Raw genomic sequence first — 839,198 nt, 5'->3', positions numbered from 1 at the left:
CACTTGGTAGGGATTTCGTCAGTGGATTCGTCAACCCGTTAACATCGTGATTTGGATTCGGCTATGATGCGAGGCCACGTGGCGCGATTGCACAGAGAATACCATCTACATTTGAGAACACTTCATCGTTGGCTAAAAGTTTAAAAAAACAAAAGGAAAATACCCTTTTTTGTGCATAATAATTTTATTGCTTTTAAATTTTATGCAAAACCTGCTCGAAGTCCGAAGTATAAACAAGTTCTTATTTCTCGTTGTGCCACCGTGGTCACATTCCATAATTCCATTTTCAGTTTCAGTTTATTCAGTGAAATAAAATTATAAGTTTTAATGAAATTACATGTTTTTGAAGTCTATTGCATATATATAGATTTATGATCAGTTGTTTGACGTTAACCTTTCTTCTATGGAAGGCTTTTGTATGACAACTATATTAAGATACTAGTTAATTTCACAGTCGAGTATAATTATACCTACTACTTCGTATTTTTCAAAACATAGTTACGTGAACATTCATTACTAATTACGTTCTGTAATAGGTTTAGTATTAATAATAAACGTTTTTTTTTAAATGAAGTATGAATTACTGGCATTTACTGGTGGCCCGGAGGCCGTTCCAGTTTCACCAGGACAGGTGGTAGAATATGTGGCGTGGAGAGGTCGCAATGCTTCGTACCAAATTTCCATTCGTGCATCGCCGTAAAGCAATATGAGTGAAAATGGTTTTGAAAGTTTTTATAACGGTTATGCAATTTCGTATTTTCTTATTCAATAAAATGAAAAAAGTACAAGTCGTTATAAGAAAATAATACGGTAGAGATACGAGGTACGAGATGCTGCGTGAGGCAAAACCTTTGCCTATCTTAAACTGCAAAGTAAACAATGAAAACAAGTATTTTACAATTAAACATCAACATAAAATTGTATCTAATACATATTATTTAGTGTGAGCCAATGAAATTAATTTTGTGAATTCTGAAATAGCCCTTAGAGCACTAAGCCAATGAATGAAAGTCATTAATTACGTCATGCCAATAATAACTGCTGTATCGGGTCAACACTTTTGCTAGTGACAATATAAATGCCTACTAAAGTTAAAGTATAATAATTAATATTTACTTCTAGTGTAGGTGTAGGTGCGCAACTACATATTATAAATTTAATATAAGAACTTCAAAGGTTATTTCAGTTCTTTAATTTGAAATCATCTTCATCTAAAATCCTTCTTTTTTTTTGAGTTGGCTCCAAGACCTTAGGCATTGGTTTTGCCAATGTCACAGTAATCTAAAATTCTTATATACTTCATGTGACTAAATTTTTTGCGTTCACTTAGACGCAGTTTCTCTTCTCTTCTCTTCTTTGTTTTCAGCTTTTTACGAGGTGGTTGTAACGTTGCTGCTAGTCTTCCGCTACCACCATATTTTTTGTGTCCAACGACATGAACTCCATGGCTTTATTCTCCAGTTAACTGCGATATTGAACACGGCCCAAAACGTAGGATACACTTTATGGTCCTCGAAATTATTATGTCATGACAAAAGAGTCAGAGCTTACGCGTAAACCTGTCTTCAGCGGATGCATTGTCTCATGAAGCCCTTTCTCTAGCTGCCATCGCACGTCATAGTCATACATGCAAACAGACGCCGCGGCTGTCTCCAAAGAACAAGAAGGAAAGCTTTTTTGATGAAAACCACATTAGGTACCATCCAAACAGATTTAACGACAGTGTTCTTTTAATGGTTACTTTTCCACGCATTGTATGTTTAAAACCAAGTTTTCATTTCCAAGCACATGGTCTATGTGCATGAAGGGGCCTTGTTCTGTTCGGACATATAAGCATTTTAAGGTATGCATCAGAGAAGCGAAAAGTCAGACTACAACTGAGGCCTATGAAATCAAAGGCAGCTAAATCTAAGTTTGTCAAATATTCAGGTAAACTACAAAAATCGGCCCTAAGCACGTCATTACGGATCCTCCCGATCCATCGAAGTACTGCTCTTGCCAGGGCCATTGTTAGCAACACGCTGAAATAACTTTGTTCGGATAGCTACGATATTCTTTATTTTAAAGCAGATTTATAAAGAATGATCTGAATCTGAATTTTAAATGATAAAACTTCGTTTATTAGTACTTAGTACTGAGTAAAAATAAAATGTTTGAACTGAATTTGTTAGAGATTTAGCTGCATTTGTTATAACATGAAAACACTAAAGTGTGTCCAACTAACTAAACAAGATAGCGCCATTGTTACCTAATCCATTTTACGACATTATGGCGATTAGCTGCCTTTGATTTTATAGGCCTCAACTGTTCAATTCGTACTTAATATGGTGGGTAAACCATGACAAGAAAGGGCCCGTTTAACGGAACAATATGTATTCACACACAATAAAACTAAAGAGTTTTACGATTGTAGTTGCAAACTACGGCTCACGGTCTAAAAACACATAATAGGTGGTTTTAAGTAATTAAACAAAAATCAAATAAGCAAGAGATGGCGCTAGCTGTAATAAATTGTAATCAAGAAATATTCTAGCGATCCCATGTTTAAATGTTGCAGACGTTTGAATGATAACTAAAATTTTATATAACTAAATAAGGAGTTCTACCGAACATAATTTCGATTCTACAATAGTAAAAAAAAATTTTTTAAGCTGAAATGAGAAAATTAATAAACTACTTCAACACAAAGGAAAAATACCCAATAATCAGTGTATTTATAAGGAAAATAAAGCAATATTTGATGTTTGACAAAAACTTCAAATAAACTCGCATTTATTTTAATTGGTTAAATACAAAGTGTAAGTTTGGAAAAACTCAACCGCAGTGCCATCTGCCTAATTTTTTGGTCTCTTAAGATAGCTACCGGTCGATTAAGATAATGTACCTAATAATATTTATTTCAAAGATGTTTTGGTGACAATGTTTGGATAGATCAAACAAATGTGAACATAATATATTATAAAAATTCTGAAATAAATTCTCATGTTTAATGGATTTTTAAATCAACTAACCATTACGCAGCACCCTGCACTGCCATCTGTGTTATATTGCGGAAGGTAAGATTCCAATTGTTGCCAATAATAACCAGCAGAGATAATGGTATAATTTAAGAAATTTTCAAACTGATAAAAAGAGAAGTTAACTTATTTTAATTTATTATGTCAACTTTGCTTTCGATAATTAAAAAAATTACTAAGCTGGTACATGTTTGTTGTTTGTTAATTTATATTTTGTGAATAAAATAAAAGAATTCGCTTACAATTTACCTAGTTAGTTAGTTAGCTTAATAGATCGTTAAATTTAGGCTTTAATGTAAACTTTCAATGGTTTATGATTGCGTAGTTAAAAACATATACGTAAAAGAGGCCGTTATTATAATTAAGATAAATAAACTTGTAAGTTTTTATTTAATCTGGGTTTGAGGGTTGCTGATAGTTTTTAATTTGACATCAAACTTTGAGATATTATAATGTTGTATATTGGTGATTGGTCGTAGCTTTCAAAATAATGAATCTTGATTTTCCAATCTAAGTTGATCACTTCAAAAGCTCATACGGTAAGAATCTGTTTTTTTAACAAACTGTTATTTGTTTGACCATGAGTATCCACCTATTTTTGTTAATGATATTTTCGAAGTTATTCTTAAAAATTTCAAGACAGCGGATTAATCGTACAGGTTTTGGTACTTATTAAAGCATATTTTTATTATTTTGGCGTTGATGTTCTAGCGTATATGAGGTCTGATAATAAATTAGCGACATGTAGGCCAAGAGTTTGTTTGTATGTCTACGCCAAATAAACAAAGATTTGTAAGTCCATCAAAAATCGTCTATTGAAAGTATAAATATGACAAAATCGTACTTTGTTTGATTTGACTTGATTTGACTTACCTACTATAGATAGATAAGCGAGGGATGTGATAGTTTTTATTGTCAACAGAAAGATAACCATCCTCCAGTAGAATTATTTTTATCTTATACCTTTGAATTCTTGTATATAAATATATATATAATCTGAATCTTGGAAACGGCTCCAACGATTTTCATAAAATTTAGTATACAGGGGATTTCGGGGGCGATAAATCGATCTAGCTACGATTTATTTTCAGAAAATGTTGTTTATTCGTGTTTTCAATAATCAACTCTTCCCGACATCTATTGGCGAATAATAATACTATTTTTCTTGATTGAGGGCAACTAACCGCTTTAAAGACACAACAAGATGGCATTATCAAAAAAAAAACGAGCAAAGCTCGGTTATCATCTAGTTATCTTTGGAAACGTCGATGCAAATAGTGAGAATAGCAAAAACACATTTATTATCTATATGAAAATGCATTTAAAAAAACACTTTCCTAAAAAAGTAACACTAGCAATGCAGCGAAGTACAACATTATTTTCAAGTATTTTATGTACATAAAATTGTAATCTCTGCGTCAACGATATTTTTAGAGGGAAATGTAGGTATGTGATTATTATTAAAAGTTTGGGTACATTGATACATCTTTTTCATTATTATTTTTTAACAATTATTTATAAGTATATTTAATGTTTACTGTGAATGTTTAAATTTATTTTAAATTAGTTTTCGTAAATGGTAAATTTTAAAAAGTTAGTAGCAGAGTAAGAACTGCTTTGGCAACATTAGTGAATTGACCGCTTCCCGTGAGCACATCGTTCGCTTGATCTCGCTCTGTCGATCGAGTCCGGCTGTGGAAGCCATTTTATTTCTGGTGATTGTGACAAAATTGAAAGTACTTTGATAGAACTTTTGCATTTGAAATAAACGTGTCAATGTGTTTTTATATTGGAAGTGTTTTGTGACGTGTAATTGTGATTAGTAAAAATAAGAATGTACGTGCTTAAAATTGGTTTGTGCTGACCTGCCCATATTCTTATACGATCATACCACAAGCATCGATTAGTGCAGTAAAGCGGCCTCTAATAACGGCGAATCGAGGGCATTGGACTGCTTTGTGGTGTGAGCCATGGGCAACAATGCTGCCACCGCTAATAAAAAGGTGGACGCCGCCGAAAGCGTCAAAGAATTCCTCGACCAGGCCAAAGAGGACTTCGAGGAGAAATGGAAGAAGAATCCTACCAACACCGCCGGACTGAACGATTTCGAGCGGATAAAAACCCTAGGTACTGGCTCGTTTGGACGAGTCATGATAGTCCAACATAAACCTACTAAAGAATATTACGCTATGAAAATATTAGATAAACAGAAAGTGGTTAAATTGAAACAGGTGGAGCACACTCTAAACGAGAAACGTATCTTACAAGCCATCAACTTTCCGTTTTTGGTGAGCCTTAAATTCCATTTCAAGGACAACTCTAACTTGTACATGGTGTTGGAGTATGTGCCTGGAGGGGAAATGTTCTCGCATTTGCGCAAGGTGGGTCGGTTCTCGGAGCCGCATTCGCGATTCTACGCAGCTCAAATAGTCTTAGCATTTGAGTACCTTCACTATTTGGACCTTATTTATCGGGATCTGAAACCTGAAAACTTGCTAATTGATTCTCAGGGTTACTTAAAAGTTACAGATTTCGGATTCGCTAAACGTGTGAAAGGCCGCACGTGGACTTTGTGCGGCACTCCTGAGTATCTTGCACCTGAAATCATTCTATCCAAGGGATACAACAAAGCTGTGGATTGGTGGGCGTTAGGAGTGCTCGTGTATGAGATGGCGGCTGGCTACCCGCCCTTTTTCGCTGATCAACCCATTCAGATCTATGAAAAAATTGTGTCTGGCAAAGTACGATTTCCATCACATTTTGGTTCAGATCTGAAGGATCTGCTTCGTAACCTACTTCAAGTAGATTTGACCAAACGCTATGGTAACTTGAAGGCTGGTGTCAATGATATAAAAGGTCATAAATGGTTTGCCACCACTGACTGGATTGCCGTCTTCCAGAAGAAGATAGAGGCTCCATTCATACCTCGCTGCAAAGGACCCGGTGACACAAGCAATTTTGATGATTATGAAGAAGAAGCTCTTCGTATTTCTTCCACTGAAAAGTGTGCAAAGGAATTTGCAGAGTTCTGAGCACATAGCTGGTGCCTGCGAGCGGACACTCCCGTGAGTAGGTGTTTTGTTACAGTGAATCTTCCGTGAAAGAGAGTTCGTGGAATAAGAGCTGATTTATCTAGAAACAAGTGGCTTTGGGAGTTTATAGACGCTGAAGCGAACCCGAGTTAGCACACTGTGCAGATAAAGTGGAGTGTAGGTGCAATGATAGTAGAAGTGATTTCCGATATTTCGGTGGCGTTCATTTGCTTAGTGCCCTTTCAAGTTGACTAACATAGAGTTGGTAGTGAGAGTTAAAGTTATCCTTGCTGTGGTGATGTCCCTGCATGATTACTCTGACACCTAGTCTGAGCATTACACCAAGCACTACCTAGTTCATTATTTCAGTAGTTATTGTTATTTTGTGGTGTGGTGCTGGAGGTGAGCAGCATTACATTGTTTTTTATGTTTTTATAAAATCAACATTTAAACTTTGTAAGTAGTGTATTAATTGAAAAATATATGTATATATTTATATTTATTTCATAACAGAATATCTCAAAATAATTAAATGTATTATTTGTTTACATCACTAAATTATGTATTTAGTCCAGGTAAGATATTTTTGAATTGAATTTCTAAAAGCTTAGTGTAATTCTCCATTGAAAGTTGTTTTACAAATATAATTTTTAAAAGATAATTGACAATGAATTTGTTTGTTTATAGTTCACATTTGTTGTATCAGGTGATATTTTATTGTGTAGGGAACCAACTACATCAAAATAAAGAGATTAATTTATTATAAATATAATACACAGTACTTGTGTTCTAATATGCAATTTGTTGACCTACGTGTTTGTGATCTGATGTGAGTTCATTTTGGTATTAAGTATAATTGTTTTAGTTCCTTATTTTGTTGGTTAAGTTATAAATGTGTAGTTTTTTTGTGATGAAACACAAAACATATATCTGAAGCAAATGTTACACTATTGATGTGATTTGTTAGCATCAGTTTCAAGTGAAGATATTTTACTAATTAAACATGCTTCTAAATAACTGAAGCATATTTGTAACTGTTCATTCTGAACATTTTCCAAATATTTCCTTGTCCAACCCGATAAACCAAATTCAGGGGTACTCGAAAATAATAGGATTGAGAATATATTACTACTACCATTACACTAATATAAAAATGCTTAATGGCAATATCTTGTTACTGAGACTGATGTTATCAATAAGTGGCAAGTGTGTGAAAATTATCATACATCAGGTGACTTGTACAATACTATCTGATTCTATCACATTGTGAAGTTGTGACAAAATTGGAATTAAATTGGCGATGTTTACTATAAAGTTTGTTAGCTATTTAGATGTAGGACTTTGAATCCAGGCTGTACAAATATCTAGTTATTTGTAGTGCATTTTACATTGTGAGCATCTGTGGTAATAGTTATTAGGGTGATAAATGAGAAGATCACTAAATAGCATCATGCATGTTCATAAAATTATATCAAGTGATGTAACTTTTGGGTAATATGCAAATATTTAGAGTCTATTGTTCACAGAACTATGTATGTAAACTATTTACAATTGGATCTTAAATCAAATATAAGAATCATATCAATACTTATATGTGAGACAATCTAATCATAAATTCTTACATCAGTCGATCTTTTCTTCTGAATAGTTTTGAACCTTTCTATAGTAGTTGAATGATTATAATGTTTCCTCCAAGGTTTATAATATTTGTCATTTCTTTAAGTAGGTGCTAAGGGAAGAGTCATGAACAATGTCTTAATTGGTGAATTATCTATAATAATTGTTACAGTCCTTCTATTGGTGCCATATAACTTTTTTTTTTAAATTGGTACTATTTGTTTCTATGTTAAGTCTTTTTAATTTCACTTGTTAAATTTTACTAGCACCAAAACTGATGTCACATTTGCACAATATCCATTATGCGATTATGAATGTTGTTTTTTAATCCATTTAAAATAGTCTAGTCTTTTTCTCGTGGCTATTAATATAATAAAGTGTATTCATTGACGATTCAAAAATAGCTCAGTGTCTAAACAATTTAAGTTAGTTTGTAGGAATAGGTATTTAATGTTTTTTGTGCTTTAAACTAACTGCTAAAATCAAAGGAAAATTGCTGTTATGCAGTTAAATGAATATTCAGAAAAGGCACTGGTATTCTAAGGTAGTTTTTTCTCATCATTATTTTAAATGAAATGTTGATTATTATTATAATGGTATTATTGAAAGGAATTTCTCGTAAGATTACGTGAGCCATTAAAAAAAAACACATATAATTCGCCATTTGGACATTGTTTGATAAGACCAAATATATTTCGATAGATTGCGTCTTCTGTTAGTTGTGGAAAATGCAAATGATAATCTGGTAATATAGAAACAATTTATTTAATTGTATATTGTCCTGAGAGTTTCAAATGTAACTATTCTTCATAACAGTGATTGTATATAGTATAGTGATCGTGTTCCTGGTAATTAGAATTTTCATGTTCAGCTTTGAAATCCGCATTTTCATTCCAGTAGCTTCACAAATTTGCCCATTAACACAATCAGAATGTGAACATTTTAAAGTCATTTCGGATATTATAAACATTAGTGTGACAGTGTATTGTGTATTTGCGATGTATTTTATATCTGCGCGTTTAATCTTAATATTAAAATGTTCACGTTTAGATCTATTAAATCGAGTGCCTATAGCATTGAGAGTTCAAAATTGTATAAAGTCCGTGAATTTCATTCATAATTTGTCACCGTGTATTGATCTTCCATAAAATTACGATGAAATTAAATAAAAAATATCGATGTAACAATACTAATTCGTTTGATTTCTATATTTTAAATACATATTTTCAGAATTTGATATTTCGTGGTTATGTCATTGATTTGAAGAAATGTAGTCGTCTGTGCGTGGCCATTTGGCAACACCTGCTACGATTGTTCGGCGACAACTTGAGTTTATATATTTCATAGCGATGCTTACATTATATTGTATTGTTTGTCGTTTTCGCACATAATATCTCAGACCACGGCCGTCGCTCGTGTTACGTTAGAGGTGCTTTAATATGTGGCTTCCTAATAAAGCGAAATATTGTTCGTCCCACCTCTTAGCCGGACGCCCGTTGGTCATGTTGTTCGTTCAACTCTGTCATTAAAAGATTTGATGTCTACAAGAATTCGGTGTTCCAAAAGGAGTATTTAATTTTACACTTACAATCTACTATCATAATGGAAAACGTTAACAATTTTGAAATTATTTCGTACAATTTGTAAAATATTTAATTGTTGATATATTTTGAATTATGATTCTGGTGTGATTTATCTTATTAAGGTGTAATTAAGAAAAATGCTCTGTTTTCACTTACAACTACCGTTGAGCTAGAACATTTATTTTGTTTCTTTGCGTGATGTACTATTTTTTGTATCGCATACATGGTTCGTATTAAACTAAAAGGTTGCCTAGTGGGTGTGTTACCAGTAATAACAGTCGGTTCGTTCTCGCAACCGACTGGCGCAACCTTGGGGCCTGTGAGAAAGCACCTCGTTACGTCGTATAGTGTAGCATGTAGGTACGTGTCTGTGTGTGTGAGAGAGTGAGTGTGTGTAGCGTGCCTGTGCCGAATAATCTTAATATTGCTAATGAGTACGTAAGCAATGTTAACAAATTACAACGTCCTTTTATTTCGACAAAATGGGTGGGTATACAGTATATATTTTGCAAATTCTTGTTATAGTTGCGTTGGGGAAAATTGAAAAGTATACATAAAGTAACCAAAAAATAACCGTTTTAAGTTTTGTTCTAATTCAAAAGTCCTTTTTCGTCATTGCTTTGTTCACTCCGATAGAACAGCTTCATTCGCCCCGCTGCAGATGTTGCCTCGTCCGGCATTCGATCATTTTCCATTCACTGTAATCGGTTCGTCGATTATACACAGATGCTAATTTTTACATTGAAATATGGCGGCGTGTCCAAGGTTCATCAACGTTTAACTTTAAACTTGTTTGATTGTATCCAAGTCATAGTCACACATTGCGTATTAATTTCGAGTCTTATTAATGAGTGGAAGACTACAAAAACTTCATTTATAAAAAGTAAGTCAATTGAAATTCTATAAATGAGGACGCGAGGAAGGTTTGACGCTAATTTAAATATCTTACAAAAACTATATTAATATTGCAATTGAACGAAATTCCTTATCTCTGGTACGGAATTTAGAAATTTAATTATTTTAAATTAGGACGTTAAAAACGTATTTCGATTAATGTATTTTCCATAATATTCATAGTCGTAAAGCGGGCTTACAAAACGATGCCTTTACGACTATGAGGTCGTCATACTTGTTCAAGGTTTATAGGAAACGAGTCTGGGAGCATTTTGTGCCTGTATTCCCTTTTATAATTCTGTTTCCTTTCACATCGAACCGCCTTTGAAATTTCCTTTCCAATAATGGGATACGCGGTAGATATGAATACCCGAATTCAATTCAAATAATTTTCGTATTTTATCCTTTTCCTTTTACATACGCAGTTTGTGCTCTTTTTAATCATACGTACGTCTGTAGTTATTTCTTTGTTTTGTTTCAGCGGCCATAACAAAAAGTTTTTTTCTAATATTTACAATGCGTTTGATAAAACATTTTTATGTTAGTAGGTATTTCATCATTCTCTCGAGATATTTGAAGTGTAACTAATGTGTTTTTCGTTACATAAGAAGGCTTTTACGGCTATGTATGTCAACATCTCTCAAGTGTCACGAGGCTTTGGAGGTGACAAATCTAGGTGGATTTTACTAGTTTATATTTCCTTTATTTATAAGAGAGAAAAAGAAATGATTACAGAACCGAACTGGAAAAGATTACACCGTATACATAGACAAGGACTATTATTTGTTTACGATTAGAAAAAAAAAAAAAAAAAACAGTCGTTTACTTCGGCCTTCGTTCGAAGAAGCCGAAAGATTTTTGTTGTTGAAGGAAATAACAATGTGATATATACCAAAGCTTGTTTTGAAAATATTAAATTACGACCAACTAACCGAGCAACAGTTTAGGTCCGACCTTGTCTACGAACATGTAAATTGAGGATTCAAGTTGAATGTACGAATTCGTCAGATAACGTGTTAAAAACTATATCTTTCTTGTCTAAAGACCTCGGTATCTTATCGTTTATGATAAGACAGGAGCGTTTTAGAAGGCACTTGGCGAGGTCGCAGCTTGTTTTCATAACAATTTCGCCATCAATTATGTATTTTGTTTGCGTAATTTTATATTTTTCATTAGACAAGTCACATTAGTATGTAGCACTCGACCGCCGAAGCCAGATGTCTAATAACATACCGTAATTATGTTTTATAACAACTCATCATTCTCCTGCCCCTTCTCCCAGTCACCTGGGGTCGGCGCAACACGTTTTCTCCTTCCATACTCGTCTATCATGTGCCATTTCTCCTCTTACACATAATATCGTCTTTCACGCAATCTATCCATTTCTTCTTAGGTCTACCTCTTCCTCTATAGCCTTCCACATTCCTAATTAATTATGTTTAATAATAACTAAAGTAATATAATGTAAATTTGATTCAACTATCAATACTCAATACAATGTTAAATATAGTTATTTAGTTTCATCACGAAAAAACGGTTTGATTTGTAGTATTGAGATGCCGGCAAGGTTACCTTACGATATAACATAGTATATAATAGAAAACGGGTCGTAAAGAATCAGAATATCTAATGTTCTGGCTTTGTGCACGGTTAGAGAGGTAATTTCGTTAAAATTCTGTTATTTCTGTTTCAAAAAGTTATTGGTAATGAAATAGCCAATGTTAGATTATGAATAATAGTATTATTTTTATTAGCATATTATAACGGTAAATGACGTGAAAATAAATAAAAATGCAATTAAAACTGTTTATTTGATAATTTTCTTTGATGTAGACGTTGATGTAGACGCTCTGATGCTAAACTGCTTTAAGAATGAAACGTGGTGGCATTACGAGTAAAAAATACTATTTAGCCACGGTACTTAGGGTACCTTACCTAAACAGCGATTGACTGAGTTTTCAGGTGACACCAACCTAAATGTTTAGTGACAAAATGTTGACATTCTATTCCGAACTTAAAAGATTATACTATACCAACAAATAACGGTATTACATTCGCGATGGGATTCGCAGATTGAAGTATCGAGCGTCAGCAGAAAATCTTTTAAATAGCTTCATAAGGAGCGTTCGTTGTAATAACATTATTCGCACATGGGATCACGTTTTTGGCAAGCCTTTTAAAGAAGTGGCAGCAGCTTCATTTGAAAAACTGCTCAGTTTTACTTCTTATCAAAAGTCTTTGACTTTGACTATCGTGAGTCAAAGTAAATTACATCGATAAATGGTGGGCGTATCGTGTTCTTACACGCATCTGTATTGTTCGAACTTCACTCACTACATCAGAATTACGATAATATCCGTTAGTTTTTGCATATTGTTATTATCTATAATCGTCGTTCGATAAGCCTCATTTTAATAACACTTTTAAATAGCTTTAATCCTTTAGGTATTCGTATCATTATTTGATATGGATTTTAATTGTATTTTCGTCTGGTTAACTGCTACTGTGGGCAAATTGCTTAAGATAACCCATGCAATTAAATATTATTGTTCTCTGTTCGTTTGTAGACTCTATAAGATTTTTTTTAAAATTTGACGGTAACTAGCACGATATTCAAATATCGACGAATAACAAAGTAGTGGTCCTTAACCAAGAAAACCCTTTTAAGTATTCGAATCGTTAAAATTAATAACGGTGACAATAAAAATGTGAGATTAAGCCGTAACGTAACCGTTGTTTAAACTGAGTCATTTTACTGTGTACCATATCAGCACTAGACGGGACAAATGTGGAATGTCGGTGCTATATGTGAGCTGTTCATGATACAACGGTGTATATTATGTAGCTCCCAAATGTCACAAAGATAATATTGATAGCACATAATCGCGAGGCATCTTTAGTTTTAAAAATTATATAATATATATTTTTAGTCAACTGTAGCATGCGCGTCTCTATTTTATTGAAAGTATATAGTTCGCATTCGCTTACTGCTGATTATTTGCGTCTCTTCGAGTACGCCCCTAATCCTAAATCAGCGAAACTACAAATTTAAATTCGATGTTCTATAGTAAAAATTGCAGAACAAAAAAATTATTAAGAGATGTGGAGTAGTTGTTTAGCTAGAAAAATATCTTATTAGATTTAAAATTGCAGTCACTGCGGAACCCTTCACCACGCGAAGTCCGACACGCCCTTGCCCGGTTTTTTATTACTACTTTTCATGTTGAGCAAACAACAAAATAGAATTTTAATTAATTTTCATGCCTTGGCCTGAATGTATTTGTAAAACATAGTTATTAATTGAATAGCTTACTTATACCTAGCTGGCTACAGAAATAGTATCAAAAGGAATTTCAAATGTGACAATATTTATTAAACACTTTGAAACGATTCGTTTGGCTTTAAATTATTCACATCGTTCAGACAATTATTTTGTTTAGAAGGCAAGGAGGACGGTGTTTTACCAAAATGAATTTAGCTTCGAGTTCATTAGCATTTTTTCACATATTATTATCTAGTTTTGGCGGCGTTGTACGACATTGTTAATGTATTTTTGTTCTGTTCTCGTTGGGTTTTGGCACACTTTCAACGGTTTTTCAATGACGATCTCCTGTCTATTCTGGGTTGACATTGGTCTTGGTCTCAGACGAATCATCAAGGACGCCTCGAGTTACATCATGTTTGTTAATCAACTAGTCTGATAGTTTTCATTGGAAGCTTCGTGTTCAATTATAATTTGAAATATGTAATGATAAAATTTTGACACGTGTACAAAATTTACGTTTCAGAGATCTTGTTAAGACTACATCATACCGTAGATAAATAACATGAAATGGTATTGTAAAGCCAAATTACAAACGTTTTACATTGAATGAAAATATGGATATATATTTTTTTTCGTATTAAAGCGTGTTCAGTTGAGTGTAAAATAAAATAACCGCGTGCTTTTAAAGTCGTAGAGCGAGCGACTCGCTTTCAAACTAAAGATTTCTGTGTAAGAATTTTGAAAGATCAGAAGCTATTTTTTTTGTATACGTATACGTATTAGTTGAAAAGACGTATAGTAAGACCGCACAGTGATGCTACAAATCTATATGTGAAATGATTCTCTTGCCTTAGATGACCAGAACTGCTCTCCAAAGCAGCTACTGCAACATTCTGCTCATTCGAAAAGAACTGGCACAATAATAAAATAAATGATTTCAAGATGTTTTTGATTTGGTGTTTGTTAACCTTATGGATTTCCTTACATTTATGTTCTTAGTTCGAACAAAGAATTTCCCTGTTTTATTTTCGTACTTTTCGTAAAAAATCTGGCAGCGAATACTGTGGTAGCTGATCACTGCACTTTGGCATGCACGAACCAGGATCTTATCATCGTTTATGTTAGTATGTGAAACAACAAACAGATGTTCCAAATTTATTGCTAGCAATTATTAATATTTTCGTACGCCGCCAGAGACCGAACGGGTGGGGCTTAACGTATCCGCTTGAATATTTTAAGAATTAATATTTTAAACAAAAATTCTGTAATACATGATAAACGAAGCGACACACGCGCTGTGGAATAATAACCCTGTGTTATATATCGCTTTTTCGCATTAAAAGTGTACAATTTCCAAAAATATTCGAAAGTGAGTTAAAATGCGTAAACATTTGGTATCACCAGTATTTTTCTCATAAATACTGTCAAAAGAGCGTAGTTTAGTTTTTTTTTAAGTTTAGGTACCTATGTTTTGACTACTATTAACAAAATTAATACTTTTTTTTTATTGCTAAGATAGGTGGACGAGCTCGAAGCCCACCTGATGTTAATACCTCATACATAATTTTATCTTACTTTAAAAGACAGATAATGCAATTGGTAAAAAATAAATGTTGCAAATATGCCTAATATTAAAAATATAACATGTTAAACCTTTAAAACACTCCTGTAAAACTAGTAAGTTTTGAGATTATACAGTTTTAACGCGAGAAGACGATATATGCTTCTATAACGTATCGACTGTATTAACGGCTGTTCCACCCTTAAAAACGGAACACATGACTGCTTCGTGATAATATAAAGGATATTGGTACACGTGCGGGTTTACAATACTCTTAAGCCCACTGAGTTTCTCGTCTGATTTTCTCAGTGGGTCGCGATTCCGATACGGTAGTAGATTCTGCGAATTTTCTCTCAGGTTAAGCCCGTGAGCTCACCTACCCATCCGGGCGGAGCTGGGATAGCCTCTTAGGCTACCGATGAATAGGCAGAGAAAAAAACACTCAACGCCAATAAGAAAATAATCAGTTGTCTCTTTTCAAACAGGTCGATGATTACTTTTACGATTCCGTAGCAAGACAGTAGCAACAGAAGCCTCATAATTTTGTCCAGTCTATCTATATGAGAGCCATTTTACTCGATTACTATTAACAACATATACATGATGGTTCGAATTGTCCACGGCAATGAAGATAACTAGAACAAATTGTAATACTAAAAATTGTTGGTATATGGCTTTTTTGGTATCATTAAAATAAACTTTAGGTACATATGTAATTCTTTTTATTTTCCTTTTCATAAAACATCACACGTACTTACATCAATAACCACAGATAAACCGAGAGTGCGATAACCCTTTTTTTAAATCACAGACTAAACAAAATTCCAGCTTGGCTACTCGTAAATATAGTAGATGGGACATTGTTTATTCTAACAAAAATGACATAAGATTATTTTTGGGTGTAAAGCCGCCATAATTGTCCCTTTTATCTGTTATTGGCGCCCCTTACGCGTACCTGGTGTTAAGCAAGTAGCGGAGCCCCTAGACCTCAATATATTAATGACGCTGTTGACCTTGAGCTATTAGGTCGAAGTCGCAATTGCATTGGAACAATGATTATCTAACCAAGCAACGTTAATGAGTAATGTGATCTAGAGTTCCACCCATTATTATGTTAAAAAGTTTATACCACAGATCGAGTATGCAGTAATACATGAAATATGTACCTATTGTTAACAAATTGGCTGCTTTCCATGAATACCTGTACTCTTTTTTGAGTATTTGTATTGGAGTAAGGTGTCCGGTCCTATGACGCCCTGGAAATAATTACACCTTCACTGAAGAAGTGGATAGGGCGTTGATGTCGACCGCTTTGTATTATTATTATTTTTATTGCCCTCCTGGGCAGACGAGCATATGGCCTACCTGATGGCGAGTGGTTACCTTTGCTTATGTATGTCAGCAATGCCAATTTCGCATCACACACGCAATTTGATCTTAGGCATCACGTCGTTCTCCCGTTATTTTCTCCAATATCCAGAAGATTTTCGGGCGAAAAAAGTAGAAGTCTAATCTTGAACATATCATCAGCACAATTTAAGTTCTTGCCTAAGCTGCACATTACACATCTTCATAAAATAAAATTGTTCGATTCTATTTTACATTGTTGTTTCTTCATCGTGAAATACAATTCTGAGCACTTTCTCATTATTCTATCTACACTATCTACTCTGTATCTATGCCAAGAGTGAACCAAGGTATACCGAGCGTCTTAATTTTACGCCATGGAGGTTTTCAGCTCATTTGACTCGTCGTTGGCAGTCGTGGTGCATTCGGATCTGCGGATTCGGATCATTCGGTGCATAGCGATGCACGGGTGTTCGAATCCCGCAGGTGAGTACCAATTTTTGTAATGAAAAGCGTACATAACAAATGTTCACGATGGACTTCCACGGTGAAGGAATAACATCGTGTAATAAAAATGAAACCCGCAAAATTATAATTTGCGTGATAACTGTTGGTAGGACCTCTTGTGAGTCCGCACGGGTAGGTACCACCACCCTGCTTGTTCGCATTGCTGCCGTGAAGTAGTAATGCGTTTCGTTTTGAAGAGTGGGGCAGTCGTCGTAAATATACGAACTATAGGTACCTTAGAACCCATATCTCAAGGTGTGTGGCCGTATTTACTTTGTGGATGTCTATGGGCTCCAGTAACCAATTAACATCAGGTGTGCTGTGAGCTCACCATCGATTTAAGCAATAAAAAAACTCTAGTTTGGAACCTGCGCCAATGCGCTTTTATACCTACATAAGCCGTGGACAAATATAAGTAAGTATAACAGGAAAACAACTCTAAATATTTGTATACCTACTTACCACAATGTTCGCAAAATCGTTTCAACTTAAAATAATCAAACTAGTATTTTCCTTGATTTTATCCTTCACTATTTAAATTTTAATCATCGCTTATGGTCGACGATGAATTTTTCGAATTCAAACGACCTTTTGTAAGGCCATTGTTGAATGTGCATTTAAATATCACAAAATAAACTTCTTTTTCTCCAATATAGTAACATCATTTATACTCTTTGCTGATTGGTTTTTATGGACGACGATAACAGATTACGGCCCATTAGATAACTTAGCAAGTGGTCATAGTCGCTCATGTACATCGCTAAATGTATAGAGGATAGGTAAGTAGATGTCTATCGAAGATATGGTTTGAAAATGGATATGTTATAGGGATAGGCGAACAAGCTAGCGGGGAAAAAAGCCGTATGTGGTGAGCCTGGAGCCATGGAATGTTCATGCAAATAGTCGCCAACTGTTGACTTGACTTGGTTGGTCTATCGTATGGGCTTCCAAGTGGTCTGGTGCCTTCTACTTTGTCTTGAACGACATGGCGCTCTGTGGAGTAATTTTCTCGCCGGGAGACATATCCAAAAAATATGTATGGTCATAAACAGTCGTACAAATTAGAGTAAAGGATATATTTAACATCTGGTTGACAACTCGGTGGTTTCTTTGTTCGATTTCATTCTTCTACTTATACTCTGACTTCTATCCATGTTACTACCTTCACAGCCTGAATGTGTAACTTTTTTATCATTGTAAATTTTATAGCGACATTGTTATTTCTGAGCTAGTGCTGCAGTAGTGACCGGTTGTTTACGTTATCGTGATATCAAGCACAATCATGGATCGGCCGACAGGGTAATGCTCAGAACGAATAACGCTGATAAGCATCGCACGTGTATTGAAAACTTACTTGTGATTATAATGCACTGGTCACATCCGGCCGAGCCTAAAGGTATGAAATAAATGAGGGCGAATCTCACCCGGTTAGCTGACCTCAAGCGATGTACAATGGGAACCAAAGACATAAATAATATATAATACTAATTTTTAATGTATTGATTCCTTAGATAGTTGGACGAGCTCACGCGACACCTGGTATCAAGTGGTTACCGGAGCCCATAGACATCTCAACGTAAACAGTAACTTAAACGTAAATTTCAACAGTACAACGGCTGCCCCACCCTTCAAACCGAAACGCATTACATCTTCACGGCAGAAATAGGCAGAGCGGTGGTACCTACCCGTGCGGACTCACAAGACGTCCCGCCACGAGTAACTACGCAAACTATAATTTTGGGCTTTCATTTTTATTACACGATATTATTCCTTCACCATCACCATTTCTTAAGTACGTATTTCATTGGAAAAATTGGTACCTGCCGGCGGGATTCGTAGACCGATGCATTGCTACATACGCATGCACCGGATGTCTTATTCTTTAGGCCACGACAACTTCAAAATGTTTGTATAAAATATTTAAATTAACCAAAGAGTAAACCAACCCTTCCGTCACACGAATGTCTGACATGGTCCGTCTGAATCGAATCCACAACCCTCGGCCCAGTAGTCCGACACGCTTTCTGATGTGCCACCGAATTAGTCTGCATCAATAAATAGTAATTATTTAAAAATGCTAATGTATCAAAACATTGTTGTAACACGCGCGCCGCTTATCCACGTTCTATCGTCCTTGCAGTGTCAAGAACAGCTCCAACAAGTTCCACGTCGATCGGATTAATGTTTTAAGAATAAATATCGGACGAACATATGCACAAATATTAATTATTATTGATATAGATTGATATTTTTGCACTTCCCGGTATTAGAAACATGAAGTCAGATGCTATGGTATAATCAACTTTATACGGCTTTGTTTCTAGATATCGTCCTCGAGGTCTCAACGTTTATACAATAATATTCAGACCAATACGTTAAAAAAAATCAATAGAAAATTGGTCGCTTAGTTCTCTATAATATCGCCATTAAGAGAACCAATTATACCTACATAATTTGATGGAATTGAAAAGTCGAACAATGGATATTCGATTATATAGTGGGCCCCTAATGTTCAGACTACGTCGATAAAATGCTGCTGCCTCGGAAAAATTTAATTAGTTGTACTTTTGCGCTCTTTTACTGGCACTTTTGCGCTCTTTTACTGGCACTTTTGCGCTCTTTTACTGGCACTTTTGCGCCATATAGGCGTAGGCTCTGTAGCGGGAACCCTTTAATTTTACTTGTGGTAGGACCTCTTGTGAGTCCGCACGGGTATGTACCACCACCCTGCCTATTACAGCCGTGAAGCAGAAATACGTTTCGGCTAGAAGGGTGGGGCAGCCGTTGTAACTATACTGATGCCTTAGAACTTCATGTCTCAAGGTGGGTGTCGGCATTTACGTTGTAAATGTCTATGGGCTCCGGCAACCACTTAAAACCAGGTGGGCCGTGAGCTCGTCTACACATTTATGCAATAAATATAAAATGGAGTTGTATTTCTAATGAAACAGCTGCTATCCTAACCTTAAATTGGAACGTATTTAAAACAGGGCTTGAGGAAGTAAAGGGCAAAAATATGAACAAAAGAGAGTTAAAAACCTCTTTTCATTTGTTCAAAACAGAAACTTTCGGTTTTGTAATTACCTTTTTGTTTTAATCAAAGAGGTTCTAATGAGAATGTGTTTTAATGGGAGCTCTAGGATGTTTTAATCAACCATTGCGTTAACATAACGTTACGTCCGGTGGGGCTAAGGTGGCAGGGAGAGAAGCGCCCGATACTAAAATGTCACTTTACCCTAACAAGCGATAGGAGGCTTAAAAAGGATGTGTCTAGAACAAAATATTATTTTACACTAGAATAAACATAAACAGCCATGTTTAAAACTACAGTAGGTATATAATCTCCGAGATTCAATTATTTAACAGGAAACGGAAAGGGCTTTGAATCTCGGACTTACTCTATGTCGGAATTACTCTACATTAGGAATCACATCTTCGTGGTATTGTTTCTCGCCTAGATATTTGAAGGTCAGCCAAGTGATTAATAATATAAGTTGTCCACATATTGCTATGATTTTTTAAATAGGACTGTCAACTAATAAGTATTTAGGTTTTCAATTTTGAACGAAGCTTACGTACATAAGTATATATTTCATCATATTAGTGTGATTGAACTGTGGCCTTGAGAACAAAATAAATAATTTGCACTCTCCAACGTTATTTAATCTTCTAATTACCAATACTAGAGGTCCCGCAGTAGTCGAAATTCGACTATAATTAATTGGAATTGTAAGTTTGTACACTATTATGATTGTATTTTATACATCTATAATCACAAATTTCGCCAAGACTACACTATAAAAAAATATTAACAAAGTCAAACAATATTTAATCTATTCTCAATTTGACAAAATACGTCAAGAAAAAAGTTTGACAATAAATAGTATGCATGCATGTGTGCGTCAAATACATGGTATGTAGTGTGTGTAATGTTTCCTATATTTATAATGTATCTTTTATGCATTATTTTAAAAAAAATATTAGCATTGTGCACTTCTTCTCTATATTCTCTATAAGTGTGGAAAATTTGATACTCCTCCGTCCGCGCAATTTTCGTAAAAAGGGATACAAAGTTTTTGCTTCACGTATTAATATATAGAATATTAAAACTTTAAGATGTAATTAAATTAAATTATTTTATTTCTCTCTCTCTTCCCAGCTATTTATCCCACATGGTGGTGGGATCAGCTTTCCTGACATTACTCCTCCACTTCGCTCTGTCTTCGACATCCTCGTCAGCAACATTGCATTCTCTCTTGTCCTTTAGCAATACGTCCCACCACCTTGTCTTGGGTCTACCTCTAGGTCTCCGACCGGGGAGGTCGAGCAGTAGCGCCAAATTTCCGACGTAGTCAGGCGGCTTCCTTTTCACGTGACCATACCATCTCAGCCTACTCTCCTGCATCTTGTCGGCCATGTCCCGTACACTGAGGCTTCCACGCACGTATTAAATTATTTTATATAATATATTATTATTTATACTTAATTAACAAATCAGTTCCGTCAATAGCCTTCAGGATCGGTTGAATAATCTTAAAACACTTATGACCTTCATGGATTTATTGCATCGAATCAGCTTTTCCACAGATATTAAAAAAAATATAAATTGAAATTTGGTAGGTACGTTTAGAACAACTTCTTGACTTCGAAATAGGCGAAAAATTTTTCAGGTATGTGGTCCGATAAATTTCGGCAACTATTTATTTAAATATATAAAAAATGTCACCTCTTTTTATTCAACGAATAAGTAAGTGTTCTTTTAGAGCGTCACTTTTAAGCAACGTTTCAGGGAAACTATAATACATATTTAAATTATTTAATCGTTATGAAACTAAAACTATGTTATTTTTTAATAGTGGTAGTCGAGGACCCTCATCTTCTTCCAATACTTCCTAGAAGACTACGCCTACTGAAAGACGCTGAGGGCGGCGCGCAAGAATTTGTCCCGGAGAACCGGCCACTGACTGAACCTCGTCGAACTGCACCATACCGGCTAGGCCTACGGCACTGCATAGTGCGCGCCAAAAATTCACCTTCGCCTGTAACAGTCCTGATGATAAGACGGGATTTCATTCCCGGGAAGATCCCGAAGGACGCCGTTTTGAGAGACATCGTGGTTGACGCACAAGAACCTTGCGCCTCACACCACTGGACCGACAGCCAAACACCGGGCGCCCTCGCACCGGGCGCCCTCGCACCTGACGCCAGGAAGCTGGGCTTCACTTTATCTTCTGGGCTGAAGAGTCGTAGAGATCCCATTCTCCTTCGCGGTCTTTGGACGCATGGAGCTCCATGATCAGGTCGCAAAAGCCGGCCATGATTTCCCATGAACTCTGGTCCTCTACCATTCGCGCGACGACAGCCTGCAAGAAGAGATCCCGTCCGCACGGGATCACGTCCTTGGTGCTCCAAACGCGGGCACGCTTCGAGCACGTGCTAAGCGTCAACGCCCGGGTGTCCGCATTGGTGGCAACCCAGATCTGGCTCCCTCTCGTACACTCCCCATAGGTACCTTCCGAAGTAGTTTACTACCTCGCTGCCCGTTTCTGCCCGGAAGCAGTAATCCGTTCCGATTTGAAGCATTGGACATCCGTAAAACATTACAATTGACACGCATACCTCTCGTCGAGAAAATAAAGTCTCAATTTTGCGACGATGACACCAAATCACATTACGTAACGGCGGTAACAGTCGTCAATAAACAATACTACACTAGTCTGAGTACTCGGAAATGTACGTGCGTGTAGTGAGTAAGCCCCGAGCCTACGTTAAAGCGAATGACGCACATACATAACAAACAATGAAAGTCCAGACAGAACATAATTAATCTGCTGAAACCGGTATTGTTTGATACAATCTAGACGTTAGCGGTCAAACGGCGGACATTCGATCGTACCTTGCGTATTTGAAAGTAGAGTACACGTTGGTTGTAAATTCAAGTCATCAATTACAACTTAGAAGTCATCAAAACCATGCCTATTAAAGGTCAAGTGCTATCTCTGATACCGTTGCCAAAAAGTTTGCTTTTCAGTTATTACTGGTTGCCTTTCCTGTTTTGACGGGAGGGTGAGCATTGGTTTAAGAGAGGTGAGAGCTGCTAACAATAGTCCGAGCGCTTCCGAATGGTGCCTCACAGCTCAATGGCACAGCAACGGTTTGAAGGGCGGGGTAGCCGTGGTAACTATACTGAGACCTTAGAACTGATATCTCAAGGTGGGTGTCGCATTTATGTCGTAGATGTCGATGGGCTCCAGTCACCACTTAACACCAGGTGGGCTGTGAGCTGTAGTAGCTAAGCAATAAAAAAAAGCTGCTTTTTGGTCAGCTACTGTTGAATCCGAACGTGACCCGCAGCGAAGATCCGAAGAGAAACTTACTGGGCTGATGTTGTAGGTTAACCGCCAAACTCTTTGTAGCATTGGACAAGTACGTTCATCTGTGGTTTGTCTGCGGCCAACAGCACTGAAAGTAGAAAACCAACTCAGGGATGTAGTTGGCTGTGGTCATCGGGGGCTATACGATGTGTCCGAGACTTGGATCCTGAAGATCCACATTTCTCAATGTATAACGGTGCTCCAACGGCTACAAAAATAGGAGTGTGTGGGAATGCGGGTCACGTGAGGGAACACCACACGTGCCTATGTCATCATGAGTCGAAAGCAAGTCTCACAAAGTGTCATCTTGCTATGAATATATACTTTCCTCTTGTATAAATAAATGAACGCTTGTGGAGCGAATATATTTTTTGTAGGATTTTGTTATATAAGTAAGTATACACAAAGTCCTCTAAAAGAGTTATTTATTAACCAACTTACAAACAAATGAAAGAGCGGACGGTTAGCGTGGTATGGACATGTGATGCGTAGAGAGGAGATGCATGTGACTAGGAGGGGGAAAAGGTCGACTGAAGAAGACATAGATGGAGTGTGTGAATGACGATATGAGAGAGAGAGAGAGAGGAGTGAGTGCTGAGATGGCGGCTGATAGAAGAGAATAGAGTAGAAAAATTCCCTGTGTCGACCCCACCTAGTGGGATAAGACAGATTTAAATAAAGATTTTGCTTTCTTGGAGTCTATAGCATTTTTTATTTTTAAGCTAGTGTTTCTCATGTGGTTCCGTTTAAACTTTATCAAGATATGAATAGTAGTTTTTGAGTTACCGTTAATAACGCATATTTCATTTAAATTTGACTATGTCGAAGGTATTCTCATTTTGTTTTATAAATTTTGTATAATAAAATTGTTTTCATTGAATTATTATTTAGAAATATAATTACCTTCTCATTTATAAAAATAAACGTTTCTATTTTGTATTTTACCGTACTGTGTCTATGAACTGTATAAATGGGAAGTTTGAAAAAGAACCCTATTTCACATTAGACGGTTATTTTACGTATAAATAAACTATCAGAGAATTAACAGCATTACATATGTACGAACATGTAGTCCGTGCTCTCACCGTTATCAATGATCTAATGCAGATGACGTCTGCAGATAAAACGATTCAAATATTTGGTTACCAAGCATCGAATACAACGACAACATTTTTGTCGTAAGCATATTTGTCTACTTTTACAAACTAAATTCTTCCGGTACGTTTCCAATGTTTTAATTTGGTGTTCCGAATGTTAAATTTGCGAGGCATAAAGAAAAATCCCCAATTATACATACTTCTTTAAGTTTTTATACAACTTTAAGCCCGATCAGGGAATAAGTACTATAAAAGACTTACTCATTGCGATTACATGATCTTAGTGAAGTACTAGTTTCATCTACACACATTTTATAAATACAATGACATTATGTAAAGTTTTTTTTTTGTAAAATTACCACAATATAAAATTTAACATATTAAAATTAAGACAATTTTCGAATTGCCGTGTGGCAACACAGTGTTTCTAGAGTGATGGCGGTAGTGTGAACGAGGCAAAACGTCAGAGAATGAAGTAAAGGGGGATCTTCACCAGGTTAGAGCCCCGAGAGCTCACCTACTCGCCCGGTTACGCTGGCATAACCCCCCGAGGCTACCAGCATAGGTAGAAAAAAAAAGTATTGGGGGTAGTCGGAAAAAACCTAGAAGACTGTGTATTTTATAATGAGCACGTACCTAAAAATTTGTAAAAGTGGAATTACAAAGAAATTAGTACAGAATTAAGTGTATTATCTGTGTATTTTGTCTTAGCCGTTGGAAGCGGAGATTTCACATTTGTAATATAAAACAATACATACCTGTCTTATTTCTGTCCCAACACAACTAAGCTTCTTCGATTCGCTTCTCACACACACCCCAGGGTTGTATTCGTTAGATTGTTCCGGATTAAGCTGTCCAGCGCTTTCTGGGCTCATTCACGAGATTGAGAGAGTTTTAATCTTAAATTGAATATCTCTTAAAACCTGCCAAAAGGTCGAAGGAGTTCTTCGTGCGTTCGTGTTGGCTTTGTATTGGTTTCACCTAAGGCATCAGTGTGCTTAGTGCGAGTTTTTTAACGTTCTCGATAGCGTAAAAGTTAAATCAATTTTGTATAGAGTTGGAACGTTTGCCGCTAGGGGCGCTGTTCCAATTGCATACAAATTTGAGTTAACTTTTACGCTATCGAGAACGTTAAAAGACTCGCGTCAAGTATACTGAGCTAAACTGGGGAGAATGACTAGTATCAGAAAGCTACCTTCAACAAACACTCATTTATCGGCCACACATTATTTTTAATAATGTACAAGTGTAAATGTTGCGCTGCTTGCCAGTAATAGTAATATTATTATAGTGCTTTTTTATTTTATTTTATTTTCTTTGTTGTTTCGTTGTAGGCTGCCCATAGGTTGTTATTACTGTATGTGCTTATGTATGTTTTGTATTCGGGTTCACCATTTAATTTGATTTTAGTTTTGTTTTTTCTTATTTTTATACTAGTTTATACCATGTTCTAAGTCTGTACACACGTACCTAGCCTTCATTCCCGCAATGAATCAAAGGGAAAAGAGGTGACTGAAAATCAGCGCTGTTCGATTTATCGACCTTGAACAGTATTAGCTGAGCCACCTCCTTTTGCCTTTTTCTCTTTTTTTCTTTTCTTTTATTTGTATTTTATTTTATTTAATGTGAAAGGCAATAAATGATTTTATTAGTATTATTATTATTACACATGATCTACTGTTGACACTTCAGAAGAGACCCGCTTTACGCTGAATAGTCCCTATCGAAAATAGGGGTTTTATTTATTATATTATACGCTTCTCATCCGATTTTCGTCGAATCCTTCAACGGTCAAAGATTAATACTATTACTTTTGCGTCTCAATTCCCATCGCGATGTAATTTAGAAAATGTAATTTCCCGCATTGTCTCGTCTCTCGGTGTTCTGGGAAAAGATTTCGCTTATTCGTTTAAGCGTGATCCGGGAATGGTAGTGGAACGATTTAATTTTGATACAGCTCAGTATTATGCTTGTGTTTGTTCTTCATATTGTGGCGGGTAGCCATCATACAACGCAAGATAATTGACAGATGCCTGAATCTCGCTTACGACAGTTTCAAGATAAAGCGCATGTATACAAGTCGTGACAAGACCGAAGACAAAGGAGAACCTACATACAGCCTTATGTTTTCTAGTCTAGTTGCCTGCTTTGCCGGCTGATGTTTTATCTCACTTTGATCGGATCGCTACCAACCTTCTGATTCACCCGCTTCGCCAATATGAAAAATAATCTTGAAAATTTTGTCGAATTAGGTTCAGCCGTTTCTGAGTCTTACACAATACACATATGGGCATGGACTATTATAATACAGGTTTTTAATTTCAAATTCGATTTTGTAAACTTCAAATTCAATTTTGTAAATATCAAGTTCAATTTTGTAAGCATCAAATTCACTTTCTATTCCAAGGTTAGATTTTGTTTTATTATTCTTTTAAAATGAACACAACTAAAACAAAACAAAAAAGAAGAAAACGCAAAAAATACGTGTCAATTAAATTTCTTCAATACATGTCTTGATGTTTATAAAAATGAATTTGAAGTTAAAAACCTATATAAACATGTATAAATATACTAAGTTAATAATTTTAAGAGATGTATTGAAATATTTGAGTTGGGTTTTGGCCTCCGACATCTGAGAGCGCTCAATCCTACAGAACGTTAGAGTACGAAGAAGTCGTGGATATCAAGAACTTTAGTAACGGGCCAAATATAATTAGGATCCTTCGAGGATAAATACATTTTTAGTTACGTGGTCCCGAATAACTATAACACTACCTCATCTTTTACCGTGAGCGCGAGCCACTCACTGGCTTACTGGTATCAGGACAGCAGCATTATTCGTGTATCATAACCAGCGCGTACTGTGACAGGTAGGTACCACCTCCCTGCCTATTTCAGCCGTGAAGCAGTAATGCGTTTTGGGTTTGAATGGTGGGCAGCCGTTGTAAGTATACTGAGACCTTAGAACTTATATCTCAAGGTGCGTGGCGCATTTACGTTGTAGATGTCCATGGGCTCCAGTAACCACTTAACACCAGGTGGGCTGTGAGCTCGTCCATTCATCATAGCAATAAAAAAAAACCGGCATTTGATGATATTAGAGCGTATTTTAAGACCACACGCGTAATTATCATCATCAGCACCAACCTGTTCATTTTTTTTATTGCTCAAGTGTATGTACGAGCTCACGGCCCACCTGATGTTAAGTGATTATCGGAGCACATAGACATCTAAGACGTAAATGCCGCCACCTACCGTCAGTTACAGTACAACGGCTACCTCGCCCTTTAAACCGACACGCATTACTGCTTCACGGCAGAAATAGGCAGGGTGGTGGTACCTACCCGTGTGGACCCACAAGACGTCCTGCCGCCTGAAGCAATCTTGGGTTGCGGTTTAATGACTTGTACAGTAGTTATACAATATAAATGAGATTTCGGACTCAGGTTTTAAGGTGGGTGGCGGTATTTAAGTTGTAAAGCTAGAAGCTCCGCTAATCAGTTTATAGCAGGTCCGCCGTGAGTTCATTCACCCTGGTACGCAGCCAAAATTACTTAAATTTCAGTAAGCCCGTACAATAAAACTTGTGTCGTATAATTGCTACAGATCACCGATCTCTTTATCATGAATGCTTGTTATGAAATCCTTAACAATAGAACCTTTTTTCTCTTGTGCTTGATGTAATGTACAGTCACTGATAACAATGAAACATACGGTAATTTGCTTTTTGTTGGCAAATCTTTTTTTTCATAGAGCTTTTCGGCATACGGTCCACGTTTTTTTTTATTGCTTAGATGGGTGGACGAGCTCACAGCCCACCTAGTGTTAAGTGGTTACTGGAGCCCATAGACATCTACAACGTAAATGCACCACCCACCTTGAGATATAAGTTCTAAGGTCTCAACTGTAGTTACAACGGCTGCCCCTTCAAGCCGAAACGCATTAGTGCTTCACGGCAGAAGTAGGCAGGGCGGTGGTACCTACCCGCACAGACCAGTAATTATGCAAATTATAATTTTGCGGGTTTGATTTTTATTACACATTGCTATTCCTTCACAGTGGAAATCAATCATTAACATTTGTCAAGTACGTATTTCATTAGAAAAATTGGTACCCGCCTGGGATTCGAACACCGGTGCATCGCTACATACGAATGCACTGGACGTCTTATCCTTTAGGCCACGACAACTTCTAAATTCCACGTGATAGTGGTCGCTCATATACGTCAGCAATGCTAAGGATACAACCAAGCCTCTGTCTGCCGCTGGGGACTCTCCTCAAACTTGGTTTGGAGTAGGACATGTCATAAAGTTCAGACAACACAACGCAAAGAATAATCGTATGGATGCTCTTATTAGAGACAGCGGCCCGCTCCGGCTCCGCTCGGGACTTAAACAAAAATTTTAACGATATTTGATGTTGTTTTATTTTTTAAAATAAAAGAACACTTATTGCGGCATAACTATAATTGTTCGATATATGCTGTCGCGACACTTTTCGTAAATAATAATGTGTTCTACAAAGTCGTGGTACATTATTTTATTTTATCATCAATAGTTTTCGCAGGGCACGCGATGTAAAGTAATATTTTAGGGATTTTTTTTTAAACTAAAATTTATATAAGCGCCGACCGATTTGATTGAAAGGCTATTTTTATTTTATACACACAGGTATTGAGACTTATGTTCAAATATATCAATGAGGATTGACATTGGGACTACTCGTATACCTATTTAGAACTACAAAAAGAAATGTATCATCTCATCTATATATTAATACGTGAAGCAAAAACTTTGTACCCCTTTTTACGAAAATTGCGCAAACGGAGGAGTATGAAATTTTCCACATTTATAGAGAATATAGAGAAGAAGTGTAGAATGCTAATTTTTTTTTTAAATTATGCATAAAAGATAGATTAAATCAATAAAAAACCATTACACACTCTACCATGTATTTGACACAGCACACATATATAAATACCTAATCCTTCGTTTATTGTCAAACTTTTGTTATTATTTAAAGTCTGTGGTCAAATTGAGAATAGATGAATATTGTTTGTCTATTATTATTTTTCTATAGTGTATAGTCTTGACAAAATCTATGATTATAGAAGTATATTCTTTATTCTTTATTTGTACACACTGTTAATATAATACAGTAATTGCGATAAGATATAAAAAAATGGCGAGCTTAACTCAACAATTGAGTTATCTACCAGCTAAGCGTTCTCAAAGAAGGAAAGCTTTACATGAGTGGGTAGATGAGTACAATCTAATTAATTTAATTATACTATAGACAATAACAATAAAAATAATAAAAATAAACACTAATACATAATATATATCAAACTATATACATACACAATTACACACATAAATAACATAAACAGTATATATATAATAATAGTCTTTGAAAATAAGAACCATAATAATGTTCAAACTTATAATTTCAGTTAATTATAGTCGATTTTCGACTACTGCGGGATCAATAGTATACAGAAATCGGTTCCGAATCGAATATCGAATAATACAAATGAGCCTCGCGTTATTGCTTCAAGTCGAGACATTCACGTGTCTACACTTTAAAAGACTTCATTAAAAAAACGGTACGTTCCGGCTAAAACTGGAACAGCTTGGTCGTTTGAATTGCCGTCTAAGCGTAGGAACGTACACCTGCTAACTTTACCGCGTCGTTTTTTCGGTTAAATAACTTTTTTTTTTTTTGTTATATAAATTTTAAAGTTTCCATTGTGAATTTTTTTAGTAATATTTAGTTTTGACTGGTTCTCGTTTTGATTGATGAGTCTCCGATATTGCAGCATTTTTGTAAGCTACCACACCGAGACAGATGGCCTTTTTAGGTGATAGTTTGAACTTATCGTCGTTGTCAAACCAAAATCTGCTATCTGCACTTTTTGAGATTTTTACTTTTTGACCTTTTCGTATAGTTCACAGCCCTATCTACTGTATAAAAAAAATTATGTGTCTATAGCTTTAATATTTATCTATAGCTTTCATTTAATATAGTTCTTAAGAATTCCCTTTCTTATAAAATTTTATACGAAAAGGTTTTTCCTCGTTAATTCAAAATAGTTATTTTGCATATAGCAGATTTTGGTTTGACAGCGTTGTTATAAGCTTCTTCGGACACATCATGCGGTCTCCCAGATATGAATTAGAGAGGCTCATAATTGCGGGTCGCATAGAGGGCAAGCGCACTGTGGGCAGAACACCAGCCAGATGGTCCGATCTAGTAAGAGAAGCACTTGGTGGTAGTCTGTAGCATGCGGTCCTTGCCACCCATTTTTTTTTCTTTTTTTGGTCAGGAGGAAATCGCCGGACTTCCGCCCTCCACTGGGGACGGCGGGCGGAGCATGTCGGAGTCGAACCGACTAAAACCTCTTGTCGCTCAACAACCAACGTCCAAACCTCACATGAGACAGAACTCATGAAAAGGCAAAGGGGGGAAAGTGAAGTGTTTAGTGCGGAGCTCATCTCTCCCATCACCCTCCCCCTCGGGACGCCGGACTGGCGGTCGTCGGCGCCACGACCACCAGCCCTCTCGGTCGGCAGGCTATCGGGAGCCCGCGTAGATGGCGCCGGTTAGAGTGAGCTATTCTACGGAATACCCCGCTGGGTCAGAACCAGCGTGGGTCGAGGATAGCCGGCCTTCCATCACCCGGATGCTCTTGCGTAAAACGCGTGCAGAGCAGCTTGCACGACGTCTTCTTAGGTCCCCCTCGCCGGTCCCCAAACCGACATATGAGGGGGACCCGAAACACTTAGAGGGCCAGGGCTTGGGCGAGATCCGCCTCCCTGGCCCCCGCTCGACGGCGGCGGGCTTGCGCGTCTCTAACGCGCCCCGCCGCCTCCTTCTGCGAGATGGTGCACTCGCAGAAGTCGAGCATCGCCTTCCACGACTCGTCGTCGCCGAGCTTCGATGCCACAACACTCGGCAACGACAAGTCGTACCCATGACCGAACACTGTGATGTGTTCCGATTTGAACGGTAAAAGCGGGTATACAATTCAATTGAGACTTCGGCATGTAATTGTCTCGAAGTGGGTTGTAAAATTTATCTTATCATGTTTATGGGCTTTTAGAATAGGCTGTGAGTTCGTTGACCTATTTATGCTATTAATTTAAAAAAAAACACGACAAATGCGACCAAGGAACTGAGCATTAAGGAAATGTTTTACGATGATCTCGTTATCTGCTTCTCACCACTGCACCGCCCGCCTTACAACCGTTGTGTTAATCCACAATCATTTTCTAGTCCCCTTTTTTTGTAATGTAGCTTCACTATTCGCCCGGTTTTGAAATTGTATTTCGTCTTTTTTTTTCCTTACCTACGCAGATAGCCTTGAGAGGCTATTTCAGCTTCTCCTTGACTTGTAGGCTCAAACCGGAGTGTTGCTAACATTGGCTCTAGCAAGAACAGTGCTTCGCAGAATCTACCACCGGATCGGAAACGCGACCCATGAACATGAGATTCTTCAAACGAATCTTAAACTAGAGATTCTCTATCGGTATGTCGTGCGCGCCGCGGTCGGCGGCAGTGGTCTTAACGCTGCTGCCGGCCGCCGAGGCCAAGGGCGTGTCGTACGGAGATGTAGTCTCCCGGGCGCGCGCGGCTATTGATCTGGACGAGATCGGGGCGGGGGAGGGCCTCCGCTGTAGGCTGACGGCCAATGGGGCCAAGCTGCTAGAGTGTCCCGGTGCCGATAGTTCCGGCATCGCGGAGCGTCTGGCAGCGAAGCTCCGTACGGTTCTGCCTGAGGAGGAGGTTCGAGTGCACAGGCCGGTCAAAATGGCTGAATTGAGAGTGACCGGCCTGGACGACTGCACCACTAAGGATGAGGTGGCGGCGGCTATTGCCGCCCGGGGCAACTGCGCCCTGGAGAATATAACTGTAGGCGAGCTGCGCCTCGGTTATACCGGGGCTGGCTCTGTTTGGGTGCGTTGCCCGGTAGAGGCGGCCACCTCCTTGGCTGCTCCTCCGCCCGGGAGACCGTCGGGGGAACCGGGCAGGTTGCTCGTGGGCTGGATAGCGGCCCGCGTGCGCCTTCTTGAACCACGCGCCTGGCGGTGCCTTAGATGCTTCAGCACTGGGCACTGCCTCGCTAAATGCGTGAGTGCGGTTGACCGCAGCGGATTGTGCTTTCGCTGTGGTCAGCCTGGACACAAGGCGGCCGTGTGCTCGGCTGCGCCGCATTGCTTATTATGTGCGGCGGCCGGGTGCAAGGCTGACCACCGGGCCGGGGGCAAGGCCTGCCCTCCGGCCAGCAAGAATGCAGAACGAAATCGGCGCCGCCAAGCTAAGCGGCGTCAAAAGAAGCGGTTGGCCGGAGGAGCACCGGCCGGCACTTTGTCCCCCGCTGAGGCGTTCGCGCCCGATAGCGGGGGCAATGGAGTAGGGGGGGGAGCGATGGATGTGGTCCAGCCTTAATGGATCACACCTATCGCTTCCTGCAGGGAAACTTGAACCACTCCGCTGGGGCTCAGGACATGTTGCTCCAGACCATGGCGAAGTGGTCAATTGACGTGGCTGTGGTCGCCGAGCCGTGCTTCGTTCCCCCAGCGGATGACTGTTGGTTTGGGGACGTTGATGGCGTGGCGGCCATACATATCAGAAGATCCGCGATGGTCCCCCCCCTGGCGATGGTGACCAGGGGCCCCGGGATCGTCGCGGTACAGCTAGAAAATATCGTCGTGATCGGGGTGTACTTTTCTCCGAATCGGCCTACCGTCGAGTTCGAGCGGTTCCTGGACGGGCTAGAGGTGATCGCTCGTCACCTCGCTCCCCGTTCAGTGATACTGGCGGGGGACTTCAATGCGAAGTCTGTCGCTTGGGGTTCCCCATTCACGGACGCTCGTGGTAGGCTGCTGGAGGAGTGGGCGGTCGCGGTCGGTCTCTGTATCGTTAATAGGGGCTCGATCGCGACTTGCGTGCGGTGGACGGGCGAGTCTATCGTGGACTTGACGTTCGCGAGCTCGCCCGTCGCACGGCGCATCCTCGGCTGGAGAGTGGTGGTGGGGGCGGAATCGTTGTCCGATCACCGGTATATCCGGTACGATCTTTCTGCCCCCGCGCCGACGCCGGCTGCAGGTGCCCGCGGGGTTGACCCCCCGCAGAGTGCATCCCGGTCATTCCCTAGGTGGGCACTGAAGCTCCTGAACAAGGAGCTCCTGGTGGAGGCCTCTATGGTGGCGGCGTGGGCGCCCACGCGCCCACAACCTGTCGATGTGGAAACCGAGGCCGAATGGTTCCGGGGCGCGATGCACCGCATATGTGATGCCTCGATGCCCCGGGTCGGCTCTCGGCATTCTGGACGGCGACAGTCGCCCTGGTGGTCGCCCGAAATTGCAAGACTGCGTGCGGTTTCCATTCGGGCGAGCCGCCAGTGCACTAGACACCGCCGTCGCCGCTGCCTGCGGCGCGACGAGCCCGTCACGTTCGCGGAGGAGGAAGCTCGGCTGCACCGCGAATATCGCGCTGCGAAGGACGCCCTGCGGCTGGCCATCAGGCGGGCCAAGGAGCAGAACATGGAGAGACTCTTGGAGGCGCTCGAAGCGGATCCGTGGGGGTGCCCATACAAATTGGTACGCGGCAAGCTACGCCCGTGGGCCCCCTCTATGACTGAGCGTCTCCAGCCCCAGCAGCTGCGGGACATCGTTTCGGCGTTGTTATGTGGCTATGGGCGGGCCGTCTGACACCGTCGACGGCTAAGCTCCTGCTGAGGTGCCCCGTATTACCGAGGCAGAGCTCCGGGTGGCCGTTGTCAAGATGACTGCGAAAGACACGGCCACCCGGCCGTGGACTCCGTCCGGGCCGGGGGCCTTGGCCTTGGCCCTCGGTGCCCTGGGGGACCGGCTCCTTGAGCTATATAATGGCTGCTTGGAGTCGGGACGGTTTCCGTCGCTCTGGCGGACGGGTAGACTTGTATTGTTGAGGAAGGAGGGGCGCCCGGTGGATACAGCCGCTGGGTATCGTCCTATCGTACTGCTGGACGAGGCGGGAAAGTTGCTGGAACGTATTCTGGCTGCCCGCATCGTTCGGCACCTGGTCGGGGTGGGGCCTGACCTGTCGGCGGAGCAGTACGGCTTCCGGGAGGGCCGTTCGACCGTGGATGCAATTCTTCGCGTGCGGTCCCTCTCGGACGAGGCCGTTTCTCGGGGTGGGGTGGCGCTGGCGGTGTCTCTTGACATCGCCAACGCATTTAACACTCTGCCCTGGACCGTGATAGGGAGGGCACTGGAGAGGCATGGAGTGCCCTTCTACCTCCGCCGGCTGGTTGGGTCCTATTTGGGGGCCAGGTCGGTCGTATGTACCGGGTACGGTGGGACCCTTCATCGTTTTCCGGTCGTGCGTGGTGTTCCACAGGAGTCGGTTCTCGGCCCCCTCTTGTGGAATATCGGGTACGACTGGGTGCTGAGGGGCGCCCTCCTCCCGGGCCTCCGCGTTATTTGTTACGCGGACGACACGTTGGTCGTGGCCCGGGGGGACGATTATAGGGAGTCTGCTCGTCTCGCCACAGCGGGAGTGGCCCTCGTCGTCGGAAGGATAAGGAGGCTGGGTCTCGACGTGGCGCTCAGTAAATCCGAGGCTCTGTGGTTTTACGGGCCGCGGAGGGCGCCACCCGTTGACACCCACATCGTGGTTGGAGGCGTCCGGATAGGGGTCGGGGTGCAGTTGAAGTACCTCGGCCTCGTGTTGGACAGCCGGTGGGCTTTTCGTGCTCACTTTGCGGAGCTGGTCCCCCGATTGATGAGGACGGCCGGTTCTTTGAGCCGGCTGCTCCCGAATATTGGGGGACCGGATCAGGTTGTGCGCCGCCTCTACGCGGGGGTGGTGCGATGGCCCTGTACGGTGCACCTGTGTGGGCTGAGCCGCGCAACCGGGCCACTATGGCTCGGTTCCTGCGCCGGCCGCAGCGCACCGTTGCCATCAGGGTCATCCGCGGATATCGCACCGTCTCCTTCGAGGCGGCGTGTGTTGGCGTGTGTTGGCGGGGACGCCGCCATGGGAACTGGAGGCGGAGTCGCTCGCTGCCGACTATCGGTGGCGCAGCGAGCTTCGTGCTCGGGGCGTGGCGCGTCTCCCCGAAAGTGAGCTGCGGGCGCGGAAGGCCCATTCTCGGCGGTCCGTGCTCGAGTCGTGGTCGAGGCGATTGGCCAACCCCACGTGGGGGCTACGGACCGTCGAGGCGGTTTACCCGGTCTTTGATGACTGGGTGAATCGTGGCGAAGGACGTCTCACCTTTCGTCTGGTGCAGGTGCTGACCGGGCACGGATGCTTCGGGAAGTACCTGCGCCGGATAGGGGCTGAGCCGACGACGAGGTGTCACCATTGTGGACACGACCTGGACACGGCGGAGCATACGCTCGCTGTCTGCCCCGCGTGGGAGGTGCAGCGCCGTGTCCTGGTCGCAAAGATAGGACCTGACTTGTCGCTGCCTGGCGTCGTGGCATCGATGCTTGGCAGCGATGAGTCATGGAAGGCTATGCTCGACTTCTGCGAGTGCACCATCTCGCAGAAGGAGGCGGCGGGGCGAGTGAGGGAAAGCTCTCCTCACTACGCAGAAACCCGCCGCCGCCGAGCAGGGGGTCGGGACCGGGGTCGTATCCGTGACCTGGCCCCCTAAGAGCTAGGGGTCCCACCCGTTTTGTGCGGGGAGAGACCCAGACGTGGGGTGGCGTGCTTGGCACGCTCACCCGCAATAGGAAGCCGGGTGATGGTAGACCGCGTTCCCCCGACCGCTCTGGGGGAAGGTGTAACGCGGCGCCATCAAAGCGGGCTCTCGGCCCGCTGAACGAGGGAACCGGTGGTCGTGTCGCTGGCGGCCACCGGTCCGGCGTCCGTGGGACGGTGGGATGGATGTAATGTGCTCTGCGTCAACCCTGTCCCGCCGTTTCAATAGCCCCGACTGGGCTCCGGCCCGGTCCGAGGTAGGGCGCCGGTTGTGAGCGGCAGGAGTTTTTAGTGGGTTCAACTCCCACATACCCCACCTGCCGCGCGGGTGGGGATCCGGCGATTTTCTCCTGTGGAAAAAAAAATAAAAAATATCGGTATGTCGTAAGTGAAACTGCCTTTTTCAAAAATTGGTGGCTATTTTGTTTGTGTACTTCTGTCGCTCTATTGCTGGCCTTGTCGGAACACACTGCTACGGGTATTGAATGTCAGCTTAATGAGATCTAGCCATCTTGCTGGAGACCGACCATGTGGCCTTCGACCATGCCTTGAATCACTAGAAATCCATAGAAAGAAGGCTTCGAGTAAAACAAAATAACTTATTGTTACCTTAGATTTGATATCGTCGGAAGCTTTCACTTAAGCCCGATCCCCCTTCGTGTATATACGTCTCTAACCTAACCTTAATAAGTCACAAACAAACACAGTTATTCCGATCCAAGGACGAAATCGAGATGTAATTTATTTGACGTTCTATTTTCACAAAACATTAAATTACAAGGCCAATATTTATTCCGTTGTACGACCCAAAAACATTTTTTTGAATTAATCAGATTCCATAACGCTAGGATCTGTTTTCGTTGACTAATTCATATCGTAACCATGCTTTTTTTTTTCTACCTAAGCGGTTAGCCTTGAGTGGCTATTTCAGCGTAACCTTAACTAGTAGATGAGCTCACGGGGCTCAAACCGGAGTGATGCTAACACTGACCCTAGCAAGAGCAGTGCTTCGCAGAATCTACCACCGGATCGGAAACGCGACCTACTGAGAAGATCTATGGGTTGATTTTCTCGTCGAGCCCTTCGTCGCAAGCGACGGGTCCGACGAGGACGGTGATCGGTGCTTGTGGTACCTAAAAGCACCGTTAATGGATCAGGAGGATCCGTAATGACGTGTTTTGGGCGAAGTCGACTGTTTACCATTCGGTCTACAGGATCGGGTATGTACCATGCTATGCGACTTACGTTATCTATAGAAAGCGATTGCTCAATATACAATTCGAGAACGTTTAGGGGTTTTGTCCATGATGCTGATCGGTTTATACAATGTCTTTGATCGGCCCATATTGTACAAGCAAATGATCATCATCGTCAGCCCAAAATCGTAGATCGCTGCAAATAGGTTTCGCCGAATTTAGACCATCCGGTGGACCTTCTGCCTACAATGGCAATAAAAAAAAATGAGACTATTAAATTTTCTAGTTTTTTTAAATAATATAATGTACTGAAGTCATCGTGGCCTAAAGGATAAAACGCCCGGTGCACACGTATTGAGTGATGCGTCTGTACATGTGTTCGAATCCCGCAGAAAGATGCCAATTTTTGTAATTAAATACGTACTTAGGTGATGTTCACGTATGACTTCCATGATAAAGGGTTATTAGCATCGTTTAATAACAAATCAAACTCACAAAATCATTGTTTGCGTAATTACTACCTATATATAGGTATGTATAATGTTAAATTTCAAGGAGGGTTGCGGCATTCACGTTGTTATGAGACATCGATCTCAAGGTGCGTGGCGGTATTCTCAACGTTCATGGGCTTCGGTAACCAGTTAGCATCAGGTTGGGTGTGAGATAATTCGCCCATCTAACAAAAAAAAATTTTTTTTCGACTGTTTCAAAATAGCATGGTAGCTGTGTTGGCATTTCTATCTAACACGTTTTGTATTAAAACTTAATTATTTTTAGGTTGATAACACAATTGTTGCCCTCCCCCTCTCTTCCCTCTGAATGGTCATAAAAAAATACCCGCGTATAAAAGTGATCCGAGGTTATATTAAAAAATCAGCTCTAAAAAGTTCACCGCTCTCAAAATCTTACAAGCTGCCTGTTTGAAATAGTAACGGCTTTGATAATCGGTATTATATTTAAACGTATACAGGGTGTCCAGTAAAGAGCACGACATACTGCAGGGGGTGATAGCTTGGGTCAATACCTACCAAAACAACACAATATATGTTCAGCAAAATCTTACAGATTTACAGTTTTACAAAAATATTCGAAATGTCGAAAAATCTCTTGAAACAAATTTTTAAGCATTTCGTAACGAAAAATTTCTTTTCTAGTATTTTTTATATTTTTTATTTAAAGCCCGATACACACCTATCAAAGAGAGCACTGACCTGGAAAGTGTCTGGTAAAAGGAAGAGAGGCCGCCCCAGAACAACTTGGCGTCGCTCGGTGGAGCAGGAGCTAGGGGTCTTGGGCATGACGTGGGAGGAGCTAGAACAGACTGCCCAAGATCGATACAAATGGAAAAATTTGATTCGAGCCCTACACCCCAGCAGAGGGTAATAGGAAAGCATGATGATGATGATGCTGATAGCCTTAAGAGGCTATTTCAGCTTCATCCTAACGTGTGTGGGTGAGCTCACGGGGCTCAAATCGGAGTGTTGCTAACACTAACCCTAGCATGAGTAGTGCTTCGCAGAATCTACCACCGGATTGGAAACGCGACCCACTGAGAAGATCCGGCGAGAAACTCAGTGGGCTTGCATTTCGGGTGTGGATGTCTCATATCGGGAAACCTTTCCCTGTAGAGGGTGGCAGCAGCTCTGGAACTTTGGCCAGCTTCTCCATAAATAAGATGCATCTCAGCATATGCTCGCTGCGTACACGTCCTTAGGGATCCATCAGATCCAATAACCTTTACATTAGACTTCTTCAGATCTAACACTAGGAGCAGGCTTAGGGACCTCGGTAGTCGTACTCGTCTAACTCGACAAAGAGGGTGACGTGCAACCTAACTCATGCATCGGCCCACTGAGTTTCTCGCCGGATCTTCTCAGCGGGTCGCGATTCCGATCCAGTAGCAGATTCATTCGCGAAGCAATTGCTCTTGAGTTGTTAGGTCTCTTTCGGAGGCGCTGGGGCAGCTGTTAGCAAATCCTAGCCTGGGTGTGATGAGGTGGGCTGAGCCTTTGCTCGCCCACCTGTCCTGGTGAAATTGGAAAGGCCCTCCACCCACCAGTAATACTTCAATCATAAAAAACCCTCTTTTCGCATTTTACATGTCACAGCTTGTTTTTATAATAATTCGCGTACATGAGCAGCTATTATTAATTATTCTCGTAGTGGTTTCTGATAAAATTACGTTATTTACACTTTCAACAAAATCAGCTTCTTTGGAACTAAAATAGAAATCTTTTCGTATTTTTTTTTATGAAAATGCACTAGTGTTATATCTTTCCAAAATCACCATTAAACAAGGTAGTTTTTAAGCTTGTTGTACAAACTGCCATATGCATTTTTTTCTCCACTGTAGGTTAAAGTTATGCGAAAATATAAGTACTTGCATATGTATATCAGTCTCTGCTACACTACAGGGAAATTTTGTTTGGGGCCAGGAGACCGAAAAATTGGCATAGACATCTTAAAAAAAATTAAGGAAAATATAAAATGTTCAATGTTAGATAAACTATAACCATTGTATTTAATGCTTTTGTGATTTTAATAGACTTATTAGACACATTATACGTCATATTATTATATAGTGTAGTGGTAAATTAGAAATATGCGTCTTCTTATGTGTGCATTCTTTTATATACGGAAAAATACATTTTTATAGCAGTTATAAATTATCCATATTTGGCAGTTCATTTTAAGCAGAATAGGTTTCGTTCCCTAGATTTTTCTTAGCGAATTAAAATATTTCGTTTTACTTTTGTATTTCTCTAATTAATTATGCTTCTTACTTCTTCCTATTTTATTAAAAAAAATTTTTTTTCCTTATTAAAATAATTTATTACCGTCCATACGTGAACGGTTATGGCTCAAACAATTTTCTGGCGTAAGACCAAAGCCAAGGTGAATTTTTCATGTGCTTGGGTGTTTGATGAAATATTGAACACACGAAAAAAAACACAAGCTTAACCTGCTTTTGACAGTAACAGTTGCACAGATAAAAAAAAATTGGACAAAACGGTCGAGCCGTTCTTAAAATTACGCTCCGGTCTAAATTCAACGATTCCATGAACACTATTTAAAAGTGTTTACAGCCCGTGGAGACTATCGCTTTCTTATGCGACTTAATCCTTGAATTATTATAAAAAGGTTTGATCAATTGTGACTATAATGAAATACATAGCTATCAGCGAAATCAGTCGAGCCGTTCGCTAGTGATGCGGGACCAGATTAGCACCACCCAGCAAAATTCACTGGAGTAGTGGTAGTGGCGTTTTTTGGGCTAATACACCAGCGTACTGAGTAATCCTACCAGAATTACTGGAAGTAGGGCGTTTCTGAGTTAAAGTTCAAGATTGTTTTGTCTGCTATTGTGGGCACATAATATCAGTAAATGCAGCTTGAGCGATTGCAGTATGCTAATGTAATGCCCAGAGAGTCATGCGGCTCATATTCTGTCGAATCCCTTAGTTGCCTTTACTATGTTATCAGGAAGCATTTATTAAATGGATGGATCCTCGAAAAAAATGTTACGGAGCAGCATTTTAAAAAACCACATCCTAAATTTTAAACCGGAACATTATAATTATTTTTCTGTATAAATCAGTGTGCCATTGAACTCTACAGCCAGTGGGTTTGAATATATTTCGTATATAAAAAAAAACACGCGAATGTTTAATTGAAATTTAATCTAAATCGAACAATTCAAGAGGAAATCAAACTGTATATTGCAACCTTAATTAAGTGTGACCTCAACGTGTCTATTTGTCTCAGCCTTGCATACAATGTAATAATGTAAATATTTTAACGGCGTTTTCAAAAAAAATGCTAATATCGAAATTGTTTTTTGTTTTCTTTGTTTTCAATACATGAGTGTAAGTTTTAATTGAAGTAATATTTTAATACAGAACGTTTTAGAATATTATTTCACATTAACAAGTACATATATAATATAATTTTGACTATTACAGGGATTAGGACTTATGTAAATGGATCCACTTTTTCCCATAAATAAAGTGAATCGGTTATAAGCTACAGTAGCCGTAGCTGAAATCGGAAAGGATTCAGGTAATAGAAGCAATATCACCAGCGTGACGTCACCACCAGTGACGTCAGACATGTTTTACTTTATAAATTTTGATTTCTGTATTTCAGTGAAAAGGGGACTCAATCCAAAAAAAATGATACGTGTGCAACTTGGTGCACGTGAAAGAAGTGAAACTTCTTTTGCGTTGTGTAGTATTGTGGTTTTTTAATTTTTCATCCTTAAAACAATTTCTCTTGTAATAAATAGGGAATTTTGTGTATAAGAGAAAATACCTTGCTCGCTTTGCCCTTTCCCTCTCTCCACGGTCGATTGGTTCGCGAGACGTTCTATCTATTTTCTCACTCTCGCTCTTCTTAGATTGTATCTTTTCTCTAGAGAGAAAATTCGGCTAGAGCCGTAACGAATCTGTCGAGCTCTCAACGCGCCTAAAGAAGTTTCACTTCAAAAAAACACGGCCGAATTAGGTCCATTAAAATATTAGTAATCTCGACATGTAATACTCGTATCTTTATGTACAGCGAGATGCAGACGAACACTATGAATAGTCTCATTGAGGCGAGTAATATGCAGATTTGTATGTACCGTCTATGCAAATGAGTATGCCCGAAATTGTTAATTTCACGCGGTCTGCGATGTTCGTTCACGTTTCTGTTCGGAAACTCAGTGATGGGACCATCAGAATTTGTGAATATTTACTATTTTATATAACTAGTCAGGTCATAAGTATTGTCACACAGTAAAAACTTTTCTTTTAGAATGCTGGCCACAAAAAAGTTTATTGAATTCGAATTTCGAATTGTTCATGAAAATAAAAATGTATACTTATAGAATTTTACTTCTTTTTTAAATATGAAGTGGACGCTTAAAGAAGACCGTGTTGCAGTTATTGCGTTGCATCGTTGCGGTTACGCGCCAATTCAAATTTTTAACATACTGAAAAATTTGAATATAACCAAAAGATTCGTTTATCGGTACCATCAAACAATACAATGAAGACCCTAGTGTAGATGACAGGTCAAGAAGTGGTCGCCCTCGGTCTGTTAGGACTCCAGCAGTGATAAAAGCTGTGAAGGCGCGAATTCAAAGAAATCCCAAACGTAAGCAGAAACTGTTGGCCCTTCAGATGGGGTTAAGCAGAACCACAGTGAAAAGGGTGTTAAATGAAGACTTAGGGCTTCGGGCATATCGAAGAAAAACAGGACATCGTTTGAATGCTCGTCTAATAGACCTGAGACTGAAGAGATGCCGCGCTTTGTTGAAGCGGTACGCGGGAAAAAAATATCGGGAAATTCTTTTTTCGGATGAAAAAATTTTTACCGTAGAAGAGAGCTACAACAAACAAAATGATAAGGTGTACGCACACAGTAGTGAAGAAGCGAGCAACCGTATTCCGCGTGTCCAACGAGGTAATTTTCCATCCTCGCTCATGGTATGGTTGGGAGTTTCTTATTGGGGCTTAACAGAGGTACATTTTTGTGAGAAAGGTGTAAAAACGAATGCAGTTGTGTATCAAAATACAGTCCTGACGAACCTTGTGGAACCTGTTTCTCATACCATGTTCAATAACAGGCACTGGGTATTCCAACAAGATTCGGCGCCAGCTCATAGAGCGAAGAGCACACAAGACTGGCTGGCGGCGCGTGAAATCGACTTCATCCGGCACGAAGACTGGCCCTCCTCCAGTCCAGATTTGAATCCGTTAGATTACAAGATATGGCAACACTTGGAGGAAAAGGCGTGCTCAAAGTCTCATCCCAATTTGGAGTCACTCAAGACATCCTTGATTAAGGCAGCCGCCGATATTGACATGGACCTCGTTCGTGCTGCGATAGACGACTGGCCGCGCAGATTGAAGGCCTGTATTCAAAATTACGGAGGTCATTTTGAATAAACTTCAGTGTCATAAGAATCTATGTTTTGTTAAGTTCATTTTGGTATATGAATGGTTACATAATGCATAAACTTGTTTCAATTATTTTACATTAAACATGTGACAGAATTTATGACCTGACTAGGTACTTTGTCAATATATATTACATACTGTTCTAAATCGTGATGTTTTTTATCGAAATTAAACGCTTTTGTGACACTACTTTACCAGATTTTTTCTTTTTGAGACTTCTGCTGGTAGCCTTGAGGGGTTATTCTAGCTTCAACGGACTTCAAGCTCACTATTTAGCTGTCTTATCATTATTCGAGATCTGTTCAAGATATCGCCAAAGTTTGGACGAAGTATACGATAGTAATACACTGTTGTGATATACAAAGATAAAATCAAACATCGAATAATTGATTACTGGAACTTTTACTGTTATTTAAAATCATTATTGGCTTAGCTTTAATTAAAAAAAAGCTGTACTGTGTTCAATATTTTTAAGTAGGTTATTGTAGTAGGGAACGAGCTGATATCGTTTGTCATTTTTACCGCGAATATTGGAAGGGATAGATGCTTGCACAATACATGGGAGATGCAACCTAATGTCTCAAAGTGGAAGACAAATTTTACGTTGTAATGTTTATCGGTTCCAATAGCCACTAATACGGATTTTTCCATGCATGTACCTGAGAGCATCTTTAACAACGATGACGTAACTTTTTAAATCGACTTCGATAGATATAACTAATTAATAAAATAAGACCATATAAAATGTTGACGGAACCACTGTTTGATATTAAAATCGCTGCTCAGATATTCTTTGAAGGAGTATCAGTATTAATTGTACATTATTCGTACGAGTATTATTAGCATATATATACGTATTTTATATTTTAGAGATTATATTTTTGATAGTGTTAAATCCGGCCACGAGTTCATTAATTCACATTTCGGTAGAAGCCGTGTGTTATGTGACAGATATGCGTAAAAATGTCTCGAGGGATTTGTAATCTACTGATTACGGATAGTTAGTTATAAGTTTTTTGTTTTTTCTGTCACCAACACACTTAAAATCAATCTGTGTATATTTGAACACGATTATTTGACTTGGGACGACTGTTTACTTATTTATTTGTGAATTTATGAATTCAAAAAATCAAATAGCGATGTACTGAAGTTTAAATTAAAAAAATATAAAAAAAACAACATGTCTCTATCTCTGAATTTCTTCGCTTTGTCATTCTATACGTTCTTAGAATGTAGATGAGCGTACTACCAAAGATTTATTTTAATACCAAAAACATGACTGACAAATCAAACGCGAACCTTGCTTAGTATTCTGTATGTTATGACTTTAATATCTAAATCAGAACCGTATCTAATATTTATGAAATGTGAATAACAACATAAGAGATAGGCCTTGATTGAGAATGTTCTTTTTCGACTGGTAGGTCTAAGCTAGAGAGAAATTGCTAGAATCTGCAAGCGGAGTTTCGCTGAATCTAACGCAGGATCGAAATCAGCTTGGGAAGGTCGTGAATGCACACAAGTGCGCGCATGGAGGTAAAGTTTGTCACAAGAGGTAGGGCAAAGGGATTTCAGCCCTTACAGGTGACCAACAATGCTTATTCATTTGTACCAACATGCCGAAATGAGAAGTAAATGCACATTACAAACTCCATAGAGGCACTGTGTTTATAAAGAATATTGTGTAATGTAACATTAAGGACATTCAAAGTGAGTGGTGGCATTTCACGCTGGCTATGGCTACGCAAATTATTTACTAAGCCGAGCATGATTTTTTTCTGCCCTGCTCCAAAAATTAATATACCCGTAGTACTATCTTCGGTTTTTGCAATTCGTATGCATAATTAAGACTACTTACAGTTTTCGCGGTGAAGGAAGTATTCGAAATGTTGGAAATAATAATAATAAACTATAATAATAAAAGAAAGGTGTAAAAGTAATTTAATTCTATAAATAAAGTAGGTAGCTGTTACATAATGCTCAATCCAATAAATATGAATTGTAAAATAAACTAAAGAATTAATATTCGGAATATTTGCAACAATAGTCCTCAATTCCCAGAAGAGGATTATTTAGGTATCTCAGACTAAAAATGTGTAGTTAAAACTAATTAGCAGTTATATGTTTATTTGAAGTTTATAGTGTTTAGGAATGCAGCTTAAATTATGGATACTCTACTTTGACGAACGATTTATGAATGAATTCGTATGTTGTATGAAGTAGACTTAAAGCCATTGACCGATCATTAGTTTTTTGGTTGAATCATTTTTCGTAGGTAAAATTTTACGAATATTAACTTTAGTTATTTTTTTCAACGATACTTATACGATTTTTATTTGTGACTAGCTGACCCGGCAGACTTCGTAGTGCCTCAATCAATAAATAAAATACCTAAACTTTTGTATAAAATAAACTTAAAACAAACAAAAGGAATCCGTCTGACGGGGGACACATCAAAGAAAAAACGAAATTGTTATTTTTATTTAATTCTGAACATTTTCATTCATATATCTACCTTTTAAACCTTCTCTGGACTTCCACAAATAATTCAAGACCAAAATTAGCCAAATCGGTCCAGCCGTTCTCGAGTCTTAGCGAAACTAACGAACAGCAATTCATCTTTTTATATATATAGATATATTAAAACAAGGCATAAGCTAACTTAAAAACATAAATACCCCCTATATACTACATGACTACGTACAAAGGGAAGGCTGGTACATTAGTTCGTTAAAAGGGTTGCTTACTCAAATTAGCATTAAATTAAATTTGGCAGGTGATGTAAACGCGCCCCTGCCGTACCCCCAGAGCACCGAGATTCTGCTTTGAGGTTTATAAAGCTCGTATAAATATAGTACTACTACTGGTTGCGCTGGTTTAGAAACTTTAGTTTTGGTTTCTGAAGATTTGGTCCATTTAATAAGGACTACATAAGGATACTGTGCATCCTTCCTTTACCGCAGACGTGCCGTTTCATCTCGTTTCTGTCAGCAGTATTTCGCGTCTGCAGTAACTTGGTAGCAAAAAAAACTTGGTAATGTACTTACTTACTTTATGTACTGGTGTTGTTTTACTGTTGGTAGGCACTCTTGTGAGTTCGCACGAGTAGGTACCACCGCCCTGACTATTTTTGCCGTGAAGCAACATTGCGTTTCGTTTTGAAGGGTGGGGTAGCCGATTTAATTACAGAGACAGTTGTACAGTTACCGAGTTACAGAGACCTTAGAACTCATCTCAAAGTGGGTTACTTTGTAGATGTCTATGTGTTCCGGTAACCACTTAACACCAGGTGGGCTATGAGCTCGTCCACCGTGTATAGATATGATATAAACAAATGTAGTTTACATTTACACGACTTACTTAGGTGATTCCCTGTTTGAAGATTCTGCTCGCTTTTGCATTGTATAAGTATATACGTAGCCTGGGTAGGCAACCCACAAGGTGGACAGGCGACCTATTGAGGCAAGCAGCGCAGGACCGATCTTTGTGTCGTGGCTTGGGGGAGGCCTATGCCCAACAGTGGACGTCTGTGGTCTGATAGAATAGAACACTTTGTATGTATTTTAATAACATCTTTGTATCACGATCAGCCCGCAGTCTTCCATATAGGCCTATTCCAATGTAACGTCTTTGGGTAAGCTCGTCCGTTTCTCGTCATGCGCTCTTATCGCACAAGTTATCGCTCCAACTGGTCGGAGGTCGGTCCAGATTCAGTTTGATGATGCGCGGCCTTAAGAATCCATCTGCTCCAGCGATCACAAGGTCTAGGAATATATGAACCTGCGTCTTCAGCTTGCTGTCTCTTTGATGTTGGTACCTGCAATAGGAATTTAAAAATCTGCCTAGTCACATCGTTCGATATGAGTACACCGGAAATCTTATCCATTGGGCCATGGCGACTTCCATGTAAAGAGAACTCACAATTATTACTCCAATACAGTTGAGATTGCGCCATAATGTCTCAAAATGTACGGCACTATTACGAGCCGATAGCTATCTAATAATCTCAAAGGTATTGAGATTTGTTTGTTGGCACGCCGACAGAATTCTCTCCTACTTGGAAATTGGAAATAAAGTGTTCGTAAAATATCAATATCATTACTTCGGCAGGATTCTATAACTCACGTCATTGGCAACTTGTAAATCGAATGCCTTTGTTCTGATAAAATCTCCAGGCTGAACTACGTCAGTTCGCCTAAGCGTCCGCTGATGCTAGCATAGCCCTTCCAGGTTACTGACAATAGGTAGGCAAAAAAAAAGCAGTACTCCAGTATATTATGGCCTTTATATTCCGGTATATTCCCTTATGCGAGATACTGGTCCGAGTTAAGGCAACTAGAATTTCTTAAAATATTGACACAAATATTTTTAGCTGACTAAGAATCTATCCTTACGGGACACTACTCCGAATACTGCCAGCAAGATGTCTGTTGATCCTTGGTTGGCCACACCTGAAAGCTACGGTTAGTGGCACCCCCCCTCCTTTTTTATGTTCGATTAGCGGTATTCGCGCTGTGATGTCTATGGGCTCCGGTAACCACTTAACACCAGGTGTACTGTGAGCTCATTCGCTCGACTGTCCAATTAAAAATCCCCGGCCAATGGCCAAATTCATGGTCACTTTACGACAATTGACAGTAAGTGATGAAAACGTGCTATATCTAGACCAAACTGATTCCTAATTGTTTCTATTTATTCAAGTAACAACAGATGTATCTCACTCACCCAATGAGTTTCTCGCCGGATCCTCTGTCAGTGGGTCACGATTGCGATCCCATAGTAGATTTAGCAAAGCACGCCCTTGTTATGATTAGTATCAACAATTCTTTCCGGTTCAGTCCCTGAGCTCACTTCCGAGTATAGCCGTTAGGTAGGTAGGCGATTAGGTAAAAAAAAAAAACGAATTAAACATTCGCAACTCGGATTAGAATCTTTTTTATACAATTCTGTGAGATATCAAACCAATTCTTACAAGCATTCGTCACCTGTCATTCTAAAATGTAGCTATCTCACTTTTTACTCAACTTCCTTCTTGTCTTTAACCTAAGTGTTCAGCTAAGTGCGCGCTCGTATTAAATAATGCTTATTCATTAATTAAGTGTTTTAATCCATATATGAAAAATTCTTTCGTTAAAAACTCAGATTTACGTATATAATGTTTAAGTTTGTGTAATGTATAATGCTTATTAATTAATGTGTTGTGTAATGAGGGTTTTAATCCATATATGAAAAATTCTTTCGTTAAAAACTCAGATTTACGTATAACAACAGTAGAGTCTATTTTAATGTAACAGACAAATTAACACAGTGATCGATTTAATTCACCTCGTCAATTGTTTTAAACTGCCAACGGCATTTTCCTATCAGACATGTGCTACGAATGAATCGCCTTGTGTTTATGTTGCCAACATTCAAATTGCGGGGAGGGGGGGGGATCCGGCGATTTTCTCCTGTGGAAAAAAAATCCAATTGTAAAAATGTTCTACACTGAAAATATTCAATGCAAGTTCACGTTCTTATAAGCCAACTTCAAGAAGATGAAAATGGTAAGTATTTGATATTCGCCTGGCTTGCAATACATACATTTACGTACACACTATAAATATATAATATGTATATGGAAACCGTTCTGTATGCTATTATTTTTTAGGTACACCTCTTGATTAGGTTAAGATTAAGTCAGTTTTTTAATTAGATTACATAGAGACATCCTTAATATATTAAGTGGTTTTTTACCCGGTTCACACAAAGCCAATTTTATCAAGTAACTAGCTGACCCGGCAGACTTCGTAGTGCCTCGATATATAAAAGACCTAAGCTTTTGCATAAAATAAACTTAAAAAGAAATAAAAGGAATCAGTCCGACGGGGGACACATCAGAGCAAAAATAAAATTGTTATTTTTATTTAATTTCGAGCATTTTCATATTTATCTACCTTTTAAACCTTCTCTGGACTTCCACAAATAATTCAAAACCAAAATTAGCCAAATCGGTCCAGCCGTTCTAGAGTTTTAGCGAGACTAACGAACAGCAATTCATTTTTATATACATATATAGACAAATAGTCCTCAGCCATTGACATTTGTTAGAATTTTTGAAGTTACGTGACGCATTCCTTTTCAAGAGAAGGAGAACAGATTGTAATCAAATTTGATTGTAACTAAATGTATTTAAAAAAAAACATTCAACATTACGTAATTGGTCTGGGTATTCTTACAGCTTCGTTAAAGCGAGGGTGGCAAAATTTATCGTTTCGCATTAAACACAGGACGCAATTAAGGTCGCAATTGTTTTGCTGATTAGTTGTATTTCGGTATTCGTTAATTGGGATTCGACTGGGAACGAGAGTCGGCGAATCATTACCAATACAAAACATTCATAAATGTTACGTAATCAAACCTTAAAAAGGTTTTTAACAAGTTTGAAAACAAAAAGGTTTTAGGAACGAAGTTTTGGAACGAAGTTCCTTATGGGACGATGCGGAGGGGTACCCTAACCGGGAAAAAATGTCCGTAACGTAAGATTTTTATTAGTAATGCATGCACACAGTGTACGACTTAACTTTGTAATAACGTACAAAAAATAACATTTTTTTTTATCATTCATTGACCACAATCTCAGAGCGTTCGTTTGCGCAATACACTAACTCTTATGCAAACAACCGTGAATGAAGTGTACCACAATAAGTTCGCACGTTACCGAATGACCGTGGGTTGTTGCGAAACCTCCAGTTTTATTTTCTTTATACCTCGAATAGAACTTAAAATTAATATTTTTATAATAAGGAACTTCGTTCCTATCCGGTGTCCCACGACACCACACATCTTTTTTTATTGCTCAGATTGGTGGAGGAGCTCACATCCCACCTGGTGTTAATTGGGTACTGGAGCCCATAGACATCTATAACGTAAATGCCGCCACACACCTTGAGATATGAGTTCTAAGGTCTTAGTATTGTTACAACGGCTGCCCAATCCTTCAAACCGAAACGCATTACTGCTTCACGGTAGAAATAGGCGGGCTGGTGCTACCTACCCGTGCGGACTCACAAGAGGTCCTACCACCAGTTACACCGCTTTGCTGTTAACAGCCGTAGACCAATAATAATTAAACAATTAATACAATAGACACTTCGAATACCCAGGGTGGGCGGTAGCATTTAGATAACCACTTTACTAATTACTGCGAGAATACAATGACAAAAAAAGCGAGTTAGCTGTCTATGGATCGATGTGACAATACCATTTGTGAAACAAGTGTTATTTAGTGACAGAAAATAGTGTTGTGATAGTATAGTGTAGTGTAGAATGTATATGTTTCATTATCTTTATTAGATTTTACATACTTCAAATAGGGAAGTCTGTCTCGTTAGCCTTTTAAATAGACGGTGTTGCGGCGAAACGTAAAAGAAGAATTTCGCTTTTAATGCTTCATAATAATTCTCCACGTTGCTGTGCTAATCTTCTTCTTCTTCTTCTCCATCGCTCCCTCATTGCTGAGGATCGTGACTCCGTTTTAGCCTGTCTACTGTCAGCCTCCATCGGTTCCGGTCAGTTGCCTGGTGTAGTGCAGCGCTAAGTGGTCCGCTGGTTTGCTCGGAGATCTGGTCGGACCAACGTTTGGGGTTCCGGCCTCTAGGACGTTTTCCTTCTACTTTCCCAGTGACCATCAGACGTTCCAAGTTGTCGACACCTCTGCGGGCAACGTGGCCAAAGTAGCGCATTATGCGTTGCAGACAGGTGGCAGACAGGCGTTGAGCGTTCTCCATTTTAAGCTGATGTAGGACCGAGATGTTCGTGCGGTGGGCTGTCCATGGAATCCTTAATAGGCGGCGCCAGCACCACATTTCAAAAGCATCAACTCTGTTTCGGTCAGCTGCTTTTATGGTCCATGTTTCTGCTCCATAGAGAGCGATTGGAAAGACCAGTGAGTGCACAAGATGTATTTTGGTCCTATTCGAAATATTACGATCTTTCCAAACTTTGCTCAACTGCGTCATAGCTGTTTTAGCCATTCCAATTCGTCGGCGTATTTCAGGCTTACAGCTCCCCTTATCCGTGATCACAGAACCAAGGTAGACAAACTGGTCCACGGCCTCGTATTGCTAATCATCACCACAGTATTCAGACTTTTTGTATTTATATCCGATCAGGAAAAAACTTAAATCATTATTCTGAAAGAATTTAATGGTTATCGGAAACGAAATTACGTTAAAAAATATTTAATAAATAAACTAAATTAATCTACTTAATAAATTAACCGATCAGGAAAAACCGTTGTCACCGGAAGTCAGCGTTGGAACAGTACTTCGATAAGGCTATGCGTCATGATATTCGCTTTATCGGTGCCACCGCTGACTACTTTTCGACTCATGCTCACATGTCACCAGCCAGTCACCGTGGACGCCCCAGACTCAGATCCATCCATCCTAATAAATTCATCAGATCCATTAACTGCCTATTTCTGCCGTGAAGCAGTAATGCGTTTCGGTTTGAAGGGTGGGGCGGCCGTTGTAAGTATACTTGAGACCTTAGAACTTATATCTCAAGGTAGGTGGCGCATTTACGTCGTAGATGTCTATGAGCTCCAGTAACACCAGGTGGGCTGTGAGCTCGTCCACCCATCTAAGCAAGAAAGAAAAAGAAACTCTGTCATTAGACGTCTTCAGCTTTGGCAATAGAAGCAGGCTTAAGGACCCTGGTGATTGCACTCGTCGAATTCTTTACCGAGTTCTAGTTGGTGTAGCAAAAAAAAGTATTCATAATAACTTATTACAACTAAAAATAAAACATTAACCTCTTTTATAAGTACACAATCTATATATAAATGTATATTATAAAGTCACATCCTACACTATGTCATATTTGTCACGTGTATCAATTGGCACATACATGTGTTTGAAGTCGACTCTAAAGTGATTCAAATAACTTGCACCAATATTGGGGTCATTTGGCTTGAAATATGTATACAAATTCTTAGCTTAGATATCTTTGATGCTTTAGAACATTTTTTTTGCGGAAATCAAATACATAAATAAGTACATACTGGTAAAATTAAGTTCATTTTCCATCATTTAAATTAAAAGTTTTAAAATGGAAAACAAATTGATTTAAAAATTATAATTTTTGGAACGAAGTTCCTTATGGGACGATGCGGAGGGGTACCCTAATCGGGAAAAAACGTCCGTAACGTTAGATTTTTATTAGTAATGCACACAGTGTACGACTTAACTTTTTAATAACGTACAAAAAATAACATATTTTTTTATCATTCATTGACCACGATCTCAGAGCGTTCGCGCAATACACTAACTCTTATGCAAACAGCCGTGAATGAAGTGTACCACAATAAGTTCGCACGTTGCCGAATGACCGTGGGTTGTTGGGAAACTTCCAGTTTTATTTTTTTTATACCTCGAATAGAACTTAAAATTAATATTTTTATAATAAGGAACTTCGTTCCTATCTGGTGTCCCACGACACCACACATCTTTTTTTAAATTATTCATTAATTTAAAGAAATAATAAAGTTAAGCACGTAGTTCTTTTCACTATAAAGCTTGCGATCTTCAGCTGGAATCCGATAATGATTGCGGGTTAATCATTACCCACATAAGACTTCCACTGCTGGCCACACTTCGCGCTCTGCCGAAGTAACTCAGAACTATAATTAAAGAATCATTTTGAATTAAATCCTAACCGCCTTATTTATTAACCTAACTTCTCAAAATTTATTACGAATTCTACCTATGACCTAGCCTAAAATTTTGAAGTAAAAACCTCAATTTGTGTTTGAATCTAAATCTAGAATTTGTTTTCTTTTACTTGAACTTATCCAGCACTTAACATTGAACTAAGAAACCACCTGCGTACTTATTATTGAAAAAAGGCAAATATATTGTTGTATAGATTATTCACTTAGTTACAAGAACAGATAACGGTTAGCAATAATGATACGGCTACAATTAGCATTGTCAGTGTCCATTGTTGTCGCTAACTATTATTTCAGGTGCGCTGCTTGGATTCTCTGACTACAACAATAACGTAAAAATACAATCACTAACTAATCTTCATCAAAGTGCCACAAGTTTAAGTTTCAAGAAATTTCATGAAGAAAATTTATTAAATTAATTAATTACATACGTATATATTAAGCAAGTTTTAAAACTAAATTATATCATGTTATTATCGATATAATAATACCATTGTCGCTGTTTTCGCAACATTAACAAGTCGCAATACGCCTGCATAGAATTTTTAAATATTAGTCTTTGGCGTCAGACGTCTTCAAATGACTATTGTTATACCTTCGTTCAATTTATTCCGCAATGGACGTTGTAAGTTCATTGATCTTTGAACTTTAGTCGAACGTTCACTTTGGATTGCATCGATTTAGTTGAAATAACGTATTGGGAATAACTGGGAACAAATCACGCACAATAGATCAATTATTAATATACATACTGTATGAGTTGGTACATGATATCAATTATTATTATCAATTATAATCAATTACAGTATGCTATTTTTTTATTAGTATATTTAAATGTTAATTTTAATTCATTAAATTCGGATCTTCTCAGTGGGTCGCGATTCCGATCCGGTGGTAGATTCTACGAAGAACTGCTCTTGCTAGTGTTAGCAAATTCTCTCACGTTGTTCCGTGAGCTCTTACCCGTGAGCACTTACCCGTCCTCGCGTAGCTGCAATAAGCTACCAGCGAATAGGTAGGAAAAACAAGGCGTTGTGTTGACGAGATCACACGATCTCCCCGAGGTCGTCCTGTCAACAAATAGAGACTTACTGATTTCCTGGAGGACGACTCATTAATTATTTACAATATTTTTTCTACACGTGTGGAAACGAAGAACAATTAATTTGATAGAAAAAGCAATGCAAAGATACTCTTGACGCTAGGAAAGGTAGAAAATGTGGGAAAGCAAAGAGAGTCTCACAATGTTCTTTTTTTCCGCCAAATTGACTCCTACACCGAGGAAATGCTACTATATTATACTACTTCACTGCAAATCATAAAAACCTAATCAAAATTGTTCATATCCTTCTCGAAAGTGTGGGAATTATCGTTACGTGAGCACGTGAACACACCACTAGAGACGTGCGACACATAATACCAGATTAACAACAAGTCGATATTAAGCCGTGAGAAAAAAAAAGTGATGGAATAAAAAATAAAAAACAAATCTTGAAATATTCTAGAGAATTGTTCGTACTGTAGACAACATCAAATGTGCCAAATGTTAGATTCTTTTATTCTCGAAATAACATTTGCTTCAATTTATTTTTAGCATATTGATCGGTGTATTCTTTTTTTGTCATCACGGATACCGCTATTGCCAGTTACAAAGAAGGTTTCCCTTTAAAAGTTGTTTGATTAAGAAAGAGCATGTGATAGCGTATAGGAAGCATCGTAGAGGCAAACCAGTTTTACAGACGAATGATGCGTGCTAAAGATGATGCTTGGAAACGTATTGTCCATGAAAGCAGCAATTGATGGTTATAGAGATGAACTATATTCCGGTGGTAAAAAGTAGACTAAAGAATCTAGTGACGCTCGAACAAATTGTAAAAGAAACAGAGAAGATAATTTTATTCGCCGACTCAGAGACTTCAAAGGACTAACTTGTTTTTGTTTTATCATAACGGAATTAGTTAACGCAAACAAATGCTTATTACACTTCCAAATCGATCAATTGAATATGAATGCGAATCATATGGAGCTACTTGTATGTAAATAAGTGACCTTTGGAAGGTCGTTTCTGTACACGGTTCGTTTAACAAAAAATCTTGCAAACACTTCGATTTCAATTGACTTTTATTTTCTGGGACGGGCTCCTTGCCAGCCTGGTTATCGTGCTTATTTGCAATTACACTTTCTATTTATTTCCTTTTTAGGCCTTTTTAGTCATATCTGTTCTAATCTGAGGGCTCTTTTCAAACGTTGGAAAAATGACATGTCATAGCAGTCAAAACACAGCGGAAGTTCATTTCAAGTGATTTCAAAGCATTCCCAATTTAGAACATAACCAACGGTTGATTTCGCGACATTATGGCTGACAAAAGAGCAAGCCATATCAGTTACTAACGGTTCTCCTACTCACAAATCCGTTGCTTGCAGCAGGAGTAGGTAATTTCTTCTCGTATTTGCTTATTTTACGTACTTTCACCGGTATACGCAAATGCTTTGAGCATTTGATTTTTATTAGACGACATTATTGTCTAACCCTAATAAACGTATAAGTCTCAAATATTTTAAGTGTATAATCTATGCGTATAAGCATAGTAATGTCACTCTTTTTTTTTTAAATCGAGTGAATTCACGGATGCCTCATACATAGGATCCTGATATGTTTACGGGTATCTGATTCCTTGATTCCTGATAAAACAGGCTACCCACATATTACGGTTGCTTTAAATTAGCAAATTGTCTCATGGTTTACTTGTCTTCTGTTGTAATACTGAAAATATTTAAAATCAGTAAATTTCATAGTAAAATATAATAGGTATTCGCTGCTTCTAGAACAGATTAGAATACACAAACAGGAAGTATTTTACATTATATGGATTATTACTTAATTTTGTTTGTCGGAAATCTTTTCCAAAATACGAACCTTGAAAATCTTTATCGTATTGTTAGTTTGTATATTTTAGTGTCACAATAATATTTGTTTTCGTTTTTCATTAACGCGTTTAAATAGACTTGAACTTCTTGATCTTCGTTGAATAAGTTGTCGTGGCCTAAAGCATAAGTGGTCCGGTGCATTCGTGTCGAGCGATGCAACGGTGTTCAAATCCCGCAGGAGGGTACCAATTTTCTAATTAAATACGTACTTGACAAATGTTCACGATTGACTTCCACGGTGAAGGAATAACATCGTATAATAAAAACCAAAAGCGCAAAATTATAACTAGCGTAATTACAGGTGGACATCTTGTGAGTCAGCACGGGTAGGTACCACCACCCTGCCTATTTTTACCGTGAAGCAGTAATGCGTTTCGGTGTGAAGGGCGGGGCAGCCGTTGTACTGTCAAAAACTGAGATCTTACAACTCATGTCTCAAGGTGAGTGGCAGCATTTACGTTGTAGATGTCTATAGGCTGCGGTAACCACTTAACATCATTGTGAGCTCATCCACCCATCTAAGCAATAAAAAAAACTTTATGCAGCGGCTTGGCTCACCGTCAGGTAGACCGTACGCTCGTCTGCCTACAAGGCCAATAAAAAAATGCATTTATAATTATGCTAATTTGATTTTCGTCACACAATAGTTAATGTCTTTCTACAAAATAATCTAGTTCTAGTCTCTCCACACTGTGTAGTAACAGATAATTGAAATGTCAATGAACGCTGATACAGCTGATGAAGTCCTGGGTCCTTGATGTCATTAACAAACTAGCACAATCATGATTAACATAGTCATTCACCCATTTCTAAAGTGTTTATATTCGTAACGTGTCGAGTTTAGGAGTAATTGACTGCCGAGGTCGTAAATAAGTTTGTTTCGCGAAAAAAAAATGAAGCCATTAGCATTCACAGCGGCGATGGCTGTTTGTGAATGACGTCACGTGAATATTGTTGTACTGTCGCCAAGTTGTTGTGAAAATGTGAATGCTTAGTGAAGAAATTTGTCTAAAACTAGGCGATGTGAAGTCATCATGTATAACAACACAGGTCATTGTACAACTTTTTTTTAAAATATATTACTGTGGATATACGATTTGGTATAGGCGGTGGCACCTACCCGTGCGGATTCAAAAGATGTCCTACCGCCAGTAATGACGCAAATTATAATTTTGCTGGTTTGATTTTTGTTACACGATGTTATTCATTCACCGTGAAAGTCAATCGTGAACATTTGTTGAGTACGTATTACACCAGAAAAATTAGTACCCGCCTGCGTGACTCGAATACCGATGCATCGCTAGATACAAATGCACCGGGTGCCTTATCCTTTAGACCACGACGACTTTTTTTTAGCATACATATGTAGACGATCTCCCTGTTCATTTTTGGTGTTAAAATCTCGAATCCCGTATAAGAACCACCGAAACGTATAGTCGAAATTTGAAATCTTATATTCATTCATTCCTCTTTCTAGAAGTAGAAAAGAAAATCGATCGAAACTTATTTATTTCAATGTGTAACAAATGGCCAAAAACTTAGAATGCTTACTAAGAAAGTGGCTGTGAAGAACTCTTCAACAAGACGAAGTGTTCTCGTAAAGTTTTCCACGCATCCCTGAGTTCTTTGAGCGCCACAAACATAAATACATCATGGAAAATGAAGTCGGAAAGAGCAACAATTAAGCGGCGCCCTCTCGCTGTGTCCGACTGGAAATTAAGTTAGAAAGTAAATTGAGTATAGCGCAGTCCGTAATTTCTTAGGTTATTGTCGAGTAAAACTCCGATTTTTTATTTATTAAATATATGTCATGGAGAACGACTTCAATAATATTAAACGACAGTGTTTTGATTATAATCTATACTAATATTATAAAGCTGAAGAGTTTGTTTGTTTGAAGGCACTAATCTCTGAATTGGACTGGTCAGATTTGAAAAAATCTTTCAGTATTAGATAGCCCATTTATTGAGGAAGGCTATAGGGTATATATAGGCTATAAAACATCACGCTAAGATAAGAGCACCAATAAAGAATATTTCAAAATCGTTTTTTTTCCTTTTGAGAGCTTCCGCTGCGTGTACTGCTTCGTAGAGTAGTGCTTCGCAGAATCTACCACCGGATTGGAAACCCGATCCACTGAGAAGATCCGGCGAGAAACTTAGTGGGCGACGAACTGTGTGCTTACTGCGAGTTTTTTAACGTTAACGTTATACAGTTGGAACAGCGCCCATAGCGGCCAGCATAGGCAAACATTCCAGCTCCATACAAATTTATGTTAACTTTTACGCTATCGAGAACGTTAAAAACTCACACTAAGCACACTAGAATAGGGTTGGCCTCTCGCCCAGTATTAAGTTACAGTTTACTTTTGAAGCACCCTGTATAGATCACGGTAAACTTTCCACTCTAAAGTGGCTTAAACGCCCGGAGGTTTAATACGTGGCCTTAACCTGACTGAGCAACAATGTTGCAGCTTCTTATTATTGCACAACAGCTGTATAAACGAATATCGTCACGAACAAACTACACAAATATCTGATTAACTGGTATTAAGATTACGTATGAAAACAATAGATAATTTCCCGTGTGAGACTTGCGTCTTGTCAGGCGGCACCTTCTCAATTTACGCGATTTATATTCTGTACATACTGTGGTTTGCAGTTGTCTTTATAATATTTGACGATTTTGAATCTTAGTGTGTTGTTATAGGGGTACGATTAGCAGTATGTTTAGTTTTATGCCTTGGTGTTGCAATTAGAGCTTGCTTGCTGTTTGATGATAACAAAGTTAATGTAGATGTGAAACTTAAGACGGGGATTTAAAATTTTTGTGCTATTTTTCGATTAATTCAATTAATACCTTCATATAGGGAATTATGTTTTAATAGGACATTTTAGTTAATTATTCATCTCTTTCCTAAACTAAATTATAGTGAACCGCAACTAGTCGACCGCAAAGTACAAATGGATGAAGCGTACTGAACCTCATAGAGCACTTATGATGTTATGGTCCAGCGAAATATTAGATTTATCGAATTCATTCTCAGACAATTTCTAAGTGCCTATGGATTGCGCGCGGGGTTAGAAATCACCGTCATGCCTATTTTTGCTGCATATGTTTATCGATTTCTAATATGAATTGGGATACTTCGACCTCAAGACTAAACTGACTAGTATTGTTAATTGAGATTTGTGTGGACTTAATTAACCACGCAATACTCGATGGTTCGTGAGTGTTCCTTCGTGTCTATAGAAAACAAAAGCCAAAATCTTGTTGTAGCCAAAAAAAAAAGTAAGTAACATATTACACAATTATATACTTTTTAGTCCATTCTGTACATACTTCGTAATTTCAGTATTTGAAATGGCTATTTTGGATAATTGATGGATTGATAGATCCAGATTTTTTTTTTATGTCTATAGTTTTATATACCTATAGGTATATGTTTTTTTTATGTCTGTAATGCGTTTCGGTTTGAAGGGTGGGGCAGCCGTTGTAACTATACTTGAGACCTTAGAACTTGTATCTCAAGGTGGGTGGCGCATTTACGTTGTGGATGTCTATGGGCTCCAGTAACCACTTAACACCAGGTGGGCTGTGAGCTCGTCCACCCATATAAGTAATAAAAAAAAAAAGCTGAGGTAAAAAAAACATCTTCTTTTTAAGCTTTGAGATAGCTTAAGATCGCTAATTGAATTTTCTATTTGTAAATGTGTTATTGATATTTAAAAAAAAAAGTATTATTTTATTGAAAAATTAATAGTGAAATTAAACACAACATAAATCAGTTGACAATCAAACGAGACAATTCTATTTGTGTATACATTGATAGGTTGTTTTCGTTGTTATTGACATATTTGACATTTATTGAATATTGTGGTAATTACTATCTGATAATAGCAAGTTTATATGAATACATTAATTGTTTCTTTGCATACAGAATGAGCTAACGGTAATTTGAGGTCGGGAAATTTTATTGAATTTAGGTTTCATATTTACAATAAATCGATACGAGGCGTATTAAGGTATTTCAACCTCCAAGTTTTTATTTTATTGCTTATAAGGTTGAACGACCTCAAGGCCGACTTGGTAAAAAGTTGTTACTTATGTAGGTGTTTGTTTGCTGCACAATTGGAGCATGGCAAGCTTCGAAAGCATAAGGATGAAGTAGACTTTTAGAATAACAAATATGTATATGTCGGAGACGGTCATTAGTTTGGTAGCTAAACGAAACGCAGCACGATTTCCGAGAGATGGCAGCACGATTGCGGTATCGTCGTCGGAACTCGGCTAACTTCGTGCTACGACAGAGCCAGCCTTCTTGAAGAGCGGTGCCTCCGTCCTAAGAACTGTCATACGTTTTCGTTTGCTAACGTCAACAGAAGATTTCTAAATTGTTCTAAGACAACAGACGTGATTGGTGTAGGTACTCAATATTTCTCTTAGCTCGATCACCCTACCATTGTGATTGCGACTTGGACACGGCAGAGCATACGCTCGTCGCCTGCCCCGCATGGGAGGGGTGGCGCCGTGTCCTCGTCGCAAAAATAGGAAACGACTTGTCGTTGCCGAGTGTTGTGGCATCGATGCTCGGCGACGACGAGTCGTGGAAGGCGATGTTCGACTTCTGCGAGTGCACCATCTCGCAGAAGGAGGCGGCGGGGCGCGTTAGAGACGCGCAAGCCCGCCGCCGTCGAGCGGGGGCCAGGGAGGCGGATCTCGCCCGAGCCCTGGCCCTCTAAGTGTTTCGGGTCCCCCTCATATGTCGGTTTGGGGACCGGCGAGGGGGACCTAAGAAGACGTCGTGCAAGCTGCTCTGCACGCGTTTTACGCAAGAGCATCCGGGTGATGGAAGGCCGGCTATCCTCGACCCACGCTGGTTCTGACCCAGCGGGGTATTCCGTAGGATAGCTCACTCTAACCGGCGCCATCTAGGCGGGCTCCGGATAGCCTGCCGACCGAGAGGGCTGGTGGTCGTGGCGCCGACGACCGCCAGTCCGGCGTCCCGAGGGGGAGGGTGATGGGAGAGATGTGCTCCGCCCCAAACACTTCACTTTCCCCCCTTTGCCTTTTCATGAGTTCTGCCTCATGTGAGGTTTGGACGTTGGTTGTTGAGCGACAGGAGGATTTCCTCCTGACCAAAAAAAAAAAAGCTCGATCACCCTATTCGCCCCTACGATGTCTGACGATGGTGTTAATAATTGTGGCTTCTCCAACATACATATATATGTAAAATGCGCAATCTGCGATAGTTTGCAAGTGAAAAAAAAAACAATTATCTACATTGTCAAAGTTTCTAATTGAATTGATTTTTTTACATCCGTCCCCGATGACATCTGATCCATCTGTTGCTTGTTTAATCTATATTGCATAGCTGATAATGGGGATTCCCATGTTATTCTTGTTTTTGTACTTCATAAAATTTGTTATTAAGAGCTAAATCTTTAATTCGAAATAACTTGAAATAGCAACATAATAATGTGATTGTACCTTTTTTTATGGGCAGGTGGCCGAACCTTTTACGAGGTGGCCACGTGTAGGGGGCGCGCAGTATTTGCAGACTTCCGATCTCGGCCCTGGGTCAGAACCGGGGCAGAGTAGGGGTTCTTGCGGTCAACACTACAACTAGATTCGCGACGCCACTCCGAGGACGTCTGACCGACGGGTCGTTGAAGCGATCGTCGATGACCAACAACGCCGGTTTCCACGGTACGGCGGCCCGTCATGACGCCCAAGCGATGCCGCTGGTATTCCTGGATACCTATTGTTTCAGAACCAGCTTGCCGGGTCGAAACACGACCGACCAGGTATTGCAGCTTTATAGTACAGCATAATTGAAAATATCTAATTGAAAGGTAACTGATGAATGCCTTACGGTTAGTCTTTAAGGATAGCATCATTCTACCTATTTCGATCGTAAAGCAATCCGGTTTGAGGGGCAGGACAACTCTTAATGAGGATAATAACTAAAATCCTATGGCTACAAACTTTTCGTATGAAAACCGTTTCGTTCCGTTTTTTCATTCAAGTTACTTAGCTAATGCTAAAAATGTAATGCAATAATTTAAACTAATTAGCCGACTGGTTACGTCGCGGCGCAGTTACGAATGTAGAACTATTTTTAGATCAATAATCGAGTTTCTAGAGCGACCCACAATTACAATAGTGTTTTGGTGCGCAGTCGGAAGCGACTAAATATTTTATGTTACGGTTGCTTGGTAAGTTTGTAGGTCAAGTTACGTTTCGTTTGTAAGAAATTTCTTATTCTATTTTTAGGTAAATACATAGTTTGTTGGACATAAGTGTTAATAGCACTCGTGGTAGGACCTCTTGTGAGTCCCCACGGGTGGGTACCCTGCCTATTTCTGCCGTGAAGCAGTAATGCGTTCCGGTTTGAAGGGTGGGGCAGCCGTTGTAACTATACTGAGATCTTAGAGCTCATATCCCCAAGTGGGTGGCAGCATTTACGTTGTAGACGTCTATGGGCTCCAGTAACCACTTAACACCAGGTAGTCGTTAGTACGAGAATTACATCAATTGAATACGGAACAATGTGCCGTAAACAAAGGACCAGGGCGTACTGACTTGTTGTGCTGGGAACAGGAACTTTTCTACCTGCCCTTATTTAATAATAAACATCTTCACTTTGAGAAGGCGGCACGACATGAGAGCCCTCTTGTCGTGGCCGCTTGAATTACATACCTGATCATGTAGACCGAATGGTAAACAGTCGACGTTGCCCAAAACACGTCATTATGGATCCTCCCGATCCATTAACAGTGCTTTTAGGTACCACAAGCACCGGTCACCGTCCTCGTCGAACCCGTCGCTCGCGACGAAGGGCTCGACGAGCAAATTAACCCACAGATACAGCCCACTGAGTTTCTCGCCGGATCTCCTCAGTGGGTCGCGTTTCTGATCTGGTGGTAGATTCTGCGAAGCACTGCTCTTGCTAGGGTAAGTGTTAGCATCACTCCGCTTTAAGCCCCGTGAGTTCACCTACACGTTAGGGCGAAGCTAATATAGCCCCTCTCAGCTATCAGCAAAAAAAAGGTCTATCTCCCTCTATGAAATCCCCATCGAGACAATAAAAGCCATAAGGGAAATCGGAGTAGATATACTGCACATCATCTGTTGTCGAATTTGAGTCACTGGCGTTTGGCCGAGCGATTGGTTGCATTCGATATTCATTCCGCTTCATAAAAAGGGATCAACGAAGAAGTGCAATAACTAAATACTAATTTCTCTCATATCTCACACCAGTAAAGTCATGCTGAACATAATTAACACGAGGTTACTTGTCCCAAGAGATCGCCCCCGAGCAAGCAGGTTTTGTTAAAGGTCGAGGCACAAGAGAGCAACTCGTAATGCGGCAAATTGTGGAAAAGGCCAGAGAATTTAATATTAGCCTATATGTGTGCTTCGTGGATTTCCGAAAGGCTTTTGATACCGTCAAGTGGTGGAAGCTGTGGTTGGTAGTGACGGAAATGGGTGTACCGCAACATCTTGTACACACCATCAGAAGTCTGTACGAAGATGGCACAGCCGCTGTTCGTGTTAACGGTATTGACTCCGAATGCTTCAGCACACAGACAGGCGATAGGCAGGGCTTTATACTATCTTCTCTTTTATTTAATATATACACAGAGTATATCATGCGGATAGTTCTTGAAGATTAGGATAAAGGAATATCCGTTGGTGGTCGGAAAATATCAAACTTAAGATACGCCGATGATACTACCCTCTTAGCGTCAACCAGAGACGAAATCGAGGTGCTTCTTCGCCAGCTGGAGATCACAGCTTTAGATTTTGGATTTGCGATCAATCGTGATATGACCAAAATGATGATCGTAGATCGTGCTAACATCAACCAACCGGAAGTCCAATATATAGCGGGATGCGAGATAGTGAATAGCTATGTATATCTAGGCTCCACTATCACCAACAATGGAGGCTGCGAAGATGAGATCCGAAGACGTTGCGCCGTGCAAAGATCCTCAGTTGAGAGGCTAACAAAGATTTGGAGCGACTGCAGAATAACCAAAAACACAAAAGTTCGGTTAATGATATGCCTGGTCTTTCCAATCTTTCTGTATGGGGCTGAGACGTGGAGGCTGAGGATGCAAGACCGTCGTATGATTGACGCATTGGAACGCATTGGAGACGTCTCCTCAGAGTTCTGTGGACCGCACACCGTTCCAATGTTTCGATCCTGAAAGAGCTCAACATCAAGGAGAGACTATCGTCAACGGTCCAAATACGAATCCTCAAGTTCTTCGGGCACATCACTCGTAATGAGGACTCCATTGAGCGGTTGGTTGTGCTCGGGAAAGATCTCCAACACGATGGACCGACCTCATAAAATCTGTGACTCACTCCAACATAAACGATTGCTCTCACATCTATTCCGTGGCTCTCACTCTGCGAAACAGCGTGCCACATGGCGTTGCATGGGTTCCGCAGGATCAGATTAATGCATGACCACGACCACTCTGTCAAGAGTGTACGAATAGGAAGATCTCTCTGTAACTTCTAATCTTTATTGAATACGCACATCTTGCAACAATATCCCTTTTCGGCACATAGTAAAAGTGATTACTATCAATAATAAAAAAATCCATTTTTTGTTTAGAAAAAGTTGGCATTTGTTTGTGGCTAGTTTTCCTAAAGTATTATACTTTTTAGAATCTTGGATAGAAACTTTTAAAAAACTTGCCATAGTAGTTTTTAACACCACGATGAGTGAAAGTTGACTGAAAGTTGAAATTTAATTAAAAAAAAATCGCGGTATTTTTTTCTCTATTTTTTCTGGAGTAGTCATGAGCTGATCTACCTTGCGGTGCATTTTTATCGTTGAATTTTTGGGACACCCTGTATATAATTCTGCTGTACGTGTGTATGTCACTGAACTTCTAAACGGCTGGACCGATATCAATAAAAATTTTTGTATGCATTTGGGTGGCTCCCTGGATGGTTTAGATTCACAAATCAGCTCGGCAGATGGCGTTGCAGTCGGTATCTAGGTTAATTATCTATACTGCAACGACTTTAATGAATTTTTGTGTATGCATTCACGGCACGTCTGTCGGGTCCGCCAGTCTATTATTATATATTTTTATGTGGATTCGTCATATTTACACATAACAAATGGATTTACTAACATTAACAGTAAACAGTGCATTATCTAAAGATAGAACTACGAGCGTTCTATTAATAATCCTATTAATTCTAATTATATTAATAACGTGTTTTATGTTTGCAATCAAACAAGAACAAAGTGATCGTAATGGTAACGTTGAGCTAAAATTAATACAATCGTTATTATTATCATCACATTTGTTTGTTTCATCTGTACGTCAATAATAAATACCATTGTATCTTTGAACCATTTATAAATAGATTAGAAGGTGGATTCCAATCGCTTGCCAGAAATACGCTAATTTACGTTGTTGATGTGTGCGGTCTCCGGTAACCACTTAATACCAGGTGCGCTGTGAGCTTGTCTACACATATAAGCAATAAAAAGCGGAGTAAGCCCTAGGAATACCCCAGAGGAAGATAATGTAATTGAAACGACTTTAAAAGCCACACGTTCGTTATGAAAAGATAAAGTTAGACAGGAATTGAAGGTGGCAATTTTACTACTAGAGATATTGATTTTTTTTTTTTTTTTTTATTGCTTAGATGGTTGGACGAGCTCACAGCCCACCTGGTGTTAAGTGGTTACTGGAGCCCATGGACATCTACAACGTAAATGCGCCACCCACCTTGAGATAAAAGTTCTAAGATCTCAGTATAGTTACAACGGCTGCCCTGCCCTTCAAACCGAAACGCATTACTGCTTCACGGCAGAAATAGGCAGGGCGGTGGTACCTACCCGCGCGGACCCATAAGAGGTCCTACTACCAGTGTAGCAGTAATACAAGAATACCTGCATGTTCTATTTGACAGCCGGTTAGATTCTTATTATCTATATATTAATACGTGAAGCAAAAACTTTGTATCCCTTTTTACGAAAATTGCGCGGACGGAGGAGTATGAAATTTTCCACACTTATAGAGAATATAGAGAAGAAGTGCACAATGCTAATATTTTTTTTAAAATAATGCATAAAAGATACATTAAATCAATAAAGAAAACATTACACACACTACATGCCATGTATTTGACGCACACACGCATGCATACTATTTATTGTCAAAGTTTTGTTCTTGGCGTCTGTTGTCAAATTGAGAATAGATTAAATATTGTTTGTCTTTGTTAATATTTTTATAGTGTAGTCTTGGCGAAATTTGTGATTATAGAAGTATAAAATACAATCATAATAGTTTACAAACTTACAATTCCAATTAATTATAGTCTAATTTCGACTACTGCGGGACCCCTAGTATTATGTAAATAAGCAATCATATTTATAGTACGTAAAATACTTTATGACTAAGGATTGCTTGCAGCGCTACGGGCAATAGAAAGAAATACTTCTTCTTCGAACGAGGGCACGTCATAGGCCTTGGCTAACGTCGTAGAGGAGAGTTCGTTTCAGATTATGAGATCTCTTTTTATTTGCAAGCTCGTTGTCACTCAGAAGTGATTCCAGATAGTGAGGATGAACTCTGCTCTGGCCGCAGGTGGTGCTGTAAAATAGAGTTGGAATCACGGATTTGTCACATTTTACTGGTGGTAGGACCTCTTGTGAGTCCGCGCGGTTAAGTACCACCACCTTGCCCATTTCTGCCGTGAAGCAGTAATGCGTTTCGGTTTGAAGGGTAGGGCAGCCGTTGTAACTATACTTGAGACCTTCGAACTTATATCTCAAGGTGGGTGGCGCATTTACGTCGTAGATGTCTATGGGCTCCAGTAACCACTTAACACCAGGTGGGCGTGAGCTCGTACACCCATCTAAACAATAAAAAAAAAATCACCAAGGAGCTCCCAGATTATTATTTTCTGTACTTAGCGTGATCGTTACCAATCTATTTACGTTGCTAGTGGGAAGAACTTGAGCTAAGGCCAAATTGGGTCGATTGGACGTAGCCCTGTGTGATAACAAAGTCCGCTCACATTCTCACACAAAGTTCAGATATAAAATACGCAGATAAGAAAAAAAAGAAGATGAATCCAATAGTCTGACACTCCGACTATGCAGTTCTTTTGTTTCTGATACTCGATTTCACGGTACAGCGTTGAATAGAGCGATAATTATTTTATTGGACCGTTTCTATCGACGAATCTGGCCGTATTCAAGAAATGTTCACGATTGACTTCCACGGTGAAGGAATAACATCGTGTAATAAAAATGAAACCCGCAAAATTATAGTTTGCGTAATTACTGGTGGTAGGACCTCTTGTGAGTCCGCGCGGGTGGGTACCACCACCTTGCCTATTTTTGCCGTGAAGCAGTAATGCGTTTCGGTTTGAAGAGTGGGGCAGCCGTTGTAACTATACTTGAGACCTTAGAACTTATGTCTCAAGGTGGGTGGCGCATTTACGTCGTAAATGTCTATGGGCTCCAGTAACCACTTAACACCTCGTCCACTCATCTAGCAATAAAAAAAAAAAATTCAATGCGACAAACGAAATATGCAAAAACTGTTTGGAGCACTCCAATGGATCGAGAACAATTACCGTAGTAGCGCTTAAACGTGTGCTGTAGAAGCAAAATCCGGCGAAAAACAAGCAATTTCATTAAAAGCCCGTCACGATTGCGTCACGGAGACACCTGCCCTCGTCAGTCTGTCTAGCGTGATGTCGCTGTTCCAAAAATATGTTTTGGCGACTGGAAAATCTATATATTAATACGTGAAGCAATAACTTTGTCCCCTTTTTATGAAAATTGCGTGGACGGAGGAGTATGAAAATTCCCTCGCTTGTAGAGGAGTGCAGAATGTTAATATTTTTTTTTAATAAAAAATACATTAAAATCAATAAAAATAAAAACATTAGACACACTTCATACCATGTATTTGATACACACGCGCATGCATACTATTTGTTTATTGTCAAACTTTTCTTATTGCTTATAGTCTGTGGTCAAATTGAGAATAGATTAAATATTGTTTGCCTTTAATAATATTTGTCTAAAGTGTAGTCTTGGCAAAATCTGTGATTATAGAAGTATAATAAATAGTCTTTGACAATAGAATCATATTAGTGTACAAACTTATAATTTCAATTAATTAAAATCGAATTTCGACTACCGGGGGACCCCTAGTATTTATAAAAAATGCATCTAAAATGCTTTCTATGTTATACAGTTTGATCGTTCCCGGTGCCGAATCGGGAATAAGGCACTACACTAGTTAAGTCTAGTTGTTTTTTTTTACTCGATAATATACGGACAATCTGGAACACGATCTACTTGACGTTAAGTTTTTACCGGAACTCAACGACATCCAACGGTATATGCATTTTTTTTCTACCTAAGCTGATGGCCTCGAGAGGCCATTTCAGTGTAACCCTAACAATTAGGTGAGTTCACGGGGCTCAAGCCTGACGATGTTGCTAACACTAACCCTAGCAAGAGCAGTGCTTCGTAGAATCTACCACCAGATCAGAAACGCGACCCACTGAGAAGATCTGGCGAGAAACTCAGTGGGCTGTGTCTGTGGGTTAATTTACTTGCCGAGCCCTTCGTCGCAAGCGACGGGTTCGACGAGGACTATGACCGGTGCTTAGGGTACCTAAAAGTGCCGTTAGTGGATCGGGCGAATCCGAAATGACGTGTTTTGGGCGACTATTTACCAGTCGGTGCGCAGGATCGGGAATGTAATTAAGTATGTATAGGTATATTTACTGTATGGCGCGGTATTTTATGATCGCTTCACGGCCGAAGTAGGTGGGATCGTGGCCTGGTGCTTGCGTTAAAAGGCGGCAGCTAATAAAAAAAAAATCATAAAAAAAACCACCAGAATTTTAAAGTTATGTAATCATTGAGTGTATCTTTTTTCTACCTATTTCTGGCGTGGAGCCGTGTTCCGTTTTGGTTTGAGGTGTCCAACAGGCGTTAATTAATTGGATAATAATTGGTAAACGTCTCAACGTGCCTAGTGGAATTCATATTGCAAATTGAATCGGCTTCGTTCGTTACACCGGGATGGGGCATTGTGTTCCAGTGAATTCTTTTACCCAACTAAACATTAAATAAATAGATGTGAACCAGTGTTATTTTCATCTTACGTATGGCTTATATTAAACGATGTATTTTGCTTGAACCAGAAATATGTGAAGTATTCAAAATTGTTTTTTTTTTTTATTTATTTTTTTATTGCTTTAGATAGGCAGACGAGCTTACGGCTCATCTGACCGGAACACAGTATTACTGTTTTGCGGCAGAAATAGACAGGACGGTGGTACCAACCCGGGCGGGCTTCTACACAGAACCCTGCCACCAGTTAAATGTAATGTGTTTAAATAAATATAAATGTGAAATGATTTTGATTTAAAAGAAAATGTAATTTTTAAAACTTTTCGAGCGAGACTTTTGGATATCATCTTATTGTCTAGTTTTAATTTGCTGGAAATTAGATAAAGAAAAAATGTCTAAATAAGTCTTCCCTCTCAAATTTCCTGTACAGTAATATTGTTCAGATTGGTTATTGATGATCTTACCCAATAGAATCATGATATTTTTCTTTCCTCGAACTATTTCGGGGTAAACAAGTTTGATTTATTGCTGATTGATAGCAGACAAATTGAAGGAACAAACCTAAAAGTTTTATTGATTTTCATCACAGACGATTCACATGTCGCGGCCTTAGTGTGTCGATATTCTGTGCTATGAAAACCTCAATGTGCTAAAATTACTATTACGATTTAATTTGGCGTTTCTTACATACATTTTATATAACAATTTTTCGTCACTTCGAATTCTTTAAGGTTTTTCGTGTCTCGGATAATGTTGTTGGTGTTGGGAATGATCTTCACAAACTCAAAACTGCTTCCACGTTTCTAGGTGTCTCTTATAATTTTTTTTGGCTTACTTTGTAACATGAAAAATACTGGCTAAATTATGATATTCTATACATACTAATATACTATACATACTATTAAATAAACTGACTAAATTATGATGTTCTAATTGAGTAAGATAATACAAACAACACTTTTTTGTAATCAGAAGAAAAAAAATCCTTCCCGTCTATGGATAAGAACAACCAAACTATCAAAATCTATCATGATAATGAATAGAGATAGAAGCTTATACATACGTGACAGGTCAATGTAAAGAAGTCAAAATAGGAAGTAGGTACTATATTACTATACTTTGTCACTAGTAGAAGGGTTTTGTTTAGCGCGGTTCCGGTTACATAGCTATTGATATATTAACCACGGCTTTTAAGTCAATCGCTGCGCTGCCAGTCATGATTGGGTAAGAGTCACTTTATGTTTCTGCTCAAACATAAGAATATTAACATTCATCATAGCATCTCGATACAGAAGCAACCAATGTTTTTATTGAAATATAAATAGCACGGTTAGGTCACAGCGGTCACACGCTCGTCTTTTTCTATCATCAGCCTTTATCTATCCACTGCTGAATGTAGGCCTCTCCCATAGTCCGCCACAATAAATGATCCTCCGCCCTCCGCATCCAATCTCTCCCAGCATATCGCTGCAAGTCATTTATTTTCTTTCAATTCTTTTTTTCCTGAAAAAGACCTAAAAAATATATTACGTAAAATACTACAATTAAAAATTGCGAAACGAAAATAATTATATTTCTTTCTTTTTCTAATACATGTGTTGTCGACGTGGCATATCCTTATATCATGCTGCATAGGGATTGAGCGGTTGGTAGTGCAAGGGAAAGTCGAGAGCAAAAGATCTTGCGGACGATCTCCAGCACGATGGATCGACCTCATAAAATCTGTGTGACTCACTCCAACATAAAATATTGCTCTCACTCTGCGAAACACCGTGGCACATGGCGTCGCATCGCGAGAGCATCGGTATCGCAGGATCCGAATGATTCATGACCACGACGACTCTGTCAAGAGTGTAAGACTAGGAAGAAGAATACATACATGGGTACAGTATTGCTTGAATATTCCTATATATAACTAAAGCTAAGCAATGAAATACGCATTTAATAAAAAGAAATTCTTAAAAAATAATTGTAAAAAGATTTTTAATTACAACAGTCCGTAGCTTCAGAAAGGAAACTCGGTGTGTTTCTCATTCTTCGCTTTTCGCGAGTCGTAGATATAATTAAAACTTGTTTACGGTTTGATCCCGTGTTTGTTGTTCTTATTGTCATTGTCATTGACACACGATGACACGTGACTACGAAATCTGTGAAGTATTCGATAATCGAAAAAAAAAACATATTGAATATTATTTTTAGAACGTCATTCATAAATAATTTTTTTTGCGTTTGTTTGTGTAATTCTGTCACGTTAATCTAGGTAATAACAAAAGCTTCGCTTCGTGCGTCCTGTGTTAGGACAATATCTATAAATAATTATGCTGATTTTCGATCAACAAAAAATATTTTAAGACTGTGTTAATTCATTAATTGATAAAAGAGTCAGTGAAGCCCGTTAATTTTCTTTTAAATCTAATCTAAGAATTTGTTCTTCAACGTCACCGAAAGTCGTTCAATGTACCGGTTCTTATTCCTCATAAAATAATTCTCGTATCAAAAATAGCGATGGATGTGCTTCATAAACTTTAGGCAGCTTTACGAGCGTTGCGAAATAAAACGTCCGTCAGTTGAATCTTCGAATACAAACAAAGGTTATACCGGAGTCGGAGGAAAGCCATATGGCGTTTAGTCATAGGCTATCCGCCTAAACATTCCACGGGTAATGTCAAGGATATTATTATCAGCGTTGTAATTAGAAGTTTTTAAACTGGATGATAATATTTTTCTATTTAAAAAATTATACTTTAAAAAAACTAACCAAATACGCTTTTATAGAAAATCCAACTAAAAATAGAAAATAAATTTTAATAAATTTGAATTAAAAATAGTGTAAGAAAAAATGATTTTATTGTAAAAAAGCGTGGGTTGCTTTTCAGGATATTATCTTTTTTTAATTTTTTTCCCTTTTTTTATATATTGAATTGTCATCGGTCCTTAATAAGTATACCAAATTTCGAGTTAATCCAATGTTTTGAAGGGAGTCAAAATCATGTTCAAAGATTCCGTTACAAACATACATACGTCTGAAGCTAATAAAGGCGCATAAAAACGGTTTTATTTTTATGTGTTTAAAGCGCAAAATTCGCTGGTTTTGATAAGTATTTTTGGTTCGTTGGACGCTTGCAGATGATTCCGTTGTTGATTGACATACGGGTTGCCGATAGTCAATTGCGAACATCCTTCACGTAAAATACGTTTATCATACTTGCTTTTGTCTGCAACTTTCATATTTCTGCAGCGAAGCAATCCGGCGGTCCGTTTATAATCTACGACTATATTTGTTGACTATACTATCTTTGTTGTTTCACTACAATATAAATGTTCTCTTCGTGTCTCATTAGTCCACAGACAACACCTCCTAAGCCTGCCTTGAGATATGTCTTATCTTATGAGATTGTGATTTTAATCGCGTTACTTTCCTTCCGAAGTCAACTTAGTTATGCTTCAAGTCACTCAACATAGTGAATCAGAATGACTTTTCAGATATTTTATTATCATGTTTTTTTTCTACACAGCTCTAATATTTAAGAAAAAGATATTGATAACGTGATAAATTTTAATTTAGGTTTAATCACGCGTTTCTATACGCGATTTATTTCTAGAAAGAAAATAGAAAGACGGTAGTTAATATAATATTATCAAATTTCGATGAATAACACCCTAACTAATCGTCCCAGACTGACCTACGAAATCTGTTATGCGATGCGATGTTAAATTAGACCATAAAAGTAATTCTAATTATGTCTACGACTCGAGATAAAGAAAACTAGATTATCCAGTTTATTATTATACATACAACATTATTTTCTTTCTTCTTTTCAAAGCGTAGAACTTGAAATTAGCACGACTGTAGAATATGTACTCAGTACCTTAGTACCTATAAACTTTAATATCTCTACAACAAGTCTCTTAAATGCACTTAAATTGTTACCGTTAAACTATGTGAGATTAGGTCCAAAATGAAATGTACCAAAATAAATCTTATAAGTTCCTGGGAAGATAAACATTGTATTACGGGCTAGAGATACAAACAATGAATAATAAATTCGAGACCTTACAGTAATTTGATCAATGTACAAATCCGACCCTTTTTCCAAACTATACGAAAGCCTCACTATTTTTAGAAAACCAATAAACATACAAGGTTTGAATATTTCTTCAACAATTTACTGAGATCCAGATAGGATAGGATAGGATGGGATAAAATACGATATTTATTTTTGGTGATAGTTTTTTAGGGAACATTGTGTTGTATTAAGACGACTCAACGAAGAAGACGCTGAATTTATTCTTATTGCACAAAAGGTGGACGAAAGTCTTGTGAATTGACACAAAGAGATCGTTATGGGAAGTCTTTGACCATGTTTATAGCGTTGGACATATCCAAATTGGGCGGGGTACAACACAAATCCGCCGTCGCCCAAAACAAGTCTTTTAAGGTCTCCAATCACTGATCACCATTCTCGTCAAATATGAGGAAGGGATCTACGTACAACCTAGCCAATCGACACAACCCACTGAGTTCCCCGCCGGATATTATCAGTGGGTCGTGTTTCTGAGGTAGATTCAGCGAAGCACTGCTCCTGCTAAGCCTAGTATTAGCCAATCTCTCAGGTTGAGCCCGTGTGCTCATCTATCCGTCACACATCACCCCAAGACACGCACTGTATGGCAAACCTAACGCGTGAACGCACCGCGACAGAAATAGGAAGGCGACATTCACTAAATACGCGCCACCTTAGTAAATACGATCTAATTATATCAAATTCATTGGGTCGATGTTTTCTTTGTATGGGACATGCGCGTTCAAAATTTAAATATAATATTTTAACAATGTTACAGGAAAAATAAATATTTCAAAGAAAATAAGATTATTCAATTACGTACTTCATATTTTCAAAACAAGAACCGAACAAAAATCTGAGCGTGTATTTGCCTGTGTTTTTATACCTTACGATTTCCTTATCCGTTCAACGATTCCTTGAAGGTTTATTAGGTTGCTCCGAGAAACAAGGCACTAATTAAAGTGTATAGGAACGTCGCGCGTCGTACCCCCGATCTCATACAAGAAAATTACGAGTATTTTATCCACGTATTCTACCAATTACATTACCTTCTTCTTACCAAACCTAATTTTAGCAAAAGTTTTATACCCAAAGACTAAACACAAATTGATTCAACCTTTTTGGAGCTTACCGTGTACAGATAACCAGATAACGATTTTGTTAAGGATCTCATGAGATTCAGTGTGAAGAAGCTCACTACGTAAATTTATCTTGTTGGTATGAGTTACTCAAATAAAGTACGGCAGTAATATTACACAATATGTTTTCGTAAATGATATTTTATTTACATACATGTAGGATAGGTAAGAACGGAACGTATGAAAAAAGTGAATCGGAGCGTTAAGATGTGAGTGAGAGGAAACGGAAAGAAAGGGAGAAGAGAATGACAGAGAATTGGAAGATGGCGAAGACGGTTGAAAAATGCGCAAGACGTAATAAAAGTGTTAATTATTAATTATTATTATATTATACAAGATTTTGGAACAGTGGAAATTTTATTTTATGCGCTGCCCCCTATTCTACATACATAAAGTGGTTATTTTAACATCTTTTAATAGCTTGGTTCGTATGGCAGAGATGCCGTCTGTCTATGCATTCAAATATAATTGACATCTTCGACGTGTGAAATTATTGTTAAATTTTTTAAAGTTCCCTTTTCTTTTTAAAGTTATTGGTATCGTTTCGGAAATCCAATACGAGTACGTGTGGCTATAAGTTTGAGCACTGTATTAAATGTTACGACCATTTTGTACGGAGGGTCGAATCGTTCGTCGGCTTTATTGATATTTCTATATCGAGACTGGAATAAGAATATCTTTTCCACGAGATCGACGCGATACATATTGAATGAGAGACATTCTATATTCCCGTGAACATTTTGTCAGGCTTTATGTCGATAGCTTATTGTGATACCCAAGTTCGAGGAGATACAAATTTAAGTGTAACATCTATTCACGAATAAAAGTCGTTTGCACAACGTTTCGTGTTTTTTTTTTTTTTTTGTTGCTTAGATGGGTGGACTAGCTCACAGCCCACCTGGTTTTAAGTGGTTACTGGAGCCCATAGACATCCACAACGTAAATGCGCCACCCACCTTGAGATACAAGTTCTAAGGTCTCAAGTATAGTTACAACGGCTGCCCCACCCTTCAAACCGAAACGCATTACTGCTTCACGGCAGAAATAGGCAGGGTGGTGGTACCCACCCGCGCGGACTCACAAGAGGTCCTACCACCAGTGTTTAATTGTGTTTATGTGTTTATGTGCTTAACCAGGCTTAACTTAAAAACGTATTTAGGGTTAAAAAAATATAGATTACTAGCGACCCGCCCTCGTTTCGCTTCGGAAACTGTAATTTATTATTGATTTCTCCACTATTTAATGGATGTTATTATACATATAAACCTTCCTCTTCAATCATTCTATCTATTAAAAAAAAAAACATCAAAATTCGTTTCGTATTTTTAAAGATTTAAGCATACCTAGGGACAGAGAAAGCGACTTTGTTTTATACTATGTAGCGATATTTTAGTCCTAGAAAAGCGGAGACAGTGAAAGGATTGATGAAAAAATGACTCTTAGCGAGGAAAGTGGAAAGTGGAAACTGATCGTTAGTAGAAATTACCATTCAAGAAGGATTTTTTTCTTCTTTTTCTTTCCGTCCACAGGCGTCCACTGTTAGCCATATGTCTCGCCCAAGCCTCGCCACAATAACCGGTTGTGCATTCAGCGGATTTCCGTGTCCTTCAACAGTTTTTCGGTCTCACATTACGTCTTCCGGTATTTATTACATTTTAAAAGATCAGGATCAGTTGACATACTATTTATACTAGTACCCAATAATAATCATAGGAAAAACAGCTAAATACTAGTGTTGGCGACAGCGGCGTCGCCTCATTTATAGAATAAGCTGTATAGAATTTGTAATAGATTAATATAGAAACGTATATAGACATAGAATTACATAGATATAGAGTTACATAGACATAGAGTTATAACAAATAGATAAATATATAGAGTGCATATAGATAGACAATGATATTGATAACGTGCACATAGATTTTACATAGCACATAGAGCTTATTCCACAGGTTGTTCTATCAACTGTGGCTCTTTTTTGGACAGGTGGCTGAGCATGTTTTCACCTTCAATAAGAATATCCAATGATATTCAAATAGAAATAAATTATAACGACTGCACATGATGATATTAGGTCTTGTGAGCCGCTACGAATAAATATCACCGCGCGGCTTATTTCTCCCGTGAAGCAGTAACGCGTTTCGGTTTGAACCTCCCTTTCAACAGACGTTGTACATTAAAAACTGAGAATTGGTGAGGTAAGAGTGGATGGTGGCATTGATGTTGATAACATCTATGGGTTCCGGTAACCGCCTAAAACCTACGTGAGCTCGTGGATCCAACTAAGCAATAAAAAGCCAATACCAATACCAATAAGCCAAATACCAATCTGACAATATTGCTGCAAAGTAATTAACCGCTTCTGCGATCTTCGTTCGTTGTATATATATACGAACTTACCAAACTTGTACTTAGGTGATGAATATTGGTTTCCGCTAAGTGTCAAAGTAGCACATTTAACCCCTTCCAGCCTTAGGGCCGATTGTATCACCTAAATTAAGTGTAATATTGTGTTATAAATAATATAAAAATAGCATTAATTAAAAACAAAATCAATAGGATTATTCTAAAAGACTCGGCGAAGAAATTATTTGTTTTTAGTTGCTAAGCGGGCGAGGTTCTTGTCCAGAGTGGTACACATCAACAAAGTCAATGCTGCTATTCACTTTGAGACATGAGTTCGAAGTCTCCCTTACCCGCTCCTCTCGTACTCTTCAAACTGAAACGCATTACTGCTTCGCGGTAGAAAAGGCAGGGTGGTGGTACCTACTCATACGGGCTCACAAGGCGTTACACCACCAGTAATTAGGCAAATTATAATTTTGCGCGTTTGATTTTTATTACACTCCTCCATCGTGGAATTCGTTCGTTAATATGTGTTAAGTATGTACAAAATTTAATTTCATTAGAATAATCGATTTCTTCCTGCGGGATTCGAACACCGCCACAATCGCTTAGTTCGACACCAATGCACCGGGCATCGTATACTTTAGGCCACGACGACTTCAAAATGAATGAATTTAACAGGAAAATTTAACAAAGTGTTTTTCACTCTAAACATTATCACGGACGAGGTCGCTTCTTTTAAAACTACCCACGACTTTAATGCGACCGTTGCGGAAAAACGCCCGACCTATTTAAAAGACTGGGTGGGCGGCCCCTAACCGAGCGACCCCGTTCGGAGGCTGAAATCTTCAAAGGGTTCAACAAGGCGCCGTCACAACACACACAAAAGAGTACATTTAAACTAAACGTACCCTACCACGTATTTCTAAAGATAGAAACTAAATGCAGAACGTTCAATGCTGGCTTTCACGTAACTTTCCGAAAGAGGGAGTAGAAAGAAAAACTCGACAAGCCAACGAATCGAATTGAAATTTCTTAGCTTGATTTCTATCTGCTAAACAATACCGGGAGTTATTTTATTGGAAATAGTAATATATGAATGATGTGTGCCATTTGAAATTGAACGCTCCCGCAACCGTAAATAGTGTTCAATTTTAAATTAACAATCGAACGAGATTTTATATAGTTAAAAACTAGTATTAAAATTCAGTAAGAAAAACCCGACTTTTTGGAACGAAGTTCCTTATGGGACGATGCGGAGGTGTACCTTAACCGGGAAAAAAAGTCCGTAACGTAGGATTTTTATTAGTAATTTACACAGTGTACAACTTAACTTTGTAATAGCGTACAAAAAATAACATATTTTTTTATTATTCATTGATCACGATCTCGGAGCGCTCGTTTGCGCAATACACTAACTCTTATGCAAACAATCGTGAATGAGGTGTACCACAATAAGTTCGCACGTTACCGAATGACCGCGGGTTGTTGCGAAACCTTCAGTTTTATTTTCTTTATACCTCGAATAGAACTTAAAATTAATATTTTTATAATAAGGAATTTCGTTCCTATCCGGTGTCCCACGACACCACACAACTTTTTTCTATTTCTCACGTATCATTACATATTTTAATTTAGTTGCATGGAAGTTGAAGTTTTCGTGTATAAGCTCACGGCCATTCTGGTGTTAAGTTAATTCTGGTGGTCCAAAAGACGCGCTACCACCGGTAATAATATTTAATTTTATTTTGGATTTGATTTTCATCAATAAATTTTCGTAACGTGTGCAGACTACCCACGGGGTGGACTGACGATCTAGTCATAATAGCTGCTAAGACCTAGATGCGAAAGGCAAGAGATCGAAAAGAAACAAGAAAGAATGAAGAATAGACCTACACTCAGCATTGGGTGGACACAGGTTGTAGAAGAATGCACTATCCTGATTTCCTTTCATCTTGGAAATTCGATTCGATATCAGTACACCGGGCATTTTATCTTATAGGCCCCAACGAGTTCAGATAATCAATATATATACGGAATCTTTAAATATGAGACTGCTTCAACCGTTTTGGACATTAACTGTGGAAATGTCAATTCGGGCGATCTTCTTATGACTGTTTTTCAATCAATCAATTTGTAGTCGTCGTGGCCTAACGGATAAGACGTCCGGTGCATTCGTGTTGAGCGATGCACCGGTGTTCGAATCCCGCAGGCGGGTACCAATTTTTCAAATGAAATATGTACTCAACAAATGTTCACGATTGACTTCCACGGTGAAGGAATAACATCGTGTAATAAAAATGAAACCCGCAAAATTATAATTTGCGTAATTACTGGTGGTAGGACCTCTTGTGAGTCCGCGCGGGTGGGTACCACCACCCTGCCTATTTCTGCCGTGAAGCAGTAATGCGTTTCGGTTTGAAGGGTGGGGCAGCCGTCGTTACTATACTTGAGACCTTAGAACTTGTATCTCAAGGTGGGTGGCGCATTTACGTTGTGGATGTCTATGGGCTCCAGTAACCACTCAACATCAGGTGGGCTGTGAGCTCGTCCACCCATCTAAGCAATAAAAAAAATATAATTAAACTCGTTTAAATCGAAAGTTTTCCTAGCTAATCATCATTTTAGTTTTATGATAGAAAAGGAAAATGAACCTTTATTTGGTTACTATTCACTTCAAAAAGATTCACATTATGCTAACATTAAACAAACTTACATCCAATTGTTCTGATTTTTACAAGTTTATATATTTCTCTTTTTCAAAACGAATAGCTTGGAAACGCTTGAACGAACTCACGGCTTAATTGATAACCGGAGTCCAGAGACATCAAAGTGAATACCGCCAAAAGCCCTGTGAATTTAAGTCTCAATTTTATTGTAATTACGAAAAATTATATTAAGTATATTATTTTCGGGGATTTTGTACGATTTGATATGATGTTATACTTTCATTGTAGAGATAAATCGTGAACATGAGATAAGTAGATATTTCATTAGAATTTGCTCGGTACTTTGCTTGGAATTCGTACTTGCTTGCGGGATTTCAAGGTAGGTATATTTCAACAATTAACGAGTACCTACACTTGGCGACTTATCCTTTAGGCCATAACGAATGAAATGAAAACCTTTGTGTTCCTTAACGGATTCTTTATTTTGCTATGCTAACAGCTTTCCATGAATACGAATCGATTCTGATGAATAAATAACGCAACGTGAAAATCGATCGAAGCATTCGCTCGAACACCGACCCCCTGGTTGAGTCCCGTGAGCACGCCTACACCTTCGCTGAAGCTAGCATAATCCCTGGATGAAAAGAGTGTGAAACGGAGCGTTAAGATGTGAAAACGGAAAGAAAGGGAGAAGAGAATGACAGCGAAAAGGAAGATGGCGAAGACGGTTAAAAAATTAAAAAGGCGTAATAAAAGTGTTAATTGATTTTTAATTATTATTATTTTAACAGAAGTTTTTGGAGAGAAGAGAGAAGAAGGGTCGTCGTACCCCCTTTCGGGGGCACGGAACGGGCCTCGGGGCAATCCCCACTGCCCGGGACGAAGCTCCCTGCCACATAGGGCAGGGGTGATATGGATGCAGGACGAGATGGGAGGGGACTGTTCGCAGCGTGCTCGGCACACTCACATCGACAAAATAAATAAATACTTAAATATAATACGATGGGCTTGTTGTTTTCCTGGGTGGAGTGATGCCCGCGGAGGAGTCACCCCGGCGCCGGCTGCTGTCCTCTGCTTGATTTTTTTTTTTTTTTTTTTTTTTTTTTTCCTCTAACTACTAAACTATAAACTAACTACTAACTAACTAACTAACTATACACTATATACAAAGCAGGGCAGCAGTCAGCAACTAAACCGGGGCCCGCCACCGGCCCCATGCCGCGGCCCCACCTCTACAAGTCAGAGGGGGAGCCGCGGCACTGGTTTGGCGCTCACCCGCTAGGGGCTCCCCAGAAGGGGAAGACCGTCGCGGGGAGGGACCGACGTAAATCACTACCCTTAAGGGGGAGTGGTCCACCCAAACGGGTGATAGAAATGGGTCCCCGTAGGGGGGCACCCCAACAGTGTGGGGGGAAATGAAGAGTGTGGACAGCTCAGTCCCATGGGGGCACTCATTATGAGCACTCCCATATCACTCCGGTTAAGCCGACTATCTTACCATAGCCGGGGGTTCCAGTAGCTCCCTTGGTAGCGCCCTACCATCAGGTGGTCTGGCGTGCAAGGGAGCTATATTGTGGAGATGCTCGCGGGGTCCACCGTCAGCCCGCTCGTACATATTACGAGCTAGCCTCCGAATGAACTCCTCGAGCGACTCCACATCTAGATCCCGGGCGATTACGTCATTTCTGACGTAACGCCCTGCTCCGACTATCGTGCGAAGAGCCAGATTCTGCTGGGCCTGTAACTTCACCCGCATGATCTGCGGGATGAGGTGATACCAGGCCGCAGCTGCGTACGTGATACGGGAACGAACATACGTCTTGTAAATGCCGAGTCTAGTCCTGGTCGGCAACCTGGAGGCCAATATCGGCCGGAGGAGAAACCTCGCATAGCGGGCGGCCGCCAACGCCGACTTGGCGTGGGCGGTCATCCTCAAACTCCGGTCGATACTGACTCCCAGGTATCGGACACTGGGCCTAAACTCGACATTGACTCCACGAAGACTGAGCTGTCCTGGGACGACTCTTGTGCGGACCGGACCGAAGAGGATCGCCGCGGTCTTCCCCACGTTGACCGCGACCCTCCATCGGTCCAGCCACTGGGGCAGTAGGTCCAACAGCCTCTGCATCCTCGAAATGGCCGCAGAGGGGAAATTAGAGGACGAGAAGTAGGCGCTGTCGTCGGCAAACAGCGCCAACTTCACGTCGGCTTCCCACGCTTGGAGGTTGCCCTCAAGCGTGGGAATGTCGTTGGTGTAGAGAGCGTAGAGGACTGGTGCCAGGACGCTTCCCTGGGGAACTCCGGCCGTGACTGGGCGCACCGACGACTTTGCGCCCTCGACCGCGACAAGGAAGGATCTTCCCTCCAGGTACGACCCCAGCAGTCGCACATAGGCGTGCTGGAGGTCCGTGTTCTGCAACAGCTTGTGGATCAGTCCCGCATGCCAGACACGGTCGAAGGCCTTCTCGATATCGAGAAAGACTGCGGCCGTGTACTGGCGCGCGTTGGACCGATCCGCCAAGTGGTGCATAACGCGGACCAATTGCAGCGTTGTCGAGTGACCGCTGCGAAACCCGAATTGCTCGGGTCTGAGAAGGATGTGCGGCGACACCCTTCTCAGCAGCAGCCGCTCGAACAACTTGCCCATATGCGACAGCAGAGTGATCGGACGATAACTGGAGGGATTTCTCCTATCCTTGCCGGGTTTGGGCAGGGCAATAACCTTGCCCAATTTCCAAATTCCCGGGAAGTGTCCTGTGGACAGAATGGAATTGAACAGTCGTGTCATGAATGACACGACCGTTTCGGGGAAGTGGAAAAATGCGAGGGAGGGAATACCGTCCTCGCCCGGCGCCTTGCGCCTCTTCATCCGCTTGATGGAGAGGCGCAATTCACTGGGAGTGATGAAATCACCATCTCCCAACGGTGGCACCGGGGAGGAGAGTAGGCGTGCTACGCTCTCTTCCACCGATTGGTGGAATGCGGCCTCTGAGGGTGCAGAGTTATTTGGAGCGAACTGCCGCTCCAGCATTACGGCCAGGACATCGGCGCGGGCCTGAGCCGAGAAGCATCGGTTGCCCCTCTCGTCCACGAGTGGACAAGTCGGGGCAGGCCGATTTGAGAGCTGGCGGCAAAGTCGGTGGAGGGACACGGACGAGGGGTCCTCACGGGCCTCCTCGATCCGTTCCTCCCACGCATAGCCCCGATAGGAGCTAATCTTTGCCGCCAACTCCGCTTCCAGCTCATTAAGCTCGCGCTTGATCCTGGGACAACGAGTTGTCGCCCAGAGCCTCCTCAGGCCCCTCTTTCGGCGAATAATCGCTTTCAGATGGGCCGGGAGTATACCTCTGGGCCCGCCGCTGGGCACAAGAGTCGTCGCCTGGTCGATCGCTCCCCTGATGGAGTCGACAAGGCGGACTGCCGCGTCGTCGACCCCCTCAGGGGTGTTGGGGTCCTGAATTACGGGAAGGTCGACTAGGCGTCTCTTAAAGAGCTCCCAGTCGACCCTCGGTCGTAGGGGCGAGGTCGCAACCCGGGTAAGCCCCATTCCCAGTGTGACCAGGATAGGGAGATGGGGGGTACCCAGGTCGTATAGTGCCTCAATAGTTAAGGGGCACCGTAGCCCCTTATGAACGCACACATCCAACACGTCGGGCTGGAGTTGCGCGGCGGTCGGAATGTGCGTGGGTTCGTCGGGGCCGACCACAGAGTAGTCGCCCCTATCGGCATCTTCTAACAGCCGCCTGCCCACTGCTGAGTTCAGTCGGGAGCCCCACGCGACGTGCTTCGCGTTGAGGTCCCCGACCAGCAGAGCTGGGCGGCTGTCGCAATTCAGGACCCGTCTTATGTCCCCGGGGTGGAAATCAGGCCCCGGGGGTCTATACGCGGCATAAACCCGCATATCTCCCCCCGAGGTGTGGATCCTCACACCGATCGACCTTGTCGATGTGAAGGCCAGCAAATCCAACTGATCATGCACCACGTCTCGCCTGACGAGCGCCGCAGTGCCCCTGAACGGCGTCCCGGCAGGACTCACCTCGTCACGTCGGTACATGAAGTAGTTTGGAATCCTAAACACATCCCGAGGACGTAGCTTGGTCTCGCCCAGGAGCACAACCTCAGGGTTGTACTCCCGGGCGAGGACCAAGAGGTCGTTCTTGCGGGGTTTTACCCCGCCGGGGTTCCAATAAATGATGCGCAGTTCCTGGCTAGCCATTGAACTGCGCAATCATTCGGTAGAACCCCGACAGGAGAGCCCCGAAAGGGCTGGCTCCTGAGGCGATCTCGCGGATAATTCCGGAGATCACCTCAGACAATTTCTCCCAGAGCGCGAGGAGCCATGCAGCAAAGCCGGCAGGTTGTGAGGCCTGCCGACCGCTGCGCTGCCCGCGCTAAGGGCGGGGGGGAAGAGGAGGCTGACTAGTGTAAGGTGGCGCGTTTTGATGGGCCTCTGATAATACCGGGCCTTCATTAGTCGAAGGTTGGTCGATGTGTGAGGCCTCAGTAGTAGACATTGCCTCAGCTTGGGTGGTTTGAAGGTCCGGCACAACTGGCACGGTCGTAATAGGTGGGTTGTTACTATTTGCGTCTTTTTCTTTTATTTTTCTTAATTTCCTGTTTAGCTTTTTCTTCCTATTTTTCTCCCTCTTTCTGTTGACTGTGGACGTGCTCTGGATGTTCTGAGTGAGAGGCGCTGGCTTGCTTACTGTTGTAGTAGTAGGGGAAGCTCGACCACGAGGAGTAGGGACAGGCTTGTTTGTTCGCCTCGGCGGGTTTGCCTGTGCCATCAGCGTGGCCGCTGACGGCATAGCCCCCACTACCGAGGTAGACGGAAGGGTACTAGGAGGGAGAGGGGCTGGGGTTTGGGAGGATTTCCCTTTCCCCTTCCCCTTCCCCTTGGGGATGGGTGCGGACACAGGAGCAGCTACTGGAGCTGGGACATTCCTGGGCCGAGGCACCGGTGGAACAGGAGGGGGGATGGTTACTCCCATCATCCTGGCCCTCTTGCGGTATACCACACACCGCCGATCGGTGGCGGCGTGGTCCTTCCCGCAATTAGCGCAGGATAATGGGCCATCCCTTGGCCTCGGGCAGTCCGCCACAATGTGCTCGCCGGCACATCGAACGTAGCGGACCGCACGGTGACAGTTCGTGGACGCGTGTCCGAAGGCCTGGCAGCGGTGACACTGCGCAGGCCCCCGGGTTGGACGCCATCCCTCGACCGTCACCCCCGGCAAGTATAACAGTTCATTAACTGAATACAGCCGGGCGAGGTCACCCTTGGAGAGGTGGTCCAGGGCCACGAAAAATACGCAGCCCTGTCTCCCCCTCTTAGCCTGGATGCACCGGGCATATCGGGCAGGAAAGCCCAGCTCCTTGAGGGCGTTTGTTACTTCCGCCGCATCGGTGTCAGCAGGGAGACCCCGGACAGCCACCTTCGAGGGTATTTCCTCCGACAGCGCATAACAGAACCATTTAATGGCTTTGTCTGCGGCGGAGGCCCTCGAAAGGTAGTCCTGAATCACCCTATACTCCTCCGCCGATGACGGCAGGAAGCGGAAACCGGCGCCGTGGGGTCTGGCAGAAGGAGCCCTACCGAGGCGCTCCCTAATGGCCGCCATATGGCGAGACCAGTTCGGGAGAGCCTCCACCATGATAGGTGGATGACGGCGGAGCTCCTCCTGGGCCCGACCCCTCGGCCTCGGGGGTGGGGGAACTTGCGGTTGGGTAGGCTTGGGGCGTGTGCCTACTGGGGGTTGTGATGCGGCTATAGTTGCGTAGGACGTAGAGGGGATGGGTTGTTGGGCTTTGGTGGACTCGAGGTCCATATATCTGGTAGAGTCCAGATTGCCCGCCGTGCCGCTTAGGGCGGGGGCACCTCGAGTCGAATCCACCGGGATAGGGGAAATGGTAGGGGAGGGGGATCGGGGAGGGGATCTAAGTAGACGTGGGGCTACCCCTGTCCTGACGGGGGCCCTCGGTTTGGGAACAGGTTTGACTGCTGGGATGGGACTCCCAGTAGGGAATGAGGATCGTGATGAGTCTGGAGTGGAAGATTGGGAGGAGGAGGGGGAGGAGGACGTGGCCTCGCTATCCTCTCCTTCGGATTTAGAGGAGGGACCTAGTCGCGGTCGTTTGTCTTGGTCCTCCGATGAGCCTCGGTCGGACTCAGACCTGGCCTTCTTTCTCGGCCGAGGAGTCCCAGGGTGATCGGTCGACAAGGGAAGGGAACCTTCCCCCGGTCCGATCCCCTGGGAGACCCGGGCCGAGACCGAAGGTCCGGCCGAATCGTCCTTACCGGGGTCCATCGGGACCGGTCGGGTTCGTGGGATTGGGCGACGGGCGTATAGTTCGTCCATTGCTTGACGTCCCTTCCGGGACGGGCCGGGTGTGCTGACGATGGGGGGAGAAGTTTTTGGAACAGAGTAACTTTTATTTTATGTGCTGCGATCCCTATTCCACATAAATGTTGACACATAGTTAGTGTGATCAATCCAAGACCGCCACCGCGATTCGCTCTATGATTCTCGAAAGAAACGCAGAGCAACTATTTTAAGTCCGTTGAACTTTGAATTATGCTCCTCCATTTTCCGGTATTTTTACTATATTAATTTTTTTTTTAAATCCCCCTAGAATATTTCGTAATTTTATTGAAAGCGAATTGTACTTTAATTATAATCGTTGTAAAGTTATAATGCTTATTTAGAGAAGTTACAAATAATTATCTTCGTCAAACTTTCTGGAGAGGGAATTGAGTTTATCATGTTTGGGTACCTCATCAGTTAAGGCATATTTTAAACACAAGGACGGCAGTTCAACGACGCGATGCTTGCCTGCCTACTCGTAATTTAGATAGATACCTGCTCTGTCATGAACTTGTATATACAGGATGTTCTAACTTGTACGTTTTATTAATACTTTTTTGCTGTATATCAGGATATGATCAGCCACTGAAGCGATTGTTCAGTCATGAGGTTGAAGTGGTAAAAACTGTACTATAATATCAATCCACTTTGACTTCCACGGTGAAGGAATAGCATCGTGTAATAAAAATCAAACCCGCAAAATTATTATTTGCGTAATTACTGGTGGTAGGATCTCTTGTGAGTCCGCACGGGTAGGTACCAGCGCCCTGTCTATTTCTGCCGTGAAGCAGTAATGCGTTTCAGTTTGAAGGGTGGGGCAGCCGTTGTAACTATACTTGAGACCTTAGAACTTAAATCTCAAGGTAGGTGGCGCATTTACATAAAACAGCTTTTAAACTTGGTTCCCGATTTTCGAATTTATATACATCGTAACGCGAATGTCGCCACCCCTCTAAAGATATGATATCAAAATCTCAAATGTATTAAGTAACAATTGTTCCGAACTGGGACGCGTGACATTTCTTCTTCTTTTTATCCCACATTATGGGGAATCGGTGCAGCATGTTTCCCATGCTGCATAGGGAATTTGTATGAGTTTTACGACCGGTCACTGTCTGAAGTCAATTCTTCTTGGCAATGCTATAGTTGACCTAAGACGGAAGCCAGAATAATGTCTTTTACGATATCCACGGGAAGATATGGTAATCAATAATCACCAGGTCATTAGTGTGTATATAATCACATAGTGACACAAAACAGCTTGAGCGGTTGTATATAAGATTTAGAAAGAGCGAGTGTCGAACGGCCAGTTTACGTTCTTACATAGTGTCCAGTGTCCGCTTACGTCAGTAATCCCGGTGAGAAGTTGACAAGAAACGTGGGCTAGCTCGACCTTTCGCAGTATATACAGATATTAGAATTATGTGAGATTCAAATTAAATAGATGCGTAGTCAGAAATCGTTATATAAAAATAGTCGGAGAATTCCTCAATTTTGCCTAGATTGTTGTGAAATTTTAATTGAAAAATAGAGACGACAATATAGCTATTTAATAGCTGTCCAAGTAATACGTTCGTTGTGTAGTGAGTTTCATAAAGATAACCTTACTACGCTAGCTGACATGTTGATTTTCATAAGGTTCGACAGATGTCTATTGCTATGAACTCGACGTTTTGGCGAGAGCATGAGACGTCAAGTTGTGTGAATTGTTCAATATTGACGAATTAATATTTTTTTATTTAAATCATTCATTGCATTAATGTTTGTGAAAGTGCAAAATTGTAGTTGAATCTATAGGTATATATTAATACGTGAAGCAAAAACTTTGTATCCCTTTTTACGAAAATTACGCAGACGGAGGAGTATGAATTTTTCCACACTTATAGAGAATATAGAGAAGAAGTGCACAATGCTAATATTTTTTTATGATAATGTATAAAAGATACATTAAATCAATAAAGAAAACATTACACACACTAACCATGTATTTGACGCACACACGCATTCATACTATTTATTTATTGTCAAACCTATGTTCTTGACGTCTGTTGTCAAATTGAGAATAGATTAAATATTGTTTGTCTTTATTAATATTTTTTATACTTAGTGTAGTTTTGGCGAAGTTTGTGATTAAAGAAGTATAATAGTCTTTGAAAATAGAATCTTAATAGTGAAAAAACTTATAATTTCAATTAATTACAGTCGAATTTCAACTACTGCGGGGCCACTAGTTAAACAAAATCGTTGGGCTTTGTTTTTCCAAAAAGCTCCCTAAGTGGTCGATAATTTTTCACTATTTTACTGAGAGGTTATTTATTTCATTACGTCTTATCCAACACCTGCAAACTCATCTTGTTTCACCCCATTTATTTCCATTCAATTTTACTTTTATTCAAAAATACATGCTATCAGACAGACTTAAGTCTTTGCAACATATTTGGTTGGTTGGGTTGTGTCAAATGAAAGAGTTAAATAAAAAAAATCTGTGGGTTAAGTAGCTCCAGACGAACCGCATAGCACAACTCCGATTAAATTGACATCGATTTACTTAATTATCACTAAATTATCATGGAACAAAGTATCTATATTTTAGTATTTCTATGCCAATTCGGCTCATAAATCAGTTAAATCTTACAATAAATCAAGATTACTGGGGTCACACTGTCATTACGGAAGTTTATTAAAATGATACTGTCCCTTTTGTTAAATTATCGTTGTTGCGCAAATTCAAACCCAACTTAAGCTCGAATACTGTAAGCCGCACAAATGCCAATAGAATTTCTATTCGTTTCCACAAAATCACCGTCAGTCCCGTGGCAGTGTTGATTGCAACGCAATTGATTTCGGAATACACTGAAACCCGGAAAATGTATACAGCTCCGTACAATCCAACAACAGACCCGCAGATCTTCGATGGCTTCAGTATCACGAGGCTGAGTCTTTGTATGTTTCGAAATTTCACCGGCTATTACGTTTTCATAAAACAAACAGCTAGACGCAGCCAATACTCTGTTTTATTTGCCTTAGATTAAAAGAGTTTGCATTTTTATCCGGATTAAAGATTTGCTTGTCTCATTCTCTTGTCTACTAACTATCAGTCTTTTTATTTACGTATTTATTTTACCATATTCCCGGCGTTGTCCGGATCTGGTGTTTAAAATGACAAAATTATCCTTCTTACTTACTTAGGTTCTTAGAACTTGGTTCCAAAATATTTTTCTGCAAAATCTCAAATGAATTCGTTCCACTAATTTTACCATTTGTGATATAAGTACAGAAAAATATAGATAACGGATCTTCTTTTCATTGTATTAATAGTTTGGCTATTCTGTATTAAAAGTGAGACTTTATCGTTAAAGTTGTGATCTTTATGTGTTTCGTTGACCACTTAATCCTAATTGGGATGAAAGCATACTGCATACCGCATACCCATGTAGTATAATGATAAACACCCGTGGCTCAAGATAAGATTTTGGGCGTATTTTGGAAATGCGACCTTGTTATGATTCAAGTCTCATAGATGTTTTTTTTTTCTTTACCTACCAATCCGAGCGTAACTAGAATAGCCCCATAGGCTACCAAGTTACTTAAAGCAATAAAAAATGTTTTTAAATGTTTATTTTTCTAAGGAAATTACGATAAACACTAAATGTTGTACGCAGTTTTGTTTTGTCTTATGCTGTCACATAAATACTAAAATTACTATATTTACTTTTACATTTGAGCACACTTATCACCAAATCACGAACCATCTTTTGTAAAATAACAAAAACTATGAGCAAAATTTTGCCATCGACCTTCAATTTCTAAGTTTACCCGTTTAAAACTCATTCGATACGACGTGACTGCATACTGTACGACCTTGGCCTGACCCATTGATAGCATATGTTACTCCAAACACCACGGCTAAGGTTTTGCCAAAAATGGATTGAAAGATTATTCTAGACTTGATTATATTTTAGTTGTATATGTCGGAGGAGAAACGCCGAAGGAATGTTTTTAAAAAGTGTGACGTCACCATTGCTGACGTCACGGTCATTAAGTTCTCGACGATGACTCATGTTTGGGCTTCCAAAACAAAACTTCACCAGAACTTCACAATAACTGCGTATATTTCACGAGAAGCGTGACAACGTTCAGAGAGATCCGTACTGTACTACGGCTCGGACACGAATGAATCAACGCTTTTTTTTTTTTTTTTCCTACCTATGCTGATAGCCTTGAGAGGCTATTTCAGCGTACCCTAGCTTGTGTAGGTGAGCTCGCGGGGCTCAAACCGGAGAATTGCTAACACCGCCCTAGCAAGAGCAGTGCTTCGCAGAATCTACCACCGGATCGGAAGCGCGACCCACTGAGAAGATCCGGCGAGAAACTCAGTGGGCTGTGTCTGTGGGTTAATTCGCTCGTCGAGCCCTTCGTCGCAAGCGACGGGTTCGGCGAGGACGGTGACCGGTGCTTGTATTGCCTAAAAGCACCGTTAATGGATCAGGAGGATCCGTGATGACGTGCTTTGGGCGACGTCGACGGTTTACCAAACGGTCTACAGGATCGGGTATGTAGTTTCCGGCGGCCACGACAAGAGGGTTCTCATGTCGTGCCGCCTTCTCAAAGTGGCGCAGCGATGCCGACTGTAGATACTTACTGACGGGGTCGAGCTCCAGGTCATCGTGGAGGTCCACGTTCCTCTGGAACCATGGTGCTCCGACGGCTATCCTGCAGAATCGGGATTGTATAACCTGAAGGGGTTTCAAGTTGGTGCGGGCCGCGTGAGCGAACACTACGCTTGCATACGTCATGACGGGGCGTATGCAAGTTTTGTAGAGGGTTACCTTGTTACGGAGGGACAGTTTGCTTCGTCTACAAAGCATTGGGTAGAGTCGTCCTAGTATAAACGCGGCGCGATCGCGTACCGTTTTTACGTGGGGACGGAATGTCATCCCTCTGTCGAGGGTGACGCCTAGGTATTTGACCTTCGGGGCCCACGGTATGGGCTGGTCAAAGAGAGTGATGGGGCTAACGGCGGAGGTGTTTACGCGCCTATTGGGGAGTGGGGTGCTCGAAGTGGTATTCGGAGGGCGACCCCTTTTGAATAGCACCGCTGTGCTTTTCGTGGGGTTAATGTCTATTCGCCACTTCCGGAACCACTGTCCCATGGTGGTTACTGCGGTCTGGAGTCGCCGATGAAGCAACGACATCTTCCTACACGAGTAGTAGATAGCCGTGTCATCGGCGAAGAGCGCTAGATGGGTCTCCGGAGACCGGGGTATATCGTTGATATACAAACTAAATAGTAACGGGGAGAGTGCGGAGCCTTGCGGGACTCCGGCAGTCAGATGACGGGGACGAGAACGAGTTCCCTCTACTCGATATCGAAACGAACGGTTCGACAAAAAGTCTCGTATGATGAGCACGAGTCTGTCTGGCACTCCCATGTTGTACAGTTTGTAGATCAAACCGTTGTGCCAGACTTTGTCGAACGCCTTCGCTACATCGAAGAAGAGGGCGCCGGTCGGGATTTGTTTACGCCTATTTAGCCCTATTAAGATGTGCTCCGTGAGGCGGTGCACTTGTTGTACGCACGAGTGTTTGGCGCGGAATCCAAACTGCTCGTCTATTAGAATTTTATTCGCGGTAACGAAGTCCCAGAGGCGTTTCCGAAGGAGCCGTTCGTAAATTTTGCCTATCGCTGGGAGGAGACTGATCGGTCGGTAACTAGCGGTTTCATTATTCGGTTTGCCCGGCTTGTGTATACCGATAACGTCTGCTTCTTTCCATACCGCCGGAAAGATGCAGTGCGTCATAGCGGCATTTAAGATGGTAGCCAACATTGTTATCAGTTGGACTGGTAAGAGTTTTAACGCGCGGTTGCGGATGCCGTCGGAGCCGGGTGCCTTCTTAGGTTGAAGGTTGTCTATTACTTCTCTAACTTCGTCAGAGGTAATGGGGGGTAACGCGTCCGAGGGTGGCAGGGAAGCTCTGCGCTCGACCTCCCTGTCGACTGCCTCGGTGTGTTCGGGGTCCGCGTATTGAGTGCTGGTGGTGCACTGCTCTTGCAGTGCATCGGCCAGCAACTCTGCCTTGTCATCGTCATCGAAAGCCGGTGGTTGGCCTGAAGGGCGTACGAGAGGAGGCATAGTAGCGGTAGTTTCGGACTTGAGAGTCCTTGCTAGTCGCCAGTATGCTTGATGAGAGGGCGCGAGTCCTTCTAAGTAACTATCCCAATTCTCATTTCGGGCGTCGCTTAGGCGAGATTTTACATCCCGCTGTAGACGACGCATCCGAATCCGGTTTGAGTGCGTGGGAAGTTGATCGTAGGCCCGGATTGCCGCGTTTCTAACTCTTAGGAGGTTCCTAAGTTCGGGGGACAGTCTGATGCGGTGGAAGCTATCCTCCACATCGACTTCTTTTGAGGATCTTATGATCGCGGAAGAGATGTGATCCGTGATGATGTTTATGGATTCGACTGTGTCCTCGGGGGATGGAGTTGAATCCGGGCCGCAGGGGAGGATTGGTGGAGCGGCATCGGCTAAGCATTTGCCCAGCTTCTTCCAGTCCACCATGGTCCTCGTAGCTGTGACTGGGTTGTGGGGGCGACCGAGCTGCATAACGACAGGTCGGTGGTCTGAGTCGAGCTCTGACATTGCTTCGATGGAGCGTAAGCGCAGAGTTACGTTCCTCAGCAGTGCCAGGTCTATAGTGCTCGGACGGAGCGCGATGTTATACGGATAACATGTTGGAGTTGGGGGACCGACTACTTCGAAGGTAAGGTCGTCTATAAACGCGTCGAGACGCCTACCGTTTATGTTTGAACTGTGGCAGTTCCACCTAGTGTGGTGGCAATTTAAATCGCCTGCCAGGATGACGGAGTCTCCCATGCCGAACAGTGACTCGATGTCACTGCTCAGAAGGGGCTTGTCCGGGGGAGATAGACGGATGCGATGACGATCGGCTGGTGTCCCGTCAGCGAGATACGGCACACTGACGCCTCGATATGTGAGAGCGAGGGGGTATCGAGAGGGACAACGTGCAGGGCCCGCCTATAGTAAATGGCAGTCCCGCCTTTGGAGGCGGTGAGTCTGTCATTCCTAACCATGACGTAATTCGCGACTTTCGGGTCACGACGCGAGGGCTTCAGGCAGGTTTCCTGCACTAGCAGAATATCTACTAGATTGTCGCGGAGGAATTCGTAAATTTGATCGCGTTGTCGCGCGAGTCCGTTAGCATTGTAAAATGCTAACGTAAGGGAATATGGTTTCTCTCTAGCGTTTTGCGCCATTGATTACCGGTGATTTTAGAAAGTACGGGCCACGGACTCATAAACGTCCATGTATTCGAACGCGGCCGCGAGCCGTTGTTCGGGGTTTACCGCCCTTCGCATCGCGTCTGCGAACGATCGCAGACGGTTGAAGTTGACCGCCGTGACGAAGTCGCGCACGAGCGTGAAGTCGTTGACGGCTGAGGGTTGCGGGGGACGGTACGCGGACGCGGGGGGAGGTGCGAGCAGGGGCTGCGGCGCGGGACGTGTCGCGAGCGGGGGCTGGGGTGCTGTTTGTGTTCCCGACCTCGTATACGGCAGCGGTTTATTCCACGCCGAGACGGTGGGAACCGCAGCCGGTACGAAGGCGGGTTTCGGTGCTGGAGGCACCGAAGTCTTTGGGCCGACGGTACGGGGTGCTGGGTGGGTCGGACGTTTTCGCGGAGCCCTAGGACATCCACGGTAATTCGCGGGGTGCCCTTGCTTAAGGCATAGGACACAGCTTGGAGGTTCGGTCGCGGTTTCCCTAACTCGCGAGCAATCTAACGTGGCGTGATCGCCGAGGCACTTCACGCAGCGGGGGCGCGCGTGGCAATTCCGAGCCGAGTGGCCATAGAGTTGGCATCTGTGGCACTGTCCGGGAGTGCCACGTCTATGGGGGGCTTCAATGGTAACCCCGGATAGGCCACATACTGTCGCGAGACATGCGATCTTTTTCTTGGCCTCCGGGGTTGGTTCTAGAGCGACTAGAACCATGTTATATGGTTTTTTGTCGCGTCCGTTGTGCATCCGGTGCACACTTACTATCGGGAGGGACTGAGCGGTCAGATCCTCCCTTACGTACTCTATGTCGAGTTCCTTCGGAACTCCGCGTATTACTACGCGGAGCTCGCGGTCCTCCTGAAGAGCATAGGTATGGAAACCTATGTTCTCCTTTCGGAGGTACGCGGATAGAGCCCTATGGTCGCCCGGCGTTGCGACCTTTATTTGAATCCCATGCGCGACGTTACGCGCATGGGTATAATTTATTTTGTTTGCCTGAAGGGCCTGGGAGACGCGGTTCCATGCTGACTTCTCCTGGAGAATCAGCGGGGGCGGGACGACGGTTTTTTGCGCGGGTGCGGGCTTGGGACGCGGCGGTGGGGTTGCGCGGCGGCTGGAGTCCGACTCCGGTGTCACGACTACCTGCGGACGGGAGGCAGTCGCTGACTTGGTTTGTTTTGTCGTGGAGCTCCGGGACTCCACGACGCGAGTACGTTTTTTCCCGCGTTTTACCGTTTGGAACCCATCCGAGGTTCCGGGCTGCGGGCTCGTCGCGGACTCGAAGTCCATCTCCGATCCGGTATCGGAGTCTGAACCTGAGTTAATTATTACGGACGACGCGACGGATGAGATTGGCGAGAATGACGTCGCGGGTGCGTTAGGCGCTTCGTTGGCGCTAGGCGCTTCGTGAGTCGCTACGTGCGTACGTGCGCTCAAATTGGGTTTGGGGGCGGGGCCTGACTGCGCGGCTCGAAATGACGCGGCGAGGGACGCGGGCGGGGCGGGACTCGCGCGGGCGGCCTTGTAGGCCGCGAATTCGGCCGTGAGGTTGGATAGCACCGGGTACTTCTCGGCAAGTAACCCGAGAAACCCTAAGAGCTCTTCTTCCATTATTTTTTTCGTTTTTGCCCGGGGGGGGCGTCCCCGGGACTTAAGGCACACTCGCCGAAAGGCGAGTCCCCTGAGTAGGAGTTCACCCCCTGAGCTTTACCAGCTCCAAGGGGGGGGAGTGCCTTTGCCGTGAAAACGGCAGTCGGCTAGGATTGGGGTGGAAGTTTGTGAAGGTGGGGCCCCCCTGGGTTGTGAGAATGCCACAACAAGCGGTGATCTCAGGGGGGGGTTAGTCTCGAAAGAGACTGTTTTACTCGCCGAATAAATAAATAAATTTAATAAATGATATGAGTGGATGATAATGTGAAGTCGTTACGAATGCACAATCGACAAGTTCGAGTTGCTTTTACGACACAAGGTCGCGACGCCAGCGATAGTGCGTCAAGAATTCGCAACAATGCCGCGATCGATGCGACAACGACAATGCAGCGAAACTCAAGACACAAGATCGCGACGGCAGCGACAGTTTCTCGCAAAAACACGTCCGGACTGTAAGGTGATGCAATCGGAACTGGGGTTGAATCAACGCTAGACAGCACGGCCGTATTTATAGGACTTTACACGTCAGCGTGTTTACAAGTATTAAACACGTGAGCGTGTTTACAAGATTTTAAAGTATTGAAATTACAATAAAAGGGACTGTTTAACATCAATTTCTTATCACAGAGTAATTAGTTGATGATCAGTAGGTAAATAGTCATATTTGCGCCGACACGGCCATACTGACAGGTGGTGCGTGCTCTGCACCGGCCTCGTTGATTCTCGTAGGTTTTTTCTTTGATTCTCATTGACCTGCAGGAATAAAAAGTTTCTCTGAGTAGCGCATCTGTTATACTTGCGTTACTTGTAACTATGTAGGTTTGAGACTTATTAATGCGATTTGATTGTAGGGTTCTCGGAGGGTATCGTAGGGTTCTCGGAGGGTATAGTAGGGTTCTCGGAGGGTATAGTAGGGTTCTCGTAGAATTCTCGGCGGTTCTCGTAGAGTTCTCGGCGGTTCTCGTAGAGTTCTCGGCGGTTCTCGTAGAGTTCTCGGCGGTTCTCGTAGATTTATTTAAGGTGTTCGGATAAGGATGTTGTGTAGTGTGATGTTGTGGCGTACACTGTGGTACTTATGTAGTGGGCGTACACTGTGGTACTTATGTAGTGGGCGTACACTGTGGTACTTATGTAGTGGGCGTACACTGTGGTACTTATGTAGTGGGCGTACACTGTGGTACTTATGTAGTGGGCGTACACTGTGGTACTTATGTAGTGGGCGTACACTGTGGTACTTATGTAGTGGGCGTACACTGTGGTACTTATGTAGTGGGCGTACACTGTGGTACTTATGTAGTGGGCGTACACTGTGGTACTTATGTAGTGGGCGTACACTGTGGTACTTATGTAGTGGGCGTACACTGTGGTACTTATGTAGTGGGCGTACACTGTGGTACTTTTGCCGAGGCGTACACTGTGGTACTTTTGCCGAGGCGTACACTGTGGTACTTATGTGGTGGAACTTTAGTAATAAAAAATAAAAACTTATCTTTGAGTGTTGATTTTGTTGCTCGACCATGCTGATTTGTGAAGTAGATGTATAGGCTCATCGGCTGTTGCTGGGGGGTAGTCTTCTTCCGCCGATACGGTTATATGGTCTCCAGGTTGTTGCTGAGCGGAGGCGGCATGTGATCCCGCTTCTGATGACGGAGTAGGAACGCCGAAGGAATGTTTTTAAAAAGTGTGACGTCACCATTGCTGACGTCACGGTCATTAAGTTCTCGACGATGACTCATGTTTGGGCTTCCAAAACAAAACTTCACCAGAACTTCACAATAACTGCGTATATTTCACGAGAAGCGTGACAACGTTCAGAGAGATCCGTACTGTACTACGGCTCGGACACGAATGAATCAACGCTTTTTTTTTTTTTTTTTTTTTTTTTTTTTTTTTTTTTTTTTTTTTTTTTTTTTTCCTACCTAAGCTGAGAGCCTTGAGAGGCTATATCAGCGTAACCCTAACTTTAGTAGGTGAGCTCACGGGGCTCAAACCTGACGATGTTGCTAACACGAACCCTAGCAAGAGTCGTGCTTCGCAGAATCTACCACCGGATCGGAAACGCGACTCACTGAGAAGATCCGGCGAGAAACTCAGTGGGCTGTGTCTGAGAGTTAATTTACTCGTCGAGCCCTTCGTCGCAAGCGACGGGTTCGACGAGAACGGTGACCGGTGCTTGAATTACCTAAAAGCACCGTTAGTGGATCGGGTGGATCCGAGATGACGTGTTTTGGGCGACGTCGACTGCTTTCCATTCTGTCCGCAGGATCGGGAATGTAGTTACCGGCGGCCACGATGAGAGGGTTCTCGTGTCGTGCCGCTTTATCGAAGTGGCGCATGGACGCCGATTGCAGATACTTACTGATGGAATCAACGCTAGACAGCACGGCCGTATTTATAGGACTTTACACGTCAGCGTGTTTACAAGTATTAAACACGTGAGCGTGTTTACAAGATTTTAAAGTATTGAAATTACAATAAAAGGGACTGTTTAACATCAATTTCTTATCACAGAGTAATTAGTTGATGATCAGTAGGTAAATAGTCATATTTGCGCCGACATATATTATATATAATATATTATATATTTAGTTTAGTTAGTATATTTTAGTTGATGATATTTTTGTAATTGTATATTGTGTGATTTGAAATATATTGAACAAAGGTGTTGTTTGGTACTCATGTTATTTTGCAAACTTCATCGGCTCTGAGCTATACTATTCAACGTTGTACCTAATACTTGAACTTAATAATGATTTAGCAAGAAATTGTTTTGCTCAAAACAAAACGACTAAGTAATTATTATAATATTAATCCAAATATGCTTCACATATAAATAAAACTGGAAGTTACGTACGGTTTTCCTTTTGATATTGTTTGTGTTTCTCTAAACTTTCTAACGTTCTTTGTATTGGGCTTCGGTGCTTGTATATAAAACTGTAGCTAACTGAATGACGTCATCGATTCCCTATTCTCGATTGTTCGAGATTAGTTTATTGTATAATAAATTTAATTTTCAAGGGCACTTAACTTTGGATTTGCTTTGTATTATCGCAACGCAAATTTTCTAAATAAACTCAAGCTACTCGCGTCAAGTCATAACTGAATTTTTGAAATTTATAAATTCTCATATATATTATTTTAGATAAAAAAAACAGAATTCAATTTATGTTGCCTGAATAAGTTCACTTTAAGTTTTTGCACACGAGATTAGAATTTTAGATTTCATTGTTCATAATCTTTAAAGTGCAAATGTTTTTCCAAACATTAATTTTCAGAAAACTATTTTAATTTTGAACTATATAGCCTTCTATTAGATTTGATTATTCGTGAGGAACGTTGACCTACACGACGACCTGGCCCTTGAATCAATCCGGAAATACATGAAGTCAGCGTCGGAATGGTACTTCGATAAGGCTATTCGTCTTGATAATCGCCTTATCGTTGCCGCTGCTGATTACACCCCGAACCCTGATCACGCAGGAGCCAGTCATTGTCGACGCCCTAGACACGTCCTTACGGATCCAGCAGATCTAATAACCTTTGCATTAGCCAGTCACCGTCGACGCCCTACGCACGTCCTTACGGATCCATCAGATCCAATAACCTTTGCATTAGACGCCTTCAGCTCTAATACGAGAAGCAGGCTTAGGGACTCCGATAACCATACTCGTAGAACTCGACAAAGAGTTTGACGCCTCCAAAAGAGATCTAACAGCTCAAGAGCAACTGCTTCGCGAATGGATGTACTACCGGATTGGAATTGCGACCCACTGAGAATATCCGGCGAGAAACTCAGTGGACTGTGTCTATGGGTTAATTCGCTCGTCGAGCTCTTCTTCGCAAGCGACGGGGTTGGCGAGGACGGTGACCGGTGCTTGTGGTACCTAAAAGCACCTTAAATGGATCGGAAGGATCCGTAATGCCGTTTTTGGGCGACGTCAATTATTTACCATTCAGTCTACAGGATCGGGTATGTAATTCCCAACGGCCACGACAAGATGGTTTTCATGTCGTGCCGCCTTTTCAAAGTGACGCGATTATGCCGACTGTAGATACGTGCTGACTGAGTCCAGCTCCAGGTCATCATGGAGATCCGCGTTCCTTAGGAACTATGGTGCTCCGACGATTGTCCTGCAAAAGCGGGATTGAATAACTTGAAAGGGCTTCAAGTTGGTGTGGGCCGCGTGAGTGAACACTACACTTGCATAGGTCATGACGGGGCGTATGCAGAGTTTTGTAGAGTGTCACCTTATTTCGAAGGGAAGTTGTCATCGATTATCTAAATATGTTTATATTTAGCACTTACAAATAAAACATCAAAGACCGTATTGCTTGAAACAGAGAGAAAAGGATCTTAGCCTTAGCCGCTTACGGTCGAAACATTTATGAGAAGATGTTGGTACCAAGTCATAGTAAGTCTAGTAATTTCAATCTTTTCTACCATTACCATTATTATTACATTAATATTTATAAAAATGGCCTGCGCTAACATCGGAGAGTGCGTCTGCGCGCAACTTCATAACGTGTGATAAATAAACCAGACTAATAATTTAGTCTAACTAATGTTTTACAATAGTAATAGAATATTTGTTACAATTAAATTATGGCGATTGTTTAACATCGAATAAAACCGGTTTTAATTTTTTTATTCTTGATGTCCGGTTGTCTACTCAAATTGACTCGACGTAGGTTATTAAACAAAATCCACAATAATTAGAGTTTTTTTTGGTTAGTAGACATAATTCTGGTGGTAGGTATTCTTGTGAGTCCGCACGGCTAGGTAGGACCACCCTGCCTTTTTCTGCCATGAAGCAGTAATGCCTTTCGGCTTGAAGGGCGGGGCAGCCGTTGTACTGTAAAAACGGAGACCTTAACACTCACGTCACGTCACGTCATCACTCACTGGATGACGGCATTTACGTTGTAGATGTCTATGTGCTCTGGTAACAACATAACACCAGCCAACAAAAAAAAGATTTTAATATCGCATTTTTTTGGCAACACATTATTTTCGACGCTTCGAACTGTACTGTTTTTGTCGTCACGGACGACGAAAACGCCAGATTTATTTTATTTATTTATTAGTCACACAATACACACACATCACAAGCTAAAAATATACATAAAAAACACAGGTAAAAAGAAACGAAATCTGGCTTACAACATAAGCCATGTGCGCACGATTAAACAAGACAAATATTTTATTTTTATTTATTTATTACGCTTCATGTAAAATTTACATTGGCGGACTTAATGCCTAAGGCAATCTCTACCAGTCAACCAAAGGTAGTGCAGAGTAAATAGTGGTAGGTGCAATGAAATTTATGTTAGGTTACGAATACATACAAAAAAAAGTATATCTACATATATACAAAATCACATATACATATACATACATACATATAATAGTTTATACAGTATTAAATATGTACTGTGTAAAACCGTAAAAGTAGTTTTAATTAGAATCGTTGTTCCGATAGTTTTCGGGAAATGTCGAAACACCGAAAATAGTGCGCTAAGTTTTATCGAGAACCCAAACATTCGGCCAGGTTTTGTTGATCCCGGGCCGCGGGGCGCGCCAAGGTGAAGGGCGCGGATCGATAGTCCGTTGGCGCTTGTTCTACGTACTTGTCATAGTGGGTTTTAGACCTGACGATCTTATTGTGAAAATAAAACATGCCAGCGACTTCAGACTATCCAAATTATCGTTACTAATTCGATAATTTTTTTACTGGTGGTAGGACCTCTTGTGAGTCCGCACGGGTAGGTACCACCACCCTGCCTATTTCTGCCGTGAAGCAGTAATGCGTTTCGATTTGAAGGGTGGGGCAGCCGTTGTAACTATACTGAGACCTTAGAACTTATATCTCAAGGTGGGTGGCGCATTTACCGTCGTAGATGTCTATGGGCTCCAGTAACCACTTAACACTAGGTGGGCTGTGAGCTCGTCCACACATCTATGCTATAAAAAAAAACACAGCCAAACCATTGCTTTCTAACCCAATTGCGACATTTTGCAAAACTTCCATAAATACGGTCATGACATAAGCAAGTTTACTTAGTGTTCGCTAACGCGGCTCGGTCCTGTACACACACCTTCCAAGTTATACAATCCCGCTTTTCCAGGAAAGCCGTCTGAGCGCCATGCTGTGTGAGGAATGTAGATCTTTACAACAATTTAGTACTACATAGAACCATTAAGTAAGTATTTAAAGTTAGCGTCATTGTGCTTAGTGCGAGTTTTTTAACGTTCTCGATAGCGTAAAAGTTAAGTCAAATTTCTATGCAGTTGGAACAGCGCCCCTAGCGGGAAACGTAGGCAAGCGTTCCAACTCCATACAAATTTGAATTAACTTTTACGCTATCGAGAACATTGAAAAAGATATGTGGTGTCGTGGGACACCGGATAGGAACGAAGTTCCTTATTATAAAAATATTAATTTTAATTTCTATTAGAAGTATAAAGAAAATAATTATTCGGCTATACATTTTATATTATTATATTCTTTTGAAAAAAAAAAAAACTTTACAAAGTTATCAACTTTATTTTATTTACAATGATTTAAAAGTATATATATAATAATAATATACAAAGAAACAGCTATTTATATGAATAATAATAATAACCGTCATCACGTAGACTATACATTACACACTGTATAGCTATCATACTAAGACTATACATAAATAATAAAAATCTTACGTTACGGACGTTTTTTTCCGGTTAGGGTACCCCTCCGCATCGCCCCATGCGGAGCTTCGTTCCAAAAAGTCGTACTAAACACACTGAACGCTTCTTCGAGAAAGCGTCGCGGCTCGATAACTCTCTTATCGCGGCTGCCTCAAATTACATACTCGAGCCAACGACAGTCAGGGTAACGCACAGCTACCGTCTTTTAGGCCAGCTTTTAAGTATTCTAAGCACCGGTCACCGTTCGTTTAACACAGCGCACTGATTTCTCGCCAGATCTCAGTGGGTCGCGATACTGATCCGGCGGTGGATTCAGTGAAGCACTGCTTTTGCTACGGTGTTAGCAAACTCTCGCAGGCTGGGCCCCGTGAGCTTGCACACCAACCTAGAGGATGCCAGAATAGCCCATCAAAGCTACTATCAAATAGATACACAAAAAAGCTGATTTGAGCGGTATGATAGTCGTTATTTCAAGGCAATTCACATTTCGATCTCATGTATTATATGTGTCTACATCTAATTAAAAAATATTAGTTTTAATTTAATTTTATTTAATTAATTAGTTTTAATTTAATTAAGAACCGGAGGGACTTCGGTTCCCTCTGTATTTTGTACCGTTTGTTCCATGGGGAGTGCTCTGAGGAATTGTTCGAGATGATACCGGCATCTCGTTTTTACCATCGCACCGCCCGCCACCGGAGTAGAGTTCATCCATACTACCTGGAGCCACTGCGGTCATCCACAGTGCGTTTCCAGAGGTCTCTTTTGCCACGTACCATCCGGCTATGAGCTCCCCTCCACGGTGTTTCCCGAGCGCTATGACATGTCCTTCTTCAAACGAGGCTTGTGGAGAGTATTAAGCGGTAGGCAGCGGTTTGGCTCTGTCCCTGGCATTGCTGAAGTCCATGGGCGACGGTAACCACTCACCATCAGGTGGGCCGTATGCTCGTCTGCCTACAAGGGCAATAAAAAAAAAAAAAAAAAATCGGTACTTTAATTTTTTATATTGGATCGGGCTTTTGGTCCACTAGATTTTAAATGGGTGCCGGTGTCGGCGACAGCACAACATACATAACATACATAAACAATTCTCGATTGTTTAAGTGGCTGTTTTACCATTGGGTAGGGTGGATTGCCAACCGAAATAAGTTATTGCTTCACGGCCGAAATCGATAGAGTGGTAGTGGTGGTGAATAATAATAATAATAAGCTTTTTTATTTCCGGTTTTACAATCTTAGGTGGATTATAATATTACATTAAACAGCAAATATGACTTTTCCCGGTCACCGTCGCTTGCGACGAAGGGCTCGACGAGAAAATTAACCCATAGACACAGACAGCCCACTGAGTTTCTCGCGGGATTTTCTCAGTGGGTCGCGTTTCCGATCCGGTGGTAGATTCTGCGAAGCGCTGCTCTTGCTAGGGTCAGTATTAGGAACACTTCCGGTTTGAGCCCCGTGAGCTCACCTACACGTCAAGGAGAACCTGAAATAGCCTCTCAAGGCTATCAGCATAGGTAGGAAAAAGAAAAAAAAAAGACTTTTGTAGGTAAGTTAGCTTAAATTATGTTAGTAATATAATAACATCGTGTAATAAAAATGAAACCCGCAAAATTATAATTTGCGTAATCACTGGTGGTAGGACCTCTTGGGAGTCCGCACGGGTAGGCACCACCACCCCGCCTATTTCCGCCGTGAAGCAGTAATGCGTTTCGGTTCGAAGGGTGGGGTAGCCGTTGTAACTATATTGAGATCTTAGAACTTATATCTCGAGGTGGGTGGCGCATTTACGTTGTAGATGTCTATGGGCTCCAGTAACCACTTAACACCAGGTGGGCTGTGAGCTCGTCCATCCATGTAAGCAATAAAAAAAAAGTACGTGTATTAAAATAATTATAAATTAACAAGAAATCCCTGTTTGGCTAAAAACCTCTTCCAAAATGCCCATTTTTGTCTGTCTTGTGCTATGAAGTGCCAGTTTATGCTAGCTGATCTCTTCAGATCATCTTCCCAGCGGGCTAAGGGTCTCCCCTTCTCTCTCTTGTCTAGTGGTCCTTTGCACTAGGTCACTCGTGTGGTCAACTTTCTGTCAGACATTCTCGTTACCGAAATCGACACGGCGGTGAAGTTGGTGTATATCTGTGCGGTATTACAGTACCATCAATAAAACTTTTTTTTGCCAGATTCTTCTTGATGACACAATAACATTATTGCTTCAATGTTGAAATCGTTCGTGAACCAGTTGCTCATTTTTCCTTAGAACGGTTTACGGGATTTTAACACACCGGGCGTCTGAGTCATTCAGCCTCAATGTCTTCAAAACAAGACTGATTTCCATACAGTATTACAAACGATTTTATGGTATACCTTATTAGTTTTTTTCCTACCTAAGCTGATAGTCTTGAGAGGCTATTTCAGCGTAACCTTAACTAGTAGGTGAGCTCACGGGGCTCAAACCGGAGTGATGCTAACACTGGCCCTAGCAAGAGCAGTGCTTCGCAGAATCTACTACCTAATCGGAAACGCGACCCACTGAGAAGATCCGGCGAGAAACTCAGAGGGCTGTGTCTATGACTATATACGGTATCCTGGGCTCAGGGACATCACAAACGAATGCCGTTCCCATTTTAAGGCTAGAGAAGTATGTTCCGATAACATTGGGATAGGGCCTATCACCATTAAAATTTTTCGTGTTACAACGAAATAACACTATGTGTGTGCATGGTAAATATGACGCCAAACAAGCCTGATTGTGTGATGTGTGATGTGTGATGTGTGCCCATGTTGTGATTTGACACAACGAAATGAAAAAAACAAAGCTAAAAAGAGACAAATATAATATAAATTAATTTGATTAATTCAGTGATAGAATGAGATAGAGAAGTATTCTATGGTATTAGGTCCACTGAAGTAGGAAACCTATGGAAATGAAACGTCAACAAAAAATTCGTGCCACTGTGACGTCATCTGGCCACAAAACATGGCGGCTTTAGTGCTGCCCAGAAGATTTTAATGTTAGTAGGTTTTATCGATAAACGTTCTTGGCTTATTTTATTTTAAATATTGTTGAGTATTAATGTATTTGTAGAATTTATACTTTAATAGGAAGTAAGTATATTGTTATGTGCAAAGATGATGTGATTTAGATATTATGTGAAATCTAAGACGAGTTCGTGCTTCAAATTTTCCAAGTAAACGATATGACGATGTTTTAAATTTGCTACACTGATTTTATAAAGTTGTCGTTTGCCGCAAAACATAAAAATATGGCATAGTACAGTGCCATCAGCCCATTTCTAGCATGCTGAATGTTATCGTATTTTGAGTACGTGTTTTTCTTATACTATTACAATCTATTTTAATTGTTTTGCTGACTCTAAAGTCCGTAACACACTACCGCAGCGCACCTCAAGGAAGGTGCACCGCACTACCGCACCGCACGCAAATTTTAAACTTATCAAGAGACCGCCTGATAAAAAAAAACACCTACAGAACATTTATTCGTTAATGAAATTACAAACGTCATTCCTTGTGACTTCCTCTCTAAAATCACTTAATTAATAAATATTTAACGAATTTACAATAGTGTTTTACTCACTGCGGAATAAAACTATTTTATTTATATAGTTCCGAAGAGATTTTGTCGGTAGCCTTTTTCCCGAAATATCTAAACAGAATGTCTAAATATGTTTTGATGACATATTTTAAAGAGGTATTTATGATTAGTGTCATGATGAATAGATTCCGACCGAAAAATGGTGTCCGATATTTCGGATTCAAATATATTCAGTGTATAATTTATGTTTCGGATGAGGGCTCCATAATGAATTTAAATATATATAGATAATAGTTTTGGGGCATCGACTTTCTTGAGATCCTATAAAATATGTTTTAATTATTATTTTTGTATGTTTTAAGCATGATAAAATTAGAAATTTTATATAAGCAATCATATTAAATCGATATCAAAGTCAATAAATAATGTACAACCCAAAACAGACGGCCGAACTGACGTGACAATGACATTTGGCGCGCTAAACATGGCGGATTTTCGGCCTCATTAGACGGAGACGGAGACATTTACGTATATTCATGTTTCATTTTATGTACGCACTGAAATACTGTTATATTGTTTTCCTGCGAGTTAAAGTGCTGAGTAAGAACGAGATAGATATATGTTTATGTGTGTGCCTTCAAAATGGGTGCTATTTATATAAGCAATTGTACGTATAGAACAATATGTCGTGTCCCTACTATATAGGTCTATGAGTAAGGAGCAATGAAGTAGGAAACCTATGGAAATGAAACGTCAACCAAAATTTCGTGCCGCTGTGACGTCATCTGGCCACAAAACATGGCGGCTTTAGTGCTGTACAAAAGATTTCAATGTTATCAGGTTTTATCGATAAACGTTCTTGGCTCATTTTATTTTAAATATTGTTGAGTATTATTTATTTGTAGAATTTATACTTTAATGGGAAGTAAGTAGGTATATTGTTATGTGCTAATATGATATGATTTAGATGGGTGAAATCTAAGACAAGTTCGTCCTTCGAATTTGCCAAGTAAACGATATGATGTTTTTTAAAAGTTGCTACACTGATTTTATAAAGTTGTCGTTTGTCGCAAAACATAAAGATATGGCGTAGTTCAAAGCCATCAGCCCATTTCTAGCATGCTAAATGTTATCGTATTTTGAGTACGTGTTTTTCTTAGACTATTACAATCTATTTTAATTGTTTTCCTGACTCTAAAGTCCGTAACATACTACCGCAGCGCACCCCAAGGAAGGTGCGCCGCACCATTTGAATCACTTTCGCTTGAGAGTGATTCAAATTTTAAACTTATCAAGGGACCGCGTGAAAAAAAAAACACCTACAGAACATTTATTCATTAATTACAAACGTCATTCCTTGTGACTTCCTCTCTAAAATCACTTAATTATTAAATATTTAACAAATTTACAATAGTGTTTTACTCACTGCGGAATAAAACTATTTTATTTAAATAGTTCCGAAGAGATTTTGTCGGTAGCCTTTTTCCCGAAATATCTAAACAGAATGTCTAAATATGTTTTGATGACATATTTTAAAGTGGTATTTATGATTAGTGTCATGATCAATAGATTCCGACCGAAAAATGGATTTTTCGGATGAGGGCTCCATAATGAATTTAAATACATATAGATAATAGTTTTAGGACATCGACTTTCTTGAGATCCTATAAAATACGTTTTAATTATTATTTTTGTATGTTTTAAGCATGATAAATTATGAAATTTTATATAATCAATCATATTAAATCGATATCATAGTCAATAAATAATGTACAACCCAAAACAGACGGCCGAACTGACGTGACAATGACATTTGGCGCGCTAAACATGGCGGATTTTCGGCCTCATTAGACGGAGACGGAGATATTTACGTATATTCATGTTTCATTTTATGTACGCACTGAAATACTGTTATATTGTTTTCCTGCGAGTTAAAGTGCTGAGTAAGAACGAGATAGATATATGTTTATGTATGTGCCTTCAAAATGGGTGCTATTTATATAAGCGATTGTACGTATAGAACAATATGTCGTGTCCCTACTATATAGGTCTATGTATTAGGTCACACTTCTACAGCGAGTGAAATACACACGTGTTTTTTTTTCTTCACTACCTACGTATTAAACATCTAGAGTTCCATAAAGATAATATTCTTACCGCCGATATTTCAATTACGAAATTAATTTATATATTTGTTATGAAATTTACCAGTGAAAACTTATTTGAATAATCCTCTTGAAAACGTTTGGACCCTTAGTGAACGCTTCAATGTAAGTCAATTTTAATTGCTTTCAGACCCTGATGTTTTAATTTAAATAAATTATATCAGATTATTGAGGCATGAAATACCAAATTTTGTTGTATTTTTTTATGACATGCGTGTTCTGCGAAATACTAATCTAAATTGGGATTGTATTCTACTTAAACAAGTGAGTCATAAAAATATTGATAGTTAAAAGTAGCTTTAATTGCGTCTTGGGACTCGCGAAAACTGAAGAATATGGTTTAAAAATGACAATATATTTATTACGAATCATTTATAATGGATATGGACTGTGTTTCATAACTGTGGCAGTCACAGCAACCGATTCAGTAGGTGGCCCAATTTTATTGCCTATGTTTGTTTCACTTCTAGCGCATGCGATGCGTTTCAAATATTTTTCATGCTTTACATTAGCTTCACTTGTGTGTAACCATGACGTAATTCGCGACTTTCGGGTCAGGATGCGAGGGCTTCAGGCAGGTCTCCTGCACTAACAGAATATCTATTAGATTGTCGCGGAGGAATTCGTATATTTGATCGCGTTGCCGCGAGAGTCCATTAGCATTGTAGAATGCTAACTTAAGGGAATATGGTTTTTCTCTACCGTTTCGCGCCATTGATTACCGGTAAAGATTTATAACGTACGGGATACGGACTCGTAAACGTCCATGAGGTCAAAAGCGGCCGCGAGCCGCTGTTCGGGGGGCGGGACGCTAGTAATTTATATGAAACATTGTAATACTATTTGATTACTAATACTACGTATTGATTGTATTAGGTACGTATAGGCAACAGTAATGAGGAAACAAATCATGAGAATTTTTTGAGGTGAATCTTTGTGTCATGATAAACCAGGACTTCCCCTTATCTATCGTAATAATTAACATCGCTAAAGCAGAGGGAAGTACCAAGACTTTCCTCAAGACAGTGTATAAATACCGATCATTGTGATAGTTACTCACATTACTGGTGTTCAATCGATACAATCAACATGTACAAGTTTTTAGTATTCAGTTCAGTTCTGGTGCTCTTCTTTGCCCAGGCTTTATGCCAGAGGTTCATCCAGCCGACCTACAGGCCACCACCGACACGGCGCCCGATAATACGTACAGCGCGACAAGCTGGCCAGGAACCGCTATGGCTGTATCAAGGTGACAATATTCCTCGTGCGCCGAGTACTGCAGACCATCCGATTCTTCCTTCGAAAATCGACGATGTGAAGCTCGATCCAAACCGAAGATATGTTCGCAGTGTCACCAATCCAGAAAATAACGAGGCATCCATTGAATCTTCCCATCATACAGTTGATGTCGGACTTGACCAGCCGATCGAGAGCCACCGTAACACAAGGGACCTGCGGTTTTGGAACCCTCGAGAGAAGCTGCCTCTACCAACGCTTCCTCCGTTTAACCCCAAGCCAATATATATTGATATGGGAAATCGTTACCGACGACATGCATCGGACGATCAAGAAGAATTGCGGCATCATAATGAGCACTTTCTGATTCCGAGGGATATTTTCCAAGACTAGGAAAAGTCCCAGAAACGAAGGATTTCAGAGTGCACTTCTTTATTCATTGAATCGTAATTACTTAAGCTTACTTGATATTTTTAATAGTTCTGCATAAAAATACAAAATATTTTAAAGTGGCCGTGTCAATTCAAATAATTTAAGTACTCGTACATATGTATATCATGATAATATCAAATTAAATAAATCTCAACAAACATAGAACTTACATTTTGTTTATTTGCTTTGCAACAAATCACCAATTGTAAAAATATTTAATAATTGTGCTGTGTATATTGAAAGAAATTATTTTGAATAATTGTTGTTTCTGTTTTTCTTTTCGCCAACACTATACTGTAGTGTCAGACTACATTGCACTCCCAGACGATTCTAATGACACCTCATATATGTAATTGGAATCATTCAACATGCTTAGACTCCAGTAGTGGATGCATTTACGAAGCAGCTGCCCTTGAGCTGTTGGGTTTCCTTCGGAGGCGTTCGGCGTCTATCAGCAAATCGAACCCCTACTTGCTGCGCCTAAAAAATAGGCTCAGACGTTAGAGCATGCCAAATAATCTATCTAAATATATATATTCTATATATATTCATTGATATCGGTCCAGCCGTTTAGAAATTCAGTGACATACACACGTACAGTAGAATCTATCTATATACTTAGTCTAGCCATAAATACAGTTACAATAAAAATAAAAAAAACTATTGCAAATAACATTTATTACTTTTAAAGTGTGTTAGTTTAATACATAAATATAAAACAATTTAAAATATAAAAAGCTTATTCGAAGTGGTCTCCATTGGCTGCAATACAGTCCTTTAAACGTTGAGGCCAGTTATCAATAGAAGCACGCACTCTTTCCATGGGAAAATTTTTCACTGCCAATCGTACGGATTGTTTTAGGGACTCCAAATTATCATGGCGTTTAGAGCAAGCCGTACTCTCTAAAACTGACCATAAATCATAATCCAGCGGATTAAGATCGGGACTAGACGACGGCCAGTCTTCAGCTCTGATGAAGTCCGAAGCGTTCGTTTCCAACCAAGACTGCGTAGACCGAGTTTTATGACCTGGCGCCGAGTCTTGTTGGAAGGACCATTCTTGATTATTGAACATGGTGTTGTTAAGGGGCTTCACTACCTTCTCAAGAATGGTATCTTGACACACTTGTGCCGATGTTTTGATACCTTTTTCACAAAAGTATAGCTCAGTCACTCCTTCATAGCTAATACCCCACCAAACCATCACTGAAGTCGGATAGTGCCCACGTTGAACTCTGTTGACTAATTGGGAAGCTTCCTTAGAGCTTTGAGCATAAATAAGGTCATTTTGTTTGTTAAAATGTTGCTCAATTGTAAAAATCTCCTCATCCGTAAACAAAATTTTTCTATGACCTCCCTTTGCGCACCGCTTCAGTAGTTGTTTCGATTTTACCACCCTATTCTCTTTTAAATTATCAGTTCAGAAATGACCAATACGTCTCTTATAGGCTGCAAGTCCTAAGTCATCTTTTAAAATACGCGACATGGTTCTAGGTGCTATCTTCATCTCCCGAGATAAAATCTTTTGCTTTCGGACAGGATTTCCTCGAATTCTTTCCCTCACTGCTTTGACCACCGTTTTCGTACGAACACTACGTGGACGGCCAGATCTTTTTCTGTCACAAACAGAGGAGGTCTCATTGCACCTATTAATAGCCCGGTACACAAACATTTTACTAATACCAAGCGTATGGAGAGTTTTAAAAATTGCATTTGTGTCCATACCTACTTTGTGCAATGCTGGCTGCATTGATTCGGTTCTCTTTATCACCCCACTCCATTTTAATATTGCAAAATATTGTCAATGTATTGGCGCCAAAATGAGAAAACTCAATGAGCAATCATATAAAAATGACAGATTCCAAATTCAAATGTAATATTTTGTTTATTTTTAATTGTAACAGTATTTATGGCCAGACTAAGTATATAAAAATAAATTGCTGTTCGTTAGTCTTGCTAAAACTCGAGAACGGCTGGACCGATTTGGCAAATTTTGGTCTTGAATTGTTTGTCCACAAAGTCCAGAGAAGGTTTAAAAGGTAGATAAATATGAAAATGTTCGGAATGAAATAAAAATAACAATTTTGTTTTTCCTTTCCCCCGCCGGACGGATTCCTTTTGTTTGCTTTAAGTTTATTTTATACAAAATTTTAGGTCTTTTATTTATCAATTGAGGCCCTACGAAGTCTGCCGGGTCAGCTAGTATTATATAATTATTAAAATTAATATAAAATACATTAAATTATACATTCATAAGAGGCATACATGAATTCATTTAAAAATATTACCCGTAGCAGTCTCTATGCTTTTGATGCAATGCTGTATTGTTTAGTGTTGTTAAACTTTGATTTCATATGAAACAAATAGACAATGGACAAATGGAAACTTCCTCTCCGAGACCCGCCTAGCAGTACGGAAGTGGGTTTGCAGTATACATTTTCTGGATCTGTCCGACTTGTTCTAGATTCGAGAGAGAATATTATACAAATTTATTTGTCACTTAGGTCTTTTCTCTCAAAACAATAGTAACATAGCTTTACAATAGGTAGGCAGCGGCTTGGTCGGTAGGTAGCGGCTTGGCTCTGCCTCTGGCATTGCTGAAGTCCATGGGCGACGGTAACCACTCACCATCAGGTGGGCCGTATGCTCGTCTGCCTACAAGGGCAATAAAAAAAATTGCACTAAAATACCTAGACCGTAGATAATACTAGCTTTTATGCCCTGAAATTAATGTCAGAATGATAAAAAAAACTGTCATGTTTCGTTGAAATTCCTTTTATCTTCAATATCAATCTAAATAAGGCTCATTCAATGTAATAAAAAACCCGTTTGGCTGCCCGATCAATTTAAAACGCTGTTACAAACGAAACGAGGTGTGTATTTCAGGAGCCACCGAAATTGGGTCTGGTTATATCAATCGACCCTGATCTTGAATGACGTCATAGGGGGTGCCTCCCTCGGCTCACACCTGCGTTGGATATCGTTGTAAGCCCACAGACAATGGCTTGAATACTGAATTTGAGGGGTGCTCTTGAAACGTACTCTGTACATACAAATGTTCGTCTCGTTAATTTTGTAGTAACAATTCAAAGGTGTGCTTCCCCTAAATGCACCGTTACTGAGTGTGTCGAAAAATATAATGGTCGTCTTTAAAATGCTTTTAGATTCGTTTCTCTCGGACACAACCATGCCTCATGCCATATTTAGCATAGCATATTTAGCATTCCTTTGCCTGCCGGCACGATAACAGAATCTCTCAAACAGCCAGTTTAGATTATGATGATTTTTGCTTTAATTATCACATTTAGGAAATTAATTACGGTCTATTTACATTCAAGTAACGATTTATGATTGTCTGAATGTTTGCTATTGTGAACAAAAAGTACGTGGATATTTCTTATAAGGATTTCATCTAAATTCGTGCGATCGTAATGTCGAAGTTAACAGGCGAATCTAACCGGGAAATGTAAAATTTGTAATCTCACGACCTTTTTTTTTTTAAAGTAAATACACAGCAATCACGTGCTGGCCAACAGTTTCCACGATGAGGTAATAACCGTAGTGCTATAAAATGAAACCCATAAAAATGTATTGCGAAACTACCGGTGGATATTGCGAAAAAATGTTCCTTATAACCTTTCGATATTCGCACCAGACAAGTAATAATGAACTAATAATATCACTGAACATCGCAGTGTATACGAACATAAAATGTTGTGTCAATAAACTATGAAATTTGTGTAAGCAACTTCAAAGTTTATTGCATAATAAAATGGGAGAAGATATAAATCTTTATGTTTCCTTCGGAAAGTAAAGGAATGACGTCGTTTTTTTTTTAAAAACCGACCAAAATGTACTTTGAGATAATTGAAAATTTTGTTTGGTATTGCGTAAAATTTACTATTTGCTACGTTTTTTTTTGGAACGAAGTTCCTTATGGAACCGGGAGGGGTACCCTAACCGGGAAAAAACGTCCGTAACGTAAGATTTTTATTAGTAATGCACACAGTGTACGACTTAACTTTGTAATAGCGTACAAAAAATAACATATTTTTATTATATAATCATTGTGAATAAAATAAAGTTGATAGCTTTGTAAAGTAGTTTTTTTATCAATAAAAAATCATAATAAAAAATATATACCCGAATAATTATTTTCTTTATACCTCGAATAGAACTTAAAATTAATATTTTTATAATAAGGAACTTCGTTCCTATCCGGTGTCCCACGACACCACACATCTTTATTTTTATGATTGAGAGATTACTGGTGGTCCGGAGTTTCGGGAGGTGGGCGAGCAAGGGCTCAGCCAGGAGGGGTGGGATTTGCTAACAGCTACCCGAACGCCTCCAAAAGAGACCCTAACAACTCAAGAGTAGCTGCTTCGCGAATGAATCTACTACCCTCCGAATACAGAAAAGTATTCTGAGCTACTACTACCAGATCGGAATCGCGACCCGCTGAGAAGATTTGGCGAGAAACTCAGGGGGCTGATTTTTAGCTTAGATTAAGTTATGGATGTCGAACTCTTTGCCAAGTTCGACGATTACGGTTACCGGGGTCCCTACTCCTAGTGTTAGAGCTAAATGTGTCTAATGCAAGGGTTATTGGATCTGATAGGATAGGCAGACGATCTTATGGCCCAGGATACATAATGCAGCGTAAATGCCGATGCTCACCTTGAGATATGAGATCTAAGTATCACTGGCATTGAAAGTATTATTAGCGAGTTGAATATTTCCATTAAATAAGTATGTAAACTTAAAATTCAAAACCGTTTTGAACGATCTTATGAAAAATTGTTTAACATAAATTTTTGTAATAGATAAATCTCAATGACTGAATTTGTCAAGCGAAGTATTAAAAAAAAAGAAAAAAGCCGAAGATTTAAATTGTTTTTTTTGTGTAATCGCGTGAGATCTGAGATATAATACAAGAGTACACTTTGATACATATTCATTTGCACCTGAAAATATATATGTATTTACAACTTCTTCAAAAAATTGTTTTTGCAGGTCCTCTTGTCACACCGGTGCGTTCGATAAAATGTCTCTTAATATTCGACCGATCTTATTTTATGTGACTGTAGTCGCTTAAGGACATCTATAATGCCACAACAAGGCAATCACCTCATGTCGGCCAGAGTCATATTTTCACACCTCGTTTGGAGAAGGACATGTCAGCAATGCGGCTACACTGAGTGTTTGAGTTGAAATCAAAGTATGATAGTGCGTAACTATGCACAAATGTCCAAAAAACACACACTATCAAATGCTAGTAAAAAAAATGTAGCGAGTAGGCAAGTATTCGCACAAGACTAAACACTCCACATCGTAGGACGCCTATGTCATCTCAACTTTATTTTTTTCGGGCTGGGGCCAAACCTCGTACGAGGTTATCGCGCCCAGGGAGACTGCTGGGTATCTGGGACTTGACGATCTGCAGATGTTGAGAGCAGAACGCGTGTCCAAGGATGTTTTAGGGCCCTGCCAACCAAACGACTCCCTTTGCACTCCCTCACCCGACGTCCGATCTCCACCCCGGGGTCAGAATCCAGTCAGAGTAGGATGGTTCCCGAGGTCAACACTACAACCAGACTCGCGGCACCACCCTAGGACCTGCCGTCTCAGTGTGGCAGTCCGACAGGCCACCTCAGGCGCTATGTCATCTCACCTGACGTTTCGTACCAGCCAGTATTAATGGCAATTAGTTTTTGTATATACGTGCGTGTTGTGTTTATTTTCATTCAGTATGCTTTGTAAAATTGACCTGTCCAATACAAGTTATAAAAATCGCCATTTTTAATCTTCCTTGCACTGCTTCACGTCAGATCTGTTTTGAACATGATTTATCAAACGGAACTACAAGTGGCTGAAGACCTAGTATAATCAGCCGTTTCAATAATATAAAGGCAGACACGATTAAACAACACTTAAAATTTTTAATTCTCTTAGAGCGGTGTAAATTCGGTTTAAGTTTAAGACTCTGGCTAGACAAACGCAGATAGCGTCCATTTAACGTACAACCGTGAAGATCCATTATATCCACGACGTCTACTGGAATTCCGTTTGTTTCAAGAAGATGTGACGTTTCATTTTATGCTGGTGTTTTCATGGCTCCCACGAATCTTTTGAAATTTTAGATGAGAACAGTCTTATTTTCGTTCACGTATTTACGTTCTAGTATTTGGTTTCTTGTTTCTTTTTGTTCTTTTAATTTATAATTTGTAAACGACCATATATTTCAACTATTTTGTTCATACAATGAACGAGACCTCAATGAAGTTAAGGTATTTGCATTAAACATGCTCGTATTAAGTATCTCGGTATTTAAAGATTTAAATGGACTTCTGTCCATGTCCATTCTAGTATGATAAGAGTCCTTTGGATTACAAAGATTTTTAATTTTTTGGAAAACTCAATGTATCCTGGGATTTGCTTGAAAATTGTTTCTGCGCATAACCCTAACACTACTCTTGCGATGAATTGCATGATGCAATTATCGACTATCATAAATTAAGTAGATGATTAAGATGTCTCAGAAATTTTGGTATGGAATTGCTTCGTTTCTTTGTCTCAATTTTGTCGCAAAATTGTTGTGGCCTGAAAAATCAGTCGCCCTGTACATTCGTATTGAACGATGCGTCTGTGCCGGTCTTCAAACTGCGCAAGCAAATACCTATCTTTCTAACGAAATACTTACTTGACAAATGTGCACGATTGACTTCCACTGTGAAGGAATAACATCGTGTAATCATAAAAAATCCACAAAAAATATAATTTACGTAATTACTGCCGGTAGGGTGTCTTGTGAGTCCGCACGGGTAGGTACAAACACTGTGCCCATTTCTGCTGTGGAACAGTAATGCGTTTCGGTTTGAAGGGTGGGGCAGCCGTTTTCTGTTACAACTGAGACTTTGAAAGCATGTCTCAAGGTGGGCGTCATTAATGTAATTAATGTCTATGAGCTCCGGTGACCACTTGGCACCAGGATGACCCGTAAGCTCGTCCATATAGCAAAGCATAAAAAAATAATTTTGAAAATGCTTTCAACATCTTGTATCGCTCTGAGTAAGTAGGAATACTTTATTCTAGATCCCTTGGATTATATAACAATTTTCAAATATCCAAGAGAAAATTCATCTCATCTGTATGAAACGACCGGAAACTTACCAATTGCTGGTAAGTTTCCATTCTGCATTAGGTATAATCTAGAAAAAAAAACATACTCACTTAATTAATAAATAGCACATGCCCACACAGAAATAAAAACCAACGTTTCCACTGAAATGATCACACCAACACTAAATTAATATGTGTGGCAATTAAAAAGTACTGGAGTGAGACACGGCGACCTCGCGTGACCTATTTCTGTTCCCGATCCATTCGGGTCAGCGACAAGAACCATCCCCCATCCAAGTGCCGACCTTATTCTCTTGTCACTTAAGATTATTTTGGTTTGTGCACATTAAAATCCTGAAATAGAATCGCGAGACATTTAGTTATGGGTCATATTGATTGTTCTATGCAGGTCGTAGGTATACCTAATAAAATTAATGAAATTTAGTCCATTGCGTTAACGTTGCTCGTTTTATTTAATGAGAAGTCAAGTTACTGATTGATTAGTATTTTTAAGTAAATATTTGAATCTCCGAACCTAAACCGCATAGCTTCTAACTTTATTATCTCTCGAGTTCGTTGTGTGCTGGTTATTTTAACTGGTGGTAGGACCTCTTGTGAGTCCGCGCGGATGGGTACCACTACCGTGCCTATTTCTGCCGTGAAGCAGTAATGCGTTTCGGTTTGAAGGGTGGGGCAGCCGTTGTAACTATACGTGAGACCTTAGAACTTATATTTCAAGGTGGGTGGCGCATTTACGTTCTGGATGTCTATGGGCTCCAGTAACCACTTAACACCAGGTGGGCTGTGAGCTCGTCCACCTATCTAAGTAATAAAAAAATAAAAAAAACAGTTTTGTTTAATATGTTTATAGAAAATAAGGCGTACTTTTATGTTTCCACTAAAAGCAGGCATTTTTGAAACTAATTATAAAATTGCGACACATAACTTATTATTCTTCTGGTACATAGAGCAATAAAGTTCTCTAGCACTACTTTAATTAATTCATATTTCTCAACCTTGGTTAAGTAGTTTGAATTAACAAGCATGTCAGTAAAACCTCAGATTAGTTTGCATCGCAACGAATAAATTGCATGTTCCGAGCTGTTACTTTCGACAAGGGCCTAATTCAGAGTAGCAATGGATACATATCCAAAACCTGAGTGCCGACCTGTATGGCACATTATTATGTAACGGAATTAAAAATTAACTGACACGCGAAATTTATGGTCTCCAAGGTGTGCTGGAAGAGATTTAAGGGTTGTTTTCAGCTACATTTGCAATACATTACTGGCGCGCGAAATACGAACTCACTAAAAGGTAAGGTTTTATCTTTTGTTTGGATAAATAATAATATTTTCAATTTTATATTTTATTTTTATTGCTTAGATGAGTGGACCAGCTCACAGCCCACCTGGTGTTAAGTGGTTACTGGAGCCCATAGATATCTACAACGTAAATGCGCCATTCACCTTGAGATATAAGTTCTAAGGTCTCAGTATAGTTACAACGGCTGCCCCGCCCTTCAAACCGAAAAGCATTACTGCTTCATGGCAGAAAAAGGCAGGGCAGTCCTACCTAACCGTGCAGACTCACAAAAGGTTCTACCACCAGTTCAAGTTTATACATTTTGTTCAAGTTGGAAGAAAGGCAATTAAAAGAAGAATAATTCGAAGACTTATTCATGTGAGATCTTATGTTCGTGAAACATATGCATTTAAAAAAGCCAGTGTCGCTAATAAATTAATAGTATAATAATTAAATTAATAAAACTGGATAGTAGACATTAGACAATTCTATTCTTAACTATTAATTCCCCCAGAGCGTTATGTAGTTGACCGGTCAAAGGAAATGATAGTTCAATTGAAAATAATCCAATAACTGCTCAGCGCAGAATCTAGGTCAATTTCAATAGCAGTAAATATATTCGAACGTATAAAAAGAAATTTCCAATAGCCGGGATACGGACCGATTTGTTTGCTCAGCCTTTGGTGTTAAATAGGAACGCTTTAGTATAAGAGATCGTCTTTATTTTGTTTGCAGAAAATGTCACAGAATCTCGAATCGAACCATTTGAATTTAGGTCATATTATTTATTTTTAAACATTTTCTATACCAACTGAACTGAGAAGATTTGTATGAATCGCAAAATTTATATAGGTTGCTATACAATCGAATCTAGATACTTTGTCAATGAATAGCCGATCGATAGCATTTATTTACGAGCACATAAAAACTACGACAAATTCTTCATCAAGGTTCCATTGTGTTTTATTGGCTATCGTGATTGGTTTCAGTATATTTCCATGATGCGAAAAGACCAGAACTTCGAGAACTATCTCGATAATAATGTTGTTTTTGAAGATTTTGAATACCTATTTAACCTTCATGCTTCCAACGATTACGACAATATTTTATATTGACTTTGAAGATTCTGCCTCGAAACATTATTTTTATGAATGACGGATTACTGGTGGTTCATAGGCCTTAGTTGACATTACCAAGGGCACAAATTCTTGATTTTTCAGAAGACAGTTCTGGGTCCTTATGACCCAGGGACACTGTTCAGGCCTCGCGGAAATCCTCTCTGCCCGGGCTTGAACTCCCGGTCTAACGAGACGTCATACCCCGCGCGCCCCTTAGGCGCGGGAATCTCGTAGGAGGTTCGGCCACCGGCCCGGAAAAAAAAGGGGTGATGTTTGTGCTTGGATGACTTTGATGGATGGCGATGATGTAATAATGTGATGAAATGATGTACTGATGATCGTTCGATTTGAGAGTTAGATGGCGGTGCTTCTTACTGTGACGGAGTATCTATCCCCAACAAGCGAGAGATGTCATCTCCCAGTTCTTCCTCCTTCCGCCTCTTCTGCTCCCCCCTAGGTTCCTCACGTCGTTGACGCTCCCCTGCAGTCCCCCATTGGGTTATTGGGTGGTTGTAAACAGCCGTCGTATATATTTTTTTTTCCTCCAACCTATTTTGGGTTCAGACACAAAAATATGGGTTCAGATACTGAAATCGATTCCGCATTTATAACCGCTAATGAGGAAACCGCTGACGATTAAACTACTCTTCAATGCGGCGTGAAGTGGGTAGTGGGGGCTTGGGGGGATCGCTGCAGAATATGACGTTTCATTTTAAATTGAAAGAGCTGTCATATTAATAATGAAACGTCCGAGATTTCGCAGAATCGTCAAACCATCCACATAATCAATTCGACTGTTGAAATAAATCGAGTCATACAACGTATTATTGAAAATGTATTCTAATTCGATGTGTCTGAAATATTGATAATCATAATAGATAGTTGAGAGCAATACAGGGGTTGGACGAGCTCACAGCCCACCTGGTGTTAAGTGGTTACTGGAGCCCATAGACATCTACAATGTAAATGCGCCACCCACCTTGAGATATAAGTTCTAAGGTCTCAGTATAGTTACAACGGCTACCCCTACCCTTCACACCGACACGCATTACTGCTTCACGGCAGAAATAGGCGGAGTGGTGGGTTTGATAGTCGTCGTGGCCTAAAGGGTAAGACGTCCGGTGCATTCGTATATAGCGATGCACCGGTGTTCGAATCCCGCAGGCGGATACCAATTTTTCTAATGAAATACGTAGGTACTTAACAAATGTTCACGATTGACTTCCACGGTGAAGGAATAACATCGTGTAATAAAAATCATACCCGCAAAATTATAATTTGCGTATGTACTGGTGGTAGGACCTCTTATGAGTCCGTACGGGTAGGTACGGTCATTCGGCCTTAATTTAGAATTCCCTGTGTTATGGGTACCAAAGACTGACATACAAATAACTAGTCAGGTCATAAGTATTGTCACACAGTAAAAACTTTTCTTTTAGAATGCTGGCCACAAAAAAGTTTATTGAATTCGAATTTCGAATTGTTCATGAAAATAAAAATGTATACTTTTAGAATTTTACTCATTTTTAAATATGGAGTGGACGCTTAAAGAAGACCGTGTTGCAGTTATTGCGTTGCATCGTTGCGGTTACGCGCCAATTCAAATTTTTAACATACTGAAAAATTTTAATATAGCCAAAAGATTCATTTATCGTACCATCAAACGATACAATGAAGACTCTAGTGTAGATGACAGGTCAAGAAGCGGTCGCCCTCGGTCTGTTAGGACTCCAGCAGGGATAAAAGCTGTGAGGGCGCGAATTCAAAGAAATCCCAAACGTAAGCAGAAACTGTTGGCCCTTCAGATGGGGTTAAGCAGAACCACGGTGAAAAGGGTGTTAAATGAAGACTTAGGGCTTCGGGCATATCGAAGAAAAACAGGACATCGTTTGAATGCTCGTCTAATGGACCTGAGACTGAAGAGATGCCGCGCTTTGTTGAAGCGGTACGCGGGAAAAAAATATCGGGAAATTCTTTTTTCGGATGAAAAAATTTTTACCGTAGAAGAGAGCTACAACAAACAAAATGATAAGGTGTACGCACACAGTAGTGAAGAAGCGAGCAACCGTATTCCGCGTGTCCAACGAGGTCATTTTCCATCCTCGCTCATGGTATGGTTGGGAGTTTCTTATTGGGGCTTAACAGAGGTACATTTTTGTGAGAAAGGTGTAAAAACGAATGCAGTTGTGTATCAAAATACAGTCCTGACGAACCTTGTGGAACCTGTTTCTCATACCATGTTCAATAACAGGCACTGGGTATTCCAACAAGATTCGACGCCAGCTCATAGAGCGAAGAGCACACAAGACTGGCTGGCGGCGCGTGAAATCGACTTCATCCGGCACGAAGACTGGCCCTCCTCCAGTCCAGATTTGAATCCGTTAGATTACAAGATATGGCAACACTTGGAGGAAAAGGCGTGCTCAAAGCCTCATCCCAATTTGGAGTCACTCAAGACATCCTTGATTAAGGCAGCCGCCGATATTGACATGGACCTCGTTCGTGCTGCGATAGACGACTGGCCGCGCAGATTGAAGGCCTGTATTCAAAATCACGGAGGTCATTTTGAATAAACTTTAGTGTCATAAGAATCTATGTTTTGTTAAGTTCATTTCGGTATATGAATGGTTACATAATGAATAAACTTGTTTCAATTATTTTACATTAAACATGTGACAGAATTTATGACCTGACTAGGTATATTTAATAAACATTAAACACCCATAAAAATAGGAAACAAATCTGTTTATGTTCAGATCGTAACAAACGCAATCTTTGCAAATTGGTGGTAGGCCGTCTTGTGAGTCCGCGCGGGTAGATACCACTACCTACGTATTTCTGACGTGAAACAGTAATGCGTTTCGGCATGAAGGGTAGGGCAGCCGTTGTAATGTTCTGAAACTGAGAGTTTCAAGTTATGTCTCAAGGCGGATGGCGGCATTTACCTTGTATATGTCTATGGGCTTCGATAACCACTAAGCACCAGGTGGTCCGTGCGCTCGTCCATCAATTTTTTATTTTTTTTATTGCCCTAGTAGGCAGACGCGCTTACGGCTCACCTGATGGTGAGTGAGAGAGCTTACCGTCGCTCATGGACTTCAGCAATGCCAGGGGCAGGGGCCAAGGCGCTGCCTACCGTAAACATAGTATATATGATTTGAAAAAAAAAACAATTTGTATATATTAAATAATAATAGAAAACACTTCGTGCTCGTTAAAAAAATATGGATTCGATAACCGCCAAAATTCGAATAATTATAATAATTAAATCGAATATTGCGATGATTTAAAGTATACGTCTTGGAAATACAGAGCGTTCCATAATACAGCTCGGTCATGCAATGTTTACGATATTTTTATTCAGTTTAATTGAAAAATATTATTTAGTGTATTGCTGTTCGTCTTTAAGTTGCACTTAATACCGAAAGTTGTCAGTTTAATGAAAAACCCATAACGATTTTTCAAATTTACGAAACTTTGAGTGTACATAAGCAACGCAGTGTTCAAAAACAATTCATTTTATTCAATAAAGGTGATTATAAAAAATTCCCGCGTCCAAAATAATATTGAACACAGTGAAGAAGTGTACTTAAATTGAACAGAAACAAATGTTTTCGTTGCATGAAAAATAAATTATTGGCGTAATAACAGCCAATTATTTTTTTACCGGACCGTATGCCTTTTGAGGCTATAAAAGGAGGTAAAACGCATTAAATTGTTTCAACGTGAACTCTGCCGGAGAGAAAATGCCTGCGTTGTGGTTACTGTTGTTCGTTGGGTGTGCCCACTGTATTAGAGTACATTACGACAATACAACAGTTTCCTCGAACGCCAAACAGCTGTACGATTTTAAAGCTAAATATTCGGTAATTTTGTCGCCAAAGCAGTTTTTGATCTTTGGTAGAATTCATTTTTTATCCCGTTCTCACTTTGTGATGACGTGTTTTAAATGCCGTCACAAGTTTTCTGTTTATCTGGATTAAAAAATCTAAGAGAGGTACTTTTTTTTCAGACACCGATCGGGCTATGGACAACAAGCGCCGGAAAGCCAGCCGAGATAAGAGACACAGTTTCAATTAACTCTGATCTTTTCTCTAATCCTCTTCATTTGGATTTGACAATGCATTTTGATGCGGAACGTATACCAGAACGAGTTATTTATGCAAAGGGTACGGGCGCCCATGGGCACTTTATCGTTACCAACGACGTATCCAAGTACACAAAAGCTGACTTGTTTAATGGAGTGGGAAAGAAAACGCCTTTGTTTGTTAGGTTTTCGCAAGGCCTTCAAAGCTTGGGCGGTTCTGATTTGGCGCGGGGATTAAAAGGAATGGCTGTTAAATTCTACACGAAAGATGGAAATTTCGATATTATTGGCGTTCAAACTCCAGTGTACTTGTATCGTGATCCATTGTACTTTGGCCCATTAATTCGGTCATTTAAAAAGAATCCGAAAACTAATCTTATTGATGTCACATCGAGGTGGGATTTCCTGACTATGGTGCCCAGTAGTTTGCACGGCTATTTATGGACTCAGTCCGATTATGGAGTGCCGGATGGCTACAGAAAAATGGACATATTCCCAGTACATACCTACGAATTAAATAATAAGTATGGTGATAGGTACTACGTAAGATTTAACTTCAGGACCGAACAGGGACTCGCAAATCTAACTTCAGCTCAAGCAGCCGAATTAGCTGGAAGAGATCCCGACTATTACACAAGAGACTTATATAACGCTATTGAGCGGAAAGATTATCCATCATGGCAGCTGGAAATGGACGTAATGAGTTTACACGACATAAAATCTATCGATTATGATCCATTTGACCTTACAAGGCAATGGAAACGAGGAACTTATCGAACCATACAAATCGGGCGGTTAGTATTGACTGAAAATCCAATTAATCATTTCAGAGTTGTCGAACATAGTGCATTTAATCCTGGAAACTTGGTCCCCGGTATACCGGGTCCAGTCGATTATGTTTTCAAAGCACGAAGGCTGTTTTACCAACATTCGCAAAGTCATCGTTTGGGGATTAATTTCAACAATATTGAAGTAAATAAACCGATTCATGCTTTGACCTACAATCGAGATGGACCTCCACCACTAGGAAAGAATATGATGGATGCCCCCAATTATTATCCTAATTCGTTCAATGGCCCTATGCCATATGTAGATGAAAGTCAACCAAGCGAAAAACTGTTACTACTGCAAAGTAACGCTATTGATTTGGAGCCTCATTCAGACTTTTACAACAATGTATTGAAGACTGAAGATGAACGGCAAAGGATGGTGGACAATATAGCGGGTTCTCTTTTATCTGTCACATCACCTGTTTTGCAAAGGGTTATTAACTTCATGCATCTCATTGATCCAGATTTAGGAAAACGCGTTACATTAGCGTTCGAAATTGCCAGAGTAGCTGCCCGACAACTAACGGCGTCAAGTGTGAAGAATTAAGTAACATATTGCACGATTTTTAACTTGGATATTTTTTTAAATCTAAATTTATAAAATAGATTAGTGAAAAATATTCAGTTATTTTATGCAGAGCTTTATCGCTATTTTTATTTATTTTATGTTGTTACTGTTAATAAATATTTTTATTTGTTCATATTTATTTTGCGTTTGCATATTTATGTTGCGCTATATCAAAATTATTATAAGTTCACATTTGTCCAGTTCATACTTCTGGTATACCTGTTTGTTCTTTAAAAAATTCCGATTCTTTTAATTTTTTAAGTGTTATTCCATGTGTTGATTCTTTCTCTGAGAGATAAGATCGAAGTTCCAAGCTTATGATAGCGTCATAGTTTCGTGACATTAATTTATAAATTAAGACCGTGTTTCTCACCCATGCGGACACGTATCAATTGCCAACGGTACAAGAGGTATAAACTAGGAGTTGGGAATTAGGACGTAGAGTCAGAAATTATCTGATACATTACATTAAATACATTAAATCAATAAAGAAAACATTACACACACTACATATCATGTATTTGACGCACACATGCATGCATACTATTTATTGTCAAACTTTTATTCTTGACGTATGTGGTCAAATTGAGAATAGATTAAATATTGTTTGTCTTTATTAATATTTTGTTATAGTGTAGCCTAGACGAAATTTGTGATTATAGAAGTATAAAATACAATCATATTAGTGTACAAACTTACAATTCCAATTAATTATAGTGGAATTTCGACTACTGTGGGACCTCTAGTAAGATTAATAATGAAAAGATAAGTACCTATGTAGGGAACTTTTTTGAGAATTACCAACGCATCTTTATTTCAATTTAATTAGGAAGTCTCAAAATCCGTTTTTATTGCTTGGGCAGGTAAGTGAGCTCATGGTTTGATGTTAATTGGTAACTGGAGCTTATAAATATCGGTTGTGATTTTTTTTTTATTGCCCTTTTAGGCAGACGAGCACACGGCTCACCTGATGGTGAGTGGTTACCGTCGCCCATGGACTTCAGCAATGCTATATGAGGTTGAAGTGTCAATTGAGTTGGACAATGGCTGCACCACTCTTCGAACGGGAAGGCGAGGACAAAGCGTGACGTCCACTCGTGTGGATAATATGCCCACAAGTAATTACGTTTCATAATTTATTCTTTATACCTGTTATTCTATTTCCATATTCTACTGATATTCTATTTCCATACAAAATTTGGTTTCTGTCAGCCGGATTTGTGAACCATCATATTCGTCTAACTCTTCTGAACCTATCCGTATAGGATTAGAATATGCTCTAATGCCATAAAACTTTCCAATAGAGCAGATTTTCTAATCAACCGTTTTTTATTATTTAGGGCCCCGTCAGTCAATTGTTTAGCAATTTAGTGTTATTTTATAATTCACAAGAATTATTTCCGTTTTAAGCGTGTTGCCCGCAATTATATTAATTAAATATGTAATGTGTATGTTGTATCACTGGTCCTGGGAATTCTCCTTGTAGCAGTGTGTTATAATGGGTTTTCACCAGATTTTCTGTTCGGATTATTAGAGAAGATTGTTATCACTTATCTGATGACTTTACCTTTGCCCTTTACTTTATAATACAAAGTCACTTTTTTTTTATCTGACAGTCGCGGTATCATTAAAAGCGATAATATTACTATGAACTAGCATATCGTCGTTGTCAAACCAAAATCTGCTATGCGCACTTTTTGAGATTTTTACTTTTTGACCTTTTCATATAGTTCACAGCTCTATCTAGCGTATAAAAAAAACTGTTATGTGTTTATAGCTTTAATATTTATCTATAGCTTTCATTTGATATAGTTCTTAAAAATTCACCTTCATATAAAATTTTATATGAAAATGTTTTTACTCGTTATTTCAAAATAGAGTTTTTGCACATAGCAGATTTTGGTTTGACAGCGACTATATACAAAAAAGAGCTACAGACTTATAAACGACTTTTAAAAATGTTACGAAGGAGGGTAGGGCGTAAAAATACTATTTTGCGAAGCAAGAAGCGGTAATTAGGGCTCAAGTTAACGGAAAATATTAATAATGTACTAAGCTATTCACCAATATTTGTAGTTTTTGTAAATTGAAGTTTCGTGAAACCTCAATACAATACAATAAATTGCGCGCCTCAATTTATTTTTAATCGTGTTACATTACGTGCGGTGGAAAAGTGTGGTACAAAACTAATTTACTTTAGTGCTACCGTATCTGGGATAGAGAATAGTCACGATGATGTATATAACTAGTCAGGTCATAAGTATTGTCACACAGTAAAAACTTTTCTTTTAGAATGCTGGCCACAAAAAAGTTTATTGAATTCGAATTTCGAATTGTTCATGAAAATAAAAATGTATACTTTTAGAGTTTTACTCATTTTTAAATATGGAGTGGACGCTTAAAGAAGACCGTGTTGCAGTTATTGCGTTGCATCGTTGCGGTTACGCGCCAATTCAAATTTTTAACATACTGAAAAATTTTAATATAACCAAAAGATTCGTTTATCGTACCATCAAACGATACAATGAAGACTCTAGTGTAGATGACAGGTCAAGAAGTGGTCGCCCTCGGTCTGTTAGGACTCCAGCAGTGATAAAAGCTGTGAAGGCGCGAATTCAAAGAAATCCCAAACGTAAGCAGAAACTGTTGGCCCTTCAGATGGGGTTAAGCAGAACCACGGTGAAAAGGGTGTTAAATGAAGACTTAGGACTTCAGGCATATCGAAGAAAAACAGGACATCGTTTGAATGCTCGTCTAATGGACCTGAGACTGAAGAGATGCCGCGCTTTGTTGAAGCGGTACGCGGGAAAAAAATATCGGGAAATTCCTTTTTCGGATGAAAAATTTTTTACCGTAGAAGAGAGCTACAACAAACAAAATGATAAGGTGTACGCACACAGTAGTGAAGAAGCGAGCAACCGTATTCCGCGTGTCCAACGAGGTCATTTTCCATCCTCGCTCATGGTATGGTTGGGAGTTTCTTATTGGGGCTTAACAGAGGTACATTTTTGTGAGAAAGGTGTAAAAATGAATGCAGTTGTGTATCAAAATACAGTCCTGACGAACCTTGTGGAACCTGTTTCTCATACCATGTTCAATAACAGGCACTGGGTATTCCAACAAGATTCGGCGCCAGCTCATAGAGCGAAGAGCACACAAGACTGGCTGGCGGCGCGTGAAATCGACTTCATCCGGCACGAAGACTGGCCCTCCTCCAGTCCAGATTTGAATCCGTTAGATTACAAGATATGGCAACACTTGGAGGAAAAGGCGTGCTCAAAGCCTCATCCCAATTTGGAGTCACTCAAGACATCCTTGATTAAGGCAGCCGCCAATATTGACATGGACCTCGTTCGTGTTGCGATAAACGACTGGCCGCGCAGATTGAAGGCCTGTATTCAAAATCACGGAGGTCATTTTGAATAAACTTAGTGTCATAAGAATCTATGTTTTGTTAAGTTCATTTCGGTATATGAATGGTTACATAATGAATAAACTTGTTTCAATTATTTTACATTAAACATGTGACAGAATTTATGACCTGACTAGGTATTATATACTGTAATACTGTATATACAAATAATACGATAAATAATAAGTCTCAGGTGAAGTTTTCGTGTTTCGATCACTTTACGAATGTGATGTATTTTACATGGGGATTCGTATTGCTGTTCTAGTTAATCTACACTAATTAAGAAGACTAGTGGTCCCGCAGTAGTCGAAATTCGACTATAATTAATTGAAATTGTAAGTTTGAACTTTATTATGGTTCTATTGTCAAAACTATTTATTATACTTCTATAATCACAGATTTCGCCAAGACCATGATCTACACTTTAGAAAAATATTAACAAAGACAAACAATATTCAATTTATTCTCAATTTGACCATAGACTTTATGCAATAAGAAAAGTTTGACAATAAACAAATAGTATGCATGCGTGTGTGTGTCAAATACATGGTAGTGTGTGTAATGCTTTCTTTATTGATTTAATGTATCTTTTAGGCATTATTTTACAAAAAATATTAGCCTTATGCACTCCTTCTCTATATTCTCTATAAGTGTGGAAAATTTCATACTCCTCCGTCCGCGCAATTTTTGTAAAAAGGGGTACAAAGTTTTTGCTTCACGTATTAATATATAGATTCCTGCGTAACATTACCAGGCTTTAAAGAGACTTAAAATAATACTTTTTCCTACATAACTTTATACCTTAGAATGTAATCTACATGTGATTAAATTGTAATGTACATGGATATGAATATAGATTATTCATTGTATGAAAAGTTACTCTAGCGACCGGCTTAATTTGACTCACAATAATTGTCTTCATTGAACAGATGATCTTGATATCGTAACCCCCGGGGAGCATTTTAGTGACGTTAAAGGTGTGTCACCCTGCAAATTTGTATTAGTCTAAGTGGTACATACATCACTATAGTATATGTGCTCTTATTTAATTTTGCCGTGGCAGGTTACTAATTGTATGTTAACATTGGATAGTATAATGAAAAACTCTTTCGTTTGTCAGTATGTAGTTTTACTATAAGGCTGTATGGGCTAATTTGCCCTTTGTCCATTGGCGAATTTAAAAACTATGACACTCAGTTTTGGGATGTTATCAAATAAGTAATTAATTTTTTTGTAAAACAATGCCAGGGTGAAAGAAATTTTGATACATAAACTAAACAACATGAAAAAATAAGGCATAGTTTTTCAAGTACAAATAGTTTTGTCATGAAGTTGGCCCACTTTTGGGCATTGTCCTTTAAGGTATAATTATATAGGAGTAATATTAAAACAGTCTAATGCTAAAAAGACATTTAGTCATATTTTTCTTTCCTTCTAGCTGTGTAATGCTTCAAGTGCATTAAATCCATTGAACGGTACACAGTTAAATCTTAACACAGCATTATGACAGCATCATTAACCAGTAAAACTAAGCCTGTAAATGTAGGTGTCTCAAATGAAGATAAATTTAGTATATAAGTAAAGTTTATATTTAATGTGTATAGTTAAACCTAAAAACATATGTTTAATTTGCACGCAAAAAATACTAAGCCTAGCTAACTACTGCATCAGAAAAAAAAAACAAAGAATATCCTGAAACTAATTGGCTTAATCGCACGCATCGATTCTATATAAAAATTACTAGAGTTGTTCATTAGCACTCTGGTTACGTGAATCAGAATGAATAGTCCGATTTGGGGTATACTGCTCGCAATATCGATACAAAATGTCAAATCGTACAAATTCGATAATTTCACCGTCGAACCTGCGGCTCGGCAGTTATTGGATTTTAAATTGGAACATCCGGTATGTGCATTTGCTTATAAATCTGTATTTATTTTCTTCGATTCGATATTTTATACTGTATTTTATGACGTCAAGCTATTACAAATTTAGTTTCCAAATATATCATTGTCTACTTAAATACAATAACAGACTGATAATGGACTTGCAAACGTACGTACTCTGGAACAAATGTCCATCAATAATATTAAGACATTAACATAAATAGTATGTTTTTCAAGTAAACTGAAATATTAATTCCTTTTATTCGAACGCGTTAAAGTTTTACATAGATAATAAAGGTTTGTTTTAGGAACCAATTGGACTATGGACAACCACATCTGGAGAACCAGTCGAGATTAGAGAAAACACCGCCCAGAACACAGATATTATATCGAACCAGGTATTTTTAGATTTGCAAACAATAAACGATGGTGAAAGAGTACCCGAAAGATTAGTTCACGCTAAAGGCACTGGTGCCTATGGTTATTTTGTGGTAACCAATGATGTTTCCAAATACACAAAGGCTGATGTTTTTAATGGAATCGGGAAAAAAACACCTCTTGTAGTCAGATTTTCTTCATCGGTCGAAAATTTGGGCGGTACGGATCTTAAGCCCGAAATGAAAGGCATGGCCGTCAAGTTTTATACTGAGGAAGGAAACCTAGATTTACTTTGTCTACAGAATCCTGTTTACTTTTATAGAGACGCATTTTTCTTCAGCTCCTTAGTCCACGGATTAAAAAGGAATCCGCAAACGAATCTGTTCGACTTCACTTTGTTTTATGATATAATAACATTACGTCCAAATACTCTGCATGCTTTCATGTGGACTCAATCTGAATACGGGATTCCTAATGGATATAGGAAAATGAACGGTCACCCTATTCACACGTACGAAGTGAATAATAAAAAAGGGGAAAAGTTTTATGTGAAATTTAATTTTAGAACTGAACAAGGCTTAGACAACCTCACAAGGGCAGAAACAATTCAACTAGCTGATCCTGATTACTATATCAGAGATTTATACAATGCAATAGAAAATAAAAATTATCCATCTTGGAGATTAGAAATGGACGTAATGACGTTTGAAGGGGTGAAGGAAGTGGATTATGATCCGTTTGATGTAACCAGGCTGTGGAAAAATGGTACATACATCACTGTACCTATTGGTCGACTTGTATTGAACAGAAACGTCAAAAATGTTTTCCGAGATGTTGAGCTGAGTGCCTTCAATCCTGGTAATTTAGTTCCCGGTATTCCTGGACCACCAGACTTCATGTTCAAAACACGTAGACTGTTTTATAGAGATACCCAAAATTATCGCTTAGGGAGGAACCACAATAAAATAGACATCAATAAACCAAAATACGCAAAGCTTTACAGCCGTGACGGGAAACCTCCCGTAGATCACAACATGAAAAATGCTCCAAACTATTATCCGAATTCCTTTAATGGACCAATCCCATACGTTGACGAGAGCAAACCTAGAGAAAAGTTACTGATATTGCAGAGCAACGCTGTTGATTTTGAACCTCATTCGTACTTCTACAACCATGTATTAGTCAGAGAGTCTCAAAAGCAAAGATTAGTGGATAACTTGGCTGCAACCTTAGTGTCAGTGACCTCTCCTGTCCTAGAAAGAACAATTAAACTAATGTATCTTATCGATAAAGATTTAGGAAGACGCTTGACTGTCGCTTTGGAACTAGCAAGAGTTGCAGCAGCACAAAGAGCTCAAGCAATAGCTGCTCGCAATGGGGAACTGACACCGATTAAACGCAAATCAGACTTACATTCAGAAGACTCTAAGGATGTTAAACTGCAATTTGTTAAAAGAACCAATTAAATATTAATGTGACTTCTACGGAAGGTTTTATTTTAGTTTATTGATTAATTTATTAAATATTCTTGCATTTACAGTGATGATACAGTTAAATGAAATGAAAATAATCAAACATATTACAGAAAGTCGATTTAAAGACGTCGTGGTCTAAAGGATCGTGGCTCGATTTGTCCTTTCCCTCTCTGCACGGTCGATTGGTTCGCGAGACGCTGTCTATTATCTCACTCTCGCTCTTCCTAAATTGTATCTTTTCTCTCTAGCAGTAACGAATCTGTCACGAGTTAAATTTTACTCTCAAAGCGCCTAAAAGTTTTACTTCAAAAATTGGTAAAAAAAAATCATCAGAATTTATTATAGATTTAAAATATTTCGTAACTGCCGTACAATTCTATACGGAGACGCCGATTGTATCATTAATTAGTGTGAATGTTGTTTCGTTCACAGACATTATCCGTTCGTAATAAATTAAGAGAACGTTTTAAGCGGATAGTCAATGTCCCTCATTGACGTAAGCCCCGCGGTGACCGACGCGACGCTCACATTATTCATATTTATAAAGGTCTTTTGTTTATACATCCATAATAGATTTTTGTATCTGAATTCAGAGCATGCGAGTCGCCAGAATGTTTCAGCTGTGAATTCTTGCTTCGGATATTTGAAAAAAAAAGAAGAAATATTTTAGAATATTTTTTTAAACAAATCCTTATTGTGTTTATTCTTAAGTTTACCAGATACGCCTAATTGTTAGAAATTATTATATTATTACATTTTATCTCATAATCCCATTTCATACTTTTGCGTGTTTCATCACAGTAAAAAAATGCAAAGGAACCATGGTCAAATAACATAGAAAGACTAGCTTAGATTCATGTAACATACTAGGTTATAAAGATTATTGATATAACATATTATTATACAGCTGAGGTTGATGCGATGACATGGGACTATAAAATATGTAGTTTAAAATCAGAAGCGATATTCATTGTTACATCTATTCTCCCTTTTTAAATATTTAAAAAAAAAAATTAATTTTTTCTTCGCTTTTAAATATGGTTATGTAATAATGTGTTATACGTCGTCTGTCTATGACATAATTTTAAAGGACCCGTCTTGTAAATTGCATTTACAGTCAACAAAAACAGACGGTAGCATATTATTGTACTAACAGGTGTGTTCCTTTAACCGTTCGTTAATTCGAGGTTAATTTTAGCAAACGGGAAACCGGTGTTTGCGCTTTCGTGCAATATGTAATTTAATTACAATTTATCTGCATAAATACTTGTGTGGGTTAATGTTTGACGATTAAATACGCCTAATCAACGTTGAAGTTGCCAAGAAACGACGCGGGGCTCCGATTTCGAATCTTTAGACATAATTCAAGGTGTTTCGTTGAATTAAATTGCTACCTCTTATTACAAAAAAAAAAAAAGGTTTTTCTGACCTGATTCACGAGTTCAATGACACGCCACAGATGTAGCTACTCGTTTTGATAAAAGAGTGTGACGTGTTTAGTGATAGTAAAAGTACTTATATTTTAATCTTAATAAAGAAGTTTATCCCTTTTTTAAATTTACTTTTAAGCTTTATTATCTCGTTTATTATAATTTGTAATTTCATTATTTACTTGTATGTTTTGCGGTTTTCGTTGTCACGTTGTGACTAAGATCGCGAAAACCGATATACTATTTTTATCTAGCGACGATAAGATTAAATTAGTTCAGATGTTATTGGGATGTAACCTCTACGTACCAGGTCCAAGATCCCGCGGTAGGCCCAAGAAACGCCGGTTGAACGTGGTAAAGGCGGATATGGAGGAGAATGCCGAGAGCCCAGAAGGATGTCGAAGACCGGGTATAGTAGAGGAGTTTAAGTAGGAAAACGGACCTTGGCTGACCCTGACTAGACCGGGAAAATGTTAGGAAGAAGAAGAGATGTTATTGGGATGTGTTAATAATAATATAATTTTTTTTAATTGCTAATTGGATGGACGAGCTCACAGCCCACCTGGTGTTAAGTGGTTACTGGAGCCCATAGACATCTACAACGGAAATGCGCTACCCACTTTGAGATATAAGGTCCTCAGTATAGTTAGAAGGCTTGCGGAGAGTACTTTATGGTAGGCAGCGGCTTGGCTCTGCCCCTGGCATTGCTGACGTCCATGAGCGACGGTGACCACTTACCATCAGGTGGGCCGTATGCTCGTCTGCCTACAAAGGCAATAAATAAAAAAAGTTACAGCGGCTGCCCCACCCTTCAAACCGAAACGCATAACTGCTTCACGACAGAAATAGGCAGGGCGGTGGTACCTACCTATGCGGAATCACAAGAGGTCCTACCACCAGTAATTAGGCAAATTTTAATTTTGCGGGTTTGATTTTTATTACACGATGTTATTCCTTCACCGTGGAAGTCAATCGTGAACATTTGTTAAGTACACTATGCTTAGAGCGCGTCAGTAGGTACATTAAGAGTACATATTAAATAAATATAACTGTGACTGACAAGCGTGCAGCCATCGCGACTCATTGGGCCAAGGTGATTCGAAACAAGATTGAGACATTGAAGTATAAAACGTTAAACACTTTCTTCAATCCATTAAATCAAAACGAATCAAATTCATTGATATACATTTGAATTAAAATGTTTATTTATTTATTTATTGCTTTTGTAGTCAGACGGCCCACCTTATGGTGAGTGGTTACCGTCGCCCATGGACTTCAGTAACGCCAGGGGCAGAGCCAAGCCACTACCTACCGCTAAATACTCTCCACAAGCCTCGTTTGAAGAAGGGCATGTCATAGCGCTCGGGAAACACCGTGGAGGGGAGCTCATTCCATAGCCGGATGGATGAATATACATACTATGAAATTTAATCTCTGTCGTTGTATACCTAATACGTTATATAAAGTCTATTAATATTTAGAGTACTTAATACACAGTACAATAGTAAATGTAACGTGACAACGATATTAAACAACAAAGGTGGTAGGCCTTGTTGTTTATTTACAGGACCATTGATGAGTATTTTTGAAAAAGAGTTGTATTTATTGATTGTATAAAGCTTCTTTTTCAATAGAACCAGCTAATTATGAAGCTACTTATTCGTTAAAACTTAAAATGATATTTTCTAAAGAACCTGCGCGGCGCAGGTAGGTATGTAATATTTAAAAATATTTTTACTGCTTACTGTCATGCATCTTGATTTTATTTTATTGTTTCGAATACTCTATTTATCTGTCACCGTTAATGCACAATGAAATAGTAAAAAACTTTTTTGAATCAAAAAACATATTTCATGATTTAAAGAAACTATGAGACGCATTAAATTAGATGTGTTTTTGCGGTTTGTGTATTTAATAAATAAAAAAAAGTACGTGACGTAATTACTCAAAATACAATTCATAAGAGTAACTGATTTTCATTTCGCTCGACTTTTCTAAACTAATGTAATCTAATAATCATACCTCTCGGTGGGAATGCAGGAAATCACATCACCGCAAACGTCTGTATATATAGATTAAACTGACACGTCTATTTTAAACGCATTTACGTATGTGTGTGATGTAGGCAGCCTATAAATAAATAAATAAAAACACACACATTTAAACCAATCATCGTGTATTTTAAAAATAACAGGTGCAACGTATTATGTGGGCGCGACGACATTAAAAGATCAAAGACTACAATTTTTTTTAGCAAATACATATATCAAAAGATTGTGTTAACTTTTATTATTTCGTTTGTAAATTTTAAGTCGTGGTTTAAAGGATAAGTCGTTCGGTGTGCCCGTATGAAGCTATGCTGCTGAAAATCCGGAGGTAGACAACAGTTCTTAACCCCCCATTTCTGCCGCAAAGCTATAATACTTTCCACTTTGAAGGTTAGGAAAGATGTTGAAGAATACAGATGAGATTTAAACAATTTGTCTCCAATGTTCCCTGCATTGCGTTATGATGTTTATGGACTCCGGTAACCACTTAACCCAAACTGAGCCGTGAGCTCGATCGCCCGTATTGGTAACACAAGAAAAAAAAACGCTATGGAACCAAATTTAATTTATTTTTCAGTGTTTCTTGCGTACATTCTTATCGCGTGTTTCTTTAAAAATACAGTTTTAATTCTTGCTTGTTTTTCGTGTCTGCGATGTTGTTTTGTGAAAACAAAATTCTTAATGTGTACTGTTTTGGGCGAGCTGTTTTGGTTTTTATTTCCACTTATAAAAACCAACGAGTGATTGCTTTCAGGAAAATTTAGTAGTGTCAATTTTTCCTCATTCAGCATGTCTATATTTTTTTTCTTGCTAAGATGGGTGGACGAATCCACTGCCAACCTGGTGTTATGTGATTACCGTACCCCAAAGACATCTACAACGTAAATACTACCACCCCCCTTGAGACATGAGTTTTAAATCCCAGTTTTTACAGTACAACGGCTGCCCGATTTTTTTAAAGCGAAACGCATTACTCCCCCTTGCGAGCTCAAGAGGCATCCCTATCAACAGTACCGTGTTTGTCACTAACACGACTTTTCTCATAGAATTTGGCTCTTTCGACTAAATCTTTATGATTGGATCTTTACACAATAACGCAATATATATAAATATATTTTATTGAAATTTTGATCGATTGAAATTTTAGCACTGAGAAGATATTCACAAGAAACAAAGAACTTGCTCTATTCCAAACATATGAACTAAACAAAAAAAAAAATACAAAACATGATTAAGACAGTACATATTGTATAAAGATGAATTGAACTAGAAGGAATACGTCTGACGGAGCACTGGGTATGGATCTAATTATCGCTCTGTGGAGTACAAAATCAAGCCAAGTAATTATTATTAGTGTGGATAAAGCATTATAAACTTTATGTATAGAAAACATATTATGCCTTTAGTTGGAAACGTCTTGCATAGATAAGTTGTAAAATATAAAATCCTTCATGTTATTAAAATTTCAATAATTCAGTGTAGAATTTAAAATTACCTTCTTCTTTTTACCATTCTTATTGGATGGAGCAGCATGTACTTTTACTATGCTGCATAGGGAATTGCAATATTTATTTATTTTTCTTATTGCTTAGATGGGTGGACGGGCTCACAGCCCACCTGGTGTTAAGCGGTTACTGGAGCCCATAGACAACTACAACGTAAATGCGCCACCCACTTTGAGATATAAGTTCTAAGGTCTCAATATAGTTACAACGGCTGCCCCGCCCTTCAAACCGAAACGCATTACGGCTTCACGGCAGAAATAGGCGGGGTGGTGGTATCTACCCGTGCGGACTCACAAGAGGTCCTAACACCTGATCACAAAGCATCCCATTATTTTATTATATATGTTGCCCTTTTATTTTTAAGAAATTTTATACAAATTTTAAAACATTATATTAACAATCTAACTTTTAATATTTTTAATGATAAAATATACGTTGTTACATTACGGGAACGGTAAAATCGTTTTCATATCTCAACTAAGTTGAATCGACTTTTCAATGGTTGCGATTTTATCTTCTTACCCACATCGAGTACACTGTAATAACATCGACAGAGACATTTCTGCAGCTGATGTATGGACTTGAGGTCTCCATAAATTCAATGGAAAATAAACTTTATTTCGTGCGGGTAAGCTTGAAGAATCGTTTGACTAATCGAGCGTGTTCGTCTCCGTGATTAAATTCTTGGGTCAATGCACCTCAGTGAATTGCAAACAGAGCACATTGTATGTAGTCAAGTGTGATAGGAAATAGTTGTATAGAATACAAATAGTTATTTAGTTCTTTCAATAAGTAATTTTAATAATATACCTGTTCAAATATAATTCATGTAAATAGACAATTGATAAGTAAGCATAAATAGTAATGGATTAAAAGTGACGTACATACATACGTACATACTACGGACATAATGAAAAATAATGTTAATAAGTTATCCCTTTTAACCAACTTTAAAAAAGGAGGACGTTTTCAATTCCCCTTTTTTTACGTGTGAGTTCAGAATTTTTTTCTCGGTGATCTCTTTTTTTTTAAAGCTCATCTAATCTCATTAATGTTTTATTAAGATATGACCAGTAGTTTTTGAGTTACTCTTTTTGAATAATACTTTTTGATTAATGATTTCTCTTTCTATTCTTTTGAAGACGGTTTTCTTTTTTTTAAATTTTGTATTATTGATCGCCCCGTTGACTTAGTGTTTTCCCTGACTAGAATAACACGGGCTCTGGTTTCAATTTCAATCGAAGTATCTCTGTGAAGATATTAGTTTTTGTTATCTCGTATGTTTTTACGGTTAACGGTTTATTGTTGAATTTACCCATTTTCATTGGCATTTAACGGTGGTAGGTCATATTGTAAGCCCTGCTAGAAAGGGGTGGTGTAATCACTGTTACCAATATATTATTCCAATATATTATTTCCAAGTAATAAATACTTTACAGCTGTTTTCGCGGATGACTAACCAGGCGTCCATAATCGAATGACAATAAAAACGAGAAATTCAATTGCACAAGTAGTTTTTAATTACAAATAGGTACATGTTTATTTATAAACTAAAAAAAAACACTTTAAATAACAAACAGAATTAGCAATTAATGTAATTTTTCTAGCTCCTGTTGCTACTGATAAAATTTATGTATAGTAATCGACTTCTTGAAGTCGGTAAAAGTGACTTTTTAACGTCCTTATTAATTACCTAAAATTTTTTTCTAATAAAACTTAAGTCTTTTATATTTCTTTAAAAAATTTAGCCTACATTCGATATGTCCATGTTAAGCTTATGACAAAATAAACAATAGAAAACTGAAGCAGATCACCGACGTCCCGTGTGCTCTTAGATTATGTAAATATAGATGCACGCCCATCGTTCATTGTTCTGGAAAATTCTCCGGTCCAACCACGTCCACTCTATGTGCCTGCACGCGATCTCTGTTTCTGTTATCGAATCCTCCCCTTTTATATAAACTAGCTATTCAGCTAGTGGTAGAACCTCATGTGAGTCCGCACGGGTAGGTACCACCATCTTGCTATTTCTGCCGTGAAGCAGTAATGCGTTTCGGTTTGAAGGGCGGGGCAGCCGTTGTAACTATACTGAGACCTTAGAACTTATATCTCAAAGTGAGTGGCGCATTTACGCTGTAGATGTCTACGTGCTCCAGTAACCACTTAACACTAGGTGGGCTGTGAGTCCGTCCACCCATATACGCAATAAAAAAAATCCAGTCGCAATTAGTGCTCCAATCCAGTGCTCCCATCCCTGGGCCGGGGCTCCCAAATACCAACTTTTTCCATACCATACTTTCCATACTTTTTTTGACTCCATACCCGCCCGCCACCGGAGTAGAGTTCATCCATACTACCTGGAGCCACTGCGGTCATCCACAGTGCGTTTCCAGAGATCTTTTTTGCCACGTACCATCCGGCTATGGAATGAGCTCCCCTCCACGGTGTTTGCCGAGCGCTATGACATGTCCTTCTTCAAACGAGGCATGTGGAGAGTATTAAACGGGCTTGGCTCTGCCCCTGGGATTGCTGAAGTCCATGGGCGACGGTAACCACTCACCATCAGGTGGGCCGTATGCTCGTCTGCCTACAAGGGCAATAAAAAATAAAAAAATAAAATTAGCTTAATATTGTCGGCATTCATACGGTCTTAATCTAACTTTAAAGTGGGTAAGAAAAGTAATCTAATCTCTAGTTATGAATCTTATGCAACTGATTGAATTGACGTATCGTGAAAAACCTAAAGGCATCGAAATTTTTTCATAACTCATCTCTGATTCGTCGACCTGTCAATAAATAACTCAGATATTTTTTTGGAACGACCCGTTCTGAATGAACTGTTCGTCGTTTTTTATTGTTTCATATTTAACACGGGTTCCAAGAAACCGGGAGGCCCAAAGAAAAAGTTCCGAGGGAAAATTAGCGCTCGAACTCGTATTAATCCGCTAAAATCCTTACCTTATTTTTTAAGTAATGTTTTACTTTTGTTCAGAGTGTTTCAAGTGGCGCTCATATTTCTTCGTGCATTAAGAATTTCCCGAAAAACGTTATTAGCTGCTGTTTAGGCATTTTATTCAACATTAACTTATATCAAGTTTTCAAATAAGTCACTTACGGTACTTAGGGTTTTTTTACTAGTTGAATTTAGAACTTATTGGAAGAATGTAGGGTTCTTTAGAACAATAATTTTACACCGAGATTGAGATACTAACTAAGAAAGACAAAAATATTTCCAATGATCTTTCAATATGTTTAAAATCGATTTTCTGTCCTGCCTCATATTTTCTAAATGTATGCATTCAGCGTCGAATATTTCTAAACGAAAAAAAAACTGTTGAATTGTTATTGCGGAAACTATTGAATTGAACACATACGATGTTTGTGGAAGCTTCTCAACAGTAAACAGCAACTCGGCTGTGCCTCTGACATCGCTGATGTCCATGCGCGACGGCAACTACTTACCTTTTGGTGGGCAATATGTACGTTTGTGAACGCAGTAGTTCCAGGTAATATGGATGAGCTTTACTCCGATGGTGGGCGGTGCGATGGTAAAAATGAGATAATGGTGTCTTCTCAAACAACTCCTCAGAGCACTCCGGTACATACGGTACAAAATGCAGAGGAAACAGAAGTCCCCCCACAGACCCAGAGGTTCCAAACGATCCGTGAGAATGGGGTTATCGAAAATCCGAACGGCTCTCTTCTGTATGGAATCAAATGGAAATAGCTGGAATAATTTAAAAAATCGTCGTGGCCTAAAGGATAAGACATCCGGTGCATTCACGTTGAAGCGATGCAACGGTGTTCGAATCCCGCAGGCGGGTACCAATTTTTCCAATGAAATACGTACTCAGCAAATGTTCACGATTGACTTCCACGGTGAAGGAATAACATCGTGTAATAAAAATCAAACCCGCAAAATTATAATTTGCGTAATTACTGGTGGCAGGACCACTTGTGAGTCCGCGCGGGTAGGTACCACCGCCTTGCCTATTTCTGCCGTGAAGCAGTAATGGGTTTCGGTTTGAAGGGTGGGGCAGCCGTTGTAACTATACTGAGACTTTAGAACTTGTATCTCAAGGTGGGTGGCGCGTCTACGTTGTAGACGTCTATGGGCCCCAGTAACCACTTAACACTAGGTGGGCCGTGACCTCGTCCATCCATCTAAGCAATAAAAAAATAAATTAAAAAAAAGCCGGTATCTGAAAGCCGGCCCTGAAGTGGAAGCAGTATAGACCTAGCTTGCTTTGTCATTTCACTCTCTCCACGGTCGAATGGTTCACGAGAAGCTCTGCTTATTTTCTCACTGTCGCTCTTCCTAAATTGCATATTTCCACCTTCCCTTCACCACACGGGCGAAGAGCTAAGAAGCTCGCAATTTAATAAAGGAACAACAGGAATTCGTGTATTTACAAGGACCTGTATTTGGATCAGACATACCAAAAATAAAAAGGGAGTAAAGGCTAGCCGCCCCATTTACTATGGCACCTCCATCTTCACCTTCATCAGGCCATTTTCATCATTCATTGATTCAGCCATTCATTGATTCATTGTCAATTTCATCTCCAAGCTTATAGGGTGCTGTCAAGGGTCATGAGGATCCTCAGAAGCGTGTATTTACACGTCGGGCACAATAGTACCGCTTTCTGTAGCTAACATTTAGCTAACGAAATTTAGTAACAGCAATGACCGACACAGTGCTTATCATCGGTCGTCATAAAAGGCTTTTTTTTTTTTTTTTTTTTTTCCACAGGAGAAAATTGCCGGATCCCCACCCGCGCGGCAGGTGGGGTATGTGGGAGTTGAACCCACTAAAAACTCCTGCCGCTCACAACCGGCGCCCTACCTCGGACCGGGCCGGAGCCCAGTCGGGGCTATTGAAACGGCGGGACAGGGTTGACGCAGAGCACATTACATCCATCCCGCCGTCCCACGGACGCCGGACCGGTGGCCGCCAGCGACACGACCACCGGTTCCCTCGTTCAGCGGGCCGAGAGCCCGCTTTGATGGCGCCGCGTTACACCTTCCCCCAGAGCGGTCGGGGGAACGCGGTCTACCATCACCCGGCTTCCAATTGCGGGTGAGCGTGCCAAGCACGCCACCCCACGTCTGGGTCTCTCCCCGCACAAAACGGGTGGGACCCCTAGCTCTTAGGGGGCCAGGTCACGGATACGACCCCAGTCCCGACCCCCTGCTCGGCGGCGGCGGGTTTCTGCGTAGTGAGGAGAGCTTTCCCTCACTCGCCCCGCCGCGTCCTTCTGCGAGATGGTGCACTTGCAGAAGTCGAGCATAGCCTTCCATGACTCATCGCTGCCAAGCATCGACGCCACGACGCCAGGCAGCGACAAGTCAGGTCCTATCTTTGCGACCAGGACACGGCGCTGCACCTCCCACGCGGGGCAGACAGCGAGCGTATGCTCCGCCGTGTCCAGGTCGTGTCCACAATGGTGACACCTCGTCGTCGGCTCAGCCCCTATCCGGCGCAGGTACTTCCCGAAGCATCCGTGCCCGGTCAGCACCTGCACCAGACGAAAGGTGAGACGTCCTTCGCCACGATTCACCCAGTCATCAAAGACCGGGTAAACCGCCTCGACGGTCCGTAGCCCCCACGTGGGGTTGGCCAATCGCCTCGACCGCGACTCGAGCACGGACCGCCGAGAATGGGCCTTCCGCGCCCGCAGCTCACTTTCGGGGAGACGCGCCACGCCCCGAGCACGAAGCTCGCTGCGCCACCGATAGTCGGCAGCGAGCGACTCCGCCTCCAGCTCCCATGGCGGCGTCCCCGCCAAAACACACGCCGCCTCGAAGGAGACGGTGCGATATCCGCGGATGACCCTGATGGCAACGGTGCGCTGCGGCCGGCGCAGGAACCGAGCCATAGTGGCCCGGTTGCGCGGCTCAGCCCACACAGGTGCACCGTACAGGGCCATCGATCGCACCACCCCCGCGTAGAGGCGGCGCACAACCTGATCCGGTCCCCCAATATTCGGGAGCAGCCGGCTCAAAGAACCGGCCGTCCTCATCAATCGGGGGACCAGCTCCGCAGTCATAAAAGGGCTACATATGTACGAAGTTCGATTTTGATTTTGTTAAATGTGTTTTTTTTTGCTAAATTATTGCGATTTTACTTAAAAATGTATTCTAAATTAAACTTAAAAATTCACTATGAAATTTTAAATATATAAATAGTACTGTTTTGAAGTCGGTCACGCTTCGTTGTCTAAAACCTAACAACATAGGGTTGACCCTGACGCAATAGTAGGAGGACAATATTTTAATTTAAGAACGATACGATTTTGTAAAATACAGCCTATATTTTTAAAATTACTTGTTTATTGTGGAATTATACACTAATAGATGCCATTATGCCCGAAATATGCCCAATAATAATATACATTTTCAACTCAATCGAATTAACGCACGAATTACTTAGTATACGAACAGATGCCGCATTTATTTTATAACAGACTTCATAAAAATTAAAGAAGAAATTAAACTGATTATATAATTTTTTTTGTATGAACACAAATTTTTTCTAGGTAATCCGATTTTGATGATTTGTATTTGAAAACTAGTACTTTTCACGTGGTTGCATTAAAATCTTATCAATACATGACCAGCAATTTTTGAGTTATCCTCAATGAAGCATTTTTTTTATTGCTTACATGGGTGGACGAGCTCACAGTCAACCTGATGTTAAGTTGTTACCGGAGCCCTACAACGTAAATGCCGCTACCCACCTTGAGACATGAGTTCTAAGGCTTTTCTTTAAGTTCTCACTTTTAACTACGGCTGTCCCGCCCTTCAAAGCGAAACGCATTACTGTTCACGGCAGAAATAGGCAGGGTGGTATTAATTTGAGCATACACATATGCAGACTATGACTGCACTATTGATATTCTCATTTTGTTTTGTTGAAATCGTTTTTTTTTTTTTTAATATTGTATTTTTTCCAAAAATATAATTGCGTACGAGATGAATTTATTACTACGGTAGACTGTACGCGAAATGTTTAACGTCTGTGACATTGTGTTCCCACTATAACGAAATACATTTAAATTTTGCTTTCTACAGTTAATTAAGCGTAAAATATAATTTTATGTTTTCGGCATGAGTAGATCTTTAATATTTAATAAACAAGAATGAAATACGTATTCAAATCACGTTGTAATATAAACCCAGACCGTACTACGCCCACGGATCGTATAACGCACGAAGGCGGCTAGAGCGGGGATAATAACGTTGAAAATTTGTTTTTTTTTAATACAACTTTATCCGATAAAAAGCTGGAGAAATATCTCAAAACATTATCTGGTTATCCAAAGATCTCTTTAATCGTATTACATCTAGCTAAAGATCTCATTATTATTTTCCAAGTCATATTTAGTCTGTTACAATGAACTAACTACATTGGATTTCATTTCACATTCCGGTAGGTAACATATATATTATGAAGGCCTCTGATAATTACAAGTCATAGTCGTAGAAGTATTTACTTCCGTTTCCGCGAGTCGTAGGCACAATTAAAACTAATTTTTCGACTGACCTTTCGCTCGTGAAACACGAAAACTGTTAAATATTCGAAAAGTAAGAACACAATGACAATAAAAAACGGGAGATTAACTTTAGTTTTAGTTACAGTAGTCATTTAAAGTAATGTAATATACCTCCTAGTCACCTAATTTTTATTGGAGTTTACTCCTTTAGAATCGATTTACATATATAGGCCCGGGGTATGAAAATTATGGGGACCAAAATCGTACTAGCATGTCACACGAAATGCGTTATGCGCCTAGCATGTCACACGAAATGCGTTATGCGCCTGATTGGCTCCTGATTGCGTGATGCGTGCGCGCGCCAATCAGGAGCCAACGCGCGGCCGCGTTATCGCAGGTGACGCCGGGCTGCTGCGCCGGCAGTCCGCCACAAAGCCTCGTACTGATCGCGCGTTTCTCTCATTATTGTATTTTCATATATTTGTTAGTCGTTTGTTTTGTGTCTCGTTAATTTGTTAATAATCTGTTGTGTATCGTGTTGTCGTAATATAGAACTATTTCTCGTATTGTTTCGTTTAATTTTTTATATCCAGTAAACTCCAGTCGTGCGTCGGAGCGGACACACACACTTTTGGAGTTTACTCCTTTAGAATCGATTTACATATATAGGCCCGGGGTATGAAAATTATGGGGACCAAAATCGTACTAGCATGTCACACGAAATGCGTTATGCGCCTGATTGGCTCCTGATTGCGTGATGCGTGCGCGCGCCAATCAAAATCGTACTAGCATGTCACACGAAATGCGTTATGCGCCTGATTGGCTCCTGATTGCGTGATGCGTGCGCGCGCCAATCAAAATCGTACTAGCATGTCACACGAAATGCGTTATGCGCCTGATTGGCTCCTGATTGCGTGATGCGTGCGCGCGCCAATCAAAATCGTACTAGCATGTCACACGAAATGCGTTATGCGCCTGATTGGCTCCTGATTGCGTGATGCGTGCGCGCGCCAATCAGGAGCCAACGCGCGGCCGCGTTATCGCAGGTGACGCCGGGCTGCTGCGCCGGCAGTCCGCCACAAAGCCTCGTACTGATCGCGCGTTTCTCTCATTATTGTATTTTCATATATTTGTTAGTCGTTTGTTTTGTGTCTCGTTAATTTGTTAATAATCTGTTGTGTATCGTGTTGTCGTAATATAGAACTATTTCTCGTATTGTTTCGTTTAATTTTTTATATCCAGTAAACTCCAGTCGTGCGTCGGAGCGGACACACACACTTTTGGAGTTTACTCCTTTAGAATCGATTTACATATATAGGCCCGGGGTATGAAAATTATGGGGACCAAAATCGTACTAGCATGTCACACGAAATGCGTTATGCGCCTGATTGGCTCCTGATTGCGTGATGCGTGCGCGCGCCAATCAAAATCGTACTAGCATGTCACACGAAATGCGTTATGCGCCTGATTGGCTCCTGATTGCGTGATGCGTGCGCGCGCCAATCAAAATCGTACTAGCATGTCACACGAAATGCGTTATGCGCCTGATTGGCTCCTGATTGCGTGATGCGTGCGCGCGCCAATCAAAATCGTACTAGCATGTCACACGAAATGCGTTATGCGCCTGATTGGCTCCTGATTGCGTGATGCGTGCGCGCGCCAATCAGGAGCCAACGCGCGGCCGCGTTATCGCAGGTGACGCCGGGCTGCTGCGCCGGCAGTCCGCCACAAAGCCTCGTACTGATCGCGCGTTTCTCTCATTATTGTATTTTCATATATTTGGAGTTTACTCCTTTAGAATCGATTTACATATATAGGCCCGGGGTATGAAAATTATGGGGACCAAAATCGTACTAGCATGTCACACGAAATGCGTTATGCGCCTAGCATGTCACACGAAATGCGTTATGCGCCTGATTGGCTCCTGATTGCGTGATGCGTGCGCGCGCCAATCAGGAGCCAACGCGCGGCCGCGTTATCGCAGGTGACGCCGGGCTGCTGCGCCGGCAGTCCGCCACAAAGCCTCGTACTGATCGCGCGTTTCTCTCATTATTGTATTTTCATATATTTGTTAGTCGTTTGTTTTGTGTCTCGTTAATTTGTTAATAATCTGTTGTGTATCGTGTTGTCGTAATATAGAACTATTTCTCGTATTGTTTCGTTTAATTTTTTATATCCAGTAAACTCCAGTCGTGCGTCGGAGCGGACACACACACTTTTTTTTTTTATAGCTTAGATGGGTGGACGAGCTCACACTCCACCTATTGTTAAGTAGTTACTGGAGCTCATAGACATCTACAACGTAAGTGCGCCACCCACCTTGAGATATAAGTTCTAAGGTCTCAGTATAGTAACAACGGCTGCCCCACCCTTTAAGCCGAAACGCATTACTGCTTCACGGCAGAAATGGGCAGGGTGGTGGTACTTACCCGTGCGGACTCCTACTACCAGTAAATTTTATCTGATTGTCATATTAATAAAATGGGCGAAAAAAGTACATATTTATTAAAAAGTTTATTCCAACCCTACATTAGCTTAGAATACATTTTACGTAGCTCTTTTAGAATAGTGATACGTACCTAGTTTCGCAATCCTTTAGTATAATTTTTTAAAATACACATTACCATTTTACGCGTAATACAATTACTTATTTAGTTTAAATAAAACCTACTTATTATGTGTGCATCAAATTAAGACGAATAGAAGGTTCATATTTGCATACGTTACAGCTTTTGATATTTCTTAGTCAAAGAAAAAGTGAACATTAAATCAGTCATCGGACCATCCTTCCTGACTTAAGTTATTTTTGCTTTTATATATTATATGTCTACGTGGACAACCTGTCCTACTGGTGCCTAAAGTGTTATTATCATAATCGCGCGTGAAAATGTTAAATATTTCAGTTAAGTTTGAGAGTTATAATTTACTTTTGTTATCTTTATAATCGTTCCTAATTTGCTTAGTTACTTATTTTTAGTTATTTTTTAATTAAAATTTTCTTAGTTATTTTGATAACGATTAATCGCTTTGTATTCAACCCAAATGATAATTTTTTATTATGAGCGGGTAACACCGAATGGACTTGCGTTTGTCATTGCGAGCGAACTTCAAGTCATTCGTTCTCTTGTTCACAGCGGTCGCACGTGGTGATCATCCATAAAAGATCATGGGCTCTAAATATCTAGGTATTGTTGTAATATCTAATTGTTTAAATAATTTAAGCGTTTGTATAATTAATTTTTTACTTCATGTAAATAATATTCTTAAAGATGAAACGGTTATAATTTTTTTTTTTTACAAAAAAAAATTGTGTACATAATTTGGACATCTTTCTTTTTGCTATTTAAACACAATATTTTAAATTTACTCATAACAAATTACACTTATTAAATTTGGAATGTACATATTATGTTACTGTCGTAATCGATTTTTTTTTGGGATAACAACCAGCCAGTTTTTAATTTTTAGAAGCTTCATGACAACTTTTTTTCCAGTATTAAAAAAAAACATTTGTCCAGAATTTGTAAATTAGTTCGTTTGTAAAGCAGTAATGCGTTTCGGTTTGAAGGGCGGGGAAGCCGTTGTACTGTAAAAACTGAAACTTAGAATCATGTTTCAAGGTAAACATGAAATCGAGGAATAATCCTTGACACTCTTACCGCAATTTGGAATAATTAAATAGATTTAATAAATAATTTAATACATAAATTTCAAAGTTCTGCATAGACTTTAATAAAACCATTGCAATTGAGTTTTCCTGCACTTGTAGATATTTAACATCATAGACGTCTAAGATCCAGAATAATAAAAGCTCTCTATATGCGCCTAGGGTAAAAAAAAAATATAAAGTTTGATGAACAAATCGATTTCGATTTTAACGGAATAGAATCAGTTGAAAGATGATGACGTCACATCTCTACATCCATACGAGGTCCAGACATTAGGGGTGACCTTTAACAGCGTAATAAAATTATAATTTCCCCACGGATTTTAGTGCTCGACCTGTGAAATTATTCAAAATCTCGGCTTTAGAGAGTTTTTGAGGATCCACGCTCAACATTCTTGTTTGCTTATTATTATTAAAATGATTTTACGTAAATTTTCAATAATTATTAACTAATAAATAAATGTAACGTCCAATTTAACGATGTCTTACTATGGGAATGTAAAATTATACAATACCGTGTAGTTGACCCGAAATGTATCACAGGAAGCTATTGCAGGTGTTTTTTAATTATGCACATTAATCAACTCTGAACTGAGATATTCTACTGTATTCCGATGCCCTCTTTGATCAGTACTCAGTAATGTAGTTGTAGTTCTGTCATGCTTATTTTATATTCGGATATGATATAATATGCTATAAATATTATGTGTACAGCGATGTACGTACTGTTACGCGCTGGGATTCGGGATAAATAAAAATTATACCGAAGTACAAATAAAAACTGTATTCAACACTTAGAAACACTTAAAACATTCAACAAACACTTTAAAACTCTCAATTCGCTTCTTCCGCTTCGCTTTAGGTGATCCGTTCTCTGTTTCGCTTCGAGTAGTTCTGATTACTAACTGACTGACTGCGTGCCATCTCTGCAACACTTTTATAGTCAAGACGAAATCTCTAGAATCGTCGAGAATATTCCACAAAAGCCGATTACTATGTTTCCGCTATCTGACAATAGATGTCGTTGTATTTCTCAAGGGTTCTAGATGCTACTAGATCCTTCGATATTCGTTCAACTTTTCGGCGATAGATGGCGTTACTCTTACAGGCGTAACAGTACTTACATTGGAAAAGAATTAATTCTAAGCTAATTGCCGTTCGTTTTCAATGGTGGAACTGCATTTTAAAAAATCCTTGAAAAATCTTTGTAGACCTTTTGTTTAGGCATTTTGTGTAGGAATAAAATACATTTTGTTTTATGAATGCCGAGAAAACATAAGTATTCTTAGACTCACATCCGAATATTTTTCACAGATATACCTACTAACGCCGACCGTGAATCGCATTCAGACCCCGAAATACGTGGTAGTCTGTCACTAACCACTGTGGATTTCGACACCTTTATCAGCATATAATAAATAGAGAGTGTAGCCCACAATCAGCAGTGAATGTCTATACAAGGACCTAATGAAAAACAATGTATCTTACACAATAAATCATTACGCCCTCTGGTGTATGAACAATAAGTTTTCACTCTAAGCGTCTCGCGCTTCACGCGCTTCACAAACGCGACTCACTGAGAAGATCCGCCGAGAAACACAACTCACTGAGAAGATCCGCCGAGAAACACAGCGGCTCTGTGGCTTAATTCACTCGCGGAACTCTTCGTCGCAAGTGACGGGTTCGACTAGAATGATGACCGGCGTTTGAGGTACCTAAAATCACCGTTAGTGGATCGGGAGGATCTGAAATGACTGGAAAGCCCACCGTGATAAAACTTTACAGTCGTTGTTGACAGCTCATTGTTTGTTTCTGTAATAGTATCATTAATGTACAATAGGCGACGTGCGTGAAGCTTCAACAATTACATCTATCATATGTGTACATTTATTTAGTGACAGTTAGAACGCAAAGTGGCGAGTTTCACCATAGTTTCACTAGTAAGCTAATAAATAATTTTGTTCGAGGCTTTGTGTGTTTATTTGCATTGCACGCGTTCGAAAGTCATTTATCTGAATGAATTGAAATGATATTCGGTTGCTTATCGGGCCGGTCTAGGGGAAGGCTTTTGTTATTGCTTATATGGTTGGAGAAGCTCACAGTCCACATGGTGTTAAGTGTTTACTGGCGCTTATAGACATCTACAACGTAAGTGCCGCCACCCGCCTTGAGATGTGAGTTCTAAGGTCTCAGTACAGTTACAACGGCTGCCCCACCCTTCAAACCGAAACACATTACTGTTTTACGGCAGAAATAGGCGGGGTGGTGGTACCTACCCGTGCGCACTTATGAGAGGTCCTACCACTAGTCATTACGCAAATTATGATTTTGCGGGTTTGATTTTTATTACACGATGTTATTCCTTCACCGTGGAAGTCAATCGTGAATATTTGTTAAGTACGTATTTCACTAGAAAAATTGGTACCCGCCTGCGGGATTCGAACACCGGTGCATCGCTAGATACGAATAGATCGGACGTCTTATCCTTTAGGGCAGTCTTTCTCAAAGTGGGCGATAACGCCCCCTGGGGGGCGTTTGAAACCTAGAGGGGGGCGTTAAGGGGCCCAGGAAAAAATGGGGGGCGTTGATGTGGGTTAGGGGGGCGCTGTAAAGGCGCGTCACCTGGTCAGGCCCCCCGATGTTGGGAAGAAGCCAGCTTAACATGCCGGCCACCCCCAACAAACGAGGGACCAGGTTCTGAAAGTGAACACGGAAGGTCTAACGACTGTCCAGAATGAGGCCGAGGTACTTCAACTGCACCCCGACCCGATAGGGACGCCTCCAACCACGATATGGGCATCGACAGGTGGCACTCTCCGCGGCCTGTGGAACCACATGGCCTCGGTTTTACTGAGTGTCACGTCGAGGCCTAGTCTCCTGATTTTGCCGATGACATGCGCCACCCCAGCGGTGGCAAGACGAGCATACTCAGCAAAACTCCCCCCCGGGACATGACCAGCGTGTCGTCTGCGTAACAGATTACGCTTAGGCCCGGGAGGAGGGCACCTCTCAGTACCCAGTCATACCCGGTATTCCACAAAAGGGGGCCGAGCACCGACCCCTGTGGAACACCGCGCACGACCGGGAACCTGTGCACGATCCCACCGTGCTCGGTACACGTGACCGATCTGTCCTCCAAGTAGGAAGCCACCAGTCGGCGAAGGTAGGGGGGCACTCCGTGTCTTACCAGGGGCATTTTTTTAAATAAAAGAACACTTATTGCGGCATAACTATAATAGTTAGACATATGCTGTCGCGACACTTTTTGTAAATAATAATGTTTTTTACAAAGTCGTAGTAGATGATTATATTCTATCATCAATAGTTTTCGTAGGGCACGCGACGTAAATAATATTTTAGGTAAATTTTTTTTACACCTTGGGTTATTGGAGTTTTAGTAAGGATACCTAATTTTTTCCAAAAAAGAATATGGCCTATGTCACTCGGGAATAGTGAAGCTTCCAAATAGTGAAAGAATTTTTCAAATTGGTTTAGTAGTTTCGGAGCCTATTGAATACAAACAAACAAATCTTTCCTCTTTATAATATTAGTATAGATATTATTTATTACAAACGCTGACTTAGGCGGCGGTTTTTATTTGAACCAGTTCTAAATTATAAACTAAAATTCTATGAAAAATTACCCATATTTATCTATAATACGAAATGATATTAATTTATTTTTCGTAGTTTCCTTCCTTCTTGCGTCGATAATCCTCAGTGCTGAGGGTCGTGGCCTCCTCTAATAACTTTCTCCTGCATCATCTTGCGCCATTCCTGCCTGTCCTCGGCTGTGTGGATAGCAACGTGGACTGAGGTATTGAGAGTGGAGCGTATTTGGTCCGACCAGCTCATTGGATTTCTGCCTCTGTGCCTTCTCCCGCATACCTTGCCTGTTACCAGCAGCTTTTCCATATTGTCACCTCTCTTTCTGGCGATATGTCCAAAGATCTCGAAACTCCTCCGCGCGCATGTAGTGCGGAGGTGCATTGGAATCTTTAGCTCGGTAAAAATGGATTCGTTGGTTCTGTGTTCTGTCCAACGAATCCCGAGCATTTTCCTCCAGCACCACATCTCAAACGCGTCGATGCGTTGGCGGTCGGTTTTCTTGAGGGTCCAAGTCTCGGTGCCGTAGAGAAAAATGCCACCCAAACACGGTCCATTTGGGACATAGCTCTCTTTGCCATACTGATTCGCCTTCTGAGGTCCTTTTCGGAGGATCCATTACTAGCTATGACGGAGCCCAGATGAATGAAATCCTCTACGACTTCCAGGTTTAGCTTATTCGTAGTTTAATAAGTTATTATTGTTAGTAGTGTTGTTTGCTAGTCGAAATATAAATTTTTAATTATCTTATGATGAGAATCTTATATTAATGAGAAAGATATTCAACAAAAATAGTTTCGTTCTAATAAATTAGCATAGTAATAGTACAGTGAACTAGCAATTTATTTTGGTAATTCTGAATTTAAACAAACATATTGATGAGAAGAATCCATTTTTACTTTGCAAATTTGTAAATACACGCTCTGTAGCAATGTACGAACATATAATAATATGAAGAAACAATAATAGCATCTACAAATATATATGTACTACGTGGTACTACATTTACTAAAATTAATACAACATTTATTAATTAAATTAATGAAATTGTGGTTTTAAAGTTTTAGGGGTGTATAAAAAATGGGGGGCGCTGAAAAATAATTGATTTTCAAAGGGGGCGGTAAAAGAAATAAGTTTGATAATCACTGCTTTAGGGCATGACGACAAAAGGATTTTGCCACATTACCACTAACGTGGTTCAAAAGTGTGTAGGTATATACACAAGAAATGTTTGTATTACGCCATTGTGACGACGAAGCGAGGTCGGCTTTCTCAATTAATAAAAAAAAACGTATGAACTTTACACTATTGATGCATGGAACGTGAGGCAATAATATTTACGTGGACAATTACGATTAGTCAACATCGTGACGTCACTTGGAAATGTTTGTACGAAATATCAGCGCTCGCGTGTGAAAACTGTTTGGAATACGTATGGACGTTTGTTAATTTCGATCACGATTTTAAAATAAATCGTGTTTATTGCCGTAGATGGGTGAATGAGTTCAAGGTCCTCTCTTCCTTCTCTCCTAAGTTTTGTATTTCGAATAATAAAACAGTGTATTGTTTGATTGAGTTATTTTATAATAAATTCTTCTTGCGCACTAGCCTTTTGTAATTTTAACCATAGATAACCCTGCTTTTTTCGCTTAGATGGGTGGACGAGCTCACGGCCCACCTGATGTTAAGTGATTACTAGAGCCCATAGAGATCTACAAAGTAAATGCCGTCACCTACCTTGAGACATGAGTTCTAAGGTCTCAGTTATTACAGTACAACGGCTGCCCCACCCTCCGAACCGAAAGGCATTACTGCTTCACGGCAGAAATAGGCAGGGCGGTGGTACTTACCCGTGCGGACTCACAAGATGTCCTACCACGAGTAAAAATGCTTGTGAGCAATTTGTTGATCCTGTTTATCTTGCAGCAATGGTACCTTCCAGAGCTCGACGACAAGATAGATGTTAATACAATTTAAATTGACGCTTTATCTCAAGTTTCTTCTATCCTCAGGTATCAAATGGAATTGATTAAATGCCCCCGTTAACCACTGAAATCCAAGTCGAACTTTTGCAAAAATTGAGACTTTAATTCACAAAGATGATCTATCGTGTAGCTGTCGTCTGGCTTTGGTTAAATAAGTTTATTGATCTGTGTTTTTCTTCAAAGATATACGAATAATATCCAGGCTCCGTTTGCTACACGTATCGATTAATTAACTCATGAAGCAATAATATATTAATATTTAGTAATGTTAAGCAAAAGCAGAATAGTTGGATTGACGCATAATACATTAAATATGAACCAATTACATTATAACACAATAACTGGTCGTATTCAATGACGTTTCCGAAGAGCCTGATATGAAATCGGAATGTAAAATATAGGTACATAGCGTCGTTGTCAAACCAAAATCTGCTATGTGCACATTTTGAGATAATTACTTTTTGACCTTTTCGTATAGTTCACAACCCTGTCTACCGTATAAAAAAACTGTTATGTGTTCATAGTCTTAATATTTATCTATAACTTTCATTTGATATAGTTCTTAAAAATTCACCTTCATATAAAATTTTATACGAAAATGTTTTTGCTCGTTAATTCAAAATAGAGTATTTGCACATAGCAGAATTTAGTTTGACAGCGACGATAATATTATGTCAAAATATAACTTCATACTTATCGTATACCGGGTGTATTGGAACACTTCGGGATGTGAAAGCAGTTTGTAAAGCAATCTATCCAAAACTTGAAAAATGCGAGAAAAAAGCGCGTTTTTAAATTTTTTTCGAAAACGAAAATTCATAGTTTCTAATGTAACGTACGGAATGTAATCGAACGAAAAAAAAATGTTAAAAAATTGAATCACCAAAACACGAATCAACATCAAGTGACATCGCATTTTTTGTAATAGAGGTCCTGATGAGTATAAATGGCGAATAATTGTTTTTTTTTGTATTATCATCTGACAATTTGATACAAGTGCATTTTTAGAAATTTATTGAACGTTTTGAGGTTGCTGGAAATTACGTTGAAAAATCACACTATGCACATAGATATATATGTAAATACTAGCGACCCGCTCTCGCTTCGCTTCGGAAACATTACATTTTATTATCGAAGATGTTACCCGCGGTTATTGTCGTACCGCGGGTGAAGCCGCGGGGCGAAGTTAGTCCAAAAAAAGTAGCCTAAGTTACTCCTTATATCATCAGCTACCTATCAGTGCAAGTCCCGTCAAAATCGGTCCAGCCGTTCCAGAGATTAGCCGGAACAAACAGACAGACAGACAGACAAAAATTGTAAAAAATGTTATTTTGGTGTATGCACCGTATATACCTATACATATATTCATATGCATGTAGTAAAAAGCGGTTATTTCAATATTACAAACAGACACTACACTTTTATTTATATGTATAAATTTATAAATACAGAATAAGCTACATAATAAAACCGTGTTAAAATATTAACTAACGTGAAATTTAGTCGAGCGGCGCCGCGGCGCCGGGGGACGTGAAGGGTGGCTGCCTATTGTGTATTTTGCATTATGCCGAAACTAAAAGTTCTTATGTTTGTGTTTAGTAAATGAAGATTGTTTTTCGTTTACTTAAGCCTAATCGTTTATCCCTATTTCGGGTTCGGGAACGGTGGCTGTTTTCGTACATATACACTAGCGGACCCGGCAGACTTCGTAGTACCTCAATCGATAAATAAAATACCTAAACTTTTGTATAAAATAAACTTAAAACAAACAAACGGAATCCGTCCGATGGGGGACACATCGAAGGGAAAACAAAATTGTTATTTTTATTTAATTCCGAGTGTTTTCATATTTATCTACCGTTTAAACCTTCTCTGGACTTCCACAAATAATTCAAGACCAAAATTAGCCAAATCAGTCCAGCCGTTCTCGAGTTTTAGCGAGACTAACGAACAGCAATTCATTTTTATATATATAGATACATACATATTTAGATAGCCCCATTCAAATTTATGTATCCAAACCTATTGTATTCTATACTAATATTATAAAGAGGAAAGATTTGTTTGTTTGTTTGTTTCGAATAGGCTCCGAAACTACTGGACCGATTTGAAAAATTATTTTTCCATTAGAAGCCGACATTGTCCCTGATGAACATAGGCTACTTTTTGTTTTTTTTTTTTTTTTTGTTTCATGTGTGTTTTAATGTTTCCGAAGCGAAGCGAGGGCGGGTCGCTAGTAAATAAGTATACAAAGAAGGATCGTGAGATACAAATCGTCTATTTTTGTAAGATAAATTACGGTACATAAACGGGAGCAAAGGAAGGTCTAGTTAGTGAATGCAGTGAGTGCTTAATTAAGCCATCCCTGGCGCTCTTGTTGACCTAATTACGCTGGGTATTGGGTTTCCGACAACGTACCAACTAAACTGCAATTTTCGTGATGACCTTACATGCTGAGGATACCTGTTGGTATAATTGTGAGACTCATTTCTTGAAAAAGGCGATCCCCCTTCGTGTGACTGAGTTCTGATGCCAATTTTAAAGCTGTATAGATTTTTATAGGTACACGTACGTTACTCGCGGATAGCGAATAAAGATTTATTTTAAATTTATATATGTCGGCGCAAATATGACTATTTACCTACTGATCATCAACTAATTACTCTGTGATAAGAAATTGATGTTAAACAGTTCCTTTTATTGTAATTTCAATACTTTAAAACGTGTTTGAAAAACGTGTAAACCCGCTCACGTGTTTGAAAAACGTGTAAACACGCTCACGTGTTTAAAACGTGTCAACACGCTCACGGGTACGAAGCCCCATAAATACGGCCGTGCTGTCTAGCACTGTTTTTTAACACGTCATCTCGGATCCGCCCGATCCACTAACGGTGCTTTTAGGTAATTCAAGCACCGGTCACCGTTCTCGTCGAACCCGTCGCTTGCGACGAAGGGCTCGACGAGTAAACTAACTCTCAGACACAGCCCACTGAGTTTCTCGCCGGATCTTCTCAGTGGGTCGCGTTTCCGATCCGGTGGTAGATTCTGCGAAGCACGGCTCTTGCTAGGGTTCGTGTTAGCAACATCGTCAGGTTGAGCCCCGTGAGCTCACCTACTAAAGTTAGGGTTACGCTGACATAGCCTCTCAAGGCTATCAGCTTAGGTAGGAAAAAAAAAAAAAAAAAAGCACTGTTTGATTCGTGTCCGAGCCGTTGTACTGTACGGATATCTCTGTAACGTTGTTATGCTTCTCGTGCAATATACGAAGTTTTCGTGAAGTTCTCGTGAAGTTTTGTTTCGGAAACCCAAACATGAGTCATTCGTCAAGAAAGTGATGACCGCGACGTCAGCGGTGCTGACGTCACACTTTTTACAAACAATACGGACGTCCCTACTCCGTCATCAGAAGCGGGATCACACGCCGCCTCCGCTCAGCAACAACCTGGTGACCAGATAACCGTATCGGCGGATAATGACTACCCTCCAGCATCAGCCGATAAGCCTGTACCGTCTGCTTCACAAACCAGCATGGTCGAGCGACGGAATCAACAATCAACTGATCAATGAATACAAAAGATAAGTTTTTATTTTTGATTACTAAAATTTCACCACAAAATTCATCTGAAGACCATGATATCCTTACACAACGAACAACACCTTACACATTCTTATCCCACCTTCAATAAATCTACGAGAACCTCCGAGAAATCTACGAGAACCTCCGAGAAATCTAAGAGAACCTCCGAGAAATCTACGAAAACCTCCGAGAACCCTACAATAAAATCGCATTAATAGTCTCAAACTTACATAGTTACAAGTAACGCAAGTATAACAGATGCGCTACTCAGAGAAACTTTTTATTCCTGCAGATCAATGGGAATCAAAGAAAACCTACGAGAATCAACGAGGTTGGTGCAGAGCGCGCACCGCCCAAGTGGGATCACATGCCGCCTCCGCTGAGCAACAACCTGGAGACCAGATAACCGTATCGGCGGAAGAAGACTACCCACCAGCATCAGCCGATGAACCTCTACCATCTACTTCACAAACCAGGATGGTCGAACAACAAAATCAACAATCGGCATAAGGATAAGTTTTTATTTTTGATTAATAAAATTACACCGCCACATGAGTACCACAGTGTACGCCACCACATGAGTACCATAGTGTACGCCACCACATGAGTACCACAGTGTACGCCACCACATGAGTACCACAGTGTACGCCACCACATGAGTACCACAGTGTACGCCACCACATGAGTACCACAGTGTACGCCACCACATGAGTACCACAGTGTACGCCACCACATGAGTACCACAGTGTACGCCCACTACATAAGTACCACAGTGTACGTCCACTACATAAGTACCACAGGGTGCGTCCACTACATAAGTACCACAGTGTGCGTCCACTACATAAGTACCACAGTGTGCGTCCACTACATAGTACCACAGTGTACGTTCACTACATAAGTACCACAGTGTACGTCACAATATAAAACTACACAAAATAAGTTACTTTCAAAGTAACATAAAAAGGTACACAGATACCAATCTCAGAAACAGACATTCCATTGTTTCAGATGGACTCCAAGAACTCTCTGGTGATACACCATACATGGGCGGCTGGTGCAGAGCGCGCACCGCCTGTCAGTATGGCCGTGTCGGCGCAAATATGACTATTTACCTACTGATCATCAACTAATTACTCTGTGATAAGAAATTGATGTTAAACAGTTCCTTTTATTGTAATTTCAATACTTTAAAGCGTGTTTGAAAAACGTGTAAACCCGCTCACGTGTTTGAAAAACGTGTAAACACGCTCACGTGTTTAAAACGTGTCAACACGCTCACGGGTACGAAGCCCCATAAATACGGCCGTGCTTTCTAGCACTGTTTGATTCGTGTCCGAGCCGTTGTACTGTACGGATATCTCTGTAACGTTGTTATGCTTCTCGTGCAATATACGAAGTTTTCGTGAAGTTCTCGTGAAGTTTTGTTTCGGAAACCCAAACATGAGTCATTCGTCAAGAAAGTGATGACCGCGACGTCAGCGGTGCTGACGTCATACTTTTTAAAAACACTACGGACGTCCCTTTTCCGTCATATATGTAAAAATAGATGTGTGTATGTATGTCTGTTCCCTATAGACCCCGAAACGACTAGATGGATTCTTTTTTTTTCTTACCTTTGCTGATAGCCTTGCGAGGCTATTTCAGCTTCTCCTTGACGTGTAGGTGAGCTCACTGGGCTCAAACCGGAGTGTTGCTAACACTGACCATAGCAAGAGCAGTGTTTCGCAGAATCTACAACTCGATCGGAAACGCGACCCGCTGAGAAGATCCGGCGAGAAACTCAGTGGGCCGTGAGATAGATTCGATGAAATTTTAAGGAAACCTTTAGAATTGGCTTTGGATTAATGGGTGATCCTATGAAGTTTGATAACGACGGCATCAAAATCAAATTAATGGTTTGACTTAATAAGCCCAGCTAACGTAGTGTCTGGTTTATCTTTCAAAACTCTCCAACGCTAGATGTTGGGTACTACTGACCAATTTTGAAATTATTTACATTGATAGAAACATCAGTGAGGAGGGAAAGGAATCACAATTTGTATACATTATTAAATCTTTATTACAAGACCAATAAATGTATGATTGAAATAGATTTATTGAGTATATCTCGTGCTAAAGAAAAAGCAGTGATAATAAACGTCACAATGTCGTCTTATGTTTAAGCAATAAATAAAAGTGAAAACTGTAATGCGATGCTCTTTCTTGACTATTCGGTTTTCAGAATCTTATGTCATTACAAAAATCAAATGCTTAAATTTGCTTGTTAACGACTACATCAACAAATAGAAGGCCAAGACTTGTCTAAATTGATGTTTTTCGTTTTAGGAAGAACATAATTTCCTTATGACGGTATTACAACACACATGAAATCGGATGTATAAAGGAATTATTTGATATGATTTTGTTAACGCTTTTTAGTAACGTATCTATACTAACTATAAGTATACCATTTGAAACCGATGCTCCCAATCGCAGATAATATGAATTCATTGTATCTGCTTCGGACTTTTCACCTCTAGAATAAAGTATAAGCCCAACTCTATCAGCAGACATTGATGAAAATTTATAACAAAAGGTACCCTTATTAATTACATTTTGGCGATCTTGAAATTCTATAGTATGGTCTAGGTTGGATCAGATTAATAGGCCTAAAGGATTGAGTGAGACAGCCATTCTTCTATAGCATTGTAGATCGTGTGGCAGCCATAAAGGATGTATCGATAAAATGGGTTGAACCTATTTAGAGGAAGCTGTAAAATTAAAGAAGAATAATAACAGAATAATACCAAATAGTTATAAATGGTGTGAAAAACGTAAAAAGGTGTGCGATAGCTGTTTTAATGATACATTATATCATATTCGTCTTCTCCTCCTCAATTTCTTCCCACACTAATCAGGATTGTGTCTTTGACGAAAGCGCTGCGGGAAAACTTTTCCGTTGCTATAGTCTTCGGCCCGATGGAGAAACCTAGCATTGGCATTTTAAGTCCTTCGGCCACTTTGTCTGACCAACTTCAAATCTTCTCCGAAGTCTTTTGCCGTCAACAATACCCGTAATTATGCACTTTTCCAGATGATTTGTACTTCGATGCGCAATGTGAGCGAAGTACCAGATGGAGTACCCAGTAGAGGCATAGTGAGAGAGAGCTTGATGATTTTCGAAGCTGAGTTGTTTTATAATGGAGACATCGGACTTGGAAATTTCGGAATACAGAATATTTTTCGTTTGTAGTCCGATGCCCTTAGAGTCTAACTTTCGGAAGTGCAAAAGACTATGGGTAAGACCAACGTTGGAGACAATGGAAAAGTTTAGTGATTCTTGATGTTGTGGTGTATCCGTATATATATTTGAATGCTTGGCAAGCTTAGTCACAATCATCATCATGTACACACGTAGGACTGTATAATTAAGAGGCCTATTTATAGGGCCTTACCTTCAGTTAATCTTACAATGAGACACAGAATGTCAAGTCACTATGAGTAATAGTATTAATAATAACATTACAATATGTAGAATCAAAATCTGGAAAGCTGTGCAAATTGAAGATTCATTCAGATAAACATTTAATTCATAAATAAAAGAAAAAATACTTTAATTTACAGAGTTTTATATTAGTTTAGTTTTTTTTTCATTTATAAAAAATGAATGATAATGTGGTGCGTGTCGATTTAGCATACAGGCTTGCTTTTGCAAAATGATACCAAGCCGCCGTACAATAAGAATCATTTTTATGTTATTATCTCGGAATATAGCAGTTGAGAATTAAATTGCCACCCTGCAGCGTACCTGTTAGACAAGAGGGTGCATTATTGATCGCGGTCGTTGAACCCGGCCCGTGGAGCCTCACCCGGATCTTCAAAAGCGCCGACGAGTATCAAGGTTCGCGCATAATTGCCATGGGTTTGGCAAGCTATGGGGTTTCGGGGAAGTGGGTCGTTGCGAGTTGCTCTTAAATGTGGAAATTATCGTTTTTTTTTTGTAAGAATTTTATATTAGCTTTGCGTGTATGTATCGTGATTATGTACATTATATATCTGTTAGTCAAACATCCCTATGGCTTAGTACTATGAGAGCTTAGAAAACGGTGCACATCGTTCTATTTACAATTTTATACGATGTTCATTGTTGTAATTCCACAGACACAGTCCACTGAGTTTCTCGCCGGATCTTGGGAGTGGGTCGCGTTTCCAATCCGGTGGTAGATTCTGCGAAGCATTGCTCTTGCTACACTTCTGGTTTGAGCCCAGTGAGCTCACCTAAACATTAAGGTGAAATGATAAGCTGAGATAGCCTCTCAAGGCTATCAGCATAGGTAGGAAAAACTAAAAAAAGATGACATGTCCTTCTTCAAACGAGGCTTGTAGAGAGTATGTAACATTATGCAGCGGCTTGGCTTTGCCCTTGGCATTGCTGACGTCCATGGGCAACCGTAACTATTTACCATCAGTTGTGCCGTATACTCGTACTGTACTGCTTACAAAGACAATAAAAACATAACAAAATATTATAATAATAGCTCTGTGTTGTAAGTTACAGTACCTTTATCGTAAGGCAGGTGGCGCGCCAGTAGTTTCAAGAAGAATAGGTTTCTTATGCTCTTGTAGGCAGTTGAGTGTGCCGTCCACCTCGTGATGAGTGGATAAGGTCGCTCATGAACCTCAGTATCGCTAAGGGCTCAGCCAAGCTGCTGCCTGCCGATAATTACAACTAGCGAGTCATGGCGGATCAGTTTTAACTATTTATTTGGGAAACCAACAGTACAATACAAAGATACAATATTTAAAAAAATAGCTTATACAATAAACCAGCTAAAACAATAACCAAACATGTTTCCACCATCAAAATCACATATAAGCAGAAAGCGAACAGAGAAGAGAAATTTAGAAATTTAAGCTTACACAAAAAAAAAAACAAAAGCAACACAATATGCACATATTATAATGTACATCAACTTACACTATAATTAATACAATAACTATTAGTGGTTAATGAATACACGACCGTGCCAGGGATGGCTGAGCGGCAGTTCCGTGATCATTCGTATTGGGTGGAACTAAGTTTATTGCAATAAAAGTAAATAAAATTTTTGAATAATAATTATTGAAAATCTCAACATATAATTTTCACAATGACATGGTAAACCGACAGTTTCGTTGCGACTGACTGACTGGGGTGACACTTTTCTTTCCCCTTACCTATGCTGATAGCCTTGAGAGGCTATTTCAGCTTCTCCTTGACGTGTAGGTGAGCTCAAGCCAGAGTATTGCTTACACAGGCCCTAGTAAGAACAGTGCTTCGCAGAATCTACCACCGGATCGGAAACGCGATCCACTGAGAAGATCCGGCGAGAAATTTAGTGAAAAAAGTGAATTCTGAAGCAGTCCACAAAATGTTTCAACACACCGAAATTTGAAGGAACAAATTAAGAAGCAATTTTCAGTACATTGATAAGATCAATATCAATTTCGATTCATTTACAACATGTAAAGACGATTTGATTTTATATTCATAAGTCGAAACTGGCGATTTAATGTAATGAGAACTACGTGGACGTCACGTCATTACCGACTAAGTATTGTGGAAACTTCTGAAGAAGATAAATAATTTATTTGGTACTCTAACGAAGAAGTCACTAATGTTATTTTCGCTGCCATACGTCATATGTATAACATTTCAAAGAGCTAGTTAGCTAGAAACTCGTTTAAAATATATTTTCTAACAAGTCTCCGAGTATTCGTAATAATACGCTTATAAATACAAGAGGCGGCCATGTTGAAAGGGCATCCAACCGAATACACATTTCACCCCTCAGGTATGTGGCCAGTGTAATTTGAACTGTGTCTGCCTTTGTGTTCCGAATAATTAATGTGATAGATTTATGGAGGGGGGGATTCAGCTAGAGTGGTCCATTTCCCTTTAATTTTTTTTCGAGCTATGTCTAGTTGTTGATGACTATGCTGATATCTATTAATAATACTATGGTAGCACACTTCTAAATATAGTAGATTTCAAATGAAAAAAACGTGGATATAAAATATAAAAGAATCTATTTTACGAAAAAACTTAGTAAAATGGAAACAAAAGCAAAGTTGATGATTGAAAAAGAGTTTTGGAGGGATGCAAAACTTTCCCGTACCGGGAATCGAACCCGAGCCTCCTGGGTGAAAGGCAGGTATCCTAGCCACTAGACCATACGGGATACAAGCATCATGTAATAATAATGTTATAGCAAACAAAAACCAAACCATGAAAATTGACGACATTGATTTTAGCCAACAAATAAATCATTTGGATATTATTTTAAAGATAAACATTTCATTAAGAAAAAGAAAGTGAACAAACGAAAATCAAAATAAGATTTTGTGCTTTTTTTATTGTAGTAAAATCGCGTCAATAATAGAACATGTTGCTTTGTGGTTTGAATAATATTTATTGAATTTAATGAACTAATGAAAAGTAATGAATGTAAAGAACTAATGAAAAATTCCGTCGTTTTTCAAAGTAGTTTGTCTCTATTAGTAGCGACATCTCTGTAGATTAGTGAAAACATTTTCTTGCATTTTCTCAATTTTTTTCTGAAAGCGGTTCGAGAAAATTAGATAAGTAGACTGAAATACACTACACTTGGTTTATATAAGTTTTCATAGATGGCGCTTACTGATATTTTTATAAATTGCGACATTTAATAAAAGTCGCACAAACAAACAAAATATGTGTAAATTGTGCGGAAAATTTTATTTAATATAGCTAATTTATAAGTGTATTAAATTAAATTTTGTAAAAAAGACTACATTTAACCGAAACAGAATAGTTTTTTTAAACTTTGTTAAGAATTGTAGAACCAATGATTAGTTCTTTATATTGATCATAGGTGTCACTACTCATGTTTTTCAGTCGAAGACGGGTTTTGGCAAAATGATGAGATGTTAAGATTTAGAAAAAAAGATGTGTGGTGTCGTGGGACACCGGATAGGAACGAAGTTCCTTATTATAAAAATATTAATTTTAAGTTCTATTCGAGGTATAAAGAAAATAATTATTCGGGTATACATTTTTTATTATGATTTTTTTTCTCCTACCTACGCCGAAAGTTCGGTTTTCCTTCCGCTCTACAGGGAAGAAAGTCTAACTTTTCCTTCCGCTGTACAGGGAAGAAAGTGTAAATTTTTCTCCCTGTTTTCTCCCTTTCACCTACAAGTGCGCATGCGCGTTAGTGTCTACGTCTGCTCTCACGCAGCTAAAATTCTCCGCCATTGTTGGACTTTCGCCGCTCGGGTAATTTGCAATATTGTGTTTAGTGTAAAAGTGAAATAAACAAAAGGCAATAAAATTTAATAGTGAAGTATTAAACAAAGATGAGTTCATCAGACAGTTCTTATTCAATTAGTAGGTAGTTTATTTAAAAATTAAAAAACAGTTAAATTGTTTTTTTTATGAGTACGGAGGGACTCCGCCCCCCCTAACCCCGGCCAGGGCTTGGCCCCTGGACCCCGGCTCGGTACTCCACGAACTTTTGGCCTGGTAGGAGAAAAAATAGTATGTGCACCGCGGGAGAAAAGTTGGACATTTCCTCCAGCAATTTTACACGCGGGAGGAAATGTTCAACTTTTCGCCCTTGGTGCACAATGTACTAATATTGATTTAAAAAAAACCAAGATATTCCAAAACAAGTTAATATATAATATACACAAAAAAAAATCGACGAAATCGGTTGGCGTGTATTGAGTTATTTATCTATTTGTCGCGCACGTAGTTAATGAAAATTTAAAGCTTAGGTATATGGTATTCTCATGGATACCATTATCAGAACTGGACTAAATTGAAATGAGACCACACGGAAAGCGTTAGCTTTCTAATAAAAAAAAATCATCAAAATCGATTCACCTAGTCAAAAGTTATGAGGTAACAAACATAAAATCTTACGTTACTGACGTTTTTTTCCGGTTAGGGTACCCCTCCGCATCGTCCCATAAGGAACTTCGTTCCAAAAAACAGGTAAATTGGAGATGTGCCCTATACGAAGGGAATCTCGAAAACCAGCAAGAAGATGGAGGAAATAATAGTTAGTATATAAGTTAAATTGAATCTCATGTTATTCATAATATACGTTATTTATTGTAGTTCGTTTCATAATTCCAAGGATCTTAATCCTACAGGAGTCATAATACTATGCGAGACGGTAACCATACACTATCAGGTGGGCCATACAAAGAATTGGTTAAAATACGTATCTTAGTATTCTAACGATCCAAATCTATTCAGTTTTATTTAATAGGGGACGTAATTGACCTCAAATCTTAATGGAGAATAACGTGAGGACAATCAACCAACAAAAATCATTGAAACCAAATATAAATATTATCTTATTTAATAGCTTCATGTTTTATAACCGCGATCGGCAACACAGGACTAGGATACCCTTAGACACAGGCCACCGAGGTCTTCTGGGCTGCGATTCCGATCCGGTGGCAGATTCTGCGAACCACTGCTCTTGCTAGGGCCTAGCGCTCTTGCTAATAACAAATTCTCTCAGGTTGAGCCATTGAGCTCACCTACGCCGGGCCTAGTTAGAATAGCCTCCTAGGCTACCAGCGAATATGTAGGGAAAAATCTGGGATAGTAAAAAAAAAACAGCAATAAAATTTCAATCACGGTTTCTTAAATACGTTTGTATCATAGCACATAATCTTTTAGAATAGTTCATTGCCGCAGAACACTTTGAACGATTTCAATATTCGGAGTCAAACAAAGAAAATTTTTAATTTAAGTTGTTTACTCACTTAAATTAATGTAAAATAGTATGTTAATAAATTTGAAAGTCAAAATTGCTTGAGAATCGCCACGTCGCATTAGTGACTAACACAATTATATCAATTTATCAAGCTATATTCGTTTTAGGTTACCTCCGTAAAGTAATTTTCGACTAAGATATTAGTGTAATTATCACTACATAGTTGTAGTATAAAACAAAGTCGCTTTCTCTGTCCCTATATCGCTATGTATGCTTAAATCTTTAAAACTACGCAACGGATTTTGATGCGGTTTTTTTTAATAGATAAAGTGATTGAAGAGGAAGGTTTATATGTATAATAATATCCATTAAATAGTGGAGAAATCAATAATACATTACGGTTTCCGAAGCGAAGCGAGAGCGGGTCGCTAGTTTGATATATTTTATGCGAGTCGCCCAGATATGTACTAAACTAAAAGTATTTGTCGATAAAATGAAAAACATATCGTAAATATGAATATCTCTTTATTTGTAACATTAAAATCTAAACAGAAAGTATTTTATCACTTAGTTTAAATAACAAATCTGCATCACTCAAGTATCGAACAATAAGATGTAAACTACGAACAGGAAACAGGTCTAATATTTGAATGACAATAGAAACTCCAAATATGTAAGCTTAAATCTTTCTACATTAATTTATGAAAAGAACTATTAAAACAAGATTGGAATTGGCTGGTCGATAAAAGGATTTTGAATATGAAAAACAATTTTTTTAGAGACTAGAGACTTTGACTAGAGGATTGTAAGTAATCAAAATAATTTAATTTAATTTCCCGATGTTTCTGTTAGTAATGTAATTTTAGTTTTGTTACACATTATGTATAGTTTTAACTTATTATTATCATTATTGAGTTATTATCTGCGTATTTGACAAAAAAAAATATTTATTTTATAATTTTAGATCCTGTAATGAAGTTGATTCAAATAAAGATATTGAAAATATAAATGTGAATTAAACATTACCACAGACTTAGGTATATAAATAGAATATATTTAAGTGTATTTATTTCTATAAAACTTTTAGATACATAACAATATGCTTCAAGCGCGAATATTTTTTAGTATTTTTTTTTAATTATAATTTCATATGGATGATTTGCTAATAGCATTGGTCTGTGGGACCGATCAGTATCACTTGAATGCATATTATTAACGAATTGTTTAATACTGTTAATAAAAATGTGTTTATATCTTTGAATTTATAATTGTGAGGTTCTTGTGTTTATTGGGCGTTTCGTCGCCTCCTTCCGGGGCCACCGGCGAAGTTAGCAGCCGCCAATCCCATGAGGTGCTTGGCTTGAAGAGCTCCAGAATAACCGCGGCCAAGACCAAGATCGAAAGCTCGTTTCTCGCTGGAAGTTTAAAGTTCAATTGAATTAATCGTTTTTAAATAGCCAGATTACTTAAAAAAAGGAATGTCTAAAATAAAGTGAATTTGGGTAAAGCGGAATTAAATGGCTAAAGAAATTCAGACTGCATGAAATTCGATCAAGTATGACTCGGACGTAAAATAAAATTCATTTTATATTTAAGGTATGTAAGGTAAGGAATTTAGACGAACAAACATTTACAGTTTTTATTTATATAGATATGAGACAAGTTTTGAACGATTATTAATCAAAGACTGCTTAAGGAAAATCGAATCGAAACTGTAATAAAATACGAGTTTAATTTAAATGAAAGCATAGTTCAACATTCAGTTAAATATAAAATCTTATAGTTTCAGTACGTTTTATACTTTGTTAATGAGCAATATGATTTGAAAGCAGTTTGCGGACGCTCCTCAAACTAAGCTCTGAACTTAAAGTGAAACTTTTATTACATTGTCTCAAACTTTTTCGTCTGTGTGTTGCATGTCGCGTGACGGTCGGCCGCGGAGTGGGGATAAAGTGAAAGGCGCTCCTCAGAGCAAGGCCAATATGGCGGCGCCTATAGTTCGCAGCAGCTGACCGTGTGGTGTATAGACTATTTATTACTCATTTGTGCCAGTGCTCCACGCCATTTTGTTTTTGTTTTTGTCAGTGTTCAATGTAAATGTTGTTTGTCAGAGTTAAATGTCTATATATGTATATGTATATGTGAAAAAAAGTTTCACTTTTACCGTGGTTTCATAAAACCACATAATCCTTTTTTTATTTGTGTTTTAATGTCAGGTGCGGATTTCTCAACTGGTTCATCAACATTTACAATAATTTCAGGAATGCACGATATTTTTTAGAACTTTTGTTACTAATACAGCTCTGACATAGCACATGTAAAACCTAACGCGGGAACAGCATTAAGGGTTTTCATGAAGCAAATGAAAGCATTCCGGGGGCTTTATGCGAATGTTTTGGTTGAAAGCGACAAATTCTTCTGTTGATTGCAATTTTCGGAGTTACGTACGTCCTTGCGATAAATTTTAAACCAAACTATAATAATAATAATGCATAAATTAGAATAAAATAAAATTTAAACCAATTGTTCACCAATCAGCTTGGGAGTTTCCTCTTTATTAATCGATGTGAATATATTAAGATTTGATGTCTAGTAAAATTCAATTTTAACAAAAAAACAGTAAATTCTTCATTCAAATTTTTCGTAATTAATCGTAGACTATTTCTGAAAGGCTTTGAAGTGTATTGTATTCAATTGCTTTTTCCCGCGTAGTATCACTTTAGTGAAATGTCTATTTGATATCTTTCTATTGCACTAGTTACATTTACCTAAGTATTAATTATATCTACCAAAATTGAGAAAATATTGCACTGATTAAAATATTGACTAAGTACACTTGAACCTGGCGATGAAAATCATAGGTCACTTATTAGAGTAGCAAACAAAAAAAACAAACAAATTTGAAATGCAAGACGCACCTAGTAATGTCATTCTTGTAGCTGAAAAGAGAAATTAAGTTAAAGAAAAGATAGTTATCGTTATAATGTTTAAAATAGACGAAAATATTGTAAGATTCAAATGTATTCATCTATCTATACATATAAATAAAATTGGAGTGTCTGTTTGTAATGTTGAAATAATCGCTGCATGAAATACCATGCATACCTACACCAAAATAACATTTTTTACAATTTTTGTCTGTCTGTTTGTTCCAGCTAATCTCTGGAACGGCTGGACCGATTTTGATAAGACTCACTGATAGATAGCTGATGATATAAGGAGTAACTTAGGCCACTTTTTTTAGACTAGCTTCACTCTGCGGCGGCACTCGCGGTACGACAATAGCCGCGTGTAACATCGGGGGACTCAGCTAGCGTTTTTATAAATTTAGTTGTTCTATACAGTGAAAAGAATAGAGGAAAGTTGAACAGAAAAAAGTATTGAGCGACAATTACATATAAGATGTTAAATCAATTGATAAAGGGACTAAAATGTTACTCACTTCTGCATTTTGCGTTCCATCTGAATGAGGTTTCCAAGGCGGCCCAGCATATCAATGATCTCGTCAGGATCGTATTGGCCATCATCGCGGTAGTAGTCGTTGATACTGAAAAGGAAATGTCTCATTTGAACTCAATTGAGGCGGTTTTTTACCGTCAGCATCTTCTAAAGTTCTTGATGGACGAACATTATTGGCGTTTAACATTCTTGATAGCGTAAAAGTTAACCCAATTTTGTATGCAGTTGGAATAGCGCCCCTAGCGGCAAACGTTCGCAAACGATCCCATTCCATACAAATATGAGCTAACTTTTACGCTATCGAGAACGTTAAAAAATTCGCACTAAGCACACTGATGTTGATTGGGAATTGTAACGTAAGACGCTTTGCGCCAATATCTCCCAACACCACTCACATACATAAATATTTGATACTCGAAATCGGCGGCGTGCGAGTTCGTTAATTCGCACGATGAAAATTAATCGTTCACTAATGTTTTTTTTTTTTTTTTTTTTTTCATACCTAGTCTGGTAGCCTTGAGAGGCTATTCCAGCGTAACCTTAAGTAGTAGGTGAGCTCACGGGGCTCAAACCTGACGACGTTGCTAACACGAACCCTAGCAAGAGCCGTGCTTCGCAGAATCTACCACCGGATCGGAAACGCGACCAACTGAGAAGATCCGGCGAGAAACTCAGTAGGCTTCATTTGTGAATGAATATCTTTCGAATAGCATTCGGTTAATTAATATTAATTGAATTTTGGACAAGAGATTTTTGGGTAACGCTTTTATAAAACGCGAAAGCGGAAGCCTATAGATATCAGATAATTATATCGCATGTAACCACAAATCGGCTTTCGCTTTTATCGGAATGTTCAATGTATGTTTACTGTGTGGTTTGAAATCCAATTGTTTGATATCATTACTGTTTCGTGACATTTAAGCCAGCTACTTTTTTTTTTTTTTTATTGCTTACATGGGTGGATGAGCTCACAGCCCACCTGGTGTTAAGTGGTTAATGAAGGCCATAGACATCTACAACGTAAATGCGTTATCCACTTTAAGATATAAGTTCTGAGGTCTCAGTATAGTTACTACGGTTGCCCCACCCTACTTGATACGATAATACAATATCGATTTAATTTTTAAATTAGAACATCAGTGAGTGATTAAATGATGCAAAAATAATTAAAATATGTTTTTTTTATGATTGAAGGATTACTGGTGGCCCGGAGGCCTTTCCAGTTTCACCAGGACAGGTCGGCGAGCAAAGGCTCAGGCAAGAAGGGGTGGGATTTGCTAACAGCTGCCCGAGCGCCTCCGAAGGAGACCTAACAGCTCAAGAGCAGCTGCTTCGCGAATGAATTTACTACCGGATCGGAATCGCGACCCGCTGAGAAGATCCGGCGAGAAACTCAGCGAGCTGATTCATGGGTTAGGCTCCACGGCAAACTCTTTGTCGAGTTCGACGAGTACGGCTACCGAGGTCCCTAAGCCTGCTCCTAGTGTTAGAGCTGAAGGCGTCTAATGCAAAGGTTATTGGATCTGATGGATCCGTAAGGACGTGTCTAGGGCGTCGACGGTGAGTAGTCAGCGGCGGCAACGATAAGGCGATTATCATGACGCATAGCCTTATCAAAGTACCGTTCCGACGCTGACTTCATGTATTTCTGGATTGATTCGAGGCCCAGGTCGTCGTATAGTAATATGTTTTGCTGTTAGATGCCGCGCTTTTAATTTTCATTTCATTATGGTGCTTTAAATACTTTCCAGTTTCCGTGGTCATGGACGATTTAGGAGTTCTTAAGGCGTTATTAAAGACATTTTTATATTGGTCTAACTGCCGTCTATTATTATTATTTTTTTCCAATAAATCAAAATAAAATATTATGTGTTCATAACCTTTTCTAAACACAAACACAATCTCTGCAACTGCAAATCTACCGCTAAATATATTAGCGGTAGATTGACTTTACCTAACATCGCTAATGTCCTTAAGCGACTTTAACCATTTATCATCGGGTGGCCCATGTGCCCCCTTTATCAGTAAAGATTTAAAAAAAAAACATTTGTTTTTGTCAGAAGGAAATCGCCGGACTTCCGCTCTCCACTGGGGATGGAGGGCGGGGCATGTCAGAGTCGAACTGACTAAAACCTCCTGTCGCTCAACAACCAACGTCCAAGCCTCGCATGAGACAGAACTCATGAAGAGGCAAAGGGGGGAAAGTGAAGCGTTTAATGCGGAGCACATCTCTCCCATCACCCTCCCCCTCGGAAAAAAGAAAGTCGGTAAGTTTGTGAGAGTATTTAATTATTTTTTTTTTGAATTTTTTTAATTTAGCTTCTCGATTATTTTTTAATAGTTTTTGACAATAGAACCATGATAATGTTAAAACTTATAATTTCAATTGATTATACTCGAATTTCGACTACTGCAGGATATATTAAATTTGTTGAAAATCAAAGTGTTTTTATATTGAAATATAAGAACAACAATTACGATACAAAAGATTTGGAACTCAGATTCAAGAGTCGAATTTTTTTTTATTGCCTTTGTAGATAGACGATCATACGGCCCATCTGATGGTGAGTGGTTACCGTCGCCCATGGACTTCAGCCATGCCAGGGGCAGAGGCAAGCCACTGCCTATCGCCAAATACTCGCCACAAGCCTCGTTTGAAGAAGGACAAGTCATAGAGCTTGGGAAACACTGTGAAGGGGAGCTCATTCCATAGCCGGATGGATGGATATATGCCTACCGAAAATGTTGTTGTTGAATGTTGTTATATTGTTAACAACATTCAACTCTTGAATCTGACATTCGACTAATTGTTGTTAATCATTTATTTTATTAATTGTAATTTATAAAATGAACTTTATTTAAATACCACTACCTGGGGTATCCGAACGAGGGCACGACGAGAAGGAAAGCGAGGAGCACGCAGCTCGCCAACACGCAGGTGAACTTTACCATTCTGAAACAATAGAATATTATTCTTAAAACATATTCTATAGAACTCATTTTTCTTTAATCCATCATTTTAGGTACTTAAACATTAAATTCGATAGGAAATCTGTTGTCCATCGTTCGTTTAGTAAGCGTCTGATTTATTTGTGAGGTATAAATAGCACGCAGATTGCTAATCGCTGGCTAACTGTTCACATAAGTGTAGAGAAGATTTTCAACGATGTTTGTTGTTGCGAAAGAGATTAGCTACTCGCTAGGTGCAGACGTAATGTTATGAGCATTATAAATAACACTTTGGCCGGGAATTCGATCAGATCAGTTTCAGATTACTTCAATACGAAGAAGACAGCTGATCAATTTTCCTAAAGACATTGAAAAGCATAGGTGCACAGAAAAAGTTATATTCCTTGTGATATTAAGTGGTAACTTACCCTTAGTCTCAAGCCGTAAGTGCCCCCACTTACCTGGAGACATGAGACAAGATCTCGAATGCATTGCATTGTACAAATAACGACTCAGACCGTGCATTGCATAAGTAACGGAACAGAGCGGATTGCAAGATGATATTCGCGAATTCAGCAATTACCACCACGTTGGCAATAAACCCCTTACTACCAAACTGCAAGACTTAACCAAGTTACTAAAAGACCGTGTTTTCTATCTATTTTATTCAATATAAATTTAGAATATTTTTGTCTTTGAGACCAAATTCAATCGCTTCGATCGGTTTACGTACTGAATCGTAATTACTTGTGCCAGTCACACACTCGCCAATATCCCAGCGTCAAAATTGTCATAATCGTAATCGGTTATTCGTTAGCTCTTTGCTAGTTTTTTGCCGTTTCTAGCTCATTAATGTCGCCCTAACTATGGCTTTAATTTCAAAAGATTTAACAAAATAACTGGTGGCAAGACCTCTTGTAAGTCCGCACGGGTATGTACCACCACCCTGCTTAATCCTGCCGTGAAGTAGTAATACTGAGACCTTAGAACTTATATCTCAAGGTGGGTGGCGCATTTACGTTGTAGATGTCTAAGGTCTATGGGCTCCAGTAACCACTTAACACCAGGTGGGCTGTGAGATCGTCCACCCATCTAAGCAATAAAAAATAAATAAATAAAAAATTAGCCGAAAAAAATTGTTTAGTTTTCAGAAAATAAAAAAGGAAATAAAGAAGGCCGTATTTTTCAAATAGTGTAACGTAATGTTACAACTTAAATCGTCTGCAAAATAAAAAGATAAAAAAAAAACCTTAAAACAAAAGTATTTATGTTCAAAGCAGTTATTTTATCGACTGTACCGCTGAGGTGAGAACAATAGTTCCCACCTCCCCCCGAGACGTAGGTTCGGCTGGCGCAGACACTGCGCAGCCGCCGGCAGTCGTCACTAGACTTCCTTATTAGTTTTACGTTTGTATTCGAGTTCAGTTAAAGTTCGTTTTCAAACCTAGACGACTTACCTACAAATAATTTATTTAAAAAATATATTTAGTACAGCAATATCGTGTGCTGTTTAATATTAACACGATTAAAATAAACGGATTCGACCCCGCTTTTAGGGTGAGTTGGAAATGGCATATTATATATTTTTAACGCATTACTTTTTTTTATATTTTACTAATCATGCACAGCTTGTTTGCTTCTTCACTTGTTTTTTTGCTTTCATTTTTTATTGTGCATTTACTCCGTTCTGGTTGACCACTACCACGATAATCTCGCCACAAGATGTGGGTACCTTGCTCGAGTTCTCGTTGGTCAACCAGATCGGAAGGTAGATAAACCAGTTTGTGAAATTGGTCTTATCGCTTCCAGGGTTCATGCCTAGCTGTTTTTTCACGCTTCTTGCTTATTGCTTCACCCGATAACTGCGTCTGTGCTGAAAAGGTCATCTCCGCCCAGTAACCCGTACCCTGGTGATCTAGCCAACCCAGGAAACCTCCAGGAGTCCAGACGTGGTGCTTCAGCGGGTCAACCCACGTCCGTTGGCTGCCGGAATTCAGGAGGGTAACCTACAGAGGGAGAGTCAGATCGGCCGTACAACCACGCCCTACAAATTCGTGTGCTCAACTGCCTGTGTTTTTTTTTAATATGTAATATATATATTTTTTTTACTTGAGACACTATTGTTTTTGTTTTTTTTTCTTTTTTTTAAAGGAAAGACTAAGCAGTTGTCGCACTGGCGCCCTTTACGTGGTTATATCTGACTTTGCCTCTTGAGTCAAGTGGTTGCAGATTATACGTGTGTGTGTGTCCTTTTGTTAAACATTATTGTGTTGTGACTGTTCTAAGTGTTGTAAAAATCGTCGTACTGTACATGTCCTATATTGTGTTATTTTTGTGTACCTACATTTTTAGTTTATGATACTCTTACAAACCTAACGTTTTTTATTTAAGATTTGTTTCAAGCAAAAATAGGTACAATCCTAAACAAAAGTGCAATAAGATTTAAATATATTTTTTCTTTTTTCTTCTTTGTTAATTTAAAATTTAATCAAACAAAAAGCTTGTTTTTTTTGTATTAATACAATCCAGACGAATTTTTTTTTTAAATTTAAGTAGTACATATATATTTTTACTTTATTTTCATCTTCTGGATTTTTTTTTATTTAGTCCTAGACGTTTTATTGGTGCGAACTTTGTAACAGAACGGAGTTTTTTTTTCTTAACTATATTCCTTTTATTTTATTCGTATGCCATTTCGGGCTAACTCTGAGGCATCACTATGGTTTTTACGATAAAATTTTTATCCCTTCAAAAAACTGAACTGGAATACGAAGTCGAGATAAGAGGTGAGACCCCCGGTGCTACGGTGGCTGATCTTAGGAAACAGATTAGCAAATTAAGTCAATCTTTTCCTTCAGAAGATGTATTATGTTCTCATCTCGAACCCCTAGATGATCTTCAATCTGTTTTGGACTTGCTGAATAAAGTCAATGCAAGTCTCGAGTCAAGCCCTACTGATAAAAGTACATTATCGCGCATAGAGAATATTTTTCATCACCTTTATCATAGGATCAACAGAATAGTGGTTGATGAAGTAGAGAAGCCGCACTCTGCTTGTAGTAAACTTTTTAAAGAATCCTATGAAAAATTCCAGAAATTAAGCAAAAAGGCAGTTGATCCTCTATTAGTTGGTGTATCTAGTTCAGCATCTGCTTCTGTACCTGGCATTCAGGCACCAATTAATGTCGCTGTTACTTGTGATAGAGGTGTTACTTCAGAACTGAGTAGGCTGAAGTTCGATGGTAAGTCATGTGTTCGATCGTTTATTCAACGTGTTTACGAATTTAGCGAGGCGCGTAGCATCCCCGACTCAAAACTTCTCTCATCTGCTACAGAAATATTTACAGATGATGCGCTGCATTGGTTCAGGAGTATTAAGGACCAGGTTTCATCTTGGGATGATCTTGTTGTTCTTTTAAAAAAAGATTTTGATAAAGCAGACTATGATTACCGTTTACTTGCTGAGATTCGTGCTAGGACTCAAGGGGAAACGGAAAATATTACGATATACTTAGCTATTCTCTCGGGTATGTTTGCCCGCCTCATAAAATCACTTTCGGAAGAGGACAAGCTTGAAATAGTATTACATAATATCCGCCCTTGCTATGCAAGCACTCTAGCCTCTGCTACTGAAATATGTAACATTGATCAATTGAGATCCTTGTGCAGGAATTATGAAATTGTTCAGTCTAGGCTCGTCCACTTTCGAGAACCATCTGCAGCGACTTCCGATACCTTGGCACCAGAATTTGCGTACAAATATGCGACCAAGGCGAAATCGACCTACGACTATAAATCTAGCTATAGTTACAACAAACAGTCGTATCAACCATTAAAAATAAACAGGAACCCTAATATTAATCAAAAATATCTACACAGTATTGAAGAAAGTCATCACGATGCAAGGGAAAAATTACCCTATTGTCCTAGGTGCCGCAACAATACGCATAGTTTTAGGGACTGCAGTAATACGGAAGTTTTGTGTTTTAAATGTGGTCGCAAGGGAGTTAAGAAACCTGAGTGTCCAAATTGTACTGGCAAACAGGCTCCAAAAAACTAAATTTGCAGAATTGTAGCAAACCATTGTCCCTGGAACATGTAAAAATACACCGTACCAGCCAGGATGAATGGAAGAATTGGTTAAAAACAATTAGTTTATTTTTTAATGGCTACAAGGTTGCTTCAATTCTGCATACAAAACCAATTAACGATAAAAGACCCTATGTTAATATTAAGATACACGATTTGACAGTTTCCGGCCTTTTGGATTCAGGCTCAGCGGTTAATATTTTAGGCAACAATGCTCATAGTGCATTAGTTAGTCGTGGGCTGGAGTTGTGTACTGATGATAAATTGACTATTATTGCAGCTGGTGGACAAAATCTTAAAAGTATAGGCTATATTAATATGCCAGTGCATTTCGAAAACCAGTTCCATATTATTCAGAGTCACGTAGTTCCAGAAGTTCAATCATCGCTTATTTTAGGGATTGACTTTTGGCACACATTTAAAATTTGCCCGAAGTACTTAAGTTCTCTTCATTTCCCCGGCCCTCCATTGGCTAATTTAGATGTTGGTAGCCCAACCAATTTTTTGCGCTCGTATGATTATTTGGACGAATCACAAAAGGCCGTCGTTGACAATATTACCAAGCAGTTTGAAGAAATATCTTTTGAGCGCAAAGGACTTGGACGCACAAACTTAATTACTCACCACATCGACACGGGGAATTCTCCTCCTGTGAGACAGCGCTACTATAGGCTTTCACCAGAGAAACAGAGAATCCTAGTCGAGCAAGTAGACGAAATGCTCCAGCTTGATGTAGTTGAGCCTTGTGAGAGTGCCTGGCAATCCCCGGTATTGCTAGTTACTAAAAAAGATGGCCAGCCGCGGTTCTGCTTAGATAGTAGGAAGCTAAACTCTGTTACAAAACGCGACGCTTATAACTTACCTTACATATCGGAGATATTGGACAACTTGCGAGACGCGCGCTATCTTAGCAGTATTGACTTATCAAAGGCTTTCTGGCAATTACCAATAGCACTCGAAGATAGGGACAAGACGGCATTTTACGTTCCGGGACGAGGGACGTTACGGTTCAAGACTACACCGTTTGGTTTGACCAATGCGCCTTCTACGCAACAGCGGTTAGTCGATTTATTGTTTGGCAACATGGATCACAAGGCGTTCGCATATTTAGATGATGTGATAATAGTAAGTAGCACGTTTGATGAGCATGTTAGTCTTCTTCTTCGCGTGTTAGACAAACTGCGCCATGCTAATCTAACAATTAATTTAGAAAAGTGTGAATTTTTTCGAAGTAAACTTAAATATTTAGGCTATGTGGTCGACGCGAATGGTTTGCGGACTGATCCGGATAAAGTTACAGCCATTCTAAATTACCCAACTCCTGCATGTCGTAAGGACTTGAAACGGTTCCTAGGCACGGCAACATGGTACCGGAGATTTGTCCCAAACTTTAGCACTATCGCAGGGCCGCTTAATAGGTTGACATCGAACAAAAAATCAACACCTCCCTTCCAGTGGACAGATGAGGCCGACACTGCGTTCAAAAAACTTAAGGAATCTTTGGTCTCTGCACCTGTTCTCTCCTGCCCAAATTACGATCTGCCTTTCGAAGTCCATACAGATGCTAGTAACTATGGGATAGGTGGTATGCTCACACAAACTATTGACGGGAAAGAGCACCCTATAGCGTATATGAGTAAGTCCTTATCGGGGGCCGAAAAGAATTATAGCATTACCGAACGTGAGACCTTAGCTGTTCTCGTGGCTCTCGAGCACTGGCGTTGCTATCTGGAGAACGGAAAGACATTCACGGTTTACACAGACCACAGCGCACTTAAGTGGTTCCTTTCCTTGAACAATCCTACGGGTAGGCTTGCACGTTGGGGAGTTCGATTATCGTCGTTTGATTTTGAAATCAAACACCGCCGCGGTGTAGACAATGTGATTCCCGACGCTTTGTCTAGAGCTGTCCCGGTCACTACTATCACTACTGCTAAATCACTCACGACTTCTAGTGATGATTGGTATAAGACCCTTTATAATAATTGTTTGACCCAGCCTGTACATTATCCAAATTATCATATCAAAAATGACGCTCTTTTCCGTTGTAGTAAGAATAAGTGTTATCTCACAAATGAATTTTCGTGGAAAGAGGTAGTTCCTTCCGAACTTAGAAACACTGTCATTGCTGAGAATCATAGTGAGCCAACTGCTGGTCATTTGGGTATTTTTAAGACCTACAGACGTATCGCCCTTAGATACTATTGGCCAGGCATGTATCGAGACGTAGCAAATTTCGTAGGTTCATGTTCCACTTGTCTCAAGTACAAAATTCAAAACCATGCTACTCTTGGAGAAATGGGTCGCCCTAAGCAGTGCTCTCGACCGTATCAGATGTTATCGATTGATTTAATGGGTCCTTTGCCTGTGACTCGAAAACAAAATTGCCATATTCTAGTGATAACTTGCTGTTTTTCGAAATTTTGTCACATTTATCCAATTAAAAAGGCAACTTCAGACATTATAGTCCGAATTTTAGAAGAGCAAATTTTCCTCGTTCATGGTGTGCCTCAAACAATTTTTCTCGATAATGGCTCTCAGTTCATTAGTAGTCATACAAATGCACTATTCAAAAAGTATAACATACCAAACGTATTTTTCACGCCAAAATATACCCCCAGGTGAATACCGTAGAGCGGTATAATAAAACAATTATTACTTGTATTTCTACGTTTGTTGATAGCGATCATCGATCATGGGATACTTTTATTCCTAGTGTCCAGTTTGCCATTAATAATTCGGTTAACGAGGCTACTGGTTTCACTCCGTCATTCCTTGTCTTTGGCAGAGAACTAGTAGTATGTGGCTCTCATTATACTGATATTGATTTGGGTGATCAAGTTTTGTTTCTACCTCGAGATGTGTATGCCGAAAACCTAGGGTGTTTGAACTCCATCTTCGACCAAGTTCAGAAATCTCTATATCACGCACACGTAAAAAACACTGCTAACTATAATTTACGCAGAAAGCCCTTTGAATTTAATGTAGGAGATACTGTTTATAAACGCGCTTACGTCCTGAGTGACAAAGATAAGTATTTTAGTAAGAAGTTAGCACCGAAATATATCAAGTGCAAAGTTGTCGAAAAACTCTCGCCACTTGTCTACGTCCTAGAAGACATGTCGGGTAAAAACATAGGCACTTGGCATATTAAAGACTTGAAAATATTAGGACAACACTCATAGTTGTTACGTTTCGTTTTTGTTGCCCATGCCCATTAAAATCTTTTTTTACATTTCTTGCAAAAAGTCGTAAGCCGATTCTTATGACTTATGACTTTCGTTATGCTATGGAGTCTTATAATTTTGCATATTATTTGATTTATTTTGACTGTTGGTGAAGTATGAAAGGTTGTGTGAAAGGTGATTGTAAGAAATTGATACACGCTTGAAAATTGCGGATTTTAATTTTAAGATTAAAATCCTTATGCGCGACGGGGGGTAATGTAACGTAATGTTACAACTTAAATCGTCTGCAAAATAAAAAGATAAAAAAAAAACCTTAAAACAAAAGTATTTATGTTCAAAGCAGTTATTTTATCGACTGTACCGCTGAGGTGAGAACAATAGTTCCCACCTCCCCCCGAGACGTAGGTTCGGCTGGCGCAGACACTGCGCAGCCGCCGGCAGTCGTCACTAGACTTCCTTATTAGTTTTACGTTTGTATTCGAGTTCAGTTAAAGTTCGTTTTCAAACCTAGACGACTTACCTACAAATAATTTATTTAAAAAATATATTTAGTACAGCAATATCGTGTGCTGTTTAATATTAACACGATTAAAATAAACGGATTCGACCCCGCTTTTAGGGTGAGTTGGAAATGGCATATTATATATTTTTAACGCATTACTTTTTTTTATATTTTACTAATCATGCACAGCTTGTTTGCTTCTTCACTTGTTTTTTTGCTTTCATTTTTTATTGTGCATTTACTCCGTTCTGGTTGACCACTACCACGATAATCTCGCCACAAGATGTGGGTACCTTGCTCGAGTTCTCGTTGGTCAACCAGATCGGAAGGTAGATAAACCAGTTTGTGAAATTGGTCTTATCGCTTCCAGGGTTCATGCCTAGCTGTTTTTTCACGCTTCTTGCTTATTGCTTCACCCGATAACTGCGTCTGTGCTGAAAAGGTCATCTCCGCCCAGTAACCCGTACCCTGGTGATCTAGCCAACCCAGGAAACCTCCAGGAGTCCAGACGTGGTGCTTCAGCGGGTCAACCCACGTCCGTTGGCTGCCGGAATTCAGGAGGGTAACCTACAGAGGGAGAGTCAGATCGGCCGTACAACCACGCCCTACAAATTCGTGTGCTCAACTGCCTGTGTTTTTTTTTAATATGTAATATATATATTTTTTTTACTTGAGACACTATTGTTTTTGTTTTTTTTTCTTTTTTTTAAAGGAAAGACTAAGCAGTTGTCGCAATAGGTGTTTGTTTTAATGGTCATTTGTCAAAAAAATTGTCTTTAACATTTTAAAGTTTGCCTGGTAGATTTATTGTAAAAAATTGTCATTAAAATTTTAAAGTTTGTCTGGAACTGCATAACTAATGTCTTCCAAAGCCTGACTTGAGTTTAAATGCGCTTCTGCAACGACGATTAATGACTGTAAGCGCCGAAGAGCTTTCTCAAAATCAATATAAATTGCAGCTATTCGTATCATTTTGTACGCTAAAGCGTTGCCATTTGGTACTAGTAGAACTAAATGGTTGAAACGTAAAATTTGGATTCTCTTTTAGATTTTGTTTTTGTTTCTAAAACAGGTTGTCAGTTTAAATAATTAAGCATTTTTACTTATCAATTTCTGTCACCGTCTATATTTTTTAAAAATAATTGCGAAATATTCTTTTTTATTCCTACAAATTGTTTAACTTCCTTCATTGTCCTCTTCGATCATACGATGCATAATATGATTTAAGAGAATACGTAATGCCTAGTTGTTACGTAATAGTTAAAGTAAGTCTTCTACGCGTCTAAGAAAAAAAATGAAATATACTCCTAAAGTTAGTTGCACTGAAGAAAAAAAAACAAATATTAAAATCAGGAACTGCTAGACCGTAGTGTTTAATTTCAAAGATCTTGTTTGATTCTATTATTTTGACTCCCGGACAAATCGATTCGGAAGTACCCTATTAACCAATATTAAGTTTGTAATATAACTGTTTAATTCTAGAAGTACATACTATGGAACGTTGTAAAAGTGTTTGTATGAACGCATTCGAATGTACATTTTCAATATTATTTAAAGAATATATTTGCTGAAAATATCTGTTTTTGTGTATAATGAAAACGGTCATTACTCTATTAATAACTTACAATAATACCTATTTTTAGTACAGTATATTTGATTGTGTATTTAGTTACTTTACAATTTTTATTTTTACGTTACATATTTTCGCTATCATGCTGATAAATAATACGTAAATTGACCATTAATATTGCTTTTTACAGCAGATTGTGCAATTTTCTACATTCCTATATCACTTTAAAAATATGAAGCTCGTTCAGAATGATATTCGTAAGGCACAATCCACTCAACTTTGTCATCAATTAGCGCTTCCAGTCCCACTGAATGTTCAAGAGATTCAAAATTATCTTGGTGTAAACACGGTGGTCACGGTGCTCTAACGTCCGTGGCGTACTTTCTAAGAGAGACCATAAAACATTATCAAACCCATTGATTTAAATATGCTCATACTTACATACTTAAATATAACTCTCTGATCAAACCAGTCAAAATAGACATTGTTTACGCTCACGTGGATTGAACTTTATGATCCGATGCAGAGTTTTTCTGAACGGTTTCTTGATTACAGAACATGCTATTATTAAGAAACTCAACCACATTCCCATGTATGTATTATGAATTATTACACCATGAACCTACTATTGAGCATACTGAGCATTACAATCGTTGTTGATACCTTTGAGATTATTCACGCCATGGGCGAAAAGTCACGTTCTATTTTAATAAATATTGGGTTTTTGAATTTTAACTTTGAGTCTGTGGCGTACTAAATCTATAACTAATATCTCAGATACTTATGGAGAAAGAGAAAATAAAAGTTTAACTATTTTTAAGGATAGCAGTGATCTATAAACGAAACTACATAGCTAGGAAATATTTTAAAATACGATTTTAAAGAGAAATGCACGAGTTTTCTACTTAAACGGATCACTCGACTTTAATTTCAATGTAACGAACAATAAATTAAGAAGATACCCAATTAAAACTTGTAAATTTATAACTCGTGAAAGTTGTGTACTTGTAATGTTTGTTTTTCGGAAACAATTCGCGAGCAACCCTGAGACAATACGAACTTTAATCGAAGAATTTTACGGTTTCCATTCGTGGTGTTTGTGTTTTTGAATTAGTTAAAGTACGTTTTACAAGCGGAGCTATGAAATTTGATTGAAATTTCTTGAACTACTTCTATTAAATGTGCATACAGAACATTGTTTTGTAAACGAATTTTGTTGTTGTTGTTGAACTCCGAAGTCTTGGAGAATGATGGTTTTTGTTATTGGAGCAAAGATTACTGGTGGCCTTTAGACCTTTCCAGTTTCACCAAAATGGCTAGGCGAGCAAAGACTCAGCCAGGAGGAGTGGGATTAGCTAACAGCTGCCCGAGCGCCTCCAACGGAGATCTAACAACTCAATAGCAGTGCGTTGCGAATGAACGATAAACGATGTTCTTTATTCCCGCCATCTTAACTAAGTATACATGTTATAAAAGGTATTAAAACTAAAATATACTCCAACTCAAAGATTACACTAACCATGCTCCTTTTCCGTTCTATATCATTCCTCATTCAATCAAATCGTCAACAAATTGATTAAATATTTTTTTTTTTTATAATTGTAGGATTACTGGTGGCCCTAAGGCCTTTCCAGCACCACCAGGACACGTGGGCGAGCAAAGGCTCAGCTAGGAGATGTGGAATTAGCTAACAGCTGCGCGACCGCCTCCGAAGGAGACCAAGCAAGTCGAGAGCAGCTGCTTCGCGGAAGAACCTAGATTAAATAATGTCTCTTATATTGCTATATCTGTGTTTATATAGTTGCTTTAAGCCCTTTTCCTCAATAAAATGAGATGTCCTTATTCAAAAGAGGCTCGTAGAGAGAATACTTAACTGTAGGCAGCGGCTTGGCTCTGCCTTTGGCATTGCTGACGACCATGGGCGACGGTAAGCACTCACTATATGCTCACTCACCATAGGCCGTATGCTCATCTGCCTACACAGGCAATTTTTTTTTCTTCGCAAATTAGGTCGTCGCACGGTGACCAAAAACGAAATCATCGCTGTACCGCAAATTGGCTACATTAAATCGGGATCCATAAACTTAGCTCAGCTTAGTACGTAGCCGTACAGCAAAACAACAATCTCATTAAGTTTATCAGAAGCGGCGAGCTGTAGCGTTGACAGGGCTCACCCCACAAAATAATTAAACAAAAACAACGGATTCATGTTGCTATAGTACCCCGTACTTGACCTATAAGATTAGAGCTATCCATTCATTTCTGTATGAAACCGTTCTCGTAGTAAATGGGTTTGTCAGATTCAAAACAAACTTTTACTGAGAATTCGATAATGTAATTCATATGCAATTATTTTAATTGCATTAATTAGGAATGATTAATAATTATAATCCCGTTGATCGTTGTAAAATAGCAATAGCAAGATTATTTGAGAAGTAAATTACCCATGACCCTAAAGATGCATTAGATGGATTAGTAACTCAAAAACTAAGATGGAAGCATCGAACGTACTCAAATACCTAATAATATGCATAGCCATGCAAAATGAATGATTATTCCGCTAAGCCGTAGTTAATTAAAGCACTCTCTTTGAAGTGAGGCTTGAAAATATTTTTTTGCGGAAAGTGGCTTGGCTGACCTCTAGACATAGCTTATATATTTATGAGCGATATGATCACTTACAATCATGTAGACAATACACCTTTAAAGATAATACCCTATTTAACTCTTCATAATACAGGTGTTTTTGTTGTGTCTTAGCGTGGTTTTATCTGATAATATATTACGATCCTTAATTTAATTATTTTACATAAATATTGCACTAAAACCTAGGTGCGGCACAATATTAGGATTACAATCTAGTTAAATAAGGCTAATAAGGAATTTTAATTTAACGTAAAATACTATTTAAAACAATGTTTCTAAGATTAAGGCCACTGACCTTATTCTCACTGACCGATCATGTGTTCTTTTGTTAACTAATTTTAAAACATTCGACTGACTTATCAGTCCAAGTTTAGGATTGACGTTTTAAGAGCTACGTCTATAATATCGGTTGCGGTAGCCCAATTCGAAATACGAGATATAGATATAAAATCATACGCTTTTTTGTTTAAAGTATCACGATTTTTACACTTAATGAGTTTTGAGTCGGCGCTGTTGCAAGCCCATGGCCCATTATATAATAGTGTGTGTAGGTACCGTGAAAATTCAAAATTTATTCTTATAATAATATTTTAGAGTAATTCTATAATAGTTAAATAATTCTATTTGTCAAAGAGTAAATTGAGAACTTTGTCTCTATATGCTTATTATGTATAGCTTTGTGAATATTTATGAAAACTTCAATGATTATACTGAATTGTTTATAACTCATATCGTTGAAATACGCATATTATTACTTAGTTAACATGGTTTTTCTCAAAAAAACTCATCGCTTATTTCGTTTGGCAACACCGAAAATGTCATCTGTTCACGCTATCTGGATGAAGTTGAACTGTGCATGAAAAATATCTGCGATCTATCTCCAAGCTACACGTCCAATCAATGAGGATATCTATCAGCCTTCATTGTTACAGAGGTAAAACTGAATGTAATACATAATTTATTTGTGTTTAAAAGTGTGATTGATTACTTTGTGTTAGTGGTGATTCCATTAGTTTTTCTTAGTTTAATAATTAATTATGTTTGCATGTTTTATGATTCATAACGCATTTCAGAACTCACGGAAATCATCGAAGGCAATCAACCATACGGCCAGCCAGACCCTAAGTAACGACTGATTCTTAACATATTATCGCTATTGACAAGAATACATTTAAGCCGCAGTCTCAACAAAAAACTCATAAGAAAATCCAATTTTTCGAAGATGCGTATTTGTGGCCTCGACCGCATTTAATTTCTCATTATATGATACCTAATGGATGTCTTTTTCCCACCTATGCTGATATGCTGATAGCCTTAAGAGGTTATATCAGCTTTACACTAGCATGTAAGTCAGGTCTTGGGGCTCAAACCAGAGGTGTTGCTAACACTGGTCCTAACAAGTGCAGTGCTTCGCAGAATCTACTACCGGATCGGAAACGCGACCCACTGAGAAGATCCCGCGAGAAACTCAGGGGGCTGTGTCTGTGGGTTAATTTACTCGCCGAGTCCTTCGTCGCAAGTGACGGGATCGGCGAGGATGGTGACCAGTGCTTGAGGTACCTAAAAACATTATTAATTGATCGGGAGGATCCAAGTGACGTGTTTAGGACGATGTCGAATGCCTACCATTCGGTCCACAGGATCGGGTATGTTATTTCCAGCGGCCACGATGAGAGAGAGGGTTTTCCTGCCACCTTCTCAAAGTGGCGCATTAATGCCGACTGTATATACTCACTGATTTTAATTTAATCCAGGTCCAGGTCATCATGGAATAGTTGTCATCTTTAGCTTGTTTTTATAACGCGGTTGAGTTTGTGGGAGTACGAATGAGATTCAAGTTGAACGGTATCCCGCGAGTCGTGGCGCGTATCGGATTAAGAAGGCAATGTCCTACCAATAACCAAGAACCCCAAAGCCTTAACAATGACATCCTACTTATTTTCTTATCCAATCAAATAAAATGTACAGGAAAACTGGCCTTATCTGATTCAATAACAAGCTCCAAATATATATTTCATTTATTCATGTTTTCTAGCTATTTGCATAACGATTTTCGACATTATAATGTTAGAAAATGTAATGAGGCAGTCAATGCCTCAAGCGGTTCGGGACTTGTAAAGTGTTGATCTCACATTTGATTTAGCAATATTGTACCACTAAAATTACACCAGTCAATAAAAATATTTGGAATAGTTGGTCAAAACATTTTAATGGTGTTAAGTGATAAATATTTACAATTGTATTCTATTTTTAATCGAGTTACAGAAAAATAAGTACACCGCTTAAGGATATCGATAGACTATTCTTAATACAATTCTTAACTGATTTAAAAAAGGGGGAGGCTCTTAATTCGGTTAAATTTTTTATGTTTTAGTCCAGAACTTTTTTCTAGGTGATTTTGATGAATCATTTTAGTCGATTTGATTTTTTTCAATCTTGCTTCTGGTGCGCTTGGTTCCATATTTTTTTTCAAAATCTGATCTCTCTTTGAGTTATCGATAATTATGGGCATTCCATTGATTTAGACTACACTAATGATGATGTCATTTTATTTTGAGTTAAAATCGTTTCTTCTTTTCTTAGCATCATACCTAGTTCTTTCATGAACATATCTAGCAAAACTAAAGCTTACAATTAATTAAATCGATTATCAAAAGGCACGCGTGAACGCGATTATAGATCGGAGTACTTGAGCGAGCGATCAAATCCTTTTATCGGAACTATATGCGATAAAGCTACAGTTCAGAACAAGGACATACTTGAACATTGTTTTTGTATGCATATACGCGATAAAAGAAATTAAAAAACAAAAATGAATGTCGAAATTTTTTTTTTTATTGCTTAGATGGGTGGACGAGCTCACAGTCCAGCTGGTGTTAAGTGGTTACTAGAGTCCATAGATATCTGCAACGTAAATGCGCCACCCACCTTGGGCTATAAGTTCTAAGATCCCAGTATAGTTACAACGGTTGCCCCACCCTTCAAACCGAAACGCATTACTGCTACACGGCAGAAATAGGCAGGGTGGTGGTACCTACTGGCGCGGACTCACAAGAGGTCCTACCACCAGTAAAATCTTACAAATATCTTACAAATGGCCAATAATGTCTCAGATGTTAACAGCATCGATTCATTCTTGTATGACAACACACTCGTACCTACATCCCTACTATTCGTAAAGTTATTTTAGCAATTAGAATTTTCTCTTGTGCCAAGGATACAATTGACCTCGAATATATATCACGAAGATAAATCTAACCCAAATCTCATGATGCAAGTTACGAACCACGACGTGCTTCGAACGATCATCTTTTCACTAATAAAATTCACTCAATATGCTTAGTGCGAGTTTTTTAACTTTCTCAATAGCGTAAAAGTTAACCAATTTTGTATGCAGTTGGAACAGCGCCCTTAGCGGCAAACGTACGTAATTTTTTTTTTTTTTTTTTTTTTTTTTCCTACCTAAGCTGAGAGCCTTGAGAGGCTATGTCAGCGTAACCCTAACTTTTGTAGGTGAGCTCACGGGGCTCAAACCTGATGACGTTGCTAACACGAACCCTAGCAAGAGTCGTGCTTCGCAGAATCTACCACCGGATCGGAAACGCGACCCACTGAGAAGATCCGGCGAGAAACTCAGTGGGCTGTGTCTGAGAGTTAATTTACTCGTCGAGCCCTTCGTCGCAAGCGACGGGTTCGACGAGAACGGTGACCGGTGCTTGAATTACCTAAAAGCACCGTTAGTGGATCGGGCGGATCCGAGATGACGTGTTTTGGGCGACGTCGACTGCTTTCCATTCTGTCCGCAGGATCGGGAATGTAGTTACCGGCGGCCACGATGAGAGGGTTCTCGTGTCGTGCCGCTTTATCGAAGTGGGCAAACGTACGCAAACGATCCTATTCCATACAAATATGACCTAACTATTACGCTATCGAGAACGTTAGAAAACTCGCACTAAGCACACTGTTGTTGAGTATTGAATGCGGCATTCCTGAAAATTGTTCTTATTTAATTAATACTGTTTTTATCTATATATTAATACGTGAAGCAAAAACTTAGTACTCCTGTTGAAGAATGAATTTTCTCACGCTTATAGAGAATATAGAAAGAGGGAGTGCAGAAAGTTAATATTTTTTTATTAATTATTCTTAATAAATACATTAAATCAATAAAAGAAACATGACACACAACTATCATGTATTTGACGCACAACACCCACGCATATTTAATCTTCGTTTATTGTCAAACTTTTGTTTTATTGTTTAAAGTCTGTGATCAAATTGAGAATAGATTAATATTGTTCGTCTTTAATATTATTTGTTTTGTTTATAATGTAGTCTTGGCGAAATCTGTGATTATAGGAAGTAAAATAATAAATTAGTTTTGACCATAGAGCCTTAATAATGTTCAAACTTTTAATTTCAATTACCTACCAAATTATACCGGTTTTTTTTTTTTTTTTTCCCTACCTATGCTGATAGCCTTGAGAGGCTATTTCAGCTTCGCCCTAACGTTAGTAGGTGAGCTCGCGGGGCTCAACCGGAGAGTTGCTAACACTGACCCTAGCAAGAGCAGTGCTTCGCAGAATCTACCACCGGATCGGAAACGCGACCCACTGAGAAGATCCGGCGAGAAACTCAGTGGGCTGTGTCTATGGGTTAGTTCACTCGTCGAACCCTTCGTCGCAAGCGACGGGTTCGACGAGGACGGTGACCGGTGCTTGTGGTGCCTAAAAGCACCGTTAATGGATCAGGAGGATCCGTAATGACGTGCTTTGGGCGACGTCGACGGTTTACCATTCGGTCTACTGGGTCGGGTATGTAATTTCCAGCGGCTACGATGAGAGGGTTCTCATGTCGTGCCGCCTTCTCAAAATGGCGCAGCGATGCCGACTGTAGATACTTACTAAGGGAGTCGAGCTCCAGGTCGTCGTGGAGATCCACATTCCTAAGGAACCAAGGCGCTCCGACGGCTATCCTGCAGAATCGTGATTGAATAACCTGAAGGGATTTCAAGTTGGTGCGGGCTGCGTGAGCGAACACTACGCTTGCATACGTCATGACGGGGCGTATACAAGTTTTGTAGAGAGTTACCTTATTACGGAGGGACAGTTTGCTTCGACTACAAAGCATTGGATAGAGTCGTCCTAGAATAAACGCGGCGCGGTCGCGTACCGTTTTTATATGGGGACGGAATGTCATCCCTCTGTCGAGGGTGACGCCTAGATATTTGACCTTCGAGACCCACGGAATGGGCTGGCCAAAGAGAGTGATGGGGCTAACGGCGGAGGTGTTTGCGCGCCTACTACGGAGTGGGATGCTCGAAGTGATGTTCGGAGGGCGACCCCTTTTGAAGAGCACCGCTGCGCTTTTCGTGGGGTTGATGTCTATTCGCCACTTCCGGAACCACTGTCCCAGGGTGGCTACTGCGATCTGGAGTCGCCGATGAAGCAGCGACATCTTCCTACACGAGTAGTAGATAGCCGTGTCATCGGCGAAGAGCGCTAGATGGGTCTCCGGAGACCGGGGTATATCATTGATATACAAACTAAATAATAACGGGGAGAGCGCGGAGCCTTGCGGGACTCCGGCGGTCAGTTGACGGGGACGAGAACGAGTTCCCTCTACTCGATATCGAAACGAACGGTTCGACAAGAAGTCTCGTATGATGAGCACGAGTCTGTCTGGCACTCCCATGTTGTACAGTTTATAAATTAAACCGTTGTGCCAGACTTTGTCGAACGCCTTCGCGATGTCGAAGAAGAGGGCGCCGGTCGGGATTTGTTTACGCCTATTTAGTCCTATCAGAATGTGCTCCGTGAGGCGGTGCACTTGTTGTACGCACGAGTGTTTTGAGCGGAATCCGAACTGTTCGTCAATGAGAATTTTGTTCGCGGTAACAAAATCCCAGAGGCGTTTCCTAAGGAGCCGTTCGTAAATTTTTCCTATCGTCGAGAGGAGACTAATCGGACGGTAACTAGAAGTTTCGTTTGTCGGTTTGCCCGGCTTATGTATACCGATAACGTCCGCTTCTTTCCACACCGCGGGAAAGATGCAGTGCGTCATAGCGGCATTTAAAATTGTAGCCAACATTGCTATCAGTTGGACTGGCAAAAATTTTAGCGCGCGGTTGTGGATGCCGTCGGAGCCGGGTGCCTTCCTAGGTTGTAGGTTGTGGATCGCGTCTCTAGCTTCGTCAGTGGTAATGGGGGGTAACGCGTCCGAGGGCGGCAGGGAAGCTCTGCGCTCGACCTCCCTGTCGACTAACTCGGTGTGTTCGGGGTCCGCGTGTTGAGTGCTGGTGGTGCACTGCTCTTGCAGTGCATCGGCCAGCAGCTCAGCCTTGTCATCGTCATCGAATGCCGGTGGTTGGCCTGAAGGGCGTACGAGGGGAGGCATAGTAGCGGTAGTTTCGGATTTGAGAGTCCTAGCTAGTCGCCAGTATGCTTGGTGGGAGGGCGCGAGTTGTTCTAAATAACTATGCCAATTATTTATCGTTACGCGCGTCGCTTAAGCGGGAGTGGACTTCGCGTTGTAGACGACGCATCCGAATCCGGTTTGAATGCGTGGGAAGACGATCGTAGGCCCGGATTGCCGCGTTCCTAACTCTTAAGAGATTCCTAAGATCGGGGGACAGTCTGATGCGGTGGAAGCTGTCCTCCACATCGACTTCTTTAGAAGATCTAATAATCGCGGAAGATATGTGATCGGTAATGATGTTTATGGATTCGACGGTGTCCTCGGGGGATAGATTCGAATCCGGGCCGTAAGGGAGGATTGGCGGAGCGGTGTCGGCTAGGCACGTGCCCAGCTTATTCCAATCCACCATGGTCCTCGTAACAGTGACTGGGTTGTGGGGGCGACCGAGCTGCATAACGACAGGTCGGTGGTCTGAGTCGAGCTCTGACATTGCTTCGATGGAACGCAAGCGCAGAGTTACGTTCCTAAGCAATGCCAGGTCTATAGTGCTCGGACGGAGCGCGATGTTATACGGATAACATGTTGGAGTTGGGGGACCGACTATTTCAAAGGTGAGGTCGTCTATAAACGCGTCGAGACGCCTACCGTTAACGTTAGTACGATGGCAGTTCCACCTAGTGTGGTGGCAATTTAAATCGCCTGCCAGGATGACGGAGTCTCCCATGCCGAACAGTGACTCGATGTCACTGCTCAGAAGGGGCTTGTCCGGGGGGAGATAAACAGATGCGATGACGATCGGCTGGTGTCCCGTCAGCGAGATACGGCACACTGACGCCTCGATATGTGAGAGCGAGGGAGTATCGAGAGGGACAACGTGCAGGGCCCGCCTATAGTAAATGGCAGTCCCGCCTTTGGAGGCGGTGAGTCTGTCATTCCTAACCATGACGTAATTCGCGACTTTCGGGTCGCGACGCGAGGGCTTCAGACAGGTTTCCTGCACTAGTAGAATATCTACAAGATTATCGCGGAGGAATTCGAAAATTTGATCGCGTTGCCGCGCGAGTCCGTTAGCATTGTAGAATGCCAACGTAAGGGAATACGGTTTTTCTCTACCTTTTTGCGCCATTGATTACCGGTAAAGATTTTTATAAAGTGCGGGACACGGACTCGTATACGTCCATGTGATCGAACGCGGCCGCGAGTCTCTGTTCGGGGGTTACCGACCTACGTATCGCGTCTGCGAACGATCGCAGACGGTCGAAGTTAACAGCGGTGACGAAGTCGCGCACGAGCGCGAAGTCGTTGACGGCAGAGGGTTGCGGGGGGCGGAACGCGGGCGCGGGGCGAGGTGCGAGCAGGGGCTGGGGCGCGGGGCGTGTCGCGAGCGGGGGCGGGGGTGCGGTTTGCGTTCCCGCCTTCGTATACGGCAGCGGCTTTTTCCACGCTGAGACCGTGGGAACTGCAGCCGGCACGAAGGCAGGTTTCGGCACTGAGGGTGCCGAAGTCTTTGGGCCGACGGTTCGCGGAGCTGGGAGGGTTGAACGCTTGCGCGGAGCCCTAGGACATCCACGGTAGTTCGCGGGGTGCCCTTGCTTAAGGCATAGGACACAACTTGGGGGTTCGGTCGCGGTTTCCCTATCTCTAACGCAATCTAACGTAGCGTGATCGCCGAGGCACTTCACGCAGCGGGGACGCGCGTGGCAATTACGCGCCGAGTGGCCATATAGCTGGCATCTGTAGCACTGCCCGGGAGTGCCACGTTTATGGGGGGCTTCGATGGAGACCCCGGATAAGCCGCAAACTTTCGAGAGGCATGAAATTTTCTTTTTGGCCTCCGGGGTTGGCTCCAACGCGACAAGAATCATATTATAGGGCTGCTTGCCCCGCCCACTGTGCATCCGATGCACACTAACTATAGGGAGTGACTGAGCGATCAGATCCTCCTTAACGTAGTCGATGTCTAACTCCTTGGGGACTCCGCGTATTACTACGCGGAGCTCGCGGTCCTCCTGAAGAGCATAGGTGTGAAAACCTATGTTCTCCTTTCGGAGGTATGAAGAGAGGGCCCTATGGTCGCCCGGCGTTGCGACCTTTATCTGAATCCCATGCGCGACGTTACGCGCATGGGTGTAATTAATTTTGTTTGCCTGAAGGGCCTGGGATACTCGATTCCACGCTGTCTTCTCTTGAAGTATCAGCGGGGGCGGGGCAGCTACTTTAGGAGCGGGCGCGGGCTTGGGACGCGGCGGTGGGGTTACGCGGCGCGTGGAGTCCGACTCCGGTGTAACTACTACCTTCGGTCGAGAGGCGGGCGCGGATTTCGTTTGTTTTGTTGTGGAGCTCCGGGACTCCACGACGCGAGTACGTTTTTTACCGCGGGTAACCGTTTGGAACCCATCCGAGGTTCCGGGCTGAGGGCTGGGCGCGGATTCAAAGTCCATCTCCGATTCGGTATCGGAGCCTGAACTATTAGAGACAGAGCTATTAGAGACGATCGAGGTCGCGACGGACGAAGTCAGTGAGGCTGACGCAATAGACGCGGGCGCGGGGGTGGGGGTAGCGCTAGGCGCTATGTGAGCCGCATCGTCGGAACGTGCGCTCGAACTTAACGCGGCGGCGGGGGGCGCGCGGCGTGCCTCCGAGGCACGGTTGAAATACGCGGCGACGGACGCGGGGGGGGAGGGATTGCCACGAGAGGCCCTATAGCTGAGATACTCGGCCCTAATTGACGGGTACCTATCCCGGAGGAACCCGACAATGTCCCTAGCACTATCACTGTCGCACACAAAATCTTCGCTCATCTTCGGTCTTCTTGCCCGGGGGGGGCGGCCCCGGGACTTTTGTTGAACTCGCCGAAAGGCGAGGCCCCGGATAGGATTTGTAACCCCCCTGTGCTGCAGGACAGCAAGGAGCAGGGGGGGGAATGCCTATGCCGTGAAAACGGCAATCGGCGGGGAAAAGGAAAGGAACCCGCTCGGGCTGTATAGTGCTACAGCAGGCAGAATCGCGAGCGGGGGTCTAGTCTTGAAAAAGACTGTTGTTTTTGGGAAGGGTTAGGAAATCGCTAGCCTGTGAGTGCCACAGGAAACTGAACGTAGCGATTGGTTTTGCCTTGAAAAAGGCAGTTGGTAAGGGTGGGTTCGCGGTTACAAAACTTTAGCGCACAAAAATGGACCTCGATACGCAGATCGCAAGCGACCAACGGATCGGCACGTCCGCACTACTGAATTGTACGCACGATGTATTCACGGTCACTACACTGTCGAGCACAGCTGTGAGTTCAGAGACGCAGCTCGCAAGCGGGCCACGGATCGGAAAGCACGTCCGCGCACGACCGAGTCGTGAGCGAGAATGTTATACCGGTGAACCACTAGTTATTTATAATTCCCACATTATAATATAGTGTAATAGTAAAAGTATACAGATTACGAAGCTCGAAGTAATAATCCGTTTAAAATAGAACAAACAATACGTATCTACGCATCTGATAATTCTGTGATAAAACGTAGATAGAACTCGTTAGCTGTGGAGTGTGAAATGCTTGTTGACTCATTGAATCAAAACGTTGTAGACGCAAAATTTAATCCGATTTGAAATATGACTATAAAACTATCTAATCATAGGTATTTTTGCGAGCATAGATAGCGTGACCATTATTTTTTTTTTGACAAAGCAGGATATCTGCGAAATTATGGAATAAAAAAAGTATTTAGTACTTTACAAGTATTTTCTTATAGAAGATAGAATAACACAAAAGAATCAAAGCACTAAACACAAAATAGTTAGTGCTCTGTAATAGTCTGTATCTCTTTTGTTAAATTAGCCCATTTAAACACTTCTAGCTCTATGTTGACTTGAAAAATAAATTTATCGTTTGGTCTGTTTGCAAAAGCGGAACTACGTCGGCCTCACTGGGGACAGCGGAAGAGAACGCCCGAAAGTGGGAATGTCCCGCCCAAATCGAGACGTATGGTCACATTAAGCATAGATGAAGATTTCGAATTTCTAACACTAGAATCTTATTACCTTTCTTAAAATCGAAAATTACCACAATTGTGCTAAGCTAAAAAAATGCGTGTTACCTTAAGAACAGAATTTAGAAACCAACTGAAGTGGTTTCTATTCTTGCGTTGTGCGGTACGGTACAATGACGTATTTTAATAGATATTGTTATATAACAAACTACTTTTTCTATGATCGCAAACGCCTATTACGAATGTGTTTTATTTTTCACTTTTAATATCACCAATTTTCCGCGGCTCCTACATAAAGGAGTTTAATCTATTTTTACGTTTTGGGTGGCTTGTTCATTCTTTCAATTGTCCACATTTTCACAGACGCAAATTTAAATGTTAAAATCGTAAATGCGTTTCTTAAATTACATTTTATTATATTGAGTTACGTTTTGTAAATAATGTGTAAGAACGCAGGCATAAGCCAAATCAATAGCCTTTCATCCCTTGATATATATTTTGTTAATAATTTAAATATCCATATTTGTATTTAATCCTAAGTATCTATTAATTTAAGAATGTCACAAACTATTTCGTTGCACGTAAAATAATCCATAACAGTACATTTAATGTAATTAAAATTGCCTTTACAGATGAATTTTTGTTATTGCGTAATGCCGCATACTACGTTTTTGTTTAGGACAGCATAATCTTTGTGTCGCAAGTCGGTTGCTGCAGAGCACCTGTTTGTTCTTGCACTACCGCGTTACCGCCATTTGCATACCTAACAAGCTCTGTTCTAGTATTATGAAACAAGGAATTTAGTTCAGCGGTGTCGCTTGAGTTTTGATTGTGTATGACACTAATTTTCGATGTTCTGTTGACATGGTAGTTCATATCGGGAGAATTTAAACTTTAAATTGGTCGTTTCCGAAGCGACATCGTATCCGTGTATATGTTCTGAAATATGTCGAAGAGAATCCTCTTAATCTTGTTCTCGTTTGATTCGGTCGGGTCGGCAAAAAAATATATTTACGTTATATTATATTATATATTTGGAGGTGTGGAGGCTATTTGGTATAAGCGACATTTTTGCAACTTTACAGGAGCACTCATATAAAGTATAGAATTTGGAAAAAATATCATAATAAAAAATGCAGTAAGCTTAATTGTAGCTCAATTAAGAACATCGAACTTTCACTACATAGTATAAAACAAAGTCGCTTTCTCTGTCCCTATATGCCTGCCTATGTATGCTGAAATCTTTAAAACTACGCAACGGATTTTGATGCGGTTTTTTTTATTAGACAGAGTGATTGCAGAGGAAGGTTTATATGTATAATAACATCCATTAAATAGTGAAGAAATACTGTTATTGAGGTTTCTAATGTGATGTCGTAATAATCAATAATAAAATGTCATGTTTCCGAAACGAAGCGAGGGCGGGTCGCTAGTACCAAATAAAACGCACCTTTAATTACAAAGATAAATGTCGCTTAAACCAAATAGACTTTCACCCCTCGATATGTATGTATGTACGTATGTATGTATATGTATATACGATATGTATGTAACCCTCGATTCAATTGTAGTCTAGTATTTTTTTACGTTCGATTAATCTAAACTGGTTTCGATGTGATAAACGAAAGCTCTGTCTTCGATGAACAATATGAAACTCGTCGTCAACTCGAATTGATTTCACTCGTTGAGCGTTTTTTACTAATTAATCATGGTCCGTTCTTTTCGAGAAGCAAACTTGGCACAATATAGATCGACTTTATTTGTTTCGGAGCTTACTGAAAGCAGTTAGCCCGTCTTAATTTAAATTTTAACGCAATTTTATTTGGTTTGCTTTAATATCTATATATATAAAAATGAATTGCTGTTCGTTAGTCTCGCTAAAACTCGAGAACGGCTGGACCGATTTGGCTAATTTTGGTCTTTAATTATTCGTGGAAGTCCAGAGAAGGTTTAAAAGGTGAAAAAATATGAAAATGCTCGGAATTATATAAAAACAAACAATTTTGTTTTTCCTTTGATGTGTCCTCCGTCGGACGGATTCCTTTTGTTTGTTTTAAGTTTATTTTATATAAAAGTTTAGGTATTTTATTAACGATTAAGGCACTACGAAGTCTGCCGGGTCCGCTAGTATTTATTATATTTCTATTTCTGCCGTGAAGCAGTAATGCGTTTCGGTTTGTAAGGTGGGGTAACCGTTGTACTGTAAAAACGGAGACCTTAGAATTCATATCCGGAGGTAGATTCTGCGAAGCACTGCTCTTGCTAGAGCCAGTGCTAGTAACACTCCCGGTTTGAGCCCCGTGAGTTTAACTACTAGCTCGGTGAATCTAGAATAACCTTTTGAAGTTACTAGAATAGGTAGGAAAAAAAAAACGGATTTTTTCTCTAAGTTTTTCATATATATTTTTTTGTACAGATGAAAATGTCTATTTCCAAATTGAAAAACCTAGACCAGTTAACAAAAATTTTTGGAAGAAACATAGTTTTGTATCCCCTGTTTATGGTATAATATATTTTTTATACAATACCTATAAAACTGTCAGTTTCCCAGTGGACTTTAACTAGCTTTGTGTGCACAAACACGTGGAAATAATCCTCTCTCTTTACGAAGCGACAAGCTGAAATTCCTACAAAGTGCCTTTCAGTTTTATTTATTTAAACCGCGGTTTTAAGAAAAACGCTTTTAGTGATTTTGTTTTGTCACTTTAAAAGAACTTTATAAAATTTTCATTTTTATTTTGTGTGTATTCACGCAAAAAATAACTTAATTCTAACTTAATTCTTTCAAATCGTTAGTGTTAATTATTATATGTATATGTTGAGGGATTATATCCAGGGTTATGGATGTATATTAAATATACATGTATGTGTATAATAAAAATCTTACATTTATTTCCGTTATCTGGTACCTGTAACACAAGTTCTTTACGAACTTATCACGGGATCAGTTATCGTGGCGTAATTGTTAGTAAATATTTATTAATTTATTATTTAATTTCGATGTTTCGAATTTCTATATATTGTTAGACATAATTATATAATACATCCAGTCGCTTATGTGATTCGTACCAACTTTGTACCACGTCATTATACAAAACCCGTTTGTATACCCGTTTGTACCCGAGTATAATCGTTCTAGTGGACCACCTATTGTTAAATTGTAGTCTCGTGCACTTCCGGTACACATAATGAAGCAAAAAATTCTAGCTTCTAGTATTAGTGAAGTGAAAACTTTTTCAGTGCCGTTGTGATTTGATACGGAACTGATACTTGAAAAACAACACTAAGGGAATCATAAACATGTGCGATATTTAGCAGAATATTTAGCCTGCGAGATAATTAAACTACTTTTGATTTCATTCGTGTCGCATGTGTATTGCTCAGTATTTTTTCTACCTTTATTCCTTCTTCTACTTGTTATCGATATCCCACATTATATGGGGCCGTCGCATGTCCTCTGATAATGCCACATAGGGATTTAGCATGAGTTATATGACCGGCCTCCTGTCTAGCGTCAACCCTCCCTGGGACATATCTCCAGTATGACATCCGTTGCAACGTGCCTTAGAGAAGGAATTTCTCAGACACATACTTTTTTTTTATTGCTTAGATGGGTGGACGAGTTCACAGCCCACCTGGTGTTAAGTGGTTACTGGAGCCCATAGACATCTACAACGTAAATGCGCCACCCACCTTGAGATGTAAGTTCTAAGGTCTCAGTATAGTTACAACGGCTGCCCCACCCTTCAAACCGAAACGCATTACTGCTTCACGGCAGAAATAGGCAGGGCGGTGGTACCCACCCGCGCGGACTCACAAGAGGTCCTACCAGCAGTAATTACGCAAATTATAATTTTGCGAGTTTCATTTTTATTACACGATGTTATTCCTTCACCGTGGAAGTCAATCGTGAACATTTGTTGAGTACGTATTTCATTAGAAAAATTGGTACCCGCCTAAGATTCGAACATCGGTGCATCGCTCAACGCGAATGCATCGGACGTCTTATCCGTTAGGCCACGACGACTTGAAAATACACAGTAACAAGCACTTTTTGTATCTATGTTCAAAATGTACCTTTATATACTTGGTTAATACTTGTAGTGGGTGTTATATAATTGAATTTGTTTTACTAGGATTACATGAGGATAAACAATATAAAATCTGCGTGTTCGATTAGATAGTACAAATCCTATATCTAGATAAAAAGATTATCAAGATTACGTTATCGCATTGATAAGTTCCAGGGTTGAATACACTCAGAAACTAATCGATGATTAAGAGTTTCATTCACGAGATAACGGTATCGATGTTGCATTAGAATATTAGTATAGCTATATTTTTAAAATCGCTAATATGCAACTGCAGTGTTCCGGAAAAGGATTTTCATGTAGTTCTGGACTCCAGTTTTATTGACGGTTGAGCGTACTGTGAGCTCGTGCAGTTATGCGTTTCAGTTTGAATAAACAGCTGTATAATATGATTGAGAATTCGGACTAAGCCTTAAATTAGGTGAAGGAATTTACGTTTTGATCTCTTCAAACAATCAACATGAGTCGTGAGATCGGTAACAGATTTAGAACAAAAAAGGCATGTTTTTTAATATTAATCTCTTAATATTTATATTGTGATTCTCGTTCACCTGATGGTTGTCTGAAAAATATCGCTTTCAACGATAAGACTGCCCGTTGTACTTATTTGCATTTAATGTTTAGCTTTTTTTACTTTTTTTGTATGTGTATTCTCTCGAAACGCTGAAAGACGGGGCAGCCGTTGTAACTATACTGAGACCTTAGAACTATATCTCAAGATGGGTGGCGCGTTTACGTTGTAGACGTCTATGGGCTCCAGTGACCACTTAACACCAGGTGGGCTGTGAGCTCGTCCACACATCTAAGCAATAAAAAAATAAAATACTCTTATGAACGTTTCGTCATTTTGCGATGGACGGCCTGTAGCGATATTTTTATTGAAAAGGATAAATGAAATTGAGAATTTATGCCATAATTGTATTAGTTTATTTAAAAACTCTACTTGCGTACTACGTATATTCTTTACTCGTGTTTCATTGTTCTCTTTGGACTGATTTCATCTATCTCATAGAAAGAAGTAAAATCAAGAATCATATTTCATTCGTTATTTACATTAATTTCATATCATAATAATCTTCATTGAATTGGAAATAGTAGTAATAATATTGGAACAATCTAGTAAGATAAATTGTGAAGCGAATTAAAAGTAATTTGATTACTTGTTTTTATTGTTTTTAACCAATAACCATAAGTATGCTTAGAAAATTAAGGTTGACTATTAAGTACTTTTTATAGCTGATGTTGATGTTGAAGCTAAATTTAAAAATATATATGTAAATTTCTTGTTAAAAATAGAATATGGCAACCCAAAACGGGTATAAAAATATATTTTTCTGAGTGGTTAATGTCCGTGAAATTTGCGTTAACATGAATATGATCCTCTGGGGGAATCCAATAAAACTCAATTTTCATTTCATGGTAACACAGCTACGATTTTCCGAACACGTTTGTTTATGGTTTTGGAAGTTGGCAGCCCTCGAGGGTTTTGTTAAATATTGTAACAGTGCGTTCTGATTATTGAACTTCGGTTAGCCCATCACGTTTTCATTTCGGGTCATAACTTTCGATGGATTTTATGAGTTCGCCGGGTTTTGTTGTGGATCTGTTTCTGCCAGTCGTGTTGGAAGTTAAAGGAGCAAATAAGTTCAAATTCCAATCTATAATATTATCGCACTGATCAAAACACGAAGCTGAATTATCCGCTATTGTTTAACAACTATAGTGTCTTTAACTAATTTCATATTTTTTTTAAAACATAGATAGAACCGATTTTATATTAATTAACAAAATAAGCAAAGTATAGAATATTGAGATTTAAAATTCTAATTTAAATTGCATCTACGTGTTAATAAAACTGATTGCGATAGTGAAACGGTAGCGGCACTGACCAGTTTGTTTCAGATATTTCTGATCACATATATTTGTCTCCAATCGTAAGGAGAAACATTTATTCACGGCCGATCACAATGACAGGCTATTAAACTAATATATACAAATAATTTGATATCGATCTACACATTCATCGCTACATGTGGCGCTAGGAGTGGCTAAAAATATCACATAACGCGTAAATTGTGCCTACTCAAGCGATCTTTTAAGTCCGAGTGAAGGCGAACACCAGAATTGAAGTAATAACTAATCAGGTTAAAAAAGCCGATTTCTTAACTCAAACAAAAACTATAGAAAATGATATATTTTATTTTTAACATAGACGTGCAGACAATATTAAACATGTAACTGAACTATAGATGCTAATGCATCAATACATTTTGGCTGAAATAGGCGAGGTTATGTGACCTACTTATTAAATACACGCGCTGACGTAGAAGTGGTTGTACTACGTGTAAGAAGATTAGAATTATATTTACCACTTGGAAGGCATGATGAGGAATCTGTAGTTTGCTTGGACCTGGCAATGAGCCCACACCTCAGTTTAAAAAAAATGGTCAAAACATTGCCACGTAACATTTTCTAGTCTGTGAAACTTCTAATAAATTTATTCTTACACTGTGATGTATCTAGTAGGTATAATATGCGCAATCCAATTTTAGAACAGACACCAAAACGCCTTAAACATTGAAACCCGAAGAAATTTCCTATAACAATAAAAAAAATGTTACAAGCTTCGAAATTCGGAAAACCCTAAAATAAAAATAAAAACAAATTATTGCATTGCGTTTAGTGTTTTTTTCTTTAGTGAAAATCAAAGTCGTTATTGTTCGTTTCAGTATAGTTTTTGCTCATTAAGTAAGTGACATTGTCTATATTGAAATAGTGACTTTTATTCTCTTATTTTTCTTAAGAAAAGTGTGATTCTTTCATGTCGTTTTAGTGACCGGTGCATTGTGTTCGCAGACAATGTTCTTACACATCATTGTATTAGACGGGCTGTCAAGCTTTCATTATTGGCTGATACAGTTATTATCACTATAGAATTTCAATATGCTCTTAAGAGAGGTATGGAAATGGTAGTACAAGGTAGAGGGGGAAGAGGTCGACCGTAGAATACATTAATGGAGTGTATGAATGACGATATGAGAGAGAAAGAGAGGAGTGAGTGTTGAGATGACGGCTGATAGAAGAGAATGGAAGAGAAAAATTAGCTATGCCTACCCCGCCTAGTGGGATAAGGTGGAGAAGAAGTGATCATAGTTTTGAACACGACTTTTGTCTTTACAAAAAACCCTAAATAATTGAATAACGGAAAATGAGTCACTAAAACCGAAGATAAAGTACTAAAATTTATTTTAATTAATTCATCTAATTTTACAAATTCCCTGTTCACAGTTTGACTAGATTTGATAGTCTTTAGTACCTTTAGTAATCTAACTTTAGAACTTATGTCTCAAAGTGTGTTGCGACATATTGTTTATGTCTATGGGCTCCGGTAACCACTTAACAGCAGGTGGGCTGGTGAGATCGTCAAAAGACCAAACTTCTTTCACTCGCGCTCCTGGTTTTTTCTTTCTGAGTATGATAGCTGTTATATTTAAATGTTTTCATCATTATATCGAGCGGTGATAGGCTAATGATAAGATAATAAAATAATGATAGGATAAACCAATTAAGTGACATTTCGCTTCATACGTGACATTTATCTTTGTAATTAAAGCTACGTATTATTTGGTATTAGCATCAACAGCTCGATGTTTTTAATTGAAATTCAATAAAGATTACTCGATTCAAATAGCTGAAGAAGTTGTTTTTTCCCCCCGATTTTAAACTTTAAATGGCTCTCTTTTAAAGTTGCAAAAATGTCGCTTGAATCAAAAATCCTGTCACCGTTATATATTTTCACCGCTATGTTACAGAATTCCTGTTTGAATGGTGTCACAGTCTTAATGCAATTGAGACTTCTATCTCGTCTCATGATCTTTGGGGGCATTTACGTCAAGATGCCAAAAAGGCCTCAACGCCACTTAACTTCAGTTAATAGAAGTTATATTTTCACTAAATTTATTTTCTTTTTTTTTTACTACTTCTCAAACTTCGCGTTGTACACACAAGCCATTGCTTACAAATACAATACAAGCTACACTAGTGGATTACCGAATAACAAGCTGTCGCTATTTGATCGATGGAATTTCAATTTGTACCCAGATTTTGTGTCAGCGCGTACATATTCAAATGTACTTATCGTATTTACTGTTTTCCTATTAGGCATTACTTACTTAAAACATAGTAAAAAAAAAGAAAAGAAATAATAATTGTATATGTAAAAAAAAAATTGTATTTGTCTGAAAAAAGGCTTTATTATTATTATTATTAGGCATTATTTGATCTTCACTCAGTGAGTTTGTGAATAAAATAAGAACAAACGAGCTAGCTATATTTTATCTACTTTTTAAGAATTAATTAAAATCTAAAATTTATCTCATTTTTTCAAATTTGTCTATTGATAAAGCTTGTTGTATAACAAGAAATACTTAATGTGAAATACTTATGATCGGGATTTTTTATCCCTATCTTTTTGTTAATGAATAAATTATAATAAAACCAACTAAATTGATGACAACACTGAATAATGTTTTGCGTTTAATTTATAATCCTATTTCACGGCGGGTAGTTGTATTGTAATTTTAAAACGACCCCGTCATTTGTATTCGGCGGGTGCAGCTTTCATCGCTGTCCTAGACAGTTCGACGCGGGGACCGGAACGCTAATTGCTTTAAGAGCTTAACACAAAGCAAAATTCGCTTGGAATTTATGAGGCCCTTTAAGATTTTGTATAACATTTTCGGTAATTAATTTCGAGGAAAATGACTCGAATTTAATTATAGTTTATGTTGTAAGTTAATTATGTATAATGTCAGTTTATGTGTTAGTTTTGATTCGGATTTCGTTTTTATTTTCAACGCTTATTTTACATCAGTTTTGAAGGTAAATTAAATATCTAAAAGGCATCTGGAGAAATATAGAATTGTTTTTGGAACAAAGTTCCTTACGGGACGATGCTGAGGTACTCCTCCTACTGAGGTAACCTAACTGGGAAAAAACGTCCGTAACGTAAGATTTTTATTATTTATGTATAGTCTTAGTAAGTACGGTGGCTATATAGTGTGTAATGTATAGTTTACGTGATGACGGTTATTATTATTCATATAAATAGCAGTTTCTTTGTATATTATTATTATATCTTTTTTATAAATCATTGTGAATAAAATAAAATTGATAACTTTATAAAGTAGTTTTTTTTTATCAATAAAAAAATCATAATAAAAATGTATATCCGAATAATTATTTTCTTTATACCTCGAATAGAATTTAAAATTAATATTTGTATAATAAGGAACTTCGTTCCTATCCAGTGTCACACGACACCATACATCTTTTTTTTCGGCTTCAGCAACACATTAATATATAAAAGAATAAACTACTTTTATAGCTTAATCTTACGTTTACTATTGTCAGTAGATTCTTTCCACATTTCGAAGACTATACAGTTTTCGTGATCATCATTCGGCCGACCGTAATTTGCTTTCGAGAAACTCCCAACGCTGGAGAAAATTTTAGTCTAAAGTCTAAGGCCGTTCGTTGCATGTGCAATATTAATTTTTTTTAGTTTTTTTTTAAAGTACAAAGACTATTTCGAAAACAAAAAACGAAAAGTCACCTTAATAGAATGTAATTTCGTTTCATTAAAGTTTCGGATGTTTCATGTAAAATGTCGAGTGTTTTAAATGTCTGCGTAAATTGTCAACGGACCGCTGGCTCTTCCTTAATTACGAGAAAGAAATAAGAAACGAGTTTCGTTACTAAAATATTGTTGAATTAATTTCATTAACTACCTACCTATAATAATGTACTGTAGTACAAGCTTCGTAGATAAGAATTGGTAAAAATATGTTGAATATTACTAATAGTAGGTATATTAAATAAATTTACTTTTTGTGATTATAGGTTAGGTTATTGTACTCCTTTAGAACAAACTTAACTTATTACATCATTTTAGTATGTTCTAATGAGAAATAGCAAAGAATACAGTCCATAAATTAGTCGTGTCACTAGACAATTCAATTCGGGTTTGGCAGAGATTAGCTATACAAGATGTAAACATAGATCTATTTGTGATTTCTATAAGCGATCTTGCCCCGTATCGTAAGTAGATGGCATTTTGACGTATATCTTTCTCGAACAGCCAAAAATAGTTTCACATATCGAAATAATGCCACCGAAACATATTTCAAAATAATATTCATTAAGTGTACAAGTTTGAATTGTCGTGTCGAATAATTCTCGCAACACAAATGACTAACACACTTAACAATCGCGTTTAAAATCATTGAAATTTTACTTTCTTATTATTATTATATTTACAAAGTTTTAGTCTAATCATATTTAAATTTTAGTCAGATCGATTGATATGTCATTTGAGTTGAAAGGGAATTGCATTTCAAAAACGTCACAAATCCAAAGTTCAACGAACAGAAAAACAATCCTATGTTCCTATAAAAAGAAACTATCTAACGTTCTACAAAAAAAAAGGGTAATCGACCGCTATCGTGTAGTTGTACAGAAATATTTTATTTCCCACGAAGGGCCAGATAAAACTATACTTAGAATAGCCATCCTGAGTGTGATGAGTCGGATTTTTGAGCCCTTTATCTTTGGGCCGAATCAAGTCACTGACATCTTTATTGTTTATTTGATAGTTTTTTTTTATTGTACATAAAATAATACACACATTTCACACACACACAAGACGTGAAAAGCAGTTAGCGTTCAATAAAGTGAAGGAACGTTAAAGAAGTACAGAAAGTATTAAGAGAAACAAAACATTAAAAGTATTTGAACTGGTTACAAATAGTTTTGAAGAAATTTCCATTTGTATGCGATCGCTATGAAACCGATGAAATGGCCTCAATCGTTAAAGTCGTACTGAAATCTCTGTGCTGAACAACATGGTTTTTTAAATTAACGGACCTTTCAAGAGCTGTTGTAAATGCTGGCTTCCTGAATTTCTTACAACGCCGAGCGGAGAAATGGTATATGATAGAAAAGTATGGAAGGAGAAAACATGTTGCGCCGACCCCAGGTAACTGGGAGAAGGGCAGGATAATGATATGGGGGGGCTCGGCTCCCCCTATCCCTCGCCAGGGCTTCGCCCCTGGACCCCATCGGGGCTTCGCCCCCGGACCCCGACTCGGTACTCCACGAACTTTCGGCCTGGTAGGAGAAAAAATTGTATGTGACCCCGGGACGAAAATTGGACATGTCCTCCCTTGCTGCACAATGTACTATTTTAAACTTTCAATTCCTAGTATAATTTACGTTGTAGCAAACTACTGTCGAAAGATAAAATAACATTATTAAGTAGCTTAGATATGCAAATTGACAGATAACAATTTTAATTTGGGATAACTGAAATATAAGTTGGCGCAACCCAGGATAATATATCCGTCTCTATTTTAATTTGTACAATTCGACCGTAATTACGAACTTTCAAATTGCTCTACCAAGTTAAGATTGTGTATTTTAATTTTGAAATAATTGAGTTTTGAAGCGTTTTAAACAACTATTTTATTTTTGTGGAAATGTTAACGTAAGGTCAATAATATGATAAGAGAAGTGTTACCTATTTTTCTACAAACGTACTCAAATTGTATAATACTTCCAAGGTTTTTGACAATTAGACAGCTTATGGTAAAATATTTAAAAAAAGTAAAGAAACAAAATGACAGAACAACATTATTATAGCTGAAATAAAAATTTTCTAATAAAAACAAATTTCCTTTTTTATTAGAATAGAGCCGATTAACTACTCTAAATGTTAGATTTGTTTAATTAACAACAACAAAAAAAAAGCTAAAACATTTTTTTTTCTCATTTTTATACGAACAAAAGCAAGTAACAAAACAAAAGTGAATATTACACTTTTAGCCTCTCTAGAATAGGGATTTCAGCACACCGAAGATAAGAAAGATATCGTCATCAGAGTCATAAACTAGGATCTACTTCAACAAAAATAGCTCCCATACGGACTCATCTGTAGTTTCACTGTTTTACCCCAAGAGGGTATTGACCTTTATAATGTTAGGTTAATTATTTAATGTGGTGCTAATCGCATACATTTTTGTAATATAGATACCTGGGATTTTGAGCCCGGTTGATTACGTCTTAAATGCAAAATAAACCTGGAAACGGATCGCAGTGTTACCACGTCCAAGTGTGAATCTAAACCATTCAATCCCAAAAAAAGTATTTAAAAAATCATGTAAATCCCTCCAGCTGTTTTAAAGGTGTTCAGTAACAAACATAAGTACAGAAGAATTGAAATATGTATTTTTCAAGATGATACGTAGAAAGAAATGTTTCAAGGTAGACGAGTATTAAGAACCTACAAGTTGAAATCATGAATCTTCTTTCTTATAACTCGAATGTAGTACTTGAATTAAATTAAATGAACGATATGTTATCGGAAAACTATCTCAATTATTAACTGTTTTCTGTTGATGTTGTAACATTAACGCAATTCATCAAAATTGTTCATTTTTACAAACTCATTATATATGGCTCTTCCGGATTGTGTACTTAATCCCCCATTCAAAGTCTCAAAACCGACTTATGCTAATAAATGAACTTCAACCTCATTAAGTAATGCTTCTATTATGTAGATAACTTAAACTTAACAATTCAAGTATTTTGTTTGTAACAAAGCGAGTGTTTGTGAGCATAGTGAAAGGAATAGTTTACGTAACAACCATACTTGCGGCGAAGGATATTTCAGGATCCCTCCCCGCCGACCCTGCCTGCATTACACATTTCTATATGAATTCTAATTGGCATTAATTAAATTTTGATCCTTGGACTACACACACATTTTGGTATTTCGTGTGTAATGTGTGTGACCAGTTTTCATTCCTAAAATACGGAATTTCCAATACTCACTCTTGTTTATACGAACAATTATCACAAACAATTGAAAGACTAAATTCATGATCATCAGTTAGAAAATTTCATCAGTACTGTTCAAGAGAAAAGAGAAGTCAAAATAGGGTTTTTTTCTTAAATTGTGTCTTCTTTATTTTGTTTTTGAGAGAAACGACTTCAGAAAGATCTTCTACTGCATTTTTTTTATGAAATCGTAAATATTTAGACAAGTTTGGGAATTCTGACGTCTGGTAAATAACGTGAAAATGTTGTAGGCGCGATTCGGTTTTTTGTCAAACATTTTCTATAATAGTCTACATCATTTTATACAATTTATATTCTAGCTGTAGATCCTAAGGAAATGTAATTTTTCTCCCATATAAATTTATTCTTTAATCACCTATTTTTTATTTAGTAACAAATTCCGGGAAAGCAACGTCATAAGATTTTTATATTCATTTACATTTTATCTACTACTAAGTTTATACTTAGAAAAAAAAACAAAAATGTGTGCAATTCACACGTGGTAGAAGTGAAACCTTCCAAAATTAAAATACAATTATTCTAAACGTCTTAAGTATATGTAAAATTTAGTCATTAGTAAATAATTGTAAGGTAGCGCCCTCTGTGAATTGATATTTTAATTTCACGTATAATCCTAAATTAAAATTCACTACAAGAGCTTTCATACACACGTTAGTATTAAAAAATCTCACAGATGGCGCTGTATTAAATAGTATGTATATTTCTGTCTCATTCTTTGCTGGCTTCATCCTACACATTTTTGTATTTGTGTCTCTTACCTGTCGTTTTTTCCGTTGCATCCGGTTTGAAATCACAACGATTCTAAAGAAGTTTTCACTTCAACAACGGGACAAAAAGTTTGAAACATCTAAATCTCTTTGACTGGCCTTTTGATGGAAATAGGAAGGCGAACATATCCAGATAGCTATAATTAGTAAATATCCCATAAATTAAAACAACATATGGAATTTCCATATTCATTCAATCCATCTATCGATAATAGCACTGCTAATTTATTTGTCGGCGGTAACTATCATATTTACTGTAATTAAGACGCGGTATACTCACGGTTTCCACAAATTAAAGAAAGGCCACGGCTTAATTTCGGGTTGATTTTATGTTTATCTCAGTCTTCTTCTCAGTCACTTCGACTAGGGATTTATTCGTCAAAATTTTAATATGGTGCTTCCTACCATCTAATATTTTGTTATATAAAATTCACTCATTGACATTAACATTTTGTTTTACATATATTTATATTAATACCAATAATACAATAATTTACATATAAAAACACACAGTAACCATAAATATTGTCCAAATATCCAAATTTAGATACAAGAATTTACAATTTATCTAAAGGTTTATTTATTTAAATTTTCTAATTTAATTTCGTTTCAGACCTTGATAAATTGGGTTGTATTTATAATTGAAAACTGTGAATTAATTTACTGCCCTCGTGTTGAAATATGTAGATGTAACTTGTTTTGTAGTCCAAATGAGAATTAAATGCAAACGGGAGGGGTTTTGCCAAGAGGGTTCTAATTCTATGAACAATCTGGATGAATTAAAGTTATATACTGTTACTGTAAAATTTAAAAAACAAAAATTTTTTTTTCAAGTTTTCTAGTATCAATATCATTATTACTTTTAGCACAGTATTCAGATTTTGACGTCATTAGTCGCATGCGAATACTGTAAAGTACTCCAAACGACCAAAATAATATAATTAAATTAAACAAAGCACGCAATTAAATCGTAAAACAATTTTTATTTACGTTAATTAAATAAATAATTTAAAACACGACTCGCGGAATTCTAAGAAAACACGTTAATGATGTAACGCCTTCCGTGGAAAAACCTATCTCTGTTTAATTAAAGGCAACAAGTACCTTCATTAATAAGTATATGGAAAATTTACATTCGGAAACGGACAGACTAGTTATTTATCGAATTTACAAATTTTTTAAAGAGACAATACCGAAATATCCAGTCCAAAATACAACACCAACAAATGATTTACTTTTGATCAGTGAAATTCAATTTGTGGCCAACCAATAGTTTTTCACTGAATGCACAAAGCCGATCTTCGAACCGCGAACCAAAGCTCAATGAGATTTGGAAGTCCATTCTGCCTTTTTTACGGGTTCTGTACAAATAAATTCACTATCACGGATTTCATTTTACGTTTGAAGGAAACAATCAGAAAACAAATACGGATAGTAAAGTAAATTCTCTTTCAAAATTTTATTCATGTTCATATCTTAGTAATGCATAAATTAATGGAGCCTCAAGCAGGGAGAGATTGTGGAACATCGTGAGACGCATCAAATTTTTCTCCCCGCGATGCTGCAAACGATCGCGATTACTCTGCCTAAAATGAAACGACTAAGTATCTTAGTAATCAAAGTTGCGAATCAATGATGCGGCATTTTATCTAACTAATTTCAGTTGCATGGCAGCTCATGTTTATACTGTATATAAACGGGAAAAGACAAAATAGTTAAGTACATTATCTCTTCTTTCGCTCGATTTTTAGATAATTCGATTCAGTATCATTAGCTTTAGTGTTCATAATTAATAGGTAATAATTTTAAAAATATTGAGTTATTTGAGTAAAATGAATTTAAATCTTAATGTGTCACTAATTACGGTCGAATTAATTCGATAAATACTAATTAGGATTCATAAAACTTGCGTGGTGCATGCCAGCTTAGCTTTTCTCCAGTGCATCTCTTCTTGGTTTCTGACTAAGCGCTACTAAGGTTTTGACCGCCTGCCTTGCGGTAAAGGAAGACAGATTCTAAATTCCCACGCCTTCAATAGTGTTCTGATTAAATTCGTTGCGTTAGCTGCAAGTCAGTATTTCCTCGTGTGGAACCTTGCTGCACAGGACTTACAGTGAGTGTATCTTAATATAATCATTTACAGTAGAAAAAGATATTGAATTTTATAATTATAATTTTGGCTCAGACGCTACATTTTATACTGTAATTCATGGAAATAGGCAGAATAATTTCATCTAGTCGTGCGGGCCTAACGGATAATTAAGTTAGGAAATACTACGGAATAGGAAACTCCTACGGACGGATGACATAGTAGCTGCATTTGTTCATGTATCATTTAATCTTTTATTTAATAGTGTTAAGCTGGTAAAAGCAACGCCATTTATCGTCGAATAGCAGAAACGAATATCAAAATAACTAGTAAAATCGAGAACGATCGAAAAGTACAATGCCATCTATTATCAAATAGCGGAAACACATATCGAAACTACTCGACCGGTCAGGAATGTTCTCGATAATTCTAGGGATGTCGTATCGGCTATAAAAGTGTTGCAGAGATGACACGAAGGCAGTTAGCAATCGGATCTACTCGAAGCGAAACAGCGAACGGATCGCCTGAAACGAAGCGGAAGAAGTGAATTACGAAGTGTAAAGTGTTCTTTGAGTGCTCTAAGTGTTAATACAGTTTGAATTTGTACTTTGGTAGAATTTTTATTTATCCCGAACACTAGTGCGTAACAATAGTTTTACTTTGACCAGTAATACGAGCTGACTTACATTGAAATTTAAACGATAAACATTATTAAAACTTTCGGAAGGATTCGGTCACTTTAAGTATGAAAAATATGACTACGTAATTGTAATTACGTTTAATAGCAAATTGATCGACTTCAGTATCGCTTGAAAACAATTTCTCTAAAGGATAATCATAATTTTCATAAAAATAATGAAGACGGCGAACAGGCGCATTTCAGAGATGAAATTACGGCATCTGGGACATTTAACCTGTTTTTAATTTATCATCACGAATCGCCTGGGACGTGTTATTTAAATAAATTTATATTTACGTTAAGGATCGGGTAGAGGGACAGTAAACTAATTTTCTGTGAAAAATCTCGTTTAACTTTTGGCTTTTCTTGAAGCTGTCGCGTCATATTTATTTCTTGTAAGGTTTTCGTCCAACAACCTACCACCTCAAGTAGAACTATGCATGGATGAATTCGATTTTAAGACTACAAAGAGATTTTACACAGCTTAAATAGCTGCTATCCGGATGTTCTTGTGCCAACACTGCATATGTTCAAATGTAGTTCATAAAAAAGAAAAAAATACTCGATATTCGATTTACGAAGTCGTCGTGGTCTAAAGGATAAGAGGTATATTTCTAACGTGAAGCAGATATGCGTTTCGGTTTGAAGGATAGAAGACTAAAACTAAAAACTGAGGCTTAAAACTCATGTTTCAATATGGGCCGCGGCATTGCGTGGATGATGTCTATGGGCTCCGTTGACCACTTAACATCTGGTGGACCGTAAGCTCATTCACCCATATTAGCAATAAAAAAATAATGAAAATCAGTAAATAAGTAAAGAGCATTCGTATTACATACAGACGGCTTTTGAAATATTTTCTTCGTTCTGTTAATATCGATAACTGCTTTTCCTTTTTAATGAACCATACTTGAACTTACGCAGTGGTTATTTTATTTTCCTCTTTAATATTTTCCTTATTAATTTAATTTAGAATAACAACATCTTAAGTGTGAAAAACGAAAACCGATATTCAAAAAGTGGCTTTCAGGTATTTAATTTGGCTCTTCCTTTTAAATTTTATCTCATTAAAATACAATTTACATTAATTTATGGAAATGACTAATATCCAGCTGCAAAGTTATATTTAAAACAATCCACAAAGGACTTTGAGCGAGAGCTTCTGAAAAAGTTAAGCTACGGTTTCTGCGGTCCGTTGTTGCATCGTTTACATTTCCCTCGCCTTGGCACTTCTCTTGGTATTTCATTGGATAATATAAAAAATAAGTCAGAACTTGGGTTTCATTTTCATTATTAATACGTATAATAAGTGCTTCAAATCTGGGACACACTAGGAAAACCGGATCCAAGGAAAATATTGCCAAAAATAACAACTAGTTATGGAGCTACTGATTCAAGCACAGCTATTCAAAATCGTCGACAAATTCATTTTCCTTTTTTAGTTTCATTGCGCACATTGGAGCATCATTGGAATCAACCCACGCGCGGGGTCAGTGACCTCGTGTGCAGCAGGGGAAGTCCGTTCTTAAACGTTACCAGTTTCTAAAATGTGTACTTACAAGATTTTTTCTTTACTCATTAAATTAATAATTATACTTCTTACATCTTCCTCCATTGTTCCTTCTATACGTACTTGTGAACTGTTTAACGGTGGCCTGTTCTGTAACGATGAACAAAATCAAAAAGGAAGCCGTTTTTTGGATATACAATGCAAGATGTATCAAATAACCAACCGCATTAACATGTCGATGAAGGTCATTCATTCCTTAATATAACAAATTTAAAGAAAATTATTCGGTACCCTCTTTCTAATCTACACAGACATTTTTATTCCTGTAAAAGTATTTCTTTATTTTATCGCTTAGATGGGTGGACAAGCTCAAGGCCCAAATGGTGTTAAGTGGTTACCGGAGCTCATAGACATCTACAACGTAAATTCCGTCACATGAGAGACATGAGTTCTAAGGTTTTTTACAGTACAACGGCTGCCCCACCCTTCATACCGAAACGCATTACTGCTTCACCGCAGAAATAGATAGGATGGTTGTAACTACCCGCGCGGACTCACAAGACGTCCTACCACCAGTTCAAACCAAAGCTAGTTCAAATCAATTCCTTTTATATCTTATCTTCAAAAATTGTGAATCGATAAGCTTATGAAATTTATCATTAATGTAATCGAAAGCACTGGTTATGAATTGGGGTCAGTGTAAGCGAGGCACGAACAAAGTTTAAGTAAATATAAGGAGTTCCACAGGAAAAATGTACGTCATTTTTATCGTTTTAATTCTTGTTTAATGATTGCTAAATTGTTTCCTAATTTTTCAGGTGAGAAAGTATGCATGCGTCATATAATTTATGTAACAAATCGCTCATTTTCCTAACTCGAAACTTTAAGCAAACTGATGCTGATTTGCTGAAACCAAAGTATATAGGTATGTCATTTCTAAAATGCTACATGAACTACAATTTTTTTCTAAGCATGATATAAATTATAATGACAGTACAGTTCAGACTTCTACAAATATGGTATGATTTGGTGACTTTTGTTGTAATAATATAACATACATTTCAATAATAACTTGTCTCATTACAATATGTCAGAAGTCTGAATCAGATAAGGGTTTGTGTCCGTTTCGCTCCAGTTAACTGAAAAGGTGCAACTTAATCTGACACTTCGTTATCTGACTTCTTTTTTATGTTAAAATGTGTTATCGGCGGTCTGTTCAAAACTATAGCAGATTTTAATTGAACATTATCCCCCGGGTGAGTAGCTCTTGACACACTTGGTGTATTGTACTTACAACGCCTATTCAAACGAGATTCTGTAAGCTTTTTGCGGTAGAAATAGGCAGATTATTAAAAGTGTCAATGCGTTTTTTACAATACAATACCAACACGAAAATCAAAAAATTTTCACACAGTTACGGTATGAAGATATATAATATATTGTAATTTGTATTTATAATATATTAATTTTGTCATTTTGGTGATTTCAATATGACTTTTACACACTCATAGAATTTTGATGTAGGTCTAGGCAATCCAATACATATATTGTCCATATTATAATGCGATAGCGCTCCAAGCTGATGTGTTGTTGATGTCAGTTCACACTCTTTGTTGTCATAATATTCCAGTAAACAGAAAGCGCGAAAAACTAATTAGCTCACGTACTCAACGTCATTTTAAAAGTGTATTGTACTTGGAAATGATATAAATAATTTTATTAGGGCTGCTTAAAAAAAACATTTTAGTGCGAAAATCTTATACTTTCTTTTGGGTAACAAGGCAAAATCTTCATATGAAACTCACAGTTCCGGTGACCGGTTGAATTATTGGTTTTTGGTGGATTCAAACCTTTTTTATATATTGTATATAATTTTTAATAAAAATTGTAAGAAAAGAAACAAATTGGTCCAATCACATTTTATTTCTGTATGCATTGAAGTTTTGTATCTGAATATGTTGCTCATATTAAAATCATTTCAATTCTTTGAATTACTTTTCTGTACATTTAAAATTTATGTTACTTTATTTCGCTAAAATCCTTTCTTTGTTCTGGCAAAGAAAATTGATGTCTAAAATTTATTCTCTTATAATAAATAAAAACTATTATTCTTCGGATTTCGCGAGTTCTAGACATAATTAATATTATACGGCTTAACCACAAATCTGTTTTTGTTTATATCTTTTTTTGTTATAAAATAGTTGCTATGAGCCGCGTGAAAACAGTAATCTATTTGCGAGTTAGGTCATGAACCTTTGCGTTACTTAACGAAGAGTTCTTTTTACCTGGATATACTAAATCACTACTGGTACGTACTTTATTTGATATTGATCTTTCTTTTTTTCTTCTTTATGTAGATGAGACATGTTTCGACCCATCGACACAACGTTAAACTTTTACGTCGGTAACTAAAATGACATCAAACAAGGTAAGTCGCGAGATAAAGTACCTGACCGACTTTATTTTATGCTTGAAAGTTATGTTTGCGAAAATCTATTTTCTATTATATTCTTTTTTAAATTAATTTTATAATATTATAGATTAAATAAAAAGTAATATTTTCAATTTTATGTAATACTTAAATTTAAACAAACAGTGAGTGTCTATGTCCAGCAGTGGGCAGATAAAGGCTGATGATGATGATTATGAGTGTCTTCCCTACTCTAGAAGAAGGAAGAGAGTACGTTTATTTCGTCAATAAAATTTAAAAACATAAATCCCGATATTCACTTTGAAACGTGCAGGCAGTCTCAATTGTGTTGATTTACGAGTGCTCCACTCTTTCGATTGGAACACACGGTTGCTTCGTGGGAGAAGCAGATACCTACCCTACAGGTGATAGCTACTGCAAGCTCATAATACGCTCTGCCATCAAAAATAACGATTCTATTATTACAATACCTTATCTTATCTTATCTTATGTTATATATATATTTCTTATAAGATAAAAGAAAGTCGTGTTAGTTACACTATTTATAGCTCAAGAACGGCTGAACTGATTTGGCTGAAAATTGGTGAGAAGGTAGCTTAGAACCAGGAGAAGGATATTTTTATCACGTTCCCGTGGGACGTGAGATAAAATGTGACATAAAAAAAACGCAATTGATATGGATTAGCAAATACAGCTAAACGTAATGTAGTCCATGGTTAATTATAGTAGAATTTTGAAGTTGATCGGTTGATGTGTTTGTTTCGAGTTTCTATTAACTTAGTGTGCCGAGATAATCATTAATAAAGCCATGCCGCAACCAACACGATCAAATCTTTCCCGACAAAGCCGTAATGCAACCGGGATTGGAAACATTGCGAGTGAAAGGGCTGAAGAAGAACAAGAAATAAGAATATAATGATAATAATAACAACCAAAATACATAGTCCATAAAGAATCATTGAAATGCTTGCTTTTTTGATTTACATTAATTATCGAAATAAAAAATTATCTTGATAAAATCAAAAATCTGCTCATTTATTGCCTCTTAGGCGGAACAAAGTTCACCGGGTCAGCTAGTAAATAACATAAATAAATTATTGTTAATGAATAGGTTTTGGTAAGTATTATATTGGATAAATATGATTATGTAATATTCGTTAAATTTATATTTACTTGTATGTATTTCTTTATACATTTCTATTTTGTAATTCTGTAAGTTTTTTATTATGTCCTTGGATTATGCCAACCCCTCCAATTTCCTAAATCATCTCCGTCGAAAGGTTGACTGGAAGAGATTGCTCGTAGAAGTCCTCCCATTGTATTTTTTTATTTTTTTTTATTTATTTTTTTATTTTTTCTAAATCACATTTTCTGTATTATTATTTTATTTTTGTATCACTTAAATGGGTAGACGAGCTCACAGCTCACCTGGTGTTAAGTGGTTACTGGATGCCATAGACATCTACAAAGAAAATGCGCCTACCTTGAGATATAAGTTCTAAGGTCTCTCAGTATAGTTATAACAAGCAGTAATGCGTTTCGGTTTGAAGGGTGGGTGGGTACCCTTCAAACCGAAATGCATTACTGCTTCACGGCAGAAATAGGCGGGGTAGTGGTACCTACCCGCGTGGACTCACAAGAGGTCCTGCCACCAGTAAAGTCGACAATATACATTATTCTTTTGGTGTACCTAAGTGCAATGAAATGTTATTGTGTTATTTTGCATTACATTCTATAGCAATGAACAAAATTGTGGCGGTAGCCATCATACAACATAAGATATTTGACAGATGCCTCAATCTCGCTTACTTCAAGATAGGCTTGCAAATATACAAGTTCCGAACAAATAACATTCGGACCGTCGGTCTACCGAGCAATATCACCCGCTCGGTGGAAGATCTTCCCTTTCGTCGTTATAGCCACAAGATAAAATCCTTTTCGGTTGGTATTAGATGTAGTTCTTAGAATAGATAACAGTTATGTTAAAATCATTAATTAATCTTCCGCTTAATACAAGGAGGAACCGTTAGCTCGTCTCGTCCAAAAAAATTTACATAACGTTAACAGATATTTTAAGAATAATTAATGAAATGTCAAATCCATTAGGGTTGGCAAAGAGCTGTTCTTAAATGAGACAAATAATTTATCATTGTCGAGATTAGTGCTAATTTAATACTGCTTAACCTTATATTTGATAACTTTAATGACTTTTTTCAAGTAATACTTACTTATTAAAAACTAAGTAAAACTATTGTTCATAAATATTTTAGCAATTTAATTTTTTGACACTAATGTTACATCAACAATTATTATGAAATTTCGTTATTTTATGTGAGACTGAAATTCATTCAGAAGGCAGTTTTCTCTGTCGAAGCCGTCTCAAATAAATAACAGATGGAATACATTTTATGCGCGAGGGAAACATTGGGGATATAAACATCACGAGTATATTACCACAGAATTCAACGAAAGAAAAGTCTAGGGAAATACAATGTGAACGAATGCAATGTTTCAAAGTTTTTTTTTTTATTACTTCCTCTTATGCTATGAAATCAGAAAAAATACATATTATGAGTGTAAATACCAATTTACAGTTCACAGCTAGAAGTGAAATTTTGCGAAGTATTTTATCTCATTCTTTCGCTGGCTAAATTCTATAGAGGTAAATGTGTGTCGTATTTTCGTTTCATCAAACTTCAAACCACAACACCTTAACAATGTATTTTTCCGCTTATAGAGTCGAACGTGAGCACGTTTTATCTGGCTATAAGTGAATAGTGGAGTCTATAGATAAATCAATGTGAACTCCGCCACCCAACTTGAGGGATCTACAATTTTGAGAATTCTTCAAATTCGCTGTTTTTGCACAACTTTCATAATACTACGCGTACTTATTCACTTTTTTAAATTGATGGTAGATAAAATTACCTGCGTCATTATGAACAACTTTAGTATCCTATAATTCGGTTAAATTCATGATCGCCACTTAGTAAATGCACGACTGCACTTTAAGCGTAAAAAAGTGTTTTAAAAGCTCTTAAACCAATTAATCCGGACAGTACGAATCCAATTGAACATTCCGGTAAAAAATAATCAGAACATTAATCGGAATTAATGTTCTGATTATTTTTTACCGGATTGCTTATTCCCGTAGTGTTGCAATGAGAATTCTTCCCCCGGTTCCGCTATTTTACAACGAGGCCGTAAAGGCGAGCCGTTAATGAGCAACTGAAAAAACAACTCCATTCATTCGAATGTTTTTTTTTTTGCTGCCATTTTGAAAGCTTTTCTGTGTTCAAGTGCAACGAAGCCAGATTGCTTGAAAATGAATTTGCGTAAAGCCTAGTAAGAGTATTTTCGTTCAACTAAATTGGTACTCCGATGGTATTTAATATGTATTAACAGTCTTTAATTTCGTGAAACAAATATTACTTTGTTATTTATTACTGTTGTATTTTATGTTTTTAAATTTTATGAAAAAAGTTTTTCGTAGTAGAGCGATTTCAGTATTGTGTTTATTTTAATGAACAAGCCGAAATTTCTATACAAATTTGGCACTCCAGTGGTATAGAATATGTATTTTCGGTCTTTAATTTCGTGAAACAAATATTACGTTGCAATTTATTACTGTTGTATTTATTGATTTTCAATTTTATGAAAAAAGTTTTTCGGAGTAGAGCGATTTTAGTATTGTGTTTATTTTAATGAAGAAGCCGACATTTCTATACAAATTTGGCACTCCAGTGGTATAGAATATGTATTTTCGGTCTTTAATTTCGTGAAACAAATATTACTTTGTTATTTATTACTGTTGTATTTTTTGTTTTTCTATTTTATAAAAAAAATGTTTTTCGGAGTAGAGCGGTTTTAGTATTGTGTTTATGAACAAGCCGACATTTCTGTACAGATTTATAGACATCAGTATCCGCTTATCAGGTAACACCCCATTAAAACATCTATATCAATAAACGTGATAGATGAACGGGCTGAAGGTAGGTCCTTATATTATTACCGCCTATTACCGCATTTTGTAGACATCAAACTTGGATGCCGCCAACTATTTGGAGACCTGAACAAATTCTCAATTTTATTATGTAACGCCTGCCACGACCTTGTAATTGGATCACATGTCTGCTTTACGATATCAATATATAGGATGATGCAAATCCTGGAAGCAAAATCGGATTTTGTTTAGTCTCATTTTTAGTATAACGGTCAAAAACCTTTAAAAGATAATAAAGATTAAAAAAAATAGATAGGGCACGTACCGATCTGAGTGTCCAAAATTTTCAGGTAAATTTTTGCCAAGCAGTGTTAATGCAGAGTAATAATAATTAGCATTACATTGCCGCTGACTAAACAATAAATCACCGAAGATTATGTAGTATTATATCGAAACGGATAGGAAATCCTCACAGGTAGGTATCAATCACCACTATTCCTAACTCTGCCGCGAAATACTTATGCTTAAGGTTTGACGGTTGAGACGGTCGCTTTACCGTACAATTAAGACTGAATAGCAGAGTTTGTTTGAGTTCGACCGAAATACATAGGAAATAATAATAGTTTTCTATTCTGTAAATATTCGAAGGAGTATACAATTTTTTTATTGTTAACAAATTATTATTTCAATAGAAAATCCTGATTAAATGTTCAACCAACGCTATTTCGCTAGAAAATAGAAAAGGTTCTATTTTCTTTAAACTTCAGCAAATAATTTTAGCTCCCAGTGACAGGCACTTACGGGTGCAAAGTCCATTTCCTTTAGCACTAACTTGCTGTAAAAATATAGAGTCCTCCAAAATAACAGGCACTTATCTCGGTAAAATTGGTCTTGAAGTGGCTACTACAAAAATTTTGTTACCACTTTCAACTCGCTGAAAAATATTTATTGCGAGTAAGAGAAATCCGTATGTGTGTGTTTTTGTAAAAATAGATGAGTGAGTCCACGACCCAAATAATATTAAGTGAAAGTTGTGATTGGAACATCACAATATCGAAATATTCGATATCATTAAACCTATCCGCGTGAGGTCAATTGCAACTTACCACCAGTAAAATTAGCATTTATTTGTTGGAATTATCAAATTATTAACTGTACCATAAATTCTATCTATTTTCACATCTATGTTAACATAACACAAAAGAAAACTTTTGTATGAAAAAAATAAATAATACCGCCACAAATAAATAAAGCCCTAACAGTTATCTCCCTTCTTGTCAACTGCAAATTTAATTTGTACGAAACTAATTAGGGACGACAACAACAACAGAGAAAATAGAAGCTGTATTTTCTTTCAGGAACATGTTTGTTAAATAAATAACAATACATATATTTATCGGGTAACGAGTTTATAACTCGGCGATCCGTCAATTTGATTGATTCTTGTCAGTCGATTATTATCTGTAAAGATGATGCGTTCCTTCTGAAAGTAATTTCGATATTAATGCGTTTCGGTTTGAAGGGCGGGTGGCGCATTTACGTTGTAGATGTCCATGGACTACAGTAACCACTTAACACTTAACACTTTTAACAGTAGGCAGCGGCTTGGCTCTGCCCCTGGCATTGCTGACGTCCATGAGCGACGGTAACCACTCACCGTCAGGTGGGCCGTATGCTCGTCTGCCTATACGGCAATAAACGAATAAACGAATAATAAACGACGAATTTTGAAGTCGTCGTGGCCTAACGGATAAGACGTCCGGTACATTCGTGTTTAGCGATGCATCGGTGTTCGAATCCCGCTGGCGGGTACCAATTTTTGTAATGAAATACGTACTCAACAAATGTTCACGATTGATTTCCACGGTGAAGGAATAACATCGTGTAATAGAAATGAAACCCGCAAAATTATAATTTGCGTAATTACTGGTGGTAGGACCTCTTGTGAGTCCGCACGGGTAGGTACCACCACCCTGCCTATTTCTGCCGTGAAGCAGTAATGCGTTTCGGTTTGAAGGGTGGGGCAGCCGTTGTAACTATAATTGAGACCTTAGAACTTATATCTCAAGGTGGGTGGCGCATTTACGTTGTAGATGTCTATGGGCTCCAGTAACCACTTAACACCAGGTGGGCTGTGAGCTCGTCCACTCATCTAAGCAATAAAAAAAAAAAAAAAAAGGTGGGCTGTGAGCTCGTCCACCCAAAATAGAATTGCGGTTTATAAATTACATTTGACGGACGGAGAAATTATTTCAATGGACTCGGAACTTGATGCTGTATGTCAAATTTAGTGCCATCATATATTTTATCGGGTGAACAGTCTATGCATGTGAATGAAGACATGGTTTTTTGTTGACTTTAAATGATGAAAGACGCGTTTAGAGCACACAGCCTAGATAGCCTTCAATCTTTCTACCGCAAATAAAACATGGGCTCCGTTTGAAGAGCGAAATTATTTGAATAACCTTCGGTCTCAAGTTTCTAGGTGGGCTACGGTATTTACAATGGTATCCTCTTAGTAACAGATAAGTCGTAAGCAAACAATTTTATTTATTAGAAAACATTAGACCTGTTTGTTTGAGGTGTGTGCACGAATTAGTTTTTGTAAAATAAATGGAACGGCGACTGTCTTAGTAGCACTGAAAATCGGTAGTAATAAATGGCGGCAGTTACATTGTCAGATTACCACCGGTAGGCGATAAACTGGTCTAGATTTAATAAACGAAAATAGCTAAACGTCGTAAATAATTCATAAGCATGACGTTACAAGAGTTGAAGTGGAAGAAGGATGGAGTGAATTTGAAGATCTACACTCAGCATCGGGTAGATACGGGTTGAAGAACAGATGGCGTTCCAAAAATAAAAATCTAGAACAATCAAATTATATTCTCACGTTTTCTCCGTTCCTTTTGACCTAATGTTTGTACCTACAGTCCGATATTTTACACAAAGGGTCAAAATACTTAGGAAATTACAACAAATATTTGTACAGTTCTTATTTCCCTTAGGCTTGCCTTTTTTTTTGGGAACGACTAATCAAATGAGACCTTTCTTCCTCAATGAAATATTTACTTAAATGTTGCAGTTTCAAGTTTTCAGTTCACTTCGAATGTTATTACTTTATGTGATGAATATTGTTGAAGCCGGTCATAGAATTATCTTGTAATTGCGATAGAATTGCAAGATCTTAGTGTATTTTTATTGGCGTCAAATAATAATCCTCTAATGACAAAGTTGCATGCAAACTGCGTATTCAGGATTTAGTCCAAATAAGCATGTGCGCAGAAACAATCCGAATTTAAAATTTGTTGTAAACTTTAAATTCTTTTTAATGCAATTTTACAACACTTCTTTATTCAATCTTTTCGAACAATTCTTTCAATACAACTTTGCCAGCGTCATATTTTGCTTCAATATCGTGGAGATCTTATTGTCGTTGTTATATTATGATGCCACAATTATTAACACTTTTATTTTTAGAAACTTTTATAATTAAAATTCATGTTTTTTTTTGTATGTATTTTAAGTAGGCAAAACCTTACATTACTCGACATCAAGAACGAAATAAATTCAAGGGAACTCATTCATACAAATGTCGGTTTGTTCTGATTAAAATTTTAAATTACATAATCCGTGAAGATGAAACCTTCAATGAGGCTATTTCATGGTGTTTTATGTTCTTTTTCGGGATGTAATTCCACATAACTTCTACCTTAACTGGGTTTTGTTACGTTTTAATTCTGTACAGCCTTACAACGTTTCCGCATTGCATCCTATTTTAATAGTGTTGCCTTGGCCTTATGTTTTATTTTCAGAATTGTGCTTAGAGACTGGGACTCCTCTTAAATAGCCCATTTAACGATTCCGCTCTACTTTTTCCCGAACGTCCAAGTCCTACGTGAGCAGAACCCGAAAGAAGTAAAAGGGGTTACCTCGATCAACACAACAACTTGGTTGAAAGCCAGTCAGTTGATGTTCCTGGATTCCGCCTTACACCAAAACCAGCCAGTTGAACCGAAATTAAATACACCGCCAATCGATCGCTCTGTACTTACACTAACATGTAATGGAACTTTATTTTTATCTCACCCAACTGACGTTATTCGGTTCTAAACTTTCTCTGGAGATTTCAAATATCCAGGTACTTTTTTAATTTTTGGTTTTGTTTCTAAATACAAGTAATTATAGCTAGTTTCCCAAATAAATATTTGTCTTCATTTACCTGTTGGCCTGTTAGACCGGAATATAATTATTCATCTATTTTTAAATTTATGCAAAGTTAGCTTTGTGGCAAGGCATGGTCTGAACCAAAACGGGTCGATGTCACCTTCCGTCCCCATTCACGCCGCTGAGCAGCCACGCGCTTTGATTTGAAGGGAGCCTTTTTAATGCAACGGATTACATGTATAATCTATCGTATGTCGTATCATTTTTGTCAGAGCGGTCGTAGTCGTCATCCAGTATCATTGCTGTGGACAGATGTTATGCGCCTCATGAGCAATCGCCACTCCTCCCGGTTTGTGGTGAGCCTGGTACACTCATGCAAACAGCCACCAATTGCCGACTTGATCTTGTCAACTGATAATCTATACTAATATATAAATCTACAGTGGTTTTTACGTATGTTCCGTTATAACTACTGAACCATGCATCCGATCGACTCGAAACTTGGTATCCATGTAGAAAATACCTACATGTGCTTAATGGATAGGCTAATATAATATTATGAAAGTTGGACTCCGTAATAATAATGACAATAAATAATAATGTTAATTTTAAATGCCCAGCGTAGCGGGCGAGTACGGCTAGTATAAGCCTAGATCAATCATAAACATAGACCAATTAAAATCGTGTATTTTGACTTTATTATGCTTATTGTTTTTTGTAATATTGATACTGAAAAACTTTAATTTTTGGGTATGCTAATTATAACAATTTGGAAGATGGAGAATTAAATAGCTTGATCCATTGTTGTGCCACGTTTCAGAGTTATTCGAAAAACAGTTGCCTGTGTTCGATCACATCCTCTTTTCATTTAAAACAACATTCTTTTGTTTTTCTTAATCAACCAAATTGTTTACGAATAATATTTTCAAGCGTTATCGTTGTAAATATCCCAAGCATGATTATCTACAAATTGTTTTCCATTGTTTGCATACCTTCATTTTAATAGCTGCTATCGGCTTAGAGAATAATGTTTTTGTGTTTTTAGATAAGAAAGCATAAGCTCATCTAGCATCTTCAAACGTATATTGGATATTTTGAGTTGTGCATTTATTTTAAAATAAAAATGATATCCATTTATCAAACTTTATTATTATATATACAAAATAATTAAACTTGTTCAATAGGTACACAAGTAAAACAAGCTTTTACGACTTAATTTCGCGGTTAATTTCCTATATAATATATTATTATGAACTTAAGAATACTTTATATTATCGCTGTGACGGATTTATTTTCATTGCATACACATGTTAGAAGTTAGTTTATAAGAATTAATTTATTTTAGAGATTTTAAGAATAGGGATGATTAAGTAAATAGCCCAATCTTGAGTAATTAGTTAAGGTCTCATAATATATTGTCTCATTTCGCTGGAGCAGAACCCATTTAGGCCATTCAAATATTACTCAGAAGAAAATTACGATTAAGAGGTCTAATAAATTAGAGTATAACAGGCATTAGGCATTTTTTGTATTTTTTATGTAGTTAATACCGAGAGGGTTTCACAGACTAATGAAAACATATGACGGTATGTGCCCCTGCCAATTGCGTTAACGCTCATTTGATTTCTCGGCAAGTCATCTAATCAAGAGAGACTAAATCTATAACTAATTTAAGACTAATCTAAGATTAATCTAACACTATAACTATAACACTATCTAAGCATTATAAGTTTTCAAAGTGAAAAATTGACCAAAACGCGTTCTTTTGTCGCTCGGCATTTATGTTTACAACCTTAAGCCTACAAAGTCTTAGTTGAAAAACTTTTCAATAGCAAGAGTTTCAACATCATTATCATCTACTATAATGGCAAATATGTTCAATTTCAGATCACATTAAATGCTAATAATTGCCCATAATGCTATTAACTGTGGTTACCCCATTCCTTAGTTGACATTAGGCGGATCTTCACGTAGTTTGCTCATATTGGCGAATTTTTCGCTCTTTTCCCCACGCTTCGGATTAGCTCATAAATCAAATGTCATATCTGGCATTACACACAGAAATATTGTGCCGATGTTTCACGTTCATATTTTGTTTAATGATTTGTGAACTGATTTTTATTTTGTAATAGATTTAACTTTATGATCTTCATGTTACGAACGTTTTGGTTGGGTTTGGTTGATATTTTAGCGCTGTTGTTAAAGTGGCCGTAAAGCGGTAAATATAAACACATATTTGTTTTAAAACAAATTCGACGAGCTAAGTAATATCACCGATCACTACAACGATAAGGTAATGTGTGTGTGCTTTTTTAAATGTAGTTATTTTGAAGCTAACAAAATAAAACTAGTACATTTTTACAGAAATCGAAATATGAACACTGAACAAAACGGTTTGTATCAAAATAAGGCCCCTCTCAAAACATGTGTACAAATCGCAATTTCCACCTAATTTTTCACACCCCCGACAAGGCTGCTCTATCAATTTACCGAGTCACAAAATATGCCGGCAGCGTCACCAACGTAAAGTTAATTGCTCCGATAAACAGTTAGGGGGGATCGTTTTCCGTCATCCACTGAAATTTCGGTACATAATATTTATACTTTGGCGAAAAACGCGCGCCACGTCCGTTTATTAGCTGTTATACGATCCACGGACTTTACGGTTATGTTGGCTCTTTTTAAAGGCTTGCCTGATTCAGCAAAATTTCATGTAGTTTTTTAACTGATATGTAATTTTTCACGGATGTTACGTGGCAAAAAAATCTCTAGAAGCGCACTAAGTAGTACGGATGAACTCTACTCCGGCGACGGGCGGTGCGATGGTAAAAACGAGATAATGGAATCATCTCAAACAATTCCTTAGAGCACTCCCCGTGGAACATACGGTACAAAATAAAGACAGAACCGAAGTCCCGAGAAGTTTAGTGCTACTCCAATTAATATTGGTGGCTATTAAAGCAGTTTCCTTGTGTCATTACAGTCGCCGTTGACCCATAATACTGGATCAATGACGTTTCTTCCTTTCTTCCGTTCTGTACAAATTCTTTGATCTGTCTAAATTGGTAGCAGCACCATGTGGAAATTAGCGGAATCATACAGTTTTTTTTTTTAAAAACAATCACGCCACTTTAACTGGTCCCGTGATAAGTTCGTAAAGAACTTGTGTTACAGGTACCAGATAACGGAAATAAATGTAAGATTCTTATTATACACATACATATATTTAATGTTATATATTTAATAGTTGAATAGATTGAATACGAATATATCCATTCGGAAATGTTCAGTAGTGGATAATTACAGATCGTGAGAAGAGCTCAAATGCTTGTTTTGTTTTTCAGTAAGTCATTGCATTTACTTATGGAACTAACGTAAAAACAGTATACGAGGATTTACTACGCGATGGCGAGCTTAGCATTTTGGAATGAAATGGATACGTGGAAATCTTCTTGCCGCAAAGTCAACACTTCACTTATGAGATCACTTGAATAAATCATTAGTTTTAGTACAATCGATCATAAAATCTGCTTTCACAGCTTAAACTCCCGTTTATAATTTTATTATTAGAAAATTAGTGTGTGTGTTCACATAAACATAGTTTTTTTTTATTGCTTAGATGGGTGGACGAGGTGTTAAGTGGTTACCGGAGCCCTTAAACGTCTGCAACGTAAGTGCCGCCATCCACCTTGAGATATGAGCTCTAAGGTTTCAAGTATAGTTACAACGGCTGCCCCACCCTTCAAACCGAAACGCATTACTGCTTCACGGCAGAAATAGGCAGGATGGTGGTACCTGCCCGCGCGGACTCACAAGAGGTCCTACCACCAGTAATTACGCAAATTATAATTTTGCGGGTTTGATTTTTATTACACGATGTTATTCCTTCACCGTGGAAGTCAATCGTGAACATTTGTGTTCAAGTGCTTAGCAAAATTTCCTTTCGCGAAAGAGTAAAGTTACATTAAGCAAATTGATTTTTTACGAAGCCTTCGAAGGTAATCCCATATTCGGTGCATATATTTGCTATTATTTCATCAAGCCGTAAAAGCCGCATTAACTCTGAAATGACGGGAGCGTGAAGCCAGAACCTCGTTACGAGCTAAATGCCCTCACATAACAGGTGAAATTGGTAGCGCATGCTCTTCACACGTTCTTTTTGTACATAAAAAACATGTTAAAAACAAAGAAAAAAAATCGTAATTAATTATTTATTCATCGTAGGGGATAGAAGCATCCGTAGCTCTTAAATTTTTAACTGTGAATAAGTCAATAGATAAAAAGGGCTGACAGTTGAAAAGTCCAGAAGATAATTGTAGTCGACAAATATCTCAATGTCAATACGACTTCCAGCCTTGAAACCTAAATTATCATAAATGTATGAACATATAACATTTCCATTTCTATTTTCGATTACCATTAAGATTTTCAGTTATTTAGAGAATAGTTTTATTATTAAATAAAATTACTCATTAAAGTCATCTTTCTTCTTTCTGGTTTAAAATCAGTGTCAAGGACATTACAAGCTTTGTATTCACTTGAGTTTTATGTAATACTAGCGACCCGCCCTCGCTTCGCTTCGGAAACTGTAATTTATTATTGATTTCTCCACTATTTAATGGATGTTATTATACAAATAAACCTTCCTCTTCGATCACTCTATCTATTAAAAAAAACCGCATCAAAATCCGTTGCGAAGTTTTAAAGATTTAAGCATACATATGGATATAGGGAAAGAGAAAGCGATTTTTTTTATACTATGTAGTGATTCATTTACGTACATGTATCATAGAAGGGATCCCACATGAGATGGGCAGACGAGCTGATAAAAATAGCTGGTACCCGCTGGCCGCAAATAGCCCAAGATAGAGACACATGGTTTTCGTTAGAGGAAGCCTTCACCTTCACTTGAAGATGGTTCATGCAAACAAACTTCTATATTCACAATTCAAACTCTTTTGTAAAGCACTATCTACATTTATACTTTTTAAAGAAAGGGGAAGATTTTTTTTTGTGAAATACGTGTTAATAGCATCACATTATTTTTTCTTTTCTTTTTTCTTTTCTTCCTCTTTATATTTGAAATATGTATGTAACCTACTATTTGCATGGAATGAAAGGCTTATTATTATTATTATTATTATTTTCATATGTTTCCCCTTTCTCAGTTCAGTCTGTCGACAGAGCCGGTGGAACTGTATATACGGGCTTTTGGCCAAGTAATATACATTAGTTATGAGTTAATAATTATGCTAGTTTTTATTGCGTGTAGTAAGTTTGGTTTTCTTCAAGCTGCATGAACTTTCTCACTATTCTGCATGTATTTAGGATAGCTGCCTTTTGTAGTGAAATAAATATGTTATCTTTTAAATCTAGAAGCTTTAAGCTGTTGTGGATGTGGTTTGGGACAACTCCAGTGGTTGAGATTATTATTGGGACTATGTATGCTTTTTTCTGTTTCCAAATTCTAACTATTTCTTCTTTAAGTTCTGTGTATTTTGTCATCTTTTCTGTAAACGTTTTTTGAATGTTGTGGGTATTCGGGACTGCAATGTCAATAATGTAGGTGACTTTATTGTTTTTATCTTGTAAAGTGATATCCGGTCTATTGTAGTGAATCGTCCTATCGGTAAGAATAGCGCGATCATAATAAAGTTTACAGAAGTCATTTTCAAGAACGGTTTGTGGTTTATAATTGTAGTACGGTGTGTTTGTATTTTCTATCAATTTATGTTTGAGAGCCAGTTGTTGATGGATAATATTAGCAAGTTGGTTGTGTCTGTGAGTGTAATCTGTCTGTGTAAGGGTTGAGCATGCTCCAGTTATGTGCTGTATGGTTTCTGGCTGGGTGTTGCATTTGCGGCATTTATCGTCTCTAATAGTGGGATCTTTAATAATATATTTTCTGTAATTTTTTGTGTTTATTACTTGGTCCTGTATGGCAATTAAAAATCCTTCCGTTTCGGGGAACAGACTTCCTGTTTTGAGCCACATGTTTGATGCCTTGCTGTCTATGTGAGATTGGCTTAGGTCATGAGGGTGTCGTCCATGTAGCGCTTTTTTCTTCCAGTTTTCTTCCATGTCTTTTTGCGGGTTTCTATTTCTTAGGTTTTCTGTATTATCTATTAGTTCTTTTTGTTTGAGATTTAGCGGTGTGTAGTTGTTATCATTTTGTGCTATGGCTCTGTGAATTTCACTTAAATCTGATTTTATGTAGAAAAATGTTTTTAAGCTGTGTATTTGTTTACGCCATAGATGCCAGATATCTATCAAGCCTCTACCCCCGTCTTGTCTTTTAATTGTCAATCTTTCTATTGCAGATTTTGGATGAAGATTATTGTGTTTTGTTAATGTAGTCCTTGTTATGCGTTCTATTTGTTCTATGTCAGTTTTGCTCCATTTTATTATTCCAAATGAGTAGGTTAGGATGGGTATTGCATAGGTGTTCAGTGCTTTTATAAGATGTTTTCCAGATAATTTCGTTTTGCAAATGGCATTGATACGTTTTTTGTACTCTGAAGTTAATGATTGCTTTATTGTTATATGATCGAGTCCTTTGAGCTGCTGAAAGCCCAGATATTTATAAAGGTCACTTGGTTCCATCGCTGTTATTGTGTTTGTGTCATCTATTGTATAATCACCGGGTTGGACTTTTCCTTTTATTATATGTACGGTTTTACATTTATCAAGTCCAAATTGCATACTGATGTCGTTGCTGAATATCGTGGTAGTATCTATTAACTTTTTCATTTCTTTGTCATTTTTTGCGTATAATTTAATGTCGTCCATATAAATCAGGTGTGATATTATTGTTTCGGTGTTATCTTGTTGTTTAATGCGGTATCCCGCCCGGTCATTATGCAATTGATGGGATAGTGGGTTCAAGGCGAGGCAAAACCACAAAGGGCTGAGAGAATCACCTTGGTAAATACCCTTTTTTATGGCTATTTGTCGTGTTGTTACAAAATTATGAGGGTTTTTTAATTTAAGTGTGGTTTGCCAATGTGTCATGATATTGCGTAGGAAGCTTATTATTATAGGGTTAATTTTGTAGATTTCTAGGACTTGGATCAGCCATGAATGTGGGATGCTATCAAAAGCTTTTTTGTAGTCAATATATGTACAGTGTAAATTTCTATTTTTTGTGGTGGCGTGTTTCATGATGGTTGAGTCTATAATTAGCTGTTCCTTACAGCCCATGTGGCCTCGTCTACACCCTTTCTGTTCTTCAGCTAAGATATTATTGTGTTCTATATGTGAATTTATTTTCTTTGTAATAACTGTTGTTAAAATTTTGTAAATAGTCGGAAGGCATGTAATTGGTCGATATTGGGATGCTTCTATAGAGAAGTCACCTTTTGGTATCATATAAGTGATTCCTGTCGCTATGAATTCGGGAATACTTTGATTTCCAGAGATAATATCTGTTAGATTTTTGGCTATTGTTTTGTGTAAGCAAATTAGTTTTTTAAACCAAAAATTATGGATTTTATCTATACCTGGGGATTTCCAGTTATGTAGTCTAGCTGTTATAGTAGTTATTTCTTCCTCTGTCACGTCATCAAATTGCATTTCTTCCATTGTATCCCATCTTTCTTTTTCTTCAGTAATCCAATTTGCTTTGTCATTATGTTTTGCACTATTTTCCCATAACCTAGCCCAATACATTTCCAATTGTTCTGCTGTTGGTATATCTATATTACTATTGTCTCGATCAGTTTTCGGCTTCATTAGGTTTCTGTAGAATAGTTTTTCATTTGTTAGAAATATAGTGTTCTCATTCTTTCGTTTCTGTGATTTGTTATATCTTTTTAGTCTGTGGGCTTTTAGAGCTAATTTTTGTTTCAGTGTGTCTAAAAATTCTTGAGATTTTTTATTGCCATTTTCGTGTGATGTGTGTATTTTAGTGTTTTTAAATATTTGTTCAACGCTTTGGACTACTTTTTTAGATCTATTATTATTTATGTATTGGGTCAGTTTACCAATATCTGCTCTCAATTTTGCTATATCCTTCTCCAATCTTTGTTGCCACGGTGGTTTGAAGTTTTTTTTACATCTCGCGTTTCCTTCTTTTGCTATAATTTTATATTTTAGTTGTTCCGAAATAGTTACGGCGGTGCAATATGTTAATGTATGTACATCTGATAGTTGTGTGTCTGGTGAGATGTAATCTACAAGTATGTCATTATTAAATAGACGTATCAGTTCATTTAGCTTAGAGCTATATTTAAGTTTAGGCAATGGCGGCCTTGCTTTAGGGTCCATGCCTGAGTACATTGTTAAATTCGTTTCAAATTTATGTTTAACTTCTTGTGTCTGTGTTGCCCCTTCTGTGGGGTTAGTATTTAAAATATCGACTTCATTTTCTAACAGCAGAGTTATTGATTCGGTTTGAGTGGATGAATGAGAGGTCTGTGTGCTAGAGATAATATTTGTATGTTGCTGTGTTTTCTTCGTTAAATTAGTTTGTGGAGTAAGTGTCGTATATTCGTGTGAATATGTTTCTGAATTTAATTTTTCATTTTCAACATTATTGGTTTGTTCGTCTTCGAGCTGTTTTCTCACTTCCTCTTTTAGTCGGTCTAGGGTTTCTTGAGATAGTAGTTTATTTCTTTCTATTGCCCTTTTTTGGTCAGATATTCTTTGCTGTGAAATATTTACATTAGGGTATTTTAGTGAAAAATGTTCATGCAGCTTTTTTCTGTAAATAGTCAGATCAGTTTCTAATTTAGTGACGTAGTAGTAGGTGCGCATGATAAATAGGTTTACTTCTCTGCTCCATTTCATGCGCACCCTTGTTTTGCCAGCTTTGGTGGACGCAGGTAAAAAGGCATTCGCCCCCTGCGCAACATCCATAGTCGACGTTGGTGAGCCTCTATGACCCGAGGATGATGGTGATGATTGTACCGAGGGGTTGTATGAACCGGTACTCGGGCTGTAAGGTTCACATGGGCTATTGCTCCTACTTTCTACATCGGGATTTCTGTTGGCGGCTGTAGCATTTTCGGGTTGTAAATCCCCGGCGGGAGCCCGCCTGCTCAACTCTCCGCCGCTGACGGATCCTATGCTGGAACACCCAGCGCCAGCTCCAGGTGTGCCCCGGCGATCGCCCCCGGGAAGCGGCCCTCTCAATTTTCTTTTTAGTCTTGTCTCCATATTAATGGGTTACCTGTACCTTGTTAGCCGCGTAAGTTTCGATAGTACGCGTTTCCGCTCCCCACGTGGACAGATGTTCGCCTCGGACGTAAGGTAGGATTTTAGGGAGCTTATTATTATTATTATTATTATTATATTATCATAGAAGCGTTGAATAAAAATAAAAACTGTAAAAAAGTAAACTAAAGATATTTTGTTCTTCTTAATCGAAGTTTTTGCCATTAACCGTTACACTTGTTTGACGTAAACAGATGATAATAGTTTTTATGCGTAGGTTGACAAAGCCGGATTTTCTATTGACACTTCACTTGAAATTCTATACGGCGGCTATTATGAAACGAACAATGAAACAGAAGAAACTGATGGATCGGTTTCATAAAAAAAAAACTGAAGGAAAATTGAAAGAAAACAATCGAATTTTACGATAAGGTATCGAATGAATTCTGTCTTGGGAACTTAAATATTCTTCGTCAAGAGAATATTTTTTTTAGTTAATTATTTTAAGCGATTAATTTACTGGCAAGGAGATAAAGTAAGACAAATAAGAGTTTTTTAATAAACATTCATTTTAATCAATTTCTTTATTCTATCATGAATTCCATTTAATTCATAAATAAATAATATAAATAGAAATTCACAATCAATGGAAATCAGTTTAAGGAATACTCTTAGTTACTTAGTCTCATATCTTACAACAAAACAGTGTGAACTTAAACTACACAAAACGATAGAGAAAATCCCATCAAAATAAACCAGGGTTTGTTTTAGGCTATTTGATTTTACAACCATTGATACGTCGATACTTCGGACTTTCCTCTATTTCTTTCACCTTTCTAGATTTGTTAAGTAATGTTAATTAGTCTAATCCTTTTTATAATTGTTGAAAATTATATCGATAAAATGATTTTGTTTTGAAATAAATTGAAGTAAATTATTTACTTAAATTTTTACTTCGAGTTTATTATTTATATTTATCTATAGACTATCGACTGCATAAATAAACTACGACCATTAAAAAATAAGATTAGCTTAAACTATTTATTATAGTTATATATTTATAGCTATTTATATTTCTATGTAATGTGACTTATTTTCAGAGAGTAACTTATACCGTTGGCATACAAATCCCTTGGGGTATCTCCTTGCGAATTGTGTCCATATTATTGTATGGGTTTATGTAAACTTATACTTTTGATATTTGGTTTGAGGAAAAACGAAACTGAAGGAATCAATTGAATATTCGTATCGAGTTTTCAAAGGGGATATAGAGCGCTGCGTCGACTGACACAGAAAAGAGCATATCTACTTTTTTACTTGGAATTGGTTTTTTAATAGATAATTTGCATGCAAAGAGTCAAAATATGATTAAATTAAGTTCTTTTTTTGTTGCACAGATGTGTGGGCGAGCTCACAGCTCACCTGGTTAAATGGTTACCGGAGCCCATAGACATCAACCTTCGATTAAAATTGTTGATCGAAGACATCCACAAAGTAAATGCCGCCACCAGTCTTGAGATATGAGTTCTAAGGTCTCAGTATAGTCACAACGGCTGCCCCACCCTTCAAACCGTAACGCATTACTGCTTCACGACGGAAATAAGCGGGGTGGTGGTACCTACACGTGCGGATTCACAAGTGGGACCACTACCAGAAATAATGCAGTTAAATGTACACCTTTCCTCTACATAATGTAGCAGTTTTCAGTTTAGCCAAAATAATCTTCGGAGATTATTTAAAAAAAAAAAACTGAACTATTGCTTTACTGTGAGCAAGCACGGTAAAGTATTTTTTATATTTTAAGTCCAGTTTATTTCAAATCGATACCTCAAAAAAAACCCTAACATTTTCAAAATAATATTGTATTTGAAATCAAACTACTGTCATTTATGATAGCAAGCCGAATTCATTGATTCAACACGATGTCATATTTCGATCGGCAAATTGGCAGTTCGTATGAAAAGAATGAAGTTGTTGACGCGAATCGTTTAGAGAATTTCAATGGCGCTTCGAAGAGTCTCTCTTTAACTGAGAATAACGCAAGATAATAGATAAACATACGTGTATGCTCATGATATGTCACGACATTTGTGAAGAGTTGTTCTGTTTTACGAGAAAATTATCTTACGTGGTGTCCTTTGTTTTTGTACTCAATCGAGTAAGCGAAACATGTCAATATGTATATACATATGTGTCTTGTAATTTGATTCAGCTTATGACTTTAGCGTTTGCATATCGACGCTTGAAAGACAAACGTGACTAAGCGACAATGCGTGAACTTTACAGTAGACTAATTAATTTAAAGTTGAAATACCTGAAAAAAAAAATATTTTAACGAATTTAGCTGTAGGATTTAAATGATTTTAATGGACCTAGAAATATATATTTTTTTGCGCATCGAATATTATGGCCTATCATTTATGTACAAAGCAGTTATTGCCGCTTAGTCACGTTTGCCTTTCAAGCGTCGATATGTAAAATAAAATAGTGACTAAGTTTATTAATTATTATTTTGCGTAATAGCTAATGTTATTGTGAGGCCAAACATGCACCACAATTCGAAACTTAAGTCAACCATAGTACGAATACAATAGAGATATCGATCTTTTGCCTCAAGATGACATTTGTAAAGATAAATTCGGTTATCACCATTCGGCTTCAATATAGTGCACCTTCACGGGTATGATATGACTTTATACCGGACTTAAAAGAGCTTCAACCTGACTGTGCCCTTGGCATTACTGATGTCTTTCAGTCCGATAACCACTTTATTAGTTGGGCGGTTTGTCTTCTACGGAAGAAAAAAAGACAATTTATTAAAATGACCTTTTTATCGTTCAAAAAGTTCAAGATGATTCAACTCAGATGGATATCTCAAATCCCCCAATCATCATTCTCGGTCAATTCATTCAGGAGGATCAAGTCTCTGAGAGTCACTCTAGATAACTTCATGGATTTCCTACCTCACATTAATCCCTTTGTAATAAGGTGACACTTTACAAAATTTGCTTTCGCCCTATAATGATCGCCGGGCCTTATGAGACAGCCGAGCCTCATGATTTTCTAGCTTGTTAATATGCATAGACGAGCCCAATTGGTGTTAAGTGTTCACCGGAGCCCCTAGATATTAACAATGTAAATGCGTTGAGACATGAGTTCTAAGTCTCAGTTTTTATAGTACAACGGTTGCTCCACCCTTCAAAGCGAAAAACATTACTGCTTCACGGTAGAAATGGGCAGGACGGTGATACCTTCCTGTGGGCGTTCACAAGACGCCAATGATATCCGAGCAACGTAGATTTTCACGATATTCTAAGTTCCAAATATTTTTTTGTTTCGATGGGTGGACGAGCTTACAGCTCACCTGGTGTTAAGTGGTTACTGGAGCCCGTAGATATCTACAACGTAAACGCGCCACCCACTTTGAGATATGAGTTGTAAGGTCTCATTATAGTTACAACGGCTGCCCCGCCCTTCGAACAGAAACGCATTACCGATTCACGGCAAAAATAGGCAGGGCGGTGGTACCTACCCGTGCGGACTCACAAGACGTCCTACCACCAGAAAATGCTTATTTTATACACTTATCTATGTATTAGTGTATAAAATAAGAAGTTAGCCCCGGAAAGCTACTTCGCTAGAAGTCAACCCCTTTATTTTGACTCACGCAGCAGCCAGCTATAATCGACTCAGCTGAACCCGTCTTCACCCACCCAATATGGTAATACTGGATACACATTCAAGCTACTACTACGGGTCCCTCCTTTCCAATAAAAAAAGAATTGTCCCTATCGAAAAACGTATCTCTGATAAAGATATTTGAGATTCCCGTCTCGGTGTGTTTATTTTTATCTCAAATCTAAAAATCTACACAAAAACACAAGCTAGAGACTGTCGATTTCCGAATTTTGTATCTAACTGTAAGTCAATAACAATTTTAATATAAAACAGAATAGGGTTATGAGAATGATAATTATAACTAGTCAGGTCATAAGTATTGTCACACAGTAAAAACTTTTCTTTTAGAATGCTGGCCACAAAAAAGTTTATTGATTTCGAATTTCGAATTGTTCATGAAAATAAAAATGTATACTTTTAGAATTTTACTCATTTTTAAATATGGAGTGGACGCTTAAAGAAGACCGTGTTGCAGTTATTGCGTTGCATCGTTGCGGTTACGCGCCAATTCAATTTTTTAACATACTGAAAAATTTGTATATAACCAAAAGATTCGTTTATCGTACCATCAAACGATACAATGAAGACTCTAGTGTAGATGACAGGTCAAGAAGGGGTCGCCCTCGGTCTGTTAGGACTCCAGCAGTGATAAAAGCTGTGAAGGCGCGAATTCAAAGAAATCCCAAACGCAAGCAGAAACTGTTGGCCCTTCAGATGGGGTTAAGCAGAACCACGGTGAAAAGGGCGTTAAATGAAGACTTAGGGCTTCGGGCATATCGAAGAAAAACAGGACATCGTTTGAATGCTCCTCTAATGGACCTGAGACTGAAGAGATGCCGCGCTTTGTTGAAGCGGTACGCGGGAAAAAAATATCGGGAAATTCTTTTTTCGGATGAAAAAATTTTTACCGTAGAAGAGAGCTACAACAAACAAAATGATAAGGTGTACGCACACAGTAGTGAAGAAGCGAGCAACCGTAATCCGCGTGTCCAACGAGGTCATTTTCCATCCTCGATCATGGTATGGTTGGGAGTTTCTTATTGGGGCTTAACAGAGGCACATTTTTGTGAGAAAGGTGTAAAAACGAATGCAGTTGTGTATCAAAATACAGTCCTAACGAACCTTGGGGAACCTGTTTCTCATACCATGTTCAATAACAGGCACTGGGTATTCCAACAAGATTCGGCGCCAGCTCATAGAGCGAAGAGGACACAAGACTGGCTGGCGGCGCGTGAAATCGACTTCATCCGGCACGAAGACTGGCCCTCCTCCAGTCCAGATTTGAATCCGTTAGATTACAAGATATGGCAACACTTGGAGGAAAAGGCGTGCTCAAAGCCTCATCCCAATTCGGAGTCACTCAAGACATCCTTGATTAAGGCAGCCGCCGATATTGACATGGACCTCGTTCGTGCTGCGATAGACGACTGGCCGCGCAGATTGAAGGCCTGTATTCAAAATCACGGAGGCCATTTTGAATAAACTTTAGTGTCATAAGAATCTATGTTTTGTTAAGTTCATTTTGGTATATGAATGGTTACATAATGAATAAACTTGTTTCAATTATTTTACATTAAACATGTGACAGAATTTATGACCTGACTAGGTATAATTGCTGATGACAATAATAATAATTAAAGTAGATTTTAAAGCGCAGTATCACATTGCCCTAATTACTCCGAAAGGCATCCGAAACGCCCAGAATATTCAAGGAAACAATAATTTTACTAACATATAAATCTTTCGTAATTATTGTTACTCGAGAAAGGTATCTGTTTGTTATGACATTAAATATAATTTATTTGTTACCTTAATTGCGCATGATTAGAATATAAATTGAATACCACTGCTCAGAAAATAGTTTTAGCTGAATTTAGCTTTTAAACTGGACGTGGTACGATGTGGGAGTGCTGCTAGTTCCTAAAGTTTTCTAAATTAAAACCAATTCTAAAGAAATCGAAATTGCGAGCTCATGTCGCTATATACATTTCTTCTGTTATTGGTGGTGAGCTAATTCGTAGTTAAATAGTAGAGCGCTTTGTAAGCTCTCAAGGGTTAATTTGTAAGTTAGCCGTAAGTTAGATTTTAGCTAATTTTAACTGAGACAAGAGGAAAAAATTGAACGTCAACAAGCGAATTCTCCTGTCCACACCAATACGATCGTAAATACGAACTAGTACATACGACCATAAATATAAATCCAGCAAATACTTTACCCCTGATCTGTTAGGCATGGAGCCGATATCCCGTGGTGTGGGAGCTGTGCCCAAAGCCCAATCTGCCCCGTAAGTGGTCAAAAGTACCCCACGACAAGTTCTCTTCCCGGGATCGTCGCGGTACAGTTAGAAAATACCGTCGTGATCGGGGTGTACTTCTCTCCGAATCGGCCTACCGTCGAGTTCGAGCGGTTCCTGGACGGGCTAGAGGTGATCGCTCGTCACCTCTCTCCCCGTTCCGTGATACTGGCAGGGACTTCAATGCGAAGTCTGTCGCTTGGGGTTCCCCATCTACGGACGCTCGTGGTAGGCTGTTGGAGGAGTGGGTGGTCGCGGCCGATCTCTGTATCGTTAACAGGGGCTCGGTCGCGACATGCGTGCGGTGGACAGGAGAGTCTATTGTGGACTTGACGTTCGCGAGCTCGTCCATCGCACAGCGCATCCTCGGCTGGGGCGTGGTGGTGGGGGCGGAATCGTTGTCAGATCACCGGTATATCCGGTTCGATCTTTCCGCTCCCACGCCAACACCGGCCGCAGGCGCTCGCGGGGTTAACCCCCCGCGGAGTGCATCCCGGTCCCTAGGTGGGCATTGAAGCTCCTGAAGAAGGAGCTCCTGGTGGAGGCCTCTATGGTGGCGGCGTGGACGCCCACGCGCCCACACCCTTTCGACGTGGAGGCCGAGGCCGAATGGTTCCGCGGCGCGATGCACCGCATATGCGATGCCTCGATGCCCCGGGTCGGCTCTCGGCATTGCGGACGGCGGCAGTCTCCCTGGTGGTCTCCTGAAATTGCGAGACTGCGCGCGGTCTCCATTCGGCCGAGCCGCCAGTGCGCTAGACACCGCCGTCGCCGCCGCCTACGGCGCGACGACCCCGTCGCGTTTGCGGAGGAGGAAACCCGGCTGCACGGCGAATATCGCGCTGCGAAGGACGCCCTGCGGCTGGCCATCAGGCGGGCCAAGGAGCAGAACATGGAGAGACTCTTGGAGGCGCTCGAAGTGGATCCATGGGGTAGCCCGTACAGGTTGGTGCGCGGCAAGCTGCGTCCGTGGCCCCCCCCTATGACTGAGCGACTCCAGCCTCAACAGCTGCGGGACATCGTTTCGGCGTTGTTCCCGCAAGAGCGAGAGGGATTTGTTCCCCCCGCTATGGGTGAGCCGTCGGACGCCATCGACGGTGAAGCCCCTGCTGAGGTGCCCCGTATTACTGGGGCAGAGCTCCGTGTAGCGGTTGTCAGGATGACTGCAAAGGACACGGCCCCCGGCCCGGACGGAGTCCATGGCCGGGTGCTGGCCTTGGCCCTCGATGCCCTAGGGGACCGGCTCCTGGAGCTATTTAATAGTTGCCTGGAGTCGGGACGGTTCCCGTTGCTCTGGCGGACGGGCAGACTTGTGTTGTTGCGGAAGGAGGGGCGCCCGGTGGATACAGCCGCCGGGTATCGTCCTATCGTACTGCTGGACGAGGCGGGAAAATTGCTGGAGCGTATTCTGGCTGCCCGCATCGTTCAGCACCTGGTCGGGGTTGGACCTGACCTGTCGGCGGAGCAGTTCGGCTTCCGGGAGGGCCGTTCGACCGTGGATGCAATACTTCGCGTGCGGGCCCTCTCGGACGAGGCTGTCTCACGGGGTGGGGTGGCGCTGGCGGTGTCTCTTGACATCGCCAACGCATTTAACACCCTGCCCTGGTCCGTGATAGGGGGGGCACCCGAATATCGGGGGGCCGGATCAGGCTGTGCGCCGCCTCTACGCGGGGGTGGTGCGATCGATGGCCCTGTACGGTGCGCCTGTATGGGCTGAGCCACGCAACCGGGCCGCTATGGCTCGGTTCCTGCGCCGGCCGCAGCGCACCGTTGCTATCAGGGTCATCCGTGGATATCGCACCGTCTCCTTCGAGGCGGCGTGTGTGTTGGCGGGGACGCCGCCATGGGAGCTGGAGGTGGAGTCGCTCGCTGCCGACTATCGGTGGCGCAGCGAGCTTCGTGCTCTGGGCGTGGTGCGTCCCTCCAAAAGTGAGCTGCGGGCGCGGAAGGCCCATTCTCGGCGGTCCGTGCTCGAATCGTGGTCGAGGCGGTAGGCCAACCCCACGTGGGGTCTACGGACCGTCGAGGCGGTTTACCCAGTCTTTGATGACTGGGTGAATCGTGGCCGAGGACGCCTCACCTTCCGTCTGGTGCAGGTGCTGACTGGGCACGGATGCTTCGGAAAGTATCTGCACCGGATAGGAGCTGAGCCGACGACGAGGTGCCACCATTGTGGACACGACCTGGACACGGCGGAGCATACGCTCGCTGTCTGCCCCGCTTGGGAGGTGCGGCGCCGTGTCCTGGTCGCAAAGATAGGACCGGACTTGTCGCTGCCTGGCGTCGTGGCGTCGATGCTTGGCGGTGACGAGTCCTGGAAGGCTATGCTCGACTTCTGCGAGTGCACCATCTCGCAGAAGGAGGCGGCGGGGCGAGTGAGGCAAAGCTCTCCTCACTACGCAGAAATCCGCCGCCGCCGAGCAGGGGGTCGGGACCGGGATCTCGTCCGTAACCCGGTCCCCTAAGAGCTTCGGGCTCCACTCGTTTTATGCGGGAAGGAGCCTGGGCGTGGGGCGGAGTGGTAAGCCGCGTTCCCCCGACCGCTCCGGGGGAAGGTGTAGCGCGGCGCCATCAATGCGGGCTCTTGGCCCGTCGACCGAGGGAACCGGCGGTCGTGTCGCTGGCGGCCGCCGGTCCGGCGTCTGGGGGACGGCGGGATGGATGTAATATGCTCTGCGTAAACCCTGTCCCGCCGTCTCAATAGCTCCGACTGGGTTCCCACCCGGTCCGGGGTAGGGCGCCGGCTGTGAGCGGCAGGAGTTTTTAGTGAGGTTCGACTCCCACATACCCCACCTGCCGTGCGGGTGGGGATCCGGCGATTTTCTGCTGTGGAAAAAAAAAAAAAAAACGACAAGTTCTCTTAGATAGGTACCACCACCTTGCCTATTTAATAAAACACGCCGCCTGAGTATTATGGCCTTATAGTCCACTCCAATATCCGCTGAGAATCGTTTTGTAGATTCTGTAGTATTGTATATAGAAACAATCATTATTTCTGGTGGTAGGACCTCTTGTGAGTCCGCGCGGGTGGGTACCACCACCCTGCCTATTTCTGCCGTGAAGCAGTAATGCGTTTCGGTTTGAAGGGTGGGGCAGCCGTTGTAACTTACTTGAGACCTTAGAACTTATATCTCAAGGTGGGTGGCGCATTTACGTTGTGGATGTCTATGGGCTCCAGTAACCACTTAACACCAGGTGGGCTGTGAGCTCGTCCACCCATCTAAGCAAAAAAAAAAAAAAAAAATATTTGAGGGTTTCCTGTACTCATTTGAGGCGTATCCGATCGTATCGTTAGGGAAAATATTCCATACTATTAATGAAAAAGTAGTTCACTTGTAACGTACACCAATTATAATTCTTAACGAATAGATCTCGTTTCTTAATAATATATTTTGAATCACATTAATTTTTTAAATAAAAAAGGAATAACGAATGTTTTATCGATTAATCTCAACTGAGAATAATCTATCAATTTAAAGTTGAATCAGTGTCTACGAAAAATAATTTATCAAACTTCTTGGCAATTATGACATTCAACTACTTTTTTTTCTCATACATTCCCAACGGCGGTAAGACCGTTGGAATTGGTTGAGCTCCATTTATTTTTACTATAAAAATCATGTTTTCGCTATATAGGGTATCTTAGAAGTTATTTCGAGGTTATCAAAACAGCATTGACATCCTCGACTGCCTATTTATTGCCAACGGAAAACGTAAGTAAAATATGCGAACAGAACAAAATATTTATAACTATTATTTTAATACTCGATGGTACAACTCATCTGTTCTCGAATTACCGAAGCGAATAGATATTGGAACGTGAATGCCGCCCATTTAACACATAAGATCGATGTCTCGTTTGGTTAACACAATGGCTTTCCCCACCCTTCAAACGGTAACATGTGACTGTTTTACGTCAGATATATAATCTAAATATATCTAACTATATCTATACTAATACATACATCTGCAGTAGTTTTTACGGATGTTCCGTTATAACTACTGAACCATGCATCCGACTGACTTGAAACTTGGTATTCATGTAGAAACTACATGTACTTAATGGATAGGCTAATACTTATATAAGTGTTGGACTTCCTAATAATAATGAAAATAAATAATAATGTTAATTTTAAACGCCCAGCGAAGCGAGCGAGTATTTACGGCTAGTAAATAATAATAATCAGAAATAAATCGCTCACGGTAATCCGACCCCAATTTAGGATTTCCTGTGCTATGGATCCAAGGGAATGATATAAGTTTAAATATACATAATAATCTAAATCCATATTAATAAACAACCAAAGACCAAACCAACCTGCTCATCACACAATGTTTCCCCGATGTGGGAATGAAACCCACGATCCTCGGCGCAAAAGTCATCCCCGTTGACCACTGCACTACCGAATCAAATAATAGGGTAGTCGTTGCTTCGATTATCGGCCGAACCATCAGTAAAATATCCGACACTACTCTCGGATTTTCGTTGGATATTACGCTGATTTTATTCTTTGAAGTGTTCTCCAAATTTACGAGTAACAAAGTTAAATTTGAACACTAAATACAAATTAGGATCGAGACGATGAAAACTCGCTATGAACGTTACTCGTATATAATGGTCCGAACTTGAACCTTAATCGCGGGGAATAATGAAAGTAGATTATTCCTCATTTGGACTTTAGGGCCTTTTCGTGTTTCCTTTGACGTACGTAGAAAAAATAAACAGTTCCAATTTAAATACCTACATAACTAGTTGGTATTCATTTAACTGGTTGACAGCTGACAGCGTCAAACATAATCGAGTAAAAACGTTAATTAGGTCGAAATCGATTCATAAATATTTATCTTAGAGAAATCGTTATCGTCTGAAGCGCCGCGTAGGCTTTGTTCTGAATGCAAAAATAATAATTGGGTAACTAAAAAAAAAGGTAAAAACAACGAATTCAGGAAATTATTTGGACATCACCATTTGTCCGTTAAAGGTTACAGAAATCTTTCCTGGAGTGCCACTTTAAAAACTGGACTTTAAAAAGTTTCATCACAATCTGGGTGAATGGCTTAAGAGAGCATAGAACTTAAGCATACAGGCATTCAGTTTTTGTAATTACTGGTGGTAGGACCTCTTGTGGGTCCGCGCGGGTAAGCACCACCACCCTACCTATATCTGCCGAGAAGCAGTAATGCGTTTCGGTTTGAAGGGGGGGGCAGCCGTTGTAACTATACTTGAAACCTTAGAACTGATATCTCAAGGTGGGTAGCGCATTTACATCGAAGATGTCTATGGGCTCCAGTAACTACTTAACATCAGGTGAGCTGTGAGCTCGTCCACCCATCTAAGCAATAAAAAACAAAACAAAAAAAATTTAGATCAAAATCTTTTTAATTATTTACAATAAGTAAAATTCAACATAAAATATGTACTATTTTTGGATGAGACTTTTTAATAGCCTCAATTGACAGACGAGCTTGTGGCACACTTGACGGATAATTGTTCGCCAGCCTATGGAAATCCGAAACTTAACATTATACTAACGTTACAACTAAAGTTATTTTAGTGGTCCCAACACTTGATTTATTGATATAAACTAGCACTTAAGAAACCAGAGTTATGTAATTAGTTGTTTCAGTGGCCTATCATTCTGTGAGTTATAAAACAATCTAGTAGAGCAGATATGCCGTGCCCATTGTAGTGAATATATATTATATACATATATTTATTGCTTAGATGTGTGGACGAGCTCACAGCCCACCTGGTGTTAAGTGATTACTGGAGCCCATAGACATCTATAACTTAAATGCGCCACCCACCTTGGAATAAAAGTTCTAAGGCTAGATATATATTAGGTATAGTTACAACGGTTACCCCACCCTTCAAACCGAAACGCATACTGCTTCACGGCAGAAATAGGTAGGGTGGTGGTACCTACCCGTGCGTACTCCCAAGAAGTCCTACCACCAGTAATTACACAAATTATTATTTCCACTGATAGTAGACGGACCCATGATCAATGTCAAGTGACGACCATCACGACGATAAATTGATAATATTACGGATGAAGGTAACACGTACGTATAATAAATTCTACGGGTCTAACTTTATGAAGCTATTTCTTTATGAAAAACGGCTTCATTGAAACATCTCATGGATTTGTTGGATAATATCTTTTTTTTTGTAGGCTTCGATAGTATATAATATTTACCTTTCAAAATACATCTACATATTAAATCTGCAAGGTACGAATGTAAAGAGTTTTGTCATTTTACAACGAAATGTAATCGTTTATTTAATGTTTTTAAATTTGCATTAGCCAAATTATCTAAGTACTAGCGACCCGCCCTCGCTTCGCTTCGGAAACACTAAAACACACATGAAACCAAAAAATAAAATAAAAAAAAAAGTAGCCTATGTTCATCAGGGACAATGTCGGCTTCTAATGGAAAAATAATTTTTCAAATCGGTCCAGTAGTTTCGGAGCCTATTCGAAACAAACAAACAAACAAATCTTTCCTCTTTATAATATTATTAGTATTAGTATAGATATTAAATTCTGTAGAAAATTACTGAATTTCTTCATCAATTTATCTTCTAATATTCAGTTTGCATTTAGCGTGGAAATACAAAATCGTATACATAAATTTAATAACAAACAATGTTAGCTGACATTCTAAGAAAAATAAATATGAATTGCTTAAGCTGAACGAGAAACACTGCAATGTGCTTTTTAAATATGATTGATTAAAACTTCACATGGTTAACAGAAAACCTCACTCCAGAGAAAATTTTCGAAGAACGCAGAGGCATTACAATTCCCGAAGTGTTTTCAGTGTAACATTTTTCTTAAGATTGAGGATCGCGATTTTGTTAATATAAACGTCCCTTTGGAAAAAGACGAATCGACGATACGTCTCTAAACACATTCAATGAAATCCCGAGTATTTATTTATCAGTGCCCTGTTCATATTATCACTTAAGGGTAATCAAAACGTTTTTTTGGTTTGTTTATATTGTGGTTTTGCATTCATACGAATTCAAGGATTTCTATATTACTAAGTAATTAAACATAATATATAAATAAATAATGTATATTACTTAATTTTGATTCCTAAGCTTTTGAAATTCTGTTTATTTTATTGCCCCTGTAGCCTTGAATATTTTTCAATTTAAATAGTTATCAAAATATGTAATATCGAATTTTCATTTAGTGTTTTGCCCGCACCATTGAAAAGACGAATACTAAAAAACACTTGAATAAACAAAATTAACTATTAGATTTTGTTTTATTTACATTTGAAATTAAACTGTTAATTTTAATTGAGACAATACAAAGGAGACTGGAAAATATTTTTTTCAACAAAATTGGTTTCTTGTGATTAGCAATCAACCGCAAATGTCTTCAATTTGATATATTTTGAAATAATTGATTGTTCTATGGTTTATATTTATATGTATACTTTTATTTCCATACTTAACTTCAGCAAATGATGTGAAGCCAAAATATACTTCGTTCATTCGTTAAGCGACTGAAACTTCACTAATAATATCGAGATCATGAACGTTTTATGTTTTTTATAGTCGACTCATTTCTAAAACTTTGCGGCTTTAACACTGACCGAACTGTTAAACTCATATTAAAGAGAATCTCCACTTGAATTAAAATTGAATGCAACAATTGCTTCTTATCTTCTTGGTCTTTGTAAGTTTTTTTTTTTAGATACAAGGAAATGTGTCAGAAACATCCCTACACAAGAATGCGTGAAGGAAATTGAATACCTAACACAAATTCTCAGTTGCGAATGATTTTGACAAACTAATTTTACTTACTAAGTTAAAATTCTTGACTGCCGACTTCAAGGCTGCCTCTTGTGACGCGTGAAATTTAATATTAAAAAGGGAATTCATTTTAAGCAATAATTTCAATTCAGTCGACCGCAACAAAATTGTAAATTATTCGATACGTAGGAAATACTATAATATTTTTACTTGTGGTAGGATCTCTTGTGAGTCCGCACGGGTAGGTACCACCACCATCACCCTGCCTATTTCTGCCGTGAAGCAGTAATGTGTTTCGGTTTGAAGGATGGGGCAGCCGTTGTAACTATACTGAGACCTCAGAACTTATATCTGAAGGTGGGTGGCGCATTTACGTTGTAGACGTCTATGGGCTCCAGTATGCACTTAACACCAGGTGGGCTATGAGCTTGTCCACCCATCTAAGCAATAAAAAAATATAATAATAATATGATTATAATGACAAAAAACGGGAGATAAAACCGTAAAAATAGTTTTTTGATTACGTCTATGACTCTTGAAAACCGATAAAAATAAAAATCCAATTATTTTATTTGATCATTCGGTTTAATTTGATTTCTGCTTATTCACCACTAAAGCAACTTAGTCTTATTTTTTACTTAACACACGCGGTGAATTATGTATCTTTATTGCATTACAATTATAAACACGTAAAAAGTTATTGTACCAAAAAATGGCTTATTTGCGTAATATAAGGAATGCATATTGGAAGAACACTATTTGAAAAAAAACATTGAATAGAAACCAAAAATATATGTACTATACATTTATTGAATAAAAAAAAGTATTCTGAGTTCTAACTTCTATAATATTTTTTTTCAAGACGGTGATTTTTATTTTTTGAAGTACAATGCCATTAAATGTTTAATAACCATAAATCTCAACGCTCTCGGCACGGCGTAAGTAGGTGTATCGTATGAGAATGGTCTTAATTTATTATTTTCTACAAATACGAATAGTTATACCAGTGACTCGGTACGATATAATTTAAATATATGAAGGTTTCGGGTAATATTTTTGGTTTTCAATGGAACGTTTTCTTACAATTACCTGAGTTGTAAAATAAAAATGTTTTTTGTAATAATTAAACTGAATTTATGCTCTCGAGCTTTAAGCAACATAATCTTTGAATTTTACTGGTGGTGGGACCTCTTGTGAGTCCGCACGGGAAGGTACCACCACTCTGCCTATTACTGCCGTAAAGCAGCAATGTGTTTCGATTTGAAGGGTGGGGTAGCCGTTGTAACTATACTGAGACCTTAGAACTTATATCTCAAGGTGGGTGGCGCATTTACATTGTAGATTCTATGGGCTCCAGTGACCACTTAAAACCAGGTGGGCTGTGAGCTCATCCACACATCTAAGCAATAAACCAAAAATCTAACTGTGCTTTGTAACTTTAATTATGTTGGAAGTATAAATGTAAAATGTCGTACGTTTAATATTCCTGTTTTTGAAATCAAACTGCAGTTGATGACTGTAATGTCTTTATTCGTGTATTTGTATTCATATACGTATGAGAATTTTTCAGGAACATATTCTTTTATATACCTATTCGATTTAAATATTCGAGTCGAGAGTTTGTGAAAAAACACAAAAAACTATACATGATTCTGAACGAAAGTAATTTATGCAAAAGTTGATTTGACTTTATTTTTATAATTTCCATAATTTCCTATGATTGAAGTTAAATTCGTTATAAAGTAGCTTTATTTTAAAAAAAATATGTAAAAAATCTGAAAAATTAGTGAGACCACTTAGCCATTCAACCATTCCGTATTACTCCTTAATTTACCACAGATTTTCAAGCAATGAAAAGGTAGATATTTTGTGAACAGTGGGTTTTTTAAGTTACGCCAATTTTTTTTAATTTAATAGCACTTCACGATTTTCTTTTTTCTTTATACAATTTTTTTTCCAGCATTTTTGTATTCTCGCAATCTTCATATTTCAAAGTAAATTTTAACTAACAAATCATAATCTAATTTAAGCAATTTAACTAACAAATCATAATTTAAATAACAAATAAAAAAAAAGGTACTTGAACAAACCTTGTTTAACTTAAGTTCTTTCCTTGCCTTTATAAAAGAGAAAGAGAGTTAAAGAGCTTTTTTATTTTCATATCCATTTAAGAAAGTATTACCCCGGGAAAGTAAATAAATGTATAAAACGTATAATCATACTATATTTCATTTGAAGACTCAAAGAAAATAAATCAGACAAATTACTTTTGCATCGTCTAGTCATATTTTTGATGTTAAAATTACGAGCTACAAAGAAATTTATCTAAAAATCTGACATACCGTGACCCTTTCAATCATACTTATTGCGTAAGACGTAGTTTGCCGTAAATTTAAGTAATAAAATTAACTTTTTAAAGTTACAGTTTTTGAAAGCTAACTTTCAGAAAAGACAAAAAAACAGACTAAACGGTTTTTCTTTTATTTAAAAAAAACTTAATTGGTAAAAAAAAAATCGTAATTTTATTTCTAATTCCCCTATATTCATTTTGAGGGCATGGAAATTTTGTTTGAGTAAAATATTTAGTTAATATGAATTTATTAGATACTTTTAAAATGAAAAAAAACTTTTTTGTTGCCTACCAGCTCCGTTCGCTAACATTTAAATATGGAATTTAATAAAAAATCTAAGAACTTACTTGAGCGTCGTGAAGTTGCAGCGGCGTCGACAATCAGGAGCACAGCACCTACTGCGTGATGGCAACAAGTGTTGTGCCGCCGCCCGCCCAAGCTCTCCTTATATATCATCAAGCAGAGCGGGCGCCGCCCTGGGCCGCCCACCGCCCTACCCAAACATAGTTTACATTCCAATTTGACAAATCAAAATTACTTTTATCACCACGATTTGGCCATCTTCTGTGAATTTTCAGAAAATTATAATATACACACAATTTCGAAAGATATCATTTTTGCGAACATATATAGTGTTGATTTTTATGATTTATTATAATATTTCAGTGATATTTATTTTAATTAATTATCAGAAACGATTTTTTTTGCTTTTATTTAAATTTTCTCACTCACATTCACTCTGTACCCATGACTCGTATTTCATGGAATTATGACTTTCAATAAAATACGTACTATTCTTTAGTGACATATTATTATATAACACATTTATTGTAATTAAGAAAATAATTTAAAAATAGAATGTTTAAATTTATTGACATATTCTACTTGCAAAAATGATTACGATGAAAAATTTCGGGGACAACAACACAACATCGCATGCCCTCATTGTGATGAATTTACTTAATTTTAATTTGTTTATCAAATACATGTTCTGTTTGTTATTATTTAAAAAATTAGACTAGACGAGAAAAAGCAATATCAAAACCTGTTAATTTATAATCATATCTGAGAGAAAAATCCTATCTTTCGAGAAAGGTTCCTGAGTTATTGGAGGGAAACACAATCTAATAGAGTAATGAGATACGATTATTGGTTCCAAGCTTATTTGTCCCCCTGAATCTCTACTTTGACGTAAAATATTAGAAGATGTGAGCTTTTTGTTATGTTCTATTTTTTTCTATGTGGGTAAATGTGCTCACCGTCCAGCTAGTAATAAGTTGTTAACAGAGTCATTAGATATGTCAACTTTTTTATTGCCTACCTAATGGTAGTGGGGTTATAGCTTTACCGAATTTACATGACTACGTGAGCGTTTGTTCACTGTTTACTATTATTATTTTATTTAAAAAAATATAGACTTAAATTTTATCGATATAACCCAACTTTCCTAACAGTACTAATTCATACGCTTAATGTTATCTGAAGCGATCATGGTATTTTCAGACAAGCCTTTGGAGATTAACGGAATTAGCGCGGAAATTGATAGAAAACTGTGGTATAATTTTTGAATGTTTTTTTATGTTATATTACATATTATTAGATTCTAATTACCTACATGTAAAATTATTTAGGTATATCTTGGTATAATAAAACCATATATTTCGTTTTCTAATTAGTTATCAAATTTGTACAATTCAGAGATAGTATTATGATTTCATTAATATAATTTTTTTGCACAATTAACAATACTCTGTAATTTCGTTAATTTTATTTCATTAAGTACCAAAACCAGAAGCAGAAGTACCAGAACATTTTTGTGGTTCGTATTTAGTTATGTTTAGAGCATTTCATGTGGGTAATTATTATATGTAACTATAATAATATTTATATATATTTTAGTAATGGTAGTTTCTGTTCATTTTATAATAACACGATTTTTACGGTACGGACCAATTGATGAATTTTAAGAAATGAAAAAGCAATGTATCTTTTATTTTGTTTTCCTTTTCCTCTAAACTTCTATAAGGTGTCACTGAGGACAGTTACCTTCAATCTTAAAAACACAAGACATGTAATTTTGACTAAATTTCAACTATAATTTAAACGTTTTTTTGTGTTACTTGGGCAATCGAGCTTATAGTCCACCTGATGTTAAGTGATTCCCTGAGCCTATAGACTTAAAATGAATGCCAATGCCTATCTTAAGAAAACATATCAAAATATTTTCACCTATTAATACAATTTATTTACTAATTTGTAGATCGAAATTGCTAATTCCATTCCATTCCATAATTGATTCCTTTTAAATCGTTTTTTTGAAAGGATTATAATATATAGGGATAGTTCCTTATACACACTCATATTACAATATATGTAATATATTGACATTTGCATGTATCATCAATTCTGATCGAAATAGTTCGTCAGTAACATAATACATACGAGTATAAAGGTCCATAGTTCTGATATGGAACATTCTCCTCATACGTAGCAGTGTCAATGGGATCTCCACTAATTGTGATGTCATGAGGTACATCTTTATGTTTGTTCGCGATATTAGATCACCATCGCGATATTAGATTACCAGAATATTCCTTTTCGATCCCAATGAAAACTAATCGAGTTCAAGGGATTTTGAAATAAGACACACTGGAATTTACAGAAGTAGGTAACAACGTGTCATTTAAATTCGTGTTTATCAAAACCCGTACTGTCTATAGTTACCGTTTTGTATAACGTTCTTATGAATTGAGTAACGAAATTTTTAATCAATCATATTTGCAAGACCGTAATTTTTTTAGAATTTCACAATAGGTCAACGAGCTAATAATCCACTTGATATTAAGCAATTACTTTGGCTCACAGTCGAATGTTTGTAAATAAGTGCTTGAGGACGATACTCCGCATATTCTGGCCAGTTACTATATCAATAAAGACCTCTGGACTAATTGTGACCAAACTCCCTTCGCGCAAAGCATTGCCCATCGGAAATGGCGTTGGATAGGACACAGTCTACGGCGCAGCGGAGTCAACGCAGCATCAATTGCGTTTGAGTGGCAACCGCGTGGCAGGAGAAGACCTGGTAGCCCTGTACAGACTTGGCAACGCACCGTGGAGAGCGAGATGAGGACTGCTGACGTGACCTGGAGAGATGTCTAGGAGCAAGCGTAACAGAAGGTCAAATGTAGACAGCTTATGAGGGCCCTATGTACCAGCGGGCTACAACAACAAAAACAGTTGATACAGAAGTTTGACACTGCCTCTGGTTTTTTTAATTTTTTTTATTGCTTAGATTGGTGGACGAGCTCACAGCCCACTTGGTGTTAAGTGGTTCCTGGAGCCCATAGACATCCACAACGTAAATGCGCCACCCACCTTGAGATATAAGTTCTAAGGTCTCAAGTATAGTTACAACGGTGGTTTGGAGACCGGCGGAAAAACGCAAGGAACCAGTAGACGTGCTAACTCAAAAGACTCCCTAACACTAGTGCTCAAGATATAATTTCATTTTAAAAGAGAAACAAACAAAGTATACCCTTTCTTTTGATTAATCTGATTCACTAAATAAACGACTATCATTTGAGGATTTTTCAAAGGAATGAGATTGAAATTCAACTTCATATCACTGCTTAAATTATTTAGTTACACTTTCTAAATAGGTTCTATAATTTTTTTTTTGTTGCGATAAAAGTATATTCTAAACGAAACGCGTTTGTTTGTAATTCTGACCAAATTAATCGGGATGAATCGTGATCAGAAACCCGTGGTAGGGTGTTTTGTATTTTTTTTTTTTCTCTTGACAATGGCGTCGCCGGCTTTGGGGAGACGCTGGACAAACAAAAGGAAATATGATTGGAGCGGTGTGACGGCGATAAGGCGCCTAAGTTACGTAGTTGTGAGCTCACGTTGCGGCACTGAACTTTATTTAACATTAAACAACTTTTTTTCCGGAAAGACACGAATGCTTTTTTTGAATACGCTTTTATTAGCTTCAGACGTATGTATGTTAGTATGTAACGGAATCAATGAACATGATTTTGACCCCCTTCAAAACGTCGGATTAACTCGAAATTTGGTATACTTATTACGGACCGATGACAATTCAATATTAAAAAAAATATTGAAAAAATTGAAATTCAACTAAAAAATGAAAAATAAATAATAGTTTAAAAAAAACTAACAAAATACGCTTTTATAGAAAATCTAACTAAAAAATAGAAAAGAAATTTTAATAAATTTGAATTAAAAATAGTCTAAGAAAAAATGATTTTATTGTAAAAAAAAGTGTGGGGTGCATGGTATCAGTAGTTAGAAATACTTTATAAACAGATATGAGTAGTAGGGTTATTTTGATAATATCCTGAAAAGCACCCCGCGCTTTTTTACAATAAAATAATTTTTCCTGACACTATTTTTATTTCAAATGTATTAAAATTTGTTTTCTATTTTTTAGTTGGATTTTCTATAAAAGCCTATTTTGTTTGATTTTTTAAACATTTTTTTTTATTTGTATGAACTCGCTAGACGTTAAAACTTAGAACTTATTAACAAAGGTAGGTGACGGCATTTACGTTGAAAATGTCTATTGGCTCCGGTAACCCGTCTAAGTAATAAAAAGGTGCTGATAGTTTTTCTCTACAATATCAAAACTGTCCTTGATGTTCTAGAACTCGAATATAACTCCCATTGAAAACTATACGTCATCTCTACGCAGAGCTTCCCACGATAATGTAATGAATTAATAAATCCAAATGGCTTTTATGGTCATATTTATTGGGCGTATTTACTGAAAACGCATCTCGGAGCTAAGCGGATTCTTTTTTTTTTGCTGCTCTTGTAGGCAGATGAGGTTGCAGCTAACGTGATGGGAAGTAATTACTGTCCATGGACGTCACCAATACTAGGAGGATATTGAAGAAGGACATGTCTTACATAAAAACAGTGGTGCTATCATCTCAGAGCCAGATTGTACCATGAAAAAATAACATTGTGAAACGCATTACGCGATGCTCAGAAATTATTACAAGATCAATTTGAGTATTCGTTAAGGACCTCACAAAAAGATATGATTCAAAACAAAATGCACGAAAATTTAATGCATGGTGACATTACGGACAACCATTCCAATAAACATGAATATGAAAATTAAATTCTAAAAACTTCGTACGAAAATAATCTACCGCGGTAGCTTGGTATTAGTATGTATAAGAAACTATAGACCACCATTTACCGCAGATAGAGCTCATGTACCTTCGGTGCTAACCAAAAAAATATTTAATCAATGTTTTGCATTTTAATTCGGACTTCACGTCAGTTAATTTTTTATTTTTTTTTAACCACACCACGTTAACCGGTCCCCTGATAAGTTCGTAAAGAACTTGTGTTACAGGTACCAGATATAACGGATATAAATGGAAGATTTTTATTATACACATACATATATTTAATATACATCCATAACCCTGGAAAAGACATTTATATTTATCATACAAATATCTTCCCTTGGCGGGATTCGAACCCGCGACCCCCTTGTGTAGTGACCATGTCACTTACCACTACACCAGACGGCCGTTAAATGTTAAAGTTAATGGGTGACACAAATCCTTCTTATCCTTATCCACGACTGCATTCATATTTTTTTGTTTTTATTGCATAGGTAGGTGGATGAGCTCACAGCCCATCTGGTTTTCGGTGGTTACCGGAGCCCATAGACATAGACGTCTACAACGTAAATGCCGCCATCCACCTTGAGATATGAGCTCTAAGGTCTCATTATAGCTACAACGCCTGCCCCACCCTTCAAATCGAAACGCATTATTGCTTCACGGCACAAATAGGCAGGATGGTGTTACCTACCCGTGCGGACTCACAAGAGGTATCACCAGTAATTACGCAAATTATAATTTTGCGCGTTTGATTTTATTACACGATGCTATTCCTACACCGTGGAAGTCGATCGTGAATACTTGTTAAATACGTATTTCATTAGAAAAATTGGTAGCCGCCTGCGGGATTCGAACACCGGTGCATCGCTACATACGAATGCACCGGACGTCTTATCCTTTAGGCCACGAATAAGAAGATTGCTTTTGAGAACACGGAAAATTTAAAAAACCATTCGATACGTTTAAGTACGGCGCCGCTGGACACTTCAGAAAGCCATGAACGGGATTACAGTCAATAAGCCGCGTTACGTGGCTCGCACCGACCATTCCGCGCTTAATGAAACACTTCACAAGTCCTCATCTATTTAATTGGCCTGTTAAATGCATCTACCAATAGTAAGTAGACATACGCTGATTTAGGAAAATGTAGGTACGACTTTAGTATGCAAATGTTCGTTTTTCACTCAACGTATTTTAACAGTGTCTCGACGTACGCTGGTTTTTGAGGGAATTAGTTTCGACTTAGTATGTAAATGTTCGCTTTTCGCCCAATGTGTTTTAACAGTCTAAAATTTGCTTCATAACATTACCCATATCATCAAAATATTAATTTCATTGATTCGTATTTGATAAATGATAGTTTTATTACAGTTTACACTATGACATAACCTTCTCCAAGCGAAGTTTGTGGAGAGTATTAAACGGTAGGCAGCGGGCTTAGCTCTGCCCCTGACATTGTTGAAGTCATTGAGCGAGGGTAACTACTCACCATCAGGTGGGCCGTATGCTCGTCTGCCTACAAGGGCAATAAAATAAGTTTACTTTAATTTTTAAGGTTTATTATTGCGTTTTTTAAAGTCATTATATTATTTACGACATTTCGAATACTTAACATTTTTCCCGACATTAAATAGTAAAAGCAGTTTTAATTGTATCTGACGTAGATACTATAGTATTGTTATAATTAATTACTAATTATCGATTCCTACCATTTTCTCGAAAAATGTTTTGGTTCATCATGTTAATGAAATGTTAATGTCATATTCCTTTTAATTTCTAGACACGAAAATAGATTCTTTCGTTCCACAAATAGCAATAAAATTCGTCATAGACATCGCTAAGGGTGTCCACACAACAATGTGCGTACGTAAGACTTGTTTACGGGCCATAAAATGAGCGCTTACAACCCCCCCTTGGGTATTACACAAAATTTATGTACAAGGTTAAGAAGTCCGTGAAATTCAACAAATATCTTCATGGTATACAAATGAGGATGTTAAGAAGATTTTCCATTATTTAAACCTCAACTTTAAAATATGTATACATAAGTATTTTATGATGTCATAATTATGTATATTGTCCGTCCCTGAAATGAAAGGCACGTGATAGAAGTCACTCGTTCCAAGTCAAAAACATTACAGATCGTTTATCCTCCTCTAACTCTTAAGTAAATAAGAAAGATAAAGAAATAAACTTGAGCGCAAGCAACGTTCTCTATCATCATTTACTGGTGGTAGGACCTCTTGTGAGTCCGCACGGGTAGGTACCATCGCCCTGGCTATTTCTGCCGTGAAGAAGTAATGCGTTCGATTTGAAAGGCGGGGCAGGCGTTGTAACTATACTTGAGACCTTAGAACTTATATCTTAAGGTGGGTGGCCCATTTACGTTGTAGATGTCTATGGGCTCCGGTAACCGCTTAACACCAGGTGAGCTGTGAGGTCGTCCATCCAAGTAAGCAATAAAAAAAATCATAATTGTTAGATCACAATTCAATATATAATTAAAGTCCCTATATTAATTCAAATAGCAAAACTTCAAAACAATAACAAAGATAAGAAATCCGTTGGCATTCGCAGTTGTTGCGCATGTGTCATTACATAAATGAGTACCATTTTACAAATATAAGTCCTCAATATTTCGCCGTATCGACGTCACTCAAGATGGAATAATTTGATAGGAATAATTTATTTATGTTTCCAAAAGCGGTCGTGGCATTAAGGATAAGATACCCGACGTACCCGTATTTAGCAATGCAATTGTTGTGCCTGTGTTCAAATCCCGCTTGGTAGATACCAATTTTTCTTAGTACGTACTAAAAGTTATTGACGAATATATAATAGCTACATCTGGGTAGTTACTAGAGACAGAGTAGACTGTTCACCCAATAATGCAATAAACAAAGCAATTAGGTATTATTTAGAAACATTGCTAATAGTGGTCGCATCTTTAGGCTAGGGTTTAGTGTCCGAGTCAGATCTTGGGTTAAAGCAAAAGGCATTTGAGTTTTGTTATCTGAGTGGGCTTGTCTTGTACGTTTCTGGTACACACGATACACCAGAAAACCATCCAGGACAATGAATATTTAAAGTAAGTTGCATTTTTCGATGTTATTTAATTAATTTTCAACACAAACAACCCTAGTTTCTAATACACTAATTTGTTTGCCAGATAAAATTACGTGAATCGTCAATTCTGCTTTAATAGCCAATGCTCGTCCAAGAATCCAAACATTTTATGGAGCATAAAATCTAGATTATTGCGAAGTGCCTACGACTAATCAAGTCGTGAAGACATCTTCCTAAAGATCCATATAAATCGTGACCAAATGTGGATTGAGTATTTTACAAAATTTGCAATTGGAACACGTAATTTTCAAGATGATAACTAACTATTAACGATTCGATTAAAATAAATAAAAAAACGCATTAATATTAATAGGCATACAGATCATATAAAGAATTATATTTATTGCTTGGATAGGTGAACGAACTCATCGCCCACATAGTTTTAGATGATTATCGGAATTCATAATATGCATGCCGCCACTCATTCTGAGGTTAAGTCCCGACTCTCTATGTAACAGCAATCCCACCTTAAAACTCAAAAGCATGACAGCTTGGGGGCAGAAGGAGGTGGGTCAATAGTATCTAATACAAGTGCGGGCTTACAATACACAACCTACTACCATACACATTAAAATTATTCACCGTGGAAGTCATTCGTGAATATAATGTCCGATACGTTTTTCCTTAGATAAAATTTGTACATGCCTGCGGAGTTTGAACATTAGCAGAATCGCACGTAAGCTGGAACTTTTTATTGTTTCGACAATATGATTTCTTTAGGTAAACTTGTTTGTGGTATTCATTACATAATATTTGTGTTGGAAACGCCCACATATTAATTTCACTGACCAATTTCTAGCTAACTAACTATTTCTAACCTAACTAATTCAGATTCAGTTCAGAACAACCTTATTATAATAAAATTTTGATTTCCACCTCATGTCGCAAGATTTATAGTGATCTTTACTGAGGAGTATAGGCTTTGAAAATCATGGTCATTTGCCCATTTATACTACAATCATAATAATAACGAATTACAACTTTTTGTATTAAAATATTCACATTAAACTTAGTCACGTGCTAATAAACAATCGATATGCCATTATTTTTAATGGAACGTAAGATAAAAAGTTCACAGTATTGTTTGCGACCGGATTGAAAACAAAACTAATAAATGAAACGTGATTAACGCGCAAAATAAGCGTTAAGGTTAAGTCATTCTATTAATTTATTCTGGGTAAGGCTTGTTACTAATGGCGTATGGCCATCATAGCTCCCGCGTGTTTTTCATCATGCGTTTCAGCAGTTTGGTGGTGGCAGGAAGTCTTGTGGACTGACAGTAGGACGTATTGTGAGTCCGAACGGGTAGATATCATCACCCTGCCTATTTCTACCGTGGAGCAGTAATACGTTTCGGTCTGAAGGGTAGGGTAGGTAGGGCAGCCGTTGTACTGTAAAAACGGAGACTTTAGAACTTGTATCTCAAGGTGGGTGACGGCATTTACGTTGTGTACGTCGATGGGCTCCGGTAACCGCTTAACCCCAGGCGGGCCGTGAGCTCGTTTAGCTCAGCTTCAGAGCAAGAAAAAAAAACCAAGATGTACATCTTTAATGCTAAAGTCTATTGGTTTTAAAACGACTACTTAATGTTGTTAAATTTTACCGATGTTCATAGTAAGCTGTCCATACACGAATATCACGTTTTAATTTGTTGTGTTTACAAATTTCGTAAGCACAGAATTTTCTTATCACTCTCTGCTTTGCCTGTAGCAAGTAAGCAGTGGAAAGGTTCAACTTAAGGTGACACGCTGTTTTTAAATTTTAAATTTAAATCGCTTTTATTTATGGACAATGTCAGAACAATTGTAATTCTACGATTTTAATGTTTATAACGATAATGATTTTCTTCGAATGACTCAATTGAACTTTGACTCTAGATAGTGCGTGTTTATAAATAAGTTAAACTGTCTCTATTATAGCAGTTTTGTTTATCCGAGACGTTCTCGAATACGTATTTGTGTTGGGAAGGGTGGTGAGTGAAAAATCATAAAAATGAAAGTTTGTGTCTTATTTGCAATTTTTACAGTGAGTAATGTTCTATTTTTTAAACAGTTTGATTTAGGATTCTGTTTGAAAAATTCGACTTTTGTTTTACCTACATAAAATTTTAGTGTCATATTTCAATAACATGACCCAGGCAAAGCAAGTTTTAATTTATTTTATTTTTTATTGCTTAGATGAGTGGACGAGCTCACAGCCCAGCTGGTGTTAAGTGGTTACTGGAGCCCATAGACATCTACAACGTAAATGCGCCACCCACCTTGAGATATAAATTCTAAGGTCTCAGTATAGTTACAACGGCTGCCCCACCCTTTCAAACCGAAACGCATTGCTGCTTCACGGCAGAAATAGGCAGGGCGGTGGCACCTAGTCGTGCGGACTCACAAGAGGTCCTACCACCAGTAAATCTGCTAGTTATTAAATACTAGTGTACTGAATTTTGTAAAAGTTAGCATTATGGTCTATATCTATTATCTCTTAAATTAAATACTACAATGTATTTTCTGAATCGTAAATTAGTGTAAATCGATTGGTACTTTATGCAACAGAGAGTGTGACAGTTTTTATCTCGGGAAAATTTTACGTGTTTTATAAGATCTAAATTACAAATTTAAGCCGTGTGAATCCGCAGAGCACGTCTTGTACTATTATTATAATAACACGTATAATATCTCGATACTGAACTGATAAATACTTAGAACTTGACTGAGCGCCAAAGAAATATATAAATAACAAAGTCGTTTGGTGATATCCACCACCTTTTTTATTTTGTTATACTATAATTAAGTAATCCCAAAAGAAAAAAATGCACCTTGCTGTAAAATCCAAAGAAAACCTTCCTAAATTATTTTTAAATTAGGAATCATTGCACTAATTTAAAAAAATATATATTTCCAGGTAGCTCAAGCAGCGAAAGCAACTTTGGTATGTATTATTATACATATAATTACGTTATTGTACATATAAACCTTCCTCTGCAATCACTCTATCTATTAAAAAACCGCATCAAAATCCGTTGCGTAGTTTTAGAGATTTAAGCATACATAGGGATATGGGGACAGATAAAGCGACTTTGTTTTATACTATGAAGTGACTAGCGACCCGCACTCGCTTCGCTTAGGGAACTGTAATTTATTATTGAAAACAGTATTCCTCCACTATTTAATGGATAATTTAACCACGAAATATCATTACAATTGCTAATGACGGTAAGCAGTGGCTTAACTCTGATCCTGACATTGCTGATCTCCATGGGCAACGGTAACAACTCACCATCAGGTAGACCATGTGCTCAGCTGCCAACAAAGGCAATAAAAAAATGCCTCAAAGATATTATATATACGAGTAATGGCTTTTTCGAATAATAGTTTTAAAATTGTTCCCTGGGAGGACTAATAACTCAAAATACTATTTTTACCTGCTTTAATACTTTTCAAAGTTTTACACACTTAACGATATTAAGCACTTTCATGATAATGATTTCCGACTTTGAAGGTAACGTTTGCGGTTCTACAACTAACAACAATAGTTAATGTTTTACCAGAATTCCAAATTTTTGGCGAACCCTTTTTTTACTAGATGCCATCCTGCCATTCACTTTTCAAATCCATATCTGTGTTGTTTAAGTATTTAACGAAATGGTATAAATGGTATTTTACAGAAACCAATTTCGGCGTGCTGTAACATTCCTGAGTTGGGGAATCCAGAACCTCTCGCAGAATGTTCCAACCCAAAGCTGCCTGGACCTGTAAGTTATTAATTTAATTATCCGTATTTTTCCCCTACCTTTTTTTTCCTACCTAAGCTGATAGCCTTGAGAGGCTATATCAGCGTCGACTTAACTAGTAGGTGAGCTCACGGGGCTCAAACCTGATGACGTTGCTAACACAAGCCCTAGCAAGAGCAGTGCTTCGCAGAATCTACCACCGGATCGGAAACGCAACCCACTGAGAAGATCCGGCGAGAAACTCAGTGGGCTGTGTCTGAGGGTGATTCTCCTACTAATGAACGAATTTACAACCCATGGCTTAAGTGATTAATAAGTTGCCGCCTCTGAACTTGAGATATGTGGTCTAAGACTCAATGAAATAGAAGAACGGCTGTTCTACCCTTTAAAGAGGGTACACCTTACTTATTCACGGTAGTAGTGGGCACGATAGACAAATATCGCTTTATTTTTTTTTTATTTTTTTTTATTGCCCTTGTAGGCAGACGAGCATACGGCCCACCTGATGGTGAGTGGTTACCGTCGCCCATGGACTTCAGCAATGCCAGGGGCAGAGCCAAGCCGCTGCCTACTAAAGCCGCTTTAGTTGTCTTTAACCATGAAAACTGTTAAGTATTCGACATATCGGAAAAAATATAATGAAAATAATCAATGCGAGACTAATACGCATTCTGGAACAGTCCCGTAGCCAAGAAAAAGATTAAGACGTAAAAGTATTTTTAATAATGTATTTGTATTTTTGTGACTGGCTTTTGTATATTGCTGCTTAGTAAAGTATAAACTAAATGGGAAATGTCCCAAACTGCACATCTTCTTAATTTAAATAAATTACGTGTCACGTTGTTTGTCCGCGATGGACACCTAAACTACTGAACCGATTTTAACTTCTTTGTTATATAAATATATATTTTGTTCCAACTTCGGCCATAGGATGTTTTTTTTATTTCGATTAATGGTTGCAATATTTATTAATTAACAATAAAATTATATCTTATGTTGATTATTGTTATTAGTTGTAAGTTTCATAAGTCTAAAACAGGTGGCGCCTTAAACCAGTTTTTACCGACAATTGTAATACTATTTAACATTAATATCTCATAGATGGCGCTGTGTTAAAAATAGCAACGTATCACATAAGCTACAATTTAATGGCATAAACACCACGTGTTACTGAGGCTAAAGTATAAGTGAAATTTATTTCGCAGTAAACGCAATACAGTGAAGTCTAATAAAACTATATTTGTAACATTTTTGTCTGCCAACAAACAAATAACCAAATTAAGCAATTGTTTTGATCTTTCACAGTGCAAGGACATTCAATGCGTTTTCGAAAAGTCGGGCTTTTTAACTGAAAACAAGACCCTTATCAAGGAAGCATACAAAACGCATCTCCGACAATGGGCGAAAGAGCACGAGGGTTGGTCAGTGGCCGTGGAGAAGGCCATCAGCGACTGCGTTGACAAAGATCTGAGACAGTACTTAGAATTTCCTTGTAGTGCCTACGATGTGTTCACGTGTACCGGAATCGCTATGTTGAAGGTGACGTATTGGGAAATAAAAATAAGCCATGACCAAAATCGTTATTTCAATCAGTTCGGCTCAATCAACCAATATCTGACATTTCCTTTCCTTTTGAACAGCGGCCGAACCTCATACATTAGGTTTCTGCGCCTATGTAGGTCTTGACGGTCCGCAGATGTTGGGAGCAAACCACAAGCCCAAGGATATTTTTTTAGGGCCCTACCCATCAAACGACTCTCCTTGCACTGTCTCGCCACATGTCCAATCTCCGCCCAGGGTCAGAACCCGGGTAGAGTAGCGGGTTTCCCCCGGTCAACTCTACAACAACTTAACCTTAACCTTAACCAGCTTAACCTAATCATAAATTAAGTTTTATATCATGTAAAAAATGACACCGGTGAAATTTATAGTAGGGTATATTTAAGCCTGTAAGTCCGTTAGTACCGCCATCCTTTCTGCTCTTTTTTTCTACCTATCCTAGTAACCTCGAGGGGTTATACTAGGTTCATTTAACGTGTGGGCGAGCTCATGGGGCTCTCAGCCTGGTGAATTTGCTAACAATCAAGGGCTTGTCCTAGCAAGGGCAGTGCTTTGCTGAATCTACCACCGGATCGAAAGAGCGATCCACTGAGAAGATCCGGCGAGAATCTCAGCGGGCTGTGTCTGCTGCTACCGCTTACTTACATTACAGGTTGAAGGGGACGACAGTCCGTATACCCAATAGACATTGAAATTCAAGCGGCGTTAGTTTAGTGGTAACAATAGGCTCGGGTAGCCGCTGATATCAGACTGTGAACTTGTATGTTAAATATTAACAATATCGAATAGCCAGCTATAGTTGAAGATTGCGCAGAGGAACACATTCAATCGCGCTGTTTTAAACACCTTCTCGCATCATCGTTTCAAAACAACATAGAGTTTTTTATTTATTTTCCTTTTATACGGAATAAATTCATATTTATTTTAATTAAGTCTAGAGTTATGATACTTTTTGTTTTATTTTCAGAAATGTCCCAACGAACATTGGACCTGCTGAAAGCGAACACTCTAACAATTCCATTGTAACGATTGAATTATTTTTAAATAAACGAATTTACAATTAGTGTAAGTCGAAGTTTTTTGTTTGTCACATTTATTGAATACTGTATTTATCGATTAAAGACGCAAAAAGTCGGATCCAATTTTGAAAAAACTTTTGTTTTTTATTGGGGTCTAAACATCTACCTAGGTAAGTACCTCTCAATAGCTGCTCCCGTTATAGATTTTGTTTGTTTATTTACAAGTGGTATGGTGTACGCCAACCAGCAATCATGAGTCCTCTCTAGCCCACTGAGTTTCTCGCCGGATCTTCTCAGTGGGTCGTGATTTCGATCCGGTGGTAGATTCTACGAAGAAGAAGGGTACGGCTTACGAGTAGCTCACTCAAATTTTCCCACTGAGTTTCTCGCCGGATCTTCTCATTGGGTCGCAATTCCGATCCGGTGGTAGATTTTGCGAAGCTTTACTCTTGCTAGGGCTAGTGTTAGCAAATTCTCTCAGTTTGAGCCCGTGAGCTTACCTACCTGTACCGTGCTTAGCTGGAATGGCCCCTTAGGCTACCAACGAATAGGTAGGAAAAAAATCAATAAAATGTTGCGTTGCTGCGAGACGTTATGTCGAATTTTTCATTTAATGACACGTCGATGGCGCTGCCAATATTATCATAAGCAATTTATTTAACCCGGACACTTAAGAAATGGCGTTAAAAACAATGTTTTATTGTACTTTACTAAAATACGAAAATTGCGCAGACGGAATAATACGAAATTTCCCACACTTAAACAGAATATAGAGAAGGAGTGCAAAATACTAATTGTTAAAGCCTTTGGTCAAATTGAGAATAGATTAATATTGTTTGTCATTAATATTCATTGTATATAGTGTAGCCTTGGCGAAATGGCCGTGATTGTATGGTCTTTGACAATAGAACCATAATAATGTTCAAATTAGTTTAAACTAATTATGGTCGAATTTCGGTCGACCACAAGTTGTTCTAAATTTATCACAATGTTATAAGTTCTCTAAGCGTGATATTTGTTAATTAAAAGCCGAAAACACTTAATTATCTGACAGATATTTGTCGACGAATGCATACCGAACTAGTTTGGACTAATACAAAGAGAAGTCTAGAAGGCCGTAATAAAACTTCATGCTTGGTGACCAGGCCTGATTTCCTTGAAGACATCCGTTACATTGACACCATGCTTTGTTTGAACTAGTCACATAGTTTATTATATATTTGTTTTTATATTTTAATATTTCAAGACAAGATTTTTATGTCTTCATTATTTTGACTACAAAGTGGTCTCAAGTTATTTGGTCAAATAGGCTTTTTTTTTATTGCTTAGGTGGGTGGACGAGCTCACAGTCCACCTGGTGTTAAGTGGTTACTGGAGCCCATAGACATCTACAACGTAAATGCGCCACCCACCTTGAGACATAAGTTCTAAGGTCTCAAGTATAGTTACAGCGGCTACCCCACCTTTCAAACCGAAACGCATTACTGCTTAACGCAGAAATAAGCGGGGAGGTGGTACCTACCCGCGCGGACTCTCAAGAGGTCCTACCACCAGTAAGCGTCTTTGCGTCAATAGTCCTCAGTGCTGAGGCCTCATGAGGTTTTTTAGGAAAATACAGATGGTGGGGTCCCGCGTTCTTCCACGGCAGTGTTTTTGGAAGAGATTTAGTCCTTCGAGGCCGCTGAAGGCTTATTTGGGTCCGGCTAATTAACTGCCGCCAGATATTTGGTGTTGACTGTTTTACGGTGGAAAGGTCTAACTCCAACTCAACCCTCTTCTTTTCTCATGCGGGCTTGAGACCGGCATTGATTGGCAGGGTTGTCAATATCAACAAGAGGACATTGCACTCTTTTGCCCTTCTAAAACTAGAATGGCAAGAATCCCATTTAACCATAACATTGTTTTGCTTGGTACTGACGTTAGGGCGTTTTAAGTAACCACTTAACACTGGATATACCGTCGACCCATCTAATCCAGCATAAATATAATAAGAATATAATAATTTTATTATTATTAGTGATACTAAGGTATTGAAAATTATCTATTAGAAAATAGTGACAGTTTTGTTATATACAGAATATTTGTTTTATACAAATCAATGTCAAAGACCATCATAATATGCGTTCTTAGATTGTAATTATCTATAGAACTGTCTGAGAAAAGCGTAAACACGCCGATAGTTCATTGTTCTATGCGTTCTATGAGCATTGGCCAATGATCGAGGTCTCACATTTCAAGCAACAGTTAAACAACACCAGGCCTGGTAATTTTGGTTTTAATTCTCACCAATCAAATACCTTAATATACGATAGGCAATGTTAATGTTGAGAGGTCGATTAAGTGTGGTCAATTGTAAGCTCAAGGCCCTGAGAGCACTTGACACTGATTCACCAGGCGTGATGGATTTCCTTGAGGACATCCGTCACACTTACGGCTTATTGTCTTTGTTATTCATGTTTGTTGATCATTAAAATGTTATTTTCACTAAATTACCGATAATTCGGGTTTTCGAATTGTCGAAAAAATAGTGTTATAATTATATAATGATATTGGGTGTTCCAGAATAAATAAACAATAAAAGACTTAATTGCGTTTTCTGTTATGTGTACCTATAATGAGAAAACAACATTTAAAGCCTTTAATCTAATAAAATCAATACTTTTTTTTTTTAAGAGATTTTATGACCTGGTAACTACGACCTTTAAGTCATGTCTTATTTTACTTTATTTTCTTAATTTTATGAAAAATGATAATATGGAGTGAAATGAAATGAAGATGATTAATTTGAGACATTAATCAACTGGGATGAAATTTAATGAAATGAGATGATATGAGATGAAATATAATCGCAGTAAAATGGTGGTCATTTACTGAGATTTTTTTCAGTGGACTTTTTGGAGGAACCCGAGAAGTTACGTCCAGCAGCTTTGTTTCATTTTCCCACATTTGTGCACTTTCACAGATATTAAACAGTTAATAAACCACCATTATTACACATTTAAACCTGAAGAAACACTAAATAGACAAAATAAAACAAATCACACAACTTCACTCCTCGCGTTCCCGCCAAAAAGTCCTCAATACTTTTAAACAAACTGAACCATAGATTATACTGAATGTCAAATTTCACTGAATGACATATAAGAAAATCCTTTTTAGAAAACTAAAGAGTTTTAGACTATGAAGGTTTTACTTTACAATAATTAAAAAAAAAGTTCAATTAGTTTGTTCTTATTGCTTCATGCAGGTGAACGAGCTTACTGATCATCTGGTATTAAGTGATTACCGGAGCCTACGGACATCAAATAGCGAATGTCACAACCGACGAATAACTGCTCCGCGGTAGAAACGGGAATATGGTGGTACCGAATATACCCGTGAGCGTTAGAGAGTAGCTCATATCTGCACCAATTTTGTATCCATCATTTGCAAAAAAAATTCTTCGAAGACCGTTAGCCTTCTATAACACTCATTAGAGTAACACACAAAGCAGATTTTGTTATAATTCTACACGCGTATTTCATGACACACAAGAAATCACTTAACTACTTCTTCTTAATTTTTTGACGTGACAACGTCTTATAATTCGATGGAGCCGGCTGCACGCACGAAAAAACATGACTCATGCGGCGTTACCTCGCTGTGAGGCGTTCCATTTAAGGCTTGAAGTGCAAGCGAGAGCGCGCAACGAGCGACAAAGAGGCACAATCGGCCTCCGCGTTCGGCAGCGTACATCTGTCACTCCTACTTGAGTGAGCGATGCATCCGCGTGGACAGCTGCTGTAAAATACATTTACATGTTTTCGTCAAGTATGAAGTTCAGTGAAAAGTGAATGTGGTGTTGTGGTGTCAATTGTTTATAGCAACGACACTTGCGATAATTGAAAAATGAAACCACTCCATCAGTATTTTCTTATGACGTTGTCACGTTCAAGTATCGTCAATAAACCGACTTTACAGACAACCGATTATTTCTTAGGCAAATTCACTCACCTGTTGTTTATTTCTTAAGGACGAACTCACGACCCACCTGGTGCTAAGTGGTTACCGCAGCCCATCAGCTACTTAAGTCTGACCTTTACATTTCCCCTGGCATTGCTGACATCCATGGGCGACGGTAATCACTCACCAACAGGTCGACCGTGTGCTCGTCTACCTACAAGGTCAATAAAAAAAATATAAAAACTTCAAAACTCAGATTTATGCGGAAAATTCGCACGAAACCACATTGAAAATCACCGATCATTATGACGCCATAACACGTAAATTTAGCAACAGGAAAGGCCTAAATAAATAATGGATTGGATTTTGCTTTAATGTCCTACCTACATTTTATAATAAATTCGCGAATTTAGCCGTGCAAAAATCATATAACTGAATGCCGTTTAATTTGTGATTATCGTTTCAGTTGCAGAACATTCATTATTACTACGGGAACAAACGCCAGCACATACTGGTGGTAGTACCTCTTGTGAGTCCGCGCGGGTGGGTACCACCACCCTGCCTATTTCTGCCGTGAAGCAGTAATGCGTTTTGGTTTGAAGGGTGGGCCAGTCGTTGTAACTATACTTGAGACTTTAGAACTTATATCTCAAGGTGTGTGACGTTGTAGATGTCTATGGGCTCCAGTAACCACTTAACACCAGGTGGGCTGTGAGCTCGTCCCCACATCTAAGCAATAAAAAAAAATAAAAATTCTCGTCGAGCTCGTCGATTACGACGAAGATCCCAGGCTAAGCCACGTGAGCTCACCTATCGATCCCCGCGTAGTTAGAATAGCACCTTAGACTACCAACGATTAAGTAGGAAAAAAGTACCTTCTATCTCAAAAGTCAGGGTAAGCAACGGCGACATGGCGTTAATTGGCCGCCAGCCTCATAAACTTCACAACGTGAATACCATCTACCTTGAAACAGGCTTTAGGCCGGAACGCATGACTGTATCACTATAGCAATACGCAAGATGTTCTTCAAGTGCCGACTGGACTCCAACAGACAATATTAATTAGATGGACCATTGTTTTTCTACTGAACACCATCCGAGTGTCCTTCTACAATCGAGGCTAAACGGTAGGCAGCGGCTTGGCTCTCTGCCCCAGGCATTGCTGAAGTCCATGGGTGACGCAAACCACTCAGCATCAGGTGGGCCGTATGTTCGTCCGCCTACAAGGGCAATAAAAAAAAGCATTCAATACTATAGATGCAGATTATATTTGACAATTTCTTTATTGCTTAGACTAGTGAATGAGCTCACGGCCCACCTGGCGCTAATTGAGTCCATAGACATCAATAAAGTAAATGTCACCACCTATCTTGAGATCTAGGGATCAGTTCTCTAGCACAACGACGGCTCCAACTCTCGGATCCAGATGCCTTACTGGTTCGTGGCAGGAATAGGCAGGGTAGTGGTACCTACCCATACTGACTCACAAGACGTCCCACTACCAGGAAAAATCTTAGGAATTATCTTAGAAGCTCACTGCTATGTGTGCAGTGAATGTACATACATACACGGAACTAGATTCCCTAGTGCCACAATAATGAGGTCGTACCTTATCTAAAAACACATGATTATGTAGGTTCTTCGTAATAATATATAAAATTTTGTATTAAATTTAAAAATGTGTTGATTTTACAATTAACGTTTTTATGAGAGAATAAACAAATCAGGCTTGATTTCTTTTGTGCCTACACGTTTTAAGGCTCTCAGAGGAAAAATTGCAGTGCATGATTATTTTTGGGTTCGAGGATAAAATTTTTAGGTAAATGCAATCGCTTGTTTTTTAGAGAAAACTTATTAATTATTTTTCAACACTTTACAAATTCAACTTTAAGGATAATTACAAAAAAATACAGCACGGTGCTATACCATCCCAGGATAACTGCGCGCGGGATGGATAGTTTCCCACGTGCAGCTGTTGGAAGCCAGGCCGTGGCGTTGTCTACGGTGTTGCTTTTTTTTTCTTTTTTTTCCTATCTATGCTGATAGCCTTGAGAGGCTATTTCAGCTTCACTCTAACGTGTGTAGGTGAGCGCACGGGGCTCAAACCGGAGTAATGCTAACACTGACCCTAGCAAGAGCAGTGCTTCGCAGAATCTATCACCGGATCGGAAACGCGACCCACTGAGAAGATCCGGCGAGAAACTCAGTGGACTGTGTCTATGGGTTAATTCGCTCGTCGAGCCCTTCGTCGCAAGCGACGTGTTCGACGAGGACGGTGACCGGTGCTTGAAGTACCTAGAAGCACCGTTAGTGGATCGGGAGGATCCGAGATGACATGTTTTGGGCGACGTCGACTGCTTTCCATAATTTCCGCAGGATCGGGAATGTAGTTACCGGCGGCCACGATGAGAGGGTTCTCGTGTCGTGCCGCTTTATCGAAGTGGCGCATCGACGCCGACTGCATAATATACTTACTGGTGGACTCTAAGTCCAGGTCGTCATGGAGGTCGACGTTCCTGACGAACCACGGGGCTCCGACGGCTATCCTGCAAAATCGGGATTGAGGTGATCGAGATTGAGTGTTTGCAGCATCGACCATGGTCTTGCCAATTGCCCCTCGACAGTAGACCGCAGCACCCTTTGTTTCCGCCGAGGCCATCAATGAGCCGCATGGCCCGACAGAGAAGGGAGTGATGGACCTTATCCCGTAATGAAACATATCCATCGCTTTCTAGGAGGAAATTTGAACCGCTCGCCAGGGCAAAAGACCTCCTCATCCTCAGATACCTCAGTCGGACACAGTTCGTACTCGTGGCCTCGCCGATTGGCGCCCTCGCAGACTGGGTGGGCTGCGACTGAGTACGCCTCGCCTTCCTACTGACGCAAGTGCTTACGGCTACTATTTCGGCCGATACCTACACCGGTTGCCCAAAGGAACCGACGGCGCAGTGCCACCACTGAGATGACCGCTACGAGGACACCGTCGAATATACATTGACGCGCTGTTCTAGATTCTGAGAGCAGCGCGACGCCTCGTCGTAGTGGGAGAGGACCTATCGCTGCCAACCATATTACTACGATACTCGGCAGCGACGCGTATTGCTTGGACTCTAGCGCTCCACCCAGTAGTAAAATCATCATAAAAGTGACGGATTTGTAGTGTATGTTGTCCTGACTCGGCAGACTGGTTCTGACCAAGCAGGGTATCCCGGAATACCAGCGGTACACCCTGGGCCGCCGAACCGAGATGGGCGAAGTTCCAAAGCCTTCGATTCGTCTCGAAGGCTCCGTCGGCCAGGTGTCTTGGGGTGAACTGCGCTATTGCAGGTTGGAGATTTAACCGCGGTGGCCTCCTTACCTCGGCCGAGTAGGGAGATCGACGCTTGGACGAAAGTGCAGGATAGGGCCTTAAATACCACACTTGAACCTGCGGTCCGCTCCCAAAATCTGCGGACCGTCCAGTCCCACATACCCTGCCCCTACGCGCGGGGACGAAACTTAAAGTACTTAGCTCACCTACGTATTAACGAACACGAACTAAAAAATTCCATCAATGGACAAACACTTCTACGATTTCCCATGTCTGCATGGATGGAGACACCTTGATTGTTTCCCTACGAACAATAGTCACGGCTGTTGGCTGCCTATAAAACTAATGATGGTTGATGTCACGCCATCATAATACCCTCACAATGATGGGGTACGCTTGTGTCATCGTCATTCTAGCTGTTTTGCAGGTGAGTAAAATATTACATATAATAAGTTGTTAAACTATTCCTCCGATTTTTTGTGATCAAGAAAAATTCAGTCAGTTGCTTTACTCATTCGAGTATTTACTTCATACCAAATTATTCACAAAAAAAAAACAAAATTAAGCGTTACAATTTATTAAAAAATAATATTTCGTACTTAATTTTATGGATAAAGATCAAGCGATTGAAATCTATTTTAGCTTAGCATAGCAATAAATATTTTACGTTAGAATTGTGTCTGAGTAACAATAACGAGCAATTCGGCTTATTCAAATTAAATATTGGAGAATTATATATATCGTATACGTCGCTATTAATGAATAATTGCTTAACTTTCAATATTATAATCTCACTATTTTCTAGCACCAAGCTAGTCTTTAATTTTAAATGAAAACTTCTTTAGTCCCGTCGTGATTTAAAATTCGATGAAACGAAAAACCGATACTAAATACACAAACGCATACAGCGCATAACCTTCCAAAAATACCGTAGGATATTTCTGCACACAAGTTTCTATTTGTTTCTATTTCAAGTTATTATTCATACATTACATTATGATTAATGATTAATTTTAGGCAATATCAGCCCAGGATCCTCCGGGACTACCGCCATTTTTAAAGGATGCTCCCGAAAAATGTAGATCGCCACCGCGTGTAGTAAGTAATGTAGAAGACTTGAGAATAAATCTGACTTTATTATATCAATTTATTAAAATATCTGATTACGTTTTGTTTTAATGCCAGAAAAATCCTATCGAATGCTGTTTATCTGAACCGTTCTTTAAAGAAGAAGATTTTATTGAGTGTGGCATCGAGAAACCAGGATCAGAAAGAGGACCGCCCGACGTGAGTGGTTTAGCTTAATTTCCGTTTTTTATACAGTCGATGAGATTTGGGATGCATCTTTTTTTTTATTGCTTAAATAGGTGGACGAGCTCACAGTCCACCTGCTGTTAAGTTGTTACTGGAGCCCATAGACATCTACAACGTAAATGCCGCCACCCACCTTGAGATATGAGTTCTAAGGTCTCAGTATAGTTACAACGGCTGCCCCACCCTTCAAACCGAAACTCATTACTGCTTCGCGGCAGAAATAGGCAGGGTGGTGGTACCTTCCCTTGCAGACTCACAAGAGGTTCTACCACCAGTAAGTATCTGTGATATATTTGTATTTTTTTTACTTATTCTCTTCAATTGTGTTCATAATTTTAGTATATCTCAAGCAATTGAATAGTATATTGTACGGCCGAGATACGCATTGTTCGATTAGAATTTCGTTACATTCTTTTAAAAACTATAGTTAAATTTTAATCTTCAGTGCTCGAAACAAAACTGCCTTTTAAAGAAATACAATTTACTGAAAAATGACGAAACTCCTGACATTGAAGCCATCAAAAGCTTACTGGATAAGTACATTGAGAAAAACCCTAGCTTCAAATCCTCCGTGGAGAAAGCCAAGGAGTGCTTGCGAGAAGATCTTCCTGGACCTCCACAAATCTGCCTTGCTAATAGAATGACGCTCTGTATTGGAACTGTGTTATTAATGGTGAGTATACTAGGTGCTGTTTTATAGTAAACCTAGATATAGAGAACATATGAAAGAATGGGAAAATTCTTTTTTTTTTATTGCCCTTGTAGACAGACGAGCGCACGGCCCACCTAATGATGAGTGGTTACCATCGCCCATGGACTTCAGCAATGCCAGGGGCAGAGCCAAGCCGCTGCCTACCGCTAACATCACCAAACTAATTAACCAATCTAATTTAAAAAAATATATGCGTGATCCGTTATCCGTGCTAAGAAATTAACATATACAATACATAGAATGCTATATGTATTTCAGGAATGTCCAGACGAGAAGTGGAATACAACCGACGATTGCAAAGCTTTTAAAGATCACATGACAGAATGCCAGAAATATTTCCCGAAGTAACGATTTTTTAAATACCATTAAATATCGATTTGTGAATTTTTGTTTTTAAATAAATGACAGAAGGAACCTTATCTAATGAAGATTGAGATTTTTTTTTTTTATCGCCAACCTCGTCAGTAAATGACTCTATTGCAGAATCAATAGGGTGAAACCATAAGTGCTTCTTTTAATGTTAGAAATGAAATTCGGTATTAAAACAGAGTGCTACATTAGTTTCATTAGATTTTCACTAGATGTCACTAGTTAGGAAAATTGCACTCTCAAATTTCAAACTTATGTAAAAGAATCTATATATTAATACGTGAAGCAAAAACTTTGCAACCCTTTTTACGAAAATCGCGCAGATAGAGGAGTATGCAATTTCTCACACTTATAGAGAATATAGAGAAGGAGTGCAGAATGCTATTTTTTTTTAAAATATGCATTATAACTACATTAAATCAATAAAAAAAAACATTACACACACTACCAGGTATTTGACACACACACACACACACAGGCATATAGGTATATACTATTTTGTTTATTGTCAAAGTCTGTGGTCAAACTGAGAATAGATTAATAATATTATTTATCCATAGTGTAGCCTTGGTGAAATCTGTGATTATAGAAGTACACTGTACAATAATCTTTGACAATAGAGCCTTAGTAACTTAAAATTTTGAATTAATTATAATCGAATATCGATTACTGGGGTACCACTAGTAAAAATTAATTATAGATGACGAGCTAATATTGGAGGAACCTAATGAACGTTGAATTTATAAGGTAAAGTGAAATAAATGATCTATCAAAGGTACGCGAGTCAGTACATGGTTATACAATACAGATTCATTAAGTTTTTTTTGCCTGTCGGTAGCCTCCAGGGGCTATTCTGCTTTCTTCTTTACTGGTGGACAAGCACACGAGGCTAAAACTTCATAGGGCTCACTAACTAAGCCCTATGAAAGCTTACTCTATGAGGGTTTACTCTCTAACTCTCTACGAACTTAATTGGCTGACCGCTTTGGGGCTGATCAAACCCGCAAAATTATAATTGGTACAATTACTGGTGGTAGGACCTCTTGTGAGTCTGCGCGGGTGGGTACGACCACTCTGCCTATTTTTGCCGTGAAGCAGTAATGCGTTTTGGTTTGAAGGGTGGGGCAGCCGTTGTAACTATACTTGAGACCTTAGAGCTTATATCTCAAGGTGGGTGGCACATTCACGTCATAGATGTCTATGGGCTCCAGTAACCACTTAACACCAGGTGGGCTGTGAGCTCTTCCACCCATCTTTTTTTTTTATTGCTCAGATGGGCGGACGGAAATAAAAAAGGCGGCCTTAGTGGTGGTCGAGGCTGTAGGAAATTAACTACAACATAATGATGTAGGATTTTTCTTCTTTCTTCTTCTTAGTCGAATACTCTTGGCAGAGTAGTCGTGGCTGTCGCTGAACAGGGTTGCGTCTCATCGTCGCCACTCGCTTCTAAGGCAGCTGCATGTCGAACGATGTTCCTCTATTGGAGGCGGCTGTTAGCATTGCGAGCACATTATACTGCGGGGTTTTCGGAGGTCGATCCAGCGCGTGGAGGATGAACCTCGAGATTTTCTACCTCCTACTCGGCCTTGTACGACAAGTCTCTCCATGGAATCTTTTTTTCTAGAGATATGCTCAAAGAACTTGAGAATTTGTAGCTGAACAGTCGACGAAAATCTATTTTGTATAGGAAGTTCTTTCTTGTTTCTGTGTGTGAAGACATAGGATTATGAATGGATAAAAGAATCGAATCGACAGCAGCTTGGCTTTGCCCCGAGTATTTCTGAAGTCCATGTACGACGTTGACTACTTCCCAATCAGGCAGTATGTGTACCTACATTAGAACAAGAAAATAAAATTACCTAAACCTTTGTTAGGAAGAGGAGGATCTAAAACAGACTGCCCAAAACCGATGTAAATGAAAGGATTTGATTCGAGCCCTACACCCCAGCAGAGGGTAATAAGAAAGAAAGAAGAAGAAGTTGTGATTAGATTATCAATCTTAATATGTCTCAAAGTGCCCAACATTGAGGTTATCGTATCCGTGGCCTCTTATAAACATGTTATATCAGTCAGCTGTTTAAATTAGCCAAATAAAAACTTACACTGTAAATATTTTGTCTAAATTTGATTGTTCTGTGAATGTTTAAAAACATCGTGTCGAATTTCTCAAACAGATATCTTTATATAGTTTTGTGCACTTTACGAACGGTTCTCAGTTAATGCAACCGGTCAAAAATTTATCAGATGTCGGTACATAGCTTAGTACTCAATATTCACTAATTTAAAATATTAAGTGAACATAAACGATTTTTTTAAATGTTTTATAAGTCTTCGAATACGAAATATATTACACTTTCGGTCATCGTATCTCTGGTAAGTTGCTTAATTTTAAAACATGAAACAGGAAATGTGTACTACGCGATAAGTTGATCCTACATCACTATCATTATCATCAGCCACTGATGGACATAGGCCTTTCCAATTTTTTTTATTGCCCTTGTAGGCAGACAAGCATACGGCCCACCTGATTGTGAGTGGTTACCGTCGCCTATGGACTTCAGCAATGCCAAGGGCAGATCCAAGCCGCTGCCTACCGTTAAACGCAACTGAACACGATTGTTGATTTCTATCATCCAGCCTTGAGAGCCACCCTGCATAGATCGTCACTCCACCGAGCTTAAGGGCGTTCTGCTCAACGTTGGCCAATTCGCGGTCTCCACAGAAGAATACGTTTATCCCAACAATTATCGGTTCTCCAGATAATATGGCTGGCTCATTGCCACTTCAGCTTACTAATGTTTACAAAAGTTAATTACAAAATACTCAAGTATTAAAAACCATGAATTATTATTATTATTTCTATTGCCCTTGTAAGCAGACGAGCTTACGGCCCACCTGCGCCACAGGCCACACCTGATGGGGAGTCGTTACCGTCGCCGATGGACTTCAGCGTCTTCAGCAATGCTAGGGGCAGAGCCAAGCCGCTTCCCACGATTAAGTACTCTCCGCAAGCCTCGTTAAAATTAAATTAATTCTTAAATTAATATATTTGCTACCCGATTTTTTAAGGTTCAAGGCCAAATAGATGACGACTACCAAATTCGTCCAGATAGATGTCAAGCACCGATAGAATTAATGGTAAAGCATATTATTTCGTTCCAAAAAAATGTTTACATTTCAAAACAATTGAAAATATCACATCCACCCTTGATTCTGAACAAGGGGGTTTTTGCAATTTAAATTTACTACATTTTTACACAAATCATTGTTTATAAATCAAATTATGTATATTACTTATACTGGAGGTAGGACCTCTTGTGAGTCCGCACGGGTAGGTACCACCACCCTGCTTATTTCTACCGTGAAGCAGTAATGCGTTTTAGTTTGAAGGATGGGGCAGCCGTTGTAACTATATTGACACCTTAGAACTCGTATTTCAAGGTGGGTGGCGGCATTTACGTTGTAGATGTCTATGGGCTCCAGTAACCACTAAACACCAGGTGGGCTGTGAACTCGTCTACCCATATAAGCAATATTTTTTTTTAACTATGATGGGTTTTTATAATTCTTGCAGTATCGCCAATGTTGTATCTTTCCACCATTCTTTACTAAAACAATAGCCAGAAGTTGTGGAGGAATAGCCGATATGAACTTTGTTAAAAACGATATTGGCGGCTTCGTTAGAAGGGCCGTTACTGGAGTAAGTACTAATAGCATTTAATTGAAAACATTGTTCATCTTCCCATGTAAACAAATTTGATTTGTTGACATTAAAAAATGTTAACAATTAGACAAAGCAACGTACAAATTCTGTATTTGTAAAAGTTACAAAATATGCATTAGATAATCTGTAAGTGCAATTTTCCAGCAAACTTCTTAGGCAATATATATCCAGACAAAGATGTATATAAGCTATCCTAATGTTGGAATAAAACATATTCAGTCACAGTTTGCAGATAAAAGAATTGAGAGGGAATGACACAAAATATCATCAAAGTTCAAATTATCGGGTATTTGCATCACCGTAAACAGTCTGCTTAAGGCAACATTATTATTTTTTATGTTCCTTATAATTCCTATCCTACGAAGTAATAGAAGTTAGTCAATATTAGTAGCAGTAATAGTAGTTTGCTTATTTTGTAAATTTTTTTCTAACCATGGTAGGCACATACAAGTTACTAGTAAATAAATAATAAATATATTATTAAATTGAATATGACATCTTCCACCAACTATATTTATTATTCATACTTAATGAATTTTAAGTAAATTAAACTCATTCAAAGTAGTGTCCGGTACAACTCGTAAGATACCTTTAAATTTGTGTAATGAAACAGTGATAAATGCAGAAAAATTAAATTCCCGGATTTCGTAAACTTATCAAAGGGTTTTAGTGCGACCATTGGCGTTGTATTCTGAAAAAATACAACTTCCTAACACCAAATGGCTTATTGGACGACGATAAATATTACGCACACCTGGACAAATGGACCGAGCTGAACTCTGCGTTTAAAACTGTGATACTGAACGCGAAAGTTCATTGCAAACTGAATTATCAACATCTATTCCCTATGGAGCCTTGTGAGTTCTACAACCTGCACGGATGCATAAGGAATTTTGTGAATTTGGTAAAAACAGTTTAAATTTTTTTGTCAAATAAGTTATAACTTTGAATTGTGATTATTATTAACTACGCTTTGTGAGGGCAAAGCTAACGGCTCATCAGGTATTCTCAATGATCACTAAAGCCCAGAACTACTGAATGTTGGCGTTAATATTAAACACATCGACCACAACCAGTCTAATCACTAATCCTACCTACAAACCACCTTAAAACGTAAAGACAAAATCTGAATTTGTGCTTTATAACAGTCATATTACCTTTTAAACCGGGACGTAAGGCTGCTTCAGGGTATAATAACAAAGTTAGTAGTATTGTGCGAACTTAGAATAAGCCCAGCCGTGACTATCTAGATACTCTCTGTTTCCAATGTGCTTTATGAAGCCAAATTGTATGACAACAATGTAGGCGACAATAATCAGAAAATATCGTATTTCAACCTGGCTATTGTTTGTTGTTACGAATTTCGTCTGTCCCTTGTAAATTAGTTGTATGCTAGTATTGCATAGCTTGTTTTTCTACCAGTCAGTACCAACACTCTGTATATTTATACGCCACGGTCTGATGTCACAAAAATAATTGAGAGAGACTTCGATTTGCACCCGCATGCAGCATCTTAGCTGTACCGCTGGCATTAGGTTGGCAAATGAAAGCGACAAAGGAAATGATTTCCAATTCTATGCGACCTTGTATCCAGAATTATTACAGAGGTATGAAAAATACTTTACGAAATTGATAACTTTACAGGGATGTCCAGTCTATATGCCAACCAAGGAATGTCAGGAAGTTAAAGAATTCAACGACGAGTGCAGAGACTTTTTTACATGATGTTAAATTATGAAAATTAAATTGGTGATTTTACACGAAACAATCTTTATTCTAATAAAAGAAAATACATAAATCGTGTATCTCTTAACCTTTAATGCATTTTGTGAAGAAATCTCTTGTTTCTTCTATCTTGTGAAGAAACCTAAAGAACTTTATTACGTTTTTCGATCCATTCACAAAATGCAGTGCATTCCAATTACCCTAAATATATTAAGCATTAACTGTAATTACAATTAAAGAAAAAACTACAGTAAAATCCTTTCTAAGTACTATTATTTATACAAATCTATAATGAAATTGGAATAGATACATAGTGGCTGTGCAATGTAATGGAAATCATGGCCATACCCAATTCGTTTATAACACAATTATTCTAAATCCCCACAAATAATATTCCTAAATATACTAAAGTCATTTAACACAATAAAAAGAAATATCGAATAAATGATGTAAACAATCTTACAATTAAAAGCGTACAATGCACCAAACACACTAATACTGTCACGTAAATGCTCAATAACTTTCGCAATATTATCACACGCACCAGTATCTCGATCACTTTCCTCATAGGAATGTTTCATTAAGCTAACTGAATAGTCATTTTCCGACTTTAAGGTAGGAGCCTTGGATTATAGCGACCTACGTACAATATCATACCCGAAGGATTGTGCCTCACAAAGTATAAGAACGGCCTGTCGAATTTTAATCTGGCTGGTTGAGTGCTTCTTGTTGGTAAACGGGCCTGTCTTGGACGAAGATGCAGCGGCAAATTCATTGCGTCTCCAACGTCATGGGGGTCGTGGAAAGCCCTTTGATAATCCCTAGGTTCGTCCCAATAATTAGCCCATCTTGAAGTACGACGCCTTTGTCCAGGGCGGGTAGTTTCAGGATATTCCTCAACATGATGTTGTTCGCCGATGATTCCTTCACCGCACGTCACAAAGCTCGTCATTTGTATCATGTCAGAAAGGAACAAGTCCTTTGAAGGACCATTAAGACCTCCTAAATCAGCATGGTCCGCATCGAACAAATCTTTTAATCCCATTTTCCTTAAGCTTGATGAAACATTAAAAACTGATTTGTGCGAAAATCTTGGAATCTGAAGCTCTAATCCAATTCTAGGTAGCAGTGTTCTAAGAAGACGATTCCAAGAGGGAGTGGAAGGACTAGCATCCAAAAGTCTCCGTTCCAGTCTTTCTAAGTCCTCACCATGAACAACGTTTCCTTGTTGACCAGGCATTAGGAAGAAGGTGCTAACTATGGAGTTGGTGTTTCCTAACGCAGCAGCTGTAGCATCCAGAATAGGATCGTAGCCAGCCAAAAATCCTTTCTTATAAACTACAGCAGGAACCGGAACGAGCCGACGTTGACGCACATTGGGCGATACCACGAAATACATCTCGCCGTCTCTGCCGTCCGTTGAAGTGCCAGTACAATCCGTCTGAAATGATTTAAATGTAATTTAATATTTTGTCATGGAAGTCAGATTCCTATCCAATACCATAGTCAACCTTAAATAGTCTATATCATGAAAACATTTTACTGTTAAAAAAATATAAATTGGTTGTCTATGAAGTGTGTAAAGTCGGTTTACGGACGTTAATTTTGCGTTACGCAGAAATATTCCAACTGCTGGCTGATGCCAGAGCGAGAAATAAGACAAATGTGTCACAAGCCAAGGCTTGTGTGCCTCTCTATCGCTTGGAGCAAGGGCTTTGGAGAAACGTGATACTTTTTTTTGCGTGCAGCCGGTGTTCATCGATTTCTAAGACGTTATCACGTCAATACACATTTTGTTCAACATTTACCTACGACCTATATATATGAAAGTTATATCCAGCAAGATCGAGGGACTACTAGTTAATAGCTTTTGCAGCAGGCACTTATGAAAGACTCCGAAAAATAATATATATAGAGTCAGTTATTTAATGTGTAATGTTTTAAGTTACAAGCATAGATTATTAGTAATACCAACAAAATGTATGGTTTTTACTAAAATAAATATTTAACATTCTTATACTCGTATAGATCTGTCAGCCCATAGACATCCACAGCTGGAAAAAGACGTCTCTCAATCCTCGACATACAAATATACATAAAACCATATTAGCTCTAAATAATTTAAACGTCGATATACTCTTAATAGTAAATTTGAGATTAAATTATAAGTTTGTTTATTCTACAATTCTATTATTTGGTAAAAACAATTTAGATATAGGTAACAGTATATAATTGAAACTAACCTGATATATGTTAGCTGAAAAGGCAGCTAGCGGGGGTTGCATAACAATGCTGTTAGTTTTCATGTATTCTGCTATCTTGCCCCAAGTGTATCTCTTCACGAGTAGATTAGTCCGACGTCGGATAATGTCACTTATCAATTTAAAGTTAACTTCTTCTACATGCCCATTATAGAAATGCTGCGCCCTTTCTTTATAGAAAGTCAATATCTTTCCTTTGGTTCTATCACTATACAGCTCTCTTATAAATGCTGATACAATTATTCCAGATTCTGGACTTGTTTCAATCGAATCGGAAATATTTTTTAAGGTAAAGTGAGGATTAAATGTTACCATGTCATCTAATTTAAGTATCTCGTTCATTTCTCCAGACGTAGCGCCTCTAGCTCCCATAAACATCATAGCGAGCATCGAAGTTATAGAGTAAGGTGACAGAACAAAACTTCTCTTTTTATCTATATTCTCTACCAAGACATTCCAGTATCTAAATGCAAGTTCATTACATAATTCAACAAACTGAGCAACGTCAGCACCCAAATCTTTTGTTGTTACTTCTAATCCTTGGTTTTCTTTAGAAAACTCTAAGACAATGTCTTTATTATCATTATTGTCAGAGCCATAATTATTTTCTAGCTTGTTACTTTCTTTTGAAATATCATCCCCTTTAGAAGGAGACACAGTCGGAATCAATTTCCAAGAACTATTTCGTTCGTTCACCAATTCCTCATCTGCAATATTTATTTTTTGAATTTTCTTTTTAAATTCATCAAATTTTGGTAATGGCTCGTATTTTGCATCATTTTGCTTATCTGTATCTTTTTTATTCAATTTTTCTTTAAGATTTGTCTTGGTATTATTTTCTATAGCCAAATTAATCATGGTATTACTAGCTACAGTTGATGTTTCAATAGTAGTCATTACTACTGTAGTTGACTCTTGAGTTGAAGCTGTGGTCGTTAGCTCCTGATCTTTATTTTCTTCAATTTTTTCCAGTTTCTCAGGTGAAATGTCAACATTTGGTTTTTGGGAATTGTTATTTCCAGAAACAGAAATTTGAACGAACTTTTCTTCGTCAATTTTTTCTGAAATTTCTTGTTTTTCATTTTCAAAATTGCGATCAGTAGTATCTCCTGGTGAGCTGTTGGTAGGAATCTCATTTCCAATTGTCATTTCATCTACAGTAGGCTGAGTACTTGTTGGTATTTCAGTACTTAAAGCTACTATTGTTGAAGTAACAACTTCAGAATCACTCAAGTCAGTTGTTGTATCAAAACTTGTTTCAACGGTAGTAGTTTTTAGGCTATTTACATCTGATGTTACGATAGGCTGAAGAACTTCATTTGAAACTTGTGATAATAAATCGTCAATCGATTCATTCATAATCGGATCGAACGTAGCATTATCTGAGATTGTTGTGATCAAATCAGTAGCTGAATCTGTGACTACTTCACTTTTACTAAAGTCAAAATCACCGGTATTCTTCAACTTGTCATCCTTTTCAGATTCGGGAATTAAAGTGGAAATTTTCACGAAATTACTTTCATCTGTTTTTGTCGAATTATTTGGTTTTACGTTATTTTCATTATCAGTCGCTGTTGGTATATCAATATCCAATGTTTCCTTGCTCTCCAAGCCGTCTTCCTCCATTTTAGTGTTATCAAGCATATTCGTGACAGTCGGCATAGGTTGATAATTATTGCCAAGATCAGTGGCAATCTGACTAATACTTTGCGCCACGTCGAATAATGGTATCATTGGTTCATTATGATTGTTGTTAAAATGTTCATTTGTACTTACAGGGATATTGTTGCTTAAGAAATTATTGAATATAGTAGGGTTTTCTGGTGCCAAAAATTCAGTTGACGAAACTCCTGTAGAAGGCGACACAGACTGTGTAGTTAACGTGGTTACATTACTTCTTCCCAAGTCATTGCTTGTAGAAGAACTGTAACTAATTGTACTGCTTAGTGGTTTAGGAGTTGTTGCTTTCGTGGTTAAAGCTGACATTTGAGCGTTCTGATCGGTGATGAATGTAGATTTAGTAGTTTCGACTGCTTTCTGTGTTGTTCTTTCAGTTACGTAGTTCTTTGTGGAAATAGGAATGAAAGTGCTCAATTTTTGTTCACTTACATTTTGTGTAGTTGAAATTGCATTTTCAGTGGTTATTTGTTGCATAAAATCTTCAGTATCAGTATTTATACTAGATAAAGATGAATATTTCGTTGTTGTAGTTGGTATTGGTTGCACGGTAGTGATTTTCGTCAGACTAGACTTAGTTGTTTCTGATGCTGAAGTTGTTGTTGTAATTGGTTTAAAAGTTGTAGTTGTACGTCTTTTAGTAGTGGTTATTGTGGTAGGTTTTGTTATTTTATTTTTAATTGTTGACACTACTTTATTTGTGGTCGTCTTTAGAAATTCTGTTGTTGTAGTTGGCTTACTTGTTGTACTAGTAGTTGTAGGCGGAGTAATAGTAGTAGCAGTAGACGTAGTGGCGATAGTAGTAGGAATGGAATTACGTTTAGTGGTAGGAATAGGTGTAGTTTTAGTGGTAGGAATAGGTGTCGTTGTAGTGGAAGGAATAGGTGTAGTAATAGTAGTAGATTGAGGAATAAGTGTAGTAGTCGTAGTGGTAGGAATAGGTGTAGTAGTAGTAGTAGTAGTAGTAGAGGTAGGAATAGGCGTAGTAGTAGTCGGAGTAGTACCTGGAGTAGTAGTTGTCGTGGTAGTAACAGTGGTAGTGCTAGTAGTAGTAATATTATGAGCTTTGTTAATCGAATCGAAACTAACATGTTCCTTTGATGGCTCATCGTTGTTGACCAAAATCTGATCTTTTTCCTGTGAAATTGTATTTAGTTGATGATTACCTTCTTTGCTTAGGGAATTGTCTTCTAAGTCTTGATCGTTTTGTTTCTCAAATTCTAGCGTTTCTATTTCAGGCGTAGTAAAAGCTTCTGAAGTTTTATCGGGTACAATATCGATACCAGTATTTCCAAATATCGACGGTAAAATAAGACTCCACGAATCCGATACATCCGGAGTGTCAAACGTTGGCTGTACCATTGGTTTGTTTTTGTGGGCTTCGATTTGCGCTTTCAGTACGTTTTGCACATTGGTCACGACGCTGTGAATTTTCGTAGAAGGTGGTTGACTGAAATTAAAAGCTATTGTTGGTTGTTTGTCATTAGCAAACGTAACTAAGCCGTCTCCTTCTTCTCCGGCAGCTACTATAGCTTGAATTTCTTCTAAAGTCATTAACCTCTTCACTAATTCACCGGATTCGTCGAAAGTGTAGAACTCATAGCGATCAGGAGTCAATAGATTGACTGGACTACCAACAGACGCAGGCAGGTTGGGCGGCGGAGGTAGCGTATTACCGACTGAATCAGCCACAAATGGTAGCTTGGAGCCCCTGAAACGTTAGTTAATTCTTATGAAACTATTTGATAAAAAGATTAGAGATACTAGAAACAAAAGCTCGCAAAGCACTGAGCACAGTTTAGCGGCTATTAGTTTCCTGAAAAGCAATCGGTGATGTATAACTCAATAAAATACAAACAGACAGATAAATAATTCAATAATTTCAACATTCTGTAGTAAATCTGCTTATTATATTTATTTATGTAGATGAACGAGTTCACGGCCCACCTGGTGGTAAGCCCGGAGCCCATAGACATCAACAATGTAATTGATGCCACTCACCTCGAGATATGAGTTCTAAGTCTCAGTTTTTGTAGTACAACGGTTGCGCAACCCTTCAAAAATGGGCAGAGTGGTGGTACCCTACCTAGTGGTGCCTACCCTACCTAGTGATGCTCACAACACGTCCTACCACCAGCGAATTTACCATTCCACTTCAAAAGCGCAGGTATCGTAATATAATTGCGTATTTGTGTATATTTTTTTTCTAAAAACAAAATCTTACGTAAAAAGGTTGAAAGGGTTCAATCGTGAACTTCAAAGAATTTTTGCCGTCCCTTCTCATTTGCGTAGGTATATGAAAAAATTGGAAACTAGAACGAGTTTGAATCGTCTATCAAAGTTCCTCGTCCCTCGGGCGATATTTTTTTATTAACATAAAACAGTTATTTTGTGGATATTTTATTTGTTTTATTTTACCTCTCTTCGTCGGCATCAGCTAAAATCCAGGCGGTTGCCAGCAAAACACAAAGGATGATACGCATCATGTCCTCCCATACACTATTGACACCTGGAATTGAAGAAAGAATAAACTATTTAGCAGACATTACAGGTAGGTACATACATAACATAACATGTAACAGGTAATACATTCAATTCAATATTTTTATGTTAATTTTATATTTCTAAGCTCAGATATTGTCACTTTTATGCAATCCATGAATATCAGTTTAATTTTTGTCTAATAATTTTCTATTTTTGTGGATTTGAAGTAAAGCTGTTGTATTCTTTGTACGAGAAGGACTGCTGCTTGAGATACAGGTTTTATCACCTAGTTCAAGCACAGATGCAAATTATGATTGTGTTTCTACTTCTATGTTAATAATAAATAATTTTTTTTTTTTTATATTTTACATAAAAATAGTACCTAATATGATTCAGTTATGATTTACCCATATATTTAGCCAAAGCTGCTAGACGAAATATATAGTTTTGCTTATTATTGTCTCAAAATGTTATATGTAGTCCTATTCGAAGGGAGCCGGTATACGAGTATTGTCGACATAGAGGCTGGATTTTTTAATGTTGCGATCAAATCGTAACCCGAATATAACGTGAGCTCGTTTTAGCAAGCTCGCCGATCACCCGATATAAGCTATAATGCCTATTTCTATCGTGAAGCGTTTATTTGTTCCGGTTTGAATATTAGGATGGCTTTATACTATAGACGGGAATTCCACATCCGATCATAAAGTAGGCGACGGCATGAGTTTGTGATGTGTGTGGACTTATGCGAAAATCAGTAAACACTTAATTAATATATAATATAACGTAAGATGCCCATCAAAGGGAATAAAAATAAATAATTTAAATTATGATATCGCTGTAATTTTTTCACTGAAAACTTCAGAATCACTAAAAGTAAAAGTTAAGCATCAATTCGCAAAAAAACTCCGCACACATAATTAATAGGTAAAAAAATTTAAACGACATAATTGGTTATTTTACAAGCATCGAGTCGTTAAAATACTTCTAAAACCAACGAGACGAATCATACCATAGCCAATAATAGTCTGTATCACTGCACGCAATGTTTTATGAAAAAATTGGCAACCTGTTCAACAAGAAAAAAGGCGGTCGTTGTCACTAGAACTAGTTTTGTTACGATGTCAAGAAGAGGAGATTTTTTTTTGTGTTTATTGTATCGCTCCTTTTATTCACGATCGTACTACAAACTAACTTAGCGATGCTCCAATGGACTTTACATGAAGGGATTTTTCTTTTTAAACTCTTTTCAAATTCCGTTCGCGTTTTGAGACATCTTGAATTTGAGTTTTGACTTCGATTTGATGATGTTAAAACATTCTAATACGTTACAAATCTTAATATATATAAATCACGTGTCACGTTGTTTGTCCGCGATGGACTCCTAAACTACTTAACCGATTTTAAATTAAATTTGCACACCGTGTGCAGTTTGATCCAACTTGAAAGATAGGATGGTTTTTATTTCGATTAATGGTCGCAATATTTATTAATTAACAATAAAATCATTTCTTATGTTGATTTTTGTTATTAATTGTAAGTTTCATAAGTCTAAAGCAGATAGCGCCTTAAATCATTTTTTACAGACAATTGTAACACTGTCTGACATTAATATCTCATAGATGGCGCTGTGTTAAAAATACCAACATTTCAACTAAGCTACAATTTAATGGCATAAACACCGCGTGTTGCTGAGGCTAAAGTATAAGTGAAACTTATTTCGTAGTAAACGCAATACCGTGAAGTCCAATTGTTCTTACTTTGTCAATTTTTGGTATTAGCATAGCGGGCCGCGTGTTATTTAGAAACCTTAGCCACAGCAACGTGTGGCCGGGTCTGCTGGTTGGCTATAAAACTGAACTGCATTGACCCCGTGCCAACACGGCCACAATACCCCAAAAGATTGACACAGAACTTAATCGTGTAATTTCTTCTCGAATTATCTCTGTGTGTATAATGACTTGAACCGCAACTTCATGGTTGGCCGTTCCGTCAACCACCGTTACTTGTAGATGCGCCGGCGCTTCTGCGTTGTGCAGTAATTACAGGCATTGGCTCACATGATGTAACGTCCACTGGTAATTCATTGAATCGGTGATAACTATAAGTTTATTAGACCTTGTACTTGACTGTACGGTTTTTGTGAGAAACTTATCGCGGTGGTGCGTTTAAAATAAATTAAGCGATCATAAATATAAAGATTAACAATAGTTAAAGTTTGTCAGTAAAAGATAAACCACAGGATATCTTGGTAGTAAAATCGAGCGCTTCTTAATAAACAATCAAAGGTTTAACATTAAATATTAACAACTGAGGCGTTTGTAACATTTATCCAAACGCATTTAGTTTTAAGATCTTGACACTTCCGTGCTTCGGTTGCCGACCGTTTTAAATATTCACAATCCGCTCTGACTTTGAAGTCAAATTGATTGCGGTGAGGTGAGCCAAGTTAATATTGTATGCTACCAAAGCCTCAAGAAACAAAGCCCGTTTTAGAATAAATCCCGAAAAGTGGCATGTTATATATACGTCTTTGTTATTAAATACAGTTTAATGGATCTGAATTGTATTAATGGCATTTGTAGGAGACTTCTGACCAGCACCCTAAATAACCCATCCAAAAAAATTTGTTCAAGTTTTATTTCTTTAAATAAACATACAAAAATAAATTTTAATCAATTAATTAACTGAATTAAATTTAAATAATTAATTAATAATATAAAAACAAATAACCAAAAAAAAGACGATCGATGAAGACTTGCTTTAAACGTAACTTTATTTATTTATTATGAAGCTTATCTTTTTTCTTTGTCTGTTATGCGTGTATACACAGTACCACACTGGTGGTAGGACCTCTTGAGAGTCCGCACGGGTAGGTACCACCACCCTGCCTATTTCTGCCGTGAAGTGGTAATGCGTTTCGGTTTGAAGGGTAGGACAGTCGTTGTAACTATACTTGAGACCTTAGAACTTATATCTCAAGGTGGGTGCCTTTTTACGTTGTAGACGTCTATGGGCTCCAGTAACCACTTAACACCAGGTGAGCTGTGAGCTCGTCCACCCATCTAAGCAATAAAAAAATAAATAAAAAAAAACTTTTTAGGGACACAGAATAAAATATGGTCATAATAAAACTATAGCGAAACCTTTTCTTCGTGAATTATTCAAAGCCGTTATGTCTGAAAAATTTACGTCTTTTAATAAAGACCTCGTCGTACACTCGAGAAACTTTTAAAAATGAAAATAATGAACTGCTAAAGAGTGTGCTCTTACTTTAAACTCTTAATAAACAGTCTGGAAGTTTTAAAGCCTTCATTACAGTTTCAAATTGCCCTTAATTTCGTTTTAATGTTGTTGAAATTGATATTTATGTTCATTAATATTCTTCATTAATCAAGACGGGACAATCACGTGGTCTACCTGTACTCATTTATTTAGTAAACTTTGTGAGCTTAAGCAATACTACCGCTCATGTAGGAACTAGGCCTTTCAAAGAACTTAGAAATCGGGGTGTTTGATAAGAGAATATAAATATAGCTAAATTAGCTAAAGCACTAGCTAAAGAAATCGGGTTCTAAGAAATCTAAACAATAAAAAAACGATCATATAATCTAATTCTCTGGTTAAAAGTCAAACAGACGATTATTATCAATTCAATAATGTAATATACATATTTTTTTCAAACATATTATTCCACACCCGCTACTATCGGTATGGAAAAGATAAAAAGTATATTCTATGAAAACTTTTACATTTTTAAATATTATTACATAATTTTATTAAAACTTGATTTTTTTAAATTGGTTTGATCTAGCGTTTTTTATTGTCAAGAATGACTGAAATACTATAACTAAAAAGCTAATTATTAATCATTTCAGTCTATTTATCTAGCAATATCACAGGCGCAGAAAAAAATGAACTTCTTGTATGCGTACTGACGAGTAAAAATGTTTCTCAAAAACTAGAAGCCAGCTCAATAATGAATGTTTCAAAGCGGAAGCATCACAATCCAGGACGTTCATCAGAAACTCTCATTCGAGGTCACACGACTCACTTCGCCCTAACAATATCTTTGAGATATGATACTATTATTAAAAGGAATGTACAGACATAAAAAATATCACGCTAAAAGTTTTCCGTGAAGACATTCGTTTATTTTGCAGAACAGAGACAAAGTTACGAAATCGAAACATTATAATATTATTCCACATTAAGCTGCGGTTGACTTTATCCCTCCGTTTACCTTTAAGGGTAGCTTTGCATCTCTAAGCCTTCCATAAGCATTCCTAGCTTTGTTGCACGCTACGTTCATCCAGGAAGAAAATCTCGTACTAAACATTAGTATAATCTTCTAAATATTAGTTTAATTCAAAGATTCATAGGTTTTGAAGTAGGTATGCATTTTCATTGTTAATTTTTTGTTATTTTATTCTATTCTTTATCGTATAATGAATTAATGAAATATTTAACTGAAACATAATTAAGATGGGATAAATTTGAAGTATCACATATTGATTGCGTTGACACACAATCGTAGTCTTTGAAACTGAACTTTTCAATGCAATAACAATAAAAATTGCTTGGTCAACAACAGTTGCTTCGCTAATAAAAGTAAACGACCACAGTTCGACAAAAACGTAATAAAACAACTCCAACGTTGACACAATTTATCCGCATCGAGCAAAAGCTAACAAAGCCAGGTGCGGTCTAGCTGAAAGTAAACTCCGCTGTAACGGTACAACACTTCGTGACAAAGGTCGTCGAACTTGCGTTGCACTCGCTTCTCGTATTTGCGGAAAAAATCATAATTACATATGTACGGTTCCGCTGTTTGAACGGGTCTCGAGACCGACGGCCAAGTATTGCAGAGGCCAAGTTACGATAGACGTATTAAATCGGCTGGCGGAATATTTGTTTTAGTTTCGAAATAGCATTTCAAACAAGAGCCCTCGGAAGTGTAGAAGAACTTAAGTAGAGCAAGCTTAAAACACTGTTATATTTTCTTAAACGACGGAATTTACTTCGCAAGCTGTTGTTAATTATATCTCAATAGACCCAGTAAAGGTACCTTTCGTTAGATTTAATTAAAGTGAAAGCACAGTTGAGATATTGATCTTAGAAATTAAAAAACAACGAGGTTTTTTTTCTTTAAACATTTACTACAATTGATGACTAGATTTCAATTGGACCAGTCTAACGTGATAAATTAAATTTCACAGCACATTAAAATATCAATCATCCGATCGTTTTAACAATACGATCGCTTGTTTCGTAATACGAGCTGATAATGAGCTGTAATTGTAATTTCATGCGGCGTCAGTTTTAGAATAAACAAAAAAACAAGCCTCATTTCACTGTTCGACAATGCTATCATTGTACCGGGTATACATATATAAATGATTCATTGTTGTTTTTCGTTTCTTGTGCCTATATTTTTGAACACTTTCTTCAATGAGTCAGGAGTGAAATCAGTTGAGCTAATTAAACGTAAACAGCTTTGAGAAACGTAAAAAGCTTTGAGAACATCGTACCCGAGAAATCATTAATTTTTAGCGCAATTTTTTCCTTGTTAATTGTTGCTGATTCCCATTTTTTGTTCAAAATCACTTACAATGTCCAAAGTCCATTAAAAAAGTAATAGATTTATTTATTTACCAAGAAAACAAAGCTTATTAAGGGGGTATTAAGTAAAAAAATGTTGTAATCTATATAGCTATATAAAAATGAATTGCTGTTCGTTAGTCTCGCTAAAACTCGAGAACGACTGGACCGATTTCGCTAATTTTGGTCTTGAATTATTTATGGAGGTCCAGAGAAGATTTAAAAGGTAGATAAATATGAAAGTGCTCGGAATTCAATAAAAATAACAATTTTGTTTTCCCTTTGACGTGTCCCCCGTTGGACGAATTCCTTTTTTTGTTTTAAGTTTATTTTATACCAAAGTCTCTTATTTATCGGCCTTAAATCGATCTTAAAAGGCCTCTTATTTATAAATAGGCAGTTCGTAGGAGTAAGTAAGGAGTTCGTAGCCGAAGTCTGCCGGGTCAGCTAGTATTAAATAAATAGACAGACCACAGATTAAAAAGATAAACCTAAAACAAAACGTGCGTCTAGATTGGAAGCAACAAAGTTGGAGCTTTTACTTAGACGTAACACGAATTGGTGCGACTCGCTTTGTCATACGCAGAAATAACGTAACTCACGAATAAAAATCACATGTACGTACTGTGATTTTTCAACGAGTCATGTTTCTGTTATTGTGATAAACGGACGGCAATATATCCTCAGAACCAGAAAGTACCCGGTATTTTAACGACATTGAACCCGGTCGAGAATCGAACCCAGATTCTATTCTGCCTATTTCTGCCGTAATGCGTTTCGGTTTGAAGGGTGGGGCAGCCGTTGTAACTATACTTGAGACCTTAGAATTTATATCTCAAGGTGGGTGGCGCATTTACGTTGTGGTTGTCTATGGGCTCCAGTAACCACTTAACACCAGGTGGGCTGTGAGCTCGTCCACCCATCTAAGCAATAAGAAAAAAGAAAAAAAATATATATATTTTGATGCCTAAAATTCATTTGAGTAATTTACTAGGGAAATACGGTCTTTCTCTGCTCTTTTATCGCTAAAAACATATTTTTTCGAAACTACCCACGCTTCACATTATATGTTAAATATCAACTTACACTATAACATACAGTTTACGATCACACGAATCGATTAGAAACATTTAATAGACAAACACACGTATTAACATTGAATATTTTGGTTTTGTTTTAGTGTATTTCCATTCGTGTTTGTGTTACTAAAAAAATACTAATCTAGTGTGTTTTAAATTTTGCGGACGAACCCTGAACGTTCCAAAAAGCATATCGTCACTGTCAATCCAAAATCTGCTATGTAAAAAAACTCTATTTTGAGTTAACGAGTAAAAACATTTTCGTATAAAATTTTATATGAAGGTGAATTTTTAAGAACTATATCAAATGAAAGCTATAAATAAATATTAAAGCTATAGACACATAACAGTTTTATTTTATAAGGTAGATAGGGCTGTGAACTATACGAAAAGGTCAAAAAGTAAAAATCTCAAAAAGTGCACATAGCAGATTTTGGTTTGACAACGACGATATAATAATAGTATACAATATTCTCCAAAAAAAGATAAACCTACGAACTACATTTCATAACCGGTTATCCCATTTCGAAGAACAACCAGAACAACCAAATCAATGTATAGACTAAAAGTGTAAATTAACCCATTACAAGTTTTTTGCTAGAGTTCAAACAATAATTAAAATTTGTATATACGGATTTAAACATCTTTGAAATAGTTTTTATACTTATCCTATCTTCCTATTCCTATTTCTATCCCTATGTTTTTCCTATCCTTTTCCTTAGGATCCACGACAAAAACACTATATCCTATTAATCTTACATTATTTTGTGTTTTGATAAACATCAACAAAGTCAAGTATTCGCAATTGTAATTGAATAAAAGAAAATGTTTTTTCAGTGTACAGATATTTCTAAATATTAGAGCAAACAATCTGTCCCATACAAATTTTAATCAATTTTTACAGCACTCAGTTGAGTAATATTTGTCGCCCGCGAACATCAAGAAAAATTGTTTTTCTTAGGAAAAATACAAAAAAGTTAAGCAATGTAGTAAAAAAAAATTTCGCTTTCTTAGAAAATAAATGTAAATAAAAACACTCACAAATGAAGGATAGATTCACAAAATAGTCTAAATAGGTCTTAACATTACTCATAGCTAGCTTAAATTTTATTCAGGGGCATGATCGTTGAGCGAAATGATTTGAGCCTTGTTGGTTTGACCAAAATTTTGAGATTTAGTTACATAAAATATTTCTCAAGCTTATTATATGTATAATATTTATATTTACTCAATATTATCTTGAGACGTAAAAATAAAACTAAAGCACATGTAATTCAAGCAAGAAACGAATCCTTCTTAGGGTCGTAAGAGAAGAAATCAAATCTAAATTTACATACTTTCCAATCAATAAAAGTTCTGCTCTCTAAGCAAATATGTATTCTTTACGTAAACTCCTTACAAACTTGTTTTAGTTGTTCATAGCAAACAAGAACATTTATTATGATATAAATAAATATTGTATTCGTTATGCAAAGACTGGAAATGATTAAGCACGGTCGCAAGCTCGGCATACAAGCTTGTCCCCGTAAACTATAAAGTGGCTTCAAGATGTTATGTAAACAAGGCCGTAAGTTAAAAACTTAGAATTTCTGCTTTTTTTATATATATTTTCCATAGCTTTATTTTATTATTTGTGACTTTGTTTATTATTATCTTACTCTTAAGCTTGTCCGTAAAATGGTTAGTCACTTAGAGCACATCTCGTGTTATTATTCTAGCCACTAATGCGTTTGATTCTCGATCAAAATTAAAAATTATTTATGAAAAATATTTGGTTTTTAAGCATATTTTATTTCATATGTATAAAGTAAGAGGAAACTTTGGCTTAGAGCTTTTTATTGCTTTCATTAATGTCCTCACGGTTCATCTGGTGTTAAGTGGTTGTCGGAATCTATGGATATCAACAACGTGAATACCATCACCCATCTTGAAACAGTTTTCTCAATGAGGTTTAAAAATACTCCTGAGCAGTAGATAGCGGCTTAGCTTAGCTGAACCCTTGACATCGATAACGTCCATGAGCATCGATGAACACTCACGATCAGACGACAACAGGCGGTTGTTCAAATGCAATTAATAATCTAATTGACGTGATAAGTCACAAACCTATGCTGTATGTATATGTCAAAGTATAGTCAGTGCCGGATATTAATCTGAGATTCGACGGAAAATGGAAAATTGACTAGAAACGAAGTCTCGTACAAAACTCAACGTTTTCGATTTAACCGAATACCGTCTTGTCTGGGAAATCAATAGATTGTTAGTTGTCATTTTTTTATTATTATTATGTATCTTTTACTGCCTTAGATGGTTTACTGGTGGTAGGACCTCTTGTGAGTCCGCACGGGTAGGTACCACCGCCCCGCCTATTTCTGCCGTGAAGCAGTAATGCGTTTCGGTTTGAAGGGTGGGGCAGCCGTTGTGACTATACTGAGACCTTAGAACTATATCTCAAGGTGTGTGGCGCATTTACGTTGTAGATGTCTATGGGCTCCAGTAACCACTTAACACCAGGTGGGCTGTGAACTCGTCCACACATCTAAGCAAAAAAAAAAAAGATAAACAAGGTAAGTCATAAATATATGAGTAATTCAATTACGAAAGCCAATGCGAATGATAGGGTGAATTTTTGTTTTATTGCTCAGGTGGGTGGACGAGCTCACAGCCCCCTTGGTGTTAAGTGGTTACTGGAGCCCATAGACTAACCATAGAATAATAACCCATAGAAAAACTATATTATACTTGAATAATGTGGAGCTTTGTAATATTATTATAATATAATGAATATAATAAAAGTCGTCGTGGCCTAAAGGATAACACGTCCGGTGCATTCGTATCTAGCGATGCACCGGTGTTCGAATCCTGCAGGCGGGTAACAATTTTCCTAATGAATATACGTACTTTACAAATGTTCACGATTGACTTCCACGGTGAAGGAATAACATCGTGTAATAAAAATCAAACCCGCAAAATTATAAATTGCGTTATTACTGGTGGTAGGAGCTCTTGTGAGTCTTTTCCTAAAATAACTGTCCAACCCATGATAGATTTTCGCAGTGCCGCTATCCTGGCTTGCAGTTCAAAGTGTTAATAATAATCTGCTAATAATGATCCCCATAGGAATTTGCCTCACTGACATTATACATAACTTTAGTATGAAGGAGCGTATGTTATAGTCCACTACATTTTTAGCCATATTCGAAAATAAACTTATTTTTTTGAATTATGTTCTTCGTTGTTTTCTCCACCTTATCCCACTAGTTGGGGTCGGCACAGCTAATTTTTCTCTTCCATTCTCTTCTATCAGCCGTCATCTCAACACTCATTCCTCTCTCTCTCATATCGTCATTCACACACTCCATCCATGTCTTCTTCGATCGACCTCTTCCCCCTCTACCTTGCACTACCATTTCCATACATCTCCAATTGTGTTCATAATTAATAATAAATTTATAATACTATCGAATTCTATCTACCCAAACAAAGTAACTGAATAAAAATTAATATATGTTTTAATGATAATGATTAAAGGATATCTGAGTAATGATCTCAACATCGATGAGTTTATTCGTAACTATTCGGAGTCTCCGATATATGCATTCATTCATCACCTGACTAGTTAGTATAAAACAAAGTCGCTTTCTCTGTCACTATGTGTGCTAAAATCTTTAAAACTACGCAACGAATTTTGATGCGGTTCTTTTTAATAGATAGAGTGATTGAAGAGGAAGGTTTATATGTATAATAACATGCATTAAATAGTGGAGAAATCAATAATAAATTACAGTTTCCGAAGCGAAGCCAGGGCGGGTCGCTAGTTGGTTAATAAAAGCAGATCAAAATACCAACACAAAAGCAAAAGCTACTTAAAGCGATCGTTCTCGTATCAACAACATAAACGTATTTCATGTAACACGATCTCGGTTTAATACAACCTTCTTATATGCTTTTGTGCGAGTAACCCGATTTCACTTCCTTTTCATATGAATTCAAAGGAGCTACATGCGTCGAAGGGAATTTCTCTAATAGACCGCTTGGCGTTTGACCTAGCTTAGGCTTAAAAGGCTAACTCACGGACGTTCCACACAACGTTATTACGAATTATTACATTTAATTCAGTTTTTTTTTTGTTTTTTAAACGGATGAACGAGCTAACGGCCTTTTTTATTTAATTTTTTTGCTTAGGTGCGTGGACGAGCTCACAGCCCACCTGGTGTTAAGTGATGACTGGAACCCATAGACATCTACAACATAAATGCCACCACCTATCTTGAGATATACGTTCTAAGTTTTCAGTATAGTTACAACGACTGCCCCACCCTTCAAACCGAAACGCATTACTGCTTCACGGCAGAAATAAGCAGTGTGGTGGTATCTACCCGCGCGGACTCACAAGAGGTCCTACCACCGCCTACCTGGTCTTAAGTAGTTATCGGAACTCATAGACATAACTGGCTGCGCTACCTCGTTGGACAGCGAGACTCACTCTCCGTGCAAAGTACCAGCCAGCCTTAGCATTACGTGTAGCTTCCTTCAAGAGTTTGGAGAGTCTTTTGAGTAATGTAATTTCTATATTAATTCGATTTTTAATTGTAAACACAATATATTTTTTAATTTGAGATTTAGATTAAGATTTGTGGCGAAATTTGTGCTGTAATATCTCTAGACTTCGATAAAAATTTAATAGGAAGTCTCTCTCTAAATAAAATTCCCGTAAAAAAACAAAACATTCCTTTAGGCCAACATTTACGTGCCAATTCTCGAACCCACAATTATGCGTTAACGAATCGCACGTGACACCGCTGCGCTACACTAACAACAATAAATCTAATACACATTCATGCGGGCATGTGTTGAATTACAAATTAAAACTGATAAACACATCCGGATATATCAATTTCACTTTAACTTACGCAACGTTTGCGAATAATGCACAGTAATAAAAAAATATATTGCACTGCTATTCTAAAATGGTTATTGATGTAAAAAATATGGAGCTCCGAACAACAATATTATTAACTTATTGTAGACTAAACAGGGACTCTAAATTTCACTTAGTGGATTGTTATAAAATAATAAGTTGACACGTACAAATTTTATTTGTTTGCTTATTAACTAATTTATTTTTTTATGCGTAGCTTAAAATTATCTGATATTAACATTGTTGTAGGGTCTAATAACGACTTAATATATGAGCAATGAGATCTCGTCATACGTCTATACAATAAAAAAAAAACAAAGTCAACTGTACGCAAGAAAAAAAAACAGTTTGAGAAATAGTAATGATTCAATTCAATTAGATTTCCATTAGAGTGATTGTTCAATTTGTACAAAAGAGAAGAATGGAGGTCGGAACACTTCAGCCTAATTGTCTTTGAGAAGGGTAAATCATGTTTACCCTAATATTTCGGATTATTTTATATATGGATTCTGATGAAGTAAAGTTTTCTAATGAAATTATAAAGTTTCAAGAAAACTTTTGTCGAGTCAATAAAAATCGGACAAGGATATATTCGCCTATCATCAGAGAAACTGCTGAATGACCATTTGAAGTTGTCGTGGCCTCATGTATAAAACGTCCGGTAACATATAAAGATAGTATTTTCTTCGGTTTTTGCAAGTCGTAGACATAATTAAAGTTATTTTCATGGTTTAACGTCGCCTTTTTACTGTCGTTGTATTATTTTCAACATTTCGAACACTTTTGACGACTGAGTCATCTTCGCCCACGAAAACAGTGAAGTATCCGAAGCATCAGAAATAATATAATGACAAAAAAGAACACGAGATTGTAAGGTTTGTTGCAAAATAATTAAAATAAATTTTATCATGTTAAAATTAAGATATTTTTCGGATTGCCAAATAGCAACACTGTTGGTGGGAGCAATGGCAGTAGTGGGGACGTGACATAATAAAAAAGGCGGTAGTCTGAAAAAACGGGAGAAAAAGCGGTGTATTCTGTAGTGAGAAGATATCTAAAGATCGTACAAGCGGAGCTACAAATAAAGCAGTACAAAATGAAGTGAACTATTGCAATCTGTGTATTAATTTCCTAGCTTTGGAAGTTAAGTCTACAAGATTAAGCCGTGAAAGTAGTTTCAATTGCAGAAAGGTCAATTAGACATCTTATAATTCTCTAGAAAAAAAACACCGAAACATATATTTTTATTTTATTTCTAAAGCAATTCTATTCCTAGGTATAAACTTTGTTGTCATCACTGTGTCTTAAAGACATGCAAACGTGATCCTAAAACATACAAACTTGAGTTCAAAAAATCTATTAATACAACAGAAAACAACTCAAAATATTTCTGCATCGCGGCAACGTGGGATATCAGATGTAAAAATAGCTTTTCTCGGGTCAACTGACACTATATATCTCATTTCGTCGGGCCAAACTCATAAACCGCGTGTAAGTGACGGAAAATTGCTTCCCACACTAAGGCGTCTCCGTACGTGTACCTACTTGTCATTATCTTTAATATTTCATGATATTTATACACCGTGTGGAAAGAACTTGCAAAAACATCACAAAATAACATGTCTATTGCTTCTTGGAGAAATTAAAGAGCAATGAAAAAACTAGTTGAGAACCAAACTGAATTCAATTCAATAGATATGGGTTATTACTAAAACGTTCAATGTTCAAAGCTTCCATAAAAAAATACATGTGTGATTATTGCGAGTTTTTTAATATTCTCGATAGCGTAAAAGTTAGTCCAATTTTATATGCAGTTGGAACAGGGCCTCTAGCGGCAAACGATCCCATTCCATACAAATATGAGCTAACTTTTACGCTATCGAGAACGTTAAAAAATACGCACTGAGCACACTGATGTGTATGCACGTGTCAAAAAATATGAATCACCAAATATAGACTACACAATAATACAGATAAGTTATTCTGTCAGGATCACCAGACCGGGGAGGCGATAAAATATTCTTAAAACTATTATAAAATCAGATTGTAACAGAAGCTTACATAATATGTATTTTTATTTTCACCATTACGAAGAACATTGAGTTAACTTTTTATTTATTATCGTTTTTGTTTCTTAGATGGTTGGACGAGCTTACAGCCCACCTGGTGTTAAGTGGTTACTAGAGCCCATGGACATCTAGAACGTAAATGCGCCACCCACCTTGAGATATATAAGTTCTAAGATCTCAGTATAGTTACAACGGCTGCCCCACCCTTCAAATCGAAACGCATTACTGATTCACGGCAGAAATAGGCAGGGCGGTGGTACCTGCCCGCGCGGACTCACAAGAGGTCCTACCACCAGTATCGTTAGCTGTGCCTCCTTATATTTGTTTACAAATTATAATACGCTAAATACAAGTATATGTTTGTATTAAACAAAAACAGCTATGTTTTAGGTCAACCATTAATTAAAATAAGCAAGTTGGTTGTCTCCTGTGATTTTCCGTAATAAATTACAGGTAGTAGAGTCTTGCTAAACGACAATTGGGACCCGTATCTTGGACAGCTATTTAAGGTCCTAATTACTCATTTGGGCTGTACGCTTCGTCCCTAATAAGGTGTAAGGTGTTCGCCAAATTAAGTCCCGTGCGTCGAATATTACAAGTATCAAAACTTGTTATATGTACAGAACTTGTGAAACATTACGTCTTAATATAGCGTTTCCTGCGTACACATACATATACATATACACTTGCCAACATTTCGAAAGTAGTTTCAGTGACTAACAAATTAAAAAATTCAAAACTAATTTATCTAAAATCCCAGAAGTAACTTTTAATAAAATCTCATTTTTATCATCCGAGCTCACGAGCGTATACGAATATATATATTTTTTTAATAAGCCTTAATCCTAAATTCCTTATCTCTTTCCATCGTATCTGAAGAGCTGACAATGTCCTAGGTATATTTTTTTATAAATATTTTTTTTTTATCGCTATGAGATAGAACGTCGATACAGCCGCCCACCTTAAGATGTGAGGCTGAAGTGTCATTTGCATTATAGGCGAAGGCTCTATCACCCTTACGCGGGAATGAATGAATACTTAACGACAGTAATAGGCGAGACGGTGGTAACTATAGAAACAGGCTTATAATATACCTTACCAACACCATACCGATTGGCAATTGTCGGTTATATTCAGAGAACGCTGCCCTTACTCCCGCAGTAGTCGAAATTCGACTATTATTAATTGATATTATAAGTTTGAACATTATTATGGTTATATTGTCAAAGAATATTATACTTCTATAATCACAGATTTCGCCAAGACTACACTGAAGACAAATAATATTAAAGTCTAGCCGTACTCGCCCGCTTCGCTGGGCATTTAAAATTAACATTAATATTTATTGTCATTAAGGAGTCCAACACTCATATAAATATTAGCCTATTCATTAAGTAATTATTTTCTATATGGATACCAAGTTTCAAGTTAATCGGATGCATGGTTCAGTAGTTATAACGGAACATCCGTAAAAACCACTGTAGATTTATATATTAGTATAGATAAACAATATTAACCTGTTCTCAATTTGACCACAGACTTTAAGCAATAACAAAAGTTTGACAGTAAAGAACAGCCTTACAAATTTTTCACCTTGATGAATGCTGGTCCATTTTTAATTGGCTCCACTGCTTAATATCAAGAAGGTCCTGATCTCTTCCGATTTTAGCAAATATAAGAGTGCATTTTTTTCTTCTTTTCACCTAAAACATATTTGCATACCAATAAAAAGACTATGTTTTAAAGATGATACGAATAGAAAATGAATAATGTTTAAGTGTTATTAATGACGTACGTTACAACTCGCTTCCATTATCGTTGGAAACCATTTTTGCGGACTGTGTATTTATAAAACATAAAGGTAAATCAACTCTAAAAGCTTTTGAGCCGTCAAAATCGCATTCAGATTGTAGCACAACTTAATAAAAAAATCTTTTTGACTTGTACATTAACAAATTAAAATATTAATTTCGTAAAGCAGTCGAAGCATCGGATATTTTAATATGAAAATGGTAAAGGCGAGATTAATTCATAAAAGTTGTCGTAATCGTGTTACTCAAAACCTTCATAATATCCTAGAAAATCATGAACTCATTTTTCATTTTAAAACACCCTTACATTAGTACGTACATTATGTTTTGTAAAATCCTCCAATTATCCCGCAGTGGACTTTAACTTATTTACCTAAAAAACGAGTCAACCTCATTAACCTGTCCGACGTTTCCCACACAAGCTCGAAAATAAAAGTGGCTTCGTAAACTTTTAATGCTCTCCCTTTTAAATGAGGCACCTAAGCCGCGGTGCACATTACAAAGTCGAGACTACACCTGCTCCACGGCGGCCTACATTTGAAACAAAGCGCTGTGATGTCTATGACGAAGCCAATTTACTTCTCAAATGCCAGGGCCTGGCGCTATAACACTTGTTAGGTTTGTTCGATGTTTATTTATATATTTCGATCAGTTATGGAATAAGAAGTTTACTCACGAGTGCTCATGATTAAAAGCTCGTTTAGCAATAAATATAAAATGTAACTGAAATGTAAACCTTTTACTAGTTTAGTACAAAATTAAATTAAAGCAAGGTATTTTGTTATGTTACAACAACAAACAATACTAGACATAATTGGAATATCAAACATCTTTATCAAAGATACTGATGGCTACCGGGGATCTGTACTCTGAAAGGGAATAGTTACAGACTCTGCAACAGCTACAAGGAAATCATTTGCCAGCGTAAACTAATCATAAAATGAGAACTAACAAAATTCTTGGGTTCTTGTATCACCGTATTAATTAACAAATATAATTTTCAGAATAGCTACGTTTGTGTGCCAAGTACTTATACGAGTGTATACATCTCATGATCGTGAGGCATATTTCAAAATCTTTGTGTTCCATCTGTCGCCAAGTGGCCCACATTCGGAATAAAGGCCCCCTGATGACGATGACGAGACCGATTCAGTTCCCACACTCGAAAGAAGGCTGTGATTCGCCACGGAACGCGTTTTAATTTGTAATTTGTTCTTTTTTTCTTTCTGTTTCTTTTGTACATGCCGTGGTCGAGTAATGGCTTTCGACGGTCGTCTCCTTCGAAAATCGATCAGGTCGAATTCGCTTCGAAATCTTACGTCTAGTATTACCTTCGGTTTTCATAAATCGTATACATCTCGTATCTACTCCTATGGCTTATATCTCGCGTTTATTACGCCTTGCAGTTTTCGTGGTCACACAGAGACGGCTGATTAATTATCATAACTAGATGATGACCGAGCATTGCTCGTTTTTTTTTTGATAACGCCATCTTGTTGTGTCTTTAAAGCGGTTAGTTGCCCTCAATTAAGAAAAATAGTATTATTATTCGCCAATAGATGTCGGGAAGAGTTGATTATTGAAAACACGAATAAAACAACATTTTCTGAAAATAAATCGTAGCTAGATCGATTTATCGCCCCCGAAATCCCCTGTATACTAAATTTTATGAAAATCGTTGGAGCCGTTTCCGAGATTATATACATTTTTTTTTTTATTGCTTATATTAATTAATATACAAGAATTGCTCGTTTAAAGGTATAAGATTTCTATATTTATTTAAATTAAAAGCTACGATTTAAGAAATGTTCTCTTTAACAGTATCGGATGGAAATGTAAATGAATCACACGTTCAACACTGTCCGATCTAGGTGAACGTTTATAGAAAAGGATTACGTTAAAAAGAAGCTTTGAGCTTTATATTATAAATTCATTTCCATTTAATATAAATATTGGATGCATTAGTGGTGTTTTGTGAGTCCGCACGGGTAGGTACCACCACACTGCTTATTCCTGCCGTTTAGCAGTACTGATCTTCAGTTTGAAGGGTGGCATAGCCGTTTTATAATGAAACTGAGACTTACAACTCATGTCTCAAGGTGGGCGGTGGATTTCAGATGCTTATCGGTTCCAGTAACCACTTAACATCAGGAGACCGGTGAGCCCCTGAGGTAGGCAGCGGCTTGGTTTTGCCCCTGGCATTGCTGAAGTCCATGGTCGACGGTAACCACTCACCATCAGGTGGATCGTATGCTCGTCTGTCTACAATAGCAATAAAAAAAGAGCTCGTCTACCCATGTAAGCAATATTTTTTTTATTTTGTAGATCGAATCCTCCTTTTGTTATCCATAACAAGCTCTCCTTTCAGTTTTGAAATTCTAGGTCTCGACCTCTCGACATTTAGGCGTGGCCTTTTCTTAAATCGCCTATCAATAAATCACGATAAATGTCTTATTTTAGTAATCTATAATGATTCATAATTTATTTTATAACGTAGATGCTTGAGTGATCGCACGCCCCTTCTGTCAGAAAGTGTATCCCTTTTTACGAAAATTGCGCGGACGAAGGAGTATGAAATTTTCCACACTTATAGAGAATATAGAGAAGAAGTGCACAATGCTAATATTTTTTTTAAATAATGCATAAAAGATACATTAAATCAATAAAAGAAACATTACACACACTACATACCATGTATTTGACGCACACACGCATGCATACTATTTATTGTCAAACTTTTGTTCTTGACGTCTGTGGTCAAATTGAGAATAGATTAAATATTGTTTGTTTTTATTAATATTTTTTTATAGAGTAGCCTTGGCGAAATTTGTGACTATAGAAGTATAAAATACAATCATAATAGTACACAAACTTACAATTCTAATTAATTATAGTCGAATTTCGACTACTACGGGACACGGGACCTCTAGTAAATGACTATTTCGCACATTAATGTACCATACATGATGGTACAACCTACCAATAGTCGTATTACCTAACCCGTTTCCATTAACCGAATATAGAAAAACAAACCATTTGTTAAATAATGATTATAATGACTAATCCTCAATCTTAAATAAATGCTGTATTATGGGTAAATTTTGTTTTGTTTTGCTAGGACCCTAAAACAATTTTTCCCACACGATGCTTTCACTAAACAAATTATATATTTCACAAATCTTATTATCTTTATAGTTCAACGGATCTGTGAAGTTTTGATTGAAATTATTTGTATTTTAGTTTCGTTTAGAAAGGCGGCCGAGTAAGAGATTAACCATCACTCTTTGTACAGGTCTAATCAAACCCTAATCTGTATCTCAAGTACGCGAAGGAATCGAAATAAAGGTTTATTTACTTTAGTCGAAATAAGGACAACTTGTCATGCGGAACCTTCATTCTACGGTACTCTAGGGATAAACAAATTGATTCGAGAATTGAGAGCTCGTGATTAAAATTTCTTTTTGTGTTTTGGAATCAGACTACTATATGTATACATACAATATATGTTATTTTTATTGCTTAGATGGATGGGGGAGCTCACGGCCCACTCGGTGTTAAGTGGTCTTCAAAGCCCATAGACATCTACAGCCACCTACCTTGAGATGTGAGTTCTAAGGTACAGTAAAACGGCTGCCCCACCCTACAAACCGAAACGCATTACTGCTTCACGGAAGCAAAAATAGATAGGGTGGTGGTGGTAGTATCTACCCGTGCGGACTCACTCGTACCACCAGTTTGGGTTATTTTTTTTATTTCTCTGTTTTTTTCGACTGTAATTGACATTAGAATACTTTTTATAAATATTAAATTTAAATTCTTAAATCGCTCTTCAGAAACTTGCACAAAGCTACGAAACTAAATCTATACAAACATTTTCAAGTTGTCATAACAATTATATTGAAGCAAACCTTACTGCTTCAAACAAATCTTAATTGATACCATTCCCAAGACAGTAACGGAGAATAATTTATTAAACTATAATAACTTTGACGGTAAACAAAATTATTTTGTTAAGCTCCTATAATGGGACGATTAGAATAGAGATCTTTTTAATTAATTAAACGCTGATGCTTAATAAGTTTAATAACTTTCTTTGCTGTAGGATACTTTGTGTGATAAAAAAATAGATTTGTTTCTTTTTCCCACTTTTGGTACATAAATATATATTGTGTTAAGTCTATTTCGCCGAGGTTTCTGAATTCGCTGTGAATAGTTTTGGAACTGGTAGTGAACTAAGCTCTAGTTTATTTTGATAATCAGTCTGTGTATATATGTGTAGATCATAGATAGAAGTCACTGTGTGTGTGTATGTATGTATATAAATTTCCTATAGACTCAGAAACCGCTAGAAGGACGTCGATGAAATTTTCTGGAAACTTCTAATTCTATCCGTAATTTTCAGATCTAGTGGGCTTGGTAGCGATTAGATCAAAGATCGGCCAGCAAAGTCGGCCAGGTTTGACCAATAAGTATACATGTATAGTAAATATATAAATGACATCTGTGTTGAATAAATGATTTAGATTTCAAAAGCTCTAATTAAAAATAAACAAACTACAGCCATAGATTAAGCAAGAAAAATAAAACCGAGAACAAATAAATAACTGTCAAACGTAAATTACTTTTAAACCACAACATAATACAATTATATATCTCGATACAGAATTACTGATAGTATCATAATCCCATGCGGGTCGTTTCGCTACCAGAGCGCATCGCAAATGAGTCTGCACCATAAAATGTAGAGAATTTACATGGAAACTTAGTTTGCAAAGCCACAAAGGCGTCGGACTCAGACTTCCCTATGAACCGTATTATTAAAGAGATTGTGAGCAAAATAAGAAAGGCCAACGTGAAATGCAAAACACATTTTAAAGTTAGTAGACTATTATGATAATGGCAGTTAATAATAACGCTATTTGATGTGTTTAAAATGGATATGAATATATTTTAGACTAAATCTAATTTAGATTAAATCTTAATGTTCTATGATCGACCTTTGGTACTATATCAAAGTACTTAACCTTCTAAAGCACTACCGTTGTGCGAGTAAGTCCGCTAAATCTATATATTAATACGTGAAGCAAAATCTTTGTATCCCTTTTTACGATAATTACGCGGACGGAGGAGTATGAAATTTTCCACACTTATAGAGAATATAGAGAAGAAGTGCACAATGCTAATATTTTTTTTAAATAATGCACAAAAGATACATTAAATCAATAAAGAAAACATTACACACACTACGTACCATGTATTTGACGCACACACGCATGCATACTATTTATTGTGAAACTTTTGTTCTTGACGTCTGTTGTCAAATTGAGAATAGATTAAATATTGTTTGTCTTTGTTAATACTTTTTATAGTGTAGTCTTGGCGAAAAGTGATTATAGAAGTATAAAATACAATCATAATGGTGTACAAACTTACAATTCCAATTAATTATAGTCGAATTTCGACTACTGCGGACCTCTAGTAAGAATAAATCGTTCAAAATTCTCATTAAAGCTAAAGCTATTCGAGCTAAAACGAAACTTGCCAATAGAATTTCGATTCACATAAAGACGCTACACTTCGACACGAGGATTTATCGATTATATAAGGTTTGGACTCGGGACAAATAAGTTTTACGGATGCAGTCTAGTACCCAAGTCTACAGTGAAGATTGACATAAATAAATAATAGTTTAAAAAAACTAATAAAATACGCTTTTATAGAAAAAGCAACTAAAAAAAAAAAAAAAAATTAAGAAAAGAGAGTAAGAAAAAATGATTTTATTGTAAAAAAGCGTGCGTAAAATATATATGCGTATAAATAATAAAAGCGTATTTTTTTAGTTTTTTTAAACTATTATTTATTTTTCATTTTTTAGTTGAATTTCAATTATATCAATTTTTTTTTTCAATTTTTTTATAAGTATTGAATTCTCATCGGTCCTTAATAAGTAGACCAAATTTCAAGGTCATCCGACGTTTTGAAGGGGGTCAAAATCATGTTTCGAAGAATCTGAACATTAAGAGCTTATGGTATTTTTCAATTAAAGCTCCTCTTTCAAACTAGCACACTACGAAACCTCAAAAAATATAGCAACTTTGATGCATTTTTAGCGACCTTAGCCTACACGAGAAGTATACCCTTATATAGATATTGCCGTAGCATTAGTTCACAAACCCTAAATTATCTAATGTACACCACTTTATATTAAAAGCCAGTCAAGGGTACAAATTACAGCTTATCCATCATCTTAAGCACAATAAGGCTCGGTGAACGGCGATGCCTTTACAAAGGCCATTGCTATCAATAATTTATAAAAGAAAGACAATAACAATTACGATTCTAATGACACGTTATTATGTGGCAACTAATACGAACGCCCGTACGTACTCGTAAAATATTACTTCATTTCGATGCATCAAAGATTAAATTTTGTAACATTTCATTGTATTTATTAGAAAAGATCTCGAATGTTTTCTGTTAAATTCGCATTGTCAGCATGATTTGTACTTTCTTATTTATTGGCACGACTCGCATTGAAGTCAGGTCAGTAAGTCTCACTGCAGACATTTTCTTGGCCTAGTTCTATTCGTTTCCTTCTAGGTTAATATTACGTGTACTGAATCTATATGAAATTAGCGTTTGTACAATATTACGATCAGCGTCATAGAAAATACACATAAATTAATTATAGATAAGCAACTCAAGCACTCAACAAAAATGTTTACGGGCGTGGGCCACTAGATGGCTTCGCTTCGATTAATTTCTCATTGCTCCTGTAAATAGCAGTGACATATGGACTATCCAATATATTTATTTTAAAAAAGGATTTTGCAAATTTTCTACAACAAATAAAGACTTGTAAGTTTTTTTTTCGCATATAAGTTTAAGGGCATCTGTTACAAGATGTCGCTAGTTTCCTTACAAAAAAATAATTGTCTTAAAGTGTCGCAGTTTCAGGGCCCTGATCAGCCTACTAAGAAGCATTTATTATATCTGAGTTCTATCAATAAATATTGCTTATTTAAATTTATTTCTTTTCCAGTTTACATTTTATTTATCACAATCGTGATTTCAAAATGTGCAATGTGCCGATGCGCTTTAGGCTGATAAAAATATTGACTCTTTGTGGTGTATATTTTCTACTGCAAACGGTATATGTCTTTCCCAGGTACATGCTCAGCTTATACTGGAAACAAGACTGGACTGGATGGTCAATCACAATAAAACTGGTCCCAATAAAATGTGGTTGGACTTCATAGTCCTAAATAGTAGATATATATCTAAGAAGATCTGTATTTGTAATTAGACTGACTCAGTGATCTAGTGTGCGTTTGGCTGGGCCGAAGGTTGTAGATTCGATTCCCACATCGGAGAAACATTCGCGTGATGAATAGGTTTTTTTGCTTTTGATCCGGGTGCTTAGTATCTATGAGATGCTTAAAACGTATATATAAATGTATTACTTCGTAGCTAAATGACCGTGTATGATTTTTTATGAAAACATTGTTAATTTTTTATACTTTTATCTATTATTTATACATTTTATATACAATAAAAAACAAATGTTTTCTTTATTACAGCAACAGAACTTCTATCACACATTAAGTTTCTACAACGTATTGATGGATAAAGTAGAGACGCTTTATCAAGGAAACTATTACTAGCACACTAATAAAATGTTCACTTAGATAGTAGACTTACTTATAGGTATAAAAGGAATTTTAGCAGCGCCGATAAATGTATTTTAAATTGTACATTAAAGATACTACTTACTGAATATGTAATTTTTCAAATATTATATTAGAACTATTATTTGAATTGACTTTATATATATAAATCGTTGTACATAAGTGATCTTGAATTTATCCACAAAAGAAAATTGCTAGAATTCTACTAAAAAGGCAACAAACACATTTTCTGTTTTCACATTCAATGTCAAACGTTTGAAATATTTTAAGGTCGTATTCATATACATATACCTATGTCTATATGCTAAAAATATTTCGTAGGTTCTAGACGGTAAACGAGCATAGGTATATTAACTATGTACATATATCTATACATATAAAACATGTATCTATATATATAAAAATGAATTGTTGTTCGTTAGTCTCGCTAAAACTCGAGAACGGCTGGACCGATTTGGCTAATTTTGGTCATTAATTATTTGTGGAGGTCCAGAGAAGGTTTAAAAGGTAGATAAATATGAAAATGCTGAGAATTAAATAATAATAACAAATTTGTTTTTCCTTTCATGTGTCCCTCAAAAGTTTAGGTCTTTTATTTATCGATTGAGGCACAACGAAGTCTGCCGGATCAGCTAGTCGTTTATAAAAATATGTGTGTTCCTTCATTTCGAATAAATTTTCATTCATTATTAGGAAAATATTACTCAACGGCAGCAACCTGGCTTTACAAATATTCATGAGCGACAGTAATCACTCACTATCAAGTAAGCCTTTGAACGCAATAAACGATGAATATTCATTCGAAATTTTAATTTCGAATTACAGACAAAATTGACTTCTACTAAATTCACAGCAAACGACTAAACGATTTACTACTATTTTCTCAGTAGACTGTTGATTCAGTTTTGAAAAATCACAGACCTAAAATATTATTATTATACCGATTTAATGCAGAATTTTCTTCAGTTTTAAGGAAGCGCTAATAAAAAAAATTGTTTTAGAGTTAAAATTTAGAGCTTACTATTTTCATTTTATTATTTCCAATGGATCACACAGAAAAGAAAGGTAACGTCTAAAAATTAATTTTGTATAGAAAAATAGACGGTGGTTAGCACAAAATTCAAACGTCACGAACTACTCTTTTCTACGAAAAAAAAAACTCGGAATGTAAGAAATAACAGAACGAAAACAATCAAACCGATATTAAGCCGTAAAAGTATTTTAAAATACAGATTTAACATATTTTTCGGGTAACAAAAAATATTTTAATACGTCAAAGTTATGCATTCACACGATACGTTCCAAACGTGACGGCACATGAAGCATCTCGTTAGCTCGGATTCGATACTCGATACGTAACAATAGAGCAGTCGTAAAATACTAATATTGAATAGGACCCGTCGAAATGTGTCATTTAAAAATTATTTGAAACTAACGACCCGCCCTCGCTTCGGTTCGGAAACATTAAATTTTATTATTGATAGCTGAGTCCCGCGATGTTGCCCCGTCGTACCGCGGGTGATGCCGCGGGGCGAAGTTAGTCTAAGAAAGTAAAGCCTAAGTTACTCCTTATATCATCAACTACCTATCAGTGAAAGTCCCGTCAAAATCGGTCCAGCCGTTTCAGAGATTAGCCGGAACAAAAAGACAGACAGACAAAAATTGTAAAAAATGCTATTTTGGTGTATGTACCGTATATATATTAATATGCACGTAGTAAAAAGCGGTTATTTCAATATTACAAACAGACACCCCAATTTTATTTATATGTATTAAGTAGTATAGATGGCTTTTTGGGCGCAGATGGGCATTGAAGTGATGGCTAACCTGCTGTAGGTGTCTATACAATACGAGTCTGTCCTTGAGACAAAAAGATATACAGCTGTATCTGTACAACAAACTAGAATGCATCGCGGCTGAAATTGATGGGTTGATAGTACCATTTCGAAGGCTCGCCAAAGTTTCAACCATTAGTAATTTCACAAACTAATAAGTGTTGTAGGCTTTATTGTACTGTACGTAAAATATTATTTCTTTATCGCGGAATTCATTCGAGTTCTGAGGACTAAAATTTAAATAGAACCAACCCGAGTGGTAAACCATACCAACGATTACTATAATAATAATAAGAAACGGTATTGTTTAAAACATTAATTTCATGTATACGTAATATACAGTTAATTTATATTTATAAAATTTTAAAGTAGTAAAAAGTTAAATTGTTACAACATCGAATTGTCTTATGATTTAAAATTTACACAAATCTTTCCCATATCAGAACAAACACTGCACACTGACAAACTTATTTAAAAAAATCAATAAATCCATTCAAATTGTTTTAATTATCACGTAAATTAGTATTTTTACAAACAGACTGTTTTGTGGATTTATTGTAACAACAATTTTTCATTAATTTTTATTTAAAATGTCAAACGAATTAGTAAAAAAATATCTGAGCCATGAGACAAAAAATAAATCTTTGAATTCACTAAAATAATTTTAGAGTAACCGAATTTTTTTTATTATTCTTTATTAATTATTAATTTTAAGATAATAAAAAAATCATCTAAAACAAACCAAGTTCAATGTACAAAGGCAACGAACAATTTTTGATAATTAATTTTATGATCAATTGTCACTTGTTTCGATGCCCTACAAAAGCGCTTCGTGCTCTATAAAAGGTCACAATCATTCGCGATTCAAAATAAAATGAAGTGTCTTTTCAAATACTTAGTTCACACTTCGCCTCTTAAACACCTTTCAAAGGCACACGCAATAGCCCACTCAACCAAGAAATTTCCAAGAATAAGCAAAGATTATGAAAGCCTCGCTTCCAAGTTTACTCCGCTTTGAAACTTAATTACAGCTAACAGGTATAATTTGTTCGCCCTTTAAGTCATTTAATAAGTTTATAAATAAAAGGCACCCAGCTTATAAAATCTTTAAACAAGTGTGTTTGGTGGCTTGTCTTTAATTATTAAGATGTGTTGTTAGCTCTATGAAAATACGCATACAGAGATAAAAGTTATAATATGATTTTCAATCAATTTATTCTAAATGTTATTAAACTTCCACGTTTGTCTATTAAATAGTTGTTGACCGTATCAGTGGTACAGCAGTTAGCGATCCTGACTGATGGGCTGAGAGTCGTGGCTTAAATATCCACATCGGATAAACATTTTTTTTCATTAACAAAATGGATTACTCTTTGTCATTCGCCTGTAATCTATACTAATATACTACAGTGTAATATAGTACAGTATAAATCTACAGTGGTTTTTACGGATGTTCCGTTATAACTACTGAATCATGCATCCGATTGACTTGAAACTTGGTATCCATCTAGAAAATACATGTATTTAATGGATAGGCTAATATTTATATGAGTGTTGGACTCCCTACACCAGTTGCGGGGGCGTTAATGATGAGAATCTTTGTGGGGCCGAGAAATAGTAATGTTAATTTTAAATGCCCAGCGATGCGGACGGGTACAGCTAGTATCTTTATATGTTTTTATTTAAACTATATAATTAACTATGTGGTTTTTTTAAATACATAGTATGGGCAGAACACCGGCCAGATGCTCAGATCTGGTAAAGGAAGCCTTTGGTGGTAGTTTGTACCATGCGGTCCATGCCACCCATGATCGAACACAGTGAAGGAACATCACATTATGTGGTCGCGATCCAACAATGAAGAAGAATATACATATCAGTCCCTAGTTTCTATAGTGCAAGGAATCCTAGCTTAGAGCCAGTTGACCGCGTGTATTTTGTCTACGATCAATATTAGACACACTTTTTTTTTGCTTATATATGTGGAAGAGCTCACAGCCCACTTGGTTAAGTTAAGTGGTTACTGGAGCCCATAGACATCTACAGCGTAAATGCGCCACACACCTTGAGATATAAGTTCTAATGTCTCAGTATAGTTACAACGGCTGCCCAACCCTTCAAACCGAAACGCATTGCTGCTTCACGGCAAAAATAGGCAGAGCGGTGGTACCTACCCGTGCGGACTCACAAGAGGTCCTACCACAACATACGTCCCCGATCATTATTAGAGAAATGTACTCAAAATATTGCTGTCCTTTTTGCTCCTCATTACAAAAATTACAGTTTTCGTAACTTCATACGAAATCTTAAGCCATTAGAACTATTACGGTACATTCACCCAAATATATTTAATTAGACATTAATTAGTTAACCGCGTATAAGTAAAGTTACATAAACGAGATGAAAAACGAATTCAAAAAACAAACTCAGGTCACAAATGTAAATTAAGATTTTTGTGTAATAAAAAGAACTCACGTCTATTCAAACATGAAGGATTTAGTAACGTTGATATTATTACAACACGATTAATATATGTGAAACTATGACATAATTTGGATCTGGGTCAAAGATTGCAGATAATATTCACTGGTTAGTTAAGACCACATCCGCATTATGACACAATGTTTACTAGTGTTATTTATTGTGAATCTTTAAAACTAATATTGACCTTTCTTAAAGAAAAGTCAATGCTCTACTCCTAATATTTCGTAACATTGGAAACTTATTTTCGGTTATAAACAAAAGGAGTGTTTATCAAATCCAATCCATCCAACAAAGAAATCATATTCATATTCATCATATCAGCATTTGAAGGAAGCTGCCTCAATTTTTTTTTAAAGATTCGCTCATCTATCTATACTAATATTATAAAGAGGAAAGATTTGTTTGTTTGTTTGTTTCGAATAGGCTCCGAAACTACTGGACCGATTTGAAAAATTATTTTTCCATTAGAAGCCGACATTGTCCCTGATGAACATAAGCTACTTTTTTTTATTTTATTTTTTTGGTTTCATGTGTGTTTTAATGTTTCCGAAGCGAAGCGAGGGCGGGTCGCTAGTTATTTGTATATTTTTAGTAATCAAAAATTAAGAAGAAATTAGCGTTTTCTCAACTAACATTTCCTAGTCAACTTGAAACCTAGATCTGAGACGGATACTGAATGCAAGAAAATTGGATTCTTGCCAATCTGAAGTTTGAAATTTAAATTAAAAAAAAAACCTAACTTTTTTCTGTTGCATTTATGGATGAACGAACTCATGACCCTATTGTTCATAAGCTAACGGAGTCCACAGAAACGTGAATATTGCCCCACTTTGAGACATTAGTTCAAAGTCTCAATCTTTTTATCTAACAGCTTTCCCAGCCTTCAAACCAGAACGTATGCCTTGTTCGCATCAAATATAGACAGGAATTACTTACCCTTGCGTATTCGTAGTAATTACGAGTGTTGTTATTATAGCACATATTACTCAATTATCGTAGGGGTCACTTGTGAATACGAGTTAGGTATTTCTTTATAAATTTGACGGCGGCCTGTGTGATTTGAACACCGGCATAATCGCCGGCATAATAATAATAATTGGAACGAAGTTCCTTATAGGACGATGCGGAGGGGTACCCTAACCGGGAAAAAACGTCCGTAACGTAAGATTTTTTTAGTAATGCACACAGTGTACGACTTAACTTTGTAATAACGTACAAAAATAACATATTTTTATTATATATTTTTTATAAATCATTGTGAATCAAATTAAGTACATAAGTTTGTAAAGTAGTTTTTTATTTATTTTTGTCAATAAAAAAATCAGTAAACCCGAATAATTATTTTCTTTATACCTCGAATAGAAATTAAAATTTATATTTTTATAATAAAGAACTTCGTTCCTATCCGGTGTCCCACGACACCACACATCTTTTTTTATAAACATAATGTTCATATGTTTATACAATCTATTTTTTATAGTAGCGTTACATCAAACTACCAAATTTAAAATACATTTAGTGTAACTCTTTCCCCACGCTTTCAAAGCACAATTATTATTAAATACGCGACGTTTGTACGTTCCGTATTTACCGTAAGACGCTCGCTAGGCTATGTCATCTTCGTTAACAACATTAAAATCGCATAAACCCTTCCGAAGATAGCAAATGAAAGAAGACGTGATAATTTCGCGACGGTCATAAAACTCGAACGATTTCACGAGTGCCTCGTAAATACGAGATCTTTTGGTTGTAAATAGGTCACTTTATATTAACCTGTTCTATTGTTAATAAGAACTGATGACCTCACAATTTACTTTTCTTTCTTTGTCGTTTTGTCAGAGCGGTCGTGATCGTCAGTCAGTATCATTGCTGTGGGCAGGTGCTGTACGCCTCACGAGCAATCCCCTTACAACATATTTAGTATTCGGTAATAAGATATCATATGAAAAAGATTATATTCGAGCCCATAGACCATAGATACTAATTACATTAGCGTGAGACAAGAGTTGAAAATCTCGAGCATATTTATAAAGACTTTAAAATCCAATCAAATTCACCACTGAATAAAACAGGAAACGATATACAAAGAAAGCAGGTAGGTAAGCAGAGCAAAAAACATTTTTTTTTTTAATTTTTTTCTTATATACCCAAGTAGTATTAGCAATGGTATTGTAAGGTTTGTTGTGAGGTTATTTACGGTTGTCTGTATTGTCTCCGAACCCCATCGGAGCGGTCAATAAAACACTAAGTATAATTATGTAAGTTAAGTTACAGTTAATCACTAAGTAAAAAGGCTTATTACTAAAACTGCCTAGTAAAGTAAGCGGGCGGGGTATCATTCCCCTACATTATGCCTTTAACAGTTAAATGCAATAAATACAGTTAAACTATAATATACAGTAATGGTAGTGAGGCATCCTGTGAACCAGCACGGGTAGGTACCATTACCCTGTCTATTTTTACCACGAAGCAGTTACGAGTTCCGACTTTGAAGGTAGGACACCCGTTGTACTATAAATTGAGTCTTGGAATGTCTCAAGTTGCGTGGCAGCATTTATGTTGTTGATATCTATTGGTTCTAATAACCACTTAACGCCAGGTGGGTTGTGAACTCGTTCAGCCGTCTATGAACTAAAAATAAAGAACAGCTTAGTAATAAAATATTGCTGTTTTATCAAATGAAATCTATGTTACTGTTTCCAACTTAATAATGAAGATATGAAACGCGAACCGTCTTCAATGCGACTCGTAATATAACTGTATCCGTGCGACATTAAAATGAAGAACAGTAATGACGTGTTCACACGGTCGGTAGTTAAAGCAAGTTCAGGGTTTGTGTGCCGACCACGAGTCTTGCCTCCACTAATGAGTAGTGCTCATACGCGACTGACTGTTCACGTATTCTAGCGAACCTTTTGAATTTTAACAGCATTAAAGTTTTTTTTTTTTTTTAAGAAGCCGGCATTCGATAAAGGGATTCTCTCGAGATATTTACAACTAAAAACAAAGTGTGATTTTTCTGTTGAACTCCTAATTTATACCTAAACACTTTTATTGAGAAACTACAAAAAAAAAGTTTAATATTGTATAATAAATTTCATTCACATCATAAAACTTACAAAAAATACTTTTCATTAATTTCGCGCTCCGGCGACACTAATCTAATCCTATTCTATATTTTTTTGGACGGAAATGGATAAAATAAATTAGCTCTGGGACGGGATTAATCTAAAACTTCTTATAAAGAAAGACCCAAGAAGATTTAAAGGAGTTTTTAAAAACTTTGAATAATTCCAAAAACTGTTTTCGGTTTGTTTGATGTTACTTTTATGTAAAATATTCTTATTATTTAATCATATATTTGTTGATCATAATTTTTTAACATTCATGACAAATAATAACCACAAAAATATTTCAATTTAGAAATTATAATTATCGTTCGACATATATTAAATTAAATTTCTAATTTGTCGCATTTTCCAATATGAATTTGTTGAGACTAAAATGGAGTGAGTGCCAACCAGTAGTAATAGAGCTGTGGTTGCATTTTAAATATAGCATGCTATTATTTATAACGATTCCAATTCAATATTTACAGTATTGTAATCAATAAGATTACAGCCATCCATTTCTATAAGAGCATTGTAAATCAACTAGTCTAAGTGGCAAGTGATTAAAACTCGAACGTCGGTCGATATCAGAAAGACCTGCAAAAAGAATCATAACAAAACGTTTTGAATACAGGTCGTGATGCTAAAAATTATTCTTGTACCGTTTCATTTGAATAAACACAGCATTTCAACGAGAGGAAATACGAAGAAAAACTTTAGGCTCTTGCTCTGTCTTCCGGCTGGAAACGACTTTAATGCTCCGCTATGTCATCCCGAATACGCGGAATCACAAATCAGATTTTTTTTTCATGCAACAACCGTATTACGTTCTAACTTTATACGGTATTTCTGCTCGAATATATAAGAAATGTATTAGCATAAATCAAATAACTTTCGTATTATTATCCTCTGTGATTTCTTTGTTTGTTTTCATGAATGATGCAGTGAGAAAACTGTTAGAATAGTTGTGAAAACAGGATTTTTGTCTTTATATTTGAAACTCGCTTCGCTTCGGAAACATTAAATTTTATTATTGATAGCTAAGTCCCGCGATGTTACCCGGGGTTATTGCCGTACTGCGGGTGACGCCGCAGAGCAAATCTAGTCTAAAAAAGCCTAAGTTACTCCTTATATCATCAGCTACCTATCAGTGAAAGTCTCGTCAAAATCGGTTAAGCCGTTCCAGAGATTAGCCGGAACAAACTGACTGAGAGAGATAAAAAGTGTAAAAAATATAATTTTGGTGTATATACCGTATATACATTCATATGCATGTAATAAAAAGCGGTTATTTCAATATTACAAACAGACACTCCAATTTTATTAATATGTATAGATAACTTTTTAGTTAAACTAAAAGAAAATAAATAAATAAAGAAACTACCTATATATATTTATATTTATAATCCACTCCACATACTAATCACTCTGCACTATGTTCGTATTATTTTAAGTATGTATTACTAAAAACACAATTTCTCAGAGACACGTTCGAGAAAATATCTCTCCCGCAAATATTTTATGAACAAGGCGAACTATCGAGCCGAAAACATAACTACTGCAACTCGTGTAGCGTCTGCTCCGGAAACTATAGATATAGCAACATAAATGGCCATCGAGACCTGAACCCTAATAAACCACGGGGAAGCAGGTGTCTAACCGAGGGAGAAGAGATAACTGGATCAATGGATTCAACGTGCCGACGTCCTCGAACTAATAACGAGTGGAAATTGAAAGGAAAACGCGAAACTGTCTGTTTATCTAAGACAAGCGGCCCGCTCCGGCTCCGCTCGGGTCTTTAACAAAAATTTCAACGATATTTGACGTTGTTTTATTTTTTTAAATAAAAGAACACTTATTGCGGCGTAACTATAATAGTTAGACATATGCTGTCGCGACACTTTTTGTGAATAATAATGTGTTCTACTAAGTCCGTAGTACATTATTTTATTCTATCATCAATAGTTTTCGTAGGGCACGCGATGTAAAGATTATTTTAGGTAATTTTTTTACACCTCGGGTTACATTATTGGACTTTTAGTAAGGGTCGCTAATTTAAAAAAAAAAATTATAGCCTATGTACTCGGAAATAATGTAACTTCCAAACTGAAAGAATTTCTCAAAACGGTTCAGTAGTTTCGGAGCCTATTCAATACAAACAAACAAACAAATCTTTCCTCTTTATAATAATACCCATTTTGTTGTTTTCATTGCAATGGACTGCTTTAATTTCCTTACATTTTCACGAGTCAGAGATGAATACAAATAAACTTTACTGCTTCTTTTATAAATAAATAGTACATTACTGCCATACTTCAACGGGACTGTTGCTAAATGCACTCAATGCACTCGAACGACACAGAAGAGCCTTCTTTGAAAGGTGAACGTTAGCTTTTCAAAGCTTCAACTGAATCGGACTTACGGTGTCGGATTTTATCAATCTCAGCCTTATAAACTTGTGAAAGTCAATTTCTGTAAGCTGTGCTTACCCTATGGTAGACCATAGCCACTTACAAACCCGTTAAATACTGTCATTCATTTTACTATCTGACGAAGCGTGTTGCGGTTAATAATATGTTTAAAAAAGTGTTATTTCATTATTGTATTATTTTATGTGTTAAACTCGAACGGTGAAGGACAGATAATTTTACTATTATCATTTCAAAAAGGGCATTATTTCCGAATAAAGATTGTAACTCTAAAGTTCGTCAATAGTCACAACAACAAAAAAAAGAATCAGTTCGAAAATAGAGCAAAAGTCATAATAACTTCTGTTATTGCCTATTTACTCCTCTATATGGATAAAGATGAAAGAGTAGTTGGAACGAACTTAAAATAAAAATGGATTTTAAGCCACCATTACTCCGAAATCTAAAAACTATACAAATCGTCGTGTATTTAAACGTTAAGATTTACTGTATCAGATTGAGTTTCGTTACTAAAATGAACGATAAAAACAGTTTTCATTAAATGTTTTAAGCCGAGGCAAATATTAAAATATTCGATTTTTTTAATGTCATCTAAATATAGGCTAGGATTTTGTTTTCTTAATTTTTATTTTTATCGTTCGCTTTTATGAGACATCTAGGGCATTAAATTCAGTCACGATCCGCTGTGACAGTAGCTGCTTAATAATTGTACGAAATCATAGATTTTTTTGAAACCACATGCGTACCTCCAGTCGTACGCCACACGTAGGTTTTTTTTTATTGCCCTTGTAGGCAGACGAGCATACAGCCCACCTGATGGTGAGTGGTTACCGTCGCCCATGGACTTCAGCAATGCCAGGGGCAGAGCCAAGCCGCTGCCTACCCTTTAATACTCTCCACAAGCCTCGTTTGAAGAAGGGCATGTCATAGCGCTCGGGAAACACCGTGGAGGGGAGCTCATTCCATACGTTGAAGGTACCTACTACAAGTTATTAAAACCTTCACTTGATTACCAGCAAAAACTGGAACCAAGTTTCAAATCAGACTTTAATTTCAAAATTAATAAAAAATCATAAAACGGAGATGTCTAAATGCTGATGTATCGGTGGCCGTCGAATTTCTTTTATTGGGCGAATTTAGTGATTGCTGGCTGCTGGGTAATATCTGCTAGTTTAAAACAACACCAACATCAAAGCCATCGTGCTTTCCAGTAAGGTAACCCATTTCTAAGCAAACTTTCAATTGGTTTCGGTATCTGCTTAATACTAAATGAGTGTTACCTAGATAAGCTAGTCAATATATAGCGATTTAAAAAAAGAATAAACATTAAGAACCACAAATACACAACCACATTGAAATCCTAAGATAACATATTGTACACATCATATACAAACAAGAACAAGAAAGACAGGCATTCTAAGACATCAAAAGGGAAGCTTGCGGACAAAAGGGCGAAAAGTAAAAAAATAACACTGATATGAATTAAGAAATCGTACGAATATATTCTTCAGACGTCTTGTTGAAGATAAGAAATATACGCAAAATATGGACAAGGTTTTTGATGTTTGAAAAATGCGATTATGTGTTTTGTAAAAATAAGCATTAAGTACAATTTCTTCTTTTTGCGAGTCGTATTTAAAATTAAAACTACATTTATGGCTTAACGTCGTTCATTTTCATTTCCCAATTTTTAACGTTTTAAATACTCTACAGTTTTCGTCGTCACCATCGACTATGTTGTTATTTGTCGATATTAGAACATTATGCCAACTACCGTCAAATTTTCTTTTAAAAATTATTAATTCATGATATTTACTTTCCTTTTCTTTCGTTAATCAGCACACCATTCATATGGTGCTTATTTAATAATAATTTCAATAAACAGAATTGAATAAGAGATTCCGTCCAGTCGCCAAACAAATTACGTTATTGGGGAAATAAAGTTTAAACCTTAATGTTCTAGTAAAAAATTGTCTTAAACAACAACTACTAAATTGTCAATTTTGCATGAACCTACTTTGAATACTAACTAGCATTAAAAACACTGTTAAGTAAACTTAAATAAAATCACAAAATTTTCTAGCATCTGATTCTGCCATCAAAATATCATACTCAATGTGACAACCATGACATAAAATGGCTTTAGAATAAAAAGATTATGAGGCGTTTCTTTAAATAGCGGCTAAAACGTGACTTATTTTCCTGTATAACTAACTGAAAACACGAGCTCATAATTTACAAACTAAAACTTCTCTGAGAAAAAAGTTTCACTCTTTTATTAATAGAGGCATATTGAGAAAGCTATTTCCATCCGTTGCCCTGAGGTGATCCGGGAACGCGGACGCTATGTACATACTTGCTTCCATTCCTGTTTTGAACAAGTTTTCATTATCAGAGCACAGTATGTCTTCTCTATAGCCCTTTTACTCTGATATTTATATCTTATGAAACACATTTCCAAATTATTCTCACAATCTATCCATTTCTTTACGCTCTGTCTCTTCGTTGGTTTGCATTAATATTCAAACTCAACATCAAATAGTTAAATATTTTTTATTCGTTCATTCAAAACATAAAACAATACTAAATGCTCTGATTACATTTCGCTATAAGTCGTTTATAATGAATTCATTTATTATAAATCCATTGGAATTAAACTGAAGATTAATTTCAAGGAAAGCCCAACAGACGCCTCAATCCGTTCAAAATCTACGAGATAATTCGTTGTCGAGACGTTAAAGATGTGTTCTGTACTCCGTGTTCAGTTCGATTTTGCTAGTACTACATTATTGCAGAGTTTTTTGTTCCTATTAGCTATTATTATTCCGAATGTATTATCATTATTTCATAGTTGCAAGTCTCCATTGACGTCATTAGCGTTAATTCGGCACGAGACATCATAAACGATACTTTTTCAAAATCCCAAATAGCCTTTATAAAGTATAGCAATAAAGCATAGTACAAAAAAATATTCCGTTTTAGTTTTCGTCAAACGAAAATGTCATCTTAATAAAGATTTTCCGCGCAAATTCATTGCCATCATTGATCGCGAATAGCACAATACTATCAAGTGACGCATTCGTACTGAGGTAACCGTAACCTGGGGTAGGTATCAAAACCAAGTTCATGTTGATTACCGATTTCCGCAATGAAGCAATGACGTCATCTTAATACCCGAAAGTAATTAAAAAATCGATGTGTCAGTAGTACTTAATGTAATTCTAATTAGGTAAGTACCACCTAGCCAATGTGCGCGAAACAGCGCACAGTATTCCGGTTCGGAGATTAATCAGATCTCCAGGTGACGACAACCTCTTAACATTATGGGAAGGCGATTAAATGGACTTGTAACTCTGAGCAGTCATGAGCATGTTAGGCTCCACCTTATATTTGATTAGAAAAACTTTTCATACAAGTACGTGGTATAAACAGGTCAGCTTTTTATACACAGTATTCATTTATAAACAAGAAGACAGATTACTTACATAATGCTAACTTATTATCAAAGTCTCGATTGCATTAGTACACAGGCTGTCACAAATTTCAAACCGCGTAATTGCACTTTGCAAGGTTTCAAAGTATGAAGCAAAAAATAAACATAATGATATGAAGCCGGTTCATCAATCTAGACATGTAATTGGTCTGATTGATCGAAATTCATAATAGCGTTTCCAAATGGAATCTCTAGAGATTGAAAACAGTATAAAGTAAGATCCGTGAATAAATCTGTTAGTCCGTAGTATGAGTGCTTTCACAACACCCTTGTGAACCTCAAACGTGCCTATTTAAGCCCTGGCTTTGATCAACGGCACGTGACTCACAAAATATTCACTCAGGCCCGCCCTTTAAATAGATACGAGAAAATCCTTTGTAAATAATCTTATTTATCGTATAATAAAGACAAGGAATACTTATTTAACCTGTTTTTTGTGTTTTGCAAAAGATTTATAATTGTAATATTTTTTTTTTTTTTCTTTAGATACTTAAGCGGACAGCAAACTTCGTGCTAATAACTGCATACTCCCATAGAGGTGTGATTTTATGAAAGCAAAAATTCCAGACTATCAATTTAAATATCGTTAATACTCCTATCATACTTTTGGCTATATCTATTCCGCGTAACACCACATTTAACTGAGACTAGAGTTCAGACTTTAACCGCAACAATTCCACTACGTATTAGACATAGTATTGTAAGTATTGTAAAATGTTACAAAACAATAGAAATGAATGAAGTTGTTGAACCGCAATCGGGAATGAGAGTACAATGTGATATTGCTGTTGCATCAAAGATGCATTCTCTTCTGCAAAGGTTACAAAAGAATTAGGCGTCACGAAAACTATCGATTGCACGTTCAAATAAAAATCAGATTGGTCTTTATCAAAAATTACACAATACACTTTATAATAACCCCACCCATCGGTTCGTACAACTAAGAATCTCAGCATAATAAATGAAGTTAAGTACTCCACGGTATAATTTAAGTCTTCAATTTTCGAGAGAGTTTTAATGGCCGTCTGGTGTAGTGGTAAGTGACATGGTCACTACACAAGGGAGTCGCGGGTTCGAATCCCGCCAAGGGAAGATATTTGTATGATAAATATAAATGTCTTTTCCAGGGTTATGGATGTATATTAAATATATGTACGTGTATGATAAAAATCTTACATTTATATCCGCTGTCTGGTACCTGTAACACAAGTTCTTTACGAACTTATCACGGGACCAGTTAACGTGGCGTGATTGTTAGTAAATATTTATTTATTATTATTAATTATTTAATCGAATAATAATTTAAATATCGTATAACGTGAGCGTCCGAAAGTTTCCTTTAACCTTACATTCTAAATTAGTGATCAATAAATCAGTACTAAGCGCATTAATCAAATTGGAATGAAACCTTATCTGTGCGGCCTTCAATCGTTTTTCTCGGTTTTCTGAAATAGACAGAACGAGTGAATCTTTCATACAAACTTACACTGGGATATTTGTAATTCATTCTGTCCGTAGCCCGGGGCTGCGGCAAATTGAATTCCGAACAAATGAGATCAAATCAAAACGTTCGATTCCAAATATTTACCATTACAATTACATTTCCAATTTCAAATACAATCGGAATGGTTGTTCATTTTATAGTATATATAAATATATTATATATATTTGTGTCAGTTCGTTTATACTTTTCGTTTTTAACATTCAATTGGAAAGTATGCCATACCTTTTTATTTATTTATTGCGTAGTTAGATGAAGTAGCTCACGGCTCAACGGCCAACTGGTATAGGCGGTTATCAGAGCCCATAGATTTCACAACTTGAATGCCGTCACCTATCTTGAGACATGAGATCGAAGTCTCAAATGTGTTGTATAACAGCTGTCCCTCACCCTTCAACGCACGCATGACATCTTCCTGGCAAGATGTGATAAGATGTAATAATATGTTCCTTTTAATACTGTATAAACTATTATATGTATGTATGTATATGTATAGGAGATTATGTATATATATAGGTATATACTTTTTTCTGTATATTTGTAACTCAATATAAATTTCATTGCATCTACCACTATTTACTCTGCACTACCTTTGGTTGACTGGTAGAGAATGACTTAGGCATTAAGTCCGCCAATGTAAATTTTACATGAAGTGTAATAAATAAATACATAAATAACTACCCATAGAGGTTTACAATACGCCTTACTATTAATAAATACCAGTTAGAAATGGTATAACAACAGAGAACGCCGCTGTCCATTTTTAAATATATCGTAGAATTTAAAATCAATAATAATAATAATAATAATTGCATGAACTATTTTTTCGAACGGAATTAGGACACGTAAGTCTAGGTTATTATTACCTCGCGCAGTTCGTCACGTCTCTGATCAATTGCGCTATCACGCTCGGATTAAACAAAAAAAAGAACCATCTATCAGAGTGTACGGCAACATAAAAAGGATGAAACGTATTTTTCTCGGTGTATCCTTGCGTCAGAACCGACCAGACCGCTTTTATAGCTGTTTTACTGTTTGCAATTTAACTTGAAGCGCTAAACTCGACGGGTGAACAAACAGCAATAATAATAATCAGATTTTCGCATTGATGGGGCGCTCTATGTAGTCAAATCTTTTACTAAGTGCCATCTCTGTTTTGTTTACAAATCTTCTATTACGTCATTATATTTTATATCAGTTCTAAATACATATTATAAGTATTAAAATAATGTTAGCTTAAGTTAAGCCAGGCACGGTTCAAAATTATTTATGTCCAAAGAAACAAAAACCAAATCCAGGAATTTTTTCCCCTACCTTGGTAAGGGACGTTGGTGGAGGATTAAGAGCCCGTTAACTATCTAATAGGTAATAAGAAGCTACCTCAACTACACACGGACGGAGAAGTGAGCTCAGGAGGCTCACCCTGAGAGAACTTACAAACATTAGCCCTACAAAGAGCATTCGGGATAATTAAAACAAGAATATGTCATATATACAATTCAAACTTAGTAAACCAAAACATGAGAGAGAGAGAGAGAAAGAGTATTCTTTATTGTACACCAAAAAATAAATAAGCAATGCTATACATTAAATACAAAAAGTACAATTGGCGGCCTTATCGCTAAGAGCGATCTCTTCCAGACAACCATCTGGTGGACAAGAATCATTTTGAAACGAATTACGCGCGGTGTACCAATCCAGTGAAACATAACTAGTCAGGTCATAAGTATTGTCACACAGTAAAAACTTTTCTTTTAGAATGCTGGCCACAAAAAAGTTTATTGAATTCGAATTTCGAATTGTTCATGAAAATAAAAATGTATACTTTTAGAATTTTACTCATTTTTAAATATGGAGTGGACGCTTAAAGAAGACCGTGTTGCAGTTATTGCGTTGCATCGTTGCGGTTACGCGCCAATTCAAATTTTTTACATACTGAAAAATTTGAATATAACCAAAAGATTCGTTTATCGTACCATCAAACGATACAATGAAGACTCTAGTGTAGATGACAGGTCAACAAGTGGTCGCCCTCGGTCTGTTAGGACTCCAGCAGTGATAAAAGCTGTGAAGGCACGAATTCAAAGAAATCCCAAACGCAAGCAGAAACTGTTGGCCCTTCAGATGGGGTTAAGCAGAACCATGGTGAAAAGGGTGTTAAATGAAGACTTAGGGCTTCGAGCATATCGAAGAAAAACAGGACATCGTTTGAATGCTCGTCTAATGGACCTGAGACTGAAGAGATGCCGCGCTTTGTTGAAGCGGTACGCGGGAAAAAATATCGGGAAATTCTTTTTTCGGATGAAAAAATTTTTACCGTAGAAGAGAGCTACAACAAACAAAATGATAAGGTGTACGCACACAGTAGTGAAGAAGCGAGCAACCGTATTCCGCGTGTCCAACAAGGTCATTTTCCATCCTCGCTCATGGTATGGTTGGGAGTTTCTTATTGGGGCTTAACAGAGGTATATTTTTGTGAGAAAGGTGTAAAAACGAATGCAGTTGTGTATCAAAATACAGTCCTAACGAACCTTGTGGAACCTGTTTCTCATACCATGTTCAATAACAGGCACTGGGTATTCCAACAAGATTCGGCGCCAGCTCATAGAGCGAAGAGCACACAAGACTGGCTGGCGGCGCGTGAAATCGACTTCATCCGGCACGAAGACTGGCCCTCCTCCAGTCCAAATTTGAATCCGTTAGATTACAAGATATGGCAACACTTGGAGGAAAAGGCGTGCTCAAAGCCTCATCCCAATTTGGAGTCACTCAAGACATCCTTGATTAAGGCAGCCGCCGATATTGACATGGACCTCGTTCGTGCTGCGATAGACGACTGGCCGCGCAGATTGAAGGCCTGTATTCAAAATTACGGAGGTCATTTTGAATAAACTTTAGTGTCATAAGAATCTATGTTTTGTTAAGTTCATTTTGGTATATGAATGGTTACATAATGAATAAACTTGTTTCAATTATTTTACATTAAACATGTGACAGAATTTATGACCTGACTAGGAACATACACATACACATAAACATAAATACATATATCTGTAAATATACATACAAATACACAATGTAATATAATAATAATGATTAAAAATTGAAAGATGCAATTCGAAAAGAAAAAAAAAGTAACGCCTCGTGAAAAAAAATCGCTCGAAAGGGCTCGCGTGCATCACAAATTGACTAATATTGTACGCAAAATTTATGATATCGGAAACCTGTCGAAACTCGGAAACTGTAGGGCTTTGACCTAATTTTTCAATGATCTGCAATGCAGCTATAAACTAGATATACAACATTATGATATTGCCAATATAACGGTCCGTTGCCGAGAGATTAAACTTAGATTAACGGGAACGTGCAATATGATCTTGTCTAATCGCGTATAGCACATCCTTAATAACTGGGAGCTCTAGAACATCTATATATATAAAAATGAATTGCTGTTAGTTAGTCTCGCTAAAACTCGAGAACGGCTGGACCGATTTGGCTAATTTTGGTCTTGAATTATTTGTGGAAGCCCAGAGAAGGTTTAAAATGTAGATAAATATAAAAATGCTCGGAATTAAATAAAAATAAGAATTTTGTTTTTTCTTTGATGTGTCCCCCGTCGGACGGATTCCTTTGGTTTGTTTTAAGTTTATTTTATACAAAAGCTTAGATCTTTTATTTATCGATTGAGGCACTACCAAGTCTGCCGGGTCAGCTAGTTTTCGAATAAAAATGTCCTATATGATATAATAGTGTGCCCTGATATTATTTAGATAATTCGGATATGCGACTCTCTATGCGACTTCTACTACCTTCAGCCTATCCATCTGGAGCAGTAGTATGCTCAAATCATTTTTTAATTTACATACGCACTGATTCCATAGCATAAGGAAAACCAGAGTAAATTAAATCACCGACTATCTTTTTTCTGGGGTAAATATAAAAACAGAAAGAGAGATCTTTTCTGTTGCATTCTCGCACTACGAAGTCTGCCAGGTCAGCTAGTTTCCAATAAATGTTCACTTTATAATATTTTAATTTTAATTCTTCGCTACACCATATATACATACATATTATTATGTATATGTTTGTTTTATGTTTAGTAGATGGGAATTTCGGGAATTTACAAAATTGTATAAATTATTTAAGAATAGAAATAACCATTGTCAAAGACGGCCGATCCGCTACCTACGATTGAAAACATCATACCACTTTTGAAGAAGGATATGACAACGCGGATCGACAGTGACATTTGAAAGTTTCAATGGAACATTTCGTGAAACTAAACATTAACGATTGCGTGTGCGTGCGTACTTGAACTAAAAGCAAAAGAAACTTTGTATCACACTGTGCATCTTTAAGAGCAATATCTGACATTTGTAAAATAGTGTCAAATCAATTTCGAAATAGTTTCGTTTTGAATATCAAAATTTATTGGTCTATTAATTCATATGCGATATATAATATTAAGTTGGAATGAAATTCGCAGTCAATCCGATGATACATGAAATTTCGGACATTGCAATTATTATTTTTTGTTAAAAATGCGAGAAGGTGCTTATTGATTTTTTATTATTTCACAACGTAATTGATTGACATTATGTTTTATAAATTCGATCTAGAAAGACCAATTGCATTACAGCAAATTTAAGATCAGAGATCCAACAATTAATAACAAAATAATATTCACTACAGAACCTCGGATTGCTTGTTGCATCATATTCCCAAATTCGATGAATCGCGACCTCCATGTATATCAGGCAAACTATCCCAAGATATACAATTTATGAGCATCACAATGCAAATTTATAATTTCCAACAAATCAAACAAATTGAAATGAAAAACGATAAAAAGCTTAATTTACCAAAGATAATCTATTTTCCACATGATCTTTATTGGTTGAAATCAATATTGTGGATAAGCCGCTACCTAACTGAAAAGACGGTTTTGAATATTTTTTATAAGGTAAATCGTTCTATATTTTATTGTTTATCAACCATCTAATTGTACGAGCTGACTGCCCTCCGGGTGTTAAGTGATTATCGAGGCTAATAGACAACAACAACAACGTAAATACGTAAAAAATATGCTCAGGCGCATGGTGCAACAGTATTATATAAAACAATTTCAAAGTAGTCCCCGTAGAACATACAGTACAGCCATTAAAATTTCAATTTGTTTTTCAACGACTTGATCAATATTCGAGGAGTCATATTTCAAGTTTTACAAATTCATTCTTCGCTATTGTAAGCTTGTTTGGATCTAACGCTATTTTTACCAGATACTGTTTTTTTTATTTTTATTGTTTAGATGGGTGGACGAGCTCACAGCCCACGTGGTGTTAAGTGGTTACTGGAGCCCATAGACATCCACAACGTAAATGCGCCACCCACCTTGAGATATAAGTTCTAAGGTCTCAGTATAGTTACAACGGCTGCCCCACCCTTCAAACCGAAACGCATTACTGCTTCACGGCAGAAATAGGCAGGGTGGTGGTACCCACCCGCGCGGACTCACAAGAGGTCCTACCACCAGTAATTACGCAAATTATAATTTCGCGGGTTTCATTTTTATTACACGATGTTATTCCTTCACCGTGGAAGTCAATCATGAACATTTGTTGAGTACGTATTTCATTAGAAAAATTGGTACCCGTCTGAGATTCGAACATCGGTGCATCGCTCAACACGACTGCACCGGACGTCTTATCCGTTAGGCCACGACGACTTCAATTTTCATAGAAATGTATTTATTACATACAAAACCAAAGATTAACTTGGTGTCGAGTGGTCACGCGAGCTGATAGATGAGAGAGAATTGCCATTCGCCTTGAAACTTAGCTCGAAGTCACACTTATCTAGTATATTGTAGTATATTGTTACTAGTGGTAGGACCTCTTGTAAGTCCTCATGGGTAGGTACCACAACCCTGCCTATTTCTGCCGTGAAGCAATTACGCGTTTCGGTTTGAAGGGTGGGGTAGCCGTTGTAACTATACTTTGAGACTTTAGAACTTATCTCTCAAGGTGATTGGCGCATTTACGCTATAGATGTCTATGGGCTCCAGTAACCACTTAACACCAGGTGGGCTGTGAGCTCGTCCACCCATCTAAGAAATAAAAAATAAATAAATAAAATAAATTTATCCGGATCTGACTGTGGTAAAAACAGGCATAATGGTGATACTTATCCTTCTGAAGTTGTATCCTTAGTGTACCTAAGCGTACAGCAAGAAATTTTGTTTACAAAATAATAAATATTAAATTATTTTATACTCGTGTCGCACAGCCCTACTGTATTTGTAATGACCCATTTCGCTAGATCAGTGATAGTACAACCATTTCTGGCTTTGTCTTGCTAAAAGCGTGTTCATCTTTCACTTCCCTCCGCTACTAATGGTCGTGAAACATTCCGCGTGCACTCAGCTTCGACAACTCTTGTTCAAATTACTCTCATATACGTATACATTTTTGTTTAATATAATGTCATTCCTTTCAATACGCCATGACTTTGATAAATTATGATCGACTGTAACCAAACTGTTTCTCACGAGTATAAAACTTACAATTATTACTAGGTTACTACTAGTCAAACCTGATAATTATTGTAGCTGAATGAACGCAAAATATTATGTTCTAAGCTCCGTTTTCATTCCAAATTTCATCATTTACAAATTCTTGGCTAAAATAGGTTCAAAACAAGATAAGCACTAAAGTTCTTAACCATTACTACGTGTTCCGGGCTGTGCTTGCAAAACTTTGGCTCAAAACAACATATAAACACATATAATTAAAGTTGTTAAAGAGGACTTACATGTAAGTTTGAATAATGGCTCAAAGAAGCGATAAGATTCTTAGAGAACTCAAAGAGGACGAGCTTGTACAGCGGGCGAGATGCTCTGAACACAAAGTAGTCAAAATTATACAATAACACATTGCCAAAGATACAATTTGTGTACATAGCTTTGTACATAACTTTGCACAAAATCCTATTATTTTGAAGCCGCTGTAGACCAGTGTCGATAATTTTTAAAACCAAAAAAAATAATAGTATTATGAAACCCATTACAAAAGGAGGGGAATATTATAAAAATGAAAGGAAAAATAATTTACGGGCGATCTGAGGTCGGGAAGGGTTTGGGGGGGGGGGGGTAGGTTTAGGGTAAAAAACGGTTTTTCTCGATTTCCGGCAAAACTAAAAGTCCAAATTCAAATTCAAATTCAAAATCATTTATTTCAACTTGGATGTCATCAAAAACACACTTGTTGAATGTCAAAATGTAAAAGAAAATGTTAACTCTACCACCGGTTCCAAAAAAAGCCACAGTCCTGAGAAGAACCGGCGAAACAAACTCAGCGGGCTTTTTTTTTTTTTTTGTATTTTCTCAACTATTTTCTTTTTTTTTAAACAAGAAAACATATTTACAGTATACAAAAAAACAAGTCAAAAAAATACAATTCAAATAAATAATAATAATAATGAAAAATGAAAAGGCCAGGAGCGAACGCCTCATTCCCACGTAGTGCCATCTAGTAAAAAATCCTTAACTTTATAATATGCCTTGTTGCACAAACGTTCCTTGACAGTTTTCTTAAATCTATGAACAGGTAGTAGTTGAACGTTTTGTGGGATCTTGTTGAAAAGCTGTACACCCAGCCCCCTGAAAGAGTTGCTTATTTTCTTAATTCGAGCCGCCGGCAACGCAAGCCTATGTTTGTTCCTAGTGTTCACATTATGCAAATCGCAGACTCTGGGGAATTCTACAATGTTTTTACGCACGTACAATAAATTTTCAAAAATGTATTGGGACGCTAAAGTTAGAATTTTGATTTCCTTAAACTTGTCCCTCAAGGATTCCCTCGGGTGCATATTATAAATAGCACGAATAGCCCTCTTCTGCAGGATGAAAATCGTTTCGACATCGGCAGCATTGCCCCATAGCAAAATGCCATAGGACATAACACTATGAAAATAACTGAAATAAACTAGACGTGCCGTATCTTCATCAGTATACGTTCGTATTTTTTTTACCGCAAACGCTGCAGAACTAAGTCTATTCGCTAACTTGCATATGTGAGGACCCCACTGCAGCCTGGAATCAACTGTTATACCAAGAAAAACTGTCGAATCAACAAGCTCCAGTGTCTCTCCACTTACAATGATATTAGTGTCTACTTGTCTAACATTAGGTGTGGTAAATTTTATACATTTTGTTTTTTTGTTATTTAATAACAGATTATTAACACTAAACCAATGTACCACGCGCGAGATAGCATCATTCACATCGTCATAATCTTCCAATTGTCGTTTAATTTTAAACAATAAGGATGTATCATCAGCGAATAATACGACCTCGTGACGGGTTTCAATAAACTTTGGTAAATCATTGATATACACAAGAAATAAGAAGGGACCCAATATGGAACCCTGAGGAACACCCATATTAAGTAAGACACCGGAAGATCTCTTTCCTTTAACGTCTACCTTTTGGATTCTTCCGGATAAATAAGATTTAATAAGTTCTAATGAAACGCCCCTAATACCATAATGGTGTAATTTCCTCAACAATGTATTATGCTCAACACAATCAAAAGCTTTAGATAAGTCGCAGAATACCCCAAGGGCATTATGCGATTCCTCCCAAGCCTGAAAAATATTTTTAATAAGATCTACACCTGCATCAATAGTCGAACGGCCTCTAGTGAATCCATATTGTTTGTTATGAAGCAGGTTATTGGAATAGAAATGGTTCAAAAGCTGTTCCAAAATAATTTTTTCAAAAATTTTACTCAAAGTTGGTAGTACTGAAATGGGTCTAAAGTTAGTGGGGTCAAAAGTACTACCAGATTTAAACAGAGGTATTATTTTACTATATTTCATTAGATCAGGAAACACACCACTATCAATACAGTCATTAAATATTGTAGCAAGGTAAGGTGCGATTATATCAATAATGGATTTTATAACCTTAATTGATATTCCCCATAAATCACCAGTTTTTTTAATATTAATGAGCTTGAAATTATCAATTATGTCCTTTATAGCAATATTTGTGAACTTAAAGTTAACACTGCATTTATCAACATGATCTTGCAGTAATGATTCGGCGACGGTAGGAGATGAAATTAAAGATTTTGTAGTAGAAGCTGGGATATCAGCAAAGTAGCGCTCAAAAGCACTGGCCACTTCTTGATGAGAAGTTATTATTTTATCATTGATTTTCAAAATTGATTCAGCATTGCTGTTTCTGACATTCCCAGTCTCCCTATTAATGATATTCCAAGTCATTTTAATTTTGTCAGGTGCATTTTTTATAAGATTGCCTAAGTGCAATGACTTGGCCAATGTACATACTTTTTTAAACAACTTGGAATATTTACAGACATACTCATGAAATGACTTATTATGATTATATGATTTTTCATGATAAAGGTCATATAATCTCTGCCTACTTTTGTGAATTCCAACAGTCGCCCATTCATTGAATGATCTTTTATTATGTAAGATCAGAGTTTTAGAAGTAAAGATGGCACTAAATTCATCATTAATGCAATTAAATAAATCCATGTAGTGAACATTAGGATCTTCACTATAACAAACATTCGCAATTTTTGCCAAAACTTTACCTCTAAACTTCTCCATACGTCTAATATTAATAGGAACAAACTGTAGGTTTCTTGAACTATTAACATCTGTAACAGATTTAATTTTAAAAGATATGAATTGTCCACTGTGGTCTGAACTTAAATGATTAATAATATATTTATGCAAAGGTTTTACGTTTGTGAAAATATTATCTATACAGGTTGCCGATGTGCTAGTTTTTCTTGTGGGCTCTGAAAATAAATTGCTAAGGTTATATGATTTTAACAATGTTCTGAATCTAATAGTGGCATTTGTATTTTCTAATAAATTTATATTAAAATCACCACAGATAAAAATATGTTTATTAGAAACAGAAAGCTTTAATAAAACATGTTCCAATATATTTTCAAAAGAATCATATAACGAATTCGGGGGCCTGTACACACTTACAACAATGAATTGCTCAAGCTCTACACATGCCATTTCAATAATCCGTTCCACAGAGAGGCTCACAATGTCTCTACGTTCCTTACATTTATAATTTTTATTAACAATGATAAGAGAGCCTCCTCGTATAGCATTCTCTCTGCAGAAGGAACTCATAACCTGGTGATTATTAAAATTACAATTTAATTCATATTTTTTAAGCCAATGTTCAGTTACACATAGAAAGTTGACTTTATTGTAATCTAGAAACAAATCAATTTCAAGTTCTTTACCCATCAAACCTTGTAAGTTCTGATGCACCAGGTTGATCACAGTTGTTTTCAAAGAAACAGTATTTGTTGATGGGCTGTGTCCAAATAAATCATATTTACTGCAAGAGGTAAACTCTGTTGTCTTAGTATTTAATTTAAATTGCTTGGAACGGATTCCAAATTAATAGATGTCATATTTTTTTCCTGCTCAAAAGAAGCAGTAGGTTGATTAGCCAAATTCATGGCTAGATAAATGTGTAAAAAATAATGTAGCGAGTTTGCTACTTGTCTAAAATTGTAGCTACCTAAATAGTATTTGTTAGGTTTTGTCATACTAATACATTTATTTTTTATCATGCAATTAATGTCAATAGTGTAAAATATATTTTGTGACTTGCATGGTGTCATGACATAATAATTATTTACATTTGAAATTGTTTGCATAAAATCATTAATACTATGTCTCATTTTGTTTTCCGCTGGCATACTCTGAATAAATGGAAATGCAAACATGATGATCTTTTTCACCTGTAGTGTTAATAATTGATTTATTTGATATTTTATATCTCTTATATCTGCATTTCCCCTTCTCCCAATCATTATAATTATTGTTGTGAAGGAGTTATTGTTGTGTGAGTCCTATGGAAAAAAGTCAAATGGCAAAGTTGTAGGTAATAAAAAGATCTAACACTTTTGTATTTACACTTTTTTCACATAACTAACTTTACTATAATAACTAACTTTTGGCTGATTTTCATGTATATTTCATGTTTCAAATATCTTTTGATGTGCAAAAATTTTTCGTAGGTCACTCAGGTATATAAGTTATCTAAAAATAGTTATAAATAGGGATCTACGCATATAATTTAAAGAAGATTCGACAACTTTCTCCAAATATTGTAGATGTCTTATTAAATATGAATTTTATTAACTTATTTGTTTGTTAATTATAGTAGTATACATACTTTGATTTGCAATTTTTTTTTATCAATGTAACTTATAATCTTATGTTTTTCGAGTAATTAAATGGTAAACTTTAAAATAAAAAATTGTATATAATAATTAAAAAAAATATTTGAATTCGAGTTTTTTTCGATTTTTTGCATTTTCTGAGAAGATTTACTATGGTAACATATTTTTTTTTTTTCACCATCGGAAAGTAAAGATTTCAACGAGTAGAAAACATACCAACTTTTTGAAAAAAGCTGATATTTTGACGGGTGAATTTTCGATTGAAAATTAGGGTCCATTTTTGATATTAATTCAAAATAAGGTGAAAAAATAAATGTTTCTAATCAAATAAATTACAGCGTATTTGGGACATAAAAAGGTAAGTTTTTAGCAAATTTCGTGAAAAAAGATTTTTGTTTGAAAAAGATAAAAATAAAAAACCAAAAACTTGTTTTTTTTTATTTTTTACATAAATTTTGAGGTTATGTGAAAAAAGTGTAAATACAAAAGTTTTAGATATTTTTATTACCTACAACTTTGCCATTTGACTTTTTTCCATAGGACTTTTAGTTTTGCCGGAAATCGAGAAAAACCGTTTTTTACCCTTAATCCCCCCCCCATCCCCTTCCCGACCTCAGATCGCCCGTAAATTATTTTTCCTTCCATTTTTATAACATTGTACTCCTTTTCTAATGGGTTTCATCCTACTATTATTTTCTTTCACTTTTCATTATTTTTAAAGGCTTCTTTCTACCCTGGTCTACTGTGCAACGTAATCTATTCATAAATGTGAAAATGATATTAAGCAATTTGAATTGTGAAAAACATCTTTTTATTTTCAAACTTCAACTAGTTGATTGTAAGCATTTAAAGATAAATCAAAAGGTCAACTGGTGGTAGGACCTCTTGTGAGTCCGCGCGGGTAGGTACCACCGCCCTGCCTATTTCTGCCGTGAAGCAGTAATGCGTTTCGGTTTAAAGGGTGAGGCAGCCGTTGTAACTATAGGTACTGAGACCTTAGACCTGATATCTCAAGGTGGGTGGTGTATTTACGTTGTAGTTGTCTATGGGTTCCAGTAACCACTTAACACCAGGTGGGCTGTGAGCTCGTCAACCCATCTAGGCAATAAAAAATAAAAAGGCACACGTATATCTTAGTTCATTTGAAAACATTAACTTCAAAAAGTTTTAATATAAAATTTCTTTCTAAAGTCATTGTAATCACGTTAAGTATACAAAATTCCCTTTGAAAACTAATTCTAGCCCTTCCTACTGTAATGCACTATGCTATGAAACCTATGCTATTAGCCGCTTGTAAATTACAAAAGTATTTTAACAAAATTTCACTGCCGATATTGAACGATTCTAAATTCTTACTACTACTGAAGCTACCAGTAATTCATTTTTATATTTTAAAATATGTTACTGTGAATATGTTTTTTTTTTATCACAAAAAAATTACCCAAAATTTTTTAATTTTTCATAGGAAGGAAGAAATTTTAAATGTTGAATTTGCGACCACATTTCGAAATTTTTTTTTTTCTTTTTTTTTATAGCATACTTGGGTGGACGAGCTCACAGCCCACCTGGTGTTCAGTGGCTACCGGAGCCTATAGATGTCTACAACGTAAATGCCGCCATCCACCTTGAGATATGAGTTCTTAGGACTCAGTATAGTTGCAACGGCTGCCAAACCCTTCAAACCGAAACGCATTACTGCTTCACGGCAGAAATAGGCAGGGCGGTGTTAACTAACGGACTCACAAGAGGTCCTACCACCAGTTAATAAATCTTAATATAAAACACCACCAGTAATCTTAATATAAACGCGTGATCGTGTCCTGGGTTTATGTGAGAAAATAAAGTTTTTCAGTACTTGTTCATACAAATAATTAAAACCGCCTTTACGATTTAATCTCGCTTGTTTTATTATCACCATAATATATTATTTACGACATTACGCCGCATACTCCACAATTGTTTCATACAAATTTATTCACCAAAGGATCTCTCAATGATAGTAAATCTGTTCGTCTGCTAATTTTAAGATACGGATATTATGTGATCACCGTGGAATTATGTCTAATATACCTCAGAAACTGTGCATGTGAGTTGCAAGAAACTGAAAGGCTTAATAAAAAATGTTTACAATAAAAGTTACTTATTTGCGCTTCCTTCATTCGCGTTTTCAGTATTCGCGGATTAACTAAATGCAACCCAATACCAGCTATATTCGCGGCTAAAGATTTTTTTATTTACGAATTTATTCTAATCGGTACATACGCATTGATAAAAAGGATTCCAATATAATCAAACCGAATTATATCCTTTGAACGCTCGTAGCCAAATGGACTAATAAAAAAAGTCAAATAGACCTTATTACAACTTTGTCTAAAATATGTTTTTATTTTATTACCTAAGAATGTATCCCTATAATCCCATATATGTAAATTACCATTCCGTATTCACGGTTTCTGTATTCGCGACATATTTACGGAACATTTACCCCGCGAATTAAGAGCTTTTGAGTATATGAATGTAGGTATATGTATCAGTATATTGATATTAAAGAAAAAGATCCAGCATGTACATATAATATATTTAATATAATATACAGCTTACACATATATATGTGAGCATAAGGCCCACTTGATGGTAAGTAGTGACCGCTACTGTAAGTATATATGGACAACCACTTCATTTTTTTTTTCTTAAGCTTAAAAAAATGACCGAAATTTATCGTCTCTGTGGTAAATCAAATCCATTGCACTATTTATTTATTTATTTATTTATACTTTATGCACAAAACAAAACTTGTACACAGGCGGACTTAATGCCATGGGCATTCTCTTCCAGTCGACCATAGGGTGGTGCAGAGATAATGCATGGTAGGTGCATTGACAAAAAAAATAACAAACAACAACAACAAAACAAAAAAAAAAGAACAAACTCAAAACAAAAATCTTCCTTAAAATAATATCTCAGTATTATAGAATACATATACTACAATTCAATATACCTATGTACAAAATAGTAAAATAAATACATACACATAATTACACACAATAACACATGAAAATACACAATTTAGTATTATAGTTAAGAATGGCTAAAAGTAAATATATATATATATATAATATAATAATAATAATTGAAAAATGAAATAAACTAGTTTGGAGATGATTCTTCCAGTTTTTTGTGGATGTGTTCGCGAACTTTGAGTTTAAAAGTAAAGCGATTGCTGATCATCCTGATTTCTTTGGGAAGCGAATTCCATAATATTATGGACTGTACAAAGAAAGAAGAATGTAAAAAATCTGAGCGATGGATAGGACATTGTAAGAGACGATTATGTGAAGAACGTAGAATTTTGTCATGGCTTGCGTTCAAGTATTTAAAATGCGATTTTAAGTAAGAGGGTGAAGAGGCAGAGTCCAAAAGAGAAAACAAGGTAGTAAGCGCTCTCTCCTCTCTACGCTGACGGATCGGTAACCATTTCAGACGAGTTCGATGCGCGGACACATGGTCATATTTTCTAAGATTGAAAACGAATCGAATGCAATTATTGAGAAGGCGGTCTAGTTTGTTGAGGAGATCTGCATTCAGGTCATAGTAACACACATCACCGTAGTCTACCATAGGGAAAATTAAAGTCTGCACAAGCATGGCCTTTACATTTGATGGTAGCATATTTTTTAGCCGATAGAGAGATCGCAAGGTCCTGATGACTTTTTGACTAATGGATGTTACTTGCGCTCTCCAACCAAGTGTAGTGTCAATGTGTAATCCAAGATTTTTCACGTTTCGGCTAAAGGGGATGATTATGTCATTGAAAACAACAGGCGGCAGCTTAAAATTACTGATCTTACTCATATTTCGATGGCTACCAACAATTAACGCCTGGCATTTGGTAGGATTCACCGCCAGACCAAACCTATCGGACCAATTTTTGATTGATTTTAAATCATTGTTTAGTTTGGTAATAGCATCCGATATGTGATCAACATCGGTTTGTGCGTACAGTTGTAGATCATCGGCGTAAAGATGAAATGCACACCGTAGCTCAGGGGTGAGAAAATTTATAAAAATTGAAAACAAGAGAGGAGAGAGGACACCGCCTTGTGGGACGCCAGATTCAAGATTACACCAGTTTGATGAGAGTTCGTCATTACGAACAGATTGCTGACGTTCCTGAAGATAGGAAGAGAACCAATCCAACGCCCCTTTTGAGACGTTGAGATGAGAGAGGATGGAAAGAAGGATATCGTGACAAACGGTGTTAAACGCGTTTGAGAAATCAACCAAAACTAGTATAGTGATTTTGGATTCTTCCAAGCCCACCCTGATATCACCTGTCACTTTCAGAAGCGCGGAAATGGTGCTGTGGCCTGGTCTAAACCCAGATTGAAAAGGGCTAATTAGGGAATTATTAAATATAAATCGAGAAAGCTGCTTATGGACACAGATCTCGAGCACTTTGGATAGGAAGGGTAAGATTGAAATTGGGCGAAAGTGATTAGGAACAGAAGGGTCAGGAATTTTAGGTAGGGCACGAACATAAGCTCTGCGCCATAGGAAAGGAAACTCTCCAGAGTCAAGAGAGAAGTTAATAATATGATAAATTGCAGGTAGGAGACAGTCTAGGATAGTTATAATCATGCGGCGACATATGTTGTCATATCCCACCGCATTAGATTTAATGGAAAGTATCACTTTTCTTATCTCAGAGGGGGCAACTGGAAAGAGCTGAAAGGGGACAACATCTGGACGCCTTAGGCCAGACAAATAAGCTAACGTTTGATTTTTAGTTAAGGGATCTATCACGGAGGATGTGGAGAAGTGTCGGTTGAGATCATCTAATTGAATAATATTTGGAATGTCCAAACGTCGCGATCTGCCGATACCCAAAGTTCCGAGAAATTTCCAAACATCGGCAGGAGAAGAAGAAGCGATATTATCCAGAATGTGGCGGCGCTTGGCATTGCGTATCATTTGATTACACCTATTCCTAGCAGACTTAAAAAGGACCCAATTATCTTCGATACGATTCTTTTTGTATTTTCGAAAAGCGCGATCTCTGCGACGCATGGCCATCTTAACTCCTTCAGTCATCCACGGTGCAGGCGTTCGTTTCAGTTTTACTTTTCTAATTGGGGCATGGATATCGTATAATTTGATTACGATATTATTGAAAATTTCGACTTTGTGATCAACTGATGCAGCATCTACTAGGGGATCCCAGTTTATCTCGGCTGCATCATTTCTGAGTTTTTCAAGATCCATGCGAGCAAATCAGCGCCTGTGCAGGGTCTTGGGAATAGGTTTTGGGGATTTAAGGATATAGGTAAGAAAAATTAGGTCATGATGAGAGAACCCTGGAGCAGAATGTTGACCATGAGAGGAAACTAAGGAAGGATTCGAGGTAAGGATTAAATCGAGCCAGGTGTCTTCACCGACGGTATTTAGGTGCGTAGCTTGTAGTTGCATTAGATGAAGAGTAGCTGATTCAATGATTTGAAGAAGCTTCTGGGATCTAGGGGAATTACCAGAAAGGATATTTGTGTTGAAGTCACCCATGATGATAAGATGTGCGTACTCAGAGCCCAAAGATTCTAATACTGTTTCGAACTCAGTAAAGTAATCAATATTAGGGGGACAATAGGTGACACCAATTACAGTTTTTACTCTCTTAACACAAACCTCAAGAAAAAGAAACTCCGCACTAGAGTTGGTAGAAGAAGAAGACAATATTTTATATGGAAACGTGCTGCGGAGATAAATGGCCACACCACCTCCTCTACCGACCGTTCTATCATTACGGATAAGAATAAAACCTGGGAGAGAGAAAGAGGTCGACAGGAGAGTAGGCTTGAGCCACGTTTCGGATATCAGGATGACGTCGACGTTGGTATTGTAAAATGTATGATACAGTTCGCTATAATGACTGGCTACACTCTGTGCATTGATGTGGCATACGTTGAACTGGCAGCCAGATTTGTGGTCAAAAGTATGTCGTAAGAAGTCACCCAGGGTGTCGGTGGCTGAACCAAAACTTTCCTCTCCAGAAGACGTATTGGATTCGTTTGCAGAAAAAAAAGAATCATCATCAGTATCTGATACACCTGATACAAAAGACATAAATAATAAAATTAGAAGAAAAACAACAAAAAAAAAAAAAAAAAATGTGTCTATGTGTAAAACAAAATAATCTATATAAATAAACTAATCTATACAAATATATACTAATCTATATTAATATATACTAATCTATATTAATATATACTAATCTATATAAAACTAATCTATAAAAAAAAAAAAAAAAAAAACAATTTGGTAAGATACAATCTATATGCATTAAAAACCAAAGAGAGAAAAAAAAAAAATTATTAATAACAAACAAAAATGAATAAAGCGTATATCTCAACACCACCTGCCAGCTAACACCAATATAAAATATAGAAGATGTAAATTAAATTCAGTGAACATCAAGAAACATTTAGAAAGCATTACAAAATATAAACAAAATCCAAAACACAAAACAATAGAACAACTACACTACGTCTGGTACGTTTAAGTAGTCTGTAACTGATTTTATAACAAAATACGAATGTTTTAAACTATGTCATTAACCACCAACTTCATTGGACTGAATGAAAACAGAACAAATAACAATAAAATTATTGGAATAGAACTTAATTTATACAAACTTAAAACTACTTACCTAAAAGTAATATACAGATACTACAGAAAAAAAAGAAAAACAAAAAAAAAAGATGAAATAAATGACATAATAAAAATACACACACACTTTTACTACATCGGTATGGTAGTTTTCGAGTTGCCTATCAAAAGAACATTAAAGCACCATTACTTCCGAATTTTATGTTTTAGATTTCCTGCCTCATCACTCTTTCCACTCACATGAGATGCCACTGAAGCTTTTGGAAACTTCAACAGCAAAGGGCTCAGCTCTTCCATAGCTGTTACCTTATGACGTGTTCCATTAGTTGTCTTGATAACTATGATTCCATCCTGGGTCCAGCAGGATCGCATTCCGAAGTGAGCTCTTGCCTTGATAAATATGGACTGCCTGGGCTTTGTCAAAAACTCCTTCAATGAAATTGAACAACCCTTTAGGTTAGACTTTGCTCTCCAAACATTGGATTTAATGTTTTCATTAGTGAACCTCACAAGAATGGGCCTGTTATGCTCCTGACTTCGCGCACCAAGTCTGTGGCATTCTTTTATGGAAGAAGAAGACACATTTTTCAAGGCCAACTTATTATTTAGCACATTTAAGATGACTGAAGTGCAATCCTCTCCGTCAACCTCGGTACATCCCTGGAAAAGCAAAGTCCTGCGTCGCTGCCGAGTCTCCAGACTATCAATCTGCTTCATGCACTCTCCGATTTGTGTCCGGAGCAGCCCAAGTATGCTAAAGACCAACTCTCTGAACGTACGGAACTCTTCAGCAACTTTATTTACAGTTTCCTTTGCAGGTCCCGCAGACTGAATCTGTGTTTCAAGTTCACCCATCTTCCGTGTGAAGTTTTCTTCTAAGTTCTTTTGAATAGTTAATATTTCAGCAAGTTGAGACATGATGGGCTTGAGTGTGAGGAACAAGATGTCACTTAAATGGTTGAAGGTGTACTGGCTGGCGCTTTGCAGCTTTATTTATGACACATGAGCTGCTGCAAACGTTAGTACCAAATCACAAATACTTGTGTACAAACTGGATGTTAAAAAATAGTGATAAAAGATTATGTTTCTAATTTTCAATAAAATTTTATGTTTAAAACACGTCTACACTTTTTCACACCTACCCACAATGCTACCCACAAACCCACTATTCATTGCTGCGTGAAAGAAGAACAAACGTACAAACACACTTTCAGATTTTTATTGATATTGTAACAATAATAATTTAGAACAAGCTGCAAAACGACATCCATTACTTTAATAATAGAAATATAAATCTTTAATTTTTATTAAGCTTCGTAGTTATTTGCAAATCGAAAATGCTTTCAAGTTATAATATTTAAGTATTTTTTACAAGTTTTAAGTTCTACTCTCTAGAGTAGAGTTTTGTTTGAATTCATCTAATTAATTGAATAAAAATCCTCTATTTAATATAATCATCTATATATTAATACGTGAAGCAAAAACTTTCTATCCCTTTTTAGGAAAATTGCGCGGACGGAGGAGTATGAAATTTCCCACACTATTATATTACTTTAAATAATGCATAAAAGGTACATTAAATCAATAAAGAAAACATTAAACACACTACATACCATGTATTTGACGCACACACGCATGCATACTATTTATTATCAAACTTTTGTTCTTGACGTCTGCGGTCAAATTGAGAATAGATTAAATATTATTGTTTGTCTTTATTAATATTTTTTTATAGTGTAGCCTTGGCGAAATTTGTGATTATAGAAGTATAAAATACAATCATAATAGTGTACAAACTTACAATTCCAATTAATTATAGTCGAATTTCGACCACTGCGGGACTTCTAGTTCACAGAAAAATGTGACAATTTTGATTTAAGAATCCACTAGACATTCTGTAGTTGGAATGATCTTTCACTATCGAAACCTACCTCTGTATAGACTAATCTGTTATAAAATAAAATAAAAAGTATAGACGGACTTGCGTGTATTTAAATTAACATTAACAAAAATTGACATTAATAAATATTATTATAATAATAATAATAAAAGTTATTATTAAATAGCTCTCTGTCGTAAGGCACGTATGTGTACTTCATTCTGGAACTGACACTGGGATGTCTATGGACCCTAGTGACCACTTAACATCAGATTGCCTGTGATCACGTTCTTCTTTTTAATATTTTTCAGAACGCTAGATCAACTTTATCGGATAACAGTTAAATCAATAAAAAGCTATAAAACATTTTAAATCTACGTAATTTAAAAGGCAAAATATTATAGTAATAATATGAAGAATAAAAAAAATAGATACTTCGAAAAATACAAATATTCTCACTTCTCGATTTAAGCAGAAGATGAGATCATAAGTAGAAAACCATGTCATAAGGTAATTCAATGCAAATTCTAAGTAAACAAAGTACCACTATGTTTACCGTTAACTCATATTTTATGTTAAAAATAAAAGTATACAAGAAAATTATGAGGGCAATGACATTGAGACCGTGAACGAATCAATTATGTAAATATGTATTTGTGTTCATCTTAGCGGACCCGTTGTTGCCATTTAATATCGTTTTTTTTTTTACCAATAACTTCCTCCAATTAAAATAAACAAAAGTGAACTTACCGATTTAATCAAATAAATACTTCGAAACGTTCAATCGATTACAGCATTTTCAACGCAGTTTCAAATCACGAATAAGTATTCCCGCCTTATTTGAATTTTTATGTTTGTTGATAAAAGCGAGTTGGGTGAATAGTCCGGTGAATAGGAGAGTGAATCGCGCACGAGCTTCGGCTAGTAAAGGCAGCTATACACTGCGAGAACGAAGGGAACCTGCGCCAGTGCCCCCTCCGGCTATCACTCTACTTTCGGTTATTCGCTCGCCTCCCCCGAGACTGAGACCGATTTATCACGGTGGTATATCATTGCTAGCTCCTAGACTTAGCTTAAGGCTAACCTCTCCGTCTTTCTTAAGACAAAGCCATGTACAGATATAAAGTATTCTCTATTGCTCGGGAAATTAATGCGTACTATAGATGTGGTATTATTGCTAAAATTGTTATCTTTTCAACAATCTATTCATATTTATGCATTATCATGCAAGAAGAAATTTTGTAAAACTTTTTTGGTTTCTTTGTATATAATATAATAATATAAGAAGGTATTGTAACAGCACTGCCTACCAAAATAGTCACTGTACGGTACGATTAATTAAATAATCAACCTAAAACGAGCTCATTCTTTTATTGTATCATGAAAACTCTTTAATAAAATAATTTTAGGAAGAATATGACTGATGCAAGTGTATAATGTAAATATATCACAGTATGGTCGTTAAAAATCATTTTGCACCCTGTTTAGATATCATAATTACAAAAGCTCACTGAGAGATAAACTCCATAAGGTTTGAGACCAATACATAATACTTTAAAATATGTCAAAATGAGTAAAATGAGACCCTGTTAATTGGAAAAAATAAAACGCAAATTAAAAGTTATTATTATTATTACAAATAAAGAATAATAATAATAATAATAATAAAAGACTAATAATACCAAAAAAATACTTCGCTAAATTTATTAATCTTATTAAGTAAATAATCGGGAACAAATCACACACGATCATTAGGCCCCAACTTAGGATTCCTTTTACAGTGGAAACCTATATAAATTTAAATGTAAAAAAAAACTTAAAAATCCCAAAAAAATAGCGAACAACCCTATTCACAAGTCATACGAATGTTTGTACAATTTGGGAATCGGACCCACAGCTTTCGCCTCAACAGTCAGGAGCAACACCGAGTCGGTAAAATTAAACACGCACCGCTCATAGTAGGCACATAAATAAAACACTCAGTTTAAATACAAGTCAATCAAAGCCAATTCTTTCTTTCTTTGAATCCGCATCCTCCTTCCTCCTTGCGTCGTTCTCCTCATTACTTAGGGTCGTGACTCCCCCGCTACATCAACGTCTCTTGTACGATTGTTCTCCACCTGCTGCGATCCCTGACCTCGTGGAGGACATCGTGGAGCTTGATGTCCAGACAAGACCTAATTTGGTCCGACCATCTCGTGGGACTGCGTCCTCTGGGACGTTTGCCCTCTAAAGATAGAGGTCACCTCTAAAGATAGATGGCTAAAGCTGCTAATGATTGTGACCTTCCGAGCAAAGTATCCAAAAAAAATATTGCCAGCTTCAAAACCTTTTACGTATGAAGTAAATATTTTGAGTATATAAATAAAACATATAAAAAGTGTGTGTGTCCGCTCCGACGCACGACTGGAGTTTACTGGATATAAAAAATTAAACGAAACAATACGAGAAATAGTTCTATATTACGACAACACGATACACTACAGATTATTAACAAATTAACGAGACACAAAACAAACGACTAACAAATATATGAAAATACAATAATGAGAGAAACGCGCGATCAGTACGAGGCTTTGTGGCGGACTGCCGGCGCAGCAGCCCGGCGCGCATTTCGTGTGACATGCGCATAACGCATTTCGTGTGACATGCTAGTACGATTTTGGACCCCATAATTTTCATACCCCGGGCCTATATATGTAAATCGATTCTAAAGGAGTAAACTCCAAAAACCGCATAGTAAAAATTAATTAAGCAGATCAATGTACAAGCTCACGAACATCCGAAGTAGTTTACTTCTTTTATGGATTCATAAACGCGACCCAATTTCGATAGTACAAGTGCCATTGTCACGACTTTTTGAACGAAAGTTAATTTCTAATGGGTCAACCTGAATACATCCTAAGTAACCACATTTGTATGTAAGGAAAGAAGATCGGACTCGTGCACTCGTTCGAGTCTAGAGTCTAGTGGGACCAGTGACACGCCTGTTGAAATTACGAAAATCTAAATGGAATTGTTTTAATAGTCTTACGGTAGTCGTTTTTGAGACTATTTTAGATTTTAATTTCATTTACCACTCAAACGCAAACCTAGAAATTAAACATATCGTCTTCTCGCATTAAAACTGTACTAGAGGTCCCGCAGTAGTCGAAATTCGAGTATAATTAATTGGAATTGTAAGTTTGTACACTATTATGATTGTATTTTATACTTCTATAATCACAAATTTCGCCAATGCTACACTATAAAAAATATTAACAAAGACAAACCATATTCTTTTCTCAATTTGACAACAGACGTCAAGAACAAAAGTTTGACAATAAATAGTATGCATGCATGTGTGCGTCAAATACATGGTATGTAGTGTGTGTAATGTTTTCTTTATTGGTTTAATGTATGTATCTTTTATGCATTATTTTAAAAAAATATTAGCATTGTGCACTTCTTCTCTATATTCTCTATAAGTGTGGAAAATTTCATTCTCCTCCGTCGGCGCAATTTTCTTAAAAAGGGATACAAAGTTTTTGCTTCACGTATTAATATATAGAAGATAATCTCAAAACTTACTAAATTTTACGGGAGAGTGTTTTAAAAGTTTAATATTAATTACACTCACATGAGGTCCTACCACCAGTAAAGCAGTAAGCAGTAATGCGTTTCGGTTTGAAAGGTGAGGCAGCCGTTGTAACTATACTAAGACTTTGGAACTTCTGTCTCAAGGTGGGTGACGGCATTTACGTTGTAGATGTATATGGGTTCCGGTTACCACTTAGCACCAGGTGGGCTGGTTGCTCGTCTACCCATACATATCTGCAAAACTAAAGCTCTATGCATTACTGATATCCATGTACGACGGTGACTGCTTATCATTATGTAGGCCGAATGAATCTATATATACAACGGAAAAAAAACCAACAACATTTTTGCGACTGGGTTTCTTTGTTTTTTTGTAACGAAAAAAACTTTTACTTACGTAAATCTGTCTCGTTTATTTCATTATTCGTTAAGATCAGGGATACCTTAATTCATACAATGATTAACGAAAAGTATTTGCATTTTACCACTTATTTTGAATGTACGAAGACGCGAGACCTGGCGAACTCCGCTTTTTCCCGGGCGCATTTAAAACGTAAGCCGCAGAATGTTTGTGCCCTTCATCTAAAATTTAAATCTGCCCTATCCCCCTTCGGTGCCTAATTGCCGCAACACCGTTATTCTTCGAAACCTGAGTCTTACCTAAATTTATTAAGAAAACGTGTCTTTTAGAAAGTAAACAATAATATAATTGAACGTACCTAAAACATTGAAAAAAATTCTGCTCACGTTCTATTTGTTCTTTTGTATATCGATTTTTTTGGTTTTCCAAAGTTTATCGAATGCAATTAGTTTATCATTTTTAAAAGATAGTTACCGCTTAGAAAATTTATGTCAGTCAATATGTATTATAAAACCATTGAAAATAGTTAACCTCCTCACTAAATAATTAAAAAACTTTCCAATATTTTCTATGACGTCATCCCACATAATTTACGCTGAACGCAAACGTACAAATAAATCGATAAAAACATGTACTTAGCTACTGAAATGTTTTATTAAACATAAGAGTCAAATTAATTTCTCCTTAAAAATAAAAGTAATCAAAATATTTTGTGATTCCCGAGGCTTTATTTCCTTGGTGCTAATAACTTGAAATGTAAGTAAAGTTCACCGATTCCTTTTGAATTAAATGTAGACCTCACTTGCGGGAACAATAAATAAATATGTTGTTTTCTTTTTTTTGTGTGCACACGTACCACGTATTACAACCGTAATTGGTAATTTGAAAGCATTTTATTATTTAATTTGTTTTTAAATTTTTATGAAAACCATCTTGATCTTCCAAGAACCGATCATTTTCAAAGCAAGGCACGTTCCTGTGGAAATATATGGAAATTAGAGAGGTTCTCGCCCACATTGGAGCCTTCGGTAATTCCGTGATTTATTAGTTCAGGTACCTGCCGATCCGATGCTTGTTTGATTAGATTGTGATTAAAACGAGAACGATGGAACGACCTATATTTCAGTACATCTTGTTTCAGATACAACCATGAAGAAAAGTTTAGTTTTAGTAACTATTTATAAACTAAGTTTGAAACAAGCTACGTTGAAAGCATCCAATTTTCACTGTCATTATTAAATTACTTTGTAATGTTAAAACCAACTCATCGATTAATAATATGTATATATATACATACATAACAATACAATACAAATAATACTTTTATTTTATGATTGATGGATTTCTGGTGGCCCGGAGGCCTTTCCAGTTTCACCAGGACAGGTAGGCGAGCAAGAGCTCAGCCAGGAGGGGTGGGGCTTGCTAACTAATACCCGAGCGCCTCCAAAGGAGACCTAACATCTCAAGAGTGGCTGCTTCGCGAATGAATCTACTACCGGATCGGACGATTCGCTGAGAAGATCCGGCGAGAAACTCAGCGGACTGATGTATGGGTTGCACGTCAAGCTCTTTGTTGAGTTCGACGAGTACGGGTAAATAATAGGTACTTATAATTTGTTGATCGAAGTATCCGTACAATACGATACAAAAATATCCGTACTCGAACCACTCCAATGAGGTTAGGCGCTGTGACTATGCCGTAATTGAAAGGAATTTTAAGGAAATATTTGCCTAACCCTTTCTCATAAATCACCCCCATGATGAATGAATAACATATCCTAATAAAAAGACCACCCGCAAATTATTATAAATTTTCATAATTGCTGGTGAATACGCACGCATATACGGATAACCATAGTAGTAGTAGTAATAGTTCCAAAAAAAGTCATGCGCTAATCCGGACAGTTGAGACAGTTTGTATACAATACAACAGAAACTTCGGTCTAATACGACGACATGAGTGGCGGTAATAATGTCTATAGCCTCATGTAGAAGTTACAAGATCAGGTGAGCCGTGAGATTATCGACCAACATGATACAAAAAACACAGATACTATAAAACGTCAATAATACGCCAAAAGCATTGAGGTGAAAATCGTAAAATATATTGTGAAATAATATATTAAGTTTTCATCATCCAAAGTAGGCTCCCAATACAAAATTCCGAAAGATAAAATTAGGATAATCGGATTGATAAAATAAATGAAAACACTTATTACTGGAACAAACTAAATATATTAATATGGCAGTTATAATATCAGTTTAGTGATGGTTTCCATTCTCATTTATCGTGAAGTATAGTTTGACTACAACAAAAGAAGACTATTACTCACATAACCACTCCCAATATTATTCTCAAATTTGCGGCTTAACACCTGATGTCCGTGATCTCACCTTTCCATGCTCATGAAGGTCGTAGTTTTCTCAATATCACCTACTTACTTACTTGGCAAAAACGTCATAACTAGGTCCCGAACAAGACTGGAGCTTGCCCAAGGGAAATTTGATACGTTCTAGGCACTCGGAATTAGTTTTATCACAAGAAATGGTATCTCGGTCCATTTGCTCCTGGTAATTGCATGAGAACTCATTATCCTCCAAGACTAATATTTTTTCGCAGGATATAACTAGCTTAGAACATGTTACTGGATTAAATCTAGCAGCTCAGTAAAATTTTGTCCCTGGAATAAGATATTTACAAAATATTCGATCCAAAGAAAATTGACAAAATTGACAATTCAAATATCTATTTAAGATCTAAAGATTAATTTTGTCGCATCGGTTTTCACAATTATTACATGATATTCATAAATAATTTAACCTGCTTGAGTTTCTTGAAATAGTCTCATAACATTTCGGTATAAGCGCTTATCTTAACATACAGAAAAGATACAGTTATCTCGTCGAACCAAAAAATGAGCTTTTACAACTACTTGGCCCATTGCAAAGCATAGCTAGCAAACACCAGATGAATTAATATTAAAATTAAGATATTACTTATGATTCTCTATTTCCTATTTTACGAAATCAACTTCTTCAAAGAACGTTTAAACATAGCAACTCAAATAAATTAGCTAAGTCTTGCCGGAAGGCTGGCATTGACCACATTGTGTCAGAAAACCGTATATTAAGGTAATAAATTTATAACAATATTTTCTGTTTCAATGAAGACTACCACCAATAAACTTTTAGCAGAAAAACGGCACATATAAGCTTGCTTCACAGAGATAACACCACCAACAATACTACCTTACCTAAGCATCACGTATCAGTTGCATGACCTAATTGTTATTTGCGCACATATTTTGTTTGAAGTAGTCGTGGCTTAAAGGATAAGACGCCCGGTGCATTTGTCTTGAGCGATGCACCCGTGTTCGAATCTCAGGCGGGTACCAATTTTTCTAATGAAATACGTACTCAACAAATGTTCACGATTGACTTCCACAGTGAAGGAATAACATCGTGTAATAAAAATCAAACCCGCAAAATTATAAGTTGCGTAATTACGGGTGGTAGGACCTCTTGTGAGTCCGCACGGGTAGGTACCAACACCCTGTCTATTTCTGCCGTGAAGCAGTAATGCGTTTCGGTTTAAAGGGTGAGGCAGCCGTTGTAACTATACTGAGACCTTAGAACTGATATCTCAAGGTGGTTGGCGCATTTACTTTGTATATGTCTATGGGCTCCAGTAACCACATAACACCAGGTGGGCTGTGAGCTCATCCACCCATCTAAGCAATAAAAAAAAAAACTATATCCCGGAAACTACTGAAAAGTATAGATCCCTGTCTAATGCTCGCTTTTGTAATAGCTGTAGGAACTAACGAACAAGTACACAATATACGTGCGTACTACTGGTTGAAATTCGACTATAATTAATTGAAATTATAAGTTTGTACACTATTATGATTCTATTATCAAAGACTATTATACTTCTATAATCACAGATTTCGCCAAGACTACACTTTAGGCAAATATTATTATAATAAAGGCAAACAATAAATATTTAATCTATTCTCAATTTGACCACAGACTATAAGCATTAAGAAAAGTTTGATAATAAACAAATAGTATGCATGCATGTAGTAATGTGTGCGTGTCAAATACACGGTAGTGTCTTTAATTTTGTCTTTTATTGATTTAATGCATTTTTTATGCTATTTAAAAACAACACTAACATTCTGCACTCCTCTATATTCTCCTATTTTTTAATTTTATACTCCTCCGTTCGCGCAATTTTCGTAAAAAGGGATACAAAGTTTTTGCTTCGCGTATTAATATATAGATTATGTAAATAACTTTAATAGTAGTGAATTTACTCGTAGAGCAGTGGGGCATGTTGCGAGAAAACACAAGTCGTTACGACCAGTCTTTTTTTTTTCCCTACCTATGCTGATAGCCTTGAGAGGCTATTTCAGCTTCGCCCTAACGTTTGTAGGTGAGTGCGCGGGGCTCAACCGGAGAGTTGCTAACACTGACCCTAGCAAGAGCAGTGCTTCGCAGAATCTACCACCGGATCGGAAACGCGACCCACTGAGAAGATCCGGCGAGAAACTCAGTGGGCTGTGTCTATGGGTTAGTTCGCTCGTCGAGCCCTTCGTCGCAAGCGACGGGTTCGACGAGGACGGTGACTGGTGCTTGTGGTGCCTAAAAGCACCGTTAATGGATCAGGAGGATCCGTAATGACGTGCTTTGGGCGACGTCGACGGTTTACCATTCGGTCTACTGGGTCGGGTATGTAATTTCCAGCGGCTACGATGAGAGGGTTCTCATCTCGTGCCGCCTTCTCAAAATGGCGCAGCGATGCCGACTGTAGATACTTACTAAATGAGTCGAGCTCCAGGTCATCGTGGAGATCTACATTCCTAAGGAACCATGGCGCTCCGACGGCTATCCTGCAGAATCGTGATTGAATAACCTGAAGGGATTTCAAGTGGGTGCGGGCTGCGTGAGCGAACACTACGCTTGCATTTTTTTTTTTTTTTATGATTTAAGGATTACTGGTGGCCCGGAGGCCTTTCCAGTTTCACCAGGACAGGTGGGCGAGCAAAGGCTCAGCTAGGAGGGGTGGGATTTGCTAACAGCTACCCGAGCGCCTCCGAAGGAGACCTAACAGCTCAAGAGCAGCTGCTTCGCGAATGAATCTACTACCGGATCGGAATCGCGACCCGCTGAGAAGATCCGGCGAGAAACTCAGCGAGCTGATTCATGGGTTAGGTTGCACGGCGAACTCTTTGTCGAGTTCGACGAGTACGGTTACCGAGGTCCCTAAGCCTGCTCCTAGAGCTGAAGGCGTCTAGTGCAAAGGTTATTGGATCTGAGGGATCCGTAAGGACGTGTCTAGGGCGTCGACGGTGACTGGCTCCTGCATGATTAGGATTCGGGGAGTAGTCAGCGGCGGCTACGATAAGGCGATTATCATGACGCATAGCCTTATCGAAGTACCGTTCCGACGCTGACTTCATGTATTTCTGGATAGATTCGAGGCCCAGGTCGTCGTGTAGGTCAACGTTCCTCACGAACCACGGAGCTCCGACGGCTAACCTGCAAAAGCGGGATTGTAGAGATTGAAGGGTGTGTATGTGTGTGCGGGCCGCGTGAGCGAACACCACACTCGCGTAAGTCATGACGGGCCTTATGCAAGTTTTGTAAAGTGTCACCTTGTTCCGAAGGGACATTTTACTCCGCTTACAGATCATGAGGTAGAGTCTACCGAGAATAAACGCGGCACGGTCACGGACTGATTTTATATGCGGGCGGAATGTCATCGATGCATCCAGGGTAACGCCCAGGTACTTGACCTTCCTGGCCCAGGGTATGGATTGACTAAAGAGAGTAATCGGGGGTGTGAGATTCCTCCTCCTAATACGGGAGGAAATCCGTGTGGAGCTTCCCCTCTGAAATAGCACCGCAGTACTTTTCGCTGGGTTGATGTCTATGCGCCATTTTCGGAACCACTGTCCTAGGGCTAGGGCTGCGCTCTGAAGCTTCTTCGCGATTAGGGACTTGTTTCTACTGGAATAGTAAACAGTCGTGTCGTCGGCGAATAAAGCTAAATGGGTCGGCGGCGACCGGGGAATATCGTTAACGAATAAGCTAAATAGGAGGGGTGAGAGGACAGAGCCTTGCGGGACTCCAGCTGTGAGAGGTCGTGGGGAGGAGCGGGTTCCCTCGACTCGATATCGAAAAGAGCGGTTCGACAAGAAGTCCCGTATGATGAGCACGAGACTATCCGGCACGCCCATGTTGAATAGTTTGAAAATCAAACCGTTGTGCCAGACTTTGTCGAACGCTTTTGCGACGTCGAAGAAGAGAGCTCCCGTGTATAACGGTTTTGGTCGATTAAGCCCCACAAGAATGTGCTCCGTGAGGCGGTGCACCTGTTGAACGCATGAGTGATTTGTACGGAATCCGAATTGTTCATCGATGAGAATGCCCTTGGATGAGACGAAGTCTCTGAGGCGTTTGTAGAGCAGACGCTCATACAGTTTGCCTAGAGACATGAGGAGGCTAATCGGGCGGTAGCTCGTCGGATGATTTTTTGGTTTACCGGGTTTATGTATGCCGATAACGTCCGCTTCTTTCCACACCGCGGGAAAGATACAGTTCGCCATAGCGGCATTGAAAATAGATGCCAACATCACGATGAGTTGGACGGGTAGAAGTTTAATAACGCGGTTGGATATACCGTCGGAACCGGGAGCCTTGCGAGGACGTAGGTCTTTGATCAAGTCTTTAACTTCCATCGGGGTGACGGGTGGTAACGCGTCCGAGGGTGGCAAGGAGACTCTGCGTTCTACCTCACTGTCTACAAATTCTACATGAACAGGGTCCACGGATTGAGTGCTGGGCGTGCACTGGGTTTGCAATGTATCGGCCAGCAGCTCTGCTTTTTCATCATCATCGAACGCCGCGAGTCGGCCTGAGGGGCCTACGAGGGGGGCATAGTTACTACCGTATCCGATTTGAGAGTACGAGCTAAGCGGTAGTAAGACCTTTGAGAGGGCGCGAGTCTTTCTAAGAAATCAGACCATCTGGCATCTCGGACTTCGGCGATGCGAGACTTTACGTCGCGTTGTAGGGCACGCATTCGAATACGATTTTCCGCGGTAGGATACCTGTCGTAGGCGCCTATCGAGGCGTTCTTAGCTCTAAGGAGTTCCCTAATATCGTCGGACAATTTGAAGCGGTGAAGGAAGTCCTCCGCTACAACTTGTTTCGATGACCTATCTAATGTCGAGGTGATGTGTGACGTTAAGATGTCTATGGCTTCAGCGGTATCCTGAGGAGACGGGGTAGAGTCTGGGTTAAACGGGAGCGATGGTGGATCAGATTCAGCCAGGCTGATGCCCAGCGTGTGCCAATCCACCACAGTCCTCGTGACGGGAACGGAATCGGGAGCGCGACCGAGCTTCATAACGACGGGACGGTGGTCTGAATCTAACTCTGAAACTACTTCGATCGAGTGTAAGCGCAGAGTTACGTTTTTTAATAACGCTATGTCGAGTATATCCGGGCGATGCGCGATATTTAGCGGGTAGTGAGTCGGGGTTAGCGGAGCGACAATATCGAAGGCGAGATCATCGACTAACGCGTCAAGCCGCCTGCCATTCGGGGTTGTAGTGTGTGAGTTCCACCTGATGTGTTTACAATTTAGGTCGCCCGCCAGAATGACAGAGCTCCCCATGCCGAGCAGCGCCTCGATATCACTGCTTAGAACGATCTTATCCGGTGGAAGATAAACGGACGCGATAACGATCGGCGCGTGTCCCATCAGTGAGATTCGGCACACTGATGCTTCGATATTAGCGAGCGCGGGAGGATCGAGCGGGACGCAATGCAGGGCTCTTCTATAGTAAATGACGGTACCACCACCACGAGCAGAGAGCCTGTCGTTCCTGACCATGTTATAGTTCGCGATTTTAGGGTCACGGCGCGCGGGCTTAAGTAGGGTCTCCTGCACTAAAAAGATATCAATTTGATGGTCACGCAAAAAGTCAGAAACCTGATCACGTTGATTTGCGAGACCGTAAGCGTTAAAAATCCTATCGTTACGGATAGGGGCTTTATTCTACTTATATACGCCATTGATTACCGGCGGAGTGAGGGGAGGACGTACGTATTTAATGACGCGTATACGTCGGCGTATTCTTGCACAACGGCGATAAAGTGTTGTGCAGTGGAGGCAGCGCGAATGGCGTCGCCCAAAGCGCTAACGCGCTCAAAGTTGATCGACTGAAAGAAGTCGATCGCTAAAGCGAGATTGTCGGACGCGGTCGGAGGGCAAGTCGCGGGAGAGGGACGAGTCGCGGGGGCGGGACGAATCGCGGAGGAGGGAGTTGTAGCCGTGTTCGTGTACGGCAGCGGTTTCGCCCAGGCCGAGACACTGGGCACCGGCGCCGAAACGAACGCTGGCTTAGCCTGCGACACAGAGGGTGCCGAGGCTTTGATGTCTGGGCCGGAAGCTCGGAGGCGGTTTTGGCGGGCGACGCGTCGATTTATTTTAGGGGCTCGGGGGCATCCGCGGTAATTTGCGGGGTGACCCTGTGTTCGACACAGGACGCAGCTAGGCGGTTCCGTCGCGGTTTTTTGATCGCGAGTGCATAGGGCCGTGGCGTGATCGCCTAAGCACTTGACGCATCGGGGGCGCGCGTGACAGTTACGGGAAGAATGCCCGTATAATTGGCAGTTATGGCACTGGCTAGGTGTGCCTTTCTTGTGTGGGGTTTCAACTGCGATTCCGGAAAGGCTACAGACCGTTCGGATGTTGAATATTTGCTTACCCTCGGGGGTAGGCTGGAGGGCGACGAGAACCATATTATATGGCTCCCTTCCGCGGCCTGTATGCATGCGGTGTACGGAGTTAACCGGTAGGCCTTGTTCGAGAAGGTCGGCCTTAACGAGCTCGGCATCCAACTCTTTAGGGATGCCACGTATAACGGCACGGAGTTCGCGCTCCTCCTGGAGCGTATACGTGTGGAAACTTATACGCTCCTTACGGAGGTAAGAAGAGAGGGCCCTATGGTCGTCGGGTGTTCGAACCTTAATTTGAATGCCGTTCGCGAGGTTACGGGCATTCGTGAAATTGATATTTTTGGCCTTAAGGGCCAGGGAAACTCGTTCCCAAGCTGCCTTCTCTTGAAGGATTACCGGGGGAGGGGTCTGGGTTTTATTTTGTGCCACCGGACGCGGCGACGGAGTGGCACGGGCTGGAGGCGCAACGGGAGTCTGAGGGCGGGGGCGCGACGCGTTCGCGGCTTTGCTAATTTTAGCGGCCGCGGGAGCTCGAGACTCCGCGGCACGCTTCTTACCCTTTTGCACCAGGGTGAATCCATCCGTCGATGAGGCGGGGGCGAGGTCGACCTCCATCTCCGAGTCAGAGTCGGAGGACGAGGAGGCGGGCGCAGGTGACCTACGAGTAGGTGTTTTGGAGGGTGCGACGGAGGCCGCGGATGATCGCGCTGCTGGAACGGTGACCACGGCGGACGACGCAGCAGTTTTACTCGCCAGTATAGGCGACGCGGGAACGGCAGGCACGACGGAGGCTGCGGTGCTCGATGCAGAAGCTTTGCACGCAGGTACAGGCGACGCAGGAGCAGCGAGCTCGGCGGAGTCCACGAGAGGGCTCGCGGTGTGATCGGCCTTGAAGGCCTGAAACTCGGAAGTGAGCTTTGGGTAGCGAAGCCGGAGAAATTCCGCAAATACAGCGTCCATGATGGCTACGTGCCCAGGTGGGGCTACCCTGGGTCTTAGAAAACACTCGCCTTGCGGCGAGGCCCCAAATTCTCGGACCTGAGCGGTTCTATTGAACACAGGTGGCGATGCGGCACGATTACTACAGTACAAAGAAAAAAAAACAACAAAACGGAATTAACAAAAAGAAACAAAACAATTAAACACTTCCAGGAAGACAGTTTGTCGGCAGATGTACCACGAACACAGAAATAACAAAAGGAAACAAAACAATTAAAAACTTCCAGAAAAAACACTTGGTCGGCAGATGTACCACGAACACAGGCCGCGCGAACAATGGCCGGGCTAACAAAAGCCGGGCGAACAAAGGCCGGGCAATCGAGTGGTCGATGAGCACGTCCGCACGTGACGGGTGCCTCTATCGGAATGACTACGCTTGCATACGTCATGACGGGGCGTATACAAGTTTTGTAGAGAGTTACCTTATTGCGGAGGGACAGTTTGCTTCGACTACAAAGCATTGGATTGAGTCGTCCTAGTATAAGCGCGGCGCGGTCGCGTACCGTTTTTATATGGGGACGGAATGTCATCCCTCTGTCGAGGGTGACGCCTAGATATTTGAGCTTCGAGGCCCACGGTATGGGCTGGCCAAAGAGAGTGATGGGGCTAACGGCGGAGGTGTTTGCGCGCCTACTACGGAGTGGGATGCTCGAAGTGATGTTCGGAGGGCGACCCCTTTTGAAGAGCACCGCTGTGTTTTTCGTGGGGTTGATGTCAATCCGCCACTTCCAGAACCACTGTCCCATGGTGGCTACGACCAGTCTTATAAAGCTCACCTCACATTATAAGAGTTCGATTAGAATACTGTAATTGAAATATTTCTGTGCGAGTTCCACTATTGCTGGCCATCACTGACAAAAATACAAATCCTGCCATCTTCAACCTGAATTTGTAATAAATTTTGAACGAAATAACCAACAAAAAACGAATAATCGAATCAATTAAAAAGTCAACCACGTGCCTTTTTTGTATTCTCTAATTTCCGAAGTCGACTACCTCTTAGTTCTCGATTTTATTAATCACCACAATTCTTGTTTGCCGTACGTCTTACTTTCATTACATGTCTACAACGCTCTATAAGTATAGATTAAATATTACACAACATGCGATAACAAGAGACACAAACATCTAAGACTTGTTCGACCCTTATATTTAACGAGCTGATAAATGTTGAAGCAGATATCTATCGGCATCACGATTGCCACCACATCGCGTGTTACGTTCAAAAGTTTCTCCCTTTATTCTCGTTCCCTGGATTACAACAATTCTGTTTATTGTTCTCGAGCCTGTCACACATACTATGCACACGTTATGTCAAGATATTTTTTTGGGATTTTATTTAACTCGTTCTATTTTATTTTATATATGCTTTATCGTTAACAAAATAATACGGATGATTTCAAAGATGATGATGGCTTCAAAAGAAGATGTATGTATTTGACATGTCCAAGGATGAGCTTAATCGAAGCAAGAGATGTCTTCAAGTAAAGCTCTACGAGATAAATGTAACGAGTACATGGGGAGGGAAAGGGTGCAATGTAAAAATAAATGATTCACAACCACCTAGTATTAAATATATAGAGGCACACATAGACAATCCAATGTGAATACATACAGTCATCCAACTGAAACACATTCAATAGGGGCGTTGATATTAAAATAATTTTAATCAAAGTCCATAATTTAAAATAGCGCGGATATCCGATTTTTTTAAATGTGTTAGATGGTTGCTTCTACTATACTTAATTCATCACATATCTTGGCTGCGTCACTTTAAATCTAATTTCAACACTGTTTTTACAATATTTATTTTGAATACACAAATCGCTTTGTAAGATTTGATTTCTTTTTTGTTGCTACTCATATTGTACGTCAAGTATAACCAAGTATGAGCTTAGATGGGATTAAACTCGTCTTCGAGTCACGCGCTATGTAATTCCCATGAATCATGAACATTCCTTGAAATAACTGTTTTCTTAATATCATAATAATTCCGTTACAAGCCTTTTTACTCTATTATTACTCTCAAATATTATCTAGAAAAATTGTACGAATTATTTGAGGGTGACTTTGAAACACTTCATGCATACTATGTATAATAGGTATTTATATATACAGTGTCAACAGAATGGATTTATTTATACTACCTTTTTGATCTATTAGTCACCCTTATTATACCTCATCTTCAGTCTCATGTAAAAATGTTTCTATCTACTATTAATTTTCTAAAAATCTGTTAACAGGTTTTTACCCAATTTTTGCGCAACGCACAATGTTCTTTTAAATGTATTGTTTTTACATTTAAAGATATTGACAAATTAATAATTACATGTGCATTTACAATATTTAGGTGTAAATAAGCTTTCTCTAAATACCATACTTTCCGTATAATAGTGTATTATGCTCGTAAAATGATGGTTTCATTTGTAACCGTAAGCCGCAGTGAATGATGCATTACGGAATTTGAACATCAAGTTTCATTACTATTGGTCGCTTAGTTTTTATCCCCGTCGTCGCGGCGTCGGTAGAATGGAACATCAAAAGTAGCGGTTGCACAGTGACGAACTCAGACTACAGAATGGTGGTACACTATTGTCCAGTGGAATGATGAATTAGTCCGAATTGTTCCGTCGATACCTGGTATTTTAAAAACAACTCAGTGATTCTTGATTGGCTTCTCTGATAGTTGACTTAAGGTAAATTGAAGTTGATGTAAAATCACATTTGTACCATCGTGAACTTCAACAGTGAATTGCGTTATAGCTTGCTTGTTACTAGTCCAGTGACATCCTTTTTGACGTTCGTAAACATACTTTTTTACAAAAAAATGTTGAGTGGAGTCTGGGTGGCCATAATGGACGGATCCACTAAGCTCGAGAACAAAATATAACAAGATTTAAAAGCATCACAAAGGTTCAGTATCAACATTTTAATAGGGTTTGTTAGTAACCAGCCTCAAATTTTCATAATTCAAATATCTGAAGCATACTTATTTTAGAAATTTATCGAAGCTTCATTTTTAAACGTAACCATTACATAACATAACCATAAACCGCCGAATTACATTAAGGTTCCTTTTTTTAATTAAGAAATTTAATTCTTAAAGTATACTAAATATGTAAATTTAGTTGAACAAAATCAGATATGGACGCAAAAAATTTCCCTTGATTGCGTCCCTGGAGACCTGTACTGCAGTACCGTAAGAACACGATCGAAAATTCGTCACGATCGATTCGTTTTAAGGGACTCAGTAGAAAAAAAAAGTATCCACTGTTATTATTTCAACGCGTATACTAGATTAGCCACAAATGCTGAATTGTGTTTCGAAAATGTAGCTGTAATACATTTTTTTAATAAAGATCTTGGTACCGTAAAGAGCAATCCCCTGTCAACTTTGAAATTTGGTAGTCAATAATATCCCACTCTAGATTAAGTTTAATTTGTGTGTTGTATACAACAATCTATTGCCATATTTCCATATATATATGTATATATGTATATATATATATATATATATTTATGTGCGTAATTATGAGCGTTATGGATTTTCTCTATTCGGTTTTCATCTGTTTTCATGTAATCTTCCACGTTTCAATAATATGACATACGTACTCGTATTACGAAAATTAATATACATCTTGATTTTGGCCCATTATTATAAACTTGAGCAACACAACAATATTATTTAGAGTACAAAGAGCAGCTGTTTTTGTTTTGTTCTTTTAGGGCTCAGTATCTATATTGAAGAAAAAGGGCTATTCATTTGATTCAGTCCGTCTGTCAGTCTATTTGTACATCACAGATATTTTACTTGGCGATATTGGGCACAGCTTATATAATAATTACCATTATTTGACGACCTCTTACCATGTTTATGAGTTCCCGATGTTTCGGAGTTGTCGTAAGTTCCCCTCCTAGCTCGCCCACCTGGTAAAACTGAAAAGACCTCAGGGCTACCAGAAATCTTTCCTTCACAAAAAAAGCTGCCGTAAGCGCCATTATCATGGTGAACTGAAGATTGCGGACGGATTGTCAAGAGCACACAAATCTCTTTACCCCAGTTTGTCTACCTTTCTCTAGTGCCGAAATATCGGCATTTTTTTTTCTTGTTTTTTTGTTATTGTATATATAGGTGGACGAGCTCACAGCCCACCTGAAGTTAAGTGGTTACCGGAGCCCATAGACATCTACAACGTAAATGTCGCAATCCACCTTGAGTTATGAATTCTAAAGTCTCAGTATAGTTCAACTAATTCAGGTACTAATGTGAACATGTGAAAATCGTTGAAGAGCCCGTTAAATAATATTGTTTAAAATACTTAGAACCGCTTTAGCAATATAACCTCACGTTTTAAACTGTCCAACGTTTGAAATATTTTACAGTTCTCGTGGTCACGGATGGAAGTCACGAAATCTTAAAATTATTTCGATGATGATTTTATATTAGGTGAACTCTATGAACCTGTCTCAATGTATTCAATATTTATAAACTTTAAGTATATCAGTAAAGCTCTATTCAAAAATATATAGAATAAATAGTTTATACCGAAAGCATAGAGCCGTTAGCTCAAATAGCTTTAAAAACGACTGAGAATTTTGTGTGTCATTAATTTAAACCAAATCAAAATTAAATTAACCCCGACATAAGAAAGTTTAGCATGCACGTTTTTAGCTGGGTCGAATTTATTTGTAGCTTGATGACATTAATAATTCATTGCTCGAATTCGGCACAACACATGAGAGTAAATAACGATTATCTAAACATCATTACGAATGTTAATTAACATATAACGTGTGAAGGGAGACTAGTGAGAATGATTGATCATGTCTATAAATAATGTGCATATTATATTATTGTTTATGAAAATAACCTGAATGATTTTCGAAGCGATCATTGCATTTGTAGCGAATTTATTACATTTTGGGGATATTCGTCAAAATGAAAATCTTTCACCGAGCGGGTGATATTCCTTGGTAGACCAACGGTCCGAATGTTGTTTTTTTTGGCCTACCTAAGCTGATAGCCCTAAGAGACTATTTCAGCGTAACCTTAACTAGTCGGTGAGCTCACGGGTCTCAAACCTGACAACGTTGCTATAACGAACACATTTTTTTTTTTTTGGTCAGGAGGAAATCGCCGGACTTCCGCCCTTTTCTGGGGATACTGGGCGGGGTATGTCAGAGTCGAACTGACTAAAACCTCCTGTCGCTCAACAACCAACGTCCAAATCTCGCATGAGACAGAACTCATGACAAGGCAAAGGGGGGAAAGTGAAGCGTTTAGTGCGGAGCACATCTCTCCCATCACCCTCCCCCTCGGGACGCCGGACTGGCGGTCGTCGGCGCCACGACCACCAGCCCTCTCGGTCGGCAGACTGTGTCCGAAGCCCGCCTAGATGGCGCCGGTTAGAGTGGGTTACCCTACGGAATACCCCGCTGGGCCAGAACCAGCGTGGGTCGAGGATAGCCGGCCTTCCATCACCCGGATGCTCTTGCGTAAAACGCGTGCAGAGCAGCTTGCACGTCGTCTTCTTAGGCCCCCCTCGCCGGTCCCCAGACCGACATGTGAGGGGGACCCGAAACACTTAGAGGGCCAGGGCTTGGGCGAAATCCGCCTCCCTGGCCCCCGCTCGACGGCGGCGGGATTGTGCGTCTCTCACGCGCCCCGCCGCCTCCTTCTGCGAGATGGTGCACTCGCAGAAGTCGAGCATCGCCTTCCACGACTCGTCGTCGCCGAGCATCGATGCCACAACACTCGGCAACGACAAGTCGGTTCCTATTTTTGCGACGAGGACACGGCGCCACCCCTCCCATGCGGGGCAGGCGACGAGCGTATGCTCTGCCGTGTCCAAGCCGCAACCACAATGGTGGCACTCTGCCGTCGGCTCGGCTGTGATCCGGTGCAGGAACTCACCGAAACAACCATGCCCAGTGAGCACCTGCGTAAGCCGGAAAGTGAGGCGTCCTCTGTCACGATTCACCCAATCCACAAGGACCGGGCGAATCGCCTCGACGGTCCTACGACCAGCCGAAGGATCAGCCAGCCGTCTGGACCACGACTCCAGCACGGACCGCCGAGATTGGGCCCTCCGTGCTTTGACCACACTGGGGCTGGGACGCGCCACGCCCCGGGCACGAAGTTCAGCCCGCCACCTATAGTCAGCGGCGAGCGCCTCCGCTTCCAGAACCCAAGGCGGCGTCCCAGCCAGTACACACGCCGCCTCAAAGGAGATGGTGCGATAACCACGGATGACCCTGACCGCGATGGTGCGTTGCGGCCGTTGCAGCAGCTTCGCCACCCCCACGGCCAGGGACTGGCCCCACACGGGCGCCCCGTATAGGGCCATTGATCGCACCACCCCCGTATAGAGACGGCGCGTCACCTGGTCAGGCCCCCCGACGTTGGGCAGAAGCCGGCTTAGCGCGCCGGCCACCCCCAACAAACGAGGGACCAGGTTCTGAAAGTGAGCACGGAAGGTCCAACGACTGTCCAGAATGAGGCCGAGGTACTTCAACTGCACCCCGACCCCGATACGGACGCCTCCAACCACGATATGGGCATCGACAGGTGGCACTCTCCGGGGCCTGTGGAACCACATGGCCTCGGATTTACTGAGCGCCACGTCGAGGCCCAATCTCCTAATTTTGCCGACGACATGCGCCACCCCAGCCGTAGCAAGACGGGCAGACTCAGCAAAACTCCCCCCCCGGGCCACGACCAACGTGTCGTCCGCGTAACATATTACGCTCAGGCCCGGGAGGAGGGCACCTCTCAGCACCCAGTCATACCCGATATTCCACAAAAGGGGGCCGAGCACCGACCCCTGTGGAACACCGCGCACGACCGGGAACCGGTGCAGGATCCCACCATGTCCGGTACACGTGACCGATCTGTCCTCTAAGTAGGAACCCACCAGCCGGCGAAGGTAGGGGGGCACTCTATGTCGTTCCAGCGCCCCCCCTATCACGGACCAGGGCAGGGTGTTAAACGCATTGGCGATATCGAGCGACACCGCCAAAGCCACCCCACCCCTGGAGACGGCCTCCTCCGAGAGGGCCCGCACGCGAAGGATCGCGTCTACCGTTGAGCGGCCCTCTCGGAAGCCATACTGCTCCGCCGACAGATCGGGTCCCACCCCGACCAGATGCTGGATGATGCGGGCTGCCAGAATGCGTTCCAGCAGCTTGCCCACCTCATCCAGCAACACGATGGGAACATAACGAACCCTAGCAAGAGCCGTTTCGCAGAATCTACCACCGGATCGGAAACGCGACCCACACCCGCAAGAAGATCTGGCGAGAAACTCAGTGGGCTGTGTCTGTGGGTTAATTCGTATAGTGTATAACTATAAATTTATCTGAATTATGTTGTACTAATTATTATAATGAGCTCACGCAAAACAGTCTCATTTCAACGTCTTACCACAAAAATCGCTAAAGTGTATTGTTGATGTGGATAGGGGCAATCTTGGTAAATTACTTCCAGATTCATTCAAGCCTTCGGATAGAGTATTACGCACCCCCGTAACTAGTAATTTATGTGAAACGAGGTACTTCGCCCGTGTTCTTAGTCGCCTAACGTGGCTATTACCGGCCGGGAGAACGAAATTGTTTTTTTCGTAAAGGCTTCCTTGCGAATAAACTTCGATTAAGATAAGTTTACGTAGTTAATGGACTTTATTAATTGAAATGGCATTTTTTTAAATTGCCTTTGTAGGCAGACGAGCATACGGCCCACCTGATGGTGAGTGACTACCGTCGCCCATGGACTTCAGCAATGCCAGGGGCAGAGCCAAGCCGCTGCCTACCACTTAATACTCTCCACAAGCCTCGTTTGAAGAAGGATATGTCATAGCGCTCGGGAAACACCGTAGAGGGGAGCTCATTCTATAGCCGGATGGTACGTGGCAAAAAAGATATCTGGAAACGCACTGTGGATGACCGCAGTGGCTCCAGGTAGTATGGATGAACTCTACTCCGGTGGCGGGCGGTGCGATGGTAAAAACGAGATGCCGGTATCATCTCGAACAATTCCTCAGAGCACTCCCCATGGAACACACGGTACAAAATACAGAGGGAACCAAAGTCCCTCCGCAGACCCAGAGGTTCCAAACGATCCGTGAGATCGATGTCTAGGTAGGATCGTACCATAAACTATTTTACGGGCACGATTTTAAAATAAATATTATAAATATTGGTTGTAGTTTTATTACTTCAAAGTCTCCGTGTTTTGATGGATGCATGTGTAATTGGCGCGATAGTACTATCTTCCCACCCGCGCGGACTCACATCATGCCTGACCAATGAAATGTTGTTAATGTTTAATTAATGTATATGTTACCGGAAATGTATGAAATCAAGGAATTGTATACAAATCCTAGGAAATGTGTACAATTCCGATGCTATTTAGGAAATGTATAAAATATTGTTTGAAAAACTATTTAATGTATAGATATCCTAGGAAATGTATAAATTTCCTCGGAATTGTATATAATTCCAATATCGTATTAGGAAATGTATTAAGTAAATGCTTTCTGTAATAAAATACGTTGTTAATAATATATTTTTATTATAACACTTATTGAGACAATCGAGTAACAGTCATACCGTAAAATAATAATAATATATTCATATTATCTTACTAATTAAAACTTCTAAAATCAACTATCTATTAACTTTTAACGTATCACAAAATCAACTTATATTTATTCTTATAAAATCAAATTTTTATTTGGCAAGTAATCAGTCTGATAGTTATAATTAATATATAATTATAAATGTCAAAGTATAAAAGTAAATCTTTATATTATAATACTTTGTCAGTCCATATAGCTATTTATTTTCGCAGGGTAAGCTCCAATGGCATTTGGAAGTACATAATACTTTATTTTTAAAACACAGACATGTAGCACAGTTTTTCTTGCAAAGGCACTTCTTAAAACCCTGACCGGTTCCAGTGGATTGCAAGTTGGCAACTGACCGTAGTGCAAGACTCGTCCCGCTGTCCCCGCGTACCCACCAATATCTTAAATGTTTTACATTTCCGATTGCTATTTAGGAAATGTATAGATTTCCTAGGAAATGTGTAATGTGTAAGTATAATATAATTTATTTCACACATTTCCGTGCGATTTTAGGAATTACATACATTTCCTAGGAATTGTATACAATGACGGATTACATACATTTCCGTTAACATATATATGACAACCTGCTCATATTTCTTAGTGATTCATATTTTTAGTTTTCCTTACATATTTTTGTTAATTGAAATAAATCACTACATAGTGTAAAACAAAGTCGCTTTCTCTGTCCCTATATCCCTATGTATGCTTAAATCCTTAAAACTACGCAACGGATTTTGATGCGGTTTTTTTTAATTGATAGATGAGATAGAGTGATTGAAGAGGAAGGATTATATGTATAATAACATCCATTAAATAGTGGAAAAATACTGTTATCAATAATAAATTACAGTTCCCTAAGCGAAGCGAGGGCGGGTCGCTAGTTAATAATAAAAAACAAAAACCATATTCTTAGTTAATTTCTCAAACGTTACCAAAGTCCGGGTTATAGTTGTTTTCTGCATATTTTTTTTTTATTGCTTAGATGGGTGGACGAGCTCACAGCCCATCTGGTGCTAAGTGGTTACTGGAGCCCATAGACATTTACAACGTAAATGCGCCACCCACCTTGAGATATAAGTTCTAAGATCTCAGGATAGTTACAACGGCTGCTCTACCCTTCAAACCGAAACGCATTACTGCTTCACGGGAGAAATAGGCAGGGCGGTGATATCTACCCGTGCGGACTCACAAGAGGTCCTACCACCAGTAATTACGCAAATTATAATTTTGCGGGTTTGATTTCTATTACACGATGTTATTCCTTCACCGTGGAAGTCAATCGTGAACATTTGTTAAGTACGTATTTCATTAGAAAAATTGGTACCCGCCTGCGGGATTCGAACACCGGTGCATCGCTAGATACGAATGCACCGGACCTCTTATCCGGCACTTTGCTTTCAGTTGAGAAACAGCTTTTTTTTTTGGCCAAGACGAAATCGCCGAACTTTCGCCCTCCACTGGGGATGGTGCGCGGGGCATGTCGGATTCGAACCGACTAAAAACCTGAGAAAGAGTACTAGTAGCATTTAAAACTACTACTGGTAAATATTTATTATTACTGCTATTAATACGAGTAGTAAATATTCAATAGTTTGACAGAATTTAACTTCTACATTGTAATATTAACATAGCCACTTGGAAACAGCCGTAAAATTTTGAAACAAAACTCCGAAATTTTATGCACTCGAATTACTATTTGGCAACGACTAATAAATACCGCCTGTCATTAAAAATTGCTAAAACACGTGCCGAATTATTTTAGGGTCGAAACTTACAAACAAAACGTATGAATATAAATGTCTTCTTAATTCGCTAGCACGCAAGATGATGGATGCAATGTTTACGTAAAACTTAATATTGCTGCTTTTACAATTGATTTTAATTGTTTTATACGTTTACGAAATGATATATGTGTGCGCATATCTCTATTAGACGTTTTCTATAACCTTGTTTTTTCTTCACGATAATTGATGGTAGTGGTTTCGTTTGAAATGTGCTGTAGTTTTAAATGCTATTGAAACTGGAGTATCACGGTAAAAAAATTAAAGTATTACGATCATGAAGTATAATAGAGAAACGTGATATATTTTTTGGAACGAAGTTCCTTACGGCAGGCTTGGAGGGGATAGGGATTTTGCAGCGCGACCGAACTGAAAAAAATGTGATAGCAAAACCGTAAGGAAAAATCCGTGGAAAAAAGTGCGTGGAATAAAACCGTTAAATGAGACGTGCGCAGGCGCGACAGTCGTATACACAAGCGAGTAGTGTATAATACCTTTCTCTTTCTCCCTCTTTCTTTTCGTTCTCTCATCCCTTCTCTCTCTATTTTGTAATTATATCTATTTCTATGTAATTTTATGTTGTCAAACAAAAATAAAGAGACATATTTTGTTATTTTAATTGATAATTTGAATTACGATTTTATTTTTATTTTACGTAATTTATTATTTCCTACAATACTGAATTTCCTAAATACTTTCCTGTACTTAAAAAAAACTAATCAGCAAAATTTAAGAGAAAAATCAAGAAAACCAACATAAAATTGAGCACGATTTTTTTTTTGGAAATTGTGTCGATTCTACGTTAGCCGAAGGAACTTCGTTCCTACCTGGTGTCCCACGACACCACATTTGCTTTTTTACATCTACAACGTAAATGCTGCCACCCACCTTGAGATATGAGTTCTAAGCTCTCAGTATAGTTACATCGGCTGCCTCACCCTTCAAACCGAAACGCATTACTGCTTCACGGCAAAAATAAGCAGGGTGGTGGTGGTACCTATCCGTGCGGACTCACAAGTCGTCATACCACCAGTAATTACGCAAAATATAAATTTTGCGGGTTTGATTTTTTAATCCATATTCCTTCACCGTGAAAGTTACCTGCCTGCGAGACTCGAACAGTGGTGCATCGCAAGATACGAATGCGCCGGACGTCTTAATTTTTTGGCCACGATGACTTCAAGGATTAAAACAATTAGCGAAATACTCCACTGAGACTATCACCAAATATATAAGAAAAACTATATGTAGTGGACCATTTCCACGACATTGCGTTTTTTTTATTGCCCTTGTAGGCCGATAGGCCGTAGTGTCTGAAGCGGGCCATATCTCGGCACACTTCTAATTTTAAAAATTACGGACTTGTAGATAGCCATAATATTTGCAGCGCTTTTCGCGAGTCGTAGATACGATTAAAACTAATATTACGGATTAAACTCCCTCTCTCTCTCTAAAATTTTTTGAGACATGTGTGAGCATAATAAGAAGCAATGAAAATACCAAAAAATCACTGAACCATATCTACACAAAACATTACGAAACAAGTTTCGCCTAATGGTAATACATAAAATGATACTTGCAAAAAGATTTAGTTTTCTTTCATTTTGATACAGATTCTTCATAGAATTTATTTGGAAGGTATGTGGGAAACTTATGTCCCTAGAGAGTCAAATCTAATTTTTACACATACAGACATATAAAGGTACCATGATAAGAGTAATGTAGATAGAAAACTGAAGTCTCTATCTACTTAGAACACGCGAACCACTCACTAGAATTGCTATAGAAACATCCATCATGTCAAAAGGCACTCTCTCACTAAGCTTTACTGTCAGTAAATAATGAACCAAAATATCTGTATAAACATCTATCTGCACGTGTTGTTATAAATATTCCAAAGAGTGTGTTTGTGAATTGAAAATATAATATCTATACGAATACTACAAAAAGCTTATTTGATGCAAACAATTATTTTTACTTGACTTATTTGTCTATTTGTTTGTTCTTTCGAGCATAAGGCAAAAATTATCGTACTGTGTTTAACATAGTTTTTTTATTGAAAAAAATGGTAAATATTGTTCTCTGCATTAGATAAAGTGAAGTAATATATATATTTGACTTTCAAATTATATATCGAACGAAACTGTAGTAAGTACACACAATAATAATTAAATTTCTTGATATTAACAGATTTTGTTGGAAGAAAGATATTTTTTATATATTTACGATGTCAAATTAATGATGATTCTTAGAAGTAATTTCAGGACCTATTTAGTAATAACTACTAAGAAAAAACAGCATATAAACTCAAATAAAAAAGTTAAAGTTAAGACGTCAATTAATTCACAACAAAATATACCTTTTAAATATACCGTTTAATTTCAACCACAATGTTTGTCATTATTTTATTGCCTTCGTAGTCATCGTTGCTCATGGACCTTAGCAATATCATAGGCACAGACAAGCTGTTGATCTCTGCTGAGGACCCTCCTTAAGCCTTGTTCAAAGAAGAATATGTCACAGCACTCCAGAAACACCGTGCAAGGAGGTAATTTTTGTAATAAAAAAAAAAAAAAAAAAAAAAAAAAAAAAAAAAAAAAAAAAAAAAAAAAAAAAATCTAAAGCGCACTATAGAAGTTACGCTGTGGTTCCAGATAGTATGCATTAACTTTGCTACAGTACCTGGTGGAGTAACGATAATAAGGAGATGAAGACGCATTATCAAAATACGGTACCAAGCCATCTGTGAGAACAAGATTGAGGATAATCCGAAAGGGTACCTTCTGTAAAAAGCCAAATGGAAATATCCGGTAGTATAGTATAGTACTTTGTAAAGTACAAGTCTTATCCAGGCTTGGAGTAGGGATTCGGTCTGTTCAGAACTCCTAACGTTTTAGAAGCTAACTTATGTTTATATTCCAAATGACTTATATACTGAACACAGCTTGAAATACTGAACCCAACGATCCCAATAACACAGAAAGGTCGACGTAACAATCCTTGGAACTAAGGCGCTACAACACAGAGGCTCTTTTTTCAGTTTGCAAGCGATAATATTTTTTTCAGTTAAGCCCATATTAGCTCAAGACTGACTATTTGCGGTATTTAACTTTTGAATAATTTGACATATTTACCAATAGCTTACCTTAAAAATATGGTATGTAAAAATGTTTATAATTTTCAACAGTAACTTTTGTTAAAGTTTTTATATTATGGCACTACCACGATATTTTTGTATTATTTACTAACTATAGGCCCGCTTGGTGTTAAGTGACTACAGAAACTCATGGACAACTCGTGAATGAAACCAGTCTTAATTAAGTAATTATTATCCTACCCTATACTTAGATTCGTTATGTAAGAATATATTTTATGTAAGAAGTTTGTAATACGTACATAATAATTGAACAATTGTTGAGAACATCTCAAATGATCATCACCAACACTTATGATAGGAGGCTTCTTGTAAAATAATTACGAAAGATGAAGAATACACATGAATTTTAGAACTCTTTCTCACGATGAAGTTCAAACACGTAATCAGAACTATCTTGTCAAATTATGGCCGATTATAAATTTCAAAATATACAATATTTTATTATGTAGAACTCGGGGGACTTTTTCGAAAGCTTTTTCGTGTGTAATTTCGGAAAAGCTTTAAATTACTTAAGTAAATAGCGAATTTGATAACAATACATTTCTTCACAAAGTGTATTAAAAAAACATGACTAATGGCAGTAGGGCGTGATGTGATGCCATTACGCCGTATAAGTTTTCAAGGTGGGTGGCGCATTTACGTTGTAGATGTCTATGGGCTCCAGTAACCACTTAACATGAGGTGGGCTGTGAGCTCGTCCACCCATCTAAAAAAACTACCATTTTTAATACGCTTTTATTAGTTTCGGACGTATGTATGTTAGTATGTAACGGAATCTTTGAACATGATTTTGACCCACTTCAAAACGTCGGATTAACTCGAAATTTGGTATACTTATTAGGGACCGATGACAAATTAATATTAAAAAAAATTTTAAAAATTGAAATTCAACTAAAAAATTAAAAATAAACAATAGTTTAAAAACTAACCAAATACGCTTTTATAGAAAATCCAACTAAAAAATAGAAAATTAATTTTAATAAATTTGAATTAAAAATAGTGTAGGAAAAAATTATTTTGTTGTAAAAAAATCTTGGGGTGCATGGTATCAGTAGTTAAATATTTTATGAACAGATATGAGTAGAAAGGTTATTTTGATAATATCCTGAAAAGCCCCCCCGCTTTTTTACAATAAAATCATTTTTTTACACTATTTTAAATTCCAATTTATTAACATTTATTTTCTATTTTTTAGTTGGATTTTCTATAAAAGCGTATTTTGTTAGTTTTTTTAAACTATTATTTATTATCTCTAAGGACAGGCGGTGGAATTCAAGTTGCGATCTCCATGGTCTCTGGTGACCAATAGGTATCCGCTCTTACAATAATTAAGACTCAAAACTGATATCTCAGGCTACGCGCCGGCATCTACATTGTACTGCACTGTATTGCAGTAATCTAGATCTACCGCATACTTGTCATTTATAGGAATAAAAAATGAACACGCGATAACATTTTACGAAACATTATATAATTAAGTTCACTCGGAGATCGCGCGTGCTCTCTACCAGAGCAGCTCGAATGCTATACGAGCTACTAACCTCATGTTCACTTGTGTAATCAACGTTCAAATGATACGGATCGCTCACTTCTAACTCATTTCGTTGTAGGTCGTTTCCTGGGTCGTTTTGATATGAAATATGTGACTGCGCTTACTGAAACAGATTGAAGCTTTAAATCTGATTAAACTATTCCAATTTGACAAACTAGCTGGCTACTAACTAGATAGAAAATTCCAAAACTAGCTCGAAAAATTTAAAAGAACAATGTTGCCACGTACCATCCGGCTATGGAATGAGCCCCCTCCACGGTGTTTCCTGAGCGCTATGACATGTCCTTCTTTAAAAGAGGCTTGTGGAGAGTATTAAGCGGTAGGCAGCGGCTTGGCTCTGCCCCTGGCATTGCTGAAGTCCATGGGCGACGGTAACCACTCACCATCAGATGGGCCGTATGCTCGTCTGCCTACAAGGGCAATAAAAAAAAATATATAATAAAAGATTATAAAAATAAGTCTAAGAACATAAATGCCTTTACTAGCATATATTCTACTAGAAACCACACTAAGAAACTCAGCAGGCAGTATGAAAATTTGCAAAACAAACGTAGCTAGCTAGGCTAAATGCAAAAGCCGTGTTTTCCAGTACGAGTAGGTATAGCGAAAACGTATAAAATGACAGACTGACTGTGAAAACAGACGGCGCAGACATAGATAATTCATAGAATACACGAATATAGTCACGGGCATAGACGCTATACTCCAAATAAAATGTCACATTTCATTTTTTTTTAATAAAATTTTTGTGCCATTTGTTCTTGCGTAAGCTAATCAGTTGATTGCCTTTCTGGCTGTCAATCAAAAGAGATCGTTGTGCGAAACATCCTTATTCTATAATATTTTCTCAAAAAAACTCTCTCCGTCTTCGCTTAAAAATGTGTTTTCTAAAAGGGATATAAATAAGTTGAGGATAATAATAAAAAATTTGCTTATTCGTTATGTAACGTCTTCATTGCGGTAAAAAAGCATTTGAACCTTTAAAACACAATTATTATCGTCAGATTATGACGTCAGATGCGTTATTACAGCCGCGGGTGAGCTTTAGCCTAATCCAGTAAATCTTTCAGTCCGACTTATTCGTGACTTTCCTTCCACACCTTGCTAACATAAACTGAATTGTATATGTATACATATATTAATAAAAAAATCTTATTAAAATTGGTGGAAACTTTCTAATGAGAATATATCTTGAGTGCATGAGAGTTAGACCGAGTTAAAAGCCTATAGAATTTTCTGTCACCCTACTTTTGGATTCGGAGGGACCGCACGAATATCGACACGTTTACGTGGGAGAAACTCGAAATGAAATCAATTTCCCGGCAGCAAATGCGAAATTTGGGACCTACACTGTAACAAGAACTTTCTCTGTGACGAATCGTGTACAATTGTCGTAACTAATCATTAATGTGCGCGGACAATGCATGTGGAGACAATACTGTCTGTTACTAACCAAACGAAACTCCGTGTAACTCCTATCTGGGTCGCTAAGCTGATAACTTCAAACACACGTTTATAGGAAAGTTTCGCTTTTCCCATCTATACATACACCTCCTCCTCCTTGCGTCGATAATCCTCAGTGCTGAGGGTCGTGGTCTCCTCTAATAACTTTCTCCTGCATTATCTTGCGCCATTCCTGCCTGTCCTCGGCTGTGTGGATAGCAACGTGGACTGAGGTATTGAAAGTGGGGCGCATTTGGTCCGACCAGCGCATTGGATTTCTGCCTGTGTGCCTTCTCCCATACATACACAGAAACCTCTTAAATAATCGATAACTTTGATTATCGAATTGAATTACAAGCTTACGTACAAAAGTTCGTAGTCGCGTTGTTTTATTATTGTTGGGCTGTACATGTTTTTACGGAATATTTTATCAAATAAATTAGATTACCGTTCATCTTATTTAAGTAGTAATCGTCAGCCGCTCCATTAATCAAAGTTAAGGTCATGAGCAACGGTTTGAAGAAAAAAGCAAAAAATACCGACCAAAATGCGAAGGAATAAAATACATGGTTAATGTTTATTAACAGTAGTTTCAGGCAATTGGCTTGGAATGAACTCTCAGGAATACGTTTGTAAGAACCGTATGTAATGTAGACATACCGACAAGGACACAACCTACAACTTAGTACTTCGGTGTCGTATCTAACGACTTACAGGTATTAATTACCTTTTCTTTACGCTAAGTCTCAATTCATTCAATTTTAAATACATCAGAAACATTCAACTCAAAACCACTTTCCGTACATTAACAATGTTTATAGATGAACAAAGAACAACTGTTCGGACAAATGGGAAGGTGCCACTAAATAAACATGTTTTGAATGAAATATTTTTAATACAATAATCAATTTTGATATCCCCATTAGAACGTAAGAATTAATTGGTTTAATTTCAGATAGAAATATTATTTAAAAAAACGAGATTATTATGTTCAAATTAATCAATGAATGAAATTAAAAATGAGTTCTTGGTGGTTAAAATGTGTAACTTTATAATCTAAACGACAAAATTAATAAAATTATAACAATGAGAATTTACTCAGAATGTCATGTTATTTGGATACTTGCAACACTGGTTTGTAACTCAGTAACGCGACTTTTTGGCGGGAACGCGAGGAGTGCAGTTGTGTGATTTGTTTTATTTTGTCTATTTAGTGTTTATTCGGGTTTAAATGTGTAATAATGGTGGTTTATTAACTGTTTAATATCTGTGAAAGTGCACAAATGTGGGAAAATTAAACAAAGCTGCTGGACGTAACTTCTCGGGTTCCTCCAAAAAGTCCACTGAAAAAATCTCAGTAAATGACCACCATTTTACTGCGATTATATTTCATCCCATATCATCTCATTTCATTAAATTTCATCCCAGTTGATTAATGTCTCAAATTAATCATCTTCATTTCATTTCACTCCATATTATCATTTTTCATAAAATTAAGAATATAAAGTAAAATAAGACATGACTTAAAGGTCTTAGTTACCAGGTCATAAAATCTCTTAAAAAAAAAAAAAAACTCAGTAACGCTATCCCTAAGATGTCACTCATATTTAAACAGAGACGACTCTGTTATAAACATAGATAATACAGTTAAAATCGATATTTTACACAATAAATAAATACAAAGTTTTCATAAGGAATTTACTGTGTTTTTACTTTTACGTGTTGATAATTTTATTATGAACAGATATTTTTTTTCATGCGGACATGGGCCATGTCTATGTCGAACTGACTAAAAACCTCCTGTTGCTCACCAACCCACGTCCAAACCTCGCATCAGACAGGAATCATGAAATGGCAAAGGGGAAAAGAGAAACGCTTAGTGCAGAAACAGAATGGTAAAGGGTTATACACAAAAAAATATATACTCACTATTGTTATTTTTAACCGTGATGTGTACTCCGAGAGGCCTTGATTTTGTTGCATGGTATTTTGCTTATCATTTTTATAGCGATGATTTATAAATAGAATTCGGTTTTGTTCAGTCAAAACAATATTAAGACGGGAAAACGGTATGATCGGACCTGTTTTAGAGATCAAGGAAACTGCAATGGCTGTTGGGCATAAGCTTAATTGAAACCACGGAATCTATGTCCGTAAAACAGAAAATAAATTATACATGTTTTAGCAAACAGGTTCGCTGGTTTTAAGCATGTTATGCTGACATGAAAACAGGTTGCTTCTACATATTTTAGTATAGTTGCTTATTGCCTCCGTACACAGACGAGCTTTAGTACCTCGTAATGGTGAATGGTTACAATCGCTCATGGACGTCAGCATAGCCCACTGAGTTTCTCGCCGGATCTTTTCGATCCGGTGTTAGATTCTGCGAAGCACTGCTCCTACTAGGGCCAGTGCTAGCAACACCCCTGGTTTGATCCCCGAGAGCTCACCTACACGCTAGGGTAACGCTGATATAGCCTCTCAAGGCTATGAGAATAGGTAGGGGAAAAAAACGTCATGAAAACCTACCGCTGAGTGCTTTCCACAAATCTCGTTTAAAGAATGACATGTCATAGCGCTCGGCAAACACCGTGGCGGGAAGATCATTCCAAAATTGTGGCGTTAAAAAAGTGGTTATAAACTATAATATATTTTGGCACTCGATTGTCATCAAAATGTCATAAAATTTGATTTTACATTTTGTTGTTAAGTGCATAGATAAATACATTCAACGAGTAATTTTCTAAAACAAAAAAAACAATAAGTACAATAACTTCTTCAATATTTATTTGTTATTCAAAGCGATTTCAGAACTACGGACCACGCAGAACTTAAAGAGCATTAACATTACGGAATTTTTCTTCGGATGAAAATAGCAGAACCAAAAACTCCTAAATACGAATTCGAATAAAAGGTATATAAATTGTTATTTATCAAGATTAATAATAATATAATTCAGATTAGTTTTGTGACTTTTCTGTGTTGGAAGAAGACTATACACTTATTTCACCCTCTAACGATGTATAAAATTAAATAGTCGGTTGTTATAGTAACTCTGAACTTATTAATACTTTTACCTTCTAGATTCCCGCAAGCATAGTTTGTGTACAAAAGATAAGAACTATTTCAGTAGATGTATTCATTTTGTTCATTGTACCTTTGGGACTTGTTACTTGTATATAAACTTCGAGGATCCTGTTATACTTGTTACCTTTGTAGAAAAAACGCGATGATTTTCTGAATTTATGCTATGAAAATGCTACAAATACTATTATGATTATCGTCGAAGGCAGAGTTTACAGCGCGCCTGATGTTAAGAAGTGACCGCCACCGGGACGTCAGGTCACAGCCCAGCTGCTTCCGTCTTTCAAGATTTTTATAAGTACCTTAGTAATAATGATTTATCATAAGTTAGTAATAATTGTTTATCAATTTGTTGTATGCCTAATGATGTCCCCGGTAATGTTTGACTTATTTTATATTAACAACAGAAAAGATATCTCTCTTTCTGTTTTTATATTTACCCCAGAAAAAAGATAGTTGGTGATTTAGTTTACTTTGGCTTTAGGTCTCTTATGCTATGGAATCAGTGCGTATATAAATTTAAAATATGATATAAGGATACCACTGCTGCGGATGGATGGGTCAGATATGCTAGTAGAAGTAACGATATGTCCGGAGTCGCATATCCGAACTATCTAAATACAATCAGGGCACACTATTATATCATATAGGATATTTTTATTTGAAAACTAGCTGACCCGGCAGACTTCGTAGTGCCTCAATCGATAAATAAAAGATCTAAGCTTTTGTATAAAATAAACTTAAAACAAACAAAAAGAATCCGTCCGACGGGGGACACATCAAAGGAAAAACAAAATTGTTTGTTTTTATATAATTCCGAGCATTTTCATATTTTTTCAACCTTCCTGGTCTTCCGCGAATAATTCAAGACCAAAATTAGCCAAATCGGTCTAGCCGTTCTCGAGTTTTAGCGAGACTAACGAACAGCAATTCATTTTTATTTAAATAGATAGATATAGATAGATGTATTCATGAATTAAGATTCATGTTGCACGAATTACTAGAATGTGTACATGGATTATTACGAATCTATCAGAACAAAAGACGTCGAATGCTTTTTGTAAGTAACATCTAACGCATAGGCATTGATGGTTCCAAATTGGGTGGGTGGGGTTATTGACGCTGCAGATATGTTGTACGTGATCTGGTAACCGCTTAGTAACAGTAGAAACGTGAGCTTATTCAACATATACAACCGTAAAATAGTTTTAATATGGAATCAATGTGGATCAAATTTTAGTAAAAACTAGCGACCCGCCCTCGCTTCGCTTCGGAAACATTAAAACACACATGAAACCAAAAAAAAAAAAATTTTTTTTTTTTTTTAAAACGTAGCCTATGTTCATCAGGGACAATGTCGGCATCTAATGGAAAAATAATTTTTCAAATCGGTCCAGTAGTTTCGGAGCCTATTCGAAACAAACAAACAAACAAATCTTACCTCTTTATAATATTAGTATAGATGACGTAGCTACGAGTACTATTGCAAAAAAGTTATCTTACATAGGTACCTATGTGATTTTCGGATGCTTTGCTCGTTAATCGAATTTTAGATTTAAATTGGAATTATTTCAACATTAGTTTATAACAATTGAGAAAAATCCTTGGAAGGTAATAATTCAACAACAGGATAATAATGTATTTACATTAATCAAATTGAATATAAATTAAATGTAGAATAGCTGAAATAAAATAGAATTAAGTAGCAAAGGAAATAAGATTTCCATTTCAACGGCTAGCAATTTTTACACAATACGGTCTATGTAATCCCGCAAACACTTAACACCAAATGAGGCAATTTATTTACGAGTGGCAAAAAAGAAATAAATTTTTTTACAAATACTTTCAAGTAATAACATTGCGATGGTTCATATATATACATATTTTATAAACACTAAATTCGCTATCGATTGGTTCCTGGTAATAACATAAATTTCACTCTTTTCATTATAAATAATGCATGCAACGTCACACACGACCATGACCATACGATCGTACGCTATGAATACTAAATTCAGAACAACAATAACGAGCATTTCTCTTATAGATTTCAAGAGATCTTCTATTGTGGCTGGTACTTCTAATATAATGTAAAACCATTGCTTTCATTAATGTTAGTTGCAACTCACATTTTCTAGGAAAATATTACATCGCTGTATTTGACGACATAACAGTTATATATGTAGTGTGATTATGTCACGAATTCCTATCGACAAATTTTAGTTACTTCAAATATGCATTCACTTTATTAGTTCTTCTTGAACAAATTAAGCAGTTTGGTAAATTAAATTAAAAAACAAAGAAGAATTACTTATACCGGAGACTTATTACATGACCGACCGTTAATATTAATCATAACAATAGATAAAAAAATACTGTATCAAAATTACTTTATAATCTCAGTCACTTGGTGTTACGTGGTCCCCAGAACCCTAAGATATTACAACTTGGATGCTACCAGCCACTTTGAGCCATAAGATGGAAATTCCGATTGCATTGAACTACCGACTATTCTACCCGTCAAACGGTAACGCATACTTAATTAAGCAGAAGATAATCAAAGCGATCGTGATACTGACGTATCTTAATTGCCAAACTATGTGAATCGTGTAATGAAAATCAAACCCGCTAAATTATAATTGCTTACTGGTGGTAGGACCTCTTGTGAGTCCGCACGGGTAGGTACCACCACCCTGCCTATTTCTGCCGCGAAGCAGTAATTCGTTTCGGTTTGAAGGATGGGGCAGCCGTTGTAACTATACTGAGCCCTTAGAACTCATATCTCAAGGTGGGTGGCGGAATTTACGCTGTAGATGTCTATGGGCTCCGGTAACCACTTAACACCAAGTGGGCTGTGAGCTCGTTTACCCATCTATGCAATAATAAAAAACAAAAATTGAAAACATCTTCTTCAAGTAAATCTAAAAATAAATACATAAAATATCCTACGTCTCTTAATTTCGGTACGTGCACTTAAGAATTCTTCCGCGAATACGGTACGTGAAAATAACTTGTTTTCTTCAAAGTCGAAATAGATTATGAACGTAGCGAGTGTTTTATAACTCAATTATCTGTTGTTCGCAGTTTTCGAGTTCACGATGTCGGCGGATAAGTCTCACGACGTTTCGGTGTAAGTTAATTTAGCACATAAATTTCACAAATGCTACGAACAGAATGGATTATCGCATTGTGTAACTTGTGTATGACACATAAAATGACAACAATGCTATTTTTTATTTATTCATTTTATTTATTTCATTTACTTCAGATTTTGCATTTTTTTTATTGCCTTTGTGGGCAGACGAGCTTACGGCCCACCTGATGGTAAGTGGTATAATTGCATCCATATTATACTTCATTAAACTGCATTAACATTTCATTTATCTACAATCTCGGACTAAAACAAAAGCAATAATAATAATAAAAACAAAAAATCAAATAATAATAAATAATTGTCTGAGTGTATCGATTTCCTATTCAAGTTTAATTTTAATTTAATAAACTTTAGTAGATTTTAACTTAGCTTCGTTATTTAAGGAAATAGGTTTTTATACCCACTCTCTTCGCTGATATGCGACTGTAGCTAGGATTCATTTAATATCATTTACGAATTAATTATTTGTCGGTGCTCTTGAAAATATAAGTAAATTCTTTAGAGACTTTCAACTTTAAACTCTTATGAGCAGACATATGTATTTACATGAAGTATAATATACGAAATACTAAAATCAAATGTCAGGCCTGGAATTTATCGAATAAAATTTTCGTAAGTGATTGATGAGTCACGTTGGATGAAAAAGAACGAGTACCTGAAGAAATACCAGTAGTCATAGATAATGTTGACATTATATTGATTCCTGATAATATAATGGCATAAATCTACAACTTAAATTAAAATATCGTTTTCTTGAATTTTACATTATACCTAGTCAGGTCATAAATTCTGTCACATGTTTAATGTAAAATAATTGAAACAAGTTTATTCATTATGTAACCATTCATATACCAAAATGAACTTAACAAAACTTAAATTCTTATGACACTAAAGTTTATTCAAAATGACCTCCGTGATTTTGAATTCAGGCCTTTAATCTGCGCGGCCAGTCGTCTATCGCAGCACGAACGAGGTCCATGTCAATATCGGCGGCTGCCTTAATCAAGGATTTCTTGAGTGACTCCAAATTGGGATGAGGCTTTGAGCACGCCTTTTCCTCCAAGTGTTGCCATATCTTGTAATCTAACGGATTCAAATTTGGACTGGAGGAGGGCCAGTCTTCGTGCCGGATGAAGTCGATTTCACGCGCCGCCAGCCAGTCTTGTGTGCTCTTCGCTCTATGAGCTGGCGCCGAATCTTGTTGGAATACCCAGTGCCTGTTATTGAACATTATATGAGAAACAGGTTCCACATGGTTCGTCAGGACTGTATTTTGATACACAACTACATTCGTTTTTACACCTTTCTCACAAAAATGTACCTCTGTTAAGCCCCAATAAGAAACTCCCAACCATACCATGAGCGAGGATGGAAAATGACCTCGTTGGACACGCGGAATACGGTTGCTCGCTTCTTCACTACTGTGTGCGTACACCTTATCATTTTGTTTGTTGTAGCTCTCTTCTACGGTAAAAATTTTTTCATCCGAAAGAAGAATTTCCCGATATTTTTTTCCCGCGTACCGCTTCAACAAAGCGCGGCATCTCTTCAGTCCCAGGTCCATTAGACGAGCATTCAAACGATGTCCTGTTTTTCTTCGATATGCCCGAAGCCCTAAGTCTTCATTTAACACCCTTTTCACCGTGGTTCTGCTTAACCCCATCTGAAGGGCCAACAGTTTCTGCTTACGTTTGGGATTTCTTTGAATTCGCGCCTTCACAGCTTTTATCACTGCTGGAGTCCTAACAGACCGAGGGCGACCACTTCTTGACCTGTCATCTACACTAGAGTCTTCATTGTATCGTTTGATGGTACGATAAACGAATCTTTTGGTTATATTAAAATTTTTCAGTATGTTAAAAATTTGAATTGGCGCGTAACCGCAACGATGCAACGCAATAACGGCAACACGGTCTTCTTTAAGCGTCCACTCCATATTTAAAAATGAGTAAAACTCTAAAAGTATACATTTTTATTTTCATGAACAATTCGAAATTCGAATTCAATAAACTTTTTTGTGGCCAGCATTCTAAAAGAAAAGTTTTTACTGTGTGACAATACTTATGACCTGACTAGTTACATTGCTTAAAAATGCTAGAGATAGTAAGCCTAACAGATTTTCTAGTCTAATATAATTTCTTGGGTATAAAGTTCAAAATTTAATTAAGAATACGCGACCGATTAAATATATAGCTTTATAAACATCAGCAGCGTTCACAAGCGTGCTTATAGAATTGTATTATTTATACCATAATAACAATTGTAATCAATAATCGTCATATATGTATTGGTTAAGATAAAATTGCTCACGTTCCGCAGTAAGCAAGATAATGATAAATTATTGTACTTACAGTGTGTCAGAAAAACGCACGTCGCAATGGGAGGAGCTTATGCGAACATTTTCAGAGGCTCACAAGGACGCGTGCAAGTAAATATATAATTATCATGACATAAATAATGCAAACCAGTAGCTTAAACACAAATATTTTTAAGCTATTGCATAGATTTTACCGCGGGCCTTGAGCGCGGCGACCGAATCATGAAATTCCGTAACGAAAAATACCTAACACCCCTCACTCCGCCTGACATGTAGCTCGCGTTCAACACATTCACACGTTGCGCTTGTGTAGTGTTTGTGAATAAGCGCGTGGCGTGAGGTCACACTGCATGCACATCATGAAAAGTCTGCCCATCTCTCTCTCGCGCGGTCTAGCTTATGAGTGTGAAGGAGACAGTTAATGTATTACTTTTATTAATGTTTAATATAGCATGGTCTTGTTTTATTATTGTTTTAATATTAAATTATCATTGTCTAATTATAATTGCATAAGTTGATAAAAAATGCTATGCAATAGCTTTACCGCGGCAGTTCCCGAGTGCCACACGTTTTTTTTTAATTCATCACATAATCTTTTAATATCATTTATGAATTAACTATTTGTCGGTGCTCTTGAAAATATAAGTAAATTCTTTAGAGACTTTCAACTTGAAACTCTTCTGAGCAGACATATGTATTTACATGAAGTATAATATACAATGGTGTGGATTAGGAGAGGCCTATGTCCAGCAGTGGACGACTGTGGGCTGTTGATGATGATGATGATGATGATGATAATATACGAAATACTAAAATGAAATGTCTAGTCTGGAACTTATCGAATAAAATTTTCGTAAGTGACTGATGAGTCACGTTGGATGAAAAAGAACTATGTAGTGCCTGAAGAAATACTAGTAGTCATAGATAATGTTCACATTGTATTTATTATTACAAATAATATAATGGAATGAATCTACAACGTAAATTGAAACATCGTTTTCTTAAATTTTACATTATACATTATTTAAAAATGTTAGAGATAGTAAATCTAACAGATTTTCTAGTCTAATATAATTTCTTGGGTATAAAGTTCAAAATTTAATTATGAATACGCGACCGATTAAATATATAGCTTCATAAACATTAGCAGCGTTCACAAGCATGCTTATAGAATTGTATAATTTATACCATAATAGCAATAATTGTAATCAATGATCCTCATTTATATATTGGTTAAGATAAAATTACTCACGTTCCGCATTAAGCAAGATAATGATAAATTATTGTACTTACAGTGTGTCAGACAAACGCACGTCGCAATGGGAGGAGCTTATGCGAAAATTTTCAGAGGCTAACAAGGACTCGTGCAAGTAAATATATAATTAACATGACATAAGCAATGCAAACCAGCAGTTTAAATACCAATATTTATTGTTCAACACATGATCGTCACCACAACAAAATTATTACGAATAACCGTCTGCGGTAAACTGAATTTTTTTAATTTTTGTTTAAGAACCACTGAAGTATGAAACCTCTATGTTAAGAACGTAATAAAAAATAGCTACCTAAATTGACCTCGGTCAGTAAATCTTTTTATCAAATTAATCATATTACTAAAAGCAATTCTATTAGAAAAATAATAATCGTTGTATCCGCTTTATTAAATTTCAAATATAACGGTATATACCTAGTCTTGCCATATATACTGAGACAAAGGAAAAAAAAATCTATTGCAAATAATATTTATTACTTTTACAGTGTGTTAGTTTAATACATAAATATAAAACAATTTAAAGTATAAAAAGCTTATTCGAAGTGGTCTCCATTGACTGCAATACAGTCCTTTAAACGTTGAGGCCAGTTATCAATAGAAGCACGCACTCTTTCCATGGGAAATTTTTTCACTGCCACTCGTACGGATTGTTTTAGGGACTCCAAATTATCATGGCGTTTAGAGCAAGCCATACTCTCTAAAACTGACCATAAATCATAATCCAGCGGATTAAGATCGGGACTAGACGACGGCAAGTCTTCAGCTCTGATGAAGTCCTAAACGTTCGTTTCCAAACAAGACTGCGTAGACCGAGCTTTATGACCTGGCGCCGAGTCTTGCTGGAAGGACCATTCTTGATTATTGAACATGGTGTTGTTAAGGGGCTTCACTACCTACAAGAATGGTATCTTGATACACTTGTGCCGATGTTTTGATACCTTTTTCACAAAAGTATGGCTGGCTCAGTCACTCCTTCATAGCTAATACCCCACCAAACCATCACTGAAGTCGGATAGTGCCCACGTTGCACTCTGTCGACTAATTGGGAAGCTTCCTTAGAGCTTTGAGCATAAATGCGGTCATTTTGTTTGTTAAAATGTTGCTCAATTGTAAAAAAAATCTCATCCGTAAACGAAATTTTTCTATAACCTCCCTTTGCGTACCGCTTCAGTAGTTGTTTCGATTTTACCACCCTATTCTCTTTTAAATTATCAGTTAAGAAATGACCAGTACGTCTGAGTAGACCGAGCTTTATGACCTGGCGCCGAGTCTTGCTGGAAGGAAATTCTTGATTATTGAACATGGTGTTGTTAAGGGGCTTCACAACTTCGCTACCTACACTTGTGCCAATGTTTTGATACCTTTTTCACTAGGTTCTAGGTGCTATCTTCATCTCCCGAGATAAAATCTTTTGCTTTCGGACAGGATTTCTTCGAATTCTTTCCCTTACTGCTTTGACCACCTTTTTCGTACGAACACTACATGGACGGCCAGATCTTTTTCTGTCACAAACAGAGGAGGTCTCATTGCAGCTGTTAATAGCCCGGTACACAAACATTTTACTAATACCAAGCGTATAGAGATTTTTAAATATTGCATTTGGCTCCATACCTACTTTTTGTAATGCAATCACAGCGATTCGGTTCTCTTTATCACCCCACTTCATTTTAATATCGCAAAATATTATACAATATATTGGCGCCAAAATGAGAAAACTCAATAAGCAATCATATAAAAATGACAGATTCCAGATTCAAATGTAACATTTTGTTTATTTTTAATTGTAAGAGTATTTATGGCCAGACTAAATATATAGGTATAGGATATTTATGTAATGGCATTTAAAGGAGTTGCTTGCCTAGCATTGTTTACATCGTTTTATATATTATATAATCATATCTACGATTTATACTGTTTAATATCTATGGTAAAGAAAGCAATAATTATCATACCGATATACCGATCAAAAAAGTAACCAAATAAATCCAGAAGGTATTTGTCAAATATGTTAGGCTATACGAGATGTCTGACGCACATTTTTTTTAAAGTATTTTCTATCATGCTTTTCTTAAAATTAATTATCTTATAAAGAATACGTCGCTATCAATAACGTGTTAAGAACCTTGTTTTAAGAAATTGTTTTCATCCCTGTCCCTGTTTAGTTGGTTATTTTATTAGTTTACGAATCAATTATTACCTATTTACGATTTTTCGAACAGAGCGATGTCACAAGATATTCCACGTGCCTATCGTTCACTCAAGCGGTTCCCTACTGGCTCCCAATATGATGGTACATGGGACGTACTGGGAATGAGTGGCTACGGAACTTATACTTTTCCTAATGGTAACATTGATTTCATACATTTTGCAATACATGACGGCTCATATTTAACTAGCAAATTCGGGCAATCGCTTTCTGTTCGGCGAGGTGTGACTCTAATTTTTTTTTTATAGCTTGATGGTTGGACGATCTCACGGCCCACCTGATGTTAAGGGGTAATGGGAGGCCATAAACATCTACAGCGTAAATGCCGCAACCCACCTCGAGACATGAGTTCTAAGGTCTCAGTTTTTACAGTACAACGGCTGCTCCACCCTTCAAACCGAAACGCATTACTGTTTCACGGCTGAAATAGGCAGGGTGGTGGTACATACCCTTACCGACTCACAAGAGGTCCTAGCACCAGTAATTACGAAAATTAAAACTTTGCGGGTTTGATTTTTATTTCACGATGTTATTCCTTCACCGCGGAAGTCAATCGTGATTCGAACACCGTTGCCTCGCTCGATACAAATGCACCGGACGTCTTATCCTTTATCTTATCGTATTTGCCTAATGAACACTAGCTCAACGTTTACTTCACACGTTTGTACTTTAAAGAAACGTATAAAAATAACCTAAAATTATCGAAATTTATTAATTTATTAATTTATACTTCGTAAAATAATACAGCACTCAATGCCTATTAATAAATGCAGTTGAATTAATCTCAGCTTGTTTAGTTTCATTCGTGCCGTGTCCTGTCTCATTCGATTGCAGTTGAAACAAAGCAAATTACATTATACGATTTTATTGTTCCTAGACTTGGGACTACGATAAATAGCTTCCCCAGTTTTAATCCACAGACACAAATCACTGAGTTTCTCGCCGGATCTTCTCAGTGGGTCGCGTTTCTGATCCGGTGGTAGATTCTGCGAAGCACTGCTCTTGCTAGGGCTAGTGTTAGCACCACTCCGGCTTGAGCCCCGTGAGCTCACCTACATGTTAGGGCGAAGCTGAAATAGCCTCTCAAGGCTATCAGCATAGGTAGGCAGAAAAAAAACTCAGACTAGAACGTTTCGCTTGGATCCGAATTACGCATTACCGCTGGCCATTGTATGTCATTAATTTCTTTGGTATGCTCTAAATAAATAATATTGAAATATACAGAAGTTAAATACGTTGGAGAATTCGAAGACGGAATGTTTCATGGCCAAGGCGAGTTGAGGTATCCGAGCGGAGTGATATTACGAGGGAAGTGGAAGAAGGGACTTATGTACGAGAGGAAACTGATCTTTGCAGATGGCTTGGAGTACAGTGAAAACGATTGGAAATATTGCCGTATGCCCGACAGAAGGTTTGATGCTCTAACACTCTTCTACTTGTTAATAATGGGCATTGTAAATTAATGAAATTGGGCTTCAAATCATATTTTTAAAAAAAAACTGCTATTTTTTTTGTTGAAATAAATCCATTGACCCTTTGCCTTTTTAGGGAATCATTAAGAAGCGTACAATACGCTTGACATTGTGACGTCATGTCTCCATTGAACGGACTTTTTGGCGGGAACGCGAGAAGCGAAGTTATGTGATTTGTTTCATTTTGTCTATTTGTGTTTCTTAAGGTTTAAATATGTAATAACGGTGGTTTATTAACTGTTTAATATCTGTGAAATTGCACAAATGTGAAAAATGAAACAAAGTCGCTGGACGTAGCTTCTCGGGATCCTCCAAAAACTCTACTGAAAAAGTCTTAGTAAATGACCACCATTTTACTGAGATTATATTTTATCCCATATCATCTCATTTCATTTCATTTCACTTCAAATTATCATTTTTAATATAAAAGATATATACTATAATAATAATAAATACAAAAAAATAAGGCTGTATGGTACGACACCTGTGCCTTTCCAGTTGAAAAAATAAAACCACTACTTCTGAACGTATGATACATTTTCTACTAATGACACAACTTCGCATTGTTTACAGAATACATACATCGTTTTCAGTTTAATTCTAGGCAGATACGTGTTATACTGTTGGCCATTTCACGGAACTTGTTTCGAAGCTCCGAAACTCTCAAACATGACCGTCGCAGGCTTTCCGAAAATTTAACGAGAAATTGTATTTGCGAGCGTTCGTATGCGAAGGCACCTTTTGTTGTGCAAAATTTGAAATTACGTTTAACTGATAACAACGTATTGTGTGAGATCGAAACTTATTTTGTTGAGTGCGCGTTGGTGCGAGGAGCTTGAGTTACCAACATTAATTACGTTGTAAATATCCAGAGCATTCGATTAATAATGAGTTTGTCCAACTGTGTCGTGGATCTGTTGTAATCGCCTCAAAGTAATAAAAGATCTGCAAAAGCAAAATCCAGCTGAAGCTGAAGTACTTGCTCGGAACAGATACTTTTGAACACGAGAACAGAGATCTGTGTGCTTAGTGCGACTTTTTTAACGTTCTCGATAGCCTAAAAGTTAACTCAAATTTGTATGGAGTTGAAACGTTTGCCTACATTTGCCGCTAGGGGCGCTGATCCAACTGCATACAAAGTTGAGTAACTTTTACGCTATCGAGAACGTTAAAAAAGTCGCACAAAGCACATTGTTCTCCAAAGAGTGAGTTTACTATAAAATCTGAAATACAGCACGCGCCCAGTGCGTGTAAAGAGGTTTCTGTCTATCAACATGCTTATGTATCTTCGCGATTCACAGAACTCTCTGAGAAGTTTTTGGAATTGTCACCTGGAACCTTAGACTGTTTCATTCATCTACAGTGCATTTCAGGACATCATTTTTGCATACTATTAGGCTCTAGGGTAAATTGTTCGCCTTTGCGAATTCCATGAGAACTTCTTCAAATCCGTTTCTCAAAAGGTTCACTTCCAATTGGCATTGGTTTTCCCCATCAATACCAACTTTCATGTATCGTCATAAGTCCAAAGATTTATGAGGTGCACTGTATGCGTCTACCATTGACGGGAAAAAATTAAAAACTAGTATCGTAGAATTCGACTTACAAGCAACAAATTAATAAAATTTATGATGGAAATACATATTTTTAACTGGAATAATAAGAAATTGTAAGCTTAATTCAAATTCAATAAAAAATACCTTAGCACGCACCTTTTTTTATTTATTTTTGTGAAAAGAATTACATTATTACCTACATTATTAGAATTATACGTTAAATTTCGAATCCAGGCTCACAATAGAGTATGACAACGGTCTTCAGCCCGCCGGCAGTTCGTACCTGACAGCTGACCAGCCAACACGCGACGTACCGCCCGGGTACTACGATACGGGCGATGGATTCTATGATCCTAAGACGAAAATCGTATACAATGCCGACGATTTGTCGGCTATAATCCGGTAATTGTATATACAAAGTTTATTGGTAGATTTCATTAATTCTAGAATATTACATTTCGTATATATGTATATACAAGTCGTCGTGGCCTAACGGATAAGACGGATAAGACCGATGCACCGGTGTTCGAATCCCAGGCGGGTACCAATTTTTCTAATGTAATACGTACTCAACAAATGTTCACGATTGACCTCCACGGTGATGGAATAACATCGTGTAATAAAAATGAAACCCGCAAAATTATAATTTGCGTAATTACTGGTGGTAGGACCACTTGTGAGTCCGCGCGGGTGGGTACCATCACCCTGCCTATTTCTGCCGTGAAGCAATAATGCGTTTCGGTTTGAAGGGTGGGGCAGCCGTTGTGACTGTACTGAGACCTTAGAACTTATATCTCAAGGTGGGTGGCGCATTTACGTTGTGGATGTCTATGGGCTCCAGTAACCACTTAACACCATATGGGCTGTGAGCTCGTCCAACCTACTAAACAATAAAAAAAAACAATTGGAGCATATTCTATAAAACCTTACAACTTCACGATTTGAAGAAAGAAGTGTGTTTCAACTTCGATGCGCCTTATGGACTTTAAGAGCTAGGATCATTCAATATACTATAGGAAGAGGGGATAAATAAACGCATCTCTAATATACTACTGAAAGCATTTGAATAAATTATTTTACTCGTTTTTATTTAAATTGATGCGATATATAAAATATATTATCTGAACAAAAGATGTGCTGCCATCTATTGTCGGTTGCGTGCTGTTACGAAAAGTTCTTTAATTTTAACAAAATAATTCTGTTTAGATACTTCTTCCAAATTGAATTCACGCGTTAAATTAAAATTTAATTAATTCAAATTTAAAAAAAAACATTATTTTTCACGATATACTCAATAATTCTATTCGAATAAAAAGCATATTAGCTTTTTTAAGAACGCTCGTATTAGCAGCTGCCCATCTAATTGTAGTACCGGGAACATTAAATGCGATTGCTCTCCTTGATTCTGAGGAATAAAGATATCAGCCAATACATCTTAATGTGGAGACCGTCAACTTCTCACGAATCCTGGTTTATCTTCAAAAACAGTCTATCCGTGACAACAAAACGGTCCTAATTCGCGTATCGCAGCCATTTCCAATAACTGACTGAAGTCGTTATTGGTTACGCCTGTTAACAACAAAGACGAGAGTCGTCAAGACCATTCTTAAAAAAATATTGATCTAAAAATTTTTCTATTTCTATTTTTTTAAACAATAATTTGTCCAATAGATACTTAGACTGTTTAGGTATTATCGTAATTAATACTAACTATGCATGGACGTGTAAAAATCACAGTAAATGACCAACTTTTCTTTTGCTGAAATGGGTGAACGATATCACGGCGCACATGGTATTGAGTGGTTACCGAAGCCTATAAACATCAACAACGTATAAAATATACCGCCATCTACCTCGAGAAATGAGTTCTAAGTCTCAGTTTTATAGTATAACGGCTGCTCCACCCTTCAAACCGAAACGCATTAATGCTTAACGACGCAAATAGGCGGGGTCACGGTACGGTACCTAACCATGCTGGCTGACAAGACGCCCTACCACCAGTAAAAAAAAACAAAACATAATCGCCAGACACTAGATACCGTAGACATTAGACACCATAGACATTAGATACCATAGACATTAGATACCATAGACATTAGATACCATATACATTAGATACCATAGACATTAGGTACCATAGATATTAGATACCATAGACATAACAACGTATACAGTGTGACCAGATTTAGCAGAATTCTGCGGTTTTAGCGGAATTAGACCCCTAATTTAAGGTCTAGCAGATTGTGTTGCAGATCTGAAAATAAGGAATTTTTTGGCTGAATCTCATAAAACCTTCGCAGAATTGTAGCAGGATTTGATCTAACTGTGTTTCACAATTCACATTTAGTCATTAGTGTAGTTTTGCTAAGAATATTGGAGTGATTTTACCTTTGTCAAAACAATGGCAGGTTTTTCTTCCAACACTGGCAGCACTCAAGCACATTTTAGGGGAATCCCCTTTAAATGTTTAACTTTGATGTTGTGTGTAGTGTGTACTGTGTAGTGTTCAATGAACACTGTTCATGTCCTAAATAGTCGTTGACCGTCGTCAGTCGTCACTCAGTTGTGTAATACTCATAATTTACAATTTCTAAATCCACAAAACGGTGAATACAAAGAATTCACAAGTTTGGCCAGAACTGTTTCTAAATTTTCTAATTTGGTTAAAGAATCTAACATACAAGCAATTGACTCAGAATATCGGGAGGTCAAATTAGACAAAACAGTGGCCAATCTGTTAGAATCCGGAGGAAGTTCTAATTCCACACCTATGAGTTTAAACAGAAATGTTTTGGAGCCACATTTCAAAAATTACGAAGGCTGATAGAACTAAAAAAATATCTTGATTGATTTTGCAAAGGCCATGATGATTTTGCCAGCTTGTGTGCGCCTATTTTCTCAAATAAGCAACATAAAAAACGATTTGCGGAACTAATTTAAGAATGAACATATTGCCGCAATTCTACATGTCAAACAGACAGTTAAGAACAAGGTTTACACCATCAAAGATCATGGTAAAGGCAGCACAGCTCGACAGTTCTATAATAAAACATAGATGCCACACAAGCGCCTTCCAAGATTAGTTACGTGATGCTAATAGTTCTTCATCGTAGAACTTATATAGAACGTAAATCAGCATTACTATGAGCATTCAAATTGATGCATAATCGCCTCAGTCGCTGCGATTACACACAGCATCTCACCCTTCACACTATGGGGTCTCAAAACTCGGAACAGTAATCTTGAGAGAAATCACTGAAGGATAACAATAATTCTAGTTATGTTCTTTATAATCCTTTCATTTTATAGGCCGGTGAGCTATTAACAAGTCAATTAGAATTCCAATTACAGAGACTTTCATCTGTTCGCTAATTAAAAATCTCAGGCTGTCGGAAATACCCTCGGGGGTTATTAGTAGACAACTTTTTCTCTATCTTTTCATTGCGTTATTGTCTTTCTACTGAATGAAAATTGATTGTCTTGAATTATTTTGAAATTACTTGAATATGAAACCTAAGATTTTAAAATCAAGATATACTCAAGTATGATGAATCAGAACTACTTTTACGGTTTAATTTCGCCTTTTGTTTTTCTCTTTATAATTATTAATTCCGAAGGAGGATCAGTCTTCCGCGACCCCGAAAATTTTAAAGCGTTCGAACCGTCGGAATAGTTATAATTATGTTTAGATACGTCTGGCGAAAACCGAAGAAAATAACTATACTCAAGTACTTTACTTTAGGAACAAAGACGTTTCTCTCTAAATCTATACTATATAATATTATAAAGAGGAAAGATTTGTTTGTTTGTTTGTTTCGAATAGGCTCCGAAACTACTGGACCGATTTGAAAAATTATTTTTCCATTAGAAGCCGACATTGTCCCTGATGAACATAGGCTACTTTTTTTTATTTTTTTTTAATTTTTTTTGTTTGTTTCATGTGTGTTTTAATGTTTCCGAAGCGAAGCGACGGCGGGTCGCTAGTCACACAATAGATATGTAAAACAAAGTACATGTAAAATGAAGAAACGCGACGGCCAATGATTGATTGAGTTACAATATTATTAGATGCCCTGTCTAAGTAGTAGGGTGGGAAATAGGCCGAAAAGAAAAAAAAAATTCATTGAAGATAAATTTTATGCACAGATACTCGTAACTAACTGATTGTGCACATTGTTTCATTTAAAAAATAGTAAAGTTTGAGATGCAAGGAAAATAACTTCTTTTTTTTTTGTTAAAATAATTTCCTCAATTTAGTATTTGTATTTATGATTATAATGACACTATTTTAGCCGCTTCATATTTCTGATTGAATAAAAAAAGGAAAATTACAAAGGTTTTAGGTTACGAATAATATACCTACCTACCAAAAAAAATTACATGATATAACCACAAATTGGGAGCTCCGTATGTAATGGGTTAAACCTCGTCCCATTACGTATCCCTTCGCTGGGAACTAGACAATGGGGTGGATAATAACACAAGATAGCTTCGGCATAGTACAAACATACCACATACGCTGCTCGTGTATTACGAGAAATTACATCCAATTTATCTCAATGTTTGTTGCGGTTGAACATGGAAGGGTCTTTTTAAATCCTTGCTTGATAACTTCCTTTCTTTGAACGATACATAAATAACAATAAAGAATAATAAGTCGAAATGACCTGAATAATTAAAGTGGCTAAATTCATATATACATGATGATGATACAATCAAATATAATATAAAAATTTGAAAAAAAAGTTAAGCCGATTTCGACATTATACAATGAGAAAGAATTTCAACATATAGTTAAATTTTGATGAAATTTAAATGGCACCACATGAGAAATACCAGTTTTCAAATAAAAAACAATACAATTCGTTTAGAAAAAAATCAAAAAATTATAGTCGAATTTATAACATCTTCCTATTTTAAATTCGGTTAAAAAATCCCCAATAAACTCATACTGACTCATGAATTTGCTCAGGAACAAAAAGAGTTTGGTAAATCCTAGTTAAATGAAAATAGAGTGGTTTGTTTCAAAATGCCTAATCACTACATGTGTCATTTTGGCAACACCGATCCAATTACCGGATCACTGACCATCAATATTTAGTAAAATAATCGTAGGCTTTTCTATCTTCGATCAAACCGGAGATATTAAAGGTCAAGCTTAAAAAGTAAGACAGAATTGACGCACGAAATAATTCTGCTTAAAATCGTTTAGGAAAAATAATTAAAAGTTTATTAATTGCTTTTAGCACATACTATATTTTATCATAAGTACCTACACCTAAAATTTCTCCATTAGGTCGCCGTCACTTCACGAGCAAAAATGGATAGAAGCTAATTGTCGTACGTCTCCGGAAACCTCATTTGGGCCCAGACCGGAACTATACGAGAAATGGTCCAAGCCTCAAATCGAACTAGATGTGCCACCCCATGGTTTCGATTCACGGCCTACTTCTATTACTCAAAAGTTTTATTATGACAAAATTGCTAAAGTAAGTTTAAATCGCAGAATAATAATATCATGAGTTAGGACTATTTCTGATATGGAACATAATTGCGTCGAACGAACACAATGATGTGAGGTGCAGGATGTTATTTTCGATGCAGGATTTTAATTTTATTACACATTTTATTATCATGTGAAGTCGTCGTGGCCTAAAGGATAAGACGGCCGGTGCATTCGTATCTTGCGATGCACTGGTGGTCGAATCCCGCTAGCAAGTACCAATTTTTCTAATGAAATACGCACTTCACAAATGTTCACAATTAACTTCCACGGTGAAGCAATAACATCGTGTAATAAAAATCAAACCCGCAAAATGTTAATTTGCATAATTACTGGTGGAAGGACGTCTTGTGAGTTCGCAGGGTTGGGTACCACCAGCCTGCCTATTTCTGCCGTGAAGCAGTAATGCGTTTCGGCTTGAAGGGTGGAGCAGCCGTTGTACTGTAAAAACTGAGACCTTAGAACTCATGTCTCAAGGTAGGTGGCGGCATTTACGTCGTAGATGTCTATGGGCTCCGATGTCCACTTAACGTGAGGTGGGCCATGAACTCGTCCACCCACGTAAGCAATAAAAAAAATCTATCACCGAATCGGAATTGCGACCTACCGAGAAGATTCGCTGAGAAACTCAGTGGGTATAGGTTAGGTTGCACGTCGGGACTCGCCCACCGGTCCTGGTAAAACTGGAAAGGCCTCCGGGCCACCAGTAATCTATCAAACATAAAAAAAAAACCCACCTCGGGACACTCTTCGACTGTCGAAATCTAGTTCAACGAGAACGCTTGCTTGGAGAGCAGCCTAAAAGCACCGAGTGTGGATCAGGAGGATACGATAATGAATATTTACAAAATATTTATTTAACATAAATTCATAAACCTTTTACTTTACAGAGCGAGGCAGCCGACGAACATGACTCACAGTCCTTTGTAAGAGACTCACCGACTTTTGCGGACAGGTGGAATCACAAATCGTTCATTAAATTCAAAATGCAGTATAAGAACATGGAGAATGACAGTGATGACTGATTTAATTTATTAATTTGCTTTACATATTATTTTACATTTTGAGATATTATATGCTTACTATTTGAAACGCTATTAGCAACGTTTAACATCTCTTTTTTTACTGGCCTAAAAGCAGTCCATTAAATAATAAATTTAAAAATTCTCGTAAAAATTGTTTATTTCACTGTCAAAGCATTATAAAACAAAAATTTAAACTCAAGAGCAGCTGCTTCGCTAATGAATCTACTACCGAATCGGAATCGCGACCTGCTGAGAAGATCCGGCGAGAACTCAACGGGCTGATGCACGGGTTAGATTGCACGTCGACCTCTTTGCCGAGTTCGACGAGTACGGTTACCGGGATCCCTAAGCGTGCTCCTAGTGTTAGAGCTGAAGGTATCTAATGAAAGAGTTATTGGATCTGATGGGTCCGTAAGGACGTGTCTAGGGCAACGACGATGACTTGCTCCTGCGTGATCAGGATTCGGGAGTAATCAGCGGCGGTAACGATAAGGCGATCATCATGACGCATAGCCTTATCGAAGTAACGTTCAGACACGGACTTCATGTGTTTGCGAATCGATTCGAGGCCCAGGTCGTCGTGTAGGTCGACGTTCCTCACGAACCACGAAGCCCCAACGGCTAACCTGCAAAAGCGGGATTGTAGGGATTGGAGGGTTTCTATGCAAGTGCGAGTCGCGTGAGCGAACACCACACTAGGTAAATTTGGTTTTGGTATTTACATTTTTTGTTTTGTTTTAATTTTCATTAGTAACTAGCTGCGGTTACTAAAAGGAGGGGAGGGGGAGTAGGGCTGTTGGGACTCTTTATTTCTATAATTATTTACATTCCCTTGTTCTACCTTAAACCTAGTACATGTACACTTAATCCTATTTACTTAAACTACGTTCTTTACAACAGTAATAATATGTTAAAATATTATATGTTATAAAAATTTCTTATGTTCTATTTCTTTTATTAACCTCCTTTATAATTTTTATAGCATATTTTAGGAACAAGTTCCTCGCACAGGTTTTTTTCATTAAATTGGGGAGTTCTCGCGCATCGAGTCCTTGGCCCAGTTCGACCTCCAAGTCGAATCGTGCTGAGCCAAAGACTGGACACTCCAGAAGCACGTGGGCCACTGACTCGTCGACGTAAGGGTCACAGATGCATGCTGGGCTCTCCTTGCACTTGAACCTGGCCAAGTACTCGGAGAACCCACCATGCCCTGTGAAGGCCTGTGCTACCTCCTTGGTCATTTCGATCTTTCTGATTATCCTGTATGCCTCGGACGCGATTGGGAAGTACAGCTTGGTGACTGAGGCCGTTTGTTCGGCGCTGTACCTCCGATCCCATTCGGCGAGCGTGTCCATGCGGATTACACGCTTCGCGAATGAGACCGGACACCGGTCATAGTTGGGTTTCTTCTTCAACCTCAGGGCGGCCGCTTTAGCCAGGGCATCGGCCCTCTCATTCCCCTCAAGTCCCGCGTGAGCCTTAATCCAAAACAAGGAGACGCTCTTGCCCTGCGTTTTGCAGTGACTAAGAGCGCCCCTCATCCGGACCGCAAGGACGTGAAGGGAATCCGGGTCAGCCACTGTCTGAAGGGCCGCCATGGAGTCGCTGAAGATGGCGAAAACGTGCTCTTTTCGCCGGCTGATCTCATTTGCAGCTTCACAAAGGGCCAAGAGCTCTGCCTGGTAGACGGTACAGTGGGGCGAGAGAGCAAGTTTGAGGGTTTTGGCTTCGGCCTCGCCAGTCCAGATGGATAGCGCGGCCCCGACCTTGCCCTCAATCTTGCTCCCGTCCGTAAATATACGCACCTCATATCCTCGATGTTCGAGGTATTGCTCCTCGTCTACCAGGCTTCGTAGCTCCATCCCAACTTGTTCCGCTGGATGAGGCCTCTCCAGTGCCGATGCCACCCGCTCGATATCCCTGTCTCCCAGCACCGGCAGATGCGCCCCCCTCTTGGCCACGTATAGCGAGGCCATCTCGCGTACGCGTAGGTCAAGGGGGAGCACCCCTGCCAGCACCAGTGCTGAGTTCAGGGATACCGTTCGGTAGGCTCGACAGACCTTCTGTGCGAAGCTACGCTGGACCGCGTTGAGGCGCTTCCGCACTCCCAGTTTGTTTGCGGCCGGCGCCCACGCGCTCGAGGCATACAGGATCACGGGTTCAACCACTGCGATGTATATGGTCTTGATAACTTCGGGGTGCAGACCCCAGCCAACTTTGGCTGCCCTGGTTAGCCTTTTGTATAGGTTTGCGGCTTTAGCGCAAACATTGGCAACATGGGTGTTAAATGTAAGTTTATGGTCGATGGTGAGCCCCAACAACAGTACCTCCTTAGACATGCCAATGTCTACCCCGCCCATGCTCAGGCGCGGGGTGTCATGCTTCAGCTTCCGCGTGATTACCATCGCACAGGTTTTGTGCGGAGCGAATTTCAGCTTGTTCATGACACCCCACGCCCGAACATACTCGAGGGCGGCATTGGCACGTCTCTGAACGTCCATCGCTGTATCCCCGTCGAAGAGGAGGACAACGTCGTCAGCAAACGCCTGGACGTAGTCCCCTCTGGTACTAAGTCCCTTAAGCAGAGGATCGAGCAAGAGGTTCCATAGGATAGGGCCTCCTATGGAGCCCTGGACGCATCGTTTTCCCGTGGCTCTCAGATGCTCGGCGCCCATGTAGCGGACTCCAACCGTCCTGTCGCTCATATAACTATTCATTACTCCCCGTATACCAACCGGGCACGACTCCTCGACGAGCCTCACCTTTATGGCCGGCCACCAGGCGCTGTCGAAGGCCCCCTCTATATCCAGCGAGACCATTAGGATCAGTTTCTTGTCAAGAAGCTTTTCTCTAATGCGTTCCAACAGGGTATATAGGGCGTCTTTGGTGCTCCTCTGTGGCATAAAGCCATATTGGTGAGCGCTCATGCTCGGCAAAATATGGTACTTTAGACGTGCCACTATCATCTTCTCATATACCTTCCCCAGCACAGGCAAAAGGCCAATCGGTCTATGCGCTTTGGGGGTGGCGTAGTTGTTCTTGCCAGGTTTTCTGAGTATGATGACCGTGGCCGCCTTCCACACCTTCGGGAAGCAACGGAGCTCGAGGCACTTGTTTACGAGCGCCAGGAACAGCTCGGGATCACTGTTGACCGCTTCCTTACAAATGTCGGCGGTCAATCCATCGGCGCCTGGAGCCTTCTTGGGGTTGAAGGACCTCACCGATCTGTCGAGCTCGTGCATGGTGAACAGGGGGTCTCGAGCGCCGCCACTGTCGCTATCTAGTTCAGCGGCTCGCCTCCTCGTCTCGCCATGCCCGGGATCGTCCAAATCGGTAAGGTCCTCCGGATAAAACGTTTCAGCCAAGTACTTGGCTGAACTATCCGCGTCCAGCACTATCCCTTCCCGCTCCATGGGTATGTCTTCCTCCCGTCTCGAAACCCTGCCTATCACCCGATAAATCCCCTCCCACATGCCTTCGCGGTCCTGCCTCTCGCAGAACCCCTTCCAGCTTGCGATCTGGGCCTCTTTTATCGCAGCCCGGTATTTTGCCCGTTCCTCCAGGTACTCTTGCACCACCCTCGGCCTCCGGACCAGTGCGGCACATCGGATCCTCCTCTTTCTGGTGACAACACGCCGTTTCAACCCGGCGAGCTCCTCCGACCACCATGGCACAGAAAATTTCTCCAAATTTTTCTTTTGTGGTATTGTGTGTGTACAGGCGTTTGTAATAGTGTTAGTGTATGTTACTGTGATTTGTTCAATTTCCTGTATAGTGTTAATATTATTTATTGCGTCCCTGTTCAGTGTAGTGCTCAGCAGTAATTCGCCCAGTTTCACACGAAACTGGGCCCAATTTGCCTTTTTCGTGTTGTATATGCGTGTGGTTCTGTGTACTGTATGTCCTTTGGACTTGTGTAAATTAATTTTGAATTCTATACCATTATGGTCGGAACTCGTCAGGTCTTCCAGCACTCGCCAATCGTCCACCAGGCCGAGTACATCCGGTGAGCATGCCGTGATATTGACATAGCTCGTCAGGTGTCGCTCCCCTCGGATTACGTCGAATGTGGGAATTTCGCCTTGGTTGAGGACATGGAGACCGAGCTCGTCGAGGGCCCCCAGCAACGCTTCGCCCCTGCTGTTGGTCAATGGTCCTCCCCACCAGACACTCCTGGCATTGACATCGCCACCGATGATGATGTTGGTGGCTTTTCCTACCTTCCTTAGGTGGTCGAGAAAGGATTCTATAGGCTTGTCCGGCTCGAAGTAGAGCGATGCCAGCGTGATTTCCCAGGTACCAGTACGAATCCCCACCACCACGATGTTATTGGTGGTGAGTTCTGGGTACTGTATAACGCTAATATTAGCGTCAAAGACGGCTATTGCCGCTTTTACAGTGCCCTCCTCGATCCTGGTATTCTGGAAGACCCTTACGCCCCGGACACCACTCATACTTTTATTGCCACCCACATACGGCTCTTGCAGAAGAGCAGCGATTGCTTGTCGTTTAGTAGCCTCCAACATCAGCTCGGTAGTTGCCAATTTCTGCCTTTGCAGATTTGCCTGGAGTATCCTGTGGGGAGTCCTTTCCGTTGGCATGACCTTAGCAATACGCTACCGAGGCTCTCGCTATCTCGTCCATGCGTTTTCTAATCGGGCAATCACCGCTGAAGGCGCTGTGTACGCAGTGTGCCATCTTGGCCAACACGCAGTTCCTACACTGCGGTTCTTCCGCCGCCAGCCAGTGCGGACACTCTGCCCTGAGATGTGGGCCGCCACAGTGGCAGCAGATATCAACTGCTTCCTTACAGAAGCGCCTGCCGTGCCCGTATCCCAGGCAGCGAGTGCATTGCACTAGCGGCGACTGGTCCTCCACTGGTACCGCCTGCATGTCAACCCAGAGGCGAGATTTCTCCAGCGCTCTCCTCCAAACTACCGGAGACGCTGTCAAGACGATGTGATTTGTATGCGGGTTTCGGGCACGACGCCTAAACTTTACCCCAACCCTAGCCTCTCCGTCGCTGAGGCCGCGAAAAACATCCCCATTTTGGTTCCTCAGGGCCTCCAAAATGTCCTCGTCCGTGTGGACGCTTAGGACTCCCCTCAGAACCAGCATGGGGTCCTTGTTTTTTACTTCCTCAACGACGAGGTGCTTTCCTGCTTTATTTATTTTCTCTTTAATTTTTTCCCGTTGCTCCACCGTTCTACACCCCATTATTATCTTTCTGTCTCTCCCCTTCCTAACCCTCTCTATTTCTATTCCCCCCCCCCTTTGCGTCGATTGCCCTGCGCACCTTGTCCATGACCTCGTCTCCGGTGTCCGAGGCCTCCTTCGAGGTAATGACGACGGAGTGCAGTGCTGCCCTCCCTGGGAGGCGCCCACTTGGGGGTCCTACCGCTACACTCGCGTACGTCATTTTTGAGACGCTCCCCGTCTGCGTTTCCACCACGCTCTTCAGCAGCTCCAGACTGTGTGCGTTCTCTTTTAAGAGGACGGAGTGCTCCTCCAGCTTCCCCAAGAGCTTATCGCTCATGTCCCTATCGACGCAGCCGGCGTTGGTCGGGGCAGGAGAAAGCTCTAGCCTTGCTGTTTCTGGCTGTGTATTTAGACCACCTAGTCCTCTTAGCTCTGCGTCCAAGGCCTTTATAATTGTGTATAGCTCATCAATCGCATTCGTTACATCCTCCCTGATGTCAATCCTCAGGTTCCGCGATTGACCGATTTTTGTTTTTGCCCTGGTAACGCTAGCTCTTGCTTGTTTTAATCGCGAGGCTTTTATCGTTGTGGAAGGGGAGGGCGGTCCCGGCTCACTTATAGCCACTGGGTGGCTGGACACGGGGGGCGTACGCGCCAGTGCCGTCCTAGGTTTGAGCGGCACTCGCGCGGGCGCACTGGAAGTGCCCGGAGTCAGTTGAGTGTCGCCTTTTGGCGATACAGTCCCTGTCCTAGTGGTTATCGTGGTCGTTTGCGCCCCAGATTGTTCAGGGGGGGAGCCAGTTACCGGACTGGGTCTCCCCTCCTCCCACTCCTTACTCTGCCTCAGGACTACCCGGTCAGTACCACTGTTTGATCTATCACCTGCGCTGCTGCGCTTTGTTGGTGGCGTTCTATGGCCGAACATTCTGAGGTACACGTCAGTTAATTAAAATAAAATTTGAATAATAATAATAAAAGTAATTTAAGTAAAACAATAAGTTGTCATAAATCGTTAAAATTCAAAAAAAAAGGAGGTCAAACTCGCTTAATTATAAAGATAAATTAATATGTAGGTATTATACTTCTTTTTTTTACGGAATACGACCAGAAAGGTAAGACTAGGTAAAAAAAGGTAAGATGTATGTATGTATTACTTAAGTTCCTATTCGGCACAATTTCTTGAAACAAATTTCAATCATATTTGGCGCTGCCACATATTTTATTACCTTTCACATTGTCTAGTCTTACATCATTACATAGAACCAAACGAGTTTATGACCAATCCAACCTACGATATATTCTACAAATGCAAATATCGCAATGCGAATATTACTTACTGTTCTTCAAGTTAAAAGTGATGATATTATAAATTGAGCCTAAAACCTGCAGAAAATCTCAGTTTTTTCATAACTACAAAATTAATTATGATGATATTGTTATTTATTGTAAAGTGTTCACTGTTCGACTAAAGCCATAGTTAGGCTGTGAACGGAGGAATACCTAGATGGTTGATACAGACACTAGGATTCATAATGAAATGAAATCAGAATGAAAGTACCTGATATAATGCTCCAGATAATAATGTAGACCTAGTCAGTGTACTGAATACCTACGGAGTACTTATTGTATAGTTGTGAACAGTCAGAACCATTGTCTCAAGAACCAGTGTCTGCCATCTCGTTCATTCAAAAATTCGGTACTACCAGGTAAAAATAAAAAAATACGGTAGATTATGGTGTCAATAATAATAAAAAAAACGGAATAAATACATAATAATATGGTAAATTCAGATGTAAAATAAAAACCATTCAATATTTATTTCTCACTTTCATACATTGAAATGATTATCATTTTAATAATTTTATCGGTTGGGGTGAAATCAAAACAATTTTTGCCGTGTCTTTTAATACATTATTCGGCTAACAATCCAGTGCCTTGGTTACCAGCTTGTTTCTATGTTGTTGCTATGTTTGAGTCTGGGAAAATGTCGGCTAGTAAATCGGTCAAACCATAACATACCATAACATAACATGAACCATAACAGCGTGTGAGATTTTATGTTCTGCCGTAAATGCCCCCAATTTTATCACAGCTCTTTTAAATTGTTTATCGGCCGAATGAACTTTACTGTCATCAAATAAATACCAGGGGCAGAGCCAAGCCGCTACCTACTGCTTAATACTCTCCACAAGCCTCGTTTGAAGAAAGACATGTCATAGCGCTCGGGAAACACCTTGGAGGGCAGATCATTCCATAGGCGGATGGTACGTGGCAAAAAAGATCTCTGGAAACGCACTGTGGATGACCGCAGTGGCTCCAGGTAGTATGGATGAACTCTACTCCGGTGGCGGGCGGTGCGATGATAAAAACGAGATGATGGTATCATCTCGAACAATTCCTCAGAGCACTCCCCATGGAACGTACGGTACAAAATACAGAGGAAACTGAAGTCCCTCCGCAAACCCAGAGGTTCCAAACAATCCGTCAGAATGGGATTAGCGACTATTGATTTCCGTTTAAAGACACTCACCTCAGCTGTCATAATAACGGTACATAAGGTGCATGTAACTTGAAGTGGATCAGTCGGGTGCTCACTTAACCAAGATGAAAAGTCCTTGTTAATGAACCATTCAGATCGAAATTTCTATTTTTTATATTTATTTTTTGTTTTTCTCCTACATGAGTATTTAATTTTTGTGGATTAGGTCGGCCATCACCATCCCTGTGACACCGGTCACTCACATGCGCACGAATACGCAAACCCACAAGTGTAGGACGACATTTGCGAATGATTATGCAAAGTTTTCGCTGCATTCGTGGTTTTCCAAGCTGTGTCGGTTTTTTAACAGACATCAAAGCGCGCGAATCTCGAACCTTCGCGTAGTCTCCCACACATTCGCTTGCCCAGTTGCGCCGACGATTGCGAAGGTAACGGACATATACTATACGCTATTTTCATAGTTCGTGACGTCTACTGTGTAGCGTATCTTCATCAAAAGAAATCCCATAAAAACAGCATGGCTGTTAATGATGTCTGGGAAAGAATTAAAAACACTTTTTCTCTTCAATGTTCTATTGACGAATTAAAAAGGAGGAGAAATTCGTGAGACATTCGTAAACAAGTGTAGGAGGAAGCGCAAACGGGTTCGCAAATTGAGTATGCGAACCCATTTACACAGCCGCTAGGTTTGCGAATGAATGTTTGACGGCCCTTCACAAGCGCGCAAGCATTCGTACAATGTACGAATATTTGCGCGCATGTCAGTGGCCGGCATTACTGTCTATACCAGCAATTGTACAACACACAAGAAAATATGATGAAATGTTAATGAACTGATGAAAATGATTTTTTTAATTATATTAATATAATGATACGAAACTTTACCTGGTAATCGTTACCTTGAAAACTAACAGAACAACATTAAAATAAATGAATTAATGTTATTATGTTGGCAAAATGAATAATAGTACATTTCATTAGATTACATATAGGTGCTATGTACTTGGTCAGTTTATGAACGGATGAACCGTGAAATGAGTGGGGGGTTCGCATATATATTAATATTGTTGTCATATTAATATCAATGCTACCTTATCTAAAAAACAATAATGACAAACAAACTGTTAATGTCAATTTATAAAATTGGTTTTTGGTTCATTGGTAAAATTACAAAATCGAAAATAGCTGTAGTTTTTGATACCGTTTCATATATGGTACGATAAGTAGTAAATCGAGCAAAATGGAGCAAAATTACGGTGTCTACCGTAATTACGGTAAAGTTGTAGTTACTGGTCTCGAGTCTTATTATTAGCTGACAAGCGACATGACTGACAGCCAAGCATTGTAATAATCTATGCAGTTCCAAGCTGGCAACACGCTTCATTTAATGTTAAAAAAGTAAATTTGCAAAAAAGCATGGACGTCATTTAATTTTCTTTAAAAATCTTCAAAATAGATCGATATTAAATACTATGTGTTGATTGTATATATAAAAGGTGGCTGCTGTCGTAATTCGTACTGTTCCTCTTTATAAGTCTGCTGTAAATTACAGCGCAACGGCTACATTGACGGATAAAATAGAAAAATATCGGCTTAAAACATTTCATCAAATTGAAAGTTTCTTGAAAATTGGATGTACTAGAATGAAATTAAAATGAAGTGTCATTACGAAATATTGAACATAGCTAAAGAAGCCAGCGCATCGGAGATAAAAAAAGCTTATCGCCGCCTGGCTCTGCAGTGGCATCCAGATAAAAATTTAGAAAATTTACAAGAAGCAAAAGAACAATTTCAGTTGGTACAAAACGCATACGAAGTCCTCTCCGATCCTCAGGAACGAGCTTGGTAATGACTAAAAAACCTATTTACTCGATTAGAACATTGTATTTTAAACATGACTATTGTAATATAGATCCTACTCTGCACAATTAAAGTTTTAGACTTTTCAGTAAATAAATATCGAAAACAATTATTTTACAGGTATGACAACCATAGGGAACAATTGTTACGTGGGGCAGGCAGTTCATACAATGATGACTCTTTGGATGTATATCCTTACTTCAGTCCTTCCTGTTACAAAGGCTTTGGAGATGACCCTCAAGGATTTTATGGAGTATATGCTGAAGTAAGTAACATTGACAAAAAAAACCTTTAATCTACACCCCCCATAACCCCTTACCCAATCTTGAAAAAGAATAAAATCACAATTGCTTCCAGATAATTTCAGTTTATGAACTTGAAATTAACAGCGGGTTTTTGTGTTATTTTTCCTTGTCTACTGTCAAAATATTATTTAAATTAAGGTTTTCAACATTTTTTTTAGGTTTTTTTAAAATTCAAACCCAAGTCAATAATGTTTTGATTAAGTATTAATTAATATAAATAAATGTTATCCCACAAATTGTAGAGTGGGTATCAATAGAACAACTACACTATATATATATAAAATTATTCACAATTTGAATAGGTTTCATTTTTTTTAAATAACTATAGCTCTAGGGTTGAAAAACTAATTATATTAATAGCTAAATATAACAAAATAATCTACATCTATTTATTAAATCATTAAACAAGGCAAACTGTGTTGAAATTAAATTCAAAAATAACATGTGAGTTTCTAATAAGCTTAAAATAATTTTATATTAATACATTTAATGAATCTAAACAATGTGAACAAATATTTGGTAGGTTTTCTCCAAATTAACAACAGAAGAAATTGACTTCCTTGATGACCCCGAGGATGTAATAAAAATACCCAAGTTTGGTAATTCAACGACAGAATATGAACAAGTACATGAGTTTTATTCTTTTTGGACAGCATTCTCAACTAATAAAAGTGAGTTTAAAATTTACTTTTTGTAAAATATATTTTTAACTAAAATTAACCACATATTATTTATTCTATATTCAATAATCTTTCAAAAATAATTTTAATGTCATATTCATCTGTGACACATCCGAAGAGAATGCAATTTACTTAAGCTCTAATTCCATTATGCATCATATTGCTATGCATACTGATTAGTGACAAATATGAATGCCTTTTCAGCTAAGAAATTTAACACCACTAATTGCTTCACATAGAATGGCCCCAAGCTATGATTTAAGGATTAACAGTGGAGAACTGTTATATGTGCAAGAAACACATGTTTCAGATAAGAAAAATTCACTCAGCATATTAATTGTTAAATACAATAATAAAAACATAAAGATTGTGAATGTTTATGTTTGAATTTTGTATGAATCTGGAACAAGAGCTGAATGGATTTGGATAATATTTTGCACCAAGATATTTTATGAATTAAAATCAAGAATACCTAATATCATGGTAAACTATGGGTCCAGCAGTACTGGGTATTACTGCCAAAATAAATACAAGTCTGTGCCACATTTTAGACCAAATGATACCAAAATATTTTAATTCATCTGGTAGCTACTCAAGCAACTCTTTATCCTGGCAAAATGCTACATGTTTCATTGTTTTTGTAATGTAAATTTAATAGGTGTAAAACTACTGGGCTGTTCTATTTTATAATAAAGATACTGACTCTGACTAACACCTACGATAATGAGATTATTTGAAGCCTATACATACAATAAAATAATTATAATAAGTTGTATTGTTTACATTTTAGGTTATGTATGGTTAGACCAATATGAAATAAAACAGGGTGACAATCGTAGGGTCATAAAATTAATGGAAAAGGAAAACAATAAAATTCGACAAAAGGCTCGTAGAGAACGCAATGAGGAAATCAGGAGACTTGCCTGCTTTGTCCGTAGGAAAGATAAAAGAGTTATTGAACATACCAAATTGTTACAAGAGAAGGCTGAAGAAAATAAAAGAAAGGTAAAAAAGAATTGACAGACTTATCATAGGTCCTTGAAACTAATTTGTTATCAGTTAACTTCCTTTGCTGTGTTACTGATTACTTACAAGAGTACAAGCATATTGGTAAAGGTTTAAAAATAATATCCAGCTAAAAATTTAAGAAATAATCAGAAGAAAATCACAATGAACCATACTGATATATTGTATACTTAAATAACATATATATTTATAGATATTAAACATCCAGAAAAAAAGCAACAAAACCTGCTCATCACACTAATGTTTATCTGATTTGGTAATAAAATCCATGACTCTTGGTCCAACAGTCAGGAGTGCTAACCTTAATCTTACCAGTATACAAAAGTTAAACATCCTATTTAACTTATACAATCACAGTTTAATGGTTACAGGCTGAACAAATGAGAAGGGAAAGAATAATTCAAAGACAAAAGGAAATTGAGGAAGCGAAGAAAAAGGAAGGGGAATCTTCATTTTTACAAAGTGATGAATATCAGAAAAAGCTTAGTGAAATTGAATCTCTATTGGCTGAAGAGTTTGGATTGTCGTCAGATGACACAATCAGTGAGGGTGGAATGGAAAGCAGCAATGAAGAAAGCTCTAAAACTGAAGAAGTAAGTGCAGTAAAATCTACACAAGCTGCATCCAATAATATATTTAAGATACATATATAGGGTTAAAATCATCACTCCTAGAACTTTGGTTCTTAGAGAATGGGCATACTATTTTTGATGATCCTCAATTTAAATTACTTTAAATGTTTCCAGGTTAGCGAAGCTTCAAAGGCAACAGCAAAATCACCAACAAAATCAAAATCTTCAATGAAAAATCTTTACTGCTCAGCTTGTAACAAATTATTTAAGAATGTAAAATCATTCGAAAACCATGAAAATAGCAAGAAACACAAAGAAAATGTTGCTAAAATGACACTTGATGATGATATCGGGATATCAGATGTTGATGATGAAGAAAATGAAGATGTAGAACAGACTCCAGCTACTCAAGAGGAGCCAAGGGAGCCAGTTAAAATAAACGGACTAACTGAAGATGAAAAGGAACCACTCGGTAATTCCACTTCAGATATTGAAGATAATGATATTAGAGAGACTTTAAGTGATGACTCTGGTAAAGTTAAGGTAAGAGAATATTTAAATAATTTCAGTCTAGCACTAAATTTGTATACCAATCCAATTTTTGTTTTTTATTTGTAGCCTCTTCCCAAATGTTTAAAAAAGAAAAAAAACAAAAAGAAGTCTTTCAATCCTATGCCAGAAAGCGAGGGCAATGACAGTCATGATGAAATGAGTTTTAATGAAATTGAAGGCCCATCACGCTGTAGGAAAGCAAAGAAGTTCAATATGCTCAAAAGCCAAATTCAAGCTAAAAAAGAAGCTAATCTTAAGAAGGGAAATCAGTCACAGACATCTACTGAGAATCTTTATGAGGTTTCCAGCACAACACCTACAGATGATGCTTTGGGTGAATCTGCACTGCCCAGAGATAGGCCAGCTTTACCTAAGACACAGAGGACGGTGAAAACGAAAAAACCTATTGATAGGAAACCGGCGCGTATGAAAGCCAGCGAAACCGAAGATTCCAGTACAACACGTTTAAGTTGTGTAGTTTGTGATTCCGATTTTCCATCAAAAAATAAATTGTTCGAGCATTTGAAAATTACAGGCCACTCTGTGCCTCTACCCCATACTAGCTTCACACAATCAAAGAAAGGCAAGAGAGCTAATAGGTAAACATCCAATAACTTAGATAGGATAAAAGTGTTTAATTTGCTGCTGAGAATCAATATGATTTTCAAAAAATCTATTATTGTCAAATGACTCAACCTATTTATTGAAACTATGATGAATATCATTAAAATTATGTTTAAATCATGTGTTCCTTTATTTCTCAATATGTATGTATTGTATTTCGAATTAGATAAAATTTTAAGCTTTGTAATTTATATTTTGAGTAAGTCTTGTATGCCGTACATGAGTAATTAACCTACCTACCTAGTCACTGGTTCATGTCGAGTCTTACAGCAACGGTTACCATGGCAACGTTTCCATTGGCATTATGATAGACGAAAAATCCATTCTGAAAACAATTTGCTTTAACTAATAAGTTTATAGAAAACATCAATTTCTCGAAGCTACTCACGCACCACCTATCAGGTGATGGCACTACAACAAAAAAAATCTTAAGAGTGCAAACGTCACCTGTAAAAAGTTTCATCGCGAATCGCATGGATGATATAGGGAATTCTTAAAGAATAAATAAACAAATATTATTTTTTATTAAACAGATATCAATTTATTTATATATAATACATATAAATTTTAATATCCACCATAAAAGAGAGAGAGAGAGTGGAGAGCTACTATTCATTATCTGACACTCCATTTCAGATTTATTTTTTATTCATGGATTAGCAAACTCACTGGTCACGTAGTGTTATGTATTTAACAGAGCTCAGTCATCACAAATTGAATATCATCTCCCACTTGACAGCCCACAAAGTTGGAAGTCTTCTATCCACAAAAATATTAGTAGTTAAGAAATTCATGTTATTTTATAGAAAGGATTTTATAGTTCAAAAATAAAAAAATGGCAAAAAAATACTTCTGGTTTTGGTGGCTAAACGTGAAAAAATTATTAAATTAACACGAACATTTAATAAATAGCATGCATCTTAAATGTCTATAATTTGATAGTATTAGGTATTCATACATTAAATGAAGCTAAGCACATTCAATGGTTAACAGCGGCATGAGATTCCTGATATCCATGTGCAACCATATTGGCTCAGAGTTAAACTGTCTACACAGTAATGCCAGAACAGACAAAAATGCATTATTTCATAATATCCACACTTAGAAAAAATGATAAGATATTCATAGGAAAATGTAATGCCCTCACATCCAGCTAACTAAGCTTATATTTTACAACAGTCTGTATGTCAGTCGGAATGGGGTTCAGCAGAGAATAATGCTAACAAGTATTCCAAGCAAAACGTTATATTTGCCATTATTACCTTGGTGTAGTGTTGGAATCATATCCTGTGGGATCAGCAGAATGATAAGTGAGTGTAAGGGTAAGCATTAAGCAGTCTTGTCAATTTAATCGCTCATTAGGATTTTTTTCTGTGACTGCAACCTCAAAATCAAATGCCTAGCCATAATGATCGTCTGATAATTAGTCTGGCTTTAATTAGAATTAATTAGAAAGGCCTGTTCTGCATTCATGTGACAACCCTAATATTTCTTCAATGTATTGCTCGACCCCTTTGCTAGTTATTATAACAAGACCAGTCTTGGTTTGTGACTCACTGTTGCCAATAACATTAACAATATTCTAAATCATGCCTCTTACCTTTCAAATAAGATTTGAAAAATATTAATTTAACTGTTTTCTTAACAGTTTCTGCTCAGTCACACTGTGCATTCTGTTTAAAACAGACTTCATCATGAGAATTAAATTTAATTTAAATTTGCCCAACAATAAATGTCAATTTAAATAATCTTACTACTATAATTTAAAATTATAGTCATAAAGTAAAATTTTGTGGAATTAATTAAAAGAATTAGCAACAAATAATAAGTAATGACTAAAAAGTGATAAGGATATATACAATTGAAATTAACTACATTATTCAGGAAGATGATTTGTGTTGCATGTAACTTATTTGAATCTCATATACAGTGAGATACAAGTGCTAATCAAATTCTGGAATGTCTGTAAAACTATATCCTGGATACTGCTTATATGCGCAGTACGCTATCCTTATGTGATAAGCTCCAGGAAGAAACATTATGCCTCCTAAAATGATCATAGGCCACAACCTATCTGAATATTTGGTGTCAATGTGACCAGTCACTATCAAGCTTCCAACTATAAGCAGGATTGTCCCGACCAAAAACAGAAATGCAGCTAATGTTATGGCTTTCCATGGAATCTTCGGTGGTGGTGCTTCAAACTGAGCGTCAGAGAAACCACTGTCATCATTGGATACAAGACGATATCCGTCGTGCGATCTGCCAAATCGTAGCCTGGACATTATTTTCTTCAAATACTCTCTGTAAAATACAACCCATTTCACTTTAGTGAAATTAAACATGATTAAACTTTATGATTTAAAACCATAAATATATTAAGTCTTAACCTCTTCAGAAATAATGTAAAAATTAGTTAATTTAGTCAAATAAAAATATTGACAATTGATTCAATTCATATATCTCTATCTCATTGAAATAAATATTATTAAGGGGATTTTTGAATAATATAAATATTACCAACTACGGTACTTATTTAAGTACAGTATTATTACGACTTTTTAAATTAAACAACAAATAGTACATCATTTTCTCGTTTGGTCCGTTTTGTGGACAGACAACGGGAATATAGCTTTTAAAGCCAAATCTTAAGGTAATGTAATCTTAATGAAACATAAACCAATGCTATGTTTGTTGTATAAAAGTGAAATGACATAAATAAGGCTACATAAGAAAATACCTTCGGTGTTTGATGAAATGAAATGAAATTACTTTTTAGTAAAGCGTACTCCGTCTGGGAGGGACAGTGTCGTCTCCATCTCATGTAGACTGAACCAAATTTATCACCGCTGACCTTCGTGACTTAGCTGTTCAGCAGCGATGAATCCTAGAAGGTGAAGCTCAACTTCTGCGATAGATTCACATATTTCACAGAAGAAGTCGCCTTGATGACGCATCCGGCATGGTGTCCTTATTGTTGACTGTGGTAGCCTCCCGCGTTCTGTCTCGGATGGAGATCGAACTTACGGGCGAAAGCACAGGGGAGTCACTAAGTGGGTGGGTGATGAGGTGGTGAATTATGAAATGTCTTACGAAAGTATGATTTCATTAATTTTTCGCCACGAAATTCACAAAAATTTATTTTCATCGCGATCTCATGTATCAATTAATTGTTAATACCAAAATAAGAATGGGTGAGCCATTTTCTTCTATCGGTTTTGCTTTGTTTTTTTTTTTTTTTTTTTTATTGCTTAGTTGGGTGGACGAGCTCACAGCCCACCTGATTTTAAGTGGTTACTGGAGCCCATAGACATCTACAACGTAAATGCGCCACCCACCTTGAGATATAAGTTCTAAGATCTCAGTATAGCTACAACGGCTGCCCTACCCTTCAGACCGAAACACATTACTGCTTCACGGCAGAAATAGGTAAGGCGGTGGTACCTACCCGCGCGGACTCACAAGAGGTCCTACCACCAGTGAATGGTTATGAATTATTATATATTACACCAGAATGTTAGAATCATTGTGTTGACCAAAGCTGAATCCAAAATGTACACTTTTTCTTCTTTTATAATTAATATATATAGTAAATTAACATTAATTTACTATGAATATTCTTATACTTGAATATGACCAAATTAAAATTACTTTTACGGTTTAATTTCGCGTTATTATTGTCTTTATATTTTTTTCGACGTTTTCAATAATTCGTTATAGTTTTGGTAGTCATAGAAAGCGTCTGTATCGTCTACTGACTCTACTACTACTCTATGACGATAAAACTATAATGATATAAACCGTAAAAATAATTGTAATCTGCCTACGACTCGCGAAAACCGAATAGGATACCATTCATACTCAAGCTCAAATTACAGTGGTCCTTCACAAGCATAATGCTGTCGACGCTTATGTGGTTGGTCAGGCAAAGTTTCAGGCCTATCTTATAAGTCCGCACCCGTAAAACATGCGTTTGAAGGACACTGCGGGCTTGTGCAGTGGCCTTGACCAAAATGCTACGGACCGTAGCCTCAACGAATAAAACCGAACTTCACGTTCAAGATCTGAATTTAACGATCTTTTGTTATGTGCTCAGTGGACGTGACAAAAACTGTTTCATTCGAAGTTCAACCGCTAATAAGTATCTTCTTCGTGACAACTTAAAATGACAAAATTAATTTATTGTCAGTTAGCACAAAGCCCTACTGAAATACTTTACCAGTTTCTTTACCTGACTCTGGCTGACAACCTCATTATTTAATTGCGGCTACCAGCGCCCATAGACCTCATATATACTACACGTACTGTTGGAACACTGTAACGCAAACGACACTATTAGCCGCACCCATGTTTTTATTTCTTTGTATTGTTTAGACAGGTGGACGAGCTCACAGCCTTCTCCTCAATAGTTTGCACTCTTAGCAGAGTGGTCGTGGTCATCATTTCAGGTGGTGGTGCGCTTCACCAGACGTCGCCATTCCTCACGTACCGCGGCCCTTCTTGTGGACCGGTTGAAGGGACCGCTTAGAGCTGCCTTTATTTGGTCGGTCTATCGTAACGGTGACCTGTCGCGCGGTCTTGTACCCTCTATCATGCCCTGCACCACAAGGCACTCAACTGAGACGCACCCCATCACGACACATGCCCAAAGAAAGTGAGAACGATGGAGGATAGACGCTGCTTAATGCCGAGTTCCTGTAGAATTGACTGATTCGGCTCACGGCCTACCCGGTGTTAAAAGATTGCCGGAGCCCACAGACATCCATAACATAAATACTGCCACTTTGAAACATGAGCTCTAAGCCTCAGTCTTATGGTCCAACGGCTACCTAACTCTTCAAATCGAACCGCATTACAGATTCACCGCAGAAATAGTCAGAGCGTTAGTAACTACCCATACGTGCTCATGAGTAGCTCTACCATCAACTATTATCCAAATTATATTTTTTGTGGGTTTGATTATTATTACTCGACGTTATTTCTTCATCGTGATAGTCATTCATGAACATTACATAAGTATGTATTTCATTAGAATAATTGGTACCTGCCTGCGCAATTCTAACCCCGACACAGTTGAATCGCTCGATCCAAATACACAGAACATATTATTCTTTTAGGCCAAGACGACTTCATTCGACATTTGCGGCATCTACCTCATAAAAACAATGGGGCAATACTAGTATTACTTGTCTGAGTTCTCCTGACCTGGATAGACCAAATAATTTCGGGTACATCCCCAGATCTTGATGAATTAATGAGATTTTAAATTCTCGAAAATAACGGAGGCACTATATAGTAAAAAGAACTATATTTGCGTAATAAATGCCTGTAGCTGTGTATGCATAATATTGTCATATACCTAAAATAGATTTAGTATTATCTAGTCAATGAAACCGTCATGGCCTAAAGGTTAAAACGTCCGGTGCACGTAGCGATGCACCGGTGTTCGAATCCCGCAGGCGGGTACCAATTTTTCTAATGAAATACGTACTCAACAAATGTTCACGTTTTACTTCCACGGTGAAGGAATAACATCGTGTAATAAAAATCAAATCCGCAAAATTATAATTTGCGTAGTCGCTGGTGGTAGGACCTCTTGGGAGTCCGCACGGGTAGGTACCACCACCCCGCCTATTTCCGCCGTGAAGCAGTAATAAGTTTCGGTTCGAAGGGTGGGGTAGCCGTTGTAACTATACTGAGACCTTAGAACTTATATCTCGAGATGGGTGGCGCATTTACGTTGATTAGATGTCTATGGGCTCCAGTAACCACTTAACATCAAGTGGTCTGTGAGCTCGTCCATCCACTTAAGCAATAAATAAAAAAAATGACAAAATTACAAAGAAATCAAGTAGAATGACAAAAGCTTAAAATTTTGGTAAAACATGTAACAACACCTTCATATGTAGGCTCTAATTGTATTAGTTTAAATTGATGCTGGCTCAGTTCGTATGTTAATTTGAAAACTAAGTCAATCGTTTGAAATTCAATACAGTTCAATTCAATTCAAATAGACCACAAAAATATCGACACAATGGAGAACGGACAATTCATCATCAAATTTTATTGTTCCACACTGGAATAGAAGCTTATTGTAGTTATTCTATATTTCAACTGCAAATTATTTATACTTGTGGTTATACCCGTCGCTTAAGTCTTCATTTGATTAAATTTAATTTAAATTAAGATTTATATTTTGATTAAATATTTTGCGTAACCAACAATAGGTAGGTTATATAGATGTAAATGGCCATAAGTGCTATGTAATTGTTTTTTTTGTTTTGTTTTTTTTGTAGTTTCTGCCTATTCTAGAAACCTCGAGCGGTTAGTCTAGATTCACCGAACTAGTAGATGAGCCCACGGGGCTCAAACCTGACGTCGTTGCTAACACTAACCTTAGTAAGAGCAGTGCTTCGCAGAATCTACTACCGGATCGGAAACGCGACCCACTGAGAAGAGCCGGCGAGAAACTCAGTGGGTCTGTCTGTGGATTTATTTACTCGCTAAGCCCTTCGTCGGAAACGTCGGGTTCGACGAGAACGATGACCGGTGCTTGGGGTACCTAAAAACACCGTTAGTGGATCGGGAGGATCCGAAATGACGTATTTTGCGCGAAGTCGACTGTTTACCATTCGGTCCGCAGGATCGAGAATGGGAAAACTATAATTTCATTAATAACTATTAAAACTGATGTGAAAGATTATCCTGAAAGATTTTATAAAACCTATTTATTACCTGTATCCATCATAACTAAACACAATCTGAACAAGCTCCAAACAATACTTTGTGTTTTAATTTTGGCGACGCAACCGTGAAACTGGCAGCAATCGATATCATAGGCGACATTCGAACAGCTGATCTTGACGCATAGGCAACGAGACCTTTTTAAATCGTTCTGAATACAAAACGTACTCATTAAGCTTTTAGACTGAGATGAAATTCCAAAGAACACGAAATAGCTTAAATTACTTATGTAGGTACGTTACGTTTAGATTCTCAAAAAATTGCTTACAACCTTTTGTATTACTGCAAGGAAAAACGAAACCACGAAATTCTTTGTACTGATATGGTTTCAGTAACACCGTTACCTATTACAGAAACTGGGATAGACACTATTCAAAAAAAAAATGTTCACAGGTGTAGATTTCATCGAAATCGTCGTGTAAGGAATGTCAAAAGTCATCTTACCTCGTGTAAAGAATGCAAATGTAAAGAGATGTAGCAAATTGGTTGGTATAGATGTTGCGGCGCGTTAGTGTCGAGGGCGCAGGCGCGATGGTGCAGGCGCGCGCACCCCAGCCGGCTGTCACCAGGGGCAGCACTCCGCCGGCTGACCGACCCTAAGGCGCACGCGGCCATCGCTCGCCCAGAGCAGCAACACCGGCCCCTTGCGGCCAGGAGCCTCGGCGCTTCTAACACCTTCCACAACTGCCACCCGAAGGAATCGCCACAGTTCCGGCGTTCGAAGAAAAGGCCCATTGCCTATAAGGTAAAACTTCCATTATGTGCTTCATCTTGAATGACATGTCCGCCCTGAATCGTTATTTGCACGATGTTCCACTTTAATTGTTCGTTGCAAAAACATCAGTCTTTAGATGTAAAGTAAGGGTTACTGCAGTATGATAAACGAGGGGTTAAATGTGCAAATTATACTAGTCGCCGCTCTGTGCCGGTTAGCCGGTAGCCGTGTGATTAGAATTGTCTGACCTCACTTCATTGCGACTATAATATTACTAAGTTAATGTAATGAAACTATACTGATTTAATTGGGTTTTATCTACTATTTGCTACCGTTATTTCACATGTGAAATGTCCATTTTTATGTAGAGATACTTTAAAGTAATAATCGAATATACCCTTTGTAGAGTAGCTTCTGTTAATGTGAAATCAAATAATCGAAACAGATACAGAGAAAATAAATCTGTCACAAAGTAATTAATTGTTGAAATTTGTACTGTAAGTAGGTACAATACATTAAGCCAATGCTCTCGAAATTAGGAGCTACGTCTCAAGGTGGGTGGAAGTTTATACGTTGAAATGTTAATGAATACGGCTACCGCCTACCAGAGAAGCCAGATTACTCTCTCTATTGTTAATCATTTTTATCAAAGCAATTTTGTACTTTGTTTTTTCCTTATAATTGTTACTTTCTACGTAACGTTTTTTCCAGTTCATAACACATTTATTTCAGCTTCAATTAACTACACTCCAACGTCAAATACATTGTTATTTCAATTTAGGTCAAATCTGAAGTCAAATCCACCAGTAGTCCGATATCGGCTGACTGCAACTTGATTAAATAGTAGTTCTATTCGAAGGCTTCCACGGCTTTTTGATTCCGTAGTAGTTAGATTATCATTGTTTTTATCGTTGCCACATAGCATCCTTGAAATATACCAAGTATTTTCAAGTCTGTATTTGTATGATTGAACGGCCTTTGCAACATGTCAAACAAAGTTCGTAATTTATCCATAATCACGCAAGCTAACAAAATAAAAGCGTATAATTTAATGTCTTTGTAGCAAAAGTAAAAATACCGTAGAAGACTTCCTCAAAAACTCGTATACAACTAAAGTAATAATAATGTGTAATATGTCTTTTAGACATTGTTAAAACTATTTTAACAGCTTAAACTCGCATTTAATTTTGTCATTATATTGTTTTCGTTTCGATATTTCGAATAGGTACTTAACAGTTTTCCGTCACGGGCGATATGAGGTAATAATGATTAACGCAAGATTAAACCGTAAAAATACTTAGTGAAAGAAATAGATGAAATATGTCTTTCTAAAGACCCAAAAGACTAAAAGACACACAATCGTAGGCCAACTGGCTACTCGCAATCCAATTCGTAGACTGTTGCATTAGTAAAATAACCATTCCAGCCTCTTGCGTCACAAGATCGGCGACAATATCCATATTAACAGCCAGGAAGGTAATTTACATACAATTTATTTGATGGAATATTACACATCAAATAATAAAACTAAAGGGTAAAAATTTCTCCATACTTCAATTTCCTATTCTTCTGTGTATCATGATAACGAAGATGACAATTACTTAAATTTTAATGCTGTTATTTTCACACACATGTCATCTGTTAGTATTATTATCTTCTATTTTCGGGATTAATACTACTTTTTCGATTTAATCTCCCTTTTTTTAGTTTTATTACATTATTTTCGACATTTGGAAAACTGTAAAGAATGCAATAACAGTAACGACAGTAATCCCTGACCACGAGAACTGTACAGTATCGAAATACCAGAAATAATACTAAATGACAATAAAAGAATGTGTTTTTGAGGCTTTTACGTAGTAAGTAACGTAGTAAAGTAGTTTCAATAATTATATCTATTGAATCATAATTATAAGATATTATTTAATGCCTTTATCCTATATTCTGCACGTATCTAAAACATATTGTTATTAGTACAAAAGACTTGGATGGATGGAGTTTTAAACGCCTGCGATCGTTAAAAACGAAGCAAATAAAATAACCTTTATCTACAATTTTATTAAACTCTGGGAACATAATTTTCCCAGCCTATAGAATCTAGGCTATTCAGATCCAGACGGCCTTCGCTTTAGCTATCGATCTGAAGTGCAAGAGCACTCCAGACAAAGACCACGATTGTGGATTGTCGTTATATAACACATTTTACTAAAATCTGATAAGATGCTGAGCAGAGATATAACACGGATGCTTTTGTATATTATAATAATTTTGTAGATGAAGACTTGGCATTTTGAAAAGGAAGCTTGTTCTTGAATTTCATTGTACCTGTAACTCACTTAATCTACAAATTAAACTAAGCACACATTTACATGTGTAGACGTATTTTGCACATAATTAACTTTGTAAACATGTATCTAACTATATTGATATTGATTTACGCTTGTATCATATAAACTCTATAAATACTGTGGTGATTGTGAATACCTTGCTACTAAACTTTACTTCTCACAATCGTTATATCAAACCCAAATTGTAATGTATACCGGTATCGCAATTTTTTGTCAAAAACCGTGCTAGTTTTAATTTGGCAATATAAATATTTTCACATTGGGGATAAAGTTCTTTTTTATAGTACTAGTATTTTTAATTTCATTTGGAACGGTAGTCGGAAATTATCCCGTGTCTCGAAAATTAAAAAAACCCATTAAGAACTCTGAAGTTGTTTGTCTTGTACTGAATTTTCCAAAAACGACTGAATAAAAGAGCTCTGATTTTTGCCATTTGGTTGCCTAACACGATATTAAGTTGTCACAAACAAACTAAAGCCAATTATATAAGGTGTTTAATATTCAATGGAAGTTTGATAAAAATTAAAAAAGCGTAAAAATTCTACAACAATTATGAAATGAAAACTCCTCGGAACTCAGAAATATATTAATTTATTTTATTACGATGGTTTAAATCTTGGCTTTTATTCGAGTGTCATTAAAATATTCACAATAAAATAAAAACAATAAACTATATAAATAAATACTAATAATACAAAAAGAAAAAAGTTGACGCAAAAGAGAATTAATACAATATTATACTCTTAAAAGCATATCAAATAAATTCAAAATTCCAAAAATTATCAATTTTTTTTGTAGATTTAGCAAATGCTGTTGAATTATAAATGCTGGAAGATTCGATTGAGGTCTATTGATTACTAATGTTTACCTAAGTTTTAGGGATTTGCTGTTTAGTTACAATTTTACCAAGCTGAGAGCTAAAATAGCTTTTACAAGGCCCTAATTTTCCTCACCGGACCAGCGTGAAAGTCTTAGCTCTATCCGCAAGCTTCTTAACAAAATGTACTCTTTATTACACGTTTTACCCTTTAAAAGTCGAGAGCTCACCGACAAAACAGAGGGATGGGACATAAAAGGTTCCGTCGTATGTTAGAATGTAATCAAACCCTTTCGTCAACAAAAAGATACTGCAATATACGTAACGTCGGTAAATAAAACATTCAGTCCATCTGCCATCTTGTGCTTTAGTTTTACAAATCTCTCGTACAGTGAAGTCGTGTGTGATATAAAAGTTTTTCAAGTTTTAATTTTATCTCCAATCTAGTCAGGATGCATATCAAACCATACAAAGGTATTTTTATGTTGTTGAGGATGATTTTTCTTATTCAGGAAATTATGGCAGTTTTAACCAGATTCATAAAAACGGCGCTCTCAATTAAACAAGTGTTTAATTACTTACTTAATTTTTGTGTTATTCAATAATAATTTATTTTACTCAAAATTATATAAATCAATATCTAAGCTTAGCACAGTCAAAATTTTCAGCAGGTTAATGATTCACACACTTGGTAGCTAATCCGAATTTGAATTGGTAGCATGCAGTATCATAGACGCCGCCTTGTCCATTCTATAGGTATTTCCATTTAAGTTTTCCTAGGGCATTATGTGCCCTTTTCTGAACTTTCTCAGATTATAAATTAAATCATAATCTGACTTAGAACTTAGAAACTTCTCACGCTACACTAGCACGCAAGAGTTCGTGTTTTTGTGGAACAAAGAAATCGACTGTTTGAAATCGAAAGCGAATAAACGGTGGAAAAGCTGATTTACACGTGTCGAGTAAAAAAAATATTATTTGAGAAAATAAACTAAAATTTCGCAACTTTTTTATTTACTAAAAGAATGCAACGAACTGTTGTGTACAAATTGAACTTGTAATTATTTACCTAATTTACCTAATCGGGGAAAGGTGTTTAATTTTTTTTTCAAAATAGTCACGTTTACTTGATAAAACACGAAAATTACGTAGTACCACCATTCAAAAAGTAAATTCTTGCCACATTGGAAAATGCAGCGTACGGTATTTTGGATTACACTTAGGCCGACGTTTAATCCTGAGATATCGTATCAAAACTTACACGAATTCAAAATTCGTTTTACTCATTTAAACTCGATACCGTGTCGAAACAACAAGCTTCTTGTCGAAAACAAGCGTCTCTTATAATAGACTATCTTTAATCGGTCTGAATATTTAGTACATAGCTCTAGGGCAATGCTTGCGACTCAAATGTCCAAATAATACAGCGAATACAAAATATGAAGCAGCGAAAATTTATGAAATGTCCTACGGTTTCTCAAAAACGCGGAAATGCACCACCACTTAGGTATGCCACTAGAAAGGATGTAATCGATGTAATATCAGTAACACATCAGAGAAGGCTGAAAGTCATCCAAATAACTTGGTCATTAAATACAGAAAAAGAAGCTATGCTTAACGGACAAAATTGTGTATAATACGACCTACTGATGAGAAGCATACTGGAAGACACACTAAAACTGCTGCATCTCAGCAAGAAAAAAAACATTAGAAAATAGCGTTCTAATGTTTTTTTTTTTCTTAACTTGTACAGACAGCGGTGAACGTAAAATAAAAACCTAAACATCCGCTTTAAAATAAAAGGAACATTAATTATTATTATTAAACAAACGAAAATTAAAAATTCACATTTTTGAACCTTCGCCTTATTTTCATTAAGCACAGGCAGGGTAGCATGCAGAAGTAAAAACGGGCCAAGCAAGCAATGCTATAATAACAAGGATTTCCTTTAATTACACAGACATAAATTTAGATTCCCTTAGGACAATAGCATTACAACGTGCTAATATGACGTATACATAATTTACGTACTGTAATTTAAATGTTTCCACGCAACGTCAGGTTAAAAATGCTATTAAATTGGCATTGTAACCAGTTAGTGATTATTGATATACATATATTTTTTTATATGGTTAAACGCACGCAATATTCTTGGTGTTGTAGGGATATCAAAAATCATTCTTTATATCAGTACTAATGAATCAATATGGATTCACTATTTTTACACGCTTTATATTAGCTTCACTTGTATGTATGTTTGTATGTTTGTAACTGACTCTTTAGACGCGATTTTGACCCACTTTAAACGGCCAGATTTCATTCGAACTATGTAGATTTATCGAGGACCGATGACAATACAATATTTAAAAAAAAATATTGAAAAAATTGAAATTCAACTAAAAAATGAAAAAGAAATAATAGTTAAAAAGAAACTAAAAAACACGCTTTATATAAAATTCAACTAAAATATAGAAAATAAATTTTAATAAATTTAAATTGAAAATAGTGTAAAAATAAATATAATTTATTGTAAAAAAAGCGTGGAGTGCATGGTGTTATTTATTAGTTATAAATATTTTTCTGACAGATATGAGTAGAAGAATTATTATTTCAATAATATATTAAAAAAATTATTACCATTCACATTAAACTCGTACTAATAACAGAGTCGATACTATGAAAAATACAAGGTTTGCAATGATAATATGTATATTGAGGATGATTTTTTATTTTTATTTAGGTCTAGTGTTCGTGATATGATATGCACATTTAAAATCCTTAGTCCTTACATACGTCCGCTCCGATCTAAGTTTTCAATACGTTCGATAGAAAAGAGTTAGAACGATATTATAAACAAATTAATAGTGAATAACATAAAAATTACTGCGTTTCGTATTATTATAGTATAGAATTCGTGATGACTTTTTGGACTACTTTGAGGATAACGCATTTAAAAGATATTTAATTTTTAATGCATAGGTAGTCATAACGGTGGCCACTTGACACTTTTACTTGATTTATTTTTGTTCACTGTTTTTGGTCAAACCATTATCAAGTAATACAGTTACGTTAATACATACATGAGTTACAATTAATCTAATTTTTATGAAAGTCAACAAATTTATTGGTAAATTTGAATAAAATATATTTTTCCAACTTAAACAACATAAAATGTGTTTGCCTACCCTACGGCTAGCGACGTATGAATTACGATTTGTTTGGAGGTCTACAGAGGGTAGTATGTAATGCCAGATTCAAGGTTGTCTCACAGGCGCGGCTCCCTCACGGCTCCTAGCTTTTGATTCCGAACGAAAAACACGCTCTACAAATTAGTTTGAAAATGAATTTTCTCCGGCTTCATTTGATTGTTTATAATACTCATCTGTTCATTATAAATTGATTACGACATTTACCTTCACAAGAGAAATTCAATTCAAGGAATATGTTTTTAATGATTTATTATCGATATGCAAATTCAATTTTATTAACGCCCTAACCCTCTCCTCATCTCAGCTTGTCCACTACCCATTATGTCACACTGAACATAAGCCTCTCCAATTGATGTGTAGTGCGGCTGGTCCGTTTACAACCTGCATCCAACGTGACCCAGCGATTCTCACTAGGTAGTCGGTCCAACCCCTATTTAACCTTAAATTAAACCGTAAATTAAAATCCAACCTTAACAACTTCGCCTTCGAAAACACGAACGATACTGCTAATGTGCTAAAACATTTTCTTCTACACACATTTCTATAATAATTAGCGAAAGTATTATATCACAAGATCTTCCAAGAAAACTGTTACCTATAACTTTTTAATTGACATACAGTTTAGCTCATCACGCAGGAATGTCATTTCATTGTGAATTATAAAATAGTCTTAGTCCTCGGAGATTAGCGAGGTTCTCTCGATTCCCAGAGCGTTTTTAATCGAAATAACATTTATTAGAAAAGGAAATTGAGTTCGCAACATATTACCAGAGAAATTGTAAATTGGAAAAAGCTTGAACATAGGACGAACTATAACATAAATATGGTAAAGATCAACCAGTCAATCAATAAAAATTAAGACTCAATATACAGACTGAATATCAATTAAAGATTGCAGCTATGACTTACTTACTTTACCACCAGTTGAACTTACAAATTTCACCAATGAAAATAATCGGCATGAAAATTGGGATATTTTATTTTCGTAAATATAATGATAATGTAAAATATGAGATAATTTATTTAAACGTTAAAGACACATGGATAAAAAATATCATTTAAATGTCCAAAGCTGCCTATGAGAAACTTAACCTACATAAACTAGTTATTAGTGTTCATAGACTTTTTGGCGGGAACGCGAGAAGTGAAGTTGTATGATTTGCTTTATTTTGTCTATTTAGTGTTTCTTCAGGTTTAAATGTGTAATAACGGTGGTTTATTAACGGTTTAATATCTATGAAAGTGCACAAATGTGGGAAAATGAAACAAAGCCGCTGGACGTAACTTCTCGGGATCCTCCAAAAAGACCATTGAAAAAATCTTAGTAAATGACCACCATTTTACTGAGATTATATTTAATATCATATCATCTCATCTCATTTTATTTAATTTCATCCCAGTTGATCTCAAATTAATCATCTTTATTTCATTTCATTTCAGTCCATATTATCATTTTTCATAACAATAAGAATATAAATTAAAATAAGATATGACTTAAAGGTTTTAGTTATTAGGTCATAAAATCCCTTAAAAAAAGTTTTCATCTACTAAAACAAAAACACATTCGGATTTTCACGAAATTCGCATTGGACACGAATAAATTCATTACAAAACGAATTTCGTTTAATGAAATCTAATGTATATGTATAACATTATTTTACTTTCGCTTTTTATAATATATACATAATATACGTTGCAGTTCAATATAGAACTGCAACGTATTCTAATCACGTGTACCCCTTATGCGGTAAACGGAATGCAGATATGACGTCACGTACGCCCTTGAATCCTTCATGCAATCGAGCCAAACAAAACTGGCAGTAAAAAAAAACTTTTTTACATATTTCAAAAAGTTATATTGTATAACGTCTGTCCTATCTTTCAGACCGAAGCTGTGATTACTTCGCGCTAAAAATAAACACGATAGTGGCACTCATACATGCGAGCTCACAATACGGCTTACCTCTAACGCTTTTTTTTAATGCTTGGATGGATTGACGAGCTCACAGCCCACCTGATTTTAAGTGGTTACTGGAGCCCATAGACATCTATAACGTAAATGCGCCACCCATTTTGAGATATAAGTTATAAGGTCTCAAGTATAGTAACAACGGCAAGTAAAGTTCTGTGCACCCTCTAAAAGCTTTAACGCAAACCAAGCTTGTAAATATAATAATTATCCTTATACTGGTAATATCGGACATCTAATTATACAATCGGTACTTAAGAATGAAATAAAATATAATACCTACGTCTAGAAATCTAAAAGAAATTCTCAGCATTCATATAGCAATAATGTGACAAGCAAAATCATTTTCCCGTCAAAGTTTTATAAGGTAGACGAGTGAATGCTGTACACCTTTGACTTTAAGATAACTGCAGCCGTTTAATTTCAAATAAATCGCTATCGTTATGACTTCATTCATTCAAATGACGCTATCGAATAAATATATATTCCTAAGAAGCTCGTGTTTAAACGAAATCCCCTATTCCATTTCAAGATTAAATATATTATTTTTTTCCTTTAATAATACTTAATTTACGCGTATGAAATAGCCGTACCTTATATGGAGTTATCTTCTGCGCGAGACAATTCCGACAATCTATTTTTACAAATGTAAACAATATTTTTATATCAATGAAATTGAATACTTGTTGTTTGTACGCAATATATAGGTACGTTCATGCATAATTGAGGTTGATTCAGTTGGAATTTCTGCAATTTTATTTTTCAATACAATTTTTTTTTTTTTTTTATTGCTTAGCTGTTTGGACGAGCTCACAGCCCACCTGATGTTAAGTGGTTACTGGAGCCCATAGACATCTACAACGTAAATGCGCCACACACCTTGAGATATAGTTCTAAGGTCTCAGTATAGTCACAACGGCTGCCCCACCCTTCAAACCGAAACGCATTACTGCTTCACGGCAGAAATAGGCGGGGTGGTGGTACCTACCCGTGCGGACTCACAAGAGGTCCTACCACCAGTAAAATTGTAATTGTGTAATATAAAGTTATCATTTTAGGTTTCTAAAATAATAATATTAATGCAGTAGGCGGCTCATGAGATGCGTCATCAAAAATAAATGAGTGTATACCATACCAAATTCGTTGTTTTTGTTAGTAGCTTCAAGACATTGTGACTTTACCCTGACGTCTGATGGGCGAGCTAACGGGGCTCGGCCTGATAGAATTTGCTAACATCTGCCCTAGCAAGAACAGTGATTCACTAAATCTACCACCGGAATCACGACCCACTGAAAAGGTTCAGCGAGAAACTCAGTGGGTTTTGCCTAAATCTTAAGATGCACGGCGAGAGTGGGCTCTGCCTTTTTTTTTATTGCTTAGATGGGTAGACTGGCTCAACACCTGGAGTTAAGTGTAAATGTGCCACCCACCTTGAGATATAAGTTCTAAGGCCTCAGTATAGTTACAACGGCTACCCCACCCCTCAAGCCGAAACGCATTACTGCTTCACGGCAGAAATAGACAGGGTGGTGGTACCTACCCCTGCCGACTCACAAGACGTCCTACCACCAGTAAAAAGGGTAATCAAAAGGTCCTACCTACAAGGGTAATAAAAAAAACACACTAACACATACAAATATAAAAAGCTGATATCGAAGGCTGATTGTTTATTCATGAAAACATATCGTAGGTCCGGGGAATAAATAATGTTTACCAATATTTTGCCATTCGTCATAAAGTCTTGCCACAACCGGCGACCTCAATAACCGTGCGATCGATCACCGCTGGTAGACTGTACAGATATTATTATGTTGTTATACGTATCAAATATTCAGTAAATCATATTTTACGGCTTTGAATATGTTAAATACATATGTACATACACAAGGTGACTTGTAATTCGACGTATTCCTCAGAAACAAATTAAAGATTCTCAAAAAAAAATGAATAACATGATGATAGGTAAAGTGTAAAGTAAAAATGGAAATTAAAAAATATCTTTCATTAATGAATTTTGCGACATATTTTACAAATCTTGTTCAAAGTGACATTAGGGTTAATTTTGTTTGGAAATTAGATGTATTATCACATCCCAAGAGGAATACGTCGAATTACAAGTCACCCTGTATATGTGTCATTACTTTGGAAAGCGTTGGTGCCAATTTCATTAATTTATGTTTTGTTCTCGTTTTTTTTTCTTGAGTCGTGGTGCAAAATCGTTCATCAAATATGTTGACCGTTCACACGAAAACCGCAAATATTTGAAACGACAAGACTAATATAATGACAATTGTCAATAATAAATGTAAGATTACCTAAGGGGGCCTAAGAAGACGACGTGCAAGCTGCTCTGCACGCGTTTTACGCAAGAGCATCCGGATGATGGAAGGCCGGCTTTCCTCGACCCAAGCTGGTTCTGACCCAGTGGGGTATTCCGCAGGATAACCCATTCTAACCGGCGCCATCTAGGCGGGCTCCGGATAGCCTGCCGACCGAGAGGGCTGGTGGTCGTGGCGCCGACGACCGCCGGTCCGGCGTCCCGAGGGGGAGTGTGATGGGAGAGATGTGCTCCGCACTAAACACTTCACTTTCCCCCCTTTGCCTTTTCATGGGTTCTGTCTCATGCGAGGTTCAGACGCGAGTTGTTGAGCGACAGGAGGTTTTAGTCAGTTCAACTCCGACATGCCCCGCCCTCCATCCCCAGGGGAGGGCGAAAAAAAAAAAAGTAGTTTTAGTTGGATGATTCGGGATAGCCGAAAAAAATACCAAATCGTATAAATTGAAATACTTATATGTGATACCTACTTTAACGGTGAGAAGAGCCTTGGCTCTATCCTTGGCATTGTTGACGTCTATAAGTGACGGTAACCATTCACTATCAGGTGGGCCATTGCTAATCTGCCTACTAGGGCATAAAATGAAATAAAAAGTCCTTTGTAACATTTAAAAATACAAAAAAAACTCTTGAAACTATGTACAATATCTATTCACATTTAAAATATAATGCATAATTTTATGATAATTTTATTGGTATTTAAATACAACACCCTGAGAGTCAGATTTAACAAGTTTATATAGTTATAAGTTGAGTAAGTTATATAAAAAAAAAACAAATAAAAGTTAAGCGAAATTAATTACTCTCTCTCTCTTCGGTCGGTCCCTCACTGCTGAGGATCGTGACTCCGTTCGATTACATCAACCAGCTGTCTGTCAGCTGCGAAATTAATTACTACTGATGATAATTATTATATGGTTAATTATTACTGATGGTAAGACCTCTCTCTTGTGAGACCGCACGGTTAAGTACCACCACCCCGCCTCTTTCTGCCGTGAAGCAGTAATGCGTTTCGGTTTGGAGGATGGGGTAGCCGTTGTAACTATACTTAGACCTAAGAACTTATTTCTCAAGGTGGGTGGATGCATTTACGTTGTAAATGTCTATGGGCTCCAGTAACACCTTAACACCAGGTGGGCTGTGAGCTCGAAAAAATAAAAATAATTCAGAAATTATTTGAAGTAACTAATAAACTTTGGATTTGATAGAGGCTCTTACGTGAAGTAATACTTAAAGTGTGCGTTCAATTAGAATACGCATAAGACGGCTTCATACGTATTATTCCTTTGTTCATAAGAAGACGTAGATTATTGTTACATATTCCTGTAAATTATAAACGCGACATTAACTACTAAGGTTAATTATTAATTCAATATTCTTTGTTCTGCGCTTAAGTTGTTTAATATTTTTTAAAGTGATTGTTACAACAAGTTCTTTTACTATCTAATATGTTCGTATTATTCTATGCAATATATTATAGTCTTACTATTTTTTATTATTAATTTTCTTTTTCTCTAATAAACGTGTTATATTTTTATGTTGTGTATAAATGCGTATATTATTATAAAATATATGTATCAGAATGTGTATATTTGATATATGTGTAAATATTATATTATTATTTTATGATATTATAATGTGTACGTTATTCTATATATGTATACCGTAGGTATGTGTGTCTGTATTGTACCTTTGTGCGTAAAGATGAATAAGTAAATTAAATAAATATGCAAAAAATCATCATTTATAATATAACTAGTCAGGTCATAAGTATTGTCACACAGTAAAAACTTTTCTTTTAGAATGCTGGCCACAAAAAAGTTTATTGAATTCGAATTTCGAATTGTTCATGAAAATAAAAATGTATACTTTTAGAATTTTACTCATTTTTAAATATGGAGTGGACGCTTAAAGAAGACCGTGTTGCAGTTATTGCGTTGCATCGTTGCGGTTACGCGCCAATTAAAATTTTTAACATACTGAAAATTTTGAATATAACCAAAAGATTCGTTTATCGTACCATCAAACGATACAATGAAGACTCTAGTGTAGATGACAGGTCAAGAAGTGGACGCCAGCTCATAGAGCAAAGAGCTCACAAGACTGGCTGGCGGTGCGTGAAATCGACTTCATCCGGCACGAAGACTGGCCCTCCTCCAGTCCAGATTTGAATCCGTTAGATTACAAGATATGGCAACACTTGGAGGAAAAGGCGTGCTCAGACTTTTTGGCGGGAACGCGAGCAGTGAAGTTGTGTGATTTGTTTTATTTTGTCTATTTAGTGTTTCTTCAGGTTTAAATGTGTAATAACGGTGGTTTATTAACTGTTTAATATCTGTGAAAGTGCACAAATGTGGGAAAATGAAACAAAGCTGCTGGACGTAACTTCTCGGGTTCCTCCAAAAAGTCCACTGAAAAAATCTCAGTAAATGACCACCATTTTACTGCGATTATATTTCATCCCATATCATCTTATTTCATTAAATTTCATCCTAGTTGATTAATGTCTCAAATTAATCATCTTCATTTCATTTCACTCCATATTATCATTTTTCATAAAATTAAGAATATAAAGTAAAATAAGACATGACTTAAAGGTCTTAGTTACCAGGTCATAAAATCTCTTAAAAAAAAAAAAAAAGGCGTGCTCAAAGCCTCATCCCAATTTGGAGTCACTCAAAACATCCTTGATTAAGGCAGCCGCCGATATTGACATGGACCTCGTTCGTGCTGCGATAGACGACTGGGCGCGCAGATTGAAGGCCTGTATTCAAAATCACGGAGGTCATTTTGAATAAATTTTAGTGTCATAAGAATCTATGTTTTGTTAAGTTCATTTTGGTATATGAATGGTTACATAATGAATAAACTTGTTTCAATTATTTTACATTAAACATGTGACAGAATTTATGACCTGACTAGGTACATAATAAAATTGTTATGATTTAATTTAACGAGACTTTGATACGTCTCATTATTCTCTGTGTTATACATATTTTGTTTTAGTTCATTCGCAAATCGCATTACTCCATTATAAGTATATTGTGTGGTTTAGTCTCCATACAAGTAGCTGTAACGTTTCTGTCCTTCAAGACTTTACTAATCAACCCAAAAATCAGGAGGACGCAAACTAAAGCCAATAAAATTAAACTAGCCTTACTTTTAAGGTTACGTAAGATCAACAATTGTGTAAATTAAGTGAACAGGTAATCAAGGTCATTCGATTTTGATTCAATACATAATCTATGTATTGAAACTATTTATATAGCCATTTCAGAATCATAATACTTAATATGGCGCTCTAAGCTTTGTAGTACTGACAAATTCGTAGCACTCACTCTTCAGGTACTGCGGCGTAGCGTCAACTGTGCTACGTCAAAATTTGTTCGCCCTCTACTTAGTCTGGCCATAAATACTGTTACAAAGGAAAACAAAAAAATTTCTATGGCAAATAACATTTATTACTTTTACAGTGTGTTAGTTTAATACATAAATATAAAACAATTTAAAGTATAAAAAGCTTATTAGAAGTAGTCTCCATTGGCTGCAATAGTCCTTGAAACGTTGAAGCCAGTTATCAATAGAAGCACGCACTCTTTCCATGGGAACATTTTTCACTGCCAATCGTACGGATTGTTTTAGGGACTCCAAATTATCATGGCGCTTAAAGCAAGCCCTAATTTCTAAAACTGACCATAAATCATAATCCAGCGGATTAAGATCGGGACTAGACGACGGCCAGTCTTCAGCTCTGATGAAGTCCGAAACGTTCGTTTCCAACCAAGACTGCGTAGACCGAGCTTTATGACCTGGCGCCGAGTCTTGCTGGAAGGACCATTCTTGATTATTAAACATAGTGTTGTTAAGAGGCTTCACTACCTTCTCAAGAATGGTATCTTGATACACTTGGGCCGATGTTTTGATACCTTTTTCACAAAAGTATGGCCCAGTCACTCCTTCATAGCTAATACCCCACCAAACCATCACTGAAGTCGGATAGTGCCCACGTTGCACTCTGTCGACTAATTGGGAAGCTTCCTTAGAGCTTTTAGCATAAATACGGTCATTTTGTTTGTTAAAATGTTGCTCAATTGGAAACAATTTCTCATCCGTAAACAAAATTTTTCTAGGACCTCTATTTGCGTACCGCTTCAGCAGTTGTTTCGATTTTACGACCCTATTCTCTTTTAAATTATCAGTTAAGAAATGACCAGTACGTCTCTTATAGGTTGCAAGTCCTAAGTCATCTTTTAAAATACGCGACATGGTTCTAGGTGCTATCTTCATCTCCCGAGATAAAATATTTTGCTTTCGGACAGCATTTCTTCGAATTCTTTCCCTTACTGCTTTGACCACCTTTTTCGTACGAACACTACGTGGACGGCCAGATCTTTTTCTGTCACAAACAGAGGAGGTCTCATTGCACCTATTAATAGCCCGGTACACAAACATTTTACTAATACCAAGCGTATGGAGAGTTTTAAAAATTGCATTTGGCTCCATACCTACTTTGTATAATGCAATCACAGCGATTCGGTTCTCTTTATCACCCCACTCCATTTTAATATCGCAAAATATTGTACAATGTATTGGCGCCAAAATGAGAAAACGCAATGAGCAATCATATAAAAATGACAGATTCCAAATTCAAATGTTATATTTTGTTTATTTTTAACTGTAACAGTATTTATGGCCAGACTAAGTATACTCGTACTATTTATTCAATACTGCCTAAAATGTTCATCTTCAGCTAAACCAATCAAACATAAAATAAAATAAAAATCTTTTAGACGACAATCACTCGTAGATAATCGCTTGTCTATTGTGCAAATATGTTTCATTAATGATGTTTTTAGGCAATGCAAAAATAGTCAATAAGTAAAGCTAAATATACGATAATTAGTCCACCGATACAGCATTTAATTTTAGTTCATTGAACTTTCATTTATCTTACTTGTTTAATAATCAAAAACAAATGAACCTTGCTGAAATTATTTTCCAAATAGAGAAACAAAACATTTTAAAATTTATAAGTCGCTATAATAATATTCAGATGCCCTTTTTTGGATCAGATGATAACATGATACCGAATATATTATGGTGTATAGCGACAACAAATCTCATTTTATAGAATTCAATGACCATAAAATTCTTCACAAATAAATATTTCCGGGCAGCTACATTTCTGGAGGTAGTATTTCTAAAGTTTGTTTTTATAGTTTGTATATATTCGAATGATTGCCACCGTTTATCGTTACAGAGATGGAAATCGTGCCAGAAGGAAAAAACTTTCGAATAGTTCCTGAAGACGAACTTCAAGCGGTCGCGGATTTCTTAGTGCAGTACATGCCTGAATCTCTAAAGGTAAAATAAAATATATGAGAACAAATAACATAATTTAATTTTGTTAAGATTAACTTACGAGCTGCATTTTCTATAATTGACTTTGAATTTTGTTAAAATAAACACAAGAGTCATACGAAGAGCTAGGGATCCAACCTGCCATACATAACATTGACAGATTTAGAGTGAAAACCAATCAAATAGGGATCAAAGCGAAAACCCAATTTGGGCGGATTACAAACATTAAAATGGTGATATAAAGACGAGACTTAGACAAGATTAAAACTTGTTTTTCTAGTTTCATCAGACGATTCAAACATATCTAAACAACAAAGTCTGGAACTTCCATTTTTATGTAGCGAAGAATTGGCCAGAGGACCCGATTTGCCTACATTTCCCCGGATGTACGAGCACGGTAAGAAAACGACTATACCACTGTGGAAGACCGGGTGAAATATTATCTGTACCACTAAAAATTTTTTTACAATTGGCGACATTTTTTTTTTCAAATCCTAAGTACTAATTTGTTTTATCCATTTAAATATTATAAATGAGTGCTTAGAGCTAAAAATGTGGAGGATGGCGACAATCATCCGGGCAGGCAGAGCTCAATCAAATAATAGCAGAAATTTGTAAATTTGACCGATTACATTACAATGTCTGTCAAAATCAAAGATCTCATTTCTAAAAGTTTCTACGGGAATATTTCGACTTATATAAGTTTAATTTTATAAATTTTATAAAACTTGATTTCAAAGTAAGATTGGGGTTGAAATTTCAGCCAGTAGCAAAGGCTTGACGAGAAGCTGGTGACGCGACGCTTACGCCCTGAAGTGCACTTTGACTAGAGTGTGGCTTTTCCTACAGAAACGTTAGCTCTCAATTGTGAATTTCAATTTAATTATTTGCGTTTGTAAATTTTCTTATGTTTGTTTCTTCCGGCTACAAATAATTCCTATGTAGAGTACCGGCTGTAGATAATGGTACAGTGAGACTGCAGAAGTAAGCCGGTGAAGCAGTCGTTGTACTGTAAAACTAAGAATTAGAACTCATATCTCTAGATGATTGGCGACGTCTACGTCGTTGATGTCTATGTGCTCCGATAACCACTTAACACCGGTTGACCATGAGCACATCCAAGAAAATCGACTGTGGTACCCTATTTTTGTCACGAAATGGTCAGTCACTGGAATCGCCATTATTCGCAAACAACTAAGACTTTATGTTCCAATATCTGAGACAGAAGTCAAGTTGGATCTCCAAGGGGACCTAACTTAATACGGACCGTACTATTGCCGGCTCATATAAACTAATAATATAATAAATAATATTAATAACTCCATGAACATATGAACATTGCAGCCAAACAGTCAAATTTACGAAAGCGTGACGGTGTTTTGTCCATCCGCCCGGGCTGATCTAGTTGATCTGGTGACTTCAGAAAGCATACTACTAGATTTAACTCAACCATTGTACCTGAATTTCACTCACGAAGCTATCGTTAATCGCTTCGAGAAGCGCTATGAGGCCCACGATAAGATCACCGGCGATGTTTATGCCTGTGACAATCCACCGGCGGATGTCGATACTGATGGGTAAAATTTATTTTAACTATTACTTAGAGTATTATTAAGAGTACTTTTATTTTTTTATTGCTTAGATGGGTGGACGAGCTCACAGCCCACCTGGTGTTAAGTGGTTACTAGATCCCATAGACATCTACAACGTAAATACGCCACCCACCTCGAGATATAAGTTCTAAGGTCTCAAGTATAGTTACAACGGCTGCCCCACCCTTCAAACCGAAACGCATTACTGCTTCACGGCTGAAATAGGCAGGGTACCTACCCGTGCGGACTCACAAGAGGTCCTACCATCAGTAATTACGCAAATTATAATTTTGCGGGTTTGATTTTTATTGCACAATGTTATTCCTTCACCGTGGAAGTCAATCGTGAACATTTGTTGAGTACGTATTTCATTAGAAAAATTGGTACCCGCCTGAGATTCGAACACCGGTGCATCGCTCAACACGTATGCACCGGACGGACGTCTTATCCTTTAGGCCACGACGACTTCTAAACTATTATTTACTGTTAAATTCCATGGTATACAATGTTTAGCATAATCTATCTTAATGAATATGTTTTAACAGATTGCCACCGGACGTGGAGTTAGTGCGCTTGCAGCCGGAGCACATGAAGGCCGTGCACGATCTTTATCCGGCAAGTGATATCGAATGTCGTGAGGTATTTGAGAAGTTGGTAGCCGAACTACCGGCCTACGGGATCTTTGTCGAAGGTCAACTTGCCGCTTGGATGGTTCAATCATACTACGGAGCCATGTTCTCTATGCAAACTCGCCCCGAATTCCGTAGGAAAGGTTATGGTATTTACTTAGCTCGCCGCCTAACTAAAGAAGTCGCAGCCCGGGGCTATAAGCCCTTCGTCGTCATTCGTCCGGAAAACGACGCGTCCCGTTCGCTTTACACGAAACTCGGCTTTGAGAAACGTTTCCGAACGGTGCGCGCCGTTTTGCGTCCTCGCTAGCGTATTAGAGTTGGTTACTAGCAGATTTTATTTTTTTAAGACTTTTGAAAACAAAAATCAATTTAGCTTACGGTCTTCGATCGTCTAGAGAATTTTAGTATCTAGTAGCTTTAAGGTTGGGGCGGTTAGTGCTCTCGGTCGTGACTCGAATAGTCGAAAAAAAAAAAAAACGAATGATGTTAGCTCCGTTGTATCGTACAACATTAAACTCTTAGATTTAATAATAGGGCCTCTGCTGTTTTTGCCTTAAGCATTATCATCTCCCAACATTATAACATTTCAACAACGAAAGCTTCCTTGTTAAATTCAAACTCCTAGTTAAATAATTTTAGTGTATACTTCTAGGAGCCGAAGCTTGCCAGTATTTACAGTCATTATCGAGAGCTGTGGCCGTTCATCGCGATCTCTGATTATAACCTAGTTACTAATTTCAACGACCATATTATTATGTAAAGTTGTAAGCTATAATCGGACCCTACAAATCCCACCAAGTACAATCTGAAGGGTTTTTCGTTTGTTAACGCGTTGAGTCTCATGTGATGACCGCACAGACGTCTGCTCGACCAAATACTGGGAGGTGCCAGCAATTGGTCGAGTGGGAACTGCTCTGTCTCATGGTTTATAAAATTTTGGGACCCGTTGTGACGTATGTGATAAAGCCGTTAGAGTTAACGAGATAAAAGATGAAATAGGGTGGTTAACACTAAGGAACAAAGTTTACAATTGCACCTCCGGTTTGCAAAGATGTTTAATCAAATACCGTTTTCAAATATTGTTAACATAAATATATATATATATTACGGATTTAGCTTTCATAATTTGTATACTCGGATTTGATGTGTAGGAAAGAATCAATATCTTGATAAGATTAGAAGGAAAAGAGGATGCTTTTTACTTTTTTCCATTATTATTTTTTTGAGCATGTTTCCGACCGTTTAGTACCAATGCCACGATTATGTATACGTACCGAATTCTTATCATAAAAGTCGGATTTTGTATTAAATTTGTAATTAAGTGAAACTGAAGAGTTTCTTTAAAACTGCAGTTTCAGTAAAAGACTTATGCCCGTATCTTTAGACGTTTCGTAAAATAGTCCTCCACTCTTAACTCATCCGATGATGCTCGAGAATTCCCTCCAAACTTACTCGAGTTTGGTATTTTTAGTCGACCATTACAATATTCCTCAACTATCCTCGAGTGAGGTAATAATGATGAAAATTTGATTAAATTATATGGAGGAATATTGTAATGGTCGACTAAAAATACCAAATTCGAGTAAGTTTGGAGGGAATTCTCGAGCATCATCGGATGAGTTAAGAGTGGAGGACTATTTTACGAAACGTCTAAAGATACGGGCATTAGAATCGTTTAAAATGTCTCTGTTGGGAGAAAAACATTAAATTTTTTATACAATAACGTGTTTGTAGTTAGGTAGATGTTTTTAATACGTATTTATTAAAATATGGTCCTAGGTTCATTATTCCTTGTCTCTAATATGTACCTACCAATTTCATTTCATTTCATTAAGTTATTATTAGATAACTATGTGTGCTTTTTGGAAACTTTGTTCAGGTTATGTTTAGTCTTCCTAAACAGTGGAAGGCGTGTTGTTTAAATTCAATATTGGTCACAACCTTTTCGCCTTCACATTACCGTCACATTCATTGTGATTTCAGGCATTGCCCTGGGCATACAACGGTAGTGGCGTAATAAAGCGGTACACGTTTTGTCAAACATTTTATTAATTCACACATAAACGAATAGATACCTACGTCATTCACAATCACTTAATAGGAAAGTTTTCTATGAAATTTTTGATGTGCGCTTAAAAACTAATGGGCAGAAATTCATTTTTGGCAAACAGCTCCATTTTCTTGTTGGAACGAATAAATCATACCTATACTTACAGGAAAAATGTTCCATTGCTTTTGAGCAAAAAAAATCTTAGAAGAGATTTGACAAGGCTCCTTGACGATAGTCAACGGCTGATGTCCCAGACATTGCTAATGGCTACGAGCGTCAATGACTACTTACCTCAACTTGCTGAAGCTGTTTTGAGAGATATTAAAAAATGTTAAAGTACCTATAGACATAATTAGGCCAAAAATTAGGAATGCCTAGTAAAAGGTAATCGTGATCGATATTGTTGATATAAACAACATGGCAACAGCTGAAAATGTTAATCGTGTTGGTTCTCGATAGCATCGAAACAGAATGACTTGAAAATGTTGCATTGTTAACAAAAAGATTTTCGTATGGTATAAATTTTAATAATTACGTGCCTATTACAAAACACACATCGAAATTTGAACTCACTTTGTATTGTATCGGAATTCTTTGCTCAATTAAATATTATGAGCTTCCACCTTCAACGCATTGGTTTGAATGGCCAAATTAATTGACTAAATTATACCTACTTGTTTTGTGCTTGTCATAATATATAAAACCAATATAAAACGGACACTACCTTTAAACATATATTTATAGGATTAATAAAACTTTTGAATCTATCCATTAATTTATCATCTTTGTAATCTAGTTTTCAATAAGCAGTTTGACTTTTGGGGATTTTTGAGTTTGCTGTTTGGAGTTTAACAAATATGAATCTATTATTAATAAGATCGAACGAAAATTCATCACCCGAAACAATCGGCTTATTGTAAACTTAGAACTCATAAAGTCATGCTGAATGCTTCCCTACTTCCTCAGTAGGTATACCTTGTAGTTCGATAACTCTTGAAATTATTAAATGTAAGATTTTTTTCTCTATACAATACTCACGATTCTGTAAAAATTAAGGAAAGGACACGCTTCCGTCCTGCAAAACTGCAATGATGAACATGACGGTTTTTATTTGATCAACTTCAATATGAATGTGGTGTCCATTCCGTGTTATTGTATATCAGTTTGTCACTTACCTTACAAAGGTATTGAACAATAATAAATGAGATTTAAAAGCAAACCAGAGTTTTTATTTTCACTGCAGCTATTTACGTACCTAATGCAAATGCTATTATTATTCTTGTACAATTATTAAATTACACAATATATTTTTTATTTACATATTATATATTTCCTTTGTTAATATTTTTTTATTTCATTCCAATATAACCAACCATATTACCTACAGGTAGGTAAATATTAAAAGAAAAATTAAGTCAGATTATTCTTTGGAAACGTTTCTATGTCATCCCAAAACCACATTCCTAGTGCTGCTACCAATGCACCTAATGTGTATTGATGCATATTAACTACAAGAAACATAATCGCGAAAACAGATATCAATTTTATAATTACACTGGTGCACGACTTCCAGGATAAAGAATTTACTTCAAATCAAACTTCTAAAACTTTTGTGGTCATACGCCAGAACTCAGCTTGAATGCCACTCGGTCGCTCGGTCAATTAGTTCTTTTTTGTTTTTGCTTATGTACAAACATTTTGTACATGTACATAAGAATGGGAATCAATGTATTTTGGATAAGATGGTTGTTCTTTTTTCGAATGAGCTCATCCGTGTATCAGTGAAAAAACTCTTTTTTTTTTCTTATATGGGTGGACGAGCTCACAGCTCACCTGGTGTTAAGTGGTTACTGGAGCCCATAGACATCTACAACGTAAATGCGCCACCCACCATGAGATATAAGTTCTAAGGTCTCAGTATAGTTACAACGGCTACCCCACCCTTCAAACCGAAACGCATTACTGCTTCACGGCAGAAATAGGCGGGGTGCCTACCCGTGCGGACTCACAGGAGGTCCTACCACCAGTGATTACGCAAATTATAATTTTGCGTGTTTGATTTTTATTATACGATGTTATTTATTCCTTCACCGTGGAAGTCAATCGTGAGCATTTGGTGAGTACGTATTTCATTAGAAAAATTGGTACCCGCCTGCAGGATTCGAACCCCGGTGCATCGCTACATACCAATGCACCGGACGTTTTATCCTTTAGGCCACGACGACTTCAATTAGACTCCTAAATATACTCCTAAATAGATTTTCGTTCTGTTCTCTATTCAATACGTTTAAGTTTTATGCATTCGTAAAATAGTTGAACACATTAAATTGTTTCAAATTACGTCTCTAGTTAGTTTATTCTGCAATTTCCAACGATTTTTTAGGGTCGACAATTCTAAATTTATATTTATTGGACTCGAATTACAATTGCTCTTGGAAGTGAGCAATGACAGGTCACAACCAATCCGCCGTAGGCTGTAGGCAGCACACAACAGCTTTTCAGGACCTTAAGGAAAGACCTTTCAAGGTATTAAACATTTAAAAAACACCAACAGAAGAAAGTTCAAACTGGAACCGGATGATACGTGGTTTATTAGCATTAAAGCCATATTTGGTGGTAATACCATCCCAGTTATTTTTAATGGAAAGTAATCACGTGTTCTCAGTCGATGGTGAAGGAAGTTATTACGAATAATTTCGATCAAAGGCAATAAATGATTTACTATTATTATATCGAGGAGTGTAATTCTATTTGGTTTGGGTAATGTCGCTTAAAAAAATAGTCTTTCATCCCTCGATATCATTATTTATTTACCTATTATTGTTATTTTATTTCATCCTAATGCCTCAAGTTAATGTCTCCGTACACTTTGTGATGTGAATTAGCCCCAGTAACGACTTTCGTTTTTAGAAATAAACTCCAACGCAGTGGCATCTGGTCCAAAAGTAGAACGGACATGAAGAAATAATCTGAAGTGTTTCCTAAGTCCCAATAGGACATACAGTCCTAAAATACAGAGACTTACAGTTGAAATATGAACAGCTTAATACATTTTATTTTGGGGAATTGACCACCATCTAGAAATAATATAGCTTCGGCGTTTGTAACAAAACATTTTGCTGAATAGACTATGAACCTTTTGCCTACAAGCGATATATAAAAAAAAAAGATCTGTCAGCTGTCATGTAAAAAAGTATGGCATATGGCGCTATATTCGTTAGAGAATATTTACAGTACAATTATCAACACAAAACAAGTAATATTTGACAAAAATGACTAGTTTGATTAACAAAATCGAGTTGCTAATTAAAAGGGAAAAAACTACACCGGAAAAAAAGAAAGATGACTCAAAAAAATCTTCGCATGAAATCCTCTCTGAGCTATTCAGCGCCTTCAATGCTGACCCACCTAAAATTGAGGAGGTGCCTTCAAAGAAAAAGAAAACCAAAAAGAAACACAAGAAAAAAGACAAGAAACGATCCCACAGGAATACCAAAAGCAGTGACTCTGATAATAGTGAAATTTCATCAAACAAAGCTAAAAAACGGAAAAAGAGTAAATTGAAAAAACGTAGATACAGTCGATCGCCTTCACTTCGTTCTCTGACTCCGCCAAAAAAAATTAAATGTGAATCGGACGGGCTAAAATCGAAGAAAACAGATAAATCTACAAAGAAAAAATATGCAAATGAAAATATTAAAATTGAATCTGTAGAGAATGAGAAACCATTACCCATAAAATCTGAAGTCCCAAGTGATACGAATATATTGAATTCAATGGATGCAAGCAGAATCCCTATGCCCGAATCTCCTCATGGCTCTAAACTTGTCAGCACTGATCTCACATTAAATCAAAACCAAAATCAAGAGCCGACCAACAAACAGGATTCGAATACTGAATCAGACAAAAATAAAGGTAAAATTCAAATAAAAAATCTGAAGTTTAGTGCTGTGTTTGAAGAAACTGTTAAAAAAGCTGAAGAACAAGCCAGGAAAAAAGCTGAAAAATATGAGGATGGTGAATATACTGACTCTTCAAGTAGTTCAGTCAAAGAAGTGGAGCTGAATCCCCAATTTCCGAAAACATCAGATCCTGGTGGTATTTTAAAACAGCAAATTGTGGAAGATAATAAAATGTATGTATTGATGTAGAATTTCTATGAAAATTACTAAACCAATAAAAAAAGAATCTTTTGAAACACAATTACTTAACATTATAGTTCAATTAAAACCAGTATATAGTAATATTTTGAGATTTATGCTTTACTGCAATTGTTTTTAAAATTAAATGAAAATCTTTTTACAGCTGTGAAGAAGAAAAAAAAAGTCAGAAAAAAGAAAAATCAGAAATTTCAAATAAAAAATCACATAAAGACAAAAGTCGTTCTAAAAGGTACTTAACATTAACAATGTTCATTACGATAAAATGGTATTAACATGATCTATGAATTGATTTAACTTCTTCATACAATTCTTTTATTTAATGTTCAATATCAAATTAACCTTTTCATTATTGTTATTACTTGGACAGATTAATGAACTCATTGCCCACCTGTTGTTAAGTTGTTCTCAGAGCCCATAGACATCAACGACCGAAGTGTTGTTACCTTTTTTGTTTTTTTTTTTATGGCCGTGGGCTGAACCTCCTAAGAGATTCCCGTGCCTAGGGGGCGGCTGGGGTAGTTGGACTTGACGGTTTGCAGGTGTTGGGAGCAGACTACAGGCCCAAGAAGTTTTAGAGCCCTACGGCACTAAACAACTCCCCTGCACTCTTAAACCTGATGTCTGATCTCCATCCGGGGTCAGAACCTGGTCAGAGTTACCCTGTTAGTGAGAGATAGAGTGCTGTTACATTTTTTTTGCTTTATTTGCTAAGTCTCGTCCTATACCAAGAAATACATTGACTCATTTTTTTTGTTACAATTTATAATAAAGTAATTTTTTCTTTCAGATCTCCTAGTAAATCTAGACGATCCAGATCCAGATCACGATCTACTTCACGCAGACATAGACATCGTTCTACTAGCCGTTCGCGGCATAGATCCAGGTCAAAACGAAGATCGCGGTCTCGACACAGGTCTAGGCATTATTCTCCGAGACAACGAAGTAGACGATCTGGAGCAAGGTTTGTTTTAAAATAAGTTTACAAGCTTGTAGTTACAACTCGAGCACGCTAAGCTTGCACCTCGCTGGAATGCGGCGCTTCCCCGCTCACCTTCCCGCGATCGCCCTGTCGCGTCAGTACGGTTAGCATCTTTGTGGCCGACATGCGTCATACGAGTTTTCGTCTCCCTATCCGTTGAATTTTAATTTTTTTAACTGTTCTTGTTAGGTTTTTTGTTGAAGTTTAGTTATATTATTGGACTATTTTTTTTAAGTTTTTGTTGAACTGTTGTTACTGAACGCTCAACGTTCATTTTTTTTTTACTTCGGATTGTTGTGGGCAACAAAATGAAAAGAAAGGTGATACACATTGAAGGGAGAAACATAATCCTGAAAAAGAAACATAAAGGAAAATTATTACAGAGCAATTTAGATACAAATTTTAAAAGTGCAAGAACGCCTGGTTGGTCTTAATACAAAAACCCGATATCGCTATATTCTAATGTACCTATGTATAATATATTGTTATAAACAATAAATGCAAAGTAAAATCTAACAAACATTTGTTCACATTTTTAAAGTCATAGCAAATCCTTTTTTCAGACCATACCTAAGTGGCTGTATGACATAATCGACACAAGGTGCAAACTTAGCTTGGTTGAGTTGTACATAATAATATTATTGCTATCATACCGTGAAAGTCACCAGACATTTTCCAACTATCCTGTCTTATAACTCCATATTAATGCAACTCACAAGGGTTTTTTTTTTACAACAGTCGATCACCAACTGGGGTAAAATTAGCTGACAGTGAAAAAAAACGACTTCTTGAAGTAGCAAGGCGAAATGCTATCAATATGCTCAAAAATGGTGCGGTGCCTGCTGGGGCGGCTGCACTGCCTCCACATACCAGAAACCAAGTTATGGCTGCTATACAATCTGGAGGTGTGTAGTCAACAAATAAACGCTGAAAAAACTTCAATTTTTCGGTAAAGACAGTTATCCAAAAATTTAGGTTTTGCTTATTTTAATTTCTTTTTTTTTTTTTTTATTGCCTTTGTAGGCAAACGAGCATACGGCCCACCTGATGGTAAGTGGTCACCGTCGCTCATGGACCTCAGCAATGCCAGGGGCAAAGCCAAGCCGCTGTCTACCATTAATTCAATTACGTTAGATTATTAAAATTACTTCATCAAGTGAAAATAATGTAAATTATTGTAGAAAATATGACTTTAAATAACAAAAAAAGGTGAGTCGAAATTAAATTATTCCTTTTTAATGCTGACATCATCAGAAGGGTCAGAAGATTAAGCCAAACAGATTAAATTATTGGATTGTCATCTAGATAATATATGTGTATAAAGTTACTCAGATTAATCTACACTTAACAACACAAATTAAGTACCACTTTATCATCTGTCAATGGATTTTTTGACATAATAGTTATTATTATAGGTAAATCAGTGGATGAACTAACAGATTTCTGCAAACACTTATCAAAAAAGGAAGCACTAGGGGAGCTATCTTCTGTCTCATCAAACGATGATGACATGAGTGAGAATGAAGACACACTTGCTTTCCATCATCCATTTCTTGTTAAAGAAAAGGCTCCTATTGTCATGAATATTAGGGTAAGCATTATAAAAACAATAATCAAGAGCATTTCTATTACCTATCTTGAATAGGAATTCATATGTCTCACGTCCTTAAGTATTGTTTACACAATACGCAACAAATCAAAAATGTGTACGTAAAACATTATCATTGATATTTAGATAGTCATCGAAATACCTAATTCTCATTTGTGGCAACCTGTTAACCATTTGAAATATTTTATATTTTAAAATAATATACACAAGATTTGACACTCCAAAACCTTTAACCATTTTTAACCACTTGTATTAATAATCTAGGGAGGAGCGCCCCTTCCAATAAAAAACAGCATTGTTCCAGTAGCCAATAAAGAGGAACTAAGATTACAGTTCCCTGTATCTTCAGGAACTCAGCACAGAGAAAAAGCATTAGAATGGGTTCCAGTTTCACCTCCAAAAAAAGATATGGTAAGTGATATTGTTATTACATATTTTACAAAATCCATTTGCAGCTTTCGCTGATGGGTCGGTTTTTAAGAATATTATACATTTACTGCATATTTAACAGGCAGAGAGGGCCTGAATGACCCGGTCTTGGTGTTCAGTGATAATTAGAGACTGTAGCTATCGAAATCTCAAAAAAATTTAAATAACTCAGAATGGTAGAATTCTAATTGCATGCTCTACTGGTATTACACACACTATAGTTGCAGACCATAGTGACACCAACGGATTTCTTATTTTATAAAAAATACTCTAAAAAATTATATGATTTACAATGATTAAACACTTCCTATCTCTACAATTAGATGATAGTGAGCTTAAAATAATTTCATTTTTTTGCAGCAAATAGCCAAACTTAGTCCCATTTCTGAAAACACGTTAACCAACTCGATACTGCCAAGTACAGTGCCCACTGAGGATGTTGCGAAGTAAGTAAATTTTTGTTATAAATAAATTTCAACATTCACCTGTCCATCGACAGTGTCTCATTGCAACCTGAACACTGCAGAGCAATATATAATGCCACAAACAAACATAATCTGTATAAAATGAAATATTGTGAACTGGCAAATGTTTAATGCTACCGAAGCCAATTTGCAATAAGCTTATAATATAATAATAATTAATTACCATATATTTTAAAACTTGTCATTGCAGTTGTTATTTTGTAAATGACAATTACTACAAACAATATATGTGACACTTTATACATATAGACATGACTGTATTGTTTTTATATTTTCAGGACAAGCCCTGCACCTCTGGCACTCCCAGCCCCTCCCCAACCGTTAATTCAACCAAGTTATATGAAGGGTTTCACATCAGGAACGCGTAAGTGAAAGGATTTTTCGATATTTAATATAGTGTAAAGAATTTTTGATGTGAAACATCTATAGCCGCACGTAAAACCGATTTCTGGCGTGGCGACGCATGCCGTGGCGACGCGTCGCCACGCTATGTCATGGTATATATATACAGTCTATATGCAGTAGTGTGTATGGTGTGGCGACGCGTCGCCATGCTATCAATCCGGCGTTAAGCCATCTCGCTACACTGAGCTCGGATATAGTGTATACAGTGTTGTTTACTACAGTACACATAACCTGTGTTTTACTTCAAAACAAATAATTTTTTCGTAATATTTTATTTTATCATTATGACATATTTAGTTCCTATCACATATTACTTTTACAAAATAAGGTCGATGTTTCACATCTGCCAGGCGTCCCTTGATGGCTCACTTTTTTTTTTTACACCGCAGAACCTTACTCATAGTGATCGAGGAACAGCTGCTGATCCTCAAGGTACCCATAGAGCGTGATATAGATAAATTTGCTATTACACCCTGTGTTATACTACACAAATATTCCGTAAAAGCAATCAAATCATCGTAGATACTACAATTTTTCCTATGCGCTGATCTGATTTAAACTCTGAACAAAAAAAGAGACCAATGTCTATGAAATTTAACTTGTGACTAAATAAAATGCAAAAATGAAGATTAAAATTTTACCACATTTCAACGTATATTTTCTTTACGGCTTTGCACTCGAATCACAAAAAACAAAACAACTTCGTCCATACATCAGGGTGATAGCAATTTGTTAGCAGTGGCTTGGGCGTATAAATACGTTCTCATCGCTCTTGCAAATGGATCATAATCAAGATCCTCATCTTAAGTATTCTTTTATGAATTTATTGCTTAGGTGGGTGGACGAGCTTACGGCCCACCTAATGTTAAGTGGTTACCGGAGCCCATAGACATTCTACAACGTAAATACCGCCACCCACCTTGAGATATGAGTTTTAAGGTCTCAGTATAGTTACAACGGCTGCCCCACCCTTCAAACGATACACATTACTACTTCACAGCAGAAATTATAGGCGGTGGTACCTACCCGTGCGGACTAACAAGAGGTCCTACCACCAGTAATTACGCACATTATAATTTTGCGGGTTTGATTTTTATTACACAATGTTATTCCTTCACCGTGGAAGTCAATCGTGAACATTTGTTAAGTACGTATTTCATTAGAAAAATTGGTCCCCGCCTGCGGAATTCGAACACCGGTGCATCGTTAGATACGAATGCACCGGTCTTATCCTTTAGGCCACGTCGACCTCAAAGTTTTCAATAATCAGTTGAGATCTTTTGCTTGCAGAATTATCATCGGTTCCCGCTTTAGCAGCCCCGGGACCACAAGCTTATCCGCCAGGAATAGAGCCCGCTCCCATCGTAAGTATTATCCATCATCGTTTAGAAACATAACTTGGATAATTTTAAACACTTGCAATTTAATCTCGTAAACCAACCACAACTTTGTGACGTGGATCGGCGACTCCATTTTCCAAGATCTTCTTTCTAAGTTATTGTTTCTCTTTTTCCTTCAGGACATGGCATTGATTGTATCACAGAAATTGTCAATGATTCGTAAGGAACAAGAAGAAAGCGAATTGTTGAGTACTCATGGCGTAAGTACCAATGGTTGATGGGACCTTATTTTTTTCTTACTTAATCGCTGGTAACCTCGAAGGTCTATTCCTGCTTGTCGGAGCTGGTAGGCGAGCTCACGGCGCTCAGCTTGAGAGAATTCGCTAACACTAGCCCACTAGCAAGAGCAGTGCTTCGCTGAATCTTATCTATTTTATATGGGACATCCCATATAAAAACTGAAACCTAAAAATCATGTCTCGAGTTTGGTGGCGGCATTTACATTGTTTATGGATTCCGGTAACCACTTACCACCAGGTGGGCCGTGAGCTCGTGCATCCATCTAAGCAAAAAAAAAACCAGTGGGTAATGCCTATGGTTGAAATGCGTCCTAGCACTAATAGATATTTGTTGAAAAGCGAGTTACAGTAGATTGGGGGGAATCGGGACGCTTTCCAATTCTAATACAAATTCTCAGCGCTTTTTCTTAGGGCTATACCAATAAAATTGAAATTGAAACTATTCCGGAGGTTAAAATTTCCATATACAATACAGTGTTATACATTGAAAAATATACACAAAAACTTAAAAAACTAGCTTGACTTGATCCACCTTGGCTTTTGGGATGAATCGGGTCATGTATGGAGACAATAGTTTTTCGATAGGGCTGGCACTGTTTAGTTGTTAGGTAGGTACTACTTAGTACTACTTACCTTTAGGTAATTAACTTTTCCATATCTTTAATCAGTTACAAAACTCTGATGACTGAATTAAACTAGTTAATATTCTTAAACAGCACATAAAGTCTTTTTGCAATTCAACAAATTTAAATCCCACAAAAGCATTGTGACAGTCCAGATTTGTTCCTATTCTACCCTAGTCCCTATTCCCCCCAATCTACAGTACAGAGTAGTTCTCAATATGTTTAATTCTTTCAGTTTGGCTGGTCAAAGGACAGTGCTCTCGGTCAGTTCACTGGATCGACAGGAGCACAGATCTTAACCCCAAAGGAACTGGCCAGCGGTACGCAGGCTTGGGCTAAAAAGGTACACAGATACGATTTTGTTAATCATTTGATTTGATTAGTGCAAAAATATATTTACACAATACGTATGATTTATTTCCTTGATCATCAAGATAATTTGATACGGCTTTCACGTTTTCAATTTTCACACAATTCGCTTTTTTGTTTTAAACTTGAAACGGATATGATAAAGACCTTTTTTAGTCATTTGAAGCACTTATACAGAATGACATTTTTAAAACATGTAAACACTTTTTTTCTACTTAATGTCTTTCTTAAATTTTCCTCGACTATATTTTCAAATATGATTATGTTAGTATTGATGATCGAGGAATATATATATTTATATACATATATATAAAACATGCTTGTAAAAATGCGTTAAAGTTTTGAACGGAGCTAAACTAGTTTTGTTTTTATATAACTAAAACTCTCCCTCCTTGATTTTGTCATATCATTAAAAATATTTTAGGCTAAAATTTACCAGAATAAATTTCCTTTGAAATTTAGGTCACAAAGTTAAGGCTAAAATTTACCAGAATAAATTTCCTTGGAAATTTAGGTCACAAAGTTAACAAAATAATTTTATATAAAATCTAAACCGGCCTCTGTATATTTGTGGATTCTGATTATTTGTTTAACATTAAAAAAACATGTAAAATAATATTATTCTATTGTGGTGTTATAAAAAAAAATTAATAAGAAACAAATTCAATTTTTTGTTCCACAACTTGACCGTGTTATTGACGGTAGTTCATAAGTTTCGTTCATTACTTTAATGAGTTGGCAATGACTTTTCTTTCAGCTGACAGTGTCAACGATCGTGATGCTGTGCGCGGCTACCGGTCGGATCTCATAATACGCTTGTATTATGTTTTTCGACCTCTATCTCAAATATCAGATGGTTGCAACGACATTTCGAAACTATGAACCAGCAAAAGGATATTCTTTTTAGATGCAAAATTAAAAAGAATTTGTAGTCTGGTATACATACTAGCGACCCGTCCTCGCTTCGTTGCGGGGACTATCTATTATTTATTTTACTGAATTTCCTTTTATATATATTTGTTTTAAACGATATTCAGTTTTTCTTAAATCCTCTTTAACAATATTTACAGCACGCATCTGTCAATGTTATGTCAAACGCCATAAGGTTACATTAGAAAATTTAACAAGGTGGTTATTTATTCATAAATTTTCTAATTTTGTTCGCAATTCTCTAATTTTTCTTTCATAAGAACTTTCTTCTGACAATAAGAAATGCAACAAAAAAAGAATTATCCCAAATCGTTACCGGCGTTCTGAAGTTATGCGTGTCCATACATTACGCAGATTCGTTTTTATTATATGTATTTTTTATTTTATTTTTTCGTTTATACCGTACTAATTCGTTAATTAACAAATAATATTAACATTCCTGTTCTTACTCGTAAGTCTTTATCACTCAATATATCGTAGGATTGAACTACAAGAAAATGTTACTGCAACCATCTCGTTTAATATAAAATAGTGTAATGAGAGAACTATGTTCGTTCAATCATTACACTGAAGGAAAACATATACATACCGTGATCCTGAACTTAAATAAAGTGAGCAGAGACTTGTCAAATTAAATTGAATGCTACCATAACAGTTAAATAAAGATTTAAAGGGTTGCCATATACATATTTCTAAAATGCTTAAGTTGCCAATTAATTTCTTTGTTTTTCCACCATTTTAAAGGGATTTCTATTAAATTTGGTCTGAAATTTTTGAAAGTCCTAAATATGAACAAAATTTAGGAAATCTTGATATTGCAAGACATAAATTGACCCGTGTATTCTAAAACATACATGAAATATTTTATTTTATTGATTATTTTCATATTTTGACAAGACTCTGTCTACTTTTCAACGGAGATGACCGTGATGATAATTATCATGCCAATTCCTCGGCATGTCAATCATCATTACATCGGGAACAAATATTCAGTCTTCCCCATTTATCAGACTGACAATAATATTGAAATAAGACTTTATTTGCGAAAGAAAATCATGTTTTTTTTTCTTATTTGAATAAAATCTCTACATTATTTTTATTTCGTCATTCAAAAAAATCTTTCGTTTTCCGTCAGTCTTCTAAATCGTTTCATAAAGCCTGGCAGTCTTTTGAGTCAAAAAAAAACGTAAATAACTCAACAACACTCAAAGGGAAGCATGGCTTTAACGGGGAATTCGTGAATATTTGTTGCAGCTTGTTTGTGATACGGAGACGCTGTACGTTAGACGCACGACGGTACTGCGCTGATAAACCAAAACGTATTACCTAATGCGAGGTAAGTATCCAATATCGTGGGGGGAACAACCGTTAACGAGAAATGAATAAATGTTGCCAACTTCATAAACTACCTAAATGTTTATATCGAATACAAAAATTGAGACAGATAGTCGTGGGCGCGAAATGACAACCGGCCAAAACAAAAATAATTGGACATTTAGTTTTTTTTTTATATGTCGAGAAGTTTAACTGAAAAATCGTAATGGAACAAAATGGAAATAATAAATCTGTATGTAGGATCAACTACAACGTGCAGCTCCTGTTGAGGGAGGAATGGGTATGCATCTGCTGCAGAAGATGGGTTGGACCCCGGGTCGAGGTCTCGGGAAGGAAGGCACCGGGACCCTACAGCCGCTACTGCTCGAGGTCAAGCTGGACACGAAGGGTCTGCAAGCCAAAGAAGAATACAACAATAAATACAGTAAAGCTGTGAGTATGATCTTCGTTATTAAACCGTTGAAATTGAATGCATCTGTTAACATTTTGTTGGGGGGTATGCATATATGCAGCCGTCGTCTGCGGCAACATGGCGCTTATCTATATATTAATACGTGAAGCAAAAACTTTGTACCCCTTTTTACAAAAATTGCGCGGACGGAGGAGTATGAAATTTCCCATACTTATAAAGAATACAGAGAAGGAGTGCAGAATGCTAATATCTTTTTAAATTACTGATTAAAAATGCATTAAATCAATAAAAGAAAAAACATTACACACACTACCATGTATTTAACACACACACACGCATGCATACATTTGTTTATTGCCAAACTTTTCTTATTGTTTATTTTATAGTCTGTGGTCAAATTGAAAATAGTTTATATATTGTTTGTCTTTATTAATATTTCTTTAAAGTGTAGTCTTGGCGAAATCTGTGATCATAGAAGTATAATAATAGTCTTTGATAATAGAATCATAATAGTGCACAAACTTAAAATTTCAATTAATTATAGTCGTATTTCCACCACTAGTTATTTTGGATGCACTAGATACTATTCATATTTTGAAGTCGTGGCCTAAAGAATAAGACGTCCAGTGCATTCGTATCTAACGATGCACCGGTGTTCGAATCCCTCAGGGGGTTACCAATTTTTCTAATGAAATACGTAGTTAACAAATGCTCACGATTGACTTCCACGGTGAAGGAATAACATCGCTTAATAAAAATCAAACCCGCAAAATTATAATTTTACGTAATTACTGGTGGTAGGACGTCTTGTGAGTCCGCACGGGTAGGTACCACCGCCTATTTCTGCCGTGAAGCAGTAATGCATTTCGGTTTGAAGGATGGGGCAGCTGTTGTAACTATACTGAGACCTTAGAACTCATATCTCAAGGTGGGTGGCGGTAATTGCGTTATAGATGTCTATGGGCTCCGGTAACCACTTAACACTAGGTGGGCTGTGAGCTCGTCCACCCATCTATGCAACAACAACAACAAAAAACCATTGAATGTTTTCGATTGTTTAATGAGACTAAAGCCGACTTAAACTAATAGGTGTATGGCTCTAATAAAGAATAAAAAAAATGAGACTAAAGTTATTAGTCCTTTAGAGGAAAAAAAGACAAAAGAAGATCTTCCTTAAGTGCTATTGCTCGATAGACCAGCGGTCCGAATGGTATTGTTCGGAACTTATGTGTATTAAACAAATCCTGAAAAGCTCCCATATCGAATCTATCAAATATCTTTTGTTCTATTAAAACAACCGCTACAGTTTGTTAAGCTACACTTTAATGATAAAACAAATGATAAGGTTATAACATAATACTATCGATATTTTATAATATAGGTATAATAATATATATTTTTATTAATCTGCCAAAGTTCGGAACAAGGTTATCTATTGAAAACAAATTTATCTAGTTGCTTATTTAAAAATGACTCAAAATACAATTACTGTTTGTAAACAAATCGTATCACATCCGAAAATGTCACAGGTGACGTGTGCAACGATTAACTCATAATGTCCATCAAAGGTTAAAGATGAACGATATTATCACGCTCACGGAGCACCTGGTGTTAAGAGGTTACCGGAGCCCGTAGACCTCAACAACGTAAATACCGCCACCCATCTAGTCTCACAAGACCAATCATCCAATTACACGAACACAAATTCTACATCGTAAAAGCGATTTTTTTTGTTTAGAGAGTACAGATTCATATTATAAATATGCAAATGTGTTCTCACGATTGTATGGTTACAAAATTTTTAATAAACTTATTCCAAAAGTTCTCGAATCAACTAATTGAAAAACGTAATTTTCAAAATGTATTCAATTTTTATTTTTGACGATTTGAATATTCGATTGCATGCAGCAGAGATGCGAATGTTGCGATGGATGTGTGGAGTAACGAGAATGGATAGAATACGGAATGAATATGTTAGAGGAAGTCTGAAAGTGGCACCTGTGACAGAGAAGCTGAGAAGTGCGCGTTTGGGATGGAATGGACAGGTCATGAGACGAAATGAAAATGAGGTTGTTAAGAGAGTGTTAACTATGAATGTGGAAGGATATAGAGGAAGAGATAGACCTAAGAAGAAATGGATGGATTGGGTAAAAGACTATATGTGTAAGAGGAGAGTGAGCGAAGAAATTGTATATAGTAGAGGAGTATGGAAGGAGAAAACATGCTGCGCCGATCCCAGGTGACTGGGAGAACGGTCGGACAATGATTGATTAATAATATCGGCCGGTATCATTAAGTACTATGGACATAAAATGGAAATTTACATATGGGAGAAATGTATAATACTCGTAAGTATGTACAAGATGAAGGGTAGTTACTGTAGACTAACACTGCTTTCAGACTACGCTATAATATAATAGCATATATTATATTAGCTCATAGCACAACAATATCGCGCACCATACATTGTTATGGACACGTTCACACTGTACTGTACCTACTATATATTATTGGCTAAATATACGCTGCTATACTATATGGCACTATACTATAGCGTAGTATGAAAGCAGTCTACTGGTGGTAGGACCTCTTGTGAGTCCGCGCGGGTAGGTACCACCGCCCTGTCTATTTCTGCTGTGAAGCAGTAATGCGTTTCGGTTTGAAGGGTGGGGCAGTCGTTGTAACTATACTGAGATCTTAGAACTTATATCTCAAGGTGGGTGGCGCATTTACGTTGTAGATGTCCATGGGCTCCAGTAACCACTTAACACCAGGTTGGCTGTGAGCTCGTCGACCCATCGCAGCAATAAAAAAAAAGTTTAATGTGTTATGTTGTAAGCGGCCTTAACTGACATCTGTTGTCCAGATTAAACAACACAGAATCAGGAGTCGGGGTCCAGCGCCCCTGATTGGGGCAGGCGGTAAACATCCCGTCTCGCTGCTGGGAGAGTATTGTTCGAAACAGAAACTCGGACCGCCAGAATATAATTTGTGTTTCGAATGTGGTCCTGATCATAAAAAAAACTTTTTGTTTAAGGTATGAAAAACATTTTATTTTTATTCATTAACTAGCTTTACCCGTCCGCTTCGCTGGGCATTTAAAATTAACATTATTATTTCTTACCCATTACAAAGATTCTCATCATTAACGCCCCCGCAACTGGTATAGGGAATCCAATACTCATATAAATATTAGCCTATCCATTAAGTACATGTATTTTCTACATGGATACCAAGTTTCAAGTCAATCGGATGCATGGTGCAGTAGTTATAACGGAACATCCGTAAAAACCACTGTAGATTTATTAGTATAGAAGTATAGATTATTGTTGTGCTGAAAGAAAAACACAAAATACTTTCCTGATAAAGATTACGGATTGCAGGCCGTTTTGTTAGGTGTAGGTTCCATCATTCTACCTTTTGCCTTGAAGCAGTGATGCGTTCCGGCTTTAAGGATGAGACAGCAATTAAACAACAAACACTTTGGAGACTTCAACCTCTTGTCTCTAGGTGATTGAAGAAGGCATTCATGTTTGATGTCTATAAGCTCCAGTACTTAACACTAGTTGGACAATGAGATCGTCCACCCATCTATGCAATGTATTAAAAAAAAAGAGGGATAGATGGTTTGTCAAATGCTCCAACGCGCAGAAGGTCACATTTCTTATGAAATTTATAAATAAATTTTGAGAAAAACATTCACACCCTGACCTATGACCTCTTGGTCACTCATTCACTGGTATTTTGGAAATAAACGACAAAGGGAAGATCTTCCACCGAGCGGGTGATATTGCTAGGTAGACCAACGGTCCGAATGTTGTTGTTCGTAACTTGTATACAGTAATCCCCCCTAAAACACGGTATATTGGTTCCGCGTTATAGGAAACGCGCTGTAGGAGTATTCTAGCATAACACGCTTGTTTGACCCCATATAACACGTAATCTACAAATGTATATGTAATACAAAACAATCAATGTTTTAACAATTTAAAAACTAGGAACATAAATTTAATAAATTCGTTTAATTTAATTTTATAACAACACAATTGACACAATGTGCAAAGAAAGGTACGCGAAATTAATTAAAAACTGTACAAATCATTATAAATTTCACAGCACAGAAATAGAACGTGTGGAATGCCCGCGTTATATGGGGGAGTATCCGTGCTATACGAGGTACTTTAATCGCGTAATAAGAAAACGCGTCATAAGAGTACCGTGCTATAAGGGGTATAGCACGGTACTCTTATAACGCGTTTTCTTATTACTGTGGTAGTTTTCCAATTACAGAGCATAATGCGACTCGGTGACACACAATGCCGAAAGCTTAATTGGAACGTGAATTAGTTTTCAAATGCATCAGCAGAGTGCGCTAAGTTAGCAGTTTTAATTAACATAGATTATTTCTAAGAAACTACGACGAAACGAAAGCCTTACAATTTTTTTCGACATTAAATAATATTACTAACGATAATATAAACAAAATTTCGATCAATGCCAACTTAAAGAAAAACACTTGTCAATTTTCTGTCACTGAGTCTATCGATTGCACGCATCACGCGAGAGAAGTACTTTTGAGAGTGCTCGATTGTGCGAAGCGTTGCTGTAGTTGGAACATTCAACGTTGAGCATTATGCCTCATAGATAGGCCACAACATGAATACTATTGCCTACCTTATAACATTTTTATTAACGTAAAAAAATATTTAGCGCTATTCCAATTTGAAAATCGATAAATGAAAAAAAAAAATTAATTAATATTATTTTGACTGCGAGAGAATGAGCTAAAATACTTCTGAAAGTTTCACTTTCTTGATATCAACTGCCCCATTATTTTTAGCCTCAATAATCCGATGAGCTTGCAGCCTTCCCGATGGCAAGTCGCTGCTGTCCATGGACACCGGTAATGCTAGAGCACGTTCGCGGCGGTACCTACCTATGTTAAATACTCTCTTACGCATCGTTTGAATGACATGCTGTATAATGCTACAGGAAAAGAGGGAGTTATTATATTATGAAAATAATATTTTTTTTCTTTCTAAGAAATTTTTTTTCTTGATAATAAATAGAATTCCTTACAAATTGTCGTAAATGAATAATTGATGATGGTTTATTTGCACAGGTGAGAGTGGCCGGAGTCGAATACCAGCCAGCCGTCGCGAGCGCCAATAAAAAACAAGCCAAAGCAGACGCCGCACAGTTGGCGTTGCAGAAATTAGGAATAGTCTGCTAGTGCTCACACATAAAACAATATGGATACGATTTTGTACTTTGCTGTAAATATATACAATTTTATGTAGTTATTGTTATTTTATTGAATAATGGCCAAATCCGGCCCGCTCAGCTGTCCGATCTCGATTTGGCTTTGGTCTGTTCGCTACCAAATATTACAAGGTGATTCACTAAGTCAATCTGAAATAGCTTAAAAATTCCAATGAGATAAAGATATATGTATATAAGTAAGTTTGAGTAAAGTATAATGACAATTCTCTTTTCAAATGAAGTTTGAACAGGGTTCTAAATAGTACTGGTTACTAGTTACTGGTGGTAGGACCTCTTGTGAGTCCGCGCGGGTAGGTAACACCACCCTGCCTATTTCTGCTGTGAAGCAATAATACGTTTCGGTTTGAAGGGTGGTGCAGCCGCTGTAACTATACTTGAGACCTTAGAATTTATATCTCAAGGTGGGTGGCGCATTTACGTCGTAGATGTCTATGGATTCCAGTAACCACTTAACACCAGGTGGACTGTGAGCTCGTCCACCCATCTAAACAATAAAAAAAAACATCAACAGTAGAGCATCGGTAATGTTGCTTATTACAATTAAACAATATACTTGCAATAAAACGAAGGTTAACTTTTATATTTTATTGGAACTACAATAGCATTCTATTATTACTTATTAACAAACTCATTATTGGGCATGAAGTAATTTACCCAACTACTTTTTTAACATACTACAACAATTCGACTTTTCAAATTTTACCCTTGCTAAGAAATATATAAATATAATTTCTATGGTTATTAGATTAAACGAATAACTGCAAAAAACAAAAAAATCAGGAACAATCTTTTCAAACAATTGAATCCCAAGACTAACTAGACTTTATTCTGAATCATAATTGATTATTTTTTATTATTGTTTATATTTGATTGGTTATTAATCATAATTCATGATAATGTTTTGATAATGACCACAGGTATATTGAATTTAATTCTCTACACCTATAAATAAAGCCATATTTAACAATTTGTTCATAGAATTCAAAATAAACATAATTGTGTGTTTCAAATAACATCAGACTACTTACAAATAATTAGAATTGTTATTTTTCACTATCATTTACAAACAAAAAAAAAATATTTTTGAAATATTAGAAGAGAAAAAAACCTTAATATGGTTTATTGAGAATAAATAACTTCATCACAGATCTTTTCCATTTTGTTAAGTCATTGATAACAATTACTCCTTATTTTCTGTCTGTTGTTTGATTCTGTAATCTGATAATGCTGCTTTAATTGCGTCTTCTGCAAGCACTGAAAACACCAAAAGGGTATTAAAAATCTAAACGTCTAATCTAAAATCTCAACACCCCAATCATGAAAACTTTCATTGTGTATTTTTGACACTAAAATGACTTTCATGTCAATGTAATATGTTAAAATGTTACAAATATTAAATGCTGGCTTTGCTTTTAATTTGTAGTACATAAAATATCATTTCTATCAAATAAATGTTCACGTTTAGTTTATAAAGATTATTCTCCATCCAGCTAGTATAATTATTATTACAGTTCAACCCTGTACATGTTTTATACTCTATACCTATAGGGTGTCCAGTATACTAATGATAAATCAACCACAGAGTGAAGGCACAAGTACAATGGTACTAATTCAAATGATCATATTCATTAAAATTATTATGCCACCATGACCGTAGATAGTATTTTGCTTAATTTGTATCTGGACCAGAATATTTTGTGTTACACTAACTTTTCCTTAGCTTTTTTTATTGCTGAGATGGATCAATAAGCTCACATGCCACCTGTTATTAAGTAGTTACCAAATCCATAGTTATTCCAATAATGCATTTTAAAATTCAGTATGATAAAATATGATGCTTTATTTAATCACAGACAAGAGCTTCTTGCGTGGTATCAAATTAAAATCATTAGTGTTTGTAATTCATATGATAGCAACTTGAAAAATTTGGTAAATGTTCTGACACTTTACAGTTTCAGTAAAAAAAGTCTTGTATATATCGTCTTCTCGCATTAAAACTGTATAATCTCAAAACTTACTAATTTTACAGGAGAGCGTTTTAAAGGTTTAACATGTTATATTTTTAATATTAATCATCTTTGCAACATTTATTTTTTATCTTTTACCAATTACATTATATGTCTTTTAAAGTATATTTTACCAATTACATTATGTCTTTTAAAGTAAGATAAAATTATGTATTAATTTTGATAATAGTAGTCAAAATGTAGGTAAACTAAAAACTTAAACTAAACTATGCTCTTTTGACAGTATTTATGAAAAAAAACTGGTATAATTCCATATATTAACTCAATTTCGAATATTTTTGGAAATTGTACACTTTTAATGCAAAAAGATGATATCATTACTATGTTGATAAATTGCAGTTTAACTATTAAAAACTTACTAGAGCAATGAAGCTTGACTGGTGGTAAGGACAGCTCTTTAGCAATATCTGTGTTCTTCAATTTTAGTGCCTCATCAACTGTTTTTCCTTTAACCCATTCAGTGGCAAGAGAGCTTGAAGCTATAGCTGAACCACATCCAAAAGTTTTAAATTTGGCATCAATGATTTTTCCATTCTCGTCCACTTTGATTTGCAACTTCATTACGTCTCCACATGCAGGTGCACCAACGAGGCCTGTACCTACATTTTTATCTTTCTTATCCAATGAACCAACATTGCGAGGATTCTCGTAATGGTCAATGACCTGTAAGATAAAGTATACTCTTATTATACATACTAATTTTATAAATCTGAAACTGTAATTCTTTGTTTGTTTGTCCCTTTGGTTAGATAGCAATGAATTCACATTTTCTTCAAATCGGCAATTCTAAATCCCTTAGTTAGTATAATAATATTTTAACTAGCTCAGTGAAACAGTTGTTGGCACTCTTTTTCCACTAGGGTGAAGATGTTGCATTACTTAAATTCCCACATTAGACAATTACTTGAAATCTCAATCCTTAATAGTACTTAGGATGTCCTGATCCTTCTTCTTACCTATACGGTTGTAATGAAAGTGTATTTTATTTGTAGTTGAAAATTTTATGGTGAAAAATTTGTAGGTGATGAGATGACACTACAAGCATACATGTAGAAAAAAAGGTAGTGGATATTTCCATCTAAATATTATTTTTATTTAAGTAATTTACTATTAAAGTTGATTCAAATAATAAATTTTCGATCGAATGTTCATTCTGGATTGTTCGACAAAAACTCGACACTCGTGAGGCTTATTTTATTATTTAAACAGCTTAAAGGGCTTGTTATAAATCTTAAGAGAAAATGAAACTATAAATGTATACTTTCCAAAATTTATACAATTTTCGATTGCATGTTGCAAGAAATGTCTAAATTTCGAAAATAATTTCTAATCGAGAATGGTTCCGGGAGTTTATTTTAAAAGACTCTTAATTAATTATTAACATTTTAATCGGCCGACCATTAGCTCCTACTCGCTTTTCTGATGGTCAAGGTTTTTGCCAAAATTACGTCGCAAAGTAGAAAATCGATAATCCTTGACATTGGCAAATATTTTTGATGCATATAAGTACTTACGTTTGCATGATAAGGTGCCGCAAGAATCACATTAGGACTTCCAAAGCCTTTGATACACATACATCGACGAATTCCATTAATTAAAAAAGCCATTTTATATATTTCAGAAAAACAAATTCAGATGTAAGACGTTCTTTTAATCAGACGACGTAGTTTCAAGTTTTCAAGTTTATAGTTGGGTTTTTTTTTAAAGAGATTTTATGACCTGGTAACTAAGACTTTTAAGTAATGTCTTAATTTATATTGATATTTTTATGAAAAATGATATTATGGAGTGAAATGAAATGAAATTGATTAATTTGAGACATTAATCAACTGGGATGAAATTAAATGAGATGATTTGGGATGAAATATAATCTCAGTAAAATGGTGGTCATTTACTGAGATTTTTTCAGTGGACTTTTTGGAGGATCCCGAGAAGTTACGTCCAGTGGCTTTGTTTCATTTCCCCACATTTGTGCACTTTCACAAATATTAAACGATTAATAAACCACCGTTATTACACATTTAAACCTGAAGAAACACTAAATAGACAAAATTAATAAAACAAATCATACAACTTCACTCCTCGCGTTCCCGCCAAAAAACCCCAATAATAGGTACCGTAAAATGGGGCGATTAGGGATCGAGAGGTGATTGGGGAAAAAACCAGGAAAATCTTTCGACGCGCAATAGTAGTTTTTTAATCGTTGCAAAATCGTCCATTTTTTGTAGTGTAATAGTAGAATGTTGAAAGTTCACAAAACAACTCTGAATATGCATGATAATAGCTGCTATCTTATAAAAAATCGCGTTTCAAATTAACTTCTTGTGATGGTAATTATTTTAGTGCTAGAAACTTTGCTCTCTTTTATTTATTTTAAAATAATAAAATAATAGGACTGTGATTTATAAACGCAAATTAGTGTTTGAACCATCATATATAAAATAAATAAATATTTACTAACAATCACGCCACGTTAACTGGTCCCGTGATGTATAACGTGAAATAACTACGAAAAAGGGGTCGATTGGGATGAGAATATGTGAAATGGAAACGACCTAAGTATAAATAAGTACAGGTTTCTAGGATTGTCTATGTAATTATAACAATATTTTTTTAAATTGTTGGTAAGAATCTGGTTTATTCATGATGTTTTTGTCTACAACTTTTATTCAAAATTATCAATGCAGTGTTATTTTATTATTTGGCAAATATTTATATTATCAGTTACGCGTTGTTTTTTATTTTTAGATATGCCTCGCGTGTACGTATCAAAGAGTTCAAATACTTATAAGAGATATGATCCCTTAATATTAAAAACAGTAATAGAAGCCTATGAAATTGAGAATAATTCTTTAGTTGAAATAGCTAAGCAATTTAACACAAGTAAGTCGGTTTTGCATAGACATATGACAAGAACAATGAAATCTTAAGGTGGACAAAAATGTCTAGGTAATACATAATAAAATATATTAATGTTTGTTTAAAGTGGGGGTATCCACCTGATTAATCCATGGAATAACGGACACACCTAACCTCTTAACTCAGATAAATATATCAACCCCTAAGTACTTACTAAGAACGAAGAAATATAAACCGCTTATAAGAAAGCCCGCTCGTTCGAATTTAGGTGCTTACCCTCCCTTAAACAGAATCGTTTGGGACTACAATAATGTCCACGGTAGCGCGGTCTCCGTCAGTTCATTCGGAGTTGTCCGATTGCGCTGAACTAACTTTAAGTGATGAAATAGATGTTTTTTCTAATTGTCTCACAACTTACAGGAAAAATCTGACGCGGATAATTTCCCAAGTAAATATAAATTAATCATAAGTAATTAAATGTAATCAAGTTTTAGTTATATATTTTTTTTATTTTTGTAGTCAATGCACTGTCGATTGCACCTATGATTGAGGTGACATCTGCCATGTACAGTTTTTCAATGTTTTTTATTGATGATCACTTTGTTGGTGCAACAAAATAAATAAATTAAAACTAAGGAGTGCCAGCCCTAGCAAATTTCTCTATGAACACTAATTTCGTCCCCAATAACCGCAATTTCTGGGTAAATAGGGATAACACCTATTTTTGCTTTTTTTGCTTAAACTGGAATGCTAATTGCATAGCTTTAAATTGGATATCAAAGATACCCTCAAGACTCAATCATTTAGATCATTTTTTTTTTTTTTTCGGGCCGGGGGCCGAACATCCTACGAGGTCCCCGCGCATACGGGGCGCGCGGGGTATGTGAGACTCAACGATCTGCAGGTGTTGAGAGCAGATCGCGGGCCTAAGGATTTTAGGGCCCACCCACTAAACGACTCCCCTGCACTCTTACACCCGACGTCCGATCCTCTCCGAGGTCAGAACCCGGATGAGGTAGGGGGGTTACCGCGGTCAACACTACAACCAGACGGCGCGGCTCACCCCAAGGACGCCCAGCCGACGGAGCCTTCGAGGCGAATCGAAGGCTCTGAAACGTCGGCCGTCTCGGTACGGCAGCCCGTCAGGCCGCCCAGACAGTGCCGCTGGTGTCCCGGAATACCCCGCTGGACCAGAACCAGCCTGCCGGGTCGGGACGCGATACACCGCCAACCGGTCGCTCTTTCGTAACTCCTTGGCAGCGCGCTAGAGTGCTGGTAGCGCGCCGCGCGGCCTCTACCCCCTCAGGTCGCCCCTTGACCTTCACCGGGGGGAAGACGCCATCTACAGGGGCCGGAGTCGGGCAAAGGCCCTTCTCCGCCGTTTTTATATGGGGACGGAATGTCATCCCTCTGTCGAGGGTGACGCCTAGATATTTGACTTTCGAGATGGGTCTACCGTGGGCGGTATGGGCTGGCCAAAGAGAGTGATGGGACTAACGGCGGAGGTGTTTGCGCGCCTACTACGGAGTGGGATGCTCGAAGTGAAGTTCGGAGGGCGACCCCTTTTGAAGAGCACCGCTGCGCTTTTCGTGGGGTTGATGTCAATTCGCCACTTTCGGAACCACTGTCCCATGGTGGCTAATGCGATCTGGAGTCGCCGATGAAGCAGCGACATCTTTCTACACGAGTAGTAGATAGCCGTGTCATCGGCGAAGAGCGCTAGATGGGTCTCCGGAGACCGGGGTATATCATTGATATACAAACTAAATAATAACGGGGAGAGCGCGGAGCCTTGCGGGACTCTGGCAGTCAGTTGACGGGGACGAGAACGAGTTCCCTCTACTCGATATCGAAACGAACGGTTCGACAAGAAGTCTCGTATGATGAGCACGAGTCTGTCTGGCACTCCCATGTTGTACAGTTTGTAAATTAAACCGTTGTGCCAGACTTTGTCGAACGCCTTCGCGATGTCGAAGAAGAGGGTGCCGGTCAGGATTTGTTTACGCCTATTTAGTCCTATCAGGATGTACTCCGTGAGGCAGTGCACTTGTTGTACGCACGAGTGTTTAGAGCGGAATCCGAACTGTTCGTTTATGAGAATTTTGTTCGCGGTAACAAAATCCCAGAGGCGTTTCCTAAGGAGCCGTTCGTAAATTTTTCCTATCGTCGGGAGGAGACTAATCGGACGGTAACTAGAAGTTTCGTTTGTCGGTTTGCCCGGCTTATGCATACCGATAACGTCCGCTTCTTTCCACACCGCGGGAAAGATGCAGTGCGTCATAGTGGCATTTAAAATTGTAGCCAACATTGCTATCAGTTGGACTGGCAAGAGTTTTAGCGGGCGGTTGCGGATGCCGTCGGAGCCGGGTGCCTTCCTAGGTTGGAGATTGTGGATCGCGTCTCTAACTTCGTCAGTGGTAATGGGGGGTAACGCGTCCGAGGGCGGCAGGGAAGCTCTGCGCTCGACCTCCCTGTCGACTAACTCGGTGTGTTCGGGGTCCGCGTGTTGCCTTGTCATCGTCATCGAATGCCGGTGGTTGGCCTGAAGAGCGTACGAGGGGAGGCATAGTAGCGGTAGTTTCGGATTTGAGAGTCCTAGCTAGTCGCCAGTATGCTTGGTGGGAGGGCGCGAGTTGTTCTAAATAACTATGCCAATTATCGTTACGCGCGTCGCTTAGGCGGGAGTGGACTTCGCGTTGTAGACAACGCATCCGAATCCGGTTTGAATGCGTGGGAAGACGATCGCAGGCCCGGATTGCCGCGTTCCTAACTCTTAAGAGATTCCTAAGTTCGGAGGACAGTCTGATGCGGTGGAAGCTGTCCTCCACATCGACTTCTTTTGAAGATCTAATGATCGCGGAAGAGATGTGATCGGTAATGATGTTTATGGATTCGACGGTGTCCTCGGGGGATAGATTCGAATCCGGGCCGTAAGGGAGGATTAGCGGAGCGGCTTCGGCTAGGCACGTGCCCAGCTTATTCCAATCCACCATGGTCCTCGTAACAGTGACTGGGTTGTGAGGGCGACCGAGCTGCATAAGGACAGGTCGGTGGTCTGAGTCGAGCTCTGACAGTGCTTCGATGGAACGTAAGCGCAGAGTTACGTTCCTAAGCAATGCCAGGTCTATAGTGCTCGGACGGAGCGCGATGTTATACGGATAACATGTTGGAGTTGGGGGACCGACTACTTCAAAAGTGAGGTCGTCTATAAACGCGTCGAGACGCCTACCGTTAACGTTCGTACGATGGCAGTTCCACCTAGTGTGGTGGCAATTTAAGTCGCCTGCCAGGATGACATAGTCTCCCATGCCGAACAGTGACTCGATGTCACTGCTCAGGAGGGGCTTGTCCGGGGGGAGATAAACGGAGACGGTGGGAACCGCAGCCGGTACGAAGGCTGGTTTCGGCACTGAAGGCGCCGAAGTCTTTGGGTCGACGGTTCGGGGGGCTGGGTGGTTCGGGCGTTTACGCGGAGCCCTAGGGCATCCGTGGTAGTTAGCCGGGTGCCCTTGCTTAAGGCATAGGACACAACTTGGGGGTTCCGTCGTGGTTTCCCTAACACGCGAACATTCTGTGGTTGCGTGATCGCCGAGGCATTTCACGCAGCGGGGGCGCGCGTGGCAATTACGCGCTGAGTGGCCATAGAGCTGGCACCTGTGGCACTGCCCGGGAGTACCACGTTTATGGGGGGCTTCGATGGTGACCCCGGAGAGGCCGCATATCGTTTTGAGACATGAGATTCTTTTCTTTGCCTCCGGGGTTGATTCTAGCGCAACGAGAATCATATTGTACGGCTGTCTGCCGCGTCCGCTGTGCATCCGGTGCACACTAACTATTGGGAGGGACTGACCGATCAGATCCTCCTTTACGTAGTCTATGTCGAGTTCCTTGGGGACTCCGCGTATCACTACGCGGTGTTCGCGGTCCTCCTGAAGAGCATAGGTGTGATAACCTATGTTCTCCTTTCGGAGGTAAGAAGAGAGGGCCCTATGGTCGCCCGGCGTTGCGACTTTAATCTGAATCCCATGCGCGACGTTACGCGCATGGGTATAATTAATTTTGTTGGCCTGAAGGGCCTGGGATACGCGATTCCACGCTGACTTCTCCTGGAGTATCAGCGGGGGCGGGACAACTGTTTTAGGCGCGGGTGCGGTTTTTGGGCGCGGCGTTGGGGTTACGCGGCGGGCGGAGTCCGACTCCGGCGTCACGACTACCTGCGGTCGGGAGGCGGTCGCGGACTTGGTTTGCTTCGTCATGGAGCTCCGGGACTCCACGACGCGAGTACGCTTTTTACCGCGCGTTACATTTGGAAACCATCCGAGGTTCCGGGTTGAGGGCTAGTCGCGGACTCGAAGTCCATCTCCGATTCGGTATCGGAGCCTGAACTAGACGCTATTGAGACGCGACGGACGAAACTGACGTGATTGACGCGGGCGCGGGGGTAGCAGGGGCGGGGGCGTTAGACGCTACGGCGGCGGCGTGCGTACATGCGCTTGAACACGGACCGGCGGCGGGGCACGCGAGGCATGCCTGCGAGGCATGTTTGGCGACGGCGGCGAGAGATGCGGGGGGAGAATATTTACCAAATGAGGCCCTATAGGCTTCGAATTCGGGCGCGATTGACGGATATTTTTCCCGAATGAAGTCGATGAAAATTTTTTCCTCCATCTTCACGTGATTTTCGCCCGGGGGGGGGGCGGCCCCGGGACTTTTGTTCAACTCGCCGAAAGGCGAGTCCCCTGGTTTGGGAGAACCCCCCTGTGCTGTAAAGACAGCAAGGAGCAGGGGGGGGGGGGAGTGCCTATGCCGTGAAAACGACAGTCAGCGGGGGTAAGAGAGGGTTTGGGAAGATCGCTAGCCTGTGAGAGTGCCACAGAAAGCCTGATCGTAGCGATCCTTTTTGCCTTGAAAAAGACAGTTGGTATGGGGTATTCACGGTTACTACACTGTCGCGCACAACTGTAAGTTCCGAGACGTAGATCACAAGTGAGCAACGGATCGGAAAGCACGTCCGCACACGACCGAGTCGTGAGCGAGAATATGTGTGTGCCTTCAAAATGGGTGCTATTTATATAAGCAATTGTACGTATAGAACAATATGTCGTGTCCCTACTATATAGGTCTATGGTTGCTAGGCTCCTAAAACAGCGATGAAATAGTTCGATTAAGCCCTCTAGAATTTTTAATCTAGTGTATGAATTATTAAATAAAGGGGAATTTTTAATTGCTCCTCTATTTAAAATTCAAGCAAACTAAATCTCCCAACTAATAATCCACTGCATATCAGATAAATGACTGCGTAACAAATTAATTACTTGATTACCTAAACATATGTTGAAGGATTATCAGGTGGCGGCGATAATTGAGACACGAAGATAATAAGTTTAATGCACGTTACGACGGGTAGAGTACAAAAAGGGGTTGAAATATGCTAACCGCCGGTATTTATACAATCGTCTTAACCTACTTTAATACAAACTTAATAGGTAATATTAAATATTGTTATCTTAATTATTCTGTTGATTATTTACGTACAATTATTACTTATTACTTAATAATATCGAATTATATAATTTTATAACATTAAAGGATACGCCGCTGCGCCGGAAGCTGTCAAGCGGAAGGCGCCATAAAATATAAGTATAAATAAATATGAATCAACTATTTACTTGATTACAAAATTACTATTTATAAAACAAAAATAAGTTCTATATATTACCTAATCATTAGGATGTACCTGAACCGGTTTGTAAATAATGGCTCACATATTAAGTAGGTATGTGAGGCTGGAAGTGTTACTCGATAACAAAAATATAATTGTACCACTTAAATAACAAAAGGGCTTATTGCGCCGGTATGAATCAACTATTTACTTGATTATAGAATCACTAATTATATTCTAAAACAATGATTAAATAATGGTTCACATGTTCAATGTTACTCGATAACACATATTTTATTAAAACATGTATAAATTTAACCAAAATCAGATTACCTTTGTTATCTAATTTACAACGAAAATCTAGCTGAAACCACTAATATACAGATTTTAAGACAAAATTACTCACCGTATAACTAAAATACTGATTTGCACACTAAATTAACCATCTTACAACGGAATTTCCAAAATCATTTTCTAAAACTGCATAACAGATAATGTATGTTTACATTATCAAATTACATTCCACGAATTTACTACTTGTATAGCTAAAATCCCCATCACCCAACTTTATTTCTTTTTGTTCTTCTGAACTTCTTTCGTTCTTTTGAGCTTCTGACGAAAACAAGATTTCTAAATGTTGTTTGAAGCTCTTCGCAATAGCGCTTTCTCCCAAACTCTTTACAACCAAAAGCATTAATTTGCGACGCGCCTATGAGCGTAAAAAAATCATTTAAAGAAGTATTTGGTCAAGAATCTACTGTAAAAATGTGCTGGGCCCATGCAAAAATAATAATTATGACCAACGTAAAAAAAATTGTAAGCAAAAAAAAGAAGACTATTACAGGATATTGATGTGTTACATCTCCAGATCAGTGTTGGAATCATTTTCAAATTCTCCTTCGATCGAGCCCAAAGTTTGGACCGCGAGTTAAATAAGTCACACCACCTGTAGAAGCTAAAAACATACTCTCGGTCGGCAGGCCATCTGAAGCCCGCCTAGATGGGGCCGGTTAGAATAGGTTATCCTACGGAATGCCCCACTGGGTCAGAACTAGCGTGTAGTAGACACGCCGCCTCGAAAGAGATGATTCGATAAGCACGAATGCCCCTGACCGCGATGATGCATTGCGGCTGTTGCAGCAAATTCCCTACCCCCACGGCCAGGGACTGGATCCACACGGGTGCCGCGTATAGGGCCATTGATCGCGCCACCCTTGTATAGAGACCGCGCATCACCTGGTCAGGCCCCCGATATTGGGCAGAAGCCGGCTTGACGCGCCGGCCACCCCCAACAAACGAGGGACCAGGATCTGAAAGTGAGCACGGAAAGTCCAACGATTGTCCAGAATGAGGCCGAGGTACTTCAACTACACCCCGACCCCAATACTGACGCATCCAACCACGATATGGGCATCGACAGGTGGCAATCTCCGGGGTTTGTGGACCCCATGAGCTCGGATTTACTGAGCGCCACGTCGAGGCCCGATCTCCTGATTTTGCTGACGACATGCGCCACCCCAGTGGTAGCAAGACGGGCAGACTCAGCAAAATCCATTGATTTATTTGATGAGCAAATTTAGTGTGCAATTCAGTATTTTTGGTGGAAATTTCGAATATTTGAATAGAAAAAATTGCATTTACAGTTATAGGATTAAATACTACCCTTAAATAAATAATATAAACTAACAAAAACATAAGTATAAGTAAATATGTGTGTGTAAAATATTATATATTTTATTATATATATATTCTTATTATTATTATACATTATTGTAATCAATATGTCGTATCCACTGGCAGAAGCAAATAGGAATCCATTTAGCTACAACTTTTGCATTTGTGACAAATTGTTTGTGAATTTACTATAATTGCCACTGGCAGCATACTCTACACATTTCGATATAGTCTGTAGTAGAAAGATAGAAATCCTAAAAATATTATTTAAAATTAATCTCTTATATTTTAAACTAGCTGACCCGGCAGAGTTCGTAGTGCCTCAATCGACAAGTAAAAGACCTAAACTTTTGTATAAAATAAACTTAAAACAAACAAAAGGAACCCGTCCGACGCGGGACACATTAAAGGGAAAACAAAATTGTTCTGGACTTCCACAAATAATTCAAGTCTCTGGACTTCCACAAATAATTCAAGACCAAAATTAGCCAAATCGGTCCAGCCGTTCTTGAGTTTTAGCGAGACTAACGAACAGCATTTCATTTATATTTATACATATAGATTTAAAATGCTCTAATAATATGTATTAAATAAAACTTGTTTAAACATTGCGTGTAAACATTAGAGTGCGAACCTTTGATAGATCGACTCTCTATTAATACCTATGAAGTACAGAGCGTCAGAATACCGACTATTACCCAATTTCATTAAAGGTAGGTTTCGACCATTGATTTAAATATACTAGATGAGTAGTTACCGCGTCAACGCGTAACCACTCAACATAAGCCCACAGGCGTATGCAATATGCATAGATTATACACTTGGCGTATGCCCGGCATAGTTCATTCCGTTACTTGCGTGCTATAACACTGGTCACTCACATGCGCACGAATACGCAAACCCACAAGTGTAGGACGACATTTGCGAATGATTATGCAAAGTTTTCGCTGCATTCGTGGTTTTCCAAGCTGTGTCGGTTTTTTAACAGACATCAAAGCGCGCGAACCTCGAACCTTCGCGTAGTCTCCCACACATTCGCTTGCCCAGTTGCGCCGACGATTGCGAAAGTAACGGACGTATACTATACGCCATTTTCATAGTTCGTGACGTCTACTGTGTAGCGTATCTTCATCAAAAGAAATCCCATAAAAACAGCATGGCTGTTAATGATGTCTGGGAAAGAATTAAAAACTCTTTTTCTCTGCAATGTTCTATTGACGAATTAAAAAGGAGGAGAAATTCGTGAGACATTCGTAAACAAGTGTAGGAGGAAGCGCAAACGGGTTCGCAAATTGAGTATGCGAACCCATTTGCACAGCCGCTAGGTTTGCGAATGAATGTTTGACAGCCCTTCACATGCGTGCAAACATTCGTACAATGTACGAATATTTGCGCGCATGTCAGTGGCCGGCATATAACGTAGTGATTACTTGCTCAGTGTTGCGTGCCGTCGTCCAAAAGTCCTGAAAAATGGGCAAATGTGTGGCAAAAGAGTGCCTTTCGAGGTCGGAAATACACAAAAAGGCAAGCGGGATTACTTTTCACACATAATTTTATCAATTCTGTATTGATTTTCATTGTTAATAAAACAAAAGTAATTTTAAAGATCATTAAGAAAAGGCTACGAAATTAAGGTTCAGTATTGCCAGTAAAACATCTTTTGGTTTTCGAATGACTATAGGAAAATTTTATATTAATAAAATCCAGAAATTTTCGAAGCAGATCATCAAGTTGATTCTGGTTACCACAATGGTTTCTGAATATGTGTCTGAATAAAAAAATAATGCGGTACACATTAAACGAATCTCTTCATCAGTGCATTTTCCCGGGATGATCCCACATTTACACGAAATAAATATGTCACTTATGTATTCCAAACTGTAGAAAAATAAAGAAAAAGACAATAAAGTCTCTCTTTGGCTCCGTTTCCGTAGGATAAAAATATACTGTGTCCTATTCCAGAACCTAGATAAACTGTAGACAGTTTCATGAAAATCTGTACAGTTTCAGCCATACATTGATTCAGTCACCATTCTTTGAATAATGGGTTCAAAAACAAAAAACACACTAATACAATTATTATTACACAATTACAAATTATTTGTATTATTATTATTATTGAGATCGTCCACCCATCTAAGCAATAAAAATAAAAAAATCCTTTAAGTTTATTCAAAATTATTTTAGTTAAATTATTTTATTTATTAATTTTCGCCTAAATAATAAATATTCTGGCGAAATATTTCTTAAGCAGGCAACATAAATGATTCTGCTTCAAGTAAGCCAATGGACTTTGTATCCGGCTAATAAATAAATTAAAAAAAAAAAAAAAAAATGCTTCAAGTAATATTACCATCTTTATCCAACTAACGATACGCCGCGTAACTAGTGAACTAGAGTAAGAGAGATGGATATATGTTTAATTTAAAATGTTTATTAGTTTCAAAGCTACATCGTCGTCGCATAAAGCGGCTACACTTTTGGGTACGCAAGGTACAGGTGAATGAAGTTAGCCCCTCAAAAAAATTTTTTTTTCCTATTTTATACTTATTTTCTATTAATTCGTTTGTTCATCATTTGTTCATGATTGTTCACTGTTAATAATTGTTTGTTCTGCAGTTATTTATTTTAAAAAAATATTTAAAAATATACCTACAAGTTAGCCCCTCTAATGCAATTTTTAATATTTTTTCATCCTTAATGACTCGTAAATATTCATTTTCGATTGTTCTTATATAAAACACGTTTGTTCTCTTTCGAAATTACTCGTTTTTTGTTTAATTTACTATTTTTATTAGTTGAATAAATGTATGCAAAATATGTGTACTGCGCATGCGTCAACTATAATGCCTAAACTTTCTACGCGGTTTTAATCGTGAAAAAAAAACAAACATAAATCCTGAAGGAGCAATTAATTGGTATACAGTTTAATTAAAAAAATTAAAAATAAATAAATGAAATAATGTGCATTGGCGTTAAGTTAGACCAAATACATTTTTTCCATCCTCTTACCTATCGTATTAAAATGTTATTTTACTAATGTTAGGAATATAATTTCGACTGTTTAAAAAAGTTATTATAATGTATACCTATATTATCTCTTGAAAGATAAATAATGAACATATTTACTTATTTGTTTATATTACCTATGTGAACTCCCTATCTTTTTTATATCTTCATAATGATAAGTAGGAGGATGGAAAAAATGTATTTGGTATAGCTTAACGCCAATGCACATTATTTCATTTATTTTTTAATTTTTTTAATTAAACTGTATACCAATTAATTGCTCCTTCAGGATTTATATTTGTTTTTTTTTTCACGATTAAAACCGCGTATAAAGTTTAGGCATTATAGTTGACGCATGCGCAGTACACATATTTTGCATACATTTATTCAACTAATAAAAATAGTAAATTAAACAAAAAACGAGCAATTTCGAAAGAGAACAAACGTGTTTTATATAAGAACAATCGAAAATGAATATTTACGAGTCATTAAGGATGAAAAAATATTAAAAATTGCATTAGAGGGGCTAACTTGTAGGTATATTTTTAAATATTTTTTTTAAATAAATAACTGCAGAACAAACAATTATTAACAGTGAACAATCATGAACAAAAGATGAACAAACGAATTAATAGAAAATAAGTATAAAATAGGAAAAAAAAATTTTTTGAGGGGCTAACTTCATTCACCTGCAAGGTACTGAGGTTTGCTCCTCTAGTTATTAAAGATGGGTTAATACCGATATTTGTCAATATTAGCTAATACAAATATATTCGTTATGTAATATTATAATACCTTAACTAATACGTGAATATCCTGATATCTTAATATACTTCGATAAAACGGGTAAACGAGTTAAACCTAATACGGTATTCGTGAAATAAGTTAATAATCTTAAATAATACACATAAATTCGTTATTAATAATATAAACAGTATATTGTATCTAGGAATTTGACTTCATACTAAATATTTTACAAGTAATATTATGTACATTAAAATGAACATTATTATTAAATCAGAATTTGGTCAACATTGTACATTAATATAAACAACAAGTTAGTAATATTATTTATTTCTTATTGGTGCATAAAAACATCAGCTTTTTTACTTTTTCTACCGAAAGACTGGTACGTCGCTCAGAAATGAGTATTCCAGATTTCGGAAAAATCCTCTGACACGTAACTGAGGTGGCTAGTAGGTACACAACAAGCGTGCCGCGGAGTCTCGAGCTCCCGCGGCCGCTAAAATTAGCAAAGCCGCGAACGCGTCGCGCCCCCGCCCTCAGACTCCCGTTGCGCCTCCAGCCCGTGCCACTCCGTCGCCGCGTCCGGTAGCACAAAATAAAACCCAGACCCCTCCCCCGGTAATTCTCCAAGAGAAGGCAGCTTGGGATCGAGTTTCCCTGGCCCTTAAGGCCAAAAATATCAACTTCACGAATGCCCGTAACCTCGCGAACGGCATTCAAATTAAGGTTCGAACACCCGACGACCATAGGGCCCTCTCTTCTTACCTCCGTAAGGAGCGTATAAGTTTCCACACGTATACGCTCCAGGAGGAGCGCGAACTCCGTGCCGTCATACGTGGCATCCCTAAAGAGTTGGATGCCGAACTAGTCAAGGCCGGCCTTCTCGAACAAGGCCTACCGGTTAACTCCGTACACCGCATGCACACAGGTCGCGGAAGGGAGCCATATAACATGGTTCTCGTCGCCCTCCAGCCTACCCCCGAGGGTAAGCAAATATTCAACATCCGAACGGTCTGTAGCCTTTCCGGAATCGCCGTCGAAACCCCACACAAGAAAGGCACACCTACCCAGTGCCATAGCTGCCAATTATACGGGCATTCTTCCCGTAACTGTCACGCGCGCCCCCGATGCGTCAAGTGTTTAGGAGATCACGCCACGGCCCTCTGCACTCGCGATCAAAAAACCGCGACGGAACCGCCTAGCTGCGTCCTGTGTCGTACACAGGGTCACCCCGCAAATTACCGCGGATGCCCCCGAGCCCCGAAAATAAATCGCCGCGTCGCCCGCCAAAACCGCCTCCGAGCTTCCGGCCCAGACATCAAAGCCTCGGCACCTTCTGTGTCGCAGGCTAAGCCAGCGTTCGTTCCGGCGCCGGTGCCCAGTGTCTCGGCTTGGGCGAAACCGCTGCCGTACACGAACACGGTTACAACTCCCTCCTCCGCGATTCGTCCCGCCCCCGCAACTCGTCCTTCTCCCGCGACTTGCCCTCCAACCGCGTCCGACAATCTCGCTTTAGCGATCGACTTCTTTCAGTCGATCAACTTTGAGCGCGTTAACGCTTTGGGCGACGCCATTCGCGCTGCCTCCACTGCAGAACACTTTATCGCCGTTGTGCAAGAATACGCCGACGTATACGCGTCATTAAATACGTACGTCCTCCCCTCACTCCGCCGGTAATCAATGGCGTATATAAGTAGAATAAAGCCCCTATCCGTAACGATAGGATTTTTTAACGCTTACGGTCTCGCAAATCAACGTGATCAGGTTTCTGACTTTTTGCGTGACCATCAAATTGATATCTTTTTAGTGCAGGAGACCCTACTTAAGCCCGCGCGCCGTGACCCTAAAATCGCGAACTATAACATGGTCAGGAACGACAGGCTCTCTGCTCGTGGTGGTGGTACCGTCATTTACTGTAGAAGAGCCCTGCATTGCGTCCCGCTCGATCCTCCCGCGCTCGCTAATATCGAAGCATCAGTGTGCCGAATCTCACTGACGGGACACGCGCCGATCGTTATCGCGTCCGTTTATCTTCCACCGGATAAGATCGTTGTAAGCAGTGATATCGAGGCGTTGCTCGGCATGGGGAGCTCTGTCATTCTGGCGGGCGACCTAAATTGTAAACACATCAGGTGGAACTCACACACCACAACCCCGAATGGCAGGCGGCTTGACGCGTTAGTCGATGATCTCGCCTTCGATATCGTCGCTCCGCTAACACCGACTCACTACCCGCTAAATATCGCGCATCGCCCGGATATACTCGACATAGCGTTATTAAAAAACGTAACTCTGAGCTTACACTCGATCGAAGTAGTTTCAGAGTTAGATTCAGACCACCGTCCCGTCGTTATGAAGCTCGGTCGCGCTCCCGACTCCGTTCCCGTCACGAGGACTATGGTGGATTGGCACACGCTGGGCATCAGCCTGGCTGAATCTGATCCACCATCCCTCCCGTTTAACCCGGACTCTACCCCGTCTCCTCAGGATACCGCTGAAGCCATAGACATCTTAACGTCACACATCACCTCAACATTAGATAGATCATCGAAACAAGTTGTAGCGGAGGACTTCCTTCACCGCTTCAAATTGTCCGATGATATTAGGGAACTCCTTACAGCTAAGAACGCCTCGATACGCGCCTACGACAGGTATCCTACCGCGGAAAATCGTATTCGAATGCGTGCCCTACAACGCGACGTAAAGTCTCGCATCGCCGAAGTCCGAGATGCCAGATGGTCTGATTTCTTAGAAGGACTCGCGCCCTCCCAAAGGTCTTACTACCGCTTAGCTCGTACTCTCAAATCGGATACGGTAGTAACTATGCCCCCCCTCGTAGGCCCCTCAGGCCGACTCGCGGCGTTTGATGATGACGAAAAAGCAGAGTTGCTGGCCGATACATTGCAAACCCAGTGCACGCCCAGCACTCAATCCGTGGACCCTGTTCATGTAGAATTAGTAGACAGTGAGGTAGAACGCAGAGTCTCCTTGCCACCCTCGGATGCGTTACCACCCGTCACCCCGATGGAAGTTAAAGACTTGATCAAAGACCTACGTCCTCGCAAGGCTCCCGGTTCCGACGGTATATCCAACCGCGTTATTAAACTTCTACCCGTCCAACTCATCGTGATGTTGGCATCTATTTTCAATGCCGCTATGGCGAACTGTATCTTTCCCGCGGTGTGGAAAGAAGCGGACGTTATCGGCATACATAAACCCGGTAAACCAAAAAATCATCCGACGAGCTACCGCCCGATTAGCCTCCTCATGTCTCTAGGCAAACTGTATGAGCGTCTGCTCTACAAACGCCTCAGAGACTTCGTCTCATCCAAGGGCATTCTCATCGATGAACAGTTCGGATTCCGTACAAATCACTCATGCGTTCAACAGGTGCACCGCCTCACGGAGCACATTCTTGTGGGGCTTAATCGACCAAAACCGTTATACACGGGAGCTCTCTTCTTCGACGTCGCAAAAGCGTTCGACAAAGTCTGGCACAACGGTTTGATTTTCAAACTATTCAACATGGGTGTGCCGGATAGTCTCGTGCTCATCATACGGGACTTCTTGTCGAACCGCTCTTTTCGATATCGAGTCGAGGGAACCCGCTCCTCCCCACGACCTCTCACAGCTGGAGTCCCGCAAGGCTCTGTCCTTTCACCCCTCCTATTTAGCTTATTCGTTAACGATATTCCCCGGTCGCCGCCGACCCATTTAGCTTTATTCGCCGACGACACGACTGTTTACTATTCCAGTAGAAACAAGTCCCTAATCGCGAAGAAGCTTCAGAGCGCAGCCCTAGCCCTAGGACAGTGGTTCCGAAAATGGCGCATAGACATCAACCCAGCGAAAAGTACTGCGGTGCTATTTCAGAGGGGAAGCTCCACACGGATTTCCTCCCGTATTAGGAGGAGGAATCTCACACCCCCGATTACTCTCTTTAGTCAATCCATACCCTGGGCCAGGAAGGTCAAGTACCTGGGCGTTACCCTGGATGCATCGATGACATTCCGCCCGCATATAAAATCAGTCCGTGACCGTGCCGCGTTTATTCTCGGTAGGCTCTACCCCATGATCTGTAAGCGGAGTAAAATGTCCCTTCGGAACAAGGTGACACTTTACAAAACTTGCATAAGGCCCGTCATGACTTACGCGAGTGTGGTGTTCGCTCACGCGGCCCGCACACACATAGACACCCTTCAATCTCTACAATCCCGCTTTTGCAGGTTAGCCGTCGGAGCTCCGTGGTTCGTGAGGAACTATGACCTACACGACGACCTGGGCCTTGAATCTATACAGAAATACATGAAGTCAGCGTCGGAACGGTACTTCGATAAGGCTATGCGTCATGATAATCGCCTTATCGTAGCCGCCGCTGACTACTCCCCGAATCCTGATCATGCAGGAGCCAGTTACCGTCGACGCCCTAGACACGTCCTTACGGATCAATCAGATCCAATAACCTTTGCACTAGACGCCTTCAGCTCTAGGAGCAGGCTTAGGGACCTCGGTAACCGTACTCGTCGAACTCGACAAAGAGTTCGCCGTGCAACCTAACCCATGAATCAGCTCGCTGAGTTTCTCGCCGGATCTTCTCAGCGGGTCGCGGTTCCGATCCGGTAGTAGATTCATTCGCGAAGCAGCTACTCTTGAGCTGTTAGGTCTCCTTCGGAGGCGCTCGGGCTGGTATCAACAGATTCATTAAGGCCCTATAAAAGTATAGCCCATGTGTCCGATAGCGCTAGTAGTTCCGATGAGCAGCTCGAAACTGAAGACCTTATTGATTTATTTGAGAACTAAATGTTTTCGTGTGTTCCCCATTGCGGGAGCAATTGTTGCAGGATGGCCGAATGTAACGGACGTGACGTCAGCTGTCATGCCCTGCCGCCAAGCCATGTTAACACGCCCCCTTCCGCCACCGCCACCGCCGCCGCCGCCAGCCAAAGCCAACGAAGGGGGGATAGTGTTAATAAAACAAGCCATGCCAGCCATTTCTACCTGCTTTCTGCATTCTCGCACAAATAAAAGAACTTGTCGTTACGCTGCTGGTTTTTATTGTCACATCATTTGCAACAATTGTGAAATTTTGCCGCCCTCTAAAAGTACCTCCCGGGCGGGTCACCTGATTGCTGTTCTAATACTTATTACTCATGAAACTAGACATTCATATTCGCAAAATGCAATATCAGAAAAGCCGAAACTCACTTTTTCTGGATCACAACATTTAGTGCACATAACTATTGCTAATAGACAATGAAATATTAATTCATTATTTAAGTTTAGTGTTCGAGTATCTTGCTCGAGATTTTTTCAGTTTTGGAATACTATGACTTGAATACATTATTAGGTATCCACAAAGACTCGAATCGACCCAGCTTTGCACATCACTTGCATAGTATTAATAATTATTAGTCTCAAGTTTCATTGTACTCTATGCCGGTCACCGTTCTCGTCGAACCCGTCGCTTGCGACGAAGGGCTCGACGAGTAAATTAACTCTCAGACACAGCCCACTGAGTTTCTCGCCGGATCTTCTCAGTGGGTCGCGTTTCCGATCCGGTGGTAGATTCTGCGAAGCACGACTCTTGCTAGGGTTCGTGTTAGCAACATCGTCAGGTTTGAGCCCCGTGAGCTCACCTACTAAAGTTAGGGTTACGCTGACATAGCCTCTCAAGGCTCTCAGCTTAGGTAGGAAAAAAAAAAAAAAAAAGTACTCTATGCTAGCAACAGTATCATCTATGCTACTTAGCCAATCCTGCCTTTTGAATTAAAAACATGACAATCAGTTTTAGAGTGATAGCCAAGCTTGTTACGCCTATCATCGGCAACGTAATTTGTTTATCGCGAGCGCAATTAAGTACAGTGTAAGTGGAAATTTATAAATTCTATCAACTATATTATTTACTCTACTTATAATCACATTAAGCACATTGTGCGGATTTATGCATTACGCAATATATTTGAAATGTAGTAACCCTTAGCGAAAACTTTTGTTCTAAAAGCTATCACTAATTTGAAAAAGAATTGAACCGGCTACTAACAAGAATTCAAATATTAATTAATTATATATCAAATATTACATTGTGTTTAATACCAATAAAAATTTAGACAAAAGTAATTAATATTTTAAGTTTATTAATTAATAGTGACGTTACTTTTTCTAGAAGAATGACATCGAATCCGGATTATAAAGCTGCGACATCCATTCACGAATTTACAGTCAAAAACATTAAAGGTGAAGACGTGAAGCTGGATGTCTACAAAGGCCATGTTTGTATCATTGTGAATGTTGCTTCTCAGTGCGGCCTTACTGCGAACAATTACAAACAATTGAATGAGCTCTATGAACAATACGGAGAGAGCAAAGGTACGTTTTCGACTTTTTTTCAAATTTGTTTCTGTATCATACTGGATTGCTGGTTTGACTAGTCCAAAGATTGCACAATATTATTATTATTAACAGTAGCCTAAAATCATTTTAAATTGCCTTGTAAAAAATCCTTTTAAAATTATCAAGATTTTTTTAATACCACTGATCATACTTGTCTTCAAAGAAAAACTATGATCCACCTGACCTTGGGTGGTTGCCATCACCCATGAACATGCCAGATGTACAGCTAAGATAGCCGAAATTTCTTAATACCCGAAAGTTCTTAAAATCTTGTTTGAAGAAAGACTGGAAACATCACAGGTAAGAACTTGGGAAATACCACAAGTGGTGTGATCATAAAAAGATGACAAGATCTATTTAAAAAAATCACTGTCTATGGAATATAAAATACAAATACAAGAAACCAGACTCTTTATGTAAACCCAAAAGCTATAATATACATCTAAATACAATTATTAACAAAAAAATTAATTTTCATGGTTAAAGGTCTCCGCATTCTGGCTTTCCCTTGTAATCAGTTTGCTGGTCAAGAGCCTGGCAATCCAGAAGAGATAGTTTGCTTTGCCTCTGAGCGTAAAGTCAAATTTGATTTGTTTGAGAAAGTTGATGTCAATGGAGACAATGCCAGTCCCCTGTGGAAGTATTTGAAGGTGTGTAAACAACTAAAATACATAATGTACTTAATATATAATGCATAACATAACTTTAATACACAATGTATGTACTAAACTAATTATGTACTGAGGAAAGGGCTCACTTTATCTTATAAATATAAATAGTGATAAAAAAAAACCATGTGGTAAATTATTAGCCTTCAATTACAGCTTTGCTCATGTTAATGAACAAAAAAAACCCTTCAGTATATTACTTTCTTATGGGATGGAAAGTATACTACATATTATCTACTTTGTCCTGTTCCAATATGTATGCAAAATTTCATAATTGACAGTTTTGTAGTTGTAACAAACAAACTTATTGTACATTCTCTTTGTAATAAACAAAAAACTTTTTTTATATTATACAACCTACTACATAATTAATATCATGGGGAGTGAATAATGTTTTAAAAAATACATATTTAAAAATGAACCAATGATAAAAATGAATATATCCCCAATAATTATGCAGCCTACTGTGTGTATCATACAGATAATTTAAAAACAGTAATGTCCATAGAGCGTTGAAACCTCTAAATAATAACATGATAAGTACTATACTTAGTTAATACTTAACAGAATTTATTATCATTATTAGACAGTTATCAGAATTGATAAAATATTCATACAGAAACATGTCCACCTGTATTGATTTTCCTAGCCTTGAGTTTAATTATATCTATGACTAGTCAATCAGTACTGTGATAATCAATACTTCCATTTCAAAAGAAATGTGTTATTTATTAAGTTACTGACAGCAACTGTTGAAAATGTCGAAGAAAGAATATGTTTAACATCAATGCCTTCATTAAGTTTTTTTTTCTTTTGTATTTAATGTTAACAGTAAAAATCTTAGGATATTTTTCTTTGAAATGTAGGTTTTTAGGTTTCATTCAAATTCACACAGAACATGCATGTATAAAATTATACAAATTGGACATTGCATTATATAAATTTCTATTTCAGCATAAGCAAGGAGGCACCCTTGGTAGCTTCATCAAGTGGAACTTTACCAAGTTCATCATAAACAAGGATGGAGTTCCTGTTGAACGCCACGGCCCCAATACTGACCCGTTGGATTTGGTCAAATCACTTGAAAAATATTGGTGAAAAATACTAGCACAGACTAAAGGAAAATAGATATCCTTTTATTAAAAAAAGTTTTGTTATTGGTTTTATGGCAAATTGTAATCTCAAAACAAAATCAGTGTGAGTATCATTAAAAGGATATTTATGAAATAATGTTATGTAATTTTTGTATAAATGTAGACACATTCCTGGTGTAGCCAGATTTTTTGCAATCTTAAAATGGCGCAATTTTAACTGTATAATGTTTACAAGCATATAAAGTGCACTGCATTTAAATATTCTTCTTGTTTTTATATCACCTGTTTTTCTGAATACATAAATACAGAGCAACTTCTATAGAAATCATAAATATAGATTTTAAAGGAAAAGTCTGTTATATTATTTGTTTAACATATGTTTAATTATATGTTAAGCAAATAATATGCACTTTTTATTAGTATATTTTTAAGTACAATATTTTAAGTTTATGAAATAAAAATAAAGAGATGATATGTGATGTGTTAATGGCATCTTAACATTTTTTCAGGAAAAGATCACTGAGAAATTGTTATTATTTCATAAGTTTGTTAAAAATAAAATATCCTTATTCTTAATGTTTCAAATTCATCCCTATTATTTGTGGCGAAAGCCATCATAGAAACCAAATATTTAACTGATGCCAGACACTTTGTAACGACATTTTCAAGATAAGCTTGGATTTTGACAACACTCAGACTCTTCTCCACAGTCTCCACAGATAATACTGGTTAACCGTTAGACGTTCTACGTCTTTAATTTACATTCTGATCTATGTATCTATTCGTATTAATCCATCTTGTAACGTGAACAGCAGATCTTGAAATGTGGTCAAACTCATTCGTAAATTACCTACTAAAAACTTTTTTGGATATCTTTGTAGATTAACGAAATGTATGAAGTCGTCGTGGCCTAAGGGATAAAATGTCCGGTGCATTCGTGTTGAAGCGATGCACCGGGGTTCGAATAACGCCGGCGGGTACCTACCAATTTTTCTAATGAAATTGGTACTACTCAATAAAAGTTCACGATTGACTTCCACGGTGAAGGAATAACATCATGTAATCAAAATCAAACCCGCAAAATTATAATGTGCGTAATTACTGGTGGTAAGACCTCTTGTGAGTCCGCACGGGTAGGTATTGCCAGGTACCCTGCCTATTTCTGCCGTGAACTTATATCTCAAGGTGGGTGGCGCATTTACGTTGTAGATGTCTATGGGCTCCAGTAACCACTGAACACCTGGTGGGCTGCGAGCTCGTCCACCCATCAAAGCAATAAAAAATGTATGTTTTGTTTTACCGTAGGATCAATTAAAATTGGATGTGCCCAATATAGGCGGTGACGGCGTTGACTACCGATCGTCTGCGCGAGCAAACATCGGTGTCGGAGTCAATCATATGAGTAAAATGTGGCGGCTTCCGAACACTAGTGGCTGTCGCTCATGGTTACATGGTTACAAACGTGGCAGTAGCTGTAGTCAGCGGCTCGTTTGCGCTGAGCCTTAACACAATGAATTAATGAATCTTACGATACAGGGTGCAAGCCGAAATCTGTAGATAGTTCTATCAGAATAACGACGATTCGACGAAAAAATAGTTTCCAAGTAAATAGTTTCGCAATAAAGATTACATAAACTTAACGAACAAACTATTCTTCTGTGGGGGCTGCCAGTACTCTGTAGGAGGACGCAACGACCGAGACGATATTGTCAAACTACATATAGTAACCGGCAAACTTCTTGAGCAAATGACCTTGACTGCGCAGAACCGAATTTTAGATCACTTTGGTGGTGAGAGTGAGGCGCGACGGCAGGGGAAATCGTATCGAGCGCGTTATTGGTAGATCAGTCGAACCTTGCGTCCCGCACCGCGCCCTCGTTCCGCTTGCTCCCAAAAGTACGCTTGCGTACAGTGAAAAGTCTATCGTTATTAATCGTTAAGTTATTTGTTATAATTGTTTGTTGACTTTGTTGCCATTGCTATTTGTTGAGTGTTTGTTGATTTTTTATAAAAAATACACTATGCCGCGACAAACTGGTGTAGTATTCAAAAGAAAGGGTAGAAAAATTGTGTACGACGTATATTGCTTCATTATAAAACAGGGGAAGAATTATATGGGAAAAAGTAAAACAGACTTCGGAAGCAACAAAAACATTCGTGAGTACTGTTAGGTGCATTATTAACGAAGCTAAAGGCTCTGGCTTGCTCGCCGTGCTTCGGACTCCGGGTAAGAAAAGATCAGGGAAGGAGAAAGTTACCGGAATGGATAGTTTCGTTCAATCTGTAATAAAAAGATGTAATCATAATAACTACATAACAAGCAGCGAAACTCCGTACCGTAGAAAGGCTTCGAAAAATTTAAAGAAGATATAAACTTTAATGGCTCGGTATGAAGTTTACGACGAATTATGAAAGAGCTAGGCTTCAGATGGAAAAAAACAGTAAATAATCGGAAGCTGATAATTGAAAAAAGTTACATTCGATTACTACGAATCCAATATCTTCAAAAAAATAATTAATTATAGACAAAAAAGTAGACCGAACCGACCGAGTTGTAAACTACACCGATGATCCCTATGTCGACTCATCACGAAGATAGCAACTCGGGTGATAAAAACAGTGATGATGATGGTCAAGATTATGATAACGAAAAAAAAATTTACAAATACCAAGTTCGCTTCAACTGAACCAAGACCTGGCAACAGCTCTAGTTTTGACTTAATAGAAGGAATATCTATTTTACCCCAAGATTAAATTATTACAATTATTAACCTATATTTTTTTTTGATGTTCTCATAAATATATAAATAAATACATATGTTGATTTTAATAATTTAATTGCATTATGACGCAGAGTAAATAATGTTTTTGCACGTGAGTGTACCATGCGCAAACTTACCCCCACTACGTCAACAAATGCTCAAGAAGTTTGCCGGCTATTATACAATCTTGTTAGAAGATATTAAGACCTAAGGAAGAAACTGTAATGATATAAAAGACAGCTACCAACATTTATTGACCTAAACAAAATCGAGCACACACATCTAAGCCTCTACTTACTGATTAGCGGACCACTCCGATATTTTATTTAAACTAGAGGTCCCGCAGTAGTCGAAATTCGACTATAATTAATTGAAATTGTAAGTTTGTATACTATTATGATTGTAATTTATACTTCTATAATCACAAATTTCGCCAAGGCTACACTATAAAAAAATATTAATAAAGACAAACAATATTTAATCTATTTTCAATTTGACCACAGACGTCAAGAACAAAAGTTTGACAATAAATAGTATGCATGCGTGTGTGCGTCAAATACATGGTATGTACATGTAATGTTTTCTTCATTGATTTAATGTATCTTTTATGCATTATTTTTAAAAAAAAATTAGCATTGTACACTTCTTTTCTATAAGTATGGAAAATTTCATACTCCTCCGTCCGCGCAATTTTCGTAAAAAGGGATACAAAGTTTTTGCTTCACGTATTAATATATACCTAGTCAGGTCATAAATTCTGTCACATGTTTAATGTAAAATAATTGAAACAAGTTTATTCATTATGTAACCATTCATATACCAAAATGAATTTAACAAAACATAGATTCTTATGACACTAAAGTTTATTCAAAATGACCTCCGTGATTTTGAATACAGGCCTTCAATCTGCATGGCCAGTTGTCTATCGCAGCACGAACGAGGTCCATGTCAATATCGGCGGCTGCCTTAATCAAGGATGTCTTGAGTGACTCCAAATTGGGATGAGGCTTTGAGCACGCCTTTTCCTCCAAGTGTTGCCATATCTTGTAATCTAACGGATTCAAATCTGGACTGGAGGAGGGCCAGTCTTCGTGCCGGATGAAGTCGATTTCACGCGCCGCCAGTCAGTCTTGTGTGCTCTTCGCTCTATGAGCTGGCGCCGAATTTTGTTGGAATACCCAGTGCCTGTTATTGAACATGGTATGAGAAACAGGTTCCACAAGGTTCGTCAGGACTGTATTTTGATACACAACTGTATTCGTTTTTACACCTTTCTCACAAAAATGTACCTCTGTTAAGCCCCAATAAGAAACTCCCAACCATACCATGAGCGAGGATGGAAAATGACCTCGTTGGACACGCGGAATAAGGTTGCTCGCTTCTTCACTACTGTGTGCGTACGCCTTATCATTTTGTTTGTTGTAGCTCTCTTCTACGGTAAAAATTTTTTCATCCGAAAAAAGAATTTCCCGATATTTTTTTCCCGCGTACCGCTTCAACAAAGCGCGGCATCTCTTCAGTGTCAGGTCCATTACACGAGCATTCAAACGAAGTCTCGTTTTTCTTCGATATGCCCGAAGCCCTAAGTCTTCATTTAACACCCTTTTCACCGTGGTTCTGCTTAACCCCATCTGAAGGGCCAACAGTTTCTGCTTACGTTTGGGATTTCTTTGAATTCGCGCCTTCACAGCTTTTATCACTGCTGGAGTCCTAACAGACCGAGGGCGACCACTTCTTGACCTGTCATCTACACTAGAGTCTTCATTGTATCGTTTGATGGTACGATAAACGAATCTTTTGGTTATATTCAAATTTTTCAGTATATTAAATATTTGAATTGGCGCGTAACCGCAACGATGCAACGCAATAACTGCAACACGGTCTTCTTTAAGCGTCCACTCCATATTTAAAAATGAGTAAAATTCTAAAAGTATACATTTTTATTTTCATGAACAATTCGAAATTCGAATTCAATAAACTTTTTTGTGGCCAGCATTCTAAAAGAAAAGTTTTTACTGTGTGACAATACTTATGACCTGACTAGTTAGATACTTCTTTTTTTATTGCTCAAGATAAACACGACATCATGGTCAACATGGATGTGACTAATAGATACCATATAGACCACTACCCACTACATCATAAAATGTTTGTAATAGCGGCAATCGCATTTGGAACGCATGACAGTAGCGATTTGAAATTGAAGCTGAATTATTATCGACTTTCCTGTTCATTAGAAAATAGTAATGAAATGTAATTTTAATGACATTGAGATGCTGCCATAACGGCAAAGTAATATTAGAGGTAATTTAACAATCGTTGTGTTAGTAGTATAATAATTAAAATTAGTAATTTTATTATATTAATAGTACATTGTGAACCAAGGGAGAAAATGTCCTACTTTTTTCCCGCGGTGCACATGCTATTGTTTCTCCTACCAGGCCGAAAGTTTGTGGAGTACCGTGCCGGGGTCCAGGGGCGAAGCCCTGGCAGGGGTAGGGGGCGGAGCCCCCCCCCCCTTACTCTTAAAAAACAATTTAACTGTTTTTTAATTTTTAAGTAAACTATTTACTACTATTTGAATAAGAACTGTCTGATGAACTCATCTTTATTTAATACTTCACTATTAAATATTCTTGCCTTTTGTTTATTTCACTTTTACACTAAACACAATATTGCAAATAACCCGAGCACAACAATGGCGGAGAATTTTAAGTGCGTGAGAGCAGACGTAGACACTAACGCGCATGCGCACTTGTACCCAGGGAGGAAAAGTTACACTTTCTTCCCTGTACAGCGGGAGGAAAACCGAACTTTCGGCGTAGGTAGGAGAAAAAATAATATTATAAATCTGTATAGAGCGTCGTGGCGAGATGCAATCAAAACGCTCTGCCTTAGTAGGTAATTAGAGTCAAGTGTGTGTTCTATTTCCCGATGTTGTATATATCATAGGCTTGTAAGTTTCATGGATTTTAAAATAACCTAATTCTATCGAAATTACTAACATTTTAAGGTATACTTCTCTACTACCTACCTAGTACCTACTCATGAAATAAGAAGCTCCGGCCGGATATTATGAAAGTGATTGACAAGAGAACGGAACTACCAACATGACCATCAAAATGAAAACGATCTGTCTCTTTCGTTCAACTTAAAAAAAAAGAAACAAAACATTTCAAAAAGATCAACAGAAAAATTGAGCCAATCACACAACATTATTTGAATTTCATTCTATCTTGTTGATGCGTGGCTTCGTTACTTCGTTAGTGTTTCTGTATTTGTATCCGAGAGACGGTTTGTTGTTGTCTGGTGTCAATATTGTGTTAGTTTTGATAATATTTTTGTGATTAATTTTGAACAAATGAATTAAAATTTCATAATTAAAATCTAGAGACAGTTAGCATCAGTTTTTTTTAGTAATTAATCGATGGTCAAGGAATTCATAGCGACGGCGGGTAACGAATATATTCGTTGCGTGTGGTTCTGATGTTAATTTTAGAACAAATTAGTGATACTCGGTTAATATTACAGTATGTCTACTCGTAGTGGTAGAATTAGATTGAGTGTTCGGGAGACAAGTCCGGTGCAGACAAGGAAAAGAGTTTCGCCGTCTCGTTCTCCCGCCAGAAGTCGAAAAAACTCCCCTCGAGCAAGGAAGGTATCTCCTGCGCATCCTGCTAAAAAATCGCCCAACCAAAGAACTCCAACAAGAAAGTCGCCTAGCCGAAAAACCCCAACCAATTTTTCTGCTCGCAAATCTCCTGCTCGTGCTCCTAAAGAGGTAAAGCCTACAGCTGAGGTAGCACCAGAAGTGGTTCGGCAATCACCTTCAAAACGCCCAGCTTTAAAATCCAATTTGTCTGTTAAACTAGAAGATTTGACTGCCAATTTTGAAAGCCTACGCAATGCTCGTAACAGACGAATCGATTATACGTTGAGAGATGTTACATCGACTAATAGCCAGATTATAATAGAAAGTGTGAATGGAGTAGAATCTAAAAATTATCACAATCTTAGAAACAGAAGGTCTGTTGAAGAATTACCCCCACGTAGATCGAGTAGACTTCGGGATTTTATTGACAGATTTGAACATGATACTGCTGATGGTATACACAGTATGGGCAGACATAGTGTGAGTAAATCAGTTAGTAAGAGCAAATCAGTTGACACATTCTCAGATGAGGAACGTTCAGAGGATGAGAGTAAATCAAGGCCAATTACAAGGAAGCTGGCTACACCAATCAGAAGCAGTGTTAGCACTTTGAAACAAATATCAAGCAAATGGGAATTTGGTGGGAGATTGGGCTCAGCTATTTTAATTTTCCTCATACCAATCACAGTGTTTGCTATACTTATTTCATGTAGCAATAAATGCTCTACCAGCATAGATGTAGCCAAACTTAAAGCTTTCACACCATGGTTCAGTTATAATGCTCTCGCCCTCATCATTGCGCAGATTCTTGTACAGTCAGTGTTTTTAGCTGTGCCTGTAATGGGAAAGATAGCTGATGGTATGGATGGTACTGATAGAAAATATTGTTTTAATGCATTTTCTGCCTCATTATTTACTGTAAATGCAGTATTTTTATTTGATTACTTGAAACTAATAAACAAGAATATCCTCATAAATGAATTTACACAATTTTCTATGATTTCTTATTTTTTTGCCATTTTTTTGAGTATTATTTTGTATCTCAAAAGCAAAGGACTGCAGGAGAAAGAGTTGAATGCATATGGTAAAACTGGCTATATATTGTATGATTTTTTCATGGGTTGTGAAATTTATCCTCACATCAAGGGATTGAATATGAAAATTTTGATCTCCAGAATCTCTAATATCACATCTGTGAGTATACATACCATTTTTATAATTTAGTGCTATTTATTTTCATAGTACCTAATATGCTCTGTTTGTGCTCAAGTGTATTCTACTATTAAACAATTGAAGTTCCAATATCATTAAGTACATGCTGAGGAAAATACCACAATATAATCAAACAACCTTGGAAGTTACATTTATGAATGTTAACCAATTATGTTATGTAATGTTATAAAAACCTGTTTCTCTTTCAGTTGATTTTAACATTGATTATATTCTCACGTGGCCTTCAACTTCAACTGGAAAAAAACGATACGCTAACCTTAGAAAACTACAAAGAGATCCTGAACAAATTGCATTTTCAACCGACAATTCTGATTTTTTCATTGATGCAAATCATATACGTACTGAGTTTTATTTTGCGAGAATATAAAATAACTAGTACTTTCTATTGGCAGTCAGAAGGGCTGGGTTACCTTCAGATTGTCTCTAGTGCTCTCTATCCCTATTATTTTACCTCAATATCTAAATATGTAGCGGATAATAATGTAATGTTATCAACTAATGCTTTAATCTTCGCTTGTCTCTTATTCACATTGGGATTCTTTGTAATGCTGGTTAGTAACAACATTAAACATGAATTCAGGACAAACCCTCTTCAACCCAGCTTGGCAAGTAAGTCGCTTAAAAATATGTTTCTAATACTATATTCACATTAGTATCATTTCTAATAACTTTGCTATTTAATTTTAATGCTAATTACAAATAGGAAATAGTAGACAGTCCATCAATTTCACTATGTGCTAACTATGTAACTATGATATGAGGCTGTCAGCACAAAAGTGGCCTATCCTACATTTTTTCATATTTGTGGTTCTACTATATTTCAATTTATCTAAAACAATATATTTTGATGCAAAAACGGCCTATCCCCAGTTTCGTCCATAGATAACAGATGGCTTTGTCAACATTATTTTTGCGCGTTTTGTTTTTGCCTATGAGGCAGTGTAAAAGTAAATTCAGACCTCATTGTCTCCATACTTACTATAGTATGCTCAGGTAAGCTTATGCCACTTTTGCGCTGACGGCTTCTCATGTGCTATAGAATAGTTGGCTACTATGTGAAAATCGTAAATCACGTAGATTGAATTCTTATGATATATTTGTTTATTTGCTCTTTGCTGGTGGTAAAATGAGTTGTTACCTCATACAGGAGTATTGGTCCTGCCTACTTACTTCTGTTACAGCTATGTACATTATTCCAATCGAGTCTGACCTCAATTTACCTCTGGTCCCTTTAAAACTAGGCGGCTCTTTAGTTAATTTCCCCGTTAGTCATTTAGTTTCATAAATGCGAAATAGGTTTAGCAAAAGTCTTTTAAAATTAGAATTTGATGAACTCTACTTCATATTGATAAGACGTCCGGTGCATTCGTATCTAGCGATGCACCGGTGTTGGAATCCCGCAGGCGGGTACCAATTTTTCTAATGAAATACGTACTTAACAAATGTTCACGATTGACTTCCACGGTGAAGGAATAACATCGTGTAATAAAAATCAAACCCGCAAAATTATAAGTTGCGTAATTACTGGTGGTAGGACCTCTTGTGAGTCCGCACGGGTAGGTACCACCGCCCCGCCTATTTCTGCCGTGAAGCAGTAATGCGTTTCGGTTTGAAGGGTGGGGCAGCCATTGTACCTAACTATACTGAGACCTTAGAACTTATATTTCAAGGTGTGTGGTACATTTACGCTGTAGATGTCTATGGGCTCCAGTAACCACTTAACACCAGGTGGGCTGTGAGCTCGTCCACACATCTAAGCAATAAAAAATTAAAAAATATTTTAGACGTGTGGACGTCTGTTCTAATTCAAAAATATGGTTTAGAAACCATAAAAGACACGGCTTAATGGCAAGTCGAGCTAAAAATGACATTTAAGTCTTCTATCGTAATGTAAATAAGCCAAAAATAATTGCATTATTATCAGTGTGTAATCCGCGTAAGAATCTTCAATTTAATCGGACGTGTTTTACTAGATGCTAAATTGCTTTTAAAGGTTCCGTCGATGGGCATCTGTTCAAGCCTTTCAACAGCTTTTTAAACATCACTATTTCCTCAAGAGACACCATTAATTTAATTATAATTTGAATGTTCTCGATTTACATCTGAAAACACTATAAATAGTTATATTAACATAACAAGTGAACTCTCGGCTAGCAGTAGGAACTGAATTAATATACGCTTAGCATTATCCAAGGCTTTACATTACTTAACTGTTTGTTCTAGGGCGAACACACATCTTTAATTCACACATCGAATCAAATAGGTTGTCTGCCTCGTATAATCTTTATCTATGTGGTTTAATTACGAGTTTTTAGTATTAGTAGATGTTTTTATCGAAGAAATCAGAATGCTTTTTTTTAAAACTCAAACATAACGTCAATAAACTGTTTTTTAAGAAAATCTCAAGTTAAATCAAAATTATCATTTACTAGCTGACCCGGCAGACTTCGTAGTGCCTCAATCGATAAATAAAATACATAAACTTTTGGGGGACACATTAAAGGAAAAACAAAATTGTTATTTTTATTTATTTAATTCCGAGCATTTTGACATTTATCTAAAACTTTTAAACCTTCCCTGGACTTTCACAATTAATTCAAGACCAAAATTAGCCCAATCGGTCCAGCCGTTCTCGAGTTTTAGCGAGACTAACGAACAGCAATTCATTTTTATCTATATATAGATTATGTGTTTGATTCCCGTTATATTGAATTTAGTTTAAGCGTTATCAAGTATATTGTGAAAAATTAAAATCGTCGTTTTTTTTCAGATGTAGATTCAATGCCGACTTTCCACGGTAAGAAACTTCTCGTGTCCAACATGTGGGGATTCCTGCGTCACCCGAACTACACGGGCGATATTTTGATTCATATAGCTTTATCGTTGCCCGGGCTTCTTTCTGGACGGTACATTGCCTCCGCCCCAGCCTTTTTAACTATTTTAATATTGTTGCATCGCTCCTGGCGAGATCATGACAGATGTAAGAGACGTTACGGTGCCGCATGGCAAAGATATTGCAACCGTGTGCCTTCGGTTGTCATACCAAAAATACTGTAATTTTTTAAGCCACAGATGGGTGACGACCGTTCGCTTAGGTTTTACTTTTTTTTTCTTAAGCCCTACATACATCAATAAGTAATGGCCACCGAACTTGAGGCATGGGATCGGAGTCTAAATTTTTTAGTATAACGACTGGCTCGCCCTTCAAACCGGAACGCATTGCTGTTTACGGTAGGAGTAGGAATAGGCGGGATAGTGGTACCTGCCTGTGGGAGCTCACAAGACAACCCACCGTTTGAAATATATATAATAGTTTTGTAACGGCGGTTTCCCAAGGTACATGATGTTGCAGATCGTCGCACATTGGGGCTTTACGAATAAAATTACTAAAGACAAAAAGATAAACGAAAAAAAAGTATCCCTATAATACACCTCTTGAAGCTACGACGGTCTTTGATACGCTTCTGTCCGCAACATCATTCGCCATGGGAAACCGCCTCTTTTCAAAAGTAAATAAAGATTTAGTTATATACTCATGTAAGTGTCATTCACAAGTATTAAAATTTTACTTAATACTGTTAATAATAGTAGTATGTTTTCTGGCCTATTGTTCTTATTTTTAGTATAAAATAAATATAGATAAAAAGCAAAAAAAAAACAAGATAGACGTAAAAATTAGAGTAATGATTTATTATCCTGTTGATCCTGATCAGGATAGCAGGCCAAGGTAATAACTTATTGTGTAATCATCGGTTAACGATACAATGCAAATTTTAAATTAATGGTACTTTTTGCTAAAGGTAAAAAGTATTTTAGTATCTATCTAGTGTAATGGACACCATCAAAACTAACTTAAAGAGCTATTATTTTGACAAAATGAATAATTATAATACATGAATGGTTTTAAATAAAGTTAAATTCTATTTTAGAAAATTTTATGATAGATAATGTTATTTTTGTAAATAAGATTACATATTTTTATACTAACGTCTTTAATATAAATGCAATTTGATGTAATAAATCTCTAATTGAATCACGTAAATTGGTATTTACCAAAAACCCTTCTTAGGGTTCAAGTGCCAAAAGTTAACTTTCTCATTTAACCTTTCTCAAATACAATGAGTGAATTTTAAGTATGAGCGTTAAATTAGTATTAATTTGTATTCAATTAAACCACCGAAAATGTATTTTAAAAATATAGGCAGTATTTTTTTTTATGAATTGTCAATCTTGTAATTTTAAAACTTTTCTGCGACATTTTATTTTTATTACAATTTGAAATATAGATTTATAGGGTAGATAATTAAAACATCTTATATAATAGTACATTTTACTATTACAACAGAGGCAATAAAATTTTGAAAGAAATGTATCTCAAGTTTGAATAAATATAGCTCATTCACATTTATATACTTTTCATTTTATCATGCCAATTTAATGATTTGTCTTTTGAAACGAGGAGAGCATTATTGCCTATTGTATTTTTTTCCCTACCTAAGCCTAGCCTTGAGAGGCTATGCCAACATAACCGAGCGAGTAGGTGAGCTCACGGGGCTCAAACCTGACGACGTTGCTAACATTGATCGTAGCAAGAGCAGTGCTTTGCGGAATCTACCAACGGATTGGAAACGCGACAGAAGATCCGACTAGAAAATTAGTGGGCTGTGTCTCTGGGTTAATTTACTCGCCGAGCCCTTGGTCTCCAGCGACGGGTTCGACGACAACGATGGCCGGTGTTTGAGGTACCCAAAAGCACCGTTAGTGGATTGGAAGGATCAGAAATGACGTGCTCAGGGCGATGTCGACTTTTTATTTTTTATTTTTTTATTGCCCTTGTAGGCAGACGAGCATACGGCCCACCTGATGGTGAGTGGTTACCGTCGCCCATGGACTTCAGCAATGCCAGGGGCAGAGCCAAGCCGCTGCCTACCGACTGTTCATCATTCGGTCCGCAGGATCGGGAATGTAGTTACTGGCGGCCACGATGAGATAGATGGTTCTCGTGTCGTGCAGCTGTTTTCGAAATGGAGCCTTTTGGTATTGTTGCCTAAAACAGTACCACACTACCTTACCTCCTCCTGGGGTATCGTAAAAGGCGACGTAAGAGATTCACCGGAGCAGCAATGGGCAACAGCCTTCTGTAAATTAGTGTTTAGTTTAGTTTAGTCTTATTGATGTCTTCGTGGCCTAAGCGATAAGACGTCCGGTGCATTCGTGTTGAGCGATGCACCGGTGTTCGAATCTCAGGCGGGTACCAATTTTTCTAATGAAATACGTACTCAACAAATGTTCACGATTGACTTCCACGGTGAAGGAATAACATCGTGTAATAAAAATCAAACCCGCAAAATTATAATTTACGTAATTACTGCTGGTAGGACCTCTTGTGAGTCCGCGCAGATAGGTACCACCACCCTGCCTATTTCTGCCGTGAAGCAGTAATGCGTTTCGGTTTGAAGGGTGGGACAGCCGTTGTAACTATACTGAGACCCTTAGAACTTATATCTCAAGGTGGGTGGCGCATTTACGTCATAGGTGTCGATGGGCTCCAGTAACCACTTAACACCAGGTGGGCTGTGAGGTCGTCCACCCATCTAAGCAATAAAACAAAAATAATAATAAAAATATAGCCAACTGGCATATACGAATACCGCGACGGATCATATCAATCATATAAGCTTTGAATTTGTTTTAGACCAGATCAAGTGGTCGCAGACTACGGCTATGTTCGGATAAACACTGCGAGCACTGTTCGGTTGCTTTTACTGGGGAGAAATTCGTTCCGTTATGAACTGACAATACAGTCAGTATCCTAGGCAAATATTTTCTAGGGGCAATTTTTCTACTGTGAACACTGGTGTTTTCGAGGTAAGGTGCTCTTAATAGTGCTTTGATCACGTAAATACTTTTACAGTGCATAACGTCATGTCGGTTATTAATAACCGAATTATTGAAAAACAATGTCTTCTTTTACTAAAAGTGTATTTACTTTTATTAAGCGATTAATACAACTGAAAATATATTAAAATGAATATTAAGTTTTCAAATATAATCAAATTTAAACAATATTTTTGTTGAAGTGAAAACAGCCTCAAAAACGTCGATTACTGTACATTGTACTGAGTTTCGTTTTAAACATTATCCAATGTAGAAATCCTTAAAGGAACGGCTTCGCAGTAGTTCGCAGTATACCTACTTTAATAAATTGACGGTGACTAAACTTACAGTAATACCTAGTCAGGTCATAAGTATTGTCACACAGTAAAAATTTATATTTTAGAATGCTGGCCACAAAAAAGTTTATTGAATTCGAATTTCGAATTGTTCATGAAAATAAAAATAGTATACATTTAGAATTTTACTCATTTTTAAATATGGAGTGGACGCTTAAAGAAGACCGTGTTGCAGTTATTGCGTTGCATCGTTGCGGTTACGCGCCAATTCAAAATTTTAACATACTGAAAAATTTGAATATAACCAAAAGATTCGTTTATCGTACCATCAAACGATACAATGAAGACTCTAGTGTAGATGACAGGTCAAGAAGTGGTCGCCCTCGGTCTGTTAGGACTCCAGCAGTGATAAAAGCTGTGAAGGCGCGAATTCAAAGAAATCCCAAACGTAAGCAGAAACTGTTGGCCCTTCAGATGGGATTAAGCAGAACCACGGTGAAAAGGGTGTTAAATGAAGACTTAGGGCTTCAGGCATATCGAAGAAAAACAGGACATCCTTTGAATGCTCGTGTAATGGACCTGAAACTGAAGAGATGCCGCGCTTTGTTGAAGCGGTACGCGGGAAAAAAATATCGGGAAATTCTTTTTTCGGATGAAAAAATTTTTACCGTAGAAGAGAGCTACAACAAACAAAATGATAAGGCGTACGCACACAGTAGTGAAGAAGCGAGCAACCTTATTCCGCGTGTCCAACGAGGTCATTTTCCATCCTCGCTCATGGTATGGTTGGGAGTTTCTTATTGGGGCTTAACAGAGGTACATTTTTGTGAGAAAGGTGTAAAAACGAATGCAGTTGTGTATCAAAATACAGTCCTGACGAACCTTGTGGAACCTGTTTCTCATACCATGTTCAATAACAGGCACTGGGTATTCCAACAAAATTCGGCGCCAGCTCATAGAGCGAAGAGCACACAAAACTGGCTGGCGGCGCGTGAAATCGACTTCATCCGGCACGAAGACTGGCCCTCCTCCAGTCCAGATTTGAATCCGTTAGATTACAAGATATGGCAACACTTGGAGGAAAAGGCGTGTTCAAAGCCTCATCCCAATTTGGAGTCACTCAAGACATCCTTGATTAAGGCAGCCGCCGATATTGACATGGACCTCGTTCGTGCTGCGATAGACGACTGGCCGCGCAGATTGAAGGCCTGTATTCAAAATCACGGAGGTCATTTTGAATAAACTTCAGTGTCATAAGAATCTATGTTTTGTTAAGTTCATTTTGGTATATGAATGGTTACGTAATGAATAAACTTGTTTCAATTATTTTACATTAAACATGTGACAGAATTTATGACCTGACTATGTACAGAGTAGTTACTTAATTAAATTGACTTACAGTGCTCACAGAATAGCCTAATGTCTACTAGGAACATGGGAGAAGTCCGGTGAATTCCCGAATGAAGAGATTACAGGGTTAGAGGCGAATGAGAGATGATTGAAGCGACATCAATACCTTTACCCGCTCCAGATGGCAATACTTGATAGGCTCTATTGCAGAAAGAAAATATAGTATTAATTACGAAGTCGATTGAAACAAATATTTAATTAGTTTTATTTATTTTTTTATAAAATACACATACAACTTGTAAATAAACGATTCCATACTTATAATCTATTATGTAATAGTTTTCTTTTCTAAATACATACTGCAGTGTCCACGACAATAAATAGGTTCACACGGGACGATTAATCTAAGCCATCGGAATAACAGGGCTCACGTTATTAACTACCAACAGTCTGAATTTCACACAAAATAATGTGGTTTTGAAATGAACCATATTCCTTTTTTTATAAGACTACGTTTACCTAGAATATGTTTCGATATTTTAAAATTGTTTCATTACTTACACTTAATATACCGAAATGAAACAATATAAACAGCTTGTTTTTAACTGAAATAAAAACTGAAATTAACAAGACTACAAAGCTTAAATTGATTTCTTGACAACAAATACTATCGTTGGAAAAAAATACTTTGAATAGGTACTCTACAAGGGTTGCTTACCCCATTAGCAGATGATGACATGAATAAACGATTGATATGTAGTACCTACTTATCTACATACACGCTTACCTAATATTGTTTAAAAACATCGAATGACCAAATGAAAGAATGAAAATAGATAGGACAAGCCCGTTTGGCGTTACAACATCGAATGGAATTTCAAGTCCTATAGGACAAAATCTACACTACAATAACTAACATCAAGTACCTGTAGGGTTAATTCTAGCACGTGGACCATAATGAAAACTCAACAATTAATAAGTAGTAGATTATTCGTATAATAGGCCTATTGTAATAACAACATGAACATAAATGCTACTTTTGGCTCAATGGTCCATTTATGTATAACACATTTTCATAGGGTATTCATATAGGTATTTACGAAGCTTTGGCACTTAACCGTAGTATATTATTAGAACATCTTTTTGTACAACTTATCGCCCTTTGAATCTAGTCATATGGCTAATGTAGTACATGCGAACTAGGATTATATCATTAAATTGAACAAATTAAAAATTAAACTGTGTAATCTCGTCGTGAATCAGGGAAATTGTATCCGAAACGTCTGAAATAATTAGACAATAAAAAATGTGAGGTTAAAACGAAAACTGAAGAAAATGTTAAGTTGAACAAATTAGGTACCTACATAATCATACATATAACCATAACAGTGGCTTTCAAAAAACAAATCTTTTAACTGTGAATTACTAAATTGAAGGCAGGCCTGTTTTTTATATTTCACTCTCGGACAGTATTCGAGAGTCCTGAGATTAAAATTTATGTATTTTATAATTATTGTGTGACTATCAACAAACCGGTTGTTATTCAATGTAAATTAGAAATACATATAATCGAACAAAACCCGGTTCGGTGTGTTGCCTTATAGTCGGATTTTTAATTAGACGAAGCCAGCTGACAGTAGCTAATGTCACTTTGTGAAATAATGTTGCTATATTTAAAGTAATAGTGATGCGTTCAGTTCTCGTTCAATCACATAAATGAACAATGAGTGTGAAGAGTTAATCATTAATTTCAAACTATAAAAGAATATTATTTATATTTTACAATAAAATTGTATTAAAGTGATCCAATATAATAATATGTTACTAGTAGTATGTAACTACAATCAGTTTTTTTTATTTTCATTACCTATGTACCTATAATTGTTATATTTTATACATCTATAGTTTCAACTATATGATGCATTGGAAATAGGACAGTCTTACAAACTTCCTCGCAATGTTTTTCTTAATGTTTAAAACACTCGGTATTTAGTACAGGTAGATACCATAGGAACATAATGTTTCGTCGAAAACTCGTTGGTATGTACAAAACACGGCTAAAATTCGAACCCCGTGCCCGATATCGGCAGTTCGGCACACTAACTATTCACTAGACAATCGAGGCAATTTCATTAATTCAGGAGTTTTTTCAATCGTTCACTTTGTCACAACACTATTTTTATTTCATCAAAAACTGACAACACAGTAAACGTCAGTTTACTTCGTCTAATAAAAAATCCGACTATAATCACTTTTTGCGTCATGTTATTAAAGATGTTCCCAGTAATGTAACAATGGCAGGAGCCCTTTTATCTTACTGCCTAACGCCTCCAAGAGGTTAAGGACAGCTCTAATTAAAAGGAAATGTTCGGAATGAATCTTCACTAGTCCTGTGCAACTTAAGTGTTAAATAGTAACTAGGTATTTAATAAAATGAAAATATTCACGAGCTACATTTATTCACGTTTTATCTAATTTAACATCCGAACATCATAAGACTGTGTTACAACCCTAACTAACTATCTATAGACACATTAATTATTGATTTAAACACAACATCAATATTATTTAATAATTATATTAAGTACATACTTAAGTTATGGCGGATATTTTTACGGATTTTTTTACGGATTTAAATTGATGTTTGCATGTTTGAAAATAACGGATTAAAACGGGAAGACACACGTAAATTTCATATTTTTATCATAAGCTCGACCAATAAACAATGGTTAAAATTTGCATGGAATATTTTGACTGTTTTAGTCTAGTCTAATATGTTTCTAGCCATAAATGAACAATAATTTATATAAGCATTGAGCTATCAGGTCCTTAAATTTAATAGCTCAATGATTATAACAAACAAATTTATATTACAATATTTATTATCGTCTTATTAATGTTTCTTTCGTGCTTTTGACGGCATTCTTAACATTTCCACTATTTAAAGATTTCATTATTTGGTTCCACATTTAACAGTCACTATGAAAATATACATACATAATACACTTTAATTAAATCTATCTTAGACTCACATTTCACGCAAATTAAAAAAGAATTACTCCTTAGTAAATCTTTGCTGGGTACAAAAAAGAAAAGCACACATGGCCATTTGCATAGGAATCATCTATAGGTACATTATCTAAAACAGTAATTATGTATTTGGTTCATTCAGGGGAATATTAGAATGATCTTCAGATCTATACCAACCGTTTACTATCTGCGTCAGTAATATTATCTGCAACAAATGATTGGATAGGTACTGGTGGTTGAACTGGTGGTAGGACCTCTAGTGAGTCCGCACGAGTAGGTACCACCACCCCGCCTATTTCTGCCGTGAAGCCATAATGCGTTTCGGTTTGAAGGGTGGGGCAACCTTTTTACTGTAAAAAATGAAACCTTAGAACTCATATTTCAAGGTGGGTGAAGGCATTTACGTTGTAGATGTCTATGGGCTCTGGTAACCACTTAACACCAGGTGGGTTGTGAGCTAGTGCACCAATCTAAGCAATAAAAAAAAGGGTCGTGAGCTCGTTCACCCAACTATGTAATAAAAAAATATAAACCTATTTTTATAAATTAAATCTTCTAAATGCTTTCACTACGTTAACATGTCGACATGTTTCAGTTTTCTATTACTATTTTCCAACAATATTATACTACGAGGCAAAGAGTACGTAATAGGTTCTTTGTTTTTTTGCAATTAAGGCGAGCACGAATGAGTCCTTGTGTTAAGTGGTTTCCGGAGCTCATGGACATCATTAACGCCACTAATACCTACTTTAATCAAACGAAACCATAACATAGGAATACTGACAGTTTCGCCGCAGAAGTAGGCAGAATGGACTTTTCTACCCTTGGCGGTTCGCAAACGTCCTAAAACTAATACAGTGAATTATTAATAGTGGCCGATGTAATTAATAATTAAACAAAGATTGGCTATATAAATTTCGTATGTTATATTAGTAGACATTCAAATTTGTCACCATATTCGTAAGCAGTAAGAGCGTACGGTATACCCATCTAGTTCATATTTAGGCATTTTATAAATGGCAGTGTTGGGATCTTGCGTTTTCGGTCTATCGATATATTAGACTACTATAGTTTTAGGTAGGTAAGTAGGTACATTATGCGAGATGGCTTGAAGTTTGAAGGAGTAAGTATCAAAGAAATTGATCGTATACTAAACTCTATGAAAAATGGCCGGACTGATTTGAAATAACGGGAAAAATATGTAAATCTTTAATATTAAATCATTGAATAAGTATTCTCTTTAGTACCTAAATGTTTTTTAATGATTTAACTTTTCATATAGCTCACATTTTTTAACTACAGTAGAACAGAGGAGCCCACCGCCGATCTGCTATTAAATTGTTAGCAGAGTCGTTTGTTTGTTTCTTGTAACATTCAAAACATCACTCACCTTGAGACGTGAGGTAGATGTCTCTTCAAATTGAGTAAGAGAGGCAAAAATAGGCAAGTTGGTGACACCGCTCATGCATATTTGCTTTTAGGAATCGATTATTAGGTTAATAAAATCAAGTTACTACTGTATTTTTTGACTGAGTTGTAAACGATGCAAATATTATTAAAATGAATATTGGCAGGTAGGAGAAGCGACTGAATGTGGGTAAAGGCTTGGGTCTACGGATACTTTATTTTGTATAGTAAGTTCTATGGGGAATGCTTTGACAAAACTATTTGAGCAGATCCCGTGATATCCATTCACACAACTCGCTACTGGACTAAAGTACTTCCTTATTTCTTGGAGAGTTGCATTGTTTCAGAAAGCAATTCAAGACTTCAACGATGCTCAGTGGAATGAGCCCCTTTGGTGTGTTCCAAAAGCTACGACTTGTCCTTGTTCGAACGTGGTTTAGTTTTACTTGTTTTAGTAATAAGTGGCTTAGCTGTGACTCTGGCATTGTTGATGAACACGAGCGGCGTTGACTACTCATCATCAATTAGGCTGTGGCTAAACTGGAGAAATATTAATATGTATCTAATGAAATGACAGATTTATTACGCTTTCCTGTTTGAGCAGAATTTTAGATGGTTAATTAAGATTTGATACAGTGAATTATTTGTACGTTACAAAAATTAGTAGTTGAAAAAGTTTTATAAGATTTTAACATAATTATTATAGCCGTAAATATGCATGCGTTTAGATCATTCAAATCTAGAATGAGAATACACTAGTCAGTATTCAGTGCCTACGACACGAGTACAAACACTATAATTTAATTGGAATCTTAGATAAAAGAGGTCTTACTACGAGATTACGATAGAGTATAATTATTAAATGATAAGTAGGTAAGTAAATAGATTTATTATGTTTTTTTTTATGAGTAAGGTAAAGGAGCACGGCGGGCCGGTCGTGCGCCAGTCGCGGGTTGTCAAAAGTTGCTGTCAAAGACACCCATTGATCTTGAGATTTCTTCGTCGCGTAGGCAGCAATCCAGAAATTCGTCCAATGTTAGCACACCATCGCGATTCAGATCCATTTTCTGTAACGTAAAACCTTTTTTTTTATGAAAGATTTGAAATAGGTAATAAAGTGTTCTTCCAATTTTACAACAACGATTGATCAGAAACGATAAATTTTAACAAACATTATATAAGTTGGTTACATATACCCATTGTTTTTTTTTAAATATTCACTGAATAAACATGCAGGCAGGTTGTAGAGTGCTTAAATATACTTGTAGCATTACCTTATTAGTAACTTATTGCTTAAAAATATAATAAGAAATAATATTCACCTGGAATAGTCTTTCAACTTTATCTCTAACTACGTCGTCATCGACGATGGGTTCAACGATCTTGCCCATGAGATCGTATATCGCTGAAACAATTTCTGTCATCTCTTCTTTGGTAATGTAACCGTCGCCGTTAATATCATATAAAGAGAAAGTCCATCGCAGCTTTTCTTCCAAAGTTCCCCTCGACAGGATCGATAATCCAGTCACAAACTCCTGCAATTAACACAGATTTGATTAGAACTTTTTTAATTATCTTGTTTGAAGCTGTCTACTAAGTAGAACTCTGCTTTAGGTATGTATTTATTAATATTTATTAACATTGTGTTTATTAGTGTTCATGTATACGGGAATACAAACATGTTAATATATTTCCTTCTAATAGTTAATATATACACGTTTTTATTATTTTTATTGCTTAGTTTGTTGGACGAGCTCACAGGCCACGTGGTGTTAAGTGATTACTGGAGCCCATAGACATCTACCACATAAATGCCACCACGCACCTTGAGATATAAGTTCTAAGGTCTCAGTATAGTTACAACGGCTGCCCCACCCTTCAAACCGAAACGCAACGTGGTTCTAGTTCGGCATCATTTGTTTCTCACCTCAAAACTTAACAATCCACTTCTGTCTTGGTCCAATGTGTTGAATACATAGTGCGCGTATTGGGCGGTATTAGCTGAAAAGAAGATCATCATTAAAATTATATTTGTAATCTAAGATTGGTGATTATTGACAGAGAACTTTGTTTATAAAAATATAACTTTTATAAAAAAAAATGTAAATCCAACAGAGGACACTCACTGTCCACCTGCTGTTAACTGGCTATTGGAGGCCATGGGCACCATAGCCAAAATGCTGCTTATCTGTTTTTCGTTTTGAGACAAGATTAAAACCATGGTACTGTGGCTATTGACACTTTGAAACCGGAATCATGTCGCGGCAGAAATAGGCAAGAAGATGAAATCCGTGCGGGCGTGAAATATACCTTACCTAGGAAATAGTGAATTCGCAAGTAGGGACTAGGAAAGAAAATAGTCGAGAATAATATGAATATGGGTGGATGATAAGGAAGCAGTCATTCGGGAAGCCAAGGTTAAATAGGTTTATAGGAACCTACGTATTTTCCGATTATTAGTTAATATTTTTTATGATTAGGCACAAGATCCAAAAAATGTTTACGTTTATTTGTTCATAATATGTTGTTATGTTATGTATGTTGATAGATTGACATAACTCAGTGTATAGTGTAAAATGAATGTAGGTACCCACTTACAAAGTTAACGCTCGATTCGATCGTATTTCTACGATACACAAAACTCCTAATATGTATCTAATATGAGATAAATGTTCAAAAATCGCTTGAACAATTATGTAACTATTGTAAAGCTACAGAGCTGCTAATAGAGTACTAATAGAGTACTTAGGTACTGCGTATAAGAATACTAGATACATAATATATTATGTATTCTTGATTTATTTTATCTGGGCGCCTGATAAATTAACAGATCAATTTTTGCTGTACAGAAAATAGACTGACTGCAATATTATTGCGTACCTATCAATGAAAGTAGAATAGAATAACCAACAATGTTATGGAGTTTATTTTTCAAAATTATTTAGTTTTTCGTTTTAATTATAGACTATAGGTACAATATGATTTCTTCATTGAGTTATTAGGCTGACAGTGTGATGAATAGTAGGTACATTGATTCGCATTTACCCTCCTTGGCAATAATAAAACTACGGTCGGCAAAATATCAGAATAGAAATTTATTGGAGTCAGGTTACTAAATAAGGTAAGCTAAGGAGCTACCTGTCACAACGGAACTATGCTGGAGAAGTAATGGAGAAAAGGATTATATGTTAGACTATTATTCATAATTAAATCTAGATCAGGCGGCAGTATTCCGCGACCATTTGTCTTGTTTAATTTTTTTTATTAATTTCATGAAGGTATGCTTACGTGGTGACAGATCACATGTCACACATGTATACTATTTTCTTGATTTAAATATAATTCTTTCAAATTATTTTACTTTCTTATACATTGAAACACTTCTTTGAGATCGATCGACCAAAATATTTCACATAAACTGCATTTTGTAGTAGTTAAGTTTTTTCGTGAGGGCACAAAAGAAGCCGCTTCGACTGTTCATGAAAAGATGCAGGTAGTTAAAACGACTTTTACGTGTCTAATGTGGCCACGAAAACTGTAAAGTATAGGATACGTCGGAAAAAATGTAACCATAATGTATAAAATGAAATATTGAAAGTAGTTTTAATTACATCTCCGACTTGCGAAAGCAAATAGGCGACCCAGGCCTCGGTTTTTGCTGCTTTATTACATGTGAGCACATTCCCAGCAGCACCCTTCTAGCGTGCAGCAATTTTGTTTCGATTATAAAGGTACGATGCAGTTTTTTAAATAAAATTTACCGATTGCGACTACATGAGACTCCAGTAAATTCATAATACCAACTGGGCAGATTAGACAGGTTTTTTATTTTAAATGCACTTATGTAAATTATGAAGTCATCATTGCTGGTGACTCATTCATACCTATTATTCATGATGATTAAATAGGTATTTTTTAAACTATTTTTATCTAGTCGCATTTGCTGTATTGTTGTTTATGGATGTAAGCAGATTGCATTGGAACATTTCACATAAGACAGGTCAGCAGGCACAACCACATGTGATAAACAAGTTGAAAGTTTCAGCAATAAAGGAAAAAATAAATGAAACAGAACAATAATACATATTACATTTATTTTGTTTCAGATATCGTTGGTTACAGAACTGATGTCGAAATGGACATAGGTCCAATAAATTAGATACCATAATAGGCTAGGTTTGCATTTGCTTTATTACTGCAGCACTACAACAGTCTTGCCTTCGTAGACGTGTCAACTAAACATATCACAATGGAATTGTTGAAGTTACCTACAGCATTTGGTATACTTATAATTTACCTTACCACAAGTTATTTGAGACGCATAATGCTTTGCGTAGCTCGGCTATGCTATTATGTGTCACAAAATTACTTCCTAACACTTTTACAGATACAAATGATGTTTCTTTAAAATTAACTTAAGGTTAGAGCTTGAGACGGGTACACCTCATTGATTTTGACCCATTAGAGATGGTCAATCCTTAAGATTATTAAATTTACACTAGGGACACTCCTCCGGTCTGCTGTTGGTAAACCTCTATTGTGTCGCCCTCTTCCATCTCAAGTGATGTTGGAGTGTCATTCTCATTTATTGGTTGCCCATCAAATCTGAATCGCACTACCTGCATTGATAGACCCTGAAAAACAAAATGATTATTTGTGTAAGATGTCACGTAAAATCAGCATTGTTGTTCTTACTACTTAATAAACTAATATCAATGTAAGCTTTAACCAATAGATATGAAATAAAAAGTCCGTTATGATTTTGCTATTGAGAATGTGTTTAAATGGGAAAAGACAAAACAGTTCTTGTTACTAATTTTAGGTTAATGTAACATCTATTGACAATATTTTCTTTTATCAATATAAATATTTGGAAAAGTTAGTTCCTTGTCGATTTTCATTAACAAGACAAAAATTATTTTAATGCAATTTAAATCTTGAGGTATCCGTCGCTAGTCGAATTTCGATCATTGGGTGAACGAAGTTTATAAAAAATAAACGAAAAATCCAATTGACATGATATATAATATTAAGTATTAATTATGATGGGCATCTTATTTGTAATAGTTTACGATTTGAAAATAATTGTAAGTAAATCGATTCACAGAAAACAGGTAGTATTGGTTTTAGTTTAAAAAAACCGTCGTCTTTGTCTAAATTATAAATCGATTTTACTCAAGATGTAGGTTAAGTAGGTACTTCAATAATAAATATGTAATTTACTTACTGCTCTATCACAATAAGCATTCATCAATTTCCTGAGAGGTGTGTGTTTCTTTATTTTGAATTGTACAATTGCATTATCTTGACCTAATACTTTCAGATTAATGTGTTCGTTTTCTCCCTGAAAAATAAGTTAGCAATTCAATAAGTTATGCCGTGAAAGAGATTTAGTTGTAATTTGAAGATATAACCACACTTTAAGATGTCGCCATGTCGGTATCGAATGTTTTGTTTTATACACTGATAATACGCAATGCACACATACCTTCTTTTCATCAGCCATTTTGAGATTAATGTGGTTCTAGAAACTATTAATACAAAACTGTGAATTGACAAACTGATTTGGTATCTGTTTTCACAAACGAACGCGTAAATGACAGCTTGTGCGATGGCGTGGTAATGGCGTCCGGTCGTAGCTTGGCGGAAAAGGTACAGTGCTGCCAACATTTCACGGTGCAAATGGCGCGCTTCTGCGCAATGAGAGCGTCGAAATGGACTTATAAGCTGCTTGACGGAATTAAAAGATTTCAGAATATCTAGGATTATAAAGGATTGTTATTAAAAATTTATTTAATTTTCAAATTTCGTCTACAATCCTGTTCTTGTTGTTCCTATTGATTCATAGAAGCATTTTACAGTTTTATTTCTGTAACTAGATTATTTCAATAATAGTACATTAATAATTTCAATACATTATACTAAACGTAGCTTAAAATTTAGTTAAAAAGCCAATTAATCAATATAACTGCATGTACCAACCTTTCAACAAAAGCTGTTTCCGTTGATAGTGTTGTATCTCTCGATAGATTTTAACGGAAATCGCTAGGGAGGGGAAAAGTCGGTAATTACGTTCCGTTACACGCTTTTTTTTATATTCTAAACAGCCAAGATTAAACACCAAATACACATATATTGGTAATATATTGGTTAGTCAAATTATTACCTATGACTATGACGAAAAAGCATGGGGTAAAATTTGATTATGATTCTTTGAAGTTGTATGTTTCATTATTTCAGTGTAGGAACAAAAAGGGACCAGTGTGCTTAGTGCCAGTTTCCTAACGTTCTCGATAGCGTAAAAGTTAATTCAAATTTGTATGGAGTTGGAGCTTCTGCCTACGTTTGCAGCTAGAGGCGCTGTTCCAACTGCATACAAATTGGTGTTAACTTTTACGCTATCGAGAACGTTAAAAAGCTCGCACTAAGCACACTGGATCCGAGATTACTATACTTGCTGAACTTGGAGAAAAGTTAGATGTAAAACTTAGCTCATCACATCAGCTCACTGATTTTCTCATCAATTTTCTCGTTTCAGCGGCTCGCGATTCCGATCCGGTGGTTGAGGCACATGCGAAGTAGCTACCATCGACCTCTTTGGTCTTCTTCGGGAGCGCTTGAGCAGTTTGATACAAACTCCACCCTTCCTGTTTGAACCTGAACTCGCCCACTCGCCAAAAATAGGATAACTAACGACGTACTCTCTATTTCCACGATTCAAAGAACAGGAAAACAGATTATACTGCTTGTATATCTCATATAGCATTAATGCGGAACTAACTTTTTTATTACTTAGGTGGGTGGATGAGATCACGGCCCACCTGATGTTAAGTGGTCACCGGGGCTCATAGATATCTACAACGTAAATGCCACCACCTACCTTGAGATATGGATTCTAAGGTTTCAGTTTTACAGTATAATGGCTGCTCCACCCTTCAAAGCGAAATTACTGCTTCATGGCAGAAATAGGCAGAGTGATCGTACCTATCCGTGAAGACTCACAGGACGTCCTACCACCAGGAATTACGCAAATTATTATTTTGCGGATTTGATTTTTATACACGTGGAAGTCAATCGTGAATATTTGTTAAGTACGAATTTCATTACAAAAAATGGTACCTGCCAGCGGGATTCGAACATCGTTACACCAGTCTACCACCACAGCGTTACTACCACCACATACGAATGCATCGGACGTCTTATTCTTTAGGCCACAACGATTTCATAAGCTCCATAGCTCATACTAGGTAAGTTCAAAGGTTTGATGTCAGGTATAGTAATATTAAACGAGATTTTAAAGGTCATCCTGAGGTATCCTTAGAGTTTAGGGTCACTCAGATTTTAGGGTTGGACTGCCTATAATTTCCCCTTAGCCTACGGCCTATTCCAACTATTAACAAAGCCTACTCATATTTATATGTCTGTCATCAGGGAGATCTGAAAACGGTATCACGATTATGAGACAGTAAGAACGTGGCTCTCATGTACCGTCGTACGTTGATAGTATAACTAGTCAGGTCATAAGTATTGTCACACAGTGAAAACTTTTCTTTTAGAATGCTGGCCACAAAAAAGTTTATTGAATTCGAATTTCGAATTGTTCATGAATATAAAAATGTATACTTTTAGAATTTTACTCATTTTTAAATATGGAGTGGACAATATATTAAGTGTATAATCTATGGAGTGGACGCTTAAAGAAGACCGTGTTGCAGTTATTGCGTTGCATCGTTGCGGTTACGCGCCAATTCAAATTTTTAACATACTGAAAAATTTGAATATAACCAAAAGATTCGTTTATCGTACCATCAAACGATACAATGAAGACTCTAGTGTAGATGACAGGTCAAGAAGTGGTCGCCTTCGGTCTGTTAGGACTCCAGTAGTGATAAAAGCTGTGAAGGCGCGAATTCAAAGAAATCCCAAACGTAAGCAGAAACTGTTGGCCCTTCAGATGGGGTTAAGCAGAACCACGGTGAAAAGGGTGTTAAATGAAGACTTAGGGCTTCGGGCATATCGAAGAAAAACAGGACATCGTTTGAATGCTCGTCTAATGGACCTGAGACTGAAGAGATGCCGCGCTTTGTTGAAGCGGTACGCGGGAAAAAAATATCGGGAAATTCTTTTTTCGGATGAAAAAATTTTTACCGTAGAAGAGAGCTACAACAAACAAAATGATAAGGTGTACGCACACAGTAGTGAAGAAGCGAGCAACCGTATTCCGCGTGTCTAACGAGGTCATTTTCCATCCTCGCTCATGGTATAGTTGGGAGTTTCTTATTGGGGCTTAACAGAGGTACATTTTTGTGAGAAAGGTGTAAAAACCAATGCAGTTGTGTATCAAAATACAGTCCTGACGAACCTTGTGGAACCTGTTTCTCATACCATGTTCAATAACAGGCACTGGGTATTCCAACAAGATTCGGCGCCAGCTCATAGAGCGAAGAGCACACAAGACTGGCTGGCGGCGCGTGAAATCAACTTCATCCGGAACGAAGACTGGCCCTCCTCCAGTCCAGATTTGAATCCGTTAGATTACAAGATATGGCAACACTTGGAGGAAAAGGCGTGCTCAAAGCCTCATCCCAATTTGGAGTCACTCAAGACATCCTTGATTAAGGCAGCCGCCGATATTGACATGGACCTCGTTCGTGCTGCGATAGACGACTGGCCGCGCAGATTGAAGGCCTGTATTCAAAATCACGGAGGTCATTTTGAATAAACTTTAGTGTCATAAGAATCTATGTTTTGTTAAGTTCATTTTGGTATATGAATGGTTACATAATGAATAAACTTGTTTCAATTATTTTACATTAAACATGTGACAGAATTTATGACCTGAATAGGTATACTATGACAAAACCTTTGTCTAAAGTACTAACCAGCCCATAGACACAGCCCACTGAGTTTCTCGCCGGATCTTCTCAGTGGGTCGTGATTCCGATCCGGTGGTAGATTCGCTCCTGCTAGGGCTAGTGTTAGCAAATTCTCTCAGATTGAGTCCGTGAGTTCACCTACGCGTCCGGGCGTAGCTAGAATAGCCTCTTATGTTACTAGCGAATAGGTAGGAGTACCAACAGAAATTGTACGAAGTTTAACACAAAGGGATAAAAGACGCAGGAGGGTAGGGAGAGAAAAAAAGGGATAAAAATACCAACATTTTTGTTAGTAAAAGGAAACTTTACCACCAAATTAAATTAATCTTTATAAATTGTGATATCATTACAATTGTTTTCGCTTTATAAGATTTCAGTGTCTTGATTTAAAAAAAAAAGCTTACAAACAACCAAACGGTTGCCGCATTTACATTTTAACACGTGAGTACGGCTCTCGTTGCTGTTAATAAAATGGACATTTTTCAAACATGTGGTTTTTATGGGCAATGATTGTTGTTCTCGTGCAATGTTTGTGTTGCGCGTGCAGATTTGTAGACCATCATCGTACTGGTTTCGCAGCGATAACAACCGGGCCAGTTGCGAATAATTGCTAAACCGACGAATAATTCTTTTTGGTACAGATTTAAAATATGTACGGACGTGACTCGTTTTCCGAAGCATGTCGAATAATAATTCGTTCGTTTTAGAGGGTTTTTGAGTTTTACGGCATAATTTGGTTTTGGTCTTGTTCCTGCAGTTGAAATAACAATATGATACTACCCTATCATAAACAGAAAAATAAAAGTATTTACTACATTTAATGAAATGCCTGGTTCATAAAAAACGAAATGTTGCTGTCAAGTTTACCGTTCGTTTTTGAGTTACGAGGATAGGAACTTTACTAAAGTTCCGATCTTTTTTACATCAACTAAATTGTCAACTAAGTAGTCATTAAACTACTGATCGAAACACTCTAGCGACCCTCTTCGGTTTTTGTTATTACCAATATATGAAAATTATTATTTAAATTATATCAAGGTTTTTTTTAAACATGCTAATACAGTCAAAATCTGTTATAACGACATCGAAGGGACTGCTCATATTCAGTCGTAAAAACCGATAGTCGTAACAACCGGTGATGTTTAATGTGTATCGTGCAAGTACAAACAAATCGATAGGGAATTATTGGAAAAATATATTTACATAATACGCAATTTTTCTTCAATATTAATTTGTTTTCTTTTTCTTTGCGACATTTTGAAAGTTTCACGAATAACTCCACAAAGTTTTGGTGCGTCTTGTGTATAGATAAGTAACAAACTAACTGAAGAGATATGAAGAAGCGGGCTTTGACTACCGCATGCACGTGTTTTGTTTCTAAGAATTAGAAAAGACCCTACAGTAAACTAAATCCTATTGTTTTCTTTCCTGATTTTAAAAGCCATTGAAGTCAAATGTGGATACCTATTCAAATTGTTTACAATACAGCTTAGCCGGTCGTTCTAAAAGATCTAATTCTCCGAAATATTCGTTAAATGGGGTCGTTTTATGAGGTATGTCGTTATTACCAATGTCGTAGAAAGCAATATTTTTAATAAGGCGGTCATATGGCATTCAGCCGGGACCTTTGTTCTTGGTTATTATAACCGGCATGTTGTATTAAACGATGTCGCAGTAAACGGTTTTGACTGTATATACATTTATTCTCAACGACTCAGTCGTTGACTTTAACTTTTTTAGGAACACTACACTATTTTAGGAATACAAAAACCGAAATTTGCATATATTTTTCCTACTATTTTCGTTATCCGACGGTACATCTATAAGTAGGAAGCTAATCATAGTCCATCGGGTGTTAAATGGTTAACGGAGTCCATAGACAGCGTCAACATAAATACGGCCACCCACCTTGAGAAATGATTTCTAAGTCTCAGTTCTATGAATATAGTGGCTGCTCCACCCTTCAAACCGTAAAGTATCACTGCTTTGCGGCAGAAATAGGGTGGTAGGATCTACCCGTGCAGATTTACAGGACACCCAACTAATCTATACTAATATATAAATCTACATTGGTTTTTATGGATGTTCCGTTATAACTACTGAACCATGCATCCGATTGACTTGAAACTTGGTATCCATGTAGAAAATACATCATGTACTTAGTGGATAGGCTAATATTTATATGAGTGTTGGACTCCTTAATAAAAATGACAATATATAATAATGTTAATTTTAAATGCCCAGCGAAGCGGGCGAGTACGGCTAGTAGTAAATATGGATACGGTTTTGACATATGATTTGTAGAACATATAAATCGTACCATACTGAATCCGAAGGACTCACACCATCCCACTTTTTATTCTATCGTCCAGGTCTCACCCTTACAATTTCGAACAAACCTAAAAACACTGATACGGTTAATAGGGAGATAGAGGGTGAGTTAGCTTCCCTACAATCTCAAGTTTTTTATTGCTTAGGTGGGTGAATGAGCTCACGGCCCACCTGATGTTGAGTGGCTACCGGAACAGACATCTACAACGTAACACTGCTGCTGCCACGTACCTTGAGATAATACTTCTAAGTTCTCCGTTTTTATAGTACCTACAACGGCTGTTCCACCCCTCAAACCGAAACGCATTGCTGCTTTATGGCAGAAATATAATGCGTTTCAAATAAGAATGTGCATGAACCTGCGCCATATTGTGACGTCATAGCTGTCAAATCGAAAAAAATAGGTGAAGTCAGTAAAAAAAGGTCGGAATTTTTTAATATTTATTCAATCCAAATCTTCGAGTTTGTCGATGTTACTGATCACACTGCTTGAGTAATCATCATCATCTTCGTCCATCCATAGATTATAGGGCCCAATACTGTCGGTATTGCAGATTTATTTTTAAATAGTGATTTTTTTTTAAATATAATCTCATGCTTAATGCAATAAAGTCATGCTTCATTTACCTCGACCAGTACTCAACATTTCAAGGAAATTATATAGGTGTGTATGGTTCATTAAAACAAACATATTAATAGTCTACATAATTATGGAAAATTTCAATAAAAAAAAAACCAGTTTTTTTTTTGTTGCTTTCCAAATACTTTGACAGCTCAAGGTCATTGACGTGCACATTCTTATTTGAAACGCACTATAGGCAGTATGGTGGTACCTATCCGCGCGGACTAACAACAAATCCTACCATTAGTTAAAAAAAAAAAACTATCTACCACGTCTAGCTAGCTCCTAGATCTGCTCTTGCTCAGTACACATCTCCCAGTCACTGCTGACCCAGTTAGCCTTCTTCGACGATGACGCGGTTGTTTTTATTCCAGTAGCAATAAGTCCTTTAACGTGACCAAACTTCCGATCGCTGGCCGAAACCAAAACTCATCACCGTCCTCGTCGAGAACTCGACGTGACATTTAGCCCATAGCATCAACATTTTGTGAATTAGGCGTGTCTCACTATAAAACCTCATTTTGTATCTTCTGTCAAATGGCCGAATAAGCTCATGGCATGTTAAGTTGCTGTCGAAGCTCATACATAGCAATGTGATTATTTATATATATGATTTATATAATGTCTGGCGGAAAGAGCGTTTGTAAATTAAATTTAACCGATTTAAAAAAGGTGAGGCTATTAACGCGATTGTATTTTTTAATTATGTTGTTTTTTACCTCAGAACGTTTTTATTGGTGAACCGATTCTGATCATTATTTTTAAATCAAATTAAAATCAATCAAATTCTGGTGATTTTCATGTGGTTTTTAAGTTATCTTTAATTATGCATATTTAATTGAGTTCGACTGTGTTGATGCCAATCTTATTTCATTTTGTTGATGTCAGTTTTGTTTTTTCTTATTATTTTGTATTATCATATTTTAGCGTTTAAGGTATACTTATTACTTAACCCTTATTCAAGACAATTAAATAGTGAATACAAAAAAGAAATAAAATGAGCTTACTTCCAAATAGAATTTCGAAGCCATTGTCCTCAGTATTTCGATGTATTCCGGTGCATTGAGCGCTCACTATTATGCGCCGATGCAGGTAAAATATCGGCCAGAAAATAAAACCCTACGTTGCCCTGAATACGCGGCTATGTAAATACACAATACGTTATTGGAAAATAACGAGAAGACGTAATATATTTTTAACGATCCAGTATTAAAAACCTTCTGTTATCGTGATAATGATGCGGCTTCTCTCCTATACCTAATGTATCAGACTCAATATGAATTACAATGAGGATTTCAGATATATACTATCTACTGCATTAGCATTGACTATTTTAATTGCTGTGCAGTAAAAAATAAGGATGGATGATAGTATTTAAATTTGAAATCTAACAGAAACGATGTACTTTTTTACTAGGTATAGTAAGAAGTAGACACCACCTGTCACCCTGAGATGTGGAGTCGAAGTGTCAATTGCTTAGATATAAGGCTTATGAATACCAAAAACCAGAATGGACTTTTACGCGGCAATAGACATCAACCCAGCGAAAAGCACTGCGGTGCTATTTCAGAGGGGAAGCTCCACACGGATTTCCTCCGGATTAGGAGGAGGAATCTCACACCCCCGATTACTCTCTTTAGACAACCCATACCCTGGGCCAGGAAGGTCAGGTACCTGGGCGTTACCCTGGATGCATCGATGACATTCCGCCCGCATATAAAATCAGTCCGTGACCGTGCCGCGTTTATTCTCGGTAGACTCTACCCCATGATCTGTAAGCGGAGTAAAATGTCCCTTCGGAACAAGGTGACACTTTACAAAACTTGCATACGGCCCGTCATGACTTACGCGAGTGTGGTGTTCGCTCACGCGGCCCGCACGCACATAGACACCCTCCAATCTCTACAACCCCGCTTTTGCAGGTTACCCGTCGGAGCTCCATGGTTCGTGAGGAACGTTGACCTACACGAAGACCTGGGCCTCGAATCTATCCAGAAATACATGAAGTCAGCGTCGGAACGGTACTTCGATAAGGCTATGCGTCATGATAATCGCCTTATCGTTGCCGCCGCTGACTACTCCTCGAATCCTGATCACGCAGGAGCCAGTCACCGTCGACGCCCTAGACACGACCTTACGGATCCATCAGATCCAATAACCTTTGCATTAGACGCCTTCAGCTCTAACACTAGGAGCAGGCTTAGGGACCCCGGTAACCGTACTCATCGAACTCGACAAAGAGTTCGTCGTGCAACCTAACCCATGAATCAGCTCGCTGAGTTTCTCGCCGGATCTTCTCAGCGGGTCGCGATTCCGATCCGGTAGTAGATTTATTCGCGAAACAGCTACTCTTGAGCTGTTAGGTCTCCTTCGGAGGCGCTCGGGTAGCTGTTAGCAAATCCCACCCCTGCTGGCTGAGCCTTTGCTCGCCCACCTGTCCTGGTGAAACTGGAAAGGCCTCCGGGCCACCAGTAATCCTTCAATCATAAAAAACTGTTACGCGGCAAAAAATAAGTAGGTTTGATAGATAAACTTTCGCCTTCGAGCTCACTGTACGCCTCCTACCAGGTTGAGTGTAGGTAGAGCATGTCGGAGTTGAATCGACTAAAACCTCCTATCGCTTGACGGTTCAAGGAACAGAACATGGGGTCACTCTTGGAGGCGCTCGAAGCGGAACCCATTGGGGAGCCCGTACAGGCTGGTGTGCGGCAAGCTGCACCCATGACCGGGTCGGCCGCTGGCTGTTAGTGGCAGGAGTTTTTGGTGAGGTTCAACTCCCACATACCCCATCCGCCGGGCGAGGATCCGGTGATTTTCTCCGGTACAAAAAAAATTATTGCACAACAACTCGCGTCAGAACCTCGCTTAGAACACCACTAGTGTGTTACTGTATTTTTAAGATGCACATTGTGTCTATAGATAACCGATAACCACCAAAGACAAGAAGATATGCTATGTGTAAGATGAGCACATTTACAAGTATAAAGCCTTCTTTTTAATAATCTAGTTGGAAATCAAATATTTCTGTCGACAACCCTGCTCGGCTTTCCGGAGCCTACTTAACTTGATGGGGTTATATTATTATGATTATGTGATGCGTTTTTCATGTCCCCATTTCATTCTTTGAGTACGGTCGGCATATTTTATTAGCTTTGTACCCGGGGACACCTTTGACCTTACCTAGTTTATATTTGGTTAAGACAATAGGATTAATTGAATTGGATTTTAGAACAATTTTGAGACTAATACAGAATATTGATTAACCAATGCATTTTAGAACAATTTTGACTCTAATATATAATAGAAGATTGTTGATTAACCAATGCGTTATTGCAACCTGTAGAACGTGTGATTTAAAAAGAAACTAAAATATTTATTCAGTACAAAAATTTAAATATATCAAAAAAAATTCTCATTTTCACGAAGTACTTCCGCTTTACGATTTTTATGGTAAGTCAGCCGTTAGTCTAAGATTGTCTCAAGGCGATCTTCAAGGCGATCAGTTGTGATGCCTAGTCTTCGATAATCGCTTAAAACCGGACCAATATTGTTCTAGTTTGCCCAATATTGTTCTAGTTTGCCAATAAAGAATCTACCAGTAATGTAATTTTGAAGGGAAAGTCACACGAATCTATGATAAATACCTTTCCTTCTCTTCTGTTGATAACAAGATCATTTTACATCAATGTTCTATTGTAATGTACGGATTAAAGTTTTAATTATGAGAAATTTTATAATCCTCCTCCATGAGTCGTGGCCATCTCCTCCCATTGCGTAATTACTGTTGGTAGGACATCTTGTGAGTCCGCACGGATAGGTACCACCACCTTGCCTATTTCTACTGTTAAGCAGTATTGCGTTTCGGTTTGAAGGGTGGGGCAGCCGTTGTAACTATACTGAGACCTTAGAACTTATATCTCAAGGTGGGTGGCGCATTTACGTTGTAGATGTTTATGGGTTTCAGTAACTACTTAACACAACAAAAATCCTTCTTAGGATGACGTTTCGCCATCTTCCTCCATTCTCGGCGGTGTGTATGCCATTTTATAATACTTTGTAACAAAAGGTTCCACGAGTAAAACTAAGTTGCAATACTAATACTGCTAAGAGAATATTAAATGTTCCCTTTTGGATTGGCCGCTTATATAACTAACATAGTGATGACATGTAAATTATCACTTACCTGTAGGTTTATGTCGTAATTTATGTTAATCGAATGTTATAGGGAAAGGGTTGCATTGTAAGGATTGTAGAATAAATGAAACACCATGAGAAATTTATTTTAATTGCAAAAAATAATCCATGCGATTTCTAACTGCTTCATATTTCGACTTAAATGTTGTCGATGAGTTTATAAAGATAACACGCAGTGCTAGTATAAATATTGAAAGGCATATTATAATAAATTGCTCTGAGGAACTGTTTGAGATGATACCATCATCTCGTTTATACCATCGCATCGCCCGCCATTGGAATAGAGAGTTCATCCATACTACCTGGAGCCATTACATTCATCCACAATGCGTTTCCAGAAATCTTTTTTGCCACGTACCATCCGGCTTTGGAATGAGCTCCCCTCCACGGTGTTTCCCGAGTGCTATGATATGTCCTTCTTCAACCGAGGCTTGTGGAGAGTATTAAACGGTAGGTAGCGGCTTGGCTCTGCCCCTGGCATTGCTGACGTCCTTGAGCGACGGTGACCACTCACCATCAGGTGGGCCGTATGCTTGTCTGCATATATGGTAATAAAAAAATAAAAAATATATATTACTGGGAACCGCGTTTGGCAATTACTACACTAATACTCCAACAAATAGTCTTTTAAGAGAAAATATACCTCATTGGTCTCGGAGAATTTTAGATCCAGATAGTAATTAGAAGTATTCAATTTGCTGCTTCTAACTACAGCTTATACTATCGACAACTTTTCAACCTTCGCCTTATTTTCAAACCAATCAACCAAAGATTTAATAACTCTCCTGCCTTGTCGGTCTAACTAGTAGTATCATAAGGACTCATTGAAGTCAGACAGGTGACCATTGTTTCATTTTAATACTCACCACTACATACATACCAAAATAAAGCGGAAAATCTTTGTTTTCAGTGTTTTTTGCTTAAATCAGTGCATTTTTTACTATAAATTTATTGCACTATTTCGATTAAGAGTTCACGTGCCCCGTATTTTTTTTTTATTGCTGATGTAGGCAAACGATTATACAGCCCACCTAACGGTGACTGGTTACTGTTGAATGGGTAATGGTTGTCCCATATTTTAAATCGGGACTCATGACTGCTTTATGGCAGAAATAGGCAGGCCTTTGGCACCTAACCTTTGGTCTCATATATGCCCAAGCATTATGACCGATTGGAAATGAGTTCAGTTTTCCGACAAACTTACCTCCTTGGGGGAAGAACTGTGAGTAAATAAGTTTGAAGGTGTCTTCTTTTACAACGCCGGTCGGACATTCTGCTTTGAAACCTCGGTAAAGTCTCTTGAGCTCGGGTTCTGTGAAGCGCGTGGCCCGTCGTAACGCAGCTATGGAGTCCGGCCTGTAACGAGGTAGTTGCTCACCCAACTCCTCGAATTCCGAATCTGGAACGAGAAACGATTACATATTACAACCAACAAGTCATTTTGGCGTTAATACTGAAACGTAGAAAAATATTTTTAGAGTCATCATTGACTACTTAAATGGCATCAGGAGAGATTTACCGTCTATAGATTATAGAATTAATTTTGTTTCTAGCAGAGTACCGATCTTCGTTGGAGATAAGTCCACGGGAATTTAAGTAGGAGGCTTTCTTTATATTGTAATACACCGATAGGTACGTGCTCTCCATCCACCATGAAATGTGGAGTCGAAGTCTAGATTTCTTATAGGGCTGTGGCGGTAGCCATCATGCAACGTAAGATATTTGACAGATGCCCGAATCTCGCTTACGACATTTTCAAGATAAAGCGCATATATACAAGTTCCGAACAACAACATTTGGACCGTCGGTCTACCGAGCAATATCACCCGCTCGGTGGAAGATCTTTCCTTTGACGTTTAAGCCTCCCCGCAGGGCTATCCCACCTTTCGAAATAGAACGCAAGATTGCTTCGCAGAAGAAATAAGAGGGTGATAATGTTTTATTATTATTTAATTGGCCTGAGATTCCGTCTCCATTAGATACTACTAGCCTAGTATCATTTAATAAAATATCCTTTGTTTGGATCGGGAGTTTTTTAAACAAATTACTGAAATACGTAATAGTCATATATTATTAATCCTGTATATCTAATTAATAATGTATAACTGAATAGGTACGGGAAGATTATAAAATTGATGATGTCTATAGATATTAAAAGGCGAAAGAATAATTAAAGTAAGGCAACGAAAATTCACGTAATGCTATATACAGCTGAGTACAATTAAAAGTAACGTAATTGCGAAATACGAAACTAAGTATAAGCGATAATTAAGTGAAATCGATACGTAACAATGTTGATCGCAGTTGCCTATTAATAGGCAGATATTACTTTCACGAGAAAGTTGATTTATTATGACTTCGCCGAGATCTCGGTGGCTATTTTCAGATATTCTCGCATTACACAGATCGTAAATACATATAAAGCCACACATTCATATTGATGTATGTACATACGTTGCGTGTGGTATTACGTGTGGTGGTACACGAAATTAGTTTTAGATTAAATTTATCTAGTTGTTTCCATATATAATACATTTTTTTACATTAACAAGATTGACGAATCATTATTTTCCTAGTTTCTTATTATAAATTTTAAAGGTATAAATCTCATAAAATCTGTGACTCACTCCAACATAAATGTTTGCTCTCACTCTGCGAAACATCGTGCCACATGGCGTCGCATTGCGAGAGCATCGGTATCGCAGGATCCGACTGATGCATGACCACGACCACTCTGTCAAGAGTGTACGAATAGGAAGAAATGTCATTGCTAATTCTTTGTTATGAATAAACTCATCCAATTCAATTGAAGAGAGCCGTAACATAGTGTAGACTTAAACTTTATGTCTCATGGATGGCGGTATTCGTGATGTTGAGGTTCGTAAGATTTTCTAAACAAAAAATTGACATAAATTCCCCCTTAGTTTACCATTTTTGGGGTCTGGATTTGGGGCTTAAATTTTGAAATATCCCGCCAACTTGCCCGGTAACCGCACGACCGCCGAACGCTATACCAGCGCCACGCGTTGCCACAGTGTGCGCAACGTTTTGAAAAGAAAGAGTCTATACAGACCTGAAGTCATCAGCAGTTGGCGATAAGTCCGTATTCCTTAACAACTATAAAATTAAAAGAAAAAAAGCGCTATCCCATAAATTGCTTTTAGGTTTACCATTTCATTACCAGTGGGACTAGGTGAGGAGGTATCAGGGCATTAGGACATATTTATATTTATAAAAAAGGCTTCAAAGAGTAAATATTAGATTTGAATCGTCGCTTTTCTGTATGTATAAGTAAATAGCAGTAATCACTAATCAGTCGATCTTAATTAACACAATGCTCGTAGGTAGTTAAAAACAAAAATAGTCCGGTCACCTGATTTCGCGACATCCAATGATTAATTTTTAATTACCTATTCGCTGATAGCTTATCGGGCTATTCTAGCTTCTTACGGACGGGTAGGTGAGCTCACGAGCTCAACCTGAGAGGGTTTGCTAAAACTAGCCCTAGCAAGGGCTTGAATCTACCGCCGGTTCGAAATTGCGACCCACTTCACGATCCGGATTCGGCAAGTTGTGTTTTTTTTCCTACCTATTTGCTGGTAGCCAAAGAGGCTATTCCAGCTATGCCCGGACGGATAGGTGAGCTCACGGGCTCAACCTGAGAGAATTTGCTAAGCACTAGCCCTAGCAATAGTAGTGTTTCGTCGAGCCGTGTCTGTTAGCTTGCTCGTCGAACTCTTCGTCGTAATGGACAAGTTCGACGGTGCTTGAAGAGTCTAAAAGCACCGAGAGTTGATCCGGGGGATCCGACAAGATATGTTTCGGGCGACGACCATCGAATGACAAACTTTCTCCTAGCCCACACAACATTGCACTTTTTAAATTTGGAAGACATTAACTGCAATTCACGATCGGATTCGCCAACTCGAGAAGCCGAGATGAAAGCATTGTATCCTTTACAATTCGTGGTTTATCAGTACAGAGTCGGTCTTTATTCTGACAGGTCGCACAATGGACCGCTAACAATGCCTTTCGACCGCGGAATCTCTATTGCGTTATCGTAAATCATTTATCAGAAATCAACATGTCATTGCAAAATGACTCTGTTGTATTATTTTATTTTTACACGGTATGTGTAATAATTTAATATACATACGGTACGGTACGGAAACTAATAATGTTTATAGAATTTTTGAAATTGATCCTCTTGTTATTTCAACAGCGGCGGTTCAACTATGACAATGCTGATCTTTTACGTGCGGGTAAATAGAGGAATTTTAAAGATAGATAAATAAAAATATGTATGTACCCTCTGTATCCATAGTTAATTGAAATCACATTACGTAAGGTAGTAGCCGGTCATAGTTACTGTTTTTTTTTTATTACTTTTATGGGTGGACGAGCTCACAGCCCACCTGGTGTTAAGTGGTTACTGGAGCCCATAGATATCTACGACGTAAATGCGCCACCCGATCTCAGTATAGTTACAACGGCTGCCCCACCCTTAAAACCGAACGCATTACTGCTTCACGGCAGAAATAGGCAAGGTGGTGGTACCTACCCGCGCCGGCTCACAAGAGGTTCTACCACCTTTAGTTATAGTCATAGTTACTGTATAAATTATCCATTTTAAACTTAATAAGCCGCAACAATGCAGCCATGTATAATAAGTATATTAATAATTCCGTAAGTTTCACGTAGATTCTGCAACGTGCATTGTATGTAAAATGAAAACTAATATGCAAGTATAATGCGCTAATCCGTGAGAAACTTTTACATATCCTTCTTTAAACGAGGCTTGTGGAGATTACTTAACGGTAGGCAGCGGCTTGGCTCTGCCCCTGGCATTGCTGAATTCCATGGGCGACGGTTACCACTCACCATCAGGTGGGCGGTATGCTCGTCTGCCTACAAGGGCAATAAAAAAAAAAGAGTATATTAAAGGAAACACACATGTTTTAAGTGGTAACACTAGAGCCACCGTCATATCTAATATAGTAAAACTTAATTAAATTATCAGTAAGTATTTACGGTACAAGTCAATGTAATTAATTTAAAAATAAAACTTTAAGAAAATTTTGTGATTAAACATTATTTACGGTTTAATTGTTTTACGGTTTAGGTTTAATCTTGCGTTTATAATTTTTGAATTCGTCTGACTTTTGGAATATTTTTGTTTTTCATAAAATACTAACGATTACTTCAATCACGAATTGAATATGTGCTGCAAAATAAATTAAATTTATTAAATTTTAAAGTCCTATTACAATATCTACATTCCAGATAAATAGTAGCCGCGTGCCTCCGAACTAATTGCCGATTCGCAAATTCGACTTAAATTCTATTTTCCTTGCAATTAGCGGGGATAAGTCGTAATTTATCGCGTCTCCTGCGGGACCTTGTGAGGAGGGTGCGACCGTGGCTACAGCGCGTCCTAAAAGATTAAAGGGATTCTGTGACATTACTTGAAATAGCACATTTACGTAAGACTCTGCAATTTATTCCTTAAAGCCATATTATTATATTAATTATACAGCCGTACGTACTTAAATCTATATACATACTCAGTTCATTTCGTTGCAAATCATAAGTTTTCATTCATTCATTTTATTCACTCATAATAGTTTTGGTAATTTTGTACTCAACTGGGTAGTGGTAAGTAGTGGAATATTTATTTCCAATTTAATAATTTAAATCGACTAAACAGTTTTGAGAAATAATTGCTTAAAATTGAGAAATAATTGCTTAAAATTTTAGGAGAAGATCGAAGAAGGAGGCTATAGCCGTTTCGAATGTTAATCTATGGTAGAATTTGTACAACGCGTATTTTGACGTCATAACTCGCTACAATGCCGAATGATTAAACGCTAAACAATATCTGTGTAACACGAAATAAAACCTTGCTTCTAAACGAATTTCATTTTAAATGTGGCTTTTGAAGGGACGAAATACTGGACGGGCCCGTTGACTATTCTCCACTGACTGACTATCGTCCACTTTATTTGCTAAATAAATTGCTCAACTAATTACTGTTAAGTTTAATATCTCCTCGCTATCTGTTACTGCAGGCGACTTTTTCTATTTTAATCTCCGTCTAGTTAACGCACTTTAATAAAAATACTGTTTAGGAAACGAAAACTGTAGTGTACGCAATGTCGGAACTTATATTATGAAAAATGAACAAGAGATTGCAACTAAAGGTAGTTTTCCAATTATAGCACAAGAGCGCATTATGCGGCATAATGCTCAACGTTGAATGTTCCATCTACAGCAACGCTTCGCAAAATCGAGCACTCTCAAAAGTACTGCTCTCGCGTGATACTCGCAATTGATACCGACTCAGTGACAGAAAATTGACAAGTGTTTTTTCTTTAAGTTGGCATTGGTCGAAATTTTGTTTATAATATCGTTAGTAATATTATTTAATGTTGAAAAAAATTGTAAGGCTTTCGTTTCATCGTAGTTTTTTAGAAATAATCAATGTTAATTAAAACTGTGCTAACTTAGCGCACTCTGCTGATGCATTTGAAAACTAATTCACGTTCCAATTAAGCTTCAGAATAATTCGGCATTGTGCGTCACTGAGTCGCATTATGCTCTGTAATTGGAAAACTACCTAAATGTTTTTTCCGGCTTGCGAAGTCTAATAAGCTTTTAAAGTTGCGTCATGTAGAAATCCATCTGTCGTGTGATTTAAATTAAACAGCTAACGGGCGGTTCGAATCGTGCCCGTTTCCGATTAGAATATTAAATTAACGTATAATGCGAGCAGGACAACCGGGAATTCAAAATTAGGTAATTTTCCGTGAGATCAACGTAGTACGTGGCTCGCCGCTCGTGACAAATCTTGCCTAAAACGAAATTTAATTTGGCCTTCATTTCTATTACAGGTGCAAAATCCGGCATCGGATTACGGGTTGATTGAAAATTTGTCCTATATACAATGGTAACGTGTGAAGCATTCGGTTATGGAAGCAAGTGGTTATTTGATAAATTATGAATTGCGTACTGCGTTTTATCGTTTGATTGACTTGAAATTGGATCTCATTAGTAAGTATATACAGTAAGTAGGTATGACTTCTTGTGAGTCCGCGCGGATAGGTACCACCGCCCTGCCTATTTCTACCGTGAAGCAGTAATGCGTTTCGGTTTGAAGGGTGGGGCAGCCGTTGTAACTATACTGAGATCTTAGAACTCATATCTCAAGGTGGGTGGCGCATTTACGTTGTAGATGTCCATGGGCTCCAGTAACCACTTAACACCAGGTGGGCTGTGAGCTCGTCCACCAATCTAAGCAATAAAAAAAAAAGTATTTACAGTTCGCATCAGTGCACCATTTCTTCGATTTTCTCAGTACGTCGTGTTTCCGATCCGGTGGTAGATTCTACGAAGTACACTGCTCTTGCTAGGGCTAGTGTTAGCAACGTCCTCAGGTTAGAGCCCCGTGAGCTCACCTACTCGCCCGGTTACGCTGGCATAAGCCGCTAGGTAGCATACGTAAGGAAAAAAAATCATTTTACAAAAATTATGGTGGTTTTACCAAGTAGGCCTGGTGGTAAGTGCATATTGAAGCCCCTAGACATCTACAACGTAAATGCCGCCACCTACATTGAGATATAAGTTCTTAGGTCTCAGTTTTTACAATACAGCGCCTGCCCCACCCTTCAAACCGAAACCCATTACTGCTTCATGGCAGTAATAAGCAGGGTAGTGGTACCTACCCGTGCGGACTCACAAGACGTCCTACCACCGGTAATCACAAGATGCCCTACCAATAGTAAGGTGGTCTTATTCAAAATGAGTTATCGGTGCTATAAATGCTATTCACAATTGTTCCAAAACGTGAAACATTTTTAACAGTCTTTCATAACGAGCTTATTAAGCTATGATATTTCATTATGAATAGAATCATTCGATTTCAGGGAAATTCACGGCCGAATTATTTGCTTACCTACTGGAACTTGTGCGGCTAATATGTATTTGCTTTTAGAACTGATTCTTGTATGATTTAATTAAAGCTACTTTCGCGTTTTCATATCGGGTGTTTTTATTGTCCATTATATTATTTCTATCTACATTGCTATACAGCTTTCGTGGTCACGACGACTAATTAAATTTATTGAGATCTGTTTTTGGTGGTTAGTCTATTAAATTAGTTTTGATAGTTTACGATCGTACTTCATTCATTGAACTAAATTATCTATAGAAATATGTAGATAGCAGAACAGAATTATTGACTTGAATTTGCGTATGAGCGATCACGTATAAAATTGAACAGCAGGTATCACGTCACGTATGTGAAGATATTATCATGCGAGGCCCCGGAGTGGCACTGGCTTACGGCTGGATTACGTGGGGCGTACGTGCGTCGAAACCGCAACAAACTACCGCCTTCCCGTGAAACTTAAGCGTTTTATTACGTTTCTTACGGACACGAAACAAGGCGAGTCGATACGGCGATTTAAAGTAAACGATATATGAAATGGGAAAGTCAATTTTAAATTGAATTATTAATGAGCTTAAATTAATATTATCAAAAAACAAGACCCATAACAGTTAGAGAGGTTATTGATCCCTGACTCGTCGAAAAAATGGTTAAGGAAAATGGCGTTTTCACAAAATCGTAAATAATGATAAAGAGTTTCATCATATTATATGGAATGTAAAATTTTATCACTGGTGGTAGGACCTCTTGTGAGTCTGCACGGGTAGGTACCACCGCCCCGTCTATTTCTGCCGTGAAGAAGTAATGCGTTTCGGTTTGAAGGGTGGGGCAGCCGTTGTAACTATACTGAGACCTTAGAACTTATATCTCAAGGTGGGTGGCGCATTTACATTGGAGATGTCTATGGGCTCCAGTAACCACTTAACACCAGGTGGGCTGTGAGCTCGTCCAACCATTTAAGCAATAAAAAAAAATAAAAAAATAGGTTATTTTCAAAAACAATTTCAAATTTCCGATTTAAATAAGAGAATTCATCGAAATAGGTAATACATATCGTGTCATAACTAGGCGTTCTCTTAATACTTTAAAGATTAGCGTTTAATATTCTTCACTGTCGTTTAAAATGTCTTTAGTGGTTTTCCAAAGACTTGACACGATCCATTTACATTTATTCCATATTCGTATGTGTAATTCTATAAAGGTTTGTGGTGATAGTAATGACCTCTTGTTTTATTGGTGAGTAAATTGTTTCTATTTCATGAGGCACTTGTCTTAACGGAACTAGTAAAACTGTGGACTTGTAGTGCCCAACCCAAATCCCTAAGGCACGGCTACCGCATTGCGTCTCATTATCGAAGCTACGTTTTGAATGTCGGGTAAGACGAAAGAATTATCGTTAGCCACACTACAGTCATATTAATAATATGTGCCAAATTGCTATTTTTAGGTTATTGAGATGACCAACCAGCCTGTGACTTTAAATGTACTGTTTTTTTATTTATTTATTGCTAGATGGTTGGACGAGCTCACAGCCCACCTGGTGTTAAGTGGTTACTGGAGCCCATAGACATCTACGACGTAAATGCGCCACCCACCTTGAGATATAAGTTCTAAGGTCTCAAGTATAGTTACAACGGCTGCCCTACCCTTCAAACCGAAACGCATTACTGCTTCACGGCAGAAACAGGCAGGGCGGTGGTACCTACTCGCGTGGACTCATAATAAATGTACTTTCCAATTTGTTTTTCAAAATCCCGTTTCAACGAATCGGTCTGTTGTATAACACAATTCCGGTTACATCCAGATTAAAAAGAATCATTCGCATGTCCGTTGTGGAATCGATAAACTTCTAAAGCGGTTTTGCGGATTGCGAGTCCAACTTTCTTCCATAGGCTTGATCGTGAAAGACTGCGCCGAAATTCAATTTCGCTCAACTCATATCGGATAATCGGCTCAGACGAGTCAGGTACGTACTTAAGTGGATGAATGGCGGTGTGGGAGGCTGTATCTACCCGGCTTGTAACATTCGTGGGTTACGATAATTTACGCCATGTAGCCAAAATTTATTTATTTTCTTATATACATATAAGTTAAAGATACGGAATGGAAAAAAAATCCGATGTGTTTAGATTTTATTAAGGAATTGAAATTAAATTCTCAGTTTTGGTTTATCGATTGAATATTTTGTGGTGTGATATATATTTTTTTAGTTTTATTCGTCTTCTGTGTGTCGAGATTTTAATAATATCATTAGTCTTTATTTATTATTATACTTGGACGAGCGAGTTTACAACATACCTAGTACTAAATTACGTATTTTATAGACATGACAGAAAATGTTGTTATATGATGTTGAAATCTCAATTCTATAATGTCTTTACTACTCTTGAAACCGTAAGCATTCGGCTAGAAAGATTCCTGTAATTACGTAAGTTAGAATCTCAGCGAAATTGATATTATTGCCTATGCGTTACCTTTCGTTGACTGATAGAGCATGCCTTACGGATTAGCTCCACCAATGTATACAAATTAAGTGTAATAAATAAATATATTTATTATACTAAGTGATTTCGTCATCATTAATCATTCGTCGGTTTTTTACTTATTACATTCAAAAGAAGGTGCCTGTGAGCCTGATAATCGCACCGGGTGTACCTGACATCTAATTTTTTAGGCCACGAAGACATAATCTAACTAAATGGATCCTGGCGCCATTCTGTTAAGATATCTAACTTTGTTTCGTGTTTTCGACCTCGAAAAGGCTTTCTTCTAATAAATAAAAGTTAATACTTTTATTTGTGTGATGGGTTCTGGCGTTGTTTCATTTTCTGAATTTGAACGGAATAAGAACTTAGTATGTAGAATGAGAAATTGCCTCTTAGCTCTCAACGGCGTGAAGGTTAGTGACAGTTGGCGTGTTCCAAAAATACGTTCACATTGTAATGTTGGCAGCATTTGGCTTTAGTCCATTCTTGACCGCATGGCAAAATTTCCGTTGCTTGAACGAGCAAAAAGCTATTTCTCTAGTTAGTATTCTATCACAAATCGTTGTGTTGTAAAAACAATGTGGTGGCAAAGTTATCGACTGCGGTACTTGGCAACTAATAATTTGGTAATTCAATCTTAATTTAGTATTTCAGCGCTTCAGGTTTTCAGTGGAATTATCATGTTATAATATTATAATTGTTGTATTGAGAAAATTAATTTTAAATTAAAAATTACTTGAGTGAATAAAAATATATATATTTTTAAACGTTTTTAGTATATTACTTAAGTTAAGTAAGTATACAGATTAATTTTGCCCCTTTTTTAGGTAATTCTTGATGTAAAAATTTATTTAATAATGTCCGTCGTTCGCTATATTATATGGTGAAATTTGTAGAAGAATTTCCTAAAATCGACAACAGTAGTCGACAAAAAACATTCAAGAAATACTAGTAACATACCTTGTTATTTAGACCCGTAACTAGTCTATCGATCGAAGCCATGTTAGATATAATTCTTTTTATATACTACATAGAAAACTTTTTATTACACAAACAAAATATAAGTACAAAAGCGAATGTAATGTTGTAGAACTATATATGAGCAAACCCTGGGATATAGGTGAAATATTGGATAATTTTTGTATTATTATTAGTTCATAGTACTATAAAAAAAAGAACTTTCAATTTTTCCGGATAACAAATAACTGGCCAATTGTGATTTTTTTTTATTGCTTAGACGTGGTGGACGAGCTCACAGCCCACCTGTTGTTAAGTGGTTACTGGAGCCTATAGACATCTACGATGTAAATGCGCCACCCACCTTGAGATATCAGTTCTAATGTCTCAAATATAGTTACAGCGGCTGTCCCACCCTTCAAACCGAAACGCATTACTGCTTCACGGCAGGAATAGGCTGGGTGGTGGTACCTACCCGTGCGGACTCACAAGAGGTCCTACCACCAGTAAAAATGTTATAGCTGTGAGCGTGAAAGTGTTAAACCAGTGATAGCTGACAACTTGACGTTAAGTCGTGATCGTAGTCCATGATGGACTGTATGTGAATGGTGCTGTTATCTTGAGTAATGGGTCTAGATTCTGATTCTGCTGATAGAATACAGCAAACTTATCCAAAAACAAACAAACTGGAACAACATCATCGCTTCGCGCATGGTGTTCTCTTCCTACAGTACTTCTAAGTTTATCCGGGGTAGTAAAATTTGAAATATAAGCTAATTAAGGCAAAGGGTTTTCAGAACTAGTCAATCTAATTAAATAAAGTGTATTGTATGATCAAAGATCAAAGTTGAGATTTTAAAGATAATTAACGTTGTACACGGAAATATCCCACAAATTCAACTCAATCCCTTAAGGCTTATCTACCAAATTGGTGACAACGAACTAAATACAGAGCTTATGTGACAATACTTAATGTTAACTTTAAGCCGTTGATGCTATGAGAAGCATTATTTAACTTTTAACTGAATTCCAGGCGTATTTTGATTTATTTTTAAATTTTGTTGTTTATATAATTAATTTATTAGTTTTATACACCGAATGAATATAAAGTTTGTAATATTTATTCTAAAGAAAATGTAAAATGGTTTACAACGAAGGATGGAGGTTTATTAATTCATTAGTTTACTTGCAGTAAAGCCGCAAGCCAAGTTGAATAATAAAAGAATGTGAAAGTTTGCAGAATAATCAAAGAATAATATGTTTATAATGACTTTTTATTGGCCAGATGAACGCAGTGAGCGTCACGGTTTAATATAAACTGAATTTAAAAATGTTATATTTTTAAAAGTTTATAGGTGTACAATTATATATAATTTGGCATTAAAGCTAGATTGTATTTCAAGATTTTATTGTTTTTTAATTATTTATCCGGGGTTAATTTTAAAATGTATTTTTATTTTATTTTTTATTGCTTAGATGGGTGGACGAGGACCTATCACCAGTAAAATCAATCTATCAAATCTAATTGTTAATCTATCGAGTGGTATCGAATAGCATCACAATCAAATTGTCAATCTAATCAAATACTATCGAATAGTATTTCTGTCTGAATAAAGTTTTGGCTATCAAGTTTATAGCCTACTTGACGTTAAGCGGTTACTATTGTCCATGGACATCGGCGATGACAAGGGCTAGCTTTGATACTGTCTACCGAAGCAAGCGGAGCAGTTCTAACTGTAAGCTAAATGAAAACATAAAATGGAAAAATGTTGTGTCAACCCTAGGACAAGAAGACATTATTATATTATGTACACAATGTATTACACAAATTTGTTAATAAATTACCTCGCATTGGTTATTGATGGTACTATTTAAGTAAGAAAATAATTTAATTACATAGTATAACAACATTTTATTCTTAATGAATAGCACAATAACTGATGCATATATATGTTTGGAGGTAGGTAGTGTTTTTCATTGAAACGGTACCGACTTCTCTGTGTTTAAATTTAAATTATATATAAACATTTAAATTATATAAAAATTCACAGAGAAATTTCAAATTGCGTTTTGCTTTCAAAACTTTTTAGTACGAATGCTAAAGTAAAGTCGAAAATAAGCATTTAATTTATTTCATAAGAAAGAAATTTCAAATTAAAAAATGTCTTTAAATTTTAGAGGACAGTTATATTTCGTAATTTTGACTTATTTTTTTGTTTTAACTGTTTTATGATTTCATTGAATGTGTCAATAATAATTACTACGAGTATATACGAGTACATATTTATTACAATCTTATGTTTATACATGTTTTTTCAAAAAACGATTAATAAAATTAACTTTTTTAAACAAACTCAATAAAATATAGTTTTCATATTTCATATTGTGCTACCCCGGATAAATTTCGAAATACTGTAGGAAGAGAACACCATGCGCGAAGCGATGATGTTGTTCCAGTTTGTTTGCTTTGGATAAGTTTGCTGTTGTTCTACAACATAAGCCCCCAGTGATTGAGGCTCCAGAGTGAGAAACCTCCTCACAATAAACGCCGTATCAAGGATAATTGATTCCTATACCAGGCCCCTAACCCAGCGGGATGACGAAAGTTTCTTGAGGTGTTCGTCGAAACTATTCGCTATCAAACCATGCATCGACACAACTATCAGAACAATGAAGGTTGAATCAAAGTGGCGCATGGCGGTAGTCTCGTGGGCCAGGCCTTCATATTTTATTTAATCTTTATTATTGCGTTAGTTCCTGATCGAAGACGGTCTTCTTCTCACTAGGGTAGTTTAACAAGAGTAGTCGTGGTCAATTATGATAATCCGTAAGTGACACTGCGTATTATTCTACGCTAATAATCTCGCCTCGCTGCCTCTCTGATGCAAATGCTAGTCAAGATCTTTCTCTGGTCAGTTTATAGCGTAAGAAAAGTTTATTCAGTAAATACGCTTATCGTTATGTGTATTGGAAATATTCCTGCACCTCTTAGTAAGAATTCGCATTCAAATAATTTCATTTCGTAATTTACTACACAATAAATCAATATTCAATTCGTTCTTAGATCGCTCTTACATTCCGTTCCGAATTTATTTTGCTGACCGAACAACGGACAAAGCGAAATTATCGGAATTCTATTTTTACTTTTAGGGTACGGAATCTTAAAATGTATTTTATCAGGACGTATTTTTATTAGTCTATACGAGCAGATAATTTTTTCGCTTATTTGAAACTACGTTGAATCGACCTTGATAATAAACTATTTGTAAAGTGCTAAACTTCAGACACAGCTCATTGTGTTTCTCACCGGGTTTTCTCAATGGTTCTGATGGTACAAGGGCGGGATGATAAGTAACTAGCCTAACAATACAACGCTTAACTTTTCGGGATAAAAATAATTTTGTTTTTCGACATATCTCCGTGAACCTCTACGCACTTATTCCACCTTCGTTCTAAAGCAGTAATCCCTTCCATAAAATGATTTCTTTCGAAGCCTGCAAAATTTTCCTATACAGCGGCTATGACTTCATCATTTGTGGTAAATTTCTGTCCGCCCAAAAAAGTTTTGAGCTTAGGGAATAAGTGGAAGTCTGATGGCGCTATATCAGGCGAATAAGGTGGGTGGGACGGCAAATCATACTTAAATTCGTTGATTTTTGCCATAGCTTTAACACATGTGTGAACCCTAGCGTTGTCTTGGCGGAAGATGATTTTTGTTTCGCCAAATCTGGTTGTTTTTGCTGAATACACTGATGAAAATTATCTAGAAGATTAGCGTAGTATTCTCCATTAATCGTTTGACCTTTAGGAAGGTAATCTATCATCAAGATTCCATCTGCATCCCAAAAGACGGAAGCCATCACTTTTCCAGCCGACTTTACAGCCATGGCTTTTTTGGACGCGGGAATCGCGATTGCGTCCACTGTTTTGATTGAATTTTTGATTCTGGCATGTTATAACGAACCCATCTTTCATCTGTTGTTACAAATCGACGTAAAAAAACGGCATTATTACTCTGAAACGGTCCAGACATTCTTTTGACTTTTGTACCCGAATCTTCTTTTGATCGTGCGTAAGCAATAGCGGCACCCAACGGGCCCATGACTTTTTCATATTTAATTCCTCACTTAGGATATGATGTACCCGTTCTTTTGAGATACCGGTAGTGTCAGCTGTGTCAGATAACTTCAATCGTCGATCTGTTAAAACCATATCATGTACTTTCACGACCATTTCCGGAGTCGTGACGCTTTTTGGACGTCCGGGGCGGGCTTCATCTTGGACACATGTACGACCGCGTTTAAACTCAGCCACCCAGTTTTTTTCTATGGCATAAGAAGGAGCACATTCACCCTAAGCATTATTTAACTCGTCATAGATATATTTCCCCTTCATGCCCTTCATATAAAGAAACTTTATCACCGCTCTTTGTTCAATTTTATCCATTTTGAAAACACTTGACGAAATATATTTTGAAATGACAAAAAATCAATAAAATTTTCACGCCACCAAATTCAAATTTAGAACACAGGTAGCCAGAGATACGAATTTAAAAATGACATATTTATTTTTTAAAGTTTAAGTTTTTAAATAGTAGAGGCTAGTTACTTATCATCCCGCCCTCGTAGATTCTGCGAAGCATTGCTCTTGCTAGGGCTAGTGTTAGCAACACTCCCGGTTTGAGCTGGGCAATATTCATCAGGTTAGAGCCCAGTGAGATCACCTACTCACCCGGTTTTTCTAGTATAATCTCTCGAGGTTACTAGAATAGGTAGGAAAATAAATAAAAAGTAAATGTATGAAGGTTTAAATGTTTAATTTATGAGTACTGTAGTATTTTATTTATTTATTTATAACTTTATATACTAGACAGTATAAGGGCGGACTTAATGCCATAGGCATTCTCTGATAGTCTACCTTAGGGTAGTGCAGAGATGAACCTTGGTAGGTGTAGTGTGAAGGTGATATTACTTAAACAAATTTGTATATATAACATACATAATATTTATAGATACAAATACTCGTACTTAAATAAATACATATACATAAATATATACATATAGAAATATATATAAATAAATATTATCAATTAGATGACTCTGCTAACTCTCTGAGAAACAGTTCTCGAACCTCGAAGTATTTTCTTGATTTTGTGAGTTGGAGACAAAATTAAAACTACTTTTACGTTTTAATCTCGCATTTTTTTTGTGATCACAGTTTATCCCGGCGTTTCGAATACTGTACAGTTTTCAAGTTTACGACCACTGACGACATCTGTCGTGGTCTAAGTGTTAACGTGAGATTGATCCGTAAAATTATTTTTAATTATGAGTAAAGATTAAGTCAATACTACCTAAAATATATGGGAATGAATGTATTTTTTTAATGGCTGTAGAACACGAGCTATTAGGTTTGCAGCGATTGAGTCCAGCGACGTCACATCATGTATACTATACCACAGAGACATGAAGTCGAAGTCTAAATTGTATTGTGTTAAGATATATTCTCATAATACTTACTATTACGCGCTGGGATTCGGGATAAATAAAATTCCACCAAAGTACAACTAAAAACTGTATTTAATACTTAGAACACTTAAAACACTTCACAAGCACTTTAAAATTCTCAATTCACTTCTTTCGCTTCGCTTCAGGTGATCCGTTCGCTGTTTCGCTTCCAGTAGTTCCAATTACTGACTGATTGCGTGCCATCTCTGCAACGCTTTTATAGTCGATACCACATCCCTAGAATCATCGAGAGTATTCCACACACCTCTAGTATTGTGTTTCCGCTAGCTGACAATAGATGGCATTGTACTTCTCGAGCGTTCTAGGTGCTACTACATCATTTGATATTCGTTCGACTATTCGGCGATAGATGGCGTTACTCTTACCGGCGTAGCAGTACTAATAACGTGCAGTGTTTTTATAATTTATATCACATAGCGCGCATAATACTATTAAATGCATTGATTACGTGCTTGTTCGAGTGATTTAACGTTGTGAATCGCAGCTTTCGTTCAGGGTTATAAATAGTACGAACAGTGAACTAATTAAGACTTATTATTTATTCCCTGTATGCAGCCAACTTTCGAGCGCAAAGTGCTCGTGTAATTTCCGCCGGTCGACCACAATCGTTTACAAAGCAACACATTTGAAGCCTATTAAGAAAAATCGGAATTCCAAACGACAAATGCCGCAGTCTAATTTTTTTTTTGTTATTTAAGATGCATTCAAACATTAAAAGCAAAACGTGAAAGTATTTTTAAAAAAACTCGAATCGAATTCGCGAACACAATAATGAAATTCATGAAGATATCTGCGTGTTTTTGGTTTTCTATTTGAGAAGATTTGATATTGTTATTGTATTTGTTGTTGCATGTTAGAACTGAAGATTTTGATATTATAAAAACACCCAAACACACACACACACACACACAGCTACACATTTTTCATTTTCCGTATGAAAACTAACAGAATTCGACTCAAGAAGTTAAATAAAACAGCAACAGAAAAATACATGTCGATATATCTTGATTACTCGCAAAGCGGTTGTTTTCTCAAAGGCTCTTATTATTTACCCCGCACGTTGCTTTTGTTTCTGACGTTATTATTTTATGTTACTTTCTGTTCTTACTACGGTAACCCGAATAATAAATGATAATTTGAATAACAAAACTATACGTTTTCGATTCTATGCATATTAAATAGAAAATAGACATAAATTTTTTGTTTTATGTTCAAACACAAAAATGTGTTTAATACATAATGCATTTCCAAAAAAAATATTTAGAAATTGTTTTTGTATGCAGCTTTAACTTATTTAAATTTGCAAACTTAATATGTTGGTCAGATCAGATTTTTGTATGAGACAGCACCAGATGACAATTGCTTATTATGGTATTTTAAATTTACATTTTTTATTTATTAAATAAACAATATTTTTACTATACATATAGCTGTTACATCGAACTTTTAATTACTGTAGGAATTGTTAAAATTATGTGCAACACGAGTGATTAAAATGTTCTTATTTGATTTCAATGCAGCATTCACATGGTGATGTCTCTGGATAATGTTAACAATTAAACACAAGATGGGAGGTGGAGTGGTGGAGCTGCTAGTACGAAGAATTAAAATTTTATTACAGTTATATTTTCTCTGGATACTGCATGCTTGCTCGAAGCAGTTGCATTCAAGTATGAAGGGTAGACCAGACCACAATTACGATAGTCACATAACAACACGTGAGCTCGCACTCGCAGGTTGAACCGCCCTGCCTATTTCTACCGTGAAGTAGTGATACGTTTCGGTTTGTAGTGTGGGACAGCCGTTGTACTACAAAATTGAGACTTAGAACTCATGCCTCTTGCCCTAAACATGTCATTACGGATCCTCCCGATCCATTAACGGTGCTTTTAGGTACTTCAAGCATCGGTCACCGTCTTCGCCGAACCCGTTGCTTGCGACGAAGGGCTCGACGAGTAAATTAACCAATAGACACAGCCCACTGAGTTTCTCGCCGGATCTCAGTCGGTCGCGTTTCTTATCTGGTGGTAGATTCTGCAAAACATTGCTGATGATCTCACATACACGTCAACGAGAAGCTGAAATAGCCTCTCAAGGCTATCGTAGGCATAATAATAATAATAATAATAAAGCCTTTTAATTCCGAACTACAACCATGAAATTTAACATTTTTGTGTTTTTTTTTTTTACATTTTATTTATTAAAATATATCTCGCAGTTCGGCGTGCCTCGTGGCATAGGCCTCCTCCAGCTCTCTCCATTGGGCTTGGTCCTCTGCAGCTCTGGTCCAGTATTTGTTTTTTTTTTCCTATCTATGCCTACGATCCGGACCATACTGGATCGTAGGCATAGGTAGGAAAAAAAAACAAATCTCAAAGTAGGTGCCGGAATTTACGTTGTTGATGTCGCGCTCATCGATTAGAATCAATCAAAATAAACGATCGAAGCATCGTATTCTAAATTTAAATCGAAGCAAGGAAAAGTTAAATCATAAAGTAATATCGGAACAAACGGTAGTGGCAACAAAATGGCGCCGTGAAATATCGCGTGATTTGTGTGAGCGCTTCCTTCCGCGTTTTGCACCTCCGCAGGATTCGCTCGCTCGCACTCCCGGTACCGGGGAAAATGTTTTTCAACGAGATACGTAATTGTTTGAACCGTCACGCAAGACGCTTTCTTGATCAATAAGTCAGTGACGAATTAGGTGAGGATTTATTCGATCGGTAAACGGTTATATTATTCTATTGGTACCTACCAAAATAATAAGAAGGCTAAGCTATAAGCTAACACTCTTCTATAACACGGTAGATAAGTTCCTACAATGACCTGTGTTGTGCGAAACTGTATTAAATGAAACTAGAAACCAGTGCAATAAATAAAAGTTTAAAAAAACTAAAAAAAAAACGCTTTTATAGAAAATCCAATTAAAAAATAAAAAATAAATTTTAATATATTTGAATTAAAAATAGTGTAACAAAAAATTATGTTATTGTGAAAAAAGCGTGGGGTGCATGGTATTAATAGTTATAAATATTTTACGAACATATATGACTAGAAGGTTTATTTTGAAAATCTTCTCAAAAGCCTGCCTAATCCTGATTATCCTAGTAAGGATAACGGATCAAACTATTTAAAATGTTGAATTGTCATCGGTCCTTAATAAGTATACCGAATTTCGAGTTAATCCGACCTTTTGAAGGGGCGCAAAATCATGTTCAAGGATTCCGTTACATACTAACATACGTATGAAGCTAATAAAAGCGTATTAAAAAGGAGAATAAATTTTCTGAATGAAACCTCTCAACTATGCCTATATGTATTTTTTTACCTATTATGCATAAAAAATAAGCAGTACAATTTCGGTTATTCCCATATATTGTGAGTCCATAGTGCATAATGTAATTTTCTAAATAATTTCAAACAAAAATCTTGTTGTCGTGTTGTAGACGCGCCGTGTTAAGAGTGTTATGGTGAATTTTTCGTTTCCGCTAGAGTTGAAATGTATTGTAAAATAGCGTGTTATAAGAGGTTTATTTAGCATTGTAGGTGAGTCATGAGTTCGGTTTCTAATAACTAAGTGCAATCATTATTTTATATTTAATTACTATGAACGTTTTGCTATTTTAAAACGCTTTTATTAGCTAAGTGGTATGTATGTTTCTATGTAATCTAAGGGAATCATTGTATTTTATTTTCATCGATTTCAAGAAGGCCGTTTAACAGAAAATTTGCACACGATTTAAGACCATCATACCATCATTACGGGTTCAACTATGTTAATGTCGCTGCCCATAAGTTCTAAGTCTCAAATAGGTTTTTTGCTCTTCTGTTTTGACTACAATTAAAGAAACTTCATTTAACTTTCATTAAAAAACGTTCATATACAACTTCTTAAATTTAATTACAATACGCGAGACACTGACGTTACGAACTTCGAACTGAAATTTATAAAAACGGCATCATAAAAACAAAGAGTACATATACTCGTACTTAAGCTGCACAACCAATCTACATCAAATGCAAAATAATAGACAATCTAAACAGAAGTATAACCATAGAGTATAGTAGCAATATATAGAGTAAAGTTAGGTTACGTATGAACTTGTCTAATAAAATAAGTTTAAGTACCAAATGTGAGATAGTCAAAGTCTTTTATGTTACGTTCATTATTTCCTGAGTGTTGTGAATTGGCACTGTTTCAAGACTCTGCTAGGCAACTATACGCCCACTTGTTTCTTGGTTTAACTTACCAACGCGCTGTTAAAATATTATTATCTAGTAGTGAAGTTTTGAAGACACAAGTTCTGTATAGCTGTAGGTAAATAACTTCTCATAATAGTACTCTGGTACTGAGAATATCTGATGTCTTAATGGCAGAGTTTTTTATACAGATAATACGTACTAGCATTTTCTGTACTTTTGCATTGTTCGTCGATAGACTAAAAGTATCTACTTAAATTCTAATGAGCAAAACGTTAGTAAGCAACTACAGCTCATGAAATATTTTGATAATGAAGGGTAGTGTTTAGTTATAAAAATGAAACCTGCAATGACTTGTGAATTAATTGTTTTAAGCCTAGTTTTATGAATTTAGGTACTACCATCCTACGCATTTCTGCAACGGAGCGAAGTCAAGCGTTCCAGTTTGAATGTTGGAACTGCGTTTTTACAATAAGTTTAAAATTTCAAATAAAGGTCTCAGAGTGAGAGGCAGAACTAAGGTCATTCCGATAGAGGCACCCGTCACGTGCGGACGTGCTCATCGTCCACTCGATCGCCCGGTCTTTGTTCGCCCGGCTTTTGTTAGCCCGGCCATTGTTCGCGCGGCCTGTGTTCGTGATACATCTGCCGACCAAGTGTGTTTCCTGGAAGCTTTTATTTGTTTTGTTTTAGTTATTTTTGTGTTCGTGGAACATTTGCCGACAAAGTGTTTTCCTGCAAGTATTTATTTGTTTTGTTTCTTTTTGTAATTTCTGTTTTGTTGTGCTTTTTCTTTGTCCTGTAGTAATCGCGCCGCATTGCCACCTGTGTTCAATAGAACCGCTCAGGTCCGAGAAGTTGGGGCCTCGCCGCAAGGCGAGTGTTTCAAGACCCGGGGCCGCCCCACCTGGGTACTCAGCGAACATGGACGCTGTATTCGCGGAATTCCTCCGACTTCGCCACCCACAGCTCGCCTCAGAGTTTCTGGCCTTCAAGGCCAATCACACTGCGAGCCCTCTCGAGGACTCCGCCGCGCTCGCTGCTCCTGCGTCGCCTGTACCTGCGTGCAGAGCTTCTGCATTGAGCACCGCAGCCTCTGTCGTGCCTGCCGCTCCCGTGTCGCCTATACTGGCGAGAAAAGCTGCTGCGTCGTCCGCCGTGACCATCGTTTCAGCTGAGCGATCATCCGCGGCCTCCGTCGCGCCCTCTAAAACACCTACACTTGCTCGTAGGTCGCCTGCACCCGCCTCCTCGTGCTCCGACTCTGACTCGGACATGGAGGTCGACCTCGCCCCCGTCTCATCGACGGATGGATTCACCCTGGTACAGAAGGGTAAGAAGCGTGCCGCGGAGTCTCGAGCTCCCGCGGCCGCTAAAATTAGCAAAGCCGTGAACGCGTCGCGCCCCCGCCCTCAGACTCCCGTTGCGCCTCCAGCCCGTGCCACTCCGTCGCCGCGTCCGGTGGCACAAAATAAAATCCAGACCCCTCCCCCGGTTATCCTTCAGGAGAAGGCAGCTTGGGATCGAGTTTGCCTGGCCCTTAAGACCAAAAATATAAATTTCACGAATGCCCGTAACCTCGCGAACGGCATTCAAATTAAGGTTCAAACACCTGACGACCATAGGGCCCTCTCTTCTTACCTCCGTAAGGAACGTATAAGTTTCCATACTTATACGCTCCAGGAGGAGCGCGAACTCCGCGTTGTAATACGCGGAATCCCTAAAGAGTTAGATGTAGAGCTCGTCAAGGCCGATCTGTTAGAACAGGGCTTTCCAGTGAATTATGTGCACCGTATGCACACCGGTCGCGGTAGGGAGCCATATAATATGGTTCTAGTCACCCTCCAGCCTACCCCCGAGGGTAAGAAAATCTTCAACACACAGACCGTCTGTAGGCTCTCCGGTATCGCCATCGAAGCCCCCCATAAAAAAGGCACTCCTAGCCAGTGCCATAACTGTCAATTGTACGGGCACTCTTCCCGTAACTGTCACGCGCGCCCCCGATGTGTTAAGTGTTTGGGCGATCACGCCACGGCCCTCTGCGCTCGCGACCAAAAAACCGCGACGGAACCGCCTAGCTGCGTCCTGTGTCGAACACAGGGTCACCCCGCGAATTACCGTGGTTGCCCCCGAGCCCCTAAAATAAATCGCCGCGTCGCCCGCCAAAACCGCCTCCGAGCTTCCGGCCCAGACATCAAAGCCTCGGCACCCTCTGCGTCGCAGGCTAAGCCAGCGTTCGTTCCGGCGGCGGTGCCCAGTGTCTCGGCCTGGGCAAAACCGCTGCCGTACACGAACACGGCTACAACTCCCTCCTCCGCGATTCGTCCCGCCCCCGCGACTCGTCCCTCTCCCGCGACTTGCCCTCCGACCGCGTCCGAAAATCTCGCTTTAGCGATCGACTTCTTTCAGTCGATCAACTTTGAGCGCGTTAACGCTTTGGGCGACGCCATTCGCGCTGCCTCCACTGCACAACACTTTATCGCGGTTGTGCAAGAATACGCCGACGTATACGCGTCATTAAATACGTACGTCCTCCCCTCACTCCGCCGGTAATCAATAGCGTATATAAGTAGAATAAAGCCCCTATCCGTGACGATAGGATTTTTTAACGCTTACGGTCTCGCAAATCAACGTGATCAGGTTTCTGACTTTTTGCGTGACCATCAAATTGATATCTTTTTAGTGCAGGAGACCCTACTTAAGCCCGCGCGCCGTGACCCTAAAATCGCGAACTATAACATGGTCAGGAACGACAGGCTCTCTGCCCGTGGTGGTGGTACCGTCATTTACTATAGAAGAGCCCTGCATTGCGTCCCGCTCGATCCTCCCGCGCTCGCTAATATCGAAGCATCAGTGTGCCGAATCTCACTGACGGGACACGCGCCGATCGTTATCGCGTCCGTTTATCTTCCACCGGATAAGATCGTTCTAAGCAGTGATATCGAGGCGCTCCTCGGTATGGGGAGCTCTGTCATTCTGGCGGGCGACCTAAATTGTAAACACATCAGGTGGAACTCACACACCACAACCCCGAATGGCAGGCGGCTTGACGCGTTAGTCGATGATCTCGCCTTCGATATCGTCGCTCCGCTAACCCCGACTCACTACCCGCTAAACATCGCGCATCGCCCGGATATACTCGACATAGCGTTATTAAAAAACGTAACTCTGCGCTTACACTCGATCGAAGTAGTTTCAGAGTTAGATTCAGACCACCGTCCCGTCGTTATGAAGCTCGGTCGCGCTCCCGATTCCGTTCCCGTCACGAGGACTGTGGTGGATTGGCACACGCTGGGCATCAGTCTGGCTGAATCTGATCCACCATCGCTCCCGTTTAACCCGGACTCTATTCCGTCTCCTCAGGATACCGCTGAAGCCATAGACATCTTAACGTCACACATCACCTCGACATTAGATAGGTCATCGAAACAAGTTGTAGCGGAGGACTTCCTTCACCGCTTCAAATTGTCCGACGATATTAGGGAACTCCTAAGAGCTAAGAACGCCTCGATACGCGCCTACGACAGGTATCCTACCGCGGAAAATCGTATTCGAATGCGTGCCCTACAACGCGACGTAAAGTCTCGCATCGCCGAAGTCCGAGATGCCAGATGGTCTGATTTCTTAGAAGGACTCGCGCCCTCCCAAAGGTCTTACTACCGCTTAGCTCGTACTCTCAAATCGGATACGGTAGTAACTATGCCCCCCCTCGTAGGCCCCTCAGGCCGACTCGCGGCGTTCGATGATGACGAAAAAGCAGAGCTGCTGGCCGATACATTGCAAACCCAGTGCACGCCCAGCACTCAATCCGTGGACCCTGTTCATGTAGAATTAGTAGACAGTGAGGTAGAACGCAGAGCCTCCTTGCCACCATCGGATGCGTTACCACCCGTCACCCCGATAGAAGTTAAAGACTTGATCAAAGACCTACGTCCTCGCAAGGCTCCCGGTTCCGACGGTATATCTAACCGCGTTATTAAACTTCTACCCGTCCAACTCATCGTGATGTTAGCATCTATTTTCAATGCCGCTATGGCGAACTGTATCTTTCCCGCGGTGTGGAAAGAAGCGAACGTTATCGGCATAGATAAACCCGGTAAACCAAAAAATCATCCGACGAGCTACCGCCCGATTAGCCTCCTCATGTCTCTAGGCAAGCTGTATGAGCGTCTGCTCTACAAGCGCCTCAGAGATTTCGTCTCATCCAAGGGCATTCTCATCGATAAACAATTCGGATTCCGTACAAATCACTCATGCGTTCAACAGGTGCACCGCCTCACGGAGCACATTCTTGTGGGGCTTAATCGACCAAAACCGTTATACACGGGAGCTCTCTTCTTCGACGTCGCAAAAGCGTTCGACAAAGTCTGGCACAATGGTTTGATTTTCAAACTATTCAACATGGGCGTGCCGGATAGTCTCGTGCTCATCATACGGGACTTCTTGTCGAACCGCTCTTTTCGATATCGAGTCGAGGGAACCCGCTCCTCCCCACGACCTCTCAAAGCTGGAGTCCCGCAAGGCTCTGTCCTCTCACCCCTCCTATTTAGCTTATTCGTCAACGATATTCCCCGGTCGCCGCCGACCCATTTAGCTTTATTCGCCGACGACACGACTGTTTACTATTCGAGTAGAAATAAGTCCCTAATCGCGAAGAAGCTTCAGAGCGCAGCCCTAGCCCTAGGACAGTGGTTCCGAAAATGGCGCATAGACATCAACCCAGCGAAAAGTACTGCGGTGCTATTTCAGAGGGGAAGCTCCACACGGATTTCCTCCCGGATTAGGAGGAGGAATCTCACACCCCCGATTACTCTCTTTAGACAACCCATACCCTGGGCCAGGAAGGTCAAGTACCTGGGCGTTACCCTGGATGCATCGATGACATTCCGCCCGCATATAAAATCAGTCCGTGACCGTGCCGCGTTTATTCTCGGTAGACTCTACCCCATGATCTGTAAGCGGAGTAAAATGTCCCTTCGGAACAAGGTGACACTTTACAAAACTTGCATAAGGCCCGTCATGACTTACGCGAGTGTGGTGTTCGCTCACGCGGCCCGCACACACATAGACACCCTCCAATCCCTACAATCCCGCTTTTGCAGGTTAGCTGTCGGGGCTCCGTGGTTCGTGAGGAACATTGACCTACACGACGACCTGGGCCTCGAATCAATTCGGAAATACATGAAGTCAGCGTCGGAACGATACTTCGATAAGGCTATGCGTCATGATAATCGCCTTATCGTAGCCGCCGCTGACTACTCCCCGAATCCTGATCATGCAGGAGCCAGTCACCGTCGACGCCCTAGACACGTCCTTACGGATCCATCAGATCCAATAACCTTTGCATTAGATGCCTTCAGCTCTAATACTAGGGGCAGGCTTAGGGACCCCGGTAACCGTACTCGTCGAACTCGACAAAGAGGTCGACGTGCAACCTAACCCATGCATCAGCCCGCTGAGTTTCTCGCCGGATCTTCTCAGCGGGTCGCGATTCCGATCCGGTAGTAGATTCATTCGCGAAACAATTGCTCTTGAGTTGTTAGGTCTCCTTCGGAGGCGCTCGGGCAGTTGTTAGCAAATCCCACCCCTCTTGGCTGAGCCTTTGCTCGCCCACCTGTCCTAGTGAAACTGGAAAGGCCTTCGGGCCACCAGTAAAGTTTCAATCATAAAAAAAAAAAATAAAAAAAAAGAACTAAGGTTTGCATCGGACATAGATTATATAGAAATCCGCTTTCTTGTTTTTCCTACTTATGCTATGCCAGCGTAATCGGGTACCCACCGCCATAAGAACAATAAAAAATTCAGTTTCACAATACTAATATAGGCTCTTACACCTTACATCATTTAATTTGTTAAAATATATATATTGAATACAATAATATATTGTAAAAGTGAATTAACACGATATTCAAATGTCGACGAAGAACACTTTTGTCGTCCGCAACGATAAAAAGTATGAAGTGTTCGAAGTGTCGAAAATATTATAATGAGAATAAAACTGCGAGATTAAACTGCAAAAACAGGTTTAATTTTGTTTATGATTCGCCAAAGCCGAAGAAAATGCTACAAGTGCTCATTTTAAATTAAAAGTATTAATTTAATTTAGATTCTTCAAGTATCACTAGTAAGACAAAATTAAACAAAATAATTTCTAGAGAAATATTATCAGAGATTGTAGTTTACTATTTTTGGGCACGAAATGATTTTCTTTAAAAAATACTACGAAAAATGTGATGTTTATTTATTGATCTGAATGAAATACGTTCGTCTACGAAACTGTTTATTGCATTTCAACAATTCACAGCGTGTCCTCAATGTCGAGTGCAGAGAGGTTAGGGTTGTACGAAAAATTACAATTTTATTACAATAATATTTTCTCAACATTTGTATTTTTTTCATAATGTTATAATATTATTGGATTTGCAGTTATCACAAACTACTAGGGCGTTAGCGAGATTAGACAGAACGTTTTATAAAAATTATTATTAAATAATATAAAATTTTATTAATATTATTAAATAATAATTTTAATGTTTAGTTTAGTTAGTTAATAATTTTAATGTTTAATGTTTTAGCCAGGCAATGGCACGGGCAGTACCAATGATTTTAAGGAAATTATCGCTTCGTATTCGGTTTGGTTGTGTCCCTGGCATTGATTGCGTCTATGAGCGATGGCAAACACACATCATTAGGTGGGTCGTATGCGTGTCTGCTACAGTAGCAATAATATCATTCGCAAAGCAGCTGCTCTTGAGTTGTTAAGCCTCCTTTGGAGGCGCTCGGGCAGCTGTTAGCAAATGCTACCCCTCATGGCTGGGCCATTGCTCACCCACCTGTCCTACTGAAACCGGAAAAGTCTCCGGGCTACCAGTAATCTATCATTCATAAAAAAGTAATTGAGAATAATTTGAAACCCTTAAGTGTGAAACTCAATATTCATTAAAATTAATAATGTGTAATTCGAAGTTACACAGCCCTAACAGCGAACACGCAATCGCGTGAGTATTGCTAGCCAGAAAGCAACGTGCTACGAGGCACCTTTAGACAATTTTTACAACCCGTCGCTTTGTATGAAATTTTCATTACTTGACTACTTTTATTTACAATAAGCACCATCCTTATTTTTCGTGAATGAAGAATAAACAGGAAAGCTTGTGCTTGAATAATAAATTGCTCCTTAAATATATTATCTTTGTTTGAGTAGGTAATACTGATAGACGAGCAAGCGTTTGAAGTGCTACGCCTTTTGACTGTATTGAAAGTATCAATCACAAAGATCTGATTTTATTAATGAATGTGGAACGCTAATTATAAAAGTATGTGAAAAAATAGCATGCAGTAGAAATTGAAGTAAGAAAACCTTTAGAAATCTTTTATCTCATTCTCTAGTAGGGTTCGTTTTCAAATATTTTGGTCTCATTTCCGGGTGGCTTTGTCATTTCTTCAAGTTTCAGTTACAACGTTTGATTCTAGCACCGATATATTTCTAGTACGATTTAAAGATTCATAAATGCATAATTTTTATGACCATTGAGTTTCTCACCGGATCTTCTCAGTGGGTCGCGATTCCGTTCCGGTGGTAGATTCTTAGAAACGCTGCTTTTGCTAGGACTAGTGTTAGCAAATTCTCTCAGTTTGAGCCCGTGAGCTCACGTACCCGTCCGGGCGTAGCTGGGATAGCCTCTCTTAGGCTACCAGCGAACAGGTAGGGAAAAAGGAGCATAATTTTGACATTTTCAAAGGTATGAAAAAAAGCCTGTTACAAAATTATCTTATTATTTATTTTTTCTGGATCTTGATATTTTTTATATTATAACTAAAAGAAAACCAAAAACACCAAGCTTCTGCTTCGTCGACTGCTTCGCATCAATACTCTGGTATACTACAAAAATCGAAACCATGAAAGAGCTTGTGTATCTTAGCACAGGTAAGGACAAAACGGCCATGATCCAGTTAAATAAAGTACAGAAAGTCAGCAACATAAAAAGACGAACAAAAACACGTACTTTCGAACACTCGTCGTTTCCATATTGCTTTATGGCTCAGCAGCCTGAATCCTGAAAGCCACTGGCAGGCATCGAACAGACGCGTTGGAAATGTGCACTTGGCGCCGAACATTGAGAATTCCTTGGACTCCCAACATTCCGAACGAGTCGTCGTGGCCTAAAGGATAAGACGTCCGGTGCACTCGTGTTGAGCGATGCACTGGTGTTCGAATCTCAGGCATGTATTTTTTCTAATGAAATACGTCCTCAGCAAATGTTCACGATTGACTTCCACGGTGAAGGATTATATAACATCGTGTAATAAAAATCAAACCCGCAAAATTATAATTTGCGTAATTACTGGTGGTAGGTGCCTATTTCTGCCATAACGCAGTAATGCGTTTTAGTTTGAAGGATGGGGCAGCTGTTGTAACTATACTCGAGACCTTAGAACTTATATCTCAAGGTGGGTGGCGCATTAGTGTTGTAGATGTCCATGAGCTCCAGAAACCAACCACCCATCTAAGCAATAAAAAAAAGAGTGCATAAATTATAAGGGAAATTAAGGGTACCAATATTAAACGGCTGTCAACCATTTCTAGATCAGGGCTGTCCATACAAGGGCCCGCGGCTTGTTTTCATGCGACCCGCGGCGCTTGTTTTAATCAGAAAATACTTTTGGATCTAAATAGTTTGGATAATTCTTTTGTCAAAACAAATAATCAAGACATATTTGGTAAAATTTATTTTTATTCTTGTAAAATTCCATCCCCATGACATCATTTAAAAGTCAAGCTATCTTTTACTATTATTGGGGTAATTCCCGGAAAGTATTTTATTTTTGTAAATATATTTTGCTGTGGCCCTCCAACTTTTGTAGTAAATTTAATTAGCCCCCAAAAGTATGTAGCTTGGACAGCTCTGGTCTACATCGTATCTTATTCTATCTTTATTATCGTTAATTTTTCTGTCCCATAGCCTACAGGAACTCTGATAACCTGGAAGAACAAAAGGCCTAGAGGCCGAAGTCTAGTGCGATGGTTGACAAAGTTTCTCAGCAGCTGGAAACTGGATTTTTTGTTATTCTTTGTTTAAAGCTAACGTGGATAGATGACCTCAATGACCACTTAGTGTTAAGTGGTTACCGGAGCCCACAGACATCATCAACCTAAACATCGCTGGTCACTTTGAGACATAAGTTCTAGTCTCGGTTTAACAGTACAACGCTTGCCCCACCTTCAAACCGAAAACATTATTACTTTACGGCAAGAATAGGCAGGGTGGTGGTAACTAACCGTGCAGATTCACAAGACGTTCTACCACCAGTAAAATGCCGTTCAACGAACCTCTCCACCAGGCAAAGGATAAAAATAGTTGGAGAAAAGCAGTGAGAATACTACAGAAGAGTCACGATCATTAACAATGACTAATAGATAAGAGAGAGAAATAATAATTTCATAATTGAAAAATTTTTAAAATGATAACCATGCTAATGAAATTAATGAAAAAATTAATAAATTCATATTATCATATATCACGAAATGCTTGCTCGTTATTTACTTGGTAAAGCTTTATCCGTTTTATTCCTCCCATTAATTGCACGCATTCTTTGCGACCGACGTGTATCTTTATTAATTATATCAAAAATATGTTGGACACTGCTTGGAATCCATGGGAGGAGCTGCGGTTCTCTCTGTGTTTTATACCGTGTCTTCAACGGCGAGTGAAGGGAATTACTCGAGATGATCCCATCATCTCCTTTTTACCATTGCACCTAACGCCACTAAAGCAGAGCTCATCCGTAATGTTTGCCACTGCCTATATCCGTTGTGGGTTTAAGCGAAGGCAATAAAAAAGAACATCTAACCATATGTCATTTTTTGCTTTGAGTCAAATAGATGTCTCGTAACGTCGACGATTTTAAATGATCAAACCCTTAACGCGGATTTGGGTCGCACGTTTATAGCCGAGTATCGCTCATCGCTCTAATTCGGCATTTGGTCGTATCGTAAAATGTTGGTTTTATGGCTAGTTTCCAACTGAGCTGCTTCGATAGGGTCATGAAGCTGCACCATGTTCCGCTTTTTTTTTTTAAATAATATTTGATTTCCCTTTTGAAAAATATTTAAATAATATAAAATTTAATGTAGAAAATAATGTAGAAGATTATTGTTTAATTTCACCGTAAGAAAAATAATTAAGATCTTGATTATGTCCTTAATATTTACTAAAGATAAATGAAATTCAAATAAACTACTTTTCTAATATTACGTATTAAGATCAATAATCGAGAAACGATTGCAGTTTGTGCTCTACCCCATGCTCTTCTTCTAAACGCTAACCGCTAAAATTATTCGCCAATCGAATCACAATTTGCCCCATCTTATTGCAACCAATATAATATTAGGCCCAGCAAATGGTTTATTCCAAATTTAAAAACAGTGGGAATTTATGTGAATTTAAGTAAATTCATAAATACTCCTTTGATTTATAATAAACTAGCGACCCGCCCTCGCTTCGCTTCGGAAACATTAAAACACACATGAAACTAAAGAAAAAATTAAAAAAAAAAGTAGCCTATGTTCATCAGGGACAATGTCGGCTTCTAATGGAAAAAGAATTTTTCAAATCGGTCCAGTAGTTTCGAAGCCTATTCGAAACAAACAAACAAACAAACCTTTCCTCTTTATAATATTAAGTATAGATATAAACGATTAATACAGATATCATATAAACGAAGGACATCTAAAAGTTTAATATAAAAAGATCTACCAATTGCGGCTATTTGACAATATTATCGGTAAGCCAAAGATAGAGTTGAACATGGCTTGTTTTTTTTTTAAATGGTGAAGTATCGGTGTGTTGTAGTCATTTTTCAATCATTCAATTTGAGAAGGCTACATCAGACTCTGCAACACGCGGCGTTGGTGTCATCTCGTGTCGCCATTTCCTCTTGACGTCTGTCACCACCTGTCGCTGTCACGCAGACCGCTCGGGAAATTAAAACCTTCGATTAACGACGTCTAATGGGAAAACAAGTGGAAGTGACTGCTGTTATCGTGGAAACGTGACTGAGTTTTATGAAAAGACAAAATTTGGGACCACAAAATTAGGCTTATAAATAGATTTTTTAGTGTTAGTCTCTAAAGCTTTTAATACAGGCTGTCACTATATTTATTTTTCGAATAAAACAATGTGTCAGTTTGTAAAAGTTTGATTACAAATTACAGTCGTGCTACTAAAGGGATAAAGGGTGTTAAGAGTTTCTAAGCAAATTTGGTTTTGTTTTGTAAATCCCAAAATCGATTTTTAACTTGTTTTACTGTTTTCAGTAAGCCTTTGATATTCGGTGGGTACTGGGTATTTACTTTACTGGCCCCTGTCCGGCCCTAGAGGCAAGTGTGAAACAGCTATAAACAGTTTTACGATTCGGGCCCTTTCGCAAATATTTTCACCTGATCAAATATACACCTACGGAATGAATTTATTTTCGAGAGAGGCTCTTTGTTCGGTTCGGCGGTTCGATATTGTTTTACTTAATTTATTAGGTTTCACAATTTTAGGTACCACATTTAATTTAGAAGGATCTAATTTCCAAAATTAAAATGCCTTCATTGGTTTTCTTCTAAAATATAGATAGATATAAAATATAGATTTTTATAGTGGTGGTAGGACCTATTGTGAGTCCGCGCGGGTAGGTACCAGCACCCTGGCTGTTTCTGCCGTGAAGCAGTAATGCGTTTCGGTTTGAAGGATGGGGCAGCCGTTGTGACTATATTCTTGAGACCTTCGAACTTATATCTCAAGGTGGGTGGCGCATTTACGTTGTAGATGTCTATGAGCTCCAGTAACCACTTAACATCAGGTGGGCTGTGATCTCGTCCACCCATCTAAGCAATAAAAAAAAAAAAAAAACACCAGGTTGGCTGTGAGCTCGTCCACCCATTAAAGCAATAAAAAAGTAGATATTGTACAATAACTGTTTTAATTACAGCCTCGTATTTTTTTTAAATCCTATTGTAAATACTACTACAATGACAAAGGTAAGATCTTTCAAGCGGGTGTTTTTGCTCGGTAGACTAACGAGCCGAAAGCTCTTGTTCTTGAAAATTTCGTAACCGAGAATCAGGTATCGGTCAAATATCTTGTGTTCTATGATGGCTACCCGCCACACACATTCAATGTATGTATTTTTATATTTTTTCTTTTTTTTATTGTTTTGATGGGCGGCCGAGCTCACGGCCCACCTGGTGTTAAGTGGTTACCAGCCATAGACATCAAAAACGTGGGTGCCGCCGTTCACCTTGAGACATGAGTTCGAAGTCTCAGTTTTATAGTACCACGACTGCCCTACCCTTCAAACCTAAACGTAGCGGGCTCACAAGAGACCCTACCTACCTACAGTAATTATGCAAATAATATTTTTTGCTGGTTTGATTTACATTACACGATGTTATTCCTTCACCGTGGATGTCATTCGTTAATATTTTTATGTACGTATTTGATTAGAAAAATAGTTATCATTTGTACAATTTACCTGCGGTATTCGAACACTGGAATGTGCGGCATAGCTCAATACGAATGCATCAGGCGTCTTATCTTTTAAGCCACGACGACTTCAAAAGTTTAAAAATACACACAGATTATTAAATTCATTAATTAGTCATGCGATTAACAAGCTGTGATTTTCAGTTACAAATCAGAGATTGCCTAACGTTTTCATCGAAAAATCAATTACGTTACGAAGTTTCCCAAACTGTTCGCTATGTATCTATTATGAATCTAGCTTAGATTGAGAGAGAAGTAGCCGTTGTTAAGTTTATTTCACATTTACATTTTAAGGCAAACTGCCATGTGACCATTTGTCAATTTCATTATAAAATACTACACAATATTCTAACTGTTTGCGAACGTTCGAGAAAATGACGGAAAATATTCACGTTCATGGGTCCTGAATTTCGATTGAACTAAAACTGCGCTCTACTGAACTCGTTTTGTTTACCATGGTTTGGATATTACTACGATTAAATATTTATCTGTGCTTATGTATTTGCTTAGGTACTGCTGAAAATGATTTGACATATGTACTTGTAATCAGCATTAAAATGAATCCATTATGAAGGATGCACATATTTAATTAGACAAAAAAGTTATAGTATTGATAACGTACGTAAGCTCTACGTAAAAATATTTTTTGTGGACGAATTGTATAAGTTTCAACCTCTTATTTTTAAATAATATCACAAACTTAACAAAATTCATGAACTGGACGGAATAAAATCATTGTTTATTCGTTTATGGCATTAGTATTTTCTTTGCAGCATAACTCTGCGCGTGTTTTTAGTAGTTCGAATAGCTAATATTAAATCTAAATAAAATCGATTATACTCACATAAAAGTGAATTACATAATAAAAGCAGCAATTAAAACCGAATTGAGCTCATTCATGCACTAATGTCTTCTGAGAGCTGTTAGAAGTTTGTAATAATTGAGAGTGCTACAATCAGAGAGCAAAAAACAAAAAGGTATACTGCTATATTAAGTACAACCTCCAAGAAAATATAAATAAATAAATAAATAAATAACCTTTGACATTGAACCTATAAAGCTACTATAGCGAAAAATTGCCTAATTGATACACAGATACTAATTAATTAACACAGTTACATATTTAGACAAAATGATAAATTGTCTTAATTTACGCTGATAAGTTTTTTATTGTCACTGCCACCCAAAAATAGTTGGTTAATTCTTAAAAATATTTTATTATAAACTAGCTGACCCGGCAGACTTCGTAGTGCCTCAATCGATAAATAAAATACCTAAACTTTTGTATAAAATAAGCTTTAAAAAAACAAAAGGAATCCGACCGACTTGGGACACATCAAAGGAAAAATAAAATTGTTATTTTTATTTAATTCCGAGAATTTTCATATACCTTTATAATATTAACCTTTTAAACCTGCTCCGGATTTCCACAAATAATTCAAGACCAAAATTTGCCAAATCGGTCCAGCCGTTCTCGAGTTTTAGCGAGACTAACGAACAGCAATTAATTGTTATATATATATAGATAGATATATCTTTACCATTAACAAGCAATAATATTCGGAACGAGTACTTCACGTGCGTGAATATCGGCTGTTATGCAAATCAACTGTCTTAAAGTGGAATGTAATGTAAATCACTGATAATTCGGTGCGATTATAATACAATATACTTGGAGCAACAAGTAAGGGTGAGAGTTCGTATTCCACGACCGATTTCTACAACAATTTTGGTGTACTGTTGTCAGATAAAACCTATTATATAACAATTTCTCTGATAGTCTGTGTAGTTCACAACAGTAGACAAATTCAACTGGGTACAACTTTATGTGAATACATGTTTTAGAATTATTTTATTGCAAACGTTCTTCTATTCATTGGTGTCAATAATCGTGTTTTGTATTTTATTTAAGACAGATTTGTCGCCGATATAATAATAATTTTCTTTATAAACATTTTTAGATAAGTTCTACTAGCGTAAAATAACATCACCCGAACTTCTCTCTGTGTTTTGTGAAAGGCGACCACTGAATTTAGCAGAAAACAGACATAGGTTTTCTCTGAGTCTCCAATTTCAATCGTTATACAAGTCGAAGTAATCGTTGCCTGAAAGATAAGACGTTCGGTACAGATGTTATTCACATAAGATCGCGTAGGCAGGCACCCATTTTTTTTAATGAAATACGTACTTAGCACGAATAACTTCCACGATAAATTAATAACATCGTGTAATAAAAATCAAACCAAAAAAAATAATGTAATTTACTTAATTACTGCTGGTATCACGACCCTGGTTATGTCTGCCGTGAACCAGTAATGCGTTGCGATTTGAAGGATAGGGCACCCGCTTTACTATGAAATAGAGATTTAGAAATGTTTGAAGGTGGTAGCATTTCAATTCCTTTTGACTCCGGTTGTCATTTAGCAAACAACCAGTAGCATATAAGCAATAAAAAAGTGTTAAGAGATTTCTATCTCATTGTATTTTTTCTCATTTCAAATGGTGGGTCATGAGTTCATTTACGCAGTTATGTTACAAACAAAATATTTATTTTTTATCGAATTGATAAAAAAAAACACTGCTCTTGTTGAAATTGCTGTTGTGCATGAAAGTTGTGAAAGCGAAAGTACATAATATACCAAAATGAACATTTGCCGCTTCCAGTCTGTCGCTTTCAATATTTACAAAAAAAAACCGATAATAAGCAATAATTTTAAAGCTGATATCATGATGTACAGAATGACATTATTTTACATTATGTCTTCATATCTACATAATACGAACACCGATCTAATAGTATATGGGGATCTTTGTCTACGTAACTATTCTATAAGCGGCTTTTCTTATCTCAGAATGTAGATACGCTTCATATAATCAAGCAGGCGACCGTCGTTCTTACGTCGGCAAGTTGACCTTAACGCCTCTGGGATCAATGTTGTGGACACAAGCCCTTGCCGTTTCTTCACTAATGAAATAAGTAAATAGTTAATATAGTATTTTTGGATCTGTATAAGCTAGCTATTTATAGACATTGAGAAGACCAAACATGTTATATTGTCAAATAAACCGATTCTAATTTTTAGATTAATTTACTAGTTTACTAGTATTATTTAATAATTTACTAGTGCATGCGGTAGAGATCCGAATGTTGAGATGGATGTGTGGAGTGACAAGAATGGAAAAGATAAAGAATGAGTATATCAGAGGAACTGTCAAAGTAGCCCCGGTAATCAACCGATTAAAGAGCGGACGGTTAGCGTGGTATGGACATGTGATGCGTATAGAGAAGACTAGGAGATGTACGGAAATGGTAGTGTAAGGTAGAGGGGGAAGAGGTCGACCGAAGAAGACATGGATGGAGTGTGTGAATGACGATATGAGAGAGAGAGGAATGAGTGTTGAGATGCCGGCTGATATAAGAGAATGGAAGAGAAAAAATAGCTGTGCCGACCCTACCTAGTGAGATAAGGTGAAGAAAAAGAAGAAGAGATTAATTTACTAGTTTACGCTAGGTTCTCGCCGTCTGGTTTCTAAGCGTTATTAAATTGCCATGCTATGGCAACGACAATTTCAATTACATATAACAATCCATAGATTGAAACTGTATCGATGCGTGCTCAGTAGACTTGCGCAAAACATCACTCCTCAATGTAATGTGATATGACATCACTTTTACAGACAGGTGATATTACTCGAAAACATTACACATCACTCTTAACATTACTCGGTGCGTTCAATAGATACTGTGACGACGAATACATTGTATCTATACACCCGAATCATTACCTAAGTGATGTGTATCAACACATCACTTAGGTAATGATTCGGGTGTGTCATTACAGTAGTGTATTACAATACAAAGTATGAACTTTGTATTGTAATACACTGTTATATTACTTGACAGAGATTGACTTACTTAATAATATAATAATTTTATTTTTTACTTAATATAATTTATTGTGGGATGAACGGATTTCATATGGCGACTTAGACTGCAAATTGAGCTCGACAATAATGTTAATATACGAGAGCAGTAGATGCATTGTTTCGGCGCGATATCCTCAAAGTGCATCCAAGGAGGACTGTACTTTCATTTAGACGCCGTTATTTCTTTCACTTATTAAACACGCATTAAAACAAATAATAAAACTATCTTCAAACAAGTGCTTAAGTAATTCAAATCAAACACAAAAATTAATATGAAATATTACTAAACAATTACGAGCGACTAGCGATTTTACAAAAGTTGCGAATAAAAAATTAAGACCGGCTGGCCGCATGAAAAATATAAACACAAATACCTATATTAAAATTCAGACGTACCATAGGTATAAAAATGTACCTAGCGGCCGGGACATACGGTTCCAAATCACTAGGAATAATTCCGTGTCGCTTGCTCATTTATTTTGCGTCGATCGGTCTGTCTCGCTCGCTCGGTTCCGTTCGTGTATTAAGCAACATTACACGACAAAGAAAGAAACATGTTGGGTGATGGTGTGATGTTTGTTTCCTTCGCGTAATGTGTGATGTTGCATTACATCGTAGAGTAATATTACCCGAGTAATATCACTCGCATTACTTACACATGTCTAGTTGATACACATCACTTAGGTAATGATTCGGGTGTGAACTTTGTATTGTAATACACTGTTATATTACTTGACAGAGATTGACTTACTTAATAATATAATAATTTTATTTTTTACTTAATATAATTTATTGCGGGATGAACGGATTTCATATGGCGACTTAGACTGCAAATTGAGCTCGACAATAATGTTAATATACGAGAGCAGTAGATGCATTGTTTCGGCGCGGTCTCCTCAAAGTGCATCCAAAGAGGACTGTACTTTCATTTAGACGCCGTTCTTTCTTTCACTTATTAAACACGCATTAAAACAAATAAAAAAACTATTTTCAAACAAGTGCTTAAGTAATTCAAACACAAAAATTAATATGAAATATTACTAAACAATTACGAGCGACTAGCGATTTTACAAAAGTTGCGAATTAAAAATTAAGTAACTACTTGCGGGGAACTACTGGCTGGCCGCATGAAAAATATAAACACAAATACCTATATTAAAATTCAGACGTACCATAGGTATAAAAATGTACCTAGCGGCCAAGGCATACGGTTCAAAATCACTAAGAATAATTCCGTGTCGCTTGCTCATTTATTTTGGTCGATCGGTCTGTCTCGCTCGCTCGGTTCCGTTCGTGTAATATGCAACATTACACGACAAAGAAGAAACATGTTGGGTGATAGTGTGATGTTTGTTTCCTTCGCGTAATGTGTGATGTTGCATTACATCGTAGAGTAATATTACCGGAGTAATATCACTCGCATTACTTACACATGTCTAGTGCTCAGTTATGAATTACTTGATTGAGAGGCATGTTTGAAATCACTCGACTGGAAGCGGATTAGAATTTACTATATGTCTGTATTGCTCGACTCTGGTCAGTGCGTCAATAAAATTTCAATTATAAAATGATGTTGATGTCGTTTATGTTTAGTGTATTTTTGCAAAATATGTTATATTCGGCGAATCATTTACGTACGTAGCTTGGAGTAGATTGGAGAACAAAAAGAAGTTTAATAGTTTCTTGTTTTTTTTAAAGTCTAAATAGTGTTCACGTTGTTTGCAAAATTTGTGTTTTATTTATTGAAAACAAGATAATTAACTAAGATTAATTTATAAATAAAATTAAATAAAAATAATCCTGAAAGGGCCGTTCGGATTGTCGATAATCCCATTCTCACGGATCGTTTGGAGCCTCTGGGTCTGCGGAGGGACTTCGGTTCCCTCTGTATTTTGTACCGTATGTTCCATGGGGAGTGCTCTGAGGAATTGTTCGAGATGATACCGACATTTCGTTTTTACCATCGCACCGCCCGCCACCGGAGTAGAGTTCATCCACACTACCTGGAGCCACTGCGGTCATCCACAGTGCGTTTCCAGATATCTTTTTTGCCACGTACCATCCAGCTATGGAATGAGCTCCCCTCCACGGTGTTTCCCGAGCGCTATGACATGTCCTTCTTCAAACGAGGCTTGTGGAGAGTATTAAGCGGTAGGCAGCGGCTTGGCTCTGCCCCTGGCATTGCTGAAGTCCATGGGCGACGGTAACCACTCACCATCAGGTGGGCCGTATGCTCGTCTGCCTACAAGGGCAATAAAAAAAAAGGCTTCTTCAAAATACAGGCCGATTGGAACGTTTAAACAATATTGGGAAACATGCACTCGTAATTCAGAATTTGCTTCTACGATCATAAATCTGTTACATTATCTCATGTCCCATATAATCGGGATCTTGCTTGCTGAATATTCAATAAGGGCTTAGATTGAAATCATTGTAATTGCTTGTACTGCTTGTAAGGCAATTCGCTTTTGTGGTACATCATGACCAATTTGTGATAGTGTTGTTCCTTACTATTGTTAATGATTTAAATGAGATTTCGAAATACAGTATGGTATTTTTAAAAAATGATTCAATATTCAGTAAATTTTATACTATAATAGTACGAGACGTAAGTAGAATAAGAAGTAAGATTTCTGTCTAAAATAAGAAGATTAATATATGGCTTTGTGCTTATGAGAAGAAAAATATGTAGTAACAATATTATTATTTTTTAAACATGGATTATTAAACCATCTATACATTATACAATGTGTTACAAAACTATCCGTAAAGCCGAAAGGAGGTTCAATGGGGCCTTATAACGAGTCCATTCACAATATTTAAGAACCGTAGTAACGCTGTATAACATAACTCAAAAAAAAAAAAATATTTCTATTTCAGTAAAATTAAAGAGAATACGCATAATGTACCTACTTTTCTACCTAATTCGCGAAAAGTCAAAAATATTAAAAGATTTGAAATTGATAACATATTATTTTTTCCCAACTTGACATTTTTTGAAGCCAGTACTCAAGTATAATGACATCTTTGTATTGAGGTAGTAAGCATTTATGAATGAAAAATAGAAAAACTATTAAAGTAGACAATTATTAGGTAAAATAGGTACGTATACCTTTCTGTTAAGTAATCTAGTTCCCTGACATGACAGCTTACTAGGGTTGACAAAATTTTTGGCTTTGATATTTAATTATATTTTTATGGGGTATTTTGTAGCATGTTGTATAAAGAGAAGCGGTGGTAAATTACAACACATACACACAAAAGATTGCTTCAACCTCAATTTCCGAACTGAGTAAGTGCCGATCTTTCAGAACCGAACAAAAGTATCGATATCATACTAAAGCTGGTCGAACGCTATGTGTACGTCGCTATAACGGTCCGAGCAGAACCCAGTATCCACAAACTGCTCCTAGCATTTTCACAATGAAAATAATAGTCTAGAAAATAAATAGAAAATAGTAGAAAATAAGGTCCAGTTTCTTTTTCAACTATAACGTTTTTTTTCTCTTTCTTTTATTGCATAGATGTGTGGACGAGCTCACATCCCACCTGGAGTTTTTTTTTTTTTTTTTTAAATGAGTGGACGAGCTCACAGCCCGCGACCTTGAGATATGAGTTCTAAGGTCTCAGTATAGTTACAACGGCTGCCTCACCCTTCAAACCGAAACACATTACTGCTTCACGGCAGAAATAGGCAGTGTGGTGGTGACTACCCATGCGGACTCACAAGAGGTCCTACCACTAGTTATTACGCAAATTATAATCTCGCTTACGACTTTTTCAAGATAAGTTTGCATATATGCAAGTTCTGAAGAGCAACAACATTCGGACCGTCGGTCTACCGAGCAATATCATCCGCTCGGTGATCTCGCCGTCGTTAAACATCCCAAAATGCTGCGTATCAATATAATTATTATAAATGTGGTAGTTTGCTTTGTTGGACTTTATTGCTCAATCGTGAAAAGATCGTTTTTAGCCTTGATTAAAGCATAGGGTACACAGGAAAAGATCCACAGACACAGCCCACTGAGTTTCTCGTCGGATTTTCTCAGTGTGTCTCCGTTCCGATACTGTGGTAGATTCAGTGGAGCACTGCTCTTGCTAGGGCAGATGCTACCAAAGTCTCCCATGCTGAGCCCATCGAGCTTGCTTACACGTTCAGTGAGGTTAGCATAACCTCTCGATGCTACTAGCTACTAGGTCGGCAAAAGGAAAAAAAAGAGGACAGCCTGCTGAAATACGACACTGTGGTCACTGGTTTTGGGTTTTACTTTCAAAGAGACTTAATAGTTTGAAGAACAAAGAGTGAGTACCAAAGTCAACTGTTTCATTCTTTTTAAATAAGAAATTTATATATGACAGCAGAAAACCGCAGAGTACAGCTACTACAAAATTCAATTGTTTGGATGTTCAAAAGTTTGCAACTTTTATGTGTTAATTTAATACGCATAAAAAAATTGTGATTAATTATCGATATAATGTCACGCCGCGGTTTTTAAGCTTGGCCATTTACAAATTATACATGATTATCAAAATCATTCGAAATATTCGATAATATATATTTAGTTCACATTTCTTTTGTTCTCTATCTGCATTTTACCTTAAATATGTGCCCAGTATTTACGATTTTTCGAACAGATTCGTACATTGAGACAGTTGGAGCTATGCAGCGGCGAATTCTCTGCATATTCGTTAAGCCCATATGGAAAATAATTACAGAGCTTGCCGTCTGTTTTGTCTATAGTTGATTCAATTTCAGTACTTTTAAAAATAATAATATTTAGAAGAAGTTTCGAAATTTTTGTTCGTAATAAAGTATGTATTTTAAAAAACAAGAGTAATCACTCCAATGGATCCAATAATAGCTCACGATACGGTTGTTTGCTTTGAAAATCAGGAAGCTGTTATACATAAAAAAGAGAGCAATTCAATGTAAAGAAAGTTCTTTTGACTTTAAAAAGAATAAACGTATCATTTTCAAAAGTTTCACTGCAAAAGTTTTGACCGCCGCGATATTCGAGTCGGAAGTCGAAACTTTTTTAATGTTTTACGTTGGATGGCATTTTTGATTTTATGAAATATTATTTTTATATTTTGTATCTAAACAATAGTATTGCATTGCGGGAAAATAGTAGTGCGGAAAGCATTTTAATTTTATAGGTACGCAAGCCCTTTTATGTGGTACGTAAAAAAAAATTAAACATACTCGTATATCGATGGGCTATTTAGCTTAAGCGGCATTTCGCCTAATACGCAACATTTATTTTTATAATTGAAGGTCCGTTTTATTTGGTATTAGTACTAACAATTCTATGTTATTAACTTTTTTCAATGAACAAGAAACGTTACAGAAAGTGAGAATTCAAAATGTTTATCGAATTAAGAACAACATTAAAAAAAAAACAGTGTAAAATCAAACAAAACCAACAAACAGAAGTAAGTTACACAAATAACGAAGTTGTGAAGTTGTTGGGAACGTGAGGGTTCTGCAGTTGCCAAAGGTTTTTCCTTCATAAAAATGAGCGATACTCAACAAGCAGTTACGAAGTTTGGATATGTAAAAGTTGTTGGTTAATGCCGGAACGAATTTACTTGTTCGGTTGGACTTATTCATTTGTTTTTTAGGTCTAAAATAGCGAGATGAGTCTCGAGACGTTGTAGTGGTTTTCACATTGTAATGACTATAAGCATCGGTAACCAATGTACAGGTGGACCGTAAATATATAAAAAATAATACAAAATAGCTTTGAAACTTCCTTTCTTTGGCTTAAGCGGATGGGAAAATTACTGGAAATATTTTTGTCGAACTGTATAAGATTGTGAAATCGTTTTTAACTGATGATAGATAGTACTTTAACACCAAGCCGATAATATTTCAATATTTCTAATAACCGCTTATAGATCAGATGCAATGTGTTTGGTTTACCATAATACCTTCTTATTTGACATTTACGGATCCAGTTCGACTAGAAAATACTCATGTGTACCTAGTTATTGTTTTTAAAATAATTAGAAATTAAATATATTTTGGATTTCTCTACGCGGCTGATTCAGCAAGCCTATTCGAGTTTTGTTGATTCGTTCTCTGTTATGGTCACATTTGAATTAACCACTCAATCAATACTCCGGTGTCTTTCACTGTAATCAAATGGAAATGGTACAAAATCAACTTCATTTAATCATCTACTGGTGGTAGGATCTCTTGTGAGTCCGCGCGGGTGGGTATCACCATCTTGCCTATTTCTGCCGTGAAGCAGTAATGTGTTTCGGTTTGAAGGGCGGGGCAGCCGCTGTAACTATACTTGAGACCTTAGAACTTATATCTCAAGGTGGGTGGCGCATTTACGTTGTGGATGTCTATGGGCTCCAGTAACCACTTAACACAGGCTATGAGCTCGTCCACCCATCTAAGCAATAAATAAATAAACTCTGGTGTCTTTCACTGCAATCAAATGGAAATGGCACAAAATCAAAATCATCACGGTTTCTGCTGTCTCCACAATGTATGCGGCATACCCACATATTGTGTTTCATTTAAACGAACACGTCCCGATTGAAAAGCTAATACCAATTACAATTCCGTTGGTACGTACTGGTTACGTTCTGGGATCACGTATGACCAAAATGTTGCGTTCGTGCGTGGAATTTTCCCCTTTTTACCTAACAAGATTAATTTGATGCGGCACAAGAGCACAGGAGACCGGATCCTCACTTATATACGTATTATGAATAATTTGTTGGTGTCGATTTTTATGCGTATCAATTTCGGCGTCTTGGGAGATGCAAAATGTTACTTACCGAGGCGACTGTCCTATATTTCGTGAAGCACGGGTCGTATTTATTACGAAACTAGCTGACCCTGCAGACTTCATAGTGCCTCAATCGATAAATAAAATACCTAAGCTTTTGTATAAAATAAACTTAAACCAAAAAAAGGAATCCGTCCGACGGGGGGACGAGGGGACACATCAGAGGAAAAACCAAATTGTTCATATTTATCTACCTTTTAAACCTTCTCTGGACTTCCACAAATGATTCAAGACCAAAATTAGCCAAAGCGGTCCAGCCGTTCTCGAGTTTTGGAGAGAGTAACGAACAGCAATTCATTTTTATATATATAGATTAAACGTCACGTAGGTTTGATAGAGTACAGATGTAGTTCATGTAGGTATATTTTTAATAATTCATACATTCGTTTCATTCGAGAACATACATATGTAACTGAATGTTTAATCTAAAAATATTCTACGCCTTATATATAATTTTCTAGAAAAGCATTATTCAAAAGGCTTTGCTGGGAATAAGTTAGATCATTATTGGGAAATAGAAAATCAATTTGTGCCTGTCTCATTGGGAAAATAGTGAAAACCCAAGAATCCTTGTTTTTAAGAAAAAGCTTTCAAATAAAAACAGAAAATGAATTAATTTTTTTGTCTTTATAGTACTAATTTAAGAAAGAAATATTCACAATGAAATTCAAATACAAATAAGTACTTACGTACTATATCATTTTTGTTTCATATTAAGTAACAATATAATATATATAAGTAATATACGGTAAGCAACAAATTAAGGAGCGGACGGTTAGCGTGGTATGGACATGTGATGCGTAGAGAGAAGATGAATGTGACTAGGAGATGTGTCGTAGTGCAAGGTAGAGGGGGAAGAGGTCGACCGAAGAAAACAAGAAAACATGGATGGAGTTTGTGAATGACGATATGAGAGAGAGAGGAGTGAGTGTTGAGATGACGGCTGATAGAAGAGAATGGAAGAGAAAAATTTGCTGTGCCGACCCCACCTAGTGGGATAAGGTGGACAAAAAAAAAATTCATACTGAGAATAAGTCAGCAACTTTTGAAATTAGGCTTCGCTTTTATGTGTCCTATTTCATTGAACGGTATAGTAGAATGGTCTCCAATAAAATTGCGGCAGCCTTATATCTCATATGCAGGAATACATAGTTTACTTATAATACATATGTAATGAACAAAATAATTTGAGATAATGTTCAAGATTTTTATTTCATAAAACCTTTCCAAACAATACGCAACTCAGCGATATGAATGTTTGAATATATTTTGTTGATGAACTAAGCGATTCGCTTTGTTATACATATAAACTCTTCGGAATTAATTGGTAAGGGACAAAAATTTTAATTTAATAATTATTAGATACTTTTCAAAATTATATAGGAGAAAAAAACATAACTTAACGACTATCAAGCAAAAAGGGTATCAAAATATCCATACCAAGATTTCGATTCTAACTTTATCAAAACACACATAAAATTAATTACCCAATAAAGGGTTCGTCATGTTTCAAAACTATCTCTTATCGAGAACCCAGATGCTATTAACTATTTTTTTACTACAGAGGAGCAAGGAAACAATGAATACTTTCACAATCCGCCTCCGATCATAATTTTAATGTGTGTTTTACGAGCATTTTCAATGATAAAAAGGCAGTTTACTTTATATTACCGTATAACGTAATCAAATCCGCGGCTTCGATTCCATTTTATCAGCAACATTGTATTGTATGTATTATATTAGATTGTATGTATGTATTGTATTATATTGTAGATTCTTTGTTGTACACGAACGAATATTGTTTTTATAAAATTACCGAGATATATCATATCCGTAACGCAAAAACACCTTTTCATTGCTTTACTAACTTAACTTAACCGTTGTTTTTATCAAATAGAAAAATACGTTTGATAAATTATAATAGAAGCATGTATAGTCATTGCTACTTTATTACATCTTTCATGCGGTAATAAAATGACACCTATCTGTTTGTATAAATGGGTAGACGATATCAAGGTTCACCTGGTGGTATGGTGGTACGTGTTCGGAGCCCATAGATAGCACAACATGAATGCTGATGCTCACTCCGATTCAGAGCGTCGATGTCTTAATTGTATTTAATAATAACATATTAATAAGCAGTTGATTCGTTAATTATGTATTGGAAAGAATACATACATTATAATATATATTATACAAAACATATATATATATGTATCACAGAACCTTTATTAATATCCACCAAGAAGTTAAGAACTAACAAAGTAAACCACAGCAAAAATTGCTTAATATAATTTAAACAACCTAAGAAGTGACGTGTATTGATGTCTCCGTACGGGGTTGAAGAAAAGTGGGTCTAATGTCACACACATGCATGTATGTGTACAAAACAAGGCGCGAACTAAAGTCATTAACCCCATAATTATGTTATTTTCTTACAAGACATTCTACTTGGTATAATTAAAAGGCTAAGCTAATACCGATGACGCGCACTAAAGTTTGTTTCCTTCAGGAGTGACGAGGGTCACTTCCCGGACCATCTCTCACTCCACCACTCAATCACTTTCACTTATATTAACGTTGGGGATTTTTATAAGGCAAGACTTTGAACGGTAAATTTTTTGAAGAATCTCTTTTATGTAAATTAATTGTCGTGATAGAATAAAAAATTAAAACCTACGTAATAATATACATTCAATTTTATGTCAGTGATAGAAAATTCTAGAAACTGTACGGAATTTGCAATATTCGTGAGCAAAATGCTTCAAGTTGTCTAACAGTAGAAAGTTAGGAGTATTTCTGGAAGCTTCAGTTTACACGTATTTCAATATTCAGGCCGACACTGAATACTGAAACTTCGAGAGTAAATAGTTTCGAAAAGTAATTAGTTTAAAATGTGAACTTATATATTTATATACCTATACATATAAATATATGTACAGGTATATAAAATCAATAATCTTCTCAATGTACTTGCGGTTATCTATATATTAATACGTGAAGCAAAAACTTTGTATCCCTTTTTGCAAAAATTGCGTGGACGGAGGAGTATGAAATTTTGCACACTTATAGAGAATATAGAGAAGAAGTGCACAATGCTAATATTTTTTTAAAATAATGCATAAAAGATACATTAAATCAATAAAGAAAACATTACACACATTACATACCATGTATTTGACGCACACACGCATGCATACTATTTATTGTCAAACTTTTGTTCTTGACGTCTGTGGTCAAATTGAGAATAGATTAAATATTGTTTGTCTTTATTAATATTTTTTGATAGTGTAGCCTTGGCGAAATTTGTGATCATAATAGTGTACAAACTTACAATTCCAATTAATTACAGTCGAGTTTCGACTACTGTGGGACCTCTAGTTATTTCAAATACGACTGAGAAATGTTGTTGTGTAAAAAAGTGTCTAATCTACATATATTTTTCAATTATGTACATACCGAATTACTGGTACTACTACACTAACCTTTAAAAAACAATGAAATTACATTTGAAGTTGTATTTTACAGTAAATTAGTTTACGATTGTAAATAGAAATTACTTTCACAACTTTTTTTTGTCATCTCTGTCACTGGTGCTTTATTGACATTCCACATTAATTTAAACTACATTACAAACAACGCACGCGCGGATAAATTCAGGTTAAAGGAAGTCCACTTCCTTTACATGTATCTGCTTTATCAGCTTAGCTGGTTGAGCGTAAGCCCATGGGGTCTGTCGGATTAAAAAAAATTATGAGCGGTCGCGATTGCCGAGTTTAATGTACTAGTATGTATTAAGAGTAAAGTCGATACACAAGATATATTATATGAAATTTTTTTTTTTTTTTTATTGCTTAGATGTGTGGACGATCTCACAGCCCACCTGGTGTTAAGTGGTTACTGGAGCCCATAGACATCTACAGCGTAAATGCGCCACACACCTTGAGATATAAGTTCTAAGATCTCAGTATAGTTACAACGGCTGCCCCACCCTTCAAACCGAAACGCATTATTGCTTCACGGCAGAAATAGGCGGGGCGGTGGTACCTACCCGTGCGGACTCACAAGAGGTCTTACCACCAGTAATAAATGTTCTGGATTTAGTTACAAGCGTTGTTAGAGTACACGGAGTGCAGTTTGAACAAATTTATTAACACAATTGATGTTTATTTATTTATTTGAGACGGATTAAAGAAGACTACTGGTCCCGCAGTAGTCGAAATTCGAATATAACTAATTGGAATTGTAAGTTTGTACACTATTATAATTGTATTTTATACTTCTATAATCACAAATTTCGCCAAGACTACACTATAAAAAATATTAACAAAGACAAACAATATTTAATCTATTCTCAATTTGACCACAGACGTCAAGAACAAAAGTTTGACAATAAATAGTATGCATGCGTGTGTGCGTCAAATACATGGTATGTAGTATATGTAATGATCAACCGTTTGGTTTACATTGCGTATAAGTATTCTGAATTCATATTTGGGGTAGATTTAAGAACACAAATATTACCTTTCGTAAATAGTGTCAAACATTTTTTTTAAATGAACTGTATAATAATGAACATGTACATTTTTTAGGTTCTTTTCTTATAAAACAGTTTTGACGTACGCATTTGCGTCAACGAAATACGATTTACGAAATATTTCTCATGAATAGGAAGAATTAAAAAAAATAGTTTTTAGCTATACGAAGCTTGCTTATTGGCACTATTACTGTTTTTATGAAATTCTAGTATAGGTACGTGTTTTCGTTGTAAAACAAAAAACAAAAAACAAAAACGATCAACGATTTATCATGAAGTGTAAACACCTTGGATATACGTATCACTATTGAAAGGGTTTGTTCCCCTGGATTGTGGGTTGTCGAAATCCGCCGGGACAGCACTTAGCGCGATCCGGTGTCCTCATACAGTTATTTATTTTCTATATAGAAAATGGTTTTCGTAAATGAAAAATTACCATCGAAAAACATTTGTTTACGAATGTTATAAACTTTTCTCGGTTTTAAACGTAATAAGTATTATTGTTTAACTGATTCTCATCTGTTATCATGATTCTTGGAGCAGCGCAAAAATATCGAGAGCTTCTTCCTTAGGTCCTTATCCCACTATGCGGGATCAGTGCAACTTGTTCTCTTTTTCCATTCAGGTCTATTATACCTCATAATATCTTCACGCACGCTTCTCTCGTATATCCTCTTTCACAAAGTCTATCCAAGTCTTTTTAAGTCGCTCTCTTCTCACGCAAAAATATTGAGAACTCTTTACGGGCTTACAGTTGAGACTTGGAAGTAATGTCTTAAAATGGGTGACGGAATTCCTATTATAATGAAGACTATGGGCTCAAGAAATTATTGGTAGAAGCAAATACTCCAGTGAGGCTCTGGAGGAGTGATGTGGAGAAGGTATTCGCGTGAACAGTAGTTGATCTTAAGCGCAGGGAGAAATTTTATGTCGAAGTGGCATGTTTTTTTAAAGTAATTATTTTACACCAGGTTGGCCGTGAAATTGTTAAACCATTTACGATTTAAAAAAAACTGGAGCGTTCACATTCCGAATGTTGGCCCCCTAACTTTGGAACATAAGATCTAATACATAATAAAATCATTTCACAGCTGTAAGTAATTGCCATCTAAATTTTTTCATGTTAAGTCTGACATCATTCAAAACATTCAGGTAACGACTGTGCTTTGCCCTAAACGAGAAACCGGATTTACCGAAAAAAAGTATATTTCTCAAATCTATTGTAAGCAGGTACTATCAAATATTAATAGAAGCTCAATTGCGCGCTGTAACGTGTTTTATCGGGGTATCTATCAAATTTTGTCGAGCTATATAGTATTATAGAAATGAGGCGGAACGTTTTATTCGATTTGCCTTTATTAAGTTACCTTATACCCAGGTGTGTCTATTGACGCATTATATCGAGCCCGCGTGGCACACGAGAGAGCCAATTTATAAGATTAAAAGGTTACGTAAGCCATATATTTTCGTTCCTTCATTTTATATAAGTAATAATAGTAATTAATAGCACAATAAGTATTACGAAGAATCATAATATACATCTCTAGACTTACCTTTTTTTTTTTTTTTTTTTTTTTTTTTTATTGCTTAGATGGGTGGACGAACCTGGGGAAAAAATTAGATATTACATTTAAACACATTCGTAGCAATTACGTAGCGTATTACATTCGTAGCCGTTCAGATTAACCATGTATTTAACGGCATACTAAAATGCAAAAGTAATCTACATTGTTCAGGGTGAATAAGATATCGGTACCAACATCAATGGCAACGCAAAAGCAATGTTTGTGTTGTTTTACGGAAACACTCGACCTTTAGCTAAAAAAAGTAGATTTAAAGATCTTTTGATGTCATTTATACTATTCACAGAAAAGGTTATCGTGGTCTAAAGGATAAGGACACCTGGTGTATTCCTGTCGAACGATGTGAATAGTATTATCAGTCGACAGTCGTCCATTTCGAACGATTGAAGGTGGGCAGTCTCCACTGAAGAAACGGTCGCTCCAGTGATGGTCTGTACGGAATATATTATGCTGGTGCTAAAATCCCATAAACAGGTCCAGATTTTTCTAATGAAATACGCAATAAATATACGTTCACTAACGATTTCCACGATGAAGGAATAACGTCATGTAATAAAAATGAAACCCGCAAACATTACAATTTGCCTAATTATGTACTTTATGATTATTACTAGATTATAAGTCACAAGGTGGATGGCAGTATTAATGTTGTGATATCTGTTGGTTCTAGTAACCCTTTAACATGATTGGTCGTGAATTCACCTGACAACGCAATTTAAAAAAAAAGCTCTAAAAAACCTAAACCCGTGAAATGATTCAAGAAAATGATGTGGATTTTATTCGAAATACGTCTACAATGTTATTTTATGTTTCTCTACGCTTTGAGACCTATTATGTTACTAGTACTTGAGCATAGCGTGCACAGCTCGTATGAAAAGATTTCAGATCTTTTAATATTTTGAAGTTTTGGGGTTAGTAGCACTGTGGAAGACGGTTAAATATACTATGTATTTGTATATTCAACAAATCAGATACAAGAATTTCTCTACAGCAATGAAAACTACGGATAAGATAAAAGAGACGAAGATTGTTTTTTTATAGACTTAGCTTGCTGCCAACTTGCAATACGTAAAAGTAATTTCGTTTCGTACAATAAAATGGTAAATTTTTTTTTAAACTGTGCGATTACGCCCTCTTAAAATAATAAAGCACACAATAATAAACTTACAGACTTTGGATTAGAATGTTTAAAGTGATAAGATGAATTTTATACGGCGTTCGAAGAAATGCGCACCGGGTGTCACGTGAAAATAAAGAATGACATAATAACCGCCCCGCGGCCTGAGATTTGAGGTGGATGGTTTCAAGAATCGCATTGTGCATCGCATCCTTCAAAACACAGAGGAAGAGTTTTTTACAGCAATTTTAGATGGAATCGTCTTGTCTTCCTTTGCGAACGTATAAGAAGCATTATTATTATTATTTTATTAATAATGTTTTTAATACTAATTATTATTAATAATATTTATTAGGATTATTATTAATTTATAGTTTTTGCGGGTTTCATTTTTCTACTTCGCTGACGTAAATAATTTGCGAAAAAATTTACAAGACTTTTTTTGTGACAAGATGAATTGAATCACGCCGCGGTAGTTTTATTCGATAAGAATAGATTGAGAGATAGATTTTACTCCGAAGTAGGCGAGATCATGGTGCTTACCAGTATGCGCTAACATTACAGTAGTATTGTGAGGTGATTAAAATGCTAGAAACAAATTAAGACTGATGACAGCACAGCTCCTTTGTTTCTAGATGCCGGTTTTCCTCACTTCAACAAAGTTTCAAATTAATAATAATGGCTGACATTTCAAATTAAACGTTATTCCAGGATATTAAGTAAAGTCGGAAAGACGTTTCATGATTCGAGTCACCGTAGCTCCTGGAGCTTAATTTAATTAAAACTGACGATTACTTTGTTCGTCTAATGGATTTTAAATTTATTAATAGAAACTATGTATATTTTCCACTAAATTTAATTTAATTTGACTTTAATTTTAATAAGATGTTTAAAGTTTAATGAGTAGTGGCTTGAAATAGAAATGAAAAAAAAAAAGTAAGTAGATTCACACACGAAAGTTGAACCTTCAAAATTCTTCTATCTTATTTCACTCCCTGGCCAAATTCCCGTTATTTTAGTGTCGCTTTTAGAGTCTGATTTGCGATTCATCGAGAATCAAACAACAATGTCGCTACGGCGGGTACTATTAGACTACTTTTGACAATTTCAGTATTATTTGCAATAGATACCAAGTGTCGTAACAGTCTATTCGTAACTTCGTAACTTAAACTCGACCTTTAAGTGAAGGGTATTAAAGCATACATTTCCTTATGACATGTCGACTTTCATTTATTATTTCGAGCTATAATTACGTTAGCGAGGTACGACGTACCAAACTTTAGTCGTGAACGGATTTTAATTAACATGCCTTGTCGGCACATTGCGAGCTGGTTCGAGGCGTTTTCCATTCTAACTCTAAGAAAAATAACTAAACGCCTTGTTGAATGGGTTAATAACTAGTTTTTTTTTGTTTCGTTTGTGAATGACGTTGATTTTGGGTTTATAGTCAAAGCTCTGGTTTTTAAGGGGGATTTAGAAAAGTTACATAGAGCAATATTCAAATTGTTTTAAACATACTTAAAACCAATTCTGTAATATATGTTTTAGTAAAGACACAAACTACATCCATCCTCAGGTTTGATAAGTGGTCTTAGTTGAAGGCAGTAGTATCTTCTTTGTAAGTTGGACATTAACCATGAATTTAATGTTATATTTAGAATCGCCTCATTCAATTACTTAGTGGTCTGTCTACATTAAAATCAATGATGTCATGGTCAGCTCTTTATTTTACAAAGCGTCTAGCTACGCAACTATCTTGAATTTTTTTAACACCAAATACGGCTGTCTTGGAATGGCTTCAAAATTTTTATTGCATAATTTTTTTGCGCTTAGCAGAAAACTTAGGATAGCGTACGGCGGAGTGAAAGCATTTGGATTGAAGCTTAAAATATTTGCATTAAAAAAACCTTTTCATTTTTTAAGTCAAAGTGTTAATAGTAATTAGTTATTGGTGTAACGGCTGTTCCACTGACATGACTGCTTCGCTGTACAAATATGCTTGTTGATGGTGGTGCTTAAAAAGAAGCCTTAAATACAAAGTAATTATGCAAGTTCACGAATTATATGAATTTGACTTTTATTACACAAATACAGAAAAGAAATCGTCCTTGAACCTGTTTGAACAAAACAAAACCTTAAATCGTTCAATTCGGAGAAGAATACTTAGTCACCTACAAGTCTTGCAAGTAACTGTCTTAAGTTATCCTCACTTAGCCTCGACTTGTGGATAACTAAGTTAAACTTAAGCTTTGCCGGCAATTAGTTGAATGGTCACGACAATTTTCTCGGCATTCTCTTTGCCTATTATACTCTAGGAACGGGATATCTGGGTTATATCTTTATGAATTGCTTTAGAAACAATTGAGCACCAAAGCAGAAAACGTATTTTAGATGGCGTTATTTTGTGCAGACTTATTGTAGTAAACATGTTAAAATATGTTTTATTTATAAACAGTATTGAAACCAATTTCTGAAATATTCGATCAGTTTGTATTTAAAAGATGACAATCCAAATTAATTTTTGACTTTTAAAACAGTTTTATAAACCATACATTAACAGTTATATTTTTTAATGATTTCAATCTTCGGAAAATCTATTTCAAATTATGTTCTCCTTCTGGAAATAAATATATTAATCCGCAAAGATGACATAGGATATTTTCATGTTTACATGCTTTAACATAGACACAGAAAAGAAACATGACAAAATAAGAAAAGAGGCCTAAAGGATAAGACGTCCGGTGCATTCGTATGTAACGATGCACCGGTGTTCGAATCCCGCAGGCGGGTACCAATTTTTCTAATGAAATACGTACTCAACAAATGTTCACGATTGACTTCCACGGTGAAGGAATAACATCGTGTAATAAAAACCAAACCCGCAAAATTATAATTTGCGTAATCACTGGTGGTAGGACCTCTTGTGAATCCGCACGGGTACCACCACCCCGCCTATTTCCGTCGTGAAGCAGTAATGCGTTTCGGTTCGAAGGGTAGGGTAGCCGTTGTAACTATACTGAGACCTTAGAACTTATATCTCGAGGTGGGTGGCGCATTTACGTTGTGGATGTCTATGGGCTCCAGTAACCACTTAACACCAGATGGGCTGTGAGCTCGTCCATCCATCTAAGCAATAAAAAAAAAAGAAGCTGAAAATCGATCAGACAAGAAGAACGATAAAAGAGCAATGAGCCACTAACTGAGTTCATACCGTGCAAGTTAAAACCAACACAATGAATTGCATCATTGGGGGAGAATTACAGAGGCCCTTCGCTATAATCGCGCAATATAAAATAAATTCGTGTAAATATAAACTATAAATCACAGTGAAAGTCCCTTAAAAGCACATTCCCTTTAAAATCAAAATAGTACAAGAAAATGTGCAGCTTTCATATATTCAAACAATACGGTCTCGTGCATTTGCATACACCGGCGGAAGCAATTTATTTCGCTACTGTATACTGCACACAAATGTATGCTCCTAATAATAATGCTACCTCTTTTATTCAACTCACATTCCGTGTCAAATATTCGGTAAAATGAACCTACGAGAAACCGGTGTATTATAATGATTCTTATTGTGTTATATTGTATTATTTATTATTGTATTGCACTCATGTATATGTTCCTTGAATGGTTTTGTTCAAAGAATAAGATCTCAAACACAGATAAGCTGAAAAATTAATGAGCAACACGTAATTAATTCAATGATCGTTTTAAACTTGTGTTTATCTATCTGTACATATACATAAAATTGGAGTGTATGTTTGTAATATTGAAATAACCGCTTTTTACTACAAGCATGTGAATATACCTATAGGTATAGGTATATACGGTACATCCACCAAAATATCATTTTTTACAATTTTTGTCTGTCTGTCTGCCTGTTTGTTCCGGCTAATCTCTGGAACGGCTGGACCGACTTTTTAACTTTTAGACTAACTTCGCCTCGCGGGGTCACCCGCGACACGACAATAACCGCGGGTAGCACCGCGGGACTCAGCTATCCATAATAAAATTTAATGTTTCCAAAGCGAAGCGAGGGCGGGTCACTAGTAGTAAATAATGATATTTAGTGATATTTTCATATTATGAATACTACATAGTATGAACTATAGATCTAGTCTATTAAAGGGTAGGGTTTTTATTAGCACGGGTTTTAGATTGGAAAGGCCTTTATTACCTAGTTTTTCTATTGTTACAAAATTATTGACTTTTCGGTTGCAGTAATATATCGGACAAATGGTATAAGTGAAGATGGGCAGTGATATTGCCCGTTGGCTCCGGTATCTGAATAATGTTTTTAAATTATGTGTTTCTAATTTTATTCTAGTGAATGATTTTAACAAAGAGTCTTTTTATTTGGCGCGGTTGATCAGGCGAGCTCAGTCTTTTTTCCTACCTATGCTGAGAGCCTTGAGAGGATATTTCAGCTTCTTCTTGAGGTGTAGGTGAGTTCACGGTGCTCAAACCGGGAGTGTTGGTAAGACTGGCCCTAGCAAGAGCTGTGCTTCGCAGAGTCCACCATCGGATCGGAAACGCGACCCACTGAGAAGATCCGGCGGGAAACTCAGTGGGCTGTGTACTATGGGCGAGCTCACTGATGACGTCATGTTAATTATTATATCATAGTATATTCACACTGCAAAAGTAACAGCCTTCAGCAGTTTTTTTTTATTGCTTAGATGGGTGGACGAGCTCATAGCCCACCTGGTGTTAAGTAGTTACTGGAGCCCATAGACATCTACAACGTAAATGCGCCATCCACCTTGAGATATAAGTACTAAGATCTCAGTATAGTTACAACGGCTGTCCTACCCTTCAAACCGAAACGCATTACTGCTTCACGGCAGAAATAGGCAGGGCGGTGGTACCTACCCGCGCGGACTGAGGTTAAAGTATAAATTATATTGCAATAAAAAGTCCTCCAAACAGGTACGCTTCGCAAAATATCTCGGCGGTGTAAAGGAAATAACTTCACCCGAGCGAATTCACAATATACCTTAACACCACTAAAGCCCAGTTTTATTACAATCGTATCACGTTTTACTTTAAAATATTCACAGTTCAGGCTATAAATTAAAAATCATATCTGAAAAGCAATAATTCATGTGAGCACGATTTCCCACATTCATTCGGCCGACGCAAAACGTTTCCTGTCCGCAATTTCAGTCTTTTCTCTAACGCTATGTTCACATTCGTACGCTTTAAGAGGAATTTTCTATAAAGTTTATACTGGGTATCAGAGACCCGTTCTCGACATTACGATGTCTGTGATTCGTAGATTTTCTGATTGCACGCAATGTACTACAATTTAAAATTAGCGGTCGCCTGACGCTTCGGCCAGAAGGATATCTGTCACCTAACTTTGCTCCTAGTTGTCGGTATAATAAAAAACTTTACTTGAGTTAAGGATTAGTATTATTTTTTTATCTGATCAGATTTTTATTATTTCCGTATTTTCAACTTTTTTGATGGACCAACGAGTTTAAGGTCCACCTTTTTTTTTACTTATAAAGATGGATGAGCTCACTTGGTGTTAAGTGGTTACTGGAGCCCACAGATATCTACGACGTAAATGCGCCACCCACCTTGAGATATAAGTTCTAAGGTTTCAGTATAGTTGCAACGGCTGCCCCATCCTTCAAACCGAAACGCATTACTGCTTCATGGCAAAAATAGACAGGGCGGTGGTACCTACCCGTGCGGACTCACAAGAGGTCCTACCACCAGTAATTACGCAAATTATAATTTTGCGGGTTTGATATTTATTGCACGATGTTATTCCTTCACCGTGGAAGTAAATCGTGAACATTTGATAATTACGTATATCATTAGAAAAATTGGTACCCGCCTGCGGGATTCGAACACCGTTGCATCGCTAGATACGAATGCACTGGACGTCTTATCCTTTAGGCCACGACGACTTCAAGTATTATTGTATTATTAGGTGGTTACAAAAGGTATGTATTTAGGGAACGCCTAAATTAATCCCTTATCGGCAAGGCTAACTTAGATTTAAAAGAGATAAACCACTGGGTGCGGATAGCAATACATGTCATTCTTCAAACGAAATTGTGCAGCTGTAATATTTTATTTTGATTTATTTATTTAACAATAAGTTATTCGAGAACCATGTTATGAAACATGGAACCATCTGCATGGGTATCCTATGAACCTATACTTTCTACATAGCTCTCGGCTTCTGGAAGCCATGACCGTTTACTTACACCACTTCACCTACACTAAAATAAATGTAAAGAAACAATAAGTATTTGTTCGTAAAATGTCTTTGATCTATCGGAATGTTTTGTAGATTTTTTTTATCCAAACGACCTCTTTGTACAATGAACACGTACGTCGATTCTGATAAAACATGTTCTTGACATATTGCGATGGCTTCGATAGAACACAACACGCACAGACAAGAGTGAACCAGAAGAATTATGTTCGATGCCTTTCGAGTCTGTACCTAAACTATGTATTAAAGTAAGTACTATTTATTAGCTGTGATTTCCTATACAACTTTCGTTAAGTAGAATGAAGTATGTTAGTTATGTGTTACTTCCACTAACGTAATATTCAAAGGTTTTTTTTCCCCGAAAACCATGTCTGGACTTTTTTAGCGAATAAAAATCGAATGAAAATTGTTTATGAAGCTGCAACTTTAAATGATGATTTATTTAACTTTTATTGGTAGTAGGCCTCTTGTCTATTCTGAGAGAGCTTCATGTCAAAACCAGACTTTCCACTATATGCCTCCGTAGGGTGCTGGAATTCTTCGGACATATTGCTCGTAAAGAGGGTCACAATCTTCAACAGCTGATGGTGACAGGAAAGGTAGATGGCAAACGTCCCAGAGGACGCAGTCCTACGAGATAGTCGGACCAAATACGATCTTCTCTGGACATCAACTTCCACAATGCCCTTCATGAAGCTAAGGATCGCAGCAGATGGAGGGAAATCGTACAGGAGAAACTGATGCAGCGGGGGAGTCACGACCCTCAGTAATGAGGAAAACGATGCGAGGAGGAGGCCTTTTGTGCGTCCGCGCGGATAGGTACCACCACCCTGCCTATTTCTGCCGTGAAGCAGTACTGCATTTAGGTTTGAAGGGTGGGGCAGCCGTTGTAACTATACTGAGATCTTAGAACTTATATCTCGAGGTGGGTGGCGCATTTACGTTGTAGATGTTTATGAGCACCAGTAACCACTTAACATCAGGTGGGCTGTGAGCTCGTTCACCCAAATAAGCCATAAAAAAAATGTATTTCGTTGCTACCTTTATGTGTCTAATGTGTCTTACATTTTTTAAGTCTGTTCATTAGTCGACAACGAATAAAAATTACTAGATATATTGGGCAGTAAAAGCATTGTTTGATTTATCGAGTAAAAGTTACGAAACTAACTTAAATTAAATAAAACTTTAAAAAATCAGAGTTCGTTGGTTTAAAGAGATCGAAAGATTGTTAGTTATGTACGTTTCATGCACAATTTGTTTCATGTAAATCGAAAATCAAGGCTGACATTCCAAACACAGTGCCCCCGTTCTACAAGCTGAGTTAAACTACAGACTTGCCAGCTTTGTCGGTGCAACACTCGCAGTCTCCTGAATAAAACATACTAGTGTGTGCTCGGCTTTATTGGTGGAGCTACTAGAATTGACCTATAGCGTTCTTGTTTGTAGATTTAACTATACAAGTGGCCGCCCAGTAGTTGTAATTCGACTATAATTATAAGTTTGAACTTTATTGTGGTTCTATTGTCAAAGATTTTACTTCTATAATCACAGATTTCGCCAAAGCAACACTATAGATAAATAATTTTAAAAACAAACAACATTAATCTATTCTCAATTTGACCACAGACTTTAACAATAAACATAAGAGTATATATGCGTGTGTGTGTGTGTGTGTCTGTGTGTGTATAATGTTATTTTTATTGATTTACATGTATTTTTTACGCATAAGTAAAAAAAAATTGCATTTTGCATTCCTTCCCTATATTCTCTATAAGTGTGGGAAATTTCATACTCCTTCGTTCGCGCAATTTTCGTAAAAAGGGGTCCAAAGTTTTTGCTGCACGTTTTAATATAATATCTTATACCTTTAAACGAGCAATTCTTGTATATTAATATATATATATATATATAATCTGAATCTCGGAAACGGCTCCAATGAGTTTCATAAAATTTATTATACAGGGGATTTCGGGGGCGATAAATTGATCTAGCTACGATTTATTTTAAGAAAATGTTGTTTTGTTCGTGTTTTCAATAATCAACTCTTCCCGACATCTATTGGCGAATAATAATACTATTTTCCTTAATTGAGGTTAACTAACCGTATAAAAACACAACAAGATGGCGTTATCAAAAAAAAAACTGAGCAAAGCTCGATCATCGTCTAGTGTAAATTACACAGTGAAGGGCAATGACCGGAAATAAGAATCTTTTGTGATATTACTCGTGGAGGTTTGCCGTTACTTATAATATGTAGTAGTATTTTTACAGCGAAACAGTCATGTATGACGCTTTGAAGTTTGGGGCACCCTTTTTTATATTTAAAACTGAGAATTCGAAATAATATCTCAAAGCGGCAGTGACATTGTGAAAAAGGTATTCCTGCTATTAATCAGGCGATAGAGGTAAGTGCTACCTGCTCAAACTGCGGCTTTTTCTTCTCCACAATCCGTTCGTAGTATTATATTTTCAACAGTTTCTTTAATAATTGCGTTTCCAAATATTTCTTGACTTGAATCACCATTACAAGGCTTTGAATTATTAAATTAAATTAAGACGTGTTGATCCAGCATAAAGACAAAATATATAATATAGTGGTATAGTGTACAATACTAGTTGTCTAAAAGTAACTTGTTTTCGAACTATTTAACACGTTCACTGCGGAACAGGCCCAAATCAGCCTGCCGCGGAATTTCACCTGGTGCGGACGAAGAAAACTATGTCCCTCTCGCTGGTGCGGAACGATTATCTCAGGTGTTTGTAAAGGTACGACAAAGACAAATATATATTTGAGATTGTGGTCAAAAGTATAGGTGTTCCCTATAAAAACATCACGGCAGGCCTTTATCGGCCTATCACGCACTGACGGTAAAAAATATCAACTCGGTGCGGGAGGAGGCCTATTGTGGCCCGCCGTCCCAACAGGCTGTTGGCGGCCCGATACCGCACAGAGCGCCCGCCTCGCCAGTTAGTGTTGGGCAAGCTATCGGAACTGACGTACGTCACGTTTTTTTTATTCCTTAAAATTAAAGGCACGATGTCAGGCAACAAAAGAAAGATAAATATTTTGGAAAATAAATTAATTTGCGGTGCAGATAGTGATAGTGACAGCAGTCAGGAGATATTTTCCTTCAAGAAAAAAAAAACCAAGCATAAGTGGTGAGTTTTGTTTGCTATTTAAACATACTATTACAGTATAATATATTATTACAATTATATATATATTTTTTTTTTTTCCACAGGAGAAAATCGCCGGATCCCCACCCGCGCGGCAGGTGGGGTATGTGGGAGTTGAACCTCACTAAAAACTCCTGCCGCTCACAACCGGCGCCCTACCTCGGACCGGGCCGGAGCCCAGTCGGGGCTATTGAAACGGCGGGACAGGGTTGACGCAGAGCACATTACATCCATCCCACCGTCCCACGGACGCCGGACCGGTGGCCGCCAGTGACACGACCACCGGTTCCCTCGTTCAGCGGGCCGAGAGCCCGCTTTGATGGCGCCGCGTTACACCTTCCCCCAGAGCGGTCGGGGGAACGCGGTCTACCATCACCCGGCTTCCTATTGCGGGTGAGCGTGCAGAGCACGCCACCCCACGTCTGGGTCCCTCCCCGCACAAAACGGGTGGGACCCCTAGCTCTTAGGGGGCCAGGTCACGGATACGACCCCGGTCCCGACCCCCTGCTCGGCGGCGGCGGGTTTCTGCGTAGTGAGGAGAGCTTTCCCTCACTCGCCCCGCCGCCTCCTTCTGCGAGATGGTGCACTCGCAGAAGTCGAGCATAGCCTTCCATGACTCATCGCTGCCAAGCATCGACGCCACGACGCCAGGCAGCGACAAGTCAGGTCCTATCTTTGCGACCAGGACACGGCGCTGCACCTCCCAAGCGGGGCAGACAGCGAGCGTATGCTCCGCCGTGTCCAGGTCGTGTCCACAATGGTGACACCTCGTCGTCGGCTCAGCCCCTATCCGGCGCAGGTACTTCCCGAAGCATCCGTGCCCGGTCAGCACCTGCACCAGACGAAAGGTGAGACGTCCTTCGCCACGATTCACCCAGTCATCAAAGATCGGGTAAACCGCCTCGACGGTCCGTAGCCCCCACGTGGGGTTGGCCAATCGCCTCGACCACGACTCGAGCATGGACCGCCGAGAATGGGCCTTCCGCGCCCGCAGCTCACTTTCGGGGAGACGCGCCACGCCCCGAGCACGAAGCTCGCTGCGCCACCGATAGAGACGGTGCGATATCCGCGAATTACAATTATATTAGAAAATGTACGGTCGATTATTTATAAATTAAGTTTTTAAAGAATACTTTCACGCTATCACTAGATATCGCGTATTTGCATGCATAATCACCTCAAGTTATTTTTGTTATTTTTAGCCAATAAAATGACTTTTAAGAATATTGAAAAGCCCAAAAATAATGAACCATTTTTATTTAACCTTAATAACTAAGTTCTTAAACTAATACAAGTAAACCTAATCATACCTACACGTAGGTATACCTAACCCGGCACGCATCACGCTTTACGAAATTAATAAAATAGATTGTTTGGGGCCTACTCAAAATTGTTTAGGTATACTTACATAATAAAAACTTCTTTTTTGTGACTTTAATCTACTCAAAGTATACCTACCCTATTCAATAAAAAACAATTATCAAAATAGAAGCGGAGGAATTCAGTGGGTTGCCGTGCGCTGGCATCGAATCATGTGTAAGTTTAGGTACTCTCGCTGAGTAAGTCACAATAAATATGGCAGTAAATTACAATAAACTTTTTTTTTTGTCAACAGAGCATATTTACAGTAGCCCCACTGGAAGAAAATTTCATATTCTCAAACCAGTCTCGTCTTTAAATGAAACTAATACCGGTAGGTCTTAATTTAAGTGTGTTTTTTGCTTTTAGTGTTAAGGTAAAAGCTGAGCATCTGTTAAATTTAAATTTTTACTTTGACATGAATGTTTCATCTAAATCTGTGCAGTAGTTTTTGTGTGACAGAGCAACAATCATCCATAAGAGTGACCATAAGTGGTCCAAATGTCCACTACAAACGAGCCCTATGTTGACTTATAGCCCACTAAGTAGAGAGCAACTTTCATTATGAAACAAAAAAAAAATAAGCTGTCAGTAAAAAGTTACGACTATTTGAAAAAAATTCATGTAACTTTTTTATGTGTTTGTTTGACTATTTCAAGATCTATGTTAACTTTTTCATTTTATTTGAGAATCTATTTAATACACAGAGAGCCCTGTAGTCAAATTCATAAGGTAAATGAATCACAGAATTTAAAAAATCATTTCAGGAAATCAAGTAACACCTACGGCCGATCATATCCTTGAGATGAGCGGTAAACGGCGAAATTGTGTAGGGTGCTATGAAAAACTGCGGGAAACCATGAAGAGTTCCGAGGTGAAAAGGAAAGTAAAAAAATTTAAAACATACTGCAGAATGTGCAAGCAAAATCTTTGTGCGAAATGTTTTAAAGACAGCCATTAATAAATAATTAAATAAACAATTTTTATTTCTTTACTTTAATTCTGTTTTATTTTCGATATCCTCTTATTTTTGTCTTTCCCATCACTACTAAAAATACTTTCTAGTGCGGTTCTGGTCGATATAGACCCGCCACTTTCCCTGGTTTATTTCTCATTTTCTGTTCGGCAGATCCCGGGGCGAATCAAATCTAAAGAAGTTGGGTTCAAGGTTTTTCCAACAGTCCAAAAACTGTTCACCTACATTATGTTTTCGCAAAGTTATAGCAATTAAATCTAACCTTGTGCTGACGTGTCGAAAAAGACCTACCACGCACTGGCGGAAAAATCATTGGGGGCACAATTTGGCCCGCCGCCGCACCAGACAAAGGTTTAAGATTTTACTTGCCGCAGCGAACGTGTTAATTTGTATTATAAAAAAAACCTTACTTTTTGCCTCTAATCTGTTATAAATACGTTAAAAAAGTTATGTGTTGGGCAGTGTGCCAAAATATACATTTAATACTCATGATACTAATATGTGTTTTCATAATTTGCATAGTGTTAAAGGTGTCAAAGGCATACCAGAGTCCTGCGGCACGGGCAGTAAATAATACGTCATCATATTGAGAACAACAGCGATTGTGTATTTAGAAATGCAAGAGCGGCGCTAGTAGATTTTCACACGTGTAGCCATAGATAATACACATAAATTAGTTATTGATAAGCAACTCAAGCTCTCAACAAAAATGTTTACGGGCGTCGACCACTAGATGGCTTCACTTCGATTAGTTTCTCATTGCTCCTGTAGACAGCAGTAATATATTATCTATCCCATATTTTATTTTTAACGTAGAATTTTGTTAATTTTCAGAAACCACAAATTGATAAAATTTTGTCTATAACAAATAAAGACTTGTATGATTTTTTTATTTTTATTTTCTTTAACTTTAACAATATATAAGTTTCGGGGCATCCGCTACAAGATGTCGCTAATTTCCATACAATTTTTTTTTGTCTCAAAGTATCGCAGTTTCAGGACCCTGCGTGTAGCAATCGAGTTGTACGCTACAACATTCAATAAAAATCTATCACATTATTACACACCCCTTCTACTTACGAAAGTAATTCACTTATATAGTTTGAAAACATTTTTTAGCGGTCGTACGAGGAGGGAGCTTCTGCAATTCGAACAACGTAGAGAAGCTTTTGTGAGGCGTTAACCGTAGGGGATAATTTACTAGCAGCGCGGTCTTGGTTCAAAGGCATTTGTAAATTAGGATTTCGAATGTTGCGTTCATAATCCATGAGTTGACTCACATCACTCACATCCATTCATATGTACTGTATGTATAGGCTCGTCCAGTGTGTGTGTCCGCTCGGGTAGGTACCACCATCCTGCCTATTTCTGCCGTGAAGCAGTAATGCGTTTCGGTTTGAAGGGTGGGGCAGCCGTTGTAACTATACTGAGATCTTAGAACTTATATCTCAAGGTAAGTGGCGCATTTACGTTGTGGATGTCTATGGGCTCTAGTAACCACTTAACACCAGGTGGGCTGTGAGCTCGTCCACTCCATCTAGGCAATAAAAAAAAAAGCTTGGCATCATAATGGTTATACAATTTTATTCTTCTTAACGTAAAGATATAACGTTAAATTTAGAATATTATAATCCGGCAAAGTATGGATGAGGGGTAGGCGAAGACTGGGATCATTGGTGTGGTTTCGGAGAGACACATGTGAAGCAGTGGACGTCTGTGGGCTGATGAAGACGATTCAGTGCTATTTTAAATCATAATTTAATTAGTGAATTTGAAATAACCGATTTTATATTAATAAAAAAATGCCAAAATTTTATAAAGCGTTGGTAATACTTCATATGTAAACCATAACATGTAGTCTCCTGATCAATTAACGGTGCTTTTAGGTACCCCAAGTACCGGTCTCCGTCCTCGCCGAAACAGTCGCTTGCGACGAAGGACTCGATAAGTAAATTAACCCATAGACACAGTCCACTGAGTTTTTCGCCGGATCTTTTCAGGGTCGTGTTTCCGATCAGGTGGTAGATTCTGTGAAGTACTGCTCTTGCTAGGCCAGTGTTAGCAACACTCCCGGTTTGAGCCCTGTGAGCTCACGTGACGTGAGCTATACGTCAAGGTGAAGCTGAAATAGCGTCTCAAGGCTATTTATTATTAGCATAGGTAGAAAAAAAAGTAAGTATGTGAATCTTTTTTTTTAATTGCTTAGGTGGATGGACGAGCTCACAGCCCACTTGGTGTTAAGTGGTTACAGGAGTCCATAGACACCAACACCGTAAATGCGCCACCCACCTTGAGGTATGAGTTCTAAGGTCTCAGTAGAGTTACAACGGCTGCCCCACCCTTCAAATCGAAACGCATTACTGCTTCACGGCAAAAACAGGCAGGGTGGTGGTACCTACCCGTGTGGACTTACAAAAGGTCCTACCACCAGTAACTACTTCGAAAACTAGATAAATAAATTTATCTTATAATTTTATGAAAATTCTTAATAATGAATCAAAAGATCTATCTTTCATACATACTATAATAAGAAAAAAAAATATTTTAGAGATATATTTTTTTTAGTACGTAGTTGTCCAAGAGGAACCTGTTCTAACCGACCTGCCACGGAAAGGCATAAGGCAAAAGCGTACATGCTAAAATCAATCAATTTAAAGTGGGTATTGGTAACTTAGTTAAAATAAATCAAAGTTGAACTAAAACTTACATCAATGTCTATTAAAAGATTTAGGAATGAATCTCTGTGAAAACTTCATTAAGACAAAAACAGCTACGGTGTGAGGTTTATTACAAACAATAATTCCTGGTACCTGGACAGTACCTGGACATAATGCGGGAGTGTCAATTCAATCTTATTTATAAGGCGACGCGTTTTTCCTGTTTCATTAATATTGTATACGATAATAAAAATAGATGAGTGGGGCTATTCGTTGCTATTCGTGTGGCACGTTTCTTACGTGTCCTATAAAAATGGATGAGCAAACGCAAATGTTACATATCTAATTGTTGGACGTACGGCCTTCTTCATAATCTTAAGAGAATAAAGTATCTTATCTTTTCATCCCTTTTTCCCAACTTTTGTTGCTTATTCTTCGGTGTTCGGGAGTCACAGACACAATCAAAGCTAATTTTACTATTAATATAGTTCAAAGTATTACTGGATATCACAAAAAAGTACTCAAATTGTTGTAAATAATGCGGTGATAACTAGAGCTGGAGATTTGACCATAAATGTAATATTAATTAACTTTTGATGCTTGTCTTCCGCGGTTCTTGAATTTCTCAGATACGAGCTATCCTCATGCAGCAGAAGAACAATTAAAAAGGTTGTATCGTCTTTGGAATTTATGCATTCTCTGTTTATACGATTTGCGATCACATCGCGAATTTCGGCTATAACTAATAGTGCAATTTTCTGGGAGTGAATATTTTATTTTTTCTCTTCTTTCTTCTTCTCCATCGCTCCCACGTTGCCGAGGATCGTGACTCCGTTTCAGCTTGTCGACTGCCAGCCTTCATCGGTTCCGGTCAGTTGCCTGGTGTAGTGCAGCGCTAAGTGGTCCGCTGGTTTGCTCGGAGATCTGGTCGGACCAACGTTTGGGGCTCCGGCCTCTAGGATGTTTTCCTTCTACTTTTCCAGTGACCATCAGATGTTCCAAGTTGTCTACGCCTCTATTAATTAAAGGTGACGCGATCTCTTAAAATAGTTTTTATCTCGACTCACAGTCTGGTCACAGCATTCGTCACTAAATAAAATATTCACGTTTCCTCAATACAAACTCAATGTGTCCTATAATTCTTCTACTCTCACCTCTCTCTATCCGATTGTAGAATGGATTACCTATTGAAATCCGTCCGGCTACGTGGCTTGACATAGCAATGAGTATGAATGTATCAACATTCTTCAGGAGTTCTTTTTTCTATCAACAGTAAGAAAAACAAAAATAATATGTAAAAAAATTGTTCTTTTCAAGGTAAAGTTGCATGTAAAATCTTATTATAAGAGTGTAGTACCGCCAGCCGGTGTCGTAGGCCCCGTCAAAGGACCGCCGGAATGTCTCGGATAATATCTGAATTCAGTGCGAGAAATTCCATTATTTTATGAGATGGAAAATATGGCTATAACAAGTCGAAAATGAAAACGAGCGCCTTGGAAATCTTTTGTGATATTTGGTATCATCGCTATTGAGACCGATTCGTTAAATTAACAAAGATTGTGTAGACAAATTGTTTGAATAATAAGTTGATTAAGTCACAGATGCGGTTAAATAGAATTGAATTAAATGAAATGAATTGAAACTTAAAATGAATTGTTCGTTCATTTTGAGTTTAAGCTCTTTGACCTATCAACACAAAGCCATAAGATTTACAACTTCATCGTATATCGTTTCAACAATAAATGCATGCATTTCAGACGAAACAAACTAATATATATGATAATAAGATTGAAACTTCCATAAAAACTATTCGTTAGAGGAAATGGGCTATAAATTTACATAGGTGCAATCTTCTGCAAACTTCAATCTACATATATAATACTAAAAAATCATATAATAGGATGTCTAATGTTTAACGGATACTCGATTAATGAATTCTTGGGCAGAATTGATGTGCGGATGTATAGAGGTTGTAATCTTATTGGTCATTACGTAAATTTATGATTGAAGTTTCGGAATTGAATATTGAAGAATTAGCCTTTAACAATTGGAAGCATTCAAAAAATATTTGATTATTCAGTGTCTTTTTTTTATTGCTTTGATGGGTGGACGAGCTCACTGCCCACCGGGTGTTAAGTGGTTTATGGAGCCCATAGACATCTACAACGTATGCGCCACCCACCTTGAGATATAAGCTCTAAGGTCTCAGTATAATTACAACGGCTGCCCCACCCTTCAAACCGAAACGCATTACTGCTTCACGGCAGAAATAGGCGGGGTGGTGGTAGCTGCCCGCGCGGACTCACAAGAGGTCCTACCACCAGCCTATTACATTTATTTAAATTAGATAGGACAAAAGTATTTAACAGTTATTTCCAATTAGATGTTCCATTACTAATACGACCACGATTGAGACAAGAAGTTAATGTTTCAATTTTATTGTATTAGCTGCTATTCTTCGTGTTTCCTCCATAGACTGCATGACTTATTCGTGGAAAAAGCTGGTCGGGTCGAGGTACTTCTTATGCATAATATAATTGGTATCGCTTGAAATAGTCGCTGAATATTAGTTCACTAAGGGCCTACCCATTAGACCATTACACGGAGGCTTCTTTTAACTGAGTATAAAATGTGACGATTTTATTAACCAAACAGCATTATATTTGTATAAGTTATTTGACTTGGAAGGAAGATATTTCACTTCAAAATATCGAACTAACAAACGTTGAAAAATTCTAAACGATTTCAATTCTTTGAGAAAATTAAGTACTCCAGAATCACAGTTACAAATTCTGTACGTGAATATAATAAACATATCGAGCACACGATGCAGATCATTAGTCGACAATTACTGTGAGAACTTCATGCTAAAGATGAATGGCGAAAGTTGGACCACTGATATCAGTTCTCGCTTCGAAAACTTGAACGTCTTATTCTGAACCTATTTTATTTTACATTATGTTCCAATTGTTTTCACGAAAGCGATGTGGGATGTTGCTACGAATAAATCTTACAGCCTTGCAAACTACACTTGGTTTTACTCTTGAAAGAGGGATTGTGGTCGGGTAGTTTTTTCGTTGCAGATATAACGTCGACCTTCATTTATATCAGCATTCTCGGTCAGCAGTTTGATGGCTACATTTTTTTTTATTTCTCCCTAAGCTGATGGTCTCGACAGACCATATCAGCGTCACCAGGTGAGTAGGTGAGCTTACGGGGCTCAAACCTGACGTTGTTGCTAACACGAACCCTAGCAAGAGTCGTGCTTCGCAGAATCTATCACCGGATCGGAAACGCGACCCACTGTGAAGATCCGGCGAGAAACTCAGTGGGGTTGGTCTGTGGGTTAGTTTACTCGCCGAGCCCTTCGTCGCAAGTGACGGGTTCGAGGAGAACGATGACTACTTTCGATGATTTCGACTCCTTTCATAGTAAAACTTTGAATGCAGAATTTACTCTAGTCTAGTACTGGTCCTAAACATTTTACGAATATTTGTTTTGCCCCTTTTGTCACTAATTTTAAGTATCACTACGGTCTTCACTAATTTAATTTTAAGGATTGACCAACGATCACTCCTATTTGGCCTGGGTCTAAAAATTTCAGGAAGGGTTTATTTTACGGCGCTACAGATATTAATGAAGCGTAAACTCAATGGGCTGTCCGGTTTTATTATGAAACTGCCTCGAATTCAAATAAATTTTGAAGTCTTCACATTTTCTGGTGAGTTATAATTTACATTTTTTTTTTTATATGCATGAAATTTTGCTGTAACAGCAAACAATCTTGCCAAAGAAGTTGCCTATGGAATTATTTAATGACTAGCGACCCGCCCTCGCTTCGCTTCGGAAACATTAAAACACACATGAAACCAAAAAAAAAAAATTAAAAAAAAAAAAAATTTAGCCTATGTTCATCAGGAACAATGTCGGCTTCTAATGGAAAAATAATTTTTCAAATCGGTCCAGTAGTTTCGGAGCCTATTCGAAACAAACAAACAAACAAATCTTTCCTCTTTATAATATTAATTAGTATATTAGTATTAGTATAGAAGTATAGATATTATTATTACTATCAAGGAAAGGGTGCAGTTAAAACTTGCATTTTATAAAGTATAATACCAACCTCGCATGAGGTTCAGCTCCCATTTCTGGGCCGGGCTCTAATCACCAGCTAATTCCATTCATAGTGCTATGAGGTCTAGCGCCTGGGAATCGTATATTACCAATGTAACGTTGGCATTTGCTGGTGATAGGACACATTGTAGACCAAACGGGTAGACACCACCGTCCCACCCATTTCTGGAACGAATCAGCACAGCGTTGCTATTTGAAAGGTATGACAGCCGTTATACAATACAATTGTGATTTCGACCTCATGTCTCAAGCGGAGCGGCGGCATTGAAGTTGTGATATCTATAGGCTCCGCTGGTACTACTAATACTGCGCTGGCACTATGACCCCGAAGTTGTCTTGGTAACTTTTAAATTATAGTTTGCTCAAGTGGAGTACCCTTTTTGAAGATTTGATCATTTCTTTTAAACGCTGTGTCTGTATTACGTGTTTTTATTGGTGGTAAGAGGTTTTTTGCGAGTTCGCACGGATAGATGCCATCACCTTGCCTATTCTGCCATTGTAGCTATTGTATTGAAAGCTGAGACTTAGAACTCATGTTTCAAGGTGGGTAGCGGAATTTACTTTGTTGTTGTCTATGGGTTCCGGTGACCACTTATCACTAGGCGGGCCGTGACCTCATCCACCCATATTAGCAGGCTTATTTACAGAATGTGGCAAATTTAATTTTAATATCTCTATATTTCCCCCCAATTATACCGCGAAAATAAATACCATTTTATACTTTAATCGCATCGCTTTCATTTAGTACGTGCGATATTCAGAATACGGTCGTTAGATTGAAAACTTTCGTTTGATGTTTAAGAGGGAAGTTGGTGATCTTGAGAAATGATTCGGTCGGGTGCAGCCAGCTCTGAGAATGCTGGCGCCGTACTGGATTCACAAACTCACGAATGATTCTGTTATAAACAGATATCTTAGTCCATTATAAACGCTTGACTTGTTGTCCGGAGTTGATGTAATTAATTTTAATGTAAACTTATTATTTTGTTGTAGATTAATTTATTTTTCACGGCATCCAGAGCTTGTATTGAGTGGTCACAATAACACATTTTTTTATTTTTTATTGCTTAGGTAGGTGAACGTGTTTACAGCCTACCTGGTGTTAAGTGGTTACTAGAGCCCATAGACATCTACAACGCAAAAACCGCCACGCACCCTGAGATATGAGTTCTAAGGTCTCAGTATAGCTACAACGGCTGCCCCACCCTTCAAACCGAAACGCATTACTGCTTCACGGCAGAAATAGGCGGGGTGGTGGTACCTACCCGTGCGGACTCACGCCAGGTCCTACCACCAGTAAACTTTGCAGTGCAATGAAAGCTGCAACTTTACGCAACTCCTGGTAGTATATGCTGCGAGACCACACGAGGCTTAGTACGACCATTCACGTTACATTTTAGTTGTGTTGTATTTATAAACTTCATTGTACATGTCATCCGATAAATTCATAACAATAATAAATCATAATCATTTCCCTGCCCTTCTCCCAGTCACCTGGGGTCGGCGCAACATGTTTTCTCCTTCCATACTCCTCTATCATATATAATTTCTTCGCTCACTCCCCTCTCACACATATCGCCTTCCATTTCCAATCCATCCATTTTTTCTTAGATCTACCTTTTCCTCTATAACAAAAATAAATACACATCGTATCATTGATCGTGAGCAGATCTATTTGTAAAAAATCCGGTACTAAAACAGAAAAAAAACAAAGTCTCTTCAATGACTAGGAGGGTCCAAATTCTAGATTGTTCTTTGAAAAAATAAGGTTGGCTTCTTCGCTTCGTAAAAGAAAGACAAATCAACAGAAACACATTTGCCTTCCTAACATTGATTGTTGTAGTATAGTAGTAGTTATAATCAAAATGATTTTGAAAGCGATTTTTTCGAGCATCATAAAGATATCAATATTCAATAACATTTTTAATTACTACATCGTTTGAAGATGGCTCCGTTAAAATAAAATATTTGTTTTCAAACTTTACAGCAGCAGCTCATTAAAACTTTAATTACAGTTCTCACACAGCTTACAAAAATATCGGCTTGCGCAACGCTTAATGGTATTAAACTTAATTAAAACGACATTCACATTAAGCGGAAAGTTAATTAAGTTCTATAACTTAACATTAGAAGTTTTATTTAATTATAATTCACTTGACACGTTATTATTTCAAGTTTGAGAACCGGTGATTATTGAGATTAAGTATTATTGATGTACCGATAAGAGAAAGTGGCCCCGTGATATATACTGAGGTGAAAGACTCTTTGGATTAAGCGACATTTCACTTAATTTGCGACATTTATCTACGCAATAAAAGATGCGTTTTATTTGGTATTAGCATCAACAGTACGTTTTTTTTAATTGAACTTCAATTAAATTTACCCCATTCAAATAATGTAACGTAACGCAACGAAGATGATTTTTTGTCATGAGATTATTTTCAAATTTTTTACTTTAAATAGCTCTCCAGTAAAATTTCAATAATGTCGCTTAAACCAAATTGCCTCTCACCCCTCGAATTGTTATCAAGTATGTATTACAAACAGAAAATTTGGAACTAAGCATTAGCCGTGTGATTGTGAAGCTAACTAATTGTGCAAGAAACAACAAATTCGTAATTCTGTCTGTCGCGATATTTATTGGCACAAATAAATAATTTATGTGGTTTTAAGACAAAAGACTTAAAAAAAAGATAAAAAGATTACATACAGACATACTAAGCTAATAAAAACTTGTTCAAAATTTAACAAATATTGAATCGCGCTTAAGTTTCTAAATTCTGACAGCTTTTATTAATATGAGTATTCAATAATTTTCGTTGGCGGGGAGTATTATGATTCTGCACCATGTAGGTACATTCCGCCATGCTGCTTATTTGTGCCGAATAGCAGTCATTCATTACGTTTGATGTGAGCCAATATACAACGGAAATGGATTTACGATGGTTGACGTCATCAATGTATATTAGTTTCGGTAACCATTTAGTAGCACATGCTTCATGAAAACTTTTTAACTCTCCCATGTCTACCATAGTAAAAAAAAGCCCACATTATTCGGAATTATTGGGATTTTTACGGTAAAGATATCTAGCCAATGAAAGATCTTTCCTTTATAATAAGAAACGATATTAAAAATGTTTCCTAAGAATACTTCTGGTTCCAATGAGTTCTGAATTACTATATAGAGATCGTGATAGCCTATATAAATTTTTTGTGGTCGATAAGGTGGACTAAAACAGATCACAGATCATGCAGTTTACCAAATCAAATACCTTACGGGTCTGGTCTGCATTAAAAAGGCTGGAGACAGAGATAGGGAGAGGATTAATGCATATGTCCAAATTCAGTCCAGACATGATTTTCAATATACTATTACATATGTAGATATCAGCAAAGCGCATAGAATAATATGTAATATTGATTTCCAAACTAACCTAGATAGTCTACTACTAATGTAGGTCCGATAATTTCGTTTAAAATATCACTGCTTTAATGTTACAAAGGCGGATCTTTGTGAGCTTCAGGCGGAAAGTTGGCAAGCAAGCACTAAAAATAGAGAGAGAGATAGAAAGTTCCTGTTACATAAATTAAACTGTTAGTAAACAATTTGTACTCTAAATTCCATTTGCGTTCAGTAAATAATAAAGAAATGGAGATCTGTTTTCAGAACTCTTGATCTAGTTTGGGTCACTGAGCTGGGATTATCTTAATCTATTAGAGGTTAGCAAACAGTTGTCCGACACTACGATCCCTGCATAAATAGTTTTATGACTTTACTTAATCCAACGTAATAACTCAAAATAAACTATTCGTCGATACTACCCTTGCCCTAGTCTTTCAGGGCTGATTTTCTCCTAGCCCAAATACTAATGAACTACTGAAATGTATTTTGAAAGTTTTTTCACAGACTATTTCGGCCGAAATAGAAGTGAAAATCTCATTAAGTTTCTTTGGGATAACCCTACTTCGACCGAGAACTAACTACGTGAGCTGCAGAATTTGTCGAACAAACTTTTCTAGTATACATTTTTCTTTGGCTTTTTCCTTAAACAGTAATCTTCACCGATTCTACTGTACAATATAAATGTATTTGTGTAAATAAATGTCTAAATTATACTTACTTAGACGTTTTTTCACAACATTAAAATAGGCAACATTTGAATAGTTTTGTACGCAGGCAACATATCTGATTGTTACATCGACGCAAGGGAAAAATTTGAACAAAATGGGTACATTTTATTTGTCGGTGGAGTCGCGGATGTAAGATAATGAAAAGATAAAAAAAGGTTTTTTCGTATATAAAGGAAGATACGCTTAGTACATTGAACATTTGAACAAATACAATGCTAAATGGAATGAGGAATCTCTTGTTAAGAAAGCGGACATTTGCTTTTAAATGTGTTTAATTCGAGATTGTCTTTATTAGTCTTACTATGAAATGTATTAGGATTTAAATTTATAGCATAAAATTGTCCAGTAGTAAAAGGGTATTTTCACTTTGATTGTATTAAAATTAGTTCTAAAATTAAAGGATCTTGGATGAAGAATAATAATATCTCTAGTGTTCATATCAGCGACTTTAGTTAAATAACAGTTTTACCAATTTAATTATGATAAAACCAGTTATTATTAGTTAAGATATTTCGTTTTTTAATAAAATAGTGCAGTTTTTTATCGTATCGACTATGATATAATAAAATGTACTAGATGAAAAAATGCCGCAACTTAAGTTCAATTATTTCATATTGTTGGTAATTAAATATAAATACCCACACAATAATAATAATTTTATGAATATCTTCCCTTGAGGAAAGATAGGAGATGTTAAAAATTGTAAGGTTAACATTTCTTTACCAAGAGCTCTTTTTTTTGTACAAAGACGTAACAAATTTCTGTTAAGACTGACACAAGACAAATCTCTTTTTTGTATACAAGACGATATTTAAAAAAGGGGACTCTAAAAGGAGTTCGTTAATTTTGTAGTATCTAGCGGGAACTTGGAGCAAATTGCGTTGCCATCAAAGAGAGTAGGGGCCGTTCAAACACAATGTAATTCAATGACTATTTGTTGAACTTCGGTTCGTCTTATTGATTCGACATTGGAATTGTCCTTCTTTTGTGAAAGAGTCGTTAAGGTGGAAGTCGTACTGAGGTTTATGTAGGTCTGGCTGAATGACTGAAGTTGAATGAGAATCTTCTCTATCGATATTTCGTTTCTAGCGATACTAGGGAATCTTTTCTCTCGGTATTTCGTTTATATCGATACTAGGGAATCTTTTCTATCGATATTTCGATTCTAGAAATACTATTCTACTAGGGGACTTTGGGTCGAAAAGTGAATTATTTGTGGGTTTTTATTTACTTTTGAAAATGTAAATTACATGTTTAATTATTATTTAAGCGACGATAATATACACATGCAATTTAATTTTTTTTAATTTTTCTGTGTCTATTTCTACAATAAGAGTACGACGTGCGCACAAAAGGTTATTTCAGTCTATTTGATGAGAAGTGGCCACTGACGCTCACGGACACCAAAAATAGCAGGGGTGCAATCTTCGGAGGCCTTACCTAGGTCACTTGGATTTGGTAAGTCTTCGGTTTCAAGGAGGATGTTGGTGATTTAATGTCATTGTTATCGAGACTTCAATTTCGTGTCATAAAACGGGGTACAGAATTTAAATTGCGATATGCATCTAAGGTTACCGAGAACCACTTACTTACCATCATTCTTATAGCTCTCATATACGTGTTCTTTGAAAATATAATTTGACACGCCAACCTTAGTTGAAAGTTGAGTTTACCTTGAGATAAATAATACACATTCGCTGCGACGTTATTCACCGTACTTACCATTAATGTAATTGAGTGATATTCGAGTTTCTCGCTCGTTGAACTGTGAACTGCTATTTACACTATTACTCTAGCATTCTCATAAATATGAATGTACGTTTCCGCTAATGTATGGAGAACTCGTTTATTATTTTATTATTAAGATGGCTGTGTGAAGGTACATGCATTTTGGCTGAAAATACGAAGAAAATCGTAATGGAAATAATTTATTGAAGATCGGTTAACAAAGGTTTGTTTTTACACGCTTTATATTAGCTTCACTTGTACGTATGTTTGTAACTGACTCCTTTAGACGCGATTATTGCCCACTTTAAATGGCCAGATTTCATTCAAACTTTGTAGATTTATCGAGGACCGATGACCATTGAATATAAAAAAAAATATTGAAAAAATTGAAATTCAACTAATAAATGAAAAATAAATAATAGTTTATGCATGGGGTGCATGGTGTTATTAGTTATAAATATTTTTCTGACAGATATGATTAGAAGAATTATTATTTCAATAATATCTCAAAAGCACCCCACACTTTTTTCAAAATAAAAAATATTTTTTTTTACACTATTTTCAATTTAAATTTATTAAAATTAATTTTCTATTTTTTAGTTGAATTTTATATAAAGCGGGTTTTTTAATTTTTTTAAACTATTATTTATTTGACGATATTTTCGTGATTCGTTTAACTTGTTATCATTTGAAAATAAAAAAAAATCAACATTCGATTCCCAATGATCGTCAACTAAGTTAAAAATTGAATAAAAATGCGTGTGACCTTTATAGAATTCACGACTCACCGTTACATTCATAGTCGCAGGTGTTAGTTAGATCTACATCATGCCTTCACTAAGTGGATAGAAATGTTGATCTAAGAATTACTTCTATAAACCCTATTACACATAGTTGCCGATCGATATTCGACACCATATGGGCGCATAGGCGGAAAAACGAGCACGCTTTCATATCGATCTGCAAGTAAGTGTATTAGAAAATAGTAATTTGGGCAAATGCGCACTATGTTCAGAAAAGACTATTAATCTACTATTAAATACGTAGCGACACTAAATGGGTAGGTGTATTAAAGTATTTTTATGGTTTGTTTATGAAGAAAACTAATTCATGCTAAGTTTTGTACTGTAGCTTACTTTCTGACTGCGCAGTGAGACCTGGGAAATATATTAATGTGTTAATAAGTGTGTATGAAGTACGGGTTTTAATTTTCACAGTAAAATAAGCCCTCATTTCCATAAAGACGAAATTCAAGTGAAAGAGTAAGGCGTATTCTTCGGTAATGTTAATTAATTGTGTGTTATGTTCAGCATATTATTTATATGGGAATACGGGCTCGAGTTTGTTGAAATATTTTAGTGTTATGATAGGATGGTAGTGTAATTTATACGATTATTTAGGAAGGATAAACTCGGATGCTTGTGGTTAAACTTTCATGACATGTGCGATTTTTTTTTTTTATTTTTTTATTTTATGGCTCGAGTCTCTTCTTTGACGAATGACTCTGCCAATGTCAGGTAGATAGAATATCAGTGATTTAAATAGATGATAGCAGATGAGATGAATGAGAACGGGAGAAAAATTTGTAAATATTTTTACAGTTTAATGTTATTGCGGGGATGAATGTGCGATTATAATAGCTTCATGACCATAAAGGTAGGATAAGGTATTGGTATTCTATAATATAGATACATTTCTTTTTTATTTTATCTTTTATTGATACACTTATATAATTGTATACATACAGTATAATGTGAAAAGGTATAATATGTTTTTTCAGTAGACAAGAGTAAAAACTTCGAGAGATTCAGATCAATTCGGTTCAATATTCCGATCAAGCTGACGGTAGTAAATTGCGTATTCATGCTTTACATAAATATAAATACGTATACTTTTAGTTTAAATTTTCTGAAGCAAATTTATCTTTTGTGAACGCATGTTAGATAGGTATGAAATTTTAAAGATGGGTTATGATGTCGTAAGATCCGTATCATCGTACATTGAGCTCAAGGCCCATCTGATATTAAGTGATCATCGGAGCGCACACACATCAAAACGTAAAAGTCACATACCTTCATGAGGTCCTTATGACTTGCATTGTGCTGTAAAATAACTGCCTCACCTTTGAAAACGGAGCACATAAAGAGGTGGTGTGATGGTACCCAATAGCGTTAGCTCACAATACACCCTACCTTTGGTATTTATTTAAAATTAACTTTAATTATTTTAACATTCTTCAAGTCTAAGTTGCGAAGAATGTTAAGCCGTATTTTCATACAACATCACGAAGACTATCAAATTACCCCTAACCTATGTAATCTATTATTATCTCTGCACCATAACGTACGCATTCACAACAAGGAGCATTGAATTTATTGCGGACATTATTCATACTACGGATAATCGACGGCCAATGCTGAAATATTATTCCTAGAACAAAGAAACGAGGGATAGTAGTGATGCGTTATAGCATAATCGATCACTACAACTGTGACATAGTCTGATAATCGATTAATTTATCGTTGACATTTGTGGATTGTAGCGTTTTGGGCGGTTTGTTTAATAGTCATCGAATCCTGTGGTTTGAAAATATTGTCCGATAAACTCTTGTTTTTAACACGTTTTAGTTAGATTGGTACTTGTGTATGTTTGAAGAACTATTTCACAATTAACTTTAAAAATTTCACACGTAACAAGGAACGATGACTGTGTAATAATATTTTTTTCATTTCGCTAATATCCTGTTCATGATTAAAAAAAGGAAATATTAGTTCGGTTTGCATTTAGGCGTGTAACTTTTTTTAACTACGCACGTACATAACATGTGCATAACATACATTATTTATCTAATTAACATTTTACAAGTTTTTTTTTTTTTTTTTGCTTAGGACGAGCTCACAGCTCACCTGGTGTTAAGTGGTTACTGGAGCCCATAGACATCTACAACGTAAATGCGCCACCCACTTTGAGATATAAGTTCTAAGGTCTCAATTATAGTTACAACGGCTGCCCCACCCTTCAAACCGAAACGCATTACTGCTTCACGGCAGAAATAGGCAATGAATTATATTAACACTACATATTGTTTACATATGTATGCACTATATTTTATTTGAGTAGAAGAAGTAGTGGAAATGCCTTCCGTTCTGTCAACAATAAAAATGTCAACAATATGAGTATTTCGTCGGATGGTCTCGCTGATAGGGCGAGTTGTAAGCCTGTTCTCTGGAATACCAACATATTATAGATATTTAGCACGGTACTGCCCATTTCTATGTTGTCTTTAACGAGAATTACCTTCTTCTCAATCGTATCACTCTTCACAGAGTGGTCGCGATCTACATGTAGTGTTTAAGGGGTAGACTTGATGCGCCTCACGATGTCCCGCCATCTCTCCCTGCTCGAGGCCATTATACTGCACTCATTTAGGGGACCTCCCACTGAGGTTTTAATTTGGTTGTGGTTTTAGTTTTTAATTATCGTGAATTATAACCATTATAAATATCAAAGATACCTGTACCTTTGGTTTCAGTATGCGATATAGATTGCATTGATTTTATGATGACCGTGAAATAGGGCTACCCTTTCAGACCAGGTGGATGCACCCAGCAAGTGAGTTCACAAGTAAAAAAAGGCTGTTTATAGAAACACTTTAAAATAACTTTCTGAAAAAAACAGATGATGCTTAGCTAAGCTCAACTCTATGTCCTATTGGATATTTTGTACTAGTGGTAGGACTTCTTGTGGGTCCGCGCGGGTAATACCACCACCTTGGCTATTTCTACCGTGAAGCAGTAATGCGTTTCGGTTTAAAGGGTGGGGCAGCCGTTGCAACTATACTGAGAGCTCAGAACTTATATCTCAAGGTGGATGGCGCATTTAAGTTGTAGATGTCTATGGGCTCCAGTTACCACTTAACATCAGGTAGGCTGTGAGCTCGTCTACCCATAAAAGGAATTTAAAAAAAATAAGATGCATGTACTCTATCTTGGCAATTTAATTATTAAGTCGAAACATTTTAAATGTTTATATGCGTTCGTGTTTCCAAGTATAAGATACTAAAATAGGTCTACACGTACCTATCCTGCACGCTAAGTCAAGGGCTAAATAAAGGGGGTAATTGTTATTGACTTATGTTTTTCTTTATGTAACGGAGCACACAACCGTTACGTAAAAAGTAAAACAAGTTAGCGAGTAAAGTGGTCGATGTTATCACTTTTCTAACTTCTCTTCTACTTATATTGCAGAAAGTATAATATTTCTAAAGAAATACAACTTTATCTATGATTGTATTCCTGTAAATTTATAGACAGACTAAGCTTATTGTAATATGATTTTAAACTTATTCAATAGCTCGCTATGAGCAATATATCTTCGGGTATTTGTATTCGATTTTAAATAAGCGTCCTGAGGTAAGTGACTTGAATGAAGCTCAGAATCGGATGGCAATGCACGTAAAAGGCCGGAGAGAAGAAAAGTAAGAAGCGGAAAAAAAAATCATTCGTCCATATTAAAACGGTGGCGTATATCGTAGGTATAAATCGATTTAGTGTTGGAAATATTTTGAATATAGTTAGTAGTTTTTTCGGATTTCGCAAGTCGTAAGTAAAACATTTTTTTTGTTTATTGTCATTATATTACTTCTGACGTTGCGAATACTTTACAGTTTTCGACCACACTTGTCTTCACTATGAAATCGCCAGACTAAGCTCTTACAAGTACCTAAGTACTAGTTTGAATTTTTCGTTTGAGTTCGTTTCGTTGAAGTTTTCGTACAAGTAAGTAGTTTGAATTTTTCGAATCTCATATTTATCGCTCAAAATAATTAATGCCTCGTACTGTAATCAACTTGAATTATTGACGCCTTATCCTAAATAGTTAGTAATAATAGAGAGTTTTAATATTGTCATAAACACACGTGTGGTCATTTCACAGCCTGCGGTTTGCGGTCACAAATCAGACCGAATCTAAATTGAATATTATTAATGAAATGTTCGGGAATATCCCTCTTTTTAAGATTTAAATTGTCAATAAAAAATAAAAACTGCTGACATCTATCTTTTTTATGTGTTTCACTTCCTATAACCAACTGCAACTGCACGCAGAATGCGGTTTTTTACACGTTCACACTTAATAAAATGCTTCTATTTGTGGTGATTAGATTTTATAAATCAATTGTTCGTGCCAATTCTTAAAAACTGATCCAAACAACCATGTATATTAATGTTAAAATAATAATGTGTTATCCACGCACGGAATATAGTTCTTTACTTTCGATACTCTTTTTCACGTTGAACTTTTGGGGAGATATATACGACAAAGGGAAGATCTTCCACCGAGCGGGTGATATTGCTCGGTAGACCGACGGTCCGAATGTTGTTGTTCGGAACTTGTATATATGCGCTTTATCTTGAAAATGTCGTAAGCGAGATTCAGGTATCTGTCAATTATCTTGCGTTGTTTGATGGCTACCCGCCACATCACTCCCCTCCGAGACCGGAGGTCGTGTCATTTAGTTAGCGTTGTCCTTGCTGAGATTAGCTTGCAAGTGCCAGTGCTGCTCGAAGTTTGCGGTGAGTCGAAACTGAGCTTGAATGCTGCGTGATTGTCGCCAGTGCTGCTTGAAGTCTGCGGTGAGTCGAGACTGAGCTTGAATGCTGCGTGATTGTCGCCAGTGCTGCTCGAAGTCTGCGGTGAGTCGAGACTGAGCTTGAATGCTGCGTGATTGTCGCCAGTGCTGCTCGAAGTCTACGGTGAGTCGAGACTGAGCTTGAATAGTGCGTGCGTGTCGCCAGTAGTCCATGTGTGCAGAGCTGCCACGCCGGAGATGTGACCCCAAGCGTTGATAATCCGGTCGTGGGCTGCGATGAACTGTAGCGGCGTGATGAGGCAGTGAAGTTGCGTGCCGTAGGACCAGGAAGCGCGGTGAGTCGGCTGCGATGGTCCTGTTGAGGCTGCGATGCTGGCTTGCTGTGGGACGACTGTCAATGACGTGCTTTTATCTACGAGAATGCGGGGATTGTGGTAGCTGAAGTTCATGATGCGCTGATGATGAATCAGAAGGTTGCGTGTTCACACCACGTCGCAGGTCACCAGTTTGGGGAGTTTATATACGACAAAGGGAAGATCTTCCACCGAGCGGTGACATTGCTCGGTAGACCGACGGTCCGAATGTTGTTGTTCGGAACTTGTATATATGCGCTTTATCTTGAAAATGTCGTAAGCGAGATTCAGGCATCTGTCAATTATCTTGCGTTGTATGATGGCTACCCGCCACAAACTTAATGATTTCATTACTGATTTTTCAATGTTTGCGCTATAATTATAAGGTCGTAATTTTTTAAATGAAAGTAAAAAATAAATATTTCATCTGCTTGTAGTCTATTTACGGGGCTATTTCTAAAGGTCACATACCTCTAAAATTCATGAAGTCATTCTGACTTTACCTTCAAAATGACTTCGATACGGAACGCCGCTAGGAATATCGACCCTAATAATCACATTTCAATGGTGTACGTCATACGCTTATTCATATTTCGCTAGCCAACAATATGACGCAAAGACAGGTGGCAGTCGCTCCCCGCGTTCGTTTGAGACCCTGTATTTCGCACGTCATTTGCTTTTTTTGTTTTTTATATTCCATGCAATGCGAGATATTTCAGTAAATATTTTCTCACGTCATTTTTAAGCATCATCGATTCCGCTCTCTGTTTTCAATACGCTTTTATTAACTGCAGACGTATGTATGTTATTATGTAACGGAATCTTTGAACATGTTTTTGACCCTCTTAAAAACGTCGGATTAACACGAAATTTGGTATACTGACAAAACAATATTGAAAATAAAATAATAATAAAAATATATTGTAAAATTGTAATTCAACTAAAAAATGAAAAATAAATAATAGTTTAAAAAAAATTAAATAGAAAATAATTTTTAATAAATTTGTATTAAAAATAGTGTAAGAAAAAATGATTTTATAGTACAAAAAGCGTGGCAAATTTTTTTTTGTTGGATTTTCTATAAAAGCGTATTTTGTTAGTTTTTTTAAGCTATAGTTTATTACTATCGAGAAAGGCTTATTAGAAACGTTCGTAATTAGCGAGAGCGTTAGACTTTTATCCCCATGCTAGAAAATCCTTTGTGGCCCACCGTGACTTATCACATTTAACCCTAACTTTAAGTCCTTCTTCTCGTCCTTTGTGTACGACTTGCGGCTTTCGTAGGCCCTTAATACGATATTGACGGACAATAAAATTAGGACGAAGCGTCGATCGATGCCCGGGACTATGTGTGAAGGGGAGTTATTTGTGTCACAAAAGTATCACAGTCATATGACGAGATTGATGTGCTATCGGATACAGTACATGATGACGTGGAAAATACAAACGAAAATAGCAAATTTGGTCAATGAGAGATCTGGTCATTAGAAGGTCGGATATTCACGACATTCATCATTCAAATTGAGTAATTTAACCTTTCGACTTCTTTTCGTTTACTGTAGAAGATATATTTTAAACGATACTTTTAGAAGGGACTATTTTTAGGAAAATGGCTTCAAGTAATTTGATGATAGTTTTTGAGAAGATTATAGCCACAATTGGAATGCCGCCACTGACTTGGAGACTTGTGAGCGAAGTCCCAATTTAATTAACAATTCTCAGTTTTTTTTTATTGCTTAGATGTGTGGACGAGCTCACAGCACACCTGGTGTTAAGTGGTTACCATAAGCATGGTGTAAGCCCATAGACATCTACAACGTAAATGTACCACCCACCTTGAGGTATAAGTTCTAAGGTATCAGTATAGTTGCAACGGCTGCCCCACCCTTCAAACCGAAACGCATTACTGCTTCACTGCAGAAATAGGCGTGGTGATGGTACTTACCCGTGCGGACTCACAAGAGGTCCTACCACCAGTAATTACGCAAATTATAATTGTGCGGGTTTCTCTGTTCTTCCCTCAAATAGGGATACATGAGGCTTTAGAAATAAGCAGAACCATATCGCTTAGTTCTTGAGGCGCCTGTCTGCGCGGTAGTTACGTACATTTATAAATGCGGGTATTGATTTACACGATGTTATCAATATCCGTTTGACGTGCGAATTGCGTTCGTAACTATACTGAGACCTTAGAGCTTATATCTCAAGGTCGGTGGCGCATTTACGTTGTAGATGTCTATGGGCTCCAGTGACCACTTAACACCAGGTGGGCTGTGAGCTCGTCCACACATCTAAGCAATAAAAAATAAAAAAGCCACGACTAAGCTTATACGATTTACTTGTACTTATGTTCAAGTAAAACGAACTATTATGCAACGGATATTTTAAAAAAATGTGTTCTTAAGCGAAGAGAGAAGTTATTCTATATTGTAATTCACAAAATTTAATGAGTCGACAATATCTATCAATATATATAAATATGAATTGCTGTTCATTAGTCTCGCTAAAACTCGATAACGGCTGGACCGATTTGGCTAATTTTGGTTTTGACTTATTTGTCAGTATGGAAGTCCAGAGACGGCTTAAAAGGTAAATAAATATGAAAATGTTCGGAATTAAATAAAAAGAACAATTTTGTTTTTCCTTTGATGTGTCCCCCGTCGGACGGATTCCTTTTGTTTGTTTTAAGTTTCTTTTATACAAAAGTTTAGGTCTTTTATTTATCAATAGAGGCACTACGAAGTCTGCCGGTCAGCTAGTTTGAAATAAAAATATTCAGATTTTTACGATCGACTTAGTGTCTATTTTATTTATTTGTTGACCTTGTAGGCAGATGAGCATATGGTCCACTTGTTGGTGGGTGATTGCCATCGCTACGTCAGCAATATCAGGGGCGCAGCCAAACTGCTACCAACCGAAACTAAATACTAGATACTTTTTGGCGGGAAGTGAAGCTGTGTGATTTGGCGGGAAGTGAAGCTGTGTGATTTGGCGGGAAGTGAAGCTGTGTGATTTGGCGGGAAGTGAAGCTGTGTGATTTGTTTTATTTTGCCTATTTAGTGTTTCTTCAGGTTTAAATGTGTAATAGCGGTGGTTTATTAACTGTTTAATATCTGTGAAAGTGCAAAAATATGGGAAAATGAAACAAAGGCGCTGGACGTAACTTCTCGGGATCCCCCAAAAAGTCTATTGAAAAAATCTCAGTAAATGTCCACCATTTTACTGAGATTATATTTCATCCCATATAATTTCATCTCAGTTCTTTTAATTTCATCCCAGTTGATTAATGTCTATAATTAACCATCTTCATTTCATATCATTTCACTCCATTTTATCATTTTCATAAAAATATAAATTAATATAAGACATGACCTTAAAGATCTCCGTTACCAGTTCATAAAAACCCTTAAAAAAAAAAACAAATACTTAAAGCATTGGAATATGTTCTTAAAATGGCAGCTTATCAAACCGGACTTATCTTATTTAGTGCAACGTTACTTAATGCAATCTCATGTTGCGCGTCAAAAATTCTTATTAACAGAGCTTTAAGACCTCTATCAGAGACCCACAAAATAAATGTAACACCGGCCAAATAACGTGAAATAAGATGACTTAACGTATAATTTTCCACTAGCTTACTGTAAGGGTCAAATGGTTTGCGAGTCGTAAGATCTTATGTTCCTTGCAATTTATGAGTCGTTTGCAAGCAAGAAGAACTGGAGTAATTTTATTTAGTATCTTTTTTAGTGAGTTTTTAGTAGTCCCGAAAGAATATTTCGATGTTTGAACCAAACTATTATTTCCATAATCAATATTTTAGAAATCGATCACCGCACGGAGAAGGAAGGGATGTATAGTATATTTTTAGTTTACTTTATAGTTTAATATCTCTTTGATTATTTTTCATAACTATATATATAATATTCGCATTTTCGGCGTTTTGTTTCCCGACCCACTAACGGTGTTTTTAGGTACCCCAAGCACTGGTCATCGCTCTCGTTGAACCCGTCGCTTGTGACGAAGGGCTCGACGAGCGAATTAACCCATAGACACAGCCCACTGAGTTCCTATCCGGATCTTCTTAGTAGGTCGCGATTCCGATCCGGTGGTAGATTCTGCGAGGCACGGCTTTTGCTAGGGTTCGTGTTAGCAACGTCGACAGGTTTGAGCCCCGTGAGCTCACTTAGTATCCCGGCGACGCTGACATGGTCTCTCTAGACTAGAGAGCTTAGGTAGGAAAAAAAATACGTTTTGTTTATTTAACACTGTTGAAGTTTTCGCTGGGTAATGTTTCGTTTCATTGTATCTAACACGAGTATAGCATTAGGTAGGTACATAGAAGCATGGAAAATGAAAATGGAACATAAATGTAATAAACAAAATGGAATAAGAGATTATCTTGTAAAAGAAATGTAAATTTATTATTTGTGTATTTCATAATGTAGTAATTCACTTTTTTTTACTATCATACTTTATTTTAAGTAAAATAAAATCATTCTCAAATTAAAAAGCCAATTTTTGTAGGGTTAAAGTTTCAATTGCATATAAATAATTCCTGCTTATTTGATTGGAATTTTTTTGGTTTAGGTTTCCGTTTTTTTTTGGCAAAATGGTTATGGTTAAGGTGGATAGAGCTGCACTGGCTCACAGCGCGTCTTAGCAATAAAAAGGCACAGGGTTTTGAATTTTAGTTTTCAAATTAAATTTTTACAAGTCCCAGTAATTTGCGCATCGTTTTTTCCTAAACAAGAAACGTCACGATCGTTATCTAGTTTCCATTCTGTAAATGTTAGCCGACAACAAAGTCTGCGCAATTGGGTCAACGTTGTAAATTCTGTAGCGATTTTAGTGTCTAAGTTTATAGCACAAGACTACTGCTACACGAGGAAATTCTCTTATAATATTGGACGGTAGATTGGATATGAAAAATTCTAACAATTACCTTTGTTTTAAATTCTTTATAAAGCAATTACTGTACAATTGTGAACAATAAAATTTGTTTTATGTCTTGGTAATTACTTTCAGCTTGAGACAGAAAAGCATTTGCAATTATTGAAGGCAACTTAAGTTCGCATTCTTTAACACATTTATTATGCTCCTTTAAATGTGCTCTGGGGTATTGATTGAGATGTTCCCGTCATCTCCCTGTTACCATTGAATCACTGGAATTGACATCATGCCTATTATTTCGGAATTATAAGTCATCATTTCTGCCACGTATCGGTTATGGGTTACCTTTCCCCCACGGTGTTGACCGAGTTCAATGACACTATTTATAACTCAAGAACGATTAAACTGATTTGGCTGAAAGTTGGTGGTGAGGTAGCTTAGAACCAGGAGAAGAACATAGGATACTTTACTTTTATCACGTTTCCGTGGGACGTGACATAAAACGTGGTATAACAAAACGCAACTGATATGGAATAACAAAACGCAACTGACAGCTATGTAATGTAGTCTATGGTTAATTTATGGTTAATTAATGTAGAATTTTGAAGTTGGCCAGTAGATGTGTTTGTTTCGAGTTTCTATTAGCTTACTAGCCGTACTTGCTCGCTTCGCTGGGAATTTAAAATTAACATTATTATTTTTGTCATTATTATTAATCCAACACTCATATAAATATTAGCCAATGCATTAAGTACATGTATTTTCTACATGGATACCAAGTTTCAAGTCAATCGGATACATGGTTCAGTAGTTATAACGGAACATTCGTAAAAACCACTGTATATTTATATATTAGTATATATTGTGCCGATATAGGTAATCATTAAGAAAGCTATGCCGCGACCAAAACGATCAAATCTTTCCCGACGACGCCGTAATGCAGCTAGGATCCGAACCATTGCGAGTGAAAGGAGTGAAGAACAAGAAATAAAAATATAATAATAACTAGATAATGACCGAGCTTTGCTCGGTTTTTTTTGATAACGCCATCTTGTTGTGTTTTTAAAGCGGTTAGTTGCCCTCAATTAAGAAAAATAGTATTATTATTCGCCAATAGATGTCGGGAAGAGTTGATTATTGAAAACACGAATAAAACAACATTTTCTGAAAATAAATCGTAGCTAGATCGATTTATCATATAATATACAAGAATTGCTCGTTTAAAGGTATAAGAAAAGATTACAACTAAAATACATGACCAATAAAGAATCATTAAAATACTTGCTTTTTTTTAATTTACATTAATTATCCAAATAAAAAAATTGACCTTGATAAAATCAAAAGTCTGCTCATTTATTGCCTCTAGGCGGAACAAAGTTCCCTGGGTCAGCTAGTTAATTATAAACGATCTTTATGCAAATTGTCATACAATGTTTTTCAGTAACTAACATACAAACTCTCACATTAACTAGTAATGCTAGTATCGACAATATTTTACCATAAATTATCTCATGATCCAAAACATAACTAGACACATTCTTTCTAATTTTAAATACTCTTAAAACATGTTCATAATGTTCAACGACTGTTAAAGAAAACCAGATAACGAACAAGATGGATTCGTTTAAAAAAGACGATTCATCTTGTATATTTCGCAAGCCACTTGTAAATGTATCAGTAGCTAATATTTCACGGTTAAGAAAGCACCCGTGCTAAAGAAGTAGCAACCACAAGCTATCTGTCTTAATTGCAGGGTTACCGTAAATTAAACTTCTCCGATAATTTAAATCTTAATCGTATTGCGAGGATGTATTACTTCTCAAATACGCAAATAATTTATTATGTGCTTTCAAATAATACTTTTATTTTTATTGCTTAGATGGTTGGACGAGCTCACAGCCCATCTGGTGTTAAGTGGTTACTGGAGCCCATAGACATCTACGACGTAAATGCGCCACCCACTTTGAGATAAGTTCTAAGGTCTCAAGTATAGTTACAACGGCTGCCCCACCCTTCAAACCGAAACGCATTACTGCTTCGCGGCAGAAATAGGCGGGGTGGTGGTACCTACCCGCGCGGACTCACAAGAGGTCCTACCACCAGTAAAAATTGGAATAATTGTAAATAGAAACGATTCGCACAGCAAATAATAGAGTTCTATTCGATGTAGAAATAATTCTTTAAGTAAACTTTTAAATAGCCTTATAGGTATTGTTTTTTTTTTTTGGTGGATATTCTGAATGATAATCCAAATAGAAATTTGAATATTTTAAACGAAGTTGGACAAGTAAAATTAAATTAACACAGCCTCTTAATGTGTCCTAATTGTACCTTTCGCAAAAACACTAACAGGCAACCCTTCTCGCTGTACTCAAGACGACTGTTAGAAAAGTAAAAACAGTACGAGGGAGGGAACAAATGTTGAGCGCTTTATCCCGTCTCAGCTCAATTAGAGTGTCGGGTACAACTGCTCAGAAACGGTACGTACCGTCGGGTACAATTAAATTGTGCTGCTAAGGAAATGTACGAGAGCACAGACTAACTGAGAAACGTGATCATAGATACGGTGCTAGGGAAGAAATACTCTGCACATTTCTGTGATATAAGGAGCACACCAGAACGGTCTAGGTCTAAATCTTTTAATAAAATCTGAAAGTTATTTTATTTACGGAAACATTTTTCAAATATGTAAAAATACAATGGTAAGTTTGAATGCTTTTTTCTTGTTTACGTTGGCTACAGGAGTAATAGGTTTATCTGGGTTATTGATACCGTTGTGACAGGCATGCATACTCATGCCTCAGGGCCCATGGTACACAGCAACCCATTCTATGATATTTTTTACAATTCCTGGTGTTAGGACGTTTTGTGAGTCCGCACGGGTACCACCACCCTGCCTATTTCTACCGTGAAGCAGTAATGCATTTCGGTTTGAAGGTTGGGGCAGCCTTAGAATTTATGAGGAGGCAGTCTCCTCCCAGTGATGGTCAAGGGGCGACCTAAGGGGGTTAAGGCTGCGCCGCACGCTACCGTCACTCTAGCGCGCTGGCACCAGGAGGCCGGGGCGGCGCGTCGGCGACTGCGGACTGCGATGCGGTCCGCATTTTCGTCGTCGCTGTCGTCGCCGAACATACTGTGGAAGAGCAACCCGGTCGGCGGTGTATCACGTTCCGACCCGGCAGGCTGGTTCTGGCCCAGCGGGGTATCCCGGAACACCAGCGGCATCGCTCGGGCGGCCTGGTAGGGCCGCCGTACCGCGGAGACCGATCTCGTTGGTCGTCGACTATCGCCTCGACAGCCCGTCGGTCGGGCGTCCTCGGGGTGGCGCCGCGTGTCTGGTTGTAGTGTTGACTGCGGGAACCCCCCTACTCTGACCGGGTTCTGACCCCGGACGGAGATCGGACGTCGGGTGTAAGAGTGCAGGGGAGTCGTTTAGTGGGTGGGCCCTAAAATCCTTGGGCCCGCGATCTGCTCTCAACACCTGCAGATCGTTGAGTCTCACATACCCCGCGCGCCCCTTATGCGCGGGGACCTCGTAGGAGGTTCGGCCTCCGGTCCGAAAAAAAAAGCCTTAGAACTTATATCTCAAAGTGGATGGCGTCATTTACGGACTCTGGTAACCACTGAACACCAGATGGGCCGCGAGCTCGTCCACCTATATAAGCAATAAAATAAAATCCTTTGTGTGCTGCACGGATTTTTGTATGATATTGCTTTTAGCGAGAGGATCGGCCACATATTTATGTTTTGGTATTTAGATATTACTTTACTCTTTTACATTGTGTTGTAACCTTCACTCCTAAATTATTCGAGTACATTAAATAATAACAAGTGGTTGTAAGTCACACGCCTCCGTTGTACGAACATTACGCAAATTAGTGTATTTAGGACTACATTTATAACGTAAACTTTAGCGCTCTCTCGATTTATAAGGTTGCCTCGCTTTTCACCTTGGAACAAAATTGTCACAGTTAATATCCAAAATTAAACAATAAAGTATAAATCTTGGGACGTATGGGAATCATAAATAGATCAAAATCAACTTCATTATACATAGTACACAAAACACGAGCCAAGTTGATTTTTCAAAAAATCGATTACTTTTTTATTATATTTTCAGCTCTATATTCCTAGAAGATAAATGAGTGACCATATATGAAAGGTAGGAAGTGGATAAAAATAGTTGAAAACCGGGTGCAGAAGTGCAAGTTTCCCAACGCATATGTAGACAGTGAGCAAAATATGTAAGTTGATGATGATGATTCTTAGAAAGATGATTACTGCTGTGTTAAAATTTGCTTTTAATAATAAGATATAACTTGCTACTAAGCAATAAATAATTGAACTAGGAGGTCTATAAAATAATTCTAAAACTCCCATACACTATATTTTCTTCGCAAAATGAAATCAGTTTTTTCTATTAATTTATTTTAATTATGTTTCTATTTGTTAAATAGTCCTGATTCTGACATCAACCGCTACATAAACATTATAAACATATTGTATTACACTAAGTAAACTTAATAATGGATTTATTTGTACAGCTCGGTTTAATTATACGGTCGAAATCTAACAGTTAATTGTTAAATGTTGAGATTGCAGAGAAACATCGCAAAATAATATCTTATTCTCACTAGTATTACAATTGGGTGCTATCATTAATATGATCACTAAATAATTTGTCACTAATAGCGATTTCTTCTGGACATTTGATATTGAGACTGGAAAATTAACCGTAATATGTAATGACGTAAAGTGATTTTACGCAATAAAGGCAACTAGACCACCGCCATTTTGCTATATTGTAATTGAAATTTAGAAGCTTATTCCACATCTGATTTCAGTTATTGGCAGTTGAAAAGTGTAGCCCGTAGAGATTACAACTTAAATTAGACTTAGATTATTAGTGCGATTATAACTTAGATTATTACAGCTTAAAGACACCGAAACATCATGGAAGCTAATTGCATAGATATTGATAATTGCATAGAAGTAAAAAAAAAACCTGCACTATGACCGTTTTTAAAAGAAAAAGTGTGACAATACTAGCAAATCAATTTAGTCGGCGTCACACCTACCGCAGCATATTTTCAGTGAAACGAAATGCTTTGTCGGCAAATATAGAGGGATAGGGCGGTGCCATTGCGCGCACTGAAAATTCCTATTCAAGGGAAAATGAAGGGTCCTCCGCTTGAAAACTGATGACGTGTAAAAAGCTGATAGAGCCATCGTGGGCTCATTTAAATGTCGCCAATGAAACGAAAATCCCTTAAGCCTCGCTATATTGTTAAGGGCGATACTATGTTCGCAATTTAATAATAAAAAAATTATAATACAATGGAAAATATGCTTTGGATTTTGTGTCAGATCGTACTTATTCACAGTATGCGTTGTTCTCGGCTACGAATGTTTTTGGTTATTTTTAAGCTATTGCATACCTTTTATCACGGGCCTTGAACGCGGCGACCGAATCATGAAATTCCGTTACGAAAAAAACCTAACACCCCTCACTCCTACCATGTAGCTCGCGTTCAACATATTCACACGTTGCGCTTGTGTAGTGTTTGTGAATAAGCGCGTGACGTGACGTCAACTGCATGCGCACCATGAAAAGTGCCCATCTCTCTCTCGCGCGGTCTAGCTTATGAGTGTGAACGGGACAGTTAAGGTTTTGCTTTTATTAATGTTTAATATAGCGTGGTCTTGTTTTATTATTGTTTTAATATTAAATTATTATTGTCTAATTATAATTGAATAAGTTGATAAAAAATGCTATGCAATAGCTTTACCGCGGCAGTTCCCGAGTGCCACACGTTTTTTATTGCGTAGGTTGTTGAAAACGTTATCTGGTGTTAAGTAATACAACACAACGGAATATCGCTACCAAACTTAAGACATGAGATCAAAGTCCTCAGTTGTATTGCATAACGGCTGTCCCACCCATCAAGAGGAACGAATCTCTGCTTCGCGAGATAAATATGCAAGGACGGTGGTGCTGATGGTGTACTGGTGAATACACTTATTCTACCCAATCTTCTACCCAATTTTCTTCTGACATTCTATTTTCATAAATTGCACGTATACAAATGCACCTGGAGTCTTATCCTTTAGGTTACGACGACTCTCGTAAGAAGAATTCTCCTTAGAATTTTTACGAAAAAAATCTTAATTCTGTTTTTCGCGTCATACTGTTTTTTAGCATCATAGTCGTAAGTAAACTTATCAATAGCGTAACTGATCACTTTGTTAATGCAAAAAGTACGAGGTTACCACATTGAACATATTCTTTAATTTAATTAATACATTTTTAAATATATATTTTTTTTATTTATTTATAATATTTCTTTCTTTCTTTGATGTGTCTTGATATATCTTCCTTGATATATTCAATTTACTGAACTGGAATAAGTTTGGTAAAATTAGATTGGTTTTACAAATCGCAAATATAGCTTCTAATAGTGTAGGTAATAGGTAATAGCGGTTCTCTAGCGGTATGCAGCGGCTTAGCTCTGTCCCTAGCATTGCTGAAATCCATTGGCGACGGTAACCACTCACTTTCAGGTGGGCCGTATGCTCGTCTGCCTACAAGGGCAATAATAAAAACGATTTAATTCACAATTACAAAATTATAATATTTTTTTAGTTTCAAACATGCATATATAGCACGTATCGAATCTATATATGCGTGTATCGAATTAATAATAATTTTTTTTACTCTGTTGGTACTGGTCAGGGTATTAGAGAAAAGTTATTATATTAACAACGGTCATTGAAGCGCAGGCAAATTTTCAAGTTAGTCGGATGTCTTGAAGGGGGGGTGGGGGGGGGTAATCACGTCTAAAGATTCTGTTATAACTAATAAACAACTGGGAACAAATTACGCACGGTCATCTGGCCTCAATTTAGGATTCTCTGTGACCTACCTACCAGATACTGATAAACATACATATATTTAAATATAAAATGTCGTTAATGTATATAGATAATAAACACCCAGACAAGGAGCAAACAAACCTGATCATTATACAATGTTTGCCCGATCTCGGAATCGAACCCATTAACTTCGGCGCAACAGTCAGGGTACTAACTACAGTGCCACCGAGTCATTCAATATACAAACACAATCACAATATTATATACCAAGCTGAAAAAAACGTGTTAAAAACGTAGTTTTATCTATATTTATGTAGAATTGGTAAGAACGAAACGTATGAAGAAAGTGTGGAACAGAGCGTTAAGATGTGAGTGAGAGAAAACGGAAAGAAAGGGAAAGAAAATGACAGACGGAATGAGAGAAAAAAAGGAAGATGGCGAAGACGGTTAAGAATGAGCAAGGCGTAATTAATTGTAAATTATTATTATAATAATAATTAAATATTAATAATAAATAAATTATATTTTTAATTAAATAAAATAATAAATAAATTGTAATAATAATAAATTATTGTTTACTATTATTATAATAATTAAAAAAATATTATCACTTTTATTATGTATTTATGGGAAGTTTTATTTTATGCCCTGTGATCCCTATTCTGCATTTATATCAAATGCTTTTCATGTTGTGCAAGTATTAATTGTTTAATATTTGTTGCCGGTGCAGTATATGTTAATAAGTGTACATGGGTGAGCTTGTAAAGAGTCGTGGCGTATCCCTGTCTTGTTTGGATTTACCGGTGCAAGCTCTACTTAACCTTCTTCACAGAGGTTCGGAATACATGTACTTAAAGCTTATGCATGTAAAGCTTTCTCAGCTACCTAGTTACAAAACGTAATCTATAAATTAATTCCGAAAATTTACAAACTATAAAGAAAAAAAAATGTTTCGTAATGTCTAACAATGAAGATTTGCAACTTTTTAATTTCAGACGTATTGATTACAAAATTATCAGTCAGATTAGTACGATAGCATTGCGGGCCCGCTCAAAACACTTTCATTTGAAATTGTATAAAAGGCTTTCAGTTACAATCAACTAACTTTCAGTTCGTCTTTTGAATTATAAGCGACTTAAAATATTTGGATGCAAAATATTATATTTCTTACAATTTATTATTCTAATTAATAATAATTGGACAATGACAATATTATAGTATTTATTATAGTATAGTATAGTATAGTATATAATATAAAATGAATAAGTATGTATGCAGCCGTCAATGGGAAGGTTAGCAGCTGGTAAAAGTAACAATCAAAATAACCAAAATGACGTAAGTCTGTCTATTAGTCCCTGTCTATTAGTATGTTAAATTATTCAACAATCTCTCACATACTCGGTCGGCAGTCGAACACCGAAGATTCTATGTCGACATAGTTCCCAGAGCGCGGTTATTGAATTTCACCGGAGATGTCCCTATAATGCAGTTTAAGAGAATATCGGGGGTTGCAGGCTGCATGGCGATGACACGTCTCGAACATGATTGGGACTTTCGGAGAACTTATTAATTTTAACATTAGAGAAATTAGTTTTTTCATTTGCGTGTCATATACATAACTAAACTCAATATTACGATTCCACCTTTAAAAGTCCTACGAGTTTCTTCTATCAAAAACCTAAGACACGAAATATTGATCAATCATAGCTACATATAATAACTATAAAACAAGATGATAATTAGAACAATAACTTCATTCTATTACTAAATGCCATAGAATTTCACAAATCCGAACGATAACAGGAAATATAGAACAGTATAATTTTAAATTTTCATGTTTATTCGTTAAAATCGATATACGGTCTCATCCAAATGTTGTTTTCGACGACATCGTGACGCTTCGATCTCGTAGTTTGAATCAAGTGGCTCCGTATTTACGGTGAACTGGGTCGCCGGTGAGCATCAAGCGAACGACATTTGTATGCGTGGCGCGCTGTAGCTGACCTACTGCCAATAACGCAGAAGTGACGCTGTGCGCTACTGATTGTTACGGTGATTCCTCAAGTCTTAGAGACAGATTTGAATTGCATTGGTTAATTGATTGCGCGGACGGCTCTAGCGTATTTTTGGTTTTGTATTAATCACTGCGCCACAGTTGTTGATAAGTAAATGTCGCCGCTCATATGAGATACAAGGTCAAGGTCCCTCGAAGGTAGTTATCCTACCCTTCAAATTGGAGCAAATGAATGCATTACGGCAAAAATCGACAACATGCAAGCGCGCTTACACCATTGAATTTTAGCAATTCTCAAACGATTCTGGTAGTAAGGATGACTTATAGGAATCTAATACTTAACTTAAGTAAGCAGCATAATTCAGTAAACATGATTTCAAAAACATCAAAAAACTCATTTGATCTTAAGCGTGAGTAAGTTCTAGAAAAAAAGCACTTTCATTTTGTCTACAATCTGAGTGAGGAAATGGAGATCATCGATTTAACAAATCATTCGCCTAGATTTACGCTTGTGTATATAAGAAATTGTGTGGATGGTCGTGAGTACACGTAATCACGTGTTTTAGTGTGTGAATTGATTTTTTTAAATATCTGTGTAGTGCGGAGGACCACCCTGCCCCAATACTTATACTTGATACCTGAAGTCTATAGCCTTAAAAATATCATTACTGCTGATATTAAAGTTTCTGTTAAAATTACAAAAATAAGTGGTGATAACCCACATTAACCCACACATCGGTGTTTCCCGAGCGCAATGACATATCCTTCTTCAAACGAGGCTTGTGGAGAGCACTAAACGGTAGGCAGCGGCTTGGCTCTGCTCCTGGAATAGCTGAAGTCCATGGGCGACGGTAACCACTCACCATCAGGTGGGTCTTATGCTCGTCTGCCTACAAGGGCAATAAAAAAAATATCATGATTAGGAAACTGTGCTTAAGAAAATAGCACTTGTAAAGTAAATGATAAGGGACTTGTGTATTAAGTAGGAGAAAATGTCAAGATTTCTACTACTGAGAGATTATAGTCAATTTGTCTTCGTAGCTTTAGTAGATTAGGATCAGACATGCATTTTATCTCGTTACAATCCTCCGAGAACTGTTTTGCGTTCTCTCAATGGTTGTAGTACTCCTATGAAGTGATGCAACTATGTCTGTATTAAAATATTGGCAAATGCCAATTTATCTAAAGAACTACATGCGATCTGCTGCAATATTGAATGGATATATTAAGTTCTATAATATAATTCTGTGAACACTAAAATTGAACTTACGAAAGAAATTTATACTATACAATTTTAATACTACGACCTCATGTGTGCAAAGTGAGTGGTGGCATTTACTTAGTGATGTCAATAGGCCTATCCGGTAACCACTGAATACCTGGGGTCTTGACACGATCCATATAATCTGGAACCGCTGCGTTCATCGACAGTGCGTTTCTAGAGGTCTTTTTTGCCACGTACCATCCCGCTATGGAATGAGCTCCCCTCCACGGTGTTTCCCGAGCGCTATGACATGTCCTTCAAAAGAGCCTTGTCGAGAGTATTAAGCGGTAGGCAGCGGCTTGGCTCTGCCCCTGGCATTGCTGAAGTCCACGGGCGACGGCAACCACTCACCATTAGGTGGGCCGTATGCTCGTCTGCCTACACGGGCAATAAATACAACAATAATAAAACATAAATTAGTATGTATACGAATTTTGACAAGCTATCTATTAATAGAATATGAAATAGATGAAGCGAGTATTCATTCGTATTTGATTTCATATTTTGAAACTATGTTATTTTTTTTAGTAATTATAATTATTAGTTTAGTTAGTTATTAGTTTAGTTTTTGTGAATCGAGAAAAAACGAAAGCGAAACATTCGTATCAAATTATCCCTAAGACCGCATGAGCAATTCAAAACAATAAACGCCTAAATAATCCTTAATTCAAAGTGATTTAGGCAAAGCGGATGAAAATTAATGGAGGCGTTTATACCCCCTCCCGCTTTCCTGTAAGATACTCCAAAGGTGAGTCTGATTTGTTGTTTGGGAACACGCGATAAAGGTTAATCCTTCGCGCGTGGAGAGAGGTCAGACGATCTATTCCGCGCGAACTCTCCTAGACAATGCCAACGGGGCCGTGGGTGGTTATCGATTGATTTTAAAGAAGAATTTAAGACATCATAATTTATGAATAATTTCATTGTAAGAGAATTATGATCGCGTCAGTGGCCCGTTAAAGGTTCCCCGAGCGGTCAAGCTGAAAATAGCTTCGAATTCCTAACGTCAAGTTTCGCTCATCCGTAATTGAAATGGTCGACCTGGTGGCGCCCTAAAGCGAAAAATACGTGTTGGGTGTTTGGAGAATTGGTCGAATTCGTCTCGTGGAGCAGCTATGCAGAGCACGCGATTTAATTGGTTAGCTACAGCTCGAATAGGAAACGTTGCTTTTTGTCTCAGCAACCAATTTAGATTAAAATGCACACAAAGGAATAAACGAGATCGTGCGAAAATTTTCATTTTCCTCTACGCTCATGAATTTGTAAGCGCTTAGTAATAAATAAAGTCTAAAAAACGAGCCACGACGCGACGATTCGTTGAGTGTATGAGGTGGTCTGATTTTTGCCAAGTATTGCGGAGTATGAATTTCACGAATGGACAAATTTATACGCCGTCTAAGATTTTCAAAATGCGGTGTAACGAATATTAATATATGAAAGCGCGTGGGTTCAGTGAGTAGTTTTTTAAGTAATGCTTTACGCTTTCGCCAATCAAAAACATTGGAAATTGCATATTCTATAAGACGGATTTCTTTCGCGTTTATTGTACAGTACCTACCTGTCTTTAACAATCTCATATTTATATAATATTTCCGTAAACTTGACATTTAAAAATGGCCGTTTTAAAAATGGCATTGTCGTATTTTTAGTACTGAATTTACGAATTAACTTCTATAGAAACTGGATATTGAATTGGAGTTTATATGCTGGCAATCTGCCCTATAGTAGCAATAAAACACATAATTAAAAAAACGACCTTCGTTGAAACTTAAAACCGCCACGTCTGACTCCATTCTTTATCTTAGTTTTATTGTATTCCCTGATCATTAATACGATTAGAATTTAAATCATAGAACGGTTATAAGTTATAGTGAGAAAAAAATATTCGAACTTACCGAATGATGTAAATTGATAAGTAAGTAACAAGATCTTTATAAACTTTGTTTAATGACTGTATCTGAACAGGGCAAGTCAAGTCTAACTGCGCTGAATAATAATATTTTTCCTTTTAATTTATGCCAAAGTTAAACGAAGAGTGATATTCAAATTTCGGTTACCTCTAAAACGAACCTGCTCGCAGAATTCTCACATCAACCGCAAATTTTTACGGTTAAAAAAACGAATGAACGAAGAACCGCACCTGAAAATTAATAGCACGGTTTTCGCGCTAGCACCGCGGGTTGTATAACAAAAGTTTCCATTTATAGACCGGCGTAATCCTATAAAACGTCGGTCGGACATTTAAATTCTATAGTCGCTCCCTAGGTACGTGGATCCTACCGATTCTATCGGGAACCGTGTTGTCGACAACAATTTTTTTTGTATCGAATCAGAGATTGATTGAATTGAGTCGAAAAGTAGTCCGGTTGTTATTTCGAAACTGTAGTAAAGTAGTACAGAATACAAAAATAAAAAAAATTTCGATTACAATATAAAAAATGTAGAATTAAGTTGCCAAACAGAAGACTCGGTCTTCGTTCAGTGTACCGACCCGCAAACGAAATTCTTCTCACACAATCTCACAATCAACAATCAGCCGACGATATCTTTATATAGGTGATAAGTTCGCGTCAACGATGAAAGATCGCGGCAAGGGAATGCCAGAATGGACGTAAAGAAAGGTTTCGTCTGGGCAAGTATTGCCCAGCCAAAGGAAAAATGCCTTGGTGCGTACGGCCCTGACGATTATATCCGGTTTCAAGTTTTCTTTGTTATAGCTTCGATTTTTTATCATTTCATTTTATCGACTTTCACAAATTGTATATGTGTTAAGATCAAACAGCGTCAGTACTTCGATAAGGATAATTGTGTGGGAAAAGGAAAGTTTTTTGTTTGGTAATCGTGCTGTGACCTTTCCTGAGTATTTACCGTCACTCTGTCTAAGTCTACATTAAGCTACTGTTAGTTAGCACAACTGCTTTTTTTGTTAATGAAGATATAACACGTGGGGCCGTAACACGTTAACTGACCGCGTTATGTTTATAGATACACAATGAGAGTAGGAACAATGTAAACTTGTACGGAAGACTTCCTGTATTCAGCCTGTCACTCATATTGAAGCGAGCATTTGAAAGGTCATACAGCTTTAGCATCTATACTAATATATAAATCTACAGTGGTTTTTACGGATGTTCCATTTTAACTACTGAACCGTGCATCCGATTGACTTGAAATTTGGTATCCATGTAGAAAATACATGTACTTAATGGATAGGCTAATATTTATATGAGCGTTGAACTCCCTAATAGTAATGACAATAAATAATAATGTTAATTGTAAATGTCCAGCGAAGATTGCAAGCACGGCTAGTATCTCATATTTTTATATAATTAAAACTACTTTTACACTTTAATCTCGTGTTTTATATTATCTTTATACATATTATTTGAGACGTTTCGAATAGTTTACAGTTTTCGTTGTACGAATCTCTAAGGTGTTGTTATACGTCGAAATTTGAATATTGTGCTAATTAGCGTCTTATTAAATTAAAATCTTTCTAAAATTTTACGTTTCATTTCACACAGAAGGAAGTCATTATATCTTGAGATCACGCAGTTTATTTGAATTCAGTTTTCATCGCTTACAAGCGTTTACCGTGTTCTTTATTACAGATAGGTTGTTTTATTTATTTATATCAAAGGCCTCACGCACCGTACGTAAAATTAATCTGTTTTCTTTAGCGAGTATTTGGATTTTGTTAAATCTTATCCAACACATGGGATCCTCTTATCACGAAGATGAAAACCCAATTGCTAACAATACGCGTTGCTACCAGAATTTATAACGCAAATATAGTATTTTTTCGTCGGTTTTTGCGAGTCACAGACATATTTAAAACCAATTTTACGGAGCTGTAGACATAATTAAAAATACTTTTACAGCTTAATCTCGCGTCTTATTGTCTTTATATTATATTCGATGGAAATAATGCGAGATTAAACCGTAAAAGTGGTTTTAATTATACGATTACGACTCGTGAATACCGACGAGAATACTATAATATATTTCCGTAATAACTTTATTACACCACGTAATTACTTTAGAGTCGAACCCGCTTAAGGTGTGCATATCCTGAATTTATACTTTGTCCCGATTTATTAGCATGAAATATATTATTTATCGGAAGTACTGGTGTTATTTAGAAGTAGTTATTTACTGGTGGTAGGACCTGTTGTGAGTCCGCGCGGGTAGGTACCACCGCCCTGCCTATTTCTGCCGTGAAGCAGTAATGCGTTTCGGTTTGAAGGGTGGGGCAGCCGTTGTAACTATACTGAGACCTTACAACTTATATCTAAAGGTGGGTGGCGCATTTACGTTGTAGATGTCTATGGGCTCCAGTAACCACTTAACACCAGGTGGGCTGTGAGCTCGTCCACCCATCTAAGCTATAAAAAAAAAAAAGATGTGTGGTGTCATGGGACACCGGACAGGAACGAATTTCCTTATTATAAAAATATTAATTTTAAGTTATATTCGAGGTATAAAGAAATTGTGTGACATTCATATTATAATATAATACAGATGTTAGATGCGTTAGTAACTGTTGCACTCATTCCATAATTTCAACAGTCTAAGTTGTTCCCATAAAAATTGATAGATGGCAGTAGTATCTCTAAATATAAAAAGTGTCGTGACAACTTTTCGTAAGAATTTTTTCCGTCTAGCCCCCTTTCACAACGCGCGATAAGGAACTTCGTTCCAAAAATAGTACTCAAAACGAAATATAAAATAGTACAAAATTAATTGTATTCAAACGTATACAATAAAATCAATGTTTGCCTCTTTCAGTTCGTCGGCTGCACAGTCGAGTTGCCATTCGATTTCCGGAATAAAACAATGTGGGGTAACGAACTTTTCTTAGCAGTCTTCGTATTTTGCTTGAAAATGCGCCGCGTTGATATCATACTTTTTATTGTATTTTTCGATATTTACCCATCCTTATTTATTATCTATATATATAAAAATGAATTGCTGTTCGTTAGTCTCGCTAAAACTCGAGAACGGCTGGACCGATTTGGCAAACTTTGGTCTTGAATTATTTGTGGCAGTCCAGAGAAGGCTTAAAAGGTAGATAAATATAAAAATGCTCAGAATTAAATAAAAATGACAATTTTGTTTTCCCTTTGATGTGTCCCCCATCGGACGGATTCCGTTTGTTTGTTTTAAGTTTATTTTATACAAAAGTTTAGGCATTTTATTTATCGATTGAGGCACTACGAAGTTTGCCGGTTCAGCTAGTTATTTATAAAGTTTTATTTTTATTTTTTTATTGCCTTTGTAGGCAGACAGGCATACGGCCCACTTGATGGTGAGTGGTTACCATCGCCCATGGACTTCAGCAATGCCAGGGGCAGAGCCAAGCCGCTGCCTACCGCTTAATACTCTCCACAAGCCTCGTTTGAAGAAAGACATGTCATAGCGCTCAGGAAACACCGTGGAGGGGAGCTCATTCCATAGCCGGATGGTACGTGGCAAAAAATATCTCTGGAAACGCACTGTGGATGACCGCAGTGGCTCCAGGTAGTATGGATGAACTCTACTCTGGTGGCGGGCGGTGCGATGGTAAAAACGAGATGCTGGTATCATCTCGAACAATTCCTCAGAGCACTCCCCATGGAACATACGGTACAAAATACAGAGGGAACCGAAGTCCCTCCGCAGACCCAGAGGCTCCAAACCATTTTGGATTATACATGGAGCAGTAAAATTAAAATGCAGTTGATTTGTTCTGTGTGTCCGTATATTGTAGTCACATTGAATCTATTGACAGAATATTTAGTTTAGGAAGCAATGAATGAATTCTAGTGCTAGATCACAATTTTAAGATTGATCCATTTGGTGTTGGTAACAAGTATTTAACACTTACAATTACTTAACAATTCATTGAAGTTATACTTCTTTAGGTGCGTTATGAAATATTGATGAGAGTGAAATTTTACGATGCGCGCGCACCGTGACACAAAATTAACAGAAATGAAGTTGCCCACTAAAGAAAAAATGCTACCAACAAAACAGAAATGGAACCTCTGTTAGTGGCGCATGTTGGCACGCACGTCGCCTCCGTTCACTGTGTATTTATATTTATAATATTTAACCACATGCTTTGAGTTTCTACATTTAAAACACGTGTTTTCATTTTGTTTTCATTATACAAGTGCGAATTTTATATGTGCGTCTGAATTATAATCAGAAGTGATTTAAATTGAATATTTAAATCAATACTAATTAATATTAGAAAATATTTGTGAAAAAACTGTTCTCATCAACCTTCCTAAGTGCTCCAATACAATTGATGTTAACTATCCGTATGTATCATTTAGTAATATAAATGACAAAATTATTATTTAATATAATTCATACTAAATATTATTAAATTATTAACGTTAAATATTTATTATTAATTATTTTATATTAAAAAAAAAGAAATAAATTTAATAAAAATAAAGTATGACTTCGTACGCGCGTACATATAAGTACACACACCCTTTTTATACGAAGAAACAAGTAAGCTATCACAGCAGCAACTAGTAAGATCTCAAAAATTAGCAAATCACGAACAAACTACTTACGAATAAAAAAAGGGTTATGTTTGTTTAGAGCAATTTTAAACATGTAGTTTGTATAACTATTTTTTTAATTTTGAAATAGAATAATAATTTTGACAACACAGTCATTGTAAATCATACAACAATTCAGGTCGTACGTGCACGTGTTGTAACTAATTAAAATAAAATTAAAATAATCTTCTCTCTGAATATATCGTATGATTGAAGCGACCAGCGCAAATTACAGTCCACGCTCTACACAATGTTTATTTTTTTAGCTTAAATACAAACACGAGCAAATTTGTACACGTCGCATCGTATAGGAATGCTTCAATTGTAAATAATTTTTCAGCATCTTTAACAAAATGCATCGGCTACTGAGAATATGTTATATGCTATTTATAAATTGACGAGCAATAGCAGTGCACATGTCATAAACACGCCAGTAAAATCATCGTCATTTCGATGCACTCCGGAACGTAAACATCTGTATCTATTGCAAGATTTTGTTTTGATGATAAATTTCTCGACTTCTTGTGGAGAGTATTAAACGGTAGACAGCGGCTTGGCTTTGACCCTGGCATTGCTGACGTCCATGAGCGACGGTAACTACTCCCCATCAGGTAGGCCGTATGCTGGTCTGCCTAAGCAGGTAATAAAAAAAATCTTCCGAAGCGTTACGTCGTATGTCCTTATACCCGTCGATTTAAAATTTTCAATTCCGATTACAATTTGTACTGATTGATATATTACACACATTAATGTCAAGCTTTTGTATATTTACTATTGTACTGTGTCATTTTACTTTAGCGTCTTTAAATCATTGTTCATAAATTTTAGTTTAGAATTAGAATCTTTCATATTATTATCTATCTGTTACAAAAACTTGACGTTATTTTCATTTTCTAATGTCACAGTCTAACATTTAAATTTGAAATAATAATTTTTTACAAGACACATATTTAAATGTAGAAATTAGGGTGAATTAGATTAGGATGTCACAAAAATTATAGCCGCTACTTTTGCTTAAAGCGATGTTAAAATTAAAAAAGGGTTCTTTTTAAAATATTGATTGTGGTTATTTCGAAGAAGAAACGATCTCGTCAAATGTGCGAAAAGTTTGCCGAAAGCTTTTAACAGACCCGGCTTATTTATGCAAATCCATTCCATAATTCATTTCGAAACACTTTCAACCACCTCTCACCAAATCAAGTGAACGAGACAATAGCGTTTCTGTTCGCGCTCATTAATAAACGTCAAGATTAGATTTTCTTCGAAGGCGACTCACCATTCATCGACAGCAGCAAGGCTTAAGAATCCACAAATTTTAAGCTATTGCATAGCTTTTATCCCGGGCTTTGAGCGCGGTGACCGAATCAAGAAATTCCGTAACGAAAATAAAACCTAACACTCCTACTCCGACTACCATGTAGCTCGTGTTCAACACATTCACACGTTGCGCTTGTGTGGTGTTTGTGAATAAGCGCGCGGCGTGACGACGCACTGCATGCGCATCATGAAAAGTCTGCCCATCTCTCTCTCGCGCGCTCTAGCTTATTAGTGTTAAGGGGTCAGTTAATGTTTTGCTTTTGTTAATGCTGAAAAATATAGCGTAGTCTTATTTTATTATTGTTTTAATATTAAATTATTATTGTCTAATTATAATTGCATAAGTTGATAAAACATGCGATACCATAGCTTTACCACGGCAGTCCCCCAGTGCCAAACATGTTTTTTTTTAAAGAACAAGAAAGAACAGTTTTAGAGAACAGTAGGTTATCTAAAATAAATAATATATTTGTACTTTAAAAACAACAAAAAAGCGCTTAAATAAATCGAACTGAACTAAGATTTAACTTAACCTTTTTTATATTGATACTCGCCAGCATATTAGAGCGAGGCTATTATCGAACTAACATTTTCATTTTTGTTTATCCTGTTCATACTGGTGAGGATATTAGCGAAGCTTAAACTAATTGTTTAGTCATTATTTGTTGAAAATATGACGGTGAAAATTTCGTTTAAAATTTTCGTAACAAACTTACGTCCATACCAGGCTAATAGAGTGTGTTTATAATAATGTTCGAATATGTTTTTTTTTATATTGGCAACAATTTAATCTTCCTTTGTCATTTCAAAAGCACTGATATCTCGTTAGAGCGTCTTGAGACAAACAATCGAATTACCCGCGGACGTACTCGCAAGCGTTTGCTTGTCTTATGTCAAGTGATTGAGGTAATAATTGCTGTTCTTGACAAGTTGAGGACTTCAGAACAGTGATGGTTTGAGAGTATCCCGAGAATACAATGGCTTCTGTAAGCCTCTGAATGACACCTTCATTACTTCGGTGACATTTGGAAATACTTAACGAATTGTTCCGATGTTTGTTCCTAAAATAATTCTGAATAAAAAATTACGGGCCATAGAGTATATTATGTTAATTTTAAGATCAAACAAAAGCAAATTCAAAGAACGATATTTAAAGAAAACTCTAGAACTGTATTAGTAGAGTTCTATAAATTTATTTATTATAGCTTGAAGATATTAATGTAAGTCGTAATCCTTTTATGAAACTGCGATTCTATTGATTGATTTATGTACACTACTACACGTTGACATATTGATCTATTGATTGATTTATGTACTACTACATTTATGTATACTACACCATATTTAAATTTAAATTGAAAAAAAAAAAACTTAACTAAGGCCAATTGCATGGAAAACCCCTTGCCGCAATCCTGAGAAGAATCGACGAAACACACTGAACCGGTTAATCTTTTATTGAATCCTTATTACTTATTTTGTTTTCATAACTGGATTTTTACATATTTTATTGAGTTTTTCTAACTATGAATTTCTTGACTCAATTATTATAAATAATACTTTATTTGTTAGATAAGTAAAAATATATTTTAAAATTAAAAGCTGACATCGTCATTGGTGCTTGATATTTATTCATTGAAAGCAATTACCATATAGCCTAACTGTGCCTCGCTCTGGTCTGATCGATAGATCTCGTCGAAAGATTTGTGTGACAAAACATATCCCATTCTGACACTATCAATCGAACCGATCGAACTGTTCGAATGCGGCCTGGCTCAAGTTCCAATCAAGTTTCCTCTCAAGGTAAAACGTATATTCACAAAAAAGTGTGCTCACACAATAATGCCACTTACTGGTGATTTGTTTCAATGCTGTTACAGCTGACTTGAGCGTGTTCAGTGTACGCCTCCGGAGATTGTTTTTTCGCGAGAAATTTTCCATATCAATATTCACTGACATCGCACTGAAGCACAATTAAAAGATTTATAAAAAAAAAAAAAACATAACGTAACCCCGAATACCTTTTGTTGCGGAAGCTCGGAATATACTGCGCGTAAATGCATATCAGTAACGGTCAGTGAGCGTACACGTATTTGTAAAATCTTTATATCTCGAACAGGGAAATCCGTTGAGTTGAAGTACAGAAATTTTCGGCTGTGAACTGTGTCTATATTGTCCACGGATACGTTTTCTTGGCGAGTGTACGTTGAACGTATTGTTTACGTTGTGTCGAATTTTCGAGTTCGTGCAGATGGGTATCGTCGTGCGATGTGATAAACGATCGGAAACGCTTAAATATCGGTTTGCGTAATACGTTCCTTTCGATTCTGTCGGAATCGTAAATTAGCGAAGCGATTTTTCTTTGGAAATTTACATTTCGATGTGTTAGGTTTAACGATGTAATGAATTTATGGATCGGTTGCGTATTCATTTCGTTCAGCTGAGTTACTTTGGCATTCCAAATATATAATAGTGTTAATCTTTTTTTTTATTAATGAAACACGGGCATCCTATATAAACTAAATTTTATCAGATACATCTGTAAACTGACTGATCTTAATAAATCGTTTGAATCGGCAACTCTAGTCATCTCTTCTCCATTAGAACGTCTGATTAATCTAAGGCCTTTACTCTCAGATGAGAGATGCGAATTGTTTATAGAAACGGACTTGCGGTAAACAACACTTCTATTCTTGTGCGGACGATCAGGTTCATTAACAAAAGACTTTAGTTCGTTCATATTTTAAGACTACGTCAATCAAATGAAATATATTTTGATTTTATATTAGCCGTATTACAATAGCGTTGTTGTTGTTTAAATTTAGTTTAGTTTAGAAATAAAGACGCTACCAGTGAGAAATTAAGATTATCTTAAACAAAAATTAGTTTAAGTGGGCAGTGTTTGTAGCAAATAACTAATTAGTTAGTATATTGCATTGTTAATAGCTACGAGTATGTCAGCAAAATATAACAAATAGAATATCTCTTCACTGTTGATTGGTCTTAATTCACAGACACAGCTCACCAAAATATAACAAATAGAATATCTCTTCACTGTTGATTGGTCTTAATTCACAGACACAGCTCACTGAGTTTATCCCGCATCTTCTCAGTGAGTCGTGATTCCGATCCGGTTTTAGATTCAGCGAAGATCGATACACGAACAGCTATAGAATTTTCCAGATACCCTAACTGGTATAGTCTTAAAAATACACGAAAGGTTGTTAAAAATGGTGCGTGTCAGCTCCGACGACTGGGGTTTGCTCTTATGCAATTGTCATTGAATAAAGGTATGAATAAACGTATCCATTGCAATCCGAAACTGTTTATTGTATATATGAGTATGTAATACTGTATATATGAATTCGATAAAGTATGGAAACATACTGAATCATATTACATAAAGAATAAATGTGCTGTTATCCATTGTATCGGAAAGTTACTTAATTTTTAAAATTTCTGACTAGAGAGGCCTTACACTATTTAATTTAGTTAAAATAAATGATTTCCAGCTAACATTTACATCACTAAGTCAATTATTCATACAATATAGTAAATCACTGGGGTTAATCACAAATTTTGATACATTAATTCAAAATGTAGGTAAATAGAAAAGCGAATTAAGTCAAGTAGACGTTTCACTCAAGTGCCACTCTAGGTGTGGCGTGATTGCTAGTTTGGAACCAGGTAGCCGTGTGAAATTGATCCCAGATAGCTTTTATTAATATTTACTTTTGTAGTGATAGTTTTAAATATTCATAATTACAGTGATCTTCTATTTTGGTTACAATTAATACTTTACGATGATTGTGGCATATGAGAAGCAAATTGAAGCCGTGAGTGAGAGAATATCAAAGTCAATATGGATGTTAGATAAAGAAAGTAATCGATCGAGTGAATAAGTTCTCAACATGATTTTTATTGACATTTATAAATGACAAAACACCATCTGAGAACAATGTAGGTACCGATATTTCACACGACCAATGATATTATTACCTCTTCACTTTTGCTGGCGAATGTATTAAAATTAAGGAACCAACCTAAGGGTGCTTACTCGAGCTCCTTAAGACACGATTTAGAAATCTCCATTATTTTTTGAACGAAAAAATTATTTAGTAAAATGAGCGTCTAATTTACTTTCAAGATTTAATATTAAATTCAGTTAAGTTTGGTTGATATTGGATAGCGTGTTTACTGATTTTTATCACATTTTTATATACAAGAACACGTTTTGAATTGGTACTTAAGCGCAACGTTTATTTAAAATGTGAATTTTGTACATGGCAGTATATTTTTTTTTTTTTTTTTTTTTTTTTTTTTTATTGCTTAGCTGTGTGGACGAGCTCACAGCCCACCTGATGTTAAGTGGTTACTGGAGCCCATAGACATTTACAACGTAAATGCGCCACACACCTTGAGATATAGTTCTAAGGTCTCAGTATAGTCACAACGGCTGCCCCACCCTTCAAACCGAAACGCATTACTGCTTCACGGCAGAAATAGGCGGGGCGGTGGTACCTACCCGTGCGGACTCACAAGAGGTCCTACCACCAGTAATTACGCAAATTATAATTTTGCGGGTTTCATTTTTATTACACGATGTTATTCCTTCACCGTGGAAGTCAATCGTGAACATTTGTTGAGTACGTATTTCATTAGAAAAATTGGTACCCGCCTGCGGGATTCGAACACCGGTGCATCGCTTCAACACGAATGCACCGGACGTCTTATCCGTTAGGCCACGACGACCACTTTTTCATTAGCACCCACGATTAAAAATCAGACTTACCCATTAGTAATTGGAGTAAATAAATATAGTCTCATTGCCAATAACGATTTCTCGGTTAGTTGCCAAGTTGTTTTTATGAAAACATGTTTCGTTTGCTTTAAACGAACCTACGCCGAGGCCTCGTTTCGGCTGACGTCTTTGAAAAAACAATCGGAACGAATTTTTATGATTGAACACGTCGGAATTTACTTACTTTTGTTTTCTGAAGCTATTACGTCGTATTTTATCTGGGTTAACTGAAAGAAAAGAACAAAAAAAAAGTGCCTGTGAAAAATATAGTTTGACGAGATTCATAAAGTTTAAACCAATTTTTATGCTAAATTTGCACAAGTTTCCGATTTTTATTATAAATCATTTTATTTTTTTTAGTGCTTTAATTAGTTCATTTGTGTTTAAAAAATTCATAAATTTGAAATCTTATCATTCAATCATCTAGTAAATTCAAAGATATTCTTTTATTTAACATAATAAAATGAATAGTAAGAAAATAATAATTAAATAATGTTAGTATTATTTTCATCCGTTATTTTAAGTTTTATTAATTTTCGTAACTTAAACTGATGTCTTATTCTTTGCCTGTGAAAATTACCAAAAAAATACGCATGGCAAAACTCAATTTAATAATTCTAAATTATTTATTTTAAGTTTAAGGTCACATGGAACGTATTTATTGAATGTCAAACTAATATCTACCACCGATTTCAAAAAAGCCTCAATTTAGAAAGAAAGATCGAAACAAACACACCAGGCTTTTAATGCAATTTTTTCAGTTCATTCAGGGGAACTTCTTACTGGTGGTAGGCCCTCTTGTGAGTCCGCGCGGGTACGTACCACCACCCTGCCTATTTCTGCCGTGAAGCAGTAATGCGTTTCGGTTTGAAGGGCGGGGCAGCCGTTGTAACTATACTCGATACCTTAGAACTTATATCTCAAGGTGGGTGGCGCATTTATGTTGTAGATGTCTATAGGCTCCAGTAACCACTAAACACCAGGTGGACTGTGAGCTCGCTCAGATGGGTATCTGAGCTCTAAAAAAATATATACTATGTTTACGAATCAGGAGAGCAGAACAAAATACTAAATTAGTTTTATTTGTATACATTTTTTGTGTTATTTTGTATTTTAAAATAAAGTAACAATTATTTATTTATTAAAAAATCAAATAAGTAGGCTGTTATGCATACAGGCCGTTGCCCGCAAGCGTTTAATTTTACATAGAAATAAATAATTGAAAAATCACAAAATTCAATTACGATTTATGGTTATTCCGAAAACTTTCAAAATTTTGTATTCATAATGAATTCTAACGAAGTTTTTGAATCTGACAGAGAAGAGTAGTAACATTTTGAAAAAACAAATCATTCATTATTAAAAACGCTATTTAAATTCGTATACAGTATGTGTATATAACATATATTATACGGTATAGTATAGATAATAGTATATGTATATAGTTTAACCGAAACACCGACCACGCACGTATCAATGTCAGAATAAGCTTCCAATAAAGGCATCTGCATTCGACGCAGGTAATTGAATGATAGCTTAGAGCCATCAATTGCTCCACCTGTGCAGACTTCAATCTTCTGTTTAGAAAGGCTTTTAAGGATCAATATATAGTGAACCTAATGAACTGTATACAGGTGAAACGATAAAAAAAAAAAAAAAGATGTGTGGTATCGTGAACCACCGGATAGGAACGAAGTTCCTTATTATAAAAAATATTAATTTTAAGTTCTATTCGAGGTATAAAGAAAATAAAACTGGAGGTTTGGCAACAACCCACGGTCATTCGGTAACGTGCGAAATTATTGTGGTACACTTCATTCACGGTTGTTTGCATAAGAGTTAGTGTATTGCGCAAACCAACTCTCTGAGATCGTGGTCAATGAATGATATAAAATATGTTATTTTTTGTACGTTATTACAAAATTAAGTCGTACACTGTGTGCATTACTAATAAAAATCTTACGTTACGGACGCTTTTCCCGGTTAGGGTACCCCTCCGCATCGTCCCATAAGGAACTTCGTTCTAAAAAAAAACTTACAAAAAAATCGAATGTGATAGAACTGCATTTACAATTTCTTTTTTTTTGCTTAGGTGGAGAGACGAGCTCACAGCCCCCCTGGTGTTTAATGGTTACCGGAGCCCATAGACATCTACAACGTAAATGCCGCCACCTACCTTGAGATATAAGTTGTAAGGTCTCAATATAGTTAAACGGTTACCCTTCAAACCGAAACGCATTACTGCTTCACGGGCGAAATAGGCGAGGTGGTGGTACCTACCCGTGCGGACTCACAAGTGGTCTTACCGCCAGTAATTACGCAAATTATAATTTTGCGGGTTTGATTTTTACTACACAATGTTTTTCCTTCACCGTGGAAGCCAATCGTGAACATTCGTTAAGTACGTATTTCATATAAAAAATTGGCACTTGCCAACGGGATTTGAACACCGGTGCATCGTTAGATACGAATGCACCGGACGTCTTATCCTTTAAGCCACGACAACATTTCATGAGACTTTGACCAATATTGTTTTTTTTTAAGAAAGTAAAACGATGATTTCGATTTTTCGAATACACAATTATGATTTCGATAACATTTGGAGTCGGAAATTGGGAGAGTTCAATTTGCCTTTGAATAACCAAGTTAGAATGGGCACTTACAAGTTTGAGATGATCTTGCTTTACAGCTTACATCATGAATGGGAAAATTTATTATGAGACTTTCTTCTTATATCAAACGCAGCTAACAAAGTGTTATAAGGGTCAATAACATAGTCAATGGATATACTGACTGATCCCGTAAGAGATTTTGTTCATTTGCATTTTCGGTGTAAGGTTTTAAAAACTAGCTCAAATGTAGATGTTGAATCATTGTAATATTAGTTTAGGTCTTTATGCCAATTCAAGACTTAAAAAGCAGAGAATTCAGTCTATTTGGATAACAAACTGCTTGCTTTTATATTATATTATTGCTTGCTTATATATTACTCATCTCTCAATTAAATTATCTCATCTCTCAATTTATATGTAATTCCAAACATAAGACCCTTTGGACCGATTCTAGGTTCCTGAAATAAACAATAGAAAACAATTCACAGTACAGTTAAGAACAGGAATTGGGAATTAATGAGAGCGTTACGTTAGGTAATTGTCATTTTTTATTGTATCTCTGGCTCAGACCAATAAAATACTGAATTTGTAGAAGGTTTTATTTCTTGCTGTGATGAGATGGGTTATCGAGTAACTGGCCCCCCGATGTTAAGCCGTTATCTGAGTCTGTGGACACCACAACGTGAATGCTTTCGCCCATCTTGAGTTAATGTCCCAATTGTGTAGTAAAACGGATGTCCCACCTTTCAAACTTGAACATATGACTACTTCACAATACAAATGGGTAGGGTTTAAATATTCGTGCCAAATATAATTATAAAAAATTTATTCGATTTTGCTACACGAAGTTATTATTTAATTTTTGAAGTAAGACGTGAATTTTTGAAGTAAGACGTTTGTAGAAAAATTGGTAGCTGCCTGTGATATTTGTGTAGCTATTGGCACACCGGCATCGCTTGATACGAGTATTCCGGGCGTCTTATCCTTCAGGCTACGACGACTTCAAATCAAATCATATTTGCAATTCAAAGCATCTCACCGATTCAAATGGTTTACATAGATAGCTTTTGAAATTATGAATAAGTCTTATTTGAGTTTTTTCTAAAGCTATTTACACTTGATGAGTTAATGCAAAATTCTTCACTAGTCACTAGAGCTTAAAGACTAGTAAAGGTGTCTTGAACTCATAACAGCGACCTTGCCTAATGTTTTTAAAAAAATCTAGGTGGGAATGCAGAAATTGAGTTCTTGAATTTTTTGAACAATACCGTTATTTGGTGTGAGATTTTTTTTTATTGCTTAGTTGGGTGGACGGGCTCACAGCTCACCTGGTGTTGAGTGGTTACTGGAGCACATAGATATCTACGACGTAAATGCGCCACCCACCTTGAGATATCAGTTCTAAGGTCTCAGTATAGTTACAACGGCTGCCCCACCCTTCAAACCGAAACGCATTACTGCTTCACGGCAAAAATAGGCAGGGAGATTAAAATTAATTATTATTATTCATTTAGAGATGTGTAAAATAAAAAAAAAACAATCTTATTTTCGTGATTGAATCGAATGCAAAGATCAAACTTTGAGTAATAGATTCCGATATGTTTTGATTAAACCTGTGTAATTGACCGATTGTTCAGCGCATCAATCCTAGTAGAAGCATGTTTGTACTAATGATTGATTATGGGCATTAGGATTTCCGTGTTGTCATGAAAGGACAGATTTAGTGGACGCAATTTGTAGAGTTGTTTAGTAATTATAATGAAATTGAGTTCACTTCTGATAGTACATATAAATTGTAAAAACTTGTGTTATGTTTTAATTTCGGAAGTAGTTTCTTTTTTATTTATCCTAATTATACTTTTGTCAAAGGAATCAATAAAACAAATGAGAAAAGGAACTAGGTGCTCGGTTATAACCAATCATTTACGTTGCTACGTGTATCGACAAATGTATTAAAAGTTTCTTGATTTTAAGGAGTTTCTTTTAATACTTCAGAATGAAGCTTTCGGTAAAAAGCGTTATTTCTACATCATCAAATACAATTAAAATGCGTAATTATTTGTTTGTTTATCAGTAATCATGAACATTAATATTGGCAGCCATACAGAAGTTGCTACATACCGCTGTAATGTTTTTGAACCCTTTTTGAAAAAGACATGCGTTGTGAAGATAAAGCCTGCCAAAGCGCGGGTGGTGTGATGGTAAAGAAAGAGAACGAGATCATCTCAGAGAACAGCTGGTAGGTGTAGATTGAAGTGCCTTTTTTCTTTAGTAAAGGTCCCATCCGCATTTCTTTATAGTTAATCGATGAATTACTCAAGTCTGTTATGGGTTCAATGAATTGTAGAACATAGTATGTTTTACTTTTTGCGTGCTATTTAAAGGTAGGGATTCTTCTGAACAGTGTGCTTAAATGAAAATTTCTGTAGCAAAAATGTTTTTACGGTTGACTAAGCGATTCTATAGCACACATGATTGACAGTGATTAAGGTTCATTGGCATCGCTAGAGGCATTATTAAGTAGCTGAAATTTATTGAGAACTGCAAAAAAAGAACAAAAAAGAAGTGAGTAAAGCAAGGCCATAAAAGGTAATATTTTACAAACACAAAAAAAACCTAACAGGTTAACAGAGCGAAAATCTTGTTAATTTATACGACAATACTTTTGAATTAGCGAACTGTAATGCCCCTCTTAAATCATTTTACACTGCCCTAGTAAATTACTTGTCGTAATTTATTGTTATGAATGTGCGTGTTTTAGTCTGCCTTTAATTATTTATGTTAATTAAGGAGTTTAATTTAAGAATTTTATTTCGATTGATAAGCGAAATTTAATTGAAATGTAACTATAATTTACATAGATAGGTAGACAAGCTTACTGGGTTGTTGTACCCCCGGACAACAACAACAACAACAACAATAAAGGTATTATTATTATTTTGCGGAGAAGTACTAAGCGCTTTGTAGTTTTTTTTGTGCTGCGGCGAAGTTGTCTTGCATGAAAATTTTATGGTAGGACTCCTGATTACGGGTTTCGAAGTGGCAGCACTGACGTCTATGGGCTTCAGTTAACATCCCGAGTATAAATTTAGTGCAATAAAGAAATAAATTTTCTCTCAGTGGGTCGCGTTTCCGATCCGGTGGTAGATTCTGCGAAGCGCGGCTCTAGCTAGGGTTCGTGTTAGCAACGTCGTCAGGTTTGAGCCCCGTGAGCTCACCTACTAATTAAGGTTACGCTGGAATAGCCTCTCAAGGCTACCATTTTTATTTTTTATTGCTTAGAATGGTGGACGAGCTCACAGCCCACCTGGTGTTAAGTTGTTACTGGAGCCCATGGACATCTACAACGTAAATGCGCCACCCACCTTGAGATATAAGTTCTAAGATCTCAGTATAGTTACAACGGCTGCCCCACCCTTCAAACCGAAACGCATTACTGCTTCACGGCGGAAATAGGCAGGGCGGTGGTACTTACCCGCGCGGACTCACAAGAGGTCCTACTACCACATTAGGTAGGAAAAAAAATCCAAACGATTACTCATTCTATGGTACAAACATAATCGAAATCTGAGCCTCTTCATGACACAGATGTTATTATTTTACGACAATATTCAAAAGCAGTTTCGTAACATCACGTAACCTATTCAATGACTATTGAACCTTATTGACTTGTCCAAGTTTATGTCACTTTCATACTTTTCAGTAGGGATCCTACTTCGGTTGGGTTACAAACGTTTCGATCGAAGAGGAGGGTGTAATTTACGTCGAGTACAGAAACCCTTGGGAATTGAAATAGCTCAATTTCGGTGACGTGATATATGGATAAGTTTAATAAATTGAAGGGCAGGAAAAATTTAAGTTCAGGTTTTGGTATTCTACATATAATGTCCAACTTTAACTATTGATGTTGCAATTTCTTGTTAAAGAATTTTTAATAGTTTATCTGGAATGGTTTGCCTTTCGTAAGCCTATGCTAGCAAATAGGCAGGCGGCCGAGACATTGTTTTCTTTTCCCTCTGATTATACACATCTATTGTTGTTAAGAGGATCCTTATCAAAGTACTAGCCGTACTCGCCCGCTTCGCTGGACATTTAAAATTAACATTATTATTTATTGTCATTATTATTAGGGAGTCCAATACTCATATAAATATTAGCATATCCATTAAGTACATATATTTTCTACATGAATACCAAGTTTCAAGTCAATCGGATGCATGGTTCAGTAGTTATAACGGAACATCTGTAAAAACACTGTAGATTTATATATTAGTATAGATATGTGAACACATTTTATGATGATTATAATATAAAAGTAAATTAATAATTAAAGTAGCACAGATAACTAGTTTATGAAGCCAGAAGTTAGCCTGATAAACGGAGGGCAAAATAAAGTTTTCAGAAATCTCCCTATAAGCCTATGGTATGGCGAGTGTGAAGTAATTTACGAAGTACAATGCCAATAGGCCCGATGCAGCGATGCGGCAAAGCTTTTGTTTTTTTTTTGCACATATATTTCAAACTTTACTTTTTTTCAATTTCTTTGATCACAGATCCAGTATCAGAAGTAGATAGTTTTTATTTTTGGTAACTAAGACGTGATGATAAATATTAGTTTATGGCGATGATTATATTTTACGATTATTTTATCATATTCAATTTTATCAAATTAACAAGAGAAGAATTTAAACATTATTGAAAAGATACGTTTTTATAACATAACTAGCGAACCGCCCTCGCTTCGATTCGGAACCTGTAATTTATTATTGATTTTTCTACTATTTAATGGATGTTATTATACATATAAACCTTCCTCTTCAATCACACTATCTATTAAAAAAAAAAAAAACGCATTAAAATCCGTTGCGTAGTTTTACAGATTTAATCATATATAGGGATATAGGGACAGAGAAAGCGACTTTGTTTTATACTATGTAGTGATTATTTAAATGCGGCAAAAAATATATATGCAATAGTTAAATGCTTCCATTAACTATTAGTAGTTTGATGAGACTATGTTCAAGGTTGCAATTTAGGTTGCTAAGATGCCCTGTGTAGATCGAGTGATGGGACTTTGTCGGCGTTCGAAGCTGTGGGCAGGTACCAATTTTTTTAATGAAATAATAGTTATTAATGTTCACGAAGGACTAATACGGTGAAAGAATAATATCGTATTATAAAAATTAAACGCGCAAAAATTACAATTTACGTAATAACTGATGGTTGGGCGTCTTGTGATACCGCGCAGGTAAGTGCCACTACCCTGCATGTTTTTGCTGTGAAGCAGTATTGCGTTACGATTTGAAGGTTGGGGCATCCATAGTACTGTACAAATTACACTTAGAATTCATGTCTCAAGGCTGGTGGTGGCATTTACGTTGTTGATGCCTAAAGGTTCCGATAACCACTTCACCCCAGGTGGGCAGTGAGTTCATATACCCAGCTAAGCAAAAAAAAAAACTAGCTTTATGTTCTTGAGATTCTATTATCGCATTGTACAAAAATAGTAAGGTTTGGTTAAATCACATTTTAAATAAAACTTTGAATAAAACTTGTCAGTACTAGAGATTTTCAAATAGGGGGCGTGACAGTAAGCCAGCACGAATGGCTACCACCATTCTGCCCATTTTTATCGTGAAGCAATGCACCTAACAATGCGTCCTACAATCAGTAATTACGCAAATTTGTAAGTTTTGGCGGCTTAATTTCCCTGAAATATTTCCGATATTCTATATGAACATACGTTAGGTATGCTCTTACTTAAAAATAACGTTACCAGAGGGTTCAAGCCCTATCACAGTCGCACCGGATACTAATATGTTAGGAATTTTAGTGATTCAGACACGCGCCCTTTAAAAATGCCCTTCAAATATTATTAAAAAATTAATTGGATACGTTTGTGGATTTGGTAGCTTTTGATTAATGAAAAAGAGTCGTGAAGTTCGAAAATTAATTAAAATCGTTACAAAGTCTATGGACACAAATTCGTCAGGCGGTGAGTTGATTTAATCGATTCTGCGTATTTCCTATTAATTCAGCATGGAATTGAAGTTTATCCGTGGATGACGTTGTCCATAAAAGCTGTATAGGTAATAAGGAAATTTCACAGTTTTTTTTTTTGCTTTGATGGTGGGGCGAACTCACAGCCCACCTGATGTTAAGTGGTTACTGGAGCCCACAGACATCTACAACGTAAATGCGCCACCCATCTTGAGATGTAAGTTCTAAGGTCTCAGTATAGTTACAACGGCTGCCCCACCCTTCAAGCCGAAACGCAATACCGCTTCACGGCAGAAATAGGCGGGGTGGTGGTGCCTACCCGTGCGGACTCACAAGAGGTCCTACCACCAGTAAAAAATAGTATTCATTTAATGATATTGAACACATGTAAGTAATTTAAAATTTTCCGTTTTTTGTTATTGGCATATATGAGATCACGATCTATCAGGTGGTAAATGATTAAGGGAGACATAACAACGCGAATGTCACCACGCACGCATGACTACTTTGCGACAAGAATCGGATGTATCAACCTATGCGAGCTCACATTATGTACTGTCATTGGTAACTCTACTACTACGACCTCTTTTGTTTTACATCTAGAGACTTCATGATAATTCATGACAAACTGAAACTGACTTTGAACTGAACTAAAACTGAATTTTTGAATTTAATTATGAACTCTATTTGCTTTTTCCAAACCTGTTAATTTTCCAAACAGAAAAATAAATAGACTCAAACTTACGTAAAGCTGTCGCAACGGTTGTCCTCGTACACTGCCAAAGGAAATGAAAAAATCGACTGAATCGTTCGCGAAACGTAGCCTTTTTCGGTTCTTCGACGTCTAAAAACCGGACCTTTTTCTTTTTACCCCTCTTTTTGTTTAACCGGTTTTTTACTAAACTCGGTTTATAAATTTTCACTTTGTTACCCACACTCACGTTAACTTCAATTGTTTTGCTATCATCATTGTTTTTTGCATTGTTTGTCATCTGTTTCCGCTTTAATTTTATAAGAGTTTTATCGGCACTATAAGATTTTATTCTGAAGTCTTTTGAATCCGTTGTTGTTCGGTACACGGTCGACTTCTTTTTAGTTGTTCCTGACTTATTCTGGGAAAGTGCGATTTAACTATTAACCGAAAGTAAAAAAAAAAAACTAGGCGTACTGAGATAAAATTGAGAGCATTTAATTATTGTGATCTCAACGGACGCTAAATAAATTCTTCGATAAAAAAAGCAGATTTTTTAGTTAAATACGTCTATACAGATGTATTGCGATAGGCACGAGATTTTCATCACTATGAAGTTTCGATAGTAATCTCAAGGCTTGTTTAAATAAGTACTACGAACGTCTTTGTTTAAAATAAAAAATACAAAACAAACGCTCACTTGTTCAATTTACCATTTATATTGCGTTTTCCCATAACAAGTCACAAAATAAATATAAAAAACACTCCGCGCACTCACAAAAACCAGATGAATTATCAGTACCGCACTCGTTTCGTATCTACTCCGTACTATCTATCCTTCACTCGTATTTACACTACCGAAGATGTGATACTTAGAGCTATGTCGGCTTTGATTTGCAGCTGAGACGTCACAACGAAAACTTGGCTCACACAAGCACATTCAAAACAAAACTATCCATTCTTTTATGAAATTCTGCACTTTAATTATTGTGAATCAATCAGCGTGGTCTTTAGATAACGATTTGTTAGTTTATATTCACTGTTTAGCTAAAGAAGCAATATTTAACCGATGGATGATATTGGTAGCTCGCCAAACTTTATTAAGAGACAATTCAGTAGAGATAATTATAAATAGAGCTGACATGTGCATACTGGTAAATTAATGTGTACACGAATATTATTGACGTCAACGTGATATTTGATGATAGCTTTTTGTGGTTAATAATTGTTAGCGTTTTGAATTCATCATTGCATTAAACAGCTCAGTGTGATGTTTATTTTTCTTATTTTATTGTGTGTTTGTAAATTATTCGCCCTGCCCTGTCGTGTCAGGGTTGAGTAGCCCTGGAGAAAGCTATAAACGACAAATATGGAGACTTCGACAACTTCGGCATTATGTTTCAAGATGGCTGGTTCATTGTCAGATCTAAATGCTCCGGTAACTACTTAGTATGAGCAGAGAGCTCCATTCACTTATATCTGAAGCAAAAAATACACCTGGGGTCCTTAGTCAAAGTAAATATTACGGCGATCGGGGCATAAATGCAAATTGCTATCAGTTATAACCAAAGTGTCGAATATGGAATTGGATTTTTTTACGAAAAAGCTGATTTTTGATCGTAATATGTAGTAAATGTCAATATATACCCAATATGAATATAGAATAACCAATATATACCTAATAATAAACATTTAAATTAGGACTGTTTGATGTAATGTTTCATAATATACAAACGTGTGATAGTAGCGTTTATTGTCAACTCAAAGGAAACCATTTGCCAACCAGTTTGGTGATAATTTGCATTTTAAATTAATTCTGTACCAAAGGGACGCATCAGAGACCGTCTGCTATGTTCAGTAATGATTGTAAAAATACCAACATATTCGAATTATTGATTAAAATTATAATCTCAGGGAACAAAAAGCAGCAAAGCTTCGATTTTTGAAAAGAAAATTTGTAACAACAAAGGAATTTCTTCATTGTGAAAGTTCGTCGAATTGAATGCGAATGTCGTGGAATCTACAAATGAACAATTTGTGAATTATCAAATTCTTCGGGGACCTTTCACAGAGGAGTGAGAATTAACCAGCCCCGTTACGGTTGCTGAGGTTTTGCAGAGCCACTAACGCCAAGACGAAATGGCTGCCCATTTTCAACCATTAACTCCAAATTATTGCTCTAAGGGACCTACTTTGTCTTAAGTGGTGCGGTTTCTGGACATTTTAACTTGGATTCGTTATTATCCGATATTACGCAAGAAAATTACCTCAATTGTATTAACGAAGAACTAAATAATCAGTCAGGGTCATTCCAGAAAATAAATGAACACTCAACTACAAGGTACAGTTTTAACAGAACCAACAAAATTATCGGTTTTAGTTATCTTACGAGTGGAACAGTGAAGTTTTTAGGCGCTTCCACTGTTATATTAAAGTTTGGAAATTAAATTCGATTAAGTTTCACGTTTGGAGCGCCTATATTTAGGTAGCGTTCGTGGCATTCTACTTGGCTCAATTAGGAGTTTGAATTTATGCTCGAACAGATATTTGGAAACAATGTTTCGATTGTAATAAAATTACGCTTTGTACCTACTTTATAACAATAATATAAGGCTACAATCTTATTTACTGTTTGAAGCGTTTATTTATTATTTTTACTATCATTAAAGTTAATCTAGTTTGATGAACCAATGTTAAAAACTTAATAAAGTTAAATTAAAAAAGAAAAATACAATTCGCCCCAATACCATTAAAAATATTCCCTAATGATTTACTATTGAAGAATTTGTTGAAATCGAGAATTTATTAAGTTGTTTCTTGAAGACACATTCATATTTTATTCAACCCATGAACGTTAAAGGCCCAGAGGTCGATAAAAAACAAATTACGTCCGATGCGAAACAATGATTGTGAGCGAGTTTCCCAATAGACCAATATCGTAGACCTTAACAGATCGTTACCAACTAAATTATTAGCATTAATGTAACAGCCGATTATATTCAGAATTATTAGCTAATACGTGAATTCAGAAATGGGTTAAGTTCGCTATATAATGTTTTACAGACAGCTTTACGACTATGAGGATGTGGTAGATCGAAACTGAAGCAATATGTTGTCGTTAATTTTCGTATGCTTTCGCGAATATTCCTTCTATAAGCCTTATGTATATGAATTATTCCTCAGAATACAGCTTTTTATTTTTTGCCAGAGTTCATAATGTATTATATGTATGATAAGCAGATTTTGTTGATTTCCAGTAACAATATATGTCTGTGTGTGGGTAGAGTGATCAGTTAAATCTGCCAAAATGATTTACACTAGTCGATGGCTTCATCATAATTATGTAACTAACGAATAACTGATATTCTAACTTTTATCTTTACAGTAATGTAGAGTTTCATGTGTATGTTAAAGTGAGTTAACGTTGTAAGTATTTGCAGGGGTAAAGTAACTTTTTATTGCTCCAAAGGGAAAGTCAAGCTCACGAGACAGCTGGTGTTAGTGGTTACTGGGGACTATAACCGTTATAATGTAGATGCTACCATCCTGTCGGAGACATAGAATGTAATTTGCATTATTAAAACTACATTTACGCTTTAATATTGCGTTTTTTAAATATTATTTCAGACATTTCGAATACTTCATAGTTTTCGTGGTCGCGAATGACTGTGTAAGCCGTAAATTTTTTGTTTTAATTATATCTACGAATCACAAAAACCGTAGAAAATAAATGCTGTACAATTTCTTATTTGTAACAGTTGCCTGTGCTTCTACCGGACAGTAATTGATCCTCTAAGCTGAAACGCATGATTTTGTCGCAGCAGAAATAGTTTAGACGGTCGTAACATTGAAATGCCCTAGTCCCAGAGCCACATGAGTACTTAGCGAGGAGAACTCTTCTATTCTGGTACATTAAACAGCTATGAATTGTACGTAACGTTAGCTCGAATCTCGAATGTAACAAAAATATTCACTCGAGTGTAAACTTATATTCCGAACGATGAATTTAGCCTTGACGAAATTTAGTTTTGTTTCTGTGCCTCAGAAGTTATTCGTAATTTTATCTGAAACACTCGTCCTGAGTTGCTGTGTAACAAATTACCATACTTCGTTATAATTTTATTAGCTTCAAGTATTTTGAAGTTAGCGGCAGTGATTCGTAATAAGATTTTACGAATATCAGTTACTAAGGTACATGATTAATTCTTATAGGTATCTAGATGGTTTAATTTTGACGTAATTTATTAATATCACTTTCTAAAGAAAAGAAAAAATTATCGTTTTTTATGATGATTCAGTAAATGTTTCAGATAGATGTGATGGCGATCATTATTACGTATTACAAAATAATGAAGATATTACCTAGTGCAAACTTGACGCCGGTCCAAGCGGTACGGACATAGTGAAAGAGGCGGCGGTAGAGCGGGCGATGGCGACGACGGCGTGCGGGCGCCTCCGCGTCGGGTACGGGTGAGGGCGCGGGCTCGGCCGTCCCGCCCGCACCCCCGCGTCCCTCCACCGAAGACGCCGTGGCGTTGCGTACCCAGCTTTGCACAAAACGCTCCCGCTCCGTTAATGAAACCGCACCATTACTACGCACACCACTATACGTTCACAACACACATGCATGGCGCACATCACACCGTTCTCAATATTCCATTGACTGTTGTTGGGTCAATTCACTTTCTCATTGTAACTGTTAATTTATTAAAACGGTCGGCGAAATTCTCTCAAGTGAAACATGGGAATAATTAGGGAATGATAAACTCTAATGCTTCGATGGTCACCGCGATGATGGCTTTTTCGAGTTGATGTTTAATAATTCAATAGTCCGTAATCGTCTGAGGTCGGTAGATAATGAATGTTATTCATAGATCTCCACTTTACTGCCTGTTTTTTTCTTTAACAATCGAAGAGAATTTCCCTGATTCAACTAAGAATTTCGTCGATTTGCAAACGAAGCATTCTTCAGGGAAAAGTTAAAAGCGAACATCAGTTTTTAAGTTAGTCTCTTCTTGTAAAGTTTTTCAATAAGCGTTAGGAAGGTGAAAGCCGGAATCTGTAAAAAAAAAACAATACTTGTTAGTTTATTAGTGGCCGGTGACAAAGAAAATTAGTAATGGTTAAAGGAACGGGATTATTTTTTATTGCTCTTGTAGGCACACTGGCATACGGCCCACCTAATGGTGAGTGGTTACCGTCACCCATGGACTTCAGCAATGCCAGAGGCAGAGCCAAGCGGCTGCGTACCGTTAAATAAGGGTTTTTTTTTTTTTTTTTTTATTGCTTATATGTGTGGACGAGCTCACAGCCCACTTGATGTTAAGTGGTTATTGGAGCCCATAGACATCTACAACGTAAATGCGCCACACACCTTGAGATATAGTTCTAAGGTCTCAGTATAATCACAACGGCTGCCCCACCCTTCAAACCGAAACGCATTACTGCTTCACGGCAGATATAGATATAGGGTTCCCAAACTTATTTTGTCTAATGCCCACTTTGAGAGTAAATTATTTTTTAGCGCCCCCATTTTTTCACCTACCTAAAAACTACTATACTGAGAGCTCAGTCAGTGTCTAAGAGACCTAGATGAAATTACAAATCCCAAGCCTACACAACAGCCCCATTTTTTTTCTGGGTCTCTTACTACTCTCCTTTAAGCCTGCAGTGCCCATAAGGGGGCGTTATCGCACACTTTGGGAAAGACTGCGTTAAATTATTGAATTGTTGTTGTCATGCAATATGAAATCCATTTCTGCAAAATGGCGCGTCGAAGAGAGTTCGAATTTTCCAAGAATCGCTCATTATTTCGGGCGTCGTTTTTCTTATAGGAGGGCTCAGGTATTTTTAAATAATTCTGGAGAGCTATTTAGACAGTTCAAACGGAATCTTACAAAGGTATTCAATATTAAATTATCGCTTAACATTGTTTCATGAAAGACATAATTGAAAAAAGAATATTGAATAATTCTCGAGTCTCGAAGTACATACACTCTTGGATTTTACAAAATCACAAGAATTTAAATTTGAATACGAATGTCATAATTTCATATCCCTCTGTAACGTTAGCTTCATAGAGGACGCATAATTTTCAAAATGTCCTTTGTTTTATACAATACTATCTACAGAGGGATTTTAGGTTACGAATAAGTTTCAAGTTAAATCCAATTCACAAGAGCGATGCGAAATTCTAACATAAACTTTAAGTTTGATTTGGCAGTAGTAACTAGTTAGCAAATTTATTAAGAACTCTACGTGTTGTCGGCTGTCTACAAATTGCGGGTATTGTCTGATCGGTTACTTCTGGCGCGGTTTTGAATAAAGATGTAACGATAGTTTGTTTGATTTGCATTACAATTGGTTCGCTACGTGAAGGAACAAATGTCTTGTAGGGTAATTTGTTACGTAAAACGAAAATCGCATTCTTGTCGTCATTGGTTTGTTTTTATTCTATAGTTGTTTCGAAAGTTAAAATTTATATTTTACTAAATCACTTTTATTATTTTTGATTCCACAAAGCTAAGCGGGTTAGTGTCATACTTACTTATATCATTTCTGAAGGCTTCATTTCAAACACTGTTATTTTACAGAGATTTTAAATCCTAATCGTGAGACTGCATTTTAAAATATAATAATTTATAGACGTGTGGAAGAGCTCACATCCCGCTTGCTGTTTAGTAGCTTCCGGAGCTCATAGAAATAACTACAGTAATACGTCCCATTTGAGTCATGAGGCCTAAGTCTCAATCGTATAGTATATTGGCTGTTCCGCTCCTCACTGCTTCGCGGCAGAAAAAGACAAGGTAATTGTAACTATACTGAGACCTTAGAACTCATATCTCAGGGTGGTAGATGTCTATGGACTCCAGGAACTACTTAACACCAGGTGGGCTTTGAACTCGTCCACCCATCTCAGCAATAAAAAAAAAGATAAAAAGCTACCCGTATGGGCATATAATCGCCTTCCCTAACCTAACATTTTATACAACGAATATTATTATTGGTTCATTGAGGAGTAACAGGTAAAAATAAGCCAATGTATTTCAGTAGATTAAATGTATTTCAGTACATTGAAACAGCTTGCGAGATTTGAACATTAATATACATGCCTTTGTCGATACGAAAACACGGCGTTGTATCCTTTAGGAAGAGATGAATTCAACTATTCTATTTTGTTATCATTATTCTGTTTATATATATAATTATTGCTAGTTGGTATTTATTAAATTTAATGCAAACATTTAAAGTAGTAGTTAATTGATTTCAATTAATTTTATTTATTCATTTATATAATTTAATATTACGTAATTTTTAATAAGAGTGTTTGTTATGAAATCAAATGTCTTCTGGATTGCAATAAAGTCATCTTTAAATGTGAATAAAAATCGATAAGAATCCAAATTAAGAAATTAGGTCGATGGCTTATTACCCGTACTGAAACAGTCATTAAATGAGGTCACAATAGACAAGTCGGGAAATGAATGGATTAACATTTTATAATACTTTTTGGATATAAAAATATGTTTTTAGCGCGGAAATTTGTTTTTTTTCTCTAACCAACTGTCTGAACGCTTGAGTAGTTATTGTACCGTAACTGGTATACCGAGCTGATGGGACTCAAATTGAATGAATTTTCTGCCCCAGCAAGAGCAGTGCTTTGCTGAATTTACCGCTGGGTCGGAATTACGAACTGCTGAGAGGATCCGGCAAGAAATTCAGTGGGTTATTTCTATGGGTTAAGTAGCACGACGTTAACTCTTTGACAAGTTGGAGACCTGGAACCGTTGTGTTCAAGGGGTAAACTTCACCAAGCACCATAAGGCTCTGGAATGGGCTCTCCCCTCTGTCAGTCTCATCCGAGCGCTGTAATGTTATGTACATCTTTGAACGTAATTTTAAGAGAAGTCTTTAAAGAAAGACAGTAAGTAGCCTGTCTGTGCCTTTGTCATCTATGCTTATTACTTATAATATAATAATATTATAAAGAGGAAAAATTTGTTTGTATGTATTGAATAGGCTCTGAAACTACTGCACCGATTTGAAAAATTCTTTCACTGTTTGGAAGCTACACTATTCTCGAGTAACATAGGCTATTATAATCTTTTTGAAAAAAAGGAGGGATCCTTACTAAAACTCCAATAATGTAACCTAAGGTGTAAAAAGAATACGTAAAATATTCTTTACATCACGTGCCCTGCGAAACCTATTGATGAAAGAATAAAATAATGTACTACGACTTTGTAGAACACATTATTATTTACAAAAAGTGTCACGACAGCATATGTTTAACTATTATAGTTATACCGCAATAAGTGTTCTTTTATTTAAAAAAATAAAACAACGTCAAATATCGGTGAATTTTTTGTTAAAGACTCGAGCGGAGCCGGAGCGGGCCGCTTGTTAACAATATTCACGAGTGACGTTGAATGTTCACGACCAAGCTTGGGTTGGATGGTGATAAAAAATATGATCCTTTATCTTAAAGATGTTCAGACTACAATTGTTTGTTCGTTTGTAAATATTTGATTTAACATAGAAAATCTAATTGTATTTTGCATTCCATTACCAAATAATTAAAATACACAGTAATTTTATGAACGTGTAAGAAAACTTATTAATTGATATTTTTATTAAATTTCATTTCATTGTTAATTCCATGTTCAGGTGTAACGAATTGTTTGGTTAGCCTACTTCGAGGCACAGTCAAGTTAATAATACGTTAATAAAAGGCTACTATGTCTACGCCGTAGCTAAGCTACGAAACGGAATGATATTTTATCATTTCTCTTTATTGCATAAAAATGAGTATTTATTAGCTCGCTTTTATTCTATTATTTTCTTCGGATTTCGTGAGTTATAGACAGAATTAAAACTTTTACGGTTCGATGTAGCGTTTACTTGGCACGAATCGAAGTCGAAGTCGACACTTCGAAGTCGTCGTGGCCTAAAGGATAAGACGTCCGGTACATTCGTATCTAGCGATGCAACAGCGTTCGAATCCCGCAGGCAGGTCCCAATTTTTCTAATGAAATACGTACTTAACAAATGTTCACGATTGACTTTCACGGTGAAAGAATAACATCGTGTAATAAAAATCAAACCCGCAAAAATTATAATTTGCGTAATTACTGGTGGTGGGACCTCTTGTGAGTCCACAGGGGTAGGTACCACCACCCTGCCTATTTCTGCCGCGAAGCAGTAAGGCGTTTCGGCTTGAAGGGTGGGACAGCCGTTATAACTATACTGAGACCTTAGAACTTATATCTCAAGGTGGGTGGCGCATTTACGTTGTGGATGTCTATGGACTCCAGTAACCACTTAACAGCAGGTGGGCTGTGAGCTCTTTCACCCATCTAAGTAATAAAAAAAATAAAAAACATATCAGATCAAAAACTTAATTATACTTAAACTAGCTTTCTGACCGTAATTTCAGCAGCAGTGGGCAGCGTAATCAAGGGTAGCCTTCTTTCAAAATGTTTAAGCTATTTTCATACCGAATCTCATCATCATCAAATCGATTCACTGGTTACTTTGAAATTTATAAGCTCAGCACTAAGCTTTAGGAGAAATTTGAAAGACCGTGGTGCCTATTCGTAGAGGCCCATAGCCTATGTATTTACGATTTTTAAACGAAAAATAAACATATAGTTCTTTTTTATTGCCCTTGTACGCAGACTGGTATATAGCCCACCTGATTTTGAGTGGTTACCGTCGCTCATCGACGTCAGCAATGGAAAGGGCAGAGCTAAGCCGCTGTACCGTTAAACCGTACTTAAAGTTTTCCTTCCAATTCTGATTAAAGTTTTTAAAATTTAAAGTTAAATTTGGTATCAAATTTATCTATTACATTCTAACAAAAACATCTTATAAAATAAATCACAGCGTGAACAACTCACTCTGCTCTGACGGTGTCGCAGCTTTATATCAGAGACAATAGACTTTACGCAAACATTTTCAATTATGCTCGCAAAACAAACAACGGTCGACCTTATTTCCTCGCAATAAATGTCCTCTAAACTGCATAACTCAAAGAGTAGGTTTATAAATTAGACCATGTGTCACTGTCAGACTGGAACTGACAGAGAAACGAAAGGATGCCTCGTAATAACCTGTGAAATGAACCTTTGATGACCACTTGGAGTAAGGTTCCAAGTTGACGAGTAATTACTTAGTTTCAGATATATCGTGGGTGACTCAGAAACACCTTTAGGTAAATATTCATAAGATAACATATTGTAGAAAATATGTCGATTGATTGGAATATTTTTTTTACTGGTGGTAGGACCTCTTGTGAGTCCGCACGGGTAGGTACCTCCACCCCGCCTATTTCTGCCGTGAAGCAGTAATGCGTTTTTTAACTTTTAGGAGTTTCTAAAGGGAATTTGAATAGTAGTTCAGTTTGATACATGTTTGTGTAGCTTGGCGAAAAAAAGGCCCTGTAGTCAATGGTATATAAACTTAAGAGAACTGAAAGCTCATTTTTCTCGAGTAAAGATAAAGACTAGAAAGAATAGAGGGCTATAAATCCACGAAGCAGATAGTGTATTGGACATTACGGAAGGTACTCTGTGTGCATTGATAAAAATAAAGGTTATAGAACATATTGTCACTTCAATTTTAATTTATACGTTTATATATCACGCTCTTACCGCTATTAATACATTTGCGTGTCTAAAAAAACCCTAATTTAGCACCTTATAGTCTCGTTTTTGTCTAAAACAGCTTAAAATGTTTAAATTTGCTTGGTTTATTTGTCAATTAACAGTCAGTCAATAATTTTCAACTTCATATTACTAAATCTGTAATCAAGTAATGTATCCTTTACCAAGCCTTTTGGAATATAATGTATGTAGATATGTAGATAATATGTTTATACGTTATTACTATTATATTTGTGTATTACTGTGTAAAATAAGCTATTAAAAACAAAACAAAAAAGACAAAACAGATAAGTTGTTCGTAAAAGGCTAGGTAGGTGTAAAATTAATCTGATATGATGCGTTTCGGCTTGAAGGGTGGGGCAGCCGTTGTAACTATACTGAGACCTTAGAACTTATATCTCAAGGTGTGTGGCGCATTTACGTTGTAGATGTCTATGGGTTCCAGTAACCACTTAACACCAGGTGGGCTGTGAGCTCGTCCACACACCTAGGCAATACATTGCAAATTACATTTTTGTTAATTTTAATTCACTTTTAAGTTCATCTATTACAAAGACAGTGCAAATCCAAGGATTATCAGGAACTTGTAAAAGAGAAAAGTTTTATTACGGCGGGTGGACGTTTGAAGAACGCGCGGTTTCATTTAGTTCGAAATAAAGACTAATGGCGAATTCGTCACAAACTCCAGCTCAGGCAGAAAGTTTTTCTGAAAAAGTACTTTAGATTTTTTGTTGTTCCGGATAATTTTCGAGACTTCTGATCTCAGTATTGTTAAGTTATTGCTGGTTTTTATTTTTTTTGTGAAGAATTTTTATGGATTCCGTTTTTATTTCTATATACTCGTATGTATATTGAGGATGTCTAGAAAGTCACTTTATTTGAATTGCGGCTTTGACATTCAACCAGAAACTAACCAAGGAATGATAACATTGCACTATATATTTGTCCAGTTATATATACCTATATTTATTGTCGCTGATGAAAGATGAGCCAGCGGCTCATCCGATGGTAAGCCAATAGTGCTGCCTATGAACTTCGGCAATTCTTAGCCAGACAGTTAACTACCAACAAGTACCTTTCTTTCTAACTCCAACATGATTTTAAAACACAAAGCTATGTCCTAGGAAATGTTACAGCTTGGTTAATAGCAGAGATGAGTAATAGTATGTCAGTAACTAAGCCAATATTATTTACAGTATGTTTTGTAAAGTTAGTAAGAACTGTGTCATGTCACTTACACTCAAGACAGGTATAACTCATTGGGCTTGATTTGTTTTTTCTGTAAAGAAACAAAACAATAAATAAGTACGACAATTTAACTAGTAAAAAATAAAAAGTAATATTTACAGCTCAATTCAGTTTAAACTTTTTTTCTTGAAAGTGCCTTTAGTTATAAGATGATTTTACCTACATAATAATGTGTTGTAATTGTATTTGTTATATATTGTTTTTGTATTAAATTCAGTGTGATATAAACTATACACAAAAGTATATATATAGATTTAATGATTATCTAGCAGATAGCGCGGCGCGACGTATGAATGAAATTTTCGCTTTAGGTTTAATTTTATCAAGGTTTTTGTGATCATCTATTTATTATCTTTGATCCAAAAGGGGCCAGCTGAGTGTTCATGATTAGTATTTTTCAAAACTGTGGCCTCTTTGGAATCGAAATACAGCCATTATAATTTGACATTCAACAAGATATCTTTTACTTCTTCTTTGTCGTTCCCTCTCTAATGAAGATCGTGATCATATACGATTTTTATCCATTTGATTCTGTCCCGCGCCAGACCAACAGAGAAAATCTACAACGATGTAGAGTTACTGTTGTTGTCTTTACAATACTTTTAGACCTTCGTGTCGGACTTCAGCCTCCGGAGCGCTTCCCTTGCATCTGTCCTACAATCAACTACTTCTTCAAACTAGTGCAAGAGTTAGTGAAATTTAAATCAAGATATTATTCGCTCTCCCAAGCCCTAATCTAATAACCTAATAACAAATATTCAGTACGGCCGGTTTCAAAACTATCTAGAAACACGTCTGCTGAAATAAATACAAAGTATTTGATTAATTTTGGCAAGCATACAAGCTCTCCCATCCGCTGTTAACAAAGCCATAAGCACCACCATAGTATAAATGACGCCATGCGTGTAAAAATTGGGCAGAAGCCTCTATTGGATTGGAATAATTGTCATTGTATTCTTCGATCCGGAGTGCGTGCTCGTGCGTGTATAACTGACAACATACGCTATCATCGGTTTAAAAATATGACATTAGGGACACAGATAAAAGGGGAATACAGTATTAATAAACAAAGAAATTAAAATTCTCTAATCTAATTAATTACCATTTTGCATGTTTAATTCTGTAGTATATTAAAATAGTGTTAACTAATAAATTATTCTAAAAATAATCATTAAAATAGTTGATTACAGATATTAATAGGCTACGGAGAATGTAGGATCCCTTGAGTAAATTGAAAACGCCTGATAATTGGGTCAGACGTGAGGCTGTAGGTAGGTACTTCAAAAGTTGAACAGTTGAATTAAGCCTTCTAAAATGGTCGATATTTTGTGTAAAAAATTATCCTCATTGATTTTTTAATTCAATTAACGACTGCTAATTTTTAAGATATTGCATAGCTTTTATCGCATAGTTGCTATTGCATAGTTTTACATTGAGAAAGATCTAGCACACCTTTTTTGGGTTATTATAAACAAAAACATTGTGTGACGATTTTTAATGGTTTAATTGTAGATAAATGTATCCCCTAACAAAAGGTATGTATTCATTAATTAATAGTATTTCTCAATCGGTGTATTTATTTCTAAAGGATATAAATACATAGGTATATTTCCATAGCGGACCTGGATCTATGTCAAGCGGCGAGTTCGGAGCACTTCTCGCGAACCCGCCAATTATTCCACGGAAACAACACTCTCAGGCCGGTGCCGCGAAAATGGAAAAGTTTTTAGCGTTCCGCCGTTCGAAATTATAAAAGAAACGATGCTGTGGTTACTCATTCAATTTAGCAGTCGTTATCGATACTCGAAAATTTGGATTTCGACCAGAGCTGTAAGAAAGAGAAAGACGACACTAATAGAAGTTGATAATTAGAAATTTGTCCAAGTTGGAGCCGAATGAAAGGAAGTTGCTAAGATCAGCACTTAATTTAGATGATTTCAAATGTTTTAAGCTCGAGCCACTGTAACGAAATTTATTGAAACACGGTCTTATATAGAGTTTGACTTGCTAGATGGCGTCATATAAGATTGTCACCAAATAATCCGATGAGGCTTTACAAGGAGACTTATTAAGCATGCCTATAGAAAGAACTTCAAAATCATTAATTGTCACATACAACTCGTAATATCGTAAAAATAATAATTTAACGTCACTATGTTTGATTATGAAAAATAATACGCAACATAATTGATCATATTATTTAAAATAAAATGCGCAAATTTTCGAGTGTGAATTGTGCGGAACACGAGAACGTTTTTGCATAAGTTTATTTTTTATTCCAGCAAATTGTAAGAGTCGAGGATCCGTTGGAACCTTAAGCTCTTTGTACAGTCCGTCATTACAATGAGGGCGTTGGAAAGGTATGAAATATAAAGAAAATAATAAAAGGCTCTGCTTTCGTTTGTGGTGTTTGCGCGAAATGAAAGAAAATTTTCTGTTTTCATAAATTATTATCTTGTAACATTTTAATTTATGTATTGGAAATTATCAGGAAAAAGGACTGAAGAAATCGCTAATTGAAATTTTTTAATTTGCTTTTTTTTACCGCTTTGTTTTTTTTTTGTTGTATTGCTTAGATGGGTGAACGAGCTCACAGCCCACCTGGTGTTAAGTGGTTACTTGGTTACTGGAGCCCATACACATCTACAACGTACATGCGCCACACACCTTGAGATATAAGTTCTAAGATCTCAGTTTAGTTACAACGGCTGCCCCACCCTTCGCACCGTAACGCATTACTGCTTCACGGCAGAAACAGGCGGGGTGGTGGTACCAATTCGTGCGGACTCACAAGAGGTCCTACCACCAGTAGTTTGATGGCGATATTGCAGTCTCCTGCTGTTGAGTGACCAGAGTCCTACCTAACTAATCGACAATGTCCATGAGGGCTATTCCAGCTTCACCTAGCTTATAGGCGAGCTCACGAAGCTCAGCCTGAGAGAATTTTCTAACTTCTGCCCTAGCAGGCAACGTTTCGATGAATGGTACTTCGCTAAATCTACCATTAGATCGATATTGCGATCCCCGAGAAATTCAGGCGTGATACTCAGTGGACTGTGTCTGTGGGTCTTAAACATGAATGAAGCAAACCAGATTGAACTTTAAAATAAATATTATGAAAATAGATGTAACATTGTTTATAACTTACAATATTTGTAATTTTAATATTTAACTTAATTAACTGCAAAGTAAAATAAATATAAAATTTGATGAAGGCTTCTTTAAAATGTAATTTTTAGTGAGATTTCCACAATGACTAGCACGTTTTCGTAAAATCATGTTTCACGACTTTAATTATCTTGTTCACCAACATTTTCAGCAACGCAAAGCGTTAATTACGAGATGTTTTCCTTGTAAACTTTCTTGGGAATTTTTAATTTTCAAATGTACGAAATTCGTTTGAGTTCAATAATCTGTAGGATTGCCTCGTATAATTGATTACGAAGAGGGCCTAACTTTTTCACTTAAATACTTTTTAAACACCACTTAAACACGTGAATAGCGTGTCAACCGTTGAAGTAAGGACTGATTATGATGGGCTGATTTTTTTATTGTTTTTATTGTGTAGATGAACTAGTGATCGATCTGGTGTTCAATTGTTACTGGGGCTTCAGACATGAAAAACACTTTGATGAAAAGGCGCCGGGTGAGGACAGTCTCAACGTGGGGAAGACCGCAGCTATTCTAGCTAACTCTTCAGTCCGGTCTGCACAACAGTCGTCTTGGAACAGCCCAGTCTCCGTGTCGCTAATGTCGAGTTTAGATCCAGCGTCCGATAGCGATCCCGCTTTTGCAGGTTAGCCGTCGGGGCTCCGTGGTTCGTGAGGAACATCGACCTACACGATGACCTGGGCCTCGATTCGATCCGCAAACACATGAAGTCAGTGTCGGAACGTTACTTTGATAAAGCTATACGTCATGATATGATAGGCTATGCCTTATCGTTACCGCCGCTGACTACTCCCCGAATCCAGATCACGCAGCAGCAAGTCACTATCGTCACCCTAGACACGTCCTTACTGATCCATCAGATCCAATAACTCTTCCATTAGACGCCTTCAGCTTTAACACTAGGCGCAGGCTTAGGGATCCCGATACCCTACTCGTCGAACTCGGCAAAGAGTTCGATGTGCAACCTAACCCATGCATCAGCCCGCTGAGTTTCTCACCGGATCCTCTCAGCGGGTCGCGATTCCAATCCGGTAGTAGATTCATTCGCGAAGCAGCTGCTCTTGAGTTGTTAGGTCTTCTTCGGAGGCGCTCAGGCAGCTGTTAGCAAATCCCACCTCTCCTGGCTGAGCCTTTGCTCACCCACCTGGTGAAACTGAAAAGACCTCCATGCCACCAGTAATGCTTCAACCATAAAAAAAAGAAACGACCTTGCTAGCTTTATCTTTTCCCTCTCTTCAGGGTCGAGTGGTTCGCGAGACGCTGTCTATTTTCTCACTCTTGCTCTTCCTAAGTTGTATCTTTTCTCACTAGCCGTAACGAATCCGTCCTGAGTTAAATTTTACTCTTAACGCGTCTAAAAAGTTTCACTTTAAAAGGGGATAATTGGAAGGAAAATTTGTTTTTCACTTACGTTTTACCTCGAACGTAGTTGATGATTGTCTCATGGGCCTTTTATGCCAAATGTTACTAAAGCCTACGCAATGTTTCATATGAGTTAGTTGAATGACCGTGGTAGGAACAGTACAATAGGTCGCTAATTAACTCGGGGTAGACAAAAGCAGGAGTTCCATATATAAGAGCCAACTTGAGTAAGATATTAAAAGACAACAAACGTTCGTTTTCCAGTCAGTTGTTTAATACGAGTAAATTATTATTTACCAACACAGTATACATATTAAAACAACCCATCCAAACGATATTACGTCCTAGACATAAATATCTCTTTAGTGCTATACTCAGTCAGAACATAATCCTTTACTGGACGCGTAATTACGTGCACTCCATTTCCCAACATTCTCTAGTTATGCCACGAGTATACGAGCATAATTAGAGCTGAGAGTCACCAAGGCTAATTCCCTTCGGTGCATACTGGAATCTATTTATTAGTGGCTAATTGCTTGCGTGGTCTAAAATTAAACTAAGGATCAGATATTCAAACGGTTATTCCACGCTGTGTTGACTAGAGTGGCGCATTAATGACAAGCTTGTTTGCTTTTTAGTTTTAGTAGTATTCGAATGTACATGAGCTGTTTGTGTTGAAGATACATTTTAGTATCGATTGAGAAATTCTTACGTTTACGCAGATATGTTCACATAATTAGCTTAGCGCTGTTGTAAGATAGACTGTAGTGTTTTACTGTTAAAAGTGAAACCTTACACTCATGTTTCAAGGTGGGTGGCAGCATTTGCGTTGTAGATGTCTATGGGCTCCGGTAACCACTTAACATCAGGTGGGTCGTGAGCATGTCCACCTAATTAAGCAATTAAAAAAAACTGATGGCTCACGCTGAAGATGATGATAAAAATACAAGACGGTCAGTTATAGAATATGTGATTCCCAATGTTTCTTATAGAGGACAGGAAGATTAGGGTTGAGAACAACATTAAATTCCATTTTGACATTTAAAGTAACGATCGAATCCAGTTTCGAAATAGTAGTATGTAATTAAAATTCTTGACTCCAACTATGTCGAGCTCAGTCTACTAAGTCCTTAACTAATAGTCTTCCGACTGTTACTAAAATCGAGACTTGCATAACAATAAGCACAGGCTAATTTCCCGAATGGTTAAGAGAACGAGTGTCTTGGTGACTAATAGGGCGGATAGCCCATATACATATAAATGAACTTTGTTTTTTAGATCTACTTGTAAGTTAATGTGGAACACGTTACGGAGTTGTTACAATAACTAACCTTGTTCCTTCGTTAACATATCTGTTCTTCTTTTTTTTAAATCAATAAAATACGAGAGAAATATTGTCTCCTGCCTGAGATTTTCTCGCTCACCTATTCTGGTGAAACTGGAAAGGCCTCTGGGTCAACAGTAATCATTCCTTAGTAAAAACAATTAAATATTGAAGCGGTCGATTCCTGAGGGCTATAAGAATATGCCGGCGTATTTTTCAAAACTATACCGCTTATTCCGTTATAATGAAATCATTTCCTTCTGTTCAAGTTTACAATTGCTGATAACTTAAAGACTTGACATTTTATAAACAGCACTTATTACAATTTAATTATAATTTAACTAATAATTAATTTAATGTAAATAATGTTTATTAGTCTTATACTGATGGTAGGGCGTACTCTAAGCCCACACGATTAGGTTTCGATTTGAAAGGTGAGAGAGCAATTATACAGTACAATTGAGAATCAATGAAAAGACAAAGAAACTTTCCATAAAACCTATTAAATGTGCCATTTTATTGTACCTTATTCATAAACATGTTATTAGTTCAATAGTTGTTGTAGAACATTTAAAATTCATTCGACGAAATATTATTTAAATGTGCATGCCGTGGGCATTCGAGAAATGAATAAAACATTGGGACGCAATACAAAATACATTATATGAACATGACAAGTATTTTAGTGAGGATGTTTGGCCGTATTATAAATCTTTGTTTGTTTGTGTGACATAGGTTGCAGGGTCGGATAATATATTCCCTTCTCCCTACTTATACGGATTCAGAAAACATTCCCTTATTTCTTTTGAATATGATTGTGTGAGTTCCGTGGATGTGGAAAAACATCGTTTTCAATACTTCAGAGTTCTCGATCACCATTCTAAGACAAAATTATTTTTTATCACTATAGACATTTTCTTTTCCAGAGTGTGGATGAATTATTGTACATGTGAGATATTCATCAATTTTCACTTATCCTAAATCAACTTTCACAGCTTTTGTTGAGTGAGAGATTCATGTACAACATCTTAATTTCCATTTGTTTCAAGATTTTATTTATATATTTTTGTTGCGTTTGTTTTTAAAAGTAGGTATAATAAAATTAAATTAAAAGTAATATTTTTGTAGAATGCAAAACTTTCTAGACCAAAATTATAACTATTTACCTCTAGATTTTTATTAAAATAATATCAAAATTGACAAATAACACCTTAGTCGTTAGTGACCACGAAAACTGTAAATTCGCAACATCGGAAATTACTACAAAAAAAAATATGCAGAATTTACCCGTAAAAGCAGTTTTCATGATGCATGATGACGTAACGAAAGAAGCGGCGGTATAGTGGGTTATCAGTATGAGATCACAGTACTGGTATGATATATCCTGCATGCACTTTTGGAAAATAAAAATGAAATTAAAAAGATAACTAAACTAATCTTTTATCAGGACCGATGGAAAAAAGCGATACTACTTAGTCAAAAGACTAAATGTCCTTCCAAAAATGTTTTTATTTTATATTTATTTTATTGCTTAGATGAGCGGACAAGGTCATAGCCCACCTGGTTGCTAAGCGGTTACTGGAACCCATTGACATCTACAACGTAAATGCGCCACCCGCCTTGAGACACAAGTTCTCTCAAGTATAGTTACAGTGGCTGCCCCATCCTTCAAACCGAAACGCATTATTGCTTCACGGCAGAAATAGGCAGGGTGGTGGTACCTACCCGTGCGGACTCACAAGAGGTCCTACCACCAGTGAATGGCAATAAATTCATGTATGACGTGAGTATTAAGAACCGGTTATGTTGAGGTGAACAATTTATCATTTTGACAAAATTTATCATTTCCTTTTTCTGGAGATTCGTTGCACATTTGCCGGGTGCCGACACATGGGGCGCGAGCGAAAGTATGTCGAGTAAATTGAGTCTGTTGTAAATATAAGCTAAATGGCTTGAATCTAAACGACAATGGTGAATCGTTGCTTAGATATTTGTTTATCTCTTAGTTTTAAAAATATGAATACCTTATTCATAACGTCATTGAGATCTTATTGGCTAAATCAAATTATTGATTAAAGCCATCGTGGCCTAAAGGATAAGACGTCCGGGGCATTCGTATGTAGCGATGCACCGGTGGTCGAATCATGCAGGCGGGTAGGTACTAATATTTCTAATGAAATACGTACTTAACAAATGTTCACGATTGTCTTCCACGCTGAAGGAATAACATCGTATAATAAAAATCAAACCAGCAAATTATATTTTGCGTAATTACTGGTGGTAGGTCCTCTTGTCAGTCCGCACGGCTAGGTACCACCACCCTGCTTATTTCTGCCGTGAAGCAGTAATGTGTTTCCGTATGAAGGCTGGGGCAGCCGTTATAACTATGCTGAGACCTTAGAACTAATATCAAAAGGTGAGTGGCAGCATTTACTTTGTAGATATCTATGGGCTCCGGTAACCGCTTAAAACCAGGTGGGCTCTGAGCTTGTCCACCCATATATGTAAAAAAAATTGACAACAAAACCCAACATTATGACACTTTTTTTCGGAGTTACTTCGGCCATTTTTTATTTATTGCATAGATTGGTGCACCTGGCGCTAAGTTAGGCATCCACAACGTAAATATCGCCCTTGAGATATGAGTTCTAAGGTCTCAGTATAGTTACAACGACTGCCCCGCCCTTCAAACCGAAACGCATATAGAAGGGGAGGCGAAAGCTGGGAAAGGTTATTCTGACTCAAAACTATCTAAAAAATTATAGGATGTCCTGAGGAACACGATGAACTGGAATCGATCGCGAGTATGTGTTCGTGCTAGGATGATGACCACTTATCTATAATGGCGGACAGGATTAAGAAAAAGAAGAATCATCATATTATTATAAAAAGCAATTAAATTTTAAATTAGCACCAGAGCTCACACGTAACATTCAATGACTTAAACTCTAAACTTATTCAAGTTGCATTAAAGATTCTTTATAAAAGATAAAAGTTATGTTTTTAATCAGGCATTCGGCCTTAACGGTCTTAGAGAAGTGTCTCAGGTAAGCAGCTGTTTCTGGAAAGTTCCCGACCGACGAGGCAGAAAGTTGACAGGCTTGTTAGCTGAATTCTGTTTAAAACTCGTACCGTAAGCAATGTCGCCGCGGAATTTAATTAAATGCACGGAGAGACGCTAGTTTTTCGCATTCAGGCTTTAGAATTTAGCTTAAGGGTATGTTTGAGCAAAAATACAAATCCGAGTTTGCTTATTTAAAAATTTAGGTTATAATACTCGTAGTCAATTCGTAAAGGAGAAACGAGTTGCTTGTATAACACTTAGATCCAAGAACGAACTCAAATTAAATTTAATTTAAACTACATAATTTATTTATAACATTATTGGTACCATCGTCCTGCCTATTTCTGCCGTGAAGCAGTAATGCGTTTCGGTTTGAAGGGTGGGGCAGCCGTTGTAACTATACTGAGACTTTAGAACTTATATCTCAAGGTGGGTGGCGCATTTATATTGTAGATGTCTATGGGCTCCAGTAAACACTTAACATCAGGTGGGCTTTGAGCTCGTCCACCTATATAGGCAATTAAAAAAAAAGTAACACAATTAAAATAAGTGTTTCAATAACGATTGAGTTCGTAAAGCAACAAAATCCACAATCATAACTTATTGAGTGCTCAACTAATATTTATGTTGTACTACCCGCAATGATGTGAGAATTGATTATACGAAATCCTGAAATGTAAACATAAAACGGATCATCCATCAATCGACTCCACGACGCCCCGTTCTATTAAACTTTACGAACTCACTTCGTCCAAGTTTCTACGAGACGACGTGAAAGATTTAATGCTATCATCAGCTGGCTCTCTAAGTTTCGTAGTTAAATCTAGATTTCGTTTATAAGGCTAGCTTTTGCGGTTAGCAATTTACACTGATTTTGAGAAGATCACTATCATGTGATATGTAATATAATACTTTTCATTTTATAATTTTATTAATTTGTATTTAAGGGTTCTTGATTCTTCCACCACCCTGCCTGTTTCTGACATGAAGCTGTAATGCGTTTCGGTTTGAAGCGTGGGGCAGCCGTCTTAACTGTACTGAGACCTTAGAACCCATATCTCAAGGTGGGTGGCGGCATTTACGTTGTAGATATCTATGGGCTCCAGTAATCACTTATCACCAGGTGGGCTGTGAGCATGTCCCCCGATCTAAGTAACAAAAAAAATCTTGAGTGGTGACCACGTACTGGCAATCGTAGTATGGGACTGCAACCTACCAGATGGACTGACGACTTGGTGAAAGTCGCTGGGTCACGTTGGATGCAGGTGGTATAACTTTCGTTAATTTTTATTTGTATTTCTATTCTATTCTATTTCTATTAACTTTCATTAACGTAATTTTTTGGTTAAGGCTCACATTATATACTACTGTATACATAATATACTACTAATACTATATAAATTAAGAATCGTTAATTGCAACGAATTAAAATTGGTTGAAAAAGAGAAGTGATCATAGTCTTCACCTAGCCTGTATTGTGTCATTTGAATGAAAAAAAAATCCAATTTTATTGCTCCCGACCATAAATAAAATAGATTGGGAAAACGGTACCTAACTATTTTATCTTTAGCTGCTTACGTGCATAGTATTATTATGAACCGATAAATAACAAAAAGTATTTTGTTGTAGCATCATAGAAGTTGAATCATAACATACTCTTTGATTAATGTATGTTATGTAACAACAGCAGTATTTTAGAAAGAAAAAAAAACCATGGCATTAAACAGGTGTTAAAGTTATCTAACAAAAAGTCGTAACTTGGCCGACGGCTTTAAGTTTTCCCGGATTTTCTTAGAAACAAAAGTTACCTGGAGAGCGGTGCCGGGATAAATGTTTTTAAATTGTTGTTTGTCGAAAAAGTATTCCAACAATACTGTACTGGTACCATACGAAGTATTTTATTATTGATATTCACCGAACGAATATTATATATTATAAAATTTGTGTTTCTCATCTAATAGTTCATTTTACTGGTGTAGAGCCTACACGGATTTCTTGTTTTTGCCGTGAATCAGATTCGGATTGTAGGGGTAGCTGTTGTATTGAAGAAACTGAGACTCAGAACTCATGTCTCAAGGCGGGTTTCAGAATTTACGTTGTTTTACCACTTAACACTGGGTGGGCCTTGAAACCGTTCATCCATCTAAGCAAAAAAAAGAAATGTAGTTTTTAAGCTATTGCATAGCTTCTATCGCGGGCCTTGAGCGTGGAGACCGAATCATGAAATTCCGTAACGAAAAAAACCTAACACCCCTCACTCCGCCTACCATGTAGCTTGCGTTCAACACATTCACACGTTGCGCTTGTGTAGTGTTTGTGAATAAGTGCGTGGCGTGACGTCACACTGCATGCGCATCATGAAAAGTTTGCCCATCTCTCTCTCGCGCGGTTTAGCTTATGAGTGTGGACAGTTAAGGATTTGCTTTTATTAATGTTTAATATAGCGTGGTCTTGTTTTAATATTAAATTATCATTGTCTAATTATAATTGCATAAGTTGATAAAAAATGCTATGCAATAGCTTTACCGCGGCAGTTCCCGAGTGCCACACGTCTTTTTTAATTTTTATTTTATTCACACAGATGAAATTTAAAAAAAAATAACTGACAAATTCGTTACCAAGTATGCAATATGTCGTGACATACGCTCTCGTTTTATGGGGTTCTTATGAAACACTCGTATTATTGTGAGTCTAACGGCGGATCTCTACGACCCGCGCCATTTTAATAATACGAAAACGTGAATAAAACCGTTTCGCGCACCGACTGGGATTGCCAACCTTTTTGTAAAAAAAGTTAACATCTAGCGTATTATCCAAATAGAATGAGATCGACGGTAAAAGGAAATTATTTGAAATATACATTACCATTGAGATTTGTGAATAAAGATTAGTGTCGCGCGGATGTATGTATTATGTTATGTAGCGACCCAACTTGGAACCTATAGACTACACAAATGTCGTCACGTCGTGAATGCTACTAACCGTATTGAGTTGTAATATCCCACGTTTTTTTTTTTTTATTGCCCTTGTAGGCAGACGAGCATACGGCCCACCTGATGGTGAGTGGTTACCGTCGCCCATGGACTTCAGCAATGCCAGGGGCAGAGCCAAGCCGCTGCCTACCATGTCCCAGGCATCAAAGTGAAACACTCTGACTATAAGATAGTCATGGATCCCAATGCAAGTCAATTCAATTATTTGCAAAACGACATTACTGGGTATCAAGGGTCATTGCAAGCGAAATGAAAGCAAGGACACCTTTACTAATTTTAGTTTTTGGATACGATGTAATCTAGTGTAACGCCGGGAGCTATCTTCGTTTTAGATTTCAAGTTCACAAATTATAATATTATACATCAAAATGATAAATCGATAAGAATCTATTCTATACAAATTTCCTATTTTGATTCTGTCATAAGCTCGGTACCCTATGTAATTTTTACATATTATTATGTCAAGGGAAAAATTTTGTTATTACAAATAAAATTTCGCCAAAAAAGTTTCGTTATGCGCATGGCAACCCTTCCAACTAGCTAAATGCAGGCCCACGGGCGGTAGGAAATAAAATTCCTCGTTTGCTAGGAGTGCCTACATCGTGTTGAGTGCATTACAGTATTAGGGTAATGTAAGCAATTTTTCACACTCGCTTCATGCGTGACAAATGAATTGTTGTATGCGATTTTCGGGTGTTTTAAATGTACATACGTTTTATATATCCACGGTCGTGGATGGGTATCACACGCCTCGCGCGTTGCTATGACAAAGGCGGATAGAGGCATAATAAAGTAAATTTTGCCACTTGATTTAAAAAATGAGGTCTAAGTTTCGAACACATTTGCATCATATGCAATAAGAACAGATATAGAAACAGAGCAGTATATAGAAACAGATAGAATGGTCGTAAGATTATTTTGCAACCTCATAAACAGTCTTACCTTACCCTACCTAAGTTAAGACCTACCGCCTATGATCCGTAATGAACGGATTGCAGAGTAGTACTTGTATTGATACCACAATGTCCGTGTATTTGTTAAATTTCACCAGGACAGGTGGACGAGCAAAGATCCAGCCAAGGGGATGGGATTTGTTAGCTATCTAAGCGCCTCCAAAGTAGACCTAAGAAACAACTCAATGTCCATGTATATGTGTTCTCGGATATACCATAGAATAAATACTACAGTATATACTTATATATGTATATACTATAGAAACTCTAGCTAGCTCGTATTAAATACATGTACAGTACACTTATTGCACTAAAATAACGAGCAACCAGTGCGGATTGTCAAATCAAATCAAACTTATTTAATTTTTAATTTCATCAGCTTTACGTTCTGATTCCAAATGACGTCACCAAAGAGATCAAAAGTCGAAGCGGTCTTAATGAAATGAATTATTCACAGTGCAACAAAGTAAAGCAATATTTGCTATGGAATTAATCACATTAAGCTCCCGACGACAATACTGTCAGTTTTAGTAGGGTTGTTATGACAATAGAGTTTAATTTTCAGGATTTAATGGACAGTTTAAACAGTGGAATTAATGGGCAGGCTCTAGTATTACTAAGTATATGCAAATAAGTGGTATGTGATTAATCACAAATTATGATAACTACGGCTTAATGGTCTGTGAAAATGCAATTAAACAGTGTTTTAGTAAAAAGATCGCCTATGTAAGAGAGACCATATACTTCCACAATTTAGAAGTGAAAATTTAATGCGGATGAAATTTCTATGACGTATTGATTAGCCCTAACAATCGTGAGAGCCAACTTTGTTTTTTTATTGCCCTTGTAGTCAGACGAGTATATGGCCCACCTGATGGTGATTGGTTGCCGTCGCCCATGGACGTCAACAATGCCAGGGGCAGAGCCAACCTGCCTACCGTACCAACATCCAGAGAACTTATATTAACCGTTTTTATTTTACGTTATCATTTAATATTTATTAACAACATGCTGAGCATCGCTTACTAACGTGATAATGATATATTACGAATTTGATTATACCAGAGCATCAAACGCCAATCTCAAGATAAATTTCGTTATCTTTTTATTATGAAAGTATGAAAATTGGTAAAGGGGAAATTACAGATCACAGAAGTATTATATAATTGTTAACGTTCATAATTTATCATTTTTATTCGTATTTTCTTGTAAACTAACTTTATGTAATGACCTAATGTTAAATTGCAAAACTTAAAAAGAAACATATCTAACAAATGTATTAAAAAGTACCAGTTATTTGATTTAGTAGACTAGACCATTTTTCTGTTTCTAACATCTCCTGCGCTCAGTATTCAGGAGTTCACCTAGAACCAGACTTATTAAGAAATGAATGCAACAATATCGTCTGCATGCCGTTACGGTCTTTACAATGGAGTTCATAGAGTTCATCTTTCAAAGATTGGACTATGGCGTCACAATAGATATATTTTAAGAGTATTTGACGAGCTTTTAGAGATAACTGCCTTGAAACGTTTCCTTTGTACTATTATTCATTGTTTCGTTAGAACTATGAATACGGACTGACACTTTTGTTTTCGAAAATAACGCTTTCTTTTGTTTTCCCGATTTAGCCCCTTGGTTTATATTTGCGTCATATTTTTAATAATTGCATTTTTAGCAATCCGATATTTGAAGTTTAAATAACTGACATACTAAGCAATAAATAAAAAAAATACATACATACTGTTACGCCGGTAAGAGTAATGCCATCTATCGCCGAATAGTCGAACGAATATCGAAGGATCTAGTAGCACCTAGAACGCTCGAGAAGTACAACGCCATCTATTGTCAGATAACGGATCATTATCGATATATCTCAATAATTCTAGGGATGTGGTATCGGCTATAAAAGCGGCACGCATACAAATGGCACGCATTCGGTTAGTAATCGGAACTACTTGAAGCGAAACAGCGAACGGATCACCTGAACCGAAGCTGAAGAAGCGAATTGAGTTTTAAAGTGTTTGTTGAGTGTTCTGAGTGCTAATACAGTGTTAACTTGTATTTCGGTAGATTTTTATTTATTTATCCCGAACCCCAGCGCGTAACAATACTCTAGTTGTTAACCGCTAGAGTATGTCCTTTTCTAAATATTAGATTAGACAAACTTTTAGTATAGGGTTGATAACTATGTATATAATATATTTATTTTGTTGTCACTTATTAAATTTATTACAAATGATTAAAATAGTAAAAGGGAAAAAAATCAGAAAGAAAAAAAATACCGTAATGAATTATTTGATTAAAATGTTAAAACGTTCTGTAACTTTATGTTAAAACGTAAAATAAAATTTGGCGAATATGATTCAGAGAGAGCACGGCTTCCATCAATTTCTTTTCGCACCGCTGATTGTCAAAGCTGTCGGCAAAATATGGAAGCGTACGTAAGCGTGGGTACAAATTTACAATTTATATAATAGCATCATGAAACAGCTGGGTAAATTAAAAATGTAACTGAATAAATCAGTATTTTTTTATACATCGGTTTTCGCGAATCGTAAACGTGATTAAAACTACGGTGAGTCATCCGTTTCCACGAAAACTGTAAAGTTGTCCGAGATGTCGGAAGTAATAAAACGGAAAAAAACTCCAAATTTTAATTTTTAATTGTAAAACTGTAATTGTAGTTTTGATTAAATTTTTTATTCCTGTTAATAAATAAGAATAAAACTTTTGTTTTAGATTATAAGATTTTGTGTTAGATTGTAAGAAGATAATGCAATGTTATTATATGTACTTACAGTTAAGATGTAGTAGTCTAGTCAACAAGTTCAAAAACGTGTTAAATAGACATAAAGCTCCTAAAAATATGTACGATAGCTCATTGGATGCGGAATGATGTCTACAAAAATGTTTTTTAAGGGCTTATTAGCACATAAAAAATTGCGATTGTTATAAACAAAATAAGATTTAAAAAAAAAGGAATTTGGTTTTTCCTTAATAATTTCTAAAATAATGATATTTAAGGAATTTTGAAAAAAGATCCTGAAAGAGGAGGAAATTTCCAATAAAAAAGTCCCAACTCCCGGAATTCTATCTCTATTATTTATTATAAAAAAATAACGCTGAAAATAGCGCTCCGCGAGGTCGCTACGGCATAGGCGCGCAGTCTAAAAAGCCGGTATATCACCTAAAATAATTTTTTTATAGTATTAAATAACAATTTAAAAATTTGAATAAATTATGGTGTAATCTAAACACTTGAAGGAAAAAAACCTCGGTGAAAAAAAAATTTTACATCGATTTTTCAAAAATTTACACCATTGTTAATTAACTAACTTTTTTGCAATCTCTGTTTTTATAAATTACGGTATAAAAGTTACAATAATTCATCTATAAATTTTTCCCTTCGTGGAGCTCTTATCATTTAAGTACTTAATAAAGTTAAGCAAAAAAAATTTTTTAATCTTTATTATTTTGATAATTATAATTTTTTTTAATTAACAAAAAATTTAATTTCTAAAAAATGTTATGAAAAAAATTTTTTTTTCGTAATATCTTAATATTGCTGTTTTTGCATCTACCATAGGTTTTAATTAACATTTAAAAAAAAAAAAATACGCTATTTGTTAAGAAATTGTTTATAAATAAATAGACTATTTTGGGATTTAAAAAAAAAAAAGAATTACCGTCTTATTGTATAGGTGAAATAAAGATTTAGAAAAAAAAAAATTCTTAAATAAATCTTTTAATTGTTTAAAATCGTTTTTTTCATATTTCAATTGTTTAAATAATTAGTTAAGAAATTATTTTTTTCTTAAAAATCATCATTGACTCTTTTCAGCGGATTAACAAAGAAATACATTTTTTTATAAATAATTTCATTGTTTATTAACTTAACAATTTGTTATAAAAAATTAATATTAATCGTTATATTTTTTTTCGAAAACTGCAAAAAATTATAAAAACAACCATATAAGAAGACAGTAATTCTTTTTTTTTTTAAATCCCAAAATAGTCTATTTATTTATAAACAATTTCTTAACAAATAGCGTAAAATTTTTTTTTAAATGTTAATTAAAACCTATGGTAGATGCAAAAACAGCAATATTAAGATATTACGAAAAAAAAAAATTTTTCATAACATTTTTTAGAAATTAAATTTTTTGTTAATTAAAAAAAATTATAATTATCAAAATAATAAAGATTAAAAAAATTTTTTTGCTTAACTTTATTAAGTACTTAAATGATAAGAGCTCCACGAAGGGAAAAATTTATAGATGAATTATTGTAACTTTTATACCGTAATTTATAAAAACAGAGATTGGAAAAAAGTTAGTTAATTAACAATGGGGTAAATTTTTGAAAAATCGATGTAAAATTTTTTTTTCACCGAGGTTTTTTTCCTTCAAGTGTTTAGATTACACCATAAATTATTAAAATTTTTAAATTGTTATTTAATACTATAAAAAAAATATTTTAGGCGATATACCGGCTTTTTAGACTGCGCGCCTATGCCGTAGCGACCTCGCGGAGCGCTATTTTCAGCGTTATATTTTTTTTATAAATAATAGAGATAGAATTCCGGGAGTTGGGACTTTTTTATTGGAAATTTCCTCCTCTTTCAGGATCTTTTTTCAAAATTCCTTAAATATCATTATTTTAGAAATTATTAAGGAAAAACCAAATTCCTTTTTTTTTAAATCTTATTTTGTTTATAACAATCGCAATTTTTTATGTGCTAATAAGCCCTTAAAAAACATTTTTGTAGACATCATTCCGCATCCAATGAGCTATCGTACATATTTTTAGGAGCTTTATGTCTATTTAACACGTTTTTGAACTTGTTGACTAGACTATAGTAATGAAGTGAGTAATTTCAAATGCGCTTAATAAATACAAAGTGTTACATACGTAAAATAAACTATTTTGGTGTTTACTTTTAAGTAAGGATTTCAGTGAAAGCCTCCGATACACCAATGTGGGTAGTAAAATAAAACATTAACATTTCTAGTAGCGTTGCCACATAATAATTAAACATCAGATTTATATGTGCAATTGTCACATCCTATGCAGTGTCTAGATTATTAGGATATAGTGCTTAATGCGTTTATTTATCTCGTTTTTCGTTTTGTTTTTAATGAAAATCCCTCTTAAAAAGTAAACTCCAATCGCGCTTCGGAACTGACGCGCACAAATATGGTCAGAAAACGCTTGTCGTGAAAATGAAAGCTAATAAAGAAATCATAAGCTTAATCCTGTTAGATGATCCGTAAACAAAACGCCCGCTGATCTCAGAATAAGCGTCATGAGCGCTTAATTTTGCAAATTTTTTTGCAAATTAAGCGTTCGGTAACAACGGATTTATGGGATGCTCATTTATCTGACGGCAGAATTTTTTGACGTTAAATTAGCACCGTCGCTGTGGTTACATAACAAAACATCAACTGACTGACTTTTTGAAGCAGGAAAACATAAGTATATCTTGTTTTTGAATAGTAAATTTAAAGGTTTCTTCATCGTTTTTGGTATAAACTAGAAAAATGTTTTCGATTTTCACTGTAAAGCAGGAAATTTCGAGTCCACCTACGAATTTATAGCATCAATCAATTCACAAAAAAACGTACCCAATCTCGGCACCCCACGACTAAGAGAACGGCAGAATAGTTCGCATGGAACTTCTCAATATGTACTTCGATTCAATAAAATCTCGCGTACCACTCATTATCTCGATCACGTATTTCCTTCCACCTTTTCAGACAGAAATAACGATCGAGTTTGTCTCTGAATCGCGCGTGGCACTCGTAATTAGATATCGATTGAGAACTGTTCGATTTTCAAAACAAATTACTGAAGTTTGTTTTGTATTTTTTTTTGTTTTCAGAAATAAAACTTCACACCTGTCTTTTAAATTATAAATATTTATAATATATGTATTACACCTACCTTTAACAGAATACATTTTTGAGTAGGCGTAAATACTAACATGGGTATTTAACTTTTAGCCTATGTCAATGATAATTAACTCTAGATTCCAAATAAATTGTATAGTGCTATATTTTTTATTGTACATATATTATGTTAAATATCAACGTGCCTAAACTTTACATGTTTATTATAGGTATAGTATAAACATGTATAGTTTAGTTGATTGATATAGTTGAAACATGTATAGTTTGATTGTTATCGGGACGAGATTGATTCTGATTGGGACATAAAGCTGCGGAGGAAAATTTGTTAATTGCCTTGGATGAGCAGAAGAGCTAACGATCCGCCCGATCTTAAGTGATTATCGGAGTTCAAGGACATAACGTGATATTTTTCTTTCTTAAGCTAGTAGCCTCAAGGGTTTATGTTCTCTTTACTAGACATGTCATTGTAGGCGAGTTCTCTGCTGACATTTCTAACATTAACCCTAGTAATGGAAGCGCTTTACTGAATCTAGCACCGGAACATAATCTCGACCCACTGAGAAGATCCAACGAGAAACCCAGTGGGCTGTGTGTGTAGGTCACATGAATGCCATCCAATCTAAGACATGACCTATGTAGATGTTTCTATTGTACTTACTATAGGCTTAAACACTTAAAAGCTGTCCCACTCTTGAAACAAGAAAGCATGAATTCACGGCAATAATAAGTAAACAGAATAATCCTTTACAGGGTATGCTACTTATGTGTTAACGCGAGTAATTTCGTAAATTAGTGAATTTAAAAATTTTAAATGGTTCCTACATTGTGGTACTGATTTGTGAACATATTATGTCAGGTACATGTTTTTTTTATTTGCTCAAATTTGTGGACTAGCTCACGTCCCTCCTGGTGTTAAGTGGTTACTGGAGCCCATATACATCTACAACGTAAATGCCGCTACTTACATTGAGAACGTACGTATTCAGAAAATATTTTTTAACCTCGACAAAGCCGATTCGAGTCACACCATTCGAGTACAGGTGGCGTTTAATCCATTACCTCACGGAAGCTTCAAAGCACATACAATTAGAACTTCAGCGGAAAAAGGTTGCACGCTTCTGATTAAACAACATTTATTTAGACTTAATCTCTGATTTAAGTTATAATTAACAACGCTTGCGTGATTTTTATAGAGTTGTGATATAAATTGGTTAGTTTCTCCGAGACTGACTAGGAATTAGACGGAGTATTTCAGACTTGATGTAGTACTACCATTACGAGAACAATGTTGGTAAGATTTATTTATGTATATCATATTCTTTTATTATAATTTCCCATTAATCATTGTGATCTCAATTCATTTTCTTTTCTCTATATCGTTCCCACACTGCTGAGGATCGCGACCACATGTGACGTTCTTCCACTGTGTTCGGTCATGAGTGGCATGGACCGTATGGTACAGATTACCACCAAGTGCTTCTCTTACTAGATTTGACCATCTGGCTGGTGTTCTGCCCATGGCGCGCTTGCCCTCCATGCACCCGCAATTATGAGCTTCTCTAATTCATCTCAATAGGTTTGCTTAAAATCGAAATCATAAGATTTTGGTAAAATATGCAATGGCAAATTTATAATAAACTGCTATTTATAAATGAACCTATCTCGGCAATGTCTCGTGAGGATTAACATCACATACTAGGATCAAAATTATCATGCCATATTAATAAGTGAAATTGATTTTGCAATTTATATGATGCGTTATAATTTTGTTTCGCTTAATCCAGGTGATGTAAGAAACAGTTTAGGTTTACTTGTTTTTTTTTTAAAGGCAAATATGAATATTTTTCTATCATATTTATATAGGTCGTAGGTGGACGAGCTCACAGCCCACCTGGTGCTAAGTGGTTACTGGAGCCCCTAGACATTTACAACGTAAATGCGCTACCCACCTTGAGATATAAGTTCTAAGATCTCAGTATAGTTACAACGGCTGCCCCACCGTTCACCACTTAGTTCGATGGGCGTTAGTTCGTCGGCCCATCTAACCAATAAAATAAATAAAATCTAGTTGGGCAGATTTGTTCTTGTATTGTATATTGTTCTTGTCTATTATGTTTTGGGAACGTAAAACACAAAAGAAGATCCTACCATGTATAGAACGTGGAGTTAAGAAAATACAACTAGAAATTATGTCATTTAATATTAGAAGTCTACATTCCTCCTCAATTGGATTAGACGAAAATGAAGATTGAAAACATTCCATTATTTCCTCGAGAGAAAATACGAATCCTCGGCCAGTCGTTATCTGCTGATCCGAAACAAAAAATATTGGTACAACACAGAACATCGATAATCTTATTTTCTCGAGCAAATTGGAGCAGTTCCATCGACTTATCGTCCGACGGCTTTGAATTTCCATACTATGTTTACAATCGTTAGGTAATCCCTAGTGCTTGTTGATTAATCGAATGAAGTTTTCTCATAATTCGAATATTTAGTGCTATTTGATATTAATGAAAATTGTTCTTGGATATGGTCTATAAAAACCCAAGAGTATGAATTAATAGTGTGCATAGGTACTTGTGTAATGTCTGAAAGTTTTATGAAGAGCTCTTGTAGAAAATATAGTATCATTTATCATTGAATGAAATTAATTTAAGCAAACGACAAACATTTTATTTTCTATTTTTATAGATTTTTTTGAATTAGTGGTAGAGCGTTTTGTGAGTAGTAGGAACCACTATCTTGCTCATGTCTGTCGTGATGCAGTATTGCGTTTCAGTTTGAAGGTTTGGACAGACGTTGTAGTATGAAAAATTTGTTTATGTCTATGAACTCCGGATACCACTTTACAACAGGTGGGCCGTGAGCTTGTTCACACAATCAACCACAAAATAATGTTTTTATTTATTTTTTATTAAGGGTTTTTTCTTTACGTAAAGGCAATCACGTAAGCTTAATGAACGATATTCTACTTACTATTGTAATGCAACTGAAGCTCCAATTTCATATCACAAACTGGACGCTAAACATATGCTATTGAAAAATTCACAATAAAAATCTATGCGCAAAAAAAATATCAAAAGTTCTACCGTTTGTGAATTCCCTTCATTGCGTCACCGAGTTTGTTAAAACCGTGAAAGTATCGTTACTGAAAAGTTTCATTTTTGGCAACAAAGAGACGAGCGAAGTCCATTCTTATGGATTGTATGAAGAATTCCAGGTGTTCATGAATAAAATATGCGCCGTTTCACACTCGGAACACGCTTCAAATACACGGTTGTCACGTGGTAGAAATGTAGCATTTCGAAAAAAGCAACCTCTCCGTATTTATCTATGAAGTTGGAATAATACATAAATATTTAGGAATTCTGATGCAAACATAAAACATTTTAGTTTTTCTTTAGGAAAATTCTTGATTTCATTAGTTTTATTAAATATACAGCCCAAGATATTTCGGGTCTGACGGTTCACTGTGAATCCAGTACTCCTAAATCTTCAAAATGCAATCTTTATCACGCTTAAAAATATTTGGTAAATTTCTGTCAAGTAGCGATTGTTGAAGAAAAAAACCAAAGGTTAAAATTATTCGTATGTTAAACGCCCTTAAAGCAAACGCGAACTAATTCAAATCAAAAAACTCTCTGCATAAAGTTGTATACTAATAAAACAAGCGAAGGTGAAGTTATCTACTTCACCTTCGCTTGTCTCGCTCTTCCGATAATTCTCTTTATTAGCTTAGTTAATAATTGAAATAATACATTTAGCAATGTTTATTAGTGAATAATGTTTATTTCGATGTAGTGTTAGTGTTTGACAGCCCTACTGCCCTATCTACGTTGGTCAGTTTGCTACTTAATGCAAGACAGGGGTCGCATAAGAATCTCGGAAAATGCCAATTTCGGTGAGAGAACCCTTGTACCGACGACGGTCAAATTTTAGAGCATTTTGTTGTTTTTTTTTTTTAGAAAAATCTCTAATTCAATTATAATTTTTAAAGTATCCTGCGTAGTATCAGTAGTTGTTCGTAAACTTAATCACATCGTAACGACAGCTGCTGGAGACTTCGTTTAAAACATTTCGACAAGCTAATCTATGTTTTGGAGGTAGTCGGAAATATTTGTGTGTGATTAACGCGTGTTTACTGCCGATAAATTTGTATTGGCACCAGCACTGCGTTATTACGGTAAACAATACATTATGCAGTGTAACCTGTCGGCCACTGCATTTATCCGGACTGAATGGCGCGCCAACTGACGGAAGTGTACACAATGACACAATGGAATGCGACGATTTTCTCGTACGCGAAACGATTCACGGCACCACGGCACCAAAGCGTGTGCTGAGCTTATTTACTTAAGTCATTATTAGAGTTATAATGTACAGACTAATTAATTATTTATATTTTATCTTTAAATATAAAAAAGACGTGTGGCATTCGGAGACTGCCGCGGTAAAGCTATTGCATAACATTTTTATCAACTTATGCAATTATTAGTCGATAATAATTTAATATTAAAACAACAATAAAATAAGATCCGGCGAGAAACTCAGTGGGCTAACTTTCAATGAATCTGCTACATTGTGAGTATTCCATTTTGACCGCGCACTCACTAGAGGGCGCTACATGGGATAGAGACACGCCTTTGGATGCTAGTTCGAACTCTCATTCGCATTCGTTTATTTTTAATGCCACTCCAATCACTGAATGAGTAGTAGGAGTAGTAATAAAATTCTTCGAATAAGCGATAGAAAATGGCACGCCCAACGCATTGTAATGTGATATAATTTTCTATTTTACAATTCCGTTTGTCGCCGATAGATGGCGCTTGACGCAAAAGCTGAACATAAATCGGTATTTAGACTTCTTACTTTAAACACTGCACAAGCGCAACGTGTGAATGTGTTGAACGCGAGCTACATAGTAGGCGTAGTGAGGGGTGGAAGGTTTTTTTCGTTACGGAATTACACGATTCCGCTCTCAAGCCGCGCTCAAGGCCCGCTATAAAATCTATGCAATAGCTTAAAAATGAATTGCTGTTCGTTAGTCTCGCTAAAACTCGAGAACGGCCGGACCGATTTGGCTACTTTTGGTTTTGAATTATTTGTAGAGGTCGAAGGTTTAAAAGGTAGATAAATATGAAAGTGCTCGGAATTAAATAAAGTTTAGGTCTTTTATTTATCGATTGAGGCACTACGAAGTCTGCCGGGTTAGCTAGTTTATCATATTTTCTTAATGTGGGTAGGTTTCTTAGTCTGAGCTATAGACTGATATGGTGTTAATTGGTTACCGATATATAAGTATATTTGATATGAATGCTGTTACCTTTTTTTTTTACTTTTTCAATTTTTTTAAGAAAATTCTTGATAGTAAATTATAACGTAAATTACAGTTTCAAACACATCGGTTTCGTGTTTACTATCTATCTAGGTCGAGGTGTTCTCTGCCATACCGCAATAGACAAAGTTTCGAGTTTCAAGACAATTTAGAAAACAGATCTGTCCAATTTGTCTCCTGTCTTGGTGTTTAGAACTTTAGCAACCGTTAATTGACGCACAGAAATTTATTCAACTCTTTAACGTAACCAACGCTTGTTTTAATTTAGGATGAAATTAAAGATGAATGTTTTACTTCTGTAACAATATACACATAGCATGCATTTTCGTGAAAGTGCTAAAGTTTTTTTCCCAGGCGTTTTGAATTATTTCAATACGATTACAGAATACAAAGTTTATGCAGAAGGTTGAATATTTAGACATACATGAATGGCTCTTGCCCTTCTGTATAATTAAATGATACCTTATCTTGTATTAAACAGTCAGGTCATTGTCTGGGCCGATCTCCGACGACTGGACAAATACAATGAACCGGTGTCAGTCTGGCTGTTATCTCGTAAAAGACAAAGACTTCGTGTCTAAGTATCCTAAATTCCTCCTGATCACAATGACTTTCAGAAAGGAAACAAATTGTTGGGCTCATTACTAGTTTTTTAATAAAAAGAAAGTCTTACTATATTAAATCAACATCTGTTAATTCAGTGATAATCAAACAAATTTCAACAATTTTGTACTTTTTTTGGTAATTAAACTTTTATCGTATTACAAGTTCCATTAATTACGTGTTCACGCAAATACCTTCCGAGTTGAAGGATACTACATCTTGAAATAAAAATTAAACCCTCAAAGTTAATGAATTACCGGTGGAATGTTGTTTTGTGGGCATCATTGCATTATTAAAGCTTATTATTAGTGTTGGAATCTCAAGGTGGATGTTGATATCCACGTTGTGATATCCATGGGCTCCGGTAACCTTTAAACCGGTGTAGTATAAGTCAGAGTTGGGAATCGGTGCGCCAACCAATCTAATTGACCGACTCGGTGTTGCGGTAGTTAACGGTCCTGACTGTTGCGCCGGGGGTCGTGGGTTCGATTCCCACATCGAGCAAACATTCGTTTGATAAACAGTGTGCTTGGTGCGAGTTTTTTAACGTTCTCGATAACGTAAAAGTTCACTGAAATTTGTATGCAGTTGGAACAGCGTCTCCAGCGGCAAACGTAGGCAAACGTTCTAACTCCATATAAATTTGAGTTAACTTTTACGCTATCGAGGACGTTAAAAAACTCGCACCAAGCATACAGGTTTGTTTGCTCTTCGTCCGGGTGCTTATTATCCATATGTGTTTATATTTAAACTTAAATAAGTATGTATGTAAGGATGTAACTCTCTTGTACCCATAACGCAGGGAATCCTAATTTGAGGCCTAATTTGAATTTACATACTAGTGGTAGGACCTGTTGTGCGTCCGCACGGATAGGTACCACTACCCTGCCTATTTCTACCGTGAAGCAGTAATGCGTTTCGGTTTGAAGGGTGGGGCAGCCGTTGTCCACGCCAGTACTTCACGCACAAGCGGGGACTACGAGGTATCCGGGGGGATCCAACCACCACCACTGCATCAACGACTCGAGCGGCGAGGGCCGAACACATACAGCGTGACACAACACGAATGGAACTTTATTTGACTGAGCTACCGAACATAATGGTCCTTCGAGCCGGAAGTACTGGCGTGGACAGCCGTTGTAACTATACTGAGACCTTAGAGTTCATATCTCAAGGTGGGAGGTGGTATTTACGTTATAGATGTCTATGGGCTCCGGTAACCACTTAACACCAAGTGGGCTGTGAGCTCGTCCACCCGTCCAAGCAATAAAATAAAAAAAGGCCGGATAACCGTGCGTAATTTGTTGTTTGTCACACAGTAAAAACTTTTCTTTTAGAATGCTGGCCACAAAAAAGTTTATTGAATTCGAATTTCGAATTGTTCATGAAAATAAAAATGTATACTTTTAGAATTTTACTCATTTTTAAATATTGAGTGGACGCTTAAAGAAGACCGTTTTGCAGTTATTGCGTTGCATCGTTGCGGTTACGCGCCAATTCAAATTTTTAAGATACTGAAACATTTGAATATAACCAAAAGATTCGTTTATCGTACCATCAAACGATACAATGAAGACTCTAGTGTAGATGACAGGTCAAGAAGTGATCGCCCTCGGTCTGTTAGGACTCCAGCAATTCAAAGAAATCCCAAACGTAAGCAGAAACTGTTAGCCCTTCAGATGGGGTTAAGCAGAACCACGGTGAAAAGGGTATTAAATGAAGACTTAGGGCTTCGGGTATATCGAAGAAAAACAGGACATCTTTTGAATGCTCGTCTAATGGACCTGAGACTGAAGAGATGCCGGGCTTTGTTGAAGCGGTACGCGGGAAAAAAATATCGGGAAATTCTTTTTTCGGATGAAAAAATTTTTAACGTAGAAGAGAGTTACAACAAACAAAATGATAAGGTGTACGCAGAGAGTAGTGAAGAAGCGAGCAACCGTATTCCGCGTGTCCAACGAGGTCATTTTCCATCCTCGCTCATGGTATGGTTGGGAGTTTCTTATTGGGGCTTAACAGAGGTACATTTTTGTGAGAAAGGTGTAAAAATGAATGCAGTTGTGTATCAAAATATATTATAGTCCTGACGAACCTTGTGGAATCTGTTTCTCATACCATGTTCAATAACTGGCACTGGGTATTCCAACAAGATTCGGCGCCAGCTCATAGAGCGAAGAGCACACAAGATTGGCTGGCGGCGCGTAAAATCGACTTCATCCGGCACGAAGACTGGCCCTCCTCCAGTCCAGATTTGAATCCGTTAGATTACAAGATATGGCAACACTTGGAGAAAAAGGCGTGCTCAAAGCCTCATCCCAATTTGGAGTCACTCAAGACATCCTTGATTAAGGCAGCCGCCGATATTGACATAGACCTCGTTCGTGCTGCGATAGACGACTGGCCGCGCAGATTGAAGGCCTGTATTCAAAATCACGGAGGTCATTTTGAATAAACTTTAGTGTCATAAGAATCTATGTTTTGTTAAGTTCATTTTGGTATATGAATGGCTACATAATGAATAAACTTGTTTCAATTATTTTACATTAAACATGTGACAGAATTTATGACCTGACTAGGTATAATTTACTCTGATGACATTAAAAAAATAGGGCAGGTTTAGGATGATGCGATGACGTCTTAACCTATCGATATATCAGTGACCCAATTTGACCATGCTTAATGTGGGTCAAATCTTTTTTTTTTTTTTTTTTTATTTTTTTTTTTTTTATGATTGAAACTTTACTGGTGGCCCGAAGGCCTTTCCAGTTTCACCAGGACAGGTGGGCGAGCAAAGGCTCAGCCAAGAGGGGTGGGATTTGCTAACAACTGCCCGAGCGCCTCCGAAGGAGACCTAACAACTCAAGAGCAATTGTTTCGCGAATGAATCTACTACCGGATCGGAATCGCGACCCGCTGAGAAGATCCGGCGAGAAACTCAGCGGGCTGATGCATGGGTTAGGTTGCACGTCGACCTCTTTGTCGAGTTCGACGAGTACGGTTACCGGGGTCCCTAAGCCTGCCCCTAGTATTAGAGCTGAAGGCATCTAATGCAAAGGTTATTGGATCTGATGGATCCGTAAGGACGTGTCTAGGGCGTCGACGGTGACTGGCTCCTACATGATCAGGATTCGGGGAGTAGTCAGCGGCGGCAACGATAAGGCGATTATCATGACGCATAGCCTTATCGAAGTATCGTTCCGACGCTGACTTCATGTATTTCCGAATTGATTCGAGGCCCAGGTCGTCGTGTAGGTCAACGTTCCTCACGAACCACGGAGCCCCGACAGCTAACCTGCAAAAGCGGGATTGTAGGGATTGGAGGGTGTCTATGTGTGTGCGGGCCGCGTGAGCGAACACCACACTCGCGTAAGTCATGACGGGCCTTATGCAAGTTTTGTAAAGTGTCACCTTGTTCCGAAGGGACATTTTACTCCGCTTACAGATCATGGGGTAGAGTCTACCGAGAATAAACGCTGCACGGTCACGGACTGATTTTATATGCGGGCGGAATGTCATCGATGCATCCAGGGTAACGCCCAGGTACTTGACCTTCCTGGCCCAGGGTATGGGTTGTCTAAAGAGAGTAATCGGGGGTGTGAGATTCCTCCTCCTAATCCGGGAGGAAATCCGTGTGGAGCTTCCCCTCTGAAATAGCACCGCAGTACTTTTCGCTGGGTTGATGTCTATGCGCCATTTTCGGAACCACTGTCCTAGGGCTAGGGCTGCGCTCTGAAGCTTCTTCGCGATTAGGGACTTATTTCTACTAGAATAGTAGACAGTCGTGTCGTCGGCGAATAAAGCTAAATGGGTCGGCGGCGACCGGGGAATATCGTTGACGAATAAGCTAAATAGGAGGGGTGAGAGGACAGAGCCTTGCGGGACTCCAGCTGTGAGAGGTCGTGGGGAGGAGCGGGTTCCCTCGACTCGATATCGAAAAGAGCGGGTCAAATCTCTCACTCTTTACGGCGCACCCTCATGATAACGGAACCGTAATTACTTAATTTATTAACCCTCAACGTTTGAGGTGGACAATTAATCACTTAATCGCCAAGGTTAAAATGACCACACCTATCGTCGTGTTCATATTTTAGACGAATGCTTTTACTACTTTTGAATTTTGTGTGAATTTCGGAAGGATTCGGCGATATTAGTAGTGATTTTCGTGTATGTACTTCATTGCTATTCGAAAGCTTTTAATTTAAAATGGAAAAAAAAAATATATTAAAAAAAGTAAGTCACAGATAGTTTGAATTAATAAATGGCTTCATTACTTTTTATCGATTTTTATTACGCTAATTGGTAAACAGTAAACTTCTTAAATATTCAGTTCAGTAACAAGAGTAAGTAGTATGTAGCGGCATTTTCAATCTAAAAGTATAATTTATCGAAATAACGCGGTTTTAATAAATATTATATATTGAAAGTATAATTATGTAAATTGCATGTAGCATGCAAGAAAACAACAAAAATAATAGATTACACAGCTCAAGTCAACCTGAACTGAGACTGGACCTGTTATTTTTTTTGTTCATTACGAAATTATTATACATTCTGTTTGTATATTTACTAATGTGGGTCATTCGTGAGCTGTCCCATCTGTCAGCATAGCAGCGACATGAAACCCCCACCACAATGATTGCGGCGATAACATTCACACAGTGTTGCGAGTCTGCGGTCTAGCTCTTTCGAGTCATTTTCATTTAGTATATCTATACTCATTAAAACACAGTGAATAATTTATTTCGGTCGACACTACTAGGGCAGCTTTATAGCAAAGGCATTTATTTAATTTTATTTAAATGTGATTTAGCAACTAAACTAGATTATCGATACACATAGCAGGTAAATCTACTTTAGCCTCTAAATAATAAAAAAAACATATTTGCCTGTTTGTTTCTCAGCTTTCTTCTTCTAAGCTATGTAACAGATTTCAGTATATTGTAGTTTCTACTAATAGACAGAGTTGAACTATCAACACATATATTGTATATATGTAGTTATAGTTTATTACGATTGCAATTGTAAATTTTAATGATACTGTGTTAGGAATCACTACCTCTCTTTGTTTTAGGTAATGACTCCTTAACATTGGCAGTTTATCTTTTATCTTCTATATATATAAAAATGAATTGCTGTTCGTTAGTCTCGCTAAAACTCGAGAACGGCTGGACTGATTTGGCTAATTTTGGTCTTGAATTATTTGTGGATGGACTTCCACAGGTCAAAAGGTTTAAAAGGTAGATAAATATGAAAATGCTCGGAATTAAATAAAAATAACAATTTTGTTTTCCCTTTGATGTGTCCCCCGTCGGACGGATTCCTTTTGTTTGTTTTAAGTTTATTTTATACAAAAGTTTAGGTCTTCTATTTATCGATTGAGGCACTACGAAGTCTGCCGAGTCAGCTAGTTTACAATAAATCCGATATTAAAAATGATATATACACCATCCGCATGCTGCGAAGCGTACGTTGTGATTTCGTAAGCTAATTATTATAAAAGCGGTGTGTGACGGGCAAAATTTAGCGAGAAGTTTTCTGTGGTTACGCAAGTGTAATCTGGATCGCATGCGAGAGTGATTGATGTTACTGCAACGGCGCTGTTTGAATTAAATGTCACGTGCCAGCTTTTCATTAAAAAACGTCACAATATTAAACAGCTAATTTACACTATCGGCACGCTATGATAGCCGTTTTGATATATCACATTAATGATATGAAATGTCAATTTATTCTCGAAAAAAATATAATGAAATATATATTTTTTTTATTGCAAGTAAGTAGTACCTGATTAAAAAGCTTTAATAAAACAAAAAATATAAATGCATAATATTTGAACGATCAGAATATTGGAATGAAAATGAATATACACATAATACTTTATTTAAAAATGAACACAATTAACAAATTAATACAAAAAGAAACATATGCCGAGTTGTGTGGTAAATAAGTACACCAATAATTATAATCTTATAAAAATAAAAAATAAATGTTCGCAGACCCTAATACAGTTTAGAAATCAATGTAATAAATAAATTTTGTGTCCTAAAATCATACATTCGATAAAAAAAATTACTAGCTGCACGTCACTATTGACAATAAAGAACAGCAATTTGCTCCTTCAAATGTAATTACTATTAATACGAAACTTCATGAGTGGACAAACGTCAAAACGGTTATCATAGCGTGCCGGTAGTGTAGTGGAAAACATTTGGCTTATAGGTAAAAACTAATTTGGATGAGTTTATTCGTTGAATTGCCGAAAAGCGAGAAGATAGAGAAGACTATTTATCAGATAAAATGAACCTCTATTGATTAAGATAACTGTGGTATTAAGTCTCCGTGCCGTTTCAAAGGTTCTACAGTGACTACATTTTTCATGATTCAAGAGGAAATAGCTATCCCTAAAACACTTTGAAAATTTTTATCCACATAGATTGCCTGTAAGTTGAGTAAAATAATGTCAAAATGAACGTATCGAGGGGTGAAAGGTTATTTTTTAGGTTTTAGCAACATTTTTGCAACCATATAAAGCCATATGAATGACCATATAAAGCCATAACCATATAAAACCATATAAAGGAGAGCCTTATAAAGTTTAAAATTTTGGAAAAAAAAAACATAACAAAAAACTTCTTCGGCTATTTGAATGGGTTAATATTAAATAAAGTTCATTTAAAAACTTTGGATTGTTGATATTAATATTAAATAAGACGGATCTTTAATTACAAAGATAAATGTCGCGTATAAAGCTAAATGTCGCTTAAACTAAATCGCCTTTCATCTCTCGATTTATAATTATTATCTGTCAAACTAAGTAATGGTCGATCAAATGTTAAGCCAGCAAATTGTATGCTTGTTTGTTGAGTTTGTTTAAAACCGTTGTGAATTTGATTTGTGGGACCACCGAATGAACAGGCCTGTCACAAAATATCTGCACGGAAACGCGAGGTTGGACCCGAAAAATAACGACCAACCCCAATGGAGTGGAACGCAAATAAATTTTCGTTGGATATTTACAGTTTTTTTAATTAATTCTGGCGTGAATGACGCACTAGGTCTTAAAATCTGAGGCCAATGTAATGAATCAACAAAATCTCTATAGTGTTATTCTCATGAAAATTTCATGCTTCATTGATACGAATTACAATCGATTGCATTTCAATTTTTTTTAAATCTTCCTTGAAATTGGATTACCTTTAATGTGTATAAACTCTGTTCATACTATAGTTATATGTATGAGTATATACATACGTAGTACGTACCGTGAGTTTGAGGGGCGCACTGAACTAGCAATAAATATATCGTTCGGACAACAAAACAAAATATTCCGTTGACCTGTCTCGGATAATCCGGCGCGCACTGGGATCGATATATTCGTACTGATGGGGGCCGAGTCACGGAGCCGTGTCCAGTGACAAGACCGGACGAAATGACCGATTTCGGGTTCTGTATGACGACGTTAAATTTGTATCCTACCTATAGAGCATTGGCCAATTCTGATTCTCAAGCAAATTTAATAGGCGCGGAGGAAAATGGAGGAGGCCTTTGCCAATGTTGAGCAAACAGACGAACTTGTCGATGTCATCGACTCAGTAGGTCCTGAACTTAAGTTTATTATTTGAAAATATTCTTTCTGCGTTTGAATAAAGGCTTAAAATAAAACAAACAGCCGCTGACAGATTTTGGTATATAGTTTAAAGTCACATATCGTGCTTATACACCCTTGAGGATTTTCGTTGAATTAATCGAAATTTAAAGATTAATTATAATTAAACTTGGATTGTCTGTCAATTTAATTGGTAAAAAGTTTTCTTCGCTGATTATTTGATGTACTTCGAGTCCATTGTTTTTAGTTTGGAATTTGATTTTTTTAAACCTCAACATAATATTTACAAAAAATATATACACATTTTATATCTGCTGTGCTTTTAGCGCTGAGTTATACTATTTCGTCATGTAAATCTAGCCACAACTATATCTTATTTATTTTGTGATGACTGTGATGTTAAAAGAATGTTATTAATGTAAGTAAAGTATGTAAAGAATGTTAATCCAGCTAAATTTTTGAAGTGAATATTTCACCAGCTCCATTTTGATTTCAAATTAACACCCGGAAAGTGATACTAAAAAAAAAAAACTATAGGTTAGTACGGTTTATAGTTGGAGGGAAAGCTAGAAGATAAAGATACTTATGATATTATTATTCTGTAATGATTATAGTATTCTCTAATTTACTTCTTTACATCTTATAAACAACCTGATCGCAATATTTATTTCATCTCAATATTTTTTGATAAATAAATTATTTCGTATATGGTAGTCATATATTATTGAAGGTCGTGGGAATCTGCTGGAAGCAGGCAGCGTAAGACCAGTCGTTGTGGCGAGGTTTGAGGGAGGTCTATTACCAATTCTTATAATTATAGTAATGTATGCCTATGCCACTAATAAGTTAAATTAGTATTACGAAGTAAAATCTAAAATGGTTCTTTTGAAATATAATAATCAGGATGAACCCTACAAAATCTGTGTGTAACATTTCCGACATCATTTGTTTATTGCGCTTGGAACCGAGGCGAGTTGTAAACACGACTCGCGGTGTTTGGATGTACATCAACTTGCGATTGCTTCAATGACATTTATTATGCAACGGACTTAAAACTGGATCAGCATATGGAGAATCTTAAACGAGTTAAATGGGGAAACTTTTAAAACTCGAAATTCATTCTGTTAGTGCAGCAATAAATTCACATCGCAAGAGGTGGTTTTTACTGGTTTTTTACTGGTGGTAGGACCTCTTGTGAGTCCGCGCGGGTAGGTACCACCACCCTGCCTATTTCGGCCGTGGAGCAGTAATACGTTTCGGTTTGAAGGGTGGGGCAGCCGTTGTAACTATACTGAGATCTTAGAACTTATATCTCAAGGTGGGTGGTGCATTTAAGTCGTAGATGTCTATGAGCTCTAGTAACCACTTACCACCAGGTGGGCTGTGAGCTCGTCCACTCATCTAAGCAATAAATAAAAAAAAGGTGGTCAGTACAGCTCTTGTTAAAACCATAATAACTGAGACGTAATTCCGTAGTCGCACTCTTTTTTATTTTATATAAGCACGCGCAAATGCAGGCCAAGGAATAATATAGACATTAAATCTTCTTTTCTTTGTGAAGCTTCCACGACTGTTAGATGCGACTATATCGCTTTTGCTAGTGCGCAAATGCTTTGGCTAGTGAAAGATATGACTTTTTCTGCTTAAAACCTTAACATGTGTCCTCGTAAGAGTTTTCCGACGAATAAATAACATCATGTAATAAAAAGAAATCCGCAATATTTATGTAATAACTGGTGGTAGATTATATTGGTAGTTCGCCTAACCACAATACGATGGCACTGCTTATCATCTTTTGGTTTGAAAGGTGAGCTCTTTTAAAAAGACAATTAGGATATGGAGGATATGGATGATTTTCACATTTTCAATCAATGAGGAATTGCTTAACCAGTGGAGGTGAATTGTCATGAGCTTGTCTGCCAATTTACAGCAATAACGGAAAGAAGTTAACGCCAGAGATTGTATCAATGATACATTTTCGGTTCTGATAATAACTCTTCTTTAATTTTGGTACTAATTTAAGCGGTTTACATTTTGTTTGGTCATTAATTTGTTTTGTTTTGTCTTTAATTTATTTTGTTTTATTTGGTCATTAGTAAATGTGCTAAACACGAACAACTTATAAAACTACCACTTAAATACATTATGTGAAATCATTCAGCAAATTTATCGAAGGATTATTGGATTTGCTGCTCACTGGTCTTATTGTGCTTCTAATGTAATTGTCCTTCAGAAATTGCCTTTATAAAGAGAAGAGATCATTTAGTAGCTCTAATGGTTCAGAAAATGTAAGTATTTACAGCTATATAATCATTACAAGCTTGATAAGTAAATAGTGGATGAATTATAGAATTTTCCTAACATTAAAATGCCATGGGCAATTTCACTGCTAGCACAATACAGTGATTTATTTTGGACAACAATTTAGTTGGAGACAAATTAACAAATAATTAAATTTGTTATATACATAAGCTTAAGTAGTTGGATTTACACCCCGATGGAAGTTAAAGACTTGATCAAAGACCTACGTCCTCGCAAGGCTCCCGGTTCCGACGGTATATCCAACCGCGTTATTAAACTTCTACCCGTCCAACTCATCGTGATGTTGGCATCTATTTTCAATGCCGCTATGGCGAACTGTATCTTTCCCGCGGTGTGGAAAGAAGCGGACGTTATCGGCATACATAAACCCGGTAAACCAAAAAATCATCCGACGAGCTACCGCCCGATTAGCCTCCTCATGTCTCTAGGCAAACTGTATGAGCGTCTGCTCTACAAACGCCTCAGAGACTTCGTCTCATCCAAGGGCATTCTCATCGATGAACAATTCGGATTCCGTACAAATCACTCATGCGTTCAACAGGTGCACCGCCTCACGGAGCACATTCTTGTGGGGCTTAATCGACCAAAACCGTTATACACGGGAGCTCTCTTCTTCGACGTCGCAAAAGCGTTCGACAAAGTCTGGCACAATGGTTTGATTTTCAAACTATTCAATATGGGCGTGCCGGATAGTCTCGTGCTCATCATACGGGACTTCTTGTCGAACCGCTCTTTTCGATATCGAGTCGAGGGAACCCGCTCCTCCCCACGATCTCTCACAGCTGGAGTCCCGCAAGGCTCTGTCCTCTCACCCCTCCTATTTAGCTTATTCGTTAACGATATTCCCCGGTCGCCGCCGACCCATTTAGCTTTATTCGCCGACGATACGACTGTTTACTATTCCAGTAGAAACAAGTCCCTAATCGCGAAGAAGCTTCAGAGCGCAGCCCTAGCCCTAGGACAGTGGTTCCGAAAATGGCGCATAGACATCAACCCAGCGAAAAGTACTGCGGTGCTATTTCAGAGGGGAAGCTCCACACGGATTTCCTCCCGGATTCTCACAGGAATCTCACACCCCCGATTACTCTCTTTAGACAACCCATACCCTGGGCCAGGAAGGTCAAGTACTTGGGCGTTACCCTGGATGCATCGATGACATTCCGCCCGCATATAAAATCAGTCCGTGACCGGGCCGCGTTTATTCTCGGTAGACTCTACCCCATGATCTGTAAGCGGAGTAAAATGTCCCTTCGGAACAAGGTGACACTTTACAAAACTTGCATTAGGCCCGTCATGACTTACGCGAGTGTGGTGTTCGCTCACGCGGCCCGCACACACATAGACACCCTCCAATCTTTACAATCCCGCTTTTGCAGGTTAGCTGTCGGAGCTCCGTGGTTCGTGAGGAACGTTGACCTACACGACGACCTGGGCCTCGAATCTATCCAGAAATACATGAAGTCAGCGTCGGAACGGTACTTCGATAAGGCTATGCGTCATGATAATCGCCTTATCGTTGCCGCCGCTGACTACTTCCCGAATCCTGATCACGCAGGAGCAAGTCACCGTCGACGCCCTAGACACGTCCTTACGGATCCATCAGATCCAATAACCTTTGCATTAGACGCCTTCAGCTCTAACACTAGGAGCAGGCTTAGGGACCTCGGTAACCGTACTCGTCGAACTCGACAAAGAGTTCGCCGTGCAACCTAACCCATGAATCAGCTCGCTGAGTTTCTCGCCGGATCTTCTCAGCGGGTCGCGATTCCGATCCGGTAGTAGATTCATTCGCGAAGCAGCTACTCTTGAGCTGTTAGGTCTCCTTCGGAGGCGCTCGGGTAGCTGTTAGCAAATCTCACCTCTCCTGGCTGAGCCTTTGCTCGCCCACGTGTCCTGGTGAAACTGGAAAGGCCTCCGGGCCACCAGTAATCTTTCAATCATAAAAAAAAAAAAAAGTTGGATTTAACTGAAGAATTTGCTAGGGCTGATTGATTACTATAGAATATATTAAAATGTTTTTTTTTTGCCGTCGTCGTTTTTTAATGTCCTTGTAGGTGTTGCACGAGTTTACGGCCCACCTGATGGTGAATGGTGTCCGTTGCTCATGGACATCAGCAATTACAGGGGAACGGGCAAACCGCTGCGTACAGCTGAATGCTTTCCGGAAATTTCGTTTGAAGAATTGAAGAAAGACATTCCATAGAAGAAGGAAGTTCATTCATAAAAGGAAATGGAAACGAATAACTTTTTTGTTATAAAAGCCGTTCGATACGACATTGTTATAATTAAAACGTTGAAAGAGGAAAGATCTAACTGAATATGAATAGGCAAAGAAGCTTTAAAACTGAAGAAGTAATGTCATTTGAAAGTAAACGAACGCATTCATTAGAATTCATTAGATCAATGTATAATGATTACGAACTTACTTACTGTATTGAAAAAATGCTTTATTTAATGCCACTATTCCATGGCTTAAAATCGCTTACATTGCTTAGAAACGAGTATTATAGGCATCCGTGAAGCGAATTCTGTTTTCATGCAAATATAGTACGAAATTTACCCGCTCAATAGCTTGTTGGATTTTCATGTCCAATATTCAGATGCTTATCGAGATCCCCAAAGGTTTCTCATTACAGAGAATTTATACTATTTGGTATCATAATTAACAGTATCTTAAGGGTCAGATTTGTATATCACGGTCTTCAGTCAAATGGTAGTTCAAACCAGCACGGGTTCATAGAATTTTAGCCATGGGTACTTATTTTAATTAAAGAAGCCTAATGGTATGGTGACTTTCACCTTGTTTATCTAAAGGTCCTGTTGTCATTATTATTTTATTAAAAAAATATGATAATCTAATTATCTTATTAGTTTATGAGGCGACACCGCTAGCGATCAGGATCCTGTCTGTTTATACTGTGTTTTTTTCCTACCTATTCTATTAGCCTCGAGGGGTTATTCTAGATTCACCGAATTAATAGGGTTCAAACCTGACGACGTTGTTAACACTAACCCTAGCAAGAACAGTGCTTCGCAGAATCTACCACCGGAGAATACTGTGATGCATAATGTATTCCTCCCTAATATGTAGAATAGGCGCTATTATCTACAATAACACTTATATATCGTGTACCTATATTAGGTGAATGAATGAATCTGTATACGCGTTGCAGTTTTGCTAGTGTGTATGAAGGAAAGTATTTTATACCCAGTGGATCGCGAGCTCGAAAACTTTTTTAGTGTAAGCCCTGATTAAAGTAATCGTCAAATTCACTATTCAATAAATTGCTTGGACGTAGTTACTTGGACATGTCGAAGCTATTAAATATTTTATACACGACGAAGACAAACTATCTAAAGTTGAATTACAAATCTTGTCGTAATCTGAAGAACAAAGTATTATTTAATCCGGACTTATAGGCGGGGTCGGCGATTGCGGTATAGAACCAATCGGAAGAATTAAAGGATTTACCGAGTTCCAAAGATTAATTCCGCAACTACCCGCTGTCTAAGCTCGGCGATACGAACGGTTCTTTCTGCAGTTCTGGTGAATCACGTTAAACCGATAATCTGAGTAATACGTGACGAAATGAGTTTGCTTTGTTTTCATGTTTCAGGGAATATACAAATATGTTTTGTAAAATGCTCTGCAACGCCGAGGTCTACAAATAAGGTAAGATAATTATACAAGTACAGTAAGTGAAAGATAATTAAGCATGCACAAAGTACATAGCTTTGTTTTCTTTAAATTTATCTTATACATTTTCTATATTATATATTTATTCTCAAAATTATTCTTTAAATTATTTCGTTAAATACTTTTTCTTTTCCGATATGTACTTCAGCTAAAACGATTAAACCTTCGCTATGAGTTTATTTATTATCATCGCTATTTTTTTGTGAATTTCTTGGATGGTAATAAATGATTTGAACCAAAAAACGCGATATCACTATGTTAGAACGTATATTCAAAATCAAGTGTTAGTTCAGGTGATTTTGTCACTCGGGAGGTGATAGGACACTTGGACAAAGGCAAGCGTGCAGGTGTGTCAATAAGTGGGTTGCCGCAACTATCTTGACAGACCTTGAATCTTGATAGGTACCATGTGTGCCATACTATACCACCTCTCTTGGTTCGGGTACCACATAGGAGTTTCGGCCGCCCGCTCCCCTGCGTTTTATTACATCCTGTTAATGGTGGAAAGCTACCGGTCAAAATTAAATAAAGTTTCAATTTAATTTGAGAACATTCTCAAAAACCAGGCAATCGTTTACAATTTGAACGTAATAAAACTGATTTGGAAAATAACTGCGGAACCATCACGCGAGTCGCGCACTTCATTAATCTTTACGTCGCCGAATGGGCGCTCAGTCATAAGGGAGTTCTCGCGCCCACATTCTATTACGTTTCTTTAGGAAAATTACTGAAATTTGGGTATTTCTATATAAGAATTCTATTTGCAAGGTAAAAACTGTAACCATATTTAGTATTCATGAGTTTATGATTAAAATTTCGCAATTTTTTTTTTGTTTGTTTAAGCAGGAGGTTTCTGGAATGGCATCCGATATCGCACGTTTTGTTTGGAACTCTCTGCCCCCAGACCCCGCTAAGCCGATTAGTGTAACAATGAAGAACGAAACCAAAAAATCGATATCTTCGTGCAGTGATTTTTGAGGCACTTTCCTGTCACCTAGGAAAATGAAACTTTAAACTAAAGTAAAAAAAAACTAAAGTTTCATTTCATAACATTTATACTTAGTCTGGCCATAAATACTGTTACAATTAAAAATAAACAAAATATTACATTTGAATTTGGAATCTGTCATTTTTATATGATTGCTCATTGAGTTTTCTCATTTTGGCGCCAATACATTGTACAATATTTTGCGATATTAAAATGGAGTGGGGTGATAAAGAGAACCGAATCGCTGTGATTGCATTACACAAAGTAGGTATGGAGCGAAATGCAATTTTTAAAACTCTCCATACGCTTGGTACTAGTAAAATGTTTGTGTACCGGGCTATTAATAGCGGGCAATGAGACCTCCTCTGTTTGTGACAGAAAAAGATCTGGCCGTCCACGTAGTGTTCATACGAAAAAGGTGGTCAAAGCAGTAAGGGAATGAATTCGAAGAAATCCTGTCCGAAAGCAAAATATATTTTATCTCGGGAGATGAAGATAGCACCTAGAACCATGTCGCGTATTTTAGAAGATGACTTAGGACTTGCAGCCTATAAAAGACGTACTGGTCATTTCTTAACTGATAATTTAAAAGAGAATAGGGTGGTAAAATCGAAACAACTACTGAAGCGGTACGCAAAGGGAGGTCATAGAAATTTTTTGTTTACGGATGAGATTTTTTTTACAATTAGCAACATTTTAACAAACAAATGGCCGTATTTATGCTCAAAGCTCTAAGGGAGCTGCCCAATTAGTCGACAGAGTGCAACGTGGGCACTATCCGACTTTAGTGATGATTTGGTGGGGTATTAGCTATGAAGGAGTGATTGAGCCATAATTTTGTGAAAAAGGTATCAAAAAGCTCCTTAACAACACCATGTTCAATAATCAAGAATGGTCCTTCCAGCAATACTCGGCGCCAGGTCATAAAGCTCGGTCTACGCAGTCTTCGTTGGAAACGAACGTTTCGGACTTCATCAGAGCTGAAGACTGGCCGTCGTCTATTCCCGATCTTAATCCGCTGGATTATGATTTATGGTCAGTTTTAGAGAGTACAGCTTGCTCTAAACGCCATGATAATTTGGAGTCCCTAAAACAATCATACGATTGGCAGTGAAAAACTTTCCCATGGAAAGAGTGCGTGCTTCTATTGATAACTGGCCTCAACGTTTAAAGGACTCTTTTGCAGCCAATGGAGACCACTTCGAATAAGCTTTTTATACTTTAAATTGTTTTATATTTATGTATTAAACTAACACGCTGTAAAAGTAATAAATGTTATTTGCAATAGTTTTTTTTCCTTTGTCTCAGTATTTATGGCAAGACTAGGTATATATTTCATATATATTTATATAAATATACATTATTTTATATATCTATAGCTCGTCGCTCAGTAGAGCAGGAACTGGGCGTCTTGGGCATGACGCGGGAGGAACTAGAACAGACTGCTCAAGACCGATGCAAATGAAAGCATTTGATTCGAGCCCTACACCCCAGCAGAGGAGAAAGAAAGAAAGAAAGAATAAGAAGATTCACATTTTATGATTCAGTTAATTATTTTATATTAACTCTTAATTTTTTATTTAGCCATAGTTTGATATAAGCACACCGAAATATAGCTATAGGTACTTACTTGTTTCTAATCGGGTGTCCATAAATGATCTCTCTGTTTTTTAATCCAAACAGACTTTCGGGTCGGGTATTACAGTGCAAGGGGAATATTTTGGTGGGCAGTGCCCTACAATTACTGTAAAATGAAAAGTCTCCAATGCTACCAAGATGAGACTAATCCGGACGTTGGTTTTCTCTATGGTGCAGAGTCGTGGACGATTCGAACAGCAGAGCGGAAAAAAATAGATGCGTTCGAGATGTGGTGTTGGCGAAGAATGCTCCACATACCGTGGACCGCCAAGAGAACAAACATCTGTCCTCGAGCAACTTCGTATAGAAACGAGACTGTCGACGATTTGCTACCAGAAGGTTCTTGGTTACTTTGGTCATATTGCTCGGCGGCCACCAGACAACCTTGAAAGATTGATTGTGGTTGGCAAGGTAGAAGGGAAAAGACCCGCCGGCCGGCCACCATACCGTTGGTCGGATCAGATAACTGCGCTCACTGGACTCTCTGTTGCGAACGCCTTGAGAAAAGCCGAAGACCGAAGCAAATGGAAGCTGAGGGTACAAAGAGCCACGAAGGGCTTTCAAGGACACGACCTTCAGCAATGAAGTATTTGACTAAGAAGAAGAAGAAGAAGAAGCCCTACAATGTCTCTAGGCCCGCGGTCTGCACCTAACATCTACAGACCGTTAAGTCCCACATACCACTCGTGTTCCCTAGGTCCAGACTACTCGAATGAGGTTCGGCCTATTGCCAAAAAAACGGTTGTCAAGTTGCTAGAATGTACCGTTCTAACGGCTTATAGGCAAAAAAAAGAAAAACCGATGCTTTTGGAAAATAAACATAAAGTTTACTATGACCTATTTTATCTGTTTTTAATTTGAATAAATTCAATTTAAGATTAAGGATAATTTTAATATTTCAGCAAACTCAAAAGAAACTTCATTTTTTCATTTTATAATAAAATTAGTGTTATAAATTTTAGCTTGGATCCAATTATAATTTGTATAAAGAATATCAGATAATGAATTCAAAAATTATTATAACGGCGGCGTTTTCTTGAAAAGTAGAAATATACAGCAAAAGATAAACTTAATTAAACTGAAGGTGGCCACCGAAAGCAAGCATTGAGGGGTTCTGTTTGAGACCTTGCTAGCTCTATGGCCCCTGATAATATTTTCTTTCAGTAGATTAGATTAGGTATAGCCGTGTAATCAATTTTGTACTTTAACTGAAATTACCACACTTATTCTTTGATTGAATAACTTTACAACTTCTAAAAATTTATGATACAGCTACCCTACTTAGTAAATATAAGATAGAGGGTAAGAAATAACGGTAAGCGCATAGCGGTAAGTTAGTGCAAGGTAGGCGGCAGAAATAGGGGTATCGCGAGGCAAGATAGTAGCAATAACCGGTATTAGTTTTCCACCAGTATTATAATAGTACCAGCCGTAGTGTACCCGTCCACTTCGCTGGGCATTTAAAATTAACATTATTATTTCTCACCCCTACAAATATTCTCATCATTAACGCCCCCGCAACTGGTGTAGGGAGTCCAAAACTCATATAATTATTAGCCTATCCATTAAGTACATGTATTTTCTACATGGATACCAAGTTTCAAGTCAATCGGATGCACGGTACAGTAGTTAAAACGGAACATTCGTAAAAACCACTGTAGATTTACATATTAGTATAGATTCGCTGATGGGAAACGCTAGTGTGCTTGTCTGTCATTTAGAGAACTGTTTCCATACAAACGCAATTAATAACTTACCATATTTCATTTATTTGAAAGCATTAATTCATTCGTTTAGGCATTAAATTACATTTAGTTTCGCCTCTCGAACTTCGAGCCCTATCACCTTCAAACACACTTTAAATAGCTAATTAAGAGCGCAAGTCAGTTAATTTGTTTCCGAAATACACTTTAATTTAAAGGTCCTCGTTGAGTTTGTTCGTCTTAACCGGCTTAGTAAAATCCTTTCTCAGCCAGTCATTAAATTACAGGAACTGAATTTGACTTACTGAATACTTCAGTCTTAGGGAGGGTCTAATAAAAAAATTCAGATTTTTTTGATCTTCTCCATCAGATCTTCTTGAATCTTCAGTATTTGAAAAATCTTCATCCAAAAAGATTTTCATATTTGTATATTGTATATGACGGCGTTAACGATATTTATGTTATATAGCACGTGCAATAGGAGTGACTCACACAAGCCAGGTGCGCCGGCCGTGTCGTTCCATTCGTAAACAACAGCTGCAACAGAAGTGACTCATAAGCCAGCTGCGCCGGCTAGTATAAAAAGGCGGAACGTGCCTTGAAATGAAGATTCGTTGGACTGCGTTTGCCTGGTCCACTTACTATATCCTTGTTACGTTGTGTGATTCAGTGACTGTTGTACGTACTGGTTAAAGTTGGACAAGTGTTAAAGTGAATTGTTAAGATAACATATTGTTGATTAAATCAGAAATCAAAAGGTGACTTCGTTTAACTTGGTGTTCAACAAAATAATGTCTACCCTCAATCTTACATCAGAAGTGAGATCAGGACTTACGTGACGTGTTTGAACATGTTCGAAGTACAGCAAAAAAAAAACATGATGCAGATCAGAATACTAGTAGTGGTACGCCACAAGAGCGTGAATGCAGCATACGTAAGTCGTGTAATAACGTCTCTGTTACCTCGATGGAAGATCTGAGCCACGAAGAAATCGTCACATCTTACGTTCTGGCTCATGTTGCCCAGTTTGACTGTCGACTTCATCACATGGCATTTACTAACGGAAATACAACACTTAACAAGCTATTGCAAGAAATTAAGGCAAGTGCAAATCTCAAGTGAAACTTCGATCGCAATAATGGATCTGTCATGACGAGTGGGTAGTTCCGACACGAATCGTTTTTAAGCCAATGACTACTGCTAGAGTTACATGGCACTAGTACAGTAAACCAGGACATGAGACTGTGAATTGTCGCTGAAATTTTAGAATCTACTCGATTCAATACCAATAACACTACACGTTCGATGACTTCGGGCTCCAGCAAGCAAGCAAACAAGAAAGCAAGCAAGTTTCCGTGGGGAAGAAAAATTGTCACATCTGAAGTCGTCGTGACCTGTAAGATAAGACGTCCGGTGCGTTCGTGTCTGGCGATGCGGCGGTGTTCGGGTTCCGCTGGCGGATGCAGGTTTTTCCGGTGAAGTGCGTGCTTGTGCGTGCTTGACATGTGTTCGCGGTTGGCTTCCTCAGTGTGGGAGTAACATCGTGTAAGAGAGGTGGAACCCGTAAAATTGTAGTTTGCGTGGTGGCTGGTAAGATTTGTTGCGGTAAGAAGTTTGCATGGTGGTAAAATGTCTTGTGAGTCTGCACAGGTAGCCGGAGGTGAGATTTCCGCGGTCGCGGCCCACCCAGTCCGCGAGAACCGGGCAGATCGCCTCGACGGTACGGAGGCCGGCCGACGGGTCCGCCAAACGACGAGACCACGCCTCCAGCACGGACTGCCGATATTGGAGCCCCCGCGCTTCGGCTGCACTTGCGCTAGGGCGCGCCGCCTCGTAGGAGACTGTGAGCAAAACCTGAACAACCTCCTCATCCGTGGGCGCCCGGCTCTCGCCTGCAAGTCAGCTGTTACGTGTGCGGTGATGCGAGTCATGTAGCTTCTGGGTGTTCCATGCGCTACAAGAAGAAAAACGACACTGCTCCAGGTGCTGTGGCAGGTCCAACCAGAGACCTCAACGTATGTTCCAGAGCTTCAGTGTGTTACAGATAAGTGGTTTTGGCTTCCCCTTTATGTTCCATTCAGGGTCAGAATGTAGTCTTATAAAACAAAGCCATAGTAATTTATTCAATGGTGAGCGGTTTCATGAACAAGTCACTCTTTGATCTGAAAGTAACTTAGACCAATCATGATGGTAAGAGCACTTAGGGGATATTCAACTCGCCCTTAATAGTGCACGTTGTCGAGTAACAGGGTTTACTCCAATAGAATAGACGTTTGCCGTTCAGGGTAGTTCACTTGAAATATCTTAAAGTTTCAACAGAGTGATAATCCCTCTAGATTAGATCTTGATTTAGCACGGTCGAAGACCGGCGAAAACATAAAAAAAAGGGCACAAACAGAAGCTTGGTTTAGTCGAGGCAAAGCTAAAGTCAACCTCTTTTCCGCTGGGGATTTTGTTTTCGTAAGTTGACCGAAAATGTAAAGGTCCCTTCAACATTACTGCAGTTTTGGAAAACGATAGGTATAAATTGAGACATGTAAATAGTTCTAATAGAGTGTACAAATTTCCCCATGAAAACTTACGTGAAGTACCTCGAGGCCCGTCAGGCCTACTAGAAATTTCTGAAAATTATAGTGACGATGACGTGACTGCGTACACAGATGGGTTAATTAATCTTGTTCATGAAACTGATCTTAATGATGACGACTCTATCACTGACAATAGAAGCGACATTTTTGTCCGCAAATAGCGATACAGCAAACATAGTCTATGGGTAGTGATACAATGTCTGTAAGCTCAGGCACCTCAGGTGCAGGTGTTGGAAATGTAGAAAACGATGGTCGGTCTCGCACTATTTCTGAAGAAATTCCGTATAAATGTTCTGGTTTAAGAAATGTTTTTACAAACGCTACCGAACACGCAGATTAAAAAAAAAAAAAAAGAGAATTGTATGTGGCTAGAGAGATGTTAATCCGGACTAGCAAAAAAAAAAAAGAGAAAAAAAAAAAAAAAGAAAGTGTGAAGTCATTGAAGGGTCTGTCCGGTCCAATGGCTTGGCTATAGAGATTTTCATCCAGATTAGCCACAACAATTAGCTACAGGGATTGCGATTCGGTCTAGCTTTATCCGGTCCAGTTCGAAAAACTGAAGGGATAACAATTCCGGTCTAAGTTAAAAGGGACATACTTACATACCTGAAGAGTTTTAAATGAACTGGCCCAGGTATGTAAGCAGTCTGAAGGTTATTTATAGCCAGTATAGGATTTTCTGAAGAATTATGCGAACCGAACCGTACTAGATTGTTAATATCATAGACCACGTTTTAAGTTGCATCCGTTAATGTCAGGATGAACGAACGCGTTTGTTGTTCACAGACATACCATAAGAATGCGCGCACGAGGACGAGCGCACGTCAGTATGGCCGTGACGGCGTTAACGATATTTATGTTATATAGCACGTGCAATAGGAGTGACTCACACAAGCCAGGTGCGCCGGCCGTGTCGTTCCACTCGTAAACAACAGCTGCAACAGAAGTGACTCATAAGCCAGCTGCGCCGGCTAGTATAAAAAGGCGGAACGTGCCTTGAAATGAAGATTCGTTGGACTGCGTTTGCCTGGTCCACTTACTATATCCTTGTTACGTTGTGTGATTCAGTGACTGTTGTACGTACTGGTTAAAGTTGGACAAGTGTTAAAGTGAATTGTTAAGATAACATATTGTTGATTAAATCAGAAATCAAAAGGTGACTTCGTTTAACTTGGTGTTCAACAAAATAATGTCTACCCTCAATCTTACATATATATGTCATTGACTCTAATAATGACAGTTCCGTAATATTACTGAAATTTCAGATAAGCAATCACTATCTTCTTATTTTCGATAGTTCACGAAATATACAATGTGTAAACGTTCTTGAAATTGTTTTTAAAGCTAATTTTAAGCTTTTACATGCTGGTCGTTGATACATTTAATATCTAACACCGATTGAAAAGAGACAGACGCTTGTTTTGTAAATATTTGGATGTGTGTACATACATTACATTTTTATTACCAATTATGTGATCAGGACTAATAAAGTCTATTTTGACTCATACCGAACCCTTTTTACCTTTAAAAGGTGATCCTGTTTGGAAACCGCATTATTAAAAATTATGCATTCTGTACAGCGTATGTAATAAGGAATTCCGGCGGTGTGTCCAGTTAATTAGGGATGATATACGGAGGGCTCGTTCCGTAATAACACGCTCGAGGATTAATTACGTTCTTTCATGTAAATATTTTAGTCTTCATAAGAAAGAAACGTTTAATATAGAAGCCACTGGTTTTTATGTTACGCTCATTAAGAATCTTCAATTCAAGGTCAGTTATTGCTATATTATCACTTATCGGTCTCCAGTTTCTAGGAAACGAGAAAGGTAAGAAGATGTTTCAGAGAGCGATTGTTCTTTCTAACCAAACCGGCGGTCCGAATGATGTTTGTTCGAAGCTTGTGCTTTGAATACATGCAAGATTATCTTGGAAAAATCGTATGTCTGCTTTGCGTAGCAGAGTTGTATAGAGAGTGGTAATACTAATACCATAGCGGGCTCACACTATGCCCTAATACCAATCAATAGGCTATTATTAACCGATTGCTTAAATTAACATAGGAGGTTTAACTTCATTGCTTTCTATATACGGTTTTCACTTGATCGTATTAGAATCTGATACTGGATCGAAACTGGAAAGGTAACGTAGCCAACATTAATCCTTCCTTCCTAAAAAATATAATTGTGATGACGAATATACTGTACTTGATAAAGTATGCCAGGTTGTTGATGTCCTTGACGGCAGACTAGTATTCGGCCTATTAAGTGGTTACCATCACCAGTATTACTACCAAGTTGCCTCTCAAAACTTCCTAGTAAAATCGAAGTAAAGTCGAAACTGCGACCAATCATTACATTTAGTAAGTAAGGCTGGACTCATGCATCCGAAATTCCTATCTGAATTCAGAGTCGGAATTCATAGTTTGAATTTACGAATACACTGGATTCATCTTCTTAATGTGAACAGAGTAAAGAAAAGTCAGTTCTACATTACGGCGAGAAAATTACGACAGTATAAAATAATTAAATATAAAATAAATAGTATTAATATATAAAATAATTCATAATCTGATTCCGGTGTGTGTGTGTTCGAATGTATAGAAACACGCGCATTATGAAATCATAATCTTAAATATTCCGATCCGGAATTCAGAATGCTCGTCAGTATAATTCTTACAAATCAATCTGAGAAAATCATAATCTGAAAATAATCAGAATATGTGTAGAGCATAATTGAATTGAATTGCAATTCCGGGCTTTCTCAATGAATAATATGAATTCAAATTATGGATTCAGAGAGGAATTCCAGATGTATGAGTCAGTCTAACACGTAATTACAAGTTGGAAATTAACTATACCACAAAAAAAAAACTTTACGAAAAGCAAACCTGCTAACTTCGTAGTATTTGTTTAGATTTACGACAATCGCAACAACCGGCTGCCTATGTGATGAACCGCCTTTTTGATAGCTTTTCTTTTCAGTACTTTGATATGGCAATAAAATTAACGCACCGATGTTAACGTACTAACTTCGGGCCAAACAATACAAACTCGAGTGTCCGAACATAAAACTTTACTTATCGTAGTAACATCAGCCAGAAAGGGAAATCGTAAAATTTAAGATAGTTATAAAAACGAAGGTTCCTAAGTAAGTTTTTTTGCCTTTAAATAAAAACAGACGAAGTGGAAACTAGTAAAATTGGTTCAATTAACTTCTTAGGCGTTAAATTTTTTTTTATTGATGATATGGTTCGACGAGCTCACAGCCCGCCTGGTGTTAAGTGGTTACTGGAGCCCATACACATCTACAACGTAAATGTTGCCATCCACCTTGAGATATAAGTTCTAAGGTCTCAGTATAGTTAAAACGGCCACCCCATCCTTCAAACCGGAACGCATTGCTGTTTCACGGCAGAAGCAGGTGACGCAGTAATGCGTTTGGCTTGAAGGGAGGAGTAGCTGTTGTACTGTTAAAAGTGAGACCTTAGAAGTTATATCTTAGGGTGGGTGGCGGCATTTACGTTGTAGATATTTTTGGGCTCCGGTAACCACTTAGCACCAAGTTGATCGTGAACACGTCTACCGATATAAGTAATAAAAAATTTAAAAAAAAAAACGGTATAGTACATACTTTTTCTGTTATTTTGTAAATTTTTTCTACACGTGCAACTATTCACACCCTTCCACAAAAAAAGCAAACCGTGCTTCTTTTTCTGTAACCCACGTTTAAACGTTAAAAACAAATTTGTATTTCCCTCGCAAATATTAATTTACCCTTCATTACGTCATCATTTATAACAGAATTTACGTGTAGATCTGATGTGCCCCGTAACGAGGCATTACGTTAATCGTATTCGTCTTAAGTAGCGTACATATTAGGGATATTAAAGCTATGTTATGTACATGCCCTAATGAAATATTCGACGACAACGGGCCGCGTCAATTTTTCATCCGGAATAAACCTTTAGGCAGGCTTATTCGCGGCAGAGACACGACAAGGAAATCGAAAATACTTAATATCGTAAACCAATTATCGTTAAATGTAAATGTACCGAAACGTAATTTTTCTTGAGACATCCCGCCGCTGGAAAAGATGTTTTAGTTTGTTTTTGTCATTAAAATTTTAAATTAAGAACGTTATAATATAACATTAAAAAAGTGTTAAAAGTAATAAAAAAAGCTGGTTTGCATATTTGATGATTAGGCAACGGCTTGGCTCTGCCCCTGGAATTGCTGAAGTCCATGGGCGACGGTAACCACTCACCATCAGGTGGGCCGTATGCTCGTCTGCCTACAGGGGCAATAAAAAAAATGTACAATATATTATGAGACCCTCAGTGCAAAAGTGGCTTAATCCACAATTTTTCATATTCGCGCTTATATAATATTATTGCAATTTATTTAAAACATAATAAATTTTGATTTTGAAAACCGTTATATAAAACCGTTAAATGAGACGTGCGCAGGCGCGACAGTCGTGTACACAAGCGAGTAGTGTATAATACCTTTCTCTTTCTCCCTCTTTCTTTTCGTTCTCTCATCCCTTCTCTCTCTATTTTGTAATTATTTCTATTTCTATGTAATTTTATGTTGTCAAACAAAAATAAAGAGACATATTTTGTTATTTTAATTGATAATTTGAATTACGATTTTATTTTTATTTTACGTAATTTATTATTTCCTAAAATACTGAATTTCCTAAATACTTTCCTGTACTTAAATAAAAGCAAAATTTAAGAGAAAAATCAAGAAAACCAACATAAAATTGAGCACGATTTTTTTTTTGCAAATTGTGTCGATTCTACATTAGCCGAAGGAACTTCGTTCCTACCTGGTGTCCCACGACACCACATTTCTGTTTTTTATTTTATTATTATTTTTTTATTCCTGGCAGGAGACGGTGCTATTGAGACGGCGGGACAGGGACGACAGGGTTGACCCAGAACATCCCGCCGTCTCACAGACGCCGGAACGGCGGCGGCGGGCTACACGACCACCGGTTCCCTCGGTACTACTAGTGGGTTACCGCAAATTTGTAATTTCTTAGTGATGATCTAGAATACAATTATATACACCGGACGTCCTTGGAAACCATTTTACAAAATAAAAAAAAAACATAAATACCATTTTAAGTGTGAATGTTGTGTACTTTTTTAAATATATGTCAATATTCTCTACAGTTAATGGATTTTATCAGTTCTATAAGCTTTCTAAGTCTACGTCGCGAACGAGACATTTTTTCCTTCATGTCTGACACTAACGGCCTTTAATTTCTTTCGCACGACATAATTTCAAAAGGATGACATTTATCATCTAGCTCCACCGTAATTAACCCGAATTACAATTAAAACGCGCATAAAAAGGGTGAAGCAATAAAGAATTTCAGATTTTAATCTAGGCTTAATCTTTAAATAAAAAATTATAATGGCTTAAAGGGAGATTAGGAGAAAGGGGATAAAAATGACAATTTAGTTATAAAGTTCAGAACAAGGCGATGTTAAGCAGCTTGACTTAAATAGCAAACAAATTATATGACCAACGTAGACAAGTACAGTGAGAAATAGATAGATAAAAATTATACGTATTTTGTACTAGCATAGATAATACAAGTCATATATAGGAAAAGAGGTTAAAGCTTATTGTATGCTAAGAATGGACATTAAGCAGCTATCGATCATGAAGCTGTGCTGTGTCTAATACCTAAACAATCGATCAACAACAGATCTGATATTATTTTACTAATGGCCGATTTCTCTAAAGCCACAAAGTTTCACCATGACCATCTGAAATAAGTTTTCGCTATTACTGTACATATTAGTTTAACTGCTTTTTTAATACAATCCATGTTTCCAAATTGAAACTTATCTAAAAAAAAAACTCGATTTCACTGTTTGACAGATGCTTATTTGATTTGTTTCTTGATTTGTTGTTGTCGTTTTTTACTGGTGGTAGAAACTCTTGTGAGCCCGCACGAGTAGGTACCCACTACCCTGCTTATTTCTGCCGTGAAGCAGAAATGCGTTTCGGTTTGAAGGGTCGTTGAGAGATGATTCTTGAGACGTTAGAACTTATATCTCAAGGTGGGTGGCACATTTACGTTGTAGATGTCTATGGGCTCCAGTAATCACTTAACACCAGGTGGGCTGTGAGCTCGTACACCCATTTAAGCAATAAAAAAAATTGTCCATCGGAAAAGTAAAAGGAACACAGGCCATACAGACATATCTTTTATCACACAACCTGAAGCCAGGTCTTGTCTTGGCTGAAGTATGTTTATCTGTTGCATGAAACATGAAATGGAAAGAAATTTACTGACAAGATTTAATAAAACGATGTAGCTATTGGATGATATGAAATGAAAAAAAAACCTCTCTTTAAAATGGTGCGAATTTACTGAGAGTTCAATGGACGTTTTGGGAGAGCCCGAAAAGCCACGTACAGTGATTTCATTTCATTTTTCCACCTTTGCGCATTTCCACAGCTACTAAGCTGTTAATGGGTCACTATTATTGTACGTTTGAACATGATGAAGCATTGAGCTAACATATTAAAACAAATGGAGAAACAACGGAATTTGACATTTCGCTTTCCCGCTGAAAGTCCAACAGTTTTAAATATTAATACGCTTTTATTAGCTTCAGACGTATATATGTTTGTAACAGAATCTTTGTACATGATTTTGACGGATTGACTCGAAATTTGGTATACTTATTAAGGACCGATGACAATTCAATATTTAAAAAAAAAAACACTTTTATAGAAAATCAAAAAAAAAATAGAATATAAATTTTAATTTCAATTAAAAATAATGTTAGAAAAAAATTATTTGATTGTAAAAAAAACCTGGGGTACTTTTCAGGATATTATCAAAATAACCGTTCTACTCATATCTGCTCATAAAATATTTATAACTGCTTATACCATGCACCCCACGATTTTTTTACAATAAAATCATTTTTTCTTACACTATTTTTAATTCAAATTTATTAAAATTTATTTTCTATTTTTTAGAGGGATTTTGTGTAAAAGCGTATTTTGTTAGGTTTTTAAACTATTATTTATGTTCTTTTTGAGATCATTGTTGGATATTTCACTATAGTCTAAAATCAATCAACTGTTTTTTCACATTCCACAATGTAATTCGTAGTGTAATCGTTTCTTCGTTAGATTACTCTTTGGTGAAATTAAATCAATGCAAGTATTAAAAGTTATATACACAGATCATAAATGTTTCTCAAATGGGAAAATAAAAAATGTTCAAAGACAAGTTCATACGTATGGTTAATCAAATTAAAAATAATAATAATAACTCGCATCTGTAATTAATGGTTTATTCACTTTAACAGCAGTCTGATGTAGTGGTAAGTAACATGGTTACTACACAGTGATGTATATTAAATATATGTATGTGTATAATAAAAATCTTACATTTATTTCCGTTATCTGGTACCTGTAACACAAGTTCTTTACGAACTTAGCACGGGACTAACAATCACGCCACGCTAACTGGCGTGATTGTTAGTAAATACTTATTTATTTAAAAAAAAAAACAATATACATACGTCTGTAATTTACTTAACTTAAGTAAAAGCGACATTACAATACAAGGTTAACATTGACCTACGGGCTTAGAAAAATACGGCTTCAGTTTTCTGAACACTCGTGTAGTTAATGAAGTAATGACATTGGACTCGTATTATCGTATTGAACGAGCAGAACTAAATATAGTTTATTACCGCGTCCATGTAAGAATCTATTAAGAGTAATACTTGTTTATTTACGAGTCAATAAACCTTCAGTACTTATTCTTAAGAGTTTATTAATATTTACTAGCACTTTCGTTTATTATTAATTTCAGTAGAGTTATGTATAAATTTTATTCTCAATTTTATCTTTTATATGTAGGAGCTCAATTTTGTAATCCTTATACTAATCGGTCGGTGTTATTCAATTTTTGAGTTCATTTGTATGAAAAAAAAAACACAACTATGATATAATCCGATAATCAGTTAAGTACACCGTATCGCATTATCTACTCGAATTATTAAGCTATTGCATAGCTTTTATCGCGGGCTTTGAGCGCGGCGACCGAATCAAGAAATTCCGTAACGAAAATAAAACCTAACATCCCCACTCCGCCTAGCATGTAGCTCGCGTTCAACACATTCAAACGTTGCGCTTGTGTAGTGTTTGTGAATAAGCGCACGGCGTGACGTCGCACAATGCGACGTCAAATGCATGCTCATCATGAAAAGTCTGCCCATGTCTCTCTCGCGCGATCTAGTTTAAGAGAGTAAAGGGGAGAGTTAATGTTTTGCTTTTGTTAATGTTTATAAATATAGCGTGGTTTTATTTTATTATTGTTTTAATGTTAAATTATTATTGTCTAATTATAATTGCATCAGTTCAAAATAGTTAGTTGATAAAAAATGCTATGCAATAGCTTTACCGCGGCAGTCCTCGAGTGTCACACGTGGTTTTTTTTTCGATCTCGGTAACTCTGCAGTCATAACTTCATATCTTCCATTTAGAAACTTAGTAAATTTAGAAACACATCGACACCTGTAACCTAGCAAATTTGCAAGTTGAATTTTCGATTGACTCTGATATTCGAACAGGATATTTCATTATTGCAGATCAACATCTGCTATTCTAGAAATCATAATTGCAGTTCAATATTAGCTATTCTAGAAATCACTATAAATCTGCTATTCTACACGAAGAACGCAAAATTAATTTATTTTCACACATGCCTTTAGCGTTCTTAATCATACTTCACAGTTGAAGGTTATATTTTTCTTATCAATATATGAGTCGACTATTATCAAAGGCGGCAATCTGACTTTTGGACAATGATTGGTAAATCAGAAAAACGAATTATTGACTTTGTATTCCATTGGCAGTCACAAAACTCTTCGGAACGACATCTTAGATAAATAACAGGTTAACTATTAACCTTTATTTAATGCAGGTTTTGAACCGTATTCTTTGAAGGAGACGATTATATTCAAATAAATCTGTATTGACATATCAATAAAATTTTTTTGTCCAAATGTACAGATTGCCGCCTTTGATAATAGACGACTCATATAATCATTTTAAAATTAAAATATTAAAACACAGTCGTCTAGCCACTGAAACTGTAAAGTGTGTAAAGTATTCGAAACGTTGCAAATAATATGAGGACAATAAAAGTGCGATATTAAACCATAAGAATAGTTTTAATTATATTTACAGCTCGCGAAAACCGAGGAAAATATTATAACTAAAATATCGTTTCAATCATATGATTAAGTTTATTGGTTTACTTGGAATCTAATATTACGTACCTTAAGATAATGAAACAGGTGATTTATGTAATGTTTCAGTTTAATTACACGATTATTGCAATATTAACGAAAACTGACAAGTGCCTTACTAAAACTTTTAGATTCGCAAAAACCCTAATGTTGCTATACTTTTCTGGTTTCTAAGAAAAAAAAGTGTGTGTGTCCGCTCCGACGCACGACTGGAGTTTACTGGATATAAAAAATTAAACGAAACAATACGAGAAATAGTTCTATATTACGACAACACGATACACTACAGATTATTAACAAATTAACGAGACACAAAACAAACGACTAACAAATATATGAAAATACAATAATGAGAGAAACGCGCGATCAGTACGAGGCTTTGTGGCGGACTGCCGGCGCAGCAGCCCGGCGTCACCTGCGATAACGCGGCCGCGCGTTGGCTCCTGATTGGCGCGCGCACGCATCACGCAATCAGGAGCCAATCAGGCGCATAACGCATTTCGTGTGACATGCTAGTACGATTTTGATTGGCGCGCGCACGCATCACGCAATCAGGAGCCAATCAGGCGCATAACGCATTTCGTGTGACATGCTAGTACGATTTTGATTGGCGCGCGCACGCATCACGCAATCAGGAGCCAATCAGGCGCATAACGCATTTCGTGTGACATGCTAGTACGATTTTGGTCCCCATAATTTTCATACCCCGGGCCTATATATGTAAATCGATTCTAAAGGAGTAAACTCCAATAAACTCCAAAAAATTTTTTTAATTTACTCTCGTACTACCTATAAATTATTATGAAAAGACGAACAAATAAATTTCCATTTTGTCAGTTGTCAAAAAACTGATTGATTGATTTGTTTTCTATTACAGCCATTGACCGCTATCTAGCTTAGACATTATCGACAAACATTTCTGGAAACAAGTTTTCTTTTTCCAAATTTCATTTTCGCTATCGAAAGACATAAAATAATTCACGAAATTATCATATTGAACAAAATATATTTTATGCTTGACACTTTCCGTAAATCTTAATGCTACTGTCAGGCCTCTGAACAAACGTAAGTTACTTTGTGAATCGCTTTGTGTAGCGCGTAACTCAACAGTCGACAAGTGATGGAACTTTCATTTAAGGTTGTATTAAATGAACACTCCCAGAAGTAAGGTTAAGAAAGGCGCGACAGTGACAAAGCCACAAGCCGAATAAACGATAACGTTAATGGGTGCTTTTAGTTACAAACGAACGCTTATTTACTATCCTTATAACGATGTCAAATAAAGAATAGAAAGCTAATTTAATATAATTAATAAAAATTTAACAGATGCCAAATTGACAGTCACATACTAATGTTTAGTTTCACAGAAATGAAGTAATAGCTTAATAATATGTGATATTAATAGCTTAATTGGTAAAACAAAGCCAAATCACTGATTGATAAATATTGGTTTAAGATTTAATCTCATTCTTCTTATTTAGAGTGGTACTCATTAAATGGTTTTATCAACTGTTACATAAATTTGCTAAGGAAATTATATTTCTGCTTCAGTTCAGGGTTCATCCGACATTGTTACTAGAGCCTAGCCCACCTGAGTGCAGCAATCTACCTTGAAATATGAGGTTGAAGTCTCAATTGTACCATAAAACGACTGACCTACCTTTAAAACTGTAATGACAGTTTCACGGTAAAAATAGACTAAATTCGTATAGTCTTCGTCACATCTTTCGCTACAAGAGTACCGCCTATCTTACTTATTAGATCACGAGCGATTTGATAAAACTAGTGGCCCCGCAGTAGTTGAAATTGAAATTATAAGTTTAAATATTATTATGGTTCTATTGTCAAACACTGCTATAATTCGATAATATTATTACAGTATACGCCAAAACTGCACTGTAGATCAATAATATTAAAGACAAACGATATTAATCTATTCTCAATTCGACCAGAGACATTAAAAATAACAAAAGTTTCCCAATTGACAGTAAACAAAAAGTATATTTTTAAGTATGTGTTGTGTCAAATACATGGTAGTGTGTGTAATGCCTTTTTATTGATTTAATGTGTTTTTTATACATAATTTAAAAAATATATTAGCATTCTGTACTTCTTCTCTATATTCTCTACAAGCAAACAAATCTTTCCTCTTTATAATATTAGCGTAGATATAGATTACTTTATTCTATCATCAATAGTTTTGGCAGCGCACGCGATGTAAAGAATATTTTCGGTAATTTTTTTACACCTTGCGTTACATTATAGGAGTTTTAGCTAGGATTCGTAATTAAAAAAAAAAATATTATAGCCTATGTCACTCAGGGATAGTGTAGCTTCCAAACAGTGCAAGAATTTTTTAAATCGGTTCAGTAGTTTCGGAGCCTATTCAATACAAAAAAACAAACAAATCTTTCTTCTTTATAATATTAGTATAGATAAGTATAGGAAATTTCATACTTCTCCGTCCGGGCAATTTTCGTAAAAGGGGTACAAACTTTTTGCTTCACGTATTAATATGTAGATAAATCCACCTCACAATTTTTGGCTATTTTACTAAACATTTCACTTTCGTAATGCTACAATATCGCTTGTATGTAATGAATTCAACTAACACGTTCCCGTTGAAACTCAACCTAAAAACTTTATTACGTCCGCTGTAACAATGCCTAACGACTGGGGATAATTGTTTGATATAAAATAGACTGTAATTCGGGAGGCAGAAATTCTTTGTATACATTGAAATGTACCTGAAGTGTGTTTAAAAGTTATTAGGGTTAAACTTCGTTTCATTGTGAGAGTGTTAAACAAATGGATGTCAGTTGCTGAATTATTATTGAGAATTGTGTAATGAATTTTTTGTTGTGTCGTGTGATGGAGAACTACATATTTGGTAAAATTTAAACATCTTTTAACGAAAACAGCAATACCAGTGTTTGTAAATAAGTACTGATTTTTTTTTTACTTTGCCTAGATATACATATACAGATATACATACATACGTATTATTACAAAATATTTCACTTTAATGAGTTTTTACTTGATGTTTTGTTTATCAACATAACTTATGATTTTAATCATGTATATTATTTTATACATATATACACACTCAAGTCACTGAAACAATACAACGATTTTATCCGATTATATTTGATTTAGAATGCTTACAGTGTATTGAAGTGCTTTGCTGAAAGCTTTACGTATTAAAGTTATTTCTCACGCGAGATCTCACGCTATGTGTGTAAGTACTATATATTTAAAGGATTGTTGACATAAACAATAACAGTTACTTTTAAAATTACCGGCGAATGCTTGTTTACCACACAGGACTCTGAGTTACGACTTTAATAATTGAACCTAAATTAGTTAAGTACTAAGTTAAATTGTCACTCTTTGTTACCTGCGAAGTTATTGTCGCTTCACTCGGTAAACGTTGTACGAAAACAGTTTATTCATTATCCTAATCTTTTAAGGATGCCTTAAATAATTCCTTAATGTGCAGCATAATGGCCTTGAAGAAGATAGCAGGAAGGATCAACAAACCTCTCCAATATTACGTAACGATCATGATCAGTCTGTCAGGAGTGAAACGACCAGGACGAAAAATAACAAAATGATAACGGCTATCTTAGCTTTCAATACGTGGATCTGAATTTAAAATATTTTATTTCGGGCAGCCTTATCAATAAACAGGGGGAAGTGTATACATATGTGACATCAAATCAACTGTTACAATAATTTTAGCTAAAGGCACCGGCTTGGCTGTAACCCTTACATTGACAACGTCGATGCGCGACGCTAATCATTAAAATTCAAATGAGCTGTAAGCCCGTCTGGCCTGCTTCGAAGCTATTAAAAATATTTATCCGTATTAATTGGACATAGCGGGATCGAAGTAGGAAGTCTATCACGCAATTAAAACATTCAGCACTAAAAGGACTCATATAAGTTTAATTTTGTATTGCATAGTGATAGGCCCGTAATGAAAGTTGTTCGAAGCTTACAATATCATGTTTCCCATTTAATAGATGCCAAAAATATCTGATAAAATGGAGACAAAGAATTCAATTTGTGTAGAACATTTCGTCTTGCGGCGGTCGAGTTAATTTAACGTTATTTCTTGTTTTATGGACTCTATGGATGATTCGAGACGAGAGTTACAATACGAAATAAAATACATATAATAAGGCAGAATAATTCACATATCCGATGATCAAACGAAATTCTGGCAGCAAAAAAATCTATTCCAAAAAAGTGGCTTTATATTTCAAGCTTTACGCTTTCATGTATAGTAAAATGTAAATTTGGTGTAAATGTAAGCTAATGCGGCAGGATCCCGTGTTTACACGCATTGAAAGGGTTATTTGATGGATAAATGTTTTTTTTTTGAATCGCTTTATTTAAGGAACGATGAAGGATACTATTATTTCGTTCAGATATTAAATACTCTTTGAATATAGTCGATAGTTGGGCTTAATCTTTATATTAATACAAACTAAAGCGTATACGAAATTTATTCATTTTGATAGTTATTTTTTCCGTGAATTTTTTAATCGATTTTGAAAAAAACAAAATACAATTTTTACTGTTGTTTGAATGAGTGTTTGATGTATCTAAATAATCATATCTATCAGATCTATATTCAAGGACCCTTATCTAAATAATCATCAATTAAAATAACCTTGTAATAGAATCTACAATAGCTTAATGAATTTGAATGAAGTTTTCAATTTGAACTGATGTCGTTTATATTGTGTTTTATGTTTTGATGTTAGTGTATGTATTAAAATAGTTCACAAATTTCAGATTTGTGTGTCAATTTTTAAACGTAATATACATGGTCGTGTAGCTCATGACGTTTATCATGTAAGATGCATTAAAAAACAAAAAAACGATTAACAAGCGCGCTTGAATCCAGAAATTTCAATATAATCAGACTTCATTATTTCACAATTAGTCTTAGGTCTTTAATTACTGTTCTGCTTGCATCAAATTATATAAAAAAACTTTATTTTATAAACACGAAATAAACAAAGCAAAAACGAATGTTTCCGCCCGGGATCGAACCGGGGGCCTTCTGCGTGTTAGGCAGATGTGATAACCGCTACACCACGGAAACTTTAAGCGTGATGCTCAAATTTTACAATATATAATTTATTAAAGAAGCAAAATAGCGAACGGTTCACTTAGATGTTTATCGGAGCTCATACACATCACGACATGAATCCCACCATGCGCCTTATGGTACGAAGTCGACATCTTAATTATAACTGTCCGCAACGTAAGACTGCTTCGCAACAGTAAGACTGCTTCGCAAAGTGGTGGTACCTAATCGTGTACAATTTGCCTAAAACACGCTTTACCACCAGCTGCAGGCACCTGCCTGACTCATGTCAATCTTCCTTGGTAATGCTATCGTTAGCATAAGACGATAGTCAGAAGAAGTACCTTAGTATTCTTTAACGACTCCCAAGGGAAGATACGGGTCGGTCCAATTCAAGGCTGGGAAACGAAGGTCCAAAAAACAAAAAGCTGTTATTGAAAGATCAGGTACTCTCGGTAGAGGGGATAGGGTATTGATCAGTCGAAAGAAAGAAGAAAACCCTCAGCACCAGCCAGCCGACCTCAAAGCTGTGGTCAGCTGGCTGATATCCCTGATATCCTGTTCGATATCCGACTGGACGTTACAGAGATCCTTCCTACATCATCTTCAAGGCTATCTTCTATCATATGATCGAACAACAAATATGTAGGCTATTCCTTTGCTTGTTTTTCATATATTTCACAGTAAAATTATATTACTATAAATAAATAAAAATATATAAGTAATACTTTCAAATTTGTAAATTAATGCAAGTAAATTTAACATGTAAGCTTGTAAATAATATGAATGAATACCTCAGCACCTGAATACGTAAGAGCAAACAGAATTTCGCAGTCAAGTTCTCAAATCCATAGTCCAAATAAGATTTTCTCTACAACGTCTGAATTCTCCGTTGAAAAAACCAGTCCCAGATGTCATCATGTACAGATTTACAGCTCTAATATTTTTTCAGTGTCCAACGGAAACGAAGGTCACCCGTTCAGCTCCCAGAGGATAATAAATCCTTTTTTTCCATCTGGTTATGATGTAGCGCTGTAATCAATTGGACGTTTGTCTAAAGAAAAATGGATTTATCAGACAGATTGTTTCGGTATATGTGACAAGTGAAGTTTATATGAAATTTCAATCATGGTTAGATTTTAAAACATTCAAAGGCTTCGCCCCTGGGAATTAGTTGGAAATCGTTTTGCAATCGCGCATTGCGATGAATGTTAGCATCGTGGCTGTGTGGTGATTGAGGAAAGGTAAATACAGTATTCATTTATGTCAGTATTCATGTGAGAAAATAAGTATTTTCAACTACAAAACCGTAGTTATTTATTACTTGAGGTAAAAGCGAAAAACTTTTTTATAACGAGAAATTCCAACACTAAATGAACCTATATAATATGTTCAGCAATAGTAAAGTGCACGATGACGCAATGATAATAATAGTCCTAATATTGCAACATTTTTCCTTTAATACTTGTACTGTACAAGTTAATTGTACATACATGATTGTATTGTACAAACTGTACAAACTGTCTATGGGCTCCGGTGACCTCTTAACATCAGGTGGGCCGTGAGCTCATCCACTAAACCAAGCAATAAAAAAAAATTCATCGCTAGTAAGTCTTACTTTATTTATTTTTTAAGTAATGTCCCAATGATTGAAGATTTCATTGCTTGTTCTATTGAAGAAAATTTAGTATAAAACATTAATTACAGCTTCAATCAAATACCTCATTCCAAGACAATTAAATAATGATCTTTGCTTTTCAATTTTATACCAATCCAAGTTTGTACTTGCTACTTCAATGTTATTTTTCATTTATAAAATTATTAAAAGCTACCCTGATTCCACAACTGTATCGTCATTATGACACATAGTTATGTTTTATAGCACAACAACAAAGTTCGGTAGTAGTTGATTTCGTTGTCAACAACCGCGAGGTAAGTGGAATATTGTGTTGTTTCGCTTGCAGACTTGATGCATGGGCCACCCTTGCGAGATGGCGGCTAAAAGAGAAATTTCAGCTATGAAAGTTCAAAATGCTTTTTATTGCACGTTACACTACTAAGTTCAATTTGCTGATAAGAGCGATGGAATATTGCGCTATTAAACAAATAGAAGAAGTTCTAGAAACACATCTATATATTATAATACGTGAAGCAAAAACTTTGTATCCCTTTTTACGAAAATTGCGCGGACGGAGGAGTATGAAATTTTCCACACTTATAGAGAATATAGAGAAGAAGTGCACAATGCTAATATTTTTCTAAAATAATGCAAAAAAGATACATTAAATCAATAAAGAAAACATTACACACACTACATACCATATATTTGACGTACACACGCATGCATACTATTTATTGTCAAACTTTTGTTCTTGACGTCTGTTGTCAAATTGAGAATACATTAAATATTGTTTGTCTTTGTTAATATTTTTTATAGTGTAGTCTTGGCGAAATTTGTGATTATAGAAGTATAAAATACAATCATAATAGTGTACAAACTTACAATGCCAATTAATTATAGTCGAATTTCGACTACTGCGGGACCTCTAGTATTAATAAAGTGGAGAGAACGACAATTTCCTCCTAAGGGACTATGGCGCACAGTGGTTACATTGCAGTTTTAATTAATATTTTGCTTGTGTTCTGCTTAGATGTTTCGGGTATTTTAGGGATAATATTGCAGAAATAACATCGCCACTTCAAGCTTAAGTATTTCATTTAGAAGTCTTTGGATTTTTAGAAGTTTTTAGAAGAAAGTTAGACTGTAACCGTGGCATTAATAATGCTCTCAATAGCCATTTAGCGCTTACTGACATGCTCTTTTCTTTTTCTCTTCCCTGTATGACTCATTTAATTCTCTGTATGCATTCTGTTCACCTGATCTGACCCACGCTACTTATAACATACAAATGTGTTGTACCCATGTCCGATTTCATATTTTTTTCAATGTTGATATGTCAATGCAATGGTTTTGTCACTGTTTTTATGGATTGAAAAGGTTTTATGTTGTTTTATGTCAAAAAGTATCATGCTGCAAAAATCTTCTATCTAGCCTCAGATATATTTTTACATCATACATGTATATATACTCTATAGTCATTACGCAAATATAAATTTACTAGAATGAGATTTGAACCAAGGCTTATGCAAATTTCTATAAACGAGGTTACTAAAATTGCTCATTTGGCACTTCTAAATTTTCTAAACGATTTTCAATTCCAATAAAACAAGAATTAGTTTCAACTTCAATTATCTACTATACACTATCTCCATCAGAGTAAATGACTTTGTAGAAAGCTACACGGTGGAAGCATTAAAAACTATCAAACTGCAGCTTAAATCTATCCACTAAAAATATAACATCAAATTTTTTGATTCAATTTAAAGTCACAAATTCAAATATTAGTTTTACCGTTAGCATCATAATTTGTGACCTTAATTTTCTATATTACTTCAATTTAGTTCAACCAACCCCTAGGGTCGTAATAAAATGTTAGTAGGAAGACCCAAGCATAATAATTCTAATATATTGTAGGTTAATTCAAAACATTCGTGTTATTTCGGTGCCATCAATGTCTCTATTAATTCTCTTGAGAATTGCTGTTTTTGTTATTATTTAGAGCACGGACTCTTAAAATTCAAAAGTTTTAAACTTAATTCCATTTATATATTATATTACTAAACACAATCAATGAGCTTACAAGATTTTGCGATTTAGGTGATTTGTGTTTAACTTCATCTTAAGGAAAGAAATACCCGGGACTCTTCTACTAGGTATAAAAAAGCTGATTCGAAAAATCTAACAATTTTTTTTTATTCAAGTGGATCTTCACGAGCGCTTTTAGTTCGTCATGACTTTAACTACGATTCGGAATGCAGTTTCACCACTGAGAAGTTAACATGAAACTAAAAGTTTCACTCTTTTCCAATTTAGAAAATATTACTAAATTTTTACACATAATAAAGATGAATTGAATTAGAAGAAACAGTTCTGCGTTATCGAGTTTTGGCAAAATATCAGTTCATACTGTTATACTTTTATCATTAACCTTAACTATGTAGTAAGCCTCATGGTTATTGTATAAGCTTTTAAACTCTAAATATACAATAGCACTGAGGATTTATTGTAATAAATTATACCCTGGCTATGGAAAGATTTTTTTTTGTAGGCGATGAACAGGTATTACTTTTATTTCGAGCAATTAGAGAATTTATGTTTACTTTAAATTGTGATTAATGATTAACTACTTCAAGCATTAGCTCTGGTTGAAAATTATTGTTTTACAACAAGCTCACAACATATGATGACTTTTAAACTAAATTTGTTTGTTCCAGATGATATCTGAATTTGTTTTGTACATCCTGTGTTGTTCATTTAATATCACCTAATCTAATTGTCAATCAATTGCTTCGCGTTAAAAGGTTCATAAATTATTAATTTGAGTAACAATTTCAGAATTAGATATTCGAAAATAGGCTTTGAGGTTTAGCTACGCAGTGAGCCGTTATATTGGATTACAAATAGTACTTAGATCCAAACTAAATCGGAATTTGCTACTGAAAACCCTTATAACTATTCTCCGGATATAGCTAAAATACTATTATGAAAAAAAAAGTTTTATTTTCAAGCGAAAAACAAACTAGCATAATAATAATAAAAAGTTTTAATTAAATCATTCGAATCTATTTTGCGTAAAGCTCGAACAAATATCTAAACAAGCAGTAGAATATAACGTATATTTAGGTGTATTTAATCATAATATAACAATCATTGCTGTATTAATTTAGTGCTATGTAACAAAATGAAAATAGACAAAACTGGAAACATTTTAAAGCTAATACTATTAGTGCGAAAACAAAAATCCTTTCATATTATATGTATAAACGCTGTTACCACAACACTTGCTCACAGACCTCAGTGGCGGGAAAACGTAAAGTCAGATATTAGGTTATCTCAGACCGCGGTTAGCCGACAGTCAGGCTCAACTTGATCTTTTGGCGCAATGCCAAACACCAAAAGATTTTCATACAAATTCTGAACTTAAAAGTAAATTCACGCGTTCTTTGTTTCAAGTATGGGCTTTGGACAACAAACTTTCTTTCCAGTGTCTGTGTTCTCTAAATTCGAATTTCAAAATAGTTCACCAAATATATCCTCGTGATCAGTTTAAAAAATAGGTTAGGATGAAAGACATCACAGTTCACTTGGTCTTAGGCGGCTCAATTACGGAATAAAAAAAATTAATTGCATCTGAGAAACGGCTATCGAAGGTCCAGATCATAACGCACATTTATAGGTATTATTTCGTGATAGGTAGTGTAATGAGGATACAAAAGGATGGAGTTAATTAGGAGAGTGAGGGGCAGAATGCATGGAAAGTAATCGGAGGACACCTTGTTCTTGTGGGGATATAACGAATGAAAGGAAAGATTTTCCACCAAGCGGGTGATATTGCCCGTAGACCGACGGTCCGAATATTGTTGCTCGGAACTTGTATATATGCAAGCTTATCTTGAAAATGTCATAAGCGAGATTCAGGCATCAGTCAAATATCTTACGTTGTATGATGGCTACCCACCACATTCTTATTTTTTTTTTTTTTTATTGCTGAGATGTGTGGACGAGCTCACAGCCCACCTGGTGTTAAGTGGTTACTGGAGCCCATAGACATCTATAACGTAAATGCGCCACACACCTTGAGATATAGTTCTAAGGTCTCATTAGTGTCACAACGGCTACCCCACCCTTCAAACCGAAACGCATTACTGCTTCACGGCAGAAATAGGCGGGGCGGTGGTACCTACCCGCGCGGACTCACAAGAGGTCCCACCACCAGTAAAAACCAGTCTTATAACCGTATATTTTGATTGATAATCGCCTTTATTTCTTTACTGATATATTTGTTTTTCTTTGTAAAACCAATTAATATATAACTAATATTCCCTGCCCAGATTCTTTGCATAGTAGTGGTGTATCAGAAAAAAAGTATTATTTATATGTATAACTTATTTGTATGCCTCTGATATCTGTGACACATTAAAGACAATTTAACGAAATAGCTTTATTGTCAGGATGGCCGTGCTGTTTATTTACAGTGTGAAGAGGTTTTGAGTTATTACACTAAAATACTGTAGCAACGACAATATCTTAAGGGGAGCAGCGACATTTAAGATATCTTTGTATTACGATAGCTGCTTTACACCTACTGGGCTGATGAAGCCTGGCTTAGGGGGAACTGTGTTATTTATATACAAAATTTAAAATTACAATTTTAAAAATGCTTGTATTTATGACAAAAACTTCTATTAATCGTATGAAGAATGTAAAAAAGTACCTACGTATAGACAGGAAAGTTCTAGAGTATCCTAAAGCAATTAAAACTTTTTCAATAAAATTTAACTATGCAGTTGATCGTCGGACCACCTGCACCCGTACGGGCACAGAAAACTAAATAAATGCATATTCAATCTATGAGGAAAATTAGAAGAGCCGATATATTGAAAAATATAAAAGGGTTTATGCTACTTGCAATATGAAACAAATGCGTTTTTATTTATTGGAACGAGTTCCTTATGGGACGATGTGGAGGGGTACCCTAACCGGGAAAAAACGTCCGTAACGTAAGATTTTTATTAGTAATGCACAGTGTATGACTTAACTTTGTAATAACGTACAAATTAGTAGTGCACACAGTGTACGACTTAACTTTGTAATAACGTACAAAAAATAACAAAATTTCTTATCATTCATTGACCGCGATCTCAGAGCGTTCGTTTGCGCAATACACTAACTCTTATGCAAACAACCGTGAATGAAGTGTACCACAATAGGTTCGCACGTTACTGAATGATAATGACCGTGGGTTGTTGCGAAACCTACAATTTTATTTTCTTTATACCTCGAATAGAACTTAAAATTAATATTTTTATAATAAGGAACTTCGTTCCTATCCTGTGTCAGAATTGGGCGTATACATGTAAGGAGGGGCTATGTTTTGTAACAAACTATGTAGTAATGTTTAATTGTTAATATAGCACTATTGAAGACCGTGGGACTATCAGTTTAGGGTAGTAAAAAAACAAACGTGAAGTCTGAACAAATCACTGACCGCCGCCACAGCACAGCGGCTACGCTAATGTAATTTATTGGGGTGCCAATAAAACTGTCCACATCACGATTTACAAGGCTCGTCTTTGGCCCGATCGAAGCTCACTTAGTTTCTATTGTTTTTCCGAAAGGTGACTGGAGCCTGAACTCTGAACAAACATGTTGAGCCCGCGTTTTTGAATAACAAGTAGTTCAGCTTTCTCATATTTTGAAATTGTTTGTAGACCACGCGGGAGCTACTCCGGCTAATGGAATATTGTTATTCAGTGTCTCTTGGTTATTTTTTTCGCTAGATTATATTTATTCTTGTCGGTTTTAGAATTTAAAACTCAAAGTGTTGTTTTAAATAAAATGTTTTTTCTAATCATCACTTAAAGTAGTAGGACAGCTTTTTTCTTTTCCTAGACTGAAAATTTAAAAAAGTATTAACTAACATATTTTTCCAAGTAAATTTTTACAAGTATAACATATTTTTCCTCCTTTCTTCTTATAAATAATGTGCAGACCAATTGTTTTAAGTGTTGCTGTTGTTTACATTACAAATAGGTTTTTTTTTGCCTATGATTTTTTTAGTTTGTTATAAATTGTCGATATTTCTGTTCAATCAATGCTTAGATCATGGCGCTTGTAAAAGCAGCTTTGGAAAACTGAGAGTTCAATGATATTGAATAATATGATTATAGTACCAAACAAAAATATTTGGAAAATAATGATACCGTTTTACACATAAAACAATTTGTTGAATGAAACAAGTTCAAATATATTTTTTGGTTTTCTCTTTTCTGTATTGATAAGAATAAGGTTCGCTAATTTTGTCATGTTTCTATTTTAAATTTGTAGACCACTAAATCTAAAAGACAGGAAAAGTCCAATTCTAACGTAGGTTTGCAAATTTCTGATAAGGTATAAGGATATGAACTAAATCAACGTAAAACGGAAATAGCTTTCTAACAAGCTTATCTACAAATGCAGAGCTTCCCACATTTTAACTCTGAATAAGCGGAATTTATATCCGTTCTATATTACACTTTGTTACATGATTCTTATTTTATGAAAAAAAATTCTGAACGTGATAATGTCCTAATTATTTCTATCATCTTCTGGTCCTAGCCTACTACTTATATATAGGTTAATTAGATTTTGCTATGCTGTAGTTAGATTTGTCTCATAATTTTATATCTCGCCCTGTACTTGACGTCAAATCTACTTAGAATAGATATGTAAGTAAATGAACTTAGAAAATGGGGCGATAAAGAATATTGATCCTACGAATGGGCGATTGCTTCTAATGTTAAGGAACGCTGGTCTCTATAAAAAACTGAGTTATTTTTTTAGGTATAAACAAGTTTTTACCATTATCAATAAAAGCCTACAAGAAAATATTTTTTTTACGTATACGTACGATTGACAAGAACAAGACAAAAATCCATGTCTTAAATGCAAATTTGTTACATATAATATACTTAATTTAACAAAACAAAAAAAAACATTAAATTCCTTATTAAGAATTTTTCGTTATTAGTAGGACAAAATTGTACAAAGTGTACAAAAATTACTTTAATGTTATTAAATTGTTGAACATTCTAATTATAATGCAAAGTATGCACTTGAGTATTAATTACGGAAGTGCTGTAAGCCAGTGTACAACGAGGTCTCGTCTTTACTTTGCACTTAATAACCACTGTTCTTAATAAGCTTATTAAACTGGTGAAATCACACCAGTCTAACAATTTAGTCAGTAACAATGAATATCTATTATGTTATAAATTCGTATCTATGATCATTAATAAAATGAGCAGTCATTTCAGAAAGAACTAATACAATATTCAATGGCTATAAATTATAGATATAAAAGTGAAATTGTAATTATAAATTAGTTGCAAATAGTTGCATGAAGCAGTAATGCGTTTCGGTTTGGAGGGTGGGGCAGTCGTTGTAACTATACTGAGACCTTTGAACCTATATCTCACTGTGGGTAGCGCATTTACGTTGCATTTTACTGGTGGTAGGAACTCTTCTGAGTCCGCACGGGTAGGTACCACCGCCCCGCCTATTTCTGCCGTGAAGCAATAATGCGTTTCGGTATGAAGGGTGAGGCAGCCGTTGTAACTATACTGAGATCTTAGAACTTATATCTCAAGGTGTGTGGCGCATTTACGCTGTAGATGTCTATGGGCTCCAGTAACCTCTTAACACCAGGTGGGCTGTGAGCTCGTCCACACATCTCAGCGACAAAAAAGAAATGTCTATGGGCTCCAGTAACTACTTAATACCAGTTGGGCTGTGAGCTCCTCCACCCATCTAAGCAATAAAAAATAACAACTATTGCTTGGTATTCTTGCTTCCTTAGGTACTCTAATTTGCTTACTTACTCTGATAACAAAATAGTAAATTTACTGATTTAAGTTTACTTGGCAAGAAAATACATGGCCAAATTCATAGAGAGGTTCCCGATAGCGGTCTGTCCGGATACTCATCAGGGATACGGATGCAGAACTCCGAAAACATTGAGCAGTTGCTGCAATTATAAATTTCCTGAACTAGCTGATAACAGCCGTGATGATCAAGGAGTGGATATTCTTTTACTTAGTGTGTTGGCAGGTCACAATGATGGGTGTCACTGCGTTACCTTTTCTGCATCAAAACATTCGCACGTTCAAGTAATAGGGAAGAAAAGATGAAATATAATACTATTATGACTTAAACTTTATGAGGTGTCAAAGTGATTGTCTAAAACATTAGAAGGGTGTAACCTCATCAACCAATGAATTTAAACAAAAATCTAGCAAACAACGCGTCTTAAGATTCTAAAATACCTCATACGTACTTTTAAACATTTTTTAAAATGATTTTGATTGAGTGAAACTATATTTCGTTACTGATTTCTCGCCGGATCTTCTCAGTGGGTCGCGTTTCCGATCCGGAGGTAGATTCTGCGAAGCACGGCTCTTGCTAGGGTTTGTGTTAGTAGCGTCGTCAGGTTTGAGCCCCGTGAGCTTACTACTAGTTAAGGTTACACTGAAATAGCCTCTCAAGGCTATCTATCAGATTAGATAGGGAAAAAAATCTTTACAGAGACTATTACTATCACTTACAATTTTAATTACATAGTGCTAATTTGTAATTTTAATAGTCCTGCAGAAAACAAACGAACGGACAAAGCGAACTTATATCTCAAGATGGGTGGCACATTTACGGTTGTGAATGTCTATGGGTCCCAGTAACCACTTAACATCAGGTGGGCTGCGAGCTCGTCGTATAAATAAATAATACATACATAAATACATGGGAACAAATCACGCATGCTCATCTGGTCCCAATTTAGTATTCCCTTTGTTATGGGTACCAGAGACTAACATACATATTTACATACGTTTTTAAAATAAATACATAAATAGAAAATAAACACTCATAAAAGGAGCAAACAAACCTGTTCATTACATTAATGTTTGTCCGATGTGGGAATCGAATCCACGACCTTCGGCGCAGCAGTCAGAAGCTCTAACTATTGCACCACCGAGTCAGTCAAAACAAAACCAAATTTTACATCCTAGAACTGTTCATTACTAACAAAAGGATCTACAATAATTGCTTCTAGTGCTGTGATTGTAATAGTGGCAATCAAAATGCAGTCGCATTACCTGACCCCGGCTTGAGGACTAATTAAACTGGACGACTCTCATAATGGGCTTGTACGTAATTAGTATGTACTAGTAAATCTAGGTGAGCTTCGACCGCTGGAAATGTTTGATGATACGGTTTATTTTAATGAAATTTTAGATTACAAATTCAATGAACCTAAAGGGTTGTTTGCTTTGCAACTGACAGTATTCGATTGTTGGTTTGTACAAGTTGATTAGCTTTATATGATGATATTGGTTTTAGTCTGATATTAGTCTCACCCAATGATAATACAAAATAGGACCTCAGCGGTTTTTATAAAATATATCCGTAATAGAATTAGTTTTGATTTAAATTTCCGCAAATACTTAGATTTTTTCTAATATAGATTTGAAAAAAAAATACAAATATAGATTTGCTAATAACAAACCCCTCATTCTGGATTAACTTCAGGCAGGCGGCTGAACTAATTGAACTAAAAAAATAAGCCAAACTACATTATAACCTGAATTTGCATAGCGCAATGATGAGCCTGTTTTATAGGGATAGGGTTAAAAGGACGATCAAAACGTAAATGTTTAATTAACATTAAAACAACAGTTTATTGTAAAACATTTATTGCATTTGATGCAATCTTAGAATATTCAATTGCTTCAAGTACCTAATAAGGTTACTGCAAAGAAAAAAATCAAACTTCAAATGTGAATTCATATCTTAACTCACGAAATAATGCCCGGAATTTAACCATATTTTCATGGACCTCGAACGAGTTTAAATTGCTTAATATTCGGCGGTAAAACGTGACTAGTAAAATTCGGCTATAAATCTGAATAATTCGAATGAATGCACCAAGCAACGAATGGAATTAAACAATTATTCAAATGAGTGTTGCTGAAATGAGGATGATATGCAAATTGTTAAAGTGTACTGTTCCATCGCGTTCGTGAGCGCTAATGCGCATTAATTGTTTCGGCAGCCGATTGATGAATTATTTGCGGTTCAATACTACGAAATGCAATGAATCAAATCATTTGATTGTGTTAAGGCCAAAATTTTCGAATCTCAAGTCATGGTTAAAACTTTAGTTTTTGAATAATTACGCAATACGAATGACGTTAACAACGTATGTACTGAGAATGCATTTGAATAAAGATATTAATGTAAGCATGACTGAAGTCGTTGCGAACACGGCTTTTAGCAAAATTATTTTTCAAACTACAAGTAAATGACTGTCATGTTTTTGGGAAAAAAACTACATAAAATCTTCTCATTAATGAAACAACTTTGATAAGTTTGATCGGTTTTTACACTAGAAAAAAAGCTATGGAATTATCTGCCGTCGGTATCTTGATGAGAAAAGTTTTAACACGATAGTATGGTATTGACTTTAATGTAACTATTACTGTAGCTATAACTGTAATTTGATTTATGACCAGTCATTTAATAACTACAGTTTTATATAAGTTGTTCTTTTAGATTTATTTCGATGACAAAGATCTCAAGTGTTTTGTGAAAATTATCATTTGCGAGATGAACATATAAATCACGTGCCAAGCGAGAGCAACATGAAGCTATCCTATCATCCTCACCCCAAAATAAAACCAGTTAGGAGCGGGTACCAGTCTTACATTGAGAGAGTTACTAAAAAGCTTAGCAACATATTTAGAGATGCGCCGATGAAATTATTTAATTAGTTCCCAGGAGAAACTAACTGCATAAGAACTATTAAGCGTAGCATACTTTTATAAGATCCTGTATCTATAAGCCTGACTGTGATTGCCGCTTTTCATAATAGTGAAGCGACTTTTAGCTTAGAGTAAAGTAGCGCATTGTGGACATCAAGAATGATCGAGTATACAAATCTGGAGTTTGTCAACATTTTTTGAATAGTAGCGCCATGAATTTTATAACATTTTACAAAATCCAAACACTCTTTAAAGAAAATACACAAATTTCGTGTATGCATGAATCCATTGAGTCGTCGTGGCCTAAAGGATAAGACGTCCGGTGCATTCGCATCTAGCGATGCAACGGTGTTCGAATCCCGCAGGTGGGTACCAAATTTACTAACGAAATACGTAATTAACAGATGTTCACGATTGACTTCCATGGCGAAGGAATAACATCGTGTAATAAAAACCAAACCTGCAAAATAATAATTTGCGTAATTACTGGTGGTAGGACCTCTTGTGAGTCCGCACGAGTAGGTACCACTACCTTGCCTATTTCTGCCGTGAAGTAGTAAGGCGTTTCGGTTTGAAGGATGGGGCAGCCTTTGTTACTATACTGAGACCTTAGAACTATCTGGCGGCATTTACGTTGTAGATGTCTATGGGCACCACTTAACTACGTAACCACTTAACACCAGGTGACCGTGAGCTCGTCCACCCATGTAAGCAATATAAAAAAAAAATGAAATAAAAAAACACCCTTTGAAAACAACTTTAATGGAGAAGATGGCTTATCTGACACCTTATCGCAAAGATGAATACCCGAGTCAAACAAACTGTCAGACTTCAAGATACTCTTAGTTAATAACATATGTCGGCGTATTACACCTTTGTAGGCTGTGACCACGAAAGCTGTAATATATGAAACTTCGAAAATAATATATGTAAACAACGAAGATTACTCGCGAAAAATGAAGAAAATACATTATATACATTATTGTTGTAGTTTAATTATATATGTATATGTATGTGTATATGTGATTGTGTATATGTGTATATATATACTGTTTTGTGTATGTATTTGTAACTTAATATAAATTTCATTGCACCTACCACTATTTACTCTGCACTACCTTTGGTTGACTTGTAGAGAATGCCTCAGGCCTCAGGTAAATTTTACATGAATTGTAATAAATAAATAAATGAATAAATAATTATAATCTTATTTTGGTTAGTAAAAGTATTAGTAATTGCGCTGAGTTGACTCAATAACCCTATGGTCCACCTATGGTTAATGTTTCCGGAACCCACAAAGATGACAAGTAAATACTGCCACCTACGTTAAGGCACAGTCTTAATTGTATAATATATGTACATCAAACAGTAGTTCCTTATCTTAATACTTTAACAAAATAATATAAAAAAAAATTTGATAGAATAACTTTTTTTTTAAAAACCTTTTTTAATGTCTAAGTAAAAAATCGAGTGTCAATTAAAAACACAAATGCAAAAAAAAACAACAGTCGTGCGACAAGAAATAAGGGCCGTAAACAGGAATGTTAAAGGAATGAAAACCTTTTAAAGCAAAACTGTCCTAATTACATAGACTTAGTACATCGCATTACTAGAATTTAATTTATTAGAATAATTTACTGGTGGCAGGAGGTATTATAAGCTAGTAGGAGTTGATACCACCACGTTATACAGCATTTGAGCAATTTCGTGTCCCAAATTGAGGCTGTGAAGTTGTGAGACTCTGGTGATGCCTCCAAGGATCACGAGGTCATTACCCATCTACGCAATAAAAAAAGCACAGACCGATCCATTACTTAATCACGTACGTAAATAGCTATAAATAAGCACTTTATAATTTGTAGCATGATATATTTTAATGTTGCCAGATTTCGTTAAAAACCTTCAAGGGGTAATGAGATAAACTGTCAAGTGTGTCGAACCGAGAGCCCTCGAAAGGGAGCGGACAATGGTTCTGCCTACACAGGACGCGTGAGTACCCACGAGTGTAGGTACTCTATTACGTAGGTACGTAGATTGTGACCCATTTAGTCCTTTCCAGTTAGCTTTCAAATACTTTGGTAGGTCGCAGCCGAAGTTTAAGATTTTGAGGTAGCGTTCTCGCTCCGAGTGTGAAATTAATGAACCGAAGTGTAACATAAATTTGTTGATTACATTCTAGCACATTAATGTACACTGACGGATTTTACGAATCAAGCATTACACAGAAAAGTACGTATGTGATTTTGAGGAAGGAGAAAATATAAAAATAAGGAAAGGAAATATAAAAATGTCTGTAATATATTTCTTCCAGTCTTGTCCTTGTTTACAACAAGTTGGAAGGAGAGTAGTCAGCGGTAGGCAACGACTAACTATAGCCCAGGCGGTAATGACGTCCATCAACGACAGTAATCACTCATCAACAAGTGACCCATATGCTTTAAGAATGACAAAAAACGATAATACATAGGCTTACAAAAAATAATGTACGGCCTAAGTTCTAGATACTAAGAATCAAACTCATATTCAATTTTAGAATAGACATATAATTTTAGTCAAATTTATAAGGTGAATTTAAAGATTATACGATATAAGATTAACTATTTAAAGATATTATTTTATAGATATTATTAGATGTTTAGTTTTTTTTTTATTGCCTTAGTTGGGCGGACGAGCTCACAGCCCACCTGGTGTTGAGTGGTTACTGGAGCCTATAGACATATACAATGTAAATGCCGCCACTCACCTTGAGATATGAGTTCTAAGGTCTCAGTATAGTTACAACGGCTGCCCCACCCTTCAAACCGAAACGCATTACTGCTTCACGGCAGAAATAGGCAGGATGGTGTTACATACCCGTGCGGACTCACAATAGGTCTTACCACCAGTAATTACGCAAATTATAATTTTGCGGGTTTGATTTTTATTACACGATGTTATTCCTTCACCGTGGAAGTCAATCGTGAATAGTGAAGTAGCCGATAAACGTAATAATTTTAACACTTTGACATCATATCTCAAAGTGGGTGGTACATTCACGTTGTGATGTCACGTTGTGGGCCACTTAACACCAGGTCAGTGAGATTTCGTTCACTCACCTCAACACTAATGTAGAATAGGGATCGCAGCGCATAAAATAAAACTTCCACTGTTCCAAAATCTTCTGTTATAATAGTAATTAAAAGTTAACTAACACTTTTATTACGCCTTGCTTATTTTTTAACCGTTTCGCCATCTTCCTTTTTCTCTGTCATTCTGTATGTCATTTTCTTTTCCCTTTCTTTCCGTTTTTCTCATTCACATCTTAATGTTCCGTTCCACACTCTTTCCATACGTTCCGCTCTTACCAATCCTACACTAATAATAAAAATTACTTAATGAGAGGCCCAACATTATTTGGATTATAATATATTATAATATATATTAACAATGTATTTATTTCGGAAACTAAAAGTAGATTACCTCTATGTAGTATATTAAATAGGTAAACAAAAACGAAACAAGTTTTCAGTACTAACACAACACATGAATAGACAGACGGTGCCGGTCACCGTACTCGTCGAACCCGTCGCTTGCGACGAAGGGCTGGACGAGCGAATTAGCCCACAGACACAGCCCACTGAGTTTCTCACCGGATCCTCTCAGTGGGTCGCGTTTCCGATCCGGTGGTAGATCTGCGAAGCACTGTTCTTGCTAGGGTCAGTGTTAGCATCACTCCGGCTTAAGCCCCGTGAGCTCAACTACTAGCTAAGGTTACGCTGAAATAGCCTCTCAAGGCTAAGGCAGGAAAAAAAATAGACGGTGAAGAGAAATGTTCAATTTGTATGGTTCAAACATGAGTTGGATATCCGGCCTCTAATACATATTTGTATAATAATAGAGCCTGATATTTGTATATTAGAGGCCGAAACGACTTCATCTTCGTTCGTCAAATGAAACTCAAAGTCCCAACGTGTTATTAAACGCTCAATAAACGCCTTATGACAGGGACGTTACAATGAAATTCGAAGAGATTAAAGGCGTAGGTAGCCTTCAGTAATAATTGTGTACTGCGAAAGGGCACAGCGACCTTCTTGTAATAGGTCTGTGGCATTTACTTCAATTGTATAATTTTGGTAACTTTATTTTCTACTAACTTATATCTATTCCTATATATACAAGTCTATAGAGATTCTGATTTAGATTTATTACGAAGCCAAACTATTTTTGTACTTAATGAATTCATTTTGACTTTTGAATTCAAGTAAATACAGAAAATGTTCAAAATTTTTGACAGGTCTAATAATAAACAAGATTAGATTTTAGTGACTTGATTGGGGGGGAGGTCAGAAAGTTCTTGAGTGGCGACCGCGTACCGGAAGATGGAAGATGTGGGTAGGCCTCCCACAAGATGGACCGACGAGCTATTGAGGTTCGCGGGGATCCGCTGGATGCTGGCAGCGCAGGACCGGTTTTTGTGGCGAGGCTTGGAGGAGGCCTATGTCCAGCAGTGGACGTCTGTGGGCTGATAAAAAGAAGAAGAAGACTTGATTGATTTACAGGTCCACTGATGAACGATGGGAGAAAAATAATACATGATTAGAGGATAACATCAGATTGAAATCGATATTCGGAGTTACTAATATGAAGTTTTCATTACAAAAATTACTTAATGAAAATGTACAAACTCGCTTTAAACGTTCTGGCTTTGCAATAATCTTCAGCGACATTGATATTATTATAAGTAATTGTAGTAAGGAACAAAGTCAAAATAACAATAACTCTCAGCTAGCTGTTCCTCCGAGAAAAAACCTTTTACGGAAACAATAGAGAAGTTGATAACAAAATTAAATGAACTTCTCTTGCGTTTTCATTAGTGCTGGACTTCTATAGTCGTTGTCGTTTATAAGCCGCATTTTAGCAAATAAATAATATCGTCGCTGTCAAACCAAAATCTGCTATGTGCAAAAACTTTTACTATTTTGAATTAACGAGTAAAAACATTTTCGTATAAATTTTTAAAATATAAAGGTGAATTTTTAAGAACTATATCAAATGAAAGCTATAGATAAATGTTAAAGCTATAGACACATAACAGTTTTTTTTTATACGGTAGATAGGGCTGTGAACTATATGAAAAGGTCAAAAAGTAAAAATCTCAAAAAGTGCACATAGCAGATTTTGATTTGACAACGACGATATGTCGTTTCTTAATAAATTTTGTATTATTAGTTCGGTGATATTGTAAGAGCTATTTTACTAGTACTAACATAATGCTACATATTTTTGCTATTAGGAAAATATATGTCCATACTTTAAGGGCAAGTCAACTATTACATTACACAACATTAAAGTTTCGCTTTGTGATTGTCATCAGACTCCAAAAATAGCATAGCATACGCTTTGAATGAAAACATCAAAATGTTCCCTACAAGACTTAAATGAAGCGACCGGGATAAAGCTATGTTTAAAATAAATCGAATTGTAGAATTTATATCAGAAAGCTCGTAAATATATCAATTTTCAAACAGTACATGTAGTTTTAAGCTTGGAAAAAACACATATATTGCAAACCGAACTAAAAATTAATTTTATATTTTTTATCCTTTTCTTACTGAATATTTGAGAATGATGTTGTATTGTCATCGGTCCTTGATACATTTGCAAATTTTCACGTTAGTCAGAAATTTTCAAATCGATGAATATGAACGTTCAAAGATTCTATTACATACACAGAAACATAAATAAATACATATGTGCATACATACATATATTATTATACCAAGTTAATAAAAGCATGATAAATATAATCGAAGATACACAAAAAACAATAATTTTTATTATTTTATTATATATTTTACTTTTTGGGCGTAACTGAGATAGGGATGTTCGATATTCATCGATGTTGAATAAGCATCGATGTTTTAACATCAATGATTTGGTTTCGATAACATCGACACATCGATGTTATGAGAATAAAATATCGAATTATCGAAACGTCCATATATCTTTTAGGACCGTCTAACGGTGGATGTACTTTCTAGCCAGTGAGTCCCTAAGTAGTACAACTATTTTAAGTTAGATGACACTGATTAACGTAATCGAAGTAAGCCGTACTACATAAATGTGTGTGAAATTAAGAAAATGTAAATTGTGAAGTGTGATGTCGGAGTCAAGTCCAATAATTATTAAAAAATATACAGTTTTATTTTTTACCAAAATCATCGATGTTTTTAGATATCGATGTTAGCATCGATGTTTTTCTAATATCGATCATCCCTAAGCTGAGATCACCAGCGTTCGAATAAATATTTATGGTGGTGTTTTAGTTTGTTATCCGATTTTGTGTTGTAGTAAAATTCACGGCGCTGGGATGGATGAGAATTACGCATTTTATTACAATATAACAACCTATAGCGTACTTTATTAAGGCTGACAATAATGCTTAGCGAACTATTATTATGAAGTTTTTTTTTAATTGTAAGAGTAGTGAACGATCTCACAATTGATACTAAGTGGTATGAATTGCACTGGAAGCCACTGACATCACTACGTGACTGTCGTAATCCCCCCTAAGACATTATTACTGGTGGGACGTCTTGGGAGTCCGCACGGCTAGGTATCAACCACCCTGCCTATTTCTACGGTGAAGCAGTAATGCGTTTGGGTTTGAAGGGCAGGGCAGCCGTTGTACTGTTAAAAGTGAGACCTTAGAAGTCATGTCTCAAGGTGGATGGTGGCATTTAAGTTGTAGATGTCTATGGGCTCCGGTAACCACTTAACATCAGGTGAGCCGTGAGCTCGTCCACCCAGCTAAGCAATAAAAAATAAAATAAAAAAAGAACAAAAAAAAGTACAAGGTATAATAAGTCTCAATTGTATAGATATAACGGCTGCCCACCCTACAAATCAAATAGCAGGACTGCCTAGGGGCAGAAATAAATACATTTACCTCCAGTTTTGGCTAAAAGCAAAAGTAATGTTGTCGGAGAATTCCCTGAATGTTCAATGCATCAGATTAAATATTTTATACCATTTGCTATCGCCTTGAAGAAACTAGAATATTTAATAAATAATATCTTCATTTATCAAATCGCTTAAAACAATCACTGAGAGCGCACCAATAATTTTACTGTGTACTTTTCAATAATATTGCAGAAAAGTTATTTTTCCAAAATTTTTAAACATCAAACAGTCTATTCTGATTATATTGGAGCGCCATTTTGAATTATTCAAACAATAAAAAAACTCTATTAACAACAATCTTACTTTATATACGAGTTTTTATTTTTCTATTCTATTCTTATTTCAGCCGTGAAGCAGTAATGTGTTTCGGTCTGAAGGGTAGAGCAGCCGTTGTAACTATACTGAGATCTTAGAACTTATATCTCACGGTGGGTGGCTCATTTACGTTGTAAATGTCTATGGGCTCCAGTAACCACTTAACACAAGGTGGGCTGTGGGCTCGTCCACCCATATTAGGCATAAAAAAAATATATATATATACGAGTTTTCACGTAATTTCTAAGTAACTATGAATTCTCGTAAATCACTCGTTTTATACGTAGTAGCAATTCAGATGAAGTCCATTCGAAGAATCTCGATTACAAAAGAAAGGTTTTACTTTCTTCCCATTACGCCTTAGTTCCCTATTGGCACGGCGAAGTTAAATAATAGGAGCGGAATTACACTTAAATAACTTCTGCTCAAGTTTAAGTTGGAAGTGTTTATTTATTTTTGGGTCATTGTTCCGGGAAAAATTCACAATTGGTTACTATTGCTTAGAGGATATTATCAGGAAAATTAATAGTGTTATTTAAACTGATTAATTAATGCAGCTGCTGCAATCATGTAGTGTCAATGCTATTTACTTAAAGTATATTTTGGATGGCATAGATTTACAAATGTATTGTTTTGTGATAGATCGAAAAGTGTAATTAGATCATAGTGTATCATAGTGAATTAAATGGCATTGTAAAAAGATGCATTACTTAATTATTGATACAAAATCAACAATTCCGACAAAATCAACAGCAATCCGGAAGAAGAAACAGTCGTAATCGGAAACACAAAGTTTCTCGTTTTTATCAAAACATAAAATTGAAATCTAAGCACTACAATAAAAATATTTTTTTCCCTCAAGAGTCGATGATAAGTATGTAAGAACGCCAGAATACAAAAATTGATTTATATTTAACGTTATTGTTTGTATTCTATTTGTACATATATTTAAATGAGAAATAATCAGTGTAAGTAAGTCCTGAGGTGATTAGGACCCACCGGATTATTTTACATTTTACTGCAATATACTGTATAATCAATGCGACTGCCACTTATAAGCGGCTAGCTGATAAGTGTTTACCTACCTAGGTAATTCGTAAGTGACGCTTAAATTAAGACACCAGAATGTCTTTGTGTTCTTAGTTACAATGTTCTGTAACTGAATTCAGTCACGGAATTACAAAGATTAGAGACTTTAAGAATGTGTCAATTTCAGAGAGAATGTAGACTATTTAACAGCAGTCCGTTTTCCGCGTTGCCTCTTAACGATTCTCGCATTGTTTGTGTCAAAATGAATTCAGCAAAAGGAACTTTGAATAATTAATTTCTAATGCTTGAGTTCATATCTCCTTGACTAGCTAATACGACTCATACAAAAAAAAAAAAATATATAAACTAAAGAACAAAATTAACGAACGCTAAATTTGTACTTTTCTCAATATGTATGTAACCTCTATACGATTAATCCTTAAAGAGGTTAATATGTTATTTATATAATTCTTCTATAGGTGACATAAATAGAATTTCGATTATTGAAACATTAGAACATTAGACATATAAAGAGCATTTTTGCAATATTAAAATATAAAAAGATATAAAAATAATGGTGAAGCAATAGCTTTAAATGTTGTTTCTCTTTATAAGAGCAACTCAATTGCTATAGTTTTACAAAGCTAAACTGTATTTTGATTTAAATAAATAAATACATTATATGTATAAATAGAAATAAAGCACCTGAGTAATAGCGAAACATAATTTTACTAAAATTCATTCACTTCCTTGTTCTTCAAGTCATTCATATTAATTAACGTTACTTAATTAAAAACCAGCTATGATTTTCCATTGAATTTCGAACGAACCATTGGGTAGAAGAAATATTGATATAAACGAAGCTGAAGTAATTGGCTCGCTAAAAATTGTAATAACTTTTATAGGTCACGATCCATTTATTAATTAAGCCGCGAAGCTTTGCTAATTTTAGAGCTCCTTTTTTTTCAATTTTCATTTTACCGTTAGAAAACAAATATTCATCATTCTCACATACGTATGTTTACAATTTTGTATAACTGTTTCTTTGCATATCCTATTATTAAATATAATTGTAACGAAAACATAAATTACTGTATGAATAGTACCTAAGGATTTTCATCATGATACATATAAGACTCTTCAGATATATCGATTGTACTTAAGAGCGATAAAATTTAATATAAACCAAACTCACCGACTGCTTAACGATATGCAGTAAACGTTCAACGAAGCGACAAGTCCAAAAAATCGCTCATCACACAGAGGATACAAACGTCCTCACGGAAAAATCATTCGTGACAGAGCGTAATTAGATACACGGTCAACAGTATGAATAATATAAACATTTTGTTTCACTTCACTAGAGCTGTTAGTTCGTCGAGGTGCTAACCCCGGGCGGATTCGCACGGGCGTCCGTTGGACCGTCGAAGCCGCACTGAGAAGGATGCTGCTGGTTGCTACGATACAACACCCGTCGCCACCCCATGTGGATCGGCCGCCGCCCTAGACGAGAACCGCGCAACCTACTTTTGTATAGGACGCTACTGTCTGCGTAATGGTACTTCAGCTATTTCCTGATAATACGTTATGGAATAGCTTATAGTGATTTAGACAGCCGAGGGATGTGGCGCTGCTAAATATAATTTGAGTTCCGCCGTTGTTCACGATCGACACCAAAATAACTACGGAACTGCTTTATTTTCGAAGAATAATTCTAAATTATGTATTTACCATGAGTAAGAAAGCTAACTACTCTATTATTGCTACTTAGTTTATAAACAGTTTCAGTAATAAATAAATGCTAAGACACGAATTGTAGATATGTGTGAGCGTGTTGAGCGATACCATTGTGCCGTGTCAAAAATCCGGGAGGCGGATTCCTTTTTTTTATACAACGCGACTTCATGATGAATATACAACGCGATGTAATAAAATTCAATTTCGCTTAATAAACATAAAAATGATATTTCTGCGGTAGGACGCTGTTGTAAGCTCATACGGGTAGGTATCATCCTGCCTATTTCTGCCGCGACGCAGTGAAGCATTTCGGTTTGAAGAGTGGGACAGCTATTATAGTTGGACTTCTTGCTTTAAGGTAAGATGTCTATGAGCTTCGGTACTCAATGAACACATGATAGATTTCTTAATAAATAAAAAACTCGTATTAAGCCGATGAATAAATATTAAGTCATTTTTGATCCTAGTGAGAGGTCAGAACTTTAGGTCGAAGTAATAAAATTACTGTACTGTAATCGATCGATCCATCATACGTGTGAAAATTTGCAAGATAATCAGACGTCCCGAGAAAACTGCGATGAAAGATTTCGACATTAGTAGATTGATATAGAAAGGTCAAGCTAATAAAACAAGTTAATAAATATATTTGGATTTGGGGGTTGGTGCTTCTCGCTTCCATAGGTTTAACCCGCGATTCCCTACAAGTGACCCCTGGGTGGTGCTAAACGGGAGCCGAAAACATAACCGGTGGTAGGACCTAGTCTGACTGGCTGGCGACCACCCTCCAACTAGAGTCCGCCGCCAAATAGCCTAGCTGTGTTCCGGCGTGTGAATTGGAGAGCCAGTTCTATTCCTTCCCTTTCCCCTTCCTTGCTGGGGGTGAGTCTTGGTGACGCCTGGAACATGCGGAGCAGAAGTGCGTGCGAGCTCACGGGGCGTGATTGTTTGACAGGGGTATAGAGAGACCCAGTGAAACGGTATCCGCTGCCGCCCGCCGGTCAGTAGGGGACCTGAACCCGGGTGTCTCTACTAAACTCCGCCCCGGGAAGCTGTCCCGCCAACCGGTGCAAAATCCTGTCGTGCGGTCGTCGTGCCGGAGTCGGAGACCGGAGTGGATCCCGGCGATCGCACGCAGAGTGGACTGGGGGCCCTTCCATGCTCTACGTCAGTCTCTCACGCAACCCGTGGTCGAGCACGTACTATGTTCCGCGCTTCATTCAGGTGTTGCCTCGATCTCAACTCCAACATCCTACCTCTCCTAATCCTACTCTCCGGAAATATAACAACATAATTAATGAAGTCGAAAAAAAAGAAAAGGGTTTTACAGGCGGTTCCCCGTTCCACATTTAATGTGGATTTCAGCAATGTCAGGGGCCTACATAGCAACCTTGACGCCGTACACCACCACCTTGAGACGGTGCAGCCTGCCCTGCTTTTTTTAACGGAGCCGCAGATATCTGCTCCGGACGATACCTCATACCTTGGATACCCCGGCTACGTATTGGAGCACAACTTCCTGCGTAAAGCCGGGGTGTGCGTATTCGTCCGGGCTGATGTCTGTTGTCGCCGTCTTCAAGGCCTCGAAAAACGGGACCTGTCCCTCTTGTGGCTGCGCGTAGATCACGGGGGCTGTACCCGAATCTACGCGTGCCTGTACAGGTCCCACAGCAGTGATGCAGGTTCAACTCTGTTTGAGCATGTGCAAGAGGAGACTAACCGCGTGCTTGAGCAGTACCCATCTGCGGAGGTGGTGGTTCTTGAAGACTTTAACGCTCACCACCAAGAGTGGTTGGGGTCCAGAACCACTGACCTCCCGGGTCGGACTGCCTACGATTTCGCCTTGGCCTACGGCTTCTCCCAGCTGGTGACACAGCCCACCCGTGTCCCAGATATCGAGGGGCGCGAGCCTTCTCTGTTGGACCTTCTGCTGACCACGGATCCGGCCGGATACAGTGTGGTGGTCGACGCTCCACTTGGATCGTCTGATCACTGCCTTATCCGTGCTGTTGTACCGCTCTCTCGTCCTGGTCGTCGAACGACGACCGGGTATCGAAGAGTTTGGAAGTATATGTCAGCAGATTGGGATGGATTGCGTGAATTTTACGCATCCTACCCATGGGGGTGGTTCTGCTTTTCCTCTGCTGATCCTGACGTCTGTGCGGGCCGTCTTAAAGACGTGGTGCTCCAGGGGATGGAATTGTTTATTCCGTCCTCTGAAGTGCCCGTTGGGGGTCGCAGCAGACCGTGGTATAACAATGCCAGCAGGGATGTTGCACACCTCAAGCGGTCCGCATACGTGGCATGGGATAGTGCCAGGAGACGTCAGGACCCTAACATCTCGGAAGAAAGGCGGAAATATAACGCCGCTTCTCGGTCCTACAAGAAGGTTATTGCCAAGGCGAAGTCGGAGCACGTCGCTAGAGTTGGCGAGCGATTGAAGAGCTATCCCTCCGGGAGCCGTGCTTTTTGGTCGCTCGCCAAGGCTGCAGAAGGAAACTTTTGCAGGTCTAGTTTCCCACCACTGCGCAAGTCCGATGACAATCTGGCCTACAACGCGAAAGAGAAGGCTGACCTTCTGGTCAAACTCTTCGCCTCGAACTCGACTGTGGACGACGGGGGTGCCACACCACCGAACATCCCTCGGTGTGATAGCTGCCTGCCAGATATCTGCTTCACACAGTGTGCAGTCAGGCGGGAGCTCCGACTCCTGGACGTCCATAAGTCGAGTGGGCCAGACGGCATCCCCGCAGTGGTTTTGAAAACGTGCGCCCCTGAGCTGACACCGGCCCTAACGCGTTTGTATCGCCTCTCTTATTGCACTAACAGGGTTCCGTCTTCATGGAAGACCGCCCACGTCCACCCTATCGCCAAGAAGGGTGACCGGTCGGACCCATCGAGCTACAGGCCTATCGCGATAACTTCCTTGCTTTCCAAGGTGATGGAGCGAATAATTAATACACAACTCCTGAAGTATCTTGAAGATCGCCAGCTGATCAGTGACCGACAGTACGGTTTCCGTCACGGTCGCTCAGCTGGCGATCTTCTTGTATACCTTACTCACAGGTGGGCTGAAGCCTTGGAGAGCAAGGGCGAGGCTCTTGCTGTGAGCCTTGATATCGCGAAGGCCTTCGACAGGGTCTGGCATAGGGCACTTCTATCGAAGTTACCATCTTACGGAATCCCCGAGGGTCTCTGCAAGTGGATCGCTAGCTTTTTGGATGGGCGGAGCATTACGGTCGTTGTAGACGGTGACTGCTCTGATACCATGACCCAAATACCAGCTTCTTCCATTTGACTCCAAACAGAAGAGAGCCGTTCGGATTGTCGATAATCCCGGTCTCACGGATCGTTTGGAGCCTCTGGGTCTGCGGAGGTTCCCTCTGTATTTTGTACCGCATGTTCCATGGGGAGTGCTCTGAGGAATTGTTCGAGATGATACCAACGTCTCGTTTTTACCATGGCACCGCCCGCCACCGGAGTAGAGTTCATCCATACTACCTGGAGCCACTGCGGTCATCCACAGTGCGTTTCCAGAGATCTTTTTTGCCACGTACCATCCGGCTATGGAATGAGCTCCCCTCCACGGTGTTTCCCGAGCGCTATGACATGTCCTTCTTCAAACGAGGCTTGTGGAGAGTATTAAGCGGTAGGCAGCGGCTTGGCTCTGCCCCTGGCATTGCTGAAGTCCATGGGCGACGGTAACCACTCACCATCAGGTGGGCCGTATGCTCGTCCGCCTACAAGGGCAATAAAAATATATATATATATATAGCTATAATAGTTTCATGATAGAAAATATACTAAAAGATAAAATCATATTGTTAGAAGTTACAAGTTTCCTACAGAAACTAAATTATTTTAAATAGCTAATTTGAATGTTTGCGTTCTAGTCCAAAAAAACGGATAGTACCTAATACGGTGGCACTGAAAGAAATTAAAACTTCGTCTTTCATTTGTCAATGTTCCTGTCTCGTTTCAGTTGTTTCAGGCAATTCGAGGCGAAGACTTAAGTGACAAGCTACATCTATCTTCGTCACTTCAGTATCGTGGCCATTGTTTGATAACCATCGCTGACCAAGGTTTATTTAGTTGCATACCTATTAATAGCCTTTCCAATGTGAAGTGATAGCTCACGGACAAACTGGTATAAAATTATTAACAAAGCCTATGGACTAGGTGGCTGTCCTCCTGTCCTCCTTGACACATTCTTAGGTCGAAGTAAAAATCTATACTAATATTATAAAGCTGAAGAGTTTGTTTGTTTGAACGCACTAATCTCAGGAACTACTGGTCCGATTTAAAAAAATATTTTAATGTCAGTTAGCTCATTTATTGAGGAAGGCTATATAACATCACGCCAAGACTAATGCAAGCGGAGCACCAATAAAGAATGTTTCAAAATCGGGGTATTTTTCCCGTTTGAGACGTTTCGCTGCGCGGGTTGCGGAAACGGTTAAAGTTACGCTAAAATAATGTGTGAAAAAATTGTTCCCCTTTAAAAGTTTAAAAAAGTCTATGTAATGCTATGTTATAAAAAAAGTTGTGTCAAAGTAACTATTCCACGCGGACGAAATCGCGGGCAAAAGCTTATATATTTACATATATACAGTTTTTTTACAGTTTTTAGTTACAGATACAATTTTTGATCAGATTGGTTACTTATTAAATACGGTAATGTTTAATTAGGTGCAAATCCGCGCGCTCTCGTAGAACTTAGTGGAGGATTGGCTGATCTGATGAACTCTGCGTGTTTTGTAAGGGTTTTATCACTTTCAGAGAGCACCAAAATGAAAATACGAAATTATTAATAACTCAAATATTACATAACATTTATCGTATAAGTTATATTAAACATAGTTCAAAGTTCAGGATAGTATTATAGAGTTTGTACATGTTATCGTTCCCTGAACTTAGTCGTATATCTAGCCTCAATTATGGAAACGCGATGCCTGAGTAGCCCTTATCTTCAGGTTTGTCTGTAAGAGGGCTTTCACTGACAGTACTACCTTGACGGATGAAAACAAAGCGAACAGTATGTGGTTTTTATGTTTTGAGTTTTTATTTAATTCTAGGGAGACAAAAAATCTCGAACATTTATCGACATTTGATTTGTTTAATTTTGAATAGTATAATTTTATAGGTGAGATATGAGATAGCAGAGCTGTTATTTTCTCGGATACATTAGAACTAAGATTATTTATTACATCCAAAGAATATTATGACTTTATTTTTATAACGATACGTACATATATTCGTTCGTATATATGCCGTTGATTCGTCCTAAAATCATATGTATTTGTACACGTATAAAAAATATGACAACTTAACTCTTGAATGTGATTGTTAGTATCATAACTATGACCACTACTGGAGCCCATAGACATCTACAACGCGCCACACACCTTGAGATATAGTTCTAAGATCTCAGTATAGTCACAACGACTGCCCCACCCTTCAAACTGAAACGCATTACTGCTTCACGGCAGAAATAGGCGGGGCGGTGGTACCTACCCGTGCGGACTCACAAGAGGTCTTACCACCAGTAATTACGCAAATTATAATTTTGCGGGTTTGATTTTTATTGCACGATGTTATTCCTTCACCGTGGAAGTCAATCGTGAACATTTGTTGAGTACGTGTTTCATTAGAAAAATTGGTACCCGCCAGCGGGATTCGAACACCTGTGCATCGCTCGATACGAATGCACCAGACGTCTTATCCTTTAGGCCACGACGACCAGACAGAACTATAGATTATAATCGATGGACAAACTAAAAACGATGTCACTTTTAGATGTTTGCATAGTTGATACTTACGTTTTGGCGTTTTAGCAGTAGACAGCTATTTATTTTTGACCCTGATACTGGGTTGCTTTCGTAACCAATGAAAAAGATATAAAAACATATATTCATGAATACAATTGAATCACATACTGTACTTAAACTAATTCTAAATGCTAATCCAAAATCCATGAAAGCTCAAATACATTCTGTGAAATGGCGAATTCAGACAAGACGGATAACAGCGATCCCACAGAACGACGTGTTACGAAGTGAATTTGATTGATCACCCAAAGATTAGCTGGGCATAGTTGCGGGAGCTAAAAATCGACGACAAACATCGGAATTTTTCGATCGATAATTTTTAATGTTGTGATTTTATAAAATTCTAATGGCTCAGTGATTTTTTACGTCAGGAAACTGTGTTCAGATATACTTGTAATATACTTCCTTAGGTTTATACAATCCTGCTTAGAGATAAGATAAGTACCTTTTTTTCACAATAAAATCCAGCTTTTACTGTTTCCGAATTTGCATTATAGTTTTTGTGGTCACGGAAGACTTACAGCAACATACATTTTTTATTTATTTCATGTTCAGAAACTGAAATCACAATAAACATTTTTAAATTAAATTAGAGGTATATAACCTCTTTATATAATTAAATTAAGATATCATAATATCTAAATGTTGCATATTGGAATCCAATATATCAATTTAATTTCCACAAAAGAAAAACTATATTTTAATAAACATAAAAAAATAACGCATTGTCTTTATTAGCATGACAAATACTTTACGACATCGTTCGAGAAACTGCACAGTGCAGACATTATAGACACCCAAGCTTTATCTCACTGCAAAACGTCAATAAAACGCGCACGTAAACCAGTTTATCCACAGTAATGCTCTTATGTTGAATGTACAAAAGAAATATCATGATTCCACAAGAAAATAAGTTTTCCACTGTCGGTATCTTCGACTAACGTAATATTGACGTCGAAGCGCACGTCTCAGCATTGAACAAGTTATTTACCTATGCTTCATAGATTAGTGAATGAAGAAGTTTTAAGAAATAAATCAATCTGACCAAGGATGTCAAGGAATAGAAGGAGTTTGAAGAGCTGTATGGGCAAGAGACACGTTGATAGACAAAATGAATAAAGTCGATCACATTTTTAATTAAAAGAAAAACATGCCTGCAATTCAGATGCGGTAGAAGCGAAACCCTCAAGGGTATTACATCTCATTATTCTCATTTCATCTCTAATTATTGTAAGATTGTTTTTTTATTTCCCTTGTAGGCAGACGAGCATACGGCCCACCTGATGGTGAGTGGTTACCGTCGCCCATGGACTTCAGCAATGCCAGGCAGGCAGAGCCAAGCCGCTGCCAAAATTCTATGTTTATTTTTTATGCATTCATTGTAAGCTGTGTACGACATATATCATCGATTTCAACACTAAAATATTATAAAATAATTAACTAACATATAAGATTGGTAACGTTAAATAATTTCACATGTAAAGACTGAAATTTAAGTACACATACAATACATGAAAATATTTTTAGTAGTCATTCATATAATAATTCAGTTATTATATTATATTATATTTACTGAGGCTTTCTTGATTTTAGAATACTTTTCGCAATATTTTTTGATAAAATAGACTATAGCGGTCAATTGTTTTCTAATTACCATATCCTTCAAAGCATGTTAATTTCAATACTCTTTGGTGATGTAGCTAAAAGTGAAGCATGAGCATGCAACGAAGTTACCTGGTTTAATTGAATTTCTCGGAGACGGGATGATGCCCGGTGGCCACCGAGTGTTTACTTCGACGGACAAATTGCTCGCCTCTATTTAATTACGCCCTGAGATGAGAGATGGATATTAAATTAAAAAATATAATTTCCGCAACCATTTTCGTATCCGCTTTCCTTTCTTTAATAAAGCGTTTGATTGATGTCTTCCAGACTTTCTATTTTATTATCTACTGACCTGACGTCATCAATTAAATTTATCCTAACAGCAAAATTCCTAAACTGTATTTTATTTCCCATAATCACTAGTAATATAAATTTCAAAATCCAATGTTAAACGTAACCCGTAATACCTGAGCTAGTAAGTAGTCAAACATGAAGACAACGTAAAAATAATAATAATTGAGTCGTCTATTATCAAAGGTGGCAATCTGTGCATTTGGACAAAAAAATGTTATTGATATGTCAATACAGATTGATTTGAATATAATCGTCTCCTTCAAAGAATACGGTTCAAAAACTGCATTAAATAAAGGTTAATGCTTAACCTGTTATTTATCTAAGATGTCGTTCAGAAGAGTTTTGTGACTGCCAATGGAATACAAAGTCAATAATTCGTTTTTCTGATTTACTAATAATTGTCTAAAAGTCACATTGCCGGCTTTGATAATAGTCGACTCAATTTAAAACTACTAATTTTGTATGTAAGCAACATACCGTATTTACTTCTTTGTTATAATTTAAAAGTATTATAACGGATGTGTGTTTCACCATCTTTTAAAAAATTTTGAAGAGACGATTTACTTCTATCGTTTTGATAGACATATGTATGATAAATGACAAAGCTTAGTTTTACGGCTTTGATTAGTGAATGATAAAAGCTCGTTCTGTAGCTTACTGTAGCTATCAGAAATAGATAAATAGAGATAGAGAGAAATAGAACTACAGAAATAGATAAAAATAGTGTATTAAAGAGTTGTCGGAAAAGATCTAATACTCGTAGAGTCGGCAATAGCATAATAGTATATATCTTTTTTACGGATAATGAATTGTTGTCTCACTGGTAATTTAATTCATTTTTAAAATAATATGATATATTAAAGATTTTATTTAGAAAAACACGAAAGCTAATATTCATCCTCAACATTACATAATTTATTAAGCTATTACTTTAAAAATATATATCACAGAATTAATAATGTTATTCGAGAAAAGAATACTTGACAAGCTACGAATGCATTAAATTATAGCCAGTTGCTTGTGTATTTATGAAAATAAAATACTTATTACTGTAAGTATGTATTATAGCTATCTCTTAGTAAAATAATTGTTTAAAGTTGGACCAGCTATACATAAGAATAGATATACAACCATACAATTGCAGTGGAACGTGATAAGTAAAATTTAATTATATTTAGATAATGGTTACTTGTAGAAGTCAGGGGCTTACAATGTGGTTAGTTACCTCACTACTTCATACATATGCGGACTGATTTCAGTACGTTTGGATCAAAGTCGAAATCGAGTTATGTAAATTGAAGTTAGTGTCGCGCTAGGAGGAACTTACAGTGTTATCGGGGCTCAAATGTGAACTTCAATGTCGCTCTAAGACTACAAAGAAGACTGATATGTAGAGTTGAACTGCTTTAATAGCTAAGAGAAATAGACAGATAGTTTCGCTGCGAAGGTAAATAGAACGAATGTAGCGATTTATAGTTAAAGTTAAAATCATTATTTTTTCCAAAAAGCTTCCGTTCTAACAGTCAGCTGCCCGGTGCTAAGAAAGTCAATGTGATCACAATGTGACGGTAGCCATCATAGAACGCAAGATATTTGACAGATGCCTGAATCTCGCCTCTACCGCCTCGTCTCTCTGGCGCCTCTATCGCCACGCTACACACAATAATCACACAAAGGGGATAGCTTTTACCACCGGTTTTAGGGGCCTTAATGAGTAAGCGAGTTCTCTTCCACTTGATATTAAGTGGCTACCGAAGTTCATGGACATTTCGAAGTGAGTTTCAGCACCCGCCTTGAAATGTAAATCACTTCCAGTATTAAATAAGTTCCTGTTCCTTCATTGTTGATGTGGTTCATGAGCTCACCGTTACATTCTTAAGCAAACTGTTATTAGGATTTTTTTTTTTTTTTTTCTTTTTTTTTTTTTTTTTTCTACCTATGCTGATAGCCTTGAGAGGCTATTTCAGCTTCACCCTAACGTTTGTAGGTAAGCTCGCGGGGCTCAACCGGAGAGTTGCTAACACTGACCCTAGCAAGAGCAGTGCTTCGCAGAATCTACCACCGGATCGGAAACGCGACCCACTGAGAAGATCCGGCGAGAAACTCAGTGGGCTGTGTCTATGGGTTAGTTCGCTCGTCGAGCCCTTCGTCGCAAGCGACGGGTTCGACGAGGACGGTGACCGGTGCTTGTGGTGCCTAAAAGCACCGTTAATGGATCAGGAGGATCCGTAATGACGTGCTTTGGGCGACGTCGACGGTTTACCATTCGGTCTACTGGGTCGGGTATGTAATTTCCAGCGGCTACGATGAGAGGGTTCTCATGTCGTGCCGCCTTCTCAAAATGGCGCAGCGATGCCGACTGTAGATACTTACTAAATGAGTCGAGCTCCAGGTCATCGTGGAGATCCACATTCCTAAGGAACCATGGCGCTCCGACGGCTATCCTGCAGAATCGTGATTGAATAACCTGAAGGGATTTCAAGTGGGTGCGGGCTGAGTGAGCGAACACTACGCTTGCATACGTCATGACGGGGCGTATACAAGTTTTGTAGAGAGTTACCTTATTGCGGAGGGACAGTTTGCTTCGACTACAAAGCATTGGATAGAGTCGTCCTAGTATAAACGCGGCGCGGTCGCGTACCGTTTTTATATGGGGACGGAATGTCATCCCTCTGTCGAGGGTGACGCCTAGATATTTGACCTTCGAGACCCACGGTATGGGCTGGCCAAAGAGAGTGATGGGTTAGGAAAATAATTGAATGGCATGGCTATACAGTATAATATTTTTCCTATTATATTAATATGCTACATTTTTGGTCACGCTTAGTCCAAGCTGAACGTGACCAAAACCTCATCGCGCATACTGGTGGTAGAACCTCTTGTGAGTCCGCGCGGATGGTTACCCACCACCCTGCCTATTTCTGCCGTGAAGCAGTAATGTGTTTCGGTTTGAAGAGTGGGGTAACTGTTGTAACTATACTTGAGACCTTAGAACTTATATCTCAAAGTGGGTGGCGCATTTACGTTGTGGATGTCTATGGGCTCCAGTAACCACTTTACACCAGGTGGATTGTGAGCTCGTCCACCCATCTAAGCAATAAAAAAAAAAAAAAAAATACATTGCTCATCGGAAATGGCGTTGGATACGACACACTCTACGGCGCAGCGGAGTTAACGCAGCATCAATCGCGTTTGAGTGGCAACCGCTTGGCAGGAGAAGACCTGCTCGCCCTGTACATACTTGGCAACGGACCATGAAGAGTGAGATGAGGACTGCCAACATGACCTGGAGTCATGTCAAGGAGCAAGCGCAAGACAGGGTCAAGTGGAGACAACTTGTGAGGGCCCTATGTACCAGCGGGGTACCCTAGGACTACAACAACAACATATATGGTACAGATTTTATTTGATAGAACTGCGTACTAGTAGAAATACAAATCGATGGGTGAAAGGCTTGGCTTAGCTGAAAATTTGGAGAGCCATTTAAAGTTTAAAATTTAGAATAAATATCATAAAAAAGAAACTCCTTCAGCTAATGATGTAAATATAATCGAAGTTCGATTAAAAACGTAGAATTGTAGATGCTAATGTCAAATAAAACTGATCTTTAATTACAAATATAAATTTCGCGTGTTGTCGCGAAATGTCGTAAAAACCAAATAGCTTTTCACCTCTCGAAATGTTTAAAAAAACACTTTAATTTAATTTTTTTTTACAAGTTATATGGATAAGTGAACTCACGGGAAGCCTGGTTAAGTTATTGACATCACCGTTGACCGTGACATCAAACCACCACTAACTTTGACACATAATGTTGAAATCTTACTTGATTGTACGCATTACTACTTCACCGCCAAAATAGACAAATGCTACCCACCAATGCGGACTTGCAATACTCTTTACTATCAATAAATGCAATTGCAGCATGCTGTTATAAGACTTGGAGAAGGTTGTTGCCCATTTTCCGATGAATCCCTAATCCCTACCTACAAGAAAAAAAGGATTATAGTAGGTACGGAAATTTTTTCATAATACTCGTATTTCTGTTAGTGATAACAAATAGGGAATTAAATTACAAAAAGTTCTGTAGAAGAAAATTATGATATAGTGAAAGAAATTTTGATGAATAACTTCCGTATGTTGTTTCGTGAACTCAAATGCTGCAAATTTATGTATCTTCGTGCCAAAAAATCTTTCTTACAATGAGAGATATTGAAAATCTATTAATTTACTACCCAATAATAATCGCGTCATCAAAACAAAAGACTACGAAGTATCTTTTCTTTCCATACAAAAAGGTAAGGGCAATAATTCAAGCTTAGCTTGGCTTGGAGAGAGGCTGTAAGGGAGGGAACCACTTGTTGCTATGGCAACCGTCTCGCCACCCTCGGTAATATAACCCTTACACCAACGCAACAAAGCTTAACATCTTACACGTATTTTTATAATATTTGTTCAGCTAATACGTTTTGATATTATATCGAACGTCCCCAGCTGCGTATATTACCTATACCACAATTTGTTTTGGGGTAAACAAAACCATTGATTTTATATTATTTTTCCATTTTATGGAATCATTTATTTCAATTTATGATCCGTTATTTGATATTCCTATGTTACAACCATTTCGACAATGCACAGTATTATGTTGAGTCTGCTAGAGTCGGTACCACTGTCTCATCCACATTTCTGCCGTGAACCTGTCTAATGCAAAGATCCTATAAAATATAATAATAAGTCATCGTGGCCTAAAGGATAAGACGTCCGGTGCATTATTAACTAGTGATGCACTGGTGTTCAAATCCTGCTGACAAGTACATTTTTTTCTAGTGAAATACGTACTTAACGATTGCACGGTGAAAATGAAACCCGCAAAATTATAATTTGCGTAATTACTGGTGGTAGGACGTCTTGTGAGTCCGCACGGGTACCACCACCTTGCCTATTTCTGCCGTGAAGCAGTAATGCGTTTCGGTTTGAAGGGTGGGGCAGCCGTTGTAACTATACTGAGATCTTAGAACATATATCTCAAGGTGGGTGGCGCATTTACGTTGTAGATGTCCATGGGCTCCAGTAACCACTTAGCACCAGATGGGCTGTGAGCTCGTCCACCCATCAAAGCAATAAAAAAAAATTTAAAAAAATTATAGATACCACAATGTGTTTGTAAGTTCCCCCCAAATATTGATCACAAGAACGAAAAAAGCAGCATCAGACCGAATTGAAAAATATATATCATATTGTGATCCGAAAGACGATTCTATCTAAAATAATCGAAAACCATTCGATTTATTCTAACGAACGCAATGAACGTTTTTAAAGAATACGCAAACTAAGCATTTCAATATTCATCTCAGCAAATCAAGCCAGTTCGGGTAACCACTCACCCCGCTTGTAATACTTATACCGATACCGCACTGCGGTTCACCCGAATCGGTCAGGCTTGCAGTCGAGAAAACGACAACCAAGCTTACGTTTATTTGGACAAGTTTTTTAGTATTTCGATATAACAAAGATTCGAGTCAATGTCGCAAAAAAAATGCCTATATTTTGTTCTTCAAAATGATAACACCCGAACGTATGTATTTAGTAAGACGTGCTATATTGGTCTTTAATTAAATTCAGTTTCTACTTTCATAACTTTGTGTTATTTTAATGAAGCGCTGGTTAATTAATCGTTATTCAATATCTTATATACTTTAGTCGTTGTTATTGAATTTTTATTACATCAAAGTTTGAAATATTGAACGTCGAATCTAATTTGGACTAACGAGTTTGAACACAGACAGAATATTTTAGTATTTTATTTTACGACCGTTCTGTAACATTTGAATTTCTATTTATTTAGGACAATTGTGACGAATGAGTTTCATTTCGAAACTTGTTATATTTTTTGTAGGTTTACTTCATTGATCTATTAAAATAAAATGTTTATTGATTTTTTATATTTTAACTGATAATCAACACTGGGATTTCACCCCATTATCTGAGTACAACTTGCACGTAAAACGCAACGAGTAGGTAAAAAATGATTGAGATATATTAACTTAATTAATTAAATATCCTGTATTTTACGTACACTGTATGGTACACCGTTGTTATAAAAATAGTTTTCCATAAAGTTGCTTAATTTAAAGCTACTTATCAAAGCATTTTCTAATAGATAGCAGTTTAATTGATTATTTTAGGAAAAAGAATTCCGTAGAGTAAATCAAGAGCTTCAAGGGTACATGCAAACCACCACATGCAGATGTATCAGAGATTGTGAGATAACGGGATAGTTTTGCGATTGGATACGTATTGTAGGAGAAAGTAATGATTTCAGCTATAGCGAATGAATGATCGCTTGGATGGCGGGTGGTGCGATACAAACACAGAACCAAATAGATATGAGACCATATCGATAAGTATATTTTATTAATGAAAGTGAAAACCTGTGGTTTTTGCTATAAAACGAATGTGAAAATTTGCTACGAAAACTAAAATGATGCCGAACTCAAACTATTAATAACCTTAAAACAATGAAACTAGGGAATAACAGCAAAACCACTAAAAGGATAATGAAAACGTAACATTGTTACTTGAAACAGCAGTTATGAAGGCAATTTCGATTTTTAATTACAACTAGGCAAGCGTGATAGAAACAATGTATTCGAAGCTTAATAAAAATAATATAATAGTAAATATGTTTCTTATAAAATAAAACAGTAAAAATATATTAATAAAAAATCGGGCATATTTCGGGTGAAACTTTCTTAGGTCTTCTGATTATTTTGTAAAGAATGTGTAAATAATCTATATATATATATAAAAATGAATTGCTGTTCGTTAGTCTCGCTAAAACTCGAGAACGGCTGGACCGATTTGGCTAATTTTGGTCTTGAATTATTTGTGGAAGTCCAGAGAAGGTTTAAAAGGTAGATAAATATGAAAATGCTCGAAATTTAATAAAAATAATCGGACGAATTTCTTTTGTTTGTTTTAAATTTTATACAAAAGCTTAGATTTTTTATTTTCGATTGAGGCACTACGAAGTCTGCCGGGTCAGCTAGTAAAAAATAAATGTATTAAAATATTATAAAATACTACAAGTGACCATAAATAATGTGTAAATATACAACAAAAATAGGCATAGAATTTCTCAAGAGAAAACTGAGAGCTTACAGTAAATTTATTCTAGATAATTCATCAAAAATTACAATGCAAGATAAAACAAGGGCTCTTTGCTAGAACGCTTGCCCCGGGTAACTGTTATTTATGATCATTTGGCTTCATTCTTGATCTTCATCACTTCCACCAGCGCCATTATCAGTAATTGTAGTGTTGAAGATAGCTCGCACAATAGCTGTTACCGTCTTCCGAGCTCCTTGACGAAGTAATGTGAGTTTAAATTGCATCAAAACAATTAAATACGTGGACATAAACGATATATTCTGAAACAAATAATGAAACAGTTTAAGTAATTTATTACGAAAATTAGCTTGTTGGTGTTAATACTAATTTAAAAAAATATATTCACATTCAACCATCTCAAACTGGACACTTCTATATTATCTCCAGAAAAGGTGGAGATAATCTTGTAAACTAGTGGTTACTTGGAAACTGGAGGAAAATATCACTATACCGCAGCCGAATACATTCATCTGATTAAATGCGTATGTTCGATTCCCTCATCTCTAATTCTCTCCGGGTAGCTGAAGACAGGATGAGATGTCACATCATCATGAAGACGAAAGCCATGGATGGAGCTGGATCTTAACACATAAGAAGCACGACTGGAGGAGAGAAGATGAGATATAGAATCAAACATAAGAAGCAAGATCAAGTAGATTGATCCAGATTCCAAATATGTAGCTTTAACAGAGACATTGACTCCGTTGGGGCTCAGTACGAATACAACAGTCAGAACTAACTACTGGACCATCAAAACGTTTTAAACTTGATTTTCTGTGGTTTGCGCATCTTTATTTTAATCACCCTTTAATAAATAAACTACAAGTGGAAAAGCGGTATTGAACATACATCAAAATTTGGGTCACATTTCAATAAGCTAAATAAACTGTTAACACAATTATTAGCTGTGGAGATTGTATCATCAAGACAATTTCAATCAATACAAGGAGAACCGAAGGTGTAAACCACAATTTCTGCTGCCAACAGTTTAAAGGGCGGAGTATTCGTATACAACACAACTAAGACCTCAACAGGTCTTAAAGTCTTAAAGTGGGTTTATTGTATGTATATATTTTCTATAATAATATATTGTCTATAGTATACCGCAAAATACCTACTATATTTTTATATTTTCCAGAATTTCTGTAAATTAAACGGCTGTCTGGAAGATATTGCTTTTAGCGATAAGACTGCCTATTGTTCAAATGTATCTGCTTTTTTACTGTTTTTGAATGTAAAATGTGTTTTGGTATGCAATAAAATGTATTCTCTCTTATTTTTTTTTATTCGCTCTCTCTCTCTCTAGTCTCAATAAAACCAGGTGTACGTCGTGTGCCCAACTAAACAAACTTAAAAAGTAACCACCTTTTTGTTTGTCTTTGAAGCCTCCTATATACGACGTGCGCGATAATAAAACATTTTCACAAAACATTCATTAAAACTTACAGCAGTAAACAATTCCCTATTAATATTAGTGAAACCGTCTAAATTCATAATGGGCGGATTTTTGGCTATGGCCACCAGAAACATTTCCACTTCACGTTGAGTGCTACGGTCTATCGCTCCCAGATTCACGTTCAAGAGACGATCTTGAAACTCGTGACCCACCTGAAACGTAATTTACTAAAGTACTTACTGCAGTCCTGCTCCATAGATTAAAAGAATGTGTCCCTTTCAGAGATGAAAGTGTATTTGAGAACTGAACTGCGTGACTGCGTGAGTGCGACTCACGGAAGCACAAAATTATACTAAGAACTTTTAAACAATACAACCAACAATGTTTACTTAATCAAGTGAATAAAAAATATTATTTTGCAAGCGAGATATACACGAGGAATTACATGTGTTATGAATGAAATAACGAACGACTTGAAAGTAGTAATACAGATCTCGTTAACGTATTCATGTTTCATGAATATTAAATGAGTGAATCAAAATGTGTCCTTATTACAATCCTTGGGCCTTACCTCGGAGGATACACTTTGCATTATTTATGGACAAATTCTTAGATAATTGAAGCGGTAATTAGTATTTTGACTTTTCTTTTTTACTTTGGTTGGGTAGGCGGGTCTACTTGGAATTGGTTAATAGAGTATATATATGTACATATGTATGTACTGGTGGTAGGACCTCTTGGGAGTCCGCACGGGTAGGTACCACCACCCCGCCTATTTCCGCCGTGAAGCAGTAATGCGTTTCGGTTCGAAGGTTGGGGTAGCCGTCGTAACTATACTGAGACCTTAGAACTTATATCTCGAGGTGGGTGGCGCATTTACGTTGTAGATGTCTATGGGCTCCAGTAACCACTTAACATCAGGTGGGCTGTGAGCTCGTCCATCCATCTAAGCAATAAAAAAAATGTATATACATCACCGTTTGAAAGTCATGTTGAGGTTGAGATATACACAAAGTCAAAAAATGTACCGTCAGTAGTTACAGCAAATTGGATTCGTCGTGGCTTTAAGAATAAGACGCCCGGTGCATTCGTATCTAGTGATGCGATTCGATCGGTGTTCATTATTTTAACGAAATACGTATTTACTACATGTTCACGAATGACTTCCACGACAAAGTAATATAATGACATCGTGTAATAAAAATAAAACTCGTAAAAATCATAATTTACATAATTATTGGTAGTGGAGCGTGTTGTGAGACGGCTCGAGTAGATATTACTGGTGGTAGAACGTCTTTTGAGTCCGCACGGGTAGGTACGCCCACCCTGCATATTTCTACCGCGAAGCAGTAATGCGTTTCGGCTTGAATGGTGGGGCAGCCGTTGTACTGTACTGAGACCTTAGAACTCATAACTCGAGGTGGGTGGCGGCATTTACTTTGTAGATGTCTATGGGCTCCGGTAATCCCTTAATACTAGCCTGGCCGTGAGCTCGTCCACCAATTTAAACAATAAAAAAATTATACTGAAAGAGGCTAAAGATAGCAAACAGTTAAAGGGTGACCGAAATCACTCGTTAATCAATTAAATATTTAATAAAAACGCAATATCATTTTACATTGATTTTAATGTGAGATTCATGTTACCCGCTATAGCACTCAACATCTATGTACATTTGTTTGTCTATGTACATCTATGTACATAGCAAATGTGAATGAGGCTGAAAACACTGAAATAAATAAATGCGGATTTTTTTTAATGACCGAGTATGGTTCCAAACATTTGCAACATGCGTCAAACATATTCTGGATAAGGTTGCGTACATATATTTTTGTACTAAATGCTCTTTTACCTTTCTCGAAGCGTGATAGGCCTCATTACATATTATGAAGAGTAACGTCATGCAGTAAGCGACAATGACGAACAATCCCATTTCCTTGTAACTTAGGCCGTGCTCTAAGATTTCCGATAAGGCGCCATACAATGATATTGTTGTTGTGAAGAATATTACCATGCAGTAAATGCCGTACATGTTGGAATAAGCGCGGCCTGAAACCAAAGCGCTTATGAAGCAAATTTATTATAATATGCTATATAAAAAACGACGGCCCTACAAGCCTTTCAAAACAATATCTATAATCATATAACAATTTAAATAGTGTTGAATATTAAGCTATTGCATAGCTTCTATCGCGGGCCTTGAGCGCGGCGACTGAATCAAGAAATTCCGTAACGAAAATAACCTGACACCCCCATTACGCCTACTATGTAGCTCGCGTTCAACACATTTACACGTTGCGCTGGTGTAGTGTTTGTGAATAAGTGCGCGGCGTGACTTCGCACTGCATGAGCATCATGAAAAGTCTGCCCATCTCTCTCTCACGCCGTCTAGCTTATGAGTGTGAAGGGGACAGTTAATGTTTTGCTTTTGTTAATGTTTATAAATATAGCGTGGTCTTATTTTTATTATTGTTTTAATATTAAATTATTAGTGTCTAATTGTAATTGCATAAGCTGATAAATAATGTTTTGCAATAGCTTTACCGCGGAAGTCCCCGAGTGCCACACGTCTTTTTTTTAATTCCTTTGTCATAGATAAACATAATAACTAGTATATCACCACAAGACGTTATTTTTATAGCTGATAGCAAAAGCTAATGACAGAACAGAGTCATGGGTAGTTCAACAGATAATTTGGGAGTGAACACCCACTCAAATTCTGGCACCCCATAATTTCACTGGAGGGATTTATTAGAGCATCTGACGCAATCAACGACATCTTATTAATTCATTTTCATACATTAATCAAGCTTTAAAACTTTTGTTTGGGTTGGTTTTGTTTCATTTCAAATGTTGCATTAAAAATATTATTAACACAAGAGTACTCTTTCCGCTAAATACGATCTGTCACTTTTCATACCCAATTGCTGCATCATATGCGACAGATCAACCCACAGGTGGCGGTATTGAGCCAACTTCAGCGCTGGGTGTTCCGCCTCTAGAGCCTTGTGCAGATTTATTGCCAAGCCCCGGGACGCCGTGCCAAACGCGTTGCAGTTAATGTACCTGTAGATTTGGAACCTTGTCAAGTAAATGGCGAAGAAAGGACTGAGAATTCTTGAACCGCCTGCCAAAATTCACTGGCCTGACAAAACGTCAAACGGCTTAATGCGGTGATTAAATTGCGGTTGCATTTCCATTTCATCGCATGTTCCAGATGCTTTCTTATGTAACGTATTTTCGGTTGCAATTTCGAAATTGATTTAAACTAATGTTCTAATTAAAGGTTTTCTATCTAGATGGTCCTAATTTTGAATAAATATTAGGATTGGGTAATCATGCAAAAAAAGAAGTAGGTACGTCAAAGACGAGGCTTTGTTGTAAGTTCGTTTTAAAAATGTAGTATCAAGTTTTTCGTAGAAATAATATCTAGTTGGATCTTTTAATTAATAAAATAATTGATTTAAGAAAATGGCAAACAGCTTTTCTCTTTTTTGATGTGTTTGCTGATCATTACAATACCTGTACCAATTTTATGTTGTCTTTTAATGAAATATAAACATCATATTTGGCCTTTGTTCAAACGGATTCAGAAAAAAAAAATTGGCAGTCATCGGGACTGCCGTTAGAAGTGAAATTTAACACTTAGATTTTTAGTATGAACATTGGATTTTTTTTATTTTTCTATAATATTTAAAAATATTAGTATGTACTTATATTTAGTACTCAGCATTGTACTACACAGTGATTCTGCAATTAATTAATTAAATAACAATCGTACTCAAACACTATTTGAACAATATACTTTATATCATTAAACTTTTTACTAAATCAATTAAATTTTACTTGTAACATACACTTGTAATATACACAGCGCTAAGTTAAGCTAAGCTAAGCTACAGTTATACTGCTATTACGCATGTCGGTGACGCGAATTCACAAGATTTCTCATCCATCTAACGCACACCGCACGCGGTCAGATATAGATATATGTATATGTTTTCGTGTAGATATGCCGTTGCATATGCATAAAAATTGCATGTCGGTAACGCTAACCCATAACATTTTTCTCTACCAAAAAGTGCTCAACACAGCCAACGAAGTTTTCACTTCAAAAATAGTTAAGCAAAATTTTAATAGTGGGAATATACGATCGTATAAGGCTCGTAATAAAGCCACCAGCACACTAGACATGCGCCAAACCATAAAATACACATTGTCACTTAAAATTTGCATTAGACAAATTATAATAATTTTTCATAACTAAAAGTTACAATGTTTCATGATTAAGAAACTTAAATGAAGCGCGCTATTGTAATAAAAGTATCTTCTAAATTATAAAATTATAAGGGAACTTTTTAAAGAATGTGGTTGCCATTAGGTATTTCAGTTAAAAGGAAGCTATAGTTGTTGTTCTCATGAACATATTTATGTATATCAACTTAAAATCGTTTATTATCAAATTGACTAAAAGCCTCGAATCGTAATATGATAGTTAAATTTGTATTATTAAAAAAAAAAAAAACTTATGTGTTAAATTTTATAAACACACGGTACTTTCAGTGCTCAACGAATACACAATTTAATGGCTAAAACGAAACATATTTCCGAAGCTTCGTTTTAAAATTCAATCATGAAGTCTCCCCGGAGGGTGAAAATAAAATTAATTTTAACCTTTCCAGTACGTTAATCTGAATATCGATTTCTATAGGTACCAGACTCGACAGCGAAGCAAAGTCAACACACGACCTAATAATTACATCGCCGAGCTATGATAACATCGTTAATTTACGCATCATTCCGAGTATATTAACTATAAAGGAAACAATTTAATTAGTATTTGATGATAATTTTAAACATTACATTGATCGATAGTTCGTCGTGGCTCTTCTTGGCGCTAGTATAAGTGCCTCAAATGCCACATGTGCGAAAAATATTCAGCCGTAGGTACCTTGAACAGATTTATGAAGGCCAGAAGAAAAAACAAATGTCATAGCATTAGACTTACCAAAGAGAACAAAATCCATCCAACATCGCAATGATGTGGTAGTAGGCAAAAGAATGCCATAGTTCGAAGTCGTCTTGTAAATAATGCTGAGACAGCACGACGGCGAAACTTAGAACCCATGAAAATATACACAAACCCCAAGTCAAGATGTAAAGATTCGGAAAAACTATGGGTTTTCCGGTGATCTTTAAGTATTTCAACTGTAAAAGGTAAACATTGTAGAAGTACTACTTTTTGTATCCATCTTCAAAGTGGAATTTTTTTCGAAATTTACTTTATGATTTAAATAAACCAGTTGGGTGAACTAAAATTTCATCATAATCGGAGCCTTTATAGGCTGATATGATATGATATATATAGCATAAGCTGTCCAAAGCTGAACATAGGTATCTCCAATCGACCTACAGCGAGACCGGTCCGTTGCCACCTTTTTTTTCCTTTATTGCTTAGATGGGTGGACGAGCTCACAGCCCACCTGGTGTGACTGGACCCCATAGACATCTTCAACGTAAATGCCGCCAACCCACCTTGAGATATGAGTTCTAAGGTCTCAGTATAGTTACAACGGCTGCACCATACTTCAAACCGAAACGCATTACTACTTCACGGCAGAAATAGGCGGGGTGGTAGTACCTACCCGTTCGGACTTACAAGAGGTCCTACCACCAGTAAAACCGGCATCCAATGTGACCCAGCGGTTTTCACTAGGTCGTCGATCCATCTAGTAGAAACTAAAATTTAATTGTCAAATAATATGTAAGATTTCTGGCTGACCTTTAAAAAAACAACAGGGCATGAGAAAAATGTAGTGCTGAAAATGAAAACTGGTCATACTCATAATTATGATTTATGTCATATTAACTTATGTAGTACATGGTCGTAAAATTAGATTTTACGAAAGTAGGTATTTTGCTCTATGCACAGTTTAACCTTTTAAAATGAATTTACGCGTTTAGTGGATTATTTGGGGGACGCGGAACGGCTTTTTATAATTTCATAAAATTAAAAAAGTTAATGCGGTGAGAATTTACCTAAGAATATTGAATATTGATAGATGAATATTGTTTTTCGTTTACGTCGAGCTAATATGTTCTTAATAAAATCAAAGAAAAAATATCATGCTACAAATTTTTTTACACTTCATACGAACCTGATAGTGGGTCCACATATTCTTAAAGATTGCCACTTGAGGGCCGTGCCTCCAAGAAGCGATAGGCAGAAGAAAGTGCGGTATAAGTATACTCAGAAATATGATGTTGTAAATAACCTCATCAAAACGCTTATTAGAGCCGATCTGGAAGTTAGCCAAACGCTCTTGTCCAACTAAAAAAGTATCGAATTTCACTTGAAAGAATATAAACTCCGACTCACAAAAGACTACCTATTTTTAGTATTGACTATTATTTAAATATTAATTGTTAAATTTAATAAAAATAAAATTAAATTTAAAGGAAAGGTAAAAAAGATTCGATGCTATTCATCTGACAGAGTACTTTTAACTAAAATATTAAGTGAACAAAGTTTTCACTTGGAAGTATTCTAATGGAATATTCGGTCTTTGTCTCAAAGTTCAGGTTGAGTTAATATAAGCTCACCTTTAACAACAATAATGCATTCAAGACCCCAGACTAAGTAAGCCCACAGAGTGGCTTTTGATATCCAATTATAGGTTGTTCTTCTTGTTGTTTGAGCACCTGTAAATAATAACTAAATGAAAATTTTGACTGAAATAAATATGAATTTAGTGAGCGTTGGGCAAGGTAGAAGAGAAAAGACCCCCCAGCCGGCCACCAAACCGTTGGTCGGATTAGATAATTGCGCTTACTGGACTCTCTGTTGCGGACGCCCTGATAGAAGCCGAAAACCGAAGCAAATGGAAGCTGATGGTACAAAGAGCCACGAAGGGCTTTCAGGGACACGACCTTCAGCAATGAAGTATTCGACTAAGAAGAAGAGTGTTGGGTGACCTAATGTATGTATGTATGTGAATCTACTAATTGTACAAACACTACTTTTGCTGAAAGAGCCCATACAATAACAAAAACATTTCAGAATAAAAATTTCTCTTATAATTTATTTCGAAAGTCATTGAAAAATTTCACGGCTAAAGTTGAAGTTTCAGTGACGATATTTTATAACAGCATTGTGGTTCACACGAGAGAAGTGTGCTCTCAAACTTGAACAATCTCAACATTCTTTGAGAGGTTATTGAATCTCGGGAAATTCGTGCTTTCCACACGTATTTTTTTTAAAACACAAATTTAAAATCTAGTGTTTGAAACGTACAAGATGTTTTTTTTAAGAAATCTGGTTGTTAGCTTTTTATCCGTAGCTTCATTGACTATCTAGGAAATACTTTTATATAATTATAATCTCTAGGTTCATTATGAAAACGATACGATTTATCTCACGATTATTTTCGAACATACATCCTATATATTATTTTAAGTAATAACTAACGAAAATCAGAACTAAATTTAGCGCTGCACAAAAGAGGGGCGATCGAATTTGCCACAATCTTGTTCTCATGGGTTGTTTCAATTATCAAGCGGTTTGGTTGTACTCCTCGCTTTGATTTTCATGCGAGATGGTAACCATTTACAATCATGTAAGACATATTCTTCTCATTTTTATAAACATTAAATTTTAGCCAATCGCTTTATCTTTTCTTGGTTATCTATTATATATTAAAAATATATTTTCATACAGCTTCTTATCAGGATTTTGAATTGTATTGAGTGTCCGATATTTCTGAGCGATTATAAACGAAATCATTTAGGTTACACTGGAAACTGTTGGGTAGGATGTTAGAAGTAGATAACAAGTAGTATCAATAAGATAAAATTATTTGCATTTTTTATTATAATTATATTGTTTCCGACGTTTTGAATACTCTATAGTTTTCGTGGTCAAAGGACTTTAATTATGATATTTATTCGTATTAACATATTTTTTTTGCACTAATTTTCTCGAAACATACTTTTTGGAACTCTCATTATCGGCATCACACCCATTATCTGGAAGAGTACAAGTAAGCTCTTTGTATTCAAATAAAAACTGTCGTGCTTATCCAAAAGCGCTCCATCTTTATCCGTTATCTCTGGTCCGTAGATATCCTTGATTTGAAAATCTAAAATTGATTAAGTGTTGTAAATAAGTTTGTAATTAATTACAAAAAGAACGTAGAAAAAGAGTATCTATATATAATACGTGAAGCAAAAACTTTGTATTCCTTTTTACGAAAAATGCGCGGACGGAGGAGTATGAAATTTTCCACAGTTATAGATAATATAGAGAAGAAGTGCACAATGCTAATATTTTTTTTAAATAATGCATAAAAGATACATTAAATCAATAAAGAAAACATTACACACACTACATACCATATATTTGACGCACACACGCATGCATACTATTTATTGTCAAACTTTTGTTCTTGACGTCTGTTGTCAAATTGAGAATAGATTAAATATTGTTTGTCTGTGTTAATATTTTTTATAGTGTAGTCTTGGCGAAATTTGTGATTATAGAAGTATAAAATACAATCATAATAGTGTACAAACTTACTACAATTCCAATTAATTATAGTCGAATGTCGACTACTGCGGACCTCTAGTCTATATTAATGTGTAGTAATTTGAATATGAAAAGACTTAACGGCTTAAGAGCCATTTACTACTCTGCTAAGCAATCGCTGCCCTATGTTATTTTCGGTATTGACTTATTATTTATATATAGTCGTAACAATACAGAATTGAAACTTGGAAAAATCACTTTCATAAAAAATACTTAAAATGAAATATTATAATATGAAAATTAATCTCAAAAAAATGATAAATGAAAAACAATAGCTTTCTATTCTGTAGAACCAATCCACGATCACTGATTTCAAGATATCATATGCTACATTTATATATGTAATTTAATATACACTTTAAAAAAAAAAAAAAAAAACCAAATTTGACTGTAATTATTCTTTACCTTTCCAAATTCAAATATTAAAACTTAAAGATTCTCAAACTTCATTTTGGAAAAACAATAAGAATGATCGTTGCATTTGAACTCTGCCAAAAGAATTTTATAGTTCTGTTTACAAAAATAACTTATTTCCCTCAAACTACGCTTCAATAATAACATTTTAGTTATTCTCTTTCTGTTCTGTCTGTACCTTTTATGTCCTTTCCTTCGTTGTTAACGAATAATTCCCTTTTCCACATTGCCTCATTTCGTTTTGGATTGTAAATACTGAATCTATGGTCGTGTCTGTTCATTGTAAGAGAAATGCGTCGAGAACTTTCCGAAGCTCGAGTCCAGGTCCTTTACGAATGAGCTTTCCGAAAGATCTGGTAACAGAATACGGAATAATCAATCATAGTCCGCCCGACTCGGCTTACTTGGTTATGCGCGTTTGTTAATGGAATACTGTGGAGTCGACATGTTTATGTTAGTCCCAGTTAGATATGGCAGTTAAGATATGCTGTGAAAATAAAACTGAATTTTATAAAGAGTGAGTATTTTTATAAAACAAACGCAAGTGTATTTACTCGTTCCAGAAATTTAATTTAGACTGTATTTGTGTATTTATTTTCAGAAAATTTTCATGCAAATGCTTTTACAAAGGAGATGTTTATATTAGAATATACATATTTTTACTTAATAAAACTTTTATACTGACTAAGAAAGATCACGAACATTCTAAGCCAAATTTGTCTACGAACAAGAAAAGATTATTAATAATAGTTCCCTGAGGGAGTTAAATAGAGGTTTGAAAGCCTGTATTTATAGTGGGAAATATATATTTATACATAGTAGTATGTACAAAAACTTGTTGTTTATTATCGTAGAATAACAAAGATAGTTCAGTGAATTACTTTTAGTTATTTGTACAATATTTTCATAACGAATGAGATAATGTGATCTAATGGAATGAGGAGCTCAAAAAAATACCCCACGTATAATTTAATCAGAATTCTTCACCAGAAATCAATCTTGGAATTTAAAGATATAAACAACAACATATAAACAACTTAGTGCCTTTTTGTGTTGTCATTGCCGGCATACGACCCACGTTCTGGTGAGCTATTATCTTCACTCATGGACGTCAGTAATAACTTGGTACAGTCACGCCGCTGGCTATTGGCTGAGCACTCTTCGCAAAGCTCATTTGGGAAATATGGTAGATGAAATTTTATTCCAAAGCCTGATAGTGCGTGGCAAAAAAGCTCTGGAAACGCAGTGGGGATGAACGTAGTAGTTTTATGTAGTATGGATAAACTATCTTTGGGTATTGGGTGGTGGGATGGTAAAATCAATAGGACTGAATTATTATTATCTTTTATTGCCCTTGTAGGCAGACGAGCATACGTGATGGTGAGTGGTTACTGTCGCTAATGGACTTCAGCAATGCCAGGGGCAGAGCCAAGTCACTGCCTACCGTTAAGTACTCTTTACAAGCCTCGTTTGAAGAAAGACAAACACAAATAATTTCTCAATGATTAGATTCCAAAGAGCATCGCTTATCAAAAAGTGTGTTTGTTTTGCTTCCAGCATTGTTAATTATCGCGTTCGACCCCCTTCTTCAATGACAAAAAGGCTTGCGAACTTTGTTATTTAATGGCAGTTTTTTTAATTCGTTTCTTTAAATAGACAGTGCCAAATAATAGTAGACTATTCAAGTTGACTACCCGGTAATATTAATAAAAGATAATAGTCAGGAAAAATAAAAATATTCCATATTCACAACTGTAGAAATTATAATTCTTACACGCGTCTATGGTGGGTCGTATGCTGCCGACTACGTGGCGTCACTCAGCGGCCATTAATTCATATTTCATACTAATGTTGACTTTCGAAAACACTTAACGAGCCCCCGAGTGAGATATTAAGTCCCCGTAGACCTTGTGTGTATATATAATATTAACGCGCGGCTAACAATGCGTTCCATTTTCAAAAATCTATTTATTTGATAGAAATTGCAGGAATAATTTATTTTAGCACTTCCGTTTTTCATATTGAAATCCGACCTAATTATTTCAGATTCGATTACCCGAAGACTACTGTTTACTTAATCACAATAATAATAATAATAAATCATAGCCACTGCCATCTTAACATTGAAATTCTTTTTATGTATACTATTTTCATTATTATATTGTTATTCCAATTAAGATACAAAAAAACCGACTTGGTGGAAAAAACAAACTCATAACCACACTAAATCCCGTCATTTTTTACTAAACAAAAAAAGAAAAGGAGAACAACCCTTTAATAATAGTAACACTTAGAATGGGTTATCATTATCGTACATATTAATTTAAATAATTTCATGCTTATTCATAAGGACTATTTTATTTAAATTAATTTCATAGCGTATATATGAGAATAGTATCTTAAATTTACCGCCGCAGAAGTATTACGAAGGAACGTTTTAATTTAAGTTCATTTACTTTAATGTCGACAGCAAAAGGGTAAGCCAGTAATAATACTCTATTAACCTTACCTGGTTGCACCAAATTCAGCCGTTTTTACATAATCGTTACCCGCAAACTGCGAAATTACCGAAAAACGTTATTAAAGTAGACAACGTCATCAGGTAAATATTAATTAAGCTGTTTTGAAAAAGGGTTGAATCCACACGGGCTTCAGAGATTTGGCATTTGAGTGCCGCTGTACAAAAAACAATATAAGTATATATTGGGTTTGTTGTTAACATCGAAGGTCCTAAAGGTACTAAAAACTAAAATAAATAAGAGTCTTAAATAAAGCATTGATTTTATATATTGAGAAGCATTATTATATTAATAAAGGAAAATAAGGGAAGTAGTCCAATTTAATACGCATTTATTAGCTTCAGAGTTAAGTATGTTAATATGTAACGGAATCTTTGTACATGATTTTGACCTCCTTCAAAACGTCGGATTAACTCGAAATTTGGTATACTTATTAAGGACCGACGACAATTCAATATATAAAAAAAAAATTCAATTAAAAAATGAAAAATAAATAATAATTTAAAAAAACTAACAAAATACGCTTTTATAGAAAATCCAACTAAAAAATAGAAATTAAATTTTAATAAATTTGAATTCAAAATAGTGTAAGAAAAAATGATTTTATTGTAAAAAAAGCGTGTTACACTCTGCAATATTTAAATAAAAATAGCTACACCTATACCAACATCCAATGATGTTTGAAAATTCTTCAATAAAACCCTTTTTTTTTTTAAAGTACCAGTCACGATAATCACAAAAAGGCTTTATTCTAAGCTGTTACAGTAATGTCTATACTGACCACGTATCGATTGTTTGTATTTGTAGTATGATGGATTGGGATAACCGAACTAACAATTCCCATGGCTACTTGGATGACAACAGTGATTGTTTCGTCTCGAAGGCAAATTTTGTAACAGTTTCATAATAATACTTGTACTAATTATGAGATTTCGTTTGTTAGACAAATTGTATCGGTTCAAAGCAGATAACTATTTAATAACCGCGTTCCAATCAAGCAGATCTTCAAGGATACCTACGACTCTTTATATTCAATTAATGCGTCTCGATTTCGGCGAAAAGTACATCGAAGCCTTATTATTGGCTTTCTATAAACTATTAAATTATTTTGTCTTAAGCTACACGTTCCTATCATGATGCTCGAAAATATTTTGAGTAATAATAATAACATGGAATAAACTGAACAGCGAATATTCACAAAACTTCTATTCTGGACGTTGTTTGTTTTCTTGGAAGATTTACAAAATATCTTATAAAATATAAATTTAAAAATTTCGTCCTCTTTTACTTTACATGATCCTCATTTTGGTTAGATATGTTTAGTCTGAGTAATCCTTCATCAACTTTTCCATCAAACCTTTCCATATAAGAATATTTCCATATGAGATTAAATAATATAGAGACAATACCAAGGGTATGATTATAATTTCAAAATTGGTTTTTACGGAAATGTAACATTTCGAACAAACACTTTTCGATTACTCTGAAAGATCCTATTCTTTATTCCATACATTCCATTTAATCCAAAACTGCAACAGATCTTTACTTGTGTAATATATTAGTAAATGTACTTAAGATTAATAATATAACTTAAGATTAATAATATATAAATAAAAAGTTTACTAAGCGCTTAAGCTTTAATAGCATATAATTAACAAAGATTTTTACACTTCTAGAATGTCTGTTTGTTTGCATTTGTATTTATTAATTATAAACTAGAATTAATTGGTAGTAAATTTTTCTTTTTTATTATTTTTATCTTAAGTGGATTGAGATGTAGCTTACAGAAGACCATTAAGACGAAAGAGTCATCAATAATTGTGACTTCAATCGAGTCAATTTAGCGATTCTTGTTCGTCGATTGTTTGGGGCTAATGTTTCTTTCAAATGACTGTTTTGTTACAAAACAACTCTCATTACAAACGTCCCTACTTTGGAAATACGAACAGATGAGTTCTATTGGATTAAAGTGATGTCATTTACTGTAAAACCATTTGTTAAGCTTTAGAAAAATTGATAATTATGCTAATTTTCTTTGCAGAATTTATGACAGATTATTGTTGTACTGAATTTATTTGAACTAAATGCTGAAATAAAACAAAGTATGTATTTATAGAAAAAAAGCTGTGATAATTATTATTTTTTTGTCTTAATAGCTTTGGACTTTGAGTGAAAATTCTACTTTGGTGTGCTTGACTGTACGTATTTATTCAACCTAATTGGAACTAACATAAAGAACACATATTTGTCGAAAATATTAACAAATTTGCTTGTCAATTACTTAAAAAATTTCCGTCGATGTCGTAAAGATAAAAAGGGGTTCACTAGAGCAAGGCTTGCAGCTTAAACTTTTGAAACAGTGTAGCCATATCACTGCCTATCGAGAACTCCTCGTTTGCAAGAAGACATGCCATATACCTCATATAGAACTGTGGATGGGTGCAGTCGAGATGAACTCAGATCCGGTAGCGGGTGGTGTTTGTAAATAGAGGATGACAGAATCTCCTTAAAAATCCGTCAGGCTACTACTAGGAAACCATTTTAGTATAGCTATCAGTGGTCTATATATCTATAAATTACAATTTTATGGTTGGAACTTGATTGCCAGAGAATGCAATCAATAAATATGAGAATTTGACATTTAGTCGGTGCGGCATTGACGTTGTAATGCTCATGAGCACTGGTGAATACATAATAATGTACAGTTTATACCATTACCGTTGTAGGTATATAAGTTTACAGCAACCCCAGGGGCACAGTCAAGCTGTGCTATCTACAGAAAATTTCCCATACTTGGATTGTATTCCTTTAAAATATGTATACTAAATTGTCATTTGAAATTTTCGTTCGTGATACATTCGATAAAAGCTTATCTATTTGCTTTGATGTAAAATTTCTTTTGATGTATTATTTCCTTTCATCGTACAACAAAATGATGATAGCTGGAGTTTTTGTGGTATAAAGTCAACTGCTATTGAAAGCCCGTATAAATATGAGGATAAATCGGCAAAGTTGTTCAAAAAACTGCTCCGGTAATGCCATTGCAAAATCATCGAAAGCCTCACTTTTAAATATCCTGAACATTACCGAAACTTTTAAATGTGATTTGTGGAGCTTTAAAAAAAAAACTTTCTAAATTTATTCATGATCATTTTCAGACCTTCGAAATCCAATTCAGAAGTAAATGGTGACTTGCGAGGACACGGACTTGAATTAAGTTTTTTTTTACCTATAATAAACATTGTGTTTTTTATAGGCATGAAAAAAAAAAGAATAATAAAAATTGTGTGTGTTGTCAGTGAAGTGTTCAAAATTGAACTATATTTCGCATTTAAAATTATGTATCTACACGTATGTGACTTGAAATCATTTATTACACTTTTTTTAGTTATAAATAAAGTGGTTTCACATGTGAATCGTTTTGGATAACTTACTTTTGAAGTACTTTATAAATTTTAATTATTGGTAACAAACGATTATATTTATAAATTTACAGACATATCTGATGACGATAATTATATAATATAAAACGTATGTATATATATACAATATAAAAAACGAATGGGAGCCGCCTCCTAAAAATGCTGAATAATATTTACAAAATATTACTATTACTTTAAATAAATATTGTGTATTAATTTAATCAATTTAGTTAATAGAATAGAACAAATACAGTGATTGTAACAACAGTTATTATTATTGATTAGCCAAAAATAACACCATCGCAAACACATCTACAAAATAATAAAGTACATCCACGATGTCGAATATTATATTATTAAAAATGCAACATTAATAAAGATAAATGCAGTTTAAGCTAACGGAAAGTTTTCACTAATATATTTCATTACTCTATTGTTAACCTTTGTAATAAATGTAAAAAAATGTTAACGTATTTACACACATTACATCTTTTACAAATACGATTTACTGGTGGTAGGACCTCTTGTGAGTCCGCACGGGTAGGTACCACCACCCCGCCTATTTCTGCCGTGAAGCAGTAATGCGTTTCGGTTTGAAGGGTGGGGCAGTCGTTGTAACTATACTGAGACCTTAAAACTTATATCTCAAGGTGGGTGGCGCATTTACGTTGTAGGTGTCTATTGGCTCCAGAACCACTTAACACCAGGTGAGCTCGTCCACTCATCTAAGCAATAAAAAAAAAGTTCCCCCTGACCCCGAAAACCGGTCAAGTAGTTATAGCCAATGAATACACGAATTTTTCACACGGGGTATTCTCACTTAATTTCCCTCCCGTTAAAGAATTGGAGTCACTTAAAACTTTCTCAACATTTCGACTTCCGAAAACAAGCATGAATAGCACCCGATGCGAAGGAGCCGTCCAAGTTACACGACGTCATGCAGTCAACTTTCAATGGACTCCTGGAGCTTTGTTTAAAACTTTACCTATTAAATAAGTTACATACATTCCATACGCGAAGGTAAATGAAGGAGGCTTTGAATAATTTCATATTTAGAATTCGATATTGAAGACATTTCAATATATTTTTTTCCAACGTTCTGTATTCAAATTTAAACATTTTGGAAAATAACGATGTATGTATTTGATTGTATATATATTTATTAATCAATAATGAAATGTATTTCTTCTTGATGGAAGAAAAATTGATGTAACAAGTTCCATCAATTTTTCTTTATCTTTATTTGAATCACAATATACTTTGCAACGTTAAAGTATAGTAAGCAGTGTATAAACAACAGCAAGTAAATACGTATTGATAGACTAAAGCCAGCGGATTGCATAAGCCGATCTCGTAATGGGAAAGTTCTGTTGTTTCAGATTGTTCTCAACTTCCTCCGTTCGCCTTTATCTTACAATTATCTATGGTATTTACGGTATTGTTATAGTTAATCTATAGACCCTTGCAGTACTTCCAAGCTTATCGCTGCTGTTCAAATCGATTATCTGAATTATATTCATTTCAAATATTGCTTTTTTACATTTTAAAATGTTCACGCGTATTCAAATCGTGGACTTTTAAATTACAAACAATGCTAGTGTTTATGTAAATTACCATATAATTAAATATACTTTTACGATTTAATGTCACGTTTTTTACTGTCAGTATATTTTTTCCGAAGTTTCGAATACTTCTGTAGTAATAGGAAATAAACTGAAAATCTTAAAACTAGTTTTAATTCCCTGCCTATTTCTGTCGTGAAGCACTAATGCGTTTCGGTTTGAAGGGCGGGGCAGCCGTTGTAACAATACTGAGACCTTAGAACTCATATCTCAAGGTGAGTGGCGCATTTATGTTGTAGATGTCTATGGGATCCACTAACCACTTAACACCAGGTGGGCTGTGAGCTCGTTCTTCCTTTTAAGCAATAAAAAAATTTTAATAAAAAAAATTATATCTTCGACTCGCGGAAATCGAAGAAAATACTGGGTATATACGTACATGTATATAAAAGGTAAATGTAATGAATATTTTTTGTCAATTATCATCATCACATCTTTTTTCAATTATTTATGGAACAACGTTTAAATATTGTAAGCGCGTTACTTCTTGTACGTCAGTTTTATCGATAATAATAAATGATATATTCCATTTTTTTTTATTGCTCTATACGGGTACTCTACAAGGTGAAAGCCTCCACGCATTTGAGATATTAAGTCGAAAACTCAATATTAATGCATTAGAGAACAGATAAATTAGTGACAGGCAAAAATAGAATAGCGCAATACGCCCAATAAATTATTTAATTAAATAGTTTTATATATTTTTTATAATTAAATATTTCGAATTATCAACCCTGATCTTAAGCCCCGTGATTATGCACTGTAAGTGTAGCTCCATTAAATCCTCATGTGCTATCAACAACAACAATAACATGACAGTACTTTTGGATCTGTAAACAACATGTTACATATCAAACTACTTATAAGAGAGCATGTGACGTTTATTTAGTCGAAGCATTTCCGAAAAAAATCTCGACCGCACAATTTAATATCGCATTCACGTCGAGAAATACTATTAATAATATTCTATATGAGAAACGAAGGAGCCGTCCTAGCATAGGAGCAGTTGATAAACGATGTGAATCCGTTGTTGGTAATATGCGTTTCGAATAGAAGGATCGAATTCTCAGTATCTTTAGACTTTACTTCTTGAGGTACAGGAGAGTCAGACAAAGACTGAAAACAAAAATAGATCTTACACTAAAAAGTATTTTTGAATTTTTATGGCCCAGGGTTATCGTTTATGCTTCTCGTGTGATTAAGCGTACCTTTGATGTTTATACGATTACACACGGAAAATCATTCTCATTCTCCGAGCGTGTCTATTTGGTCGGTAGATCGACGCGAGAGCATTCGTAATATTGTCTAGAATCATTCATGCTAGATTTTTTAAAATCAATGGGTGGAGGTTTTTCACTTAAAAAATAGTTTTTCTTGCAAAACGCCTTCATTCTAATATACTCTCATGAGTTTCATGTTTATTTAAATCTCTATGATGTGTATTTGAATACAAAAGTAATCCCATACTTGGAGTTGAAACATCCTGTGACCGTAATATACGTAATTCTTCATGGCGCGAGAGCTGTAAATAGTCATAAAATAAATTTGGAATCTTAAATTATAATAATTCCCATAAATAATTTCACCAACCTATCTAAGCACTGAAGATACTGCCGTCAAATCTAAAATTTCAAATGCAAAACAAATATTCTTTTATTCATAAAGACACGGTTTTGTTCTCGTTCAGCCGTTTGCCATATGTCGTTACGACTATCCAGTGATGGTAATTTTCAAGCAATTCTTTCACTATTTTATACACAAAGACATACAAAATATCGAGCTTTCTGCTATTCATTCTTGATCAAACCCCCAAATGTAATGTTTGTAGATTAAACATAAATATTATGAATCTTATGATACATCGTACTAACTACGTAAAGCACGAAATCGACCAGTACTTTATAAGGTTACGCTGGTAAGATAACGCCTTCTGTCATCAAATAGGAAAAACGAATATCAAATGAATTAGTAATATCGAGAGCACTCGAGAAGCGTAACGCCATCTATTATCAAATAGCGGAAATAAATATTGAAACGACTGGTCCCACCGGGAATGTTTTCGATAATTGTAGACTTGTTGTGTCGACATAAAGTCAGTCATCGAGAAAGCCTTCGACCGTGTGTGGCACGAGGGGCTGGTTCACAAGCTGCGGGATGCGGGCCTACCGCTTGCCCACGTGAGATTGCTCGGGTCGTACCTGGAGGGTCGCTCATTCTTTGTCGCGGTCGAGAACGCACGGCCCTCCGTGCGTGCAATTTCGGTCGGGGTCCCACAGGGTAGTGTCCTATCTCCTATCCTCTACGCCCTCTATACGAATGATATCCCCACACTGAAGGATAACCTTCGTGAGTGGGAGGAGGACGTGATGTTACGACTCTGCCTACTTCGCGTCCTCCCCGTTCCCCTCTGCAGCCATAATGAGGATGCAGAGGCTTCTGGATTTACTGCCCCAGTGGCTGGACCGTTGGAAGGTCGCGGTCAATGTGGGTAAGACTGCGGCACTTATCCACGGTCCGGTCCGTATCAGAGTCGTCCCCAAGAAACTCAATCTCCGAGGTGTGAATATCGAGTTTAAGCCGAAGGTCCGGTATCTCGGGTGTGACATTGACTGCTCACTGAGCATGGCGGCGCACGCCAGCCGAATTATCGGTTCGGCGAGCACGGCCAGGTTCATGCTGCGGCCGGTGTTGGCGTCCGGGCTGCCGACCAGGACTAAGCTCGCTATTTACAAGACATACGTCCGCTACCGCCTCACATACGCTGCTGCGGCCTGGTACCACCTACTGTCGCCGTCCCAGCGAGCCAGGTTACAGGCCCAGCAGAATCTTTCCCTCCGTAATATCGTCGGGGCCGGGCAGTACGTCAGAAATGACGTTATCGCCAGGGACCTTGAGGTGGAGTCGCTCATGGAGTTTGTGACTAGGCTCGCTCGTAATATGTACGAGCGAGCTGAAAACAGCCCCCTTGAGCACCTCCGCTGCATAGCCCCGCTGCACGCCAGACCACCTGATGGTAAGGCCCTGCCGCGGGAGCTATTGGTACCCCCGACGATCGTTCGGAGTTAAAGATCCTCATCGGCTGTGAGGCCGGAGAGGCCGGCAAGGAGCGTAAGTCCGCCCCTCTACGTTAAAGAGGGTGCATATAACAGCCCCACCTAGGGGCCCGACGCCGAGCTGCAGCCCCCCCCCCCTACCCCCTTGGACTGTACGGAATCGTGGGGGGAGGGCTACAGCGAGGCAAAAGTCAAGTGGTCTACCCCCACTGCTCTAGTAGAGCCCCCCCCTTTTTCTTTCCCGGAGGCTATCTTTTTCGCTCGCCCGCGGGCCGGAATGCGGTCTCCCCACAGCAAGACCAAGTGTGACGCCGTCGGCGTTGGGAGCCGGGTTGGGCCTCCGCCGCAGTCCTTGCCGCGGGGACTCAATTAGATTGGTCAGCCTTCCCTTTACGTAGGTTACATTAGGTGTATGCTTTATGTATTGCCGTTTGTTGTATTGTATTGTTGTATGTTGTACTGTTATTATTGAAAAAATAAAAAAAATAAAAAATCATCAATCTAATTCAATCTCAGAGCAATTGTATAGACAATTGCTCTTGAGGATTGTTATAATCAACTTTCGTTTCGCTTACTGTTTACTGTTTGCTTATTATTTTTACTGTTGTGTTTTTTGCTGTTGCTTTTTGTTTGCTTGTAGTTGCTTTTAGATTGCTTTGTAGAGTACTTATCGATTAGATTGCTTTCTATCGTATTAATTGAGTGCCTATGTAGAATTATGTAAAATTCCAAACCTAGATTACTGTATTGCCATTTTAATTGTAAGTGTCTTGGAAGGCTGATCTCCCATCGCCGGCGGCATCGCAGATTCGCAGATTCGTAAATCCATCCCCCCCCATACTCCATAGAATAGCCGTAAGACCGACCAATTGTTTAACATTAACATTAATAGACGGGGAAAAAAAAAAAAAAAAAATACAAACACAACCTCACGGGGGGGCTGCGGACGGCGACGGCGGGTGGAGCGGCGGCGGCTGGGGGAGGATTAAGAAGAGGGAAGAATGAAGAACGAAGAGAAGAGACCGAAGGTAGGAGGGTCGTCCATCCCTCCCCTACTTCATGGGAGTAGACCCGCCCCACTATCATCATCATCACCATCATCATCATCATCATCATCATCACCTGTTGCATGATCATTGTCATTCACCATGATCATCATCATCATTCCCACATTAAAAATTAAACCTACGAAATAACAACACCTACTCATACCAGCTCATCACCTTTTAATTAACTACCAACAGGCAATAAACATCACCCCTGCCTCGTTAGGCAGGGAGTTCAAGCCCAGGCAGAGGGGATTGCCCCGAGGCCCGATCCGTGCCTCCGTAAGAGGACACGAAGACCCAACGACATAAAATCAGTAAACGGTTCTACTCGAAGCGAAACAGCGAAAGGATCACCTGAAGCGAAGCGGAAGATGTGAATTACGAATTGTAAAGTGTTCCTTAAGTGTTCTAAGTGCTTAATAGAGTTTTAATTTGTACTTCGGTGAAAGTTTTATTTATCCCTAGAACTAGCGCGTAACAATGATATAAATAAGTCACCTTCTAGCAATGAAACTTTGTCATTGTTTTTTCCAAGTATTGATTGAGCATTTGCTAACGAAAGTCTTGATGATAAAAAAGAAATGAATAAATAAGATTAATTAAGCTAATTTGAAAAAAAAAACTTAATTATGACTTCCTCCATAAACGAAAAATTTTTGGATGAGCTCACGGCTCACCTCGTGTTAATTGGTTATTGAAGTCCATAGACATCACAATATTACCACCCACTATTATACATATGGGCGCAAACGCCACTGTTGGCAATAATTAACATAATAATATATAGTTTAGTTTATTATATGTTAATATTTATTTATTATTAGCAACAAAACTGTTATTCTACCATATTTAATAATTAGCAGACACTGTTTTGATGTGAAAATGTTCAGAATATGTTTAATGTTTATATTATTGTTTAAAAACACAAATGACTGTATAAATGATTAAATATGAATAAAGCATAAATATTAATAATAATTTATATTATAATTATTAAGTATTGTAATTGTTATGCAATGATGTTGTTGGCGCCATCTATTATTAGGCTGGATAATAACAATGTTAGTTAATATTACTTAAAAGTAATTCATGTAAATTAAATTAAATGTGAGTCATGTAAAATCACTAAAATATGTATTTTGAATATTAAGCTATGTTTTGTGAATTGTTTCGCAGTAATTACATTTGTTTGTATAAAAGAAGTTGTAGTTGCTATAACCAACACAAAATGGCTAATTGTGTAAGAACCACTGAATAACTCACGCGTGGCTTTTTGTTGTAAACAAGTAATGTTAAAGTTTTATAGAATTGTATTGTATTTTAATTGTAAAAGACCTTATTGTGTGTAAACCCTGGCGTAACGCCGACATACACGTAGTAAGAAACGCCGTTGCTTCGCATTAGAAATAAGCAGAGCGAGGCTATGATACGGGTTCATAAGATGCCCTTTTATCAGCAAGAATTACTATTCGTGGCGTAGGCGAGCCGCGAATCCGTCTTCCATATACATAAATGAAATAGTCGGAAAATTGATGATTGTCGAATATGAATAAAGTAAAAAAAAAATACGCTTACTACCATATACATTGTTTTTAATTTTTAACGTCCGTATTCGTGTCGTAACGAAAAAACTTCACTTTTATTTCAAGCACATCGTGCAAAACAAAGGAATGAAACACGAACTACACTTATTTAATTTTACGAAATCCCGTGTTGTAATTACATAAATACAATGATCTAACACAACAGACAGGGCTTAAGCTATGTTGTGATCTCAGTCTTTATCACCACCTAACGAAGCGATTAGGTATGCGTTCTGATTTGAAGTGTGACATAAATTGACTTTAATTGTCGAGGCGGGAAACGATATTGTGAACATCTAAGTTCTAGAGAGTTCTAAGTTTCTAAGTTCCAAGATATAATAACGCAGACGTTGATTCTATAGGCTGCGATAATCAAATTAACATATTCAGCTTTGAAGCCACGTAAATTTAATTGGAATAGCTAATTACTAAAATTTTAATATTCGAATACTACAATTAGATAAACTTGACTTTCAAAGAAAAAATAATATTTGCCTATTTGATTTATTCAAACGAAAGAAAGTTGAATTTCCTAATCAACACTTGTAATAAGTTTTATTTTTCCGTTATAAAAGTTTTTTTTCTAAGCGTCCTGTTTGGACGAGATTACTATTTTTGAAATACCGCTCATTATACTTAGCGTGTTGTATTTAAATGGTTTTAGTTACAAGCAATGCTTGTTTTGCGTGTGATGAAGAGTAAAATAAATAAGGCTAAAGTGCGTGTGTTCATTTGTCATCTTTTACCCAGATCGACATCAGTTTTGCGAAGAAATAGCTTATGGTAGCACGAGTGAAATGAGCTACTTCATATTTGATAATTATTAAAAAAAATACAGACACAAAAAACATGATCCTCATTAGTCATATTAGGTCCATGGTAAAACGTCATCTGCCAAGCCCGGTGCTTTGCGGCCGGAACAGTTTGCAACTGAATTCCCTTGGGTGCAGTTAGATGTCGTAGAACTGACAACTACTGGATAGAACTGCTTGTTACAGTGGATTAAGCTCATTTCGCGGCTTAAAACTAGTACTCGTGGGCTGAATGGAACTGGACTGGTCAGTTGTGTTCAAAACAATACTTCTATAGATTCAAGTGATTTAACTGACCAAACATTCGTTCACATTAATATTAGTAGTATTTTGCATTTAATAATAGATACAACTGTATTTTTTTATGTAAGTAAGTTAAAAAGGTTTTCAACTGTTTTGTTTTGAAGAAGTTGTCTAAAGGAGAAGTCACCTAATATCGATCGACGCATTTGCTTAAATCCCGCAGGCAGGTAATAATTTTTGTAAAGAAATACGTACTTAAGAATTGTCCAAGATTGACTTCCACGGTGAACTAATAACATCGCGTAATAAAATTCAAAACCGGAAAATTATAATTTGCTTAACTACTGGTCGTAGCACATCTTGTGAGTCTGCAAGGGTAGGTACCATTAGCCTGCTTATTTCCGCCGTGAAGCAGTAATGCGTTTCGGTTTAAATGCTGAGGCAGCTGTACTGTAAAAACTAAGATTTTAGAACTCATGTGTCAAGGTGGATGGCGGCGTTTACTCCGTAGATGTCTATGGGCTCCGGTAACAACTGAAAAGAGGTGGGACGCGAGCTCGTTCGCTCAAGGAAAACAAAAAAAAAACAGAAATAGATAGTTTAGATCTACTAAAAAAATGATGTTCGCATACGAACGAAGTTTTGCGAATCGTAATCATAATTAAAACTGCTTCTACGGATTAATCGTGACGAATACGGGCCCACGAAAATTGAAAATTATACTAAACGTCAAATGAAACATAATGACAGTAGAAAAACATTAATTAATTGCATAGACCTTTTACTTCAGTGATTAATTATTGCTAGTAAATGGAAACTTTATTTATTTTTTTATTGCTTAGATGGGTGGACGAGCTCACAGATCACCTGGTGTTAAGTGGTTACTGGAGCCCATAGACATCAACAGCGTAAATGCGCCACCAACCTTGAGATATAAGTTGTAAGGTCTCAAGTATAGTTACAACGGCTGCCCCACCCTTCAAACCGAAACGTATTACTGCTTCACGGTAGATATAGGCAGGTGTAGATAAGGTAAGTAGATATAGGTGATGGTACCTAACCGCGCGGACTCACAAGAGGTCATATCACCAGTAAAAAAAATAATTGTGCTATATGAATGTAACTGCATATTTTACTCTGCTCCCGATACTTCGTAGATGAATAAAATATAAAAATATCATAAAATGTTATTTTTCAAAATATTTTTATTTACGAGAGAGAGGCTGTCTCATCCCCTTTATTCACTATATTCACGGTTCGTTTATATCATACTGTATTTTTGCCACATAAAGGCTTATGAATAATTCAGAGACAGTGTTCAACCTTTTTTTATGTAGCAGCCGGCAACAAAGTCGAGAAAATCACACGTGAATGCACATTTTCAGGTGTGACGAGAATTGGCTATAGCTGAAACATGATTTAGTAATTAAATAGGGCTCGTTGCTTTAAGTACCTTAATACATAATACTATTAAGCTTAATAAGTTAAATTCATGTATTAAAAAAAAATCCTGCGTACTTTAAGACGCTTTTTTTGCCGTCAAATTTCGTATGCATGTATTGCATCTCAGTCGTTAATAGTAAAAGTAGAAGCTTAGTAGTAAAGTGAAAAATGTTCGTAAGCGCTATTGTTGAGCTGTATGAATTTTTTTTATGATTTTTCTAGGATTTCTTCGTAATTTGTGAATCATTTTTCAAAATTATGTTCTCCGTTCAATAAGGTGGTGGGTAAACTTTCGAATTATTTCGAACTTTTTTTTTTTTAAAACTTCAGTTATATTTTGAAAGAATAATCCATAAAATGAATCTAGAGCATGATGCGTCAATTATTATAGCCGTAACTTAATCATTTAGCGAACACTAATTTGATATATATAATATAGGTCAACCAGGTCAAACAGGTTTTTATAAATTTACTGCGTAAAAAATATTTCCTCTACGCGTTCTGTAATTTGTACTGTGTTTATTAATGTATCTTATCTAATTTGATTAGTAACATTCCTCAAAATTAGATCAGTCCTTCTGAGAGTCGAACGCTTACACGAATATGCGGACAAATCGTTTTGGGATTTATTGTATTGTGTGCACATGAATTAAACTTAATAAAAAGGTAATAAGCATTTCGTTTGTATAGGAAATAATCTAAATAGCTGACTCTTTTTTGTTGATTAATTGCTTAAGCTGGTGAATGGATTCACCTGGTACTAAGTCTTTACCGAAATCCATAGAAATTTCAAAGTGAATGCCGCCACTAATCTTGAGGCTTGAGGTCTGTATGTCAATTGCATAATAATTAGACAAGTTTGATCTTAATACACGATATTATACCTTTATCGTGAATATGTCTGAAGCAAGCTCTTTAGACAAAAAGTAATTTTATAAAAAATTTTCCCTGCAGGATTTGAATATCGACATATTCGCATCGCTCGATAGTAATACACCGGGCGCCTTATTCTTTAGGCAACGACCACTTATTTCTTCAAGGAAACTGCAATGTGTTTCATTGATGTAAATCACAAATTATACTGGATCTTACGACTACACTTCGCAAAGTTACAAATAAAAATATCTCGCCACAAGGAGCATAGAGTATTTTCATGAGAGTTTCTCTGGCCTACTACGGACGCTACATCAAGCTAATTAAGTGCGCTCTCAGTTGAGATAGATACATTTTCACGTTTGTAATCGCCGGTATTATGATAGCCAATAGACAAATCGTTAAATCAGAGTATTAATTCGATGACGACGTTAATTAATTATTCCATTATTACATGTTTTAATCTAGATCGATATGCAGTCATTTACTTAACAGAGTTGGAAGTCAACGCTGTGCAAATTTAATTCATCTCCCCGACTCAGCACTTCCGATCGATGAATGGATAATGCCCACTGATTGGAACTTGCTGCTGACTTAATAAAATTAAAATATTCGTGTATGCGAATCGTTTAACTTTCTTTTTAATGCGAAAAGTATTTATTTACGGGACGAATTTTACGATGAAAGAACTATCTTCTTCTTCTATATCTATAAAAATGAATTGCTGTTCGTTAGTCTCGCTAAAATTCGAGAACGGCTGGACCGATTTGGCTAATTTTAGTCTTGAATTTATTTGTGGAAGTCCAGAGAAAGTTTAAAAGATAAATATGAAAATGCTCGGAATTAAATAAAAATAACAATTTTGTTTGTGTCCCCCGTCGGACGGATTCCTTTTGTTTGTTTTAAGTTTATTTTATACAAAAGTTTAGGTCTTTTATTTATCGATTGAGGCACTAAGAAGTCTGCCGGTTCAGCTAGTAATAAATATTAGTAATAAATAAAATTTAAAAGAGAATTGATAAATCTACGTAACGACCTATATATTGTAGAGGGTGCCTTTAGAATAACTCCATCTATTACAATGGAGCGCCTTTTCAACTTTAGACTACTACAGGTTAATATTAAGGTGAACGCCAAGAACACAATCCATAAGCTACATAAATATATACTTGGGACACAATCTACAAAAACTAGACACACGATTGAAGATAAATAAATATTTTGGTAGGATATTGGTGTTGTTGTCTGATAAGATATAAATAAATAAAAAAAATAAAAAAGCACCCTATTTATATAGGAAAGGATTTGTATCAGCTAAACTCTCTCACTCACTTCCGAAGTCCGATCTCTGGTCGAGGCGGATCTCTGGTCACGGTAGGTAGTGGGGAACCCACGGTCAACACTACAATCAGACGCGCGCCTTTCCCAAGGGCGCAAAGCCGACGGATCCATCAAGGTGAAAGGATTTGAGCTAGCTAAGTAAAATTTGAAAAGTTATTGCACGTGCGTAAAAAGATTGAAGAATACCCCAGAGTCTGCGATTTGCATAATGTGAACACTAGGAACAAACATAGGCTTGCGTTGCCGGCGGCTCTAATTAAGAAAATAAGCAACTCTTAAAGGGGGCTGGGTGTACAACTTTTCAACAAGATCCCACTTCAATTACTACCTGTTTATAGATTTAAGAAAACTGTCAAGGAACGTTTGTGCAACAAGGCATATTATAAAGTAAGGATTATTTACTAGATGGCACTACGTGGAAATGAGGCGTTCGCTCCTGGCCTTTTCATTTTTCATTATTATAATTTTTTTTAATTGTATTTTTTGACTTGTTTTTTCCTTTATTGTAAATATTTTTATTTATTTAAAAAAAAAGTAAATATTTGAGAAAAAACAAAAAAAAAAGCCCGCTGAGTTTGTTTCGCCGGTTCTTCTGAGGACTGTGGCTTTTTTTGGAACCGGTGGTAGAGTTAACATTGTTATTTATATTTTGACATTCAACAAGTGTGTTATACTGACATCTAAGTTGAAATAAATGATTTTGAATTTGAATTTGAATTAATCTAGTTCAATAACGACTCTAAAACCAGTTTAGAAACGAGAACTGTCTTGTACTACAGGAAATGTTACATTATTACACTCTTGGACAATATACACCGATCTTCCCAGGAGAGATGTGCGCTGTCGTTTCTTATACGGTTGAGATCGGTGGGAAATATAATACTAAAACCTTCTCAGCAATAACCTGGTTGCCCTCAATATTGGGCATACGAACTTTTAATAAACGTGGTTTATACAATGTCAACTCAGAATGGATATCTGGACACGTTGATGACGATGGTAATTAGATAGCAGATATAGCAATTATAAGAGCCATATCTAGTCATGCACTAAAGAATTACTATAAGTTAATTTTTAATGGAGCAATACCTCTGTACTAACGTGTAATAAAATATTTCTGAGCTAAATTGAAACAGATAAAGCCAGAAGGATTTGTAGAAGTCAGCCAAGACATGTACTTAGCTCCCTCAGGTTTCACTGCAAAGGAAATTTTCTACGTAAGATGAACTTGACTGACGCCGCAAGGGTCTGGATGTATTCTGGATGGAGTAGATGAAAATTAATCATATGTTTACTTTGCAAGAGTGACGCCTAGACCCATAGCTAGTGAGACCCAGATCTGTAGGCTTTTAGTTTTAAATGCTAATGCAGGGTCCACGCGGGTGATGTTCGGAGATGAGGACTAAAGGACAAGGGAATGACGTAAAGGGTCCCAAGGTTCGAGCTGTTTGGCCCCAAAAGCCCGAGTTAAACAACCCATCACGCTGCCTATTTCTGCCCTGTGGCAGTAAAGCGTTCCAGTATGAAAAGTAACAGTCGATAACTTCGACCTTTCTGTCTAAAAGTCGTTAGTGGCATTCACGTGGGGTTTCTGTGGACTCCAGTAGCCACGTAACGCCAATCGGAGCGTGACGTAAACACACATTTTGAAAGTGTTCTAAAAGTCGTAAATTATGGACTCGCCAAATTTAGACACAAGGAACAATGTTGAATTAGTTGGAATCCATTTTAAGCACGTCACATATACTCAAAACTACATATTAAGGGAATAGTAAAATTATATAACTTACAATATACATATGTATAAGATATTCGTTTAGTAAACAGGGTGTAAACAACAACCGTGATTCTCTTGCGCTGACAATGTAACGCTGATTAGAAGGCAAAGAGCATAACAAAAGAATGGATGTTTCTGTACGTCTCTGGGTACATTAAATCGCCAGATCATTCCAAGTGGAACTTCGAAACCGTAGGATAGTATGTGGAGTTAAGCCCACTAAACAAGTTCTCCGTCTTATTAATTACCTTGAATAAAAAGAGCTTAAGACTACATCATTATTATTTTATCATTCCATACACAAGTTTAGCAGATTCCAAATTTAGATAGACTAAATCAAAGGGAGATAAATTACCTCCGTTTCTTAATTCAACGGAAATAGGAGGGAAACTGTAGGCAGATAAGTGCCGCTTCACTTTTGAGACATCGGAAACTTTGGCCGAGATAAAGCATGAATACGATATTCCAAAGCTCATTCGCTGAATAAATTTGTGTACCTACTGTAGATTCTTTTTTAGAAGCATTTTTAGATGTCCAATTACGTTATTTTATTTATATGAACGTTTAGTACTTTCATGTCTGTACATATAAAGAGATCGCATTAGTTTATAAGAAGATTAAAAGATCATAATATGTATTTGAATATTGTAAATCTTCTACTATGATTTATTCAAATACAAAGCTATCTAACGTGGATTTTGTCGTAACAATAACTAGAATAAATAACTAGTACAAAACTAGAACCTTATTATACACCAGGAAATTATCAAAATGTGTTTTTGGCGTCAAAATCAATTTTCAGGTCAACGCAGAAAATTCTGTGTATTCGCGACGCTTCAAGACAATAGCTATTCTTTCGAAAGTTCGAAGTGTTGGGCTTGTTATAACGATCGGTGCCCGGTGGGAGAACGAGATCTACTAACTGACTGTTAGTATATATAATAATGACTTTTTTGATAACAAATAAATTATATCTATTGAAACGTGAGTTTTAATCGAAAATGTTTCCAACTTTCTCTTACGTTCGACTAGGATAAGTTGGGTAGATGTACGGCGGATCCCCCCGCACGGACTCGCGTGGCGAGTTCCTGTCGGAGTGGGCTTTCGCGACCGGCCTCTGTCTTCTAAACAGAGGTTCGGTCGCGACCTGCGTGCGGTGGAACGGGGAATCACACGTGGACGTATCGTTCGCGTCTCCGTCCGCCGCGCGCCGTGTCTGTGGTTGGCGTGTCCTCGAGGGGGCGGACACGCTCTCGGATCATCGGTTCGTCCGATTTGAGCTCTCCGTTTCCACCTCGTTGAACGCGCCGGCCGAAGACGCCCGCGGCGAGGACGAGCTCCCGCGTAGTGCTCCCCGGTCATTCCCGCGATGGGCACTGAAGCGCCTGAACAAGGTGCTTGCGGTGGAGGCGGCCACAGTGGCCGCGTGTTTTTTTTTTTTTTTTATGATTGAAGGGTTACTGGTGGCCCGGAGGCCTTTCCAGTTTCACCAGGACAGGTGGGCGAGCAAAGGTTCAGCCAGGAGGGGTGGGATTTGCTAACAGCTACCCGAGCGCCTCCGAAGGAGACTTAACAACTCAAGAGTAGCTGCTTCGCGAATGAATCTACTACCGGATCGGAATCGCGACCCGCTGAGAAGATCCGGCGAGAAACTCAGCGAGCTGATTCATGGGTTAGGTTGCACGGCGAACTCTTTGTCGAGTTCGACGAGTACGGTTACCGAGGTCCCTAAGCCTGCTCCTAGAGCTGAAGGCGTCTAGTGCAAACGTTATTGGATCTGAGGGATCCGTAAGGACGTGTCTAGGGCGTCGACGGTGACTGGCTCCTGCATGATCAGGATTCGGGGAGTAGTCAGCGGCGGCTACGATAAGGCGATTATCATGACGCATAGCCTTATCGAAGTACCGTTCCGACGCTGACTTCATGTATTTCTGGATAGATTCGAGGCCCAGGTCGTCGTGTAGGTCAACGTTCCTCACGAACCACGGAGCTCCGACGGCTAACCTGCAAAAGCGGGATTGTAGAGATTGAAGGGTGTCTATGTGTGTGCGGGCCGCGTGAGCGAACACCACACTCGCGTAAGTCATGACGGGCCTTATGCAAGTTTTGTAAAGTGTCACCTTGTTCCGAAGGGACATTTTACTCCGCTTACAGATCATGGGGTAGAGTCTACCGAGAATAAACGCGGCACGGTCACGGACTGATTTTATATGCGGGCGGAATGTCATCGATGCATCCAGGTTAACGCCCAGGTACTTGACCTTCCTGGCCCAGGGTATGGATTGACTAAAGAGAGTAATCGGAGGTGTGAGATTCCTCCTCCTAATACGGGAGGAAATCCGTGTGGAGCTTCCCCTCTGAAATAGCACCGCAGTACTTTTCGCTGGGTTGATGTCTATGCGCCATTTTCGGAACCACTGTCCTAGGGCTAGGGCTGCGCTCTGAAGCTTCTTCGCGATTAGGGACTTGTTTCTACTGGAATAGTAAACAGTCGTGTCGTCGGCGAATAAAGCTAAATGGGTCGGCGGCGACCGGGGAATATCGTTAACGAATAAGCTAAATAGGAGGGGTGAGAGGACAGAGCCTTGCGGGACTCCAGCTGTGAGAGGTCGTGGGCAGGAGCGGGTTCCCTCGACTCGATATCGAAAAGAGCGGTTCGACAAGAAGTCCCGTATGATGAGCACGAGACTATCCGGCACGCCCATGTTGAATAGTTTGAAAATCAAACCGTTGTAGTGGCCGCGTGGGCGCCGATGCCCGCGCGTCTAGTTGACGTGGAGTCGGAAGCCGAATGGTTCCGGGGCACGATGCGTCGCGTCTGCGATGCTGCGATGCCCCGGGTCAGCGGTCGCGCTCCGCGTGGCGGTGCGTATTGGTGGACGTCCGAGATCGCGCTCCTTCGAGAGGAGTGCGTCCAGGCGCGACACCTTCGCGATGCGGACTTCACGGAGGTGGCGACCCGCCTGCATGCCGACTGCCGTCAGAAGCAGGAGGCACTGCGGCGGGCCATCGGCGAGGCCAAGTCTCAGAGCTTGAAGACGCTTCTGGAGACGCTTGACCAAGATCCTTGGGGGCGCCCGTACCAAACAGTCCGCAAGAAATTGCGGCCGTGGGCGCTCCCGGTGACGGAGCGACTCCAGCCTCAGCAGCTGCGGGAGATTGTCTCCGGGCTGTTCCCGCGGATGGAGAGGGGCTTTGAGCCCCCTTCCATGGGCGCGCCACCACGCGGTAGCGTGAGCGGTGATGCCCCTGCTGAGGTAGTACCTCCGAGCATCTCGGAGGAAGAGATTCGTGCGGCCGTGTCGAGGATGCGGAGGAAGGACGCGGCCCCCGGCCCTGACGGTCTTCACGGCCGGGTCTGGGATTTGGCCTTCGGTGCCCCTGGGGACCGGCTCGTGCGGCTCTTTGAAGCTTGCCTCGAGTCGAGACGGTTTCCGAAGCAGTGGAAGACGGGCAGACTTGTTCTGCTGAGGAAGGAGGGACGCCCTGCGGACTCACCTGCAGGGTACCGTCCCATCGTGTTGCTGGACGAGGCGGGAAAACTGCTCGAGCGGGTGGTGGCCGCCCGCATCGTCCAACATCTGACAGGGGTGGGTCCCGATCTGTCAGCGGAACAGTTCGGATTCAGGGAGGGCCGCTCGACCATCGACGCGGTGATGCGCGTGCGTGCCCTCTCTGATGAGGCTGTCAGCCGGGGCGGGGTTGCACTGGCGGTGTCCCTTGACATCGCCAACGCGTTCAACACCTTGCCCTGGTCGGTAATCGCAGGGGCGCTGGAGTATCACGGCGTCCCTGCGTATCTCCGTCGGCTGATCGGGTCCTACCTCGAGGATAGATCGGTCGTGTGCACCGGGCACGATGGGACGGTGCTCCGCTTCCCCGTCGAGCGCGGTGTTCCACAGGGGTCGGTCCTTGGCCCTCTCTTGTGGAACATCGGCTATGACTGGGTTCTGCGGGGCGCCCTTAGCGCTCCTCTCCCGGGTCTGAGTATAGTTTGCTACGCGGACGACACTTTAGTCGTGGCCCGGGGGAAGGATTTGCGCGAGTCTGCTCGTCTTTCTTGCGCGGGGGTGGCCTTCGTCATCGGCAGGATCCGAAGGCTGGGTCTGGAGGTGGCGCTCGATAAATCCCAGGCCCTGTTGTTTCACGGGGCCCGGAGAGCGCCGCCTCAGGGGGCCCACCTTGTGATCGGAGGCGTTCGCGTCGAGATCGAGGCGACCGGGTTACGGTACCTCGGTCTCGTACTGGACGGTCGTTGGACCTTCCGCACTCACTTTGAGAGATTAGGTCCCCGATTGATGGCGGCCGCCGGCTCGCTGAGTCGGCTGTTGCCGAACGTCGGGGGGCCTGACGTGGTGGTGCGCTGCCTCTACACGGGGGTGGTGCGGTCGATGGCACTGTACGGGGCTCCCGTGTGGTGCCACGCCCTGACCCGCGACAACGTTGCGGCGTTGCGACGTCCGCAGCGCGCGATTGCGGTCAGGGCGGTTCGTGGATACCGCACCGTCTCGTTCGAGGCGGCGTGCGTGCTAGCTGGGACGCCTCCCTGGGACCTGGAAGCGGAGGCGCTCGCTGCGGATTACGCGTGGCAATGCGATCTCCGCTCCAGGGGGGAGCCGTGTCCTGGCGCGGCGGAAGTTCGAGCGCGGAAGCTTCAATCTCGGCGGTCCGTGCTGGAGGCGTGGTCTCGCCGCTTGGCGGACCCGTCGGCCGGCCTCCGTACCGTCGAGGCGGTCCGCCCGGTTCTCGCGGACTGGGTGGGCCGCGTCCGCGGATGCCTCACCTTCCGGCTAACGCAGATGCTTACCGGCCATGGTTGTTTCGGCCGGTACTTGCATAAAATAGCCGGAAGGGAACCGACGGCGCAGTGCCACCACTGCGCGGACCGCGACGAGGATGACACAGCGGAACACACACTGGCGCGTTGCTCTGGATTCGACGAGCAACGCGCCGCCCTCGTCGCGGTCATAGGAGAGGACCTCTCGCTGCCGCGCGTCGTGGCTACGATGCTCGGCAGAGACGCGTCCTGGAAGGCGATGCTCGACTTCTGCGAGTCCACCATCTCGCAGAAGGAGGTGGCGGAGCGAGAGAGGGAAAGCTCTTCCCTTTCCGCACCGATCCGTCGCCGTCGAGCCAGGGGCCGGAGACGGGAATACGCCCGTACGTCCCGGCCCCTGTAGGTAGCGGCCTCCCCCCGGGGAAGGTCAAGGGGCGACCTGAGGGGGTGAGGCCGCGTGGCGCGCTACCAGCACTCTAGCGCGCTGCCGTGGAGTGAATAGAGCGACCGGTCGACGGTGTATCGCGTCCCGACCTGGCAGGCTGGTTCTGGTCCAGCGGGGTATTCCGGGACACCAGCGGCACCGTCTGGGCGGCCCGACGGGCTGCCGTACCGAGACGGCCGACGTTTCAGAGCCTTCGATTCGCCTCGAAGGCTCCGTCGGCTGGGCGTCCTTGGGGTGAGCCGCGCCGTCTGGTTGTAGTGTTGACCGCGGTAGCCCCCTACCTCATCCGGGTTCTGACCTCGGAGGGGATCGGACGTCGGGTGTAAGAGTGCAGGGGAGTCGTTTAGTGGGTGGGTCCTAAAATCCTTGGGCCCGCGGTCTGCTCACAACACCATGCAGATCGTTGAGTCTCACATACCCCGCGCGCCCCTTTTGCGCGGGGACCTCGTAGCAGGTTCGGCCCTCTACCCGAAAAAAGGGTAAGTTGCATGTAATCTGTTTGTCAATGTTGCATGCTCCAATACCGTAACTTTGGCTTGTAGCGAATAACCTAATAAGTAAGAGCCGCGAAGGAAAAATCTTACACGTAGCTGGTGGTATTCACAGACGACCAGTCCGAATTACATAGAAACATAGGTAGTTTTTACTGGTGGCAGGACCTCTTGTGAGTCCGCACGGGTGCGTACCACCATCCTGCCTATTTCTGCCGTGAAGCAGTAATGCGTTTCGGTTTGAAGGGTGGGGCAGCCGTTGTAACTATACTTGATACCTTAGAACTCATATCTCAAGGTGGGTGGCGCATTTACGTTTTAGATGTCTATGGGCTCTAATAACCATTCCACTAGATGGGCTGTGAGTTCGTCCACCCATCTAAGCAATAAAAAAATAGGTTCTACTTAGAAATCCAAGTACGATTTCAAATATTAGAAAAGTATAGTAACAGAATTGAATTCGAATTCGACTATAAACATCTCAAAATCGCAGGCACTCCTATATGGATCTTTGGATTTTACGAGTTCATTTTAAATATAACGTAAGAACAGTGGATAGTCTAATAGAATTATCTCTAGGAGTGGTGTTGTCGAGCCAGAGGCAACGACTTTGGCCCGACTTGAGTAGATCTCAACGAGATTGTCTTTGTTTTGTATTACTTTTCCGTGGCAGAGACAAACTTTTATTACTGTTGGAAATTGTAACGGGAATGGTAATTAGTATTTTATATTGATCGTGTGGTCAACACGTGAGATACAGAGTTAAGAAAGCTTAGAAAGGTTTTTGAATTAGAAAGTCGATTAAACCCAAATTTAATATACGTATACGTTTTGTATATACTACACCAAAAAGAAGTACATCATAATTTTTATGAAATGTTTTTTTTTTTAAAGAATTTCATTTTTGTTTTTATTTTTCACTAGCGACCCTCCCTCGCTTCGCTTCGGAAACATTAAATTTTATTGTTGATAGCTAAGTCCTGCGATGTTGCGCGCGGTTATTGTCGCACCGCGGGTGGAGCCGCGGGGCGAAGCTAGTGTAAAAAAAGTAGCCTAAGTTACTCTTTATATATCATCAGCTACCTATTAGTGTAAGTCTCGTCAAAATCAGTCCAGCCGTTCCAGAGATTAGCCGGAACAAACAGACAGACAAAAATGGTAAAAAAACATATTTTGGTGTATGTACCGTATATATATTTATATGCATGTAGTAAAAAGCGGTTATTTCAATATTACAAACAGACACTCCAATTTTATTTATATGTATAGATAACATAACACTTAAAACGAAGATTAATGTGAATTGAATAAAGTCGAAACTTAGTTTATAGTCGTTGAAAATAAAAAAAATCTACATCAATTTTCCTTAAAACATTAAAGTATCTCGAATTTTACATTAATAGAAACCCACGATAAGTTTCCATGATACAACGGCGACGATTTGTTGTATGTGCTTATAAAACATTTATCACGTCTGTATTTTCAATAATTGAATACCTAAGTTATTAGTTTCGGATAATTAGACTAATAAATTTCATATAGGTACTAGGTAAAACTGTTTGTATAGCCTTTGGGATCACTTTATGATGTTTCAAGTTAACATTAATGTGACCTCACAAACATTAATTTTTACAATTTTTCGCCATACCGCACATATGGTGCTATAACATCACTAATGCAATTTTTGATAAAACTGCATTGAGTATGAGAAAATCCACTATTTAATAGTTATTAGTGAGATATTTGCTTTTATTGATGAAGTTTAAAGTTGTTGTTTAAATATTATCATTTTATTTCTTCAGTCGAGAAGAACTATATTATTGTACTAAGGTGTTGAGTTTTCAAACACTTCTACTGAAAAATTAAATAATTTGCATAAGTGACGTGATAGCACCGTATGTGCGATATGATTATAGTTTTTAAAACAAAACTATAACGACCTTATTAATAGACGGAATTCTCTAGACACACTTGCTGCACTGAAGGTCTTTTTCAACTGGTACTACTTCAACGATGTGATTGGTTAAGTTGATACAGTTTAAAATTAATTATCCTTCATTTTTAATACTTTTTAAATCACTTTTATAAAATGTCATAGCGAAAATTTCGATTCCATACACGATAAATACACGTTATTTATTGATTGATGTTTCCCCTTTGAGCATAATTTTTAAAACAAAACTACAACGACCTTATTAATAGACGGAATTCTCTAGACACACTTGCTGCACTGAAGGTCTTTTTCAACTGGTACCTACTTCAACGGTATAATTGGCTAAGCTGATACAGTTTAAAATTAATTATCCTTCATTTTTAATACTTTTTAAATCACTTTTATAAAATGTCATAGCGAAAATTTCGATTCCATACACGATAAATACACGTTATTTATTGATTGATGTTTCCCCTTTGAGCATAATTTTTAAAACAAAACTACAACGACCTTATTAATAGACGGAATTCTCTAGACACACTTGCTGCACTGAAGGTCTTTTTCAACTGGTACCTACTTCAACGGTATAATTGGCTAAGTTGATACAGTTTAAAATTAATTATCCTTCATTTTTAATACTTTTTAAATCACTTTTATAAAATGTCATAGCGAAAATTTCGATTCCATACACGATAAATACACGTTATTGATTGATTGATGTTTCCCCTTTGTCCGTGAACGTTTCGCAATAATAAAGCAATTTGACTCTTTCATTTGCAGCGCGCTGAAGCTTTATTAACAGCTGAAGCAAATTAATTGCGGCTTCAGTTTTATTTTGCCGATCTATTGAGTTTTTGCTCGACGTATGTGATGGGGCGTATGATAGTCATACAGTATGTGCAAAAAAATATTCTCAGAAACCTGTGTTGACATCGGCTTATAAGGTTTGTTTTGCATCTGAGCGCTTGGACAGACGCCGCGTTGCGTTGGTTCAAGCCACGATATCACCCGCTTGATGGAAGTCTTCCTTAGATATATGTATATACTATATCACGTCCATCACGGACAAATCACGCACCGTATGGGTACCAGAGACTGATAAACGTAATCATGTATGTGACAAAGGGCAAACAAACATATTCTTCATACAATGTTTACAAGGTGTGGGACTCCAACCCACAACCCTCGGCGCAACAGTGAGAGCCGCTAGCTATGCACCACCGGGTCAATCTTTTTTTTGCTTAGATAGGTGGACGAGCTCACAGCCCACCTGGTGTTAAGTGGTTACTGGAGCCCATAGACATCTACAACGTAAATGCGCCACCCACTTTGAGGTATAAGTTCAAACCGAAACGCATTACTGCTTGACGGCAGGAAGAGGCGGGGTGGTGGTACCTACCCCTGCGGACTCACAAGACGTCTTACCACCAGTAAAGTTTGTTTATAAAAAAAAGTAAAGATTGTGTACCTATTAGTCCGTTTTTTTTTTCATGTGTACGTAAATGATCTATATAAATCCACAGAAATAAATAACTAGAAGTATCTGATATATTAATTAAAACATTTCGTTCGAAGAAGCGCCTCGTGTTTTGGTTATTATTTTAAAGTTTTCTTTTCAAGAGACTTTTTTTAGAACGAAATCCCAAAGTATGCATTAAATTTATAACAATAAAAATGAAGTTATGTGCACCAAAGTTTTAATGAGTTTAGACTGTGAGGCTAGTTGTCTGGTCTAGGTGTCTCTGATCTGCTTTTAAGTATTGTTTTCTCCAAAACAAACAAAAAACTCTGAAATGAATTTCTTGCAATATAGTCATTTTAACAATCTATACTTAGTTTGGCCATAAATACTGTTACAAAGGAAAACAAAAAAAAATCTATGGCAAATAAAATTTATTACTTTTACAGCGTGTTAGTTTAATACATAAATATAAAACAATTTAAAGTATAAAAAGCTTATTCGAAGTGGTCTCCATTGGCTGCAATACAGTCCTTTAAACGTTGAGGCCAGTTATCAATAGAAGCACGCACTCTTTCCATTTGTTTCATTTTGTTTCTAAAAGTGTTACTCAATACATCAATTGTAAAAATTTTCTCATCCGTAAACAAAATTTTTCTATGACCTTCCTTTGCGAACCGCTTCAGTAGTTGTTTCGATTTAACCATCCTATTCTCTTTTAAATTCTCAGTTAAGAAATGACCAGTACGTCTCTTATAGGCTGCAAGTCCTAAGTAATCTTTTGAAATACGCGACATGGTTCTAGGTGCTATCTTCATCTCCCGAGATAAAATCTTTTGCTTTCGGACAGGATTTCTTCGAATTCTTTCCCTTACTGCTTTGACCACCTTTATCGTACTAACACTACGTGGACGGCCAGATCTTTTTCTGTCACAAACAGAGGAGGTCTCATTGCATCTATTACACAAACATTTTACTAATACCAAGCGTATGGAGAGTTTTAAAAATTGCATTTGGCTCCATACCTACTTTGTGTAATGCAATCACAGCGATTCGGTTTTCTTTATCACCCCACTCCATTTTAATATCGCAAAATATTGTACAATGTATTGGCGCCAAAATGAGAAAACTCAATGAGCAATCATATGAAAATGACAGATTCCAAATTCAAATGTAATATTTTGTTTGTTTTTAATTGTAACAGTATTTATGGCCAAACTAAGTACATATAAATAAAATTGGAGTGTCTGTTTGTAATATTGAAATAACAGCTTTTTACTACGTGCATATGAATATATATACGGTACATACACCAAAATAACATTTTTTACAATTTTTGTCTGTCTCTCTGTTTGTGTGTCTGTATGTTTGTTCCGAATAATCTCTGAAACGGCTGGACCGATTTTGACGAGACTTTCACTGATAGGTAGCCGATGATATAAAGAGTAACTTAGGCTACTTTTTTAAGACTAGCTTCACCCCACGGCGTCACCCGCGGTACGACAATAACCGCGGGTAGCATGAATAATAAAATTTAATGTTTCCGAAGCGAGGCGAGGGCGGGTCGCTAGTATAGTAATATTAGAGTTAGAGTTAGTTACTTAGAGTTGGTTACACAGTGTCCCTTCTTTCATTTCAATAGTCTTCCAAAATGTATTTAGTGGGAGGATTCCGTTCAATTTTGCGTCTCTTGATAACGATAAAAAATTATTGAAAATACTTTTAGAGAAACAAGGTTATATAATAGGCACTAATAATGTGACTAAATGTTAACTTAACTCTCATGTTCATATCCTAAGCACACTCAAATTCCTATTGCGCGTTTATATCAATATTAGTATGCAATTCTATAATCGCCTAACGATAAGATCAACAAATGGTGAATTAGAAATATAATAAAGCAAGTAATGAGCTATCATTACCCGCCTGATTTTTTTCACTGCCAACACGTATAGTTAAAATTATTTAAAAAAAATACAATTTTCTACTTATATGCTGGTAGCGTAAGGCGCTACCTCCGCTGTGGCTTATGGGTGGAATCATGGGACGCAACCAGAAAGAATTTGCTAACACTGACCCTAGCAAAGGTAGTGCTTCCCAAAATCTATCACTAAATCGGAATTGCGATTCACTGAGACGATCCGCTCAGTAACTCAGTGGACTCTATCTATAGGTTAGTTCGCTCAGAGAATAAATACTTCGTCGTTATCGACGAGTTCGACGAGGACAGGTGAATGAAGTTAGCCCCTCAAAAAAATTTTTTTTCCCTATTTTATACTTATTTTCTATTAATTCGTTTGTTCATCATTTGTTCATGATTGTTCACTGTTAATAATTGTTTGTTCTGCATTTATTTATTTAAAAAATATATTTAAAAATATACCTACAAGTTAGCCCCTCTAATGCAATTTTTAATATTTTTTCATCCTTAATGACTCGTAAATATTCATTTTCGATTGTTCTTATACAAAACACGTTTGTTCTCTTTCGAAATTACTCGTTTTTTGTTTAATTTACTATTTTTATTAGTTGAATAAATGTATGCAAAATATGTGTACTGCGCATGCGTCAACTATAATGCCTAAACTTTCTACGCGGTTTTAATCGTGAAAAAAAAAAACAAATATAAATCCTGAAGGAGAAAATTAATTGGTATACAGTTTAATTAAAAAAATTAAAAAATAAATAAATGAAATAATGTGCATTGGCGTTAAGTTAGACCAAATACATTTTTCCATCCTCCTACTTATCGTTATGAAGGTAAAAAGATAGGGAGTTCACATAGGTAATATAAACAAATAAGTAAATATGTCCATTATTTATCTTTCAAGAGATAATATAGGTATACATTATAATAACTTTTTTACACAGTCGAAATTATATTCCTAACATTAGTTAAAATAACATTTTAATACGATAGGTAAGAGGATGGAAAAAATGTACTTGGTCTAACTTAACGCCAATGCACATTATTTAATTTTTTTTTTTTTTTTTTTAAATTAAACTGTATTTCAATTAATTGCTCCTTTTTTTTTTTTTTTTATTGCTTAGATGGATGGACGAGCTCACAGCCCACCTGGTGTTAAGTGGTTACTGGAGCCCATAGACATCTACAACGTAAATGCGCCACCCACCTCGAGATATAAGTTCTAAGATCTCAGGTATAGTTACAACGGCTACCGCACCCTTCGAACCGAAACGCATTACTGCTTCACGGCGGAAATAAGCGGGGTGGTGGTACCTACCCGTGCGGACTCCCAAGAGGTCCTACCACCAGTGATTACGCAAAATATAATTTTGCGGGTTTGATTTTTATTGCACGATGTTATTCCTTCACCGTGGAAGTCAATCGTGAACATTTGTTGAGTACGTATTTCATTAGAAAAATTGGTACCCGCCTGCGGGATTCGAACACCGGTGCATCGCTTCAACACGAATGCACCGGACGTCTTATCCGTTAGGCCACAACGACTTACTAAAAACTCCTTCAGGATTTATATTTGTTTTTTTTTTCACGATTAAAACCGCGTAGAAAGTTTAGGCATTATAGTTGACGCATGCGCAGTACACATATTTTGCATACATTTATTCAACTAATAAAAATAGTAAATTAAACAAAAAACGAGTAATTTCGAAAGAGAACAAACGTGTTTTGTATAAGAACAATCGAAAATGAATATTTACGAGTCATTAAGGATGAAAAAATATTAAAAATTGCATTAGAGGGGCTAACTTGTAGGTATATTTTTAAATATATTTTTTAAATAAATAAATGCAGAACAAACAATTATTAACAGTGAACAATCATGAACAAATGATGAACAAACGAACTAATAGAAAATAAGTATAAAATAGGAAAAAAAAATTTTTTTGAGGGGCTAACTTCATTCACCTGACGAGGACGATTATAAAAAAATACATACATAGTATTCATACGACACATTCAGCGCTTATACCGAATAACTTAGATTCAGCGCCATCTATATTGTAGGGTAGTGAACTGGCAACTCGAGCGGTTCGGAGTTCCAAATAGTTTTATGTATATTGTGTAGATAGCGCTTTTACTGTTTTAGTTTGATTAGTTTTTATTTTTAGTTTTTTTTTTTTTTTTTAAAAAAACGAATGATGTCGATCAAAGTTTTTTTATCATATTTATATTTGTTAATTTCAAAAATTCTAAATAATTTTATCAAAACATTATCATTATATTATTATAAAATTATATTTAGTTTTGCTATTTGGCACTAGATGTCGTGCCAAACCTATAGCAGCATTCAGTTTGTTTTATCTATGGACTTCATTAACAGCTTCAAATTACGTGAGCTGTTAACTCTTGTGTTCATGTAATAATATTTATTTATAATAAAGATAAATATGTGGTGTCTGTATTAGTTTTACCGTCCACACTTTTTGTTTGGCAGGAATTTAATAATGATACAATAATTAAGTAAACGACGTATGTAGGTACCTAATACTGTAAAAAAAACTTCTTAAAGATTAAATCTCGCCTAATTCGAATTTGCATATTTGTATACAAGTTGCCATCATTCCAATTACAATATTACAATAACTAGAGGTCCCGCAGTAGTCGAAATTCGACTATAATTTATTGGAATTGTAAGTTTGTACACTATTATGATTTTATTTTATACTTCTATAATCACAGATTTCGCCAAGACTATACTATAAAAAATATTAACAAAGACAAACCATATTCTATTCTCAATTTGACAACAGACGTCAAGAACAAAAGTTTGACAATAAATAGTATATGCATGCGTGTGTGCGTCAAATACATGGTATGTAGTGTGTGTAATGTTTTCTTTATTGATCTAACTATAGGCGGGCCCTGCACGTTGTCCCTCTCGATACTCCCTCGCTCTCACATATCGAGGCGTCAGTGTGCCGTATCTCGCTGACGGGAAACCAGCCGATTGTCATCGCATCCGTTTATCTCCCCCCGGACAAGCCCCTCCTGAGCAGTGACATCGAGTCACTGTTCGGCATGGGAGACTCTGTCATCCTGGCAGGCGATTTAAATTGCCACCACACTAGGTGGAGCTGCCATCGTACAAACGTTAACGGTAGGCGTCTCGACGCGTTTATAGACGACCTCACCTTTGAAGTAGTCGTTCCCCCAACTCCAACATGTTATCTGTATAACATCGCGCTCCGTCCGAGCACTATAGACCTGGCATTGCTTAGGAACGTACCTAACTCTGCGCTTGCGTTCCATCGAAGCACTGTCAGAGCTCGACTCAGACCACCGACCTGTCGTTATGCAGCTCGGTCGCCCCCACAACCCAGTCACTGTTACGAGGACCATGGTGGATTGGAATAAGCTGGGCACGTGCCTAGCCGAAGCCGCTCCGCCAATCCTCCCTTACGGCCCGGATTCGAATTGGCGAATTGACATCAACCCCACGAAAAGCACAGCGGTGTTCTTCAAAAGGGGTCGCCCTCCGAACACCACTTCGAGTATCCCACTCCTTAATAGGCGCGCAAACACCTCCGCCGTTAGCCCCATCACTCTCTTTGGCCAGCCCATACCGTGGGCCTCGAAGGTCAAATACCTAGGCGTCACCCTCGACAGAGGGATGACATTCCGTCCCCACATAAAAACGATTCGCGATCGCGCCGCGTTTATACTAGGACGACTCTACCCAATGCTTTGTAGTCGAAGCAAACTGTCCCTCCGTAATAAGGTAACTCTCTGCAAAACTTCATGACGTATGCAAGCGTAGTGTTCGCTCACGTAGCCCGCACCCACTTGAAATCCCTTCAGGTTATTCTATCCCGATTCTGCAGGATAGCCGTCGGAGCGCCATGGTTCCTAAGGAACGTGGATCTCCACGATGACCTGGAGCTCGACTCATTTAGTAAGTATCTACAGTCAGCATCGCTGCGCCATTTGAGAAGGCGGCACGACATGAGAACCCTCTCATCGTAGCCGCTGGAAACTACATACCCGACCCAGTAGACCGAATGGTAAACCGTTGACGTCGCCCAAAGCACGTCATTACGGATCCTCCTGATCCATTAACGGTGCTTTTAGGCACCACAAGCACCGGTCACCGTCCTCGTCGAACCCGTCGCTTGCGACGAAGGGCTCGACGAGCGAACTAACCCATAGACACAGCCCACTGAGTTTCTCGCCGGATCTTCTCAGTAGGTCGCGTTTCCGATCCGATGGTAGATTCTGCGAAGCACTGCTCTTGCTAGGGTCAGTGTTAGCAACTCTCCAGTTGAGCCCCGCGAGCTCACTTACAAACGTTAGGGCGAAGCTGAAATAGCTTCTCAAGGCTATCAGCATAGGAAGGAAAAAAAAAATTGATCTAATGTATCTTTTATCATTATTTTAAAAAAATATTAGCATTGTGCACTTCTTTTCTATATTCTCTATAAGTGTGGAAAATTTCATACTCCTCCGTCCGCGCAATTTTCGTAAAAAGGGATACAAAGTTTTTGCTTCACGTATTAATATATAGATGAAATAAAATATTTTTTTTAAAATTCCTATTCTGCACTTTATATTGTGAAGAAAGCTAGTGTCGAAGGCGGTTGTGTTAGCATAGCACCGCTGTTCTCTTAAGCCACAGTGACCATTCGTCAAAAAGTGGGTCGTGGTACCATCGATACAATAAAACGGGTTACGTTCCTGAAATCAATTAGCACAACGTCCCTAGGAACTGTTTTTAAATGTTATGCCTCTCTCATAACTAATACCGGCGATGATTTGACGAGACGTACGCTCATCAGCTTATTGGGACCTTCTCGACTATTATTACCTATTCACTATTTTGACCGATAAGCTGAAAATAGCTGGTAAGGACTGAATGCGAAAGACAACAGACTGAAAAGAATAGAGTATGAAGAGACCTACACTCATTATTGGGTGGACACAGGTTGAAGAAGAAGAAGTGGAATACGCTAGTGAAGCTGGAAAAGCCTCCTACATTACCTATTTAGGCAGCCATTGTTTTTTTTTTCAATCTCTGTAACCTTTGACATTTCGAATACTTTACACTTTTTGTGGTCACGAACGACAACAGTCATATAATTACAATTAAAAAAAAACGAGGTCGAATCGTAAAAATTGTTTTAATTATGACCACGACTCGCAGAAATCGTAGGGATTATTAGATTGCCGTTTTTCTTTAAATTTCGCTTTTAAAGTGTCCACAAAAATCTTTTATTTCTCTCATTCTAACTTGGGCAGAAACATTTTTGTGTGATCACGTCCAATTTGCGTCCGCCATGATGCGTGGACGCCGCCTCTTGCGTTCCACCAATGGAATGCATTCTGCATATAATGACATGCAAAATTACCCCAAGTCTCCCGAGTGAATGGTAAATTATAGTTTCATGTAGTACATAAAGTATAGGTTACGCGCGCCATTTATGCTGGTGCCTAATTATATTTATTAAAAGAAACATTTGTTTTCACTATTAAAACTCTAATATTTCATAAAAAGTTGTCGTTTATTATAAATATAATTACGTAACATAAATTAGGAATTATTTTGGTGTGCCTTATTAACGTATATAAATATACCAATAGATGATTTAATAGTTTAATGAGGACAATTATTTAACTCTGTTTAATGCATTAGGATACTTCGATTGTTTGTTTAAGTAGAACTATTTCATGTCTATTTTAGTTACTAATACTCGTATATATAGTTTAAAACCACGCTTAAACAGCAAACCGAACTAACAATTCATTTCATCTTTTCTTTATCCCTTTGATACTGGGTATTTATAGCGAAGCTATTTAAGTATATGTGTAATGTATAGTCATAAATTACATTAAGATATTGTGTACAAAACATATACACATGCATATATAAGCTTGCATTCTTGTACAATAAAAACATTTTAAAAGTTCAAAAAAACCAAGATTCACGAACATGTTTAATTAACTTAACACGATTAAATGAAGCTCTATGTAAAGTTTCTTCCAAGGTTTTTGGAAAGAAGTTCCTTATGGGACGATGCGGAGGGTAAGGGTTACCGGGAAAAAACGTCCGTATCGTAAGATTTTTATTTTAAAAAGAAATGTATCGCCTCATCCGTAAACTACAATTCTAGTTTGACAGGAGAATACCTATTAAATTTCTCGCCAGATTTTCTCAGTAGATTGCGGTGTCAATCCGGTGGTAGATTCTGTGAAGCACTGCTCTTGCTAAGGCCAGCGTTAGCAAGCTCTCAGGTTGAGCCCTGTGAGTTCACCTATTAGCCACAGCGTAACTGGAATAGCCTTTTAGACTTTTATTTTATTTTATTTTTTTATTGCTTTGATGGGTGAACGAACTCACAGCCCACCTGGTGTTAAGTGGTTACTGGAGCCCATAGACATCTACAACTTAAATGCGCCACCGACCTTAAGATGTAAGTTCTAAGATCTCAGTATAGTTAGTTACAGTGAATAGGTAGGGGAGAAAACAGAAGAATGAAAATCGAGAGACTTTTAGTTATTAGAATTTTATTCCCGTATTCTCAGAGATACTGGTGGTAGGACCTCTTGTGAGTCCGCACGTGTAGGTACCACCACCCCGCCTATTTCTGCCGTGAAGCAGTAATGCGTTTCGGTTTGAAGGGTAGGGCAGCCGTTGTAACTATACTGAGACCTTAGAACTTAGATCTCAAGGTGGGTGTCGCATTTACGTTGTAGATGTCTATGGGCTCCGGCAACCACTTGAGCTCGTCCACCCATCAAAGCAATAAATAAAAAGATAGCTGGATTTTAAACTATCATCTACATTTTCTGATCAGTTTTAAATTAGGTTATTCCATAAATTGATTGAGCTGCATGTAATGGTTCCAAACTAGATATCAATTTTAGTGTTAATAGTTATCAATCTAGTGTTAAGTGGATACCGAAGCCTTTGGGCGTTAACTTCTATCTACCTCAAGAAATGAGGTTGAAGTCACCAATGAATTTTATAACGTCCATCCCATCAGACAGAAATAATTAGGGCGCTGCGACCTTATACATACAGTCAATGAATTTATGCACAAGAATTACCGACCCGCGACAAAAACTCGTACAGTCAACCAAAGAAAAGTTAATCTGTATTCACTGACAAATCCTGTCATCATTAACCCATACCTCCACGAGAGTGTAGAGCCGGCGGCAAATTGACGTAATTTTCGTCGACAAATGACATGTATCGACAGTTGGAATGTCATTTCGTAAATTACCGTCTGTCATTAGTTAGTTGATATAATTGGTTGGGGTCACGCAGACTTCGGAATGTCGGTTAGGTCTTGTGATAATGTAATAATACGCTGTATTCTCGCTAAAATCAGCGTTACGATTTCCCTGCGTCGGATATTAAAATATTCCAACAGAAATATTAGTGGTACAGCGTGTTGTGGGCCCATTCCGGTATGTTACTGGTGGTGGGACATTTTTAGTCCGCACGGGTAGGTACCACCACCCTGCCTATTTCTACTGTGAAGCAGTAATGCGTTTCGGTTTGAACGGTTGGGCAGCCGTTGTACTGTTAAATCTGAAACATAGAACTGATGTCTCGAGGTAGGCGGCGGCATTTACGTCGTTGCTGTCTGTGGGCTCCGGTAACTACTTAACACCATGTGGGCCGTGAGCTCGTCCAACCACCTGAGCAATAAAAAATAAAAAAGTTTACAAATCTGCCTAATCCGTTATGTAAAACATGTTATGTAAAACAATTGCAAGCTCTACATCATATCTCTATTGGCAGCGTTCAGGTTGAGATATTTATAAGTTCCAGTAACTATCAAACACCAGATAGGCCAGAAGTCAACTCCATCTACATCAGTAAAGAAATATGAAATGATCAAAAAGTTAATAGAATAGTTAAAGTTAATAACGTTTAAAGTTAATAGTTAAAGAAGAATCACGGTGTGAATAAGTAGAAATACGCGTGCGGGCTCACAAGAAATCCTACCAGCGGTCGTTTAATTCAATGTAGCTCTTCACTTAATGTAGCTCATCTTTGAGTTCGTTTATAATAAACCAGTTTTGAAAGAACTCCGTTTATCTGAAATTTCATTTTACGGCTTATCACAAACGAACACGCCACCTAACACGACAGGATGAATTTCACACGCTCTTAGTTACGTATTTAATTAATTTAAAACGATTATACCTAATTAAGGAGCAGTTCAAACACTTCGAAAGAGATTAATTTGCTGTAATTGCCCTTAAATACCAATTATGTTTTTGTTTTGAAATTCTCAGTTCAAAGAGAGCTAAAACGTTAACGTTTGCGTTTTCAAAGATGGCGTTTGATTCGATATCGAATAAAATGCAATTTTAGTACCTACATTCACAAAGGAAGAATTGGAAATAGACTTTAAAAATACGTTTGATACACTGTAAAGTTAAGCTGGGCATTGTGGTAAATATTTATGATACATCTTGACGTTAAAATTCAATACAATTTTCATATAGTGACATAAAGCTGACATAGAACAGTGTGCTTAGTGCGAATTTTGTAATTTCTCGATCGCGTAAAAGTTAACTCAAATTTGTATTGAGTTGGAATAGCGCTCCTAGCGGCAAACGAAGGGAACCTGTACCAGCTCCATACATACTCCACAGAAGATATTTAGCCCACTGAGTTTCTCGCCGGATCTTCTCAGTGGGTCGCGTTTCCGATCCGGTGGTAGATTCTGCGAAGCACTGCTCTTGCTAGGGTCAGTGTTAGCAACTCTCCGGTTGAGCCCCGCGAGCTCACCTACAAACGTTAGGGTGAAGCTGAAATAGCCTCTCAAGGCTTTCAGCATAGGTAGGAAAAAAAAAAGAAGATATTCGAAAGAGGCCTGAATCGCGCTAACGAAATTGGCAAGCTAAGTAAATAATAATATGTACTAGTAATCCGCCGGTAGGCGAAATTCGACTATAATTAATTGAAATTATAACTTTGTACACTATTATGATTCTATTTGCAAAGACTATTAAATTTCTATAATCATAGACTTCACCAAAAATACACTTTAGACAAATATTAATAAAGAAACAATATTTAATCTTTTTTAAGCGATTTTATGACCTGGTAACTGAGACATTTAAGTCATGTCTTATTTTAATGTATATTCATATTTTTACGAAAAATGATATTATGGAGTGAAATGAAATGAAGATGATTAATTTGAGACATTAATCAACTGGGATGAAATTAAATGAGATGATATGAGATGAAATATAATCTCAGTAAAATGGTGGTCATTTACTAAGATTTTTTCAGTGGACTTTTTGGAAGATCCCGAGAAGTTACATCCAGCGGCTTTGTTTCATTTTCCCACATTTGTGCACTTTCACAGATATTAAATAGTTAGTAAACCACCATTATTACACATTTAAGCCCGAAGAAACACTAAATAGACAAAATAAAACAAATCACACAACTTCACTCCTCGCGTTCCCGCCAAAAAGTCATATTTATCTATTCTCAGTTTGACCACAGACTATAAGCATTATGAAAATTTTGACATTAAACAAAAAGTGTGCATGCTTGTGTGTGTCAAATACATACTGGTAGTGTGTGTAATTTTTTTTTATTGATTTAATGTATTTTTTTATGCATAATTAAAAAAAACGAATATCATTCTGAACTCCTTCTCTATAGGTAAGTGTGGGAAATTTCATACTTCTCCGTCCGCGCTATTTCCGTAAAAAGGGGTACAAAGTTTTTGCTTCACGTATTAATATATAGATTATAATATATAGAATAAAATACAAGTTTCGAACAATTCGGAACATCTTATGTCTATCGAGAAATACAACCCGCTTGTCGGAAGATCTTCCTTTTGTCCTTTATCTATGAACTAAGATTACAAGAACTGTTCCCTTGTTCAAGTCCTGTTTAATCTAAAAACTAAACAATTGAATACAAATTAATGTTCTAATTTCAACGACAATGGACACGTAATCGTCACTATCCAAGTTCTGAGAAACAAAGAATTCACTTTCAATCAGTGGCGTCGTTCTGTCTATCTCGCTGTACAGTATATTATAGTACTAGTAAAATAAGTCAAATGTAGTTTTTAGAGCAATGAGAGTGACGCTATGCGGAATATCTCTATCAAGGTGAGAAATCATAATTGTTTTTGTGGTTAATTTTCAAATAATTTCCAATACTCGCTTATTAATACAATACGTGAAAAAAAAATTTGTGTTCTTCAAAAAATTTATACTGAGCAAGTAGAATGTAATATTGATTAATTTAAAGATTTAGCTTAACAAATAATATATTGACCATATTATATTGGAGTTATAAAAAAAATGTTTTTTTTAAGTTTCTACTAAAATGTCAATATCGTGGTGCATAATAACTGTATAGTGAAAAAACTGGAATTTGATGCAACTCGACTATGGACACATTATTCAGTTCTACATGCTACAACCTTATATTACTTAAGTCAGATGTTAAAATATATCTCGTGCTAAAGGCCATTGATAGCGCAATGGATTGTAATGGAATCTTTCTGAGGTCACGTACGCTTGGAAAAGATTAATCAACCGATGACTTGTTAAATAATATTGTTTACTTTTTGGGTTTTCTTCGCGGCCCACATTTATTAATTATAGTTTCATTCGTTTTTATTTTGATTTGAAGAGGGTGTCCGCGTCAGACGGCTTGGAGACTTCGATCTAAATTTAAAGACGATCTTATTATTTGAGTATGTGTTCTTAAATCCTTAAAGTACCTACATTAGCTTTTTTGGTGTCTAAGAAAATGTGACGCGATTCAGTGGAATCGTCTATATATTTATACTATAATTAAACTGAATTTATATTTATATACTACGGTTCTTCTTCTTTTTCTCCACCTTATCCCACTAGGTGGGGTCAGCACAGCAAATTTTTCTCATCCATTCTCTTCTGTCAGCCGTCATCTCAACACTCACTCCTCATATCGTCATTTACACCCTCCATCCATGTCTTCTTCGGTCGACCTCTTTCCTTGCTTCCTACCATTTACATACATCTCATAGTAACATGCATCTCCTCTCTACGCATCACATGTCCAAACCACGCTAACCGTCCGCTCTTTAATTTATCAATCATCGGGGCTACTTTCACACTTCCTCTGATATACTCCTCATTCATATTACTCATTCGTAAGATGAAACATACAAAACAATAATAATATTTTAGGTTAATCTAACAAGCTAGGCGTCTTTTTCGTGAAAACGAACATAAAAATCAAACAAACGACCATCCTTAAAAAAAATTTTGCTTCTTTCAGTGCGCAAAAAAACCTAAATACTAAAAGGCTTGTTTAGAAAAGATTCGATGTTAGTCCGTATACTATTTCAATATCGAAGCTTTACTTTACAAATAATGTTTGGGGTGACCAACATCCCAATATAGTTAGAAATGCCAGAGCTGCTTACAGATGAGCTTAGCGTATAGTTTAGTGGGAGCCCCAAAACCTGTTACGTATAACAAAAACTTGCGAACGTCGTGAGGAATACGCGTTTTGTGCAGACTTCATTAGTCTCTGAACACGTAAACTGTGATTTTCAAAAGGTCGGGTATATCTATACTAATATATAAATCTACAGTGGTTTTTACGGATGTTGCGTTATAACTACTGAACCATGCATCGGATTAACTTGAAACTTGGTATCCATGTAGAAAATACATGTACTTAATGGGTAGGCTAATATTTATATGAGTGTTGGACCCCCTAATAATAATGACAATAAATGATAATGTTAATTTTAAATGCCCAGCGAAGCGAGCGAGTACGGCTATTGTTTATAAAATGAAAGATTAAATCGTAAAAATAGTTGAGTTTATGTCTGCATTTCGCGAAATCCGAAGAAACTAATGTGTTCAGTTAACTTTTCGACGCAGCCATATAGAACTCGAACGCTTAATTTTTTTTTTACTCCAAGAAATTTAAGGCTAAATTTAATTGAAAGTCCTAAATTACTTATTCAAAAGTCACTGATAGATTTCAACAACGTTGTTTTTTAATAATGAAAAACAGCTATTTAGATTAGCATAGAAGATAATTCTTTACTGCACCGTTAATTTTCTTATGAGCTCATTGTTTGATATATTATTAGTGACTTTAACTAGAACTAGGCTCCATACAAGTCTGTGGAACCTTGAAAACTACTATGACGACGCTTGCAGCTGAAAGTAAGTATTGTACTTTTTGACGAAGCATGTTGCTGATAACTCTATTTCTGTAATCTGACGAAGCGTGTTGCGGATAATAATATGTACTTAAAAGGTTATTAAAATAATATTTTGTGTAAATGCTTGGAAATAAATTTATATTTTGATTTGATAATAGGAAAAAAAGAGAAAAAAGAAAAAAATAGTATTTAAAAAAAAACCTTGAAAAGTCAATTCAATTTAAGTATCCTTAGAGCGATTTTTGTTGGAAATCCGTACAGAATATTAGGGTCACTTAATCGATTAGTATATTCAGCGCAAAAACTGCAAAGCCTTCGTATTCAGAGATTTTAATCTGACCTATTAGCCCGATTACCTGACCCGCGCTAGCGTCGCGTGACAAACCACATGTTAATGACAAGCTTCATATACAGGGGGGAAGTGACGGTGCCGCTTTAATTAAAAAAAACACGCATTTTAGTAATCCTTATGAAGAAATAAAAATAAATTTACAAAAAGTAAATAAATTAAACGTAAAACAAACATTAGTAGTTTTTTCTTAGAAAAAGGTCAGTGACCTTGTCGAAGGCTATAGCGTGTGTAAAATCATAGCAATCGAAAATATTATCGTACATCTGAACTATTCAGTTAATATGAGAGATTTAATGTGTTCTGTATTGAAATTATACGACGTCTACACCCTAGATGTTGAATCGATAAAGGCTATAATGGAATAGAAATAAAATTTAATCTAAATTTTTTATATAAAGATCTCTGTATGTACGTTTTCTGTTCCTTTGTCGTCGTGTAGACGCCGAAAAGGCTGGGAGATTTCGATGGAATTTTCAGAATTTTTTTAGACTGTCCTAGTGGGTGATCTTATGAGTCAGGATCTTTGGTAGCAATCCGATCAAAGTTCAATTAATGTTCGGCCAGCAAAGCGGGCCCGGCTTAAAAAATATCATTAAAAAGCTTGATCAACAAACGTTCCTTAGCTGATGACACACAAAAGTCTTATAATATAAATAGACGTAGTAACATAATCTAATACAAAAAACGTCCAGTTTGGTATATTTTCCGATTGCAAAAAAACTACTATGCTGTAACGTGGACGCAAGACAACATGGACTCAGAAAGTGTTTTAACACCATTTTCAAACTTAGGTATTTGGGACACACATAGCGGGAAACAAAGGAGCCGTCGTAGCCGCTGGCCTATATCTTCTAATTAATAGCCAGACAGATTGTGTAGCTCTGACCTCGGCTTGGTCAGTAGTGGTTAAATTGTTAGATCATTTCAATTTAAGGTGGCCCTTAATGCCTCTTCTTATGTGTTTTATTTATTTTTATTTGTATTGCTTAGATGGGTGGACGAGATCACGGCCCACCTGGTGTTAAGTGATTATTGGAGCCCATAGACATCTACAACGTAAATGCGCCACCCACCTTGAGGCATCAGTTCTAAGTTCTCCGTTTTTACAGTACGATTGCTGCCCCATCCTACAAACCCAAAACGCATTACTGCTTCACGGCAGAAATAGGCAGGGTGGTGGTACCTACCCGTGCGGACTCACAAGACGTCCTATCACCAGTAACTATACATTTTCTGTTGCTTTTTTTCAGTTAGGTAAATCATGAATTATTTGAAACCTAATCTTCTTGATGGAGTATTATCGAATTTCATTATCAAGACCATCGCAAGTTTTACCAATCAATATCGAAGCGTCCTTAATGAGTGAGTCCGACAAAGGAATTGTGCTTATTAAATTTTAATACACTGTCATACATTGTTTGACCAATATCAATTGATATTTTACATTCTGTATCGCATTGTTGCGAGAGCCTTGTAAGGCAACCTTGTAAGGCCTCTGCTTTGTCTTGTTATCGTATTTAGCGTACCTGTGGGGTTTTGATACTTGGCAGAAATTCACAATATTAATGTAGATCGTCTATTAACAAAAGTATTTTGAATTAATAAAGAATACACGAGTCGAAACAAAACATCACTCATACTCGTAACACGACTGACCTATCAATATTTATCGAAACATTTTATCGATATCGACGTAATGAGATCGTTTAATGAAAGTATTTCCTATTGTGGATAATTAACCAAATTTTTGTGTTAAGCTTATAACAATTAAAAAGTCCTATACAAACTTCCGTGAACAAGAAAACTGTAACAAGTATTTGAAACGTCTAAATAAGTCAAATAAAAATATGTGGCGAATTTAAACCTTAAAAATAATTACGCTAAGTGTAATTTAAAATAATAGACTAAGTATAATCAAATTTGTTTTTTATTTTAAATTATTTACTAGCTTTTAATTTCGCGTGTTTTTATTATTTAGTGACATTTAGTGGCGACAGACGAGCCTATGTCTTAACTGAATGCGGACAGTCACCGTTGCTCACGGACATTAACACTGTCAGGGGCATGCTAAGCCATAGTCTCTTAAATCACTACTTTCTATAAAATATTATATTATTATAAATGTAAATAGGGCGCGAATTATCCTGAACTGTGTCTGTGTAACAAAATCGACTACCGCTCGAAGTTATTTCGTTTCTAATAGCCTATTTATGCATCTTACCACGTTACTAAGGCATTTACCACAATCGACATATACCTATTTCGGTGAAATATTCCATAGCATTTGTTACGTTGAATCATCGTGTTAGATACATTCTAAAAAGGGAAAATCAATTATTTGAGTGATTACAAAGGCTGAATGTGTCATAAATGCCTAGTTTAATTTAAATTTAATATTAATATCATTTCATATTTTATAATATGCGTTCACGTTTATTTATAACGTTCAACGTGCGAAGTGAATAAAAAATATATTTTATTAGCAACGCGTGTATCATCAATTCAATTGTATAATGGAAATACATTTTATATACTAGTTTTAACTCCCTTCTTTGTTTCCATAGAATATGTTTAAGACAACGAGAACAAAAACGAATGTCCTTCTTTTGGTAAAGAATCGATTGTAATTTTCTCTGTCTTAGTCGAAGCTCTTGGGCAAGTTACAGATACGTAGTTAATAGTTAAAATTTATGTTAATTAAATATATTCAGGGATCTATATATTAATACGTGAAGCAAAAACTTTGTATCCCTTTTTACAAAAATTGCGCGGACGGAGGAGCATGAAATTTTCCACACTTATAGACAATATAGAGAAGAAGTGCACAATGCTAATATTTTTTTTAAATAATACATAAAACATACATTAAATCAATAAAGAAAACATTACACACACTACATACCATGTATTTGACGCACACACGCATGCATACTATTTATTGTCAAACTTTTGTTCTTGACGTCTGTGGTCCAATTGAGAATAGATTAAATATTGTTTGTCTTTATTAATATTTTTCTATAGTGTAGTCTTGACAAAATTTGTGATCATAGAAGTATAATAGTTTTTGAAAATACAATCATAATAGTGTATAAACTTACAATTCCATTAATTATAGTCGAATTTCGACTACTGCAGGACCTCTAGTACTGTAAAATTATGTCACAAAGAGAAGAAAGCTGAGGTTTATTTCTTTTCGTTTTATTTATAGAAAAATATTTAAAATGATTAGCATTAAAAACGTTCGTGTCGTAGGATTTGAATTTGTTTGCATCACTCGATGCGAGTAGATATACATAACGGGGTCGAACCCATTCCGGGCGGAGCGCTTCAAATTATGATTGAAAGCGAAAATAAATTTACTGAGGTACCTATATGAACATAATCTATGTCCGGGGCTTTTCGGGTTCGTAGCGAGAAGAGACCTGAATAACTTGGAAAAACTCAGTGTTGTGTCTCACGTGGAAGGCGGAAATCGAGGAAGATCTCCGATCGACTGACAGAATGACGTTCTCAAACAAGACAACCCAGGCAAACGGCTGAGACTGCCAGCTGCCAATTGCTCTAGTACCAGAAGTTTACCAGTCCGGAAGGTGTGGTGGCGATCCTTACGAAGAATCAATACGAATTTTGAGCAAAATTAATTGATACTACCTCAAATTTCAGATCATCTTTTTACCGTACAGATTTTACTATTCAGTACACTTTTAAGCGCTGATGCTACCTAACAACCACTGGAGTAAGTAAAAATGCCTAAAATATAAAATACACACAAACGAACTTCATGTTAAAATTTAGATATAGTAGGTCTATTAACATTGGCTGGAGAAATAAATCAATTTGATACCTTATAGCTTAGCAGGAATATATATACCATAAATTTGTCAAAACTCAGTCATAAATAGTTTGTCTTTATTCTCCGCTACGATCAATCTACGATCCCTGTTGGGTACGTATTTTATTCGATTTCTATTATTAAGTATTCTATACTAATATTTTGTTCAATTAGTGTAATTAAAAATAGTGTTAAGTTCCCATCTATCTAAATTTGGAGTGTTTTGTTTCAAATTTACTATTAAAACCATTTTAACATCTGTTGCTACATAAAAATATGTAAATATTTTTACTATGTATAATATTAAATTCTGTAGGTATTTACTTCAATAATTGATACTTAGTGCTCAATTTTCACATTAAGAAAAGTATTTATTAAAGTCAAAGTGTAAAACTTAATTGACTATGGTTTTGTAAAAGAATATTCATTACAATTCTCTAACTCAATCCATCTATATTATGCGAGTATATTTCAGCCCACCCATTAAACTGTATCTTCATTAACTGACTTGATCTTTTTGTATCATGTTACAATATATTGAATGAAAAAAAAATAGTATTTTAGGTAATAATAATTAGGTACGCAATTTTGTTGAATTTTTTTTAAGTTACGTTTGGTATGCCAATACTGTTTTCAAGTATCAAATCTGTTCAGTCGCGGCATTCGGCGTATATTAACGTCCACGGAACGCTTGGCCATAGTTCCAGTGTGCTTTGATCTGCATTTAGTCACTCATAGTCGACTAGACGAAAATAATTCGTAGGTACGTGTAGCGTGGGCGCCGCGAGCCGATACCTAGTTCTCAACCGAAACGTTGGAACGCACGACGCCTCGCATTACGCAACGTACTGTATTCAACGTAAAAGTTATGTTCGTGTAAGTCACTGACAACACGACCGGTCTCGGCGGCATTATTTTCGCGGTTATTATTGTGACCGGCTGGTTATTAAGATTACGGATGTATGCGTGTAAATTGTATACGCCTCCGATGTTAGTTTAGCTGCGATAACAAAAGGCGGACGACGTGCAGTCATTTTTAATTCGTGACGAACGCGAATATATATTTTTTTCGTGTTCGATGTTCCGATTTTGAAACGCAACTAATGTTCCCAGTTGATATCGAAGTGTTTCGAATCGAAAAAAATATTTTGAACTGTTAATTGTTTACGTTAAGATTCGTTATCGGTTACGCTGCGGCGATAAGAGGCGCGCTGACTTAACGTCACAAGATAGTGAAAGCAAGTGCAAGAACATTTGTGTACTTGAACGGATTGTTTTGAAATCGATATCGATAATACCGATTCATGAATAATACATACAGGAAGGAACACGCTACGCCCACTATGCTAGTTTAATACACCCAGTTAAAACTGTTAATTGTATGTGTGATTAAACAGTACTTATCGAAGTGCAAACGATGATTTAAAGTGATTGAGTGTTCCAATTGTACGCGGTAAGTATATTTGTTTATTTTAAATTGAATTTAACGCAGTCTACGGAGGTTCGGCCACCGGCACAAAACAAAAAATAGTTTCCAACATTGACACGTAAGATGGAAATTTTATTTGTTTAAATATAGAACGAGCTTATATCCAATTATGGACATTTACCATTATTCACCGGTTGTAGACGATTGTATCGTTTTCGCGCCTTTCACAACGCGCTCAAAATGAGATACTACTACATTACGAGATCGCGTGCGTAAAGCTTTTAAGTAATCTATTTTTTTCTAATAATAACTGAGGAAAATAAACAATTAAAACTGAAATATAATATTTAAATAAAAATACTACACATTTCTCAGCGACTTTCTTATACTAATTCTATAAATTTTCCGAGAATGTTACTTTTCGGCCCATGATTAGTTGGAATGACCCCTTAGGCTACTAGCGATCAGGTAAGGAAAAAATAGGTACTGCTTCTTTTGGGACCACCTGCCCGATCCTCTCTAAGGAAAGTCTAACAGCTAAATGATAGCTACCTGTTAGACTTCGTGAATCGACCAGCTTAAAAGAACCGAGCGATAGCACTCTATCGGCTGATATCATGGACTAAGTTTCGTGGAACTATCTGAGTTCGACGAGTACAGCGACGAGTGCTTTAGTAGCTACTACGAAGGCGGCACTGAAAATTTCGGGAATTAACGAAGTGACACAACATTACTATTTAAAAATGCATTTAGTGCTTTTCGAAGTATTCTCCGCGAAATTTGACACATTTTTCCATACGATGGAACCAATCATTGAAGCAACCATTCCATTCGGAAGTTGGGGTCTCCAAAATGGCCGTTTTGTAGGCGTCCACAGCTTCTTCAGGTGATGAAAATCTCTGTCCACGTAATTTATTCTTTATTTTAGGGAAAGTATAGAAATCATTAGGGCTTAGGTCGGGGCTGTACGGCGGATGGTCTAATAATTCTATGTTTTCTTGCTCTAAAAACTCTTTTGTTCTGAGCGCGGTGTGAGAACTCGCATTGTCGTGATGGAGGATGATGCGGCGGCTGCAGTTCTCTTTACGGTGTTCAGAAACGACCTGTGGCAAACAAATGCTAGCATACCATTCTGCATTAACCGTTCTTTGTCCCTCAAGAGGAATAGTCGTAACATGGCCGGTTTTGGAGACAAACGTGGCCACCATTTTTTTTGCAACACTCCGTGAACGAACAATTTTTGTTGGCTTTAACTCATTTTCGAACACCCAAATTCGTGACTGTTTTTATGTTTCGTGTTCGTACGCGTATATCCAGGATTCGTCACCTGATACAATGTTGTATACGGCATTTGAAGATCCTGCGTGGAATCTTTCGAGAGTTCTGACGCACCAAGTAACGCGAGCCGCTTTTTGCTCTTCACAGAGCGAATGCGGTATCCATCGGGAAAACAACTTTTTTACACCTAATTGTTCTTGCAAGATTATTTGTATTTGACTCATGCCAATGTCTAAAGTTGCCTGAATTTCGCGGTATGTCACATGTCGATCTTCCTCAATCAGCTTACGCACAGCATCAACGTTTTCTTGGGTGACTGCAGTTTTTGGACGACCTTGACGGGGATCATCACTGAGCTAGACACGTCCACGTTGATATTCAGCAAACCAGCGATAAATTGTGGTTTTGGATGGGGCTTCATCACCAAATGCAGAAATCATCCGGTCAACACACTGTTTTTGTGTTAAACCACTTCGAAAGTCATAATAAATCATCGCTCTTGAATTTTCTCGAGTCAATTCCATTTTCTCAACGACTAAACAAGTTTGACAAAACCTCGTGACAAGACCGAGAATCTTTTTTTAATCTATACTAATATTATAAAGAGGAAAGATTTGTTTGTTTCTTTGTTTCGAATAGGCTCCGAAACTACTGGACCGATTTGAAAAATGCTTTTTCCATTAGAAGCCGACATTGTCCCTGATGAACATAGGCTACTTTTTTTTTTTTTTTATATTTTTGGTTTCATGTGTGTTTTAATATTTCCGAAGCGAAGCGAGGGCGGGTCGCTAGTAAATAAATAAATGGTATTCGATTTTTAAAACCAAGGAGTTTTCAATTAAAAATATTTTAATATGACAGGAACAGTGGAAATATTCCATTCCCGATACTTTTAGTGCAGCCTAGTAGTCTTCGAAGTATTAGCGTCCAACTACTGGGTCTATAGTCAGCGGCAATTACGGCATCGTGTCGGTTTGATGTCATAAAGTAGCATTCCAAAGCCGTTTAACAAATATGGATTGTTATGGATATTTTCAGAATATTCTCGTACCACGGTACTCCGACGACCAACGTAAGAAAGCGGGATTACAATATTTGAAGAGAGTCTTGTGAGGGTGACGTTAGACGGTGCACAGGCAAAGCAAAGAGCGCCATGTCTCAGTTCATAGAACATGGAGAGATAGGAAAATATTTCTTAAAACCAAAATAAGACTTGTCCGAACTCTGGTGTTCTCAATCTTTCTCAATGGCGCTGGGACGCGGTCTCTGAAATCAGCTGATCGCTACCGCATTGATGTCTTCGAGATGCGGTGCTTGAGAAAGATGTTACGAATCCCGTGGACAGCATGTCAGACTAACGCATCCATATTAAGACAGCTCAATATCCAAACCAGGCTCTCTATCATCTGCCTCAAGAGTTCTTGAGTTCTTCGGTCAAATTGCCAGAAAGAGCGGTGAAATTTGACTGATTGAGCGGTAGGCAGCGGCTTGGCTCTGCCCCTGGCATTGCTGAAGTCCATGGGCGACGGTAACCACTCACCATCAGGTGGGTCGTATGCTCATCTGCCTGCAAGGGCAATAAAAAAAAATTTACTGGCAAGATTGCAGGCAAAAGATCTTGTGGCCGCAATCCAATGCGACCAAATCCGCACCACTCTGGATACCACCGTCTACGACGCCATACACACCGCCGAGAACAGAGGAAGATGGCGAAACATCATCTAAAGAAGGATAATGAGAGGAGATGGTCACGATCCTCAAACACGATGAATCCTCAGGGAGGATGCGTAATATTTCAATCGTTCGGAAGTCCCCTAAATTCATAATGTTGGAATGTAGCTGAACATTCAATAACGGAATGTTTTTGTAATTTATAGTCTTATGTTAATTGAATTTGATAATTTTCACATCCATGCTAATATAAAATTGTGTTTGTTTACACAACGTTTCGTTACTATAATAATGAAGAGAACTGAGGACTGGTAGCAAATGGTCACCTGGTCCTAAACAAGGATTCCCCGTACTATGATAACCAAAGACTGATATATATATTTAGATATGTTATATACATTTATATTTAAAACGTATATAAATACGTATACAAACCAGACGAAGAGCGAACAATCCTGCTCATGATACAAATGTTTGCACTTTTTTTTCCTACCTGAGTTAGTTAAGCTGATAGCCTTGAGAGTCTATATCAGCGTAACTCTAGCGTGTAGGTGAGCTCTCGAGGCTCAAAGCAGGAGGTGATGCTAACACTGGCCCCAGCAAGAGCAGTGAATCACAGAATCTACCACCGGATCGGAAACGCGACCCACTGAGAAAATCCGGCGAGAAACTCAGTGGGCTGTGTCTATGCGTTAGTTTACTCGCCGAACCCTTGACCTTGAGAACGGTGACCGGTGCTTGAGGTACTTAAAAGCACCGTTAATGGATCGGGAGGATCCGTAATGACGTGTTCAGGGCGACATCGACTGTTTACCATTCCGGTCCACAGGATCGGGTATGTAATTTCCGGCGACCACGACAAGAGGGTTTTCGTGTCGTGAATATGGGGACCGAACCCGCGACCTTCAGTCCAGTAGTCGAAGACACTAGCTACTGCACCACCGAATTAGTCTGTACTGAACTGTGTGTATCATTTTTTTTTTGTAGTACATACTTTACGTCTACCTTTTTATTCTTTTAAATTATAAAGCGACATATATTTGACTCGTACTTTTTTTTGCTTAGGTAGGTGGACGAGCTCACAGCCTACCTGGTGTTAAGTGGTTACTGGAGCCCATTGACATCTATAACGTAAATGCGCCACCCACCTTGAGATATAAGTTCTAAGGTATAGTTAGAATGGCTGCCCCACCCTTCAAACCGAAACGCATTACAACCTACCCGTGCGGACTCACAAGAGGTCCTTGGTTGTCTATTACGAACTATATTATGGTTACACTAAGCATTGATCCAAGTGGCTGTCGAGCAGTATATTAAAAATAAAGAGATTAATTTGATTTCGTGTTCGTCTGACGTAGCGAACTAATCTAAAAAAGCAAGCAATGCTTCTTTGTATGTTTGTCCTCTATTTGTTCCTTAGTCATTCTCACGATTATGATAAAACTTGATCCAGCTATTGTTAGTAATTTAGGTACGGTTTCATAGTACAATCAAAGTGCGACAGATGACGTACCAGTAGATTCAAGAATATCTTACTGGAACATCTAGTAGAATCTAAGAAAGACGAATCCGAAGATACTGAGAGATGTATCTGTTTTAAGAGACCTAAAAGACTAAGACATACATTAAAAACAAAAGTAGCGAATGTTTGGCAATCCAACCGCTTAGTAACAGTAGTCACGTGTCTTTTTTCAAAGTGTGCCTAGTGAATATCTTCGAATATATAAAGAAGAAAAAAAAACAGAGTTTCATATAATCAATTTCTTTTCGCTCAGACAGGTGAACTAGCTGACGGCCTAAAGTTAATTGGCTATCGAATACTAAAAAAAATACAACACTGTCACCCACTTTGTATTTTGCACAATTTCTGCCGCGACCGTCAAAGCCGGAACGTGTGGTCTATTCACGGCAGAAATCAGACCGCAGAATAGTACTACTTACTTAGTGCGGTATTAAGTATGTAACTTAATACATGTCAACTGTAATTCTAAAGTCAAACTAAGCGGACTGGTATTTTATTGCTTATACTTACGGAGCACATTTGGCTGACGGGTAACGCGTTGTTTAATGCGATGCCATGTGGAGAAACTCCCACAGAACCATCGAGTTCACACCCATGTTGTTGGACGCTACTGGCCTTGACGAGGAGCAACTAAAGCACAGGTCACAGGTAGCTCAGGTAGCTCAGACAGTTAGCTCATAACGTTAGCTCATTAAATTAATTCACGAATTAGCTGTCCTAATGGATACTAATCAATTGCTAGCTACCCCTTCCCACCTATAGTAATCCTATATGATACATAGATATATACTAAGAAGAAACACAAACCTAGAGTAGATTTTTTCTAATTCCAATCTAACTCGTGCGGAAATTTTTCTTGTCGGAACAACTGTACAGGCAATTTTCTCACAAGGCTGGATTTGTTTAGACTGTTTTATGTTAACTCATTTCGCTTTAGACTCGTGAATTCAGACATTTTACTTAAGTATACACTCTGACGTTTTAAACCGATATATTGTATTTTGACAGTGTTATATCTATACTTAATATTATAAAGAGGAAATATTTGTTTGTTTGTTTGTATTGAATAGGCTCCGAAACTACTGAACCGATTTGAAAAATTCTTTCACTGTTTGGAAGTTACACTATTCACGAGTGACATAGGCTATAATTTTTTTTTAAAAAAATAGGAGAAATAATAAAACTCCAATAATGTAACCCAAGGTGTAAAAAAATTACGTAAAATATTCTTTACATCGCGCGCCCTGCGAAAACTATTGATGATAGAATAGAATAATGTACTACGACTTTGTAGAACACATTATTATTTTCAAAAAGTGTCGCGACAGCATATGTCTAACTATTATAGTTATGCCGCAATAAGTGTTCTTTTATTTAAAAAAATGAAACAACGTCAAATATCATTGAATTTTTTGTGAAAGACCTGAGCGGAGCCGGAGCGGGCCGCTAGTTATAAATAACAGTAGAATTTAAAATAAAATAATACTCATAGCTTATTATTTATCCCACATCGTAGAAGCTTCGCTCGAGATGGTATTGCACAAGTCAATTATGATATCAGGTTTAGAATAGTCGTTATGTCAGCGTAATTAAAATGTTGACCTCATGTTTAGAAATCAACAGCATCTATATAGAAATTCGATGAAATAACTAGGCAGATTTTACAAAGAATATGAAAACTCTTTAACAGGGCAGCGAATTATGTCGCGAATTACGGGAAATTGAATCTTTAATCGAATTCCGGAATATTTTAACGGTTTTTTATTTAATTAATTTAATGTAATACTACTTCTACGGCTTAATCTCGTGTTATTTCTTCTTATTTCCGACAATTCGAATACTAAACACTTTCGTAGTTACGAATGAAGATATTTCTTTTTTATTTTTCACTAACAAGACCGATATTTTTATATTTTAATCAATAATGAAATGTAGCGGCTGCCGTGTTTTTTTCTTTTGCAACTGATAGATTTACAACGCCCCATCCACTCCTGCTATTTGTGTTTCCCGAAGGTTAAAGTCTGCGTGATATCAAATGTTGCGATCGAATAAATACAATGTAGTAATTATTAGATGTCTGAAAATATATTATATATTACAGTACATATTCAATAACAAAAAGCTATGATATTTTAAGGATCTTAATTTGAAAACATCCGTGCATTGTAAGTTTACTGTTATGGTTTATTTTTTAATATTTACCTGAATTAGATTAATGAATAAACTAAACTACTAAATTACTAAACAGTAAATGGGCTACAGTTATCTAAATGTAAGAAAACTGTTGCATCGTGCTGGAAATGCATCAGCAATTAGTTTTGAATCAAAGAAAGATAAGAATAAAGTTCAAAATCCTATCATTTTGTCCTATGCACTTTTATTTCGAAATCCGGTCTCGTATAAACAGCGAAACATTATTAAATCATCAGAGTGTAATAAAAAACGATTAGAACATGATAAATATATACGTATATACATAACATGTATAATGATATTATGTAGTTAATACTTCAGAATGAATAAACAATAAAATACTTAATTACGTTTTCTGTGATATATCACATTATTATAATAAGAAAACAACATTTAAAGCCCTTTTAATCTCTTTTAAAATTAATATTTTATTATAATATATTATTATACTAGCTGACCCGGCAGACTTCGTAGTACCTCAATCGATAAATAAAAGACCTAAACTTTTGTAAAAAATAAACAAAAGGAATCCGTCCGACGGGGGACACATGAAACAAAAACAAAATTGTTTTTTTTTTTTATTCCGCGCATTTTCATATTTTTTTACCTTTTAAACCTTCTCTGGACTTCCACAAATAATTCAAGACCATAATTAGCCAAATCGGTCCAGCCGTTTTCGAGTTTTAGCGAGACTAACGAACAGCAATTCATTTTTATATATTATTATATAGATTATAATATTATTATATTATACAATACTGAACTCTTTTTTTACTGAATGACAGACAGGCGAGTGATTCCGTCTAAGAAAAATCTTTTTTTAAAACTAAACAGTTTTAAAGGTTTTAAATGATAAAGGTTAACCTTATTAACACTATATATTTATAAGTATAAGTTTCGGTACAAGCAATCAGTGACTATTGTTAAGTGGCTTTATTTTTATTTGAAGCATAAATATTATAGTCTGATCGCAACAACGCAAAAACTGCGGATATCTTTGCCTTAGTAACAAAACACGAGTTCAAGGTTAATGAACTTCACTATAATGCTTTGAAGGTGATCAAATATATCGAGTCTGATTTAAGTACGTTGATATTCTACATATTTCGAACAAAAGAAAAACATGTGTTTAAGTCTTTTTCATTATTTCGCCGGCTAAATCCGATAGATTTATATCTGAAATATGTTTTTCTCTTTTATCATCATTTTCAGGTTTAATCGAGTATCGAATCGCAATGGTCAATTTTTACGCAAGTTTTCAATTAAAAAAAACGTTATGTAGGTACATTTACCAATCCCAAGCAAGAATTTTCTCTTGTGTTGTATGTAATGAGCGTACATATGTGACGAGATCAAGTATGAAACTCTTGCATTAGACGCCTAACCTAACGTGCAACTTAACCCTTGCATCAGCCTCCTAAGTTTCTCGCCGGATCTTCAGAGCAGGTCGCGATTCCGATCCGGTAGTACATTCATTCTTGAAGCAGCTGCCATTGAGTTGTTAGGTCTCCTTTGGAGGCACTCTGGCAGCTGTTGGTAACTTTATTCCAGTTAGCCTACCCTTCAATCGAATTGTCTTCTGTTTTTTTTTTTGTTTAATGCTTTTCTTTGTTTCTTTATAATTATCAAGACCAGTGTGAAGCTCACGTTGTTATTTCTATGGGCAATTTTAATTACATAATACGTCTCCCTCCTCCTGCCTGAGTCGCATTAATCATGTCTGAGGGTCGTCACCATCTCCTCCCATTATTCTTCTCTGGATGATGTTTCCATCCATCATGCCATCTTCCTCTATCCTCGGCGGTGGTATGGCATCGTAGACTGTGGTATCCAGAGTGGTGCGGATTTGGTCGGACCAGCCCATTGGATTGTGACCATGAGATATTTTGCCTGCAATCTTGCCAGTTACTATCAATTTTTCAAGATTGTCACCGCTCTTTCTGGCAATGTCACCGAAGAACTCAGGAACTCTTGTGACAGACGGTAAAGAGTTGGCATATTGAGCTGTCTTAATATGAATGCGTTAGTCCGACAAGCTGTCCACGGGATTCACAGCATCTTCCTCCAGCACCACATCTCGAAGGCATCAATGCGTCAATCCACGTCTCAGGACCATAGAGAAGGATTGAGAGCACCAGAGCTCCCTAAATAAACAAAGTTACTTTGTTAGAAACATTATACGATGAAGAACGTATTATAGGGTTGATTAGTACTAAACTTTTATACCCATGACCTGACGTCAGGTCAGAGTCCCGTGAGGTCACCTACTCGCTCGGTTAAGACTCCTTGAGTTTACCAATATAGGTATAAAAAAAAGGAAAAAAATAAATACTCACTACAAAAAGTCCAAAGCAAAATTATTTAGCCATCACGATACGGATCTAGTTTATTTTCTGCTAATTTATGATTACATTAAATTGTTTTGGCGTTTTTAAAAGAGGATATAGGTGCGTTTACACTCTACTTCGCGTATCGACAATTACGGCTATGAAGCGTAATAGTTATTGAATTAAATTAATATTCGTTTATAAAAATACATTCGCAATTGGTCAGCGACTTGAATATTTAATTAATATTACTTTTACGGTTTGTTCCAACGTTTACGATTTTCGTTTTATTGTTTCGGATGTTTCGAATACTTTACAGATTTTCGTGGTCACGGACGACTTTTTTTATTGCTTTGATGGGTGAACGAGCTCACGGCCCACCTGGTGTTAAGTGGTTAACGGAGCGCATAGACATCTACAAACGCCCCCCCACCTTGAGATATGAGTTCTAAGGTTTCAGTACAGTACAACGGTTGCCACGCACTTCAAACCGAAACGCATTACCGCTTCGCGGCAGAATGGTACCTACCCGTGGAAACTCACAAGACGTTTTACCAGTAGACTAAGGTGTTATACGTTGACATTTGAATTTTGTACTAATCGTGCTATAAAATATAGTTTTAATTTTTTTCCGCGACTTGCAAAAACCTAAGAAAAGGTATGATAATAATAATAAAATAATAGTTGTAACAAACTACGCTTGAACCAGACGGAAAGTTATAGTTTACTTAATTCTGTTGTGATTTATTAGCTTAACCTATAGACAGAGCCCAGAGTTTCTCGCTGAATCTTCTCAGTGGGTCGCGTTTCCGATCCGGTGGTAGGTTCTGCGAAGCACTGCTCCTGCTAGGGCCAGTGTTAGCAACACTTCCGATTTGAGCCCCGTGAGGTCACCTACAGGTTAAAGTGAAACTGAAATAGCCTCTAAAGGCTATTAGCATTAGGTAGGAAGAAAGTCTTGCTGTTAATAAATATTTTTCAAATTTAAAAACAGAAAACTAACGGGACTAAACACATTGAGCTGAAATAATTACGTATAGATGGCGCTAGACAGCAGGGTTGCTAAGAATTTTACAATCTTTCAAATAGTTAAGCTACTCGACTATAGATGGCGCTGTAATGGAAGCATTTCATTTGAGATCTTAATTTTGAAGTTTATTACGATTTATTTTTAGTTTTTTATTAAATGCTATATTTCATGGTGTGCATAATGTATCTGACATTTATTAAGCGAGTAAATGAGACACTAAAATATTAAAGAATAATTTGCTTCATAAGGAGATGTAGATAGAAATTGTCACCATGTCATAGTTTGATTCGGCACGTAAATGAATGACCAACTTGACAATGATCATTTTGCAACATTAAGCATGAGGTTGACACACCAGTTTATGAACTGCTAGTCGCAGCGTACATTGAGAACAAAAAAATAAAAAACGACGGAAAATAAGGAACTAGTGGTAAAGTGAGTTAAATTTTCTAAATTTTATACTTATTAACAAAAATGGGAAATACCATGAAATAATTAAATCATCTTTTTAGCTACCTTCAATTTCTCTGACAACTAACAAATTTTTTCGCGTCTGTTTACGTCCATGAAATTCCGTACTGAATAATTCTGTCTCAATCAGTGAGTTTTTTGGTATGCACAATAGATACAGTAATCACTTAACGTCAGATGTGCGATTAGCTCGTTCGTGCATCTACGCCACGGAAACAAACAACAAAAAAAACACAGAATTGAATGCGATTTAATTCGGTAAAATCCCGCACGGCGCGAGTGTGTCGCCGTGACGTCAAACTAGACGTAGCCATCCGTGACATAAGTCAGTGACGTAGCTTTACGTAGTAGCGACACGCTGCTCGCGAAATCAAGGTCACCGCATGCGGTAAACGAAACGTTATTATAATGTTTCGATTATGCGGTCCGATGTTACATAATTACGTTTTTATTTATGTTCTGTGTTAATGATTATGTTATTCGTGACAGCTGTTTTTTTATTTTTTAAAGATTTTTAAAGAAAAATAAAACATTTTCGTTTCTTGTTTTTTTTTGTGTGTGAGTGAACAGAACGTTTGAAAATTTCATTGTCGGTGGTTTATGGTTCGAGTTCACATTGTCGTTTTAGTCAATTTAGAACATTAATGTGTTTTTATTGAAGTTATACTTCTTTAGGCGCGTTATGAAGAATTTATGAGAGTGAAATTTTACGATGCGCGCGCACCGTGACACAAAATTAACAGAATGAAGTTGCCCACAATACGACCGACCTAACTTGGCGAGTCTGAATATAGCCGCAGGTGAACTTTCGCGCATGTACACTCGTAAAAAAATGTGTTATTAGCATTCATTTCTTTAGTAATATAAATGACAAAATTATTATTTAATATAATTCATACCAAATATTATTAAATTATTAACGTTAAATATTTATTATTAACTATTTAATATTAAAAAAATATATATATAAAAATAAAGTATAACTTCTTACGCGCGTACATAAGTACACGTACCCTTTTTTTGTTAATAAAGACAATCTCTGTATACTTATTCAAGTGCGAAAACGAAACAAACAAAAAACAATAATAACCTTGAACGAAAATAGACACAGCTAATTACAATTTCCTCGTCATTATCATGGGTCATTGACCTACCAACATGAGGATAAAAGCGAATGAATACGACACATATTATGAAGTACCATCCTTATAATAGAGTAATAATCAACGTTCCATACTACTTATTCCATTACATCGGCAGTGGTTGCGTCTTGTATTTCTTCTATTTTCTAAACAAAGTAAACGCGGTTCCAATAATATAAGTTCAAAAATGCCCGATTTATTTTAATTAAACTTCATGGCGAAATAGATTCACGATGCGAAGTTTGGGCCAACGATACTGAAAACAGATATCTCTTGCCTAATTTCAGAGACATGAGCGCGGAAAATTAAATTAAAAAAATTAATACAAATGGAAAAAAATATCGTTCTTTTCCATTCACGGAGCGGTGAAAATGAATGACTCACAAATCCATTCACTATAAAGAATTGAACGTAATGGAATAATACAATAGCAGGTTTCTCATTCAGTGTTTTGCCGTCAGAAAATTACTCGATGATTCCTTCTTGGGAGTCAAGATAGAAAATTTCCTATAGGTTTACACGTCTGAGCTGTGACGTAGTTTCCTATTCTTTAGAAATTTTCGTGTTTCTGTTGATGTGGTGTAGGTTTCACTGTCCACCCCCGATCGAATGGTTTCCGAAACGCACGAAACTCGAAAAATACAACGTAGGTGGATATTTACAGATTATGTTATAATTATGCACATATATACAAATATATTATATACATATTTTTTTATTTTTCTATATTAGGTTTTTTTATGTACCAATTTTATACCGCAGGCAGGTACCAATTTTTCTAATGAACTACATACTCAAGTTATCTTCACTATTGACTTCCACGGTGTAGGAATAACACCGTATAATAAAAATCAAACCTGTAAAATTATAATTTGCATAATTACTGGTGGTAGAACCTCTTGTGAGTCCGCACCGGTAGGTATCACCGCCGTGTCTTTTTCTGCCGTGAAGCAGTAATGCGTTTCGTTTTGAAGACACAAGTTTGCGCGTTCACTGCGAAGAAGGACCCTTTTGTCATGGCGCCGCAATTCCAAGGAGTATCCCTGCAACCTTCCGAGAGTATTGGGATACTTGGGGTCGACATTTCGAGCGATGTCCAGTTTCGGAGTCATTTGGAAGGCAAAGCCAAGTTGGCGTCCAAAATGCTGGGAGTCCTCAACAGAGCGAAGCGGTACTTCACGCCTGGACAAAGGCTTTTGCTTTATAAAGCACAAGTCCGGCCTCGCGTGGAGTACTGCTCCCATCTCTGGGCCGGGGCTCCCAAATACCAGCTTCTTCCATTTGACTCCATACAGAGGAGGGCCGTTCGGATTGTCGATAATCCCGGTCTCACGGATCGTTTGGAACCTCTGGGTCTGCGGAGGGACTTCGGTTCCCTCTGTATTTTGTACCGTATGTTCCATGGGGAGTGCTCTGAGGAATTGTTCGAGATGATACCGGCATCTCGTTTTTACCATCGCACCTCCCGCCACCGGAGTAGAGTTCATCCATACTACCTGGAGCCACTGCGGTCATCCACAGTGCGTTTCCAGAGGTCTTTTTTGCCACGTACCATCCGGCTATGGAATGAGCTCCCCTCCACGGTGTTCCCCGAGCGCTATGACATGTCCTTCTTCAAACGAGGCTTGTGGAGAGTATTAAGCGGTAGGCAGCGGCTTGGCTCTGCCCCTGGCATTGCTGAAGTCCATGGGCGACGGTAACCACTCACCATCAGGTGGGCCGTATGCTCGTCTGCCTACAAGGGCAATAAAAAAAAAAAAAAAAAAAAGGGTGGGCCAACCGTTGTACTATAAAACTAAACTAACTAACTACTATAAAATGTCCCACAGTGGGAGGCGGGATTTAAGTTGTTGATGCCTATGGGTTTCGGTAACCACTTAACACCGGTTGAACCGTGAGCTCGTTCACGGATCTAAGCATTAAAAATAACATAATAATCCTAATGCTATTGCTTACCAAAAAAATATAAATTGAAGTCTCAATACCATACACAGCATTGATACCGCGGTTGTACTACCTACCATTCTGTCTGGAACATGTGGGTCAGCATTGATACAGCGGTTGTATTACTTTCTGTGTGGAACATATGACTGATTACCGACAAGAATAGACGTGATGGGGTACGCTTAGGGAATACGCTTCGGTTGTAAGAATTCTAAACGAAGAAAAATAACTAAACCTTATATATTATTAATTTACACCGGTAAAGTGGATGGAAAAAGTTATATGGGGCGTGGGCCAATACATTGGTCTGACCAAAGCCGCACCGCTGTTGAGTCCAAGATACAGAAACAGATGGCGAATAATTGTTCGAGCGAAAGTAATACAGAAAAGTCACGTCCCCACAGCTTTTAGGAATTCCATGCAAGGAGGAGCATTATTAAGCATAGGAATGCATCTGCCAAATATTTCCAATACCACCCTTGACTGATCTCTGAGCAACTAGGCATGTAACTAAAGATGATAAAACGTCAAAAAAAAAATAAAAAAAATTGCCCTTTTAAGCAGACGAGCACACGATCCACCTGATGATCACCGTCGCTCATGGAAAACACCAATGTCATGAGCATAGCTAAGCCGCTGCTAAATCGCAAATATGAAATTTTTATTTTTATTTTTTTCGTTTTTTTTATTCTTCTACATCTTTACCTTCCAGGACTGAGTTACACGTTTTTTATTATTTGTTTATAATATCAGGCTTGCCTTAAAATGATGTATTCCTGTTTTCCTTATAACTTCTATTATGAATGGAAAAATAATTAGCATTATGACTAAACTGTATAACCTCAATAAGTTTCCCATTAATTATAATGGTGAGTGAGGCTATAGACGCAGTTTATGTGCAATCAATACGTTCAAAGTTTAAGAGTTGGAGCGGATTCAAAGTACAGAGATCCTATGGGCTTTTAATTGTATACATTTGTATATGTTAACGTTCTGTGATTCACGCGTTGTACGTAGGAATGACTTAAATTGCGTTCCATGAAAAACTGTTGGGACCATTTGAAATGATGATGATGACTGACAGTTAGCATTAAAAAAACCGTTTTCAAGAATTGAAATCTTATATATAAAATTCTCGTGTCACAATGTTAGTTACCACACTCCTCTGAAGCGGTTTGACCGATTTTTATGAGATTTTATATGCATGTTCAGTAGGTCTGAGAATCGGCTACTATCTATTTTTCATACCCTAAGTAATAAGGGTTGTCCACCCCTAACATTTATTTTTTGGACAACTTTTTTTTCTTATTATGGGACATTATGTGATTGAATGAGGTTTTGGTATTTTTATATTCCCTTATGGTTCACAGCTCTACATGCCTCTTTCACTCATTTACCACATTCTTACACACACACACTTACAATAAGTTAGTTTTTTTTCTACTCTAGAAATTCCCTAGAAATCTTATATATGGCAAAAAAACGTTTGCTGGGTCAGCTAGTGTTTCTATAGTTTTTTTCTTTTCATCTTCGCGATAAGAGGATCCCAGACGTTGTCATATAGACGCAAAAATGCTTCGCTATCCAAGTAGGGTCTTATTTTATGACTTTAATGACTTCACTTAGCCTATGTGAAGTTAATCTATTTTTATTTACGACAATGTGAATTTTGTCAAGTCACATAAAATGGTTGGCACCACTGTCTGTACACTTTTTATGTGCCCGATTATTTTTGACGTCCGCAATTAACTCCTTATCTCCAATCGAAGTGCGTCTCTTAGTTTGTGCTATGTATGAGAATCACCACACCAGGGCCCAGCAGATGGAAGCTACACTTAACATACCTTAGGCGCTGGCTCTATCTCTTTTGTGGTCTAGTGAGCCATTAATTCATCGAATAAGTGGCGTGACACGATAACGCTTCTTATCATGGCCGTCTCGAGCTGCATACTCGACCCAGACGACCGGACAACATACAGCCGACGTCACCCTAAACTCGTCATTTACCGATTCATTCCCAATGCTTTTAGACATTCCAAGCACTGGTCACTGTTCTCGTCGAACTTGTCGAATTCATCATGCAACTTATCTCACAGACAAAACCAACTGATTTTCTCGCCGGAACTGTTCAGTCGCGATTCCAATGCGGTGGTAGAGTAAGCGAGGCACTGCTCTTGCTAGAGCAAATATTAGCAAAGACTTCTTGTGGCTACCGGCGATTCTTCTTCTATATCGTTCCCTCACTACTGAGGATTGCGACCACATGTGATGTTTTCCACTGTGTTCGATCATGGGTGACATGGACCGCATGGTACAGACTACCACCAAGTGCTTCTCTTACTAGATCTACCGGGGATTAGGTAGGGAAAAAAGAATATTAATTATCACAATATTTAAATGTCAACGAATTGTCGGTGTTTTAGTTGTAAGTGACCACGACGGTTCAAAACGTCCGAAATAATAAAATGAATACAATAAATGCGAAATTACATCGTAAATGTAATTTTAATTGTATATGACTTGTGAAAACCGAAAAGAATACTAATAAGAAAGTCTTTAAGGAACAAAGAGAGCTATCAAATCATCATCTCTCTTTTCGTATCACTTTTTGAGAGACTCATTCGCGGTCCGCGTTATTATCTTCGTTAATAAATATGCTTGACATTTAGGCTTTAAGTGTATTAATCTTTGTTATGATTGTTTCTTGGCACCAAAATTAAAGGAGGAAGTCCTAGCCTGAGCCATTTAATAAAATATACACAATTTTAAACCCTGATGCTACTTTAACGATTACCTAGTATAATAAAGAAATCATTAGAAATGACGCCATCCACTAAAAATAATTATTACTATATGTTATGGTGCTTAGCTCGCACTGATGTAGATTATAAAGAAAAATGTTCTAGAAATAAAATAAAATGCTTTAATAGCAATATATAGCAAATAGAATTAATGTTTTTATTTTTTTATTTTGATGATCCTGGTTAAGATATTAAGCCATAGTAATAAAAATGTTGCTGTGAGCTCGTTCACCGGAACTCTCATTTACCATATTACAAAGATCATAAAGAGTAGGTAATTCAAATTTAAGTGATCCTTGAAACGAATCATTCAGGATAAAGTCATTGTCCTACCAAAATAGTAGGTACAATAAGATAAATCGATTTAGTTCGGTAGATAAAATGTTTAATATTTAGCACATTTTACTGGTGGTAGGACCTCTTGTGAGTCCGCACAAGTAAGTACCATCACCCTTCCTATTTCTTCCGTGAAGCAGTAACGCGTTTCGGTTTGAAGGGTAGGGCAGCCGTTGTGACCATATGGAGACCTTAGAACTTATATCTCAGGGTGGGTGGCGCATTTACGTTGTAAATGTGTATGGACTCCAGTAACCGCTTAACACCCGGTGGACTGTGAGTGAGCTCGTCCACACATACAAGCAATAAAAAAAAGAAAAAAAAATATAAGTAACAAAATAAAACGAAATACTACGTACATACTTGTAGTGGGTGTTGGAAATGACATTTTGATGTCTATGGCATGCAGTGACTTGGCTGTGCTGATGCCCATGAGCGACAATGACCACTCACCACTTAATGGCCATACCCTCTGTCTGCCTAAAGCAACAATAACACAACGATTGTCTCACCGATCTAACTAGAACGCATAATTGCCTAGAGATATAAACATGATGACGATGCCCATCTATGCGAGCTCACAAAGAAATCAAGCCAAAAAAGTCTGTTGACCATAGCAGTAAGTTGGTACGTGCTGGTATATGAACCGCTGCTTATACACTTTTTTTGTTCCTATCTAAGCTGATGGTCTAGAGAGACCATGTCAGCATCGCCGGGCTAAGTGAGCTCACAGGGCTCAAACCTTACGATGTTGCTAACATAAACCCTAGCAAGAGTCGTGCTTCGCAGAATCTACCATCGGATCGTAAGCGCGACCCATTGAGAAGTTCCGGCGAGAAACTCAGTGGGCTGTGTCTTTGGGCTTATTTACTCGCCTAACCCTTCGTCGCAAGTGACGGGTTCGACAAAAATAATTACCGGGCTTATACACTGATGAATTCTTAATCACCTCATATGAAACCCAGTGGAAAAGAGTGGTTGATTTTGAGGTGATTCACTTTCAGAATTAACAGAATTCACACTATCAGAATACATAATAACAATTGTTCCATTAGACAATCTAAATTAAATTATAGTAATGAAATTATAACGATCTTTTCACAGAAATGTGAAGATTATTTAACAAAGAAAATACATGTTAAAGGATAATAGGTAATTTTCAACTTGGAACGATTTTCAAGTATTCTATAATACATTAACGGCCGCCTGGTGTAGTGGTGAGTGACATGGTCACTACACAAGGGGGTCGCGGGTTCGAATCCCGCCAAGGGAAGATATTTGTATGATAAATATAAATGTCTTTTCCAGGGTTATGGATGTATATTAAATATATGTATATGTATAATAAAAATCTTACATTTATTTCCGTTATCTGGTACCTGTAACACAAGTTCTTTACGAACTTATCACAGGACTAGTTAACGTGGCGTGATTGTTATTAAATATTTATTTATTTATTTATTAACGAAGTATTTATTGTCACTGGCGTTAAATATCATAGCCTTGGTGTCTGTGGACATTAAGATGTACGACCCATAGTCACAGCATTTGTTCAGCTGGTTTTTTCATTACTCATTCCCGTAATAATTTGCACAGTACTCTTATAAGATTGACTCATGTATATCTTAACGCGCCTGAAAATTAGTCATTGCCTTATTAAAAGGTATCCAAACATAGTTCGCCACTATTGATAAGACCATTAAATAGTATGATTTTCTATAAATAAAAAAAAATCGTGTGCATATTGCTTTAAAGGTATTTTTGAGAAACACATGTAAAATAAGGTATGTACTTACGTAATTAGTGTGATAATAAAATAAGCAACTAGTATAACATGGACATACAATATAAGAATAAGTAGTTAAATATCTGCCTCTAACCCCCTTCTAGACAACAGTCAGAAAAGAAACAACGTTAATGTACAGGGCCGGATTTAGAGGTCTGGAGGCCCCGGCCCCAAATTATTTTCCAATGAAAATGAAATATTTTTCATTTCAGTCAGTTTTCCAATAAATAATTTATTGTGAAACCCCGTAGATTCTCTTAGTACATATTTAACAAATATACATATATATAATCAGAGATAAGAATTATCTGAAATCAAATTTTAGTGTTAACGTTAACGTTTAGTAATACAACGACAAAAATTAATCTTGTCGGAATTTGAAAGATTTTTTCCAAAGTCTCTATTGTTTGTGGAGCCCTTTGTTTATGGAGGCTTTTGCCCGAGGCTTTTGCCCCGGTTGCCCTCCCCTGATTTCGACCCTGATAATGTACTCATAGTATTTTCTAAAAGTAAAATGTACAAAAATTTTGTAATTTCTTTAGCTTTCATCGAGATGTAGCTTCTCTGTGTTTAATCTGGCGTTATTTTGGGAATTTTACATTAGGAACACTTACTCACTGGCAACTGTTGTAGTCATTAATAAAAAAAAACTCCTAGCTCTAGCAAAAGCACCTAGTCTACCACCAGATCGGAATCGCGACCCACTGAGAAGATCCAGCGAGAAACTCAGTGGGTTGATAATTGTAAGCGATTCATTTACTGATACTGACACATTGATATTGTAAGCGGAGAGCATCGGATTCTAAAGGATATGCCCGATTTAGTCGTATCAAACGATGCGACCAAGCCGATTTTCAAATCAGATAGCTATGTTTTTTTTTATTGTTTAGATGGGTGAATGAGCTCACAGCCCACCTGGTGTTAAGTGGTTACTGGAGCCCATAGACATCCACAACGTAAATGCGCCACCCACCTTGAGATATAAGTTCTAAGGTCTCAAGTATAGTTACAACGGCTGCCCCACCCTTCAAACCGAAACGCATTACTGCTTCACGGCACAAATAGGCAGGGTGGTGGTACCCACCCGCGCGAACTCACAAGAGATCCTACCACCAGTAAGAAGCAATCAGAAGCAACTGCCCTTGACATGTCAGGTCTCTTTCTGAGGCGCTCAGTTGCTAACAACTGGCAAATACACATCTCCCAGCTGGCCGTGCTCGCATATCTACCCCGGTGCAACTGGAAAGGCTTACGGCCGCAAATAATCTTTCCATCCTTAAAAAAAAAACTTAGTTGACTATTAGCATTTTGTTAAATTTAAACCACATGGACTGCTTTAACGGATGCGTGCTGACCGTAAAATCACTGAGTCAGTTGTGTGTGATCCGGAATCGATGATTCATCCATTCATCTCACACCGTGAATGGACCACCGTGAAATCTAACGTTTTGTTCTCTAATCCGAGATTTTACTCAAGTTAATAATTTACATCATTTGAAACGTTGCAGTGCTCATATAAAAAAACTTATTTCTCTGGACAATTTACTTGAGGTAGAATTTTGTATCGGAAACGAATTTTTTTCATTTTTCTCGTTATTGTACCTTTATTAGTTAATTTTCATCCGGGAACACAACGGGGACTCAATATATTATGTATGTATATTATAATCAATGTTTTATCAAATAAATACTTTGTTTGAAAAATTACTCTTTTGATTCGATACTAATTCGATAATAAAACATAAATGATAAAAAAATTAAGAAAAACCTTTTCATTGCTGATTAAAACAAAGTGAAAAAATATACACCTAATATTAAACTATAACTGTCAGCTATTTTTGTTTCGAAGTTATCATGAGTTCGAGATGTTACCATGTACATGTAACGTGTGTATAATTTTTATATTTTGTTAATTTTTATAATTTGCAAATAGAATGGAAGTGCTAATGTAAAGATATATATTACAACTGTTTCCGTATATAGCGGGTCTTTTACGAAACATACTAAAAACTTTTTGGTTAATAATTGGGTAAAGATAGTGTTTACGAAATCTTTACTCTCTTTTGTAATTTATACCAGAGTATCATATGAAATATTCAATAATGTCACAGAATTATGAAAACTTCAAAATAACTGTAATAATGTGAGGCTTATCTTGAAAATGGCAAGCGTTACGAAATATTGAGCGGTGAGGTCACGTTTGTGGCAAGATTTGTTAATGAATAACTAAAATAACAAATCAGTTGAGATTGTTAGAGATTTTATTCGTTACCAGTGTAGGTAACCCGGCCATGCTCTGCTGCGACAATCGGTATATTTACTATTATTTCAACCTTAAGACGAAATACGAAATACGATGAATTTACTGGTGGTAGGATTTTTTGTGAGTCCGCACGGGTAGATACCACCACCCTGCCTATTTCTACCGTGAAACAGTAATGCGTTTCGGTTTGAAGGGTGAGGCAGCCGTTGTAACTATTCTGAGACCTTAGAATTTATAATCTCCATCCTCAAGAACCCATCATCTTCAATTTATCAATTCAATGTCCGACACCGGAGCAACATTTCATTTTTATTATCTGGAACCACATATTAACAGGCAGGGAATAGAGGAAGGAAATAGTGAGCCCAACGGGTACGTAATGGTGATAACTATTTTGACCTGTCTATTTTTTGTGCGATAACGCGTTCCTAATTGAAGGGTGGACCAGCTACTATCTAAGAAAATCGATACATTGATTTTTAGGCGGCGTTTAGGTTGTTATATCTCTAGGCTACATTAGCCAACTAACATCACGCCAACCTTAATAACATAAAGCTCATTTGCACGTTTGAAACGTATGAAAGAAAAACATAAGGAAAATCAATAAATAAAAAAACAATATTTCGTTCCCATTCAAGTTACAGTGAAGCCGGTCGGATAAGTATAATGACGTAGTAACTACGTCATTACCGCCCACTGATTTTATTACGATATCAAGAAAATATAGGAATCGGGCCTGTCCCTAGTTTCTTAATCATGATCTTGTGAGAAAAAAACACAGGGATTGTGTAAACGCAAAACAAGTGAATATCGTGATTGCATTGCTGTTTTTTAAACTAATTTTTTTTTTATTATCTTTATCTTCAATCATAAGCATTTGTAAACCCAAGCCACTTTTTTTTCTCCTACCTATGTTGATAGCCTTAAGAGGCTATTTCTGATAGAAGTGTGCTAACACTGGCCCCAGCAAGAGCAGTGCTTCGCAGAATCTAGCATCGAATCGTAAACGCGACCCACTAACGGCCAGTCCCAATATCGGATCCTCGATCGCGAGATCGGTTCAATCGGAGATCGAAAACGATCTCCAATTTGTGTCCCAATAACTATGGATAGCAAACATCGATCGATTTTCAAAATGGATCGCCGATCGATCTATTTTGTGAAGTTGACTGAGAAGATCTAGTCGGGAGACTGAACTAGCGGCCAATATTCCGCTAAGCGGTTGCCAGAGTTCGAATTCAACACAACGTATATGCTGCATCTTAAGACCTTAGGGCGAGTTTAATTTGTATTTATACTACATATTAGGATAACGGATGGCTACCCCGAACTTGAAACAAAACACTTTGTGGCAAAATTAGGCCTATTGATGGTGACGACTTTATGTAAATTGAGTCATCTGATGCTTCTCATACCGTTGTAGAAATCCGGAACAGAACTCTTTAACAGGATGCAAAAATCATGTTAGGTATTATTGGTTAGTCATCCCGGGAATTCCGATATAGAGTCGATATGGAACTGGCCATAATATTTTCAAGATAAATCACCCTTGTAAACTTTTGAGTGTGAGTTGATTTAACGGATCGTTCGAAATCCAAATTAAAGATGACATTTTCAAATGAGTTTCAGAAAGAGTCCTAATTAGCAACCAGTCGTTAAGCTATGCCTGTGACACTGGTGCTGCCCATGAGCATCGATAATTATTAACCATCGGCTAAGAGGTATGCTCGTCCTCCTTAAAAAGACAGTAAAATAAATCACTAGGAGCACTGGAAGTGAAACTGGACAGGACAATGAACCCAAATTTATGAATTTTGGCACGTCGTCAAAATAAGTAACTAATACTCAATTAAACTAACCAATTACACCACAGTCGGTTTTAGTGAATCAACCGGTGAAAGTGACCCTAACTGTTTCATTTAAGAAAAAGAAAATAAAAAGCAACAAAAGTGAGTCACTATGGCAGAGCAAATACGATCAGTTGATTGTTTATCCACTTAGACGATGACTTTTAAACAGGCATTCTATGTATGTACTTAGCTACCTACCTTCTACTTGCTTGCCAATAAATCTTAAATATTTTACATAGTATTTAAATTTTATTAAAATACATCAGGTGGGATCATGTAAAAATATTTCGAAACAGTAATTTTAATAAAAAGAAACTTGATTATTGTCAAAATTCTATTAATAGTACTTAATATTTTAGTAATGACAATTATCTTAGAATACAAAAATTGCTTTAAGATTTCCAAAGTTTAATCTAAATGACGGATTAATTGGCACGCATATTAAATATGTGCAAAAATTTAGACAAAACCTTCACATTACATCAAGACTCTTTTATTTAGTCTAATTTTTGACTGTCATTTTAGAACAGTTATTATTTATTTGTCGTTTAACTTGACCTAAAACGGTAACATATACATACATACATCTATACAAAAAAATAGAGGCAAATATATTTTCTATTTGAAAATTTAAAATTATGTTTTCCTGAAGCATTTATTGGCAGTAGGACGTTTTGTGAGTCCGCACGGATAGGTACCACCACCCTACCTACATATTTTTACGGTGAAGCAGTAAGGCTTTTCGGTTTGAAGGGTGGTGCAGCCGTTATACTGTAAAAATTGAGACCTTAGAACTCATATCTCAAGGGGCGGGATTTACCTTGTAGATGTCTATGAGCTCCGGTAACCACTCAACACTAAGTAAGCCATGAGCTTGTCCACCCATCTAAGCAACTAAAAAAGCAATTACTTTAAAAAATAAATACCCCTTTCACTACTGATCAAAATCAATTCAGAACTACCAGGGAAATTTAACAAATTTGTCATTTGGATCATGGGTCACGGTTAGCCAGTTAACAAAACCATCAGCTCTCACGACCAATGCGTCATCTGAACCAATTTCAATGACATCATGATTTACACCGAAAACATTCAGTACCTTTTTAGTCTACTTTGTTTAGCGGGGAATTTCAGGTTGATTTTTGATTTTTATCTAGTCTGAATTCAGAGAACGGAAATAAGTGAGATAAATACGTTTTTGCTGCGCCTTTTGCGTCACAACTTCGATTCCCCGGCCGGAGTTGTGACATCATTAATTTATCGGGCCAGCTATGACGTCTTATTCTCTGATCCGGTACACGATTTAAGTTTTAGTAACACTTTTCTAGATAATTGCTGGCGGATGTGGAAAACCCTTAGCACATGTAACTCTTAGTAAACGAGGTACTTAATGAACTTCAACATCTTTAGTGCAATGTATTTTTGTATTCATTTCTATATTATTGATGAATATGCACAAAAATAGTATTATGTGTCTAAATATCACGGGATGAAAGGCTCTTTAGCTTAAGCGACATTTCGCTTAATATGCGATATTTGTCTTTGTAATTAAAGGTCCGCTTTGTTTCGTATTAGAATCAACAATTCGATGTTTTTAATTGAACTTCAATTCAGTTTACCTTATTTAAATAGATGAAGAAGTGTTTTTGTTATGATATTTTTTCCAAATTTTAAACTTTAAATGGCTCTCCTGTAAAGTTTCGAAAATGTCGCTTGAACCAAATAGCTTTTCACCCATAGATATTTTTACTTAGCTATTAAAATGACAACACACGTTCACTTCTTTAGTGATTGCCGCAGGAAATAAGATTTTAAGGCTAAATTTTCGTTTCAATTTTTAATAAAGCTATAGTGTAATAAAATGCCCGTTTTCAGTTGTTAACGGTTAAATAGTTACCGATGCACTATGTTTTACTAGCGGTTTACAGCATAAATGCCGCCACACACCTTGAGATATTACACAGACGCGGATTAAAAGTTTGCCTTGATTGTTGTTATATGATATTATTCCTCCTGCATCCTAGTTTTTTTTTTGAGAGGAATGATTATCGGTGGCCCGATGGCCTTCTCAGTTTCACCAGGACAGGTGGGCGAGCACAGACTCGGCCAGGAGATCATAGAAGTAATTCGTGAATATGTCTTAAGTATGTACACATTTCATTAGAAAAATTGATACCTGCCTGCGAGATTTGAACACAGACATAGTAGTATCGGTTGCTACGCGTAAAAACCTGTGAATTTTATTTTTTAGGTCCCGATGGCTAAGTTTCATTTTGCTATCGGAATAACATTAAAACATCGTTTTTCTAATTTGACCAAAGCCTTTTAGCACTTTTTACGTGAATACGAGGACTGGTAGAAGGAGGAGGATTGTAAAATCAAATGGATTACCAGTAATTTATACGATTAAGGTATTTTCTTTTCTTAAAGTTCTCCAAAGTTTTAACATTTACTTGCGATTTACAGACACGAACCATGTTTTAGTTATTCTATTATTTCTATTATGTTTTATTTCCTAATAAATCAGAAATTTTTGCTTTTAAGTTATCTTATGTATTACTATTACAATTTAATATAACAACACTTCAGTTTCATTTTAACAGTTTAAGGTACAATTTCGCGATGCGTGGGCATAGCTTCCTTTCAATAGGGACCCAATTATTTCTTAATGAAAGCGGAAATAGAATACGCGTCATATAAATAGAAAAACCTATCCTACATTACATTTTTATTAATAGCTTTGTTTCATTAAATACATATCCGGTTACAGTAATTGGCTGTAGATTCAGAAAAACTATTTTATTTATAATTGTGTCACATTATCTTTACTCGTATGAGTATACTAGCCGTACTCGCCCGTTTCGCTGGGCATTTAAAATTAACATTATTATTTATTGTCATTATTATTAGGGAGTCCAAAACTCATATAAATATTAGCCTATCCATTAAGTACATGTATTTTCTACGCGGATACCAAGTCAAGTCAATCGGATGCATGGTTCAGTAGTTATAAAGGAACATCCATAAAAACCACTGTAGATTTATATATTAGTATAGATTAGTATAGATTGCATAGCTATTGTAATTCGTGTGCTGCTATATCGATATCAAATCTCACTTGTTCCTGAACGTCCTTTTTTTTCAATGAATTTCCCTCATCTTCCCTCATCTTCCCTCATCTTCCCTCATCTTCCCTCATCTTCCATCATTTGTGGTCGTCGTGGCCTAACGGATAAGACGTCCGGTGCATTCGTGTTGAAGCGATGCACCGATGTTCAAATCCCGCAGGCGGGTACCAATTTTTCTAATGAAATACGTACTCAACAAATGTTCACGATTGACTTCCACGGTGAAGGAATAACATCGTGTAATAAAAATGAAACCCGCAAGATTATAATTTGCGTAATTACTGGTGGTAGGACCTCTTGTGAGTCCGCACGGGTAGGTACCACCGCCCCGCCTATTTCTGCCGTGAAGCAGTAATGCGTTTCGGTTTGAAGGGTGGGGCAGCCGTTGTGACTATACTGAGACCTTAGAACTATATCTCAAGGTGTGTGGCGCATTTACGTTGTAGATGTCTATGGTCTCCAGTAACCACTTAACATCAGGTGGGCTGTGAGCTCGTCCACACAGCTAAGCAGCTAAAAAAAACTAAAAATATTTAGGCAAGAAAAAATAAATTTTAAGTACCATTTTCACTATTTATCACCTGATTTTATTTGCAACGTAGATATGGCGAGTAGGTATAGATAGGTATCGTTTTGGAAATATTTGTTTTTGCTGGGTTTTTTTCGATCTTATTCATTTTTCCCGATATAGTCGTTTTTTTTCGTCGGCATGTTAATACCAAAAAAGAGTGTAAATGTGAAACATAAAGTTTATATTAAATTAGCCAAGCAAACTTCTATAATATATTGTCTTTCTTTTATTATTTTCTTGCACGAATTAGTAATACCGAATGAGGCTTAATTCGTCATGTGTTTTGGTTTAAAGTTTTAAACAGTGGTTATGCAATATAATGGAGATCGGACATCTCTAGGAATCCCGGAATCCATTTAAACGCTGGTTGTTTACCTAAACAACCAACAATATTTTAATATTTCTGTTTATATGTATATATTTTTGTCACATTTTCTCATTTTAACATTCAAGAAGTACTCATAATAAATAGTCGCACAGTTGAGTCAATGGTAAATAAGGTTGTCATGATAGCAAATAGCGAAAGTGCGATAATTAATCTACTCGATTAAATAAGTGGATGTACGTTAAATGTGTCGTAGTCTGATGAACATTGACAGAAATTAATATTAATATTATAGTATTATATTATTATTATAGTATTTAAAATGATCTGTATAAAGGACTATCAACATATTTGTCTATCTATTTCCTTCATTTGTAGTCGCTAACGGCTAAAACGTAATCGGCCCATTTCTGCCCACGCCCACGCTCTGAAAATCTGAATTTTAGGAAAACAACGAACTAGAAGCGTGATCAGTCTTGAACCTGCAATCTTTCAATCTTTCGATAGAAAAGACAATAGATGTTCCACATGTTACAGTCATATACTTTTTTGTTTGTTTAATTTGAAGTTATATTTTTACATTTACTTGTGTGAACTAAGATTTTTGCATACATTGAAAAATGCATACATTTATTGTTTGAAATGAGTATTCGTAAACATGATAACGAATAATAGATTTTCATTCTGTCGCGTTGAAAGTGTATAATATAAATCAGGCTCCAATGTATTGCGGAACTATTTTCGATTAGGTACATTAACTTTGTATGTGATTCGAACTAGATAAAACTGGAAGTAAATGTTCTCTATAGGCAGAGGTCGGCAATCTTTTCAGTAGCAAGAGCCAAAAATAACAATTTACAAAATTTCAAAGTTTTTAAAAAGTCACTGGAGTGCTCTGAAGAAATGTTTTTTTAGGTCCCATCGTATCGTAAATAAAAAAATATTTTTACGTGTTTGCCTTCAAACCGGAAACCATGACCAAAATTTGCAACCGTTTTTCCGGCTCAATTCAATTTTCCATTTATTTTTGTTACACCTTGCTATAATTTCTAATAAGCTTAATTCTAGATAATTCGTGATTTATGAAACTTTAAATGCATATGTAAAATAAACACAGGTTTCATCTAGCAAAACTGGTAGGCCTTTGATCTGTAACTAGTTATTTGAAAGTGTCGTGAATCATATAGAACGACACGCGGATTTGAAACTAAAATTTTGTTTCGTCTGACAAACCCCGTGTTTTTCAAAGGTCGGCTTCGTGATCCACCTTTCGAGGCTTTTCCAATACGTACTATCATAAGCTCCACTTTTTTGGAATTAAATTCATTATAAAGACGTATGTACAAATCAGTGACGTCAGAACGATGGAATCGTGAGTCGTAAAAACGAATCAAGATATTTGAAATAATAGTTTTATGCTTCAATTCAGTTCGCCGTTTGGAAATTGAGCACATAAATTAGCGTTGATCAGATCAAATTTGCTTAAAGTCAGTTGTAACCACGATGTTTTTTTTTTCTATTTGAAATGACAGCTCGCCTCGTGTTAAAGGCCAGAGGATCATATTACTGGTGGCAGGATAATGTCAACCTACACGGGTAGGTGCTATTACCTAGTTTGTTTGACCAGCGAAATTGTCGTGGAATCTATTGGGAAGAGTTGGAACAGCCGTACATTAGCCGTAATACAATTTTTAATTAGACCTTCTGGTTCAAGTTGGGTGGTGGCATTCACATTGTGATGTCTACCATATACATATATGAAACATAGGTAACTCCAGGTGGGCCGTGAGCTTCATGTACAACTGTCATCGCAATAAAAAGAATCATACATCATAATTTGAATCAAACTACTCGCATTTTCTCAAATGATTAAGAAGAATATGGAACTTCAGCTTCTTTCAGCAACATCGATTACCTTTATTCTTTTACCATATTTACATATATCTTGGGTACTGGTAGTAAGGCGTTTCATGGCCTTACGTCTGCTCATTTCTGCTTTAAAGCAATTAAGCTACTGGTACTTTCACTGGTGGTAGGACCTCTTGTAAGTCCGTGCGGGTAGGTACCACCATCCTACCTATTTCTGCCGTGAAGCAGTAATGCGTTTCGGTTTGAAGGGTGGGGCAGCCGTTGTAAGTATAATTGAGACCTAAGAACTAATCTATCTCAACGTGGGTGGCGCATTTACGTTGTAGATATCTATGGGCTCCAGTCCCCACTTAACACCAGGTGGGCTGTGAGCTCGTCCACTAATCTAAACAATAAAAAACAGAAACATGCCACTAGAAAAACGTTTTTCTAGGTACATAGCTTTACGCGGACGGTGATTTTCTTTTCACATCTGCCTTAAAATAATAAAACTAAATTATATACCTAAACTTATCACCGTTTATTTATTCACACCTCGTACTTTGTTGTATTACTATTTGAATAGAGCTATCTCAATATTAAATAGTTGTCGTGAACTAACATGGATTCGGCTGGCGGAAGCGTGGAAGGAACGTTGTGATGTATTTGCGTCATATCCGATTCTCCGACAGGCCAAAGTACAACTCGGAAGACATTAACCGGGCTTATGGAGGTTCGAAATACTGACGTATCATAGAGAAAATTAAATAATCGATGACATTCGTTTTTTATTGCGTGCATAGGTTAGCGAGCTCACAACGTCATGCTGCCACATAATTTGAGACATTGAAGTCTATATCCCTGATTTGATATATTACATTTAGTAAATACAAACACACAAAAAGTCTTCACTAAATACCGAACAGCTGGCATTGGTATATATCACTACATAGTATAAAACGAAGTCGCTCTCTCTGTCCCTATATCTGTCTTTCCCTATGTATCTTTAAAACTACGCAACGATAGAGTGATTGAAGAGGAAGGTTTATATGTATAATCCTCCTCGCGTCGTTTTCCTCATTACTGAGGGTCGAGACTCCCCCGCTGCATCAGTTTCTCCCATACGACTTCCCTCCATCTGCCGCGATCCTTTGCTTCATGAAGGGCATTATGGGAATTGATGCTCAGAGAAGATCGTATTTGGTCCGACCATCTCGTGGGACTGCGTCCTCTGGGACGTTTGCCATCTACCTTTCCTGTCACCATCAGCTGTTCAAGATTGTGACCCTCTTTACGAGCAATATGTCCGAAGAATTCCAGCACCCTACGAAGGCATATAGTGGAAAGTCTGGCTTTGTATGTATATAACCTCCGTAAATAGTGGAGAAATCAATAATAAATTACAATTTCCGAAGCGAAGCGAGGGTGGGAGGATGGGTGGTGGAAAGCATACTTGTCATATTCGTACATAACATACTACGTAGAATGAGTGTTATTAGGGTAGGGCGATTGTTTTTTTTTTCCTTAAAATACACTTTAACAATTCCAGATAGTGTATGAGAAACAAGTCCACGGAATTAATTGAACGTTCTGGCTCGTGCCAAGCAGTTTAATTGACTCTGTTTGTTTGATGAGGTGACTCAACATGCAGATTCATATTTTGTACCTCACTGTTTAACAAACGAGATTAGTTCCTACTATGAATAATCCAATTTAAGATCTCTCAGTTTTATGACTTGCTTTTCTAAATTCTCGTGAACTCATAAGAGCATGTAAAATTTTGCGCTGTCACTTCTAAACAATATAACGAATCTTGAAGTTCATCGTTCGCTATCAAACATTAGTGCCCCGCGAACAACCTCACTCAAGGTCCTCGTTCACTGAGCGATACGTCAAGTTCATTGATGAATTGACTTTGTGTTGCTCTCTGTACGCACACGCCGCAAACGCAAATGCGTCAGCGGAAAGTGCACTTGTGTGCTCGACTGTACTCATGGGTGCGTCGATTTCTATATCAATTCTAGCGAAGCTGTTATGTGTGCGTGTACGCATGCTTGTTTGTGACAGGACGCTCAACAATAGCCGGAATAGGAAGCGCCAACGGCAAAATGGGCGTGCAGACTGACTCCCCAGACAAGATCCGTAAGCGGGTTCTTGCCACTAGATTTAGTTTTTGTTAATTCGTTAATTAAGCGCAAACAATACCAGATCGGACGGCTTCACGCATAGAGAACACAGTGCTCCGATTGTGTAAGCGTGTTTGCCCGTCGGAAATCCTGGTTCATACTGTCTCGTTAGCAGATAGTTATTGAATACGATGTCGATTGACGAGACAAAAAAAAATATCTTATTTGCTTATTCCGTAATGGAATATTTTAGTAAATATTTTCTAATTAACATCTACAGAATGGATGTTTCATAAAATTTTAATTGGATTTGTTATCAATTCATGTATGAATCAGAATGCTACAAACTATTAACTAGAGGTAGCAAGTAATTAAGCATTATAACCGTCCTTACATATTATTGTGTAATATACCTAGAATTTATTATTTAATATAGTCTTAATTGAGTTTCAATTTAGTATTCTTTCCAAATTCCGGCAAACCGAGATATTTTTTAATAATGTACATAAAATTGCTAAGCGATTGAATGAAGCTTGATTTTTTTATTGCTTAGTTGGGTGGATAAGCTCACGGCCCACCTGGTGTTAGCCCATAGACATCAATAATGTAAATGCCGCCATCCAACTATGAGTTCAAGTCTCAATTTTATATTACAACGGTTGCCCCACCGCTCAAACCGAAGCGTGCTTCGTGGCAGAAACAGACAGGGTGAGTGTGGTATCTACCCGTGTGGGCTCAAAATGTATCCTATACTACACGATGTTATTCTTTCACCGTAGAAGTTGTTTGTGAACATTTATTAAGAATGTATTTCATTAGAATATTTGGCACCTGTCTGCGGGATTCGAAACAACAACGCAGTCGCTTCGCTCAATATACGAATGCGTATATTGAGCGATGCGAGCGAATGCATCAAGCATATAGTTCTTTAAGCCGCGACGATTTCACGATTTTGGTTTTAAATATTCACTAGAACCAATACATACATGGTCATGCTATGGAATAAAGTTGAAGGATTCCGCAGTGATAGATATATAGTATATTTGTCAAAGGAGAGTCAGCCCAGCCACCTCGAGTATCAGACGCTTCTACATTCCTTTAGCCTATCCATAGTAGCAGAACTCTCAATTGCCTACCCAATTTTTTCTCGAATTTTCTATTTTTATCTCAGAAAGCAGACGCGTATACGTCTTACATGGTACACCAAGATTCCTGCCTTATCCAACCCAGGCGACGGGGCAACGTAAAGCCGCCGTCGTTTTAAGCTCCAAACATGCCTTGTCAGATCCCCGGATCCACTCTTGGTGATTTTAGGCCTCTCAAGCACAGGTCACCGTCGTTGTCGAGCTTTTCGTCGTAATCGACGAGTGAGCGGTGACCGATCTAACTCACCGACCGACATGGCTCACTGAGTTTCTTGCCGGATCTTCTCGGTGGGTTGTGAATCCGATCCGGTGGTAGATTCTGCTTTACTGCTTTACTTTAGGGCTAGTGTTAGCTAATTCTCTCAAGCTGAGCCCGTTAGCTCACTTACCCATTAGGGTGTAGCTGGAATAACCTTTTAAGCTACCAACGAATAGGTAGAGGAAATAATTGTTTGACACAACCTCTGAAAAGAACCATTATTCAATCTGAGAATTCTCGCTTATTACACATCGATTGCTTCAGATCGTACAAAACCTATCGATAAATTTTCTCAAATTTTTCCTCACTATACAGTAAGCGTAAAGCCTCCTAATAATGTTTTGTTTTTGTTTTATAAATATTCCGAAATTTAAAACTTACAGTGTCTCATGTTATTGCATATTACAGACAAACAATTCGTTGACAGTTTACGATCAACAAAATATTTGTTTAGAGTTTTAAAAAAAATTTAAGAACAAACAGTATCATAAATTTTAAGTTCAAAAATACTTCCATTATTTGACCTTCCCTTGTTCCTTGCGATCGTATTTGAATTATGACAGGCAGGTATTATTGTAACACACAATTACTACTCAAAAAACCTTATCCTATATTTTCAAACTAATATGATATTTATTGCGATGCTGATTAAGGATATAATCCTCTGCGTTTAGTTTAGTATTTTCAATAGAGGTGTTTCGGAATTATTAAGAATTAAAGTGTTCTAAAGACCTAGGTCACGAAAACCAGTGCCTACACCCTCAGGCCTAGAAGCTAAATGCTAAAATTATTAAAGATATGTAATCACGATACCATAAAACATGTTCGAAATCTGAAATTGACTCCGTTTTTTAATGTTGTGCCTTTGTTTACAGGTTGCAGATACCAATCGAGCATTAGGCGTACCTAAAGCAGTAAGTTTTTGTAAATTTTTACTTTATAAATTCCGTTTTATGTTCATACTCCATTATATAAGTAATCAGTACATTTAAGATTCGTATTAGCCACAAATGAGACTGAAGTAAGTTCGTAGTCTAAGGTCGGTGTATATAAATTTAAGGTTTTCAGTATCTTAACCCGGTGAATCAAGTAATTATATCGGTTTCTGTTACGAAGGCACCAGAATATCTAATATACTCTGGGAAAGACTGATCCGAAGATACTGATCGTATTTCTAAGAGACCTAAAAGACTAAAACTTACATAAAGAAACAAAATAAGTTTTTTTTATAGCTTAGATGGGTGGACGAGCTCACAGCCCACTTGGTGTTAAGTGGTTATTGGAGCACATCGACATTTACAACGCAAATATGCTAGCCACCTTGAGATATAAGTTCTAAGGTCTCAGTATAGTTACAACGGCTGCCCCACCTTGCAAGCCGAAAAACATTACTACTTCACGGCAGAAATAGGCGGGGTGGTGATATCTACCCGTGTGTACTCACATGAGGTCCTACCACCAGTAATTACGGAAACTATGATTTTGCGGGTTTGATTTTTAGTAGACGATGTTATTCCTTCACCGTGGAAGTCGATCGTGAACATTTGTTAAGTACATATTTGATTAAAAAAATTGGTACCCACCTGCGGGATTCTAACACCGGTGCATTTCTAGATACGAATGCACCGGACGTCTTATCCTTTAAGGCACGACGACTTCTGAAGTGAAGTTAGGATAAATTAGGACACGTTAACACGTTATTTCAGATCTCCACGATCCACTAACGGTGCTTTTAGGTGCCTCAAGCACCGGTCAACGTTCTCGTCGAACCCGTCGCTTACGACGAAGGGCTCGGCGAGTAAATTAACCCACAGACACAGCCTACTGAGTTTCTCGCCGGATCTTCTCAGTGGGTCGCGTTTCCGATCCGGCGGTAGATTCTGCGAAGCACTACTCTTGCTAAGGTTAGTGCTGGTAATGTCGTCAGGTTTGTGCCCCGTGAGCTCACCTACCTGTTAGGTTACACTAATATAGTCTTGAGAGGCTATCCGCTTAGGAAGGACAAAAAAAATTAGACTGTCTTGGCGCTTAGTAATAGAAATCGACATAATTACTTTAGTGTGCCGCGTAGAACACCGGCGAGCTACATGACAGTTAAAGAGTTACAGGATTTAGTCGATATTGACTAGCACTACGTGATTCTACTTAAATATTTATATGTTTAATTTGATTAAGATTAATTCACTAAACACACATAAAAAACTTTTTTAATGCCATGTCGCAATTAATGTTGACTGGAAAGGAAATTTAAACTCAATCATATACGATATCAATACAATCATACGTCAAAATCGAATTGACAGAACACGCCGCAATCACAACGTGTTATGTGAAATTTAGAAATTGATTTTTTGATTGTATATTTTTCATTAATTTTTGAGGGAATCGTTTATTTCAATGGTAAATGGTCATGTATCATGTATTGTAAATTGTATGGAACACTGGATATCGTAATAACAGTTGGGTGACCCTAGAAGATTGCATATTCAATATGTTTACCGAATGGTTTCACCGAAGAACAAAAGTTTACGGACAGCATTTTCAGGTAGTTAAATTTAAATTATCTCTATACGCTCTCGTTGCTAGACATTGGGGCCTATTCTTCGAAATACTAACTTAAAATAATTTCGAATCCTACATAAATTATTTAAAAAGACTATTTGCGTCCACCTTACGAAACAGTAATAAATTTATCTCGATTTTATTTTACGCAACTGGTGAAATTCTAAAAGGCGGTTTATTTTTTTACAAACAAACAATTCTAACGGCGTCCTCTTTACCCCCTAAATAACAGTCACAGATGTAGAGTGAGCAATATTATATAATAGTAAATGAAATTGATAGAACGAATTTAAATTTAGTTACCAGATGAAGGTATTGCCTTATTTTGCAAAGATGTGACTCAAATTTTGTAAAAAAAATATTTCGTCACAAAATTTTGAATTTCGAAATATATTTCTCGGATAATCATTTACACGCATATTAATATGATAAATATAGTATAAATATTTACGAACGAAGGAAGGATCTAAGAAAAAACATACACAAAACTGTAGTACATTTTTTTACGTGCACAATATACGCAATCCGTTTTATAAAAATATTTAAAATGTTACTAATCATCCTTATGCGTCTTACCGTGTCTCGGTACCGTTACCGTAATGATCCCACACATGTTGACAAGCACTCATTCCCGATGAGTATTTTCACACAGGCTTCTTTTCCTCAAAGCTCATAGATTCGATTAATAGCAGACGTGCCACATTGTTAAACAGGCACATGGAAATAAACTACGAAACAAAACTTTGGGTTTGGGTTTGATCATTGAAAGCGTGATTAAAAATTTCCTACATTGGCCGAAAATGAAGAACTACAAAAACTTATTATTCTATTGTTCGGAAAATAATCTATATTGGTCCTTAACGAAATTTCGATGTAATATGTTATCTCAATACAAAACAGTAACTTCACAAAGTAATATGGAATATGTATGAACAGCGATTGCATGAAATAAATATGTTTATATTTTGTCAAAATAGAGTTTATTAAATCCCTTCTACATTTCCATAAATTAATCTATAAACAAAACAAAAAACAGATCACTTCCCACTCCAGTTTTTACTACTATAATGGACCTTTGATTTTAATTGTCCGGCTAATTACGACATAATTTGACGACGACAAAGTAATGTTTTAATTGTACACCCTACTTGTGTTTTCTCGTTAATTAACTTTTTAATTATTACGTCATCGTCCAGTATTCATGATAAATTCTCAAAATAATAAAGCATTCGAAATTTAAAATCTTATATGTAAAATTAGAAGATTAAGGAATTGCGTTTTCGTAATTGTGGAGCCAAAGACGGTTTGCGTGAGCAGCAAGTCCTTAGTTCCGAACGGACATAATTTTCGCGTTATCCACGAATTTAGGTCTTGAAAATTAAAGGCAAAAAGGAGAGGGGCCAACCGCCGTGACTTGCCCACCCAGCCGGCACCGATACCGGCTTGCAACGTCGCTCCACCGCGGTCGTTGACGAATACCGCCAATTCCTGCGCCATACAATTTTCAATTCCATAGGATGTACGTCCATATCGATATCCCTACGATTCTCAACTTTACTCCGTTCAGCTTAATAAATAAACTCGCTGGGCAGCAGCAAAACTAATTTTCCGACAGAGATAATGATTAAATTGTTTCGGCTTGTCAAATCAAACGAAATTATGGCGTTATATCTTGTTTAATAGCGGTACGTTTATGTTTTCTTGCATGCCTGCGTCGATACCCCCGAGTGAGATTTCTACTTTAATTGATTTCTTTTAGATATTTCATCATGTTAAGGATATTGCGGTTATCTAAATCTATACCTACATTTTATTACAATATAATTGACTATGTATGCAAAGTAGAGCGAATTAGAGCGTGGTTTTCAGTAAAAAAAGCTCATATCTTCAGTGAATTGACAAATAAAAATAATATTATACAATATATAATCAATTTTAGTGTTAATAATTTATTCAAATAATTAATCAATAACACACGTTGTTATACAATCGCCTCTAAGAGAATTAAGGTGACGAATGAAATTGCAATTTAGGTTTGTAAATAAAACTCTTCACTTTGGAATGTACGAGCGTGCTAGGAGCTTTCTGTGTCATCTTAGACGCCGCTCAAGGTCGCAGTCAGTGTACAACTATGCATACGTAATAATAATTTCACTGTATGATTCTATCATCTCACATCTTCGATTCACATATAGGCGAATTTATAAGATTACCACACACAAGTCTTAAATGTTTTTGTATCAAAAAAAAAGTAATCAATTATGTAAATGAGTTTAATAGTTACAGCAGCTCGGATGCGGAAATTTCATTGTATAATAAAATTAAATAACTGTAATCATGTCTGGGCGTAATGAAATGACAACTGATGAAAAATAATAAAAATAAAGTGGTTATTTCTCGTCGACATATCTCTGACGTGATATTAAACGACCATCGTGATACATTAGAACGTAATTTCAATTGCTTCCATTGATAAAATTGATGCAAATCATCGTGACTATGGTTTTATTAAGGTGTGTAATATAGGGAAACACCATATCCTGTATCGCTGCAAACGTGAGTAATAACGGTTTCTGAACTTTGTGCTAAATACAATCGACCTCGAATTTGCGAGACGCGACCTCCATTCTGACGTCACGAATTACGCACTGAACAGGTTGATTCTTTTAGGCATCCATTACCTTCTATGCTAACTAAGCTGTCTCGGACTGTTTGGATAGGACGCAATGGAATTACGGCTTCAGTGAATGTCTCTTAGTTATCTTGCTGTGTCCACACGTGAGACGCTCAACGTTGTGCAGTAACGAGTTACGTTATAATAGGTTATTTATTACATTGATTCCGGTCTATTTCGATGAGTCACTTATTTGATCACGTATCGAGGACGATTTTCACTTAAAGTTTGGAAATGCTAATTAACAACTATGTTGCGATAAATGGTGCAATAAAATAATAATTTCTTTTTTATATTAAAAAAATAGATTAAACATTCTAAGGGTTCATTAAAATGCAACAGTAAATCAACAGTCAACGATCTTCTACTAACGAGGCTTGAAATCTGGAAATAATTTTAGCAGCGGCTTAGATGATCCTGCTAATTTTAATTTGAGGGACAGTGATCCATACTTGGGCTGCAAACTCGCTTGCCACCGTAGGCAATAAAAACATTATACGATCATAATCGATTATGAATTATTATAGTATAATTTCATTAGTATTTCAAAATGTGGAACTTTTCGAAACTTAAATTTCGGGTTTTCGATGAAAAGCTTCACCTAAAAGGATATTGAAATATATAAGTTAACAAATGCGACCAGTGCATTTTCATCATTTTTGGTCGCATGTAAGGCTCAGTGCGCGAACAACCTGAAAGTCCAGGAGTCAAACAAACAATTCGATAACTTGTCAACTTTTCAAGTAACTTTGCTGAACCATAAAGTATAATACTTAACCCTTTAACTGCCATAGGATACTGGTGCCCTACGCAGCGCACTGAAGTAATTATGTCGATTTTTTTTACTAAGGTGCCGGAATATCTAGTAGACTTTAGAAAAAACGAATCCAATGATACAGAGAATGAATCTATTTCTAGATCTGAAAAGATTAAAACTACATATATGTATAATATAAATCTTACGTTACGGACGTTTTTTCCCGGTTAGGGTACCCCTCCGCATCGTCCCATAAGGAACTTCGTTCCAAAAACAAGAGAAGGCAAAATTAGACAATCCAGGCGCCTAGTAACAGAAATCGACATAGATACTTCAGTGCGCCGCGTAGGGCACCGGTGACCTACAGTTAACGAGTTAAGGAAATGCTAGACTGCTTTTTTTTTCGAGTAATAAACCATCCAATTAAGTGTTGTATAAGGCGTTCGAATACAAATATGTTAAATAAGTGACGATTCCTTACAAGCAAATTATGGTAGAAGCAACATAGATAGTATGGCATTGCACAAAATTCCATCCGTCCCAGTTTACGATCGTTCCAATCGCCTAGGTATTTCGCAAGCAAAATTATTTTCTCCGGCACTATGCAACGCTGGGGATTTACGTTGTAATATGATGAAAGTTCTGTTAATCATTCACTTTGTAGAAGTGAATGTGGACCTTGTAAGTTCATGATTAATATTTTTAGTGCATTCAGTGATCGGAACAAGGCTTTTCACGAGCGTCTATAAATACTGTCACTGTGAATGTCGCTACCCACCTTGAGACATGAGGTCGGAATTTTGGTAACGTTGTGATAACGGGATGCCTTTGTGTCTTAGGTTAATTCACCTAAAGATAATAAATCATACTACTATTTTTTCTGTAATGAAAATAAAACAAAAAAATATTTAATTTAGAGTTTAAACTAATCTCAAATATCGTTTGACGCAATAATAACCAAATTCATTCCTACCTATACCAATATGAATAATAGTCTTTATTACAATGTATATACAATGTTTTTTTCTAACGACACGAACGGACACCCGAATAAACTAGTCCGACAGCCGTAAACATCTCAATAACGCACTAACTCACCTTGAAATTTCCACATAACCTTAACCATGACTTGTATATCTCAGCGTGTCGCAAACTTGTCTGATGCACTGATCTACGTAAAAATTGTTTTATTAAGTCCACGTCCGGTAAGTGGGCGTATTGTTGGTGTCGTACAATTTATCAAACAAACATCCAATGATACCTTTATTCACACCGTTTTGAAAATTTCACGGTCGCCTCTCGTAACGAATTTAATTGTGTTGCGTGCGCATTCTTCATTGTGATCCCTTCGTTTATAGATCCGCCGCGTTCGAACTCACAATGGTAAAATTCTCGAGGCAGTCGCAAGAGTTTTTGTTCGAAGAGACCTCCGATGCGTTTCAAAATCTACTACCGTTAAAGCAAAAACAAATAACGCCCTTAAAATGGGATTCGTCACAATGGCCTCGTTTATTGTCTCATATATTATGATGTAGTGAAAGTTAGCGTTCCTTTTGTCTATAATGGAAGCTTAAACGGTA

At 37.4% G+C, this 839,198-nt stretch overlaps 23 protein-coding genes, 3 long non-coding RNA genes and 2 other non-coding genes across 44 annotated transcripts; 16 read left to right on the top strand and 12 right to left on the bottom strand.

Annotated features, from left to right (window-relative positions):
- The first annotated feature begins 4,640 nt into the window (after positions 1 to 4,640).
- Pka-C1 (Protein kinase, cAMP-dependent, catalytic subunit 1) lies at positions 4,641 to 8,855 on the top strand. Its single transcript, XM_089737669.1, has one exon. It carries the CDS (start codon positions 4,988 to 4,990, stop codon positions 6,047 to 6,049), a length of 1,062 nt encoding a protein of 353 aa, XP_089593795.1. The 5' UTR covers positions 4,641 to 4,987; the 3' UTR covers positions 6,050 to 8,855.
- Positions 8,856 to 107,895: 99,040 nt separating this feature from the next.
- Positions 107,896 to 108,686, top strand: LOC114245931 (lebocin-4). The gene has a single exon (XM_028178250.2). The coding sequence runs from the start codon at positions 107,939 to 107,941 to the stop codon at positions 108,476 to 108,478; it is 540 nt and encodes a 179-aa protein (XP_028034051.2). The 5' UTR covers positions 107,896 to 107,938; the 3' UTR covers positions 108,479 to 108,686.
- A 13,100-nt stretch (positions 108,687 to 121,786) lies between these two features.
- LOC114245877 (uncharacterized) lies at positions 121,787 to 123,579 on the top strand. The gene is made up of 2 exons (XM_089737624.1): positions 121,787 to 121,928; positions 122,075 to 123,579. The coding sequence occupies exons 1-2, from the start codon at positions 121,809 to 121,811 to the stop codon at positions 123,524 to 123,526; spliced, it is 1,572 nt and encodes a 523-aa protein (XP_089593750.1). The 5' UTR covers positions 121,787 to 121,808; the 3' UTR covers positions 123,527 to 123,579.
- A 5,047-nt stretch (positions 123,580 to 128,626) lies between these two features.
- LOC114245878 (catalase) lies at positions 128,627 to 130,980 on the top strand. Its single transcript, XM_028178183.2, has 2 exons — positions 128,627 to 128,864; positions 129,154 to 130,980. The coding sequence occupies exons 1-2, from the start codon at positions 128,739 to 128,741 to the stop codon at positions 130,687 to 130,689; spliced, it is 1,662 nt and encodes a 553-aa protein (XP_028033984.2). The 5' UTR covers positions 128,627 to 128,738; the 3' UTR covers positions 130,690 to 130,980.
- A 19,444-nt stretch (positions 130,981 to 150,424) lies between these two features.
- LOC149500181 (uncharacterized) lies at positions 150,425 to 724,604 on the bottom strand. Its single transcript, XR_016325158.1, has 2 exons — positions 724,344 to 724,604; positions 150,425 to 151,597 (listed from the first exon to the last, which is right to left on the bottom strand). It is a non-coding gene; the product is annotated as an uncharacterized LOC149500181 (long non-coding RNA).
- TRNAE-UUC (transfer RNA glutamic acid (anticodon UUC)) lies at positions 162,140 to 162,211 on the bottom strand. Its single transcript has one exon. It is a non-coding gene; the product is annotated as a tRNA-Glu (tRNA).
- Positions 165,253 to 247,871, bottom strand: Dh31 (diuretic hormone class 2). Of its 4 annotated transcripts, none has more exons than XM_089737422.1 (5): positions 247,725 to 247,871; positions 171,075 to 171,155; positions 168,186 to 168,290; positions 167,662 to 167,682; positions 165,253 to 166,158 (listed from the first exon to the last, which is right to left on the bottom strand). In XM_089737422.1, the coding sequence occupies exons 2-5, from the start codon at positions 171,152 to 171,154 to the stop codon at positions 166,029 to 166,031; spliced, it is 336 nt and encodes a 111-aa protein (XP_089593548.1). In that variant the 5' UTR covers position 171,155; positions 247,725 to 247,871; the 3' UTR covers positions 165,253 to 166,028. The 4 variants fall into 4 exon arrangements, with proteins under 4 accessions (XP_089593548.1, XP_028034089.1, XP_089593550.1 ...); XM_028178288.2 differs by having other exon boundaries at positions 171,072 to 171,155; positions 247,725 to 247,869; XM_089737424.1 differs by lacking the exon at positions 167,662 to 167,682 and having other exon boundaries at positions 247,725 to 247,870.
- Positions 172,345 to 175,559, top strand: LOC149500187 (uncharacterized). The gene has a single exon (XM_089737632.1). The coding sequence runs from the start codon at positions 173,871 to 173,873 to the stop codon at positions 175,209 to 175,211; it is 1,341 nt and encodes a 446-aa protein (XP_089593758.1). The 5' UTR covers positions 172,345 to 173,870; the 3' UTR covers positions 175,212 to 175,559.
- Positions 257,540 to 262,024, top strand: LOC114245942 (uncharacterized). Of its 2 annotated transcripts, XM_028178267.2 has the most exons (5): positions 257,541 to 257,693; positions 258,567 to 258,593; positions 259,330 to 259,416; positions 260,701 to 260,934; positions 261,923 to 262,024. In XM_028178267.2, exons 1-5 carry the CDS (start codon positions 257,661 to 257,663, stop codon positions 261,950 to 261,952), a joined length of 411 nt encoding a protein of 136 aa, XP_028034068.1. In that variant the 5' UTR covers positions 257,541 to 257,660; the 3' UTR covers positions 261,953 to 262,024. The 2 variants fall into 2 exon arrangements, with proteins under 2 accessions (XP_089593558.1, XP_028034068.1); XM_089737432.1 differs by having other exon boundaries at positions 257,540 to 257,693; positions 260,701 to 262,024.
- LOC114245949 (general odorant-binding protein 66-like) lies at positions 269,521 to 271,680 on the top strand. The gene is made up of 5 exons (XM_089737427.1): positions 269,521 to 269,653; positions 270,244 to 270,324; positions 270,412 to 270,513; positions 270,986 to 271,213; positions 271,511 to 271,680. The coding sequence occupies exons 1-5, from the start codon at positions 269,582 to 269,584 to the stop codon at positions 271,598 to 271,600; spliced, it is 573 nt and encodes a 190-aa protein (XP_089593553.1). The 5' UTR covers positions 269,521 to 269,581; the 3' UTR covers positions 271,601 to 271,680.
- LOC149500186 (uncharacterized) lies at positions 273,081 to 277,203 on the top strand. Its single transcript, XM_089737631.1, has 4 exons — positions 273,081 to 273,209; positions 275,196 to 275,312; positions 276,016 to 276,249; positions 276,990 to 277,203. The coding sequence occupies exons 1-4, from the start codon at positions 273,081 to 273,083 to the stop codon at positions 277,068 to 277,070; spliced, it is 561 nt and encodes a 186-aa protein (XP_089593757.1). The 3' UTR covers positions 277,071 to 277,203.
- LOC114245923 (uncharacterized) lies at positions 277,096 to 342,251 on the bottom strand. Its single transcript, XM_028178240.2, has 4 exons — positions 342,055 to 342,251; positions 283,427 to 283,517; positions 279,314 to 282,719; positions 277,096 to 278,511 (listed from the first exon to the last, which is right to left on the bottom strand). The coding sequence occupies exons 2-4, from the start codon at positions 283,492 to 283,494 to the stop codon at positions 277,681 to 277,683; spliced, it is 4,305 nt and encodes a 1,434-aa protein (XP_028034041.2). The 5' UTR covers positions 283,495 to 283,517; positions 342,055 to 342,251; the 3' UTR covers positions 277,096 to 277,680.
- Positions 339,145 to 340,509, bottom strand: LOC149500185 (uncharacterized). Its single transcript, XM_089737318.1, has one exon. It carries the CDS (start codon positions 340,341 to 340,343, stop codon positions 339,612 to 339,614), a length of 732 nt encoding a protein of 243 aa, XP_089593444.1. The 5' UTR covers positions 340,344 to 340,509; the 3' UTR covers positions 339,145 to 339,611.
- Positions 377,740 to 393,242, top strand: LOC114245959 (MORN repeat-containing protein 5). Its single transcript, XM_028178294.2, has 8 exons — positions 377,740 to 377,771; positions 380,149 to 380,223; positions 381,408 to 381,482; positions 383,608 to 383,732; positions 384,819 to 385,005; positions 386,857 to 387,024; positions 391,919 to 392,111; positions 393,016 to 393,242. The coding sequence occupies exons 1-8, from the start codon at positions 377,740 to 377,742 to the stop codon at positions 393,148 to 393,150; spliced, it is 990 nt and encodes a 329-aa protein (XP_028034095.2). The 3' UTR covers positions 393,151 to 393,242.
- DnaJ-16 (dnaJ homolog member 16) lies at positions 402,199 to 406,588 on the top strand. The gene is made up of 7 exons (XM_028178256.2): positions 402,199 to 402,694; positions 402,830 to 402,974; positions 403,538 to 403,685; positions 404,485 to 404,699; positions 405,092 to 405,313; positions 405,467 to 405,835; positions 405,911 to 406,588. The coding sequence occupies exons 1-7, from the start codon at positions 402,504 to 402,506 to the stop codon at positions 406,445 to 406,447; spliced, it is 1,827 nt and encodes a 608-aa protein (XP_028034057.2). The 5' UTR covers positions 402,199 to 402,503; the 3' UTR covers positions 406,448 to 406,588.
- On the bottom strand, positions 407,106 to 409,302 carry LOC114245889 (transmembrane protein 230). The gene is made up of 2 exons (XM_089737371.1): positions 409,241 to 409,302; positions 407,106 to 408,772 (listed from the first exon to the last, which is right to left on the bottom strand). Exons 1-2 carry the CDS (start codon positions 409,285 to 409,287, stop codon positions 408,412 to 408,414), a joined length of 408 nt encoding a protein of 135 aa, XP_089593497.1. The 5' UTR covers positions 409,288 to 409,302; the 3' UTR covers positions 407,106 to 408,411.
- LOC149500184 (uncharacterized) lies at positions 409,977 to 413,827 on the bottom strand. Its single transcript, XM_089737372.1, has 3 exons — positions 413,657 to 413,827; positions 413,204 to 413,363; positions 409,977 to 410,783 (listed from the first exon to the last, which is right to left on the bottom strand). Exons 1-3 carry the CDS (start codon positions 413,825 to 413,827, stop codon positions 410,764 to 410,766), a joined length of 351 nt encoding a protein of 116 aa, XP_089593498.1. The 3' UTR covers positions 409,977 to 410,763.
- LOC114245888 (uncharacterized) lies at positions 413,809 to 435,459 on the top strand. Of its 4 annotated transcripts, none has more exons than XM_028178193.2 (5): positions 413,811 to 413,957; positions 429,866 to 429,969; positions 430,247 to 430,363; positions 431,311 to 431,543; positions 432,104 to 435,459. In XM_028178193.2, the coding sequence occupies exons 2-5, from the start codon at positions 429,868 to 429,870 to the stop codon at positions 432,495 to 432,497; spliced, it is 846 nt and encodes a 281-aa protein (XP_028033994.2). In that variant the 5' UTR covers positions 413,811 to 413,957; positions 429,866 to 429,867; the 3' UTR covers positions 432,498 to 435,459. The 4 variants fall into 4 exon arrangements, with proteins under 4 accessions (XP_089593495.1, XP_028033994.2, XP_089593496.1 ...); XM_089737370.1 differs by lacking the exon at positions 413,811 to 413,957 and adding an exon at positions 414,461 to 414,481; XM_089737369.1 differs by lacking the exon at positions 430,247 to 430,363 and having other exon boundaries at positions 413,809 to 413,957.
- On the top strand, positions 437,417 to 452,917 carry Son (Son RNA binding protein). Of its 9 annotated transcripts, none has more exons than XR_016325153.1 (16): positions 437,417 to 438,375; positions 438,546 to 438,632; positions 439,191 to 439,364; positions 440,121 to 440,287; positions 440,798 to 440,973; positions 441,256 to 441,402; positions 441,781 to 441,866; positions 442,184 to 442,269; positions 443,601 to 443,674; positions 443,830 to 443,910; positions 444,808 to 444,915; positions 447,447 to 447,638; positions 450,485 to 450,655; positions 451,735 to 451,794; positions 452,459 to 452,521; positions 452,741 to 452,917. XR_016325153.1 is itself a non-coding variant. In XM_089737364.1 (15 exons), the coding sequence occupies exons 1-15, from the start codon at positions 437,513 to 437,515 to the stop codon at positions 452,849 to 452,851; spliced, it is 2,583 nt and encodes an 860-aa protein (XP_089593490.1). In that variant the 5' UTR covers positions 437,417 to 437,512; the 3' UTR covers positions 452,852 to 452,917. The 9 variants fall into 9 exon arrangements, 3 of the variants coding, with proteins under 3 accessions (XP_089593490.1, XP_028034014.2, XP_089593491.1); XR_016325152.1 differs by having other exon boundaries at positions 452,459 to 452,546; XR_016325155.1 differs by lacking the exon at positions 451,735 to 451,794.
- On the bottom strand, positions 453,472 to 456,635 carry IscU (Iron-sulfur cluster assembly enzyme). Its single transcript, XM_028178235.2, has 3 exons — positions 456,443 to 456,635; positions 455,288 to 455,591; positions 453,472 to 454,155 (listed from the first exon to the last, which is right to left on the bottom strand). The coding sequence occupies exons 1-3, from the start codon at positions 456,533 to 456,535 to the stop codon at positions 454,082 to 454,084; spliced, it is 471 nt and encodes a 156-aa protein (XP_028034036.2). The 5' UTR covers positions 456,536 to 456,635; the 3' UTR covers positions 453,472 to 454,081.
- On the top strand, positions 467,465 to 469,197 carry LOC149500183 (uncharacterized). Its single transcript, XR_016325159.1, has 2 exons — positions 467,465 to 467,616; positions 468,829 to 469,197. It is a non-coding gene; the product is annotated as an uncharacterized LOC149500183 (long non-coding RNA).
- Gtpx (phospholipid hydroperoxide glutathione peroxidase Gtpx) lies at positions 474,327 to 477,616 on the top strand. The gene is made up of 4 exons (XM_028182546.2): positions 474,327 to 474,742; positions 475,043 to 475,245; positions 475,756 to 475,919; positions 476,892 to 477,616. The coding sequence occupies exons 1-4, from the start codon at positions 474,654 to 474,656 to the stop codon at positions 477,033 to 477,035; spliced, it is 600 nt and encodes a 199-aa protein (XP_028038347.2). The 5' UTR covers positions 474,327 to 474,653; the 3' UTR covers positions 477,036 to 477,616.
- Positions 481,234 to 489,082, top strand: LBR (lamin B receptor). Of its 2 annotated transcripts, XM_089737367.1 has the most exons (4): positions 481,234 to 483,248; positions 483,325 to 484,639; positions 484,867 to 485,287; positions 487,449 to 489,082. In XM_089737367.1, exons 2-4 carry the CDS (start codon positions 483,326 to 483,328, stop codon positions 487,733 to 487,735), a joined length of 2,022 nt encoding a protein of 673 aa, XP_089593493.1. In that variant the 5' UTR covers positions 481,234 to 483,248; position 483,325; the 3' UTR covers positions 487,736 to 489,082. The 2 variants fall into 2 exon arrangements, with proteins under 2 accessions (XP_089593493.1, XP_089593492.1); XM_089737366.1 differs by having other exon boundaries at positions 481,235 to 484,639.
- Positions 492,455 to 639,529, bottom strand: LOC114249072 (Kv channel-interacting protein 4). Its single transcript, XM_089737630.1, has 7 exons — positions 639,405 to 639,529; positions 636,008 to 636,249; positions 589,823 to 589,843; positions 513,866 to 514,060; positions 498,566 to 498,639; positions 497,961 to 498,173; positions 492,455 to 497,705 (listed from the first exon to the last, which is right to left on the bottom strand). The coding sequence occupies exons 1-7, from the start codon at positions 639,527 to 639,529 to the stop codon at positions 497,595 to 497,597; spliced, it is 981 nt and encodes a 326-aa protein (XP_089593756.1). The 3' UTR covers positions 492,455 to 497,594.
- Positions 500,716 to 502,634, bottom strand: Sumo (Small ubiquitin like modifier). The gene is made up of 3 exons (XM_028182544.2): positions 502,127 to 502,634; positions 501,866 to 501,982; positions 500,716 to 501,272 (listed from the first exon to the last, which is right to left on the bottom strand). Exons 1-3 carry the CDS (start codon positions 502,142 to 502,144, stop codon positions 501,132 to 501,134), a joined length of 276 nt encoding a protein of 91 aa, XP_028038345.1. The 5' UTR covers positions 502,145 to 502,634; the 3' UTR covers positions 500,716 to 501,131.
- On the top strand, positions 573,169 to 576,060 carry LOC149500182 (uncharacterized). The gene is made up of 2 exons (XR_016325213.1): positions 573,169 to 573,290; positions 575,828 to 576,060. It is a non-coding gene; the product is annotated as an uncharacterized LOC149500182 (long non-coding RNA).
- On the bottom strand, positions 703,164 to 703,236 carry TRNAV-AAC (transfer RNA valine (anticodon AAC)). The gene has a single exon. It is a non-coding gene; the product is annotated as a tRNA-Val (tRNA).
- A 15,996-nt stretch (positions 724,605 to 740,600) lies between the features above and the next one.
- On the bottom strand, positions 740,601 to 751,338 carry Gr21a (Gustatory receptor 21a). Its single transcript, XM_028182527.2, has 9 exons — positions 751,188 to 751,338; positions 750,000 to 750,149; positions 748,615 to 748,713; positions 748,170 to 748,342; positions 747,020 to 747,219; positions 744,932 to 745,077; positions 743,864 to 744,060; positions 742,062 to 742,223; positions 740,601 to 740,875 (listed from the first exon to the last, which is right to left on the bottom strand). The coding sequence occupies exons 1-9, from the start codon at positions 751,288 to 751,290 to the stop codon at positions 740,714 to 740,716; spliced, it is 1,392 nt and encodes a 463-aa protein (XP_028038328.2). The 5' UTR covers positions 751,291 to 751,338; the 3' UTR covers positions 740,601 to 740,713.
- Positions 751,339 to 839,198: the final 87,860 nt, after the last annotated feature.

This window comes from Bombyx mandarina, chromosome 23, assembly GCF_030267445.1.
Source record: "Bombyx mandarina strain Sakado chromosome 23, ASM3026744v2".
Taxonomy (NCBI): Eukaryota; Metazoa; Arthropoda; class Insecta; order Lepidoptera; family Bombycidae; genus Bombyx; species Bombyx mandarina.
The sequence above is the reverse complement of the archived record's forward strand: the minus strand, read 5'-3'. Positions and strand labels throughout refer to the sequence as shown.

Bases quoted from the DNA above. Each gene is read 5' to 3' on its own strand.
- Gr21a (XM_028182527.2), bottom strand. From the start codon at position 751,290: ATGAACAGACACGACCATAGATTCAGTATTTACAATCCAAAACGAAAT. The intron at 747,220-748,169 runs GTTCGTATGAAG...TACCTTTTACAG, and splicing joins ATATGTGGACCCACTATCAG to TTGAAATACTTAAAGATCAC. The intron at 744,061-744,931 runs GTATGAAAAGTG...CTTTGGTTTCAG, and splicing joins GCATATGATGCAGCAATTGG to GCCGCGCTTATTCCAACATG.
- LOC114245878 (XM_028178183.2), top strand. From the start codon at position 128,739: ATGAATAGTCCGATTTGGGGTATACTGCTCGCAATATCGATACAAAAT. The intron at 128,865-129,153 runs GTATGTGCATTT...GGTTTGTTTTAG, and splicing joins ATTTTAAATTGGAACATCCG to GAACCAATTGGACTATGGAC.
- LOC114245923 (XM_028178240.2), bottom strand. From the start codon at position 283,494: ATGATGCGTATCATCCTTTGTGTTTTGCTGGCAACCGCCTGGATTTTA. The intron at 282,720-283,426 runs GTAAAATAAAAC...CTAACGTTTCAG, and splicing joins GCTGATGCCGACGAAGAGAG to GGGCTCCAAGCTACCATTTG. The intron at 278,512-279,313 runs GTTAGTTTCAAT...AAATCATTTCAG, and splicing joins TTTCAGCTAACATATATCAG to ACGGATTGTACTGGCACTTC.
- Son (XM_089737364.1), top strand. From the start codon at position 437,513: ATGACTAGTTTGATTAACAAAATCGAGTTGCTAATTAAAAGGGAAAAA. The intron at 440,974-441,255 runs GTAAGCATTATA...TTAATAATCTAG, and splicing joins CTATTGTCATGAATATTAGG to GGAGGAGCGCCCCTTCCAAT. The intron at 444,916-447,446 runs GTACACAGATAC...ATCTGTATGTAG, and splicing joins CGCAGGCTTGGGCTAAAAAG to GATCAACTACAACGTGCAGC.
- DnaJ-16 (XM_028178256.2), top strand. From the start codon at position 402,504: ATGAAGTGTCATTACGAAATATTGAACATAGCTAAAGAAGCCAGCGCA. The intron at 402,695-402,829 runs GTAATGACTAAA...ATTATTTTACAG, and splicing joins GATCCTCAGGAACGAGCTTG to GTATGACAACCATAGGGAAC. The intron at 403,686-404,484 runs GTGAGTTTAAAA...TTTACATTTTAG, and splicing joins AGCATTCTCAACTAATAAAA to GTTATGTATGGTTAGACCAA.
- Sumo (XM_028182544.2), bottom strand. The intron at 501,273-501,865 runs GTAAGTAAATTA...TTTGTTTTTCAG, and splicing joins ATGCTTATTGTGATAGAGCA to GGTCTATCAATGCAGGTAGT.
- LOC149500184 (XM_089737372.1), bottom strand. From the start codon at position 413,827: ATGGCCGCGTGCGCCTTAGGGTCGGTCAGCCGGCGGAGTGCTGCCCCT. The intron at 413,364-413,656 runs GTAAGATGACTT...TTTTGTATTCAG, and splicing joins ATTTGCATTCTTTACACGAG to AACGATTTAAAAAGGTCTCG. The intron at 410,784-413,203 runs GTAATAAATAGG...TTTGCGTTACAG, and splicing joins TTTAGTTATGATGGATACAG to TGTTCCAACAGTACGTGTAG.
- LOC149500185 (XM_089737318.1), bottom strand. From the start codon at position 340,343: ATGTCTCAACTTGCTGAAATATTAACTATTCAAAAGAACTTAGAAGAA.
- LOC114245877 (XM_089737624.1), top strand. From the start codon at position 121,809: ATGCCTGCGTTGTGGTTACTGTTGTTCGTTGGGTGTGCCCACTGTATT. The intron at 121,929-122,074 runs GTAATTTTGTCG...CTTTTTTTTCAG, and splicing joins ATTTTAAAGCTAAATATTCG to ACACCGATCGGGCTATGGAC.
- LOC114245959 (XM_028178294.2), top strand. From the start codon at position 377,740: ATGTCGGCGGATAAGTCTCACGACGTTTCGGT. The intron at 385,006-386,856 runs GTTTGATGCTCT...TTTCGAATCCAG, and splicing joins TGCCGTATGCCCGACAGAAG to GCTCACAATAGAGTATGACA. The intron at 387,025-391,918 runs GTAATTGTATAT...TTTCTCCATTAG, and splicing joins GATTTGTCGGCTATAATCCG to GTCGCCGTCACTTCACGAGC.
- Dh31 (XM_028178288.2), bottom strand. From the start codon at position 171,154: ATGGTAAAGTTCACCTGCGTGTTGGCGAGCTGCGTGCTCCTCGCTTTC. The intron at 167,683-168,185 runs GTGAGTAACATT...TTCTCTTTTCAG, and splicing joins ATGGAACGCAAAATGCAGAA to CTACAAGAATGACATTACTA. The intron at 166,159-167,661 runs GTGCGTCTTGCA...TTAAACTTCCAG, and splicing joins TACAAGAATGACATTACTAG to CGAGAAACGAGCTTTCGATC.
- IscU (XM_028178235.2), bottom strand. From the start codon at position 456,535: ATGGCTTTTTTAATTAATGGAATTCGTCGATGTATGTGTATCAAAGGC. The intron at 455,592-456,442 runs GTAAGTACTTAT...TTTATCTTACAG, and splicing joins CGGCACCTTATCATGCAAAC to GTCATTGACCATTACGAGAA. The intron at 454,156-455,287 runs GTAAGTTTTTAA...TGGTGTTTTCAG, and splicing joins AGTCAAGCTTCATTGCTCTA to TGCTTGCAGAAGACGCAATT.
- LOC149500186 (XM_089737631.1), top strand. From the start codon at position 273,081: ATGTCGAACGATGTTCCTCTATTGGAGGCGGCTGTTAGCATTGCGAGC. The intron at 273,210-275,195 runs GTACGACAAGTC...TAATTCTTGCAG, and splicing joins TCTACCTCCTACTCGGCCTT to TATCGCCAATGTTGTATCTT. The intron at 276,250-276,989 runs GTAAAAACAGTT...ATAACTTTACAG, and splicing joins TAAGGAATTTTGTGAATTTG to GGATGTCCAGTCTATATGCC.
- LOC114245949 (XM_089737427.1), top strand. From the start codon at position 269,582: ATGTCACGCCATCATAATACCCTCACAATGATGGGGTACGCTTGTGTC. The intron at 270,325-270,411 runs GTAAGTAATGTA...TTTTAATGCCAG, and splicing joins GTAGATCGCCACCGCGTGTA to AAAAATCCTATCGAATGCTG. The intron at 271,214-271,510 runs GTGAGTATACTA...TATGTATTTCAG, and splicing joins TTGGAACTGTGTTATTAATG to GAATGTCCAGACGAGAAGTG.
- LOC114245931 (XM_028178250.2), top strand. From the start codon at position 107,939: ATGTACAAGTTTTTAGTATTCAGTTCAGTTCTGGTGCTCTTCTTTGCC.
- LOC149500187 (XM_089737632.1), top strand. From the start codon at position 173,871: ATGGTTTTTACGATAAAATTTTTATCCCTTCAAAAAACTGAACTGGAA.
- LOC114249072 (XM_089737630.1), bottom strand. From the start codon at position 639,529: ATGTACATAACATTACAGCGCTCGGATGAGACTGACAGAGGGGAGAGC. The intron at 498,640-513,865 runs GTAAGTTTGTCG...TCTTCTTTTCAG, and splicing joins ACAGTTCTTCCCCCAAGGAG to CTAATACCGCCCAATACGCG. The intron at 498,174-498,565 runs GTGAGAAACAAA...TGTTAATTGCAG, and splicing joins GTGGATTGTTAAGTTTTGAG to GAGTTTGTGACTGGATTATC.
- Gtpx (XM_028182546.2), top strand. From the start codon at position 474,654: ATGACAATCAGTTTTAGAGTGATAGCCAAGCTTGTTACGCCTATCATC. The intron at 475,246-475,755 runs GTACGTTTTCGA...TCATGGTTAAAG, and splicing joins ACAATACGGAGAGAGCAAAG to GTCTCCGCATTCTGGCTTTC. The intron at 475,920-476,891 runs GTGTGTAAACAA...TTTCTATTTCAG, and splicing joins CCCTGTGGAAGTATTTGAAG to CATAAGCAAGGAGGCACCCT.
- Pka-C1 (XM_089737669.1), top strand. From the start codon at position 4,988: ATGGGCAACAATGCTGCCACCGCTAATAAAAAGGTGGACGCCGCCGAA.
- LBR (XM_089737367.1), top strand. From the start codon at position 483,326: ATGTCTACTCGTAGTGGTAGAATTAGATTGAGTGTTCGGGAGACAAGT. The intron at 484,640-484,866 runs GTGAGTATACAT...TTTCTCTTTCAG, and splicing joins GAATCTCTAATATCACATCT to TTGATTTTAACATTGATTAT. The intron at 485,288-487,448 runs GTAAGTCGCTTA...GTTTTTTTTCAG, and splicing joins TCTTCAACCCAGCTTGGCAA to ATGTAGATTCAATGCCGACT.
- LOC114245942 (XM_089737432.1), top strand. From the start codon at position 257,661: ATGAAAGTTTGTGTCTTATTTGCAATTTTTACA. The intron at 258,594-259,329 runs GTATGTATTATT...GGTATTTTACAG, and splicing joins AAGCAGCGAAAGCAACTTTG to AAACCAATTTCGGCGTGCTG. The intron at 259,417-260,700 runs GTAAGTTATTAA...GATCTTTCACAG, and splicing joins ACCCAAAGCTGCCTGGACCT to TGCAAGGACATTCAATGCGT.
- LOC114245889 (XM_089737371.1), bottom strand. From the start codon at position 409,287: ATGGAGACGACACTGTCCCTCCCAGACGGAGTACGCTTTACTAAAAA. The intron at 408,773-409,240 runs GTAATTTCATTT...TGTATTTTACAG, and splicing joins GGAGTACGCTTTACTAAAAA to AGAGTATTTGAAGAAAATAA.
- LOC114245888 (XM_028178193.2), top strand. From the start codon at position 429,868: ATGGAAATCGTGCCAGAAGGAAAAAACTTTCGAATAGTTCCTGAAGAC. The intron at 430,364-431,310 runs GTAAGAAAACGA...TGAACATTGCAG, and splicing joins TCCCCGGATGTACGAGCACG to CCAAACAGTCAAATTTACGA. The intron at 431,544-432,103 runs GTAAAATTTATT...ATGTTTTAACAG, and splicing joins GCGGATGTCGATACTGATGG to ATTGCCACCGGACGTGGAGT.